Source organism: Equus caballus, chromosome 8 (genome assembly GCF_041296265.1).
Source record: "Equus caballus isolate H_3958 breed thoroughbred chromosome 8, TB-T2T, whole genome shotgun sequence".
NCBI classification, from domain to species: Eukaryota; Metazoa; Chordata; class Mammalia; order Perissodactyla; family Equidae; genus Equus; species Equus caballus.
The window spans coordinates 25,512,288-26,646,690 of NC_091691.1; the positions used below are offsets into that span (position 1 = coordinate 25,512,288).

Sequence of the window (1,134,403 nt, forward strand, 5' to 3'; positions counted from 1 at the left end):
AATGTTAAGTGTATATTTAGATTGAGCAAGGATGGACTTGTTTGCCAAGATCTGAATTAACCAGGGCACACCTAAAACCTAGTGGTAGTCACCCACCACTAAGTCTCACCTTACATGGCTGAGAGGAGACCTGAGGGCTTTCCCCTGGAAGGGCAAGTGCACACCAAAACTAAAGCAGTCCAAGATGAGTTCAGACGAGGTCAGGGGGAGCAAAACCCACCAGAGGCTGTTCATCTCCTTGGGTTACTGTCAGAACTGGAGACTGGATGGGCCAGGCAAGCCCCCCTTACGTGACTCGCCTCAAAATACCAGTCTTATGATGATCACACTGGCACAGGTGAAGGTGTCCCATCAAATACCAAACCCTCAACCCCTTCCCTCCACCGAGAGGTACCTAAGACCCATTAAGATTTTCAGAGCATCACAGAGCTCCAGAGTGAGGCTCAGTGCCTGTACACCAGTCAGAACTGAGCACCTGGACAGATACCATTGGGACGCTGCAACGCCTGTACTCAAACCACTAACTCAGAGGACTCAACACTATTAAAAGCCAGATCCCAGTTAGCTGGAAGGAATAAATACACCAATATCACAAGACAGCTCACAGCCACAAATATTTATTGAGTGCCTGTACGCAAGAATGGAGGAGACATGGTCCCTGCTCTCGTGGAGCTTACAATTTCACTCCAGGATCTGACCAGATTTAACCGCAACAAGCACTTGTCTGTCTAATCAGCAGCAGCACTACGGGAAGCAAAGTTTTCACATTATATTGCTCACTGTTACTGTGAAAGTGTAGATAAAACAATTATCTTTGAAGTCTGTGCTCATAGCAATGATGTGGTGTATAATGTCCGGCAAATGCAAATTTATGGCTTGATTCCTCCCATTGGAGAGGAGTCTATTGAAGTAAAACACCAATCAGAAGGGGAAAGCTTAGTAACACAGGTCCTAAGAATACGGGTAGAGTTTATGATCAAACTGCCACACAACTCTTGGCAGGGCAGGAAATTATTTCCTGCAAAATGTGTGCAATACAATAGGTTTAATCAGACCTGCAGATCTCATAACCATACACAATCACTCATGATGGGTAAATATGATTTACCTTTATGACTCCTAAAGGGCACCTAAAGGTGTGCATTTATTTTTTAAAGCTTCTTAAAGACTCACAGCATAAGTGGCACATTAAAATTCAGTGAAAACAGTTTTTGAGATATCTCAAAATTAAAATGACAAAAATGTCTAATTTTACTACATATCTAAGTGCAGAGTTCAGACTGCAAATAGCATTCAGCAAAGCACCTGGGCTTTTCTGAGTTAAAAATGGGACTGTCTTGGTTGCTTATCAAACTCTATAAAATAATAATATTCATATAGATCTTCTAACGGCCAGTGGCAGGCACCTCCTTTGTGCAGTCCTGCCTTCACAGGCTGTCACCTTTAGACAGCTAACTAGGGAACATTCAAGGAAGGAATTATTTTGATTACATTGGCAATACTTTTCAAAGGGAAATGTCCTGTATTTATATCAAATAACTCCAAATTACCTGTTTTAAGATCAAAGTGCTTCTGAACTTACACTCAACAGGTTATCTTTTTTTTTTGTCATAAAAAAAATAACTCTCACACAAGAGGGAAGCTCATTTAAACTCCAAGAAAGCTCATTTTTTGCAAAATGGTGGAAAGACCATCTTAGACCACTTAACAGAAATGTCAACCAACCCAATGTAGTTTTTAAGTCAATTGCTGGGGACATAATCTACTTTTCTATTTTTAAAAAGTACTAAATCCCTACTTCAAAATTCTGTTTAACTCAGTATGAATCTGAAATGTACTATTTACTGAAAATTCACTAAGCACCAGGCACTTTATATAATCTCCCTTAATGGAAGCTTTTTATCAGTTCATCTTAGCTTTTACTGCAGAGGAAGGCAGGCCTGAGCCCAAGTGTGACCTGGGTCTGCCTGGTCTCCTGTCCCTGGCCCAGCTTCTGCATCCCGGCTCGCCCTCTGAGCTGCATTGACTATTGCTTCGGCTGGAACACATATTTTAACTGGAGCTCCCAAAGGGCGTTTCCCCACTTCAGGAGCTTTGTAAGGGAACGGCAGGGGCAGAGCCAGGTGAAAGGAGAGCCTTAACTCTATTTGCATTTGAGAAGGCACTTCCCGCTACAGAAGATTCACTGAGCTCTTCACTAACTGCAGCTCAGCCCAGCCGGCAACAAGAGCACTTTACCTCCCTGGGGTAAGAGTCGCTTTTTCAGACGGCCACCTTTTCCACTTTTAGGGCGAGTTGTTGTGGAGCTGAGTGTCCTAAGTTAAGCATTACCGAAGGGAGAGACGGCTAAAACGATTTTCCTTGGTTTCCCTCTTCACAGCTATGAAGAGAAAAAATTAAAAAAAAAAAAGTGACTGATACTTCCAATCTATTACACACTTCAAAAATCAAAGCATGTTTTCTGAGAGAGAGGCACAGAAAATGTGTTGATGGAGCTTAATACCTTTCTGGGAATAAGCCAGTACAGACTACTAAGAAGATAACTCCTTGACAAGATAAAACTGTAATCTCTTCTGAATGGCAATTTCCGAGTCTTAGGAAGGTAGCGGACTTTACAATAAAAATAGGGAACAATGAAAGATCCTAATAATTTTAAGTTCACTCTTAACAACATATACTGGACACACTGTAGGGAACATCATCAGTAAAGTCAATCCCTTTATTAGGTCTGGACACAAGCTGTACTGGACCTTGATTAAATGAACTTTTTCTTTACTGTCACTATGAGATTAAAAAAAAAGGCTAGAAAAAGATACCAAGAATAAAGGCACTTGATTCTGTTATGAGCAATTTTGATTAGACAGGCATCTTCAACTGGGGTGCAGGAGCTAGCTGGGAGCTGAGGTTCCGTTCTCGAGAGGAGCAGGAGAGGGGCTGTCAGACGGCCCCTCCTTGCGGAGAAGCCCCCCAGGCTGAGAAGGAGCATGGCTATGGGCCCCCGGCTGAGCTCCAGCCGGTGCAGCTTTGGTGAAGGGTACTCAAAGGTCATCTGAGACCCCTGCTCGAAGGCATGTATATCCACTAATGGAATAACGGTTGGCTTGGTGCACTGTAACTATATGCTATTAAGAGCTACACGCGGAGAAGAATAAGCTCAAAAGTAAAGCAAAACTTAAAACCTGAGCATTTTCAATGGGAATCAATTTTGAAAGTTTGGAATGAGTCCATTTATCATCATGTGTCGAGCTGAAACATGTGGGCGCTAGGTTCTGACAGGCAACCAAAAAGTGGACTTAAACAGCCCAGACTTGACCAGCAAACAGGACACAGACCTGCTAGAGCTCCTGATCAGCACACAGCCTCCTGTCAAGGGGCTACTTCCAAGGGCCAGGAGGTGCTGCCAACGCCATGGGCTGGAGCCCTCCAGCAAGGCCACAAAGGCACCAGGCTCTATCCAGACATAGTCTCTGTCCATTAACAAGCAGAGTAGCTTTTTCTGATCTCAATCTAGTGTTCTTACCACATCTACTATGGGAGCATTTATTTTTTTTTTTGGCAGGAGTGGAGGGAGTGGAGAGAGGTTACAAATGTCTGCATGACGAGTGACTGACAGCTGAAGCCTTGCACATTGAGGAAGCCAGGGCTGCTCTTACTACCTCACTGGATGGTGGCCTGCATTTCCTCAAAGCTTTCTCAACCTACCGTCAAGGGTGGGACACAAGTTATGGTCAGAATGATGGACAGAAAGCTACAGCTCTCCAATTGTTCAACTTTTTCTGAAAAGTACTAACATATATGACAAAATTAGAGAATTACATCCCTCTCATTCTTCCTTCCTTATAAACAATAAAGTTTAAGAGAAACAAAATGAGTTATATTCATGTAGTTTTGAAAGCGTTCCAATATTCCATTATTTCCATTATTACTATTCTAATATTCACTCTAAGACATGTTTCGAAAAGGAACTGCATTATCATTTTTAAAAAACCTCAACACAACTAAAATCCAGATTTTTTTTGCATTCAGCATGTATTAGTCTATCATTATGAAAGCTGTTCTTATGCATTTATTTTTTAAAAAATCATATTCACAATGTAGAACAAGTTTATAAAATTGGTGTGCAAAGTTAATTGTAAAAGGATAACACTATTTAGAAACAAGCTGCCTCCAGTGTTCACGTTTCCTTATTCTTGATATAAATTGGAGACATATACTATTTAAAAATAATACTTTTTAAATAGTAAAATATACAAGAGATTCCTGAGCATAACAAAAATATCTTGAAAATATGTGGCCATTTGAAGTATAAAATAGCAAGTGTAAAGAAGAGCATGATTGTAAAACTACTGTTTGAAGGCCTATAAACAGTACAAAATAGTTTGCCTTTTCTGAGTGCGTAATTATACATTAGTGCAAACAAAAATGTCTCAAAATTTAATGGCTACAAATCTCAGAGATTTGCAGACGTGCGCAAAACATGAAATTTCTTCAAAGTCATGCGAACTGAGCCCAGTTCTCGATTAATCCTTTCCAAACGATCTTCCAAGGCTTCCTAGGTGAAAATAATGGAGAAAGTTCAATTAGAATTCTACATCAAGTTCACCGGTTCAATAATTACCACCAAACCAACCTTTCTTCTAGCAAACAATAAGTATAAACAGTAAAATTACAAAATTATTTTGCAAGAACAAGAGATTTCACAATGAATTAATCTAACAACTGCTATTTAAAAATAAATAGGAGGCCAGCCCAGTGGTGCAGCGGTTAAGTTTGCACGTTCCGCTTCTTGGCGGCCCGCGGTTCGCTGGTTCGGATCCCGGGTGCAGACATGGCACCACTTGGCAAAAGCCATGCTGTGGTAGGCGTCCCACATATAAAGGAGAGGAAGATGGGCATGGATGTTAGCTCAGGGCTAATCTTCTTCTTCAAAAAAACCCAAATAAATAAAAATAAATAGTACTACTGTTAAATAAATAGTACCTGGAATATATATTATTTTAAATACTTTATTCAGTATTAGCTCCAATGGTATCCTGAAATAAAACTTAATTTTCTCTTAAAAAATCGTTCTCTCTCTAACTGTAATTATAAAAAGATTACACTTTCATTATAGAATATTTAGAAGACAGATGAGTAAAAAGTAATACACCACTGTTCCTCTTTCCTGTTTCTTCTGCAGATATGCACACCATTTTTAAGAAGAAAAATAAAAACAGAATCAAACTCTCTACTTCAAAATGTTTTCCAAATCAACTTTTCTTGTTATGAAATATATCCTTCTATGATATTGTTTTAAATTAACGTGCAATATTCCATCAGATATACCATACTTAACCAAGAATCTTTTAGTAGAAATTTAGGTTGCTTCCAATTTAGATATCATAAATAATGCTCCAATAAATATTCTTAAACATAACTCTTTGCACATACCTATATCTCTTTGCACATATCTGTAAGTATTGCCTTAGGAATCACTCCTAGAAGTAAAAACGCTGGGTCTAAAGAAATACAAAATTCAAAGTTTTGGACACATGTCAAGCTGTGCTCCAGAAAGTCTGTAACAATTTCTACTTCCACCTATGGTGTATGGGAATAAGCTTTTCCCCATCCTGGATGTTGTTAAGACATATCTGCCAATGTAATAGCTTAAAAAAAAATGATGCTTTTGTTTAAATGTATATATATATTTTTTATTCACTGGGGAGGCTGAATATTTTTCATCTTTTTTTTTGCCCAATTTTACCTTTTTCACTTATAAATCATATATATGCATCTTCATCCCCTTTTTGCTGCCATTTGTCTTCTTACTGGACTGAACTAGTTTGACATATATAAACAGAAATTAACACCCTTTAAGTCTTATTTTAAGCGCTTATAATCATTATATAAAAATACATTAAACAAACGTTTCAGATAGATTTAGAATCTGAATATCAACAAGTTTTTCTTCTGCTTTTCCAGTAAACTATTTTAAGAAGAGCTTCATGTGTTGAGTCTTATAACTTATTAAATAAAAACTTTCAGAACAATAAAAAGACTCAAAGACAGAAAAAAAGAGAAGTTAGAGACACAGGCCCTAGAAAAAGACCTCTGCTATTTTCATTGTGTTTTTCTTCCCTTCTGGTATTACAGATCAATCTGAAAATGAACTTTTCCTGGAGTTAAGGCACTGAAAAGCCAAAACATGCAGTTATATAAGAGACATATACTTGTTATGTTTAAAATGTTACAAAAAGAGCAGATTTAAAATGTCCCATGGTTTCATGCATTTTAATTCTCTCTGAAAAGCAACTAAAATACACACAGGCCACACTTGCTCAACAGTGGAATCACCTCTCTTTCTCTCTCTCTCTAACCCCTACAGCTATTCCAGCTGCAAAGTGCAACTGTTTTACACGTTTACTAAATGGAAAGGGGTTCAGAAATAAATTACAGATTGGAGGGGAAAAAACAAACACAAAAAGGGGGATTTCATGTGAGAACATTAATTTAACAATGTAAAATCTGATAAGGCATATCGCCATTTGCTCCAACGTTAGTTTCTTGAAACCACAATGGCATGACCACCTTTTTCTTGAGGTATGAAGGTAAAATCAGTTTTTATTCGTGAAAGCTAGCATGCAGTTATAGAATATGCTATAGTCACCGAAGACTTCCTATAAAGGCTAAAAGTTTGGTGGTTTTTTTGAGGAAGACTAGCCCTGAGCTAACATCTGCTGCCAATCCTCCTCTTTTTGCTGAGGAAGACTGACCCTGAGCTCACATCATGCCCATGCTCCTCCACTGTACATATGGGACGCCTACCACAGCATGGCTTGAGAAGCGGTGCCATATCCGCACCTGGGATCCGAACCGGCGAACCTGGGGCTGCCGAAGTGGAACATGCACACTTAACCGCTGCACCACCAGGCCGGCCACAAGGCCAACAGTTTTGACCGACTGCATCAGCGTGCCTAAAAGTCATGATTTAAAAACATCATCCTGGATAAATGGAGCACGGACTAGCATCAGCCTCTAAAGCAGATTCAGACTAAGACATTTCACCTGATTTAATCTCGTCTGCAAAGTGATTCGTCCTCCAGTAGAAGGCATCCGACTTAGTGCTGCCTCAATCTGTTAACACAAAAAGATGTTTAAATAAAAATAGAAGAATTCTAATTACCGGCAGGGAGGTTTGTAACAGAATGGAAAGACAAGACTTCAGCCTAGTATTTTCTTGTCCATCTTGTCGTCACATAAGTTCCTCCCGTCATGATTAGCAAGGACAGCTCGGCTCGCACGCTATTCCGGTGCAGCTTTGCTGTGGTACCCACGGCAACCTCCTGGGATAGGTTGGCCTCCACAATTCCCTTCTGACTATTCCTAAGACATCAGGGTTAAGTTCAGAAGAAGATTTTTTAAAAATTTTGTTTGTTTTTACCTGGTCCTTTTCTTTTGTAAGTTCATCAAAAAACCGCTCCATTTCAGCTAGGGTCCTAATTTTTGCTGTATATTCAAAATCATCACCATGTCGTGCTCCGCAAGCAGGCTGACACTGTTCATAGCTAACCGACTTATTCTTCTCCCAGGCTGTTCTCACAGAGGGTTTCTTCACTCCATTTGGCAACAGTTCAAGGGAAGAGCTATGATTAACATGGGTGTCAGTGGCTTTTTCAGAATATTTTTTTTCTGTCCAAGAGAAAAAAAATTGTTTCTTATCAATTTTTCTAATAGATCATATATATACTAAATAGGTTACGATCTTATTTTTTCAGCACTTATTCTCCACAGAATTCTAAAAGCTTTGCCCTCAGTTTGACAAGCTTCACCACTTCCCTAATGGACACATGCAAACTCAAATGCACTGTAAGTAAACTTAAAGCGAAAAAGCTTAAAAACCAAGCACCACATTCACTGGACACACACCAACATTAACATTTTAAGGACCGACTCAAATGATTTCATATACATTATCTTATAACTTTATTCCAAACTTAAAATATAAATGAGAAAAAAGAAAAAAAATCACTCAAAGCTTAAGTTGCACATAAGTTATAGAATACGAAAGTACAGTCATGCGCCACATAATGCCGTTTTCATTAAGGATAGACCACACACATGATGGTGGTCCAAAAGCCTAGGTGTGCAGTGGCTACACCGTCTCGGTGTGTGTAGCACCCTGTGACGTTTGCACAATGACGGAATCGCCTGACGATGCACTTCTCAGAACACATCCCCATCATTAAGCGATGCATGACTGTAAAAAAAAAACTGAACAGTATGGCCCTGGTAGTTAAACACTAACATTCCCTGTACCTCAGTTTCCCTATTTTTCAATGAGGACAACAACAGTGACACACAATATGAGCATCATGAATGCTTATTTTTAGAGGCCCTTGGGTAGAAAAATATTTAAGTGCAGGGTATTATAATATTTAGAACCTTAAAACAATACCAGAAACTCACAAAATGAATGACTTAAAGCCATAAGTAATAATTTTTTAGTAAAAGATACCTTCTGAGCCATCTAGAGGAAGAAACTGGAGTTGTTTTCTTGGGTTGGTATGTTGTAACGTAGACACAGGAACAGTATCTAAATCATCCAAAAGTATATCAAATCTATTGAATGAAGCAAGTTACTTGTGAGAAAAAAATGTTAACTGATTTTCCCTATCTCCACTAGAAAGATGAGCTGGCATCCAGTTAATTCACATATCTATATTTTTGTCTTTAAAAAAAGACGGTCATATAATTTTCTAAAACTGGAATTTAACATATATTTTCAAACACAAAATTATATGCACATAGTAGAGCCTTCAAGCATTTCCCCATACATTCTCTCAATTTATCTTTATAACAACCTTATAACATAGGCAGGGCAGGCATTATTATCCCCGTTTTACAGAAGGGGAAACTGAGGCTCAATGTGCTTAGGTAATCTCTCCAGGAGCCTCATGGAGCTGGGAAACCAGCTCTCCTGTCTTAGGAGTCAGTCCTGCTGACCACACTTCAGAGAGGACAATTTTCTCCAGAGCACACATAAACTTAGGTTTAGTGCCAGGGCCATACCAGGACAGCCCACTTTCTTGTACAAATGGCTCAAGAATTTCCCCATATCGTACACCTTTTCAGGAAAACAAAGAATTATCATTCTACATCCAAAAACTAGAAGGGGTTCTAAGGTGGTATTTAAAATTTACTAGTAGCCAGTTTATGTAGTTTAAAAACTGTTTCCATGTATTATAGTGCTTTTCTATTTTTAGTACGACGATCATTTAAATGATTTGAATCCACAGGGTTCCATTAACAACTGAAAAATCAGTAATAGCTAGAGGCATAAGTTGACATTGTAAAAAATCAATAACATATCTACTTTATTCTACAATTTTACAGAACTTACCGAATCGGACTGCTTTCATTTTTGCTAAGCAGATGACTAAATCCTGGAGACAAATTTTCTTTAGGAGATCGCTTTGGACTATAAGCCACAGTCACTGGTGTTAACATAATCTCTCTTTTTGCTACAGAAGAAAACAAAGAGGAAATAAATATTTTTTCCTTCTATATGTGTGTCATATTGGTGGAACATAGTTTCCTTTTCAGGACGTTTTTTCAAACTCTAAAAGGAATTACATTTTCATTGTTAAACTTTTTGAAGAAGGATCATCTCTGTATGACTCCACTCATATGAGGAATTTAAAAATGTAGACAAAGAGAACAGATTAGTGGCTACCAGGGGAAAGGTGGGGTGGGGGATGGGCACAAAGGGTGAAGTGGTGCACCTACAACACGAATGACAAACATTAATGTACAAGTGAAATCACACAAGACTGTAATCTATCATTAACTCAATAAAAAAAACTAAAAATAAAAACTTTTTGAAAGATAAGAGTATACAAAATAAAAATAATTCATAATCCTAACGTCTAGAGGGAACCACTGTCAACATTTTAGTATATCAGACTGTAGTTTCAGCACTCTGACTCAAAACTGGTTTTTCAGGATTTTAGAAGTCGACTGGAAATAAGATGGAAACACCAGAGTGCTAGCGAGCATTCCTGTAACAGTCATATACGAATCTCCTCTGCTGTTATGAACACAGAATTGAGGATATGGAAATCCAATGCGTAACTTTAAAGCCATACTTGTAATTGGATAAAGAAAAAGGTGACTAATGCTGAGCAACCTTAGGTAAATGTATGAAAAACATCACCTTTTTCAGGCTAGCTTAATTTGTTTGAACTAATGCTTAATTAGACGGTTGTCTACCATGTCAAAAACTGTGACGTACTATTAGTTGCCAAAAATTTGCAGGACACACCAAAAATCTTACTTCAATAAACTGAGAATTTCTTCAGTTGTAGTCATCGTATCTGTGCATTCAGACAACGTTATTATTGACAAGATCTATTTAGGGATCCTGTGCTCTGAGCACACTACCAGATGTGAGGGAGAGGATAAGGGAGACAAACATCAAACCGTGTGCACGACTGAGGTATCCCTCTTTCGAGCCCAAGAGATACAGACATCGAACTCTTACTTGGAGTACTTGATTTACGATTTGAAGGTGGTAAAGATGACGATCTCTGTGAAGCAGAATTAAATCTCTTTTGTCTTTGCTGGGCACCTTTCTCTGGGGACCGACTTGCATTGACTGAAGTTTCACTTTGCTGAGGGTTCACTAATTCTATAACAGAAAAATGTAAAGGAAAAAAATCAAACAAAACAAACCCAGCTTCAGCTATCTGCCTTTATTAACAGACAGTTACGCCAAGCAAGCAATTAACCTCAGTACCTAGGTTCTAATGATTATTTGCAAACGCACCACATTATCATCATAAAAAATGCTTGATGAAGAAAAATGTGGGAGTTTATAATGGATTCATTCTGATTCCCTGTTTACAACCGGCACTCAAGGTGATTTTTTCAACAGAGTTTATTTTTAGAAATCAGGTCACTAATTTATTTACTAGGAGATACTGCTTTGGAGAAGCAACACCAAAGACGTTAATGACGTGATTAGCAGGCTCAACCAAGTAAGCTCCAGAGAAAGCACAAGGACCTGCAACAAAACAGTATTACAGATATTTCCTGTCCCACTGATAGATGCTCAGGAACCAAGCAAGGAAGAGTAGGAAATGCAACATCTTCATTTACGATTACCAAATGTCTGTCATAAGTTTTCCATGTGTGCAAGTAAGACAAACGGATGTAGAAATTTGTCAAATATCCTTAAGAATGCCAGGTCAATCTTTAATAATCAGAATGTAACATATAATTTGCTTTGTATAAAAGGTATGTGTTGCCATGACTGTGATAAGTTATTAACTAGGGGATTCAATTATCTATGAAATGGGGCTCAGGCAGGAGTAAAATAAACTTTTTATTTCACTACTTGAGGAATTTCATTTTAAAGAAGGTAATATAATTGGGAGAGAAAGGAGAAGATATCTATGTATCTATCTATATGAAACAAGGAATAAAATACTTACTATTTGACGTGTCTTCTTTCTCTGTTTGTGTGCCCCAATTTTTAAGTATTTTTTCTTCATCGAGTTCTTTCAAAGCTTTCATGATTGGTGTGTCTGAAGTCTCTCTCTGTTTTTTTATCAATAAGCTTGTTGGTGTACTTCCAGGGGAAGAATCCTTTTCCGGAGGAGAATGGTACCTTAAATGATAATCACAGGACACACAGTGCTATGGACTGAATTTCTGTGCCGCTCCAAGTTCTTACGTTGAAGCGCCAATCTCCACTGTCATGGTTATCTGGGGTCTTGGGGAGATGATTAGGTTTAGAGGAGATCCTGAGGGTGGATCCCCTACGATGGGATTTGTGTCCTTATAAAAGAGGAATAGACCTGTCTCTGCATGCATGCACCCAGGACAGGCCATGTGAGGAGAGACCCAGGAAGAGGGTCCTCACCAAGACCCCAACCATGCTGGCCCCCTCATCTTGGACTTCCAGCCTCAGAACTGTAGGAAATAAATGTTTGATGTTTAAACCCACCCAGTGTATGGTAATTCGTTATAGCAGCCTGAACTGAGACACACAGTTTACTGGGATTGTTAGGGGAATAACATGAGCATTCACAATTATACGCCACAATGAATATGTATGCTTCCCAATGCAAATAAATTACACCCGAACCTGCATATAACACACCCGCGCTTCTCAATCCTTTTCACATCCTAGCACATATAGAAATATTATATTTATGTGGCACTCTGGAGTAAATGAATGAGGTTGCTTATGTGGGCCCGGGCGACCCGGAGGGCGAGAGGATCTACATCTTGTCCTAACCACAAGCCCATGCATGGTGCACCACTGAGCCAGGAGCACAGCACGGGAAGCTCTGCAGAGCCCATGAGAGTAAAATCCTGAAAGCACTAGCCTTTCAAAATAAAGTAAAAATCAGATGCTCAAAATTAAGACATTAAAGAAAAAAGGAGATGGCTCTTCACACCTTCCTGCACATTTAAAGGCAACTGGAATCTCTAAGAGAACATAATGGTTCCTAAATAGGATCTTTGACAAGGCTATCTTACCCAGGAACACAGGTCTCCAGCTGGTTATCCACTGTACTATCCTGGGCGTCCAAGGGCTGGCCAGTAAAGATGGAATACTCTGCTCCTGGTATCAACCACTTCCGCCTGCTGACATCTGAGGTTGCTAGTGTGCTGTGAGAGGGAGAAAAGTTCAGCGGCATTATAAGGGTTCTGCTTCAATTTAGACCGAGCACATATCGAAAATGACCTGCTTTCAAATATTACTTACACATTGCACAGCAATTTAAAAACTGCATGTAACAATCTTATTTTAGATACATGAATTCTATTTCACGGTTTTCAGATCCAACTGAATTGTTATTTTAGGTTTCTGTTACTTCTGAGCATTCCTGAATCGCAGTCAAGATTCAGGTACTCTCACATCCACACAGCTCTGAACAGCCCCAAAGAGCCCACTGCCTCACTGCCCACACTGCACCTCCTTCATATCCCACCACAGCTCAGGTCTGGCTCATTCCTCCCAGACCTGCACGGTCCAGCAGAATTTTCTGCAAAAACAGAAACATCCCCTATCTGCAGAGGCCAACAGAGCAGCCACCAGTCACATACTGCTACTGAACACCCGCAATGTGGCTAGTGAAGCTGAAGGACCAATTTTTTTTTTTTTTAAGATTGGCAACAGTTGTTAGCTCAGGTGCCAATTTTTTTTTTCTGCTTTTTCTCCCCATATCCCCCCAGTACATAGTTGTATATTTTAGCTGTGGGTCCTTCTAGTTGTGGCATGTGGGATGCTGCCTCAACATGGCCTGATGAGCAGTACCATGTCTGCGCCCAGGATCCAAACTGGCAAAACCCCGGGCCACCGAAGCAGAGCTCGTGAACTTAACCACTTGGCCACGGGGCCAGCCCCTGAAGGACCAATTTTTAAATGTTATTTAATTTAAATTAAATTAAATTTAAATAGCCGCACGTGGCTCCTGGCACTACTTATTGAGCCATGCGCTTCTAGACCATTACTCTCCCACATTCTTATGAAAACCCTGCTCGTCTGAGGCTCACGTCATCATACATTAGTGGTCGTTTGCCGGACTTCGGAACCTGACTCACTTTCTCCGCACCTGCTCCTCCTCTCACACTGGGCAGCATCAGCGTCCACAAGTATGGCTGTCCTGGACCTCTCTCCAATGATCTGATTCTGTTCCTCCTCAGTTGCCCCCCTCAGAGGACACTCACTGGACTTTGTCATCACCAGAGAACACAGCCCCTGCTCAAGGAACCAGTCCTCCAAAGGTTCTTTCGGCTCCCAAGTCAAGCATTACCACACACAGCACTCTGACCTGCGATCCTCGGCCTCACCATTTTCTACACGTTAACCCCTCCCGGCTTTCCTAGCTCCTCTCTACCTACTCTGGACCACCTATTCCTGATTCACTGCCTTGACTCCCTTCCCTCTCACCTTCCATCACACCTGACTGGCAGCAAAAACCTAACCCTGATGACTATAACGATCTCACTTCTTAGTGTCTACACTCCTACAGTTGAGCTTTGCTGGAAAAAAGTCACCCAATGCAGACTAGGGTATCATTACAGAATCACTATCACCATCTCAAGTGGACACCCGACACTGGCTGACAACACAGCTTTCCTGTACTCAGCGAGCTCCGATTCTCCAATACGACTGTCTTACACCCTCTCTGCCTCCTCAGACCTCTCACCCCAACCCTGACTGTCAGGTGATAACCTCGCATCACAATTCAGAGAAGAAAGAGAAACCATGACACAAGAACTCCTGCCTTCCTCTCTCTGCTCCCTTTCACAACCAAACTTTTTAAGAGTTGTGTCTGGGGCCGACCCCACGGCCAAGTGGTTAAGTTCCTGCGCTCTGCCCCTGGGTTCGCCAGTTCAGATCCTGGGCACAGACCTACACACTGCTCATCAAGCCATGCTGTGGCAGCATCCCACATAGAAGAACTAGAATGACTTAAAAGTACAGGGCCGGCCCGGTGGCACAGCGGTTAAGTTTGCACATTCCACTTAGGTGGGCCGGGGTTCACCGGTTCGGATCTCAGGTGTGGACATGGCACTGCTTGGCAAGCCATGCTGTGGTAGGCGTCCCACGTATAAAGTAGAGGAAGATGGGCATGGATGTTAGCTCAGGGCCAGCCTTCCTCAGCAAAAAGAGGAGGATTGGCAGCAGATGTTAGCTCAGGGCTAATCTTCCTCAAAAAAATAAAATAAAATAAATAAATAAAAGTAGGATATACAACTATGTACCAGGGCTTTGGGGGAGGGGAGCAAGAGGAAGACTGGCAACAGATGTTAGCTCAGGGCCAATCGTCCTTACCAAAGAAAGGTTGCCTTAAAAAAAAAAAAAGTTGCCCCTTCTATCTATTTTCATTTCAACTTCCAGTCACTCCTTTCCTCCTTTTTTCCTCAATTTTTAAATTAAGAAACATTTCAAAAATTGTTAGAAAATTACAAAGAACATTGTAACACACTCACTCATACTTAGTTTTAACAAATGCTAACATCTTGCCATACTTTTTTTAATTTTAAGGCAAAATTACACATGTATTGTTGTTTGTATTTTTTAAATTACATAAAAGGTATAACATAGACATCCATTTAATGCTTTTCCTACTCAACATCATGTTTGAGATTTACTCATGTTAATACATAAAGCTCTATCATTTTAATCATTTATCTACAGTATGAATATATCAGTTATCTATCCTTTCTCTTGTTGGTGGATGTTTAGGTTCGAATATATCACCTTTAACAATGCTGCAAGTGACAGGTGTAAGAATCTAAGGTAAATATCTAAAACTAGAGCTGTGGATTTTGGGGTGTCCACGTCTTTAGTCTTACTGGATACTGACCACTCTCCAGATGAGCTGTACCAACCAGGAGTTTGCAAGTTCCTAGCTCTTCACATCTTTGCAAACTTTACAATGAGTAGACTGTAAGTGTGGCCTGTCTGATGGTGTGAGTGGCCTCCCATTATTGTTTTAATTTGCATTTTTCTGACTACTAGCGAAATGAGCATCTTTTCATTTTTATTAGCCATGTAGGTTTCTTTTTATGTGAACTGCTTGTTTACTGAAGAGGTTTTATTGTTTGTTTATTGAGGAGGTTCTTTTTCTTATTGATTTGTAGGAGTTCTATATATTCTGAATACTAATCCTTGATCGGTTCCTGTTGATTTTAAAATTATAAAATATTTCAACCATGCATAGATATACAGATAATACCCAGGCACCAACCATCCCACTTTATAAAATCTTGATCCTTTGCTACATCCTCTTTAGATTTCCAAAGAGTGGAACACTACGGACACAACTAGAGTCCCCTGAGTTCCTCTCCAATCTCATCCCTCCCAAAAGCAACCGCTGATAGTAATTTGTGTTCAGCATTCTCATGCGTGTTTTTATACTTTCACTACATCTGTATGAATCCATAAGACGTGCAGAAGTTTCACATGCTCAAGTCGATATAAATAGTATCCATCCTATTTCTTCTGCAACTAGTTTTTTGTTGTTGTTCCACATTATGTTCTTAAGAATAAACTACGTTGACGGTCTAGTTCAGGCGTCAGCAAATTTCTTCTGTAAAGAGCCAGATGATAACTATCGTAGGGTTTACACACCAGACAGTCTCTGCCACAACTACTCAGCTTCGCTATTGTAGTGCACAGCAGCTACAGACAGTACGTAAGTGAAAAAGCTTGGTGTGTTCCAGTAAAACTTTATTTATGAACGCTGAAATATGAGCTTCATATAATTTTCACGTATCATGAAATATTACTCTTTGATTTTTTTTCAAACATTTAAAAACATAAAACGATTCTTTGCTCACAGACCTTAAAAGAACAGGTGTACCAGGAGTTGGCCTGGGGCTGTAGTTTGCCAACCCCTGGTCTGGTGTTGGCACTGTCACGCTGTATAGTATAAGCATATCACAGTATATTAATGTTCCAGCTGTTAGACGTTTAGGTTGTTTGCATTCTCTCTTCAATACACTACCAACTGGCTTCCACTTCTATCGCTCCAGCCAAACTGCTCTCTAGGTCACCAATAGCCTCCCGCCTGCAAATCCCACAGACCCTCTCAACCTTCCTCTCACTTCTCTCTCGGCAGCACTCGACCCAGGCAACTGCCATCAGTTTTCCTCCTAGCTTTCTGGCAGCTCTTTCTCAGGTTCCTTTACCAACTCCTTCTCTACCCGACATCAAAACACTGGGGTTCTTCAGAGCTTTGTCCTGGGACCACTGCTCACTAAACACAACCATCCATCCTATGGCTTTAAGCACTATCTAGAAAGACAACACCAACATTTATAACTCCAGCCTAGACCTTATTTCTTGGCTCCAAACGCAAATTTGTAATCGCCTGCTTGATTTCCACTTGGAATTCACATGAATCTCAAACTAAGATATTCAAGATGGAAATTCTGATCTTTACCCGATGGTCTGCTCTTCCCATGTTCAACATGTGGTATTCAGTCGTTTACGACAGAAATGAAGGCGTTAACCCGACACCTCCCTTTCTTACCTTGCCATCCAATTCACAGCCACGTTCTGTGGACTCTACCTGCAGACTCTCTCTCAAATTCTTCTCTTCTGTCCATTTCTACGGCTGACACCCTCTCTCTCCTAGCGCTGCGATAGCCTACCTAGTCTCTCTCCTTCCATTCTTTCCATCTCCATCTCCTCCTCATGGCAGGTACACTTACAAAATAGCAAACAGATGACACAGTTTTACTATATAAAACCATTCAAGGGCTTCCCAACGGACTTAGAGTAAAATCCAAATTCCCAGCTACGGCTCAGAAAGTGATAGATGCCGGGTCGACAATTTCATCTGGGGCTGCTTCACCCCCTTGCTGGCAATATTCAGCCCATACTAGCCTCCTTCAGGTTCTTTGAGCATAAAGTAAACTCTTTCTTACCTCAGCACTTAGTAAGGCCAATTTCTCTGCCAGGGACATCCCTCTCCTTCCCTCCACATGCCCAGCTGGAACAACTCTACAGCTCACCTCTCTGCTTACATGTCACCTCCACAGAAAGGCCTTCCCTGACCCCAACCCTAGCTTCCATTTTGTTCAATCTCAAATGTTCCATTTCACTTACTTACATAATTTTTTATTTAGATAATTCACTATGTTCTACTAAGATTAATTAACAAAGACCTAGGAAAAGTTTCCCACTTGACAATTATTATTTAGAAAGGTTAAAGTTTACAACTTAATCTTTTTTCCGATAAACATCAATATTATGAAGTTATGATCTACTCATTCAACACTCTTTATTTACACCAAAATCATAATAAAAACCAATTCTAATATGGAAAAAACTTATTCTGTAAACATATCAACATAATGCTCTGAAATTATAACAAAGACAATTTTGAAAAACTAAAAAGAAAAAACTACACGACCTAAGGAAGATCCATCTCCATAGGTCTTTCCATTAACACAGGAATAAAATTTGGGAAATTTTAGGGCTAAAAGAACTTTTGAGACGTTCTAGACCAATGTCATTGTTTTTAAAGATGATAAAAGTGGGCTCCAAAAAAATTAAGTGATTTGCATAAGGTCACACAGCTGGGCAGAGTCAAAAAACAAAAATATCCCAAGTCTCCTTACTCCCGATCTGATTCCACTATTCCCTCCTGGCAAATGCCTCTGCCTAAGAGCTTTGATGACATCTAACAATTAGATGTTTTTACACATCTAAGTTCTATGATCATATTTAACCCTTTCTCATGATTTAGACAGATGAGCTTCTCAGTTCAATAAAAGGATACACCTATTTCAAGCTTACAGAGATTAAACGAAACAACTTACTTGGCACGTGACGGTCTCAGGGGAGTTTGAGAATTATGACGAAGACTTAACATGTTTTCATGCTCTACTTGCTTGACCTGAGCTTCAAGTTTTGAAATTGTTCTAATTCAAAAGCAATAAGATAAATTAAGTACATGTCAACAAATTGAAAATATAGCCCAACTATAAATTACTTACTTAACAGACACTTCTAGGAAAGAGGTCACAATAGAGCTGCAAGTCCATAAACCTTTTTCATAGTAAGATGCCACCATTAAACTTCAACAAAATCAGGAAGAATAAATAGGAAGGCAAATACAAAACACTCTACAAAGAAGCATTTCATACACTACAGCTGAAGGAAAAGGGAGCAACAAATGAACTTAACACAGTAAGTTAAAAAAAATTTATAAATTTAACTACAGATCAAAACACACAGGGTACAAATTAAATAAAAACAAAATAAATTCAAGTATTCAAAGAAACTGCAATTCTAACATGTTTAATTCTAATATGTATGGATTCATGCATACGAAATATGTACAGGTAACACTCTCACAAAAGAGGAAGCAGGCTTACACCCAACAGCAGAGCTATTAAAATAACTTCCCATCCCGGACAACTCAGCCTACAGGCAGCTCATCTAATTTGTGCCGTGTTGAGAATAATAGCCTATTTTCAAGTTTACCAACAGAAAACAAGTACTCTGGCCAATTAATTGTTCAGAGCATATCTTGACATTCTTTCTGTTCTTTTAAATTTGTATATGTCTTCGTCTCATCTTTCAGACTCAAACTTTTACCTACTCTGTTGCAAGGAAGGTTTGAGAACCGCAGCTCTAACAGGGCTGATGCTTTCTACCAACCTGATAAAGAAGCTGTTTCTGGAACTGAATGCATCACTGAAAAGACCTGAGCAGAGAAGAAAGCTGGACAGCATTTCTGTCCCGCCCCATGGAAAGTCCTTAGGAGAGCAGTAAAATCCCTAAATAAGGGACATTTATCTCCTAAAATAAAAAGATGCTCTAAAGTCAATTAGAAATATCTAATAATGTGCCACAGGGACCATTCATGACTGTTCCTACCTAATTAAGTAAACCAAATCATGAATATAGTCCCCAAACCAGGTCTTAAAGAAGGCAGATGACCACAAAATTGGTGTAAATGTTATTTTCTTTTTGGAGCACAAAACTAATTCAGTGAACTAGACTGCCTCTTAAAATTATTTTCAATGGTTTAATATCATTTAGATTTTACCAATGCTGAGAAAATACATAATGTCTGGGGAAATGTACCTTTTAGGCACAACCACCAATATATTGTAATCATTTAAAAGTCTTCTTTGGCTAAAATCAAACATATCTCCAGGTCAGGGGAAGATTAGGATTAAACCTAACTTCAAGGTACTTAAAAATCCTCAAGAAAAGCTTTCTTTTCATCACTTTCAATAAAGACACACGTTTAAGTGCTAAAAGAACGATTAGAGGTGTTTTTTTATTAGTAAGACAATATATTTTACCTTTTCAAATCAGAAATCTGAGTATGAGCATCAAGCAATTTGTTCTCAGTTGTATTTAATGTATCCTACAAAAATAAAGGAAAAAATTCAGATAACTGAAGTATTCAAACGTATTCCTTTTATTTTAAAACGCATAACACAGTATTAACCTAAGACTATACCAGAGAGCTACAAAGAAAATTAGGCAGACACTTGGGAAGTATGGCATCAACCACACAGCCAATACCCATAATTCAAGGGAAAAAATGAGAGCAAAACACCGGTTTATACAACAGCCGTGTGCAGGTCCCCTGGTAACAGGCATAGCCTCTTACACTTTGCTTGGTTAGAAACAATCTAGGGTTAAAATGGACACATTTTAACCACAAACGACTAAAACCTCAGTAAATGGCAAAACAAGTATCTGTGATGATGAGATTTCAGACATAAAGACTGGCTCCTGACCCCCCAGAATCTTGGCTGCCTAGCTGTGCAGGCCTCTTCACTGACCTCGGATAATCGCAACCCTGCGTTTCACACAACAGAAATACGACCGCACTTACAGCATTATTGTAGGGTTTCAATGAGTACATATAGGTAGTTCCCAAACAGAGTTTTAATTAAGAATTCAAACATAATCCATAAACTCAACCCCATGAAAAGCTAATGCTGTGAAAAACAAAGCTTTCTATTTAAACAGTATTAATTATTTGCATCTATATGGTATCTTATACTCTTCTAAAAGTTTCATCTCAAAAGCAAGAGACATTCAATAAGTATTTGTTAAATTAATGAATCCAACAAACTTGTGAGTTAAACATGTGACAACAAGAGTAATGACTCAAAGAGCATGAGCGAGTGCTCTGGGTCAAACAGCTAGATGGGGACGGAGGAGGGAGACGGGTCAGATCTGATTTCCAGTCTAAGGCTTTTGCCCCTACATGAAGGTCAGAAGATGAACAATCAACATTACCTTCACTCTTTCGTGTTCTTTTCCAAGGGACTCATACTCTCCTAAAAGCTACAAGGATAAACAAAGAATTGCACCACAAAATTAAACATTATAACAGCAACTCAGGGATAGTCTACAAAATAACTGCCCATATCTTCAAAAATGCCAATGTCATGAGAGAAAAAGGTTAACATACAGTGCCAGATCAAAGGAGACTAAAGAGATGAGAGAAGTGACTACAGGCATGACCCTGGGTGGGGTCCCGGACAGGAAAACAGTCCCGTGACAGCACAATTTGGATATGGACCACATTACGATTGGATTTCTTTATTTTGACAACTGCTCTGTGGCCACGTTTGAGAAGGCCCTTGTTCTTAGGAAACACATCCCCAAAGTGCAGGGGGGAAGGGGCACGATGTCTCCAATGGTTCAAGAGAAGAAAAAAAATATATATATATTCATGTGTAAACATATAGATATGGCGGGATGATAAATACGACAAAATGCTAACAACTGTGATCCTAGGCAAAAGGAATATGACAGTTCTTGCAAGTTTTCTGTAAGTTTGAATTTATTTCAAAATAAAAAGTAAAACAAAAATAATGTAGTGTCAATACCCTTAAGTGAGCAGTTTTTTAAAAGATTTAAACTTATTTGCACTGTTCTCTTTTGAATTGCCGTGTACTACTTTTTGCTAAGCTAGTTCCAGAGTAAAGGTACAAGCTAAGTCTAATATAATCAGGTAATTTATTTAAAAATATGTACATGAGACTTCCGGTTAAAGAGGACAGATTCTTCACAGAATTCTCTCTGTGCCCTGAGAGCCCACTAAAGTAACAATGAAGCAATTAAAGAGAAAACCAAAGTGGGAACAGCAACAGGGAGAGATTGCAATGAAGACTAGCTGGGCAGGGGAGGCTACACCCTCCAGGGCCTGAATAAAGGATGCCCAGGGCAAGAAGGCTGATCTCTTCACACCCTGGAGAGGCTCAGACTTGCATCGCAGGTTCCGAAGTGGAGACGGCTGAAGCACAGGGCTGCCCACCAGGCAGAAAGTCCTTAAGCAGAGCGGTGGGAGCCCAGGCCTTCCCCGACCCCACGCAGCAGTGGACAGTCCAGCCAGGCAACAGACACCGGAGACATGAATGGGAGAAAAACACAACTTTGGAAACCCAAGTAACAGAGGCGGGGAGGCAAAGGGATAAAGAGAAAATGACTGAGGACAAGTTTTCAAAAATACCAACCTCATTCTCCCTCCCTCACTGCCCCAGAGCCTGGTTGATGGGTCCCAGACCAGACACTGGAAAACTGAACAACCTCAGGAAAAAGACCTCCACATATTCACATCTGGAGGTTCCTAGGCAAATGGCTGGTGCATACTCTACAGTTGCCCATAAATGAAGGCTACCAGGAAACAAGTCCCATCTGTGCAGAGACTCCAAATAGCTTTTTGCCACCCCACTCTCAAATGAGAGCCTATAAAAGCAGCAACATTGAAAAAAACGTTCACTATGAAATACACTTCAAGTCAAAATGAAAGGTTAACTTAGAAGAAATAATGAATCCAAACTAAAGAAAGGATTGAAAGAAGCTGTTATTAATATCTTCAGAGAAATAACATTATATGCATAAAACAAGAACAGAAAGCTATGCAGGGACTGGTCTCATGGCATGGTTCAGTGCACTCCACTTCAGCGGCCTGGGTTCACAGGTTTGGATTCCAGGAACAGACCTACACCATTCATCAGCCAAACTGTGGCGGCGTCCCACATACAAAAAAAGAGGAAGATTGGCACAGATGTTAGCTCATGGGGAATCTTCCTGAGCAAAACGAAAAAAAAAGCTATGAAAAACTAAATCAGAGAACAAGAAAAAGCTCTTAGAAGCTTAGAGAGAGGACATAAATTTGATACTGAGACCAGAAAATAAAGAATAAAGAGGCGATGATGCAAACTAAAGCATGAAAAAGTCTTAGAGAATCAACCCATGTAATGCTACATCTACTGGTAAAAGTTCCAGAAAGAGAGAACAGAGAAAAGAGAAGTAGGAAATTAATTGAGAAATTAGCAAGTTTTACAGAACTGAAAGACATTAATTTCGAGACTGGAAGAACCTGCGTCCCAAATGATGAACAAAAAAGAGCCAGTCCATCAAGGCACACTGTCACAGAATTCAGAGCACTGAGGACAAAAAGGAGGTGTTGACAGACTTCCAGGAGGAGCTCTGAACTCATTCAAAAGGAATGAGAAACACAACTACTAAATGCAATGTCTGATCCTTGGCTGGCTTCCAGACCAAAAAGCACAAACCTAAACACCTATAAAGGACATTATTTAGATAAGTGGGGAAATTTGAATACAGACTGCATACTAGATACTAGTATTATATCAATGTTAAATTCCCAAGTATGATAATTGGGCTGAGATGATGCAAGAGAAGGTAGTGTCCTTGTTCTTGGGAGCTACCTGTGGAAGAATTTAGGGATATAACCTCACAATGCCTGCAATTTACTCCCAAAGAGTTCGGCAAGAGGAAACTGTTTGTACACCACAAAGACAAAAAGCGAACGTGTAAAACTCACGCTTGGGGAATCTAGGTAAGGAATAGACACAAGTTGTCACTGCACCATTCTTACGCTTCTTCTGCAGCCTTCAAGCTTTTAAAACAAAAAGATGGAGGAAAAACAAAAGCCATGGGACGGGGGTGGGGGCAGAAGGAAGAGAAGTGATCCTCAGGTATCTCACGGGCAACAGAAAACAACAGGACAAAGTCTTCAAAATTCTGATGGAAAGAAAACAGAGAGCCAGAATTCTATACTCAGCCCAGTGACATGCAAAGGAACTAAATCTTCATCCACAATAATTATGGACAGGTTAAAAATTCAAGAAACAATATAAGCACCTTATTTAGAAATACAGAGATAAATACTAGAATATGGTGCCTAAGAGGAAAAAGCTAACATAGGATGTAAAAAAAAAAAAAAGTATAATACTGGGGCCAGCCCTGCGGCCTAGTGGTTAAGTTCGGCATGCTCCACTTTGGCGGCTCTGGTTCGGTTCCTGGGAGCAGACCTACACCACTCTTTGGCTGCTGTGCTGTGGCAGCAAGCTACGTACAAAACAGAGAAAGAGTGGCACAGATGTTAGCTTAGGGTGAACCTTCCTCAAGCAAAAAAAAAAAAGAGGAAGATTGGCACCTATGTTAGCTCAGGGCAAATCTTCCTCAGCAAAAAAAAAAGTGTACTACTTTGGTGAGAGACTTCTTTTTTAAAGATTTAAAGCAACAGAGATATAAACCATGTTCACATTTATGTATGGCAAGATTCAATATTATAAGTCTCAGTTGTCCTGAATTCCATCTATAAATTCAGTACAATTCCAACCAAAAGCAGAGTTTTTCATGAAATGCGTTACGCTGATGGTAATATTTATATGAAATAAAATAGGGGCTGGCCCAGTGCTGCAGCAGTTAAGTTCACACATGCCACTTCAGCAGTCCCGAGTCTCATGTCAATTTAATTCCTAGACCAGCTAGAGGGACCTAGAGGGCAGAGGGACAGTTCTTCCTCCCCCACAGTGTGGTTTCAACTCAGGGACAAATAAACAGATCAGCAGAGCAGACCAGAGAGCGCCAAAACACACTCATACAGGAAAGAAACGTAATATACAACAGAGGTGGCATTAAAGGTCAGTAAGGAAAGGATAATCTATTTAAAAAGGGTCCTTCAACAACCGTTAATCATTTGGAAAAAAAATCAAGTTCAATTCCTCAAGTTCAATACCATAGATGAGAGAGAATTTGGGGCAGATTAAAGGCCTAAATATATAAAGCAAAGCTTTACAATTTTAGAAGGCAATATACAGGAAAATAGTTTTCTGATCTTTGGGTAGAAAAAGATTTTGTAAATAAGACATAAAGGAGGCCCAAACCATAAATTAAAAGACTGTATTTTGGACACTGAAATACAAAACCTGTACCCCATAACAGACACTACAGATAGTGAAAAGCCAGCCACAAGCCAGGAGAAGAAAACTGCAATTCACACAGCCATTCCACATGGATCAAACCGAAAGAGGTCTGACAATAGCAAGCACTGGGAACAATCTAGAAAAATAAGAATTCTCATACATCGCTGGTAAGAAAGTAACTGGTGCAGCCACTTCAGCGAGCAAGTGAGCAGCATTCTGAGGAAGACGGCCGTGCCCACAGTCTACGTGCCAGTTGTGCCCTCACACGCGCACAGTCTCACGGCAGAGTATGTCCCCAAAACGGCCACAGCAATACTTCAGCTCACACAGGCTCTTCCAGAATCTTGCTGCGCCCTGTTAAGAGGTGGTATCTACTTCCTCTTCCCTTGAACCTGGGCAGGAATTTGGGGCCATTTAAGAAACAGAATGTGACAGAAGCGATGCTGTATGACTTCCAGGGCTAGGTCATAAAAGGCAACGTGGCTATCATGAGCCGGCCGGATGGCACAGTGGTTAAGTGCGCACATTCTGTTTCGGCAGCCCAGGGTTCGCCAGTTCGGATCCTGGCTGCGGACATGGCACCGCTTGGCAAAGCCATGCTGTGGTAGGCGTCCCACATATAAAGTAGAGGAAGATGGGCACGGATGTTAGCTCAGGGCCAGTCTTCCTCAGCAAAAAGAGGAGGATTGGCAGTGGATGTTAGCTCAGGGCTAATCTTCCTCAAAAAAAAAAGGCAACGTGGCTATCAGGACACTCTTTCAGGATACTTGTCCTTGGTACTCAGCCATCACATTGCACAGAGGCCCACATCAGCCCACAAGGAGAAGACTGGCAGCCTTAGTCTACAGGCATCATCAACAACCAGCTCCCAGCCTTTGAGTTTCCAGCTGAGGTCCTAGATATGGCAGAGCAGACAAGCTGCCCCTGCTGCTGTGCCCGGGCCAGAGTCCTGGAGCCCTGAGTCCATGAGGAGAATATGTCCAGTTTGGGGTTGTTTTATAGCTCTGGTAACAGGAACAATACCCTAGAGGTACTTGTAAATGTTCACGAGGAGAAATGTATAGGAATGTTCATGGTAGAACTGCTCATAACAGCAATAAAGAGAAACTGGCAATAAGAAAATGGATAAATAAACTGTGGAAGTTTCACACAACGGAATACTACACAGGGATGAAAACAAATGAACTAGTGCTACAGGTATCTGCTTGGATAAATCTTACAAATAAAAAAAGATTGCAAAATAGTAAACACAGTATGATAACATTTATAAAGTTTTAAGATATGCCAAACAAACCACACTGATTAAGCAGACACACACATGTAATAATACTAAGACATGGGAATGGCATTCACACTATGCAGATCAGTTACTCCTACAAAGGCAGAGGTGATCAGAAAAGGGCACAGAGGAACTTCAATGTATCTGTAGTATTTTAATTCTTAGGATGGGTGGTGGAGTCCATGTGTACTTCTTGTGTTATTCTTCATACCAGAAATATTTCAAATATAAATGTTTAAATAAAAATGAATAAAAGCTACATGTATCAACATGGTAAAACCCAGAAACAATGTTGAGAGAAACAAACAGGCTGCAGCAGGAATATATGCAGTGCAATACAATTCATATATAGTTTAAGAACATACAAAACACTACTATACATATTTCACAGACACATGCATATGTAGTAAAAGTAAAAAGCAATGCACGGGGGTAACTAAGAGCACATTTAGCGTAGACAGCACCTCTAGGGTGTGGAAGAAAGGAAAAGAAGAGAGTGTTTCAACTCTATCTACAGATGGCTAGTATATGGCTATTCAATGTATTACTCTCTAGTCCTCTCCGTATGCTTGAAATATTTGACATGATGAATGCAAAGAAAGTGAGTGTTACCACTGGCAACATTAATATAATTTCAGGTGAAAACAGCATTCTAGCTATTCTCTGCTGCTCCACTGCTACTCGAATACAATTGTGGTGGGTTTTTGAATAAACAAAAACGACGACATTCCAGTAGCAATGAATATACCTAGATCTCGGTTTCTAAATACCATTTTCCACTTGAAGGAAAAATGAACCGATTTAGGGCTGGGGCTGGAAAAGTTCAAGATGAGCCTGGAACATCTTGCTGTGCCAAGAAGTTTTGACTGGCTCAAAGAATGATAGGCAGGTCGAAAGGACACAGAAGCCAGCTTGACACGTATCCCTTTGGGCAAAACCAGAACAATGCAAGCATCCAAATAATAACCATAGTAAAAAAGAACTATAACTCACTGAATAAAATAAGAATCCATGAGCCCACACTGATATGAATAAAGAAAGCAGAAAGGAGAGTGCCTTCTTTCAGTAAAACGTAGAAGGAACAACAGAATTGGAAAAAGCACCATTTGGCAACCATCACAGTAATTACTTGTTTCAGGCAAGATTCCTCAGTGGATGCTAAAGCTAGTGGGTAAAAGTTTACTGAGAAAAAGGTGATTTACAGAGTCTTAAATTATCCTCTCATAAGTTACTCATTAATTAAAAGGCAGGGGCCATAACCTTCCAGTGGAGACACCTGGGAATCACCACCTTGCCCAAGTGATGGAAGTTAATACCACCAAGTCAACATGTGCCTCCTAATCAGGTGTGCTAAGAAGGGCTCAGCTCACTTCTGGGGAATTCCTGTGCATTCTAACAACTGGAATCTAACTGTGAAGAAACACAAACCCAAAATGAGGAACAGTGCTGTCCAGCACAACTTTCTACAAGGATGGGAGAAATCTCTATCGGCACTGCCCTAAAAACAGTAGCCACTAGCCACACGTGACTACTGGGCACTTGAAATGCGGTGAGTACAACTGAGGAACTGAATTTTAAATTTTATTTAATTGTAGTTAATGTAAATTGAAAAAGTCACATGTGGCTAGTGGCTACCATATTAAAAGCACAGTTCTATAAGGTAATTATTCTATCATCTTCAAAGAGTTTTAAGGTTATAAAAGACAAAGAAAAAGAAAAACTGAGAACTATTCCAGATTAAAGGACATTAAAAAGATGTGACAACTCAATGCAACATATAGTCCTGGATTGGGTCCTGGACAAGGGGAAAACAAAGTCTTTTCTTTTGGTATAAAGAACATTAGTAGTATAATTTGCAAAAGTTATATAAATTAAATAAGACTACTATATTTATGTTAACTTCCTAATTTTGATCTGGTTATATGAAAGACTGCCTTTGAAGTAGTTAAAGGTTCATTAGATAAAGCACATATTGTAAAATGTTGACATTCAGAAACTAAGTGAGGGATATATATAAATTCTTTATACAATTTTACTACTTTCTGTAAGTCTGATATTATGTGAAAGTAAAAAATACAAGAAGTTTTAAAAACCAGGAGTTCATGTATTCACATGCACTAAAATGAGACCATTAATACATATGAATAAGAACAGTAATAAAGCCATGTAAAGTTCTAATTAAATACGGCATAATGAACAGAGTGTTTATATCCACTCCCTCCTGAAACTTTACTATAATAACTGTGAAGGAATAAAAAACATATAGTGCTTGTTGAAATGATATGCTAAAAATGGTACTGTACTTCTGTGATTTTCCTAATAACCCAAAGCCCCAGTCTAGTCGTGAGAAAAACAACAGAAAAATTCCAAGGGACATCCTACAAAATATCTGATGAGCACCCCTCAAAACTGTCAAGGTCATCAAAAAGAAGTCTGAGAAACTGTCCCAGCCCAGAGGAGCCTAGGGAGACAGGACAACTAAACGTAGAAAGTCCTGGAACAGAAAAAAGAACATGAGGGAAAAATGAAGGAAATCTGAATAAACTATGGAGTTTAACTAATAATAACGTATCAATATTGGTCCATTAATTGTGTCAAATATACCATACTAATATAAGATGTTAATAAGAGGGGAAACAGTGCAGGGTATGTGGGAACATTACTATCGTCTCAATTTTTCTGTAAATCTAAAACTGTTGTAAAAAAAAAGTATTTTTTAAAAAGTAAAGTATGACTGCATACTACGGAAGTTTCCAGGTAGGGAAAGTCTCCAAAGTTGTCTCCCAGGCATTCTTTTTCTCAGGAGATGTACTCTAGCAAAACAAAGAGTTAAATCGAAAAAGAAGACAATAGATCCAAAACAGGAAAGAAGCAAGGACAGTTTCCAGGATGACAGCGAAGGAGAGTCCTAGATCATCTGTGTGTCAGACCTCAAGGGTATTGGGGTGGGGGCTGGGGACAGTGAGTGCTAGGCATATAGAAAAGTAAGCAGATAAAAAAGCAAGGCAATTGTGAATTCTAGGAAAAATAAAAGTCATAAGAGAAAGGAAATCACTGTACAGTAATCACTGTATACCACAGCTTAGCTCTAAACAATATTTACAGACAATATACTGAATATTGATTGAACTATAAATGATAATATATCATATTTCAAATGTAAGACACCACGGACTAGAAATCATACCATTATTTTATGTTATTTTCTAGAGAAAAAAATGTTGCCCATTAAAATATGACACTATGGTGTAAAGATGCATTCCAACTTCAGAGTTGTTAAAAGGTAAAAGAATAAGCTTCTTAGAATCAATTTAATCTATTAATCACATCGGAAGGAGAGGGAGAAATCTTTGTATCGGGAACAAATGCAGAAAGAAAGCTAAACTGTGATCTTGCACAGAAGGAAGTTAATAGATAATGTCTGATATTGAAAAGAGGGGGAAAAAAGGAAAGAGCAACATAAATTTGCTATTTAGAAATATGAAGGAAAATGCTAGAAGGAATAGGTAAAGAGCTGAAAGTAACGGCCTCTATGATATTGGACTCCAAGGTAGGGAGAGGTGGCAAAGATTGCTGTTTTTCATTTGAGATTTGACTATTTAAACCATTTACATGTATTACTTTCATGTAAATAAATTCTAAAAACCAAAGCAACAAGAATCAAATCTAAAGCTATAAGGAAGTAAATTTCAACACCTGAAATACTGTGATTTTTTTATATACCATGACAGAGGATATTAAGAAAACCTGAAACCTAATCCAGTTTCAATGTTATATGAATCCAAATTTTAAGTGAAATTAAATCAAAGTGAAAAAAGTTCAATCAAACCTGTTCTAAATCCGGTTCATTTTACCCTGCCAGACACAGATGTTAATCTGAGATAGCTCAAAAGTTGACCTGCGGGAGACAGACAGGCGTGGGAGCGACAGCAGTTCTGAAAGCTCTGACTTCCTGCTTCAAGATAAGACCCAACTGACTCCATCAGAAGGGTACATATTTGCAGCTACAGCAAAGGTATGTAACACAGAAATAAATATGGAAAAAGTCAGCACAGCTTGGAAGAGTACAATATCTAAAATCACTTTTAGCCAATCAAGTCATTAAGTTATCATTAAATGTCACTTACATCTTGAAACATTTTGTTTTCTCGTTTCAGTCTAGCTTCTTTATCATCTGAGAGTTTGTAAGCATTCTCAAAGGCTTCTTCTAAATCCTGCAGTCTAGATTTTAGTCGCATGATGGTATTATCTTTTTCTTTATTACTTGTTCTCATTTCCTCAATTCGTTCCTGCAAAATTTTGGAGGCACTGCTGGCTGTATTGAAGCGTTCTCTGAACTCATTCTACAAAACAAAGACAAGGATAATAAATTGTTTCTAATAAAAAGAAATAGAAGTCTCAAAAGCAACTAATAAACTGTGGGTATTAAAATATAAAGAAAAGTAATAAAACAAAACTTACAAATGGAAATCAACACATTTAAACATTTTGTTAACCCTGGGATGGAGACTAGAAAGGATTGCTTTACTAGAATGTTAGCTCCATGAGATTATCATCAAGTAGAGACAGAAATCATTGTCTGAGGCATTATGATTCTAGGACTCATCTGTAGATCACTATAATGAGGAAAAAATAACCATGGCTATTAGGGAAACGGTTCTGAAAGTATAGCTGGAATTTGTCACTGCACATTAATATTTATGGGGAAAAAAGCATTTCTTACCCTATTCTCTCACTTACTATGAAAATAAAAAATTCAAAATGCATCTGATATATTAATATTCACTTAACAATCATTTCTTGAATATCCACTAGGTGCCTGGCACTACGGTGCTAGAAATATAAGATTAACAAGAAAGATAAGTCCCTAACTTCATAAAGTTTATAGTTTAGGAGGAGACAAAGATTAAAAAGACATCAAAGACAAAAACACAGTGTATAGAACATAACTGGCATTGTGCACCAAAACACTGTTTCCAAGGTTACATGCAGAAGAACAAACTTGGTCATCACATGAAAAAAAAATTTATTTAAGATTAAAAGTTTATGCATTCCTAGTTATATATCCAAGAAAACTGAAAACATATCCACACAAAATCTTGTATACAAATGTTCATAGCACTATTATTCCTAAGAGGCAAAGAGTAAAACCAACCCAAACATTCACCACCTGACGCACAGATAAACAAAACGTGGTCTAGCCATACAGTAAGATATGACTTGGCCACAAAAAGAATTATGTACTGATACAAGCTACAACATAGATAAACCTTGAAAACATTATGCTAAGTGAAACAGTCACATATTGCTTGATTCCATTTAGATCAAATGTCCAGAAGAGGCAAATCTATAGAAACAGAAAGTAGAATAGGTTGCCAGTGGCTGGGGAGAAGGGGTTGGTTGGGGGTGACGGCTAAGGGGTTCAGAGTTTCTTTTTGAGAAAAATGTTCTAAAATTTATCGTGGCGATGGTTGCACAAGTCTGTGAATACAGTAAAAAACAGTGAATTGTACACTTTAAAAGGGTGAGTTTTGGGCCAGCCCAGTGGTGCAGCAGTTAAGTGCGCACATTCCGCTTCAATGGCCAGGGGTTCGGGGGTTCGCCGGTTCGATCCCAGGTGCAGACATGGCACCGCTTGGCACGCCATACTGTGGTAGGCATCCCACATATAAAGTAGAAGATGGGCACAGACGTTAGCTCAGGGCCAGTCTTCCTCAGCAAAAAGAGGATGATCAGCAGCAGTTAGCTCAGGGCTAATCTTCCTCAAAAAAATAAAAATTTAAAAAATTTAAAAAAATAAAAGGGTGAGGGGGCTGGCCCCGTGGCCGAGTGGTTAAGTCTGTGCGCTCCGCTGCAGGCGGCCCAGTGTTTCGTTGGTTCGAATCCTGGGCACGGACATGGCACTGCTCATCAAACCACGCTGAGGCAGCGTCCCACATGCTACAACTAGAAGGACCCACAACAAAGAATATACAACTATGTACTGGGGGGCTTTGGGGAGAAAAAGGAAAAAAATAAAATCTTTAAAAAAAAAATAAATAAATAAATAAAAGGGTGAGTTTTATGATATGCAAATTTTAAAGGGTAAAAGTTTATAGTGTCATATGAAGCCAAGAGCAATCAAAATATAAATGTACTTAAGACATTCTAAAGGAGACAACAAAAAACATAACCAATGTTTTTATAAAACTATTCATTTGTAAAGTTCAATTAATAAAAAGGCTTAAATTTTTAACATTAAGTCAACAGAACAACAAAAAATAGGGTGCTTACTTACCACTTCTATTTCCAATAAGTTATTCTTATTTTCAAGTGTTCTCACACGACTAGTAGCTTCATTCAGAGCACTATCTAATTGGCCACATCTAAAAACCATAAATTGAAATGAAACAATTAGAAGATAAAATCCTTTCCCTTAAAAATATTATATAATCTAACTGATTCTCCAATATATAACATAAAACAAATTTTCCAAAGTTAGCTAAGACTCAGGATGCCATTTTAGTAAAATATATCCCAATGAACCTGATATTATAGCATCCAGAGGCAATAACGATATACAAAGGTCCCTAAGAAATACTAAGTGAAAAAAGCAAGATATGAACAGACATTGTACAACCATGTTCACAGTAGCATTATTCACAACAGCCAAAAGGTGGAAGCAACCCCAGTGTTCATCAAGGAACAAAGGGATAAACCAAATGCAATATATATACACACACAGATACAAAGACACAATGGATTATTCAGTCTTAAAAATGAGGGAAATCCCGACACATACTACAACACGGATAAACCTCAAGGACATTATGCTAAGAGAAATAAGCAGTCAAATACTGTATGATTCCACTTATACAAGGTACCCAGAGACATCAAATTAATAAAGACGGAAAGTAGAATGATGGTTGCCAGGGGCTGGGGGGAGAAGGGAATGCGAAGCTGTTGCTTAACGGGTACAGAGTGTCAGTGTTGCAGGAGGAAAAAGTTCTGGAGATGGATAGTGGTGATGGTTGCACAAAGTGAATGTACTTAATGCCAGTGAACTGTACAATTAAAAATGGTTCAAACAGTAAATTTTACTTAAATTTTACCACATTAAAAAACAAAATTTAGAGGCCGGCCCCGTGGCTGAATGGTTAAGTTCATGTACTCCGATTCGGCGGCCCAGGGTTCTGACGGTTCGAATCCTAGGGGTGGACATGGCACCACTGATCAGGCCATGCTGAGGCGCCGTCCCACATGTCACAACTAGAAGGACACACAACTAAAAATACAGAACTATGTACCGGGGGGCTTTGGGGAGAAAAAGGAAAAATAAAATCTTTAAAAAAACTAATAAAAAAGATTTTAATTTTAAAAAAGATATAAAAGACTGCATAAAATAGCTTGATCTTAGTTATGAAAAAATCTCTATACACATATATGCATTATGATTTCTAGAAGGAAGCAAAAAATGAAATTAAGTCTGGGATGTGAAAAGAGAGACTGGGGTACGGAGACTCCTTATATAGCCTTCTGTACTTTTTCAAATAAATGTATTATTCTTATAATGAAAGACTTTCTTTGTAAAGTTAATTATCATAGAACCTCAAAGTAACAAAATGTACTAAAGAATTTGGTTACCATTTTAACTCAGTGTTTAATGATGTATTGTGAATAAAAGCTACTATCTGTTTGGCACTGATTGCACATCCAGTCTATGTTAAGCACTTTGCATTCATCCTCACAATTCCATGAGTAAGGACTGTCACCATTCCCATTTTACAGATGAGAAAACAAAGGCAGAGAAGTTAAATTCCTCCTGAGTTTCTAAGCCAGGCCCTCTGGCTCCAGAGTTCATACTCCTAGCCACTATGCACTAATGCCTTGCAGAAATGAAGTACTAATAACTGTTCTTGAAAGAAAGATCACTAAATAGCCAAGTGTAGGTGTGTTAACTGTACTTTTCTGTGTTAATTACCACACTGATTCTGGTATGCCAGACATCTTGTCTGCTGAGCTGCAACTGTGTGACATAACAATCTGATATCACAGCTGGCCTACAATCTAAGTGTTAATGGCCCATTTGCAGTAGCAGTGGGATTCTCCAATTTGCAATTTTAAGTCTGAAAAAAAAGTGCTGCTGTGTATGCTGACAACATAATATTGGTTTTGGTCTTAGGTGAATCACTTCTCCAGTTCTAAATGATTACAACTTGTCATTTTGTTTCTATTGTCATCTGTAACACAGTTTTATACTGTTTAAGCGAAGTTGAATCCTTTTGGGAGTAGTAGGAGAAAATAATGTATTGCTATTCACTTGCACGCTGTTGTTATATTTACTCCAGTACCCTACATTGCTGCTGTTATTGTTATAACACATCCACTTCCAGAAAACTCTGGGGGCCAGCCCAGTGGCGTAGTGGTTAAGTTTGCGTGCTCTACTTCAGTACCCCGGATTTTGCTGGTTTGGATCCTGGACGCATGCCTACACACTGCTCATCAAGCCATGCTGTGGCAGCATCCCACATACAAAATAGAGGAAGACTGGCACAGACGTTAGTTCAGGGACAACCTTCCTCAAGCAAAAAGAGGAAGATCAGAAACAGACGTTAGCTCAGGGATAATCTTCCTCACCAAAAAAACCCCACAAACAAACAAACAAAAAGAAAACTGACTTCCAATCTGCTCCACATACATTCTCTCACTGCTCCTTGTGCTCTAGCAGTTTCTAGATATGGAAATGCTTTAACTAGCTGTCATTTACTAGGGTCTTCTTTGGCACCCTGTCTTTACCCTAACAAGGTCCACCGATGGATTTTTTTCACACTTGTTTTCCAACAGGAAGTACCTGTGGCCAGCTTTGTCGTCTTAAAAAAAAAAAAAAAAAGGAGCAACTTTCCCTAGCCTACTATCTACTCTTTCCCTTTGGTCATAGAAAGCCTAAGCCTGGCTTTTTTTTCTGGCCCTTTTCAAATCACTTCTCTCTACCATTGTGCCCCATCCCCACCAATAGCAGCAAACCGGAAGCTGTACAAACACTCAGGAATACGACAGCGTGTTAACTACCACAGCAAGCACAAACTAGTGTAACAGCTAGTTTCCCTAGAATTCTGCAAATTAAACTGTCAACTGGACCAGAAGATTTCAGTTCCTTCCTAACCTTTTTTCAAGGGGCTTTGTCTTTTTTGCCCTAGAGAAGAATCCTTTGCTATCATCTAGACCTGAGCAATTTTCAGTGTGCTTAAGTCCCACTTAATTGAAAGTATGTTGCAAGTATGCTATTATTAACACTAGTTAAAGCATCAAATTGTGTAGATGATTCTCTCTCTCTAAAATAGGTGTAAAGCTATGCCTAATACAAGGTCATTCTCGATGTGGTAAATATACACAATGGAATACTACTCAGCCATAAGAAATGATGACATCCGGCCATTTGTGACAACATGGATGGACCTTGAGGGTATTATGCTAGTGAAATAAGTCAGAGGGAGAAAGTCAAATACCGTCTGATCTCACTCATAAGGAGAAGAGCCATCACAGAGACAGAGATTGGACTGGTGGTTACCAGAGAGGAAGGGGGGAGGGGTGAGGGTGAAAGGGGTCATTAGGCACATATGTGTGGTGATAGACTGGTCTTTGAGTGGTGAACATGATGTAATCTACAAAGAAATCGAAATATAACAATGTACACCCAAAATTTATATAATGTTACAAACCAATGTTACTGCAATAAAAAATAAATAAAAGGGCCATTCTCCTCTGTGTTTCCATGGGTTTTTTGAACAGGATAATTGCTTCCACAGATTCATGAGTGTCTGAGATAAAGTCATTGAGTATCTGGCTATAAAAACGGGGTGAGGGGCCAGCCCAGTGGCACAGCCGTTAAGTTCGCACGTTCCACTTCTCAGCGGCCCAGGGTTCATCAGTTTGGATCCTGGGTGTGGACACGGCATGGCTCGGCAAAAGCCACGCTGTGGTAGGCGTCCCACATATAAAGTAGTGGAAGATGGGCATGGATGTTAGCTCAGGGCCAGTCTTCCTCAGCAAAAAGAGGAGGAGTGGCAGTAGTTAGCTCAGGGCTAAGCTTCCTCAAAAAAAAAATTTAATTAAAAAATAAAAAATAAATAAAAATGGGGTGAGAACTGCCCCAGGACATTAGTCACAGACTTCTTATTAGAGAATCCATATGCTGTACTAATCCTTCCATAAATGACATTCCTCTCTGTATACAAAATCTGCTCAACTGTTTCAGTATTTTGCCCATATGAAACAAATGTCCTCATGTCAGTTATAAGTGTATTGTAAGAGGTTGGTTCAAATCTGTAAAAATAATTACTTAGGCAAACACTTTTCTGTCTTAAAATTTTCAAATCTGAAACGTTTTCAAAGTGCTTTATCATCACAACATATCACATTTGGGGAAAATAATCTATCCAAGTTGGAGAAACATTAACTTTACAGTTAAATTATAAGTTTTACCTGTCTATAAGAATTTGATTGGTTTTCTTCCAATCCTCAACTGCAGAACTTTCTTTGGCCTCCAGTTTCTGTCTCAAACTGTTTATTTCTGATTCATAATAAGCTCGAAGATCTGCTACGTGTCGAGCATGCTTCTCCCTCAGGTTCCGCCTAATCCTGTTGGTGGGAGTGAAAAACATCATTAGGAAAGCATCTCTTCACTCTCTATCCTGTAAAAGAAACCAAAAATATAGTCACTCATAAGCAAAAGTACAGTCTTTTTCCTTCGCACACCCACAGAAAATAATAAATTAATTCATAAGTTGACCACTAATAAAGTGAAGGAAAGAAAGCATGTATCATTTAATTTTTAGATGCTCTACCTTAAAAATGCTACATCTCTTTTTTTAAGATTATACATTACTAAAGTTCAATAAAAATCATTTTCATCATTTAAGCAGACATCATAGAAAATCTATTAACATTACAAGCCATTCACTGAAATACATACTTAGACAATATCACAGGATCTTCCAGGGAAGTCAATGAAATGCATTCTGGGACACTGTTGGCTGTACCTGGAAACTGGGACTGACCGAGTGAGGCTGCAGTTACCATGACAGTGTTTTCTTCATCCACAGTGTTGACTGAGATGTCGTTACTAGTAATAGTATACACTGAAGGAAACGTGGAGCTGGTCCTACTTTCGTTCTGGAATGCATGATTTTTCCAAGGGTCCACTGGTGAAGTTTTTGTACTTGACAGATATTTTGGGAATCCAGATAACTGAGAAGCAATGTTACTTGCTTGTGAAAATGAGTCTATGTCAGAGTGACTAGACATACTAGGTTCTAGAACAGAGTCTGGTGAAAAGGATATTCTGTCATCAAGGGCATTCAAAAAGCCATGTGGTTGAATCCCAGAAATCTGCTGATTCGGCTTCATGTGTAACGTTGGATCTAAAGTCAGTACCTAGAAATCAGAAAGACAACAGTGAGGCTTCACCCTCAGTATCCAGTTTTTGTTTTTAAGAGAGTAGGCTTTAGATCTCCTAGGGAAAATTAAGCTTAAGATAAAGTTAGTCACGAAGCATCTTTCATTTTCACTCAGCAGAGTGTTAACAACTTTACCTCTGGTGGATGATTTGGGTTGGAAGCAGAGGTGAGATTCCTCTCGGGTAACTGCTTGTTTTCCCTTTGTTTTTTATGATAAATATCCTTCAGTGATGGTAGCTTCATCTCATTACTAGTATTAGACTTAAAAATATGAAACAAAATTATTTAAACGGTATTATCAATGATGAAGAAAATTTACTGATATCAAGATCAGCACCACAAAAAGATTCTGAAAATTTTAAATAAATTAAGACTCTAGACTGACAAGATTTATAATAAAAGTTTGGAAGTCATTACCTATTATTATGAGTCCCCTTCAGAATGAAAAAGTTTTCACATCCCCTAACCATAAATACTAAGGGGATAATTTGAACCTAAGTTGTTTAGCAGCCTAAGAATACTTCCAAAGAATAAAATCCTTGGTAGTCCCCTACTCAAAGTGAGAACCAAGTTTGGAGGTCAGAAAAGACTTCATGATGAATGACTGAAGCAGGACGAGGAAACTTCTCACGAGAGGAATTTCCTGCAACTCAAGGGGACAGGTATCAGAGGTGGAGTTCCTCATCTATGTAAATACATTCACGTTTAAGAGTTGGCCGACAAGAAGAGTTAAGAAGTTACTCGATGAAAATAAGCTTCTTTTTTAATCAATAGAATAAGAAGATATGTCCCTAATTTCTACAGGTTCAAATTAGAGCTTTGCTACACTGGAAATGTTGCAAAGAGGTCTAAGCTTCAAATATTAACACCTTGGACTTAAATTATTTCAAGGTGGAACCTACTGTAGGGCATGACAGGGTACCATCTAACCCTGGGCCCTGAATTTAAACTGGACATTCTCTCAAACAAGATCACAGATTTAACAAGAGATGAACCGAAAGAACACATTCAGCACAGAGCTTTAAACTTATGTCCCACTTCCAGACCCTACTACACAGGCTGCAGAGTGCCATAAATTAATATTTTTTAATAAATCCTATACCTAACTTGTGAATAAGACAATTAATTATACTTTCTGTGTGCGTGCATCAGAGGCATTAATTTGTTCAATGTAAACCCTTAAAATTTACCAGATATTTCTGTAATCCTGCTTTGGAATTTTACTTTTTATATACCAACAACCTAGAGGTCCCCTTCAAGCCTTGAAGGCCATGGCAGGTAGCAGTGCTCTGGCTGTGGGGCAGCCTGAGGAAGCCCTGCCTCGTAGCCTGGGTAAACAGGAGAATTATTGTATTTAGAGTTCACAGTAATACAAGGTATCACTTTTCACCACTTTTATGATTTCTTTTCATATTTTGACATCTCTGAAGTGCGGATGCCTCTTGTAATTAATGGCATCTTACAACTACTTTCGGTCAAGTAGCAGTTGTGACCTAATTGTCATTGCTTGCTCATAAGCAAATACCAAAGCCATCAAAATTGGCCAAATAAGTGTCAGCAGCTTGGAAGAAAATCCTAGAGCCTACACTGGAATCCCTGAGAACCAGTCTTTACGGGATGGTGAATCAGACATGTTTAGCAACATTCCCCCTCTGGGAGTCAAAAGTAGGCCAGTTCTACATAACTACCAAGCCAGGTAAAAACTCAGCACCAAGGCCTTTCATCTTTTTTTAAAAAAATGCCAAATCACCAATGCTCGATGGCCCGAGGAAAATGGTACATGGAAAAACATAGAGACCAACACTGAGACAAAGGGAGGAGTGCAAGCTTCTGTAGGTGAAGAAGTTTTAACCAATTTACTTCATTTATATTTTCCTTTTTTAAGTAAAGTCATATGTCACTCGATGACAGGGATACATTCTGAGAAACGCATCATTAGGCGACTTCATCATTGTGCAAACGTCACAGAGTGCACTTACACACACCTAGAAGGTACAGCCTACTACACACCTAGGCTGTATGGTACTAATCTTAAGGGACCACTATCATTCGTGCAGTCCATCATTGACAAAACACCATTACGTGCTGTGAGACTATGTATAAGTTACATGATACACATCTACGTTTAAGTCTACAAGCTCTTTCTGCAAGAAAATATAAATTCTAAGTGATAAGAAAGCATTGTATCAGTCTAATTGGTAAATTTTTTTTCTTGGTAGACGATGAAACAGAAGAGAAGTCTTAAAATTGATGGCAGCTTAGAGTGAGCGCAGTCTAGTGTCAATTTACTGATGTTGCAGATCCGCTAACACACACAGCGAGCCCCATAACCACCAAGCCCACGGAGCCTGCCAGCCCCGCAATCTCACTTCCCCATCCTTCCTTTCTCTTTGCGTTTATCCGTCTCTCTTCTTTGCTCCTTTCCTGAAGGATGAAATGCTGGTTTCTGTCCTTCCGTGGGACTGATGCTGACAAGTATGCTGGTCCCCTGCTGCCCCATCTGTCTACACCTGTCACTTGTGCTCACACCTCACCTGCTTACTTTAATTGTATCTCTCCCTTTCCCCAACCTACTCTCTCATCACCTGATCAAAACCCAGAAGTGAGACATGTACCTCGATGTACACATACTGGACAGTTTTATTTCTTTGCTCTGAAGTAAACAAAATATTTACATTTCTTGCTCAAAGAAAATTAATACAGCAAATTAAACTGCTCAGAATTGTGGTACAGATCAATTAGTGGGACAGTATAATAGGATGGAAAATCAAAACCAGGTCTGGCAACAGGAAAAGTTTATCTGTGGATCTACTATGTTTAAGTAGTAGGCAAAAAACCATCTCATTTAATTTCACAAAACACTCCCCGGGCATTTTTAATTCCATTTTTAAGTAACTTCCTAAGATCATAGAGGTAGTGAATGACAGAGACAGAATCTGAAAGCAGGTGAGTATGATATAAAGACTATGCTTTTTTCTGTATCAGAAATTGAAAACTACAAAATTTGTAATGAAATAGAGTACTTAACTACAATTGTACGTGTAAATACATAAGGGTACTGTGTTTCAAATTACCTGGCTTGGTGACACGTCCTTCTCTAAAGTCTCAGGCAAAGAGTGATACGTGTCCTTCTCTTCCCGCTTCCAGTCAGTCAGTCCTGCCATGTACAAAGACACAGAACAGCAAAGAGTGAGGAACAAGAACAGGATCCCTTCTAGAATAACTTATTTCTACCTAAAGAAAACATGGGAAGTGACTAGCTGTTGGCTGTCCGGATACAGGAAGCTGAATTTGGATGGGAAAAGATTCACATGAGTGCCTTACCTTCTAAGAGTCCTAACTTAATGATCCAAACATTTAAAACTGAAATATTATATTAAAAGTCAAGATAAACTAGTGCAATTTAAAAAATATTTTTAAAAGACGATAATTTCTTTATGAATAGTACAGACTTCCAGGGAAGCAATGTAAAAAATTCAATAATTCGAATACTTATTGAGCTTTTACTCTGCCAGGCTCGGGGAGCAGGAAGAGTGAGACACAAGTAATAAGTAAATCACGCAGCACGTCCAGTGTGTTAGAAGGTGGCGAGCACTCTGACGGTGCATTTACAAATCGGGTAAAAGGGGATATGTAATGTGCGGGGAGTGGAGGGCAGCTGCTCTCTTTGACTAGGGTGGTCAGGGTTGGCGCATTGCAAGGGTAAAAATTAAGAAGGCTGCCATTTTAGCCACATATGAGGGAGTTCCCCCAAACTGGGAGAAGAACATTCCAAGAAGCCAGCAACCAATGCAAAAGCCCTAAAATGAGAAGATATCTGGCACATTTGAGCAAACAGCCTCCCTGCTGAGCAGAGAAAGGGAAAGTGTAGCATAAAGTGAGGTGAAAGAGAAAAAGCTAGATCTTGCTGGGCCTTTGGGCCTCTGTAAGGACCCTGGCTGTTATTCTAAGGAAGCCAAACCACCGCAGAATTTTGAACAGAGGAGTCACATGATCTGAATTATCTCTGAAAAGGATAACATTGGCTACTGTGTGGAGAAAATGGCAAGTGCAGGAGTGAGAACGGGGAGGCTGGTTAGGAAGTTACAGGAGCCCAGGTGACAGATGATGGGGGCTCCATGAGCGTGACAGCGGGAAGGTGGGTTGCATTCTGGCAATTTTCATAAAGCAGAGCTAATTCCTCCTGATGAATTGGATGTGGGATTGTGGGAGAAAAAGAGCCAGCATGTAAAATCATTAAACTAAAATAAGCTTACCACAGAGAGTTAAGAATGGCTCACAGAGGGTTTAAATTTCTTAATTCATTTTGGGGCACCTGAAAAATGCCGAGATGATTTTTGCAGCTGTTCGAATTAACTGCAAAAGTCTGTCTTTCTATCTTTACAGAATTCGTAACACAAATTAAGGCAAGTAAGGAAGTTATACCTACCAGAGGCAAACCACCTAATATATTTACAGAAACCACTCTAATATACTGTACGTGATTATCATCCTATGAGAAATGCAGACAAGCTGTTATTTTAAAAAACTCTTTAAAATATAAGTATCCAGGGGGCCAGCCCCATGGTGTAGTGGTTAAGGTTCTGCATGCTCTGCTTTAGTGGCCCAAGTTCCAGGGTTCAGATTCTGAGCATGGACCTACACTACTTGTCAGCCGGGCTGTGGCAGCATCTCACGTACAAAAGAGAGGAAGATTAGCACAGATGTTAGTTCAGGGCAACTCTTCCTCAAGCAAAAAGAAAGAGGAAGATCGGCAGTAGATGTCAGCTCAGGGTGAATCTTCCTCAAGGGGAAAAAAATATATATACATATACATATACACACACACACACACATACACAAGTATCATACCTGTTCCTGAATCAGACTTCCAAGAATTTGGACTCTCATCTGGTTTATTGAGGTAAAAAGCACGAGGATGTGTAGCAGCAGTGAAGTCAGACTACAATCCAAGAAAGAAAACTATTAGCGACAGCTAAAAATCATTAGGCACAAACTGCTGACCCAAGGAATGAGAGCCGGGTGTCAAACTCAGGCCTGGAGAAACGTTCACAAGGTTCATGAACAAGGAGCCTGGTTTCTCCCTGTGGTTACAAGAAAGCAAAATGATAGGAACTAACAGTGAAGGATTTTCTTTTCCTATGTAATTTACAGATGTTTATTTTAGTTTTCCGTGGAGCTTCAAGGAGAAAACTGGGAGCAGGTGTTACTTAATGAGTTCAGAATGAAAATGTATTTATAATTTGCCATCTACTTCCAAAAGAAATTGGAAGAGCCTAGAATTAAAGTCATTTAGTATAAAAATTAATGTAAAAGCTATAAAATTCCTTTTTATAAGTCAAATCAACTCTGAAAACCGCAAACAATAATTAATATGAACTTTAAATACAAACAATTGGTTATTAGCCCCGGAAAAGGCTCCAAAGGCTTACTTATCATCAATTCCAATAATTCTGAGCTAATCTCTCCTCAAAATATCTCTGGCATTGTCACAGAAATCTGTTTCCAAACAGAACTATGTGAAAAGACTATTTTTACCAGAATTTTTCTTGTGAATTCCATCATGATCAAACTTCTAATTCCTGTTAAAGCATCTAAGCTGTCTTTGCTTAAAGCCATCCACGGACCCCCTTCAAAGTAAAAGCTCGCTGAGATAATGATGCTCCCCACCACCTCGCCTCGAAGGCATCCCTTAGCCTCTTGCCCATCACGAGAAATTCCTAGGTCATCTTTTGCCTTGTCTAAAACTCCTACCTGTTCAAATTTCTGTCAAGTGTCAGTAATTAAAAGAGCAGGAAAAGGTGAGTGGAGAAGACTAAGTGAAAAAACGCAAGTAAAATAGTGTCCTCTTCCCGATTCTGAGGTGCACACTGTAAGGCACTCGGCAGACACTCCACCCCAGTGGCTGGAGCGGGGCTCACCAGACACGGCTGCCTCTCCTCTCCTTCAGGCAAACAAGCATCGGCTGAAGAAAACAGGCCCAGCTTTGACTGAGAAAGGAAAATATGGGGCGATGGAAACCCCTTCCCAAGAAGCTGACCCAAGCAAGGCACTTCATCAGTGTGGGGGACAGTCTATCAGCCCATCTGAAAACCACCACGTCCCACAGCCTGGGAAACGGCAACGTCAAGTCTGTGCAAGACAAAGGACCCAGGAGACAAGGACCGGAGCTTCGGGAAACCCTTATGCTCAACAATATCCAACCTCAAGATGTGCCTCAGAATAGGCAGGACCCTATAAATGACCACTGCATAAAAAGGAAACTGGATCTCAAGAGAAATCTGATCAGGAGGATTCCCAGAGTTCCACTGAAACTGGAAAACAACAGGAGAAGAGAAAGGATGAAATAAAGAGGAAAGTTCTGACTTTTGTGAATCCACAGAATTTGATTCAGAATTACGCACGTAAGAAAAGTATTTCAGGTGCGGTGTCTTTGATTCCCAACCACTATTACCCGAAAATCATTTAAAACTCAAATATCAAAGAAACTCGATTTCCCTAATGATTTAATACCAAAAATATCATTCACCTTAAAAAGAAAAAAAAAAAAAAACTTGTCCAGGAGATAGATCAAAGAAGAGGAAAAATCCTCCTCAACGGGAATCACCCCCTCATCGTGGCTTCCACTCTCCACGCTCTGCCATCAGCAGAGGCAGGCCTATCCCCAAGGGCAGTTCTCAGCAGGGCGCCTGATCTTCCTGCTACTGGTCTGACTCTCCAACAAGCCGAAGAGGAAAATGAGGCTAGACCAGTGGTTCCCACGCTTGACAGCACACGAGAATCACCTGAGGAGCTCTGAAGCCTCCTGATACACAGGTCATGCGCGCACCAAAGAGGGCAGACCGATGGGGTTGGCAGCCGGGCACAAGTCGACTTTTTAAGCTCCTCAGGAGGCTCTCATGTGCAGCAAAGTTTGGGAACCACTGTGCTACACTGAATAAATAATGAGCTAGGTCACAAAAGACAAGAAAACCAGTGAAGGTACCAAGTCACATACCACAAACTCAAAGTTTATGACAAGTGGAAAAGTCTCTCCAGACCGAGTTTCAGTTAAGGTGAAAACAGAAGAAAAGAAATCAGTATGTATGAAAACATTCTTCTCCCTTTCTGCCAACCTATTCCAATGAAAACGCAACTTCCAGCCCAGCCTCCAAAGGCGTTCACGCTATCACACCAGACAAGAACACACCGTCCTTGATGGCGCACAGGCGCAAAAGAAGAGTGCTACCAAGGCAGCACTAGAGGCCACGTCTGGGACCTGGGCAGACGCTTTCGGTTCACGCCGCTTTCTTCACCTTCACTTCCCTCCTCCACACAAATCTGAGTAAGTTTAAAGAACGGTGATACTAGGGAGCCTAAGTATCACGGGCTGAAGAAAGAAAATTTACTGAAAGCAAAGAGGAAGAAACAGTGCCTTGTGAAGGCTGAGCGACCGTCTTCTTTCAACTTCTCCTCTTTAATAGATCTTTTTCATAGGATGATGGAAAGAGTATGTTTAGGATGATCAAGACATGGCCAATTTCTAAAGGTGTCAAGTTTGTAGAGAAACCTGACTTTTGAATTTCAATGTATTATACTAAACAATGTTTTCGATGGCAATTTAGACCAAAAAGGCTTTAAAGATGTGTGACACTTGCCAAAGCAGCTGCTACATTAGCAAAAGGGCCGCACAGAACTTAAACATTTAATCTCTTACAATTTGGATTATAAATTCAGAGTTGTCCAAACTTCCACATTTTTTTATAAAGCCATCATAAGCATTCACACATATAATACTACTTCTTACAACTTAACAGTAGTATAAATTACTTGAGGGTTTTCTAAAAACAATTAAATGGATTACTCCCTGGCTAAATATAAACATTTGCACTGCAAACAGAATTAAGATCTTTACAAAACGGTTCATTTCTTATAGTATTTTATCCCTCATTAGTTTTTATTTCTGGCCTACTAAAGAACCAATACTTAGAGCAAATCACTGTTTCCAATCCTCTGAGACACCAAAAGGAAGATATATCAACAGAACAAATAAATAATACAAAAGAAAAGGCAAAAAATGTCAAATGGATGAGCATTTGGTAAACCCAATGGGAGCTGGCCTGTTGGCACAGCGGTTAAATTCACATGTTCCGCTTCGGCCGCCCGGGGTTCACCTTTTCGGATCCCAGGCGCGGACACGGCACCGCTTATCAAGCCATGCTGTGGTAGGCATCTCACACAGAAAGCAGAGGAAGATGGGCATGGATGTTAGCTCAGGGCCTTCCTTCCTTCAGCAAAAAGAGGAGGATTGGCAGATGTTAGCTCAGGGCTAATGTTCCCCCCCAAAAAAAAAAAAAAAAAAAAAAAAAGGCCGGTTTGGTAAACCCAACATAATTACCAGCACTGAAGCATGCCAGAGGGAGGGGACTTTTCACCTACTTTCTCCGTTGGTGATTTCTTGATTTGCTCACTTCCTTGCACAGATTTTGAAAACCCCTCTTCTGCATGTGCTCTCTTTGGTTGGTTCTGCTTCAGCTTTTGTGCCCATGATGTTATAGATTTACTATTTAAAAAGAGAAGACCAAAAGTACTCTCTTTAGATGCTGTCCTTCACAATAAATCAAAACACTGGTAGACACAGAGTCAGTGGAAAATGCTTTGATGTGCTTTTCTGACAGCAGAGGATGGATTTGTATTGATTCACCTAAATTCCTTTGCCCAAGACAAAGCCAACAAACAGATGACCAGTGATTAACAATACATATAGTCTGCAGCCACGGGACAGAACGAAAACTGTCCCACGGCCCCTTCCAGTACTAAAAGCACTGTGAAAGCATATTTATTTACAGGAAATAATAATTATACTGTGTATACAAAAGATTTGTGTTGCTACAGCTAAATACCTTACTTTAGATGTCACATTTCAGAGATATAAAACTGAAAGTTTATTTTAAATGATTTTTTTAAATGATTTTAAATGATTATTGGCTTTACAAACATTCAGTCACGTTTCCTTCACTAAAAAGTCCCCTGGGCAATCAAAATGTCATTAAACTTACAAAGTCTCTTTTTATATATAAAAAAACATAGAATTGAGTATGCTTGTGTATACTTTTTGGTTTCAAATTATATGAGTATGTGTGACAAAATTCCACTGTTGATAGAGTCCCATACTCTAATTTTTAGTAAGTTTATAGTGACCAGAAAATATAAAAGTACCTTTCTGGCAAGACCCCCCACCTTAAGAGTTTAGTAGTAGTCTTACAGCATTGCAAATAGGAAGAAAGTGAGATGTCATTAGTATACAATATGCTTTGTTTATTTCAATTTTCCACAGACAATAAAAGAATTTGATAAAACTGATAAATGTTCAAACACATCTCTTTCTAATATAGTCCAGCTAAAAGGTGATTTATTTACTATATTCTAAATGTAATAAACCAGTAAAACTACCTTTAAATGATGGAGAAATTCTACTCACCTATTTGTTTTTCCACCGTATACTTCCGAAATCTTACTTTCACCAAGAAAATTGTGCTCAAGTTCACCAGGAAAAGTGGAAATATCTTCCTTTAAAGATGCACCGAACTCCTCAGTAGCATGGATATAAAAACTCTTGTTTTTTACACCATCTACAGGTGACTCCGTCGGCACCACAGGCGCTCCGTACCGTCCTTTAGAAAACTCTTGGAGCTCCATGAACTCCTGAGGGTCCTTCGATTTGTAGGAATTTAATTCTGAGACACAAAAGGTACCATACCCGCTGCTCACTGAGCTGCTGTCCACGATGCAGTCTGGGTGTGATGCGGATGCTTCCTGCTGCATTTCAGGTTCCTTAGACTTAGGGTAACTAACAACAGGTTCATTTCTCTCACTGTTTTCAGAAAAAAAACCCATTTGACTTTCTGAAGATGTGTGTTTACCTAAAGAACTTCTATCACAGGAGGCCCAGGAAGCATTACTGGTCTGTAACTTGACTAAATTTTTAATCTCTTCTTGTATACGCTGAAAATAAAGTTATAGATTTGGGTAAGAAAGTATATTAAACATCACATTTTTATAGATGTTATGAAAATATTGTCCTTAAAAATATGATGATATTATAGTAAAGATAATACGTATGCTTTATCTTTAGTTTACAAACAAAACTGAGAGTATTAATTGGTTCTTCTGCAAACCTTACAATATTAAAAAAAATCAATACAAATAACAACTTACTTGAATTTGGTTGTGAAACTGTTCCTGCCGGGCAACTATCTGTTCTTGGCATTGTTTTTCCACCAAATCGAAGAGCTGTAACCACCTGGCCTATTAAATTATAAAATATTTTAGTTAAAAATCATTTTTAACCTAATATTTAATTAAATAAATTCCTCCAGTGGGTAAGGGCCTTTTTTAAAAATTTATTTCTTATTGTAAAATTTTTAAGCTGAATTAAATAGGTATAAAACTACATTTAATGCAAAAATACAAGGATATGGGGCTTAGGGACACTTTCTCATGCAACCTGTGGTCTGGGTAAACTTGAAGGTCTGGATAAATCTCATTTCTCAAATGGCATCTTAATGTGATGTCATCTGCTATCATTTCTGATTAATCAAGAACCAGGAGTTCCACTTTGTATTTGTCTTAAGTTCCTCTTCCTTTCCTCATAACAGCTAATGATTTTCTTAAACACTGATTTGTACTCAGAAAAAGAATCCCATGTTGTCCTAATAAATAAAAGAGTCAGTTATTTTACCAGCAAAATGGGTTTATTTGGGAACAGCAAAGAAATTGCAGTTTGGGACAAGCAAGCTATAGCAAAAGCCACGGGCAAGTCCCGCAAACAAAGGAAAGGACCATTACTTTATAGAGAAAAAGGAGGAAGCTGAGAGGGGTTGTTTTAAAAGAAAGTCCGTTTGGGGCCACCCGGTGGCACAGTGGTTAAGTTCGCACTCTGCTTCAGCAGCCCAGGGTTCTCCAGTTTAGATCCTGGGCTCGGACCTACATACCGTTCATCAAGCCATGCTGTGGCAGCATCCCACACAGAGGAACTAAGACTTACAGCTATGATGTACAACTATGTACTGGGGCTTTGGGGAGGAAAAAAAAGAGGAAAAGTGGCAACAGATGTTAGCTCTGGGCCAAGCTCAAAAAATAAAAAAAGCAAAGTCCGTGAGAGAAAAGTGAGAGTGCAGGGTGATGATGGCTGGGCTTGCTTGGAAAGGAGAGTGCTTCCTGGAGGAGGTGTGTAACCGATGCCTTCCTGTTGGGGTCTGTAATTGACCTGGCGTGGCAGTAGCGAGGGCTCCCCCTTTTGGCCTCCCAACTCCATTTTAAATGAGGTTTCCTTTATTCTTTTTCACGCCCACATTTTAAAATAAATAGTTTGGTATTATGAGAATTCAACTCCTAATTTATTTGTTATTTAAGTAAATTTATTCTTTTTAAAGTCAGATGTTGAAGTGTTTTAAAGCACAACAGCTGATAAAGGAGTGAAAAAATGACTCAAAACCCATGGAAGTGCCTATAACTCCCTTCACAGCCACTTTTAGGTCCTGATCCATCCTTACTCCCAAAAGCAGTTAGTACTCCTAGAACTAGATTAAGCCAAAACACGGCAGGAAAGGGGGCATGGAGTTCCCCAGAGGCTAAATTCAGTCTCAAAGCTGGTGGACTTTCAGTTACAGACTACATGCAATAATACATGATGTCAATAAGTAGCTACCAGGACGACTAGCTTCCCTTCTAAAACCTTTCAATGTCTTCCCACTCCTGCCACCTCACAGAGCCCGCAGGACCTGGCTCATACATTCCTCCCAACTTCGTCTCACCTGCTCTGTCCCTTGCTTGATATACACCGGCCTCGCTGGCCTCTTTGTGCTCCCTGAACATGCCACCACTGTCTTCTACCACAAAAGCTTTGTACTTGCTGTACCCGCTGCCCGGAAAGCTCTTTCCCCAGCTCTTAACATGGCTGGCTGCTTCCGATGCTGCAAGTTCAGCCTAACTGTCACCTTCTCCAAGAGAGCTTTCCAAACCATCCTTACAGTTACTCTTGTCGTCCTCTTTATTTCCTTCAGAGCACTTACCACAGTCAGAGAGTATCTCATGTGTTCACCTTGTTAACTTGTCTACCATCCCTCTATCTCCAGCTAGGACACAATGCGTATGAAAGAGTGAGCACTCAGAAATACAGTGTAAATGAGTATATAAAAATGTGTATTTCAAGCTGAACTTTTCTGGGTACTATAGACTACACACTCCAGAAGCCCTTCGGGTTAATGCTGAAAGCCAGTTACAGAACCATAGTACACAAGAGAAATAAGTTGAAACCTGTATAACAGGATTAAGGCAAAGGGGGAAAAAACCCTCAGGATTGGAAAAGGAAGGCTTCAAAATGAAATATGACTACTGAGAGGCAGTATTAATACTAAATCAACTAACTTCAGGGCAAGGTAGGCTGGATCACATTAAGTTCCTCATCTTCTCAACTTACCTATAATATAAAGTATCTTATATTAATGACAACAAAAAAGAAATAATGTGGGGCCGAGTGGTTAAGTTCGCACACTCCGCTTCGGCGGCCCAGGGTTTCGCCGGTTCGAATCCTGGGCATGGACACGGCACCGCTCATCAAGCCACGCTGAGGTGGCATCCCACATGCCACAACTAGAAGGACTCACGACTAAAAAATACACAACTATGTAGTGGGGGGTTTTGGAAGAAAAAGGAAAAACATAAAATCTTTAAAAAAAGAAAAAGAAAGAATCAGGCAACAGTTTTCACACAGCTTATACTAACCTTAAGCAACACCCTTCGGGGGTTACTTTTAATCTGATAAAGCTACTATTCACATAAAACTAAATTACAATATGAGGCCAGCTCAGTGGCATAGTGGTTAAGTTCACGCACTCTGCTTCAGGGGCCCAGGGTTTGCAGGTTCAAATCCCAAGCGTGGACCCACACACTGCTCACCAAGCCATGCTGTGGCAGCGTCCCACATACAAGATTGGCACAGGTGTTAGCTCAGGGCCTACCTTCCTCACCAAACAAACAAACAAAAAAACCTAAATTACAATAATGATAGAATAACAATTTATGCAACAAAAAACGTAAGACATTTGATATTAATCACATCCTTATTATCATTTTCCGATTTAGGTTATAGATGAATAGCGCTTAGGATATAAATTAGTGGAGACGATTTTGTTCTTCTTGGCCAGATTTTATAGCTAACATTTTAATTTTAAATAAACTTATTTAAGAACATTATAAATGCAGTGAATAACATTATTCACTTAACTATTAAGAAGGGGTATTATTCATTTCAAACTAAAATGATTTATGTGACCTGAATTTTACATATTGTTGGAGGATATGGCATCTCTTTAAAGTTTTCCCCTGCATGCAGTGTTTTGATGCGATAAGCCTGCCTGGGATTTCTAGTCTGGCCCAGTAAATACCCTTTGGGCTCTGACATCCAAGGTCTGACCCCCAGCTCTCCACCAACATCCTGTGTGGTGCGGAACAAGTAAACTTAATTTCTTGTGCCTCAGTTTCCTAATTTATAAAATAGGAATAATAATGGAGGAATAATAGTCTCATAGATGGTTGGGAGGACCAAATTTTAAGTTTAAATATGATGCATGTAAAGCAGTGATTTCAATGGGGGAACTATACTTTGAAAACCTGTGAGGTCATGGTTGTCACAAAGATGGGGGGACACGGGGCCGGCCTGGTGGCCCAGCAGTTAAGTGCACACGTTCTGCTTCAGTGGCCCGGGGTTCGCTGGTTCGGATCCCAGGTGCGGACATGGCACTGCTTGGCAAGCCATGCTGTGGTAGGCGTCCCACATAGAAAGTAGAGGAAGATGGGCACAGACGTTAACTCAGAGCCAGCCTTCCTCAGCAAAAAGAGGAGGATTGGTGGCTGATGTTAGCTCAGGGCTTATCTTCCTCAAAAAAAATATTTTTTAATTAAAAAAAAAATACATCAGCTCCAGAGCTCTTCATGTTCAAATTGTGGAAGGTTTCATGTTTGGTTTAATAACATGAATTAGTCCCCTAAAGGGGCAGAAATCAGACAAATGTTAAAAACAAGGTGAAAACATGAAATTCAGGGAAAAAAGTCAGGAATAAGACTTGCACAATCCTTACCCCTCCCACTCTTTCTAAAGTGCTACACTAAAACATGAGAGGATTTCACTTTTTTAGCATACGAAATGCCGCAAAACACACTAAATATATTCAAGAAATTTTACTGAAATGGCCAGAGGGATATTTCATAGTCTGTCAAAGTAAGAAATATCTTAAGAAACTCTTCACCTAATAATCAATTATATGTCGACATTACAAAAATTAAGCAATTATTACTAAACATAATAAAAATAATTATCTGTTTTATCACAGGTGAAGAAGAAAGGGCAGAAAGAAAGAAATGGGTTCAAATGTGAAAAGGGGTGAGTAGCTGGTTGGTATTCTGGCTTACAAAAATCTGTATCTTAAATTCACAAATATATTCTGAGTCTGATTTAAGGTGCTGATTTCAAAGTATTATGAGTAACAATTTCTAGTCAGACATGAATTTGCCAAACTACAAGAGGCAATGCCTCATCTTTTAAAAACATGTTGTCAGGTATTATAAGCTAATGAGTAAGTACGTTAGCAGAAACATTTCATAAAACCTTCTATTTTTAATTGCTTCATTTTACAATGGCATTTTATAGGTCTTTCGTATTAGCACATACAGATGTTATATGGAAAAACATAAAAACTTAAAGCATAATGTTTTTAAGGTTTACAATAACACTCAGTTATTTTTATAACTTCAATGATTACAGATAAGGAATAATAAGTAATCACACTGAGGGGTGGCCGCTAGTAAATTCTTAAACAGGCACTGTCTCGTTCCATTTATTCTACATTCTGAAAAGTAACACAAATGATGGTTTTAAAAGTATGATTAACATTTAAAACAAAATCTACACTCTAAATAAAGAATTTAATAATAATAATAATGTTTTATACATTCCTATTAAGCATTACCAAATCTAGCCTTGGAAAAGTCTATCTTGGGCATTACTCTATGAAACAAAATTTATATATACCAGTATTCTTTGAACTGTTAAGTTTTTATATCACAATTTAACCTATGGACCAAAAAAAGGACTAGTGACCTGAAAAATCAACATAACTCAATGTATCACAGCTAAAAGTGATAAGGTACTAAATAGAACCCTTAACTGATAATTAGAACATTCAAATATTTCAAAGTGGATTTAGATTTTCTTGATGACAATTCCATATGAGTTACTTAAAACATTAGGATTAAAAACAATATTAATAATTTTGGAATTCTCATTTCTCCGGACAAAGACATTTTAGTTCACATTTTAAATATAAACAGTATGTCTAATCACTAATATATTGTTAAAACATACTTTTGATCATCTTTATCACATTCATTCAATATCGTTCCCCAATACTCGATCACCTTACTTTAGCAATAACTTTAAGTATCATGCTCTTCAGGATATAAATTTCTAATAATTTAGAGTTTAGCAGAGGCACGTTTTATAATTATTTTAAAATTCCAAAAATAAAACAAAACTAGATACCTCACAGTTTTTCCAAAGTTCCGAATCAGTCTTTCCACTGTTTTGGAGCTCTTGCATTAAAGAGGTTAGGACTTCCACTGTACCTTGAATTACAGACGGTCTGGTCTTCCCTGAGAAAGAGGATACCCCATTTGTACTAAGGTGGGGACTACTTCTGTTGAAACATAAATAATTCAAATGGTTTTCTTCATTCTACCAAAGTGTTGAATAATTCAGCAGTTCAAGATTTAGCAGAGCAGTACAAAACTACTGATATTTAATCCTTCCTAATGGCACCTCATTTGTTGAAAATCTGATCACAAGTTTGTCCACGAAAGGAAAATAGCAGTAAAAAGACAGACAGCATTTATCTTTTTAAAAACACAACAGAAAGACCTTCTTCAAAAGTGAGAACCAGCAGAATACAAAAGTTCCTGCTAAACGATAAGAAAAATTTCCAGCTTCTCCAATCTAAATTATTCCAGAGGATTATTTCACCCCACTTCAAGAACAGCCCTTTAGTGTCATGGAGATTCTTTCTCCACTGCCCAGAATTACAGTCAAGTCTTCTTAACTGCATCCCCCTAATTTGGTGTGATAAGCTGATGCTTATCTTTGCACTGTCTGAATAAAAGTTGGGCCCAGCAAATTAGCAGCAAATATTCAGGATTGACTCAGGCTATTCAGGGTGTAAAACAGCATTGATTCTTTCCAGAAGGACTGCTTTTCCAAACTCGAGACGAGTTTATTTCAGATTTGTTTTATAAAAACACAAAGTATAATTAAGGACATTAAAATGTATTTCAATTTCAATCACTGAAAGATGATTATCATTTATTTATTGATACTCCGCTTTGTTTCACAAAGACTTTGTAAAAAAGAGGGCACTAATGAAAATAACAGTAAAATAATAGAGTTAGGTTGGAGAAAATGTTAATAAAAATTCAAGGGAAAGAACATAGTATGCTGTCGTAAGGGGTTTATATAGTTGTGTAATAAGTTTAAATGTGGCCAATTTAACTGCCAGTCACAACGAAAAGGGAGACAAGTTCAGTTACATAATTTTCATTAGAAAGGCACATTTAGGTTCCTCCAAGCAAATCAAACCCTATGTTCTCAAAGAGATTTCTTCTAGAAGTGGGCTTCAAGGGGCCCCCAAATGATCCAAAAAGCATGACCAGTTGTATAGACTGCACGACAGACATCCCTTCTGGATCATTTCCCATGCTTTTTGTTTTCCCCCTTTCACCCTACTTTAATTTATGCTTTCTCCTTTTATTTTCTATATTTTATAAGTGGCCTTAAATTCCTCCTGAGGAGGGCAGAGAATGAACACATTTTTCAAGGAATTTATTTATAATAACACAATCTCTTACAGACCTACTGTGTTAAAGATATTTGCTTCTTTACCAGTAGCCCAGACTATTGTTTTTTGATTTTACTGGACCTGCTTTTTACAGCTGATCTCCTCTCTCGTGGTCCCTGCCTCTTTGCTGTTTTTAAGTTACCATAATTTAGAAACCCAAATAATCGAGCTTGTCAGACTATGTACAAAATGAGAGTAAACAGCCTCTGATTAAAAAGAAACCAAACATGGGATAGTTTAAAAAGAAAATGCGTTGTTTGATAGTATCTATTTCATCGACTCAAGAGTGTCTTTTTTCGCTTACTTCCTAGTATTCAACTTCAGTTGCTACTTTCCAGATTGGTGGGGTATTTCTGCAATATTAAACATTATATGTCCTATTAATTTAAAAACGTAGAAACGGGCTGGCCCAGTGGTGCAGCGGTTAAGTGCAAACATTCCACTTTGGCGGTCTGCGGTTCGCTGGTTCGGATCCCGGGTGTGGACATGGCACTGCTTGGCAAGCCATGCTGTGGTGGGCACCCCACATATAAAGTAGAGGAAGATGGGCACGGATGTTAGCTCAGGCCCAGTCTTCCTCAGCAAAAAGAGGAGGATTGGCAGCAGATGTTAGCTCAGGGCTAATCTTCCTCAAAAAATAAAATAAAGTAAAAAATAAAAATTTCTAAAAAAAAATGTAGAAACAATATTTAGGCAACTAAATTTTAAAGATATACTTGTAATTTACCAAAAACAAAAAAAGTGTAAAGAAAACCACAATTGGCACAACAAGCTCTCTTTCACAATGTTCCCCATGTAAAAGTACTCATCTCTGGGAGAAACAAAAATCATGGAAGAGGGGCTGGCCCCGTGGCCAAGTGGTTAAGTTCGCGTGCTCCACTGCAGGCAGCCCAGTATTTCATTGGTTCGAATCCTGGGCGTGGACATGGCACTGCTCATCAAACCACGCTGAGGCAGCGTCCCACATGCCACAACTAGAAGGACCCACAATGAAGAATATGCAACTATGTGCTGGGGGGCTTTGGGGAGAAAAAGGAAAAAATTAAATCTTAAAAAAAAAAAAATCATGGAAGAATAAAACTATTCTTAACAACTGTCCCTCAACAGTTCCTGATCAGAGTAACTATAACACTATGTGGATAAACTGGTAAATTATGCAAATAAAGTTACTTTGATTTGTTGTTACACTAAAAAAAAAAAAAAATCTGTCCAGCTCATTCTTACCTATTAGTATTTAAGTTCAGTCCAAGAGAATGGGGAGAATTTTTTATATCAGATTCTAGAGAAGATGAAGTTTTTTGTAAGGGTTTCACCAAGTCAAAATCTTCCATAATGTACAGAAACTGTTATACTCTCTTATTGGAAAATGTAGGTTTTTTCACTGTTTGAAGAAATTGAGTCCGAGTCATCTTCAGATGCTTCATCGTCTACAGGCATTTTCAGCTGCTAACATTCAGAACTGTGTAATATCCTAAGCTCCCAAGAGTCTGAAAACGAATGAGGAAAAGAATACTACTATAAAAAGCCTCTAAACCTAGCAACTGTCTTTTCATGACTTTGGAAATCTTAATCCACATAAAGGATAGCAACATTATTCATAAGAGCCAAAAAGCAGAAACAAATCAAATGTCCATCAACTGATGAACAAATGTGGTGTAGCCATATAATGGAATATTTTTCAGCCATGAAAAGGAATAAAATACTGATATACACTACAGTGCAGATGAACACCGAAAACATTATGCTAAGTAAGAGAAGCTCAGTAAAAGACCACGCATTGTACGACTGCATTTATTTGAAACATCTAGAATAGGCAAATCTAGATAGAAAGAAAGTAGATTAATGGTTGCCAGGAGCTGGGGGAAGGAGAGAATGGGAGTGACTGAAATGGGTATGGGGTGTCTTTTCAGGGTCATGAAAAGTTCTTGAATTAGATAGTGGTGTTGGTTGCACAACTCTGAATATACAAAAAAAACACTGAATTCTATATTTTAATAGAGTGAATTTTATGGTACATGAATTATATCTCAATAAAAAATCTACAATAAGGGTGACTTGCAGAAGTACTATCTCTTTTTCAGGTAATATTTCAGAATTTTATGTGTTTAATAATCAAGGTTCTAGACACAATTCTACTATGTAACAGTTGGAATACTTACATGTTTTATTCATCTGTTTAATAAATTCTACCAAGTACCCATGCTTGTTGATTTATACAGTGAAGAGATGAATGGCAACTGCTTAGGATTTAATTTGGTACTGAAAACAGCCAATTAAACTGTTAACAATGGTTGTTTTCCCACTGGCTGTAAGGTGAGGGGTGGCAGAAATGTCTTTTGCACTACACAGTCTTCTGGATTCTATGGACGTATTACTTCTCAAAAAATAAACTATTTGCCAGGTCAACTAAAATTTAACTGAAGCTAGGTGTACGGAGACAAACTGGCTATAACAAGTCAAACAATAGGATTCCGTCTTAGGGAATTCATGCATTTTTTAAAAAAAAGCAAGGGAGCAAGGGAAAAAGAAGAAAACCTATACTGCTTACAAAATGGCAAGTTTAGGTAGTGCAATAGAGGGAAACTATTATTCCCACTGCCTAGGGCCTGATTTACAAAGCACAACCTTAAAAACACCAGCTCATAAAGGAACCATTTCCTTCGGGGACAGGTGTGAAAGCCAAGGGTAACTGGACCTGACTAAATGGATTTCTCCCCAGTGGCTCAGCCCATCGCCAACGACAAATAGAGTATTGAAAGAGTCAGGGGCTGCACCTTCCAACTGGCAACAAAAATACCTGGATTCAAATCACCTTGCTCTTCTACCAGGAAAACACAAGCTCTCCAGGGACGGGGATCTGCAACCCCATCTATTATTTCCCCAGTGAGGTAATCCGGATGCAGGATATCCAGATGGAAAACCGCTTGAAACGCAGTGATGCTTTTCCAGCAGGCGGGGACGGGGCGGAGGGGATGGGGATGAAGGGGGGAAAAACCCCGCTATACAATGGAAAATTTTTTTAAAAAGACGGAGAATGGATATAAAAAGAGATATTTTTATATTTTCCAGCAACAAAATATGATACTTTGGAGCCCCCCAATCCCTAGCAAAAAAAGGGAGTTACGGAAAAAAGGAGCGACCGATCGGGGTCTACTGATGTATAAAAGTTAGCCAGGCGTTCTGCTTTGTTGGGAAGCTGACAGGAGAAAGAAGGAGTGACTTCAAAGGTTTTTGAGGCCAGATCCTGACATTCTCGCGCTCACAGCCAGACCTCAATTGCGGGTGGCGGCTCCCGGGTCAAAGGGGGAAGGCGAGGAAGAACCCACGCAGTCGCATAAATTGTACACAGCAGGAGGCTGGACAACAGCCACCGCTCCAACTACAATCGAGATCCCCAAAGTGAGAGGAGGAAGCTCGTCCAAAAAAAGAAAAGAAAAAATCCCACAAGCCCCCCGCCCCTCGGGAAGAGGCGCTCTGCGATTGGGCCGCGCCGGTGTCACTCAAGGGCACGTAGTCTAGAAAAGGCGCACGGCCGCCGGCAAGCCCCCACACACCCGCAGGTTGCGGCGGGGCCGCCTCGTCTGGTGGTTGTCTTCCCCCGCCCTAGCTCATCGGCACACTCGGGGCTCCTCTAAGACCGTGTCTTCTAAGTCTTGTCCCCCATCCCCCGCAACTGGGAGCTCCCCACAGACCGGCAGCCGCTTACCTGGCCGGCGCTCCCTCTGCCGATGTCAGGGTCAGTCGAGCGGCCTCTCGCGACCGTTAAACTCGGGGGAGCGTGCGCGCGCCCGGCGTCTTGCCTGCGATTGGCTGCTCAGAAGGGGGCGGAGACAGCCCAGGCGCGGCGCGCGCGTCGACTGCCCCCTCCCTTTTCCGCAGCTCGCGCCAAAGAGGGAGGTCCGAAGCTTGGGAAACGGGAGGGGGCGGGGCTGCTGTTAAATGCTCTCATCTGATTGGCTCTCTGGGAACCTACGGCTGCCACGCGGGAAAGGAGCCTCAGCTTCACGCATGCGCACTTGGTCAGAATGAGCCTCGGGCACGTGAGGGAAGCCGCGGCAGGAGTAGGGCGCGTGCGCAAACCCGGCAGCGCGATTGCGAACCCGCTGCTGCGGCGGTTCCGGTTTCCCCCGAACTTTGGGGACCGGAGGTCAGTCCCGAAACCAGGTAAGGGTCTACGGAGGAGCCAGGGACCCACACGGTTGCCCGCGACTGTCAAGGGCTCTGGAGAGAGGCCTGGTTCTCGGCTCGCGACCCTGAGTCGCGCAGCCAGTTGACCTGCGGCCCCGCTGGCGCTGCGGTGCAGCCGCCCAGGGACCTGAGCTAAGTCTTCCCTGCCCCTGGTTTACCTTCGGCTGCTGTGGGTCGGCCCTGGGGCTCGGCCCTGGGGCTCTTCAAGGACTGGCGGGGGGCCCGCCGCCCCGGAGATGACAGTTCCTCTGAGGCCCGCCGACGAGCCGGACGAGCCCCCTTTGCTGTCCGCAGAGCCCGTGGAGCTCTTAGCGCGTAGCAGGGCTGTTTTCGGCTGCACGTGGCAGGTGTCAGCATTGCTCTTGCCAGGCTTTCCGAGGGACCGCCGAGGACCCGCGTCCCTCCCTGGGGGCCCCCAGCCCAACTCAGACGCCCTGTTCAGTGCGCAGTCTTCAGACTAGCTAACCTTTAAGGGTCCTTCCAGCTCTTCGATTTCCCTCCGAGTGTCCTGAGCCCACAGTGTCACCGGCCCTGTTACTTAGATGTGCCTGAAGGAGCTGTATCTGCCCTTGGAATGACAAGCCTGCCAGGATGCATTCCGTCTCATCTGAACCTCCTAAGAATACTCAACAGTCATGTCGCAGCAGTGAAGAACCCATCTCTTTCCAAAACCCCATCCATGCATGGAAGATCTCAAGCTTAAATAGGTTGATCGCCCCCCACATTGTGTTAATCCATCCGTCAGTACTATGCTCATGGGATACCTAACCAAAATCAAATTATTTTTAATCACATGGCTCTGTTTTCAGTGACCATGTTTCAAGTCCACCAAAAAAATTTTTAAAAACGCACAATTTTATCACTAATTTCAGTTGGTCTCAAAATCCATTATTTGAGACACTGTAGAATCTTGCACTCACAGAAGAATTGAGGAGCAGGTATTCCTGAGACAGCTCCAGGCAAAGACAGGTGTGTTTCCTTACAAGAAAAATGTTAACCCCCAAATCAAGTACTAGAGATTAGTTCCTAACCATGCAAGAGGCAGGAGGTCATTGCTTTTTGGCTACAAAATCAGATGGACTATGTTCAGTTTGAGCGTGTTTGCTTCTGTTTTGGATTTTGTTTTTTTTTTGGTCATTGTGATTTTAAGTAATTTTTAAAAATCTATTAATATCTTAATAAGCTAACATTTCCAGGAGCTAGTATTCTGATTAACCAAGTTGTCTTGTTAACCAGCTGATGTGGTGAGATATCTTGGTGAGGTTGCTCACACCATATTTCTTACCTTAGGTTAAGCTCTTTGGTAGGGTCTTCATTTTAAAAAATCTACCAGCCCTGTGGTGAGATGGTGAAGTTCACACACTCCACTTCAACACCCTGGGGTTTGCAGGTTTGGCTCCCCAGGCGCCGACCTACACACGACTCATCAAGCCATGCTGTGGCAGCATCCCACATACAAAATAGAGGAAGACTGGCACAGATGTTAGCTCAGCAACAATCTTCCTCAGCAAAAAAAATTTCAGGGCCAGCCCAGTGGTACAGCAGTTAAGTTCGCACATTCTGCGGTGGCCCAGGGTTCATGGGTTCACATCCCGGGTTCGGACATGGCACTGCTTGGCAAGCCATACTGTGGTAGGCGTCCCACATATAAAGTAGAGGAAGATGGGCACGGATGTTAGCTCAGGGCCAGTCTTCCTCAGCAAGAAAAAAAAAAAAAGCATTGGCAGATGTTAGCTCACTGCTCATCTTCCTCAAAAAAAAATTTCAGAGTGTGGAAATTGTCTTTGCCTAATTGGACTACAGAGAAGCTTTATAAGTATGTATAAATATGTATTAAGTAACTGTTCATCTAATCTAAACCTCCCCTGCCCCATACTGGAGATTTTGCACTGCTTGTATGCAAGCCTACACCACTATTTCATGGCCTTGCAAGGATATGATTACAATATGATTTTACTATAACATCAAATTGCTCCAGTATTTCTCTTTTGCTTTGAAAGCTTCAAATTGACAGCTTTTGAGTGGAGATCTTTCACATTAATTGGGATAAGATCAGGCTATTCAGTAATAATGGCTGCTAATGGCGTGAAGCCTTTTGTGTCTATTAACCAGGGTGTTCCTTTGTGTCATTGATTTTTATATCCAAACAGTTTGTCATTTGGGGGGGCCAGTTCTCCACAGCAAAAAATGAAGAACTCTAAAACTTTAAATCTGTAGTTTAACCATTAAACGTGGAAGTGATTGAGTATACTCTTAAATATGAATTTTTTCATCTTTCTTGTCCTTCACGATTTTTCCTACTATATTAGATAATTTCTAAAGATCTCTATGTTTAAAGTAGAACTTGCTTCAATGAACGTGGTTTTATCTTTCAACTTGAACCTGCTGGGAAGTCAAGCTGTATTCTTGGCATCATGATTTTCTCCGTGGCACCCGATTTCAAAGACCACAATTATGACCTCACCAAACTGCATGTCTTTGATAATTTCATGGCTTCCAAGTACTTCTTAAATGGGACCATACCGAGTAAAGTAGTTTGCAGATCACTATGCTAGATACCTTTTCACTCGGAGCTCTAAAACAAAAAGTCCATGAAACGATCAGCTTGCAGACTGGGTTTATGGGGTAAGACCCCAACTGATGTGGTGAGTTTGTCCAGGTTTCTTCAGCTGTGTCATGGAAGGATCCGAAGTGCTCCTAAGTGATTTACATTTGTGGCGACATGTACGGTGTTCTTCTCACCCTCAGTGGTATTACCTCCATTTTACAGACGAGGAAGCGTGGCCAGAGTGGCACGGTGAGTAAATCACGGAGTCAAAACATTGACACAGGTCACGCTGACTACAAAGCAGTATGGCCTTTCAGGGAGAAAAAAATGAGAGGAAGCGTCCAGAAGAGAAAGTTGAGGAAAATGAGCTAACACTTTTTAAGGAGCTGGGGGAAGAACAGATCTGGAGATGTTACGAAAGGTAAAGCAACAAGCTGTAGAAAGATCAGTTTAGTTTAAAAAATGGAATTGCTAATGCTTTCCCAAGATAAGTCTTCCTGAAATAATCCACATAGTGGATCTCTTCCTTATTTGTATCAAATACGATAATATATTTGAAAGTGCTTTGAAAACATTTAAGTCCTGAACATGCAAAGCATCATGAACGGTAATAGAGGCTTTGAGACTTTTAGAAGAAAAGGTAGAGTGTTATTGCTGTTTTTTGTGTTTCTCTTGTTTTAATAGTGTGGTTGTTAAATTATAAAGTTCCTGTTAGATGCTGTAAATATAAGGAAATCACAGTGATGCACACAAATAGGACAGTTGTAATTCTCTGTGGATTCAAAGTTTTCTGTTTAAAACACCCTGAGCGGGATGTTGGTGTTGTATGACTTGAAAGCCTCTTTATCGGCTTCATTAGTCATCTCTTGAACTCTGCAGCATAAGCCTATTAAATGTTGAGCAGACCCAGAGTCATCTCCTTTCCTCTTGTCCCCCAAAATCAAGGATAACAGCTCTGCATTTCCTGCGTAATCGATTACGATGTTCTCATTTGAGGAGTAATTCTCTGAAAACACTTGCTGTGGGTGAAAGGTGCTTTATCTTCCCTGTAAAACCCCAAGCCGAGGGGAGAACAGGGTCTGTTTCAAGCCTGAGCCGCAGTTCCTAGGAGCTCCATTTGGGGAGGTGTTCCCGCTCTCATTGGGATTGCAGGCAACTACAGCAGGAGGGTGAGACACATATGAAAGGGAGAGAAAGGCTGCTTTATTTATTTACTTTTTTTAAAGATTTTATTTTTTCCTTTTTCTCCCCAAAGCCCCCCAGTACATAGTTGTATATTTTTAGTTGTGGGTCCTTCTAGTTGTGGCATGTGGGATGCCACCTCAGCATAGCTTGATGAGCGGTGCCGTGTCCTCGCCCAAGATTCGAATTGGCGAAACCCCAGGCCACTGAAGCACAGCGCACAGACTTAACCACTTGGCCACGGGGCCAGCCCTTATTTTATTTTTTTGCTGAGGATGATTCACCCTGAGCTAACATCCATTGCCAATCTTCTTCTTTTCACTTGAAGAAGATTTGCTCTGAGCTAACATCTGTGCCAGTCTTCCTCTATTTTGTATGTGGGTCACCACCGCAGCATGGTCACCGATGAGTAGTGGAGGTCCCCACCCAGGAAATGAACTTGAGCCACCAAAATGGAGCACACCAAACTCAACCACTAGGCCACAGAACCGGCCCTGTAGGCTGCTTTATTTTAATTCCCATTCTGCAGAGAGCACCAAAACACACTTTTGAAACATGAATTATTACTAAGCAGTTTCCAAAAAATCAGTCTCCTCTCTCTTTACTTCAGTGCCATCAGCTGGCCATTTTGTCTTTTTTTTTTCTTTGAGAAAGATTAGCCCTGAGCTAACATCTGCTGCCAATCCTCCTCTTTTTGCTGAGGAAGACTGGGCCTGAGCTAACATCCGTGCCCATCTTCCTCTACTTTATATGTGGGACGCCCGCCACAGCATGGTTTGCCAAGTGGTGCCACGTCCACACATGGGATCCCAACCAGCGAACCCCGGGCCACCACAGCAGAACATGTGCACTTAACCGCTGCACCACTGGGCCAGCCCCATGTTGTCTTTTTGAAGCTGCACCTCGCACGTCAGTCTGTTCAAGCTCACTGTTTGGTCCTTCACCATTAATTAGGTCATTGTTTTGTGACCTGTCATTTTCCCTCCTTATTGGGGAGGGGGGAAAAAAGACTGTGACTAAGGAGGTAATCAGCACTCCTGAATTCTCGTCTCAATCTTAAATATTAGAAACGTAAGAAACAACAACTTTTAAAAGTGTCTGTCCCAGCAGCCAGAGAACCTGCTAATGCCTGTGTTCTAGTACAGTGCTGCTCAAGCTTCGGGAACGTGCCTCTGAATCACCTAAAGATCTTAGTAAAAGGCGGGTTCTCGCTGGGGAGCTCTGGGCTAGGGCCCAAGATTCCTCATTCCTCACACGCTCCCAGCTGCTGCCTTTGCTGCTGCTCTGTGGACCACACTCTGAGTAGTCAAATTCTAGATCTTGTACGGTAGCCACTGGCATGTGTGGCTGGTGAGCACTTGGCTAGTCCAAACTGGTGTGCTGTAAGTGTGAATATACCCCCAATGTTGAGGACTACCTATGAAAAAAAACTCAGTAATTTTTTTATATTGATCACATGTTGAAATAATAATATTTCGGGGGCTGGCCCAGTGGCATAGTGGTTAAGTTTGTGTGCTCCGCTTCAGCGGTCTGGAGTTCACAGGTTTGGATCCTGGGCATGGACCAACTCACCGCTCATCAAGCCATGCTGTGGTGGCATCCCACATACAAAATAGAGGAAGACTGACACAGATGTTAGCTCAGGGCTGATCTCCCTTACTGAAAAAAAAAAAGAAATAATAACATTTGTGATATATTGGGTTAATTAAAATATATTAACCTTCATTTCATCAGTTTCTTTTTACTATTTTTAATGTCACTACTAGAAAATTTAGAATTTCACATGTGACTTGTATATATTTCTGTTGGCCAACAGTGTTCTAGAACATTAATGCTATAGAAGCAACATTTTTTGTTCTTTTTTCAGATGACCCAGTTTCTCAATCCCCTTGTAACCATTTCACCTTCTTGTTAACTCAAATCAATACTCATTTAATTCTTTCCTCTAAATGTTTTCCTTTCCCAGCCATTACTCTCCTTTACACCCTCTTCGTGTCCATCGTTGCCATCATGATCCTGGGGCTCGCATCCAGCAGTCGGACGATCCTCAGAGCCAGGATACAGGCAGCACCCTCGCTCAAAGCCCTTAGCCGTGACATTTAAAGTGTGGTCTCTGGACCAGCAGCAACAGCCTCACCTGGGAGCCAGTAAGACATGCAGAATCTTAGGCCCCACCCCAGACCTAATGAACCAGTATCCTATTTAATGAGATCCCCAGGGGAAAGTTTGAGTGGTGAAAGCTTTAACAAGTATCTTTCCTAAAGCACCCCATTTTGTTTAATCTCCACATCTGTTCCTTCAGTTAGTTAATGCCGTTTCTTCAAGGTTGATATACCATGAAAGGTGTGGCTAAGAGAAACTAGTGCTCTCTCTTTCTAAAAAAAAAAAAATACTTCAACAGTGAATTTTAGACAAATGGCATCCAGAAGGTGGGTCCAGAGATTGAAATGCTATGCTTTCCTGAAAACAGATTCAAATATCCTTTCTTCTTTGAGACACAAAGGAAAGGCGTTGCATCCTCTTTCCCACTCTCTAGAGCCCTGGAGCTGCTGGTGAGACAGCCTTACCTCGCTGCAGCTCGTTTGAATCCGGGATTGTTTGCTCCTGTCACAGGCCACGTTCCAGAGCTGACATGCCATCCCCACAGTGGGTGTCTGTCTTGGTCTGGGTTGATTATGGAAGCCTGAAGAGGGAATGCATGCCGGCTGGATCCAGGTCAGGAAGAGAGGCACCTAATAGAATGCGAGTTCCATATTCCAATAACATGCACTCCAGTGATTTGGGGGCGTAATAAAGTTTGAGGACCACTGCTCTATAGCATGTTGTCCTTCCCAGGCTGGCGTTATCAGATTTGTGGACGTCTTAATTTCTCTTTTATGCTACAGATTCCTTGGGCTCCATGAGGCCCATGCCTGGCACATAGTAGATGTTGAAAGTATTCATTGAACAAATTAACATTGTGTCTTATAAAGGCCCCAGATCTATTACTCCTAACTTGACCAAGTGGGAAGGGGAAGTCGGTGGAGAGCCAGCCGTGGATTGGCGCACACTCGCAGAGGGAATCAGGGCGAGCTGTCAGGACTGCTGGTTTGCCTTTACTAGCACTTCTTGTTACCCTTTTTCTTTTTCTCTTTTTTTAATGTCCCAACGAGCTCTAATCCGAGCTGCTTTTATTGTTCCTCAAAGACTTTGGGTTGCTTTGTGGGTATCACAAAAACTGAAATCCAATCCGTGTTCTTCTCTGGGCTTTGGGGAAGTGGAACCATGGGTGTGTTTGTCATTTTGAGCAGGCGCTGGAACAGAGCCAAAGCTCCAGGAGATACTACAAGTGTTGAGAATCATCCGATGGGCTGTTGGAATGAGCTGTTCAACAGAGCAGCAGTAACTGAGCACCGGGACCTTCGTGAACTCCAGTTGGGTGGGAGCCCTTCCAGTGTGTGTCCCCGCCCTGAACTAGGACAGAAAGGTAGAGATTTGAAACACAGAGGCTGGGGACAAAGCAGCTGGGGACAGCACTCTCTGCCCCGCCCTTTGTCTGGGAGTTTCGCCTTGTCTCAGACTTGCTTCCTTTCTTTGTCACTGCATTGTATCCCAGTGCAGGCCTGCCTGGTCAGATTTACTCACTAGCGGAAGAGAAACCCCAAGAGGGGCGCTGGGCTCCTGTGCTGTAATGAATCTGATCCAGGGACTAGATGCTATCTGGTACACACAGGAATTTCGTTCTGTGGGTTGAAAGCAGAGACAAGGGGAGGGGAATTTTGGACATCGACTTCGTCTCATTCACGTAATCATTTATAGGGAGTGGGTTCTTTGTTGTACAGATTTCCGAGAAAGTACCTGGGTTTATCATTTTTCTTTTCCTGGGGATCCTTCTGAAATATTTCACACAATAAACAAAGCTAGTTGTTAAAGCGCCGCTTTCACTGGCGCACTCTCTTTCAGAATGTATCCCTTCGCAGCCACGGAGCCCCTCACCAACACCCACCGGCACTGACAGATCATCCTGAACGTCAGACTTTCACAAAGACAGGAGTTCAGACCGTAATGTCAGTCACAGAATTGAAAGCTAGCATGGCGTAAGGCTTGAAAGTTATATTTCGTTATACTTATTTTCTGTAGCGATAGAAGTGAAGAAGACTGCATTATCACTCTAAAGATGACCAGTATCGTCTCGGTATCAGTTGCACTGATCACTAAGGTTGGACACTTGGATTTAAAATGCACGTATTTCCAAGGAAGCACGTGTCTGCACTAGGCTTCCTCAGTGCTGATCTAGGCTGTCAGTGTGGGCTCAGTAGATGTTAGCAGTCAGAAGACAGCGGGTGACAGGTAAATGAGCTGAGAGCAAACCTGGCCAAGTAATTTGGTGGATGATAAGTTACTTTTGGCTTAGGAAGTTGGCTTAGGTTTCGTCCAGTTCCTGCCTATGTTAGAGACCAGTTGCCATGAGCTAGAATTTTGAAGGTTTCAAATGGTAAAAGAAGCTATGTAGAGCCTCATGGGAAGCAGTTAAAAAGGGCAGCACATCTGTCTTTGGTACCTACATAATCCTCGATCAGGAAGCATGAAGCAAGTGGCACATTCTTAGTTCCCATAGTCCACCTGGGTGACAGGGATTTTGCTAAAAACCAGCCTCATGCCCTCAGAGGTATCAACAAAAGCCCTCTCGGGAATACTTTTTCTCTGATCTTTAAGCCTGTGTGGAATGGGCGGAGAACTGCTCATTCACCCGTTTTCCAGATGAGGAAACTGGCCCAGCTTGTGGCTTGCCCCGTTTGCGTGGGGAATATGCGGATCTTTGAAAAGAGCTAACACCTTTCAGGTCCTTCCGCCTTCCTCCCCTCGACAAAAGCAGAGGCCTGTGGGGTTCAGCATCTCCTTGTAGCTGTTACTCTCTGTACTATTCATTTGTCAACCAGGACGGGTCAGCCTTGTGCTACATCTTGAGCGGTTATTTAAATCTCATATCATTAAATGCTGCTTTCTTTTTGAATATCTTCTCTCTCTGACTGGACTGAACCTCATGAAGACAGAGTCTAGCGCTTTTCCACATCGTATCACTCACTATAGCACGCATGGTATTTTGAACCTAGCAGGCATCTTAATAAAAACGAGTTGATTTGGGAGTTCTAACGATGAGTACCAGTTGGATCACGTTACTGGCAGTGCATCTGAGGGAACAGGTGTTCCTATTCAAATCCATGAAACTGGAAACATTCAAAACAACAATCATGACATTGATTGATAGTGATATTTACTGTGTCAGACTGCTTAAGCTCAGCTGTAAAATAGACTATTGCATACTGTTGTCTTTACATTTTGATTCAAAGATTCTCAAATGTTTAAATAATGTCACTTGACTCAGACCCTAAATCTTGCTTGATGTACTATTAACATTTCTTTATCAAGTGGCAGTCCTGTTCCTTTGAATTTCACGCTCAAAACCTCTCCTTCCCAAGAAAACAGTACCTCTGGGTGCTCCGAAGATATTTTTGGTCAGTTATAAGAAAATGTTTCTCAGCTGGCAGGGGCACGTACCCCTGAGAACACGGTAGACCAGGTGAGGCTGGAGAGAGGTGTTGCTGCTGAATAATCTGCACCAGTTTCCTAAATACCCTCCGTAACAGATGGGTGGTCATCGTTTGAACCGCTTTACAAAAAATTAGAACCCGCAGGATAATCTTGAAAAGCAAATGCATCTTCCTGAAAGACTATCTTTTTGTCTAATTCAGGTCCTGAACAAGCAGAGCCCCTCTCTATGAGTACCTCGGGTTTATTTCGCTTTCCTGCACCACTGACCAGAATACGCACAGTGTCGTGGGGACTCCGGCTTTGGGAGAGGCCAACATTGTTATCCCCAGGAAGAGCAGTCACTCGGGTCCAGATGGCAGGCAAGAAGGACCGCCCTGCTCTGCCTTCCCTGGAGGAGAGTGAGCTTGAAGAGCAGTTTGTGAAAGGACATGGGCCGGGTGGCCAAGCGACAAACAAAACAAGCAACTGCGTGGTGCTGAAGCACATGCCCTCAGGCATCGTCGTCAAGGTAGAGCAAGAAAGACGGCTAGGGGAGAGGTCCTGAGCCCCGCTTTTAGATGGCTGGCTTGCACCGCCACAGTAGGTTTCTGCTGAGTGATAACGGGTGTCAGCTGAAGCCTATTTTCATTCTGGCCCCGGCAATAGAGGGCACTGCAGATCTCAACCCCTGCCCTGAGCCATTCCTCCCCAGGGCGGAACCTCCTGCACAGCCTCAGAAGCTGCCTTCCAGGACCTTGGGAGCCAGGCTATTGCTGCCATCCTTGAAGCTGGCAGGCAGCACGGGTCTTGTAAAGCTACTCGGCTGCAGGATGGCTGCAGAGAGCTCTGCAGCACCGCCGTGGGCTCCAAGTCCTGAGCGGCAGGCCGGCCTGGGTCGTCTGCTAGCCGTCTCAGCCCTTAGTGACCTGGCTCATTAGTCAGGATGGTCACATCCTCCGTGTCCCTCTGTCACCTCTTTGGTAAATGTCAATGACACCAACCTTCTGAGAGTGATGTTACAAACCATTTTCAGCCCTCAGAAGAAAAATGCTATGCATAGCTGCCTGTAGGAGTCTTCCTTCTTCATATGAAAACCAGTCTCTCATCAGAATCTCACCAGCTTTCAACACATTCTGAACCTCTAGGAAATGCTGAAGTGCTTTCTCCTGTTTCCTGGTTTGGTAGTGGCCCCACTGCCTCTCAAGGGAACTGCCAGTCCATTCTGTTTGGCCAGGGCCCTAAGGCACCACAAGCCTTTGAGGTACAGTAGAGAAGAGAGAGCAAAGGCAGGTTTTTCATATTCCACCAATACTAATAGCAAATATTTATATCTCATGTAACTATGTGGCTGGCACTGGTCTAAACCACTTTGCACGCATTAACTTTTAGTCCTCACAGGCCCACATTCATTATCTTCATCATGGTACAGACGTGGCATCACAGGGACAGAGGGTAAGTAACTTGCCCAAGGTCATACAGCTGCAGGGGTCAACCCAGACCAAACCCAAAGTCTGTGTTGCTAACAGCTTTTCTTCAAGGCCATGTTTTTGAGCCAAAAGCATATCAATTAAAACCTCAATCACTTATCTTTTCCTCCTTGAAAAAAATGTCATTCATGAGCAATAATTTTTAACCTGTTTTACATAACTTACTCCAAATTTGCTTTTAATACTGTTCTTTCACCCTAAATTCAAAGAATTTCTCTTTTAGCAAAGCTTTGCAAGGCACTCGCCTGTAATAACTAAGGTATTACATGATGAATGTTTTACATGATGAATGTTATGGTTGACAGTAATGAAGAGGCCCTTTTCCTCTTCCAAAAAGAATTTGATGTCTATATGTGGTGTGTACCAAGTGCTTGTTCCCTGGCCACAAGCTAGACATATGGGTTGATGTTTTCAAGATTATTTTGGGACTTTAAGTATTTGAAGGCTGTCCTTGCTTCTAAACAGAACAGCACGCCCAGTGATCAACAATCACTGTGAAAGCCACACAGTACGGCTGGGGTGTGGGACGGGGCCGAGGCTGGGCAGAGGCAGGAAAGGGTACGGCCTTCGTTCTGCCACTGGCTCGCCGGGATTCTTGACAAGTGGCTTTGCCTCTCTAGCCTGTCCCCATCTGTAAAGTGACTAGTTTGAATTTAATGACTTCTGAGGTCCTGTCCAGAACAAACTGTGGTTTTCACTTTATAAAATATGATCTCTTACAGTGCCATCAGACACGATCAGTTGATCAAAACAGAAAGCTAGCTCGGAAAATCCTACAAGAGAAAGTGGATGTTTTCTACAATGGGGAAAACAGTCTTGTATACAAGGAAAAACGAGAGTCAGAGAAGAAAAAGCAAGAAAGGAAAAAAAGAGCAAAGGAAACCCTAGAAAAAAAGAAACTCCTTAAAGAACTCTGGGAATCAAGTAAAAATGTCCACTGAGTAAAAATGTCCAGATTCTGACTAAAACACTGCCAGAAGCTTTCAAGGAATAATGGTGGTGAGTTCCATCACCAGCATTATTATGGAGCTTTGAAAGAAAGATCTTTGACAGACTTAAAAGACCTTAAAGTTTTTTAAATGGTGGTCTAAGTTGTAGTGAATGGAGATGCACAGTTCAAGAATAAAACTGTAAAGCAGCACGAGGAAGTCATCACTTAAAAGGCTAGCGGCGACTTTGGGAGGGGGAGGGCCGTCCATGGCATGCCGTACTGGGAGGGGCCTCCGGGGTCACCGACAGTTCTATTTCTTGACCTGGGCGGTAGGGAGAAGGATGTCGCCTTATTTTTTCAAGCTATACATTTGTGTGATTGTAGCTTGTTTTATTATCAAAGGTTAGAAATAAAAATATTTTTTTAAAGCATAGTCATACGCCCCTTAACAACAGGGGGATGTGTTCTGAGAAATGCGTCATTGTGCCATGTCATCATGCGAACATCATAGAGTGTACTTACCCACACCTAGATGGCACAGCCTACTGCACACCTGGGCTCTATGGTACTAATCTCATGGGACCACCGTCACGTATGCGGTCTGTCATTGACCAAAGCATGGCCATGCAGCACGTGACTGTATTACTATTAATAAGGTCCATTTTTATGGAGAACTATAAAATTGAGTCAAACATTAATAGCAGTTAGTGCCATCTTGTCATCTGGGAGGTTATTGCTCATTGATACTTAGATGTCCATTAGCTTAATATCAGGTTGAGAGAATAAGAGAGAAAAAACAAGATGGCAAAAGATTTACAAATCAGTAAATTACTTGTCCATTTACCCCATTAGCTTAGACTATGTTACCAAGTAACCTCTCTGATGTGGAAATAGATCGTTTCCCATATGCTGATTTACTAGTGGATTTATAAGAGATGACGTTCCACAAACCGGATTTGTTTATGAATGTGCTCAATACCATCACTCCAGCTGGATTTGACCTTACAATCACTTGGGGTTTTTCTAGGCATGGTTAATAGCTTGGCTTGTTAGAACACATCTGGAGTCCATTCATAAAACAAGTAGAGGAAATACCATGAGGTGAGGCGGCCACCGTGTAACACAGGGCCCGCCGCACGTCTGCCTGCAGTCAGGACCAGTCCAGTCAGCAGGCCCAGCAGACGCCCAGAGCATGCATCCAAATAAGCTTACCGTCAAGGCTCCTCTCACCTTGGAGCAGCCTGGTTTGGAAGCTTAAGCGTTCTATGCAAGGCTCTCTCCACCTCTGGCTGCACTGTGCAGGCCCTTCCCCATTCCAACCTCCACTTAGAAGGTAGCCAAGTAAGGTATCTAGAATAGTACGCAAGAAACCAGTAAGAGTGGGAAGGGAAATTGGGAGCTGCAGACAGGAGGGACAGAGGCTTCAGTGTCTGTCGCCTTTCTTGTACCTTTCTGAATTTCCTGTCATGTGCGGGAAGGAGATGCAGGCGAGCCCATTCCCTAGAGCTCATTCCTACGGCCTTTACTCTTACGGTGGGGCCCTTGCCTCCCACCTGCAAAACTGACCATACCCCCCCTTGTAGTCTACCCCCCACCAAGGCGAATCCTCATTACATGGGGAGCAGTGCTAGGGCCTGGGGCAAAGGCTACCTCAGAATCCCTGTGCCAGGCACGCCTGGAGACCACCACATGGACTCAGCACATCTGAGGCACCCAGCCCGGTGTTCTCTCAGCACCAGCTCTTCCTGTGAGCACCAGATGAACTCAAGCTAGCTTGAGTTTAGTGGCCGCATGGCATGAAAACAGATTCCTGTAGCACCCAGGAAGTGCCCGCAGGATAAGCACCTACAAACCTAGAGGGTCCTAATTGTGGGGTGGGGTGGGGAGGGAGGGCACAGTCAGCAACAGTGCTTCCACTGTGGTTCTTGTTTTCCTCCTGGCACACACCTAAGTGTGCCACAGCCACAAGGCATCCGTGAGGCAACGTCGCCTTATCCCTGCCTCCCGACTTAAGCAAGCATCCTTCCCCCAGCCTGTGGTGCCCATGACATCACACAAAAGGTCTCTGGGCCAGTGGGAAAAGACCCTTTGACAGGCTCTCCCACCTCTCACTGAGGAGCTGTTTTTTAAAATACTACTTAGGAATTCAAGGAATCCACATCTTAATACAAATTGTTAATGAAAATAAGCTTTATTACATCAAGTAATAAATACATACAAAGATGCAAACAGTTTTAGTCATTTTCTTCCCGATGTTTGGATCCACTTACAGGAAAGGCAGAACTGAAATCTATTACAGTCTTAGTAGGGAAATGTTCGGGGGTCCTTGTTAGGTTGGGCAGGTTGCTCTTTCTTCTGTATTTATAACTTGTGCATTTTTTAAATTGACTTCAAAGCACTAACAGTCATGCAAATGCTTAAGCAAAGAAGTTACATTAAGCAGAATCTACGCTGTCTGGCAAACGGGGCCATCCGGCTACTAAGTAAAGCGTGCTGTCAGAATGCTGAGAACAAATCCCGTAGAGTTGTAGTCACTTGTGCAAGGAACAAAGAATCTGGGTAACATAAACGTATTCAGAAGAGAAGATGAAAGCGAGACCCTGGTGTCTTGGAGGCAAACTACAGTTTGCTGTAAGACAGGTAACTTACGTGCATCTTTTGAACCAATGCTTAAAAAAAGAAAAAAAACCTGGGTAGTTCCTAACTATTTAAAATGTAAATCCTAGTCAACTGCAAAATCTTTTCTCAAATCTTAGAGACCATAGGTTCAGAGCCTAGTGAACCCTGAGAGGGGTTTGCGGAGGAGAAATCAAACTGTTACCATTTTGAAAACAAGAGTTTCATCTGAACAGGGGAGGTGAACTGTAACTTTCTGTCTTGCAAGAAGCTGGAAAACCTTCCACTGTAACAAGGCAGCTAGGATCTGGCGTTCCGCTCCGTTTCGGCCAAGCACTCCCGAACCAGTCCTCTCGCGTGGATGATGCCTGGAAGAGAGGCAGAGGCTGGGAAGCGTCGGGCAGAGCCCATTCCAGAGGAGGAGGAGGGCCCTTTCACAACCAGCCGGAAAACCCGCACACCGGCAGGAACTCGGCACCTGCAGCCCACGACCCCGGGATGCGAGCGGTGTGCAAAGCTAACTAACTAACGTCCCATCCCACCTCTCCCAGCCAAAACTCCTCTTCACGCCTCCCTAAAAATGTCCTCCTGCACTCCAGGTGACAAGCAGCAAGCTCTCTCTTCGGGACCTGCTGTTAGATGACGGGAATAAACGTTATCTCCACCCAATTCTTCAAGCCTGGCCCATTTTGGAGATTCCATGCCTTCAAATCATTACTTTTTCTGGCTTCTTCATATTCTAAACTCCAGAAAGGTTTTGATAAATGTCAGGTGGCCTGCACGTAGTAGGGTCAGGACGATTCCTACTCACTTGTGTTCAACTCTTGGTCCACCGTGACGGCTCCTCCTCAGGTCCCTGAGCCACCTTCTGCCCTTTGTCTCCCCCGTCTGTTATCTCTATGATTTGGAGGTTATCTTTTGCTTGTGTTTTTTTGCCTTTACGGAACTTCATGATATACTGATCTCATTTTAATAGACATCAAGAATCTATCCCAGTAAGAGCTGACTCTCAGAGGGCATTGGGAATAACATCCCCAAGTCACTTAGGCGTCCACACCTCACAAATCTTACCTCTCAGAGCTTCAGAAGACTTTCTTCCATAAAGGGTCAGACGGCAATATTTTAGGCCTTGCGGGCCACATGGTCTCTGTCATAAATACTCAATTCTGCCATTGAATCGTGAAGGTAGCCACAGACAGAAGCAATGGGTATGGCCATCTTCCAACAAAACTTTATTTATGGACACTGAAGTCTGAATTTCATGTAATTTTCACGTCACAAAATCATATTTTTTTCACCATTAAAAACTATAAAGAACCATTTCCTAGCTCATCGGCTATAGTTTGCCGACCTATCCACAATGTGCCAGACACCCTCATGCCCTCGTGACCCCTTTTCACCCTGCTACGCTGTAAACTTGGCTGGCCTGGCTAGTGGTCAGGGTGACTGGGGGACCGGCTGCTCGCCTAGGATATGCCCCAGAGCGGTCACTAGGGATGTCCATGTGTTGACTTCAACCACCGGTGTGTCTGGATGGCTGCAGACTGCCTTTTAGACTTTGGGGTCCAGCGCCTTCCCAGGGATTTTCATTCGGGTAACCAGCACTCCAGTTACCAGGACGCTTGCCTCCTCCCCAGACAGCAGCCGGGACGGCAAAGCAATGCCCCTGATCCCGTGGGTTGGATCAAGGATGAGCTCCACAGCTCTCCCACGCCCTTTGGTTCCAACCTCTGCCTGCCAGGCCCCTCCCCACACCTGGGCCTGTTACTACCCAACCTTGCCTGGCAGTCAGCCTCTTGACAAAGGCTTCATAAACACCCAGAAGCCCACTGCTTTCAGTGGGAGCCTGTCCCAGCTGTCCTGGACTATCACTGCAGTGTCACAGCCTCAACAGAAGGCTCCCTGATGCCCCAGATTTATAACCAAAGAATGTTCTCTCATTTTTCTCCCATGTTGCTTCTCTAACCTTCTGAAGAACCCCCATCCCTCCTGCAATCAAATTCGCACAGGCCGCTGCCGCTCTGAACGGCCCCTTCTAAAACAGAACCCCTTCCTCCCTCCACTGCCGCTGCCTCCTGAGGTGGCAACCTGCTCCACTGCCTTCTGAAGCCAGCTGTCAGGCACACCTGCACGAGAGGACTCTCTTCTTTTCTCTGGCGTCCTCTTCCCGCCCTTCCTCCCTCTTCAATCATGGAAGAACTAAAAAGGGTTCCCTCTCCCTCCCCAGACTAGGGCAGACCCACACACCCGCTGGCTTGGAGGGCAACGCGGCTCCCCGTGTCCCCGGCCTCGCCTGGAGGAGGGAGCCTGCAGTATTTGGCTCCCGTGGCTCCCTGGGACCGGTGTCGGCCACCAGGAGCGGGGCAGACAAGAGACAGTGTCGCGGCATCTGGCTACAAAGGTTCCATTTAAAGCAGGTGGACCCCCAGGAAGCACGCAGGGCGAGGAAGGTCACTGGCTGCCCTTCTTAGAAGCCCCAGCTGAAGACAACTGGCCGCCAGGCCCCTTCCCGTCAGATCCCAGGGACAGCCTGCATCCCAGACCCGCTCGCCCCCGCCTGATGCCTCCAGCTCCCACAGGAATTCTGTGCCAAAACAGGGGCCCCTGTGGCAAAAGGGACTCTTCCCTCCCTCACGCTCCAACGTTTCCCCCAGAAAACCTTTCCAAACAGTCAATGGGCCAGTGCTTTGGGGTCACCCAGCAGCGAGGCAGGCCCTGTCAGGATACCCGTCAGGTAAGACTAAACGACTCACCACGTTTGAGTCTCTCCATCGCGCTCTTACTCCCCGCATAGGTGGGTCTGATCTCTTTCCCCAGCTCTTCGATGATGGCCAGCAGCTCAGCGTATTTGCTTTGGGGCACCTGGCTGTTCCCGCTTCCCTAGGATCAGAAAGGAAAGAGTTCAGGTGGACTGAACCCTGACCTGACCTCAACGCCACGGTCAGGACCCCACCACGTGCTGGCCAGAGTGAGGGCAGGGGAGGGGAGAGGCCCGAGCCCCGGGTAGGCTCCAGAGCCACTGCCTCCGCTGGGGCCAGGCACGTCCCCTCAGAGGGACCACTGCCGACCAGGGGGCGGCCCTCTCTCCTGTCCTTGCACACTCAAAGAAACCCCTCTGCAGTCTTCAGAAAGCTCTTTTATCATCTCAAATGAAAAAAGGGACTGGCTTGTGAGCAAGAAAGGGCTCACTGAGAACTTCCTGGGACCCGGAGGGAAGAGCAAGTACATCCCGGGGGCTGAGGGTCCAGAGCGAGTGGACGTGATGGAAGCCACACGTGGGGTCAGCAGGACTAAAAAAGCCACCAAAGACCATCAGGATGGAGCCCAGAATGTGTTTAAATTCATCCATCCTCCCCACGGGCAGGGCCCACCCCAGAGAAATCCTTTTTCTCCAGACCCCCACCAACAGCCCCGAGCAAACACCCAGATCAGGGAGGCTGGGTTCCCCACCGGCCACAGGCCGAGGCCGCCTGCTCAGCCTCATTCTCCCCCCTCCGCCCTCCCCCCTCCTCCCATCGGGGCTCTTTCCCTCCAAAGGCCCTCGCCTGCTCCTCCCTCCTTCTCTGGTCCTCCCTCCTTCTCCTCTCCGTGGCCTCCTCCTCAGCATCCTCCTGGCACCTCCTCTTGGCCTCGTGCTCCTCCCTCCTTCTCTGCTCCTCCCTCCTCTCCAGGCTGCACTTCCCCCCATCCTCCCGCTGCCACCGCTTCTTCAGGTGGTCCCGCTCCCGCCTCTCCTCCCAGGACACGACAGCCTGGTGGGACATGGTCGGGGAGCCGCCCCCTCACCCCAAGGGACAGCCTCCGTGGCAACCTCAGAACGTGGCTGAGTTCCGGCCACAGGAAAGAACCTGGCGGCTGGTGTGTGACACCCAGGGCTGGGCCGGGTCAGGTCCCTCCCCGGGACAGCAGTGCCCTGGCAGGTGCCGCATGGCTGAAGCTGTGCCTGACTCCACTGATGCGCCTACCAACCCGAGGAGGCTGGTGTGAGTGTTCACCCTACTTCACTGGAGGAAACTGAGTCTCAGAGAGGTTGCCAAGTGGGGGTCACAGTCTCATCAGTGGTGGCACCAGGTGTAAACCTAAGTGGCCTCATTCAGGGACCACAATGAAACATGTGGACTCCATGAGCATTTGGGCCCCATGTTCCTCTTTTCTGGGGTCAGACTTTGTGGGGAATGAGTGGGAGCGGGGTCCCCTCTCCTCTGTCCAAACCCAGATCCAGAGTCAAGGTCAGGGCTGACTTTCGCAGGAATCAGGCACCAGCTGACCCAGCAGGGATGCAGGCGGGGTGGTGGCCCCAGCAGGAACTGCGGCTCTGAGGGCCTCTGGCCTGCGGGGCTCTCCCACCCCTCCCATCTCTTGGGGTCCCCCCTCTGTTCTGAGGCCCGGGCCTTGGGTTGAGGAGGCTCAGGTGACTGCCCCACTCCATCATCTCTACTCCTCGCCTCTTCCATCCACTCTCCTCCCTGGAGAGTGGGCAGCAGGTCCCCTAAGGGCGCAGGCCACCCCCAGAGCCCCTCCCACTATGCATCACCCCTGCTGTCATACCTGGGTGTAGCCTAGAGATGGTGGTCCATAGTCACTCAGCAGCTGGCGGTACTGTGAGGACGTCGCCATACTGGTGGAGGGCGGGTGGACGCTCCCAGCTACAGGGAAGGAGAGAAGAGTCAGAGACTCACGGAGCCTTGGCTAGTTGTGCCCAAAATGAAGACTCTGGATTAGGCAACAGGCCCCCCGCCCAGGACCCATGCCACCAACAGTGGTCTTTCTGCAGGATAAAAAACCCTGCTCCTGGGGCTGGCCCAGTGGCCCAGCGGTTAAGTGCGTACGTTCTGCTTGCACGGGCTGGGGTTCGCTGGTTCGGAGCCCGAGTGTGGACATGGCACCGCTTGTCAAGCCATGCCATGGCAGGTGTCCCACATATAAAGTAGAGGAAGATGGGCACGGATGTTAGCTCAGGCCCAGTCTTCCTCAGCAAAAAGAGGAGGATTGGCAGATGTTGGCTCAGGGCTGATGTTCCTCAAAAAATAAATAAATAAAATAATCTTAAAAAAAAAAAACCCCACTCCTGTCCTATGGTTTGGTCATGGCCTACACTCCGCCTAGATGACTGATGATAAAATGTAGCTAGCAAGCCACTGCTCTTCAAACCCACCACCACTGCAGACATCACTAATCCATCACAGAAGTCCTTCCCATCATGCAGTCAGGATTGGTACCAAAGAGGAAATTTGCTGCCATTCTCAGCCTAATCCTTGCCAGTCCCCTTTCCCTGGGTCCTGCTCTGCAGAGGTTGATGACCTAGAGTCACATCGCTGCCACAGGAGCCCACCTGCTACTGAGCCTGGTCCACACCCGGACTGACTTCCTGTGTGTGCAAACCTCTGCTGGACTATATGGTGAGGAAGATGGGGAGAGTTTGGAAGATTTGCAACCCAACCCTGGCTAGAGACTGGTGCACTGGACACAAAGGCAGGAATCTGGAGAATATCATGGCCTCTCTGTGTGTTCTCAGACAAGCCCCTCAACCTCTCTGAGCCCATCACCCCCTCCCCAGAAAGGGTAATGTTCTCTTGACAGTCTGATTCTATGCCCAGATGTCTCGCACCTCAAGAGAGGAGGGTAAGGCCCTGCTTATAGACTGCAACACTCAGAGACACTGTCCCTTAGCGGTGAGGAACCATGCAGGGCCAGGGCCCGGCTCAGAATGGAGTCTCTTGCACGGGGGGTGGGGAGGTCCTCAGCAGGGAATTTTCCGGCTCCAGCTCAGTAGCTGGAAGCATGCAGACCCATAATGGCGTCCGAGTGGCCATTAGCGGGTAAAAGGATGTCCTGCAGAATAACAAACAGCGGTAACCATGGAGAATTTACCTAGCCCTCCTCAGCAGCTGCCCGCCTGCCTCCACGTCTGGCCAAGGAGCAGCTCCCCCTCTGCCTGCCTCCCCAGAGCCAAATGGTCTCCTGCGCACGCACACAGCGGGCCATGCAGACTTGGCCCCGGGGATGGACAGCTGGTGCCAGGCTGGCCAAACCGACCAGCTGCTCATCTTGTGTGGGCAAGGGGAGGGGCAGGGGAGGAAGGAAGTTCAGGAGCTCAGGCTGATGGAGTGGGAAGGGGCCCTAAAGAACCCCGAGCCCCTCCCCACAGAGAAACTCAGACCAGAGAGGGTAGGTGTTGCCCCAGGCCACACAGCGCAGGAGAGGCTAACACCCCAACGCAGGTCCATCTGTCCGGGAGCTGGGGACAGCTCTGTACCCAAGATGTCTTCTTCGGTCTCAGGCCTGCCCTGGATATCCCCATGGGGGCCCAGGTTTATGTTCAAACACAGGATGCCCAGCCAGGAAACACAGATTCTGCCACCTCTAAGGTGGGAACTGGCCACATCACTGTGCTGCTAGGAGCCTCAGCTGCCACCCGCCTGCACTGCTGGAACATGCTGCTCAGGACAGGGACACACTGCGAGCATGTCTGCAACCTCTGGCCAAGGCAGCCACAGATGTGCAGGGGCCAGAGCACAGGGATGGGGCAGGGTGGGTACCCCCCTGCTCCCCCCACCCATGCCGAGCTCCCCACACCAGCCAAACCCCAATTTCCTGAACCTTCTGATGTGGGAGTGAGTGTGGTCTGGGTAGCTCAGGCCTCGCAGCCCCAGACCTGGGTTCCAATCATGCCCGCTACAAGTTACCACACCTCCCTGGGAGGCCAGGATGCTAAATGGGGGGTATGGGGGAGGCAGGCGGGTGTGTATCATCCCACAGCACTTCAAGGCGTCTGGAAGATTCTGCTCCCTGGCAGGTGAGCTGGACACTTCCCGTGCATGCTCCACACCACCTCCTGCCCCCTCCTCCAGTACTCTCTTCACTGTGTTTCTTGCCTCCCTGTCCCATCTCCTCTCCTGCCAGCATGGCCTGGACTAGGGGCTGGTCCATCTGAACCACACCTGGCTGTGTGACGTTAGACAAGGCCCTTCCCTCTCTGCACCTCAGTTTCCCCATCTGTTTGAGGCAACGCTCCCAATAGAATGTCTGAAGGCTCCAGATCCTGCTCTTGCATGGTGCTGGGGTTAGGTCTTGGGGGGCTGAGGGAGGGGGAATGAGAAATCGCCCAGTTTGGAGTTGGGGAGAAGTGGGGCAACAGCTCAGTCACCTGGGTGACATGGTAAGTGACCCGGATTCTGTGCCAGTGCCCACCCCTTACTCTGTGTTGAGGGGGGGTAGCTATGGTCCTGGAGAGAGTTGGCGGAGGAAGGGCCCCAAGTTCCACTCATGCCCACTCCTTCCTGCAGACACAGGGAGGGCCAGCGGGTCGGGCTGCAAGAGGCCAGGGAGAAAACCAGACTGGGTGTGAGCGCGGCCTTCTCGGAGCATCGCAGACAATGCGCGCAGTGTGCGGGGACCAGGGAGGGCCCGGAGCTGAGGGAGGGATTGGCAGAGGCCAGCAGCTCCTGGGGCCAGGCGCAGCTCCCCGCCCCCACGCCAGACAAAGAGCGGCCTGGGCCTGGGGAGCTGGCGGCCTTCCCGCCACTTGGGGCGCCTGGGGGGGGTTCTCCGGCGGGGAGGCGGGGGCTTTGTCTAACTCCGCCACTGCCACCGCCGGCCAGGCCGCGGCTTGGCAACCCGCGAGCAGGAGGCAGGGCTGGAGGGCGTGAGGGATGATGACAAGGAAGCCGGAGGAGCGGCAGCGGAGAGTCCATCTTGGATGCAAATGGCAGGGGGAGATCAGGGCTTTCTAAAGGGGTCCAGGAGGAGGTGGGCAGCCCCCCACCAAAACACTAGAGATCTAAGGACCTCAGCACTCCTCCTGGAATTCCCCACAGGAGACAGAAGAAAACCTGCGCACAGGTGCTAGCCAGACCAGAACGGGGTGTCAGGGGTCCTGAGTGGGTGCCCCTGTCACTCTGTGACCCCAATCCCCAAATGTCCCAGTTTAGGGCCCCTGCCCCAACTATGCCAGGGCACTCCTGAGAGTTCCCATCTGCCCAGGCTGGCACCAAGACCTCAATGCTTCCCACCCCAGAAACAGTCGAAGGAGGCAGGGAGAAATCCTGCCTGAGCCACAGAGCCTGTCTTTGTAAGGTCTGCAGACCCCAGAGCAGGTGAGAACATTGGAGGAAATAGTGGCTGTTTGCTCTTGGGGCTCAGAGCCCACATTTGACCAATTCAACTATCCCCCCATCCACACCCTCAATCTTAACCCCTTCCAGTCTCCAAATCTGTGTCCCAGGAGTTAAAAAATATACACGTATTTATATATATACACACGGCTTTTCTGGGTTCCTCTTCAGATTTTTAGAGTCAACGTTTGGAGACAAGGCCCCAAACTTGCGGCCAACTGCCAACGTGGCATTTCTGACCAGCAAGGCCAACCCCCTCCCCGCAAGGGCTCTGCCCCCGCGCCCCCCCCAACGCGCCTCACTTTTTTGGAAGTCTGTTTCCAACCAAGCGCCTAAAGGAGAAGGATCCTGTTGAGGAGACAAAGCCGGTTACCCCCGAACCCCACAATTTTACCGCCCCCTCCCCATGTCTCCTTCGGTCCCTGGGGGAAGCCCTGGGCACAGCTTAAAGCTGCCGGACAACTTCTGGAGGAGTTTCCGGAGAGCGCCCGCTCCAGCCCCAGGGAGGGGCGAGGACGGCCCCTCGGACCCCTGCAGGAGGGGGCGTCTACCCACACTGGGGGCTCCGCGATGCGGGGCCCGGGCCGAAGGGCAGCCCCCGCGCCCGCGCGCAGGCACTCGGAAGCCCCCGGTCTTCTCCAACTTCTTTCGCTCGGCGCACGCCGGGGGGCCTCCCGCGTGCCTGCTCTGGGCGCCCCTGCGCCCGCGCGCCAGGCCGAGCCCCGCGGACCAGCGCGTCCCCTGCACCGCCGGTGACCCCAGCCGCCCCGCGCCCTCAGGGGCCGCGGCACCCGGCACGCCGCCGCCCCCGCCCTGCACGCGCGCGCCCTGGCCTCGCACACGTGCAGCCCTGCAGCCGGCCCCCGCCCGGGCCTGCGCCCCGCGCCCCAAGGGCAGCCCGGGCCCCGCGCCCCGCGCCCCGCTCCCAGCGCGGCCCGGCCGCTCCCGACTCCCGCCGGCAGGGGCCCTCGCCGAGCCGCCCAAAAGCCGGAGGAAAAAGGAGCAGAGAAAAGCCTCCCCCGCCCTCGGCCGCCGCGCTCCCCGCGAGCCCTCGGCCGCCGGCGTGGGGGGGACGGCGGGCCGCCCGCGCCCCGAGCCCCGGCCCCGGCCCCGGCCCGGCGCGGCGCGGGGCGCCCCCGCGAACTTTGGCGGCGCGGGCGCCGGAATCATGGCGGCGGCGGCCGCCGCGCTGCCCCGGGCCGGGACCCGGTGCCCGCCGCCCCCCGCCGCCGCGGGCCCCCGGGAGCCGGGGCCGGGCGCGCGGGCCCCCAACTTGGCGGCACTTGGGGCGCGGCGCGCGCGGCCCGCGGGGCGCACTCACTCACCGGCGTTGAGGGAGGCGGCGGGCATGTGCGCGGTCAAGTTCGGTTTGTAAGACATCCCCCCGGGCGGCGGGGCGCGCCGGGGCGCCGCGGGGCCCGGGCCGCGAGGGCGGCGGCGGCGGCGGCGGCGAGGCCGGGCGGCGGCGAGGCGGCCCCGGCGTCCGTGCGCCCGTCCGTGCGCCCGCCGAGCTCCCGCGCACTTTTTGTTGTTGACGGCTGGGGCCGCACCGGCAAATATGGCCGTCCCTCACCCTGACACCCGCTGCAGTATATCACCCATACATCGGGCGGGCGGGCGGGCGCAGGGGCGGCCGCAAACTTTGAGCGGAGCCAGCGGGGCCGGCCCGGGCCGGGAGGGGGCGGCCCGGCGCGCCGCGGCCCGGCGTCAGGGGGTGGCTCCGCCCGCGGCCGCGCCCCGCGCCTCCGGGCGCGCTCGGCGCCCGCAACTTGGCAAACTTTGGGGGGCTGGGGTCCCGGCGGCGCCCGAGGCCCGCGAGGGTCCCTTTCTTCTTCCTTGCTTGCAGCGCCTGGGGATTTGCTATTTGACCGCTTAATTGTTCTTTTTTTTTAATAGCTAGGTAGGATTGTAGAATTACTTTTTTCTCCCCTTGATTGTGGGGGCAGGGATGGAAAATTACCTGGAGAAAATGGTGGCGACTGGTATTTTTAAGCACATAGATCATTCCAGACGCCGAGGTCTGGCGACTCCCCAGAAGAAGAGCAACCAATTCTTGACATTGATTTCAAATAAATTTCATGTCCCTGTCCGAATTAAGTGGGTTTTAACCCTTTGGGGGCCCAGGCTCCTTTGACGCTGACAAAAGCCAGGGGCCTCGTCCCCTGCAAAAATTCACCCTCGCATCCACGTAGTTTTGCACCTTAACTCAGTCAAATATTTAAGAAGCGCCTACTGTGTGCCGGCACGGTTCCGGGTGCAAGGGTACAAGAATGAACTTGGCGAAGTTTCTATTCTCCTGGAGTTGACCTTACAATTTTTAACCCTCCTTCGACCCCACCCCAGCCCATCCTCAGATCTGTCTGAAGTGCAATCGTCAAACGTATTTTGGAATAGATGACTAAGCTTTTGAAGGTCCTGCTTCTTGGAGTTCTGCTTAAATAGTAAAGCTCGTCAAAATACACAAGATGCCCACCCTTTTCTGCCGTTTTTAATCGCCATGCTTTGCAGATTTTTAAATTAGTCACAGACATTCAGACACATCTGGATCTAGTGAGGAAGGCGTCAACCTGCCCGCGCAAGAGGGAAGGGAACCACCCGTGCCTTTCCTCCTTCCCTGGAGGATGGAAGGGGCAGGTGACACCCCCTCCCCAGCTTAACCAGCACCCCTGGTGATCAGCTTTAGGCTAGTTCAGCCAGGGATGCTCAGTGAAGTTTTATTTCATGAATAAATCAATGTAACTCCCTCCTACCCTGCCCCCGGGGATCCAGGGCTCTAGAGCAGCAGCATCCAATAGAAACATATTGGGAGCCACATACCTAAAGTTTTTTAGAAGTGATGTTTTCTAAAGTAAAAAGAAACTGGTGAAATTAATAATATATTTTATTTAACACAATAGATCCAGAACAGTATGATTTCAATATGTAATGAATATAAAGAAATTATTAAGATACTTTACGTTCTTTTTATGGTACTAACACTTCCAAACCCAGCCTGTATTTTACACTCACAGCTCGTCTTGATTCAGCCCAGCCACACGTGAAGCGCTCAATAGCTGCAATAGCTGGCAGTTTTCCTATCGGACTGTGCAGGGCTGCAGGCTACAAGCACAGGGCTGGTAAGACAGACACACCTGGGTACTAACTCTGGCTTCACCACCTGTTAGCTGTTTGACTCGGCCTCTGTTTCCTTGGGACAAGAATCCAGATCTCAGTAGCCTGCCCTGATCCCCTCTAGACATTTTCTGGGCTATTCTCTTTTGATATTGTATTTTTTACTGCATTGCCCACCCCCCTCACTTTAAGTCCTGATCATCTTTGAAAAATATTTGTTCCTTTTGTTTTTAATTGAGATAGTATTCATTTAGTATGAAATTCACCCTTTTAAAGTATACAGTTCAGTGGTGTTTAGTATATTCACAGAGTTGTGCAACCATCACCGCTATCTAAATCTAGAACATTTCCATCACGCCCAAAAGAAACTCCATACCCCACAGCAGTCATTCCTCATTCCCCACTCCCTGTAGCTTTAGGCAACTGCTAATCTACTTTCTGTGTCTATGTATGTGCATATTCTGGACATTTCCTATAAATGGAATCCTACAGTATGTGACCTTTTGTGTCTGGCTTCTTTCACTTAGCATCATGTTTTCAAGGTGCATCCGTGTTGTAGCATCTTTCAGTAGTTTGTTCCTTTTTGTGACTGAATAATATTCTATTGTATGGATAAGCCACATTTTGTTTATCCATCCATCAGTTGATGGACATTTGGGTTGTTTCCACTTTTTGGTTATTATGAATACAGCTGCTGTGAACATTTGTGTACAAGATCTTGTGTGAACATGTTTTCAGTTCTTTGAGGTATATACCCAGGAGGGGAATTGCTGGATCATATGGTAACTCTGTGTAACTTTTTGAGGAGCTGCCAAATTACTTTCCTTAGTGGCTGCACCATGTTCCATTCCCGCCAACAAGGGATGAGTTCCAAGTGCTTCATATTCTCACCAACACTTTTATTATCTGGCTTTTTTGTTTTAGGCATCCTAGTGGGTGTGAACTGGTTGTGATTTGCATTTCCTTAATGATACTGAGCATCTTTTCATGTGCTTACTGGCCATTTGTATATCTTTTTTTGGAGAAATGTCTATTACAATTCTTTACCCATTTTTAATTGTTTCCTTTTTATGTTAAGTTGTAAGACTTCTTTATTCTGGATACTAGCCCATCCTCAGATATACAATTTGCAAATATTTTCTCCTAGTCTGTGAATTGTCTCCTCATTTTCGTTCCTTCTTTCTTTCTTTTTTTCTGGTGAGGAAGATCAGCCCTGAGCTAACATCTGTTGCTAATCTTCCTTTTCTTGCTTGAGGAAGATTGTCCCTGAGCTAACATCTGTGCCAATCCTCCTTGACTTTGTGATCTGGGACGCCACCACGGCATGGCTTGATAAGCAGTGTATAGGTCCGCGCCCAGGACCTGAACACACGTACCCTGGGCCGCCAAAGCAGAGTGCATGAACCCAACCACTGCGCCACTGGGCTGGCCCCAAAAGCTTTTAATTTTGATGAAGTCCAATTAATCTATTTTTTCTTTTGTTTGCTTGTGCTCTTGGTATCATATCTAATCCAAGATCACAATGATTTTTTACCTGTTTTTCCTTTGAACAGTTTTTATAGTTTTTGTTCTTACATTTTGATCTTTGATCCATGTTTAGTTAACTTTTGTGTATGATGTGAGGTGGGTCCAAATTCATACTTCGCATGTGGATATCCAGTTGTCCCAGCGCCATTCATTGAAAACACTATTGTTTCCCCATTGAACCATCTCAACACCTTGTTGAAAATCAGTTGATGAGGTGGGCCGGCCCGGTGGTGCAGCGGTTAAATTCACATGTTCTGCTTCTCGGTGGCCCAAGGTTCACCAGTTTGGATCCCAAGTGCGGACATGGCACCACTTGGCAAAAGCCATGCTGTGGTAGGTGTCCCACGTATAAAGTAGAGGAAGATGGGCATGGATGTTAGCTCAGGGCCAGTCTTCCTCAGCAAAAAGAGGAGGGTTGGCAGTAGTTAGCTCAGGGCTAATCTTCCTCAAAAAAAAAAAAAGAAAATCAATTGATGGTGAATATGAGGGTTTATTCCCGGCTCTCAATTCTGTTCCACTGTTCTTTCTGTCCTTCAGGCATACCACACTGCTTCAATTACTGTGGCTTTGTAGTGAGCTTTGAACTCAGAAAGTGTGAGTGCTCCAACTTGTTTTTCTTTTTCGAGATTGTTTTGGTTATTCTGGGTCCCTTGCATCACTCTCTGAGTTTTGAGATCAGCTTGCCCATTTTTGCAAAAAAAAAAAAAAAAAAAAGCAATTGGAATTTTGATAGGGCCTGTACTCAATCTGTGCATTAGCGCAGGGTGTAGTCCATCTTAACTGCAATGCTTTCAGTCCATGAACGCAGGACGTCTTTCCATTTATGTAGGTCTTATTGGTTTAATTTCAACAGTGTTTTATAGTTTTCAGTGTGCAAGTCTTGTACTTCTTTGGTTAAATTTATTCCTAAGTATTTCATTATTTTTGGTGGAACTGTTTTCTTAATTTTTGGATTGATCATTGTTAGTGTATAGAAATACAACTGAGGGGGCCGGCCCCGTGGCTGAGTGGTTAAGTTCGCGCGCTCTGCTGCGGTGGCCCAGGGTTTCGCTGGTTCAGATCCTGGGCACGGACATGGCACTGCTCATCAGGCCATGTTGAGGCGGCATCCCACATCCCACAACTAGAAGGACCTGCAACTAAGACATACAACTATGTACAGGGGGGTTGGGAAGATAAAGCAGAAAAAAAAAAAAAGAAGATTGGCAACAGTTGCTAGCTCAGGTGCCAATCTTTAAAAAATAAAATAAAATAAAAAGAAATACAACTGAATTTTGCATATTGTCTTGTATCCTACAACTTTCCTGAACTCTTATTAGCTCTAATACTTTTTTTGTGTCTGTGTGTAGATTCTTTAGGGCTTTCTGTGTCTAAGATCATATCATCTCCAAATAGAGTTTGACTTCTTTCTTCCCAAATGGGATGTCTTTTGTTCCTCTTTCTCACCTAACTGCCATGACCAGAACCTCAAGGACAGAACTATAGGACAGTGTTGGATAGAAGTGGTGGGAGCAGACATCCTTGTCTTGTTCCTGATCGTAGGGGGCAAGTGTTTAGGTTTTCACTGCTACATCTGATGTGAACTGTGGGCATTTCATAGAGGCCGTTTATCAAGTTGAGGAAGTTCCCTTCTATTCCAGTTTGTTGAGTGTTTTATCATGAAAAGAGAGTTGGGTTTTGTCAAATGCTTTTTCTGCATCTATTCAGATCATGTGGGTCCCCCCTCCTTTTTTTTTTTTTTTTGAGGAAGATTAGCCCTGAGCTAACATCTGCTGCCAATTCTCCTCTTTTTTGCTGAGGAAGACCAGCCCTCCTGAGCTAAGATCCGTGCCCATCTTCCTCCACTTTACATGTGGGACACCTGCCACAGCATGGCTTGCCAAGCAGTGCCATGTCCACACCCGGGATCCGAACCAGCGGACCCCAGGCCGCCAAAGTGGAACATGCGAACTTAACCGCTGTGCCACCAGGGCGGCCCCAGTTTTTTCCCCTTTATTCAACAAATATTTATAGAGAGTCCACCACATTTCAGGCACTATTCTAGGGGCAGGAGAAGACAATCTCCATGTTGTCATGAAGCTTATTGTTCCAGGAATGGCAGCCACATTTAGCTATTCCCTCTTACCCCACCACACTGGAACCATTACCTTAACCCTTGCCTCCCACTAGTTCTTCTTCGGACCAGACTGGCTTATGACCCTGGTACTTGTCCATTCCCACATCATTGCTTTCATTACACCAACTTGCCCTTGTGCTCCGCTTGGCAAACTCCTGTTCATCCATCAAAGCCCAGCTCAACTATCCCCACCTCTGAAAAGTCTTCCCTGGCTGGCTGCCCCTCTGTTAACACCTGCTATTGCACTTAATCTGCTCTGTCTCCTGCATGAGTCTGAGCTTCTCGACGGAAAGAACTACATCCTTGAATGTTCTGGTCAGCCACATAGAACATTCCACAAGGGCCTCAATGTGCTCCTAGCAATGAGACCAAATGTGATCAGTTCTCCTCTGCTGGAGGACTCCAGCTCTCACCCTTCTTCCTGCTCACAACTCACTTTCCATAACAGATGGGTTAGTTTCCTGGGGTTGCGATAACAAGTTACCGCTAACTTGGGGGCTTACAACAACAGAAATTGATTCTCAGTTCTGGAGGCCAGAAGTCTGAGCCATGCGCCCTCCAGAGGCCCTAGGGAAGAATCCTGTGCCTCTTCAGCTCCCGCTCACTCCAGGTGTTCCTTGGCTTGTGGCAGCATCACTCCAATCCTGCCTTCAGGTGGCCTTCTTCTCTATGTGTCTTCTCTTCTAAGAACACTTGTCAGTGGATTTAAGACCCACTCAAATCCAGAATGATCTCACTTTAAGACCTTAAAATCTCATTTCAAGACCTTCAATTAATAACATCTGCAAAGACCTTTATTTATTTATTTTTTTGCTGAGGAAGATGTGCCCTGAGCTAACATCTGTGCCAATCTTCCTCTATTTTGTATGTGGGTCGCCTGCCACAGCATGGCTGCCAATGGGTGGTGTAGGTCTGTGCCCAGGAACCAAACTTGGGCCTGCTGAAGCAGAGCACACCAAACTTAACCACTAGGCCACGGGGCTGGACCCTGGAAAGACCTTTTTTTTAAAAAAGGTCACATTTACAGATTCTAGGCGGACATATCTTTTTGGGGCCACCATTCAACCCACTACAACAGGCTTCAAAAACAATTGGGATTTTTTTCCCTTTGTGCTCTTCCTTGTCTAAGAGTTAAAACCCCCTAAGAGGGGAAAGAAATCTTCGTAGTGGCTGCACTAACAAGCATCTGTATGCAGTTCACTCAAAGAGGCACCTTTTAATGAGTGGTTTCAGAACGATCCAGAGTGGCTCCTTATTAGTTCAGTGGGCATTTCACAGAGCGGCTTGCCAGGAAGCACAGATGAATGAAGGAGAGAGAAGGGGGAGCCCAGGGAAAGAGCCTGGCATGGAAGAAAATCAGGAGGCCAGTTCGAGCTGTGGATCCACCATAAACCTCTCCGTAGGCCACAAATAAGTTGTTTCAACTCCTTGGGCCGTAGTTTCTTCCATAAGATTAGGGAGGTTTGATGGGGTGCAGCTCTAAGAAGTCTCGAAATCCTAACATCCTTCTAAGAAGGCAGATGGACAACACACATGCCATTTTCTCTAGTGAAAAGCATCAGCCCAGAAAGCCCTTTGAAACATTTGGAGCTGTTTCCATCACCAGACAACAGCCCTAAAGTGGGGTGCACCTGTCCGGGTGGTAAGAAGGGCAACTCAGAAGAGAGAATATTAGAACTTCTGTTTATGTGGGGTTTACCGTCTACATATTAGCACAGTAGCACATGTATAACTTACAGATAACTTAGCAAACAGTAGTGGAGGTATGCTCAGAAATGTGTGTTGTTTTTTTTAATTGGAATATGTGACCAAAAGTGTTTACAGACCACTGATCCAAGAAACTAGTTAAGTAGGTGGCCCGACCCAACAGTTTGACAGCCAGACAAGCTGTGGGGGAAGTGTCATGATTAGCCTGTCACAGTTGCTGACTCCAAATTGGTCTATGTCCTCAGGACAGTAAAACCATACTTTCTAGCAAGTTGGGTTTTGATCAGAGGTCTACTCCCAAATTTATTAATTTTCAGTTATGTTTCTGCCATGACTCCGTTTTTTAGACTAGGAGTCAGCAAGCTTTTCCTGTAATGGTCAAAGAGTGAATACTGTAGGCTTTGCAGGCAATATAGTCTCAAACCACACAGCTCTGCCATTATGGCGCTAAAGCGGCCTTAGACAATACATAAAAGGATGGGCATGACCGGGTTCCAATAAAACTTTATATATGAACACAAATTTGAATTTCATGTAATTTTCACATGATACACAATTTTCTTCTTTTTTTCAACCATTTAAGAAAGTAACTTAGCTTGCAGGGTCATTCACAAACAGGTAGTGGACTGGATTTGACCTGGGGACTAGTTTGCCAGTCCCTGTTTTAGATCACAAAAGTTTGTTTCTTAAGCCTGATCCCCTATGGCTAGAACAATAAAAATAGGACATGCAAGCTTCTCAGGACATCGTGACCCTCTTTTCATATCAATACTTTTGAACAAGAAACACACACATGCAAAAACCTAAACTGTGGGGACAGAAAACTAAACAGAAACCCACTATTAATGCAAGAACTGAGAGCATTGTGTCGTTTATCTTATCCAGGACTAGAGATGAAAGGAAGAGTTGTAGGGGCCTCCTATTGCTCTAATCAGTGGGCATCTACATAAAACACAACTTTCTACTGAAGGTTCATGTTGTTGAATTTCCCAATTTCCTACAATTAATAATTTATTCTAGCTTGGATTTCCTCAGTAATTCAAGGGCTCGCAGATTGATCTTTGTGAAAATGAATCGTGCCTGGAACAAAGGTAAACAACAGAAGCTAGAGCATTTTTGTGATGCTCAAAAACTTACCCTCTAAAGCTCCCCAAGAAAGGATCCTGAAGAAACTGGCAAGAATGACAGCCTTAGGAGGAGGAATGGGGCCAAGCGGTAGGAGCAGAGAGAAAACAATGTTCACTGTATGTTCTCCTCTGCCTGTTGACTTCTGTCATGTGCGGGTGTTACTTATTCAAGCAAACAACCAATCGAAAACGTAAAAATTAAGTATTTCAGACTAATTTAGCATCCCCCTAGCCATCTCACCTTTGCGGACACTTAGTGGTAATTCTTAACCCAGTGACGACGATTTGCAACATTTAGCGTGACACCTGCCTCTCCTAACCCAGTGATGCACTTCACGCCCCGATCGGGCAGCTTTCAGAGGACGAAGCCAACTTGCTGAGAACTGGACTCTAAAAATAAGCATTTTGCACATTTCTTTTAGCCTCTTTTCTCTCCATAAAGGCCTTCACAGATGGCTTCTTTACATCATGCTCTCAAATGACTAGCTGATAAATATTCATACTTATGGAAATTGTATTGTACACACTCCAAACCCCCAGCCACCTAACTTTTATATTTTCTATATATCAGGGGTGGTACCCCCTTGACATGGGCCTTGTCCTCTGTAAAACACACAGATCGTGCAGGCACACACGCACACAGATCACAGAACCTAGCTTTTTGCCTCTTTATGACTATTTTGTCTAGGGCAGTGGTTCTCAACCAGGGGCAATTCTGCCCCTCACAGGACATTTGGCAATGTCTGGAGACATTTTGGGTTGTCGTAACTGGGGGTGGGAGGTGCAGTGGGTACTACTGGCCTCTAGTGGATAGAGGCCAGGGATGCTACTCAACAGCCTACAACGCACAGGACAGCACCTCCAAAAGAATGGCCTGGCCTGAATGTCAGTAGTGCCCAGGCCCAGGGGCTCACATGGTGAGGCTGAACACAGACTCGAGCACAGATAAGAGGCTGAAGGGAACAAGGTCAAAGCAAACTGGAACTGTAACAGAAAAATGGTGCGGATGGTGGAGGCTCCATATGAAGTCTGGTCTCTTATTGCTGACTCAAATTCATATTCAATTTATTAAGGTTATACACTTAAAAACAAGTTTCCTCTCAGGCTTCAAGCTCAACTTACAAATATCTGAGTAAAATTTAAGTTAAAATGTAAAACACTCCCTTTCACTTGTTCTTCAGTTAATGCTCAATTATCTCGTGTATTTAACAAATTAAGTTCCCCTAAACATGAACACCATTTACAAATTTGATTAGATTCCCTTAAGCATTTCAATCTACAAATTGAATGAGTCTCTCAAGCATTTCAAACCCCACAGAGAGAAGACCCAAACAAGCTATACTCTAAACGTTTAAAAACACCCATCCATGCACCCCATCCTCCCTCCCACCCACGGCCTTTCTCCAGGTCTGGAGGGCAGCAGCACGGCCTCCCGGCCCAGACCGCCCGGGCTGGCCAGGCCCCCACCCCTTGCTGGCTCCCGTCTCTTCATCTGTGGACTGAGTGAGGGTGCTCGCGCCTGTCAGGGGCAGGGAGGATTTCTTTAACCACACACACAGGGCAAAGAATCTAGTTGCTATTCTCTCGCGTGCCAAACTGTTCTCCTTTCTGTGGTGTCTTTTCGCCTGTTCTTTCCAAAATTCTCTGGCTTCCCAGGTCCAGTGCAAGGAGCTGGCTGGAGTTCTCGGCCAATCATTATTTCTCTATCAATGAGCCCCAGAGCTCAGTACTGGCATAAAATAGCCGCACTCCCTTCTCTCCACCCACTCCAGCTCCCTCGAGGCAATCTGGTGCCAGCGCATTGCTCAGTCACCTGAGTCAACACGCCAATGGCCCCACCCTCAGGTGCTCGTAGCATTCCTGTTTTCTTCCTAACTCCCAGGACCACCAGAATCTTACCTGCTCACTTGTTTACTGTCTCCAATATTAGACTAACTACCCACGAGGAATCACCTGCTGGGGACGGCATGTGGCCCAATGCTAGTCACGTAGCGGCTGCTTGCTGAACACTAACTGAACAAATGAATATTAATACAAGCACCAATTCCACAAAAGTTAGAAACTAAAAGGCCTTCATAGCTTATGAGCAAAGTAACTTCATCTGAAAACTACAGGAGGACTGGGGCCAGCCCCGTGGCCGAGTGGTTAAGTTCGCACACTCTGCTTTGGCGGCCCAGGGTTTCGCTGGTTTGGATCCTGGGAGCAGACATGGCACTGCTCATCAGGCCATGCTGAGGTGGCGTCCCACATGCCACAACTAGAAGGACCTACAACTAAAATATGCAACTATACACTGGGGGGATTGGGAGAGAAAAAGCAGAAGAAAAAAATACTACGGGAGGATTGAGGACTGTGGAGACAAACAAAGCAAGCACTCCACAGGAAGGGCACACACTAAGCGCTCCATACCCCCTGAGCGGGGTCACTAGTTTCTGTTTTGTTTCTTCATAAGCAGAGCTCGAATCTTGGACGCACAGACTGGGTGGCTGCTCAACACCGGGAATGGATTTTAAATCGGGAGGCTTGTATCTCCAAGTCCTCCAACACAACGCTCGCGGCTACCCTCCTGTTTTGTGGTATCTTTCAGGGAAGACACCCCGTGACCTGAGTTTCGGGGACAGTGGTAGGTGGCAGGACCTCGCCCAGGCCTGTGGTACTGTCTGACCATCAGACAGCGTGTATACTTCCTGCTCTGATGAGCGCTGGCTTCCATTTTATCCACGAGATCAACAGGCGAGCAGCCTTCTATCACTCACGTTAAATAACAGTGCCGAGAGGACAGAAGTCCAAGCTCCCAGATGGAAAGCAGCTCTCCAGGGGTGCGTGGCAGCACTGACACAGCTCCAGCAGCTGCTCAGAACCCAGACCAAGAAAGCACGAAGAGAGAAGGAGCGTATCAGCCAGTTTAATTTATTTAAGAATCTTACAAAAAAAGAAAACAAAAACAAAAACAAAAACCACAGTAACAACAAAAAACTAAATACAGAATTTGTTACGCTTCATGGTTAATCGTTTTTCACTTGCAAGGGTAAACCTCACTAAATGCAGCCAATACATTTTTATTGCATGAGACCCAATTTTTAAAGTTACACATCAAAACGGTCTTAACAATTGTTTCTGGACACTTAGTACTGCATTCCCGTGGAAGGCTGAAGGAAGCAGTGCAGTATCACCAGAACAGTGTGTACCCTTCATACACTGACGGACATTCGAAACGGAATAGCAATATAAAAAGGGAGATTTAAAAAAACAGAATGAAATAAAAACAACCAAAAGAGTTACATCCACCTTTGTTTCAAATTGTCTTTGGATTCCATCGCATGTTGTCTCAAGATGCACCATGGCAGGTGAGGAAAGGAAAGATCTAGGCCTACGTATAAAAGTATCCTTTGCTCAGCGGAGGTAGAACCTGGCCAGGGTTTTATTGCAGAGATACAGCGTACCTCTTCCCACCTCTCATGGTTGATGGTAGACACAAGTGGTTATTGAAAAAGAATATCAGTAGTTTGCAAATTCAGTATAAACCATGAACAGAATGATTTTTTCGGATGGCGTGAGACTGCAATGTGCTACGTAGAAAAAAAGCTCTCTGCCCCAGAAAGTGGAAGTCAGAAAGAAGGCTCAAGCTTCTTTACCCTCTTCAGTGCCACAAATACTGTCAAAGTAAGAAAGGCCCTTAGGGCAGGGCAGGTGGAAAAGCCAGCAGTTCTCCCTAAGCGGCCCATGGACTGACCTTCGGCCTGAGGAGGCCTGAATTGCAAGTATCAAAAAGAAGCAACTTTCCCAGTCTGCATCCCCTGCTCGGCTCTGCACTACAGGGGCAGTCTCAGCTTCACGCGCCCTGCCACCCTGCTGCCGCTGCGACGGCGGCTGCTGCAAACCACACAGTTGAGCCGCTCCCCGGCGCCACAGGCGGCAAGCTGGGCAAGGCAGGCCTTCACACCAGAGCTGGGCTCCGGCAGGCCCTAGTTCACGGCCAGTGAGGTTCCCAAGACTCGCCTAAACACAAACTGTTAAATTTTCCACAAGTCTGCCAAGTTCAATAGTAATGAATGAAACGTGCACATGAATTCAAGGCTCAAGAAATGCTCGTGGCAATCTTTCCTAAAAGTTATGAGAAACGTTTTCTTAAAGGTTTAAAATCTGTAAGGAAAAACCCAACATTTGCCTCCCAGGTGACGGCCACCACCATTTTCCTGAGCCAGCCCTGGGTCTTCCCTAGGGGCAACACTAATTGTTAAGAATACCTTAATCCAGCTCAGCTCCTAGGTTTATGGCTGATCCTGTCAAGATAAATCCACCAGTCCCTGTGGCAGAGTAGCTCGGGGATCCTACTGGCCAGTCCTTCTGCGGTTAAGTGCCTGTTTTACCCTCAGCACAGAATCAACCCACGAGCTGAAGGCTCCTGGAAGCCCCACAGCAGTTGTGTTGCTCTCTTTTGGAAGACAATTGCTCCTTAAAGTACATTCTCTAATGTTACCTGTCAATATGGACACCCGCATGTACCAGGCCTCTCTCCCCATAAATATCCTGAACAGACGAGAGCAGAAGTGGATTATCTGTGCCGACTGCAAAGTAAATTTCTGACTATTATTTGTAGGTTAAAAATACAGGCCCAACTTCTCAAAGAAACAGAAAGTTTGCAGCAGCAGCAGGCCATTAAATCACTATTCAGATCAGTAAGGTTTTCCTCTCAGCTAGAGTCACACAGATGAACTTTGGTGCAGGCCTGAAAAAGTGCAAGGGTAGGAACAAGTCGGGTTTCCTGAAGAACTAAGTTTGATCCCAAATGCACTGAAGAAGTTAGAGGAGCTTAAAGAAGTCTTGGGAAGAAATTTTTTTATGTGAAAACATCAGGCTCACTATAGCTTCCAAAGAGCAACATAAATGAGCAGAACTAGTCATATAATGACAGTATCAGAAATTGCACTCAAGTACATTCCCCCCAATACAACGCATTGCACAGAGTAAAAATCTGTAATAAAAACGCAAAACACAATCAGGCGTGTTGAAAAGTATTAACACAAAACAGACATAAGAATTCTATAGTCTATAGCAAAGATGCACAACTGAATTCTAAAATATATGAACAAATTCAACTAAGAAGTTTTTCATACTTTTCTTCATTAAAAAAAAAAAATTATAAGATGCCCCATATGCAGAGTCAAGAAAAGAATAAATAGGACTGAAAGGAGGAGGGAAAAGGGAAAAATAAGTGGGTAAGATCCCAATTTACAAGAAATATTTACATTCAGAATTCAAAAGAACTCAACATCTCTATATATACACATTTATGTACATATATATAAGTACAGCATACAATTAGAAGGTGGGTTTTGGGTTTCACCTCAAGTACTCAGAAGATTACTAGCTAGCTTGAGTTGCAGGTATCTAGATGTGTTTCCTTTGCTTACACGCCCTTAAAAGACACTGCATTTGTATAGACCATTGGCATCCAACAAGGAATTTTTACAAAGGGTTTTTGTTCGCAGCTGTAGCCACGACATGGACTGCTTACTGAATTCGAGCAGCCACATGTACACAGTGCGTGTGCAAGGGATGATGTGAGCTGGGGAGACCCCAGACACAGCAAGGGGAATCAACAAATGCCCATCATCACAGTGGTTGCCTTTGTCACTGGGACGCCTGAACTGACCAAACATCTACTAACTGGATCCCAAGCCTCACAGCGACTGTTGTATAGCACCATTCTTGGAAATGATCACATACCACTCGGGCACATTTTTAAAATGAGAGTATTTTGATAAGAACCTTTCTCTGAATATCTTATCAAGAAAAGGACCCAAGGGAAAAATACCTTTCCTCTGCCCCTACTTTCATAAATTGAGATGCAACAATCATTTCTAATCTATTGCTTTTTCCCTCATGCTAAACTGGAAAGTGGAATGAGTAGAGGAAACGGTTCTCATTTCTGTGAATGCTGTCCTGGTACCCTTTCTTGTCATGCCCGTTAGACACTGTTCTAATATCATCACATGGAGATTAGCAAATGAATGCCCAGGGGCTACAGGCAGAAAATTGTGCCTCTAAATATTATATTCCCTGGGAGTTTGGTAATCTAGAACTTTAACTTTTATAGATGAAGCAAAACAAAACTAAAAGGTTTGTTGTTGCAACTCAAAAAGTTTTCTGAAGTGCTAATTAATGGGATAGGAATAAATATATATACACACACACTACTACATTGTTTTGGATGCAGATTCTTGGTAACATATATAGATGTGAAGAAAAAAAAGAGTGTATCTGTAATTTAGCAGCAAAAAGGGAAAACTGCTTAAGATATTTACTTTTTGAGCAAATTGTGTTTAAAGAAATACTTTGTTAATACTTTCAGGAATTCACATCATTGATACATATCTGGATAGTCCCACTTAACTGCAGATAGAGACCATGTGGTATGGAGGTTGCTAAATTAGGGGAAGATTTAATTCCCCCCAAAATACCATTTGAATGGCTCTGGACTTGGGAAGTGGTTTTCAGTACAATTGACACTGCAAACTCTGAAAACACCAACATGATTTACAATCACGCCTTTGTGCTCAGAGCCATATTGCTAAAAAGGGAGAAAAGGCATTGCAGAGGCCAAATGGACTCACGTTGAGTTCAACAAGGCCCCTGGGTTCAGACGTGGCATTCAGATCCTGAAATATGTGGATCTGTTTTACAGAAGCTAGCTGTTGTTAAGACTTGATTTTTTGATAAAGGGGGACCTTGAATGCTGGGTTTCCCTACGTTGGCCAACCTGAACTTGCTTGGACAAGGGCACAGTGTAAAGGTCATCTGTTCACCTCCCAAGAGAGGGCAGTGCAGCAGACTCAGTGCTCACAGGCACACCACACCATGACGGGCATGGGCATGCGGCATCTCAGCTCCCCATCCATTTACACTGGTTGCCTTTTTGAGGCCTACTTTAAGAGTTTTCAGAGGCCTTATTTTTAAAAAGCAAAACAAAGTTGTTCTACAAAGAACAGAACATACATATGCCCCTTTGTGTCAAGACAGCTATCCCAAGAGCAAGCATGAACTGTGGGGGTGAACTAACCGCACGCTAAAGAATCCTCATGACGCTGTTCGGAAAAAACTGTAACCTGCTTTTAAAAGATACCCTCACACACACAAAAAGGAGACGGGGCCAACAGCCTCTGAGCATCTATCTTCCCCAACCCTGCCATGTTGTCTCACTGGAGGGGGCAGGTTTGCTGTGCTTCCCCTCCCCAGCTCTGGTTCACCTCGGTCTGTTCATGGAAGCTGACTGCGCTACCGGTCTAAAAACAGGACTGACTCGGAAGGTTTGCTGCAGGCGGGACAATTCTGTTCTTGGCTGTCAGCTGGGTCTAGTGGCCCTAACAAGGGACACTGGTTGATATTCATACGGATCACTGCCTGAGATATAAGGACTAGACTGAGGATCAAAGTTGCATCCACTGGGCAAAATACACCAAAGAAGAGAAATTATTCTCAATGTGTCCTTTCAGGCATCGAGAATAGATAAATCCAAAGGAAGGAAACTCACGGTAAATTTGACATAACCAAACTCAAGTTAAAGAAACACAAAAGGATGAAAGTCTTAGCTTTCCATCACTTAACAGACATCTCACTCAATTCTGTGAAGAGTTTAAAAAGTAACAAAGGAGAACAATTCAACTTGAGTAACGCTCAAAAGTCCTATCACTTTTACCCCTTCCTCAACACCATCTCAGTTTTGAGGGGTAGGTTTTAAGCCAAAATATCAGACTACCTGGAATGCTGAGCGACACGCGAGCTCTGCAGAATCCCCATCACAGACTCCTTCTGAGGGGTGAGGCCTAAGCAAGAGTCCACTTCGGGTTACATTATAACTTTTTATTTGACATCTACAAGACTGTGCTATCTTGCAGCTTTTGACCAGGTTTATACAATCTCAATTTTTCAATAGTGCAACCTGTGCAAGCAAAAAAAAGGAAAGGAAAAAAAAAGGAAACAAAAAGATCAATTGTCCCCTCACTTGTTTTTATAAACATCTATTATAGGCAAAACAAAACTTACCCATATTATAGATAAGTGTCTATTCACATTTGTACATTACCATTTTTAACAGCTTGAGAGAAACTCTACAATGTCTTACAACACATTAAACAATATTCAAGTTACTGGGTAACAACAATAACAACAAGAAATAAACATACAGCAGAAGCCTCAAGTGTTTCCTCATTGTCTAGTTTACAACTCAAGTACGGTTTCCTTTTTCATAAGTGACAAAGCAAATTAAGATAATAAGGTAAAAAAAAAAAAGATTCTTTGCAAGATGGAAGCCAATTTGTACTTCTTTCTAAAACTATCTTTAAGTTAAGGAGAATGTAATTTTAAGAAAAGCAGGCTTACAGCCATTTTTGCAGCACATTAGGAATACTATTAATATGTTAAAATTAACTTTTAAGAGTTTTATCACAAAAAAAAGTATGTACTCATTACCTTGACAAGAAACCGGGGGCAAGGAGAATGGGGAGGTAGGGGGGAAAGGGACTCGCAGGGTTAGAAGCAACACCCAGGTATAAACACTATAAAAATGCAATAACCAATGCTGTACATCGACACACGTTTCTGTCACTTGACTTCTGTGTTAATCTTGTTTACGCATGCTTTCAGAGACATGCACTGTCAGAACAAAAACCAGAAAAGAACCTGAATGCAGGATACGCAACTTTCATTTCATGCTTTAATAAACCTATTATTAAGTTGGAAAAAGAAATCAATATATATTTGCTATATTTATAGACTCAAACACATGCATCTGGGGATAACTCCCACAGCAATGGCATGGATGGACTGCGTTAACCCTGAGCACTGGATAACGTAAAAGTAAAGCCAGTTTGGGAAGTTCCAAGCATTTTTAAACCAATTGTGGTTTGTAGCTTTTAAGAAACTCAGAAGTAAACAAACAGACTGACACACACGCACACACACAGAGTCCTCTGCTCGCCCAGAGTGAAAGCAGATGGGAAGTACCATGGGGAAGCAAAGGGAAGACATGTGGGCCACCATCGGCACCGCTGACTTTCAGTTTTGCTATCTATTCCAGGTTTGTCCTTATTCCCCAAAAAATTAACTAGAGAGAGCACAACTGAAAAAAATTATAATTCTTTGGAAACTGTCCCTGATTTTTATGCAAATGATATGCTTCAACAGCATTTCAGATACATCCATGTTGAAACCTGTCTGTTCTTATGCGTTGCTCAAGTTGGCGATGCTCTGGGGGTGACGCTGCTGCCAGAGCTGTTTCTGTTGGACAGCAAGCTGTTGAGACTGGTCTGAAGTTGACAGGAGATTTACAAGAGGAGAGACACAATTTGCAGGAATGATCAAACCTGCAATTAGAAACAAGAATTTATAAAGGCTGCATCCAGGAGAAACCATACTGTATCTTACAGCTTCACAGCAAATTCTAAGGAGGCATAATATTAAGTGTAACGAACAAGACTCCACACAAAAACTAAATGAATACCTAATAACTAAAATAGCCCCTTCGTGAGTATCGCAATTCCTCAGCAGCATTACCCACAAATACCTGAGCATATGTCTAGTGTAACACCATCTCCTTGGTAGAGGAACAGAAGGTCAAGTATGGTACCTTTCTATCTACTATCTTTGCAGCTCCACAAATGTATCCGAACACCACCTTCACTGGCATGACTACTGTACCAAGACGACGACAGAACAGTGGCTGCAAATTCAAATGCTTACTAAAGCAGGTAACTTCTAAGTGGCCACAGTGTGGATGCTAGGAAACTGGAAGAGTATAAACCCTGGGTAAGGGCACTTTAACTCCTCCTGTGTGGGACTAGGGGCTCAAAGTTTCAGAGAAGCTATTGTGTTTTTTTAAAAGATGATGCAAATCCAGACTTTTGATATGATTTTACGTTGGCAACTAATTCAAATGAAAACTTGCAATAACCAAAAATACTCAAGGGTCAAAAAGATGTTCACGGACTGACTTTGGCCTACAGGCTGCCAACCTGCAATCTATTATACAGAGGAAGGCTGCTGCAAATGAAATAAAGGTAAAGCAATAGAGAAAGTACAATAACTGGATGGATTGCTGTGAAGCCTGTAATTGGGTGAATGGTGGGAACAGCTAGCCTGGTTTGCCCTTACTCCCTGCAGGACTCCAGTCCATCCTCTGTGCACAGTGGCTTTGAGTTCCATAGTCTCAATCTGGCTAAATGAACATAAAATGTAGACTTTTGTATTCTACCAGCTAGAGAATCCTGGGTAAGAGGCAGAGCTTGGTCTTCACATCAGGGAGCCTACGAAGATGGTTAACAGTGAGGAAGGGGAGCAAGAAGCAGAAGAGAGCAGCATAAAATAAACGACCACATCAGAATTTGAGCCAGAATCAACAATGTCCATTCAAAGGCTTACCTTATGTTCAACCGTTTAAGAAGATACAAAAGCAAGCTCTACCCCACTACTGGAATAGATGAAGAGATTCTAAGATGTTAGAAGCAAAATTAGAAAGAAACAGAATCTGATTTTTTTCCCACAGCTCAAACCAAAAAAAATTAGACTCACCTACAATCCGCTGTCCATCCTCCGTTCTTAGCCGAACTATCTGCATTTTCACGTTTGTGCCACTGACAGATGCTAAAACACCCTCAACTTTTGTCCAGACACTCAGTACTGAGCCACATAATACATAATATGTGCGGCAACGAAGACCTATTTCACAAACCAATCCCAAACTTGCTTTTTTGCAATTGCCACGCCTAGGATAGATGGGAGGAGGGGGGATATATATTTATAAATATACATATACATGTACACACACACACACACACGGCTTGCAAGGTCTACCCAAATTCCAAATGGAAAATGTCCTAGCACCATTCCCTTTACTGACAGTTTCTTAGATTACAATCTTTTGACATATTGGATTACCCTTTGCTATTTAAGGTATCACTACTGATTTTTAAAATTAGTTATTTCTGGGGCCTGAGCCCCTGTAAAAGGGCTGATTTACTGGTTTTGATCCATTTAAGCATTTGCCATTTTAACATCCATTAGTTTGCTGTATTAACACTAGCTTATGAAATAATCCTGCCAGTTATTTCTATAGTATTAAACTACCAATAAATAAATAAATAAACAAATAAAATCTGATAGGTGGGAAAGGACTCAAGAAACAAACAAAAAATGAAACCATATGTAATTTTTTTAAAAACTGTGAAAAAGGAAGACATACTAAAATTTTATGCTAAAAATTATTTTCACAATTCACAATAAAAAGGTCTTTCCAGTATTAATTCAAGATGAATTTAATGCACAGCAGTAGGGCACTTTTCTTGCTAAAACTCAAAGCAAATGTTTTAGAGGACTTTTGTAGAGTAACTTTTAAAATATTTTATCTTAAAGGCTCTTCCTAAGTTAATTTCCAACAGGACTAATTTACTTCAAAATGCAAACAGCAATCATTGCTCACATCAAAGCAAATGTATTTACCTACATATGTCTAAAAAACTACCTAAAATTCATCGATACTCTATATCCCTTTTCATAAAGTGGGTCATATATGACACTAACTATTTAATGGGTAAGAAAACACTGAAGAGAATTCAGATTTGTAGGGTATGAAAATACCCGATACAAGGTCCTCAGATGAACACTGTAAGGGGTATTACACAACGACTTGAAAGAACACACCTCCGGCTGGCCTAGCGGCACAGCAGGATCAGCTTGAGGGCTCAACAACGTAAGTTTTCTGGCGCTATCAGCTACCTGAGGCATCTCTGTGGTTTCCCAGAAGATCCTTAGCCTTAAAAATAAAACTGACTTGGGACACCAGTAAAGTTTTGAGGAAAAAAGAGAAGGAAAAAATAAAGGAAGGGAAGGCGCAGAGAAGAAGAGAGAAAAAGTAAGTCTTAACACTAAGAATAACAGTTAAGTCCATGCTGCCAGACACCAATTGGTTGGAAGTAACAGCATCAGTGAAGAGCAGAGGGGACATCTAAACAGCATGCGGTCCATGCCCATCGAACAAGTACTTCTGACTGAAAGAACACCACCTGACAATAATCTGTTCATGTACTTATAGGTTCAGACAGCTAAAGAGTGAAGCCATGTTTAAATTAAATCTTTTTTTTGAGGAAGACCAGCCCTGAGCTAACCACTGCCAGTCCTCCTTTCCTTGCCGAGGAAGCCCGGCCCTGAGCCAACATCCGTGCCCGTCTTCCTCTACTCTACACGTGGGATGCCTACCACAGCACGGCAGGCCAAGCAGTGCCACGTCCGCACCCGGGATCTGAACTGGTGAACCCTGAGCTGACGAAGTGGAATGTGCGAACTTAACCGCTGCGCCACTGGGCCGGCCCCTATATTAAATCTTGATCACACTTTGCAATATATGATGAGAAACATGAAAATACTAACCAATAAGCATGAGTACAAGTATCTGCAGATGAATTATACTGATCTAACCAATGGACCAGGGCATCATCAGATACTACCTGTGAAAATAAGACAAAAATTCCATTGAAACAGTATTGTTTTAAACAAATTGGCTGCCTCATCTGCTCTCTAAAGCTAACAAAATCATTTCTATACAGAAAACCTGGCCCTTGCCACTGGTTGCATTTGAAGGCCATTCATAAACTTGTGCCATTAGGTTCCTCCTATGTAATACATTTTTCAAATAGCTAGCTTACTGATAATCATTTTCAAGTGAAAATGGCTAGGAAGAATAGTAATATAGGGTAATACTAATGATAAAATAATAACTAATAACAATGTTAGGAAAAAGCCATTTATTGTTTTTCTAGAAATCACTGCAAAAGACAGTCTTGCACATCTTCTCTTTATTTAAAAAATTCTATTTTTTGTAGTTAGCACTAGAAACTTCCTTTTCTGACAATACAAGCTCTTTCAAATAATCATCCTGCAGGTTTCTTAATGGTTTAAGCATTAAGACTACAATATTAATGTAACAAAGTCAGATAAAGTTTTTTCTGAAAACAATTTCCCAGTAATCAAATAGAAAAAAATTGACAAAATAATTTTATAAATAGACACAAAGCTCTCCTAAACATAGTTTCAATATGTTATTATAAGTATTCTATATAGCATAATGCACAAATGAACAAATACCTTCTTATATTTCTTTTTTAGATCAGCATAAATTTCTAATTTGAGCTGTTTCCCAGTATTTGGTCTATAAACTAAGAAAAGCTTCTTTTTAGGGTTCACTTCTTTAACTAAGATAGCAGTTTTCTTGTTGTTTCTTATCTGTTAAAAAAAAATGAGAAACATACAGATTCAATACCACACACATTAAAACATGCTTGTTTTTTATACCATCACATCCGCAAATATAATCCTTTGAGAGACTGTAATGCTAAATAAGTACATGAATATGCAACTGCAAGAAAGGATGACAACTGCATGTGTAACCAAATTTAACAGTCGCACCAAAATGAAAGCTCCTAGACCTTAATTCTGAGGTAGGCTGAAGGCACGGGCAGAAAACTGTTTGAAATCAGCTCAAAAGCACCAATGCCCGGGGGAAATCGTTTCACCTCTTCCAGTCCATGCACCTGGACACTCAGCCCCAGCAGCCTCAGAGATCCGTGAGGCAGGAATCTAGGCAGTGGGCACGAAGGGTCTTCACAGGAAAATCCTTTTATCTCTACTGTATGTTTAAAGTTTTTCATAATAAAAAAAATTACTCTCCTTCAAGTTAGGAAGAAATATAACCTCCAAGATAAAGATTTTAATCACCCACAGTCTTCTGAATTCATCTAATCCATGAGTGCTGCCCACCATGTGGTTGCAGTGAGGGTGAAATGGCTATTACAGGACAAAGGGATCTGTAAACGGTAAAGCCACAGCAGGAGAAAGCCAAAACGTGGAACAAATAAGACATGTGTATGAAGAAGTGGAAGTAAAGGATGCATTAAACAAACGATGGAACTTAAATATCTTTTTAAAACTTATTTTAAGTTGGACTTATGAAAGAAATCCTGAGAAGAAATTATAAAAGGCCCCGTTTAACTCAAGGAAAAATAAGTTTGGAAAATTAATATCTCCTGTAAAGAAAAGTGAAAAATTTCTTAGCAACAATCTTTGGAAAAACAAGTTTCAAAGTAAAGACACTTCCCCAGCTCTCCCACAATATAAATCATTTGTTGAGCTACTTTTTATATTAAGACACTGATAAAAGAAAAAGACAATGTTTTACTTTTCTCTTCAAGTATATTAAATGTCCTTTGTCTTTTACTTGTTGAAATTCTTTGAACACTGTTTACATAATTACTGCAAAATCTACAAAATAATAGTTACGGTGAAAATTACTTTTTAAATTGTTTATCATTTGATGTGAGACACTCAAACGTCTCACACTCAGAGGAGAGTGTTTAAAGCACATAACAGTGTGATCTATCTTGACAGTGCCAGGTTAATTCATTGTAACTATAAATCATCACACTATAGTGGAAAGAAAAGTGATCCTGACACGGTTTTCCTCACGTTAACACACATTTAACACACTGTGAAGCATGTGTGCTTGTTGCTGTGCAAGTTGAAAGACAAGCGGCTGCACCTTCCCAGAACGATGCCTCTTCCAGGGCCACCACTCCTCACATCCAGCTGCCTGCACCATGCAGGAAGTAACAAAGCACCAATGTTACCACATCTTGTCACTCAAGGGAAGCCGGGGATAGGCATTTCCATCAAAATCTACCAAGGTTTAAACTCTGGCAACAACTTCAAATGAAAAACAACCACCAATACCCTATGTGGACCAATCAAAACCCCATCTAAGAGAGAAATCTGAATAAAATCTGGTGAATTCTACCAATATCCTGGTTGTGATATTACACTATAGTTTTGTAAAATGTTACCACTGGAAAAACTGGATTAGGAACCAGTAAACTAGGTCTGTGGACCAAATCTGGCCTGAAGCTCCTAAGCTTAAGAACAGATTAAGGAAGGAAAGAAGGTAGGGAGAGAGAAAGGAAAAAAACAAACTCAAAAAGACTGGTCAGCAGAGACCATGTACGGCCTGCAGAACCTGCAATAGTTACCGTCTGACCCTCCAGGGAAAAGTTTAGGGGCTCCTGCTCTAGACAGCTTATTTCTGGTCTCACCCTGCCTGTGGCATCATCATATATGGTCTCTATGCAGTTACGTCTTGACCCAGGTCTTCATTTACAGTTGGTCACTCCATAAATATTTGCAAATAAAAAGCAAAATGTGGTATATACATATAATGGAATATTACTCAGTACAAAAAGGAATGAAGTTCTGACACATGCTACGACATGGATGAACCTTGAAAACATTATACTAAGTGAAAGAAGCCAGGCACAAAAGTGTATGATTCCACTTATATGGGGTACCTAGATATGCAAATTCATAGAGACAGAAAGTAGACAAGAGGTTCCCAGGGGCTGGGGGAGGAGGAATGAGGAGCTAGTGTTTAACAATTGTTATGGTTTCTGTTTGGGATAATGAAAAAGTTTTGGAAACAGATAATAGTGACGGTTGAAAAAAACTGTGAATATAATTAATATTACTGAATTATATATTTAAACATGGTTAAAATGACATTTTGTTATAGATTTTTCCCACAATTTTAAAACAATGTAATATACCAAAAATTACTGAATTATACACTTAAGTGGGTGAATTCTATGATATATAAATAATATTTCAATAAAAGTGCTGAATCACTAATACCAGGATTCATTCTAATAAAATTACCGAACTTTACAGAGAGACTCCTTTGGGCACGTAGACAAAAAAGAACAACTAAATTAAAAAGGGAAAGAAAACAGAGCAGCGTCAAACTTTGACAGCGACTATTCATCTCCAAAGAGTGAGTAGCAGTGTACTGAAGACACTCAATGGAAGACTAAAGATTTCCTGTCCGTAAAACCGTCTTTCAAGCACAAAGGCCCGGACAAACTTAGCGGCATGCAAAGACTCAGGGAGTTCTGTTCTCATCAGCCCTTCTTGAGGAATCTGCTACAGAACAGGCTTCAGCCAAACAAAATGACTAGAAAGATATTAACTTAAGGACAAGTGAGTGGTGAGCATTAAATACAAATATTAAAGAAGGGTTAAAAAGAAGAGTATACTACATAATTGCCACATGCTGACAAGACAAAAATAGTACAACTATTTTTTAAAATGAGAGAATGGGGGAAGTATATGCCAAAAAAGGTTATTTTTTAAAAAAAACTATTTGCAGGAATATTAGATGTAGCATTGATAATATTTTATCATCCTGTGTGCCCTGGAGAATAAGAATGATTGGTGTGGAAGAAAGATAACACAGATAAATATCAGGGAAAAGGTGAGATAAAAATTCCATAGCCTTGAACATTACAAACAAACATGAATTCAAGATATTGTACCATGTATAAATGTATGCATGCATGCGTGTGTGTGTATATATATATATGTCCATATGTAATGAATATGTATGTACACATACAGGTACTCCTCTCCCCCCACCTACTCCCGTGCCTCTGCCTTAGCTCTAGCCACAGAATACAGATAGTCATGTGCTGCTTAACAATGTTTTAGTCAACAACAGACTGCACGTACCAGAGTGGTCCCATAAGGTCAGAACCACAGAGCCTAGGTGTGCAGTAGGCTCTACCATCTAGGTTTGTGTAAGTGCACTCCATAATGTTTGCACACTGATCACATTTCTGAAAATGTATCCCTGTCGTTAAGCAAGGCATGACTGTACTAAACAAAAGAATGTAGTTACACTGATAACCACAAAACGAATCTTTGAGACATAGAGTATTATTAGGACTAAAGACGATCACCATATTGCAAAAAAAAGGGTTCAATTTACAACTACGTAATAATTCAAAAGTTGCACCTAATAACATCCCTCAAAATATATTAAATAAAAATGTATAAATGGAGAAATCCACAACTACAATGATAAATTATTAAAACAGAGAAAGCTACAAACAATGGGAAAATCGGCACAAAGCAAACAGATAACTACAATGCTGGCAATGAAAATGCACTATCCATCTGAACAGTTACCACTTAAAGGAAACAAATCTTACTTGCAATGACAAGTAAAAGCCATCATCTGGTCCTGTCAGCTCGGCCCAAATCTTGGTAGCTTCCTCCCAGGACATGCCCCTCTCTACACTAATCTGTAAAAGAAATATTAAAATTTAAGTTAATCTCACTTCGGTGAGCGCCCATCACAGAAGGACAGTGTAACCGAATGTGCACATCTCCTCAACTTACCGTGTATAACTCTACATGGCCAGAGGTTGAATATCCTGGAGTCAGAAACTTCTTAACATCACTTTTCCTTACTTTTTCATCCCCTGATCCAAGATCTGGAACAAGAAAAGGCAACATATAAATGTAAAAAGAGGATTTTATCAGGAATATACATGATGTTTTAAAAACTTCCCCACTGCCGGCCCTGAGGCTGAGTGGTTAAGTTTGCGCGCTCTGCTTTGGCGGCCCAGGGTTTTGCTGGTTCGGATCTGGGTGCGGAAACGGCACCGCTCATCAAGCCATGCTGAGGCAGCGTCCCCCATGCCACAACTGGAAGGACCCACAACTAAAAATACACAACTATGTACCAAGGGGCTTTGGGGAGAAAAAGGAAAAAAAAAAATCTTTAAAAAACATCCTCACTTACCTAAGATTCCCATATCATATCTCCCATTTTTTTTTGCATTTTGAACAACTGCAGTGAGTGTGTCTGCAAAATACTGAAATAATGCATTCTGCTGATGCACTTCCATGCCCAAAATTCTATTCAAGAATTTTCCTATGTTGTTATAATCTGCAATGACAAGATTATACAAAAAATTCAATGCATTCAAGCGGCAACTGAAAACATTCTTCTAAGCCTAGTTCAAATCTCATTTTCTCCTCTCAAGTCTTCCCTCACAACTTCTGCACTGTACCCAGAACATAGCTATAATCTGACCATTTCTACCTCCAGCAGCTAGCATGACTATAATACATGCTCAAAAGATGTTTGCTGAATTGAATTTCCGCATCTTCAACTTTACTTAAAGTATGAGCACAATGTAGCACATGAGAATGTCTGTTCGCCAAAATTCTCTTAACCCATAAAATTATAAGTCAGGGAAGCTCAACTTTGGCTGCACAATTAGAATTCCTCGGAGCTCTGGAAAATTACCAATGCCTGAGCTCCTGTTTTCAGTATTTTTTAAGAGCTTGATAGTTGATCCCATATGCAACGTGCATCAAGAACTGCTGCTACACACACGGACAGAATAGAGGATTAATCTCTCCTGAACAACCACTGTAGCAAAAACCACCCACCCGGAGTGCTCTGTGAGTGCTCGGTAATGAGGGATGGAGGAACTACGGATTGGAAGCTTCCCCTTCAAGCTGACGAAAGCATAAACAACAAACAGGCTTTAATGATACAGCAACAGTTATCTGCATATACAAAATTAATACTATTACCTTTATCTAAAGTAAGGATTCCCGAGCGATCTTCTACATTTATCAGGCCAACTCCTATCAGTCCTTGTCGAACATCTGTAAGAAAATAAATTTGCAAAAAAACCTTATAGCCCAAATGACTCAATGAGCTGTCACCTAACTAATCACACTAGATCAAGTTCTAGCATTAAGACACAGCCTATGTATGTTCCATGGTTCCTATGAGCTGAACTAAATGGAGCCCACAGGCCTCAAAGGTCTCTAGGCACTCAAAATCCTACAGCATTCAAACCTCATCACACATTTTCTTATTTCATTAAAATATCTTATCTTACAAACAGCAATCTCTGGTTGTGAAGACCTTCGGCTATGTAGCTGTCACCCACAGAATCTACACAACTGTGAACACACAGCAGAATACTAGCTGATTAAATAATTCTATAAGTAAGGATATAATCATGCTTCCTGCCCAAACGTTACCTGTCAGTATTGACAAGGTGATGCAAAAGATAAGCAACATGTATAACATCAACATGTTCTGAAGTGTATGACCAAGAGGGCAGTTTATGGAGCTGTTAAAAAATACTGGTGTCCAGGCTCCAACTCAGACTTAGAGAATAAGGGCGTAAGAGAAAAGGGTCAATAGGAAGCATGATTATACCCTATTTACACACTTGTTTAATCAGCTAGTATTCTGCTACATGCTCAAAGTTGTTCAGATTCTGCAGGTGACACCTGTGTAGTCAAACATCTCTACTACAAAAATTTCTCCTTTTAGGAACCCATCCTATGGAGGGAAATTACCTGTATAATTTCAGCACTGTGATGGCAAAAAACATGAACACCACCTGAGTATCATTAAGGAAATAAGCGAAGATACCATTGTATACGCCAGCTGTAGAATATTATGCATCTGTTAAAAAACGTTAGTGCTATAGCTACTGAATTATAAGGGATATCTGTTATGAACTGAAAAAGCACGTTGCAAGCAATATTAATAACATTTAAAACAAAAGCTATGCGTTTAGACAAACATGGAGAGAAGATGTGGAAGGCTGCCCCCTTCAGATTGTCAACATCTGTGACCTTGGTGGGTGAGAGTGGAAGGTGGGGGTTAAGGGCAGAGTAATGACTCTTCATGACACACTTTTAATTAATTAATTAATTAATTTTTTGAGGAACATCAGCCCTGAGCTAACATCTGCCGCCAATCCTCCTCTTTTTGCTGAGGAAGACTGGCCCTAAGCTAACATCCGTGCCCATCTTCCTCCACTTTATATGCGGGACGCCTACCACATCATGGCTTGCCAAGCAGTGCCATGTCCGCACCCGGGATATGAACTGGCGAACCCCAGGTCGCCAAAGTGCAACGTGCGCACTTAACTACTGCGTGACCGGGCCGGCCCCCATGATACACTTTTAGATTATTTTCATTACTTATAATGAATAAGTAACATGTAACTAGAAAAAAATTAGAAATAAATTGAGGGATTGTTTTTAACACTCCAACAACCAAAAAAAAGAGAAAGAGGGGAGGAGAGAGAGAGAGAAAGAATAGGGCCAAGGCTTTACTGCTTTTTTGTTTTGTTAAATGCCATCAGTGATTATAAGCACCCCTGTCAGGTATGTCAATATGGACTGTTAACACTGGTTCAACTGGAAAGGACTTTCTAGTGAAAAACACTCACTCTACAATGATGTTTCAAATATCTTACATTTATTTATTTTCCAAAATATTTTCATAGTTTCCTGAACAACTAAAATCATCTAGACTTCCTACATTTATGGGTAAAATCTATTCTACATATTTACAAAATAGGTCTAAGAATTTCTATAGCACTACCTAGAACTTTTTTTTAAGATGGAAATTTCTAAACACATACAAATGTAAAGATAATATTCTATGAACCACACACATCTACCCATCACCCAGGTTTAACAACTGCTAATACATGGTCAGTTATGTTTTATCTGCACCCTCTACCAACTACGTCTACCAAAGATTATTTACCTAGGTACTTTAACTTTAAAATTAAATTTTAAAAGCTACTTATTTAGCATAGCGATTTTAAATTAAGCTAATAAAACTACTTTCCTCTAGTGAACAGCATGCAATACCTATGTCAAGAACAAAAGCATTTCATTTGAATTTACCGAAATGCAATAAATCTTCATTGAAATTTAATAAATCCACTGCTTATTATAAGTAACCTTCAATTTCTAAATTTTATAAAATTTATGTCAAAAGAAAACTAAAAACAGCAGCAAGTGTTAGAATAGGTTTTAGTATCTCCTTATCAGTACTCATTTTCCTTTATTATGATTATTTTAAAAATTACCTTTAAAGAATTCTCCAGGATAGTCTGGAGGTGGTGACACCATAGGTGAATCTAGGTTTACAATGGATTTCATGACAATTTCTAAAGCATTTCTTCCATACTGCAAAAAAAATTTAACCAGTTTCAGCATTGGATACTCTCCAATCACATGACCAACTGAATAGTCTAAGAACTATTATTATACCAAAGATTCAGAAACAGCAAGACTCAATTATCTTCATATGTATTTTACACTGCCTAGTGCCTAGTTCACATCTTTGCACACAGCAGACATTCAATAAATAACTTGCTTTACTTCTGGGAACTCACACTCATTCATCCACAAGTATTTATCAAGTCCTATTTTCCAATAGGAATGAACAGATAATTATATTGCAGAGTTGATCACCAAACCTTTAATTGATATGCGAAATCGTGTGTCTTACAGGAAGACATGATTTTACAGAAAACCATAGGAGGAAGCAGTTTCAAACAGTAACCATTTTCCCTTTTTGTTCACTATAGACACCATGTACTACCACAAGTTTTCAGATACTGAAAGCTGAAATGTACCTTATTATCAAAGTTAAACCTGCTCAGATCTCTGGATTCTGTTGCTCTTCTGTCACCATGTGTAAGCGCCCCCTATCAAAACATGAAATTGCCAATCAAGACACAGAAGACAGGTAACATACACAATCTTTTACACATATCTACACAACTCAAAAACTTACCAAACTTTCAAGTCTTTTAGCAACAATAGATGCAAATCTTTGCTCTCCTGCCAATTCGGAAATCAGAAAGACATATTCGGGAGCAGTAACTTGGTTAGATCTATGAGTTCGTCCTATAACAACATTTAAAAAAAAAGTTACTGATTGTGTTCACTAGATACAGAGTATTCTGAAATCTATTCCTGGCACTTAACACTAAGCTGGTATCTAGAAACCTTTAAAGAAGACGAAAAATTAAAGATTGTAACAATTATCATAACTTGCCAAAAGGTTCAAAATCAAAAACACTGAATTAAACAAGACCCATATTTAGAACAATACTCCCCCTTACAAGGGGACGGAAATGGCTATAAAATTGTTAAATGATAAACATATTATCACCACCCCAACTTTGGTTAACCACAATGTTGCTGATGCACAGCTCTTCTGGATTTTCCCCCAAACAGCTGTTTTCTAAATGACCAGATCACAGGGATGTGAAAATGGAAGGAAGGGGAGGAGCGATGTGCTCTTACGAAGGCCAATGAGAAATGAAAAGTTGCCTGAGGAGCCCTGTTTTGGATATGTTGCCAGAAATCCCATGAAATCCTACCACAGATGTTTCACACCCTCTAAAACAGGGAGGAAATGAATTCGTGATGCGGTCTATACTTTAAGGTATACGCAACACACAAACATCTCCAAAACCTACATATGTGTCAAGTTTTAAGATGTCTGATATTAAATAAATAAAATGCACACATTTCCCCAATGATTCCTAGCTTATCTATTACGTGAAATTCAGTGGAGGCTTACCAAATTGCTGAATTGCTCTATCAGCACTCCAGGGTAATTCCAAAGTCATGTGTACTCTTCGCCTTTGATTTTTAGCTCTCCGATCTGCTTGTAACGAAATACCAGAGCTGGCAGCTTCTGAGATGATAGCAATATTCTGTATCAAACAAAACAGAAAAGAAAAAGATTACCTTTGCACTAAGACAAGCTGGGAAGTGCCCTAAATAAAGTCCTTAAGTAGACTACTGGTGGTCCACCACTCTCCTCTTCTTCCCTAAATTATAAAACCCTCAATTTTAGCTAGATATACGGCTGTCCAGAATCAAGACATTTCCTAGTCTCCCTTGCAGCTAAGAGCAGGCACCCTCCAGCCACTAGATTGTAGATGATATGAATAACGTCCAGAAAATGTCCTTATTTTTATTTTATTTACTTATTTTGAGAAAGATTAGCCGTGAGCTAACATCCGCTGTCGATCCTCCTCTTTTTGCTGAGGAAGACTGGCCTGCATCTGTGCCCATTTTCCTCCACTTTACATGTGGGATGCCTACCACAGCATGCTTTGCCAAGCGGTGCCATGTCTGCACTGGGGATCCAAACCAGCGAACCTCGGGCCACCGAAACAGAATGTGCAAACCTAACCACTGTGCAACCAGGCCGGCCCCGGAAATGTCCTTAAAAGTTGGGGACACACCATTCTCCTCTTTTTTCTTCTATGCTGGCTGAAATGCAGAGAAGCAATGACTGAATCTGAAACAGCTGTTTTGGAATGTGGCGCTAACTAGGAAATGGAGGCCCACGTATTGAAGAAAGGAGACAGAAAAGGCTCAGTCTTCAAGAGTCTAAATTCACAAAACAAGTACATAAAATAACCTACAAGATAATACCTCTAACTCTACAATCCTTAAAACATGTAACATGAGTTTTTAAATATATTTAAAAGACTACTTTGATAGTGTTAACTATCATCTATTTTCCAGTTGCAGAGGCAGGAAAATTCAGTGAACCATAAAGCAAAATGTAGGTAAACAGATAAGATTTTATTCTACCCCTTTTAGACGAAGGAATGAGGTTGAAGTGGTGCTCCTATTTTTTAGCAATATCATCAGCAAATGCTTATAGCAATTCCACCTAGATGGAGGAAGAACTGATCTGAGAACAGTAAAATTGATGAAGTTTACTTAACAATCGGAGCCTATAAAAAGAGTCTCTGGAGGCAGCCCAGATCTCTACAGTGGTCAGACATGCAAGTTCAATCGACAAGTCATTCAGACTCAATCATCCTAACATAACACGGCAGAGCAATAAAAGAAACAGAAAAATCAAAGGGTACTAGTTAATCCGGGCATGCTTACATATATTCCTAGACTCAAAATCACACTGCCAACAGAGAGCAGCAGCATTAAACAAGGTGCCACTAGGATAACCAGAGAGAACACAGTATTTTTTAAATATTCTGATTAACAATTTCAAAAGCCTTCAAAGCTATCAAGAGCCACATTCTGTGCAAAGTATAAACACCTATTACATTCAATTTCTGAGAAAATAATGAAAACATGTAAAATGTTCACTGATGTGCAATTACTAAAAACACAGAATAACACCACTCAACAGACATGATTTATATTAAAAGGAAAAAACCTTCTAAAGATTAATCAAATGTATGGGCATTATTCTTTTCATTGAAAAGCATCCCAGAAAAACATACCTTATCGCCATCCATAAATCTTTGTTTTTCCGTGATATTTAGTATTTCCACAGGGACATCAAGTTCAGATCTTGACTCATAAGATATGCTTCCATCATCATTGCTTACAACCCTCCCCTTGCGGCCAGTCATCTGGAAAGCCAAACAGTGTCACTTACAACTAAGGTATCTGACTACGGTGCTTCAAGTTCAGGACCTCCTTTATTAGTGAAACTTGGTGGGAGATGCAAGGGGATGATGAAGCCAACATGTATAGCAGTCTGTGCTGCACCAGGCACTGTGAGAGAGAGAACATTGCAACATAGTCCCTGGTTTTGAAAAGTTCAAATTCCAGGGGAGAAAGCAGACACGGGGCAATGACCACAAATGCTGCGTGACAGGTGCAGTAACAGAGATCAGTGTCTTGGGGTAAAAACACAAACACTAGGGCCAGGAATTCATTGGCTCTAGGACAACAACTAGAGAAAAACAAGGGTTCTAAATCTAAGAGAGGAAATTCAATTATTATGAGATAATACCCAAAACATCACTCATACTACAGGGTTTAAAAGTGGCAAAAAAATTACTAAGACACAACCGTAATCAAGTCATATTTACCTCAGCTACATTCTCAGGGCCACCAAGTTCATCAATAAGTTCATCCAGGGTATTAGGAGGAAGGTCTTCAGCTAATTTTTCTAGTTTCTCAAGAAGGTCTTTCTTCATGTGCTGCGCCCTTTCCACGGCGTCCTGACTTGTTATAAGGCTACTGCTACTGTTGGTGTTACTGTTAGCTAGATAAAGCACATTTGTTAAAAATTAGTACAGTTTAAATATTTGTTTTGTTTAAAAGCACATTTCACAAAGATTCCACACAGATACCTGGTACACTGTTAGGAGCAGGTGAAATAACTGGTGTAGATGAAAAACTAGGTCGTTTTGATCCAAGACCTGATGCTAATAAGGCACTTTGAATAGAATCTGGATCTATACTTTTCTTTTTTTTTTTATCTTTGTTTTTCTTGTGGTCTTTTCTGATTAACCAAGGATCTGAAAGATAAGTGTGAATTCATTTGTTAATATGGGTACAGAATCTTCAAGGGAAATAACCCTTGAATTCTGCTGCGTTGCTGGCTGAGAACCTGTAAAGCACCACCAACTCCAGTAGCCCAGGAGTACATCCATACACCATGAGGTACAACTCCATGGTTTGAGATTAAAAACAACTGCACACCAAATTGAGGTCATCTTACATAAGTGAGCTAAACCTTCAGAAGACGATACTTGGAGCTCTACATCAAGCAAAGATCAGAAATCTGTGTCATGATTTGTACTGCACAGAAAAACAGGCTTCAATACAACATTCCATTTTATTTTTTAAGATTGGCAGTAGGTGTCAGTTCAGGTGCCAATCTTTTTTTTTTTTTTCTTCTTCTCCTCAAAGCCCCCTAGTACATAGTTGTATATTCTAATTGCAGGTCCTTCTGGTCGTGCTATGTGGGACACCGCCTCAGCATGGCATGACAAGTGGTGCCATGTCCATGGCCAGGATCCAAACCAGCAAAACCCCGTGTCCCCAAAGCGGAGCACATGAACTTAACCACTCGGCCCTGGGGCAGGCCCCCAATATCCCATTTTAAATATACAGAAATAACTATCGTTTAGTTTACACTTAACATATTGATGAACTTACCATCTTCATCATCCTCACTAGACTCATCTCTAAATGGGTTGAAATCATCGTCATCTCCAGAACTCATGTTTTTAGAGCTCTCGTAGTCACTTTCTTCATTATCAGAGGCATCAGATTCACTTCCACTATCATCAGAACTGCTACCGGTAAGGCCACCTAATTTTCGTGCTTTTTTGGCTTCTCGAGTTATTTCTTCACCTATCATCAAATCCCAAACAAGAGAGTCAGCCCAAATACACTGTTCTAAAGATCCAGAAAGTTATATTTAGTTCATGACTTAATTCAAATGTGAGCTGTAGAAGAAAAGCATTTATGTAGGTATATAAGAACAAATAAATTCACAAACAAGTGGTAACCTTTTGGACTCTGATAAGAAATCAGGCTATGTTCAATTTTTTTTAAAAAAAAGATTCTACTTTTTCCTTTTTCTCCCCAAAGCCCCTTGGTACCTAGTTGCATATTTTTAGTTGTGGGTCCTTCTAGTTGTGGCATGTGGGATGCCGCCTCAGCATGGCTTGGTGAGTGGTGCCATGTCCGTGCCCAGGATTGGAACCAGCGAAACCCTGGGCTGCTGAAGCAGAGAGTGCGAACCTAACCACTCGGCCACGGGGGCCGCCCCTATGTTCAATTATTTTTAACAAGAAATGACATATGTAAGCACAAATTCAAGACTGCCTTCAAGTGTACAAGTTTCAAAATAAATTAGGACAACAGAGATAAAACAGAACCTCTGGCACTGTCACAATTTAATTGTGTATCTGGTTGAGAGAAGAGGCCTAATAATTATAGGTTTACAGAATACTTAAAAAAAAAAAATCCATGAAACTTCATTTTTAGGGGCCGCCCAATGGTGCAGCAGTTAAGTGCACATGTTCTGCTTCGGCAGCCCGGGGTTCGCAGGTCTGGATCCCAGGTGCGGAAATGGCACCGCTTGGCAAGCCATGCTGTGGCAAGCATCCCACAAATAAAACAGAAGAAATATGGGCACGGATATTAGCTCAGGGCCAGTCTTCCTCAGCAAAAAGAGGAGGATTGGCAGCAGATGTTAGCTCAGGGCTAATCTTCCTCAAAAAAAAGAAAAAACAAAACACTTCATTTTTAAAAGTCAAACAGGGGCTGGCCCTGTGGCCGAGTGGTTAAGTTTGTGCACTCCGCTTCCTCGGCCCAGGGTTTCACCAGTTCCAATCCTGGGCGCAGACACGGCACCACTCATCAGGCCATGCTGAGGCGGCGTCCCACGTACCACAACTAGAAGGACCCACAACTAAAACATACACTACTATATACTGGGGGGCTTTGGGGAGAAAAAGGAAAAATAAAATCTTAAAAAAAAAAATTCTTCTTATGTGTGCTGCTCACTTCTCTCCCCACTATGGCTTCCTTTCCATTTACAAAAAAAAGTCAAACAGGGTGCTGATTTGAATTATTTTACTGAAAAGTCAGAAGATACCTGGAACAAACCAATCAAAATTAAGAACATTAAAAGGTTCATATATTGAGATGGTGAGAACATAATTCAGGAAAGGGAAATGTGACCATCTGACCATTCTAAGATGTCACTCATTCTAACACACAGCATTACTTTTTATGCCACTAAAATAAAAAATACGGACAATTACACTATAATAACCAACCTACTTTCAGGCATACTAAAAATGTAAAAAAGTATACTTCTCTGAACAGATGAAACAAGGTTAAAGTGTCTGGCACTGTGTTTAGAACACAAAGCATCACAGTTTTCATAATGTAACTTATTATCACCATTTGAGAGAAAGATAGCCTGAGAAGTTAACATCTGAAAGTCAAGCTTAGTAATAAGCACTTAAACACAAACCCAAGTTTGATTATAAAACATTTAACAAATATGGTGAGTGTATTCCTAATAATTAAATAATAAACTAACAGAAGTCTCTTTAAAGATTATTAAAAACACCCATATGTCACACACCACGTAACGATATTTCAGTCAATGATGGAATGAATACAGGACAGTGGCTCCATAAGATTAGGACCATAGAGCCTAGGTGTGTAGTAGGCTGTACCATCTCGGTTTGTCTAAGTGCACTCCCTGAAGCTCACACAATGACAAAATCATCTGAAGAGGCCTTTCTCAGAACCTATCCCATTGGTAAGCAACGTGTGACTGCATATAAACGCAGCTTCCATAACAGAAAGGCCTGGATTTGGGTTCCCACATATTGCTCACTACCTATGCGAACCTGGGGAAATTCCTTAACCTCTTAATCTTTCTGTGCCTTAGTTTCCTTGGAAAAAATAAGATCTGTTTTCATATGGATCCCTTCTGGATAAAACGAGATCACACATGGTCAGTGCTTAGTGCCGTGCCTAACACCACTCAAATTGTCCAAGCCCTAACTTAAAACACGGGGTTACTTGTACATTGAAAACTACATGACAGTGAAAATATGCAACCGCTTGCCAATTCAAGGGAGGCAGTTCATTCCCAAAATACAGTTGCTTCAAAATGCTAAAATTTATACTACTTTCCATACCATTTAAAGAAAAGCACCCACCTTTCCGCTTCTTTATTTTATTTTCTTTACAAGGACTATCTCTTGGTGAACTGTTGTTACTTGGAGCTGTCAAATCGATTCCTAGTAAACTATAAAGTTTCTTCCTGTCTGGAGCAGGGAAGTGTTTTTCAATGAGTGACTGCAACACTCCTCTGTTTGCAGGAGAGAGAAAAAGTGACAATTAGTGGCTCAGTTTGCAAAATAATTACATATAAAGTCTTACTGAATATATTTGTCAAAAATAAAATACTTTGTTCACTCTTACAAAAAATTGATAATCCAGCTTAAATGAATTTTAATATTCTAGGCCAAGGCTATCCACGTGAAATATACTGCAGGCTAAGCCAAATATGTAATTCTTACATTTTCTAGTAGCTAAATAGTAAAAAAAAAAAAAAGAAAGTGGTGAAACCAATTTTAATACATTTTAACTCAATATATCACTGCAACATGTAATCAATGAGATGTTTTACATTATTTTTACCTAAATCTTTGAAACCTGGTGTGTATTTTATACTTACAGCACATCTCACTTTGGCCCAGCCATTTCAACTGCTCAACAGCCTCATGTGACTAGTGGCTATCATTTTAGACAGAGCAGTACTAGGCACGCAAGTACAGAAAAATACAGATTAGCAGGTTCATGTTTTGCTTTTAAAAGCAGTTTTTAATTATATCCATGTTAAGAGGAGCCACTTGAATCTATCCCCTAAGGCAAGAGATAGTATAGTGGCAAAGGTTATTTTGCAAATTTTACTACCAGAGCTAGAATTGATAAGTTAGGGGAACAAACAAAAAACAATGGCTAAAACACTTTTCTTATGAGAAAGATTAGCCCTGAGCTAACATCTGCCACTAATTCTCCTGTTTTTGCTGCGGAAGATTGGCCCTGAGCTAAAATCTGTGCCCATCTTCCTCTATTTTATATGTGGGACGCCTGCTACACCATGGCTTGATAAACAGTGCGTAGGTCTGTGCCCAGGATCCAAACCAGTGAACCCTGGGCCGCCAAAGCAGAACATGCAAATTTAACTGCTACGCTACCAGGCCAGCCCCCTAAAACCTTTTTTCTTTTTGAGGAAGACTAGCCCTGAGCTAACATCCGTGCCCATTTTCCTCTACTTTATATGTGAGATGCTTGCCACAGCATGGCTTGATAAGTGGTGCGTAGGTCTACACCTGCAATTCAAACCAGTGAACCCTGGGCCACCGAAGCAGAACATGTGAACTTAACCAATGCATCACCAGGCTGGGCCCCTCCAAAACATTTTTCTAAACTCTTTTTGAATATCTCATAACTATTTGCAATTTTTCTATCAGCGCATACTAAACTGGGGCAAACTAAAGTTACTGCTCCTCTGGATAATGGTAATTTCAAATATACAAAGCTGAAACCAAAACTGAAACTAAACCAAGCTGTCACAGATTTCCAAGATATACATAACAAACAAAAATCAAGCCTTTCCATTACTCCAAATACTGGGCATAATACTGCCAAAATGCTTAACATTTCAGCATTTCTTTGGTATTATTTTCCAATAAATATACTGTTATGGCTACCCCGAATTGCAAAAACTAAGATCAAAAAAAGTTCAAAAAATGATATGGTAAATCAAAAATTTTGCCTCAAGGAAATGCCAACACTTAAACCAATCTAAGTAAAAACTCAAAACCAAAAACATTACTTGGCAGTTGAAACAAAATCATTCAATTCTCCTCCACCCTCTTCCAAGGCTTCTAATGTTCTAGCTTCTCCCGTAGACTGCAGACCAATTACAACACACTGGAGAAAAAAGAAAACATATTAATTATAAATAAAAATATGCATGTGCTTTCTTAACATTTTAAATGTTTAGTAACAAAAAAAGATTTCAAACAAGAACGCCCCATTATTGTACATCTGTGCTTATTTATTCTATGTATATTTGAGACATGCTATGTGTAAAAAGCTTAGCTATGAAATAGGATTACAGCAGTGGACACAACGGAAGCCCTTGCCCCAGTTCTTTGTGCTTTAAGTACATATATATTCACCAAAAAGAAAAAACCTTAAGGCAATACAATACCCACAGGTTATCAGTGATTACATCTACGGACTATAGGGACATTTCTATCTTTATACTTTTTTGAGCCATCTAAATTCTTTATAAACAAGCATTGCTTTTATTATTTTAAAAAATGTATTTTTTAAAGTCTTATTACATTAATACCTTTATAACTATCCTTTAGAAAGAATAGGTTTTACAAGGAGAAAACCTCAACACTGAAAAAACTAAAAAACATTAACCAAAGAATGAATCTCTTAATGTGTTCTCCAACTTACTTTTCCATTCTTGATTTCTTCACGAGCTAGCTGCACAACCCTTTTAACTTTGGATGCTATGCACAAGTATTTGAAAAATCTCTGGTGAGCAGACCAGAACTGACCCCACATGGATTTCTTCATTCTTTGTTCAGCATCGATCAGATCGGCAGCTTGCTGAAACCGCTCTCGGGCAATGACCCACTGAAGAAGCACAATTAACATTTTAGATATTTCATCTTTGAGTGTTAATTATTTTTGAAAGTCTAAATTCAATCAATATAATGCTAAGTGCAAGACCATTTAACATTAATTTAATAAAGCATCTTCAGTAACTTGGGATTCTCTAAACAAATGTTTTTCAGGATGCTCACACAGAGTTGTCTCAAAACTTATTAACTAATACAATCATGTTTGGAAATAGTTACACTGTGATTTCAAAAACTATGAAACTGAAATAAATGGCTATTTTGTATAAGTTACTTTAACAAAGAGAAAGCTTGGAAAACAAGGACCTGGTGATTTATCTATTCTTTTATAGCAGAAATACACTCCTGGGGGCTGACAGACTAACACTGGACAAAACTAATGGAAACGTTATCAGATACATTAAAAACACAAGGAACTAAGAAAAAAATTCTCACCAGTTTGACTGCTTTGTTATACATTTTAACATAGCTCTGAGAAAGAAGAACTTCCTCAATTTTGAAGGTCACTCCAGTAAAGCTCAGCTGTCGAGCAATGTACATTCCTCTAAGCTTCATATCCATAGCAACTATTTCCATGGCACCAACACCTCTGAATAAAATTAAAACACACAGTAACTATCATTAAATATAGTAAGGCTTTAACATACGTGGAAGAGGTTTTAGCAATAACACATCCTTTAGACTGCTACTGAGAACAAATAGTGTACACTGTAAATTGCATTACCTCCGCTCTACTGCTTGAATAAAATCACTGAATTCTCTAAATGGAGTTCCCTCGCCCCATATTCCAAGACGGTTCATATAGGCCATGTTTCGTGGTTCAGAAGCACCTGAAAAACCCCAAAATAAAACATATTATAGCTGAAAAAATAACCCACGCATATACCCTTTAAATAACTAACTACTCACCAGTGGCACTAGCATAAACAACTCTGGCTTTTGGCAATTTGTTCTGAAGCTCTAAAACTGCTAAGCCTGTCTTGGTTGGCTTTGAAGAACCAACAGGACATAGGTTTTTTGCTTTATGACATTCATCAAACACTATCTATAAGGAATGAATTAAGGAACATATCACATTAGTAGCAAGTGTCAAGAGTTAACTTTTATTTCCCTGGAGCCTTGGGAAACACTCAAGATTTCTCGGGTGGTAGATAAAAGTCAAGATTATTAATTATAGGGAGGGATGCTATTGATGATAAGCCCCTAGGCATTAACTTTTTTTTTTTAATAACACCCACATACCTATCATTCGGCTTTGTCAAACCTTAACATCGTGCTATGTTTACTTCAGATTTTCTTTTTCTTAAAGATTAGAAACATAAATGCAGCCCTCTATGTGCCTCTCCTTGATTTCTCTGCCTTCCCTCTCTAGCCTCAGAGGCATCCACTGAATTTGGTATTTATTTTAATTGGATATTTAATTCTTAATTAGAATAAAGGAAAGGAGATCCACTGTGGCAAGAAATGTCCACCACACAGATAATTTTGGCAAATTCTGTAAGAAGAAAAATGATTGCTAACCCACTTAATCAGCACTTTAAAAACTAGTGTTTCTCACGCAAGACAGTAAAAGGTACGCTATGAGCAAGTAAGTTTGGCGATCACTAAGTTAACAGGTTTTTTCCCCTTAGTCTTCTCAGGTATTTTACTATGAAAATATGCAATGTGAATCCTCAAGACGGGAATACAGTGTTCAGCATTTCTCATACTTATTAACATTTTCCTAAACCAGGAACTTAAATATTGGCCTCCTATGTAACAGCTACAAATAGAAGCAACTTTCTGACCCCCTTGGACTCCATGTAATCACTAAAGCACTCATTGCAGCAATTTGTTTATTTAATCTCAGGATTCCTGTCTTCCAAATGTTTATCCTTACATTAACTTTTGTGTCATTAAAAAATACAAAAACATTTGTTGCAAAGGATACCACTCCATCGAAGTCATCCCCGCACCAATGTAGAAGCTGTTTTAACCTAGTTTTATATTTACCGCCAGACTGACTTTCACCAATGAGGGAAGAATATGTAGCAAAAATAACACCCTTTTTCACGCTCCCATTATGCTTGGAAGAAATTTTTCCATATTTAAACTAAAAATAAAAGAGAAGAAGTTAATAAATACACTTTTCTCTCAAATAGTTATCCTACCCAAACTTCTAGGCAAGAAACGGATGGGTCCAAGATGGGCTCGAGGGAAGTCAAAGGACCTCCTAAAATCATGCACACAATTTCTCATACATATGTGTACCCATACACACACACACAAGTGCACACACCCATGCTTATGTATAAATACAACTTTAGGGTACAAGGATCCAGCTTTCATCAAAGTCTCAAAAAAGCTATCATCAAAAAAGGATTATAAACTAAACTCTCATACAAAAAAAAACACACAACAATCACTACAAATATTTATTGTGCACTTACTATATGCAAAGCACTGTAATTAAGTTCTGAGAGACACACAAGAATTATGATTAATAGTTCGGGCCACGCCGGCGGCGCAGCAGTTAAGTGCGCACGTTCCGCTTTGGCGGCCTGGGGTTTGCCAGTTCGGATCCCGGGTGCGGACATGGCACCACTTAGCGAACCATGCTGTGGTAGGCGTCCCACATATAAAAAAGTAGAGGAAGATGGGCACGGATGTTAGCTCAGGGCCAGTCTTCCTCAGCAAAAAGAGGAGGATTGGCAGTAGTTAGCTCAGGGCTAATCTTCCTCAAAAAAAAAAAAAAAAGAGGAGAATTATGATTAATAATGTGGTCTTCTTTTCAATCAGAAATCAAAAATATTTCTAGATGTAATTCTGGTACACAATTCCAGTTATTAGTTTTGAACTGTTACTAGTCATTCAAGACACAGTACTTCACATCCCAATCCACTCCGTCGCACCCACCCAGAAAAGCCCCTGATGAGCACGGCAAAACTGAACCCACTTGGGACTCACGTGGAAAGGAGATTTATGTTTACTTATTTTCAAAGGGCTAGGATGGAGGCTCTTGCAGGAACCCTCTAACTCCAACAATGGTGCAACAATAAAGGTTTCCCAAATGAACAATAAGATTGTCATCACATTAAAGTGTGCTTTAGACACTGAGACACATTTCCTTCCACTTGACAGAACTGTTTTAACATTTACACAGGATCCGGCATGCAAGTCCACTGGACATACAAATATCTAAACCAGACTCCAAACCACGATTCTCTCTACACTGCAATGGGCACACTGCCTGTCCATAAAGCTTTATGACACTGCGCCCTCATACTCATAGTTACATGAGCTCCGCCCATATCAAGTTACTTCAAAAACAAAGACAAAAATAACACTGAAGACAGAGAGAATAAACTCCCTAACAACAGAGACAATGCCCATCTTGTGTGCCACTACATAACCCTACCTGGCTTAGTATCTGACATGCAGTAATCCACACACCAACAACACTGGCTAGCACTCACTAGGCTTTCTGTTAAATAACTCATTTAATCCTCATAACAACCTACAAGGTAAAAACTACTATCAGTCTCATCTCACAGATGAGTCACTATTTATGGAACAAGCAACTGAATACAAAACTTTCATACCTTATTTAATGAATGGACCAAAATGTTTTTTGCTCCAATATCCCTCAAATCTCTTTCAGCATCATACTTCAAATCATTTGAAACACTGAACCTGCCACACGAAAAAAGAAAAACATACAAATTAAACATAAATTCCATTATTCTAGCAGTTTTCAGGAAAAAATAAAACCAGGCCTTGACACCTATTATTTAAAACCCATCCCCACAAGCTGAAGGAACTATCCGCAAGTGAAAGCTCCCGGTCAGTCTTTAGCACTTACCACAATGCTCTTTTTCTACTCAACAAATAATTTTCATAGATGATCCCTGCTATCGTTCTTCCTTTTCCTACACCGGCACCATCACCTATTAAGAAGCCAGCACGATCTCCATTAGGTAGGAATGTTTCATGTTGCTGAAAAGGAAAAAGCTGGTAATTAATCTATTACTTTTGATATTCTGGTGATCAGTCTTTCATCCACCGGTTCGGGAACATGCAGACGTGCTCTGTTTTTATATAAATGGTGCACAGTTTGGCTTAGTGTGGATACTTTCCTCACGTTACTATATACTCTTTCCTGCTACCCCCACATGCGTCAGGTAAAGTTAACAAACTGGTGAGCACTCTTCCATACCCCTTTCAACGCTTGCACAATTCAAATACAAACTTTTACATCAGATATAAATATGGGGAATGGTTGGCTATTTGGCCATTACTTATTTTACAAAAATGGAGTATGACAGAAATCCTTTCAAGACAACTGGCACAGCTCTGACACCTGAATAGTAATACCACATTTTATTCAATCAGTCCCCAAGGGTATGGGCTTTCGAATCTTTTCTAGCTTTCAGCCACTGGGGGGAAAAAAGCTGCAACAAATAGCCTTATAAATATGTTATTATATAATAGTTCTATCGGATAGACTCCCAGTAATGGAATTGTTAGGTCAAAGGATATATGTATTTTTAATACATATTCCCAGTGAATTCCACCAGACACGCACTCCCCACATCTACACTACCCTTTAATCTTCTAACATATAAGTTCCATAAAAGCCACACTCATAAGTTTTTCATGCAAGGAAAACATACCCTGGATTAAAACAACTATATTACATGGTTTCAGGTTAAAAGATAAATATCGTATGTAGTTATGACATATTATTGCTTACCTGGGCAGCATATGTAATTGCCTCAAGCTGTAATGCTGACAACCAGCCATTATCAATGGTTTCTTCAGAAATGGATGTTTTGTACCAAACATCAGGAGGAGTAACGCTGGATAAAGAACTAGTTTCCACAACAGCATCTGGGTGACGCAGGCCAATTTTTACTAAACAAAAATTTAAAAATACTTCATTTTAATTATTCTACATAATAATACTTCTGGTTTTATTATAAGACATTACAATATTTTTCCTGTAACAGAAAATACAATAATAAGTAACTATACACTGTGGGATTCTATAAAAAGTCACTGACAGATGGTAAAGTACCTTTTAAATTTGACTAAAATTACTTATTTATCAACTACCTACAGTTTAAATAGAGAGTTGCTGGTTAAAAAGATCTAGAAAAATGCCAACTTAGTTCAGACAACCAGGTTCTCCAGTAGTAAGAGAGCAAAACCCTAGATTAAGGAGTTTACTTGAACGAATCATTCACTGCTATCGGTGAATCAAACGTTTGGAATATAATTTTATCTTGAAAGGTATTTCAAAAGAAGTCTGGGCTATAAAATTAAACAGCAACTAACTCCCCAAAACGCATATAATGTGAATAGTTTAAAATAGGGGCCAGCAAACTTTTTGTATAAATGGTCAGATAGTAAATAATTTCAGCTTTGTGGGTCATCCGGTCTCTTTTATAATTACTGAACATTGTTGTAGCAACATAAAAGCAGCCATAGCCAATAAATAAACCAATGGGCTTGGCTATGTTCCAATAAAACTCCACTTATTAAAACAGGCATGGGTCCAGATTTAGTTTGCTGACCTGTGGTTTAAAGGCCCATAGATAAATTTCAATTTTTTTGTGAAAACTATTTAGGGGGAAAAACCCAGATACCAAAAATTTCAGATACCACAACCTGAAGTTCATTTTAAATGACTAGAAAGGGATGAGATCTTGGGAATCCATACATGGTTGGTAGAGATTTCTAGTTTAATTTAACTGGTATTATTGGTGGCTTTTTATATAAACCCAGAGTATAGAAAAGATAAACTCTAGCCAGATGTTTTTTTCATCTTATTACCCCCATATAATGAATGAGAAAGTGAAAAATTATATACAAAAGCTAAAAGCTATTAATTTTCAACTTACTAAATGAATTCATTTCCACTAAATGAATCATGCCACTAAAAAAATGAATCACGGTCCTTATGGAAAAAAGGCAGAAATAGTGTTAATGTAAACTGAATTCAAATATCTCATTTTATTTTTAAGATTACCATGTTTTTATGGTTTGTTTTAGATAAGCTGTACAAACTATAAAAGCTAAGATACATATTTACATCTGTGCAATTTACTATGATTTTATAATCATTGCCAATATGAGCAAAATTAACTTGAAATAAAATAAAACTCAAACTTTTTTACTCTTGGTTTTAACAGACTTCAACTTACAACAAAGCTCTATATATATGTAGGAAAAAACCCACAGTAAAATTTTCTTGTAGATATTTTAAAACACATGACAGTTGAAAACATATTACAATGTTCATACTTCTCAAATCCTGAAGTACCAATCCTGACAGATCCTAATAGATAATAACGTGTGTGGGGAAATTATTTAAGAGGAACCCAGAAATCTTTCACTATGTTGACAAGTCCCAAAGACATACATTTTATTGGCATATACTCTGCATAGGTTTCCGCATGGCCCATTTCTTCTTCATCTTCTTCCTCTGGTTCATCTTCCTCTTTCACAACAGGGACCTTCTGTAACAAAGAGAACGCATAATCAGTGTTAAGTCCAGAGACTGGAGACCCCAGCCAACACACAGGAAAATGCTTTCGCAGGAATATCCTCACTCATCAGGCTGGGAAACATGACACACCACTTCTATGTTCCCGAAAATCTGGGTCACACTTTGTGGCTTCCCTGCTTCTCCAATGATGAGCACAGACAATCCATGTCTTACTCTTATCCCTAACACACAGAGGTCACCAAAGGGCTCCACCTGCCTTCCAGCCATCATTGTCACAAACTCCTTTCCCTTTCAATACTTTCTACCCTCCCTGAGCACAGAACGCTCTCTAACCTCAGTCCTCACTCTTCATTCCTACTCCAGGAATACAAAGAGTAAGGGGTTTGGGGAGAAAAAGCAGATGAGCCCCACATCCTCCAACCTCATGGGCAGAAACTGTCTCACATCCCACCCTCCTTTCAGTTCACTTCCATCTGTCTTCTTGCCTTCAAATCCTAAACCCCAAAACTCTGGAGTTTAAAGGTTCTCCTGAAGAACAGAGAATTTACTTCAGACATCTGCGTCTCCACAGACACAACAACAATCATATAGGACAGCCATATCATTTACTCTCCAAAACTTGGCACATGTGGGAGTAAAATGGGGAGCTATCAGTAACCACATCAGGAAAATAGGAGGAAACCCAGACTGTCTCAAGCAAACTGAGCGAATGGTCACCACAGTCTCATGTTCCCTTGTGTTTCTCCACAGTCTTAAAGGGGTAGAGGCAGGCAGGAATAGGGGAATAGGAAGACCGTGAACAAACCTCTTTTCATTACCAGAAAACCATTAGGAAAGCTCTTTATTAACGTGTGCTTGTTCAAGAAGAGCAGAGAGAAGCAGCTGTGGAACCCAGTATACCAAGGAAGGGAGAGAAGGAGAAAACCTGGTCAGGACATACACGTAATGCCAAGGATAACATGACACTGAAAAGTAATGGCAGGTTTCTTCTTTCTACTTTATGTATTTATTTAGTCTAGAGCAGAATATGATGGCACACAGATGCTCAAAAATGTGAGAAGTAAAAGGAGGTAGGAGATAAACATCTAATCAACATTAACTCACGGAGTCCTCAGAAAAAAATCCACAAACCTCTGAATGTTCTCAGAAAGTACGTCAAAATAAAATCCAATTTCAGAAACTGGAGACAAAATGGGGTTAGCCAAAGAAACAGATATAAATGGCAATTCTGCCGTTATCCATTTGTGTAGCCTTGGGCAAATTACTTAAGTTCTGAACCAACCCCCCCCCCCCACCTTTGTACCTTTTCTTCACCTATAAGATGGAATGCACACTATAATAAACGACCAGACTCCTCTCTTCTCCCTCTACCTTATAGTCTTTTACTTAAATTCAAAAACAAAACAAAAAATCACAAAGGGTATAATTGGAGGATGAGTTGGTAATACCAAAGGGTCACAAAATCCAGGGACCAGACAGGTAATATTTCTAAGCCCGCTGAATGTAAAATGGCAAGTGACATCAAGCTTAGTGTTAAGGAGAAAAATGGAGGGAGGGAGACTGTGGTACCTGGGAAATGCCTGCCTAACACACAAATTAGATGGTCACTACTCAACTTTAGGCATGTTTTACTAGGTAGGCAATGTGGGCTCAGAATGGTCAAGAGAATCCGGAAATCAGGATTTTTTTTTTTTAAAGACTTTTTTAGTTGTGGGTCCTTCTAGTTGTGGCAATGTGGGATGCCACCTCAGTGTGGCTTGACAAGCAGTGCCACGACCGCGCCCAGGATTTGAACCCGCGAAACCCTGAGCCGCCGAAGCAGAGCGTGCTAACTTAACCACTCGGCCACGGGGCGGGCCCCTGGAAATCAAGATTTTATGTATTAGCAATAAATTCAAAATTTTTCAAAATATTGTAGAGGCCAAACAAAACATACCTGTCAACTTGTTTTGGTCCACAGGCTACCAGTATGCAATCTGTTAGATGTTTCTTAACTGCTGGGACAATATAGGACTTTTGGCATATTACGAACAAACATGGGCTGCACTGGGAACCTGAGCACTACATAAAACATTTCTTAAAGAAAATGTTTTCTTACCTTCCAAAAATCAACTCCCAAGTAAGCTGTTGGCACACAACCATTAAGTAAACTGAGTACTGCAATCACTTGTTCTCCGGGTCCCTGTTGAACGTCAGGTACAGGTTGCTCTGCTCTCTCTCTAATTCCACATTCCATCCTCAAGTCCTAACAACCTTTTGGTATTGTTATGTTCAGTCATCCCCTATTTTCTTTCCCCTCACCCTTTTCCAATCTCCCAAGTTTGGTCCCTAATCACTGCCCTTCTGGATAACTTAACCAACATCCCAATCTGTCTCTCCTCCCTACCCTGACCCATTCTGAATTGGTGCTGCACCAAGTCAAAAGTCCTTCAAGCTCAACTCACGATCCTCCACAGAGCCCAAATCAACCATTCCAACTTCTTCCAGCAACCCAAGTACCCAGGCTTAGTGTCACCTACGCACACAGCCACCAACTCCCTGTGCCTATTAATGTTTTAGCTCCCTTCCTAAAATGCCCTATCAGTCTCTCCAGACTCAAAACTAAAGCTCCTTATACCTCCTCCATAAAATAAAGTCTTCCCATCAAGTTTAGGGAGATCTCACCTTCCTCCAAATTCATAACCCTTTCTCTGAGGATCACAATGCACTTTTTGCTGTACCTTATATACCTACTCAAACCATACCGTTGTCAAATTGTACGTTTATTGAAGGGGGAGCCATGCAGATACTTCTTGTAGAAACCCACCACACACACACATGCAGTGTTATACACAGCATAGTTATTAAATAAATGCAGGGAATCAAGTAACCCAAAGTATACAGCATCTCCAACACAGAAAAAAATTATCATATAATTACCCATACCTACACCATTATTTGATCTGACAGCTCAGGTTCAATCCTAAAACGAACATAGTTATCAAATACTTTTGGTTAACTTCACATTATCGTTTTTTCTGATCAGAGAAAATTCACAATAAAAAGATGTGAGTACTACAGCCTATCAAATATGCAAGTTATAATAACCTTGTTTAGTATATATTAGTTTATTCCAGTGAGGTTCAATGCTTATTCATTAGTTTATGTAGCTGAGTAGCCCCCCCTTCACCCAAAAAAAGTGTTCTAAGGGTTATTGTAGAGGACTTTTAGCCAAGTGTACTTTCATACCACACCAAAATACAGATGCAGATTTTGAAACTCACCATGGTCGGGGAAAAACTTCTCATCTTCATGTCATTTATCCATATTCTTGCTACTTCTTTATTAGAAGACTCTTTCTTTACTGTACCATTGCTTACATCAGCTGAGGGAGAAAGTCAATTTACATTTTAGAACAATTCCTTTTCCTACAGTTTTTATAAATTCAGTAAAGTTTACCCACTTCACAAATCAAAGAATACCAATCTGCTTATCACTAACTTAAATTAGGCATGAGGATGAAAACATTCAAAGCTATGTGTCATTATGGAGGTATGAATTAACCTTAGAAAACAAGCAACTTAAAAGGAAATACGTGCAGAGGAAATGTGAAAACTATTTATTAAAAAGACACCGTAACCAGAACTACTTGAGAGTTTATTTCAATACAAACACCAAGAGCCAGCATTACTTTGAGACACTTTACTTGGTTCATTAAAAAAAAAAATAAAACCTGGTGTTATCAAGAAGCCAGAATCAATCTCACCTGATTTGGTGGTGCTTACTAACTTTCAAAGCAAAACAATTATTTCTGGAAGGAAAAACACCAATTTGGGAACTCTCTTTTCCTCCTCCCCTCAGAATAAAGATCCAAACAATGAACCTTTTACACCAGTGGTCTGCAAATTCTTCTTAGATATAGCAACAGAACCCCTCAGTCCGAGTGTCAAAGTAGACCTGCTTGACTGAGGAGTCCAGAGCCCCTGTAACTAACGTCTATCCTCCAAGTACCCCTGAAGCTCGCCCACCAGTACCCAGGATTCTTGAGATCACAGTGTGAAAACCACACCAGAAGGAGTGATTAGCATCTTATCTCTTCTACCAAAAGACAAGGAGTTTTTGGGGGAGCCTGTCACTTGGGACTCCAAAATGACTAGTATTAAAGCATTAACAAAATAAAGAAGCTGGAAAAGAGATAATTACTTTATTTTGGGGCATGATTTGTTTAATATGATTGTGGGAGAGCCAGTGAACAGTTCACAGATAGTTACAGGACTGGAGTTCAAGTGAGAGATGAGAACCTAAAGAGAAACCCAAAGGGCTAAGGAATCCAAAAGAGGCAATACCCACACAGATCAGAGAAGAACATGCAAAACCTTCCTCTTAGCAGTTCATACTTTTAATGTTCTTCCTTTTCAGTAAAAAGATGACCCTTTCCAACAACACAAACATTTGCTCATCTTCAGCATTCACTTACCGTTTCTTTTTCAGCCCTAGTCTAGTCTGATGGTTTCTCAGGCTTCCACACAAGGACAGCCTTGATTTGCAGTCTTTTGTCTTTTAAAAATTACTACATTGGATGTCCAAGATGTTACTGTATTAGGTATTCCTCAGTCAGATCCAAATCTATCCTGTTTTGTTTTGCTCTCTGAAGTCTTTCCTCACAATAGCATAGTCGTCTAAATTATGAGGGCATATGCTGTTTGAGGAGTGAAATGCTCAGAAAGCTACTCACATAAAAGCAGCAGTCTTTCTCCTCATTACATCCAAAAACTTAAATGAAAAGCAGTTTCCACTAACTGTTAATCACCCCCAAGTCTCCTAGGAGCCATTCCAGATGCTGCCCCAAACCTCAGTAGGTCAGGGCCACAGTCCTGCTCTCCACGGCGGAAAATGGAAATCAGTTCTAAGACAGTTAAAACAATTTCCCAACGGGAAATCTAACTGCCAGGTCGCAGCCAGCTCAAGACAATGACCTTGAGAATAAAACTAGAGCACAATGGTATGGACTCAAACATAAAAAGTAGATTATCTGGTATTTTTAATCATCTCTGACACTGGAGACAGTTAGTTCTACATCATCCTACAAACACTTTTTGCCCATTCCTGTAGAATGCCTTTAGCCCTCTACTTTATAAACACAACCAGAGTACAACTTCCAAGCAGTCAATTCTGCCTATATCAATTTCTATCAGGTATTAAAACTCATCTCCCACCATTAGAAAAGTAAAGCAGCTGTTTGGAAGGAGGAACTCTCTATTCAACACACATCACCTCATTCCAAGAGCCTGAGGGGATGCTATGCATGTCCTAGTACACACACACCTAGTGCTAGCACACAGCAGCAACTTCATGACTCAAGAATACAACGAACCCACAGAAATTTGTTTCTTAAAAAGGCCCCCATTCCTATGCTAACGCTATAAAACAGTGGTCAGCTCAGGAGATAAGTGAGGTGAGAGCATCTCCAACAGTGCTCACCACACAGTGTTATACAACAGGGACTCAAACATTATTTAGCCCAAGGGACAAAGGAAGGAAAGAATGTCCCTCCTAAGAGTTCACATTTTTCAGTTTCTAAAACTATACTACTAAGATTTAAAATAGCCAAAGTTAAAAAAAAGACATTAATTCTATTATACTCTTAACAATTCCCTTACTGTGCTAAATACAAAGCTTCCTCTGAGCACTCCACTTAAAACTGTAACCTCTTCCTACCCCATATTCCGTTTTCCATTTTCCTCCAGAGCACTTAGCCCTACCTAACATACTATATAATTTACTTATCTATTTTGTTTATTGTCGGTTTCTCTCTACTAGAATGCAAGCTCCATGAGGGCAGAGATTTTAACAGTTTTCTTTCTTCCCAGCCATAGCCTCAAAATCTCAGAAAAGTGCTTAGCACATAATAGGTACTCAATAAATATGTGTTGAATGAATAACAAAAATAGCCACTCCAGAGAAGGAAAACTAACTATAAAATCTACATTCTTTGTGCATAAGTGAATTCTCAAAAAGGCGTAACCAAATGATTATTGAGCTTTTCCCCTTTAAATCTACACCTATCCTTAAAGCATATAGATTAGCTAGTGGTGATGGGTGCACAGCTCTGAATATACTAAAATCCAGTGAATCCATTTACCTTTTAAAGGGTAAATGTTATGGTATGTGAATTCTATCTCAAGAAAGCTGTTCATTAGAAAAAAGTATTATGGGTGCTCACTCTTCAAAGAACTATAATGAATTATCTCATAATGAAAGTGTATGTATTTTAAAAGAGAACTTAGTAAAAACACAACAACCCACGAGCAATGAAGTCAATGACAGGCTAAATCAGAAAAGTGGAAAAGTCAGAGTTAAAGCAGCAAAGTATCAGTTTAAGGCTTGTTACCTCAAGTATGGTCCACCAGCTATAGCACCTCCAACAAGCTTGTCAGAAGTGCAGAATCTTGGGCCTCACCCCAGACCGACTGAACCTGATGCTATTTTTGAACAAGATCCCCAGGTGATTCATAGGCACATAAAATTTGAGAAGCAACGATTTAAAGGACTGAGAAAAATGTTAACTGGTTTTTCACAATACATAACACTGATATCTTACGGTGTTAATGTAGCCACCTGATAATTCTACACTTCATTTCAAAGCCAAATGCTAAGGCTTCTAAATGTTTGCTTCCCTTGAACTATAGAAACACTATAACTGTACAGAGTCATGCAGATATTACTTCTTTCATGCCCAGTTCTTTTAAGACCTAAGCAAACCCTTAAAAACACACTAATATATCTTACCAAAGGCAGACAGTTGACACTACTCAAAACAGACTTACTGGCTGCTGTTGCAACTGGTTGAGCAATATTAGCCGGTGGCTTCAGTTTCATGAGTTCATTCAGACTATTATTTTTTAGTAGGTCCTTCAGTTGAACCTGGTCTTTTGAAGGTGCAGAGGTCATGGCATTTCGTACTGCTGGTGCTGAGACTGAAGGGCGTGTGTTTGCAGTAGTCTGGATAAACTTTGTTAAAGTAATGGTTTGCCGATTCGTTGTTACAGGTGGTGTTTTAGTCATTACAATTGTAGATCCCAAGGTCGGAAGCTGATTTATTTGATTCAGCACAAACGTTGTCGTAGATGGAGGCTGCTGCTAGAAAAGAAAACCATACACGTCACACCACTGCAAAATGCTTCATTTTGTAATGTAGCCTATGCCCATAAACACAATAGGCCATTTAAAACTCTAAAGTGACTTCTATTCTTACCTAACAATTGGCACTTCATTTTTAATTAAATATGATTAGCTATAAACTACCAAGTTAAAGCACACCACTTCGAGGAAAAGAAGGGATAGCAGCAGTGTGACATTTCATAACTGTCAGGGACAGCAAGCATAAAATGGGACTATGCTAAGCAAGCTGTGATGTACAGTAACCCACATAACACAAGGACTAGGAAAAGAAAGGATTTCTAATCCCAGCACTGCCTCAACCAGGTAGATAACCTTAAGCAAATCGCTTCACCTCTGGAGGCCCAGTCTCTTTGAGGACAGTTTCTGTTTCTAACATTCTATGATTCCTGTCCAACGCTTCATTTGCTATCACAGAGACTACACTAATGTTTAGAACTTAACAAGATAAAATCACCAAGCAGTTTTAAATTCTTGGGTCACAGGAAAGACCTAGCCTGGTAAATTACAAAACTAGGTGAGCATGTGGGTGCTACCTTTGAGCCTCAGGCAAAGCTCCAAGCACCTTATTTTTTATAGTTGAGGTGGGAGCATTACAAGCTGGACGAAAATGCAAAAAAAAAAAAAAAAGAGTCAAGATTTGAGGATAACAATATGTCTGTGACTACAAGCGACTAAGGTACAACTGAGATATTTTTATAAATTTAAGTCTATTTCTACTTTCTTTCTTCCTCAAACTATTTATTTCTCCATGACTACTACGTGAAGAATCTTTTAGATTACTATTTACTTTTAAACAAAGTAAATCACTTTTAAACAAAACTCTCAATAATAATTTATCGTAAGTTATCAAATGTTAACCAGTTTATCCAATAATTTTACACCACCAGGCTTAAGGTAATAATAGCTTTGTTTAAGGTAAGGTCAGAGGAACTCCATATTTAAAGCACAATTACAATCACATAAAAATTACATATACCAATAGAGAAAAGCTGTTTTAACAGACAAAAAGCCAAAATAAACCATACCAACAGACAAAAGCCGAAATAAGTAAAAATGAAAGGTGTAGTGGGATAGTATGCAGTTCATTTTTACTTCATGAATTATATCACTTGCAATAAACTAACTCCAAAAATTTCCTGTTTTGTCCTAATTATCTTTTGATCACCATAACTACCAGAAGAGTAAAATAAATGTTTTACAGAGTAGGAGGCGAGAGTAGGATATTGGGAAAGAAGAAGCAAAAAGCAGAACTAGTGAGATAAAACTATTTCATATTAAAGGTTATTTTCTTACTACAATCCTAAACTATTTTAGTAGTAATGTCAAAACTAAGTATTCTTACCCTAACATTTAATAGTGCTGGAGTGGGTACCGTCTCTGGTTCTTGTTTAACAGGAACTGCTGCTTCAGTCTCCAAGCCTAGTTCTAGCGCACTAAGTGGCACTGACTGGAGAGAAAACAACATCAGAGAACGAAATAAGGAATGATGGCAGTGAATTCTGTTTCAAGAACAAGAGATGTATTTATTTTATTAAAACCAAAAAAAGTCAAGTTTTACATTCAAATGGAATGTAAAATCACTGATACTAGGTATAAAGCAACAATCTCTGCAAGCATAACATCTTCGCAAAACTGTGCTAAAATTCAGACAATGTGTATAGTGAAAGGTCATAAAAATGTTTCTATAATGTACAAAGACAACTATTACAGAGGTTAATGATCCTCCCACAATAACTCTAATTCATCTCTTACGTATACATCAAAGCAGAAATTAATGTCTTGATTTTCATTGCAAATATTTTCCACCTCATGAATGAAGACTAATACTCAATATAAAAATAACACTCAAAGGTATATTTAAGATTAAGGCTTAATAAAACCCATTTCCATAAGTAGAAATTAAAATTAAGACAAACCTACTTTTTACAGAGGCTGTAGAAAACTCTTACCTGCTGAACCGGAGGGGTAGGTGTTGGAGTGGCAAGTCCTGCGTCTCCACCATCGATATCAAAGAGGTCATTCGGACTAATTCCACTTTCACTCAAAGCAGCAAGCAGTAAATCTTGCCCTGGCTCCACCATCTTTAGAACAAAATATTAAATATTAACATAAAACTTAAAAAGACAATTAACTCTCTTCTAAATATAAACCAACCTTTTCTACCAAATCTATTCATTCAATATTTATGAAGAACCTGCTACATGTCAGGCAAAAAGGATGAAAGTCTCTGATCCCATGAAATTCACATTAAGATGGAAAGAACAGAGAAGAAGGTAAAACACACCACAAGTACCTGTCTACAAAATGCTATGGGAACAGAGAAAGAAACGCTGAACTTTGCCTGGGGACAGAGGTCACAAAGATGAAAGCGGAGCTGAGTCTCAAGGAAGAAATCAAGTGCACAAGGATCTTCTGGACAGTGCATTCAAACTCATGCAGGCATGAAAGACATCGGCACTCCTTAATAATGATGGTTGGAGTAATTCAACATGGGTAAGAAAGCTTAGAACAGAAATATGAGGCTCAGGTAGGTGATGGCAAGAGATGAGGAAGATATCACCCAGAGCCTTGTATACCGTGCTAGAGATTTCACTTAATCCTGTGGGTAATGGGGGTCACTAAAGGGTTTTCAGATAGAGGTCTGCATGACATAGTCAGGTTTCTGACTTATAAAGATCACCTCACGGCAGTGAGGAAACAAACTGAGAATAGGGAGAATGAGACCAGAGGCAGGGGCACGTTTTAGGAAACTGCTACAGCAGACCAGGAGAGAGATGATGTGCTGTAATGGCAGGGTGTGGAGAGAAAGAAGGGCGAATGGACTCCAAGATATTTAGGAAGGAGAGTCCGTGAGACTAAGTTTAAATAAAAACTTAAAATAGAAGGGAGAATATGGAACACACAAACAAAAGACCCTGAGTTGATGGATGATTAGAGTTAAGCCAGGAGAAAGTGAAAAAATAAAAGTTGAGGGGCCAGCCCAGTAGAGTATAGTTAAGTTCACATGCTCCACTTCAGCGACCCAGGGATTGCAGGTTCGGATCCTGGGCACCCACCTACACACTGCTCATCAAGTCATGCTGTGGCAGCATCCCACATACAAAACAGAGGAACATGGCACAGATGTTAGCTCAGCAACAATCTTCCTCAAGCAAAAAGAGAAAAATTGGCAAGAGATGTTTGCTCAGGGCCAATCTTCCTCATCAAAAAATAAAAAGCAAAAAAAAAAAAAAAGTAAAAGAAATTTGAAAGTTGAGCTCAGGAGACCTGAAAAATGAGGTATATGGACTTTGGGGGCGGGTGGGGGAGACATCTTTTTAGGAGCAAGTAAATACATTTTAGGTTGGGGTTTTCCAACTATACTCTTAGGAGCCAGATCAAAGTATTCTACCACCAAAGCGGATTTTTATCCATTTTGTAGGGGGAAAAAGCTTCACAGAGCTTTCTCAATTTTAACTTTTCTCATTAATTTATCTGAAATAACCTATTTATATATATACAAACATACTTATGGGAAATCTGACTGCACTTTTTTTTTTTTTAAAGATTTTATTTTTCCTTTTTCTCCCCAAAGCCCCCTGGTACATAGCTGCGGGTCCTTCTAGTTGTGGCATGTGGGACGCCGTCTCAGCGAGGCCTGACAAGTGGTGCCATGTTTGCGCCCAGGATCTGAACCAGGGAAACCCTGGGCCGTTGAAGCGGGATGCTTGAACTCAACTACTCAGCCATGGGGCCGGCCCCAGCACTTGTTTTTCTCAGAAAACTAATTTCATGTTACACAAATAATATACTAATTTTCAACTAGTCCATTTGTTCTCAGACTGCGATAGAATTCAATGTCAGTGTTTCACTATGTCCTACAAAAAGAAAGATGTTAGTCAACAATACTATGACCATGACTTCCAACATAAGAACTACTGTTTTGGATGAAAGCACAGTATTTAACAGAGAAATTCTCTACTAGGTAGGTCTATGTCACATAAGCTCGTGAATCATTTAGAAAGTTCTAACAGGAACAGGAATGAGTTTAAGGTGGAAACCACAGACATCCAGAAACGAAACTAAGGGCAGACTTGCTACTTAAAACATAGGAGCAAGTACAGATAGTCCAAAAGAGATTTCCCCAAAGTTTTTCAGAGAAAGGAAAAAAAGCCTAAGGAAGAAAACACTTTGAGCAGGAAGGAGAAAGGGAAGAGGAACTGACAGTGACTAAGTATCTTTTATGAGCCTGACAGTGTTAGTGACACAAGCCCATAACAACCCCGCAAAAGACAGTACTACAATTTCAGAGATAAAATTCAATCTCAGAAAGCTTAAATTACCTGCCCAAGGCCACCCATCCAGATCTAGATTATTCAAACTCCCAAAGCCCAGGCATTGTCTTTCCAATGAGCAGACCTAGAAGTCAATGTTGGTAACCTGTGAAGTTGAAACACTTAATTTCGAAATAAATGATAGTCTGAGATTAAAATTGGAAGGGGGAGAGAGCATTATCAGCAAGATACAAATTTTTTTTTAAAAGATTTTATTTTTCCTTTTTCTCCCAAAGCCCTCTGGTACAAAGTTGTGTATTTTTAGTTGTGGGTCCTTCTAGTTGTGGCATGTGGTACACCGCCTCAGCGTGGCTTGATGAGCAGTGCCATGTCCGCCACGCCCAGGATTCGAACCAGTGAAACCCTGGGCCACCGAAGCAGAACGCGAGAACTTAACCACTCAGCCACGGGGCCGGCCCCGAGCAAGATAGAAATTTTATGAAAGACTTGGACACAGAGGACACAAATAAGAGAAACGTTCCAACATGGATTTTAAACTAAGTTGATCCGTTTTTCTAATACGTAGTTGACCATACTTTACAAATCATCCTAGTACACAGCACAAACAAGTACCAAGAGAGCTAACACAATGCTTTAAAAACACTTTCAATCCATAAAACACTTCACGAGGACCACTGACCTGTGGGAACACAGGGTCTTGGCCCACTTGCTATGGTTAATCTTGACCTAGAGTAATAGAACTCCAGAGACTATCAAAATGTCATCTTTGTTTGTAAATATTAGAAATAATGATTTATTTATATTTGAAACAAAAGTACGTTGTTTTAAACCAGTGACTCCTCAGCTATAGACCACAGAACCACAGAACCCTTGGAGGCCAAGGGAACCATTACCCCACTAGATGCACACCAAGCCCTCTCTAATTATACTCCAAAGTACAGAAACGTCACTAATTACTGAAACAAAAAATCATTGGAAAGTGTTACTGAACTCATGACAGCTTTTTGAAATATATTTTTTGAACAATGAGCATTAAAAGTACAAAAATATGGGCCTGGCTCTCTGTCCGAGTGGTTAAAGTTCTGCACACTCCATTTCAGTGGCCCAGATTCGTGGGTTTAGATCCCAGGTGCAGACCTACTCCACTCATTAGCCATTCTGTGGAGGTGTCCCACATACAAAACAGAGAAAGACTGGCACAGAGGTTAGCTCAGGGCTGGTCTTCCTTAAGCAAAAAAAAGAGGAGGGTGGGCAATGGATGTTAGCTCAGGGTGAATCTTCCTCAGCAAAAAAAAAAAAGAAAGAAAGAAAAAGAAAAGATAAAAAAAAATGTACAAAAATATTATCATGGAAGTGAGGAATTTGGGGAAGAAATTTGTTCAGATAAGAAATGATGGGGGGCTGGCACGGTGGCGCAGCAGTTACATTCACACATTCTGCTTCGGCAGCCTGGGGTTCGCCAGTTCGGATGCCGGGTGCGGACCTACGCACTGCTTGTCAGGCTGCGCTGCAGCAGGCATCCCATGTATAAAGTGGAGGAAGATGGGCACGGATGTTAGCTCAGGGCCACTCTTCCTCAGCAAAAAGAGGAGGATTGGTGGCAGATGTTAGCTCAGGGCTAATCTTCCTCAAAACAAACAAGAAAAAAAGAAATGATGGCAACAGTTATAAACAACACTATCAGTGACCTTTTCAAAATTCACAGGAATCAAACAACAACTTGAGACTCTCCGATCTGAGTAAGTGACCTAGTAGTGACAACATCTGTAGAAGTAGTAGGTCTTTTACAAGCTATAATGAAAGATTTTAATTTTACATACATCTTATACAGAAATGAAATCTAGGGATCCTTTCTCTCTTAGCCAATTGGGCACAGGTTCTCCACTTGCACTTTGGTGCAGTGAGAAGGGGAAAAGGCACAGACAGGGAACATCTATGCCATTCTCCATCTAACTCCATTAGGCAAAACTCTTAATATTTAATCATATTCTTATTCTCAAACTGTCACAGACTCACAGGATTTCAGTGCTCAGGGTGACAGAGAGCCCTTAAAATGTTCTATTATCCAGTCTTCGCCACCTTATTTTACAAATAAGTGAGATTTATTCCTGAGAGGGAAAACAGCACTTTCACTTTGAACCCACTAAGTACAAGATAAATGCAAATACTGTTAGGTGTAAGCACTGCGTTACAATGTGTCTACAAAACATTTCACAGACCTCAGGTGACATTTAATAGGTAGCAATCTAACAAATCCAAAAGTTACTAACTGCAGAGTGATTCTCAAACAATAGACAACAAAAAGGTTCCATTTTTATCATAAATACATTTGAAATCATCACCTATTTCAAAACAGTACACCTATCAAAGCATCTATGATAAATAAGAAACAGGGACACAGTAGTAGAAACTAAGAGCCATCCTTGGCAGGAAGAGAATCCTGAGAAATAATAGCCAATCAGAATGCAAGGATACAGTTCCCACGGAGAATACCAACACTGAAACCTATCAAGGAGGACAAGGTTCCTCTTGTTGAGACCTAAAGCAGATCTTTACAGCTCCAGGCAGATACAAGGGATGTATCTGCAGCAGCGGCAGCACCACAGAGACTGAGGAGACTACAGAGTCAAGCAGAATACCTGGGTTCAAATACTGGCTACATCACCCACTAGTAGGATAATAGGGTCAAATAATAACTTCTGTGACTCAGTTTCCTCATCTTCCAATGGGAACAAAAATGGAACCTACCTTATAGGATTGCTGTGTTGACTAAATGTTATACTATTTACTTGGAATAAATATTAGCCTCTAGCTATTAACTATTGCTTTGATAAACATTAGTATCATGTCCAAAAAATGTTTTCTTCCGTATCTCTGATGCAACATTTTATTTCCCAGAAAACAAACTTTGTTGGCAATCTATTTAATAGTTAACCTCCAAATTAGCTCTATAAAATACTAGCTCCCTTTTCACCTGAAAGTGTCACACATCCAGTTTGTCCAGTTAATCAGTTAGCACGTCTACAGGAAACTGAGAGACATCTTTAAATGTGCACAGATAATATTACTTAGCAAGTATCTCTGCCTCAACTAATAACAAAAAGGATTTTTTCTCTTTATTTACAAGAGCTTACTCAGCTTCAACCTTGCTTTTTTATGCAGCCCAGATGTGATGACTGACATTTGGTTTAAGAATGTGAAGGACAATGATCCACTTAGACTTTAGCTGATATAGTCGATCAACAGTATTTAGTGTCTACTGAGTGCTGGTTCCTTAAGAAAACCAGGAGGAAGAGAAGGCAGTTACAAAAGAGTTCGTTAGAGAATTTTCTTTACCTAAAAAGATATAATCTGTATTTTGAACACCTACTTCTCAAGGGAGCAGTTGCTCAGTAAAATGACCCATCCTCCATTGCAAAACCTATAGGAAGAATGGATTCACAAAGCAACGTATATATTACAGACAAAGTTTCAAGAATGCTTTACAAAAGAAGCACAAGAAAGAAAGGGGGGGAGGGAATGGACGCTTTCTTGATCACCAGATCAAATTCAGATGGCTACTCTTGAGATTTACCATATGGTCGGACTGTTTCCTTAACCCTCAAGATAACCCATGAATAAATGCAACCCATTATTCTCTTGTCAAAGATGAGAAACTGAGGCTTAGAGAGATGAAGTATAACAAGGAAACAACAAAGCAAGCTTGGAGCAGAATTACAAACCTGGCTGACATCACATCCCTCCAAGATTCTCTACTCTTAAGCCTCTATCAGTATTTTTCAAACTGCTGGTCACAACACAGTGGGTTGTCAAACCAATTGAGTGTCAAACCAATTGAGTGTATCATGACCAGTATTTTTAAATATTTCAGTACAGAAGAGAAAATTAGTGCAGAACATGTAGAGAAGATAAACATTACTTCATGAAATGGGTTTTTCAGTTCTGTGTGTATACATACACAAACTCACAATTTAACATATTTCCTACTGTGGGATGCAGTAAAAGGTCTGAAAATCACTGATCTGTGCTATACACTGCCTCCCAAGAAATAAACTAATTTGATAAGCTTTGTACATTTTATTCATAAAATAGATTTCCTGCTCTTCAAGAGCCTATCCTTTTCATCTACAGAATTTCAGTGGTATCCCAACTTTATCCTTAATACTAATTAAGTTCAACCACATCAAAGTGCATCTGTCAATTAGCATCAAAAAACAAAGGGAATAGCACAAATTTTAGGATTACATCATTTTGATGATCAATTGGTTCTTTAACCTGAAAGCAATTCCTCTCAAAAAGTATCTTTACATCAACTTTAGGCAGGCAAAGCATGAGAACCCAGAGCCTCATGAAAAGTCGGGTTATTTGGTAAGACCAGACCTCAGATCTGAGTGTTCACCTCCTTCACAGGCAAGTCTCAAATCAAAGCTCAATTTAGAGACTAAGAAACGCCAAAATGTATTTGTAGCTAAAGTCTTGGAGGTAAACAAATCATTCAAAAAACCATGAAAGAATCTCAAGACTGCCTGTTTTTAAATAGCAATTTCAGCAAAACTCTTAAAACATGTAAAATCGCCTGACACATAACAGCATTCAATGAATGAATGAACGAATTGTAAACCAATAACTAAGTGCTCTTTTTTAAACTTATCCAGCAACTAAAGTAAAATTTATTCAAAATTCTGAAGACAACTGTATGCAATCAAGTTAAATTGGGAAATAAAAAGTAGAAGCCAGAGGAAAAAAGTAAAGACGTCTTCTCTGGTAAGGTTAATTTTGGGATCAACTTCTTCAAACAGGAAAATAAAACACTCTCTTGCTTGAGAAATTAAAATCTCACTCAAGGCACCAGTAGCAAATTGTCTTTTATCCTAGAAATTCTGTACTATCTTTTGTGCAATGACGATGGCTTCCCCCGCCGCTTACGAAAATCAGTTCTGATTGCCGTAAATAACTGGGAAAAAATGGAATCCCTCTGCACTGTTAGCTGGTTTAAGTGTCTGCAACTGTTAACTGGATTCGCGCTAGGGCAACTGGGGGTTTGACAGCTTTCTAGACCCTCCTGGCTGACTCTCTAGAAGCCCTACTCCGTCTCTAATTCTGGTTGCCTGGAGAACATGAAACATTTAACTCAACATAAACTGCTAATAATCAATTTTCAAAGGTCAAAGGGGACCCAGTTTTTACCCTTCCCTCATCAACACGTGTTCAGTACAAACTTCCGGGTGCGGCTACAATTGGCTGCGCAATTCAATGGATAAAAACGTTGCTTTATTTGACTCTCATCTTCTCGCCCGTTCTTTTCCCACGTTTCTCAACCAGCGACTCCCCAAAACAAAAGCTTCCCACAGTAAACGCAGCACGCACATAGAAAGAGCTTCTCTGTGCGAGGATCAAGTTAGTGGTCCGCAAACATTAACCAAACAGAAGCACAAAGCCGGGGTGGAAAGGGGAGGAGCTGGAAGCCAGGGTCAGGAGAGAAACAATCACAAGGGTTCAGGAACATCCAAATCTCCTCAGCGGTTAAACCGACCCCAAAACCACTTCTGGGAAACCACCAGCACACACTGGTTTGGGGAACTTTAGATGCTCGTTACGCCAAACACTCTCCAAGTAAGCAAATCCCCAACCGCCTTCCCCTCCGCAGAGAGACTTCGCCGGAGGTGAAATTAACCTCCTCACCGGGGGAGGCGTGAAGGTGGCCCCCACGTGTCCCCGCACCTTCCCCACCGCCCTGGGAGCGAGGCCATCAGAAAACCGCAGGGACACGGTCCAGACGCGGGGCGACCCTGCCACCCCCCGCGCTCGCCGGGCCGGGAGCGACCTCCAGCAGCAGGACTTTTGAAGGATTGCGGAGCTCACTTTCCTGCGGGTCGGGGACTCGCACCCGCAGGTGACGCGGGGGGAGCGAGGCGGCGACCGAGCGGGGCCGGAGCCGGCGTCCGCAGACCCTGCCTCCCCGCCCAAACGGGTGCCTCCGGCCCGGGACAGCGGGGCCCTCGGGGCCCGAGAGCCCCACGCGCGGCCACCGCAGGGCCCGGCGCGGACGGGCGGAGGAAACGAGCGCGGCGGGGACCGTGCCCCCAGAGCCTCGGGCGCGCAGCCGAAGGGGCGGCGAGGGGCGAGGGAGGCCCCAAGCCGGGGTGAGGTGGCGCCCCCCCCAGCCCGGCCCCACACGGCCCCCTGAGGAGGGTGGGAGTGGGAGTCTGTCCGGGAGAGGGAGTGTGGAAACAGAGAAGGGCTGAGGGAAGGGCTTACTTTCCCCGCGGGATCCGACGCCGGCACAGCTCCTCCCGGGCGGCGAGAGCTTGGAGAACCAGAGGCGAGCGGAGCGGAGGCGGCGGTGGCGGCGGCAGCAGCGGCGTCCGGCTCTGCCTACCTCCCCGCCGCCATCTTGACGCCCCTCCCCCAGCCCCCCCGCCCGCCGGGAGGGGAGGGGGTGGGGCGAGGGATGAGGCGCCGCGCGCACGCAGCGCGCGCCGCGCGCCCCACGTGACTTCCTCCCTCCCCCACCCGCTCCGCAGCGCCGCTCTCCGCCCCGCCTCCCTCCTAGGTGAAGGAAGATGACTTCCCCCCCCATCTTGACCGCCCCCCTGCCTTCGCCGTCAAGCACGGACTCAGCCGGCTCCCGCCGACCCGGTACCAGTAGTTGGATCCTAGGAAATTCCGGAACCCAAACGGTCCATTACCGCGGCTCCGGGGTGGGCGAGGGGTGAGGGGGCCGGGTTTCCGAGAAGGGGGAGGGGGGAAGGCGAAGGCCGCCTAGGAGAGTCACGTGTCTACTGCTTCCGCTGGCGCTCGAAAGACCTCGCGAGAGTGCTTTCCCCCTCCCTTTCTCCCCCGCGGGCTGTTGGGAAGAAGGTCGGCGCTCTGGGTTGCCACGAGGAGGTCAGCCGGTGGGTCGGGCGCATGCGTCCCACACCTGCTTTGAAAGTCGTGCCAGGAGGGGCCCGAAGCTATTTTCAAAAGGCTTTGGGTGTGTGGCTTCGGCCCAGGAAGTTATCTAGTGGCGTCTCTGTCAGTTTGAAAAGCTCATGATTACCTCGTCTGTCCCAGAGAAAAATGTTCCCATATTCGTTGCTTGTTAGGCTCGCTCAAAGCGCTTTATTCAATATGAAACTGCAAGTGACTCGGTTGCTTGCCCCTGGTCCACTGCCATTAACAACACATCCTGAGGAGTGAGCGCGGTCAGCTTCACCACCTCTTTCCTTGCACACACCCGGTAACCTGAACGTTAATTTGTTCATCATTATTGTCAAGCAACGATTGCTGTAGAATAGGTCTGTCGCTACCACCTCTCACTGGTTTATTTTCATCTTCTATTTTATTATTATTATTATATTAAATGCCCTAACCCAGAATAAACAACTTAACTTCTTGGTAACCCTTTTGTAAAGTCATTCTGAGAATGCTGTTTGACTCCGTTGCTTAGGTGGTAGGCACTCCTGGTGCTTCTTGCCCCCTACTGGCGGCGCGTCGCACTCGTCTGGGGCTGAAAGCAAACCCAGTCTTTGGGACACTTGGAGGTTAAAGTGTGAGCTCTTCAAGATAAAGTATGTTGGGGGAGACGGAGAAAAAAGTAGTTATGGCAAGAATAATTATGAACCTTCCAACTTAGCATTTGTGTACATAAATATGTCTTGTATGTGTGTACAAATGGAAACATTTTAAATGGCTGACTGATCACTTTACTTACTCTCTTTCATTTAATTTTTACACACAAAAAAACCTATAAAGGTAAAAATAACAAAAATAGTTCCATAAGAACAAGGCCCTCATCTGTCTTGTTCACTGCTATCCACTAGAACTAGTTTATGCTCTAGTGTGGACCAAACAAGCAAGTACAAATCTGTGCCATTATGAAAGGATAAGGAGGTATGGAAGGGTGTAGCCAGGAAATCGAAGACGTTGTAGTTAATGCATCAGTGTCTTCGGAGCGTGGTTGGAACAATTCACTTACCAAGTGGCCCCCAAACTCTGGTTGCACGTTAGGACTAGACGAGTACCAGATTTTGGAAGTGGAGGTCTGACACAGAAACTCCACCCTCCTGGGGTACTTTCTGAACATCCAAGCCAGATTCTTGCTGCCGTCTCTGCATAATGTCTTTACTTTGAACTAAAGTAAAAGATGGTGTTTCAGTGGATATTTATACCATAATTGCACATAGGCATACAAATGTCATGCACAAGGTTATTCATTGCAGCGCTATTTCTAGAAGCAAAAGATGGGAAAAAACTTAACTGTCTTTGAAGAAAGTTCAGGTAAACTAAACTATGGTGTTTTCCTATAAACAGTTGTTCAAAAGAATGAAGCACCTCTATGAGAATCGATAATGATATATTTTGCTTGCACATACACATAGAGTGTCTCAGAATGACAACACAAGTAGCAGTTGTATCAGAGGATGGGAACTGAGGTACTGACGGTCAAAGGCAAGAGGAAGACTTCCTGGGTGCACCCAGAGCAGAGATAGTACTGGAACCCGATGATTCAGAAAAATCTCTATTCAGGCACGGTATTGACTTCCCCGTGGCTATTTACACTACACTTCTCACTCCATTCAACAAATATTTATTGACTCCTTCTGTGTGCCAGGTACTGTGTTAGAGGTTAGGGACACAAATTTAAGAAAAATCAAGAGAGAGGCAGGGGATGATCCCTGCCCTTGAGATTAATGCCCTTACGGTCTAGGGGGCATAATACAAAAATTACACAAAATATAAACTTGTAACTGTGACAATGCTACAAAGAAGTTAACAGAACCTGTTATAAAGGAATTTGATCTCGTTAGGGATTCAGAGAAAGCTTCCTTGAGAGAATGATAAATAACTGAGCTGAGATTTGAAAAGTAGGTGTTAACTAGGCAAAGAGAAGAGGAAACAGCACATGCAAATGTCCTGAAACAGGTCAGAGCAAAGCAAGGAGAAGGGACAGTAACAAGACAAGTGCATCAGTTGGTAAGATGTCTGTTTCTCAGCTGCAAACCCCAGCTTCTCTGCTCTGCTTTGTGATGCACTGCACAACTACATTTCTGCTTTGCCAGCTGTGTCAGTGAGCGCTAGAGAGAGACTGCAAGGCTGGAGGAGGAAAAAGTTTCCTGTGCACGTCATCCCAGCAACACTTCTTCCCCCTGGCAGCTGCATTTCCTTCCCATAGCAGCAGCTATACCCAGTTTGCAGTTTTTCGCAAGCTTTCAGAACTAGCCTCATCACACCAAACTCTCTTTCCAGACACGGGGGCCTTTGAGAGCCTACACGGGGTCGCCTTCTAAGCTCAGAGACACTAGCACCAGCTGAGCTGAGCCTCCTTGGAGTTTGAGTTTCAGCAACATGGGACCCCTCGCCTACATTTCTCAGTTTAAGTGACACCAGTCCCTTCCCTTTGTCCCCTTAGCCTGAGGGATGAGATCTGCTTCCTGCAGTTGCTGCCTCTGTGACGTCTTAAAGTTCTCTCTTTACCCTCAGTTACCTAGTTTACCTGTTTCTACCTAGCTAACAATTTCTTATATTATTTCCATTAAATAACTGGTGTAGTTTCCGTCTTCTGTCTGAACCTTGATTGATACAGCAAGTAAAAAGGAATTCCAGTAGGACTACAAAAGTAGATGAAGGCCATTCTCAAAGAGCCTTTTATAGCTAAGCGTGGACCTTATTTGTAGGCTGCGGGGAATTCAGAAGCCTGTTATGCAAAGAACTACCATGGTTGGATATGCATTCTAGGAGGATCACTCTGGAAGCAGTGTAGCAGATGGATCTAAGAACTGGGCTGAAGGTAAGAAGGCCAGACAGGTGGAGAGAAGATGAGAACAGAAACTGGACTGGAGCAGAATTGTTGAGCAATAGAAGAGGGCCAGGTTCAAGAAATATTTCGGAGATAAAGCCAGCAAGATGCTGTGGCTGGTTGGCTAGGGGTGGTGGGAAGGGAGGAGTCTAAGACAGTGTCTCACTTTCTGGCTTAGGCACCTCGGTAGATAATGGTGTCATCAGTTCTGTGACCTCAGGAAAACAAACAGATCTGAAGAGGAAAATAATTGAGTTTGGCTTTAGGTGTCAAGAATGTTTTGCTTATCTATTGCTGTGTAACAAACGACCCCCACACGTAATGACTTAACACAACAACCATTTTGTTATTTCTCATGATTGTGCAAGCTGGGCTTGGCTCAGCTGGATGGTTCTTCTGCTGGCCTTGCTAATAGTTACTTGTTTGTCTATAACCAGCTGATGGGTCAGCTGTGGGCTGGGCTCAGCTGGGATGCTGGGACAGCTGTATTTCCCTCTCTTCATGTGGTCTCTCCAGCAGCCTCTCCATGGTTCTTACGCCGTGGCTCAGGGCTCCTAAGAACATGAAAGCAGAAGCTTCCAGCCTTTCTTAAATCTTAAGCTTGTAACTGAGACAGTGATGTTTCCACCACATTCTGTCAGTTAACAAGAGCAAATAGAACTCATGAAAAGGCAGCACAAGGCTCTGAATAGTGGGAGGCATTGTTCACTGGAAGCCATCAAGATAAGTCTATCGTAAGGAATTCTGAGGGGCCTATAGGACATGCAAGCGGAGATGTCTAGCAAGCAGTTAGAGTCTACAGCTTGAGGATCAAGATGGGGATTAAAACATGAGAGAGGACACAGCTGTTCTAGGAGACAATGCAGGCAGAAGAGCAGGCGGCCAAGGGCAGAACCCTCAAGGTCTGTATCTAAGAGGTGAGCACTCACTGAGCCTGAGAAAGGTCAATCAGAGAGGTCAAGGCAGAACCAAGGAGAGATTATATCATGGATGCCAAGGCAGTAGAGTTTCAAGGAGTGAGTGGTCAGCAATATCTCATGCAGCAGAGAGCACCAGTGGCTGAAGCATCTATTGGATTTTTCAAGAGGCCAGACATCATGGTGTTCAGAGGTTTTTGGGGTTTTGTTGTTGTTTTTACTTAATTTTTTTAGAACAGTTTTAGATTCACAGCAAAATTGAGGGGAAAGTACAGAGATTTCCCATATACCACCTGCCCCTACACACGCACAGCCTCCCCCTTTATCAACATCCCCTACCAGAGTGGTAGATTTGTTACAATTGATGAACCTACACTGACACATCATTATCACCCAAAGTCCATAGTTTACCTTAGGGTTCCCTCTGGGTGGTGTACATTGAATGGGTTTGGACAAACGTATAGTGACATGTATCTGTCATTACCAGTATCAGAAGATTTTCACTGCCCTAGAAATCTGTGCTCTGGAACAATGGTTGTTTTTGACTGCCCAGAATCCATCTCTCTTCAGGCAGCAGCATCTTCATTTTCTCTCTCCCTATCAAAGTCCATGTGGTTTGGAGAGCACTAACCATCTCCCATACACATCACTCCAGAGTTGAGCATGTAATCCAGGTCTGGTCAATTGGAATACTGGGTCCACTGCCAGGCCACATTGATTAAGGCCAATGAGTTTCAATTCCAGAATTTTGTTTTGAAAAAAGTAAGAAAAAGACACTCCCTTGCCTCTGGTGCTGCTAAGATAGCATTCGGAAGTGGAGGCAGCGACCAGGTAGAGTGAGAGACCAGTCTGTGAGGCCAACCTAGAGAACACTGGGGCAAAGAGGTGGACAGGGAGAGAGAGGGAGAGACTACAGTCTGAGGACATCCTTTGAGTCGCTGGATCCTGCCATGCCTGAAGCTATGCCTACCCCTGAACTTTTCTATTATGAGAGACAATAAACTCTCTTATTTCCTTGAACCAGGTTGAGCTGGGTTTCCCTCATTTGCAGTCCAATGGTCTTAACCAATACAGATACTAATTGAAGTGCAATGTTGAAAGGTTAAAATATTTATTTAAACTAATTTTTAAAAGTTTTTACTGGCCTAATTATCAGGCTTTTTTGAGTATGGACCGATAATGACTCAAACTATCCCAAGAAAGTAGGGACATTTTTAATCTATATAGAGTATTTCTTTAGGATAGGGAAAAATAGGAGAATGGAAAGAAAAATAAAGGCACAGACTTAGCATACAGGCCCTCAGTCATCACAAGTAACAAGGGTTGAGTTTCTTGCCTTTAAACGTGCCAGGTATCCAAGAATCGTCACGTCTTTCTTAATATGAATTTCCAGAATGTTCTGACAACTCTTCACACACAAAAAGTGTTTATGGCCATTATCTCTTTCGATCTTTACTATAACCCTGTCTCTACCGTCCCTAAGGTATTATGGTAGCATATGCATGGGATTGTTCTGGATCTGGGAGATGGAGATCACAGGAGAGGAGTTTCTGCTGTAAGAGTTTCTGTATGTATTAACTTGAAAAATACTTTTTATGTTTTTATAATGGAAGCCCTGCTATTCATTTTTGTAAACTTTCTCTTAAGAGCACATTTAAAATATCTAAATTATTATTACTTTTTTAAAGATTTTATTTTTTTCCTTTTTCTCCCCAAAGCCCCCCAGTACATAGTTGTATATTCTTCGTTGTGGGTCCTTCTAGTTGTGGCATGTGGGACGCTGCCTCAGCATGGCTTGATGAGCAGTGCCATGTCTGCGCCCAGGATTCAAACCAGCGAAATACTGGGCCGTCTGCAACGGAGCCCGTGAACTTAGCCACTCGGCCACGGGGCCAGCCCCTAAATTATTTTTAACAAAAATATATTGTTATGGGTTGAATTGTGTCCCCCACGAATTCCTGTGTTGGAGTCCTAACCCCCAGGAGCTCAGAACATGACCTTATTTGGAGATAGGATCTTTACAGATCTAATCAAGTTAAAATGAGGTCATTAGGATGGGCCTTGATCCAACATGACTGTTTCTTTATGAAAGGGGAATTTGAAGACAGACATGCAGACAGGGAGAGCATCATGTGAAGATGAAGGCAAAGGTCGAGGTGATGCTTTTCCAAGCCAAGGAATGCCAAAGAAAGTCAGCAAACCTCCAGAAGCTGGGGGAGGGGCGTGGAACAGCCTCTTCCTCACAGCCCTCAGAGGGAACCACCCTGCCAACACCTTGGCTTTGGACTTCTAGCCTCTAAATTTCCCCCCTATATATTAATATGTGCCATATAGAGATACACAATGTATGTCATATATTTGGAACTCAGGCAAATGAGAATAAAACAATCCTCTCTACCTCATAGGCTTATTGTTAACAAAAATACATTTTTGTTGATTAAGCCGCTCTCTTTGTGGTGCCTTTGTTACAGCAGTCCTAGAAAACTAATACGACTATTCAGAGCATCTCTCAGAAACAAAATGGTGATGTTCACTCATCCCTTCAAACTCACAAGTTAAAGATCCATCCAAAAAAAAAGCCAAGAAGCCCCCACAGAAAGAAAGAAAAACACCCTTGCAAATTAATATATACATTTTACATTTGCTTTTTCAATAAAATAATTTTTAAAACTTTAAGGAATTCGCAATCAATTGAACAACTAGTTTATAATATCTTTTCCCAATGAGAGTTGTGGGGAGAAGGGAAGCTATATCCATTTAACAGATGAGAAAAAACGCTCATCAGGCATAAAAGCCGTTGAGTATATCATCCGATGCCAAATTTTACACTCCAGATACCATTTTTGTGTTCGTTCTTTCCATATTCAGTGACAAAGAGCCTGACCACAGAAGCCTCTCTTGAACAGCTACTTAATAGACAAGTTTTGGTCTCCCTCTGAGGACACCAAATAAAAGAATGGAGAAGGAAGTGTTAATAACTCCAGATTACAGCAATTCAGTAAGATGCAATTTTGTAATGCTGTTTTATTCACCACTGAATGGCTACCATTTCAAACTCCTACATCCCCATATGCTTTATATTCATTCTCTCATTTAATCCTAACAATAAGCCTATGAGGTAGAGAGTGTTGTTTTAGTCTCATTTGCTTGAGTTCCAAATATATGGCATACGTTATATATATATACACTGCACATATTAATATATATGGGAGAATTTATATATTTATATACGTATATATCTATCCATCAATCCATACATGCATACTTATATATAGACACACATACATATAATAGAAAAAAATATCTTTTCACAGAAGAATGCAGTGCAGTTAGTAGATCACAGTGGCCACAGGCTGTGGCACTTTGGGAGAAGCTTGGTACATTTGGTGGAGCCTTATAAGAACTGATGCTAACAAAGTATTTAACAATAGCAAAAGCCTGGAGCAAATATGAACACAAAGATAACACTATCATAAGGAAAGTCATCTCACCCCTGGTTGATTTCACCCACATGATGTGGCCATCTTAGGAAAGTGGGGACCACTAAGCAGACATTCCAGAAACATGTCACATTATTCCCAGATTCCAAGTCTCAAAACAGATTGTTGTAACTTATGTAACTATTTGCAGTGAGTTGCTGTTCGGATTCACCAGTCTATCCTTTGCTTGAGACCACGTATGTGGTGGCTTCCATTAGACTTGGAATACAAGTCTAAGTCCTTACCATGGCCTTTGTGTCAGCCTGGGTCTGGTCAGGAAAGCATTTTTAAATAGGAAATGCAGCAAACAGGTGATGGAGGACTGAAAAAGCAAAAAGGGAACATTGAGTTACCTTCATAACAACTGCAGGAAGTAGTTCCCCCCTCTAGGCTGGAGAACAAGGAGAACAAGTTGGGGTTCTCAGAGCAGGAGCCCTGGAGAGCTGGTTCTTCTGTCTCTAACAAAGGGACACCATCACGTTGGCTGGTCCCTTAAGAGCTATGGGAGGGGCCCTGCAAAGCTGGGCTTAGAACTCTGGAGAGGGGCTGCTTCTGGCACTGCTGAGGGAGCACACTGAGGCTGCTCCGGGAGTGAGGAAAGGACCTGGAGACCGAACCAACTGACCTGCCACAAATAAAATGTCATTACTTAAGTGAGCCTGATGAGAATAGCAAGTAAACAGGCACGAGAAAGTCTCTTGTCCCTCTCCCTGCCTTCCAGTCTCCCTGTATCCTCTCCTATTGACAGAACCTAACGCTCGCTGACAAAGAAGCAATATGGTTTGCAGCTACACTATCACAGGGCAGCGTAGAAAAAAGTGGATTTGGAGCTGAGAGAGCAGCACAGGCGTCAGGGGCCGATGTGACCTGGCCCCTACCTTTTCAGCCTGATCCCCTCCACTCTCACCGTCGTGGACGCACACATTGCGTTAGTTTGTTTTCTTTCCCAAGCACACCAAGCTCGTTCCCCGCTCCAGGCATTTGCACCTGATCTTCCCTCCACCTAGAAGTACCTTTCTTATTTAGGGCATAATTTAAAGCCGCCAATTCAAAGAATGTTTCTCTGACTTCATCAATCTAAAAAAGCAATCCTTTCTCCAGTCACGCTCTATAAAATTCCCCATATTCATTTTACTGATAGCATTAATCACTATTTAATATGTTTTTAAAACTAATTCCTTGTTTGTTTCTTCCCTAAAAAATATGGGGAAGGGTTCATGTCTTTTTGCCACTGTGTCTTTGGGGGACCAGATAGTGCCAGGTATACAGCTCAACCAATGTTGAATTAATGAATTTTAGAGAAAGTGAAAACCTCTATGCACTTATGGAAGCTGGAAGGAACTTTGGAGATCACAACCCAACTCCATCATTTGACAGCCAGGGAAGTCGAGGGCCAGAGAGCTGAAATAATGGGCCAAAAGACATACAGCAACTTAGCGCCAAAGTGTCACTTTCTACTTTTCCCTGTACTTTCACATACCTCACCTTATTTGGCTTTCCTGCTTTCCTAGTGTAATGGTAGGGTCCTTGGGCAGTGGTGGGAGTCTCCAAAACCTTCTTGGGGACCAAAGAGAGAGAATGAATAAGGGACTCTTCCCACATCCCCAGGAGGAGCCCCCAGGGAAGAGCTCTTACTGCACACTTTCCGTGCCTTCAAAGCAGAGAATACCCATGCCACCCGTGCTGCTCTGGGAACAGTGATGAGGCTCTCCTGGGTGGAGAACAGGGCATGGTGGTTTCCCTGGGGTTAAGGTAGCCATCTAGTGGACTCACAGTCAAAGAACTGATCCAGGCCGTGTAATTAAACTGCTGGGTGACCTTGGGCAGCAAGTAAATTACCTGTTCCGTCTGGTCCTGTTTCCCCATTTGTAAAATGGGTGGGTTTGTTGGGGTAGGATCTGGGAGGTTTACCCGCCGACCCTGTTAGTTGGTAGGAACCGTGCCAGATGGTTTTGAATACTAGAAGAAGAGACTCAATAAACCTCTCAAATCTAGGAGTGAATGAATTAAACTGATGGAGGGGTCAAGGTTCTGGAGATGCCAAACTGCTAGGAGAGCTATAAGGCTTCCCAGCTCATAAGGGCAGGTGAGGGGTCAACGGTCGGGTTCCAGTCAAGCCGGAGAAAAGCCGGAAGTCCCAGATCCTGTTCACTCTGAGCTGGAGCTTCCAGCCACGTGACTAAACCTCCCAAGACCGAGCTTCAGCACCGGGAGAGGGTGGGGTTTGGGGCTCCCCAATGGCAGTGCGGGTGTCCTTCCACCACAGCCAATCAACGCAGGGAGACGGTAAAATTTAAACGCCCTCCAACCCCCTCCACCAGGACCTGTCCCTACAGCGTTGGTACAAAGTGCCGCCGCTCGCCCCGCCCCCGCCCAGGAGGCGGGGAGGAGGGCGGGCTTTCCCCGCTGAGCTCGCCTATCACGGCAGGCGGCCTGAGGAGAGGCGGGCGGCGGCGCCAATCAGGGCGGCAGCCGGCGCTCGGCGGAGCAGTTGGCTACAGTTGTTGCAACTTTTTTCGAAAGCCGCGTTTCCCGGGAGATCCTAGGCGGTGACAGAGCCAGGCTATGGCTAGAGGTATCTGCCCAGGTGGCCAGCTCCGGCCGGCAGGGGTGGGGGGCGTCTCCCTGGAGGAGGGGCCGGGGTAGAGGGAGAGGCGGGAAGGCGCCCTCCTGCAGGCTGCTCCGACTGAGCGCGGGGACCGGGAAGGGGGGAAAGGGGGGCTGCGGAACCTTCCCCGCCTCCCGTCCCCCCCCCCCCCCGCTGCTCTCCCCCTCCCTCCCCTCTCCCGAAGCCTCCAGAAACCTCTCCCACTGCCGTGCCTCGGTTTCCCCTCTCTAAAGTATGGGCAACTGTTGGCCTGCCTCTCCAGAGGCAACGTGTCCATATGTCAAAGCTGTTTGGAAACTAAAGCACAGGGCACCTCCAGGGAATGGTTGCTATTGATACACAGAGGAGGGAGGGTGAGGCTTCGCCTGCTTCGGTGGGGGGTGCTCTCTCTCGTTGGGAAAGGAGGCGACCCCGAGGCGAGGGCGCTGGTCGGTAACCTACGTCTGGGCGAGCGCGTGGGAGTGGCGCCTTCCTTCCCTCCCCACGCCCTGAGTCAGTCAGCGGCCCCGCTGGCTCACTTTGGGGTGAGATGGGTCTCCTGGCATCTCCCGGGGCGGCCCTTCGTCTCCTGCCTACGGGAGATGGCTTGGGTGGGATTGGACAGCCGCAGGAGGCGATGTCCGGGCCTGAAGTCCTTTGCACACTTAGTTTGCTGTCAGGACAGTAAGACCTACGTTATGCGGCAAAGTGATCTCCAGCCGCTAGTCATTCCAGCCGCTGTGTCTCCTTCATGTAAAAACTTGAGCGGGACGGTTGCGTGGAATTATTATTTAAAAAATATATAACTTGAGGTTTTACATCTTTCTCAAAATTCCAAGGCATTGCATGTTAGTCGGAATTTCCTTTAATGCAGTATGCTCCCTACAGCAATAATAATGAATAAAGTAAGGACTCACTCAGCAAATATTTATTGGGCTGGGCCCCTTTGTTTTCAGGCCCTGCACCCAGTTGCATCATTTATTCTCCCAGCATCCCTTTAGGGTCTTTTGGGACAAGACTTACCCAGATTCTGATTAAGAAATGAGGCATAGTGAACTTCAAGTTAAGGAGCTTTATAACCTAATCCACAGAGAAAATTAAGACAAATATTTTCAGATAAGCGTTAAGCATTTAAAAATATACTTAACAGTATCTGACAAATCTTAATAAAATTATGCTTCCCTGGTTCATTTTTCCCATCATAGAAAAATATTTAAACTACCTATTTCAACTGTACTGCATTTGGAAGAAAAAATAGCTTGCTTTAATTAATCTATGGGGGGAAATGAAACTAAGCACTTTGCCATTGAAATACTTAATATGGGCAAATAATAATTACCATTGAGGGTCAGGCACTTTATTATCTCAGTTAATCTTTACAAATTGTTGTTCCCATTTTTCAGAGGTAGAAGCTGAAGTCCAGAGTCACTGACCAGACTCTGGCCATGCTGTGTCATTGCTTGTTCCACTCCACCTCCCTTAGCCAAAGCAGAGACAAATTTTCCAGCTTCTTCCATGGCAGGCTTACAAATCACCTTTGTAATTTATTGGTTAGTGATTCTCACTGTCTCACTTGACCCCTAAACTTGTAGTTACTTATTTCATAAGGCTTTATTACTATTGAAAATTATTAAATTGGGCATTTAGTGTCATAAATATCAAATCATTTACTGTACTTCAAATGAAGGATCAGTCTTTTTCTTCTAGAAAAGCAGGCTTTGTTCCAAACTTGTAGTTCACTTTGAGAGCCCCGCTGGGTTACATGAACAAAATGTTCAGATATCAGGGAACTCCTCTCTGGTTTTGGAGCTTTACAGTCATGTAAATGTTTTCAACCTCGACTATATTAGTTTGAGGAGGATTGGTCCATCTGCCTTTCTCCATCTCTGCTGCCATTGTTGGATGGCTCCCAATTGATCTCCCTCTTTCTACTTTTACCATCTCCCATTTATTATCCTTTAGCAGCTAGAGTGGTCCCCAAAACACAGATTTTTATCATGTGAGCCTCAGTACTCCCTCCTCCCCCAACCTCCCCATTGCTCTTAGGAGTAAATCCATAATCCTCACCAAGGCCTATAGGGCCCTACTGACCCCTCTGGCCTCACCGAGCTCCATCTGTCTTTATGTTCACTGTTGTGTCCTTAGCACAAGGCCTGGAACAAAGTAGGTATTCAATAAATGTTTGTGGAATGAATGAATTGCTATTTTAGTGTCTGACTTCAAAGGAAGCAATACACATTCTTTATGGTAAAGTACCTCAGACAGCAGAACTGAGTTCAGATCCCAGCTGCATCATTACCTTCGTCTTGTAACTCTTAGGCAAGTGACTTGTCTTCCCTGAGCTTCAATTCCTACATCTGTGAAATAGGAATAGTACAGATTTAGTATGATTGGGAAGGTTAAATTCAATAATGCATTATTACAGGGCCAGACATAGTAACATAGTAAACATTCCCGAAGTGTTAGCTATTAGTATCACTGCTGTTGAATCCTATTTCTCTGAGATCCTGGGCAACAATAAGAGTTTTTATTTCTGCTGGTGGGTTTATTTATTTATCTGTTTATTTGAGGAAGATTAGCCCTGAGCTAACATCTGCCACCAATCCTCTTTTTTTGCTGAGGAAGACTGGCCCTGAGCTAACATGTGTGCTCATCTTCCTCTACTTTATATGTGGGACACCTGCCACAGCATGGCTTGACAAGTGGTGCATAGGTCCGCACCTGCGATCTGAACTGGTGAACCCTGGGCTGCTGAAGCAGAATGTGCAAACTTAACTGCTGCACCACTGGGCCAGCAGCTATTTATTTTTTAATTACTATTTTTTTTTTGCTGAGGAAGATTCGCCCTGAGCTAACATTTGTGCCAATCTTCCTCTATTTTTTATGTGGGTCACCACCACAGCATGGCTGATGAGTGGCATAGGTCTGCGCCCAGGAGCCAAACCTGTGAACTCCGGGCCACTGAAGCAGAGCGTGCTGAACTTAACCACTACACCATGGGGCCTGCCCTGGTTATATTTATTATATGCATATGAACAGCTCATGTACAGAGAAAGGAAAGACTATTTTGAAACTTATACCGAATGATTTATATCACATATTCTAGGTACTAGAGCTGCAGAGTTGGGAGGAATGAGTGCTGGATTTGTATTTTAGTGTATCCCTTGCATTTGAAGGCTACCATAGAGAAAGCTATGGCCATGAGCATGTGTGTATAGTGTGTGAGGCGGTGTTAAAATAGTATGGGAAGTGGACAAGATGATCTGAGTGGCTGCTTCCTGCTCCCAAACTATGATTCCCACAATAGTTTGGCAACAAACCCCAAACTTCCTCTGCCCGTCAGGTGTAACAGACACTGTTTCACGTGGCTCGGCCTGGGTGTCAGAGGGTCACTTTAGAATCTCTTTCACTCTCTGCATAGTCTCTTGGGTATTCAAATGGGCTGAGTACCCTACCCCACTGGAGTTACTGGTTGAGGTGGGGACTTGGGGTAGGGTGGGGGGTTCCCCAGTCCTGCCCGGAAGGATGCTAAAGCATGAGCTGGTTGGGGAGGCACTGTCCTGAGCGGTGCCCTGCTGTGTAATCCTACTCAGTCTTATCCCTTCTAAGGAGAGGCAGCTACTTAAAGTGACAGCTATTTGTTTATCTGTGGATGTTGGGGGGGTGCTCCGGGTGGGTGATAGAATTCAAGTTACTTGGTTTTTATCCATGAGGTTGCTGAGGCCTAGACTGGAGAAGTGACTTGGCCATGGTCACAAAGAAGCTCTGAGGCAGAGGTAGGGAGAGAATCTAAGTCATTGCCTCCCAGGCCATGACTCAAACAGCAAGAGCTAGACGCCCCAAGGTGTCTTGTTTGCATCTATGACTCTGCACAAATACTGTGACTCTTTGGCTGTGGGCCCTCAAACCCCAATGCCTCCAGCAGAGTGGCGCAGGGCAGTGAGCTCTGCTGAGACAAGACACCAGGGTACCTGGAACCCCTGCCTACCAAGGACATTTTCTCATGGAGGGGACAGGAGAACGGGGTGACTTGCTAAACCCTTCTGCAACGCTCTTTTCTTTAATCTCATCAGTAATTGGGAAGGGTAGTGGCTCGGAGTGTAGGCTCTGGGGTCAGTTGGCCTGGAAATGCATTTCTAGTTCTGAGAACTTGGTCAAGCTCCTCACTTCTCTGAGCCTCCGTTTCCCAGTCTGTAGCAAAGAGATAATAATGGTGTGTGCCTTCATAGGGCTGTCGTGAGGTTCGAGTGAGATAACTTAGGCAAGAGAAGCTCCCAGCAAAGTTACCATTGTAACTGGTGGATCTGTTTCCCCAGGCCCTGTACCGGTCGTGTGCAGACCGCCTGGGTTTGACGCCTGATCCCATCACTTTCTAGTTCTGTGGCCTTGGGCAAGCCCCTGCATCTCTCTTGAGCTTCAGTATCCTCAGCTTAAACGGGTTTGCCACAGTACCTGCCCCCCATGGGTTTGCCCGGAGGATTGAATGCCCTTAAAACGCTCCGTGAGCACAGCTTCGGGCACACAGGAAGGCTCTCGCTTGTCGCGTTCCCCGCTGCGGCTTGCGCCTGGCACGGACGGGTCTCCCAAAATACTCGTTGAGCCAGCGAGAGCAGGCGCCCGGCCGGCCGGCAGCCTGCGCTGTCATTATCGAGTTTCCCACCCCTTCCTCCCCGAGTGGCCGCGGCCGCGCGCGAGGGGGCGCGCCCGAGTTGGGATTCGTCGCGGCCGCCAGGCCCGCCCTCTCCTCCCCTCCCCTCCCCTCCCCTCCCCTCCCCCCGAGCCTCGCGGCGCCGCCCCTGCCAGCCCCTCCCGGGCCGGGAGCCGGACGGTGGGCGGCGGCGGCAGCGGCGGCGGCGAGCGGGCGGGCCGCGGAGGACGCGCCGCCTGCGCTCCCTCCCTCCTGCGTCCTCGGTCCCGGGCCGGCCGGGCTGCCGCGGCGCGCGGGTCCGGGCCCTGCTCGCAGGCCATGGGGGAAGGGGGCGCCGTGGGGCGCCGCCGGCCCTTTCCCGGGGCGCCGCGGCGGCGCTGGTGGCGGCGGCAGCAGCAGCAGCAGCGGCAGCGGCAGCGGTGGTGGCCGGGCCGCGGCGGCGGCGGCGAGAGCGAGGGCGCGGGGCGCGCCGCCATGGGCCTGGCCGGGCTGCAGGTGGGTGTGTCGGGCCCGGCCGCGCGGGGGGCGGGCGGCGCGCGGGGCCCGGCCGGGCCGGGCGGCGGGAGGGCGACTCGGGCCCGGGCCCGGGACGGGCCCGGCCGGCCGGCTCCAGCCTCCGCGCTGCGCGGGCGGCCCGCCACCGCCGGGCCCTCGGAACATGGCTGCGGCGCCCGGCCCGGGCGGCCCCGCTCCCCGCCCCGCCGCGCCCTGAGCGCCCCCTCCCCCGCTTCCCCCGGGTCCCCCTCTCCAGGCAGGAAGATGTCCAAGCCCCGCGCGGTGGAGGCGGCGGCGGCGGCGGCGGCGGTGGCAGCGACGGCCCCGGGCCCGGAGATGGTGGAGCGGAGGGGCCCGGGGAGGCCCCGCACCGACGGGGTAAGCAGGCACCCTCTCCGCACTCAGTCGGCGCGCCCCAGGGGCCGTGCGGCCCGGCGCCCCCGCCAGCCCCGCGCCGCGAGCACGTGGGCGCCCCCCCCAGGCCCCCGCCCGCGGCCCCGGGGCGGGGGTGCGGCCCGGGCGCCCGGCCCGGCTGCTTCCTTTTCTGCTGCCTGCCTGGGAGTGGCGTCCACCCTCGCTCCGCCATGACCCTGGCAATATTTGACCTCGGAAAAGTTTGTGTCTTTATGGCATTTCCACACCCCGAGACCCAGTTCCCCCGGAGGTGGCTGCCTTCCCAGGGTGTCCGGGGCCTGCCCGGGTCCCTCGGAGGGGGGTCGTAGGTCTCGCTGACTTGGTGCTTAATGGTTCACCAGGCAGAAGGGCCCTAGCAGTGTTTCTGGGAAGGCCCTCCTCCTTTCTGTGCTTGCTCAGAGGAGAGGCCCCACACCCAGGGACACCAGCAGTGACCTGGACCGCCCCACTGGCTTGGGTACCCTCCTGTTAATGCCAAGATGCCGTTAGCAATAGAGTGACCACCCATAGGCTCTGCTTTTGTCAGCTCTTCACCCCACCCCCAGTTGCCCTGGGAGAATTCCCCCAGCCGCAGTCCTGTCTGCAGTCCTGGGAGGCTGCTGGAGGCATTGATTTGAGAGGGGCCCGGCTTGGGCCACAGAAGGCTCAGGCAGTAATGATAGGTCCTGCCAAGTGACCTCAGGACCAGAAAGTGGTTAATCGGGTTCCCCCAGGCCTGTTTCTGTGCCCGAGGCCCTGCCGCTCGTGCCAGGGGAGTTAGCTCCTGCACAGAGGCCAGCCCTTCAAATTCCAGATTTGTTTACTCTGGGTCATTCTGACCTCCCTGCTACTGGTAGGTTGTCTCCTTCTTATATAGATCTCTGTGTCCAGCTGGTTCTCCTGCTGGCCAGATGTCTCCTTAGTGACTGGAATTAGAGACCACATGTGTTCTGGAAACATCTGACTTGGACCTGGGAGATTCTAACCCTTCTGCTGCTCTCCAGGGGCTGGCATCCCCCTGGTATCCCAGTTTTTGAGAGATGATGTCTATTTTTTGTCTTTTGTATTCTGGTTGTTCCTTCTCTGCGTAAATGCTATGGGATCTTCTTCAAGCCTCTTTCAGAATATGCATTTGTCGTTTTAGGAGAATGTATTTACCGGGCAGTCAAAGATCTATTCCTACATGAGCCCGAACAAATGCTCTGGAATGCGTTCCCCCCTTCAGGAAGAGAACTCAGTTGCACATCATGAAGTCAGATGCCAGGGGAAGCCATTAGCCGGAATCTACAGGAAACGAGAAGGTAAGCCTCTGAAATGGCCCTCTTCTGACCACAGCTGCTCGCGTTGCAGAAGCCTCTGACTTCCATAATAATGCATAAATATTAAATTTTTATCGAGCCTTTTAAACCCAGGTTCCGAAGGTTTGAACATGTTCTGTCTTGCTGCTAAGAACACAGACGGAGGGGAAAGGGTGGCCTGGCCCAGGGCGTGTCCCGTGTGGTCTAACAGGTTCTCCCTGCTTTCACAAGAGTTAGTATGTGCTTTAAGCTTGATTGTCTTGCCAGGTTGCAAAACAGTGCACCTGACCTGCAGGTAAAGAGGCTCCCAAGTGCCCACAGTGCAGCAGCAGTGAGCCTGGGTTGTATAGACCAGGCGCTCACAAAGCTTGCAATCCTTGCTGTGTTCTGTGAACGCAGGCAACTGACTTCCTTCCCTTTTTTGAGCTGGCCTTGACCTTATTTCTAAACTTCTTTTTCACTCAAGTGTTCAGTGCTGCTCTCTAAAGCAGCATGCTCCATGATGAGATTTGGAGTTAAAATATTGAACAAGAAGATACACCTTTCTTGAAAATTCTGTCTGGTCCTGCTAAACAAGCTGAAGCCTCACAGAAGTTTTGCTCTAATTCAGATATTCCCTTTTAAAGCGGCAGTGGGGAGTGTGAGCTAACCCAATTCACCAGGCTTTCTTCTAATTAAAATTTGCTTTAAAGAAGCAGAACTCAGGCTGCCAGCAGCTCCATACAAGGAAGCCTCGTGTTCATGAACAGAAATGCCATAAGTGATGGTTTAGCCCAACCTCTGGGGCCAGACCTGAGAACCAGGGGCGAGGAAGCCCGGAGCCAGGGGCAGGAGCCAGCCCTCGGCCTGAGTCCCCTGGTGCACAGGGCGATACTATGTCAGTCGGTCATCACATGACTTGGGTTCTAATCCTAGCTCTGCCTCTTACAGGGAGGAGGCTTGGGCCAGTTGCTCCTGTTTTCTGAGCCCCAGTTCTCCCATCTATAGAGCGGGAGAGAGAGGAGCCCGACCTCGCAGGGCTCTTCTAAAGGTGACTTACAGCACAGATGCACGAGCGCTTTGTGAAGTGCTCCCTCCCGGGAGCCCTCCCTGCGCTGGACTGCGAGGGTCGCTGCCTGCTCCTCCCTGCACTGGCAGCACTTAGGGTAGCACCCTCCCCTTAGGGCCTGGGGAGGGGGTTCTCCCTAAGTGGTAGTCAGGCAGTCTCATCCCTTCTTGAATGGGGCAGCATGTAAATTGTCCTGAATGGTGACATGGCACATAAACTAGCTTGTTGGGCTCATAGTGTTACTCAATGACAACAATTAGAGTTTGGGGCCAGGTATACTTTGGAGGAGGGCCAGGCTCTTGTCCTTGCTTCTCCACCTTTTCTCTGCCTCGACGCAGACTGACGTGACAGCTGACATTCATGGACACCACACACTCCTAGGGTTTTGTATGACGTCCCAGCCATGACTCCCTCTCATTCTTCTCAATAAGTCATGTAAGGGGGTGAGAACAGTCTGGATGGGTTCTACTGTATTTATTTATCTTTCTCTCTTGTTTATTGAGATATAAATCACGTATCATAAAGTTCACCATTTTAAAGTACACAATTCAGTGGTTTTTAGTGTATTCACAGGTGTGTGCAACCATCACCACTAATTCCAGAACATTTCATCACCCCCAAAAAGAAGCCCATTAGCAGTCACTCCCCATTCCTCCTCCCCTCACCACAGGCTGCCACTCTTCTACTTTCTGTCCCTATGGATTTGCCTATTCTAGACGTTTTGTATAGATAGAATCGTACACTATGTAGTCTTTTGTGTCTGGCCTCTTCACTCAGCATCATGTTTATGAGGTTCATCTATGTTGTAGCATGTGTCATTCCTTTCTGTGGCTGAATAATATTCCATCATGTGGATATACCACATTTTATTTACCCATTCATCAGCTGATGGACGTTTGGGTTGTTTCCACTTTTTATCTATTATGAATAAGCTGCTACAAACATTCATACTCAGATTTTTGTGTAGACGTGTGTTTTTAATTCTCTTAATAGATGCCTGGGGTAGAATCGCTGGGTCACACGGTAACTCTGTGCTTAACTTTCTGAGGAACAGCCGAACTCTTTTCCAAAGGGACTGCGCCATTTTGCATTCCTACCAGCAACGTATTATTTACTTATTTTTAAAAAGTAAATCATTTTTTTAAACAAAGTGAATAGTCCACCAACACTGGTGCTCCACAACTATGTTTAGTAACAAATTATTTGCGATGTCCCTCACAACACACTGAGCAGTGTCCGGGCACCGTGCTGAGAACACAGTGAATGCCGGGCTTTGGTCTTGTTAGAAGAGGGAACTTGTTTTAGAGTCTGCAGTGAAGTGTGCCCAGCAGCTCCTGGGGATGAGGTTCGGCTTTGTTGCCTTACTCCTGTCCATCAATTCTGGCCCACTGTTTAGGAACTGAGCTTTTTTTCCCGGGGTCTGAAGCCCAAGTCCTGGAAGCCATCGACACCCAGTATTGCTGTCTGGGGTGCTTCTGCTTCAAGGGCTCTCCCTTCAAGGTGCAGAAGGCCAGATGTGTTAATTAACTAGATGCGAGGAATCCTTTCACAACGTATGGGTGTATCAAATCATCAGGATGTACACTTTAAATATCTTAGAATTTTATTTATCAATTATATCTGAATAAAACTGAAGGGAAAAAAAAGATGCAGAAGACCAATAGCTCTGCCCAGCGTCTGGGTCAAAAAGTAAAGCCAGATGCTTTTTCTGTGATCTCTGCTGGTGGGCACCACGCTGAACAGGCCCAGGGCACTGCTGCCCGACACACCCATGAGTTTCTCAAAGCCTGTCTTAGAGTGCAGCTGACGGTCTAGGAATTGGGAGACCGACGGTCTAGAATAAACCTGTCTTTCTCCACCCTCTGCCTCCAGAGAAAAGAAACACTGGGAACGCAGTTCGAAGCACCATGAAGCCCGAGGAACAGAAGATCAAAGACGCCAGGAGAGGTCCCCTGGCACCTTTTCCAAACCAAAAATCTGAAGCAGCAGAACCTCCAAAAACTCCGACCTTGTCTTGTGATTCTCCCAACGCAGCCGTCGGCAAGCAAGCCCTCAAAAAGCCCGTCAAGGGCAAACAGGCCCCCAGGAAAAAGTAAGTGCCTCCTGCGCCCTCCTCTCAGCACAGAGCAGGCTGGTTCCTCTGCGCCCAGTGAGGCCTGCTCAGTGCCGCCTAGGGTTAAGCGGTCTGCCAGCTCAGCCTCTCATTAAGGCTCAGCTTCCTTGAGTCACCACCAGTGACACCATTATTTGTTAGCATCTCAGTCTGGCATGGGTCCAGAGCTGCAGAGCCCCCCTCCCCCCCAGAGAAGGCAGCCTGCCTTTGACACACTCTCTGAGGCCCCTGTGGGTAGGCCAGCCTATGTGACCACAGGCCGCAGTGGACAAGGGTGTTTAAGTGACCTCCTTTCCAAGGAGCCACCTCCTACGGATTTGTGTGCCTCCTGGATGTGAGTGGGGTTTCAGCGCTAATGTTTGTTTTCTCCTCTTCCTTTCCTACCCCAGAGCTCAAGGAAAAACGCAGCAGAATCGCAAACTCACGGATTTCTACCCTGTGCGAAGGAGCTCCAGGAAGAGCAAAGCCGAGCTGCAGGTAGAGTCACTTGGTTTCAATTCTGGCTCTTGGAGGGCACGGTTGCCCAGTGGGCAGTGCTTGGCATGCACAATCTGACCTTTGTTTGTCATCTTGGGGCAAGTCCCTTTGCCTCTGTGGCCTTGGTATTCTCCTTGGTCTCATGGGGATTGTCACGATGCTTGGGGTCCTCTGTGAAGGAGCCTTGTAACCTGTAGCACATGGCATGGAAAGTCAGGAGTTACGGTAAAGGCAGCTTTTCCAGGACCTGTGGGCAGGGCCACTGGAGCCTAGGACCGTGAGGAAGGCTGCATGTTCTTTCAGAGGCTTGTCTGTCTACCGTCTAGAAGTTCCCATGTGTGTCCTGAGGTGGTAAAGAGCAGTGGCTTGGGAGCCATTTACTGGCCTTATGACCTCAGGTCAGTACTTAACTGCTCTGCGCCTCGTGCCCTGTCTGTAAAATGGGATAATCGTACCATGTGAGGTTGTTGGGAGGATTAAATGCCTCAAAGCACATAGAACGCTCGGAAGTGTGCTTAGCGCACTGTCATGCACCAGTTAACTCTTACCGTGGTCACCGTGGCTTCCCCAGTGTTGTCGCTTCCTGAGGCTCCTCTGCTCTTCCCCACCCCCCACCCTCCCTAGGGACATGGGAGGCCTCCACCCGCCGGCTGCTGTTGTGTTTGCAGAGCTCCGGCTGCTGTTGTGTTTGCAGAGGGCTAAGCTCCACAGCGCCAGTCAATATTGGTGCAGTGAGCTGTGATTGCTGCCTTTCTGTTAAGGAGCCCAGGGCGTGGCCGGCCCCGCACCCCGGGCTGCCTCCCTGCTGCCTCCCAGGGGTGTCTGGCCAGCCCCTCTGCTTTCCCAACCCCTAAAGTGACCTCAAGGCTGAGGAGCAGTGCTCAGGATTGCCGCCCCCGCAGAGGAGGGGGACCCCGTCCTGTCCGTGTTAGCGTCCCAGCCCACAGAGACTGCCTCCGCACTGGACAGGTTAAAGCTGTAGATAGATATGGCGATCCAGTATTCTGTTTCTTTTTTTCCTTTGAATCGATGAGGCTTCATTTAAAAAAACAAAAAAAGGGCCCCGTTCCTCCCCCCGCCCCCCCCCCCCCGCCCCCGAGAAGCTTTGGCTTTATTTCCTTAGAAAGGCAGCGTCTTTTGGCCAAGAACGAGCTGTTATAAAATGTTTGCCTGCAGTGGAGGCTGTGCTGGGTCACTCTTCCAGACAGCACTGCAGAGGGCAAGGCTGTGCCAGGCCCCAAGACGCCTCCCCGGGGCGGTGCGGTGCTCACACGGAGCGTGGGGGGGTCACCAAGGGCCACCGTGGGCTGTGGGGGCAGCTGAGTGTGGCTTTTTAACTAAAGAACAAGGGCTTTTCTGTCTGGAGGCGTGAAAGCTGCGGTGGGGCGTGAGCCGGGCCGTGCGTCTTGCAGATGAGCGGAAGGGAGTGGACGCCCACCTCCCCGAAGCGGGGTCTGCGGCCCAGCACGGCCCTCTCTGTCATGGGACGATGAGCCAGTTGTGGGGCACCAGGCTGCACCCCCGCTTGTGTTGGCTCCGCTGAGGGAACACCAGGGCCAGGTGGTCACTGGCCAGGGTGACAGGGCTGTGCTGGCCCGGGTGGCGTCTCCTGGCGGCACAGGTGAAGCCCTAGGGCGGGACCCCGGGACCTCCTCTGAGGGGCAAGGCCAGTCCTGGCCTGATGGCCCTCGTGGGCTGGCAGAAAGCGAGGCTCAGTCGGGCGGGCTTGGGAGAGGGCTGTGGGTGGCCAGGGTGAAGCGGAAATGAAAGGTCTGCGGGTGCCTCGTTGTGTCTGGAGACAGTGGGTGGGGCCGCATTCAGGTCCAAGTCCAGGTCCAGGGCAGGAGGGTGGAACCTGGGGAGCCTGGCTGCGAAGTGGGTGACAGCCAGCCCTGGGGCGGGGACTGTGCCTGTTGGCAACGCCCTGGCTTCCTCATCCTCAGCCCAGCCCCCCCCCCCCCCGGGCTGAAGCACAGAGCTGCCTGCTCATTCCTCTCGGGAATGTCTTCTATCTGTCCCCTCCTTCCTCTTCGCAGCCCTTGCCCTAATTCAGACCTGCTCACCTCCCACTCGCTGCCTCCCGGCCCCTGGGGCTGCTGTGGCGTTCCCAGTAGGAAGGCCCGAGCTGGTTGCTTGCATGCCCAGACCCTCGAGCCCCCAGGGTGAAACTCGGGCACTTCGGCTCTGCACGTGGGGCGTCTGCCTGGTGCAGCTCTCAGCTCGTCTCCGAGCCACCTTCACTCCCGGCGGGAGAGCCCCCTGTCACCTACCCCAGTTTTCCCATTTACATACTTGTCCTCACTGGTCTCTGCACACTTGTGATCATTAATTATTCAGCAAGGTGGGGGGTGCTGTGTGTCGTTGCCGTGAGTTCTTACTATGTGCCAGACACTGTCCTAGGCCAGGAGACCCCACAGTGAACAGATCAGGCCCCTGTACCCATGGAGCTTATCGTCAACTGGGGAGCAATTAACAACAACAACAACAAAAGAAAAACCAAAAGGCCAGGTAGTTTCGGAGGGCACTTTGGCATTAACTTAGAACAGTAGTCTGCCAGCGTGGCTAGGCTCAGGCTGCTTTAGCCGCTGTGACCAGGGAAGTCCCTGTCTGAGGAGAGCTCAGGAAGGGAGGAAGCAAGCCAGGCCCGTGCACTGGGGAAAGGAGAGGCCGGGCAGGGGACAGCGAGTGTGAAGGCCCTGCAGCAGGAGCCAGCCTGGCCTTCTGCGGGGCCAGCAGTGTGGCCGGAGGGTGGGAGCGAGGGCGAAGAGGGCGAGGAGGCTGGAGAGGCGGGGCCTGGGCCTGCGGAACCTCACGGGCCATCGGAAAAATGGATTTTATCCCAAGAGCAGTGGGAAGTTCCTGAAAGGCTTTTGTTTTTCTTAAATAAACTTGTTACTTTGGAATCATTGTAGACTCACCCAGGAGTTGCAAAGATAGTACAGAACGTTCCCATAGGCCCTTCACTTGGTTTCCCCCACCGTTAACGTCTTACCTCTGGTACATTTGTCACAACTCAGGAGCCAACGCTGGTACTTGACTCTTGAATAAACCTACTGGGAGGCTTTCAGTGGGGAAATGACATGATCTCACATTTTTAAAAGGCCCCTCTGGCTGCTGTGGAGAACAGTGAAGGGGGTGGTCAGAGTGGGAGCCAGGAGACCAGCAAGGCGGCTGTCCCACACGCCCGGGCAGGCGCAGGCGCGGCTCGGCTGGAAGGCGGTGGTAGAAATGGAGAGGAGGGGGCTGGATTTGGGGCTGTCGGGTGGGGGTCTTCTGTGGCGCCTGTAAACCCCTTGTAAGGTTGCAGAGACCTGGTCTCACTCACCACCATGCCCCCAACACACATTGCAGACATGCAATAAATACTTGTGGCCTGAGTGAGAAGGTCCCACATGGGCTGCAGGCTGGTTACGTTGGCTGAGGCGGTGTCCTGAGGCCTCGGTGGGGAGGGCTGAGCTCAGCTGAGTGTGGAGGGCTCTGCTGTCGGCACAACTCCCACCTGTGTGCCATCCTGTTGGCTGGGGGTTCACGCTGGGTTGGGACTTATGGTCTGTCTTTCTATAGCTCCCTCTGGCTCCCTAGAGTCCTGTGCACCCACAGAGCGGTGGGGCCAGGATCAGGGATGGACAGAGTAATGGCGGTGGGGGGGAGGGGAGGTGCGGGCAGTGACCCTAAGGGACAGGTGAGATCTCGAGCGTCCATTCCTCTGTGGCTTCTCCGTTCAGGGTGCAATGACTCTTTAGGATGGGAGGCCCTCTTCTCTTCCTTGGCAGCAGCTTCCGTGGAGATGTAGCTCAGAGATCCTAAAGTGAGACGTTTGCAGGGGCCGTCAGGAGGGAGAGATGTGGTGTGCCTGTGCCCTGATTTTTAAAGATTGACACCTGAGCTAACAACTGTTGTCCATCTTTTTTTTTTCTCTGCTTTTTCTCCCCTAATCCCGCAAGTATATAATTCTGTGTGTGTGTGTATATATATATATATATGTATTTTTTTTTTTTTTGAGGAAGATTAGCCCTGAGCTAACTCCTGCCAATCCTCCTCTTTTTGCTGAGGAAGACTGGCCCTGAGCCAACATCCATGCCCATCTTCCTCTACTTTATACGTGGGACGCCTACCGCATGGCTTTTGCCAAGTGGTGCCATGTCCGCACCCGGGATCTGAACCGGCAAACCCCAGGCTGCCAAGAAGCGGAACATGCGAACTTAACTGCTGCGCCACTGGGCTGGCCCCTGTATATATTTTTTTTTTAGTTGTGGGTCCTTCTAGTTGTGGCATGTGGGACGCTGCCTCAACATGGCCTGATGAGCAGTGCCATGTCCGCACCCAGGATCCAAATCGGCGAAACCCTGGGCTGCCAAAGCTGAGCACACAAACTTAACCACTCAGCCACGGGGCCAGCCCCAGAGCCATGAGTTTTAAATATCAGCAGTTTAAATATTTTTTTAGAACACTGCATGGGCCAAACAACATAGCCGCAAGCCTAGTTCTGCCCTTGAGCTACCACTGTCTCCCTCCTGGGCCAGTTGAACCCCAGGTGGCAAATTGTCCACAACACACAGCTACCAAGTAAAGGGGGATTGGGACCTTAGGCATCCTTGGGGACTGATATCATGGAGACCAACTGTGAGTGACCCTGTGGGTGGCCCAGGCATCCGTTGCTACCCCAAGTGGCCCAGGAGCAAATGCTGATGTGCTGTTTTTCTTTCCTCTCCACCCAGTCCGAAGAAAGGAAAAGAATAGACGAATTGATTGAAAGTGGGAAGGAAGAAGGAATGAAGGTAAGGGGCAGCAGGGGCCCAGCATCAGGCTAAGGCTGTGTGGTTCCACTGTCCCTGATCCCGGGGCCAACAGCGGCTGCCATCGCTTTAACCCTTTAATGGTCACTGTGACCAGTCAGACTGTTAGGGTGTTGAGGCACCATATACTAAGCTATGGTTAAGGGGGCGCCTCATGAAGGAGACGTGAGTGGGCTTCGTATGTGAAGGATTACCCTGGGGAAAGTTTTTAAAAATTGTGGTAAAATGCTTATAACATAGAATTTACCATTGTAACCATTTGAAAGTGTACAGTTCGGTGGCATTAAGTACATTCCACGTTCACAGTGTTGTGCAACCATCATCCCTGTCTAATTCCAGAACTTTTTCATCCTCCCAAACATCCTCCCTGTTCCCATGAGCAGTCACTCCCGTACCCTCCCCCGGCCACCACCAGTCTCTATGGATTTGCCAATTCTGGACATTTTGTATACGTGGAATCATAGAATGTGTAACCTGATGTATTTGGCTGCTTTCGTTTAGCATGATGCCTGGGGAAACCTTTAAAAGGAGAAACTAATAAATTTTCTCTGAACTCTCTTTTCCTGGGAAATGGCAATGCCCAGGAAATTTGCTTCTCTCAGTATATTTTGAACATGTTGGGTGGATGGGAGGGGAGTAACGCTCCAAAGGGTGGCCAGATGGGTCTGGTTAGGACGCAGGAGTCAGAAAGCTTCAGTCTCCACTCACCTTCTGGGGGGATCTGAGCTTAAGTCTGGGCTCCTCAAACAAGCACCTCCAACTCCATTTATAGTGGAGTGAGGAGAAACCCAGGAGGGTAGATTATGGAATAAAGAAGAGACCCAGAACAATGGGTCCTACTCTTCCTCTGAAAAGGCCAAGTAAGTGGATTTGAGTGTGTGCTCCAGCACTTCCTAACTGTGTGGCCGTGGACACTTGGCTCTGCCTCTCTAAGCCTGTTTGCTCATCTGCAAAATGGGGCAACACCAACCTCGCAGATCTCTCATGAGGATCCAGTCTAACAATGCTTTGCAAATGGGCACAAGGGGACTTTCTGGGTGATGGATGTGGCGATAGTTACACAACTGTATCCGTTTAATAATACCCATCGAACTGTACATGTAAAATGAGTGAATTGTATGGCATACCTCAATAAAGCTGTTAGAAGAATGGTGTAAGCCCCAGGCACCCTGGAAGCCAGCCACGCACGGTGGCGTCTGTTGCTGTTATAAACCAACCCTCTTTCTCGTCACCTCCCAACAGATTGACCTGATTGATGGCAAAGGCAGGGGCGTGATAGCCACCAAGCAGTTCTCCCGGGGCGAGTTTGTGGTGGAATACCACGGGGACCTCATTGAGATCACCGACGCCAAGAAGCGGGAGGCTCTGTACGCACAAGACCCCTCCACGGGCTGCTACATGTACTATTTTCAGTATCTGAGCAAAACCTACTGGTGAGTCCACCGGTGCTTCCAGTGGCTTTTCCTGCCCCAGCGGCGGTCAGGACGAAGGGCCGTGGGGAGCGTGCTGATCTTTCTGCTGCCCAGCTGCTTCTTTAGTTCTTGCTGCCTTTTTCCAAAGCTGTGATGCAGCTCTGCCCCTTCCCATTTTTACACTCTGGGATTGAGCGGTTCTAGGTGCCATCTCATCAGACAAGGAGAAGCGGACTCATTCCATGAGAGCCTGATCATTGGCTCACCTGGCCCCCCTCCCAGGGCATTTGGCCAGACCAGCTCTGGAAGTCTCTGACTGCTCCTTTCTCGACGTGGCAGTGGAGTTGATTGGATTTTTTAATAGACTTTATTTTTTTATTTTTTTAGATTGGCACCCGAGCTAACAACTGTTGCCAATCTTTTTTTTTTTGTTCCTGCTTTTTCTCCCCAAAGCCCCCCAAGACATAGTTGTGTATTTTAGTTGTGGGTCCTTCTAGTTGTGGCATGTGGGATGCCACCTCAGCATGGTCTCATGAGCGGTGCCATGTCCGTGCCCAGGATCCGAACCAGCAAAACCCTGGGCCACCGAAGCAGAGCGCACAAACTTAACCACTTGGCCATGGGCCTGGTCCCTAGACTGTATTTTTTGGAACAGTTTTAGGTTCCCAGCAAAATTGAGTGGAAGGTACAGAGAGTTCCCAGATACTCCCAGCCCCCACACCCACACAGAGTTGATTTTTAGTCATTTCTTTATTTTGCAGAACCCCAGTTGCCTCACGGGCCTCCACAAGAGCCTTTTGCATTCCTGTCCACTCCCACCCCCGCCTCACATACCCCACCCACTGCCTCTCTGGGCTCTTAAAGATATGTTTTTTGAGTTGAATTGCTTCCCAAAGTTGTAGCTATAAATCGACATGCCCCCAGAGTTGAGAGCAAGCTTGAGTCTGGCTGGGTTCAAAGGCCTCTTCATCAATCTCACCCTCTGTTGCCCTCCCTCCCCGCCAGCGTGGATGCAACTAGAGAGACGAATCGCCTGGGAAGACTGATCAATCACAGCAAATGTGGGAACTGCCAAACCAAACTGCACGACATCGACGGCGTGCCTCACCTCATCCTCATCGCCTCCCGAGACATCGCGGCCGGCGAGGAGCTCCTGTACGACTACGGGGACCGCAGCAGGGCTTCCATCGAGGCCTACCCCTGGCTGAAGCATTAATGCACCGGCTCCCCACCCCCATGGACAAAGTGCCCTCAAAGGGAATTGATTTTTTTTTTTTTTTTACACACTTAATCTTAGCAGATGACTTCAGATGTTTTTAAAAAGTATATTAAGATGCCTTTTCACTGTAGTATTTAAATATCTGTTACAGGTTTCCAAGGTGGACTTGAACAGATGGCCTTATATTACCAAAACTTTTATATTCTAGTTGTTTTTGTACCTTTTTTGCATACAAGTTGAACGTTTGTGCTTCCCGTGCATGCAGTCAAAGACTCAGCACAGGTTTTAGAGGAGAGAATCGAACATGAACTAGGAAGCTGGGCGATGCTCCTGCCTCCAGCTGCAGAGCCAGGACTCCTCCCCACACCCCTGACGGGTGCGAGGAAGATGCTGCCTCCCGAAGCCCTGGACGGGATGTTCCCAAGCTCTTGTTTTCCTGACGTCTCGACAGGCGCACATTGAAGTGTATGAATATTTTTTAAAAAGGTTTCGCAGTAAGCTAGTCTTCCCCTCTGCTTTCTCGAAAGCTTACTGACCCGGTGGCCCGTGAGTACGGGCTGGGCCTAGACTTACTCTTCCACAGGCTGCCACTTTTCCGGGCACCTCGAAGCATCAGGGCGGGTAATAAAGTAGACGTGGGCAGGGAAAAGCATTGCTTACCTAGCCCTGCCGGGGCAGGGTTTCCTGAAACTGGGTTAATTCTTTATAGAAATGTGAACACTGAATTTATTTTAAAAAAATAATAAAAATCAAAAAAAGAAAAAAGACAAAAAAAAAAAGAGAAAAACCACAGAAAACAACTTACGTGTATATAGGTCTTGAAGTGAGTGAAGTGGCTGCATTTTTTTCTTTTCTTTTTCTTTTTTTTTTTTTGTAGAAGAGATTTGAGATGGTACTCTATTCTAATCAAAAATAAAGTTTTGTAGTGGGACCAGAAATTACTTACCCGATCCCCTCCCCCGACCCCACCCGACCCTGATTCTGCTGGGTTGAAAGTTTCAGACCTGCTGTCAAGGCTGTCTGTCTGTCAGACCACCTGGTTTCCTTCCCTTGAAGATGCAGCCATGAACCGAGGGGTGAGCCTCCAAGCCCTGAAATGCAGGACCCCCATGCCGCCTGCTGGTGCTCAGGGGAGCGGGCAGGCCCAGCAGCCCAGGGATCCAGGCTAAGGCTGAAGTTTTCACCTCGACTGTGATGGCAGGAGGAGTAGGTAGCTGCCTCCTCCCTCCCAAAGGGGGACTGATTCCCACTCTTAACCTGCAGCCCCGGGGGGGCTGGGGCTCTGCGGCCAAGACCCAGGGCCTCCCACCCCCACCCCGCGGCCCCAGGTAAATGTGAATGGAGACAGGCAATGAAAGCCTGTCCTCAACCTTGATGCCCCCAGGTCCCCACCCCCACCCTCCCCTCCCCGGCCTCATGACGGTGCTACCTAAGAAAGTCTTCCCCCGACCCCATACTTGCCTGGTCAGTGGTCAGCAAATTGGAGGAGGATCCGACGGGAGTGTGTTAATGTGAGATAAAATGTCTTGGTTGTACCTGTTTGTGGCTTAGCTTTGTATTTAAAAACAAAAAAAGAAATAAACTTGAAAATTATTTGTCATCATAAAAATGAAACAAAAATTAAAATATTTATTGCCAGGCGAAACCACCTGTGTGTGTCTTTCTGTTTTTCATGAGGCGGAGGCAGAGAAGAGTGGGGCTGGAGTCTACAAAAGGGTCACATACTGGTGTGAGTCCAAGTTTCAATTGATGTCCTCCGAGGGGACAGTTTCTTTGTCTAACGAGGGTCACAGGCTGCTCGTGAAGATTAGAAGTTAATGCACATTGGCCCCTTAGAACAATGCCTGGTACGTAATCAAATTTCGCCTGATAGAATTGTCTAATTTACTGGACTTGAATCTGGGGTAGGTGTCTCGGAATCATCCACCATACCTGCTTGTGCTGAAGTCCCTCCTACCCGCCCAGATCCCTGTCTTCACCACATGTCCCACCACCTGCCCTTGAGAGGCTGTTAGTTCCCTCAGCCCCGGGCACGGGGCACTTGAGGCAGATTGGAACCGGGTAGAGTCCTCGCTTTAGCAGCAAAACATCAGTTCCAGCACCAGCTTTAAGCGTTTGTCAGCTGTGTCACCTCGGACAAATCACTTACCCTCTCTGAAATTTGTCCATCAAATGGGAACCCTCTTTACCCACCTGCCTTGCAGGAGTGTCCCAAGGATTCAATAGTCATGTATTTTTACATCCTCACCTTGGAGGGGACAGTGTGGCCTGGTGGCCAAGTGCTCAGCCCTGGAACAGAACATCTCGTTCCAGCCACCTAGCAGCTGTGTAACCTTGGGCAGTTTACCTAACCTCTCTGTGCGCCACTTTCTCCTCTATAACTTGGAGACATTCCCGGTGCTGGTGTCAGGGTCACTGTGAGGGTTAAATGAATTAATACATAAAAAGCACTAGTGTAGTGCCTTGCACACACACAATCCTCAGTAACCAATGTTCACTGTTACTAGGATTAAAAATTGGGGTGGTTTCTACCATTCACGGTTTACAAGTGCCCAGGGCTGACAGATAATAAGCACCTGGTGTTCAGTTGCTGTGTCTATTTATTCGTTTTTTAGAGACGATTGCTACAGCAACCACTTCTGCTGCCTTCTGAAACCTGGCTGGAAAACTTGCTTCCGAGCCTGTTCCTGCTGGTGCTGGTTTGTAGATGGAAGCCTGCGGTGTGGGAGCAGCTGCAGCTCTGTTATCGGCGGCCACTCCATGCCCTGGCTCCCGGAGAAATGCTCCCAGGCCCTACCTTCCAGAACACCCATGCCCCAGGGTCTGTGCATCTGAAGCCGGGGTGCACAGATTTGTTTCCCAAGTCAGTGCTCATCTCCAAGGTGCAGAAACTCCACCTGCACACACACCCTGCCCCCTCCCCCACGTGGGCTTAGGAACCAGGAGCCCCTGATCTAAGACTACTGGGATGGCGTTCCGGATTAGGCCCTTAAATGTTGCCACTTATCTTGGGAGGCAGAGTGGCTGAGGCCTGGGTTGTGGAGTCGGCACCTGAGTTCAAGTCCCACTTCTTCCACTTTTGAGCTGGGACCTGGGACACGTCCCTCAGCCCCACCGTGCTGCAATCTGCTTGGGTCTCTCTTGGGAATAACAATGACACCCATCCCATACGGTGAGAGAATATGTGTAAGATACTTAAAACGATGCAGGCAAGGCATGCAGTAAATTGCATTCATTATTAATTTTTTTTTTTTGAGGAAGATTAGCCCTAAGCTAACTACTGCCAATCCTCCTCTTTTTGCTGAGGAAGACTGGCCCTGAGCCAACATCCATGCCCATCTTCCTCTACTTTATACGTGGGACACCTACCACAGCATGGTGCGCCAAGCGGTCCCATGTCCGCACCCGGGATCCGAACCGGTGAACCACGGGCCACCGAGAAGCAGAATGTTCGAACTTAACCGCTGCACCACCGGGCCGGCCCCATCGTTCATGATTAATATTAGCACTTTTTGGACAATTGGGGTACACAGACCTTCACAGATAAGAGCTCAGGCCTTAGAATCAGGCCTGCCTTTGTATCCTGGGCAGCCACTTCCCAGCTACATGACCTTGTGTAAGGTAGTCTAACCTTTTGGAATCTTGGTTTCCAAATCTGTAAACTGGGGGATTAGTACCAGTTCCCGTCTCCCCGACTTGGTAGAGGAATAAAGGAGATAATCCGTGCAGCAGGCAAAACACATCCAGGAAGCCAGTGCTACTTACTAAGAAGGCAGGCTCGCAGGATGTGTTCAGCAGCCTCGTTAGTTTCTTTGAGAAGTGCAGCCACCCGCTATCTATATACTGTATTTCACCGATTCCTAAATGCACATTTTTTTCACGTTTTAACATCTCTGAAATCAGGATGAGCCTTAAAATCAATAGCATCTTAATATTATAATTTGCAGCATTTTTTTTCTCATAGCAACACACAAAATAATGGTGCATCACTTAGATTCCATGAAATACACACGCACCATATCCACACTACCATCTCTGTGTGTATGTGCATACACACACTCACACGCATGTATGCAGTTTACAGACTGGGAGACCAAGACTGCAAAAGGGTGAAGCACCTTACACAAGGTCACGCGACTCTAAGAGAGCACTCTAAACAACTTACAGAAAGTATAAAAGTCATTTTACTTTAATATAAAATCACATAAAGAAAGTCATGTTAGCAAATCAAATAGTCACTAAATATCAGTGAAATCGTCACTGGAATGTCAATGCCACATTTTCTGCATTCTCTTCTCCTCTCTCCCTTTGGGCGGATGTTTTTTGCGGCTACACAGTAAAGACCAGGGTCATCCGTGGGACCAGAGGAGGAGAGCACACATCTCCCGCTGGAGGCCCCCTGGGTGGTCAGAGCGGGCCAGGAGGTGGGCCCCATGGCACTTTCCTTCCACTTGCTTGATTTCTTTGTGCCGTTTCACCTGCCCTGGCCAAGGCTTCGCGGGTGTCCAGTTCTGCAGCCAGGAAGGAAACGATCATGAGAGAGCCTCCCCTCCTTCCTCCTCAGACGGCTTTGAGGGGAAACAAAAGAGCAAGTACAGTGTGCATGTGTGGAAACGAAGAGACGAGTCTGCAAGTCTTGCTGGGCTCTCTTCTCTAGCCTGAGAAGCGCCGCCTTGGTCATGGCCTTTGATCTATGTCAGCTTCCCTGATCGGAAAGAGAACCTGGGTGGAGAGAGAGGGGTCAGAGGGAGCAGAGAGAAGGGAGCAAGGGACGCAGAACCCCCTGCAAAATCTGTCAGCAGCGCTTGCAGGTCACTGACTCAAAAACCCACTCAGGGCTCACTGTGGGACAGGCACTGTCGGGGGCTTTCCATCTATCGGCTCATCTCACACTCATGACAACTTGAGGAGGCAAGTGCAATCAATGTCCCTGTTTTATAGATGAGCAAATGTTGATTCACAAGGTCAAGTGACAGGTCCAAGGTCACACAGTAAGTTGTGGAATCAGAAGTTGGACTCAGGGCCGTGCAACCACGGTGCTATACCCACAGATAGGGTCTGACACCATTTTTTCTTTTTAATTTTAGTTGTTTTTACTGTAGAATAAGTGATAACTTCCCAATGTTACCTACAATTATAAAACAGATCTCTGCAATGAATACAGATTCACATGTAAGTTCTTGGATAAAACATATAAAGACACCCCCTGAGACAGGAATAGCTAACTTTCAGTGTCCCGCCCCCTCTATGCAAAGTTTTGAAAAGGAAGAATGGTTTTGATCACAAAGTACAAATCTCAATGCTATTTGCAGCTACGGGAAAGATGCAAAGATGGCCAGTGGGCTGTCAGTGATGGGAATATGGACTCTTTCTTCTTGTCGAAACAAACCCCTGAGTGCCACTTGTGGCTCTGCCAGCAATGGGGCGGGGGAGCCCTTGACCAGTGTTTGGACATGGTGTTAGTGCTCACCCATCCTCCCCTGAACCTGTGCACACTCCCCCAACCCTGCAGTCGCCTGTCTCAGGAAGTGACACCATCCCCACCCTGTCATCCAAGCCAAGAACCTAAGAGTTGTTCTTAACTCCTCCCTCCCCCCATCTGCTTACTTTAGTCATCACGCCCCAAATATGTTCCTAATCCCACCACTTCTCATCTCCTCCACTCCCACGCCCCAGTCCAAGCCACCAGGGTGAGCACAGCAGCCACCCCCTGCCATCCACTGAGCAGCAGCCAGAGTGACCGTGGCCGTAGGCAGAGCTAAGTCATTCCTCAGCTTAACCTCTGACATGGCTCCCCACTGTCCTCAGGATAAAGACAAAAATCCTTCTTACCATGACCTACTTCTTCAGGAAACCACTCCTTCCTTCCTTCATTCCATTAGCTCAACAAGCTTGTCTGGACCATGAAATTGTGGCCTCACTCTCTTTAAACACGTGTCCTTGGGCTGGCTCATGCACTTCTAGAACAAACATTTTATTTTTTCCATATCAGCCTCAAACTCCAGTTTCGTGACCCACAGAACTGCCCTCGAAGAGGCAGAAAGAAACCAGCCAACGACAGTCCTAAATACACACCCTCAGATCCGACGCCTGGTGTGGGGTGAGATGCTCTTGCCTTCATTAGCTGCCTTCCTCAGGGAGGAAACACTGCCCCTGGCCCCGCTGTGACTCTGCCACCCGACCCTTCTGCACAAAGCAGCCAGAGTGAGCTTCTCATGTGTCACTACGGTCACGTCCCTCCCCAGCTTAAAACCCTCCCATGTCGTCCCAAGGCGCACAGACTAACGAAACCCCAAGTCCTCACTGGACCCACGACACTGAGTGATCTGCCGCCTCTCCGACCTCGCCTCCACTCTCTCCGCTGCTCCCGCCCCCAGGAGCCCTCTTCCCCAAGCTCTCTCCAGCCTCAGGCCTCTACACCCACGGTTCCCTCTGCCAGGAAGGCTCTTCCCTCGGGTCTTTATGGTCTCTGAGGGCTCAGATTGGATGTCGCCTCCTCATAGAAGCCTTCCAGGACTCCCCAGATCTAAAGTAGTCCCCTATCAACCTCCCTCTTGGCGCCCTATTCATTGGTTTTCACAGCACGCATGGGTATCAGGAATTGTCCCATTAATTTGTCTCCTTCCCCGCGTGCTCTCTGACTCCCCCTACTGGAACGTAAGCACCGCGAGGGCAGACCGGCTTGCTCACTGCATCCCAGCATGTACAACAGCGCGCCTGGCATATGGTAGGCCCTCAAGAAACATTCATTGAAGGAATGAATGAATCTGGCATCAAGTGGTCTTGTGGGACAAAGCAGTTTTCACACAGCCACTCCAGAAAGTCTGGGAATCCTTAACTAAACTAAGCACATGCCTACGCTGTGGGCTGTCTGCCCCTGCAGACCATCTCCTCCCTTCTCTACCCTGCTCTCTGCTCCCAGAGGCTGGCCCCTACGGAGAGGAGCAGCAAGGTCCCCGGTCCTCCAGCTGCGGGCTGGGCTCAGCCAGCGGGAGGCACCAGCAGGAGCTGGGAATGTGGGAGGAGAGAGGGGTGGTATTTACTCCCCGCTCCTTCCCTGCCAGGGCTGTCTTCCTAGTTGCTGTGTTCCTCTTCTGAAGGCCACACTGCCGTCTGACGCCCTCCTCGCACTCCCCCCATCACGGTTCCCTCCCTGCCGCCCTGTTGCCGCTCTGCTCTGCTCGGGGGAGCTTCTCCATCCCTTCTGGATCCTTTAACTCTGCTCACGCATCTGTAAGATGTCCCTTCTTTAAATCTCTTCCATCACCCCTTTCGAGTGTGCCACTTGTTTCTAGCCAGGACCCTGACAGCGACGCTGACAGTGCAATTTCACTCCTGGGAACTTCACACACCGGTCCACACGAGGACATGAATAAGCATGGGGATATTCACTGGCATTGCTTCCAGCGGGGGATTCCTGAGGGCAACCTGGGATCCCACCACTGGGAGAGCGACCGTTATGCTGGGGTTAGAAGCAAAAGTTGGATGTCTACACTGCTATATGGATAGATTTTTTTAAAACTGCTTAATGCCCAGCAACAGAGGAATGAGTAAACAGAATGTGGTATATACATACAAGGGAATGTGATTCAGCCTTAAAAAGGAAGGAAATTCTGATGCAGGCTACAACACGGATGAACCTGAGGACATTACACTACATGAAACAAGCCAGTCACAAAAGGACAAATACTGTGTGATTCCACTCACAGAGGTCCCTAGAGGAGTTAAATTCACAGAGGGAGAGTAGAACGGTGGGTGCCGGGGGCTGGCGGAGGGGCACAAAGAGTTAGCGTTTAATAATCACAGAATTTCACGATGGGATGACGAGAAAGTTGTGGAAATGGATAACAGTGATGGTCGCACAGCACTGTGAATGTACTTACTCTCACTGAATTGTACACTTAAAAATGGTTAAAATGGTAAATTTTATGTTATGTATATTTTATTATGATTTAAAAAAAAACTAAAAAAATCCCCAACAATTCTAACTCAGTCCTCAAGCCTAAAGGATCTTACCATGTATTGGCTAAAGCTGTGCTGTCCAATATGGTGGCCACTGGCTACTTGTGGCTTTTGAGCCTCTGAGCCATGGCTAGTCTTAACTGAAATGCTCTGTGAATATAAAATATACACCAGATTTTGAGGGTTTACCATAAAAAAGTTTGTAAAATATCTCATTAATGTTTTATAGTGATCATATACATGTTGAAATGATAATATTTTGGATATGCTGGGTTAATAAAATATATTAGTAAAATTTAAAAATTGGGGGGCCATCCCAGTGGCATAGTGGTTAGATTCACTTGCTCTGCTTTGGCGGCCCTGGGTTCATGGGTTCAGATCCCAGGTGTGGACCTACACACCATTCATCAAGCCATGCTGTGGCGGTGTCCCACATACAAAATAGAGGAAGATTGGCACAGATGTCAGCTGAAGGGCAATCTTCCTCAAGCAAAAAGAGAAGACTGGCAACAGAGATTAGCTCAGGGCCAATCTTCCTCACCAAAAAAAATTAAAATTTAAAAAATGGGTGCCTAATAAAAAAGAAAAAAACAACAGGGCTTAGTGAAAAAAAATGACACTAGGAAATAGAATGAAGTGTTAAAATATCAGTTACTTACTGAAAATACATCCACATGAAACAACATATACTTTTTTGAAGATGTTCAATACCATATTAGGATGGCTGGTGGAGAGGGGAGCTGGGAAGTAGAAAGGGAATGGAGATAAAAAGGGAATAAATAAAGCAGAATGGGATGGAGATAAAAATGGAATAAATAAATACAAGAAGAAAGGAGTCCTGTGCTGACAAGACCGAACAGTCTATACTTTTTAACTTAAATTATTTGCCAGCATTCGGAAATCAGATTCCAAACAAGTTCTAGTTTCTTGGTTTTTCTCAAGAATCATAAGCTCTGATAGCATGTTATCCTTCAGCCAGACAGAACTGAGGGGCAAATGTTCCCCGCCTCTACCCCACGCCCCCATCACTCAGCCACCTTAAGTGCCTGGCCCCCATCACTCAGCCACTTTAAGTGTCTGGCCCCCATCACTCAGCCACTTTAAGTGCCTGGCCCGGGTAGGCATTCCAGTATGAGATCCCTGACCACGGCCACTTCTCAGTTTCCAGGAGACCAGGGGCTGGTAAACTGTCCCCAGGCCAGACGCTGTCAAAGCAGCCAAGGCAACCGGCCTGCCGCGTGGGGAGGAGGAGAGCATGCCCGGTGACTAAGAAGGGACGTCTCAGTGGGGCCAAGGGTCCCCACATCGGAGTCACCGGGGAATTCATTAAAAATCCAGATTTCTGGGCCTTATCCTGGAGCTGCTGACAAGATTCCCAAGAATCTGAATTTTAAACAAGAGCCCCCGCTCTGCGGTTTGAGGCACAGCGCCTGCAGAAACAAGGGATTAACAGAGTGCACAAACACGAGGGGAGTGCCCACAGGCAACCGCAGGGCGGGTTCAACACTGGGAGACCCTGCCTCCAAAGCTGGAGGGAGGAGAGGCAATGGAGTAGCCCCCTACACTCCAATAATCATTGTGTTTTCCAGTTGTAACATTATTATTTGTTGGCTATTGTACTTATATCACAGGGAGGCAGCAGAGTGTAGAATCTGGACTTCCTTGGGTTCAAATCCTGACTTCACTACTTGCCATCTGTGTGACCTTGGGCAAATTACTGTACCTCTCTGTATCCAGTCTCTACCAGTAAAACAGGGACAGTGATACTTCCTTCCTCACAGGGTCACTGTGATGGGTCAATGATTCATACATATCTAGCGCTTAGACTACTGCCCGGCAGAAATTAGGATCCACCAGCACTGAGTTTTTGCATCAGCCGCAGCACCCCCCCACAGGAGAGCAGGACCTCCCCATCCCGGGGAGCTGGCCAGCCTCCTCTCACCCCACTCCTTCCTTTAGCAATTATTTAGTGGCAACAGGGGGCAGCAAGGTGACTTACAGCTTCCTTATGATTGTCTTCTCCTCTTTGTTACTGCTGGCACTGCTGGCCCTGGCAACCAGAACGTCTTTTTCCCTTCTTCTTCCTGAGCCTTCTCTTGGTGGAATCAGGCCACTGGAAAAAGGGGACAAATAAATGGGTTATTTTATTGCAAACCTCTTACCTGTGCAGTTCTGAAAGTGAAGGGTCTTAATAATTATTATTATATATCATTGGGGCCAGCCCAGTGGCATAGCGGTTAAGTTAGTGTGCTCTGCTTCAGTGGCCAAGGGTTTGCAGGTTCAGATCCTGGGCGTGGACGTACACACTGCTATCAAGACATGCTGTGGCAGCGTCCCACATACAAAAAAAAAAAAGAGAGGAAGATTGGCACAGACGTTAGCTCAGTGACAATCTTCCTCAAGCAAAAAAAAAAAAAAGGAAGATTGCAATAGATGTTAGCTCAGGGCCAATCTTCCTCACACACACACAAAATAATACTAATAATATTATCATTGAAAGCTCTAGAGTCAGAGAGATTTTGACCCAGCTGGTAAGAATCTTGCCTCCACCTTTCCAACGTGGATACACCTTATCTCCTTCTCTTGTCTAATTGCACTGGCTAGTACTTAAAACTTCTCCACTTTCTAGAAATATGATCATGTACAAATTCTCTAACTTAAGCCTTGATTTCCTAATCAGTAAAATGAGAAAAATAAGAGTAACCATCTTGTAGGATTGAGGGATTAAGTGAGATAATATATGGCAATGTGACATTCATTCATTCATTCATTCAGTCATTCAACAAATATTTATCAAGCCACATACGGTGCCAGGGTACTACAGATACAGCAATGAACAAAGACAAAATATCTTCTCTCGTGCAATTTGTATCCTAGTGAGGGAGGAAGCAGTCAATAGACAAATAAATAAGTAAAAAATATATATGTATATGTGTGTGAGTGTGTATATATATATAGTCTATATATATATATATATATATAGTGTAAGTCAGATGCGATAAGAGCTAGATTGATATTGATTGACAAGATATTGAGGTCACGTGACCCAAAGAGGGCCAGAGTATTTCCTGGGACAGAAGCTGGAGAAAGCTGTTCTCTTTCACTCGCGCAACTGGGACTGCCAGCAGCCACGTTTCCTGATTCAGAGAAGGCACGTCTGCAAGAAAGATAACGAGGCCAACAAACAGAGAGAAGCGAAGAGGAAAGAAAGCGGCACCAAGTCCCTGGTGCCAACTCTGAGACCTTAGTTGCAGTTTCTTCATTTCTGAGAACAGTTCCAGGGTCCTTCCCAGCTATGCGAGTCAACAAAATTCCTTTTATGTGCTTAAGCTGGTTTGAACTGGATTTCTGTCACTTGCAACAAAAGAAGCCCGACTACAACGAAGCGTTTCAGTGTCTGACCTGGTAAGCTCGTTAGATCCACTTGGGTATTTTGTTGTGGTACCTCTGGTAAATTTATGCCCGCAGTTTCTCCCCCTCACTAAGGACTGGACTGTCCCCCCCGCCCAGAATTCACAGGTTGAAGTCCTAACCTGCAGTGTGACGGTATTTGGAGATGGGGCTTTTGGGACATAATTAGGGTTAGATGAGGTCACAAGGGTGGGGCCCTCACGATGGGATTCGTGCTCTTGTAAGAAGAGACACCAGAAGGCTTGGGCTCTCTCTCTCTCCCCCCACCCAGCACTTGAGGACATAGCAAGAAGGTGACCATCTACAGGCCAGAAGGAGTCAGAACCAACCGCGCAGGCACTTTGGTCTTGAACCTCTCGCTTCCAGAACCGTGAGCAAAGAAACCTCTACTGTGCAAGCCACCCAGTCTACGGTGTTTGCCACGGCAGCCCGAGCTGACTGAGACCTCCTTTAGGTATGAGCCTCAGAGAGCAGAATTCACCCTTCTCTCTCCTTCTTTGCCAAAGAGTTTTGCAAAGACAGGGCTCTTATTATTCAATATTATTTATATTTTTATTATATATATTTGTTATAATGTTCATCTTATTTAATAAGAGGCATCATCTAAAAATTCCTCTTTTCCATTACTTATTGTTACATAACACCCTAAAACTTAGTGATTTAAAACAATGATGATGGGGGCTGGCCCCGTGGCCGAGTGGTTAAGCTCGCGCGCTCTGCTGCAGGCGGCCCAGTGTTTCGCTGGTTCGAATCCTGGGCGCCGACATGGCACTGCTCATCAAACCACGCTGAGGCAGCGTCCCACATGCCACAACTAGAAGGACCCACAACGAAGAATATACAACTATGTACCGGGGGGCTTTGGGGAGAAAAAGGAAAAAATAAAATCTTTAAAAAAAAAAAAAGACTCATTAGCATGAGCTCAGGGCCCCAAACTGACGCAGTTGCTAAGAGAACATCTCAGCTGACATGCTGGTTTCTTCAGAATATATAACACAAGAGACTAGACAGAACCCTGCTGTCTACTGGCCTGCACCAGATGGGAAGTGCGCATCTGTGGTTCTCTGGGAATTCAAGACAGGAAATAAAGCGTGTTGCTTTACTCACTGACAAGCTGCTCACGGCATTGGCAGTTTAGCAGTTCCTGTTTTTAACTACCTGTTTCTGAAGTACTTATTAAACGAGATGAAGACAGGTCTTTCGAGTAACATGGTTCCAACCTCAGCAGAAGAAAAACAATTAAATTCCCGTCATCAGAACTCAGCCCTTTTGGATTTGGCTTCTAGAACACTCTTACTTTATTGCTGTTCTCTTAATGATGCTACACTGAAAGAATAATATCACTTGGGCCCTGCTTTGCTTTGTTTTGAGTCAGGCTATATCTTTACTTCCAAACTTTCAAAGGTCAGACATGGCATGATAATTAAAAGGACAGGCTCTGGGGCCAGCTCTGGTGGCCTAGTGGTTAAGATCAGTGCACTCCGCTTTGGTGGCCTGGGTTCGGATCCCAGGCACAGACCCACAGCACTTGTCTGTTAACAGCCGTGCTCTGGTGGCGGCTCACATCAAAAAAAGAGGAAGACTGGCAAACAGATGTTATCTCAGGATCTCAGGGTGAATCTTCCTCAGCAAAAAAAAAAAAAAAAAGCACAGGCTCTGAAGTCCAGTTGTCTGAGGTCACATCTCACAGTTACCACCACCAGCTGTGGACTTCAAGCAGGTCCTTGACCTCTCTGAACCACAGATCATCTTGGGGATAACATTACCTTACGTCACAGGCTTGCTGGTAACACTAATTGTAATGACGCTGAGATATACTTAGCAGAGTCCCTGGCACATGGTAAGCCGTGATAAATATTACATGGCAATGTGTTTTTATTCTCTTAGTCTTTCCTTCTTCTGCCTCTAGGGAAACTTGCTTTGTTAAACTCAATGTTCTCAGAATTATTAGACCACAGGACCCCCTTTTCCAGAAATACCTACCTGAAAAAACATTTTGGGAAACAGTGGCACAGATGGACCCAGCAGAGTCCAAACCTGATACGTCAACACCTTCCTTGTTTCCTCTCTTGCTCATCGCACAATCCCTTCTCTACACAGTATTATTGTCATTTTTTTAATTCTTAATTTTTATATAATTTTAAACTTACAGAAAAATTTAAGATTAGTACAAAGACTTCCCATATACTTTTTACCCGACCCCTAATTGTTCACCTATGTATCTTCCATCTACATATCTATCTACCTATCCATGCACCTACCCATCCATCCATCTTCCACTTGAGAGTAAGCTGGAGATATCTTACCCCATTAATCCTAAATACTTGAGCGTGTATTTCCAAAGGATGAGGACATTCTCTTACACAACCAAGTAGTTCAGTTATCAAAATCACCATATTGATATTTTTCTTTCTTTTTTTTTTTTTGGTGAGGATGATTGACCCTGAGCTAACATCTGTTGCCAATCTTCCTCTTTTTGCTTGAAGAAGATTGTCCCTGAGCTAACATCTGTGCCAATCTTCCTCTACTTTACATGTGGGATGCTGCCACAGCATGGCTTGGTGAGCGATGTGTAGGTCTGTGCCTGGGATCCAAACCCATGAACCCCGGGCCACCAAAGCAGAGTACACGAACTTGACCACTACACCTCTGGGCCAGCCCCACTGATCTTCTAAAATAGTAATCAGATCTTATCATTCCCTTGATTAAAACTTTCCAACAACTTCTCATTGCACTTACAATCAAATGAAGGCTCCTTCCCATGGCCAACAGCGCATACCTCCCCAGCCTCTTCTCCACCCGCCTCTACCATGCCTGCCAGCTTCCGCCATGGTGGACCTCTTAGATTGGCCAACCTGGTTCCCACATCAAGGTCTTTGCACTTCCTGCTTCTCTTTTCCCTACTAAATCTTTACCTGGTTGGCTGCTTCTTGTCATTGACCTTAGGGGAGGTCTTCCCTGACCACTCAATCTAAAGCAGGCCCCTCACCCACCTCCCACAGCCCTTCGGTCCCTGTCCCGTTACTTTCCCTTATATTCTTTAGAGCACTTACCGCCATTATGTTGCCTGTTTATTTCAGGCTTCCTTCTCGATCGCCTGTCCTCCCCCTAGACTAGATGGACTTTATTGTGTTCACTGCTAGATCCCCAGTGCCAGGAATAGTGTCTGGCATGTAGTAGGTCTTCAATAAATTGGTTGAATGATCATAAGAACAAATATGTAACATGACAAGGAATTCCAGGCAGGGCCTGCTCCGCCGTCGGAGCCCGCAGGCAGCCGAGCCCCACCTCTTGTAGCACTGCAGCTCCTCCTGCACCACCAGCAACTGGGACTTGAGTTTGTTGCGCTCCTGGAGCACATCCCGCAGCTCCTGGAGAGTGAAGCGCGGTCTGTTGGGGTCTGTCAGGTCAACCACCATCTTGTCTGGTCCCAGGTTTACCTGTTAAGAAAAGACGTTACTTATACAGTGTCTCACATGAAGATACACTCCCCACTCCAGAAGGAAAGTTCTTTCATTTTGTTACTCTCAGGGACTTTCTGAGATGAGACGTGGCCTGCTGGAAGTATTTGGCTGACGGCAAAGATGCAAAAGTTCTAAGCACCATTCTCCAAGAAAAGAACCAGGGCCGTAGAGAACGGCTGATTCCAGGGCCGGAACAGGGAACAGGGAAAATACAAGGTGAGCCTGGAACATTTTGGGGTATGAGGAATGGAGACATACCAAAATGACACAGTTTGAAGGAGCTCCTACTGGCCAAACTGAGAAGAATTTGAGTATCAAAATGAATAATAACAGGATGAATAATAACCTACCAACTAAAAAGAGAATTCGGAAGTCGCTACTCACAATTAAAAAATTAAAATTAACTAACTAATTAATGGGGATGTGATGGTTAATTTTATGTATCAACTTTCCTGGGCTAAGGGATGCCCAGATAGCTGGTTAAACACGATTTCTGAGTATGTATGCGAAGGTGTTTCCAGAAGAGATTAGCATTTGAACTGGTGAACTGAGTAAAGCAGACGGTCCTCCCCAATGTGATGGGCGTCATCCAACCAAGTGAGGGCTAGAATGGAACAAAAAGGCAGAGGAAGCGTGAGTTCCCGCTCGCTCTCTGCTTGAGCTAAGACTCTCACCTTCTCCCGCCCTTGAACACCGAGGCTCCTGGTTCTTGGGCTTTCAGACCCAGACCAGGATTGACACCATCAGCCCCCTGATTCTCAGGCCTTCGACTCGGGCTACGTTACTCCGCTGGCCTTCTGGTGCTCCAGCCTGCAGACCGCAGTTTGTGGACCTCTGCCTCCATAACTGCAGGAGTCAATTCCTATAGTAAATCTCCTCTTTTGGAACCAAATTAGTAATAATTGATTCAGGCAAGACTAATAAATGGACCCAAAACCTTTGGGTGAAAGTTTGTTGGGGAACAGGATATTTTACACAGTTTCAAAGCATTTTCCTGCAGGCTCCTTATTAATCACAAAGGGAATAAAGACATCTTCACTGTGCAGAAGTCTGGCAACCACCTCCTTCACCAAGTGAGTGAAGTCAACATCACCAATAATGACAAACTGAATCAGGGCCTCTGGATCCGATGCACTGAGGTCACAGCATCACTTTTGTGGTATTCCTGCCAAACACGTAGAACTTGAATCTAATCATGAGGAAATATGACGTCAAACCCAAATTGAAGGACATTCTACAAACCAACTGACGTATGCAATCTTAAAAAATGTCAAGGTCATGAAAGACAAGGAAAAGCTGAGGAACTATTCCAGATGGAAGGTGACGAGAGAGATGTGTCAACTAATGGTACTGTATGACCCTGGATGGGATCCTGCATCAGAAAAAGAAAATGCTATAATGGACATTACTGCGAACTTTGAATATGGATGGTATATTAGATCTTAGTAGTCTATCAACTTTTTTCCCTGAATTTGATCATTTTTTTGTGGTTATGTAATAGTATGTCTTCAGAGAGACACATTGAATTATTTAGGGCAAAGGATCTTAATCTTCTACTAATCCTGCAACTAACATAAGGTATGCTCAAAAAGCTGAGCAAAACTATGAATGAATAAATAATATATTTACATAAATATTATTTTTGCATATGTGTCTATATACTAAATGTATATATATGTGTGTATCTACACATATATGCATATATGCATGTGTGTATATAAATACTTCAGTGTGTATTTCCTAAGACATACTATATACATACACACACACAAACACACACATATATACACACACCTGAATACAACACCTGAATCGAGGTGAAAGGTATATAGGTGTTTGCTGCAACTCTTCCATAGATGTGAAAGTTTTTCAAACTAAAGTTAAAATAAAGCAAACGTTTGAAAACAACCTAAATGTCCATTAATAGAAGCCTAGTTAAATCAAGTAAGGCACAACCACACTCTGGAATATTCCACAGGTGATAAAGAGAATAAGGCGCACTATAAAGAGGAACACAATAGAGAGTGACCCTGTTCCTCCCATCAGGCTGACAAAGATGAGCGTGTTTGAAAACACATTGTGTTGTAATGGCTGTGGGGAAACAGACACTTACAGTGACTGCTCAGGGAGCAAATCTCCTTAACCTGAGAGGTTTGGCAATACTTACCAAAATTTCAAATGTACCTTTCCTTTGACCCAGTGAGAACATTTCCTCCAGATACTCTCCCTAGGGGCCAGACTGCATATGTCAGCGTTGTTCATTTTTCAGTGTACAAAGAGCAAATGATTGGAAAATAAATCTCTTTTGATAGGAGACTGGTTAAAGCAGAGATTTTTTTTTTTTTTTTTTTGCTGAGAAAGATTCGCCCTGGGTTAACATCTGTTGCCAATCTTCCTCTCTCTTTTTTTCCCCTCCCCCAAACCCCAGTACATAGATGCATACTCTAGTTGTAAGCCCTTCTAGTTCTCCTGTGTGAGCCACAGCATGGCTACTGACAGACGAGTGGTGTGGTTCCACGTCCAGGAAACAAACCTGGGCTGCCGAAGTGGAACGTGCTGAACTTTAACCACTAGGCCAAAAGGGCTGACTCTAAAGCAGAGATTCTTAACCATTTTTTTGTGCCATGGAGCCTTCTGGCAGCTTGGTAAAGCTCACATGGATTCCTTCTCAGCACAACATTTTTAAATATATAAAATAAAATGTACAGGATTACAAGGACACCAACTAAGATGACATACAGTCATCAAAATCTTCTAAAAATAAATTTATTATTAATATACATGATTCTTTATTAAATAACACGATCTAGCCACAGGTCTAATAAAATACTGAACAAATAGTTTTTCTTTTTTTTTTTTTGAGGAAGATTAGCCCTGAGCTAACTACTGCCTAGTCCTCCTCTTTTTTTTTTTTTTTTTTTTGCTGAGGAAGCCTGGCCCTGAGCTAACATCCGTGCCCATCTTCTTCCACTTTATACGTGGGATGCCTACCACAGCATGGCTTGCCAAGCGGTGCCACGTCCACACCCAGGATCCGAACCGGCGAACCCCGGGCTGCCAAGGAGCGGACGGTGCGCACTTAACCACTGCGCCACGGGCCGGCCCCAAAAAACAAAGTTTTGAGATATGTACTGTACTGTAATGAGATATGAAAATATCTGTGACTTCCATGGGTGGTTGTCATAGGTATTACTAATATTACTGTGGTTTGTTGTCCACATTCATAACTGAAGAAAGTGATTAATTTCAGTGGGAGGTTGGCAAAAATAAAAATATGTATTTTTCCCATGTAAGTTGATGGATCTCTCGAGTTAGAATCTTGATCCTCTTGGGGGGTCCATGAACTCAAAGGTAAGAGCCCTCAACTGAACAGTTGATAATACTGGACAATGGAAGTTTTCAAAAGCCATTAAAAGATGAGGAAGCTCTTTATATTCTGATTTAGTACAACTTTCACGATATATTAAGTGAAAACAAGCAAGAGGTAGAACGGGGTATATATCATAAGACCATTTGTGTAAAAAGGGGAAAAATATATTCACATCTGCCTATGTTTGCATAAAGTATATCTGGAAGGAGACACAGAAACTGAGCATTTAAATTTTTTCCAGGGAGGGGACGTGGGTGGCTGGGGGTGGAGAGAGATGAGGAGGGAAATTTTTCAAGACAAACACTTTTGCACCTTTCGAATTTTGAACTTAAAATTTTAAAGAAGAAAAAACCCTCCTCCTACCCATTAGGATGGCCACTTTAAACAAACAAATAAAACAGAAAATAACAAGTGTTGGTGAGGGTGTGGAGAAATTGGTCTGTGCACTGCCGGTAGGAATGTAAAATGGTGCAGTCACCATGGGAAACTGTACAGCAGTTCCTTTTAAAATGAAAAACAGAATTATGTGATCCAGCAACCCATTTCTGGGTATACACCCCAAAGCACCGGAAGCAGGGTCTTGAAGAGATGATGGTGCCTTCCTGTTCACAGCAGCCAAGGGATGGAAGCAAACCAAGTGTCCAGTGACCGATGATTGAATAAACTAAATGTGGTCTATCCATGCCATGGAATATTATTCAGCCTTTAAAAGTAAGGAAATTCTAACATATGCCACAGCATGGATGACCCTTGAGGACATACGTTAAGTAAAATAAGCCAATAACCAAAGGACAAATGTGACACTATTCTACTATATGAAATACCTAGAATAGGCAAATTCACAGAGCTAGAAAGTAGAAGGGTAGTTAGCAGAGGCTGGGGGAGGGCGAATGGGGAGTTAATGTTTACCGGCTACAGAGTTTCCGTTTTGCAAGAAGAGTTGTGGAGAGGATGGTGGTGACGATTGCACAACAATGTAAAGGTACTTAACGCCACGGAACTGTACACTTAACGATGGTAAATTGTACATGTACTTTACCACAACTAAAAATAATAGTTAAACAAAAAGGAAAGAAGGAAAAGAATACGGTAAGAATACGGTGTATTTTTATGAACTGTTCAGCAGCACTAAACATTCTCTCTGCCTTTTCCCCCACCCCCGTTCTTAAGACTGCAGGTTGGGAGGAAAATGTGCCCTCTCGTCTGCTGACTGATGAAGCTTGTCCACTGTGACCCATCTGGGAAATCACCCGGCCCCTGTGCAGACCACGCTGTTCACGGTCCACAGCAGGGCTGCCTCCATATCCTCCATTCCTCCTGCCTGGAGTTGGAGGCGACAGGAAAAGAACACAGAATGTGAGCTGAGCGATCTTGGGCAAGGCATTTACCTGCCCTTAAACCTCAAAAGCCAGGCTACAATCAAGATACTCGTCCATCCCATATGATGGATATTGGCGTAGAACCTCACCTACATATACAATTGTCGCTGTGACTAATGAGGAGATGAAGTGAAAGCGTACCAGGAGGCCACCGGAAACCTTCACGCTTCCCCGTGAACTTCAGCAACGCTGTGCCTGTTGTCCGTCCATGGCACACGCCTCAGCTGTGATCTTGTACTCGAGTTCTGGAGGTCTCTGTGTCTCCCCTCTCCCACTGCACGTCAGCTCCGTGAAGGCAGGGACCTTGTCTAATCTACCTCCACAGCCCCAGAGCCCGGCACAGCACAGTCACTCATCAAACATTAGTACAAAAAGTCAAAATATACAAAAAATACTGTATTTTAGTATGGCGTGTTAAGTCTAGCATCTCTGAGCTCAAATCCTGCCTCTACCTCTTACGTGCTGTAAGTCCTTAGACAAATTACTTAACTACTCTGTGCCTCCATTTCTGTAAAATGGGTATAACAATAGTGTGAGGATTAAATGAGATGGTCCACTTAGGGCAGCTTTTTTTTTAACTGTGGTTGGAGACCCACTAGTGAGTCATAATATTAATTTAGTGAGTTGCAACAAGAATTTAAAAATTCATAAAAATAGAATAGGAAAGTTTGACTGTGCATCCTGTTTAGTAAGGGTGAGTTAGGGTAAATTGTTTTTTAAAATGTAATTTTGTAAAATGAAAGTGTAACATACATACAGTAAAGTGCACTAATCTTGAGTTTAGAGCTTAATGATTTTTACCATATGTCTACACCAATGCAACCACACTCGGATTAGCTCCCTATAAATTTCCCTCCCTCTCCCCACCACTCTCTGCTCCCTGTCTTCTAGAGGGAAAGATTATTTTGCCTGTTCTTGAATTTCACGTACAAGAGGCTCTCTTGTGTGCCTCGCTTCTCTCTCTCAATGTTACATCTGTGAGATTCATCCATCCAGTTGTGTGTACCAGCACTCTGTTCTTTTTCGTTGCTGTGTAGTATTCCACAGTACGAACCTACCACAGTTTTAAAAAATCCACTGCTCTGTTGCATTTGGATTGTTTCCAGTTTGGCACGATTATGAATAGAGCTGCTCTGAATATTCTTGTCCGTGGTCATAAGCACTATTTCTCTTTAGTTAAAATGTGTTTCTCACTCCAGATCAAAGATTCTCAGTGCGATGTCTGGCCCGGCAGCATCAACATCAGCTGGGAACTTGTTAGAAATGCAGATTCTCAGGTTCCACTCTAGACCTACTGAGTCAGACACTCGGAGGCTGGGGCCCGAAATCTGTGTTTTAAGGAACACTCCAGATGACTGTGATGCATGCTAAAGCTTGAGAGCCACTACTCCAGGCCCGCGTCAAAAATGCTGGAAGCCACTGATTTAGAACATACGCAAGACGGGGCCAGCACGTAGTAGGTGCTCACAAAATGGTAACTATCCTAACGCTTCTACTCTAAGGACTGGATACTCGCAGTGACTCTCTGAGGGACTCGGATGTTCCAGAGAAGAAGGGTGCCTCCCTGCCAGTGGGTGCTCTCCCAGGCACCTCGGGGCTGCTCCGGGCAAGACCGCCTCCCTCCCGCACTCACCTCGGGGCTGGCCGCCGAGCCCTCTCTCCGCAGCCCCTCCACCTCCTTCCTGAGGTGGTCCCTCTCCATTCTCAGCTCCTCCACCGTCAGGTTGCCCTCGTTCACCAGCGTCTCCAGCATCTCCAGGACGCGGACGATCTTGAACTGCAGCTGGGTCACCCGGGGGTCGCTGCCCAGGGCCATCAGCTCGCGGCCCATCACGTAGGAGATGTCATACACGTCTTCGGTGGTCAGCTGGAAGGGGCTCTTGCCCAGAGCCCCCTCGGGCCCGGCCTCGTCCCCCTCGTCCTCCTCCTCCTCCTCTTCCTCCTCTCGCAAAGGGGGCTCCTCCATGGCCGCCCAGAGCCCCGCAGCCTCCAGAGCTGCTTTCTCCGAGTCTCCAACGCCGACTTCCTCCCGGCACGGAAAACTTTCCGCTGGGCAGAGGACCTTGCCTGCCCAGGACGCGGGGATGGCCCAGGAGCGGCCAATCGGCGCCGCCGAGGGGTGGGCCTGCGGGGGAAGGAGGCCGCGCCGCGCGGCTCGCAGGCCCGGCCGCGGGGTGCACCGTCCCCGCCGGGGACCGCGCAGGAGAGCGGCCTCCAGGATGTGGTCTGGAGCACGAAAGGACGACAGCCGAGAAGAGGAAGGGAGAGGTGACGGGGTGACGGCGATCGCTCCGGGCCTGGGCGCTGCTGCAAGCCGCGGGGAGGGCCGGCGGCGCCGAGCTCCGCCCCTGGTGACAGCCGCTGCCCCGCCGGTTTCCAGGAGCCCCGGGCGGGCTTTCCACCGCGAGTCAGGAAGGGAGGGTCAACAGCGCACAGCCTCGCCTTCCCACGCTCGAGCTTTCCAGCCGTAGAATTTGCATGGGACGTGGAGGAAGATCCGGGTCTCAGTTTGAGGGTGTTTTTCTGGAGCCTGCGGCAACGCAGAAACAGCTGTTGGTGGCAGCGTGCCCGCTCCACAGGCCTGGGTTGCGCGAACCCAGATGGAGCGACCCTGCGCTATGCATTTGGCTCGCTCCTGCGCTCCTCCACTTAACCAGCGTTGTGGTCTTGGCAAGACACGTACCTCTTTCCAGCCTCAGTTTCTTTCTCTGTAAATAACAACATTTAGGTGGTAGGGCTGCTTCCAGGGGTACATGAGATGAGATCCTGAGATAATGCTGCGACAGAAAGCGCTTCGGCAGCGCTCGGGAGTACTGGTTAACTTCCCTGCTCTCTGCTTGGGAGGCCTGGGTTCCAGAGTTGGATCCTAGTATGGACCTATACCACCGTGAGGCAGTGACCCACGTACAAAGTAGAGAAAGGTGGGCACAGATGTTAACTCAGGGCAAATCTTCCCCAAACGAAAAAAGAAAACAAAGAGGAAGCTTGGCCTTGGCAAAAGATATCAGCACAGGGGAATCTTCCTCAGCAAAAAAAAAAAAAAAAAAAAAAAAAGTTAGACGGTTTCTTCTGTCCTCCAACAAACATTAAGCTTGTGTGCAAGACACTTCACACATGGGGCAGGGTGGGAGGAGTAATAAGACAAAACTCACTGTCTGCTTTGAAAATTAGAAAGCAGTCTACAGATATACAGGGGATTACTGAGAACACTAGCAGTGTGGATGACAAAACAAGTTATTTTAGGTTTGATTAGAGGTTTGGAATAATCATAGGCAGAAAACTAGGCAAGGAGCTTGTCTTTTCCAGGAATATGCTGGCAGCTTTCTTGTGGTAGATGTACCTGATTTTCTCCACTCCAAGGTTCTAGAATCACAAGGAGAGTGGACAAAGCTAAAATAAACAAACAAAAAGCAAAGCAAACAAACAAAATACAAATGTTCTAATCATCAAAGCAACACTCCTGTTCAAGGGCTCAAGAATCCATAAATCACGGATGTGACAACACCCAGTGATTAATACTGAAATAAAATATTAGGCTTACCGTAAATAAAATACAACATATTATACAATGGAATATTATTCAGCCCTAAAAAGGAATGAAGACATAGAACAGAGCCCAGAAATAAATCCTCATATATATGGCCAAATGATTTTCAACAAGGCTGCCAAGACCATTCACTGGGGAAAGAACAGTCTTTTCAACAAATGGCACTGGGAAAATTGGATATCCACATGCAAAAGTATGAAGTTGGACCCTTATTTTATACCATAGACAAAAATGAATGCAAAATGGATCAAAGACCTAAACCTATAAAACTCTTAGAAGAAAATATAGAGGAAAAGCTTTATGTCAGTGGATTTGGCAGTGATTTCTGCAAAAGCACAGGGAAGAAAAGAAAAAATAGACAAACTGGACTATAACAACATTTAAAACTTGTGCATCAAAGGCAACCTACTGAATGAGAGAAAACATTTGCAAATTACAATTTGATAAGGGGTTAATATCCAGAATATAAAAAGAACTCCTCCCATGCAAGAACAACAACAAAAACAACCCAATTAGAAATGGGAAAAGTAAAAATAGATGCAAAATCCTTAGCAAGATATTAGCAAACAGAATTGAGCACTATATAAAAAACACCATACACCATAACCGCGTGGGGTTTATTCCATGCATGCAAGGCTGGTTCGAAAAAATCAATCTGTGTAATCCACCATCTTACCAGACTAAAAAAAACACAAAAAAACTATTAGAGCTAATAAATGAGCTCAAGGTTGCAGGATACCAGATCAATATACAAAACTCAATTGCATTTCTACACACTTGCGAGGAATAATCTGCAGACGAAATTAAGAAAACAATTCCATTTACAATGGCATCAAAAAGAATAATATACTTAGAAGTAATTTTTTTTAAAGATTTTATTTTTCCGTTTTCTCCCCAAAGCCCCCTGGTACATAGTTGTGTATTTTTAGTTGTGGGTCCTTCTAGTTGTGGTATGTGGGACGCCGCCTCAGCATGGCTTGATGAGCAGTGCCATGTCCACGCCCAGGATCCAAACCGGAACCCTGTGCGGACAAAGCGGAGCACGAGAACTTAACCACTCAGCCACGGGGCCGGCCTCTGATACTTAGAAATAAATTGAACAAAAGATATATAAGACTTGCACACTGAAAACTACCAAGTAACATAAGAAGAATTAAAAATCTAAATAAATGGAAAGACATCCCATGTTCATCAACTGTAATACTTAATATTGTTAAGACGGCAATATTCTCCATCTTACATCTCCAATCGATCTGCAGAATCAGCACAATCCTTACCAAAATCTATGCAAAAATGAGTTAACAAAGCGGCCCGAGGATGCTAGCATTTGCAAATCCTGACTGTAAGGCTGGTCTTTGGCTGGGATGTGGGACCTTGGATGTGAGGAGGGTTCTCACCACCTTGAGAGGTAAGAGGAGCTCACTGTGCCTTAGCTGTTTGCACAAACACCAAGGTTTATGGTGAACACCAGCTTTCCTCCTGGGAGTCTGGAACTTTGGTATTCCTAGGCAGAGGGTGCCTGCGGGACCAGCCCCCAATAAAAACCTTTGGCACAGAGTCTCTAATGAGCTTCCTTCATAGACAATATTTCACACATGTTCTCACAACTTGTTAATGGGAAGTTATGTTAAGTCAAAGAAGCTAGTTACAAAAGACCTCATACTGTATGATTCCATTTATGTGAAATGTCCAGAATAGGCAAATCCATAGAGACAGAAAGTAGATTAGTGGTTGCCTAAGGCTGGAGAGCTAAAAGGCTGAGGGGGCTGGGATGTGACAGCCAAAAGGTATGAGGTTTCTTTTGGGGGTGATGAAAATGTTCTAAAATTGATTATGATGATAACTCTGTGAATATACTAAAAATCATGGAATTGTACACTTTATTTTTTACTTTATTTTATTTTTTGAGGAAGATTAGCTCTGAGCTAACATCTGCCGCCAATCCTCCTCTTTTTGCTGAGGAAGACTGGCCCTGAGCTAATATCCGTGCCCATCTTCCTCTACTTTATACGTGGGACACCTGCCACAGCATGGCTTGCCAAGCGGTGCCCTGTCCACACCAGGATCTGAATCGGCGAACCCTGGGCCGCCGAAGTGGAACGTGCACACTTAATCGCTGTGCCACCGGCCCGTCCCCTGAATTGTACACTTTAAATTGGTCAATTATGTTTCAATAAAGCTGTTACTAAAAATAAAAAGTAATGGCCAAAGGACTTGAATAAATATTTCTCCAAAGAAGATATATAAGCGGGCAAAAAGCACAGGAAAACATGTTCAATATCACTAATTATCAGGGAAATGCAAATTAAAATCACAATGAGATATCTCCTCATACTCATCAGTATGGCCACTACTAAAAAAAAAAAAAAAACACAGAAAATCACAAGTGTTGGAGAGGATGTGGAGAAGTTGGAAGTCTTGTGCATTGCTGGTGGGAACGTAAAACGGTACAGCCACTACGGGAAACAGAATGGTGGTTCCTCAAAAAATTAAAAATAGAATTGTCATACAGTCCAACAATACCACTTCTGGGTGTATGTCCAAAAGAATTGAAAGCAAGGTCTCAAAAAGATATTTGCACACCCATGTTCATAGCAGCATTATTCACAACAGCCAAAAGGTGGAAGTAACCCAAATGTCCATCCACGGATGAATGGATAAACAAAATGTGGTCTATCTATACATCAGAATATGATTCCTTAAAAAGGAAAGAAATTCTGACACATGCCACACATGGATGAACCTTGAGAAGATTATGCTAAGTGAAATAAGCCAGCCACAAAAAGATAAATACTATATGATTTCACTTATATGAGGGACCTAGAGTACAAACTCATAGAAACAGAAAGTAGAATGGTGGTTGCAGGCGCTGGGGCAGATCGAGGAATGGAGAGTGGTGTTTGATGGACGTAGAGTTTCGGTTTTGCAAGATGAAAAAGTCCTGGAGATCGGTTGCACGACAATGGTTAAGATGGTAAATTTTATCTTGTGTGTACTTTACCAAAATTTTTAAAAAGTGCATGAGGGAACTCTGTGGGGTGATCTTGATCTTGGTGGAGGTCACATGAGAATATATGTACATAGGTAAACAGTCGTGGAGCTGTACACTTAATATTTGTGCATTTCCTTTAGGTAAATTACCCCTCAGTAAAGCGCTGAGGGAGGGAAGGAATGAAGCAGGGACCCATGCTACGACGTGGATGAACCCTGCAAACATTTTCCTAAGTGAAAGAAGCCAGTCACAAAAGGCCACATATTGTATGGTTCCATTTATATGAGATGTGCAGAATAGCAAATCCATAGAGACAGGAAGATTAGTCGTCGTCTAGAGCTGGGAGAGGGGGACGGGCAGTGACTGCTAATGCAGACAGTTTCTTTTTGGGGTAATGAAAATGTTCTAAAATTAGATTGCGGTGACGGTTGAGTAACTCTGTGAATTTGCTAAAAACCAATGAAATGTACACTTCAAATGGCTTAATTTTATGACACGCGAATTATGTCTCAATGCTAAGTGGAAGCAGCCTTCCCAGAGCATTGTTATCAGAAAGAATTTAATGCTTCTGCATTTTCTTTTACACCTTCAGTATCCCCAGCCACTTATGCTCTCATGAATCTCTTCTGCACCATCGTCCTGGTCAAAAGTTCCTTCTGCCTTGAAATTTCCCTAGAAATTCACCCTCTACTTCCTTCCTCTGTGCTTTATACCCCTTTGTTACATAATGAAACCTAGTAAACATGCCTTAAAAATGTCAAAATGTCTTCCATTGAGTAGCTATGCTTTTGATATAAAATAACAGAGATTCCTTTGTTCATTCCTTTAATAATTTATGTACTGAGCATTTGCTAAGTGCAAAGTCTGAACAGGGCTGTGGAGTTAAGCAGTCTTGACTTGAACCTCACAATTGCTACTTGCTGGTGCATAAATTTGATCAAGTCCCTAATCTCCAAATCCCCATTTCCTCACTGTAAACAGAGAAAAATAAAAATATTCCCCAAGACTGGTGTGAGGATTAGATGAGATAACGCCCAAAAAGTGCCTACTCCAGCATCCAGTACATCATAAGCATCAATGGATGCTGGCTATTATCATACAGTGTTATTGATCTTAATTCTTAGGCCCCTCACAGAATTGGACTATCTCTTGGTAGGTGATCATGATCCTTCTCTCTCCGTTCAGAAATTATGAAAATAATTATGATTTACAGCAGAGGTTCTTAAAGTGTGTTCCTGAGACCAGCAGCAGCGGCATCACCTGCGAACTTTTTAGAAATGCAAATTCTTGACCCAATGAATCAGAAACTTTGGGGTGGGCCTCAGCAATCTGTGTTTTAACAAGCCCTCTAGGTAATTTTGATGCACGCTCAGGTTTGAAAAACAATGAGTGATAGCGTAGTGTTCAAAAGGGTGGGTTCTAGACCAGACCACAAACGTTCAAATCTTGACTGGCTCTGCCATTTGCAAGCTGTGTTGTGTTACGCAAGTAAACTACGCCTCTATTCTGGGACTCAGTTTTCCCAGCTGTAAAATGGGGATAAGGCTAGAGTCTACTTCATAAGATGGTTATGACGTGGTTTAGAACAGTGTCTGGCACATAGTAAATACTCAATAGATGTCGCCTATTATTGTTATAAACTAATTTTATTTCCAAAATATGAAGTATAAGAAATTTCCCAAGTTCATATAATTATTTGAGAACGAGATATGGAAAGTTGGATAGGTAACACACATAGAATATGTCTAAAACAAAGCTTTTGAAAAAGTCCCAATGATACATCATTATACGAAGTTCTAAAAATAATGTCACAAACACTCTTCCCCTGAGATTTGACAGGCATGCAACCGTACGCAGCTGTACTTTTTTTTTCTTCCTGCCTTTGAGAAGAAACCAAAGTGACCACAAAAGGGAGCATAAAGTAAGGTCACGGTTGAAACAAGGGAAAAAGCGACATGGGAAACAAAAGTAAGTGGGTGGGTCCCACAATAAAAATGGAACCGTAAATGTTTGGGGCTACAGCCCCCCAAGGGGAATGTTCCATTAGCAAATATGTTGTGGTTCTATTTTGGTACATCAAGCAGAGTAAGTCTTAGGCCCTTCTGAAGATCTGTGGCACCATTAATCCCGAGTGACACACTCAGTATGACTTTCTTCCTGTTCTCTAAATTTTTTTCAAGTCTTGTTACCCTCAAATCATGCCCAGAAATAGCAAGGATTTCAGAGATTTCCCGGTTTGCCTTAAATGCCTGCAATCTTGGGCCAGTGACTTCATCTCTAGGAGTTGAAAGTCTTTAGAAAAGAATTTGGGTGCAGGAAGGGTGGTGCCTCAGGCACTTGTTTTGAGTCTGTGTTTGCATAAGAGCATACTTGGTGGGTTTTGTTTTTTTTTTTTTTTGGTGAGGAAGATTGGCTCTGAGCTAACAACCATTGCCAATCTTCCTCTTTTTGCTTTAGGAAGACTGTTGCTGATCTAACATCTGTGCCAATCTTCCTCTACTTTATGTGAGACGCTGCTACAGCATGGCTTGATGAATGGTGCTAGGTCTGCCCTCGGGAGCCAAACCTGCGAACCCAGGGCCACCGAAGCCAAACGTGAACTTAACCACCATGCCACCAGCCAGCCCCAATACTATTTTTTGTAACTTAGGTGAAATGTTTATTCAGGATGGAGAGTGGGAGGTGCATTAAAGGAGATTTTGGCGACACAATGGAATGAACAATTCATTCTTTGAAGAGTTGCTGAATGAAATGAGCTTAACCCAGTGCCCACAGGTAATGTTAAATGTTTGTTTGAGATTTTATTAGTGTGAAACTTCTATAGAAATCTCTACTAGGGTCGTCCATGCCATCCTCAGATCTTCTGCTTGGTTTGTAAGGTATTTTACTATTAATTTTTAATTTTATAAACCCCGCAGTCACGCAGCTGCTTTTCAGATGACCCTTCAAGAGGCCAACGAGCATATGAAAAGATGCTCAGCATCACTAATTAGAGAGATGCAAATCAAAACCACAAGGAGATATCACCTTGCACCCATTAGGATGCCATAATTAAAAAACAAAAACGGGCCAGCCCAGTGGCACAGTGGTTAAGTTTGCGTGCTCCGCTTCAGTGGTCTGGGGTTTGCCATGTTTGGATCCTGGACGCAGACCTATGCACCACTTATCCAGCCATATTGTGGCAGCATCCCACATATAAAATAGAGGAAGATGGGCACAGATGTTCGTTCAGGGCCAATCTTCCTCAGCAAAAAGAGGAGGATTGGCAGCGGACATTAGCTCAGGGTTAATCTTCCTCAACAAACAAACAAAACACAAAACACAAAAACAAAAATCCAGAAAAATAACAAGTGTTGGTGAGGATGTAGAGAAACGGGAACTCTTGTGCCCTGCTGGTGGGATTGTAAAATGATGCACCTGCTGTGAAAAACCAGTATGGCAGTTCCCCAAAAAATTAACAATGGAAGTACCATAGGATTCAGCAATTCCAGTGCCGGGTACATATCCAAAGGAATTGAAAGCAGGATCCAGAAGAGATATTTGTACTCCCATGTTCACAGCAGCATCATTCACAATTCCAGTGGGCGGAAGCAACCCACGTGTCCATCAACAGACGACCACAACATGGATGAAGCTTGAGAACACTATGCTAAGTGAAAGAAGCCTGTCACAAAAGGACAAATACTCTATGATTCCACTTCTATGAGGTACAAAGAGTAGTCAGTCAAAGGGACAGAAAGTCTGGTGGGTGGCGGGGGTGGGAGGTGGGAGGAACATGGAGTTGTTTAACAAGGACAGAGTTTCAGTTTTGCATGACGAGAAAGTTCTGGAGACTGGTTGCACAACAGCGTGAATATACTTTACACTGTTAAACTCTGCACTTAGAAATCATTACGGTAAATTTCATGTTGTTGTTCCCACAATTAACAATAAAAAAAGGAAGGACCTTGCGGGTCGGTGCGAGGGCTGCAGGTCCCTGGCTGTCGCCGGCCGCAGCCCCTCCAGGTTCTGCCGCAGGATTCACGCTAAGGACACGCTTTCCCCAGGAGGCCTGAAGTCCATAACTGAAGACAGCAGGGGTACTGGGACCAGGACATTTCTGTCCAACATGGGACAACTCTAACAGGCAATCGTGGCCCGAAGGAACCCCCCGGGTTGGTCTCTGCTGTGGTCTGAGGTTCTCACTTCCCGCTGCTGCTTTCTCCTCCTCCCTTTCAGAGCTGTCAGACCTGCAACCTGGTCTGAAGGCTTTCTCTGCGCAATCCTGCCTTCCCCTTCTCTCTGACTCACAGCTCCACTCACCTTCTTGTACTCCTAATTCGGTCTGACCCGCTGCTAACACAAGAAACACAGGAATAGATGCTTATTGCAAAAAATTTCAAATGCTACTCAGGGAGATATAATTAAAAGTGAGAGGGCTTCCTCCTCCACAATCCTACCATCACCCCCAGGAGCAACCACTGCCAACAGTTTGACATGACCATCTAGACCTGCGCTGTGTAACACAGTAGCACACCTGACTACCCAGTGCTTGAAGTGTTAGTCCTCATGGACACAAGTTCTAATTATAAAGTACAGTGCATTTCCAAAAAGAGAATATTTTTAAACTACCTAATAATGTTTCTACTGGTTATATGTTAAAATGATGCTGTGGATATATTGGGTTGAACAAAATATATCATTAAGGTTCGCTTCACCAGTTTCTTTGTACTTTTTTGATGTGGTTGCTATAGAATTTAAGATGACATATGAGGCTAATGTTCTATTTCCATGGAACAAGACTGTTCTACGTAAGTGCTGTCTGGCAGAACTTTCTATAATGATGGAACTGTTCTCCCTGTGCATTGTCCAATGTGGTAGCCACTAGCTATTACATGTGGCTCCTGAGGACTGGAAATGTAGCGGGTGCAACTGAGAAATTGTTTCTAATTATTTTTTTCTTGAGTTCATAATAGTTTACATCAATGTGAGATTTCAGCTGCATTATTTCTTGACTGTCACAACACAAGTGCTCCTCTTCATCCCCTGTGCCCATGCCCACCCCCCTTCCCCTGGTAACCACTGAACTGTTTTCTTTGTCCATGTATTTGTTTATATTCCACACACAAGTGAAATCACCTGGTGTTTGTCTTTCTCAGACTGGCTTATTTCGCTTAGCACAATTCCCTCTAGGTCCTTCCATGTTATTGCAAATGGGATGAATTTGTCTTTTTTTCTGGCTGAGTAGTATTCCATTGTATATATATACACCACATCATCTGTATCCAATCATCAGTCGATGGGCACTTGGGTTGCTTCCATGTCTTGAGTTTTTAATTTTTAAAAATTTTAATTATGGGCCGGCTGGTGGCATAGTGGTTAAGTCGGCATGCTCCACTTCAGCAGCCTGGGGTTTGAGGGTTCGGATCCTGGACACAGATCTACATACCACTCATCAAGCCACGCTGTGGCGGCATCTCATATATAAAATAGAGGAAGATGGCACGATGTTAGCTCAGGGAAAATCTTCCTCAAGCAAAAAGAGGAAGATTGGCAACAGATGTTAGTTCAGGGCCAATCTTTCTCACACACACAAAATTTTTTTTTAATTAAACTGAAGTTTATACAGCCACAAGGGGCTAAAAGCTACCATATTGGACAGTAACAGTACAATCTAGACATTCATATACGTACATACTCTCTCACACAAATACATTTACATTTTTATTGAAGTATAGCATCCTTATACCTTAAAGTACACAAATCTTAAGTGTCTGTCTTATGAATATTGTCATAAATATATACCTCTATAACCCCTGTTGAGATAAAGATATAAAACATTTCCAGTCTCAGAAGGCTCCCTCATGCTCTTTCCCAATCAATAATGCCCTCCTCCAGAGGTAACTTCTATCCTGACCTTTACCAACATAGGTTAGTTTTGCCTATCCTAGAACTTCATATAATTGGAAACATACAGTGTGAACTCAAAAATTTTGAGTCCAGCTTCTTTCTATTTTTTTTGAGGAAGATTAGCCCTGAGCTAACATCTGCTCCCAATCCTCCCCTTTTTGCTGAGGAAGACTGGCCCTGAGCTAACATCCATGCCCATCTTCCTCTACTTTATATGTGGGACCCCTGCCACAGTATGGCCTGACAAGCAGTGCATAGGTCCACACCCAGGATCAGAACAGGCGAACCACGGGCCACAGAAGTAGAACATGCCAACTGGGCCACCCGAGTCCACCTTCTTTGCTCATCATTATATGAGACTCAATCACATTGTTGAATGAAGCAGTAGTTTCTTCTCTTTTATTTCTAACCACACACACATATATTTTCAATAAACTGTTAATTTTAGAACAGTTTCAGATTTAGAGAAAAATTGGGAAGATAGTACAGAAATTGGGAATATAATCCACATACTCAGTTTCCCCTATTATTAACAGCTTACATTAGTATGGCATATGTGTTATAATTAATTAATCAATATCAATATATTATTAACTAAAGTTCACACTTTATTCAGATTCCTTCGGTTTTTTTCTAACATCCTTTTGCTATTGCAGGACTCCATCCAGGACACCACAGGACATTTAGTTGTCATGTCTCCTTAGGCTCCCCCTGGCTGTGACAGTTTCTGACTTTCCTTGTTTTTCATGACCTTGACAGTTTCGAGGAGTACTGGTCAGGTATTTGGTAGAATTTTTTCTTGGGATTTGTCTCTTTTTCTCATGGTTAGACTGGGGTGATAGATTTTGGGGACGAAGGCCACAGAGGTGAAGTGCCACTTTCAGCACGTCCTATCAAAGGCACATACTATGAACATGACTTATAGTGTTGATGTTGACCTTGATCAGCTGGCTAACACTCTGTCAGGCTTCTCCACCGTAAAGTTACTCCTCCTTCCCACCTTTTCCATACTGTACCCTTTGGATGGAAGTCACTACGCCCTGCCCATCCTTAAGGGGCGGAGAGTTACACTCCACCTTCTTGACAGAGGAATTATCTACATAAACTGTTGGGAATTCTGTGTGGGAGATTTGTCTCTTCCCAGTTTGTTTACTCAATCGTTTATTCCTATCTGTACAGGCTCGTGGATATTTATTTTATATTTTGGGTTATAATCTGACACTATTTTGTAGCTCAAATTGTTCCACTTTGGCCATTGGGTACCCTCAGTTGGCTCCTGTGTCCCTTTGACATGATCCTCATTGGTGGGTTTTTTGTTTTGTTTTTAACACTCCCTTACATTCCGGCAGTACAAGCTACTCCAAGCTCACCATGTGTATTTCTTGGCCCAGTCCTAGAATCAGCCATTTCTCCAAGGAGCACTGGTTACTTTTACTGGAAAATGACATTAGAAACCAAGATCTAAGTGCTAGGTTGCACTCACTGCTACTGGGGTGGATACATATATTTAAATAAGCTTTTATTTAACAAAGATTTTTGTTTTATTGTGGTAAAATATACATAACATAAAATTTACCACTTTTACTATTCTCAAGCACATAGTGCAGCGGCATCAAGTACATTCGCAACGCTGTATAACCATCACCATTCATCTCCAGAACTTTGTCATCCCAACTTGAACCTCTGTCCCCATTAGACAATAACTCCCCCTCCCCCACCCTGACCACCACCATTCTGCTTCCTGTCTCTATAAATTTGACTATTCCAGGTCCCTCACATAAATGGAATCATGCAATATCTGTCCTTTTGTGTCTGGCTTATTTCACTTAGCATAATGTCTTCCACGTTCATCCACGTTTTTGCAATTATCAGATTTTCCTTCCTTTTTAAGGCTAAATAGTATTCCATTGCATGTGTATACCACACACACACATTTTTAAACACAAAATTTTAAACTATAGATATTGCTCATTTTCTACTCAATAATACATTTTTATTAATATATTTTAAGAAAATGTACTACAAACAAAACTATATTATTTGGAACCTATGTTTCACCTAATAATAAAAATTTAATAAAGACTAGGTACCTGTAATACATTAGAGATAAGCTTACTTTCTAAGAACAAGATTAGAATCAAAATGAGACGAGTTGCCTGCAGAAATCACCCACTTGTAAGGACTGATGGAAAAATGAGTGGCTGAAGAACGTCATCAAATTTAAGAAAGCACGATTGTATCAAGAAATTTCAAATCATAACACAATCAAGTCAATCTCCCCGAATATATTAACCTGTCAAAAAAGAAACACCATAATCTGAATGCACACACCTATCCATTCTACAAATATTTACTGACCACACTGTTCTCCCGTCTGCCTCCCACACCCAGAATTTAAATCCGCGGATCTTAGCCGCGACTCGAAAGGCAGGGGAACTTTAGTGTGCTTAAAGGATCATTTAGGGACTTGCAAAAAAATGCAACGTTCCAGAGATTCTGAATTCATCGATCCCGGCGGAGCCCCGGAAAGGGCATTTTAACAAGTTTCCACGCGATTTTGCTTGTATGGAAAGCGAATTCCTAAATCTAGCGGTGAAAAACGCACGTACAAAATTTCATGTGAACTGGTTTACGCATTTTCTGAGGAAAAACCATAATATAATCGGATTCTGAAAGTGAGTCTAAGAACTAACCTCCCAGGGCGCTGAGACCCCTTCGCTGCGGGGAGAGATTCAGCGGCTCCCAGACAACTAACTGCACATTCGATAGGCTTTCTACTCAATTCTTCAATTTAGCCGTTTTTATTTTCCTGAAAAAAATTAGAAAAACGGAAAGTTCATTTCTCTCGGAGATGACGTGTCTTCAGTGCTCAATGCATGTGATTAATTTTCTTAATATAAAAACAAAAACACCGCCTGTGACGAATCTGCTTCTTCCGATGTAAAGGTCCAGTCAGGCAAGGACGGAGAATCTCCCGTCGCTTGGAGCTCGGCCGCCGTCTCCGTGGGAAAGGAAGCCTGAGCCTCGCTGAGGTGAGTGGGGCGGCTTGGCGGGAGCAGGGCCCACCCTGGCGAGAAGGACGAGGGAATGCAGCCCGGACGGTGTGTCCGCCCGTGTATGAGCCGCCATGTTGAAACCTGGCAGCAGGGGAGAGCTTGTGGGGTCGTGTTGCGGGGAGCGGGAGCGGCAGCTGGGTTGGAAGGATGGCCCTTTCCGCTCTGCGACCACCCGGAAGGTGAGGCGTGGGGAGACCGCCTCCAGGGCCGCGGCCGAGGCCTAGGCGCTGCGGGGGGATTGGGAGTACCAGTCCCCCCTGTTCACCCACACTTCCGCCTGAGCGTCCACGGCGTCACTGCGCATGCCCAGGGCAGCTCTGAGGGTCCGGCCTTCAGATTTGTTTCCCAGTCGGATGCAAAGCGCGGGAAAGTCTTAACTCTGCAGACTCAGTGAGGAGAGGCGTGCTTTGTTTGGTTAATAACAACTTTTATTTGTACAATGATTTATAATTGTAAAGCACTTTCACAGACACTGTCTTATCTGATCTTCACAAAAACCTAGCGAAGTGGCATTTAGCTACATCTAACAGCTGATTTAAAGTTTGCCCAAAATAGGACCAGGTCTTAACCCTGGTGTTCTGACTCCCGATCCAGTGCGATTTTTCACTTTCCACACTTTTGACCTTGGTGGTTCATTGCCCCACCCATCTCCACCCCCCACCATTCGTCTCTCACATCTCATCCTCGTTTTTGAAATGATGACATGAATCTAAAAATCGAAAGAAGTTGTAGGAGATCTCAACGTAATGCTGCAGCAGAGGAAATACACCCGGAAAGATTAATGAGAAGCCGTGAAGCCTGCTGATCTCTCAGCATCTAGTATCGATACAGGCATACTGATGAGGGAGATAACAGAAAATCCGTGGTGATCCTTTGTAATTCCCTTTAGATTTTCTTTTTTTCTTTCTGCTTTTTCCCCCCAAATCCCCCCAGGACATAGTTGTATATTCTAGTTGTGGGTCCTTCTAGTTGTGGCATGTGGGACGTGGCCTCAGCGTGGCTTGATGAGCAGTGCCATGTCCGCGCCCAGGATCCGAACCAGCGAAACCCTGGGCCGGCTTGCAAACTTAACCACTCGGCCACGAGGCCAGCCCTTCCCTTCAGATTTTAATTTGAGGAACTCTTAAAGCTTTGAACAGGAGCTCTGACTCTGTACAGTAATAGCACTTTTTTTGGTGGATCTTTGTGACCTTTTCGTGTTACACGAAGATGGGATTCTTTCCCACTTGAGGTGGGGGGTTCAGCCTCAAATCCACTCAGAATCCTGGTGGGGTTTTTTCTATCCCTATCTCCAAAGCCTTATATTTTATGACAGCTGTCTAAGGAATTAGTTCAGAGCTTAAGTTCTGGAGTCGAAAAAGCCCTGATTCTAACTCCCCAGCTGGGCTGCTTCTTAGCTTTGTGATTTGGGGCAAAAGATGACCTTTTTGTGTCTCACCTTCCTCGTCTGAAATGGCAATAATAGTAGAACCTAGTCCTGGTAGTGCTGAGAGGTGAGGGGAGTTGGGTGCTTAGCACATGGCCTGGACCTCCTAAGTGTTCAATACAAGTTAACTATAATTATTATGGTCCTTGTTTTTTTTCTGCCCCAGTGATGGAGGTAGGGAGTAAGATTAGAGTCTCAGAATTTGGGGGCCAATAGAATGGAATCAATGTAGAGGGTACTAGAGCAGGGAGAGAGTCAAACAAAAGAGAGCTCTCTCTTTTTTTTTCACATGGAGAAATTCCAACCATAAGAGAGAAAAGACACAAAGTGTGTTAGAGGCAGAACCCAGACCGGACCAAAACTGTCTCACTCTTGTCTCATTGCTCCAGCTGTTTATCATCCTTTTTCTGATGGAGATACCTGAGAGGCATCTTCTCCAAAGCTGCTTGTTAAAGATGACAAACATGTGTGCCCTCCGTTTACAGTCTGGTGGCAGGCAGTGTCATGTCCTGCCTCTCAGTCCCCAGTGAAATGTTTTTGTCTGATTTGGACCAAAAAAAGTTCAGTGAATTTTGATTGGAATTGGTTCAGTTCCCCAGCATTTATCAGAAAGTGTCCTGGCATCTGGAGATGAACTAAGGCAGGCACTAGATTGAAGAGTGTTTATTGTGCGTTGGGCAAAACGTGGTCAGTGAGACAGAAGACGTGCGATGAGCTATGGGAGAGGTGAGTTTGCTTCACGGGGAAGGGGGTGGAAGCTGGGCTTGGAAGGACCAGTAGGACTTCCAGAAGTGGAGATGTGGGAGGCAGAAAGGAGGAGAGTATTCCCAGCAGAGGAAATTGCACCGGGAAAGACATGAAGCTAGGGAGTTAGGGTGCATTCAAGGAATGAAGGGGCGACCCTGGGTAGGTTTTGCAGTGGGATATGGTGGGAGGCTGAGTGACGTCAGAGGTCTTGAGTGCACTGCTGTTGACTTTGGATTTTATTCTGTAGGTGTTTGACTTTTATACTGGGGAAAAAGCCCCACAGTGCACCCCATAAACAGTCACTCCCCCTAGATAACCCATCAACTGAAGAAGGACAAAAGCAAAAAGATCCTTGAGGAAAATCTGGGAAAGAGATAATCATTTTCATAATACGGAAAGATTCCGTTAGGAATGAGGATTACCATAGAAAAGAGAGCGCCCAGGTTTTTAACATATTTCAGCATTGGCTCTAAAGTTTCACAGAGGTGATCACATGAGCATTAGCGGTGTCTGAGATGTTGGCAAGCACTGTATTTTTCCAGCAGATTCATGTGAATCAATTATCATGTATCAGCCTCTCTGAACTTAAACCTTCCCACCCTCTTTCAAAACAAAAATTATCATGTATCAGAATGAATGACAATCACAGTCTGCTTGCTGGGCTAAAATTACCATTGCAATCAATTCTCATGCTCCAAGGCATAAGTGGATTATCAGCTAGGGAACTGGGAAGAAATCCCATATTCCTCTTGAACCGAAGAGCCTGCTGCTGGGTTACTGTCCTTTTAGCTTTGCTTCCTGTTTACTGTCAGATGCAAAATGCTGTATCCAAAGCACCGTTTTCCCTTGTAGTTTTGTTTAAAAAAAGTCCCTTACCTTTTAGTGACATATACTGAAATATTTACAGATGAGTCATGTATTATCTAGAATTTGCTTCAAAGTAATCCAGGAGCAGGGATGTGAGTGGGGCACAGATGAAACAAGACTGGCCACAGGTTGGTCACAGTTGGAGTCACGTGAGGAGTTTGTGGAGGGTTACGCCATTCTCTACATTGGTATATGTTTGAAATTCTTGGTAGTAAAGATTTTTTAAAAATGCCATTTTCCACAGCAGTCCCCAAGCTGGTTTTCCTAGGACCATTGTAAAGTCTCTGAAAGACAAGTTTGGATTTTGATCCTTGTTGCCACATTATAACATCACGTGGTAAGTGCCCTGCTGTGGCTAAGCTGGTTGATGCATGGATCAAACTCAAAGCACATTGCCTTCTGCTGCTTCCTGGGAGGGAGGGGGGGAGGAGTGGGTAAGAGCGTCTCGGAGCCCCACTGCCTGGCTTTGACTCTGTCTCTCCCACTTTCTAGCTGGGAGGCCTCGGCCTCTGGGAATCGCTTCTTTGCCTGTTGAAGAAGGGGTGAATCGTAGTATCTGCTTCATGGGGTTGGCGTAAGGTTTAAACGGGTAGCTCATAGTAGGTGCCACATCAACGCTTGCTGTGATCCTTCCTAGACCATGAACGATTGGATGCCCATCGCCAAGGAGTATGACCCACTTAAAGCTGGCAGCATCGATGGCACCGATGAAGACCCACATGATCGCGCGGTCTGGAGGGCAATGCTGGCACGATACGCCCCCAACAAAGGCGTCACAGGAGACCCCCTCCTCACCCTGTTTGTGGCAAGACTAAACTTGCAGACCAAAGAGGAGAAGTTAAAGGAAGTATTTTCCCGCTACGGGGACATCCGGCGGCTTCGGCTGGTGAGGGACTTGGTGACAGGCTTTTCAAAGGGCTACGCCTTCATCGAATACAAAGAGGAGCGTTCTCTGATCAAAGCCTACCGAGATGCAGACGGCCTGGTGATTGACCAGCACGAGATATTTGTGGACTATGAACTGGAAAGGACTCTCAAAGGGTGGATTCCTCGGCGACTTGGAGGAGGTTTGGGGGGAAAAAAGGAATCTGGGCAACTGAGATTTGGGGGGCGGGATCGGCCTTTTCGAAAACCCATTAATTTGCCAGTTGTTAAAAACGAGCAGTATAGAGAGGGGAAGAGGGAAAAGAGGGAGCGGTCTCGATCCCGAGAAAGACACTGGGACTCGAGGACAAGGGATCGAGACCATGACCGGGGCCGGGAGAAGAGATGGCAGGAAAGAGAGCCAACCAGGGTGTGGCCTGAAAGTGACTGGGAGAGAGAGAGGGACTTCAGAGATGACAGGGTCAAGGGGAGGGAGAAGAGGGAGAGACGAGAGTAGAGCCCCCCCCCCCCCACCAGCCCCCAGACGAAGGTACAGCGTGAGGAAAAGCACAGAGCCATCGGCGTTGCTTGCGTACAAAGCCCAACGCCTGAATAAAACTTCGTGATGACACTGGGGTTGGGAGTAAGTTTTCTTTCCAATGTGGAATCCAGGTTCAAGCTGAACCTTCTGAGTGTCTCTTCATTTTATAGTTCAATGGACACATTATTTAATAAGCTCGAGAACCAATTTTGTACTCCCTGGAATCTGTATGGAAGAGCACGTGTAAGGAGTCACCGTTCGCATTTAATTGGGCAGTAGAAAATTTAAGAATTTGATTTTCTCCCATCTGTTGGACATGACCATTTTGAGGGCTTGGCAAGAAGAGGTGATGACCAAAAATTATTTGTATTGCTCTCAGACTCCTGGGAACCCGAATCGGACCAGAATAAGTGGTATCTTTTCCATCTTCATATCCACGATGCAAGGGTCTGCTGAATTGAAATAAAAATGGGCTAGAAAAGAATCCCAAGGAGAATGTCCAGAGACTTAATCCCAAAGCCAGTCTGAGCAGTGGGCCCGGTCGGTGACCCGCTGCTCTTGAGCCCCTGTAACTCCACTCAGGAGCCACATGCTGACTACCTTTTCTCTTTCCTTTTTTGGTGGGGAGGCTGGCATTTAAAATGAAAAACCAAAGTTGCAGGGCTATGGGGCCCTGATCCTTGGCAGTCTTCCAGCCCTTTGAAAAGATAAAGCTCAAAAGCATGAGAGGAAAATGAAAATGAAGAGAAATCAGTGAGAGGTTTGTGTCTGGTTCCAATGGATTGATTCGTCTGTCTCGATCATCCAGCCTCTGGTTTGTCTGAAAGCTGGTTATGCTGACCTGTTTCTGAGGGCTTTGGGTAAGGACGATACTGTTCACATGGTTTTCAAAAAAGTATATTTAGCATTTTTGTTTTATCAATGGCCTTATCTTTGAAAGTTCAGGTTCTTAAAATTAAAGATGTTCCATGCAAAATAATTGTCTGATTTTAGTATCAGGACTTACACAGTCATTACTAGGTTTTTGCGTTAGGAATATGAATCTCATTGTTACATAGGGAACTTGCTATATCTGAATCCTGCTGTCAGCTCTTGGAGCAGTTTTAGAAAAATGTTCTTTCCTTTGTAAATTTCCAGTGCAGAATTTTACTATCTCCCAAGGCTCAGAAAACAGCCTTGCAGGAACACCTTTCTGGTTTCAGTCACGTTTCATTTACAAAGTGCTCGCTGTGATGGCACCAAAAAGTGTGTCATGGGCTGCAGTTCTAGGTACCAGCTAAACAAGAGTGCTCCACGTCAGGGAAGCCTGTGAGTGCATCGGAAGAAACAAATCCAGTTGTGTTTACACAGTCTAGGCCAGCGGTTGTCAGCCCTGGCTTGGATGGATTAAAAAAACATGCACACTCAGACCCCATCCCTGGACATTTGGGCTTTGTCTTGTACGGGCTGGAAACTGAAAAAAAAAAAAAAAAATGGTAGAACCCCCATGGCAGGGACTTTAGCAGGAGCAATCAGCATGACAAAGGCGTACACCCTCTGACCCAGCAGCTTTGCTTCTAGTTTATTCTGCAGACCACCGCACATGTGTGAAAGTATGCGGCACTCTTTTATACAGTAACTCAGATTGGAAGGAAGCTCCCTGTCCACCAGTGGGGCCTGGACAAACATGAGCAAATTGCACGTCTGTATGGTGCACCAGGGTTCCTCAGCCTCAGCCCTGCTCACATTTGGGGCTGGATCCTTCTTTGTTGTGGGGGCTGTCCTGCACATTGTAGGATATCTAGCAGCATCCCCAGAGCCTACCCACTGGGTGACAATAGCACCGCCCCCCTCCCCAGTCGTGACAACCCAAAATGTCTCCAGACAGTGCCAGATGTCCCTGGCGGGCAGAATGGCCCCTGGTTGAGACCCACTGTCTTCTGTACTGATGTGGAGTCATGTCCAGGGTATTCTAAGAAAAGAAAGGTACAGAATAGCATGTATATAGTAAGCTGCCATTTATGCAAAAAAGAGAAGGGGAATATATATATATTTTTACATAATTGCATGTATATTTACCAATTATTTTAGGAAAGACACCCAAGAAACTGGCAACACTGGTTACCCCTGGGAGGGGCCCCAAAGGTACCAGGGGAGGGGCTTCCCGGTGCACAGGCTTTGACGCTCTCCAGGAATAAACTCTAGTCATTCTATCAGGCAGTCAGCTGCAACAACATTATCCCGTCTGATCGTTATTTTCAGCAATCTGGAAACAGTCCGTGTAGACTCGGTAAACCGACCTGCTGGTTCCTTGGCAAACCATAGGAGAAGGTGTAGAAAGGAGGGCCGTCACACATGCTGTCTTAGGAAATGCTACCTCTCTGAACCTATGAGCATCCAGTCTTGGACCCTGGGTGTTCCGTGGGTGGAGAGAAAGACAGCGTTATTTGGGCAAAGCCCCAGCTCGCCAGTTGCAGACAGCATCTGGCTCTCCATCTGCCAACACAGCCCCGTGATTCAGCCAGACATCAGTCCCCAAGCCACCTTTTCCCCCACCGCCCTTACTCTGGCAAACCTCCCCCACCCACCATCCTGCATCCCCTAGGCTCCCGCACCCCATTCCCAATTCGCTTTGGGACATTTGTGTCCTTCGCAGGGGACTACGTATTTGACATGGTGAAGGCTAACGGGGAAAAAAAGAGGCCAAGAAAAAAAATCCACACAAGAAACATTGCAATGTCTCATCCTTAGCAACTTTGTTTGGTTAGTACTGCAGAATTCACAGCTGATTCCAAGGCACTCGCCTTGAACATTGCTACATGCTCCAGGCATTATCAGTAACAAGGTGCAGGAGAGAACCGCCAGCTCTTGCAGAGTTGTCTCCAGTTTCCAGGTGGGAGGACTGTTGTCCATATTTTCTGTTGCTCTGTGTCTGAGCTGGGCCGGCTCATCCTGTGACTTTGGAGGCCCTGCTTACTGAATCGATGCATCCTATATATTAGGCTACCACCACGACAATTTCATGAACGTAACTAACGAAAACCTACCATTTCCCTGTCTCCCACTTAAGTGTGACAAACGTGATAATAAAACCTCTCCACAGAGTTTCATACAAAGCAAGTGAAACAGCAATTGTAATGGCAAGTGATGTATTTGGCTCAAAGAAGCTTGTGTTACTGAAGTTAATGCAAAAGTCTGGCCTCTGCTCATGATATTATTAAATATATATCCTAAGGGATCGGAGTCATCTATCATAAACGGTGACAGCCCTGGGTATAAATAAACATTTCTTTAGAGTTTGGCATCAGTTTTTCAATGTGCTTCCTCGAAGCAGACAGTTTGTTTGAGGGATCAGTTTTGAGGGTGCATCTGAACCGAGAGGGGTGCAGGGTCCTGACACCTGAGGCTGCAGGTTCTGCTGCAGGCGCTGGCGGTGAGCGGTTCAGGCCCGAGGGCAGAGGTGGGCCACGGTCACAGGTGCTGCAGGGCTTCCTGTCCTTGCTCCGTGTAACCGTCATCACGGTGGGAGTTGGCCCACTGGCCAAAGGACTCCTGGATGTGCACGTTCCTCTGCGTGTTGGCCAGGCGCTTCTTATCTCGGGAGAAGAAGCTAAACCTTTTGGAAGGGAAAGAAAGAAATGAGAGCCTACCCTTCGCTGTGCACTTCACAGTTTGTGCAATGCCAGGGACAGAGAGCAGCAAACGTGAAGGGAGCAAATCAATACAAGGTGTGAAAGGAAAAGTTGGGGTGCAGGTCAGAGTTATTCTAGAAAGCAGCAGGGGATTTTGCGTGTCATTGTCACAGTCCCTTGGAGGTGACACAGCATGAACAGGGCATGCACGTACGTGATGTGTGATGCATCTCCCACCTGAACCACTACTGAGGATTTCTTCTCATCACTAAAGCGAAGAAAAAGCTACTGGAAACATACATGATGGGTTTCTTGACCCTAATGATGTCGAGAAAGTAATACTTGAAAGCCATATGGGATGTAAGATGATTCTGATGTAAACAGATGAATGGTTTTAATGTCAGTAGTTACGTATCTATTTAACGTGAATCAGGAAATGAGAAAAATAACACATCAAAGCCCAGGTTTTGGGGCCGGCCCGGTGGCGCAGTAGGCTCACACCCTTCACTTCGGCGGCCCAGGGTTCGCCGGTTCAGATCCCGGGTGCGGACATGGCACCGCTTGGCAAAAGCCATGCTGTGGCAGGCGTCCCGCATATAAAGTACAGGAAGATGGGCACGGATGTTAGCTCAGGGCCAGTCTTCCTCAGCAAAAAGAGGAGGATTGGCAGCAGTTAGCTCAGGGCTAATCTTCCTCAAAAAAAAAAAAAAAGCCCAGGTTTCATGGATATTACTGCTTAGGATGAGGCAAAAGTAGGTATTTAAATAAAATGAGACAATTAAAAAATATTTTAAGTAAGTAATAGTACACATGAGTCTCTGATTAAATATTGTGAGTAGAGCACGTGAATGAAATTTGGGAAACATCAATTTGGAGCGTCAAAAATTGAGTTAATGGTGAGAGCCTTTAGAAGTCATCCCTGTAACCAGCCACACAGCAACAGCTAACGTGGACTGAGAGGTCTGTTTGAAACAGCTGTGGCTACTGATCACTGATTAATCAGAGCGGACCATCTGATGCCTAAAAGATGAAGGCAGAAATCACAGGCAAAAAGCTTATAAAGTGGCCCATTTAAAACAAGGGCTGTTTTAACTCCACCTAAACAGAGACTAGGACCCTGGCCAGAGACCTTGAGCTGGCCCACTTTGACTCTTTCCCAAAAACCCTTTCTAAGCAGTCCACTGTCCTTTGGCACTCCTAGCCTCGTAACATTTCTTGTCCTCACCAAGTTCTCCCATTCTTGAATTCTGGTTTTTGAACTTGGTAAGAGAGAGAAAAGGCATGTTACGTTTCCCGGGGGCAGTAAGAGGAATGACCCACTGAGACAGTGAAGCTTCAGATCAACTATTTTTAGCTCTGTCTGTTCACCTATTAGCTTTTTTTTTGGTGCTGTGGCCTATGGAGTTCAGTTTTAATCACGTCTGGGTGAAAATGATTTTATTCTTCTGTGGTTACTGGCTCCTACAGTCCCTATCAGAAATAAAGTGGCCTTTCATCATAAAGCTGGGGCGAGCCAAGTTTATCTGGAGACATTCTCCCTACCAGCCACGTCTCTTTTCTCCATGACAGGTACGTGTCCAGGCAGATGAAGGCATGATGTCCTCCTGGGTCATTTGTGAACTCTTTCAGCGTGTCATCAGGGCAATTAGTTGGCCAAAAATACAGCAGCAACCCATCCCTGGGACATCTCACCTCTACCTGACTAAGCAGGAAAGCCACTCGCCACTGCCTGGCCAAGGGACACAGAGAATCAAAACATGGGTCCCCTCCTCTGCTTTTCCTATCTTCCACAGGATCCACTGGCTTATTGACGATGGCTTGGCAAAACAAAGCAGTTTAGAAAGCTAGGGCACGAAGATCGAAAACACAGCGTTAGTGTCACTCGGGCGGGGGGGGGTCACAGTGGGTGATGATTACTGACCCGTCACTTAAAGGACCTTCTTTACTGGATCAAGGACAAGGTGGTTTTAGAATAGAAACAGAAAAGACAAAAAGAATTATCGGTGACAGAGCTGAGAATTCCGAGGCTCCACTCGTGCAGAGCGAGTGTCACGGGTGGCATGTCTGAAATCGCACTCGACACCCACTTCAAATGGGAACAAGCAGGTGACGGCCATGCAGCTAAAGTGGCCAAAGAAGGCAGGCCAGCCCCAGCAGTAGCCGCAGCAGACATTCCAAAGGCAAAGTTCAAACAAACCCAGAAAAACACAGTGCCTACAAGGGGGACAAGTCGTCGGAGAGGCTGCAGGGTGGGGTCATCTATTATCAGTCCCGCTGCCACCATGGGCATTATGGCTGTAAACATCCTGGTTAGAGAAGTACAGACAGACACAGAGAAGATGAAGACCAGGGAGGCATGAAAATACACAGTCCACAACAGACCAGCTGAAGGGTTTGTTTACGGTACATGCTATGGGTGGAATTGTGTCCCCCCAAATTCATATGTTGTAGTCTTGACCCCCACTACCTCGGAACGTGACCTTATTGGGAGATAAGGTCCTTGTAGATATAACTAGTTAGGATGAAGTTATATTGGAGTAGGGCAGGTCCTTATAAAAGGGAGGAATTTGGACACAGACAGACCCACAGGAGGAACGTCACGTGAAGCTGAAGGCAAAGATGGAGTGAGCTTCTACAAGCCTACAGAAACCAAGGATCGCCAGCAACCACCAGAAACCAGGAGAGGGGCATGAAACAGACCCTCCCTCACGGCTCTCAGAAGGACCCAACCCCGCCCACAGCTTGGTCTTGGACTCCTGGCCCCCAGAAATGTGAGATAATACATTTCTGTTGCTTAACCACCACACCTCCCCGTGCGTCGTACTTTGTTACAGCATCCTTAGCAGACGAGTGCAGCATGTGATGAGCACCGAGGGAAGGCAGGGCAGTCCTCAAGGGCTGAAAAGGCAGGCCTGGGCGTGGGGAAGGAGGCGGTCAAACCCCACCATGGGAGTGAGTAGGGACACCCTTGCAGGGGGCCTTCCAGCACATCCCCCCCAACTGCCATGGGCTGCAGGCTCTGTGCCCCGAGGCAGCCAGGGGAGACCCAGGAGAGAAGGGGAGGCAGCCAGGGTGGGCCGGCAGGACAAGAACTGAAGCCGAGAGCCTGTATAACCGCCCCTGGGGAAGTCAGAGCTGACGGTGACGCCCATCAGTCCCTCGGCTGGGCAAGGAAAATGAAGAAGAAACTCCACACAAGCCAGCAGAGCTCATTTTAAACAGCTTTGATATTCTTTGTTTAGAGCTTGGCTGGGCCAAGATATAAAATGACTGTCTCACATGAAGTTTGAGGATTCTCTGTGTGTGGATCACCTTTGATGCGCTTCAGAGAGTAGCTGGGAGTTGCCATCTTGGTAGAACCACCTGGATGGCTTCTCACGGTGACAATGAAAAGAGAGGACACCTTTTGCTAAATGAACGGGCCCAATCCCCAGAGGCCAGGCTAGTGGGCACAGTGAGCTTTCCAGGGGCTCTAAGCCACGTGGTTCTGCATCCACCTTCACCAGGACCCCTCTCTTAGCATAACAAGGAGCTGGAAAAGGCACAGTCACTGTGTGGGAGATGGCCCCAGATGCGGGGTGGGCGTTTTGCCTGGAGAGATGTTCACCCACCTGGAAATTCGAGACTTCATTTGGGGCCTCATCAGGGCCCTTGGGACACCTGGAGGGTCCGGCCGAATTACTCTCTGTGTCCCTTTCCCTTCCTATTCCAGGTCCCTCCCTGCAGAAGCCGCCACCTCTAGAGAGACAGCCACTTCCACGAAAAAAGACTGGCTTGTTTTGGTCAAAAGTTTATGTCCTGGATATGCTGTAGCTGGTTTTAAGTGCCCCCTCCCCACCGACTATTTCTGGAAGCCTCAAACCAAATGGAGCTCTAACAGTGGCATTGCAGGCAGCGTAATGGGCGGCTGTGAAGAAGCTATTTCTGGGCTGAAGCGAGGAGGGCGGTGGGTAGGAGGACAGGGACAGAATGCGCTGCTGCCGCTACCATTTGATACTTGAGTGGCCGCCTACTCCAAGGCCGACTTTCCGGTATGGAGGCCAGCTCTTCTGATCTGAACCTTCCCTGGCCGTCCTCAGCCCCATGGCTGCTTCCTGCCTCCTGGGCAGCCCTTCTGCCCCTGCTCAGCAGGAGGCAGCTGTGTGTGCGTCTATGGGACGGTGACTGAGAGCCAGGGACCACACAAAGGGGGCGCTGGTGCCTGGTGTCCACTGGGGACGAGGCTGGAGTCACTCAGGCGCTCCTCGTGACCCTCCCAGGCAGTGCCAATGCCGACTCTGTGGCCAGCAGCTGCCCGATCACAAGCTATTCTTGGAACGTCTTCTGGGCGCACTGTTTTGACTGGCGGCAGGAGCTTCTGCTTCCCTTGACCAGTTCAGCCCAGAAATGTAGACTCTGGCGTCCCTGGCTCGTGGAGCATTTGAGAGATAAGGGAACTGGGCATTTAGCCCACAGCTGGTGACTTGAGGGGTGAGGTAAAGGCGGGTGGGAAGGCAGCACGAGACAGCTGGGGCAAGCCCGGGGCCAGGTGGCAGACGGAAGGCATAGGTTCCAGTCCCGACCTGGACCCTTCCCAGCGGTACAATCTACATGACGTCAGCGTGCTTCTCTGGGCCGGTTTCCTCGTCTGAGAAACGGGGCTAAGTGTCCCAGCTCTGAATCTCTGCCAGGGTGGAAGATACCTCAGTGCAAGAGTCCTAAGCCAATGAAGGGACTCCAAAGCTCCAAGGTCACTGCTGCTTACTTGTTGAGGGGGTGGGGAAAACCGGCCACGGGCAGGAAGCTGAGCTGGAAAGCAGGCGTCCGCTGCACTAAAGAGGCCGTGAGGCTAATGCTCCACAAAAGCCAGGACGAAGGGCCCAGACAGACCGAGGAGGGGGCCCGAGGAGTGAAGGAGGGGAAGGGGGACAGGCGTGGAACCGTCGTAGGAGCTGCCATTCCCCACCCGACCTGGGGAAGGGCGTCCCCACCCCAGGCTCTGGGCTCTGCACTGATGCAGCTCCCAGTCAGCAGGGGTGGACAAAGACGACCAGTGTCCTGCCTGGGCTGGTCAAAGGCCTTTTGTGCCTGTTTGATGTCCAGTTACTCCCTAGAGCTGGCCACCTGCACCGGGTGGACGGGAGGCTCTGACTGCTCTCCGTCTGTCTCTATGTCTCTCTCTCTGTTTCTGTCTGTCTCTCTCTGGCTCCCTAATTCCAGCTGCTTCTCCTACCAGGTTCAGAGCCCCAGGTCTTGCTGAGCAACCAGAGGTCACACTAAAGGAGAGAAGGGCTTTGGGAATGGGGCCCCAGGGTCTGGAACAATCTGGAAAAGAGGATCAGACACTGGAGCCTATTCAGGTGTGGGTAGAGCGAGTGGAAAGAAGATTGTCAGCTAACTTTGATAACTTTCCTCAGATTTTACCCAGTTTGAGATTTGCAGGAGCCTACTCATAATTACCTGTTTTAGAGAAAGGAGGCTGGAGTGGAAAATTAAAAAGTCAGAGCCCCCCCAGCTTCGGAAGGAATCCTTAGAATGACACAAGGCCTAGAATTACGGTGCTGGGGGCACTGTAAACACAGCACACTTAAGTGAAGACGCCGAGAAGTTCTGATTCTTAAAGACGGGGGGAATGCACTGCAGACATGGCTCTCCGTCCCCCCTCCCGCCTGGGCTCATGAACTTTTTCTCAACTTCCTCAGGTTTTAGCCCAAAGCCGTAGCTATCGAAGCACAGTCGATTCTGCTCATCCTTCCATGTGCGTGGGGCTGGCATGAATCAGAGTCAAATCTAAGTCAGTCCCATCTCCTACCAAGCACCGGGTAAGAAAGCCTAACCAAGAGGAAGCGTTCTCCAGGGTACTGAGTCCAGCACAGAACAGAGACTGAAGGGCTCCCTCACCCCCCGACGGGGCCCCAGTGGACACCCATCACTTCTGCGGGCTCAGCACTCTGATCTTGCTTGGGGCCTGCCCTTCCCCTAATTCCAGCCCACGTGAACTGGATGGGGTGGAAGCTACCCGAAGCTTCAGGATTGAGAACGAGAGCCACACCGGGCCCATTGATGTACTGCCCTGTGATTGGCTTACGGGTGGTCATGTGACCCAGGCAGAGCCAATGAGACCTGGTTTTGTGACTTCTGTGGAAGATTCTCTCTTCCTACTGGAGTTTCAGATAGAAGAAAGCAGAAGCCTGAGCTGATGGCTGCCATGTTGCCACTGTGAGGGGAGAGCATGCCCAAGAATACAGCCTACAGGAAGGAAAACAGAGTCAGAGGTAAAGGAAATGAGTCAGAGGTGGAAGAAACAAGGCAGAGCCCTGATGACAAGGCCTGGATCCAGCTGAGCCTGAAGCCAGAGTGACCTGGGAATTTTGGGTTACTGAGCCGACAGTTTTTCTTTCTTTTTCTTGTTACTTTGAATGGAGTTTCAATTGCCAGTGGAAGATTACTAATACGTGGCCGCGATGCTGTGGGATCCAGAGGAAGCCATTCTGGTTCTAGGCTTCTCCCTGGGAAATATGTATCCCTCACCAGAACCAGGAACCACACCCCCTGACAAATCCAGGAGAGCTGAGGGCTGAGCAAGTAAGCAACGCGAGGCTGCAGGAGGCTTGAAAAGGAGCCACACATTAACCCGCACGCTCCGAGGGGCAGCCAGCCTTCCCGCAGCCGCCAGGGCCCAGAGTCTGAACAAGTCACCCTTTGCCAAGAGTAGAGGGCTTGGCAGTTTCAAGGCTGCACACATTTGCCTTCCCCACCCCTTCCACCAACGCTGAGCATTCAGTCAATTCACAGGACAAGAACTAGCCAAGAATTTCCAACCAGAAGTGGAGTTTCAAGGTTGCGGCCTCCGAGAAACACCCCGGTTCCTCCCACACTCACGCCCGGTGGCTTTCCAGCCCTCGCCACTTGCTTTCACGAAGCTTCTGCTGAGGATTGAGGGAAGAACCCAGGCTGCTTCTGTAACCAGCCTTGGGGACAGCTGGAAGGCCGAGAGCCAGGAGGACCCTCTCAGGGGAGGTGATAGGCTACCAGACAAGGGTGTGAGCATGAGGCGACATTGCAAAGAGTTTAAAACGTGGGCTCTGCGGCCAGGCTGCCTGGTTGGAACCCTGGCTCTGCCTGTCATTAGCTGTATGACCCTCGGCGGGTGACTGACCTCAGTGCCTCAGTTTCCCTAACTGTAAAATCGGAACAACAGTGCCTCTACCTCAAAGGGCTATGGGAGGACTCAGTGAGGTAATTTGCAGGAATAGTACCTGGCACACAGTAGGTTCGTTGTAGATATTAGCTCACTAGACCAGAGGTTTTAACCCTGTCTGAGGGGCTACAGGGGATCAGTGAACTTGAACTTGTATGTGGTTTTCGTTTTTCCAGAGAAACGGTCTGCAAACTCTCATCAAAATCTCAAAAGGGTCTTTTGGTGAAAAGAACCGCTGAAGTAGCTTAAAATCTAGTCGAGAGGAAAGACTGGGTTGCTCTCTTTCTCGTGTGTCCCCCACAGCAACCAGGGCCTGACTCTGCGTGTAGAATGCACCGATAAACAGAGAGACCGAGGGAAAGCTGGGGGAGTCATCGTAGAAATGCAAAGATGGGGTAGCCCCGGGGCCACAGCCCCACATCCCGGAGCTGAGCTGGGGTTTCAAGCCCTTAAAATGCACGAATCTGCCCCTCCCCGCTTTGCCATCCTCAAGGACCCAGGGACACACCCCCCATACACTCAAGCAAGCCCTGAGCGGCAGCCACAGGCCCCGCCCCCTCGGCCTCCCCTGACCTCTCTGCCCAGGGCCCCGGGGGTACTCAGTGTTCGGATAGAGGTGGACTCAGCCAGGGGCCGGGCCCAGCGGGCTCCGGGGTGAGGCGCGTCTCTGCGGGAGGTGGTTAGTGACAAGCCTGGCCCTGGCGCAGGTGCCCAGGAGGTGAAGTCAGGGGGCGTGTGAACCACCAGGTCAGCCGAGAGGGAGCAGCCCCACACCCGGAAGCCGTCACTTACAGTCTCTTGATCCCAGACTCCGGCTGGGGGGACATTCTCGGGTGCGCGACGGGTGGAGGCTGGGGTATTCGATTTTCCTCTTCTATTTCTTCACTGAAAGGAGTCGAGAGGAGTGAGACAAAGGAGTCAAAAATTCCCTGAGAGCTGGAATATTCCAGAAAGGTACTGTCTGATGGCCTGAGAGGGCGTGTACTCTTTCAGGGGAGTAGGAATAAGGAGACCCAGCAGGAGGGCAACAGTGGCCTCTGCCCCATAGTCTCTCTGCCTGGGGCGCTGGCCTCTTAGTGATGGGCGTGGCTGGGTAAGAGGAGGGGTCAGGCCTGGAGGCAATGGACACAGGTGACTGTGTTCCCTTTGGCCCAGTTGGTCAAATGTGAGGAATTTCAGGAAAGGGACCCACATCTCTGTTTTCAGATTCCTTTGAAGATTTCAGCCAAAAAGAACTACTTGCTGTTTCCTGTCCTCCTTAAATGTCGTCTCCACACCTTTGTAGTTTCTTCCATGCAGAGTATGCCACCCACCCCTCAACATCTCCCAAACCTGAATAGTAACCTATCCTTTAGGGAAGGCCCAGGTCAACTGCCACCTCCTCCATGAAGGCTTCCTGATTTCCACCTCATCCCCAAGCCAGAAGTGATCTCTTCCTTCTTTGAACAGCCAGTGTGCACAGTATCAGTAAAGCTTTCTTATGTGCCAGGCACACAGTGAGTTTTCAATAAAAATACGTGGTGCCGTATCGGTGCGTCGCTTATCTTCCCTACTGGAGCAGGATCCACACCTGGTGCATCTGTCCTTCCTTCCAGCTTTCCATTCAACAGATGCTTATTGTGTACCTACTCCACGCTAAGCTCCATTCTAAGTGTTGGGAACTTAGCCATGAACAAGACAAAGAAGGTTTCTCGTCTCATGTTGTTAACAGTCTGGTAAGGAAACAGACAACAAAACGAGCACACTAATGAACAGGACTAATGTGAGATGGTGAAGAGGGCCCTGAAGAAAGCAGAACTGGGTAAAGTGGTAGTGACTGGGACAGGGCGTTGCTTTGGATGGGTGTGATGGGGAAGGAAGGCCTCTCTGACAGGTGACATCTGACCTGAATCCTGAATGACCAGGAGTCAACCATGGGAAGAACCAAGGGCAACATTTTCCCAGCTGTAGGAGCAGCATGTGTAAAGGTCCTGAGGTAGAAACAAGCATGGTGTGTTTTGAGGAAACCGTAGAAGGGCAGTGTGCACGAAGCTGAATGAGTATGAGGCAGCATGATATGAGATGGTGATCTAAGTCAGGGGCAGTGCTGTCCATAGAGCTTTCCACAATGACAGAAATATTCTATATCTACACTGTCCAATAGGGCAGTGCCGACTGAGCACTTGAAATGTGGCCACTGCAACTGAGGAACTAAATTTTAAATTTCATTTTAATTTAACTCATTTAAATTTGAATAACCACATGGCTAGCGGCTACCATATCCGACAGCCCAGCCCTGATAAGTGCCAAGAGTTCATTGGCCATGGGCTGAATGAACAAACTCTTAGGTTGTACAGGTCCACCATCTCTTATGTGCAATTGCGAAATCCAAAAAAGCTCTAAAAACGAAAATTCATGTTTTGGTCATTCATTTGGTGGCAAAACCTGAAATGAACTCTCATGAGGCTGTTTCTGGTCTTTATTTATCCCATTTGGTATGTTCATATCTTTCACTGCAAAAATATTCGTGTGTTTGATTTCGGGGTGCTGCCCCCGAGCTCGCTGGTGGTGTGAGTAACACACAGTAAGGTCATGTTCCTTTCTTAACGGCTGGAAAGTCCTGAGTTTTAAATGCACCTGGGCCCAGGGGTTTCAAAGGGATTGTGAGCTTGTGTGTAAGTGCTTCAGGCCAGAGGGGGTCCTCAGAATGGACAGAGATGCAGTCCTTGTCTTCCAGGAGCTAACTGTCCCAAACCCTGCACAACCCCAGGACGGAGCCAGCCTGGGAGCTCCCGGGATGCTCACCTCTTATAGTACGCCAGCTCCTCCTGCAACAAGAACACCTTGGACTTGAGCTCATTCCTCTCATGCAGCACGTCCCGCAGCTCCTGCAGCGTGAATCGGGGGCGGTTGGGGTCCTTGAGATCCATGGCCACCTTCTCCGCCTCTGAGACACTCTCCTCTCCGCCCGGCTCCGTCTGGAGGAGGCAAGATGCTGCTAATGAATTCCTGGCGGCCACCACCAGCACCCACTCCGCATCCTGCCGGAGCCCGAATTTCCCACCCTCCCGGGGCCTCAGCAGCTTGCCGAGAGTGCTATTTTAAGAACTCGCAGGCGGCCTCTGCTCACGTTCTGTGCAGTCGGCGTCCCTCCATCCCTCCGGAGAGAAAAGCCAGCGGCCACCTGTTCATTGTTTGCCTTCTCAATAGGCAGACCTGTGGGCTCGGCGCCTCTCCACTCAGGATTTTATTCCAAACAGCATTAAAAGGCGACCAAGGAGAAGAAACAGCGTGCCCCTAGGGATGCCACCCCCCTAAATCGTCCTGCTTTCCCTTTCCCATGTTCTCTCCTCATATTCATACTAAGACCTTTGTTAATTTGGCTAAAGTTGTTGGAATCAGAGCCTATGCACAATTCTCTATCTTTCATTTGACGTGAGGTCACATACATTTTCCCATTTGTTACCCGCCTCCTGGTCAAGCCCATTCGCCCCAGTGCTCTGGGCGTCTTTTCACTGGAGTTCAGGGGAAGCCCCAGCGGCGGGGTCACCTGGCGGTCACAGGACAGCAGGGGTTCACAGGCAGGGCATTTCTCCTCATGCAGGTCACGCGGACCGATCCTAGCATGCTAAGCCACCTGTTCCAGGCCAGGCCCAAGCCCGTCCTCCCACCCTCTTCCACAGCAAGGAGCTTTTAAAAACAATTGCGGTAAAATTACATAAAATTTACCATTTTAACCATTTAAAAATATGCAATTCAGTGGTATTTAGTACACATGCAATGTTGTGCACCCACCACCTCTCTCTAGTTGCAAAACTTTCTCATCACCCCGAAAGGAGACCGTGCACCCATTAGCACTCACTCCCCATCTCCCTCCCTCAGTCCCTGGCCACCATCATCTGCTTTCCATCTCTCTGCATTTGTCTGTTCTGGACATTTCCTATCAATGGAATCATACACTATGTGGCCTTTTGTGTCTGGCTTCTCTCATTCAGCATCATGTTTTCAAGGTCCATCCACGTTGTGGCAGGTGTCAGTGCTTCATCCCTTTTCGTGGCCGAATCATATTCCAGTGCATGGATGGACCACATTTTCTTTCTCCTTTTATCCACTGATGGGCACTTGGGTTGTTTCCGCCTTTTGGCTCTCAGGACCAGCGCTGCCACGAACATTCCTATACAACGATTTGTGTGAACATCTGTTTTCAGTTCTTTGGGGTCCATACCTAGGAGTGGAACTGCTGGGTCGTATGGTCAGTCTATGTTTAACTTTTTGAGGAACAGCCTAACTGTTTTCCACAGCGGCTGCCCCCTTTTACATTCCTGCCAGCAGTGTAGGAGGGCTCCACATTCTCCACATCCTTGTCAACACTTGTTTTTCTTCCATTTTTTTGATAGCAAGGAAGTTTTTGCAAGCTACCTCGAGGTCAGCTGACCAAATCTGCAGGCGGCCCCACTCTGCAGGCAGCGCAGTGTTCCCCACCCCCCTGAGATGCCAATGTCCCATGATCGACTAGAAGGAGTGGATAAGAGCTCAGGACAACAGTGGCAAAGCTCTGGAATAGGGGAAAGAGGGATTGAAATAGAGACCCACGTCCCCCCAAAAAAACCCACAGGGCGGGACTCCAGCCTAGAGGCGTGATACAAGGCCAGGAAGGTGAATGACTCCTGAAGGCGGAGCTGAGAGGCCTCACATCCTGGGACAGTCAGGACGGGCTGTTCTGGGAAAGGACACTTGAAAGGAGACACCACCCCCCAAGGCAGATCAGGTGACAGAAGAGCGAGGCGTTGCAGGCGGGGAAGGAGGTCTGACCAGGAGTCAGCACGTCAGCACGGAGCAGCAGGAAACCGAAACCTGACACACACTGGCCCCACCAAGCCATCTGGGCAAAGACGAGCGGGGCCTCTTCCCCCCCAAGAACCAGGGGAGGAAATGCTGGAGGATTTAACTTCCCAAGAAGGTATTCTAGGCGTCTGCTGATGCCACCTTCAGGTGGGCTGTGTTCTCAGGGTACGTCTTCAGTCTCCAGTTCCCTCTGCGGAGCTTCGGGGCTGCTCCACGGACCACCTGACAGCCTCATACTAGGACGGTGTCCTCTACCCAAGACTGTGTGTTAGTAAGTGCCCGGTATACAGCCGGCACTCACTAATGCCACTTCCCTTCTCTTTCCCTGCCCAAGTTAAGCACAGAGCATCCTTGGATGTCTAATATTTATTGAGCATCAACTGTGTACCTGCTGGTCACTGAGATGAATCAGACAGATGGGGGTGGAGGGAAGACACACACAAATAGAAACGTACAAGGTGACAGAATGAAAGAGGTGCGAGGACAGCAAACTCTAAGTAGGGAGGATCAGGGAAGACGTTACTGCAGACGGGGTCTCTGCATGGGGTCTTGACGACTGTGCAGAAGTTCACCAGGAACTCTGGGCTCAGCCCAGACCCCCTTTCCCCATTTTGTGTGGCCCTCACTGTGTTCTAAAACTCTAGTGAATTAGCTGTCAACTATTTTAGATCAGGAGATTCCACAAGAAAGTCAGTTTGGGGCTTCGTTTTGGAAAAAAGTGGAAAGATTAGATCACTCTGGGCCCGCAGGCAACACTGGGCTGGGGCTGTGTAGCAGCGGCTCCCTTTACATGCTCTTCTCGTGGCTGCCCACTCCCCACCCCTTTGGCCTTCCCTGCCTGGACTCGTGGACCCAAACCTCAGGCTCACACACTCCCTCCAGCCCCTCCCTCCCCGGACAACTTAGGCCCTGCCTCTCTGTGTCTCCGGGAGGGGCCATGTGACGGGGTCCACACACCCAGAGGAAGGCATGAAGCCCTTCTGGGGGCTTCCCAAAGCCTCACTTCTCAAGAGGCTTTTGGGCAAGCTGCCTGCTCCTCTCGGGGCCTGCATTTGTTCACCTCGACGGCCTGCCCGCCTGACGTCCGGGGGTTCCTATGAGCGTGTGCCTTCAAGGCGCAGCAGGTCCCAGCTCACCCCTGATGTGTCCAATCACCCAAGACACAAGGGGCTCCCCAGGATCTGGGTGCTTTTCTCTGGAGAAGCGACACTCTTCCATCGGGGGAGTGACCTGATCCCCTTAGAGCTCAGGGCTTTTCCAGACAGGTTTGCAGAAAAGTGCTGACTTCCGGGACCACTGCCACAGGCAGAAGAGGGGAAGCGTGGGCTCCGGCTCTCCCTGAGGCCACCAGGCACCGACGTGGCGCTGCGGGCAGCCCAGGACTCCCCCGTCCAGGCGGAGGGAGCCTGCCAAGGCTCATCCGGAGATGGCAATCAGGCCGACGGGCAGCGGGCCTTCCAGGCTTGCTCCGCGAGGGAGCACGCAGGTGGCGGGGGTTATCTCCGACTGTCGGCTGGTCCCCTGAGGCGCTCTGGGCACAGCTCGAGGGAGATGCCCCGAGGCATCCTCCTCAGCTGCTCCCCAGGGAGGCCCACGAGACCAGCCAACAAGCACTGGGGTCTGTCCAGAGAGGCCTTAGGGAGGCAACATCCCCCCTCACAGCCCTCCAACCCGAGGCTGGGCCTCCTGCCGTGCTCCCCGCTGTCTGGGCACATCAAGGCCACCTCCTGCGCTCCCTCGGCCCCTTGAACATACTTCTGAGCAGCCCCTGGCCCAGCACAGGGGACTGACTGTGCTCTCATCACCCTTGGTGACTCCAGGCCCACCACGCATGAATTCAGCCCAAAAACCCTGCTTCACGCGCCACCCGTTAGGCCCGTGTGTGCCTTCCCTGCGCAGGGAGCCCGCCCTTAAAAACCGCAGCAAACACTCACTAAGAAATCAGAACTTGTACGGCGGAGACATCAAAGAAGTAACTATTACCTTCACAGCTGTCTCACTGACTTTATACAAAGGCCTTTAGCCAGGAGTCGGCTTCATTTTAAGGATTTATATGTCTACTTGTGAAAGGCAGGAAAACCTTCTGTTAAAATACGAGGAGCTAGATGGACCAGAAAACACGCTGACTGAAGAAGCCGGTCAGGACCACGCGATGATCCCGCTTCTGTGAAATGTCCTGAGTCGGCAAATCCAGAGAGACAGCAAGAGGATTAGTGGTGGCCAGGGGCTGGGGGAGGGGGAGGTGGGGAGAGGCTGCTAATGAGTATGGGGTTCCTTTTTGGGGTGATGGAAATGTCCTAGATAGTTAGGATGATGGCACAAGATAGTGAATTTACTAAAAACCATTGAGTGGAACTTTTTTTTTTTGAGGAAGATTAGCCCTGAGCTAATATCTGCTGCCAATCCTCCTCTTTTTGCTGAGGAAGACTGGCCCTGAGCTAACATCTGTGCTCATCTTCCTCCACTTTACATGTGGGACGCCTACCACAGCATGGCTTGCCAAGCAGTGCCATGTGCGCACCCGGGATCCGAACTGGCAAACCCCACACCGCCGAAGTGGAACGTGTGAACTTAACCGCTGCGTCACTGGGCTGGCCCCTGAATTGTACATTTTAAATGGTTGAATTGTATGGTATGTGAGTTATATCTCAATAAAAATGTTATAAAAATATATAAGGAGTCCTGTCTACCGGAGATCACACTGAAGTGACAATGATGCAGCTCAGAAAGGATTGTATGAATCAAGGGGGAAAGTCAGAATGACCGAGGCAATGATGAGAACCGATTCCTCCTCAGCTCTGGATCCCTCCATAGCTCCCACTTCCCCTCACCCATCCTGTGCCAGGACTAACCCACCACCCCAGCCACACCCTGCACGTGCTCCCGTCTGTTCCTGAATGTTGCCTGGAATGGCCTGCCCCATTCTACCCCAAGAACTCGTACCCATCCCATAAGACCTGTCTCAATGCCTGGAAGGGCTGCTCAACCTCGCCTCTCGACTCGGAGTTCACATCAAGTTCAAGTCAAGTTCATTCCCCTCCCTTGTCAGATGGGAAACTCACCACCAAAGAGATGGACGGGTTCCAGGTCACACGGCAGCAGGTGATGAAGCCACCGTAACCTGCAGCTTCCCTGTTTGACTGACGAGCACCCTGAAGCCCACCCAGCTACAAGGGACGGAGTCAAACCCAGCAAAGATGCCTGGGTTTGGGAACAGACACTACAAAGAAGCTCACGGATTAGTCATTACTGTTACCTGAGTTTACTCTCCATTTCTGCCCCACCCCTTTGGTGCCAGAAAGGGAAACTGACACCAACAGGCAGTCGGGCCAAGGAGGTGTGAAATGTCCTCGTCCCTGTTGCTACAGAGATCTGGAGCAGGGCTGGGAGTCTTGTGGCCGGGGCGATGTCCTCGGGCCCCGCCTGCCCCGCAGGAGACAGGCCTGAGCTCTCATGGGGCCCAGGAGGCTGGGAGGGGTACGCCAGGGCAGGAGGGGGGGACCACCCCAGCCTGGCCCAGGGGCTGTCTTGGGCATCTGCCTCCTCGCCTCCGTCCTCCTGCCATAGACTTGGCCAAGCCTCACCTTTCTTGTATGGATTATTGCAAAGGGCCCCCGACAGCCATGTCTGCCAGGAGCTCCTTCCCCATTCAAAATGTCCTCCAGAAACTCAGAGAGGATCCTGTCACTCATCTGCTGAAACCGTGCGAAGGACCCACATCCCCCTCTGCTCAGCGTCTCATGTGTGGCATTTTCCAGCCCTGACTCTCGCCCTGTAATGACAGCTGATGCCTCTGCCTGGCTTGCATCTGTTCCCGCGCTTCTCCAGGCTGAGCTGTTGCAATTTTCCTCTGGAGAAACTCCCCTTTGCCACTTTCCGTGTGTGTGGCTTCGATGACACTACCAAGGGTAGCCATGTGACTCGGGACTAGATGATGTGCATATTTGAGACCTCCGGCCACAATGATTGGTTCAGTGATAGGCCAATGAGAGGGTTCCCTGAGACTTCTGCTGGACACTTGGGAAAGGCAATTTCTTTCCACCGGGGTTACAAAGCTGGTTGAGTACTGGGGGCCATTATTTGGCAAGAGCCTGCTTGAGAATGACACCAACACAGAGGAAAGCAAAGCTGAGAGAGAATGTCTGAAACAAATTCCTGATGGCATCATTTGGGCACCTGTAACCAGCTATACCTGAAGCCATCCCTAACTCAAAGCTTTCAGTTACACAGACAATAAATTCCTTTTTTAGAAAATCCTTAAACGATTTTAACTTAGGCTTCTGTCACTTTTAGCCAAAAGCAGGCTCTAACCTCTCCCTTTTGAGACTTTTCTCCCTTACCTCCCTGTCTATACCCCTGGTTCCTGTCCTTCAGAGAACCTAGAGGTGTCTGGCCTGAATTCACAGGATACTTAATGATGGTCTGGGATTTGAGCCAACCTGACACCTCATCTGTCTTACGTCTCCCTTCTGTAGCCCAGAGCCCAGCACAGTGCCTGCTAACCTGAAACGGTCAATATTCATTGGAAGGCAGAGCAAGCCCGGAGCCTGTCTCGAACACTATCCATCTTCTACAGATACCTATCAAATTCTTAGCACCGCTGACACTGATACCCAGCTGGAGGGACGGCTCTTCCATGACGCTCCACGCCACCCCCAGCAGGATTAGCTGCGCTCTCTCTGTTCCTGGCGCACTCCAGGGGCACAGCTACGTGGCAGGTGCCTCTGGTGCCGGTGTCACAGCCCTGGGCCCACCTGCATCCCAGGTGCAGCTGTGGTGCAGCTCCGTCCGTGTGGACAGGGCCCCACCTCAAGCACGCACTGTAGGTCTTTCTGTTGTTGCCCCGGGATCTGCTCCGAAAGTTCCACGCAGGAGTGTCGGGGAGATGACACCCGCGGGCCACCCTGAGCTAGCTGGGGCAGGCGCCTGGGGATACATGTCCCAGGTTTTCTCCTCCAGAAAGACACTCTGGGAGGTGTTCCAGGTGCTTCTCAAAGGTCCCAGCAGGACTGAGCTCCGACCATGACCTCAACGACCCACCCTCAAAGTCACTCTTCCTCCTTCCCTGTCTCACCCCCCTGACCTCGGGGATCACCTTCTAAAGGAATCTCCTTTTACACGTGGTCCCCTCCTCAGGCTCTGCTTCAAGGGAACCAAGACAACGCACCCTTCACCACTAAGACAATCCCCTCCTGCCTGAGGTGTGGCTGCTCGTGTCCAAGTCCGTCTCCTGCACTGGACTGCGAGCTCGAACCTCCCTAACATCCAGTACCGTGCTCTCAGATGAAAGACCAAACTCCAGGCTGTGGCCTGCCTGACCTGCAGGCCCGGCCCCGGCCCACCTCTCTGACCTCATTTACACCTTCTCCCTCCCCTTTACTCTCTACACCAGCTGCCTTTGCCTTTTTATATTCCCTTGATCACACTGCAGTTGGTCCTGGCACAGGGCCTTTGCACATGCCATTCCGCCTGCCTGGAACTCACTTCCCCTTCACCTAGTTTACTCTCGCTTTTTTTTTCTGCTGAGGAAGATTCACCCTGAGTTAACATCTGTGCCAATCTTCCTCTTTTTGCTTGAGGAAGATTCACTCTGAGCTAACATCTGTTGCCAATCTCCTTTTTTTTCTTTTTTCCTCCCCAAAGCCCCAGTGCATGGTTGTATATCCTAATTGTAAGTCCTTCTAGTTCTTCAATATAAGCCACTGCCACAGCAGGGCAACTGACAGGTGGGTGATATGGTTCTGCAACCAGGAACTGAACCCCAGCCACCGAGGTAGGGAGTGTGCCAAACTTTAACCACTAGACCATCATGGCTGGCTCAAATTTGCTTTTTTTAAAGTACAGAATTCAGCGGTTTTTAGTACATTCAGAGTTGTGCAGCCATTACCACTATCCAATTCCAGAACATTTTCACCACCCCAAAAGAAAGTCCATACTCACTGGCCGTCCCTCCTCACGCCCCCTCCCCCAGCCCCTGGCCACCACCAATCTGTTTTCTGTGTCTGTGGATTTGCTGACTCTTGACATTTCAGATAAATGGAAGCAGAAAACACGTGGCCTTTTGTGTCGGCTCCTTTCATTGGGCGTGTTTTTGAGGTCCATCCATGATGCAGTAGGAGTCAGTGCCTCATTCCTTTCTGAGGCTGACTCATATTCCACTGTGTGGAGAGACCACGTTCTGTGCACCCATTGTTCAGGGGATGGACATGTGGGTCCTTTCCACCCTTTGGCTGCTGTGACTAGCGCTGCTGTGGACGTCTGTGCACAGGTTTTTATGTGGAGATATATTTTCAGTTCTCTTGTGTGCGTGCCTAGAAGTAGAATTGCTGGGTCACACGGTACTTTGTGACTATTTGACTGATGCCCGTCTCCCACACTAAACTGTGAGCTCCATGCAGACAGCAATGCTCTCCTTTTCACCCCCCATGACTGCAACACACTCAATGATTACTTGAATGAATGAATGGCAGGTACCCAGTACCCATCACTGAGCTGAATACCCTGGGCTAGAATGCTGGCAGTCCTAGCTCCAGGCCCAGCTCTGCCTCCACCCAGCTACGTGTCCTCTAGCCAGCGGCCGGCTCTCTGGGCCTCCCATTTCCTTCAGTGTAATGGGGAAAACGAGGCAGCCCTGCCAGCCTGGAGCAAGCCCACAGACGACCCTCCCACATCGGCTTGCTGGCCAGCTTCCCACTCACCTCGGGCTCCTCTGCCCCGTTCTGGCTGAGCTCACCCTGCAGCCTCTCTCGCAGCTTCCCAAGCTCCGCCCGCAGGCTGCCCATCTCCTGCTCCTTGGTTTGCAAATCTGCCTCCAGTTCTACCTTCTGTTCAATCAGGGCCTTCCCCTGGGCTTCCACCACTGTGACGCGGTGCCGAAGGTCATGGTTGATCTTCATCAGCCGTGTCTGCTGCTGCTGCAGCTGGAGAGAGAGAAAGGCCGTTCAATGGGGCTGCCACATACAGTAGCTCATGTTGTGCACTGCAGAAGGGCAAACTATCTATGGGTGTGCAATTCACACTGCAGACATCCTGATTTGTTAGAAATTTGTTCATATTCTTATAACTGTTGATGCCAGAGATGGATAATTAGTATATTTACTATGATAATTTTATGACAGATGGAAGATAAGTATCTTGTTAGTATATTACGACAATTTCCCAACAGATGGAAATAAGATGTCTTCAGAAAGGGGTGTCTTTTTCTAATTCAGGCAAAGCCACTGCAGGGGTTCCTGGAACAGCCTGGACCGTGCTGGCCTGCTCACAGAGGGGCGTGAAGGGGGTGGGCTTGAGGAAGCCTCAGGGTCAGAGCAAAGGCTGACCGGGCCTCGGAACCTCCCCAGGATGTGGAAGGAGTCAGATCAGAGGGCAGTGCCACGTCTGCTCCTGCATTCCAGTCAAGACTTGGCTGAGGGTCCTCCCACAGCTGCTGTTTCAGGGCTGGGCCCACCAAGACATGGGCAGGATCCATGCCCCATGGAGCCCATGGAATGAGACGGAGGGGGAGATGGGGACCTTGGAGAGGAGGATCCAGGCCCTTGCTGGTACCTATGCCCGGGCGGGTGGACATCACTTACAGCCTCGACGTCCTCGTTCTTCAGACCGAGCTCCCTGTCCTTGGCGCGGATCTCGTCGCGCTGCTTGTCCACCACCTCCTTCAGCTTCTTCATCACCTGCCGCTCCCGCTCCGACATGCCTGGGGTGGGGCCAGCGAGACCAGCAGGTAAGTCCACCTCCCTCCCCTGCTTAAACCATGCGGCCGCTTCCCACGGAGATGAAACTGCGCCGGCCTCCTCCTAGCCTCATCCTCTCCACTGCAGCACCTGCTTTCTGTCCCTGACCCCTCCGAGCTTGTCCCCACCTCAGGGCGTCTGCCATTGCTCTTCCCAGTGCCTGCAATTCCCTTCCTTCCAACCTCCCCTGGCTGGCTCGCCTTGGTCCTCAGGCCTCAGCTCCTCACAGAGGCCTTTCCTTCCCTGACCACCCTCCCACCACCCCGTTTATGACCTTTGCATCACTTTTCACCATCGCTAAGCGTCTGGTACCTTCTTTCACCTGAAGAAAGAAGATACTGCACAGTGATTCAGAGGGTGAGCTCTGGAGCTCAGACAGTGGCTCTCCCATTTATTAGTGGTGTGGCTTCGGGCTAGCATCCTTGTGCCTCAGTTTCCACATCTACAGAATGGGACCGATGGCAGTACCTGTCCCTTAGGGCTGTTGTGAGGATTGATCTAGTTAACACGCACGAAGCACTGAGATGATGCCTGGCATTCAGCAGGTGTTCAATGGGTGTTGTCTGTTACCCTTTTGTTTTTTGTCTGTTCCCCTGCCCCTTGCCCCCCAAGTATACTGTCAGCCCCAGGTGGCAAGGCCCTGCCCGACCTACTCACCATCATGTCCCCTTGACTCACAGAGCCTGGCACACAGTAGGCGCTTCCTAAGGGATCTGGTGAATTAATGACCTGTGAGGACGGGTGTGGGTTGTTTTCATGTGGCTGCTGTAACAAATGACCAGCAAAATGCGGAGCTTAAGATGGCAGAAATTCATTCTCTCATGGTTCCGGAAGCCAGAAGCTTCCAGAGTCAAGAGGTCGCCAAGGCCGGGCTGGAGTATCTGCTCCTTACCTCTCCCAGCTTCTGGCGGCTGCCAGCATCCCCTGGCCTGTGGTCACATCCCTCTGGTCTCTGCCCCCATGGTCACACGGCCTCCTCTTCTGTCTGTGTCAAATGTCTCTCTGCCTCCCTCTTAAAAGGACACGTGTGATGGCATTTAGTGCCGTCCAGATAACCCAGGATAAGCTCCCCATCTCAACAGCCTGAACTAAAGCCTGGAAAGATTTACCGTGTAAGGTGACAGCCCCAGCGTCCCAGGACTCGGACCTGATGTGCTGGGCGTCGGTATTCAGCCTCCTGCAGGCGCTGGGGCTGACAGCTAATCCCTGCCCCCAGGAGGCCTGGGCTGGGGGGCGGGGCAGGCTCAACCACAGACTAACGAGAGACGCATCCCCCGATTCCCTCCTCCAGGGTTCAGAGGACACGGGGCCCCCCCAGAGGAGAGACCCCGCGGCGATTCCTCAGCTCTTTTCCCTCCGTGACTCCCTCCTCCAAGCTGCTCCGCCCCAGCTGAGCCTCTTCTGCTGGCCGCCCCGCTCCTGTCCTGGGTATGCCCAAGCAGGCGGTCGCCGCCACGAACGAGCGTTCACGGTGTGTGCCCAGGATGGTGTGCGATGCTGCGGGGCCAAAACCCAGCTAGGACCGGGCTCTGCCCTCAAAGAGCTTAGCCTTCAGGTAATGGACACAGACGCAGGCGGGTCTGGGAGGCAGCCAACCTGCCTCAAGCGCGTCTCTGTCCTACCACGTGGCATGGGGCAGGTGCTCCAGACTGGCTGATGGGACAGCGACGGGCTACCCTCCATGTTCCCAAAGCACAAGTGGCTCCTGCAAGGCCCAGTCAGGATAAACCGCTTTACGTCTTCGACCCTGTTTCCTCTTGTTGCCCCTTTAGAGGAAGGTCCAGCCTCCTCACCCGACCTCCGAGGCCTGCGTGGTCCAGGCTTGCTCCCAGCTCGAGCTCGCATCCGCCCTTGGCCCCTGCTCACCAGCCGCCAGCATTGCCCTTCAGCTCCCCAGACGCACGGTCTCTCCCCCTAGGGCCTTTGCACTCGCTGGTCCCTGCCTGCAGCGCTCGTCTCGTCATCTGGCTGCCCCCTCCTCCTTCAGGCCTCAGTGTAGACAACCTTGCTCTAAGAGGCCTGCCTGCTCCCGCAGTCCATGTGGGGTCTCCCTTGTCCTTCTTTCTAGTCCCCGTTGCATCCATGCCATCGCTCATCATGGTCTGTAGTGACACGTGTGTCTGACGTCCGTAAGTTGCTGAGAGCAGAACTGTGTTTCATTTATTGACCGTCGTGACCCCAGTGACGAGCTCAGTGTGAGGAATACAGCAGGTGCTCAATAAACACTTAATGAATGAGTGTTGTGTGTGTGTGCATGCAAAAAGATGTGAGGGTACTCCCAGCGGGTGGCCCTGTCTGGAAGAAAGTATGCTCCATGGTGGCACATTCTGGTGACCTTAAGGGAGCCACTGAGTCTTGTCCCCGATGGCAAGGCAGCATGGCATCATGGAGAGGACATGGGGCTTGGAGTTAGAAAATGTGGATTTGAGTCCCAACTCTGCCAGTGCCTGGCTGTGAAAATTTGAACAGATCTGTGTCTGCGCCTCAGTTTTCCATATGTGTGTAATGGGACTGATGTCAACAACAACAATAATGCCCTTTTCCAGTGCTTGGGAAGCTGGAACGTCTACGTTCCATCACAGCACCGGGCTGATGACGTCTGAAGTGACGTTAGCCTCTCTGAGCCTCCATTTCCTCATCTGCAAAATGGGTATGCTGGTCTCTATATTCCACCTCTCTGACAACATTCTGCCTCTAAATTAAGTACAGTAGGAAATCTCAAAAGGCTGTGAAGTAGGATCTTTTCCTACTAGGGGGCCTGGGGTGTCAGTTCAGTGCCCAAGACCGCTCAGCTTCCTCCTGTGCCTGCCGAGGCCTGCGAGGCTACGAGGCCGAGAGATGCAGAGAAGGGCTGTGGTGAGGAGGCCGGGATGGCCAGGAGGAGCAAGCATACCCCCCAGAATGGCTAAGACGAAAAGCACTGACGAGGCCAGGTGCTGGGAGAAGGTGGAGCCCCGGGAAGGCTCCGGCATCACGGTGGGAGCGCTGCTCCAGCAGACGCTTTAGCATTGCCTACTAAAGCTGATACACATGCTCTATGTACCAGCAGTTGCATCCCGGGTACATTGCCAACAGGTATGCGTGCACATGCTCATCAGGAGGAGGATGATTCAACAAACCACAGTACAATCAGATGCCATGTGGCTATTTATTTTTTGGTGAGGAAGATTGGTCCTGAGCTAACATCTGTGCCAATCTTCCTCCGTATCATATACAGGACACTGCCACAGCATGGCTTGATGAGCAGTGGTAGGTCCACACCTGGGATCTGAACCTACGAATCCCAGGCCACTGAAGCGGAGTGTGTGAACTTAACCACTGCGCCACCAGGCTGGCCCTAACTATGCGGCGGTGTAAAAGATTGAGACATATTGCAAAGTGGAAAAGGTAAGTGATGGTCTGTATAGTGCAAGATGTGCAAAAATGCTCATGGCAGCGTTGTTCATAGTAGCCCCAAACTGGAAACAACCAAAATGCCCATCAATAGGAGAATGAATGGACAGACTGTGGTACTAACATGCAATGGAATACTACACAGCCATGAAAAGAACAAACTACAAGCTCCACTTGGAGACTATAAAGTCAGTCATCTCTCCAGACTCTCCTCCTCCCTCAGGTGCAGCACTGGCGCCTTCCTGACCACCGTCCCCTCCTCAAAGGATGCTCTCCAGCTGGAGTCTTGAGCTGAATGGCCCCCGGACCTCCGATGGGGAATCACAGGGCCATCAGGAGGTCCTGGTCACTAGGTGCCCCCCTCTAAACACCCCTGGGCCACTGCTGCAAGGCAGGGCCTGGGCCTTGGCTGGCAGGACAAGAGGACACTGCTGACATCTTGCCCAAAAGCACCCCTCAGACAGTGTGTGTGTGTGTGTGTGTGTGTGTGTGTGTGTGTGTGTACGTGAGTGGGTGTGGTGGGGCTGAAATCAAGTGTAGGCAGAGTCTGTAAAAAGCCACAAAGCACTTGCTGTTTGCTCCCTGAGCACCTGTCGCACAACAGGCTCTGTGGGGGCATCAAGGGCAGAGTTGATCTAATCCCTGGGGGGCAGATTCCGCTCCCGGAGGAGTGAGGTGGGAAGAACAGCGAAGTGGGGGGTGAGAGGAGCATGAATCCGGAGACAGGAAACTTGGTCTGTAACCCAGCTGCATCATTCCCCTTTATGGGCGCCAGTGGCTGCAAGACCGAGAGGGCGGAGAACAAAACGGCCAAGAGTTGGAGTCTGAAGCTAGATTTCCTGGACTCAGTCCTGGCTTTGCCACTCATCTGTTCTTGACCTCGGGCCTGTTTTGCCACTTGCGAATGAGGATCATGTGGAGTCCCCACCTGGGGGGCTCTTCTGAGGCTGCATCGTTCATCTATGAGAAGTGCTCACGACAGGCCTGGCACAGAGTAAGAGCCCCCACGTGTTAGCTGTCATTCTGTCCATAAGACGGAAATCCCAGTGTTCCGAGCTCCAAAGGTTGCTGCTAACATGAAGTCCAACGGTGGGTACAGAGGTGCTTTCAAAATTAGGAGAAGGCTAAGTGTTTTTAATAGACTCACACTGTTGAAAGCTGGAGGGCTTCTGAGCAATCATGCAGTCACCCGCAATTCAGGATCCTGAGATCTGGATTTGAAGACACATCTGGGCAAGTGCATGGAGAAGCAAGTCCAAGGTCATCACAGGAGCCACCTTTGCAGTAGCGAAAACTGGTGACGATCAAAATGTCCACCAGTGTCCAAACGGTTAAATAAACAAGGCCCTTCCACACAATGAGACACTATGTAGCCAGTTAAAAGACTGAGATACACTGTTGAGTCAAAAATGCAAGTGACAAAGCCACAGCAGCACTATTCACAATGGCCAAAAGGTGGAAACAGCCCAAATGTCCATCAACAGATGGATGGATAAACAAGATGGGGTCCATCCACACAATGGAATATTATTCACCCCATAAAAAGGAATGAAGTGCTGAAATATGCTACAGTGTGACGAACCTTGAAAACATCATGCTAAGTGAAGGGAGCCAGACACAAAAGATCATACACATTGTGTGATTCCATTTAAACGAAATGTCCGGAATAGGCAAATCCATAGACAGGAAGTAGACAAGTGGTTGCCAGGGGCTGAGGGAATGGGTGGGAGGGCGGATTGGGGAGTGACTGCTAATGGGTATGGGGTCTCCTTTTGGAGATGGTTAAAATATTTTGGAACTAAATAGAGGTGATGGTTGCATAACATTGTGAATAAATTAAATGATGCACTAAATGCTACTGAACTGGACACTTTTAAACAGTTAATTTTTTTTTTTTTTAGGAAGATTAGCCCTGAGCTAACATCTACTGCCAATCCCCCTCTTTTTGCTGAGGAAGACTGGCCCTGAGCTAACATCCGTGCCCATCTTCCTCTAACTTACACTTGGGACGCCTACCACAGCATGGCTTGCCAAGCAGTGCCATGTCCGCACCCGGGATCTGAACCGGTGAACCCTGGGCCTCCGAGAAGCGGAAGGTGCGAATTTAACCACTGTGCCACCGGGCCGGCCCCTAAACAGTTGATTTTATGTTGCGTGAATTTCACCTCAATTTTTTTAAAAGGCAACCCAAACAATAAATACACAATTTTAATTTGTAAAAAAAAAAAGCAAGTAACAATCCACACAGCACAATCCCTTTTATTTTAAAAACAACACACTCATGGAACATGTGTGTAAATGAGCACTAAGGGACGGCTGTGCCTCTGGCAGGTGCAGTGGGAATGAGGCAAAGGGAATTCTCACGTTTTTCTTGAGTTTTGTTTCAATCTTTTACAGTATGAACGAATATGTGTATTAGGTTTTTTTAAAAGACGAAAACAACCAACGCCCCCTGGTCTGTACAGGAGGAAAACGCCCTGAGAAGACTGAGCCACTGGCTTCAAACCCCAGTGCTAGCCCGAGGCCATCTGGGACGGCGATCAGGTCTTTCAACACTGGACCAGCCTGTTTCTCCCTCCATCAGAGCAGAACGGCACCTTCACCATGGGACGGGGACGGGGACAGCTAACCTTTACGGAGCACCTGCCGTCCCCAGCTACCGCGCTAAGTGTTTCCTGTGGATGATGCTGGCGCTCAGACCTCGTCATGTCCCTGTTCCCCACCCCCCCTTCAAGCTACTGACCAGGCTCCTTGGGCCCCCTGGCTGCAGGCTCTGTAAGGAAGTGCAGCCCCCTTGCCTCACAGCAGGGAAACTGAGGCATAACTCACACTCCGGACTCGCTGCCCTGCATGACTCTGCCTGCCATGATCACACCCTTGTCGGTTTCCTGCTCTCCCCGTCCTCTTCCTCCACCTCCCGACAGTCTCCCCTGGGGGTGCCCCCTTAACAAATCACCTGCACAGGAACCCTCCTCTCAGGGTCTCCTTCCAGAAGAATCTGATCTAAACAGTACTTATTTCATTTTATCCTCAGAATACCTTAGGAAGTAGGACTCCTGTTGTCCCCATTTCACAGCCAAAGAAACTGAGGTACACAGTAGCTAGTTAACTTACACAAGGTCACACAGCTAGTTAGTGGCACTACTGGGATTCAAACCCAGGCAGTCTGGCTCCAGAGTCCACACTCCTGCAACCACTATACTGCCTCTCACAGCCCAAGCCCCTCATGTTATCAGCGAGTGGACTGGAGGGAATAATGTGCCCCCCAAACTTCAGGTCCGCCCAGAGCCTCAGAGTGTGACCTTTGTTGAAAAGAGGGTCTTCACAGATGTAATTAGCTAAAGAAGAGGTTGTGCTGAATGAGGGCGGGCCCTAAACCCAATGACTGGCGTCCTTATAAAAGAAAGGACAGGGAGATTCAGACATGCACAAAGGAGAAAGCCACGTGACAACAGAGGCAGAGGCTGGAGGGATGTGCCCACAAGCCGAGGAGTGCTGGCAACCACAGGAGTCGGAAGTGGCAAGGGAGGGCCCTCCCCTAGAGCCTTTGGAGGGAGCACAGCCCTGCTGACACCTTGATTTTGGACCTCTAGACTCCAGATCCGGGAGAGAATCAATTTCTGTCCTTTTAAGCCAACCCGTTTGCAGTCATTTGTTCTGGCGGGCCCAGGAAACTAACACAGCAGGCATACGGCGAAGGGCCCAGAGAGGGTGCACAGCCGATTTTTATTGAGCTGAAATTCGTAGCAGCCACTCTTGGCTCCCACATAAGGTTCAGCTGGTAGGACAAAGTGACATAAGTGCCCTTGAGGACATCCCTTATCAGATAACTCCATGTTTGATGCTGTATATACTTTTTCTCAACAATGCTGGGAGTCAGGAGTTGCCATTCCCATTTTACGTGAGGAACCTGAGGATGGGCACGGTAAGCACCCTTCCCAAGGTGACCCAGTTACTAAGGGCGGGGCTGGGATTTGAACTCAGGTCTGCCTCACTCCACAGCCCCCTCTCTTTACAACGGGCTGCTCGAGCCAGCAGGCTCTGAGAACACATTCTAGCTCTGCACGTCCAACTCAGCAGCTGCCAGCGGCAACGGAGAACCTGAAATGGGGCGTGTCGGAATCAACATGTGCTTAAATGTGAAATACACACCAGCCATCCATGGATGAAGGGACAAACAAGATGTGGCCCATCCATACAATGGAATACGAATCTGCCTTAAAAAGGAAGGACATTCTTTTTTTTAATTTTATTATTATTTTTTTTCCTAAAGATTGGCACCTGAGCTAACAACTGTTGCCAATCTTCTTTTTTCCCCCTGCTTTTTCTCCCCCAATCCCCTCAGTACACAGTTTATTTTTAGTTGTGGGTTCTCCTAGTTGTGGCACGTGGGATGCTGCCTCAACGTGGCCTGGTGAGTGATGCCATGTCCACGCCCAGGATCCCAACCGGCGAAACCCTGGGCCGCCAAAGGCAGAGCGCACAAACTTAACCACTTGGCCACGGGGCTGGCCCCAGGAAGGAAATTCTGATGCGTGCTACAACGTAGATGAACCTTAAAGACATTGTGTAAGTGAAATTACACTAGTCACAAATGGACAAATACTGTATGATTCCACTCATATGAGGTCCCAGAGAAGTTAAATTCATAGAGACAGAAAGTAGAATGGTGGTTGCCAGGGGCTGGGGGAGGGGACTAGGGAAGTGTTGCTTAATGGGGACAGAGTTTCAGTTGGGCAGGGTGAAAAGTCCTGGAGGTGGGTGCACAACAACGTGGATGTACGTAACAGTATTGAACTGTACACCTAAAAATGGTTAAGATGATAAATTTTATGTGTAATTACCACAATAAAACAAAAAATATGGGGCCGGCCTGGTGGTACAGTGGTTAAGTTCGCACATTCTACTTCGGCAGCCCGGGGTTCACCAGTTCAGATCCCGGGTGTGGACATGGCACTGCTTGGCACGCCATGCTGTGGTAGGCATCCCACATATAAAGTAGAGGAAGATGGGCACAGATGTTAGCTCAGGGCCAGTCTTCCTCAGCAAAAAGAGGGAGAGTGGCAGCAGATGTTAGCTCAGGGCTGCTCTTTCTCAAAAAAAAAGTATCTATCTGAAGGAAATGAAATCACTATCTTGAAGAGACATCTGCTGCCACGTTCACAGCAGCATTATTCACAACAGCCAAGACATGGAACAACCTGAGTGCCCACCAACAGATGAATGGATAAAGAAAAGATGGGGTGTGTATAGATACATATACACAGTGGAATTCAGCCATAAAAAAAACCAAGAAAATCCTAGGGGCCAGCCCAGTGGTGCAGTGGTTAGGTTCATGCGCTCTGCTTTAGTGGCCCAGGGTTCATGGGTTCAGATCCTGGGCGCAGACCGACACACGGCTCATCAAGCCACGCTGTGGCAGCATCCCACACATAAAACAGAGGAAGACTGGCACAGATGTTAGCTCAGGGACAATCCTCCTCAAGCAAAAAGAGGAGGATTGGCAACAGGTGTTAGTTCAGGGCCACTCTTCCTCACGCCTACACACACATACACAATCCTGCCATTTGTGACAACATGGATCGACCTTGAAGGCATCATGCTAAGTGAAATACGTCAGACAGAGAAAGACAAACACTGAGTGATCTCACTTATCTGTGAAATCTGACAAAACCAAACTCACAGACACAGAGAACAGACTGGTGGCTGCCAGGAGCGGAGGGTGGGAGAAACGGGCAAAGGTGGTTAAAGACACAAACTTCCAGCTCTAAGATAAATAAGTTCTAAGGATGTAATGTACAGCAGGGTGACCGTAGTTAACAATACTTATTGTATGTTTGAAAGTTGAAAGTTGAAACTTATTGTATGTTTGAAAGTTGCTAAGAGAGTAGATTTTAAAAGTCCTTACCACAAGAAAGAAAGGTTTAGTTATGTGTGGTGATGGATGTTAACTAAACTTATTGTGACTATTTCACAATATATACATAGATCATTACATTGTACACCTGTAATATAATGTTGTATGTCAATTATATCTCAAAAAAACTGGAAAACAAACAAATATATATAAAGACCACCAGATTTTAAAAAAGTGAAATGAAAAAAAGCCAGCAAAATACCCCACCGATAATTTTTAAATTGATTACACGTTGAAAGGATATCTTGGATCTCTTGGGTTAAATAAAATATATTATTAAAATTACTTTCACCTCTTCTTTTTTCCATTTTTAACGCGACAACTGGGAAAATTATCACATATGTGGCTTGCCTTATATTTCTACTGAACGGCGCTGGTCCAGGCCGCCCTTCTGCAAACGACTACGTGCTGAGTCTCCTCCTCTCCTGGTGATGAACTTCTTGGTCTAGAGCCCAAGAATTCTTCCGGATCCTCGAGCGTATCTTTGCAGCCCCACCTCCCTAGACCAATGGCTTCGATACCTGTAATTCATTCCCACATGTGCTAACAAGTAGCTTCTATTGTTGCCCTCCAGCTGACAAGACAGATTTCCGAAAACCAGGGGCTGGGAAGTGCTTTTTAATCTGGAAACTTCCAGGGAGTGGAGACAGGAGATCACCAAGACGGCTCTGAGCGCAGCCCCAGCATTAATCTCCAAGAAAGCAACACTGTCCTACACAGGGCCGGCTCCTCCGAGCAGCTGCCCCACCCCACTCGCCCCATCGCACAACGGCACCCCTGCACCCTCAGTCTCCCCTAGGCCCCAGCCCACTGCTCATAGTGGCATCTGGCACACAGTCTAACTTAGCAGGCTCCACTTCTCCTGCGGACCCCTCTGCCCAATGTCTGTTCCTCTCACAGGTGGAAGAAACACTTTTGTCCTTGCTGTGTTCCCATGGTTTCCCATGCAAAATAAAAATAAAAGGCATGCCTGGCATCTGCCCGGGCTCTTCACTAGGATGGGGGCTGCTGCTGAGCGGAGCAGCCCAGCCTCCCCAAGCTAACCATTTAGGAGCCAGCGCCACACGGATGCCAATTAAGTGCGCCTCCCATCAGGCAGGGCGGGCTGTCTCATGACAAGCCCGGCGGGGCTTCGGAAAGCTGAGGCAAAGCTCTCCCACACAGAGCGCGCTGCGTGCACACAGATGCAACGATGTGCAAGGGAGTGGCTCGGGGCCTTTGGGTCCACGCCTGGGGGCCCTGAGGCCTCTCAGGCATCTTTGGGGCAGGCAGGGGAGTTCCTGGGTCACCCCAGAGGCCTCCGGGTGCCCTACAGAAATGTCACAGACAAAAAGATGGCTACAGGTTCCTCAATCAGTTCAGCATTGTTACCAAATGACCCAGCAAGGCTATCCCTGGGTATATACCCCAAAGTGCTGAAAACACACATCCACACAAAAACTTGTACCAGAATGTTCATAACCGCATTAGGCATAACGGCCAAAAGCTGCAAACAACCCAAGTGTCCATCAACAGAGGAACGGATAAACAGCATGTGGTCCATCCACACAATGGACTAGGAGTCAGCCATAGAAAGGAATGAAGCACTGACACCTGCCGCAATCTGGATGGACCTTGAAAACATTATATTAAGGAAAAGAACCCAGACACAAAAGGTCACATATTATATGATTCCATTTACAGGAATTGTCCGGAACAGGTAAATTCATAGAGGCAGAAAGTAGATTAGTAGAAAGCGATTATGGCCGGGGGTGGGGCAGGAGTGGGAGGGGTTGGCTAATGATAGTTAAAGGGTCTAGTGTTTCTTTTTAAGGTGACAAAAATGTCCTAAAATTGTGGTGATGGTTGCACAACTCCGTGAATATACTAAAAACAACTGAATTGTGCAGTTTCCACAGGTGAATTGATGTTGCAATAAAGCTCTTATAAAACAGGTAACAGCAAACGTTTATCTAGTGCTTATTATGTGCTAAACACTTTACACGTATTACCTCATTTAATCCTCATAATAATACCCACTTTTTACCGTGAAGAGGCTGATTTACGGAAAGGTAATAATCTGGCCAGGGTTGGAATCTAGCTGAGCTGAGATCTGAAGCCTCTGAGTTCAAGGTCTGAATTCACGTGACACTGCTTTGCAGTTCTTCAAAAAGAAAGAAACAGATGTGTACTGATGTGGAAACTCCGTGAGAGAAGACTGAGTGAAACAATCAAGGTGCGCCGTATCCAATGAGGCATCCTGGACTGGCGCAAGGAACAGAAGGACGTGGATGTAAAACCTGGCGGATCCGAATACAGCCTGCAGGTTAGCTCCCAGCAACATGCCCAGGCAGGCTTCCGCATCCTGACCAGTGACGGCGGTAACGTGAGATGTTGCTATTAGGGGAGACTGCTGACAGCTCTGCGGGAACTCTCTGCACTGTCTTTGCAACTTCTCAGTAAATTAAAATTATCCCCAAATAAACATCTATCTTAAAAAAGGAAAAAAAAATCGACCCAAGAACTAAAGGGCAGAACAGTTTAGAATAGATTACCATTTGTGTGTGGGGGAAAGGGATATCCCCCTTCTGCATTTGTGTAAACATGCACATTTGAACATACACAAAATATCTGCAGAAAGACACAGAGTGAGCGGTCTCCGGGGCTGCCTCTGGGCAGAGCGCTTGGCGCGAGGGAGACCGAGTGTTCACCATAACCCTTTGCATTGTTTGACTTAAAAAAAAATCATGTTTATATTTAAATTTTTAAAAAATTATTTTTATTATTATTTTTTCCTAGAAAGTAAAACATGGAAAAAAATAACATCAACATCCTCAGGTCTTAAGGCAGAAGGACAGTAGGGCAGGGGCTTTAAAATCCCCCACGCTCAGGTCTCCTTTTTTTTTTTGATGAAGATTAGCCCCGAGGTAAATATCTGCTGCCAATCCTACTCTTTTCGCTGAGGAAGACTGGCCCTGAGCTAACATCCGTGCCTATCTTCCTCTACTTTATATGTGGAATGCCTGCCACAGCATGGCTTGCCAAGGGATGCCATGTCCACACCCGGGATCCGAACCGGTGAACCCGGGGCCGCCGAAGCGGAATGTGCGCACTTAACTGCTGCGCCACCAGGCCAGCCCCCAGGTCTCCTTTGATGAGAGAAAATTTTAACCAAAATGCCTCAGTAAGTTTTTGCTGTTGTCCAGTTCTCCAGCTGTATGCAATTGACTGCCTTCTTACACATTTTTGAGGGAGGAAATTCAAATCTCACCCTTAACTGAGTCCAGTTCTGGGGTCCTTGGGCAGGTATGCTGCATGGTGCATGGGTGCACGCCTGCGTGTGTGTGTGTGTGTGTGTGAGTGTGCATGCGTATACATAACCATCCTCAGCTGCCATGTCCGCCTGCTGGAGCAGGTCCATCTCTCCGGCTATTCTGTCTGCCTTTTGTCTCCCTGGGCTCACTGGGCCAACAGTTCCAGGAGCTGGGGCTGGCGCCTGACCTCTCACGTGTGGACCTGGGGAGGGGCAGGCAGAGGCATTGACAGAGTGCACCGGTGTGACTACTCCACTGATTGTGTTCTAGATATTTACTGTTATTTTCTGCTTTATTCCATCAATTACTAAGTGAGCCATGTTAAAATCTCCCACTATGATAGTGGATGTATTTCTCTTTTAATTTCTGCCCACTCTTTAAATTATTATATTAAGGGCTGGCCTCATGGCCTAGTGGTTAAGTTTAGTGCACTCTACTTGGGTGGCCCAGCTCTGTGGGTTCAGATCCCAGGTACAGACCTACACCACTCACCGGTGGCCACACTGTGGTGGTGACCCACATACAAAATAGAAGAAGACTGCCACAGATGGTAGCTCAGAGTGAATCTTCCTCAGCAAAAGAAAAAAATAAAGAAAAGAAAAGAAAGAAAGAAAAATAAACAAATACTTATATTTAAAGTGCACAACTTGGTGGTTTTTAATATATTCACAAAGTTATGCAACCATCACCACTATGTTTTCATCACTCCAAAAAGAAACCTTGTACCCAGAGGCAGTCACTCCCTTTCCCAACCTCTCTCTAGCCTTTGGCAACCACTAATCTACTTTCTATCTTTATAGATTTGCCTCTTCTGGACATATTTCTGTTCACTTGAGCTTTATATATTTTGAGGCTAAATTACTAGGTATGTACAAATTGAAAACAATTATAATTTCCTGGTAAATCACTCTTTATCATTAAAGAGTAACTTTCTTTATCCACAGTAATGCTTTTGCCTTAAGTCTGTTTTGTCCCACAATCGTCTAGTTACACCAGCTTTCTTTTGGTTGGTGTTTGCGAGGTGTCTCTTTTCCCAGTCTTTTACTTTCAATCTTTATAAGAGATGTCTCATAAACAACATATATTTGAATTTTAAAAATTCTTTCTGATAATCTCTGTCTTTTATTTAGAACTTTTAGTGCATTTACATTTAATATAACCTCTGTCATAACTGTTTGAATCTCTCATCCTATCATCTACCCCTCCTGTGCTCTCTGTTTCTTACACTCGCTCTGTTTGGTCTTCTCGTCCTTCTTGCCTTCATCTGAGGGACTCAGTGTGTACTATTATGATGCTGTGATATTGTGATATAATAAGAAATATATATTTGGTCTTTGACCCCAGTTCTTGGCACAAGAGCTCCTAAAACCCTTGTAATTTCCTGAGTGATAGGGGTGAGAGGAGTGTCTTTTGTTATTGATAACAAGCCCCTTTTGACGATGTCTCAGTTTATGTTAATGAGGTGTCTCTTGGTGGGCCCCTAGACAGCTTCGGGATGGGGGCATTGGCAGGAAGACCGAGGCATGATTAGAGTCGGAACTGTCAACCCTACCCCCTGACCTCTGGAGAGGGGAAAGGAGCTGGGAATTGAGCTAATCACCAATGGCCAACGATTTAAGCAATCATGCCTACATAATGAACATCCATTAATCCCTAAACAATGGGATTTGGAGAGCTTCTGGGTTGGAGGGTGACACACCCCAATTCCATTGGGACAGAGCTCCTGCGCTTGGGACTCTTCCAGACCTCGCTCTATGTACCTTTTCATCTGTCTCCTTTCTAATATCCTTTGTATCCTTTATAAACCGGTAATAGCAGGCAAAGTGTTTCTCTGAGTTCGTGAGCCGTTCCTACAAACTACTGAACCTCAGGAGGGAGTTGTGGGAACCCCCAACTTTGTAAGCAAGTCGGACAGGAGAGTGGGTTTCCTGAAGACCGGCTACTTACACCTGGCCTCTGATGTGGGGCAGTCTGGTGGGCCTGAGCCCCTAACCTGTGGGGTCAGAATTGAATTAAACTGTAGGACGCACAGTTGGTGTCTGGGGAGTTGGAAAACTGGTTGGTGTGGGGGAAAACCCACACACGTTTGGTGTCAGAAGTACTGTGAGTAGAAAAACAGTTTCCTTTAGCCACGCACTTCTGCCCCTGCCCCTTTGGCACTGCAGGAGGGAGATTCAGGCCCTCACATGTGCCTCTCCGCCTCCAACCTGACACAGTCCAGAGCGCCAGGCACAGAGTGACAAACAAGCTTACAAAGGGTGACAGAACGAACAGCCCTCTGTCTGGAACTGTAAGCGCCGGGGCACTGGAATATCAGTGGCCCCATCCCTGGGGCTGGGCATGATTCCCACCTCCTTGTCAGACTGCACCACATGTCTCTGGGAGCCCCCAATCAAGGGGTCCCAGAGAAATATAAGCCTTCCTTCATGGGGCTGATTTCAGCAGACCTGAGTTCTAGTCCTGACTCTGCCACTAACTTGCTGTGTGACCTTGGGCAAATCACCGCCCCTCTCTCAGCCTAAGTTTTCCTCATCCACTCAATAAGGAGGTTGGACTAGATAACAAGAACTCACAGTAATAATAGCTAGCACTTGCTGAGTGCACGTACCAGGTACTATTCTAAGCAGTGTACACGTATTAATACATTTAACCCTCACCACAACCTTAGGAGGGAGATATGTTTATTTCTCCCATTTTTACATGGGGAGCAACTCAGGCACACAGAGGTCAAGTGGCTTGATCAGGGCCACTCAGGAGGGAAGACCTGGGATTAGCATTCAAACGTGGGCAGTCTGGCTCTGAAGCCACTGCTCATAACCACCAAGACTTTTGCTTTCACTGCAATAATTACATCTCAACAAGGGAAACCCAAGGAAAAGAGAATTCCAGCACCTGGATCAAACACTTCCTTTTTTCTGGGTCCCTACAGTCCTTATCAGTGCGCTACTTTATTCTCACACAGTTGTAACCACAAGTTCTGAACTTCCCCAGGCCCCAACAAAAGTCCATCGCCCACCCCATCCAACACGAGGAGGGGCTGGTGTGGGACCACAAGGAGCTCTCCCAGACTGAAGAGACGGGGATGAGATTCCCTGGGGTGAGCCACAAGAGGCAGCCTACGACTGGGAAGGGGATCGCGGGGGAGAGCAGAGCCAATGCAGCCCAGGGTGCCCAGACCAGATCCCTCTCTCTGTCTTTGCTTCCCCAGCACCAGCAGTGGGCCTGGAGTGAAGGTTCTAGATCACCATTGGTAAGATGAATGACCACTGAGGGGCTCCAGCGCCATTCAGACCTGCGTCACCATCCTGGCTTGCTCATTGCCACATGTGTCCCTGTGACGAGTATCTCAAATCTCTTCCCAGCACACCTGGATACCATCCAGACCTTGGCCTCTAAGGGACTATGTGATCTGACCCCTGCTGACCCCTCTGACCTCATCTGAATCCACCCTTGGCCTCGATCACCTTCTGTGACACTGGCCTTCTTGGTTTTCCATAAACAGACATGCCCCAGGGCCTTTGCTTCCCCCCAAGCTATCTGCACGGCTCACTCTGCCACTTTATTAGGGCCCAAACGTCACCTCGTCAGAGGCCTTTACTGGATCTAGAGAAGCCCCCCACCAAGTCACCTTTATCACGGCCCCCTGTTTTAGTTCTTCCATAGCACTCGTCACCGTTTGGAACTGCCATCTACTCGTTTGTTTACATCTATATCACCTATCTCGTCCACACTAGAACATAAGCTTCATGAGGGCAGGGTCTTTGTCTTGTCCAACGTGCATGCCCACTGCCTAGAAAAGAGCCTAGAACAGTGAGGAATCTGTACCAATTTGTTGAATGCACCTCTCAGTTTCAGCATCTGTAAATGAGGCTAAACAATGTCTCTCAGGCAGAGTGACAGTGACAAGGGGGGACGAAGGCTCTAGCAATTAGAAGCACTGTGACCATTACCGTCACTGACGACGCGGGTGACGCCAGCGGGAACCGCCTGCCCCTGACCTCCCGTGCTGACCCCTCTTACCTTCATGCTTCTGGAACTCCTCCTCGGAGAAGCTGACGTCCTTGTGGGAGAGGTTGGTCATGAGCTGTTTGTTCTCCTCCTGAAGCTGGGCGATCTGGGAAAGCAGGTCCTGTGCCTCCCCTCGCCACACGTCCTCCACCAGCTCCAGCTCCTGCGAAGGCGACGGCAGCGTGGGGTGACAGCGGCTTCACCCCCCAACCCTCGGGAGCCACTCGGGGTCACCGGTGCTCTGGGTCGTCCCCTGCCCCTGAGAACCAGGCCTCGGCAGTGAGCAGACAGGCCACCATGAGCCCACGTGCGACTCTGCGAGAAACAGAAGCGCCCTTCCTCTGGGCAAGGCCTGCGTTTACGCTGTGAGGACCTGGCCGGGTCAGAACCGCCCCAGGGACAACCACGGGGCTGGAACCGCACCTTTAACTACGCAGACGGGGAGAGAGTGCATGAGCAGCCCGGGCTTTGGGAACCCCCAAATTCCCAGCCTCCCGGGAGGTCACGTCCCTGATCTTTCAACAGACCCTCAGTGGGGACAAACCTCTCCCCAAGGGAGAAAGAGGCTGCAAAGACCCCGGGATGCCACCCGGCCCCAGAGTTCTCTGTATGTCTGACACAGGCATCTCTTCAAGCGGTCCTGGGCAACTCACTTTACAACTCTGAGCCTCAGTTTCCCTTCATTGGGGAGCCCAATTATGAAGGCTCACAGGCTTGAGGTGAGGATAGACCTCAACCATCAGTCTATTAAAATTATTTTGAGGAAGGCTGTAATCAGAGAAACAGATAACAAGTGTTGACAAGGATATGATGAAATGGGGGGCATTCCCGGTGAGCATGGAAAACGGGGTGGCCGCTGTGGAAAGCAGGCTGGTGGTTCCTCAATAAGTTAAATGCAGGCACCATACAACCCAGCAATTCCACTCCCAGGATCTGCCCAGGAAACATGAAAACAGGTCTGCACAAAAACGTGTTCACCAGTGTGCAAAGCAGCACTATTCACAACAGCCCAGAGGTAGAAAAAATCCAGAGGTCTATCCACTGACGAACGGGTGAACAAAATGTGGGCCATCCAGACAACAGAATGTTATTCAGACAAAGAGGAATGAAGCACTGACACCTGCTACAACCCGGATGAACCTTGAAAACGTCATGCTAAGCAAAAGCAGCCAGTCACAACAGGCCACATATTACATGATTCCAGCAACGTGAAACATCCAGAATAGGTAAATCCATAGAGACAGGAAGCAGACTGGCGGCTGTCTAGGGCGGAGGGTTGGGGCGGGACTGAGGCGTGACTGTTCAAGGGTATGGGTTTTCTTTCTGGAATAACGAAAATGTTCTAAAATTAACTGTGGTGATGGTTGCACAACTCTGGGAATGTACTAAAAACCGCTGAATTGCACACTTTCATTGGATGAATTGTACAGCATGTGAATTATATTCAATAAAGGTTATCAAAAAAAAAGGTACGCGTAAAACCATAAACTCCACAGCATTATGGCTGCAGCCTGTATGGATGGCGGTTTACAGCGTGGACACTGGAGCCCGTTGACCCGACTTTGAATCCTGTTTCCGCCACTAACGAGCTGATCGTGGACAAGTTATTCAACCTCTGAGTGCCTTGGCAATGAGGAAAATAGTGCAGAACGACCTCTGAGGGTCGTCGTGAGGATGAAAGGGTTAACACATGTCAATGTCTGGAACAGTGCCCAGCACCCAGAATGTGCCACAGACGTGTTTGCTGATTTCTGCTCCTCCTGCAGCCCATCCCGAGGCGGCCCCGGTGGCCGGACGTGCTGCGTCGCCTCTGTTCATCTTTTAAATAAGTCCCTAAATCCCCTCGCCTTTGTCGGGGAGCCTGCTGCGCTGGGGAAATGAGAGGTGACAACTAAGTGTGCGCACAGGGCTTCAAGGTCACCAGGGGAGGTGAAGGGCAGGGCCAGAGGGCGGAAGTGGTGGTGGAAGGATGGAGTGGGCATGTGACCTTCTCAAGCGCAGGCGTGGCCGGAAGCAGAGTCAGGCTCTTCCAGCCCATCCTTCTCTGCTCCCGCCTGGTGCGGGCCAGGCACACGGAGGGCCCCAGCAGGGCTCAGTCATGTGTAACTGGCTGGGGGAGGCAGGACAATGGCCCCCAAAGACGTGCACATCCAAATCCCTAATTTGACTTCACATGGCAAAAGGGACTTTGCAGATGCGATCCAGCTAAGGACGCTGAGATGGAGAGACTCTCCTGGGTCATCCGGGTGGGCCCAGTGTAATCATAAGGGTCCTTCTAAGTGAAAGAGGGAGGCAGGAGGGTGAGGGTCACAGGCGACATGGCCACACAAGCAGAGGTCAGAGTCCGGGATTTGAAGATGCTACTCTGCTGGCTCCAAAGATGGAGGAAGGGGCCAAAAGCCAAGGAGTGTTGGTGGCCTCCGGAAGCTGGGAAAGGCAAGGAATGGATTCTCCCCAAAAGCTACTAGAAGGAACGAATTTCCTGACACCCTGATTTTAACCCAGTTAAGACCCATTTCTGACTTCTGACCTCCAGAACTTTATCTGGTATTATCTATATTGATATTAATATATTATCCAGTATGATAATAAATTTGCGTTGTTTTGAGCCAGTAAGTTTACGGCAATTTGTTATAGCAGCAACAGGAGATGAATACAGACTTTAACCCTCAGTTCTTTTTTTCTTCTCTCAGTGAACTGAAGTCGATGCTGGGGGAGCTGGTTCTTGCCTCTGAGCTGACCACAGAGAATTTAACCTTGCCTCCATACCAGCTAAAAAGGCTCTTCCAGGAAGTCACCCCTGGTTGATCGCCTTCTTTGCCTTGTCTCAACACTAATAGCCTTCAGACTCCTTACACTGGCCTACAAGGCCCAGCATAACCAGACCCCTGGCCCTCCCTGACCTCATCTCCCACTCCTCCTCCTCACTTGCTCTGCTCTAGCCACACTGGCCTTCTTTGTGTTCCTTGAACACACCAAGCTCATCCCTACCTCAGGGCCTTTGCACTTGCTGTAGCTTCTGCCTAGAATGCCCTTCCTCCAGATCTCTCCATGGCTGGCACCTACACCTCATTCAGATCTCAGTTCAGATGTCACCTCCTCAGGGAAGTCTTCCTGACTGCTCCATCTAACAGATCCCCACCCTGGCCAGTCTCTTTCATATGTCCCTGTTTTATTTTCTTCATGGCACTTATCATAAGGGGAAATTTTTAAAACTTTAAAAAAAAAACTATTCCCTCACACTAGAATTGCACCATTCCACAGAGCAGCCCACAAGCCACGTGTGGCTGCTGAGCACTTGAAATGTGGCTGGTCTGAACGGAAACACGCAGGAAAGGTTAAATATGCACTGGATTTCTGAAGACGTAGGAAAAAAGAATGAAAAATATCTCAATAAATTTTTTTGTAACTATGTGTAGTGATGGATGTTAACTAAACTTACTGCGGCAATCGTTTCACGATATATACATATATCAAATCATTATGTTGTATACCTAAAATGAATACAATGTTATATGTCAATTATATCCCAAGAAAAAATTTTTACATTGATTACATGTTGAAATATTTTGGATACGCTGATTTTGATACAATATGTTATTAAAATTAACCTTAGCTGGGTCTTTTTATTAATGTGACAAGCCACATTACATTTCTCTGGGACAGCACTGCACTAGAACGTCTGGTCCATGAGGGCAATGACCTCATCTGTGGTCACTGCTGTCTCCCCAGAGCCGAGAACAGTGCCTGGCTCACAGATGCTCAATAAATCAATCTGCTGAATGAATAAATGAATAACATTTACTGTTTGCATTATAGCAACTGTATCTGCACAGCCACCACTTTCTGAAGCCTCTTGGTGTGTTTTTCCTGTCTTCCCAATTACCCAGTGCTGCCCGAGAGGAAGACTGGCATTCCTTTTCTCTGCATTGCCCACGTCACCTACGACACACGTTGCACGCTGTGGCTTGTCGATGGGGTTGCAGACTGAGCAATCAGGTAGAACATGATAAGACTATGGCCTGGGTCTGAGTGATGAGCAGAACTGACTGAATCTGGGGGTCTGCTGGGAGGAGGAGTTGAGGGAAGAGAGGGTGCATGCTTTACTGGAGCCATATTTGTTGAAAGAGAGAGTGAGGAATTAAGGAACGAAGGAAGGAGGGAAAGAACAGAGAATAAGCCCAAGAACATGCTAAGAAGATTTTTGTGGAAATAACACCTTGAAGAGCCTTTGAGACTACAGGGGAAAAAAATCAGAGAAATCTCTTGTTTCTCAAAATACAAAGTAAAGGAGCCTGGGGCTGAGATACAAAAAAAAAAAAAGGATTTTGTCCTCTGATTTCTCAGGGATCCTTAATGTTTACAAACAGCCCTGGCTCTGGACACACTGGGGTTTCCTTCCCGGCTGACAGCATTCCAGAAGCGACAAGTGCAGCTGGCTGAGAGTTCCACCCGACTCCGGGCCTAGTGGCCTCCGATGGCTCCCAGGGGTGCCTCCCAGCCTGGTGGCAGCAGAACTAAAATGCCGGGGGCGGGGACACGAATGCCAGGACTTCCGTGTGACGTGGGCTAAGCCCCCTCGTCCCTGTTAAGAAGAGGCAGCCACGTGAGAGGATGGCAAGGTCCCTTCCTTCCCTGACCCTCTAGGAGAGACGGAGGGATGTGGGGTGGGAGCAGGGGTGCCCGCGATGGGGGTGGGTCCCCAATGTCAGCCTGCAGGCACCTCAGTGAACGTCCCGCAGGCCTAAAAGCAACAGGCAACACCTAGCAGGCCCTCGCAATGGGCCGGGCTCTCTCCTGAGCACTTCACACATATTAACTCTCATTCTCACCACAACCCCACGAGACGGGTACTATTATTACCCCCGTCTTACAGCTGAGGAAACTGAGGCACAGAGAGGCTGGGTGACCTGCCCAAGATCACACAGCCCAGGAGGGGTAGGGTTTGAAACCAGGCTGTCTGGCTCCAAAGTCCCCGCTCCTGGGAAGCTTGACATTAATTATAGGGCTGGGCATTTTCAAGCTCCCAGTGTGATCTTGGAAATGTTGCCTAACTCTTGGGAGCTTGAGTTTCCTTCTGACCCCAGGGCAAAGGGACCTACGAGGACAAACACAGTCAAACCTGGCCAACACTGGCGCTCTTAACCACCCGTGGATCTGCCCTCAGGGTGAGACTGGAGACACAGCCTGGGCCATCTTCCTTGAAAACACATAGACCTCAAAGAACACGATAGGTGATGGCCTGCCAGGGAGGTTCAGAGAGGCCAAGGGTATTTCCTGAGGCCACACAGCAAGCCAGAGCCTGCTCAGGCACTCTGAGCTCCCAAGGAAAGGCGTTTCCTCCCATTCTCAGTCTGAAGGGTCTGACAGGAGCTTCCCTGGGCTGAGGTTACAGCAGGAAACCACACATCTCCCACTTCCTTCTCCTCAGACACCTAGTCTGGACTCCTGGCCCAGTGGGGAAGCCCTGGTTCATGAGCCCAGAGAGATTCTTGTTCGCAAGGCACAGGCTTAGCTCTAACGCTGCCCCAGATCACCCCCTTCCCCAAATCCACACAGGATGGGGAAGAAACGCTGGAATGACTCTCACTGCGGGTGGGACTCTCTCAGCACTAACTCGGCAGGAATCTCTCCCCCTCACTCTGACCCTCGGTTTCTTCATCTGTAAAATGAAGATGATAATTCCTACCTCACATCATTCTCTGAGGATTAAAGATAAAACCAGGGGGAGGCAAACACTTCGGAGTACAGACTAATATCTAGAAGGAACCCTGGGAAGCAACTTGCAAGCAGGAACCCAGAGACTGTGGGTCTAGGAGCTCAGGGGCTGGAGGTCACACCCCCTTTGCTGTGGGGCGTTCCGCGGTGGGATGAAAAGAGGGGCCTGGTGTCACATCTTCTTGGGTAACACTGAAGGGCAAGGGGCTTCTTTCATTTCCGGAAAATAATATTATCTAAGCACTTTACATATATCATGCCTTTTAATTCTTATAAGGTGGGTCCTAATACTATCACCATTTGACATGTGAGGAAACAAAGCACAGAGAGGTTAAGTAACGTACCCAAGGCCACACAGCTATTAAATAGTAAAGGTAGGATTGGAACTCAGGTATGACTCCAAAGAACTGCCCTTAATCTCTGGGGTGGTATATGCCAGGTGCCCCTGGCTGAGCAAAAGAGGGCCAGGGGTCTCCCTCTCTCCCTCTCTCATCCAGTCGGGTCTCCTCTCGTCTTGTCCCTGTATACACGTATGGGTGCACCTACAGTCGCCCAACGCTGGGGGGCCCTTAGGTCCCGCGGCCCCACTGCCCGGATGGGCAGACTGAGGCCGCTGCCCACCTTCTGGTGCTTGCGCTCCTTCTCGATGCGGTCCATCCTCTCCAGGCGCAGACGGTCCAGCTCGAGGCGCAGCTCGTCCAGCTCGGGCGCGACGTGGTGGCGGCTGACCAGCACCTCCAGGATCTCCAGGACGCGCACGACCTTGGGCATGAGGCGCGCGATGGCCTCGCAGCCGTGCTGATCGATGACCCGCTCGAACTCGTGGCCCACGAGCGACGCGATGTCGTACACGTCCATGACGGTCAGCTCCGCCACGTTCTTCTCCAGCGCCGACTCGGCCCCCGGCGACGACCCCCGGTCCTCCTCCATGGCCCCCCGCCCGGCCTCCCCCGCACCCCGCCAACTAGTGCAACTCCCAAACTTGCCGCTGTCGAGGGCAGCGCCGGGCCGGGCCCACCTTGCGCGCCGCCGGCCGCGCTCAGCTGGCCCTCGGGCGGGGGCGCCCCGGGCGGCCGGCCGGCGTGGGCATGGGCGGAGGCGGCGGCGGCGGCGGCGGGCGGCGCGCGGGCCCGGGTCTCGGCGCCCGGCTCGGCCCCGAGCCTGCTCCCAAGTGGGGGAGGAGGAGGAGGAGGAGGAGGAGGAGGGGGAGCCGAGGAAGGCGCGCGTGCGCAGGCCCGCGGCGCCTCCCAAGAACTTGGGAATCCGAGTTGGGCGCAATGGAGGCGCGGGGTCTGGCTGGAGAGGGGGCCCCGCCGCCCTCGGAAACAGTCCTCGCCCGAGGGTCGCCCCGCGCCCGGGGCCTGGGAAGGAAGGGCGGCTGCGGCTCCTCCGGGAAACTTTGGCGGCGCCGAGGCCGGGCGAGCCGCTCCCCCCGCGGGGATGCCGCGCGCCCCGCCCCGATCCCGGCCTGGCGAGGGGCGCGCCGCCTGCCGCCGCCCGGGGGCGCCCTGGGTGCCCAGCGGCCCCGCACCCCCGCCCGCCCGGCAGCGCCTCGCTCTCCCCGCCGGACCCTCCTGCTCCGCGGCCGCCGGCGCCCCCTCCCCGGCGCGGTCCTGGCTCCTCCTCTGCGCCTCCCGCCCCGAGCGCTCGCGGCTCGCCCGGGGGACGGGGACGGGGGCGGGGGGCGCTGGCGTCTGGACGATTCGCAGCGGCGGCGGCGGCCCCTGCGTTGGAGAGCAATGGAGGGGGCTTGAGGGGGACTCCGGGATGGGGCCCATCCTGGGGAGGAAGCGAGGAACCCCCCCCCACCATCTCCCGGCCCGCAGACCGCCCCGCCGACCCGGTGACCCGGGGGACCTGGCGGCGCCGGGCCCTGCGCTCCAGTAGAGGCGCCCCGCAGGGGGGCAGCAGGGTCGTGGGGTCCTCTGCTCCCCAGGCCGCCGGGCTGCCCCGCCCGCCGAGCCACGTCAATTAGTGGCTCCTTGTGGCATAAAGGCCACTTCACAGAGAAGGCGAGGCCGGGGTTTGGATCTCAGCATCTCGAATCTTCTTGCCCCAAGTCACCTGTCCTTTTGACAGGGCTGAATCCACTTGCCCATCAGACACCCCCCGCCTGCCCCCAGGAGAGACTTTCCTGAACGCGCACCCCCTCCCCTCTTCTCACCCCCCACGCGTGGGTGAGGGACCCTCCTCTGCGTTCCCGCATAAAATTGCTACCTTCGCCGGTAAAATTGCTCTTAAAAGACTGCGTTTCAGCGGTGTGGTTACACATACACCTCTCCCATCAGCCTGTGAGGTCCTTGAAGGCAGAAAAATCCAACACCCTTGTACTATAAAGCCCACCCCTAGCACGTCTTGATGAAAACTGGAAAAAAAAAAAAAAAGTTAATGTATTGAGCATTTGTGTTATATTTAGTTAAAAATATATATATATATAGTGCTTACTATGTGCCAGGCATTGTTCTAAGTACTTTACAAATATTTCCTCATTTAATCCTTACTCCATCAGTTCTCAAAGTGTGGCCTGTCCACCACTGGGGTGCCCCAATACCCGAAGGGTGGCTCTCAGGTTGTCCTTTTGCCAGATATATATCTGTGAGAGGCAAGTGTTCACGAGCTTAACACAAAAGAGCATGTCACAATAGGATGACTGTGCAGAAGCAGCTTTGAGGCCCATGTGAGGATCCTATAAAGAGCTAGATATTAAAGAGAGCTGCAAAACTATAAAACCATGCCGCTGTCCTCAGTACGTTTTTCGTTTGGGGCATAGAGTCATTTTTTTATTAAAAAATATGTGGAATGTGCCTATTTTTAAATTAATATTTTAAAAAATCATCAGTTTAAATTTCTAGTTATAGGAGATATCCATAGATATAAGCCACGTAACAAAATCTCTTTAGGATCTTCAATAGCTTTATTTTTGAGGAAGATTAGCCCTGAGCTAACTGCTGCCAGTCCTCCTCTTTTTGCTGAGGAAGACTGGCCCTGAGCTAACATCCATGCCCATCCTCCTCTATGTTTTATTTTTTAATATGTGGGATGCCCACCACAGTATGGCGTGCCAAGCGGTGCTATGTCCGTACGGGGATCCGAACTGGCAAACCCCGGGCCGCCGAAGCGGAACATATGCACTTAACCGCTGCGCCACTGGGCTGGCCCAGGATCTTCAATAGTGGGGTTTTTTTTTTTTTAATTTTTAAAGATTGGCACCAGAGCTAACAACTGTTGCCAATCTTCTTTTTTTTTTTTCCTGCCTTTTTTTCTCCCCAAATCCCCTCAGTACATAGTTGTATATATATATATTTTTTTAGTTGTGGGTCTTTCTAATTGTGGCATGTGGGACGCCACCTCAACATAGCCTAGTGAGCAGCGCCATGTCCACGCCCAAGATCCGAACCCTGGGCCGCCAAAGCGGAGCGCGAGAACTTAACCACTCGGCCACGGGGCCGGCCCCTTCAATAGTTTTTAAGAGTGCCCTTGGAAAGGGGTCCCTGAGACCAAAAAGTTTGGGAACGGCTGCCTTGCATCATCCTAGGAAGTATTATTACCCCTGTTTTACAAATGAGGAAACTGAGGCACAGAGAGGTCAAATAACACCCAAGTCCAGGCAGCTGGTGAGTGCTAAAACCAGGGTCTGATCCATGCACAGCAACCCACTGAGGCGGACATATGATTTTTCCCGTCCTACAGGAAGGACAGGGAGGAACAGGGAGGACGTCAGATTCCTGTAGCTCCCGTAACAAATTGCCACAGACTTGTTGACTTAAAAGAACAGAAAGTTATTGTGACAGCTCTAGGGGCCAGAAGTCTCAAATCCAGGTGTGGGCAGGGCCATGCTCCCTCTGAGGGCTCCGGGGGGATCCTTCCTGCCTCTTCAGGCTGCTGGCTTCCTTAGCTGGTGGCCCCGTCGCTCCAGTCTCTGCCTCCGTCTCGCACACACGGCCTTCTCTTCTGTGTGGCTGTCTTCTCTGTGAGTCTTGTAAAAACGCTTGTCATTAGATTTAGAGCCCACCCACACAATCCAGGATGATCTCATCTCAGGATCCTTAACTTAAGCGCATCTGCAAAGACACGTTTTTCAAATAGGGTCACGTTCACAGGTTCTGGGGACTAAGTCGTGGACATAGCTTTTTTGGGGGAAGGAAGGGTGGCACCATTCAACCCACCACAGGAGGTTAAGTAACTTGCTCAAGGTCCCACAGCTGGGAGAGATGGAGCTGAACCCAGTGGGGGCCCGTGGGGAATGAAGGAATGAATAAAGAATGCCCTGACTGGGGTAGTGTTTCTCTCGAGGCAGCAAAGATGCACTGAGAGTCTGCTGGGAAGGGACAAGGATTGAGGAGCCACAGGGCCAGCCTGCAGCCAGAGCCTCCAGACCCGGGCAAGAAGGGGATGAGAGGGTAGAGGGGATGGAAATAACTTCAGGGAGGGGACAGGGACGCAGGGGTCTAAGGTGACCCCCAAATAGTGAACCCAAGTGCCTAGGAGAATGGGTACAATCTTCAGAAAAGGAGACAGAAGCAGTTGAGCCTAGTGGTTAAACTTCCAGAGCCTCTCTGAGTTCTAATCCTGGTGCAGTCACGGACCAGGGGGGTGACCTTGGGCAAGTCACATGACCACTCAGTGCCTCAGTTTCCCCATCTGTAAAATGAGATCACAGAGGGTAACTGTGATTATTAAATCAATCTATGTGCCAGCTACACAAAGTGCTATTGAAGAGCTAGCTTTTAGTATTAATATTAAAGAAACCTGGGGGAGCTATCCGGTCTGGGTGTACATGTAGCTGTCCAGTTGACAGCCAGAAATGTGGACCTGGAACTCAGGACTAGAGCAGTAGGTGTGATCAGACCTATATCGACATTCATTCATTCAATAAATATTTAGCTCTTAATATATTCCAAGGACTCTGCTAACCCTGTGGGCTATGGCAATATACAAGAGAGACGGGATTACTGCCCCCGTGGGAAACGGACATAAACAAATAAAACCGAAATAAACTAATTTCAGATGGAGCAAGAGAGGGTTGAGAAAAGGGAGGAGAATCAAGAAATTCGTGTGTCACAGAAACCAGGTGGTTAGTCAGTACTTTTCAATCACAGAAAGAGTCACAGATACCGTATCTTTTCACCTATAAATATTTTAATATGTATTTCTAAAACATATTGAGGGACCGGCCCCATGGCTGAGTGGTTAAGTTCGCACGCTCTGCTTCGGTGGCTCAGGGTTTCGCTGGTTCAGATCCTGGCCACAGACATGGCACCGCTCATTAGGCCATGCTGAGGCGGCATCCCACATGCTACAACTAGAAGGACCCACAACTAAAAATACACAACTATGTACCGGGGGGCTTTGGGGAGAAAAAGGAAAAAAAAATAAAATCTTTAAAACATATTGAAACTATATAGCCACAGTGCCATTATCAATTCGTGGCACTTACCAGTGCCATTATCAAAATTAATAATTTCTTCATATCAAATATCCAGTGTGTTCAAAGTGTCAATTGTCTCATCAATTTATTTTTTCACAGTTTGTTTAACTCAAGACTCAAAAATAATATCCACATATTGCAACTGGCTGACATGTTCCTTAGTCGCTTTTAATCCTTTATCTCTTTTTGCCTAGTCTTGAAATTTATTTGTTGATGAAACAGGATTCTTTGTCTTGTTGAGATTCCTAGTCTGGATTTTGCTACTTTCACCACTATAAAGCCCTTTAATATGTTTCTTCCCTATATTTTCTGTAAACCGGTACTTGGATCAAGAGATTTGATCTTATTTGAGTTCAGTTTATTTGGTGGCGGCGTGTTCTAGCATTTATTTTTGGAGGAAGGATTCATTTTTTATGTTTATTTAGATATAATCACATGAAATAATATTCATCCTTTTAATGTGTACAACTCAGTAGTTTTTAGTATATTCACAAGGTTGTGCAACCATCACCACTCTCTAATTTCAGAACATTTTCATTAACCGCCCTCCCCTCAAAACCTCGTACGCATTAGCTGGCACTCTCCATTCCCCATGCCTCCAGCCCCTGGCAGCCACTACTCTGCTTTCTGGGTCGATAGACTTGTCTACTCTGAACATTTCATATCGATGGAATCATATACAATATGACCTTTTGGGTCTGGCTTCTTTTACTTAGCATGACGTTTTCACGGTTTATCCACGTTGCAGGAGTACGTCCTTCCCTTTTACGGCTGAGTAATATTTCATTGTGTGGATGGACCACACTGTTTATCCATTCATCCATCGAGGAACTTTCGGGTTGATTCCACCTTCCCTGTTGTTTTGCCTGAGGTAAAAGCAGTACTTTTCTTCTGGAAGCTCAAATCCCTTGGTAGGAACCTTGACCTCATCACAGAACTCCTTGTTTCTGGGTGATGAACCAGGCTCCAGAAGAGGGCAGGAAGGAAAAGGGAAAAGAGCTTTACCCAGCCAGGAAGCTCACAGCCATTGAGGACCTCCTGTGTGACAGGCAGGGCCCCCGCCCACCCGCTTTCTGTCTATGGATTTGCCTATTCTGGGCATTTCAAATAAATGGAAACATACAATACATGAGGGAAGAAGACAAGGCCACAGGCATGTGTGTGAGGCCCCGGGGAAGGACAGCCTCTGCCTGTGTGTGAGTCAGCGGGCTGGGACTGGACTGGATGGGGCAAGCTGGGGAACGGTGGGAGATGAAGCTGAAGAGGGGACCAGCAATTGACTGTGGGGCCAAGTTCATGTTTGATGTGGTAGGTATGTTATATGGCCTCCGGCAAGTCCCTGAATCATTCTTTGTCTCAGTGTTTGCATCTGTAAAATGGGAGTAATCTGGATCATACCTCCCTCCAGGATTTTTGCGGGTATTAAGTGAGTTAAAACGTGTAAAGTGTTTGGAACAGAGGCTGGCACATTGTAGGAGCTGTATTCATGGTAGCTATCGCTATTATTGTTAGTGTTGTTGTTGTTACTGTTACATTTGCTGTTATTGTTACCACTGAAGCGTTTCATTTCAAACAATAACATCACGGATTCAACGCTGATGTCTGTCTGTGGCGTGAGGGGCTATGACAGGAATTAGAAGCTGGGGCAACCCAGACCCAGCAATTCTACCTCCAAAATCTCTCTCAAATTCTTCCACTTTTCTCGGCCTCTCTGCTACCACCCTCGCCCACCTTACTATGATTTCCGCTCCTGGAAGGCTACAGTAGGTTTCCAGCTGATTTATCCACTTCCTCTCTTCCTCCTTCTAATCTGTTTTCTACACAGCAGTCAGTAATCTTGATAAACACATGCATTTTATCACACCAGGTGTCAATGCCAAGTCACAATAAAACCCAAAGTCCTTACCATGGCCGACATGACTTTGATGGTCTGATCTGTGTCTACTGCTCCATCTTTGTCTCACTCCTGCGCACCTCACTCTCTAAGCGCCAGCCACCCTGCTACTCCTGTAGGTCTTCCGTGTACCATGCCAGACCAAAATCCCTGGGGAGAGCACCCACACGGCTGAGTTTGGCTCCCAGCCATGCCCTGGGATCGGGGAAAACAAGGATTTAGCTTTACAGCTTCTATAGAAGGAATAAAACTCTGCTTTCACTGGGAGCCACCCACGGACGGACAGCCCAGACTTAGAAAGGGAGTTCAAATGCTGAGCAGAAAACAACACGTGACCTGCTGAGGAGAGCATGCAAATACGGGCCAGAGCTGAACTGTCCAGAAACCACAGAAAGGGGATTGAAGGTTGCTCTTTCTCTGTCCGTTCCATGCACAGTGCTCAACCTCCACTCTCAACAAGCTGGAACCACTCTTTCAAGACTATGGGCTTGCTGAAATATTTATATATAAAATGATATAATGTCTATGAATCGCTTTAAAAGAACCCACTGGGAGGGTGGGATGGTTGGGAATATGGATGAAATGAACACTGGCCATTTTGTTAATAATTGTTGAAGCTGAGTGATGGGTATTAGGAAGTTCATTGTACTATTGTTCCTCTTTCTATAATATTAGAAAATTTTCATTTAAAAAATTAAAAAATAAAGACTGTGAACTTGAAGAAGTGGCAAAGTATTTACTTGCCTGGGATGACCACAAGTCTTGCTTCAACCATTTATAAGAGAAGAGAGATTCGATGCCGCTAACAGGAAGAGAAGATCTGGAGTGGGGCAAGAGCATGAGTGGGTTCTGCACCGCCCCCCCCCACCTCCCCCCCCGCCATGGGGCAGGAGGAAGAGCTGCGAGCAGAGGACAGGTGGCTCCTCCCTCTGCACGCCAGTTGGTCTGGGACGTGGCAGAGAGAAGCAGTGATTGCGTGGAAGGAGAAGTCACTGCTTCCTGGAAAATCAAGCCACAGGGGCCCGAGAAACCACATCAGGGCTTGAGAGGCAGCTCGGGGCCCTTGAGCATAGCTTCCCTGGACTGAATGTCTGTGTCCCCCAAATTCATATGCTGAAATCCTAACCCCTAATGTGACGGTGTTTGGAGGTGGGGCTCTGGGAGATGATTAAGTCAAGAGGGCAGAGCCCTTGTGCATGAGACTAGTGCTCTTACAAAAGAGCCCTGGAGGGGAGTGCATTCTTGCCCCTTCCACCGAGTGAGGACACATCACACAGACAGCCGTTTGTGAAGCAGGAAGAGGACCGTCATCAGACGGACTTCTGGCCTCCACAACTGTGAGGAACAAATTTCTGTTGTTTATAAAGGATGGTATTTTTGCGATAGCAGCCTGAGCTGACTAAGATAGGCTATTTTATGAGCACCCCTATTTTTCAGGAGTCTGAGCGTTCTCCTGCCCAGCTCTGCTCTCCTTGCCCTGTCCCTTGGGCTCCATCCCAGGGGCTAAAATCCTGAAATAGCCTCACACCCTCTCTACGACCCACGCCACCCTCCTGACTTCCCATGGTTGCTGTTGTGGCTTCTCATTCCTCCTACCCCTCCCCCTCTTCCCTCTTTTCCTTCTCCCCCCTCCCCCCACTCCTCCTTCATCTTTAATTTGACAGACTTGAGATGGTCATGGACGATTTTGATGTCCTCGTTGCATCTTTAAACACCAGAAGCGTCACACAAGACTCACAATCTGTTCTGCATTCATTCTGTTCAGTCATCCTCCCTCCAAGGGCACTGCATGGAAGACATGAGCAGGCTCCCGAAATCCTTCTTGGAAAACAGGAAGATCAAACCTTAGCAACAAAGATTCTTTAAACCGCACTGGGCACGCTCTCTGAATTTCAATGTCTGTTTCCACCTGAAGAGAGGTCACCTGTAAATGCTGGGTCTGTGTGGATTTTCCATTATAGTTACGTTAACCCGGTAGTGCGTCTCTGCTTCCAGGGTCTCAGCCGCTTCAATGGTTGGGCTCTGAATGAAAGAAAATGTTTAAAGAAAAATATTTAAAAAGTAAAAAATCACCCATTACTTTTGTATGGGTTTCTTGAAAAGCTTTGAGCTAATGCTTTTTTGGAGGCCACGATACAAGGGAAGCAGGCATGAGGGAAGGGAAGTGAGGCAGAGGAGGAGGCAGAGCTTGCGCCAGGGGAACAGCACCGAAGTTGGCCCGGCCGCACAAGAACACGCAGCTGGCTGCTCGGTCTTATGGGAAAGCCACTGACTCTCGGAAGTGTCCGTCAGCACGGAGGGGAGTGGGGTATGAGGGGGAAGCTGAGCCATTTATCTGCCTGCTCCTTCATGCCTCTCACTGGTCCTCCCCACGGGGCACTGACCTCCCCCCATTTACAGGCGGACCTGCTCTAGTCGGGATGGTCCTGGGCGCTGGGGCAGCCAACAGTCTTTGTCCTGCAGGCTTCTGAGACCATCAGAAATGTTAGGAGCTGAGGTGACTGTGGCACAGCACGGGGCTTTGCAGCCACGGATACAGCGTGAGCTGTGGCTGATGCTGTTCATGCCAGGAAACAAGGCAAGGATCCCAGGGTGGGTGGGGAGCGTGCAGGTGGGGTGAACAGATCTAGGTCTGCCATACCCATAATCAGACCATTTAAGAAATTATGTGTTCAGTAGACTTCCTCCCATCCCATTTCCACTCCCAGGTAACTACTGTTGATACTTTGGTCCATGCTCTTACTGATTTTTTCCTGAGAATATGCACATATATCTAAACATACACTTTTTTTTTGTAATGGAAGCATGACATACATATTAGTATGCAAAAAGCTTTTTTCACTTAATAATACCCTATAATCATCTTTCTATCCCAGCATACATAGCCCTTGCTCATTCTTTTTCTTTCAGTAGAGAACACCTGTCTCACTCTTTTAAGTGATTGCATAGTCTTCTGTTTTATGGATGTACTGTAATTTCCCTGATCCTTTCTCCCTTGGTAGACACTCACACTATCTCCTGGTTTGGGCTACTTTAAACAACGTTGCTGTGCAAATCGACACAATTTTTGGTCCTTTCAACTTCATGAGACGTGAGTGGCCAAAACACATTCCATCCTCCTCTGCCCAGCACCTCCATTGCTGCCTATACACGAGGCAGTAAGGAGGACGGCTGCTGGCCACCGCTCGTCCCAGTGGACAGCAAACCCCGACCGTGTGCGTGTGCTGGTAGCTCCGCGCTGCAGCCACACGTCTCTCTCCAATGCAGTTTTGCCTGGGCTGTTTTCTGAGTTTAATCCTTTCCACGATTTCCATTGTTCTTAGTGGGCTGGGGACGGGATCTAGCCCTCTTCATTATCCACATTTCAACCACACCAGCCGTTTTCACAGTTCTCAAACTCGACGAGGTCAGGACCCCCATACAATGCTGTTAGGAGTATAATTAATAAAACCACACTGGACAATGGGCAGCACCGACTAAATCTAAACACACCCCAGCCTTATGGCCCAGCAATTCCACTCCTAGGTTTGTACTCAACAGAAATGAGAAAAGAATGTCATAGCAGCTTTACTGAAAATCGTCCAAAACAGGAAATAAGCTACATGTAGTTCTTTTGGTCCAGCTTTGTTTACTCAGCATAACGTTTTAAGATTCAATCACGGGCCGGCCCAGTGGCGCAGTGGTTAAGTGTGCACGTTCCCCTTTAGCAGCCCGGGGTCGACCTCTTCGGATCTGGGGTGCGGACATGGCACCACTTGGCACGCCATGCTGTGGTAGGCGTCCCACATACAAAGTGGAGGAAGATGGGCATGGATGTGAGCTCAGGGCCAGTCTTCCTCAGCAAAAAGAGGAGTATTGGCAGCAGATGTTAGCTCAGGGCTAATGTTCCTCAAAAAAAAAGATTCATTCAAATTGTGTGTATAGATAGCTCATTCTTTTTATTGCTGAATAGTATTCCACTGTATGGATATACCACAATTTGTTTATCCACTCTCCTGTGGTTGGACATTTGGGTCATTTCCAGTTTTTGCTTAATTCTAATGCTGTGAACATTCGTGTACAGATCTTCGTACGGAAACATGTGTTCCTTTCTTTTGATTAAATACCTAGAACCAGAATATCTGGGTTGCACAGTAAGTGTCTGTTTAACTTTTCAAGAAACCACCAAACTGTTTTCCCAAGGGGTTGAGTCGTTTTACGCTCCCGCCAGCAGGGAGGAGGAAGAACGCGCTTGGGCGGGTCTAATTTCACCAGCGTCCCTGGCTGATTCTGCTGCTCATTCGAGAGTTTGCAAACCACTGGCTCAGAGGGTGACAGAATGGGGGGGCTTTTCCTTCGGTGGGGACATTGGAGCAGAGACCGAGAAAGTGAGGGAGTGAGCCACGAGGAAACGGGGCAAGAGGGAACCAGGCAGAGGGAAGGGGAAGTGCAGGGCCCCCCAATCAGGCGTGTGCCTGGTGGGGGGAGGGCCAGCAATCGGTCCATGGGGCTTGAGCAGAGCCGAGAAGGGAAGTGCACTAAGAAACAGAGAGGAGAGTGGGGCCAGATTATGAGGGGCCCCAGGGAAGGATAAGCTGTAGGTTTGATTCTCAATGAGCTTGGGAGCCTCTGTACGGTTTTTTGAGCAGAAGCATAACGTGATTTCATAGCTGAGGAAACCGAGGCTCAGAGAGGTCAATTAACTTACCACAGGTCACACAGTAAGTGGCTGAGCTGAGTTCAACCGATGTCTGTCCAAGGCCAGAGAGCAAGTTGTTGAGCTCTGTGCTCTCTTTGAGCTGGCTTTGGCATCAAATATATGCATTAAAAGCTGATGTTTGGGAGCCAGCCCGGTGGCACAGTGGTTAAGTGTGCACGTTCTACTTCGGTGGCCTGGGGTTTGCTGGTTCGGATCCCGGGTAAGGACATGGCACCGCTTGGCATTCATGCTGTGGTAGATGTCCCACGTATAAAGTAGAGGAAGATGGGCACAGATGTTAGCTCATGGCCAGTCTTCCTCAGCAAAAAAGAGGAGGATTGGCAGTAGTGAGCTCAGGGCTCATCTTCCTCAGGAAAAAAAAAAAAGCTGATGTTTGGAAGCTGTCAATGTCCTCCAGCCAAAGACCAGCAGGCACACACTGGGAGTTAATCCAGTTGGGTTCATCACTCATTACAGCGAGGGAGAAAGTGCCCCATGGGAACGGTGGGCATCGAAGTAGGAGGGTGTTGGGGGCCGGCCCGTGGCCAAGTGGTTAGGTTCACACACTCCGCTTGGGTGGCCTGGGGTTTTGCCAGTTTGGATGCTGGGTGTGGACATGGCACCGCTCATCAGGCCATGCTGAGTCTGCGTCCCACACAGCACAACCAGAGGCACTCACGACTAGAATCTACAATGATGTGCTGGGGGCTTTGGGGAGAAGAAGAAGAAAGAAAGAAAGAAAGAAGGTTGGCAACAGATATTAGCTCAGGTGCCAATCTTTTTTTTTTTTTTTTTAAAGAGGGTGTTGGGCGTTAGAAAGAGCCTGTTACAGGGTGGGCTTTGGTTGGGTGATTCTGGGGAGTTTAAGGATCTGGGAGTGTGTTCCAGAGCAGGTGCTGTCAGGAAGCAGGGGTAATTCTAGGACTGGGGCTCGGGATAGACCTCTTCTATACAGAGGACAGACCAGAGCCAGGCTGGAGCTGTCACTGGTGAAGAAGCAGCCGTCACTCGTCTTAGCAAGAGAGGGAGACGTTCAGTGTTTTGTGGACCACGCTCGTGTTTTGTCTCATTCCATCATGGTCACAGTGCCCTCGTCTGATGTCAATGTTCTGTGAAACTGCTATTTCAGTGGTAGAACCCCAAGGCCAGCTGGTAGTGCCAGGCCAGCAAACGGATGTCTGGGGCCGCCCTTCTCTTTCTCCACGCCGTGATAGTTGTTTGGTCTTCATGGTGGAAATACGGTCTAGGAAAAACAGAAGCTGAGTCCGGTGAGCTTCAGAACGCGATTGAATCTCAAAGCCACAGCCTCTCCTGGCTGTCCTTTCTGCCATCTTACCCGGCTGTGCTGAGCTGGCTGTTTCCGGACTATATCTCAGATGGTTGAAAACCCTTCCCTGTTAGTTTTAAACAGCTTTATTGAGATATAGTTCACATGCCATAAAATCCACGCACTTAAAGGGCACAATTCAGTGGCTCTTAGTATATCCACAGATACGTGCAATCACCACTACTATCTAGTCCTAGAACATTTTCATCGTTCTAAACAGAAACCCCATTAGCAGTCACTCCCCATTTCCTCCCTACTCCCACCACAGCCCGAGGTGACCACTAGTCTGCTCTCTGTCTCTATGGATTTTCCTGTTTGGACATTTCATATACATGGACTCATACAATATGCGGCCTTTTGGGACTGGCTTCTTTCACTTAGCACGATATTTTCAAGGTTCATCCATGTTATAGCAGTACACTATTCCTTTTTTATGGCTAAGTAATATTCCATTCTGCAGATGGACCACACTTTGTTTATCTGTTCATCCAATGGCAGACTTTTGGGTTGATTCCACCTTCCCCGTTGTTTTGCCTGAGGTCAAAGCAGTACTTTTTTTTTCTGGAAGCTCAAATCCCTTGGTAGGAGCCTTGAACTCACCACAGAACTCCTTGTTTCTGGGAGATGAACCAGGCTCAAGAAGAGGGCAGGAAGGAAAAGGGAAAAGGGCTTTACCCAGCCAGGAAGCTCACAGCCATTGAGGACCTCCTGTGTGACAGGTGGGGCTCCAGGACTGCAAAGGCAAATTAGGACAGAAGTCCCTGCCTCAAGAAGCTCATAGTCAATGAGCAGAGAGGGTACATCTGTTGTTTTGCCCGCTGAAATCCATCCCATTTTTCTGATTTCCCTCACGGGCACACCTCTCCCCTACTCGCTGGGTCCGGAGGAGGAAACCCGGATCTGACCAATCAGCACCGTCCAACACGCCTACTGGTTGGCTCAGGGCTGGGCGTTGGCCTCCAACACTCCAATGAGATTCCATGACACTTTTTCTGGACCTTTTGAAAAAGGTAAGTTTTTGTTTTGGTTGGTTGTATTTTTCCTATTGGGTTGCTGAGAAAATAGGCTGAAAGCCTGGGCTGCTAATGGCCGTCTAGCGTTTGTCTGAGGAGAGCCAGCCTGAGTGAAAAGGCAACAGGGAGAAGGGCAGGACCAAGAGGCAGGAGAGCAAAGCACGGCTTGGGATGTCATTTGAGCAACTGGATCAAGCTGTGCCTGAGTTTTTGCTCCCTCTAGGTTTTTTAGCTACATGAACCAACACTCTTTAAGAATTTAAAAAAATGGATTGTGGTGATGGCTGCCCAACTCTGTGAATATAACTAAAACCATCAAATTGTACACTTTAAATGGGTGAATTGTGTGGTATACAAACTATATCTGAAGAATAAAAAAATAAAATAGCACCAGAGAAGGACTATGAATGAACTACACACAGGGTTTTGTTAGAACCCAGAATAAGAGCAGCTGACTTAGTCTGCAGAGTGGGGCAGGCACGCCGCCTTCCCGAGATGTTGCTCCGCTTTACAGGTGAAGAACGGAAGTCTCTCCCAGAAAGGAACTGAGTATGATGATCCTCTAAATGAGTGACAGTGCTAACAATTAAAGTAGTTAGTACTTTCCAGACCATGACCTAGTCTTTGAAAACACAGTCTCTCCTTATGCACTGTCCAAATGTCTAAACCATGACACCAATTAATTGACCTAAATGATTTCAAACTTATATATAGCATTGAGCCTGCTTATCACGAGTGGCTCCGAACAGACATGGGGAAGTCTCTGTAGTTGTAACACCTCTTGCTTTGGATTTCCAGAGTTTGTCAAAATTCTTCCACAACTCAAACTGGCCTAAGCAAAAACGCAACATAAATAAGAAATCTCAGATTTGGATTTCAGGCACAGCTGGATCCAGGGGCTCAGCAATGTCATCTGACTGCTGTAGTACTCTTCCCCTCAGCTCTGGGTTTGCACAATGCTCACATCACTCTCGTGCAGGCTCTCTACACATGGTGGCAACACTGGCCTCCAGGACCTCCAGGATTATGTTCTACCAGTTCAATAACCTCAGAAAATTCAATGAATTTTTGTTGCACATCACTGGCTCAACTTGGGACACATCACCCTGGACCAATCACTGTACTTAGGGAGACAGAAGTTGCTGATTGGTCAGGCTTAGAGCCAGAGAGTGGGGACACTCCACCTGAGCGGCATGGGATAAGATAAGAGGGAGGGGAATCCTCAGTGGACAAGTAGGGTGTTCTTACAGAGCTGAGAATGGATGTTGAGCAGACCACAAAAGTCAATATTTAGTTTGGGACCAGGAAGCTGGTAGCGCTCGCTCACACTCTAGAATGTGGCCATCTAAAAAGCTGATATTAAAAACTTTCTCTTTTTTAATATTTTAGTTTCATCTTCATGATCTGGACTATCCTTTTCTTTTCACATAATTACCCAAATCTTTCTTTAAGCATTGTTCCTCCCTCTTCTCTGATATCCTCACCAGTGGATCTCTCATCAGGAATGGCCTCCTTCTGTGCTCCAGCCTGTAATTAATTACTTCCAAGTATTGTTCCCTGTGTGCACACAGAGCCCATCACAGGAGCCCAGGGTCATGTGACCCAGCCTTCACTTTCAGCAACAGCCTCACATTTATGCTTTTCTTTCTTCTTCTTCTTCTTCTTCTTTTTTTTTTGCAGGGGAAGATTTGCCCTATGCTAATGTCTGTGCCAATCTTCCTCTTTTTTTCTTCCCTGCCTAGGCCCCAGTATATAGTTGTATATTCTAGTTGTAAGTCCTTCTAGTTCTTCTAAGTGAGCCGCTGCCATAGCATGGCTACTGACAGATGAGTGGTGTGGTTCCTCACCCGGGAACCAAACCTGGGCCACCAAAGCGGAGTGCGCCAAACTTTAACCACTAGGCCATCAGGGCTGGCTCTACACTTTTCAACTTTAAAGATTCTAATTTCACTTTTGGTTTATAGTCCAGGACAGGAGTTTGTAACAGTCAGAAAATGGAACCCACTCTAGATCTTTCCAAGAGAAAGGTTTTAATCAAGAAATCGGTTAAACGAGTACATTAGTTATCTATAGCTGTGAAAAGTCACCCTAAAATTTAGTGGCTTAAAACAACAGTAACCGTTATCTTTCATGGTTTCTGCAGGGCTGGAATTCGGGAGCAGCTTGGTTGAGCGATTCTGATACAGGGTCTCTCACGAGCTTGGCGTCAAGATACTGCAGGGGCTGCAGGCATCTGCAGCTTACCTGAGGCTGGAGGAGCCACCTCCAAGATGCTGGTGGGAGGCCTCAGTTTCTCTCCGTGTGGGCCTGTCCCAGGGCTGCTCAAGCATCCTGGTGACGTGATGGCTGGCTACTCCCAGAGGAAGAAGATAGAAGCAACGATGCCTTTTACGACCTACCTTCAGAAGTCACACACCATCACATCTGCCATATTCTCTTAGACAGAAGTGAGTCCCTAAGCCAGTTCTGCCTCCCAATCCAGGAGAGGGGAGGTACGGAGGAGGGTCAAAGAATTTGTGGATATATTTTGAAACCAAACAACAGGTGATGATAGAGCTGAAGAGCCAAACAAGGGATACAACCTGTAGATTAACAATAGCAGGAAGACACTGACCCACTCAGGACCGGAGGAACAAGTGAGGAAGGGGGCTACCAGAGCCCAGGAGCCAGGACCACCCAGTGGAAACGGGAACTTTGGAGGAGCTGGAGGCTTGAAGATGGAGTCACTGACAGAGATGCTCCCCAGAGCAGAGAGGGAGACAAACAGTCGGCTTCTTCCTTCCTCTGCTCCCCAAGCTTCCGTCATCGCCTGCAACAGCCGGACCCACCAGGAAGCAGAGCGCGAGGGAGCCTGGAAAATGTAGTTTCTCGTGATGCAGAGGTGAACAGAGAGGGCTGGGATGGGTCTGAGATCAAGTGGGTAAAGACTAGCACGGAGCCCCGCAAATGGCTGATTTGATTAGGTGTTGATATTGTGGTTAAATTTGTCTTGAATTCTGATTATTTTTATATATCAATATTGTTCTCAATAAAATGACATCTTAAAACTGAAAATGAAAAAGAAAAGAATAATGAAAGAAATTTCTCCAGTCTCCTTTAATCTTCCTTAATGTTAAAAGACTTCTGTGGGGCCAGAGTGAAGGGGCATTAATATCCAGGCAGCAGAAAGCTGCTCCAGCCTTTCCCGGAAATGGCCTTTTGCTATTCTTTTTAAAACTGGCCAGCATTTGAGGACTGACTGATGTAACTGATAGAAACCCCTCCTCCATTTCGAACTGGGTTTCCTAGTCCCGGCCACGAGTGTCTGATTCCAGGTAGAAATGATTTATTTTGTCTACTCTAGGTCTACACCCAAGAGAACTGAAAACATGTCCATACAAAAACGCGGGTGTAAAAGCTCACAGCAGGGGGCTGGCCCCATGGCCGAGTGGTTAAGCTCACGCGCTCCACTGCAGGCGGCCCAGTGTTTCGTTGGTTCGAATCCTGGGTGCGGACATGGCACTGCTCGTCAAACCACGCTGAGGCAGCGTCCCACATGCCACAACTAGAAGGACCCACAACAAAGAATATACAACTATGTACCGAGGGGCTTTGGGGAGAAAAAGGAAAAAAATAAAATCTTTAAAAAAAAAAAAAGTTCACAGCAGCGTTCTTCACAAGAGGCAAAAAGCAGAAACAACCCAGATGCCCATCAACGGATGAAGGGACAAACCAAATGTGGTCTCTCTGTATAATGCAATATTATTCAGCCAGAGAAAGGAATGAGGCACTGACACATTACAACACAGAAGAAGCCTGAAAACATTGTGCTAAGTGAAAGACGCTGGTCACTAAAGGTCACAGATTGTATGATTCCATCTCAAATCCATAGAGACAGAAAGTAGATTAGTGGGTGCCAGGGGCTGGGGGAGGGGGAATGGAGAGCAACTGCTAATGTGTACGGGGTTTCTTTTTGGGGTGATGAAATGTTTTGGAATTAGATAGTGATGATGGTTGAACAACTCTGTGAATATGCTAAAAACCACTCAACCGTATACTTTAAAAGGGTGAATTTTACGGTATGTGAAAAGGAAGGAAGGAAGGAAGGAAGGGAGGACCCATTTTTTGTTGTACCTGACTGACCACTGATCACCATCTGGTGGGTTCTGGACCAGATCTGAGTTGAGAGGTTCGTTCATCATCCATCAAATATTTATTGAGCACTCACTATGGGCCAGCTGCTTGTTACGTTGGATGTATTTGTGCACAGCATGGCACACGAGCTCATGCCAAGCTGTGCTGAGGACCATAAAAGTGCACGTTTACTGTGGGTGAGCTGGCATCTCCTGAGAGCCTCTGGTTCTGTGATTTGTCTTCAGATCCTGAAATCACGTTGAAAGACACCTGATGAGTAATTATGACAACGATGCTAAAAAGTATAAAGTAGTTGATAGTGATTATTTTACAGTACTATAATGAAAGTTACTTTTGTTTCTTTTCTAATTTTTAGATAGCACAGTTAATTTATAATATCAAAAATACATTTACAGATGACTTCTGGCTGCATCTTTGGTTTGGCCACCAGTGTGTTTTCAAACATTGGAGGGGAATGTATTTAGGCACAGCATCTATGCTCCAGTTTGCCACAGTCCTCCCCACTCCCTATTGCCTTAAGCTGGTGCCATCTCTCATTCATATAAGCTGCCTGATCCCTCAAGGCATTTGAAATTTGGGTCCCCTGATTTATATAATAAAACCCCCACAACATACAATTCATTGTGGCCCACTGAGATGCTAAATGTCCACATTTTAAATCCCTGATAAGTGGAGTTAGAATATTATTTAATCAGCTTGAAAATGAAAATTAACATTTATTTTCTAGATAAAAATAGAATTGTTCCTGGCACTTTTCTACAGAGTTCAGTTCAGTTTAATAGTAAACCTCTGAAGGCATTAGAAGGAGGAAGAGATTTAATACAGGGAAACAGGGCCTTATAAATGGCTTGGTGAGGCTGGAGGAGCAGGCTCCAGGCTGGGCCCCCCTCCAGTGATGACTCCAGGAATAACACTACAGAACTGAGCTGCGGGGAGAAGCAGGGCCTTTGCCACAGTCCGGAAGGTGGGGAACCAGGGGACCATTACTAGAACGCTTGAGTTCAATAACACGTCATAGCCAGGAAGCTTCCACTGTAGCTGCACCTGTTTCTTGACACCTGAAGCAGGGAGACTGGACACTGAGGCGCTACTGCCCCCTATTGCCTGATGATCTTCCAAGAAATAAGGCCTCTAGTGTGCACAGCACATTCACATGCATGGTGTCATCTGACCCTCATGATCACTTTACCAGATAAGCAAGGAATGTGGTGTCACCCCCTCTTGACAGATAAGGAAAGTGAAGCTCAGAGAGGTGATGGAACATACTTAAGGTCACACAGTGCAGAACTGGTAACAACATGTCTCCTCAGTCCCATGCCAGTTCAATGCATTTGACATGTCAACTGAGGTCATGGCATGTCATGAGCGAGGTCTTTTGCGGTTCTATGGTAGGTCCTGAGAGCACAGCATATATATGCCAAGTACCTCGTGAATGACACATACTGGTAAACAACTATAACTCAGTAGGTGCAAATCTGCCTTGTAAGCACAGACGAAGGGACTAGTATCTACCAGCAGGTCTAGGAACATTTCAGAGAACAGGCGACATCTGAGTAGGGTTTTGAGGGATAAGCAGGAGTGTACTAGGAAGCAAAGGGTGGAAAAAAATTTTCCTAGTAGCTGGCAAGAGCTAAGTGAGTGGGAGGTGGCACCAAGACTTTGAGGAGCCGAGAGAATTTTAATTTTGGAGGATGTAGACAAGGTAAAAATTTTGTGGTAGTGGTATTACACACATACGGTAAAATAAGGTGCATTAGCCTTAAGTATACAGCTTCTCGACTTTTTAAAAAAGCATATGTAAACACTCAAGTACTCATCATTCAGGTGGAGATATAAAACATTTCCAACATCCCAGGAGAACATCCCTCGTGCCCCTTTTCAATCTCTACCCACCTCCTTCCTTCCGCTGTCGGTTTTTGCGGGGTCAGGGGAGGCCAGCATAAAAATCTCAAAGCCCTTGGCTGCAGCCCCCATCTCAAATTCCCTCCACGCCTATTGCTGCCTCCAAATCTTTCGCACCTTCTTTGGACAACCCTAAGAGGGCATTGCCCCGGGCGCGTTGGTTTCTCGATACCCACACTTTCTCGTGTGGCCCACGTGAAATTTAGGTTGCGCGCGAAAAGGGAGGGAGGTGGGGACGACGGCTTTTGGTCCTTCGGAGCCACCGTCCAGGTCGGGCCGCGCGGAGCCGCCATGTCCCTCGCCGGCCGCCGTGCGTCCGTTACGTGGCAGCTGCCGGCGCCCGCCAATCCACGGCGCCCGCATCAGCCCCCGCGGGCGGCGCAGCCGGAAGGGGCGGAGCGCAGGCGGCGGCGGCTGAGGCGGCAGCGGTGGCGGCGGCGGCGGCTCTGGAGGCCGCAGTCCCGGTCGCGGCTTCGGCGCCAGCCCCACCATGGTGACGCTCGCTGAGCTGCTGGTGCTCCTGGCCGCGCTCCTGGCCACGGCCTCGGGCTACTTCGTCAGCATCGACGCGCACGCCGAGGAGTGCTTCTTCGAGCGGGTCACCTCGGGCACCAAGATGGGCCTCATCTTCGAGGTGGCCGAGGGCGGCTTCCTGGACATCGACGTGGAGGTGCGGGCGCGCTGCCCGCGGCCGAGGCGGGGTCGCGCGGGGCCCGCCCGGGGTCTGCGGGGCCGCGGCGTGGGGGCCGCTCGCCGGGGTCTCTGCGGCCCGCCGGGACTCCGCGCCTCCCTCGGGCCGGAGCCTCGGCTTGGTCGCTGTGGGTTCCCAGCCTGAGCGGCGGGTCCCCCCGGACCCCCTCGCCGAGCTTTGTCGCCAGGCGCCGCGGGTCAGCCCCGCGCCTCTCGGGGGTTGGCTGGTGGCCGTCTGGGTGCGCCCGGCGGCCGCCTTCCTTCATGTGACGGGTTAATGTTGGAACGTGGCGTGGAAACTTTGGGAAGAGTAAATCGAAAGCTGTTGGAGAGCGCTCGCAGACGTTCGCGCGCTGTTTCTCTTTACTTCGCATAGAAACGACCTGAGTGTTTGGCTCGTTTTTACGCAAACCTCCAGATATCTGGCTTGGCCATCTCTGAGTAGGAGAGGGTGGAGTTGCGTCCTGCATTTTGGGAGGAATGGTTGCAGCGAAGGATCTGGAGGAAATGGGAAATTATTTTAAGAAACCCGCCGTCCCTGAATTTCCTCCTGTGTCTTTCTTTAAAGCGAAAGAATGATTCGCCTCTAACTTTTTTTAGGAAGCCAGATGTAACTAATACTTAAAATTCGTCTGTAAGCATGATTTAATTGGGTTTAAGAATTTTATTCCATTTGGCAGGGAACATCAACAGAGTTGGGCACTAATTACGCCATACAAGTGAAGTCCAGAATTAAGAGGATAATGGGAGGATTTATTGTGAAAATTAGCTAAGACCTTAGAGATCAGCTGTTCCAGTCTGGAAGTTTTACGGGTGGCGGGGGCCTCATGAAAGGAACTGACTTGAGCACCGCCGAACAGCAGATTTTAGCGGACTGGGATGAGAACATGCCTCTCCTAGTTTCCAGTCTAGTCTTTTCCCTTAAGCATCTCAGATAAGCCTATTCCTTCGTGATTGGCAGTAATCAATCAGGAAAACCTAGAAATGTAGCTTGCTCAGAATTCTTAGTTTTAAAGAGATTTCTGTTTTTCTTGTTTTAACAGCTACGTGTTTGCATGTTTGTTAGTGGACTAGGCCACTTGGAATGTGGAGGTGCGGTTTCTGTTTCTGAGGGGTTTACGTTTAAATCGGACAAAGAAGACAAATGTCAGAGTTGAGAAGTGTTGAGAGAGCCTTGTTTAATAAGTGAGAGAACTGCACCTGAAGAGGTTACTGTCACTGACTGAAGGGAAACTAAGTGAAAATTACATTTTCTTAGCAAATATCCTACCGCTGATAGACATTGCTCACGTAGTTTATGGTTTTAAATCTTTCGTGATATCTCATGCATTTCTCTCGCCTCCAGATTACAGGGCCTGATAATAAAGGAATTTATAAAGGAGACCGGGAGTCCAGTGGGAAATACACCTTTGCTGCTCACATGGACGGAACATATAAGTTTTGTTTTAGTAATAGGATGTCCACCATGACTCCAAAGATAGTGATGTTCACCATTGATATTGGGGAGGCCCCGAAAGGACAAGACATGGAAACAGAAGGTGAGATGAACGTTCGGAAGGTTTATATCATATTCCAGGAATTAATATTCTTTTATTTTATCCATCTAAATGGAGTATTTATTTTGATTTCTTATTCTAGGTTCATTCACTGTCTTTACAACCAAAAACCTTTTGTGTAATATACTTTTTGCTTACTCAAATCTCCTAATTAACAAAAAGAAGTTTCTGGAATTTCATGTTAAAATTTTAGTTCTTTACAATTGCCCCTTCTGGCAGCTTTTCTTAGTCACTTTGTGCTCTTGTAGGCATGTGGGTTACGTGTCCTAAGTGGTTTGTTTGGTTAATCCTGCTGTATACGTCTTTATTTGCTCATCTGTTTACATGACTAGTTTAGCTAAACTTTCTGTTTTATTTTTTTGTGTGTTTATATCTTACACTTTCTTTAGGTGGTGGAGATACCTGGGATGGTACGTGGATTGCTTTTTGACAGCATCCTATCTTTCCGCGTATTTTGTTTGCTGCTGTCTAATTTCTGCTTTCCTTCCTTCTAACCTCAGTTTGTTAGCATGAGAGTGTTTTTTCTCTTAATTAAAAACCCTACAACTAATTAGAGTTTTAGAGTGATTGTTTTTTGGCGGTTTTTATTTGGTTGACAGGAGATACAGGTTAGGTGATTTTAAATTAATAGCAGTGGGAACACAGTGACTGACACTTTAGTAGTAATATCATACTTTGTTTTAAATGAATAGTGAAGGGTGGAAAGATTCAGCTACACTGGACAAGTGAAAGTCTTAATTAAACATACCTAATAGCACGTGGTGCCGTTGACTTTGTAGGAAGTATTTTGTAGGCTTGTTTTACCATAATTAGAGTTTTCTAACTTGAAACTTGGTTGGATCTAAAATGCAGTTGTAGGAACCGTGTCTAGAATGTGGTGACAAAAGCTCTGTCAGCCGGATGTTGCAGTTAGCTTGGTATTTATTCCTCAACTGACGAGTAATGAACCCTAAATTGATTCTTCTGGGTAAATTGCTTACCAGGAGCCAGCACATTTGGAATTTTTTTTTTTTGGGGCCACAGCGCATGTCAGGATTTTTGGAGATTAGCAGTTCAGCACATTTCGTAGTATTAACATGATATCACTTGTCCTAGATAGTGAGCAATTAGTAGAGTATGTACGTCATAAAGGAGGTGAAGTGTTTGTTAGGTTTTGAAATCTGTAGAATCATACTGTTTAGTAATTCCTGCATTTGCTTTTCAGGGCCATTTACAGTGTAGGACTTGGCTAATTCTCAAGCAGAATTAGGAGTTTTGAAGGGCTTTGTCTTTGTTCATTTTCTGGAAATTAGTCTTTTCTAAATTGTTAGAAAATATTGGCTGGTGAGCTATAATGAATGCTGAATATTGAATTCGTCTTAAATAATCCTTTAATGCCATATCTGAAATTCTTGCATTTGCTTGTTAATGTCAGCCAGTGGCAGCTGTCAAATCAAGCCTACCTCTAAAGCAGTGGTTCTCAATTGAGGACGATTCTTGCCCCCGGGGGACGTTTGACAACACCTGGAGACATTTTTGATTCTTATGGCGGGTGAATGATCCTACGGTGCATTGGACAGCTCCCCACAACAAAGAACTGTCTGGTCCAAAATGTCAACAGTGCTGCTCCTGAGAAACCCCGCTCTGAAGGTTCCATGTTGTGCATGGACTTGCGAAGTGAAGCTAGCGAGGGATGATTTGAGATTCTAGCCCAACTACCTTGAAATGGTAGGGGCCTTTGGCTTCTCTTAAGAAATTTAGGGTTAGCAGTGGCAATTTGGAATTCCAGATGAGGCCCGATCTTGGGCAGTGACAAAGAGACCCCTGCAATGGGAGTCTTCCCTTGTGGTGTGTTTTTTCGTACCGGTCTGCTCATTGTCATAATATAGCACTACCTAGAGGCAGACACTTATTGTTCAGAACTCTTAGTTCACCCTCTGTTCGTTTTTTTGCTGAAGAGAATACTTGGTTTTAAACCTTGTGCAGCTGAGAGCTTGTCTCTTCACTTGCAATGCCTGCTAGTCCCCACTGTGTGAAAGTATTGCTTTGTCTCTCATAGAAGGTTTGAGTTGGTGTGGATTTTCCCAAGAATGTCATGTTTTTCTCTGCTCAGCTTCTTAGAGATTAAAAGTCTGTTTTGATATTGCTCCTAAATTAACGTTAGAGTTGTATGACTTTTAAGGTAGATTTTGATTTTAGTTTAGATATTGTTGTAGGGTGTTATTAGGCTTTTCATTTGTTTTATATTTCGTGCTCTCTTTCCCCCTCAGTCTTTTCCCTCCGCTCTGGTTGGTGGCCAGTGTGGTGAACTTCACTTAGCACTTCATTAAAGGAACTTCTTAGGGTTAATTGTTTTCCTTTAGTTACATTGCATAGTATGTTTTCTGCCCTGAAAGAGATTTCTCTACTAGGAATGGACTTTAAAGAGTGCTTTGAGGATTAAATTGTCATCAGTGGTCCAAAATGATGCCTGAGCCATTTCTAAAAATAGCTTCTTTTGTGTGCCTTCTCTGAAGAATATTTGTATTGCTTTATCAATAGTTTTCAAAGAGAGAGTGCCAAATATGTGCTAATCTGTTTTCAAATCCTTCTGTAGCTCACCAGAACAAGCTAGAAGAAATGATTAATGAGCTAGCAGTGGCGATGACAGCTGTAAAGCATGAACAGGAGTACATGGAAGTTCGAGAGAGAATACACAGAGCAAGTAAGTTAACGCTCGAACTTTGCAGCAGTGTCTGGTGGCCACGACATGGCGCAGGCGTGTTACCCGAGAGCTTGCTTGTGTTTTCCTCTTTGGGAAATTTTGCAAACGTAACCATACTAAAGCACTCACTTAAAAAAAGCACCTACGCAGAGATTGAGTCTGCGTGTTTGTAGAGCTGTGTGCTAGACTTGTTTGCTGTTGGATATTCATTCTAAACCACAAAATGCTGTGAAGATTGACAAGCTTTTAAGAGTTTTTAAAAATGTGTGGTCAGGTAAGGAATAAGCCAATGGTTTTCTTAAAGCAGAAAGGAAAAACATGGTCAAATGGATGTTGCATTGGTTTTAAGTCACATGTCTGGCACTTTTGTGGCAGTGTGATTAATATTATATCCTGAGATGTAGCTATTTTTCTGAAACCCAAGATTTAGTCTACTTAAAATAGAAAGCACTAAAACACGAAGTCACCTGGCAGTCACCAGGTGAAGATCAGTTTGGGAACTGGGAATGTATTTGTCCTCGGAAATAGTCATGACTGGAATCCCATGTTAGGGTGCAAAAGCCTGTTTAGCCCATGATATAGCATTAAGTATTATGCTTTTTCATTTAAAATGAAGAGATACCAAATTGACACACAGACCAGATACCATATTTTAGGACAAGGTCCACACTTGTTCAGTATCTTTCATCTTCTAAGTAGTTCTTGGGGATAGACCTCACTGGGAGCAAGCTTGTCTGTAAATGCAAAGTAGTTTATGTTAGGAATCTTTGTTCTGAGGTTGGGGTAGGGAGTGGAAAGGAGAGAGACTCAAAAGCACAGGTCAGATTTCTTCAAGATGCAGTTTCTGTTCTTCCTACCCTCTTACATCTGTTCTTGCCACTGAGGGAAAGGATCCTTCAGGACCTGGAGTGTAGAGTTCACCTCCTCTTCTTTTTTTTTTTTTTTTTTAAGGAAGATTAGCCCTGAGCTAACTACTGCCAGTTCCCCTCTTTTTGCTGAGGAAGACTGGCCCTGAGCTCACATCCATGCCCATCTTCCTCTACTTTATATGTGGGACATCTACCACAGTATGGCGTGCCAAGCAGTGCCATGTCCACACCCAGGATCCCAACCAGCGAACCCCGGGCCACTGAAGTGGAATGTGCGCACTTCACCGCTGCGCCACCGGGCCGGCCCCAACCTCTTCTTGAGAGGAGAAGTAAACATAACAGACTGGAGAAGTGCCCTCTTCTTGCTTTTTTGGTGTAGTGTGGGGGTTGAGGTGGACCAAGGCTTGTATACACACACTCCTCCTCTTCCACCCTAATTCCTTCTCCTCCTTGCCTCCACTCTTAAGCGCCTCACCCTCTGGGATCTCCACCTTCTCTCCCTCACCTGGCTGGGGCCTATTTGTGGGTTCCCTTGCTCCCAGGTGGGGTCAAGCCCATTCTGGGATGAGAAGGGCAGTGAACAACATCTGAGGTCTAAGAGCGTTCACTGCTTTGCAGTTTAACTGGTTGAGACCAAATGGCTTTAAGGGTATAGGAAGGTTTTGGGAACCCAGCAGCCAGAGGAAGCGCCTGTCTTCCGGTATGGGGGCATCCACCCTTATTCTCTCACCCTTAATTTGAGCAGAGATACTCCTGTAATTGTTTTGTAAACAAAATAGAAGTTTAGGCATTCAGTTTAATTTTCCGCAAATCAAGTAGTTCCCATAATATTGTTTGTTTTTTGTGTCTTTCTACAGCACTCACTCCTCAGAGATGAACTTAGTGAGACCTTTTTTCCCCACTATGGTGTTGTAATTACTGTGTTGCTTCTAGATCAGGCTAATATGCGAATGATATGAAGACAGGGCCTTATATACACACACTTTCCTAGGTGGCTACTTTCCTATGTTGTTATGCTTCAGTGTGTTCTATTTAAGCTTAAAGATGCATTTTTCTGTAAAGGGAGAGATAAATACTTCTTTTTATGTGATTGCTTAATATTTTGAAGTATTTACTCAGCCATTCCCCTTTTAGACACAATTTTAGAATTAGTCATTCACTTATGCTAGAAATTGGTTACTAAAGTTTCAAAAGAAGGAAACTTCATGCCATGGAATTAGCACTAACATTGCAGTGTTGGTGGTTTTTAGAATTCTAGTTAAAGTTCTTGGGCATGTGTCTATTCTTACTCTGGAAAAAAGTCACTTTTTTTCTTTTTTAAGTAACTGTAAATTATCTTTTTGGAAACACGTTAATTGTCTCTCACTTCTTTTGGAGTTATTATTAGTCCAGTAGCTTTTACAATTCTGGTTAATCTTTTTACAAATCGTATACATACATCTAAAAATATGACACTTATTCAGCTGATTAATATTGTTATGATATTGCTAATTGTGATTGTCTTTAATATTGGCCCTTTGCAGAAAAACCAGAAGCTATCTAGTAATTTTAAAAGGTTAAGGCTGTAGAGTTTGATCAGAAACTTGAAAGAATGTGACATAAATTGAGCAGAATAAATTGTTATAGTCATGGCTGTTAATTTTAAGGATCAAATCCTTAGCTTAAGAGTGGCATAAATTGTGAGACACATTCAAATTTGTCTGGTAGTAACCGTCAGTATTGGTCCATGAAACTGAGAAACCTCCCCTGTCTAGAACAGATGCCAAGTACATAGTAGATGCTCGTTGAGTATTTGTTGAATATATGTTTAAAGAAAAAGACACTTAGGGGCCGGCCCCGTGGCTGAGAGCTTGAGTTCGTGCGCTCTGCTTTGGAGGCCTGGGGTTTGCCGGTTTGGATCCTAGGTGTGGACCTAGCACTGCCCATCAGGCCATGCTGAGGCGGCGTCCCACACCGCACAACTAGAAGGACCTGCAACTAGAATGTACAACTGTGTACTGGGGAGCTTTGGGGAGAAGAAGAAGAAGAAGAAGAAGAAAAAAACCTATTTAAAAAAAAAAGAAAGACTTAGACTGACACAATTCGTCTTGGTTGGTAGTGCTTTTTGGGTAACTCTCTGATCTTGAAATGACCTCTTTTTTTTTAAGTCAATTTTCTGTTTCAGCAAAAAGGATTATAATGTAGGGACATTTCAGCGTGAGGGACAAAGAAGGCTGGATTGGGTTTTAACCCTAGAAGTGTGACTGGGCAAGCCACTTTTCCTCTCTGTTCTCATACATCAGCAGAGTGGGTTTGGCTGCTCCATGAATCTCATTTAAATCTAAAATTATCCAAGTCTTTGGGTTTCTTGGGGACTAAAGTATTTAGAGTACTATGAATGGTGTGCAAAATATTACTTTGACACAGAGTCAAGACTAGGAGATGATGTTCATGATGCCTGTGCTTTTTTTTGGTTGTTGAATTTTGTTTGTTGTCCTCAACAGTCAACGACAACACGAACAGCAGAGTGGTCCTCTGGTCCTTCTTCGAAGCCCTGGTCCTCGTTGCCATGACGTTGGGGCAGATCTACTACCTGAAGAGGTTCTTTGAAGTCCGGAGGGTGGTTTAAAAGCCTCTTCGTGACGCTCTCAAACTCATAATTAACTCACTGTTTACCAGACATCTTGGTCATAATAATGTTATGAGTTTCTACGTTTTTATTTTCTGAACTGTACATTCACAGCTTATGTTTCTTTGTAATTAATAGCTATTGGGAGAAACCCCTTTTTAGGAAAGTTTATAGTGAAGATTTGATGTTTGATTGGCATAATTTCTTACTTGAATTCTGCCTCCAGTATACAGGCCCTTCTGGAACTCAAACACTGTAAATGAAATAGAGGTGTGTAGTCCTTATTGTATCTTCTTTTTCTTTTGTTTTTGAAATAAAAGGCAGTGTGTTCAGGATAGTACTTTACTGAAATGATTGCGCCCTCTGGATCCCTTATTAAGTCATTGAAGATTCATCTTGTTGAGTCCTTATGAGAAACGACAGTCTGAATCTTGATTTTCTCCCCAGCCTGATGGCAGAGCTCTGTGACTTTGGAGTGTGCTACCAGATTGGTACTTTTATACTTCGTTTTTGCTTTGAAGATAAGACTTAACCCAACAACATTTTCCCCTGTAAATTTTTACTTTGAACCTTTGGACTCAATCACCTCCGCTTAAATTGATGACACGAGCAGCTAATAACTGTTTTGGGTTTCTGCCTAACCTTGTAAAAGTTATTAAAGCCAGTTCTCTGGGTGTTTCAGCAAACGGTAGCTCTTTTCCTTTCTGTGCTGGCATGTTGCTTTCTCTGCTCTTGGCACGTAGGAACTATGCATTCATGCAATTGGGAAAATCTGAATTTCTGATGCCAAAGGGTTAAAGCCTCTTGGATTTCATTGCAGTGATAGACAGCCACTATTTTATTTTTGATCAGTGGCATTTTGGCCACTAAGGTTTAATTAGGGTACTGAACAGCACTGTCAGTACTAGGGTTTTTGTTTTTCTTGGGTCTTTGTATTTTGGCACATGTGAATTTTGTTTTGTATAAAACAAAATGACTTTTTCTTGGTCTCTGATGATGGGTTTAAAATTAAAAGAGCATCTGGTTTTGGTGTAGGGATGATCCAGGATTATGTTGTGACTGATGTATATTAGTTACTTGGACATTTTTTTTGGATCTTTGCAAGGGGAAACCTACAAGTAATGAGTTTTATATAATTAATTTAAATTTGTTACAGGTTTTCATGTTCAGGATAAACAATTTTTCAACCTTAGGTGAAAATACTTGCAACAGTTTAAGGTCAGTGTTACCTTAGGACAACTGTTGCATGCCAATTTGTGTGTGTGTGTGAAAACACTTCAAAATTGAATTAACAGATGTAAATTTAAAATTGGTTGTGTATCTAATCTGCCCCAGGTTCAGTAAATAAACAGTTCTTTTTAAAAACAGTCAGTATTCCGTGTTTTATATATTAATGATCAACTCACATATGTTCAGTACCAACTTGCTGTTCATATTTGAAATGTTTGCTGAGTAATTATGCCCATAATCGTGACGACAGTGAATAGGAACCCAATTTTAGGTTTCGCTGTGTGGTTTTTTTGATTGGTCATTGTTAACATCTTAAGTATTTTTTTCATTTGGATAGAAAAATGTTTGAGTTACTTTCACTCGACCACCTGGATTATGGATGTGGGAAGTAAGTTTAAGGCGGATTAAATGATTTGCCCAAGGCTCCCAAATGAAGAGTGATTGATGGAACCAGAAACTAGGTCTCTGCCTTTAGAGACGGTTCCTTGTCCTGCATTCCAGTAGGGGCCTGCTGGCAATAAAAGAAACGGCCATTTACTGAGCCGCGTGTAGGGTCCTAGCGCCGTGCTGCGTGCTTTACGCCGTTTGCTTTATTCCTCAAAACCGCCACTGCTGTTAGAATCCTCATTTTGGAAATAAGGATACAGACTTGCGTTTGCTTTCACAGCTGTCTGTGGAAGTCCCACTTTATGAAACAGTTGTCAAAGGTATTTTGAGGATGGGATGGTGGTATTTCAGTGAAAATGTTGCCTCAGGCTATCATCTTTCCCTTCGTTTGGTCTGAGATGGCTGGAGTCTGCATGAGTCCTAGACCCATTTATTCATCTCCGGAAATACTTGAGTGTGCTACCAGTTGTAGCCACTGGGATAAAGAAAATAAACATCCCCATCGTCCTGGGATTTACCTTTTAGTAGGGGGAGGTGAACCTAATAAATAGATGAATTATATGGCGTATTATTCACGTTGAGTGCTATGGAGAAAAGTAAAGCAGGGTAAGCGGTTTTAGTGATTAGGAAAGGCAGGCGTCGCTGGGATGACGTGTGTGAGGACCTGACGGCTGTAAGGGAGCCAGCCGCGCGCACGGGCTGGAGGCGACGCGTGCTCACGGGGCCAGCACGTGGGAGGTGGTGAGCAGGAGCTTGCTGAGTGAACGCGCGCCGACAGACGAACGGCCCACTAAGAGCGAGCACGGGACGGGACGAGTGTTCCTGTTCCTCCGAACTCAACCAACATTTATTGTGCCCCAGGCAGTGGGTCCCCCATCAGCCCTAGTTCGGATAGGTGTCTGTCGGGCTGGAGCTCCGGAGCTGTCCTTCGGCCAGGACGCGGGGCTGTGCTGCCACCTGCCTCCGACGGGCGGGAAACGTGGGCGCTCCGGGGCAGAATCCCTCCCGCCGAAGCTCCCGCTCGCTGTGGGAAGGTGCCCCGAGCCACCGAGGCTGCGCGGGACGGATGGTACTACTGCCGCCTGGCCCCCGCCGCCCGCTTTCGTTCGCCCGCGGTCGGCTTCCCGGCCTCCAGCCGCGAAGGCGTTTTCCCCGCCCTCCGGAACTTAGCGGCTCGAGCACGGTTCCCGCCCGGCCTTGGCGGCGGCCGGAAGCGGAAGTACTTGCTGGCGGCGCCCCGGCAGCGTCCGGCTGGCGGCGGCGGCGGCGCGCTATGGAGCACGTGACGGAGGGGTCCTGGGAGTCGCTGCCGGTGCCGCTGCACCCGGGGGTGCTGGGTGTGCTGCGGGAGCTGGGTTTCCCGTACATGACGCCGGTGCAGGTACCGGCGCGGCCGGGGAGGAGGGTCTTCCGCGCGCAGGGGCGGATGCCAGGCACCCGCTTAGTGGGACGTGGCCGGCAGGTGTGAGCATCAGGCTCGCATCCTGGGGTTCTCTCCCCGCCAGCCGGGGCGTCTGCCGCCCAGACTCCACTGATGCCGCGCTGGCTACTGATCCGGGCAGGCAGAGGCGGCAGGCGGCGGCGCACCTGTGCCCGGGTCTTCACTCCTCCCCACCCCCGGGCGCTGGGGCCTCAGTGCCTAGTTCATATCCTGGCTCTGCACCTCCGGCAAAAGACTTAACTTCTCTGTGCTTCATTTCCCTTCTCTGTGAAATGACCAGAATATTACCTGCCTCATAGGGTTATTGTGGGAATTTCATAAGACAGTGTTGGACGCATTATGGGAGCTTCATAAATGTTACCTGCGGTTGTTCTTGTTGTTATGTGGGCTAAGTGAAGCGTCCAGCTTATTCAAGAAATGTTTGTTGAGGACGTACTCAACAAACGTATCAGGTACTTTTCTAGGCTCTGGGGGGGTTTTGCAGTGTTGGTCCCCACTCACGGGCCTTATTTTCTAATGCAGGGAAGAGAGAAAGGAGTAATAGAATAAGATAATTTCAGCTCCTAAGTGTTAGGAAGGAGCCAAAACAGACTGATGTGGTAGATAGTGACAAGAAGGGACAGGATAGGAGGTAGGACAGGGTGTTGGGGAAGGCCTCTCTGAGGAGGTGTCATTGAGCTGATACCTGAATGATTGGGAAGGAGCTGGCTGTGGGGTGATGAAGGGGGATTCTGGCAGCGAGAAATGCCAGTGCAAATGTCCTGGGGCTGGACAGTGAGCTTGGAGGAACAGAAAGAAGGCCTTTCTGGCTGGAGCATGGTGAGTAGTGTAAGAGATGAAAGCGGGGTCCAGGTTGTGCAGGGTCATGTAGGAGCTTGGCTTGCATTCTAAATGCAGTGGGAAGACATCTTACATGGGAAGCTGTGCAAGAAGGCAAGGGATGTGACTGATGTGTAGAGAACGGACTTTGGAGCATTAAGAGAAGAAGCGAGGGTGTCAGTTGGGAGGCCGTTGTCCAGTGAGAGAGGTGGTGGCTTGGAGTAGAGAGGAAGCAGTGGACATGGAGACGTCAAGGTTGAGACAGCTTTAGCGTTCCTTGAAAGAGGAATCTAGAGGGACTCTGAGGGTGGTGTCCTTATTGGCTGAGTGGATGGTGGTACCATTTACCCAGATGAGGAAGGCTGGGAGTGGTGACATGTGAATTTCAGAGGGAAATTCAGGAGAGTTCTGTTTTGACATGTTCAGTTGAGATGCCGATGAGATCCTCAGGAAAGCCGTGGAGGCAGCAGGCAGGGCTGGAGATAAAACTTGGGAGGGCCGTGTGCCAGGCCTTGGGAATGTATGCAAACGAGATCCAGTCTGCCATCAGAGGTGGTTCGTCTCCTACTGTGCTGTCCACTACGGTGGTCACTAGACACATGTGGCTATTGAACACTTGAAATATGGGGAGTCCAAATTGAGATGTGCTCTGAGTGTAGAATGCACAGTGGATTTCAAAGGCTTAGTATTGATGAAGAATAGAAAATATCTCATTAGTTTTAAAAATAGTGATTACATGTTGATGTGAGAATAGTTTGGATAGATTGGGTTAAATAAAAGGTATCATTACATTTATTTAACCTCATTTTACTTTTCTTAACATGGCCACTAGAAATTTAAAATCACCTGTGTGGCTCATATTTCTGTTGGACAGCAGTGGCCTAGAGCAGGGTTTCTCAGTCTCTGCACTGTTGACATTTTGGACTGGGTAATTCTTTGCTGTGGGGGCTGTCCTGCGCCATGTAGGCTGTTTAACAGCATCCCTGGCCTCTGCCTACTAGGTGTTAGTAGTACATACTCCCCCCCCCCCCCCGCATTGCCAGGTGTTCCCTGGGGGCACAGAAATCACCCAGATTGAGAACCCCTTGTGCAGAGACAGTTAGAAAAGTCCGACATGTGCTGTGATGGGGTGAGCTCAGGCTCTGGGGACCAGGGGTGGAATCCTGGAGGGGTCACCTCGAAGCCACAACCTATGTCTGCTTCCAGTTTAGCCACTGATGGCTGAAAGCAAAGGGCCGGGCTTCTCGTAACGCTGGAGGTCCTGCGCAGCGTTTACAATGAGAAGGCTTACTTGAAGCATTGTTCTCTGATACTGGAGCTGCAAGGGACCTTAAACTCAGTGTCTTCAAACTCTTCCTGGTCCAGAGAGGAAAGGTAGGCGAGGCAGGGCTAGAACTCAGGACTCCCGAATCCCGTCTCCGCCCGCTTTCCCCTCCACCGTCTGTGCAGACACCCTTCACTTGTTACCTTGGAGCCCACCCCTCTGGGGTGCCTTGTGGTGACTCCACTCGGAGTCCACATTGTGGTGGGATCCACCGAGGCCACCCCGTAGGTTCTAGGGCTTTTGGCCTCATCCTTGGAGTCCTGGCGTTCTCTAACCAGTGCTTTGCCATCTCTCTCTTCAGTCTGCAACCATCCCTCTGTTCCTGAAAAACAAAGACGTTGCTGCAGAAGCGGTGAGTACCTCGTGTCAGGCCAGCGCCCTCCTGCCTTCCCTCCAGAGTGAACCGTGAGGGGAAGCCAACCAAGACTTTCTCCCCCGCAGGTCACAGGTAGTGGCAAAACCCTTGCTTTTGTCATCCCCATCCTGGAGATTCTTCTGAGAAGGGAAGAGAAGTTAAAAAAGAGTCAGGTGAGGAGAGCTGGTGATATATTTTACTTACTCATGGGAGAGTTCACAGTTGAGTAAGAAGCTAGTCAAAAGCTTGGGGGGAAAGAAAGTCTATCCTCATTAGTCACGGATGCTGTATTTGTGAATTTGCTTATTCAGTAAAACTTATTCGGAGCCCCCAAATCGGTACCCTCTGTGCTTTCGTGCTCATTCACGGACTTGTGCAGAGCAGTGAGAAATTGGAGTTGCCTGATGTGCACGTCCCCAGCTGAGTGTGAACCAGGCAGCGCTCGGCCTTCTTGTTTCAGCTATAAACAGGTGTCATTTTCATGGTCTCCTGACTGCCATGGTTTTTGCATTTTTGTTGGTGGTTTGACTGTTAAAATGGCCCCCAAACATGGTACTGAAGCGCCGCCTAGTGTTCCTGAGAGCAGGGAGGCTGTGCTGGGCCTCGGAGAGAAAACACTTGGGTTAGATGAGCTTCGTCCAGGCGCGAGTGACAGTGCTTCTGGCAGAGAGTTCAACGTTAGTGAATCAACAGTATGTATTGAGCGAGGCGTCTTTAAACAGAAGCACAGGTAAACCAGGTTATGTGTGCATCGGGTGACAGAAATGTGAGCGGAGGCTCGTGGGGACCTAACCCTGTATTTGCCCTGGGAGCAGTCGTTCAGTATTCGCTAGTTCGGTGTTCGTGGTGACTTTATGGAACAGGACTACTGCAAATAATGAGAGCTGACTGAAATTCAAGGGAGTTGATGTGCACTGAGACCAGATGCTGCTGGAAAAGCCCAGGAAGTGCTGCTTCTCTGGGGATTTCCTCTGTGAGGTGGAGGGTGCGGGGCATGTGTGTTCAGCTCTGCGAGCCCGGAGCACTGCTCATCGTGTTCGTCCCCTCACGTGGGCAGGTTGGAGCCATCATCATCACGCCCACGCGAGAGCTGGCTATTCAGATAGATGAGGTCCTGTCGCATTTCACGAAGCCCTTCCCGCAGTTCAGGTAACTCGGATGCAGTGTCTCTCTTAGCCACCAGCTTTGATTTTGCCTGACTTGCTCCAACACCTGTTTCTTGTTTTAGCCAGATTCTCTGGATTGGAGGCAGGAATCCTGGAGAAGATGTTGCGAGGTTTAAGGAACAGGGGTAAGTTTGCTTGCTTCTGCTCTCGGCACTGAACCAAACAGGAATCAGTGTGTGATCTAAGTGGTCTCATCCCTCCCACGGTGGTCCCTGACCTCGCCCTGAGCCTCAGACCCACAGACGCCACTTACCTGCCTGGCATCTCACAGCCATTGCAAAAATGTCTAAATGCGGCTTGGAATTTTCCTCCCCAGACGTGCCCGTCCTCTGGAGTTTCCCGTCCATCTGTCTATGCAGGTGTGCTCCTGAAGTCTGAGAGTCAGCCTTGACACCTCACCGTCCCCTCCATTCCCGCCTCACAGTTAACCATCACCAAATCCTTCCTTTCCTCTCCAAAGCCTCTCTCCAACCATCACCCTTTCTCCCTCGCCACCTCTCCCGCTCATTTCTCTCCTGGGCTCCTGCAGCAGCTTGCTCTCTCTTCTGTGTTTTGACTCTTGCCCTCTTATAATCCACTCTCCACATAGCAACCAAAGTGGCCTTTTCAGGCCACTTCACTCATTGCAAACTCTTTAGTGGCTCCTGCTGGCCCTTAGGGTAGATGCTAATGTTTGTACAGGGCCTGCGAGGCCTCCATTCTCCACTGCCACCACCCTCCCACCCAAGCCTGGCACTGCTGTGGTGACCTGGCTTTCTCCTGGGTCCTGTGTGGGCTGGCCTCTTCCCTATCGCTGGGGGGCTCGGGAAAGTCGGGGTGGTGTCTGTCTTGCAGCATTTTATCTTCAGAGCTTAGCGTGGGGCTAAGCACGCAGCAGGCGTTTAGTAAGCACTCAGAATAAGTGTTGAAGTACATGGTGGCCATCAGTCCTTTGGATTTTACTCAGTCCCGCCATGAATAAGGTTTGAAATGAGCAGTGATAGGTTTTGAGCCCAGGTTGTTAGTGAACCTTAATAAAGAGATCTGTCCTTCATTGAGTGCTCACTCTGTCCCAGCTATAACGTGAGATCCTTTCCAGCAGGAGTCCCCCACTCAGGTTCCTCCAGGGCGCAGGCTAATATCAACGCGTGAGGATAAATGTGAGGAGGTGCTGATGGGAGGGACTGGCTAGTTTATACCCGGATACTCGTCTCCAGCTGGTACTTGTCTTGCAGGACCCTCAGCTCAGTATTGCCAGATTTTGAATTTTTTAAATAGAATGTGGAGTTCTAGGTTTCTGTGTGTGATCTCCAGATTTTTTAAACTGTTGGCATGTGATTCACATTTCACAAAAAACCATCTTGAAGGTCAGCCAATTTATGGGGTCATGTTTGGCCTTCAGTCTGCCAGTTTGTCATCGTTACCTAAAATTCTCGCTCATTCTGTTAACACCCTCATTTTATAGCTGAGTTACCTGGGGCCCAAAGTGGTTGAGTAACTTGCTCTAGGTCAGGGGTTGGCAAACCTTTTCTGTCTTTTACAGACGGTAAATATTTTAGTTTTGTGGACCTCACAGTCTGTGCTGCTGGACCACAGCTGTTCAGCTCTCCTGTCGTACTATGAAAGCCGCCACAGACAGCACGTGAATGAAGTGTTGTGTGGCAGTAAAATGTCACAAAAACAGTTGGGGGCCGGATTCGGCCGATGGGCCAGAGTTTGCTCCCCGGCCTAGGTGTTAGCCTGGAACCCAGATCTGCCCCCTCGCGGCCCAGCTTCCCCCGCAGCACACTCTCCTCCCACTCTCTGCTCTTCTTTCTCTTCCCCGGGATTGAGGTGACCCTTGGGGGATACAAAACTTGGTATTTGGAATCATAAATATTCCCAAGACCCAGAGAGTGCAGTAAATGTCAACCTTGTTTTCCAAGTGGGAACATCATCGTGGCGACTCCAGGCCGCTTGGAGGACATGTTCCGCAGGAAGGCCGAGGGCCTGGCTCTGGCCAGCTGTGTGCGGGCCCTTGACGTCCTGGTTTTGGATGAAGCAGACAGACTTCTGGACATGGGGTTTGAGGCAAGGTACTGGACTTAGGACTTCACCAGCTTTGGGTGCAAAGGAGAGCAAAATAGAATTCCTTTATTACTTCCTGTCTTTATTAGCCACGTGTGAGTTTCAGATCATTCGGTTGTTTGGCCTTTCAAATTCTACCTCACAATTTAAATTCCAGTTCTTTTTTCTTAAGATGCATTTTCCTTCATGGTTTCTTAAAAGGTTTGTGTCTGTGTATTTCTCAAATAAACAGCTTTATTGGGATATAATTCAGATATCATATAATTCACCCCTTTAAAGGGTATGGTTTAATGGTTTTTAGTCTCAAAAAGTTTTGTGTCTTAATTGCGCTCTCTTCTTTTCATTGCCCTATATTATAAAAGTATAATTATATGCTTATATTGGAGAAACCTTGGAAAAATGAGAGTATAAAGAAGAAATAAAAATCACCCATAATCTCACCTTCCAGTAATAGCAACTCTAAATATTGTGATAGTTTCTCTTCCAGTCTTTTTAAATACCTGTTTAGTATCATAACACACTATTTGTTGATGATGCTGATAAATGAGGGGGTTAAGGTTGAGCCCTCTTTTTTAGCATAAACACCATCCTGGAGTTTTTGCCAAAGCAGAGGAGAACCGGCCTTTTCTCTGCCACTCAGACGCAGGAAGTGGAGAACCTGGTGAGAGCCGGCCTCCGGAACCCTGTCCGCATCTCCGTGAAGGAGAAGGGCCTGGCCGCCAGCAGCACCCAGAAGACCCCCTCCCGCCTGGAGAACTACTACATGGTGAGCCCTGGAGCTGCTTCTCACTGGTTCCTGTGGTCAGTAATAACGATAGGGGGTCTGAGGGACAGCGTGGGCACTGTGGTTAGCAATACTGTGTTGTATACTGGAAATTTGCTAAGACAGTAGGTCTTAAGTGTTGTCACCAAAAAAAGGGTAACTATGTGAGGTGACGGATGTGTTAATTAACTTGATTGTGGTCATCATTTCACAATGTATATGTATATTAAGTCATTACATTGTACACCTTAAATAGTGACATAGATTTTTTTTGTTTTTTTGAGGAAGATTAGCCCTGAGCTAACATCTGCTGCCAATCCTTCTCTTTTTGCTGAGGAAGACTGGCCCTGAGCTAACATCCGTGCCCATCTTCCTCTACTTTATACATGGGACGCCTACCACAGCAGGGCTTGACAAGTGGTGCCATGTCTGCACCTGGGATCCAAACCAGTGAACCCCGGGCTGCCAAAGCAGAGCATGCGCATGTTTAACCGCTGTGCCACTGGGCTGGCCCCTAGATATAGATGTTTTTAATATAGTAATATACTTAAATATATTTACAGTTTTTATTTGCCAACTATATCTCAATAAAGCTTGGGAAAAAATGAAACAAGTATTCTACCCAAAGCAGTTTATTGAAAAAACTTAATTCTTTTTGACTTAAACTGCTTTCAATAAGCTTAGTTCTGTTTTTCCTTTTAAACGATCAACTGTAATAATGGTTTTAGCAGTTGATTAGATTTTTGTGTTTCTACTTACTCGAAACATGATTCCTTAATTTTTTAACTTCACTGTCTGTATGTTTTATCAACATGGTATATAGTGTTCCCACTAACATAAGGCAACGCTTAGCAGTTAAAACAAACAAGCAAACAGTAATGATGACGGGTGCTCTAGGGATTAGCTTGCAGTTTTCTAGGAAAGTAAACCTATAAAGTGATATCCAGTGGCACATTTTAAAGTGCATTTGGGGAGAGAGCCAGGACAAATGGTATGGGTGGTCATACTCGTCATTCAACAAGTAAGTGAGTAAGCAAGTTAACGTGGGCAGAAAGGTATTTTAAGCATAGTCTCCAAGGACAGTGTGTATGGACCACCTACCCCCAAGCAATCAACTGTTTATACACGTGCCTGGGGTGTGCTGCGTGCAGGCACGGGAAACACTGGGTCCTGAGTTAGAGAAGGGCACAGCCAGACATGCAGGTGACACACAGGAAATCACATGATAGGCTCACTCCGAAGGAGACTTTGTTAGGCCACAGCGTTCTGCTGCTTTGCGAGCTGGATGTTGGGTAGTTTTGACCTGCAGCTGGGAATTGCTGATTTTGCAGCACTCCACCCTCTCTGTCTACCTGTAGGTTCCTCCCTGGGCAGTGGGGGCTTTTGGAAATGTGATTATTTAGTAACGAGGCCACCCTCTTCCGTTCCTCCCATTGCTGGGATGGGCCAGGAGGCATCCAGAGAGCACGGCCAGCCAGGGTGGCAGCACTATTTGGGAACCAGGAGAACCCACAGGCCAGTGTCACCGCTTGACAAGCCACCTCTAAATCGTCAGCCAGGGTTAGGGTTTTGCTTTTGGCCAACAGGGGCTCCTCAGCTCGTGAATACAGCCACATGTTCACAAAGAAGTGGGCTGGTTTAAAAACCAGTGTATGTTGCTGTGGACTGTAAGGGTGACGAGTCTGCTGTCCTTTGTGTCAGTTCATGGGGGAATTGAAGGTAGAACAGGTTTGCAGTCAGAAACCACCTCTAGTGCAGCTGCCTGGAGGATGCTGCTGAAGTCCGACAGGCTCACGTGAAGTGGGAGTCACCCTTGGCGTTGACATTTCTGAGGCTGGGCTGTAAAGGCAGGAGGCTGGCTCTTCCAGGCAGAGGGAGGGGTCCAGTAGATGGGGTAGTGGTTAAGAGCGCGGGTGCATATCTTGGCTTCATCCCTTACTACCTGAATTAGATGAACTCACCAGGTCGTTGCCTGTAAGATGGGGCCTAGGAGTACCCACGTCATAGGGTTGTTGTGAGGATTAATCTGTTAATACAGATGGAGGTTTTTAGGCCAGTGCTGAGTACATAGCAAGCACTAACAAATGTTAGCTTTAGACACCCACTGTGGCTACTGTTGCGTTCTGCTGTTTGCACTCGTTTAAGTGATTGCATTTAGAGATGTCTGAGTGTGTGAGAAGAACTTCCCCACTGAGCACTTGGTTTTGGTAAAAAAGAGGGAATGCATCCAGGTGGATTTCCTCTCCAGTTTAGGCCTGAACGGAGCATTCTTATTCAGAGGCTGGAGTCCGTCTCCATGGAGGTCTTTACATTCATTATGTACATTCCTTCCTGGAAACCTATGTTCACTTTAGAGCAGTGATTTCTGAACCTGGCTGTGCATCAGAATCTCCTGGGCGCTCTTAAATGATAAGGATTCTTGGGTCCACACCTGGACCTCCTGAATCATAATCTGTATGCTGTGCCCACCAACCTGCATTAAAAAAAAATCTACCCTGGAGATGGTGTGGCTGGCATGGTGGCTGCCTGTATATTGGGATTTGGAACGACTGCTTTAGATGACTGTGTGTCTCACTTACATGATTTGTGACTTGTATGTGTCAGCAGCTCACAGTGATGTTTGTTCTGAGCCGGGCAGACTGATCAACATTCTACTAAAGTCATGGAAGAAATCAGATTCCTTAAAATTTAAGGCTGAAACTGAAAATAGCTATGGGGATTGTTACTGTCAATAAATTTGTTTTTATGTGATTAGTTTTCCTTTTTATTTTGTAGGTATGTAAAGCAGATGAGAAATTTAATCAGCTGGTACATTTTCTTCGCAATCATAAGCAGGAAAAACACCTGGTCTTCTTCAGGTAATCATTGTGGACTCTGTGGTAGGAGACTCGGGGCTCAGCTACACCCAGATGTATGTAGCTCTCAGGTTTAGAAGACCATTTAGGATGATTCTCTCAGTAAGGAATGCTTTTGGCTGCAAATAACTGAAAACCCAACTTCTATGGCTCAAGCAGGAGGAGTTTATTTTTCTCCTGTAAAAAGAAGTCCAGAGGTAGGTCGTTCCTGGCATTGGTTTATGTCTCAGCAATGTCAAGGCCCGTGTTTCTGCAGTTGTCTTGGCCCCTTCTTGTATGTCACCTCATAGTTTCAAGATGACCGCCGTCACACCCTCTGTCCCGTCTGCAATGAAAGCAGATAAAGGAGGAAAGGCAGAGGGGGCGAGAAGGGCAGTGTTAGCTCTATCCATCCTTTTTAATCAGAAGGACAAAAAGCTTTCTCAGAAACCCGTCCTCCCTAGCTGACTTCTGCTTTCATTTTCTGGGCAAAAGTGGGTTACCCACAGCCGCTCAGTTCAAGAGAGCAGAGAAAATGTGCAGCTGTCCCAGCCTCTGTGGTGAGGGAGGCCGAGGAGGAGGTGGTGGGGAATGGCGTTTGGTCAGCCAGCCCAGTGTCTGCCCCTGTGGGGTTTTGTCCTGTTGTCCAAATGCAAGATAGGGATAGATGTGTGTGTTCTTTGCCTTTGCTTTTCCCTCCTCAAATATACCTGTGGCGTTGTTTTTCGGCAATACCAAAAGAATTTTTTTTCTTTTCCATCTGCCATTCCACCAGTAAAATGCATTAGCTATACTGACCCACAGTTAAAAAATATACCCTGGTGTATACACTCACACACAACTGAAACAAGGATTTCATAAAACTGCACTCGACTGGGTGGGAGGCATTCTCGTGTCTTCTTTTCTGCTCTAATTTTTAAACAGTGCTGGTCCAAACTCATTAAATCAATTTCAGGACCCACCAGATTGCTTTCAGGATCTCTGGGCTGTGACCCTCCGTGTGAAAAGTGCTTTATTATGTACCGCTGTGACTCCTGGTGGACCCAGTGCAGACTCTGGGAGCAGTCACTTAGCACAGATGTTTAAGATGGAGGTTTTTAAGTAGACAAGAGTTAGCCCAAATTGGATTCCTGCAGCCTGGTATAGTGGGAAGAACATTGGAGAAGGAATCAGACCTTGGTTCTGGTTCTGGCTCTGCCATTCACACTTGTACTGCCTCTGCATAAGCTTCAGTTCCCTCATCGGCAAAAGGATGTGGCATCACTTTGGAATCCCTCCAAATAAAAGGGGGTCAGGGCGAGCCTTTTATTAGAAGGGTGCTGTATAGGGAGCTCACAGACTCAATGACAAAGTTGAGTCCCCAGCCCCTAGGGGAGACTGGATCTGGGCGGCCCCAGAGAGCTCTGTGGCTCTCTCTTTAGGGCACATCCTCATTGGGATGACCCTGCTCCAGCCCCCTTTTGTCCTTGGGTGACTCGACTCCAAGTCCAAAATTCTGGGAGAGAGGATCAGATTGGTCAACTTGGGTTATCTGCCACGCCCTTGGGGATCACACTAATGGGGGAAGAAGCAGTTCCCCAAAAGAGAAGCAGGAGTGTTTTGAAATCTTCTAAAACTATTTACATTTAAGATGCCATTGTTTTTGTTAAGAATGACTACTTCAGTTTAATTTGTTTCTCAGAGGGCCAGGGAAATTCCCCTTGCTAGAACATCTTTAGACAGTGGGAACACATCCTTGGGGTTTTAACTCATGTTGAAGGGATTTTGTCAAGATTGGCCTTTCGTGGGCTGAGGGGTTTTCAGATTTGAGCTTGGCTGTAGGTGATATTCGTAGTTGTTCTCCTCTGCATTCTCCCGAAGAGGACTGGGTCATCTCCGCTGCGCCTGGCGCTGTGGCCTCCCTACCCCGCCCATTGTGGAAGGACTAAGATGGCCAATGACCCTAAGCCCTCTGTCCCTCCCGCAGCACCTGCGCCTGTGTGGAGTACTACGGCAAGGCTCTGGAGGCCCTGGTGAAGAGCGTGAAGATAATGTGCATCCACGGAAAGATGAAATACAAGCGCAATAAGATCTTCATGGAGTTCCGAAAACTGCCGAGGTGGGTTGGCTCGTTGGATGGCAGCTCTCCACCGCTGTCCACTTCTCCAGGTCCCCGAACCTGCTCTTTTCTCCCCGTCTCTAAGCCTTTGCATCTGTTGTTTTCCCTGCCTGGAGCCCTCTTCCTCCTCTAACCCAGTTATCCTGTCTTCTCTGCGTAAGTGCTCAGAGCCCCTGCCCCTCTGATCCCCACTGCACTCGGCTGTACTCACTTCCTTAGTTACCTATCGACTTCCTGCTCGATTTGAAGCTCCATGAGAACGGGAATCTGGACATTGTGTTCACTCCTGCATCCCCCGTTTCTAGTCCAGGGCCTGGCCAGTGGGGGTTTGATCACTATCTGTGGACCTGGTGAAGAGAGCGGTTGGAACAATCCGTGAAATCCAGCTTGCTGGCTGTCAAGCCAGTGACTACAGAGCAGGGAACTTGTGTCTCTTAATGACCATGACTTGATTCTTTTTGGGCATAAAAATATTAATTTTTTTTTTAAAGATTGGCACCTGAGCTAACATCTGTTGCCAATCTTCTTCTTCTCCTCCTCCTTCTCCCCAAAGCCCCCCGGTACATAGTTGTATATTGTTAGTTGTGGGTCCTTCTAGTTGTGGCATGTGGGACACCGCCTCAGCGTGGCCTGATGAGCAGTGCCATGTCCGCACCCAGGATCTGAACCAGCGAAACCCTGGGCTGCTGAAGCGGAGCGCGCGAACTTAACCCCTCGGCATGGGGCCGGCCTCTAATTTTGTTTTTCTTAATCACTGAGCATCCTGGCTACATTAAAAGCACTTTTTTTGGGCAAAGTGATACAACTGACTGTTACCCCTCAGTCAGAGAGGGAAAATTTCACTTGTTCTTTTCAAGGGCTACAAAGGATGAGACCCACTGCAGTTTCTTTCTTCAAGTGGAAATATGCTAATTTTAAGGATTCTTTCACTGTCTTCTCCACACCTCCTATTTTCATTGGGAATTTGTGAAGTGCTAGAGATTCTCAGGAGGAGGAAAAAAATCAAAATGTTATTAGTAAATACTTGCTTTTGTGAGAGATTCTGGAACCTGTATATCCCTGTTGTCATTGAGATCAGTAAAGACTGTTTGATGGTGATGGAAATGGTGGCCTCCTTACTCAGAATGGTGTTTTCTCATTTCTAGTGGGATTTTAGTGTGTACCGATGTCATGGCCCGAGGAATAGACATTCCCGAAGTAAACTGGGTTTTGCAGTACGACCCTCCCAGCAATGCCAGGTACAGCATGACGGAATGTTCCCCTCTCTCCATCGAGGAGTCTAGGCTAACGAAGTATGGATCCTGAGGAAGATAAACATGACATTTGTCAAAACATTATTTTATGTAGCAAAAATAGGCCAACAGGTGAATCCTCATTGGGATGTCAATAGTGATACCATATTATGCAGTAATTAAAAGTATTTTCAAATGCTTTGTAAAGTTCTTGCAGAAATGCACAAGATAGAATGTTTAAAGAAAAACAATACATAACACCATATATAGAAATTTCAGTTATTCTCCCAAAGTAATTATTCCTAACAAGTGCTTCTAAACATAGGAAAATGCCTGTAAATATAAACTCCTGAGCAATAATAATGGTTACTTTTCGGTGGATGGCTTACATGTCATTTTTATTTTCTTTTTTATACTTTTCATTGTTTCCCAAATTTCCTACTAGGACCACGTCCTACCTGTATCAGATAGGCATAAATTTAAAAATTTTATAGTTCAGTGTCTTACCAAATCCTGTCTGGTTTGCAGTGTATATTTAATCGCCAACTCTTCTGTTGGCAACACCAGGAAGCGGCAGGGTTGGGATTGAGCTTTGGAGTCTGGCAGCTCCAGGTCTGTCCTCTGCTCAGCCGTCATCACGTGGTGACCATGTCCCATCCTGTGTTCACAGTGCTTTCGTGCATCGCTGTGGCCGCACAGCCCGCATTGGCCATGGCGGCAGTGCGCTCGTGTTCCTCCTTCCCATGGAAGAGTCATACATCAATTTCCTTGCAATCAACCAGAAAGTAAGCTGTCTTCGCTCTTCATGTAGAACGCCCAGTGATGGGGGAGCTGGGAAAGTTCTTTTCCAGCAGGTGGTCTGGAACTGAGATTCGGGGATGCAGACTCACAGGGCCAGGCTGGGTCTGTAAGTTTGGGAACGTGGCTGGCTTGAAGGCTGTGGCGAGGCACCAGTGCCCGGCCCCAGCCGAGTGACACTACTTGGGAGTGCAGACTAGTGTTGCCATACTTTCCAGATCAGGATTATGTAAAATTTGATTTTAAAGTTTTCTTAAAAAATTTAAAATACTTTTGGGACCATGAATACTTGGGTTGGATTGGGCTTCCAGTCCTCTGATTTAAGATTAAAATGAATCGTTTGCCTTTGGGTTTATTGGCACTGGCTCTGACGAGGAAGCCTTGGGGAGGAGATTGCAGCTAGAGGTGAGAATGTGGTCTCTGCAGTGCCCCCTGCAGGAGATGAAACTCCAGAAAAACACAATGGACCTTCTTCCAAAGCTCCAGTCCATGGCCCTGGCCGACAGAGCTGTGTTTGAAAAGGGCATGAAAGCTTTCGTGTCATACGTCCAGGCTTATGCGAAGCATGAATGCAACCTCATCTTCAGATTAAAGGGTAAGTTGGACTTTTTCCTCACATAATTGTGTCACCATCTTAAACATGTGATGGTCTTACAAGTATGAAATTGCTTTGTCTTATAAAAACGTTAGGCGTATGTCAGGGTTAATGTTCTCTACACATTGAAAAGGAAATCTTTCTAGGATTTGAGTAGATAGAATAAACTGGCCACTGGCTGCCGAGTGTTCCTTTTTAGTAAAGATGTAATTATTTTAATTCTAATTAAACCCAATCTGTTAAGACCATTTCGTTAGATAAAGTCACATTGTTAGGGACCTTCCATATTTTGGGTGTGCTAATTCTGGTGTTTTGGTTTAATTAGATCTTGATTTTGCTCGTCTTGCTCGAGGGTTTGCTCTGCTGAGGATGCCCAAGATGCCAGAACTGAGAGGAAAGCAGTTTCCAGATTTTGTGCCTGTGGACGTTAACACAGACACCATTCCCTTTAAAGACAAAATCAGAGAAAAGCAGAGGCAGAAACTACTGGAGCAACAAAGAAAAGAGAAGACAGCAAATGAAGGGAGAAGAAAATTCATAAAAAATAAAGCTTGGTCAAAGCAGAAGGCCAAAAAGGAAAAGAAGAAAAAAATGAATGAAAAAAGGAAAAGAGAAGAGGTAAAGTTTGCAGTTTTCTTTATTACTTAAATATTCATCTTAGAATTCTGAACAAATTTTATGGCAGTAGTATCTTTTAATAGGAATTGCTGGGGCCCTCACATTCCTGTTACGTTGGTGACTTGGGTGGGGATGCGCTGTGTGTGGACGCGGGTCTGAGAGCATGTAGTTCCTGATGACAGCCTGCGGGTGGTGCTGAGAAACTCAGGAGTTTGCTGGTTTCTTCTCATAGGGCTCGGATATTGAAGACGAGGACATGGAGGAACTTCTGAATGACACAAGGCTCTTGAAAAAGTTTAAAAAGGGCAAAATTACTGAAGAAGAATTTGAGAAGGGGTTGTTGACAAGTGGCAAAAGAAGAGCTAAGACTGCAGATTTGGGGATCTCAGATTCTGAGGACTGCTGATGCCAGCACCTCTGGTGCAGGGCAGGAGCGCAGGGAGGGCAGGAGCCAGCCCGCACCCGGCAGCTGCTCTTGCTGCGGATCGGAACTGCAGCAGACGCCCGAGCAGCAGCATGTCTCTGAGAGCTGTCCTTTCTGACGGGGGGGGGGGGGGGGGGGGGGGAAGGGCGGGGCTTCACACTCTTGAATATTTTACTAGAAACATACCAGCCTTGAAGTCTAACAGAAGAAAGTGTAAAATTACTTGAGTGTAAATAATAGATGGCAATATTTATTTTATGGGTTGCCTGTAATTAAAGATCGAATTTTTCTGTGGCTACTTTATACTTATTTTTTAACATAAAGATAGTAACGTATACTTGATTTTAGGCTTTTTAAAATCCTTCTGTGTTTTCAGGCACCTGCCCTCCTGGGTGTCCTTCCCCCTGGACTTGAGTTGTCTCTTGATGCACCGCACAGAACACGTGCACAGGGTGGCTGAGGTTGCTGGGGTTTTTCTAAGAATAGTCCCCAGTACTGCCTTATCGGGGAGTATCTGAAAACAGGAAGCAAGTCATTTTCTGGGAAAGAAAATTATGTCTGTTCAATAAACTATATCCTAATCGACTGTGTCTTAAGTGTGTGAACGTGCTGCATAGTGTCTTTGCCAAGATGGCCAGTGTGCTTTGGGCCTGGGGTCAGCTCGTAGTAGTGATGCAACACCGTATCAAAATATTGCATATAATTTATTTGAAAAGATGCTGAATTTGTTCCCAAGTACAACTGTAAAAAGCTGTTTGGGACCCAAACATGTTTAAATTCCCATCTTTCACAGATATAGAATGTAAGTTTACAAATGTTCTGGAAGGCATCTTCGTTAGTGGTGAGCCACGCAGGATACTCCTGCTAACTGCTGTTTCTGTCTTCTTTGAGTTCTCTTGGTAGTTTGCACTCCATTTGGCTTGATCCTGTCGAGGGGAGGCAGCTCACGTTCCCCACTGGAAGCCTGATGTGAATTCAGCAAGGGTTTCCTGCCTTCCTATGAGGCACCATATGCAACACATGTCCTGAGCAGCTGTTAGTCACTGAAGCGGCGCCTGGCTGCAGTCAGGAACACCTGCTTTTTAGACGTGCATCTCTCTAACTGATGCTTTTGGCCAATGAGGCTGGAGTGCAGAGAAGATGAAGGGACGGGGACTTGGGCACGTCTTCTATCGTTAGTCAAGTAGCCAATGATCTGACTTGTTTCTGGAAACAAGACGAAAGGTGTCTAGAAACTATAAGCACTATTTAGGTTGGGTTTTAGGGGAACTGTGAACATATTTTAGGTAGGACTGAAATGAATAAAAAAAGATTCTCCAAGACTTCTGATTTTAAATCCTTAGTCCATAGATCTTCATTAAGAAAACAGTTCAGTTTTGGCGTGGCTCATGGAGGGGTCAAGCGGGTACTCACCCTGCCCCACCTCTAGCAGCTATACGCTGGCAAGGAAAGATCCAGTGGTTATAGATACAGCTTGATGAGCTCGTCGCTGACTGCTGAGGGCGTCAACACCCCCAGGTCTGTAAACAGCAGAGTTATCAAGGAGGGGGAGGTGTAGTCCACCCACGGGTGCTCCTCTTTGAGGTCTTGTCCCGTCTGCGCAGACTTCAGAGTATCTGGCTTATACTGCAGAGAGAGGAAACATAGTTAGTCTGCCCCACAGACTGAGGGCTCTGACGTGCTGAGGCCCTGGCTCTCCGGAAGCGGCGCGAGGGCAGAGTGTTGCTCGGGTCAGCCAAATCATGGTGGCCGAGGGCCACAGATAACGAAAAAACCCAAACCATGTGTTCCCTCGTTAGTGTGCTGCGTTAACTCCTCCAGACGTCTCAAGATAATTTATTTACAGGGAACTTATACTATGTGCCAGGTACTGTGCTAAGCTCTTCCCATGGATAATCTCAGAATCGTTATAACCCTGATAATCCCATTGTACAGATAACTAAGTTCAGAGTTTAAAATGAAAGGACTCGCCCAGGGTCACATGGTTAGTAAGTGGTAGATGGGAGCTGAGCCCAGACAGTCGACTCCAAAGCCTGGACTGTTGGCCACCAGCTTCCCCTGCCTCCCAGCCCATATCTGCTTAAGCGAATGAGAGACCAAAAGACAAATCCTGGGCACAAAGTAGGTTCTGTGTGTTCAAGTCCAATAACCAAAAATTTATCTTTGTATCCCAAGTGTCGGAGAAAATAGGAACGGGAAGTGAATAAACTTATTGGAACATTCTCAGCGCTGCATTTTTCCAAAGGTTTCAGTTTAAACTCAAATATCCCCTCTAATATGTAAAACTCTTGCCTTAAACTCATCTGGGACATCTTGCTGGTTTAGTGGGAAGAGTCGTACAAACTTGAAACTTTCTGCAACCACATAAAAAGGCTTGTTCTGTGCTTTGGCGCACACGGCCATCTGGTTGGTTCCAATCTGAGAAGTCAGAGAAAATGGAAAGTGAGATCTTATGGCACATCTCAAGAGGAAGCACCAAAGTATATGAGTGAACATGAGACATGCAATTCTGGCTTTGGAATTCAATAGGAGATTTTAAAGAAAACAGAATAGACATTTCTCCAAAGATATACAAATGGCCAATGAGCACATGAAAAGATGCTCAAGATCCTTAGTCATTAGGGAAATGTAACTCAAAACCACAAGATACCACTTCCCACCTACTAGGATGGCTATTGTTAAAAGACAAAGCAACAAGCGTTGGCAGGAGGTAGAGAAACTGGAATCCTTGTATGGTGCTGGTGGGAAAGGAAAATGGTGCAGCTGCTATAGAAGAGTGGTTCCTCAAAAAGCTGAACACAATTACCACATGACCCAGCAATTCCACACCCAGGTACACAGCCAAGTGGACTGGAAACGGGAACCCATAATGATCACTGTACCAATGTTCATAGCACCATTACTTACAAGAGCCAAAAGGTAGAAACGATTCAAGTGTCCATCAACTGATGAATGAACAGAATGTGGTCTACCCATTAACAGAATGGAATTCAGCCTTAAAAAGGAATGAAGGAGCAACACCTGCTACGTGGACGGACTCTGACAACAACACGCTCAGTGAAAGAAGCCAGAGTCAAAAAGGACAAATATTGTACAAGTCCACTTATATGAGGTACCAAGAATGGGCAAAATCACAGAGTCACAAAGGAGAATAGATGGGGCAGGAGTGGATGAGGGAGTTTTTGCTTAATGCTGACAGCTTCTTTGGGGTGATGGAAAAGTTTTGAAAACAGCGCTGATGGCTGCACAACAATGTCAATGTAATTAATGCCACTGAACTGGTGGCATTAAAGGTGATTAAATGGAAAATTTTACATTATATATATTTTACCACACGCATAAAAAAACAAATGTTAAGAAATATATAAACTATAACATAACATGTTGATGTCAAATATGCTCAATTAAAAAAATTTAAAAACGTACTTTCAGTTAAAGCCTATTTTGAGTCAGTATAAATTACATTCCCCTAATTTACAGAGATCAATCTCCAAAGCAGAAGGAAACCTGACTAATCTTTGACTGACTACTGCAATGGCTTATGGGAACCGGGAAGCAACTGGACGCAGTGGTGAAGTCCTGAAGCTAATCAGGAGGAGACGAGGAAGCAGAACAGACGAGACTGTCTTGGTGTCCTAGGTCGGCAATGGCTCTCCACGCCTTGAGCAAGGAATTCTGGAGAACGACGCTCCCACCTTGTTAATAATCCCTCCGTTTTCAACAACTCCTTCAGCACCAACTATGACGAGATCCACTTTCTCCATGATGTAGCTAAGGAAATTAAAAAAAAACAACTGTTTTCTTGGCTCTTGTTAGCATCACCACCTGGAAAAATTAATATTCCATTTTGATCATGGTGAGTTCCTCCCATAGTTACCTTTCTTCAGAGGAGCGCTTAGCACAATCAGCTCTTGGCTCTGTTACCAGTTCTGTTACCAGGGGCATTAAACCCTTTTGTGAAGACAACCCCACAGTAAGAGGTATACTTCACACTGCCACCCGCACGTGCACATGTACGCATGTAACGGGAGCAAGAATTTCACGACCCAGTGTTTATCCTTACTACGTGTAGTACACTCTATTTTCTGTTCTATTTTAATACAAACAAAACAAAAATTTAAAAACCTGATCTGAAGATGGAAAAATGTTATGTAATTTAAGAATCTTTCGGGTAGGGTGAGGGTTAATTTACCTTTTAAAATGAGCATTAGTAGAATTCTTCAAAATTCTTACTCTTGAATACATTCCTAATCTCCTTAATCGTTTGTCTTATGTGTTTTCCTTCTAAGAGATTATGACTCCTATTTTCTCTTGTGAGGCACACTGACAATCCACGGGTCACGTGACCTCGGTTTTAGGCGTGAAGCCGCACGGGCAAAGAATCTGAGCGCTACTGAGGACAGCCCACGCCTCCGGGTGAGGAAGGAGCACTGCGCCCAGGTGCTGAGCCTGACCCGGCCTTTGCACCTGGCTCTTGAAGTGCACCATAATAGGACAAACGACTCCCACTCTCCCCACCAGCCTACAGCCCTGGCTTCTGCGTACACTATCAGGGCCTTATAACACGCTTGCTGGTTTACTGCAGCTATCAATTAAGGGGTGGGACGCTCCCAGTGCAGGTTTATGAATGGGACTCAAACCTTCAATCCAGAACCTGCTCCAAGCCAGCTCTGGGAGTGGGTGAGGAAAAGCGATTGTGGCCGGGAAGCTGGACACTTACCCCACAGCGGCATCCAGGACCACAGTGACAGGGACGTTGAGGTGGCAGAGGGCTTTGGCCATTTTCTTACTGAAAATGACATTTTGAGAACATCAGAGGAAGTCCCATAGTGATGTATGACGCGTCACTTAATTTGGTCAGTGATAAATCATGTTAGCTTGAAACTGAGTCAATATTAATGGATTAAGGGGAAGATCCCAAAACTCTGGACTAAGAAAATGAGCATTTGGGTTCTTTAGAAGGAAGTATGTGTTTCTGGAAAACTATATTCTTGGGGACTATGGGTAAGAGAAGCAAATTTGGAAAAAAAGAGTTTTGCTTTTATTATCTTCTGGATAAAGATGTGAATTATCTATTCTTTGGTAAAAATCTTTCAACTGACACAATCTCTCACTGTTCCTCTGATTTAACTACCAAATAAACCCTCTAGATCCCATATTCCCACGTACAGCAAATTCACAGTGATTTTCTTCCAGGGGCAGAAGCGGGCACTGGCAAAGGCAATGCTGATTGACTAGCAAATCAGGGGGCATGTTCTGGCTCCGCTCACGATTCTATCCCTCAGTTTGCTCTTTAAAATGACTGCTGGGCATGTAACCAGATGGAAAGATACTTGCCCTGATAAATCCGGCTGCGACTCAGTAATGTACACACTGAAACGCTTCTTGGCCCTCACAGCTGCTTCCAAGACTCTCAGGACCACTCTGGAGTAGGCGTGAGTTAATATTCTCTGTGGACCAAGACAGCTCTGTCAGAAGGGCAAGCGTCTCAGCAATCCCCACACCCTCGGCCACTCTAAAGCATGTTCCTGGTACCCTAAGGCTTTTCTGTATGCATTCTCACAAATCAACTATAATCAGAAAGCGATCCTGGATGGTACTCTGGGTTTTGAGCCCATATACAAGTTGAGAAAGGTTTCTGCCAGAGGAAGACATCATGGGTCTTCCCTTCCCACAGCAGGTACAGAAGGGGAGTCCCCACACAGTGCCGCTCACAGGATACAAAGCCTTTTTATCTGAAGCCCCCTTTAGGCTCTTTGGGTTGTTTTTCCTATTTCTAAGACATGGTTTGGGCCTATAGGCACCAGGAAGCTGGTATAAAATAAATGCAGTGGGCTGGGTGGGGCCAGCAGCAAAGTAGACAGGCTAAGCTCCAGCTGTTGTCACATGGTCCACTGTTGCCAAATCATCTGATTTTTCTAGAGAAGCTGAAAATCTAAAATTTCAATGTTGGCTAACTAATTTTTAAAAAATGTATAAACACTATAAACACAGGTAAACACAACCCATTTACGGGCCAGATACAGTTTGTAGACATTTACATGCAACCTATAAGGAATAGAGTACAGAGAACTGTACGCTGCAAGATGGACGGACATAGCCCTCTAGCTCCTTTCTGGGTCTCATGTGGGAGCTGGTTGGAAATGCAGGTTCTCAGGCCCCACCCCAGACCTACTGAACCAGAAGCTGCATTTTATAAGATCCCCAGGTACTGCATCCGTATGTTCCAATCTGAGCATCTCTGCTCTAAGTTTAGTCTGAATCAGTGCTGATGCAGTTGGGGATTACACGTTAAACTACACAGAGCACGTGAAGCCCGCAGAACACGGGCAGCGCGGCGAGTCTGCCAGGAGGAGAAGGCCTCAGCCAGAGGCAGTCATGACCCTGCTCCACTGGCCTAAAAATGGCTTTGTCTGCAACTGGCTCTTGCACATGCTCCCTTCACATGTCTTATGTCATTTATTTAATCACACACTTCAAAGGCCGGGAAGAGGTAATAAAACAGAGGGCAAGCTTTCAGAGTCGAAATGCAAGTCAGTCATTTTATGGTCGGTGCAGCCTTAGACGGCAGAAGGGAGGTCCGCTGCCGGGGGAGACGCGTCCGTTTTACTGCCCTTCAGCTGGGAGAATGACTGAACTTGCAGCTCCTGTCTTTCCTCGCTTACAAACACTTGGCAGCTTTGCATCTTGGTAACAGCATTTGAAATGAAGTTAAAAAGAAAATCTCACACCAGGGCCCCGCTTCACCAGGAAGACAGTCGGTATTACCCAGGGATGAGAGCTGCTCTGTGCTGATTCAATTCAGATTTAGTACATATCCAATAATAAAAATACTTCTTTAGCAAGACACCTTATCAAATCCAGAATCATCCATGCTGTCCCAATGTTGTTCTCTGCCTGTTTGAAATGACAACCATCTGTAATATCTCCATTTATATAGTGCTTACTATGAGCCAGGCACAGTACAGAGGCTTACACATACCATCTCATTATTCCTCATGACAACCCTGTAAGGTAGGTACTATTATCACCCCTATATAATAGATGAAACAACTGCAGCACAGAGAAGGTAAGTAACTTGTCCATGGTTACACAGCAAGTAAGTGGCAGAGGCAGGATTTTACCCCAGGGGTCTAACTCCGAAGTCCTTGCCCCCAATTCCCACACATGGTGAAAACCTACTCACCGCCCCATCTTTGATGAAAGTATGGCACAGATCCGCAATTTTGTTTCTCGACAGTGATATTCTCCTGAGAAAAAGCTCTCCTCGCTCAATCATGATCTCTTTACATTTGGAGTAATCCTATGAGGGAAGAGCCAAATGAGGGGAACTGGAAGATCCGGGGAAGGCTGAGAATGTTTGTAGCCAAACAGAGAAGCAGAAAGGTAACCCGAGGGAGGGCGGGGGCTTACAGAGTATTCCAGGGAGGTAAGGCTGATGAAGCGCAGGAAGAGCTCGCCGCCTGAGGACACGGCCACGGAGGAGTCCACGCCACACAGGGTTTTTATGGCCCTGGTGAAATTTGCTCTCAGACCCTGGATTGTCTCCCCTGGAATGATCACACAAGGAATGTGATGTTCATTTTAGTATCACTGCCCCTTGTTGGGTCTGCGATTCATTCATTCATTCAACCAATCTTTACTGGGTGTATACTCTGTGCCAGGCACTATTCTAGATGCCAGAGATACATCCGCGAACAAGACAGACAGGGTCCCTGCTCTGATGGAACTCCCTTTCCAGTGGAAGATGCAGACAATAAGCAAGCACAGAGAAAAATAAGCAATTTAATTACAGATTGTAATGACAGAAAAAAGCAGAATGATGAGAAAGGTAGAGCTACGTTAGACAGAGTTAAGAGGGATGGTCTCTTGGAGTGGGGGCTATCTAAATTGAGACCTGAGTTAAGAAAGGATCCAGCCACATAAAGATCTGGTGGGAAAGGTTCTAGGCACAGACCATACCATGCAAAGCCCCGAGATGGGAACACATTTGGTGTGAGAAACAAAGAGAGGTCAGCATGGGTGAAGCACAGTTCAATGAGAGACAGTGTGGAAGGAATAAAGGAAATTAAGCAGCAGCGGCAGGAGGTCTGTGAGGTGGTGCAGGTGAGCCTTATGTGTTTGAGCGTTACTGTAAGTACAATGGGAAGTCACTGGAGGTTGTCCTATAGACATATGTCTCTGGGCCAGCCTTTCAAAGTAAAGAAGGCTTTATTTTGCTTATACAAGATGTCATGCTATACCTAGACTCTTACATTTAGGATGCCTGAATCAGTAGGCAATGAGAATGAATGACATTAATACCAGAATTTATTCTGGAATGTTCTCTGTAGCAGCTGCACAGAATCTGGCACAAGACAGAAGCTTAATAAACACTTGTAAAGCTGAACTACTGCTAGAATTTAAGCTTCATGGTTATCTGGATATAAATGGTCACTCTTGATTCGAAGTATATTTCATTTATGAAAGGGCACCCATTTAATGATACCTCGAGGCTCTCTCCAGGTTAAAAGGAGGACTGAAATGAAGGAAGAAGCTGAGCTTGCGGCTACATTACCTTATGTAGGCACGCAGACATCTCTCACTTTCTGCACTTCTAACAGTTATTAGAAGACTTTCCTAACAGGCAGAGTGTTTGAGGACGACACTCTTACCTTTATCTCTCTTCAAGTACTCCAGCAAAGTCCGGATGGCAGCCACTGCTGAGGCCATGTCAGGATCTTCTTTCATTTGAGACTTAAAGTATTCAATTAACTCTGGGCAGAGAGAAAAAAGTGATTCATCAAATTCATTTAGCAGGATGTAAGGCCAGAGAGCTTGTTAATGATTTTTGACCTTAAGAAGAAAACTAATTTTAAAAACACTTTCTTTTCAGGGTGTTTGGCTTCAGGGACATTGTAAATGTTGATGGGAATAGAGATGACAATATTTGCAAGCTCTTTCTCTTTCATTTTTAAAAAGCTATCTGTATACATACAGTGGCATAAAATATAAGCCTCACCAAATGATAGTGAAAGATCATTCTCTTCTTATCCTTGACCCCAAGTGCTGAGAGGATCCCAGAGTCAGCCACCTTACCAATTTCTTCAGCACCCCTCCAGACAAGTCTATGTGAAGTCAAGCCTAGTCACCTACATACATATGTACATGTATGTGTATGTAGAGGTCCACCTCCCTCTTATTTTTTTACATGAAAGGTACTACATATATTAGTTTGTCCTTGTTTTCCTCTTAAAAAAACACCTTGGTAACTATTCCAGATGAGCACATCAAATACGCCTTTTTCTTTTGATTCTAGTACCAGATCCAGCAGTGCAGGGGGTCTTACTTATACTTCACATACCAGGAAACCAAGACTGTGAAGACCTGCACACTTCGTCCGAATCTCACTTTTTTGGAGAAGGGCACTGGAAAGCGTGGGGAAAAGGGGATGTTTGGGGATACCCCCAGGACCCATCTCTCAGATACAGGCGCATCGAGATGAATTTAGCTGTGTTAGAGAAAGCACATCCAGCCCAGCAGCCTGAGCTTGGAAAGTGACCTCTCCTGGAGCCCAGACTGGGAGGTGCGAGGCGGACGGACCCCTGCGCGGCTCCGCTCAGGCCCAGCAGGTCCGTCCCATCCCGATTTACCCTTGTCATCCATGGTGCCCTCCGGACCGCGGAGCCAGACCGGGCCGACCAGCCTAAGCCGCCTGGATTGCTCCCGCGACCGCGCGGACTCCAACACACACCGACTGACAGCGCGCGGCTCACCTCCCCGCCCCACTTCCGGCGCTTTGGGGGCGGGGCCGTGGGTACGGCGCGCGGCCTGGGCCAAATTGCCTGCGCGTCACTCGGCGGCGCCGGAAGTTGGAGTGCACGGGATCCGGGAGACTCGCTGGAGAGCGCTTGGCTGTGCGCTGAGGGACCTTGGCCGCCATGGTCTCAGACGGTGAGGGCTGCGCCGGGCGGGACTCGGACCCTGGGCTTAGGCGGCATCGACCCGGCCAGGACTGGCCAGTTGGGGTGTAGTTCTTGGGCTGAGTGGAACCTGTTTGGTCTTTAGAGGAATAGCGAATGTACTCATTCATTCATTCACTAAATCTTTTTGGGTCGCCCGTCTGTGTGCCAGGCGTTACTTTTTGTATACAGTACTTTTTGAATACAGTAGAGAACAAGACAGACAGGGCCCTCATGGAGGTTACAGTCTAGTGCGAGAGACGGACAGTAGGCAAGTAAATAAAGATAGTTTCGAAGGGTGACAAGAGCTATGAAGACAGTATAATGGGGTGATGTGTTAGATTGTGATTAGGGGGCGATCAAGGCGGAGCTACTTTAGACAGGAGTCCAGGGAAGACCGAGATGTTGAAACTAAGACTTGAATGACTATGCAAAGGTCCCCTGGAGTTGAGCCACTACATATACTAAGACAGAAAAGGGAAACCTGGGGTTAGAGGAAGGTGGAGACACTTTGATTCGTACATTATACCATCAGTTATAGAGCTGGGTATCTTAAAGGAAGAAAAAAGAGGCCAGGGTGGCAGGAGCAAGGTGGGCTAGAGGGATGAGATCAGAGAGCGAGCCAGGTGCATGGCCCTAGTGGGCCATGATAAAGAACTTGAGCTTTATTTTTAAGTGTATTACAAAGCCGTTTTAGGGTTTTATACAAGGAAGTGTTACTATCTGATTTCCAGTTTTAAAAGGTCACTTTGGCTGCTGTGTGAAAGATGGACTCTGGGGAGCAAGAATAGACGTAGATCCTTTCGGAGGCCTTGACAGTTGTCCATGCTTCCTTTTATCTGTTGTAGTCACACCCTATGAGAGAGGCAGACCAGGCATGGCCCTTGTCTATGAAAGAGGAGGTAGAGACCCATAGAAGGAAATTCACAGGGACATCCCATGTGTATGGATACACACCTCTTCTGACAGGCGACACTTTATCTTTTTCTCAGGCTTCTTGGTAGTAGCAAGGAATGGATGGCTCTCAGAATTGTGGGATGGGGCTTGATGGAGAATAAGACCAAAGACTTAAGTGCTTAGGGGGAGGGGGATGGGCGCCTGTGGGAGACATGGTTATTAAGTGTCTCTTCTGTACTGGGCACTGTGTTGTGTGATTTATATGTATTATGTCTTCCCAGGACTAGCAAAAATCCTCATTCTTTAAGGAGTCCACAGTGTAGTGGGCAGGGTTGGGAAGAGGTCAGTAACACAACTAACTATAAAATGAGGTAGTGAGTGTGAGTGTCATTAGAGGAGGGTGAGTGCTGTGGGTGGTCAGAACTAGGCAGTGGGGCAATGGAAAGCCGCAGCCTTTAGAGTCAAGCAGATCTGACTTCGAAGCAGAAGCAGGACCGTTGGGCTTTGCTACTTGCTGGCAGACTATGCGACTTAGAGCACATTACAAAGTTGAGAGTTATTTTCAAAATAAGAATACCATATTTCATCTAATCTAAGACTGTGTTGATTATGAAATGTGCTTTTATTTAATGTACCACTAAGACAGAAAAGAAGGCTGCCACTCTTAATCGTCAGATACCATCCTAATTTCAGCAACTGTTAAATGCGAAAAAAAAGGAGAGGGTACATGTTATAATTGATGAACGCAATGCTGTGTCCCCCGATGGGTTGTTGTCAGCATGGAATGAGCTTACAGGATTACATATGTCAGTGCCTGATACAGAGGAGGGTGACATTCCTGCTCTCCTGAGATGGGGGAGCCAGGACCTGTTAGAAGACCTGGGGGAAGAAAGAGGTGGCATTGGTTTGAGGCCTTGAAGAGTCAGTAGGGTTTGGATATGTAAGCAGAAATCAAAGACGGGTGAGGATTATCCTGATACAGGAGACAGGGAACTGCGGGAAGGAAGGTATGGGGGCAGGAAAGGCATTACTGCTCTTTGTTATTAAGTGAGCGTCCTGGGTTTTTTGTGACAGTATGTGCTTGTGGGTTCATATGTCTCTTACCTCAATAAGAATATAGGCTTCTGGAGGGCTTGGACCCAGTATCTCCGACACCTAATACTGGTACTTAGTGTAAATGTTTGTTGAATGAGTTAATGTGTTAGGTTAGCTTGTTTAGTTGTGTCTGTCACTTTGGAGAGCAGCCTAATTCCCTTTCACAGTAAAATCTCCTTTACGTAGGAATTGCTTTTCCCTCTTTGGTCTTCACCTTTTTAAAACTGGTTCCTAATCACAGTTGGCCTTGCTGCTGGGTGATTTGATGGACTCGGGGCAACATTGATTCCTGTGTCTCCCTTTAACCCCTGCATGCCCGAAATTCTGCTGCTAGTGATTCTCACTGCTGGTTTATCATTACCTTCTCTCCTTGACCAGGCATTTAAAATGCATGTCTGGGCTGGCCCGGTGGCACAGTGGTTAAGTTCACATGTTCCGCTTTGGCGGCCTGGGGTTCACTGGTTCGGATCCCGGGTACAGACATGGCACCACTTGTCAAGCCATGCTGTGGTAGGTGTCCCACGTATAAAGTAGAGGAAGATGGGCACGGATGTTAGCTCAGGACCAGTCTTCCACAGCAAAAAGAGGAGGATTGGCAGCAGATGTTAGCTCAGGGCTAATCTTCCTCAAAAAAAGAAAAAAAATGCATATATCTTTGGGTTTGCTTAATAGATATTTATCGAGCATCCGCTATGGCTAGGCAACATACTACAAGCAGAAATAAGCAGTGACAAAACAAACAAAAATTCCCCCACGTGGCATTTAGATTCTAGTGCATGAAAGATGCAGTGGTGCAGAAAGCAGGCAAGAGCTTGCCAAGGCCCCACAGAGCTTTAAATCTTTAAAAGAACTTGGCCTTCTGTCAGTCTCATGCTTTAGGATAATAGACATGTGAAGGCATATAGTGGTGCTTGATCTGGATTTAAGTTACAAATTGGGAACGCTTCCTTTGATTCACTTTCATGAAGCTAATGTTTTTCATTTTTTGTTAATGTTTTCAGAAGATGAATTGAATCTTCTAGTTATCATAGTTGATACCAACCCAATATGGTGGGGAAAGCAAGCATTAAAGGAATCTCAGGTAAGATTGCTTGAAGAAGCCTTTGGCTAATTCTGGTTTAACTGAGTATATGTTTATATTGCTTTTTAAAACCAGCTTTATTAAGGTATAATTTACATACCATAAAATTCACCCATTATAATGTACCATTCAATGGTTTTTTAGTAAAAATCACAGTAAAGTCGTGTAACTATCACCCCAGTTCCGTTTTAGAGCATTTCTAGCAGCCTAGGAAGTTTCCTCCTGCCTGTTTACAGCCGATCACTATTTCTACTCCACAGTCACAGGCAGCTGCTGGTCTGCTTTCTGTCTCTATATTGCCTTTTCTGTACATTTCACATATTGATTCCATGTAATATATAGGCTTTAAAAAAAAACTTTCTATTTTGAAATAATTATAGCCTCACAGGAAATTGTAAAAAATGGTACAGAGAGGTCCTGTGTGCCCTCGCCCCAGCTTCCCCGACTGGTGACATCTTATGTAACTGTAGTACAATATTGAAACCAGGGAATTGACATCGGAACAATCAATAGACCATATTCGGATCACAATAGTTTTACATACACTAGTGTGTGTGTGTATGCGTGTGTGTGGTTCTGAGCAGTTTTAGCACATGTATGGATTTGTGTGACCACCGCCACAATCAAGATACAGAACTCTCCATCACAAAGGAGCTCCCTTGTGCTGTCCCGTATAGTTGCTACACCTTCGCAGTCCCTGTCCCTGACCCTTAGTGATTACTAGTCTACTGATCTGCTCTCCATCTCTGTAATTTTGTTACGTAAATAGATCATACCGTGTGTAACCTTTGAAGTTGCTCTTTTCACTCAACAGAATGCCTTTGATCCATCCACGTTGATTCATGTATTGAAAGTTTGTCCTTTTTATTGCTGAGTAGTATTCCATAGTATGATGTACCGTAGTTGAATCATTCACCTATTGAAGGACATTTGGGTTGTTTCCAGCTATTACATAAAAAGCTGCTCTGAAAAGTTATGTACTGGTTTTTGTGTGGACGTAAGTTTTCATTTCTCTGGACTAAATGTCCAGTAGTGCAACTGCTAGGTCATATGGTAATCACATGTTTGGTTTTTTAAGAAACTGCTCTAGGGTATTGTACACAGAGGTATCATTTTACATTCCAACCACAAAGTATAAGAGATCCAGTTTCTGGATCCTCACCAGCGTTTGGTGTTGTCACTGTTTCTTATGCTAGCTATTTTAATCGATGTGTAATGATACCTAATTGTGCTCTTAATTTGCATTTCCTTCATGGCTTGTGGCATTGAACGTCTTTTCATATGCTTATTTGCCATCTAGATAGTCTCCTGAAATGTCTTTTCATGTCATTTGCCCATTTTCTGATTGGATTGTTTGGGGTTTTTTAACTATTGAATTTTGAGATTTATTTGTATATTCTAGATATGTCCTTTGTCAGATATGTGGTTTGCAAATATTTTATTTGCTGGGTCATATGGTAAGTTTAGATTTAACTTTTTGAGATGCTACCAAACGTTGTGAAAGTGGGTACACTGTTTTCCATTCCCGTCGGCAATGTCTGAGAGTTCCAGTTTCTTCACATCCTCTCCGACGTTTGTCTGTCTTTTTGATAACAGTCATTCTACTCAGTAGGTGGTAGAATCTCATTGTGGTTTGAGTTTGCATTTCTTTAATGACTAATGATGGTGAGTCTTTTTCATATGCTAATTAGCCATCCATATATTTTCTTTGGTGAAATGTGTATTCGGATGTGATGCCCAGTATTTAAATTGGACTGTTTGTTTTCTTATTATTGAGTTGTAAGAATTCTTTATGTGCTCTGGATATAAGTCCTTATCAAATATTTGATTTACAGATATCTTCTCCTGGTCTATGGCTTTGTGGCTTATCTTTTCATTTTCTTAATGGTGTCTTTTTAAACAGCTTTATTGAGATATAATTGACATAAGTAAACTGTACATATTTAAAGTGTTCAATTTGATATGTTTTTACATATGATTATGTTTATGAAATTATCACCACAATCAAAATAATGAACACATAGATCCATCATCCCTAAGAGTTTCTTCATGTTCCTTTATAATTTATCCTACTCACCTCTCTCTGCCTATCTCACCCCCAGGCAACCACTGATTTGCTTTCCAGCACTATGCATTAGTTTACATTTTCTATATTTTTATATAAATGGAATCAGGCAGTATGTAGCAGTATGTAGTGGGTTTTTTCTGGTCTGGTTTTTTTACTCAGCATAATTTTGCAGTTTGTCCGTGTTGTTACATGTATCAGTAGTTCATCCCTTTTCGTTGCTGAATAGTATTCCATTGTATGGACATACCAGGACATCACTGCTTATTACCCTTTTACTCTCCAGAAAGACTGTCTTATTTTGCACTCTCCCCACTGGCATATTGAGAATTCCTTTTTTTCTTTTTTGCCCCAACACGAGATGCTCTCTTCCCTTGTTTTATCTTTGGCCAATATGATGTACCCAAAGAAATCATCTCCATTTGCCTTCAGTGTCTTTGATGGCCCTTCAGATTTCTCCCTTGGAGCAGTGCCCATTTTTCTCTTTGAGCATTCCTTTTTTTTCATGATTTGTGGACACTCTTTGTATTAAAGTTGACCCATTGCCTGTCATATGTTGCAATTATTTTTTTCCAGTTTGTCTTTTCCAATTTGTCTTTCACTTTTGTTTATAGTCATTTTTTTTGCTATATAGAAATTTTAATTTTTTTAAATGTTTTCTTTAATAGGTTGAAATTTATCAATGTTTTACTTTCTGCCCAAGGTATTTTTTTCTTTAAGAGAAACATGCCTTATTCCAGGATTATAAAAATATCCACCTATGTTTTTTAGTAACATTATTACTTATGAGAATATCAGCTCCATGAAGCTCTGTCTCTTTAAGAAGGGACAGAACACAGAACGGGTGTTTAGCGTTCTTAGTGATTGAATTGGAACCTTTCACAAATCAATTTAATCAATATGTATTGATTATGTACTCCACCTGTAGCAATAGTATGCTAGTAATTTTATCATGGAAGATGTGACGTGTTTGCTATTCCCTAAATGTTATGCAGAAAATACTTGTGGAGTATTGTATTGATGTAGAGATGATTGCATATAAGTAAAATTAAAAAGCTGTAGTTTTTAAGTGTTTTTACTTATGGAGGCAAGAACTCCTGAGCATATTTTTAGCAGTGAATAATTGTCTGAAATTTAAAGGAAATCGTGCTCATTTCCAGGACCTGATACAGTTTTTTGGATAGCTAATTTACCTTTCTAATGTCTTCTGTTTTTTTAACAGTTTACTTTATCAAAATGCATAGATGCAGTGATGGTGTTGGGAAATTCTCATTTATTCATGAATCGGTGCAACAAACTCGCTGTGATAGCAAGCCACATTCAAGAAAGGTATGGCCCTTTGTGATTACGCTCCCTGCTGAGGGCTTAACGTTTGAGACATTTTTACGCCAACTGGCATGTATTATTTCTACTCTCTGTTGCAAAAAATTTTTTTTCTGTACCAGTGAGCAATACTCACAGCGTCAAGAATGGGTATGAATATTGAAAACTTCATTAGCTGATGTATAGTACCTGTGCACATTTAACTTACACAGATGCAACTATATTCTCTAGGCAAACGAGAGAATTCTCAGATCAGGCAGGCCGCTCCCATCTCTGCTCTACTCCTGGCTCTCCCCCGAGGGGGGGATGGGAGGTGTGATTCTGCGTTGCCTTTAGCCATCTTGGCTCCTGTGTACCTCTCACGGTGTGACTATTTCATGGATCTGTGTGTGGTTTTGGTGTTTATAAATAAGGATTTTTCTTCTACTGGCTCCTAAACCCGAGCCGACTGCCCCATCTGGTGCTCAGCTGAAGAAACTGACCTTTTCTAACACTGGTGTAAAAACTGGCTATGTTAGAGTCTCTGCAAGATGGTGCTTGGATCTGCAGCTGTTGTGCAAATATGGACATGTATACAGTCAAGATTTCATAAATAATTTTGACCATATTTACTTGACTCTTGTCTACCAGTATATTTCATATGAAGTTAGTGAATAGTTCTTAGATTTTCTCGGTTCTTAGGGCTGCTTCCTTTGGTGTGTCGAAAGAGCCAGTGGGCCAACCAGTAGGTGCTCCTACCCCCATCATCACCATACATTGTTCTCAGAACTGCATGCAAAAGATGACGCTGATTTCGTTAAGATATCAATAAAAGCTATAACAGGCAAAGTTTTCATTTTTTAAGAAAAATCAAAAAATGTGTTTTACATGATTACTATAAAAGTCCTGAAGCACTAGGAAAATCTTTTCAGGGACCTTTGACCCAGATTTTTGTTACTAGAGTAGATAAGTATACCTCAAATAAAAAACTAGTAGTAAGTTGGAATTTGGTATGAATGTCTTCCAGTTGTCCTCTGAGAAAGTAGAGTGAGAATCGCCCTGAAGCATTTTAAGAGACCATAACCCAATACCTTCTGTATTTCCTCTCATTTTTCAGAAAACAGTGGAATAATCAAAACATTCTATAGTAGTAGCCTCATGTTTGCCAGTTTGTCTATTTTATATATTTTTAAAAAATGAAATTTATTATAGACTCTTGTGAGTCCAGAATTAATGTGGTTTTTGTTTGTTTTCTCTACTGAATTTCATTTTGATGTTTAGCGCGCGCACTGAGTCCTGGTGTAACTAGGTGTTTTTCCCCTGCTGTTTCAGTCGATTCTTATATCCTGGAAAGCATGGCAGGCTTGGAGACTTCTTCGGAGACCCCGGCAACGCTCCTTCTGAATTTAATCCCTCAGGGAGTAAAGATGGAAAATACGAGTTGTTAACAGCAGCCAATGAAGTTATTGTTGAAGAGATCAAAGATCTAATGACCAAAAGTAAGAGCTTTTTTTCCTCATTATTCCTTTGCAAATATAGTTGAATGTAGAGGTCCTTGAGGCTCAGAGTTGGAAGATTTAAGGTTCTTGATACTATCTATTTGCATTCTCTCTCTTCTCTTTTTTAAAATCATGTTCATCAAAGCCGTTGCTTTATTGCAGCATTTGACACTGTTGACCAGCCTCTGCTTCTGGAAACACTCTGGCCTCTGAGGACATCCTGTTGACCTGTTTTTCCTCTTTTTTGGGCCATTCTTTCATTTCTGACTTTTCCTTCACCTTTTCCTTTAAAATATATATATTTTTTTTCTGCTTGTTGTTTTCGTTTCTTTTCTTCCTCTGTATGTTCTCATCCACTCGTCTTTAGTTATCATTTATATATGAACACTTCCCAATCCAGCCTTTCTTTCAAGCTGCACGTTTCCAGCGGAGTGTCCCACAGTCTCATTAGCCTGCCCCAGACTAGTTTCTTTATTTTTTCCCCTCAGTTACACCGTTTCCATTCCCAATTTCTGTCATCCCCATCCATCTACTTTTCTAAATTCAAAGCTTTCATTTTTTACTCCTTTCTTCTCACATCCAACATTTAATCAGCTATGAAGTCCTATTAATTTAGTCTCAGAAGTACCTCCAAAATCTGACCCCTTATTATCTGTCATCCAGCTCCGCCGTGGGGCTGCCCTGTGCATTGGAGCATACTTAGCATCATCCTTGGCCTCGACCCATTAGATGCCATAACATCCTCCAGTTGTGACAACCAAATTTGTCTTCATATTTGAACCAAATATGAAGAACCAAATGTGTCTTCAAACTTTGCCAAATGTCCCCTGTGGGGCACAATTACAGGTCGAGGACCCTTGCTCTAGATTGTTGTAAGAGCTTCTGCTCACTGACTCCTGTCTCTCTCCATTCAGGTTTTTCCCCTCAGCCTCTAGGCTTAACGTCCTAAAAATCAAAGCTGCTCTTCCCCGGCGTAAAGGCTTTTACTGGGTCCCTGTTGCCTGCAGGCAGTGGTTTCAAACTGTAGCCTGTGTCAGCATCACCTGGGGGGAAAAGGCAACTCTTTAGCCACAGAAAGTGGGTTAGCGGGTTCCGGGGCTGGGGAGGAGCAGGGAGTGATGGCCTGGGCCCAAGTGATCTTTTGGGGTGAGGGAAATGTTCTGAAATTGGATTGTAGTGATGGTTTACAATTCTATAAATTTACTAGAAATCATTGAATTGTGCACCTAAAAGGAATGAATTTTATGATCTGTAAATTATACCCCAATAAAGCTCTTAAAAATCACCTGGAGGGCTTGTTAACACAAAATGCTGGGCCCCACTCTGTGGTTTCTGATTCAGTGGGTTTAGGGTGGTCCCAAGAATTTGTGTTCTATTGAGTTCCCAGGTGATGCTCCTGCAGCTACAGGGGTCCAGAGCCACCCTTTGAGAACCACTGGCCTCCAGGGTAAAGTCCCAGCCTCTTGGTGCGGTGGTCAAGACCTTTCCTGGTCTGCCCTCGCCAGTGGGGTGTCAGTGCTCCTGGACCAGCTGCAGGCCCTGTTCCCACAGGGGGTCCATCTGCCTTCCCCCCTCTTCAGCTGCTGGTTTAGGATTTTGATTTTCTTTTTTTTTTTTTTTTTTTTTTTTTTAAGATTTTATTTTTTCCTTTTTCTCCCTAAAGCCCCCCCGGTACATAGTTGTGTATTCTTCTAGTTGTGGCATGTGGGACGCTGCCTCAGCGTGGTCTGATGAGCAGTGCCATGTCCGCGCCCAGGATTCGAACTAACGAAACACTGGGCCGCCTGCAGCGGAGCGCGCGAACTTAACCACTCGGCCACGGGGCCAGCCCCGGATTTTGATTTTCTTAAGAGTGAGTTTTTTTCACACAAGACTCCAAAAATTTGCAAACTTCATCCCTACTTGCCACAGCCAGAGGAGTTTCTCCAGTCCTCCTTCGCTGGCCTGGCAGCTCTCTGAGTGGGGTGGGGGAAGGAGGAGGTGGGAAAGGGCTGACAGGGAGGCTCAGCCTGGCCAGGGGCCACTGTGTAGGCTGCCTGCAGTTACACATGACCTTCTGCACCATTTAGATCATTGATAAGCCTGAACCTTTCCAAATGACACCAGGATGTTTTTTGTTATTTATTTTTTATTGTGGTAAAATATACATAACATAAAATTTACCATTTTAATAATTTTTAGGTGTCCAGTTCGGGGCATTAAATATGTTCACGTTGTTGTGTAAACATCACCACACTCCATTCCTGAACTTTTTCATCACCCCAAAGTGAAATTCTGTCCCTATTAAACAACAACTCCCTATTCCCCACCTTAGCCCCTGACCACCAGGATATTTTAAATTGAGTAAATTGCTTATTTAAGCATTACTGAGAAGAAATTGCTATCTATGGTTTTAAACCCAGTTTGAAAATATCTGATTTCATTCATGAAGAATACTTTGGTTTGAAAATTTTAGTTCAAGAAAATACCTAACAATTCCCTTTTTAATGTTTTTTATTATTTGTAGGTGACATAAAGGGTCAGCATACAGAAACTCTGCTGGCAGGATCCCTCGCCAAAGCTCTTTGCTGTATCCTTGGTGTTGAATCCTTCAGAAGGCGTCTTCTGTAATAAACGTATCTTGGGATATTTCTTAGAACCTCGGATGCCCATATTGATGAAGGCATGAGTATTCTAAAGTGGTGAGGAATCAAAAAGGAGTTTATCTTGGCTTTGAAACGTTTTTAAGATAAGCTGTGAGAACTTGAAATGGGAAGAATGTGAAGACGTCTAGTTTCTCCAGTATGTCCTGCTCACAGTGAATTCTTCACAATGCTTACTTGTTTCTTGTTTTGACAAATTGTAGAGATTCCCGCCCCCCCCCCCCCTTCCTTGAGTTGGGAGAGTGTTTGATTATAAAAGCATTTACTGACCCTGAGGCTTAATAAATGAGTGGCTGTTTCTCCACAGGCCAGCAGGTTATTTTGTAGTTAGCAGAGTCAACCACACTTTCCTAAGCATTTTGACGTTAACCCTGTTTGTGGATGGTCTCCCAGTCTTATGTAATTTACCGTGTGTGTTTTGGACAGTGCTCAATGACTCCTCTGTCTTAGGCTTTGGTTGGGGTGCCGGATCATCTGTGTATGGTTTTCAAATTCGTTACCCGTTTGATCGGCTTACTGATTTACTTGTGGTCCCAGTATTCAAATCTAGGACATGGTGGATAATGATAGAACAATCAGATCTTGGTAATTTTAATTTTCTGGGACAAAGATCATCTTTTGGTCAGGTTACAAGCCCAGTTGATTGCAGAGTCAGTAATTGGAAACCTGCAGTCACTCTTGTTTTGTATGTTTATCATAGGAAACAGCATTTCCTTTTTCAACTAGGTGGATGCTGGGTTTATTTAACTAAAATGTGAGGTTATTTTTTTGTTTACTATAAATATTTATGAAATTAAATAATATTTTTAAATTCCTTAATGCTAAGAAATAAGACATTCATAGAATGAACAAGGAGGTTAAAGGTAGGAGCCTGCTTTTTTTATGAGAATTTAATTCTTATTTTACAACTGTAAGTTTGGTGGACTATCTAAAAATTGGTTAGAAAAATCTAATAATATGTTTAATAAGATTCAGTTAAATTTAAATCTGTTTTTATCTCTTTATAGATAATCAGGAAATGAAATCAAGGATATTGGTAAGATTAAAAAAGCAATATTATGTTTATAGACTATCACCAATTAGAAAACATAAGAAATAAGACCCATTTCTAATAGAAGCAATAAATATTAAGTATCTAGAATTAATTTAACAAGCAATATGTAAAACTGATTATGATGAAAAACTGTAATTCTGAGAGACATAAAAGAATAAATGGAGAGCCTTATTTTATTCTTGGGTGTCAATTTTTCTAAAATTAAACTGTAAATTCATTGCAATTTCAGTCAGAATGTCAGTGAGACTTTTTTTCTGGCAGAGTTGGGAGATTTAAAAAGAAATTCACCAGTTTGTCTGGAAGAATAATTCAATGAGAATAGCCAAGAACTTTCTGAAAGAGAATAATGAGTAGGCACTTGCTCCTTTAGGCATTAAAACACGTTATAAAGCCACAGTAACTGGTTTTGGTACAGTAGTAGGCAAACAGAAAATGGAAAAGACTAGAGTCCAGAAATAAAACCGGGTACACAGGGGAGTTTGGTTTCTGACACAGGAAGTACTTTAAATTAATGGGAAGAAAATGGATTATTCATAAAAGGTGCTCGGCCAACTGGTTGGCTATTTGGGGGAAAACTGCCAGATCCCCATCTCACTGCTGACACCTGATACAGTCTAGTAAAGATCAGACATTTCCATGTGAAAATTCAGGACCTAAAAGCTCTGAAAGAAAATACCTGTTTGTAATCTTGGGATGGTGAGTACCTTGCTAAGCATGATGTGAAACTTTAAAGGAAAGCTTAAGACCTCAAAAAAATAAAACCCCAAGACAGGAATGAAAGGAAAACTCTTAGGAAAAGTGGAGGGTACTCATTATAGCATTGTCTAAAACTGGGGATTGGAAACTGCTACGTGTCTGCTGTACACAACTGGCTACATCCACGAAGTCAGCACGAAGGTTGATACGTCCAGATTCACTGACGTAAGATTTTCCCCCAGATGTTGTAGACTGAAAAAGGAGGTTGCAGAACACTAGATAGAGTGTCGTCCCTCTGTGTGTGCGTGTGTTGGGTGTGAGTGGACATATGTGCTCACATACGTGCTCTCTAGAAGGACCTCCATCAAGCTATTGATAAGGATTATCTCTTGAGTGGTAGGATTTGGGGGAAATTTTTACAGTCATCTTTACACTTTTAGGTATTATTTAATGATACTAACTAGGAATTAAATTAGAAAAATAATATTGGTTGTGGTTTGCAGTAGATTGTGATGACATGTGAGTGAGAACACTAGGGTGTGCCTGCAAGTGTTAACATGGATGTGATTATCAGGTGATAAAGGCTGCAGAAGACACCGCATTGCAGTATATGAACTTCATGAATGTCATCTTCGCAGCACAGAAACAGGTGAATTGAGAGCATTCTTTTTAAAGAATATTTGTTTCATAATGAATTAATTTCATTTTCTGGATGACCTACTTAGAGAGGTATTCTGACTAAATGGCCTTATTAAAGGATTAGAATCTAGAATCTACATTTTGTACTAGTCATTTCCCTATTTTGGGTCCTGGACCCCATGAGAATCTGATGGGTCCCCAGAAGACCGCACTGAAACACAGTTTTGCATATGGCCTCCTGGTATTCCTGTAACCCCATTTAGCCCCTCCTCAGAGCCCAGGCCGAGCATCCCTGCTTTTACAGTTCGCTGCATACCTTGCGTCAGTTTCTCTCTTTACTCTAGTGAGTTCTTGCAAAGATTCGATGTTTTTACTTTGCAAATAATTGAAATGTTCAGAGGAATTATCACTAATACATTTTCTTCTTTAACATGTTAAAAAAAAACCCTTTCTTAAAACTTGAGTTTTAACCTAAAATGCTGCTGTAGCCATGCAAAGTATTCTCCATCTTAGAGTGGCAGCATGATGTGGTGAAAAACCCTGGGCTTTGAGGACTGGGAGACTGCGGCTGACAGCACTGCCTCCCCCTGGCACTGTGACCACAGCCTGGCCAAGGCCTGCGTGCTTCACTGTAAAATGCAAATCAAATATTTACCGTGCAGAGTTTATCGTGCATATTAAATATGCCATTTTGAGAATAGAGTCTGGCATATAGTAGGTTCTCAGTGTAAGATAGTCACAATTGTTACTATTCCTGTAATATCTTTGGAATGTTCATTTCAGAATATTTTGATCGATGCCTGTGTTTTAGACTCCGATTCAGGACTCCTCCAACAGGTATGTTTTCAGCGAATGCTGGGCGTTGGCGGTTACGAAAGTAGGCTGTGCTCTGTTGCCTGTTACGTGCTTTTCACCAGTCTTCACACGTTGTTAGGAAGTAGCCTGTATGATGCGGTAGATTAGAGCACTGACATCTCTCTAGTCCCTTTCAAATTTTTATTTATATTTTACATAACAACTTGAATGACTTTGTAAAAGTAATTCACACATTAAAACAAATTCAAGCAACACAGAAAAGTGTTTTTAAAAAGGGTAGAAAAAAAAGATCCCTTCAAATGCTATCATCTAAAAGTTACCATTGTTAATGTTAGATAAACAGCATGACCAATCTCTCTGTCTACTTCCAGATGGAAGAACAGATCGCTGAGCAGAGAATGTCGTCACAATAGAATCATGCTCTAGATCTGTGCTGTCCTATAAGTAGTCGTATTGAGCTCTTCAAATAAGTCTCGTCTGAATTGAGATGTGCCATAGGTATAAAATACACACTGAATTGCAAAGACTTAGTATCAAGAACAGAATGTAAAGTGTCTCATTAATTATTTTTATATTGATTACATGTTAAAATGATAATACTTTGAATATATTGCTAAATAGAATGTTATTAAAATTAATTTTATCTGTTCCTTTTTTATGCAGCTAGAAAATTTAAAATTACGTATGTTGCTTGCATTGTATTTCTGTTGGACAGCAGCATTAAATGTTGCTTTTTAACCAAATGTATGAAACTGAAATTTAATTTAACCAAAAATGGGAAAAAACCTGAAACTAAGACTGAAGAAATTACCGAACTTTAAATGTTTTTTGACCACAAGAAATATTATTTCCTAAAAGATGAGTTAGAAGCACAAAATTGGAAATCCCTGAGTTTAGGTTACTGCTGGGGATGAGGAGTGGGAAAGGGAGAGAGAGAACCAGAAAAGTACACGGCGCCAGAGATTCTGGGCTTGTCCTGTTTCTTACGCTTGATGGTAGGTACACGCTGTTTGTTGGGAATGTAAAGTGGTACAGCCTACTTGGAAAACAGCCTGAAACTTCTTCAGAAAGTTAAACACAGGGGCTGGCCCGGTGGCGCAGCAGTTAAGTTTGCATGTTCCGCTTCTCGGCGGCCCGGGGTTTGCCTGTTCGGATCCTGGGTACGGACATGGCACCGCTTAGCAGGCCATGCTATGGTAGGCGTCGCCCATATAAAGTAGAGGAAGATGGGCATGGATGTTAGCTCAGGGCCAGGCTTCCTCAGCAAAAAGAGGAGGACCGGCAGTAGTTAGCTCGGGGCTAATCTTCCTCAGAAAAAAAGAAGAAAGTTGAACACAGAATTACCATGTGACCCAGCAATTCCATTCTTAGATACACATCCAAGAGAAAATGAAAATGTGTCCACACAAAAAATTGTATGTGAATATTCCTAGCCATGTGATTCTTAATAGCAAAAAAATGGAATTCAAATGTCCGTCAACAGATGAATGGATAAAGAAATGGTGGTCTGTCCATACACTGGAATATTATTTGGTCACAAAGGAACGAAGTACTGATTCATGCTACAACATGGATGAACTTGAAAAACATTGTGCTAAATGACAGAAGCTAGATACAAAAGGACACAGTTGTGTGATTCCATTTATATGAAATGTCCAGAATAGGCAAATCTGTAGAGACAGAAAGCAGATTAGTGTTCGCCAGGGGCTGGGGAAGGAGGGATAGAGAGCGACTGATTAATGAGTATAGTTTCCTTTTGGGTTGATGAGGATGTTCTGGAACCTAGATAGTGGTGACAGTTGCACAACTCTGTGAATATACGAAAACCTAGGGAATTGTACACTTTAAAAGGGTGAATTTTATGGCATGTGAATTATATCCCAAAGCTGTTATTAAAAAATATAATGAAAATGAATAAACATGGCAAGAATGAAAATTTATCAGTAGCAAAAAAACAGGAGAAAGAGCGTACACTGTCCTGTGCTACAGTCTTCAAGGGGGCAAGGGTGTTGGCCGGGGGGAAATAAGATCTTTGAACATCTTGAGATGCAGCTGGAAGTTTCTGGTCCTTACTCACTCTGGGAAAACCTTCCCTTTTAATTTGCTCTCAAATCCACCTCTCCTTTTAGAGACCTGAAGACGTGCAGGGGAGACGTAAGTCCCTCTGGGAAACCTCAGTAAGTGCTGGTTTGGCAGAGAGCCCTTCTGTATCTTGCAGGCTTGTGACATCACAGGGGGACTGTACCTGAAGGTGCCTCAGATGCCCTCCCTCCTGCAGTATTTACTGGTAAGGAAACGTCCGCAGTGAACCTAACATGGTAGAGTGAGACCCCTGTTTCCTGGGGAGTGAGTGCGCACGATGGCTGATGTTAGTGATTGGAAGAAAGGAGGAAGTGGGTGACCTGAGGTTTCGAAGCTGTGAAGGTGGACTTCAGGTGGTTGGTCTTTGAACCCTGTGAGCTGTATGCAGAGTGTCATCTGACTGTTACAGAACAGTGCCTGTATGTGTGGGTGCTCAGTAATTGTTGAATGAATAAATGTGCAGTTCTCAGTAGACATTTAAGAAAAATCCTAATTTAGTATTCTCCTTAGTATTGACTGACTAATATCTGATATCTGTGTCCTGACTTCTGTTATTTTCCATGTTTTAAATAAAAACTCCTTGCTCTTTTTTCTTTTACAGTGGGTTTTTCTTCCTGATCAAGATCAGAGGTCTCAGTTAATCCTCCCACCCCCAATTCATGTTGACTACCGGGCTGCTTGCTTCTGTCATCGAAATCTCATTGAAATTGGCTATGTCTGTTCTGTGTGCTTGTCAAGTAAGTTCATTTACTGGATCTTTCTCTTTTTCTGTATGGGGGGCGGGGAGCAGAAAATACCTCAACTGTGTGGTTTTTAAACCATCTCGTTTGTTTTCTGTTTTTTAAATTTACAGTATTCTGCAATTTTAGCCCTATCTGCACTACGTGCGAGTAAGTATCTTTGAGGTTGTGTGGCCGCCTCACCCTTTAGAGATTCAGAGCATTAAAAAGTGTTTTCCTGTCTCATTCCAGGACAGCCTTTAAGATTTCTCTACCTCCCGTACTGAAGGCCAAGAAAAAGAAACTGAAAGTGTCTGCATGATAATAAAAAATTTCCCCCCATCCTTTAGAGCTATTAACAGAAATCGTATGGCGGAATCTTTGTTGGAAAGGCTCTGAAAAAAATACGGATGTGTGTAAGATAATTTTTAATGAAATTTCTTACAAGAAATATTTCTAAAACCTCATCCTCATCTTGTGCTTCTCGGGGACTGATTTATTTGAGGGAGTCATTCTATGTGATATATCCTGAAATCTTTTCTGACTGGTTTTTGTCCAGAAAGGAGGAAGAAAGCAGCACTCTATGGCTTTTTTTAATGGGATGATGGCTCGTCAGTGAGTCCTGACTGACTGTAGGCTGTCAAACATGCTCCCCAAGGCCAGGTGCTTCCTGTGGCACACTCGGCATGTGAGATTGGAGCACAGGCTTGGAAAGAGTGGCTGTTTATGCAGTAATGGCATTAATCAACATAGAACATCTTCCTTGAATCAGCAGTTAACTTTGACAATAGTCATGTAGATAAAATCCTTATTTTCTAAATTGAGATTTAACTGCAGGTGTTAGCACATAGTTACTGTTTCGTTTGACATCACTACTTGTTTGGACAAAGTTATGCAAATAATAATAATTTGTCAACTGAATAACTACAAAATCTGACTTTAAATGAGTGAGGAGAGTGAGTGCAGTAGTCTGGTAGCAACTTTTTCTTCAAAAACCTTTGTGTGACGAGGTTACTTGTGAAAGCTAACGTTTGAGTTCAGAGGGGGAATTTCCCAGGGGGAATGGATTCTTTACAGCTAAGTGTAGCCCCCAGATAGAATTCTTTCCTTTTTTAATGAGGGGAGGGGAAGTGTTAATATTGGAGAACTGCTCTCTAGAAGCTTTGGACTTCATACTGAAAACTTCTGTAAGTTCAAAAGAAAAATTATGTGTAATTTCAATAATAAAAAACTTATTTTTCTGTGTAATCTTGAAGTTATTAAAAGTCCTTTTAGGGCCAGCACCATGGTCTAGTGGTTAAGTTTGGCGCGTTCTGCTTTGGCATCCCGGGTTCACGGGTTCAGATCCCAGGCACAGACCTACACCACTTGTCAGCCATGCTGTGGTGGGGACCCACATACAAAATAGAGGAAGACTGGCACAGATGTTAGCTCAGGGCCAATCTTCCTCAAGCAAAAAAAAAGTCCTTTTAAATTCCAGCATATTGTAGGAAGGGTTTTCAAGAATGGTCACTGATTTGGTTTGTTTTTAAAAGTATATTGACAAAAACCTATTTGTGTACACAACCTTGTATGTAAATAGATTTTAATTTTCTCTTTATAGTATCTCAGAAGCTGAGTCTCATTTAAATAATTTGGTGTTTGGTTAGATTATTTCAGGTAGATTTTGTATTCTGGATTTACAATTTTGTTAAATACACAAAAATTTTCGTGATTACTTTGCAAGTATTTGTTAATCCTAGAGTTTGAGAATCTTTGAAAAATAATGTTTAATATTTCATAGCCTAATTAAGTAATGGAAATAATTATTTTAAGTCTAGGAAATAAAGCATCATATATCTAAAAAATGAAATATTTTAAACAAGCTGAGAAGGTTATTATTACTTTTCCATTTGAAATGTTTTATGTACTGTCTTAGTTCTGTTTGTTTTATTTGTAACTGTTATGTTTATGGTTTATTTTATATAAATTTTTATAATAAAATAAATTTTCATATTTGCTTGAGTTATTTCCTCTCACTCGTTTGTTTCATGCTCATTCAATTTCATCTTTAAGTGTGTACTTTTTAACTGGATTTGGTCAAATGCCAGACAATTTTTATTCAACTCTGAAGAACTTTAATTTCAAATCTTGCCAAACTATACATGAAAATATTGTTACATATAGTATATAATAATATATTATTATGATATATTGAATACAAGATTTCTAAGTATGAAAGTATTAGAAGAAAGATTTGATGTTTGCTTGTAATTTTATGTTGGGAGCAAGATTAGCAAAATTTCAATTATTTGGAACTTTCATTGAATAAAGCAGGCTGGTTTTAAGGTGTAATGTATGTTTTGACGTCAGAAAAATTGGTCGCTTTCTTATCTCATAGAAAATTTCAAAACCATTAAATTATTCTGTAGAGTAAATAGTTAAATAGTTACCAATATGCAACCTTCTGTTCTAAAGGCAGTCCCTTGGGCTTTATCTAAGGGATTCCTGCTCTGTTGCTTTTTAAAAAAAAGTTACTTTGTTTATTTCAGATAATCCAAACTGATTTGTAAGAGTGTTAGTAATTCCCAGAAGACCGCATGGAATGTTTTCAGAAGTAGGGGAGAGGAGAGTAAATACACCAATGACATTTCTATATAAGAAGTACAATATTTAAAAATCAAGACTTTACATTGATAGTTGAAGTTTTATGCCTACATTTTATATTAATAGAAATGATCACAAAGAATTTTAAGAAAAATTAACGGTAATTGATTTTTAATAATAGAACTTCAAAAATAGCACTTTTTACTTTTGAAACGTCCTTTTTGACTTTGAGAATTCCATAGTTCATTTCACTACTGGTTGAATAGCTTATTACAACTAAAAGCAGGAAAGTAAAGCATACTTTTTAATAAGTACTTCTTTTTCTGATTACAACAGAAAATGATTACATGCTTTCTGAAGAAAAGAACATTCACAAAAGTAGAGGGAAAATCCACTTTCATCACTCCCCCCACCGTGCCCTGGAGTTGGGGGGTGGGGTGGAAAGTCACTTATTAATATTTGGTGCACTTCTTTACCACAGCAGATGTCACATCTGGACGTGTTGACAGGATTCAGATCTGTTGTCTGGTAAATGAAAGGGTGGGTTTCAATTAACCTAAGAAAAAAGATTTATATTTTGACTGTCTGACAAATGATATCTGCCAATACAGGTAACTATGGTACTAATGATGTCTACTTAAAATGCATGACAACAGTGAGAGTGTAAAGGTCTAGAAAAGTGGAACTCAGTGAAAATATGGATTTACAGTACCTTTAAAATACCCCATGACCATTAGTATTTGCGTAAATTACTTTACGTTTTACCTAAAGGTAAAAGCATTTTGACCTAAGGTCAGACTCCCTTCAGAATGTGAGATTTGCTGATCAATTAATATATAACTAAACAGAAAGAGTAATAATGGCCAACATTGCTTTGGCGTTTGCTGTTTGCCAGGCATGGTGTGGTTCTCTCAGTTAATTGGCACACCCCTCCTCTGATAGTTAACACGAGTGAACATTTATCCAGTGCTTACTGTACACCAGCGCTGGCCTAAACCCATGAGGTATGTTACCCACAGAATCCTGTTCGGGAGGGACTCGTCTTACCCCTTTTTGTCAATGAGGCAACTCAAGCTTAGAGAGGTTAAGCAACTTGCCTGAAGTCACTTAGCGTGGAGGGAAGTCAAAATCCTAAAGTCAGAGCCTGCACTCCTAGTCACCGAACTATAATAACGCTGGAAAAGCTTTGAGGCTACTGACATCAGAAAAATGAAATTTTCTCCAGGTAGAATTCTGATAACTTGTGCATCTGTCCTGATGCCGGGCAAAAAACCTTTTGTGGGTTCTTCGATAAGATCTGCTTTCAGAGTGCTGAGAGTTAAAAAAACAAAACAAAACAAAAAAACCTTCAAAAAACTGCGAGAATAATCAAAACAATTCAGCGCTGCAATCATAGCCCGGCAGCCTCACCCTCTTTTTGTCCCTCACCCCCAAAACCCCATAAAAACCAAGTTTATGAAGGCGTTGGTCTGGAAGCCAGTGCCTTAGGTAAGCTCTTGAAGTGCGATCGAATTAACTGTACGGCGGGGGAACTCCACTTCTTAACTGGGACGCGGACGCCCACTTTTTCGTGACGCTGCAGATGGAGTGAAGGAACCCCGAGGACTCAAGACCTGTGGGCGGGGCTGGGATGCTGCGCCGGGGCGGGGGCGGGCTCTCTCTGCCGCTGGCCCAATCACGGCGCACCGCTCCTCCTGGCTGCTCGCCGATTGGTTGTTGCCATAGCTCCGGGCGTTCGCTTGACAAGATGGCGGCGGCGCGGCAGCCAGGGCCGCGTTTTGGCGTCTGGGCGATTCCCGGCTTCTGAGGCGCGCGCGGTTTTGTCGCGCCGGCCCACCGAGGCCCAGGGATGGGCTTGTCGCCGCCGGCCCCTCTGCTTTTGGGGCTCCTCCTGCTGCAGGGCGTCGTGAGGCCGCTGTGGGGGGACCTGGGTATGTATGGCGGGACAGGGACTGCAGGGCCGGGCTGCGGGGATGAGGCCTGGAAGGGGCCAGGCTCGGACTCCTCCGGGAGCTCTGGAAGACACCGCCAACGAAAGCCACCGCACAGCTCCGGCAGGGGCTCTGCAGCCATTAACTCCTCCCTGTCCCCTTCCTTCCCGCCTAGTTTTCATCCCGTCTGTCATCCGCATGTCCGGCCCTGCGGTCAGCGCGTCCCTGGTCGGAGGCACCGAGGATGTGACCGTGTCCCTGGCCCTGCTGCAGGACGCGGAGGGTAAAGAGTCCGGCCCCGCCTATGGGAGCGTGGGGTTGGGCCGGGTCCAGGCCGCCCAGGGGAGCCTGGCGAGGGGGCATCCTGGGGGCCCCTGCCGCTGTCCCCTGCAAAGTCGGGATGGGGAGGATGGATGGGGGCGCTGCTCTGGACCAAAGAGCGCCGACGGACAGCTTCGATAAAAGAAAGCTTGAAAGCATAATGGCTTGCATTCATTGAGCTGTCCCCTGTGCTTAAATGCGACTCCTCATTTTCCTAAGAACAGTAATATCTTTTAATCCCATTTGACAAGTGAAGACACTGAAGTTCAGACAGGTTGTCACTTATGCAAGGTCACACAGCTCATAAAGGGCGCAGTCCTAGGGTCGGAAAGGGATGGATTCCATCCTAGGGAGCCTGACTCAAGAGCGCACCGCCTTAGCTGCTGCCTTGCGTTCTCCTTTTCTCTCCCGCAGGATTATTGCCAGTTCCTTCTTGTGGAGTGCTGAGCAATGAGACCGGGGACTGGAGTTTGACGGTGACGCCCAGAGTGGTAAGGCTTCTCAGTGGCATCTGTGGAGCCCCACCTTTAGTGTTTCTGCAGTGCTCTCTTGATTGGACAAGATACAGCTTTCTCCGTGCTCAGAACTACCGTGAAACTGTGGGCCATCGGATCCAGTAGGCAGCCATCCAGCCCAGAGGCTCTTACCCTAAGGTTAAGGGTCCTTGGATGAGTGTCAAGAAGTCTGTGAACTCTCTGAAATTGTGTGTAAAATTACGTGTGTGTGCATTTTTCTGATGAGATGGTTGCCAGCTTCCGTCAGATTATCAAATGGTCTGTGACTCAGAAAAACTTCATAAACCGCTGGTCTCACCCAACTCTGAGCTTATGTGTAAGGACGCTCAAGCCCGGAGAGGTTAAATAGCTCCCGTTTCATGTTTTATTGAGAGGCTAGTATGTGCAAGGCATCCACTCGGGAGATAAAGGATGAGAAAGACAGACTTTGCTTGCACTGCAGGAATGGGATTTTTTTAATTGACTTTTTTTGTGTGTGTATTTAATCTTCTGCTGGTAGGATGATAAAGAATCTAAAATGGTGCTAGCAAAGTGAATTAATTTATCAGACCTGTGTTTAGCTTTCTCTAAGTATCCAAAAGTTGTGTGTTTTTCTGTTAAATGGAGGATTAGGAACCAGGGCTTGCGTATTGCCATAGGTTTACAGGGTGGAATTGAACAGAATTATGTCACCTTTGTACACAGTTCTCCTTTTGTAGAATGAACGGAGACTGATGTGTGCCTTTATCATGTTTTCCGTAGTGTGTTGTTATAGATGCTGTTTTGCGTCACCGTAAAAAGTACCGCAATGTTTTCCTTTCAGGATTCATTGGAAGTGACAGTGAGGTTGAAGAGGGATCTGCAATGGTGTGCCTCTAATGAGACAGACTCCTTCTCAGAGTCCCCATGTATTGTCCAAACTCTTCTGGTTTCAGCATCTCACAATTCATCCTGTTTAGCACATCTACTCATTCAAGTGGAAATTTACGCCAACTCTTCTCTGGCCCATAATGCGTCAGGCAAGTAAAGTATCTGACTATCAAAACATTCATGTCAAGTGTTATCTGTCTGATTGTAAGTGTATACCGTGCCATTTTGTGTACTTCACTCTTGTCTGTCTTGCCTTCTTAAACTTATTTTCCTTTTGTTTAGTTGTCTTATTTTAAAAGTTTTCACTTTGTCCTATTTTACTTAATTAAGATTTATTTTATCTTGCTCTACTCTTTGGATCTTTGTAAGCCACCTTAAATCCATTTTGGGAGAAGGCGAAATTTGTTTCTTTGTATTGATTCCTTTAATTCCATCTTAAAACAAAACAAAGCACCCTCCCCATCCCCCCCCCCCAAACCAAAGGGAAGGGAAAGGTTCATGAATGAGTTTGTAGAAAAACAGCAGATTTTCAGTCGAAGTTTTTGATCTCCAGCTCCCTTTTCCAAAGGCAGTCTGTTAGCTTATGCTTATAGAACCAAGTATTCCTGTCTTTAAAAACAAACACAATAATAACATGATTTGCTATTCTGTATCTTTTTAAAAATAATATAACTTAGAGATTGTTCCATATGAATAGGTTTGCCTCATTCTTTTTAATAGCTGCATAGTATTCCCTTGTGTGGATATACTGTTGTTTATTTAGCTAGTCTCTTAGTGATTGAATGTAAGCCATTTCTAGCTTTTGATACTGTAACTAGTACTACAGCAGACATCCTTGTGCACATGCATCTTTGGACATGAGAACGTGGTTTTGTATTTTTCTCCCTTTCACATAAGGGCAGTGTTCTTAGAACAAAAGATGGGCTGATGTGGAGGGGTCTCCCATCATGGTGTCACCACCTTGTTCTCTGTTCCAAACTCTGGCATCTCTTGCATTCACAGGCACCTGGGATGAAGGAATAAGCATTTCTCTTAATAACAAAGGTCTGTCACTTTGACATTCCCACACTCTCACTTCCCTTATCACATCCCCTAACTGCAGTCCTCCTGGTTTTGGCAGTGTAGGAGGTTTAGACGAGTTATGATGGTGCCATTCTGTGGGCTACTCTGCCCTTAGTGTATTTGACAGGAAGATCTGAAGATGTATTGCTAAGAGTGAAAAGCAGATGCCGGTGGCTGCATATAGCATGGAATAAGAATCCATATTTATATTTGCATAAAGGAATTCTGGAAGGCTGTCTGAAAGCTAACATGGTGCCACTGGATTGGGGGTGACTGGGAACAGGAAAGGGCTGTGAATGAGGACTTTGACTGTGTGCCTTTTTAAATATCCTTTTGATTTTTTTGAACTGTGTGACTCTATTACCTATTTAAAAGTTTAAAATTTTGTTTTTAGAAGAAAAAATATTTTCTAATGTTTAAAATTCAAAACAAACCAAGAAATATTCCGTGGATGCTTAAAAAATCAACAGGAGGGATTAATGGTAGCTATACCAATCAAAGCAGTGACTTTTTCTTTTAAAAAATATGGTTGACTATATTTAGGTAATGTTTCAGAATGTCTTTGTACAAATAGACTTAGGAAAATTATAGTCTTTGTATATGGTAACTGTGAGATGTCTGCTCTGACCCCATGAAGGTGTGAAAAGTTTTGCACCCAGTCAGACAGAGATCAGAACAAGAAAAAGGATGGAAGGACAGACAGGAGGTATGTGGTCTGCCTAGTAAGAGCGAAGCTAGCAAACAATGGAGGAGTCATATAGATAGATGCGCAGTCATCTATCTGTATATCATGTAGTAAAACCCTATCCTGAAATGCCTTGCTTATGTCACACGGGGTTGATTCTCCTGAGGGTCAGACCCTTGTAACATGCTGTGTTACTTGGACCTTCTCTTTGTTGCTGATACCGTTGCCATACTAGGGTTCTACTATATTATAGCATAGAATATATAATTAGTTGTTGTTTAGATGCTTCAGCTGTCATGTCACTAAAGTTAATTGTTACATAGAGTTTAAAGAACTAATCGCTACATAGTTTTTTAACATGTCCTGAGTCCTGGGACGAAAGTAAAATTTGGCAGACTGAAACTTTTATCTGATAAATTATCGCATAGAAGCTAGAAACATTAGTCTCTGGATTCTGAGTTAGGAGGCTGAAATGTAATGTAACATATTCCTTTTCCAATCAATGTAAAAATTACTCATTTCCCCCACACTTGAACTAGAATCAGGATGTGAAGATTTCAGTTTATAGTGTGCTGGACCTTGAGGTTGAGCACATAACGTAATTAAATATGGTCTTGTGGTCAGATGGGTTCCACATAAGCTGTCTGAAATGTCACCATGGCTTCAGTTTTGTCTGCTGAAAGAGGTAATGAGTTTGAAGAAGTACATGCTTGATATCAGTCTGTGTTATGAAAAGGGTTGTTCAGTGTATTGAAAAATAAAATCAGTGTATTACATTTATCCAACTTGTAAATTTTACCTGCTTGATTACCTTCAAGATCGCCTGTAACTTTTTTGGTTTGATATAACTTGTGCATTTTCTTTTTTTTTTTTTTAATTTTATTTTATTTTTTCCTTTTTCTCCCCAAAGCCCCCCGGTACATAGTTGTATATTCTTCATTGTGGGTCCTTCTAGTTGTGGCATGTGGGACGCTGCCTCAGCGTGGTTTGAAGAGCAGTGCCATGTCTGCGCCCAGGACTCGAACCAACGAAACACTGGGCCGCCTGCAGCGGAGCGCGCAAACTTAACCACTCGGCCACGGGGCCAGCCCCTGCATTTTCTTATGTTTGGGTTTTTGTTGGAGTAGTAGATATAGGCCTCAGGTGTGTTTTATACATAGCTCATTTCAGATATTCCTTAATGTGGAATATTTGGTAACGGTGGTTGTAAAACAATGATTCAGCTTTCTTTTGCATGTCACTAATGTGGCAATGCTTTGCAGAGTGTTTCATAGCAAACTTTTCTGTTGTTTGTACTTTTCAGAGAACGTGACTGTTATTCCTAACCAGGTGTATCAGCCCCTTGGTCCTTGTCCCTGTAATTTAACAGCTGGGGCCTGTGATGTTCGCTGCTGCTGTGACCAGGTACGCTCTCTCCAATTATTGGATACAAAAGTTATGGTACCCAGGGGCCGGCCCCGTGGCCAAGTGGTCGGGTTCATGCACTCCACTTCGGCAGCCCAGGGTTTCGACGGTTTGGACCCTGGGAATGGACATGGCACTGCTCATCAGGCCATGTTGAGGCGGCATCCCACATGCCACAACTAGAAGGACCCACAGCTAGAATATACAGCTATGAACTGGGGGGATTTGGGGAGAAAAAGCAAAAAAGAGGAAGAAGATTGGCAACAGTTGGTAGCTCAGGTGCCAATCTTTAAAAAAAAAAAAAATATCATGGTACCCAATAGCTTGTGAAGAGCACCAACAGTTCCCCGCCAACAGATTTTTAATAGATGGTCTTTCAAAACTGAAATTGTGTTTTGTATTGCAAATTGTTTTCAAATTGAGTATTTTCTTATGTAGCATTGTCAGTCTAGTTTATGGAAGAAAAAACTGTATTTCTTTGGATAAAGTTATGATTGTGATGATTATACTGAGAGGATGGTTTTAATATCTTATTTAGAAGCCTTTAAGAAAATCTAAAAAGGAAAGAAAATACACTTTTTCAATGATTTTTAGTAAATTTATAGAGGTGTGCAATCATCACAACAATCTAATTTTAGACCATTTTCATCATCCCAGAAAGAAACCGTGTCCCCATTTGCAGTCGTTGCCATTCCTGCGCCCCATCCCCGGGCCGCTGTTAATCTGCTCTCTGTCTCTATGGATTTGCCTGTTCTGGGGATTTCATATCTATGGAGTCGTACAGGATGTGGCCTTTTGTGTCTAGTTTCTTTCACTCAGCATCATGTTTTCAAGGGTCACCCATGTTGTGGCAGGTGTCAGTGCTTCATCCCTTTTCATGGCTGAATCATATTCATTGTATGGATGAATTCATTGTATCACATGTTGCTTATCCATTTCTCAGTTGTTGGACATTTGAGCTGTTTTCATTTTTTGGCTATTATGAGCATTTGTGTACAAGTTTTTGTTTGGGTGTGTTTCCCTTTCTCTTGGGTATATTACCTGGGAGTAGAATTCATCCGTCATATGGTGAGTGTTTGTTTAACCTTTTGAGGAACTGTTTTCCACAGCGGCTGCCCCATTTTCCGTTCTCACCAGCAGTGGAGGAGGGTTGAATTTTCCATGTCCTCACCAACGGTTGTCATGATAATCTCTTTGATTGTAGCCGTCCTAGGGAGTGTGAAGTGGTATTTCACTGTGATTTTGATTTGTATTTCTCTAGTAACAAATGATGTTGAGCATCTTCTCATGTGCTTATCTGCATATCTTCTTTGAAGAAATGTCTATGTAGACCCTCTGACCGTTTTTTAATTGAGTTGTCTCTTTGTTGTTAAATTGTAAGAGTCTGTTATATGTTCTGGATACTAGTCCCTTATCAGATACGTGATTTGCAAAAAGCTTCTCCCCTTGTGTTGGTTGTCTACCTTCTTGTTGGTGCGTTTTGAAGGACAAAAGTTTTTAAATTTGACGAAGTCCAGGTTATCAACTTTTTCTTTTGTTGCTTGTGCTTTTGGTGTTACATCTAGGAAACCGTTGCCTGATCCCAGGTCAAATACAAAAATAGGAAAAGGCTGAGAGGGAGGACTTTCACTGTGTGCCTTTTTAAATATCCTTTTGATTTTTTTGAACCACATGACTCTTATTACCTATTTAAAGGTTTAAAATCTTGTTTTTAGAAGAAAAAGTATTTTCTAATGCTTATACTCAAACCAAAAAACATTCCGTGGATGCTTAAAAAATCAACAGGAGGGAGTAATGGTAGCTATACCACTCAAAGCGGTGACTTTTTTCTTTTAAAAAATATGCTTGACTATATTTAGGTAATGTTTCAGAATGTCTTTGTACAAATAGTCAGACTTAGGAAAATTACAGTCTTTGTATATGGTAACTGTGAGATGTCTGCTCTGACGCCATGAAGGTGTGAAAAGTTTTGCACCCAGTCAGACAGAGATCAGAACAAGAAAAAGGATGGAAGGACAGACAGGAGGTACGTGGTCTGCTGTACCTTATTTTAGATTTAAGAGGAATGAGATGCAAAAGAGGCACATTTACTGGGACGCAGTCCCTCCCGTTTTTGGATGAGTGCAGTTATGTCATGGTTGGTGTTACTAAACAGAAAAAGAAAGTTTAGGGTCTTCATTTATATTTTAATCCTCATACTAACAATTGTACTTACAGTAATAATTATATTTGATTAAAAAAATAAAACATAAATGTGTTTTGTTATCAATAGAAATGTCAAAATGGTGTCCTCTTCCTCTTTCTTCCTGACAGCATTACTGTGCCCTGTTTCTCACTTCCTTTCATGTTTGTTATATGTGGTGCATACATATACCACACCAACCACTGGCATCGTTTCGGGTTCTGGATCAATCAGTGATGTCTTCAGATAACTTCAACTTAGCACGTTATACGTGATCAGTTTTTAATTTGAATTCCTCTGGTTTAAAAAAATAGATCCCTTTCTTTTCTACCTTCAGTAAACAAGGGGTTCAGGACGCATTTAACTTTTAGCTCTCTCAATCCTTTGTGAAACAAGGAAGACTTGTGAATAAACGAATGCGTGAGTGCAGTAACGTCCTGATACCGTTAATTGGGTCACTTTATAGTAACAGCGAGGGCTTCGGGGATTCTTGTGGAATGTAGACTGTTTCTCTGAGCTGGGGATTTGTACGGTGATGACCGTTACAAAGGGAAGTTGACTCTGTCTCAGTCCCCGTTTGCGGTCTAGTCCATATTATCTTTTCTTCTCTTCGTATTGTCTTTTGTGGGCACATCTTATGTCCCCGGTAAAGTTGTGCTTCCTTGGGGGTTTGAAGTTCTTGGCTTGGAGACTCCTAGGGAACTGACTAAAGAAATTCCGGCACGATTTTGCTTTCTGTGGGCACAAAGCGCTTTCAGACTGGAAGGAGGTGGTGCTTGTTTCTTGCGTCCTCAGTGGCGTCCTGCTGGCCTCAAAGAGTTGGATCTCCTCGGCTTGCCAGGAGGTCTGGTGGCGGGCACAATGGAAGCTTTTGTCTTCTCACTGCTCCTTCACGTTTTCTTTCAAGGAATGCTCATCCACTTTGACAGAGCTGTTCCGAGAGGCCTGTTTCACCGGCGTCTTTGGAGGAGACGTGAACCCCGCCTTTGATCGCCTCTGCTCGGCTCCGCCTGCGCCCGGAGTCCCGGACTGGTCCCCGCTGCTGTGTGTGCAGTCCCCCCTTGCCAACTCGCCCTTCCTGGGCTACTTCCACCGCGGCTCTGCGTGAGTGCCCGGCCGGCCTGCGAGGCCTAGAGCGTGGGTCACGTTTTTCTCAGGACCTCTCGGAGGCGCCATGTGTAGTCAATTCTAGGTTCAATTCTAGATTTCGGTCAGTAAAAAGTTTGTTTTGTGTTAGGTATTCGAAAGAGTTGGGCCTCCCTGAAATTGAATCTATTGGTACTGCCAACGGTTACTAGCGATCACTGGGTTGGGGGACGTGTGGTGGGCTCCCGGGGACCTTGGCTTTCTGAGTGTAACCTTTCTGTATGGTTGGAATCTTACAACTTTATTATTATTACTGAAGTAAAATTCATGTAACATAAAATTAACCATTTACATGTGAAAGTGTACAGTTCAGTGGCGTTTGGCACAAATATTATTTTCGTAATTAAAAAAGTAAAGAAAGAAATTTAGAAGAGTTATCTTTAGTGGGAACAGCTGAAAGTGACAGTGAAAATCTTTATTGATTTACAGCTCCTCTAGACAACGCACTTCCGTTGATGTGTATTTGCATACGGATGTGAAAGACGTTTCAGACTTTGGTTACAAACAAGGAGATCCAATTATGACTGTAGATAAGGCATATTTTACTATTCCACAGGTAATAATTTCAATGTTAATATGCTAGAGCCATTTCTTATTTTTCCCATCCTATTGTTAATTTAATTCATATTGCTCTTAAAAATCTCTTCCTAAGTTACTTATTTTTCTCCTATGGGCTTTTCAGGCACTCAACTATTTATGGTCTCTGCGTTTTTTTTTTAATCGTCACTCTTGATCAGTCTTTGCCAAATCTCAGAGTGAACTTACTAAATAAAACCAAAAGACACTCTGTAAATTTCCATGGAAGTACTATCATTCCTCATTTCTGTTTGTTTAATAGCCAGTTTCTGGTAAGCTATAAGGGTATAATTTAATGTCATATTCCAGAATTCAGAAAATATTTTAAAACTAATTTTGTGTGAAATCTTTTTTTTTAAGTTCAAAATTATGAGGAAAAAATATCTGTGGGAAGAAAACGTGGGAGTCTAAACCATTTCTCTTTACTAGTCGTTTGACTCCACTTCCAACAGTTTTAGCAAAAGTTCTGTTATAGTAAAGGAGAGAAATAAAGTTGAATATAATCATGTTTCTGCAAAGTAAGTGGAGCAGGACAGGTGATTTTCTTTGTTTTCATTAAATAATACTGTTGTACTCCTCAACCAGTGGCTTCAGACTTTGATTAGCAAATTAACGACATTTTTCTAAAGTTGGTCAGGTATTCAATGAACTGGCCATTGTTGAAACGAACCCAGCGATAGGAGCAGGCGGCAGAAAGGACACTCTGACAAGACGCTGATCTGTATTTTCTGATTAGAACAGAGGTCATAAATCTGCTGGGGTGTTCCCTTGCCCTCAGGTGTCCCTGGCTGGGCAGTGTCTGCACAGTGCCCCGGTGGCATTCCTTCAGAATTTTGACGTTCGTTGCGCTACTCATTTGGAAGTATACCAAGAACGAGATGATATCGTCAATGTGAAGATAAAGAATGGTGCTATAGGAGGTACGTTACGTTGGTTTGAAAAAAGAACACAGACCTGAGTGGTTAGATAAACTATGATCTCATGAGAATGTAAATGACTTCTACTGGATCGGGTTAAAATCACATTTCAACTGCCAATTGAGGGAGGTGTTTTCTTTGGAAAAAATTCAGTTCCATAAGACAGCATATTGCATACTAGTTCATTTTGAAAAATTGAGGTAAAATTCGCAGAGCATAAAATTAACCATTTTAAAGTGTATAGTTCAGTGGCGTTTAGTGCATGCACAGTGTTGTGCAACCTCTATGTTGTGTCACCTCTGTCTAGGTCTAAAACATTTTCATCACCCCAGAAGGAAACCCCACACCCATTAAGCAGTGTTCCCCCTTCTCCTCTTGCCCTGACCCCTCGCAACCACTAATCTACTTTCCATCTCTATGGATTTGCCTATTCGGGATATGTCACATAAAAGGAACCATGCAGCATGTGGCCTTGTGTGTCTGGCCCTTTCACTCAGCATCATGTTTTTGAGATTCATCCATGTTGTAGCGTGCACCAGAACTTCATTCCTTCTTATGACTGGATAACATTCCATCGCATGCATGTACCGCATTTTGTAATCCATTCATCCTTTGATGGACGTTTGGGTTTCCAGCTTTTGGCTATTGTGATAGTGCTGCTGTGAACACTCGTGTACAAGTGTCTATGCAGCCGTATGTTTTCATTTCTCTTGGGTGTATACCTAGCAGTGGAATTGCTGAGTCATATGGTAATGTAACTTCTTGAGGAACCACCAGACCGTTTGCTAAAGTCACTGCACCATTTTGCATCCCCACAGCTGTGTACTGCATGTTCGTTCTTATGGGAATGATTCTGCACATTATTATCACTCACTTGATTCTCCTCGTCAGTTATAATTAGATGCCAAGAATAGTGGGATTTCCATTTGATGGTGTTTGGGGAGCGGGAGAGAGTTTTGTAGTTGGCACACAGGGCAGGCACAGTTACTGTATTTGCTTGATAAGCTTTCATTTGTGTAAGTAAATGTGATCATGTTAGGCCATGTAGTCCTGTGGAAGTTAATTTATGTATCTTTTTAGGCATCGTTACACCAAAAGTAATCTATGAGGAAGCAACTGACCTAGACAAATTCATCACCAGTACAGGTATTTTAATGTTACACTTGTATATCTTTTCTACAGAAATATGTATGTCATTTCTTACAAGTAATATATAGTCCTAGAGTAAGATACACTTTTATGAAGAATTTAAGGAGGTTCACAACAATTAGCAAGATCTCCCACCAGTATTTTTCTCTTCTTTTTGCTGAGGAAGATTCACCTTGAGCTAACATCTGTGCCAATCTTCCTCTTTTGTATGTGGGACACCACCACAGCATGGTTTTTTTTTTTTTTTTTTTTGAGGAAGATTAGCCCTCAGCTAACATCTGCTGCCAATCCTCCTCTTTTTGCTAAGGAAGACTGGCCCTGAGCTGTCAGTCTCATGGGACTGGCCCCCATTTTGTTTGTTTTTTGTTCTGTGTTGCCTTGCTTCAGAGTGATGTCTGTGACCTTGACCCAGTTCCTTCACAGTCCTGGGTTCTGTGGGTCCAGGGTCCCTTCTAACTCTCAGGGTCTGTGAACCTTTTCTTAAGTGTTTTTCAGATAGTTAAGAATTCTTTAGGACCCAGCATTTTCACTTCTTGCTTTCTTTTGTTTTTTGATAATTAAACTTTGCAGTTGTGATGCAGCCAAATAAGTTATGCAGAGTTTGCCTGACATTACCAGGACTTTTTTTTTTTTGAGGAAGATTAGCCCTGGGCTAACATCTGCCCCCAATCCTCCTCCTTTTTCGCTGAGGAAGACTGGCCCTGAGCTAATATCCCTGCCCATCTTCCTCTAGTTTATACCTGGGACGCCTGCCACAGCATGGCTTGACAAGTGGTGCGTACGTAGGTCCGTACCCGAGATCCAAACCGGCGAACCCATGGCCACTGAAACGAAACATGTGAACTTAACTGCTGTGCCACTGGGCCCACCCCAGGACTTTTGTTTTTAGTGAAAGATACTATTTGTGTTTCTTTTCAGTGTGTTGCAATTCTCAAATCTATTCATTACTTCATCAAATATTAGTAGAGTGCCCACAGTATAGTAGTGAACTTGACAGCAGGCCTCTGCTCTAAAGGAGCTGACTTTCTGTGGTCTTTCAGTTTAAGGAACGTTCTAACAAGCATGTGCTCCATATTGAGCTGTGGGCCAGGTGCCAGGGATACAGGAGAAAAAAGAGAGGAACAGACCTCACTCAATATTGTGATGGTGCAGAGGAGGCAGCTAGTGCTGACTCTGTGGGACCAATGACAGACTGGAGCCCGAAGAGGGCCTTTAATTTATGAAAGTATTCTTTTATTTGCAGAAACACTTTTAAGCAATGGATCAGCCCCCAGAAACGTGAATGTGGAAGAACATTATCTTTTCAGATGGAATAATAACACCATCACTGAAATAAATGTCAAAATTCTTAGGGCAGAAATTAATGCCCACCACAAAGGTAACTTTGTTGAGGGCGATGAGAATGCTTTCGGTTTAAAGTATTTTTTTCTTTCTTCAAAATTCTCACAGGTGTAACACATACTACTAGGTCAGACTTATTTCTTGTTTGATTTGTGATTTAATAAAAAAGACTATATGTTTTTTGGTATGTCAAAATGCATTTATAAGGTAAAGAAAATAACACTGTAGGAGATAGTTTTTTTTCCTAGTGAAATGGTTCACATTATCTTTTTATTTTGTTTTATTTCTAGGAATCATATCACAGAGATTTACGGTAAAATTTTTAAGCTATAACAGTGGTAATGAAAAGGAATCATCTGGTAATCCAGGTAAGATAGTATATGTTGTGGGGGCCGGCCCCGTGGCCGAGTGGTTAAGTTCGTGCGCTCTGCTTCGGCAGCCCAGGGTTTCACTGGTTCAGATCCTGGGCGTGGACATGGCACTGCTCGTCAGGCCATGCTGAGGTGGCGTGCCACATGCCACAACTAGAAGGACCAACAACTGAAAATACACAACTGTGTACTGGGGGGCTTTGGGAGAAAAAGAAAAAATAAAATCTTTAAAAAAAAAAGTATATGTCGATCACTGATCTTACAAATGTATTTTAGTTCAACACTCCTATACTATAATGAGGATTATAAGTAACTCTCTCCAATTTTAGTTTGTGACTCTGACGTTTCTCTTTATTTCTCTTCTGTGACACTGTATTCTTTTTCTGATAACAACTTGATTTTTTTACATAAAGTGTCATAGATAGCAACAAGTTGCTGTAAATGCAAAATGTTCTTTCTCTTTAGCTACTGGTCTTTTGGAAAATAGATAATGCATTTAAAGCCTTGGTAAAATTAACTTTTAAGATCTAATAAGCTGCAGTTGATGAGTTCCTAAGCTGGGATCTGTGGAGCGACTTCACGGGGACAGTGAATTCCCTGTCATGTTGTGCGTTTGGTGTTTTTGTGCAAATACGTCACCACCTGATTGGGTCTGTGTTTGTCTCTTTCTTCACTGCTGCCTCCTCAGGGCCTGAGATAGTATGTAGAAGTGTGCTGTCCAGTCTGCTGGCGGCCCGCCACGCGCAGCTGCTGGCCAGTGTCATATGTTGAAACGATAATATTTTGGATATATTGGGTTGAAAAAAATATATTATTCAAATTAATTTTATCTATTTTTCTCTTTTAATGGGGCTACTAGGAAAACATTTTAATTTCTAAAAGATTCTAAAAATATGTTATAATACTTAAATCACATATGTGGTTTGCATTATATCTCTATTGGGCAGCACTGGCTTAGACCATAGCAGGTGTTCAGTAAATATTTGTTGGATAAATTATCATTGTTTTGTGAAAAAAATGTTCCCTTCTTTTTACTATTTTTAATCAGGCAGACATACGCATGACGGGACAACTTTTTTTACTTTTAACTAACTTTTTATTTTGCATGATCTTCAATATTTATATATACTAATTTAATAATACATGATCCATTATCTATATATAGTTTTTTTCTTTTAAATTGGATTTTAGTGTATTTATTAATGTGGAGTTTGGAGGTTTATTGTTGGCTTTAAAAGCAGGCTCCTGGAATTTAAAGATTTTCATTTCACTGTCTTAATTTCACAGGATTCTGAGAAACACCATCAGAATATATGAAAAATGTTGAAGCTCTTGTCAAAAAAGAGTAAACTGATTAAGAGCCAGAACTGATCAGTCAGTGAAACAGCTTGTGTACACACAGCCACTCTCTCTAGCACTTTCCGAGGCAGGACAGGGTTTTAGGCCCTCTCCTCAAGGCATTAACTCTCTTAGTTGGAAAGACCACCAAGTCACAGGAAACAAGAGTGAGCAATCCAAGGTACTTAATAAATGAGTGCTAGACTTATGGACAGGTCCTCTGGAACGTCAGAGGAGTAGAATGTTGACCATTCACCCAAACTCTGTCATTAACTAAAGAACTGGGTTGAGTGTCTAGTCCGTGCCAGGTTCTGGTCTCAGTGCTGGAGGAAAAGCAATGAGCAAGACCGAATTCTGCCTTTGGTGAGTTTCCGTTCAGGGCTGCCTGGAGGAGCTCATGCCTTGGAGAGCAGGTAGTCCGTGCTGGGAGCAGGACTGGGTAACCTGGGGGAGTCCAAGGAAGCAGAAGTGAGCATGCAGTGCGCATGGGCAGGGGTCCGGCCAGCGGCGGGGGCGAGGCTGCTGGTTCAGAATGGTTGGAAACAGAAATACCAGGCTTGAAGCTTGGTTGCATCTTGGTTTGTAAAAACAGCTCTAAAACACATTTGTGGGGACTTAGAGGAAATATGAGTATGAGCTGGGTATGATGTGATTATAAGGAATTATTATTAATTTTCTTAGGAGAAATATTGGTATCATGGCTACGTAGGGGAATAGTCTTAATTTTGGGAGATGTATGATGGAGCTCCTAGAGGTGAAATGTTGTGATGTCTACAACTCATTTTCAAATGGTCCTGCAAAAAAATTATGCATATGCTTATACAATATAGATAAGACAAATATGGCTAAATATTAGCAGTTGTTGAGTTTAGGTGGTGGCTGTACTGGTGCTCATGGTATTACTCTCAACTTGTCTGACTATGTGAACATTTTCGTAATGAAAAGGTGGAAACAGTAAGTTGGATAATAGGAGACAGATGGGAACAGGACCTAAACCAGACCTTGGGCTTGAATTGATCTACTAGAGAACGGTCCTATTGAAAGGTCACTTTGGTTAGGTCTCCTTTACAAGCTTCTGTGGTAAGTGGTATTCATCCTTCAGCGAGGATTCATTCACCAGCCTGCTCAGCGGCTTATTGTCCTCCAGTGTGAGATATCCGAGAGTGATTCCTGCCTGCTTTTGACTTTTCAGATTTTATTTTTAAAATTTATTTAAAAAATCACACGAATATCTTTGTTAAAAAACAAAACAAAACACAGGTGATCTCTTTCTCTACAGAGTATTTTGAAAAAGCTCTGCCTGTGTATTTTCTGTCATTGTGTATTTCTCTTTTGTATTATTTGATGAGATAGCACTTGCTATGCCAGAACAACTTGAGAAGGAAAGATGCTAATTCTCCTTTGTTGTGTTGTCTAGGTTACCAACTTAGCAAGCCCATTCGAGCTCTGAATACCAACAGGATGAATAATGTTACGACTTTACACCTTTGGCAATCAGGTAATCTGGTTTGGTACTATGATTAGCTCTCTGGTAAACTAGAATTGGAAGTACTACCATATTTTGAATCTAATTAAGTAATCAATTACTTTAAGCTCAGTTGGTTTATTTAGCCGAAGGGTGGTTGTTTTTCATGCTTCTACAGCTTTTTGTTTTTTTTTGGTAAAAAATGTTAACATTGCATCTGAAGTGCTGGTTGTTAGTAAGAGAGATTTCAATATGGGAGTGGCTTGAGTGTCCGTTGTTAGCGTTCTCCATAGCCCAAGATGGTGCTCATTGGAGACATGAGACCAGCTGTCTTCCCAACTGTGGAAAATCTTTGCCTCTGTGGTAATTATCCACATCTGCAAGAAGCATTAAATTTCGCATTCAGAATAAACCGTTGATCCCTGTCCAGGTATTCTGACGCAGAAAGGCACCTTCGTTCGGCTTTGAATGGATTAGAGTAACAATGACCTCAGTTCTCGAAAACTGGAAACTTTATTTCTACTTATTATTTTCTCTTTGATTTTCAAGAAAAGCTTTGAAATAAGTCTTTGCTTTTATTTTGCAAAAATAGTAAGAGGATAATCTTTTTATTTTGTAGCTGGAAGGGGTTTGTGTACATCGGCAACGTTCAAACCCATTTTATTTGGAGAAAATGCATTATCTGGGTGCCTTTTAGAAGTTGGGCTTCATGAAAACTGTACTCAGCTCAGGTGAGTGTTTCATCGATGAGTTCATCTGCCTTTTGAGTGGTTTGCTTAAAACTCATTCACCACGTGAATGCTAAAGGCAACGTGAATGTGAAAAATTAGAGTCTGAATAAAAACTTGTGTGAAAGTGATAGTGAATAATGCATAACTACAACTTCCAATACAATTTAGAGTTGATTCAAACATCAATATAAGGGAAATAGACCTCTTTCTTGGGAGAAAAGCCTTTTCATCCATATTTATGCGATTTCTCTGCTGAAGTTTGTTCAGATCATTGGCACCTAATGCTCCAGAAGCTATAAGAAGGGCTGGAGCCGGGTGTCATTGGTGTGATTGACATGTGAAGAACACTGAAGCCCTGTTACATGTGTATAAAGAATTTTCCTCTTAATGGTCTGGGTGCCGTTTGAAAAGTGTGTTTATGGATATGCATATATATATATATTTTAATTGAGGTGAAATTCACATAACGTAATCATGTTAAAGTGAACAGTTCAGGGGTGTTTAGTATATTCATAATGTTGTGCAGTGTTCCTTTTTCATCTCTGCAAAAGGAAACCGTACCCATTAAGCAGTCCTCATTCCTCCCTCCCCCTAATTTTTAATTTTTTTGAGGAACCACCATATTGTTTTCCACAGTGACTGCACCATTTTACATTCCTAACAGCAATGTTAAAGGGTTCCATTTTCTCCACATCCTTGACAACACTTGTTATTCTCCATTTTTTTTTTTTAAGATTTTATTTTTTCCCTTTTCTCCCCAAAGCCCCCCAGTACATAGTTGTATATTCTTCGTTGTGGGTCCTTCTAGTTGTGGTATGTGGGACGCTGCCTCAGCGTGGTTTGATGAGCAGTGTCATGTCCGCGCCCAGGATTCGAAACAACGAAACACTGGGCTGCCTGCAGCGGAGTGCACGAACTTAACTGCTTGGCCACAGGGCCAGCCCCTTATTCTCCATTTTTTGATAAAAGCCATTCCAGTAGATGTGAAGTAGTATCTCATTGTGGTTTTGATCACGTGTGTTCTTGCACCCATTTCATCTGTAACATATCCCAAGCGGTGTAGTTCTTTGAGGAGCAGAGGAAAAGATGGGAGAGACATTTAGAAGGGAAGAAAAACTGTGGGTATTAGTTACCCGCAGTGGCTCCTGACTGCAGGGTACAAGGCCTGAGTCCACAGTCAGAGTGTCTCCCCTGCACTTCCTAAGATTTGTACCCTCTGATGACATTACTGGGAAGGAGAGATACTAAGTTCCAATTCTTAATCTTCACTTAATTTTATGGCTGAAGATTCTAAACATAGAAGGCTAAATATTTAGGCTCCTTTCACTGTTGGATCTCTCTGGCCCATGAATTTATCCTGGTAACTTGACATGGGATCTACCCACCTCCCAAGTTTTGTGACACTCAGTGGAGCCTGTGAACATAAGTTGCTACCACTTTAAGTCCAGAGTGGAAGATTGCTTCTCTGCGTCTTCCCCTGGCTGCTGAGGTCCATCCTGGGGAGGCCAGCAAAGAAAAGTACGTCTCCCAGCCAGTTTTTAATGCCTGTTCCTCTGGCAGTTTTTTATTTAAGCACCAGCAAGCACAACTTGGACACTTCCTGAAAAGAACTTTAGGACAAGACCTGCTGGCTGTGCATTGAGAAATGCCTTACTCTCTTGCAGAGAGAATGCTGTTGAACTGCTTGGTTCATTAATACAAGCAACTCATGTTGCAACGAGAGGCAACTCGGATTACAGGGATCTTGGTGATGGCTGGCTCGAAATAATCCGTAAGTCAAAGATGCATATGTGTGAAATGTGTAATTTGGTTGCTATGACTACATAGTGCCAGCTGTGGCGTTAGTGTCCTACCCGACAGGCCGTCTTTCTTTGTCGTGGCCCAACTGACGTTTGTTCAGAGATTAACTCTCCAGACAGGAGGCTCTTCACATCTTTTCATGATGCCTTTTTTGTTTTTGTTTTTTTTTAAAGGTATGCTTTTTTTGGTGAGTAAGATTGGCCCTGAGCTAACATCTGTTGCCAATCTTCCTCTTTTTTTTTGCCCTCCCCAAAGCCCCAGTACATAGTTGTATATCCTAGTTGTAAGTTACTCTAGCTCCTCTATGTGGGATGCTGCCACAGCATGTATTGATGAGTGGTGCTAGGTCCACACCCAGGATCTGAACCGGGGAACCCTTGGCCACTGAAGTGGAACATGCAAACTTAACCACTCCACCACAAGGCCAGCCCCCCTTTTTTGTTTTTTAAGAGGAAATACACATGAAGTTCAAATTGCCTTATTGTTTTACGAGCTAATCAGTCTTTGTAAAAGGAAGTCCAAGTGAGGTTTGAAGATTTTCAGTGCATTTCAGTTTGCATTGCTATTTTTGATTGCCAGGAATATGGGCGGTTGACAACTGACTTTGTAATTTATAAAAGCAATTTTGTTAACTTAAAAGAAAGTAAAGTGATAGAAAACATTATGCTAAATGAGAGAAGCCAGACATGAACAACCACGTATTGTATGATTCTTTTCTTTGCAATAGCCCAAACAGGCAAATCCACAGGCAGACAGCAGATGAGTGGTTGCTGAGGCTGGGCGGCTGGAAGGAAATGGGGGGTGACCGCTAGTGAGTACAGGTTTTCTTTTTGGGGCAATGAAAATGTTCTAAAATTGAATCTGGTGATGGTTGTACAACTCTGTGAATATACTAAAAACCATTGCATTGTACACTTAAATGGGTGAATTGTATGGAATGCGAACTGTATCTCGACAAAGCTGTTAAAAAAAGAAAGGAACTAAGGTACAGCAGATCTAACAATAGCAGGGATCGCGGAGGCCAGATAAAAAGACCTGACAGGCAGTGCCTTTGGTCAGAGGCATTTGCAGAGCTGGGTTAGCAGGGGGTCGTGTGGGAGGAGCAGGAGACACACCATATGTGGGGTGTGGAATAGAGGTGAGCTGGAGTTAGCTTGCCACAACAGGCCCCATTTCACCTCCTAATCAAAAATTTCATTTTGGTCATTGAGCTCCAGCTCGCTCCGGTTGTCAGTGGAGAAGCCTAAGGTCACAGTGAGTTATGGCAGAGCTAGAAGGAAAACCTGGGGTTCCAGCCTCTTTCCTCTCTTTCCTCTCTTCTCTGGGAAGTCAGATAACATCTTTCCAATTTCTTGGGGAGTCTTGAGTGTGTAAATGTATTGAATAGAAGGAAAGCTGCTTCTGTTGCTCTAACTAGTGGAATTACCTTTTGGGGCCAGAGAGGGCTGACTGTAGTTATCTGTCCTCCTAAGTCCCCTCCTGTCCCTGCAGATGCTGCTGTGCCCTCACCTCTGCCTGGCTGGTAGGATCCTGCCCTCACCCTCCCATGCCCTCTGAGATCTTTCAGCTCAGCCGCTGGAATTCAAAGGACCATCCAGACACATGCCTGCACTCTCCCCACCCTTGTGGTCGGGATCACATAATATGTCTGTGGACCACTCTCTGCCTTGGGCAGGGGGTCCTGGTGGCCACGGGGCTCTCAGTCTGCAATTTGCCGATTCAGCCCCTGCTCAAGTCACTAGGCCCAGAGTGAGATCCTCATTTGGAAAGAGAACCCAGAGGTCGGGGCTTGTCAACCCTGGGCTTTGCCATCTAGGCCTGCTAGATGGGCTGTGGGATGCCTGAGGGATGGAGGGAAGGAATTAGTAAGCACCTGAGAAGTAAGAAGTATGGGAAATTTCAAGATAGAACTGAACTTGGTTCGGTGAGGAATCAGGTGGTGGCGTTTTGTTGCCTTCACAGTGGCGGCAGTTAGCTTCTATTGATCACAGTCAACGCTGATCCTGGTTAATAAACACAAGAGGGGTGATGCTGGACAGATGCATCAAGGAGGAGGAAATTGGACATCATAAAGAAAAGGAGTCTCACTGACCTTCATGAGCCCTGAAGAGACAAAGAAACCCCCTCCAGAGCCACCGCAGAACCCGCCGTCCACCTCCTGTAACTGGCCTTGCTGTTTCTTCCCCTAAGTGCCAGTTTTCAAGATGAATGAAAATTAATTTCTTATTCAGTTTTATTCTCTTCCATTTGCATTACTGCTATGGCGCCACATCAGGAAATTGCCTTTTAACTATTTAATCCATAGTAACTGAAGTTGGGAGTACGGATTTAAATGTCTTAGACAGCTTTTACCAGAACAGGGACTGCATGGCATATGTCTAATGGCATTTCACTGCAATCGTGTGGTTTTTCTGTTAAAACTCTGGGTGGATTTCAGTGAGGAGCTTGGGAACTGAATCATGATTTCTGGTTTTATTACGTGAGTCAGGGATTTTAAAGTTCCGACTGACATTTAAAATACAAGGAAACCTTTTGAACACAAGGAGGTGACAGCACGGTTATGGAGTGACGAGGAAGGAGAGCCTGTTGGGGACGAAACTCGTTAATGTGATTCCTATCGAATAATATTTCCCTTTCGTTTTGCATCATGGCATTGTAGGAAAACTGTTACTAAGTTATTCATCCCAAAATGCACAACTTAACATTTCTCTAGGTGCAGACACCCCTGATACAGGTGCAGACCCATCTGTTAGCAGCATGAATGGCTTCTGCCCGGATATTCCTGCTCAGCTGAGTATCCGCATCCTCATCTCGGATGCTGGTGCAGTGGAAGGGATTACTCAGCAGGAGATACTTGGCGTGGAGACAAGGTATGATCACGTCTTGCATTAGTGTAGTTTAGAGAAAGGCCGTAAAGTTGAGGGCGCTTCAAAGAATAGGAACACGCTAATTTAGAAGTTGATTGTTTGTTTATAAATTGCAATGATTAGCAATACGATTATATGTATAAATGGAATATATATAAACTATGTTTATAATGGAAGCTTGTTCTCACTCACAAGTATTTATAAAACTATGTGTAAGGGATTGTGCAAGGTATTTTAGGGGCTACAAAGATGCATAGGGTCTGCTTAGTGCTAAGCATATTTTAAAATCCATGAATACACTTGGCATACTGATCAGGGAATATAAATCCCAGTGTATATTGTTGCTGTGTCAGTTACCTGATGTTCTTAACAGGCTGTAAGTGAATGGTGGATATGTTGCCTGCATCATCGTTTCCTTCCAGGTTCTCCTCAGTGAGCTGGCAGTTCCAGTGCGGGCTTACTTGTGAGGAGAAGCCCGACCTTGCCCCTCTCAGTGCCTCCGTCCAGTTTATTAAGATCCCGGCACAGTTACCCCGTCCACTGACAAGGTAATCCCGTTGCTGACCTTGCTGGCAGTGTGAGAAGGCAGAAAAATACATATTCGAAAATAAGAAGTTTATTTCTTTAATCAAGTTTTAATGCATCTCACCCAGAGCATGCTTTGTTGTAGCTATTATAATCTTTTCAAATGTTTTGTAGATTCCAGATCAATTTTACAGAGTATGACTGTAACAGAAATGAGGTGTGTTGGCCGCAGCTTCTATATCCGGTGACCCAGTACTATCAAGGTAGAGTAAAGCAGATTTCTGGAGTGGTTATCAGTACATTATGTCAGTTAAAAATTTTTTTTAAATGCGCCAGTGTCACAGAAAACTTAAAACATATAGAAAGGTTTAAAAAGAAAAATTTACCGATAATGTTCCCAGTTAGAAATGATCACGATTAATGTTTTGGCTTATTTCTTCCTAAATAATTACCAAAAAAGTTAAGCATGGTGCTTAATTTGATTCATTGTGTTGCAGGGGAGCCTTGCTCTCAGTGTGTTGCCAAGGGCTTACTGTTGGTTTCCTTCTTCATATTGGCTGTGTTCCTCAGTGACCCCTGGACCAGAATGTGCAAAGCTTGGAGTTAACTATCACCTGACTTCTTACAGATCATGGACTTTCACTTCAGTGATTTGTTGTACTCCTCTGTGCCTCTCTGTAAAATTTTAATAAATGAAATGTTTTATTTTTGTAGAACATTTTTATCAGGTGCTTTGCAGATTTAATTCACGTATGTAGCTATCCAGCGTGCAAAGCAATGCGGCATGGGCGTTCTCATCGCCAGACCAGCCTGAACAAGATGCATGAGAGGCTCAGCTGTGCAAATAAATGTTATTGGAAGCTTTAGTTTACCGCAGGTTACTGACGTCATAGGAGTTTTGGTCTAGATATGTTATTTGTACCTTAGAGAGTCAATCTTCAATTTTTTATGTATTTCTGTTGAATTGATTAATTTCCACTATTCCAAAGAAAAGATTAAAAATCCACAAAGCCTTAAAAAATGTATGTAGTACAAAAGCACAAAGTAAATTGGTGAGGAAAGATGTGGAAAGTCAAACGGCACCAGGAGTGAATGTAAGCCCGTGAAAATATGTGCCAAGGATCTTGCATTTAGCAAAGGCAGACCCCTAATTTAGTCTTCAGTTTACAAAAAACGAAATGTGATTAGCTACGGGAATCATAGGGTCCATGGATTAAAAAGAAGCTGGTTTTCAACGAAAGACAGTTTTTCCTAGTTGAGTCTTGAGAGAAATTCCTCTTGTGGCCCCTTACGAGGGGTCAGCATGATGCATGGGGGATTGGGAGGGGAAATGGCTGTCGTCAGCCACAGCCCTACCTTGGCCACAGCAAAGCTCCTGTGAGGTTTTTTTTTGTGGGCCAGATACATTTACTCACTGTTTCAGATGGACTTTGTGCACTCTCGATAAACCTAAGTGTGAAAAGTGCTTCTCTTTCCTTTCTCACTTTTTGACTGGCTTCCTAGTGCCTCCTGATTTCCCAGCAGTACGTAAAGTGTGTCGTTGCATCTTCGCTCACAGCTCCTGCCCGAGGGAATCTCAAATCTTCCTTCCAGTCTACATCTATAAATCGAGTTCTATTTTTTCCTAATTCATATTAAACATGTAACTAATGACAGAAAAAATTTCCCCTTGGGGCTGGCCCCGTGACCGAGTGGTTAAGTTCGTGTGCTCCACTTCGAGGGCCCAGGGTTTTCAGGTTCGAATCCTGGGCGCCGATATGGCACTGCTCATCAGGCCACACTGAGGCGGCGTCCCACATGCCACAACTGGAAGGACCCACAACTAAAAATATACAACTATGTGCCCGGGGAGGGTGGTGTCTGGGGAGAAAAAGGAAAAATAAAATATTAAAAAGAAAATTTCCTCTCAAGTACCATTATCGTATTACTTTGGGGAAACACTGGATTCCTCGCCTGCTGCTCTCTTTCTTTGGTTTGGTTCTCTGTGGGCTGAAGTGATCTCACCCTATAGGAGTCAAAGATTGTCTTTTGTCAAAGAAAAGGAAATACCCACTGCCTAATTAATTGCACTGATTCAGAAAGCCTTTCTGTGGCAGTTTAACTAGCTCTGGAAAATTAATTTAAAATTTTGGACTGACAAGTAATTAAGCCTGATTTTGTGGGCTTTGTTAGGATGCTTTTTGTACTTAAAGGGAAAAACTCACTTTGGTAGTAGAATGGGATCTAGGGGGCATACTATATATGGGTTTAACTTTTCCAAGTTTATACATTCACGTATGCATTTGAAAAATATTTATTGAGTGGCTACTGTGTGCTGTGCCTTCGAGATACCAAGACAATGTCCCTTGTCAGGTGGAGCTTCCATTCTTCTGGGGGAAAACTGGCAATAAACACACAGAGGAGATAATTTCAGATAGTGGTAGGTGCCATGAAGAAAATAAAACAGGAACGTGATGGGGTGGGGTGGGAGGGCTACTTTTTCGAGGAGTCATGGACAGCGTCTCAGAGGAGGGGACATCTGAGCCAGGACCTGAAGGAGCCGGCCTTGAGAAGGTCTGGGAGCAGGGTGTCCTAGGAAGACGGAGGGCTCAGCAAGTTCAAGGGCCTCCACCTGGCAAGAGAAAGAAGGCAGGTCCCGCTGGAGCCAAGGGAGCCCAGAGCAGGTCGGAGACGAGGGCGTGGGGAAGGTGGAGGCTCGATCCCGTGGGGCCTTGCTGGCCGTGGTAAGAAGTCTGGATTTTATTCTGCATGCAGTGGGGGAAGCCAGAGGACTTTAAGTAGGCTCACATCGGATTTTCGTCCACTGTCGGAGTCACTGTGGCTGCCGTGTGGGGGATCGCAGCAGGCACGAGCCGTGGGCCGGACTGCAGTCCCGGACATCCGACCCTGCTCTCTGGTCTGCACGGGGACAGGACCCGAGAGGGACGCCAGCCGCAAACACCACATAGGGCATCGTTCCGCTGATCTGAATGTCCTGAAAAGGCATCTGTGGAGACAGAGTTGTTTAGTGGTTGCCCTGGGCTGACGATGGAGAGGGGATTGATGCAGCTGAGCAGGAGGAATCCTTTAGGGATTGATGGAAAGGTTCTAAAATTGATCGTGATGATGGCTGCACAGCAACCCTGTAACTTTACTAAAATCACAGAACTGTACGCTCTCATCGGGTGAGCCTTATGGCACGTCATCTCAACGAAGCTCATTTTAGCGAGCTCTCAGCCGCAGAGCGAGGGGCTGTCCTCCGTCGGGGCCGGCTGGGCGCCGGGAGCCTCGGCGGTCCCTCGCCGGGTTTGCGCCTGTTGGCCCGGCTGGCGGCGGCCGCAACTCCGGGCGCCCATTGGTCGGCCGGCGGGGGGCGGGCGCGCGGGGGCGGAACCGGAACCGGCGGCCGCGGGGGGCGGGGCCTGGCGGGCGGCCGCGGTGGCGGCGGCTGGAGCGGCGGCCGCGGTGGCAGGACGCGGGGGGCCGTGCCGTCGGGAGCCCCATGGTGCGGGGCCGCGGCCAGGCCGCAGCAGGATCCCGAGGCCCGGGCCGCCCCGGCTGACCGTGCGGGCCCGCGCGCGCGGAGCCGCCGCCGCCTTCGGGCCCCGCCGGGGCGCGGGCCGGCCGGCATGGGGTCCCTGTTCCGGAGCGAGACCATGTGCCTGGCGCAGCTCTTCCTGCAGTCGGGCACGGCCTACGAGTGCCTCAGCGCCCTGGGCGAGAAGGGCCTGGTCCAGTTCCGAGACGTGAGTGTCGCCGGAGACGCGCCGCGGCCGCCCGCCCTCGCTGGGCCTCCTCCGCGGGCGCCGGCGCGGGGCAGCCGTGTCCCCCCGTCCCAGACGGGGCAGCGGGGCCCAGCCCACCGGCCATGCCTCCGCCGAGCGGGGCCCGAGCCCGGGGTCGCCGGGCGCCTGGTTAGGAGCGCCCCGGGTGGTCCCCATCAACTTCGGGGAGCGCCCTGGGTGCCCGCGCTGCGCGAGCGGGGAGCGAATCCGAGAAGGCCTCTTGCAGTCCTTCGGGATCCTCCGGGGGTGCGGGGACAGATATCAAGCTAATAAATCCGTAAACGGGATAATGGGTGCTAGAAAGAACGCAAAACGGGGTGGCGTGATGGTGGCTCGGGTGGGGTGGTCAAGGGAGGCCTCTCTGAGGAGGTGACGTTTGGGCCGAGACCTGAATGGGAAGGAGCCGGCCATGGGGAGATCTGGGGGAACAGGGTCCCAGGCGGAGGGGACGGGAGAGCCCAGAGCTGGCCTGGGAAGCAGCTTGGTTAAGCTCCTGGAGGGGAGGGAGGGGTTTGGTCGGTTTTCTTCACCGATGTGTGATGATGTCCGTGCCACTGCCTGGTGAGGCGTGCAGCACAGCAGTGTTTGTTAGAATGGGAGCCGTCTCCGGAGCGGGTCATAACAAACACTTGTTTATGTATCTGTTTACTCGTTTATTGTTTGTCTCCACCGAGGACTGTCACCTCCAAGGATAAAGGCCTTGCCTGACTTGCTCCCTCCGGATTCCCCAAGACTTAGCCCGGTCCTTGTGTGGATGGGCGTTTGTTGAACACTCCGGCAAGCTTTCAGTGAGTGCTTGCTCTGTTCTCGACCCTGGTTTGAGTCCTGGAGACTCAGTGGTGAGCGAGGCGGACAAAGTCCCTGTGTTCTTGTTGCTCACAGTCTGGGAGGAGACAGACAGATTGATTATGAACTGTGATAAGTGCTAGGAGGAAGAAGAACCCCTGTGGACCGTGGGTTATTAAGCAGGACCTAATACTTACTGATTGAACTGGGAGTCGCTTCAGGTGAACATCTTATTTCCTGGGCCACAACTTTCATTTCTTGGTTGTTTCCCTTCATCTTTCGGAGGGGGTCCTTAATTTCCAAAGAGAACATGCCTACCCCAAGATCTGATATCAGTGATCCTTGGGTTGGCCCCCTAAGGCAATGTCAAGGTCAGGGAGAAACTCCTGCGTAACAGGCAAGGCTTCAGGGCACTCCCGGCTCTCTTCCTGGTTCCTGGAGCCACTTGGGCTTCAGGACACGGTACCCACTCATCTGGCAAGTGCTGTGCTGAGCTGTGAGGAGCACCCGAAAGATTCAGGAAACAGTTGTGAGGGAAGCGGGCTCCCTTCTTTATTACAAGTAGATTTGTTGCATCCTGTTAGTACTCAAGCCAAGAGACTTATCAAGCTTAAATCTTAGAGATTTGAACAAATGCCCTAATCGCCACAGGGATTCCACTTTCACAGTACATTACATTAGGGAGTGGAGGAGACTTGAGATCCTTTTTAACTGGAAATCAGTGAAAGGAAAAGAAAGCGCTTCATCTTTTTCCAGAAGGAAAATAAAGCTAAAATGGTAAAATGAGCTCTTTCTCGTGCGGTGCTAGTTTTTCAGAGCTCAGGTGAGTGTGTGTGTGTGTGTGTGTGTTGACTGTCGAGCAGCGTGGTGCTAGTGCAGAAAGCTCTGTCACATCTGACACTTTCTCTGGAGTTCCTTACTGACTTCGGGTTCAGCGGATGGGATCACTGACGTCAGCCTTTCCTGGCTTGCCCAGGCTGGATGGTTTCTCCCTTTTCTTTTAGTAATCCTTCTAAGGGAAGGGAGGCAGGTCAAGGATTTCCGTCGTGACAGCCAATGAGAAGACTTGCAAAAAAGAAAGGTTATTCAAATAACCAGCAGGACTCAGTGACGGGGAAGTTCATGTCACTTATGTAACAGTCTGCAGTCTAAGGAGAGTTTTCTCCTTTAGTCCTTTAGCTGCTGGAGTGAGGACATCACTGGTGTGGCTATCAGTAAAAACACACGAGGTGTCTTCTGCCAGTGTAGTGTGTCTAGGTTAAACGTTAGTCCCCAAATGAATCTGCGTTAAAATATACGTGATATCATCAGCCTGGAATTAGGATGATGTTGCCTTCCTACAAAGAAAACAAACAAAACTTTGTGAAAGAAACCACGCAACAGAAAAGAACACCTAACATGTAAGATGGTGTATGTCGAATCCAGTCCTGTTGGTCTCATTGTCTTAGAAATTGGCCTCTTCGTGAAGATTCTATTTGTAGAACCGTAATGTCCAATTAAGCTAGTGTTTGAGATTGAAGGAAAAAAATTGAAACTGAGAAGCTGTGTTGTAGATGGCTTCTGGTGCGTAGCTTCCTTTTCACATTCTTAGTTCTCTAGAAATAGGTGGTGTTTGAATCGTTAGGGACTTGAAAGTGGTTACTTCGGGTTAGTTTGACTTCCAGAAATGAATACAGATGTGACAAACAGAAGTGAAATTGGAATTTTTAGTTCTCATTTGGTGAATGATGAGAACAAAATTTTGAAAAACTGAACAAGAACTGAGCCTCTGGGGCGGACCCTTCTCCGCTTGCCTGAGCAGTTTCGTGCCCACCCGTTGTCTCGTTCTATGTTTTGAAAGTGCCCAGTACAAATGCTTGATGGAGTAAAGATAAAATTCCGTCCTAAATGCCTTTCAACATGAACGGTTACTGTCATTTTTTTTTTAATAAAAGTAATATATGTCCATTGTGGGAAATTTGGAAAACTTCCAAAGAAGAGTAAGTAAGAATAAGATACTAACTTCCGGGGTCCCAATACCTAGAAATAATCATTTTAACTTTTTGGTTAATATTGGTCAATCAAACATTATTTTTCTAATAATATGTTAAAATGTACTTATATATGTATTTTAATATAATTGGAACCACACTCAAAATATCTTGACTTTTTTTCCTACACAGATTATGACTAATTTCCTCATTTTATTAAGTATTCTTTTACAATATTTTTTATTGTTTTAAGTTTTGTATTCGAAGAAGTTAAGTGGAGGAAAGAGTGTATGGGAACAGTGAACTCCCATGTACACACAATAGAAACTCACCACTGCCTCCTAGACAGGAGCATTTTGAAGTAACTGCCAGATGTGTAATTTCATTTATAAATATTACAATAAGTATCTCTGAAAGATAAGGACACTTAAAAATCATAGCCACAATACCATACTATCATGCCTAAAATTGTTAATAATAATTTCTTAATATAAATAACTTACTCATTTAAAACATAATTTTTAATAAGTGTGTAGTAATCAGTTGTATGACTGAACCATAATTTTATACAACTTTATTGATGTGTATCATAAAATTCACTCGTTTCAAGTGTACAATTCATTGATTTTTAGAAAATTTACTGTTGTGCATCCATCATCACCATCCCGTGTCCAGTTTTAGAACATTATGTCACCCCAGTAAGATCCCTTATGCTCACTTGCAGTTAATCGCCATTCCTACCCCAGCCCCAGGCAATCCCTAATCTACTTTCTGCCTCTAGATTTGCCCTTTCTGAACATTTCATAGAAATGGAATCGCACATGTGGACTTTCGTGTCAGCTTGTTTCACTTGCATTGTGTTTCTGAGAGCCCTTCCTGGTGTTGAGTGTGTCAGTAGCTGGCTCTTTTTCATTGCTGAGTAGTATTCCGTGGTATGGATATAGACGGTAATTTCTTTAACGCATTTTCGATTGTTATTGTTTTTTCTGTATCCCTGAGATTGGTGTTCTTCTAGATGAATTTATGTCTGTATCTACGGTTTTTCCTTTAGGTTAAATTTCTTCATGGGCTATCTCTGGGCCAAAGGATTTTTCAGGCTTTTTTGATAACAGTTGCCAAATCACTTTCCAGAAAAGTGATGTCAATTTATACTTTCATTCAGTAGTAAACAAGGATGTGCTTTTCCCCAAACCTTTGCCAATAATATTTTCAAAATCAAATTTATTTTTAAATTGTAGAAAATTCAAAGCAAATTTTTTATCCTTTTTTCAGCTCAACCAGAATGTAAGTTCTTTCCAAAGGAAATTTGTTGGTGAGGTGAAGAGGTGTGAAGAGCTAGAGCGAATACTGGGTAAGTTTATTTTAATAACGTAGCTAGTTATTTTTATATAAGCAGACCTTGTTCACTTGAGAAAAATTAGAAAACACAGACAAGCAGAAAGAAAAAAGAAATTGTATTCTCAATATTCAGAGGTAATCACTGTTATGTAGGTTTATGTTATTTTTCTATAGGTTTGTGTTTTTATATAATAAAACATATATATAAACCTGTATATTATAGATTTATATTATTTTATGTAATAAATGTTTATGTTTTTGTATACTTATTTGATATATTTATATTATTTTTATTTATTTTTAAATATATATATGATATTTACGTTTTTCCCCGTGCTTTTTACTATTCATCTATAAAGGTAAGGATTTACATACATAATAGTCAGGTTATTTTGTTTCTCACTTAATGGTACTCACTGTAACATCTTCCATTTCAATAAACAGGTTGACCCATTGTCATTTTTAATGGCTGCAAAGCATTTCATTGTATTAATGTGCCATAATTTATTTAACCAATTCCTTGTAGTTTATAGTAACTTAAAAACATTGTATACATGTTAATATGTGACTTAAAAATACCTCAGAGAACGAGGGAAGTAGGAACTAGCAGGGAGAGTGGTTGATAGTTTCCTTTTTCTCCGGCCTTCTGAAGGTGTTAGGTCCGTGCTCTGACTGTTGGCCATTAAAGCTCGGCAGCTCAGACTCCTTCCTCGTCTGTGACATCTTGAACATGGCAGGAGTGACAACCTATTATAAGTGTCCAGGACTTCCTGTAGCTTAAACTGTTTCAGAAAGAATACAGACTTAAAGAAAAAAGAAACTCTCAAGTAGATTTAGGTGTAAATAGGTTAAAAGAATTTGTGTCCATTTTCGGGAACCGCTCACACCTACTGCTTCCTTTGCTGTCTGGTCGGTCAGACAGCCTCGCTGTCTTTTTCTTTTTTTCATAATAAAACAGCCAGTAACATTTCTCCAAAATGTTGTATCTACTCATGACTTTACCAGGTATTGTGACTTTTATCCTAAGGAAAAGAATGCTTCATGGAATTGAAAATATAAACTAAAGAAATTAACCTTAACCTAAGCTTGGCTGGTTCACTATTAGTTTCAAGAATGTAGTTTTTAAAAAATTTTTAGAGGTTATAATGGTCTATAACATTGTGAAGTTTCAGGTGTACGTTATAATTTTTCAGTTTCTGTGTAGACTGCATAGTGCTCACCACCAGTAGTCTAATTTTTATCTGTCACCATACACATGTGCCCCTACACCCCTTTTGTCCAACTCCCAACCCCATTCCCCTCTGGTAACCAGTGATCTGTTCTCTTTGTCCATGTGTTTGTTTATCTCCCACGTGAGTAAAGTCATACAGTGTTTGTCTTTCTCTGGCTTATTTCGCTTAATATTGTACCCTCAGGGTCCACCCATGTTGTTGTAAATGGGACGACTTTGTCCTTTTTTAATGGCTGAGTAGTATTCCATTACATATATATATGTATACACACACCCCCCACATCTTTATCCACTCATCAGTCGATGGGCACTGGGTTGCTTCCATGTCTTGGCTATTGTGAATAATGCTGCAGCGAACATAGGGGTGCATAAGTCTCTTTGGATCATTGATTTCAGGTTCTTTGGATAAATTCCCAGGAGTGGGATGGCTGGGTCATATGGCATTTCTATTCTTAATTTTTTGAGAAATCTCCATACTGTTTTCCATAGTGGCTACACCAGTTTGCACTCCCACCAGCAGTGTATGAGGATTCCCTTTTCTCCACATCCTCTCCAACATTTGTTATCTTTTGTCTTGGTGATTATAGCCATTCTAACAGGCATAAGGTGATATCTCAAGGTAGTTTTGATTGGCGTTTCCCTAAGGTCATGAATCTAGTGTTTAATGGTTTAATGTCAGTTGTGAGTGGGGAAGCAGTGCGGCTGTTCTGAGTCACCCTGGCTGGCAGGGCCTCTCTGGAGAGCCGGCTTTCTGCCCTGTGTCTCTCAGGGCTCCTTTGGTGACAGAGGTTCTGATTTTCTGTTGCATGCTGCTTTCCTCGTGAGGGGTCTGCAGGAAGTCACACTGCCGTCTCTGGCGGGACTAGTGTAGGTCTCTCAGCGGGTTATTCCTGCCCTTCCAGGCGTGTCCTCCACTTTCTGCTTTATCTACAGGCGTGGGGACAGCTGTGAATTCAGAGTTCTTTAAAGGTCTAGAAATGAAGAAAATGGAGGTTTCAGAAAATGTTTGTCCAGGTTATTGTTTGTTTTGTCACTACATGCTCTCTCTAGGCAGAATTATTTGCAGGCCTTTGGAAATAAAGTTGCAAGTGGTGACCTGTGTCAGTTGGAACACGCAAGATTTTTGTGCATTTAGACGTTCATTTTTCGATGACCTGGGAAAGGTTGGGATGTAAAATGTTCCGACTGAAATGTCTTATAGTAAGTTTTTGAGTGTAATTTGGTTAACTTTTATTTGCACAGCATATTTGGTGCAGGAGATTACCAGAGCTGACATTCCGCTTCCTGAGGGAGACGCTAGTCCTCCTGCACCGCCTCTGAAGCAAGTTCTGGAAATGCAGGTACCTTCTTTCTGGAGATACTGTCGTAAGTCACTCACCTCAGGTACTGCTTATTTCCTTGTTTTATATTGTCTAGTGCTTTTCTGCCTTTCTTCTCAAAACCGTGGACTGGAAATGAAAGAACCTCGGTAAGAGAGTATCTGTGATAAATTTTAACTGTAGTTCAGTTTTCTCTTAAGGTGTAAGATATGTGCTCCTTTTCCAGGTAAGTGTTGAAGAGAGGGTAGCGAGAATTAGGTTGTAAAATCTAGTTGTTAGTCATGTAATTTTTCTGAAAGCTCACTCTGGGCTTATCCTTGCCTTCGCATGCTTCTCCTCATGCATGTAATTGAGGGTTCAGCCTCATGCCCTTCATGTTCTTTTCTGATTCCCTGACTTCCCCCTCTCGGAAGCTGCTGTGAAGATGTTCCAGGTGGGCAGCACGCAGAATTCCTTCTCCCTGAGTTCAGTGTCTGGGGTGTTGAGCATATATATTCCTCCTGTGAGAACACCGGCTGGTCTTATTCGTTAGCATCCCCCCATGGATTACCCATTGAGGTTTCCATCGAATCATCTGGTAGTTCATCACACTGGGAAATAGACTAGAACCCCTTACAGCTCTTCTGAAACAATTAGTACCGTGTAACTGGGGCCATCCCATTGCTGGCTGCTCAGCTTGTTTATCTGGGAGCGAGTCATTTACCATTTGGTGTAGGAGTGGACTCAGGACAGAATTATACAATCAGATGAGTAGAAAGCAGTCATCTGGCTTGGCCTGTTTGATGGGTTGCTTATGAGATAATTACAAATATAGTGATTACTGACTCCTTGTTTTTATAAGGCAGAGCACAAGTAATGAATATAGTATGTCAAGTGATTTGTTTGAATACAAGTTTTCATTGAGTCAATGATTTGTTTTACAGATTTCTGCTTCTGTTGTTTTAATACTTAAGTATTGTTAAGGATGCTTGGTATGTAACTAATTATTAAAGAACATTTGTGCCCAAGAATTTTTTTGCCCAATAATTGTGTAAGTGCAACTGCGTAGAAACGCTTAAGCTATAGACTGGGGATATGTATGTTTAGAAAAGATTATCTAGAAATTTTCCGTTGCAAATAAAAGGAAATGTAGATTTGAAAGAGGAAGACTCTTCAATGTATGATAAGGGATAAGCACACAAAGGAAAACCAGAGGAAATGATAGGATCTGAGATCAGAGACCGGGTCCAGCCTTGGGGTACTTAGAGCCATGACGGCATCCAGAACGCTTTCCGTCGTGCGTGGCGTGAGCTTCATCGGAGTTACCTGAATTAATGTGAAACAATAAATGATGAGCTTTTAAAGTCTTTTTGTGTTTTCATATCTCTACCAAACTCTGATGAATCCTGGCTTTTCCACACCTCCCCTGGTTTTGGCATGCTGTAAAAAGCTTGTTGGAGCTAGATGGGGAGCTCCCCCAGCCTCTTAAGTAGCGGCCATTCTGTTTTAGGAGCAGTTGCAGAAGCTTGAAGTTGAGCTGAGAGAAGTCACTAAGAACAAGGAGAAACTGAGGAAGAACTTGCTCGAACTGATTGAGTACACGCACATGCTGAGAGTGACGAGAACCTTCGTGAAGCGGAACGTGGAGGTACTCACGACACCTGAGAGCATGTGCTTTCCTTTTCTAAAACTCTCGTGCCTGTAGGATTTCCGATTTTATCAGTTCCTGTAGAGGGGTTGCTTTCTTGAAGAGATCCATTTTGATCTTAGCTTTATTTCTCTTTTGGATTATATGACATGAAGAAAGCTTTCAGCCTTTTCCTGTGTTTGTTGGTTTCAGCGATAATCCTTCCTATTTGTAAAATGCTTCAGTTTGCATTTGAAAAAAATCTTTTTGTGATCATGCGGAAAAATGGAACAGTGGAAGTTGAACTCTAAAATTTAGTTTTCCCCCCCAAATTGCTAAGAGTAAAGGATGTCAAAAAAATCTCTAATTTATAAAAATAAAGAATAGTCTGCGTGATAGCAGTGTACTCAGCAGAGTATCGGAGAGGGGAGAAGTGCACCCTTCCGAACTCAGTTTCACTTCACATGGTGGTGACTCTGACAGAGGTCCTCCATCTTGGATTAAGGTGATCACATAAATTATAACTATGCTTTTCTGTAAAAGTCTTCGAGTAGCTTACAAATAAGGGGTGGGGAAATGATCTTCATTTGTCAGAGCTGACTTACAGTCTAAGTTCTCTCGGGGCCGTGGCACCAGATCTAAGTGGTTAGTTACAAAACGTGTTTGGAAGCATGACGTGAGAAATGAAGTGTCACCTTTAATGAGACACCCTTGGTTTCCTGTCTCTTTGTAGTTTGAACCCACTTATGAAGAATTCCCTGCCTTAGAGAATGACTCGTTGTTGGACTACAGCAGTATGCAGAGGCTGGGAGCAAAACTGGGGTAGGTGACGACAGCCGGGCTGTCAGCTGTACTGCCCTCGCGTCAGGGAAGAGGAGCTGCTGGAGTGAGTGATGCGTGCCATCTGAGGGCCTGTGCTTGTTGAACGAAAGTGAACGTTTGTTCAGGAAAACACTGCACTCCTGACTGTGCTGAGCTGAGTTACTCAGCTGCGTTGACTTTTCAGCAAATTATGATGGGGATTTCTTGTTTCGGTATAATGCACTGGAAAGAAGGAACATTTATGCCGTTCAGTGTTATCCCAATAAGCCTAAAATAATTGGTCATTCAAATGTCAAGTTCTGTTTTGTTTGGTGGAAACAGGGGCTCAACTGAGTCGGTTAATTTACTGATCATATTTTCAGGGTCTCTTTCTGCTTCCTATTCTTTCTGTTTACTTGAACTAACGATAACTTGTTTCCTCATGTGGTCTGTGATTTCTTTTTACTATGAACTTATGTTTCTCTGTTCCTTATCTTAGGAATTCCTGGATGTTTAGTTTGAGGGTGTATTCCTTCAGAGAGCATTTATTTTTACATTTGTCAGGTACCTGGGAGCATTCTACCAACTTGCAATCATTTTACATTAATTTCTCAGCTTGGGTTTTTTGTTTTCCTGTTTGTTTTTTCACTATGCAGGTAATGTGATTTCAGCCACAAACCTGAGTGAATTCTAAATTGTGGTTATAAATTCTTAAGGAAGATTTTTTTCCTTCTATCCGGAACCAAAACTGAAATAAACAAGTTTACTTGTAGGCGCATTTGCAAGGTGGACTTTTTCTAGTCACCCGTTCACTAAAGCTGCAGCCCTTCGGGGGAGTCCCAATTTTAGGGGGTCGAGGGATTCAGTTCCATCTCCTCACCTTATATTGACCCAGCGCCTGTCTCCCATCTGCCATGCTGGCATTGAAACTCGAGGCCTTAAGATGCTGGGTCAGTATAATATATCAGGATGGCTGTGAGGTCCTGTTTTCTTTTTGGATAGCAAGAATTTCTCTTAATTATATATAGGCTCAGCTGTACATTTAAAGGGATGTTGCAGAAATATTCTATCCAGCATTTTAGATGTTTTGCAGTTGGAGGGCTTTCAGGATGTCTGTACCATTTTGCCAGAAATGACGGTCTTCGTCATCCTTTTAATGTGATAATACTCGTTACTTTCAATTGACTACAGTTATCTTTATTGTCTCATAGATTTGTATCTGGCCTAATTAGCCAAGGAAAAGTTGAAGCATTTGAAAAGATGTTGTGGAGGGTCTGCAAAGGGTACACCATCTTGACCTATGCAGAACTGGATGAGCCCCTCGAAGACCCTGAAACGGTGAGTAAATGTCACGATCACCTTGTAACAGCGACAGACTTACAGCAAAGTTGGAGGCTCGGTGCAAGTGAACCATCTGAGAGTGAGTTGTTCCCCTGACGCCTTATCAGCCTTGAACAGTTCATGTAGTTCCTAAATTGAGGACTTTGTCCCGCACTGTCAGAATAGACTGGGAAATTAATACGCAGTATACCAGGAAATTAACGTAGGTACGTCAGTACTCTCCCAGCCTCAGCTCCCATTCACCTTTCGCTGCTTCGCTCAGTACCGTCTTTTATAGCCAGAGATCTAGTTTAGAATCACACTTTGCATTTGATTGTCCCATCTCTTTGGTCTCTTTCATTCTGGGACAGTTTCTTAGTCTTTCCTTGAGTTTCATGACCTTGACATTTTAAAATTATTTCAGACCAATTCTTTTTTGGTAGAATGTCCCTCAACTTTGGGTTTGTCTGGTTTTCTCATGATTAGATTTGGGTCGTGCGTCTTTGGCAGGAAGGCCACAGAAGTGCTGCTGCGCTCTCGCTGCATCCCTGGGGCCCATGCTTCAGTTTGTCTCGTTGCTGATAATGTTCACTGTGATCACTGGATCGTGTAGTGAGCCGTAGCTTCTCCACTGGTGAAGTTACTCTTTTTCTTTTGTAATTAATATGTGTTTCGGAGGAAGTGCTTTGAAACTCTGTAAGGATCCCATTCCTCCTCAGATTTTCAGTGCATTCATTTATTTCCTGTTTTACTCAATGAGTTATACTCTCTTACTGTAATTATGTATTTTGATATTCAAATTCTCTAGATTTGGCCAGTTGGAGCCCATTCCAGCTGGCTTTTATGTTCTTTTTATGTGTTCCCATCATTTTTTGAGCACTTCCTTGCTTTCTTGCACAAGATGTCCAGATCCATCTTGTAATTTCCCTCACACAGCTCTGGAATCAGCCATTTCTCCAAGGAGCCTGGTTCTCTTTAGTGGGGAATGGCATTTAGAAGCTGGGATGTGGTCTCTGGGTGTGCCCATTGTTATTGAGGTGTCACTGTTCCCTAGCTCTTTCCAGGATGTATACACACACACACAACTTTATTTCTGTGGCTGTGAGTTCACACGCACTTCCAGTCTGGTACCGTAGGATTCAGTCTAAGTTTCTCCCTGTCTGTGTGTATAACTTCCTTCTTTGACGGTGAGAAACTTGGCTCCCGTTATTGTTAATATATTTACTCATTTGGTCCAATCCCTTTGTATGTGACCAGTCCCCCTTTTCTGCCTCCTCCCTCCTCCCTGCGTGGAGCTCTGAGTTCCCCATCCCTGTGGCCCTCTGGTGTGGACGCCCTCCTCACCCCACCCGGGCTCTCACCCCCACTCTCACCCACCCAGGCTGCTCCTCTGCGCATGGCCTTCTCACCTTGCTTGGGCTCTGACTTTGCCCTGGGCCACTGTCCATCCGTCCATCCATCACCCCTCGCTGCCACCAGGTCCATCCCCACATGCACCTGCTGAATTATTCTGGAAGGGAAACAGAAGGACAGGAGAAAGAAAGAGCTATAATCGCCTTTTAAAATATCTGTGATTTTTTTTTAGACTTCACCATAAAAATAACTATATTACTCTAAATGAGGGTGAACTGATCTACCAAAGGTAGAAAAGGAACTGGGGCTTCTTAATTTTGAGAAAAGAGTTTGTGTTTTTTTTTTCTAGATTTGCCTCAGGATTTTGGCTGCAAGTTAATATATATTCCGCAGTAGTTTTGACACATAAAGAGGAGTTTGGCTATGAAATGATTTCCATAGGGTTCAGCCTGCGTAAACCACACACTGGGAAAATCTCATCAGTCAAGCTGTTCATTAACCATAGACCTGTAATATTTTCTGCTTTTCTGTGGCTCTTGTCCTGCCAGTAGCAATCTGTTAATTGTCCTTCTACTGTGACCATTATGACCTTTCTCTGTAAAGCTGAAGATTAAAACTGTTCTGAAGTAGCACTTACATATTCTTTTGAGTTTTTTCTTTCTTCAGAGAACATGTCATTCTCATACAGAACATTTTCTTTTTTTTTTTTTAAGATTTTACTTTTCCTTTTTCTCCCTGGTACGTAGTTGTGTATTTTCAGTTGTGGGTCCTTCTAGTTGTGGCATGTGGGACGCCTCCTCAGCATGGCCTGATGAGCGGTGCCATGTCCACGCCCAGGATTCGAACTGGCGAAACCCTGGGCCACTGAAGCGGGAGTGTGCGAACTTAACCACTTGGCTACGGGGCTGGCCCCAGAACATTTTCTGAAGTTAAAATTTTTTTTCTTTTTTTCTGATGGGGAAGATTCTCTCTGAGCTGACATCTGTGCCAGTCCCACAGCATGGCCTGATGAGTGGTGTAGGTCTGTACCCTGGATCTGAACCTATGAACCCAGGCCACCAAAGTGGAGCACCCCGGACTTAACCACTACACCACGGGGCCGGCCCCCCCAAATTTTTTCCTATACAATTTCTAGCCCTTTTGTGCTGAGTTTTTACCAGATATGTTAAAGGGCATTAAATGTCTTTGAAGAAATACGAGAGCTGTATCTTGAACCCATAACTCTTTACCTCCCCCGTGATTCCAGAGGAAATGTGCGCTCACTGTGGAACACAGAACAATATAGAAAACACGGGGAAAACTGGTCACCTGTGATCCTCCCGCACAGAAGGTGCCACTGCTCACCTTTCTGCGTGTGTTCTTCTGGTCTTTGCTCTGGACAGGATGCGGGGTTTGCTTTGACCATCTGTGTTACTGCTCTCTTCCTGTCCACGCCTCCTCAGCTGCACTGCCTTCCTGCTGTCCTCACCTTGCCTCTGTGCGAGCTTTTCCTGTGGCTCTGCAGGCTCTTGCCCTGTCCGCATGGCCTCCTGCCTCACCTCCTTCACTCCTTTCGGCTCCGATGCCCCCGTCTCAGGAAGGCCTTGCCTGATCACCCTAGGGAAAATCGCAGCTCCCTGCCGCTCCCTCCCTCTTGCCCCTTTCAGCTTTATTTTCTTTATAGCATTTGTCTCTTTTTGGCATATCACATACTTTCTTTGTGTCTCTCGCTGCCAACTTGAATATAAGCTCCCCGCCCCTCCTCCCCGCTCCAGGTCAGAGATTTTTATCTGTTTTGTTTGCTGCTCTATTCCTGGTACCTGGAATAGCGCCTGGCAAATAGGCCAAAAACCTTTTCAGTTTCATGTGTAGAATCTTTGTAAATGAGTTGGTTCTCATTGTTCGCAGCAGTTATATCCTATAAAGTCTGTGCGTGCTGAACCACTGCTCCTGGGGGACGCACAGGGTTAGGTCCCCGCCAGCCTCTGCTCACAACGTTTTTGTCAACTTATTAACACATAATCTTGTTTTCCATGTGTTTCTGTTTAAAGACGCCTTACTTAACGTATCTTGTTGACTCCTTAACATGGAGCTCACCACCAACAGCACTGTCACTCATGCTGGAACAAAACTTATGCAACACACGTACTTTCTCCGTAAGTCCCGTCGCAGCCTTCCTGTGCCCAGGGACACTAGCCGTGCTTCAGCACTACCCCTGAGGCCATTTGAAACAGCGAAATCACCAACACAAAGCACAAAAATGTGAAAAAGGTGGTACTGTCAGACCGCAGTTTTACAGTATGAGAGCTGAAACAAGAAGGCAGAATTCTCCTTGTTTGACCTCAGCTGGAATGTGCACACTGGGTAACTCACAATTTCTGTTGCTCCACATGTCTGCAAATGACTGAAAAAACAGTGAGTATTGATTCTGGAGTTAGGAATGATTTTAGGGTGAATTTGCCATTATGGAATCCTCAGATAATAAGGATTGACGCTACTTGTTTACTTTTTTCTTTTTTTCAAATATTTTCTTGAGGTCACATTGGTTTATAACATTGTGTAATTTCAAGTGTACGTTATTATGTATCAGTTTCTGTATAGACTGCATTGTGCTCACCACCAATAGTTTAATTTTTATCCGTCGCCATACATAGGTGCCGCTTTACCCCTCTCGCCCACGCCACCGCCTTCCCCTCTGACAGTAGTTGTTGAATGAATGAGTGAACTAACTCTTCAGCACAGTGTGAGTTGCCCGTTTTCAAAGTTCTAGACACGGAAGTAACAATTATCCTTATTTATTCTTTGTAGGGAGAAGTCATAAAATGGTATGTGTTTCTGATATCCTTCTGGGGAGAGCAGATTGGCTACAAGGTTAAGAAGATATGTGATTGGTAAGAAAAAGAAACGTTTCATTTCATTTATTTCTTTATATTCAGTAACTTCTACTTTTCCTTAAATGTCTCTCTATGTTTGAAGAGAAATACAGTGAGTGCAAAGGCTGCTGGGTTTTGTTACGTGATATCTTTGCTGTAGTACCATGTTTTTAAACATTTAATTTGTCATCTCTCTTGCCAGTGCAGTACTTAAAATAATTTAGAAGTAGAGACCATGTTAATATCATTCCCAGATTTCATTTTTTTTCTTAGGAATCAAGGCTTAGGAGCAATTGGTGAGAGAATCAAATTTTAATATTTTGTGCATTCCTCATAGTTTTAGCTCCACATAGGCTTCTCTGTCATCATTGAGTGTGTGCTTCATTCTTTGCTGAACACTTGGCCGTCGTCTCCTGTGCACCATGGGGAAGGGTGCCACGCCCTCACTGGGCACACTTAGGAAGTCCCCAGGTCCGGGTTTCCCTTCTCGTAGGGCTGTTAGGACTAAAGGAGTTGATGCAGGGAAAAGTACACTGTACTGGAGGACAGAGTAAGCCGGAAGTAGGTGGTGACTCATGTCAAAGCAGGAATCTACCTGTGACTTATTCTTGTCAACAAATGGAAGAATGCGCCAAGCCAAATAAAAAACTCAAAAGAACACTCCTTTGTTTTCTTCCACTCGGGGAAATTTTAGATGGCCTTTTTTCTTGTGGCTCAGTGTCTGATATTCAGTCATTTGTGGTAGGGAAAGTAATTTTAGGTTTTAGGTGGACTAACCTGTTGTTATTTTAATAGATGTATATTTATTTTTACGTAGATTAGAAAAAACTGTAACCGCACACAAACCCAGGATTTCACAGATATCATTGCTTAGGGTAAGGCTAGAGTAAGCGTTTAATTTTAATAGTCAGAACTTGAAAAATATTAAGTCTGGCATTAAAATATTAAGGCCATGTGGGAGTAACTGCAGTTTGGGGGCACAGCTCTCCGTTCCCTGGGTGCTGTGGTGTCGCAAGCCCCCTCGGAAGACGCCCTGTGGTGTGTCAGAGGCTGTTGCTAGGAAACCAGAGCTTTTTGTCCCCTTTATTTTCTCTCTTTTTATAGGTGATTGTTGTGAGTTCTTTGTCTTTGTTTTTGTGTTTCAAAGTTGTTCAATGCTTCCCCACTCGAGAATGGCAGTGAATTTTAGAAAGTTGGAATTGAGAACGAGCTTCCAGGAATCATCGAGGGCAGAAATGGAATTTGGATCCAAGAGAGAGTTTGCGAAACTTGTTGAATTCAGTAGACGTTTGTTGAGCGTCTGTGTGCAGGGTCTTACCGTGGGCGGGGGCCGGTGTCTGCCCCTTTTCCCAGGGGGCTGCTTGTATTCCATTTTGGAAGGAGCTAGGCCCAAGTAGTGGGTTGATAGAATTCTAGTGTTCGATGTAGGCTCTTCGAGTTCTGGCAGGTGTGACACTGTGTTGATTGTGTCTTCCAGTTACCACTGCCACATTTACCCCTACCCAAATACTGCCGAGGAGCGAAGGGAGATTCAGGAGGGACTCAATACCCGGATTCAAGATCTTTATACTGTGAGTAAACCGGAAACTGTTGCCTTCTTATCTGAGGCTTATGAAACATTTACAAATCCATTTACTTTCTTTTTTAATAGGGAATATTTTGGTTGTGGACAAATCAAGATGTTTGAGGGAAACTGGAATGTCACTTACCTCCGTCCTCTTCCTGGAAGTTTTATTTTAGCAGCCTGGTAGAAACCTGGATAGTAGTGATGGGACTTTAGAAAAGCTTCTCTGGTTCTCTTTAACGTGTTGGAGTGTAACTCTTCATCAGAGAAGACAAACAAGCCGCATTTCAAGTGGTGGCTTTTCTTTTACCTGCACTGTTTTAATGTGTGTTTCTCCTCCTGTCAGTGAGGGCTCTTGGTGGTGAGAGGTGCACGCTGACTCGCTGAAGCCCAAGGGGGTTTCCTGGCAGGATGGGATGGAATGCGAGGTGGTGGCTGGTTGACAGGGAGCTGAGCCAAGGTTGGGAATGGGCAAGAACCGGGGCGCTCTGGACCCAGCCGGGCTCATGCTGCCACAGCGATGACGACTTCTAACCATTTTCTCTGCCCTTGGGGTCAAGTCTGGAGAGGCATCTCCCAAGAGAGCATCTGATTAACTGAGCTGAGGTTTTCTGCCTGCCTCCTGGTGGTACTGCGGGCCTGGAGGAGGAGGAATGAACCGCTCCCTTAACTGTCCTGGGAAAGGCCAGTCCCTGGAATTAATCTCCATCAATGGGGAGAAATTCCCCTAAAGGAAGTCAGCTGCCCGATGGACAAAAACTGGGAAATGCCCCCTGTGCTGAAAGCCTGTGTTTGTCCTCACCCAGGTGCTTCACAAAACCGAGGATTATTTAAGGCAGGTGCTGTGTAAAGCTGCCGAGTCGGTCTACAGCCGTGTGATCCAGGTGAAGAAAATGAAGGCCATTTACCACATGCTGAACATGTGCAGCTTTGACGTGACAAACAAGTGCCTCATTGCAGAGGTCTGGTGTCCCGAGGCCGACCTGCACGCCCTGCGCTGCGCGCTCGAGGAGGGCTCGGTAAGGCAGCTGCCCCTCCCCGGCCAGCACCAAAACCACTGGCGCTTCTCTTGGGGAATCAGAGAAATAAAGGCAATGAAGATTCCATAGAGTAATGAGAGGGCACCATATTGACCTTTCTTTTGAACTGAAATTATGAAGAGTCAGTCTTTGGAGGATGTATGTGTGCTCATGCATTTTTTTGTTTTATTGAGGTCATAATAGTTTACAATGTTGTGAACTTTCAGTTGTACATTTTTATTTGTCAGTCACCATGTAAATGTGCCCCTTTACCCCTTATGCCCACCCCCCACCCCCTTCCCCTCAGGTAACCACTGATCTCTTCTTTTGTCCATGTGTTTGTTTATCTTCCACATATGAGTGAAATCATGCAGTTTTTGTCTTTCTCTGTCTCTGGCTTATTTTACTTAACATTACACCCTCAAGGGCCATCCCTGTTGTTGCGAATGGGACAATTTTGTCTTTTTTTTGGCTGAGTAGTATTCCATTTATATACCCACGTCTGCTTTATCCACTCATCCGTCGATGGGCACTTGGGTTGCTTCCACGTCTTGGCCATTGTGAATAATGCTGCAGTGAACACAGCGGGCAAATGTCTCTTTGGATCGTTGATTCCAGGTTCTCTGGGTAGATACCCAGGAGTGGACAGCTGGGTTGTGTGGTGTTTCTATTTTTGATGTTTTGCTCGTGCATTTTTGTTTTGCTCTTTGAGTGAGTAGTACAGTCACATGGTTTAAAGACCTGGTGAAGTGCTCCTCCGCACCGTGGCCTCACCTGTCCAGTTGCCTGCTAAGAGCTGGCATTGTTTTAGTTCTGTTAGGGCTGTGTTTCTTAATCAGAGCTAAGCAGACAGGAATAGATATTTTTCTTTCCTTCCTCACAAAAGGTTGCGTGTTCCTCATACTGTTCTTTTCACTTAATAAAACTTCCCTATTTTTTATAGCTATTTAGTGTCCCCTTGTATGGAGCCCCATGGCTTACTTACCTAGTTCCCTGGTCATTTAGGTGGTTTCCAGTTTGATGAATGCCACTGCAGTGACTAGCACGTAGCATGTGACAGCTCATACACGCACTCGTCTGTCTCTAGGATCAGCGCCCAGATAGGGAGTTGCTGGCTCAGTTTCGACAGGTGTCGCCGGCTGTTGCATTTCTCTTATTTTGAGGGACGTTGAATATGTTTAAGAGCCTTTTGAATTTTCGTTTTTTTGGTGAACTCTGTTCACATGCTTTGTCCATTTCCTACTGGGTTGTTGGTCTTTTTCTTACTATTTCTTTTGGCTCTTTGTGATATAAGAAAAAATATTTTCTGCAATTTGTCCCTTATTTTGGTGTTTCTGTTTATTTGCTTTGGTCATGCAGAAGTGTTTTGTTAAATATAGTTGAAGTCATCAATCTCTGCCCTGCTGGCTTCTGAACTTTGAATACAGTGGCCCCGCTTATCCATAGTTTTGCTTTACCCCCTGGGTAACTGAAGCTGCCGACGGGGGACTGCTGTACTCAGCCTTTCCCACTCCAGGGCTGTGGGGCTCGTCTCCGTGTTCCTGTGAGGCTTTTGCTACATCAAAACTGCGTTCTTCAGTGGAAATAAGAGGTTTGCATATTTCAAGTGACAGTTAAGGAAACAAGTTTTCATGTGAGTTTTTTTGTTAGTCTCCTTGTCTCATTACCTAATTCTGTGATGGCACAAATGTAAGATACCCAGTGCTGAAAAAGAGGGTAATACGTAAATACAATTCGTTGTTTTGGAATATGAGACATGTGTTTTTTGTTTTTTTTTTTAAAGATTTTATTTTTTCCTTTTTCTCCCCAAAGCCCCCCGGTACATAGTTGTGTATTCTTCGTTGTGGGTTCCTCTAGTTGTGGCATGTGGGACGCTGCCTCAGCGTGGTCTGAGGAGCAGTGCCATGTCCGCGCCCAGGATTCGAACCAACGAAACACTGGGCCGCCTGCAGTGGAGCGCGCGAACGTAACCACTCGGCCACGGGGCCAGCCCCTATGAGACATGTGTTTTAAAGATCTAGATGATTCTTACTTATTGAGGTAACATCAATTTTGAGGGACGTGATGACTACTCTTGTTATATGTGGTGTGTGTGTGTGTGTTTGTTTGTTTTTAACTTCCAAGCTTTCTCTGTTCAATTTAGATATGGTCCAAATTGCTGTTTCTTCCCTGTCCACAGGTACGCACCTGGTGTCTTTTGAGAGCTACTTAATAAGGTGTCAGCGGGCACTTGTCCCCTCACGCTGTGCCGCGAGTCTCTGCTCCATCTCTCAGCTTCTGACTCAGTTGATCTCCTTGTGAAGGGGATGCACTTTCTGCTGCTCATTTCACTGTGTCCTGTCGCTAACATTCTTCCCTCCTTTCTTCCCTTATCTTTCTCGTCTCTCCTGTGGCTTTTCATTTCTCCCTGGACTTTTGGTCTTTTTGAAAAAGGGCTGATTTTTGTACACATAACCAGCCAATCAGAACGTGTTCTAGTGTTGGCGAGAACCAGCTGATCACCCCGCATCGCCCGTTCCTGCCGCTCGGCTGATGTCTGGACGATGTCTTTTTGCTCCAGTGAGATCCAGTCGGCTGGGAGCGCACGGTGGTGCTGGACGCAGAGCTCAGGGCAGGCAGCCCATGCTGGGGGCACGGTGGGGCTGCAGAGACCGCCACACTGGTGTTGACGGCTCTCACCATCTTGGCTGCGGGAAGCTGGCTCTCTAGCGTCCTCGGCAGGGGCTCGAGGGAGCAATAGTCCCTGGGTCCTCATGGGCTGGCAACAGTATATGTCTCTTGCCTTTGTAATTGGAAGCTAGTTTTTTGGAAATAAAATCCTTGGCTCATTTAAAATAATTTTTGTTTTTGTTTTCTATGGGTGTCTTAAACATGTTACTCCGTTTTGTTCTGGCATAGTGTCTAACAAAAAGCCTGGTATTAATCTCATTTTCTTTTCCTTATAAGTAATGGACTTTTTTTTTTTGCTGTAGGTGCTCAAAGAATTTTTTCTTTTTCTTTAAAGACCAATAATTTTACTAGACTATGTCTTGATATGGCCATTCTGTTTTGGTATTCTCAGATATACAATATGTTCCTTTAATATATAGTTTTTTTTTTAAAAGAGTTCTCCTGAATTATAGTGTTTAGTATTTGTTCTACTCTCTTGCTCTGATTTTTTTCCTTCAGGACCTCCTATTATGCTTAAGTTGAACCTTCTTTGCTAATCTTCAATATTTGTCACTTTTCCTTGAATCCTTTTAGTCTTTCTTCATGTCTTCTTTTCTTTTTTATTTGCTGAGGAAGATTTGCCCTGAGCTAACATCAACTGTCAATCTTCCTATTTTTGTATGTGAGCTGTGACCACAGCATGGCTACTGACAGGGAACCATACCTTGGCCGCCAAAGTGGAGCGTGCCAAACTTAACCACTAGGTGATTGGGGCTGGCCCTCTTCCCTTCTTTTTGATTTGTAAAAATTTCCTTTCTTTTCACCTTCTCCTTCTCTTAACAGCATCGTTGTTAGGAGTTTTCTTCACTTCTGAGTTTCTTCTAGTTTTGTCTCATTTCTGAAATAAATTTTTTCTTCTATTTCTCCTTGTTTCTTGAGTTCTCTTATCATATTTCTAGCTCTTTCTAATTTTGATTTGGTGTGCTTTTTCATATCATGTATTTTTAAAAAATTCTTTTAGCTGATTTTGAAATAGGTTAAATTTTCTTCCATTTTGTGGGTGTGTCTTTGTGGCGTGCTTTCATTATCCACAGGAGTGTGGATAATAATGCTTAGTCCTCTTTCTTACTAGAACTTTATATAAGATTTGGCCTCCATCCTTCTTTCAATCATTTTTAAATGAAATTAGTTTCCTGAAACATGTTTAAGATACTTGAGGCAATTGTATATTACATATAATGGAATACATCATATATTTATGTGAAATTAGTTTTGTAGGACGTGTAAACTTTTAAGAGGAAGCAGGTTCAGGGTTGCTTTCTTAACTTCACAGTTTTTTCTTTTAATATTTTGGAGCACTGATCAAAAATGCAGTGGCTCCTGGGCCTGAGACCTCCTCTCTCCCTCTCTCTGGACCTTCTCTATCCTTATCTCTTTGTTGCTGTCCTGCTCAGTTCTGATTTCATTCCCAGCTGTCTCTCCTGAGTGTGGGACCCTGACAGGAGAGGGCGCGCTGGCAGGTCCGACCCGTGAGTTCAGGGGCTGGACTGCCGCGGCCCCTTCGCACCACGCCTCCCATGGACCTCTTGCACTTACCCGTCTTGCACTGGACAAAACTCCTCCTGGATTCAGCCGCTTTTCTCGGGTTGGCCTGCCATGCTTTCCGGGCAATGCGTCTGGCTGTTTTGGGATGTCTTTCCTCAGGTCTCTCAAACGCCACGCCGCCTCCTTCGCCTCCTCGTGTCTGAGGCTGCTCTGGTGCAGGTCCTGCAGCCTCGAGTGGTTCGTCTCCACTCTTGTGTGCTCTGTGGTCTGTGGGGACAGAGTTGGTTGTAACCGTTGTCCGTGGGACTTTGGTTTTGCTGTCTGGTTGCTCTGTCTGGGGGGACTCGGGGAGATGCAAAGCTGTGCCACCATCAGGGATTTTCCCAGACTCTCCTGACCTGTGTGTGTTTGAAGAACTATAATTGGACTGGGAAATATACTGCTCTGGTAACAACCTGTTTTACTTTATTTATTTAAAAAGGTTTTTTCCCCATTATAAATCAATATAATGAATTTCAGAAGAATTGTGAACGTTGAAGTTGTATATATGATTTTGCCATACAAATGTGGACATTTTGGTTTATTCTTATCTGTTTTTCGGTTTCATTAGGTAATACGGTAGCTGTCTCTAAATTCCTCTTGAATGTTTTTAAGAGATAAACTGTTAAATCTCAGTTCTGTGTTGCTGATTCTGGGACTACTTATATGTGCACACACCTGCCATGCCGGCCCCCGCTTCTGTTCCCCTGCCCTGAGCCTTGCCCTCACTCCTCCCGCAGGACCACAGCCCCCTGGGGCTGCCCCCCGAAGCCTCCCCAGGTCCTCCGTCGCCCCTGCTGTACTTGACCCTCTCAGCGGGGTTAGCCTTCCCCACGTAGCCGCGCACAGGGCCTGGCCGTAGCAGGCAACCAGTGCTTGTTGAAGAGCTCTGGGATAGTAACTTTTTTCTTTTTCTTTCTTTTTGTGTAAAAGAGAGAGAGCGGTGCTACAATCCCCTCATTTATGAACATAATCCCAACAAAAGAAACACCCCCGACTCTGATCCGCACCAACAAATTCACCGAGGGCTTCCAGAACATCGTGGATGCCTACGGCGTCGGGAGCTACAGGGAGGTGAACCCAGGTGGGACGTCTGAATTCACGAGTCTCGGGGTGTTATACCTCACTGCTTTAGGAATGTAATAGATGTTTGGAGAAGTGGGCTCCCCGCCCCTGCTTTGTCATCTCGTTTAGTGTCAAGCGTTGATTTTAACCTGGCAGTTCTCGCTCGAGAGTTCTGGAGCGGGTCCCGGCGGCGCCCTGCCTTGCGCTGAGCCCGTCTCGCTCCCCTGCAGCTCTCTTCACCATCGTCACCTTCCCCTTCCTGTTCGCCGTGATGTTTGGAGACTTTGGACATGGCTTTGTGATGTTCCTGTTTGCCCTCTTGTTGGTGTTAAATGAAAACCATCCCAGACTCAGTCAGTCACAAGAGGTAAAAACACCAGCGCTCCAGCTCCTTGTTTCTGGGTGGGCACGTTGGTACTGGTTGTCTTCTGTTTGACTAAAGAGAGACGTTTCTGTTTTTTGGTTGTTTTTTTTAAAGATTCGATTTTTCCTTTTTCTCCCCAAAGCCCCCCAGTACACAGTTGTATATTTTAGTTGTGGGTCCTTTTGCTTGTGGCATGTGGGACACCACCTCAGCATGGCCTGATGAGCGGTGCCACGTCCGTGCTCAGGACCGAACCAGTGAAACCCTGGGTCACCAAAGCGGAGCGCTCCAACCCGGCCACTCGGCCACGGGGCCGGCCCTGGACGTTTCTTAAATGTTCGCTATTGGCAGTAACCATAACCCGCCCGACTGAGATGTGCGAGGCGCGCGTCTGCCATCTCCGTGTGACAGGACGTCCGTCACGTCGGCTTGTTGTGAGAAGCCCTGAGAGGAGTGGTTAAGAAGGCGCCAGGCGAGTTTGGATCGCATTAGCATGTTTTCCCAGGGGCCTTGTGTTGCTCACCACGCTTTGCCTTCACAGATCATGCGAATGTTTTTCAACGGCCGGTACATCCTCCTGCTGATGGGGCTCTTCTCGGTGTACACGGGCCTCATCTACAACGACTGCTTCTCCAAGTCAGTGAACCTGTTCGGCTCCGGGTGGAACGTGTCTGCCATGTACGGCGCCGCCCACGCGCCGTCGGAGCGTAAGAAGATGGTGCTTTGGAAGTAAGTGTTCCATCGGCAGGCAGGCTTCTGGGTAGGAGAAGCGTCTCCCTGAGACCCTTCCTGCTCCTCGCGGGGCCTTCTCACCCTGCTTTCTGTTACAGTGACAGCGTCGTCAGGCACAACAGGGTTTTGCAGCTGGACCCAAGCATTCCTGGAGTGTTCCGCGGCCCCTACCCGCTTGGCATCGACCCTGTGAGTGCGCTTTTTCCTCCCGTTATCTCGGTTGCTCTGCGGTGCCACCTAGCTTAGCCGTCGGCCGTGTCCCAGCCTCTTCAGCAGGGTCACAGGCTCACACCGAGGGGAAGTGCCTGGGGGTCCCCGCCTGGGCCTCAGGGCTCGCTGTGCTCCCCGCGTCCGGCTGGTTTATAGGTGAAGCCGAGCTGTCCATCTGGGAGCTGAGGCCGGCACCTGAGTGTGAGAAGCGCACAGCGAGGTGGGGCTACAGGCTCTCATGCTTCCTGACGTGTCCTACTCTAGGGGAAAGTGGCGCTTCAGGAGTCGTTAAATGTATGCTGTTTCGTAAATTTCTCTTTGTATACGTGAATTCTTTTTTTACCCTTTGCTCTAGAAAGAAATAGTGTGGAATCTTAGAGCTGAAGGGGAGCTGGAGGTTATCATGGTGCTTAGGGAGGTAGTTGTTTGACGGGGGAAGCTGTTGGGAGAAGGGATCTGAAGAAGTGGCCCCCAGGGGCTGGGATTGCCCCACCCTGCCGCCCACGGCTCTGCAGGCTGGCTCCCAGGAGGCCAGGCAGTGTTTCCCTGGACTGTCAGGGGTCTTCCTTAAATGGGGAGCTTAGACACGATCTTCAGATTGCTTTGGAGGGATGTCATGTAGTTGTGTTCAGTATGAAAAACTGAAAAGTGGATGAAGAAAGTCTAGCATTCCGTATGTGAGCTCTCTGAGTTACCTCAGTCTGTTCAACCTTGTCTTTTTGCATTGTTCGTAGAGTTTAATGTTCTTCCATAAGTCTTAGTATAATTGGGAACTTGAAAAAACTTGTATGACACTTTCTTTAAGGTACAGCATTTTGGAGCCAGATTCCTTAATAATGTGTGGCCTTGCTTTAAGGAAAGAAATGTTTCTGAATAAAGGCACCAAGGAAGAATGTTTGGGGCTTTTTTTGTTTGTGTGAGGAGGAAGAGATTGGGGCATGGTTTTGTCTTCTTTTTGCTTTAATTTTAAAAATCAGCATTGCATTCAAATGGTTCATACGTGGATCCATGGATATACTTTCTGTATGTGAAAGGTCAAAGTCTTCTGGAAAGTCTCCTCCCGTCCTGTCCTCACTCACTCGGCTCCCAGCCTTCTCCCGTCCGGGAACCCCTGTTCTCACTCGCTTGTGTCTCCTTGCAAAGTTTCTTTATAAATAGCCAAATAAACACAAACACATGTTTGTATTCTCCCCCTCTTTACTCAGAAGGTAGTTGAATGTCCAGCTTTTTTTAACTTAACCTTCAAAGACAGACTTTGGTGTTGTATGTTTTGTGTGTAGTCCGTGGGCAGTTTCCACAGGCTGTGTTCCCTTCTCTCCTCCTCCCTCCTTCACTCCTCACTCCTCTGCATGGCCGTGCTTAACAAGCTTCTCCCAGGTGTGTGTCAGTCAAGTTGACTGGCCTCCCTTTTACCCAATTCCCAGCTCTAAATACCTCATTCTGAAATCTTCTTTTCACTTAGAAAGAATGAGCCTTCTGTCCGAATAGGCCCCGCCCTGAAGGGGGGCTGTAGGAACTAGCTTTTCACAGAGTAAGAGAGGGGGGCAGTGAGGGTCGCTGGAGGGGCCTGGAGGCAGGGCGGCCCCGGGGAGGCCAGCCCCACACGTGGGGCCTGTGTCACTGTCAGCACAGCTCAGACACTTGCTGCACTTCTGCTTTCAATTTTTTTTTTTGCAGTTCAACTTTATTATAACCTATACGTACAAGTTAGTGTATAAAGTGTGGTTGTGAAGTTATAAGACGTATAACTCGTTTGTCCCCTGCTCAGGGTGAGAGACCCCAGGACCTTGACAGTGTCCTTCTGACCCTCCCCCATGGTCCTGAACTCTGCTCCTTGTCTGCTGTCCACTCCGTGTTGCTTCCCAGGCCTGTGTCCCTAAACATGGTGTCGTTTCATTTGGCAGCCCCTGAACTCCGTAGTAAAGATGGAGTTGTTCCCTAACAGTCTGTGGGCCTGCTTTAAGGAAATCAGTGGTTCTCAGACTGAAGGCGTCCTGAAGAAAGTTGGCATGTGGCTTTCTGTTTAAATTTACAGCTGCCTTTTGATTTAAGGCAGGAACTTTCATCAGTGTCACCCGTTTATCCTAAGGCAGTTGGGGAAGTTAAAGATTTCTTGTTTGTCTTTGTTTTGTCTTTAGATTTGGAACTTGGCCACAAATCGTCTCACTTTTCTAAACTCTTTCAAAATGAAGATGTCTGTGATTTTAGGAATTATTCACATGACTTTTGGAGTCATTCTGGGAATATTTAACCACTTGTAAGTACAGATTTTTATTTTTAAGCAGTGTTTGTAAGCCGAGTGTGATATTCCTTAAACCTTGCTTCTTGAGGGTGGGCTGTATCGGTAAGAGGCAGCCAGTGTGGTGGTGAACTGTGTTACGTGGTTCCCTTCTGATGATGTAGTTTTGGGGCAGTTTCAGTGATTCATTCATTCAGCAAATACTTATTAGGACAGAGTGTGTGCCAGGCGCTGTTCCAGGTTCTAGGGGCGGAGCAGTTGGGAGGACAGAAACGTTTGTCCCTCATCATGGGCTTTACATTCAAGTGGGGGAAACATGCAGCGTGGAAATTCATAGTTATTTCCAAAAGTGATTTTTGTCATATTCTTTTTTCACTTTATAAATTAGGAAACCTTTTGTTTGTTTATTAGAGCGAGTATATTAGGAGGAGGAGACAGTATCGTTTTTCTCTTCCTGGATCTGATAGTGACACACTAGTCATTTCTACTGTCCTCACACCTCTTATCTTCAGGGATGTATCTGAATCACCACTATGAGTTACCGTAAGACAAAGGATGTTATGCTGGGGTAGGCTTTGTCATAAAGAATTTAAGATTAATTTGCTCTTTACTTTTTTGTCTGAGTCCAGTCTTGTTCGTGGGTTGATCGGTTACTCTCTTTTCTTAGGCATTTCAGGAAGAAGTTCAATATTTATTTGGTTTCCATCCCAGAACTTCTCTTCATGCTCTGCATATTTGGACACCTTATATTTATGATCGTCTATAAGTGGCTGCTTTATTCAGCAGAAACCTCCAGAGTTGCTCCTAGCATTCTGATTGAGTTTATTAACATGTTCTTATTTCCGACTAGTGAAACCAATGGTCTTTACCCAGGGCAGGTAAGTAATCCTCTTCTCCACTCTTGCGAGCTGAAACAAGCCTTCCTGCCCGTCCTTTTATTTTGATCAGTAGAATGATTAAAGGTGCCTCCGCGGGCCCCCAGGCGCATAGGGGCTTTCTCTGTCTCTGTACCATGGCAAGAGGGCGCCGTGGACGCCGTCCTGCTCCGAGCGCCGTCCTGGGGGCTCTGGTCAGGCAGCGTAGTCTAGACCCAGGGCCGCTCGGTAGCCGGCAAACTGGTGGGAAGAAAATGTGTTCCTGCAGGGTTCCTGGGGGCTGCCCCGTCCCCCATTTCTCCAGTGTCTTTAAAATCATCTCTGACTAAGCCAGGCCATCAGAGAACCGGCACCTGGACCACACACCCTGGCCCTCTCCAAAAATGGCTTTTCTGTAATTGTGTGTTTGTGTTTTGCCCCCTCAGCCACAGTGTGGCCCGGTGCTGAGAGTGGGGGCTCTGAGGCTGACTGCCCTGCTTGCCATCCCAGCTCTGCTACTTCCTCGAAATGGAAATTTGACACATTACTTAATTTCTCTGTGCCTCAGTTTCCTCAACTATAAAATAGCAGAAAAATAGGACCCAATTCATAGCATAGAGTTACTATGTCCCAAGTACTTAGAAGAGTGCCTGTCACCCACCACGTGCTCAGTAAATGCTAGCTAGGACTGTAGCTATGCCAAGGGTCTCTGTGCCGGGTAGAGAGCTGTAGCATCCTGCCTGAGGACGACAGTGAAGACGTGCCTGTCACATTGCACAATGTTGGAGGGTAGGGAGAAACCCAGTCTGTCATTACTGTCAGAACCCGTGTTCTCCGGAGCCGTGATTTGTGTCCTTTTAAATCTTGTTGACCTTGAAATGGAGCATTTGGTTTGGTTTTCCCATCCGTTGACTGTGGCAGGTTTCCAGTCAGGTTTGAAGCTCGCTTACGGAACTGTGGGCTTCGTTTGTAGCTGCGTGTGTGCGTCCTGTATTTGAGTTTCTACTTCCATTTATAGTTCTCCTGTTCATGATTTTTAAAAATTAAATTTTATCATTATTTTGTTGAACCTTTCCAGAATAACATAGATCAGATAAATACAAAAAGGAGTGCAGTGGGGCTATGGACAGAAAGATCAATGAAGGGAGCTACCTTTACTTAGCACCTGCTGCATGTCTGAAAATGCCCTTTCCTTGACCCCTGAGGTAGGCGGTGTCCAGCCTGGTGGCTCAGGGCAGGCCTGGCTGCTAGCTGCCAGCGGGGCCCGGATTTTAGCCGCGTTTACCTGACTGCACTGCTCGCAACTTCTGGTGTGACTCTGTGTGTGGCCCCTCCTTTTCTCGGCTTTTCAGGGGTGAATCATATTGGTGGTGTGGTGTGAGATGCTAAGACGTAGATAGTACCACCACATCCCGGAGTCGTGCCTTGGCTCTGGGAACCTGTGTTTAACGTGGGGACGGCTGCAGAGAACAATAAGCAGGGGACACTGCAGTGCCGGCGGGTTTGTTTAAGGGCCGCCTCCAGATCCTTTAAAACCACACAGACTGCAGCGGCTGCAGAAGCATGAGTATGCTTTGCTCTTGATTTATTTTTAAGTAACTGCAAATCTCCCTTTTTAAGAAAATGTTTTTAGCTTTGTTCTGAATGCTGCTTCGGTATTTTTCCTGTGTAGAAATAAACCCACTTGCTGCGTGTTACTCCATGCTCCCATTCCTCAAGTCGTCTGTATAATGAACAAACAAAAACGAAAAGCAGCCCAGAATTTAAAAAATGTATAGCTTCTGTTTGTATTTTCTCATTTACAGTGTTTTCAGAAAATTTTTAGCTGGAGTTTGACTCTTGAGAAATTTCCTACAAATTCCGACTGGTCTCAGCAGAATTGTATTTTACCACCGTGTCATGAGTGTCATGATCAGTTCTAGAATTCAGCTGTGAGTTTAGGAAACGATCCACTGGCAAATAGAATCGGACTCGTATTCCCTTTATGTTCCTTGTTGATAAAGAGCCATTCTCCTTGACTTTGACTTGTTTAATGAAGGATACTGATGACACTCTCTGCACGTCTTTGCGTTTTAATGGACTTCCTCCCTCCCGTGCCCACAGGAGCACGTCCAGAGACTGTTGCTGGTGGTCACAGCGTTGTCCGTCCCCGTTCTCTTCTTGGGAAAGCCTCTTTTTTTGTTGTGGCTGCACAACGGGCGGAGCTGCTTTGGCGTGAGCAGGGTAAGTGTGCGTCTGGCCGCTGCTTGTCGAGGGGGAGCAGAGTCTCTGTTCACTCAGAAAAGGTTTGATAAGGGAAACACCTTGCAGAGGGTGCCAGCCCCTGGGTTGAAGAGCCCAAGCTTCCTTTACTTAGAGCTGTGGTGTCGCCAGCTCCGCAGAAGTGGCATGCCCGGAGCCCGCGGTGTTGGGGCGCGGGGAAGCAGGCCCTGCCGGAGCGCACAGCGCCTGGCAGGAGTCAGGACGAGAGCCTTCAGTCTGGCGTGTTGTCATTACAGCGATTTCCTTCCTTAGTCTCGCCTCTTGATTTTTGGTCTTTAAAGTGTCTTTTTTATTTAAATAATATAACTAAATTATAGAAAATGTGGAAAATATAGAAAATAGTGCCCTTAAGTTCTGTCACCCAGTTATAACCAGTATTACCATTTTGTTAAGTTTCTTTCCAAACTGTTGTGTATCTAGTTTCTCATTTTATTTCTTTTTTAAAAATTGTGGTAAAATATACGTAACATAAATTTTCCATTTTAACCATTTTTAAGTGTCTAGTTCAGTGGCATTAAGAATATTCACGTTGTTGTGCAACCATTATCACCATCCATCTCCAGAACTTTTTTATCTTCCTGAACTGAGACTTTGTCCCCATTAAACACCAACTCCTCCTTCCCCTCACTCGGCCCCTGGTAGCCTCCATTCTCCTTTCTGTCTCTATGAATCTGACTACTTTAGGGACCACATACAAGTAGAATCATACAGTATTTGTCTTTTGTGTCTGGCTTCTTCCACTCAGCATAATGTCCTCAGGCTTCATCTATGTTGTAGCAGGTGTCAGAATTTCCTTGCTTTTTAAGACTGATTAATGTTCATTCACTGCGAGGACAGACCACATTTCACTTATCAGCTCAGCCGTCAGTGGACACTCGGGCCGTCTCCACCTTTGGCTGATGTGAATAATGCTGCTGTGAACACGGGCGCACAGAGATCTGTCTGAGGCCCAGCTTGCAGTCCTTTTGGGTGCGTACCCAGAAGTGGAACTGCTGGGTCAGAGGGTGACTCTGTGTTTAACTGTTCGAGGAAGCGCCAGACTGGTTCCCACAGCGGCTGCGCCGTCGTGCGTCCCCACCACCAGTGCACGGGGTTCCAAGTTCTCTACGCCCTAGCCAACACTCGTTATTTTCTGTTTTTTTATAATAGCCATCCCAATGGGGATGAAGTGCTCATTTTCTTTTAAAGAACTTATTTATTCCTGAAGAGCTGAGTCGTTAAGAGAAACGGAGGGGCTCCATCCCTGGTTTTGTGACACCCTTTGGTGTACAGGTGTTGACTCTGTCCTCTTTTGGTCGTTGTTAGAGTGGTTACACACTTGTAAGGAAAGACAGCGAGGAGGAGGTTTCATTGCTGGGCAGCCAAGACATAGAAGAGGGAAATCACCAAATGGAGGACGGATGCAGAGAAGTGACGTGTGAGGAGGTAATCTGCTCAGTTACTGTGATAACATTAGATGGTAACCAAGCTTTCATAGAGTTGATCCTCATGATAAGAATGATAATAATAACCTTAAAAGGAAAAACAACTGCTACTCAAACTCTCCAAATGCTGTTTTGGTCATAGAATTGCCATTATAATATGAGGGTTTGGGTTAACATTTTGTTGTGTCAGTTTTATGATGAGATTTATGGAGTTAACATTACAAGCTGTGATATTAAGTGACTTACGGTGCCACGCATGTTGCTTTCGAAAGATTCTCGTCTCAGCAAGAACTTTTCTGTGGTTGGAGAAGGAGCCCGGTTCACACTGTGTCGGGCGGAACCTCCCGGCTCCGGTCAGAACGGCCGGAGTTGGCCTCAGGATGGTCAGTGTCTGGATCTCCGATTCCCAGAGGCCTGGAGGGGTTTTTCTGTGCAAGTCTGCTTCAGAGTCTGAAGCCTGTTGGCCCCACGATGTTGGAGCCATGGCCACAGCTAGCCCTGAGCTTATTTTCTTCAGTATTTCAATCAGAGAGAAAAGCACATGTAGCTGCTTGTTACTGTTAGGAAAAACCCCAGGAATTACTGCGATTGGCCTGGCTAGGGCCGCTGGCCATCCCTGGACCAGTGACTGCTGTAGTGATCTGCACAAGCTGCCGTACCACAGAAATTTATTTCTCAGAGTTCTGGAGGCTGGAAGTCCAACGTCATGATGTTGGCAGGGTTGGTTTCTCCTGAAGCCTCCTTCCTTGGCTGTGGATGGCTGCCTTCTCACTGTGTCTTCGCACGGGCTTTTCCCTGTGTGCGTGCATCTCTGGGTGTCTTCCCCTTCCTATAGGGATACGGTCCTATGGGATTAGGTCCCCACTCTTATGACCTCAGTTAGCCTTAATTACCTTCTTAAAGGCCCTGTCTCCAAACATAGTCACATTGGGGGTTAGGACTATAACATACATGTTTTGGGGGAACACAGTTCAGCCCATAACAACTGTGGTGAGGGGTCAGGGTTAGATGGGGGAAGACTCAGTTCCCCCTAAGGAAGGGAGGGACAGTCCTGGGCAGACAGAGCAGAGCGTGTCCGCTGCTCTTTTCTTGGCAGCTTTACTTGGCTAACCAGTAAGAACTAAACAGAATTTCTCGTAATCAACATTTTGTAATTGTTATGTAATTTAGTGTTTTAATTTGGGACAATGAATAATTCATGGGATCATAAAAAAACAAAATGCAGAGCTGGATGGGACATTAGGGCATCTTGCCCGGTGTGTGCAGCCTTTCCCTGTGAGGGAGCCCGTGTCTGATCTCGCTCGTCACACTTGTGTTTAGAGTGCTCTTACCTGTTAAACACATACCTTTCTTAATAGTCTTCTCATCGTGTGGTTGGTGAATGTCTATTTTTTCATTAGATGTTTGTAGTTACTAAGCCCAGCTCAGGAATCTGACTGGGCCATCTGGGGTCATGGCAGTCACAGTTCTAGTCCACCCCTCAGTTTACGTCTGAGACGCTGAGGCTCGAGTGGAAGCAGGTGGTGAGTTCTGTAGGTCATACGGCCGGTTAGTGGCAGAGCCGTGAGTAGAACTCAGATCTTGTGACTCACTGTTCTTCACACTCCAGTGTGTTCTCACCGGTAGTCCAGGAGCAGTTCTGTCCTTGTAATCCTGAAACTGGAACACTCGTTTAATCTGTGAAGTGCGCCTGTAACATACTGAATCTAACACGTGTTGTGTAATCTCTCTCAGTTCAATTTTGGAGAAATCCTAATGACCCAAGTGATCCATTCCATCGAGTACTGTCTGGGATGCATCTCCAACACGGCGTCATACCTGAGGCTCTGGGCGCTCAGCTTGGCTCATGCACGTGAGTTTCTGCTTAGACCTGCAGTTCGCAGGCTGCGCTGAGGGCGCACAGGCGGTGCACCGTGACCCCCGCGGGCCTTGTGGGACATCTGACATTTTTGCGGGAAACAGCACCTTTCAGACGCTGTGTGAACTAGTGCTATTGAGTTGTTTGAACTTAACTACTGAGTGCACAGCTCTCCTGGGTATTTCTTTTGACCTGGGGCTGCTGTGAAAAATTACTCAGACATAAGGGGCTTTGAGAACCAAGAAGGCTTGGGGACCTCTGGCATAGACGCTCTCACTCTGCCGTTACCATTATTGTTTTGTCATTACTGTTATTGCATTCAATCCTGCCTTACCAAGTGTGACTATTTTCTGGGGTCAAGCAAGTCCTAGAACAACGCTAATGAGTCGTTTCGATCAGAGGCGTCCCCCCTTCACCTGTTCTGACGATGCGCAAGTTTCAGCACCGCGGTTTAGTCCCCGACAGCACGGTGCAGATTTGAGTTACCACAGTATGCTCACTGTGAGTGTGTGTGTGAAGCTCTTTAGTCCACACCTCACTGTGTAAATGGCACATGTGCACGTCACCGTCAGTGACGGATCACATCACTTCTTTCAAAGCCTGGTGGCGATTGGTCTCGTGCATCTGCTGTTCAGTTCATGCACCGACAGCAAAGCGCGTGGTGCCGTTTGCCTCCTCGTGGGCCAGTGATAAACCCGTGTGGCATTTACAAATGGCCAATCGAATGAGGGAATTGGCCAACAAACATGAAAGTGCAGCAGAGAAACAAAAAGCGGTAACGCTGGAAGTGAAACGGGAATTGAATGTGAATGGAGTTACAGAAGAAATAGCTGACTCGGGGAGTGTTCACTCTGCTGCCCTTTGAGAATAAATTTGCAGCCAGAGGAACTTGGTGAAGCACATCTATCGATATAAATGAGCAAAGTGGTTGTGATGATGAAGAGGCAGGTGTCCCGGAAGAGTGATGCCGTGGCAGCTCTAGGGGGAGTTTCAGGACACAAGGTGCAACGGATTCACTGTTGGAAGTGATACAAACTGAGAAAAAAATATGGTAATTTGCTTAGTATGAGAAAAGGTGCTTGCTCTGTGTCAGGGTGCCCGACCTGCCCAGGTTACATGAGGAGAAGGCAAGCACTGTTCAGACTTCCGTTGATAAGTTTTTTCTTAACCAAAAAGCCCCCAACAATTTAATACTCAATGTTTCTAATGTTCTAAAAATAGATTGACTGTTTTTTTTCATTTCTCTGTGCATTGATAACTGACAGTACGAGAGTTTTTAATGTTTTGACAAAAATTTTTAAAGGTCCCAGAACAATTGTAATTTTTCCCAGGTGATTATTCAGGATGCTTTGGACAGTTCTGATTGCACGGCCATTGTTGTGCTCCTGCACTGCTGCGCAAAGCAAAGATTGCCCGTACTTGTGAGAGCCACCAGATGATAGAGACTTTTAAGACTTATTCTTATTACCCTGCTATTTTTATAAGCACAGGCAAAAGTCTGGAGTTTCTGGCTGGAGGGGAGCCTGGTCCATCAGCCTCGTTTTACAGAGGCGGAGACTGAAGCCCAGTGAGGGTCACTGCTCACACAGGATCACCCAGCTGGTCAGTTAGGGCAGAGCCAGGACTAGACGCCGAGCCTCCCGCCGCCTGGCCCTATGCTGCCTTGGGCCAGAGCCGGTCCAGGTCTCTTGTCAGGAGGCAGGCCTGTGATTTTTCGGGTGTGCCAAGCCTTCCTCAGTGTTTGAGGTAGTGACGGCGCTGCTTACCTTTTACACAAGAAGCAGATTACGAATGTATTATGTAGGTGTGTGTATTATTTTATGGATAACAATTCAGCGTTGTCAGAAGGAAACCGGTCCAGCTAGCTAAGTGAAGTGACCCGTGGGCTGTAAACAGAAGGTAACTGCAGCAGGATTCCTTTGCAGAGTTGTCTGATGTCCTGTGGGCCATGCTGATGCGAGTGGGCCTCCGCGTGGACACCACCTACGGAGTCTTGCTGCTCCTCCCGGTTATTGCGCTCTTTGCAGTTTTGACAATTTTCATCCTTTTGATCATGGAAGGGCTTTCTGCATTCCTTCACGCCATACGCCTCCATTGGTGAGTTTGAAATTGAGCTTTGGGACTGTTATTTTAAGAAATCTAACCCCTCCCCATAAACATAACCCCCACAAAAATCTAGTGCTTCGTTTAGGTCAGTTCTTCTGTTCCTAACGTTGGCATCTGTGTTCAGATCCCCTGAGTAAAGCTGTATTTTGTTTCTGAACCTTTGTACAGACAAGTGAAAGCAAGTTTGTGCGTGCCAAGTGATTCTGTGTGTTTCGTTCCTTCAGTTCACTGTGGGTCTGGCAGGTCGCTTTATCTTATTGTAAAACACTTGGTACATATTTTGTAACGTTTTACAGTAGTGCTCAGATCACTTGTCTCATATCCAGTTCCCGAGGTGGAGTGGCTCTTAGCACTTGGTGTGTCTGTGGTGTGTGGTTGGCATGATGTGTTAGTGTGTCTTTCCTGAGAAAGCCAACATTGGGCGCTGTGTGTGTGTGGATGTTATCTGAGTCAACATATTTGTGCCAAGAGCATGTGTGGCATGAAGCAACTTCAGCCCGGGAACTTTTCTTTTTTTAACTTACAAATGTACTTTTAAGAAACGTAGGAAATGTTATTCACAATCTTTCATTAATACGTGGAATTTTTTTTTTTTTAGGGTAGAATTTCAGAACAAATTCTATGTTGGTGCAGGCACCAAATTTGTTCCTTTCTCATTCAGACTCCTTTCATCCAAGTTCAGTGATGACATGGCATGATCGTGTTGCTGGATCCAACAAGTTTCAGATTTATGGAGAATTATCATGTTATAGAATTTCGCTTATGTCAAATTTACAATAGGAAAAACTCTGTCTAAATTGATTGCCTTATGATACCGCCAAATAATTCTGTAAGATATACCTCTTCCTCATTTGTTAAATGTTTTGTAAAGTTTATCAATTTCAGATATATAAATTTCTTTCAGTTTTTTGATGAGCAAATGTAAGTTAATGCCAAAAGTTATGTTAAAGTTATTTTTAAAAATATCGGCTTGTAGAGAGAAGTCAATTTTGAATGGCTGGTTGAAAATGGTCTTGGAAACTTGGTTCTTTTTCACCTTATTAAAAAAAAAAGCAAAGAGTTATTCTGTCACCTGAAGTTGTCAGATAATATTTTCCAACAGCTGAAGTTAAGTATAGTTTTTGTAAAAATTTAATTTGACAGGTAATCAAAAGATTCACGTTTTCTGCTTGACTAAAAGTGTGTGAACATTTTTTATCGTATGCTATCTAGAATTACAAGTAGGCGATTGTTTCTACAGTTTTGTCTTGTTTTAATAATTAGGGAAAATGGGATAAAATAACATACAACAAATGGTTGTTCACTTGTATATTTTTTTAAAGACTCTTATCCTGTTATCCTTACATAAAACCAATTATGATAATTGTATATTTGGAAAGGTAAACTCTACACTGAGCCTTAAACCCAGAGTGACTGTGGAAGATATAACATGGATATGATTTGAACTTAGTGACCAGCTTGGCTGATGCTATTGAACCGAAAGGGGTTTAAACATGTTGAGTGAAGGGAAGGTAGAAAGTAGTATTTTGTATATTTTTATAACAAAATATAAATTAAGATGTTTTTCCATGAAGAGATTGCACCTGTCCTTGAGAACAGTATCATTGTAATTTTTTACTTTCAATTAATATTAATTCTAAATAAAGGTCTGATAAAGGCATTTAGAATTAATTTAAACTTTCAAACACTATTTAGCTCAGTTGAAAACTAATTCTTAACTAAGCCATTCATTTATAATCTTTGGTTTAAATTCATCTTTTCACCTGACAATTTAGTTTTCAATGAATTTGAGTCAGTCCTATTGAACATTGTGATCTGTTCTAAAGTCTTAAAAATTATGTTCCTTTTTTACATTTCACTGTAATTGATTTTAGGTAATTATTTTCAAAAAGATACCTGCAGTGTTTTCACATTGTTAACATTTTGAGTAACACACACGAGAAGGCCTGGTTGTCACCATGCTCCTTCACCCCGGCTACTGGTAGAGAGTTAGGAATTTTCCTTACAAGCTAAGATTATGGCAGCACTGAGTTTGAGCGTATCTTTTTAGGAAATTTCAATGCCTGTTTGTGAGAGGCGTGAACTGAACATCACAACATAACTGTGACTCTGACACTAAACCTTTTTCGTTGTAGTAAATGTCCCACCCTGCTCCTCCATGAGATGGTACCCAAAGCCAGTTTGGAATTACTGGGTTTTGTCTCTTATATTAAGATGTCAAACATAAAATGATGCTGATGAAACCCTGGAAGATGATTCTGCTCTCAAAGTTAAGTTTCCCCAGAAAGGTGGAATAGTGGACATTTTTGTCGGGCAGATACAAAATCCAAAGAATGCTGTCCATGTTTCACACTTGTACCTTGCAAGGTGTCATTTTTATTACTTTACTCCAAGGATCTGTTGTAATAAAATGGTAACTGATTCATCCCCAGGAAGCTCCCGATTTCAGGGCCCTGTGAACTGGATTAGTAAACAACAAACATACAGTGTCTGCTGGCATGCTTTACTGCCTCCAGTGGTGACTGTCGTGGGGGCCACTTTTTAATTCTAATTAACACCTCTTATCAGGGAGTTAGTTATAAGAACAGAGAGTGAAGAGTCCTTTTTCAGTTGAAACCTATGTAGTAGTTATGTAGAATGTAGTTATATTAAAAAATGAATTAATAGTCTTAACGTTTGTGAAAGAACTCTCTAGAAATATCGTTTGGTAGTGTCTGTTAGTTCCCAGGACTAATTTTATGTCCAGTGTCATGTTATCAGAGCGGTCGCTCTGTTTTGTTTTTAGCAATTTAGTAGAACTAATTATGTATATATTTTTTAAGACAGACTTCATTTCCTTGCTAGCAAATAACCAGAGGAAAAATGGTCAGTTGTCTGAATGATGCTAAATATGTTTATTTTCCTAAAGATAAATGTCATCCACATTTTCCAGTTTTCATTCAATATGTTAATGGAGTCCTAAAATAAAAATCCAAGGGATTTCTTCAGTAAAATAGAATGTGATTTCATCCTGCAAGGGTGAAGAACGTCCTTTCGATGACATCAGTTAAGCAGTGAAGTGTGTTCCCATGGGGGTCATGGTGAGCCCTGTGGACTTTCCATTCATTATGGATGAGACTTTGAAGACTCACCTTTCACTGAGGCTGCTCTGTCCTAATTTCTGGAATGGACATTTTATAACAGCAGTCTGGTCTCATTTTTCAATCTGCAGTAATTGAACAAGGCATAGAATTATCTATAGCATAGGTATCTCTTACGATGTTTACGAAGTACATTTGAGAGCCTGATTCATTTTGGAAAACAAAAACAAAAAATGACTTCTACAACTGTTCTGCAGTCTGTATTCAAAAACAATAAATTTCTTTATTAAAATTTTAAAGCCAGGTTTGCTTGCGTGCCATCTGGTATATCTCCATCAAGGTTATTAAGAAATCTTAATTCAAGATGATGGAAATAAGGCAGTTTGGTGTAATAGTTTTCCAACAGCCAGAACATTGATGCTGAGCTTTGGTTTAGAATTTTAAGAAATATTTAGAACATTCCATTTGTTCCTTGATGGGAAAACCCAACAAGAAGTTTGAGTTCCCAGGGTCAGCCTGGTAGTCTGGGGCTCAACTCTCAACTCTGTGAGGGGAGACGACAGTGAGCAATTACAGCTCCTCAAACGCATGGAAGCACAAGCTTACATCTTTCTATCAGTATTGGACTTCCTTTTACTAATGAAAAATAAATATATCTATATTTTTAAAACGTGGGTGTTTTGCTTTATTATGCCCTGGCTTGGCTAGAAACCCGGAGCACCGGGCCCCTTCTTTGATCCCGTAAACCAAGAGGAACTTGTCCCTTCTTGGAGCTGACTTCGCGGCGTATTTGCTCTTCCGACGCCCTTGCAGGCACAGGCTGCCTCGCCTCCCGCTCTGCCTCTGCCACCGCGGAGGTCTTGCGACCCCGTCTTGCCGCCTCTCTTGCCTCGTTTCCTTATCGACAAAATGGGCAGGATGCCGGCAGACAGGGTGGCGGTGGAGTTACAGGAGGCGGCGCGCACCGCGACCCCGGCTCCTGGCGGAACACGCGCCCCTCGTCCCAGCGGCGTGCGCGCGGCCGCCCGCTCGGCTCGGGGAAGGCTGGGCCACGTCGGGGGGGGGGAGCCCCCGCCCTCAGGGGTCCTGGTTCGCGCCCCTGCGAGCGCGGGGACCGGGTGCGGGGGCGCCGGGGACTGTGCGGCCCCGCGCCCGGGGCGACCGTTGCCGGGGCGCCCGTTGCTAGGGACGCCGTTGCCAGGGACGCCCGCCGGGCGCTCGGCTCCCCGGCGCGGCCCGGCCCTGCGCGGCGCCATGGACGACCTGCGGGTGGTGTGGATGCGCGACCGCGTGTACACCGCCTTCGGCCTCAGCGACCCCAAACTCTTCGAGGACCTGCTGAACCGCGACGACGGCGCAGGCGAGGACCTCATCCTGCACTTCCTCAACCAGGCCAGCGACGAGGAGGGCGCCTCCACGCTCTTCTTCTACCGCGTGGTGGTGCCCGAGGAGGTGGAGGTGGAGATCGGTGAGCCCGCGGCCCCCCGCCGCGCCCCCCGGGGTGGGGAGGCCCCGTCCCCGTCCCCGTCCCCTCCCGGCCGGCCTCGGCCTCAGGCGCGGCCGCCAGCGTTTAGTGTGGCCCCCACGTGTGGGCGCTGCCCAGGGGCTGGGTGAACCCAACAGTCACCGCCGCCCCTGCCCTCCAGGCCGCTGGGAAGGTCAGAGCTTGGACGGATTATCACAGCCAACTCTTCTTTAGCGCTTACTCTGTGCCAGGTACGGTTCCGGACGCTTACATCAACTCATTAATGCTGTGAAGAGGGCGTGTTGCTGTCCTCATTCTAGAGAGGGGCAAACTGTGGCTCAGAGAGGGCTGAGTAACGAACCCCAGAGCGCACAGAGGCCGTGAAGACTCCAAAGACGAGGAGCCGCTGTCCCATGACGTGCGGTAGATGGGCAGACAAGTGTCCCTGGTGTTGGGAAGAACCCTGCATCCCCGCTCTCCCTGATGGCGGCAGGGCCTCCAAGGTGGAGAAGCGCCCTTTCTATCTTCCCAGGCGCCCGACGTGCTATCCTAAAGTAATGCGAAACAAGCTTTTAAAATATTACAGTAGGTTTTAAATACTTATGTTGAACAAATTAGCATTTTAAATAAAAAGAATGACAGTAGACTAGGTGCCCAGAGGCCTTTGTGGAGGTGGCTGGTCCGGCCTAGGGACACAGAGAGGGCCTGGAGGAGCCAGCACAAGGTAGGGGAGGAGAAAGGACAGAGTGCGGGGGACACCCAGACAGGTGCATGTTGGGCAGGAGACGAGGCTCTCTTCCAGCGAGAACACCGCATCTGGGCAGTTGTCACGCACGAGGCTTGTGTGATGTATTCCATCCACGTCACCCGCCTGTGCCAGTCTTGGGTCATCATGAGACTTCTGGATCCCCTGCGAGGCCTGTCACAGGGGAGGGTGGCAGTGCCAGGCAGGCCTTTTCTCTCTTTTGAAGGCACTAGGCACATGCGTTTATCTAAATTATATATTCTTGCACAAAATAATATATATATTCATTGTAGAAAAATCCTAACCCACAAATAAACAACAGTAATGAATTGCTAGTGGCACCCAGAGAGAGGACCGCAGTCACGTTTTGAAATCTAACCTTCCAGTCTTTTATTACGTTCCCCCAGGCAGACCTCTGGGCCTGGACGTTACAGTAGAACAGGATCTTGAATTTAGGCTCTTTCATTATCGCCAAGTGAAATTTCATGGATACAAAGATGCACTAACAGGATTGACTATTTAACATGTACCAAATTTCAGTAACCCTGATTTTGTACATTTAAAAAATATATTGGAGCCGGCCCTGTGGCTGAGTGGTTAAGTTCGTGGGCTCTGCTTGGGCAGCCTGCGGTTTCCCTGGTTCGACGGGGTTTCCCTGGTTCGAGTCCTGGGCGCAGACATGACACCGCTCATCAGGCCTCGGTGAGGTGGCGTCCCAGATGCCACAACTAGAAGGACCAACAACTAAAAATACACAACTATGTACTAGGGGGCTTTGGGGAGAAAAAGGAAAAATAAAAAAAAATCTTTAAAAAATATACGTACCAAGACCCTAAGAAATGGATGCAGCTTGGATTTCTCGTGACCTCTGAGGCTTCTGTTAACAGTTCTGTGGCTGTTTTCACACGTTTCACTCAATGTCTCCTGGCTGGATGTCCCCATTCTGTGTGGAAGCAGATTTCAGTCTCACTTCAGAAGGTCCCCCTAGTGAATTTCTGGACCCTCTGGAGGGTGCTTGGAAGTGTCCCTCGGGCTGTGACCTGTTTCTGGGCTTCCTCTGAATTCCCCTCACTCTTCTGCTCCTTTTCCCGCTCTTCTCTGCCGTCACTACATCATGAGAATGCCAACATTCTCCCCGCCGAGGATGCTGTCCCCGGAAACTCACAGCTGCCCATCCTTGGAGGCGCCTGAAGGGGTTTAGGTGTTGTGTTCGGGACAGCAGTGGGGACGGGGGCCTCCTCCCAGCTCCGTGTCTCACGTTGTCACTCGCCTTCTGCTTGTTAAGCCTACAGGCTCACTAAGACCCTTGGACAGTTTTATTGGCTCCTTTAGGGGGCTCTGGTCTGTCCAGAGAACCCGGAGCAGGACCAGTGCGTGCCTTTCATCCCTCTCTTCTCTCTATTTCTGCCCCTCCCCTGGTCACGACTTTTCTCTGCTCCAGGTTAAAAATTCTGTGCATGGAGACAATAGATGCTGGGTGAGGCTGGTGCTGAGGAAGGAAGGTGCGCACAGCGGCAGCTCGCCTGGGATGCTCTTCTAACGGGTCAGCATGTGTTCCTTCCTGAAATAACACAATGGAATCATACTGTGCATATCATTTAATAACTTGCTGACATTTTAAAAGATTACACAAGTATTAATGGAAGGCATTCTCTTAAAAATTCACAAAACTTAGAATTACATAAAGTGAAAGTGGAAAAGCAACTCCACACCGTGCCTTAAGCTCTACTCCTGTAGAGGGAACCACTGTTAGTTTACTGTGCATCCTGCCAGGTCTTTCCCGACTCTCTCTCTCTCTGTCATCCGTATCCTTCTCTCTATAATGATATGTACGTAATGACAATATATAGAGATATGGAGAGTTCCTAAAATCATAAATAAGATCGTATCGCATGTATGAGTCTGTGGCTTGTCCCGCCTCAATGATACCTTGGAGAATTTTCATGCCAATACCTATAGATCTACCTAACTTGACAGATTTAAGTACAGAGATGCACCATATTTTATTTGTCTGCTCCCTGATTAATGGACAGTTACATGTCCGCAGTATTTTATTGTACAAACAATGTAACATGTACACCTCCTTTCGTCCCCTTTCTGTATTCCTGTGCGCTAGACCTCGAGGAGTGGAATCCTGGGTGAGTGGGCGTGTACATGTAGAGTTTGGGTGGGTCGTGCCAACTGCTCTCTGGAAAGGCCCGGCCAGCCCACACCCAGCCATGAGGAGGTGCCTGTTGCCAGCAGCCTTGCCGTCACTGCGTGTTGTCAATCTTTTGGATATTTGCCAGTCCCATAGGTGAAAGGTGCATGCGCCTCCTTATTCTGACTTGCAGTTTTATGATAATTACCGGAGTGCAGGCTCGTTTTTTATGCATGTTGGTCATGTATACTTCTTCTGGGCTGCTTGTAGCTATGTGGTCTTTCTTGTGTCCTTGATCTTCTGGAGAATTTGCACTAGTCTTCCTTTCGTGTCACTGAAAGGCTGTGTCCAGTAATGGAATATTTCTGTACGACTGTGTGTTGATTTGGAAGCTGGCCCCCGTACAGAGGGCAAGGAGAGAGTGATGCAAGAGGCAGGCCACTCCAGATGGGCTGGTGGCAGTGTCACAAGCAGGGGAACTTACTTATGAGGCTTGTCTGGGGCAGCCGCCAGGCCAGGAGGTGTCCACCCAGCCCGCCAGAGTCTTAACAGTTTAGGTAGAGGCCTTCACGGGGTCGTTCACCAATGCCGTCCAGGTGGTCCCAACCACACATAGCTCTCTCAAGAATCCGTCCTTGGCAGTGGCTCCCACTGTGGGAACGGTGGGCAGAACCTGCATTCCAAGGGCAGGGGAGGGGACGAGAGCCTCTGACTGCCCGGGGCCAGCTCGAGGGTCATCCGGCAGTCACGTCCTCTCCATGACCGCCTCTGACAGCCTGCGATGTCCTCCACTCTCCTGTGGACCACATCCCAGCCCTCGGCTCCAGGGAGAGCTGAAATATCGGCTGTCTCGTGTAGCGAAACAATTACATTTTATTGTTTTCTTTCCATTTATGTGGCTGTAAAGACAGCGAGAAGCTTGCCCCGTCTGAGGAGGACGACGGGGAAGAAGAGACTGATTCTCAAAAAGTAGAGCCCGTGGATAAAGCACCAGGTGTGGTACGGGGGGCCCTTGGGGGGAGCAGAACCGAGGGGGCGTTCACCCGGAAGGGAGACGTCCGCTTGTCTGGGCTGGGATCACTTTCTGCTTTTTATCTTTATGAAGCTGAGATGGGTGAAGTGAAAGGGAAAATGCTGGGTGTTACTGGGAACATTATTAGTTACCCGGTGCTGCCATCACAAGTGCCCACAAACTGGGTGGCTCAGAACAGCAGACATGTATTCTCTCCCGGTTCTGGGGGGCAGGAGTCCTCCAGACACCAAATCCAGGTGTGGCGGGGCTGTGCTCCCTCTGAAGGCTCCAGGGAGGGTCCTTCCTGCTGCCTCCAGCTCCTGGTGGTTGCCGTCAGTCCTTGGCGGGTGGCCGCATCGCTCCACTCTCTGCCTCCGTCGTCACGTGACTGTCCTCATGCTGTGTGTCTGTCTCTGAATCGCGCTCTCCTTTCTCTTAAAAAGGAATCAGTCATTAAATTTAGGGCTCACCGTCCCCAGTGAGACCTCATCTTAACTAATTACATCTGCAAGACCCTATTTCCAAATACGGTCACAGTCTGAGGTTCTGGGTGGACATCTATTCTGGGGGGAGGGGAACTATTGCACCCAGTGAAGAACATAACATGAAAATGCCTGTCCTCGTACAGGCCGTGTCTCAGAGAGCTCAACAAGAACACAGGGCATGTACCCTCTTTTGTAGGGAAGCCTTCGCCCTGGGGACTCCAGATGCCATTTCTTTTGGTGCATCTGAAGTGCGAGTCAAGCATTTTACGGCTGTTCAGTTGACGTGTCTAAACTAGGGCCGTTGCTGTAAACACACTTGGTGCCACGACACCGTCGATCCCTGCAGGCTTTGAGGTGTTTGTCCTGTAGTGACAAAGTGGCTTTGGCTACATGCTTTGACCCAGTTCTCTACAGCAGTGGTTCTCAGCCAGGGGCGATTTTGGCCCCCAGGGGACATTTGGCACTGTCTGGAGACACTTAAGGTTGTCACAGCTGGAGGGTGGGTGCTACTGGCATCTGGTGGCTGGAGGCCAGAGATGCTGCTGACCAGCCGACGATGCACAGGACAGCCTTTCACAACCAAGAGCGACGCAGCCCCAAGCGTCGATAGTCCGGGACTGAGAACCCTGCCCCAGACAGGCCAGGTCGCCAGCAGAGCTAAACAACCTGCCCGCCCTTGTTTATCCCGTCGTTCACCCTCCCTTACACAAAGCAGAAGCTGTAGATTAGATGCACCACCTTAACAAGGTCTGGAAATCAGAGGAGAAAAAAGATTTTGGTGATGTCCAGTGTCTGCTTTAGTCAACTTTAGTTTGTCAGAAGAATTTATTTTTAACCAAAATGTAATCCCCTCCATAGTAAAGATTGGCGGGAGAGGACCACAGGTTTAGAAATGAAGGCCGTACGTTGTTACCGAGGCCAAAGTTGGCTTTTGGTGAGACGGATGGTGGTTCCAAGGGCTGCAGCCGTATTTACCGAGGGCCTTCTGCTAATGCGCACTGCTTTCAGCAGCAGTAAATCCGCGAACAGGAAAGGCTTGGGTGGGAGGAGGCTGCGTGGAGAGAAAGGGCAGGAAAGTCTTCTCTGACAAAGCAAATTAGCATTAATTCCAAGTCAATATTTAAGCATATTTTTTTCTCTTCTTTTTATTGTGGTAAAATATACGTAACATAAATTTTACCATTTTAACTGCTTCTAAGTGTACAGGTCAGTGGCACGAGGTACGTTAGTAAGTATTTTTGACTGCAGGCTCTTGGTCGTGCTCTGAGAGTGTTGGGACTGCTGGCTGTAGACCATTTCCTCTCCCAGGCGGCGTGCTGGCTGCTTAACCGCGCTGTAACCTAATCCTCCAGCGTCTGAGCAGGCGATGTTACTGTCCCATTTTACGGATGAGAAAACCAATAGTAGAGAGGATCAGACCCCACACGTTGATTGGATTCCAAAGCCAGCTGACTTTGCACAGTGCCTTTCGAAATAAGAGCCAGACGGTCCAGGGAAACTCTCCCTTCTCTGTAATTACTGGACCCATTGGAAACTCTCAGGGCTGTGCCTGGCACCCTCCGAGGTTCCCAGATCTGCACTGGTTACAGCAGACTGGAGAGATATACGAGCATTTTATTTAGATTACTTTTCTTTTCATCCCCCACGAGTTTCTAGTTTCATAGTGAAAAAGGAGTAAATGCTAACATTAGCTATAATTCTCATCCTAAGAATAAAACCCTTTTTTAAGTAAAAATCTGAGCAGTCACTCTAGGACACTGTAGCTGGAAGCCACACACACACACACACACAACACACACACACACACGTTACATTTCCTATCGAGGACCCATCACAAATGCAATGTGCTTCTCCTAATTATAGCATCAGTCAAGGCCCCAGTAGGATTCATTTGTGAAAAATGTATCTACAGCTTTTTGCTAATATGCCTGTTGAATGAAATATGCTCTGGTACAAGATCCAGGTCTGGTCTTGATGGTAGGAAACCTAATTTTCCAATTATTTCATCTTGCACACTGAATAATGTTTTGCAGCTAAGAATTTTCAGCTGAGAAGCAATTCCACATATCAGTCTATAATCAGCACAGAGGATGAAGAAGTGGACAAAGAGAGTTTGGAAAACCTCCCCACCAAAGTACGCCTGGCTCTTTCTCCTCCTTGTGGGGGGGAGTGGGAATTTAATGCATCGGATGAGACTGGGTGACTGACACAATTCCTACAGGGAACTTATCACACTGGAATGGAGATGTGTGAATCTCGTGTTGGGAGTCCCCAAGACCACTCTCAGATCAAATGATTCGCTAGAATGGCTCACAGGACCCAGGAAAGCTTTTTACTCCTGGTTATAGTTTATTTCAGTGAAAGGATACAGATCGGAATCAACAAAGAAAAAGACACATAGAACAAAGAAAAAGTCCAGGAGAAAACAGGGGCAGGCTTCCACTTGCCTTCTCCCAGTGAGTTGCATGGATGGTGTTAATTCTCCCAGCAGCTACGTGTGACAACACACGGGAAGTCTTGTCAATCAGGAAAGCTCACCTGTGCCTCTGCGTCCAGGGTTTTTGTTGAGGGTCAGTCATGTAGGCAGGATGTGCCCACAGGACTGACCTTAGTTACTCGTTTCCAGCCCCTCCAGAGGTCACACTAGTGCAGTGGGACCCAGTGCCCCCAGCAAACAAGAACACGCAGTCGCCAGGTGTCACGTTGTTGGCATAAACTGTCTGGCGTGACTAAGGCGCCAGGTATACAGAGACACTCACATGAGGCAGGACGTTCCGAAAGCTTAGAGCTTGTCACCCAGGGGCTGGTTCAGGGCCACCCAGGCCTGCCGAGTTAACCCTTTACTGCACGCAGCCCACGGCGGGAGCTTAAAGTTGGGATTGAGCCTCTGGCCTGGGCTGTGCTCAATGAAACTACACTTAGTTGCTCTGTAAATATGCCCCTACCCTAAAACCGAACTCAGCCCTGGTTGGTTGCAATTTGTAGCTTAGAAAAGCGCCCTCCTGAGGCTTTCCCAGGTCAGTTTATTCAAGTGCGGCTGTGCTGGCCACTTAGGAGGAGGTCAGGCTGAGCGTTCAGAGTCTGGGTGTGAGTGAGCTCACGGGTGTGGTCCCCTGGTGCCACGCGCAGCGGCTGCGATGTCAGGAATGAGACGAGCTCAGGGCACTCGGGCACCAGGATGTGTGGGTGGATGGGCGTGTCTCCGCGTGATGGCTTTTTGTTCCCCTTGTTTCAGAAAATCGTTAAGCACGTCGTGGAAAAGACGCACCTCCATGTGCTTTGCACTCCTGTTCCTGAGGAGTTTCTGGACCAGAATGTGGTGTTTTTCCTCAGAAATACGAAAGGTACATTTCCAGTGTGTATGTGTGCGTGTACGTGCACATGCGTGTGCAGATGTGTGAGATTCTTAATTTTTACCTGTTCTCGAGAGTAGGCCTTTTTCCTGGTACAGTCGATCCTCATTGTTCATGGACTCGGTGTTTGTAGTTCACCTACTCCCTAAGATGTTTTGGTAACCCCCAGATCAGTACTCGCAGTGCTTTCCCGGTCCCATGCGGACATGCGCAGATGGGGAAAATGTGTCACCAGCGACACTCTGCCTTCCTGTTTCAGCTCACACTGGAAACACGCGTCCTCAGCATGATCTGTTCGGTGCCACAGTTTTCACATTTTTGTGCTTTTTGTTGGTGATTTCGCTGCTTAAAATGGCCCCGGAAGGTAGTGCTTCAGCCTGTCGAGTGTTCCCGAGCGCAGGGAGGCTGGGATGGGCTCAGGGAGAAAACACGTGCGTTCCATGAGCTTCGTTCAGCCGCGAGTGACAATGCCATGGGCCGTGAGTCCGATGTCAATGAACCAACAATTCCGTTAAATTAGGTGTGTTTACACGGGACGATGCGTGAAGCGCGCTTATATATTGATGGTTGACGAAAATCTTGTGACAGGGACCTAACCCTGTGGTTCCCCTGGGAGCAGTGGCTCCGTAATCACTAATTCAGTGTTCGTGGTGACTTCACAGACCAGAACCCCTGCCAATGAGAAGAACCCACTGTATTAACATATCCTTAGTTCTGTTTATAACAGATAGAGGGAGATTCAAAGTGACGCGGCCCCGACTGTAAGATGAGCTGTCGGGGTTTTCTCCGCGGGGCTGTGTGCTTTGAAATGGAAGGGCTGCTCAGAGGCCAGGCTCGTCCTGCCGGGTAACTCTGGGGCATGGTGCTCCCTCTGTGCTCGTCCGTCCTGGGCAGCACCTGGGCTTTTTTAGTGACTCCCCCAGCGATTGTTGCTCTCTGGTCTCTTCTGACCCCTGGCTCTTCCTCTTGCCATATTCGATTCAGGCTGACTCTCCGCTCTCCCCACTTGCACTTTCCCCATTTCTTCTGCCTTTGCCTCCCCTCCAACCTATATCGATCGTGCCTAGTTACATTTTAGGACTCACTCTAAATTCTAGTTCAAATCTTATGTTGCTTTTTTTTTTCTTTTTTGAATTTGCTGGCACTTTGGGTCACGACCTCCCTGCTAAGCTCTGAGCTTCTGCAATTCGTTCTTCCCGAGTCGGGGGAACAAGAAGTAAGAAAGGTGATGTCAGAGGCCCAGCATGAAATCGCCCTGTGCTCTCTCTGGAGTGCGCTGTTCCCGTTACGGTTCTCCTCTGAGGAGCCGGTCTCAGCTCCGTGCTTTCCGACATGACAACTTTAATCACGACCTGTCGACCTTGGGTGGGGGGCAGCGGTGTCTGGCCTGACTTTGAGACTGAGAATTACTGATAAATTCATTTAGTAAATGAATTTAACGATCCATTCTCATCATATTTGTTTTTTTTTTTTTTTTTGAGGAAGAGTAGCCTTGAGCTAACATCGGCTGCCAATCCTCCTCTTTTTGCTGAGGAAGACTGGCCCTGAGCTAACATCCGTGCCCATCTTCCTCTACTTTATACGTGGGACGCCTACCACAGCATGGCTTTTGCCAAGTGGTGCCATGTCCGCACCCGGGATCCAAGAAGCGGAACATGCGCACTTAACCGCTGCACCACCAGGCCGGCCCCCATCATGTTTGTTTTTTTACGATTATCTTTGATTGATGCCAAGCTGTCTTTCTTTCTGATACTGGGTTTTTACGTAGTTTCCTTTTAAAATAAATTTACTTAAGTCAAGAAGTGTTTGATATAAAGAAATGTATTAAAGATCAGGGCTCGTCTACACAGAGGCGGAAAGGCATAAAGACCGGAGCTGGTGAAAGAATCGCCTCAACTGATGTATTTGTCCTCTCTCCATCTGTTTCCCAGCTCGATTGAAGGAGGTGTCCCGGTGACTGTCAGATGTGCCCCCTGCTGCCTGGTTTTTGGTTGGATGAAGTAAATAGGTGTCAAATCGCACCTGGTCAGAAGGGTAGACTGTTAGCAAATATGTCTTTAAAAAACCCCGTGTCTCACAAGGTGCTTTGGTGATGAGCTGAGGAGACAGTGATGGGAGTGGGGAGGCAGGCAAAGCACGGAGCCCAACTAACGCTTCTAGAAAACCCCAATCGTTCCTCTTCTTGTCCGGCTTTAGACGCTCCCACCAGATCAGCTCGTGTGTGGCGCTCAGCGCTGCTGTGTGGACCCGCGAACCCCGGTGCTCGGATTGATTTCAGGTTCCCGTGGCTGAGGGGTTCGTCTGAACAGAGATCAGCGTGCGTGCTGAGTCTGGGCCTGTGACGGGAACGGCCCTTTGTGGCTGCTTGGGATGAGCGGGCCCACACACAATGAAGTGCTGGGGCCTGCTGCTCCCCGCTCACCCCGCTCTCTGCCTCTTCCCGCTTAGAGACCATCTTGGAGGCGACCGACATGAAGGAAGCTATGGAAATTATGCCCGAAACGCTGGAGTACGGAATCGTGAATGCGAATGTGCTTCATTTTCTGAGGGACGTTATATGTCAGGTAACCGTGGACGGGGGAGAAATCCCAGCATTTTTAGAGATTAAGGGCATCTGGTTCATTTATTCCACAAACGGGTAGTTCACTGCCGTGGTGCTGCCCTGGGTCCTGAGGGTGGAGTGGTGAGCAGGACCAATGACATCCCTGCGCCCTCGGAGCTTGTATGGGGAAAGACACAAAACACAAACACGTAGCCAGACAATATTGGGTAGTGACAGGTGGCAAAGTTCAATAAACCCTAGTAATGTGATGGAAATAGACCATGTGTGGGGAGGTGGTGGTGGTAAGGGACGGCCTCATGAGGAGGTGATATCTGAGCTTTCTTCAGAGACAAACGATAGACAACTCATAAGCAGGCTAATTCCGCTAATGATAGGTTATTAGGGAAATGTAATAGGGTGGAACCGGGGTGCTCAGGAAAAGCCCCTTTGAGGAAGTGGCATTGAATTGAGAACTGAAGGCGTCAGACATGTGAGGATTTGGAGGAAGAGCATCCTAGGTAGAGAAAATAGCATGTGCAAAGGTCCTGAGGCAGGAGCAGACTTAGCTTGGTCCAGGAACAGAAGCACGGCCAGTGTGGCTGGAGAGTAGTGGAGGAAGTTTGGAATGGAAGGTAGGTTTGAAGCAGGGGAATAGCATGCTCCAGTCTGCAGTTTTCCTCTGCCTGTTGTGTGAAAACTGTATTGTGAAAGTGGGGCCCAGAGCTTAAGGGAAGAGTAGACCTAATGGGAGGCTGTGGAGGAGTCCAGCTGGAGGGTGATGGTTGTTTAGGCTCCAGAATTCAATCAGGAGAGGGAGTGGGGAGCAGACAGTGTCAAGAATATGTTGGCGATGGAGCCAATAGGACTTGCTGATGACTTGATTATGGGAGTTTAGGAAAAGAGAGCATCGAGAATAACTCCTAGGACTTGGGCTTGCGTAGCTGGGGGGATGGTGGGGTCATTACTGAGATGGGGTGGATGGGGAAGACAGGTCTGGAGGGAAAACCAAGAATTCTGTTTTGCATGTGTTGAGCTTGGGCGGCCTCCCAGAATCCAAGTTGAGGTGTGAGGCCGGATGTGTAAGTCTGGAGCTCAGGAGAGAACTGGAGGTGTTCCTCCAGCAAATATTTATTGAGCAACTACTGTACTCCACAACAGGAAACAATGCATCAAGGTCTCTGCCTCACGGAGCTTACATCCTAGTCAGGGAGATTTATGTTAAACAAGATCAATGAGAAAATATACGGTATGCTAGACAGCAATAGGAGTTCCGGAGAAAGATGAAGCCAGGAAGTGGGGGGTGGAGGACATTGGCAGGTAGGAAAGGCAGGGCTTTTAAAATTTTGGATAAGGTGGCCAGGGTGACCTTGATATCCTCCTTGGCTGGAACTGTTGCACTTGGCTCCTGATAGATCTCCCAGCTTCTGCTCTGATCCCTACACTACCATCTGCACACGCCAACCAGAGCGATCCTTTAAAACATGGGAGCCGTCGGCCTGGAGATGGTGTCAAGCCAAGGGGCTGACGAAACAAGCCACGGAGAGAAGAGAGGAGGAGGAGATGGAGGAAGGAGGGAAGCCAGGGGGCAGGCTGGTAGGGAACCAATTTGTTATTCTGAAAATTGGGCAAAGAAAGAGAAGGATCCAAGCGTTTATTGCGCCTTCCCCGTGTGGGATACACGGGCGATCCAACCGCAGATGAGAGGGGCGGCTCCTTATAGAAGTATTTCAGCTGGAGAAAAGAGAAATTTTCCAACGAGAAAATTTCGGTTGTGACCTCCCAGTGGGTTCACGGATCTAGACACTGAGCGTTGGGGGGCTGCCAACAGAGGAGCTTGCTGAACTCCACTGTGGACGCTAAGTCAGCACAGTCCAGGCCGGGAGACCCTGCGGGTCGCACCTCCTGGGTTCTTCGTTAAACTGGAAGTACATGCGGATTAAAAGAGTCTTAAAAGGTGTATCAAATTTTAAGGAAAATAGGCAAAACTAAAAACCCAAATCCAAACCCAACCAACCAGCCAAACAAAGCCACAGGCCTTTTGTGTGGGGGTGAGCTTTGTAACTGCAGTCGAGTGACTTCACAAATGCGGGCTTCCGTCCTCAGCTGCATTTCAAAAACCCGCGTCCTCAGCACCGTCTTTATTTTCACCTTCACATGAGCTAGCGTGGAGCTGGGCGGGTGGGTTAACACATGGTTCTTCACTTCCCTGTCCCAGTTTCTGATTTAGCTGCCCTGTGCTGGTGGCAGCTAGAGAAATTCAGTATTGTCTTCCGGGTGGTCACCTCAGGCTGGTTCAAATGCTTTACCCTTGGGTCGTTTTAAGTCTAATATAATTTCTCTCTCTTTAGACCTGTTGCTCTGGGCTTGAGTAGTTTCCACCTTGTTGCTGTATTTGTACCCCCTGTCATAGAACATTCAAAGCTGGAGGCAGCTTATGAATGATTGGACGTCGTGTGATTTGTTTCACGAACTTGGCGTTTCAGGTCTTCTTGCCGGCTTTGTCATTCAATCAGCACAAGGACACAAGCATGGGCTTCACGTCTGGAGAAATCTCTGACTCCTCGGAGTATGAAACGGAGCTTCCCAGCATGCCCGGGGAAGCGGTGGAATATCACAGCATCCAGTTAATACGGGATGAGTTTTTAATGAACATCCAGAAATTTGCAAACAGTATTCAAAGGACAATGCAGCAACTTGAAGGTGAGGCTTCCTTTCTCTCCTCCTCAGTTACACATGAGGAGTTCACTTGAAGAAGGCAATTGAAGAGTCCAGGAGCTTTTTTGTTTCAATTTATGATGGTTCTTGTTTGCACCCTGTGTGCAAGACACTGAGCTGGTCACTGGGAGAGACACGAAGAGGAGTGATGAGTCCTTGCCCTCAGGGATCTCATAATCTGGTGCCTAAAGAACTACGACAGAAAAGGAGCTTGAGGAAGATATTAGGGCCTTTAGGATTTGGAAAAGGGAGACCATGTTGGAGAAGTTGGGGAGAAATCAAAGGAGACTTCCTGAAGGAGGTGGCATTTGGCTTCACCTAAAAGGATGGGGAAGCTTTAGTAGGTGGAGCTTGGGAGCAAGGGCATTTGAGGCAGGGGGAAGGGCCTGAACAAATGAAGGGAGGTTGGAAAGAGTGGGGTTGCTATGACTTGATGGCTGGGTCCTGGCTTAGTTATCTTGCCCCACACATGGTGGGCCTGCAGCAGCTACTGTTGGACGGAGTTGCTCTGCAGCTCATTAGATGGGGTGGGTGGCAGGGCTAGACTCGCAGAGCCTGGGTGGATGGGAGAGTGTGTGTCGTGAGTGGGGAACAGGAAGGTGGAGAGGTTGGCGGAGAGAGTCCCACATGGTGAAACGCCAACAGAGCGTTTCTCAGCAAGGGCTGTGTTAGGGCCCGTAAGGTGGCATCGCTAGTCTAGGAAAATAAGCTTTTTCCCCCTTAAAGTGAGATTGAACACCTCCCGCTTTGTAGGCGTTTTCTCTGTTGGGAATGAGAAGGCCGGACACAGCGTAGAGATCCAAACTTTACAAGCTGCCGTGGAAGCGCTTTTCAGCCTTCTGTTTTAGAATGGTGTTATTATTTTTTTCCCCAAAGTGCGATTTCTCCCTTGCTGTCTCTGTTTCCTTCACTGCCTTTGGGACCATCTCTTCGTGTGTCCGCCTGACCTTCCTCTCACTCTCCTTGAATTGGTAGAAAATAGCGGAGATGGGAAACGTCGTTTCTCGTAATCTTTCATACGATCTGTGCATCTTGTTTTTGATGTAAAAAGCAAATGAGTGAAAATATTTTTGTGTTTTAGATAAAATGCTGGAAGGAAATGCTCTAAAATGTTATCGGCGACTATCATTGACTAGGCCGTGAGAGTAGGATGGTTTTTCTGTCTTTTTTTGTATTTTTCTACAACGAGCGTCTACTATTTAAAACACCAGAAAAGCAGATGGATTAATATTCTGTCGCGGGGGTCGGCGGTCACGGCGCAGAGCCGAGCCCAACCCGCTGTCCGTTTTTGTGTGGCCCGTGGGCTAGGAACAGCGGTCATCATTTTAAACGGTTAGATTTTAAATGATTATTTAAGGACCTACACTCTCTCCTCAGTTTTCCCTCTTGGTCTGCAAAGCCGAAAATATTTCCTGTCTGGAGCTTTAAGAGAATGTTCGCCAACCCCTGTTCTAGCCTATCATCTTGGGGAAGAAATTTGTTTTTACGCATGGGACATTTATGAATGGCTTTGTGCAGGCTGTCAATTTAAAAAGATTTGTTACTGGGGCTGGCCCCGTGGCCGAGTGGTTAAGTTTGCACGCTCCACTGCAGGCGGCCCAGTGTCTCAACGTTGGTTCGAATCCTGGGCGCGGACTTGGCACTGCTCATCAAGCCACGCTGAGGCAGCGTCCCACATGCCACAACTAGAAGGACCCACAACAAAGAATATACAACTATGTACCGGGGGGCTTTGGGGAGAAAAAGGAAAAAAAAAAAAATGATCTGTTACCCTTTTTCTTTAGGATGCATGAGATAATAGATGCCGTGTAATCTGTTGTGGAGTTTTTAATATAAGTATATTATATTAGCATGCTTATAGCAAATGTACTTATATTAAATATATAATAAATATATATATGTAAATATGTATATATATATAATATTTTCTTAAAGTAATACATACATAAAGTTTTTAAAAATTAAATAGTACTAACAGACACCAGAGAGTTGAAAAACTGACGCTCCCCCCTCCCTGCCATCCATTCCGCTCCCTCGAGGCAACTTCTTTAATTCTTTGTCTGTTTCTGTTGATATTTCCTGCCTTGTCTCTAGAGTATGTGCTGACACTGCTGCTGGTTCCTAATTGCGGACGTTCGGTGTTATTTCCTGGCACGATGATGAGGATTTCCTCCCTCCTTCCCTCCGCTGCTGCCGGCATCCATTAAAGTTACATTCCTTCCGTGCATTAGACAGTAAACCCTGTTTCTACATTGTTACGGCTATGGGAGTATCATTTCCGGCAGAGCAGGGCAGTACATCTTGATAGTCTTTCCTTTCTTGTCCAGTCTTTCCCTTCCTCCTCCAGCATTCTTGGTTGCCATTCTTTTCTTAAAGTATCCTATAAATAATATCTTGTACAGTCCTCTTTGTTTTTGTTTTTGCAAAGGCCCCTAGTGTTATTAGGTATCCTTCTCAGTGTCCTAGCTCCCCTGATGCAATGTGGGCTAATTGCTCTCTCAGCATGTTCTGCGACTGTCATCCCAGATGCAGTGTTTCCTGGATCCCAGGTCTTTTTCTCTAGTTGGGTTTTACTCCCTCATTGTGCAGGAATACATCCTTAAGTAACTTCCTGAGAAAAGGTGTGTGGGAAATACTTGTATGAGAACTTGCACGTCTGAAAATGACTTTATTCTATCTTCACAGTTAGTTAATACAGTAGTCTCCCCTTATCCATGGTTCCAGTTACCCGTGGTCAACCAATGTCTGAAAATATTACATGGAAAATTCCAGAAATGAACAATTTGTAAGTTTTAAATTGTGCACCATTCTGAGTAGGTGATAAAGTCTCATGCTGTCCCACTCTGTCCCACCCGGGACCTGAATCTTCCCTTTGTTCAGCACATCCGTGCTGTATACGCTACCTGCCTGTCAGTCACTTAGCAGCCGCCTCAGTTATCAGATCGACTGTCACGATATCGCAGTGCTTGTGTTCAAGTCACCCTTATTTTACTTCATAATGGCCCCAGAGCGCAGGAGGAGTGATGCTGGCAATTCAGATGCGCCAAAGAGAAGCCAAAAAGTGCTTCCTTTAAGGGAAAAGGTGAAAGTTCTCGACTTAAGGAGGAAAGAAAAAAATCAAATGCTGAGGTTGCTAAGATCTACGGTAACTTTTATTACAGTATATTGTTATACTTGTTCCAATTTGTTATTAGTTATTGTTGTTAATCTCTTACTGTGCCTGATTTGTAAATGAAACTCTATCATAGGTGTGTATGGACGGGAAAAAGCACAGTCTGTGTCGGGCTCCATGCTGTCCGTGGTGTCAGGCGTGCCCTGGCGGTCTTGGAACATAGCCCCTCAGATAAAGGGGGACAGCTGTAATTCGTCTGGGTATAGACGTCTAAGTTGAAAATAATTTTAGCACAGAACTTTAAATACAGTTTTCTTCATCATTTTCTAGCGTCCAGCGTTCTTGATGAGAAACTGGACACTCTTCCAGTTTTTCTTTTTTTAGGCGGCCTGTCATTTTCTCCTCCCTTTTGTGTGAACGTTCAGGGCCGGCTCTTCCTCCTGCTGTCGTGGGGACGGGCCTTTGTGTGGCGCTTTCCACTCGCTTGCTCAGCGCTCTCTGTTTTCAGTCTGAGGACCCCGCTGTCAGTCTGGACAAGTCTCTGGATGATTTACCCCGCTGTTGGTCCCTGTTCTCTCTTGCCCACATGCCTGTCGGGTGGAGGCTGTTGACTCTGTTTCTCATCTTTCCTCTTGTATTTTCCGTGTCTGTTTTTGTTATCTACTTTCCTGTGCTTTTTCCCCACTTTTATCTCCCCAACATTTGGTCAAATTTTTCATATTAGCCATCATATTTTTAATTTTTAAGACCCCTTATTCTGGGATTGCACCTTTCCCACAGCATTCTGTTCTTGTTTGATGGATGCCATATTGTCTCAAATCTCTGAGACTAATAGTTGGGATTTAAAATTTTTTCTTCTTTTCTTTACGTTATCCCAATTTCCTCTGAGCTCATGGTTTCTGGTTTATCTTGGGCTATCTGTTTCACGCTGGAGGTTTTCTCAAGTATCTGTTGAGCTATGATTAGTTGTTCAGTTTTTAAATGGAGATCACTAGGTTGTAAATTCAGGAACATCTTAAATAACTAAATCATTTTGATCAAGCTTAACACTGGAACAATGATCTAAAATGTTTTAGTTACATTCTAATGGAAGAGAGTGAGAGCTGCACAGATTAGAACAGAAAATATATCAGATCTTATTATATTAATGTATGGAGACGAGAGCCACTGATTAACTTGAACGTCGTTATCTGTAATCATTTTTCTGAACGAGTGGCTGACTCACTGTTTTGATTCCACCAGGTGAGATCAAGTTAGAAATGCCAAGCATCAATGTCGAGGGCGAGGTGTCTGAGCTGGCTGCTGACCCGGAAACCGTTGAGATCTTGGAACAATGTGTGATAAACTGGTTGAATCAGATATCTGCAGCTGTCGAGGGCCAGCTGAAAAAGACACCTCAGGTAACTTGTGCACTGCCTTCCAAGATCCCTGTTACAGCTCATGACTGCCACCCCGAGAAAGAGCCAAGAGTCTGGGGATCTGTGTGACCCAGCCTCTCTTCTTACTGTTTTGTGACCTCCTTAAAAGATCAAAGTAAACATACCCAAGATATCATTCTGATGTTAGTGTGCTACCAGACAGCTCCTCGGATTGATAAAGATAATACTGTGTATCGGTCAGGTTGCTTGGGCTGCCAGGAACAGGAAACCCAACCCAGCTGGCTTAAACAAGAAAGAGAATTTGTTGGCTCACACAACTGAAAAGTCCAGAGGCAGGGCTGGTTTCAGGTGTGGTTTGATCAGGAGTCTGGCTGTGTTTCCCTTGGTTCCATCCTCCTCTCTGTGGGGGCTTCCTGCTCAGGCTGGTTTCCTTCATGGGAACAACTTGTAGAAATCTGGCCCCACATCCCCACACAGCATTTTTCAGTGGAAGACAGAGTGTCTTTGTCTAATAGTCCCAGCTGGTGTCCTCTGACTGGACCAGCCCAGGTCAATTGTCCATGCCTGAGTCCTTGTCCGGATTGGTCCCTGTATGAAGCAGTTGGGAAGAGAGGAATGGGTGCTGGAGAAACAGCCACAAGTGTCCATGCCACAGTGATGATGCCAGTTTGTATATTCATGTCACCTCTCAGGGAAATGGTCCTCTGGCTGAAATTGAATTCTGGCGGGAGAGAAATGCAACTCTCAGCGCACTCCACGAGCAAACCAAGCTCCCGGTAGTCAGAAAGGTCTTGGATGTGATCAAGGAAGCGGATTCTATGCTGGTGGCTAACCTGCAGCCGGTACAAACTGAATTATTCAAGCTGCACATGGAGGCCTCGGACAACGTGCGCTTTCTGTCCACCGTGGAGCGGCATTTCAAGGTGGGCTGGGTGCACTGCGCTGTGAAAGTCAGCCCTGGAAATTAGGTCTCACGTGGACTTAATTTCCTTTCTTTTATTCAGCATTTAAAAAATTGTGGTAAGATATGTATAACATTTATTTTAGCCACTTGTAAGTGTAAAGTTAGGGGCATTAAATACATACACAGTGCTGTGTACCCCTCCTCACTATCTGTCTGCAGAATCTTTCATCCTCCCCGACAGAAATCCTGTCCCCCTTAGCCAATAACTGTCCCCTCCCCCCGCCCCTGGGAACCTCTCTTCTACTTCCTGTCTCTATGCACTTGCCCACTCTAGGTATTTCTTATAAGTGGAATCATACATTATTTGTCCTTCTGTGCCTGGCTTCTTTCACTTAGCATAATGTGTTCAAGGTTCATCCATGTTGCAGCATATGTCAGAATTTCCTTCCTTTTTCAGACTCAGTGATATTCCTTTGTCTGGATCCATCACATTTTGTTTATCCCTTCATCTGTCGATAGACGCGGGTTGTTTCCACCTTTTGGCTCTTGTGAATAATGCTGCGTGAACATTGATGTACAGACAGCTGTTCGAATCACTGCCGTCAGTTCTTTTGGATATAGTCCTATGAGGAGAAGCTCCGTGTCACGTGGGGATTCTATGTTTAACTGTCGGGGGTACCACCAAACTGTTTTCCACAGTGACTGCACCATTCTACATTCCTACCAGCAGCGCCTGAGTGTAATTTCCATTTTGGGGATTCCTCTTTCCCCTGAATTTATCTTGCGCAGGTAAAATATTCCTAGGCTAGGTCGTTATTCTTTTTTTTTTTTTTTTGGTGAAGGAGATTGGCCCTGAGCTAACACCTGTTGGCAATCTGCCTCTTTTTGCTTGAGGAAGAGTGTCCCTGAGCTAACATCTGTGCCAATCTTCCTCTAGTTTGTATGTGGGACGTTGCCACAGCGTGGCTTGAAGAGTAGTGTATAGGTCTGTGCCTGGGATCTGAACCTGCAAACCCTGGGCCACTGAAGCATGCGAACTTAACCGCTATACCCCTGGGCTGGCCCCAGGAATTGTTATTCTTGTCCAAGCAATGAGGCCAGTAAAAGTCCTATTGTGTGGCTGAAGGGATGATATGTGTGTGGGGAAGCTGGAGTACCCAGATCTGGGTGTGTGACCTCTCTGAGCCTGTTTCCTTCTCTGGAAAATGGGGACAAGGAGAGAACCTGCCTCATGTGGTTGCTGGAAGGTTTGAACAAGCTTATACCTGCAAAGCACTCAGCAGGTCAAGAGCAGCATTGGGGAAGCAACTGGTACATCAACTAGACAAGTGGTACTAGAATAGTATATATATAGTGTGTGTGTGTATATATATAGTGTATATGTATAATGTATATATAGTATATAGTATATATATAGTACATATATGGTATATATAGTGTACATATAGTGTATATTTATAGTGTATGTATAGTATATATAGTTGCATATAGTATGTATATAGTGTATATATATAGTATATATACTGTATCTATATAGCGTATCTATAATGTATATATAGTGTATATATAGTATCTATGTCACCTGTATATGTAGTGTATATAGTGTGTATATATAGTGTATATATGTACTATACGTATAATATATATAGTGTATATAAATAGTATACATAGCATGTATAGTATACATAGTGTGTATATGGTGTACATATTGTGTATATATATCGTGTATATATATAGTGTATCTATAACATAAATAGTATATATGTCGCATGTATATATGTGGTGTATGTGTAGTATATCTACATAGTGTATATAGAGTGTATATGTTGCACGTATATATGTGGTGTATATATAGTGTGTATGTAGTGTATATACAGTGTACACACACACACACACACACACACACACGAGCCGTGCCGGCTGTGTAAGTGCTACAACAACTCATCAAGTCCGAGGGCTTGAGGTGGCAGCTGCCCCTGGGCTGAGTTAGTGACAGCAGCATTTCCGTCTCTGGGAGTCGTTTATCTTCTCTGCAAGGTGCGTGCTTTGTAACAATCAGTGAGGGCCAAGCTCCGGTCGCTCATGTGCCGCTTCCCTGACTTTTGCATCCCTTTGCGACTTGAATCTTCATTTCCTTTAAGTTGACTTTACATGTATACGTGTGTGTGTGTGTGTGTGTGTGTGTGTGTGTACTTTAGCTTCATCTTAAACAGTAAGGCCTGTGCAACCATGGGTTTGATATGCCAGTTATATATGTTTTTTTAATACACATTAAAATAAATATGTTTTTAAGATGCCCTGTGTGCTGTCAAAATCATCTCACTTCCTGCCAGGAGGACACAGACCCTGGAAAACACAGGCTAAGGTCACCTCAGGAGTGGCGGTTTTGATTCATTTAGTGGCGCTGTTGCTGCTCGATATAGTATATTTATACATGTATATGATGTGTTTATACACACACTCTCGTACTCCGTATCCCCTTCTGCAAATTGCTCTGTTTACTTCAATTGTCTTATCCATCTTTCCATGTCAACGCATACAGACCTATCTCAAACTTCTTCTGTTTGTTAGACCCTGTCTCCTGTACTAAGCATGTTTATTTTTTGAATTAAGAGGAGTCCCCTGCACACTTATTGCTCCGTTAAACTGTTTGAGCCCGAGGCTAAGGTTGCTCGCGTTGCTCTCTCTCTTGCACGCTGCTCCGCGGTTAGAACATCACGCACGGATCCAGCTTTCACGTTGTCTTGGAAACGATCCCCTCCATGATGAGCGCCCTGAGGATGGTGTGGATCATCTCCCGACACTACAACAAGGACGAGAGGATGATTCCACTCATGGAGCGCATCGCCTGGGAAATCGCCGAGCGGGTCTGCAAGGTGGTGAATCTGCGCACTTTGTTCAAGTAAGAAGTAACAACACTGCTTTGTCCTTAAAATCTTAGCCAGCTTTATTGAAATGTGATTCACACACCACACAACCCACCCATTTAAAGTATGCAGTTCAGTGGCTCTTAGTGTGTTTACAGAGTTGTGCAACCATCACCACAATCAATTTTAGAGTATTTTCTTCATCCCCAAAAAGAAACCTCATGCCCTTTAGCTATCATCCCCACCCTCCCAAAGGTCCTGTCCCGGGCAACCACTAACCTACTTTCTGTCTCTATGGATTTGCCTATTCTGAACAATCCTGCGAGATGTCGTCTTTTATTACCGGTTTCTTTCACTGAGCGTGATGTTTTCCTTCTTTCTTTTTTTTTTTTTTTTGAGGAAGATTAGCCCTGAGCTAACTGCTGCCAATCCTCTTCTTTTGGCTGAGGAAGACTGGCCCTGAGCTAACATCCATGCCCATCTTCCTCTACTTTATATGTGGGATGCCTACCACAGCATGGCTTGCCAAGCAGTGCCATGTCCACACCTGGGATCCGAACTGTGAACCCCCGGCTGCCAAGAAGTGGAACATGCCCACTTAACCGCTGTGCCACCGGGCTGGCCCCGAGCATGATGTTTTCAAGGTTCACCCATGTTGTAGCAGGTGTCAGTGCTTCATCCCTTTTTGGGCCAAATAGTACTCCACTGTATGGATATACAGGTTATTTTACTTTGGTCGGGATCTTTTTCCTTAGTTATCCTTGGAGAGACAGGCAGAGAGTCAGAGGATCCTCAGTCCTGGACCCCAGACCCTCTCAGGCGGAACAGCCTCTGAGGATCAAATGTTGAAAGAGACGCAGATCCTTTTTCACTTTCTTAAAAAAAAAAAAAAAAAAGCCATATAGATGAAATAGATACAAAATCTTGGCGTTGTCATTCGGCTCCGGGGTTGCAGCCCCCACTGTGGACTTCTGGCCTCGGACCCAAGGCCACCTGCCCCCTTCCAGCTCTAACAGAAAGCTTCCCGGGGAACCGCAGCTTGGCACCCTGGCCGGCCAGCTGCAGCGGAGGGCAGCCTGGGCCGCAGCTTGGAGTCCTTGCCCGCAGCCCTGCAAGCAGCGCCAGGGCCGCGGCTCCCCCGTAGGCTTCCCGCAGTGAGGCCGTGAAACAAGAGGACCCTGCTCCTTGGTTAGGATGCTCCCCTTAGAGACCTGCTCCCTGGGGACCTCGGCTCAGACCCACCGAGCTCTGCCTTCCCTCCCATCACGTTCTCTCTGCCTCACAGAGAAAATCGAGCGAGTGCCCAGCATAAAACCTTGGAGGCCAAGAACACCCTCAAGATGTGGAAAAAGGCCTATTTCGACATCAGGGCCAAGATCGAGGCTTCGGGGAGAGAAGCGCGCTGGGAGTTTGATCGCAAACGGCTGTTTGAGAGGACCGACTACATGGCCACCATCTGCCAGGACCTCTACGACGTTTTGCAGGTAGGCAGGCTAAGCGCCTTCTCTTTCATGCGCGAGGGTGCAACTGGAACTCGGAGTAGGAATTTGCCCAAAGGGAAGAAGTTTGGCTGTTTGACAGTGGGCCTCTCCTGTCAGCTAGAAGCCGGGAGACAGAGAGGGTCTGGCAGGGAGAAACCCTGGAAAGAGTATACAGAATATACCAGAATATTCCAGAGCACACCAGACCCTTCACAACTTTTCCTTGTCTTTTGTAACATCCCTTCCTTCCCCCGCTTTAGCTTCCCTTTGACCTCTGGCCACTCCTTCTTGGTGTCTTTTTGCAAAATCCTCCTCCTCTATCTTTCCATGAAATGTCGGAGCTCCTCAAAGCCGCCTGCGACCGTCTTTTCTCTTGACTCTCTTCTTAAGCTGTGTCATCCTTCCTCATGGCTTTGATGACTCCCCTTTTGCGGGCACCTCCCCTCTTTATCTGACCCCACTCCCTTTTGAGTGAATGTACAAAGGGCTTGTGGCTGAATGGATGAATTAGCCAGTCCTTGCCTCGTGAAGGTCCATCCATCCATCCATTCTAGATCTTTATTGGGAACTCACTGTGTGCCAGGCACTGTTTGTTGCTTGAGAAACCATGGTGAGCAAAAACCAGGGCCAGTGCCCTCACTGCAGAGCGAACAAAAATTTGGGACCCCTTGTTCAATAAGCAGGAAAAAAGGACTGGCCCGGTGGTGCAGCAGTTAGGTGCACAGGTTCTGCTTCGGCGGCCCGGGGTTCGGTGGTTCAGATCCCGGGTGCAGACCTAGCAACGCTTGTCAGGCCATGCTGTGGCAGGTGTCCCACATATAAAGTAGAGAAAGATGGACACGGATGTTAGCTCAGGGCCAGTCTTCCTCAAAAAAAGAAAAAAAAAAAGGCTGGAAAATAATGCCGTGAGAAGTATGAAAGCACTTCCTTGTGGTGGTCGTTTGGGGTTGTCGATGCTGTCCGTTGGATCCCAGGCTCCAGATCACTGGGTTGGCCCGAGGTAACTGGAGTTGGAAAGGGCTAGAGGTGGCGGCGTCCCCACCGCACAGGCGTGGGTCTGAGGCTTGGTGTGAGCGTGGCCGGGTGACCTCCTTCTGGGACCTCCGGCCCGGGTCTCCACCATCATCACACGTGTCTCCCGGCAGCCTTGTGCCCAGAGGGTCCTCTGGTGATGATCATGCTCGAGGACCTGCCCAGGGGACCAGTGCGTTCCCCAGATGCTGACCCAAAGCCTAAAGTTGCCGGTGAGACTCCCGCTCAGGTCCCTGGGGTCCAGACCCGTCTCCAGCACAGTGGGGGTCCGTGGGTGGGGTTCCCATTGTGAAAGACAGTGTGAAGACGTCTGGACTAGTGTGAAAGGCCATGGGAGCAGCACATGCAAAGCCTTGGAGGTGCCCCTGAGCTGGGAGCGTCTGGGGACCCCGGGGAGCAGAGTGTGAGGAGTCACACTGCGATGGCGACCTGAGCAGACGGCTGTCAGTCTGAGGACGCTGGGGGCTGGGGGAGGGGGTCATGAACAAAAGAGAAACACGGGCTCTAAAAATCAAGTATTAAAGTATAAAGCTCTTTCCTTTCTCCCACGTGTCTTGCCTTGGCACGGCTTTATTCCTGTTTGCCACGCCTATAGCAATGTAAAGAAAGATCAAATGTTTAAATTATTAGCCTGAATTTTACCGTTCATCTTTATACTGCACAGTTTCTCCTTAAAGTGCAAATATTAGGGCATTTAACTCGTGTGTGGAATCACTGAAACGACACCGTTTGTGTTTCATGGCTGGCGTGTGCGGGCGTATTTCACTGTCACCAGAACAGTGGCAGCTGCACACGTGGCACTCGGCTGGTTCCCACTTCCCGACGTGCACGTGCCCTGGGCCTTGTCCGCCTGCGGCTCAGGGACGGCGAGGCAGGCCTGAGAGGGGCAGGAGTCATGTGCTGTCCCGTCTCTGCCGTTCCTTCCCTGTCGTCATTGTCAGCGTGGGTGGCTGGCTAACGCAGGGAAGTGACAGGAGTAAGAAACAGTATGACGCAGGGTTCCTTGGTCAGGCGTGTTTCTTAGACCATTTCTTAGCCTTCCTTCTGCATTCGAAGCCAGCTGTGTTTTGAAGGGAAAACATGGCCGCTCTGAGCCCCTCGTGTCCTCGTGGACTCATCGTGGGTGCCACACGCTTACCTGGACCGGCGTCGAGTCTCCTGGACTCCCGTGCCTCATGGCTCCTCCAGAGTTCTCTGCTCATGGGCCATCACATGCTCTATGAGGGTGGGGTGGCGTGGCACAGCAGACACGCAGGTTCCGCTCGTCTCCTCTGCTCGTACGCGTGCACGAGCGTCCCATCGGGCCTCACTTACAAAAGCCAAGTTCAAAGATAAAATTACGAAGAATTTCAAGATGGTAATAGCAGCGCCTTACACCCAGCAGGGGCCCTTCTGAGCCTGGGGCCCTCTGCGCCTGCCTGGGGGGCACGTCTGTGAAGCTGGCAAACACACACATAATCTACATCTTTATGGAGCTTACGGTCTAGTAGAAGAGAGAGACAGTGACACAGCCATCACAGAAATGCATAGCTCCAGCTGAGGCAAGTGCACGAGAAGAACAGTTGAGGGAGCTCTGGAAGTGTGTCTCAGGCCTGATCTGTTCTAAAGGGTCGGACATGACAATGTGATATTTAGTGATCTGTAGTAGCTAGCTAGGCACTTTGAACAGCAAGTGCAAAGGCCCTGAGACAGAAAGGAATGTGGAACTGAAAAAGGGCCGGGGTAGCTACAGAGCAGTATGGGAAGAGGTGGGAGGAGTGTGGAGGGGCCCGAATGTACCTTCCTTGTAAGCTGTGTCAGGGTGTCTGGATCTTGTCCTATGTGCTGTGGGCATAGTACCAAAAGGCTTAGACCAGGAGGAGGTTGCCTGCGTGACATAATTTTTGCCCTCAGGCAAATCCAGAGAGGCAATCCATTTGTCATTAGAACATTCGTGAAAAAACGAGTGGTAACCTCCTTAGGTTTGTTCTGTTGGACAGGTCATGGAGGAGTTTCACAACATATTTGGTCCAGAACTAAAAGCAGTGACCGGGGACCCCAAGCGCATCGACGATGTCCTGTGCAGGGTGGACAGCCTGGTCACCCCCATGGAGAACCTGACCTTTGACCCCTTCAACATCAAGTCCTCCCAGTACTGGAAATATGTGATGGATGACTTCAAGATTGAAGTTCTGGCAAGTACCACATCCTTCGATTTGATCTTGCAAGTGGATGCCATGTTTTCCCCTTGTTAAATTTGTTGGGTTATTTGATTATGCTTAGAGGTGTTTTTTTTTTAAATCACAAAAGGTAATACCTGCTTTTTGTAAACAACGGAGTGCGGTGGGCGTACAGAGGCTGCATAGTGGCCCGGCCGTGCCCGGTAGAGAAGGGGCCTCGGTTTGGCTCTCCCCTTCCTGTGCTCAGCCTCCAGAGGTTTCTGTGGGAGCCACACGTCCCCGCCTGCTCCCCTATTGCCAGCGTTAGGTTGTAATTCTCTTCCTTCTGTAAAAAACTCCTTCCAAAATCTCCTGAGCTGTCTTCTCTGCTGTCGTGTCCTCTTCATTCTCTTTGTTTATGTCAGTTAATACGGTCATGCGCCGCATGATGACATTTTGGTCAACGATGGACCGCATGTACACCTGTGGACCCATGAGGTTAGTACCATAGAGCCCAGCTGTGCAGTAGGCTGTGCCACCTAGGTGTGTGTAAGCACACGCCGTGATGTTCGCACGACGATGTCGCCCAATGGCGCATTTCTCAGAACATGTCCCCGCTGTTAAGTGATGCACAACTGGGCTTTAAAAAGTTCCTTTTCCATCATTTTGAGCAGGTTGAGGGGAGAGCAGACAGCAAGGCAGCCAGTCTGCTCTTTTTAGCTGGCCACCTGCGTCCTCTAAATCACCATGGAAATCCTTCTCAAGGCACCGATTTGTTTTTTGCTCATTTCTTGCCATTTTGTTTTTGCAGGATAATTACAAGGGCATGCGGGCTGTTTGCTTGACTCTTTTTTTGTTTTTGGCAGGTTATTGAGAAAGAAGCAAAAAATTTTATTGATGAATCTTTTAAGACACTTCGATCGGCTGAAGCCGCATTTGACATGCTTTTGAAATTTAAGCACATTCGTTCACGGGAGGCGATTAATCGACAAATGATGATGAAATTCAATGACATTCTCGCACAGTATTGTAAAGAGGTGAGTGGAAGATCTGTAGCTTCTGTGGCAGTAGAAGCACGCTTGGAAAAATGTGAACACTGTTGTCGGTTTCCCATCCAAACTCAGAGAAACCGGGATTTTTTCAAATAAGCACGTCTCATCATGGGGGGAACCAGAACACGGTGGGTTGGCTTGTTCACCTGGGACTTACCAGGTGCAGTCTTTTACACCTCACCTTGTGACGGGCCCTGTGTGAGCCAGTCGTGCCAATAACCGCAGTCATGATGGTGGTAGTCCCAGCCAACCATGTGCAAAGATCACGTATGTATTTATATATTAACTCAGAAAAATTTATCCAGTGCCTGCCTATTCCAAGTATGGCGTTAGGCACAGAGATGGACAGGTGAACAAAACACAGGTTCTGCCTTCAAAGAAGTCAGTATCTAATGGGAGAAAGAGACCAAAAAATGCTTCTCATCTGATTCAGAAGATAAAACAAGAATATTTGAAGGGATTAGGTCAACGTAAGGTAGTATTAAATAAAAGGGTAAGGCGGTCTCCTAATGGGTCAGTTTTCTCTTGCTGCTGTAACAAATGACCACAAACTTAGTGACTTGAAACCATGCGCATTTGTTGCCTTCCCTGCGGTTCTGCAGGTCGGAGTCTGCCCGTCTCGCTGAGTTGGGGTCGAGGTGCCGGCAGGGCTGTGATCCTTGCTGGAGTCTCCAGGGAGAATCCAGTTCCTTGTTCTTTCCAGCTTCTAGAGATCCCTGGCCCCCTTCCCTCTGCAAAGCCAGCAATGGCCAGACCCACACTGGTCCCTCTGACCCTCTGTGCTGCCCCCCCTTCCAGTTTTAAGGACCCTCGTGATTCCATTGGACTCGCCTGAATGATCAGGGGACTCTCCCTGTTTCATGGTCAGCTCATTGGCAGCCTAATTCTACCTGCAGCCCTAATTCCTCTTTGTCGTGTAATGTGGCATATCCACAGGTTCTGGGGATCAGGACCATTATTGGAGGGCTCCTATTCTGCTTCCCACACCTAATTACCCAGATGAGAGTGTGGAAATGCTTCTTTTATTTTTTTATTTTTTGAGGAAGATTAGCCCTGAGCTAACTGCTGCCAATCCTCCTCTTTTTTGCTGAGGAAGACTGGCCCTGAGCTAACATCCATGCCCCTCTTCCTCTACTTTATATGTGGGACACCTACCGCAGCATGGCTCGCCAAGCAGTGCCATGTCGGCACCCGGGATCTGAACCGGCAAACCCTGGGCAACCGAAGTGGACCGTGCCAACTTAACCACTGTGCCACTGGGCTGGCCCCAAATTCTTTTAAAATGCAGGTCCAGACCATAAGATCCAGCAATTCCACTTCTGGGTTTATACCCAAAAGAATTGAAAGCAGAGTCTCCAACAGACACTTGTACACCCGTGTTCCCAGCAGCACTATTCACAGTAGCCACACGGTGGAAACAGCCCAAGTGTCTATTCATAGATGGAGGGATAAACAAAATGTGGTCTATCCATTCAACGGAATATTATTCAGCTTTGAGAAGGAAGGAAATTCTGATATGTGCTACAACATGGATGAACCCTGAGGGCATAATGTTAAGTGAAATAAGCCAGTCACAAAAAGACAAATATGCTCTGATTCCACTTGTATGAGTTGCTTCGAGTAGTCAAAGTCGTGAGACAGAAAGTAGAATGGTAGTTGCTAAGGGCTGGGGGGAGGGGGAAATGGGGGTTAGCGTTTAATGGGGCCAGAGTTTCAGCTTCAGAAGATAAAAAGAGTCCTGGAAATGGATGGTGGCGATGGTTGCACAACAATGTGAATGTACTTAATACCATTGAGATGTACACTTAAAAATGGCTTAGATGAGGGGCCAGCCTGGTGGCACAGTGGTTAAGTTCCCACGTTCCGCTTCGGTGGCCCGGGGTTCACCAGTTTGGATCCTGGGTGCAGACATGGCACAGCTTGGCAAGCCATGCTGTGGTAGGCGTCCCACGTATAAAGTAGAGGAAGATGGGCACGGATGTTAGCTCAGGGCCAGTTTTCCTCAGCAAAAAGAGGAAGATTGGCAGCAGATGTTAGCTCAGGGCTGATCTTCCTCAAAAAAAAAATGGTTAAGATGGTAAATTTTATATTGTGTATTTTACCACAATTTTAAGAAGATTATATAGTAAATAATTATAAAATCTCCATGGCACATTCACGGACACACACACACAGAGACACACACACACAGACACACACACACAATGCAGGTCTGGCCACTGGTCATGCCTAGAAGAGATTTCAGAATTTCTAATGAGTCAGTCAAATGATTGTACACAGTCTGAAATCATAAGGCGATTTGGAGCATTGCATATGTTAAACCAAAGAAAAAATTACTAGAGAGCATAAGAAAAAGTAGTAAATACGTAAGTAGTAAAAAAAAAATTATTCTATATCTTAGATTGTTTCTTGTCATTCCAATGTTCTTTTCTTTAAAGGTATAAATCTCGCGTTTAATCTTTCTTGGCTAAGACGGTGACGTATGTCGCTTACAGAATCCGTTTGGTTGCCTTTCAGATCGACATAGTTAATAAAATCTTCGTTCAGAACCTTGACAGCCCGCCGCTGCATAAGAACCACCCTCCGGTGGCGGGGTCCGTCTGCTGGGAGCGGTCTCTGTTCTTCCGGGTTAAACACACCATCCTCAGGTTCCAGGAGGTGGAGGAGATACTGGACAGCGACCGAGGAGGAGAAGTACGTGGCTGTGGAGGAGCCACCTCTGCCCGTTCGCACTCGACGCAGAGTTGCTTGTGAGAGAAGCAGCTCAGTTTCAAATCCATGCCTGCAAAGCAGCAGGTCCTTCCTGCGGTCCCGATTTAGGACTCAGCTTTAAAACTACCTTTTGTATTCTTTATCTTGGCCTCTTAATACAGAAGATGTCTTCCACGCGGGAGGCCTATGGATTTCTCCCTGAACTTGACCTTCAGCCTCTCTAGAGGGGGACCACCCTCTTTCTGAGGATGCCCTCCCTCCCCCATCCGTGGATTTATTTATGTCCTATTGCAGGGGTTGACAAACCTTTTCTTTAAAGGTCCAGAGAGTCAATATTTTAGGCATTTGTGGATCATACAGTGTCTGTTGCAACTACTCAGCTTTGCTGTGGTAGCAAGAAAGCAGCCGTAGAGAACATGAAAACGAACAGGCGTGGCCGTGTGCCAATAACACTTCCTTTAGCGGCGCTGAAATTTGAATTTCGTATGGTTTCCCCGTGTCACTGAAGCATTGTCATCCTGTTCGATTTCCTTCTAATCACTTAAAAATGTAATAGCCATTCTTAGATCGTGGGCTTTCCCAGAGGGAGCCCAGGGGCTGAGGTTTGCTGATCCCTGCCGGTCAGCCTGGACTTCAAGCTATCCCGTCTTGAACAAATTCTCCAAAATTTGTGCAAATCTGTCTCCTGCCTTTTGCAAAATGTGTTAATAGATACTTTTTTTTTAAAGAGGGAGAGAGGAGAAAATGTTATTTCCAAGGACAAAATGACAATTGCCTGAACTCTTTGACAGGTGAAACAAAGATATTTGGAAGTGGGTAGGACAATGAAGGACTACGAGGATCAAAAGTACGAGCAGTGGAAAGAGACAACGGAGCAGGTCCTGCCGGCTCTCATGAAGAAGAGTCTGCTTACGAAGGTGCCTATTTCCAGATTCTCTCCCAGATGATGGCAGCTGTGTGGGATGATGGTGTCTGTTATTTTCTTGAGGTTTGATTTGTTGACACTCATGAAGCTGATAGGTAATTCCAAAATCAAAGGCGAAGAAGGGCAGCGACTGGGGAGGAAAGGAGACGCAGAAAGGAATGAGATGGAGACAGCGTAATGTCATGGTCGGGAAATGGGCTGAAATTGGGCAGCCCTCTTGACTCCTTGGGCAAGTGGCTTAATTCTGTGTCACAGTTTCCCCATTTGTTAAATGAGTTGGATCAGATGACATAAGCAGAGTATTAATTGAACCATATGTGAAACAGCTGGCAGTTGACCTTTTTTTTTTTTTTTTTTTTGGTGGGGAAGATTGGCCCTGAGCTAACATCTGTGCCAATCTTCCTCCACTTTGTATGTGGGATACTACCACAGCATGGTTTGACAAGTAGTGTGTAGGTCCACACCTGGGATCTGAACCCGAGAACCCTGGGCTGCCAAAGTGGAACATGTGAACTTAAGCACTATGTTGCTGGGCCAGCCCCCAGAATGCTGGCTTTTTACATGAAATTGCCCAGTTTTCAAATGTGGGTGGCTAAATTCTTTAAAAACTCTGTTCACCAACGATGATGTGTGTTCTAGCTCGTTCCAGCCAGCTCCGCAGTCTGTCAGGGCATCCGCCAACCTACATCGATCTTTTTCAGTTTACATTTGACTTGGGTTGTATTGATCTGATTGCTTCCTGAGTGCCCTTCTAATGCTTGTGAAATGTCTCTTCCGCAGAGTTCTACCATTGCTGATGAGGCTGCGAGCTCTGACAGGGCGGCTGTTTTTGCCATCAATTTTTCACCTGCCCTCAGAGAGATTATTAACGAAACAAAGTACTTGGAACAGCTGGGGTTCTCTGTCCCAGAATTAGCAAGGAACATTGCTCTCCAGGAGGACAAATTCCTTAGGTAAAAAGATTCTTCTCTTAAATCAACAGTACCCTTTTTGGTCTCAGGATCCCTATTTACACTTTTAAAAATTATTGAGAATTCCCTCCACCAAAAGTGTTCATTTTTGTGGATTTTATAACTACCAATATTTACCACATTAGAAATTAAGACTAAGAAATGTTTAAAATGTGCATCTATTCATTTATTTAAAAATAACAATGAAAAACCTAGTACATGTTAACATAAATAACACCTTTTGATGAAAAGTAACCAACATTTTCCAAAAAAGAAAGTTAGTTGGGAGAGGAGCATTGTTTTGAGTGTCTGCAAATCTCTTGATCCAAGTTTTCGGCTGGCTACCGGCCTTTTGTAACCCGTCTGTAAGGTGGTTAAGCTTTCCACAAGCTCCGCTGTGCTTTGCTCATGTCGATGGCTTTCCTGTAACACGCAGGTACACGGACGGACTGCAGCAGATGCTGGATCATTATCACGTGCTGATAGGAACGTTAAATGAGGCAGAATCTCTTCTCCTCGACGATCACTCTCAGGAATTAGTGAGAGTGTTCAGGTCCGGATATAAGAGATTAAACTGGAACTCGCTAGGTAACATAATTCATCTTTCTGTTGCCTTTTCGACTTTGGGATGCAAAAATAATTCTTTTAGCTTGTTTTGGTTGAATTATAACTTGTGTGTGTGTATAGATATGGTTAACAAACAAGTTTTGAGCATCGATGAAGTCCTTTGTGGTTTAGACTTCATCTCGAGAGTAGCGATAAGACGGGATGCCATTTTGACGCTCTGCTGACCCAAAGCTTTCTCCTCCAAAACTAAAGTGACCTTTCCTTTTTTCTCTAAAATTAAAATTTTAATTTTGAAATAATTATGGATTCGCACGCAGTTCTAAGAATTAACCCAGAGAAGTCCTGTGCACCCTTTACCCAGTTCCCTCCAACGGTAACTTCTTGCGAAATGATAGTACGGATCACAACCCAGATAGCGACTTTGACACAGTCAAGACAGAGCTTTTCCACACCGCAGTGACCCCTCGTGTCGCCCTTTTAGAGTCACACCCCCTGCCCGCCCACCCCCATCCTCTCCTCAACCTCAGCAACCACGAATCTGTTCTCCATTTCTCTAATTTTGTCGTTTCAAGAGTGCTGTATAATATAAGATATAACCTTTTCGGGTTGGCTTTTCTCACTCATCATAATTCTCTGGAGATTTAACCAAGTTGTTCTTGTATCAACGGTTTCTTCCTTTTAGTTGGAGAATAAAAAACGCGATGGTGTCGGTGTGCCGTAGATGGTGTGGCTGTTCCCCTGTTGCAGGGAAGCTCGGTGGTTTCCAGGTTGGGCTGTTGTGAATAAACATTTGTGCTGTGAAGACACTTGTAAACAGGGTTTGGTGTGAATATGAGTCCTTATTTCTCTGGGATAAATGCCCAGGAGTGCAATTTCCGGCAATTTCCAGGTTGTATGGTACTTTCATGTTTAGTCTTTTTTTTTTTTTAGCTGCCATAGTGTTTTCCAGAGTGACTATACCCTTTTACGTTCCTACCAGCAATGTGTGTTCCATTTCCTCTGGATCTTGGCCAGCATTTGGTATTGTCACTATTAAATGTTTTAGCCATGTGATAGCTGTGCAGTGGTATCTCACTGTGGTTTTGGTTTGTATTTCTGTCGTGGTGATGATGTTGAGCATCTCGTCATGTGCTTGTTTGCCATCTGTCTATCCTCTTCGCGAAATGTCTTTTTATGTGCTTTGCCCGTCGTCTTGTTCGCTTTCTGACTGTTGAGTGTGGAGAGTTCTTTATATATTCTAGATACTGTCCTTTATTGGAGAGGTGGTTTGCGGATATTTTCTCCCACTCTGTAGCTTGTCTTTTGCAGAGCAAAACTTTAAAATGTTGATGAAGTCCAATTTATCAATTTTTCCTTTTATGAACCACGCTTTTGGTGTCAAGTCTAAGGACTCTTTGCCAAGCCCTGGATGTCACAGATTTTCTCCTATTTTTTTCTAAATACGTTATAATTTCATGTTTTAGTTAAATCTGTGATCAGTCTTGAGTTTTTTTTTGTACAAACCGTGAGACTTAAGTTGAGGTTCATTTCTTTTTCTTTCTTTCTTTCTTTCTTTTTTTTGTCTATGGATATCCAGTTGCTTCAGTACCATTTGTTGAAAGGATAACTTTTTCCATTAAATTGCTTTTTCACCTTTCTGAAAAACTAGCTGGGCATATATGTATATTTGTCCATTTCTGGGTTCTTTCCTCTGCTCCGTTGATCTGTATGTCTGTCCCTCTGCCAGTCCCACACAGTCTTGGTTATTGTAGCTCTACAGTAAGCCTTGAAATTGGGCTGACTGATTCTTCCCTTTTTTTCCTTAAAAAAGAATTATTTTGGCTGTTCCAGTTCCTTTGCTTTTCCCTATAAATTTAAGAATAATCTTATCTATATCTACAAAAGAACTTTCTGGGATTTTGATGGAATTATGTTAGATCTGTTTATCAGTTTGAGGATGATCGATATCTGGGCTCTGTTAAGCCCTTCTGACCCATGAGCATGGCATTCTTCCTGTTGGTTTACATCTTTGATTTCTTTCTGTAGCTTGTGTAGTTTTCAGCACACAAGTTCGGTACCTGTTAGATTTACACTGGGTATTTAATTTTTGTTGAAGGGCTGTACATGGTATCATGTTTTTAATTCTGCCACCTGTTTGTTGCTAGTCAGTAGAAATACAGTTAATTTTTTCTATGTTTATCTTGTACCCTGTGACCTTGCTGAACTCAGTTATTAGTTTGAGAGCTTTTTTGTAGTTTCCTTAGAATTTCCTCCTTGGACAGTTGTGTCATCTGCACATGGGGCAGTGTTATTTCCTCCTCCTGACCTCGGTGACTTTTATTTCCATTTCTTGCCTTATCGCCCTGGCTAGAACTTGTAGTGTTGTGTTGAAGAAGAGCAACGAGAGGGAACATCCTTGCCTTGTTCCCAATTTTAGGGGGAAGCATTCAGTATTTCTCCTTTCAGTGTGATGTTAGTTGTTTTTTTGTAGATGCTCTTTATTACGTTGAGGAATTCCCATCCTTTATTGTTTTTCTGAGAGTTTTAAAATCTCGGGTGTTGAATTTTGCAAATACTTTTTCTGCACTGATTAATATTATCACGTAGTTTTTCTTCTCTAGCTTGTTAATATGGTGGATTACACTGACTGAGTTTTGAATATTGAGCCAACTTTGCTCCTGGAATAAACCCCACTTTGCCATGGTGTATAATTCTTTTTATATTTTGCTGAATTCTATTTGCTAACATTTTGTTAAGGATTTTTTTTGTCTATATCCATGAAGGACATTGGTCTGTAACTTTTTTTTGAACTATCTTTCTGGTATTATTATCGAGATAATTCTAACTTCATAAAGTGAATTGAGAAATATTTCCTCCTCTTCTGTTTTCTAGGAGAGCTTGTATAGAATTGTTGTTAATTCTTTAAATATTTGGTAGAATTCTTCAGTGAAACTATTTGGGCTTAGCTATTTCTTTATTGACTTTAACATTTTTAAAAAATTGACTGTAGGGGCTGGCCCCGTGGCCGAGTGGTTAAGTTCACGTGCTCTGCTGCAGGCGGCCCAGTGTTTCATTGGTTTGAATCCTGGGCACGGACATGGCACTGCTCATCAAACCACGCTGAGGTAGCGTTCCACATGCCACAACTAGAAGAACCCACAATGAAGAATATACAACTATGTACCTGGGGGCTTTGGGGAGAAAAAGGAAAAAAATAAAATCTTAAAAAGAAAAAAATTGACTATTTTTTTTTTTTTTGCTGAGGAAGATTCGCCCTGAGCTGACATCTGTTGCCAATCCTCCTCTTTTTTTTCACTTGAGGAAGACCAGCCCTGAGCTAACATCTGTGCCAGTCTTCCTCTATTTTGTATGTGGGACACCTCCACAGCGTGGCTAGTGAGTGGGGTATGTCCATGCCCAGGATCTGAACCTGTGAACCTGGGCCACTGAAGTGGAGTGCACAGAACTTTAACTGCTTGGCCACGGGCCTGGGCCCTGACTATTTTTAAGAGTAGTTTTAGGTTTACAGAAAAACTGAGTAGGAAGTATAGAGAGTTCCCATATGTCCCATCCACCACCCACTGCCACAGTGTCCCCTGTTATCAACATCTTGTTACATTGTATACATATACAAATGTGTGGTACACTTGTTCCTGTTGGTGAGCCAAATTAATACTTATTATTAACCGAAGTCTATAGTTTACATTTGGGTTCAGTTTTTGTGTTGTGCATTCTTTGGGTTTTGACAAGTGTATAATGACGTGTATCCACCATTACAGTATCATACAGAATAGCTGCACTGCCCTCTAAGCCCCTGTATTCCACCTGTTCACTCCTCCCTGCCTTCCTACCTCCAAACCCCTGGTCACCGCTGATCTTGTTACCGTCTCTATGGTTTTGCCGTTTGCAGAATGTCGTATGGTTGGAATCACACAGTATATAGGCTTTTCAGATTGGCTTCTTTCACTTAGCAATAAAATTTAAGTTTCCTCCGTATAATAGTGCATTTCTTTCTATTGCCAAGTAATATTCCATGTCTGCATGTACTACAGTTTATCCATTCACCTACTGAAGGACATCTTGATTGCTTCTACGTTTTGGCAATTATGAGTAACGCTGCTATAAAAGGCAGGTTTATTTGTGTGCAGATTTTTGTGTGGAAATTTCTTTGTTGTTCTCCTTTGTTTTTTAACTTTGTTAAAATCACAGATTCAGTTTCCTTAATAGTTGTAGGGCTGTTCAAAGGATCCGCTTCCTGTTGGATGAGTTGTGTATTTGTGCTTTTCAAGGAAGTGCCTCATCTCCTCTAAGCTGTCAGATTTATTGTGCAGAGTTGTTCTCAGCCTCCTGTATTATCTTTGCGATGCCTGGAGGTCTTTAGTGATCTCTCCTGTTTCTTTCTGGATATTGTTCATTTGTGTCTGCTCTCTTTTGCTTTTCATCTTGCTAGACATTAGTCAGTTATATTGATCTTTTCAAAGAGGCAGCTCTTTTTTTTCATTGATTTTCTCTGTTGTTTTTCTGTGTTCAGTTTTATTGATTTCCGCTCCAGTCTTTATTCCTTCCTTCTGCTTGCTTTGCATTTATTTTGCTCTTCTTTTTCTGGGTTCTTGAGGTGGGAGTTTAGATTATTGATTTGGGATTTTCCTCTTTCCTAATGTACGCATTTGGTGCTATAGATTTCCTTCTCAGCACTGCTTTAGCTGGGCTCCAATTTATCAAAATACAAATTTTTATATATTTCATTTTAATTTTTATTCAATTAAATGTATTTTGAAAATTTCCCTTGACACTTCCTCTTTGATCCACAGATTATTTAGATGTGTGTTGTTTCATTTTCAGGCGTTTGGAGATTTTTCTGTTATCTTTCTGTCATTGATTTGTAGTTTGAGTCCGTTGTGGTCAGAGAACATACTCTGTACAATTTCACTTGTTTCAAATTTGTTTAGGTTTGTTTTATAGCCAGGATATAGCCTATCTTGGTATATGTTCTGTGTGCATTTGAAAAGAATGTGTATTCTACTTTGTTGGGTAGAGAATTCTGTAAATGTTGATCAGAGTCTGTGGTTGATGGTGTTGTTGAGTTTCTCTGTATCCTTATTGGTTTTTCTGTCTAGTTCTATCAATTACTGAGGGAGGAATGTTGACATCTCCAATTATAATCCTAGATTTGCTTATATCTTTCAGATTTATCAGTTTTTGTTTCACATATTTTATAGCTCTGTTGTTTTGATGCATAAAAATTTAGGATTCTTATGTCTTCTTGTCAATTAGCCCCTTTTATCATTACATAATATTCATCTCTGTCTCTGGTAATTTTCTTTGTTCTGAAATCTACTTTATCTGATGTTAATATAGCCACTCCTGCTTTCCTTTGATTAGTGTTTGCACAATATATATTTTTCCACCCTTTACTTTCACCTTGCCTATATCATTATACTCAAAATGAATTTCATGTAGACAGCCTATAGTTGGGTCCTGTTTTTAATCTACTCTGTAAATCTCTGTCTTTTAACTGGTGCATTTAGACCATTTATATTTAATGTAATTATTGATATGTTAGGGCTTAAGTCTGCCAATTTATTTTCTGTTTTCCAGTTTTTCTCTCCGTTTGCTGTTTCTCTGTTTTTCTTTGTCCTTCCTTCCCATGGGCTGCTCAAACTATTTTTAGAATTTCATTTTGACTTATCTAGTGTTTTGGGGTGTATCTTTTTGTATAACTTTTTAATGGTTGCTCTAGGTATTACATTAATATACATAACTCGGGACCAGCCTGGTGGTTTGAGTGAAGTATAAAAATCTATAGAATTTTACCAGTTTGAATAAAGTATAGAAACCTTAACTCACTTTACTCTCTCTCATTTAGAATGTAATTATCTTAACTATTTCTTCTACATACATTTTAGACCACAACAGGCAGTGTTATAATTTTTGCTGCAACTATCAAACCTAATGTAGAAAGCTCAAGAGGAGAAGGACAGCTTATTATATTTACCCATATTTTTGCTTACTGTGTTCTTTCTTCCTTCCGATGTGCCGAGTTTCCTTCTCTTATGATTTTCTTTCTGTTTGTAGAACTTCCTTTGGCTCTTCTTTTAGGTCTGCTGGTGACATAGTCACCTGGTTTCTCTTCTTCTGAGAATATCTTGACTTCCCTCTGGTTACTGTCAGATGAAGATGGAAGTCCAGGTCCCCCACCCCGCCTTTGCTGACAGTTGATGGGGAGCACCTCATTACTGTGGGGTGGGGTGGGAGTTCCAGCTCCCTTGTGGTCTCCACTGACGGTGTGGGGTCGGGAGTGGGGCTCATTGCTGGAGTGCGGAGATGACAGTCCCATCCCATCAACCTCCATGGCCTCCTCTGGTCCCATCGTGGTAGGCATGAGGGGATGGGGGTGGGGGGCCTCATCACAGCATTGTGAGGGTGGAAGTCTAGGCCCCCCACCTGGCCTTACTGGGTGAGGCGACATCACAGTTTTGTGGGTGGTGTTTGGCTGGAGCAAAGCAATTATTGTCTAAATCTTTTTGTCTTGCCATGATGCCCCTTTTCTGGTTCTTTGGCCGGAGAGCAGGCTCTTCTTGGGGCCTTGGCGTGTGGGTGGCCAGCTTCCTCAGCTCTGGCTCTGGGATAGATGAGGAAACAGAACCCAGGGAACGTAGCACCGTGTCATTCCTCAGATCCTGAGGTCGCTCACCAATTGGCCTTCTCTCCACTTTCGTAGTCTTATATTTGTTTTATGGATAACGTGCAGGGTTTTCTGTGGCGGTTAGTGGGAGGAAGGAGGAAAAGTATGTCTACTCCCTCACCCTTTTTACTTTTTTAAGTAAACAAGGCATTTTTTGCTCTTCTCTTTTTCCTTCCTCCTCTTTCCCTTCTCTTGCTCTAAATCTCCTTCCTTTTTGTCATTTCCTTTTCTTCTCTTCTCCTTTGCATGCAGAACACGTATGTTTGGACTGTGGGCTCCGTAGCTAAACCCCTGGGTTAAAGGTCCAGCTCTGTGCACGTGACTCAGCCTCCTGGAGGCTCAGTTTCCTCATCTGTAGACTCGGCATAATCGTAGGACCCAATTCATGGGATAGCCGTGAGGGTTCGATGACACGCTCAACGTAACACGCTTAGACCATTGCCTCACCCATCATATGTGCTCACCCAGGTTTACCAGTCATGCTCTTGCTGTTTACTTCTCTCAGGAGATTGCAGGCAGGGTGGCGCAGAGTGGAGTGTTCAGGTTGCCATGGCAATGAGAAGACAACAGGGTTGGACCTCCTCTTTTACCCCATGCTGCTTCAGATACGATTGTCCTAAAATTTAAACAGAAGAAGTGTATCATTTGGTGGATTCTGAGCACAGGGCTCCTCGTCCCAGGCCCCAAGGGTGCTAAGTGGATGTTTGCCATCTCAAAGGCCCACAGAGATGTGAGCAGGGTCCTTCCTGTGTAGGGGTGCCAGTATTAACGTTCCCGACATCGCTGGGAGGGATACGGAAAGAAAGAGTTGGAAGCCAAATATCTTTCTGTTTTCCTTTCTCTTTTTCTCCAAAGGTATTGCTGACTACATAACTCGGTGCAGACAGGCCATTGGGAAATTTGAGTCGCTTGTACACCAGATCCATAAGAACGCGGATGACATTTCTTCCCGGCTGGCGCTAATAGAGGCCATCAACCTCTTCAAACAGCCAGCCCCTAACAGCGAAGAAGACCTCCCAGGTAGATCTGAGTTCTTGTTTCTCTGCTTCTGGAAGGAATGGAAAAAAACCTCTTAGTCATGATTGTGCACACACACACACGCACACACACTTCTTCCAGGAATGGAATCAAACCGCCCCTAAAGATCTCAGGCGTTTACTTGTAATTCTTTTTGTCACGTTTTATGCATCGCTTAGATAGTTTTACATATTCCTGAGGCTGAAAATCACGAATGCTTTTGTCAATAACTTTGTAACAGTAAAGTGAATTATATTTTTATAGGCTCACATTTGCTCTTTCAAACAAGATATTTTGAGCAGTCTTAGACTAGTCAACAAGAATTCAAGACAAGCAAGGCTGCCCAGAGATACAACAGCACCTTCAGTATGGCATCCTGGAGCACGCGGAGTGGGCATTCCCATGCTCTCGTTTACTTTTTGCTTAGGGTGTGTCTTGACTTCTGGTGTTAACTCGTTTCCTGCTTTGGGTCAAGTTTAGAGGCCGTCTTCGTATTTCCAAGAGATACAGCTAATGTCAGGATTGCTTTTTGAGTAATGTCCTTTCCTGTGTTCACGAAGAGCTGTAACAGGTGTCTTCCTCGACAGGTGTGAAGGAATTCTTTGAGTACATTGAACGAGAAAGGGCCAAAGATGTGGACCACATGGTCAGGTGGTATCTTGCCATCGGGCCTCTACTGACCAAAGTGGAGGGTCTGGTCATCCACACCAACACGGGCAAGGCCCCCAAGCTGGCCTCCTATTACCAATACTGGGAAAATAAAATCTACGAGGTCTTGACAAAGCTCATCCTGAAGTAAGTTAATCTTGCCTGTTTTCAAGACAGTGTGCATAGATTAAAATAGTTTACATGTATAAATCGTTAAAGGGGGGTCACAAGGTACAGAATGAAAACCAGTTGAACAGGAAGTCTCTTTCTGGTCACAGAGTGCTCGTAGGATGGAGGGATGACTTTCCACTTTGGTCACGTTCGTGTTAGGCCCCTCAAGACACAGGAAAGGAAATGATCCTCCCCACTTTGACTGTCTGCGAGACATGCGCGTGTCTGTGTTCACATGGCAACAGAGAACTGCTGTCACTCAGTATTTGCCAAAACCCCGCGTGATGCTCTGGCCCATATTGAGAGAGGCTAATTTAAGGATGTGTGGCCCATTCGCTCTTCCGATGGTCTAAAGTAAACCCCTGGCTAGAATGAGCATCACGTATTGTTGGATGCCTATTGTGTGGGCCAGCCTCATGCAGTAGAGGCCGTGCTTTCCCTCCTGGAGCTCACAGCCCACAGCCCAGCAGCTCAGCGAGACCAACTGAGAGCTGAGTGCCTGTTATTGGCTGAGGATTGCTCTGGGAAACCAGCCTATGAAATTCATCACTATTACTATTATCTCTGTATTGTCAAGGGTGGCATTCATTTCATCACACAACATCTTTTTATGAAGAATTGCAGAAGAAATTTCTCTACTTTCCCTTCTGATCTTAGCCTCCTGAGAAAGTATTTTTCTTTTTTCTCTTTCATTTTTTTGTTGTTGTTATTTATTTTTTTATTTTATTTTTATTTTTAAAGATTGGCACCTGAGCTAACAACTGTTGCCAATCTTTTTTTTTTTTTTCTGCTTTATCTCCCCAAATCCCCCTGGTACACAGTTGTATATCTTAGTTGCAGGTCCTTCTAGTTGTGGCATGTGGGACGCTGCCTCAACGTGGCCTGACGAGTTGTGTCATGTCCACGCCCAGGATCTGAACCCTGGGCCGCTGCAGCGGAGCATGCGAACTTAACCACTCGGCCACAGGGCTGGCCCCTGTTGTTTTGTTTTTAAATGTTACAGATACTATAAATTGTTGACTTCATAGCTTCCCCTTTTCTCCTTGGCTACTAGGAAGCTTAGAACCAAGTTTGTAACCTGGATGCAGCAAGTGTATAGTTATTTATGATTTGCATTGTTAGTCTTATTCTTGACACTAAATATCTATCTCTCTATCTCTCTATCTATCTTTAAAGATAACATGAACGAGCGCTTACTCTGCACCAGGCTCATGTTATGCTCTTTACAATTCTCATCCTCATTTTACAGATGAGGACACAGACTGTTGGGAAGTTAAGTGACTTGCCCAAGGCCACATATCTAATAAGAAGAAGAGCTGAGATTTGAACCTGGGCCAGTATCACTTCACTAAACTGCCTCTGATTGGTGCCTTTTTTATTTTGTCCGACTTTGATTTTAGAGTTTCTTACTGTAGTTAAAGTTTCCATGTGAGCTGCCGAAATCTGCTCGGAATAATGCATTAATAAACACAAGAAAGCCCTTTGGTCTTCTTGTTTCCTGAGCCCAGTTTGACAAACTTCACTAAATTGATCCTTTAAACAAACCTGTTTTCTATGTATTTCATCTATTTTTGATTGTTGCTTCTAACTTGAACTCCTGAAGCAGCCCCTTCTATAGGGCTGCCTCCTGTGATGTTTCCTTTTCTAATATGCTGTGTTTTCCCTTGATTCATCCCTGCCTCCATCCGTCCATCCCTCCCTTCCTCCATCCCTCCCTCCACCCCACCCTCCATCCTTCCATCCCTCTATCCATCCATCCATCCACTCATTCATTCATTCAGAGGTTTATTAGAACCTGCCATATGCCAGGCACTGGACCTGACAAGGCCTCTGTCCTTCTGGAACTTCTCCGTTCCTCACAGGGCAAGACACAAGCAAACAGACATAAGCAAGATGACTTCTAGAAATAAGGCAGAATAATGTTCCAGGGGGAGAATGAGACGGCTGCTATAATTGGGTGTCTAGAAAGGCAGGGAGAGGCCACGTCTCCACTGAGTCCTGAAGATAAGGAGCGAGCTGAAAGACGGAGGGAGTTTCTGGGGGAAGACAAAGGCTGGTGTGAAGAACATTTTTCCTGCGCCAGAGTCGAGCGTTTGGAAGTCGTCATTATTACTTACGTATCCTCCAACTAATAGATATTAACTTCCCAAAGGGAGAAATGAGCTATTTATGAAATTTAGGCCACAAAAAATTATATACTAAAACTCAGCCCAGGCTGCCCCTGACAGCCCCACCCCGCAACACTCCTTGCAGTAGGCGTTTGATGTGTGAATGCTGGGCCTCTAGTCGTTCTCATCAGTTGTTGGATCTGGTTCACTCTAGTGAGAGCTGAGTCTTTTTTATTAACCCCTCATAGGAATTTGCAGTCTTTCAATTCTTTAATCCTTGGAAACGTCCCTTTGTTCCAAACGGAAACCATTTTGACGGCGCCCGAGATCATCCTTCATCCCAATGCAAACGAGATTGACAAAATGTGCGTCCATTGTGTCCGCAATTGCGTGGAGGTCACCAAGGTAAGGGCGGAGGTGTCTGGGTTGTTTCACAGAAGGCTCCTCGTCACAGGCGGCTGGGCCCACCAGCTGGTGACAGCACGTTACCGAGGAGGTGAGGACACACGGTCCACTTCCATTCTTTGCCCAGAGAGTCATCCCGCTCCTCCTCTGTAATCTCTAAATGTTGGACTGTCCCAGGGCTTGATCCTGGCTCCCTTTTCTTCTCTCTGTATAATCATGACCACTCCGATGGTTCTTAATACCTCCCCGGTGGAGATGACCACCCCATTTCCACCTCCAACCCCACGTCTCTACCACACCCCACACTGCAGGCGGTCCCCTACTTGATGTCTCCCCTTGGACCTTAGACTTGGCACATCCAAGGTGGAATTCTTGGCTTCCCACCTTGCACCTTGCTCCTACCCCAGTTTGCCCTCCTACCGGAAATGGCAGCAACATCCACCCAACTGCTTGAGCCGAAAACCTAGCAGCCATCCTTGGTTCCTCTGTTTGTCTCGTCCACCCGTATCCAGCCCGTTGTCTCGCCTCCCAAACTCACTTCCAGTCTGTCCTCTCCTCTCCTTTCCACGTGACCAAGCTACCCCGAGGTGCTGTCCTTCCTTGCCTGGGCTATTGCAGTAAAGTTTCTACAGTCCATTCTCCACCACACCTGATCAAATTACCTTCTTAAAATACAAATCATTTGATATCAGCCTTTGTAAGAAAACCCCCAGTGACTGCACACTGCGCTTAGAACATAACCCAGACTCCTTACTGCGGTCCAGGAGGCCCTTCACAATCCAACACCTGCCTACCTTTCTGAACTCAGTTCTGACCCCAATCAGGCTCCACTGTGCTCCAGCCTAATGCACCTCCAGCAGGACACCCTCGTTCCTCCTCGAAACGGTTACACTACCTGTTCCCTCTGCCTGGAAACGTCTGCCCCCAGACCTTTACTCGCTGGCTCCTGCTTGTCCTTCTCTATCGCGTCACCCTAATCCGCCTTCTTCCTGGCACTCATCACTCTCTGACCTTTTCTTACTCATCTACTTGCTCATTTACCTGTTGACCATCTCATGTCACTAGAATGTAATTTCCATGAGAACATGGACCTTGTGTGTTCACATTTGAATCCCCAGCACCTCGAACAGCATCTAGCACATAGTTGGCTCTCCGTCAATGCCTGTCGAATGAGTGTTTGTTGGCAAATAAACCAGATTTTATGTCTTACCAACAATGGGAAAATAGGGCCATCTTTGTGGATGTCACACCCCGTTAGGACACTAGCATCTTTCTCTTGACTTAGTTTGTTCAGAAACTCAAACCTTTTTCAGGCATTTTTTTTTAAGCAGAAAACTAAGTGTAGATGTTACAAACAGGGAATTTCATTTCATTGTGCTTGGAAGTTAATGACTAGATTGCACATATTTGTAATCTATGCTCATGAAGTTGTTTTTAATCCTTTGTCATGTAAATTCTCTTAACTTATAGGTTACATCACTGACTCTTTGAACAGGAATCAAAATAATGTCCCAGTGCTAAATAAATAGAAAGACTGTGCATAGAGCATTCTGGAGGGCCCGGCCCCGAGGCCGAGTGGTTGAGTTCGCGCGCTCCGCTTCGGTGGCCCAGGGTTTCGCTGGTTCGGATCCTGGGCGCAGACATGGCACTGCTCATCAGGCCGTGCTGAGGCGGCATCCCACACAGCACAACTAGAAGGACCCACAACTACAATATACAACTGTGTTCTGGGGGGCTTTGGGGAGAAGAACAAAAAAAGATTGTCAGTAATGTTAGCTCAGGACCAACCCTAAAAAACCATGATGGATATTAGTCACAACGTTTCACACCAATTTAACCAACTTAACCAGTTTTTCTCCTTCACCAATAGATGGATTTGAGGCTTTTTGTGAAGTCTGTATTATTTTACCTTCATAAATGCTTTCTTTCAAATGAAAAGAATTTTTGCCTATCCTCTTGGAAAATGTACTTTATTAACAGGAATCTCTGCAAGTAACCATTTACGACTCGGAAACTGAGCGTGGCTTACCTGCACCATCTCTCTGAGTGTCAGGGTTCATCTTTCTTGACTGAAAACAAAAGGAGTGAAAGTTTGAAACTAGAATCTTAATGGCCTCCTCTGTTAAGTGGGAATGCTAACATGATCCACCTTCTCAAGTCTTTGGGAGGACAAGTGATGGGATACATGTCGAGAGCTTAGCACGGTGCTTGGCAATCAGTAGCTCTAAAGAAATGTCAGCTGGTGTCATTGACATTGGCACTGGTATTGCTAGTTGTTGTTACGCCTGTTATGTAGATGGCAAGACATGGTTCAGAGAAGTTATGTGCAACACATCCATGGTTTGCTTATGAACCACACTTGATTAAAAGAAGAGGAAATCTTGACTGCAGCCCCTGCAGAGTCAAGGTGTCAAGTTAACAGATTTGTTCTGGAACACCAGGGAGTCAATTTGCCCCACTGTATGTGTCTTCATCTGTGTGTAAGGACACTAATGTTGTTTTACTCATCCGTCCCATAGGAGGTGGATGGCCATTGTTATTTAAAAAGTTTCTTGTTGGTATAACAAGTGACTTCCAATCTTAGTGGCTTAAAACCACAACTATCTATTGAGCTCATGGCTCTGCAGGCTGAGTTCTGCTGGGCGGTTCTTCTGGGCTTGGCTCTGCTCACTCGCATGTTTGACGCTTGGCTGGCTCTTGGCTGGGGTGCTGGGTTCTCCTGTGTGTGGCTGGTCATTGTCCCATAGGCCAGCTCAAGCTCGTTCGTCTCATGGTTGCAAGGTTTCAAGAGCTCGAGAGCTGGAGCTGCGGGCCTGGTTGAGCCCTTGGCTTGGAACTTGCATAATGATGCTGCTGCCCCTGCTGGTGGCACAGTTTAAGTCACAGGCTAGTCCAGGTGGGAAAATATGCTCTTCTTTTTTTTTGAGGAAGATTAGCCCTGAGCTAACATCTGCCGCCAATCCTCCTCTTTTTGCTGAGGAAAACTGGCCCTGAGCTAACATCCATGCCCATCTTCCTCTACTTTATATGTGGGACGCCTACCACAGCATGGCTTGACAAGCGGTGCCATGTCCGCACCTGGGATCTGAACCAGCGAACCCCGGGCTGCTGAGAAGCGGAACGTGCGCACTTAACCGCTGCGCCACCCAGCTAGCTCCTAGGCTCTTCTCTTGATGGGAGGAACAAAAGGTTATGGTCATGTGTATAATCTAGTACAATTTATTAATAACGAAGTGATTTCCGTTACTAGAAAGACATCACTGAACACTAATCGACACACAGGAAGCGCTGTGGATACTGACGTCCGTCTTCTCCCGACTCTTGTTTTGCAGCATTTCGTTCGATGGATGAATGGCAGCTGCATAGAATGCCCTCCCCAGAAGGGGGAGGAAGAGGAACTGGTTATCGTCAGCTTTTACAATGACATTTCTCTGAACCCTCAGATAATTGAACAAGCTGTTATGATCCCGCAGAATGTGCACAGGCTTCTGGTCAATCTCATGAAATACCTGCAGAAGTGGAAGAGGTACCGACCCCTCTGGAAGCTGGACAAAGCCATCGTGATGGAGAAATTTGCCGCCAAGAAACCTCCGTGCGTGGCGTACGACGACAAGCTGCAGTTCTATTCCAGGATAGCGTGTGAAGTCGTGCACCACCCCTTAGTCAGGGACGAGCACTGCGTCAGGCTGCAGCTGGGGCCCCTGGCCTACACCGTGCAGGAGAACGCCAAGTCCTGGGTGACCTCGCTGGGAAGACTGCTCAATGAGTCGGCCAAGGAGGAGCTCCACAGCCTCCACGAAGAGATAGAGGTGGCGGACGGCCGGGCTCGGCTCACGCTACTTTTCGTGAAAGTCAGGTCTTCATTGGGTGCTGCTTCCTGCTTTCCTCTATGTTCATTAAGTGCCCTTTGACTTTTCTCTTACAGCACCTGAGCAAGAACCTGAAGAAGAGCCCCAATACCCTGGAAGACCTCAAGTTCGTCCTCGCGACAATTGCAGAAATTAGAAGTAAATCCTTGGTGATGGAGCTGAGGTACAGGGACGTCCAGGAGCGCTACCGCACCATGGCCATGTACCACCTGCAGGTGAGCCAGCTCATTCCTCCTCGGCGCCTCGCGGTCGGGTTCAACACCGAGACCCTTTTCAGAAATGTTGCTCAAACGGACTGCCATGCGTTTGCTTATGACTTTAAGTAATAAAATTTAAATGTCAAGCAGTCCCAGGGACTTAGAGGAATGCAAACTTAGAGATTGTTTCTTGATCTTGTGGGGCTCAAATAGTCTTTTTGGCAGCCTGGTCTGTGACTTCTCACCGTTTCGATTCTCCCTCCTCCTTTTTGTCTGTTTTTTTTCTTTGTGTGTGTGCGCGTGGGTTAATTTCCTCTAATAAGTGAAGGACTCTTGCGAAAATGATAAGAAGAGAGAAAGTGAGAGAAATAAGACAATAAAAGAAACTGGTAGATGATAATAATTCAGTTGTTCTTTGCTTAGGGTTGTTAAACGTGGTTTCAAGGAATTTTGTTAAAATTATCAATTTTGTCTTTTGTTTCCTTTACTCGATTAGGTGAAATTATTTTCAATTCCATCTTAATCTCCATTATGGTCTGCTTATATTGTCTATGGACCTCTTGGTTTCACTCAACTCATTTTGCAGCCTCAGATGCCAGTTAATTCTGATCAAATGCTAGATAGTGTCTGTGACAAACTGTCTAGGGAGCTGGGGCCTCCGGATGACCTTGTGTTTCATCAGAGATTTGTTTTTACTGCTGACAGACAGCACAGCTGGGTGCATTACAAGCCAAGATAACCTGATTTGAATCAGAGATTAAGTCGATTTAAAGCTGAGTTTTAGTTGATGAAGGACTTATCTCTCTATGTTATCTATGGCCCTGTCCATCTATCTATATTATCTATTTATTTTTAAAAATGACTTTGTCCTGATTTTATTTTAATTACAAAAGTAGAATTTTTTATGATTCAACCAGCTTTTTTCTGGGTTCAAATGACTTAGTCTGCAATTACCAGAAGCAGAAGTCACTGGGGAGTAGCTTTTTTTTTTTTTTTGGTGAGGAAGATTGGCCCTGAGCTAACATCTGTGCCAGTCTTCCTCTATTTTGTATGTGGGTCACTGCCACAGCATGGCTGACGAGTGGTGTAGGTCTGTGCCAGGGATCCCAATCCCTGAACCTGGGCGGCTGAAGTGGAGTGTGCCAAACCTAACTACTATGCCACCCTGGGCAGCAGCTGTGACCAGAAATTTTAGTTCTAAATTGCTGATCATTTATTGTTTGTTTTGTTTTTTTCATTAGCCTCCCGATGCAGAGAAAGAACTGGTTGACAAGATTGAGAGCATGTGGTTAAATCTGTTTAATGATTCAGTGAATGTGGAACATGCTCTTGGGGGCATAAAGAAAACTTTCACGGAGGTACTTTCTTAATTTTTACTTTCTGAGTAAAGATATTGAAAAATGTCCATGGGGCTAAATTAATGCAACCCTGCTTTCCTCAGATTACTCGAGGAGAAATACTAAACTACAGACAGCAGGTCGAGGATTTTGCGAAACGTTTTTATCGTGAAGGGCCTGGTTCTGTTGGTGAAGATCTTGATAAAGGTAAGAATATCCGTGTTGGTTTGACTGAGGTATTTGGGTATGTTTTGCTTAAGAATTTTACAGGAAAGGGGAGGGAGTGATGGTTCTTAACCTTGCCTGCACACTGGGTTCACCCAAGGAAACTTGAAAAACCACTGACGCCTGGGGCCCAGGTCCTAACAGTCTGATTCCCTTGTTCTGGAGGGTTGTCTGGTCATCAAGATTTTTTTTTCTTTAATTAATTTATTTTTATTTTCTGAGGAAGTTAGCCCTGAGCTAACATCTGCCACCAATCCTCTTCTTTTTGCTGAGGAAGACTGGCCCTGAGCTAACATCCGTGCCCATCTTCCTCTACTTTATACGTGGGACGCCTGCCACAGCATGGCTTGCCAAGTGGTGCCATGTCCGCACCCGGGATCTGAACCAGAGAACCCCGGGCCTGCCAAAGGGGAACGTACGCACTTAACTGCCGTGCCACCGGGCTGGCTCCCTGGACGTCCAGATTTTTAAAAGCTCCCATGGGGATTCTTTTTTCTTTTTTTAAAGATTTTATTTTTTCCTTTTTCTCCCCAAAGTCCCCCAGTACACAGTTGTATATTGTTTGTTTTGGGTCCTTCTAGTTGTGGCATGTGGGACGCTACCTCAGCGTGGTTTGATGAGCGGCACTATGTCCGCGCCCAGGATTCGAACCAACGAAACACTGGGCCGCCTGCAGCGGAGCACGTGAACTTAACCACTCGGCCACGGGGCCGGCCCCTCCCGTGGGGATTCTAATGTGCAGCCCAGGTGGAGACCACTTAGAGGGAGAATACTAAGGAGACAGAATTTTCTAACTGGAGGAGCTTGAAGCTGTAGCTGTCCCTCTGGTTTCAGTTAGAATGACAACGAGATAAAATCTGGTAATTCTAAATTTGTCTTCCCGGATGGCTGCTGTGGATGAAATGATAGTTTATGTACATTGTTCATGATTTCCTAGTCAGTTTTGTATGCCTTAAAATGTATGTATTCATTAATCTATTTATTTACTTATTTACTAGGGCTCGAACTTTTAGGCGTTTTCGAAAGGGAGCTAACGAGGCATGAAAAGAACCGCCAGGAGCTGGCCAATGCTGAGAAGCTTTTTGATCTTCCCATTACAATGTACCCAGAGCTGCTCAAAGTGCAGAAGGAGATGAGCGGGCTCAAGACCATTTACGAGCTCTACGAAGGACTCAAGGTGAGCCTCCCGCTGACACACTCAGTCTCCCCGGGGGGGAAGGCAGGAGTCGATTAGGCCCAGCGGACTTGATGCCACCGTTACAAAGGGCCTGGGGCAGGGGCAGGAGCCGGCCTGGTGGTGCAGCGGTTAAGTGCTCACGTTCCGCTTCTTGGCTTCCCGGGATTCCCCGGTTCGGATCCTGGGTGCGGACATGGCACCACTTGTCAAGCCATGCTGTGGCAGGCGTCCCACATATAAAGCAGAGGAAGATGGGCACAGATGTTAGCTCAGGGCCAGTCTTCCTCAGCAAAAAAAGCGGAGGATTGGCAGTAGTTAGCTCAGGGCTAATCTTCCTCAAAACAAAAACAAAAACAAAACACCCTCACAGACACATCCAGAGGAACCAAACATCTGGGCACCCCTTGGCCCAGGCAAGTTCACACGTACAATTAATCATCACGGTGACACTGGAACAAATCACGGTATCGCTATGATATGTGATAGAAATGAGGTGGACAGAGTGCTGTGGAGCCCAGAGGAGGAGGGAAGTGGCCCAGGGAGGGGGCGTTTGAGGAAGGCTCTGAATCAGGAGCGGATTTCTTCCTGGCGCAGTCATTGGATTTAGGGCCCACCCTCCTCCAGCACGTCCTTGTCTTAATTAATTACATCTGCAAAGACCTTTTCTCCAAATTAGGTCACATTCCGAGGTTCTGAGCAGACACGCATTTTGGGGGGACACTATCTAAGCCTGGTACACCCGGGAGTGTGGTCCATAGAGGAGAGGAACAAGGACCGAGCCTGGGTCCAACATCAAATCCCATGAGAAGAAGACCCCCAAAAGGACAGGAGCACGAGGAGTGGCGCAGGCGGCAGGAAGCTGATGTCTGAGAAGCCGAGCGAGAAAGCGTTTCGAGGGGGTGGGACTGTCAACGGCATCAAACGCTGCTGGTGGATCAAGCAAGAGGAGTGAGGAATGACCACAGAATTTCACATCCCGGAGGCCACTGTGACCTCCAAAAGAAAAGTCTTGATGGGGCGGTGGCTGTGGGAGCTGGACTTGAGTGCGTCCAAGCTGTTTACCCAAGAGGAGAGAGAGCGTAGGTCCTTACAGAGGCTTCTGCAGGGATCTTCACACAGCTTGCTATGTAGCAGCCCCCGACTGAAAACAACCCTCGGGTCCGTCAACAGGTGAACGGGTACTTCAATCGTGCCTCATCCGTCCCATGGAATACTGTCAGTAATAAAGGACTGAACTGTCGGGACCCCCACACAACATGGCTGAATCTCAGAATCACGCTGAGTGAAAGAAGCCAGATACAAGAGAGTGCATGCTGTATGATTCCATTTACAGAAAATTCTAGAACATGCAAGAGAATTTATAGTGGCAGAAAGCAGATCAGTGGTTGCCTGAGGGTGCAAGGGGGTGATAAGAGAGAGGCAAGAGGAGAGCTATGAAGGTGATGGATAAGTTCATTCTCTCGATTGCGGTGACAGTGTTATGGGTGTACACATATGTCAAAACTTACCAAATTGTACACTTTAAACATGTCCAGCTTATTGCACACGAGTTAATCCTCAATAAAGTTTAGGAAAAAACAGAGAATGGGATGAGAGGAGCTAGAAACCCCAGCTATAGACAACTTTTCCAATGAGTCTTGTTAGAAAGAGAAGCAGAGACTAGAGGAGTGGGGGGTGTGGGGTCAGGGTGACTTTTTTAAAGATGGGAGAAATCACAACGTGAGTTTGGAGACTGGTGGGATGACCCAGGAAGGAGGACGCACTGGTGATAGGAGACAGAAGGGAGACTTGCCCGAGTGATCTCTGGTATCCTTGAGTAGGTGGGAGGGCTGGGATCAAGATGTGGCCTCAACCAGGAGGCAGGTAGGGCTATCTGTCGTCGTACGGGGAAGGCAGAGCGTATGCGTGGAGATGCTTCGAGCAGAAGTTGAACGTCCTGTTCTCATTGCTTCACTTCCCCAGGGACGTGCACAGCAAGATCAGCAGAGAGGACGACGGGTGGAGGGGTGGCTGGTGGAGGATAGCGGGGCGGGGGTGAAGTGGTGGCCTAGAAGAATGGAGGAGCGATTGGGCCAAGGACACGTGGGGGGGTCCCATGACTCCTGGATTTAGACTGAGGCTGTGAGCAAGGCTGAGTGTTTTCAGCAATCACAGTTGGCTGCCCAGGCGTAGGTGTTGAGCACTGATGAAGGTCAATGTTTAACTAGAGGTTAACCATAGTTATGGTTTTACAAGTGTATTCAACGAAAGAGTGGAGGGGAAAGGCGTGGAGGGTGGGGGAGAGGCAGGCATCGCAGTGGTTGACCGGCTGTGTGTGTAGATGCAGAAACTCCAAGAAGTACTTTGATTTCTTAATGATTTCTTTGTAATTCACCTCTCATTAAATTTTTGCAAAAATGAGGTTGTGAATCATGGAAGTCATCTAGAAATAAGCCAAAAACCGAGCTTTTAGTATCTTTTCAGAAAATGAAGAAAGGAAGAGAAATGAAAAAATGTAAATATGTTATAACGTCGTTTACACCTTGAGTTAAAAAAATTACCGTAATGAAACATACCGTATAATGAAATATACCATACGTATATTTCCTCAATTAATACAATTTCCTGTCAAATACGTTTCATGACTTGAAGCAACTCTGTCAAACCTAGATGTTACAAGTTAAAAATGCAAACTAATCAAGACGTTAAATTGTATGCAAGACAGTACTTTATACATTAAACCTCAGGGAAATAGAACACAAAAAGCCTCTTTTTATGATAATCAAGTAAGATGATCTCAGTTGTCCGTATTTGTAAACTTAGCTTCTTTTATCAGAAAAGAGAAGCATGTATGACAGCTCCCGAGCGGAGTTGTACGTACTAAGACCCAAGTGACTCCCTGGTTTAAAAAGTAAGTCAGACAGAGCAAGACACGTATCGTATGATTTCACTTATATGTGGACTCTAAAAAACAAAACAGAAACAGACTCAGATGCAGGAAACAAACCAGAGGCCACCAGAGGAGGGAGGGGTTGGGGGCGGGTGACAGGTGAAGGGCAATGAGGGGTACAGACTGCTGGTCCTGAAGGGAGCGACTCGTGGGGACTCAGACGGCATGGGGACTATGGTCAATCACACTTTAATGACTTTGTAGGTGACAGAAGGTAACGTCTTAGCCTGGTGATCATTTCATAACGTCTATAGATAGTGAATCGCTATGACGTACGCCCGAAACGAGTGGGATACTGTATGTCAATTGTACTTCAATAAAAACAACCACAAAAAGTGCCTGCTTCTGATTTCATACTTCTCACTTTCCTCTTAACGAAAAGGAGATGTATTTTTGGATTTCACCCATCCTCAGAGACAGCATTATGTTGGCGAGGGCTTAAAAAAGTTGGAATTCTTTTGTCTGTGTTTCAGAGCCTTTGATCAATCCTTCCTTTGTGAATCTGAGGCTGCTGTGGGCAGGTGGGTGGTACTATTTTACAAGAAGTGAGCGTGACTGGGCCGTTAGGAACATGCTTTCCCGGTCGAGCGACCTTCGAGTTTCTGAAGGGGTCTCGTTGATGGGACTATTTCTTGCCCATTTCCAGGCTGCAAAAGAAGAATGGTCTCAGACTCTCTGGATCAACCTGAATGTCCAGTTTCTCCAGGAAGGAATTGAAGGTTTTCTCAAGGCTCTCAGAAAGCTGCCGCGGCAGGTCCGGAACCTATCGGTGGCCTACTATTTGGAAGCAAAAATGAAGGCCTTCAAAGACTCCATCCCTTTGCTCCTTGACTTGAAGCACGACGCAATGAGAGACAGGTGCGTTCTGTCCTCTGCTGGCCGAGGGAGAGTGTGGGAGGAGCTTTTAGTCCAAATCGTCTTGCTTAGATCTGATGATGGGGAACAGGGCTTCAAGAGCGATGCACGGCTAGAAGTATGCAGGGGATATTTCTATAATATTGTTTCTGTAAAGTTATCAACCATGAGGATTCTCCTATTTTTTTTAAAAAAACAAACCCTGTTGGCTGTAAAGTGGCATTTGCAGTTGCTTCATTTGAAGGTTTTAAAAAAATAGCAAGGGGTCTAGATTGGCGCCATTTAGCAGAAATATGTGACCCACATATGTAATTTAAGATTTTCTAGCAGCTGCAGTGAAAAAGTAAAAGAAAGAGGGTGAAAATAATTTTGATAATATGTTTTAATTAACCCAATGTATACAGAACATTATTTCAACATGTAATTGATGTAAAAGATTAATCACAAGGTACTTTACATTCTCCTTAAAAAAATACATTGCAATCTGGTGTGTATTTTACACTTAGAGAGTATTTCAGTTTGGACTGGCCGCATTTCAGATGGTCACACAGGACTCGCGGCCGCCATATTGGACAGAGCAGGTCTCGCTAGTTTTCTAATGGGACAGCCGACCAGTCCTGAGGGTGCCAGGGAGTAGGTCCACCCTCATTGCTCTGTGATCATTTGGATGTGGCTCCACAGGGACAGGAATTAGTAGGAGCTCTGTGAGTGACATCCTCCCTGATGTCTTCCTCTCCTCTTCCATCATATTTCTCCAAGTGTGGACAGAGAGTCATGTAGTGGCGCCAAATGCCTTCATTCTACATAGTGAGAAAGTCATTCCCCTCCCACTTCCCTTCCGTCCTTCTGGTTACATCCTCGAGAAGGTGTCCCTTCAGTGCTCATGTGTCTTTGACACCTCTCTACACCTGTAAATCTCCCTTCCACCCAGTGTGGCAGCCCTGAGCCCAGGGGACGTGAATTCCAAGCCCGTCTTTGTCACCGTTCTACTGAGACCCTGGGACGCTCACTTTTACCTGTAGTAAACATTCTTCAGTGTTCTCACCTAGACAGAAAGTAAACTAGGCAGAAGGAAGCATTTTCTAGCTAAAGTTCCCTGTTTTATGATCCCATAACCCAATGTTTCCCAAACTCAGGTCATTTCCCACCATTTTTGTCATATCCCAGTATGGCCTATACTGTCATTACTCTGTGTATTTGTTCCTATCAGCTTGTTTCTTTTTTACTTAAATGAATGTATTCTAAAAAGAAACTTACGTTAGCGCCGTAAATGAAAAACCAAAAGCTTTTGCCGTAAATAGAAAGTAATTATTTTTTAAAAATTTAGCTCAACACTGTTGCCTGTCGCTGAGCTGAGGCCTACCCCGAAGCACAGTGGGTGACAGTGCAGAGGTGTCGGAGGCCCTGCAGCCCCGAGCCGAGACTGGCTGTTTGACGTAATTAGAAAGAGTGGAAGGATGCTGAAAGGGGTCCCTTTCTCCCTGGTGACCCAGTGTATCTCATGCTGTGTCACCTGTGGACCCTCTGACCCCCGCCAGGGTTGTAAAACCCCTCCTTCATATCAGCTCCTGGGCTGGGCCTGGGATCAAGAGAGAATAAAACAGGAGGTTCGCCTTTCTCACCATCTTGTGTGTGTGTGTGTGTTTACAACAAAAATCAGCGATTCTATGCTTGCTGCTTATATGCTGGCTACCTGGCATTCTGCTGCTCTGGCACCGGGTTTAGCATTCATTCCATATAAATGGAACTGTAAAAATGGGCAAACCCACAGGCAAAATGTGAACCTTAAAAGGAGGCCAAATGGGGTCAAGAGCAGAGCTGCCTAGCCGTGTGTCTGTCCAGATCCTCCTGTCCCCACGAGACCCCTCCCTACCTCCCCGTCGCTCTGCAGGTTTTTCTGTGGTACTCGATACACTTTGTACTTATTTAATTTACAGATTGATTTTATCGTTTTCTCACGGTCTCCCTGGGTAGGTGGCAGTGTTCCTGAGGGCGGGGGTCTTGCCTTTCTGTCACCATGTCCCCCCCCCCCCCCCCCCCCCCCCCGCAGCTAGCCCACTGCCTGGCTCAGAGTTAGTGTTGATAAGTATTTATCAAGCACACGAGTGCTCGTAATTTATACCAGGCTCGCAGACGGGCTGAGCGCTCGGCAGAGGTTGGCGTCACTGGTCTAGGCACACGACAGAAGCAGTTTCTGCCGGTGGTCCTGAAGACTAGCCATCCGGGAGAATGTCTTGCTAGATGTTGTTTCCTGGGTTTAATTCTGGCAGCAGTGGGGTTTTGGAAACTTTGGAAGTATAATTCCCACGATGTCCTCCTATTTCAGAATTCCGTTACAAGAAGTGTTTGAGGTGGGATTTGTCCTGTGGTTTGTGGGAATAATTAGATCCATCACTGAGTCAAGGAAGCGCTAACGTGGATGCTCTTGCAGGCACTGGAAGGACCTTATGGAAAAGACAGGCGTATTTTTTGAAATGACCGAAACGTTCACCTTGGAAAACATGTTTGCTATGGAACTTCACAAACATACGGACGTTCTCAGTGAGATTCTGACGGCAGCCATCAAGGAGATCGCCATCGAGAAGGTAAGACTGTTTTTAGTTGTAAAACAGTCTAGAGAAAAAAAGAATCATTTTTTTAATTCAAAGAGAATTGTTTGCTCTAGTACCTGTTGTGTTTGAGTAGTAAAGAATTATTTGTTCTAGAAATAGAATTTCTGCCTGGGTTAAATCTTTTATTGTTCTTAATTATAGTTTCACTTTCAATTTATTTATTAAAGAAATAAGGGATGTTCATGCTAGAAAACCAAGAAAATAAACAAATCACTTAATTCCACCACCTGAAGATAATATTAACATTTTAGTATATATCCTTTAATACTTAAAAAATGCATATACACATGTACACAAATGTACACACACTACACATATATTCACACATACACAAAACATGCACACACACATACACACATGTATATGCCCTTACACATAGATGCACACAGGTGTACACAAGACACACATCATACATACATGTATACACATACATACACACAGACATATGCATACATATGCACATAATACACATGTACATACATATACACATACACATAAATGTTGATATGGGTGTGTTTTTGAAAATGTAATCATAAACAGTCACATTACTTTGTAATTTGAGTTTCTGGCCTGCGGTAGAGGAAGCACGGGCCAGAGCTCACCAGTGTGCGGATGGAGGCAGACCGTGGAACTTACACCCCGTTCTGTGGCTCAGTTGCTGAGTGAACTTGGCGAGCTGCCTCCCCGCTCCGAGGTCCCAGTCCCCACCTCTGTGAAGTGTGGGTACCAATTTTCCCAGCCTCCCTAGGGTGCTTTGGGGGCTGAGGGAGATCACGTCTGGAAGGTGCTCGCTGGCCCACAGCTATGGCCTGGTGCGTGATGGCTAGCCTCACCACGGCAGCATCTCTGCTTCCTTGGGAAACCAGCCCAGACTCCGGGTTGAGGAGCTGGTCGGAAGCAAGCCCAGAAAGTTGCTGTTGGGTTGAGGTTCTGCTTTTTCAATTTATGGGCCTGAAGCATTCTTTCTATACTCCCGACCAGGCTGTGAAGGAAATCCTGGACACGTGGGAAAATATGAAATTTAACGTGGTCAAGTATTACAAGGGCACCCAGGAGCGGGGCTACATCTTGGGGGCCGTTGACGAAATTATCCAGTGCCTGGACGACAACACCGTCAACCTGCAGAGCATCTCGGGAAGCAGATTTGTGGGACCTTTTCTGCAAACAGTTCACAAATGGGAGAAAACACTTTCTCTAATAGGGGAAGTCATTGAGGTGAGAGAAAAGACGATTGATGGCTAAGAGCCAATGCACAGTAGGAAAGAACCTTTACATGAGAATATTTTGTGCTAATGATCCTCTTTCATACTTTTTCTGTCTTGATTTATTTTGTGGGGATGGGTGCATAATTAGAGGAATCTATCTGAGTTTTTATTTCAATGAATGCATTTTTAAGTTCCAAGATTCCTAAGTGGTTCTTTTTTATATGTCCCTATTCTTATTTGAGATTGTCCTGTTCTTGTTGAAACGATGCTTTCACCTCCTGTATCACACTGAAGAGTTTAAACTTATTTAAATTCCTTTTCAGATTTCCCTATACTTTTTCTTTTCTCGGGTCAGAATTTTCCTCTTTTTTTTTGACTGTCTTTCTTGGTAGTGGGTTTTTCTCCATGTGGTTTCCATTTTTTTTTTTAGTTCATCTGACATAACATTTTTTTACCCGTGCCTGCTTCACTTTGTCCTGTGTTTCTGCAGTTTCTCCCATCTGGCCTGTCACATTGGGCTGCCCCAGACAAGGCCTTATACTGGGTGGTTTGGGCTTTCTTCTTTTGTGGGAATTTCTAGTCTGGACCTCTGGGAGCAACCCAGGCTCATTTCACCATTTTTGTGCGGCTGCCTTTTTTCCTCCCTGGACCACAGGCAGGTGCCTTGTTCCAGGGCCCACCCCGAGCTTTGGGTGGGATGGTACCAGGCCTGGCTCACTGGCTAGCGTGTGGTCCAGGCCCTCACTGCCCATCGCACATGGACTCCCTTTGATTGCTTTTTTGTTTGTTTTTTGTCTATTAATTTTTATTAGTGGAAGTTGCTGGTAGGATATAGTACCACATTTTTTTCTTTTAGTTAAATTTTTTTAATTAAAGTGAAATTTATAAAATTAACTATTTTAAAGTGCACAATTTAGTGGCGTTTCGTACATCTGCAATGTTGCACAACCACCGCCTCTATCTAGTTCCAGGACATTTTCATCATCTCAGAAGAAAATCCCATAGCCATTACAAGCAGTCACTTTCTACTCCCACCTCCTCCAGCCTCTGGCAGCCACCAGTCTGCTTTTTGTCTCTATGAATTCACCTATTTTGGCTGGTTCATATAAATGGAATCATGCAATATGTGGTCTTTTGTGTCTGGCTTCTTTCACTCAGCACGATGTCTTCAAGCTCCATTCACACAGTAGCAGGTGTTGGTGCTTCATCCCTTTTTATGGCTGAATCATATTCCGTTGTGTGGATGGACCACATTTTGTGTATCCGTTCCTCTGTGGATGGGGATTTGGGTTGTTTCCACCTTTTGGCTGTTGTCAGCAGTGCTGCTATGAGCTCGTGTACAACTGTGTTTTGAGTCCCTATTCTCTGTTCTTTGGGTCTACGCCTAAGAGTGGAATTGTGGGTCACGAAGCGTCTGGCTCAAGTTTTGCGTGGGCTTCTGCACCAGCTGTCCTTGGCTCCTCTGGGTCACAGGGCTGCAACCCCTGCTCACGACTAGAAGCTCCCCCCTGTCCTGGGCTGGTGTGGAGAGCTTCCTCTTGCTTTTGAGCGTGGCTGTGTGTTGGATGGTACTTAGCTATGCCTTCTCCATGGTCCTGTATATTTGGAAAGGAGCGTACGCGCTCACTCTCCCGTCTTGCCGGAAGGTCCTCTGGCCGGAGTGGATGTGAATCCGTCCCGTGTGAGGGTGGGGTTTTGCCATTTGCACCCATGCTGACATTAACGTTGTGCATTTACAGATTTGGATGTTGGTTCAGAGAAAATGGATGTATCTTGAGAGCATTTTTATCAGTGGAGATATCCGATCACAACTTCCAGACGAGGCGAAGAAGTTTGACAACATCGATAGAGTATTTAAAAGGGCAAGTGACTGGCTTCCATTTTGGTCATAAAAAACGACAGTGACTTGAGATACTTCTACTTACGTATTTGCATGTAGAATTTCGTCTATTAGTAGCTTCTGAGTTTTTCTATCATTGTACATGACCTTAATCTGTTCAGTAAAAGTTTGTTTGATTTTAAGCCACTGGTATATGGAACTGAAACTTTTTTTTTGTGAGGAAGATTGGCCCTGAGCTAACATCTGTGCCAGTCTTCCGCTACTTTATGTGGGACGCTGCCACAGTGTGGCTTGACGAGCTGTGCTCGGTCGACTCCCAGGATGCAAACCTAAGTGGAGCACGCGAACTTAACCACTACGCCACCGGGGCCGGCCCCCACTGAAACATTTTTATATCTATTTTTTATTGTAAAAGTAATACTTATAAAGCTTGGAAAATATAGAAAAGGAGAAAAAAATGTATCTTCCGTAGTTCCATCACCATGACGTGACCACTTTAATATGTCATACATTTCTTTTATCTTTTTTCTATGTATTTGGGTTTAAAAATGCAATTATAATGATATCTTGTATACATTTATTTTATAACTTTCTCTTAATATTATGAGAAACGTATTTTATATTACGAAACCATCTTAGAAAACATTTTACACTTGATCTTAGCCAAAAGACCAAGAAGCGATGAGAGAAAATATTTTAATGCCTTTGTATAAGGTTCCAGGGCGTAGCTCGACGTTTGTTTAGTTAATTGTTGTCTAGCAACTGGCCATCTTGTTTGAAGCAGAATTCTTTGCTTCTATAGATAATAAATAAATAAAACTAAATAATAAATAATATAAATAATAATACAAATAAATAAATAAAGTAATATAAATAATAAATAATAAATAAATAAAGTAGGTTTGTGCCTTAATGCTTTTTCCATATAAGATGGATATCTTACGATAGATAGTTAGAAATTAGATCGCCCGTGAAAGGCTGTGCCCACTTTAAAGTCCTTCCCAGAAAGGGCCGTGGCGGTGGTCGTGGCTGCAATGAGTGTGGCGAGGTGGGCCCAGCCCGCCTGCCTTCCCAGCCGGGCGACTTTGCTTCTGGCCGTGCTGCTGTGCTCTTCCGTTCCAGGCGGCCACTTCACGTTTTGGTCTCCTTTGTCCATTAGAGTTTATCATTTTTTCTTAGCCATTTGCATAAGCTTTGTTTTTAAAACTTATAAAAAATTACACAACAGATACCTGTTCATTATAGAAAGACTTAGAAATCATAAGAAAGCCAAAAAAGAAAAGAAAAAATACCCACAGTCCCGTACCCAAGATAATCATTTTAACAGTTTAGCTTATATCTTTCTAGAATTTGTTAATTCTTGTGTAAACATATGAATAAATATATAAACAAGTATTCTACAAAAATAGGATCATAGTACCAACATGGTCATTTTTTATAATTTACCATCTTTGACGTGTATTTCAATAAATGTGTAAACATCTAAATGATCACTTACAGCAAATGAGTGACCTAATTCCCTATTTTGGACCATCAGGCTATTTTCTTATCTTTTCTTCTTGTTTTGCGACTGGAAAGAGCGCGGCAGCGAGTATTCTGGCGTGCACTCGTTGCTCCGAGTGGACCCGCTGCTTCACTGGCTCGGCGGCTGTGCTCGAGGCCCCGGGCTGCACAGGGCCTGCGGCGGGCACGCGGGCGCGCCAGTGAGCAAGAGATAAAAATCCCCACCCCAGGCGGCTGAGCCTCTAGCGGGAAGACAAAAAAGAAAAAATGAACATTGGAAATCAGTAGATTGTATAGTACGTTAGAAGGCGCTAAGGAGACGCTTATTAAACGCGTAACGGCCTCTGTCAAACTGGCCTCCTGAGAGGCTGTGTCCCGGGTGTCGGTCGGCTCTGCTCTCTGTGGTCCCCGGCCCTGGCAGTGCCCGCCAGGGACGAGAGCATCACTCTGCTCCCTGGCTTGACAGCTGTCCTCTCCCCCTCGTCCAGATCATGGCCGAGACCTTGAAGGACCCCGTGATCAAGAGATGCTGCGAGGCCCCGAACCGCCTCAGTGACTTCCAGAGCATCAGCGAGGGCCTGGAGAGGTGCCAGAAGAGCCTGAACGACTACCTGGACTCCAAGAGGAACGCCTTCCCCAGGTTCTTCTTCATCTCGGACGACGAGCTGCTCAGCATCCTGGGGAACAGCGACCCGCTCTGCGTGCAGGAGCACATGATCAAGGTCGGCCCGGCCTCCCAGGGGCGGGGGGTGGGGCGGCTGTGTCGACTCTGTAGCTGCGGGTTGTCCTGTCTTCGTTCTCTTCACAATTCAGTTCAACCCAGAGTTTTAAGACTGTGAAATGCTGCTGGGGTGTTTCTTTGAAGCATAAGCCGGACGAAATCCACCGTAGTCTGAAGTTACACCAAGACTCAGCTGCTATTTGTTGCTCTTTTTCCACAGTCCCCAGACATTTTTTGGAGAAACTAAAAAAATACAGAAATACACAAAGACTAATATAATAAGAGAGGCAATACAGGATGGTGTAGCACAGGGACTCTGGAGCTGGATTACCTGGGTTAAAATCCTGGCTCTACACGGATTTGCTGTGTGGCCTTTGGCAAGTTACTTAACCTCTCTGAGCATTGGTTTCCTTATCTGTAAATGGAGATAACTCCGATAATTACCTGATTCAGTGGAGTTGTTATCAAGATTAAATGAGTTAATATTCGTAAAGTACTTAGAACAGTGCCTCCCTTAGGATGTTGACTCAATATCCTTATCCGCAACCCAGAATTGACACTTGTCACCATTTCGTCATAGCTACTCTGTCTCTTTTTTTTTGTAAAATAAAGCTGTAGAGATAAAGTTGACATGCTTTGTCCCCTCTCCCCATTCATGGTTCTTCCTCCACTTTCGAGAGGCAGCTGCTATCCTCAGTTTGTGGTGATTCCTCCCAGGCCACGTTTTCGTACTTTCATATACGTGTACGTGTGTCTGCGAACAACGTCGAATGGCGGGAAACACGGCAGACAAAACAGGCCCTCGGGGTCGAGAACCGGAACAGGCCGGAAATGAGCCTTGGTCCGCTAATCCAGGCTCTGTACTTAGTATCAGCCCAGAGCAGGGCTTTGCAGCCTTGGTGTGGACATCTTGGGCCAGATCATTCTGTGCTGTGTGTGTGAGTGTGTGTGCACGGGTGTGTGCGCGCGTGCGTGTGTGTGTGTGTGTGCGCGTGTGTCGGGGCTGGGGCTGGGGCTGTCCTGTGTGTTGCAGGCTGTTCAGCCGCATCCCTGGCCTCTGTCGACTGGACACCAGCAGTGTCCCTCTCCAGTCGTGACAACCAAAAATGTCTCCAGACCTTGTCCGATGTCCTGTGGGGGCACAATGATCGTGATTGAGAACTAGGTTGTAGAGTAATTCCTTTATTCCACATAAACAAAGCACTGAGGGTCAAGCGCGTGCCTCCGTACTTTCCCTTGAATTCATGCTGATTTCCTTCTTAAAGTAAGAGTCACAGTTTTGATGGCATGTTTTCCTTTCTCAAAGAGGAGGCTTCTGTTCTGTTTCCACTTTTAGAAACAAATATTTTACTGTTTTAGAAAATGCATTGTTAGAAATACTTCATTTACTGGGAGCCCCTTTTGCAAACCCCCCATTTTATTCTTTCAAGCCTGTTGCCGTCTCCTCCTCCTCTCTGACTGGCAGGTGCCTTGACTTCTGTATTGGGCCCTAAAGGACTCGTTTCCTTGAATATTATTCTGGTTAATAACAATTATGATGGGCAAGAAGTGGCACGTTTACTGTGCCAGCATTTCACACGTGTTGTTTGATTTGATCCTTCCAACCTCATCTTGTAAGTGTCATAAGAGTGTTTATTTCAAGCTGAGAGAGGGGAAGCGACTTGCCCAAAGTCACCCGATTGGATGTGGACACAAGTCTCTAATTCCTCCACTGGGGCATTTAATCAGCAGCTGTCCTGCCTCCCCGGTGTTCTGCTGGTCCACACGTCCAGACAGCTCTCCATACCAGCATATACTCTAGAATCTCAAATGTGGGGAGGTAGTCTGTCTTCCTTTTCCTTCTTTCTTTTTGAATCCACCACAGAACTTCGCACAATGCAAGATAAACGAAAGTACCCAACGTGTGTTTGTGGAATGAACCCTCGGGTGAAGGGGCGTGTCTGTTGCATGCATCCTGGCAGCTCTGATGCGGCATGGAGCACTGCAGGCTGTTCTTTGATTCCAGAGCCGACGGCAAGTGTTACAGGGGGCCTTCTCCTGCTGTATTGCAGATGTACGACAACATAGCATTGCTGAGGTTCAGTGACGGGGACAGCGGAGAAAAACTGGTGCTGGCCATGATTTCAGCTGAGGGAGAAGTCATGGAGTTCCGGAAGACCATACGGGCCGAGGGGCGCGTGGAGGACTGGATGACTGCGGTTTTGAATGAAATGCGAAGGACTAACCGGCTGATTACCAAAGAGGCTATTTTTAGATACTGTGAAGACAGGAGCAGGTGAGGTCGTCAACGTGAACATGCGTTCCTTTGTCATATGAATGGTCATAATGGATTCATTTTAAGGGTTTGGAGTAGATCGACAGACATTCCAAATGAGGTTTCCTTTTCTTGCAGGAGCTAAATTAACTGATAGATATCTGTCCTTTAAGCATCACCTAGTATAGCATTTCTCAAAGTGTGGTTCCTGGATGGGCAGCATCAGGGCCCCTGGGAGCATGTTAGAAATGCAGATTCCTGGGCCTCACCCCAAACCTGCCCCATCAGGGGGTGGGGCCCAAGAATCTGTGTTTTCACAAGATTCCAGGGGCTTCTGAGCGCGCTTGAGCGTAGGACCCCAATGACCCAACAGAAACCAGATGTGGGAAGGATGGATTCTGTGTACAGGTTAATGAGTAAAGTTGTTTCTACAATATTTAATGGATTTCAATCACTCTTTGATTTTTGTGGCCTGAGAAGCTTCCAGGCCCAGAGCTGAACCATGCCTGGTGCTAGTTGCCAAGAGGGCTGGCTTGCATGTGCGGTGGAACTCCAGGTGCGTAAAGCATCCTTGCATCACTCGTTCTGTTAGGTTTAGGTGGTATTCCCGGGAAAGTTGCAGTATATTTGGCGGGGCCTTTATGCGCACATAAAATCATTATAAGAACATTATAATCCTTATAAGAACACCGTCCTCTTGATTTTGTGCACTTCCTTTTTGTTTTTGTAAGCTGAAGACGTCTGTTTAAATAATTAGAAAATAGCATAATATTTGTATGATTATGATCCTTCTATTTCTTAGATACTGTAAAAATTAGCTTCCATCTTTATGTAATCAGGTAATGTAGATATATATTCAGTGGTGTGCTGGTAAACTGGCTTTCTGAAAAAAAACAAGCTTTGATTTGTGTAGTTTTTATGGTGGAAGTTCTCCCACGATGGTTGACTTCAAAGCCAAATGGAATAGTGGTAAGAGTTTTAACACTCACTTGCAGAATTCCTGAACATTTGGCAGTGAGCTCTTGTGCGCTGGCAGGAGGCGGCCCCGGCACACTACCGGCTCATTCATTTAGCTGATATTTACTGGACTCTGCTCTGGGTTAGTCACCGTGCCAGATGCTCTTTCAAAACTGAACCAGACAGAAACCATTGCCTTCCAGTCGTGTTAGCCGAATATTTTAAAGTCTCTTTAATGCTCCCAAATCGTATGAATTTTATACCTGAATTAGTTAGGTTTTTTTTTGCATCATAACTACTGCTTTGCCAGGGCGTTGCTACGGGTCACAGCGGCTGGTTGGTGGGAGACAGAGTCAGAGAATGTGACCTGATTAATTGAGAAGTGTCCGCGACACCCCTTCCTCACCAACATGTCGCTGTACCTTAGCGTGGGAGCTCATTGCTCCTGACGAAGGAGGTGAGCAGTTGAAATGAGCATAGGGATTAATTCGAGCTGACGTTTCAGCGTCACCGAGAAGACGGGCCCGGAAAGCGCCCCGTGTCCTGGGATTTGCTGAATACCGTCGTGTTCATCTGAGCTCTGCCCCGGGCCCCTTTGTTTTCTCTGGTCCCGTTGCGTCCTTCTCTCCTGATCTCTGACTTCCTGGGTTTGTTGTCTTTTTCAAGGCCCGTCTCCGTTAATCACTTTAGCACCGTCCTCGGGCCCTTCATCCCTTCTGTTACGTCTCTCTTGATGTGTAGGGGTCATAACTCTAAATACTATTTAGGTCTTAGATGCACCGCACAATTTGAAAATGACATGGTAGAGCCTAATACTTCTTCTTGTTGTTTTGACTATTCTTTGAGATTTCTTTTGCATTAATTGTAAGTCGTCAAGGTAATGACTCGTAATTCACAGTCGCTTTTCCTGGATTGGAACTCACAGCTCTAGGTCCATTTTTTTTTTAGATCATTTAGAAAAAAGTTTGCTCTAAATGCCTTTCAAGGCACCGACCAGCTTTGGAAATTAGTGCCTCTGTGGAGGAAATCCAAGCGGCTGATGGACTTATGGAAAGAGGGGAGAATTCTCTGGTCATTAGGGGTGTGCACATCCAGGCAGAACGAGATGTTGGTTTTTTACCTTTCAGATTGGCAAACAATCAGAATAGTGAAGTTTGTAGTGCTGGAGAAGGTGTGGGGCGGAGGGCAGCGCCGTGCCCTGCTGGTGGGGTATGGATGGCTGCAATCTTTTAAAGTAACTTCATCGTTGCTACTAAAATAAAGAAACTACCCAAAAAAGTGCACGGTACTTCGGCCTGGCTGTTCTGCGTTTGGGGTTCTGTTCTGGAATGCCAGAAGCAGCTCTGACTCGTCAGGATAGGTGTTGAGCGGCGTTTCTCAGCCCCAGCACGGTTGACACTTGGGGCCGGATGGTTCTTTGCTGTGGGAGGCTCCTGTGCCTTGTACGGTGTTGAGCATCATCCCTGGGCTCCACCACCTGCTAGATGCCAGTAACTCCCCTTCCCCTGGTTGTGGCAACCGAAAATGTCTCCAGGCCTCGCCACATGCCGTAGAGCGATGTTTAACGCAGCGTTATTTGTACTGGGAAAAGAACTAGAGGCAACTCGAATGGTCGTCAGCAAGGTGATGTCCCAGGAAACTGCGGTACCTTTGTGCTCAGAAGTACGCAGCTTTTCCAAAGGCTGGCTTGGACCCGCCTCCGTTGCCTGTGAGGCGTGCCCGGTAGAATTATTAGATGAGAAGAGCCGGGTGAGAGTACTTGATTGCATGAGGCCGTCTGTGGAGAAGCACGGCCCCTTCTCCCGTACGTGCATCTCGAACTCTGAGCAGGTTTGTATGAGCCAGTGACGGTCAGGAAGCTGTAACAAGGAAACCTGGGCTTGTGGTCAGAGATTATTGGAATTTTAAAAAATTTAAAAATTCGTACAATACATCCATAATATTAAATAATTTTGGAAACCTATAAAGACATATATATGTATATATTTTGTTTTTGTTGAGGAAGATTCACCATGAGCTAACGTCTGTGCCAATCCTCCTCTATTTTGTATGTGGGCCGCCTCCATAGCATGGCCACCAAGTGGTGCAGGTCCACGCCCGGGAACCGAACTCGCGGAACTTAACCACTGGGCCATGGGGTCGGCCCCTGTATAAAGACATGTTTTCAAAGTGATTTGGCAGCTTTCTAAACAGTCATGTGCCCGTCACTTTTTTGGTGCATGGGCCCCCTGGCCTGGTATTTTGCTATCTAGCCAGAGGAGTTAACTGTCATTTGCCTACCTAAAGCCCCCACTTTGCCCTCTCTGTTCACAGTCAGAGAGGTAGTCTTAACGGGCAGCAGTCCCCGGGGCGATCTCGCAGGGCGTGCTTCTCCTTCAGGGTCGACTGGATGCTCCTGTACCAGGGCATGGTGGTGCTGGCCGCCAGCCAGGTGTGGTGGACCTGGGAGGTGGAGGACGTCTTCCGCCAAGTGCAGCGAGGGGAGAAGCAGGCCATGAAGAACTACGGCAAGAAGATGCACCAGCAGATTGACGAGCTGGTCACACGGATCACCATGCCCCTGAGCAGAAACGACAGAAAGAAGTACAACACGGTTCTCATCATCGACGTGCACGCCAGGGACATAGTCGACTCTTTCATCAGGGGCAGGTAAGGCCCTCCCAGGGCGCCGGCCTCTCCAAACGTGGGCTTTGTCCTCCTCAGGCCTCTCTCCCCGTTTCCCCTCCTCCTTGGTGTCCACCGTTGCTCCCGCCACGTCTCTCTCCCTCCCCACTCCGCTCCCCCGTCTCACCTGCAGCATTCTCGAGGCCCGGGAGTTTGAGTGGGAGAGTCAGCTGCGGTTTTACTGGGGCCGAGAACCGGACGAACTGACCATCCGCCAGTGCACGGGGACCTTCGGCTACGGCTACGAGTACATGGGTTTGAACGGGAGGCTGGTCATCACGCCCCTGACGGACCGGATCTACCTGACTCTCACTCAGGTGATTGGCGACCGGGCTCCTGTGGGTAGCGTTTGCCCGTGGTTATGTGTGTCCCTCTAAGCAGGACTACGGCAATGGCGAGAGTGTCCTGGGTTGACCGTGTCCTCCCCAAAATTCACGTCCACTCGGAATCTCCGACTGTGATCTTGTTTAGAAATGGGGTCTCTGCAGATTTAATTAGTTAAGGATTGGGAAGAGAACATCCTGGATTGGGGCCCTAGATCCAATGGCTGGTGTCCTTGCAAGAAGAGGAGAGGACACAGAGCTACAGGAAAGGTGGTGTGAAGACAGAGGCAGGGAGTGGAGTGGTGCGGCCACGAGCCAAGGAGCGCTTGGAGCCCCCAGAAGCAAAGAAACATCCATCCTAGAGTCTTTGGGGGGAGCCCGGCCCTGCCCACACCTTGATTTCAGACTTCCAGCCTCCAGAGCTGTGCAGAGAATACACTCCCGTTGTTTTGTGCCACCCATTTGTGGTAATTTGTTAGGAAACCCCAGCAAACTAATGCTGATAGTAAGGGATATTAATGTTTAAAAACCTACAGAGGGGGCTGGCCCGGTGGCACAGCAGTTAAGTTCGCACATTCTGCTTCGGCGGCCTGGGGTTTGCAGGTTCGGATCCCGGGTGCGGACATGGCACCTCTTGGCACGCAATGCTGTGGTAGGCATCCCACGTGCAAAGTAGAGGAAGATGGGCATGGATGCCAGCTCAGGGCCAGTCTTCCTCAGGGAAAAGAGAATTGGTAGTAGTTAGCTCAGGGCTAATCTTCCAAAAAAAAAAAAAAAAAAACAGCAACAAACCTATAGAGGAGTTTCAATTTGGAACATGACCTAATTGCCCCCTTTTGGGATTGGTCTGCTGCCCGTTTAGGCGGCCCCTAAAACCATCCCAGGTTCAGTAATTTGCTAAAGGACTCACAGAACTCAGTAAGGCCATTGTAGTCATGCTTATGGTTTGTTACAACGAAAGGATGCAGAGAAGTCAGCCATGGGAGAAGGTACAGGACGGGGTCCAGGAGGGACCAGGCGCGAAGCCTCAGTTTCCTCTCCCACAGCTGCTGTGATGGCAGCATTGTTTCTTGCGGCAGCTACGTGTGGCAGCGTGCATGAAGTACTGCCACCCAGAGAGGCTCACCTGAGCCTCGGTGTTCAGGGTTTTGAGCAGGGACTGGTCCTCTAGACATGAGTGACCGCCTGAGTGGCTGACCTTAGTCTCCAGCCCCTCCAGAAGTCGAGCTGATACCACGTGGCCCAAGACCCCCACCAGAAATCACATTGTCAGGCCATCTTGGGTGGCCCGAGGTCCCCAGATAAACAAGGACACTCTTCTCAGGCAGGATGTTCCCAGGGCTTAGAGGTCAGCTCCTAGGATCTGCAGACAAAGGGCCAGACCTTGCCGTGGTCAAGATGACTCCTTTGCCCTGCAGATGTGCATGTGTCCATGAGCCTCAGCTCTGGGAACTTCTGGGGCCTCGTCCTCAGGTGGGCACAGATTCCAGCATGTCGCTTAACCCTTGGTACACTGGTCCCTATATGATGGCAGGTGATGGGGAGACATCAGTAGAGGTCAATGGAAAAACAGAGAAATGTTAAAAATAGTGACTGTCAGAAAAGATGAGTATGAACCTATCCGTTGTCAGATGCATATTCCACATCTATTGTCACAGTGCTAAGCTGGGAAATGACACCTGTTTCCTTACGTGAATCAGACAACATATGTTTTGCATTTGGCTTATGACAGGCACTTTCCATGTATCTGGGTGGGGCTCCTGCTGGTCCAGCGGGTACTGGCAAAACCGAGACCACCAAGGACCTGGCCAAAGCCTTGGGCTTGCTCTGTGTGGTGACCAACTGCGGTGAAGGCATGGATTACAAAGTAAGGCCCCAGCGTCACTTCTGGTACTGTCTTATTGGGCAGAGAGCTGAGAGTGGGACATAGCATTTCACCTCATCCACTTCCATGAAATGCCATGGTGACACCTGGAAGAAGGTAGTAGGAAACTCTCCTCCATCTCAGTCTCAGAGCTTATGCGTGTCTGCTGTGTTAGCAGCATGTAGAGTATGAGTCCCACACTTAAATGCCCACCAGAGTCAGGTAGATAATGTAAATGCTTAAAGCAGCAGGCAGGCAATAGAGAGTGGTGGGGACTGTGGCCAACTGGAGAGCAATGCTCTGTCTGACGGGGGAGCCACTGTTGAACTTTGGTTAATTGCTGCCACTTGGGAAAGTGGACCCAGTGTTGCTCAATTTTCCATATTTCAAGAGAAGCCAGAAATCTGGAGTTTTACATTCAAAGACTTGATTTGTAAAATCCTGTGGGTGGGAGCTGACCCATCAGAGTCCTTGAAAGTCTTGCCAGAAAGATTCATTACTGTGGTGACTTGCCGACCGCTTCTCTGCCAATCTGACCATCGTGGTTTGCCTTAATCTAGAAAATGTGTCCCTAAATGTGTCGCTTGCAGTTTGAAAGATGACAATCGCCCTTGTCTGACACTGCTTTCCTTCTAGGCTGTTGGGAAGATCCTCTCCGGCCTGGCCCAGTGCGGGGCCTGGGGCTGCTTTGATGAGTTTAATCGGATCGACGCCTCTGTGCTCTCCGTTATCTCCTCTCAGATTCAGACGATCCGGAACGCGCTGATCCATCAGCTGACCACGTTCCAGGTGAGGGTAAGGGTGGAGCTGCCCGGAGCACGTCCCCAGGATGGAGACTTGGCTGTGTTACTTTGAAACGTCAGATGGCGGGCAGTTGTCTTCCCAGACCAGGAATCCTATAGATGAGGACTTGCCGGACTTTTGTTTTCAAGTTGAGATGGTTGAGTTTCCCAAAATTATGAGCATCTTTGATGATTAAGGACTGTAATATTCTCAGAACTTCAATCTCATTCCAGACATAGAACTAGTAACCGTAGATGGGGGGGGGCAGTGTTCTCGAATAAGTCATGTGCAGGGCCCCCTTTAAACGAAAACAAAGATTCTTGATGATTTCCCAAGTTTGAGAAAAAAATGACTTGAAAGAATAACATTCCATTCTATCAACATGTCTTTCAATAGAAATCCTCACCTGAACAAGAAATTTGGCCTTCACACCTGGTAAACTGAGGGCATGATAAGGAGCAGGATCTTTAAGGTTGTTATCAAAATGAAAGAGTGAATTTTACAAAGCTTGTGAGAATTCCGCAGCCTCTCCCCGTCCAGGATACATTGGCAGACTCGAGTCTGAGAAGCCCACGCTGGGTTACGGCAGGGTGTTTTCTTGAAAACACACCCATGAAACAAATAAAATAAATAGCCACGTGGCTCGCCCAAGCCTCCTTTCCCCTGTGGTGGGCTGGCCGGCAGCAGAACCCCTCCCTTCTTTCCTGTCGTCCTCTAGTTTGAAGGGCAGGAGATCTCTCTGGACTCGAGGATGGGCATCTTCATCACCATGAACCCCGGCTACGCGGGCCGCACGGAGCTGCCCGAGTCGGTGAAGGCGCTCTTCAGGCCGGTGGTGGTGATTGTGCCCGACCTGCAGCAGATCTGCGAGATCATGCTCTTCTCCGAGGGCTTCCTCTGGGCCAAGGTGAGGCCTCGCCGGTGCCGAGCTAGGATGCCCCCCGACTCCACCCTGGGTCTGCTCTCAGACTCGGGCTTTGGGAAGTTTTCGTTCTGTGTGGCTTAACATTTTTTTTTTTTTTTTTTTTGGCTTTGTCTCTCTCCTCCATCTCTTTTTAAAACTGTAACTGTTGTTTTGGAATAATTAAACTCACAGAAGTGGTAATAACAGTACAGGGAGTTCCGTGTACCCCTCACCCAGCTTCCCCCAGGAATAACGTCTTACACGCCCACTGCAGGTTGTCAAACCAGGACACGGACGTGGGCTCGACGCTGTGAACTCACGTGCTGACTAGATGTGGATTCCGCCAGGTTTTACTCTCTCTCTCTCTCTCTCTCTGGGGTGTGTGTATAGTTCTGTGACTTTTTATCACGTGTGTAGAGTGACCAGCGCCACAATCAAGACACAGAACTGTCCACCACCACAGACAAACTCCCTCGTGTACCCCATAATAGTCACACCCTGCCCCCAACACTGACTCCTGGCAACCGCCGCTGATCCTCTGTCACTAAAATCGGTCTCTTCAAGAGTGTTCTATCATGGAACCACTCAGTATGGCATTCTTTGAGATGGGCTTCCCTCACTTAGCCTCATAACCTTGACAATATGTGGCTTAAAAATATATATATATTTCCTTTATTATCTTTTAAAATATATGTAATCTAATATGCACATACATTTATTCCAGAAGGTTCTGGAAAAAGTACAAAATAGCGTATCCTTTTAACATAAAGGGCTGTTAGGCTGCTTTTCTGTAATTCTTTCTAAAGGCTTTTACTGCCTCTTACGTTGTCCGGATTTCGAGGTAGAGTCGTCAGATCTCTGGTTCTCAGTTTTCACGAGCAGCATCCCCGTGCCGTGCTCAGGAGCAGCAGGCTGGAGTCCTTGAGGTAGACAGGTGACTGACTCGTCCTCAGAAACGGTTCCAGGAGAAGCGTTAATAACACATTGAGGTCAAAATACACAGGAAGCATATTTTTGGAATGTGATTGCTATGATTTGGACGGGTTCTATTCTTTCAATTGAAGCGGTTAAGATTTTCCTCAGCTTTCAAAGACAGTCATCAAATTTTGGTAGGGCTGGTGTTCTTTTAAAGTAGCTCCTAATTGGTCGTAGTCCGAAACGAAGGACCCATCCTGGGGTTTCCGTTAGAGGCAAGACTTGCTTGTTTGTAGAGCAGCTTGTTTGGATAATGATGTTCTGTTGCTTTCAGGTCATTTCCTTTATTTCTTTTTCATTATCTTTTATCACCAAAGACTCTGGCCAAGAAGATGACTGTCCTGTACAAGCTGGCCCGGGAACAGCTCTCTAAGCAGCATCATTACGATTTTGGACTCAGAGCCTTGAAATCAGTGTTGGTGATGGCCGGCGAGCTGAAGAGAGGCTCCTCCGAACTGAGAGAGGTGGGGCGTGCCCTGGCGTTCTCCACGTGGTCCTCGGTCCGCGTGTGTGTGATAGAAGCTGGATGGAGAGGACGGCGTACCGTCCTCACTAGGAAGGTTTAGTCTAGCTGTCAGTTTGGTCTCTTGCCCATTATGCAGTTTTCTTCTAATTTAACTTATTACTGTAAGGTCAAGTTCAGTGTCTTCACAGCACCACGGTTTGTGACGCTTCATTGATAATGATCAATCCATAGTTGCAAAATGTTGGGGTGAGGAGGTGGGGATGGACACACTTCTCGAGAAAGCGTGAACGTCAGTTTTTTTTCCTCTTTGCAATAAGAGCCAGAGGAGCCATGGCTTTTCTGATACCCGGGCCTGGCTCCAGAGCAGAGTTGAGTCAACGCCGCTCAGGGGGCGGCCGGCTCACGGGCTTCTCCAGAGACTGTACTCGCCGTGTTTTATGTTTTGTATCTTACATAAAATTTTGTAAGAGGATTTCTAGACGAGCCCCGGGTCTTTGGGAAATATCTTTGAAGACGTCTGTGTTTCGCTCCGTCCAGGACGTGGTGCTGATGAGGGCCCTTCGAGACATGAATCTGCCCAAGTTTGTGTTTGAGGACGTCCCTCTTTTCCTCGGTTTGATTTCCGATCTGTTTCCTGGACTGGACTGCCCGCGCGTTCGCTACCCCGATTTCAACGACGCCGTGGAACAGGTGCTGGAGGAGAGCGGCTACGTCGTCTTACCTGTCCAGGTAAAATGGTGCTGAAATGAGAGGTCACCGACTTCTTCCAAGTCCTCTCCATTGTTTTTTTCCTTCTTTTATTTTCAGTTTTTAAAAAAAGGGGCCGGCCCGGTGGCGCAGTGGTTAAGTGCGCACATTCTGCTTCTCCAAGGCCCGGGGTTCCCCGGTTTGGATCCCGGGTGCGGACATGGCACTGCTTATCAAGCCATGCTGTGGTAGGCATCCCACATATAAAGTAGAGGAAGATGGGCACGGATGTTAGCTCAGGGCCAGTCTTCCTCAGCAAAAAGAGGAGGATTGGCAGTAGTTAGCTCAGGGCTAATCTTCCTCCAAAAAAAAAAATTCTGGTAAAATACATATAACATTTACCATCTTAACCATTTCCCCCCCATTTTAATTTATTTATTTATTATTTCTTGCTGAGGAAGATTCACCCTGAGCTAACATGTGTTGCCAGTCTTCCTCTTTTTTTCTTTTTTTTTGCTTGAGGAAGATTAGCTCTGAGCTAACATCGGTGCCAATCTTTCTCCACTTTGTACGTGGGTCACTGCCACAGCATGACTGACGAGTGGTGTAGGACTGTGCCCGGGATCCGAACCCATGAACCTGGGCTGCCGAAGCAGAAGGTGCGAACTTAACCACCAGGCCATGCGGCCAGCCCCCTCATTTTTTTTTATTGTGGTAAAGTACACTAACATAAAATTTACCATTATAACCATTTTTAGTCCAGTTCAGTAGTTTTAAGTATAGCCATATTGTTGTGAAACAGATCTCCAGAACTTTTGCATCTTGCAAAGCTGAAACTCTGTCCCCATCAAATACTAAGTCCCCAGCACTCCCTGGCCCCTGGTAACCTGCATTCTACTTTCTGTTTCTGTGAACTTGACTCTTCCAGGGACCTCATAGGAATGGAATCATGCAGTACTTCTCCTGCTGTGACTGGCTTGTCTCCCTCAGCATAATGTCCTCAAGCTTCCTCCATGTTGTAGCCTGTGACAAGATTTCCTTCCTTTTTGAGGCTGAGTCCTATTCCGTTGTATGGGTGGACCCCCCTCCGACTGTTTTTTGGTGTAGTGTGATCAGATAAGCATTTTGTTTGGGGCCTGACCATCTGGTGTTTTCTCCCCATCCCACCTTTTTTTCCCCCAGAGTCATACTTACAAGAAATTTAAATTAGACATGACTGGTAGGATTTTGAACATCTGAGGCCTATAAGGTAGTATTCATTGTCATTAAGCCAAAAATTATTGCCCAAGTGTTCTGCTATGGGTTTAAATGCCCAAAGCTGCAGAATCGGGGGAGCCACCCTGGTTGGGCCACCTCGGGGCATCAGGCTACCCAGAGGCCTCAGGCCCAGGCAGCCGGCACTGGCCACATGAGAGAGCTCTCTGCACGGTTCCTGGCCCTGATGTGTTCCTCTGGAGGGGGCTTTAAAAAGATGTGTTTTCTGGTGGCACTGTAAAATGGCGCAGCTGCTTTGGAAAACAGGCTGGCGGTTCCTCAAAAAGTTAAACGCAGGACTACCACGGGACCCAGCAGTTCCGCTCCTAGGTACACACGCAAGAGAAGTGACGACACATGTCCACATGAAGGCTTGTGCATGAACGTTCGTAGCAGCATTATTCATAAGAGCCAAAAAGTGGAAACAAGGCAAGTGCCCATCAATGGACGAATGGATAAACAAAATATGGTCCATCCAGACAATGGAATATGATTCGGCCATAAAAAGGAATGAAGCACTGACAGCTGCTACAACACGGATGAACCTTGAAGACATGATGCTGAGTGAGAGAAGCCAGACACAGAAAGACTGCATAGTGTATGATTCCATTTATATCATTCCATTTGGCTGTTGAGAACGGGCAAATCTATAGAGACAGGAAGCAGATCCCTGGGTGCTAGGGCCTGGAGGAGGTGGCTTGGGAGAGATGACTAATGAGAACAGAGGTTTTTTTTTGTGTGTGTGGGGAGGGGTGATGAAAATGCTCTAAAATTGAATGTTGTGATGGTTTTACAGTCTTTTGAGTATACCGAAAACCATTGAATTGTACACTTAAATGGGTGAATTATATGATATGTGAATTATATCTCAACCAACGCGTTAAAAAAAAGACATATGTTAACCCAGCTGCCAATGTTTGTCCCACAGGTGGATAAAGTGGTTCAGATGTTCGAGACCATGTTAACCCGCCACACGACCATGGTGGTGGGGCCCACGGGAGGGGGCAAGTCCGTGGTCATTAACGCTCTGTGTCAGGCGCAGACCAAGTGAGTGTGTCCTTCGCGGGGGGGCCTGGTTGCCCGGCGGTTTCGTGGTGAGGTTGGTGGGGGCATTACCTAGTCCCATCTTGCTCCCTGGTTTCCTGGGGGGTTAAATTTGTCCCAAACACCCCTAAACTCACAGCCTCTTTCCTTGTTTCACTGCTGACTTAGTTAACCTATTTTACATGGCAAAACAATGACCCTTTTGTGCATCAGACTGTAAATGGGTTTATTTGTGAAATGAGTATTTCACAAACTATCTTATAAGGATGTTTTGAAAATTAAGTCATATTTCCTTGGTGTTCAGATTGCTCCTTTAAAGTAAGTCAGGACAGCCCCCATTATGCGACACTGTTAGGGTATCAGATGGCCAAAAAGAGAGTGTCACCTCCCCAGATGCCTTATCATCACCAGCCTGCAGGGGCAACACTGCCCGAGACAAAAGCGATCCCACACTCTTAATGTGGAAAATCCTAAGGACCTGTAGGGATCGATATCCTTACACAGAAAATGGGTTTTCTGACTTCTCACTTTTCTCCTAAGCCATAACTGGATTCCAGAAAGACTTTAATGCATGCTAATATTCCAGCAAAAAACTAAGTCAGGCCTTATAATCTTTGTGACTTTACCATTTCCAGGTAGTCTATAAGATCTAATGAGTAAGTGACTGTCGTTTCTTCTTATGTTTCTTATGAGAAAACTAGTGACCACTGGCTTCCTGACTCTAAGGGGGTTATGCCATGGCCATCCTGTATTTCATTCTTTATTTGGTTCATTGTTAGGTAATTTATAGAACTATCACATACATGTGTGTATATATGTATGCCACTATTATTTTATTTATCTGTTATATTAATTATGAAGTGTGGTTGGTGTGAAGTTTAGTTTTCTGTAGATGAATGAACCCTCTAGTGTCGCGGGAATTTACAGGTATGTAGTGGGAAACACTCTGCCTACATGACTTATAGTCAGTCAGTCAGCAACGCAGAGCTGATGTCATCCTGTAAATATGAGGGATCGGACACTAAGAGTTCAAAGGCTTGTTACGTCGCCCTGAGGACTAACTATGATCTTCTTTACACTAGTTATGAAATATCCACATAAATATGTCGTATGCATGAAAATGTAATATACACGAATATGAAACATACATGAGAGTTAGATGCTCATTGTTCTCGAAAGGCAAAGCCGTGCTTTCAGTTGACTTGTGTTGGGGCCACGTTTTCGGTGACAGGTGGTTCCCTTGCGTTTCGTGTAAGCCATTCGCAGTGAGTGGGAAGTTTGTACGGATAGCATTTTAAATTTTGGATTGGATCCAAAGCATCTAATCCCTCCCGTGGGGGCCTAGATTGCCTTCCTTAAGACCACAGCTGACGCCTCTCCTCTGGTTTAGGCTTGGGCTGATGACAAAGTTGTACATCCTGAACCCCAAAGCCATGAGTGTCATAGAGCTCTACGGCATCCTGGACCCCACCACCCGAGACTGGACAGATGGGGTGCTGTCGAACATCTTCAGGGAGATCAACAAGCCGACGGATAAGAAGGAGAGGAAGTGAGTGTGTTTGTAAGGAGGGGAGAGCCTGGGTCAGTTCATATTAATTAGCTAAACATTACGAATAAACCCCTGGTGTGGAGTATGGTGTTTCATGCTGGGAAACAAACCGGCCCAGAATCAGCCTGCAGGCTCTGCTCACAAAGTGCCGGGTGCCATCTCAGTCCTTTCTATGTGTTGTCTCAGCCAGTCTCCTCAGCTGTGATTGTCCGCAGCTTACCATGGAGGGAACTGACGCCCGGGAGGTAAGACTTGCCTCAAGGCCAGGGGTTTGAACTGGGCAGTCTGAGTCCAAGCCCTCAAACACAGCTCAACACCAGGCTGCCTATGCGGCAAGGTAAGGCAGCCAAGTGTCATGGAAAGTTCTGGAACACCCTTCTGAAGCCAGGCATTCTCACCTGTAGGTGTGGTTGACGATGCCCACCCTGCGCACATCCCCACACGCTGCGGGAAGGGTCAGGTGAGGCCAAGAGTGGAAACGCTCTGTCAGCACCTCGGGTAAAAAGCTTTTCCCAGTGTTAGTTGTCCCTGTGGTGCCCCTCAGGTAAACTCAGGGATGATCCTGATTTTATGTTCTAGTCCAATCCCATTAACAAAAAAAACTGACTCATAAATAATGAGTCTAAAGTCTCAACTGATGACTTTTGGAACAGCTTCTTTTTAGCAATTCTCCCCGGATCCTGGATCAATCTAGGATTTCACATTGTGCTCAGTTGTCCTATCTCTTTGGTGTCCTCTAATTTCAAGCCGTTCCTTATGGCCTTGATGTTCTGGAAGATTTCAGGCCAGCTGCTGTACAGAAGGCCCTCAGTTTGGTTTTGTCTGATGCTTCCTCATTATTGGATTCTGGCTCTGCATCCTTGCAGGAATCTCACAGAAGTGACATGGTGTCCTTCTCAGCATCCCATAAGAAGCATAGGATGTTGGTTTGCCTCGTTATTGTTGATTTTAATTTTGATCATCATCAATTTTGTCTGCCACTTTTCCTTCTGCAATTGATATGCAACCTGTAGGGAGATGTCCTAAGACTATGTGAATGCCCCATTCTTCATCAACCCTTCATCTAATGGTTTTAACATCTATTGATTGTAGCCTGAATCTAGTCTTCCTATGATGACTATAAAATGGAGACTTTCTATTGGGACTATTGGCGAAATTTGAATATGGACTGTATATTAGATAATAGTATTCTATCGATGCGAAATTTCCTGATTTGATAATTGTACTGTGGTTATGTAAGAGAAAGTACTTGTTCTTAGAAAATACATGATTAAGTATTTAGGAATAAAGGGCATCATGTCTGCAACTTACTCCCAAATGATTTAGAGAGACAGAGAGAGAGCAAGAGAGCACAAATGTGGCAAAAAACTAACAATTGGAGAATCTGGTTGAAGGGCATATGGGAGCTCTTTGTACTATTCTATTCTTGTAACTATGTAAGTCTGAAATTATTTAAAAGAAAAAAGTTAAAAAAATACCAGAAGAAGATAACCCAAAGGGTAATGCTGCAGAAAATCCAACTGCGCATCTCAGTGAATTAATTGGTAGCGATATCAAGGTACCCTCCCAACACACTGGGAGAACGGAGTCCGCCCTTTGGAGGTGGGCTTTGCTGCTTGTAACGCATTATAGTCACACAATTGAAGTGTCGTGTAGCTTGAGCACCTGAGGCCCGGAAGCCAAAGTAGGCCTCCCGCCAGGGCTTGTGAAGTCGCAGGCTCCCAGGGCCCGGCAGGTGGCGCAGATGCGTGAAGTGGGCCGAGTTACATGGTGTGTTGGCTTCTTCAGCGCTGCTGTTAACAGATTACCACAACCTGGGTGGCTTAAACCAACGAAAATTTATTCTCACAGTCTGCAGGCCAGAAGTCTGAAGTAACGATGGGGCTGCACTCCTTCCGAGGGCTCCAGGGGAAAGTCCTCCTTTGCCTGGTCCAGCTCTCGTGGCTCCAGGCGTTCCTTGGCTTGTGGCTGTTATCACTCCAACTCCATCCTCATCTTCACATGACTTTCCGCTCTGTAAGGATGTTTGTCCTTGCATCAGAGCTCACCTGGATAATCCAGGATGGTGTCATCTCAAAATCCTTAATTACGTCTGCAAAGACCTTTTCTTCCAAATAAGTTCACTTTCACAGGTTCTGGATGGACGTATCTTTTGGGGGCCACCATTCAACCCACCACACGTGGGCATGTGAAATACTTCCCTCTTCTTTTAACTTTGCCATAAGAAAACTAGGTATCAAAACCAGTGATCAATAGCAATTGATATGAAGTCTCAGATTTAAGAAAAGAACGAGGTAGACGGTGACACTTCTGTCTCCGTGGGCAGCTGCCACTCAGCATCAGCGGATCGTTCCCATGCGGGACCCAGGACTGTGTTGTCAGACCTTCCAGTTTGCTAGAGAAGCAAGAAATTTAGATTTTTCTGTGAAGTTTCCTGATTTTAAAATGTTGGTGACCAACTCAAGCAGTTTTTGTGTATGTTTTTTCTTTTTATTTCATGGGTCAAACCTCTGGACCAGGTAGGGTGGTCTGTCTCAGGTCCTGGCTAGGAAACCCTGGGAGAAGACACTCGACATGAATGGGGAGGTTACACCCAGTTCCACCACAGGAAGCTTTCTAGGGCTCATGGCTCATTCTTGTTCGGTTGCTGCAGGTATATCTTGTTCGATGGTGATGTGGATGCTCTCTGGGTGGAAAACATGAATTCCGTGATGGATGACAACAAGCTGTTGACGTTGGCCAACGGTGAGCGCATTCGGCTCCAAGCACACTGTGCTCTGCTCTTTGAGGCAAGTAGTGATGAAAAATAATTTTGAACCGAAGTCTTTCTTTCAATTAAAATTTTAAATGTTTATTAAAGTAGTAATAAATATATAAGTAAATAAATTAAAAGTAAATAAATAAAAAATATAGATGACTGAAGAAAACCCACACAATGCAGAAGAGTTTATGATGAGTACAACTCTGTTCCTTACCCACTCCCCTCAATCCTCTTTACTGGATCCCAGAGGTAACCACTTTTCACTCTTGAGTCGTTTCTTCTGATGGTTACCCTCGTATCTATAAGTAACACACTTAGCATGCTGTTTCTTCGTTTATCAAGTTTGCACATTATCTGTTGACTGGCTGCTATGAAAGTGACAGTTCATCTCTTATTTACCACAGCCCACCTCCCCTCCTCAGAATAATATCTTGCTAAATCAGTTAAACCAGAAGACAATATTTACATTATTGTGAATATGGAGATATTTACTGTAGAGCCAATTACTATACTGTGCTTATGGTTACTTTCTTTTAGGCCATTTGTTTTTCACCTGGAGTTTGTTATTGCCTTCCTTTTTCTCTCACACTATTTGCCTTTATCTTATCTTCATTCGTTTTTTTCAAACTTTCTGTCCTTTGTCAGAACCTATTTCACAGCTGTGCCCTCAGACTCGCTTTCACTTTAGCTAATGTCAGTGCCATTCCTACCTTGGCCTGCAAAATTTGTCGATGCATGAGTATTTGTGCATATCATTATCTTATTAGCTGACTGAACTGTGTCTTTTTTTCATAGAAAGAGAGACAGGTTTGTTAACAATGCTAGTTTAGATACATTCTTATTAAGTTTTATACTACCTGATCTCAATTTTGGTTAAAAAAAAAATAAAGAAAAAAACGAAAGGAAAACACTCCAAAACAATATTTGTTTCTTAGTGGTGAGATTTTGGATAACTTATTTTCTTCCTTATATTTTTCTATTTGTGTCAGATATTCTATAGCATATTAATTTTATAGTAAAAGAAAACTTAAATGGGTGCTACATCAGAGATGTATAATCTTCTCGTGATGAATCTAAGTGTTCACTTAGCAGCCTCGTGAAACCTCTGTTAATCTGGGTGTGACTTGAATTTTATGAGGTTGTAAAAACTTTGCACAAGCAAAGACTTTTCAACGTGTAGTCCAGTTGTTTATGGCTGCAGACGTGGCTAACTTTCTTTCTCTCTCCAGGTTGGAGATTTACAGTATGCCTCCCCTGCAACTGTGTCTCGATGTGGAATGGTTTATGTGGATCCTAAAAACTTGAAATATCAACCATACTGGAAAAAATGGGTTAATCAAATACAAAACAAGGTGAAAATTATTTCTAAAATGAACTTAAAGTTATTAGTACTGGTAGCTATTTGGATAAACATAGCCTAGAGGGATGTATGCAGTTGAAGCCCACGGTCTTGACCTTGACTTTCCCATGACCTTGAGCACTTAATGTTACCAATAAATTGGCTGCAAACATGAAAGACACACTTAGTAGATTTTCAGATAATTCACAACTGGTGAGATAGGTAATAATTTTGACAGTCTAGACCAGGGGTCAACAAATTTTTTTCTGTGAGGGGTTAGAGAGTAAATATTTTAGGCTTTTGGGGCCATATAGTTTCTTTTGCAACTACGTAAGTCTGCCCTTGGGCATGAAAGCAGCCACAGTACATGAATGGGCATAGCTATGGATCAATAAAACTTTATTTACAAAAACAGGTTACAGGTCAGGTTTGGCTTACAGGTCATAGTTGGCAACCCCTGGTCCAGCCAAGCCCAGCTATTGAGAGAGTTGTCTCCAGGAGGTGCCCAGCTCCTCCCGTTTTGCTTAATTGGATGAATGCAGTGTGTGAAGTACCTAGCTTGTCAGGTAATTGAGATCCGATGGTTTCAGTTGACCTCAAACCAAGTGATGTGTCACATGGCTGCTCAGAAGTGTGTGTTAATGAAAGGCTTACTGAAAGGCTCCATTGAAACGTGCAGAGATACATGTGACAGTTGTGTGAAGGTTGTGGCTTGACCATATCCCTGACAGCATTCTCAAAGGGACACAGGAGGCCTGAGTGTGTCTCTAGAAGGCCCACTGGGCTGGCGGTGAATTGGAAATCAGGACATAATTACCCCAGAGAACAGAATACGATAGGACCATGCGAGGCATCGTCACGTGGGAGAGGGAGTTGTCTAAGGACCCTTGCAGGCCCCGCTGGACATCGATGCCTTGGTATGGGGAGGGGCCTTCCACTGCTTTGCACTCTTTGCTGGATGACTGTGGCCACGTCCCCTGAACTCTGAGATAATCAGCCCCTTTTCTGTGCAATGGGACCTGTTACCCCACCTCCCTCCCCGATGGTGGAGTAGACTCCGTGGCAGTGAAATGAAGTGCTTCATGCTGAAACGAAAGCGTATTATAAAGGACGAGTGTCTCTGTAAATATAAGGCACTACTGTTATTGGAGTTTACTCATCTCCCAAATTCAGCATTCTTCAGAAGAGATTTTTCACCCCTCTTTTGATAAGAAAACCTTTTCACTAACTTCCACTGAAATAAAAAAACCCTTGAAAATGCTTTGAAACTCTGCTCTTTTGCAGACGGAGCAGCGCGATTTACAGAATCTCTTTGAGAAGTACGTGCCCTATCTCATTGATGTGATAGTGGAAGGAATCGTGGATGGGAGACAGGGTGAGAAGCTGAAGACGATAGTTCCTCAGACAGACCTGAATATGGTAAGAAATGACGACTGTTAGCAAAAACAGAGTTCTTCCCTAAAGGTGGACCCACAGTGGCCTTTCGAGGTTAGCAAAGAAGCCAGATGGGTAAGCTCTGACACTGCCAGCTACTGACAAGGGAGACCCAATACTTCCTTCTGTGACCCTGTGCAAGACAAGATACCGGCTCCATCTGTCGGAACCAATATGGCGGGTCATATGTTCCCATCACTCTGGGATCCAGGATCCCAGGATTTATGACCAGAACTGAGCCTCGGTGGGGGTAGTGGAATATGTAGGCCGATCAGGTATTTTCCTGTGAACCAGGTAACCCAGTTAACCAAGATGTTGGACGCGTTACTGGAAGGAGAAATAGAGGACCCCGACCTTCTGGAGTGCTACTTCTTAGAGGCCCTGTACTACTCTCTGGGCGCTGCCCTGCTGGAGGACGGAAGGATGAAATTTGATGAATGTATTAAACGCCTGGCTTCTTTGCCTTCTGCTGATACGGAGGGGGTTTGGGCCCATCCCGGGGAATTGCCAGGTAGGAACTGAGTGTGACCTGTCTTCCTGCTCAGAGTGCTTTTGGTTAGGTTTTTAGAGGACGTGACCTTGCTTGTCCATATTTGTGCCTGTATGGGTTTCCCAGCTTGTTTGCTTCTGTAGAGAAATGTGCACTGGCCAGAGCGCCTGGTGGCACCGTCAGAAGGAGTTCAGGTGTGTGAACTGTGGGAGCAGAAGCCCAGTTCCTTTGGGTGGCTTTTCTTGATGAGTCTAAACTTTTCCCCCTAGTGTAGGCCCTTGCTTCCTTCACGCTGTTTAAGCTCTTTAAACTTTTCACATTTTGCGTGACTTTGAGTTTCTTCTCCTTTGGGCTTCTCTGTCTGTTTTTAAAACCACCTCTCCAAAGTTCCACAACTTAATTCACCTGCTGTCTTCCTGGGTATTTGCACAGTCGACAATCAAGTGTGGATCTGTGGGTCGTTCATAGGAAATCATCATATTAAGGTTTTAAGTTTTTGTGTGAAAAGTGTGCATCCTCATAGAGCGATAGACAATGAAATGTGCCTTCCCCGAGAACTGCATATCACACTAGGGTCCTTCTTTGTCCACCGCTTAATGGTACTGAATATGGCTTGGCACATAGACATTTTTCTAAGTTGTACTCTATAATCATTACGTGGGGTGTTCTTAATGCTCAAGGAAAATGATCTCAGGTCTTTCTAAGGGAGGGTCGTTGAGCAAATAAAAGGTGTTTTAAATGTCTATGCTCTTTTTGGTGGCAGTTTGCTTGTGCTTTTTCAGAGCCGCAGGTATCCTTTGGGGGAGCGCTTCCCAGCTGTGCGCTCTCTGCGGGGTCCATGTTGCTGCCATCTGCAGCTCCCTCACTCAGAGAGGATGTCGGCCCTGCTCCCCGTCTTGTCTTTCACCCCTCGTTTCCTCTCATCCTGGAGACTTGAATGGCCTTGTGGCATCCCGTTTGCAGATGTCTTCTGCGCGCAACTCCAGCAGTCAGGTGCCTTGGCTGCATCCTAGCTCATGACACCCCGACACTGTTCTGTGTCTGCATCGCGGATCCATACCTCCCACTCCCTGCCCACAGCCGGCCTCAGTGGCTCCTGCCACACCTGTTTGTATGTGGGCTCGTCGGGACTGCCACCCACCTGTCTTCCCATCACCTTCTGAACTCCCATCCGCTGTGCTCCTCTTTCCTCTTCACTTCTCTGCTGTTGGCCGATCACTTCAACCTCTCTTGCCTAAATCCCCTGACCCCCAGGCCTAAGTGGCCTTCTGTCAAATCCCTCTGAGACAACCCCAGCCTGTCTCTGCCCCGCCAGGGGCTGAGTGATGCTGGGAGAATCATGCAACCTCCAACTTAACTCTCCTGTCCCCACAGGGCAGCTTACCTTCCTTCTCGCCAGATCTCCACCCGGCCCGCCCGTCTCTCTGCAGATCCTCTTGCTTCCATAGGAGAAATAGAAGCGTGAGATAGGCGTTTCCCCACTCCCAGCTGGGAAGCCTGCAGATCCAGTTGGCCCAGCTCCCCTCTCCTCCTGTCTCCTTTCTCCGTGGAGGAGGGGACCCCCTCCTGGCCAGGCGAACCTGCCCTGGGCTTCCAGGCCTGCCCCTGCCTCCTCCTCAGGCCCTGGTTCATTGCTTTTCTTCGCTCCTGCATCTGCCATCTCTCCCTCTCTGCCAGTCCTGTCCCATCGGCTCGAGTAAAACCTTCCTGATTCTGTCCCCTCCTGGAGACGGCTCTCTGCCTCTTCCCCTCTAAAGCCCTGCATCCTCAAAGGCTGTCTGCGAGCTGTTTCCTCTCATGTCCCACCGCTTCTTGATCGCCTGCCGCCCGCCCCCTTTCCCCACAACTCCACTGCGACTGCTCCCGGCAGCCTGCCCACTGCTTCCTCTGCCAGATCTCACGGCCCTGCCTTTGCGCCTTTGCTTTCCTGACCTTGCCCGGCACTGGGCGTGGCTGACCACTTCCTGCCTTAGTGAAACCTTCTTCCTCCATCCTGCTGGCCATGCTGGCAGAGTCCCCTGTGTCACTCCCTTCCTCTGCCCCTTCCTTAGGGCCGGATCTGGTCCTAGGTCCTCCTTTCACTCTTTTCACCATGCACGCAGCTTCTGACTCCAGTCCCCTCCCCCTGAGCCTCCTCCTGGGTTCTCTAGCTCAGTTATATTTATATCATTCAATCAATCAATTCATCACCTGTCTATCATCTATCTATCTATCTATATTTTATCTATCTAATATCTATCTCTCTATCTTCTCTCTCTCTCTCCATCTACCTATTATCTTTCTATCTGTCTGTCTATCTGTCCATCTTTCTATCTATCTGCCTTTTCACATCCGTGACCTTGACTCTTTCTTCCCTTCCCAACCCAACACTACCATCCTGTTGACTCTGCCCCTGCAAGGTCTCTTGAGTGGCTCATTTCTCCCCATCCCCACTGTTCCCATCATTCATCCCCTGATCAAGGCGGGAGCCTCACTAACAGAGCTCCCTGTCTCTCCCCTTGGCTCCTTTGGGTCCATTTTCCTATTACAGCCATACTGATCTTTTGTTAATGCAAAGCTGATGATGTCTGCCCTTGAAGGGTTAACTCCAGTGACTCCCCAGTGCCTGCGTGGTGGGGAACAGGCACCTTGAAATGGCTGACCAGTTCTTCATGTTACAGCCTGCAGCCTTCCTAGCTTCATCTCATCTGCCTACTCTGTGCGCTACCCACTTAACTCCTCTCACTTCCTCCAGCCTCCCTTGACCTGGTTGCCTCCTAGCTTCCCCTCATGCCCTCCTCCTCTGGCAGCTGGCCCCACTTCTCTGGCATCAGGATTACCCATCTTTCAGGGCTCAGTCTGGATGGCATTTCCTTTGGGAAGTGTTCCTTACAGTGGCAGCTGCAAAATCTTGTACTGGTGGGGACTATGGGTGGCAATCTGTTTGGGGGAGAGGTGCGTGAGGGAACTTTTCGTAAGACTGGGTTTGCACGGTGCCCCTGTGCCTGTGGATCATGGTACAGAATGTGTGGGTGGAGGGTGATGATGACTGTGGGGGCTGAGGCTCCCCAAGCTCCCTGTGCACCTGCTGCTTCTCAGGCCTCCCCCGCCCCCTCTTGGTTCGATGCCTTCCCGGGGGGCCTGTTGCATCTGTCCTTCTCCCACTCTGCACTCTGCATTGAAATGGCTGTTCACCTGCCTCTGTCTACCCCCACCCAGCCTACCAACAGCTGTGAGTGCAGGGGCCGGGGCTGCCACCTCGCTACTGCGTTCCCAGGAAGGGGCCCCGGAAGTCTCTGTCCAGTGGATGGGTAGTGCTGGTTCAAAATACTCAGTCATAACTGACCAGTGAGTGAGTTGCATTTTAGTTCGAAGTACTCAATTAAGTTGTTGTCTGGTGAAAAGTAGCATTAGTTTATTTCAAGCATGTGCCAGAACTGCTTCTGTGTTTCTGTGTCTACGATCAAAGTGAAATAGACCATTGTGTACTGCAGGTCACCTTCCAACCTTGTATGACTTTCATTTTGATTCCACATGCAAGAAATGGATACCGTGGAATAAATTAGTTCCAGAGTATGTTCATTCCCACGAGAGGAAATTTATTGACATCCTGGGTAAGTGAGAGCCAGACCCCTGCTCTTTGGTTTACGAGTGTATGGTTCTCGTTCCGTGAGGAAATGAAAAAGATCCTGTGGTCTCTGTGGTACTCTGAGTCCCACCCAGAGTGCTGGTTGGGAGAAGCTGAGGAGAGTGAGCATGGGCCTTGCCAAGAGGGTGGTGCCTCCGATTCCTTTTATGTGCTGCAGGCTCCAAGCATCTCTGGGCGTCTGTGACTCCTAGCTTTTTCCCCAGGCTGGCCGATCCTGATGGGTCGGGGCAGGGTGGGGTGGGGACGGGGTGCTACTTCCCCTCACGTTTCCATGGGCTCTCTTTTGCCCATAAACCTGGCTGGGTGTGGGAAGAAAAGAAGGAAAGAACTAAAGAGGAAGGAACAAGGCAGAGGTTTATAAAAGGTGCTGCCTTGGAAAGTTGAGTATGGTGACGTTCGTGTGTGGAGCCGTATTTTAATTGCACTCCTCTGGCTATTTAGATAACATCCATAGAGACTGGGTAATTTCACCAGACAAATGTCTGATTTTGGTTCTCCTGGAATTCTCATGGAGTGAGGCATCCTTGTTTTCTCAGTAACCAATCAGGATTAAAGACTGCCGGTGCAGGAGGGAGCCAGGCCCGACTTTGAGGGTTTGTTCTCTCTTCAGAGGAAGTCGTTGGTCAGGAAACCAAATCCTGCAGCTAGGAGAGTGCCGTAAGCAAGGCGGAAGCTGGGCTTTTAATATCCTGAGTATAAATCGGAATTGGATACTAGAAGCAGTTTGGGTGCTCTAGACGGGACTGTAGCGATGGTCACAGCTGTGGGAAGGTAGCAGACTCATCAAGCGGTGCGAAAGTGCCCCCTCCACGAAGCTGTTGAAAACCGTGGTGGGGGGAGTGGGGCTCTCCTAAGACGGTTTTACCCATATACACGTTTTCAAGGTCATGTCTTGGGTTTTTGCTGATGCTTTTTATGGGACATATGGGATTCTGTGGAATCCCAAATGCTCACTCTTAAAGCTAAGTTTCCGTGATCCTCCCATTCTTCATATCTTCTTCAGTTCATACGGTGGACACAACCCGCATCACCTGGATGCTCGAACAAATGGCAAAGGTTAAGCAGCCTGTTATTTTGGTTGGTGAATCTGGCACCTCTAAGACGGCCACTACCCAGAACTTCCTCAAAAGTCTGAACGAAGACACCAATGTAAGTCATTCCTTGTATCCACTGTCTGTTGCTTCGTCACAAATTACCCCAACACGTAGCAGCTCGGTACAAGAAACCCTTCCTGTCTAGCAGTTTCTGTGGTCAAGAATCTGCGAGTGGCTCAGCTGGGTGGTTCTCGCTCAGGTTCTCTCAGGAGATTGCGGTCAAGTGGTTGGCCAGGACTGTAGTCATCAAAGGCTTGACTGTGGCTGAAGGACCCTCTTCCAAGATGGCAGCCTCAGTTCCCCACGGTGTGGACCTTTCCGAGGGCTGCTGAGTGTCCTCTTGACGTGGCAGCCGGCTTCCTCTGGAGTGAACGTCCAAGCTAGACAGCAAAGCAGATGCGACAATGCCTTCAATGACCTAGGCTTGGAAATCACACACCTTCTCTTCCGCCATGTTCTATGGGTCACACAGAACCCACCCTGAGAGAATGTGGGAGGGGGCTGCACAGGGTGTAAACACCTGGAATGGAGGAGGATTGGGGGTCATCTTGGGGCTGTCACGTTATTCATCATTTGTGGTTTCCAAACTTTTCAAGTTTTTCCTTTCCTTCCTCCAACCATGTGTCTGGTGTGTGGGGGGCACTGAGCTAGCTGGGTGCCACAGGGCAAACGACAGTGAACAAGGCTACTAAGGTCCGCTCTGGAGGGAGTCGCAGGTGGTGGGGGAGACAAACACGAACGTGAATCCGTGAAGCAGCATAGTGCCGAATGCGCCAGGACGCGCCGAGACCTCGGCATGGAGGGGGCAGTTCTCTCTATACTCAGAGTTGTCCTACATGGGCCACCTGCTCATCATGGCAACTCCCCTGGCTTCAAACAATTTTTATGTAATGTTTTATAACTGAGAAAGACTCTCCTCCAAGAAGTGGCCTGTGACCTTCGGGATATCCTTCGTATACTTGCCCAGAATCCACTTGCTGACTCAGTTCTGTGTTAACACCTCTCGTCATTTAAGTTTCCAATTCCCATTTGGCCTCCTGGAACCTCAGAAGGGGGACAAGTGTCCCCTGCTCTCCCCCCGACTCTCTCACTGAGGCGTGTGCCTCTCCACTCCCAGGGGTGCAGGTGGTGCAGGGGCTCTGGGAAGGCGGGGTCCTCCGGGGCGGGAGTGGTCACTGGGGCTTTGGCTGTCGTTAGGCACATGGGTGGGACGGGGCCGCACTGCGCGAATGGTCAAGCTCGCTCACGGCCTGGCACATGCCCACATGGTATAGCTGGCTTTAAGGGTGTCATTTTGGAGGGCACACAAGGGGTGTTTTTATGGCCAGAGGGACCTACAGATTGGTGGAGTCAGACAAAGGGAGGCCATGTTCAGAAGTCTGCTCCGCCACGCCTCTCCCCTGGGACGCCGAAGTTGGTTCTTACCACTTATCAGCCCAAAAAGGCCCTCTGAACACATTCACTGCAACGCAATGCATGTTCTACTTCAACACGTTCGGCTCGTGTGCACCTGCACGTGTGGGCACCTTACTGGGCTGGTGTTCATCTAAGACACCTGAAAACTGGCTTAAATGACCCTGCACCTGCCGAGTCGGAAACTCTGAGGATAGGGCCCGTCGAGCTGTATGGCACAAGCCCCCGGGTAATTCTGATGCATAATTACGTGTGAGAAGCGCTGATCAGAGAACTCTCGCCCGTCGCTCTAGGAAGCACAGAGAGAGGCCCTGAGTACACAGGCAGGAGGACGTGCCCCCCGACGGGGATCCGGGGGCTCCCTCACCTTTCTCTCAGCAGTTAGTTCCAAATACTGAACCAGTGGTTGTCCGTGTTCCCTTTGGCCTGTTTATCAAGATGGTGCAGGCATGATCGTAACTGATGCTTGAATACTGCTGTGTCGTATTGAAAACACTTTTGTGCATTCATCTCAGATGATGCAGTCACTCTAGGATGTAGTCCAAGCAGACGTTATTAAAATCATCTTACAGGTGAGAAAAATGAGGCTGTGAAAGGCTAAACGACCTTTTGGAGGTCACCCAGCTAGAACTGTGCAGAACCAAGACCCCCGAGTCCACATGTCCCCAAGGCCCACGTGGGGCGACTCATTGCCTTCTACCACCTGCCAAAAGGAAAGAGGAATTCTTGCTTTAGCACTTAAAAGAGAATGAAGCACAGACTCACTTTGGGTTATAAAAGAAGTTAGTTCAGATACCAAGGAATTTGCAAAATAGATGGTAGCTTTTGGTCAAATGTTGACTGCCTATACTGCAAAGAAAAGACCACCTTTTTGAATCGTCTCTTTCTGTTTCAGATTGTGTTAATGGTCAATTTCTCCTCCCGCACCACGTCCATGGATATCCAAAGAAATTTAGAAGCAAATGTGGAAAAACGAACGAAAGACACTTACGGCCCACCCATGGGAAAACGCCTCCTGGTGTTCATGGACGACATGAACATGCCAAAGGTGGTGTGGGTGTAAGGAGCGGGGAGCGGCGGGCAGGGCAGGGTCTTCTGTTTGTGTGGAGTGTGTGTGTATGGAGTCAGCCAGCCTTTATTCTGCACCATGTCTGCAGGGCGCGGGGTAGGGGAGCCAGCTTAGGAGATAGTGTTACTGCTATGCTCCTTTGATGCCGGGGGACATTTTCCCTGCTGATTGTGCTCCTTAGTTTCTTAAGGGAGTTAAGCAGGCGGCCTCTGAACTACATTCAGCATGTGTTTGAGTACGTGGTTTCCAGATGAGCTATCCTTTAGATAATCATGCATCCACAGCCCCGAATACAAGGGAAGCATGAGGGCAGACACTCCACAAGAATTGCTCTGGATTCACCGAGGAAGGGGAGCTTTGGCACGCGTGATGAGTATGTTTCCGGGGCCAGAGCCTGAGAGGTGCAAAGTTCACTTTGTACTGTTCTGCACAGTTCTAGCTGGGTCACCTCCAAAAAGTCGTTTAGCCCTTCATAGCCTCGTTTTTGTTCCCTGTAAATTGATGTCATTTCTGCAGAACCTGTTTTTTTTCCCTGAAAATGTATCTTCCAGATGGACTATGTGCAAAGCCAGGATTCATCCATCCATCCATTCTTCCACCCACATACTCACTTATCCATACATTCATGCATCTATTCATCCATCCATGCATCCATGTCTCCATGCTCCATGCATGCATGCATCCATCCATCCATCCAGCCACACTCCCATTTATCCATCCATCCAATTAACATATATTTATTGAGCACCTCCCATGGGTCTGGCGCTGTGCATGATGAGCAAAATGTATATAGTTCCTGCCCTCATGGAGTTTGCAGTCTAGTAAGGGAAACAGATTGAAAAAAAGTAATTACAAATGAATATATAATTGCAAACTTTGAGAAGCCTTAGGAACTAAAACCAGAGTGCTCTGAGAGAGTAAGAGGGGAGATGAGCTTGAGTTTAGATGGTCAGCAAAGACACTGCTGAGTTCTGCTTTATGAAACTACTGTTCTCTCTTCTTAAAAAAAAATAAAATCGAGGTGGATGAGTATGGCACACAGCAGCCAATTGCCTTGCTGAAACTGCTGTTGGAAAAAGGCTACTTGTACGACCGTGGGAAGGAGCTGAACTGTAAAAGCGTTCGTGACCTCGGCTTTCTTGCTGCAATGGGAAAAGCTGGAGGAGGCCGCAACGAAGTCGATCCGAGATTTATTTCGCTATTCAACGTCTTCAATGTGCCATTTCCTTCAGAGGAGTCTTTGCATTTAATTTATTCCTCCATCCTGAAAGGCCACACCTCGGTAACTTGATTTTAATTAGCAGCCTACACTGGAGGGCCTTGTGTTGCGTGGAAGCGTATGCAGGGCTGACTTACGCATTACGCACAGCAGGCACACGGCCCACCACCCACAATGCTTTTAGGGGTCCATGAAAATGTTTGAACTTCTTTCAAACCTAGAAAAAAACAATGTATATGATCCCGCTTGGATTATATTTATCTTTATACCAACGTGGTCATAAAATATAAAACAATATGTTTTTGTGGAGGAAGGGGCCCAGCAGGCAAAAGTGCTTTGGGTCCACGGAAGTCATGATGGGGCCCAGAGTTACAGGAGCCACACCGAGTTACAGCGGTGAATCAACCAGCGGACTTGGGTTCTGGAGTCAGGCCCATTCCGCTCCTCGGGCAAGTGCCCTGAGCTCTCCTACGCCCCGTTCTTATCCGGAACAGGGAGAGAGAATGATGGTATGCACCTCGCTGCACGTGGGGAGAATGAAGGGAGAGAGATGCAGGTGAAGTGGGTGGCCCCGTGTCCAGCATGTAGCAGACCCTGATTAGATACTTGTTACTGCTGCTGCTATGATTTACTCGGCCCCCACAAATGAAACCCGTTCATTTAAATAACCTGCCATTTCCCTCCTGAAGTGAGGTTTGCACACTCGGTTTTTGGGGGGCAGGCGGGAAAGGTAAAGGTGTGGAATGGGCACGTGTGGTCAGTAGGACCTGTGGGCACCTGGTGTAGTCATGCTCTTCCCTAAGCCATTCGCCTCCAGAACTGTGAGGTCTGCGCTGGTCCGATAAGCCTCACCCTGAGGGCTGGTCTGGGCTTTGGTTTCACGTCATGACGACTTGTCAGTTAACGTGAAAATCTAGGGAGACAAAGGCAGATCAGATGATGAGTTTCTCTGGTCTTTTAATTTTTTTTCTTATCTCCTCTTAAAAAATTATGGTAAAATCACAAGATTAGTTATTTTAACCATTATAAAATATGCAGTTCAGTGGCATTTAGTACATTCGTGACGTTGTGCAACCATCACCACTATCTAGTTCCAGAACATGTTCATCAGCCCGAAAGCTGTCACTCCGTCCCCTCCTCCAGCCCCTGGCGACCACTAGTCTGCTTTCTGTCTCTATGGATTTTCCTATTCTGGACATTTCATCTCAATGGAATCAGACAATATGTGGTCTTCCTTGTCTGGCTGTTTTCACTCAGCATCGTGTTTCAAGGTCCACCCCTGTGGTGGCAGGTGTCAGCGCTTCATTCCTTTGTGCAGCTGAGTGACATTCCATTATCTGCATAGGTCACAGTCCGCTCATCCATCCATCCACTGATGGACGCTTGGGGGGTCTTTTCCTTTTTTAGGTGTTTCATGAAAGCATCGTGGCTGTGAGTGACAAATTGACATTCTGCACACTGGCACTTTATAAAAACATTGTGCAGGACCTGCCTCCCACGCCGTCTAAGTTCCATTACATCTTTAACCTTCGAGATCTCTCGCGAGTTTTTAATGGTCTTGTCCTCACTAACCCTGAGCGGTGAGTTTGTTTTGTCTCACTAAAATGTGCCCCATAGCAATGACAGGTTTCCTGATTCTTTTAAGACAGAGGACTTATCAATGAGTTTGATGAATCAATGCATCCATTATTTACCCAGTGTTTTTTTGTTTTTGTTAAATGAAGAAAAGAGTTAAATGCTTTGTTTAAGGCCCGATGCCTTGTAAGCCCTTGAGTTGAAGACGGGTGGAACCAAGAGAGGCGGACAGGTGGACATGTGGACATGTGGACAGGTGTATGTAACCCCCTCGTGGGACCACGTTGCCGACCTCTGGTTCTCCGTTCTAAAGTAGAAATTTGCTCATGCAAATGGATTGTTTCCAGTTGCCAATTGGTCATATCACGTGTGTCTTTGGGAGAAATAAGCACAGAGGACAGAAGGGATTCAAGTCTGCGTATAGAAATTTTCTCTTTAAAATAGACTTATTTATGTATTTACATTAATGTCTACTTTAATCCACGCAGATTTGCAAGCAGAGTCCAATTTTGTGGATTCATATTATGAAACAGCAAAATATTGAAAAATGAATTAAGGACTCTCCGCGTACCCAAACCTACTCTCGGGCTCCCAGAAGGGCCTGGAATGGCATTCAGGGGACAGCAGCTCTAGGTATTGAGGGTGGAGTGAGGGCTCTTTGCCAGAAACCAGAGAAAGTACTGAAACTGGGGCCACATGGAGCTGGTCCTTAGAAAAAGGAGCTGCCAGTGCTCCTGGTGCTGAATTTAAATTCACGTATTCCAGCAGTAGGAGTGGGGTCAGGTCGTTACGTGTCACTTATGTCATTGATAGTGTTCTTTTTCTTCCCTGCAGCAGGATAAGTTAGAAATGATGAATTATGGTCTTTACACTTAATTTGTTGGTTTCCATTAAATTTCATTCGCACGAGACCAGGGAAGAGAAGACCATAGGAACGCCATCCTTCTCCACACCCTGGTGCCCGTCTGAAAAGAGTAGCATCTAGCTCGCCTGCCCTAGGTGACTTCCTGGCTGACTCTGCCCCTTCCGTCATGTAGGTTCCAGACGGTGACCCAGATGGTGAGAGTCTGGAGGAACGAGTGTCTGAGAGTCTTCCACGATCGGTTAATCAACGAGACGGACAAGCACCTGGTCAGTACATCGAAACGGACCAGCAAATGCAAAACTCTAGCCACAAAATTATTCTCTGGGTGAAAAAAAAAAAGCATTAAAAAACCCCAATGTAGGGGCCGGCCCGGTGGCACAGTGGTTAAGTGCGCATGTTCTGCTTCGGCGGCCCAGGGTTTGCCGGTTTGGATCCCGGGTGTGGACGTGGCATCGCTTGGCAAGCCATGATGTTGTGGGCATCCCACATATAAAGTAGAGAAAGAAGGGCACAGATGTTAGCTCAAGGCCAGTCTTCCTCAGCAAAAAGAGGAGGATTGGCAGCAGATGTTAGCTCAGGGCTAATCTTCCGCAACAAAACTAAACAAACCCCAATGTATTTTTTATATAGTACACAGCAGAAAAATAGACACTAACAATAAAAGTCAACAGGTAAAGGAGGGTAGATGATTAGGTACCTTGTAGCAATTGGGGAAACAAAATCAAATGCAAATTACTTCGGATAATCCCAGCATGTGCTCTTCTGACAGGTTTTAGCACACACATTGTTGAGTTTGGGTCCTTACCTGTTCTTATTTTAAAAGGTGCAGGAGCACATAGGGAACTTGATCATGGAACATTTTGAGGATGACGCAGAGGTGGCGATGAGAGATCCCATCCTCTTTGGAGACTTCCGGATGGCGCTGCACGAAGAGGAAACGCGCATTTATGAAGACATCCAGGACTACGAGGCAGCCAAGGCTTTGTTCCAGGTGTGGACGGGGCTCCCTTCAGGGGCTCCTAGCTCCCGGGAGCGCTTCTCGGGGGAGCCGAGCATTGCGCGGGTGGAGCATTGCGCGCCCAGGAGGTGGAGCTGGGGAGAATGCCCAAGCCTCTGTCTCCAGGTTCGGAATGAGGGCTTGTGTCCCATGCAGGGGTTCGCACACCTAGTAGTGCATAGAAACGACCTGGGGGATTTGTTAAACGCACAGACCCCTGGGCCCACCCCTCTGAGACGCCCTTCCTCTCACCCGTGTAGGGTCCCAGGGGTTCCAATACACAGCCAGGTTTGGGAACCACTCATTTGACTCCCTAACACTCATTTTCATCTTAATTCATGAGTTGAGCCTCAGAATCAGCTTTGGCTCGATGCTGGCCAATCACAAACCAGCAGATTGAAATCTTGACTAAGGAAGCTGGATTAATCCCGTAAACCCAAATGATTTAATTATTTCAGCTATGGTGGGGGTTGAGAAAAATCTCTCCTCCGTTCTTAATCCCTCCTGGACAAAAGGAGAGAGTCTGTCTCTTAAAACCCAGTGAGCCTTTTAAGTTTTCTTAAATTCAGGAAATTCTTGAGGAGTATAATGAAAGCAACACCAAAATGAACTTGGTTCTCTTCGATGACGCTCTGGAGCACCTGACCCGTGTGCACCGCATCATTCGCATGGACCGTGGCCACGCCCTGCTCGTCGGGGTCGGGGGCTCCGGGAAGCAGTCTCTGGCCCGGCTGGCTGCCTTCACAGCCGGCTCCGAGGTGAGTCGACCTCCCCTCCCAGGAACAAGTTTGATATGGCAATTTTTGCAGTTGGTAGTTTATGCAAAATTGGAACTAACCATCACAGATCATAACATGATGTTTTCACAGAGTATAAAATGTCTTTTTTCTTGGCTCGATAATTGTTTTAACTGAATATCTGAAGCATCTAACTATTGTATTGGAATACATTGGAATGGAGAATATGTCAAATGAAGTTTGAAAGTCGAATATGAGCAAATCCTGTGATTTGTGACCTGCGCCCGTATAGAGGAGGGCTTGGCCCAACCTCCATGGACCAGGGTTCAGGGTCTGCAGTTTGCTCGCTGCTGAGTCTGCACAGCCAGCACACACAGTTGTGGGCCATCTTAGAGTCTTTTTTTTTTTAAACCAGGTTTATTGAGATCTAATTCACAGACCACGTAATTCACCCATTTAAAGTGTAGGATTCAACACCTTTTGATACATTCACAGATATGTGCAACCATCACCACGGTCTGTTTCAGAACACTTTCTTCACCCCGAAAACAACGCCCATGTCGTCGAGCTGTTGCCCTCTGTCTCCCCGCTCCCCAGCCCAAAGAAACCACTAATCTCCTTTCTGTCTCCAGCGACTTCTCTATTCTGGGCTTTCGTATGAATAGAATCATCAAGTGTGTGGTCTTTGTGACGGCTTTTTTCACTAGCATAATGTTTTCAAGCTTCATCCATGTATCAGTACTCGTTCCTTTTGAAGGATGACTCATGTTCCCTTGTTTGGATGGACCACATTCTGCTTATCCATTCATCCATTGATGGACATGGGGTGGTTTCCACCTTTTGGCTCTTGTGAGTAATGCTGCTATGAACATTCACGTACATGTTTCTGTGTCAACATGTGTCTTTATTTCCCTTGGGTATACACCTAGGAATGAAATCACTGGGTCAGATGGTAATTCTATGTTTAGAATTACCACCGTGAATTTAGTTAGCATTTCAGAATTAGTATTTCAGAAGCTGCCAGAGTGTTTTCCAAAGTGGCCATACCATTTTACATTCCCCCCAGCACTGTACAAGGGCTCCTATTTCTTCACACCGTTCGCAGACTCTTGCAGACGGCTCCCGCAGTGCCCACAGGCGGTTTGCTTGCAGGGCCCTGTCAGAGTGGAGACGGGCACCGGGCCACGAGGCTTAATTCTGGAGAGGAGCCATCTCTGTAATGCGCCCTCCTCTCCCCACAGCCCTCTGCCGTTCTCGGGTATCTGACTCCATTCATCACTAGGGTCTTCGGTTACCCTTGTGTCTCCTTTTTTGCTGAAAACTGCCCTGGGGGCCTTCATTCTCTGGTTGCCTGATATATACTCCTGCTCCCGGGTGCGGAACAAAGGCTTCATGAGCCTCAGTCAGTCCCAGGCTCTCGGCGGCCCTGTGCGTGCCTCGGACCCCTTGGCCAGGCAGCCTTCGGAGGGGAGACTTCTTGCTGAGTTTTTGTAATCCTTCTCCTAGCAAGTGAAAGGTGCTCTTTTGCACGAACTGTCTTATTTGTCTTCTCCGTGTCTTCTGGAATCAGATTGCCCTCAATGTCATCATCGCCACAGATCAATCGCCACTGTCTTCTCTCTATGCAAATGTGATACATCCTCATTGAAACTATTCGGAAAATGCAGAACCATCTAAAGAAAATAAAGATCTCATCACCTAAAGATAACCACTCTTGTTACTGGTAACATTTCGGTGCACATCCTTCCAGAATTTTTTTCTATGAATATACAAATGTTTTTACTTCTTGCTAGCCATGGGTTAATATTGTCTATAACTTTTATAATCTGTTTTCCACTGAACTGTGTATGTGACGTCTTTTCAAGTCAGTGAATACGTGTTTGCGTTGTGCTTTGGAACCCTGTGTGGTGCTCCGTGGTGTGGATGTGCCGTAGGTTAGCCCTCTCCACTGGGGACATCCCGCCTGTTCCTTGTCTAGTTATTATCGACAGTCCATGATGAACATCCTTGTCTATTTCTCTTTGCACATTGATCAGTTTTTCCCATAGGAGCATTTCCTTTAGAAATTGGGAAATCGGTGGGTTAAGGATACATGTTTTTTAAAGACTTTTGACACACGCACCAGATTCCACACTGGCAAGTTTGGGCCTAAGTTCAAGGTGGAATTTCCCTCCTTGAACAGGAGCAAAAAGGGCCTGGAGATGGAGGACGAGGGGGAGGCAAGGGCTTTTAATTTTATCCATAACTTGTTAAAAATAGGTGTGAAGCAAATATGACAAAGTTTTTTTTTAGCAAATGTTAAATATGGGTGGTGTTATGGCGTTATGTTAGTCCTCATACTCAGGTTATTTTTTTAAATGTCTTAACAACCAGTCACTCCCACAACAAAGGATTGTACTGATTTATGCCCCTGGCATTGTCCATTTCCCCCTATTCTTGCCAACACTGGGTATTGTCATTCTGATATTTGCTAATATTATAGGTGAAAAATGTTGTAGTTTAAATGAGCATTTATTTCTTCAATTAATAGTGAAGTTTGAATATCTTTTTATATATTCATTGGACATTTGACTTTTCCCTTTTGTGAGTTATGTCTTTATATACTTATTGATTCTAGAGAACTCTTTATATAGAACAACAATCATGGTTAATTCAATGAATCTAGCTTGCAGCATTTCACAAATATCGACCTTTTGTTTAAAGTAAAAGTGAAAACCTAATTTGGTTGATTTACCTTTAAAATCAGAAAAACAGGAAATCTAATCATCCATTATTAAAATGTAATTGTTTTCTACATTTTTCTGTAGCATAAGATGTTACCCTCTGGGCAAGTTGATTTTTTCTGTTGATTAGTCCTGGTGGATCTGGGGCATTTTCCTCTGAGGTAGCGGTTGTGCATCCTGGCCTGGAGGAAGGGCAGAGGATGAGAACGTGCTGGGCTGTCACCGTGCCCTGGGGAGCGGAGGGCAGCTGGGTAGTGGGGTCAGAGGGAGCCATCCATGGCAGGGGGGCCAGGAACCATTGAGGGGAAGCGTGAAAGGTCCACTCAGGGAGGACGAACGGGGTCTGCAGGAGTCAGACAGGCTGGAGGGCATCCATGTTGCCTTGAGTTTGTGTGTGACTGTGTGTGAGTGTGGAAGTTTGTGTTACTGTGTGTGAGTATAAGTATGTGTGAGTGTGAAAGTGTGTGGGTATGAACATGTGTGTGATTGTGACAGTGCATGGGCAGAAGTATGTGTGAGTGTGAGCTCATGCGGGTGTGAAAGTTCACATGACTGTGTGGGTGTGAAAGTGTGTGTCAGCAAGTGTGAGTATGAAAGTGCACATGAGTAACTGTGTGTGTGTATGAAAGTGTGATTGACTGTGTGTGTGAAAGTGTGTGAGTGAGGCCATGAATGTGAGTGTGTGAGATGACTGAATGTTTGAGAGCATGTGTGTGTGTGAGAGTGACTGTGAGTGTGAATGTGTGTGAGTGGCTGTGCAAGTGAGTGTGAAAGTGTGTGAGTGACAGTGTGTGTGTGAATGCCTCAGGTGGCTGTGAGTGCGTGTTTGAGAGTATATGGGAGAGTGAGAGGGGCGTCCATGACCCTGGGTGTGCGCGCGCGCGCGCGTGTGTGTGTGTGTGTGAGCGGGGCTGAGGGGAGGAAGCGAACCAGGGATCTGGAGTCGCCGAAGAGTCCGCGCTGACTCAGAGCTGACGGCTGGCTGGCGCTTCCATCTGAGCCAGAGGAAGCCCTTGGCCAGGAAAGACGGGACTTAAGTGCAAGTCCTTATTGCCATGGATGTCTATTTCGTGTGTGATAGGATTGTGTCATTTAAGAGTTTAAAGTGGCCTCTTGCTCAGTTTCTTTGCACACCTTCCACAGTCTAACGTCAGTCACACTCGCAGCTGTGACTATGCACGCGTTAGGGTGTGTTCGCGCGTGCGTCCTTGTTTCCTTTGCCTTGCCCCTGGGCCCATGGGCTCCGCTCCCCGCAGCCCCACTGCTCGCTTGCCTCCCTGGCTGGGACTCAGGTGACTCATTTCACGACGAGGGGGCCTTTCTGTACCCTGTTTGGGTTTTCTTCCCGCCAAACTCCCATAATCCCGTCTGGGCAGACTCTGCTGCCTGCGCACTCTCACCCTCCCACATGTGTGTGCGTGCACACAGTGTCTAGGGACGTTATACTTTACTGCATCCTGCGTTTCTCACTCAGCAGTGTGTTGTGAAAATGGCCCAGGCCATCTGCTCTTGCTGTCACTGGTCCCTCGTGGACAGCTGCTCGTCTGAGGGTCCGAGCGCACGTTTCATGGCGCAGTGCTTGCCCCCGGCAGGTGGCTGGAGTCCCCTCCCCGGGTGGGTTGTCTCACGGGATGCTGTGCTCCATGCCGGCAGGTGTTTGAGATCCTCCTGAGCCGAGGCTACTCGGAGAACAATTTCCGGGACGACCTGAAGAACCTGTACCTGAAGCTGGGCCTGGAGAACAAGACGATGATCTTCCTGTTCACAGACGCCCACGTGGCCGAGGAGGGCTTCCTGGAGCTCATCAACAACATGCTCACGTCAGGTACTGCAGGGGCTGCTCGGCCTCCAGCAGAGGCCGCCTGAGAGAATGGTTACGTGTTTTAAGCATTTACTGCCTCCCGAGGAGGCCATTATTCAGGCTCTCACGGGGGCTGGAGCGCGCCAGGTGAACGGTGCTGGCAGGAGCAGGACAGGCGGAGGGTTCAGTGTGCACCAAAGAGTCCATGTGGGGAGAGGCCCACGTGGCGGGAGCGTGGGGAGCTGGCGGGAGGGATGCAAAACCAGGTGGAGGGGCCACGTGGCGCAGGGCCTGGCGGGTCACTGACAGGAGATGAGATTTCCTTCTCTGTGCAATGACATGATCCAGATTTACGTTTGTGAAAGATCCCTGTGGCTGCCCTGTGGGGCTAGATTAGAGGAGGAGAGCAGGAGAGGGCGGCCAGTTTGGACCCACCGCCAAGGTGCAGGTGAGAGATGAGGGCGTCTTGGACAAGCATGGGGCAGTAGGAATGGAGGGAAGTGGGTGGATTCACGAGATATGAGGAGGTGGATGGATCGGAGGAGGGCGAGTGAGGAAGGGCCTGGCCTGTGGGAGTGATGGGTGGTCCATTTACTAAGACGGGGAGACCAGGTCGGGGCTGGGCCATTCGGGGCAGGTGGGGTTTGCTACACTTAGGAGAAATCCCAATGGGCTGTCAGATAGTGAATTAGTTGCTAGGGCTGACATAACAAAGTACCACAAAGTGGAGGCTTATAACCACCCAAATTACCCATCCCACAGTTGCGGAGGCCGGAAGTCTGAGGTCAAGCTGCTGGCAGGATTGTCCCTCTGGGGCTCAGAGGAAGAGTCTGTTCCCCGTTCTCTCCGAGTGACTCCCTCTGGTCTTGGACGTTCCTTGGCTTGTAGACGCACCAACCCCGTCTCTGCCTTCGCGTTCTCTTGGTGTTCTCCCTGAGTGTGTCTGTCTCTGTGTCCAGTCATATTGGATCGGGGCCCACCCTAATGACCTACTGTAACTTGATTACTTCTGTAAAGACCCTATTTCCAAGTGAGGTCACATTCCGAGGTACTGGGGGCTTCAACATACTTTTTTGGGGGAATGCAATTCAACCCCTAACAGACAGGCAGTTGGATACACGAGTCCGCTTCTCAGAACAGGGGCTTGGGTGGAGATGTCAGTTTCAGAGTCACTGACCTGTGGTTTGTCAAACCTCGGGGATGGATGGAGTCATCTGGGGGGGAGGGTGTGAGAAACAAGCGACTCCAGGACTGAATTCAGGGAGAAGAGGAGGACGAGCCAGAGACTGAGAAGGTGGGAGGGAAGCAGGGGCGAGTGGTCTTTGTCTCCTGCATTGCACACGGCTGTGATTTATTACAGCACAAGGACACGAAGGACAATCAGCGAAGAGAAAAGGCGGGTGGGGTGGAGTCTGGAGAAACCAAGCTCAGGCTTCCGGAAACTGCTCCCAGGGGAGTCACACAGGATGCACTGAATTCCTCCAGCGATGAGCTGTGACAACACGTGTGAAGTGTCGCCTACCAGAGAGGCCCAGTGGAGACTCAGCGCCCGGGGTGTTTACTGGGGGCTGGTCACATCAGCCCCTCTGCCTGGCATTTACCAAATGGCAGATTTCCAGAGGGAAAGCGGGTGGTCGGCACAAACAGATAAGAATTTATCACCTCACAGTTCTGGAGGCCAGCAGCCCAAGATCAATAAGTGCGTGGTCGGAACCCTCCCGAAATCTAAGTTCCCAATGCCAGGCGAGGGCCAGCCCTGCAAGCAGGCCTTTGTAGGGAGTGCAGCCCCAGGCCTGCTGAGTCAGCTCTCTTCTGTACCGGAGCCCATGAGATATTTAAAAAGATGTATTGTACTAATTTGAAATGGTATAAAGAGAGTAAAAAAAGTCCACCTAGCCAGAATCTGGCTGCTTCTCAGTCCTGATGGGGCTCTCGCCTGCACTCCTCCATTTATTCAGTGGTTCCATAATTCTCAGGAGGCCCAAACGGTGGAGGGTGTCGACTCCTAACCTCTCCCGCATTTAGCGATGCTGCTTCGCCTCTGAAGCCTGTCCTTTCTCCTGCGTTACCTTGACCATCCGTCTGAGCCAGACCTGCTTTATGTCTGACCTTGACTTCTCACAGACATCTCCGTATTGATCTTCCTGCTTCCTAGAATGCCACTTTCTGCACATGTCACTTGTTCCCTTTCTCCGAAGCCTTCGATGGTCTGGGTCTCGGGGGACTGACCTCTCCTGCTTCTGCAGCCGGGGCTCCTCGTTCTTCTTATTTCCCAGCACACGCTTTGCATCCTGCCTCTGTGTCTTGCCCATGCTGTTCTTCCTGCCTGGCACTCTCTCTCTCCCTCTCTTTATCACCCTCCATGGTTGCAAGTGACAGAAACACAGCTCAAACTGGCCTACATCAAATTAAGGGAAAATGAAGGAGACGGTGTTGATTCGTGACACTGAAAAGTCCAGGGGCACAGTTGGATTCAGGTGCCCAAATGATATTACAAATTGGTCTCCGCCTCACTCTTGGCTTGACTATTTTTGTCTTTTATTTGCCTTCTTGAGTTCTCTCAAAGTAATTTAATGGCACTAGAAAGCCCCAGGCTTGCATCCTCCTTGCTTAGCCTGGCTGAATGAAGGTTTCTCCTCCCCAGAGTGATGGCAAAGTGCCTGGCAGGGCTCTCATTGGCTGGCTCAGATCACATGCCCGTCCCAGAACCAATCACATTGGCTGGGGTGATGCAGGCTTCTGATTGGGCAACTTAGGGTAGTGTCATGCCACCCAGACCACATCCAGACCTAGAATGGATGAGACGTGATTCTCCACAGGACCAGAAGGACCCATGACAAGGAAGGGGGCAAGAACAGGCCAGCGCCAAGCTCCGCCTTGCTCCAAATTTTAGCTCCGGTAACACGCAGGGTCTCCTTCCTCCAGGAAGCCTCCTCACTGGGGCATTTCCTGTCCCCTGAAGCTGGGACACCTACGACCCAGGCTACTTATGTGACATTTAGTACACATGTTCTTGGGTTGGTATCAGACTTTTCACACGTGGGTCGCAAACTTGTAAGTGGGGCTGTAAACGTCAGCCCTGTTCTTGTATCTGTAGACCCCCTCAGGGCTTGGGGTGTGTGTTCTATGGAGAGGGCTGGGGGCCTATTTAATGGCACCCCAAATGATCAGATACTTCTTCTCTGGAGCCCTCACGCTTTGCAGAGGGTTTCTCATCCTTGGCACTAATGACATTAGGGGCAGGATCATTCCTTGCTGTGGGGGGCTGTCCTGCGGGTGCTTGGCAGCATCCCCGGCCTCTGCCCACTAGCTTCCATTAGCAACACCCCCAGGCACAACTCGGGACAACCAAAAATGTCTTCAATTGCTGCCAGATGTCTCCTGGGGGTGAAATTGTCCCCAGGTGAAGAGTCCTTGCTTTGATGCTCATGATAACCCTCCAGGTAAGCAGGAGGCAGCTGTTATTCCCGTTTCACAGCTGTGGAGACTGACGCTCAGCGGGATTTCCCCACGGCCAGTGAGCCTTAGGTCTCAGAGTCGGGCCCCGAGCCCAGCTCTCTGGACTCGGCCCCCACGGCTCTTCCTGAGACACTGCGTGTCGTCACTTCAGTGCCTAGAGTGACAATGGCCCTGAGACCGACACACTCCACGTCTCTTTGTTTCCTAGGAATCGTGCCTGCACTTTTTCCAGAAGAGGAGAAGGAGTCCATCCTCAGTCAGATCGGACAAGAAGCTTTGAAGCACGGGACGGGCCTGGCCAAGGAGTCTGTGTGGCAGTACTTCGTGAACAAGAGTGCAAATAACCTGCACATTGTCCTGGGCATGTCGCCGGTGGGGGACACCCTGAGGACCCGCTGCAGGAATTTCCCAGGTGCCCTGGAGCTCAGCCTGCAGCTCTGTTCCCCCTTCTGCAGGGCGTGCGCTCTGGGGAGCCATGCACGTCTTCAGGTTCCACCTGCAAAGGAGAACACAGCATGGTCGTTAGGTTGAACTTCGGGCCCTGCAGTGTAGGACGAGCCCCGCTCGGCCCCTCACGCTTGCCAGCAGGCTCTCCTGTTGCCGGCAGGTGGGCGATGTCCTTCTGACATGAGGAAATGCTCGTGGTCCCTGGGGACAGGGCCTGGAGGGAGTGCTGCGTTGCTCTCTTCCATTTGGGGAAATGCTGCCAGCCTTGCGGAAGGTGCAGGACCTGCCCTTAGAACAGAGGTTCTCAGCTGGGGCGATTTCACCCCCAAGGGGACATTAGTCAGTGCCTGGAGGTCTTTCTGGTTGTCACAACTTGGCTGGGGGGAGTGGACTACTGGCACCCAGTGGGTAGAGGCCAGCGACGCTGCCAAACAGCCCGCAATGCAGACAGCCCCCACCACAGAGGATTATGCGGCCCAGATGGCAGCGGTGCTGGGGTTGAGAGATGCTCTTCTGGTGAATGTCCTCGGACACTGATGTGTTGGGCACTGAAGACGATGTCAATGCTCTCCAGTGTCTCGGGGTTGCAGAGTGATCATCTTTTCATCTCTCTTGTGTTTCAAGGTCTGGTAAATAACACTGGTATTGACTGGTTCATGCCCTGGCCTCCCCAAGCCCTGCATGCAGTGGCTAAGTCATTTTTAGGTAAGTGACACCTAATATGGGGCCCATATTCGTGGTATAACAAAGTAATTTATCACTTTTCTGACTGAATTTTGGTTCAGTGGATTCCTTCACTGTTACTGCCCACAGCCATGAATCATTTTTTAGTTTATTAGTGTGTTGTTGGTTTATATTGTGTTTTAGTCCAAAGGGATTTCAGGGGACTTGCAAGGACAATTTAGCATAAAAATTAATTACGTGTCATCCAAAGGAGGGGTCAGCAAACCACGGCCTGCGGGCCCACTGCTTGTTTTGTAAATAAAGTTTTATTGGAACAGAGACTCTTGTTAATGAACAGACAGACTCTGGCTGCCTTTCCACTACAACCACAAGGCTGAGTAATCGCGGCAGAGACGGCGGGGCTCACACAGCCTAAATGGGTTCTATTTCACGGGGGTATTAGCTGTCTCCACGTGTTAGCACTTAGGTTTGCTTTCAAAATTCAATGGTTCGGTGTTGTAAATAATGCCGCATGGAATTTGCTTAGAATAATTTTTCTTAGAATAGATTCTCTAGAATTGGGATGACTGTGCCCCAGAGTATGGGTATTTGTGAGGCCGAGTTTTCCCTGCATGCCATCAAATTGGCCTGTGGACTGTGGTTTGCTCACCCCCGTTATAACTCAAGATCAGATCTGCAGAATCTGGGTGAATGGGTGCTTTTGGTCAGTCTTTCCTTCCTTCATTTTACTTTGAGGCAAATTCTGCTTTGGGGTCACAGGATTTTGTAATCGGTGAGATAATCGAGCGATGTGATTTGGGCACCGGTCCTGATCACCGATTCTTCCAGCAGACTTATAGGAAGACCCACCTTGTGTTCCATATGTGCTGGGTGTGGGGGACACCGCGGGGACACTGGGTGAATTCCTCTCCTGAAGTCCCAAGCCTCTGTGCGCACAGTGTCTTGGCCATTGGGAAGCAGACCTTTCCACCCGGAGGGAGAGAACTGGCTTTCTGTGTTCTCAGAGAAATTGCCAGAGCACGGATCGGTCCTGCCATCCAGAAGAACCCCACGACAAGGATAACTGCTCTTTTCTTTTCTTTTTTTATTAAAACATTTTTGTATTTTTTATTGTGGTAAAATATGTATAATATGAAATTTGCCATTAGAGCCATTTTTAAGTGTACGGTTAGTGGCATTAATTATGGTCACGTTGTTGTGCAACCATCACCACCATCCATCTCCAGAACTTTTTTCATCTTGTAAAACTGAAACTGCGTCCCCCTTAAACACTAACTCCCTCTTCCCTTGTCCCCAGCCCCTGGTAACCTCTAATCGGCCTTCTGTCTCTATGAATTTACCTGTTCTAGAGATTTCATAGAAGTCGAATCATGCAACATTTGTCCTTTTGTGTCTGGCTTCCTTTACTTAGCCTGTTTTTAAGGTTTATCCCTGTTGTGGCCCGTGTCAGAATTCCCTTCCTCTTCAAGGCTGAATAATATTCCACTGTATGGATGGACCACATTTTGTTTGTCCATCCATCTGTCGACGGATGCTTGGGTCGTTTCCACTTTTGGACGTTGTGAATAGTGCTGCTGTGCACATTGGTGCCCGAGAATCTGCTTGAGTCCACTTTGCAGCTTTTGTGGGTGCGCGCCTAGGAGTGGAATTGTCGGGTCATATGGGGATTCTCTGGTCCACTTTGTGAGGAGCCACTCTCTTTCTTTAAGAGGGATCTTTTCGATTTCTTTCTCTTCAGGGGATAATCCAATGATCCCAGTAGAAAACATAGAGGACCTGGTGGAACATGTAGTTTTGGTCCACGAATCCGTGGGTGAATTCAGCAAACAATTTCTACAGAAACTGAGGCGCAGCAACTACGTAACTCCTAAGAATTACCTTGATTTTATTAACACGTATTCAAAATTACTGGATGAGAAAACTCAGTACAATATAGGTAAGACTTGGAAATGGGACGGCTAACAGAAATTGTTATTACTCACGAGTAAGGATCCCTGTGCTCAAGTTTCCCCTTTTTTTTTTTTTAAGATTGGCACCTGAGCTAACATCTGTTGCTAAACTTCTTCTTTTTTTCCTTCTTCTCCCCATATCCCCCCGGTACATCGTTGTATATTTTAGTTGTGGGTCCTTCTAGTTGTGGCATGTAGGACGCCACCTCAACGTGGCCTGACGAGCGGTGCCATGTCCGTGCCCAGGATCTGAACCGGCAAAACCCTGGGCTGCTCAAGTGGAGCGCGTGGACTTAACCACTCGGCTGTGGGGCCGGCCCCTGATCTTTACTTTAAGCAGATGTTTCCAAGCAAGATGAGGCATCCTCAGGATTCAGGCAGAGCGAAGCGCGTTTGAATTCCGCATTCAGAGTAACTCTGTGTGGGCAGGGCCCTGGCTCCCTCTCACTTTTATTTTTCAGTGTGGGGTCTTGCACTTTGTAGCTCTAAATTTTCATTGCTTTAGAGATGTTGACTGATGGCGGCAACATGCTCTGTTGGAAAATGCTTTTTGAAAATGCTCTGACTCTGGCTGTTGGCCAAGTGGAGCACTGTTTTCAGAAACATACTCATTTTAGCTGATGCCGCCTCAGTATGGCAGTGGAGGTGCTGAAAGATGCTGGATGTCTTATGGAAACGATTTTTTTTCTGGTGAGCCCAAGTTGGACGCATTGTGTGGAGGCCACGGGAATGCTTGCCCCGGTGCGTTGGGAGCGGCGCCCGCCTGGATGACGGATGCGGGTGCTCTCTCCTCGCAGCTCAGTGCAAGCGTCTGGAAGGGGGCCTGGACAAGCTGAAGGAGGCCACCATTCAGCTCGACGAGCTGAACAAGAAGCTGGCCGAGCAGAAGATCGTGCTGGCGGAGAAGTCGGCCGCCTGCGAGGCTCTGCTGGAGGAGATTGCCACCAACACAGCCATAGGTGAGTGTGGGACCAGCGCTGGGGGCGGGACCCTCAACAGGACAGGACTCCCCAGGGGACATCCCTGAGAAGCCACCTGTAGACACTGAGAGTGTCATCTTTGGGCCCGTTGATTGCTATTTTTTTCTGAGTTAGTGTCCAGCCCTCCTTTGTGAGCACGGAGACCCTGCCCTATGCGGGACCCAGAGCGGGGACCTTGAGGATTTGACAGGCTGTGGAAAGTCGTCTCTTACCCTCCATGAGCCCGGGAACTGCGTCACTAGGGTTTGCATGCTGTCAGCTTTAGCATCATTTGTTTGGGACTTCCTTGGTTCTCTGTGAAGCTGTTCTAGGTTCTTTCTCAGGCCCCTTCCCCCGATCTTCCTGGCCCAGCGCTCTCCTCATCTCCATTGTCCCCTGCTCCCGAGGAGCTGACCTTCTCACAAATCTCTCACACAGGATAACTCCTAAGCTGCAGCTTTGCCCCTGACCTCTAACCCCGCTCTCTGTCTTTGGACTCCTGTGTCTATCATCTCTCAGAATCCTGTGTTCCGATCATGTCCTCCCCAGCTCATTCTCAGATTATTGCAGGAGCCACTCAGCCTTCCTTGCCACCTCTGCCTGTCCTCACTCTAGCCCGTATCTGCATTGCTTCTGAGGATGATCTTGGCTCAATGACAGTCGCACTGTGTCAGGCCCTGGGTGCAGGACCCCTGTCTAATTACTCTGGGCATGGCACGCCAAGTTGGCTTCGGCAACCTGCCTGTCCCTTGCTCCCAGTCTATGCCATCAGCATGGGCTTATCCCACCCTTGGCTGGGTCACCTGGACGTTCCCCTGGAGTTCATGTTTTGAATCAGCCAATGTAAAGACAGGAGGTAATAGAATTCTTGTATTCCACGTCAGTGCTGTGCAGGCCCGGATCTCTGGAGCTGCCCTGATTTGTGTGTTCAACGTCTTCCGTTCTGTGAGCTGCCCTCACTCCTTCCAATACTCTCTCTTTTTGCTTAGCTTGGTCATTGTCGGTTTCCGTTGATTTCAACAAAAGCAACTTAACTGATAGAGGTGCCTTCCCGGTGATCTGTGGCAACTCCCCTCTGCCTAGTTCAATGCTGAATACGCAGCCTGGCCCTGCCGGGTCCCTGCCAATCCTGCTCTGTCATCTCACCCACCTCATTTCTCATGACACCGCGTCCCCTGCCCCCCCGCATCATTTCTTCAAGCCCACGTGACTCATGCAGTAGCTTATGCTCTCGCATCCTTTGCTCTGCTCTTCCTCTCCATGTTTCTTCTTCCAGAACTCTGATCGAAGGCCTCTTTCCCGCACAGCCCCAGTTTGTTTTCATCCTCCTTTTAAAGACTCTATATTCCCAGAGTTTTCCCTGTGTGGATTTATATGTGTTCTGAGATGCTTGCTGAGTTGGCGTGCCCGTGGTAAAACTAGATTGGAAGTGCCTGGAAAGAAGCTGTTATTTCATGGTTTCATCTGTCCAATACAGATCCTTCCTGGGTATCAGATTCCTGTCAGGCACTGCGATGGGGCAGTGTGTGGGGGGCCAGGAAATGAATGAGACTCAGCCTCTCCCTTGAAGAAGCTCACGACCAGGAGACCCCCTCCCCGAATGCCCAGGCTATAGTGTGTACTGAGGGTGACCTGTTTGCCACCCCCATGGTTAGTGCCTTTCCCACCTGTTGCTGTTCTTACCAGGGTCCCCTTGCTCCTACTCGGAATTTTGGAGGTAGCGTCATCTGGGAATTTACCTCCAGACTGCCTGTCCTGATCAGGACCATCTTGGTTATAAATGCCAGAAACTGAGCTCAGATGGCTTAAGCTTAAAAGGAAATTCATTGATTCCAGATGTATCTGGCTTCAGGCACAGCTGGATCTAGGCACTCCAGTGTGTGAGTTGGAATCTATTTCTTTCCCTTTCTTCGCTCTGCTGTCTCCTGTTTGGGCTTCAGTCTCAGGCAGCAGGCTCTGTCCACTGGTTCCCACAAAGCTCCCAGAATTGGCTATAGTTGGGAAGGGTCACATGCCCATCCCTGAACCGATTCCAGTGGCCATAGGGATGGAATACATTGACAAGCCAGGCAGAGGGTAGGGTGGGACCCAGACCAAAGCTCTCTGCCAAAAGTGATGGAGGGGAAGGTCTCGGGAGGAAGATCGGGGGATGGCCAGCAGACGGGGATGAGTGCCGAGCAGGCACAGTTGATAGATGCCCCCACACGGTCTGCTCCCCATCTGTCGTGCATGATGTCATGCTCAGCTTTCCAGAGCACCACTTGTTTATCCGTCCCTGCGCTGCCCAGAAGTCTTCAGGGAGTGCCCCGCCTCCAGCCTGCTCTCCTGGCTGAAAGAGCCCCCCTTTTGGTCCTGCACCTGGGGCTTTACTGGCCCTCTCGCAGGTGCCGGCCCGCGCTGAATCACCTGTAATTGTTCCAGCCTCCTTCCTTCCCAGCCCAGCTCCCCTCCCTTTCCCTCGGTGGTGCCTCCCGAGGCCCCTCTCCTGCACTCCGACAGTCTGAGGGCTTCCGGCCTGCTTTTCCATTCTGATGGTCTCCAACTGTGTCCTGCTCCCTCCTGAGGCATCTGTCCTCCTGCTGCTCCAGCAAGAAACTCTCCGGGGGCTGGGACCCTTCGTGGTGTCAGGGCCCACACAGGCTTTGCATGCTGCCGACCGTTAACACTTGCTTGTTGGCTGTGGAGTTGAACCCGAGAGAAGGCCGCCTGGGGGAGCCGTTGGTGCGTCAGCATGCTAGTGATCACGTGCCGTGCTCCTTTCCTGGGGCTGCTGTGACAAAGTTCGGTGAACGGGCTGCCTTGAAACGACAGACATTTATTCTCTGACGGTTCTGGAGCCCAGGAGTCCGAAATGAAGGCATTAGCAGGGCCGTGCTCTGTCTGACGGCTCTGGGTGAGGGTCCTTCCTGCCTCTTCCAGCTCCTGGTGGTTGCTGGCCATCCTGGGCTTGTAGCTGCATCCCTCTGACCTCTGCCTCCATCATCATGTGACCGTCTCCCTCTGTGTCTCTGTCTTCACATGGCCTTCTCATGAGGACAGAGTCATTGGGTCTAGGGCCTACCCTAACCCAGTCTGACCTCATCTTAGCTAATTGCATCTACAAAGACCCTCTTTCCAAATAAGGCCACATTCTGAGATTCCGAGTGGACGTGAATTTTAGGAGGGACGCTATTCAACCCAGTGTGCCTGCTGTGAGCCAAGCCCTGGTCTAAATGTTGGGGTCGCAGCTCTCGGGGAGATGCTAACATTCTCGAGAGTGGAACCAGACCATCAGTGAGCCCGGAGGGGGGTGAAATTTCAGATTGCGATCAGTGTCCTGAAGCAAGTCAGCGAAGCGGGGAGCCGGCGAGGGACAGAGGCGGCAGGCCACCTTCGGGCAGGTGGCTTTGTGCTGGGCCTGAAGGAGCAGAGGAGAAGGTGATCAAGAGGCAGGGAGGTCTCCGTGAGCCAGAGAAACAGGGAGCGCAGGCAGCCCTGGCGTCCTCGGCTAGCGCTGGCCAAGCAGGCTTGGGGGCTGTCACTGGGATGGAGCGCTGGGACCTGGGCGGGCCAGTCAAGGAGGGTCAGAGACGGAGCAGCCATCCTGGTGTTGGAGCCCCGTGCACCGTGAGGACTTGTGTTCTAGCGGGAACGCCCAAGGCTGTCACATTGGCTCAAGCTCGTCAGATCCCCCTGCGCCCAGCCCCAACCTTCGCGGGCTGCGCGCTGCTTTGGCTCAGCAGCAGGGGTCCATCCTCCCCACTCCCGGTCACTTCACTAACCTCGCCCTTCCCCCACAGTGGAGGAAAAGAAGAAGCTCGCAGAAGAAAAAGCCATGGAGATAGAGGAGCAAAACAAGATCATCGCGGTGGAGAAGGCTGAGGCCGAGACGGCCCTGGCTGAGGTCATGCCCATCCTGGAGGCCGCCAAGCTGGAGCTGCAGAAGCTGGACAAGTCAGATGTGACCGAGATCAGGTAACCGATGGCCATCTCCAAGTGCACTTGGCCACCAACGTCGTTCCTGACAGCCATGACTATAATCGTGGCGGTTAGGCATTTGCAGAGCCAGGCTGCGGGCTGGCCCCGAGCTCGGCACTTTCCATGGTGGGGATTGTGAGTACCTTCATTTGCAGGTGAGGGAGGCGAGGTGGCCCCCCAGGTGGCCAGTAGGTAGCAGGGCCTGCCGGCCTTGAACCCGGGCCGACTCACCACAGGAGGCTGGGATCCAGGACGGGCTGCATGGCAGAGGTGGGGCTGTGGAAGTCGGTCCTCTTCGCGGACGTGACACAAATGTCTGTTCCGAAGGGCAGCCGGGCACTCGACGCACGGGGCCTGTGCCCTGCTGAAGATAGCGTGGTGGGCGGAGGGCCGGCGGAGGGCGGCGGTGGGAGGTGGTCTCATCATTCTAGCCACATGGGCTTGCCGGGGGAAGAGCAGGTCTTCACTGTGGCCCCCAGACATTTTGCAAGTCACTCTGTAAAATGACTTCATAGCCTGCAGCCAGAGGGCTCGCCTGCCATGAGGACGGGGCCTGGTGTCAGGGCCTGGTGTCCTTAGGGCACCGGTAGTGGATCTTGCTGGTAAATTCAGCAATTTAGCTGTCCTGTCTGCCAGCGCCCTCTCCTTGTGCCGCCTGGCCCCATGCTCGTCTCCCCTGGTTTAGGAAGCCCAGCTCTCTCTTCATCTCTCCCCATCGTGGCCTCATTTTCCGGAGGGGTTCAGTCCTTCTGGCCCCCCAGTCAGAGAGACTCCGGTTTCCAGGCCGGCAGCTGCCTCTCCGTCTTGTGCTCCTGGCACAGTGGTGTGGTTCTCCATGCTTCTCTCTTTTCCCAAGGGCTGAGCAGCGTTCCTTGTTGAGGGCCGTGCCCTGGCTGTCTGCCTCTGAGTGAAACATGAACTGGAACAGAACGTTCCGCTGCTCCCAGGGCAGGGGACCCCAGTAATTCTCGGGGGGTCATCTGGAGATGCCACTCTTGTTAGCAAGAAGTCATTATTTCAGAGTTTTGCAAAGTGTGGTTCCAACGAAGGTTTAAGGATGGAGGTTCTAAAATTGCACTGGCCTGTGCTGGGAATTTAGACGGAGGTGCCAGGACGGCACAGAAACACACACCAAGCTGAGTCGTGGAGAGACCATCGACACACACGTTTTCAGGGGAAACATCCAGCCAGGTTCTGGGAATTTGGGGTACTGCTCCCAGGTCGGCAGAGTGAAAACATTGTGAGAGCAGAGAGTTGGGAAAGATTTTTGAAGGGGATTTATTTGGAGAGAAGGGGCTGTGAATGCCCCCATCAACCCAAGGAGGAGGGGACGGGGGGCTTCCACGGGCCACGTGGACAGCTTAATCCGTGCCCCCTGCAGTCAGCCAGGTGTGCCTGCGTCACCCGAGGCGGGTGTGAGACAGGAGCCCAGTTCATCCCTGAGAAAGCAGAAGTAGCCTGTGGCCTAAAAGGAGCAATTTTTAAAAATGTAATTACTGCAACAGGTAATATGTTCATGCACGGCTCTGCCTCCTACTGCCTGTGTGACCTTTGGCAAGTCACCTAACCTCTCTGAGCTGCAGCTTCCTCCTTTGTAAAATGTGGATGATGATAATCGTCCCCAAGGCATCAGAGTTGTTATGAGGATCGAGTGAGCTGTTACGTGAAGAGCTCTCAGGACTGGGCTGAGCACACGGTCAGTGCCGTGTAAGCGTCAGCTAGGATCATGGTTCCAGCATCAAAATGACATGCCTTGAAAGCCCCCAGACCTGTCCCCATCATCTTTGCTCCCCTCTCCACTCAACAGGTCACCATGCCCTTCATTTCTCATATGTCCATCCGGAGAGGTTGTATGCATATTCAAGGCAACCGGATACACCAATGTCTCTTCGGTCCCCAACTCTGGACTCGAAGGGTTTGCGGAACAAGTGATACCTGTGTATTCCTTTTTCCTTCTTGTTTCCATATAGATGGTAACACACTCTTTCTGCAACTTGGCTTTTCTGCTTAATGATACCTTTTGGAGATATTTTGCATGTTGATAGATGATGAACTTTCCCCAATATTTTTAAATAGCCCATCACATTCCATCATTGTGTATCTGTGCCGTCATTTATTTAACCGGCCCCGATCTTTGAATCTTCAGCTCATTTCCAGTCTTTTGCCTTCCCAAAGAGCGGGGTAAAGAATAACCCTGACCGTACATCGCTGTGCACCTGGCCAAGTCCACCTGAAGGATACCTTTCCAGAAGTGGGGCTGTTGGGTCCAAGGGTGTGTGTGTTTATAATGTCACAGCTGTTGCCTAATGCCGTCCCTGGGGCTGGGTCCACTTTGCACTCCCTGGGGCAATCCATGGGAGTGCCTGCTCTTCACAGTCTCACCAACAGAGGGCGCTACTACACATTTGGATTTTTGCTTTTTTATAGTGAAAAATGGTGTTTGTGGAATTTTAATGTGCATTTATCTGATTATGAGTGAGGTTGGACTTGATTTAATATGTGAAAAATATGTAAAAGTCGCGTGGCTTTCCTTTTCTGTGCGCCGTCTGTGCGCTTTGCCCTCTCTCTGTTGAATTGTTGTTGCTATTGTTGCTTTTTTTTTTAAATCCATTTCCAGGGGTCTTTTATGTAACAGGGAGATTAGCTTTTTATCTGTGATGTGAGTTGAAAATATTTTTTCCTAGTTTGTCACTGACCATTTGACTTTGTTTATGAGGTTTGTATGTGTGTTTGTGTTTGCTGTATATAAGATTTTTCTTTTAATGTGGCAGATTTTAGTAATATTTTATTTTGTGGCTTTTCGATATTATGTCATACTTAAGAGGCCTTACGACTTCAAGATTGTAAAATAATTTTCCCAAGCTTTCTTCCTGTATTTTATAGTTTAATTCTTTACTTTTAAATCTTTGCTTTCTTTGGAATTTTTCCTGGCATTTGGTGTGAGTGTGGAACCGGTTTTATTTTTTCCAGACGACTACAATCTGGCTTTCTTCAGGTCATCTGGATGTTAAGTATGAGGAGCCAGCACTCACATCTTGACAATTTCATAATCCTTTAATTCTTTAAACAGCACTTCCTTTCTCTAATGCTCAGTCTCCTTTGTAGAAATCACTAGATTTTTAAGGTGGGAAGATTAGGAGGAACGAAGGTTGGAAGAGGATGTTTTTCCGTGGAATCAAAGGCTCCCTTTGTTACCCGCTTGTGACTTTACTTTTCTTCCTTCCCCTCATCAGTGGTCGTTGGGTGCCCACCCTGTGGCTGGCCTTGCGGCTAAGGAGCCGTGAGCCGGGTGGGCTAGGTCTTCCCCGCATGGGAAGCACTGGTGTGCTGTGGGACAGCACTGGCGTCTGTCTGGGAATCCCACGTGCACAGTAAAATTACCCAGAGAGGGCAGGACAGGAAGGTCTTTGCTGCTGTGGAGGAGGGGGCGTGACCTGGTCTGGGAGGCGGGCAGTCAGGCAAGGATGCCTTTAAACTGAGATGTGACCAGAGAGCAGGGACTCACCAGTTGGACGATGGAAGCGGCGTGACTGGAGGGAAAGGCAGAGACAGAGTATGTGGGGAAGGGTGAGGGGAGGGAGGGACTGGCGTTTGTAGTGATTATTTGCCTCCAGAGAGGGCAGCATGTCATCATCATCTGTCTCTCCCTCTAATCCTGAGCTTTTTTTCTGATAGAAGAAAGGAATCAGATGAAACAGAAACGTTTTCATTTCCCAGACTTGCAACCTTAGTATTTCTAACACCTCCGTCTGGATAAATGAGGCTCCTGGGAATGCTTTGTAAGCTGACCGCAGAGAACTTCCATGGTCTTATAGGATTTTGGAGCTGGAAGGTTCTGGTTTCATGTCCCCATTTTACAGATGGGGAAACTGAGAAACTCTCCACGGTTCCTAACTTGCCCGAGGGCTCAGGACCCTGCTCAGAGGCCTGGGCTCTTTCTGTCTCGAATCTGAAAACATTTCACGGATTCTTTCCTCCTCTGATTATTCCGAGAGCAGTGGCCTGGGCCTGGCCTTCATCAACCCTGAAGGAAACCTTTTAAAAACAGTTGGCAGTGGTGTCTGCTTTCGCAAGCCCCCGCGCCGGCCGGCGTGACTGAACCTTCCCCTGGTGACTCAGGCCCATCGCTTTCATCCTCAGGCTCTGTGCTGCAGTCGCTGCCCTGGCTTGTCCTCACGCGCTGGGGCTCCCTCTCTCCTCTCTGGTCTGCCGGCGAGTGGGTGGGGGTTCCGGGCCCAGGACGGGTCGGGGTTTGCCCAGTCTGGAAATTCTCCACACTGCTGTGCTGGTTACATTGTTCCCTCTCTGCCTGCCTCCCTCCCACCCTCTCCCTCCTCAGGGTCAGTCTGGCCTCCTACTGGAGAGGCTGGACTCCGGCCTCACTCCCCGCATGCCGCTCCATGCCCCGTGGGGGCCTCTGGGAGCTCCTGCTCCTCTCTTCCTTCCTTTCCTTGGCCTTTTCTCCATCATTTTCCTTCTGCTTCTGTCTCTCTTCATGGCTTGGGTGTCTGCACCACTTGCGTGGCTGTCACAGACTTTGCTGGGCAGCGGGCAGCCGAGTAGTCCCACTGGGCACACTGTGTGCCACCCGTCCCTTCTGATCCTTTTGGGTTTCCAGCTCCCCGGAGGGTCGAGGGCACTGGACATCTGAGTGTGGAGCAGCGGAGTGATGGTCTAGTCTCATCAAAGACAAAGAAGACAAGTAAGAGGTGACACAGTCTGGAAAGAACCCAGGATGTGGGGACCCCAGACCCCACAGGCTGTGTGAACACAGGCAGGCCACCTAAGCACTCTGAGCCCTGTTTATTCGTCTACTAAGTGGAAAATAGGATAATGATGATGATGACGATAATAACAATAATGACAATAATGACAGCGGCTGCCATTTAGAGTCTGAGGAATCACCCCCAGGGTGTAATTAAAAACGCAGATTCTCAGGCGCCACCCTGACCTCCTGGTTCAGAGGCTCAGGGGCGGCCTGGGTTTGCATTTTAATGACAACCTCCCCCACGCCCCATGGTTCTGATGCCCAGTCCAATTCCCGGAGCCTGGTCTGGCGCTGGCTGAGACCCAGTGCCTGCCCTCGGAGAAGCTCACCCCCAGAGCCCACGGCCGTGCCAGGATGTGGCTTCCTTCGTTTTCATGCAGCATCACCTCCAAGAAATGACTCTGGGTTGAGCCATTTTTTCTGGAACTCTCATTCAGGCCAGATCCTGGCCACATCCCGGTTCTGACCCACCTGCATTTCCATTTCTTGCCAGGTCCTTTGCTAAGCCCCCGAAACAGGTGCAGACGGTGTGTGAGTGCATCCTCATCATGAAAGGGTACAAAGAACTCAACTGGAAGACCGCCAAAGGCATGATGTCTGACCCGAATTTCCTGAGGTCTCTGATGGAGCTCGATTTCGATGCAATTAGCCAGAGCCAAGTGAAAAATATCAGAGGTGAGTGTAGACAAATGTAGGCATAGCCAGGGTCGATCTCAGTCTGGCTTCTCAGTGTTTGGGGCAGAGAAGGGGGGTTTGTTGCAGGCAGACTCTCCCGTTGTGGTCAGATGGTATGGCTGTGGTTCTGCGGATGGAACAGGTGGAATGACTGATCCCAGAGGAAGATGGCAGCACTGTCTCATGAAATGGGGCGGGTAGGCGCTGGATGGGCAGTAGCAGCCAATGCCCGCTGACTGTTTGATTGAGCAATGGCTCTGCACATAGGACCTTCTTATGGAGCCCAGCCCAACCTTGTCTTCTATGCACCTTGTCTATCGGGCATGATGGTACCAAGAGTTGTCTAACCTTGACTTCTCCCCTTGGGCCTCTTGTCAGCATAAAGTCTTCCATAGGTCCCTGGGGGACGGGCAAGAAGGAGGGAATGGCACCACCCACGGCCCGTCCCCATCTTCAGTTATGGAGCGCCTACATTCCCTGTGAGCCTGATTCCTGACCTGCCCAGGCGCTTAGCCAGTAGGAATGACGTTAGTCTTTGCTAAAGACGATATGCGTCAGAGCGTCACTGTTTCTCTTGACGGTTGGTTCAGAAGTTTATCATCAAATGCTCTTTTTCAGCCACTTAAAAACAAAACTAAACAAAACACGAAGGATAATAACCACCACAGAAACCCAAGGACCCTCTTTGCCTGAATTTGGGTTGGTTGGGTTTCCATTTATGTGACGTTACTCCCAGGGTAAGCGTGTGGGTGGAGGTGACGGTGACCCATAATGGCCCATCAGTCTCACTCAGTTGCCTGCCCTGAGCCACCTTGGTGTCCAGTTGGGGGTCCCCACTGACACCCTGGCTCTCTGGGGCTGCTGGGTGTCGCATGGAGGCACCTGGGTCATAGGATGTCCTGGGTGGCAGTAACCTGTGCCCCTCAGTCACGTCTTGAACATCCACTTCCATAAAACTCCCTGGGGTTTGGTTGGACCCACCCTGTCGTCCGTGGGAGAGCTGCCTGGACCCCACCCACGGGGTCCCTGAGGAATGAGGAACTCGTCACACTCACTCTGTCCATAGGCGATTTATTTCCCATCTTATTTTCCCAAGACAAAGCTTGCTGCTCATGGAAATCCTTGCATCTTTGACCTTTAGGCCTCCTGAAGACTCTCAATACCACAACTGAGGAAATGGAAGCTGTGAGCAAAGCAGGCCTGGGAATGCTGAAATTTGTCGAAGCTGTGATGGGCTACTGTGATGTTTTTAGAGAAATCAAGCCCAAAAGAGAGAAGGTACTGGCCATCTGTAGACCTAGACGCTGCTGCAAGACACCAATATGGAACCCAAGTTAACGTGTCCACAGCTTGGCTGGAAAAATCCTGGCGAGGTTCTGATTTTAACCTGCATGTACATTTTCCCCCAGGAAATGACAGCCCCAAATTACAACTCTCATTTAGACATTACATGAACTGACAGAACCAAAATCCAAAAGATTTTCAAATTTTGTGTGAAAAGAGTAGGATAAAAGATGGTAAAACTCATTCTCTGGGGCTAAAGCAGGTTCTCAGCGTCGGCGCTGTGACACTTTGGACTGGCTCCTGCCTTATGGGGCTGTCCCATACCTTGTGGGATGTTTGGCAGCATCCCTGGCCTCTACACACTAGATGCCATCATCCCTACCCCCAAGTTTTGACAACCAAAAACATCTCCAGACACTGCCATATGTCCCCTGGGGGGCAAAATGGGCCCCAGTTAAGAGCCCCTGGGTCAGAGTAACATATAGAACACAGAATACAAAGAGATTGATAAGGTCGATTCAGTCACGTTGAGCTTTGTTTTGACATTGCTTTATAACTCAGAATTTTATTACTCAGAAAACTTAAAACACAATAGTAAGACCAGTACCGTCTTCAATGCATCCTTGTGAGTTTTTGACTTAGAACCACAGTGTCATCTTACTGTGACCTTAGTGCATGTGAAATTAAGCCACCTGCTAACTCGGACGCAGGACATCTTTTTCTAACGGGATGTAGAGCTTTTGTAGCAAACCGTTGAAGAGATAGCTAAGAAGAGAAGCCGTGTGCCTCCCGGTGGCGTATGGCGGCCCCACAGTATGTGAACATCGTTAGAATTGCGAGGCGGACCCCAGCCCAGGCGTGAGGCTGTGGGATCCCTGCCCCACGACAGTCCTTTTCCCCACCGTTCTGTGAACTGTCTTCACTTAGGTGGCCAGGCTGGAGCGGAATTTCTACCTCACTAAACGCGAACTGGAAAGGATCCAGAATGAGCTGGCAACGATCCAGAGGGAACTGGAAGCCTTGGGGGCCAAATACGAGGCTGCCATATTGGATAAGCAAAAGCTGCAGGAGGAAGCGGAAATCATGGAGAGACGGCTCATTGCTGCTGACAAGCTCATCTCAGGGCTGGGCTCTGAGAACGTCAGGTCAGCTTGGTCAACGAAGCCCCGACAGGCAGCTCTAAGCGAAACCGGGTGGTTTGCGAGTGAACACCGCCAGCAGAATTTCTCGCTATAGACAGTCTTTATTCCACACTGCATTTTTATCTGAAAACCGTGTGACAAGTTCTGATTTTACTATTATCATGTTTTAAGGTGGCTAATGGCTATTTTATAGATTGTCTTTATTAGGTACGAGTGTTCTTTATTATATAATCATTAAGGGTTAAGGAGGCAGTGCAGCTGTGGAGGCAGAGAGACACCAGTGGCCTCTGGCAAGGTGCCCTATGTCCTGGGAATGTTTACTTGTTGGTAACCTTTAACCCCAAGTCCGTTCTGGATGGGTCTGGAGGATGAGCCTACCTCTGTTGCCAGGCGAATGTCATCCAGGGCTCTTGTGGCTGGTTCAGTCCTGAGCGTCAGTTTTAAGTGGGTGGGGCTCTTTGATGCTTATGGGCAGGACCATTGGGCATAGCTGGCCCACTAGATGTGACGATTGTTTCTAACTGGCACCTGTAAAAGTGGTGTGGAAAATATTGTTTGCTTGTGAGAAACAAGCAGTTTTCAATATTTCTAAAACCCAGAAGACTTTGGCCATTTACCAGAAGAGGCAAGTGAAACATCTGCTTTCTTTTATCTTGGGTAGAATTATTTCACCAAGCAGGACCAGAGCTCATGAGCTCTGCTGGGCGTGTAAAGTTATTGATTAAGCGTTTGGAAATAATGTGATTACCATTTAATAAATAGCTTTGAGACAAATGCGTCCCGCAAACGTCTGTCGAGGCCCCCGTTAGATGCTAGCTTCTGCTGAGCCCTAGAATTGAACAGAAAGTCTTTCAAAACTTTGGGTTCATAGTAGGCAAAATGGCAGAATGAGCTGGCAATCTTTGTTTTCTAAAAGAAAAGAATATCTCAAAAAATGTTTCCTTCTGGCTAGCCCCATTAGCAATGTGTCAACCTGGTTCTTCTAGAATGTTCCTTTTGATTGTGCCAGAGGGTAACTGCTTACCGCAGCCCCCGTCTCCTGTGCCAGGTGGCTGAATGATTTGGACGAGCTGATGCACCGGCGGGTGAAGTTACTGGGGGACTGCCTGCTTTGTGCAGCTTTCCTCAGCTATGAGGGGGCGTTCACGTGGGAGTTCCGCCACGAGATGGTCAATCGGGTTTGGCAAGATGATATCCTGGATCGGGAGATTCCCCTGAGCCAGCCCTTTCGCTTAGAAAGCCTGCTCACGGATGACGTTGAGATCAGCAGGTGAGTGTGACCCTGAGCCAGGAGGACGAGGGGTGCCTCGGTGGGGGGTCCCCGTGGGCGTCACCCTGACGGGGCATAGCAAGGGGTGCAGCTGCCTTGACAGCACAGAAATGGCAGGCTGCGCTGCAGGTCTGGCTCCCTGGACTCTGGGGAGGGTTGAGCAGTCTGGGGATGGGCAGATTGTTCTGTGAGGCTCATCCTACCACCTCCAGCCCTTGGTTTACAACCTGGCAAGAAAAACAGATTTCCTTGTCACTTTTCCTTCCAGGTGGGGCTCCCAGGGACTGCCCCCCGATGAGCTCTCAGTTCAGAATGGCATCCTCACCACCCGGGCCAGCCGCTTCCCCCTCTGCATCGACCCCCAGCAGCAGGCCCTCAACTGGATAAAGAGAAAAGAGGAGAAAAACAACCTGCGGGTACGGCCGGCTCCTCCCTGGGCGTCCTCCGCCCTCACTGCCCGCTCTCAGGGTGTCCCTGCCTGCCCACCCGATGCGTCCTCGAGGGCAGCCTGGACCCGTGGCTTTTACTGTGCTCTTTGCCTGTGCGTTGCCTCTCAGGCTGTGAGCAACGTGAAGGCCAAGATCATGCTTTGCTCGTCTTTGTGATCCCCCGACGCAGTGCAGGGCGTGGGGGCCTAGATGCTCAGTCACTGCTTTTTTGGAAGGGAGGAGGAGTGGCCTTGATTGAGCTATAATTCACATACCATACAATTCCTGCCTTTGAAACAGACAATTCAGTGGATTTTCATATTTTTACAGAGTTGTGTAACAATTACCAGAATCTGTGTTTTATCACCTTCACCCGCCAAAAATGCTGCATCCTTTAGTCATCACCACCCCTCCCCCAATCCATCCATTCCTTGCCCCACCCCCGCCTCTGCAACCACTAACAGATCTTCTGTTTCTATGCATTTACCTATTCTGGACCTTTCATGTGAATGGGATGATACACTATGTGGCCTTTTGTGTCTGGCGTCTCTCACTCAGCATCATGTTTTCAAGGTCCCTCCATGTTGTAGCAGGTGTCAGTGCTCTGTTCCTTTTCATGGCTGAGCTGTATTCCGTTGCGTGGTTGGACCACATTTTGTTTATCCTTCCGTCAGTTGGTGAACACTTGGATTGAGTCCATGTTTTGGCTATTGTGAATAGTGCTGCTGGGGACATTTGTGTTCAAGTTTTTTGGGGGAGTGAGTTTTCCCTTTTCCTGGGTGAAACTGCTGGGGCCCGATCGCCTGTTGCTGAGCTCATTAACACATTCCTGATCTTCAGTTTACCTTCCCCTCTGTTTTCTGTCCCTGCTCCCGGGTGCATTCCAAGGTCGGGGGAGCATCTGCCTCTAAAGTTCGCACACAGCTCAAGTGGGACAAATATCATTACTGCAGGAATGTCCCTGACCTCCCCCTTCCCTCGGCCCGCTGGAGAGTTCTGAGACTGCCAGCTCCCTCCCAACCCCCAAGCCCACTCCCACTCCCACTCCCATCTCTTAAAGAGGGAGGACCCCAGCCTGTGGGGAGAGAGAGGAAGTAAAGTAACATCATAAAAGAGAGTGGAGGGGAAGCGGGGAGGGGAACCCCGGGGGCTGGGATAGAGGAAAGGTTTTTTCTGATGTTTTGAGGAAAGAGATATCAAAGCAGTCCTTAGGTTTGAGGGAAGTGAGTAAAAGAGGAAAGAGGATTAAAGCAAAAATTGTTGTGGGCTCTGTGTTTAGATCCCTTTTGAGGTTTTCTGAGAGATGTAGTAAAATTCTCTCCTAATTACTTTGGCTGCTGAACTGTGCTTTTTGAATGGGAGGCTGCTCGGAGCCTGAACCTCATGGGTTTCTGGGTTTATACGGGTTACATGCTCTGCTTCTCTCCCTGTCTTTTTTTCCCTCCGGCTCCCCTCAAGCTTCTGACATGTTTGCTCTCCACTTCCAAGGCATTCTCCCGTATATGTGGCAAGGGCACGTGCAGGGGTCTGACCTTCACATCTGCTTCCCTGTCTTCCAGGTCGCTTCCTTCAATGACCCCGACTTCCTCAAGCAGCTGGAGATGTCCATAAAGTATGGGACTCCTTTCCTGTTCCATGATGTGGATGAGTACATCGATCCTGTGATTGACAACGTCTTAGAAAAAAACATAAAAGTCTCCCAAGGACGGCAGCTCATCATCCTGGGAGACAAGGAAGTGGACTACGATTCGAACTTCCGACTGTATCTAAACACCAAGCTGGCCAACCCCAGATACTCCCCCTCAGTGTTCGGGAAGGCCATGGTGATCAATTACACCGGTAAGAGTGTACAGAGCCTCAGTGGCCGATTAAGGTGGTGACCACGGAGACCACGCCCTGAGATCAAGGCTTTTAGGGGACGTCATTTCATTCAGTGACCCCAGATCATTCTCTCATAATCACATCTTAACTGGTCGGTTTTTAATGATGGAGCAACCCCTGGACAGTTTAGGGCCCTTTGGAAGGCCATGAGTTGCGTGTCTTGAGGGGTGCTGAGTGTGGACCATGGAGCTCACATATTCACGCTGGGAGTGGGGTGACACCCCTTTCTGCTGGGGCGGGAAGTAGTTCTATATTTGCGTATTTAAATATATGGCATGATTTTGGATTTTTCCCCTTCCTCTCGATTGAATTCTGTTAGGAATGGGATGGTTGTCATACGGGTTCTTAAATAGGTTAATCAGGTTTAGGAGCCTCCAACTAGGGTTCCCCAATACGTGGAGTCCTGCATTTTATCTTGATCCATCTTTGCTCTGTGGTCCACCGCTCTGTGTAGCAGTGTGTCCCTTTTGTTCTGTCTGGTATTTTTCTCCTTGTGGCTTTAGAGTGACCTTGGTAGGAGAGTGGGTCCTCGTGTTCCTGAGATGCTGGCTTGGACCCACCCTCAGCTTGCCCCAGGCACAGCTGTGTCACAGCCGAGAAGACACAGTGACCAGCCTGTCGGGGGGACACGGCAGTGAGGGCCCCCCTTGCTCCCCACAGTCACCCTGAAAGGCCTCGAGGACCAGCTGCTGAGCGTGCTGGTGGCCTATGAGAGGCGAGAGCTGGAGGAGCAGAGAGAGCACCTCATCCAGGAGACGAGCGAGAACAAGAACCTGCTGAAGGATCTGGAAGATTCCCTCCTTCGGGAACTGGCGACCTCCACGGGGAACATGCTGGACAACGTGGAGCTGGTGCAAACCCTGGAGGAGACCAAAGCCAAAGCTACGGAGGTGTGAGCCGCATGGAGATGCGCTGAGCCGGGGATGGGGGGTGCGGCTGTCCTGGGTACTCCTTTGGTGTGACGGTCTCCCCATCTGCTCAAGGAGAAAAGGGGACTCTGTGATCTCAGAGGCTCATTCATGCTCCTGGGTCTTAGTCGCTGAGGGTTTGGGGTGGGGGTGGAGGAAGAGAAACATCGATCTGTGCTCTCATCAGATTTGGGCTTTGAGTCATCTGAAGGTTTGCCTGATGAGAAAAGGCCATCTCTATTGGGGAGGGGAGTCCTAAAGGTATTTCCAGGGACCCTTGTGCATCAGGTCAGCCTCTTTCAATTGAGAGTGATAGAAAACCCAACTCGACTTGGCTTAAGTCAAAAGGGAATTTATTGGCTTAGAAAACAGAAAAGTCCAGGGATGGCTTCAGGCAGGGCTGGATCCAGGACTCCAAACATATCATCAGGACTGTTTCTCTCCATTTCTGGGTCTGGGCCTTCTCCTGGGTTGGCTTCATTTTCTGCCTCCCCATGGAGCCAAGCTCCCCTCATGGTTACAAGATGGGTCTGGCCTCATGTCCCCTCAGGTTCAAGTCCAAAGGGAAGAGTGAGAATCTGGTCCTGTCCCTATCCTGAAGGTTCTGGGAGTCACTTAAGTCACGTGCCCACCCCAAATCAATCCCACAGGCTGGGGATGCCATGCGTGGATTGGTTGGGCCTGGGTCACATGATCCTCTCCTAGAGTTGGGGTGGAGCCCCACACTGGAATGAAAGGGGCAAGTTGTGAGTCTCCAAATGAAAGTCAGGACTCTTATTAGAAGAGGCGGCCCCGGGTGCCAGGGAGCCAAGCCACAAATATTGACCATATCTTGCAAGAGGGGGTGCTCTTCAGATCCCCGTGAGCATGCGTGGTCTCTTTGCTGCCGCCTCCCACTCCCGCCCTCCGCCTCCTTACTTTCTTGCCCGTTTCATGTCTTCCTGGTTATGGGTGTAAGTCTTCCTGTTTCCATGACAACGTGCATCTTTTCTTTAGGTATCAGAGAAGCTCAAGCTGGCAGAGAAGACAGCCTTGGACATCGACAGGCTGCGGGACGGCTACCGGCCGGCCGCCAGGAGGGGGGCCATCCTGTTCTTCGTGCTGTCCGAGATGGCCCTCGTGAACTCCATGTACCAGTACTCCCTGATGGCCTTCCTGGAGGTCTTTGGGTTGTCGCTTAAGAAGTCGCTGCCCGATTCCATTCTTATGAAGCGACTGAGGAACATTATGGACACACTGACCTTCAACATCTATAACTATGGTTGCACGGGTGAGCACCTCCTCAGGCAGATCAGGACAAATGCGCCCCGTGTGTGCACCTCTGGGCTCTGTCTGTCCAAACCTCCTCTTCTAGAAGGACATCAGGCAGACTGGATTAGGGCCACTCTAATGGCCTCATTTTAGCTTACTCACCTCTTTAAAGGCCTTATCTCCAAACAGTCACATTCTGAGGTGCTGGGCATTAGGGCTTCAGCATCCGGATCTTTATTGTTGTTAGTGCGGTGGAGTCAGTCTCGACTCCCAGCGCTCGCGCACAGCAGACCAGAACCCTGCCCGGTCCTTTTGCGCCATCCTCTCCCCTTCCGGTGCCATCTCAGACAATGCTCTGCTGCCACTCACAGGGTTTTGTGGCAAAGTTTTTCAGAAGTGGGTGGCCAGGTCCTTCTTTCTAGTCCACCTTGGTCTGGAAGCTCTGCTGAAGCCTGTCCACCATGGGTGACCTGCTGGTATTTGAAATACCAGTGGCATAGCTTTCAGCATCACAGCGACACACAGCCACCACAGTATGACAGCCGACAGCTGGGTGATGTGTGCCTGACCGGGACACACACCTGTGCCACTGCAGTGAGAGTGCCTGCTTTTCTCTGGGGATCATTTGATGTCCCCTTCGTGAAGGGTTGCTGAGCAGCTGAATGCTTTTACACCGTAGGCTCTGGACCACCAGGGCTGGCTACAGGGATCTGGGGACAAGTCAGCTGATGCCAACTGGACGGGAAAAAGGTTGAGGACTATTGTTCCCATAGGGCTCCCTTAAGTAGCCGACCCTTCCTTCTAACACACATAAAGTAGAATTGAAATCACAAAGTTTGACTTACACATTTTTTCCAGGAACAGATTTCTTGGGTTAAAAAAAAACAAGAACTCTAGTATTTTGCGTCCGTCTATCGGTAAAGAGTCTGTGGATGGAATGTGCGTACTCTACAACAGACACTGCTAACCGTGACCCTCAGGCCACACGCGGCCCGTGGCCTGCTGCTGGAAATGACGTCTTATTGGCACATGGCCACACCCATTTGTCATATTGTCTCTGGCTGCTTTCACACTGTAACGGCAGAGTTGAGTAGATAGGACAGAGCCCACCTAGCCTGTGAAGCCAGAAATATTTACTATCTGGCCCTTTATAGAAAGTTTGCTGACAGCTCTTCTAGACAAGAACAGGGAGGAACTTCCACTTAGAGCCGGGCAAACGACCAGCTTTTCACAGAGAAGGTGGCTCTGTCCCTCCATCATCCAGTCCTGGTCCGCTCTTCAGCCCCGCCCTCCTCTCCCGCAGACGTGGGGATGCACACGAGAGAGCGGCACGGCCGGCTGCACGCGTGGGCACACCATGTCAACTTTCTGCACTCAGATGTGTTCATGGATGTCACATGTGAACAGGGCTAAATGCAACCGGGCAGTTGGGTGTTCCATCTCATTTCTCTTAAATTTAACCACGTCGTGCGTAAGAGACTCAGTTTTTAAAACAAACTTATCAATACCCATCTGTTGTTTCTCTTCAGGGTTGTTTGAGAGGCACAAGTTACTCTTTTCTTTCAATATGACTATCAAGATAGAGCAAGCAGAAGGGCGAGTCCCTCAGGAAGAATTAGATTTCTTTTTAAAAGGTAATGAATTTGCCTTGTTTCATTCGTCCTAACTCCCTTGACCCACGTTGCACATGTATATACATCTGTTCATTAAAACAAACACCACCAGAAGTTCTCCTTAAAACGTGGCTTCCAACAGCACTGCTTTATTAAATATTTCTGTTGACAGTGCAGCTTCAGAAATGGTTCTGGTTCACTCAGACCAACCAGCCTCCGCCTCGAGGCTGCCGAGGCTGGAAGCCGCGCTGAGCCTGCCTGCGGGGCCCCGGGCAGGGACAGGGCAAGCCCGCACCTCCTGCTCTTGCCAGTCCTCTCTCGAGAAACGGATTTTTCCCAAAAGTGAGAGAAGTCCGAGCCCTGAGCTGCTTACTGTCCGTGGTATGTTGGTGTTGGCTGTTTACTTCTCTTCTGTTGTGATTAGGAAACATTTCCCTGGAGAAAAGCAAACGAAAAAAGCCCTGTGCTTGGTTATCCGACCAGGGATGGGAAGATATCATTCTTTTATCAGAAATGTTTTCGGCTAACTTTGAGCATCTTCCTGATGACGTTGAGAAACACCTGGCTGTCTGGCAGGAGGTGAGCGCACGTTCTCTTGCTCCTCTTTCCCTTCCCTACATGTCACTCATCTCCAAACTTCAACTGTAGCCTAACTCCATGTGAGCGAAAAGATAACACTTTGAGAGACCCATTCAGACTGTAGTCAGTGCCCTCTGACTCCCCGGATGGAACTCTCCTTTATCTTGTTCAGCTAGCTTTGTGGGAGAACCATCCATCTATCTGTCCATTTGTCTATCCATCCATCCATCCATCCATTCATCCATCAATCCATCTGTCCATCCATCCATCTGTCAATCCATCCATCCATTCATTGGTCTAAGAAATATTTATTAAGCATCTACCATGGACCACGTCCCTTGGTGGGCACTGGGACTCAACACTGAGTAACACTCATCCCTCCCTTCCTGAAGTTCATAGTGTTTTAGGGAAGAAAATGACAAATCTCACTAGAAGTGGCCTTGAGGTTCAGACACTTCTATAGATTTTATCCCCTTACAGTGGCTTTTGGGGAGCTTCACATAAAAATGGGGGCCTATCTCATGTCTGAGTTGAACCAGCATGGATGTTCTTTGCTTTTCCCAGTGGTATGACCTGGATTCACTTGAGCAGTTTCCATTCCCCCTGGGTTACGATAAAAACATCACCCCTTTCCAGAAGTTGCTTATTTTGCGCTGTTTCCGTGTGGATCGGGTATATCGGGCGGTGACCGACTATGTGACTGTAACAATGGGAGAGAAGTAAGTGTATTATTTATGTTTGCTTGGCTCTTCCTGTGGGGTCATCCACCCTGGACTCACAGACGGCAGTGGTTGGTCAGCTCCCAGGAGAACTGTCAGAGGCCTGTCTGTGAGCATTATTTAATAGCCACTCTGGAATGGTGCTATTCAAGAGAAATACAGTGTGAACCACATAGGTAACTGCAAGTTTTCTAGTAGGCACATTCAAAAAGAAGCAGATGTAGGGCTGGCCTGGTGGCACAGTGGTTAAGTTCGCACATTCTGCTTTGGTGGCCTGAGGTTCACCAGTTTGGATCCCGAGCACAGACCTACCGGCCGCTTATCAAGCCATGCTATGGCAGGCATCCCACATATAAAGTAGAGGAAGATGGGCACAGATGTTAGCTCAGGGCCAGTCTTCCTCAGCAAAAAGAGGAGGATTGGCAGTGAATGTTAGGGCTAAGCTTCCTCAAAAAAAAAAAAAGAAGCAGGTGAAATTAATTTTAATAACATTTATTTAACTCAATATATTAAAATATTATCATTTCAATATGTAATCAATGTAAACATTATTGAGATATTTTACACATTTTTTTTTGGTCTTAAGTCTTCAAAATCCTGTGCGAATTACACTTATAGCGTATCTCAGTTTGGACTAGCCACACTTCAGGCGCTCGGTAGCCACATGTGCCTAGTGGCTACCATATTGGATAACAGAGCTCTAGAACTGAGTGCAAAGCCAGACAGATAACTTGGAGTTGCAAACTCAAATATGCCTTCATGACTGGCCGGTGACAGAAATGAGTGAATGACGCTGGGTGGGGACTGTGGCCAACTGGAGAGGTCAAGTCCTGGTCCCTGGGGGCAGCTTTCCCTTAACTCCTGCTGACCGGATACGAGGTGGCAATGGCGACCCAGACCCTCTGACCCTGCAAAAGCAGCTAGAAATTTGGATTTCTACCTGAAATCTGCCACTCTTTATGTATTTGGAACTAATTTTTAAAAAGTCTGGAGACGTGGACTATTCAGGACATGCCTGTGAAGTTGTCACTGTGGAACCTCTGGGTTTTGTGGGAAGGGGCGGCCCCGTCAGGAGGCCCCCAGCTCAGCATAGATCTACTGAAGTCAACGCAGATGTGCCGAGCTGTGCTAGAAGGATGCAGAGCGGTCCCTGTCCCTCAGGAGTTTACCATCCAGTGGGTGAGATGTGTGAAAACTGGATTCTAAAACAAGGAGGACTGTGCAGAGAGCTATACCAGAGGGAAGTCCGAAGGTTCTGGATGCTGGGAGGACAGAGCACTGGAGCCGTCCTCCCGGGAGGACCATCCACTTCTCTGTCTTTCTCCAGGTACGTGCAGCCCCCGATGATCAGCTTTGACGCCATCTTGGAGCAGAGCACCCCAAACTCGCCCATTGTGTTCATCCTGAGTCCTGGCTCTGACCCTGCCAGTGACCTTATGAAATTAGCCGAGCGAAGTGGTTTTGGAGGAAACCGCCTCAAATTCCTTGCCATGGGTCAAGGTCAAGAAAAGGTAATTTGTTGTTGGAAGGAACAAGCTCTGAATTTGGGGTGGGCTCTGGCCTCTGTAGGAATGAGTTGACATCTGGTTTTAAACTAAGAGTGCCACTCCACACACGAGCTTGATGCACTTCCGGTCTACAGAGCAGGAATCAAATGCTGGAAGGATGACAACAACAGTATCGTCCTAGATCTGACATTCTCTGATTGCCCAACCTTGCGCCATCACTGTGTTCTGCTGTTTTCAATGCCCTTTCCCACACAGTCATTATTCCCTTCAGTCTTTGCAACAACCCTGTTATGGACCAGGGCTGTCATTGCCCCAGTGACATGGCCAAGAAGTGGTGAGGGTGCAGGTGCGACAGTGTCCGAGAAGTTGAACTCCTTAGGAACAAGGGAGGCCAATGAGTGTACCGTGCTCACTCATCTTCCGGGCTGTGACAGCCCCATGGACAGAGGCAGCCCGGAAGGAATTCTGAAAGCTTGTTTCTTTGAAGGCTCCCTCTGTAGCTCCTGGGTCACTGGCTTCTTTCTGGCTTCTAGTGGAGTAGTCATGACTCCTCTGGGGGCTTGGAGTGGGTCTCTGGGACAGCAGGGGGTTGGCGTGGCACTGGGACACCAGTTCTTCTCTTCTCTCCCCTGTGGTGCAGCTGGCTCTGCAGCTGCTGGAGACGGCGGTGGCTCGCGGGCAGTGGCTGATGCTACAGAACTGCCATCTCCTGGTCAAGTGGCTGAAGGATCTGGAGAAGTCCCTGGAGAGGATCACCAAGCCCCACCCAGACTTCCGCCTGTGGCTTACCACGGACCCCACCAAGGGCTTCCCCATCGGGATTCTGCAGAAGTCCTTGAAGGTCTGGCTTCAGGAAGAACCCTGATGTACCCACAGCCCAGTTCCTCGGCTCACTACCATTTTGGGGGGTGTGTGTGTGTCTGTGAGCGTGAGTTTAGAAGTAAACCTAGGGTACAACTGGAAACTCATTGGGTGGCAGTTAAGACTCCCAGGTCTGTCTTTATCCCTTCTGCATGTACCCAACACAATATCCAGGTTCGTTTTCACCCACTTCACATTTCTTAAACCTTTTTCTGTCTAATGATGGGCCTGCTGACATCTGCAGTAGACTAGTAGTTGTGTGCACAGGTCTGACTGGTTTGCACGCCCCGTTTAATTTATCCTCCAGAGGATGTTTTGGGAAAGGTTTTGTCATCTCTCTCCGTCTCCAGGACAGGTGGAGGGAAAACCGAGCTGCTTTCATGTTACGTTTGAGGGTGAAGAACCTTCCCTGGGTCATTTGATGAGCAAGTGGCAGAGCTAGAACGACATCTAGTCCCTTAACTTCTTCACCCGGGCCCTTAAGAAGAGACTTGCTACTCAGGGGACAGGAGAGATGGCTACGTAAAGACGAAGGAAAAGCCAAGAAGCCTACATTTTGCACACTCTTCAAAGCTGCACTTATGGGTCAGCGGTTTCCATCACAGTTTGTCCTTCTCTTCTGACAGGTTGTCACGGAGCCACCCAACGGGCTGAAACTCAACATGAGAGCAACTTACTTCAAGATCTCTCCTGAAATGCTGGACCAGTGTCCACACCCCGCTTTCAAGTCCCTGGTCTACGTGTTGGCGTTTTTCCACGCTGTGGTGCAGGAAAGGAGAAAGTTCGGGAAGATCGGGTGGAACGTGTACTATGACTTCAACGAGTCTGACTTCCAGGTTAAGACACGCTGCTGCATCCCCTCCCTGGGAAACTTCCTCCGTGGGCTTGTCTCATCCCCGCCCATTCTGCCAAGTTAGCGACAGCCGAGTCGTTCCTGCCCACATCTGCAGAAGAGTCACAGTGCGAGTGACTGTGGCTTTGGGTATAACCCGGCCTGTCCATCCTCTCCAAAGGTCTGCATGGCAATCCTGAACACGTACTTGACCAAAGCCTTCCAGCAGAATGACCCGAGGATCCCGTGGGGCAGCCTCAAGTACCTAATTGGAGAGGTAGGAGGGTCGTGGGGGGGGCCCTTCCGTGGGCTGCCTCCCAGGGCGATGTGGGCTGTGGCCTGGTGCCCTTGTCCATGACCTCTGAGCCCTCAGTGGCTCACGTCTTGCTCCTGCTGCCCATCAGCTGAGTGCCTCTAGTCCCTGTGAAGTACCCCCTTCTCATCACCCCGTTGTTCTTTGTCCTAAGTGAGCGACACTCACGGGGAGGTTCTGGATTCATCGTGCCGGGGGCTCATGCTCTCTAGGAGTCGGCAGTGCCCCAGCCATGCCTCAGGCACGTCGTCAGAGCCTTGCTCCCATGGGTGGCGTGGAGGTCCACTCTGGAGACCGTGACTTTATCCAGAGCTCGTGGGGAAGCTTCCCCTGCACGTGGCTCAAACTGACATCACCATTGCCAGGTCAAACGGGGCTGCTGGCTTCTTTTGTCGGTTTTTTTGTTGTTGTTCACTCTATCTTGGTGATTTTGCAAATTCCATACTGGCTCCCAGCACTTCACGAGATCTGCTCACCCCCTCGGGCTCTGTGATTTTTGTAAACAAGCCCTCTTGTGGACAGTGGGCCGAACCGTTCTGCGAGTCAGCACAGTTTGAGCTGCACAGTGGCCAGGCCGGCAGGAGGACACCTCAGGTCTTGACCCTGCACTAGCCTCTGGGCCCAGGACCTCAGGGTACACCTGGTAGGTTTCGGGTCCCAGCCGCTCTCATTGCCTGTAATGTCAGGTCATGTATGGAGGACGGGCCATCGACAGCTTCGACCGCCGCATCCTGACCACCTACATGGACGAGTACCTGGGGGACTTCATCTTCGATACTTTCCAGCCGTTCCACTTCTTCCGGAACAAGGAAGTGGACTACAAAATCCCCGCTGGTGATGAAAAGGACAAATTTGTTGGTGAGATTTCTCAGACATCAAAAAGTATTGTAAAAGTTTCTGCTAAGGGAGACGTTCATTTCAGCTGTTCTGTTTTCTGTGGTTGGCTCCATGGCTATTCCGACCCCTGTCCTGGTGGGGCTCCTTGGCTGGAGGGTGTGGTCTATTATGCCTTTTTAGGGGGCCCAGCTGGCTCTTCCTAGCCTCAGAGCTGATGGAGTTAGTTCAGATCTCCTGTTCTGGAATGATGGCAAATATATCAGATTCTGTCTGGAAGGGCAGAGTGGCCCCGGGAAGCTCACTGAGCCATTTTCATAAGAGAGAAACATAGCGCTGCATTGGACATGGTGGTGTAGAATTTTTATTTAAAAACACGTCACCCACCACTAAGCAGTGGAAATTAGTCTTGCATGTCTGGGGAGGTTGGGGCTGTCGAGGGTGCCTGGACGGTGTAACCTCTGCTTATTCCCTTTGATTACAGAAGCCATCGAGGCCCTCCCACTAGCCAACACGCCGGAAGTGTTCGGTCTTCATTCCAACGCTGAGATTGGCTATTACACTCAGGCGGCTCGAGCCATGTGGGCTCACCTGCTGGAGCTGCAGCCTCAGACAGGTAGCATCTACTGCGAGGACCGGATTATGGCGGTGAGGGTGGAAGGGTGCCGGCACAAAGTGCTGCTGTCAGTTCCTAGGGTTTCCATGCGGCTGGCGCCTTCCCAGGAGCCAGAAGGCTCAGGAGGCCCCGGTCCTGCTTGCTTTCCTCAAAGAGTGTCCTGGTTGTAGGGGAATCCAGCAGCGGCATCAGTCGAGATGATTACATTGGCCAAGTGGCCAAGGACATAGAAAACAAGATGCCCAAAGTCTTTGACCTGGACCTGGTCAGGAAGCACCTTGGGATAGGAATCTCCCCCACTTCGGTGGTGCTCCTCCAGGAGCTGGAGCGCTTCAACAAGCTTGTCCTACGGATGTCCAAGTCTCTGGCTGAACTTCAGAGGGTGAGCATGTTCCTAATGAGCAGGTTACCACCTACGTCGTGCCTGGCTTTCTGTTAGTCTTGACTGATTGCTCTTGATTCTAAACAGGCCTTGGCTGGAGAAGTTGGAATGAGCAATGAGTTAGATGATGTAGCGAGGTCTCTTTTTATTGGGCAAATCCCTAGCATCTGGAGAAAGCTTGCCCCTGACACCTTAAAGTCCCTTGGAAACTGGATGGTCTACTTCCTGCGGCGGTTCAGCCAGTACACGTTGTGGGTAAGTAAGAGACAGCGGTCTGTTCGTTGGTTCAAGGTTGAGCCTGGACCCCCTCTGACCACCTCCCGCCCCCTTCTCCCACCCCCAGTGGTACCTCTGTTAGCAGTCGGTTGTGTGCTCCGAGGCCAGAAATGGTCTCTGACTCTGCAAGCATACCTGTGTCTTTCTTCCTTTTCTTTTTTGTTTTTAAGATTTTGAAGCATATTTATGCACAACTTGCCTTATTCGTCTAAGAGTCTATCTTGGCAATTGCTCCATCTAATTACATCTTTTTAGGGTACCCCATTTATTCCATCTCCTGTCCCCTGAGGGACATGTAGGTGGTTACCATTGGTTTTTTTCTTGTTCTTTCTTTTTTTCCCCCAGTACAAACAACAATCTGGTGCCCATGTCTTTGGATGCTCACATGAGTATATTCCACGGGTAAATTCCTACAGTGGCTGAGTTGGATCAGAGTATGTGCATTTTAAATTCTGGCAGTTCTTGTCAGATGTTTTTCTAGACAAGTTGAACCCACAGTGTATACGAATGATTATTTCTTCACCTCTCTGAAACACTGTGTGTTCTTAATATTTTGGGTATTTTCTCCCTGATATGTAAGCAATAATATCTGTTTGGATGTGCATTTCTTTAATGATGGTGAGGCTGAGTGTATTTTACATACTTATAGACATTTCTCATTTCTTTCTCTGTGAATTGTCTTTTTGTATCTTGATTTCATTTTTATTGAGTTTTCCGCCTTTTTAAATTGATTTTTAAGAGCTCTTTGTATATCAAGGAAATTAGCCTTTTGTCTGCCAGTGTTGCAAACACTTTCCCAGCTTGTTCTGTCTTTTGACTTTGTTTACGGTATTTTTTCCATAGGGAAGTTTTACATTTCTATGTAATAGTCAAATGTATCAGTCTTCTTTTACAGCTTGTGGGTTTTGTACTCCCCACTCCAAGGTTATGACAACAGTCACTGGAGATTTGATGGGGTACTTTCGTGGTTTCATTTTTTGTATCTAAATCTTTGCTCCATCTGGAATTTAGTGGTCCTTCCAAAGGGCTACCAGTTGTCCCAGCACCATCTTTTTGCCACTAAGGTGAACTATGTCTTTTATCACGAACTTGACTTCCAGTTGGCTTTGACCCTGGCATTTGACGGCAGCCCTCGGTTCCCACCAGCTGCTCTCCCTTCTCTCCAGGTCGCAGAGGGTGAACCCAGCGTGATGTGGCTCTCAGGGCTGCACATCCCAGAATCCTACCTCACGGCCCTGGTGCAGGCCACCTGCCGGAGGAATGGCTGGCCCCTGGACCGCTCCACCTTGTTCACACAAGTGACCAAGTTCCAAGATGCAGAGGAAGTGAATGAACGGGCAGGACAAGGTACTCGGCTCATTACGGATTGATAGCCTCTCATTTAGGGTCTCCCTCCCAGAGCCAGCCCTGAGTCAAAGCGACAAGCATAGTATGGGCCCAAATGGGCCAAGCCATGATTGAAAGTCAGACTCGTGCAGATACTGGCTGTGTCTGTGCACCATCCATGTCTTGATGTCTCTGAGGGTGAATACATATGTTTCTCTTCTGGTTTCTTTGAGACCTGGGTTGATGTCAGGGATTTCGAGAACTGAGCCATGTTCATCCTGCTCATTTGTGGGAAATGGGCTCCTACATCTTTCAAAGAACTGGATCTCCAGGTCGCTTCCCTGGGAACCTTGAGGGGCCAGGGGCATGGGAGCCAGAAAGCAGGATGGAGTAGGCAGAAATCATTAAATTATGCTATAGCCTGTCCTGTAGACACTGGGTACTGACTGTAAACTGTAGCTAGAAACTGCTGTTTCTGGGCCCTGTTGTCATAGTCGGAGGACGTTGAACTGCAAGCAACAAAAGGCCTCTCGAGCCAGCTGAAGGAGAGGGGATGCACGGGGCAAATTCTCAGGGAACGCTCACAGTCCCAGGTGGAGAGGGCAGCGAGGTCTCAGAGGGACTGGCAGGTGTCAGGGCCACCACTCTCTCTGGGCCGAATGACTGTCCTCACCTCTGCTCCTCTGCATGTCTGCTGTGTTCTCCTCCCCAGAGACCACTTTCTCTGTGAGGCTTCGACTTCCTGCCCCCCAGTCACTCTGGCTCGGGACGTCTTGGGTTGCTGTGGTGCCCAACTGACTCTGAAGCTTTCATCTTTATAGCCTGGGGCCCACGGCCGTCTAAGTCTGTGTATCTTGGTACCAAATTGCTGGGGAGAGGTGACCATACCTTGCCCACTTCGCTGTGGCCATGGGGGAGGGTCATAGGGTCTTCAGAGCATCCCTCTGGGGGGCTGTTCCTCTAAAGGTGGGCAGGGCAGAAATAATGCCACCTCTTTTGGAAAAGGCCTGGGCTGTGTCTGGGGCAGGAGGACCAGTTAGTTATCTTTCTTTTGTTCCACATGAACATCTGACAGAGCTGTTACACAGTGGAATTACAGATGCCTCCGCGGACATCCTGGTCTCTTCCTGGTATCTCTAGGGTGCTTCGTCTCAGGACTCTATCTCGAAGGCGCTGACTGGGACATAGACAGAGGCTGTCTTATCAAGAGCAAGCCCAAGGTGCTGGTTGTCAACCTGCCGATCCTGAAGATCATCCCCATTGAAGCCCATCGCCTCAAACTGCAGGTGACAGGCCACGTCCACCTCGTGTCCCCTCTGCTCTTCTGCCTGTAGTTGTACACGAGGCGGGTTCAGACAGTCCTTCATTTTAAAACAGGGGCGCTTGACCCGCCCCCCCGGGTCGGGGAAGCCTGGGAGGCATGATAAAAGCCATAGAGCCACTGCTCAGGAAAATGTGCACGCGCACATGTGTGTGTGCAGAGACTTCCGCAGGAGGCACAGATTCAAGGTTAGAAGCCCGGGTCCAGACTACCTTCGGGAGAGCCTCCTCCTTGTGCAATCTGCTGGGCATCGCTTGAATCACAGAGTCGTTGCGTCTGGTGTGGGCGGCTCTGCCTGGCCGGATCCACTTGTAATGAGCGTATCTGGGGGAAGCCTCGTCTACACTAAGTGAGCGGGGGTTGCCCGCCCCGCCGCTCGTGAGGCCCGCACCCCAGCGCCGAGGTTAAGCTCCCCTCTCCGGGAGTGAGCCCTCTCACCTCTCCTCTCACATGCCCTTCCTTTGCAGAACACCTTCCGGACGCCCGTCTACACCACCTCCACGAGAAGGAACGCCATGGGCGTGGGCCTGGTCTTCGAAGCCGATCTCTTCACGGCGAAGCACATCTCCCACTGGGTGCTGCAGGGGGTGTGTCTCACCCTCAACTCGGACTGACCGCGGGGCCCGTGGCTGCCGAGGGCGCGCTGGGCACTCCTGAGGAAGGATCGAGGCCACTGGCATTTCCTGGGGCCTCTGGGGGGGTGGGACAGGGGTTGACACTGATTCTCCTTTCGTTTGGAATCAGCCATTTTCATCTCTTTCCATATAAATCAACCTGAATGGTATTTTTTTAAAAACTGTTTTTTAAAGATTCTGTGTATGCGAAAACTAATACTAGAGAGCATTTTAAGATGTGTTTTCTGTTCCTTCTCAGAGGAAACACTTGATCAGGCAGAAGTGCCTGGCGTGTCATTGGCACCAGCGAGAATGCAGGTTTTCAAGGGCCTGTGTCTGACAGTCCGGGTCTGTTCCACAGGTGCCTCTCTGGCAAGAGCTGTCCGCTGAGGTGTGGGGGGAGGGCCGAGGCCACGGGCGGGGTCAGGCGGGCCCCTCCCTGGGCTGATGACACCACAGTCACCACGGCCACTCCTCCCGGTCCCATCCGTCCGTCCGTGTGGAGCTCTGGGCGTGTGGGCAGCTGTGAACTCGCTGTTTAACGCCACACGAGCTCCTGCCCCAACCTGCCTGGGTCTGTGTGGTGCCGGGCGCAGACTTAGAACCTCCAGGATCGGCGGCTCCTGGGTGTCCCTTCCTTCGGTGCACCACGGGGCTAGCCTGGAGCCCTGGCCGGTGTGGCTGGAGGCGAGGAGCATCTGCCCAACGTCAGAAGCGCAGACCATTCTAAGGGATAGCTCTGGAAAGTGAGAGATTACAGGGCCTCCTCCTTCCGGCAGGGAGGCCGCCACGCCAGGGCCGCACCCCGGGGAGAACAGGGAGAGCAAGAACGCAGGTGTTCCCGGGGGCCTGCTCCTTCTCTCCCTCCCGCGGTCTCCCCGACCCTCCCTCCAGGTGGTTAATAAAAGACACAGAACAGAAAGAAGGCAGGTTTAGAAAATAAAGTTTGTTGGGATCTTGAACATTTTGGATAAAACTAACAAAAAATATGAACACACATTCAGGTTGTGGTGATACGAGGAGTAACGTCATCTTATTTAGTTCCCGTGACATACAGCTGCTCGGTTATCGGTGCCGCCCTGGGGGAGGTGTGTCAGGAGGTGACAGGGTCTCCAGGAGGCAGCGGGGGCTGCTCCGGACAGGCTGCCCTGAACCTGGAGGGACAGGTCAAGGTCGCTATGTGTTGCTCCGACTTTCTAATTAGGCGTGTGACTATCTGGCTTCGCTAACGTCGAGGGTAGTGCAGCCTGCGGCCTGCGCTCTGCCCACGAGCGCACTGAGATGCACGGACGGGGACCGAAAGCAAGCGACGCCGCACACGGGTGTCGGCCACAGCGATTAGTAGGTGCATATTCTGCAGCAGGGACACAATCATATTTTGGTGTCAGTAAGAGGGCAAGAGGAGCAGGAGGAGAATCATCTGTTGACAGGTCAAAAAAAAATTTGGCATGCATGGGAAAAAAAAAAAAAGAAAGGTGCGGACGAGTGTTTCCTAGGAGTGATCACAGTGCGTCAACGCCGAGGGCGGGGGGCGCCTGCCAGGCTTCACACAGTTCTGTCCGTCCCTGAGTGCTTCCTCACGACGTTGCCTCCGTTCACCTGGTCCACCGCCAGCGTCTCCACCTCGGGCTGGGCCTGCGGCGGGGCGCCGTGGTGGATGCGGTGTGCCACGCCCACGTGGGCCTTGTGCTGCTTCTCGCGGGCCGGGCTGTGCTGCTCGCCCGAGCTGCGTTCAGAAGCGATGGGGGGTATGACCAGGGGCCTCTCCTTGATGAGGTGGACCTCGGCTGACTCCCTGGCCAGCAGGAACGGCGTGGGGTCAGGCATGGCATCCACGGGCTCCCGCAAAAGTAGTTTGCGGCTCTCGGCCCCAAATCTGTAGACTTCCTCAAATTCAGGGTGCAGGGGGGCGGACAGGCTCTTTTTCATGCGGCGGCGGGGCGTTTCGGGCAGCTTGTCCTTGGGGGGCGCTGGCCTGTAGCTGGCCAGCACGGGGCTCCCGGACGGGCTGCCGTCGGAGGTGCCGCTGGAGCTCAGCAGCTTCCGCTTGGCGGCGTGCAGCTGGGCCGTCAGGTAGGCGATGGTGCCGGCGCGCTGCTCCAGCTCGCTGGACAGCATGCTCAGCTTGTGGCTCTTCACCTTGAGCTCCTCCAGGTACTTCTTCTCCCTCTCCTTGATGGTGTTCTCCAGCACCGCGATCATCGCGTTCTTCTGCTCCAGTTCTTTCAGCAGCTCATTGTTTTCGTCCTCCTTGAGTTTCAGCTGAGCTTCCAGTTCTTCACATCTTTTCTTTAGTTCACTGCTTCTAGAAGATCCATCTCCTGGAAGAAGAAGCCGAGCGGCCAGGTTAGGAATCCACCGAGCCGAGGCAGGGAGAGCTGTGTGTGGGAGGCCCCGTGCAGGCTGGCCTCGTGGCCCGTGTCGGGGTGAGCGTGAGGAAGAGGGGTGCTCAAAGGCCACACGGAAGGCAGGGATGTGGGCCGGGTGTCCTGCACCCACCCTGGAGGCAGCAGCTTGGACCTAAGCCACGGCCCCCACCCCTAAGTCCTCTCCCCTCACCTGAGGGTGGGAGACCAGGTGGTCTCTGAGGCCCCTTCCAGCTCTTAGTTCTCTGGCTCACTGCATAAAAGAATGTCTCCAAATTTTAAGAATGCTGAAGTGAAAACAGGCATTTCCAGAGTGTGAGACCTCACCAAATACTTAGGATTAGAGTGGGCAGGTGCCTCCGCCTGCTCAGGTGATGTGTATTAAATGGCTGCTCCATTCAAAGCACATTTGGAAAGACAAATGTAAAGCCTCCCCAGGTCTAACATGCCAAGACTCTCAAGTTGCAGAGGAGACAGCATGTCTGGCTGCTGCCTTACCCCAACGACACTGGTCCCCTCTCTCGTCTCTTAGAGAGGTGTCCTTGTCTGTGCTCGGCCCTTGCCTCTGCCCGCCCTGCCTGAACACCATGTGGCCACTCCTGCGTGCCTCTCAGAGCCAGCCCTTCAGCAGATGTCAGTGCTGCCTCCCCTCCCCGTCCTCTAGGGACCTGGGGCCCACCTCCGGCCACCTTGGCCTCCCGCTTGCTGGCTGCAATTACATCACGCCCACGTTGGCACCCTGGCTCCACGCCCAGCACCACCGCCCTGCTCCTCCTCACATGCCTGGCTGGCCCTCCTCCTCGCCTGGCTCCTAGAAAGTTGGGGCTCTGTCCACTTCTTTCTAGGCTCTTCCTTGCTGATTGGGAACTCACCTGAGGGTCAGCTCCTAAGTCAGACTTCTGAGTGCTAATCCTACAGGTGGTGCCCATCAGACCTGCCCCTCAAGGCCAAGCATCTGCTCTCCTCCGGCATCTGTTTCCCCTGGGACTGCTCTGGCCCTCCCCCTCGATGCACACGCCCCTGAGGCCTCCCTGTCAGCTGGTCAGTCTCCCTGTCTCCCCTCTGTCTCCGGCTCCTGCCTCCTGGCCTTGGTCCAGCCTCCTTTCGGGTCTTCCTGTCTGCTTTCAGCCCATCCTGTGCTTAGCAGGCCGGTCACCCCTCTCAACAGTCCAGCCCCCGTTCAACAGCGGCTTCTCACTGCCGAATGAGCTCCACGCTGCAGAGTGCTTTCCAGTTCCTCACCTGTCCCCAGTGTCTTCTGCTTCCACTAAGCTTCCACCTTGCCCCCAAGCCCCTCTCTCTCGGTCTGTCTCTACCTCCATCCCCGACCCACCTCCAGACCTGTGTGTCTAAGCTCCTGGTATAACCACTCCCCCAGGCCCAGCCCCAGCGATGGGTGTGCACTGACCCCTGCCCTGGCCTTCCGCTCCCTTCCCAGGGCCTCGTCTGTCTGGCTGTTCCCCATCTGCCTCAGCCACGGCTTCTGTGCCGTGTTCTGTCAGCCAGACTCTGAGCACGCAAGGCTCCATGGGCCGTGGAACTGTTTTGTGCACAGCAATCTGTACATCACAAACTTACTGCAGTGAATTAGTGTATTCTTAAAAAATATGTGTCTGGGGCTGGCCCCGTGGCCGAGGGGTTAAGTTCGCGCGCTCCACTTCGACGGCCCAGGGTTTCGCTGGTTCGGGTCCTGGACGCGGACATGGCACCGCTCATCAGGCCACGCTGAGGCAGCGTCCCACACAGCACAACTAGAGGGACCCACAACTAGACTATACAAATATGTACTGGGGGCTTTGGGGAGAAGGAGAAGAAGGAGAGGAAAAGTTTGGCAACAGATGTTAGCTCAGGACCAATCTTTAAAAAAAAAACTGTCCACGTGTGTGTGTGTGTGCGTGTGCGTGTGTGTGTGCGTGCGTGTGTGTGTGTGTGTGTGTGAGAGAGAGAGACATGTCAGTAAATGACCTCCTTAGAAAGGATGCAGCAATACTATCTTCCAGGAGATTTGTCTTTTTGGCCAGAAAGAAAAACAATGGATTCTGAAACGCAGTTTCAGAGGTAATGAGAGTGACAGAGACATGGAAGCACATGGCTCTGAGGCCACGTGGGCTGAGCCCTGCCACCCGAAGGGCTGGCTTTGGCATGGCACTCAGACTTGGTGCCCACTCATCTTCCCACCACGGCCTGCGGGGCAGCAGCCCAGGGCTGACACAGGGGCCTTGCCTTCAGCCCAAACCCAGGCTGCAGGGACCTCAGCCTCCTCCTGAGGGAGGTGTGTGGCCACTGAGACTCAACAGAAATGGCCCATGTCTTTCACAAGGAATCGGACACACTCATCCATAATAACTGTCATTGCGAAGCTATTTAGAAAAAGCTTTCTTGACTCAAACGTGGATTCTGCACTCTCCAAATCCACACCCTGGCCTGGGGAGCAGGCTGTTTGTAACAGGCCACAGAGGCCACAGTTTCTACCTCCTCTGCCCTGCTGCCATCAGGCTGATGTCCTCTGGGGTTCCCTGAGGTCCCTGAGGATTCCGGTCGGGGGAAGCATTTCTGGGCCTGCAGTGTAGAGAAAGATGCTCACCGATCCTTTGGGGGCTATCTAGTAGTTGATCACTCACTCAGCCAATATTTAGAGGGCACCTGCTCTGTGCCAGGTCCGAGGGACACAGAGGAGGCGGGGCCCTGCTCATTCTCCTCCATCTCTCTAGTTTAAATCACATCTATTTCTTGATTACAGAGGGAACACACAGTCACTGTAGAAAAATCAGAATATCCAGAAAAACATATAATAGATATTCCAAATATATGTGTCAATCAAAAGACAATAAAACCACTCATTCCTCCCCCACCCACCAGCTGACAGCCCCTCCTAACACCCAGGCATCCAACTTCCTGCCATCTTTTCTCAGAGAGCTCTGGTCCCTGTGCAACCGCTCATAGTGACTGTGTTGTCTTTTAAGTGTGTAACGGGTGAAAACAAATGGCATCAACACGTGCAATGGAGGAAACAATACCATCATTAACTTCCGGGGCAGGGGTTCTTACCTGTCTGTTCCGAACTTTTGAGTGTCAGCTCATACGTTAAATCTAGAAAGGAAATCATATACATTAATTTTATGTGGTTACAGTATATTCCAAAACCTCCATCGGCTCTGAAAATGCAGCACTGATTCCCATGGTCAGCCCGTGAGTCCTGCCCAGACAGAGCAGGGCTCGGCAGCACTGGGGGCAAGGGTGAGAATGCAGAAGACATCAGCTGCCCGTACTTGCTAGGGCTCAGAGGGGAGGGACCTTCCCTTTGCCTAAAACACATCCCTACCATCCACAGTTAGCAGCTTGATCTATATATTACACTTTGGTCATCGGTTCCAAAACGCATTTTAAATTTTAACCACGGCATTCTGATCTTTTAAGTCCTCAGTGGGCCAAGAAATGGTTTTCCAGCTTCATGCTTGGTGCAATTTGATTAGGCAAAGAAAATGAGGTAAGGCACCCGAACGGACTCTGCGATGACGGGGTTAACCACATCAGGGAGAAGGGTCACCCCTTCTCCCTGCGCAGGAGCCTGGCCCCCATGCAAAACCGTCCTGACAACGGGTTCTGCTTTGCTCTGGCCGCAGGCCGGGAGCCGGCCCGGAGCTCGCGCCCTGGTACCTGTGCAGTGCTGCTGCAGCCGCCTGATCTCCGCGTGCAGCCCCTTGAGCGTGCTGGCGTGCTCCCGCTGCAGGAACAAGAGGTTCTTCTGCGCACTGTGCAGCTGGTTCTCCAGGTTCGTGGCTGCCATGCTGACACTCAGATGACCTGTGGGACACACAGACCCTGGTTGCTGGCCCTGACAAAGAGGGTCACGGGGTGGCAGGCTGGAAGGGGGTGCTGCCTGCTGCCTGCTGTCGGTGGCTCTGTGGGGTTGTTGGCAGTGTGAGGCCGGCTCTGGACACAGAGGGTCCATTAGATCCAGGGCTCCCGATTCCGATCCCAGCCTCTCCGCCCGCCGCCTGACTTCACCAGACTCTCTGCCCGCCGCCTGACTTCACCAGACTCTCTGCCCGCCGCCTGACTTCACCAGACTCTCTGCCCGCCGCCTGACTTCACCAGACTCTCCCAAAATCACTCTAGGGAGGTTTCTCCCACAGGGTGGGCGCCGACTGCCCCCTCACAGGAAACCTGGCGCCTGGGAGAGGGGTGAACTCTCCCTAGAAAGGGCATCTAGAGCTGGCTGAAGTGAGGAGCAGGAGCAAGAGGTGGGGAGAATCCCACAGGGAAGCCCCCTGGATTTCACAGAGCTGCAAGGAGCCCCACGTCCTTCTTGGGAAAGGGCCATGTGCTGGCTGCAGGAGCTGGAGTCTGTCCCCAAGCCCTGCCCCTGCTCCATCATGGCTTCAGTCATCAATCATCAGCCGCTCACTCAGGCCTCAGATTCTCCGCCTTTACTGTAACTCGAGAAATGTGGTGAAGTCCATTGGTCTTTCTGGAAAAGCCGCCAGAGTAATTCAAGATGCCTTGCACAGCACTGAAAAATGCAAAGGACAAAATGTGGACTATCTGCTTATAAATCACTCTGGTGAGCACAGAGCCTCGGGGCGCAGTCTTCCTAACCTATGCCAAGCGCTCTCCCCAGAGACACCGCCCCTCCCAAGGCTTCCGGGATGGGGCGCATTTGTGGATGGCGTGATGGGACGGTTCTGGAGATGACAACACACCGGGCGCTGTCACCACGTCGGGCGACACCAATCACCAGTGGCGTATTTACACCCCAGCTCTGGAGCTAGGAATAGTTTACAACTGCAACTCAGGACACTCACTTCCATTCACACACAAAAGCTTCCTGTCATCGCCTCAGGCCACAGGCTCCACTCCAAAGGCAAGTTAAGAAACCAAGAGAAGGAAACAGAAAGCGACAGATGGGGCAGTGAACGCTGACACATCCTGAAAAGGAGCAGGGTGGGGAAGAACAAAAGCAGGTTCCGGTCAGTTCCGGAAGGACAACGAGAGAAAGCAGGGAGACAGAGCCAGCGCAGTCCTGGGGGGCATCCATGCTCTGCCTTATTACGGGAGGCAAGCTGGCAAAGTGCCTCCAGAGCCTGAGGACTTACCACCCCTCTGACTTAGCAATTTCATCTCTAGGAGTCTGCCAAAGGGCAGGAATAGCTTCTGTGTGAGAGATGAGGCTGCAAGAGGGGTCTCACAGTGCAGTGTAGAGTCAGCAAAGACTGGAGACCACCTCCAATCCAACAGGAGGGACTGGCTATACAAGTGACAGCGATCATTTCTATGAAACACAGAGGAGATCTCCCCAGGCCTTTAACTCCACCTAAAATCTGGCTGCCAGGGACGCCAGAGCTGAGCACCCATCAAACAGAGCTTTCCACAGGAGAGCTGGAAGCAGCCTTGTGGCAGGAGTGAGAAACGCTTCTGCCCTTGAAATCCTCTCTCTGTGTAACCACAGGCTCCTTGTGCAGGGCTGCGGGGCCAGATTCTGGTTTCTAAATGGAGCCCACGGTTCCTGAGGTCCTGATACTGTCTGGTCAGCACGCAGCCTCGGAGGAGGACGCTGACCTCAACCAAGGAGCCAGCTCTGACCTGGGCGAGGTCGGTGAGTGGCTGGGGAGAGCTGCATGCAAGCTGTGGGCAGGGGCCCCTCTGACCTCGCTCCTTCCCTCACAAAGCAGCGGGTCAGACGAAAGAAGACCTGGGTCTGCCTCCTGAGCTTTGAGTGGAGATGCCTACGTTTACTTCCCGGCAGCAGTTCTGGGTTGTTCGCTCGGGCACCAGTTTCACTGTCTCACCGGGAACATTAACTCCCAGGATCTATGATGGATTTTGGAAGTGGGGCCTCTAGAAGAGATGCCTTGTCATTTACTTTAAAAGGACAGACTCAAATCCGAGATTCCGCTGGCTGATGGAAAAAGCAGAGCCCATATTTTAAAGGCTTACCATTGAAGAGGAAGAACAATTTAAATTTGATCCAGAACTTCGTGGGTCTAGAATGATAAAAGAACGGACCCCTCTCAGTAAGCGCTGTCACCACGCACCAGCTGTGCGACCTGAGGCAAGCGGCTCATTACTCATTTACAACCCATCGCGGCATCTGACTGCAATGCAAAGTGATCCTACTTTGAAAATAGCTCTCAGATCCATTCACTTTTCTCCATCTCCACTCCTAAGCCACCATCACCCCTGCACCGGAATCACTGAAATAACCCTCCCTCCCCTCTGCCTGCCCGAGTCCACTAGCCACACAGCAGCCAGGGTGATGCAAACAACAGGAGCCTGTGTGAACGCCTTCACCCACGCCCGCTGCTCCGTTCTCAGAGCAGCCCCTGAGCGACCCTTCCCCTGCCTTCGGTGCCCCCACGGCGCAGCGTGCTCCAGGGCCTCCACGGGCCATGCTCTTCCCACCCCCTGCCTTCTCGGGGGCTCCCCTGCCCAGAACAGAGTCCTCCCTTCTGCCCTCCTTTCCCGAGAGCTGACGTCGGCTTAGCCTTGAGGTGTCAGCACAGGCTCACATCCTCCCAGAAGCCCTGGCCCCCAGACTAGGAGAGGTTATGCACCCCTAGCCCCTTGCGGCCCTGCCCACAACTGTAGTTAACTGCCTCGTGATGGCACGAAGTGTGAGTCAGTCCCCCTCCCAGCACCAACCGCAGGCCTGTTCTCCCGAATCCCACGCCCTCGCACAGTGCCGGCCAGCAGGAGGCCGAGGTCAGCCCGTTAACCAGTGGGCCCCACGTGCCAGTCCATCGGGTGCCGACGTGGTCCCAGGGAGGGCAAGGTCTCCAGGGCTGAGAGCCTTTGATTCCATGGGCCGCCTTCTCAGAGCTTAATCCACAGGCACGCCTCGCTCAGAGACAACGTGACACGCTAAAATTCCCTCGAGCACTGACAGTGCAAAACGAGGTGTGCCCATACGGGGAATAAACATTTGCTTCTATAAGCTACCACGGGGCAGGGAGGGGAGCGACCATATAAGCTCTGCAGCCACCTCATTTTATTTGTAACAAATTTAAATGCGATTTAAATGAGTATTCACATTCTAACTGCCTCGGTGAATCCACGACTTTGACTTGTACTAAATCTGCAATTCGTTAATTCTCCGAGGTAACAAGAGAGAGAGAGAGAGGGAGAGAGAGAGAGAGGGAGAGAGAGAGAGAGAACAACGTGCCCAGGAAGCGTCCCATCGCCACGGGCAGACGGCCTTGAGAAGAAGGGACACGAGGTGCACATGGCGTGCAAAGCGGGTAAGGGAGCTCTGAGGACCGCGCCTGCAGCTGACGCTCGGAGACAAGGGTCTTTCCACCTGTAACATTTCGCTTGACCGTGGGCCCCTTCTGCCACATTCCATGTGGACTGACAGCCCGAGCGAGGAGACGCCACGTGTGCAGGGCATTCTCCAGCTGTGAGACAGGTCCTCTGAGGTCCAGGGAAACAAACCACATCGCCAAACAGTATCCAAATTACTAAATGATCTGCTCATCAGCTCAAAAGGAAACAACGTGACTGACTTCCCCAGGACAAAGAGCTGCTGCGGCTTAAAGGAAGGTGATGTTTTAATCTTTTACCCTCCGCTCCTGATGACATGTAATCAGGAAGGAGTTAATCCTTCCAGGAAGTTGGCAGGAGTAAATTGACATGAAAGCAGCATCCCATTTAGGCCAAAGAGAACAGCTGAGAGATGGAGGTAATCTGGAGGAAGAGAAGGACCTGGTCCTGAGAGGCTTAATGCAGAATCTCTAAGACACTGGGAGTCAGAGACGTGAAGGAGCATTCATGGCCCCTCCCTAAAGGGTGAGCGTGACGGATGAAGGTAGAAATGCAGGCGTCTACTACAGGTGAATAATGCATCCTGCCGGACCAACGGCATTCACCCCTTCTCGCTGTGTCAACCGTAATGGAGGGCAGCACTCACGGAGCACAGCTTCCAAAACCCTGCCCTTTCTGTGTCAGAGGGCATCTACCACAAACCGTGGGCTCTTGGCATTGCAGCGCTGCCACGAGGCAATCCAATCCTGTCTCTGAGCGTTGCTGGGAGCCACTGGCAATTTTACTGTTGTTTACTCAGCCAGAGGCAGCATGGCCTGCACACTGGCCCTCCTCTCCTCTCTGGGAAGCTGCCCGCCTGCGGACAGTGGGGCTCATTTCCAGGCCCAGGCCACAGCGGCAGCCAGAGGGCAAGCCCCACCCCCACGAGTGGACACAGCTCGCCAGGTTTTCTCCCTAAGAACTCTAGCAGAAGCAACGGGAATGGATGTCTCAAAGGCAGAGGACCTGCTGAGCAGGTGACCTCGACCGCAAGTTGGAGGTTAAGCCACATAGACGTTTTTTTCTGTGGTAAATTCACTAGGTATTAAATTTCTGTTAATTTTACTGTTCATTCTATATGGTCAGAAAATTAACACTTGAAAAAGGCTTTCCATTCCCAATTCCACAAAGCTGGGTTCTGGAGACCTGGCCAAGATGGCCTCCAGGGCAGGGAGGGGCTGGCACCGTCTCCCAGTGATAACAGGCTTCTGATGAAGGTTCTCGGAGAAGTTCAGGCCCCACCTCACCGGGCCTGCTCTGCACAGCGTGAGGACAAGGCCCGTCAAGAGCTCCAGTCCACTCTCATCCTAATTCAAGAGTAAGTTCCTTCCCCTCTTCAGGGCATTAATGTGCAATGACAGCGTACTTTTATTGACCAGCGTCTCTACCTGCATGAGCACAAAGTGCTTCCCCATCACATAGTTCGTCTGTTCCCACAAGACTCGTCTGAGGAACAGGAAAAGATCCTGCTGGCCAGAGAAGACACAAGTCAAGAAACGCTGCGTCTGTGGGGCTGCTCTCAGCGCTCAGGGGCCGCGGGCGGGAGAGGGTCTGCAGGGCTGGGGCAGCCTTCAGTTTCACCAAGAAGCGCAGATGCTTTCTGAAATGTATGCCTCAGATCTCTAACGCTCTGAAACCGAGGGGAGAAACAGCCAGGTGCAGGCAGCAGCCTCTTAGTGGGGAAGGGAACGCAGTGTTCCTCCTGCCGAGCGCCAGCCCAGGGCAAAGGGATGGGCCTGGAGCCGCACTGCTCACGCAGATGCAGGACCCACCCAGCGCTCTCGCAGTCCCCGCCACTCTCGCAGTCCCGGTTAGACATCAGCAACTCAGCGGCGCTGCTGACCACCCAGTACAGCAAACAGACTTCCCAACGGTTCTCCCTTTAACAGCAGCAAGCTTGCCAGGAAGCGGGTGAGTCTGGGGCGTTCTGGGCCCAGTCAGCGCCTTCATAAAGTAGCTAGACTGGCTTAGGAAGGAAGAAAACGGTCGCATCCTGTCACATGTGCGTCCTGATCCTCAGGATCCTGGCGAGTGCCCAGTCCGAAAGCCAGGGCCACACTCACCCTCTTCCTCTCCAAGGTCAGGCTGTCGGGGCCCTAAGGGGGCTGAGTCAGCAAGAAGGCTGTTTCTGGGCAAAAAGCAGTGCCCCAGCTCAAACACCAGCTGCAGAAACAGTTCTGGTGCTACAGTCAGGAGCAACCGAAGCCAGACAGCGTTTCCCCCGTGAAGCACGTGCCTTTCTCTTCACCTTCTCTCCTAAGTGCACACACCAGCTTGCCTACATTTTCATCGTCAAACACAACTCTGACCATCTCACTTCCCTCTGATGCTCCTGGGATCAGATCCCATGTTCCCAGAGGCCATGCCCTGCCAGCCTGCCCCTCCCTCACCTGGTCCCACACCAGGTCCCCTCCAGGCCCTGCGTTCCATCAACTCCGCTGTCCCCTCAGCCGCTCCACCTGCCACACCCCTCCCCACACAGAGGCTTGCCCACTTTGTGCCCCCTGTCGGGCTGCTCTTGGCAAACCACCTCCCCCTCCCTTGCATGTGGTCTCGGACATTGCGGAAACGGCTTCAGATAATTTGACACTCCTCACAATGGTCCTGAGCGGAGGCCTTGAGGACAGCGACACTGCATTCGTCCAGGGCACTGCGGCAGCACAGACCTGAACGTGGCCTCAGCCTGTGATTTTCTGACACGCCAGAAGCAACACTTCCAAGTACCCCTGGGCCACATGTCTTAGATGAAAAGAAACGGAGTAGCTTTGATAGGAAAGGGTCCTGCCATTTAAAAATGAGAAATGTCGGTTCCTGGGCAATCAAAAGTGGACTTACGTTCTCACTCAGCACAAAGCCTGTGGAAATAGGGTAATAATTTTAGAATCTGAAAAAATAGCACACCAGTACTCACGTGGCGGCTGTGAATTAGTTATTAACAAGCTATTTTAGATCCTGGTCATGAATAAGTTATAACCGCTTCACATATGGTTCTCCCTGGCCATGGACGAACAGACACCTGCCCGCGCTGCACCTTCTGAGAGGCCCATCGCCCAACGGGAGCTGCCCGGCCCTGACAGACCCAGCGTCTCTGCGTTTTGTGCACCAGGACCTCTGTGACTTTCTCGTGGGCACTTTCTGTGCTGCCCTGGTGGCCTGGAGCTCAAGCACTGCCTGGGGAAAGCGAAGGTTGGCCAGGGGACGAAGGCAGCAAGCGTAGTGACCAGGTCTAAGAGGGAGAGAGGATTCCTAGCAGGGAGGTGGTTTCCTAAGTAAATTCATGGACTCAGAAAAGGCTGAAGGTGAAGAAGCCTTCAAAATCAGCTATTCCAACACCTCTTTCTTTCAAGATTAAGCAACTAAGGCCCAAAGAAGATCTGCTAACACAGTGGGATAACAGAGACAGAATGGACAAGGTCTTGAGGTGTTAGACTGTGTTTGGGGTTAAATCTGAACTGCATCTTGTCACCTAAACCACTGTAATATCTCCCACATAGGGCTGTTTTAAGAGCTAAACGCAACGTATGTCTGGCATATAGTAAGCACTCAATAAATGCTAGCTATGTTATTTTCATGTAAATACTGGTCAACAGTTACATAAATATGCGTCCAAGTTGCTTCCTTAGCCCTGCACTAAGCTACTTCCTCAACCTCATCTAAGTATGGAAATGAGTTAGCAAAGAAATTCCAGTTACTTCCACAGAGAGAGACACAGAAGCAGACGGAAGCACTTTCTGCTGGCCTTTGTCTCCCATTTTCACTGGAGAGGAGCCATGCTGGGAAGTGAATGAGAGAGGCAGGCAGAGCGAGGCGCCCTAAGGGACAGGAAAACCTACTTCTTACTTGGAAACAATCTATAGTACTCTACAAGATGCTAAAAAAAGGTCCAAGGCTAATTAGGCCATCAACTCTCCATCCAAAATACCTGCTCTCAAGAAATGAAACTTAGCGTCTCTGAAAATGACGACTGCTATCCTGAATTCACGGCAATCCTGGGTAAAGAAACTGTTTTAAATTTAGGACCCTATGAGTTTTACTTGTACACGTATTTAAGAAATTCAACAAGTTAAAAAAAGAAAAGGAAATTCAACTAGTAAGTTATTTGAGAATCCCTAAGTTAGGGCATCAAGAAAAAGGACATCATTTCAGGAAAGCGTCGGCATTCAACAATCACTCCAGAAACATTTTGGTCAAAAGAATGAACATCATTAAAAAATGGAAGCAAAAAATGTTGAAAGCAAAAGGTGCAATTTACTTTTTAAAGTGACAAAAAAATCCTGTTTGCCAATCACTCAAAGAATCAGGGTAACGTCTAAACTAATAGAACAGGCGTGGCTAGGAGCTTAGCCCAGGGGTCAGCGTCTTGGGTCCCAACACTGACTTGGCCCCCCTGGAGATGCAACCTCCCTAAGCCCCGCGTCTTCCCCTATAACACGAGGAATAATAATAGAACCTCCACGACACAGTGACCGGGAGGCTAAGACGAGAGAGTCCAGACCTTGGGGACAGCAGCATGTCCAGCATGTTCTGGTGAAGTGGTAACGGAACTAAATTTGGACTCGTGCAAGTGTGGAAACTTTGGATGGAGACGTTTTGTGGGGTCCTGTTCTCTGACTGGGTAGGCAGCACACATCTTCTTTTAACAGATATGTCTCTAAAAGCTAAAAGAGGAAAACTCCAGGAGAAACCTCAATGAGAAAAAGCATCTCGTTTTTTGCAAGCTAACCACCTCAGAAAGTAACCTGAAGGGCCGCCAGTAAGGGGTTAGCATGGCACACCGAAATTAGGCAACAATTAAAACGGTAACGCAGATCTCTATTCACTGACAAGGAAACACGTCTATGATGGGTTAAGTCAAAAAAGTATATTAAAAGCTGAATATGTAATATCCCACTTTTGTAATACTTAAACATATTTTATAACTAGAGAAAATATCTAGAAGGATATACAACAAAGTCTTAAAAGAATTTACCTCTAGATGGTGGATTATGGGTGATTTTTACTTTTTAAAAACTCTAGTACTGCCAAAAGCTTCTTTAATGATGAACCTACATTACTTCACAGTCAGAAAAAAATTATAAAGTAATTTCTTTTAAAAAAGATCATCATGAACTATCCACTAGCAAAACGGTATCATATATTTTACATCATTCCAGGGTAGTCGTGGGTTGCTAGAATTGTGATTAGTTTAACAGAACCAAGAAGAATTAACAGGAAGGCAATTCTTACAAAAGCAACAATTTCGTGTCCCTGAGATATATGCAGAAATGATCATGAGCACTGGAGGAGCGCCACCCCCCCATGCATTACACATTCCTGTAATTCTCTGACATTATCCATCATAAAATGCAAGGCCCATCAACAATTCTTCAACACTGACAGCCATTTCCCTCTGAAAGAATGTACAGCCTACCATTAAGGTTGTAATAGTTTGATTAGAGAGACTGGCAATTAGACATGGAAACATGATATGTGGCTGTCTGGGAAGTCTACAGTCACTGGGGGCCCACATGATGGATTTATTAACTGCCTTCTCTACAGTCTGATTATCTCATACTTTAAGAGTTTCTGTTTGGCTTCTATTTAAAAACCATGTCGAGTGTCTGTACACTGGAAGGGGGGGATGCTTAGCCCTTCCGTGTGAAAATGTCTCAGGAAGAAAGCAAGTCTGTTTCAGTGTCTCCAAGCGGGCTGTGAGGCCAAGGTGGGCAAATGCATGGTCTGAAACCATATGGAACCTTCTGGGTGTGCCCTGGACCTCACGGGAAACTGGGCAACTTAATAGCCAGAACGCCAACACCTGGGGACAGACCACGGGCCAGGAGGCAGGAGCACCAGCACCCCCCGCTCCTGACTGGAGGGGCTGCTGTTCAGGCACGATGCCAGCACTCACACAGCTCTTTCAGAGAAACCTCAGAGGGGAGCTGCTTCTAGGGGAGGAGGCGGCCAGCAGGCATGGGGCTGTGGTGGCTCTGCTCCGCCCTCCCCGCTCTCCCTGTGTCCTCCTCCTGCCCAGGCAGCTTCCAGGATGGCTGCCCCCTGGGGATCACCCAAATAGCCTCGTTTCATAAGCTAGAGCTGAACACACTTACAACTAAACAGAGATGCCATTTGTGGACTTCTAACAAGCTGGTCATTTACCAACATGATCCTGAGCCAATAATTTAAGGACATATAAATCTCACAACTTACCATACGTATGATTCTCTACTGAGTGATATTCTCCGTTAAGTGGAAGGGAAAATTAGCAGGTCATATCTGATAAGTGTTTCCATTTCTGCATATGACTGTGATCACCGTAGGTTTTAATTGTCTACTGGTGGATAACTGGAAGGTACAGTGACCCAAATGCCAAGCTGTCCTTCCACACTAATGAAGTAGGAGACACTTCCTAAATCTCAGTGCTGGGTGATCACTATCTGAATTGTATTTCCTAGGCTGAGAAGACGTGTTCACTTGCTTTAAAGGTCTCTATGTGGTTTGCCAAACAGATGAACCATTTCAATTGACAGGGCTTCTGTTAGCCATTCCGCAGGCCTGCCTAATTACAGTATAGGTTTTAAGGAAAGAAAGGTGTTATTAACTGACGCTCTATACACTTTAATTTAGCCATACTTTTCCTTTATTACTTACAAAAGTAAAATAGTCAATTGTTTCATTAGCGCTTATAGAACATATTTAGCTAAACCAATGGGCATCTGAGATGATTATCGCTTCTAGAGAAAAGAGATTGTTCTCGTGATGCCATTGAAAGGCCTGCCCGGTCCCCACCACGGCATCCGGGACAGCATTACAACTTATCAAGGCAATCAAGCAAAAACAAGTCGCCTCCTGACTTGTCCCTCTACAGAATGGGCCCACACTGATTATTTCAGAAGAGTTTTAAACAGAAAGGACATTAGAGATCTTTGAAATTATTAAAATACTCCAACAATAGTCAATTCAGTGACTGAAGTCACCATGGCCAGGCATTTAATTTTGGTAATTACATATCCTCTGCTGATCACTAATAAAATATTTATTTTTATTGGATATTTATTTCTACAGAACACAGCTTGAGTACAAATACTTTTAAAAGAAGACAGACTTATTCTTGAAAGAAGGCATTTACCTAGATCTTCATTTCCTACGACTTTGTTTTGACGGCTTCAGCATGTCCGCCTACGGTTGCTTGACCCTCTGCTTTTCCATCTAGTGGTCTGACAGTCCTGACAGGGACTCTTCACTTCTCTAGAAGCTTCCTCTCTCTGAGCTTCCTGCGCTGTGTAGAATAAATGAGGCACGTTTACTGATGACATTCAGGCTGACTCTCATCAAGTTCTTCCTGCTCACAATGATTCTCTATTACGTCAGGGAACAAGAGAATTCCCAGAGCCCTGCATTCCGGTTCTTTAGTAATCCGCGCATGAAGTTCCAGGGGAGGAGGAGTGCTCCCTACATGACATCCGTATGTTAGGAAGGCTGCTCACTGAAAACGACCAGGCAGCGCGGAGATCCAGATGAAGCTGATACGCGGGAGACGCTGCACGGAACGCAGGTGCCGTGTGTGTTGTTTCAGGGCCTGTCTTTGCCACCAATTTGGATCCTAATAGATAAATGACCATTAGTACATTAACCCAGTAGAAATAAGTGAAAAGAAAGAAAGAAAAGTAGAATAAAAGGCAGAGGAACTGCACTTCATAGATTATCTACTAGCTGTGGGAGGAGAGCTGATGAAACTGGGAAAAATAATTCCTGCATCTTCTACTCATCGGGATTCTTCAAAGGAAGCCGGGCAGCATTTTCTCTTCTTACTGTCCTTCACCTTGTCGCTATTTTTCACTGGCACTTTCGTCACTTTTTCCATTTGTACACGGCCTTTGCTTTGTTTTCCTCTCGTATTTGACCTCATGCTCCCAGGGCGGGATTGATTATAACCCTTGGTTCATGACACACTCTTTCAGGGCCCACTTTTATTTAAATACTTTTAATAATAAGCACCCGATGCATCCACACTTTTGGAACTTAGCAATTTTGGTTTAGAGTGCCCAGATTTTCCATTTGACGTCCAAAATTCTTAGGTTGGTTGTTTCAGCTTCTTCTGGTTGATCCAACTCTGGTTAAGCTGATTGGTTAGTCTGGAGCCTGTGGAATTTGTCTTTACTCCCAGTTTCATAATGGGCAGGATGGCCACCTCAGGTCATACGGGCAGACACACTTCTTGCTGGTTGTGGGAGAGCGGGAAGCAGATTCAACCTCAGTGAACAGCTGCCATGCGCACGCCCAGTGATGCTTTTCGGCCGTCTCCATCCTGCTTTCCCAGGGTGTTGCCAGTGCAATTTAAAGCATGTCAACGGTGGGTGGGATGATAACCTGTCTCATCTCTCCCAGCTCCGTCCTAACACAGCCAGGTCAAGGTGTCTGGGCAAGAAAATACTCAAAGGCATTTTTTAGTTGTGAAAAGCTGAAAATCATTCATAAAATAGTAATTATGGCTATTATTTACCAAGTGTCTATGTGCCAGGCTCATAGATAGATAGTCACTTAATACTTAAAGCAATCATGCAAGACAGGTACAATTATACCATTTTTTAAGGCACTAAGGCTCAGAGGAGTAGAACACTTGCCTAGGTTTACAAGCACTAAATGCATGAGCTAAATGCAAATCTGTTTACAAAGGCTGGCACTTCTCTGTCTCGGGCCTTCCTGAAGTAGTGTTCTCCAACTCCAGACGTGTGGTGTTTGGAACCAGAAGGTCTCATTGCAGCTCTGGGAGAAGTTATCAGTTCTGCTTGCTCACTGTGCATTCTGGAACATTCCATCCCAGTGTGGCCCTTATAGAATGGAGCAGGGATGACGATGCTGACAACAGGTGCCACTTACCTAGCGTCCTGTGTGCTACATGCTGTGCCTTATCTGGTCAAATCCTCACAACAGCTCTATGAGATAGGTCCTATTGCTTCCTAACTTCATGTACTGGGAAACTGAGGCATGGAGTGCTGACACTACTTGCCTTATTGAGATGGAACACAAATTTGGTCTTTTCCTGGTGCTTTGTAGCTCCCTATTCTCATTTCTTTTCAAGGAGGGAGAAATTGTGCTAACATAGGCCTATATTTTTAGTCAGAAAAGACCTAACCCTCAGCTCAGAATTTCTTTTAGCTGAATCTCGCGGCCTCCGATGACAAGACGTTACCAAAGCATAGCCCTCTCCATCAGGCGCAGCCCAGATGAAAGAGGACTGTGGAGCCGAGCTGTGCTCATCTGTGAACAACAGTGATGAATGGGGGCAGGGCTTAACCCCCAGGCTCTGGACCCTGCCTGCCACAATGTGAATCCTAGCCCTGACTAACTATGTGGGTTTGGGCGAGTTACATATAACCCCCTGTGCCTCACTGTCTGCACCTGCAAAACGGGAGACAGCACCTTCTTCACTGGGGTTGTTATGAAGATTAAGAGTTTACCTAACAGAGGCGCTCTCTGGCAGAACCCGTCATGATGACGGAAACATTCTGCTCTCTGCTGTCCAGTGAAGCAGTCGCTGGCCACACGAGCTGGCTGCACTGAGCACCTGAACTGTAGCTGGCGTGTCTGAGGAACCACATTTTTCACTTTATTCATTTAATTTGAATTAATGAAAATTTCAAGAGCCCCTGTGGCTGGGGAGGACCGTGTCGGGCCGCGCGGGCTGTGCCTGGAGCTGTGCGCTTGCTGCTGTGATGTCTCCACCACGGACAGCCACCCACACGCATTTCCCTGGCCTCCAGGCAGACCCTCACCGAGTCCGCTGTGGCCGGTCGCACCTTGCACTGCAAGAATAATTTAACAATTTAACTCGAACTGCCGTTCTCACCCCACCATCCCACCTGACGTCTTCATAGCAGTGATCACTACGTAAACTTCAGTCATTCATTTATCATTCTTACATAACTAGCATGGACACTCCGGGAGCAGGAGGGCTGCTCTCTCTGCTCCCCGCTACGTCAGCAGCACCTGGCGTAGAACGACAGACGCCGCCCTCTGGCAACCTGAGCCGGCCCTCTAAGCGCGGCTCTCCAGAGGGGAGAATTCGTGGTGATCTTGGGCGAACTTTGACATCCTCCCTCCCCGTTAGGTAGAGTACCTTGTCTTAGTGAGCTGCGAGGACTTGGGACCATTTCTCAGATTGGCATGGAAATAAGGCAGAGGAGGGAAGGACAGCTGATTCACGTGGGCCTTTGGGGAGTTTCAAATAAAAGACCAAATAACTACCAAGCCACATAAGGTGGAATAAAGTTTAACTTCAGTGGGAAGGAAAGTGTGGCTTGTTCGGGACGTTCTCTAGAGTTTGTAACATACAGGATCTTATTGGGTACAGCTTATTTACACCCAGAAACGTTGTTTCTGTTAAGAGCCAAGCGTGTAAATTCTTAGTGCTGACACTGGAGCAGCATCACACTCGAGGCACAGCTGTGCCACGTGTAAACTAAGGGCTCGGTGCACACTTTATGAACTTTTCAGCGGAATCAGAAACTCAGAAATTCAAGAAACGCTCATGCCAAGCTTTGATGATGTTCTTCCTGGTCTGTGACAAAATGAGAAAAATCTGGACAACGCAGCGACTTTTCCGTAAAGCTAACTTCATTCCATTCAAAGGACAAGTCTTTATTTGCATTTGAGAATGTCCCGATGAAAAAAATGCCCTGTTCCATGAATTCTAAAAGCCTAGGAACCACTCCAACCACCAAGAGGTTATGGTGACTATCAGGGCTTAACATCACCATTGACTTTGTTTTTTAATTTATCTTTTGAAGTTTACAAGGCCTATTATGATAGGCTGGGCAAACAATCCTCTTTTAAAACATGCACATAGAGGTGAAAGATCAAGCCAGCATATACTGTGTACTTAGTCCTCTGCCTACCATTTATTGCGGATATGAGACTCAGCCACTAGAGTACAAAGAAAACAAAGTAAAACTGAATCTTCATTAGGTCAACACCAGGTGCAGGGGCCAGGGAAGGGCAGGCCATGAAGCGTCACCCACCCCAGCACCTGAAGCTCTTTCTTATTTATCAGCCCGTGCCCCAGACGAGGCTGTGTAAGTCCCTGGCAGGCAGGGACCGTGTCCCCCTCCTCTCAGCATTCCTGGGACCCTACACATTGCAGGCATGTGGGGCAGCCTCACGGATGCTGGGTGGATAAGAACTGCAGGGACCAAGACGGTTTTGTTCCGAAGAGGCTGGGCCCAGAGCTGAGCCTTAAGGAGGGGCAGGGCTGACATGCGAGGCACTTCCCGTGAGGTGAACGTGAAGTAACAGTGAGACCATTAAACTGACACAGAAAGGACTTTCTGGGGCGTGGTGGAAAATAAGGTTAGACAGAAAAGCTAGGGTTGGAGTCAAGTTGTTTATTGAAAGCTGCTCAGAAAAGCTGAGATGGAAGAGACAGAAATGGGGGAAAGCTGAGTTTTTATCCAACAGAGGCAAAACGACTTCTAAAGGGAATTTATTCTGGCAGGGATGACGCAGGGGGAAGGGAAGGGAGGCGCAGCAGCGACACAGCCGCCAGCCCCAGGGAAACAGGAGAAACAGAGGGTCCCCCGAGCGAGCGCTTACTCACTCCGAGGGGCAGACACTGTTATCCTTATTTACAAAATGACGGACGGGCTCAGAGGGTTCAAGGACTTCCTTAAAGTCACAGCTAGCAAGTGGCAGGGCTGGGCTGCATCCCAAACCAGGCTGAATGTGAGGCCTGCCCTCAGGACGGAATCTACTGTTCTCCCCAGGTGAAGACAGGCTGCAGCCACAGACGCTTAAAAGCGCCCTCTCTGCACAGGCAGGACAGCGCTGGTCCCATATTTCATTTGCTAGAAGTCCTCTCTGCCCTTATCTTTTCCCAGATTTTAAGTTTTCAGTTTCTCAGGTCTGTTTTTTATTTCTTTCTTTATTTTTGGTGCTGACTAGTAGAACTCCAGTGCTTACTCTTGAGGATGCTGCTTGTGAAAAAAATCTCTCAGAAAAAGAGAAAATGTTTCCTTGCTCCTAAGGCTGCAGAAAAGCAGACACCATTCTGGGCTAAGAAGCTGATTCTGTTAAAACAAAGCTTACTCTGCTATTCTCTGTGGAAATGTGTACGTCTGTTCTGTGGACTTGAAAGACTGTTGCTGATTTCTTTAAAATGTAACTTTTAATTTCTAAAAGTTTGCCTTTCTAATTGTTGCCTAACTTGATAATTTAAATTGTATCACAATTTCAATGACACCTCTTTCTAAAGATATAAAAACTTGTAAGATTTTCTGGTTAGTTAGAGGAGAGACTTGAGATTTCTCTCTTCATACAGAAGATTGAAAGAAATGTAGACACTAACAAATTCTTTATTCAGATGGGGTTTGTGCTGCCCATTTAAACCAACAATCGGTGCCGTGCCTCAGATGGCTAAACAGAACTGCAGCCGAGAGAGGAAGGTGGCGACCCCTTGCTGAGGCCGCTCTCACCTGGTGGAGAGGTGGAAGTAACGCCCCTTCGGGCGTTGGTGAGGAACTATCTTGCTTTTGCAACCTGACTCTAACCTGCTTAGAACACCATCTACATAAGCTTTTTTTTTTTGCTCAGAGAATCCACAGTCATTGTTTTGTGGCTGAGGCAAAATATAGTTGACTTTTTGGGTCCAAATTAGTGAATGAGTATGTAAATTTTATGATTTGAGACAAGGGTAAGCAGTCGGAATCAAAGGGAGAACGCACACAGGGAGTTCCCTCCTCCTGACGAACATTTGAGAGTCAGGTCAGGTTAGAGCAGTGGTTCTCACCACCTGTGCCCCCAAGGAAGTCTTGTGACATTGTGGGTTGTCACAACTGGGGGAGGGGCATTTCTAGCATCTAGCGGGCAGAGGTCAGGGATGCTGCTAAACAGCCTACAACGCCCAGGGCGGTGCCTGCAACAAAGACTCATCTGGCCCCACACGTCACAGCGTGTGGCCGAGGAACTCTGGGTTCGAGTCGCTCTAGCTGAGGCAGGCCCTTTTCCCTTTTGACTGGGGGTGTACCCTGCTCTCCTGGGTTTCCTGGATTGCTAGTGGGTGGACAGGGCTCTCAGGAGGGACAAGTCTCAGCCATGTGCGGCTTCCTTCCTGGAACAGAAGCTACTGACCCCGGAGGGAAAGGCACCCATCAGTGAAAGACTACTAGGGAGCCTCTTTGAGCGGGTTTCTTCCCCATGTTGCAGGCTCCTGGGGAGGCAGGTGTGCAGAAAGGCACTGCTCTGCCTACTTCACTACGTCGGGTCAGAACACATGCATTTCCTGCCTTCTGCTGCTTGGAAGAAAAGGGCTGCATGTAAACTCCAATTTGTCTAAGAATATAATAATTTTCTCCCCAATATTTGACAGTATGAGATTCTATTTTTCCTGTATGAATGCTTACGTGAACTGAGAAATGGAGAGGGTGAGTGCAAGAGAATTCTGGAACCCCAAGGAGAGATTCTAGTATTATGGCTATAAAAGCTGCCTTTATCCGGAGACATGAAATGGATACATGGAAGCTGACCCAACGCACACTTTCCACGGGGGGGCTCTGATCCAGAACAGTTGGTGAATCTCAAGGAAACGCTGGTTTTTAAAAGGCCTTAATGTTTCTTGAAGGCAAAGGAATTCCTGTTTTTAAGGAAACTTCTAAATAATTATATAAATCTTAGAGAATTTTAAAGGCTCCCAAGAAATTTATGAAATCATGCCAAAAGTCTTAACATTTTACATGTACTAACACTTTAAGAAAAGCTTTCCAGGCTGGGGAAAATGAAAATACAGGCTCCACGGTCACCAGGAAACCCTGTTTATAAAAAGAGCCATAATTTAAACTTTGTGATTTGCACAAATATATTGGCGAGGTTAAGGAAATGAGTGTTGAGCTGGTAAATCTTAAAATGGTTTTCTTCTTGGAAAAGGTCTCTTCCAAAGTAAAAACAATTACTCAGGTTATAAAATACCAGTTTAAAATAAAATTTAAAGATACAGGTATCAATTGAAATGCTGTTTATCTTTTTAAAAAAGCTTCTGTATTAAGAACAAGAATGAAGGTATTCCAGTACAACATGGAAGACTGCATAAATTAACTCAGTGCTCTGGAGACAAATCCTTTGTCGGCTGTGTCGTGAACTCGGGGCGTAGGGGAGGTCCCACTTCCCTCTGTGGGGCGTATAAATTATCACAGGTCACTCCAACAAAGAAAGCACCTTTTTCTGAGTGCCTATGGGCCAGGCACTACGGAGGACATCTGGACACGCCAAAGAGTAAAACAGATACAAATCCGGTCCGCATGCAGCTTATGTTCTTGATGGGTGGAGGGACAGACAGCGCTACACATAGTAATTCATAAAAAAGACAGGATTTTTGCACCAGGGCTAAATTAAATTGAACTTCCTAAACTCCTTACACTAGCCTTACCGATCAGATCAATGATCAAGACATCAATACTTAAGAGTAGGTAAGCCTAAACGTGAGCATACAACTCAAGTGAGCTATGACTTGAGAAACTAGGTTCTTTATAATTTCCTTTTAAAAAATCTCAGACAATATTGCATATTATTTCAACCTATAAAATTACTCTACTTCTCTTAACTGGGGAATCTTTTAAGATGCCAAATTTCTCCAACAAATAACAAGTGCATTATTTTTTAATGTAAATTATATATATTTTCTAAAGTCTATAATTCTCTTCAGACTAGTAGAGTACAGAGGTAACTAGTTAATAATCTAATATTTACCTAAAGACTTATAAAGAAATTAAAACACAAATAGAAAAAACCATATCTTGTCACCTCACATCCCCGTGGGTCATCTGCTGGGTATTTTTGCACACTTGTTCTTAAAGTTCAAATTAAGATGGTAAAATCATTCAGTATATTATAGACATCGATATGTTTGGTAACATTTAAAAACCACCATTTTAAGTCTCTAAATAATATACCGTCATTTAAAATACTGTTTGGAATGATGACGTGTGTATATGCATGTGTGTATCAAGGTGTATCAAAGCAAATCAATAAAATCCTGTGTACAATCGAGGGGAAAAGACTCATAGCCCACAGAAGAGACAACTAGTCTCTGGTATGCAGGCTGCTCCCCTCAAAGCCCCTCTGCTTGCTGGCCCTTGCCTCGGACAGTGTGTCCAGAAGACGCAGTGCCCTCACTGGGAGCTGCGATTCTGCTTTTCTTTCCCGGTCCTTTTTTTCTGACTCTCATTCTGACTACGGACAACTGTGAAAATAGTGAGGGCTGCTCGTTCGCGGAGGAGCTCACGTTTCTAACGGTCTCATCTTTCTTTAAGTTCGGGCTACTTTAGAAATATTCTTCCTTTGGTGAATAACACGGTCAAGGTCATCTATGGCCAGTCCTCCTTTTTAGACTGACCAGTCCCTTCTGGCTGCTCTTCCCCATGCTGTCCTTGCCCCAGCTCAGGCCCCCCATGGTACAAGACAGTCCTTGGAACCAGACCATCTCCGGCATTCCCTCGGCAGCCCCCTGGGAGCTCCAGAGGATTTCATTTCCTCATCTTGCTCCTGTGCCCCACGGCCTGGCGCACACACACGGAGACGGCGCTGGGATCATCTGACACGAGCGGTGTGCTCCACATTTCCCAGTGCAGCTCAACAGTGTTGTATGAGCTGTGCTACTTGTCAGGCTCATGCTGTGGGGGTGGGCCTTGAAGATAAAGGGAGGGGCTTAGGTATCCTTTTACAGGGGCGGTATTTGTAAATATATTCAAATTAGTTTCATTCAAATGAGGAAAATGCTTGTCATGTGAATGTTTTAGTAATTTCACTGGATGTAGAAGATACTCACATACAAAGGCTGACACAGCGACCGTAAAAAAGACTTTTGAAATATTTTATTTCTGGATTTGGCACATTAAGTGTGTCTATTTATAACAGGAGTCCACGATTCACAGGTCAGATCGTAAATGAAGCTCTAAGGCCCTACACATTCGTCAACGCCTTCACTGTATCATCCAGAGTCAGAAGAAGTGATGGAATGGTGAAAAATAACCTGGCAGGATTTTGCAGAAAGTGGACTGAAGTGGCCAGAAGCCCAACCTACAGATTATGAACACAAGAGTTTTAACAAACAAAAACCTGGGATCTTCACCTAAAAAAACGGAGGTGGCTTATGAGACTTCTGGTTACTCCTCCAACAGCAGGACGTCAGTGTGCTAGACGAAGCTGTGTTCTGTCACCGGGAAGCATGGATAAAGGGTGTCAATGCAGTTCCACCTCAGGTGCAGGAAGCCTGGGGGACTAGGTTCACGTTAGGGTTCAGCAGTCCACAATGTCACTTGACCCTCCCTGCAGGGGCTCCACAGTTCTGCGGGCTGCTCATGCTAACGTGCCAGGACTCACAGCAACTCTGGGAGGAAGACGCTGGCCTCAGCTGCGTAACGACTTCACCCACTTTTCCTGTAAGGCCCGGGGATGGATAATCTGCCTCCCACTTGAGTCTCAGACTCGTGATGCTAACCTGCACACGAAGGTCCTGGTGGCAGCCTGTGCCTACCTGGAAAGGCAGCCTACCTAACCACAGCCTGCTGGTGGGCAGAACTCAACGCCGCTTTCTAGAAATAGCCAACGATCGTCCAAAACTGCTCTGAATTCCATCCTACAACTGGGGGTGAGACATGAGAACACCGCCAGACAGACAGCACTCAAACTGCCTCCAAGAGGGTCTCACCTCTGGCCTCATTTGTTCCAACTTGGATTTTTATTTTGTCTTTCCCTAAAAAAACCTGCCTTTGCCCTCAAACAATAAGGTTTGGCTTTGCTCATCTCTGAACCTACACCCACAGCCTTACCATCCTGACAAACCCCTTTCTGCCAAAAACTGCCTCCATCACTTTCTTGAAGGAAACTAATCCCTCACTTGAAGCCCATCACATGGTGGGTTTCAGAGGCCGAGGAGGACTAGTAACTTTTCTCGCTGTCAAAAAGACTGCATTCCCCTCCCCCTGGCCAGGGCGCTTGGGCATGTCAGCGAGCAAGCACGTCAACGGCTGAAAGCCACATTCTGTTCCACCAGAGCTTTCTGGCCTGGTCACCCAAAGACAAAGATGATTCTCTATCGAAGACAAAGACTGACCCTTCCTTGAAGAGGATAGGGCATACCTAATAACCTCTGCTATATTCTCGTCCATGGGAACATAAAATAAAAACCAAAACAAAAAACTTTCCTTCATCTTTCTTATCAACGTGCAAGACTTAATTAAATATTTCTAAAATCTAGATCTGCTCCCACATGCCACAAGCCACTGAGGGAGAAATAACGCCAGTGCCTTTCACCTGGGTTGACATGTGCGCTAGGTGGAGAGATAGGGGTTAAAAAGCCTCCTTCAGTGCCCTCCGGGTATGGCACGGGCTTAACCTCCTGCACTCAGTCAGCATGAGAACATCAGATGAAAAACCAGAGAAAAAGAGAGTGATCCCTGGATGATTATTTCACAACAGTGATGGGACTGTATCTTGGGGAACCAGTGTTTTCACGAATACTCCACGTTATACCAAAGACGGCCCTTTCAGAGTACAATGCCACGCATTTCTAGGTGCAATGTGCAACTTTAAGAAAAACAGGACTGTAATAATACTGGGAATTATAATTTATATTTAGCAGCAATGTTACACAAGAAAGTGGGCTTAAAAGGAAGACTCATAAGCCCTCTTACCTGTATAGTAAACAACAAGGGCACAGGGTGCACTTAGAAATAGGTTGCGAAGGAAACTTGAAGAGCAAAGATAATGGATTTCATGCAGATCTAAATTTAATACCTTAAGTGTTGCCAAGGAGGCAAGAGAAAAATTGTAGCAGCAGAGTATTCAACACCTCAAATTCCATTTATTAAAAATGTTCTTGTCTTTCCCTTCCCTTACTGTAAGCTTTAAGTGTCTCAGGCTTCTCTTTTGTGTGGCGCCAACCAACGGAATGTCACTGCCCAGTGCTGAGAATGTAGCCAAGTAGAAAGAACCTCAGAAGAAAGGAGAAAACTTCCTCCCTTTTCCATTACAGCTAGAGAAGAGCAGACACTTCCTGCTTCACAAAGTTATTCCTGACAACGTGGTAAACTGGGAATAATCATGAAATGATCGATCTAAGTCTGCTCTCCAGTATGGAGACTTACAGCAAAATACAAACTCCAGTTTTCTGATGAACAAAGAAGCCTTTTAAGACATCTGTGTGATGCCTTCAGAAGATTGTGGCGAGGAGCCGTAAAATGTAACCTCTAACCTCTCGAAAAGCTGCTTTTGAACTGGCTGTTCTACTTGGTAATTTGTTGTCCTGGTCATAATATTTAAAGTAGAACCTGTGATTTTTTTTTTTATGAAGGGATAAATGTAAAATTTTCTTGCTGCATTTTTTGGTCGGCCAGAAGAACTTGATATTCTTCTCTCTTCCCTTCATACATCAAGTATACATAAATGATGTATTGCTTATTCAAAGTTGGAGAGACTTTGCCCTATTTAAACTATCACATCCAAATCCTGCTGGCAGATAGGCACAAAAGCATGAGACAAACTCATCTGCTACAGAGCAAAAGAGAGGAACTATTTTTAAAAGGATTTTTAAAAAATTAAGTGCATGTATACGTTAATTCAGAATTGTTTTTTTCCTCTAACTTCTTCCTAAATCGGAGAAGTCAGACACTTTTAACTCGGCTGGCCTCGTTACCAACGTGCTCCCCTTCGCTCCCGTGTAGAGCACATTTATTGGGCACTCTGGTGTCAGAAGAAACTGTGCTCAGCTCCTTGGCCACAGAGAGTCCTAACCCCGCTGGCTCACTCAACACATGTATTGTGATTGGCGCTCAGTAGCCTAATCTTTGTTATATCAGATAGATCATCATTCCTATTGTTGATAAATTATCATTCCCAGGATTGGCTTAGCACAAATAGGACATATCTTTTTCTTCTTCAAACACAGAGCTTCAATTCACCTAATCTTCTCAGTATATTGTAATTCTGCTTCTCCTCAGCTTTATCTGCCAACGTGTATTTAATAACAATGCAGATACACTGAAAAAAAGTCCAGTGCAACTTACTGTAGGTGGATATGACTGGACCTTCTGCTGTGAAATTTGAGTCATGTTTGAGCAATGAAATAAACAAAAACTAAAATGCAGAGCAGGCCCAAGAACCAATCCTTAATCAGTATCTTTTAAAAAATAATTTCAGCTAAGGAAAAAATCTATTCACCTTCACAACCTGCTGACTCTCAAAAGAATGACTGACGACATTTCATTTTTAAAAAGAGTTAAAAAAAAAAAGACTCCTCTGCTTGCCTTCATAGAAAGCTGTAATTTTCCTCTTGATGAAATGTTTATTATAGAAAATAAAAGCCAAAGGAAGAAATATAAATCAGGTATAATTAAAAAGGATCTTTTTCAACAAAACATTGAATGTAAGAGTGCTTTATGACCTCGCAAACCCCACACCCACGCGAAGGAGGATCAGAGTCATCTCCGATACCAGGCTGGCCTCGACCCTGGAAAAATCTTCTGAGGGTCAAGTAGGTGTCTGGGGATATCCTTATGCCCCCAACTGCAGCAGCCAGTGTAAGAAATCAAAAAGAACCATAATGCCCTCCAATCCTGCTGCCACTGGAACCCCGAGACGCCTTGAGGCCTCTGCCACCGCCCCCCGCCCCGGGGTGATACCTCCTAGTAGCCATTCCTGCCCAGGGGGGAGCCAGCTTCTCCAGAAACTCTGAAAGAAACAGCAGCCCCCTCTTCCCACTGCTGGAAGTTCAAGTCATAAACCACTTGTGCTCCTATGTCGAAGTGGAACCTGTCTTCCTATAAGTACTACTTGTCCTCTTCTGTCCTCGGGAATTACTCTGAATACATAAAATCCCTTTGCTGCGTGACACACTTTAAATATCTGAAGACAATTAGGACACATTCACTTCCTGCCCAAACCTTTCTGCAGGTTAAGGATCAAGGCTGGAGACATGCAAATTGGTGTCATTAAGCTAGCACCGACTTAACTAGTCTGGGCCATCAACCCAACTCAAACATTCATTGCACTCTTAGTGTGTGAAGCATATAAACGAACCTAGTTGCTGCCCTTTAAGGATATTTAATTCAGTAGATAGACTTAATCTTGGTTAATAAACATGTGTGCCTACTATGTATCAGGAACTTCCTACGGCTGACCTTATTCCAGATAAAAGAAAAAAGGCCCATGTCTTTTCTTGCCAGAAATATGAAAAAATGTTTTATAATATAAAATAAGCATTTCTTAAAAGCATCGACACTGTTATTAACATCAGTATTGTTGGAAATGCACTCTACCAATTAAGTAATGATAACGTTAAAAGGAATTTATCCAACGACTGTCAGATCAAAGAGTTAAGAACCCAAATAAATGATCTTCGATTGTAAGTCAAAGGATTTACTTGTTTCTCAAAAGAATTAACAATAAAAATATCTAATTTCCAAGAAAGCTGTTTGTTAGATTGATGTATTTACATGTGCTACAGTAAAAATCTGACACAAATAATTGTTCTGTACTTTACATTTTAAATATATGTAAACTAATTTACTAACTATAGCACAATGCAGAGAAATAATAAAAGCTATTTTAAGGTTTTTCAGCAGTGTGTATGTAAACACATGTATATATACGTATCACAAGCCTTAAAACCTTCCAAAAATATTTCACATAAGATGAACATTTAGCCAAAAGAAATACATAAATTCAAAACACCTTTGGAGGTAAAAGTCATTTTAAATGTTGGCATCTTCTTTCTTACAATTCAATGGTAAGAAAATGCAGGAGAATTCTTGACTGTGCAAAAAAAAATTCACTTAATAAAACAATAACAATGCTCTTTAAATAAATTTCTAACTTAAAAGTCTTAAACACTGACAATTCTGGCTTTAACATTCTTACAGGTAGGTTTCTGGAAATGCGTATTAAAGTATTACAGCCTGGTAGCTTGTATTTTGTTACAAGACCGATTACTGCAACCTAAGTCACAAAGCACGATTATATTTCCTCTTAGGCCACCTCATTTTCATTATTGGAATCATACTGCTAAATATCAAAGCTTGAAATTAAACCATACAGGTCGGCATGAAAACGCAAGTTAGATAAACTGGAGTAACTCACGGTAGCCCACGGCAGGCAGCTCTGCAGCCAGGCCTGGCGCTCTGCTGCATATTTGCATTATGCTCAGTTTCATGAATCACAAGCAAATCGTTATTTAGGGTAAACTAAAGCCCACATCAGAGCTTCAGAGAAGGCTGTAAGGTAGAGTACTTACGTAAAGGGTTACCAGGACAGGAGACAACGCAACTTATCAGGGAGGGTCTCTAATGTCCACAGAGTGATAAAACGCATTTAAAAAGGCGATGTGGATTCAGACGGCCTCCTCCTCACAGCATCCCAGACAAAGCAGGGCCAGGCCCTCGGGCGCTCTTGGTGCACCTGCAATGCGGATCCCTCACCCTACAATCCCACCCCGGGGTTAGCAGCAGCCCCTGGGCTGGCCTCTCCTGCCCCATCCGATTGGTTTCGGTGCGCGGTGCGGCGGGCCCGCAGCCTGGACTGGAGCCCTGGCAGGCGCATCCCCTCCCCATCGCCGGCTGGAAAACCCTGCCGGCAGCCGGCGCGGGGGTCGCCGCGCCCCACTTTTTCCCACCCTCCCATCTCCTCTTTTTTCCCGCAAGGGGACAGCCTTTCCCACCCCCGAGCCCTGGAGATGGGACAGGAGAACCCCTTCCCCCTGCAGCAAGGGCTTTTAGAATAACCTGCCGCCCCGACAGGTGCCCGCGCCCCCCGCCGGCGCCCGCACAGCCTCCCCGCAGGCACCGCCAGGTGAGCGGGGCTGGACTCGGTCACACCTCGGGCCCCGCCTCACCTGCGGGCGCGGCCGTCGCGGTCCTTCAGGCGGCTCCCCCCCTCGGCGCGGTCCTCCAGGCGGGCGGCAGCGGGGGCCGGCGGCCCATGGGCGGGGCGGGGCGGCGGGCGGGGCTGGCTCCCGGCTCCGGCCCTACCCCGGCCCGGCCGCCGAGGGAGGTCAGTGGGCGCCGCCCGCCGAGCGCATCCCGCCGGCTCCCACCCGAGCGCTCGCCGCGGTGCACGCTGGGAGCGGGGGCCGGAGCGGCGAGGCCTGGCCGCGCTGACCGGGCGGGCGGCCGAGGCGCCGGCGCGGCGGTGGGTCTGTGTCTGCGGGCCGGGCGGGGGAGGCCGCTTGTTACTCACTTCGCAGGGCGGGGGCGACGCCCCCTCCCGCGGCTGCGGCTGGCAGGGAGCGCACCCGGGGGAAGGGAGGGTCAGCCGGCGGACGCAGGCGCACAGCTCAGGTGCGGCCGCACTGCGGTTGCCCGGGGTAACGCGGGCCCGGGCGGGGCGGGGCGGGGCGGGAGGAGCGAGGCGGGCGAGCGGGAGCGCGCGCGCGGCGGCCGTAGGGGCGGGGAAGGAGGGGGACCCGGGAGCAGCCTGGGGTGGCGGCGAGGGCGCGCGCGGGCGGCCGGCGGGGCGGGGGCAGAGGCGGGGGGAAGGGGCGCGGGCCGGGCGGCGCGCATGCGTGCGGGCCCCGCTCCCCCGGGGCTCGCCGGCCTCGTGCGTGCGCACGCGCGCTGTCCCCCGGAGGCGTCTGGGTGTGCGGAGCGCGCGCGCGCGGCTCGGAGGCGCACCTGTGAGGTGTCCCCGGAGGAGAGGGAGGGTGGGTGCGCGGAGCCCGCGGCCTGGGGCGCTTCAGCCCCTCACTTGGAGTGAGTTCTCGGGCGGCCGGGCTGCAGTCTCTTTATTTCTTTTCTGGGTCCAGGCGGGGGCGGGGGGAAGGGGAGCGGGCTCAGGGGTGGAAGGAGGATGAGTGGGTTAAAGAAAAGAAAAACAACCCATCACTTAGCAAGGGCCTGGAGCCCGGGCCGGCCCCCGGGCATCGCTGGGAAAGGTCAGAGCAGCTCCGCGCAGCCGGCGGCCTGGCGGCCACGGGGCAGGCCCGCGGAGGGCAGCCGGGGCTCGGGGCTCGGGCCTCGGCCGGCCGGCCGGCGTGGGCCCGCATTGCCGGGGAGCGGGCAGCGGGGGTCACAGATGGCGGCCGGGCGCGCGGCGAAGGATGGGCAGTGGCGGGGGCGAGGCCGGGCGGAGGCCCCGCGGGAGCCGGACTCCCGAGCCGGGCTCCATTGTTGTCGGAGCCGAGGGAAGGGGGAGCAAAACAGCTTTAGAAACCCGTGCAGCCGCGCCTTGGAGCCTTTCCAGGCGGGTCCCCGGAGAGGCGGTAATGGCCGCGCCGTGGGATCCGGGCGCCGGGTGGTGCCGCGGAGAAGCCTGGCTGCATGGGGTGATGTTGTGTTTTTCAGAGCGCCCTGCGTCCCAGCAGCGCCAGGCGAGCATCCTGCTCAGGTGATGAGGAACCCTCCGCGCACCCAGCGCAGAACGCCGCTGCCGCTGGACGCCTCCATTGTTTGACCACAACAAGGGCCGGATTCTCACCCAGGTAAACGGGGCGGCAGCGCGGTCGGGCTCCCTCTCGACTCCCACGTCCGAAGGAATCCTCTCCTCTTTCAGGACTTTCCTGCAGTTTTCTTCCTGTCCCCTGCTTCTGATTAACTCAGTAGACCCACCTCCCAGACGTCTTCCCATCTGGATTGATCTTCCCGCATCTCTCTGCCAAGTCACCTCTCATTTCCCTCAAAACTCGGCTCCTTTGTGAAACCTTCCTGGCCGAACTCTAACAACTGAATCTCTCGGAGGAGCCTGTTCGGTGCTCTTCTAGTTGATAGTTTGTTTATTGATTGTCTTGTTGCAACAAAGGAGACTAGAGATTAAAAAGAAGTTCTAAACTATGGCTTTTTTTAAAGGAACATTTTGCGATATTCAGTTTATTGTTTTAACAGAATCGAAGTGTTTTTGTTTAGTATATATTTTCTCTTCTCTTTTAGAGGGAGCCCCTACTTCCTTTATAGATGTATGGCTTTTTAGAGCAAAAAAGATGACCTTTCTGTTCAACCCAAAGTTAAATTTTTAAAGTTAATTTTAAATTAGTAAAGTAACACATTTTCTTTGTAAAAATTAAAATACCACAGAGATGGCTGAAGTCTGACTGTACCAATCCCTGTCTCCAGAGATAACAACTATTATATGTTTGGTATGTATCCTTCTAGATCTTTTGAGATAACTTTTATGTATATGTATACCGGTATTATCTTTGACTTTTAACAAGTAGTAGTGTATTCTCTCTCAGTTGTAGCATATAATGCGTTAACTCATTTTGAAGAACTGTATCATGTTCCATAGTTTGGGTATACAATAGTTTATTCAGCCATTTCCCAGATTGATGGCAATTTAAGTTGTAATTTTGTATTTAAAACAGCTTTTTTGGTGGTGGTTCTTTGGTGAAATGAAATTTTAGTGAAGGGAGCACAAATCTATACTAATTACAGATACTAGGCATTTATGATGGAAGTTCTCTTTGGTTAAGAAATTTACATGTGGGTGATTATGACTCTACTACTCTCAAGTCCTGTGACCTTGGGGAGGACAATCGATCACTCTTAAGTCTCAGTTTTCTTTTCTGTAAATGGTGGTAATCCCTGCTTTATTTACCCCACAGAGTTCAGTGATAGAATGTATGTGAAAGTGCTTTGCAGAGGGTAAAGTAGTATATAAATGTTGGTTTTATTAGCGTTTGTAGCTGAAAAGGATTTTTTATTTGCAATATAATTTATATTTTCTTTTTTGACCAGATGTGTGTATTACAAAACACTACAGATAGCCAAATTTGAATGCTTTTTAATTTTTGGTTTTGCTATAATTTTTATCAAGTACTGTTAATACGTTATACTTCTTACAGAATATCTTACGAAGCACGTTTTTCTTAGTGCTTTACATGCCTTAACGAATAAGGCATATAAATTAGTTGACTATGAATAAACTATCAGCAAATTGAACGCTACGTAAAACAAAACTCATTATAATCTTTAAGCAAAACTTACTTCCTAGTGAGGTAAATTTGTATCTGTATTTTCCTGTGGCAGCAGCAGATTCCCGTTAGCTTTTATGTCCTTCAGGTGAAATGGAATCTTACTGAATTCGTAGGCAGTATCGGAAAGAGTCTTAGCAATTTAAATATTGATTGAATGATGTGATGAGTATCCTTTTAAGATGTAAGAGATACAATTAGGAGCTTTGTAAGTATTTTTTATGAGAGAGTATAAAAAGGAGACCAAATTTCAGATTGTGGAGAGAGGCCCAGGAAAGAATTTTTTGCAGAAATTAGATTTGAGCTGCGATCTGAGGGATGAGTAGGCGTTAGTGTGGAGTGAAGTGGGGGGTGATTTTCCAGGCAGGGCAATGGCATGTGGGAAGGCCCTGAAGGGGGAAAAAGCTTTGCCCATTCCGGGAACTAAAAGAACGACTTGTGGATGGATTCTAGTGGGTGAGGGGAAGTGTGGCTAGGCAGGGGGCCAGATCATGTAGGGTCTTGTAGGGCAGGTTAAAGATGTTTGATTTTATCCTGAGTGAAATGGGAAACCATGGCAAGAGTTGGGTTTTAAGCAGGGAATGACATAATCAGATTTGCATTTTTAAACAACCACTCCAGCTGCTACACGCAGAATGTGGGGGTGATGGGGTGGAGAGTGGAAGTAGGGAGCCGAGGGAGGCCATTTCAGAGGTCTGTCTAGAAGAGTGGTGGTCTTTCTCTTGGAGTTCACATCGAATTCACACTACCAGCTAAGCTAAGGTCAAAATAGATAGTTGGTTACAAAAATAAATCCTCATTTCTCATTTTTAAAAAGTAGGAATAAAAAGGTACTTCTTAATGCAAAAAGTACGCATAATTGTTAAAGTAATTGTCCACACTATACTTTAGAGAAAACTATCAGAGTCAAGTTAAAAATTGGGATGTTATTTAATGTGGTTTTTATAAGTTTTGCCAAAGCAGTAATACATGAAATAAGAGTGAGATGAGGATCTAAAATGAAAAGAAGGGAAATAATTCTAGATGCTGTTGGCTACAAAATGAGAATAACAGAAAAACTGTTAGACTGGGAAAAAAAAAACACGAGGAGGTGACTGGCTACACAATGCATATATAAAATTCATAGTTTTCTGAATACCAAAAATAACTTGGCAGAAACTAAAATGAAAAAAGAAAAAAACAAACAAAAAACAGGGTCTGATCACAACACAACAAAAAACGTAAACCACGTGAGCACAAGCTTATGAGACAAGTGCAGTCTACACAGAGGAGACAGTAAAATAGCCTGAAAGATGTGGAAGAATTCCTGAAGGGAAAGAGAGGCCATATTCCTGGATGTGGTGGTTAAACATTATAGAGATGTCCATTTTGGGGTGAACTGGACAATAATTATGAGTAATGAGGTAGGCCAAGCCCTGTCTGATATTTAAGCATATCATAGAGCCACATTCATTGAGGCAGTGTCCTGCTGGCTTTAGAGTATCTGTGTAGGTCACTGGAACCTCTTTAGCACCCCCAAAATAGACTACTATGTATGAGAATGTAGTAAATGATAAGTCATCATGAATGCCCCCTAAACTGTAAAGGAAATATGGAAGTAAATATTTAAAATCTGGAAAAAGGAGTTCTGCGCACTGAGGTGGGTAGAGCACAGGCTTGGCAATCAGACATACCTGAACTGGAATTTTTTAAGTGAGGAAAATCATACCTACCATGCAGATAGGTTTTTTCCAGTTTACAGATGAGGAATCCTAGTACCAAGAGGTTAAGCAGTGTTCCCAGGGTCCAGGCTTCCTGTTAACTTTTGTGAGGCCCAGGGCAACAGTACCAATCAAGGCCCATTAGACTACAGGTCTAAATATTTGAAAATTATGAACAGCTAACAGACTGTTAAATAAAATATGTTTTCTCATCCTACTTGACATGCAGGTGTTGTGAGGGAAAGAAATGCAGGTCCTGGCACCTATGGGGCAGTCAAATCTGTTATTACTTAAAACCAGTGTATTAGATTACATAAAAATATGAAACTTCTTTAAGAAGAAAGGGAAAACAAAACCCTAGGATTAAAAGCCAAACCACAGAGTAGGAAAATATTTGGGATAAACGTAAGTGAAGGGTTAATACTTTGAACATGTAAAGAACTCATACAAATCAATGAGGAAAATAATGAAAATCCACACGTGGTTACTGGATGTGGGTAGACAGTTCACTGGACAGAAATATAATTTGTTAAACGTTGGAAAGATGTAATCTCACTAATAATCAAATACTTTGTAATTACTTCTACAGAAAAGTAACATTCTGTTCCCAGTGGTAACAAAACTAGAAAACATTTAAGAATAAAGCATAAATGTACAGAAACTTTATGAAAAAAAGTAAAAACCTTTACCTAAAGAATTTAGAAGCTAACCTAAATAAATGGCCAGACATTACATGTTTCTGGAGGGGAAGGCTTTGTTGTAAAGAAATTACAAATTAAACTATAATTTCAGTGTAATTCCAATTGAAATCCTAGTGGGAATTATTTTTGGACACTTGAAAAATTGCTTCTAAAATTCATCCAGAGGAATAAATTGTGCTAGAATGACCAAGAAATTTTTCAAATGCACAAATAGTGATGGAGGGGCAGGCTTCATGGCCAGGTGGTTAAATTCACACGCATCGCTTCAGCTGCCCGGGGTTGCGCCGGTTTGAATCCTGGGTGCGGACATGGCACCACTGGTCAGGCCATGCTGAGGCGGCATCCCACATAGCACAACCAGAGGTACTCACAACTAGAATATACAACTATGTCCTGGGGGGCTTTGGGGAGAAGAAGAAAAAGAAGAAGAAGAAAAGATTGGCAACAGATGTTATCTCAGGTGCCAATCTTAAAAAAAATAAAATAGTGATGGAGGATTTGCCATACCAGATAGCAAAACATAACCGTAAGACCACAGTAACATAAAAGATGAGCACAGGAATAGACAGATTGGTGCATGGAACAAAGTAGGATCCAGTAACAGACCTATTTATTTATAGGAATTTAGTGCAAAATAAAGTTGATATTTTGAAACAGTTGGAAAATGATCACTATATTGTATTTGGATAAATGGCGTTTTATTTGGAAAGAAAGATTCTACTTCCTCATATTCAAAATGGCTTTTATTTGGATTAAAGAACTAACTCAGAAACAAAACATCTGTAAAAGTATTAGAAGAAAATATAAGAGAATGCTATGTCAGAGAATATATTATGTTGGAAAGTACAGTTTTTTGGGTGATCGGTTAAATAAGACCAAGACCCAAAATCGTAAAAGAAAAGATTGATAAATTTGGCCATCATCACAGATGATATTTCTGTGTGGCAAAAGACATTACAAAGTTACATACTGGGAAAAAAGTTTCTGTAACATGTATGAACAGATAAAGGTTAAATAGAATTGACACAATTAAAAAATAAATGGAGGGTATGAATAAATAAATAAATAAATAAATGGAGGGTATGGATGGTTCTCAGAAAAAAAGTGTCAGAGCAGTGAAGAGGAATTCATCCTCACTTGTGGTTAAGGAAATGGAAATTAAAACAACTAGAGTTTTTTCAGGGCGCTATCAGGCAAAAATTAAAAAGCTATTCAAGGATTGAGAGAAAAAGGTACCTGATAGGTTATTGGGATCATAAAGTGGGTTTGACCTTTTCAGATGACAATTCGGCAGAAGCTATCAAAACTGGAAAACAACATGCACGCTTTGATCTAGCGGGTGCACTGCGAGGAGTCTGTGACGTTCTCTTAGGAGGACGCAAGTTACTATGAACAAAGTGTATTGCAGCATCACTTATAATGAGGGGAAATTGATGGAAACCACAAGTAAATTTTGGTACCTCTATACTATGCAATGTTATATAGCTTTTAAAAAGAGAGGTAGATTTGTATGTATTGACATAGCCGGATGGACATCTAGAATATATTATTGAGCCAGAAACAAGTTTAATTCCATTTTTTGTAAGGTACAAAACGAAATAATTGCGTGTGTGTGTATTCTGAATAAAAGAGAAGAAGGTCCAGCAGGGTGCGTGGACAAGATTGAGTTGGGACTTCTGAGAGCAAAAGCATAGGGCAGACTGAGTCTTATTTCACATGCTTTTGCATTGTTTCAGTTTTTTTACAATGAATATTTACTTTTGTAATTAAAATGTTACAGTTCTCACTTAGAAGTTTAATAAAGGCCTAAATTTAGACTAAAAAATTATAGTCCCTAGAACTTACGAAGATGTGGTAAAAATGTTACCACATCTTGTGTGATGTGCCCTGTGTATCAAGGGTCTTAACGTATTCCTTAATGTAGCAACTAGGAGCCATCAAAGGAGTATTTTTAAATACAGGGAGAAGCTTTGTGTACAAAAGATGTATATTATAGAATTATTTTTAAGAGTCTATTTCTAGAATGGTTGTTATGATACATCCACTGGATAATATATGACCATTAAAATGTTTATGAAGAAAATGTGCTAAAATGCTTATGACAGTGTTAAGTGGAAGAAAATTAGGATACAAAATTGCATATTAAAAATCTGCTTTTTTAATATTTTCTAAGATTATATTACATTTACAATGGAACATCTAGTTGTAAAAAGTACATAATATCTAGGACATATGTTAGCTGCATGGTTAATAAGTAGGTGCATTTTAAAATCCTTTTTAAAATGGATTTGCCTTATTGTATATTAAAGCATACTCTAAAATATACTGTAAAAACTAATATCTAAACATTTTTTTAAATTGAGGTGTAATTGACATAAACGTTATATTAGTTTCAGGTGTACACTATAATGATTCAATATTTGTATACACTGCAAAATGATCACCACAGTAAGTCTAGCTGCCATCCGTCACCATGCAGAATTAGAGATTTTTTTTTCTTGTGATGAGTGATGCATTTAGAATAAGTTTGAATGATTTTTGTTTCTTCCAATATTTGGAGGAAAATTGCTTCTTAGCAATGTGCAGAATAAAAATAGTTCTCATTTCTAATTTTATATCTGTAGAACAATGCAGAAACTTAAACAGGGGCTGTGGGATTTCCTGGTTTGACTCTTGTTCTTAACTCGCTGTTTCTCTAACACACAGATCCCACCATACAGCGAGTTGCATTTAACCGAGTCTTTCAGGATGAGTAGGCATTAGCCAGCTGGACCAAGGGCAGAAGCATCGAGAGCATGGTTATTGTGCAGGCCTGCAAGTGGCTCGGCAGAGTGGAGCTCAGGGTACTTCGGGGCATGCAGTGTAGGTGAGGCTGAATTATCATAAAGGCACGTGCATTCATTCACTTACCAAGTGTTACTGTGGACCTGCAGTAGGTACTGTGGACGTGAAGTAGCATGTGGTTCAGTGGCTGACAAAGGCACATGTGAAAGTGGAGACCTGTAAGAGGACACATAAGGGCTCTGGGAGCACGTAAAGACATCCACGTAATCCAAATTTGAGGGTAGGGGTGGAAGTCAAGGAAAACTAGCTAGAGAAAGTGATGTCTAAGCTGAGACCCAAAGGTAAATGGGGAACAGCAAGTGTCAATGCCTGGGGGTAAAGGTGTGTGGGGGACGAGGAGAGGATGGTGGTTGACGCCCAGGAGTAAACAAGACCTGGGGAGTTTGAAGAAGTTTGGTTTGGCTGGCACTAGAATCGGAGAGGGCAGTGGTGAGGTGAACCAAGAGGGGTAGATAGGAGCTAACCTTACTCAGAGTTTAAAAGTCCTGTGAACAAGTTTGGAAATTACACTGAAAGTTAATGGAACCCTTTGAAAAATTTTAAGCAGGGTAATAACAACCCACTTTGCATTTTAGAAAGATTACATGAGAGTGGATAATGGATTAGAGGGAGGCAAGACTGGAGGCTCTTTAGTTTCCAGGGGAAGATGACGGTGGCCTGGATTACAGCTGACACCGCGTGGAATGGTGGGTAAATTCAAGAGGTGTTTCGGAGACAGAACGGACAGGGCTGCATGAGAGGGAGGAGGGTGGGTGATGACCAGGTTTCTGGCTTGGGCTGTTGAGGGACCAGCAGACCCGTCTGCTGTAGTTGGGAATATGGTGGGCCTTGGTGAAGAGATGGCAGACTGAGTTTTGGACATGCTGCGTGTAAAGGGCTTGTGGGACGTGTAGGTTCCTCCTGAAGAGGACTTGCAAAGGGTGATTTTATACTGCAGATACGTGCTGCTATGTGAATGACTGGTGCTGTGCACAAATCCATTATTAAAATCAGTGTTTGTATGTGGTAAGTTTTTCTGGAAATATAATTATATGTTAAATTATTATATATTGTTTAAAATTGGGGAATATCTGTGTAGCTTAGACTGGACTGTCGGTGTCTTTCACGTGGAGTTGTTTAAGACTGCATGACCCTGCCTTTGGGTAACATTGTGATTATCTTTGCAGCTCGTCGGGCTGGACTCTGCCTCTCTGAGCAGGTGGTTGGGGTTTCTCTGAAGACTGTTAGTGGTCCTGTTGCCAGTCATCCTGTTTTCAGAGTACTACTGACTAATTGGAGTGATTTCTGTTGATGTTGCTGAACTGGTCCCTTCCACATAGAGGCAGGAAAGAGGCAGAGTGGTGCCCTGGGTCTACATCCATCTGAAAGTGCCCACCTGGCCCTTGGAAGTTGTCTTAGTCCATTCAGGCTGCTGTAACAAACTGCCATAGACTGGGCAACCTAAACAACAAACATTTATTTCTCACAGTTCTGGAGACTGGGAAGTCCAAGATCAAGGTGCCTGCAGATCGAGTGTCTGGTGAGAGCCCCTTTCCTGGTTTGTACACAGCCGTCTTCTTGCTGTGTCCTCACATAATGGAAGGGGTAAGGGAGCTCTCTGGGGTTTCTTTTATAAGGGCGTTGATCCCATCATGAGGGCTCCACCCTCATGATCTGATCACCTGCAAAGGCCCCAACTCCTAATACCATCCCATTGGGGATTTGTTTTTAATGTATGAATTTTGCGGAGACACAAACATTTAGTCTATAGCAGAAGTACAGATAGAGATTTGAGAATCATTCGCAGTGTCCTTGCCATATGGCTGATGTGGAAGCCATGGGAGTGGGTGAGAACATGGAGAGCAGAATGAGATGCTCAAAGCAGAGCTGGGCATGGGTACATCCAAGGAAAAGGTAGGGGAGAACGTGCCTTCAGGAGATTCATTCGAGAGCAAGGAGGATGTCTTCATCAGAGAGCATTTGGTTGAAGGAAAGAAAACCCACTTGAAATGGCTTAAGTGAAGGGGAATCCAAGAGCATCCTAGGTTGTTTCTTGGCTGGGCCCACTAGTGTCTGGAAAGCTGACAGGAGCCAGTGCAGCTCTGCTCTCTGCCTTGGTCCCTCCTGAGTCTGTAACCCTGCCAGCTCACATGGTAGACGCAGTCTTTCTACTTGCCCATTCTAAATTCTCAGGGAAGAGAATCTGATCTTAGATCGCACTGTCACCACTATTTGGTTCACCGTTTCAGGGCCTGGCGGAGCGGGTTTGCTTTGTGATGCGCGTGAGCCTGGCGGGCTGGCCGGGCGGTGAGTGGAGTGTACTCCTGAGAGGGCAGCGTCCTGGCAGCTGAGGAGGAGGTCCCGAGAGCGGGCAGGAGCAGTAGTTTTAAATGGTTCAGAGATGTGATAAAGGGCTAAGGAGTGAAGCTAGGCTTGGTGAGTGGAAGTCTCTTAGCCTAGGTTTACAGAATGACCAGAGCTAATTCAAGTGGAAGAATCACAAGGTGGATAATTAGTGGCTGTGGTGAGAGATTCATTTGTACAAAAACTGGAAGAAGAGAGATTTGTAAAAAACAAAATTTAGCTTTGGAGTTACATCAGAAGCATTCAAAGTTTAATTTTAAAAAAGCAGTAATTCATGTTGCTTTCTAACACTAAAGCATCTCTACACCATTCTTCTAACTCGGGAATGTGCATGTCTCATGTGTCACCTGATAGATTATAAGAAATTCAGTCAAGCTATTCTAGAGCTCATTTATTTTTCATTACCCTGCAAGTTCATAAAATAGTCATAGCTGATTTCCATGTCTTACTTTGCAGTGCCTTTCCTGGTATTGTGACGGGTCTTGTGAGGGACCCCTTGTAGCCAGAGCAAACCTGTGTCCCAAAGATTATAAATTCTGTCCTAAAAATAACCAGAACCCCTTTTCTTCTGCAGAGTGAACCTCCTTGCGTCCCTCCAGCTTTCAGAATCATTTTGAGATGAGCAGCTCACACGTGGGGGACTAAGCTCAGTAGGATTTAAGAACGTTGCGCTGATTCAAGGTGCTCAGCATTGACTACAAACATAAGTCAGGGTGCTCAGTCAGCCAGTATTCAGTAACTTGTTACTGCGTCTCCATAGTATGATAGGGTTAGGACCTTGTAAGGAGCCTCCAGACTCACAATTAGATTTTGCCAATCTGCAAACACCAGGTTGTACAAATCTTCACGATGCCTGGTAACTGGTTAGAGGTAGTGATCCACTGTGAAGTTCATTTTGAGTGCTGATACCTTGGTGTAATTCCGTGAAGGTTTCTGAGCAAGTGTTTGAGTGCCCTCTGGAGGCGTTATGGACGCCTCCATAATGTTTTAAGTCTGTATGAGTTAAAATGCTGACTGATGAAAGGTTTTTTTTAACAGCCGGAATAAGAACCAGTGGACTGGACAGGTGAAACTGGTATGGATGTCAGTTGGGAGCAGAGGAGAGCCAAGACGGAACCCATGGGAACACTAGTATTTGTGGAGGAATAGGAGCTCTCCAGGCAGCCTGAGAGTAAGGGATTTGCATAGCAAGGGGAGAACACAGAGGCAGTGGAGTGGCGGAAGGGACCAAGAGGAGTGTGGCTGGTGGTGTGCAGTAAGGTAAAGAATGACACATGCCCTTGGGTCTGGCCAGGAGCAACTTCAGTGGTGTGGCGGGGGGTTGAGGAATGAATGGAAAATGAAGGGGTAGAATCCAGAAAATTGTCTTAAAGAAGCCTAGATGAGGAAAATGGGGGAAAGAGGGAAAACTGAGTGGCAGCTAAAGAAGGCATAGGGTTAAATATTGGTTTTCGTTAAGGTAGGAGAGACGGCATTGCGTTTAAATGCTTAAGGGATAAAACAAGCCGAGGGAAAACAACATTGAAAGATGTGTAGGGCTGGGGAGGGGGAGAGAGTTGGCCTTACGATTCCCTTTCTGGGAGAGTTGTTGAGGGAACACGCTGCCTTTTATAGGGACTTGGAATATGGAGAGTGATTTTCATTTCATTGTGGATGATAGGGGAATCTTCCTGTAGGCAGTTGGAAATACCGGTAAGAAGACAGGACTAGTTACAGGAGAATGTGGAATGATCGTCACGGAAATGGTCCTCATTCAAGCCAAGCAAGTGGTTGAGCTAAAAAATGGGGTCAGGACACGCTTTCAGAGGACGCTTATGTTAGGCAGTAGGAATAAAAGAAATGATTGAGTACTCGGTGAGGCCAGAGGAGAGGTGAGAGAGTCAGGGAACTGGGGACCAAGGAGACCGGCACAAGCTGGGAGTCAGAGTGAAACGGGAGGGTTCAGATCTGACCAGGAGAGCACGACTTCGAGAGTGGTTTTGCAGAAGTGGTCGGGTGGGTAGGCGGTGGGTGTGGGAGGGAGAAACAGGAGGTGTTGCTGTTTATGGGGAAGTCCTGTGGTGAACGTGACGAGAGTGAATTGGTCACGGCTAGACGGGTCAGGAGACGCTCCCGAGAACAGACGGAGAGCTCGTCTGCGCATCCAGTCAGAGCGCAGTCAGCAGGGACCACAGGAAGAGAGTTGGGCGTGCTGCTTTTTTAAATACCGTTGTCTCAGGTATAAGATTTAAATTTTGTATAACTTCTGTGCCACCTCCTCTTTTTCTCAGATTGAGAATCTGACCAAATGGAAGAGAGTGTTTAGATCTAGTCATGACATCTGAGGGGCTCTCGCACAAGGAGAGAGTGTAAATGTGACCAGTTTTTGATTTATTATTCTAACAGATGTCAAAAGTTAAAATCCTTTAAATGTACAGGACCATTTGCAATCATGAATAGCATTTTTTTCTTTTTTTAGTTAGACTGATAGGATGGCTAATAGTTGTTTGCCTTCATTTTTGTGGAATATTTCATTAAGAAAAGATAGACTCCTAAATCAGAAGCGATAAAATAATAGTATGTTTAAATTGGGGAGGTGGGTGGGGTTGATTTTGAACTTCAGACTGCTCAGTTTCGAGTGGTAAGGCATAATATTTCAAGTGTGAACTTACATGAGGGGAGGGTGGGCAGGTTCCAGCTACACCCGACGTGTCCCCTTCTGTGGGACTGGTCTGAAGACCGTAGAAGGCCTCAGCACTCTCGTCTCCGGGGGCCCTTACCATACCGCATATCAGACGTTAAGAATGCCCCCGTGTCACCCGTGAAATTAGCTTATACAAAACTGGGGACTGAGCTTCCTTTGACTAGCTGTAGACAGACATTTATTAACTTTGATTTTATGATTTTCTTTTTGTATTTTGCATTCAATAATTATTTTTTCAGGTCTTGAACATTTTCACAGGCCCTTGAGAAGCTCATAAGCCCTAGGGACAGTGCTGAGGGTGCTAAGGGACGAGACACCCCTGTTCTGTGGATGTCTGGGTGTGTCTGGCTGGAGTGGACTTGCAGGAATCTGTATGTTGTAGGCACCAGGCTTCCTCCTGGGAAAAATCCATCCTCAGGGGTGCTGAAGTAACGTTTAGTTAGGGCTTTTTTTTGTTGTGAGGAGCAGAGATTGATTCAGACCATTTTAAGAAACGGGATGTGGTGAAAGGCTGCGCATGGCCCAGAAAACTGTCAGGAGCTCAGGCAGCTCAGAGAGAAGCCATGCTGTTTCCCACGGACACTGGGTCTCTCACGGCATCTCTGTATCTTTCTGCCCTTGCTCCCATCTGGCTTTTTCTTTTTCCCTCCTGTCTTTTCTCTCCCTTACTTAGAGGTTCCTTTTCCCCATGACTTTGTGACCCCTCATGACCTCTCCAGTTCCTTTGTATATCATAACCTTTTAGCTTCATCTTTCACCTCATTCTCAATATTGTTTAGATTCCAGAGAGAGAGAGATTGGGAATCTGACTTTGTTGCTGCTTTTATTACTGTTCCAGGCTACGTGAGAGGTCACGGTTAGGCCGTTGGGTCAGGTGTCTGCTCTTGGTCTAATAAGCTGTAATGGGATGGGATGGAGTGGTCATGTGGTCCATGGCAGCCTGGGCCTGCCCTTAAAGCTGAGGCAGTTCCCATTAGTAGGATTTGCAGGCTTGCGGGCACCATGATTGGCACATGCAGTTCAGTAAGGAAAAAAAATTCTGGCCCACTACCAAAACCGTTTGAAATTCTCCCAAATGTGTTCCTGCCCTTTACAGTATATCCCATTAACAGCCTTCTTTCTGAGTCAACCCTTTGTTCCTATAGAGAAACTAAAATCCCTAAATGTGTTGACAGCATTTCACTTTTCCATTTTCTTCCTGTTTTATTTGGTTTCTCACAGTGCAGGGTCACTCAGGATAGTCCGTAGGATTCTATTTCCCCTGTCAGTGATTTCTGCTGAAAATGATACAGTGACTTCAGATAGCTGTTAGCAAAGTGGGGTAATTCTAACCTCGTGTCACTCACAGATTTCCTTTCCCCCAGCTCTGTGGACATACAGTAGTTTAGCACCATCCCCAGATTCACTAAGTTTAGAACGACTTAATGTCCCATCTGAATGTCAACATGGCAGCAGTTCGATACCCAAGTCCCTTAATGTGTGAAACTTGCCCAGGAAAAATGATGTTCTCCAAACTTAACAACAGATCTTGATATCAATACCTACACTATGCCTAGCAGTCATAAAGTACAGTAGAGGGGGAGGTAGTAAATGGAACAAATAAAATAATGATACTGATGGCTGATCTTTGCTGAGCCCTTAAAATATTCCGGGCACTGTTTTAAGTACTTCCCCGTGCATTAACTTATTTTACTCTTCAACTACCTTATAACGGTCCCTTACAAGGTCAGGTACCTTTATCATCTCCATTAACCCCATTCTTAACCTCTCAGGTGAAGGTTACACAGCCAGTGTGGTAAAGCCGTTCAGCCTGTGCTCCTGCAGCCTCCTCTCAACTGAAAAGTGAAAAAAGCAGTGCCGATCTCAGCTCTAGGATTCCAGCCTATCTGAGTCTGTCATCCGGTATCCAGGACCCGTGAACCTGAAACTCAGGTTGGGTAAAGTTCCCATCGAGAGGTGAATTACGATACTAGGATTCCTGTATCTTGGAGTGAAATTGTACAGACTGCCTGGATTTTCCTTTCTAGAGTTTCTCAGGTTTTCTCATCCCCTCCTTGCCCTACATGCCTTGAATCCCACTTATTTTTCTAAATTCCAAATGTGAGTGAGTCTACCTGTCTTCTGAGCTGGAACCCCTCATTTATAATAGCCAGTTCTTCAGAAAACTTTGTGATCTAAATTCTCCAGAATACAAACCTTCTCCTTTTCTCTCTGCGTTTCTCCAACCTGGCACGATCCTTTTGGCCACTGTGGGCCCTGCCGCTGCCTCTTCCTCTGGAATGTCTTGGGGGTTTTGACTCCATCACTGTGGTAAATTTCCCCACTTTTCGTAGATGGATAATTCTCCTCAGGTGTTTCGAAGCTGAAGTTGTCTCTGGAATTTTTTCTAAGCCTGTGCCCTTTGGGGCTCAGTGAGTAGGAAAATCTCTGTTTCATGGTTTTCCTTGCACTCTTACCTTTATCTGGCTTGCAGTTCCTTAGACCTTGGACAGCCTGCCTTAACTCTGGAGACAGCAGAAGCCTCTTTGTCCCGTCCGGCGCTCATCTTTGTTCCTTTGGAGTCTGAGTTTCTTCTTGCATGTAAACTATTGGTTCCCAAGCTTTGCTCTGCCTGTCCGTCTTCCTCTGCCATCTTGGAGGCCTTCTGGACCAGAAGCCTGGTTTCTGCCCTCTTGCCATCCTCTGTATTTCTTTCCCATTGTTTCTGTCTTCACTGAGGTATCAAAACTAGTTTTTAAACTGAGTTTATTACTCTCTAAGTTTCTGATGTTTTTTCCCCAAAGCCTGAACAGTACCTTTCTCTTTAAATATGAGTTCCTGACAGTATTCTTACCTGGGAATTATGGTGTTACATCAGTCCCTGTGCAGACTTGATTCTGAGAGCCATTGTGTTTCCAGCACAGCATTTTTTTCCTTCGTTTTCTTTTGGGCCTCTGGGATTGTGATCATTTTTTAATGATTTTTTTTCCCCTCTTCGGCTCAATTCAAGAAGACAACATTTATCTCACATAGGACAGGTATTCATTCATCTTTATTTGGTCATTGCTAAAATCCAGAATAGTCTAGTCAGACATGCAGTCCGGATCTCTGTGATTCACATTTGTAATAAAATTTTACGTTATGTCCATGCATAGCTGGGAGCAAAAGAAAGGAGAACCCTATCTTGGAAACTGTTGGCCCCAGAGGGGCATGCAACTTCTTGTCCTTTCCCCACTGCCGAAAGTTGACTTCTCAGCTTCTGGGCTTCTCCCTCCCCTGGCTTCACTTCCTCACTCCAGGAGAATTGGCTTGGTAAGAAAAGGGACATTTTAGTGGCTTCTGTCCTTGTGGGTCTAGTTACTGTGCCCAGTTAGAAAGTTAAGCCCACCGGCATGTGTGGTATCATTTCTCTTTCCTGACTCTACGTGGCCAGAATGGTAAGGCTGGGGCTGCTCCTGGATGGAAAGGGCCTGAGCAGCTCTCCCATTTCCCCCTTTCCCCATGTGCTGGATTGGTTTCCAGGCGACTGCCCTATTTGGAAGTTTGGGGCAAGAATCCTTCGGCATAGTAGCAAATGTTCTCTCTCTCTCTTTGGTTCTTTTCTGTGCTGACTTGGGTACCCTCTTTATTATGGGTGGTAAGACCTAAGAATATAGGTTTAGAATTTTATGAGTTCCTGTTCATGCCCATACTTTGGTCTCAAGCTCAGGGTTCCCACTAATGGAGGAGAAAGGAGTTCTCTGCATGATCTAGCCTAGCTTATGGAAGGCTGCATCTGGAGCTGGGTTCACAGGCCTCGCTAATCAGAAAGCAGTCATGTGTTTTGCATTTCTAGTTCTGTCCTGTGCAGGTTTCCACCTAAAGTACCTAGAAGGGAGGGATGTTGGCTGAGTCCACTTGGCCACATTTGAGGTTAATCTTCAGTGCATACATTCCCCAAAATAACGCTGACCACCCACCGATGCCAGGGCTGCCAAGTCAGAGCCTGAAGGCTGGAGCTCTGTGGCCTCTGTTGTAACCATTGCCTGGCCCTTTTTGAGAGTAGAGTGGTGATGAGTCTCCATCCATGCTAATCCTGAATTCTGATCACCTGATCTTATCCAATTTTAGGATTATTGTTCTCTCTATGTGATTCTTGGGCTATGAGAAGTCAGCTGCTCTTGCACTTTGCTTCCCCATGAGCCTCCTCCACAGATCTGTCTCCCTTGTATGTACTTACTTTGGTTGGCCAAGCAATACATGTTATGAGCTGTGACCCAGGCATAAAAATGGCCAGATTCTGAGATACCTAAAGTAGTCAAATTCATAGAAGCAGAAAGTAGGATGGTGGTTACTAGGGCCTGAGGGTGGGGGAAAGGGGAGTTGTTCAGTGGGTACAGAGTTTCAGTTTTGCAAGATGAAGTTCTGGAGATCTGTTTCACAATGATGTGAATATGCTTACTGCTACTGAACTGTACGCTTAGAACGGCTTAGATGGTAAAGTTTGTGCTATGTGTTTTTTACCACAATTAAAAAAATGCATTTAGAAAAATAGCTAGAATCCCAAATCCCTAATTTTTTGACCTGCCAACTACTGTGACACTCCCACTCACAGTGTCACTGAGGACAGTCCTGCTAAATATCTACGTTTTATTTCTGCCAAGGTCTCCAGGGCCTGGTCTGCCTTTTTTCTTCCTTTAGTTAGCTAGCTGGGCCCGTGTGACCTTCAGACATTTCTTTTGCTCCTACCCGAGGGTGGCTTGAGCTTTCCAGTCTCTTCCTTTCTCCCTGAGGCCCAAGCGTGGGTTTTGTCCCTTTGGCTCTTAGTACTCCTCACAGTGGGGGGAGGAAGCAGGTTTAATAAACGGGAGTCATTCTCACTACACGTTAGAGCTCCTCTGACCTCGCAGGAGGCGGCCCTGGCCCGCTGGGAAGGGCTGCTGCCTTGAGGAAGACAGCTCCAATAGAGTCGGCCGAAGGGAGGGGCAGGAGGAGGCAGCTTCTCAGGCCGGAGTCAGTTTGGTGCCTTGTGTTGTGTGAGCAGTGCATTGCCTCCCTCTGGGTGTCCCAATTGTGTCCTGAAAAGACTGCATTTGGTTGTCGGTCCCCCATCACTGCTTGTCCTTCCTGAGGATGGAAAGAGTGCTGAGGCATCCAGCACCCACAGTCTGGGGGTGAGTGAGCATCTGCGTAGCCGACAGTGGGTTTTAGTGTCTCCATTTCATAGACGAGTAACCTGAGGCTGATGAGAATGAGTGACCTATGGTCACGTGACTATTTAGTATCAGATCAAGAATTTGAACTTAGGACTTTTGACTGCAAGGCTAGTATTCTCCCCACCAAATTATTACGATTCTTAATGCTTATATATGTTACACATTGACTAGATAGATAAGATAAACTTAGGCCTTGTGTGTGCTGTTCACGGAGGGGCCAGTACTGAAGCTAATCAGATTCTGTCCCATTAGTCAGGTGTTTCTGTGTGCAGTGCCGAGGAGCAAGAATAAGGCGGTGGAGTCCAGACTGTGAGGGGACGTCACTAAAGTCAGGTGTATTTTAAAGCAGTCCTGAGAAGAGAGGGTCAAGAGGGAAAGCTGCTGGCTGGAAACAGGGAGGGGTGGGAGCCAGACACGCAGGTATCAAAGCGGTGTTTGACTTTGAACAGGGGAGGGGCCCTCATTATGGCAGGTGGATCAGCAGGTCTCGGGGAGCCTCTGCCTGTGAAGTGGTGTTCTTGGCAGATGAACGAATGTGTCATGCACTAATTAAAATAAAGGAAATAAGGAAACTCAGAGTTATTTAGCCTCAACTATGCTGTGAGCACTCTGAGAGGCACTTTCACATTTATTATCTTTATCACAGCAAAGTGCTGTAGACATTATTATCCATGTTTTTACAGATCAGTCTGAGATCAGCCAGGATCGCACAACAAGTGGCAGAGCCAGGGCTTAGCTGTGTCATTCCATAGGTCGTTTGTGTGGGAGGACTTGGCTGAAGGAAAGCCGAGGAATGTATGGCTCTGTCATCCTTTATCGCTTTAATAACACATGCATTACCTTCTCAGACTTCCTTCTCAGACTCAGAGGAAAACTTGGCGTCACTCCCGTGATACTTTTTGTTGCCTTTCCCTGGACCTAATTTCATAGTCTTTGTGGTAATTTCTAGTTAAAGAAAAATCAGACATGGCTTCTTTTGTCTTTTATCTTTTCTCCGTTGGGAGTCATTAGGCCAAGTCACACGAAGGGCAATTGTCTCGAGGACAAAGTGACAGCAGCTCTCTTCCCTGTAGCTCATGAAAACCCAGAGCCCGAATCATTACCCATTGAACTTCATGAGGGGAGAGGCCAGGGAAGCCGGGAGATTTGGAACATAGAGGGAAGGAAGGGTGGGCAGGAGCAGGAGGTGGGGAGAGCACGGGGGAGAAGGAAGCAAGGAGCCTGCACACCTGGGGCCCAAGTCGGAAGAGTGGTCAAGGATAGGGACCAGGTGGCCTCCCCAGGAGAAACTGGGTGAGTGGCTGACGGAGCTGTGCTCAGAACTCACACTGGATCGGCGTCTTCTCTAGTCAACTGGTGACAGGGAGGTGGAAACATGAAACCTGTTACTGTCAATAAAGTGGTCTTTAACAAAGGTGACCTCGTTTTAGAAAGAGAAGAGTAGACCCTGGCTGATATCATAAGTTTAGTTGGAGAATCCTGCTCAGAGTCAAAACCTCCTTTGACCAACCTAAAAAGTTGACCTCAATTCTCTTGGAGAACTTAGCCCTATAAATTATTGAGGCAAATGCTTATCAGGAGTCTATTCAGGAAACGCTCCTTGCTCCTCGGGCACCAGGAGGGCAGTGTTTGAATACTGGGTCGGCCGTGTTACTAAGGTGCTGTGCGAGGGGCAGCCAGGGGCCGGAGACTGAGGGACTATTTGAGGAGCCCTGCTCTGAGGTCAGTCCCGTTTTCGGAAGTGTGTGGCACTCCAGGGGCTAGGTGCTTGCCTCAGTGCCCGAACAGGCCCTCGGTGAATAGAGATCTGGAACATGTTCTGAGGCCGGGTCCTCTCCTGTGGAGGGATTTGGCCTCGAGAGATTTAGCTCCAGGAGTTGCAGGTGCGTACTGGCGCCACTCTGAGGGCAGCTGCTCTCTCAGCTTTGACCCCTCCAGTTTCCGGGTACGGAAGTTGGCCCAGGAAGGCGAGGAAGCCTCTGTTCACTTCTGAGTGAGAAGCACACCGCAGAAAAGTGAGCTGGCAGTTGGGCTCTCCAGGGTGTTATCAGTGAGAGCAGACGAAGAATCAGATTGGCCGGAGGCCTTGGAGGCTGCTCTCGAAGGTTTGGGGTGGCCAGGCGGACCCTTCTTCAGGGGCTTTCTGAGCGCCGGCCACCAAGGCGAGGGCTCTAGGACTTCACAGGCTGGGGCTTCGCTGTGACCTGTTCCCGTCGTGGTGGCCCAGGATCGTGCAGAGGGGCTGTATGGAGGAAAAGCAGTTCCGGCATCTGGAGGAGTGGAGCACTAGAAAAGGAGTAGGCAATATGAAGGGCCTGTGTGGGACACGAGCTGCCCTGGGCAGCCAGACTGAGTGTCTTCTGGCCGCCAGCACCTTCTGTTCCAGGACTGGCGGTGACGGTAGAAGCAAAATAGAGCGGGTTTGGCGCCCACGGTCCCAGTCAGCGAGTTACTAGTGACTGCTGCAAGTGAGCTACTCCAGACGAGTAGCTGGGCAGAGGAGTGGGCAGGCCTGTGTAGCTTGATTATCTGTGTCTTCCTGTACCTTCCTTTGTGTTCTGACTGGAATCTTCTGAAGGTGAAGTGGAGGTTAGAGAGGAGGTAGATACTGCCTGTCTCGTGTGCCCAGGTCCCTGGGGCGTGCAGGGAGTGGTGGCCTTGAACAGAGCAAATAACCTCTTAGCCCTGCTTCCCGGCAGCATGCGGACACCAGGGACCTCAACGGCCTTTCCTTTAGTTTTTGTGTGCCAACCCCTGTGGAAAAGGCTTCGCAGAGGTCGCACTTCCTTTGGAGCTGCACCGCTGCCAAATTAGCGTCAGATTGAGGTGGTTTCTGGGGCCTCCTGATAATCCGTGAGGAGGAGGAGCTCCTAGCCAAGCTGGAACATGTTCCATGTTCTGTCTCCAGGAACAGGGCCGTCCATTATGTCCAGGGGCCAATATAAGACGGAATTGCATGGCCTTGGCCCCGGGATCTGGGTCTGGCAGGAGCACGTTAGAGGATGGCTGCCTCCAGGGGGATTTCTGAGTCCTTTATGAAGTGTCTCTGGGTGGAGAGTTAATTCTTGTAGTGTTCATCTTTTAGTCCTCTCACCTCCAAAACTTGACTTCAGAATTATTTTCAAGGAATTGCAGGGGCGTTTTTCTTACGTCCAGAATAATAATGGCTGATGATGGAAATTACTAACTACAAGTAAGTGTCCATCTTATAGTTTGTTCACATATTTTCAAGCTTTAAAAAAAGGTGGATTTAAGATGGAATCTCAGCTCCTTCTTGGTCTCTGAACCTTTTACACTTTAAGAAGTGTTAGTAAGGACCCCACAGAGCTTTCTGTCTATGTGGGTTACAGGCATCAATACTTACCACAGTAGAAACGAAAATTAAAATTTTACAAAAATATTTATTAACTAAATTGTTTGAAAATGATGATAAACCTATTACATGTTAACACAAATGACATTTTTATGAAAAACAGCTATTTTTTTAAAACAAAAAACATTTAGTAGGAAGTGTGGCAATATTTACATTTTGGCAAATGTCTTTAAATGTATGAAGCTTAAATCAAAGACATCGGCTTCTGTGTTTAGTCTCTTGCAATATGTTGTTTTGGTTGAAGTAGATGAAGACATCCGGCCTCACACAGATAATGTAGTTGGAAACAGGGTTTTAGGAGCCTTTTCAGATAATGCTGAGTTCATCTGTGACAAGCACCGAAACTGGACAAGCCAGAGCTTCTTACAGATGAGTTGCAGCGTGCAGTCTGAAATCACACCGGTGAGCTTTTCATAGTCTGGTGTATGGAAACCCGTTGGTCTCTCTTGCGCTTTGAATAAGTCTTTTTCCCACAATGATTTTGTTACGTCACACATTGGTCATTTGGAAAATGTTGGTTTGCTAAATTACACAGATCTTATAAATGTTCACACATTCCATTATATGTAATATCAAAAAACTCACGTTTGTTAGTATCGCTGTCAGTCTTAGGAGAAAAGTCTTCAAGTATTGGGGAGCCGGAGAGCTCACGGTAGCAGACAGTTTCCAAAGTCCCAGTTTTCACTTGAGAGCTCGAATTTGGCGGTGGGCGACAGTTGCCATCAGTTGTTTCCTGTTATCTGAAATGCCTGCACAGTACCCGAGGCTGCCGAGTACCCATTCTTTCAAGTAAAAATGATGTCAAAAAAAAGAGGCTCGTGGAGCTTGTAGCTCAGACAGTTGCAAGAAGGCTTTTCCTGAGGCGACCGCTGCCCTTTGGTGTGTGGCTGGTGCACTTCCCATTTTAACACACAGAATATGATAAATAGACATTTAAAAGATATGTTTATATATTTAATGTAAATATAATAAAAGCATCTAGATTTAATAAAATTAATAATTTTTATTGCCTTTTCAATGGTATTCTTCACTTTTTAGTTAAGTGTGAGTCCAAGGAGGTGGAGAACACGTTGACCTCTGTACTGTCTGGTGCCTCTGCCTTAGGATTTCGTGCGAGGGCCTACGGAGTCAGCAGTTTTACCAGCCGGTGCGTTTGCATCCTCAGTGCATATGTAAACACAGTGAAAAAAGCAAACAGCATCTTAGTATTATTTTGGAAATCATTTTGATCTTGTTTTATAAGGGTTTTGCAACCCCTGAGAGTCTTTGGAACACATTTTGGGAACTCCTGGTGTAGAACAATAACTGGAAAGAACTGAGCTCGCTTATTCTAAGATATTAGGTCAGCAAGTTGTTCAGTGTCCCTTGCTCACAAGTTAGTTTTTTTGTGTTTTGTTTTTGCAGGAGATTCAACTTGTGGCTGCTGGACTGATTTCAGCCTGTTGATGTTCTGCTTGTGGGAATTTGAATGCCTTTAAGGGAGTAGGCGGGAAGGGACGCCAGTCCCTGCTGTCTGGAACCAGACAGCTGCACACGTTTCTATTGCGTGCCTGACCCTGCAGCAGTCTGACTCCGTACCCCTTGTGGAGTGCGGTTTTGTTTGACAGGGACCAGGCTGGGTGTTAGGCTCCGGCTTAGCATGTTGTAGGTGGAGCCTTGAACCTGGAGTGAGTAAGGAAAACAGACATGAAGGACACATGCTGTAGACAGAACAAACGTTTAACATTTCTGTGGATGGAAGGAAGGGTAGCAGAGATAGAGAAAACAGAAAATGGAAGAAAGAAAGAGGTGGATACCACCGCACAGCCAGCTTATTCTGAGCTAAGAAATTGGGTAAAAGAGGAATCTTTAGGGAGCTGGCCTGGTGGTGTAGAGGTTAAGTTCATGCGCTCCACTTTGGCAGCCTCGGATTTGCAGGTTTGGATCCCAGGCATGGACCTAGCTCTGCTCATTGCTATGCAGCATCCCACATAAAATAGGGGAAGATTGGCACAGATGTTAGCTCAGCAACAGTCTTCCTCAAGCAAAAGAGGAAGGTTGTCCTCAAGCAGGAAGATTGGCAACAAGTGTTAGCTCAGCACCAATCTTCCTCACCAAAAAAAAAAAAAAAAAAAAGGAGAAATCTTTAGGGAAAAGAATTTTTGTCCTTTTATAGCCAATATTTGTTCTTAGCATTTTCCCCAACTCAAGAAAGTATCTAAATAAAACCTGAAACCATTTAATAGGCCACCCACCTGGATTATAAATTCTTCAGCAAACATTTGAGTGCATCCTTTGAGACGGTCACGGTGCTCTCTGCTAGTGCCTCCGTGGTGAGCAAGAGGACCCAGCTCCTGCCTTCACGGAGCTCGTGTCTACGGGGACACTACTCAGCAGAGGTTGTTACTAGTTCACTGTGAGCAGCATCTTGAGAGGGAGGGTCTAGTCAAGAGGGCACCCAGCTCCTTTCTTCAGGAGCTGTTCCACCAGGGGGCATAGCTGGAGCGGTGAAGGCAGCGATGGGGGTGTGCTGTCTGCATGCCCAGGGTCCAGGAGCTAGGTCGGTCAGGCCCGTGTCACACACATGAGCTGGTGCTCAGGCAGTTCAGGAAAGGGTCTGAGGCCACACTCTTAATGACAGGAACAGGATTGGAGGAGCAACCTGTGGGCCCGTTGTGTGTTTTCTTTTCTTTCTTTTTTCTTCTTTGTATATTTTATGTTTTATTTTTTTGCTGAGAAAGATTCACCCTGAACTAACATCTGCTGCCAATCTTCCTCTTTTTGTATGTGAGCCACCGCATTATGGCCCTGACAGACGAGTGGTGTAGGTCTGCACCTGGGAACCAAACCTGTGCCGCCGAAGCCGAGTGTGCTCAACTTCACCACTGGGCCACCGGGGCTGGCCCCCGTTGTGTGTTTAACCACTGTGTTACACTGCCAAACCCTGCCCTCTGCTGGGAGAGCAATCAGTCAGCAAGGGGCTTTTGTTTTCTCACAGTTTACAAACAAAGAATGTTTTCCCGTTAAGTGTGAGGCCCTGATCAGGCGCTTGCTGAGAACCACACTTAGCCTCTGGGTCGGGGCTTCACAGACTTCACTGTGTGTTAGGGCCCCAGGTTGGACTTCCCTGGAGGTCTCTGATTAAGCAGATCGGGAGTGGGGCTGGAGGTTTGCGTTTCCCGCCAGTCCCTGGGTGAGGATGGTGATGCTGGTCTCCCATCACGTTTTGAAATTGAGGGTCCAGAGCCAATTTTCCTTTCCCACGTGCTCTTCATACATGGTATGAGTGTCAGCCCCAGTCAGCGCAAGAGGGAGAGCCCAGGGGGTGGAGGTGGGTGGTGGCTGTTTAAAACCCTCTGTCAGTTAGGGTTGCTTAGAGTCTGCAACAACCAGGAAGGAATTACAGAGTTGAAGGGAATGTGGACGAGCCTGGGAGCCTCAAGGTCTGGGAGTAGGAACTGCTTGAATGCCTGTTCTGGGCGCTGCCACTGGGATGTGTGATGAGCTCGACTCTTCTGTGTCGCCTTTGCCCCTCTCTCTTTGCCATTCGGAGCACTCGGAGAGAACGTCTGGTTGGGTGAGCTTAGGTCTGTTCTCCACCCTTGACTGCTGGGTAGTGGGGGGACATCTGGGGACTCGGCTCTCACACTGGGAGGATGGGCACCCTGATGAGTGGCCATCAGTGCTGTGGAGGGAGGGAGTGGTGATCCCCAGCCAGGAAATGGGAGTGCCAGGGGGCAGGGAGTAGAAGCTTGGAGGCCATACGGTGGCCTGTTCACGCCAGTTCCTAAAGCATCCTCTGGGGAATGGTGTGCAGTCCCCGTCAGGCAAGTCAAGGAAGGAATAAAGGTAGTGTTCATCAAGCCTAGGCTTGTGCATCGTCTCACTTCACTTTCATACAACCCTAAAAGATGGAGGTGTGAGTTATTCTTTCTCTTTTACATTTGAGGAAATTGAGTCTCTTAGGGTTAAATCACTTGCTTAAAATCACACTATTAGTAAGTGGAAGAGCTGCAAAGTGTGTATTTTGCAATAAAACAAAAGTTGGCAGCAGCTGCTGCTGCTTGGGTAAAAGGTGGCTTTGAGTGTGCTTTAAGGAGAGGGGCAGTGGGGGAGAACGTGTGGCCCAGAGAGCTGGGCGACCTCAGAGGCAGGATGCTCGCAAGGATACCTCATCGAATCGATGGGCCCTTTTCATGGGTTTTGATCTGTGTGGAGGAGGAGTGGAATCTTTTTAAAAATATTTTCTGGTGATCAGGCCTTCTGGGTTAGACCAGAGCTTTTTCATACTCGGCCTCCTGGAGGGTGTATAGTCCTGAGACTTCTCTAGCAGGTGATTCTTCAATAGGGTTTATGACGATTTAGGGAGATGCTGAAGTCATAGTTGCTGTGGAAAGGGACACGGCCTGGACATGTGAGTGGAGTGTGTGTGTGCGTGTGATGTGGGGCACCCCAGCCTGTTTCGGGCCATGACACACAACGGGCTTTGTCTCGGTGGGCAGGAGTGAGCCGGGTTCCCTCACTGGCCAGACCCTGAGGAGAGGCTCCTGCAACCTAGCAGGCCACAGCAGAAGCCACTCATCAATTATAAAGCCTCCCCCGGCTCAATTTTAGCTCATTTCCAGATGGAGCATTCTTTTGCATTCCTGCCCCCTCCCCTCTGATTTCAAACCTTAACATTTTATTCTAAGAAAGTGTCGTTTTCCGTCATACGCGAAACCATAATCTGGTGGAGCTAAGAGAGGTTTTGAGCCACCAAGCACCAGGCTCTTAATAGACAGAGGCTGAGTCTGACCCTGCTGGCCTGGATGCAGCCCGTGCTGCCTGCCCGCTGAGTGTGGATGCATGTGTAGCTTTTTTGCTGGGAGGTAAAGACTATATATACCATTTATGAATGTTTATTTCTTTTGGAAGTGGAAGCAGAGAGGAAACTATTGGAAAGGAAAGGAAAAATTAAGATTTTTTTTCTATGAAATGTAGTCTCCTGAGTAAAAGTTTAGAAATGAAATATGCAACTTCTCTTCTTTCTTCTGGAGTGAATTAAAGTGAAATGACTCCAGGTTTTTACAGAATGAAAAGAGCTTGGGTGAAGTCTGAACATTCAGCCTCCCCAAAGAATAAGCAGATATCTGTGCGTGTACGTTGGGCCCTGGCGGAGATCCGTCGCAGGGAAGGTGTTCCTGACAGCATTCTGGATCTTCCTTGGGTTAGTTTCTAGGGCTCGTAGTTTCTTAGGCCGCAGCTTCCCGTGACTGACAGCGTGCCGCAGCTGGGTGGCTCAAACAACAGAAATTCATTCTCTCCCCATCCTGGAGGCCAGAGGTATGAAGCAAGGCGTCGGCAGGGCCACGCCCCCCTCAGGGCTCCAGGGGAGAATCCTTTGCCTCTTCCAGCTTCTGGTGGGTGCTGGCCATCCTGGGCGCTCCTTGGCTTGTAGACACCTCTCTCCAGTCTCTGTCTCCGTCTCCACACCAAGTGCATGTGTCTGACTTTCTCTTTCCTTTCTTTTATAAAATAGACACCAGTCATTGGATTTAGGGCCCACCCTGATCCGGTATACCTCATCTTAACTAACTGCATTTGCAAAGGCCCTGTTTCACATCCTGAGGTTCCAAGTGGACATGAAGTTTTGGGAGATGCTGTTCAACCCAGTGCACTTCTTCTGCGAAGCTCTAGCTAGCCCAAACTGATGCTAACAGGCTCGTGCCGGAATGGGTGTCAGCACTTGGTCCTACAGTCAGAACACGGGGATTTGGCTGTTGGTGATTATTGGGCTGCAGTGCCAGGGAGACGCAGAGACAGTATGGGTTTCTGAGGAAAAGAGGTGCGTTGAGTGGAGTGAGGACTTCCGTTAAATCCTCACATAGTATTTGGAAACTGCATTGGATGGGGAGTGCTGGAGCCGCAGAGAATGTTCCCTGTTCCAGAAACTGAACCAGCATTTCCAGGAGGAGCGCTGAGGTCAGTTTCACCCCCTATTAGAAATGCAGCTGCACGCTAGCCCGCTCAGGAACTAATTTCCTTGTGGAACTTGGTTCTCTAACCCCATGGGGCCTTAACTGTCCTCCACCCTTGTGTGTGTATGGGTCCATCCTTCCCTCACTCTTAGGAACCTGTGGCAGCCTCATGCCATCCTGTTTTGCATGAGATAGAGTCCTAGGTTCATAGCAAGACCTACAAGTCTTTATTAGTCTTTGTAGGAAGCCCACTGCCTCACAGATGTCTTGCAACTGTAACGGTTATGTTTTCTCAAGAATAAGCGCTAAAAAAAAGTTCTTAGCACTTAAAGTGTTCCTTCTGTTTGCAGGCCTCTGTTGGTGTGTGACTCCTGTTTTTGCCCCACCTTCTGCCTTCTGCATGCTCAACTTCCACTTCCTAGGGTTTGTCATCCTGATCCTCTCTATAGGCACCTGCCCTCCCAGGCTGGGACCCTCTGCCCTCCTGCTCTTTGTGGCTAACTCAGTTATCCTTTGGGTTTCAGTTGAAAATAGAGTCTGATTGAAGTTGTCTTGCCATACCAGGACTAGTTTGGATGTCGCTTGTCTGTGCAGCTGTGTCCCCAGGTGCACGCCTCTGTCACAGCACCACTTATGCAATGCTGGACCTGGCACCTTCCCCTCCGAGACTGTAAACCACATGAGTTCAGGGGCCATGGCTCTTTTGTTCATCATAGGATCCTCCAGAGCTTTAGCTCACTGCCCAGCAACTACTGGATACTAAATGAATGTTTGTGGCACTTGCCTGTACACACACGTGCTCTGATCATCCTGTGTCCAAGTTCAACTTACAGGACTGTTGCATCAATCACACCTTTCTTCTAGGCCTGCTTCTGGGTGGGCTGGATCCTCAGAGTGTCACTTATCTATCAAAAACGAATCAGCATAGCGTGAACCAACATGTCTTGGGGGACCTGGGACACAGGGATCGTCCTATAAAACACTTCCCAGTAATTAAGGGACCTAGAAGTTGATTTCGATTCTTCATATTTCACGGTTACTAGTCTGATGCTTCTTGATGTGAGCTAGGGCACTTTGATCATCTTCTTTCGAACTTCTTCTCTAGGACCATGGGAAGTTGCCTGCTCTGCATGTGGGAGATCAATCCCATGGCCACTTCAGCCCAGTGCTGTTGCTGGTCGTGATGTTTGGTTGAGAGTAGGGGTATAGACATGTCTTCTTTCCTCCTCTTTGTCATTTTTATCATTCCCAGGAAGTGTCTATCCGTTTGAGTGACAAAACTGTAAACCACGTGTTCTGACAGACCTGGTTCTGGATAGGAAGTTGGTCTGTTCTCTGTTGAAATAGAGTTAACTGACGTATTGAAGAGTCTGCTACTCTAGAGTGGGATTATTGATCATTAGTGCTTTATAGGACGTCCTGCAGTGCCTTGTAAGTTTCTTACAGTCAGAGCTGTTGTGTTTTCTTAAAAAAGAAGCAAAGAGGTAATTTTCACTTGACTTTTACAAAAAAGTAATTGTGTAGTTATTTTCAAATGACTTTAGATTTTCTGAGCCAGCAGTCCGAGTTTCAGATAATATAGTCAAGATAAAAAAAGAAAAGCTCAGCTGAGACGCCCAGAGAGGAGTGGCGTGGGGATGACTCTTAAGCAGGTGCACAGTCACTCTTCTGTTGTAAAAGGAGGGAGAAGAGCTGGAACGCTGCAGTGTGGGGACCTTTGTAGCTGGTGGCAGGACGTTGAGGGGGTTCTCTGAGTTCTGCCTGTCTGTGAGGACTCGGTGTGGCCATCTGCTGGAGTGCGAGGAGCGACGCGGGGCTGGAGGCAGAGGGACAGCGGGGAAGGAGTCCCACGAGCATGCCCGGCAGCCGGAAGGCCCAGTTGATGTTGGTGACCCTGAAAACCTTGGCAATTTTTAAATTTTCTCTGTCAGTGTGCAAAGGCCGAAATTTGGAGTGGAATAGGCAATGCTTTCTTCCAGGTAGATGGCCCCTGTGTCCTTCGATCGTTCCTGTCTGGCAGAAAACCAGTCTTGTAGAAATTCAGCCAACTGCATCACTCATGCGGCACCTGAGTGACCGCCCTGTGGGACAAACCGGTGACCACCCTCCACGCTCTGGCAGCTTCTCCATGTTTCTCTGGTCACCCTACTCTCCCACTCTGCACACAACCATTTCAGACGCTTTCTGTGCTTCTCAAGCTGCCCACTCCCCCACTTGCCCTCTCTTCCTCATCAGGTGACCTTCCTACTTTACTGAGGACAGAGAAGACAGCAGCCAGGACTCTGGACTCTGTCAGCTTCCCGCTCCGAGACACACACCACTTGCAGCCTCTCTTCTGTCACAGGAGGGGGCTGTCCCTCCTCTCTGAGACCGACCCCTCTATTGGGCTTTGGGTCCTGTCTCCATGGGCCTTTTCCACTATTTGTTTTCTCTCCTGTAGTTTCGGTCTTTCCGTCTCAATGGAATTCTTCCCATTTTTTCTTTCCTGAACTTTTCCTTGAGGTATAACATAGAAACAGATTCACAGATCACAGGGCTACAGCATGAAGAATGTTCATGGCTGTGAGATAACCACATCTGTGTAAACCAGTGCCCAGCTTAGGAAACCACACGACCAGGACCCCCGAAATCCCCCTCAGACTCCTTTCCAGTCATAGCTCCTCTGCCCTCTCTAAGAGCATAGAGTTATTTTGCCTGTTTTGAACTTTATGTAAATAGAGTCATACAGTAAGTTCTCTTGTGCTGGCTTCTTTCAGACTCAGGTGTTAGGTGTTGATTTCCATAAGGCTCAGTCCTGGGGTCCTCTTCACTCCCACCTGGGACTTTCTCCCTGGGATCTGATTCCAGTCCCACTTCAGTTACCATCTAAACACTAATGGCTCACAAATTTGTGTCTTACAAGGTCCTGACGTCTTATCTTAGTGCCCATTCCTTTTATTCAGCTACTGTTCTTGACATCTGCTGTTGGATATCACAGATGTCTAAAGTTGAAATCCTGATCTTAGTCCCCAAACCTTGGTCTTTCCTAGAGTTTTCTATCTTAATGAATGGCTCCAGGTCCACCCAGTTCTTCAGACAAAATCCTAGGAGTCGTCCTTGGCATTTCCTTCTCCCTCACCCACAGTATTCAGTCCAGCACCAGCTCTGATTGATTTCTCTCCTAGATGTGCCTTAAAGCCATTCTCTTCTTTCCATCTACACACTGCTTAGTCCAGGTTACCATCCTTTCTACGCAGATGATCCCCCAGCCTGTTTGCCCTCAGATACTCTTGCTTTCCACCCATGTGGTAAATATATCTTAGCTATGGTTTTCTATTAAAGTGCAAGTCTGTTCCCACTTTAAAACAAACAGAAACTAAGCACTCCAGTGGCTTTCCGTTGCTCTCAGAGTAAAGATCAAGATCCTTTCCTTCTGCTGTGCCCCCTTCTCCGTTCTCATGGTGCGCTGTGCTCCTCCTGGCTCCCTGTGCTGCGGCCACGCTGGCCCTTTTTGCTTCTCATACATACCTTAATCTCTGAGCACAAGTCCTTAGTGTATGCTATTTCCTCGGGGCGAATGTCTCCTTCATCTTGCAGATTCCTCCTCTAGATCTGGGCTCAGCTGTCACTTGTTCGAGGAATCTTCCCCGACCTTCCCGACCAGCTCGGCCCCCACTTCCATCCCGTCAGAGGCTCCCAGAACACCGCCCAGGGCTGCTTTGTCACACACAGCATAGTTTGGGTTTGACATTTCTCCGTGGGCATTTTTGCTGAACATCTGCCTCCCCGCTAGGCTGTGACCTCCACAGGGAAGGGACAGGTGTACTTCAGCTGCCTGTTGAGGGCAGTGGCTGACACAGACCCTGGAGAAACGTGTGTTGCTTGCATGACCTGTGGAAGACAGACGGAGGAGTTTTCGACAGTCACTGAACTCACTAGTTCTCTGCAGTCGCCACTGGTCGAGGAGCGTTCACTCCAGCAGCAGGGAGAGGGAGACGGCGAACAAGGAGGCACACGTGAACGCACAGAGCAGTGCCGGCGGGCAGGGGGACGGGACGCAGAATGACAGCCGAGCGAGGTGAGTCAGCTGGAGCGGCTGCTCTCTGAGGAGGCAGCCCTGGTGCCGGACCCACGTGCTGAGAGGACTCGGTGCTCGTGCTCCGGGAGCAGCGCGGGCCGGGGCGGCTGAGGCGCCGAGGGAGACGCGCTTGGCTGGTTTGAGGACGAGGAAGGAGACGAGCGAGGCGCTGTGTGGTGTACAGGAGGGTGTGGGCTTGAGAGTGGGCGGAGCCCGCGGCCGGCTGGTGTCCAGCTGGTGCACCAGCGAGAGGAGTGTGTGCTTTAAAGAGGGCGGGAGGCTAACCAGGGGAGTGGCGTTGTTTTATTTACGATGTTAGAAGCTTAGGCTGGCTGCTCATGGGGGTCGGACTGTGGAGGAGCAAGAATGACGCCAGAGACAGCTGATGGCGAAGCTGTGGGGACAGTCTGCCTTGGCCAGGGGTGGCTGTAGTGGCGGTGGGGAGACGGGAGGGCGGAGTGGGGTGTATTGTGGTGATCTGGATAAGTGGGGGTGCGGGGAGAAGAAGTAAGGCCAGCTCGTCTGGGTGGATGTTGGTGCAGCTTACAAGTGGGGAAGAGTGAGGAGGAGCAGTGTGAGGGGTTTGGAAATGTTTGGAGCAGTCCAGGGCTGGAGGTAAAACTTGGGAGCCAACATCAAGATGGCATTTTAGGTGACGTGACTGGGTGAGATTACTTGGAGAGAGGATATAGACTCAGAAAAGAAGGGTGTCCCTAGTTGGAGCCCTGGAGCACCCCAACATTTAGACATCGAGCAGAGGAGGAGTCATCCCGGTAAAGAAAACGAGGAGTGGCTAGTGAGGTGGGAAGACAGCTGGTGAGGGGCACCATGCTGGCCAAGGAGAGTGTGTCATGTGGTCCCATCAAGTAGACGAGGACGGTGCCCATCAGGTTTGGCACTGTGGAGGTCATGACGGCCTGGGTAAGAGTGATCCCAGTGGGATGCAGAGACGGAAACCGATTGAGAGAATGTGAGGCATGCAGCTCTTTTGAAAAGTTGTGCTGTGAAGGGGAGCAGATATTTTGGCTGAGAGCTGGGGTGGGATGTGGGATCCAAAGAAGTTTGTTTCAGGAAGGGAGATACTGGAACATGTTTGTATGGGAATGGACCTACAGACAGACAAAATTGATGATGACGAAGAAGGAGTCATTGCAGGATTTGCTTTTGAGAAGGCCACAGGAAATGTTGAGTGGGCTGAAGTGGAAGGGCCAGCCCTGGGGAGGAGCAAGGGTGCTTACTTGGAGGTGGAGGAGGAGGAGGAGGGTGGCAGAGGGCGTGGGTGTGGGTGCAAATAGCTGAGGGGATTGCCAGCGGGAGAGAGAGGAGATAGCCAAATGATTGCTTCTGTTTTCTTAATAAATTCTCTTGGCAAGTTATCAGCCACAAGTGAGGGAGCTGAAGGGAATATAGAAGACTTGAGAAAAGAGAAGTATGAAGTAGTAATTTAAAATATTGGCAAAGTGTGTGTCCTAAAGATTTTCAGAAGAATTTGTTTACGGCCAGAGCCCATTTGAGACTTGTGATCGTCAGATAAAGCCTGGCGTTATTCAGCTGCTTGGGTGCCGCATGGATAGGTGGAGAACTGGGTTTAAATACGGTCGGGGTGTTACTGCAACAATGTGATGGAGGGAGAAAGTCACAAGAGAGTCAACAGTGACTGCAAGAGAGAAGTTCTCAGGATGGATGAAAGAGGACCGAGCAGGACGAGAACAAGTGGTAGGGTTAGTGGTCCCGAGTCTGCGGGCAGAGAATTGCTGGAAGGGGAGGAGTGCGAGGTGGTTGGAAGATGGGTCGCTTGAACAGATTTTGGAGATGGTGGTGCAGTCGTTGCTGATGGCAAAGCCGTGGTATGACTGTGGAACTGGTGATGGCAGAGGAGAGTGGCTGAGAGAGTGAGTGGAGGGCAGAGCCGTGGAATCTGAGCCAGAGAAGGAAGCGAGGGAGTAAAGACAGACAGGATCTGATTAGTGGGACAAAAAGAGATTAAAAACAGGCTGGAGAGAGAAAGGATTCCAAGATGGCGCCGTGAGTAGTCCCCTTTGTCTCTCGCCCTTCGAGTCTACAATTATTTGGACACTTATCGCTTGACAAAGGATATCCAGACAGCATCTCAGGACGTCTGAGACACCCACGCGACTATACATCGGAAGGCGGACGGACTTTCCTCCGGGAGGATGTGGAAATAGGTGAAAACTCTCCGACCCCGACGGGCAGCCTAGTACCCGCAAGCGGCTTTCTTCCAACGGACGCCCCCAGAGGATCCACACACATCTAGGGCAGGAGCGAGAACACAACAGAGGAGCGACGGTGGAAACAGGTGACCAGAACCCTACTTAAACCCCCTGCAATTACTCCTAAACGCAGAGGGAAACTTTGGAGTTGCACACCTGAGCCCGCGGGGAGAGTCTCTCCCCGCCATTGGCGGGGAGACCCAGCCTGGTGCTCGGGGCGCCCGGAGGGTCCCAGAGAGACGCCCGCCCCGGGGGACTAGGGATTGCCGGAGATCTCGGAGAGGACCGGGGCGGGGGAACTTTCAAAGGCGCATCCGGCGACCCGGTGGGGAAGCGCCGGAGCTCCGCCAGGCAGCAGACAAAACTCTCTGTCTGCCAGTAGCAGAGGGGCCACGCTGAGCACTCAGGGCTCCCGGCAGAGGCCCGGAGAGAAGCCCAGAGGGCGGGGCGACCCCCAGCTGCCGTTGCCCGCCCCGGGGGACTAGGGATTGCCGGAGATCTCGGAGAGGACCGGGGCGGGGGAACTTTCAAAGGCGCATCCGGCGACCCGGTGGGGAAGCGCCGGAGCTCCGCCAGGCAGCAGACAAAACTCTCTGTCTGCCAGTAGCAGAGGGGCCACGCTGAGCACTCAGGGCTCCCGGCAGAGGCCCGGAGAGAAGCCCAGAGGGCGGGGCGACCCCCAGCTGCCGTTGCCCGCCCCGGGGGACTAGGGATTGCCGGAGATCTCGGAGAGGACCGGGGCGGGGGAACTTTCAAAGGCGCATCCGGCGACCCGGTGGGGAAGCGCCGGAGCTCCGCCAGGCAGCAGACAAAACTCTCTGTCTGCCAGTAGCAGAGGGGCCACGCTGAGCACTCAGGGCTCCCGGCAGAGGCCCGGAGAGAAGCCCAGAGGGCGGGGCGACCCCCAGCTGCCATTGCCCGCCCCGGGGGACTAGGGATTGCCGGAGATCTCGGAGAGGACCGGGGCGGGGGAACTTTCAAAGGCGCATCCGGCGACCCGGTGGGGAAGCGCCGGAGCTCCGCCAGGCAGCAGACAAAACTCTCTGTCTGCCAGTAGCAGAGGGGCCACGCTGAGCACTCAGGGCTCCCGGCAGAGGCCCGGAGAGAAGCCCAGAGGGCGGGGCGACCCCCAGCTGCCGTTGCCCGCCCCGCGGGACTAGGGATTGCCGGAGATCTCGGAGAGGACCGGGGCGGGGGAACTTTCAAAGGCAGGTCCGGCGACCCGGAGGGGAAGCGCCGGAGCTCCGCCAGGCAGCAGACAAAACTCTCTGTCTGCCATTAGCAGAGGGGCCACGCCCAGCATTCAGGGCTCCCGGCCGAGGCTCGGACAGAAGCCCAGAGGGCGGGGCGTCCCCCAGCTGCTGTTGCCCGCCCCGTGGGACTAGGGATTGCCGGAGATCTTGGAGAGAACCGGGGCGGGGGAACTTTCAAAGGCGGGTCCGGCGACCCGGAGGGGAAGCGCCGGAGCTCCGCCAGGCAGCAGACAAAACTCTCTGTCTACCGGTAGCAGAGGGGCCACGCTGAGCATTCAGAGCTCCCGGCAGAGGCCCGGAGAGAAGCCCAGAGGACGGGGCGACCCCCAGCTGCCGTTGCCCACCCGGTGAGGCTAGGGATTGCCGGAGATCTCGGAGAGGACTGGGGCTGGAGAGAGTTCCAGAGACCCAGCTTAGTAGCCTAGGGGGAAACCCTACAGGCTCACAGAAGCCTTAGGGAAAGCCTCTGCACAGCACCAGTAGAAGGCACCCAGCCGCCAGCCACAAGGCTGGAAGACCCCAGGGCAAAAGCAGCATAGCTAGGTGTACTAACCACAGACTGTAGAAGATGCCAATAGCTCTCCTGCGACCCATAGAGGACAAGTGAGATTTGGTGGGTGCCGACAGCAACGGAGCGACAAATATAAGTGATCCCACCCCTGGCCGCTGGAAAAGCCCATAACACCGTTGCAGACCCCAAGGAGAGAGCGCATCTAGGTGGGCAACAACAGTAGGCCCCTGCAGCCTGAAGCCCCCCGTGACGGCCCCCACGGCAGAGGAGGGAATCCAAAGGGCCACTGTGGCTACGAAGAGGGGCCCAGGCCCAGTTAGCAACTACGGACAGGGTTCCTGGTTGGTGAAGTATAAACAGCTGCTCCCCCCACCGCAGCAGCTGAAACAAGTGAAAGGAGCAACTAAACTCTATCTCCATGCGGAGGCACAAATCAACATCATCAAGCAATATGAAAAAATACATTAAATCTCCAGAACAGAAAGAAAGTAACAAATACACAGAAAACAATCCCAAAGAAAATGAGATATATAACCTAAATGATGATGACTTCAAAACAGCCATCATTAAAATACTCACTGAGTTAAGAGAGAATTCTGACCGACAACTCAACGAGTTCAGGAGCTATGTCACAAAAGAGTTTGATACGATAAAGAAGAACCAAACAGAAATATTGGAAATGAAGAACACAATAGAGGAGATTAAGAAAAATCTAGATGCTCTGAACAGTAGGGCCGATAATATGGAGGAAAGAATTAGCAATTTGGAAGATGGCAATATAGAATTGTTGCAGGCAGAGGAGGAGAGAGAAGCAAGACTTAAAAGAAATGAAGAAACTCTCCGAGAATTATCAGACACAATTAGGAGATGCAACGTAAGGATTATAGGTATACCAGAGGGAGAAGAGAAGGAGAAAGGGGCAGAAAACCTATTCAAAGAAATAATGGCTGAGAACTTCCCAAATCTGGTGAGGGAGATGGATCTTCAGGTGACAGAAGCCAATAGATCTCCAAACTTCATCAATGCAAGAAGACCAACTCCACGGCATATCGTAGTGAAGCTAGCAAAAGTCAACGACAAGGAGAAAATATTAAGGACAGCCAGGCAAAAGAAACTAACCTACAAAGGAACCCCCATCAGGCTATCAGCAGATTTCTCAGCAGAAACTTTACAGGCTAGAAGAGAGTGGAATGATATATTCAAAAATCTGAAGGACAAAAATCTACAGCCGAGAATTCTCTACCCAGCGAAAATATCCTTCAAATACGATGGAGAAATAAAAACTTTCCCAGATAAACAAAAATTAAGGGAGTTCATTGCCACAAAACCTCCTCTTCAGGAAATCCTCAGGAAAACCCTCATTCCTGAAAAATCCAAAAAAGGAAAGGGGCTACAAAACCAAGAGCAGAGGAGATAAGTAGAAGGACAACAACAGAGAGTAGCAGCTCTACATCAGAACAGATTAAACCATGGGACGAGAAACAAAGGAAACTGAAGAAAACCGGAAAACAAGACACAAAATGGTAGTGGTAGGCCCCCACGTCTCAATAATCACTCTAAATGTAAATGGATTGAACTCCCCAATCAAAAGACACAGAGTGGCAGGATGGATCAAAGAACAAGATCCAACAATATGCTGCCTCCAGGAAACACTCCTCAGCCCCAAAGACAAACACAGACTCAGAGTGAAGGGATGGAGAACAATACTCCAAGCTAATAATGAACAAAAGAAAGCAGGTGTCGCTATACTAATATCAGACAAGGTAGATTTCAAAGCAAAACAGATAAAGAAAGATAAAGAGGGACAGTATATAATGATAAAAGGGACTCTCCACCAAGAAGACATAACACTTATAAATATATACGCACCCAACACAGGAGCACCAAAATTTGTAAAGCAACTCTTAATAGAACTAAAAGAAGACATCAACAACAATACAATAATAGTAGGGGACCTCAACACACCATTAACACCAATGGACAGAACATCCAGACAGAAAATCAACAAGGAAATAATAGAATTAAATGAAAAACTAGACCAGATGGACTTAATAGATATATATAGAACACTTCATCCAAAAACAGCAGGTTACACATTCTTCTCAAGTGCACATGGAACATTCTCAAGGATTGACCATATTTTGGGAACCAAAGCAAACATCAATAAATACAAGAGAGTTGAAATAATATCAAGCATCTTTTCTGATCATAACGCTATTAAACTAGAAATCAACTACAAGAAAAAAGCAGAGAAAGGTGCAAAAATGTGGAGACTAAACAACACACTTCTCAACAAACAATGGATCATTGAAGAAATTAAAGAAGAAATCAAATATTATCTGGAGACAAATGAAAATGAGAACACGACATACCAAATCATTTGGGATGCAGCAAAAGCAGTCCTAAGAGGGAAATTCATCGCAATACAGGCTCACCTCACTAAACAAGAAAAAGCTCACGTAAGCAACCTCAAACGACACCTAACAGAACTAGAAAAAGAAGAACAAGCAAAGCCCAGAGTCAGTAGAAGGAGGGAAATAATAAAAATAAGAGCAGAAATAAACGATATTGAAACAAAAAAGACAATAGAAAGGATCAATGAAACAAAGAGTTGGTTCTTCGAAAGAATTAACAAAATTGACAAACCCCTAGCCAGACTCACCAAGAAAAGAAGAGAGAAATCGCAAATTAATAAAATCAGGAATGACAGAGGAGAAATCACAACAGATACCAATGAAATATAAGAGATCATAAGAGAATACTATGAAAAACTATATCCAACAAATTGAACAACCTGGAAGAAATGGACAAATTCCTAGACTCCTACAATCTCCCCAAACTGAATCAGGAAGAAATGGAGAATCTGAATAGACCAATCACAAGTAAGGAAATAGAAACGGTAATCAAAAACCTCCCCAAAAACAAGAGTCCAGGACCAGACGGCTTCTCTGGAGAATTCTACCAAACATTCAAAGAAGACTTAATACCTATTCTCCTCAAACTGTTCCAGAAAATTGAGAAAGATGGAGAACTCCCTAACACATTCTATGAAGCCAACATCACTCTGATCCCCAAACCTGACAAGGACAACACAAAGAAGGAGAACTACAGGCCGATATCACTGATGAACATAGATGCAAAAATCCTCAACAAAATTTTGGCTAACCGATTACAGCAATACATCAAAAAGATTATACACCATGATCAAGTGGGATTTATACCAGGGACACAGGGATGGTTCAACATCCGCAAGTCAATCAACGTGATACACTACATCAACAAAATGAAAACCAAAAACCACATGATCATCTCAATAGATGCAGAGAAAGCATTCGACAAGATCCAACACCCATTTATGATAAAAACCCTCAGTAAAATGGGTATAGAAGGAAAGTACCTCAACATAATAAAGGCCATATATGATAGACCCACAGCCAACATCATACTCAATGGACAAAAGCTGAAAGCCATCCCTCTGAGGACAGGAACAAGACAAGGGTGCCCACTTTCACCACTCCTATTCAACATAGTTCTGGAGGTGCTGGCCAGAGCAATTCGGCAGGAAAAAGAAATAAAAGGAATCCAAATAGGTAACGAAGAAGTAAAACTTTCGTTGTTTGCAGACGACATGATCTTATACATAGAAAACCCCAAAGAATCCACAGAAAAACTATTAGAAATAATCAACAACTACAGCAAAGTAGCAGGGTATAAAATTAACGTGCATAAATCAGTAGCATTTCTATACACTAACAATAAACTAACAGAAAAAGAACTCAAGAACTCTATCCCATTCACAATCGCAACGAAAAGAATAAAATACCTTGGGATAAACTTAACCAAGGAAGTGAAGGATCTATACAATGAAAACTACAAGACTTTCTTGAAAGAAATAGGCGATGACATAAAGAGATGGAAAAACATTCCTTGCACATGGATTGGAAGAATAAACATAGTTAAAATGTCCATACTACCTAAAGCAATATACAGGTTCAATGCTATCCCAATCAGAATCCCAAGAACATTCTTCACAGAAATTGAACAAACAATCCTAAAATTCATATGGGGCAACAAAAGACCGCGAATTGCTAAAGCAATCCTGAGCAAGAAAAACAAAGCCGGCGGAATCACAATCCCCGATTTCAAAACATACTACAAAGCTACAGTGATCAAAACAGCATGGTACTGGTACAAAAACAGGTCCACAGATCAATGGAACAGAATTGAAAGCCCAGAGATAAAACCACACATCTATGGACAGCTAATCTTCGACAAAGGAGCAGAGGGCCTACAATGGAGAAAAGAAAGTCTCTTCAACAAATGGTGCTGGGAAAACTGGACAGCCACATGCAAAAGATTGAAAATTGACCATTCTTTTTCACCACACACCAAAATAAACTCAAAATGGATCAAAGACCTAAAGATTAGGCCTGAGACAATAAGTCTTTTGGAAGAGAATATAGGCAGTACACTCTTTGACATCAGTTTCAAAAGAATCTTTTCGGACACTGTAACTCCTCAGTTGAGGGAAACAATAGAAAGAATAAACAAATGGGACTTCATCAGACTAAAGAGCTTCTTCAAGGCAAGGGAAAACAGGATTGAAACAAAAAAACAGCTCACTAATTGGGAAAAAATATTTACAAGCCACTTATCCGACAAAGGGTTAATCTCCATAATATACAAAGAACTCACACTGCTTAACAACAAAAAAACAAACAACCCGATCAAAAAATGGGCAGAGGACATGAACAGACATTTCTCAAAAGAAGATATGAATATGGCCAATAGACACATGAAAAGATGTTCATCATCGCTAATCATCAGGGAAATGCAAATCAAAACTACACTAAGATATCACCTTACCCCCGTTAGATTGGCAAAAACATCCAAAACCAAGAACGACAAATGTTGGAGAGGTTGTGGAGAAAGAGGAACCCTCATACACTGTTGGTGGGAATGCAAACTGGTACAGCCACTATGGAAAACAGTATGGAGATTTCTCAAAAAGTTAAAAATAGAAATACCCTATGACCCAGCCATCCCATTACTGGGTATCTATCCTAAGAACCTGATATCAGATATCTCAAGAGTCCGTTGCACCCCTATGTTCATCGCAGCATTATTTACAATAGCCAAGACGTGGAACCAGCCTACATGCCCAGAAACTGATGATTGGATAAAGAAGATGTGGTATATATACACAATGGAATACTACTCAGCCATAAAAAAAGACGAAATTGGCCCATTCACAACAATGTGGATGGACCTCGAGGGCATTATGTTAAGCGAAATAAGTCAGTCAGAGAAAGACGAACTCTATATGACTCCACTCATAGGTGGAAATTAGCATATTGATAAGGAGATCTGATCGGTGGTTACCAGGGAAAAGGGGGGGTGGGGGGAGGGTACGGAGGGGGAAGTGGTGTACCCACAACATGACTAACAAAAATGTACAACTGAAATCTCACAAGGTTGTAATCTATCATAACATTAATAAAAAAAAAAATAAAATAAAAAAAAAAAATAAAATAAATAAAAACAGGCTGGAGGTCCTTTGGGGGCAGAGGAAAGGTTCAGGCAGATTAACAGAGTCAGAAAGCTGGAAGAACAGGACGTTTTGGTCAAAGGATGATCAATAGAGTTTCACTGACAATAGATGCATTGCTAACGAACTCGTAGGTTAGCGTTCTTGCTGGCGCTGTGTGGTGGTGTGCTTGAGTTTGCATGGTTATGGTGTCGGTGGAAGCAGAGTTATTCAGCTCTATCACATAGAATGCTGTTGTTGACTGTCTCGTGGCTGAAGAGCTTCATTCCAGGGGCCTTGTAAGTAAAGGCTTAGTGGTTTTTGTTCTTTTTGTTATGGAAAATTTCAAATAAAGTCAAAAGTAGAGGAAATTTAAAAATGGAACCCCGTGTATCTCTTCCCCAGGTTTAAAACTCATCAGGTTTTTGCTGTTCTTGTCTCCTGTACCCCTCTACTTTTGGGTTCACATGAGAAGCCCGTTTATGACTTGTCAGGTTTTGTGACGACTCCAGGTCACATATTGGGTGTTAGCAGTCTCACCAGTTACGTGAGCTCTTGTGCAGCCAACATTTCAAAAAGGAAATAAATACATAATGCAAGTGTCTGTCCTTGAGTTTCCAAAGGATGCTCGTTCCTTCATATTTTGACTGACTGATAGCATATAAAACGTTTTTTGTTTGTGATAGGCCAAGACGTCTACATTATCCTGATTATATAAAAAGAAAACAGATGCAAAATAGTGTTAGGTGACATAACTTGCCTGATGTTCCAGGATCAAGTGGAAATATTTTTAAATCCCTTCTCTTCTTTTGGTTGAACTTCATTCGTACAGCATCTGCCCTTCCCCCTGTACTCCCCGTCCTTGGAAGGGCATCGCTGTCCTGTCCCCATTGCAGACCATCTCCCTCACCAGCCCCCATCTCTCGTGTGTCATCAGGTGCCAACAAGACATGGTCCTGCATCTCCCTGGAGCTGCCCTCTGCTCCACTAGCGTGCCGTCTGCAAGCCTGTTTCTTCACAGGTCTGGCTGTGAGATTTAGTTGCTCTGGGGCGGTCTTCTCTTCTTCAGTCAGTGGTGCCAGTTCCAGGTCTGTGTGTCTGTGTGGTTCTTGTGTCCCGGTCATAGTCTCATTCAGAAGAGCACTGATGAGGCGCTCAGCCTTTCTGCTCAGCAGCAGCTGGCTTCACACGTGTGTGCAAAGTCTGACATCGAGGCTTTTGGCTGCTGATTCCTTTAGGAGTGTAATTGGATGTTTCTCCCCTGCCAAATCAGGGTGATTAGTGTTGATTTCATATCCACCCTGTCCTGAGTGTATCCAGATCAGAGTCGGCTTTCTGGAACATCGGTCGCAGTTTCCCAATCTCCACCTCCGTCCTGAATGGTTGGCATTCCCCTCATGGCGGCACTTAGGCTGCCATCATCCCAGCCCCATGGGCCCCTGTGGGATGCTCTCTCTCAGTGTGTCACATTCGTCGGCTCCTTCATTCTCCACCACCTGCCCTGTGGAGACTGAGTCCTTCTACTTTGAGTTACTGGTTTGCAACCATAGGATCATTTTAACAACAAATCCATGAAAAACTAGCGTACCTTTTTTCCCCAAGCAAAATCATCTCTTTGGTCAGCTGCGTAAAAGGAACATATAAAAGGCACGTAGGAAAGTATGTTTAAATAATCCACATTTCAAAATCCACGTCCAGCCCCTTCCCCAGCACGGCATCAGGAGCCTCTTCCCAGGGCAGGGGGCTGTCATCTTCACACTCTGCAGTGGACTCAGCTGAAGTTTGAGGAGGAAGTCTGTGTCCTCGCTCTGCACCCTCCTCTTGGCCTTGCCACCTGCAGGCATGACCAGAGTGGGCTCCTCTCTCACGAGTGTATCTGCCTGCAAGGAAAATGGAGGCTGCTGCAGCAGAGTCAGCCACAGCTCGGTCACAGTGTCACCTCCTGGTGACAGTGGTGGTGCCTGTGCACCTAGAATTGGGAGCACTTGGCTTGGGCTGGCCTCCAAGGGCAGCAGCTCCATCCTCCCAGCCTCTTAATCCTGCGTCCCCGTCTCCAGTGACCCTGGCCAGGGCCCAGAGCTTTTACTCTCGCAGGACACAGCTTCCCTGTATCTAGGACTCATTTCTTGACTTCCTTGCATTTCGGCATCGGTTGTTTATTAGCTGATCGCTCAGTTTTAACTGTCCTGGGAGGCAGGACTGATCCCGATGTTCTTTGGTGTCTCAAAGTCTAGATGAGGCAAAGACTCCAGTGGACAAACTCCAGGAAGAGAGGGCAAGCTCTTTTTCATGGAAGTTGGGGATTTGAGGCAAATGGGCTAAATTTAAGCTTTTTTTCTTTCAGTTGTCAGCCAAACTCTAACTTTCCAATTTGAAAAGTTCCCCTCAAACGTAGGTTGAAGGCGTAGTCTGCTGGGGCTGCTCCTGAGGCCTCACGCGGAGAAACTAGAGGTGGCCCTGGCAGCGTCAGGTGACCTCAGGGCCAGGCTCCTTCCTCCTCTGGTCACACAGGTCGTCTCGCGGTCGTATGGACTGTCCCCTTGAAAGCCCTCAAGGGACGTTGGATATGAGACGTGTTGAGTGAGAGAATCTTGGCAACGTCGTGCCCTGGGGTCTCGGGGATCTGTGGCTCATCTCTGCTCCCTTGACTTCCGGTCTCCTCTCTGTGTGCGGTGCAGTGGGGCAGGTGCTGTTGAGGAAAGTCTCCAGGGGGGGCCCTTTGTGGGGTTTGTCCTTCTGGTGTTTGGTTGGTCACATGGCAAATTTGCTGGAGTTTCTTTTGCTTTATCTTGTTTTTCTCTTTGCTACAGAACGTAGCTTATCGCCCACCCCCATGGTGAGACCCACAGATGTGCCCCAGCATGTTACCTGGAAGGAGTGACAGTGCTGATTCCTCCCCCAGAGAAACTGGTGGCAGCTCATGTGGGACAACTTAGGAATTTCATGTCGCCAAGTTGGTGTTGAGTTACCATCCTGAGCAGAGTCTGCCCCCCTGAGCTGGTCTGGATGGCTGTCCTGCCCCCTGCCGCTTCATTTCCAAGTGCAGGTGCTGGGAGGAGCAGAGCGCACCGCTGCTTCCTCTGTCCTCTGTGTGTCACTGTCCTGCAGCCGTTGCCTTCTCTCTGCTCTCCGGTGCCGTCTGCGCAACACACATTCTCAATGTGCTCAGGATTGACTGGGGAGCCACAGCCATTTGGGGGTGGTTTTTCTGTGGTTCAGTTTCACCTCTGTCCAGTCTGTCTGGTTCTAGGATCAGTTTGTCATCTCAAGAGGAGCAGGAAAAGAATGTCTTAGCATTAGCCAATTTTTTTCTCAGGAAAAACTTCAAACGTATACAAAGGTAGAACATTTTATTCATCATCTAGATTTGGCAGTTAGAGCAATTTGGCCACATTTGCTTTATGTTTCCTTTTTATGTTTTTGCTGAAGTGTTTTAAGATACAGCTCAAACCCCGTGTCATTTCATTCCTACATGCTTCAGTTTACATCTCTGAAAACACCGCCCCCGACGTGTGTTTACGTAACTGCAGTGCATCGTCACACCTAACGGTTGACAGGATTCCTTGTCTCGTCTGGTACCCAGTCCCTAATCCTGTGTCCTCAGTTGTCTTCTTTTAGCAGCTGACTTATTTGAATCAGATTCCAAAGAAGGTCCTCATGTTACTTTTGATTGTTATGTCTCAAGTCTCTTTGATCTAGAGCAGCACCCCCTCACGTTTCCCTTCCATTTACTTGTTGCAGAAATGGGCAGTTGTCCTGTGGGCTGGCTCACATTCTGATATTTTTCTGCTTGCATGCTGGTAGTTCCTCTGTCCCTTCTGTTCCTTGAAATAAAAGTGAACTCTAGAGGCTTGGTTAGATTCTGGTTCAGTCTTTTGGCAAGAGTGTTTCTAGGTGATGTCGTACGTCTCTTGTTGCATCATGTTGGGAGGCTCACCAGGTCTGGTTGTTCCTCCTTGAGCTGTGCTAAGACTGATCAGTGGGTTCAGGGGATCACAGCCTGATCCTTGCGATGAAAGTTCCTCATCAGCCTTTCCTCTCATGTTTTCGCCTGCTTCTTATCGTGGCCTGAATGAGGTATGTCATTAAGGGTACACATTTATTAGCTGGGTTGTTGCATATATAGTTGATAGAGGAAAGAAAGGATGGATGCTTGATTCTTTCCTTTTAATTGCCAGTTTTCAAAAAAGGTAAGAAGCTAGTGTCTTAGTTACTTCCAGTTTTGTCCAGTGCCTGGAGTCTCTCTGCCTCTGTGTGCTCCCGTTTCTCACTGCACTCCTCCCCGTGCCCCACCCCGTGCAATCATCAGGAACTCATGGTGTTTTGTATATTTAATGTGTTTCAGTAGATTGCATTCATTATTCGTTTTGATGCTCAGTTGTCCCATTTTTGGCCAGCGGGAGTCTCTTCGTAAATTGGCATCTGTGTTCCTTTGGCATGACTCTTGCGTTCTGGTGTAACAGGATGTTCCAGGCTCATTTTATAAAATGCTACTCTGGCCTCAAAACCAGCCCTTCTCCGAGGATCCCTGTGCCATTTGGTGGGAAGGGACCATTGATCTCAGTTGTCATTGCTTCCAGGCCTTTTTGGTGGACAGAGCTAAAAAACAGACATGAATTCAAACTATTTCTAAGTCAAATTTTATGTTATAGGACTTTTTTCCTTAACTTTGATTTTATATTTATATCTCATTTCCCTTTATATTGAATTTTAGTTCCTAACAACGTTAACATAATTACTTACTTGTATTATCCTACTTTATAAAAACACCAATGTTATTATAACAGTTAAACTATTGAAAAGAAGTTTGGTTTCTTTGCAGCTGTATTTGTCAACAGTGTACGTCCTTCTGAGAATGTGCAATCAGTATAGTGTTCTCAAAAGTCGTTTGTGGATATGTCACTAACTTGAAAGTTAAGGCTCATTCCTTTCATTTTGTTTTAAAATTTTAAGGATTGCTTTTGTTTTTTATTTAATTTTTTGAATAAACATTTATATTTTCAAAGTCAAAACTGCATAACAAGGTATGTTGAGTTTTACTTGGTCGTTTTTGCCTTCCTCCCCGATAGATAACTGTTTAAATTCAGTTTTGTATATTCCTTGTCCATGTTTATTTTTATACGTCATGTAAACAAATACATAAATACATTCCTATTCCCTTCCTTTTTTGCACAAAAGATAGCAGAGTTTATATACTATTCTATGCCTTGCTCTTCTTTAGTAAGCCACGTTACTTGGGTTCACTCCCTGTCAGTGCATGTGCTCTTCCTCAGTCCCTGTCTTAAATGGCTAAGCAGTATTTCATTATGAGGAAGTACATAGTTGATTCCACCAGTCCCCTGTGGATGGGCCTTGGGGTGCCTGCAATGTTGCTGTGACAGATACTGCCATGAATAAGCTGGGCCAGCAGTACTTTCCTATTTTTGTCAGTGTATCTTGGGATAGATCTCTAGAAGTGTAATTACTAGGTCAAAGGAGAGATGCATTTATAATTTTTATACTGAGAATTCTATTTCTGTTGACTCTCTTTTTCCTGAAATTTTGGTTATCTAGTTGAATTTCATTATTCTAACACTTCTACCTAGAAGCAGTCCAATTTGTTTTGCTGCTTTAATGTTAAATCTCCTCAGTCACCCAGGTGCCCCGTCTCTGTGTGGAACATGTCATTGACAGTGTCATTGTGAGATCTGTTAATTGCATTGAATGAATTAATTGAAGTATCACTTACTGAGTATGGAATACAAGAGATGAAAAGATGGCTAAGACATGGTCCTAAACCTCAGATTTCAGATTGAATATTTTGGGATTTATTTTCTTCTATTTCCTCTTCATTCTATTTGTTGTATATTTGTCCCATGTTGGTTGTCAGCAGACTGGTGATGAGGCACTGGGAAGTGCACCTTTATCTGCTCCCCCAGGATGAGGCAGGGATGTCTGTTGGGGGGAGAGGGTGTCATGAAGTACTCTCCAGGTGCATTCGACAATATTAATTGCACGCCTCCCCTTTGCCAGAATATAGCAGTGAGCAGCACACAGAGTTCCTCCCTTGTGGTGTTTACATCTCAGTGCAGGCAACAGATCAGAAACCAAGCAATAATAAGATAATTACAAGTTCTCTGTGCTTTGAAGGAATCAAATAAGAGATTAAAATAGAGTCTTAGCCAGGGGCCTCCTTTTGGTAGAGGGTGGGGGCGGCTGACATAGCAAGTCACACACCAGGTTGGGGAGAGAGCATTTCAGGCACAGGGAACAGCATGGACAAAGGCCCCCAGGCAGGCACTGCCTTTGGGGGTTTGAGAACTGGAACAAAGCACAGTGAGGTGGGGGAGAGTGGAGGCAAGGTCATGAAGGAGCTTGGGTTTTAAGTTAAGGATTTGGATTTTAAGTGCATCAGGAAACCATTGAGGGCAATTAAGCAAGGGAATGACATTGGACACCGATATGTCATGTATTTATTCTTTGTATAGATTGAAAGGCTACTCAAATAAGATGTTTTAGCTCCTTCTGGAGTTCAGAGGGGAGCTGCTTCTCATAGGTGGAGGTCTTCCGAGGATTTCCTTCCTTTTTCAATGATATTCCCTTGATGTTGTTCAGATAATTAGTCACTGGTTGTAATTGCATTATATACTTGGGCTATAAACAGGAGTGTGATATGTACAAATTCTCTTCTTCAGACCTGCAGATCCAATAGAGACATCTCTCTGGGAGATAAGGGAGCTTCTTCCTCAAGATCCAGAAAGGTCTGTGTTACTGCTGTCACATTTATGTGACATTAATTGTGTAATCAATTATGGAATCAGTAGCAATTTCCTGGACAAAAAAAGGCATTTTCAGTGTATTTCTGTTTCTGTTCCAGGAGCCTGGAGTGACCCCTGTGTTGGGAATCCTCAGAAGGAAGGGCTGACGCGCCTGGAACCCGAGGAGCTCGCTTCCTGGGAGGCTCCTGTCTGATGTGGAGGAGGCAGAAGGCCACACTGACGCTTCCAGGGCCGGCTACAGGGGATCGAGACCGACACACAGTGTCTTGCCGTCTGCTGCAGGGGACGCTGTGCAGTCCTTTTTCTAGAAGTGAGAAGTACGAGATTATTCTGCAAGAGGAAGATTCCAGGGGCTTAAAAACGCAAAGGTTTGCACCTTGGGAGCCCCTTGGAATGTTGACAACTCAGGATCTAAGAGAGAGTTCTGTGTTAATGAGTTACAGAATTCATGTGGGAGGAAATGTCACTTTATAATCAATAATAATACTGAGTGAGGAACACTATGCAGGAAGAAACCTTCTGTAGAAGGACAGGCAGGGAGAAGCTTAGGCCGACCTTAAACCTACCGATTAGAGCAAGCCTGAGATAAACTGCTAAAATGGCCAAATAAGAGACTCAGCGAAGTAGCAGTTGTGTAACTGTAGCAGTTGTAAGGAAGTTTTCTCCTCTAAATCACGATACCAAATAGGAAAGATGATCTACAAGTGCCCCATGTGTAGGGAGTTTTTCTCTGAGAGAGCAGATCTTTTCATGCATCAGAAAATTCACACTGCTGAGAAGCCCCATAAATGTGACAAGTGTGATAAGGGTTTCTTTCATATATCAGAACTTCATATTCATTGGAGAGACCACACAGGAGAGAAGGTCTATAAATGTGATGATTGTGGTAAGGATTTCAGTACTACAACAAAACTTAATAGGCACAAGAAAATCCACACTGTGGAGAAGCCCTATAAGTGTTACGAGTGTGGCAAAGCCTTCAATTGGAGCTCACATCTTCAGATTCACATGAGAGTTCATACAGGTGAAAAACCCTATGTCTGTAGTGAGTGTGGGAGGGGCTTTAGTAATAGTTCAAACCTTTGCATGCATCAGAGAGTCCACACCGGAGAGAAACCCTTTAAATGTGAAGAGTGTGGGAAGGCCTTCAGGCACACTTCCAGCCTCTGCATGCATCAAAGAGTCCACACAGGAGAGAAACCCTATAAATGTTATGAGTGTGGGAAGGCCTTCAGCCAGAGCTCGAGTCTCTGCATCCATCAGAGAGTGCACACCGGGGAGAAGCCCTATAGATGTTGTGGGTGTGGGAAGGCCTTCAGCCAGAGCTCAAGCCTCTGCATCCACCAGAGAGTGCACACTGGGGAGAAACCTTTTAAATGTGATGAGTGTGGGAAGGCCTTCAGTCAGAGCACCAGCCTCTGTATCCACCAGAGAGTGCACACAAAGGAGAGAAACCATCTCAAAATATCAGTTATATAAAGCGTTTCGCTAAGAGTTAAAAATCTTAAAACCCATAAGTGCCACTAGGAAGGAAACCCTGTAAATACCTACATTGACCCAAGAAATTTTTACAGCAAGCCCCAGCAGAACATTCTTTTCAGAGAGGCATCTGTGAGGTTGACTTTTTGATTCACGCCAAGTCTGATCCACAACCTGACTTGTGAATCTGGAGTCCCTCAGAGTGTCTGCCCAGACGGGCTGTGAGGTCCCAGGCGTGCATGTGCGTTTCCTGGGATTGCAGCACAACACCTCAGTCGTTGAAATACCGCACAGGAAACCATGGTCATTGCCCAGCCTCCTGAGTCACCTTCTGTCTACACTTTACCTGGAAGCTACCCCAGACACCCCGTCTTCGGGAGCTCATGCCCGGCTTCTCTTGATTCAGGCATCCTGGTTAATGCATTTGAAAATGGACAGCTCCCACTAAGATAGTGTTCTGGTATCTCTGAGGTTACCACTTAGCCCCTGCATATCTTTCCATATATCCCATTATTTCTGAACCCGCTTTACCCATATGTCCTCAAAATACCCATAAATATCCACCCCTTCCTAGATGGCATTATCTTTCGTTTTAGGTTTCAGGTGACTCATAATTTCCATTCACTTGGCCTATCAGAGAAATCATTAGCAGACATACATGCCCTTGAACTTTTCTTGATTTTTTTTAATTTTGTGGATTCTGCTAATCACTGTGTCTCTGTTAGACTTAATTTTCTAGTGGCTACATCACATATTTTTAACTTGAATTTTTTTGGAAATAGCTGAATGTAAATAGGGAGGAAGAAGCAAGCAAAGTTGGAACATTCCTCCATCCAGAACTGCCCTCTCGGGCACCTTTTGTGACATGTGGAGCTCCTTACTAGCTAGGGGAGACCACTGGAGACATGGATGGTAGGAGTCACTAATAATAATTAGTCTCTGTTTCTGTAATTTTGGGCAATAATGTGTAGGAGTCCTTGCTACTCCTTCATTGAGGGTTATGTATCAGTTCCTTTTCAGGCATCACTGTCTGTGTTAATCTATCCTCCTTTTTTCCTTCATTCATTCAACAAGTATTTATTGAACACCTCCTACATGCCAGGCATGTGCTCGGTGCTGGGAGTGCCACTGAGTGAGACAGACAAGGGCCCTGCTCTCATGGAGTTGACTTCTGGTGGAGGAGACAGATGATAAGCAAGTAAACAAATAAATGACGTAGTGTGAGATAGTGATTAAGTGCTATGAAGAAAATAAACTAGGGTGATGATTTAGTGTGGTGGGTGGGGTGGGGGGGGCAGTGTTAGGTAGCGGTCAGGGAAGGCCTTTCTCGGGTGGCGGTGGATGGGAGCGGAGGCCCAGAGCATCGGCTGCGAGCGCAGGCTGGGGGTGGCCCTGCCATGGTCTCGGGAGGGGAGGTGGGGAGCGTGGAGCGCAGTGAGCGTGGGAAGGGGGGAGACGCTGAGGTGCTCCGTATCCCAACCTTTATAGGCCTTTTTTTTTTTTTTTTGGCTAGATTGATATTAAAAACTCATGTGGAGGAACTCAAGGAATGTTTAGAAGACCAAAAGTCCCCAATGACAAGAACAAAAGCAACTAATTTTTAACTTTGTTTCTCTTCTCATTCCTGTTTTCGTTGCTTTCCCACATGTAGTCCTTTTGCTCAGGAAGTCTTTGGGGAAACTGAGGCTCTTTGAAGCTCTGAAATGGGGGTCAGGTTAGTGGTGTCTGTCAGCTGTCTATGGGGATGGAAAATGAACTCCCCAAAATAGTCATCGAAATGCTGAAACAAAGCGTGATTTCTCTTCATATTTGAATTAATTTCTTCTGTTAGACTGGAAGGGGTTTTTGTATAACTAACACCTCAACGTGTAAAGGAGATTGAAAAGGAGCACACAATTTAGTGGGTGGGCCTGAGTGGAGCTGGCATTTGCGGGTGAATTTGTCGCTGTCTGGACTTGCATCCAGATGTCTCTGTAACAGGCCTTGGGAAGTCGCTTCTCACGCATCTCCTTTCACAGAGGGCTGGCATCGTTATTCGAGTGAGCCCCTTCCAGGCCTGAACTCCTCGACTGCGATTTACTGTGGTGTCTTACCCCTCTTTCATGTCACAGTAGTGTGGAGCACTAGAGAAAAGCCTAGACTTTTAGTTGATAGAGAGCCAGTTGAAATATCATTGATAGAATTTTAGTTTTAGGAAAAATTGGTTTGATTTCTAGCTTTATTACTATTAGGTATATGAGCTTGGGCAAATCGCTTAATCTTTGAGTCTAGTTTTCTCACTTGCAAAATGAGGATATTAGGCTAAATGATTTCCGAGTTTCCAGCTAGTCCTAGAGTTCTATATTTCTACATAGTTGAATTATTTTATCATGCTGTTGCTGGGGAATATGACTAACACTTTTGAAGCTACTAATTTTATGTCAAGCTTTAAAGTCCATAATTGTTATCTTCGGAAAATATTATTTGACCTACAGTATGTCCAAATCAATTTAATAAAATCACTTTATAACGGGGTTCTGTGCTTGACATGTAGTTGTGTGAAGTCAGTGGCTATCATGTGTATGTCTGTGTGTGTGTGTGTGTGTGTGTGTGTGGTGCGGTTGACTTTTGCATTATGCCTAAGGTGACCATATAATTTATTGCCCAAACTAGGCACTTAAGAGCAAAGGGGTGGGCGTGCGATTAATACTTGAATGAGGACAACATACCTAAACTGGGACTGTCCCAGCTAACCAAGTTGTGGGGACACCTTAGCCCAGGGGTCGCGGCCCAAGCAGGTAACAATGACTAAATTGCCTATAAATTGCAGGAATAATTCAAAGAGGAGTCATAAGGGCCGTGGCTGTGGCCGTTTGTTCCCATGTAGTCTGCCTTTTTAAGAAAAAACCAACAATCTAGACTTTTACACAAAATTTAATGATTTTTAAGTGTTGACTGTGAATTCACGTTCCCTGTGTGATCCATTTTGGTCATTTGTATTATCTGCCTGGTGCCCATAGGCTTTTATTTCACTTTCAAACTCCTGGTAAGGGATGACATGCTCTTAGCTAAAGCTGTGGTCGCCTGTGTTCCATGCAGCATCTCTGACAGTATTCTGGCATCTGCTGGCTTTGAGGGGCAGGTCTGCACTGTGCTTCCACTGTCGAGGTGGAAGCCGTCCAAACTGGCCCTTTCAATGTGAGTGGGTGGGGAAGAGAGGTCACATGTGAGCCCAAGTGTCACCCATCAGGTCACTCCTGGTGCCTGCTAGGATTTAGGGGCTGCAAGAGAGAAGGCAAGGCTGACTTCACAGTTTCTAGCGGGAGCCTGAGTCCCTGCACTTTGCATCTTTAAGACAGGAAGTCTCTCGAGTCAGCCCAGCAGCGTTCAGAGGGCCCACTGTCTGAGGACGTGGGTGGGCGGCCTTGAGGAAGATATAGAGGGATTCTCGGGTGTTGCATGAGCTTGGACATGATGCCGTCCAAGGGACCTTCCAACTCTTGCTTCTCTTATCCTAAAACATTTAAAATTACTAAGCACTTTTTCTGTACAGTTGGCTATTATTCTCAGGAATTTGACAAAAATAGGTGAATGGAAAGCAAATATCAGAAGCAGATGGCAAAGTGCTCCATGGTAAAGTCAAACCCCTAGGGGAGGGTGAGAAAGAGGCTGATGGCATCACAGGCAGGAGCCCAATCTCAACAGCACTGCCGAGCGAGACATGTGGGTGAGAACTGCAGAGGGGAGAAATGAGGGCCACTCAGCCCGCCCTCTGGGACCGCGTGCAGTTTGTTCTGTGAACCTCAGGGTTCTCATCTGTAAAATGGTTTTGACGGTACCTAACTCGTGAGGGAGTTGGAGAACTGAGTAAAGTAAACGTGTACAAAGAGCCTAGCATTCACTAATCCAACAGAAAAAATACTAATCCCAGTTGCCTGTTAAGGAAGACGAGTCATGTTACTTGGAGTTCTTTTTCTGATGAGCACTGTGATGGGTTTGGGCATCTAGATTTGGGGATAGGGCTGGAGAGGACTGAATTGCCCCATGTGATAAGAGAGAGAAGAAGTTGAATGCCCCAGGATAGTCTGGGACGAGAAAATGCAAGTAGAATGGGAGAGGGACTCGAAGAGAGGGCCCCAGTGGGCTAGGATGGCGTGAGGTGGCACGCTTCTGTCCACGAAGCCTTCTGGCCACAGACCCTTCCCTGCAGTCTTGGGGTGCTTGGTCTGAGTGGACTCCTCATGGAACTTGTGGGAGCCGAGTGCTGTGTTCAAGCTGAAATGGGGCAGAACCTAAGTATCACACACAGATAAGTGCAGGAGACAGGAGAGGGTGGCCAAAGACCATCAGCGCCACGGGATGCGCGGGAGTCCTCAGGGAGCATCAGGCTTCCGCAGGCCTGGTCCCCCAGCCCTGAGGTGCAGGGCGAATCCGGAGATCCCGGGCCTTGTGTTTATTCTGCATGTCAGCAAGAGCTGGGCGTAGGCCTCCTGGAAGGCGACTGGCATACCAAAGCTGCTTTGCTGCTCAGATTTAGGCTTATGCAAATTATATACTTTTTTAGAGTAAAATAAAAGCATGTATAGGTTGCTCTTACTGATTTTCAGGTGAATTTATACATTTTATAGATTGTTGTGTGTATACCCTGCCAGTTATGTTTCCTAAATCCTGCTTCCGAGAGTGGGTTCACTCAGGCACTTCGTCCCTCCTCCGTGCTGGCCTGGCCCGGTCTTCTCTGCGTCTTGAGTTATGGTGGGAGGGTTGTGTTGGGAGAGTTTTTAAACCTAGAATCTGTAAATGAGTTTCAAAGACGTCTAGAACCTTCTTAAATTGTATCCAAAAGTCTTTGTGTATGTGGGTATATGCATTTTTCTGGGAACTAGGACTTTCATTAAGTTTGTGACTCTAATAGATAAAGAACATTGATTGATGAAAATCATCTGATTTAGCCGCACAGTTATTCACTGTGCTGGGACCTCAGGCAAAGGAGCACCTAAGAGTTCAGAACGGTGCTGAGTCACTGGACCAAATACAAAATGATGGGTGTAATAAGTAGAAGGAAAAAGAACACTGTGCTGGGGTGTGAAGAAAGATAGAAAAGGCCATTGGCATAAAACGAAAGATACATGTGCACGTGTTGTCGCATTGGGCTCAGCGGGTAAACCGTGTTATGGTATGAGGTACCAGGCTCGCGGGAGAGGTTCTGTGAGCAACGTATGAAAGTGCGTGTGGTGAGAACACCAGGTGCTTCAGAGGGACTGGCTGGGGCGGGAAGAATTGACCGCATGCATGAAAGCATGGGGGCTACAACTGAGGCTGCCTCTTGGTCGCAGAGGAGGCACTTCCTTCTGTAAAACTGGAGTGAGGTCCCCAGTGCTGGTGGGGTTTAGATTCTCAAATAAACCTATGCAGATCGCTTGCTGGTGTGTTCTTCCATGTTTCATTTCTGTGTCCCACTTCACTTGCCTGGAGTACAAAATTAAGGTAATATTTCTTCTTAACGTTTAAATCAGTCACCTTGAGCCTTCCTCCTGTTTATCCCCAAAATGTCGTTTTTACCCCTGGCACTCTCCTGTGCTTGTGTGCCCCCTCCCCCCATTCTGAGATAAACTCAGGACCCACAGGGACTTAGTCCAGAGGCTCAGTCCTCCCTCCAGTGCCCTGGGAGAAGGCACTGGGGATTGTGACTGGTGTACCAGCAGCCGTGTTTCCTGTACTGCTGTTCCTTGCACTGTCACTGTTGCAAACAGTTAGTGATCAGAGAACTGTGAATTCTCTCTGTGTTGCACACCGAGACAGCTACTTGATCCAGCAAAGATCAGGAGAAGAAATGAAAAGAAAGAACTAGAAAGTATAAAATAACATGGCAGGAGTAAATTTAAACATAGCATTAGTCATAGTAAGTGTGAATGGGTTAAATTCTACTATTTACAGACATTTTCAAGTGGAATTATAAACTTCACCACAAGTATGTGTATAGGTTGATTATAAGAGGTGATCGGGGGGCCGGCCCGGTGGTGCAGCAGTTAAGTGTGCACGTTCCACTTCTCGGGCCGGCGTCTGCTGGTTCAGATCCTGGGTGTGGACATGGCACCGCTTGGTAAGCCATGCTGTGGTAGGCGTCCCACATATAAAGTAGAGGAAGATGGGCACAGATGTTAGCTCAGGGCCAGTCTTTCTCATCAAAAAGAGGAGGAATGGCAGCAGTTAGCTCAGGGCTAGTCTTCCTCAAAAAAAAAAAATAATGAAAGATTGAAAATAAAGGAGTGGAAAAATCTTCAGGAAAATACTAGCAAAAAGAAAGCAAGTGAGGGAAGTGGTGTCAGTCGAGAGAATTTGAGGCAAAAAGCATCAATTTATGAAAAGAATAATTTGTTAGGAAGGTAAAATACATGGTTGCATACCTTCTTCAGCTCACAACATAGCTTTGAAAGATAGTTTGTGTTTTTAGAAATACAGTGAGATACTGAGTAATTCCCAATCATGGCAGGGTAATGTTGATTCTCATCTCAGAAATCTCCAAATCAGCTGTTAACAAACTTGATCTGTCACCTGTCTGTGAACTTTGTGCCAACAAACCCTCTTAGAACAATCATGAAAATTGACCATGTTTTATGCCAGGAAGAGAATCTCAGCAAATTCCAAAATGTGGAAATCTCACAGGAACGCATTCTCTAACGTCATAAAAATCAAGTTGCTGAAAAAGAGCCAAAAATTCTATCTACTTCAAACGAACAAAACACCCCCCCCCCCCCCACGTTAACAGCTAAAGAGGAAACCAAAACAAGTGCACATCCTGTTGGGTGGGACCAAAATGAGTAAATTTTATAGCCTTGAATTAATTTATTAGATAAGTATTAAAAATAAAGCAAGCCTTCAGACTAACAAGCTGGAGGCCTTTGTGGAGGTCATATGCTCCTGCTCCTCTCACCTGTGACTCTACTGAGTCATTTGGAAAATAAGGGTAACACAACATGCAGGCTGCTGGCCGGGCAGAGGAGGGCCCTGCCGCCCGAGGAGCCTCCCTTAGGTGGGGTTGCCAGATGAAACGCAGGATGCCAGTTACGTTGCCATTTCAGTTACTTGACAGGCTAAGAACTATTCCTTGTTTATTCACTGTTAATCTGAAATTCACATCTAACTGGGTGCCTGTGTTTTTATCTGCCTGTGGGAAGGATGGTGACAGGCTCTAGTGTTCAGGGCCAGGTGTCATAGAGAGTGCAGGAGACCCCAAGGATAGCTGTCCTTAGTGGAGTGGATGGGGAGCCCTCTTGGGCTGGACACAGGGTGTAGAGAGACCTGGCTTATTTCTACAGTAAAGAGAGACACTGCACACCCCTGGTGCCATGCTCCCCTGGGAGGGGAGAGAGGGAAGAAGGTTCTGAGTTCACAGGAATGAGTCAGATCCAGGGACACCTGGACCTCAGGGAATGGCTGTGCATGTGCAGGGGACCAAAGCCAGGGCCACCCTTGGCCAAGCATCCATCTCCCCCAGGGGTTGGCACCTGGACTAAACCGACTTGAGGCCAACTGCCTACCCCAAGGTTGTCCACAGCGCCACCCCGAGGCACTGGGAAGCAGCAAGCAGTGGACTGGGAGACCGCTGGGGTGCGCCTCCAGGGGATTTCTGGGATTCTCTAAATGTTAGCGTTATGGAATAATTCAAAGGGGGAAGAGGAGGAAAGCGAATGAGGGAGATCCTAGACTTTACCTGCTCTGAGGATGCTCGAGTGATACTGCTCACACCCCTAGGGTTCATCCTGGGTTTATTCACGTACCCAGCAAAATGCTGGTCGTCTGTGATGTGCCAAGCACTGGGCTGGGGCTGCGTGAGTGAGAAGAGTCAGCCTGGCCTCAGGGCGCTGGGCCTCAGGGCCGCAGGACCCAGACACTACGGAGGTGCGTGGTGTGATGGGTGGGAGCCCAGGCTCCCTGGATTCAGAGTCCCTTCACCATGTCTAACTGTGGCCTCGGGCAAATTTTTTCCCCTCCCAAGCCTCACTTTTCTCATCTGTAAAACTGGACGAATGAACGAGAGTCTGTACCCCACAGGATAGTCATGAGGCTGAAATGAGCTTCCACCTGTGTGGTCCTCGGCTTGGTGCCCAGCACGGCGTGAGAGCTCGCTGGGTCTCAGTGTTACTGCCACCATCCCAGAGAAGCAGCAGCAGTCCCCAGTGTTGTTTGGATCTTCTGGGAAGGATGGCATTGCCCCGCAGAGCTGGCTGTCCCCAGTGAAGATGACACCAGGTGTGCCAATGCCCTTGGTTGTGGTGGAAGCGATTGTGATGGCAGTGGGGTTTGGCAGAAGCACAGAGATACCTGGCAATGAGGCTCCAGCTTCCCTGTCCTTTTGACTCGGACTGGCACTCACACCATTGACCCCCCTGGTTCCCAGGCCTGTGGGCTTGGCCTGGAGCCCCACCACCAGCTCTCCTGGGCCTCTGGCTTGCAGACGGCAGATCATGGGACTTCGGCCTCCACACTCGTGTGAGCCCGTCCCTCATAACCTCTCTTGCTGTATGTCTCTGAGTATCCTGTTGGTTCTGTTTGTCTGGAGAACCCTGGCTAATGCAGCCCCTGATGCGTCTGGGACTTGAGGCAAGAGCACGACTAGAGACCACGTCCCTGTGTCTACACCTGTGAAAGTTATAAATCAGGGCTGGTCCAGAGGTGTAGTGATTAAGTTCACACACTTTGGCAGCCAGGGGTTTGTGGGTTCAGATCCTGGGCGTGGACCTATGCAGCACTCATCAAGCCGTAATGTGGTGGCATCCCACAGACAAAATAGAGGAAGACTGGCACAGATGTTAGCTCAGCGACAATCTTCCTCACCAAAAAAAAAAAAAAGTTATAAATCAGGTTAACCAAGTGTTCAATAAAATATGTTCTGTTCACCTATTGGAAGGCCACTCAACTTCAGAGTGACTCTTCAGAGTTCTGCACTGGTCATGGTGGTCCAGGAGGGTAGGCACCCCAGCCCACAGTCCAAGTACTGGCCGTTCCCCACCTCCTGCCCCCCGCTGCCCCTGTAGCTGCCCCTTTGTCAGTCCTTGGGCTGGGGTGTCTATACCGGCAGCCCACTCTGAGGAGGGTGCCCAGAAGGAAAGCCTCACACTGGCCCTGAGGGCAGGCTGTTTGGGAAGGAAGCTCCAGGATGGGGAGATTTGGAGCATGGTGTAGAGGCAGGGCTCTGGGCTGGCACAATCCCTTGGCCCCTGGGAGGGTCTGAGATGGGCCTTGTTTATAAAGTGTGGGGCCCAAGCAGGGGCCCCTCTTGACCAGGTCCGAGGGTAGTGCAGACTGATGGTGAACCTTCAAAGATTTAGTTAGCGAAGGTATCAGGCAAGACCAGCCCGCCTGAAATTTCTGCCCCCTGTGAATAAACACAATATTTATCAAACAGTCATTTTGAGGAAAAAGAAATGTAAGAAGAGCCCATGAGCTCCAGTCTTCCATCACACAGTATTCTTAGGTCTGTTTCCCGTTTCCCCAGTGTTCTGGCTTCACGTTGGCCACGTTGTTTGACCTTCTCAGACTGAGTGGCAGGAAGACGTGTGAATAGCTCTTTTCAGCGTAAGTGTTTCTATGTCAACGAAAGAGCTAATCCAGATCCTTGAGAGATCCTTGAGCTGCAAGATGCCTGGGAAATATAGATTGTTGTCAACCTCATGTGCCCAATGCCGGAAATTCTTGAAGGCTTGAGAGGCCACTGTCATCAGGGACCACCATGGCGCAATGGCTTGTGCTCCTCATCAGCACTTCAGTGTCAACCAGGGTCTCTTCTCTTTTTCTCACGCTCTCAGAGAAAATGCACAGCACATTACCAGTCCCCCAAAGTCCTCCGGCCTTCTCATAATTGCCCCTGAGTATTGACACAGTTTTAATATTCAATTTCAATATGCAGACTGACGGAGCAAAGCAATGACTCTAATCCCCACAAGTATGGAATAATAAAATAGATGCATTGCTTCAGAATTAATTATATTTTATTTGCCTTCATGATTTAGTTTTGAATAATATAATTAAATTAGCTTACATTCCTTCAGCAAATATGAGTTATGTAGGTGGTTGGGAAAGAGCCAATAATTTGGTGGAAAAAAGCCAACTTGGGCTTCGTTTTCTTTTTCCCTTTGTGAAGAATAGTAATCTAGAAGTCGCTGATTCCCTCATGGATGGCTGGATGTTGGTCAGATACTAAAGAGTTTAGGTTCTCTGTACACTTTGGGGTAGTTATTAAGACCACAAAATAGTGAGAGATGTTTGTTTTTTCTTTTACAAAACAAATGAAACAAAACCTCTAAGATTGAAGAGCAGTTTGCTTTGTTTTACGCTTTTCTGGAAACAGTGTTGCCCTTGCCTTTGTTAGAGTTGATGCATTTTAACACAAAACTAAACAAAACAGCCGCCCCCCCCCCCCCCCCCACACACATTTTATGAGCATGGCTGAGTTAAGCGCCACAGTGATTTTACAGAGGGAGATAGGAGACACTAAGCGTTACAGACCTGGCAGTTCCATGCTGCGTAGCTGAAGAGGCTCCATGTTAAGTCCGTACTTATTTTGGGTCCAGCGAGTTGGAATGGAGTCATTTCGCTTTGGAAAATGAAGCAGATGTGGCTGGAAATGAATGGACATGCCCCCCTCTAGTGGTCAAAGGGGGTGGGTCCTTTGTTTTGTCCATCCCAGTCCCCAGCCTCCATGCAACTTTCTAAACATTTTTTCCTTAGAGGGGGCGGCGAAAAACTGCCCTTCTCCACTTCTTCTCTGAATTACTTTTAAAAGATAGTTTTTTGTTGTTCACAAAACATTTTTCTGACCCACCACAAATGGTGTGAAAGCAACTACTGGGTGTCATAAAACTTCATTGTCCCAAATTTTAACCCATTCTCTCTCCACTTTATGCTTTTCTTCTCTAATTCAAATGTTGAACCTCATGCCCCAAGTCCATTTACTTTGTTTCACATATTTAAACTCTTTGTTAATTCTTTCCAAGTTCTATTAATTATATCTAGGCTAGTTCTTTACTGATCACTTATTTAAAAGATATAATTAATAATGCTAATAAGACCTTTTTTGTGCAAAAGGTAATATTATATAAAAAATAAAAGCGCGTTGTGATTTCCTCAGGCCATTTCTCTCGGATAATATAAAATGAAAATTAATAGCCTAGAGTATAATCCTGAAGTTACAAACCATTATTTCATTTGTGCTGAAGATTGAAAACATAGGTTGCCTTCCAAGGACTCAGACCATTGCACGTAAATCATACCACAAATGACTGTGTTTAACAAACCTCTATAAACAACCGGTTGGTGAAGCGTGCCGGGAATCGTCTCTCGTAAGACAGCCTATTGATAAAGCAATTCTTTTTGGCTCTAAAGATCCCCAGCACATGTGTCGGCAGATTAACACTATCTCCCCTTCTCTTTTTCCTGTGGGGCTCATCACTGATCGTGATCTGACCAAGAAAGTTCTGCCAAAAATGTAAGAATGCTGAAAAGATGGATAGATGGCACAGCGGCACAGGAGAGCAGATTTTAGCTGAGAGACCAGAAAAGCTTACGCAGAGTTAAAAAATTCCTTCTTCTCTGCCTCCTTTTCTCCCTTCAAGGTAACAATATGTGGAACGTTATAAACCACTTTTATATTTTAGAAGTTGACCTCCCTATCTTAATGTACATATCATTGCAATGGTCATAGCAACTCAAAGGGACAAAGGTATTCCATCTCCCTTTACGCATGGGACACTGGGAAGAGTGTTGAGTGACCTGCAGACAGGAGGAGGCAGAGCTAACCAGAACCCCCGTATCCTGAAATTACCATGTGATCCAGCAATCCCGCTTCTGAGTACATTCCCCAAAGAATTGAAAGCAGAGACGCGAACAGACATTTGTGTACCCGTGTTCATAGCAGCATGATTCTCAAAGCCAAAAGGTGGAAACAGCCCAAGTGTCTATCGAAGGAAGAACAGATAAAATGTGGTCTAATTATACCATGGGATGTTCCTCAGCCTTGAAAAGGAAGGAAATCCTGACACCGGCTACAACATGGATGAAGCTGGAGGACATTGTGCTGAGTGAGATAAGCCAGTCACAAAAAAAGACGAATACTGTATGATTCCACCTAGGTGAGGTCCCTAGGGGAGTCACATTCGTAAAGACGGAAAGTAGAATGGTGGTTGTGGGGGGCTGGGGGGTGGGGAAGGAGAGTTAGTGTTTAAGGGTGCAGAGTCTGAGTTTGGGAAGATGAGAAAGTTCTGGAGATGGATAGTGGTGACGGGTGCACAACATGTGAATGGCATTCAGTGAATGCCACTGAACTGCACACTTAAAAATGGTTAAAAAGGTAAATTTTATGTTATGCATATTTAACCACAATGGGAAAAAAAGTGCCAAAAAAGGAAGGGGGCATCTTGGAGGGATATTTAGGATGCGGAGTCAGAAAAAAGAAAGGCTCACAGTAGAAGCAGATTTTAAAGGCACTTTGCCTGGCTTTGATCCAGTCCCGTATTTCCTATCTGTGTGATTTTGAGCAAGTTGTTTGACTTCTCTGTGCCTCAGACAACTCATCTGGAAAATGCGGATAAGATTTGTACTCCTTGCATATGGTTATTCGAAAGCTGAGAGCAGATAATGCAGGTTAAGGGCTTAGCACAGGACTTTGCACCAAGGGAGAATACAGTAAATATCGGCCATCAGCGTGTAGTAAATGCAGGTCAAGGACTTGCTTCTGGAAAATAGCAGTGTCTCCTGGAAAAGGCTCGTCAGCCTGTCTCCAGGGCCAGTCTTGTTGACCATTAGGGCACATACATGTCAACATCGTGTTATGTGCTGAACTGAATTGAAGGCAAAGGGCTACAGTCTTTGAAGGGAAATCATTACAGGTTAAAGATGATTAGAAAATTCATTTAAGAAATTTAAATGTGTCAGACCCTTGTCAATATTTGACTCTTCCTATAAATGACCTCAAAGGATGGGTATACATGATTTGCAAATGGTTAAACTCATTTCTCTCCATCTGATCACTAGAGTTGGACCCTTGTGTTGGGGATCTTGTACTGTCAGCTTGCAGCCACAAGGGGGTGCCTGTTTGCTGTGAATGACTTAAATTTTTCAGGCCCCGCAAAGAAAGATAAGTTCTTCCGGAAAATAGGCCTTAAGATTTTCCCTCAGTGCTTTCCGTTCTATTGAATTTAATGGTGACGTCCGTTCAGTTGTTCAGTAAACATTTCCTGAGTACCCCCATGTCGAATCCAGTGTGCTAGGCACTGTGGGTAGGGAAGAAATGAGATGTTTTCCAGGCTTGTGACTCTCCGGCCCCGGCAGGAAAGGTGAGGTGCGCACGTCACATCAGGCTGTGCTGAGGTCAGAGGGATGGCGCAAAGCTGTGGACACTCGGCGGGTGTGAGCTAGCCTTGGGGCGCCCCGAGATGTGGTGATGTCAAGAGCAGAGGAGAAGGTACCGGAAGAACTGGACATCGGATGTGTTTAGGGAGGCCGAAAGGGCTTAGGGGCCCAGAGCTAGGCAGTTTGGAGCATGCTCATTATTCTGAATGCCGTGGGGAGTTTGCAGTGGGGCAGGCTGGTGGTGGTGAATTCGAGACGGGGAGGAGGTAGGGAGGTTCGTCGTGTTAAAAAAGAAACGACAGGTCCAAAACGGAGACGCTTGTGCTAAGCCTCACAGCAGCAAACCAAGACTAAATTGCAATTTCAACCTCCTGCAGGATGTGACCTTTAACCAGGCCATCTGGAATTACCTGGTCAGCACCGGTACGGTGAGCTGCATGACAGACCCCCGCCTTCCCCCAAAGGGAGGTGAGCTTGCCTGCAACAATGCACACTTTGGTGGACACTTCCATTTCTGGCCCCCTTTCTGCCTTTAAAAACGTTCCTTTTTGTACAGCTTCTCAGAGCTCCTTTCGACTTTCTGGACGGATGCTGCTCGGTTCGTGAATTGTTGAACACAGCCTCTTAGATGTTCAAATTCACTCAGTCAGATTTTGTTTTTTAATGGTTGGGACAGCGTGATTGGTCCAGGTGGGAGGTGATGGGGCCTGGACCGGGGTGACGTCGGGAGCGTGGCTGAGAAGCATCTCTGAACGCTGTAGGGAGGCGCCAGACCACCCAGGGGAGCAGAGGAAGACCCGTGCTCTGGAATGCCCTCAGAGCACTCTTATTTTGAATATGGATTTTTAAAGTCAAATACCTTTGCATTATATTAATACTCTTTCTGTCCGATGCTTTCGAGAGGGTCAGTGGGGAGACGTTTTCCTGTCAAAGAAAAAATTATTCTGACGCTCATTAAAGTGGTAAGGAAAACTTTATTTAAGACTATAGGCATCAAGAATATCACAATGGGGGTGAGATGGGGCTCAACTCCAAATACAGCAAGGACAGCTGCAGACTTATAGTCAATGGGCGGCGGGGGGAGGGGTCAGTGGATGGGAAATTACCAAGGAAACATCGAGGAAAGGGATTCTTGCTAAAGTGACTTAGCGGGATTCTTGCTGAAGGCCGGACACGGTGATCAGATCTCAAGGGCAGAGGATTCTCTCTCAACGGACGTAGCAGGATTCTTGTTACAGCTGGACCAGGCCGACTGAAGGCAGGCCAGGTGGAAAGAGGGCTCAGAGCAGCCTGACTGGGGTCTGGGAAAGGAGAGACTCTGTGTGCATCGGCACTAACCGGATCTTCCATGAACGCAAATTTCAGTGCAGACAGGGGGAAGTATTTTTAAAGTGGGAATTATTCTGATTATTTAAATAGGAGCATGATAATGGTGAAATGGATAAATAAGTTTATTTTAAGCAAGATGAAACCTCAAATCATTTTTATACAAATATAAAGCTTTCTCGAAATTATGTCAGTGGGAAAAGTTTGATTTACAAAAATCAATTGGCAAATAAAGAAATTATTTAAATGATCTTTTGTTTTTACTTTTGCTGAAGGAGGTGTGTTAGGGAGTTAAAATACGTTCATAAAATAAAGTGAGAATATAAAGTGCTTTTGGTCCTTTGAAATAAGGTGATATCTGTGGTCATGAGCAGGTCTCCAGTTAATAGGCTGATTTGCATATGTGCACACTGATTTACATAAATGTCACTCCTCTCCTCAACACACACCTTATTAGGTTAAAGCTACAAATGTTTCCCTGAAAATTTATATTTTTCTTTTTTTCCCCATTCTCCCCAAAACTCCCCTTTGCATTCCCAAGGGGCGGTTCAGTGCACAAGCTCTGGATTCGAGCGCAGCTCCCGCTCGGATGAGCCATGCGGCTTCAGTTGCTTCACTGTGGAGTGCAGGTAATGGCGCAGTCTCCCGGGACTTGCTGAGCAAGTGTCTGGCCGGGCTGGCGCGGCTCCTGGGACACACCCAGGCGTGATCCCTGTTTCTGGTCGACACTGTCTTTGACCCAAGTCTGCTTAGGAAGTGGAAGTCCAGCCAATTCACTCTGCTTTGTGAATCAAAAGGGAAATCACGTTTCCAGCTTGCCCATGAAGCTTTGGTGTGTCCCTCAACTTCTTGTATTATGTGGTCAAGAATGAGTTGGCAGCACTCACTGGATCCAAGAAAATTCAAAGGCCCCATTAATGCTGGAAGGATGTCGGGCAGCTTACAGAACTGATGGGGTGCTGGAGAATTAGGTTTGTAAAGTGGCTAAGACCGAGAGCAGCAGCTAGGTGGGTCAGTCGGTCACAGGGACAGCCTGACGCTCCCATAGGTACGGCCATCATTGGACACTGGCCACTGGCGGCGGACACTTGTTACAGCCTCTTCAGGCACCGCCACCAGCACCGACGGTGCTGTCCCTGGTGGACCCCCAGCTCTGCCCTGCGGCAGTAAATTCTCTGACACTGGGTCTCTGTGTCACACCCTCAAGGTTCGAGGTCCCAAGCCCAGGGGTCTGAATTAGTGTCCTGGGGCTGCCGTAACACAGCACCACGTGCTGGGTGTCTTAAAACAAGGAAAGTATTCTCTCAGTTCTGGAGGCCAGAGTCGGCAGGGCCGTGCTCCCTCTGAGATCCCAGGGAGGGATCTGTCCGTCGCCTCTCTCCTCGCTGCTGGTGGCTGCCAGCAACCTTTGGCGTGCCTTGGGTGGGAGACCCCCACTCCAGTGTCTGCCTCAGTCGTCACATGGGCTTCCCTCTGTATGTGTCTCTGCATCCAAATTTCCCTCTTCTTATAAGAACAATACTCATATTGGATTCAGGGCCCACCCTAATCCAGTAGGACCTCAGCTTAACAATCCTATTTCTAAATAAGGTCACATGTACAGGTTCACGGTGGACATGAATTGTGGGGGCACACTATTCAGTGTCCAGCACAGTATCCAGCTGGTTATACCTCGGCCACGTGCCTGCATCTCGTGTCTGCATCTCCACCTGTGGGCAGCCGGGCCCTGCCTCGCAGCAATACCCACGAAACGGGTGACTCCTGTATAGGAGGTGTGCTCGGATGGTTGACAGTGGAAAAAGGAGGCTTTCCCCAGCCATATGGCCTTCATTGCAATAATGAGATTACCCAGCTCCATCAGTATGAGACTAAAAGTTAACAAAAATTAGAGACTATCCTTAATTCTTAACTTTCTGCTGCTTCCACCTCTATTATCTTGTTTAATCATCAGTGAATAGAGAGTAAATATAGAATTAACGTATTCAGATTGAATCGAGTCTTTCCGCATGCCTGGCCTCTCAGGGCACACAGATCTCTCTTCTCTGGTGGGTGTTCAGAGTCGCCCTGTCGATAAGTCCTGTCTTATCCCTCAGCGGAACTCCTCTTGAGGATGCATTTGTCTCCGTGATGATGGATACAGGAGATTGCAACAAGTACCAGCGTGAGAGCTAACATGTGTTTTCTCTCGGGCGTTTCTTCTTCCCAGGTCTGCAGACGTACAGGGAGTTTCCCGCGTCCCTAAGTATGACTGTCATACCTGCCAATAGACGGGCTCCCCTTCCAGCAACAGGACGAGTCAGGGACTCCCTCACCCACCCCCTTGGTCCTCTGCCCAGCGCACTGGTTGGCTGTTCAGAGAGTAACACCTGGAAGCCGCTGTGCAATAATCAGTGTGTCTCCTAACCACACTGTTCGTGTTCTGGGTCGTGGATACGGGCACCTGGCTGCCTGGAGACACATGTCCCTGACCCCACAGTGACCACCGTGCAGTAGAGAAGAGGCCACCTCAGGCGCCTCTGTCTGAGTCTGCAGCCAGCCTCTCACGTGGCCAGGAGGCAGCCCAGAGGCCTTGTTCGAAGGTCTCCCCTGGCATCTCTACTCCCATCACTGGCCACCATCATCTTGAAATGCCACAGGCCTGAAGACCAGCCAAAGCTTTCTTCTTCCAGGGCGTGTTTTTGCCTCGTGAAACCGAAGGACGCAACAAGGCCAAAGATAAGAGGCTGCCAGCGTCTGTGTTACTTCAGGCCAGGGGGTCTCACGCTTGGCTCGACTGACGTTAGGGGGTGTGTAGTTCCTGGCTGTGGGCCTGTCCTGTGCACTGTTGGGTGTTGAGCAGCACCCCTGGCCTCCACCCGCAGATGTCAGTAGCATCCCCCAGTTGTGACAACTGAAATGCCTCCAGACATTTGAAATGTCCCCTGGGGGACAAAATCCGCCCTGGTTGAGGACCACCGCCCTAGGCCGTGGATTTGGCTTCAGTCCTGGAAATTGGAAAGGGACAGTGTACACGTGTGCATTCGGCGCATGGAGGGACTTCTAAGGGGCCCGTTGGCACGAGTCCTGGTTCTCTCCACCTTCTGCTGTGGGCTCTTCATCAAGGACAGGAGAGGCCGATCAGATACATCACTAGGTTGCTGTGGATGACAGTCCGACCCCAGAAACGAAGAATCCAGGCTTTCTAAAGCACAAGAGAAGAAAAAGGCTCAGCTCTCCTGTGTTCCTTAATCCGTATTTTTATTGTGGTGCCTCAGCTCCTCAACGAAACAAATATTCGGAGAAGAGTAGCGTGAGTTCGACCAGTCTTGAGCCCGGGCCCTGCTGTAGGCTCTGTGAAAAGAGACATGAACAAAGGGACAAGCGTCTCTGTCCTCCGGGCCCTGTGCTCTGGCAACGACAAGTATGGCATCGTGCATAATATTATAAATTCTTGAGCCTGCTGCCGCCAAACGACTCTGCTCTTCCCCAGGCTCTGATACAGCCCTGTGCTCAATCCCCTTTACTTACCTTCACGTCCTAAGTTCTCAAAGCAGGGGACGCAGACATCAAGCGGAGTTTTGTGCCCCTCGGAGCATCTGAGGGGGACCCAGGTGCTCATGGGTCCCGGGGCGCTGAGGCCTGAGGAGTGGGAGCCCTGTGCTTCTGTGTGTGACCACCGGCCCCGAAGCTGTGTCTGGGCCGGCCTAGGGGGTGGGCTGGGGGACGTTTGCATGCCCTCCTGGAATGCGTGCACTCGGGACTCGCAACACTTGGGCCCAAGACATAATTCTGGGACAATATTGGAGACGCTTTTGCAAAGTATCCACTGCTCCTTTTTTAGCATCTGAAAGACCTTGTCTCCTGGCGCTCCTGCAGGTTTGCATGTCGTTAAATCTGGCATGACATAAATTGGTGAATTTAAGTCATAAAAGCCGAAGTGATGTTGATTCCATCGTGGATCTCAAGTGTTTAGCAAATGAGAACAGATAGGCACCCCTTCACTGCCGGCTCCCTGCTCCCGGCCCTGTAGCTCATGGCCATGCTGGACGGAGGGCCGCTGGCACGGTGCAGGCAGGACGAGGGCGAGGATCCCACGAGAAGCTGTCGGGTTCCGCTGAGCGGAGAGCGCGCGGTACAGTTGGGGGATGGGGGCAGAAGGAAAAACGGCAACTCCTATTGATGTTTTTTGTATCCCATCATGGTGAAATTTTAATTTTTTATATATTTTTAGGGCACATAATATATAGATACCAGCCCATGTGTCATGTACACACACATGTGCACGTGCGCACACACAAACACAGGCACAGAGCAACCGTGGAGGTGCACACTAAGATTTTCCTTTAAGGAAAAGCTTGCTCAGCTGCAAGGAGGACAGAATCTGACAGCCTCCAGCTGTCCCACATGCATTTAGGCTCCATCTCAGCTTTCGAGCAGAGGCAGCCCCCAGCTGATGACCGAGCATGGCAGGGACACGGGACCTGGCCATTTCTACTGACACAGGATCCCTCTAACGGGCCGTCTTAGCTCTGAAGCCCCAGTCGGGGCGGCTGAGACCCCAGATGTGCACGGAGGTCTGCGCTCCAGCTGGTCCTCGCTCCTCTCCCTCATCTCCACAGGCGTTGCCCCCAGTAAACCTCTTGCCCATCTAACTCCATCTCAGCATCTGATTCCTGGAGGGCCCAGTTGACACAATGCTCATTTGTTTTCCTCCTAGACACACACGATTAAAAATATTTGGAGACATTTTTGCAGAGGTTGCATGGAACAGTTTGCGAGGGAAGGGAGGATGTTGAGAAGAATTCCTGGCTCAGATGTGACCTCATTTATTCTCCATCACACACCCAGGTAGGGAGGGAGGGATGGGGTGCGTTTATTCCTGCTTTCCAGATGGAAAAACTGAGAACTCAGAGATTTTGCTAACGCGGCATTTTACAGGCCGGGCGGCAGCGAGCCCGCCTCGGGATTCAGTGAACACAAGAGTAGGCTGGCCTGTTTCCAAAATGGAAATTATTATTATTATTATTTTTTTTGTAGACCAAGGTCCCAAAAGGATGTCAGTAGGCAGCGGAGGAAAAAGCCTTTCTTTGTCTTTTCGTTTCCCACCGGCCACAGCTCACTCCCCATCTGCGTGAGCTGCTGCGGGGCTGTAAAAAGCTCCTTGGTCGGCTCTGTTTGCAAACACGTCCAGGGTGCCAGCTGCCCCCGAGAAAAGCTTTTTGAAATGTGTCCTCCCCAACTCAGCCCCTGAATTTCTTTTCCTTTAAAAGAAATCTCTGCTCTTTAATCTTTTGTTTAAGAAATTCATATGAGGCCAGTTAAAGGGTCAAGGGCCAGACTTCCATTCTCTTCTTTCTGGTGTGTGATTCATCCTGGGGCTGGACACCGGCCACCCAAACAAAATCGAGATTTGGGTTTAGCAAGAAGAAGGAAGACCGGCTGTGTGGGAGGTCACGCGGATGGGGAGCCGGTTTAGACCACTGCGTGTTGTCGGGGATCAGCGCTCAGTTTTCTGGGGAGACTCGGACAAACCAGCATCCCGGGGCCAGGGGAGGATGCTCAGTTAACCTCTGGCTCTTCAGAGGTGGCTAGTCACTGTCATGGATGAAAGGAGGAGGTCAAGGCTCGTAAATACCACGAAGGCCCCTGTGCTTCTGGCCCACTGGCTGCAGGTTGGAGATTCCCAGTGGTCTCTTCCTTGGGGTCGGTTCATTTGCTAGAGCAGCTCACAGCTCAGCAGTCCCTCCCAGGGCTCTGGTTGGGAGCCTTTTCATGAATTGGATTCTGCTGTTCTGCTTTTCAGTTGAAAATCCTTAATGGAACATCTGAAATGTAAGAGAGGAGAGTATTAGCAGAATGGCCACCCTCCAGAAAACAGGAAAGCCCCGTACACTACTGATTAGCTCTAAAAGCTGGGGTCTGCACACCTCTAGGTGGCGGAGTGGAAACACGCCTGTGGCTCAAAGGAGAGAGGAGATGTGAGTGTAAAAGTCTTCTCTCAGAAAAACAAAAGCAGGTTACAGAGGAAGGAGAGACAGGAAACCCGCACCTCCCACACTGAAGGAGGAAGTACCATGGAAAACATTCCCGGGATGAGTCAATCGACAATAAACTAGACCCGTCCCACGTTTCTTTCTCCTCTTTCTCCCTTGGTCCACATCTCCTGTGCTGACAGCTTCAGGAGACATCTCCCGTGAAGGTTATTTCTTCAAAGCCATCCTCCCTCTCTTCTAGAACAGGACGTGACTGGTGGCATTATCGCTACAGAGAGCGTCCGCAAGGGGGCAGCCACGGACAACACACTGGACACCAGGATGCTTCCATCTTCAAGTGCCCAAGAGAGCAATGCTCTCCACTTCCTTTGAAGCATCTCTTTCTGTTTTTTCTAGAATCAAGAAGTTTCCTGTAATACATTGGCCTATTTTTAAATCTATTTTCCATTAGCTGGGAGTAAAGACTGGAAAAATATAATGAATTGTGTGGAAAGAAGTGGAACCTAGGTGGAAATGTCAATGATGGGTTTTATAAGCACATGGAAAGCTCCCCTCTACAAACCTTGTGATTATTTTTAGAATTAGAATTGGTCTCAGGATGGCCGGAGAGAAGGAGCCAAAAAAGAACATCCCAAGTGCCACTTTCCAGTCCAAACCCGTGGAGTGCTTGCCTTCCTGGATTCAACAAATAAATATGTAGATCGCCTGCCATGTGCGAGTGTGGCAGACGCCACAGAGAATACGAAGGTGACTTAGACACCGTCTGTGCCCTCAGGAGATTTACGTCTTATTAGGAGGGAGTTGACAGGTTCACAAATGGCTGGAACAGACAGCTAAGTGCATTGCAGTCACCAGGAGAGCACGGCCAGGGTGTTACCAGGGAGGGACGACGTTCTGCAGGGGGTCAGGAGATGCTTTGTCGGGTCAACCCAGAAATGACACGTGTCACTTCGACATATATTTCCTTGGGCAAAGCAAGGCATGTGGCCAAGCCTGTCACCAATGGGGCAAGAAAGTATCGTCCTCCCTCAGGGAGGGACGACAGACATTTGGGAGCAATGGTGGTGTTTGCCACAGCTGGGCACTGAGCGCGCTGACCATGCAGTGGAGTTTAACCTGCTGTTGTCAGTACCGCAGATCCCTTCACAGGGGCCTCAGGGTGCCGGGAGTGAACTGACTCGTGGTTCAGTAGGAGAAAAATCATGGTTTACCAGGAAAGCAGAGGGCAGACCCAGAGGAGTGACAGTGTAAATAAAGAGAAAGGAGTGGGTGGAGAAGATGCTGTGCCAGCAGAATTGGTGGAGCTAACGAACCTCGCAGAGTTTTAGGAACTTGACAGAATGATTCTGAAGTCCATGGGGAAGGTTAAATAAGCAGCGGGACCTGGGGATTCTTGACGGTGAACGTATTGTAAAGATGTTATACAGAAAATGGAATTAAATCGAGAATAAACAAGCAGACCAAGGGACGGAATAGAAAACTCAAAAGCAGACCCTTTGATCTGTTTAATTGCATTAAAAGATTCCCCCCCCCCCTCCCCGCCACACCATCCAACGATGGGAGGCATAGCTCGGCTAGTAAATAGTTAACAAACAGTTTCGGGGAAAATAGACTCTTTGGAAAAAAGTCAGTTAATAGCCTCATCTCATCCCATATCCCAAATAAATTTTGGTTACACCAGGGAAATATGTATATAGGAAAATCTCAGATAAATTAGAGGAAAATATGGGTGAGGAGGCTTAGGTGCTCTCTGGGTGAGGACGTTCTTCCTTTATGAGTGTAAAAACAACAGAAAAGATCCCTAAGGAAAGAAATCAATAGACTGACCACTTGAAAGTTTTAATTTCCATATTTTTTTTCTATGGAAGATGAAGGGGTCGGCCCAGTGGTGTAGTGATTAAGTTCACACACTCCGCTTCAGCTGCCAGAGGTTTGCAGGTTCAGATCCCAGATGCAGACCCACATACCACTCCTCAAGCCGTGCTGTGGCAGCAGCCTACTTACAAAATAGAGGAAGATGGGCATAGATGTTAGCTCAGGGACGATCTTCCTCGAGCAAAAAGAGGAGGATTGGCAACAGATGTTAGCTCAGGGCCAGTCTCCCTCACCAAAAAAAAGAAAGAAAGAAAGGAAAAGAAAAGACAAAGATGAACTGTGAAAATAAATACTTGTGGAAATAAATTAAAGAGTCATATCCTTAAATGCACAAAGTACTCATACTAACTAATAAGAATAAGACTAGGATCCTAAAAGAAAAATGGGCAGAGACTATGAGCAGACAATCTACGGAAGAGGAAATGCAGGAGCCCGCCCCGTGGCCGAGTGGTTGAGTTTGCATGCTGCACTTTGGCAGCCTTGGGTTTCACCGGTTGGGATCCCGGATGCAGACATGGCACCGCTCATGAGGCCATGCTGAGGTGGGCGTCCCATACAGCAGAGCTAGAAGCACTTACAACTGGAATGTACAACTATGTTCTGGGGGGCTTTGGGGAGAAGAAGAGGAAAAAAAAGAAGATTGGCAACAGATGTTAGCTCAGGGCTAATCTTAAAAAAAAAAAAGGAAGAGGAAATGTAATTGGATGATAAGTAATCACAAATGAAAAGTTGAACAAATCGTCAACCTCAACTATAACAGAAGAAATGCAAATGGACAGCATGAGACAACGTGTTCTAACTTACTAAATGGGCAAGGACTGAAAACACGCAAAACCCAGGGGCACCGCTGGGACAGCACGTTCACATTGTCCACAGGGGGAGTTTGGTACCGGAGGTGGGAGCCGCTTCGATCAGCTGTGTATCCTAAGGAAATAATCGGAGACGTGGCCGAAGATTTGAGCACAAAGAGGGTTGTTACCACATTCCTCATTGTGTCAGAAATTTGGGAACAGATAAAACATCTAACGCCTGAGATATGATTCAATAAACTGGGGCCCAGCCAGGAACAGAACAGAATGTGGCAGTAAGTGGCACATGAAAAATGATATTTTTAAAGAAAATATCTCCCAGGGGCTGCTTAGCAGTGAAGGGCAGGGAGCACAGAATGCTACATTTGGAACAGGTACACAATTAAAGAATTAATAATTTTCCCAAAATGCAGCACAGACTCAGTTTCCTTCTCTCTCCTGTCCCCAGCCTGCGAATGCTTGCTAGAGGCGACCAACACGTCCGTGCTCTGACTGTCCTTCCGAGGTGGTCTATGCCGGACTATTAGTTTGAAAGGAAGTCTGGGTCAAGAGGTGTGATTCTGGAGAGAGAAGATTCGAGGATGTTCTTAGGCTGAGGAAAAGAAACCAACGGGATGGGAGAGGTTGAAAAGAAAACAGAGGGGCCGTCTGAGGTGGTACCCCCAGGATAAAGGAGAAAATAATGCTGCAGTTCTCATTGTTGCTTTTAGACAGCAGGGCGGGAGGAGAGGAGAGAAGATACAGAGAAGGTTACGGAGAAGGACGCTGGCGTGAGGAGATCTCGCAAGTTCAACGCGTGAGCGGTTAAACAAACTGTGGTACATCCACGTGGAACATGGAACACTGCTCAGCAACAAAAAGGAACAAATATCGATCCTGCAACAACCTGGATGAACCTCCAGAGAATTACGCTGAGTGAAAAAGCCCATCCCCAAAGTTTACATGCTGTAGGATTCCACTTATATGATGTGGTTGAAATGACAACATTCTAGAAACAGAGAAGAGATCAGTGGTTGCCAGGGCCTGAGGAGAGGTCAGGGATGGAAGGGAAGTGGGTGTGGCTCTACAGGGCGACATGAGGGATCTCGTGTGATGGACAGATTCTGTATCTTGCTGTATCAATGTCAACATCCAGTTGTGATATCATGCTATCGTTTTGTAAGAAGTTACCCCAGGGGAAACTGAGTAAAGAGCACGAGGGAATCTCTGCATTATTTCTTCTGCATCTGAATCTACAATTATCCCCAAACGTAAAAGTTTACTTGGAACACTTAAAATGTCAAAGTTGATGCAAGTTCTGGGACCAGCCCCACAGCCTACTGGTTAAGTTTGGCACGCTCTGCTTTGGCGGCCCAGGTTCCTGGGTTCTGTTCCCGGGGTGGGTGCACATACACCACTGGTTGGTGGCCGTGCTGTGGTGGCGACCCACATACAAAATAGAGGAAGATTGGCATAGATGCTAGCTCAGGCTGAATCTTCCTCAGCAAAAATAAATAATAATAATAATTTAAAAATGATTTTAAAAAATTGATGCAAGTTCTTATACCAGTTTTCAAGTTGGAAGCTTCTTTATTTAGTTTTCCTCATGAGGCTCTCTCTTTTCCTTGGTTGGCATTTTTCGAAGGACTGGGTTTTCCATCCTTTAGTAGCTGTGACCCTTGAGAGAAGCACGTGTATTACTTTCTTCCTTGGTGGGAATACCAGGAACCTCACCATCCTTAGGACACAGAAGTAGCTGAAAACCAATGAGATCCTGCCGAGAGAGCCTCTTGTCTTTTTCCCTCCCCATCTTTCATCTTTTACTTTGAAGACACGGATGCTGAAACATTTTGTAGTAGAACTAGGACATAAGCTCTGGGCATGAGGGTTTGAACGCTGACTTGACCATTTCACTGGCCGAGCAAGTATCAACCTCGCCCAGCCTTGGTTTCCTCATATAAAATGGGAATGAAAACAGTACCCGCCCGTCACGGAGAGGGTTTAAATCAGAGGTGGACAAGCGGCCGTCCGTGGGCCAGATCCAGCCTGCCCCTGCTTTGTGAATGCAGTGCTCCCGACACACGGCCGCGCCCGGTCACTTACACGTCCTCTGTGGCTGCTTTCTCGCCACAGGACAGAGCGGAGTCATTGTGATGGACTTCCTGGTTCACAAAGCCATTTGCTGTCTCTCCTTTTACAGAAAAAGTTTGCCGTCCCCTCATCTAAATGACATAATGGATGTGAAAATGCTTAAAATTATCACAGCATTGATCATGGCTGTTATTACGTATCTTTAACAACAGACCTGCTCTTTCCCTGAGAGAAAATTGAACGGGCTGACTTTTCTCACACTGTCAGTCCGAGCGGGTAGATTTTAGAAGAACTTGCATAACACCACCCCTGATAAGAGTCTCATACTAGAAGTTACTAATAGTTTTCCTGCTGGAAACAGAATTTTATAAGTGCATACTGTATGTATAGATATATGTGTGTGTATATGTATACTTACATACACACATTGACACACGTATACATGCACACACATATACATGCATCATGTGTGCATGTACTTGCACGCAAACACACACACATGCATACGTGCACACACACTGACCCAGGGAAACAGCCTGCCTCTGCTCCAGACCCTCCCCCGTCAACGTTCTTTTGAATCCCCTTGTGTTCCGAGTGGGAATTCACTGCCATTTTCGGGATGGTGGTTTCTCTCCCTCCCCACGTGGCAGGGCCTTTGCAGATGAGCGAACCTGGCCTGTGCGCACAGGAGCGTCGGGCCCTTCCCTGCCCATCCCCATCTCTTCCCTGTTGCCCCTTTTGCCTTTGGTAGCTGTGTTTTCCTGGTTGGAATTTAAGCCTTTGGATTCTTTCCTGATGTTAACTAGAACCTTCCAGGAGACTTGGAAATGGTTTCAGGAGGAAACCCTTGGCTACCTAAGGGTCTAGTCAACAGGGAGAACGTACAACGTTATTTATGGGGACCTTATAACATGCGGAGTTAGCATCGCGTGTTTGAAGAAAGCCTCGGCCTTACAGTCAGCCTTCTGCCCAGTGTTTTGACATCAAGGAGAGGAGGCGATGTTGGCAGGTGCGCTGAGCCCAAAGCCTTGCGTTCCCTCAGAGCCGACAGTAAATCTTTCCTCGAGGTTCCCATGTGAGCTGGTTTCCAGCCATTGGGGTGATCTTAAAATAGATTGCTAGGTGTAACATAGAAGTTCAAAGCTGCATTTCTGGGAACCTTGGACACCCAGGGAATGCGGTGTTGATGGAACAATTAGAGAGGAGTGGAGAAAAAGCAGAGCTTGCACAGCTGGCAGGGCCCGAGGCTAAATGCCCCGGAGCATCTGTCTTTGCATGGGGTTACGCCCGGCTCAGGGGAGGAGCCAGCTGACTGTGGTGGTGGTGATGATGATGACGTTTCTTTAGAATGCCTAGCCGCCAAGCAACTGAAGCACTTCACACATTTTGTAACAAAACCCATGTTTCTGTGATTGTGATAACAAAAGTCTACTCTTTACCCAAAAAATAGCCGATTTTCTGGATGACCACCCATGCCTCTTCTGTCTCCCCACCCTTCACTTCTCTCAGCTCATGCTCCTGCCCTGCTCCGTCCCCTGGACCAAGGAGACGCCCCTGCTGGCCGCTCTGGAGGCACCCACAACCCATGACAAGTTGCAACTGAACATTGCTTTCCCCCTCCTGTCTGTGAGCTCTGGGGGCGCAGACACCCCCAGACCTCCCTTGTCTCCATTCTACCCCAGGGCCTGCACTCCGCCTGGCAAAGAACTAGCGTGCTCACATCAGGAATATTCCACTGACTGTGCGGAGGCAGGAGGAGTTAGAAATGCACCAGGGCCTCCGTGCAGAAGCAGGCCACGAATGGGGACAGATAACGGACAAACACAAACCGTGGAAAATATGGAGAACGCCTGTTAAAAGGTCAACCTAAATTGGATTCAAAGAAACGCAGATTAAAATAACATTTCCTCCCTTCAGATCAGCAGAGAAGAAAATGAAATACGCAATGTTGTCACAGTGAAGGAGCGCCTGGCGGAAGTGCGTTTCAGACACGAACTTGGGAAATGATTTAGCAATAGGTATCGGGGGGCCTGATGAGGATGATAGTAATCACGCTGACAATACCAACCTCAATAGTTCCCCGTGGTTGAGGTCCTGCTCTGGGCTCTTTGTAGCATATTATATATATTGTCTCATTTAATCCCCATAGCATAGCAGTCCTCTGGGCAAGCCTGTTGTGTTGCTCCCCACCGTGTAGCTGAGGAAACAGAGACAGAGAGCAGTAATGTGTAGGATCACCCAGTTAGCAACGGAGGTGGGACTTGAACCCAGGCAGTGGCTCAAAGTCTGTCCTTCGCTATCCCACCTAAAAGAATGTTTACGCCCCTGGGCCTTCAAATTCCACTTCTGGGAATCTATCACAAGGAAGTATTTCTAAATGCAGATTATCATGCACACATGTGTTCACAGAAGCATTATTTATCCAAGACATCCACTCCATGGATTACTCTGTTGTCATTAGAACAGTGTTTATGATGAATACGAAATACCACAAAAGATGTTTTTGATGGAATTTTACCTGGAAACAAACTCAGACTTGTACCTTATGTGATCTCAAATTGCACAGCAGCCACCCTAATCATCAAACTTAACCTAAAAGATACAATATTAAGGGACAAGAGCTACATCCAAACTTACACAGCACGATCATCGAGGTAAGAATCCCACACAACTGTTCTAGAAAAGACTAGAAGGAAATACACCAAGATGGTGACAATGATTGGGTGTGGGTGCTACAACAACGGGCAATTTTTTTCTTCTTTGTACTTTTCCATAAGTCTCTATTTTTTCTTTCAGGAACACCGTGACTTTTATAATTTAAAATAAAGGAAAACAAGGACTGTCAGTGGAGGGGAGCACAGTTAGGGGGAAACAGAAAGAATTAAGTTAAGCCTTGGGGGAAAATGAATTTATGGCTAGTTCAAACTGTACTGAAATCCAGAGAGGCTGAGAAGAAGTCAGTCTCGGTGAAAACATGGCTCCAGAGGAGTTTGTGGGTCGTGTCACCTGCAACGGCCTTGGGGCTGGAGCATTTCCCCCACTGGTTGAGGGCTCATGCAGCGCCCAGCAAGGCTGACCCTTGGGAGAAATACCCCAGCAACAAGAAATCCAGGAAAAGCTTCCACCCTCGGCTCTGCCACACCCTCCCTCCATCATTTTCCTTATTCTCCTTCTAGATGGATTTGGAAGGCATTGAGGGTGACTAAATGTCCTCCTCTTCGAATATGCCCGTGCCTCGGGGACCATGCAGTGAAGAGGTGTGACCATGTGACAGTCGACAGCCAAGATACCCCAGAGGTCTCTCACCGTGTTCACGCTGGGTCAGGCATCACACTGTTTGGTGGCCCGCTCTGCTCCCCCCAGCAGAATTCTTTAAAACCTTACTCTCTAATCATTGAAAGTATTTGTGTAAGTCCCAGCTCCACTGCCACCCCCTCTGTGAAGTGTCCCAAGTCACCTCCCACTCAGAGACTTCCTTTGTCTTTCTTTGTTCTCTCTGTCTTGCCTCACTCCTGTCTTATACTCTGGTCGTTTGCTTTGGAATCTAAGGCACACTCACGCCCGTGCTTGTCCCAGCTCTGTCCTGTTCATTGAGGTTTAATACGGAAGACACTCCATAAAAGCTTGTACCAGAAATGAATATGTGGCAGGGAGCATGTTGACAGCAACATTTTCTGATGGCTTAGAGGCTCCAGAATTGGGTTTCTTTTGGATAATCTTAGACCTATTTAATAGGTGCGTCTACGGAGGTCTGACTTTCTTGGGAGAGATGCTCTGCTCTCACTGTGTCACGCTCCACTGTGTGTGGCAGTGTTTGGTTGCAAATCCCACAGCACAGGGAAGCTGTCTCTAAGTGCGATTTTCAGATGGGGAAGATATATCAGTTATTTGTTGCCACAGTAATGCTGTGTAAGAAACATCTCCAACCCCCCCAACGGTTTAAAACAATAAGTACTTGTCTAGCTCAGAGGTCTGCAGACAGCACGGTGGCTCTGCTGGTCTTGGCTGGGCTGGCTCACGTGCCCCAGGGTTGGCTAACTGTCAGCTGATGTAGGAGGGCACCAGCTGGGATGCTGGGGACACTGCTCTGCTTTCTGTATCTTTTAGCCCAGGCACGTTCTTGTGGCAAAGAGGAGGTGCAAGAGGCTAGCAGAAATGCTGAGCCTTCCAATATCTCCTTGGCCAGAGCGAGTCACACAGTGGAGCCCAGAGGCTGAGGGGGAGGGGCCCGGAAGATTGCAGAGCTGAGCGTGGCCCCTTGGAGGGGCAAGCACTGGGGCCATTGATGCCTCAACCTACCAGAGAAGAAGGGGAGCCAGGCTTAGTGTGTTCACCTGGAACTCCAGCCTCGCTGGCACCCCACACCCTGATGGAGCTCACAGGGCGGGCTTAGCCTGATTTCTTCTTTTTTATTTGTAAAGCTTTGCCCCCTTGGACACACCAAAAGGAGCAAACAGACCATTTCAGAAGGCTGATATTTTGGAAGACTGTTAGCCCTGTAACACCGGGGTGTTTCCTGCGTCCCCTCCTACAACACACAACATGGCAGAGAGACAGATATATATTCAGAAAATGGTAGCACGGCTTGGCAAGGGCCCTCATAGAGATTGTACATAGAAGATGTTTTTTAACATGCAGGACATGGTATTGTCATCGCAGTCTTTGTGTGGTCTTAACAGACTATTGGCCCCTCTCTGTAATTCTTTCCAGAACATACCAGGGTAGCATTTCAACTTTTTTTTAAGCCAATGCTATTAATTTTGGTGGATACTTTTCAACTTTTCACAGGCTAATGAATAGCAATCCCCTGGCGTAGGTCATGTGAGTTAACGAATTCACTGCATACTTTGTAAACACTCCATCTTTGGAGGGTGCGTGGCTCGCTTGGGTCCCCCAAACACAGATGCTGGGACAAGCACTGGGGGCAGGTAGTTTCTCCAGGAGGTGACTCCAGGAAGCACAAGGGAGGGAGTAGGGAGCATGAGCTGGAAAGGGAGAGAACCCACAAATAGGTGCATTCAGGAGCTGGTTCCAACTGTGGCAACTGGTGCTCAGTCCTGCCTGGAGCCCCTTTAGACCTGTGTGGACCAGCCTCAGAACTGTGCCCCTGAGGGGAGGGGCAGGCAAGCCGGTCTGTTTATCCACTGACTCTCGTTCCTATTGGCTGGGTTTGCCCTGGAGGCATTAAAGCCCCTGTCCTTCCAGGCTTCCCTGGGGACAGGCTGAGCATTCTCCAGCATAAGCCCTGGGGCAGGAGAGAAGCAGCGAGCCAGGCAGTGGAGCAGGGGGGCTGTCCACGTGCGCTGGAGGCGCTCACTGTAGCTGCATGTGAGCTCAGGGGGCCTAGGGGCTTCGGACAGGGCCTCAAGGGCACTGAAACCCTTCCTCAGGGAGCACCTGCCTCTGTGCTGAGCTGGACACCAGGGCTTTGTTGAGGCCATTGGTTTGGGTACATGGACTTTAAGAAGTTTCCAGGCTAAAATTAGCATGGCCATACTCGGTGAAACAGAAGTGGGAGCCTCAGAGTGCTGGTCGATCTGTGAGTGAGTGGGGATCACAGTTCTTTTTTAAGGATAAACCTGGCACGTGGATGCTCTCTTCTCTGAGCAGCAGTGCAGAGGTTTCCTCTGCAGGCACCTGGCCTTGTCAGGATTCTCAAGGTCAACCCACGTTGTTGGCTCAGGCATGTGGTTCCATTTATAACTGTCAGCGTGGAGCGGCGCACGCCGGGTACTTGCCAGGAAGTATAATCTTCAACTCACTGCTGCCCCACATCTACTGGGAACTTGGCCGAGAACAGTCTTTTTGGAGGGCTGACCTGAAGGGCATGCGATCCTTCTGTTCTTCTACACCAGGAGTTGCCTGCTTTTGCTATAAAGGGCCAGATGGTAATTATTTTAGGCTTTGCGAGCCAGATAGTCTGTTGCAACTACTCAGCTCTACCATTGTAACTCAAAAGCAGCCAAAGACAACACATTAAGGAATGGGCGTGGTTGTGTGCCAATAAAACTTTATTTACAGAAACAGGCTGTGGGCCGGATTTGGCCCATGGGCTGTAGTTTGCAGACCCTTTGCTCTAGACGGTCTAAAATCTAACACTGGATGGATCAAGGCAACCAGCACAGAGTCCTGTCCTGGGCCTGTGGTGTGTCCGACCCCATAGAATTAATTAACTCACATGACCTGGTGTAGGAGATTACTAATTATTATTATTATTTTTTTGCTTTTTATTGTTTTACTTACCTAATTTTTTTTATTGAGGTCATAATAGTTTATAACATTGTGAAATTTCAGTTGTACATTATTTGTCAGTCACCATATATATGTGCCCCTTCACCCCCTATGCCCACTCCCCAACCCCCTTCCCCTCTGGTAACCACTAATCTGTTCTCTTTGTCCATGTGTTAATTGATCTTCCACATATGAGTGATCATCTGGTGTTTGTCTTTCTCTGTCTCTGGCTTATTTCACTTAACATAATACCCTCAAGGTCCATCCATGTTGTTGTGAATGCGACGATTTTATCCTTTTTTACAGCTGAGTAGTATTCCATTGTGTATCTATATACCACATCTTCTTTATCCAATCATCAGTTGATGGGCACTTGGGTTGCTTCCACATCTTGGCTATTGTGAATAATACTGCAGTGAACATAGGGGTGTTTAAGTCTCTTTGTATTGCTGATTTCATGTTCTTTGGATAAATACCCAGGAGTGGGATACTTGGGTCATATAGTATTTCTATTTTTAATTTTTTGAGGAATCTCCATACTGTTTTCTGCAGTGGCTGCACCAGTTTGCATTCCCACCAGCAGTGTATGAGGGTTCCCTTTTCTCCACATCCTCTCCAGCATTTGTTATTTTTTGTCTTGGTGATAACAGCCATTCTAACAGGTGGAAGGTATCTCTAAGTGTAGTTTTGATTTGTATTTCCCTGATGATTAGTGGTGTTGAACATCTTTTCATGTGCCTGTTGGCCATCTGTATATCTTCTTTGGAAAAATGTCTGTTAATATCCTCTGCCCATTTTTTTATTGGGTTGTTTGGTTTTTTATGTTGTTGAGTTGTATGAGTCCTTTATATATTTTGGAGATTAACCCCTTGTCGGATATACGACTTGCAAATATTTTCTCCCTTTTCATTTTGTTCTTGTTTTCCTTTGCCTTGCAGAAGCTCTTTAGTCTGACTAAGTCCCATTTGTTCATTTTGTAATTTTTCTTGCTTGTTAAGGTGGGCCTGTATTGCTATGAATTTGCCTCGTAGGACTGCTTTTGCTTTTGCTGCATCCCATGTGAGTTGGCGTGGTGTATTTTCATTTTCATTTGTCTCCTGATGTTTTCTGATTTCTCCTTTAATTTCTTCAATGATCCATTGGTTGTTCAATAGCATGTTGTTTAGTCTCCACATATTTGTCACTTTCCCAGCTTTTTTCTTGTAGTTGATTTCTAGTTTCATAGTATTATGGTCAGAAAAGATGCTTGATATGATTTCAGTCTTCTTAAATTTATTGAGGCTTGCCTTGTTTCCCAAGCTATGGTCTATCTTTGAGAACGTTCCATGTGCATTTGAGAAGAATGTGTTTTGCTGTTTTTGGATGGAGTGTTCTATACATATCTGTTAAGTCCATCTGGTCTAGTTTTTTGTTTAATTCCACTATTTCCTTGTTGACTTTCTGTCTGGATGATCTATCCATTGATGTAAGTGAGGTGTTGAGGTCCCCTACTACTATTGTGTTGCTGTTAATTTTTCCTTTTAGGTCTGTTAACAGTTGCTGTACGTACTTTGGTACCCCTGTATTAGGTGCATATATATTTATAATTGTTATGTCCTCTTGGTGGAGTGTCCCTTTTATGATTATATACTGCCCCTCTTTGTCTCTCATTGCCTTTTTTATCTTGAACTCTGCTTTGTCTGATATAAGTATGGCAACACCTGCTTTCTTTTGTTTGCCGTTAGCTTGGAGTATCGTCTTCCAGCCCTTCACTCTGAGCCTGTGTTTGTCTTTAGAGCTGAGATGTGTTTCCTGGAGGCAGCATATTGGTGAGTCTTGTTTTTCAATCCAACCAGCTGCTCTGTGTCTTCTGATTGGGAAATTCAATCCATTTACATTTAGAGTGATTATTGATATATGAGGGCTTAATGCTGCCATTTTATCACTTATTTTCCGGTTGTTCTGTATTTCCCTTGTTTCTCGTCCCATGTATTTCAGAGTGCTAATTCAGTTTGGTGTTTCTCTATGATGATTTTCTCAGTTTTCTCTTTATTTGTCATTTGCGTCTCTGTTCTGATTTTTGTTTAGTGGTTATTGTGAGGTTTGTATAAAAGATCTCATAGATGAGACAGACCATTTTCTGATAGCTTCTTATTCCCTTAGTCTAAGCAGTTTCCATCCCTTTCCTCTTCCCCTTCTGAGTTATTGTTGTTACAACTTATTCCATTTTGTGTTGTGAGTTTGTGGTTAAAATGAAATGATTATAATTATTCTTGATGTTTTCCTTCCCTTTATCTTTAATGTTATAATTAAGTGTTTGCTAACATCTTCTGATAGAGAGCTGCAATTTTCTGATTGTCTGCCTATTTATCTCCTTCATCAAGGCTTTGTGAACGCTTTCTTTTTTTTTTTTCAGATATGAGACTTTCTTGATCATGTCTTGTGTGTTGGGGGGAGTCTTGTAGCAATGAACTCCCTCATTTTTTGTTTATCTGGGAAAGTTTTTATTTCTCCATCATATCTGAAGGATATTTTCACTGGATAGAGTATTCTTGGCTGAAAGATTTGCCTTTCAGAATTTTGAATACATCATTCCACTTTCTCCTAGCCTGTAAGGTTTCTGACAAGAAATCCACTGAAAGCCTGATAGGGGTTCCTTTGTAGGTTATTTTCTTCTGCCTTGTTACCCTTGATATTTTTTCTTTGTCATCAACTTTTGCCAGTTTTACTACTATAAGCTCTGGAGAAGGTCTTTTTACATTGATGTAATCAGGAGTTCTATTAGCTTCTTCTACTTGTTTTCCAGCTCCTTCCCCAGGTTTTGGAAGTTCTCAGCTATTATTTCTTTGAACAAGCTCTCTGCTCCTTTCTCCCTCACTTCTCCCTCTTGAATACCTATTACCCTTATGTTGCATTTCCAAATTGAGTCAGATATTTCTCAGAGAATTTCTTCATTTCTTTCAGTCTTAGTTCTCTCTCCTCCTTCCTCTGATGCATTTCTATATTTATGTCCTCTAATCTGCTAATTTTGTCCTCCATGACATCAGCTCTGTTATTCAGAGAGTCCAGATTTTTCTTTATCTTATCTATTGTGTTTTTCATCTTCAACATTTCTGATTGGTGTTTCTTTATAGTTTCAGTCTCTTTTGTGAAGAATTCCCTCTGTTCATTAATTTTGTTCCTGATTTCATTGAACTGTCTTTTTGCATTTTCTTGTATCTCATTGAGTTTTTTTTATGATAGCTATTTTGAATTCTCTGTCATTTAGATTGTGAATTTCTGTGCCCTCAGGATTGATTTCTGGGTGTTTGTCTTTTTCCTCCTGGTCTGGAATATTAATATACCTCCTTATGCTACTTGATTGGGTGGATTTGTGCTGTCACATAGTGATAGTATCTGGTCGCAGATTCCACCTGCTGCCACTGGGTGGGGGGCAGGAGCTCTGTACTCTGAGCCCACTGCAATCCCTGTCAGCTGTGCCTGTCTGAGCCTGGGCCACTCCTAGGGACCACAGCAGCCCTGTGGGCTCTCCCATCAAATGGGAAAGTGATCAAGCAGGGGCTCAGGGCTGCTGCTGTCTGCTCCCACAGCCCTGCCATGACACACTCCCCCCTTCAGGGCCACAGCGGTACTGTGGGCATTCACACCAGCTGGGAAGTCTTTTGCCTGGGTGAGAGATCCGCTGCCTCTTTCTAGGTCACACTAGCTGTTGTGCTTGGTGTGTGGGGCCTCCCCACTGGTCGGAGCCTGCGCCACTCTCTGGGACCTCAGCAGCACTGTGGGCTCTCCCATCAGATGGGAAAGCGATCACGTGGGGGTTCAGGGCTGCCGTCACCTGTTCCCACAGTCACACCAAGGTGTGCTCCCACTCTCAAGGCTGCAGCAGTACTATGGGTGCTCCAGCTGGAAGAGCAGTTGCATGCATGCACAGGGGTGTCAGCTGGCTGGAGAGTGCTCACCTATCTCCACCGCCTCCCCAGCAGGTAGTCCATCCACCTTTGATGTAAGGCTGCGTGGGTCTCTCGGGCATCCTGTTGTGCTGTGTGGGTGTCCTCCATTGGTCAATGAATGTCCATGTAGTTGTAGTTCAAAGGAGGGGAGATAAAGGGAACAGCTTACTCTGCCATGTTGCTGATGTCACTCCCCTGTGACTCACCCTGGCTCTCAGCACATGACCAGGGTGGGATTACTATTTATTAACCTGCAATTAATTGCCTTGACTGAATTGCAAGCAGTAGGATGCACTAGATGATGACAGGGTTAATCAAAGTCACCTTTGTGTCTAACTTCAGGATGTTTGGGGCGATGTCAGCCCTGACGTTGTGTGTGGTTCCCTTCTTCTGTCAACACCGGAGAGCACTGAGCAATCAGCTCATCTTTTGTTAGAGACACTCTGAATTAGGCCATATAACTGGATTCTCATTTTCACTGTGGCTTCTAGAAAACTCTGAGTCAAATTCGTGTGTCTACTAGTTTACATGTGCAGGGCAGTGTGGGCTCCCGTCTTGAAGGAGGGTCATTCTTGGACTGGTCTCTTTATCTTTTTCATCTCCTCATAATCCATCACGATGAATTGTATGTTTCCTTGTAAGCTCCCTCAAATCCCTTTTGGAAAAATGCAGAAAAGAAAACAAGAGAAAAAGGGGGAGGAAGGAGGGATGTCCCTCATGTTTCTGGGCTTGGTTACCATACTTTTCTTTAGTCCCCAAATAACCACAGTTTGAGTTCCCATTCACTTCACCCAGGAAATCTAGTCTTTTACTAGGTTCCTCATTTGATCTATTTCTGGAAATTCCCAAGGAATGCTACCAAGTGCCACAAATCCTTCCCTGTGGACAGACCCTGGGCATTCGCTCCAAACTGGGATGCTGTTCCTTCATAGGTCACTTCTCACCATCCGGTGACCACTTGGACCAGCGGGCCCATCTCTGAATGTCCCAGAGGGCTGCTAAGACCAGGTGGTAATTTGTAACAAACTCATCCGCAGGTCTGGGGACAACAGAAGGTAACTCTGTGCAGAAAAACAAAGCAGCCTGAAGACACTTTCGAGAGCTCTCCACAAGAGACTGGCAAACTAAGGTCTGGCCCCCCGCCTGTTTTTGAATGGCCTTGCAAGCTAAAAATGATGGGAACGGTGGGGAAAAATCAAAGGAAGAATAATCTTTTATAACATGTGAAAATTATATGAAATTCACGTTTCAGTGTCCATGAATAAAGTTTTATCAGCACGCAGCCACACGCATTCATTTACTATTGTCTGTGGCTGCTTCGCCCCACATGGCAGAGAAGGGGAGTTCTGAGGGAGACCGGATGGTCCACAAAGACTAAAATACTTATTATCTGGCTCTTTACAGAAGACCTTTGCTGACCCTGCCCTAGACCAGGTCTTTTCCCAGGTCCCTCTCTTCCTGGCCCGGTGGCCTTTATTTCTGGGGCAGGAGATGGTCAAGGCCCGCTCCTGTTTGCACCTGCTGTTCCCCCCTCTGTCCTCACCCGCAGGCATCCCTGACCTTCTCGACTGGGTCAGCTTCTCCTCTTGCCTTCACAGCCCTGCCACCCTCTCAGTTCTACACTTGTCTGAGAGAGGGTTTGATTAGCATCTGTCCTGCCTCTGGACAGCCTGCTCCATTCCCCAGAGCGATGGAAGGCAGTTTGGAGGGAACACAAAATACAGCACGATAAAAACACAGGTGCCTGTTTTCACTCAGCGTACCCCCAGCACTTCACCCAGGTCCTAGAAGACGCTCAACAAGTGTGCACGGACCGACTGAATGAAAAGTTTGGGTGAGAAGGGAAAGAAGATGAAACCACAGTTAGAAGGGGACTTAGGGTCAAGAAAAGGGGCTGATGAGAGAAACTGGAGAGGCAGTCTCCGCACTGGTTAGAAGTGGAGCCTGACAATGGGCTTTGGATTTTTGGCTCTGCCACTGACTAGCTGTGTGACCCTGGGCCAATTATTTAACTTCTCTGGGCTTCAGTTGCAAAATGGGGATCATAATAGCACCTCCTCAGAGGTGTTGTGTGATGTCTAAACGAGTTAATACATATAAAGTGCTTAGCATGGAGCCTGGCTCATGGGGTTTGTGGTGAGCTGTGAATTGTGTCCCCCCAAAATCTATGTTCAAGTCCCAACCCCTGGGCACCTGTGAATGTGACCTTACTTGGAAATAGGGTCTTTGCAGATGTGATCAAGTTAAGATGAAGCTCTGCTGGGTTTGGGGGGCCCTCATCCAATGACTGGTGTCCTCATAGGGACAGAGAAATTTGGACACAGACACACAGGGAGAAGGCCACGCGAAGACAGAAACAGACATTGAAGTGATGTACCTACGAGTCAAGGAGCACCGAGGACTGCTGGCCCCTCCAGAGGCTGGGAGAGGCTCAAACAGATCCTCCCCAAGAGGCTTCAGAGCGAGCGGCCCTGCCAAGCGGCCCTGCCGGCACCTTGATTTTGGGCCTCTGGCCTCCAGAGCTGTGAGAGGACAAGTGCCCGCTGTTTAAAGCCCCCAGTGTGTGGTGATTTGTTACGGCTGCCCCGGGAAGCCAAGAGAGCGCTCCATAAACATTAGCACCATCATCGTCCGAGGGAGAACACTCAGAGAGGGAGAGGGCGAGGCGCGTTGTGGACGCCACCTGGACTCCTTGGGCACCCCCGACTGTGCAGGAAGGCTCTTGGTCTGGGCTCCCATGATGCCCCGCCGGGGAGCGTCCTCTTCCACCTTTGGGAGCTCGATCCGCGTGGAGCCTGGCGCCCTGGGCACAGCCTCACCGGGGAACAGACGGTCCTTGGGTGAACGCGCAGACTTCCTCGCACCTCGGCTGGGGGGCACTGTGAGGCATGCTCTGCGAGGCGGGAGCCTGCTAGGAAACCCCTCATCAGCTGCCCCCCTTCTCTGTCTCACCTCCCAGCTCCCCATCCTGTGCTTCCTGGGGTCGCCTCCCAAACAAATCACTTGCATTCACCTTCTGGTCTCAGCGTCTGTTTCTCGGGAGCCCACACCGACACGGAGAGTTTGGAGATGGTGGGTGGACAGCTCCTCTGGTAGAGGGAGGTCCCCAGGGAGGCCGAGGGGGTGCTTGGGGTCCAGGGCACAGATGGGCGAGTTGACCTTGAGGAGGAGAAGGGACATCTGAGGTTGGCGAAGAGAATGTAAAGATGGTTGTGGATGGAGGTAACTTTTGTAAATGAGAAAACTGGGACAAGCACCTCCCGGGAAAGAAATCCAGTGGCGTCCACTTCTCTTCTTCACCCTCCTTAAAAAAATCACAGTCAAAGTAATACATGCACACAATTTAAAAATCAAATCGTCTAGAACAGTATTCTAGTGGTGAGTGACAGCTCCTTGCCCCACCCCTCACGTCCCCTCTCCTGGCCCTGGAGCCAACCTCTGTGGACTGGTTTTAGGTTTTAGTTCTGAACGACAGGCTTAAGGGGCTGATTTCACTGACTTTGAGCATTGCCTGCCGACTTCCTGCCCTGCTGGATGGTGTACGATGGTGGAGCAGGCAGAACAGAAGCTGGTCCCAGGACGCCAGGCCCTGGTGTACACACCCCTTCTCCCGGTTATTCAGTCAAACGCTCTTCCGGGTGCAGCTGGTGTAATTCAGGTCCTGAGTCATTTGACCTGAAGATAAAGTGCTGTCTTGGTGGGCCTGACCTAATCCCAGGAGCTCTTGACATCTAGGTGGCAGAGGCAGGAAGTCAAAGATTTGAAGGACAAGGGGGATTAGACTTTTCAAGCCAGCTGCACTGCTGGCTTGAAGATGGAGGGGGTCACGTGGCATAGAACTTCGGGTGGCCTCTGGGAGCTGAGAGTGGTCCCCAGCTGACAGCCACCAAGGACATGAGGACCTCCGTCCTGCAGGCTCAAGGAACGGAATTCTGACACAGCCACGTGACCCTGGTAGAGGACCCTAAGCTCTGATGACAGTGCCGTTTCGATCTTAGCCCAGTGGGACCCTGAGCACAGAGCCCAGACACAGCGTGTCCAGACTCCTGACCTTTAGAGCTGTGAGCATTTGAAGCCACTGTTTGTGGTAATTTGTTACACAGCACAGACAGCTGATGCAGCCGGTGTAAGATGGTTTAAGGATTGAGCTCTGTCACACCACTCCACATCACCCCTGTGCCTTCTGCCAGCCTGGCTATAGCTGCTTTAGTCGCTGCACTGGCCACCCTCAGACTGTGACCTTCCGTCTCCTTTTCTTATTCCAGCCGCCACAGGTAGTGTCGTCTTGGCTCATTTTGCAAGCTACAGACATTTGAAGCTTTGTGGGCCACCTGGTCTCTGTTGCAACTAGCCTCTGCCCTCGTAACAAGAAAGCAGGCATAGACAGCACGTCGGCAAACAAGCGTGGCCGCGTGCCAATAAAATTTTACTTACAAAAACAGGCCGTGGGCCCACCCGCCCTCCAGACCCCGCTCCACCATCTGCCCTCTGTCCCAGGAACCATCTCTCTCACCAGATCAGGGCTGCTCACTTTGGCCTTCTCTGGGCTCAGTGCTAGGAGTCTATTTCCAGTTTATAAAAAGCAGGTTTCTAGTGGATGGGCAGTAACGGGAAGCCTGTGAATATCGTCTCCTCATCAGGGACTTTGAAAGTGGTGTCCTTCTATCTGATTCTGTTCAAGTGAGAGAAAGAGGCCCTTGGAGCATGAAGATGGAGATGCAACTCCATCCTTTACAAACAAACTCAGCCCCCTTCAACCCAGGCATCCCAGGTCAGGGGGCGCAGCTGCAAGCGTTTTCCTGGGAAATTCAGAGTTGTCAAAGGCATTTATCCCATATTTTATTGTAATTGGCTAATTTATGCTTTATTTACCTTGTGGATATGATCTGAAAGTTAACGCTGGGTAACTGCTGCCTTTTCTGTTCCACGTTGTCAGGAAAATATATGTCTCTTTGGCTGAAAACTTTAGAAAAATGAGAAAGGGAGCTTTGGGATAAATTTCCCACTGCTTACAATGAGGAGCCCCTGGTCACCGTGATCTGTGTTCTTTTAAGTCAAGTAAAACGAGTTTCTGCCGAGAACATTCAAATGCTTCACCTTAGGCTGCAGAATTTGGAACTAATCTTCCAGGATCAGCGTTGCTGGAAGTCAATCCAGGAGCCATTGGAATAACCCACCTTGTGGTTGGAAAACGCTGATGCTTAGGAGGAAAGTAACAGAGAAACCCGGTAGTGTGGTTGCCTCGTTGAGCCCAGACCCGCACTTGAGATGCTCCCTGCACGTGGGCGCACATATGGGATCTGCATCCTGTCCTGCCTCGGGCCAAGAGCTGCCAAATAGAATTTGCATTTAATGCTGCTCATCATTTCCAATTGTTCTCCAAATAAAACAGGCCCCGGGGTTGAGGTGAAGGTTTCGAAGGCATTTTCCACTGGGTATGGGTCCAGAATAAATAATAAAGAGAAACCTGCCCTTTCAAGCACTTCTTGGAGAGAGCCTTCAACTCAGAGCAGTCGGAAGCCATTGACAGATCCTGAATAGAGTCAGGCAGATCAAAACTGAAGTCAGCGTGCTGCGCCAGGCTGTCCTCTCCTGAATCTGTCGCCTGTTACGGCTGCTAGAATGCAATGGCTCTCTCTCCGTCTTTCTCCCTCATCTCTCTCTTCCTCTCCCGCCTCTCTCCAGCTCTCTTCTCTCTCCCTCTTTCCCTCTCTTTTCCCTCCTCCTCCTCTTCCTCTCTCTCTCCCTCCATCCCCCCTTACAGTTATAAGCCCTTCACCTTAAAAAGAAAAATACTTTTCTTGCAATAATTATAGACTCTGCAGAAAGTTGCAAAAATACTATATAGAGTCCCACGTACTCTTCACTTGTCTTCCCCCAATAGTAACATTTTACATAATAAGAGTACAGTTTCCAAACCAGAAATGGATGTGGGTACAACGTACATGTCTAATGCTATGTCGTTAAGCGTGTTGGGGCTCAGGGCAGGCGGCCCCAAAGATATGCCGCAGTGCCCTCCTGATTACGTTGGATTAAAGTTTCTTGAGAAACAGCTGGTGCAAAAAAGACACTCTGACCCCAGCTCTGTCCCTCTGAAAGCAGGAAACAAACCTCCCATGTGACAGGTCCCCTCCCTGCAGCAGGAGGCAGAGAGACACCCCCATGGCCAGAGACGGGGAATCCAGGGCCAAGAGAGGCGTGTGAACAGACTCTGCGTGGATTCTTCACTAATTAATACCCAAGCCTAAGTTCTTTATTTTGTCAAATTCTCACAAATTTATTCTTTCTTTGTCTGAAAAGTATAACATCTTCTTGCCTTGGTCACTTCATAGGTCCCATATCTATGAGATCTCATATGTATGAATTAAATTTGTTTTTTTCTCCAGTTAATCTGTTGCACGTCATCTTAATTATTAGACCAGTCACAAGAACCAAGGTAGGCGGGGAGGATTTCCCCTCCCAACAAGCCCTTCATCGTTTTCTTTTCTTTCTTTTTTTTTTTTTTGAGGAAGATTAGCCCTGAGCTAACTACTGCCAATCCTCCTCTTTTTTTCGCTGAGGAAGACTGGCCCTGAGCTAACATCCATGCCCATCTTCCTCTACTTTATACTCGGGATGCCTACCACAGCATGGCTTTTGCCAAGCGGTGCCTGTCTGTACCTGGGATCTGAACCAGCGAACCCCGGGCCACTGAGAAGCAGAACGTGTGCACTTAACTGCTGTGCCACCGGGCCAGCCCCACCCTTCATCTTTTAACACTCACTTCTTTATGTAAGTTTATTCCATTTTCAAAATTCTTAACTTACTCAAAGAACGCGTACCAAATATTGATATTCTTCCGGAGAGGGGTGCCCTCTTTTCTCCATCTGCTCACTTCTGGCTCGTCCTGCTGGGGCCGGGCCCTCCTGCAAGTCATGCCCACAGAGGGAAAGAGGATTTGTAGGATGAGTTCCTGGTCCTGCTGGGCACCATTGGAAGTGCTCTCACATCCCTCATCTTATTCAGTCTCCATTTATTTTCATTTAATAAGTGAAAGGAGATGAAACTGAAATGAGCCCACCTCGCTCCTGCTGAAAAGCTCTGATTACAGATTTGATGAGAAAGCTATTCAAACCGTGGTCTGAAATGGATTTCGTGGGCCATCTGCACGCGTCCGTCAGGCGGGCAGCCTCCCGTGACGTGGGTAATTGCAGGCAAGCTGAACTGCAAACAGCCCGGCATCCCACAGGAGCGGCGGGGGCTCAGCCTCGTCTGGGGCCTGGGCTCTTTCCAGAGGTGAATTCGCCGGGAAGCCAGTGTGTGTGCGCTCTCAACAGTCACACTGACCTCTTCTCTCACCAAACGTATGTGGGGTCTTCCCCACCAAGCGATTCTCCACCAGCAGCTGGTGTCCTAGCGTTCCGACACTGTCCTCCGGGAGAGAGCGTCAGATCCCACAGGTTAAGTGCTCGGTTCTAAAGCTTGCCCCCTATTCCCCAACTTCAGATGCCAATTGCAAGTCCAGGTTGTCCTTTGTGCTTCCGACTCACTGGCTGTAAATGGCAAGTTCCAATGACTTCCTCCTAGAGTTTGATTAATTTGCTAGAACAGCTCACAGAATTCAGGAAAATGGTTTATTTCCTTACCCGATTACCGCTTTATTATAAAAGGAGATAACTCAGGCACAGTCAGATGGGAGGGAAGCACAGGGTGAGCGAGGTCCCGGGAAGAGGAGTGGAGCTCCCGTGCCTTCCCCGGTGTGTCATCCTCTCATCACCCCTATGGGGTCGCCAACCTGAAAGCTCTCTGAACCCTGTCCACCTTTGGTTTCTTGGGAGGCCTCATTGTGTAGGCACGACTGATTAAATCATTGGCCACTGGTGATGAATTTAACCTCCAGCCCCTCGACCTCCCCGGAGGTCAGGAGGCGGGACTGAAATTGCCAACACTCCATCACAGGGCTGGTCCAGGGCAACCAGCCCTCGGCCTTAGGGGCTCCCCCAAAGTCACCTCATTAACCTAAACTCAGCTGGGCTTGAAAAGGACTTGTTAGGAGTAACAAAAGACGCCTTTCTCTCTCTTATCACTTAGGAAATTCCAAGAGTTTTAGGAGCTCTGAACCAGAAGCAAGGACAAAGGTCAAATGCGTCTTTCTTATTTTGAATCACAATATCATGAGATGGGATCCACTTTCCTGTGTCCTGGTGAGGAGGAGGCGGGTGTGTGAGCTCTCAGGCATCTGAGTGGGTGTGCAGCTTCCGGCTCCTGCAACCTTTAGCAGTGCCCTTATCTCTGAGGGAAGTGTGGGCATTGGTTAGGATGCCCAGGACTGAGGACCAGACCGGACCAGTCAGGAGGATTCAAGGAAGGCGCCTGGGCTGCTCTTGGCTCTCTTTCCATTCATGTCTGCGTCCTTCACCGGTAAGTAGCCAGAGTCGGGCTGGAGGGCATCATCCATCCGTCTCTATGGGGCTCAGGGGCCTTCTGCACCGACGGGCAAGGAGAAGGAGGAGCTACATAGGCTGGAGAAGACTACAGGCCCCACTTTGTCCTAAATCGACCTTTCTGGAACATTCAGCTGCAGAGGGAAGTGGACTTGAATCTCCTTCTGAACAGGCCGTATATAAAAACGAAGGAACTCCGGCGGCTGGGGAGACGGTGCTTAAGGATCTGAGCACAAGCCCCAGTGTTTTTCTTGGCTGGGGTGAGAGAGTGGTCACTTTGATTGGAGCTGACCTTGCGGAGGCACATTTCAAGTGAGGCTGCCCTTGTCGGGGTGGGGCGAAGGGGAGAGGAGGAATCTGTATGAGCGCCCCAGTCCACGTGCGTGCACAGCCCACAGAGAGGAGGACATCGCATCCAAATTGTTTGCAAAGGGCTCTATTTCAGTGGGACGGTACTTGAGAGCATGCCCCTTTCTTACACTCTCTCAATGAATCCATTGGTTTCAGTAACGTGGCGTGAGGCGTCCAGGAACTAAGGCTGCAGACAAGCCCGGGATTGGGAAGCAAAGGCTTTGGCGGGTAGATTGGTGCCCCCTGAAGTCCGAGGTCAGAGATCCTGCACCGGGGCGTCAGCAGTGGGAGTGGCAGGCGAGAGCTGGATCTAAAAGATGTCAAAGAATCAAAGAAATGGGACTCCCAGCTGTGTGACCTCACATGAGTTACTTCACCTCTTTCCTCATCTGCAGAATGGGGTGTGAGAGGGAAAATAACAGCCCCCCAGAGATGGCCACGTCCTAACCCCTGGGACCTGGGACCATGTTAGACTATGTGGCAAAGGGGAGTTCCGATGGCAGCGACTTGAAGAAAGGGAGACTATCCTGGATTATCTGGGTGGGTCCAATGAAGACGAGGCGGAAAAGGAGACGGGAGTGATGTGATGAGGGAAGGAGTCAGCCCGCTGTGGCTGGCTTCCAAGACAGAAGGAGAGGCCACAAGCCAAGGCATGCAGGTGACCTCTAGAAGCTGGAAAAGGCAAGGCTATGAGTTCTCTCCTGGAGGATCCCAGAAGGCATGCACCCTGCAGATACCGTGATTTCAGCCCAGTGAGACCCGTATCAGACTGACACGTACAGAGCTATAGGATGAGACATTTCTGTTGTTTTAAAGCCACTCAGTTTGTGGCACTTTGTTATAGCAACAAAAGAAAGCTAAGGCATGAGGACAGTGATAGCACCTACTTCTTGGGGCAGCTGTGGGTATTAAATGAAACTGCTACGTGGAAAGCACTCAGCGCACGGCTCCGTGTAACAGTGGTGGTGATGATGACGGTGACAATGGAGAAGGCTGCTCTCACTGTCACTGACATAAATGCACTTCTCTGGAGGGACGCCATGTTTGGAGTGTCAAGAGGAAGGGAGAGCCAGAACCGGAGAGGGGTGCAAATGGGAACCCAAAGGACACGGGGACCGGAGCACGGGAGGCGAGAGCGATAGAGGTGGTGACGCCCAGGGTCAGGTGGCGGGAGGCATGACAGTGGAGACCTGAGGGGCCCACTAGCTTGGTATGGTGGAGAGAGCACTGGACTGGGAGCCCTCCCTGGAGCTGGGCCGTCCAACTGGCAGCCACCGGCCACACGTGGCTACGGAGCACTTGGGATGCCCGAACCTGGATGGGCTGCAAGCGTGGCACACGCTCTGGATTTCAAACATTTAAGAGAAAAATGGAAAAGTGACGATCTCCTTAATAATTTATGTTGATTACCCATTTGAGATGGTAAGACTTGGGGTATACCGAGTTAAAGGACACTTGTTTATTAAACGAATCTCACCTGTTTCTCTTTAGTTTTTAAAATGTGGCTACTAGGAAATTTACAACTGCATCGGTGGCTGGCACCAACGCTGTGCCAGAACAAAATATGCTGCTAAACGTGAGTGTGACGTCGGACATACCTTCTGGCCCCTCTGGATTTCTGTTTCTTCGTTTGTGAACCCAGGTGATCTCCAAGGTCAGCTTGGGACATCCTGGGGTTTGATGACGAGACAGTCCCTGGGGAGCATAGATAGAACCATTTCTGCAGAAAAGTACATTGTAAACGACGGGGGCTAAGGAGAGGCACAAGGAAGCTGAGGCCAGAACAGCTTTTTTGGGAAGGTTGACAATGCAAGCTAGGAAAGAGATGGGGCTAAGGATCATTATTCATGCTCTTGCAGACACTTGGCAATTTATAATCCAAGGAGAGGGAACTAATGCAGAGGGAGAGATTAGATCAACAGCAGACAGGCTGAACTGACGAGGAGCCCTCACCCAGGGAGGCAAGAAGATTTAAGAGCTGAGCAGGAGTTAACCTTGGAGGGGCCAGGAGAGAGCGAACAGGTGAGAAATAAATCAAACAATTAGCACACATCAAAACTGTGCCTCGGGGCACAAATGAAGTAGAATTGGGTGCCCCGGAGGACGAGACAGCCGACAGGTGCTGGAGGAAGTCAGGCAGGCAAGAAAGTGTTTGCTGCAGGCAGGAAAATTGGACCCGGTCAAGGAAGATGAGAGCAGTAGGGCAGCACGCACGCAAAGGAGTGGAGCGTGGGCTCGCTCAGATAGGACGCGGGCCAGGTGGCCGCCGATGCTGAGAGAAAATGAACGGCAGCCCAAATTCCAAAGAAATGCAAAACCAAAGGCAAAAGCGAGCATGTTTTGCTCTCTGACCCTAACCAACCTGTTTTCCCAGTGTTTGTTCCTGCTGACCCAGGAAGGATTAATATTCTCTTAATTCCCCCCAAATCTTTTGGGGCTGAAGCATCTTTTGCAAATCATTAATTCCAATACCAGGGTTGAGAGGCACCACCAGAACCCCATTGCCAACCAGTACGTGGAGGGACATTCGCATCTCCTGTTGGAGATCTTCTCGCCTCGTCTCTTAAGCGCACTGTGAAAAATCACCATTTCTCTCACATCATCTCAGCTGCAGACAGAGGCTTAGTAAAATTGCCACCATGGCTTTCTTATTTCTGACCCTATTACCCGTTCTTGTCCACCCGTTGTGATGGCATTCATCTCCACCTTACCGGGATGGAGGAGGGGGCGTGGTTGGGTTACGCAGTTCCTAATTGTATCAGGTGGGATAATCCGAGACTGCGCGACCTCGAGGGACCATCTCGTCCATTCTCCGGCCCCGCTGGGGACTCCCCTTATGCTTTCCTTTGGGGGAACCAGCCTGCCAGCGGTTAACCCCATGTAATCATCCCTCCCAGCTGGGAGCCTTTCTTCTTTCTTTCTCCAGGAAAGACAGTAGGGAGACCAGAAATCCCAGCCCAACTTCTTTTTGCTCCTCAAAATCCAAACCCCCTCTTTCTCCTGTAGCCACCAAATTGAGCACAGTCGGTGTTCCTTTCACTGGCTTCTGTCCCCATAACTCAGGCAAATAAGAGCTTGGCATTTCCGGGGCCAAACTTGGGAGGTTTCTTTTCTCCACCCTTCCCCCTACTTTTTTGAAAAGTCAGTCTCTGAAGTGTTGTTTTCCTGCTATTTTTGAGTTCAATCAGATTGGATTTCATTACAGGAAGTGGCTCCTCCATCCTCCTCCCCACTCTCCTTTCTGCTCTCCATTGCGGCTCTGGCTGCTTTGGGCTAAAGAGGCCAGCAGTCACACTGAAACAATGTGTTACTTGGAGGCAGCTGTGTAAAGTGAGGACGCTGGAGCACAGGCTCTTCTCTCTCCAAACAAACCTCGCTGCCCCCAAATGGAAAAATCCAGCTCTCAAAACAAGAGCCTGTTGGCTGCTCTGTAGCTGAAAGGTGCTGCCTTTGAGTTGGCGACAGGACGCATTTTATTTTGCAAAGACCAAAGATTCCCTGGGAGGTTTATGTTGTCCTCCTGTGGGGGAACTGTCTGGATGCTGAAAACAAAGAAAGAGTCGTAACAGCAGCACCTGATGGATGCTGAAAGGCTCTCACCTGCCTCCTCCTGGGGAATTCTAACGCTGTCGGGAAACCGGGCCACAGAGAGGTTACTGCCCAGTGTCACTTGATGTAAGTGGCAATGATAGCGCAGGAGCACACACCACCCTCCACCGGCGGGCGCTATCTCGACTCTTACGCTGGAGAGGAAGGAGGCAGAACGTCTCAAAGATCTGGTGCACTTCCAACCCATTGCTGCAAGTTCCCCACGTCCTGCCAGACTGAGGCCCTTCTGCCATCCGCTTGGTCCAGGTGTTGTCCTTGCTAAAGAGGCCAAGGGAAGTTGTCTTATGTTCTTCATCTCTGCTTCTCTTGAATGGCTGGTTATGGACGCATCTGGAATGTGGGCCATGCCGGTGTGCCTGGCCTCCTTCTGGCTCACCCCTCACCTACCTCTGGGAGGAAACCATCTGCCCGAGACTCCCCCGCTCTTTGCCACATGACATTGCCTTCTGGATAAACATCTCTAGGTGACACAAGATTGATGCCTCCATAAAGACTTCCTGTAGCTCACACAATGCCCCTTTTGTCAGAATCCATGGTTTACTGCAGGGCGATGCTTGCTGAAACTGAGCTGTTCATTACCCCAAGGCCATACCCCCCCTCCTCACCGTGAAGCTTTCAAGAATCAGGACTTCTGAGCTGGTGGTGGTGCCTGCCTCCCTGCTGGGTTTCTGCTCCAAGCTGAGTGCCACTGAAGGCTGCTTGGACCAAGTGCAGATTGGCGCCCTGAGCTGGGCACTCTCACCCCTTAGGAAGGGCTGTCCTCAGGAAGGCCTTCCACGGCGTGGTCCCTGATCGCCTAATTTAGATCAGGAGCCCCCACCCCCATTAACCTCAACTCTTCTCAACCCTCCAACGACACACACAACTGGACAACCTCCATTAATCAGACTGGACATCGACATCCAGGCAGGGAGTTCGGCCGTTGTTTCTCTATTTTCCCTGGCAAGTGTCTGAAATGTACATTTCACCTTACAGACCACCTGGTGGCCTTTGTGAGGCAGAAGGTCTCTGTGGGAAAGAGGAGGTGCCTCCCTCTAGAGTCCAGACAAACTTCAGGGGGCTCAGCTGTAAGATTCAGGAGAGCAGAAAATACTGACCAAGTTTGTCTTCTTAGCGCCTAGAGCATCCGTCTGGATCTGAGTCCCCTAGGAAAGCTCTGTGCTTCCACCTGCTGAGACGCCCACGCGTCCCTTCTTGATGATCAGTTGTCTAGTCATTGCATAATTATACAGCTAATATGTGCTCATTGCAGAAAATTCAAAGGGCATGATGGAAGGGAGAGGATGACAACAATGCAACTAGAAGCCATCTATCTATCACCCCTCCCCTTCGAGATACCCATCATTAACTTTTTTTTATTGAAGGGAAATTTATGCAACACAAAAGTAACCATTTTGAAGTACACAATTCAGTGGCATTTAGTCCATTCACAGTGTTGGGCAACCCCTACCTCTATCTAGTTCCAGAACATTTCTATCACCTCAAAATAAAATCCTGTGTTAGGAACTCTTTGATACGTTCCCTACTGCCCTTTTTTCTATTTTAATATAGTTAATACTGTATTTCCAATGTTACACCCTGACTTCGTCACTTAGTTAAAAAATTGATCTTATATCAACATGTTACCCTGTAATTTACATGTAACAAAATGTATCCATTTAAAATGTACGGAATGCTGGGTTTTGACAAATGTTTACACCTGTGTACGTTACAAATGTATACATCTGAGTAACCTCTGCCTCTAGATCTTCTAGTTAAATCTAGAATATTTCCAGCACTCCAGAAAGTTCCTGGAGCCCTTCTTCAGTCAGCCTTCCCTACCTCCCCTTTAGGCAACCACTGTTCTGATTTCCATTTCTATTAGTTTTGAAATTCTCGAACTTCAAATGGAATCACCAGTGTGTTTTCCTTCTGGTGTATCATCTTTCGCTCGGCGCTGTCCTTGTGAGATTCATCTCCGCTATTTTGTGAATCAGCAAGTTGGTTCTTTATTGTTGCTGAGTAGCTACAATTCAATTGAATAAATAAACAGTATGAATATAAAGTTTTGTGAGTAAACAACTATGCAAATAAACAGTTTATTCACTCGTTCTTCTATTGATGGATGTTTCATTGAGTTCCGTTACAAATCTTTTCCATGGTTTTAAGGACTTCACAAGCAATTTGCAATGCCTGCCTCATGTCACTGGTTGATTCTAACAGTTTACTGAGCAACTTTATTACTGATGGGCGTTTAGTTTCTTCCGTTGTGAAGAACAGCCTTATGCACAAAGTTTTGTCCAGGATAAATGCTTGGAAGCAAATGGCCAAATGGAAGTTAAGAACATTTTAAAGGCTCTTGACACACACACAGTCACATTTCTTTCTCTACAGCCCGTTATCCTAGGAAGAGCCTAGATAGAGAGCGATCATATGACTCAGTTCTGGCTAACGAGCTGTAAGTGGAAAGCCAATGGAGACTTCTCTGATGTTTTGCTTTTTTCAATACAAGTACCACTCTTTCTCTTTGTCACTTTTTCTGCTTCTTGCTTCAATCAGGGACGTGAGGCTAGAGATGGAGCAGCCATCTTGAAGGGACATTCCCCACTGAAGACGGGGAAGCAGAACAGTCTATCTGGGAGACTGGAAAATTCTACTGGCTTCAGAGGTCAGATCTGGGACCAATGAATAGAAACGTCAATGAAGAAGATGTTAAGTCCGTAAAAGGAAGAAGTTATTCCAATTGGGAAGTCAGTGAATTCCTTGTCAACAGAGATATTCAAATAGGCCCGGAATGCCCATGTTGGGAGAACATGGAAGGAGTAGAAGCATAAAATAGTGTAACCTCTGAGGTTTCCTCCTACTCTGAATTTAGTTTTATGACCCAACTCAAATGGCCATGTCTAAATGGGCATGTCTTTGTGTCTTTTGATTCCATTAAGCTTGAAAGGTGGCCACATGACCCCTTACGTCCCTTTTCATCTTAACAAGGATGTTAGAATTCATCTTATTCCTTAGAAGACTCCAGAAAGTTGGTTGACGCGTCCTTTAAAATTGAGCTCCGGTTCCCCCACCCTCAAGTACACATTCATCAATCTTTCTTCTGTGGTTTTATTAAAAGGTCTTTGGTGTGCATTAAAAATGCAAAATATCTACCCAATGCCAAATTCCAGAAATGCACAAATATGAAAAGCTTTGGTTTTTAAAGGTTTCTTATGACAGCTGCCACAGTGGTCATTAATATGTAAATTCCATTGGCTGAGAAGGTTGACTTTTGGTCATAAATCGCCTCTTTCCTCCTGATAATCCTGTCTGACTCTACAGCTGTCTAGACAATGGAAAAATTAACACCATGAAACAGAATAGTTTAAAAACCTTTGGAGCCAAATACTTTCTTTTTTCAATTTCAAAATCCATGGTGAGAAATGTGAGACCAATTAGTTAATTATGCAAAGAATCCCTCTGGAGCACCAACCTTGAATAATAATAAGACCTCACGTTTGAATAGCATTTTAATACTCTGAAAAGTACTTTTCCATACGGCATCCTCTTTGATCCTTTGGAATGTGTGACTTTATTTCTGTGACCTTGCTCCAAGCTTGTAAAGACCACCAAAGTGTGACACCTCAGCCTTTTAGCATTACCATCACTTTCTCTTCTTTAACAAATGAATTCCTTGCAAGAAAATGCAACCGCAGCTCTTTCAGATAGGTCAATATGTGACCTAGTCGGGAGAAAAGAAATTACGCGCAAAAGTCTCTTTTTTGTTTAACTCTTAAGGTCCTTCATTGGTTTTCTTTTGCTTTGGGATCAAAACCCCCCAAATTTTAACATGATCACCAAGACTCTGCGTGATCTGGCCACAGTCAACCTCTCCCCTATCTCATTTCTTGCTAATTTCCCTTGACCCTTCTTCCCTCTGTCCAGACTGGCTTTTTACAGTCCTTCGAATGTATGACACCTCTCCTTTCGCTTGTCCCGCCATCTTTCCATGCGCTCCTTCCCTGGTTAACGCCTACTTATTCAAAAGTCACCTCCTCAGGGAAACTCCCCTTCTTTCTCCCTACACCAAAGTGGATCAAGTTTCTTTGTTACACATCTTCAGAGAACAATGTTCCTTTCCTCCAGAGGAGAGGCCAATAAACTACAGCCCTCAGACCAAATCTGGCCTGCCACCCGCTTATGTAGAAAAGTCTTATTTGCACACCACCAGGTTCTTTTGTTTATGTATTGTCTGGCAAATAAAAATGGCAAGCAATAGGATATATTGGAGTATATGAGGAAGCCATTTGGTATAAACCTAATTCGGCCTGACCTTGTCTTTCCAAAAGGACCTGACCGAGGCCGTTGAGCATGCATTGTATACCTGCTTTAGAGATTCCCTACGGCAAGAGCAAAGGTCCTTGAGATAAAGGTACAACTTCCCTCCCCCTCCCAACGTTGGCATCTCCTTAAGGATCAAGCATCTTTCCTTAGGCTAGAAACTGATTGCTGGCTCACCTGTGACCGCCCAGCTTGAGACAATAGACTTGCCTCCTGCTGCGCCCTCCCAGATAGCAGACCCACTACCTGCTGTGTCCATCAAGCGCTGTGCCGACAGGGCAATCTTGTGACTATTGTGGGAGGGACACTTCAATCATATATGAAGTATCCTGTTTGGGGGTATATAAGCACTCTGTACACCTCACTTCTTTGGTGCCCTTTCTTCCTTCGGGAAGAAAGGCCCCGGGCCATGGTTCCTCAGATTTCAGCTCAGAATAAACTCACCCAAATTTTCATTTATAGATTGGTTATGGATTATTTTCATCGACGTGTCTATGGCTGTTTTTTTTTTAATGTTTATTTTTTTCTCAGCTTCATTAAAATATGACTAACAAGTGAAGATTGTATATCCTTAGGTTGTACAACGTGCTGTTTTGATCTCTGTATACTTTGTGGAGTGAGGACCACAATCAAGCTAATTAACATATCCATCGCCTCACATAGTTACTCTTTTTTTGTGGGATGAGAACGCGTGAGACCTACTCTCTGAGCCCATTTCGAGTGTACAGCACAGTATCGTCGACTGTAGTCACCATGCTGTACGTTAGATCTCCAGAACTCGTTCATCTGATGGGCGAAAGTTAGTGCTCTCTGACCAACATCTCTGCTTTTCTCCCCACCCCACAGCCCTGGCAGCCACCTTTCTGCTCTCTGTTACTAGGAGTTCACCTGTTTTTTAGATTCCCCGTATAATGAGATCATGCAATATTTGTCTCTCTTTGTCCAGCTTATTTCGGTTAGCATAATGTCCTTCAGGTTCATTCTTGTTGCAAATGGCAGGATTTCCTTCTTTTTTAAGCCTGAATAATATTCCACTCTATAGCTACATCTCTGTCTCTATTATATATATCACATCTTCTTTATCCTTTCAGCCATCAATGCACACTTAGGCTCTTTCCATGTCTTGGCTACTGTGAGTAATGCTTATGACTGTTTTCTTGCTACATGGCAGAGTTGAATAGTTGCAACAGAGACTGACCCACAAATGCCTAAAATACTTACTATCTGGCCCTTTATGCAAAAGTTTGCCAGCCCCCGCTCTAGAGCATTGGTGTTGGTCTGCAATGATCCATTAGTCTTCAACATTATGTCCTTATCTCTTACCTCTTTCTAGACTGTGGGCTCAGAACTTGGCATTTCCTCAATAACTATTGTGGAATGAATGGAAAAAGAGAAAAAGAAAGAAGAGAATGAAAGGAAGAGAGAGAAAAAAAGAACAAAACTTGGACATTATTATGATTATCTGTGATGCTAAAATTTCTGATCTTTGGAATTAAGTAGTCACACTCCATTTTCGTTAGCTTCTTTTTTGAACTTCATGCAAAGCTGTCAATAGGATGGACTGAGGCCAGAGATGGGATTAATGGCCATCAGATGGGATAATGCCAACAGTTGGGTCCTGGATTGAGTGTGGGATGACTGCTGCCCATCTTGGTTGGGTCTATTCTCAGGAACTAACTCCCTATCACACAGATTTTTCAGGAATTCAGCTCACTATGTCCTCCTTCCACCTGGAAAAGTATAAAAATTTCAGACTGGGCTGTGGTCTACTAGGAACCTGCTCTCGTCTTCTAGGGAGAATAGTTCTTCATTTGTGGAACTTCCAACCCGCTAGGGGCAAAAGAAGATGGTTAACACTGTGGGGCAGTTTTACAACATATCCACAAATGCTTTGACACTCCTGCCATTGAGAGATGGGGTCTAGGTCCTCTTCCCTTGAAATTGGGTGGCCTCGTGACTGCTTTGACCAACAGACTGTGGTGGAAGTGCCTCCAGACGACTTCCAATGCTAGGTCATCAGAGACCATGAATCATCTATGTCCTTCTTTGGAACACTGTGCATGGAGCCTGGAGCTTCCATGTAAGAAATCTAATTATCCTGAGCCTGCCATGCTGGGGAGACCACATGTGACCCTCCAGTTGACAATCCACCTGAGCCCAGCCTTCCAGACATCCCCACCAAGGTGCCAGATATATGAGTGAAGCCGTCTTGGACTCTCTGGGCCAGCCTACCCTCCAGCTGAGCAGTCCTGAGTGATTGACACCAGGTAGAACAGAAGAATCGCCAAGCCACGCCCTGCCCCCATTCCCGACCACAGAATTGTGCCACGTAATAAAATGGGTCTTATTTTAAGTTACTATGTTTTGGACTTGCTTGTTATGCGACAATAGCTCACTGGTACACACTGTGACTGAGCTAGCGACAAAAAGTATCTCATTAAGGTTGGTCGTACACGGGAGGCCATTGAAACTGCCTTTTTGGCTCCACATGCAAGTTGTCGGCCTCTTCTTCCAGATGAGGAAACGAACACAGGTTCAATCACTTCAGCAAACGTGTTGAGGACCCACCATGTGCATGGTTTTGTCGCTGTAGAAACTACAAAGGTGCTTCGTTCTATAGCTGCTGGGAGACACGAGCGTCTGGAGGGCGAGGTGGTGGGAATTCCAGTAGCTCTCTGTCCCGGCCGGGGGACCCGTGATTTTCTAACGTTTAAGGAGAACACTACGAGTGTTTTAAAGGAGGTTTCCAAAGACTGGACAGGACTGTATTCCTGGTGGCAGCTGCCAGGGAATGCTCGGTGTGGAGAAGGGTGAGTTTGTCAAATATATGGGACAACATTAAGGGACCAAGCTTCTGTTCCAGAAAATGGCAATACTTGGCAGTACAGATCCAGGTCCTACCCCGACCCTCCCCATCTCCACCTCTCTCCCTTCCTCCAAAAAAGACTCTTTTCTTATTTAATATTTTTAATAAGAAAATGCTTGGTGTGAAAAGAATCTGTCATTCCCATCATACACTCGTCTCCTGAGGGGTAGTGGCCAGGACGCATCGCGCCATGTTTTCTTGTTGAGGCGCTCTGTGTGGCTGGGGGATGGGGGGCCATGAGGACCAGCAGTTGGTGGTCTGTGAGGTCGAGACCAGGGCTTCCACAGGGGTACGTGTTGGGCGGTTTATGGAGGCTGGTCTGTGGGTTTGGAGGATGTGCCGATCTGAAGCAATGTAGTGACACACCGCAGGGCAGTCATGTTTCCTGTTCCTCCCCTGAAACACAGCACCCTTGACTTAAGTGACTTTGGATTCCTGCCCCACCAAGGGACAAATGTGGATACAGTCCCTGGTACCCTGGACGTAAATGAGAATTTGTACCCCTTACGTCCATAAACTGTGATGAAGGAATTTTACAAAGATCTAGAAACAATGATCCTATTTCCACAGCCAAAATATCTGATGGAAGACGATTGAAAGGTGGAGGCATCGTAAATTCCAAAGAGAAGGATAATTTTACAACAACAGTTTGGAGCCTGAAGAAAAAAAGAAAAGAGAGCTGGTGCTAAATGCACGGGGAGTTGGCAGGAACAAAGGCATAAAAATTCAACCAGAAAAGGCCACTGGAGTTTTCCAGCCAGAGAGTGATTCTGATGAAATGAATGAACCAGAACTAGAAGTCTCAATTTCCTTCCTGCGTTGTAGGAAAATTGAAAATCTCAGTCCTCTCTGGATTCCAGTGGAAACAATTGTCTGCTCCCTTAAAAAAGGCGGAACAAAGATCTGGGCTGGTTCGTGCCCGGGTGTTTCTCCTCTGGCCCCTCCTGTCTGCTCATCACAGCCCTGTCCAACCCGAGCGTCACTCCCCTGCCCCTTGTCATCTTCCGCCTTCTCCACTGTCACAGGGCAATTTTGTTTTAAGTCCCTTGAAAGTGACTTTGGTATTTGGCTTAGAAAAATGGCTTCTTTAACTCAATTTGAGCCTTCCCCAGGACAGGCCGTTGGAAAGTGCCAGAGGCAGATGGGGTCTCTGCCTCGACCCCTCAAGCAGTGCAATCCTGCCCCCTCAGTGGGAGCCGGAACCTAGACTCCTGGGACGTGAGATTTGGGGTCTGCTCCTGGTTTGCTGTTAAAAACGCCTCGTCCCCTCGTCTGACTGTTGTGCAGGGAAAGAAGGTTAACAAGCAGGCGCGAGCTGCGCGTTCCTGGGAAGGACAGAAATTGATAAACCCATGGCTGTCACCGGCTGCAGTAAGGCGGGAGTGGTGCACAGCGGGCGTCACTCCCACCCCCAGCTGCTCCTGAAACCCCAGGTCACGTGGGCTCAGAGCAGCAGAGGGCTCCCTGGCAGCCCTCTGAGACGTCTCGGGGGTGCGTGGTCAGAGGTGTCTAGAGAAACGGATTTCTGAAAATAGAACAGGATGGAAGAGATTAAAGTGCTTCTCCAGGACCACTAATGAAGCACTGGAAAAATCAATTTGTCCCCATGCCTTTGAAGCTGGCTGTGACAGAAGCAGCTGAGATTCTGTTTTTCCAAGTGGTAGGAAACCACTGCGCGCCGGGTTCCCGGTTCTGAAAAGCATCCGGGAGAGCAGAGGGCAGGGACAGCTGCTTCTGCCCAAAGAACCAGAACTAGGGCTCCCAGAAGGAGTATCCGGGGATGCTGCGGGGCGGGGGCTGCCTGTGAACTTCAGGGCTTGTCTCCACGGTGTTCTATGCGGGCCCTGGGGTGGAGGGTGGTGGGGGCCGGCACTGCCCTTACACTCACCCGAGGGGGTGGCTGCCCTGGCCTGGGCTTTCGAGAGCCTGCCCTGGCCATGCCCTGCCCACAGGACGAGGAGTCCACAGGGTGAGAGGACGTGTCCCCCAGAGCTTACGGCTGCCCCAGCAGGCCCGCAGGTGCGACTAGAGAGATGTGGGGAAAAACGTGAGGAGGCACTCACTCCCAGGGGGTTCAAGTGCCAGGGCACCTCTCTCGCCTCCCTCTCATCCCAGCCCTGGTCCCAGACAGCTCCCGGGCCCTGGGACCCCAGAGTCCCCTGCCCAAATGGCCCATGCCTGGGACAGACCAAGAGGATATGCAGGCTGGCGGCTCACTGTGAGCAGGCCGAAGGCCCCCTGCATGCAGAATCTGTGATGTGGCCCCAACATCCGGCACAGCACGCGCTCTGAGTGTGCGTGCGTGTGCTCGTGTGCCGTTGAGAAAGTATCCTTCGAGTCCCACTTCCCTCAGTTTAAAAAATTTAAATCAGGAGTTGGGTTTTTCTAATGCCCTCCTTGACGTCTTTTGAGATCATCGTCTACATAACAAAGATTGACAAAAGGAGCACTTGTTAGGATTAGAGTCAGATCCTCAAACACGACCCGGAGGCAGGAGAGTGGGAAGCGCTTTGAAAGACTCTGAGTATCCCCAGATGGAACCTGCTGCCATCACTGCAATTCTCCTGCTCTGGAGAGCCAGCCAGCTCTTGTTCTTGAACTTTCTGCGGTGGCATCCTAGGAATTGAGGTGTGAGTGCCCCGTGGGCATCCACGTTCTCTGTTCCGCCCGCTGACATCCTACAATGTGGTTGTGGGATTTTTGTGCTGGGTCAATAAGCAACTGGTCCCTCAGGTCTTGTGCCCAATTTCCCTGCTCAACTGCAGCGGCTGGTGGGGCCCCTGGTTCTTAGGCTCCAGAGTGGAGAGATTCCTACAAGGGAAGCTGGAGCAGCCGCAGGATAAAGGGCTGCAGTGGGGGAGAGACTTTGTGTGTGTGTCTGTCTGTGTGTATATGTGTGCACATTTCTGTATGTATGTGCACGTGCATGTATGTATGCATGTATCTGTGTGCGCATATGTGGGTGTACACATGTGTGTATGTGCATGTGCATGGAGGTGTGTATGAATGATTGTGTGCACAAACGTGTGCATGCATATGTGTGTAAATATGTGTGTGTGTGCCTGTGTGGGCATCATAAGGTTTGCAATCTCTCTTCACAGTCTTGAAAACCACAGATTAGACCGTTTGGGAGGTGGCACTCGAAAGACCATCTTCTCTGCCTCTTTCATTTAGGAATTGAGTTCCAGAGAGGAAGGGACTGTCCAGGGTCACTCCTGAGTCAGACCCCAGGGCTCTTGACCTCCGGCCTTGAGAACATCCTCACGGTCCCTCACGCTGCATCTGTGGTGGAAGAAAGGAGTTGACAGGGCAGCGTCTCAGGAGCAGCTTTTAAACTTACTAGAGCACTGCTTTGTTAATTTCCCAGACAAAGGGGCTTATGTTTCTTTTGGTTGCAAGTGACAGAAACCCCAAGTGGGTTAAGCGCTAAAAATAACTTATCGTCTCATTTGACTGCAGTTGCCGGCTTTGGGTGTAGTTGGATGTAGGGGTCTAAACAATGTCATCAAGATGTGGTTTCTAGCTCTCTCTTCCTCTCTAACTCTTGGCCCCATCTTCTCCATGGTGAGTCCATTCTTGGGCTTTTCCTGGTGGCCACCAGCAGTAACACTCCCACTTGTGTCACAACATGGCTGCCCCAACTCTAGTGCTTTACAGAAAAGAGAGCAAGCTCTTTGGTCCAGCATCCCCATCAACATCCCATGGCTTCTCATTGGCTCCTGTTGAGTCACATGTCCACCTCTGAGCCAATCACTGTGTTACCAGTTGAACTCTCTCCCAACCCAAGGAGAGACCTGAGGAAGGGTCCCTTGCCCTTCCTCTTGGGGTTCTTTCCTGTTTGGCGTCATAGCTTTGAAATGAGACTGAAGCTGAGCATTCAATAGCACAACCTTTATTCGATGGCCAAAGAATGGGAAAGAGGGAACAAAGTTCACAGATCAACTTCTTCACTCCTGGGATGATTAAGTGCCTATTATAAGAGGTCTATGTAATGAAGGTGAAGAATATTAGTTATTTGGAGAAATGGGCAGGGTTTTCTGGGGAGGAAGGGTGCCACCTCTTTTCTTTCCCTTTTTGGTTATGTCCTGCTGTTGCCATGGCAGTTGTAAACTGTCATGGCGTCGGTGGGTGTGTTCTATAATATGGTAATATATTACAATGAGCGCATAATGGGCTGTGGTGTCCATGTCAGGTCAAATCAGACTGCCGTGTTGCCTTCAACCGGTTTTGACTGGTGGTGTTCAGCCATCTTCTCCTCCTTTCTTTGTGGTTTTCTGCAAGCTAAAGACAACATGTTAGGCTTGTTCTGAGCAGGTTTGTGGTTAACGTCTTATGGGGCCAGGGGCTGGGGTAACAAGTGTGGCTGTGGGTCGTTGGATCCCTGCCTTCTCCATGGAGCCCCATCGGAATACATTATCTGTTAGGGAGCGGCTCCCCAGAGAGACACCGAGATGTCTTTCTGGAAGAAAGTGAATAAATGCTGGGCAGCAAAAATAGCAGACGTCTGCTTGATCAGCAAACCCTATTATGACAAAATAAAGATATTAAAGACTCAAATTTGCCTAAACGTGGGGGCACCCCAGCCTTAGTTCATGGCACGTGGGCATGAGTGGCCACCTTGATTTGCTAGGTCCAGAGGGTCCACCCCACGTCTCCACATTCTTTGAAATTTATAAAACCTTTTCACATCCAGGGTGGGGCCCAAGGGCAAAAAAATTGCTTGTTTAATTAAATCAATTACTTAATACCCCAAAGCTTTGTGATGAGGTAAGGCGCAAGTTTCCTATACAGGGCACAAGAGGTTTCAATAGACTCGACTGTGTTCCAAATTAAAACAATGTTAAATTCTTGAGTAACCCCAGCAAGGGGAGAAAAAAAGAGAAGAAAAAAACCCCTCTTATTTCCAAATCACTACCAGTGGAATTTTAAAAATTATTTACACACTTAGCCATGAGTCCCTTTATACATGACAGGTTTGGCAGGAAGGCCTGAAGCAATAATTTAAAACAGAGGTTGGGAATGTGTATAAGGAACTCCCCCTCTTTTCCAAAACCACCGTATATCACATCCACAAAAGAGGCGACTTTTCCTAAGAAAAGACCGTCACTTTGGGAGCTGGGGCCCGTAGATGCCGTACGTACGAGCCAAGCTGACAGCACAGTGTGGTTACTTTCTGTGTACTGGAGAACAAAGTGAGTGACACATCGCTTGATTTACGGTGGAAAGAAAGAGCGATTGGTCACAGATCGTTACGTCTGCATTCGGGTCGAACTTACGTGCTTAAATGGAATTAAAAGACATGGCGGTGTGTTTTGTTTTAATTCCCCAGTCATTATCGACTGAACTTTATACTGAGTGTTCTTCTAAAACACTGGGAAGATTCCATTCTCTGCCTGCTGATGTGGACATTCCAAAGGTGACAAAGGACGTGTCCCTGGGGCAGGGGTTAACCCTCCGGCAAGGGAAGGCACGGAAGTCCTTGTTGAATGGTTGCATCCGTTTGGGTTATATGGATATGCATTTGGGAAGGCTCGGCCGCTGGGGAAGGAAGCGATGGCATCTAATCTCGAAGGCCGTAAAATGTCCCTTGGCTGCCTCTCAGCGGGAGCATCTGGAGAGGTCGCTGCCTGGGCCTGCCCCTACCTCTCAGCTGCTCATCAGCTTCGCTCAGTTTCCAACCGCCACTGCCTGAAGCCTCTTGCCCTGAACCGTGGAGGCGCTTTGCCCACCCAGCAGGCCAGAAGTGCTGAAGGATCGCCACCTGCCCCAGAGGCCCCCCAGCCAATGGGTCTGAGCAATTGATGTATAAATCTTCAGTTCCTTTGCTTTTCAGGTGGCCTAATTCTCCTTTCAAAAAAATGTTTTTATTTTGGAATTATTTTATTTTATTTTTTTGGTGAGGAAGATTGGCCCTGAGCTAACGTCTGTGCCAGTCTTCCTGTATTTTATATGTGGGATGCCTCCACAGCATGGCTTGATGAGTTGTATGCAGGTCTGTGCCTGGGATGCGAACGGGAGAACGCTGGGCCTCCAAAGTGGAGTGAGCGAACTTAACCGCTATGCAAGCTGGCCAGCCCTAGGAATAATTTTAAACTTAAGAAAAATTGCAAAATAGCACAGAGAGTTCCCTTATACTCGTCACCCAGCTTCCTCTGATGTTGAAATCGGACAGATCCAGAGGACGATGAGCAAAACTAGGAAGCTGACATTGATATGACACTGCTAACTAAACAACAAACTGTGTTTGAATTTCACAAGTTTTCCTGCTAATGTCCTTTCTCTGTCCCAGGATCCCTTCTAGGAGCCCACTTTGCAGTGAGTTGTCCTGTCTCTTCAGTCTCCAATCTGTGACAGTTTCGCTGTCTTTCCTTGTCTGTCATGACCTTGACCGTTTGGAAGAGCACTGGTCAGTGATTTCTGAGAACGACCCTCAATTTGGGTTTGTCTGCTGTCTCCCCGTGTTTGAAATGAGCTTATATGGGCCCGGCCTGTGGCTGAGTGACTAAAGTTCCCGGTGCTCCACTTTGACGGCCCGCGTTCGTGGGTTCAGATCCCGGGTGCGGACCTACTCCACACACTAGCCACACTGTGGTGGCATCCCACATACAAAATAGAGGAGGACTGGCACAGGTATTAACTCAGGGCTAATCTTCCTCAAGCAAAAAAAGAGGAGGATTGGCAACAGATGTTAGCTCGGGGCGAATCTTCCTCAGCAGAAAAAATAAAGAAGTGAATAAATAAAGTGAGCTGATGCATTTTTGGCAAGGATGCCACCAGGGGTGACGCCCGGCCTCTCTTGATGGTGCCATAGCAGGGGGCAAATGAGGTCCGTAAGCCTTCCGGGTGATGTCACCGTTGGTCACTTGGTAAGGGGGTGCCTGCCAACTTCCTCCTTTGCAATATTACCATTTTTCCTTTGCGATTAATAACTCCTGTGGGGAAGACGCTTTGAGACCTTGCAAATACCCCATTTCTGCCCAAACTTTGCCTCCCTGAATTTAGCACCCAGTGGTGGGTCCTGCCTGCAGTAATGGCTAGTGTGCTGTCTGCCCAACAGTGATTTTATATTCCCTTCATTTACTTGTTTGGAACCTATTGTTTTCGTTCATTTACGTATATTTATTTGTATATTATGTAATTTATTCACTTATTAATTGGACTGCTCCTTTAAGGAAGAGCCGTCCCTCCCGGGTGGGTAATTCTGGGGCACGTGCCTAGTGCATTGCCTGGCGGTTTCCTCGTGGGTTGAGCTCCAGCGCCCACAGTTGTAGCATGAAACGACGGACCGTCATGGCTCCCTTCCCCTTCCTGCCTCCCTCCCCACTCCCTGGTACCACCTCCTGCACCTTCCAGATGGCCTTCCTACACTCACATCCTGAGCGGGGTCTGCTTCTGGGGCAGCCGAAGGCAGCATTTCCTCCCTACTTGATGGACAGGACAGGGACGAAGACAGGCAACCTCAGGGAGAGCTGTGCTTAGCTGAGCAGCTACGCGGTGGGATGGACTGGGGCAGAATCCTAGAATCTGAATGAAACCCAGGACCACGTATTTGCAATAGCACACTCTGGTTTGGGGATAATCTGGGTACCTCCACTTTCCCTCGTAGTTTCCTAAATGAGTGCCAACCTAACAGATTATACCTTAGGATCTGGAGGACACCAAACAGCGTGTTCCGAAGAAACGGGAGTATTTTTGAACAAGTGAAAGGTAGTGTAAATTCAGCTTCCTGTGGCCAGCCCTGGGTTCACACACGACCCAACGCTTAGGCTGTTTTCTAGAATCGTGAGTGTCCAGCAGAGACGATGGGGAGCTGTGAAAGCCCGAGGAGCTGCCTCCCATTAGATTTTAGACAGTCAAGTGGTTGACACAACAAAGGCCTTGGAACTGAATGACGGTAACGAGACCTTGGCAACTGGCCAGAGGATGAGTGGGTTTAAAAGATTTTGGAATCAGGCCTAGTTTCTGATGTTCAGAGACACGCAGTGTCTTCACCTTTGGTTTCTAGGAAACCTGGCGGGCAGCCAGTAAGTGTGCCCGCTGCTGTAGTGATGTTCGACGCGACGCATCAACGCAGACAAAACCCACTGGAGGGTCCCCTCCCGCACCCCGCAAAGACACTGGGAGCTGGTGAGAAATGAGGCAGCCGCCTCATTACAAAGGGGTCCGGGATGTGGATAAAACAGCAGTTGCCTTCACCAATTATGAACTTTGCACATCATTGTAAACCAAAAATATTATAAAGGGAAAAAAGATATTTTTTTCAATTTTAAGTGCCTAGGCAGAATAAGAGAGGCAAAGTGAAGATGCAATGAGAAATGCAAATCTAGCACAAATTCACAATCCATTTCCAAAACCTTTGTGTTATGCAAAATCAAGCATGTTTAGGGAATCAGAATCCTTTGGGCATTTTGGACAGCAGTCGTTCCTTCTACCGTGTGTCGCAGGACGCCCCCCGGTGGGGCCTGGGGCAGAACTGTGCGATGACACATTGTGTCCTGCAGAAAGTAGTGGGAATGCTCACACTGAGCTGGGTCAATAAAGACTGTGTCAGCTCACGGCAAGCCGGCTCAGGTTTTGCTGCCAGATGAGTTACGAGAAAACTTGCATGTTCGGACCTTTTCGGATTTCAGATGTGTGGATGGTGATTTGTGGAGCTGTATCTCCTTTCCAGCCAAACATTAGACACAAGCCTCACCCAGAGAAGGCTGTGTATCATGCCTCCTTTGCCCAGAAAGTTTGCACCAACGTCTTTGATCGCACCAAGCAGAATCTGGTACAAATGTTGCGTCTCTCTTTTTTGGAAATCAAGCTGTGGTTTGGGGAGGAAGCAGGAATGTGGATGACCACACCAGGCCTTTGTGGTTGGGGATGATGGTGAGCCGGAGAGGCATGTGTCTGCCCCCCCTCCTCCCCAGGGTCCGTCCAGACCCCCCGGGGGCTGGCTACAACCCACTGCCCCTTTGTCGTCCCTCAGCGTCTGCAGCATCTATGATACCCAAAAATGGCCGTTTCCTTGGAGGGGGCCTCAGAAAAGGAGAGAGGTTTGGCAAGGAAAGAGATACTTCTCTGCAAGGAAAAATACACACCCACTGTCTGTTTATTTTCGTTTTAGCCCCGCAGTCCTCTAAGGGGTGTGCACTGAGGATGAGAATTTGCTCTGCACCATTTAGAGAAGAACTGAGCTGAAACGTATAAATAGGACTTTGAAAACGTAATGGAACGCAGATCCTTTCTTGCAGAAAAGTCATTTTAAATAAGAGGTCTTTCAGGCTCCCCCTTAGCGGTTTGTTATCAACCATGACATTGACCAGCCAAATGCAAAGCCTCTGCTGCCAGGGCCCCTCGGGTGGGCGATCGCTTCATGGAATCAGTAAGTCAGCACTTGTCTTCTTGTCTTCAGTTCCTGCTTCTGCTGTAAAACATTGCTACAACTTGGTAGCTTAAAATAACAGGAATTTATTATCTTGCGGGTCTGGAGGTCTGGAGTCTGACGCGGGTCTCCCTAGGGTGAGGTCGAGGCGTCAGCAGGACCGCGTCCTTGCAGAGGCTCCAGGGCAGAACCTGCTTCCTGCCTTTTCCAGCTTCCAGAGGCTGCCCCCTCTCCTTGGCTGGCAGCACCTTCCTCCACGTTCAAAGCCAGCAATGGCCATTTGAGTTGTTCTCATGCTGCGTTACTCTGACCTTCTCCCTGGCTTTCCCATTTTTTAAGGACTTTTGTGATAACATTGGGCCCACCTGGGTAAACTGAAATAGAGTCATACACCACTTAACAACGGGGGTTGGTTCTAACAAATGCATTGTTAGGCGATTTCATCATGGTGCCAACATCATAGGGTGTACTTCCACCCATGTCAATGGCACAGCCTACCACACACCCAGGCTGCATGGTGCTAGCCTCATGGGACCACCGTCGTGTATGCGGCTGGTCGTTGACCAGAACATTGTGATGCAGCGCATGACTGTGATCTCCTTATTTTAAGGTCAGCTGATGAGCAAGCTTAATTCCACACATAACCTTAAATCCTCTTTGCCGTGTAACCTAAATTCACAGGTCCCGAGGATTAGGACGTGGGCATCTTTGGGGGGACCATCATCCTGCCTCCCACAGAACTAATCCCTGAGATGGAGTGAGCTAGTCGCACAAGAGGATGTGGAAGATGTGGGCGGAGAGGAGAGAGACCACTGTGTATCACATAAAATTCACCGTAACGTGGCCGACACTTACTAAATGCTTACCGTGACCTTGGCCCGTTACGTACTTTATCTCGTTTAATTCTATGAAGTAGATACTATTGTTACACCCATGCGTCAGAGGAGGAAAACCAGAGGTTTGATTTTAATAGTCACGTGTGGCTAGAGGCTGCCATAATGAACTGCACAGCTCTGTGAATTAAAATGAATTAACTAAGTTAAAATTAACTATTAATTAAGTAAAGTGTGAGCTAGCCAGCATCTCTAGCACTGCATGCGCGTGGGGCTGCTGGCTACCATATTGGACCTCAAAGACACAGAAGATTTCCATCACTGCAGAAAATTCTATTGGACAGCTCTATTTTAGAGGATCTTTTCCCATGTCATACAACTGGAAAGTGAGACAGGGGCCGGCCCCGTGGCCGAGTGGTTGAGTTCTCGCGCTCCACTTCGGGGGCCCAGGGTTTTGCCGGTTCGGGTCCCGGGTGTGGACATGGCACCACTCATAAGGCCATGCTGAGGCAGCATCCCGTATGCCACAACTAGAAGGACCCACAACTAAAATATACAACTATGTACCGGGGGGCTTTGGGAGAAAAAGCAGAGAAAAAAAAAAAGAAGATTGGCAGCAGTTGTTAGCTCAGGTGCCAATCTTTAAAAAAAGAAAAAAAAGAAAGAGACAGTGTGTGAACCCAGTGCCTTTGGCTCGAGAACCTGAGCTTGGACCCACCGTATCATACAGACGTCTAGTACCTGCTTCTCTAACTACGTCTGGGAGCGTTGAAACGCAGAGCATGGTGGGTGAAACTATTCTTCACTTACTCACATGGTCCTCATTTAACCCCTTCTCAGGGACGCGTGGTTTCCGGTTCCAATGTTTCTCCGACATTTCCATTTGGCTCCTGAGCGCTGCACCTGCTTGTGTGGTAAGCAGAGACCAAGTGCTGGTCATCTTGGCCAGTCTGCTTCCCCGTTAGTGGCGGGGCACAAACTGGGCACGACTGCCCTTCTCCTGCCCTTTCATGTGCCTCCCGGGTGGGTGGAAGCCCCAGGCTACCCAAACGAGTAAGAAGGGAAAGGAGGCAGAGAGCCACGAGTGATCAAGTCAAAGGAAATGAGTTTGTCAAACAGCGTCCTTGCGCTGCCATGCTGGCTGGGTCAGAAGTGCTGGTGTGCTGAGCCCAGCGTGGAAACTCCTCCAGTTTCCCTCTGACTTTTCTGTTGTTTGCCAAAGAAGATGGCCTGTTTGACTTTAATAATAGTAACAGCCAAGCTCATCCAGCACCCTGGACCTGCCGCTGTTCACAGTACCCTCGTCGGTTAACCCGGCGCCCTCCGAGGCAGGACTGTCGGCTCCGTCTCCAGATCACAGATGGAGACACCGAGCTCAGCCTCTCCCCAGGGCCACAGCCAGGCGCAGTGGGGCGGGATTTGAACCCAGGCAGCCTGGCTTCAGGGTCTAGGCTCTGCTCCCTGTGCAGCCCTCCCCTCTAAGTCTGGATTGTCAAAGCAGAGGTCATTTTCTTTCCCTTTTCAAATGCCTGCTGCTTGCTGATGGAGCCAGAGGGCCAGCCTGCCTGAGGTGAGAGAGACTGCTCCCTCCGGAGGGGAGCTGGCCTACAGAAGGCGTGGCCAGCGAGCCCAGGCCTGTCTGCTGTCGCAAGAGCGCCCCCCGACCCCTCGCCGCTGGGACCCAGCTCTGGGCCCCTGGAGGTCTCTGGGCAGGAGTTGCCCCGCCGGCACCGAGCTCTGAATTCCTGGGACTGGAGTAGAAGTATTTTCTGAACCAAGAAGAAAAACCAGAGATGGAAGGAATGTGAGAAAACCAAACTGTGTCCCACCTGGCCCCTCGTCCTCAGAGCTGCACGCAAGCTGGGCCCAGAATAACGCTGACCTCACCAGGGAGCCCCAGGCCGGGCCCACCAAGACCAGGGCACCCAGGGATGTCGCCCTGCGCCTTTCGTTACCTCAGTGCCGTGCAGGTGGCAGGCCCCTCATCCTGCTTTGGCTTCGTTACCAGTCACCTGTTCTCCAGGGCCTTTTGGATATTTCCCTTCACTCTGAGAAAGCTCCTTTTGTGCGGCTGTGAATTCCCAAACTCACGGGCCAGTGTACAGAGCAAACAAAACTGCCGGAGGCAGAGAGAACTTTCCAGAATTCCTGGCTTGGCGAGAACAGGCTCCTCCTGAGCAGTGCGATGTGTGCCACATTTCACAGTTTACAAAATGACTTTTCTTTTGGTTTTCACAAGGAAATTTTTCCAAGGAAGGTTTGAGAAAGATAAACGACGCTCCTGGAGTAATTGAATGGAAAATCTTGACCCAACCACTTGCCTCTGGGGGCCAAACAGGGGTTGGCAGGTCCCTGTCCACAGAAGGACATTGTCCAACCTACACAAGACAGTTTTCCATCAAGAAGGACAGAGAAAATGTTTCTTTTGAGCCTAGGGCAAAAATTTTAAATTCATAAATGTATGAATTACAGTCCCTCAGGCAAAGTGTAAATTATTCAGAGTTGTCTGCGTTCCACGGACCGATTGTGCAGTAAGAGTGTTAAAACCAGAATGATAGGAATGAAAGATATTTAGTCTATCAGATATGAGCAACGTTTGAGAAAGTCCGAGGCCAGTTCGGGGCTGGTCAGGATAAGGCGCAGGGTTCCACCACGGGCCGCCAGGCCTGGACTCCCACTGCTTTTTCCACTTCTCGCTCTTGCCATGTTTTGGCTCCCCTTCCATTTCTGGTATTTTCTTTCAATTCATCTACTGTTCAAATAGCCCTCAATTTTCAGGTCATTTTCCGTATTTGACATTAACTCTTTCTTCCCCCATCCATAAGTCTGAAAACTGTTTTTATTGCTCTCTTCTACCTACATTGAGCTGAATTTTTTAACCTTTAAAAACATACATATATGATGTTTAACAGATTTTTACAAATTACAAAGAATTAAGAAGAAAATAAATCAACAAAAATGGTCCATGTCTCATATAATCCCTGCTTACATTAAAAAAAAATTTTAAACCCCTAAGTTTTATAAAGCTTGAAAATTCGAACAGTGCAGAAGAGGACAGCACGGCAAGGGGACCCCTCTCCTGTCCCCTGCAGACCCTCCTTCCTGGGGCGGCCAGATTTAGCGAATTAGATACAGGATGTCTGGTTAAATTTGAATTTCAGATAAACGACACTTACTTTTTTTTTTAGTATAAGTATGTCCCCCATGTTGCATGGGACATACTTATACTAATAAATTATTTGTTGATTTGAAATTCAAAATTACCCGGGAGTTCTGTACGGGGCCCGGCAACCCCACCCCTCCCGCCCAGACACTCTCCCCAAAAGTAACCACTTCGAGCAAATCTGCGGGGTAAATCCCTGGCAGCAGGACTGGGGTCAGAGCATCTCGATGAGTTCAGACTGGGCGGAGGAGTTTCCTGGGATGAATGGAGCCCTCTGAGCTTCATCCTGCTGGGCTTCTTGGCGAGAGGTTTTTAAAGTGTTGGCAACACGTGGATCCTCGCAACAAAGGAAAGAATCAACAAAATGAAAAGACAACCTGTGGAATGGGAGAAAATATTTGCAAACCCCCTATCTGATAAAGGATTAATAATCAAAATATATAAGGAACTCCTACAACTCTTCAACAAAAACCCGAATAACCCAATTTAAAAATGGGCAAAAGACTTGAACAGACATTTTCCCAAAGAAGACGTACAAATGGCCAACACGTATATGAAAACGTGCTCAACCCACTAATCATCAGGGAAACGCAAGTTAAAATCACAGTGGAACACCTCCTCACACCTGGTAGGACGCCTGTTATTAAAAAATCAACAGTAGGCGAGGATGTGGGGCAAAGGAAAGCCTCACACAGGTTGGAGGGAATGGAAAGCGGTGCAGACACTATGGAAAACAGGATGGAGGTTCCTCAAAAAATTAAAAATAGAACCACCACGAGATCCAGCAATCCCACTTCTGGGAATATATCCAAAGGAATTGAAATCAGGATTTCGAAGAGATATCTACACTTCATGTTCATGGCAGCATTATTCACAAAAGCCAAGCTATGGAAACAACCTAAATGTCCGTCGATGGATGAATAGATAAAGAAAATGTGGTGTACACGTACAATGGAATATTAGTCAGCCTTGAAAAAGAAGGAAAGCCTGAAATATGCGACATGGATAAACCTGGAGAACATTACGTTAGTGAAATAAGCCAGATACAGAAGGACAAACACTACATGACACCGTGGATGTGATGAATCTAAAAGAGTCAAACTCAGAAGCAGAGAGTAGAATGGAGGTTGCCAGGGGCCGGGGGGTGGAACAGGAAGGACTAGTGAAAGGGCACAAAGTTTCGGTGATGCAAGATGAGTAAGTCCTGGAGATCTCCCGTAGACCCAGGGCCTATGGCTAACAACACTGGGTTGTGTACTTAAAAATTTGCCAAGAGGCTAAATCTTATGTTGTGTTCTTATCTCCCACCCAAAATAATACTAAATTAAGAAGGTGGGAGGAGACTCCTGGAGGCGATGGATATGTGTGTGGCTCAGATTGTGGTGATGGTTTCACGGTGTATACACCGTTATCTCCAAACTCATCCGGTGTGGACGTTAGGCATGTACAGCTTGAGAAAAAGAGAGGTGGATCTTGACCTCCTGCTGGCCGGCTGCTGGGAGCTGACAATGAGCCAGTGGACGAGGAGGACGGGGGGTCACAGGACGGGCAGTGCTGTAGGAAATGGATTTTATTTAGAGCCCAAGGTATGAATGATGTTGGCCACTTCGAATTCATGAAATGACTGGCTCTTGTTGACCCTCATTTCCAAACACAAGGTTTGTTTACTGTTTGGCGCCTGAAGGACTGGTGTATTAAAACATTTTCATCAGAGCTGGGTTTTGATCACGGTGAGTTAGTGGAGAAGGGCAGCAACTTTTCTTTTCCTTCTTTTCAAGCTTTTTCCCGGGCGCAGACTCTGGGTCACCTCTGGACGGTCGCCAGAAGCTGACGTCAGGACTGTCCCGTTCGATCTTGTGTCCTCGCCACCTGCTCTTCCAGCGGTGGGGTCAGCGTGTGCATTTACACACTTCCTGCTGTTTGTTTTCAGATCAAATATATGAGAAGGAAGCAAAGGCCACTCCTTGTTTGCTCCGCCCAGGGACCGGCCAGGCACCTACCTGCACCCCGCGCCCCCAGACCTCCCATCACCCAGGCCCTCGGAGAACCCTGGCTTCTCAACTGTGCTTTTCAAACTTCGTAAATAATCTTGGCCCACTTTAACATCCCAGCGCACCACACTGACACACACGGACAGAGGTGAGAGTCCAAATATTTAACATCTGGTAAGGCCAGGAGGCGGCCTGGTCAGAATTTGGTCTTCAAGTTGAGCCTGGTCTTGGAAAGCCCCTTTCATCGCTGAATAGAAGTGAGGCTAGGGGGGAGTCCGAAGGCAGCAGCAGGACGTGAAGGTAGCTGGGAGCTCCCAGTAGAAACGCATTTTGATGTTTTGACAACAGCTATACCTGTGATGCTGAATGCCAGCTCAATCGTACAACTGAAACAAAAGTTCCCTAAAACAATGCTTAGCTTTTTCTGCTGTGACACACTCTGATGTGTTCTGGTTCATTCTGTGCTGTTCCATTCCATCCCATCGCAACCCATTCTTTCACCACCAAGAAAAAAATGCTGACCCAGACCCTCTCAACTGGCTTCATAACCAGCTGATTGGTTGTGACGCACAGTTTGAGACAGGGCCCTGTTCTGGTAGTTCCCAAACCACCCCACGCAAAGAACCACCTGGGAAGCTCGTCACAAACGTCCATGCCAATCCCGGGGGGCCTGCGGCCTGCATCTCGGAAATCCCCGAAGCGAGGCCGAGGCAGCTGGTTTAGGGTCCTCTCTCGCAGAAACCCTCATCCACCCCGGGGTGTGGAGTGCACACACACACACACGTCCTTATCCCTTTTTGCATACTCTGTGCTGTTCTTTTCATCTACGTGTCCATCCCTAATGAAGCAGAGACGATACTTTTAGTCGTGAACAAGTGGAAACTTAATTTGAACTGATCAAAACACTACAGTGAATTTATTGACTTGTGCCTGAGGAGTCCAGGGCCACTGGCTTGAGACAAAGTGGGACCCGGCAGCCCAGGTGACAACAGCAACCTACGTTCTCTCTCTGCGTTTACCTCCACCTTCTCGGTGTTGGCACCACCTGGTCCGAAGCGGGGAACTCCCAAGGCTGTGTGCTTCCTTGGTCACATCCCACAGGAAAAGAGGGAGTCTATAAGCGAACATTCCAGAATCGAGTCTTGTCCTTCTTTATCTGATTGGAACGCAGCACTGGGGTGGGAGAATGGGACATGCTGACTGGCTTACGCCCATCAGATCCCACCCCAGAGGTGGGGAGGAGGGCCGTCCCACACGAGCCCCCCCCGGGGGGTTCAGGGCGCTCTCTCGGGGGGGGGGCGGGGGGGAGGAGAGGGGGAAGGGGAGGTGAGATGCTGGGATGGCGTGGAATCAGCGACTGCCCCTCCGTGGACTGTGGCCACACCTCTTCCACGATCACAGCTTTGCAGTAGGTGCTAACCTCTCATTGCTTTCTTTCACACGAGTTCACGGCTTTTCAGTTTAGATGAATTTTAGAATCAGTTTTTCAAGTTCTATTAAAAACTCTCTTGGGAGTTTCCTTGGAATTGCATTGAAGTTCTGCATTAAAGTGGGCGTGAAATCAGCGTCTTTATAATGTTGAGCCTTTTCACCCAAAGAACAAGGTAAATCTTTCCATTGATTCGGGTCGACTCGTGTTCTCCAATGAAGTTTTGTAATTGTCATCACATCAGTTTTGGGTGTTTCCTATAACTCTACGCCTCCGTGGTTTTTGGGTTTTTTTGTTGGTACAGATGCATCCTTTTGCCACTGAAGTCGTGTAATTGATGGAGGCTGCTGTAGAGGGAAGTGACTGGTATTCGTATATTTATCTTGTATCTGGCCACCCTACTAAGCCTTCTTATGCGTTATAGCACTTTTGCAGCTGGTTCCTCTCCAGGGAATCTTTGCCTCCCTTCCCTCCCCCCCGGCAGTCACAGTAGTTTCTTAACCGTCAGTTCCCTCAACCTCCTCTCGGGGCTTGTCCCTCTTTACTCTCCCTGCTCCGTCCTACACCATCCACGCCTCACAGCTCCCCTATTCCACGACTCAAAACATGTTCAACATCTTCAGGTCTAGTGTGCAGCAGGAAGTGGACAGGCTTCCCTAAACTTCCCTTAATGTATAAAATTCTCTGTGGGATACAACTGATGGCTATTATTTACAAGCTCGAGACTGTAGGGTCACAATATGTCTCACACCTGGTATCTCCTGCAGTTTAACTGCCTCACGGGGCCCGTGGAAATGCCATCATTTTTCTGGAGGGAGAAAATCTTTCAGGGGTTGGGAGAGGGTGTAATGTGGCCCTTCTTGTTAAAACTTCCATCAATGTTTGCCTGCCACTGCTTTTGGAGATAGGGAAGCAAGTATTTTCCCCCAAACTTTATGAGACTTTAAAAAATGGCATATTTTACCTACAACAGGTCAGATAGCATAGAAACAGGTTATTTATTGCAGCAGTTCAAATAATACAGAAATAGAAGGAAAATGTTAATAATCCGACTGCCTCCCGCCCTCAGTCCCCCCACCCCAGGTAACAAATGGTAACGGTTTAGCATGTGCCCTTCTGTGTGTCCTTCTGTGCCGTGCTCTGTGTTTATACATACGGACGTATTTATTGGATTTTATTTTTTGAAACCAATGAGAGCATACTATTCACCTTACAGTTTGTTGCTCTTTTTAAAAATAAGCTTTTAATTTGAGGATAGTTTTAGATTTACAGAAAAGTTGCAAAGGAAGTTCCCATATGCCCGTCACCCAGTTTTCCCTCTTGTCCATTTGTCAAAACCAAGAAGCCAGCCCTGGTGTGTTACTGTTAACTGAAGCCCACCCTTTATTCAGATGCTGCAGTTTCCCTCAATATCTTTCTGCTGATCTGGGACCCCAGCTGGACGCACACTGCTCCAGCAGGGCTCAGTTCCTTAGTCTCTGCAGCTCTTTCGTGACCCTGACACTTTGGAAGAATACTGGCCAGTTATTTTGTAGAATGCCCCCAGTGTGGGCTGTCTGGTGTACTTCTCTTGCTTCGACTGGGCGATAGGTTTTGGGGAGCACACCCCAGAGGGGGAGCGCCATTCTCATCACATCGTATCAAGAGTACGTGTTATTGACGTGTTACTGACGATACTGACGATGTTAACCTCGACCGCATGTCAGTTGTTTTTTGTTTTGTTTTGTTTTTGTGAGGAAGAGTGGCCCTGAGCTAGCATCTGTGCCAATCTTCCTCTATTTTTATGTGGGATGCCTCCACAGCCTGCCTGGATGAGTGGAGTGTAGGTCTGTGCCTGGGATCCAAACCTGCGAACCCCAGGCCACCAAAGTGGAGCACGTGAACCCAACCACTATGCCACTGGGCTGGCCCCAGGTTGTTTTTAACTTAAAACATTAGCTACCTCTTCAGGTCAACACACTGCCATAGTGCATTCTTTTTAACAGCTGCATAATATTTCACAGTGTCGATGAAACATGATCCATTCAAGTCTTCCAAAGTTCTCATATAAATATGAAAATATATGCAGGGGGAGGTGCCAGATAGTAGAGGGGGCCTTCAAGGAGGGGAGGGTGAGCCAGCAGAGGCCAATAGAGCCAAGAGGAGAAACCTCCCGGAAGCTGATAAACGAGTGTAAGAATGACTGGGCCATAACTATGGCTTTAGTAGAGGTGAGGAAAGAAAATTATTATAAGTGGTGAGATGCAGGCAGTGTCAGGTGGGGCCACAGGGGACCATGGGGAAGACTTCAGAAGGACCCGGTAGGAGTCCAGCTGGATCCTGGCACTGGAGGTGATCCAGCGACATCTTGGCTGAAGGGGCAAATGGAAGAAGGACCCCTGGGGAGTTGGGAGGCCTGGGGCTCTCTGTCTTTTGTCACGTCACCCGGGGGCCATCTCCAAGGGAAGATGTCAGCCCGTTGGCTGAGCTGTTGGCCAATGCACGCGCTGCTTCCGGTGGGTGGAGGGCGGGTCCTGCAGAAGTGATGGCTCAGGTATTTCCAGAAGTTCTTTGTTTCATGTGGAGGGCTGGGGTTCCCCTCTCCTTCCACCAGATGAAGGCCGTCTAACCACCCTCCTGCCGAAAAAGTCTGGAGTCTATGTTGTGGGATGGCTTTGTCACGCAGGTGTCAGTGTTTTCATACACAAAGGAAGGAGTCATCCAGCTTTTCAAAATGGAAAGTTCAGGGCCACTGCAGTTTTCTCTTCCTGTCTGCAGGAAAGAGGTGACTTGGCTGTTCGTGGCCGGGACCTCCTCATGCCGCTGTGACTGTAGCCTGGTTCTCTTTCTTCTCCACCCACACCCCCACTCCCCACTCCTCCTGTCCCAAGCAGACAGAACCAAGATCCCGTTCCCACACAGTGAAATTTCAAATCAGGATCACGTGAGGCTTTGTCTAAAAGGTAACCGACGTCAGCGACAGCACACACCAATTCACTTGTCTCCCATCCTCCTGGAGGACACGGCTTATCTCAGACCTGATGACTGCATTTGGCGCTTTCATACTGACTTCACAGATGCTCCCGGGGAGGGCACCGTCAGCTGGCCTCTCTTGAGGCCGCATCTCTCGGTGCTGACACTGTGCTGCCGCCCTGACCTGGCTCTGCAGAACTTCAGCCATCAGAAATACACCCTGGCTTCTTAAAATGACGTTGTGTGATTCGATTGGGCCGCTCCACACAGAGCAGCAGGACTTCATCAAGACAGCCCCGAGCCTGCACAGTCAGTGACCACAGCATCCAGGATTCCTGGAGCGTCAACTCTCGCCCTGCCTGTTGGAAGGAGAGCGGCTGTGCCCTTTCAGATGTTTTTCTGAGAACGTTATGATTAGAAGGCCAGAATGACTGATTCTTTTCTTCTTTTTTTTTTTTACTGAGATGAGATTCGTGTAACATAAAGTTAACCACTTTGAACTGAACCATTCCGGGGCACTTAGCGTGTTCATGTTCTCTAACCGCCACCTCTATCTGGTTCCACTACGTTTTTCATCACCCCCAAAGAAGGCTCCTTCACACTCCCACCCCCCCATCCCCTGGCAACCACCAGTCTGCTTTGTATCTCTTTGAATTTGCCTCTTCTGCACGTTTCGTGCACACGGACTCACGCAACATGGCGCCTTTGTGTCTGGCTTCTTTCATCGGCGTGATGTTTTTGAGGTTCATCTATGTGGAAGCGTGTGTCAGAACCTCATTCTTTTTATGGCTGAATAATATTCCACTGAATGGACAGATCACAATTTATCCATTCACCTGCAGATGGACATTCGAGGTGTTTCCACTTTTTGGCTCATGAATAAAGCTGCTAGGAACCTTTGTGTACAAGTGTCTGAGGAGTGAGTGACTCTTGAGATGAAGGGTCAGCAAGACCATTATTTCCCCAGGGAAATGTCCCCGCACTGTTCTTCCCAGGCGGCTTCACACACCAGTTTTCTGTGTTACTCCCGTGCATGGCCATTTACTAGATTATTGGAGTTTTGTAAATAATGACAATAATGCTATTAAGCAACCTCTAGAATAATCTTTGCTCCCCGCCCCCACCATCCATATGATTAATAAAGCATTCCAGCGCTAGTAAGATGCTTGGAATAACAACGGGTTCCAAGTGCACAGCTCGAAAACAAGCAAGTAGTTCTTGTTAGACAGACTTTGGTTGACCTCCTGGCCCTGCCACCTCCTGGCTAGGCAGCCTCAGGCGAGTCACTCAACAGCCTCAGCAAGCTGTTAAAGGGATCTGAAAAACAAGCCTTAAAGATGACAGCCACCTGCCAGCGTTCTTGGGAAGAGCAAATGAGGTGAGGCATATAAACTACTGGGGCCGGGCCGGCAAGTGGGGAAGCTCCTCACATGGGCTTGTTTTTCTCACTCTTATTTGGTGACAATCCCAGGTTGGGTGGTGGGACCCAAGTGTACTGAGTTCCCCTCGCAGCTAGCTGTGGGATTTCGCACAAGTGTTTTGTGATCTAGGATTTAGGACCGATTATAGGGAGATAGTGTCACACATTTGGGGATTCTCTGGGATGTTCTGCGTCTTGAGAGTTCAGCTGTCCCTCTCTTTGGAGCCACGTGTCCAAATCATTGCACGGGAAGGAGACAAGAGAAGACCAGGACGACTTCTCTCCCCATCTCTCCGCCTCTTTCTCTCTGTGTTGTCCATCAGTCTCTCCCGGTCTCTCCGACTCTCTCTGGCTCCCTCTCTCTTTCAGACCCACGGCTGAATCAGCCTAACCTTTGTCTCACCCCATGTTGCTTATACGTGACACCAATCTTTTCTAAACACAGGCTGAGCTCAAAATCCGTAACAGAAACACCCAGAAAATCTGTACGTGGTTATCTCTGAATCGAGTCAAGCCAGGAATTTGAGTCCGTTTCTGTTTCAACCTTCTGGTTATTGGCTTTTGATCAGATACAGGCTGGCAAGGCAAGGCCCTGTTTGTCAAAGCGAAAGACCGAAAGAATTGGAAAAAGATGAATTTTCACATGTTTTGTGTTTAGAACAGGTAGTTTCCTCTGCCTGCAAAGAAGCCGGATTGAAGTCGTTGGCATGACAACTCTTTGTAAGGGGCCAGGGGGTGGATGGGAATGTGTCACTAAGGAAGATGCTTGAGGCAGAAAATATTGATTTTCAACCCAACAGCCATGTGCCCTCTTCCACGCCCCACCCTGACCTGATCGGCTGAAGCAAACATGTGGCCTTGTCCCCTTTTGTCTGTTCCTGGCTTAGGCATGGACATATGACCCAGTTCTGGCCCAAGAAATGTGAGACGTCTCCTGGGGGCTTCTGGGAAAGGGTTCTTAGCTTCTATAAAGAGACACAAGGAAGAGACAGTGCCGTTTTCACCTCTGGATGTTGTGTGGGTATTTGCCTGGAGCCGTGGCAGCCATCTTGAGACCATGAGGGGTGACACTGAGGATGACAGTAAGAAATACAGGAAGAACCTGAGTCCTTGGTGCCATCATGGAGCTGTTGAATTAACTGGTCCTGGCATGGCTCTCCCTCTGGCTGTCCTGATAGGGGAGATGATCAATTTCTTCCCCACTGAAGGCCTCTTGTTTGGGCTTCCTGCTATTTCCAACCAAGCGCATCTCAACTGACACAATGTTTGAAGCCTCCAAATCACGCGGAGAGAAGTAACAGGCGGACCACTGGCTGGTCAGTCGAGTCGAGGTGGAATTCCATAGTTAGGAACCCACTGTTGCCTCCTCATCAACCGGCACCTACACAGTGAGAAGTTCTGCTTCCTCTTTTATACGCAAACCACGAGGGCGCCAGCCTTTGCCCGCCGCCTCGAAGGAAATGAGCTTCTTCACGAGGACCCACCCAGGGAGTTTCGAGATGAGCGCCCCCAGAGATAGAACGGAAGCAGTCACGCGGCCTCCTTACCTCCAGGCTTCTCCCAGTGCCGCTTGCCCTCTTCCCTCTGCCTCACGTGTTCAGCAGGGGCCACATAAGCACCTGCCGCTTGAGATCGTTTTGGGGACGAATGAGCCAATGACTGTGACGTGCTTGCAGCAGCGCCCACACGTAATCAGCAATCAGTAAGTGTGGCCGTTGTGATAAGCACGTCTTCTCCTCTCGGACAGGCGACGTCTTAAGCAGGGATGCGTTTAGCCTTCAATGCCACACAGTCAATCTGTAATGCTTGAGGGATGTCTTCTAAGAGAACTAAAGAGCTGACAAGGGAGGAGAAGGAGATAATGGGCAGGGAGAAGGAGTGAGAAGAGGCGGAGAGAGAGCAGGAGGGGAGGAAGACAAAGCAGCCAGCGTGGGGGAGGGGGAGCAGCGGGTCGGCCGCGCCCCCCATGGCCTGGTTTGCAGAGAACATCCCCGGGGGGGGCAGGAGGGGGGGCCGGGTTCCACGTGGCCATCGGTGCTCTTCAATTCCCTGGCCGGCTGGCCCCTGGCTGAGCTCCTGCCCGAGAGCCAGTCAGGGTCCGCTAATTGGGAGCAGCTGACATGCAAAGGCTTTTGCAACATATATTGTTTCCAGAGCCGTCTTCTTCCCGCGGCTTCTGTTTTTCTTATTAAGCGCTGCTTCTAAATTTGTGGCTGGAAGACAGGCAGCGAGACTGGCGGAGAAAGCCTAGGTCCCCGGTCCCGGGCGGCGCCGCCAGGCTCCACGGCCGCCGCAGGGGTCTGCGGCCAGAGGCCTCCGCCGTGCAGCTCACAAATCACCTGGCAGGGGAGCCGAGCCCTCGTCCAGGCGGCGGGATTAATGCTGCCTCTGGGGTTCCTAGGAGCCGCGGGGTCTGCCTCACCCACGGCCTCTCCTCCCGGCTGGACCCCACCGTCCGTGCCTGTTACCCGTGGGGAGTCTCAACAGGAAGGCAGAAGCCTGCTGTAAAGAATTCGGGGACTCCATGTCGGGTCAGCAGCTGCGAAGAGTCCCGGGCCACAGGAAGCCTCTGGGACCCCAGCCTCCACCCGCCCTTTCCTGAGCCCTAAGAGGTAAGGGAACAGGAAGGAATTCACTGTCTCTGCGCCGCAGCTCAGAGGCTGCAAGGAGGTAACGCACTGGCTGGGGCCCGGGGCCTGCCCAGAGGCTTGGATTTCCTACTCGCGTCCCGGGGGCACGTGCCCTGAAAATCCAGGACCCTGTGGCTTCGCGGGGTTGATGCTGCGGCCCCAGGTCCAGCCCGTGGCTTTGGGATGCCCTGGGGAGCTCGCAGCTGGTCCGCGAGGGGCATGGGATTCCCAGCCGTGGCCGCGTCTCCACTCATGTGGTGCTGTCACACTGTCCTTTCCGAGTTCCAGATCAAGCCCCTCCCTGTTCCCTTCCGCCTCGGCTGGTGTGAGGTTAACTCAGTCCTGGTGATGTGGCATCATTTGAATGACTCTGGGAAACGTCTCTGAGTCAGTGACATCCAGTTACCTACTTGATTAGCCATTCTTTCCTTATTCCTCAGAAACAGAGCCCTGGATAATGTGCCCAATTACAAACAGCATTTCCCGGCTTCCCTTGTGGCTGACTACGCCACAGGACTGCGTTCTCACCAACGTACGTGGAAGGGTGGCAGGGCACTTCCAAGGAGTCTTCTTAAAGAGACCTGACTCAACGGGAGGTGAGCCCCTTTTGTTCTTTCTTCCTTCCTATTGCCTGGAAGGTAGGCTTGATGGCTGGAGCTCCAGCAGCCATCTTCGACTATGAGATGACTTTGAGAATGGAAGCCATATGCTGGGAGAATGAAATAGAAATATGGAAGAAGCTCGAGTCCCTGATGACATCACAGAGCCACTGTGCCAGCCTTGGGCTGCCTATTTCCAGGCTTCTTTTACATGAGGAAGAAATAAACTTGTATCCTGTTCAGTACACTGTTAGTTTGGGTTTTGTGTTATTTGTGGCCAAAAATATTCCTAGTTGATATATGTGTTCAAATTTTCTCTCTCTTATCCAGGTGCCACTGTGCACGGACTTCACCTACCCAAGACTCCTCCATCTGTGCTAAGCCTGCCCTCTCTGGGCACCTGAGCCCACAGTTAGTTGGCAGTAGGGCAGCAGATGACGCCCATCTTTGAAACTTCTGAGTTTGGCTCTTTCCTTCCAGGCTTTGCTCTCTTCCCTTTCCCCCCACTTTGGTTTGCTTTTAGTTTGCTGTCAAGTAATTTTCCCCCACTGATAAGTTAGTACATCTTTTAGGAAACTTGCTTTCAATCAATTTGGCATTCCCTGCTAAGTCATTCCTATTATCGACAAACTTGTCATAATAGCTCCTAATTTAATAGAAAGTTCTTCCTTGATTCCACATCCCTCTATAGTTATTGCCCCACTTCTCTGCTCCCCTTTAAAGCAGAAATTCTGGAAAGATTCATCTCTACCAGGGCTGTCTAGTTGGATAACTGCAATAAGCAGCGTTCCCATTATGTCCTGTGTTAAGGGCATCCCTGAGTTGTGCAGTGCACAACCTGGAGATCTTCACATGGGAGGCTTGTTCTATGCTCACTGCTTCCACTTCCTTAACCACCAGGCTCTTTTGAACCTAATCTAATCGGGCATTGGTTTCCACCACTCTTCCAAAACAGCCCTTGTCAAGGTCCCAGTGACATCCATCTTACCAAAGCTGAAGGCAGATTGTCAGTCCTCACCTCCCTCCGTTTACCAGCAGCATCTGTCAGCCACACCTCCTTTTAAAACACTTTCTTTCTCTGGCTTCTGGGGCTCCATTCTCTGGGTTTTCCTCCTTCTGCGCTGCTTACAGTCTTTCGGCCTCTTTCGTCTTCCCGTCTTCCATGTGACCGTTCTGCTTGTTGCTGGATCTGCGGCCTGTGGAACAGGGCCTGGCCCGCGGCAGGGGTTCAGTAAACATGGAGGTCGCTGAATGCGTGCACACATAGGGGGTTGTGTCTGAAGGAGCAAATCTCAAATACTGGAATTTCAGGCACCACGACAGCATGATATTTTGGGGCAGAATGGCTATTTCTACTAATTTCTCAAACACCATAGGAGGAGGGGTGGCCACAGGAAGCTAATTTCTTTCTTTATACAGAGTGATAGGTCAGTTCCTGTGTCTAGATCCCACATTTAGAACACAGGAGATACATTGTTCACAGTAGCCAAGACATGGAAAGAACCGGAATGTCCATCAACGCAGCGAATGGACAAGGAAGATGCAGGGTATCTGTGTCTATTCAATGGAATATTATTCAGCCATGAAAAAGAAGGAAATCCTGCAGTTTGTGACGACATGGATGAACCTTGAGGGCATTATGCTGAGTGAGCTAAGTCAGACAGAAGGACAAACGCTATATGATCTCACTCGTATGTGGAACCCACAAAAGCCAAACTCATAGACATAGAGAGGAGAACGGAGGTGACCAGGGCTTGGGGGTGGGGTTCCTGGGGAGACGTCAGGCACTGGGCACAAACCCCCGGTGGGGAGAGGAATAAGTTCTGGGGACCTCACGTTGAGCACAGAGATTGTAGTTGAAAATATCGTATTACGTACTTGACAGTTGCTGGCAGAGTGGATCTTAAATGTTCTCACCATGGAAAAGAAGCTGTAATTATGAGACATGATGGAGGTGTTGGCTTACGCAACGGTGTGATCATCCTGCAACATATACGCGTATCAGATTAACACATTGTGCCCTTGTGATGACACTGGGCCACCCAGACGAACCAGGACCTCCCTTGTCCCACGATCCCTAACTGAGTCACACCTGCAAAGCCCCTTTGCCGCGCGAGGTCCACTCACATGGCCATTTCCAGATTCCGGGATTCGGACGTGGACGTCTTTGGGGGCCATTGTGTGTCTGTCCTGGTCCCCGTGAGTCTTCGCTCCAGCGCCCCCTTCTCGGTGAGCACTATTTTAATTCTGCAGCTTGTCCGACCCCCCGGCCTCCAGATGCCCTTTCCCAGCTCTGCTTTCCCTTCTGACGAAGTGAGGAATTCCCTATCGCATTGCGTTTCTCTCCTGCTGCCTCGTAGGACGTCAGCTCTCCCTGCCGCCTGCGCGGGGCGTGGCGTGGAGAAGGGGCTCAGCAATACCGAGTGATGGAAGGATACAGAACACGGAGAAAACCCGGCCCAGCCCTGTGCACCTCAGTACGAGCCCCACAGACGGGGAGGTCGCTCCTGACGGCTGAGCTCAGCCAGAGGACTGAGGCAGTGGACACGTTCTTCCAGCCCCCTGCATGCGAGAGGGGCACCCCCACCCAGCAGGGTCCCAGGCTGCCACCGAGGCACAGAGAGGACACTACAGCGCAGCCAACAGAGGGTCGGAGGAACAGAATGAGGGTGCTATTTATTGAAAGAGAATGAGAGCAGTTAGCCAAGCTCACCCACAAACATGCCTGGTGCATTCCCCAGACGGGTGATTCCGGAACCAAACAGCCCTGTGCCGTTCTCGCACGCCCGCTAGCCTTGGAGCAGGGGCCCGGGCGGCCCGAGCAGCTGACCCCGGGATCCTGGCTCGCTCTAGCTCCGTCCTTCCTAACCTCCAGCTTGGGGCTTGGGGCTTTTTTCCACTTTCTCGAGGGTAGTACCAGGAAATTTGTTGTCCTCCAGTGAGAGCGCGCAGTTTTCTTTCAAGAGGGAGCTGTCCAAGTCTTGGTGCTCCCCGCTTCCGCCATCCCAGGAGCCCTCGGCCATCTTTTCAGATGAAACCTGGTTTATTCATCTTAATCTCGCTTGGTGGTTTCTTCCAGCCCTGCGCTGGCCTGTCAGGGCATCGTGCAAAGGTTTGGCGGGACTTCCAGGAAACAGAATAATACAGTGCCTCGGCCGGCTGGATTCCCCAAACTGCACCGTTCGACAGGGCTCCCCAGCCGCCGGAGAGCAGGTGCGGAGGGCTCAGGCTGCAGCAGGAAAAGGAGAAGAGAAAAACGGGAGGTGGGGCTGCTCTCAGGGGCAGCCTGTGTGCACGGGTCCGCGAAGCTGGATTCGGGTGTATGTGAACGAGGCAGTTCATGCTAAAATCAGGAAAAAAAAAAAAACAAAAAGAAGAACCACAACGGAAAAGCAATGGAAAGAAGCAGTGACGTCTTCTAAGGAGAAACCCACCAGTACCCCGTGCACCGAGCTCACCCGCCCCGCTCCTGAGTCCGTCTCTTGCTGGCTTTCAGATTCGCGAGCGCTGAAAACCATCAGAAGACTGAGAGTTCGTGTACCCAGCTTCTACCTCAGCTCTGCCTCAGGGATGAGCTGTGTGTCTTTGGGAAAATCACTTTCCCTTTCTGGAGTCTCATTTCCCCCATCTGTCCAATTAAAGGAAAATAACGATTCTGGCCTCCGAGGCTGTGGGGAAACTCAAACGAGCGAATGTACCATATGATGATGATGATAATGATTAGCATCCCCATCATTGCTGTTGTTGTGATTGCAATTTTAGAGACGGAGCGATGGGGCCGGCTTGCGGGACAGCCTCCGAACTTCATAACCTGATCTCTTTCTAACTCCTGGAAGCCTCAATGCACTCCTCTTTACAGTGACTCATCTAAATGAAATTTAAGCTAATGCATTTAAGCAATGGTTCAAAAATTTGAAAAGATTCACCCAAACAGCAGGACTTTCACTCCTAAATCAAATAATATCTACTTTATAAAAATTTAACCTCTCGGGAGCGCCACCTTTAGCTCCAGGAGGTTCACGTCTTTCTAAAGCTGCATTTTTTGCTTACAATTTGTATATAAGAAAGGGTCCTTAACTAGGGAGACATTTAAAATAATGTTTTTGGGGTGTTGTAATATATCGTCGGTGGCTTTCTTTTAATGGACGGGGGAAAGGTTGGGCGGGGAATGCGATGTTCCGCGCTGAGTGGTCCAGCTGGAATCTGAACCCTGGTCGCCCCCCACCTCCTGTGTCTCCGCCCTTCGTCGTGTGACTTTGGAGCGCCTTCCTTAAGGCGGCCGTTATCATTTGGAATTTTCCACTCCCGGGTAAGACGCTTAACCCCTTTGGGGATATCTCCTAATCCGTATAATGAAGACAATAAAACTAGCTCATAGCAGGGGTGTGGGGATTGGAAGTAACATACAGAAGTGCGCGGTGTGGTCCCTGTGAGGCAGCCAGCCTCCACTATGGCCCTGGCCATCCCTGTGTCCTGGCCTTCAGCCCTCACACTGAGCAGGACTGGCCTGTGCAACAAACAGCATCTTGCAGAAACCTGGGTGTGTGACTGTGAAGCCAGGTCATAGACGACACTGCGGCTTCCGTCTTGTTCCCTCTGGGAGCATCTTCTCTGGGAAAACAAGCTGTCATGTCACGAGGACACTCCAGCAGCCCTGTGGGCAGGTCTGTGTGGTGAGGAACTGAGGCCTCTTGCCAACAACCAGCACTACTTGCCAGTCACATGAAAGAGCCAACTGGAAAACAGGCTCTCCGGCCCCAGTCAAGCCTTCGGATGGCAGCAGCCCCGGCCGACATCTTGACTGCAGTCTCATCGGAGACCCTGAGCCAGAACCACCCGGCTAAGCCGCTCCTGAGTTCCTGACCCTCCGAAAATGTGTGAGATGACACACCTTTGTTGTTGTTGAAGCTACAAAGTGACGGGATACTTTGTTACACAGCGATAGGTAACTAATGCACCCTGGCACGCAGTATCGTAAAGCTGTGTTTGTATAATAAATGAATGGTAGTACCGACTGATGTTTACTGAGTTTCCATTACGTGCCTGACATTAAATTTGTCTCTGAGGCTCCAGAAATGCACCGTATATACATCATCCCTGCCCACAAGGGTGTTTAGATCAGCGAGGGAAATATCAGCAGGCTAAGGGGGGCCGCAGGTACGATGGGGGCTGAAACCCGCCCCCCGGGAACACCGTCCATACAAAGTCCTCTACAGATCCCAAACAGAGGAACTATGTCACCCACATTCATTTTCCTGTCTTTACATTGTGGCCTTTGCCCACCATTTCCACTCTAATAGAAGGAAAGTAAGAACAAGATTTCCTTTTACTAAGCAAATGCTGAAATCCATGATCTGACCAGTGCAACACCCACTGATGACGGGTGCTCGCCCGTGTGCAGCGGGTGTCGGTTGAGCCAGTGAGGCCCCAGTTTGAATCACAAACGAGAGGCGAGTTCAGGAATGTGCTCCCTGTGACCTCTGTCACCACCAGGCGGCGTCCTGGAGGCCTCGGCGTCCTCGTGGGGCCATTGCTGTCCAGTGGCTCTGCGGGCAGCTGGCGTTGAGTCAGCTGGGAGGGGCCCGGTCTCCTCACTCGATGGCCCTGGACTCGGATCTGCCACCTTCTGGGGGGTCCACTTGCAGAGGTTCCCCAACAACAAAAATAGCAATAATTATAAATATTATTATTAATAACATTTAGATGATGATGACGATGGTGGTGATGATGATGATGATGCAGCCAGAAGACGGCCGTCTATGGACCAGGAAGTGGTCCTCCCCAGACACCGAATCTGCCAGCATCTTGATCTTGGACTTCCAGCCTCCAGAACCGTGAGAAATAAACGTCAAGTCACTCAGTCTGTGGTATTTCATATGGAGCCTGAACGAACTAAGACGCATTGTATATATATACTACATGTATATAAAATAACCCATACAAATATGTAACTACTGAATCATATGGAATTTTTAGTCTATTCAGCTTTTTTTGTGTATTAGTTTATGAAGGCTTGTTCATGTCCTTAAATATTCTTTGGAAACTTGATTTTAATGGCTATATAATATTCGTACATGTGAATATACCAGACCTTGTTTCGTTCTCTCCTTCTTTTGGGTATTGAGCTGTTTCTCCTTTTTCACATTAATATGTCGCAGTGGAATTCACCTGCATGAACCTTTGCTCATGTCTCTGATTATTTCCCGAGGAGAGATTCCTAGAAGTGGAATTACTGGACCAAAGGGTGGGAACACTTCCAGGGCACCTACTGTTACCAGGTTTTTCTGGGAGAGCGGTTAATGTACAGCCCACCAGGATGACTACCTATTTTTCTGCATCCTTGCCAACACTGTCTTTTTTTTTAATTCGAAAAACTTTCTCAACTTGGTAAGCTTTTTAAAAATGATGTTTTATTTGTACATCTTTGCATACCTTTAATTACACAGGTGGACCTTTTTCATACATTTATTAGACATGTGCCTCCTTTCTTCTACGAATGTCTTTTGTCCATTTCTCTGTTAAAGTGATTGCCTTTTTCTTGTTTTTTTTTAAATAACTTTTTATATATGAAGGATATTGATCATTGGTTCATCATCAGTGTCGAAAATATTCTTCCCAGTGTGTTTGCTCTTAAGTTTTGTTTGTGACATTACCCAGTGCTCAGAGGTTTTGCTTTAATGTAGTCAAATCTACCAATCTCTCAGATTTCCTTCATTGTTTGGTGCCTAGAAAGCTCTGTCACATCCAGAAACCTCATAAGTATTTACCTCTATTTCTTCCTGCTTTTTTCAGAGCTTTATTCTTATTATTTTGCATTTACTTCTTTTATCCATCTGGATTTTATTTTGGTTTATGATGTTGAGGAACTGACTTTATTTTCCCCCCCAAATAACTAACCGATTGCCCCAGCACCAAGGATTAATTCCTTCTTTCTGTATTGATTTGTAATGCCACATTTATAGTATATTAAACTCTTACATGATCTGGATCCTAGTCATTTAAATCTACTGTTTCTGTACCATTCGTCCCTCCAGAGGGACATTTTTAATACACAGAGTGGTTCGTGCTGTTTTCCTGCTTAAAAACCTTCACCGATGCTCCCACTCACCCCAATCAGGATAAAATCCAGCCTGCTGGGCCACGAGGGGCTTCTTGGCCCCGTCCAGCTGTCCACTAGCCTCCCCTGCTCTGTAGCTCCAGTCTCCGGGGAGCCTGGTGACTGCAGGATCCACCCACGTCATCAGGCCTCGTCCTTTCTTCCTCCCACACCCCTGACCCCACTTCCAGTCCATCAGCCGGTCTGCCTCCACCCCAACCCCTTTCCACCATCGCGTCTCCACTCCACCATCCTAGCCAAAGATCGGAGCGTGAAGAGCCTCAGTTCTGGGGTCCCAGGAGGAATCCCAACTCCACCATCTACAGCTGTGTGACCCAGGGCAGGTCACTCAACCTCTCTGTGCCTCAGTTTCCTCATCTGTAAAACAGTAATTACTTTGAGGGGCTGTTGTGAGGATTACATGAATTAACACCCGCAGAGGGCTTAGAACACCGCGTGGGCTTGCTGACTGCCATGCACACTTAGAGCATCATTATCTTTATTATTATTTTCCTTCTTCCCACGTCTCCAGGCTGAGTGCACAGTGAGTAGGTGGTAAATGAGAGTTTATGGAAAGCAAGGAGGGCAGACGAGGAGAGGGAGGCAGGCAGCGGTGGGGGGGTGTCGGCCTTCCCTGACCGCCCCCAGGCTGACCCCGTGCCTGATCCCCAGGCCCCCTCGCCCCGGCTGGTCATCCTCGCCGCACGCTGCCGTTAACTCCTGGCTCCTTATCCCCCCGTGGGAGGGTCTCCCCAGTGTCTGCAGCCCAGCATGCGATGGGGACTCCGCAATCTTTGTTGAATTGAATCAAAGCCGAGAACGGAGGGGCCGAGTACATTACTGCTGTTCGATGGGGGTCGTTCACTGCGGTAGATGTAGTTTGAGTCCACGCTCTCGGGGGCCCTCTGAGAGCTGATGACAGTAGCAGCTGACATGTCGGAGCCGTCACGGTGCGCCACACCCTGGGTTGTCTCTCACCTGCTTTATCTCATCGAATCCTCACAACATCTCCAGGAGGTTGTCACTAGTACAATCCTGTTATACAGATGAAGAAACTGAGGCACAGAGAGGTTGAGTAACTTGCCCGAAACACACAGCTAGCCTGTGTCGGAGTCAGCATTCCCAATCTCCTCCTTTTCCAACATCACAGGACACCCCCGCCCGTCGCATAGACCCACTGAGGCAGAGGGAGCAGACCCCCTCCCCCGGGGCTTCAGGATGGGGTGGGAAGCCCATGCAGCCTGAAACTTTGAGGACAGCACCCAGTGCCCTGTTCCCACGTGGAGCTCAGGATAGTACCTGCCTCACAGAGACGGGAGGTCAGTCTCGAGAAACGCTCGAGAAATGTTGGCTGCTGGAGGCCTGAGTTTCATGACGTTGATGTTCTCTGGAGAGGGTGCTCACTCCAGGGAACGCTCTGAGAGGCTAATTTTGTCTTTACGAGCACGATGAACCTCTGGGGACATCCTTTCCAGAGAGAAGCCCCAGCCCCGGCCCTTCAGGGCCTCCCCGCCAGCTCCTGCGGGACGTCGGTCTCCTTTCTTACTCGGCACTTTGCGGATGAGCAGCCCACTGTCCTCCCGGCTGGTTCCCACCCTGCTGCAGACGGCTCTGGCTCCACGCTCCGCAGAGCGTTTCCTGACACACATTTCGTCCCACGGGGTCCGTCTGGCCCCAGGATTATGGAGAAGCCAGAGGCAGCCCTGACTTTTTTTACCTTCCTCCGAAAACCCCACAGACTTTCCCCTCGTGCTTCCATGGACCGTTCCGTATTTTTAGGCAGAAGCTTCTAAAGAAAAGCCATTGGCTTTTTTCCTGTCGTTCCTTCTCAGGAGGCGTTTGAAATCCAATCTGAATCTCAAGCCTGTTTTGAGCCGCATTCAACTTTTAGCATTCTGTGAAAATTTGGATTTAATTAATTTCTCTCATGTTCTGAAATCATGTGATCCTTTTATTTTTTTGTTTCCTGGACTGAAGCCTTGCCACATTCGTGGAAAAACGGAGGGGGGAGAATTTTCTCGTAAGAATTCATGTGAAATGGCTTGAAATTGTTGCTGAAGGGGAAATACTGATTTCTGGCCTCAAGACTCTTCCCGCCCGGGCAGGGCAATACGTCTGCGCCAGCAATGTGCTGGTGAATCTGATCGGGAACACTTGGACCCCAAAGTGGGGCTTGCCGTGTCATCTGATGTGGGGGACCCTGCCTTGGTGCTGTGGAGCCCCCCGCCGTGGACTCGGGCGTGCGTTGGTGAGGTCCATCTGCAATGTCACAGGTGTGTGTTTCCTGTGGCTGCAACGACAAATTACCACGAACTAGTGGTTTAAAACAACACGGATTTATCTTACAGTTCTGGAGGCCAAAAGACCAAAATGGGTATTATGGGGCTAAAATCAAGGTGTCAGCTGGGCTGGGTTCCTTCTGGAAGCTCCAGGGAAAATCCATTCCTCGACTCTGCCAGCTCCTAGAGGCTGCCGGCATTCCTTGGCTCGTGGCCACATCACTCCTACTTCTGCTTCTGTCATCACATCTCCTTCTCTGGCTCTGCACCCCCCGGCTTTCCTCTCGTAAGGACCCTCGTGATGTCACTGGGCCCACACAGACAATCCAGGACAATCTCCCATCTCAAGGTCCTTACTCACATCTGCAAAGTCCCCTTTGCCACCTAAGGTCACCTTTTCACAGGTTCGGGGGGATTCGGATGCAGACGTCTTTGGGGGCCGTTATTCAGCCCCCAACACCGTGCTCGCTGCCCCCCAGGACCGAAACACCCCGGGAAGAGCTGTCAGCGTTGGGAGACATGGCCTTTCCTGTCCTGCAGGCCAGTTCACAGCCTCGTTTCTGGGGCGAGTCTGAGAGCTATTTGTCGGGAAAGAAGTGATACTTGCAGACATTTCTAAAGCTTTTCTGCAGCAAAAGAGGCCGCTGGCCACGCCCAGATCTGGTAGCATTTCCTGGAGGAGGAGGGGCCGTGGCCCCGGGTCTTCTGAGGTTAAGAGAGCAAGGGTGGAACCCCAACTTAGTCGGTTCGCCCCGATCGATGGTGATCGCCGTGGCGCTTCAGATTCTCCAACTCTAAGACCCTGGAGCTGGGCCCGTCTCCCGGGGTCTCGTGTGGGTTAACGGGGATGAGCGTGAATGCAGTAAAACACCTCGCATATGTCACACGATCCCGACAGCGCTATCAAAGAGTGATTATGACTGAGATATGAAGAAACTGGTGCATATTACACACTTTATAATGAAAGGCTGAAATAATCAAACTTTTAGATTCTAGTCTAAAAAAAATAAATAAAAACAAGCAGACCCTCTTGAGAATCAATTATCTGAGAGGAAAACCCACGAATGCCCCGCTCCCCCCGGGCCCAGTGGCGCTGGGCGCCTTTGCAGACCCGCCCTGCAGACGGTGGCTACTCAGGACGGGTGGGGTCAGTTTCAAAGCGGGCGTGGGGGGCTGGCCGGGAATCTGCACCTCGCTCAGTGGCAGTGGGATGTTTGGACTCCAGACAAAGGTCTGAATCTCAGCCATTGGTTTACTTGACCTGCCTACTTTTCTAGTCACTTCTTTCATCTCCTTCCTCCAAAATCCGTCTACCTCTGTCAGCCCAGGTGGCTCTGGGAGAAAGCTCCGCTTCAGCGTCAGAAGCCCCTGGGTTCTAATCCCAGCCCTATTGCTTGCTAGGTGTGTGACTTTGGGCCAGTTAGTTAACCTCTCTGATCTTCTGAGTCCTAATTTGTAGAAAATGAGAGCAGGTGGGAAAGTGCTTGTGGGAGCTCCTGGGACATGGAAGGTGACGAGCGAGAGCTGGGGTCTTTCCCTGCTGTGGGAGGCGTTTCCCTCACTCAGTGGGGTCTCATGAGAGTTGAGCTGTGGTGCTCCAGGAAAATGAGTCCTGTTAGAAATCCTGGGAGTGTGTGTTCGTCTCCTGGCTTCCAAGCTAAATGGGTACATGTCCTTGGATGAACCATTAACCTCTCTTGGCCTCAATATCCCCATCTGTAGAGTGAGAAGAGAACTGTCATTCTGACTGTCTTAGCTCAGCGGCTATAACAAAATACCACAGATGGGGGGATTTGAACAGCAGACATTTATCTCTCGTGTTCTGGAGGCTGGAATTCCAAGGGCAAGGGGCCGGCAGAGTCTGTGTCCGGCGAGGACCCGCCTCCTGGCTTGCAGACAGTCGCGTTCTTGCTGTGGGTTCATGTGGGGGCTCCCGGGGCCGACAGAGAGACAGGGAGAGAGAGATGTCGCTCTCCAAGGCCACTAATCCCATCCCGGGGGCCCCATCCTCATGACCTCATCCGACCCTCATCACCCCCAAAGGCCCCGTCTCCTAAGACGTTGTGTTGGGGGTTACAGCATCAACCTGTGAATTCAGGGGCACAGACATTCAGCTCTTAATACTGACCTCACGAGGTTATATAAGAAAACGGGGCACTGACTTTTGAAAAATGGAGCATAACAGAAAACCCACTATTGAAGACAAAGAAAAATGCTAGTTTCTAAAAGCTTTCTGGATACCCACGCATTACGCATTCTCTTTAAAGGCATTCATTTTTGCTGGAACGGAAATGAAATGTGTTGCTTTTAATTGTCAGCCGAACACTTCATCCTCCGTTCATCGATAACGCACAGCCATCGAGCGGCCTGGGGGGCGAGCCGGCTGCTCAGGGGGCTGCAGATGCGCGCCATGCGCGCCCCCGCCGGAGCCTCCGCCGCCAGGCTCCCTGGCACAAGCCCACCAGCTCCCTTCCCCAGAGACCGCGTTTCCCCGGATGCTGGACTGGCCGCCTGACCCGGGAGGAGGGGTGGCGGGCGGCCGGCTCCGAGGCAGCGGCTGAGCTCCGCTGGTTCCAGACGCGGATGAAGCCGAGCAGGCGGCTCCGGGGGCAGATCTGACCCTCGAGTGAGCAGCGATGATTCCACACCCGGGACCGCGGGCCCTGGGAGAGCCCTCCAGCAGAGACCAGGAGGGCAGGGGAACAGACTCCGCCCCGTGGCGGGCCAGCCTGAGCCAAGGGGTGGTGCTGGCTGGAGCCACCGCCAAGGGGTGCAGAAGGAACGAGAAGCCTGCAGCTGCCACCAAACTGTTGTGGCCGCGCGGCTGTCCTGGTGACCGTGACAGCCATCCAGGGCCGCCCTGGGGGTCGTGTGCATGTGGACCTGAGAGCAGGGGGCAGTTTGGGGGCTTCTGTTTGAGATCTTTTTTTAATGGAAAAACACACCACTAGCTTTGCCTGTGGAACCATCCGAAGCTGGTTGTGCGGACAGGAGCAGGAGCCCAGAATAGGAACCAGCTGAGATTCATATGGAGAAAAACAAAGGTCCGGGGGATTGGTTTTTTTTCTCTTAGTATGTTAGCAAAACAAACAAACAGAAGGGGGAAGAAAGCTCCAATATGCTATTGAGAAACAAGGCACTCGCAGAGTCAAGGAAACCAGCTCTGCCCTTCCCCACTCTGAAGAGTTAGAAAGAATCGCGACAGTGGTGAGGACGAGGAAGATTGGCTCCTGTCCCTCCCACCCCGAGGGAAACAGCCTAAGTGGCTCCAACGGGCAAACGGCGGAGCCAGGCAGAAAGGCCTGAGTGGCTCGTCTCCGTGACTCCGGGCTGTTTGACTGCGGAGAGGGCAGCCGCCCAGCTGCACAGAGGCCGTGCTCCGGGGGCGACCACAGGCGTTCACGCCTCATCCCTCGTTAGCACCTCCCTTCCTGCCCAATCGGGGCTGGAGCTCCCAGCAGCAAGGGTGGATGGTGGCCGCTGAGTTCTGGGATCCCAGGTTGGAAGAAGGGAAGAGTGAAGACAGGAGCAGCGGGGGCCTGCTGCTCTCGGGCTTGTAGGTTTTACGCACTCTCTCTCTCTGGTGTTGGAAGGGCTTCAGACTGTTTCAAATTATCTACAAATAAATTTCCCTTTGGATCGTCAGCAGCCAGGCAGCAGAAGTGTAAGATGCCTCCTCAGCCAGCAGGGGCCTCCAGGAAAATAGCTGCCAGACGTGGGGAACTTGGCTCCGGGCTGGGGCTTCACAGCCAAGGCCTGGGCTTAAAGATCTGAAATGAGTTCTAATAGCAACCAGGTGGGCGGGGGGTGGGGGGCCCAAAAAGCCAACACCCACCAAACCCAGACCTGAGCAGACACCTCCTCATCCAAGGAAAGCACCAGAAAATAAACTCTAATATTTGATGAAGCTGTCCTGCAGTAGGAAAGATGGGGAACTTTGCCCCCAAGAAGAAAAACATACTTTTGAAAAAGATTTACTGCAGGAAATGGAAGTGAATTGTAGAAAGCATCTATCTCAGGTGCACAATACAATTCAAAGAAATGTGATCTTGAAATGGGGTAAAATGAGATCAGAAGATGCTGAATGAAAGGCCACAGGCAGGGATGGAGGCAGAAAAAGCAAAGGAGCCGGGTGTGTCTGGCAAGGTCGTGAGGGAGCTAGAAATATCCCCAAAGAATGGACGTCGGCATTGGAAGCAGCAGAAAACAGAAGAGAAACAGTAGGAAATCGAATCAGTGATGTCCAGGAATGTGGGGAATCCGGTGATTGCTGACCAAGAGCCACACGCCCTGCCTCATCCATGTTAACTTTATCCTCCCAGGAGCCCCGTGTGCTCCGGGGGCCGGGGCTGGCCTCTCCTGGACCTGGGAGGTGAGTCTTGGTTGATCTAAGCCAACCACGGGCGTCCCATTCCCCTTTGTCAATGACGGTCTTACACCTAGTCATGGATGCCCAGCTGGCCAGTGACTCCTGAGGTGGCCCCTGCTGGGCACTTGTGGAGAAGGGTCCCCTTGCTAGGAAAAGAAGGCACCTGGGGGAACTGCCACTCTCTTCTGCGGGACATCATCTTGTCTGCAGGCGATGCCTGGAACCACATCCTCCATCAATCTGCCAAAGATGGTGGAGAAGAAAGGAAGGAACCTGGATTCGAGCTGTTGTGTCACTGAATTAGCCAATCTGGGACTACCGACCTCTGACCTCCTTGTTATGAGAGACAACAAATGTTCTTACTGTTTACGTCCCTTGCGGGAGGATTTCCCACTACACGTCGCAGAAAGCATCCTCTATCTAGGGCAAGTCGAAGAAGCACTCATGAGCGCAGAAGGAAAGAACACACAGAGAGATGGTGACAAGGTACGGGTGACAGGAAAGTGAGAGTCAAGCTGTAGGTGACGGATGTTCCTGAAGAAGAAACCGGAGCAACACCCAGAAAGCAGCAACAGAAATGGAGACGGGATCCGGCTCTCAAACTGAAGATGACATCCGGCTTTAGGTCAGCATCTCAGACAGATGCATAAGGGGAAGACAGTAGCACCTGCCGAAAGGGCGAAGGGCATGGGCTGAAGCCACAGGAAAATGCTGTGCACATGGCCATGCGTCTCTGAAAAGATTCCCGGCCTCTCTCAGAGGAAGAGGAAGGCAAATGAAAGCCGGGCTGAGACAGCACTCCTGCACCATCTGGCCGGGAAAGATCCGAAGTTAGAGAGCATTTTCTTGGCCAGGCGGGGCGGTGAGGACTCTCCTACGTCACTCGCGGGAAAGTCAGGGGCTCAAACCACACCAGGGGGCAGTTCGTCACTATTTATCAATGTTATGAATGCACACACCCTCCCAGGAGTTTATCCCACAGAGATGTGAGGAATGACCTTGGACAAGGCCGCACAGGGCAGCGTATTCCTAATAGCAGGCTGCTGGAAAGCACCTCGAGTCCATTCGTAAAGGGCTGGTTCCGTAAATTATGCTCCACTAAAAACTAGACAATTTTCTGTATCCTGGCACGGCAAGATCTCCCGGACAGACAGCTAACTGTGAAAAGCAAGACGTGAATAGCATACTGCCATTTGCGAAAGAAGGAAGACACGTACACAATCACGCATTCACATGTGTTTGTTGTTACCGGTTGAATTAAGTACCCCCCCACACACACCCTGTTTCATATGCTGAAACCCTGACCCCCAATGTGACGGTATTTGGAGAAAGGGCCTTTAAGGAGCTAATTAAAGTTAAAAGAGATCACAAGAGTGGGGCCCTAACCCCGTGGGACTGGTGTTCTTGTAAGAAGCGTCAGACAGCAGGGATGCACGTGCACAGAGGAAAGGCCACGTGAGGACACAGTGAGCAGACGCCTGTCTGCCAGCCGAGGAGAGAGGCCCAGGGGAGCCAACCCCGCCGACACCTTGGTCTCAGACTTCACCCTCCAGAGTTGTGAGAAAATAAATTCCTGTTATTTAAGACGCCCATTCCGTGACATTTTCTTATGGCAGCCCTAGCAGACTAAGGGCTGTACAGGCACGGCACGTCTCCAGAAAGATACAGCGAAGCTAATACCGGAGGTTGCCTATGAAGAGAGGCAGTGGGTGTCTGGGGATTAGGGAAAAAGGAGTAATTTCTCACTGTATATCCTTCTATGTTCCCTTTTACATTAAAAATGAAAATAAATTACCAGTGAAAAAAACACTTGGAACAGAAGAAATTTTTCTAGACATGATAAAGGTGATTTATCTTAAGCTTAACAGCCAGCGTAGTCTTAAATGATGGAGCCATGGTGGCGTTCCCATTAAAACCAGGAGCAGGATGAGGATGCCTGTTTCTGCTGTGGCATTCAGGGTTCTGGACAAGCCGAGAAGCCAATGCAATAAGACATGAATATTAAAAAGCGGATAAAGTGATTGAAAGGAAGACATATTTATCTTATTTGCAGAGGATCGTGTCTATTACTGTTATGGCTTTGCTATTTGATGCATCCTTTACACTTCTTTGTGATTTGGTCCCATTTGAAGACACCTTCTGTCCTTTGTTAATAAGCATGGACACAGGGAAGTGGACAGAGTGACACTGAGACTGAAGCAGCTCTGAAACTTGTTTTTATGTGTTGGTTGCAATAATCCTTACTTGGGGGGGGCGGTTAGATCATGACTTAAGGAGGCCATATTTATTGACGGAAGAATGTTGGAGTTAAAGGGTGAACTCACGGCAGGCTGGGTGGTGAGATGGGTGAAGGAAGCCTTTTCTTGACTCCCCTCTGATACCTCCCCCCCTGGAGGCTGGAGCCCCAGTATTATGTGCAAGATAATTGGCCATAATTAATTCCACAACCTTGGGCCCCTCACAAGGCCATTTGCCAAAGGAAAGCAAAATACATTGTGGCAAATTCTTCCCTCCCGCCTGACTCTGGTTCAGTGGGACTAGAGCCCCTTTGACAGTGGCCTGCCCACTGCCAAAAAGCCATCGACAGACTGTGTAATAAAGCGCCTCACAGGGAGGCCTGCCCAGGAAGCCGTGCTGGCGCCGGCTCCTCGAGGCGGCTGTGTCTTCGCTTCCCACAGGCCCAGCTGTGTAAGCCCCGCTGGGGCCCAGCGACCAAGTTGTTTTTGTTATTTATTTTGCACCCAGAAGAACAAAGCACTAGCCTGGGGGCTCTGTTCCAGCTACTGACTCTCATGAGCCAGGCATCTGCCACCGGGGGTGGTGGCAGCTGGGGTGGGTGAATCTCTTAGAATTGCTCCAGTCCTGCCTCCCAGCCCCACCTCATCAGCCTCCCAAGCTGCTGACCTCAAGAGCCAGCAGCCAGGGTCTCCTCACTGCTTTCTCTCTTTGCCTCCTCTCCCCCATAATCCATTCTACACACATAAATTGCATCAACCCCTGTTTAAAATCTCCCACCAGCTTTCCTTTGCTCTTAGCATCAAGTCCAAACTCCTCTTGAGGGTCTTCAAAGCCCTCCTCTCTGATCTGCCTCTGCATACCTCTTCCAGTTTATCTCGCATCACTTACTCCGGGCCACTGGACTTGCTGTTCCTTGAATGCAAAATTCTTGTCCCTTCACTTCCTGTTCCTTTTGTCTGGAAGTTCTTCTCCTGGGGCTCTACAGGGCTTGCTCTTTCTCATTCTAAAAATCTCAGCTCTGACCCTGCCTGAATTCTCTATCAATGGCAGACCCCTCCCATCTCCCTGTGTCCTCTTACCTTCCACGTTATTTATTGCTTTTATTGGTATTTATTTCCTGTCTCCCTACCCTTCTTCCCCCAAGAAGGCCTCACCACGACAGCAGGGCCTTTGTCCTGATCACTGCTATGCTTGGCACAGAGTAGGAAATAAAAAGACATGTATAATTATTTTAATTGATTAATTAAGAGAGAAATATGTGACCGACGATTTAGCTTATGTGTCAGTATAAGATCCAAACAGGTGGATTTACTCTGGAGGTAACGGAGCTTAAACTTCAGGGCTCCTCACGCGAACAGCCCCCTCTAAGGCCCCGGATCTAGCCTCTTATTTGTAATTTTGTATTTTCCTTTTAAAGAAGGCCTCTGAAATTCATAAACTTCAGACTCCCCAAAATCTGGCTCTGCTCCCCCATCAAAGACTGTGATGGATTAGAGACCGGAGGCCTGGCTGAGGAGTCAATACTGACGATGGCAATAACAATAATAACCAACAATAACAACAATAATGATAGCAGCCTGGGGAGGAGTAATAGTAACTGCAGCAGCGAGTATCCGTCAGCCAGCACTCTGCTGCTCCCAGCAGCCCCTTCCTGCAGAGTTACTGACACCCGTTTTCAAGATGAGGAAGCGGAGCTCAGCCGGGCCAGCATCTTGCAAAGTTTAAACCCATTCCTGCTGTTTGAAGCCGTGCTCATGGTGCTCAGAGTCCAAGATGGCAGAGCAAGTGGCCCCTGGAAGCCGACATTTAGAAAACACTTTGTTGTTTTTTCTTTCCAGGCCCCTGAATCCCATGGGAAGAGCTGAATCTTGCAAAAAAAAAAAAAAAAGTCCTGGCGCTCTCTGTTCAGGCCCGTCTGTCCTTCTTTTCCGCCGAGTCCCACTCGTCAGTCCCGCTCGTCAGCCCCGCAAAGCCGTGCACTGGCATGCGTGGACTGCCTCGTTTGCAGGACGTCTTCTGTAACGGTTACTGTAAGTACGGTCCATCCTCGTTACTTGTCGTTTCCGTATCTGCGAATTCGCCTACTCACTGGCATTTATTCTTAAGCCCAGAATCAACCCTGGTGGCACTTTCTCGGTCATTCGCAGATGCGTGGAGTCGTCCGATGCGCGCGCTCCCAGCGGAGGTCACAGGGCGACCCTGCGTTCTTGTTTCATCTCGTCCTGCTGACGAGTGGCTGTTTGCAGTCTGTTTAGTGAGTGATTTTGCATTTTTGTGGTTTTTCTTGGCGACCTTGCTGTTTAAAATGGGCCCAAGCATAGCACTGAAGCTCTGCCCAGGGTGCCGAGGGCAGGAAGGCCGTGACGCGCCCTGCGGAGAGCATCCCTGTGTCCATGAGCTTCCTTCAGGCATGAGCTCCTGTGCTGCCGGCCGCCAGTCTCATGCTGATCAATCAACAATATATATTCAACGAGGCATCTTTAGACAGAAAAACACACATGACGAGGCTATCTATTGACTGGCACGTATGGACCAGCACGTTGTGCCCGGAGGCTGGCAGGATCCTAACTCCACATTCCCTCAGGAGCAGTGGCAGTGACTTCACAGAACAGAGCGACCACGAATAATGAGAATCCACTGGATTTCTTCTGTGACCCTAACCGAACTGGAGGTTCTTTGTGAGCCTTGAACCTCACTTCTCTTTTGCTTCTGGATTCACAAGCCCAGAGCCCAGTTTGAGGATCTGGTGCATGTTAGGTGCTGGATCAATCCATTCCTGGCTGCGCGGTGGAGCTCCGCACACCACGGGCACCCGCGTCCTCCGGGCAAACCTGTCAGAGTTGAGAACTGAAGGCTGCGTGTTGCTTGGTTTCTGGAATGGACCGGAACATTCTCTGTCTGCCATCCTCCCTCCTTCCCATGGGGCTGCCGCGTGTTTTTCCCTCCATCAGAGGGAAATGATTAAACGACATACCTGTGGCGGATGTGGGGCTATGAAGAGCGCCGTGAAGCGAAGGCACCCTCGCCTGCGCTGCCACACGCCTGAGTTACCCTTGGCAAAGTTTCTGCAGGCCGATTTATAAAAAGATCCTTCCTGTTTTGAATCAAATTCCCGTTAAAAATGTAGACTCTAGTTTCTTTGCCTTGGTGTTGCCTCCCCCCGCCCGGGCCTCTCTTAAACCCTGGCCCTCGCCCCCCGGCCCCCGGCAGAGCCTGCCCCGTCCCACTCTGTGATTGGTCGGTGTGAGTCTTTGTTTACGGGACTTGTGTGGCACCTAAGGGCTTACATTCTCTTTCTTGTTAACAAGAGAGGGCTGGCAGGAAGGGGGCCCAGAGAGGGGGCCAAAACGAGGGGAGCCCACCGGAGCAATGAAACCAGCGAGTCCCTCCCGTTTCTTGGGCTCGCTTCTCCTTCGCCCCCGGCAGGGACTGCCAGTTTGTCTTGTTTACAAGCAGAGGTGGCTGAATGCAACCTTCCCCACGGTGGGAGGGAGCCAGGGGGCCGATCAAAGCTGGGGGAGTCCTTGGAGGGGGCCGAATAGGGGAGGGAGCGGGGGGAAGCCTCATTCTGGGAGCCTGAGTTTCCATTTGTCCTTGGAGGGAGGGACTTGTGTGTTTGGGCTGTGCGTGTGCATGTGTGTATGTGTGTGTTCATGTATGTACGTGTGCATGTATGTGTGCACATGTATTCATGTACGGTGTGCATGCACATGTACATGTGTGCGCGTGTGTGCATCTGCATGTATGTGTGTGTCCATGTGTATGTGTGCGTTCAGTGTGTGTGCGTGCCTGAGTATGTGCACGTGAGTGTATGCATGTGTGTACATGTGCATGCCTGTGTATGTGCATGTGAGTGTATGCCCGTGTGCGTGTGTGCACGTGTGTGCGCACATGTTGAGTGTGTTGCTTGGGCAGAGCTGGGCTTAGGGAGCAGCGGTTCGGAGCGTGGTGACGGGGTGCGGTGGCCCAGGGCAGTTCAGCCACAGAAGGGAAAGTCAGTAACTAAAGAATTGTGTCTGGGCCCTTACGGGGCAGGGAAAGAAATGTACCGCTCAGCGAGGACGCGACCTTCCTAATAGGAAACAGAAACCAGGGGTCTAGTTTCACAGCCAGTGGGCTGGGCCAAGGCCTGTGAGAAATATGGTTTCCCAGAAACTAAAGGTTTAAGGAAAAATGGGACCATTCTCTCCCTTCTCTCTCCCGACTCCAGGCACTTGGTGTGGTGTGCCCTGCCATTGATTGGCAAAGTCAACCCTTGTGGACAGTTCTTTGTCACCCAGGCTAAAATCAGATCCAGAATGAGCCTCCTTGGTCGATCAGCCTTATTGGCCATGTCTGCTTGTAAAGACCCAACTTAAGAATCCATTGGGAAGATAATTTGTGGGAGATTGGGGAAATCTGAACACGGGCTGGCTATTGGATGATATTAGAGAGTTACTGTTTATTTAGTTAAGATGACTGCAGCACTGCAGATGTGGGACCCTGTTCTTATTTCTTCTTGGAGATATGCCCACGTATTGACAGCTGAAGCCCCATAGTACCTGTAATTTACTTGAAAGTGGCTTAGCCAGAGAGAGAGAGAGGACAAAACGTTAACAATGATTGACTCTGGGTCATAGTTGTATTTCTACTTTTCTCTATGCTTGAAAAATTTCATAGTAATTTTTTTAAATGCATTGGGAAAAAAGCACTTAAAAAATAAATCTATCATCTTGCATGAAAAATAAATCCTTTGGGGTTTTCTTAAAGGAGACCCTTAAGATCAGAGAACCTTCTGGTTTCTCCTGGTGCCAGCCTGGAGGGGTGGCAGTGGGGAGAAGAGTCAGCCTTGAGAATGGGATGGGGCATACGGGGCCAGAGGGACAGCAGGCACGGCCCCCCTCCTGAGCTTCTGCCTCAACATGTCCCAGATGTCGAGGTGACAGAGCCAGGACACTCGCTGACCTTGAAATCCACCACTGGCTGTGATCTGCTCACCATGGCTGGGAACCATTTCTCCTTAAGGAACAGCATCACTCTGCATTAGAAGTTGGGTCTTCCTTACGAAGCCAGATGGATCCCAGATGGATTCCCAGATCCCAGATGGAATTCACTGGAAAGATGAGGCTGCCTTTCACCCGTCTTGACCTGTCCAAGCATAATGCCGTCAGGGATTTTGCGGTGGGCCGGGGACATGTGTGTTATTGCATTCAGCTCCACCCCAACCCTGAGAGGTTGGTGCCATTGTTACCCCCATTTTGTAGATGGGGAAACTGAGGCCCAGAGAGAGCCCTTATTGGTGTGCACTCACGTGGACGGGGAGCCTGGGATTCACCTGGGGGACCCAGAAGCAGCCTCTTGCTGTGGAAAACATATGATGGCTGTCGCTGCAGAACTCACGCAGGGTCTGGGGCTTAATTGCCGCGGAATATCTCGTCCCTCTTCACTGGACTTTCTTAGCTCCCTGCTTGGTACACAATTTCCTTGAGAGCAGAAACAGCATCTTCTCTACAAAGCAGCCTCCGGGCTCCTGCATGCCCTCTTTGGCACGCCTTTCTCCTGGGAGAAGGGAGAAGAGTTGAGTCTCCAGCAAGTTTGAGAAAAGCCTCCAGCTCCTCGTTCGTTATCAAACACACACTCCCCTCTCACAGAGGCGAACGGTCCCCTCCCTGTTCTTTCATGACTTTTTCTCCATTTTAAGGCGTCCCTGGTTATTTCTTTTAATGTGATCCTGCTTGTATAAAAATGTTCCAAGGGAGTGTGTACATGTGTGCATGAGGCTCCTCGTAAATGTGCTCCGTTCCAGGGCCCCCAGCCCCTCTGGGGATGGCACTGGACCTCCCACATGCCCCAGAGCATAATAAATGTTCAATAAGTACCTTCTGATTCATCTCCCAGCATCGAGCACAGAACTTTACATACAGCAGGCTTTCAATAAATATTTGTTGAAGCAACACATTTGGTTGAAACGCCTGACACAGTAGAAAGAATCATCGAGAGAGTGTCTCGGGCGCCACCCTGGAAACACAGTGTGCAAATCTGGGACCATCTGTCAGGCTTCTGGAAAGCCCAGAAAAAAAAGCCATCAATTTTCCCAAAATAGCACAAACAGGATTTCCTGGAGGGACAAAGCCGGGGAGCAGGCTGCATTTTGGAAATGGAAAATGCAGGCTCGCTGGCAACTTGGGGGCCGACTGGGCTGCTTTCTGCCGGCGGCCGGCAATGCTGTCTGAGGCCTGTGCTGCTTCCGGTCATTCAGCCGTGACTTCTGTGCAGGTGGACGCGGGGAAGTCGATGGACAGTTAATCCACCTAAAATATTCTAATGTGAATGTGGATAAAATTGCCCTTTACCGCAGGCAGCCCAAAGGTGAGCCAGGATCTGCTTGGTCCTCGCTCAGTCCTTCCTCCCTCTCCGTGGCCGCTGCTCAGTGCCTGTCCCCTGCTCGTCTCTACTGAGACTCAACGCGTTTGAGAGAAACATTGCAATGGTCAGACAGTCGAGGTTTGCATGTGGGTTCCTCCGTTTACCAGACGTGTGACCTTGGGCGAGGTATCCTGTCTGTGCCTCAGTTTCTTTATCTGTATAATGGAGATTAGAGTGGTGTCTGCCTCACAGGCGTTGAGAGGATGAATGGAGCTAATGAGATTAAAGCATTTAACATAGTGCCTGGCATACGGCAAGTCTGCTAAGCGTTAGCTGTTTTCACTTCCACAGGCAAGCTGTGCGTCTTCACCCTCCCTCGGAGCTGCTCAGCCCCGCAGCTGCTGTTCCAGCTCGTGCTGTTGCCATCCACCCACTTGTCCCCCTGAAGTCGGGGAGCCTGCTGACCCGTATCTGGGAGGCCCGTGTATGAGTTTTGCAGGGGCTGCTGTAACAAATGACCATAGTGGTGGCTCTGACCACGGAAATGTCTTCTCTCGTGGTTCTGGAGGCTGCAAGGCCAAGGTCGAGGTGTCAGCAGGGCTGTGCTCCGTCTGAAGGCTCTGGGGGGCTTCCTCCAGTGCTAGGGGCCCGGGACCTTCCTCGGCTCGTGGCCACATCGCTCCAGTTTCTGCCTCCGTCTCCACATGGCCCTTCCCTCTGTGGCTCTGTCTCCCTCTGTGTGTCCTCTTCTCCTAAGGACACTTGTCATTGGATTTAGGGCCCATCCAGATAACTCAATCACTGCATCTCTAGGCGCTTAACTTAATCACATCTGCAAAGATCCTTTTTCCAGATAAGGTCGCATTCACAGCTTCTCGGTAGACATTTCTTTTGGGGAGCCACCATTCACCCCACTATAGCCATCAACTTCCAGCTCCGGGATGTCACTGGAAGCAGTCACCTTCACTCCACTCCAGTGGACACCAGCTCAGACCTTATCTCTTCCTGTCTGAGCTCCTCAGAGACCCCTACCTTGTCATCCTGCCTCTTCCACATGGGAAGCTGTGTTTCCGATATGGGGGCCACAAGCCGCACGTGACGCCGGAGCACTTGAGCTGTGTCTCCCTGGAGCTGAGATGTGCTGTCAGTGTAAAGTGCACAGCGGATTCACAGACCCAGGAGGAAAAAACAGAGCATAAAATACCTGACAATATTTTTTATATTGAAATACGTAATACTTTGGATACTTTGGGCTAAATAAACTATATTATTAAAACAAATTTCACCTGCTTCTTTTTGCCTTTTTTAACATGACTACTAGAAAATTTAGAATTACAAGTGGGGCTTGCTTTATTTACCTCTTGGACAGCACTGGTCCGAGGTAATGTCTATCCACCCGTGTCAGTTGTCTACACCTGTGGAACAGACCACTCCCTGCACTTAGTGCTTGAAAATAACCAATTTCTCATGCTTTTGTGGGTAGGCTCAGAGGTTCCCCTGCCGGGGTCCCTTGGGTTCAGTCAAGTGCTTCCAGGCAACAATCTGCTGGGCTGGAAAGTCCAAGACGGCCTCACTCACGGGTCTGACAGGTGGCTGGCCCTGGCTTACGTCTCCTCCGTGTGGCCTTCCACCTTCCAGCTGGCTAGACGGGCTTCCTTGCATGACGGTCTCAAGGGAGCATCCCAAGAGGACAGGAAGCGGGAAAGACTCTTAAGACCTCTCCCCCAGCATTGTGTCACTTCCGCCAGCCCCTGCTGGTCAAAACAAGTCGCATGTCCAGCCCAGATTCAAAGGGGTGGGGACACAGACGCCGCCTCTGGGAGGGAGGAAAGATAAAGTCCCATTGCAAAGGGGCATGCATACTGGGAGGGGGAGAACCCCGGGCCACTGAGCAATTCGCGGCCTGGTCCTTGGCGCCTCTCTCATCACGGGGCCCGGGCCATGCTCCCGACAGGGCACTCACCCCTTCGTAATCCAGCCCCGGCCGACCAGGCCCCAGCCGCCTTCAGCCCACATCTGCCCTGGCCTCGCTCCGCCAGAACCTTCAGGGCCATCTGGCCAACTGCTCTCGCGGCTGTTGGCCACGTGGGAACAGGAGCCCGCTCCTTCTTTGGGGGACACAGCAAAGAACATGAATACAGCTGCCTCCCTCCCTCCCTCCTGCATCCCACCCCCCACGCACGCAGGGTGCCAGGTGCCCAGCGTCCCCTCCCCCGATTCGGAGGGTTTCCTCTGTGCATCCTCTGTCCACACGGCCGCAGTGTGGCTCAGCCTCCCGGTGAGACCTCGGAAGATGTCCGATCGGTGCCCACGCCGCCAAAGCTTCAGACAACAGGCCCTTCAGCGCTCGCCCCAGAATAAACACGCGGCTGGCTGGGTTTCCTCGGGCGGAGCGAAGGTGCAGAGAGGGCCCTGTTTGTGCCTCTGAGTCGGCTGCTGCCTGTAAAGAGCACAAAGGGCCCGATGTTCTGGCCCCGGGACTGAGGCACAGTCGCGCCTTTTTCCCCTCGGATCGCTTGATCGGCAGGCGCGCCACAGGCACGGCTCCTGCCCTATTTTCTCAGGTGTCGTGTAAACCCCTCAGGCTTCTAATAAGAAGGAAGCCAGCAGCCCTGCCTTAAAAAAGCACCCGAGCCGCCCGCGCACACAGAGCTTTTCATGAGGGTGCGAGGGAGATTGACGCGGCCTTCGACAGAGCGGCCGTCGAACACCTCCAACCTCAAAACGTTCACAGTCACTTCTTTTTCTTGGATCAAGGGGTCTGGGTAAAGGAGGGGCTGGGTGAGCTTTCAAGAAGGTTTCAAGAGCGCACTGGCAGGATGTGGCAGTTTATTCTTCCAGGCGAGAGGAACACACAGGAGAAGCAGTGTGACGGGGTGAAAGGGCCAGAGCGGGAGCGGGGCCGGGATCTGGGGCAGGGCTTCTGAGCGAGGCGGAACGAGGGGCCGGTGGGCTGGCTGTGGGGCTCGGGGAGCCGAGATGGCGCAGGGAAATGGAGCAGGTCCCAGAGTCAAGCAGGTTCACTCACTCATTCACTTAGGCCAGAGGTCACTTTCCGACGACCTCTTACTCACCCCGACGGTGGAGGAGACGTCCGCCGCCTCACACAGCATGAGCTGGCGGAGCACGCAACACCTGACACCGGACAGGGGATGACTCACGTGTCCTCACAGCCCGAGGGAGAGGAGGACACCACACGCCACTCAGGGCCACACAGGGTTGGCCCACAGGAGCAGAGTGAACCAGCAAGGGCTGTGGGAGGCGGGCTTTGTAGTAACAAGAGGACGAGAGGACCCATGGTCTCCGTGGAGGATGTGATGGCTGTTTGAGTGATTTCACAGGCTGCACGGAGAGGAAACCCACCAGGCTGGTGGGGGACAGGCCTCTGGGGCTCCGTGAGGCTCAAAGACACTACGGCAGCACCCGAAAACATAGGTCGCACGACACGGTCAGCGGACTGTTTCAGGGAAGGTCCAGCTGATCAATACTTTACACTTTGAGAGCCGAGCGGCCAAATCGAGGATATTATGTAGGTTCTTTCTCACACGAGATAGAACCAATTTCCACAAATTTTTTATTGATAAAGTTCCAAACATAATAACAGTAATTGAGCACTGTGTCTTATAATACACGTCTACTCATGAGAAGAATGGAATTCTTTTTGAGCGAGGATAACATTTTGCTGAATTGGAGTTCAAAACTAGTGTTCCCTATCATCACATTGATTGCAAATGTCTATCTGCTCACGAGCCGGGCAAAGCAGGCAGTGGGGCTGGCGGGCCTTGGCCCGTGGGCTGTGGCTTGCTGACCTCTCATTTAGAGAAATCTTTACCCTACGGTGGATCCTGCATTAAGCTTGGATGAATGAGGCAGTCACTTTGTCCTCAGGATGCTCACAGTCTGCATAATGGGAGAGACTCACAAGTAAAGAGCAGGGACAAATCAATATGATCAGTACTATAATGCAGATGCACTGATAACTCTGATTAGGGGATTCTAATGCTGCTTGGTGATATCAAAGAAGGCTTCCCAGAAGAGGTGATATTTGATGAGGGGAAGGCATGCACCCCAAGACAAAGTGGGGGAAGGGAATCTAGGCAATGGGCCAGCTTGTGCAAATGTGAGAACCAGTGGGAAAGCATGACCTACCTGGGGAGCCACATGTTTTCAGAGTAACTGCAGGCCTGTGGGGAAGGGGAAAAGGAGGGGCAGGAACAATAGGAAGGAGCCCTTATGAGGGACCATGGGGATGCCCTGGTGCTTGTGCATCTTCAGTGGTCCACATCTGTGCCTTAGGAAGAGCATGCTCACAGCTGTGAGAAAGCCGGACTGTGAGGGGCAGAGACGGAGAAAGATGCTATCACGACAACCCAGGGAGAAATGAGGAAGCTCTGTCCTGAGGAAACAGTGGGGAGAACGGAGAAAGAGAGTGAACCCGAGAGAGGTTTATAAAGTGCAATGAACAGTAGAGGGGGGCTGGGCTCTAATGGCCTTTGAAGGGGCAGATGGAAGCTCCACAAAGGAAGGAACTGAAGCCACAAGGGGACAGAAGGCCACCATCACTAGGTGATCCTGGGGCCCAAGATTTCAGAGGTGGGCAGTTCTAGACACTGACATGGTCGGGAATGTGGGCTCCGGAAGGAGTGGCTGCAGCAGATCGGAAGGGAGGACCCTCAGAGTAAAAGACACCGAGGACATTTGCCCTGAGAGCATGGGGTGGTTGTCCTGTGGGACACAGAGAGCTGACACGGCCCAGCACGGTGGGAGGAGCCAGGTGTGGGGGAGTTGCTGGGCCAGGTGACCTTGGTCCGGCTTTCCTGTTCTCTGCTGCTGCGTAACAAGCATCCCAGGCTTGGTGGCTAAAAACAACTGGTGATTATCGCTCACAGTCCCGTGAGTGGCCTGGGCTCACTCAGGACGCACTTCCCCAGATACCCATGTGGCCACGTCCTTTGTCTCTGTGCTCGGACGTCACCCAGCAGGGCACACTCTGACCAGCCCCTGCCCGCCTCCCGTCCACCCCAGCCTTGGCCTTGGCACTCCAGTCCCTGTGCTCCTGCCCCACGTTTCCATGTTCCCGTTGCATTCTGTCACCTCCCAACACGGAATGTAATTTATCTATTAGGTCGTTGCTATTTGCTTCGCTCCCTTCACACCCAGATATTGGCTCCACTGGAACAGGGATCTGTCGATTTCATTCATTGATATCTGCCAGTGCTGGCGCCTGGGCGGTGCTCAATAAACACAGGCTGAAGCCGCGAATAAACCCCGTGATCACAGCCCAACTGTCACCTGATCAGAGAGGCTGTCTGCGGCCACCCCACCTGAAGTCACTCCTGCATTCAAACCCCTTCCATCTCATTATCCCATTTTGTTGTCCAGAGAAGTCTTCCCACTGTCTAATAATGATCCTATATTGAATTCCTGGTTTACTGTCTGTCCCCTGCCAGAATGTCAGCACCACCATGCCAGGAAGTTTCTCTGTCCTGTTCAACGTCGTCTCCCTGAAACGGTGCGTGGTCCACGTAGCAGATACACGGTGAATGTTTTCTGGAAGTTTTATTGAACGCCCTGCACGATCAGCCTGCTTCCCAATAAACCTTGAGACGACATTCTCAGCCACACCCAGCACCGGGCACGGAAGCCCTTGGTCAATATTTGCTGAATGAGCGGCATTTCTGTTTCCCCGCCTCGAGGGAGCGGCGGCTGGAGGGAGTCAGAGGCCCTCTTTCAGCGCGAGGTCCTCCTGGATCAAGGGAGTCTGCAGGCAGGAACGCGGGGCGCCCGGAGCCCCTCCCGCCCAGCCGTCCACAATGCCGCTTTTCACATCTGCTCGGAGGCGGCGGTGTGCCAGCCCGTAGGAGCGCCGGGCGGGCCTTCCCACGGGCGGGACCCACAGTGAAGCCTTGTTGTCCCCTCAGTCCTCTGCCTGAACCCTGCTGGCTGGCTCACGCCCTCCCCCGGTGGGGCTCCAGCGCCGGTGCAGAGACTCGGAGGCCCGTGTCTGCTTCCTGTCTCGTGGCAGATTCGTGGGAAGTGATGTGTGGCTGGGAGCAGCTGCAGGGTCACGACTGCCCAGGAGAATGAGTCCTGTCTCCCTGAAGATGCCAGCTCCAGGCTGCTCCCCTCACCCCACACACCAGTTACACCCAACTCCCTATAGAACCTGTTTGTGTTCTGTCTCCCCACATGCTCCAAACACTCCCCTTTCATCCTGGAGAAGTCTGACGCAGCTGTTAAAATTCAACCAAAAAGCAACCTCCTCCAGGAAGTTGCCCGTGAATGCCTCCCACTATTGTGCATTAATGCCCTTTCTCTGATGTCCCAGGGCACTTGTCTCCTTGTTTGTGTACCACGGGACCGTGAGTTCCCAGGAGAGGGCCTGGGACCTCCAGCAGCGGGTGCCGTGACCAGCACATAGTGGGCATGTGAGGACTGCTTGTGGTGCGGGAATGAGTGAATGGACGAATGATGCTCTTGTAGCGGCCATGTTGGCATACTCTTTTGGAGCCACGATTTGCCAGTTTGTTCTTCTGATTTTTCTGGAATGCTTCACCTCAGTGGTTTCAGCCTAGGGTGATTTTTTCACTCTCCAGGGGACATTTGTCGATGCCTGGAGACATGCTTTTTTGTCACAACTGGGGCAGGGGGCATGTTCCTGGCATCAAGCAGGTGGAGGCCACAGATGCTGCCAAACATCCTCCAGGGCACAGGACATCCCCCCACAGGGATGATCCGGCCCGAAGTCAGTAGTGCTGAGGCTGAGAAACACTACTGGCCATTTCCTGAAGTGCTTTGAATTCTGAGGTCCCCAGGTGAGACTGCTGCAAAGGAGGAGCCGATCACCAGAGTCCTGGGGTGTGAAGGAAGGCAGCGAGGAAAGGACGATGACTGCTTTTGCACACGTCTGGCTTGTTCTTTTTGCATAACATTTCCACATAAACAAGCTGTATAACACAGGCCTCCCCAGAGTTGTTTCCCGGGTCAGTGTATCAGTTGCATGCGCCGTGTAACAAACCATCCCAGTCATAATGGAGCAACAGCCACCCGTCCTCATGAGTCTGTCGGTCAGCTGGGCAGCTCTGCTGATTTGGGCCAGGCTTGGCGGCCCTCTGTGCCTCTGTGGGCGGCTGCTGAGTCCACCAGGCCAGCTGGTTGAACTTGGCCTCAGCTCAGTTCCATACGGTCTCTCCTCCTCCAGCTGGCTGACCATCACTTCCAGCGCAGCCCATTGGTCCCAACAAGTTGCATGGCTGAGCTCAGATCAAGGGGAGGAGGAAACAGACTCTGCCTCTTGAGGGGAGAAGCTGCAAAGTCACTTTGCCAAGGGGTGTGGAGAGAGCGGGGTGGAGAATTAGGGTCATCTTGCAATAAACCTGCCTCTGTCAATCAAGTACGGCCTGTTCTGTCCGTAGCTCCCCCCAACCCCTGACTTTCCCAGTGCTTCCCGCAGCCTTGGGATGAGCTGAGCCACCCTGGAAAGTGGCACCTACATTTCCCCAAGCCTTTGATGGATTCTATTAAATGACGCCTAGTCTGCTTCTGGCCACTGCATTGACCTCTGACCCCCCCTCCCCAGAGGAAGACTCCCACCCACCCAGACACACACACACTCGCGCCCACTAGACATCTCCACTGGCTGGCTGGTCACAATGCAAACACGTCCCCAGACAAGCTCGTCAGCCTTTCTCAACTTCATTTCCAGGTCACAGCATCACCAGCTGCTCACCCAAGCCGAAGGTCAGAGCTTACCCAACCTCCTCACTCCCCTCGCCCCACGTCCGGCTCTGCCAGTTTTACCTCTTAAATGTTTTCAAACCTTCTTTCTCTTCTTTCCCATTTGGAAACTCTTACTCTCTCAGTTGCTTATGGTAATGGCCTCTTCATCATGCCCCCGTCTCCAGCCCTGCCCCCCGCCCCCCCCCGCCCCCTTTAAATCAGTAAATCCTTCCTTTAGGCCAGACACACACATCCGCAGCACCAACACTCCACGAGAAGCGAAGACTTTCGGGCTGTGAAATGGAATTACAACCAGGAATGTCTAGATTGTGAGTCATCTCTTCTGTCCACGAGGGTCCCAGGGGCGCTGTGCACGTGGGGCATGACGTCAGAGAAGGAATTCACATACAACTTTACTGCCAGCTGGCTCAGGCTGCAGTCAGACCAGCAGCTCCTCCTCCCTGGGGGATGGGGCGGGGCGGGGCGGGCCTGGTGTCGGGAGGGGCGCTACCGTGACCCCCTTCTCTATCATATTCCCCTACTGAAAACCCCTCAGGACTCCCTCTGCCACTTACAGAATGATGTCCTACCTCTGAAGCCTTCCATGCCAGTTGCTTTTGTTACATAACCAACCCCCCCAAAGTTAAAAGGGGGTCAGCTTTTCTCTGCTCCACCACACCTGGGGCTCCAGAGGGAAGACTGGAAGGATGGAGGCGACTTCGGGGCTCAGGTCTGCAATAAGCTGAAGTCTCGTTCATGCACACGTCTCTGAGTTGACGCTGCTCTCAGGATCAGCTGGGACACTCACACATGGCCTCTCCATGTGGCTGCTTGGGCTCCCTTCCAGCGTGGCAGCTGGTTTCCAAGAGCTGGCATCCAGGGAACCAGGTGGAACCTGCATCCTTCTAGGACCTACCCTCAGAAGTCACGTAGTACCACTTTCACCAGTATCAGAACTCCTAATTTTTGACTGGGCGTATGGCCATCTGAAATAAACACTACATTTCCAGTCTCCCTTGCAATAAAGTGTGGGCAAATGATGAAGTTCTAACCAATGAGATTCAACCAGAATAATTAGGTGTAATTTTCAAGACGTGTCTTTAAAGGGACAGGGCACTCTGATATTTGTCCCTTCCTTCTTGCTGGCTGGAATGAGGATTTGATGGCTGGAACTTAAGCAGTCATTTTGAATCTCGAGGAAGAAGCCCAGTGCAAAGAATGGCAGAGAAACAAGACAGAAGGAGTCTGGGTTCTTGCTGTCAAGGGGTACCTCAGCAATCCAAGATTGCCTAACTACAGGAAGCAAAGTAAATGTTCATGTTATTTAAGACATAGTTCTCTGGAATTTCTGTAACGTGAATATCTTAGGGTGTGAATTTTATAAGTTACCAGGGTAAACTCTAGCTAATTGGTCTGAATGTTATAAACCTGGCTTAGAGGTGTGTGCTTTAGGATTTACACTTGGCGATGCTGCCTCTGTGGGTGAAAAAAAAAAAACCCTCCATCTTCTGGCTCTCCTTATCAAGCACCTGAGGGAGCTACCCCAGAAGGGGACGGGGTGGGTGCTTGGGGCCCTGAAGAAGTGACCTCTGGCTTCCTCTCTTCCTGGGCTGGGGACAGGACAGCTGTGCCCAGGCTGCTCTGAAGACATGGGCCTCTGTCCTGCCAAACACAGAATGTCACCGTGTGCAAAGTGGCCTGATGCAGAACACACACCGCCCAGTGGAAAGTCCTCTGGGCTGGCACCAGAAATCTACTGACTTAGTGACTCCCAAACCCAGGCCAGCCAGCACACTCCCCGCCTACTCCAAGTTCATTTTCATCCCTTCCACCGACAGAACTTCCACTGGCCTCTCCCCAGACAAAATCACTCAGGTTCGGACCAGCTCCCCAGTGTAGGCACCGGGGGAGCACACAGAGTGGAGGTCCCATCTCTCCTGAATTCGGCTTTCTCCTGTGCTTGGAATTCAAGCGACTCTCTCATCTACCTGGCTTTTCCGACCTCCTTATTCTTTTTCATCCTCAAAGGACACAGTGAGTCTCTTGAGACCCATGGCGGAGACTCCAATAAGGTGCGTGGATGGCCCTAAGACCCGCCGGCCCACCCTGGAACTCAGCCCCGCCTTCAGCCAGACCACGTGCGTTTCCAGAAGCACTGCTTCCTGCCACAGAACCGAGGGCCTGGGTTTGTGAGGGCCGTCTCTCCGGTGGGTTTGTCCTGCCCAGGAGAAGCTTCAGAAAGGCAGCAGAGGGCAGGAGAGAATGAGGTCTCAGAAGAGGGCCCTGTGCCGTCAGAGCATTTTCTCTCTCTCTGTCCGTGAGAAAAGTTCCCCAAATAAATTCTCCGTTGTAGACAGGGGGACATCTGTTTAATTCTGTAGCTAACAAATAAGACTAATTGGAAGAGGGTAATTTTGTTGTGGGTTCAGAATTTAAATTTCATACTTTCATAGTTTTTAAAATTTAAATCATCTTTATTGAAGTGTCGTTTACGTCTAATAAAATGCACCTGTTTGAAGTGTCAGCTGGACGTGTTTTGACAAATGTACGGACACCAGGTCACCACCACCTCAGTGAAGACGCAAAATGTCACCCCCTCCTCACCAGCTGCCCCTGGAGCCTGACCCAGGCAGCCCCCTCCCCACCCCGGCCTTGGGCAGCCTCTGCTTTGCTCCTGCTGCTGCGTTCGATTTGTCTCATCCAGGGCATCACAGAAATCATACACACGCACAGTAGGTGCTTTTTCCGCTGGTATCTTTCCTTCAGCATAATTATTTTGAGATCCATCCACGTTGTCCCAAGTAGCAAGAGTTTTCCTTTTTGCTTCGAGTAACTTTCCAGTGGTGGTCTCGTGGTTGAGATTCGGCATTCCCGCCACGGCTCGGGTTCGTGTCCCGGTCAGGGAACCAGCCGTCTCTTTGTTGTCACACCGTGGCAGCTGCATGCTGCTGTGATGCTGAGAGCTACGCCACCGGGATTTCAAATACCAGCCGGGTCACGCATGGCGGACAGGCTTCAGCAGAGCTTCCCGACTAGACAGACTAGAAGAAGGGCCTGCCACCCACCTCCAAAAACATTTCCATGAAAACCCTGTGACTAGCAGTGGCGCACGTCTGACAGAGAACAGGAGGGTGGGAGGGTGGCGTCCACTCCGCGGTACACAGGGGCGCTAGGAGTCGGCATTGACTTGCCAGTGCTAACAAGAAAGCATCCCATCGTGTGGATGCGCATGGCTGTCGCACAGTCTGTTTGTCCATCACGTGTGGTGGGCGCTTGAGTTGTTCCCATCTTTTGGTGATTGTGACCAGACTTGCCGTGAACATCTGCGTACAAGTCTTCGGCACGAAGCCTTCGCTGCGCTGTCAGGACTGACCAGAGGACGTGACTGTGCTACTTGGAACAACGGTCTAAGGGGCCAGCAAAGCAAATGCGGAATGTTTTATAACCACATACCCCCAAATGATGCCATTTATGAGACTGCTGGACAAACGAGAGCTCAGCTAGTCCGAATCCTGTGTTTATGGACAAAGACGGAGGCGCCGGGCCACCTCGGGGCGAGCTCACGGGGACGGCGATGGGCATGGGTCTCACATCCACACCTCAGACGCCCTGAAGACGAAGCCCGCTGCTCCTTCTCCCCTGTGACAGAGCTCGCTCTGTGGCACCTGCCACGTGCGGACCACTGATGTAGCCCAGTGGTCCCCACACGGCCCCAGGACCAGCGGCAGCATCACGGCAGCTGCTTAGAAATGCAGATTCCCTGGCTCCATCCCAGACCTGCTGAGTCAGAAACGGGAGGGTCCAGCGCTCTAACCGCTCATGCGCCTCCAGGGACTCTGATGCCGGTAAAGTGTGAGAACCACTGATGCGGGATGCTGGGTGGGCAGGAACCTCTATGCTAGAGGGAGAGAGATAATCACTGGAAAAGAACACAAACAAATGAGACAGGCCAAACGGCGACACACGCTAAGTCACAATAAAGCAGAGTGATGGGACAGAGCGCGAGAGTGACTTCCTCAGGGAGGAGGGTGAGAGGAGGGGAAGGCTGACGTGAGATCTGAGCGAGGTCTGGAGGTCTGCAGGGCCAGTGTTCTGAGCAGAGGGAACAGCAAGTGCAAAGACCCTGAGGCAGGGACACGCTTAGCCTGTTGGAGGAAGGATAAGGAAGCCATTGTGGGAAGAGCACAGTGGGTGCAGGAAAGGTGAGAGCAATGAGGTCAGGGAGGCGGGAAGGGTCAAATCACAGGGGGCCTTATTGATCTGCAAAGGGAGTATAGATTTTACTCTAGTGTAATTGAGACCCTTATGTTGGGTAAAAAATTAGTTTAATGGGTCATGCTTAGAATTAAAAGTCAATGAAATAAAACAGAATGGAATGAATAGAATAGGAGTACAATAGAAAATACGAGAGTGCATTGCACATGGTGAGGATGGCTCTTGTCACAAGGTGACATGTTCATAGATGTGTGTCTGGGTCACGATGTGACATGTTTTAGAGGGTCGAACGGCTTGAAAGACACGCTTCCAGGGCATCCAGAAGCAGTTGGCTCAGGACAATGGTGGGATTGAATCCATGTTTTCACGAAGGTCACACCGGCTCTTGGTGGGGACGGATTTCAGGGAGCAGGAGAGGAAGGGGACCCACGAGAAGCTGCCGCAGTCGCCTCGTGAGGGGTGAGGGGTGTTCAGATGGAGTGGCTGCAGTGGAGAGAGGGAGAAGTGGCTGAATTGGGGACAGACTTTGGGTACCAAAAATATGGGAGAGGAAAAAAAGGAAAAGAGAGGAGAAGAGAAATCAAGGGTAAAGTGGGGGGCTGGGGATAGGGCAGGGAGTAGGGAAAAGAAAGGATCGGCGTTTGGAAGATGTCTCAAGAGTTGCTTGGGGTGACTTCTGGGGACCTGGATTCCTAGCTCCAAATCTCTGTTCCAGTGGTCAGCGGAGGACGACCACCATGGCTCGGCCGTCCTTTGGGGTTCAGGCGAGGTGCAGAGAGCCCTGGAAGGAGAAAGGCCTCAAGGTCATTATGGACCATCAGTTTGACAAAAGGCACCTGCCACGCGGCAAGCAGGCCTCGGAGCGCCTGGCCCAGCAGGAGAAACCGAGGAAAGTGCTGGAGCAGGGGCTGCTGCCACAGGGCCGGGGACCCTCGCTTCTGGCATCCAGGAGGCAGCAGCGGCTGCTGGTGAGGAGCCTCTTAAATCTGCCCAGTCCTGGCTGCCCATGAGCGCAGGCAGGGCGCCCGCCGGGCTTATGTGACATTGCGCGCTCAGCTTTCCTTCAGGACCATCGCTTCTCCCCTTTGCTCCATCCCTCACCCACCATCCACGCTCCCCGCCCCCCAAAGAAATGTGCTAGCCTGAAGTTTGGGATCCGAACCTCATTCACTTCGCCTTCGAATTCCTCATTCATTTGTCCACCCAAATCCAGAAGAACAGGTCCAGTTAAAGAGAAACGTGGCTTTGTTCTTTGTCTAAAGCATTGTGCTTATTTCAAAGGAAATGAAGAGCAACCTCCGTAACGAAAAGCAGGAAGATTCCTGCAAAACAAGAATTTAACGCCATCAATATTCGGCTTCCACGTCATCCTTGTCACTTGGATGTTTCAATTGTCTGTTTGAACTGAGGCTGGCACACATTTTTAGAAATATTTGAAGCTTTGTTTTGTTTGCTGACTCGCAAGGGGTTTCAACTTCATAAGCAATAACCAGTCCGACCTGGGAAGCCAGTGCTCACGAAGCCCGAATGAGCACCGTCTCTAACAGCAGCTCTGAATCACATCCTGTGATCTCCCAGAGCTGTTGGGAGGGAACTTAAGGGACATTTTCACAGTAAAATTACTTGAAAGGGGAGCCCTCTGGACGAGGCAGGCAGATTCTCGAGTCGACAGTGCTCTGTCTTCCTCCTCGTTGTCTCAGGCACGAGGATTTGCACATAGCTGTGCCGACACAGCATCCGCTAGCTACGTGCGGCTCTTTAAATTTAAATTAAATAAAACTAAACATTCAGTTCCTCAGCGGCCCTGGCCACATTGCAAGGGCTCAGCAGCCAGAGGTGGCGAGTGGCGACCATACCGGCCAGCACGAATACGGAACATTCCCATCGCTGCGCAGAGTTCCACAGTTCAACACTGGCACGTAGATTCTCGTCCCATCATCAATTTTTCTCCATTTATTTGGTGCTAATTGCATTCTTCCAGAACCTTCCATTCAGGATGAATTAAAGCTCTTACCATGTTGGCTCTGGATCTTCACGCACTTTGGGGCAACTAAGGTGGCCGTGGGGGCGTTTTATGTCACCTCACCGATAGATAGACCAAGACACAGGAAGTGTGGCCTCTGCTGTCCACGTTATGTGAATCTGGCCGGGGGACCACCTAACCTAACCCTCCAATTACCCCTTCTCCTCCGTCTGGTTAGCAAAATGCGGTTACCAATCTATGAATGAATCCAGGAACTACTGAGCTGGTTACGAAAATCAAGCTAAGCCAAAGGTGTGGAGAAAGTGCCTTCTGATGGAGATGCTGATGGCACTGACTGTCCAGCTCTATCCTGTCGCTTCTCCTTGTTCTTGTCTTTCTAACTTGCTTAGACTTCAGCTGAGGGAGGGTGAGAAATCAGCCCTTCATCCAGGAGCTTGGTGAGTGTTTGGCAACCTTGCCAGTTGATGGACGTCGAAGGAAAGCTTCACCCCAGAGTCTGGGGGGTCCAGCTGCCTGGTGAGCACAGAGCCTGCAGGGGAGGGGGGATAACTCAGCCAATGAGATGCAGGTGCCAGTGACCTGGGTTCCAGTTGCCTTGGAAACAGAGAAAAGATGCATCCTGGGGTGTCTGGGGCATGGACTCCGGTGAGACAGTCTTGTGTGGAGGTCCCGGCTCCGCCTCTCACAGGCCCGACGACAGAGTGAGTCACTTAGCCTGACTTCTTTATCTGTAAAATGGGAAAATAATACCATCGGTCTCATCCAGTTGTTTTGAGGGTAAAATGAGGAATAGCACAGAAAGCTCTTCCCATGGCGCCCAGCGCACATCACTCGTTGTGTGTGCCGCCTCTTGTTGGATTTCGTGCAGACGATGTTTGCCCAGGGTCTCCTGTCTCCCATGTAGCCTTTGGGGAGGGGTGCAAATTCAATTAATTAACTAGGGTTTCTATAGGAGAAGTATATGTCAAGAGTCTAGGAAGGACAAGGAGAAGAGATTTGTTTAGGTGATTTTTTAGAAATAAAAATATGAATTCCCTATAAACATATGAAAAATTGTTCGATCCCACTAGTAGTAAAAAGCTATTTAAAATCATGAGATACTAACTGCTCATCAATTCGGCAAAATCAACTTTTGACTTTGAACACCCAGTTTGGTAAGGATGAAGGAAAATGGGCCCCATATAGACACATGGGAATAAAATATAGACATTTCCAGATCATTTGGTAAAACAGCAAACCTCTGAAACACTTCTACTCTTTCACTATCTGACACCACTTCTAGAAGCCTGTAGTAAGGAAGGACCATAGAAGTGCACAAAGATTGGTTTCTAAGAATGTTCCAAAACAGGGGAAACAACCTAAAATGTACAACAGCAGGTGATGGGTTGTATAGATTATGGAGCATCTTCATGACGGATGAATGCTATGCAATCATTAAAAGTTATGTTGTCGAATATTAATTATAAGTGAAAATGTCCACAATGTTACTGTAAGAAAGACTCCATATTATATACAATTTGAGTCTATCATTTATGTCCTTAGAAACTATTATAAAAAATATTTCCATCTTAATTACTAATAATTTTAAAATAAATAAATGCCAAAGGATCTCCTCACAACCTTTATCCTAAAGATGAAAAAACAAGGACAATTCTGTCAGTACACTGAGGAGAAAGACATTGTTTCTTGAAGGTGCCAACTTAAAAAGCAAATTTGCATTATTTTATCCCAAAATGAGTTTATTTGGGTATAGCCAAAAGAATTACAATTCAGGATGTTCCTGCTATGGCAAACCACAGGCTAATCCAGCAGACAAAGGAGGGGAGCTGCTTTTATAGAGAAAAGGGGGGAGAGGGCAGGGCTGTTCTAAAGGAAAGTCCATTGGGGGAGAGTTACAGTTCAGGGCAGCAATGGCTCCTCATTGGCTGAGCTGCGGTATTTCTCATTGGCTGGGCTGCAGTGTTTCTGATTGGCTGAGCTGTGGTGTTTCTGATTGGCTGAGCTGTGGTGTTTCTCATTGGCTGAGCTGTGGTGTTTCTCATTGGCTGAGCTGTGGTGTTTCTCATTGGCTGAGCTGTGGTGTTTCTCATTGGCTGAGCTGTGGTGTTTCTCATTGGCTGAGTTGCAGCACTTCTCATTGGCTGAGCTGTGGTGTTTCTCACTGACTGAGCTGCAGTGTTTCTCATTGGCTGAGCTGTGGTTTTTCTCATTGGCTGAGCTGTGGTTTTTCTCATTGGCTGAGCTGTGGTTTTTCTCATTGGCTGAGCTGTGGGGTTTCTCATTGGCTGAGCTGTGGGGTTTCTCATTGGCTGGGCTGTTGCCGGGTGGGGAGGGAAGTCTTCCTTCAATAGTGAAGTGGTTCTCCGTCCTATCCTCCCTTTTCCCGTCTGGTGTAGTTAATGACGTGTGATGGGGGTGAGCGCTCCCCCTGCAGGCCTTCCAAACTCCAGTTTAGTTACGGTTGGTTTTATTAATTTCCACAAACTGAGACAAAAATGATTTTTAAAAATAAAACAAAATTTGTTTTTGTTGAAAAGAAAACTCTTTCCTCATTTACTCGTTATGTGTAACATTAAGGGGGAAAGAAATCTGTGGAAACGGTCTCTCCTAAGATCCACCTCCCAATAAAAAGTCTGTGCATGAAAAAAAATGGTGTTGCACACCAATACTTTAATTATGCACATCTCTGGAAAATAGTGTGGATGACATTTTCTTCTTCACGCCCTTCCTTGTTTTTCTATGCGTTATTTCCGTGTCTCACTTTCATAATCAGAGAAAAACCAATAGCCATTTTTTCTGTTTTTAAAGGATGAAATAATCTATAAAACAATGAATGCAAACTTTTTGAAGAAATGTATGAAGTCTTTTAACTCAAACAAGTGTTCTCCTTCAAAATAATGACCGTGGGCTGTTTTATGCTTATTCTAGCCATGGCATTGCTACTAATATTATCTTTACAAATTCCTTCTCAAGGCAGCTTGTAAATTGCAGGTGAAAATCAATCTTATTGAGCTATACCTGCTTTAATAATGACATCATTAACAAGATAAATCACCGCTTATTCACTACACTGAGCTCTGAATTACTTTTGGCTGTTTACAAAAACCCAGTCCACCTTCAAAAAGGTTGAAGGGTTGTTGGAAATGCAGATTTTTCACGAGACTACAGAAAAAGGGTTTGGACATTGTTCCAAAAAATGGTAGGTGCCAAACATTTGTTTCTTCTCTTTCTCTTAGCCTTAACCTCTTTACTGTCTGCGGAGAACATGACCTTGTAAGAAAATGTCAAAATGTCCACAGGCTGGCTTTTCCAGAAGTAACATGTTTTCTCATTAAGTCTTGACTGCCAAGTCAAAATCTCTTCCCACAGGTCAGGAGTTCCAGGGAAATTTCTCCATCTGCATCAACTCTCCAGAGTCGGCCACGTGAAATCCAGACTCGGCTGCATAGGCGCGGCTGGAGAAGAGACCTCAGCCAGGGGCCGTGGATACAAAGAAACAGAGAGATGCTTTCCTGCTGCGTGTGCGTGTGCACACACGCACAAACACACACACACACACACACACACACACACACAGTGGGGTATAGGGGGCGGATTGGGACTCTTAGCTCCAAAGGCTCCCCCAGCTCCTTGGGTCCCCGGATTGGAGGAAATGGAGCTTGCATCTTGGACCACTTGGTTTGGGGTCCAGTAGATCATTCAATTTCTGTCCCAAAGGAATATTTATCAGCAAATTTTGACCTATCCAAATGGTAAAAAAGTTCAAATTATCCCTTAGTGCCAAAACCTTGCCCACCCAAGTGTTTATGAAATATTTAAAAATGTACTGAGAGAAGATAAGACCAGGTAAGAAAGTCGCATTTCACCCACCCCCTGGATTTTTGTCTTATTTTGACTTATTTTATATATTTTTAAATTGAAAAAAAAGTAACGATAACATTAATGTAATAAAGCAACAATAATCTGATCATGCTACATTTTGTTAATTTTATTTTTTGACTTTTTCTTCCACTTGTTATAAAATAGAAGTGCACATAACATTTTGTATTCATACATTTAACTTGGCATAGCACATAATTCCCCCTGCTTCCATGTGGGCTTCATACAACCTTACGTGGCTCTGTGATATTTCACGATGTGTCTGTGCTGTGAATTATGAAACCATTCTCCTCATGTTGGGCTTGTGGATGGCTTCCAAGTTTTGACTTTTACAAATAATGCTGCATTGAACATTTTTGTGTGTGTGTGTGTATATATATATATGTTTCTATTGAATAAATTGAGTTTGGGTAAGTCTGTAAGTTCTATATAGTCACTTTATTTCCTCTATTTATTCATGAACTTGCAGATCCATAATACACCCTGCTTTTATTAATTTGTCCCAGTACTGCTACTGGTTTTTACTCCATTCAATTTATACTATTGTTCTTTAGTTGTTAGTTTATGAATCCTTATCTTTATTTCATTACTAACTAAAACTTTTTAATAATAACCAATTTTTATCTTCATGGATATTTTGTTTTATAAACAACATTATTAAATATGAATCCCTCTCCCTTTATATGAACTAGATTGAAAATCATTTGCTGTTTTTTTGCACTTCTGTATCTATTTGCTTTTTGTATCTCTTGTAAATGACCACTTTGAGATCCTATGCCTTTTAAAGGGTGAATTTGGACGATTTACATTTATTGTTATAATGGTTTTGCTTTTCTTCTTGATCATTTGATTTTGTTTTCTCTTGGGCTTCTTCAATCTCACATTCCTAGAACGATTTTAATTTGTGAATGTTCTGTTTTCTGTTATATAACAGTATGTTTAAATGGCAAATATCTGCATTTGAATGTCACCCATGAGAAATGAACTCTTTTTCAGTTCTCAGCTTTCCCCACTGCTGTTTTAAGATTTGTCTGTCCCAAGTCTGATAAGTCAGTTACGACTCATGACCCACCTCTCAGCTTCCAAAATGTTGCTATTCTCTCCTCCCCCTCTCCTTGAAGGTTTAAGCTTTTAAGAAACCAAAACCAAAAAAAAAAAAAAAAAAAAAAAAAAAGGCTTTCTTGTTTTAGTGAGGTTTTGGGAGAGAACAAAGTTAGATGCATCTGTTCCATCAACCATCTTAACCCTTCTCCACCCCAGTTTATGTTATTTATTTTGTGTAAAATATTCTGGTCTTCATACATACTTTTCCAACATAACAAGAGGTTTTAAAACTCCGTTCCTCTTTCTTCAGTCCTTGGACTTCTTGACAATTCCTTCTCCGTGGATGTCTGATGAAATGGTGCTTAGGTGGTAAATTTTGTGAAATTCTGCCAGGGTAAGAATATCCTTCTGACGCAATCACATTTCAATAACATCCACTCGGATCACTTCCTTAACTATCACACTTTTTAAAATGTTTTTGAAGGTTAACTTCCAGTCTTGGTCACTGCAGCAGGAGAGCCCCAGAAACACCCAGCACTGGGCATCTTTGAAAGAAACCTGTCTTTTCTACTTGGGAAGCTGAAGAGCTTTCAAGTTCTCTCCCATTCTTCTCATCTCTGTTCATTTCTTCCTCCACATTTGTTTATGCTTTCAGGATCATCTTCTGTTTTATTAATTGTCTGCGTCTTTGGTCCCATGTGTTTACTGTTTTCTGAAATCATTTGAATTTCTTTATTTTGGGAATTCTACCCTGGTCTGCTCCTTGTCCCACTGTGATCATGTCCCTGTTAATTGCCGTGAGGACAATTCTGGGCTCTGGGGCTGGCTTAGGAAAGATGCGTAAGGCACTGAGAACAGTGCCCAGCACATAGTCAAGGCTCCCGACAGGGTTATAGTTCTTTCCTAGAACTTTTGGGTCTTTACTGCAAAGAATCTCTGATTCATGGGTAGCATTGATCCCTGTGCATTTTCTGGGTCCTTTTCTGTCTTTCTTTTCTTTTCCTAAAGAACCTTTCTGTTAGGGTTGGCTTTTTCCCCCCATGAGGTCAGATTTCCTTGCAATTTTTGTGCTAATCCCACAAGACCTGTTCCACTGGGGCTGTGCTGGCTCCTTCTACGTGCTCGTTCCGTGGAAGGCCACGGGCAGGTGTGGGGTTGGGAGAGGCTCTGCTGGGCGTTCAATAGTCAGATCCAGGCCACCTCTGCCCACCTGAGACTTGAAAAGCCAACCAGGTGGGAAAACTGGAGCACCCCCTCCTCTCTTCTTTCGTGCCTTTGCTGCTGAAGGTTTGGAGCCTGAGAGGGGTTTTAGTGGAGAGGAGACAATTATGGGCAGGACGATCCTGGTCTGAGCAGAGAGCAGCAAGCCAGCTGCTCCAAATATTTGCGATGCCACTGTTTCCCTCTCCCGTAATCACCCTTCCTGCCCCAAGCTTTGTCAGCGAGACCACCCCCCAAAACTGAGGTTGACGCCCTTATCCTGTCACGACCTGATTCCGGCTTTTCCGACACGAATCCCATGTCACAAGTAGAGTTGACAACACAAACGCAGAACTGCAAGTGAATGTAATCCTGGGTGCCGCTGCGATGGGCAGGATTGTTCTGGAAAGTATGTCAGTGTGATGCTGCTGCCCATTTGCCGCAGACAGCTGGTGAAAGCCAGGACTCCCAGAATTCCAACGGGCCCGGGTGGAAGAACCGGACTTGTGGGAGTTGCCTATTTGCATATAATTTGCATGCATTTAAACTGCGCGTGAGGGCAGGTCTGACAAATGTCTTTCTCACTTGGTGTCACTGCAGTTATATGCTAGGGACTCCATAGATGTTTCTGGAAAGAAGGGAGAGAAGGGCTTCTCATTCTTCTGTTGTCTTGACTTCCTCAAGACACTGTAGCACATCTTATCTCATTCGGTTCTTACAGGAGAGGGATGATGTCACCATCCTTCTTTCACAGACAGAGAAGCCAAGGTGAAATGGCTGTATCGCTCTCCTGGGGCTTCCATGACAAATGGCCACACGCTGGATGGTTAAAACAACAGAAACGTATTCTGTCACACCCTGGAGGCCGGAAGTCCAAAATCAGTGTCACTGGGTCAAAATCAAGGTGTCGGGAGGGCCCCACCACCTCCGAGGCTCTGGCAGGGACTCTCCCAGCTTCTGGTGGCCGCTGGCGTCCTCGGCTGTGGCGGCGTCACCCCAGCGCCTGCCTCCCCCTTCACGCGGGCTTCTCTCCTCTGACTCAAGCCTTCCCAGGCCCTTCTCTTGTACGAACACTTGACACTGGGCGTAGGGCCCGTCTGGATGATCCAGCACGCTCTCACCTCAAGATGCTGAACTTAACTGCATCTGCAAAGACCCTTTTCCCACATCGGGTCATATTCGCAGGTTCTGAGGTGAGGATGTTGAGGCGTCCTTTGAGGGGCCCCATTCTGTCCCCCACACCCCGCAACCAGCCAGTCTGAGAACCGCTCGCTGGTCTCTCCCCCCTCGCCAGCCTGCCCCACTCCCTGATTTGTTTTCTTAAAGACAGTCGGGGATAAGGGTCTCACATCCCTCGTGGGATCGACAAGTGAGAGTTCAACTCCAGGCTGTTTTACGCTTTCCCCATGCCCCCGCGATATAGGTGAGATCTTTTGTCATCTACTGTAACTCTGGCTTTCTTAGGATTTTTCTGAAAATCTTTTCTCTTCTCTTGTCCTTTCTGAAGCCGCGGTGGATGGAGACATGGGTGAAGTCCCCCATCCACCTCACCCACGGGAGCCTGCTTCAGCCGCGTTCCCTCCAGGCGACATCTGGTTTTCTCTTACAGAGAGAAAAAGAAATCACGACCCAGAAGTTTCTCTAGATATCAGACAGCTTCCTGCAATGCAGTTAAAATGGCTTAAAGGAAAGAGGGTCAGAAACATATGGAATAAACTCCTTTAAAATAAGCAGGGGCGTTAGGAATAGCGAAGCAGGAAGAGACTCAGGGCAATGAGTTAGTTGTAGGTCTTTGCTCAGACCCGAAATGTCAATCAGGATTAGAACTAAGTGTTGGCTGGCTCCTTCCCCACTGTGTCCCGGGGCTGTGGTTAATGGCTCAAATTCTGCCATCAGCTTTCTCAGTTCAAGTTCCAGGTCTATCCTTTGCCAGCTGTGTGAGCTTGGGAAAATAGCCGAACCTCTCTGAGCATGAGTTTCCTCATTTATATTGTGGGGAAATGGGTATTACGTAGCTCGCATCAGTCAGGATGTTCTAGGTTTTGCTGCCGTAATGAACAGCTCTGAAAATCTCAGTCACTTAAGCAAAGGATTACTTCTGGCTCTCACTCCACGTCCCTCAGGGAGGCAAGCAGCTTGGCTCCACTTCGTCCTCACCTCAGGACCAGGTAGGTGACGGCGCAGCTTCAATCTGGAACATTGGGTCCCCTGGCAGGGGGAAAAGATCATGAGACACAGCACATGCTGGCTCTTACAGCTTTCACCCAGAAGTAAACACACTCCTGATGTCCCCATTTCACTGGCCAATATGCATCACTGACCTTACACACTGTTGTGGGGACCCCGGGATCTGACAGGGCATGGAGAGCGCTCAGCACAGAGCTCAGCACAGAATCGGTGCCCACTGAGTGTCACTGCACTCGGATCTCACGTTACACCTGTCCCGTCCCCCGGGGCAGCTTGCCCTCCATCCCGCCCAGGACCCCACCTGGGGGCTCTGTGTGTTTTCTTTCTTCCTGTGGTAAGAGAGAACCGGAGAAGGGGAAAGAATGGTCCATTCGGTGAGCCGGGGTCTTCCGACATCGCCGGCGGTAGAATGGGACCCAGACCAGTGCTGCTTAAACAACTGAGGGGCCTCCTGGCTGAAGGCAAGGGGTGCGGGTTCACCCCCTTTCCACGTCGTGCATTTCTGTAAAGAGCAGACTCTCCCTCAGGTCTTGGTGCCCAACATCTGGGACAGAGTCGGGCACACAAGATGCTTGATCAGGGTTTGCGGGGTGAACGAATAAGTGAATGGATGAACAAATGAATGATTGCTAGGAGTATGCTGATAAATGTTGAACAACCGGCTCTCCTGAAAAAAAAAAGCCTCAGTTTGTAGCATTCGCCAATTTCTGTGGTGTAAATACTCTCACCGTGACCGATCTTAAGTTACCAACGAGATGTCCCTGAATGTGGCGGTGGAAAGAGGCACAGGACCACCTCCAGCGAGCTGCAGGGCCAGCCTAGCACCCCGCTGACTCCCCCCACGACACCCTCGCTCTCTACCAAGGAAGCGGTCACTTAGTCAAAAAGGTATTCTTTCCATTTTCGAGCTGTTCTCATTCTCACCAAACTCATAGCAAAACTGACTCACTGACGTCTTCCTTGGAGCAGAAGGCTTCCTCTCTTCTTAGCACAGAAGACTACAATGAAGGAAGGTATGTAGATTGTTTTGCTGTGTGACCTCAGACGAGTCCTTTACCCTCTCCGGGCTCAAGGCGTGAGAATGATGAGAAAGTGAAAGTTGCGCAGGTTCAACTTGACCCAGAGGATAAATGGCAGCCCGCCGGAGGCTCAGCTGAACATGCTCTGTGGTTGGAGTCGAGTCACACGCCCAGCTTGGGCTAAGGAGGACCACCTGGCATGGAACTTTCTCTCCCAAGCACAGCCATCATCATCACAAACCAGCCTCGACAAATGTGCTTAGCAATCCTTCCACAAAAACTCCAAACAGCCCAGCCCAGAGACCGAGCAGCACATAACCAAGAAAAACAAAAGAGAAAAACAATAATCACCTGATTCTGGAGAGTTCAAATGTGGGCCAGAGCCTGTTTGCAGGGTTTGGGGGCAATGAAAGGAATGGAAAATTTCGCTCACTCACATCTTTTTTCGAAAGCCCTCCTGGCGCCGTTGTCAGGCCTCCTCGTGCTGCAGAATGAACGTGAAACTCATGCACGGCCCCCACCGGCTGCCTGCGCTCCAGGTATCGCAGGAGACGGTGACGGATGATGGCTGGACCACCTCGTGGTCTCCGCAGGGGCCGACAGCCATGCTGGCTCTCCAGTCGGCGTCGGATGCTGGTGACACTCGGGGTGGGGGGGCTCTTGGCGTCCTCCCTGGGTTGTGAAGGGGACCTGGTTCTCCCTTGGGGGTCTGTCTGTAGCCTTGGGAATGAGCGCCGGGCTCCACTGGGACGGCTGAGTGTCTTGTCCCCAGGGAGCTGGGGCTGCGTGCGCCCTCGTGACTTCTGTTCAAGCTGTCTACTGTTTAGCTTCCTTCACCTTGTTCCTCTCGTGTGTTGCCCCAGACATCAGTGCCGGGGGCGTGGGCTGCCCTGTGGGTTCGTGCCCACCCCTGCTGCTCTCAGGGGTCGTCTGGGACCCTCGCCCTCAGCCCCCACGTCCAGCATCAGTAAACCTGGGAAATCCCCTCTCTGCCGTCTGCTCACCTGTCCGTCTCTCCTGCTGCCACCAGAGCAGCAGGTGGATGAGGGACACGGCTCCTGTTTCTCTGTGAAATGCAGCAAGGAAATCGGGCTTCTTACCCACCTGCATCACGCACTGGCAAAGCTACGATTTCTCACCAAAAAAGCAGCTTTGGATGAACTGGCGAGTGCTAGATTTGGACCCTCAGCCTAAACCCGTGGGATTTGGAAGTGAACTTGCAGATTATTCTCCTCTGACCAGGAGACCCCAACAAATAGGAGCGTCCGCTCCTCGCCCTCTCCTGGAAGCCACCAGCCCCTCAGTGGGTCTCCCCTCTTCCTCTCTCGCTCCCACAATCCATTCGTTCTCCCTCCAACCACACAAATCAGAGGAAGGAGGCCAGAGTGGCCAAGTGTCCCCTGGGTGACACACCAGCCCAGATGAGAACCGCTGCTCAATGAAATGGGGTCTTTCCCCCCCTTTTCCCTTCTTCAGAGCACTGACTGCGATCATCCTCTTGTTTAATGACTTGCCTTCTGTGCGTCCCGTGTCGGGGTTTCAAAACATGGCTGCATACGCTTCGTGCCCTTTTCCTCTCCTGTCCCCGCCCCTTCAGAGCCTCGTCCTCGCCCGCCTTTCCCTCCTCTTGATGAACGCGGGGACATGCGATAGGACAGAGTGATCAGAATTGAGGCTCAATCTTCCTGTACCTTCTCAGCCCCGTCTAGGGCTCTGAGCCCGGATTAGGTTAACGGGTCTAAAACATTCCAAAATTAATAACCAACCGCGCTTTGCTCCATTCCGGTGGTTCTCAAAGTCGAGCGTGGATCAGGGTTCCCCTGGAGGGCCTGGGAAAGCATGGACTCCTGGGCCCACTCCTGAATTTCTGATTCGGCGGGTCTGGCATGAGGCTGCAGAAGTCGCATTTCTGTCGGGTTCCCAGGTGATGCTTCTGGGAAGGGACCGCACTCCGAGACCTGCGGGTCTGTTTCGACTCGCGAGACCGGTGATGTGCATTCCGGACTGTGCCTTGAGCTGGCGGCTTAATTTATTTTTGCACTTTTAGGCTAAAAGACCAGCAGCTTCGGGAGTATAACTGGAATTGCTGGTGCTAATTCCTTCCCCAGGAGTGACAATTGAGATGCTGCAGGGTAGGGGCAGGCTGACGGGGTCCTTGTCCCTGGGGAGATGGAGGAAACGCCACCCACAGCCTCGCCTCCTCGGTGAGCGGTGCCCCACGGGCAGCCTGACGTGGCCCCTTCCAGCAAGGGCTCATTAGCGGGGCAGCGACAACGCCCACCCGCCCCCGCTCCAGGAAACAGCCCAGCAAACCCACCCAAACGTGGGAGCCTGTAAGAGGCCCGGCTAATTATGCTGCCGTTTGAGGAACATAATTGTCCTTGCAAAACGGAAAAATGACGGGTTACCAGGCTGTCAGAGGAGCTCGGGCTAGCCATCCGCCTGTGCACGAGAGACTTGTTAATTGAAAGCGCTTCCTGTTCCGCTTTGCTGGGTCTGCCGTTCTCGTTGAGAAGGGTCACGTCGCTCTGCTCGGTCACAGACGCCACCCAGGGACGCGGCCTGAGGAATAAAGTGGGCCTATCTCAGCCCACAAATGGCAGCAAACGGTAGGGCACGGGAGAAGAACGAGCTGTTCCAGGAGATGAGTTTGTTTTCGTTTCTAACCCAAAGCTAATTGTGAGAAACGAAAGTTGTGTTTGTTTTTCTTTAGGTGTGTTTGAATTTACAAATCTTAAGTCTGGGGGAACTAGGTCAACCAGACTCTGCATACACTTACACCTCAGATGAATAGAGCCTTTATTTACATCCCTCCTGACTTCTTTCCAAAAAAGAATGAGACAGCTTACAACAAAGAATATCGTTACGAAAATAAAGCAAACAAAAGTTAGTATAACAAAAATAGCAAGTTAGGTCCAGTGAAAGAGAGAGTGACTCTGCCAACTACAAGGATTAACAGTTTCCACAATGAAGCCTATGATTCAGCCCTGAGCTTCCCGGTAGCCAGGTCAAAAAGGGAAACACAGGAAATCACGTCTCTCTCGCTATAGAAAGGAAGAAACAGCAATTCTTTCATTTGTTTCTGATACTTAGTTCTAAAATAAATTTCTTACGTTGGGCTTTATATAAGGCATATCAAGTTACAGTGCTCTTGACAACCATTTTAGGGCAAATGCAAATGTAGAATTCCCATGGTGGTTTCTTGAAATAATCTTGGATGAAAGCCAATCCAGTGAAGGTCATTCTTCAAGGGGCTAATCTGACATGGCTCCTGTGTGCAGACTCCTTGTGGCCTCATTTGACCTGGAGATGGACCCTTTTAGTTGTGAAGAAAAGAGACCCACATGTAACGGGAGTGTTGCATGCTACAGGGAATGACAATGCCCTCCAGATGCTCTTCATCACAATGAGAATAATCCTACACGGCCCTATGTGATCGGGCCCTGTCTGGGGAAGTTCCTTCCTCAGGGCCTTTGTACTTGCTGTTCCTCCACATACAATGCTCTTCCCTCAGCTCTTCACATGCTAGGTTCCTACTCATTCTTTCCATCTGTGTGCAAACGTCCCCTCCTTAGAACGGCTTCCCTGATCCCCTAATTAACACCGCCCTTCTCACCTTTGAGCCTCTCTCCATCATATTGCTCTGTCTCATGTTGTCTCCACAGCAGCTGTCACTCTGAAATTCTCATTTACTTGTTAATTTTCTGTCCCCTCTCCTCAGGAGGACAGGGAGCATGTCTCTTACTCACTCCTGAGTTCCCAGTGTCTTAAACAGTGCCAGGCAGTTAGAACATGCATAAAAATTCTGCATTGAATGAAAGAATACACAAACATGTAATGGGCATTTGGCAGTCATCAACGCCAAGAACATGAACCCTGGTCAGGGCTGTCATGTACAGTTGTGGACGTTGTACACTGCACAACAGCAGGAGGTGCTGTCACTTAGACATAGCACTCCTCTCCCCAAGACATACACTGCACACCGTGCCTCACTCCGTGCAGCAACCCTGGGGTCTGGGTCCTCTTGGAGATGGGAGCTGAAAAGCCCTAATTCCCAAGAAGGTGCAAAGACCCCAGCTGCGGGACATAAGGAGCATCCCTCTGGAGCATGGCTGGGCCCGAGGCCAGGACTCAGCACTCTCTGTTCCGTCATCCCTATGTCTTCCTGCCGATCTTCTCTCTACCTTCAGACGTCCTCGACTTCTATTCAGACTATCTTGGTCACAGCTTTGTCTTGCTCCTGGCTCGCCAGGGTCCCTCCTGCTCATGTCTCCTCTCAACCTCGTGCCTTTCTGTTCCTGTCACCCATCACCTGGTCCCCCCACATCCCCAATTCAGATTCCCTGGAGCGGAAATCTTCCTGGCCTGGCTCATCCTGTTGGGGCATATTACCCTTCTCAGGCAAGCCTTCCTGAGCCCCACCTCTAACTTCCTAGGGGTGTGACTGATCTCGCTCGTTGTTGCGTCCCCTCAGGGCTGACATGGGCTTCTATATGGTGATGACTAGGTAGGCTAAAATGAACTCTATCAGGCTTAGTGCCTTCTTAAAGCATTTCAGTGAGAGCACATCCCCACCTCAGGGCCTTTGCACTTGCTGTGCCTTCTGCCTGGAATACTCCTCCTCCCCTAGATTGTCTCAGGGCTTACCTTCTGACTTTACTTTTCTGCTCCAATGTCATCTTTTTTTAACTTCCTTATTTAGTATCACCCATCATGCTCTCTTCTCTACCACGTTAACCTTTGCTTGTCAGCAGCCACCAGTACCCGACATTGTAACGTACACTTATCTGTTTCTTTGTTCATTACGTATCTTGCCCCCTGGAAGGTCAGCTCCACAAGGGCATCAGGGACATTGTTTTATTCTCTCCTGTGTTCTTAGAACCTTGAACAGTACCTGGCACGAGATAGAAGTTAATAAATATCTATCTAATGAACGGATGCCTAATCAATATTTATTTCCTTGTTCGGACTTTCTGTTGCTGTTGGTGTGAAGAGAAGGGTCCCTGCTGGTTTACCCAATGATAAGGCCGCATAGGGTGACTAACTTGTCCCAGTTTGCTGGGACTTTCCCAGGCTTCGCACGGAAGGTCCAGTGTCCTCGGTCTCCAGCAAACAGGGAGCGACGATCGCGTTAGCCTTGTTGTCACCCACACTTAGTAACGGTCACGAGCCCTGTGGAGCCCTTACTGACCCAGACGGCGCTCTGCGCACCGCCTGTAAATCACTGTTTAATCCTCCTGGTAGTCCCATTTGGCAGATGTGGAAACTGAGGCACAAGCCTTGGGTAGTGGGGAGAGGATTTGAGTTCACGCACTTTGCCTCCCAAGTCTGGGCCATCAGCCCCACGGGCAGCTGCCTCTTGATTGGGCACGGGGAGCCTGCCCAGCCTGCACCCCCACGGGCCCGAGAGGGGACCCCCACATGAGCTGTCCAAGGGAGGACCGCCTGTGGGCTCAGGGCCCCCAGGTCTCCTGCAGCTGCTAAGACTCCTGCAGCCGTGAGCTCACGTCGCGCCCTTTGCATCAGTCAGCTCCAAGTGAAGCTGGTAGAAAATACACGTCTGTATAAAGAAATCACTAAGTGGGGGGGTAGTGGTAAGCGGCACGGGGCATAAATCACCCTACGAAATGGGGAACTTGGTGACGGGGGGAGAGGATGCCCCTGAGAGGTCACATGCGGCTGTAACCACCAGGGAGGGAGTTTGTGAGCTGAGAACAAGCCCGCCCCCTCGGTCGGGACAGCTCCCATGCACCCGCCAGGATGGGGATGGAGCCGGGTGCCTCCCGGGAGCCCCCGCCGCCAGGGTGGCCTCACCAGGGAGACGCAGCTGCTGGGGGCCCGGAACCGGGAAGGCAGCGAGCGGGGGAGCCGGCCTCCGCCTGCTTTCCTCAGAGCCGCAGCTTATCCGCCCCAGTCCCGTGGTGCTTGCTGAGATCTGAGCTTTGTGAGTATAGTGCCACTGAGAAAAATGAAGAATTACAAACAAACACAGGAGAAAACCTTCCCTAAGCATCTTTCTAACCGCAGCCCCCGCTCCCCACCACAAGGGAAGTAATCTTGCCCGGCCCCAAACTCTCGAGGACCTGGACGTTTTGACTGTGGATATTGCGTTTTCATCCCCAGCGGTGTGCATGCTCGAGAACGGCCAAAGTGAAAAGGACCAGCCATCCCAAGAGGCGGCCAGGACATGGAGCACCCAGGACCCTCGCCCGGCGCGGGCCGGGATGTAAAAGGTGCTGTTGCTTTGGAAAAGAGTTTGGCAGTTTCTTAAAACGTTCAACCTACAACTGAGCCATTCTAGAAACGTGCACACGTGTTCACCAAAACTCGCACACCAGGACGCTCATAGCAGGAGTCTTCGAAACAGCCCAGAGCTTGGGAATTGTCCAAAGACCCGTCAACAGGTGAACAGGACAATGGTGCTCTGTGCGCGGCAATGAGACTCCACGAGCATCTGCCGCACACAACGTGGGAGCGTCACGAGCAGGCCCCTCATCCCCGCTGGGGTCCGTTTGCGCAGAGTTTAGACGCCGGCTGTGTCCCTGCGGAGTCAGGAGTCGGGCTGCTGGGGACGTGGGGTGTCCTGGGAACTGCGGGGGGCCCCCGGAGGGCATCTGGGGAACCAGGAAGGTGCCAGTCATTCCTCCAGGTGCTGGTGACCCGGGTGTGTTCACCACATGAAAAGTCAGGGAGCCGTACAGGCCGGAGTCCCACACTTTTCCGTCTGTGCGGTGCTTCAGTGACGTTTCTAGGAATCGGAGAGCAGAAAAGGAGACGCAGAGCGGCGCGGTGGCCCAGCGGGGTCCCGTGACTTTTTGGGGTGATGTCCTTTTTGCTTTCAGTTACAGAGGTGATGATAGCTCATCCGCTCACCTCCTCGGGCCTCGGGGGAGGAGGCGCCTTGGTCTCCGTGGGAAATCTGAGGTCTGTTCTGCTCCAGCGCCAAGCCGGGCAGGCCTGAAAGACGCTCATGCCCCCGCTGTGGCTGGGATGTCCCGACCATGGACAACGGCGATGACTGGGCTGCCCAGAGCCAGCCCACATGCCCTGAGAGCTGCCCTACAGCCCTGGCCCTGTCCTCGCTAGAGCCACAAGTCGCTCCTCCCCCAAGCGGGGGGCGGCCAGCCCCGAGGTCAAGGACAAAGGCATTTTTAGAAGAGTGACTGAGAAACATTTTGGCAGCTTCTCGGGGTCCTCTCAGGCCCGTAGCTTACCTCAGGGTCTAACTGCAAGGTATTTGCAGCCCATAAAATTGACACGAGGCATCTTGTTACCAATGTTATTCTTGGCCCAAAGTGCCGTTTCAGACACTTGAGACCCAGGTATAGAATCCCCAGGTCAGGCATCTTCCTTCAGCTAGTGTGGGGAGCATGTGGCAGGGGTGTTACCTGGATGGTGAACAGAGTCAGGGATTCCCAGGGGGGCATATGAATTAGCTCAAGAAGAAGCTTTGTGGAGTTTGCTGTTTTTTGAGGTGTGGGGGAGTTCCTGCAGTCTGGAGCCTTGATTAGAGTCAGCCTGGTCTGTTTGAGCTCAGATCCTGGTGAGGAAGGAAAGTAAAAGCATCCCCAGTGTAGAGAATGGCATGTGCAAAGGCCCTGTGGCAGTAGCAGCAAGAAAGAACATCAGGATGGCTGGGGCAGAGAGGATGACAGGAATGCTGAACAGTGGGCAGGGGCCAGACCCCGCAGGGCCTAGCAGCACACTGAAGAGCTTCCCTTTATCCTGAAGTCAAGGGGAAATCATCGAAAGATGTTAGGGAAGATAGACTGGGGCTGGAACGGTGTTGACATAATCAGATCTGCTTTTGGAAAGGGCACTCTGCCTGAACTCCCGCACTGGCAAAGCTACTCAGGGCCGGGGGAAGAAGATGTGTGAGCCGTCGCTTGTCTGTCGAGAAGTTCACAATCCAGGTGAAGAAATGGAAAACAACCGTGTGAGGGAGCACGTGACAGGCCAGAGAATGATCTAGAACAGCACTGTCCACTAGAAAGAAACTCGAGCCACCAACGTGAGGCACATACGTCATCTTCAACCTCCTAGTAGCCACATTTTTTAAAAAAGTAAAAAGAGGTGAAATTAATTCTAATAAATACTTTAACCCAATATTTAGCACATATTTATTTCAACACGTAATCAATATAGAACATTATTAACATGCTATTTCACTTTTTTTCACATTCCATCTTTGGAATCTGAAGTGTATTTCATTTCCGGCCCATCTCAATTTGGACGGGCCACGTCTCGAGTGCTCAGTAGCCACACGAGGTCAGTGGCTGTGGAACTGGACAGTGTGGGCGTAAGTGGTGGCCTCTGGAGGCCGTGGGTTGGGCTGACCTTCCGGGTGGAGGGATGTGAAAAGGTGGGAGAGGTTTCCCCAGACCAGAGCGAGACAGAGCAACATCTGGAGAGAAGCAACGTGAGCCAGGACGTCCCCTGCGTGAGCGTTCACGGCACTGCGGCTTGTGACGACCCGGATTGGAAACAGCCTAATTGTCCACCCACAGAGAGAGGAGTGACCTGCATGGCAGATTCATACAAAGGAGTACCAGGCCACACCCAAGAGGACGGCTAGAGCGGAAAAAGTGGAAAATAAATGTGGGTGAGGACGTGGAGAAACAGGAACCTTCATGCTTCACTGGTGGGCATGTGAAATGGTGCAGCCACAGTGGAAAACAGCCTGGCAGGGCCTCAAGGTTCAACATAGAGTTACCATCTGGCCCGGCAATTTCACTCCTGAGTATACGCCCGGAAGAACCGAAGACAGGCGTTCTCACAAAAATCTGTAGAGGAGTGTTCACAGAAGCTCCATTCACAGCAGACACAAGGTGGACACAGCCCAGTGCCCACGGAGAGATGAGTGGACAGACAGAATGCGGTCCATCCATCGATGTCTGTAGGATATGTGCAACACGTCCACACCATGGGCTATGATTCAGCCAGGGAAAGGAACGGAGCACTGACACCTGCCACGACGCGGATGGACCTTGAAAACATGATGCTGAGTGAGAGACGCCAGACCCCAAAGGCCACGTACTGTGCGATTCTTTATATGAAACGTCCAGAATAGGTAAATCCATAGAGACAGGAAGCGGTTGTCAGGGGCTGGGGGGAAGAGAGGAATGGGGAGTGAGTGCTCATGGGCACAGGGTGTCCTTTGGGGTGACAGAATGTTCTGGAACTAGGTAGAGGCGGCAGCTGCCCACCATTGTGAATGGACTAAAAGACAGGAATGGTAAATTGCATGTTTTGTATATTTCACCACAATAAAGTAAATACATAAATAAATTTTTTTTAAGGCTAAAAACGGAAGGGTGGAAGACTAGAGCCACATCCACTGAGCACGAACACGTTTCAGAAGGCCTTCGGAAGGGACAGCCCACTGCAGAGGGACAGGTGGCAGACGCCACTGACGGCGCCCACATCCCCTCGGCCCCGGGCCCGGGTGCTAGGCACAGCTCCAGGCCATCGCGCGGCCACCGCAGGCCCCCGCGACCCTTCCCCGAGGACTTGCTCTGCCCACAGGGGCCCCCTTCAACCTTGAGACCCAGGGTGGCCCTCGCTGAGCTGCCCCTGCATGCGCCGCCAGCGCTGGGGGAGCGGCCTGCTGCCCACACACACCCGCTGCCAGCTCCCATCGCCGTCCCTCTGCTCTCTCCCCGCGCTGGCCTTCCTGGACCTCCCCCACAGAAAGTGCACCCCGTCCTCTTGGGATCTGCTCTCAAGGGAACCCGCGCTTAGACGACATCACCCGTAGAAGGTCTGAAACCACGGAACACCGCGCGGTAAGTATTGCTTAGCGGACACACGCTCAGGCAGTAAAAGGGTGAAGACCCGACGGGGAGGGAGAAACAGCGAACTCAGCGGGGTGGGCACTGCCGGGCGGGGGCGGGGGCAGCGTGGGGATGCCCTGGGGAAGCACAGGAGGGTCCCCAGGGACTTCAAGCGCGTCACCTCTGAAACGTGGGCAGCAGGCACTAGCGGTCGGTGGTGTCCATTTCTTGCACGTCTGAAATATTTCATCACCATTGTGAAAGAAAGCACGAGCAGGCGTATTTGGCGGCCAAGGGGATGGGCGTTTGAGGGAAGAAATGATGGAAGATAAGGCCGAGGCTGGACTCCGGTCCAGGGGGCTGTGGGGGGACATTCGATGCCTTACGGCTGGGGCCGGCCAGGGTACATGGCTCTTTTGCGTCATTCTGCTTGTGGTCCGCAGACCCGGGGATCGAGGAGGGCCCGAGGCAGGAAGGCCACCGTCACAGCCGGAGGCAGACGGCGTCGGCGAGTGGAACCCAAAAGCAAAGGCGGGTAGGTGAAGACAGTTCAAAGGCGGATTGGTCGGCCCTCCTGGCTGAGGGGAGGTGGGAGCTGGAGGTCACAATCTGGGAACAAGGCGAGTGGGGACCTCTGGCAAGAGTCTGGGCGCCCAGAGGTTCTGTTCGTTTGAACGTCAGGGGAGGGGCTGGAGTAGGTTTGCACAGATGACACATCGTTTGTACTTGCTCAGGAGGAGGCTGAGACTGGAGCCTTCTGACCTCAGCCAGCTGGATTTCCAGGTAACAACGGGCTCTGTGTCCTCAGAGTCCCACTCAAGGGGCCAGTGCCTGCCTGCAACATGCGTGGGACCCCCGTCTCCGGGACCACAGAGGGTGAGCAGGAAGGAGAGATGTCCACCGCCGCAGGCCCTTGGCTGGGGCCTAACCCAACCCTTCCCAAAGCCGTTCTGTTCTGGGGCACAGCACTCACGAAAGGTCTCGGGGCGCCGTGTCCCCTCCCTGGAGAGTTGCATTAATGGCCCCAATTCATCTCTCTCTGTAGCCACACTCTCCGCTTGTTACTTGTTTTTCCAGCTTTACTCGGCTTTATTAAGAGTACAGTTTGATGGATGTTGGTAATTAAAGACAGTCCTGTAATCACTGCCACAAACAGGATCTGGAGCATTCCACCCCCCCCCCCCCAAAGTTCCCTCCTGCCCCTTTGCAGTCAAACCTCACCCCGACCTCCAGCCCAGGCAACCACTGATCTTCTTCTGTCTCTGATTCTGCCTCTTCTAGAATTTCATATAAATGACTCACACAGTTTTGTAGCCTTTTTTCACAGATTAAAAAATTATTTTATTTTTTACCAGCTTTACTGAGGTGTGATTGACAAATAATCATTGCATATAAGTAACGCAGGGCGATGAGCTGATGTACATTGTGAAATGATGTCCACATTCAAGCTAATTAACCTTTCCATCACCTTACGTAGTCACTTCTTTGTGTGTGTTGTGAGAACATTTAAGATTTCCTCTCCTAGCAAATTTCAAGTTTCCAATACATTGTTATTAACTAAAGTCACCACGCTGTGCGTTAGGTCTCCAGAAGCTATTCAGCTTCCAACTGGAAGTTTCTGCCCTTTGACCAATATCCCCTCATTTCCCTCACCCCAGCCCCTGGCAGCCACCATTCTACTCTGTTATTCTGAGTTCGATGTTTTTAGATTGCACATATAAGTGAGCATTCGTTTTTCGTGTCTGACTTATTTCACTTAGCATAATGTCCTCAAGGTTCATCTGTCTTGCCACAAATGGCAGATTTTCCTTCTTTTCATGGCTGAATAATACTCCATCGTATACATATACACTGCATCTTTATCCGTCCATCTGTTGACAGACGCTTGGTTTTTCCCGCATACTGCGGCTGTTGTGAATAACGCTGCAATGGACATGGGGGCAGATGTCTCTTTGAGATGCTGATGTCATTTCCTTTGGACACACACCCAGCAGTGGAATAACTGGACCATATGGGATTTCTATTTTTAATTTTTAGAGGACCTCCATACTGTTTCCCATAGCGCCTCCACCAGTTTGCACTCCCACCGACAGTGCGCAGGCTTCCCTTTTCTCCACATCCTTGCCAACACCTGATATTTTTTGACATCTTGATAATAGCCATTCTATCAGGTATCTAGGTCGTATGTCATTGTGGTTTTGACTTGCTTTTCCCCGATGATTAGTGATGTTGAGCATCTTTTCATGTACCTGTTGGCAATTTATATGTCTTCTTTGGAAAAATGTCTATTCAGGTCTTTTGTCCATATTTTAATCAGGTTATTTGGGGTTTTTTTGCTGTTGAGTTGTAGGAGTTCCTTACGTATTTTTAATATTAGCCCCCATCGGATATATAGTTTGCCAATATTTTCTCCCGTTGTATAGGTTGCCTTTTCAATGTGTTGATGGTTTCCTCTGCTGTGCAGAAACTTTGTGGTTTACAGATTGGAAGAATTAATATTGTTAAAATGTCCACACCACTGAAAGCCATCTGTAGATTCAACACAATCTTTATCGAAATTCCAGTGGCGTTTTCACAGAAGTGAAATTCATATGAAACCACAAAAGACCCTGAATAGCCAAAGGAATCTTGAGAAAGTACAAAGCTGGAGGCATCACATTTTTTTATTTCAAATTATATCATAAAGCTGTAATAATCAAGACAGTACGGTATTGGCATAGAGACAGACATGTAGACCAATGGAGCTTAATTGAGAGCCCAGAAATGAACCCACGCACTTATGGTCAGCTAGCCTTTAACAAGGCAGGCAAGAACACACAACAGGGAAAGGGTGGTGCCTTAATAAATGGTCCTGGGGAAACTGGATATTCAAGTACAAACGAGAAAAATTGGACCACTATCTCACACCATATACAAAAATCAACTCAAGATGGGTTAAGGACTTACACATAAGACCTGAAACCGTAAACATCCTGAGACAAGGACTTGAGTGCAAGGAGTGTCTGGGGAGGTGACCCCAGAGGGCAGTGAGGGTGGAGGGGGCAGTGAGAAGGGACGGGAAGGCAGCTGGGATGGGTGACTTTTGAGCAGGTCACCAGTCAGTGACCCCTCAGGGAGCCCTGGAAGGTGGGTGGAGCATGCCTTTGGTCACCCCCTGGAGGCCTGCTCCTGGGTGGGGGGCACGAACTCCTCGGCACTTCCAGCCCAGGAGCACCAGGGCATGAGTATGTGGCGTCAACAGCATCCTCTGGGTCCCCTTCTGTCCCCACACGGTGATGATGAGGCAGCTCCAGGATCCAGAGTGGGCGGGAACCCTGCTTGGGTCTCAGAGCTCTCGAGATCACGGTCACCACCCTCTGGAGCCCTCTGATAGCTTCAATCCCAGGGCTGATGAACCCCACAGGCCCAGCAGGAGCCTCTCAGGCTGAGGCAGGGTGGGTTCCAGGCCTGGTGCCCTCGCGTCTGGCCCTCCACCTCTGCCTCCACCTCCACCCGACCTGTTCAGGCGGCGCGAGCTCAGTGTCTGGGTTTGCTCTGAGTCAGGCATCCACCTAGCTCACGGTGATGGAGGCTGATAATTCATGAGCGAACACACAGCCCCCTTGCCACCTGGCCGTGCTGTGGTCTGCAGCCCTGGTTTATTAGCTCTGATAGCACGGAGCCTGAGAGTCCCGGGGCTGCCTGGGGAAACCCTGGTCCCTCCCACCCTGGGATCAGCTGGTCCCCAGGGCTCCCGCTTTACGGCCTCTGCTCCCACGAGGAGCCCCTGCTGGTCTGGGGATGTTCACCAGCGCAGAGCAGAGAGCTTGCCACCAGACAGGCCGGGCCTGGCTGAGTCATCCAGGTGCCAGGGCGGGCCCGTCCAGGGCCAAACTCAGAGTGGGGCTCCGCCAGCAGAGCCCGTCTCCGGTAATAAGCCAGGCAAGGGTTTATTTGCCTTCTCTCCATCATCAGGGAGGGCAGAGCCTGCGCCCAGGCCCACCGCCCGGGGGCCTGTCCTGGGGGTCCCTCCCTCCTCGTGGAAGGTGATCAACCTCAATGCCACACACGGTTGGGATGTCACCTTCCAAAAGGCACGATTATCATTGTCCGAGTTCAGCCTCTAAATAAACGAACCAGGGCTTCTCAGAAAGTCCTGCTGGGGCTCCGCAAGACACTTCAGGTGGAAAATTGCGTGGACTTCAATGAGATTAGGTCCCATCGTGAAAAGGTCATCCCCCTTCTGATTCTCCTTAATCTAGCTGATTCTTAGAAGGAAAAAGCCCCAGCCTGGTGCTAACGAGCCGTTAATGCCTCTCCAGGACTTCCTAATTTCCCTTTTTTTTTTTAACAAAAAAGGTTAGGGCTCAGGCCGCAGGTCTTGGGCAGTCCGCCCACCTCAGTAGAATTTAATAGCCTTGTTTTGTCTTCAGCAAATTAACTCTTGTAATTGTTTACGTGTGGCATGGTTCTCCATTCTGGGGATTGATGTGAAATTTTCTTTTAAATTAATTTATTGTCCATTTTTTCTTACAGTGAATCCTTAATATATTTTGTGAATAATAGTATGAGTTGGGGGTCAGCAAATTATGGCCCTGGGCCAGATCCAGTCTGCAGCCTGTTTTTGTCAATAAAGTTTTATTGGCACTTAGCCACCCCCACCATTGCCCGGTTATATTACTCTGGCTGCTTCAACAGTGTAACAGCAGGATTGAGAAGTTCCAACAGAGACCGTTGGGTCCACAATGGAACTCATGTTTAGTTTCTTCAATATTTTCCAAACTTTAGCCATTTGCTTATCACCTTCCATATTTTTGCCGTCTCAGTGTACCGCCTATCCCAGAGATCAGCAATCTTTTCCGCAAAGGGCCAGATGGTCCATATTTCAGGCTTTGTGGGCGGATTGTGATTAGATGAATGAGCTGGGTGCTGGGACAGGGGCATTAATATCCAATTTCTCCCTCTCTTTTCCTGCCTGGTCAGACTTTAATTTTCTTTCTTACCTTAGGGCTCCAGACCTAGGCCTGACTCCTCATTTCGTCCTCTGGTAGCTCTGAGAGATCCCTTTTCCAGTTAATTATTTAATTACAGTATCTGCCTCCAATTCAGTAAGCATTTATTGAACTTGATCCTGAGCTGGAGCTAGGAAAATGAAAGACACCACCTGTCCTCCTGGACGACTCACATCTTGTGGAACTCACCACCACCATGATCACCATCATCACCGCTGTCATCACCACCACCACCATTACCACCACCACCACCATCACAACCACCACCACCAACATTACCACCACCACCACCAACATTACCACCACCACCACCATTACCACCACCACCACCATCACAACCACCACCACCACCATCACAACCACCACCACCACCATCACAACCACCACCACCATCACAACCACCACCACCATCACCACCACCACCAACAACATTACCACCACCACCACCATTACCACCACCACCACCATCACAACCACCACCACCACCATCACACAAATGAGCCAAATTTAAATTGCCTCCATACTTGAAATACTCCAAGGGTGCCCCAATTAGTTGTAGAGATAAAGCTTCTCAAGAATGTAAGGGAACCCCCATCTTGCCGTAGCACCACCCCCCATTGTACAATGTCCGCCAAGCTGGAAACAGACAGGTCAGGCTTGTTCCCCGCCAGGAAGACAAATCTGTTTTTGCTCAAATTCCACAGGAAAGTATTTGTGCCTGAGGAAGTTGTATGTTAAATTTGAGTGGTTCATAAATACATTTTTAAAACTCTTTTCCTCTTTTATTTCTTTGCTTACTCTAACTTAGGTGCCTAGAGAAGACCCAGAGTTCAGCGAGTGAGCCCGTCAGCCGCTGGAGTAGGGAGCAGGCGAGCTGTGCGCAGAGAAGCACGACCAAGGCTCGGGCGCTCTCACCATCGAGACACCACAACCAACACCCTCCTCGCCATTGCCATGGCAGTGGTGGCTCGTGGTTCAAGTGCCAAAGGTGGGGACAGGAAAAAGATCAAGAGGTCAACATAGAGGACGATTGTCCTCGTCAACATCTGTACTGAGAGTGCCCATGGCGTTGCCGAGCACTCCTCCCGCGGCGGAGGCCCTGCAGACTGCATCACCGCCTCCGAGTACTTCCCGCCAGAACCAGGGTGACGGGGTCTGGAAAACAACGGCAAGACCTGCCCCAGACGAGTCTCCATCTCTGAAGTGGAAGCCCTTCGTTCAAGCCAACCGCGTGGGCAGAGCCTCATCCGCGCGAAAGATGCAAAGCAGAGAAAGAGATGGTGAGAAAACCAGGTCTCAGCGCTCGCCGGGGAGCCGTCAGAGGCAGGAAGGCAGGAGCTGGAGCAGAAGAAAGAAGCCACACAGTGACCGGAGCTGCCAGCCATTGTCCGACGTGGTAGCCTCGGGCCCCCCGTGGCTAGCGAGTCCTTACAATGGGGCTAGTTCTATTGCGGAATCGAACTTCAGTTTAGTTTAATTTAACTTTAATAAACTTAAATTTAAAAACTGTTGCTTAATTCAGTTATTAGAAAACTTTTGGAGCAACTTTGGTAGGTAAATCTAGCTTTTCAACCGAGTATTTCAGGAAATTTACAATTTTCTGACAAACTGTAAAATCTGCAGAATTTACAAATCTCCTAGTACCAAAAAACAAAAAAGAATAAAATATCTCATTAGTAGTTCTTTATATTGATTGTCTGTTGAAATAATATCTTAGATATCCTGGATTAAATAATACATATTGTTCAAATCGACTTCACCTGCTTCTTTGTACTTTTTTGATGTGGCTGCTAGAAAATTTAGAATTACATACGCAGGTCGCTTTCGATTTCTACTGGATGGCTCTGCCACAGCCAGTGGGGAGCCAGCAGACGCCGCAGGACGCAGAGCAGCTGTTAACAGGGGTCAGTTGTCTTGGCGCCCTCTGTCCTCTGCCAACTCCCTGGCCACACCTCAGGCGGAAGTGTTTGCCGAGAGGCTGTTGTTGGCCCCGAGAGGAAGTATGGTGTCATTAGAAATATGAATCACAAGTTAAAAATTTTACAGCTCCCAGTGTTATCACGGACTCCAGAACCTTCCGCAGAGTCTCAGTTCCCTAGTAATTTGCGGGAGATTTTGACTTAGAGCACCAAAGTAATGGGATTAGCCGAGCGCTGACTCCTCAGGACCCCAAGAGCTCTGACTGCGCTGGCCTCTGCCGACCACAGGAAGAGCTTGGAGTTCAAGATGCACAGCAATGCAGTGTCTCTGTCGATCTCAAATCATTTCAAATTAAAAAGTTTATTTTAAAAAAATACAGAACAGGGGCCGGCCGGGTGGCATAGGGGTTAAGTTGGTGTGCTCCCCGTCATCGGCCTGGGGTTCGCTGGTTCAGATCCCCCTCGCAGACTTCCTCACCACTTATCCAGCCGCGCTGTAGCAGGCGTCCCACATATAAAGCAGAGGAGGATGGGCACGGATGTTAGCTCAGGGCGTCTTCCTCAGCAAAAAAGAAAATAAAAAAAGGAATAAGTCTTGGCCCTGAAACCAAACAGAAGATTCCTCACTTTATGGCCCAAACATATCACTTAGTACTTTTTAAAGGGGTCATTCTCTTGCCCTTGGCTCACCCACAGGGCAGCTAATGGCCACAGCTGGCCATTGAGCACTTGACCTGGGGTTGGTCCACATTGAGACGTGCCCTAAGTACAAAATACGCACTGGATATCAAAGGTTTAGTATGAAAAAAGAATGTAAAATGTCTGATAATGTATATATTGATTGCATGTTGAAATGATAATATTTTGGAAATATTATGTTAAATAAAATATATTATTAAATTTGACCTCACTTGTTTCTTTTCACCCTTGTTAATGTGGCTGGTAGGAAATTTCAAACACACACGAGGCTCGCATTCGTGGCTCACATCCTGCTTCTGCTGGACGGTGCTGCCCCAGAGCATCCTTTCTCTCACCTCGGCGGGTGAGATGTCTCCCCTCGGATGGACACACACGAGATCCTATTCCGAATTTGCCCGTGTGACCACAGCCAGGTCCCTTAACCTTTGTAAGCCTCGCTTTCCTCATCTGGAAAGTGGATATTACAGTAGTGTCCGTGTCAGGGAGCTGTTACGAGGATTAAATGAGGTATTACACGTAAAGTGTAAACCATGTACAATGTACATGTAAAGACGAAACGAGTTCCATTTTCTCTCCCAAGCCTCCTCGGGAGCACCTCACCCTCTCTCCCCACAGACCCTTCCGTCTTCCAAGATGCTTGGCTCGCTCCAGTTCTTCGAGGAGAAATATCTTTATTTGTCCTGGTTTTACCACTTACTGTTCAATTTCTCTCCTTCCTTCTGCAACTCACGTGAGCGGTCTACATTTCGTTCCCCTACTTTTTTTAACTTTAATTTTTTAGAGCAGTTTTAGAGAATTTAGAGCAGGTTTAGCAAAATTTAGAGGAAGACACAGAGAGTTCCCATCCACCCTCTGCCCCCACACCTCCACAGCCTCCGCCATTATCGACATCCCCCACGGGATGGTACATTTGTTACAATGATGATCCTACATGATACATCGTTTTCACCCGAAGGCCACAGTGTACGTCAGGTTCATTCTTGGTGTGTACATTCTATGGGTTTGGATACATTATGCAAACATGTAATGACGAGTGTCCATCATTATGGTATCAGACAGAGTAGTTTCACTGCCCTGAAAATCCTCTGTCGTCCGCCTCTTCAGCCCTTCCCGCCCCCCCACCCCAATACCTGGCCACCACTCATCTCTTTACTGTGACCATAGTTTTGCCTTTTCCAGAATGTCATATACTTGGAATCATACAGTATGCAGCCTTTTCAGATTGGCTTCTTTCACTTAGCAATATACATTTAAGGTTCCTCCGTGTCTTTCCCTGGCTCGTTTCTCTTCAGTGCTGTATAATATTCCACTGTCTGGATGGACCACAGTTTATTTATCCATCCACCTACCGAAGGGCATCTTGGTTGCTTCTGAGTTCGGGGAATTATGAATAAAGCTGCTATAAACATCCATGTGCGGGTTTTTTTGTAGGCATAACTTTCACCTCCTCTGGGTAAACACAAGGAGCATGACTGCTGGATGGTACGCTCATTCCTCCACTTCTGACCCATCTACACCTTTCAAGATCCCTGGAAAACCCAGCTTCTGCCCAGACCTTGGGCCAAAACTATCTTAAAACTTCACCAATGACTTTCATCTCACCACGCCCTTTACTCAGCCTTCATCCTTCTCAACCCTTTAGATTAGAAAACAAAACAAAAATGGAGCTTAGGAATGCTCTCTTTTTTTTTAAGCACATTTTATTTCCACACTCCAGCTCTCTCCAAGTTGGCATCTAAGACTTTGCCTCTTCCTGGAGATGGGTGAGAGGAAGTTGCTCCATTTTTAATCTCTAACCTCCTTGCGTTTGGAGCTCGAGGCCACCCCTCTTTGGAAACAGCCGTTCTTATCTGGATGGAGGCCCTCCCACTGGCCTGGAGGAAGAGGTGCCCTGTGGGGGCAGAGCCCCGTCCTGGCGCCCCTCCAACCTGTGGTCCCTGGAGAGTAAGCGTGGAGCCTCCGGTCCAGTCGTGTCTTCATGCCACACGTGCTAAGCAGTAAACGGCTCTCCAGGACCCAAATAAAAAGGTCTTTATGAGGAGAACAAACACAAGCAGATGCCAGAATCCAATTTAAACGAATAAATAGACCCAATTCCAAAGGCTGCAGGCCACAAGATTTCGGGGAGACAAGCCAAGCCAGTGGTTTCTCGTGCATGGGTTTCTTTTGTGTGTGTGAGTTGGGTTCTTAACGTGAGGGAGGAAGGGAGATCCCAGACCCCATCAGCAAACCCCCGCGTCTCCCAGTCTGGGCACCCCAGCCCCTCGACGTGAAAGCAGAAACCACTGGTTTTCTCAGCCGACAACTAGCCCTTCCATCTCACACTTAGAAATAAAGGCAAGCTGAATCTCACAGAGACTCAAGGAGAGGGGGCGTCCCAACCTCCTGGAGCCTGCAGTGGAGCTGGGGGCCCGGAAGACGACGCTGGACCCAGTGCGGGCTCTGGTGATCAGTTTGTCTTGTCATCTCAGCAACGCTGGCTCGTGTGTCCCCTGCTGGCACACGCACGTGGCTGTTCCCTGTCTTGGCCTCCGTCCCCTCCATCAACGCTTATTGAGCATTTCTGGGTGCCAGGCACCGGGAGGGGACGCACAGGAGAAGGAAACATCATCCTCGCCTTGCAGGAGCTCTGGGTCTGGAGTGAGAACCGGGATCACAGTCAGCTTCCAAGATGAGGCCCTGAAGACAGCGAGTGAGATGGGAGGGGGCGCCAGGAGTGAGCGCGGGCGGAGCAGTGAGGATCACCTGGAGCTGGGCTGAGTGCTGGGGGCTAGGACAGAGGCGGCCAGACTCTGCTGTGAGGGAAGAGAGGCTGAGAGACCCTCACGGGGGTGGGGGTAGGGGGACAGTTATGAGGGATGTCCCTGCGACGTAAACCAGAGAGGTAGGAAGTGAGTCGGCAAGGACTTTGGTGCCATTTTAAGAAGGTGGTCAGTGTCCAGCAAGTGATAAGAGAGCACTGAAGGACCCCAGGTGGAAGTGTGTCCTGTCCATCCCAGCATCTTCTGTGAGTCACCCTGTGGAGCAGAGGGTGAATTTGAGGGCTCAGTGACAGAGACAGCTAGCAGCCCCTAAATTCCCCAACCCCTCCAGACTACATTTCCCAGCACCCCTTGCCTCAGGTGGGGTCATGTGACTAGTTCTGGCCAATGGACTGTGAGTGAGAATGATGCGGCTGCTTCCAGGACCCACCCCTCAAACCTCCCAAGAGAAGTTCCAGCCCTTTCTGCTCTCCCAGTTGGACATGGAAGATCCAGGAGAATGCCGGGATGGAGCCACAGTACGGAAGGAGTCTGGGCGCCTCGATCACCATGGCAAAGACCACGCTGCGCCATCATAGATGGAGGACAGTTTCACTGCTGAAGCCACTTAGATTTCTTTTTTTTTTTTAAAGATTGACACCTGAGCTAACATCTGTTGCCAATCTTCTTTTTTCTTCCTTCTTCTTCTCCCCAAAGCCCCCCAGTACATAGTTGTATATTCTGGTTGTGAGTGCCTCTGGTTGTGCTATGTGGGATGCTGCCTCAGCATGGCTTGTTGAGTGGTGCCATGTCTGCGCCCAGGATTCAAACTGGTGAAACCCTGGGCCGCCGAAGTAGAGCACGCCAACGTAACCACTCGGCCTCCGGGCCAGCCCCCGCCATTTAGATTTTGAGATCGCTATTCCATCATTGAGCTCCATCTAACACGGCAGCTGTGGTTGAGAGAAGAGCAGAGCCTGAATCAGAGGGTGGTGATGGGAAGGAGGGCCAGAGTCCAGCAATACTCAGGCAGTACCATAATCACCTTGACAATGAATTGGAGGCAGGACATGACAGAGGGAGCCACGTCCAGCACGGGACGGGGGGCCTGAGACTCCAGGAGTAAGACAATTCTTGAGAAAGAAGGTGACGAGTCTAATTCACACTTGGCGACTCCGTGGCCACCTGGGTGGAGAAGTCTAGGCTATGGAGGCTGGAGCGAGAAGTTTGCGTCAAAGCTATAAATAGACGGTAAGGAGCCAGGAAAGCAGTTAGACAAACAAGAACAATGATTAATCACGATTCAATCCGTGACAAGGGGGAGCTCAGGCACCAGTGATTTTTCTCCACCTGGTCAAAAAAAAATTATGAGGAACACATGGGAAAAAAAAATTCACGTCTAGTCCCTAATCTCTGGAAGTTTAGATCCTTAAAAGCTGGAGTTGATCATTGCCGAAAACCCCAACTTGTTTCACCAACTAGAAGAACACGAGTTAAAAAGGAATGTTCTCAGCTGAAGCAAACTTTTGAAGGGAGAAAAAGTCAGACCCGTTCCTCCATCTCTTCAAACGCTCGCCGGGGGCCCCTTTCCTGACTTGAATGGTGGTCACGGGTCCTCATACAGCCCGGACATGGAAAGTCGCTGGCCGGCATCTCATGGCCTCACGGGGGTGCAGAAACAATGTGGCATTTTTTGAGGGAAATGGAGCATCTTTGCCACTCCGGTCCGTCAGTCACACCTCTGCTTTTGACCTAAAGCCTGGCTTTTTAGGGGGCCGTGGGAGCCGTGGCTGCCAGCAGGAGGAGGAGCCCAAAAGAATACCGTCTGTGTCTCTGCCCAGACGCCCCAGCCACCCACACTGGGCTCTTGTGTGAGACACTCGGAGCAAAACCGAAAGGCCCCGAGCCTCGGGGGCCCCGCAGGGCTGGGGAGCCGGCCCGGCTCTGGGCTCCCTGAAACCCTCAGACTATTTTTCAAACACTGGGGTATTGGTTGAAATCCAAAGTCAGTTTTTCCAAGTTATTCTTTATTTCCCGTCAATTTAACCCTATGTGTAGCTCCTCGGAAATTCAACCTTCATGAGGGAATGCGTGTGTGTGTGAGGGTATGTGTATGCATGCGTGCTTGTGGGTATATATGCGTGTGTGCGTGCACGGGTAGGCGTGTGTGTGCATGCACATTACAGGGGAAGAGAATAGAAAATAGCACTTGGGAACAGGGGCCCGGGTAAAGAAGAATTGCAAGCAATAAATACAGACCCCTTTCTATTGCCCACCAGCACTCAACAAGGATAAGCTGGACTAAAGCTTCAAAGCTGACACTATGTCATTCTGTCGTGAAGGGGAGTGTGTGGTTGAACTGTGTCCAGTCCAAATTCCTATGGTGCAGTCCCGACCCTCGGCACCAAGAACGTGACCCGATTTGGAAGTAGGGTCTTTACAATTGTGATTAGTTAAGATGAGGTCACACTGGAGCGGGGAGGCCCTGATGCAATATGACTGGTGTCCTTAGAAAAGGAGGAAATATGGACACAGACGCGCGCAGGAAGACGGCCGTGTGGAGACCGGAGTGATGCTGCCGAGGAACCTCCAAATGCCCGGCGGGGGGCCTGGAGCACGTCCTCCCTGGGGCCTTCAGAGGGAGCGTGGCTGCCAACACCTTGGTCTTGGACTTCTAACCTCCAGAACTTCGAGGCAAGACCTGCCCGTTGTTTAAGTCACACGGCTGTGGTTTCGGTCCCAGGAAACTAACACAGGAGTCACGATGTTGATGTCCGAAGGTGAGTCATCAGAAAGGCGTTCCTTTGTGGTTCCTTGGGATATATTTTATGGTTTTTCCTAACAGATTTCCGTTCCTTTTGTGTGTGTGTGTGTGTGTGTGTGTGTGTCGGGTACGTGCAGACTGATAACGATGAGTCCGCGTCTCTGCCTCACACCAGAACCTGTGGTTCCTTCATTCTTCTTTCCGAGGAGCAAGGAACTTTCTTTACCCTCGTCTAAACTACATCCTTAACCCACGCTTGCCTCACTGTTCTCCTTCACTGCATTTAAAAAATAGCCCCTCCACAGCGTCCTCACCCGGGGAGGTGGGAAGTGATGCGTCTCGATGGCCAAGAATGTGGCTCTGAGGGAAAAAGCCCTCGGTTTCAGCATCTCTGCTCGATCCCTTCTTATCCTCAAGATTTCAGGTATGTCACTGCACTTCTAGAAGCCTCAGTGTCACCAGCTGTACGATGGGGACGTTAACATCTTGTGAGGCCTGAAGAAGGTAATGCCCAGAAAGCCTAGTCCACACACTAGTGTTGCCAGGGGCCAAGTTTTCTAAGATGCGTTAAATCTGCTCATTCCATCGGTAAACACAATCGAGAACCTCCTACCTGTCGTGTCAGGTTCTAGGTGCTGGAATGCAAGCGTAAATGAGAACAGTCGCCCCCCAGGACAGAAAATGAACGAACGAGCATAACGTGCGTCCAGGTGGGTGGACTCACATAAGTCACGCTGCGTCAAGGAAGGAAGTCACAGAAGAACAGACGCAGTAAGATACATACACAGGTTAAAGACAGGCACAACTTAATGTTTCGGGAGCTGTCCGGACGTGTGTGGACGCGTTTAAAGAAACGCAGAGGGGGGGCTGGCCCCGTGGCCGAGTGGTTAAGTTCGCGCGCTCCGCTGCAGGCGGCCCAGTGTTTCGTCGGTTCGAATCCTGGGCGTGGACATGGCACTGCTCGTCAGACCACGCTGAGGCAGCGTCCCACATGCCACAACTAGAGGAACCCACAACGAAGAATACACAACTATGTACCAGGGGGCTTTGGGGAGAAAAAGGAAAAAATAAAATCTTTAAAAAAAAAAAAAAAAGAAACGCAGAGGGGCAACTAACACCAGCTTCAGTGGAACTCGTAACTCTGGTGGGGCGCCAGGGCTCCCATCGTTTTGTTTACAGATATTTCCGTTCCTCAAACGGTGGAAGCTGTGTGGCTTTTGTTATATTGGTCTCCACATCTTTTTGAGCATCTGTAGTTTCTATTTTTTAAAAAAATCGAAGGAAAGATAACAGGATCGAGAACCCGGCGTCCACTTTCTTTTCCAGTGTCCCAGCTGCCGAAATGCCATTTTGCCTGTGGTTTGAGTCGTTCCTGCTGGTTTCTAGCCCTTATTAACCAAGAATTTGCTCAAACCCTTAATAAAATTTTAAATTACAAACGCTGCCTAGGAGAACCGGAGAGCACAGCAGCTGCACCCGTGTTCCTTTCGTGTTGCACATTACAGCGCATTAATTTATAGGGAAAAACTGGCCCCGGGCCCATAACTGAGAAAGATCGCTCAGAAACACCCTCTCTGTGGTGCTTTTATATATTTAATGCCGAAGGAATGAAGAAGGGAGGGGGGGGCTGGAGGAGAGGGGGCTCAGCTATTTACTACGACTCTGCCCCCAGCCGCTTTCCCGCCAACAAATTCTTTCCAGTTCTCTTTTCAAAGGTTTCTTGGCGAAGCAGCGAATAAAGACCCCATAGCAGGCCGGCCTTTCTCAACGACAAAGTGGGGCTACTGCGGGCCGAGCTATTGACTCCGCAGCGAAGGCACCTGAGGAGGAGAGAGGAGGGCACACGTGTGCAGCTGGGTCTCACTGGCGGGCAAGTGAAAGCAGGCCGGCCTCGTGACTCGGCGACCGAGCTCGGGAGGGTTCTGGAGTGTTTCCGAGAGCAGAACATAAGGCCCCACTGATGTGGAAAACTAGAGGGGCAGAGAGCGGGTTTAGGGAACCGTCTCCCTTTTAACAGGCCCCACCTCGGCCCCCGCCCCCATCCTTAGCTGGCTTTCCGGAGTGACCGGCAGGGATGTCACAATTTCCCTACCACATCGCTTGGTCTCGCTAGGACTGGCCTCTGAGAGCTGGCCTTCTATCCTGCCTTTATTCCCAAATTAGGAATAAGGGGGCTAACACCCTCATTCTGCTGGAAATCTGAATTGGTGGTCCCATGTCCCGGACGTGTGACGTTAGAATCCTCGACTCTGAAAGGCGTCATCTTTGCAGGCGGAGAAGCTGAGACCCTGGGTGCTCTTCCCAGGTGACCCAGAATCACAGGCAAAGTGTTGACGGTGATGGGACTGTCACGTCAGCTCTGGGACAAAAGCTTTGGCCCCCTGATTTTTCTGGCAAAACCAGGTAGAAGCATTAAAAAATGTCCTTCCCCTTGGTGACTTTCACAGCAAGACCACAAAGTGGATCCTTTCCGTGAAGTGCCCAGGATGACATCCATGTCCCCGGGAGCCACTCCTGCGGAACCACTGAGACCACCAGAGCATCGTCATCCTTATCAATTTTCTCTTTTTCGATGACCAGCCGGCCTCCCTGACAGAGCCTTCTTCGCCAGCGGCTTCAAGCGGGAATCGGGCCGTTTTCTAACATCGGTTGCACCAAGTTTATGAAATCCGACGTTTTTGTTCACATTTGCTGCCTCACTTTGCAGCCTCTTTTACAGGGTTTTTGCCTCGCTTGGTGGCTCTTGGAAACATGAGCGAGAAGATGACTGTAGGTCACGCGGACAAAGAGTAAGAGGAGGACATGGAATTAGCCTCTGACCCAGCGATTCCACTCCTAGGTGCGCCCAAAAGAACCGAAAACACGCACACGTACACGTTATGTTCACAATAACCAAAGGCTGGGGACAACCCGGGTGTCCTTCAGTGGATGAACAAAGCGCGGAATATCCATGCGGTGAAATATCCTTCACCACAGAAAGAACGGAGCACTGACGCCTGCTACAACACGGATGGACCTTGAAAACATGATGCTGAGTGAAAGGAGCCAGACACAAAAGGCCACGTACTGTGTGATTCCATTTATAGGAAATGTCCAGAAAAGGCAAATCCGGAGAGACAGAGGGCAGATCCGTGGTTGCCAAGGGCTGCGGGGAGGGGAGATGGGGAGTGACTGCTAATGGGTACAGGGTTTCCTTTGGGGTGATGAGAATGTTCCGGAACTAGATACAGGTGGTGGTTGCACAACGTTGTGAATGGACTAAATGCCAGTGAATTTTGCTGTTAAAATGGTCAACTTATGTTATGTGGCTTTCACCTCAATTTTAACGAAGATAATAACAGGTGGTCGAGTGGGGCCTGATTTGATGAGGGCTCAGTACGTTGGTGAACATGTTCCTGCGACGATCACCACGCGTGCCACCCAGAAGGTGGGCAGGCCACGCGAGCTTAGGTAGCGAGGACCTTGTCTTTCGTGTCAGCCCCTGGCCTCTTCAACTCCAGGTCTGGCTCCTTTGGACCCCAGGAGCGATCCAGAGTCCAGGCAGGATGTGGGCCCAAGAGGGCCACGCTCCAGCCCAGAGTTCATGGCGTCTGGCTTCGACCATGGCACCTGGACAGGACGATGAGTTCAGGCAGGGAGGGGACCCGGTTAGGAGCACTAGCTCATTCCTCTGAGTGAGGGACGGGCAGCTGGCCACTGTCCAAGCTCCTGGATGGGCTTGGTGGCCTCAGAGACCCTGGAGCAGGTCCAGAAAGCAAAACCACAGCGGACAGAATGAGAAAGCTGCGGGGGACGGGAGCAGAGAACGCGAGCTTTGGTATCAGACAGGCCCGCCTTTCACACCAGGCCCCACTTCTTACTGGCGATGTGACCTGGGGCCCCTCAGTTACCACACCTGCCGAGTGGGGACAGTAGCCCCGCCTCAGAGAGCTGTGAGAATTCCAGGCGGTAACGTTTGTCGAGTACCCAGCCATCATTATTATTAGTTACTGTCACCATTATTTTGCAACTTCAAGAGCCATGAATGAGGACCGAGGGCCCTCCAGAGCCGACTTGCACCTGGGAAGTCCACGATGCTGCCATCAGACCCCTTTACCTGCTGGGTCCTCAGGTCTCAGGATGAGAGGGAGCGGGGCACACACAGCTCCTGACCCGCTCGCTTTTCCACTCCAGCCTGAAAATGCCCAACAGGAGAGGAAGATGGCTGTCCACCCCCAGGACCAGGAGGGCAGCACGGGGGGAGGCAGAGACTGAAGGGGCCGGCGGGCAGAGCCACAGACGCTGGAGACAAGATCGGGGCGACTCTGAGGCTGTGGGCTGACCTTTGAAGCTTCCGCGGGGGGTCTGGCCCACAGGGAGCCTCACCTGGGCCTCCGCCCCTCCGCCGTCTGGAGCCCCAAGACTTGGTCCCTCACACGGGGGCTCGTAACCTGGGGTCCGAGAACGTGGACAGGGGAAACATCCTTTATTGCTGTTTTCATCAGCTGCTACTGCATTTCCCCCTGCTACAAATTTCCTTCTCTTGCAAACCACCATAATTAACAGGAGCTGTGCCTTTATTCCCTGTAAAACTCAGAGGTGTTTGCCTGTCGTGTTACAGCTGTTGCAGCTGTCTGTGAGTGTCATCTTTACCGGTCATTTCTCCAAAGTTACGGAGGTTCCAGACTGCAGCTAGATTGCCTTATTTAATGCATCTATAAAGAAGCATGTGCAGGCTGGCCTGGTGGCTGAGTGGTTAAGTTCCCGTGCTCTGCTTCGGCGGCCCAGGGTTTGCCAGTTCAGATCCCGGGCGTGGACCTAGCACCGCTCTTCAAGCCATGCTGTGGCAGCGTCCCACACAGAAGAACTAGAAGGACTTACAACTAGGATGTATATACAGTCATGTACTGGGGCTTTGGGGAGAAGAAGAAGAAAAAAAAGAGGGAGATTGGCAACAGATGTTAGCTCAGGGCCAATCTTCCTCACCAAAAAGTAACTTAAAAAAAAAAAGAAGCACGTGTGATCACAGTGTCATAAGCCTGTTTGATATCATGATAACTGTTTTAGTACAATTGGTTATCTTCGCAAACCTATGTATTTTATGTACACATTTAAAAACATTATTCTGAGGTGGGGTCCCTGGGGGTCCATCAAACGGTGAAGGGGTTGGCAGCGTGCAGGACGACCCGTGCCTGCTGCCAGCCTCGTCGCTGTGGAGTGGGTGTTTATTCAGTTATGTGTTGCCTTTTCCAGAATGGGTTTGAGCCGCTGGGAGTGAGCAAGGCATGCTGGAAACAGCAGGAGGATGCCCGGAGCAGACAGCTGCCATCCCAGGGTGTGCTCCCCTGGGGGGCCCAGCAGCCTCCTATCAGGTCCCCTCCCCCTCGCTTCCTCTCCTCTTCTTAACCTGGGCACCCGCACGCGGCTCTGGGGCTGTGCAAAACATGAGTCAGTTGTGCTATTCTCCTCCTCAAAACCCCTTCACCAGCTTCTGGGGAAGCTTGGAACAAAATCCAGACTTTCCACTGGGTGGTGTGGACTCCACCCTCTTTGAACTCCGTCTCCTAGCACCTTCCCTCTCACTCTGCTCCAGCCGCGCCGGCTGCCTTGCTGGCTCTGAGCACATCAGCTTCCTTCCGGCTCAGGGCCTTTGCACTTGCTCTTCCCTCTGCCTGAAAAATTCTTTCCCCAGATGCATGCGTGCCTTGCTCCTTCGCTCGAATGAGGGCTCTGCTCAAACGTCACCTCCTGAGAGAAGCCTGCACTGGCCGCCCTGCCTCAAACATGCCCTGTCCTCTTCACTCACAAACCCACCATGCCAGCTTTTCTTTTTTTCCCAGAGCACTCGTTACTACCTGACTACATTTCGCAGGTCCGCGTTATTGTTTATTGTCTGTCTTTGCAACTAGACCGTCACCTCCAGGAGGAGAAGCGTGTGTTCACGGTTTTATCCCGATGCCCGGGACAGAGTCTGACACGAGGTGGGGTCTCCTGAAATAGAGGACAAATGAGGGAGTGAAAGGACGCGTCGGGCACTTGAAATCACTCGGGTAGATGGACAATGTCTGCTTTGCTTTGAGCTAATCTGCCATCCAAGGATCCTTTCTTTTCTGCTTTAACATTTCTCCTTTATTTAAATTTCTTTATTGAAATAAAATTCACATAACATAAAATTAACCATTTTCATGCAAAAAGTTCAGTGGCAGTGTATTCACAATGTTGTGCGACCAGCACCTCCATCTAATTCCAGAACATTCTCATCACCCCAGAAGAAAATCCCGAACCCATTAAGCAGTCACTTCATACTCCCCGCCCCCATCCTTTGGGAACCATCCCTCTACCTTCTGTGTCTCTGGATGTTTCATATAAATAGAGTCTATGGCAGGTGGCCTTTTGTGTCTGGCTTCTCCCACTCAGCATCACGTTTTCAAGGTCCATCCACATTGGAGCAGGCGTCAGTATTTCGTTCCTCTTTGTGGCTGAATCATATTCTGCTGTGTGGATGGACCACAGTTTGCTCACCCATTCAGTCATGGATGGACATCTGGGTAGTTTGGGATCTAAGGACCTTGAGCAAAATTCAGGTATTTAATTCACAAGTCCAGGAACCCCGGGGGGGACGGTATATCCGAGGGCCACTGAAGATCGCAGTGGACTTAGCTTCCCGCCGTGGGCGACGGCCTCCAGGTGTCAGAGCAGGAGGAGGTCAGAAAGTTGGACCTGCGGATGACACTGACTATGGGACGCACCCCTCACAGACCGGGTGCCACGGGATTGTCAAAGAAGGGATTTCTCCTGGTGGAAAGGGAGCCATTATGGACTGAATGTTCGTGTCCCCCCAAAACCCGTATGTTGAACCCTCCCCCCCAGTGTGATGGTGTTAGGAGGTGGGGCCTTGGGAGGTGAGCAGATTTAGTTGCAGTCATGGGGGTGGGGCCCCTGACGGGGTTCATGCCCTCATAGGAAGAGGAGGAGAGACCAGAGCTCGCTTGCTCTCCACCACGTGAGGACACGGCGAGAAGGCGACCATCTGTGAGCCAGGAGGCGGGCTCTCACCGGACGTCGAATCTGCCCGCACCTGGATCTTGCACGTCCCAGACTGCAGGTCTGTGAGAAATAGATGTCTGTGGGTTAAGCCCCCCAGGCTCCGGGGGGCGTTCTGTTCTAGCAGCCGGCCCTCAGTCGGGCGCCTTCCGCGGTGACTGCAGGCGGATGGCCGCAGAGCCTCAGTCCTGGGACTTCTCATCTGGAGCCCTCATCACAGCACCACCAGGGCGCCTCCTCCACACCTTCATGGGGGCCAGGTCTGCTCCCCGCCTGGCACGCAGGGCATCCGGGTGCCCTGCAGCTTCCTCAGAGTCAACCTGCCCCACAGGCACCTCCAGTGCTCCGACCCGCAACGAGTTCAGATCGTGGCGCCACAGCCGCCTTGTGACCCAGGCTGGGAAATTGTGGCCACTGCTGCCTCTCTTTCCTCCTTTCCAGAGTCCTGGTTAGTGGGTCACTGACTCTTGTTAAGAAGGCAGAATTAACATCTTCTGAATGGAATCTGTTCTTTCTTTTCTGTTCCCCCATCACGGTGGGGGCCAGGCCTGCATCACTTCCCACCTGGACGATTTCTGTAGGCTCTGAACTGTCTTCTTGTCTCAGGTCTCCGACTTGCCTCTTTTCCTGCAAAAGTACTAGTTCCAGACTTGGGCATAGTCTTTTGTTTTTTAAATATAGGGACCACAAAAGAGTTAGCAACTTTTACGAACACTTACTTTTGCAAGATAAAAATGTAACAAAAAGAGAGGTCAGCAGGGCCTGCCATCGCCACCACTGAACAAAGAGAAACCGTAGGAAACGAATTCCACCCCCAACGGGTACGACAAACTAGAGCAAAGCCTCACGCCTTCTTCTCTGTCTCATTTCATCTGAGACCGAAAAACCCGTGTGCAGTCCTGGCCTTGGGGACTAGACAGGCATTCGGAGCCGCTGGCCCGTGGAATAACGTCCAGATGGCAGCATAGCCCACAAGACCGCGGTCTTTTTCCTTTCTTTTTTTTTTTTTAAAGATTTTATTTTTTCCTTTTTCTCCCCAAAGCCCCCCAGTACATAGTTGTATATTCTTCGTTGTGGGTTCTTCTAGTTGTGGCATGTGGGACGCTGCCTCAGCGTGGTCTGACGAGCAATGGCATGTCCACACCCAGGATTCGAACCAACGAAACACTGGGCTGCCTGCAGCGGAGCGCGCGAACTTAACCACTCGGCCACGGGGCCAGCCCCAAGACCGCGGTCTTTTTGAGAGGAGAAGAAAGTAAGACGACAGACCAAGATGAAAAAATAAAAAGGGATCTGAGTAAGAAAAGGGGGAATTCATATGGAAAGGAAACCCACACTGGCTGTTCAAAACTGTGTATTGGAGAAATCAACCGAGAGACAACATAGAAGATAGAAGGAAGTACGGACGCCCGCACACAGAAGGAAAAGAGGTGGAAACAGAGAGAGGATGCTGGTGGAAACGAATGACAGTATCTTAGTAACTGGAGAAAGTGAGACTGCCAAAAAAATCAAATCCGTCAAAAATTATTATTGAAAGAAAATCTTTAATGTTTAAAAACAGAAACAATACTCCAAAATCACAGTTTACATACACACAAAAACCGGGATTGGCCGCAGAAAGTGGAAAATAGCTTAGCATTATTTGTCTCATTTTACATAGACACCATTTCATTCCTGACCTTGATAATTATAGAGAGACCTGAATATTTTTTATTTAAAGGCTAATGCTAGTGTAACTAAAACCACGTTACTTCGTTCACATCACCAGAGGGAAAAAGAAGAAAATACTATCTATACATAAAGAGCATTGAATAATGGAAATCGCAAAGACGACCTAGAACACACAACCGGATGAGAGAAGGAACACAGAGTGTATCAGCTGTGAAAATAGACACAAATTGGTTAAACGGCACAAAGATGTTTAATGCTGATTCAAAAAACAAAATTCAACTACACACCATATGCAAGGGACACACATAAAACAAGGGGACACAGTGAGGTTAGAAATACAGAGGGCAAAACCGTGCTGGACAAACGCAGAAGAGAGAACAAGATTGAGAGAGAGGGAGGGAGGCAAAAAGACGAATAAAGCCAAGGAGACATTGAATTCTTCAGAGGCCGGAGGATACAGCGGATAAAGCGTCCCATGGGTCCCTCTGTGTTGCTGAAACCACTGAGCACGGATAACCCGGCAGTGGGTCTCACTACAGACTGGGAGAAGAGAAGGTCGAAACCAGCCCGAAACCTGACCTCCGTCCCCCATCGCTCCCTCTCCCCGGCCCCCAGCACATTTCCGCGTCCTCGGTTCTGACCAAGAGCTTAATACTTTTCCAGAGTCTTTGACTCAAAGACGTCCTTTCCTCTCTCCAAGGAACTTATGTTCAGAAATCATTCCAGGCATTTGGAATTCAGAATACAAACATTTCTGAGGCAGCCCAGGCCCCAAACTGCCTTATTTTTTCCTTGACACCTGTCCTCAGGGCTCATTCCTCCTCTCTCCAAGCTGGCCGCTCTCGTCCTGTCCCCGGCACACCGTGCTTATTCACGACGAGGCAGGTTTCTCTGGGGATAAGGAATAAACTCATCCTTCTGTTCATTGTTTAACACCAACCCACACACCCTTTGGGGATTGGAGCGTGCTGGAGTGTCCAGTGGCACAATCATAAAGGTGGCCTCCCCTTCACAACAGCCAAAAAGTGGACACAGCCCCCACGGCCATGGGTGGATGAATGGATACACAAAATGTGGTCTATCCTACCATGGAGTACTATTCAGCCGTGAAAAGGAAGGAAGCAGTGACACGTGCTGAAATATGAGCCACCCTGGGGGACGCCATGCTGAGCGAAAGCAGCCAGGCACAGAAGACCACAACATTGTGAATGCACTAACGCCACTGAATCGGACACTTAAAACGGCTTTAAGAGTAAATCTTATGTCGTGTATATTTTATTACAATTTTTAAAAATGGAAAAAAGAAAGCGGCCTTCCTGCTGTGGCATGTGGACCATCCCCTCGAGAGTGGCCAGACCCTGGATTATATGCAGGTGAAACACCCACGCCGGGTTTTAAGCTGGGCCGGAATCGGGCGACCTGCATTTTGCTTGTCGGTGGGGTTTGGTGACACTGGTCCTGTAACGTACCGCTAACCGCCGTCGCTGGGCATTTTCCGTCAGCCTGGCTGGCTGTCCACATGGACGACAATGTGTCGTGGAGCGCTGGGATGCTGTCATTTTCCTGGGGCCGCCCTAACACAGCACCACAAATCTGGTAGCTTAAAACAACGGAAACCGATTCTCTCACTTTCTGGAGACTGGAGGTCCGAAACCGAGGTGTGGACCGGGCTGCGCTCCCTCTGAGACCCAGGGAGAATCCTTGCTTGCTCTTCCAGCTTCTGGTGTTGCCCATGTCCTTGATGGTTTCATTCTGGGTCCACCCAGATAACCCAGGGTCATCTCCTGTCTCAAGAGCCTTCATCACATCTGCAAAGACCCTTTTTCCAGACATGGTCACATTCACAGGTTCCAGAGACTGGATGTGGACGTCTTTGGGGACGCCACCATCTACTGAAGGAGGCCGTGAGACCAAACAGGCTTGCAGCACCCGGATCAGGGAAACCCTTCCGTGCCAGGACGCCACACCGCCCCCTCTCCTAGCACAGGGCCCAGGATTCCCAAAACTTCCCACCTGCACCCTCCACTGACACTGGGGCCTCAGCCCATAAATGCGGCCGCCGCTCCTCTCCTGAAATCCTGTCACAGCCCCGCGCTGGGGGCTTCACAGGGCCTGTCCTCTGCCTCCCTATCTGCACTCGCATTCTGTTTTGATTCAGGTGGAGGCAGGAGACTTGGGGGGGCCTCAAATCCCTCCAAACCACCAATTGGTGCCACCACGACGCTCTCCCCTTCCTGCCCTGCGTAACCCTTGGCAGGTATCTCGAAAGAGGGCCGAGAACCAGAGAGCAACACAGTGCAAGTCACCCACGAGAGCCAGCGAGAGCCCTGCACACGTGGGGCCGACTTCCAGACCCTTCCAGGCCTTGTCTGCTTCCCAAAGAAAGGGGGCTTCTGCTAGTTCAGCGTCCCAGACCACTGATGGTGGTGACTCCGTGAGCTGAGACATTCTGGGTGGGTGCCAGGCGGTGCCGACGAGGCTTCTGGGTTAGGAATCAGGAGAAATAAGGAGGATTTAGGGACTGTGCTGGGCACTGCCCACTTCCTTTCCTGTGCTGGCTGTCTGTCGTCGTCACTGCTGCAGGTGGAGCCTGGAGCATGAGCTCCAAGACGCCCCCGTCTCCCCACCTGTAAGTGGGCCTGGCCCTTGTTTTCTCTCCAGAAAAGTCTGCAGAGATGATGTCAGAAGAGAGGCCAGGCCAGGGGCTGGCGGGCAGTGTCCCTCCTCAGAGCCCAGAAGGACAAACACGTGCCGGAGGGACCCCAGACAAGGCCCTGGCCCCCGATGCCAGCCTGCGCCACCGAGGGCCCCACCGCGTTCTTATCCCCAGGCCTCCCCCATGTCACCAGCCCTTTCTGTCTGGTCCCTCCCTGCCCCATCCCCTGCTCCTCCCTCCATCCCTCCCTCCCTCTAAAGCTGTTTTCTTCCCAAAGCAAGGGCAACACCCACTCAGTGAAGAAAATGTAAAATCTACAGAAATGCGTAAAAGAGAGTCCTCCCACTCAGGTGACGTGTACAACAATGGTGACGCTCGAGCACATGCTCCCGGTGCGCAGGGCTCTGAGCCAAGCGCCAGACATGTCAGCACGCTCCCCCCGCAGCAACCCCGGCAGTCAGTGCTGCCCTTGTCCCCATTTTACAGCTGGGAGCACCGGGGCTCGAGGTCAGCCAGCAAGCGGAGGAGCTGGACCGTGAAGCTGGCCGCTGGCTGCTCTCCCCCCCGGCCCCCAGCCCTTCCTTGTTCCTGTATTTGGGTGCATGTTCGCCACAGACCCGAGAGGGTGCTGTTCATCGAGTGCTTTTCCACCAGCATCTGCAGGGCCGCAGCCGGTCCTGCGGGCCCCTCACTTCCCTTCCTCCCAGGAATGTCTGACGGCGCTGAGAAGAGCAGGCCTGTCCTCCGCCCCTCCAGGGTAAACGTTTCAGCACCGCGCTGCCAAAAGAGAAAAAGGATCCCCTCCTCGGATTAAAAACCCACAGAACCAGGCCATGGAGAGTCAAAGGGAGCTCTATGCAGGGAGCCACCAGGGAGGGGGCGATGGGGCCGTCCTAGAGCTGAGCCCCCGCCCCTCCCAGGCGGGGTGCACGGCTGCGGTCACAGGCCGAGGGCTCAGGAGAAAGGCAGGGCCAAAACTGGGCACGGCCGTGTACTCAGCTCCGGGCACTGAGCTGGGTCCTTCCTCCAGGGCCCCGGCTGAGGCTGCTGGCTGGGGCGGCGGCTTGGGTTCTGACACAAGAGGTCAACCGCGCTTCACCAGGGCACCCAGAGCAGCCAGTCCCCCAATTCTGCTTCGGCAGCAACCACCCCTTTATCTCAGCTCACCGGGAAACGAAATAATTTTCATTAAGAAATAAAGGTCCGCGGAACATTCATGTGGGAGGGAGAGGGGGCGCATTTGGTTACGCTGGTGACGAGGGCGTTGGTGGCCTCCAAGAGATGGGAACCACATTGACAGTTTGTCCCCCTAACCACACACATCCCTGAGGTTGCTTAACGGGACACACAGAGAAGGGTGCGTTCTCATCCACGTGTGGTGGGCTGGGTTCTGGATGCTTCTATAGGCGCTGTGGTCATGGCGCTGGGAATCAACCTCAGGCACGTAAGCTGTCCTCATTATAAATGTTCCCTGAGGACCTGAATGAAGTGGGGAGCACAAGATGCAGCCGAGGCCGGCGCAGTGCCCAGAGCACTGACCGGAGGCAAGCACGACACTTTAGCGGGAATGAGGCATGATGTGTCCTGGGCCCTCACCAAGCGCCAGGCACTGTTCCAGGGCCTCACATGTACTGAAGGTCAGTTAATCCCCACAACAGCCCAAGCAGCCAGGCACTATTAGCGCCCACTTTACAGATGAGGAAACTGAGGCACAGAAAGATTCGACAACTTGCCAAGAGCGAACAGAGAGTAAGCCACAGAGATGGGATTCAAAACCGGGCGTGTGGGAGCCCCTGCACGACCACACCGTGTGCAGAAACGCTGGTCCTTTCAGACGAGAAAGCAGGGGGCCCACCCCTCCCGGCAGACAGACGCACAAGCACACACTAACAAAATTCTCCTTAGAAGCCGCGTGGTGCGGCCCAGAGATTTTGTTGTTGCTGTTTGTTGTTTTCATTTTATTATGACTTTTGATTTTAACATAGATTAAGACTCATAAAAAGTTGCAAAAACACACACACAGAGGATTCCTTGTACCCTTCGCCCCGCTTCCCCGGGGACGGCCTCCTGCACCCCCGTGGCTGGGTCAGCATCGGGAAGCCACGTGGCACGGCGCTGGGAACTCCGGTCCAGACCTTATTCGGATCCCACCCAGTCTGTAGGAGCCCGGTTTTGAGAGGAGTGAAAACACGACGCAAGAGCTCAGCCTTTCGGTTTGAACTGGGGCAGCCAGACCCCCGAGTGTGAGAATCTGAAGGGATTTCGAGATGTGTCCCCCAGGCCCGTCATTTTACAGAGCCTCTCAGTGTGGGCACTGGGCTGGCAAGACAGGTGGAACCCGCCCTCCCAAGGACTCGACTCCTGGGCCCGGAAGGAGACAGGGCGCCCAGGGCCTCCGGCGGGCACGGAACCCGCTCAGCCTCTGAACCGCATCCTCCCACTCGCACTCTGAGCCGGGACCCGGAGCCTGCGAGCAGAGCCAGAGCCGGGAGGCGGCGGCCGGGCTGAGCGCCGCTGCGCGCCGGGTGAGTGTACGCGTCCGAGCCCGCCTGTCGCATCCAGACCGTCCGCGTGGCCGTGGACGCCCTCTGACTGTGGGAGGAGGAGCTCGGGGAGCATAGCATGGGTCTCCACGCTTCCCTCGGGTGAAATCCCAGAAAGAGCCTTTGAAAAGTGCAGCGGCATCTACGTGTAACGAAACGCACAGACCTTTGGTGCACAGCTGGAGAGATTTTGCCAAATGTGTACACTCACGGAACCAACCTCCCAGTCACGATCTAGAACATTCCATCACCCCCAGAGAGTGTCCTGCCTCTTCCAGTCAATCCTCCCAGAGGTAACCAACCCCTAGGCTGGCCTCTCTCCCCGAGGCCAAGTCTTGCCTTTTCTAGAATTTCACAGGAAGGCCTCACGCCTCACGTGCCCTTGGGGTCTGGCTTCTCTCTCCCGGCATCAGGAGCCTGAGGGTCACGCAGGCCGGCTGTGCCAACAGTCCGTTCACTTTTATTGTGAGCAGCACTCCACAGTGTGAATACACCACAGTTTGTCTATCTGCCACCTGTTGATGGATGTTCGGGCTGTTTCCAGGTGCCAGCTCTCACGGATGGAGCCGCTGTCAACAGTCCCAGGCAGCCTTGTGTGAGCATCCGAGCCCGTTTCTTTCTTTTCTTTTCTTTTTGAGGAAGATTAGCCCTGAGATAACATCTGCTGTCAATCCTCCTCCTTTTTGCTGAGGAAGACTGGCCCTGAGCTCACATCCATGCCCATCTTCCTCTACTTTATATGTGGGACGCCTGCCACAGCATGGCTCGTGCCCATTTCTCTCGGTGAGCACCTGGGAGTGGAAGCTGGGACACAGGTCGGAGGAGGTTCAACTTGATAGAAGGGACTTTGGAGGGAGCAGAGAGAGAAACCGTTGCTGTTTTAGGCTCCCCCACTTGTGGTGATTTGTCACAGCAGCCCACGGAAAGCAACACAGCCATCCTTTCCAGCGAAAACATCGAGGCCCAAAGACAGGACGTGACTGGCACAGGCCACTCCTCTTGCAGCCTGAGTGGGACAAACCCACCTTTCAGCCCTTCTGGGAGACCCCGGGAATGCAGGGACCCGCCCCCCGGCCTTGCCAACGGCGTCTTGGCGATCGGCCAGCTGCTCTCCCTCCCAGAGCTAGAAGCTTCTATCAAGGGCCACTCTGTGCTGGGTCTGAGTTTGCCCCGTGGGGGGCCCAGCACTCAGGGGGGGCGGGGGTGGGGGCTTTGGGAACATTGATTCAGGCATACAACAAACTTTTCGGAGCAACTCTCTGCGGCCTCTGGAGATGAATGAGCCACTGTTCTGCCCATAGAGCCTGCAGCCCGGTGGGCAAGAAGGAGTCAGAGAGACAATGAGAACGAGGGTGCTGAGTCCTAAGCACCACGAGCAAGTCAGGGCCGGGGCTGGGAGGCTGCGCTGAGCGAGCCAGGTGTGGGGCACTAGAGCTGACACCAGGGGAGGGAGGTGGTCTTTGGGCTGAACCTTAAAGGACCAGCACCGGGTTTGGGGGGAAGGGACTGCCAGGATGAGGAAGAGCACGTGCAAAGGCCTGGAGGCTTGCCCGGGACACTGTGAGAAGAAACAGCAAGCGATGGGGCAGCAGAGGCCAGTCACAAAAGGACTGTCTGCCGGGCTGTGGAGGGGAGATTATATCCTGAAAGCCATGGGGAACCGTGGAAAGGCTTTCAATAGGGAACTGCTGTGAGCAGATTTGCTTTCTAAAAAAGAAACAACAAAAAAAAAACCACACCACAAACAAACAAAACCAAAAATCACCAGGAGGGCGGGGCGGAGGATGGCCGTGTGGGGTAGTGGTCAGAGTGCAGGCCTGGGAGACAGCCCAGGTGCCCGTCCTGGCTCTGCCCCTTACTCGTGTGCTTTTGGGTAAGTCTTTACTTTCTCTGTGCCTCAGTTTCCCCATCTGTAAAATGGGGATAAACTTGGTGCCTACATGATACGGTTATTGTGAGAATTAGAGGAGTGAACTGCAGGAAGGTTTCGCAGCCGCCTGGCACGTGGTAAGACGTGAACAAACGGTAACCACTTAGGGAGATACACTGGGGACAAGGAGCGAGGTTGGGGCTCCTGCCATTGTGTGGGTGAGGGGAGGGGTGCTGAGGAGGGGCGCTGACAGGGTGTGGTGGCCCCACTGATGCAGGAGCCCAGGGGAGAAGCGGGACAGGGGAGAGGACCACAGGTTTCTCTGTCCTCGGTCACACCGCCCCTGGGACTGCCCCTAGAAAGTCTGCACGTAGCTCCTCAGCTGCCAGTTTCTGTGAAACTTTCGGCAGCAATTTGTTTAAAAACCAAGAAGCAAAAGAAATAAAAGGAGAAGAAGCAATGAGAAACACACACTCCCCTTTCTGAGGAGCGAGCAGACCCAGCCTCCAGCGAGCAGGAGCCCCGTGGTGGTCCAGGCCCCGCCAGCCCGCAGCCCGTCGTCCGGCAGGTCCCGATGAACGCGTCACGGCAGAGCTGGCTGCCTCCGTGTGGCCTCCCACGGGCGAGCAGCTCCCCCGACACGGAGAGGTTTGAGAGAGACGCTGCCCCGGCTGGAGCGGCCTTCAGCCCTTGTTTCTCCTTTCTGGGAAGCGGGAAGAGAGTAGGTGTGCGGAGGAAGCGGCCCCGAGCGGAGAAATAAAGAGGCAGAGATGGCCACCGTCCCCCCACCCCGTGCCGTTCCCCAGGGGCTCCTGGACAAGGCTCCCAGGAACGGAACAGGGTAAGCACGGCCTGCACACAGCATCACAGAGATGTGGAAATGATTCCCTCTGCGTGAAGCTGGTCAGCAAGAGGCCAGCTTTCTTTACATTACTAGCCATCGTATTTGTCACTGAGACCTCGGGTCGAGTTCCCGGGGCCCCGTCCTGATGATGCGGAAGCTGGTTTCTTGGGGCTGCTGCAGGCGCCGGGGCCGTGGTGGGGAGGGGGGGGCATCCTGTGCCCTCTCAGCAGGAGAGGAGCGGGAACTCGGCATATTCAGAACATGTGGGGCAAGACCGACCTTTGTTTCACCTGTTTCTACAAAAGCCTCGTGAAAAAGTCCTTAAGGTCCTTCCAAAGTCGTCTTAGCTCAGCGTCCGTATGTCCACCTCCTTGGCAGGACGTTTCCCCTTTAAGGGATTTCTAACGGTTTTTCCCTTGTAAACTTCATCAGAGGGTCTCCCTACTTCATGAACTACGTTGGCGTATGTATGTCTGTCGATACCTCCTCCAACGGCCGAGGGTTAGCTCAGAGCCACCTGAGTCGTCAGCCCTAACACCAACAGCCATGAGCGCGGACATTTAGGGGGAACGTACCTGGAGATGGTTCCCGCGAGCATCTTCCCAGCATCCCCATCAACACCCTCCCCCCGCCAGGCGGCTGAGTCTAAGTATCAAAAATGGGCCTGTCTTGCTTGACGGGATGAATAATAGCTCCCCAAAGACGTCCATGTCCTAACCCTCAGAACCCGTGTCTGCATCATCTTACGGGACAGGAGGGGCCCTGCAGGTGAGGTTCAGTTAAGGTCTTCAGACGGGACATTGCCCTGGATCCCCTGGGTGGGCCCAGGGTCACCCCAAGGACCTTACACTGAAACAGGGACACGGGAGTCTCAGGGTCAGAGAGACGTCTGCAGATGCTGCGCTGCGGGTTTGAACGGAGCAAGGGGCTGTTAGAAGGAGGACAGGGCGGCCCCTGGAGCTGAGAAGGCAGGCAACGGCTTCTCCCTGGAGCCTCCGGAAGGAGCCAGTCCTGCCGACGCCTTCGTCTCAGCCCCGCTAGGCCCCCTCGGACTCCTGAGCACCAGACCTGCAGGAGAACAAATTCGTGTTACTTTAAGCCACTCAGCGCGTGGCTGTTTGTTACAACAGCGAGCAGGAACTCACGCGTTATGCAAACTCAGCTTTCAGACGGCTCCCTCGGGCCCCGCTCACGTAGATGCTAGAACCACCGCGTCTCCCGGGGCCCCAGGAACATGACGAAGCTTTTAGATTCATTCCTTCTTTTAATCCTCATTCCCTTCTTGGGCATTCAAGCTGTCGGTCCCATTTTACAGATGATGGAAATTTGCCCGGGAACTTTGACTTTCTCCCAAGACATGTCCTTCCCCAAACCCCAACCAGACTCCCTGGGTCACTGCCACCAGGGAAACAGACGTGGGTGCCCTGGGATCTGACATCAAGGCGAGACCCCCAGACCTTGGAATGCATATTTCTCCTCTGGCGCCCTGCCCAGAAGACACTGAATTTCGTCTTCCAGATGCATTGTGGCCAAAGCTTGACGCGCTCCTCCCCTCGTTTTCCGTCTCCCTCCGCCCGTATCCGTGCTGTAGCGTTTGTCCCACTCGGCTGTTTCTCCACATGACCAGTGTTCCCCACCCAACAAGGAGCTTTCAGAGCCCAGGAGCGCATATCGGTCTTCCATTCCACATCCAGGACATGGGTGCCAGGCACCTGCTCTGTACCAAGTGCTGGTCCAGCTGCTGGGGATCCAGCAGTGAGCAAGACAGACAAAAATTCCCAGCCTTGTGGAGTTTATGGGCTAGACAGACAGACAGACAGCACGTGACAAACACAGTGCCTGAGTGAGTTGTATAACATGTCAGAAAGTGACGGGCTGCACGGGAAAGAACTGAGTGGAATAGAAGTGATGGGAGCACCAGGTTCAGATCGAGTGGGGCGTAGGGCTTACTGAGAATGTGGCATTTGAGCAAAGACTTGAAAGATGTGAGGAACAAGGCATGGAGGAAGACATCCAGGGGAAAAGTGTCCCAGCAAGGGGAACAGCAGGTGCAAAGGCCCTGAGGCAGGAATGTGCTTGGCGTGTTCGGGATCAGCAGAGAGGCCATGTGGCTGGAGCGGCCTGAGCAAAGGGCAGAGCTGCACGCTCGGCTGAGCAGTGATGAGGGTGGGTGGGTCTTCAGGGCCTTGTAGGGGTGTTGTTATGACTCTGATGTCAACTCGGAGTGGAACAACTTAACCCCGGCATCTAGCAGAGGTCCAGGCCCCTGGCCACGTGGTAAATGTTTAAGTAGATAAAACAACGCACCAGCAAATAGGACAGTCACAAAATGAAAACTCTTCAAAGACCGGTGTGAGCAGAAGACAGCCAGAGATAAGAGGTTTCTCCTTCATTTCCCAGCTGCTCCCAATGCCCTGTATTCGCTTGCTAGGGCGCCGTAACAAACCGCTCCAACGAGGTGGCTGAAGACAGCAAAATCTTCTTCTCTTGCATTTCTGGAGGCTAGAAGTCTGCAATCGGGCGTCAGCAGGGCCGTGCTCCTTCTGAAGGCCCCAGGGGAGCATCGCTTCTGTGCCTTTCTCCCAGCTCCTGGTGTAGCTAGCTGTCCTGGACTTGTAGACACATCGCTCAGATCTCTGCCTCCGTCTTACAAGGCCTTCTCCCTGTGTGTCTGTGTCTTCACATGGCCGTCCTACAGGGATGCCAGTCATTAGGATTGGGGCCACCCTACTACAGGATGGCCTCATCTTATCTTGATCATATCTGCAAAGACCCTATTTCCAAATAGGGTCACCTTCACAGCTCCCTGGGGTTAGGACCTATCTTTTTTTTTTCTTTTTTGGTGAAGAAGATTGGCCCTGAGCTAACATCTGTGCCAGTCTTCCTCTACTTTACATGTAGGATGCTGCCACAGCACGACTTGCTGAGTGGTATGTAGGTCCTCACCCAGGATCCGTACCTGCGAACCCCAGGCAGCTGAAGTGGAGCATGCGAACTTAACCACTATGCCACTGGGCCTGCCCCCAGGACCTATCTTTTTGGGGACGCAATTGAACCCACTACAGGGCCCTTGTTTGCCAGTGATTTGTCTGAGTTTGTGTACACACATGGTGTGAGTGCGCTGTTAACTCATGAGAGCTCATCTCGCCAGCTCACATTTCATGGTGCCTCACTGTTCACTGGGCGGCATGTCTAGAACGCCCCAGCCACAAAGCTGACACTCACTGCTGCTGTCCAGGCCGCCAGCAACATCGCAGGACCCTTAGCTAGAATCTTCTCTGCAGCCACACGCCCGCTGGGCCAGCCAGCCATGTCTGCCTCCGTCTGAGAGCCGCGGTTCAGGATTTCTTTTGCTCATCCTTTCCCAGAAGACACTCAGCCCGCGCTTGGGGGCCCTGTCCTCAGGCAGGGCTCAGAGAGTGTCTTCCAAATGCTTCAAAACTCTCTCTTTTCCCACCAGCTCCACAAAAGAGGGAGTCAGAGCCTGGAGGCGACAGACAGGTGGCGCATGTGATCGGGCTGTCCGTCCCCGAGGAGGAGAAGGGGTCCACTCATCCCCAGGACCTGCGGTCTGGCGGGCGGATGGAGGTGAGGCAGATCTGTGGGGCCCAGTGGAGCGGGGGGCCTCCGGGACACGGTGGCCCACGGCGGGGAGGGACCCAGCCTGCACCAGGGCTCACGGTCGAATAGAGTGAACAGAGACTTGGACTCAACCCGGGGCCTTCCCAGCCCGCCGTCCTGCCTCCACGGCCGGCTGAGGGGTGCGGCCCGAACGTTGCAGCGAGTCCCGGGGGGGCCACCTCCTTCTTCCCTGGCAGTTAGTGGAGACGGGAGGGTTAGCCCCTCCATTGCTTAAAGAACCTCTGATGACTATCTTGAAGGGTCCAGACACCTCCTTCCACCAGGACCACTGTGGACTGAACGTACTGAATGTTCGCGTCCCCCCAGAATTCAGAGGTTGAAACGCCAGCGCCCGAGGGGATGGCAGCAGGAGGCGGGGCTTCAGGAGGTGCTTAGGTCCCGAGGGGGGAGCCTCTGTTGGGATCAGTGCTTGTAGAAGAAGAGGCCGTGGGAGCTTGCTCCTCTCTCCTCTCTCCACAACATGAGGACCCACTAGGAGCTACAAGGAAGAGGGCCGGGAACCCGACCACGCTGGCACCCTGATCTGGGACGTGCAGCCAGCAGGACCACAAGAGACAGCTGTTTGTTGTTTAAGCTGCCGCTCGGTGGTGTCTGGAGATCAGCTGGCCATTGGCTGATCCAGGCTGACCTTGGCGGGAGTGACAGGGGCTAGCCTGGGAACGTTCTCATGGCGACCGCAGAGGCCCACGGAGCAAGTGGAACCCTGACAGGCCCCTTGAGGTCTAGCCTGGGAACCTCTCTGCCATCACATCGGCCTCATCTCTATGGGCCAGATCAAGGCACATGGGCAAGCCAGCGTCAGGGTGGGAAACCACCACAAGCTTCTGAAGCCAGGACCTTGGTCTGGGATAAGGACGAAGAAACGGGGCCATTGTGACCATAACGCACAGCTTCCCTCAGGCCCCCTGGGCTCCCAGTTTGCTCAGCACCTCAGGACTCAGTGACGCCCATCTTATCCGAAGCAGGTGACAGCTTTCAGTTCACACTCTCCGGCATGCCACCCCTCAAAGTAAATGTATTTTTCTGTGATTCAGTTTCTATATCAAGTCCTCGATCTGCCTATTGGCAGAATATAATCTCAGCCAATTTAGGGTCAATTTGTTCAAATCAGGATTTTTGGGGCAGTTCGTGGTTTCCCCTTCCCACTCCTTGATGGGGCTGGGTTTGAGATCCAGGAGGCCCCTGGGATATTGGGAAGGGGCCCCCCAACTTTTGCTGAGAGGTCTAAATGCCCCGTGAGGCGAGGTTGTTGGTCCCCACAGCTTAGGGGACCCCTGTCTGCCCATCTCTGCGTGGAGGCCTCATGCTCTGCCAGCCCTAACTCAGGACTGCCCGGCCATGCTGGGGGCAAGGGGCGGGAAAGGCACAGGGCCTCACAGATGCTCTCTCCAGACTCTGGGCCCAGGGCGCCCGATGCGGACGACCCATCACTTTCCTCATCCCGCCCAGGCAGACTTAGCGTCTGAGGAGGGCCCACTTCCTGGTTCACAGGCATCTTTTTAATTTTCACCGGGCAGGAGAGGCCCGAGAGCTCTCTGCAGCCTCTTTCCTAAGGGCGCTAATCCCACCAGGAGGGCCCCAGCCTAATGACGTAAGCACCTCCCACAGGCCCCCCTTCTGATACCATCACTGAGGGGTAGGATTTCAGTGCGTGAATTTCGGGGACTCAGGCATCCGGTCTATAGCGGATGGATAAGCAAGTTCAAGCCTATTCACACCAAGAATGGCAGGTGTCAGGGAAAAAGGGCAAACCACCCACATCGCCGTCACAGGGATGGATCTTGCGGATATGATGCTGAGCGAAGACGCCAGACACGAAACAGCCCGGATATACGACGCCATTGTAGTTTGCCAAGTTGTTCTATCTCTTTGTCTTTACGCAAAAAAAGAGGAATCTTAGTTCTTTAGGCAAAAGTCATCCGCGACATAGCAGGCCGGTGGTGGTTACTCTGGGGCTGGCTGGCGGCGGCGTGCTCTCCGTCTGGCCCTGGTGATGGTCCCCTGGGTGCGGACGTCTGTACCAGTGCATCCAGCTGGGCATCTGAGGTGTGCGCGCTCTACGTGGGAAAATCATACCCCAAAATGAAAATAATAAGAAGCGATTTGCTGTATTCTCAGAGCACACACAGGGGAGAGCAGCAGAGCTGCTTCCTGGGGTCACCTGAGGTGCGAGTCTGGGCTCCTGAGCCTCCGGGCATCCTTTCCAGCTCCCTGAGCGGGCGAGTGTCCCCGGCGTCCTCGAGTTTGTCCCAGGAGGGAAAACATCCTGTGAGTCAGCACTGCCGACTGGGCAAAGGGCTCTCCCCCCAACTGTCACCTCATTTTACCCTCCGTGACCCCCGGGGGGGGGGTGGTGAGGACGATGACCTCTCTTGCATCCGCACCCCGTGTGGACCTGCAGCCCCAGCCCGGCTTCTCCTGCCTGTTTGAGTCCAGATACCCCATGGTGAGGTCGTGCCTGGGGAGTCACCTCATGCCTCTTGCCCGAATGAATGTCCAGATGTCCCTTCCAGCCTCTGTCACTTGGCCTCTGTCAGCATAGAGCTCCAGCGCGTCTGTCCCCTCACCCTCAGGTTAGGGCCACTGCGCAGAGTAATCTCTAGGTCGGATGGAGCTAGAGAAGGCTCGAGCCACGGCCGGGGTTGTAAAACCCCCTGGAGCCCCCAGGCAGCGGGGTCCACACGTGGCCTGCCCTTGCCCAGATTTTGGGGGCTGAGTGGGTTTTGCTCAGGCCCAGATGGCACTGAGAGAAAGAAGCCACGTGGGGCTGCCCTCGCACACCCCCAAACTCCTGCTGAGCCTCCTCTCTGGAATGCTGGAGATCTCAGGGTTCACCCTAATGCGGGTTGAAAGAAACCTTCTGCAAGGCGTGCTTAGCATCCCCTCACCCCACCTGGAGCCAGCCATGAAGAACGGTGGCGGGCAGAGCGGCAGCTGCTGAGGAGTGACTTTGAACTTGACTCTTGGAATCCAGCAGTAAATCTCCAGCTCGGCCGGGGGGGACTCACCTTCAGGCCGGGCATGGGGTCCGCAGCGGGGGACTGAGGTCTCCAGCACAAAGCGGCATTTACAGGATGGGTGTGAGCGTGCGTGTGTGCGTGTGAGTGTGTGTAGCTGGGGACGGAGTGCGGTGGATGGTGCCAGAGGGAGGGCGCCGTACATCTGGAAAGTGTCAGGTTTAAGGGGGCGGCCGCGGACCCAGGTCAGCTCAAAGTACAGGTTCGCTCCCGCCGCAGCTGTGCAAACTCTGCCGCCCGCGCTCCGTGGGCTCATGTCAAGTTCCCTCAAAGACAGTGGCCCCTTTGTCAGATTGCATTCCAGTCCCCGTTTCTAGGTCCCAGGCCTGCCGCGCGGCCGCCACCAACAGCTGCGGGGCAGCATCTGTCTGAGGCCGCATTCATTCCACCGCGAGAGGGAAAATATCATAATTTAGGGGCGCACGTCTCTGGCTCGTCCGCCAGACTTCACCCCTCCCGTCCTCCAGAAACTGCCATGTCCCAGCGGACTGTACACCCCCACCCCGGGCGTTGCTTGGGCCTCGCAAACAGCCCGGCTCCTCTGCCTCCCCTGGGGAGCTGGTTCTGCTTCACATGGGCCTTTCCCTGTAGATGGGGTTTGGCTTGTGTTTGGGAAGGTGATGGGAGCACAACAGTGTGCGCGCACACGTGTGTGCGTGTGCACGTGTATGTGCGTGTGCACGTGTGTGTGTGCATGTGTGCACACACATGCATTTGTGCACAAAGTTGAGGACAGATTAGGGGTCACTTGGAGGCAGCCAGTATCCCAGCCTGGGTTCAGGCCTGGAGCAGAGCGTGAGGCTTGTGTGCCGGTGGTGTGTTTGGGAACGTGGTCCCAGAGAACAGGAGTGAGGGAGGGGGGAGGGAGGAGGCAGCCATGTGAGCACCCATGTCAGCTGGAGCTCCCTCCCGCAGGAGTCTTACGAGATGCAGCCTCAGAACTTCCCCCCAGAAGATGGGCAGGGAAGCATTCGTCCATCGGCGCTGTCCCCTGCTGGTGGCCCCGTGGGTGTAACTCCCCACACTTCTGCTCACATGTGGGCCAGGCAGGTTCCTGCTCATGCAGGAAACCCTGGGGAAGAAGCAACACGTCTGAGCACTGAGATGGGAGCTGGGCGGAGCCTGTGCAGGGCTGATGGCCGCAGCAGCCTCTGGAGGATGCCCCGGGTGGGGACGATTGGAAGTGGCCCACGGGAGGGGTCCACTGCATCCAGCTTAGACGGCAGCCCCGGAGCCCGTCCGCTGTGCGTCATCCTGGATTCTGCTCTTCCCACGTCCCTGGGAACTGCCCAGAGCTCGTCCCTGTTCAGCCGAAGGGAATGGGCTGCTGGGGCTCTTCCGTCTTAAGGCTTCTCCCAGGAGGACTGAAGCAGCTCCACTCGCTCCGTGAAGACAACCAAGACCAGGTCCCGGTGGTTCCCAACTGCCTCAGCCTGGAAGGGAACTGGCATTGTTGGCACATTTGGTCCTGTCTCAGGTGGAGAGAACTTGGAGCCGTTGACATTCAGTGTCCCGGGTTCTGTCTGCTTTGGAGGGAGCTGGGTGGCCCCCTGACCAGCTCTGTTCTTCCTCTGTTGTCTAAGTCACAAGGACCACTGACACCTCTGGTGGACCCACATGATGACGGCAACAATATTGATGATAATAGCAGCTGACAGCTGTATAGCACGTCCTCTGGGCCACCCATGTTCTAAGTCCTGTTCATGAACCAAATCATTCAGTTCTGACAACCACTCCACGTGGCAGATACAGCATGATCCCCTTTTTACAGATGAGGAAACTGAGGCACAGAGAGACTAAGTAATAGATAATTACCAAGTAGTAAATATGTCAGCTTGTGAGGTGTATAGGCAATGGCAGAGGCAGAATTCAAACCCAGACTCCTTAGGAAGAGCAGGCATTTTTTAAAATTAATAAACTACGATTTAGAGCAGTTTTAGGTTTACAGAAAATTGAGCAGAAAATACAGAGAGAGCCCGTGTACCTTCTCCCCCGCCCCTTCTCACGCCACTCCCCCAGTTTCCCCTACTATTAACACCTTGCCTTTGTGAGATACATTTGTTACAATTGATGAACCAGCATTGATACATTGTAATTAACTAAAGCCCACAGTTTACACAGGGGTCGCTCTGGGCGTTGTTCATTCCGTGGGTTTGGACAAATATATAATGTCATGTACCCGCCATTACAGCGTCATGCAGAATAGTTTCACTGCTCTAAAAACCTCTGTGCTCCACTTCACCCTTTCTCAGCCCCAACCTCTGGCAACTGCTGATCTCTGCACCGTCCCCACGGCGCTGCCTTTTCCAGAACATCATATTGTTGCAATCACATGCAGCATGTGGCCTTTTCAGATGAGCTGCTTTCATTCAGTCATATGCATCTCAGTTCCCTCCGTGTCTTTTTGCGGCTTGATAGCTCGTTTCTTTTTCTCAGTGAATAATATTCCACCATCTGGATGTACCGCGGCTCACCCATGCACCTGCTGAGGGACACCTCAGTTGCTTGCGGCTTTGGCAGCTATGAGTGAAGCGCGATAAGAGGCGGACACTTCTCCGCACGTGCTCCCTTGTTTTCCTAGCAACAAGGACATTTCAGGCAGAAGGAGCACGTACCAAAGCCCCAAGACATAAAGGGGGTGGCATGTTCAGGGGACAATGTGGCAGCATGAAGGTGGCATGGGCAGGAGGAGGAGGAAGAGGGGCCAAACAGATGGCCAGAACGAGATCTTGTGATATGAAAACTGCGGCAGTGTTGGTGCCCATCTACTGAGCACTAACCACGTGCCAGGCCCCTGCTCAGTGTTCGCCAGGCCTTGTCTCTCTCAATGCTTCAGTGACCTGAGAGTCAGGACTGATGTCATCACCATCTTACCGAAGGGGAAACAGGCTCAGAGAGGTGGAGAGACTTGCCGGAGGTCACACAGGTAGTCACTGGGGATCCCAGCTTTCAACCCCAGAAAGGCTGATGCGAAAGTCCTGCTCCAGGGGCCGGCTCCGTGGCCGAGTGGTTAAGTTCGCGCGCTCCGCTGCAGCGGCCCAGGGTTCGGATCCTGGGCGCGGACATGGCACTGCTCGTCAGGCCACGTTGAGGCGACGTCCCACATCCCACAGCTAGAAGGATGTGCAACTAAGATATACAACTGTGTACGCGGGGGGGTGGGGGGGGGGCGGAGATAAAGCAGAAAAAACAAAAAAGATTGGCAACAGTTGTTAGCTCAGGTGCCAATAAAAAAAAAAAAAAAAGAAAAGAAAGAAATTCCTGCTCCAGAGGATGGGTTGGAGGATGGGTTGGAGGGAGCAGAGGGGAAGCAGGAGGCCACTAGGAAGTGATGTCATGAGTCCAGAGAAGGGGTGATTCGATCCCATCTAGGGCACTGCCACGGAGTTGGAGACAAGGGGCCAGAGCTCAGAGATGTTTCAGAGAAAGGCCAGAGGATCTGGGGCTCAGCTGGGGCATGGGGCGCTGAGGATGAGTCTGGGGTCTCTAGTCTAGCAACTGGGTGGAGAAATGGAATGCAATTCATCTGCCATGAGTGGCCGGGTTCCCACCCTGCATGTACCCAGCAGGTCAGGGTCTGGCACGAGTGACGGGTCCCCACCCCGCATGTACCCAGCAGGTGAGGGTCTCATGTGAGCATCTGAATCACTCCCCAGAGCTCTCAGAGTGTTGACACGTCACCTGATTCAATGCCTGTTAGTTTGACAATTCCAGAAACTGTGGTTTTGGGGGAGACCCAACTTTCTAAAGAGGTAGGGGGTGGATTCTACTCGGATATGGTGGCGATCGTATCACGGTTCAGTAGCCCGGCCCCTCCCTGTGGAGCCCCGGCCTGCACCCCGGGAAGTCCCTGCTCCCTGACGGCAGGCTGGGCCACGTGACTCGTGTTACCCAGCGGAGGGTAAGCACAAGAAACCTGTTTCACTTCTGGGCAGAAGCCCTGGAACCACGTGCGTCCCACCACGAGACTGGCACGTCCCAAGACGGGCTGCTCTTCAGGCTGGGTGCCCAGAATGAAGGCTTCAGCCAGCCTGCCATGGGCATGTGGTATGACCAATTACCCTTGGTCGTTGAAAGCCATGGAGACCTGGCGATGCTATGTTACCGCAGCACAGTTTAGCCTAAACTGAGTGACACAGTCCCTATCAGGATTGCTTTCAAATTTAGAAAAAAGAGTGATCTCTGGAAGCTAATATGGGGTCACTTAGAAGGAGCCACACCTGATCAATGCCTTTGACTTGTTGATAGGTTACTCTGGGTTACTAGAGTGATAGATCAGAGGAATTCTGTATCTGTAAGGGACTCTGAATTTCAGCAAGGCATTGACAAGATTATTTCTCATAAACAAAATGGAAAAAGGTGAGCTCAGTGAGAGCATGATTAAATGGTTTTGTAACCAGTAGAGTGAGGAACCAAGTGGGCTGGTTTAATGCAGCAGATGCCAAACAGGAGCAAGGTTTCTAGTGGTGTGCCACAGGACTCTACCCTTATTCCATTCAGTTCTGTTTTGTTTTTTTGATGAGCTAACATCTGTGCCAATCTTCCTCTATTTTGTGTGTGGGATGCTGCCACAGCGTGGCTTGATGAGCGGTGTGTAGGTCCGTGCCTGGGATCCAAACCTGCAAACCCCCCGGCCTCTGAAGCAGTGTGCAAACTTAGCCACTACGCCACCGGGCCAGCCCTGAGTGCAACGTTTTTATCAACCATTTTCACAAGGCCTTCAAAGGTGTGCTGATTACTTTAAAAATGATACAAAGCTGGGAAGAATAGTCTGACAAGAGATGAGATATTTTCCGGCAGAGCAACACAAGATGAATTGTAAGAGAGATCAAACCAGGTCTTAAAAAACCAGAAGGACTGGAAGTGGAAGAGGTGGGTTTCTAACAGCGTGCACGAGAAAGACGGGACTGGCTGACCGAGAGCTCAGGATGAGTTGTTATCAGGGGCCAGCATCCGCTGAGCACTCACAGTGCACCAGACCTTGTGCCAAGCACTGGGCACAATATCTCACCGTGTTCTGCACCACGACACTGCTTATTTCATGCCGGGCTTTGCACAAGAGTTGCATTCATTGAGTCACCTATAGAAACATATAAATATGTATTTTTTAAAAATAAAATATGAAATATATATATACAGCTATGCATCACTTGACAATGGACCTACGTTCTGAGAAATGCATCGTGTGGCGATTTTGTCGCTGTGCGAACATCAGAGCGCCCTTACACATACGCAGATGGCACAGCCTCCTGCACGCCTCGGCTCTGTGGTACTGATCTCCTGGGACCACAGGACTATATATTTGGTCCGTCATTGACCAAACCGTTGTTACGCGACACATGACTATGTGTGTACATTTACACAAAACTTTTTCCGCGAAGGAACTCCCAGGAGGTAAGGTCCAATCCGTCTGGAACGCAATGCTGTTTCTCTCATTTCTTCGTCAATGTTGTAACTTAAGGAGTCAATTTAACTCAACATTTATTGAGCGCTGACTATGTGCCCAACACTCTTCCAGGTGCTGGGGATCGACTGATGAAAAAGCCAGGCACGGTTCCTCCCTCCGTGGAGCTGCCTGCTGGTGTGGGCGACGCATGGAAAAGTGAACCCCGTCATTTAGGAGGTGATACGTTCTATGAGGACCGTAAAACAGGGTGGCGGGGAAGGAGAGAGGGGAACTAGGCAAGATGACCAGGGAAGTGTCCCTGGGAGGTGACATCTGAGCAGAACCCTGAAGGGTGGGAGGAATCCAGCTTGTGCCCTCTCCCTGCACGTCCTCTTAGGTTGGCAGCCCCAGCCCCGGGAGGGGCTGCAGAAAAGCCACTTCCGGAGCCCAGCGAGAGGGGAGTTCCCAGAAGCTTCCAGATGTTTGGCGTTCTACCCATCCGGCTTCTAGGCTGTCTTCACCGGGCCCTCGAGGCCAGCAGGTGCCCGGAGCCTCACTGTGGGCAAACCACAGCGAATGTTCAGAAAGTAAATCTGAAACGGGCGTATTTTCTTTAACTGGGGTTATTTTTGTGGCTATTGGGTTTCCTTGTACGTTGAGAAATCCTGGGAAATTATTTGCTTAACAAGAGCATTGGGTATTTCTCAAATTCTTTATTTTTTTTTTTTAACATAACCTTCTTTCCTCTTGTTTTTCTCCTCTTTGTTTGGCTTTGGAGCAAAAACTTCCTACCCACTGTGATATTTTCCCCAAGAATAGCTAAGTAGGCTAGAAAAACAGTACTGTCTTAGGAAATAGGATGGATGGCCAGGAATCAGGGTAAACAGCAGCCTGGGAACCTCCCAGAGGCACGAGGTTCAGGACTGCAGCCTCAGCTCATCTCAGCGAGTGGCTCCAAAGTCAAGCCAGCCGTTTGAGATCCGGGGAGGGTGGCCCCCTTCCAAGATGCCACTCCTTTGAGTCCTGACGATGGGACGCGGCAGCTGCAGAGGTCTTGCTTAGCATGTCCTGGAGGGAACAGAGAAACAGGCTCTGGACCACCTCTTGTGTGAGGTTGGGGACAGAGCATCCTGCATCCGGCAGTTGCTTGAGGGACACAGGCTGATGCAGCCGCGTTCAATCTAGCCCGCTAGACAGGGGCTTGGATCTGAACGGATTAAAAGAAGCCGATGGAAAGGGTGACTGAGCCCTCGAACTTTCTACCAAAAAAAAAAAAAAGGGAAAAAGATGATTCTGAACCACAGAGCTGCAAAAAAGTCCAATGTGAAGAGAAGGATGTCAATCCTTAGGCAATTTTTTTGGTGGAAAAAAATATGGAAAGTAAAAGAAAAACATCTTTCTGTGTCATTCATCCCCTCTAAGGATCAGAGCGGAGTTACCACACTTTGGTAAGTTAAGATGAAATCAGCTTACTTTCCATTTTTATCATTTTAGACTTATTTTTCAAGATGAAGTTCTCATCAAACCACATTCCAGGAGTCAGAACTCAGTCACGTGGCCACACCCAACTGCCCAGAAGCCTGGGGACTCCAGGACAGCACTGTCCCCAGAGTGGGCACTTGGGGCTGTGAGCTCCGGCAGCCATCGGCTCGCGCTCCTGCTCTCTCCTCCTCCAGCCGCTGGCTCCTGCTCTTGTTGGTCTCTGCGTCGCGTGTCCCCTGTCAGCAGGGAACCCTTGCCTCTGGCTACCACTAGAGTCAGTTTACCACCTTGCTGTTCTCTGCTTTCCAGAAGCGTGAGCGTCAGAAATGTCCTTTGGGTAAGTGAGCATGCATGTTGACGTCTGTGCTCCACGTGGGTGTGAGTGTGTGTGTGTGTGCAAGACATTTATCCACCCTTGGCAGAAGGCAAACAACATGGCTAATTGCAGAGGCACACGCTCCTGTTGGAGAATCCACCCACCCATCCATTCGTTCAAACAACCCGTGAGCCCACTGCATACAGAGCATTGTGGGAAGGGCTGGGCAGGAAGAAAAAAACACAGAAGGCACCTCTCTGCCTCTGAGAAGTTGATAATCCAATTGGGGAAATGAGAACTAAACACACACAAAGCTAGAAAAATGCCAGGTCCCTGCGTGTAGAGACAAGCAGGAAACACTTGGGAGCAAAGTGTGGGCCTGCTTCAAGCAGACTCCCACCTCCCTTCCTCCCTCCCCACCTCCCTTCCTCCCTCCTTGTGCACCTGACCCCTCCATTCCCTCTTGTCAACAGCAGCCCCCTCCCCGCCGGCTCCAGGAACAGTCCTGCCCCTTTTCCTCCAGTCCTTCACAGCTGCTCTCTTCCTTTTCCCTTGCATGTCCTTCTTGTCCTCCTTTCTCTGCTCACCTTCCCTGCTCTTCTCTCTGTGCCTCTCTTCCCGTTCTTTCCTTTATAACGAACACCTTGAGTCCGTGGCAGCCTCAGGGCCTTTGCACCATCAATTTCCTCTTCAGGAATGCCTTTCCCCAGGCCCTTCCCAGAGCCAGCTCCTTCTCACCATTCAAAAGTCCCCTCTGAGGGAGCTTCCTTGACTCCCCTCCCATCTCAGCTAAAGCAGCTCCAACTGGTTATTCTCTATCCTATCACTCATTTTATTTATATAGTATTTATAACTCTCCAGAATTATCTTGTCTAATTATTGCCCCCTACCCAAGATTAGAAATTCCCTAAGAATGAGGACGAAGTTTGCCTTATCTGTGGCTGTATGCCCGATGGAGGGCATACAGTGGGTGCTCAATTAATAACCGCTGATTGAAAGGATGACAGATGAAGAGGTCCCTCTGCTCTCCTCTCTGAATCTCGCGACACTGGGAGCATCGCTGAGCCCTCACCGCCCCCCCACCAGCCATGCCCTCCCTGGAGCTGGTACCCAGACTCTGCCCTTCCCAGAGCCCACAGGCATCATGCCAGGAGCCCGGAGCCTTTCCTCTGCTTCCTGCTCGGTGCCCTTTGTCTTTGCTCTCAGTTGAAAACCACACAACCACAGCATCTGCCCAGACTTGTGTCTGCCTTGAGGAAGGAACAGAACTGGCATTTGTTTGCCCTGCTCTGTGGCATGCGCCCAGGGCACTTGAGGGGGACAGTGGGCCCCTGGTGGTTGCGCCCCCTCCCTTGGTCTCTCTGAGGCATGGAGAAAGGGCTCCAAGTCTGGCAGGAGCTGGCAAGGACTCTCTGTCCTCTGCACCCTCTCAGCGGCTCCCGCCTCCCCTTGGCTCTCTCCAGGCTGCACTGGGTCGTACCTGGTTTTAAATGTGCACAGACGTCCAGTCTGCCTCTTTATTCAGATGTAGCTCGAAACAACTCTTCACTCAGTTAGCGTTTGCCATAACGGTTCCTGAAAAGCCACAGCACTTTCTGGAGAACTCCTTTTTTTCAGTATAACAGCTTTTTCATCCCCAAACCATCTAAATCCAGAAGCGGTATTTTGGCATTGAGGATTCGGGCAGACACACTCACCAATTTTCATGATATCACAGTTTCTAGCCAGAGAGAATAATTTGATGCCAAGTTGGGTGGTGGACCACATTTTGGAGGCCCCAAAATATTCCACTTTGCGTGGATCCGCCCAGTGAGAGGCACGGAGAGGCGCCCCCACAGCTTTCCCTCGGCTGTGCGTGGGCGCCGGTTCCGCAGGTGTCAGCCCTAAATACACTTGTGCTTAACTGTAAGGGCAGCTTGAGAGCAACCACGAACCCCTAAAACCTTGACAAATGGTAATGACGGAGGCATAGAAAGATGACTGTGGAAGGGGATTCACTGAAGGGGGCTCAGACCCGCCTCGGCCTCCATCAGCGCCCGCCTGCTGTTGCAGGGGTGGGCAGACTCCTTCTACCAAGGGCAGGTGTTCCGGAAATACGTCGGCTCTGCAGGCCGTGGGGTCTGTGTTGCAGGAGGAAAACAACCATCACAGCATCTGGGCTGCCATCTGCACAACGCCCTTCGCAGATGAGTCGACCAGGGTTCGGAGAGGTTAAGGCTTGTCGGGGACACGATATCCCCATGGTCTCCAAACATCTCCGCATGGACTCCTGACCGATTACAAAGGGAAAGATAACTTTACAGCGAAGAAGGATGGTGGCTGCCAGCTCAACCAAATGACGAGGTGTTGGCCTGAACAACGAGAGACGCTGACGTGCTGTGCCTCCTGCTGTCGAGGCCGCAACACCCATCCTGCAAAATCGATGCAAAAGTGCTTCTCCTAAGAAAAAGGAACCCTCATACACTGTTGGTGGGAATGCAAACTGGTACATCCACTATGGAAAACAGTATGGAGATTTCTCAAAAAGTTAAAAATAGAAATACCCTATGACCCAGCCATCCCGTTACTGGGTATCTATCCTAAGAACCTGAAATCAGAAATCCCAAGAGTCCCTTGCACCCCTATGTTCATTGCAGCATTATTTACAATAGCCAGACGTGGAACCAACCTACATGCCCAGAAACTGATGATTGGACAAAGAAGATATGGTATATATACACAATGGAATACTACTCAGCCATAAAAAAGACAAAATTGGCCCATTTGCAGCAACGTGGATGGACCTCGAGGGTATTATGTTAAGCGAAATAAGCCAGTCAGAGAAAGACGAACTCTATATGACTCCACTCATAGATGGAAGTTAGTATATTGACAAGGAGATCTGATCGGTGGTTACCAGGGAAAAGGGGGGGTGGGGGGAGGGCACAAAGGGGGAAGTGGTGTACCCACAACATGACTAACAATAATGTACAACTGAAATCTCACAAGGTTGTAATCTATCATAACATTAATAAAAAAAAAAAGTGTTTCTCCTAAGTCTAATCATGAGGAAGCAATCAGACAAACAGATTCTGGAGCTTTCTGCAGACCTATTAGCACGAGCTCTTTAAAAGGACCATCGTCCAGAGAGACAAAGAAGGGCACAGGGCTCTTCTAGATGAAAGGAGACCAAAGAGAAGTGACTCTGGAGGAGGTGAAGGGACCCACACCCTTGTCTGAAAATGACTGTCAAAGACCGTGAAGGCTCTGAGATGTCACCCTCCTAGCCAGCTAAGGGGTGAGCCCACGGCAGTCGCCCGATGCCAGCAGAAGGCACGAGACTGCAGGGTCAGAGACAAAGGACATTGTTGCAGCCACAGCTGTAGCCAGAGTGTCAGCATTTTCTTGCACCATTTTCCTGAGGCCCGGTTCCCTCAGGGCCACCCAAAGAAGGCCAAGGGCCACCTGCACATGCAGTGGCTTGCATTATAGAAGAGGAACCCCGAGTTGAGGGAACCCAAATGTTTCATGACGTGCACCAGCCTGCCTCATCTTTTCCCCAGAGGGAGACCTTATCTTTCTTATACTGGACGGCAGACACGAGATACTTCTCCAGCCTTCGAGGCGGTTCTCCACACAAACACCCTTGAAACGACGTCCAGACGAAGGGCGCCAGGGCCCCTGCTCGCGAGATGGGCAGGAGCGCAAGGGACCCAAGGAGAACTGTCTCCCAGCCACGACAACTAGGTGCAACGTGCGCTTGGGCCCTGGGTTGAAGAAGAAAGCAGCTTTCAAGGACGTTATTGGGATAATTGGGGGAATTCCGATATGAAATGGAGGTCACACAACATCACTGTCCTGTGTTAAATTCCCTGGGCGCGGCCACACTGCCGTGGTTATTCAGGAGAGCATCTTCCATCTTAGAGACGCCGCTGAAGTAGTTAGGGGTTAGAGGTCATGATGTCTGCCACTAACTTTTAAATGGCTCAGCGAAACAGACAGACAACCAAACAGATATAACACGCACGCAAAAACACGAGAAAGAGAGAGAGGCCAGATGTGTCAACATGTTAACAATCGATGTAGGAGGTGGAAGGTGTTTGGGCTTTCATGACATTCTTCTGTCTTTACAAAACAAAAATTGGGGTACCCGGCTTTCCCAAGCACCCACAGCTGGCCCGGGGCAGCCCAGCCCTGACTTCACGGATTGTGTTTTTGCTACACTCTGTCACTGGTTTTACCCCCGCCCCACCTTCATTAAGTGCTCTGAGGACATAAATAAGTTTTTTGTTGACTCAAGCTCGGGAGAAGCTGGCAGAAAAGGTCTTTTCAGCTAAAAGCTCCTCAAACCCAAAGGTGTGAACCAACAAGTTACCAGCCACGAAAGCCCCTTCAGCCGCGGATGCCTCCACGTGTGGCCGTGAAGCGGTGCAGGCGGGCAGCCCCGGACGGGGACGGAGGAGCAGCAGGAGTTCCACGGGGGAAGTCGGCCCGCAGACCCTCCGAGCTGAGGTCTAATTGTTTTGCTCAAGGCCCCGGGAATCCTGAGGCTCTTGCAGACACACACATTCACATGTCGGCAGAACACCTTCCCGGGTCCCCAGGCATGTTGGATCCATTTCGTCCACACTCCCTCTCATAGCGGGGCAGGTAGTCAGGAGCGGGGCTGAGTGGATGCCGGTCCCCGCCCTCTGTGGGCACGGGCCCTGACCCCCAGACGGACAGCCGCCCAGTTAAGACAGAGCTGCAGGCTCGGAGGGGACACGCGCTAAAAATGAAGAGGTGAGTCATGTGGAAGCCGCATCCCGGCAGGGCTGTCTGTGGCTCCCGCTGGGGGCTGAGCGAGGGGGCTGCGGAGAAGTCCCTGGGGCCAGCCGGGCCCACGGCCCACGGGGAAACGCGATGCCCTGGGGCAGGAGGGAGGCCATCCCAGGGCCGGGCGCCGCCGAGGACGTACCAGCCATCTGTGATGGTTGTGCAGCGCTGGCCCTGCACTGAAAACATTCCACTGGGTCACGTGCCCCTGCGGACAAATCGAAGACGAGGTGTCGGGAGCTCCTGATGAAAAAGCCACTGTCTCTCACCGTCCTCCCCGTGCCCCTGGGCTCCGCTCTGAGCTCTGGTGCCCACTTTCCACCGCTGCATAGCGTCAGATGACTGTTATTGCCCAGATTTCCTTAAGGCAGACGAGATCCCGGACTCTCCCAAGAAAGATAAGGAGTTAGCTCACGTTTCACGGCCTTCCACTCTTAAAAAATACATATACACACATACATGTACGTGTGTGCGCATGTGTTTAGATGTGCGTGTGTACATACACGTATATATATATGTAATATATTGACCCCCTCGGTCCCTGGAACCGCAGAGAGGAGACAAGGGCTCTGTTGGAGAGCAGGGGCAGGCAACTGTCACCGGGGGACTGTCACTGTCTTTGTGCTGAGGGCACAACCTGAACCTGGCGTGCCAGGAAGCACTCTAGTTACACCTATATTTCCTCCCAGTTTATTTAATCCCCATTTAATCTTTATTATTATCCCCGCTTTACGGATGGGGACACTTGGGCACAGAGAGGGCATGCAAATGGCCCAAAACACACAGCGGGGAAGTGTCAGAGCTGGCATGCGAACCCAGGCAGTCCAAACAAGCCGACAGCAAGGAGACCCCTTTCCTTCGACTGGGAGCCCCCCCAGTGGGCAGTATTTACAGCTGTGACCACACACAGTGTGAGGAGACGCTGCACCCCATGGGCCCCGTCACCCGACCCAGGGTGCACCCCACTCCTCCCAGCAAGGGCCTCCTCTCCGGAATTCAACAGGAGAGGAACACAGCAGCGCCTGAAGCAAGGGCAGCCAGCGCTGGCCCGCCACAGCCCCATGTTCTGCCAGGAGGGGTCTTTCTGGGGCTTTGATCTTGGCCCATGGGAAGACACAGCTCCTTGTTGCAGAGAGGCCCCTGAACGATAACAAAAAAAGTCTGCGATGAAGGTTTTAAGACAGGGCCTTGCTGTGCGAGTTTAGGCAAAACACTTACCCTCTCTGTGCCTCCATTTTATCTCTAAAGGTGCTATAACTCTCCATATTCTGCCAATCTTTCCAGAATGTCATGTCAACTACTGAGGAACTATGGGGAATTAAGCAAATCTGATTAAACGGACCAGCCAGCACCTCCCCAGGGACAGATGTGTACGACTAGGACCCTTCTGAGTGTGCCGAGTAAGTGCACTTACTCAGACTCGCTGTGTTCGGGGCGTACAGCCTGCCAGGGAACAGGAGTGCCAGGCCCTGTCCTTGGGAAACTTCCAGCGCAGGTGGCAAGAGTGGGAAGTGATCTTCGGTCAGTCTCCATGTCACGTAAGCAGGATCTTTGCTTTCAACTCAGCTTGGGCCTTCGGGGCCTCCCACACGCTCCCTCAGATGGGTCCGTGCACTTCAGAACTTTCTCTGCAGCTCATAGAAATGCTTAATTGTCAGGTACTGGGGACCTCATGCTCCTGCCTCACCTATTTCATGACATCTTGGGACCCATTGACAGTCTTCCCCCACATCCCACCTAGCAGCCTCCAGTCCAGCTTTCTACTTAGTAGCTGTGTGACCTCAGGCAAGTCGCTTAACTTCTCTGAGCCTCCATGGTTTAATCTAGTCTATTTTGAAACGGAAGTAATACGCATCCATCGTGAGTGTCAGGGTAGTTTGCGGGCCTCAAGCGGCAGCAATGCGTGTGCAGAGGGCTTTGTAAGCGGTCCAGGAACGCACAGCCTTGCAGTTAGGGACATTCCCCCACTGCTGCTCGGAACAAGTGGCTCACGGCTCTGCATGAAAAGCCTTTTTTTCTCTGCGCCCTTCCCCTCAATCCTCTGGCCTTTCTCTCTGGAAACACTGAGCTTCCCCAGCACACAGCAGCCTGGGAAGTCCCCTGACGCCAGGGTGCTGGGGGAGCCCCCGGAGCCGGGGGTCAGCCGGGGTCAGCTCTCCTTCTGCCCCACTTCGCGCTCTTAAAAGCGGTGACTCCACGAGCTCCCTACCAACGGCTCCCTTCCCAGGAGCGTGTGGTACGGGGTCTCCCCTGCTCTCCAGCAGGGGAGACCTGCTCCAGGACCCCTCGGCGGGGCGCCCCCCAAACCTCCTTTCTATTCCCTTCTACTTCCTCCGCCCAATTTCTGTCTCCACTATCCCCTCTTCAGCCCAACATGAGAAGCGATTTGGATCAGATCATTCTGAAATCTGCTTGGGAGCCTCTGCGGATCCCCGCCCCCCGCAGATCCCGCCCCTCCCGCGGATCCCCGCCGCCCCCCCCCCGCGGATCCCCGCCCCCCCCCCCCCCCCCCGCGAATCCCCGCCCCCGGCAGCAGGGCCCAGATCCTTCCCGCATCACGACCGCAGCCCCGCAGCCCGCTCCCAGCCTCGGCGCAGCACCCGGCCCAGGGCAGGTGCTCAGGGCTTGAAAGGCCCCCTTGCTCTGCCCGCCTCCCGCTGCAGAGGTCCGAGCCCCTTTTCCTCCCCGGACCGGCCGAGGGAGCCCCCTTGCCATCCCCCCCCCCCCCCCCCCCCCGCAGCTAATTTATGGAAATCTTGGCCTTTCCTCCCCTTTTTGACATTTGCACTGTGAGAAAGGGAAGCTTTTCCAGTCTCGGCTTCCAGCGGATGGACAGTCCTGGCCTGCGGCAGTGGATCTGAATAGGTCAGAGGTCATGGTCACTGGGGTCAGTTGTGTGGGCCGCTCACAGAGGGGGTTAACATTTGCAGCGCGGTCATATTTCTCCCGCCGCTGCGTGTATGCACATCTCCAGTGCCATCCGCACAGGGGGGTCCGTTTCAGGGGGAGCTGTGTGTGGGCTCTGGGAAACTTCCAGAACCCAGATGGACGCACACACGAAGGCCCTCCTGATACTGTGGATGGTACAGGGGGCCAGGGTCGGGGGGAGGCCACTCTCCTGGAGCACAACACATAGGGAAACGTCCCAGATGCAGAAATCGTGACAAAGACTATTTTCCTGCAATATTTTCAAGGTCAAACAATGCAAAAAATTCAAGGTGAACCAAATAGCAAAATTTTTAGTGAAGTCAAGATGACCCTTCACTTGTGCACCGTGCCCTCCACACCTCATCCGAATTCCCGCCGGGCCCGTGATGAGCAGCCGCTGGTACCTGTCACAGCCTCTCTCAGGCCCAGCCGGTGGTGGACGCCCCTGCAGCCAGCTGCCCTCCGTGGGCCAGGGCGGGCGGGCGTTTGCGGAGAAGGCGAATCTTAACGTGTTCATGTTCTGGAAAGCACGACCCCCACTTTTGTCCTGTGAGACGGTAACAGTTCACCCACCCATTTCTGCTCAAGGGGCCCAGGGAAGGCCTGTCTTGCCCGGGATGCGAAGCAAGCCCAGCCTGTTGTGTTTCTCCTCCAGAATGTGCCAGACAGTCAAACCTCTGGCGAATTCTGTTCCCATGTGCTTGCTGGATGATACGGAAATGGACTGCAACTTCACCTGGCCACAGGTGTCCCTGTGCCCCCTGGCATCTCCAGGAGCTGCCCCGGCCTCTGTCCCTTCCTGCACGCACCCCTCTACTGCAGCACGGAGCCCTTGCTGTCCCCTCCACCCGGAAGGCGAATTCTCTTTCTCCAGCTCACTGCTTGGCTGTTCAGGTCTCATCTTAAAATATCACCTTCTCCGAGCTGCCTTCCCTGAACACCTGAGCCATCGACTGTCCCTGTGATCATTCTTGGTGGCAGCACCTTGTTAATTTTTGGTGGCCTAGTGGTTACATTCGGGGCACTCCTCTTTAGCGCCCAGGTTCAGTTCCCGGATGTGGACCTACACCGCTTTGTTAGCGGCCCTGCTGTGCTGGTGGCCCACATACTAAGGAAAAAGAGGAAGGCTGGCACAGATGTTAGCTCAGGGTGAATCTTCCTCAGCAAAAAAATTAAAAAATGAACTCACAGCGTTTGCTTCCTGATGTGCTCAGTGCCCCGCCTGCCCCCCCATCAGACTGGGCGCCCCAGGGTGGGCTGTCTTTCTCATGGCGGATTCTGAGGTCTAGCCCAGGGCTGGGGACACCGCGGGCGCTTGATCAATCTTGACCTTATGAACACGCTTTCAAGTGGTGCCCTCAGTTTAGGAGGTCTGAAGAGCAGACCCCTGCAAACCGAACCAGTGTACCCGTCCGCATTTTCTGAATGGAAGGCTGGATCCTCCTGGGGTGGTGTGGGGTGTCTGGGGGGTGGGGGGGCGCGGGGGGAGCTGGAAATGCAAGGACCCGCTTGTTAGCCATCGATCAGAAAGCAGCCCCATTTCCACGCAGCGCTGTCCACCCCACAGGCCCAAAGGGTGGCCTTGGGAAACCGGATAATGGGCAATGGAGACAAGCACCCAGGCGAGCGCGGGAGCTTCAGAACACGGCAAAGGGGCGGCGTTCCCGCGGAAACAGAGGCGCGAAGGGCCCCTCCTGAAGCCCCCTGGGCATTTAAACATCTCGTTGCCGCCCCCATGGAAGTTACAGCTCTTCTGAAACAGACGAGTCTCAGGACTTTTTTCGTGGGACTTCGGTGAGATGGAGAAAATCTTAGTGGCCGAGTCAAACATTATGTTGCCCACTGCTGTTCCTCCGGGTGATCGGGGCCCCCACAAGTCACGCCTCCGGTGTTTATTCGGGGGGAGGGGCGCAGAGAAAACCCTCCTCCGCGCGCCGGCCTGGCCGGGTGTGCCGCCCCCCAGCGCGGGACCGGGGGTGGGCAGGGAGGAGGGGCCGGGAGGGGAGGAGGCGGCGCCTAGAAAAGGAGGCGCGGGCCGGGAAGGTGCGGAGCGGGCGGCGTGCGCTCGGGCTGGGCCGGCCGCGGGCGCGGAGCGCGGGGGCGGGAGCGCGGCGGCGGCGGAGGGCGAGGGCCCGGCGGGGCAGCGCGATCGCGCCGGCGGGGAGCCGGGGGCCGGGGCGCGGGGGGCGCCGGGCCTGCCGTGCCGCCTCTCGGCTCTGCCCGCAGGTTCCGGGCGCGCAGCCCTCGGCCCGCCGCCGCCTGCCCCGGGCCCCGGAGCGCGGTGGAGGAGCCCCGCGAGGAGCCGGGGGCCCGCGCCCCGCGCCCCCCAGACATGGTGGGCCACCTGCATCTGCAGGGCATGGAGGAGAGCCTCAAGGAGAAGAGCCGGGAGGGCCTGCTGGACAGCCCAGACTCCGGGTTGCCCCCCAGCCCCAGCCCCAGCCCGCCCTTCTACTCCCCGGCGCCTGGCATCCTCGACGCCCGCGCCGGGGGCCCCGGCGCCTCCTCGGAGCCCCCCGGACCCGGCGAGGCCAGAGCGGTAAGCGCGCGCCTTCGCGCATGCCGGGGACGGGCCCGCGGGGGGGAAGGGGCTGCGCGCGCCGCGCCCCCAGACGCGGTTCTCAGGAAGCCAGGACCGGGTCCCCCTTCTCCCTCACCCAAGAAGGCGGTCCGGTGACAGCCACACTCCCAGGTGGGGACCAGGGCGCGTGGGCAGGGTGGCCTGACCCCGGGACCTGCAGACCTCTCCCTGGCGGTGGACCTCTCCACGGAGCCGTTCGTCTGACTGTCAGCAATGAAAGGGCAGGGGGTGAAGGACCGTGTCCGAAACTTCCCAGGAAGTTGGCTCGTACCTGGGTGGGCTTGGAACCCCGGCCGCAGCAGTGCAGATGTCCGACCGGACCCAGGGCCCTGGGCCGCTCCTGACCGGGTCCCTGTTTACTGTTCCCGGAGCTGCCAACGTGAAAGCCTTTTTTTTTTTTTTTTAAACCAAATCCAGACAGGAGCCCTTCCTTCCCGGGATGTTGAGGGATGTTGACGTGGTGCCTGGGGAGGGCTGGAACCCCAGGTCAGGAGGCCCCAGAGTTCTGTCTCTCAGCAGACTTGGAGGGGCCTCCAGGTGGCCTTGGGTGGGCACCCGGCTTGCCTGGGATGGGATGTCCCCAGCAGGCCTGAGCAAAGCAGGCGAGTCAGGCGCCTGCCCGACTTGAGGAAATAAGTTGAAATCGGGAGGTTCCTGGCAGTCCCAGAGGCAGTTCCCTGTTGTCGCCCGCTCTCTGCAGCGTCTTTATATCCTTTCTGCTGAGTGTATGTGCCAGCACGACTCCAGCCCGGCTCCGGTTTCCTGGGGCCCCGATGATGCCCGCCTGGTAGCTGGCAGGGCAGTGCATGCCTCCCCCCATTGAAAATCCTCCAGGCAGCGGGAAGGATGGTCCCCCTGCCCCAGGGCTAATGACATGAATTCCACTTGTGCCTTCCCTGCTCTGTAGTCCAGTGGGTCTCCAACCTGGCTGGGCTTTGGCATCTCTTGGGGCTCTTTAAAAAGTACCCATGCCCGCCTCGCACCCCCAGACATTCTCATCCAGTCGGTATAGGCTGCAGCCTGGGCATCAGCATTTTTAAAACTTCCCCAGTCATTCTAATGTGCAGGTGGAGTTTGGGAACCACTATCTGTGACCAAAATCACGCCGTGAACTTGAACTTTTTAGTCTCTTTTTGGGGCTGGGGATGGGAGGGGCGTTGGGGACTTCCGGGGGCTGACAGAGGTGACCAAGGCTGTTTGGAGTGAAATCGATCCTGCTGTCTGTACGGGCCAGCTCTCCCGCCTGAGCGTCTCAGACCTGGCACAGTCCCAGGGAGGGTGTTCGGGCTGCTTGTGTGGGAATGGATCATGCCTCACCCGACGGGGCCCAGAGCAAAGGGCTGGGAGCCAGCCTTCCCTCTGGTCTTGAATGACCCAGAATCCTCCTGAAGGAGGGTTTTCTGGCTGTTTTCTCGGCCAGCCAGGCCAGCCAGGGGCAGGCATGCGAACAGCGTGCCTGGCTTCCTTGTCTTGGCTGCTCTAGTTGATTTTATTTTTCCCTTCCTTGCTAACTAGATGCCAGGTATGGAGCTGCGCTCTCCCTGCTCTTTTCATTTGGCTCAAAGGCAAAACCTGGGCCAGTTCTGTGCAGGGTAATAATGTCGGGCGTTCAGACAGCCCTCCCCGAGGCCGGGGACTGTCCCGACCTTTCCTGGCATCACCTCATTTGATTTTCCCCATATTCCCATGGAAGCCTGTGCTCTTATTGCCCCCATTTCCAGAGGGGGAAGCTGAGGCACAGAGGTCAGCGACTTGCCCAAGGTCGCCAGCTGCTAGGTGGCCGTGCTGTGGACACTCCCTGGGGATCTGGCTGCAGGATCCCCACCCTTAACCTGATGCATCCCATGTTTCACTGTGTGCCTGGTTAACTACCTGTGAGGGGCTTCTTTTGTGATTAAAAAACAAAATGCCTGTGAACCTATGGGGTTTTGAGATGCCGCTTTTAATAAAAAGAGAGGAAGTGGTTGCCACGGGCACCCTCTTCCCAGCCGTGGGGCCTGCTGCTGGCGCGCTGCCCACCGACCCGTTACTGCCGCAGGGGGGTGCCCCACCTGTGAACTCGTAGGGAACATTGCCAGTCTCGTGTTTGACGACACCCTGCTTGCTGATGACGCATGAGCACACTTTCCAGGTGCAGAGATAGGCAAAAGCTCGGCTGCTGATCTCGCCCATCTCAGGGGAAAGGGACAGAAACCTGTCGTGTGTCCTGGAGCCGATGGTTTCCAGTACCTGAGGACAGGCTGGTGGCAGGCCAGGCTGGGTTTCCTCTGGTGACCCCTCAGCCATGGGTCTCAGACCATGTGGGTCTGGGATTCAGCCTGCTCTGCACGGGGTGTGGTATCTTTGCTCCGACACCCAGTTCCCAGCACTGCCTTTGGGGTCAAAGTCGGTGGCACATGTGCTGCATGCTGTCCCCAAACCCAGCCACTGAGGTGCCCGAAGCTGGTCACCCTGCTCATTATGCTGGATGTGCACGTTCCGTTTGCTCATGCTTCACTGCATCACGAAGGTCCCATTTTTCTCCCACTTTGTTTCAATAAGCTGGGCTTACCTTCGGGACCATGCCCCATTGAGGCTGGGTGTCTGGCTGGCTGAGAGAGTGCCCCCAAGATGTACGAGGCATTGGGACCAGGCCGGGTGTGAAGGAAGCCCCACCCCAGCTTCACCACTGGTCTTTCTTGCTCACTCTTAGAAGCAAAGAGAGTAATGTTCCTGGTGATTCCCAAACCCAGTGAAGACCCAGGCGTCAGCCCTTCGTCGCCCCTGCACTTGCTGAGCACCTCCTGTGTGCCGTGCGCTGATCTGGACTGTGGGTGACACAGCAGTGAACATGCCATTCAAGGCCCCGACCTCGTGGAACTGGCATTCTAGTGGGAGACGCAGAGTCACCAACTGGAATAGGTGACACAGCACCAGGTGGGCTAAGTGCCCTTGAGACAAAACGCTGGATGAGGGGAGAGCTACAGTTGACAGGGTGCTCAGGGAAGTGACATTTAATAGGGCCAGACAACACTGAGGGAGTGGACTTTATGGTTATAGGGCTGAAGTATGTGCCAGTCCAAGAGAACGGCAAGTGCAAAGATCCTGAGGCGGGAACAAGACGGGCGTGTTCGGGGAGCGGCAAGCAGGCAGCAGAGGCAGACGGGCACTTGGGGGCCAAGCGGAGGCCAGAGAGTAAGATGCCCTTTGGTCTTTTAAAAAGGCACTTGTGACCATTTTATTTTTATTTTATAAAAGGCATCATGAGCTCCCACATCCCCCAAATTAGAAACCCAAATCAGACTGGACTGAGAGAGACGCTGGTGAGGAGCGGGACCTGTGTGGGGCTCTCCTGCAGGACGCGGGGACAGCCAAGGCCACCTGCTGGGCCAGGAGGGGTTTGCCTGTCGGCGGCGTTCATCCCTCAGATATTTGGGGCAGGCTGGGCGAGGAATACAGCGTGAAGAAGACAGATGCCGTCTGTGCTGCCTGTGGGCTCCCGGGCCTGGCCTGTCACCGCCAGGTGGAGGGGACAGCCAAGGTCCTTCCTCCCTCCTCCTGGTCCTGCCTGTCCAAGCTATGGGGCTTGGGGGCATCGTGCGGAGAGGGATCATGCGTCCAGGAAGGGTGAGTGGGGGGTGCGGCAGACGCCCATCCCCCCGAGTCATGGGCAGTTTGGGGAACTAGCCCTGTTCCATCTCACTGGCCTCGGGGAGACCACAGGTGGCATTTGGGGTCTCAAGTCATGTTCTCTGGGTGCATGTTAGAGAGAACGGGGTGGGGGCGAGATGTGGACAGCTCACCTTCTGTGGCTGACGAAGGACTCAGTCCGCTGTGGAGTGGTTACAGGAGGTGGCGTCCGAGCTGGTACCCCCTGAGACGTGGAGATGGGTTCTCCAGCAGCCGGCAGCCTGGGCTCCATCGTACGTTGCTCCTGTCACTCCCATCCGATCTCCCGGGGTCTGTTTGTCCATTGAGTGTATTTCTGAGTGGCACACTTGAGGATTTCCCTAAAGACGAGGTGCTGGTCCCCAAAGCCAGGTTCTGAGGGAAGCCCGGTGACCAGGTCTGGGTGGGGGATGGGGAGCCAGTTATCTTTGCCCCATCCTTGAAAATTTCCCATGGCTTTCGGCTCTTTGAGGCCACCCATGGTCACAGCTGCCTCTTGGGATCTTGGCTGTCACCACCTCCCCCGTGGGACTCCTGGATTTTCTCATTTCTCTGTTTCTGGTCTGTGATGGCAAAACCAAGGTTGAGGGAGGAGACGGAAGGGCATTAGGGACTTCGGGAGTTAGTGCCCGGGATTGGAAAGGATGGATGGACAGAAGAATGGATGGACAAAAGGATGGATGGATGGATGGACGGATGGATGGATAGATGGACAGATGGATGAATGCATGGACAGAAGGATGGGTGGGTGGACAGATGGATGGATGGATGGACAGAAGGATGGATGGATGGACAAATGGATGGATGGATGGATGGATGGATGGACAAAAGGATGGATGGATGGACAAATGTATGGATGGATGGACAGAAGGATGGATGGATGGACAGAAGGATGGATGAATGGACAGACTGAGGAGACAGGGGTCAGCCCCATGGCCCCCTTGCAGGCTCACAGGTGTGTCCTTGACCAGTGAAGGTGCCTGAGCGGGCTCTGGTGGAAGAGAGCCAGGTGGGTCAGGCCCGCTGGGAGGAGCCGTTTGCGGAAGGAAGGCCTCGAGGAGAGAGGGGAGCCAGAAAAACTGCACCTCCTCCAGCCCGGCTGCTTCAGCCTGACGGTCGGCCTCCAGCGGAAACGCGGCAGAGTCTCTGGCAGCCCCGCAGCTCCGTGCAAGGCTCACCTGTGTGAGAAGCTCTCTGTAGGTTTTGTGTGAAAAGAAGACAAATAGGCCCCGGCCCAGCCAGCTGCTGGGGAGACGAGACGGACGGACGGGGGAGCCAGCGGGAGCTGCCTTCCTGGGAAAAATGCGCTAGGCGGGACTGCCAGCAGCTCCCCTGGGGCGGGCGGGTCTGTCCTTTGTGCCCTTCGTTCTCCTGGCTGAGCGAGTGGAATGGTACACGGAGGCTGAGGGCTGAGATCAGGGGTTGGCAGGGCCACACTCCCTCCGACGGCTCTGGGGGGCGTCCACCCCATGCGTCTGCCCTGGCCGGTGTGTGGCCGGCGATCCCTGGCGTGTAGATGCCTCACTCCATCTCTGCGTCCATCTACACCTAGCTTCTCCCCTCTGAGTGTGTCCCAGGTCTGAATTTCCATCTTCTTCTGAGGACACCCGCCATACTGAATCAAGCCCACCCTGATCGAGTCTGACCTCGTCTTCACTTGATCCCGTCTGCAAAGACCCTGTGTCCAACCAGGGCCACCTTCAGGGTCACCGTTTCCAAACAGGCCCCGGGTGAGGACGTGAACATATCTCTGTGGGCTCACAAACCAGCCCACTGCCATCCCGCTCCCTCGGCTCCATCGGCCACCCGTCTCGGGGAGCAGGCCTGTCCTGGAGCCCGGCGTCCGTCTGGGATGGGATGCTGGGATGGGTCCCTGCTCTGGGAACCCATTCGGGGTCTCCTGGGCTCCCTGAACGTGGCCCGTTCAGCTCCTCTGTTGCGCCATGCTGAGGGGCAGCGAGCCTTTAGGAGCCCCTCCTCTCGCCCCAGGATCTGCCACCTTTCACAAGGACGGCGAGAATTCCTGGGGCTTACACGTCCCCTCCTGGGATCACTTTCCTCATGGGGAAGGTCGAGGTCAACGTTAGCCCAGCATGTGAGCTTTGGGTCTCAGATCCCAAATACACACTGAAGATAATCGAGTTTAATTCCAGTCGCAACACAAGCCATCACTGGCCGGTGAGGTCAGTGGCCTGGAGAAAGGCCATTTTGCCCCAACAAAGACTCCGTGTGGCCTCTCCCCCACGCCCGAGCGGGGTCTCCCTGTGGTCTTGCTCGCTTAGGAGCAGCACTGGGGGCTCCGGGCCCCTCCTCCTGCCACTCGCCCTCCATTGATGGGTCTCAGTGCTCCCTGACTCAGTGGCAGGATCGCCGTTCTGTGGGCCACGTGTGGCTCTGGCCACGTCCCACCCCATGGCGGTTGTGGGCTGCCGTGCGTCACCCAGGCTGGGCACAAACACTGCTGTGCTGTCCATCCGTGTCCTCGGCAGTCGGGCCAGGCCGTCACCGCGTGGCACTGAGCTCTCACGGCGGAGCCCTTATCTTTCCGTGCCGTCCTGTGCGCTGTGCCCTGTACGGCAGCCAGGAACGGGCGCTCCAAAGAACCGTGTGTATTTTTACTTCCAGCCACCGAGTATTTATCCTCGCCCCGGCCGCTCCCAGGAGGGCACATGAATCACTGGGCGAAGCGGGCGGGGCCTGGCGGGCAGAGGGCAGCCCGCGGCCAGTTGTCCTCTGGGTCCTGCTCTCTCTGGGGCCACCCCTGGTCCCCACACACACGCCCACCCCCCACCTGCCCAGGAGATCAGGGAGCTGGCCCCGGCCCCAGGCTAGAACAGGGCTCTCCCCAGCCCCCAGAAGGAGTGGGGGCTAGAGGCTGGACCAGCCTGGCTGTCCTGGGTGGGGAGCATGGCACTGGGAGACTGGGGGTCCAGCCTTCAGTTCTCAGCTCATCTGCACCCAGGACTCGCTTGCCCCTGCATCCCAGAGCCACAAGAGGACCCCAGCCCCCCAGGACCCTGGCCAGCCTGTGCCTCAGGCCTCCCTGACGAGCCTGTAGCCCCGCCGTGTGAGCCTCACAAATGGCACAACCTCGTTTTCAGATGAGCAAACTGAGGCAGAGTGAGCAGGCGGCTGAGGGTCTCTCAGTGGGTTGTCCTTAGGCTAGGACAAGAACCGGGCCTTTGGGGAAATGGGCTGGGCTGTGGCCACCCTGGGGGTGGGGTGGGGGGGTGGGCCTGCCTGGGGGCTTTGTTCGCTCCTGGTGGGCCCGTGAGCAGTCCAGCAGGTGCAGCGGCAGCGGGTGCCCGGGTGTGTGAGCTGCCCCGCCCGCCCGCGCCCCTCCCCAGCCCCCACCCTGCAGGCTCCCATTGGAATGCAGCTGGCTGAGGAGGAGCCTCGATGTGGCTGCAAGGCTGTCCTCCGGCATGGCTGCTTGGCTGTGACAGGCGCTTTCCTTGCCCGCTCTCCAGGCTGGCCGCGTTCCCTGGGGCCGGCACTGCCATTTTGATGTTCAAACAGCCCTGTGGCCAGAAAGACTCTGCTCTGAGCTTCCGGCTGCCGGTGGCTGCGGGGAGGCCAAGGGCTGCGCGGCTGCCACCGTCGTCCCTTCTTGTCTGTTCCTGGAGCCCTGCGGGGGCGGCCTTGGCACACCTTCTGGAGCTGTCTCGCCACCCAGGCCGGGTGGATGCCAGCCGGCATCTGCGTCTCACCAGCTTCTCGTATCTCTTGTGCGATGCTTCCAGCTCGGGCGGAGTTTAGATATTTTCCACTGGGGCCCTTTGGGAACCGGTGCCCGGAGCTCTGGCTCCCCAGCCCAGCCTGTGAAGTGAGCCTTGTCTCTCTGCTGGCAGCCAGTCAGGGAGCGAGATCCGGCCGGAATGGGGCTGCTCCCACGTCGGGGCGAAGGGCCACTCAGGCAGCCTGTTGGGTTTGGCGGTTTCTGTATCCGGGGTGGACCCAGGAGGGAGTGATGCTCACAGCTCAGTCATAGCACTGAAGGCTTTGCCTCTCAGAGAAGTGCTCCTGCTCGTGAGCTCGGGCATTATTCTTTCTCGGGAAGGAGGGAGTGGCTCAAACCAGCGGCAGGCTGCCCCTCTCTCCCTCCAGCCCTTCCGCCCGTCTGGACAGGAGCGAGGCCTCCAGAAACTTAGTGCTCACGTTCACATCCCCTCACATGCCCGCATCATTCTCTCTCCTCGTCAGTGGCCACATGTTACCTCCTCTTGAATAAGAAGCGCCCTGGGGTGCACTGGCCCAGTGGCATAGGGGTTAAGTTCCAAAAGGGGTTAAGTGTTCCACTTTGGCGGCCCCGGGGTTGGCAGGTTCGGATCCCAGGCGTGGACCTACACACTGTTTATCAGTCATGCTGTGGCAGCGTCCCACATAGAAAACAGAGGAAGATTGGCACAGATGTTAGCTCAGAGCCAATCTTCCTCACTAAAAAAAAGGTGGGGGGGGGGAGAAGAGACATGGGAGGCACGGCCTCATCCACCCACACAGGGTCTGGCACACAGTAGGTGCTCAGGTGTCCAGCACACAGTGGCTGCTCAGCAAACACCTGCACATGTTGGGGAACATGTCAAGTTTCAGATAGTGTGTTTTGGGGAGAGAGTTTTGCTTCTATAAACGTCAAGTCATGGAGTTTGGCAGCTAGGGTCAGCGTTGCCTTAACTAGGTGAGCCACGGAAGGTGCTGGAAGTGTCTGAATCTTGTCACTGTTGTTTTTTTTAAATTCAGTCTCCTGAAACAATGTGTGCTTGCTTCCAGAAGGCGGGAGCAGTGTTGCTTCAAGGTTCAAAATGGGCTGGATTGTAATTCTCTGCAGGATGGACCACCCCAGACCTCCGTGCAAAGGAGGACTCGTAACACAGGCCAGCTTTTATCTGGCACTGGCTCTGCTGGGCACCGTCCTGCACACTCACACGCCTCAACCCACACAGGCCTCGCTGCAGCCCGTGATGGGGGGCTCCTGTCGCCCCACTTCAGAGACCAGGAGGCCGTGGCCCAGAGAGGGGGGCCGTTTGCCGTGGGTCACATGGCATGTTGGCTTCCTGCAGCTGCTGTGACAGATGACCACACACGCAGTGGCTTAAAGCAACACAGATTGATTATCCTACAATTGCGAAGGTCAGACGTGCAAACTGGGTCCTGAGGGCTGAGGTCACGGCTGTGGGCGTGGCTGTGCTCCTCCCTGCCCGCTCCAGGGAGAGCCCTCACCGGTCCTGCTTTCTGGAGGCTGCCCCTGCTCCTTGGCTCATGGCCCCTTCTCCGTCCCCAAGGCAGCAGCCTGGTGTCTACACTCTCCCTGCCTCTGACCTGCCGCCTCGCTCTTGGACCCTTGTGACGACATCCCGGTAATCCAGGATGAGCTCCCATCTCAGGACCCCTAACCACACCCGCAAGGCCCTTCCACCATGTCAGGTCCCATCTCAGGTCTAGGGATCAGCGTGTGCACGTCTTTGGGGCCACTGTTCCCCCTGCCACACCCAGGAAGCGGGCAGCAGGTGCCCCTTTGAGGACCACACGCTCCATATAAACACAGGGAGGGACGGGGCCACCTGAGGACAGGTGCTAGGGGCTTTGGAGGACCTCTTTCGTCCCCAGGCTTTGTGTCCCTTCTCCCTGTGGTCCTTGGCCCTTGTTCTGGGGACACCGTGACCGGCCAGGGAGAGGGCTGCTGGTGACCGTGTCCACAGGCTGATCCCAGCCTTAGAGATGGCCGTGGGCCTGGCCCTGGGACTTACAGGTCGGTGGGGGCTGCTTTGCACCTGTGAGGTCTCTCCTCTGGGCAGTGCAAGGGCTGCGAGAGGCCAGGCCCGGGGGTTAGAGGTCATCAGGTCCTGAACCTCAGGGAGCTTATGGGCTGGGGGTGACGAATACAAGAGGTCACAGCCGTGGAGGCCAGCAGATGGGAGCTGCAGGGGCCCCGTGGAGGATGGCGGGAGACAGGGAGCCGATGCCTGCGGTCAGTCCCACTGGATCCAGTGAGAAGGAGCCAGAAGGCTGTTCCTGGTCAGGGAGGCACAGAGGCAGCCCGGGCACGGCAGAAAGAGGTGACAGATACGTGGGCAGAGGCCTGGGCGGGAAGTGCCCTGCGCCGTGCGTGAGGGACAGCCTGCTCTGAGCGGGCAGTGACAGGCCAGTCCCGGGGCTGTGGCGCCGACCCCGTGGACGTGAGAATGTCGTGGGGGAGGGCCCGGACCCTGGAACCGGACCTCCAGGGTTGAGCCCCGGCTCTGCCTCTCCCCGGCTGTGGGGCCTCACGTGGGACGATTGCTCTCCCAGCAGAGGCGAGTCCTCCGGGTGATGCTGCGGGACAAACAGCCCACTCGCGGTGGCCTCCTTCTGCTGTCACTACCTGTTCGTCACGGGTTGACCAACACACGACGTGGAGGTCCCCCGGGGTCTGAGGCTGGCGAACTGGCCGGCGTCTTCAATGATGCAGAAGGAAGAGGGGGCTCTGGAGGGCCTGCCCTGGCAGTGACATCCTCGGCCGGGGGTGACAGGTGGCACAGGCAGAACTCACCGGTGCCCCCCAGGGACCAGGAGCTGTGGCCCCAGCACGTGGGTGGAAGGCCGAGCCTGCGACCGGCCCATGCTGGGGGCTGGTTTGCAGACAGGGGAGGATTGGGGAGGACCCCCGCTGGAGTCCGGCCTGTGGCCGGGGCAGGACGTTTCTGAGCAAAGGAGCCCATCACTTAGAGGATGAGGCCGATGCAGAGCCGAGTCTGCTGAGAGCACTAGAAGGTCTTAGAGGGAGCGGCTCCTGGTGCTCTGGGGCCTCAGATTTTTGCTGCCAAATGCCCTCTTTTCTGGGCTCTCTCATGGGCTTAGTGTCACTGCAGGGCGCTCGAGTGACAGATGAGCTTTTCAGGGGACAATGGCAGAGCGATGAAGAGGCCTGCAGGGCTGGGGCCGGGCTGGAGAGCATCCAGGGGAGTCATGGGGGGCAGCGAAGATCAGAGTGTGGACGCTTCCGCACGGTGGCTGGGGGCTGGGCCACAGGAGCTGGGGTCTGTATTTGTGGAATCGGTTTGGGGCCGGCAGGCAGTGGGCTGGGCTGGGGGGTACACTGCAGAGTGGGCTGGGCCCTCAGCCCACTCTCTGAGGGGAGAATGGGGGCCCGTGGTCCCTGACTGTCTTCGCTGCCACATCTTGTGGAACTCTGGGGACAGACTTTAAGGCAGACTAGAGAAAGAACTTCCCAGCAGGTGAGCTATGGGACGGACTTGGGAGGGGGAACAGGTGGCACTTTCTTTGCATTTATCTGAAGGGGCTCTTTTCTGAGGAAGCTATCAATGGCTTCTTTTATCATAGTATTCTCTTTTCCCACCTTAACAAGATTCTCCCGGTTGCAAGTGAGAGAAAGGGGGCTCAAGTTGTTTTGAGCTACAATATGGATTTGCCGGTGCTCACATCTGAATATTGGCTTCAGGCATGGCTTGATCCAGGCATTCAAACCATGTTGGCAAGACTTGATCTTCCACCATCTTTGATGTCTGCTCTCCTCTGTGTTACGTCATTTCCGGATGGGTTTTCCTCAAGTGGTGGCAAGTTGTGCCCCCTGCCAACCATCCCCACATGCTTAGCCACCTCAGGGTGGCTTTCCTCATAACTTCTACAGAAGACCTGGGCAGGACTCTCATTGGCCCAGCTTGGGTCCCAGGCCCATGCCTATACTGACTGTTGTCCGCGGGGAGATGCAGTGTGGTGTCCAGAAGAGGTGGATGCTGGGTAGGCAAAGCCCGGTGCCCACAGCCTCTGCCCCTTGGGGGCAGCCCCCAGCCTTGGGCTGCCCTGAGAAGGCCCAGGAACCTTTCTTAGGGCGAGCATGGTTTCCAGCCCTAGCTGAGCCCTGACCTCCTGCGTCACTGAGGGGGGAAGCTGGCGAGGCCCTGGACCCGTGCTCCCCGAGAGCTTAGTGTGCTGGCTCCGGGAGCTTAGTGTGGGCTGGGGGTTGTAGTGAGAGGCCATTACCATGTCCCCTTATTGAGATGCCTGGGGACTGGGGGGGCAGGCTGGTGGGTGGGGAGCCATGGGCCAGGTGGGTGGCCCGCAGAGGGACGCTGGGGTGGGCTTCCTGATAGACCCCACGAAGCAGGCATCCAGACCTGGCCAAGGCTGGAAGGGGGTGGGCCGTCCTCTTGTGCCCAGTGAGAAACTGAGGCCACGGTGCCAAAGGGCTGCGTAACCCTGTGTCTGTGTCTCTACCGGCAGCCCCCGCCCCTCCCCCCGAAGCCACCGGCGCTCGAGATGCGGCCCCGGATGCTGCCTGTGTTCTTTGGGGAGAGCATTGAGGTGAACCCCGAACCCACACACGAGATCCGGTGAGTGGGGCCGCTGGGCTGGGGGGCTGCTGGTCCTGACCCCCTGCAGGGTGCCCCTGCCGGCTGGGGGCTCAGCGGGCTCCTCTCCCTCCAGGAAGCCCCTCTGGGTGCTGCCCCCTGAGGAGGCCTGGCTGTGGCTTAGCCAGAGATGAACGGGTGCTACGAGACTCTGATCCCAGGGGGCTTCCCTGTCCCCCTGGCCCGGGTCTACATCCGGCTAGTTCCCCTCCAACCTTCCACCCCAACCCACCTGATTTTTACTTTCAATCCCGCCTCCGGGGAAGTTTGGGAGGTGATCACATGACCACCCACACAGCTAATGCAGCTGCCAGCTCTTTAGACCACAGCACCTTGGGACCCCTTTCCACCCCGCGTTTCCTGAGTGTCAGGTGAACACAGAGTTGCTCCGTGCTCCACTTGACTGTCATGTGGCTCCTTTGTCCCCGAGGAGTGGTGGCACTGCACGTGTGTTAGGGGCCCTCCCACGCATGGGACATCTCAGGTGGCATCTGGATGGCTTAGTTAGGTGCCCCACCGGGAGCTTTCCTCCATCACCGCGCCCTCCTCCGAGGGCCTCTGGGGCCAGGCTTCCAGAAGGTGGAGGCCGGGCTCCGTGGGTCCTGCCCATATCTCCACGGGGCTCTGGAGATGGCGCTGTCCACGTCAACCTGGGCCAGCAGGGCTGCGACCCACAGCCTCCTGCCCCTCCAGCTGGGGACACGGTCCCAGGGGACAGACGGGTACTTCCAAGTTTTTCCTTCCCAAACAGCCTTCCCTTTTAGTTTTAAAATGAGAACAAACATTAGATTACTGGGGGTGCAGTGAGGCTGGACCGGAGCTGCCGTGAGTCTCGGGCCTCAAGGCCCTTCACAGACCGCTCATCCGGGGGGCTGCGTGGGAAAGAGGCAGCTTGTGTCCCACCCTCCCCGAGCTTCCGCCTCCAGGGTGATTTTCCGAGGCGCTGGCAGCAGGGCCGGGGACCTGAGCAGCTGCTCTCGCCAGGGGCTCGCTCATCTCAGCCCCTGAGGCTACTGTTCGGGACACTTGTTTGACATAATTTCAAACTTACAGAAAAGCTGCAGGAAGAGGACAGGGCGCCCGTGTGTCCCGGGCCAACAGCCCCACGGGGTGCACGGTTTGCCTTATTGCTTGAACCTCGCCTGCTCTCTCTTCCTACGCGGAGGAAATGTTTTCTGACCCATTTGAGAGGAGATTGGCGACCTCCTGACCTTTACCCTTCAATCCTCCAGTGTCCTTCCTAAGGGCAGGGCCGTCCTCCCACCTGATGACCGGACGGTTGTTAAAATAGGACAGCCGGCTTGGACACACGGCCTGCCTCTGATCCACACCGCAGGGTCCAGTTTCGTCTGTTGTCCCAACAATGCCCTTTCAAGCTGTCTTTTTCAGGATCCAACCAAGGTCTCGTGTTGCATTTAGCTGTCACTGTCTCTTTAGTCTCCTCGAAGCTGGCACCGTCCCCCAGCTCTTCTGGGACCTTTTGTTTTTCTTTACCTTGTTTTTTCTTTTGCTGGGAAAGATTCACCCTGAACTAACATCTGGTGCCAATCTTCCTCTATTTTTTTTCTCCCCGCAGCCCCAGCGCATGGTTGTATATCCTAGTTGTAAGTGTTTCTAATTCTTCCAGGTCAGACGTGGCCACAGGGTGGCTGCTGACAGACAGGGGTGTGCGTCCCCGCCCAGGAACCGAACCCGGGCACCCAACTTTAACCTCTCGGCCCTCAGGGCTGGGTCCTCTTCTTTGACCTTTTGACCTTTTGGAAGAGCCCAGGCCGGTGTGTTTAAGAGTTCTGCGAGGGGCCCTTCCCAGGGTCCTCCAGAGCGCGCGGGCGGGGATCACACGCCCCATCCTGGCCTCACCGCCTCCTCCCCTCCCCAGCTGCAACTCTGAGGTCAAGTACGCCTCGGAGAAGCACTTCCGGGACAAGGTCTTCTACGCGCCGGTGCCCACGGTCACGGCCTACAGCGAGACCATCGTGGCGGCGCCCAACTGCACGTGGCGCAGCTACCGCAGCCAGCTGACCCTGGAGCCGCGGCCGCGCGCGCTGCGCTTTCGCAGCACCACCATCATCTTCCCGAAGCGCGCGCGCAGCTCCTTCCGCACCACCCTGCGCTGCCGCCCGGGCGCCCGCCGCTTCGCCGCCAGCGTGCAGCTGCAGCCCTGCCCGCCCGCGCCCGCGCCCGCGCCGCGCTAGGCCCCGACGGGGCCCCTGCCGCCCCCGCCTCGCCCCCGGCCGCGCGGCGGACCCGGCCCGCGGACCTGTGTTAGCAGCAGCCAAACGGCGAGGCCGCGGGGTGGCCTCGGAGCGCGCAGGGCCGGGCCGGGCATTAGCGGGTGGCCCCCCGACGGTCCGCGAGAGGAGGGGTGCGTCCAGCCCCCGGAAGCGGAGCACGGCCCAGGCCCGGAGGGATGGCTGGGGGACCTGCAGCGGCTCCTCCGCACCCCGCACCCGTCTGTCCAGGGCTGGTGGCCTGGCTCCCAGGCCGTGCGTGAGGGCAGAGGGTGCCCCCCAGACACCCAGCGCTCCCCGAAAGGGCTGTGGGCAGAGGGGCCTTGCGAGGGTGCGCGGCCGGCGCGGGAGGCCCAGCCTGGAGCCGTGATGGAGCCGCCTCTGGGGACATGCGGGCAGCCGGACACGGGCGGGTGCTGGTGGGGGCGGGGTGGTTGCGGGGCGCAGCCTGGAGAAGACCTCGGCTTGGCCGTGCCCGTGTCCTGTGGCCCCGTGTGGGACACCCAGGGCGTAGCCGTCGAGTCGAGGCCTTCAGCTCTGCAGCCGGAGCCTCGGCCGCCGAGGGGAGCGTTTCTGCGCTCCGATGTCCGCCGCCGCTGCCGGAGCTCCCGGCCGCGTTACTACACGGATGATGGCTCACGGTGACAGGTGCTGCGGGGCGCACCTCCCATGAGTGACGTCAGGGGAGGAAGACGGGAGAGACCCGTGCTCCCTGGGACGAGCCAGCGCGTGCCGGGTCGCAGCTGGGGTCGCGGAGATGCCCCTTAGACCAGAATGGACCCAGCGGGTGGGGGCTGCCCCGCCACTCCCCTGGCCACCCCCGACAGGGGCTTTAGATCCCTTGGGGTGAGGGGGTGACTCTCGTGTCCAGAGAGGCCCGATGTATTTTATGTGTCTACACCGTGGGGCCCATTCTCTCCAGAGATGCTTTCTCATTAACAAAGAAGTAACTTAAGAACCGATTGATGATCTTAATAAAATGTGCAAACCCTCCTCTGTGTTTCTGAGACCGTGGGCCCTGGGGCGGGAGTAGGAACGGTTTTCTCAGGCCCAGGTCCCGCCCCGCTGCTCACAGGGGCAGGGGGGTGTACTGCAGGCCCAGAGCCCTGGGCCACCCCCCGCCATGGCCTCAGTGTGTGCACAGTGCCACCCGGGAGCCGATTAATAAATGCAGAGGCCCAGGCCCCACCCTGGGACTTGGGTCTGGGGTAATACCAAGGAGGGTCCCGGGAATCTGAAATTGGGGAGACACAGAGCAGCCAGGGGACAGTGTCCTCCATGAGTTGGGGACAGACGGGAGTCTTTGACACAGAGGCTTTGTGCAGGGGACAGATTCTCACTTTGCGGGCATGGGTGCCAGGAGTGCGATGGCAGGGCCAGCGTGGCCTCCTGAGGCCCAAACCCTAGCCTGCAGTGTGTAAAATGACAGTAACGATACGGCCCTCCCAGCTCACGCCTGCGGCTCTCACTATGTTCCAGGTGCATATTAAACGCTTCGTGTGGTCCCCTCCTTTCATCCTTACCTGTGGAGACGGGTGCTACTGTGTCTCCATTTTAGAGGAGTAAGTGAGGCGCAGAGAGGTTAAGTGACTTGCCCAAGGTCACACAGCTGGTGGGGTGGGGGAGCAAGGCCAGGAGCTGAGCCAGGAGCCCTGCCCTCTGACCCACTTGGCCACCGGCCATGATGGAGGATGGTCTCTAACAGGATGGGGGCCAGGGGTGAAGCCAGGAGGGGTGGTGGGGCCAAGGACAGGTCTACCTCACTGTGGGGAAGAGGCCTCCGGGGGTCTGCGTGCACCAGCAGGATGCAGTCCAGCCTCGGGCCCCCGAGAAGGCAGCCCGCTCCGAGATGGGAGCCTGTGCAGCCCCGCACGCCGGGCGTGGCCTCGCGGCCACTACGCTCATTCAGCTGCAGCCGCCTGAGCCGCGGTCGCCACCCTGACCTCTCACCGCCGTGAAGGAAGCCTGGCCTGGGCTTCCTGACGATGACAGTGCCAACAAATCCAGCGACCTTGCAGGAGCCCCGGGTGGCCCTTCAAGAAAGAACTTTCGAGGCCTGCAGTCCACTGTAGGCCAGCAGCCACAGCCTCCCGGCCACCGCCAGGCGCTTCCCAGGGGCCCAGCTGTGGCTTCACGGTGGCCCCGACGCTTCTGTTGAGAGTCTGCCCTCGGGCCGAGCGAGGCTCCCTGCCCAGTGCTGCTTCGTCTCCCTTCATCCTTCACAGGCGTCACCCCAGGAAGCCCCTGGCCCTCCTGGCTCATCTGCGGTGCACATGTGCCTCTGAGGGGCGGGCAGGGTTGCATCCTGCTCTTGGTGCGTCTCCAGGGGTCACTCTGACCATGCATTCGAATGGCTGCTGCCTACCCCGCTGAGGCTGGGACCCCAGCCTGCCTCCTCGGACGTAGGGCCCAGTGAGGCCAACCTGGGAGGGGGAGGACGTCAGGGACAGGGACAGCTGCCTGTATGGCCCCCAAGTGCACCCCGCTTTTCCTCGGAAGCAGCTCCTCGTCCTCTGGGCTCCCGGGCAGAAAGAGGGGCCTGTCTCGTCTAGATCCCGTCCCAGCCCTTGGCATTTCCACCCCCAAAATAAAGGGACTGGAGGCCAGGGTCCCCTGCTGCCCAGGCTGCAACAGGCCCTCTGGCTTCTCCCCTCCCCCACACTCCCAGATCCAGATGCACTAGGCAAGCCCCTGAGGGCCAGCTGTCACTCCCTGTGCCCCCAGGAAGGCGGAGATGACACTGGGGATGGGCCTGGTGGCTGGAGAAAGAGTATGCCACTTAGCTTCTCTAAGCGTCTGCAAAATGGGCGCATGGCCTACCTCCCGGGCCGCTGGGGTGCTGAGGACCGCTCGGGGAGCCTCTGCTGCAGCTGCACCAAGCCGGACCCTTCCTGGGGCCCACCCCGACCCCTCGCTCAGCCTCTTCTGCGGGCACCCAGGCCAGTTTCTGGGTTCACACGCACGGAGCTCAAGTCAAACTCAGCATCCCCCCCAAACAGGGGTCCCCACTGTCTGGACTCGACGCGGTCCCATCTCTTCCTCCCCAAGTGGGACGGACAGAAGCGCGTCCCTGCACCTGGCAGGAACTCAAGTCAGCATGTTATGCATGTGATTTTCCCAATGACCTGTGAGGTGGCTGGTGAGGAATTCTAATGAGGACGCGGGCCTGGCCTAACCCCAGAGGAGGTGCCGATGGAAGACGGCCTGTCACGTGGTCCTACATCTAAACCCACAGCATCCGTAAAGGCCTCCTTGGCTCAAGGACAGAGCAGCCAGGGAGCCTTCGCACCAGCTGCCAGCCATCGGGTTACTTCCAGATATGCAAATAAGAGTCACTGTCACCAGGCCACCTGGAGTGTTTCCTGCCCTCTCTCTCCTTTCCTCTCGAACCCGTTTTTGTCTTCATCCCTTGCCTGTCCCGCTCTGCCTCCCCACAGGCGAATGGCCATGACCATGTGAAAGAACTAAACTATGTGTCTCTGAGTTACTCCTCACAGCAATATCTCATTTTACAGATGGGGAAACTGAGGCACAGAGGGTTCAGATGACTTGGCCAGGGTCACACAGCCATTGGGTGGCAGGGCGAGGATGGAAGCAGGCTGCTGGCTCTGCAGTCTGCTCCCAACTCAGACGCTACACCCTCCCCTCACTGCCCCGTAAGTGGTCTGGCCCTGTCTCCTCCCTGGGGCCCGGGGCCTCTGCCTTGGCCTTCTCTGCTGTGTGACCCCCAACCTGGCCCCACGCTGGTTGCCCAGGCCTGTTTCTCCCTCACAATCCATCCAGCAAGCCAACGTCACCCTGATTTCAGAAAACCAGCAAATTACCTCACTGGGCATCTCAGAAATTCCTGTGCCCCCACACTGACTAACGTCCAGTCTCCCTGGGCCCCCAGATGTCCCTGGCTGGGTCTCACCTCCCAGCCTTTGACCACACAGGTTCCTTTGGCTCAGCACATCCCTCCACCGAGAACTGCCACCTCCAGGAAGCCACCCTGACTGCTCCAGTTCAGTTATCACAGTGCCTTGGGGACCAGTCCACTCCTGCCCTCCCCATGGGGGCAGCTTTTGGGCTGGTGGGCCGGCCTTCTTCTATGGAGCCTCTTGTGCCCTCACTGGAGACCTCCTGGCGGGACAGAAGTGAAGGGACCATGTGACGGTCTAGCTGTGACCCTGAACCCCACCCCCGACCCCACAGTGAGGGCTGCAGCCACCTGCACCAGACACACCTGGGCTGCTTGCTGAAAGCACAGATTCCCGGGGCCCCACCCTGGACCTAGAGAATTATTCATTTTCCGGCATTTTAACCAACTTCCCAATGTCCTAAGACACAGGGACATTTGCCAACTATTCTTTGCTTTACAAAACACTTCCTAATTTTCTGTTGAATCTGATCCTCATAGTGTCAGTTCAGCTCCACAAAGCCACCAAGGAGGCTCAGTCAACAACAGGGACAGGCGGGGAACACAAGAGCTCTGCCTTCAAGGGCTTCTGTCTGGTTTGAGACATGAGTAGCTTACAATGTGTTCGCTGAGACCAGAGGAGAGAGATTGTGGGGCTAATGAGTTCTCAGAGGAGGCAATGCCCCAGTTGGGTTTTGAAGTGTGTGTAGGAGTTTTCCAGGGAGCTAGATGTTGGGAGAAAAGCATGGGCCTCCGTGTTAAAGACAGAACACTGAGCAAACCAAAGAAGCTGGGGTGGGATGAGCTCTGAAGGGGTTGAGGACTGGCTGGTTGCCCCTGGAAGATAGGGTGGACCCTCTGCAGGCACAGGAGACGGGGAGCTCTCCCTACACCCTGCGAACACTCCTGTTGTGTCTGGGCCACTGGCCCTCAGAGAAGACAGAAGGAGGCGCCACGTGGTGCCACCTCTGAGGTTATGGGCACAGGGGGCTGGCGGAGGTGACCATATGGGCTGAGGCTGTGTCCCCCTACCCCAACAGTACTCTGGTCTGAGCGCAGCTGAGGGAGGTGCCATGGGTTCCTGGGGGACACCAGCACACATGGCCAAGCCCTGGTGGCTGGTGTGGCCATCCTGACCGCAGCATCCTGGACTCCAGGTGGGGGCTCCCTGCGCCCCTGTGAGGGAGTCCCCACCGGGGACAGGGCCCTTTGCTGGCTCAACACTACCACCTGCCTGCCAGCCTCGGTACTGCAGCCCAGGGCCAGGCTGGGCCCCATGGGGGGCGGGTGAGACCCCCGCACAGATGAGAAAATGGGGCTCGGAGGGCACCACAGTGCCCTCAAGGCCATACACGTCACTGCGCGGCCTGGAAGCCAGGCCCTATGTGGCTCCATGCCCCCTGCTCATTTCGCCTCCCACCCAGGCTCACCGGGTCACCTCCGGGGATGCGGAGCGCCGGGGCGGCTGGCCACACCCCGGGAGGGGGCGGTACTGGCACTGCCAGCGTGGAGGGTGTGCAAGGGATAGCAATTTCTGCCTCCAGGGGACCCTGGTTCTCTCCGCCGCCCCTGAAAATCCCCCGTCTCCAGGTTGCTGAGTGGGCGGCTGAAGTCCGAGGTCTGGGGAAGGGCAGGGCCCGCGGCAGCCGTGGAAGGCTGGTTCCCAGCTGAATGGACCGCCCCCCCTCAGCCAGACACGCAGGCCTGCTGACGAGCTGGCTGGGCCAGGGGGGCCGTCTCTGGGTATTTGGGGTCGTATGTCTCTGGGTGGGCCGAGAGGGGCTATGAGAGCGGAGAGCCTGAGGGACGGGGACGGGGGGTTCCAGGACCACAAGACCCCCAGGGTTAGCATGACGTGAGCAAAGAGAACCCCTGCTTTGCAAACTATCTTGTGGGGTTCACCTTTCAGAGACCCCACCTCCCACCCCTCAGAGCTCCCAAAGGCCCCAGGATCCTGGGAGCCCAGGCCGGCCTCCAGGAGCTGACCCAGCAGGACTCAGTGTGGCAGCCCGAGGCCTCGCAACGGTGTGCATCTCCTGGCCGCCAACTGTCTTACACATCTGCCCGGTCCTGGGGCTGAGGTCCAGCCCCACTCTGCAGGCAGCGCCCGAGTGGGACACATCGGGGGTCCTTCAGCCCATACCACAGGGCTGACCTCGGCTCTGCTGGCGTGGAGATCCTCTGACCTCTGCTCCGAGAAGGGGTGGGCATCAGGGGCCACACCCAGGCCAGCGATGCCCCTGGGGGGCCGTGGAGACTGAGAGGTGGCTAAGGGGCAGCTGAAACCTGCCACCTGTAGGGGCCTCCGGGCCGGTCAAGAGCAGCGGGAGCAGCCCTTGAGGGCAGACTGGCACGCCCCTCACCAGCCTCACTGTGCCTCCCCATGTGCCTCCACCCAGGGCAGTCACACACGGGGAGCGGATGGGGACACAGGCAGGTGGCAAGGTCTCCCAGACGCCCCTCCAGTCAGTGCCCAACCGGGCCGCGGGGGCTGAAGTTGATGCAACCTGGCATCAGGCAGGGCATCAGCTCCCGGGGCGAGCAGGGCCACGACCCCGTGGGCTGGGCGGGTGGGGCCGCAGTGGCTCTGCTGGGGCCGCAACGGAAAGAGCAGGGGGGGAGGGGTTGCAGCGAGGCCGCCGGCGCCCCCAGCAGGAAAGGATGGCAGCCTTTCTGAGGCGCTGCGCTGCTCAACAGTCAGAGCCAGAGTGCGACTCTGTGCCCACGTCACACCGAAGCGTGAGCAGCAGCTGGCAGTGGTTTCAGGCCCCAGGCGGGGAGGGTGCTCTTTCTCCTGCCCGTATTCATGGAAGGCTGGGACAGCAAAGGAGTGTGTGGTCCTCAACACGACATGGCAGGAACCACAGGGAAAGTGCTTAGCAGCTAAGAACAGATGACGGCCGCCTGGGACCCCCTCACCACGGCGGTGAATGTCTCTGTACGTCCACCCTGAGTGTGAATACTCAGTGTATTCCCCGTGGGTGTGGACGGCCTGGCCACGGGTGTGAGTATCTAATACACTCACCACGGGTGTAAATATTTGATACGCTCACCGTGTGACACAGGATACCCATCTCCATAGCTGTGAATATGTGACACCGTCCTCATGGATATAAATATCCAATACTCTAGCCACGGGTGTGACTATTTGATGTCTTCATGTGACGTCCTCACCGTGGGGTAAATATTCTCCAGCAAAGGGGACAAGCCGTGAGTTAGGGGATGCTCCCTTTGCCCTCCAGAGTTACACTCCCACCGTCCCCCAATTCGCCAGTCGCCTGCCCTCCTGGCGAGAGAGAGAGAAGCCTCTGGGAGTGGAGTATAAGTTGCTTTTAATGAGAACAACGTGTGTAAATGACAGCGCGCCACCGCCGTGCGCAGGTGGCGGCCACAGAATACCCATCGAATTCATTCTGCCCAAGGAAGGGAGGGAGGGAGGACGGGGGGCTCGTGGGCCTGGGGCCCCGCCCCCCTGGGTCCTGCGGACGACGGGGTCACCAACTGTCGGCCAGCACACGCCTCTTGCACGGTAAGCAGAGATCGAAAGCACAGCAGCAATAATACTGGGTAAGTCCTTCCTTGCGTAAAACATCTGAATTAATTCATTGAAGGTATCAAAAATATACCCTGTAAACCAATACATCATTTACACCTGCCTGCCCTTCCCACTGCCGCGGCAACCATGTGTGAAAAACAGACCAGTTCCTTGGAGCAGCCGCTCGCCCCAGGCCGCACCTGGCCCTGTCGCCCGCCCATCTGGCCTGACGGTTTCCAGCAGTCTCGTTGGCTGGGGCAGCCCATGGGGACTGGGACGAGAGCGCTGGGGGCTGGACAGGGCCTGTGTCTGTCTGTCCAGAGCGCTAAGCGGGATGGGGGCGGGGGGGTGCAGGGGCTGCTAGCTCAGTTTAGACTTTGGTTCCAAATGCGTTAAGGGGGGAGGCAGTGGCGTGGGAGGTGCGTGGTCATCCTGCTTTGGGTCCCTGGCCGCCCCGGCTGCGAGCATGTGGCCACCACACGCCCACCATGCCCCCGTCCCGGCCCCCTCCCCTCCCGAGCACCAGGTAAACATCCCCTGAGTAAGGTCACTGCACAGGGCCAGCCCGGGGCGGGAGTCGTAGTTAAGGCTTCAGACAGGCGAGGAGGCCGGCTCTGGACGGACGGGCGGCGGGCAGACTCAGGGGCTCCTTCCTCGGTGGGGGAGTCGCGCCCCCCCGCCCGGCTGCTCGGGCCGCTGGCCGGGTGCCAGTGCCGCCCCCACCCCTTCGGACAGTCACTCGCTGTCGGAGAGCGTCTCATACTGCGAGCAGAGCAGCGGCTTGGGCTCCTCGTCCCAGGCGTGATGGGGGCCGGCGAGGGGCCCACTGCCCGCCGACAGGCCTGGCGGGGGCGGGGAGGCCATGACGCCTGCCTGCAGCCGCATGATCAGTGGGTTGTAGGGGAATGGCGTGGAACCTGCCGGCAAGACCGAGAGATGCCCAGGAGGCCCAGTGAGCAGAGCAGCCGCCCCGGGCCCACCCGCCCACCACATGGGGCCCTGGGGCCTTGTCCCAGCCCCTCCTGACCCCCGGGGGTTTCTCACCTCTGCCCACCTCTACCACCGCCCCCACTCAGGCCTCGGCCGCCTGTCGCCTGGACCTCCTCGCGCCCACCCTTCCCCTGGGGTCTGTTTCTCTTGCAGCCAAGGGGTCCTTCGACCTACACTGGAGCGGGCACTTCCCCACTTAAACCTCCCAGGGGCTCCCCACAAACAAAGCTCAGCTCCCCTGTGACCCCTGGGACCCTGGGCTCAGCCCTGCCCGCAGCCCGCTCTCTGCTTCCTCGTCCTCCGCCATCTCTGGTCAGGGCAGAAGCTGGCCTCCCTCGTGGCCTCACCACCCCTCCCCTCCACCTGGGCCCCGTCCAAAGCTTCCCGACTCGACTGTCGGAAGCCTGGGCCCAGCTCGGCGGCCCACCTGCCGACGAGGGCCGGTCCTCCCACACGCGGCTGGTGAGCGGCGTCCGGCGGTTGCAGTCACCCTCCGAGTGCACCGAGGACACGGAGGGCGGCCGATCCCCGGACCCCAGGCCCGGGGCCGGGGACTTGGCTTTCCGGCTGCTTGGTCTGCCGGAGACTTTGGCCTTCCCGCCGCCACCTGCAGGGGACACGTGGGAAGAGCCACGTTGGACTCCGAGGCCAGCCCTCCCACAGCGGAGCCGGGCGTGGGGGTGGGTGAGGCCCCAGCTGCCTGCCTCCCGGGGCCCCCACGGAGGGAGATCAGCAGCTCGACCCCCGGGAAGCCAAGGAGGGGGGCCACGCGGCCAGACCTGGGCTCGCGCCTGGACCCTGGAGGGGAGAGTCTAGCAGGGGCGGCGGCTGAACGGTCTGCGAAGCCCCCTCAGGCTGCCCTGCGGCCCATCCACCCACTCAGGGGCTGACACCCCGAGCACGAAACCTCAGGCCTCTGGCTTGACCCTGACCACTGCCCCAGGACTGTGCCGGGGCTGGGCAGGCTGTGAGCCCTCTTGGAGAAGCCAGGAAGGACCCCGAGCCCAGGCCTGGGCCCCCACTAAGTCCAGAAACTTCTGGAGCCGCGGTGTCCGCGTCGAACTGATGGGCCTGAGATCTCCTTGCTCTGATATGCAAATCGATAGTCTCGATTAGGGACCTGGGCCAGAGGGAGAGCAGGCCCCTCTGGCTTCCCCGACTTAGATCTGAGTTTGGGGCTGGCACACAGACACTGGTCTTCTCCCCCTCAGGCCCGAGGGCCAGCTGAGGACACGCACGGTGGCCCCCGCCGAGGCTGAGCCCACGGGCCTGGCTGCCATGAGCCTAGGGACCCCCTAATCCACACAGAGAAGGTGGGTCCTTGCTCCAGCCTGATCTCCCGCAAGAAGACACACGAGGGGCCAGGACGCGGGCCTCCTGGGGACCTGCGGCCAGCAGGGAGGAAGGCAGGGCAGGGCTGGGGCAGCAGTGTGAGCAATGGTAGGAAAGCAGCAGCTCCTGGGGGCCTGGTGGGCGAGGGGGGGCCGGAGGCTCGGGGGCCCGCCCAGCCCGGGATCAGCCAACCCCAGAACCACGTCAGACACGCACAAAAATAGAGTCACAGCTCCAAAGCTGGAGGGGTTGGTCAGAGGGACGCGGAGGCACGAGGATTAATGACACTGGGTAGGGGACAGACGGGGCGGGGCTGGAGGGCCAAGGCGGAGGAGCCTGCAGACCTGGCGAGGTGAGCGTGTGTTCACTCCGTCCGTCAGTAGCGGTTATGGGCATAGCAGCGGGCAGGCTGGCACTGGCATTCAGCGAGTTAAAAGCATTGGCGCCGAGCGGGTGCTCCTCCCACTGGTCATATTTACCCATGAGCGCCTTTCTAATAATGGCCTCCAGCCCCATGTTGGTGCTGGCATGCTCCTGCACCGCCTGGCTTCTGCAGGTCATAAGGCCTGGGAGAGAGACACACACACACGGGGGCCAGAGGACAACGGAGAGAGGGGGGAGAGAAGCGGAGGGGGAGAGGGAGAAGAGAGAAGACACAGTGAGCACATTTCGGCAAAGCAACACGTTGATTTCCCTAGCCCCCCCGTTCTTCCTGCAGGTGGGGATGGGGTGGGGGCTCCCTCTGCCTGGGGCCGGAAGCTCTTAGGAACCCCTGGGGGAGGTCAGACCGCCCCCCGCCCAGCCTCCTTCCTGCTCTGCCTTCTGGGGATTCAGAAGCTCCCTGAGACCCCTAATCCCAGCTGGGGCTGCTTCTTATTTTAAATTCCAAGTGGCCTCACAAAGAGGGAAAGTGGCGGGGAAATCATGGGGAGGGGGCCCTGTTTGGGGAGGAGTCTCCGGGAAACTAAGTCAAGCCAGAGCTGGGTATTGGGTGTGGTCCACCCTCGTTCCCCAGGGCTGGCGGGGGCTGGGGAAGAGACCCAGGGAGGGAAGGTGACCAGACAGTCCTCCTGCTGTCCCCTGAGGACCCAGGCCACGAGGCCTGGGACCCTCAGCCCCCCACCCGCCCCCACAGCTGGGCCTGACTCTCCTCCCGCCCGGGAGCCACGAGGAGAAAGAGTGCAGAGACGGACGATGAGCTGGGGTCGCAGCCATGCAGTTACGGTGCGTGCAGGGGACAGGGCAGAGCTGGAGACAACCGCGTGACCACCCCCGCCCGGCCCCCCGTCACAAAGTGGTCGAATCAACAAACTGGTCCCAAAGGCTCCCTGCAGACCCCGCCATAGAGGCACGTTAATTAAGCCCCTTTTTCTCGTGACGAGGTTTTCTGACCCTTTCTTTCTCTTGTGAACCATTCTGGGCACTTCTGCGAACCCCGGGAAATGCATCTCTCTGCAGCATTTTGGTTCAACCAAACTCTTTCAGATACTTCCCACGAAACTCAGGCCACACCGCCTGCTGTCGGGCAGTATTTTCACTAATTTTAACACTTGTGCTCTGAGCGAACCACAGGAACACCAAGTGGCGAGACAACGCGCCTTTCTGACCCCTCGCTCGAGTCGAGGAGACTGCCGGCTCCTGCGAGGCTGGGGTGACACAGCGGCCTGTACACCGCACCTCTGTCGCGGCCGTCTGTCGCCTATGTTTGGTCTTTCTTTTCTTCCTTTCACTCTCAAACTCGTCTGTGGCCAGGGACGCCCTCTCCACCTTTCTAGCTGCGTCTTGGCCACTTTTCACTGGCACTTTTTAAAAAACACCAAAAGCCATGTCCGTCAAGAAAAAGCAAAATTGCCAGCAGGGTGAGTGCTGGAAAAGAAGACATTTTCGCTCCTGCACACTAAGAAAACACCAGGAAGTGGAAAAAATGATGTGGGAGGACGGGTCCTGAGCGTCTCCTGTTCGCTTTTCGTCCTAGCATCAAAAACGTTATGACCCGAGGCCACGGCCCATGATCCGATGGTGCAGGTGGGTGGCCTGACCTCTCCCGTGACAAAGGGAGAGTCTGCAGCAGGGTACACGAGCAGAGACCGGGGCCGGGCAAAGGCTTGTGTGTGGACTAAACAGCTTTAAAAAAAAAGCTCAAATACAATTTACTTACAAGTTTTGGCACTAACTGTCATTGTGCCACTGTGCAAATTTCTACATACGAATGTACCTGTGTGTCTATCGCCTATGTCAAGATTTGGAACATTCCAGAAACCTTCATTGCCAACCATCTTGTTGTTTCGACCAAATTGTCTCCTCCCTGTGGCCTGAGGCTCAGCAAAGCCCTCAGTCTAGTCTCTGGGGAGACAGACACGGCCATCGAGGCCCCCACACGGAGACCCTGATGGCCCGATGACAGTCGGCTCACTGCATTCCCGGGGCCCAAAGACCGTGACGTCCCTGGGAAGGTCAGCATGGTGGCCCTGCTCCCTCTGCCCTCGGGCTCCCACTGAAGGGCCGGGGCTCACACACGGAGCCGGCACATGTCCTGGCTCCTCCACCACGGGGTGGGGCTGGCCCACGGGGGCGGGTGGCAGCCCCGAATCTGCTGGGGCTCGTCGCTCTGCACCAGACTCTACGAGGCACCTCCCAGAGCCCCACCCAACGCTTCCACGGAGGCAGCAGAAATACACAGTGTGGCCCCCACTGGAGGCTGAGGGCCAACCCCCAGGGTCCCCAGAAACCAAAATATCATAGAAGCCTTAAGTTTTAGCTTAAAAATGTGTGCGGATTTTACACTCATCTCCATAACACATCTGCACGGTTCCCACAGCTCCCTGGCTCGAATTTTTAAGTAAAACTGATGCTCTGTCTGTGCCCATGTGGCCCCCGAGGGGAGCCTGTGCACGCCAGACACAGGCCAGTGCCCGTCCACCCGCTCCAGCCTCCACCTGAGGCCCGGCAGATGAGCCGGGGAAGTTTCCGGATGTTGTGTGTCCATCTGACACTGTACTAGCAGCAGGAGGCCTCGGAATTGAACTTCAGACAGAGGCTTCCCGCACCGGCTTGCCGGCCTTCTGTGCGAGTCTGCAGCCCCAGCACAGGGCCGGACAGGAGGATGAGTTTGAAAAGAATGGTCCCCTGTTGTCACCAGTGCAGCTGGGGCAGGGGCCCCAGTGACCTTGAAGGCCAGGCTCCCCGAGTCTCCTTCCAGGTCCCACACAGCCAGCCTGAGACCCCCAGGGCGCAGAGTGACAGGGGAGGCGGAGGATTACCTGCTCCGGTGATGGCAGGCATATTGAAGATCTCTGTCCCCGGCTGGCCGATATCTGGGGGGGTGACAAGAGGGGTGAGGCCGACGGGCCCACGAGTCCTGGGACATCACCTGCCCCACCCGTGCCCTGTCCGGTCTGGGCAAGGAGCACCCTGGGACCTCGCTGAAGGCAGATGGAGGCAGCAGGCTTGGGGCGGGCGAGACTCTGCGTTTCTAACCAGCCAGCCGGTGCCGCTCACCGGGGGCCTGTGGTGTGACCAGCCTGGGCCAGGAACTGTCTGCAAGGTTGCTGATCCAGCCCCAAAGGAGCAAGGCCTCTGCAAGGCCCCAGCACCCCCCAGCTAGGAGGCTCCTGGAGGCCAGGGGCGGTGGCCGAGTCCTTGTTCACTCGTTCCCCACTCACGCTCTAGAGGAGCTGCCAGGTGCCAACACCGTGCTGAGGATGGCAGACTTCCGTGCAAAAAGCACATAAATGGGGGAAAAGTCACAAACGTGATGAGCACCGTCAACAGGGGACACGCAGGGCCCTGGGCGGATCTGACCCCAATCCCTGGTGCCTCGTATGGGCCTTAGCTCAGACCCATCTGTGCAAGGATTCACTGAGCACCCAGTGCGCGCCGGCACCATTCTGGTGTGACCTCCCATGCCAGTGAAGAAAGACGCCCTGGGGCTGCTCGAACGAGGGGTTGAAGGGCGGCAGGAGAGGTGGTCAGTGGTGCACTGGCTCAGGAGGCACCCTGAGGTTTCTGCCGCATGCCGGCCCCCAGCCCCGCAGGTGGACCCTGCTTCTGGGGGGTTGCGGCCCCTTACTGTATTCCGGCTCGTTCCGGTTGTGGGTGTTGAGCTTCTTGTTGATCTCCTGTTTCTTAGACTTGACCATGGCGGAGTTGCTCTCGGTCAGCTTGCTGAAGAAGGCCGGCGGCTGGCTGCTGTTGCCTGGGGATTTGGAGCCCATCCTGCTGCAAGGACCAGACACCCCAGGTCAGTTCGCCTGGTGCTGAGCTTGCTCCCCTTTGAGGACGGGGCACTCACTACCTGAGCTGCCTTAGAAAGATGGAACCAAGCTTCCCCGCCCCCACACCTGCATCGCTCATCTCTTAGGGACCACGTCTCCGAACCTCTTCTCTGCATTTCACCCACTCTGGGGCTCAGGGTGTCTGGGGAGCCCCAGCTGCCCTGGTGGGCCACAGCTGTGTAGCTGCAACAGCGACCCCCTGAAAAGGGCCTCTGGAACTGGAAGTGGACTCAGATCATGTCTTCCCCCAAAGCCAGTAGGCCTGACTTTTTTTCTCTGCGTCTACCGACCCCTGAGCCCGTTTGGTCCAGCATACTTAGCTCATTATTTCTCAGATCCTTAACAAGAGCTGGCAATGAAGACCCCAGCCGGGGGCATGGGAGGCTGCCACCGGGGGCCCCCAAGCGTGTGACATTTGCTGAGCAGGTCTGAGGTCTCCCGGCTGTGCACTGAAGCCCTCGTCAGCCCCCCAACCGCACGGGGGTGGATGGAGGCCACGGGGTGCAAGGGGCCAAGTCCCAAGTATTGGGGGGGTGGGCACCATGAAGGTACCTGGGCTCCGCCTGCTCCCCGTCCCGGTACAGCAGCGGGTACATGGCGCTCCGGGGGTGCCCTGGCTCTGCCATGCCCTCTGGCGGGGACACAGGCTCAATGCCATCCTCGCCGCTACCCAGGGCCGCCGTCTTGCTTGGCTCTGGAGACCTGGGCAGAGAGAGGGCCCAGCTGTGGTCAGAGCTCTCCCTCCCGTGGGACACGTGGATGCAGCCGGCCCTCCACTCCCATCCAGCCCTGCCTCCCTCCAGCTGGGGCGCAGCTCGCCCTTCCAGGAAAGGGCCTGGTGGTGAACAGGTCAGGCATGGGCTCCCTGCTGCAGTCTCCTTTTTTTACAACCCTTTAAAAATGTAAACCTGCCGTCAGCTCGCGGACAGTACAAGAACAGGCTGTCAGCTTGAGCCGGCCTGTGACCCCTGCTGCAGCCCGATGCCAGGCACCCCATTCCTCCAAAGACGTCCCCCTATCTCCCCGCCGCGTGCCTGCTCACGCGGTGCCCCCCCCCAGAACGGCTCCCTGCATCCTGAGCGGGGCCCTCCTCTCCCCTCTCCGCTCCGACCCCCCGAGCCCCCAGTGTCCCAGGGGTGAGTGTGTGTGTGAGCACACATCTCTGGCTCCAATCCCCGCTCTGCCCCTTGCTGGCCGTGTCCTTGTGGGCAAGTGTGCTTAGTCCCCAGACCTCAGCTGTTCCATCTGTGGCATGGGGACAACGCTGCCTACACTTGCTGGGGCCGTGGTGAGAACCCCGGCTGACGTGTAAAGTATTCAGCTCCATGCCTGGAAGCCACCAAGTGGCATAAAAGCACCGGCCATCATCCCTAAGTGCCATGACCTTGAGCCAACTCCCCAGTGCCTGGGCCGTGATCCCCACTGTGGGATGGCACCACGCGGGCCTCGCACCTTGCTGGGCTCAACCTTCTGACAAAGGTCTCCCAGCGGCCGACGGGCCAGGGCGCCTGCCCCCGCTCACCTCTTGCCCCCTTCGCTGTGGGGGGAGCCACGGGCCGGGGCGCCATGGTCTGGGGGCGGGAGGTAGAGGTCGCTGGGTGGGCGGCGGAGGTCCAGGACGGGGCAGCTGGCTCCAGGGAAGGAGTAGAGGGGAGCGGGGAGGGGCGTGTTGAGCTGCTGGGGGTGGTGCCGTGTGTAGTCCTGCGTGATGACCTCCTGTGGGCCAAGGGTCGGGGGAGAGGTGCAGGTCAGGCGGCAGCCACCTCTCCAGAACCTTCTGGATGGGATGAAGGCTAGACTGAGCTCTGGCAGCAGAACCCCACTTGGTGCTGGCTCCCTGGGTGCCTCAGGCCTGCCCACATGCCCAGGGCGGGGGCTCGGCTAGTGGTCTCACACTGGCAGCCCCAGGATGGTCAGACTCCCCTGGCCAGCACATGTATGACGAGGACGGCAGGCTGGTGTGCCCGAGACACCATCAGCTGGATGAGAGGTGGCTACAGCCGGAGTCTGAGGCTCTAGGATCCCTGGCAAGGCTCCATGGCTTGTCCTCACCAACCCCCGGATCCCCAGGCCACACCCCCAGGACTCAGTTTACCCACTAGACCAAGGAGCTATGTGTGACGCCCCCTTCCCTTGGCCCTGGTCCCACCCAGGAGCAAGGGCAGAGAAGGGTAGTTACACTGATGTGCTGTGCCAGGGTGACCACCCGCTGGTGACCTTTGACCCCCGGGGCAGTCTGGAGCAGCGGGCTGGATGAAGGCTGGCTCTCAGGCAACGGCCGCAGGTGCGGGAGGTGTGCCGCCTCGCCGCCAAGCTTCCCGGGGCCTGCGGGCAGAGCAAAGCTGGTCAGGGTGTGGGAGGGGCGGGCGAGACCCGTGCCTGGCTGGGGCAGCTGTCCCTGAGGCCCAGCTCAGCCCGCTGAGCTGTGGGACCGGCCAATTCCTCCTCCTCTAGCGCCTCAGTTTTCCTACCTGTGTGATGGGTAGCAAGCGACTGTCCCTACCTCGCAGGGCTGGGGTGAGTGGGGTATGGGTGGTCCCCTGGGGCCCACCTGGCTGCTTGTGCCGCAGGTCCCCCTCCAGGTGGCTCTTGTCAAGCTCCTCAAGGTGCTTGGGGAGCCCCTTGTCGTGGGTCAGGCTGGGCGAGCTCACAGGGCTGACGGGCTCCACCCCGTCGGGGCTGTAGCTGCTGCCGTGGTAACCTACAGCGGGAGAGGCCAGCGTCAGCCGAGGCGGGAGGGCCAGGACCACCCCTCCCCCTGCCCTCCCACAGGGGCTGGGCCCCCAGGCCGGAGCGGGCAGCTAGGCCGATGGAGAGAGGAAGGGGGCCAGAGCAGGGGGTGCTGGTGGCCAGGAGTGGGGGCACCTCAGAAAGGAGGGAAAGGGAGATGTGGGGGAGCGAGGGAGACAGGGAGAGAGGGAGACAAGAAGACGGAGAAAAACACAGAGCCTGAGACACAGGGGAGACAGGCCCAAAGAGACTGAGAGAAACACAGACCAGAAAACAGGCGGACCCACACGGAGGGGGCTGCGGGGAGAAGGTGAGTCCAATGTGGGGGTGAGCAAGGGGCAGCGGTGACAGGCTGGGAGGGAGTGAGCAGGGGGTGTGGCAGGAGGTGACCCTCAGGTCCTGGGGGCCCCCACAGCCCCGCGTCCAGCAGAGGAGCCCTGGGCTGGGACCAGAGGTGGGGGGACACCCCCTTTCCCCCGGGGACATCAGGTGTTGGGTCACCAAGGGCACACGGGGCCAGGACATCCCCAAGACCCCTCGTGACCTGAGCAGGATGCAGGGGTCGGGCTCCCAGCTCCTGGCAGTGGGGCGCTCCCTCCCTCCCCGTCTTCTCCTGCACCATCTGCCTCACGGGCAGGCGCCCCCCAAACCAAACTCATCCCCCCATGGCAGCAGCAGGCAGAGGGCACCCGCCTGAGCTGGCTCCCCGCTCCCCAGACGAAGGCGCGCAGGGGGAGATGGGAGGCGCAATCGAAGTCAGAATCACAGATCCATTCATTAAAGGAAAAAAAGCGAAACTCCAAAAAAAAAAATCATGATAAAACGATGTGCAAATGATGGGGTGCCCCCGGACCGGGGAGCAGCAGCTGGAGGAGTCATCAGAGCGTGCAATCGACGAAGACGGGTTTAAAAACAAAATACCAAAACCAACGAAAAACAGGGGAAAAATAAGCAGCAGAGATCTGGAAATATCTTTAGGCCACGAGACGGGGGGCGGGCGCAGGGCGGAAGGCTTACCATCGCGAGGGGAGTCGGCGGCCAGCGCACCTCCTTCTCGCGGCCCTTTATCGTGAGCAATTTGACGCATGATTATCGCGTCTATGAAGGTGGCCGCTGTCAGAGTGGTCTTACCCAGAGAACGGAGTTCCAATTCCTGGATGGAAAAGGGTTTACTTTGAGTCTTTTCCCGGTGCAGGTCGGCGGGCGGGGCGGGCGGCGCTGGCTGGTCCGGGCTGGCGTGGTGGGGCGCGAGGCTCTTCGCTGGGGCGCGGGCGATGGCCGCGTGGCTGGAGCCGGGGGGTGCCAGGGGCCGGGGCTCCGAGCCCTTGCCGGGGGACGAGGCGGGCTCCAGCGCGGCGCGGGCCGGGGGCTTGGCAAGGAAGGTGTGGCCGGTGTCTGCACGGGGCCGCTCGGGCCGGGCGACCCGCGGGGCCTCCTTGGGCAGCAGGACAGGCTCCATGAGGGTGGGGTAGACCCCGTCAAGGGTGCCGCCCAGCGGGCAGTGGGTGGCGGGGGGGAATGTAGCGGCTGGGCGGACAGGCGAGGAGGTGGAGGTGGACCTGGGGGAGGAGAGAGGGGGTCAGGTGGCTGCGGGGGCCCAGGTGGCTGGGGCAGGGTCACTCCCTCACTCCGAGACCCCTGATGAGTTCCCGCTGCCCTGGGATAATGTCCCCACTCCCTACTGCTCCCAGAATAGATGCACCCTCCTGACGGGTCCTGGGAGACCCTGTGTGGCATAACCTTATCTACCCCCTTCATTTATTCATTCATTCATTCCATCATTCCAAAATATCCTATGGAGCACGTACGACGCGTCAGGCACTGTTCTAGACACTGGGGCTGCCGTGGGAACACAAGTGGCTAGTGTTCTAGTTGAGCAGACAGACTAGGGACACGTTAACAGATGGATTAACCCCTATCAGAGGGTAGACCTGTCGGGGGCGGTAACTCGGGGAGAAAGGAGAGCGTGTCAAGGAAGCACTAAGGCAGGGTGGCTGCGGCCTCTCTGAGGAGCTGGCATGTGAGCCGGGGCTGCTCAGGACACAGAAGGAAATGGAATGGGGTCAGAGGAGAGGGCAGCAGGGCTAGCTCTCCCGCCCAGCCACCAGGGACCACATGGGGCTCCCTGGGAGGGCTGCCGTCCCCTCTGCCGGGAGCGCTCTCCGCACCCCAGCAGGGCAGGCTCTGGCTGTTCTCGAGTCAAGTGCCTCTTCCTCCAGGCAGCCTCCCCAGTTGCCGTCTTGGTTTAGACCACAGCCCCAGGAGGGCAGGGCTTGCATCAGCCATCACCACATCCCCAACACCCAGCGCAGGGCAGGAGACCCACAGCAGGCCCACCAGGGAGGAGGAATGCACAGAGGGACACCCTGATCTTCACACGGCAAGTGTAACTGCGCCCACTTCGCAGGTGAGGACGCTGAGGCCTGGACACGAGCCGGCCTGCCTCCACCCTGGAGGCCTCCGGGTCAAGCCCAGTGTTCCCGTGAGGCAAGCTTGCTCTCCCTCCCAGGGCCTCCCTCCGCAGCTGTCACTGGGAAAGGCCTCGCTTCTCCCGTCTGGTTTGTAATCGGCTGTGCTGTGTGGAGAGACACCGGGCTTCTGTACGTGCGCTTGTGCCCGGAGCCTGTGCTCGAAGCAGCCAGGGGCTTCTGCTTCGTGTACCTGCTGGTACCTGAGCCAGCAGGGGGAGGCCGACGCTTCTAGGAAACAAAGGCGGCGTTTTCACATTGGAATCGTGGGTGGGTACAACTTAGAGCAGCCAAAGGAGGGGTGCTTGTGGGCATGGGCACTTCGCTGTGGGAGAAGCAGCTGCCTCCCAGCAGGTCCCTGGGCAGGGAGGGGCACTGAGAAAGCCCCCTACGTGAGCAGCTCTGCCAATACCCTTGGGGGGGCGGTCACCAGAGGGGGACTGGGCCTGTCACAAGAGTAAGTGGACTCTAGCCGCCATCTATGGGGCCTGTGGAGCCTCTCCCACCTTAAGGGGACCTCTGCACTTTGTCCAGGCAAGAGAGACACCATCTCCTCCCTGTACGGCCCTGCTGAATTCCGGGGGCCCAGGCATCTGTCCTCACAGCCCTCCCTCACTGTCTCCCCGCTCCTCTCCACAGACTCTACCCCTGCACCTGACAACCTACCCACCTACTCATCCCTCCACCCACCCCCTCCCCGCTCATCCACCCCTCTCCCCGCTCGTCCACCCCCTCCCCGCTCGTCCACTCCTCTCCCCGCTCGTCCACCCCCTCCCCACTCGTCCATCCCTCTACCTGCTCATCCACCCATCTACCCCCTCATCCATCCATCTACCTGCTCATCGACCCATCTACTCAACCCATTATCCATCTACCCGGCTCATCATCCACCTACCCAACCCATCGTCTCTCTACTCACCCATCTACCCATCCATCCACCTATCTACTCACCCATCTAACCCAACCTCCATCCATTCAGTTATCCATTCACCCATCTACTCATCCTCCATCCACGCATTCATTCACCTACCTATCTAAACTAAACATCTATCCATCCACCCACCTACCCATTTATCTACTCATCACCCACCCACCTACCCACCCCTTCATCTAGCCCAGCCACCCATCCATCTACTACCACACACATATCCATCTATCTACTCGCCTGTCATCCAGCCACTTACTCACTTATAACCTATTCATCTACCCATCCACTCATCCGTCTGTCCACCTACCCATTCATCTAACCCATCTCTATATATACTCATCCATCTACCCATCCATGCACCTCCCATCTACCTACCCACCCATCCATCCTCTCATCTACTCATCCCTCCGCCTACCCACCCATCATCTAGTCATTCCTCCATCCACCTGCCCACCTACCTCCTACCCATTTACCCATCAATCTACTTGCTCACCTACCCATCATTCACCCTCCCGTCTATCTGCCAACCCATTGGTCCACTTGTGCATCCACCCACCCAATTGTCCATCCACACACCAACCTGTGTCCATCAACCACCCACCCACAGTTTGTCCCCTCCCTTGTGCCAACCTGGCCCACCTCAGGACCGTGGGCGTGCTGGGCTCCACGGAGACGATGATGCCCTTCATGCCCGTGTTGTGCAGCACACTGGGTCTCTGCTGGATGGCATCCTGGGTCCGGGGTGAGATGGGCGAGTGCTGGTGGGAGTGGGAGGCGGGGCGGCTGCTGCTGCCCCCACTCCCCCCGCCACTGCCGCTGCTGCTGCTCTGCTCCGTACCTGGTGACAGGCCGCGGTGTCAGAGGGAGCAGGCGTCACGTGGCCCGTGAGGACCCCCAGGGCTCCGGGCAGGGGTCTCTGATGGCCTACCGGGTCTCCAGATGGGCGCATGCTCCACTGTCGTGGTGGACGTGAGGATGGACTTCTCGCGCTCCCGTTCGCGCTCCCGATCTCGGTCCCGGTCCCGCTCCCGCTCCCTCTCAGAAGAGGATGTGGCGGTGGGTTTTGTCAAGTGACTGGGACCTCCTGGAAACCAAAAGGTGTGCGACTCAGCCCCAGGATTCAGGAAGGGCCTGGACTTGGCTTCTGGGGTGGAACAGCAAGTGCAAGGCATCTCCCTGAAGATGCTCAGGCACCTTCCTCGGACGCCAGGGTCCTGACCCAGGATGGGGGCAGGGTTGTTACCTGGGGAGAGCGGGGAGCTGCTGAGCCGGCTGCTGAAGTGCTGGGGGGTGGTGGGGAGGTAGGCGAGGCGGTCCATGGCGGTGGCTGGTGTGCCTGGTGTCGGGGGCACCAGCACGGGCAGGTGTGGCACTTGGGACAGGTCGATGATGCCTGCGGGAGAAGGTGGGGCCGGGCGGCTGTGGCCATAGCGGGAGAAGAGGGGCCAGCCCACCCGGTGCAGTGCTGCACGCCCGCAGGAGTGGCAGCGTGGCGGCCATTCCCTCCCCAGTCTGAGCACTGGGCCCAGGGGACCCTTTGTGAATGCCAGGTTCCCACGGTGCCATGCCCTGTGCTCCGAGCCCTAGCAGTGGTGGTGTCCTGCAGTGGCCTCCTGCACAGCTCGGCGTGCCCTTCTGCTGCATCAGACTCTGACCCTGGACGACTGGCTCCCTGTATTCGACCCCCATCATGTGAGATACCCGTGTGACCTGTTTTCTAAGGAGACCCTCACTAGCACTTGGCCTTTCCAGAAGGACGTTCCAGAAGTATCCTCAAAGGTGACTTTAATACACACGTGCAAAGCAACCACAGGCTGTTTGAAACTCAAGGGACTAGAAACTCAGCCTCACCTTTTTCTTTTTTTTCCCCAAACCCCAAAGACCCTGGCTACCAGGAGCACACACAGGCACGTGCACAACCCCGTGTGTGCATCCAGGATCTGCACAGCTATCAGACGCACACTTGTGCCCACAGCACACACGACTCTAACCCCAGCCAGGTCAGCGCATGCTCTCAGAGCGGCCATACCCCCAGACCGCTATGGTGACCACACTTTAGACACCTCGGCAAGAACACATGAGCATGCCTGGGTGTGAGCATGTCCTTTGCACTCCCAAGCGAGCCTGGGCGGCCTGGGCCTACGGCCAATTCCGGATGGAGGTGGTCTGCCCGCCCACGTGCCCAGAAGCACCGGGCCACCCACCTCGCGGGCCGGCGGCGTAGTTGAGCGCCAGCGAGGACTCGCGGGGCGAGAGGCCCCTCAGCACGTCGGCGCGCTGAGCCATGGCGGTGGCCGCGTTGTGGTGCATCTGCTGCGACGTGATATAGTCGTTGATGATGGTCTGGCGGTTCTCCAGCGCCGCCGTGTCGGGGTAGCCGCGGATGAGGTAGGGCGGGTACAGGTGCGGGTAGGTGGGGTTGGGGGCCAGGTGCCGGGGCAGGTAGTAGGCGGCGGCTGCGGGGAGAAGGGGGCAAGGTCAGGACGGCCCGGCCCAGCCCGGGCCCGGGGCCGACACCCTGCCTGTCTCGATGCCCCCCAGCCCCACATCCTGACCGCTTCTCCCAAAACGCCCCCCACAAAACAGAGTTGGGGGCCTGGAAGTGGGAATACTTTTGCTCCCCAAAACACATGCGGGGGCCTCTCAGTGACAATCTTCTTTGCATTGAAGCTCTCCCAACACAGGGCACAAAAGCGCAGAGCCCTCAAGTGCCTAAGGGGGCATCCTTTGAACAGTAGCATTTCAAACAGGTCCCTTTGGGCGAGGCTCACACTTGAGCCCTCTGTCAATATGTTTGCAATTTTAAAGGCACTGGTAAGTCCCACAGGAAAAGCAAACAATGAAGAAATGTTTAACCCAGCATATCCCTCAGACGCCTGGGAAATTCGGTTCTAACTAGACCGTTCAACCGCCTGACTGCACTGTTGGGTCTCCCCACCTTTAGGCCTCAGTTTCCCCACCTAGCGGAGCCTAGTTGACGCCCAAGGAGACCCTGGGCAGACACTGATGAAGTCCTGCCCCCGTGCACCATCTCCAGTTGCTGCGGGGTTCCCTGGGTCGGGGGACAATCACCTGCATCCAGGGGGATCCCGCGGGGTATGGAGGTGGGGTCAAAGGCCAGCGGGATGTGGCCGCGGTACAGGTCCACGCCACTCACGCCCCGAAGCAGGTGCTCATAGGGCGAGATGGGGTGGGGGTGGTGCTCAGGCACGGCGCTGTGCGGGGACTTGGCGATCTCGCGGGGCGTCGACGTCAGCTTTCGGTCCTGTGACGCCTTGCTGGATGAGAGGCTGCCTGTGGGGATGGGCCGAACGGGGCTGGGTGACATCCGTGCCACAGCCGTCCCAGCCCGTGTGGGGCCCGCCGAGGCCAGTGTTCCCGGGAAGCCACTGAGGGCGGGACCTCCGGGACCTGGGTCCAGCCCTCTCCGCTCTCCCACTCCCCTGTCCCCAGCTCGTCTCTTCTTTTATTTACTCATTCACTCGTTGGCTTCTGTTTTCTCAGTTCTTTAAAAAAAATTCATTTGTTCTTTTTTCATTTGTTCCCTGTTCATTCATTCACTCAGTCAACCAAGAAATATTTACAGAACCTCTACCCTATGCACTGACTAGGAGTGGGGGCGACCCCTACCCCTGAGAACCAGACACACACCAATCCCGGCCCCCACGGAGCTCACATTTAATGCGGGAGCCAGACAATAAACTAGTCATCAACTAAGAATTTCAGAGTGACAAATGCTCTAAAGAACATTTTAAAATGTGACAGAATGGGACCAGAAGGGGGGGTTTGGTCCTGAGAACCCTCCCCAAGGATGGGACACTGAACAGAGACCTGAAGGATGAAAAGAAACCAGGCAGGTAAAGATCTGAAAGGTGGCGGCATTTCAGGCAGCGGGGACAGCATGTGCAAAGGCCCTGAGCAAAGACCCAGCTGAGTGACATCAAGGAGCAGAGAGGAGGGACCCGTCTGGCTGAGCCTGGGCAGATAAAGGGCAGGGAGAGGAAGGTGGGCAGGGCCAGGTCCTGTAGGCCGTGGCCAAAACATTGATTATTTTGTACGTGCAGTGAGAAGTCACTAGAAAGATTCAAACAGGAGAGTGGCATAATGATGTAAATTTTTCAAAAAAGTGTTCTGGCTGCCATTTGGGGAGCAGATTAAAGGAGAACAGAGTGGAGTAGCGGGGGCCGGGGGGAATCGGGTTGGCCCGGGAGGGCAGGGAGGGGGCAGACTCCCGAGCTCGGTGTGGACGCGGCCGAGATCCCCTGGTCTCCAGCCTAAGCTGACAGCAGCCGTGCAGGCGGCTTCCCGAGGGGGCCCCGCCCCACTGCACGCACCCTCCTGCAGGCGCGGTGTGGGCTCCCTCGTGGTCACCGGTGATCCACGTGGCAGGTGGCCAGTGAAGGGCGCCGCGTGGTCCTCGTAGGTCAGGGGGCTCTGGCGCGGCTTGCCCAGCTCGGGCACGATGACTGGGGCGCCCCGTGTGATGGAGCCGCCGGCGGCGCCAACGGCCGTGGGCCGGCCCTTCAGGCTCTCCTCGTAGCAGGCGCGCTCCAGCGCCCGGGCATCGGCCATCACGTCCAGTGGCAGCGCGGGCGGGAACGGGCGGCCGGGGCTGCCGATGATGGAGCGCACGTCGTGCTTCTTGGCGCCCACGGGGGCCGGGCCAGGCTCGTACTTGAGCGGGGTGCCCTGGGGGACGGGGGCACACGATGGAGGGCGCAACAGCAGCTCCACTCCGCCTGTGGCCACCCCACTGACCACCGCCCTGCCGGCCTGTCCCGGCCCTTGGTCCCAGCCCCAGAGCCATGCGGGGGCTGCAGAGGGGGCCCGGCGTGCAGAGGTCAGCCCTTCCTGGAGCGAGCGGGGGAGCCCCCGTGCGCCCTGGGGTTCCTCGAGACTCAACGCCCCCAGGTGGGCCTACACCTGCCCCTGGTCAGCCCGGGACCCTCCACGGCCTGCCCAGAGCCGCGGGGAGCAGGGCAGCGCCCTCGGCCAGGATGGGCGGCAGAGGAACTGGTCCCAGCCGGCCCCGGGGGAGACCCACCCCTTTAGATGGACGCATGGGCGCACCGCGTGCCTGGGCCTCTGCCAGGAACAGGCCTCCGCGTGTACTCAGGAACGTCTCAATGACTCTCATAGAAAGCGGAAACGCCCTCATTTTAAAAAAGAACATTCTAGAGTCATCCTGGCCTTGGCTCCATGGTGGACTCCTGCCAACGGCTGTGTAGCTGCCCAGGGGCTGCCAGCCAAACCCGTCCCTGGCACTCGATGGTCTCCCATTGCTTCCGTCCTCTCCCAGGCGCCAGGCGCTCTACCGAGTGGGACCCCTCCCCAGAGCTTCCGCCTCACAGCCTCGCGGCGCCGGGTCGGCTCCCAGGCTCCGTCCTCATTCATGTCAGCCCACCCTGACCACGTGAAGGGAAAGAGGCCCTTAGGAGGTTCCCACTAACCAGCTCCTCACAATCGGGGCTCATCTTCCCCTACCGGGCCACGGCCTTTTGGGGGCCAGGACCACAGGGGGCCCAACAGGAGTGGACGCCAAGGAGGAAAGATGCTGCAGATTTAGGTACATCTGTGTTCGAGATTCATAACTGCCACTTACTTGCTGTGTGACCCTGGGCAAGTGACTTAGCCTTTCTGAACCTCAGTTTACTCCCCAATAAAATGGGGACAGTAAGAGCACTACCCCCGAGCATTGCTGTGAGGGCTAAACCAGGCACGACGCCCAGCCCTCGGGCAGCACCTGGACCACACTGAGGATTCGATCTACAGCAGCCGTTTATCAGTACATTCAGCTCTGAGGCCTCAGCAAGCTGCTGGACCTCTCTGGGCCTCAGTTTCCCCACCTGAAGAATGGGGATACTGGGTATGAACCTCATCAGGCTGTACAATCAAACGAGGTCACGGATGCAAAGCCCTCAGCATGGTATCCAGAACGGACGCCCAGTGACCGGCAGCTGTGTGGCCCTGCGCCTCAGTTTCCCCGTCTGCAGAGGCCAGGGCAGCACCCAGCAGCCCCTGCCCGGCCCTGGCTGGCCCGCCCAGTGCCCGTACCTGCGTGATAGAGCCCTCCTTGAGCGGCCGGGGCGCCAGTGGCAGCTCGGGCGTGCGCCGCAGCTCCTCGCGGGGGATCTCGTGGATGGAGCGGCCGGCCTCCTTCACTGTCGCCACCAGGCCCTCGTGGGCCGGCTTCAGCTTCAGGGGCCCCAGGGCTTCCAAGGGCCGGGCCTTGTAGGCCTCGGCCAGGTCCCGTGGGGGTGGGGGCGGTGGCGGCGTGCCCTCGCGCTTCAGCAGCTTGGCCTCGCGACGCAGGTAGTCCTCCTGGGCCTCCACGTAGGACCGCGGGATCCCTGCCGGGGTGAACGGGCGCTGGCCTCACGTCTGCACCCCCCCCCCACCCTAACCTGGGGCCTCCACACTAGCGGATTCTGGGGTCCAAATCCTCTCTTGCTGTGTGACCTTGAATACATGACTCGACCTCTCTGAGCCTCAGCATCTTCACATACAAAACAGGAATACTGAAGAAAACACCTCACCAACTCATGAATATTCATAAAAAGCATAAATCGGGGCTCACAGCAGCCGGCTCGCCGCTGACCAGCCAAGAACACTTGGACGAGTTAGCCGCCCTCTTCCGTCCTCCTACTGGCTGTCCCTCCCTCACCAAGACCATGCCGTCAGATAACACACAGCTCGCGCTGGGGCCAGCCCCAAGCACACAGCAGGTGCTTGACCAACGACCCCCACAAGGCAGAGGGCGAGGGGTGGCACGTGGCTTCAGATAACTACAAAAGGCCTTTGCTCTGCATTTCCGCTGTACACGTAGCGGCTGTGCACACGCGTGTCACACGCCGTCCATGGACTGGCCTGAGTGCCCCGGCGCCCCGGGACGTCCCTCCTCCTGCCCGCCCCGACTGCGGGCTGCCCTCATCTCCGCGGGCAGAGTGCGGGGCGGTACCTTGCGTGATGGAGCCGCGCATGTGGTGCTGCTCCTTGAGATGGTGGGGGCTGTGTCGCTCAGGCGGGATGGCGCGGCCCATGAGCCCTGGGAGAGAGGTGAGGGCATTGCTGCTGGTCCCCCAGCCAGCCCTGGGCAGGGGGGCCAGGGTCTACAGCCGCCCCTCTAGGTAGTGGGTACATTCGGGCACTGACGAGAGTCCCCATGATGACGCTGGTGGCGGCAGAGGACCTGGCAAGCCAGCGTCCCCTTGCCTGGGCCCTGCGCCGCCTCCGGACTGAGCCTCAGTTCTCCTCTTTGTGAAACGGGGCCAACCGTCCCACCACCTCCCTCCAGGGGGCGCGGGGAGAGTCCCCTCTTCACGGCCGGCACAGCAGTGAGCTGGGATGCCCCCGGGGCAGAGCCCAGGCCCCCTCGCATTGCCGTGTCCACTGGAGGGGGCAGGTGGGCAGGGCGCCCACCTTCGATGCTGGCCGAGGAGATGGCCCTGCCGACGCGGCCCTCCATCATGTCGTAGGTGCGCTTGGGGGCGGCCGCCTCGTGGGGCGGTCCTGAGCTGCTCCTGCCGTCCTCCTTGGAGCACTGGGACACGGACATGCCACCTGGAAAGAAGTCCACGCTCACGGTGATGGGCTGGCCATGGGGGCTTGTGTGCACAGGGCCCAGGACTAGCCAGTTGGCCGGGGCCAGTTGCAGGAGTCCCCAGAGGCACGTCCGCAGGCCCCGTCACGGCTCTGCTGACCCCTGCCGAAGGAACTGCTGCCTGCCCACTGGCCCCCCGGCCTGTCTCTCAGGCGACCTGCAGAGGGTGAGGCCAGCAAGCTTCCTGCACCCTGAGCCCCGGCCCACCAGGCTGTGGTAGGAGAGGAGGTGTGCGCCTCTGACCACGCACGGGCACGTAAGTCTGCACACAAACACATCCACGCGCAGGTGCCAATGTGATATGAACATGTGCACTCACACGCGTGTGAGGAAAGATGCATTGGCAGAGTATGAACACACTGGGTACGCACGACCGTTTGTGTGTCAATGTGGGTCTGTGTGTGTGCACGAGGGTGTGTGCACGTGTGCCACTGAGAACCAAGTGAGGCCATGTGCACAAACATACCAGTGTTCCTGTGTCCTCGTGCACATGCATGAACACAAATGTATGTGCGCCGCGACAAGCCACATGGGGAGGGTGTGTGTCTGGGGGAGGGAGGGAAGGGACAAGGAGGATCCACGGCAGAGGTGGTGTCACGCCAGGAGAAGCCCCGAGGGGCTGGGGACCGTGGGCCGGGCTCACTGGCTCCCTGACGCCCCGAGGGGCAGGCCACACGGGGTGACAGTCAGTGCTGGTGAACAGAGTGGCAGGTGCCCCTGGGGACACGACGGTCGCTCCCACCAGGCCCCTGCCCTCCTCAGTCACTCGGCCCAGGAAGCACATGGGAAATTAAAAGCCCTGATTTAAACCCATTTGGCGGATGATGAACTTAAGGCCCGTAGAGGCTCAAGAACCGGCCTGAGGCCTGAGGTGAGAGCCCACCTGGCGCGCTCGCTCTGCCCACAACACCTGGACTGCCGGCCCCTCCGTCGGCCCTCCCAGGGCCATCCCCCAGGGCACTCGGCTGGTCCTGAAGCTGACGCCAAAGATGCAGCTAATGGCCTGCCCTCAGGGCTGTCTCCCCACCGGGCAGCAGGGGCCCATGTCCTGAGCCACGGCCCCACCTCCACTTCCCAGGACAGAGGAGGGGCGGGCACAGTGGGCGGACGGAGAGGAAAGCGCCGCGGCCCGTACGCGGAGGAGGAGCAGCAGAGGGCGCGCCACGTCCAGCACCGAGAGGGCCGCCCATCAGCAGCTTCTCCCCGCACAGCCGGGCACCCAGGGCTGCCAGCAATCACGACCAGCTCTTTGCTCCCTGACTCCTTCCCGGCAGGGCTCCCAGGGTGCAGCCCAGAGCCCGGGAAGGGGGAGGACGGACGGCCGCTAAGTGGGGCCTGGGGCACACGGGGGCAGGGCCACTCTGATCATCAGGCCTGCATGGCCACCTGCAAGGAGAGCATAGCATTGGGAAGAAGGGTGCTGGGCTGGAGGCCTGGCGGGGTGAGCCTGGGCTTCTGCTTTGTGGGCCTCAGTTTCCCCACTACGCTTCTAGCAAGGCTGGCCACAGTTTGTTTCCTAAATTGTAAAGAACTGGGCAGAGCGAGAGGCAGCCATGGCCAAGCCTTACCCGCTGCTGGCTTGCATACCTGCAAGGACGGAGAGGTCACCACCTCCCTGACTGTGTTTCTTGGTGTCACCCAGCCCTGCCTCCCTGTGAAGCCACCTCAGTGGGCCAGACACCCTCCCCCTCAACCCCAGGCCTCCTTTTCTGGAGGGATCAGGAAGGTGGCCACACAGCAGGCCCACTGGACGCCATGTACCTCAGCTCCCCATCTGGCAAACAGGACAAAACCCTTTACCCTGGCTCTCGACCCCTCGAGGATGACGGGCGGGCCATGGGCTCCCCCAGACTAGCTTTCCCAAGACAGCCGGCTGCCCTGTAACCCCGACCACGCTTTTCTGGACCCTCCTCTCTGATCAACTCCAGGAGCATCAAAGCCTGGGGTGTGGGGACGAGCCAGGCTGGACAGGGCAGTTTCCAAGACATGAAACCAACAAGGCGGCTCCCTGCCTGCACCTCGTGTGGCCCGGGTGCTCCAAGGGCTCCGTCCGCTGCACCCCAGCCCCAGCACACGGTCAGCGCCCACTGAAGACCAAGCGACCGGTGACCACCTTTCTGGCCAGGCTCCCCCCTGCTCCCCCAGCCCCCATGGCCGTTCTCGCGAGGACTCACCCTCGTAGGACAGGACGTGGCCCTTCTTGCCCTCATAGATGACGTGGCCCTTGGGCAGGCCGTCCTCCCGGCTGCGGTCCAGGCGGCTCGGGCTGTCCTCGCCGATGATCCTGGTGATGGTGCCCTTGTACAGGACGTCGGCAGGAGTGCCCTGGGGGGCGGGGAGGGGGTGAGCACCCGGCACGCTGCGGCTGGGGACCCCTCACGCTCGCCAGACGTGACGTGGGCACGACCCAGCACACACATACACGTGTGCCCTGCAAATCCACACATGCACATGTGTTCACATGTGCTGTGTCCACCAATGCACACGTGTGTGCACACATCCACCACTTCACAAGGGGGAGCAGAGCCAGCAGAACACAACCACATGGAACAAAGCAACGTCAGCAACGTTAACAGCAAGGAGCACTGATCAAGTGTCTCCTGCATGAGGCGCATCACACTGAGCTCTTTCTACACATCGGCCCGTTTAACACTAGAAACGACCTTGTGGCACGTGCTATTTTTATGCCTATTTCAAATGGGGAAACTGAGGCACCAAGGGGTTAGGTGACTTTGCCCAGGGTCATCTGGCTAATGAAGGGCAGAGCTGGGACTGGAACCCAGGCAGCCTGGCCCCGGAGTCCGTGCTCCAGCCTGTACCATGTGGTCTTCCTTTCCCAGAGCCGTGACATCCGATCAGCAACAGTCAGGGTGGGCACATGGGACCTGGGGACCTGTGCTGGGCCTGTGACTTTGGTGTGTCCTTCACTTTGCTTTCCCAAACCAGGATGGGGATCAAATCAGGGCAGGACACCAGCAACCTGAGCTCTAACCCGGGGTTCTCACGCTCAGCACTGTGACACGGGGGCCAGATGACCCTCTGTGGCACGGCCATCCTGGACATCGTCGGATGTTTAGTGCCATCCTTGCCCCACACACGAGATGCCAGGAGAGCACCGTGCCTCCCCAATCCATGCCCCTCGAGATATGACAACCACAGATGTCCCGTGATGCTGCCCAATGTCCCGAGGGGAGCAAAACTGCCCAGTCGAGAGGCACTGCCTTAGAGGGAGTGAGCTCCTGGGGAGGGGATGAATTCAAGCAGAGAGAACTGGCCACATGGGGAGCATCCCGCCTTGGGCGTGTTCTCTGGGCCATGAACAGAGGACAGAAACCCAGCGAGGCTGGAGGCCCCTCAACTTCGGGACAGTATGTTCAAACTCCTGAGATCGTGGAGTTCTCTCCACCTACGGCCTGCTGCGAGGACCAGAGCCTGGGGCCTCCCGGTGCAGCCCTGGTGAGCTTCCCCTCGAAGAGGGCGGAGTGCCAGGCCAGAGAGCAGGCTCCCCAGAGCCCGCGGTGGGACATGTGGGCCCTGCCTGCCAGTGCCCGCTGAGCTAATGGGTGTCTGTGTGTGTGCGCGCCTGTGTGTGCGCCTATGGGTGCCCCTGTGTGTCTCTGTGTGTGTCCCTGTGTGTGTTCACGCGCATACCTGTGTGTGCCTGTGTGTGCGTGCGCGTGTGGTCAGTGCATGGATTTCATCACTCCCTGCCCGCGAGGCTGTGGGAAAGTCTGAGGCTCACGCGTTTTGGCAGCTGCCACCTTCTTCCAGAAACAATCGAAGGTGTGTATGACCGATGGTTTGGTCACGGCCACCTGGGAGCGGGGGCAGTCGGAGGTCTGGAACTTCAGACATCAACTTTCAACCCCAAACGACACTGCGGGAACGACCGCGCGAGGAGTACTTTTACCGCAGGGGAAACCGAGTCAGCCCCTGCTGGAGTGCGCACGTGGCAGAGGGGGGAGCCTGTGCCCCCGGCCTGGTCTTGAAGGTACCTGCCCTGCGCTCAGAGAAGGTGCCTTCGAAAGCTTGTGATTTCAAAACCTATAGGTTTCAGAGAAGCACGGGGCCTGACAGACTCCTCCGCAGTGGGACGAGGCAGCTCGGGTCGGAAACACCCCACCGTGCGGCCTGGAGCTTCACCCCCACCGTGTGCGCGCGTGTCCCTGCGAGTGTGTGTGTGCGTGTCTGTGCGTGTGCATCTGTGCACGTGCATGTGTGCGTTCTGGCTCCCCGCTCCAGAGCCACACAGCCGGGCACAAATGCCAGCCCACTGCCTACTGGCCACGTGCCTCAGGCTCCACCCGCGGGTGGCCGTCTCATCTCTGACAGAGGCCGACAGCGTGGACTCAGTAGCAACGTGAAGCGTCCTGTCTGGAGCCGGGGGAAGGGAAGCTCGGGTGCTAAGGGCCCCAGGAGGCGGTGGGGCCTCCTTTGTCCCATGGCCAGGCAGGAGAGAGTTAAACAGATCCGGGGCGCACGGGGAGCCCCGACCTCGGTCAGACAGAGGTGGAGCCCCATCCCTGACGGGGGGAGGTGGGAGCTGCGAACGGCGCCCTGCAAGGCCGTGGACAGGCAGCCGTCGCCAGCCAGTCCTGCCCTCCCCACGGTGGAGCCGAGCGCGCTGGAGCTCCCGGCTGCAGCCCTTGGCTGCCGGCACCACAGGCCAGGCTACACACAAGGAAACCTCTTTCTTATCCGGGACTAAACATGCAGAATGGGAGGGTTACCATGGCACACGAGGAGCATGGTGGGCGGGGCAGGCTCAGCTCAAGCGCAGAAGCGGCCACGGACCCTGTGAAGGCAGCCCGGGCTTGGGGGGCCTGCGGACCCCCTCACTGGCCCCCACGATCTGACCTGAACGCCTCCTCTTCCAGCTCCAGGCCCACGGCCCCATTGCTTGTCCCTGCGATGCCAGGGCCCCTCCCACCTCTCAGCCTTCGCAGGTGCTGTTCCCTGAGATTCCGACAGGGCACAGGCGGCGGAGAGCTCTGCCCACTCGCCGTCTACATGGCCTGGGCAGCCCCGGGCGCGCTTGATCACAGCGTTTCACTCAGTGGAAGCCCCGGCTGCTCTGAAATCATCTCGGCTCTTAACCGTCTACACCCTCCAGTCTGCCTCCTCCCGCTGCCACGCCAGCTCCTGGGGCAGCGAGCTGTGCTCTTCTCAGCGCCGAAGAGCCTGGCTCCACGCAGACGACATCCACCCCTCCCTCGCGGCGGGGGCCGTGCAGCCAGGCCGGAGGGGACAGACGGGCTGCCTGCTGCTCTGCCCACGGCCAGGGCTGCATCTGGGGGCGCTGCCTGCCGTCCCACCCCGGTCCGGCCCCAGGACACCTACGTGCGTGATGGAGCCGCGGTAGGTGATCGGGCTCTCGGAGGGCACCCGTGTGCTGGGGATGCCCTTGGTGATGCTTCCTCCCGGGACTGAGCCCAGAGACGTCCCTGGAAGACAGGACACAGGGGCTTAAGCGGTGTCTGCAGACCTGCCCGAGTCCCAAGAGCCACCGGACTGTGACCCACAAGTCCCCCTGGGTGTCTCAGCGCAGAGGCCCCCGTGCCCCTAAACGGCGAGGGGGACGACTGTGGAGGGGCCGCTGGACCTTCCCAGCAGGCTTTGGATGAGGGATCCCATTCCTGCCTCCAGCCTCCAGGGAGCAGAGGGGCAGCCACGGGGATGCAGGCAGATGCCAGCCCCACACCCTCCCCCTGCCCTCACCTCTCAGCACGGACGTCTCCTGTGCCGTGGGCACCCCCAGGCTCTCCGGCGGCCCCACCTGGCCCCGTGGGGACAGCTGCTCCTGCTTCACTCCGCTGAAGGGCGCTGGGGACGGGAGAGAGAGTGAGCAGAGCCGCTGGGACAGGGACACGCAAGGATGTGCAGGGCTGCCCCCCCAACCCGCCAAGGGCTGAGGCCAGCACTGCGAGGGCATCAGAGTGCCACCCGCGCCCCCCACATTTGGGCCGAGTCCACGGGCCAAGCTGCCCTCCCCTAACCCCCACACGGACACAGCAGGAGCCAAGCCCGGGACACCCAGGTGGGGGGCCCGGACCCTTACCCAGCTTCTTGGGGTCCATGGTGAGGGGCAGCCCCATGGTGATGGGACCCACGGGCGCCTTGGCGTGCTCTGAGTACGGGACGTGGAGCTGCACTGACATTCCCTGGGGGGCAGAGGTCATAGGTCACAGGGCCCCCACAGTCCCTCTGCCACATGCCCAGCCTGAGTGCCCAACACCCACTACGAGGGCCCAAAGAGGAGGGGAGCCTCAGGGTCACACGCAGGTCGGAGAGGCCGGGCTCGGGTCTCCAACCTGCTGCTCGCTATGTGACCCTGGACAAGCCTCGGGCCCCCCACAGTGGCCACTGTGACCCGGGCAGCCTCAAGGGAACGGTGTACGTGAGCACTCTGGGCAAAATGGCTGCTTGGCCCTGCCCTGGAGGCGAAGGCAGATGGCCACGGACCCAGGCTCACCATGCACCGTCCACTGTGCCTACCGCATTCGCTCCTCACTTTCACAGGAGGAGCTGAGGCACAGAGAGGTTAAGTAACCTGTCCAGGGCCACACAGTCTGGTTGCAGAGCCCATGCTCTGGACTGCCCCACAGAGTGACCCCCCAATGTCCCAAGTGCGGGGGCAGGCTCCAGCCAGCTGGGACCCCAGTACTGCTGTGAATGGATGCGGCCGCCCAGACATCATCAGTCCCAACGCTCCCCTTTACAGATGGAAAGACGGACACCGAAAGAGGAAGGGGCTGATCCCCGGGCACCGCCCTCCTGCCTCACCTGGGAGATGGCGCCCATCTGCCTCTCGAGGACGCCTGGGTGCTTGGAGGAGGAGATGAGGGGCGGCGGGTTGGAGATGGTGGGTGGGCGGGGCAGCACGGGCCGCGCACTGTCGTGGAGGCCCAGGGGCAGCGGGTGACCTGCGGGGCATGGGTCTGTCCATCATGGGGCCCCAGGAGCGGTCATGCCCCAGCTGGACAGACAGGCCCCGGGAGCTGCTCCCCTCTTCCCAGTCCCACCAGGGCATGCCATCCCCACGTGCCCCTCCCTTGCTCTCCCTTCTCCGTCTGGGTGAACCACCTGTGTCCTTGGTCCAGGCACCAAGGCCACAGAGAAGGCTCCCTCCACCAGGCCCCGGCCCAGACCCCTTCTCTGGTCTCCCCATCCCCACTTTACCCCCTAGGAGTCCATTCCCCTCACAAGAACCAAAAGGACCTTCCTGAAAAGTCTCCCCCTGCTGGGAACTTTCGATAGCTCCCCACTGTCCCCAGGAAACAGTCTTAACCTCCGACACGGCTGCTAGGTTCACCAGACCGGGTGCTCGTGGTCTCCCCAGGTCCACTGGGCACCAAGCCCCCACTGTGGCCGCCTGACTCCGTTTCTCAAGGTTTGCCTGCTCCTTCCTGTCTCTGGATCTCTGCACATGCTGTTCCTCCTACGTGGCACATCTTTCCCCATTCTTCTCCCGGCTCACTTGGCCCTCTCATCCTGCAGGATCAGCTCTGCTTTGGGTGGTCTTTGCTGACACTACAGTCCATCTCAGCCCCTGGCTGCACTGCTTCTGCTGCTGGCAGAGCCTGGCCAGACTGGTGAAACCAGAAAGATCTCCACCCAGCCTGACTGGATTGAGACTATCAACCAAAGCAGCCCCTCCTCCCACCCCCGGCTTTTCTCTCCACCTGCCCAGTCTCTAGCTCTCAGTCGCCAGCGGAAGACAGAGCTCCCACTCTGAGCTGGCCCCTCACCAGCTCAAGCACCTTCCATGGCTCCCTACTGCCCATCACTTCAATCCCAATCCTGCAGTTTTCTCAAATCTCAGTGTTCCCCCGTTCCCTCCGCTGGCCCCACCGCCCCTCCCACCAGTCCCAGCGGACTCCGAGATCCTTCCACATGCAGCTCTGCACCAGTGCGAACAGTCAGAGCCCAATGCCGCGTGCCCTGGCTGACTGAGCACCACAGCCGAGTGGCTGGAGCTGGGGCTGAGCTACTCACCGGGCGGGGCGTAGGAGAAGGCCGAGGGGTCGGGGGCGTGCGGGGAGGCCTTGATCACCTCGCGAGGGGGCACAGGGAAGGGCAGGCCCGGCGTCCAGCACGGGGGCTCCGCGGGCAGCTTCTGGCCCTCGGCCGCAAAGGCCGCGAAGAACACGGGCTTCTCTGCCGAGGGGGCAGGGCGGTCAGCCGTGCCGGGCAGCCCTCGGGAGGCCCCCGCCCCCGCGCCGGCCTCGGGGTGGCCCGGCCACCAGCAGTGATGAGGGCTATGATGGGAGCCCCCGTGCCCGTGGCCGGCACCGCTGAGCCCACACACTGCTCGGCGCGGGCGGCATCCTGGGGAGGGGCTGGGCGCTCGGCAGCCCCTGGGATCCCGGGGGTCGTCCTATGGCCACGCCGGGCCCCGCAGACGCCGCCCAGGGCCTGCCCGCCCGGCTCATCCACCGCCTGCCGCCACCGAGCACCCAGCAGGCCCACAGGCCGCGGCGTCGGCAGCGCCCCCCACACAGGGATGAAGGCACTTGCAGCGGCTGCATGGGCTCCGGCGGGCGTGGGGGCGGCCAAGAGTCCCGCACCTGGGGTCCCTGCCGCCCCAGCACTGCCTGTCTGTGCCAAGCACTGCACCAGCGTGGACTCAACAGCCTCCCGCCAGCTGGTAAGGAAGTGACCGCCCCCAGACTGCCGTACGGGGGGAAACTGAGACACAGACACATCAACGGGCTCATCTGAGGTCACCAGCAAATACCTGGCCGGGTTGGGATCTGACCCCTGACCTCCTGGCCAGTGCAGCTGCAGAACGCACAACAACAGCAGGGCCACCGCTCTCCCTGAGCCTCCATGTGTGGACATGTTCATCCTCACGGCATCCTGAGGGAACCACGAGGGTCCCCCTTTCACAGAGGGGACAACGGCCCGGATGGAGAGTCACCTGGCAAAGGCCCACAGCCAGTAGCGACGGAGCCGGGGGGGCTGGCGGGCTGGAGACCGTGACCTCAGTCTCGTCCGCACACTGCCCACCACACAGGTGCTACAGCCGGCCCGAGTCTCAAGCCTGGGGACACCCCGCAGACACTGCCAGAGGCCCTGGAGCTCCTGCTAGCCTCTCACTCTGCTGAAATCTGTGCCAGGCTCTGAACCGCCAAGAATCAGCGTTGAGCTCGAGGACTGACTGATCCCAGGGAAGGTGACCAGCTGGGGATACAACTTGGGAACGCCTAGCCTGGGACGCAGATGGCAGGCAGATGTCATCTCTCGGGCCACCTCCAGATGGCAGAGGGGGTTCTGAAGGCCGTGAAGGCATGGTAGGAGAGTACTGGCATTGACTAGTGATGCCTGCTGCAGGCATGGCAGGTGGGAGCAGAGGTCCGTGTGCTCGCCCTGCATCTCTCCTAGGAGAGCCTGGGTTCCCCTGGAACGTGCGCCCTGGTGCAGTGGGGAGCCCACGGGACAGGGTCACAGATGCAGGAAGTAACTCGGTGTGGGATTCTCACGCTTGAGTGGCCCCTAATGGAGGGGCCCCCACAGGACCTGCCCTGGGCCAGGCGATTCCACAAACACCTGGACCTTGCTCACCCTGGTCCCCAACCCCACTGTGCTTTCTGCTGCTCAGCTGTAGCTGCAGGGGTGGGGGCGGGGGGGCAGCCTCCCTCTGGTGCTTGGAAGGGAACCTTGGGGCTGGGCCAGGCCGGGCAGGCGGCCGAGAGCCTGAGAGACGACCTGTTCCTCCAACTGGGCCCCGGGGAGCCCGGGTGAGGAGCTTGGCTGAGCCGTTCCACGCGGGAGCCAGACAGCGGGGGGGTCCTGAGCCCAGAGAGGGGGTGCTGGGTGTCAGCCTGATGCCTGTGCCTCGGGGCCCAGGCAGCCCAGACCTCGGGACACATGCACACCATGCCTGAGGCCAGGGGGGCCGTCGCCCACGGGGAGCGATGCCAGGACACAGGCCGGCCTCTGCCGTGCAGACGGGCTGAACGTCAGCCTCTGAAACCACTGGCAGTGGCTCACCTTCCCCGGGACAGGGCCTGTGACCCGTCCCACTGTGCCGTGGCTGGCCCGGGGGGTGCCCAGCCGCCCAAGTGCAGCCCAGCCCTGCTGGGATCTGGCTGTGGCCAAAGCTGACGGGCCCCTGACGTCACTCAGTAGCCACCTGCCTGGGCTGGTGTCCCAACCTGAATGTCCTTCCAGAGCCAGACCCCATGTCATGGGCGCTCACGCCCAGCGAATCTGCCCCTGGCCCAGGGTGGGCAGCCGGCAGGGTCCTGGGGGAAGGCAGACCTCCTGCCCTGGTCCCCGCCAGGCCTCATCAGCAGGTCCCTCCAGCTTTGCCTCTGAAACAAACTCCCATGCCCCCTCCCTCCTCATCACCCCTGCAGTCCGGGCAGCCCTATCATGCCCAGGACAGCGCTGTGGCCACCTCCATCTGTCTGCAACTCCTCATAGCCCTTCCTTTCTCCTCAACCATGGCCAGAAAGAGATCTTCCCCAAACACAAACCAGATTACCCGCCTACCCCCAACACACACACTTAAAATCCATCCAGCACAGCTTTCTGCTGCCCCTGATGCAGAGTCCCCATCACGCCGGGGCCTATAGGGCCTGACACCATCTGGCCCCCATTTCCCTCTCCGACCTCCCACCCTCCCCCGTCCCCAGCCACAATGACCTCCTGGCAGCTCCTCCAACACACCAAGCTTGTTCCCACCCCAGGGCCTCTGCACATGCTGTTCCCTCTGCCTGGAAACCCTTCCCCAGGCCTTCTCATGACTGGAGACTCCTCTTCTCCAGAGATCCCTTCCCGGGGCCCCTCCTCGCTCATCCCATTTTGTCCCCTCCGCTGGGTGAATTGTTCTAAGTCACCCTGCTCCCTCATGCGTGCCTGGCTTAACCCCCCTCTTGCGCATGGAAACAGCAGCTCCTGCAGCGGGGACTCCATCCTGCTCCCCACCGACCCCACTGTCTCGCCTGGCGCTGGGCCATCATGGGTGGTCAACAGCCGCCCTGGCCCAGCAGCCACATGGCAGCCTGCGCGCCGGCCGGGATGCACACCTGCTCCGCGTGGCGTCTGAGACGGCGCATGGCAGGTGGAGGCAGCCATGGGTGGCGGGCAGGGTGGGCTCACTAGACGGGGAGTGTCTCACAGGCCCGTGTCCCTTGTGGGAAGTGTCGAACTGTCCTCCTCCAGGGACAGCCCTGCTCTTTGTCCTCAGACAGGCAGACAGCCCCGCCCTCAGGAGGCCCACGGCTGAGCGCCAGCCTGGCTTTCTAGAGGAGGGGACGCTGGGTCCCAGACGGTGGTGATGGGGGCACAGGTGGCACTGGCCTGAGCCTGTTCCTGGGCTGCCCGGGCCAAGAGGGTGGCCTGGGGTCCTGCTGCTCTCAGACCCCGAGAGCAGCGGGCAGGACCCTGGGCTAGCCCAGCGCCGGGGCACCTCTGGGGGATCGGCCCCTGAGACCTGTGATGTGCCAGCAGATCTGCATGGCAGGCCGACCTGGGAAGGGCCCTTTGGGGACACACGCCTGTGATTTCTTGGGTCCAGTGGGCAGTGGGGCAGAGACAGAAGATCCAGAGAACAAGAAACCCCGCCCCGCCTGCCTCCTGACCTTGAGTTTCACGTGGGAACAATAAAGCATATGCCCAGGCAGTGGCCGAAGGCAGCTGCTCAGGGAGTCACCCGCCGGCTCCCCGACGAACCCAGTGACCTCGGCCTGGAAGACGGTCAGGATGAGGGCCGGAGGGGGCAGAAGTTCCTGCCAAGGTCCCAGAGCTGCTGCCAGCTAGGCGCCGAGCCTCCTCCCTGGTTCTAGAAGCTCACGTGTGGACTGAGTCACCCCAATCAGAGGCTGAGCCACAGATGTGTTTTCGTGCATGTACAATGCTTTCGAAAACTTTGAAAAGTTGCCAAGGCTGAGAAACTAGAAGATTTTGCATGAAAAGATGGCTTCTCTGGAACAACCACCCCAGGCCTGTATTGCCACACGTGTCCACTTTAAAAAGAACATGCGTTGTCCACTTTGCCACAATCCCCACCGTTCCCTGCTGCCTCACTCCCACTGTTCTACTCACTGACTTGGCCGGCCTTGCAGCACAGGCTTGGAGTCCACAACAGCTGCTCCAGACACAAACGCCCCCGCCCTGCCCGCTGGCTCCCTGCACCCCCCACCCTCAGCCACAGCGCCCACTTACCCTCCTTCTCAGCAGTGGGCACAGGACTCCTGCTTTTGCCCCGGGGACTGCTGCTGGACTGCTGGGTGGTGTCGCTCTCAGGCTGCAGGTGCTGTGGCGGCGGTGGGGCAGGGGGAGCTGGCTTAGGGGGAGCAGCATCCTCCCGGGGGGGCTCATGGACTTTGGTGACCTGCTGAGGGGAGCAGAGAGAAGCAGCATCTTTACAGGCCGTTGTGAGCACAGAGCTCAGGGAAAGCCGTCCAGGCCCCCTGCGCGTGACCAGCCAGAACACGGAGGCCCACGAGAGGCAGCGACACGCCCAAGGGACGTGGCCTGAGGGTCGGGAGGGCAGGTCTCTGCACACAGGCGAGGGGTGCCCACCCACCCAGCTGTCTGGCTATGGAGGAGAGGGAGCCACTTCCGGGAGCCGAGCCTCTCTGGGTCTCAGAGGGACCTGGGCTGGCGGACGGGGCTATGCTGGCCCAGGCAGGGGGCTGCACGGCCTGGCACGCCCTGTGCCCCTCACGCAAAAAGCCCTGGGCGGTTCTTAGTCTTTCAGCCGCAGCCCCCAGCTGCCTCTGGGAAGCCCAGGCCGCCCCCTCCAAGAAGGACGGCTTCGCCAGCGCTGGGCCGCCGTTGGGGGGCACCTCCACGGGCCACCAGCTTGGCCTCCACTACCTTCCTGGGGGCCCTCCCCACGGGAATTAGACTAGAACTGGGACGGTCCCCCGCCCTCCTCTCTTAGGTGGTGTGACCCCTGGGGGACTTCCTGCCTCCTCGCAGGCTCCTGCCTGGTCTGGGGGCTCTGGAAAACCCTGGCTGGCCGATAACGGCCGGGGTGGGGAGCAGCCAGGCAGGCTCCCGGGCACAGGGACGAGCCCCGCCTCCCAAGAGCCCCACCCGCGGCCACCCTCGAGCTGTTCCCGCCCTGTCTCTCTGGGGGCTTTTCCAGGAAACAGGGAAGAGCAGAGCCAGGCTGCAGGTGCAGTCCCCGCCCGCCCCAGCAGGCTCTGTGCTCAGCTGGCCGCAACGCCTGCCCCCCGAGCAGGACACAAAGGTCACTCAGCAGAAGGGTCCTGGGCACTCACGATGGGGGGGATGGCAGCTGCCCGCTGCTTCAGCTGCTTCAGGTCCAGCGGCTTCTGGGGCGAGGCGCTGGTCCTGCTGTCGCTGGTCGGGGTGAGGAGGCTGGGCCTCGGTGACAGCAGCCTGCGGGGGAGACAGGTGTCAGGCCGCAGGCTCCAGCCCTGGATGCCGGGGCTGGGAGGGGCTGGCCACTGTGGAGGTGAATGTCCAGGGTCACCCAGCAGAGGGAGTGGGGAGCAGGGCGGGGGCTTCTCCCCCTGCTCTGGTCCACGCAGGCCCCACGAGGGCCCAGACCCCTCTCCGACCCCAGCACAGAGGCCCAGGCAGGATCAAACCCTCCCTGGAGATAGCCCACAACCAGGAAAGCCCCAGAGAACCCCGACAAGGGCCCACCCCACGCACGGTCCCTCAGAAGCTGTCGTAAAGCCAAAGCACCAACCAGACTGAGGCTCAGGGAGCTCAGATTTGGGACCTCATCCATCACCCAGACCTGAGGGGCTCAGGTGCAGGGCTGTGTGGACCCTACTCACTGGGGATGGGAGCTGGGAGCCCACCCGCTTAACCAGAATGCCCTGCTCCCTGGAATCTTACCCGCCCCCCAGCTACAGAGGTGGGTGCGGGCTCCGTGTGGAGGAGCGGGTGAGTGTGCCCCTCACCCGCCCCAGCTGCCCAGTTCCTGCCCAGCTCTTGGCTCCCGCCCCACCCCACACCTGCTGAGCACACCTGCAGGGCACCACAGCCGGCCAGGTGACCCCACAGCACGCACGAGGGTCTCAGCCAGCGGCTGGGAGTCAGCTAGAGGCAAAATAAGGGCTGAGGAACCAAAGCCAGAGGGTCCTGCTGGCACAGCCTCGACCGCATGCCGTGACTGTGCTGGCTGATGCCTCACGCAGGCTGTAAGGCACAGCCACTGCCTCCAGGTAAGACCACAGACGACCAGGACAGGAGCATACCACCCAGTGCCTGGCAGCTGGGGCCAGACACCAGCAAACAGCAGGGCTGCTCCTTCCTGCGACGGAGTCGGGTAGACCTGGGATGGTGGCCTGGGTGCCCCCTGCTCTCTGTGGTGGCAGGACCACGGTCCGTGACAGGCCAGTCCTGCGGGCACCGGCCTCCCGCCTGCATCTGCCACGTGCTTGGCTGGGCAGCGACAGACGTGGCGTCTATGGGGCTGCCACAGCGGGCAGGCGAGGCCGGGCGCAGAGGAAGGGCGTCCTCACTGCTCCATGCCAGCCGCCCTCTGTGGTCCTCCTGCCCGGTTCACCCTCCGCAACCTCTCCAGATCCTACTCGTGCCCCGAGGACCACCTGAGGCCACCGCCCTTCTCTGCTGCCCTGGACTCAGCCCCGTTCCAACTGTCGCCCTCGGGTGACCTGACGAGGTCTGAGCACGAATGTCATCACTGTCCCCACCATTTCCCTCCTCCGGCTCGCCCGCCACCACACCCAGCCTCCCTGGCCTCAGGGTGACTTAACATCGTCCATTTAAGCCAATGAGCATGTGTCAACTTGAACTTAAAAATGAATATATTGCAGCCACTTTGGAAACAGTGTGCCAGTTCGTCAAGAGTTGAGTCACTGCGCTGCCACGTGACCCAGCCAGTCCATGCTGTCGTCTGCCCAAGAGAGCCGAAAACACGCATCCGCAGCCAAACTTGTTCATGAAAAGATCACAGCTGTTCCACTCACCACTGCCAAAAGGTGGAAACAACCCAAACATGAGAAACGGATGAAGGGAGAAACAAAATGTGGTCCGTCCATACAGTGGAATATGATACAGCCATGAAAAAGGAATGGGGCACTGACACCTGCTACAACGCAGATGACCCTTGAAAACGATGCTGCACGAGAGAAGCAGACACAAAAGGCCACACAGTGTCTGATTCCACAGACAGGAAATGTCCAGAACAGGCAAATCCACTAGGACAGAAGGTAGATTCGTAGCTGCCAGCAGCCGCAGGGCATGCTGAGGAGTGACTGGTGATGGCTGTGGGGCTTCTTTTTGAGCTCACGAAAACGTTCTGGAATTCAATAGTGGGGACGGTCGCACAACTCTGTGAATGTACTAAAAGCCTGTGAACTGCACATTTCACGGCTGAATTGTATGGTACGTGAATTACAGCTCGATAAAGCCGTACAGGAAAAGAATAAGGAACATACTATAAGCTGGCCGTGAAATCGAGGCTTTGACGTGGTAACTAACTGTGTTGTTTCTGTGAAGCATAATAAATAATACTTATTTTTAAACATATTATTATCTGTTGTGTAAAAATACAGAAACACTTTAAAATACGAATTTTAAAGTTAATAAGCTTTTGTGTCTGTGTAAATCTGGCTTTAGAAAGACACAGAGCACGTTTTCATAACACATAAAGCAGTGTCCGTGTCCCTCTGACTGGCGCTGAACTGGTCTCAGGCCTGTGCCCTGCCGTGGCCCTATGGCTGCGCACCCAGGGGGGCAGGAGGCGGGGGGGGCAGGGCCTGCACTCAGCGCTCTCACCAGGCACAGCTGGTGGCCACACACGGGGCCCAGACCCCTCGCTCCTGAGCCCTCGCCCCAGACTTGCCAGCAGCCCCCTCAGAGTGAGGCAGGAGCTCCGTGGGGACCAGGCGCTCGGGCACAGCACTCCACAGTTTACAAGAGGTGCCAGCCTGCCCTCTCACTGTGAAGAGGGCAGCATCCAGGAACTAGGGGCTGGGTGTGGATCCTCGACAAGCCTGAGGGCCCTGAGCCCCAGGGGAGCGGGAAGATGCTCAGGTCACACTCACCGGCTCCCAATCTCCGCCCCTCCTCCAGCCCCGTCCTCTCCCCTTTGTTTTCCTGGGAGACAGCGGCTCCTATCTCCCTCTGGAGGCCGGGTGGGTGGGGCTCTCGGAGCCTGGCACGGCACGTGACGGGAGGGCAGGCGGAGGCCGGCAGCTCGGCTGGGAGCACCAGGCCTACCTCCCCACCCAGCCCTCCAGTTCAGGGCTCCGGCTCCCAGTCCAACCCTGCCTTCGGCCGTGTGCCTCAGTTTCCTCATCTGTAAAATGGGTGTGGGATCAGCTGTGCCGCCAAGGGCTGTTCTGTGGCTGGAGCACTGAGCGCAGGGCCGGGTGGTCTTTTTCCCACCCTGGAGGCCAGGGCTGGGGGAGGGGGTAGGACAATAGGGACTGGGGGGCATGCCAGGCCTGTGACAGCACGTCCCCTCTGCTGAGCCTCTGCCTCAGCTTCCCCATTCTCCTGGGGCTGGGAGGGTGAGGGAAGCCTGGTTCGGGAACAGCATCCACACAGACACGGTCATGTCGCTCGCCTCTGCCCCCAGGACAAAACCCTGACTCCTCGCCCCGAGCCACAGGGCCCCTGCCTACCTCTGTGACCTCCTCTCCCTGTACCTGCTGCACTCCCTGCCACAGGTCCCTTGCCCTCTACTGAACATCAGCTCATGAGGCCACAGGGCCTTTGCCCTGGCTGTTCTCACTGCTGGCTGTCCCACACCTCACATGCCAGCTCTGACCAGCCTCCAGTGGACTGGCCTCCCTGACTGCTCCGTCCACTCCCCCATTCTTTGCGTCGTCCACCTGCGACACGAGCGGTCGCTTTACTCCTTCACTGTCCCAGTTTTGTACTAGTCGCTGTCTCTGGAACACGAGCACCCTGGAGGCGGCCTCACTGCCCTGTTCCCAGCGTCCCTTCACCTAGAGGGCACACGGGTGCCGGTCACTCACTCACGAAATAAAGCAAAAAAGGAGAAACTGCTGTCACAGTTCTGTGAAAATTCCAGGGGCTCAGCCGAAGAGGCCACACCCCGGCCCCCCATGGAGTGACCGCCGGGGATTCCTGAGACAGACCCAAAGGAGGGGAGCCAGTCTCATCGAGCGGCACCGTGGGGCTGGCACAGGCTGGCAGTCCGCAGCCTGTAACTCCACTACTCCCATGGGATGCCCTAAGCCCTAAGCGAGGCCCAGGGAAGGGGCCTTCCACAGCCTGCCATGGCGCACCTGCGCACCTCTGGGAACTGGGACAGGGGGCAGGCGAGCTCAGGGTTTCACAATCAGAGCCACCATCTCTGGGCGTTGTCCAAGACAAGGCCCGGCAGAGCTGCCTGGCGGAAAGCGGCGGGGAGCAAAGACAGGATGCGGTTTTCTCTCCCGCAGCCGTCCGGGCAGGCGGGGCCAGGCCGAGATGCGCCTTGTGTGGCTCTAAGGACACCCAGTTCCCTGCGCCGTGGCTGCCAGGCAGGAAGACGGCGCGCAGCCAGGGCCGGGGTCGTCCGGGGGGCCGCCCTGCCAGGAGGCCCCGCTGCCAGGGTGCGCTCTGACGCATCTCACCGGGGTCCTCCGACGCCCGCCGGGCCCTGCGCGCCGCGGCCGGGGGAGGGAGGGGTGGCAGGTTGCCAGCCGGGAAGAGGTCAGCATGCTGGCCTGAGTCCAGCCTCACCCCGAGGGCGGGGACCGACCTAGGTCACACAGGGCGTGACAAACCAGGTGTCCTGACTCCCAGCCCAGGGCTCTTGCTCCCAGGGGACCAAATGCTGGACATTCAGGCAGGAAGAGTGGACGGAAGCCAAACCCAGCTGGGGGAGGGAAGGACACGTCCCTGGGTGGGGTTGCCGAGGGGGGTTGGGGGGGACACACTGAAAGCAGCCCGCAGGGCTCAGGCCTGGCCCAAGGGGTCCAGTGGGGCTGGTGGGATCCAGGCCAACCCTCCCAGCTCTCCAGCCTGGGCAGGCTACGTGTACCCACAACACAGACTCCAGGAGGCCCCTTATCAGCATGGCTGCCCCATGAGCTCAGCACCCTTCCCGCTAAAAGCAGAAACATGTGTTTCCATGACTCTGCCTCGCAGCCGGCAGGAGCGGGGTGGGGAGCCTCCCGCCCCTACCCCGTTACCCAGGCACAGAGTGAGTGCAGCGGCCAGACCCCGGCAGCCACAGCCGCCTGAGCACTGTTTTCCGAGCTGCGCCCATCGGGTAAGACTCTCCGGAATTCTGTGCCTTAGAAACCTGTTGGCCAGGACTTAGCTTGTCAAAGGGCCACCCACCAGACCATCTGCTTCCCACAAACGGGGCGAGGCTCCTGCCGGCGGTGGCCCCCAGCGCCCCCGGACACAGGAAACAGAGGACAACGTGGCTCGCCTGCCTTTGTGGGACATATGGAGACCCACAGAGCTCTGAACGAACCGGATTTTCCTATGAAATGTTCTAGAACTTGCCATTTTTAGCAAGCCCCAAGGTGAATCACGGGGCAGAGGAAACGAGTGAACGCATCGGATTTGAAAGTCAGATTTTCCTCCCTCTCCCTTTGCCCAGAACTTTTCCGAGAGACATGAGAGGAGAGAAAACAGACAGCACTGTTTTCAGTCAAAATAAAAGTGACCCCCGGCCTCTGCAGAAACAGTTCTTCCCTGAGCTGCCAGAGGCTCGGCGAAGACCTACACCTCCACCCGGCCGCCCGCCCGCGGCCCTCGCTGGGTGCATGAGCCTTGTCTGTGCTGAACGCAGGTGAGCCTGGCGGCCCCAGGGCCTTGGGGACAGGCACCCTGCACAGGAGCGAGGACATAGGTAGGAAAGGGAGGGACATGCTCAGTGACAGCAACCCAAACAGGGTGGCATGGGGACACTTAGGCCGCCCCGCGGGAGAGACACCTCTGTAAGGAGAGCCCCCTATGGCTCTGATGGCTCAGGGCCTGGACCACCGGCCAGAGCCAGGGAGCCCCGAGTTCCAAGCCCGGATCCAGGGGATGGGAGAGGAACCACCAACAGTCTTGGGGACCTGCTGTTTCCCCCACCACCACCTCCACCGGCGTCAGGCACACCCCCAGCACCGTTGGCTTGGACCACGGCAGCCACCTCCTGACTGTCTCCCCTCTGACCCCCATCAAACCCCCCAGGCCCAGCCAGGTGGCTTCAAGCCCGGGTCAACCCCGCTCTTTCCTCACGGCCCCACGGATAAAGTGCGGCCTCCGAGTGGACCCACAAGCGCCACCTGCCCACCCAGCCTGCCCCACCTCCCACCGTGCCCCCACCACTCCGCCACCCAGGGCCTGAACCCTGCCAGGCTCGCCCTCGCTGCTCCGGCCGTGTTGAGGGTACAAGGGCATCCTCCAACGATGCCCAAGTTTCTGACCCATGGCCACCTGCCTGGGAACGTGACCTCATTTGGAAACAGGCTCTTGGCAGACGGGATGGAGTTAAGATGAGGTCATTGTGGGTGATCCTAATCCAGTGAGTGGCGTCCTCAGGGGAAGAGAAAAATTTGGGCACGCCATGTGACCATGGAGGTAGAGACCGGAGCGATTCCTCTACGAGCCGAGGAGGACCAAGGATGGTTGGCCACCACAAGCAGTGGCTGGAGGAGGCAGGAAGGAGCCTTCAGAGGGAGCACGGCCCGCCACACCTGGATTTTGGACTTAGGGCCTCCAGATTTGTGGTCCTTGGTGATGGCAGCCGTGCCACCCTCTCCCCCAGAGATGGCCTCCTTCTCTGCCCAGGCTCGGCTCAGCAGCCACCTCAGGGGGCAGGCCCTCCCCATGCCCACTGCCCTCCCCCAACGTGGATCTGCCAGGTGGGGACTCCGTCCAGCGTCTGCCCCCCTGAGCAGGCTACGTGCTCCCTGGGGGCAGGCGTGGAATCCGCCGCCCCGCTGCAGTCTAGGTATACAGTCAGCGCCAATACATGTTTGCAGAGCAAGAAAACACAACACCCGCGTCCAGCCACCCACTCACCTGTTCTTGTCGCTGCCCTCGGGCTCATCCACCTCGTCGGCGCTGCAAGTGGCGCTGGAGTCGCTGTCCTGGGGCGCACCGGAGCCCTTGGCGGTGGCTTTGCCCGCGGGGCCACAGCCTTCCTTCTTTTCCACCTTGAGCGTGCCCTCCGCCTTGACCTCGGCCTTGACCTCGGGCGCGCCCTTGACCTTGTCGGGCGCCTCCTCCGCGGCCTCCTCCTTGCACTCGCTCTTGACGCTCCGGCCGGGCTCCGCGGGGGGCGCCTCGCCCGGCTCCTCCTTCTTGCCCACGTCCCCCGCCAGCTCGGGGGCCACCGCGGGCTTCTGCTCCTCGCCCTCCTCCGCCGGGGACGCGGCCGCCTCCTCGTCCTTCTCCTCCTTGGGGACCAGGGCGGGCACCGCGGCGGGCTCGGCGGGCGCGGGAGGCGGGGCGGGGCCGGCGGGCTCGGGGGCCGCTGCGGGCTCGGGGCGCGGGGCGTCCTCCGGCGGCGGCGTGGGCGGCGCGGGGGGCGCGGCGGCGGGGCCGGGGGGCTTGGGCCCGTTCTGCCCCGTGTCCTTGGCAGCCTCGGCGCGCGGCGACGGGATGCTCTCGGTGTCCGAGCTGTTGTGGACGGCGGCTGTGGGGAGAGCGCGGGGGTGAGGGCGCCGGACCCCGGCCCGACCGCACCCAGCGCCTCCTCCGGCAAGAGCTGGGGATGCAGGGCCCCGGCTGCCGCCACCAGGCAGCCCTCCTGCCGTGCCCTTCTCCCAGGGCTGACCCTGGGGCCCCCAGCCTCCTTCGGCCCAGCCCCCACCCGCCTGGCAGCTGGCACCCCCCAGAGCCAGAGGGCCGCCAGGGCTGCGGGCCTGCTTCTGGGGACTCCATGTTCTCATCTGAGCTCGAGCCCTGGCTCTGCCCCCACTGGCAGCTGGCGGTGGTGGCACAGGTCACCTGGGGCCTTGCTTTCCCCATCTGTAGAGTGGGGAGAACAGATCCCACCTCATGGGGGTAAAAAAAACAGTGAGCGCACAGCACAGGCTGACACCAGGTGGCTGCCTGCTGTTGTGTCATTGTTATCGTCACAGCACGCCAACGTCAAGCGGGCCACGAACTCGGAGTCTGCCCACATCCCCCATCTGTTTCCCGCAACACAGCAGGTGCACAATGAGTGCTGATGGAATGACCGAATGTGCGTATGGACGAAGGGTTAGGGCATCTCGGCTCCAGGCCTGGCTCTTTAGCCCTAAAAAACCCACTCTTGTCACTTCTTTGGGCCTCAGTTTCCCCCATTTTCTGTACAATAGGGACATTTGGAAACCCCCGCACTTGCTGTGGGGGAAATCGCAGCAGGTGAGAGCCACGGATGAATACCCTAGTGAAAACCAGCCACAGAGGAGCCCAAGGTACTGATCTGCCAGCAGGAGCGTCAGGGAACAGACGCTGCACTGGGAACAGGGACAGAAGTGGTGGCAGCACAAATGGTGGTGCTCACAGGCAGAGGAACGCTCCCCGAAGTGGGGCCCCTCGCAGGACACGTGACCTCAGGATGCCCCCCACCCCGGCCTGGCCCTACCCCCACCCCCAGGCCAGGCGGCCACATTCGTACCTGGGCCACTGCACTCTCCTCTGGGCACCTCGTTCCCAGAGGCATGTAAGGCTGGAAGGAAGTGAGAGAAGGGTTAGAAGCGAGGTGGCTCGGGCAGTGGGTGGGAGGGCGGAGGGCAGTGTGGCCAGGGGGCATGGCCAGAGGACGGCCAGGGCCCAGCAGGGAGGACCCACAGTGGCTCTGCTGGCCACTCGCCCGCCCTGTCCCAACAGCCCTTGTCCTGGCACCGATGCTCCCTCGACACCAGCAGCCCCAGGGCACCTGCAGCACCTAGACAATAACGGGGTCATGGAGGGTGGGAAGCAAGTGCTGCCCACCCCTGAGCGTCCTTGGGCGAGTGACTGGCCTCTGGTGCCCGGCTCCCAGGACCCGGGGGCAGAGGTGCTGGCCGCAGAGGTGGGGCTCCTGCCCCGGCTCACCCGTTGGATGCAGAGCCAGGCCAGCAGGGCCTGCCGGGGCCCTGGACAAAGGCTTCCTTCAGCCTTCACTGCCCCCTGGGCCCCAGACTCTCCCACGTCTCTCCTCCCTTCAAGGCCCAGAGCAGAAATACCACCACCACCACCAGCAACCCAGGGCTCGCTGTGTGGGTGCTGGGCTCCATGCAAAGCTCTTCACACACACCTCTCGCATCACCCTCAACCACCGCTGAGATGGGGACAGTCATCACACTCGTTTGCAGATGAGGAAACTGAGGCACGGAGAGGCCACGTCACTTGCCCAAGGCCACACTGCATGGGGCAGGAGGGGACTGACCTGGCATCCTGTGCCCCTAACCACTGGGCTTCCTGACCCTGCGTGCTCACTCCAGCAGCGTCACTCCCTCCCTTCCACGCAGTCAGACAGCAGGATGTAGGGGCCAGCTGAGGTCCCCTCGAGAAGTGGCTTAGCCCCGGAGTCTTGGTCGGTCTGTCCACAGAACAGGCAGGTGACACCTGGCCCTCTCCCTCACCACGAGGCTCGCCTACAGCGGTTCTCGGGCATGAGCGTGCGCCAAAGCGCCAGAGGCCCATGAAGACTCAGACGGCCAGGCGCCCCCCCAAACGACTCCCATGCAGGAGGTCCGGGGGGCCCAAGGATCGGCACTTCCAACAAGTGGGATTCCTGGCCCCCAAATGGGCCACTGTGTGACCCTGGGTAATGCTCCGTGCCTCAGTTTCCCCATCTGTGAAGGGGTGCTGAGAGCACTCACACCACGGGGCTGCCGTCACGACTGAAGGGACGAACCAGGGCTGCTGCTCGTTCTGCAGCCATGATGGCTCCTGGAGATACATTCTGGCCACATGGATGCCTCCTCCCTGCCCTGGACTGACTCATCTCCAGCCCGGGTGCAACGAGGCGCGGCTGCCCGCCCCCTGGAGGAGTCTGCAGCACTGCTGGGGCTGGCTGGGTTTTCTAGAAGCTTCTACTGGGGCAACCTTGGGCCCCAGTGAGGCCCTAACCTATCTCACCTCTTGCACCCGGTCACAAGGGGCAGGGTTACACAGCGAGTGCTGACTGGGCTGGCGATTCCAAGTCCACCGGTTACGTGACGCACTATGTGAGTGATTCTCCAGTCCCTGGGCCTGTTTCCTAGCCTGTAAGATGGGACCATCACCCCGTACCTTCTCAGGTGCTGTCTGTGATCTGCTCGGAGCTACCAGGTGGTCTCAGGAGCCTCAGCACCAGCCACAGCAGTCCCCCTCCTCCCTATCCCTGATGTGGCATGTGAACCTCACGCGTGATGGGGAGCTCAATACCACACAGTTCTCTTACTGGGCAGCATCTGCTCTGGTTTTAATGATAAGCCAAAGTCTGGCTTCCTTTAACTTCCCACCCAGCCTGCATCCTGCCCGTCCAGGCAGCTGGGAGGACATTTAGAGAGGGGACTGGGTGTCTGCTCCCTCAGTCTTCCCTTTTCCTGGCTACAGACTCAGGACCCAGGATGAGAGGACCAGAGGGATTTGTAGCCCTCCATCAGCCACTGGCCAGGCCTCTGGACAACCTGGGTGGAGGGACCCAGGGCTGGTGAGGAGGCCAGACTCAGTACCCAGACCCATCCTCAACCCGAGACAACAGTAACCAAATGGCTCGATTCACCATATCTCACCAGGAAGGAGGAGTCAGGGTGGTGAATACACTGCGGGCTGGTAGAGCTTGGCTTTATCCGCAGGCCTGGCTCCCAGAGCCAGGAGGTGGCTCCCCCCTTCCCTCCCACGCTGGCAGAAGCTCAGGAGTGCAAATGCAGAGAGGCAGACGGACAAAGGGCAGAACCCCAGACGGCGGGAGAAGGAAAGAAGGTTCTGCTTATCAAGAACTGGAGGGCCTGCCAGGGCCGCTCTGGCCAGGAGGACAACGGAAGGGCTAAGCAGGGGTTGGGGTCCTCAGGGGCGTCATACCGCCAGGGGGCAAGTGCAGACCCAGGGAGAAGGGAGGGGCGGGGCCACAGGCTCACTAATTAGGCATCAGAAGTGGGGGCGGGTGGCAGCGGGGGGCAAGTCCTGAGTCTACACACACTTGTTATGGGTGGAATGGGAGTTATACGGGGGCTGGGCTCTGAAGCCGGCGCGGATCTCGCGCGATCAGAATCCCCCTTTTGAGCCACCAGCGCCGCTCTGATGATTACCTCTCCCGCTCTCTCTAGCAGCAGTCACCTGGTGGCAGAACTCCCCTAAGACGGTGCAGACGATGCAAACACGGGCCACCTGGGGGGCTGCACCAGGACCCTGAACTGCCTGGGCCTCAGTTTCCCCCAGAGAACACAGAAAACCACGTAATTGTGTAACTTCTCATCCAAATCGGGACAGTTGGGAGTAAAAGGAAGCACTATCATTAGGTAACTTTTGAAATATTCATCAGCCAGTAGATCGGTATTGTTTATATTGGTCAACTTGCAAAATAATGCAGGTCAAAAAACTCTTCAAAACTAGAATCTTTTTCTAACGTGTGACACCAGATGTGCTGGCAAGACAACAGGTGTCACTAGGGCTGTCCTGGACGTGTATGGTCCCCAAGAATGAGGCTCCACTCACAGGGGCAGGAGGATGGCACAGACAAGGCCCGATGGGCACAGAGAAGCTGATTATCATCATTATTGTTGCCGCCATCACCACCATCGTCATCGCCACCACCACCATCATCATCATCATCATCACCATTTTCACCGTCACCGTCAGTGCCATCATGCTCTCCCCTTCGGGGCAGCCGAGGCCCCTTCTCAGACGGACACAGCCGTTTCTGGGAGAGGTCAGTTCCCGCCAGCCTATACTCACCTTCTGCCTCCTCCGCCATCTCCTCCTCGTTCCCACTCACACCCGAGGCCTCCATCTCCTCGTCCTCCACCACGGGAGGGAAGGCAGCCTCCTCACTGGCGGTGGCTGGGGCTTTCTTCTTCTTCCTCCGTGCGTTCCTCTCCTTCTCCTGGGGCACAGGGACAGTGCGGGTCAGGGCCTGGGCCTGGGCTGTCAGCCCGGGGACTCCCCTGCCAGAGGCCCTGCCGCAGCTGCGAGGATCAGCAGTCGGCCATGTGGTCCTGAGGGCGCCCTTCCATGCCCGAGGCTATTTTTACCAAGGGCTTTATTATTCCATCCCTCCCAGATACCCCGGGGCACAGCCCGGCCTATGGGCTGCCCTCACATCCTTCCGGAACAGGTGAGGAAGGCCTGCCTCTGCCTGAAGGCCCCGGGATCGCTGCAGCCCCTCTGACCTTCCCAGCCAGAGCGGTGACCACGCCCCCAGAGCACACCATGCCGGGTGGGTCAGCGGGAGCAGACGAGAGAATGAAGGAGGCCTCTCCGTGCGCAGCTCATCCACCCCTCACTGAGCCCTGGGGACAGGCTAGCTCATGACTTCAGCCCGCCAGTCTGTACAGGGCACCAGCCTGTACCAGGCACGGCCCCAGGGCTGAGAACGCACAGGGAACGAGGTAGACAGGTCCCTGCCCCAGAGGCCTTCCAGACAGGGAGCCGGGCAACCAACACGTCAATTAAAAAGAAGGGACTCGAGGTGCGGCCAGGGCTGCGGAGGGGAAGGGGCAGGGTGGGCGAGTGAGCACAGCAGGGGCGGGGGCTACTCTGGAAGCCAGTCCCGGCCAGGAAAGGCTTCTCTGAGGAGGTGACATCTGAGCCGGGGTCTGAGTGGTGAGAGGGAGCTGGCCAGGCACGGCTCTGGGTGAGAATGGCCCAGGTGGAGGGAACTGCACATGCACAGGCCCCAAGGTGTGCCCGAGGTGTGCGTGTTCCAGGAACAGAAAGAAGGCGCGGAGCCTTTCACTTCCCCCCACGGCTCATCCTGGTCCCCAGAAGCCCAGCTCCTCGCACAAGGGGCCAGGTGCCCATGCTCCAGCTTGGGTACAAACATCACTCCTCCTTGATGGCTCCTGTCTGAACCTCATTGGACTGGGTGCTCCAGGAGGGCATCTCTTTACCCCCCGTGTTGAGCCAGGCAGAGGCTCAGAAAGTGTTTGTTGATTGACCCACTGAGTGACTGTGAATGGGCAGTGTCTGGGGCTTGAACACAGTCAGCAGAGTAGGGGTACGTGCAGAGTCAGAATGTGCTGGGGGTCCAAGGTGACCAGGGACTCCCAGGGGAAGTGGACTGGCTCTTAAGAGGGGACCCACCCCAATACAGCTGGTATGACAGGAGGGGCTGCAGCCTGAGCCCTTCAGGGTGTCTGAGGAAGGAGCCGGAACCTACAGCACTCCTGGCCATGCCGACAGCGCTCGGGGAAGCCCTTTACACTGGGTTGAATAGTGTCCCCTCAGAATTCAAGTCCACCCGAACCTCCGAACGTGACCTTATTTGGGAACAAGCTCTTTGCAAATGCAATTAGTTAAGATGAGGTCATACTGGATTAGGGTGGATCCTGAATCCAACATGGCTGGTGTCCTTATAAGAGGGAAATTTGGACGCACAGGGGAGCGACGCGCCGACAGGCCAGGACATCAAGGATGCGGGCGGTACAGGGAGCTGGAGGCAGCAGGGCCTCCCCTGGAGCCTGAGAGGGGCTCAGCCCCGGGACACCTGGATTCCTGACTTTTAGCCTCAGAACTGTGAGAGAACAGGTTTCTGTTGCTTTAAGCCACCGCCTTTGTGGGCACAGGAAGCAGGAAACTAACGCACCTCCCTCTACCAGCCCCGGCCCCAGGACACGGCCACGCATGAGCACGGGCCACGGCCATCACCCACAGGCGCCAGCAGGCCCCGGCCCCCCGGCCCCCACCATGCGGGCCGGGAAGAGGCCCCCTGGGGCCGAGCCCTGGTCCTGGAGTGGGATGACTTCCCATCCCGCCTTCGTCCTGGGCAAACGGGCTCCTCGGAGCGCGGCGGCCACCGGGATAAGAGCAGGGTATGCCTGTTCTCAGGTTTCTGACGCCAGCAGGGCCAGGCCCAGCCCCACCCTGCGAACGTCTCCAGGCCTTGGGGGGCACACCTGGCTCTGCACCCACCGCCTCCCGGCTGGCCCTGTCCCAGCTGCTCCCAGAGGCCCCCAGGAGCGCAGAGGCTTGAGAAAGTGGCACGGCGTGCGGCTTCTGTGGGTGCGGCGAGGGTTCCCCTTTCTCCCCAGTCTATTTCTGGCAGACGGACCCACTCGCGGCTGGCGGAGGCGATGCTCGGCCGCCAGGAGGCGGGGGTCCTCGGGGTGCTCGGAGCCTCAGAGGGCACGGGGGCTCCTACGGCCCAGCCGGGACGTGGGTCTGCCTGGTGATGTGCGGTGTCTCGGGGGTCGGCCTCACCCGCAGCCCAGGCCCCGTCTGCCCAAGCGGGGTGAAGACAGAGAGGCTGGGACTCAGCGAGGGTCCCAAGACTCCTTCCACACGCGGCCCGCAACCCAGGATCGGGCAGTGCGTGTGGAAGGGGGATGCTGGCGACACTAGGGCTCATAGCCACAGCGGACCTTTATTGAGCACCTACGGCGTGCCAAGCATTTTCCGCATATGGATTCGCAGGACCAGCACAGCTGCCCTGCGCATCAGAGCACGTTGCCCCTGCTTCCAACCCTCCAGGGGCTCCCCAAACCCTCCACATAAAACCCCAAGGCCTCTCCCTCGACACAGCCCTGCGGAATCTGGACCCGGACCCACCCGCCTCTCCACCTTGCTCGTCCACCCCCGCTCCCCCCGTCGCGCCACTACAAACAGGCCGCCCGCCTTGAGCAAACGTGGCCACAATGCCCTCCGACAGGGCCTCTGTGCTGGCTGTCCCTCCACCTGGACATCCTTCTCCCAGATACTTTTCGCTCCCATCAGGGCTTGACTCAGATATCACCTCCTCAGAGAGGTCTTCCCTGATTACCCATCAAAACCAGCTAACGCTCACCCCTGTCAATCACTTTCTACCATATCCCTCATCTTACCACCTTCAGACCACACTCTGAAATTATGTGTGTGTTCATTTGTCTCTTGAGCTGGAACCAGGCTCGAGGGTGGCATCTTTGCCATCTCTTCTCAGCTGTATTCCCAGAGCACCTGGAACAGTGCCTGGCACAGAATAGGCGCTCTCTAACTATTTCATTACATTAATGAACCTGACAGACAAAGACATTGTCTCAGAGAGGCAAAGACACTTGCCCAAGATCATACAGCTCATGACTCGAGGAGCCCAGACCTGAATGCAGGTTAGGTTCAAGCACTTGCCTGCCTGGACCATCTCTCTCTGCAGGCCTGTGCAGCCTCAGATGGAAGAGACAACAGAGGAAAACAAGGCAAGGAGGAGCCTGGGCTGAGGTGGACAGAGACAGAGAAACAGGGAAGCTGGGCCCCAGGGCCTACGTCCACAGATGAGAGGAAAGGGTAACCTTCGGCCATAAGGAAGGGGAGGGAAAGCCTCAGAGAAGTCACCAATGCCAAACGTTACATAACTGTGGACGCGCTCCGCCCGCCCATCTCGCTTCCTGCTGACGTCGCCCACAGCCACGCTCCAGCCAGGCCTGGTGCAAGGCTGGAGGGGACACCCGCTGACCCTCTGGCTCCCCGACTCCTTCCTGCACTGGCCAAGGGTGACACGTCTTCCTGAGTTCCAGACTGGGCCTGGCCAGCAGCCGGGTGGCTGCCACTGCTGCAGGCGTCCCACGGACCTGTCTTCCTCCCGGGGACGGGAGGGTGGGGGAGGGGCGGGGGCACAGGTCACGGAGTTCAGTGGCATCTTGTGAGGCCGCCCGCATACTCCAGTGACAGGGAACTCACCCCCGCGCCACGGGTGGCTGCTGTCAGGATGGACGGACCCGGGCTGAACCCGACCTCCTGCAACGGGTCCCCGCCTCTGCTCCCCGCCACCCTCAACATAAGCCCGCTTCTTCGCGGTGGGTGGGGACGAGAGCTGACCCCGACCCCCACATCACCCTTTCTCAGGAAGCGATCGGCGCCATCTGCTGGCCTCAGAACGCGCTGCCGGCCCCCAATCTCTGGTCCCCGCTTGCCCAGCAGGACCACCCTCTGCTGCGTGCTGTGTGAGCCACGTCTAGTCACACAGGGATGGTCGATGAACGGAAGCTGGGGCGCCTATGGACCCGGGCCCAAACCCCTCTGTGGTCTCAGCAGGCACCTGCTCCCCTCAGCCTCAGCATCCTCACCTGCGGGATGGGGGCCCAAGCAGGGCTGCGGGGTCCCCCCCATCCACACCTCCTCCACAGGCTGCCAGCAAGGCTGCCTCCTGCCAGAGCGCTCTGGGCCGGGGGACCTGCCCCATCAGCTCAGGGGCATTTCTCCCAGCCCTGCACCACCCGCCCCAAGCCCAGCCCCGGCTGCACTGCCCTCAGCTCGTGCACCTTCAGTGGCTCCCACTATCCACTCAAGAAGTGCCCAGCTCCTCAGCCCAGCAGGAAGGCCCGTCCCCGTGTGTCCCCTGCGGCACTTGCCGCTGCTTCCCTGGCACATGGTCGGCACTCAGCACAGGCTGGCTGAGCACACGAGGATAGCGCCTGGCGCCTCCCGAGCGTGGAGCAGGACTGGGCACTGTCCCTCCAGCGGGAACGCACCTGCTCCCACGACAGGCCGCCAGTGGTCCCGGTCTGACCTCCCGTTTTACAGAGGAGGAAACCGAGGCACAGAGCAGAGAGGCCACACACCCGCGGGCACCAGTCAGGACAGCAGGGCTGGGCTGTGAGCCCCCGAGCCCAGAGCCACCTGCACCGCTCTGCTTGGCTGCCGCTTACAAGGAATGAGTGAATGAAGGAATGAATGAATCAACCAGTCAGCCACTAGGCCAATTCAGGAGCAGACGTACTCCACACCCAACTGACCGCCAGGGAGACGCGACACCGCAGCCACCGGGCATCTGGCGGCATGAGCACGCCAGCACCACCACCATTGAGGCTCTCCCTCACGGGGTGCTTGTGACGTGCCAGGCCTCGTTCTCCGCACTTGACACCCGTCCACTCACGTCATCCCTCCAACAGCCCTTTGAGGTGGGCACTATTATCATTGTCATCTCATAGGTGGGGAAACTGAGGCACAGAGAGGACAAGCCACTTGCCCAGGGCCACACAGCTAGTAAGTGGCAGAGTCTGGATTTGAACCTAGGTCTCTTGCATCCAGAGTCCCTGCTATGGCTGTTCCACACACACCATGCAAGAGAGCACCTCAAAACCCCCGAGGAGAAAAGGGGCCAGTGGCTTTGGAACAAAATGATGATGATCTTCCTACGAGTGGGGGCAGTGGACCCTCACGAAGCGTGCACTCAGCTCCCTGAAGGTGGTGACTCACTCCATCCTCTCCAGCGCTCGGGGTAGGGCCACTATTCCCCCACTTTACAGATGAGGAAACTGACGCTCAGCAGGGTGAAGCTGCTGCCCAAGGTCACACAGCTGCCAGGTCATCAAGCCAGAACTTGACCCCACATTCGTCCCTGAGCCCGGGCTGCACCATCCACCTTGTTGGGGTCTCTGGTTTTCCAACCCATGCTGTCAAGTTTCGGGGTCCCCGGGGAAGCACAGGATGGTGCCCCGAGGAAACCTGGAAGTGAGGCCGTGGGGCCAGCAGGCTGGGAGAGGAGCTGCCCGTCACCCAATAGCCCGGAGCAACACGGGCTGCAGCCAGGGCTGGGAGGGGCGGGACGGGGGGAGAAGAGGTGAGAGGGAGGAGGGGAGGAGAAGGAAGATGATATTTCGTGCCTGGGCGATGCTTCCCCCCTGCCCCAGTTAACCCTGAGCTGGTGCCCAGAGACACTGCCAACATCCGGGCCCCTCCAGCCCTCGGCCCCCACGGGGCTGCATCCCCTCTGCTCTAAGGGATTTCGGCAGGAGTTAAACACAGGTGCTCTGCGTCCTCAGCCCCTCTGAGCCTTCCTCCCTGCGGAAACCAGAGTCCTGGAAACTCTAGAAAAAAGCAGAGCTCCCGGAGTACACGGAGCCTGACGCTTGAGGAACACCAGCTTCAGTTCCATCTGACAGCGATGGGGGAGGCGAAGGAGGCGTGGTCTAACCCACGTGACGGGGAATGGGGGCAGGGAACAGCGACCCCTCCAGCCTGGAGCACTCAGAGGGGCTGGGAATGGAGGCCCTTAAATTCTGCACAGCACTCGAGGAGAGTTCCAACAGGATAACTGTGTCCCTGGCCTGCCCATGCTGTGTGACCTCAGCAGCCTGCTCACCCTCTCTGGACCTTGGTGAGCATTCAGCATGGCCTCCCAAGACAGGCCACACACACTTTAAACCCAGCAACAGGCGCCTTGTCCAGGGGGCTGCGGAACAAGGAGATCCTGTGGGGAGGAGAGCCTTGTCTCCCTTTTGCCCCCTCCTATCTACAAGGAAATGCACAGCCTCTGACTATGAGCACGGGTCCTCAGCTCACATATTATGGGTCCAAACCCCAACTCAGCTGTTTCTGAGCTCGGCTGAGCCTTAGTTTCCCCAGATCTGAAATGGTGACAATGCCTAGTGTGTCAAAAGTGAGCCCAAAGGGAGAGAGAAAGAAAGATGGAAAGACAGACAGACAAAAGCGGCCGCCCCCAGTCACAGCTGCAGGAAGCGGCTATCTCCGTGGAGACCATCTACATGCTCCGAGAGGCGGCCAGCCCCTTCTGTGCTCCTGGGGGACAGAAAGGTCTTGCCCTCCCCTGAGCCCCTGGGAGGCCAGTGCTGGCTGCTTCTCTGCGACCTGTCCTTCCGTTCCCCGGGCAGCTAAGACTATGAGGCCAAACGGGGTGGGGGGATGCTCCCACAGGGTCCCTCTGCCTCTAGGTTTTTGTCCCAAGGCGCCAACAGCCACAAATCCCTGTGAGTCAGTGCCCGACCCGCCACCTCCTTCCTCCACAGCCTGAGCTGGCACTGCCGGGCAGCTAAGACTATGAGGCCAAACGGGGTGGGGGGATGCTCCCACAGGGTCCCTCTGCCTCTAGGTTTTTGTCCCAAGGCGCCAACAGCCACAAATCCCTGTGAGTCAGTGCCCGACCCGCCACCTCCTTCCTCCACAGCCTGAGCTGGCACTGCAGGCCCCCAGGGGCGTCGGCCCGAGGGCTGCTGGGGGCGGAGGTGGGAGGGTGGGCCTGGCGCACGGCAGGCACGCGCCTGTCCGAGTACCCAGGAGGGATGTTTACGGCACAGATCCACCTGGGGGCCACCCGTGGGCACCGCGGAGCAGAAGCCAAGGGGCCGAGTCCCAGGGGAGACAGCTGGCCTAACACCCTGCGCAGGGCTCCAGGGGCAGCCCCACGTGGGGCACACAGGCCGCGTGTGGGTGGGGCTCACCATCTTCAGCTTGTGCTGCTGCAGGATCTCATCGAGGTTCTGCCTCTTCTTGTAGTTAAAGTAGAAGTTCTTACACTGCGACACGGTCTTGGAGCCCACCATCCGGGCGATGGCCGACCAGTTCCGGCCGTGCTCCAGGAGACCTGCGGGGGGAGGATGGCGGGTGAGGGCGGCAGAGGCCCGGACAGGCAGGGGGCTGCACCCACGGCCTACAAGACACACGGAGCCTGGCACAGAAAGCAGCCCCAATGCCAAACCGGGGGCTCCCTGCTCGGGTCCAAGGTCTCCAGAAGGAGACGCAGTAGGGGGTGCACTGGAGAGGGTGGGGGTCTTCCCCAGCTTTAGGGAAAGGCCTGGGCTCCAGGAGCCGGGAGGGGCCGGGACTCGCCCCGGGTGCACCCCCGCCGAGGACCGAGGCCCCCGTCAGGGTCCTGGGGCTGAGGGCTGAGGTCCGGGGCACAGACCCGCCTGGGCCCACCTCTCTGCCTCCCCGGGCTGCCGTGACCCAGCACTGACACTCGCTCACAGCTGCAGACGAGGCCTCGGGAGACAGGGCTGTTTTCCGGCCGCACCAGGCCGGGAAGGGAAGGAACGTGTGCGCAGGGGCGGAGGGTGGAGTCCGGCGGGTGAGCTGGGGCCAGGAGCCTCCGCGCCCAGGTCAACTGGGGCACCTCCAGGGCCCAAGGCGCCCCCGTGCACACCGACAGGCCCACCCTGGACTTGGGGCCCACCGGGCTAATTGAGGGGCTGGGAGAGGACTTGCCCCCCAAACCACAACCCCCCGTATCTCCCTGAGCTTCATATAGCCTCGCAGACCCCTGATGCGGGGAGAAAGCACCAGGAATTGGCAGCACCCACCGCAAACCCACCCAGGCCAGAGAAAGTTCCCTCCACACCCGCAGACTCAGGCCAGAGCCGTGCCCCCCCACACCCAACGCCGTAAACACCAGGTCAGCAGAAACGCGGCCTGCAGCTTGAGGCCGCGCCCGGGAGCTCCCAGGGCACACAGGCGCACACAGTCACACACAGGCACACACGCACTGGCCAGCATCTCCCGGCAGCCGGCTGCCCACGCAGGTGGGGCTGCAGGGGAGGTGGGGGGGAGGGCTGCACCTCCAGGGGCCGCAGGGCAGGACTGGCCCCGAGGATGGCAGGCACGAGGCCCGAGCCTCGCTGCCGGGCACACGGTGGCCCCCGAGCCCCAGCCCCAGACCTGTGAGGATGGACGGAAGGTTCCCCAGAAGGAAGTTTGAGGCCGTTTCCTTGAATCCAGTCAAGCTAGAAGCAGGACTGCGGTGGCAGTGCTGTGGGGGTGCGGGGGGCCGACGGCCTGCGCGCTCGTGTCCCTGTCTCTCATTCATTTGCTCGTCCGTCCACTCGTTCGTTCGTGTGCCAGCACCTGGCTACGTACACGGCTCCAACAAAGGCAGCATCACAGCCCAACGCCAACACACCAGCACGTCGCACGCCAGGCGATTCGGAGCTCACAAAGCGCCGCAGAGCCTCGGTCCCACCTCATCCTGCTGTCCCGGACGCTGAGCACTTCCCCACCCCCAAGAAGGGGGAAACTGAGGCTCAAGGGGTCCCAGCAACTCACAAGCTGCCGGGCTGGGCCGAGGGGCCCAAGGGGCGTGGGGACCTGGGTTTCTGCTCTCCCGCCTCTGGACCCCGCGGGCGGGGGTGGTGCTGGACCTTGGGCCACCTGCTCCCCTGGAGGCCACGGGGCCACGTGGCTCCCCGGCAGCTCCTCAGGGTTCCTCAAGGACAGGCACGGAGGGGAGGGCCAGGGCATGGGATCAAGTGTAACCCAGCCCCCTGACCTTTCCCTCCGCCTGCGCCAGCAGCAGCTGCCACTTCCACAGAACCTGGCGGAGGACGGAGGACGACGGGGACGCGCGTTTATTTATATTTCCCCAGCTGGGGCCAAGAGAGCCCAGGCAGACACGTCGAGCCGGAACCCCGGGAGGGGAGGGCGGGTCTCCCATCTGGGCCTGCTGGGGGGGCGGGGGGCAGCAAGGGCCTGGGGGGGCGGCCAGACCCCGGGGAGGCTGACACTTCCAAGCTCAACACACAAATGAGGTGGAGGCTCAGAGTCCGGCTGGGGGCTTGGGGTCTTAATGAGCTCCCCTCGTGGCAGCAGCTGAAGCTGATGGGGAGTCGGGGCGGGGGGGGCGGTCAGCCAGCCCTTCCAGAAAGTGAGCGAGCGGCTCCTGAAGGAGCACGGGACAGGGCGTGCTGTGTGCTGCCAGCCGACCCCTCTGCTCTCTGGGCCTCAGTTTCCCTAACTGCCAAGTGAAGGGCTGGGGTGTTCTACTACTGCTGGCCAGGGCCCCTGGGGTGGGGGCGGGCTGGCATAGGCTTCCTTCTGGTTCCTGTTCTGGAACCCCCAGACTTCCGGTACAGGGCACAGGGAGAAGCACGGAGACCCCTCCGTGCCTCAGCGACCACTGAATCAGACCCCGCCGAGGCCCCCGACGCACGTCCACCCAGAGAGAGCACCTCTGGGCACTCGCCAGCGGTGACTGCCCTCCTGCCCAGAGCCCCAGCCTGACAGCCAGGAAGGCCGGAGGAGGGGGCGCCAAGGAAAAGGGGGGGAATCCCACAGGGGCAGAACTCCGCATCCCCCCCCACCCCGGCTGCCTGACAGCCGCGACCAGTCCCTGCCACCAGCTCCCAAAGCCCCCGCAGTCCCCTCTCGGGGCCACTCACTCACATCCTCTCATCTGCGTCTCCCCCTCGGCCAAGTTTTCCGGAAACATACGGCTTGGAGGATGCTCCGGGGAGCGGAGCTGGGAGCAGCGGGCTGGGAGGCGGGAGGCTGGCCGGTGTCGGGCTGCGAGGCTTCTGGCTGGCGTCTGCTCGCAGCTCAGCTCTGCCTCACATCCTTCTCGTCCAACGGCGGTGAGGGAGGGGGAAGGGAGGAGGAAGGGAGGGAGGAGGAGGAGGAGGAGGAGGGAGGGAGGGACCGCGGGCGGCCGGTGGAGGCTGGCTCCAAGAAGGGCGGGGAAGCAGCTCCCCGCCGCCCGTGGTGGCCCAGGGCTCCTACGGCGCTGCCACCCCTGACGCCGTCCCGTCCCCCTGCAGCTGCGAGCGTGCGAGGTGCCCTTCGCCGATGGGGGCGGGCAGCGGGAACTTGTCAGTTGTGTGCTCGGTGCCCCGTGCCAGGCGTCACCAGGGTGCACAGCGTCCGTGGCTCCTCCGGGCACTGAGGCGCCCAGCACAGACGCTCAGCAAGGGGCCGCGGCCGGGAGCCCCCGGACCCCCAACGCCCCCGCTAGGCGAAATGCAAAGACTCCAGCGCCGGAGCAGAGTGCGCAGCCTCCGCGCTGGTCACTGGCTCTGCGGGATCTTCCTGCCGCCTGACCCAGCGAGACGCGTCAGGCTGAATGTGACCTCCAGACGGAGGCTCGGGAGCGGACGGGCGGGGGAGCGTGGCAGAAGCCCAGGTCCAGAAGGGGCGGGCCAACTTGGCACTGGCTTCCCCCTCCCTCTCTCCCCATCCGTGGCGGTGGTGGCGTCAGCAGCGGTAAGAACAGACAAGGGTTCAGAAAAGCAGAGCCCCCCCACCTGGCGGCCGGAGCCAACAGCTCCCTCCGCTGTCATCCCCTGCGCCAGTTCCACCTGCGGCCTGCCCCCCGCCCCCGCCCGGGCCCGGGGCCGGCCCTCCCAGGGGCCCTGGAGGTCGGGGTCGGGGTCGGCGCCCTCGTGCCCTCCCTCCAGCCCCAGTGGGGCACTCTGGAGGACGCCCAGGATCTGAGGAGCCTCTTCTAGTGCAAACGAGACCCCCGCCCACTTCGGGGGGTGAGGGCCTGGAGGCCCCAGAGGGCACTCTGCTGCCCGAGGGTCTCGGGACCGCGCCCGCTCCTTCCTCGGCTCTGAGGCAGCCCCGGCGGCCAGGTCGGCCTGGCCCCACAGGAACACCTGCCACTGCCGTCCAGGCAGCTCCAGAGGTTGAAAGTTAACCGAGCTGAACTTTGGAGCGGCATCCAGGTCACGACCGATTTCTCCAGCTCCAGGGTCACTGACCTGCTTGTCCCTCCAGCCACAGCTTTCCATCCCGACCACAGAAAGCCACACGACAGGTGGCCCTGGGTCTCCAGTAGGCCCCTGCACCCAGCCTGGGCCCCCAGCCTCGGCCTGGGGCGCAATGACAGGGGAGGGTAACAGATCCCAACCGCGCACGGGCTCCAGCACTTTCCACCTGAGGCCCACAGTCCGTCCTCTGCAGGGGAGGTCCCAGGCAGCTTTGGAGGATGCCAATCCCATGGTGTCACTCCTCTGGTTCACATCTTCCGATGACCCAAAGCTCTTGGGATACACTCCAGAGGCCCCGCCTGCCTGTCCAGCCTGCTTCCTCCCTCCCTCCTCGCTCACCCGCTCCAGCCCCTGGGACCTTCTCTGTCCAGCCCTCGGATGTGCCCCAGGACATTTGCACTAGCTGTTCCTTCTGGCCTTATGGCTTTTTCCCAGACCTGCCTCTGTCCTCCTCCTCCTGCTCTCCTGCCTCCTCGGAGAAGGCTTCCCTGACCCCCTCTAAAGCTGTCCTCCAGCCACCCTGCCACCCTGGGGTCCTTATCTCGGGAGCACTTATTGCTCCCTGAAATTAGCTCCCTGGCTCTACTGCTCACTGACCGCCATGCCTCTGCACCCACGACCCTAGGTGAGCAGGAGGCACTTGGCAAAGGAACAAGGCTCCCAGTGCCCCGAAGGCGTCCCACAGGCATCTCCGCCACCCTTGGGCCCGGGGAGTAGCTGCCAGGAGAGGCAGGGATGGGGTCTACCCCGTGGCCCGTGGACCCTCCCCTCCCCCTCGGCCAGTGCTCTGCGCGGCGCCCAGACGGCAATTCTGCCACCATCCCCTGCGGTCTGGATTCCCCGACCCCACTTCTGATTTCTAAGGAAAGAGTTTCGTTCTGAAGAGTCAGGAGGCAGGAACCAGGAAGTGAAATTGACCAAGACAGGAAGTGGAGCCGGGAGGTCTGAGTCACAGATGCGGAGCACCAAGACAAGGCTGCGGGGACGGTGGCCAGAGGAGTGGCTCTCGGTGTGGTGGCCTGGGGGCTTGGCCTGGTAGCTGGCCGTCTGGCCACTTGTGGGGGGAGCTTCCCAGGCACCAAACGTTCTCCTGGGAGTGGTGATCAGCCCAGGGAGGCCTCTGTCCCTGTCACGTCCCTGCCCGGGACACCTCCCTAAGCTGCCACCCTCCAGGGCCCCACAGAGGGGCAGCCCTCCCCACGCCTGTGGGTCTGAGCTGGGATAAGGCGGGGGAGGGGCGGCCCTCCAGCAGCGTGGGCACCACCTGGCCATCCACCCGCGTCCCGGCACGTCACAGGTGCTCTCTCCGCAGACCAGCCCCTCCTTCCAGGAGACGCGCTGCCCCCACCCAGCCAGCCCCACACAACCCTGAAGCTTTCTGTTCCCTCCACCAGGGGCGCACCCACCTCCTCCCGCCAACCACCACCTTCCAAGAGAAACTCGTTTGCGAAACCAAATTTTCTGCCCAAAACTATCAAAGGAGAGGAAAAAAATCCAGCAGACTTAGTCCTGAGTCATGCCACTTCCTTATTTTGGAAACCCCAAGCCCTGGGTGGGTTTGACGCGGACTCAGCCGCTGGGCTGGCCACCGTGCCGGGTGCCTACTGTGTGTCAGAGCTTCCAAACCCCGCCAGTCCTGAAACTCCATAGGGATGCTGGCGAGACGACCTCGTGCTGAATCCGACGGACCCACCTCGTTCTCCGTGTCCGCCCTTTGCAACATGAGCCTGGGCACCTGGAGGCGCACCTGCAGACCACAGACGGCGGGAGCAGCTGCCTCTGCTCTCGACACACGATAAAACGTGCCGGCCAAGAATGGCCCAACGTCGCCTGGCCTTCCACTGAGGGAAACACCGCGGACACATCCAACACCAGTTTCTCTCGAGGGCAGAGCCCAGCGGACGCTCTGGGGCTGAGCGGCTCCATATGATTCGCTGTGCAAACCCCAGCTCATTCCTCAGTCCTCAGGCTCAGTCTTCTCATCTGCAAAGCAGGATCTGTGCGCACGTGTGTGCACGCACGTGTGTTTACGAATGTGGAGAATTCACCTCGAGGGTCCCTTGGGAGGGTTAAGTAAGATAACTCATGCAAAATCCTCGAGCCACCGAGCACTGCCACACGAGAACAGGCTCCGTCACGTGTCTCCCGCCCTGGGGAAGACCCGACCGGAATGCCAATGTGTGGATTTTCCTCCGGGGAGCAAGGTGGGCTGGGAGAGGCCTGACTTGATCTTCCAGAGAGCTAGAAGGAACAGGACAGGCGTCTGGAGCCTGCCCGTGTCCGGCTGTCCCCCGACCTCACGCAGAAACCCTGACTCTGCTCCTCCTGACCCACGGCAGCAGCCTGCTCCCCACACGCCAGGAGCATCCAGGTCCACGGGTGACGTCGTGGCTCCTCCGTAGCCGTCCCTCTCAGCCCGAGGAGCAACGGCTCCCACTGACGGGCACCGCTTGTCCCTTCTAAGGACCTTTAATGCCACCCACCCCTATTCATCAACCTTTCTCAGTGACCTGCTCTGAGTGCTGGGCCTGTGTCCTGCTGGGCCCTCACTGTCGCCAGCACCATAAGTGGCCAGCACTTGGTCAGCGCCTCAGCCACCAACCCTGGGCACTAACCACTGGACAACACTGCCTGTGAGCCTCAGTGAGCGTGTGCACAACTGTCCAGAACGAGCACACAGGCCGTTCCTCTTCTGTGGTCCCTGCTTTGAGGGCAGCACGAGGCCGAGATGATGGACACATGGATGGGGAGGTCCCGCCTCTCCAAGCTTCTCGGCTGGAGCTCACACCTCCCCTCCCGGGGCCTTCGACTCTTCATCCATAAAAACTAATTAACCCAGCCCGTGTGCACACTGAGCGCTCCGGAGGTGCAAAGCAATTAGTGGTTTCTCCTTCACTCTCCGTGAAAGGGGCGAGACCTGCAGGCAGAGCCGGGGGAGTGGTGGGGGAGAGGGCTGGGGTCCGCCCAGGCTCCATCCAGCCTGGAGGGGCTTGCTCGGGGACCCCCGGGCCTGGCCCTGCAGCAGCCTCCCCCAGGCCACGCACCTTGCCCCCGCTCTCCTTGCCAGGCAGGCCACTCTAGGCCAGGGAGGGGCTGGCAGCACGGAGCTGGGCCAGTGCCTATTCCTGGTCTGGAATGGTGTGACCGGGGGCTCCCCCGCCCTCTGCAGCTGGAGCCCTGCCCACGGGGGAGGCGGGCAGGGAGGAGCCGCCAGCAGAGCCCTGGGCCTCCCGCACAGCTGGGTCAAGACTCCGCGCCAGGCCAGGCTGACCTTTCCCAGGGGAACCAGAGCCTCACAGCCCAGCCCAGCGCCTGGACTGGCCCTCCTGCCAGCATGGCGCCGGGCCCTAGGGCCAGCTGCCAGCTCCCTGGGGAGGCCTCAGTCCTGGGGAGGCTGCTTCCCGCTCATGCTCAGTCCCCAGTCAGCATGAGCCCCGGGCAGGCAGCCCCGACTCCATGCACACAAGAAGGGGAGGCACCCACTTGTCCACCTGGAACCCTGCAGCTATCATGTATCCTGTCCCACGCCCTCCCCACGCAACATCCCTCTCACTGCTCTGAGAAGGAGAGCCAAACTCCAGCCCACAGCTGTTAAGGCCACGGTCCCACGGGCTTCTCCATCCCGTGCCTCTCTTCCCGTCACTCTCCAGGTTTCAACAGCTCCTACTCGACCCAGTGACCCTGCCACAGGGACTTTGCACCTGCTGTTTTCTCTGCTGGGATGCTCTTCCCTCCAGCATGCTCTGACTAATAGCAGCCAGGCCTGTGGTCTGACACATTCAAACTTCACACAAGCCGCATTCCCACTCTGTAACTTGAGGGCCTGGGTTCAAATCCCAGTTCCATCAATTAACAGCTATGTGACCTTGGGCAGCTCACTTAACCTCTCTGGGCCTCGGTGTCCTCATCAGGATAAAGAAACTAACAACAGCAGCTGCCTCCTAAGGTTGGTGGGGATGAAGTTACACACACGGAGCCCTAGCGGTTTCAGCACCCAGGAGCACTGAGAGGACTAGACTGTCGCTCAGCATGCCTTGTTGTGATGTCGTGCTCTGGGGGTCAGCCCAAGGGCCCTTCCTCGGGGTGCCCTCTGGCCGTGGAGCCCCAGCGCCACGGAGCCTCCCCAGGGGTCATCTGACCTCTGCTTAGCGGGTTGCTCGCCTCCAGCTCCTTCTGAGAGGTGTGGCCACTGCCTCCAGGGTCGCCCGCAGGGGCAGAGGCAGGACCCACACAGGGAGACTGAGGAACCGCGGGCCTGCCACTTCTAGGCGCCTACTGTATACGAACGACTGTCACACGTGGCTCACGCCACCTCACCAGGCCCCTGCCCGGGGGACGGCATCCCAGCTGCATTTTAGGGAAAAGGAGGCTGAGACGGGGACGGGCCCGGGCCCCCAGCCAAGGAGTGAGCTGCAGTTACGGACGGTGACGGGGCTGCAGAGGCCAGGCCATCGGCGCCTTCAGCTCTTCTGTTCTCTTTCTCCAGAAACTCACAAAGGGGGCTGCGCTGGGGTGAGGAGGGTCCCCCCAAATTTCCTGTCCACCTGCAACCAGTGAAGGTGACCTTGCTGGGAAACAGTCTTCACAGATGTGATCCAGTCAGGATGAGGTCACACTGGATCAGGGCGGATCCTTCTAGAAGAGGGGAATCTGGATGGAGAGGCGCAGAGGGAAGAAGGCCACGTGGAGACGGAGGCAGAGATGGAGACATGTCTACGAGCCAAGGACGGCTGGCCACCCCAGAGGCGGAGGAGGCCGGGCAGGACCCGCCCCAGGGCTTATGGTGGAGCGCGGCCCTGCCGACTCCTTGATTTTGGACTTGCAGCCTCCAGAGCAGAGAGAGAAGACGTCCTGTTGTTCTTCAGGTGCCTAAGTCTGTACTCCATTACCGTGGCCCCAGGAACCCACAGTGGGTGATATCTCGTTCCCACTGTACAGATGAGGAAACTGAGGCACAGAGAGGTTGACTGACTTTCCTGAGGTCACAGAGCTGACAGGTCCAGAGGCTGAGGTCTGGCTTCTCTCTGGGGATGGGGGACCCTCTGCAGCTCATCCTCCAAGGCCAGGCTGCTGGAAGTCTTCCAGGATGTTCCGGGACGCCCAGTACCCCAGGGTCCCAGGGACACCTGGCCGCTCACCTCCCCGGGCTCCGTGAGAGCTGGCTCCTCTCCGAGTCCCCCTGCTCTGCACGGGGTGAGGCACTGAGTCAATTTAAGTGACAGGCAGAAGGATGGCGAATGCCACCTGTCTCGGGCACAGCTGGTCCCTGGGTCCCTTCCTGGGTTTCTGAGAGCTGCGCAGAGGGCACCACACCAGCCCTAGGCCCCCGCCCCTGGCCCGCTGGGGCTGACAGCACCTGCCTGCCCGCCCCCCGCACCCCCCACCACCACCTGGAACACACAGCCGTCAGCAACCACCCTGAGTGGTAATTGTCCAGATTGCTGTAATTCACGACGGGCGAGTGCGCGGGCGCTCATCCCATTATCACAAATGTCACTGAGCAGGACCTCGGCGTGCTCGTCCCCAGGGGACTCTCGTGCTGCCGTCCCCATGGGCAGGACCCAGGATGAGCTCACTGGTGCTGCCGAGGACCTAACCTTGAGATGGCGGGCACACTCCCGTCTCGGGGATGAGTCAGCCCAGGCCGACCTTCCCAGACGGAGAGGGCAGCCGCCAACTCCGCCAACAACCTGTTCCCAGGGAGGGGGCTCCACACGAGAAGACACATCCGGGGGAGCGAGAGGCCATGGAGCACAGCCCGGCCGTCCCGGGGCGTGCGCGTGGACCCCCTCGCTCTCCCGTGGGTGGGTGCCCGTGCAGCAGCGCTGCCGAAGGCCGAGGCCCCGGGCCTCATGTGCGGTCACAACACCCGTGCAATTTACACAAGCGTTCACGGCGGCTCTACTCACAACAGCCAGAAGGTGAAAACCAGCCCCCGTCCACCAAGCCACAGACGACGCAGAAGCAGATTGTGGCACGTCCACACTGGGGAACACGACTCGCCACAAATGGGAACGAGGCGCTGACCCCTGCTGCGGCGCGGACACCCCCGAAAACACAATGCCAAGCGAGAGAAGCCAGACACAAACGGGTACATCCTTGTGACTCCACTCGTGGAGAACTCTAGAACAGGCAAGACGCACGGAGACACAACGCAGATCGGGGCGCTAGAGGCTGGCGGGCTTGGGGGTGGGGAGTGACTGCTGACGGGTACACGGGTTCCGTGTGAGGCAATGAGAATGTTCTGGAACTAGATAGTGGGGGTGGTTGCACAACACTGTGAACGTACTAAATGCCACAGAATTATTCACTTTTAAATGGTCAAAATGATAAGTTTTATGTTATGTGGATTTTACCAAAATTAAACAAAAGAGGGGAAATACCACACAATTCCCATAAGGCCTCTTTTGCACCCCACAGCAAAACGCAATCTAGAAACCACGAAAGCAGATGTGGAAGACAGAGAAAATCAGCCATGTGGCCCCTCATGACAGCACCCCCAGAGCCCTGCCAGCCAGAGCCGATGCCCACAGGCCCCCATCGGCTCTGCTTTATCAGCTGACACAGGACCCAGGCCCGTGGGACAAGGTGGGCGGCTCCTCGCCTTCCCAACCATGCTGAGGGTCCCACCAGCACCTCCTCCAGCCCCACCTCACCTGAGGGCCGGCAGCTCAGAGGGAGGTCCGAGCCTCGGGGGTGGGCCGGGGTCCCGGGTGGGGGCCTGCTCAGGTCTGGGATGGCTCCTGGTCGGTTTCCAAAACCCAGGGCCAGAAGCTGAGGCCCCCCGGCATCCCCTCCCCAGGGGAAGGGTGGGGCGGGCAGACGGCCCTCGGCCGGGGTCCAGCCTCCGGCCGGACTGTCCTCACACAGCCTGCCCCCGAGGGCCCGAGCCCTCGCTACAAAGGCTGTTGTTCCCTCTCGAGTCATGACCTGGAGCTCCGGGCACAAAGAGGCTGCACATCAGCGGCGGGGCCACGGGGACAAGCGCTGGGAGGCCGGGGCTCGCTCCCAGGCCCCATGCGGCAGCTCCCAGGCCTCGGGAAGCCCTCGGCCCCTGCTGCCCCCTCCACGTTGGTAAATCAGGGACAGAAACAAGACCCAGCTCTCAGGGCTGCGGCCAAGATAAACGAGAGTGGGCAGGTCAATGGGGGTCGGGTGCCACCCCAGACTCAGCCTCCCTGTCCGTGCTGTGCTGGTCGACGGCCCCTCGGGGGCTCAGGTGCTGGAGGGGCGGGTGGAGGGGCTCCCAGAGCCAGGGGTCAGGGGGATCCACACTGATGCTGACCGTGCCAGGTCCACAGCACAGATGGGGAAACTGAGGCACAGAAACAGGCCACAGAGCCTGGAAGTGAGAGACTCAGCTATTCTGGCTGCAGTGAACACACTGGTGGCTTCTGAGGAAGGACGTGGGGTCAACACCACAGCACATGGCCACCAGCCACACCAGCCCTGCCTCCCGGGAGACGGCGCAGCAGAGGGGGCACAGCTTGACCCCGTGACCCCACCGCAGTGGCCACAGCAGGCTCTGCACCTCTGCCAGGCACCCAGGGGCGCTGCTGCTGCTCTGTCTACAAGGCCGGGGGTCACGAAGCCATCCACTGGCCGACCAAGGGTGCAGCATGAGCTGAGAGAGTCTGAGCCGAGCCCGGACATCACCCTGGGGACACTGGAGCCTGAAGACATGCCACACAGACCCATTTTCCGGAGGGCAAAATGGAGGCTCCGAGGAGAAGACCAACCCGAGAACAGCCCAGGAGCAGAGCCCCCCCAGACCGCACCAGGACCCGTGTAGCAGCTCCCACCGCGCTCTGGGGCCCAATGCACACCGAGGGCGGCCGGGGCCACCAGGAGCCCTCACCTTTCTTGGCTGTTTCCATCTCTTCTTCAGTCCAGCGAGAGCTCTCGTTCATCTCCATTGAGGCTGCGAAGGAAGATGCAGAGCGTTGGTGACAGCTGGAAACGGGCGTCTGCGGGGTCTCTGGCCGCACGGGCACCACAGTGAGCTGGTCTCACACCAGGTCCAGCTCCACATGGCCCACGGGGGTGGGGGACGTGCAGTCACCCCAATTTCCAGGCGGGGAAACTGAGGCGGTCCGGGGCCCAGACTGTCGGAGCTGCCTCTGTGTGCACTCGGCTGGGAAGGGGGAGCCACCTGGAGTGCAGTGACCATGCGGTGGGGGGACAGGGGCATGAGCTCAGACGGGCAGGGACCTCGAGTAAGCGTGGACACGGGGGCAGGACGACCCCGCTGCAGGGGACGCAGTGCGTTCAGCAGCATCTCTGGTTTCTACCCACAAATGCCAGCAGCCCCCATCCAGCTGTGACAAGTAAACGTGTTTCCAGACACGGCCACTGTCCCCTGGGGGTTACAATGCCCCGACTGAGACCCTGCCATACAAGTGACTATTAGACCCTCCCCAGCTCCACTGGCACGGGAGACATGAGGGACATGGCCGGCCTGCGCTGGGCAGGACTGGCTATCTCTGCTGCGGCCCAGTTCCTGAGTTTCTCCCGAGTCCCCCTGGACGTGAGCCTTGGTCTTTCCTGCAAATTGCTTAAGACCTCGTGACGGGGCAGACAGGAGGGACCAGCTTCACAGACTCAGAGGCTGGAACAGCGCTGAGCACAGAGTATGCACTCGACAAAGGCTGGCTGACCAGTGGAGGAAGGGTCTGGCAGGAAAATATGAGGGAGTAGCTCAGGAGAGGGAAGAAGCCCCATCCCCAGGGGGGCCTCCCCCTCCCTCTGCCACAGCCCGCCCGTCTGTGGGATCTCACCAGCTTTCCCCTTCCTACCCATGGGACCCCCAGGGGCGCTGTGGAAGTCTGAGCGTGGGGTAGCGGGGCTGAAATAGCCCGTTGGGGGCCCAGGGTTGTGTTTTCCACCCCACAGTCCAGCCCCAACATCGACCTGGGGTCCAGAGGAACTCCCAGAGTTGGCACCAGAGTACTTCCGAGGGGAGCCCCGTTGCCTGGGCCTCCGGGCATACCGGCACCAAGGGGCGGCCAACAAAAGCCCATGGGAGCCACACAGGGTGTGCGGCCGACGGGTCTGGGCTTGCATCCCCACTAACTCACGACTTTCCGGGGGCAACGCCCCTTCTCTAAGCCTCACACGACTCATCTACGAAATGGGTACAAATTCCTGGGAGAAGGGACGGCTGCCTGGGTGCGGGGGAGGGATGTGGGTGGGGAATGGAACATCGCCTCATCAGCTCGCGCCCTGGGATGGTGTCCTGGCCGGGGACCTGGGTGTGGGGCCCCCCAGAGGGGCAGGCCGGGCCCCAAGCAGCCAAAACAGCACAACAAGGGGCACACATCGCTGCCCCGCCGTGGCTGAACTCGGGAACTGCAACTCAGTTCTTCTCTTTTTCCCCTTTGGGTAGGAGGGGGGCTCAGAGCTGCTGGGATGGATGCCTGCAGAGCAGAAGGAGAAACTGAGGCCCATGGAAGTGAAGGCACGAACCAGGCGCCTCTCAGGGCTGGGGGCGGGCAGGGTGGGGACAGGTCCTTCTGAAGGGGGAGGCGGCTATCAGCTCCAACAAATGCGGTGCAAATGCGGGCCAAGGGCAACCAGCTCTGATTTAAAAACAAAACCAAAACTGGCAACCTGGATTTTCGCATGGAATAATGCTGACAGCACCCACCTGTCCCACGTCCCAGGCACGGTTCTAGGTCCTCCCACACAAAACCAGTAAAACGCCCACCCAGTGGTTATGAGCAACCACCGTGCCAATGAGGACACTGAGGCACAGAGAGGTTAAGGAACTCGCCCCAGGTCACGCAGCAAGCTCACAGGCAGAACCCTGGCGCCCTTCCCTGGCCCCGCTCACCCAGCTCAGCACTCTGCTGCGGGGGCACGGCCTCCTCGCTGCTGGCCTCGTTAGCCATGGAGCGGGTGATGCGGCCTTTGCGTCGCCCCTGGCTGTTGGCAGTTTTGCGGCCTTTGGCGGCCACTGCCTCCTTCTCATCGTTGTCCTCCCCAGAGGTGTCATCTGTCTTCTCCCTAAAGGCCAGAGAGGGGCGACAGGGATGGTTTGCCCGGAGCCAGGAACCCAGGCGGCAGTCGCGAGGGACCCACTTTTCCTTAGTAAGATGAGCGCTGGCTGCCAGCACTCCTGTGCTGCCCGGATGCTGGGGGAGCTTGGGGTCAGGCTGGCAGCCCGCGATCTGCAAGGCCACTTTATGCACCGGCTGTGGGGCGTGGCTGGAACTATCTGCAACGCCATTTTACTATCAAAAGGAGCGGTGAGCTGGCACCGTCCGCTGCTGCTCTCCACTTGAGGGGATGCGGGCTGGGAGGTCACTGGACAGCGACCCGTCCACTCAGTGGGGCGTGGGCACGTGGCCGTCTGCAAGACCATCTTATACACGGACTAGAGACGCTCTCTGCATGAGCGCCCGATTGCTGGCACAGGTGCCAGCCGGCACGGTCTATCAGGCCACTTGACTCCCCAGAGACAGGCCGCTGGGCTCGATGGACGGCACCTCTTCTGCTTGTGGCATCGTCGTGGCCACCATGCCCCACGGCACACGCGGAGGAAAGCTCCTGCTGGCACGCAGGCCGAGCCAGGCGTGTGGGGCGCACGTGACCTCCACCCCCGGCCGGGGCTTGCTCAGAAGCCGTTTGGGAGAGTTACTGCGGGCCGCTCCGACTCAGCACCTCCGCCTTCCATCCACCATCCCGAAGGCCCTCGCCAGGACCTCTGGGAGACGGGGGGACGCAGCCAGATGTTCTCGGAGTCACATTCCTGAGCCCGTTCCAGGGGGCTGCGCTGGCCGTGCCAGCCCCTGCTCTGAGCGCCCGGCAGGCGCGGGAGGCTGAGGCCCGAGGCGAGGCCGTGCCTCCGTCTGCAAGAACTCACGCTGACAGCGACCATTCTAGCAGCGAGCGAGGGAGGCGGCGGGCTCCCTAGTCCTGCCGCGGGCTCTCTGCGTCTGCGGGGCCTGGCCAGGAGGGGAGGAGACGGGGCGGCAGAGTTCCAAAGCCGCTGCCTGGATTTACGAGCTCTCCGAGCTCTCCGTCTCAAGGCCTCTGAGGGTTTGAGAAAGCAGGGCGGGCGGGAGGAAGGAGGGGCAGGAGGGAGGGAGCCGGCTGCCGGAAGGGGGGCCGTGGGGACAGCAGAGCGGACAAGGGAGAACTCTCCCTTCCCGGCAGGTGGCTCACAGGCGCCACAGCGCCACGTCCTCGCGCACCGCCCTTGGGGGTCGCCGTGCGCTGAGAACAGAGCAGCAGCCCGTCCCCTGGGGTGGCGGCCGGGGCCTCACCTGGTCAGCTCCTCCCTGTCATTCTCCACGTCCGGCTTCTCCTCCTCCTTCTCTTCCTTCTCCTTCTCCTCCTTCTCCTCCTGGCTGCTCCGGGGCATCTGCTGCTGCTGCTGCTGCTGCTGCTGCTGCTGCTGCTGCTGCCGGCCCCCCGGGGAGGGCAGGGGGAGAGGAAAACAGTGAGCCAGGTGGGTCGCCGCCCCTGGGCTGGGCGAGCGAGGAGGAGGGCAGGCAGCATAGCGGAGGCAGCCAGGAGAGCCGCGGGGAGCGAGGGCTCGGACCCTAGGCCCCCTGGGCTGCTGCGAGCTGGGAGAGGAGGCACATGGGGTCCGGCAGCCCACAGGCCTGGGGAGGTGGGAGGTGAGGGATGGGGTGCAGAGAGCACCAGTATGAGATGCCTGGGTTTGACTCCTGCCTCCTCCACTTGGTGGCTGTGTGACCCCAGACGAGGGGCTTAACCTCTCTGTGCTCTGATTCTTCCCCTTGAAAGCAGGGGTATTCAGCACACCTACACCTCAGCCAGGGCCCAGGAGGCTGAAGTAAGGAAACTCATAAAGAGCTCTTAGAACAGCATCTGGCATGGGCATGTAAGTGCAGCAGAAGCCACCAACACCTCGGGAGGGGCCTGGGGAGCCTGGGGCGCACCCCCGATGCCCCAGCCCCGCCCGCCCCCCACACAGCCCAGGCCGCCTCTCCAGGCCTGTCTCCACGTCTGCACCATGGGCAGGAGCGGGGGTGTCCGGCTCACCGGGCCCGTCCAAGGTGCTGCAGCGGTGATGCGGGCCCCTCCTGCTGCTGCTGGCCTGGCCCCTTTCTCACCTCGTCCCCGAGGGGAGGAGCAGCCCAGGGGCATCGAAGGGGCTCGAGGCCTCTCTTTCATCACCTCCAAGCGGGGGGGGGGGGGGGGGGGGGGGGGGTCAGGGAGGCGGGCACTGGCCAGCCTGGCCCAACCACACCGGCCACTGACCCTGCCCTCACCAGGGCATGGGAGGAAGCTGGGGCAGCCGGCTCCTTCCCGCACCGCCGCCCGACTTCCTTTCTGTCCCGACTGATTTCTTTCCGAGCGCACACCGATTCTCTTGGCCACCCCCAATTTCCCTCATCGGGCCGCTACCAGACTAGACCATCCTTCCGTCCCGCTGAGCCAAGTAAAATGAAACCCAACCCGCTGGAAAGGCTTTCAGTGTGTCCCGGGGCCCAGTCACACCGTTCTCAAACCAAGGAAAGAGACCCAGCAGAGGAGAAGGGGATCCGTTTCCCTGCATCCTCTCTCCGCACCAGAGACACGTACCCACCCAGCGCACAAGGCCCCACCTTGCGCCCGCCCAGCGCACAAGGCCCCCGGCCTGCACCCCGCCAGGACCCGCTGCTGCCGGGACTGATGGTTCCGGATGCGAGGGCCCAGGGGCAGGCACATGCACCCTGGGGATGCTGGGTGCAGAGAAAGGGTCTGCTCGTCCGCGGGGACCCCAGGCTCTCTGATGCCACAGCAGCGTCCACCCTGGAACCTCTGGCTCGGGTCGGCCCCACCCCCCAGGAAACCCCTCAATTCCACAAGAGGAGAGGCAGCCGGCAAAACAGCCTCTCCCCCCACCGTGTCACTGCCGATTCTGACAGGTGGCCTGGTGGCCCTGAACTGGCCTGTCCACCACCACCAAAACCCTCAAACACTGGGGCACAACCTGCCCATGGCCAGGGCCGTGGCCTCTCGCCCGACGGGAAGCAGGTCTGGGAGCTGGCCTGGAAGGTGGGAGCCGGTCAGACAGGTTTTCCGGTTTGTTCCAACATGGTGTGCCTGCTCGGCTTGATGGGAGCTCAAGGACCAGGACCCAGGGTGGCGGAGGGAGATGGCGTGGCCGGGTGGGAAGCATGCCTGCCCCATGAGCCACCTGGCGTGGCTGCCATGGGCACCTGTCAAGATAGGCCCAGCCTCCACACACTCGGGACCCACCACCTGGGGCCTGGGCTTTCCAATGCAGGGAGCTGGGCACCCCCTGGGACCCCCCCACCTCGGCCACAGCTTCACTCGAAGCTCCTCTTGCTGTCCCCCCCGACCAGTGGCCACATGGCCCGACTCCCGGCCACCCTCCTGGAGTACCTGCCCTCATCCCGGGGGTCCAAGTGGGTGGGTCTCCCTGCCCCTTGGGAGCTCATCCTTGGGCCGCAGGCAGGCCATTGTCTGCCCCAGCGTGGCCAGCAGACGCGGCTCACCACTCAACAGGGCCCAAGCAGCACTGCCCCGCCCCCAGCCCCCACCAGCGCCCCCAGCTCCCAAGGGCTGTGCGCCCGCCCGGCTCCAAGCCGCCGCTCTCCTCCTGACCCTCGGAGCCCGAGTCCCCAGCGACCCCCCGGGAAGAGGCCGGCGCTGCCCTATGCCGCCGGGGCTTCTGTCCCCAGCTCCGCCCGCTGAGGAGGAGAGTGAGGAGGAAAACAGCCACGTTCACAGCAACTGGGGGGCTCATCACGGGGCCGGCCTCCCCGGCGCCACACCAAGCTCCTTGCAAACACACCCCACTAACGTTCTCAGCCAACTGCAGGCGGCAAAGGGCAGCGATCACGGCTCCACCCCGCAGAGGGAAACCGAGGCTGAGAGAGCCCCACGGGCTCTGAGGGAGGAAGCTGACGGCCCAGGGGCAGCAGGGTGACCCGTGTCCCCAAACCCCCACAGAGACTCACCCGACACCACCAGGCCACCGTCGGGGGCCTCGGGCGGGGCTCTGCGGTCATCCCTGCCCGCCCCTTCTGCCGAGCCGGCCCTGAACCCCACTCAAGGCTCTCTGAGCCCCAACCGGCCTGGACGGCCCGTCACCCCCTCCCTGACTCAGGGCCCACGTCATAGCACTAAACACAAACGGCCACATGTGGGCCCTGTCTCCACACTGCAGTCGTCTCCTTTACCGACCCCCGTAAAACTCCCCCGTACCAGAAGTGGAAACTGAGGCAGAGAGCAGGTGAGTGACAGCAGTGCCAGGATTCAACACTGGAGCTGGAGTTCACCTTGACTGACCCTGGCTGGCCTGGCCCTGCTCCCGCCATCCCCACCACCCTTGCCTGCCCCCTCCCCCTCTCCCAGCCCCCGGCCAGTGCCCTGGGTCACACTCCCGCCCCCGTGCCCGCCGTGTGCGAAGGCTCACGAGCAGCGGTCCCCAGGCCATTCCTGCAGCGGCCCAGTCTGAGAACCGGCGCTTCAGACCAGGAGCCGGCGAACTTCCCTGCGAGGGCCACTGGTCCACCGTCTCTGTCACAACGACCCAGCCCTGCCCTTTGTAGTGTGGAAGCAGCCAAGACGCAAACAAATGGGTGTGGCTGTCTTATTTACAAAAACAGGTGGCGGTGGAGCTGGCCCTCGCCCTCGAGCCGTCTGCCCACCCCTGCCCCAGACCAGCGCTGTTCCAGCCGGGTCATGCGCACGCATCACCTGGGGACACTGGGAAATGCAGATTCCCAGTCGGGGGGCCCAGGGCGGGCCCGAGACTGCATTTCCACAGAGCACGCCCAGGACCCCGCTTCGGCAGCGGTGCCACCTGCGGACCCGGCAGAAGAACCAGAAGCCAAACCCACAGTCTCAGATGGCCCCGGGGCTCACAGGGGTCTCCCTCTGCCTCTCACACACACCACGGGCAGGCCGGCCACGGGCTCCATGCCCAGCGCTCGGTTGGGAACGTCCCTCCAAACCACAGCACGGGCTCTGCGAAACCCTGACCGCGTCTCTGGTTAGCCAGAGCCATCAGGCCAAGTCCCTGAGGGACCCTGCTTCCCGAGCGCCGAGCGCTGGACAAGCAGCCTGTGACAGCCTGTGCGGTGCCCAAGGCCCAGAGCGGGGGCGGCATGGAAAACAACACGAGTAACAACAACAAATGCCTGCTGGGCATGACAGACACTTGCTGAGGCCGTCCTCTCATTTCATACCTGTCAACTGAGTCCACCCAACAACCTGAGTATCACCTCTGCTTTATAGATGAGACTACAGAGACACAGAGAGGTTAATTAACTCACCCAAGGTCACAGAGCATTTTCTAAGCAAGATCCTACAGCCAGGTACTCTGCCTCCCACCCTGGGCTAGGGGATCACAGGCTCCACCTCATCCCCATTTAAGCCGAACTACACCACCCACGTGTCCGTGGGTCGTGTTCTTGAGGACACCAAGCCACACAGGGAGCTGGCAGTTCAGTGGACGAAGAGAAGGAACTCGAACAGGGCAGTGAGGCTGAGTGGTGAGGGCACTTAAGAAGGCGCGGCACGCCACACACGGGGCGGCGAGTCACCCTGCACCTTGGGGACCAGGGAGGACCCCTCGGCAGCACAGGAGCCCCCGAGCCAAGTCCCTACAGGCTTTGGGCAGAGGGACGAGAGAGTACGTTTCAGGGAGGGGACCGGCACGAGCAGAGCACACCGACTTGGAGGCGCCCGCTGCGCTCGCCGGACGACCCGGGACAGGGCGGCTTCATGCCTGTGCTCAGGAACACGAGTGGTGTCCCGCTGGCTCTTCCAGAAGGTGGGGGTGGGGTGGGGGGCACGTGTCCCGCCCTGTTTCCGGGCAGTGGGGTAGCTGCGGGGGAGGCGGCGCCAGCCACATGGGTGGGAGCTGCTGAGCTCAGTGCTCACACGGTCGGTCCTCACATGTCTGGAGATCTCCCTGAGACCCAGCCACACCCCCCACAGCACGGTCTCGTTCATTCACTCAACAAACACTTTACTGAGCATGTACTACGAGCAAGGGGCTGCAGGGAGCAACTCTCAAGCGGGGCCTGCCCTCCTGGCACCCTCCATCTCCTGGCTGTGGCGGCAGGGGGTCCAGGAGCCCAGGGCTGGGAAAAGTGGGGTCAGAGGTCAGAGCCAAGACACAGGGTGCTGTGGGTCACCCCTCCCTACACTGGGCCCTCCCCTTCCATCCAGTCCGTCCGTGCCTCCTGGGGAAGCGCAGGCGGGGTCCTGCCCTCTCCGCCATCTTTTACAGACATGCAGGCAGGGGTGTGCTGGAGCCGCCACACCGGCCATGAGGGCAGACTCCACCTCCGTCCTTAGTCAGCCCGTCACTACCAGCTCCACCCACGCCTACGGTTCAAGGACGACAGTAAAAACGGAGCTGCTGAGCACTCAGAATGCCTCCCTCCCCAATTATCTGACTACGTTCGGCTGTGATCTGCACCCCCGGCTCAGAAATAGGATGTAACATGCTACACGCGTCCCTTCCCAGTTCCGCGGTGGCCTGGAATGGGGCGTGGCGGGAGCCTTAGGAATCGGGCCCTTGCTCCCGGGGAGCTGCCTGTAAACACTTCCCAGGGCTCCACTGCAAATAGACGTGTCAACAGGACCTGAGTGACATGGAACACGTACCATGACGCCCCTTCTGCCTCCACAGCAGACGGGTGGCTACGGCAGCCAAGCCTCTGTTTGAAGCATCTGTCTGATCCTGTCCTGCCACCTGGGGTAAAATCAGTGGGCCACACCACGAAGTCCAGTCCCCGCCTACCTTGCTCCTGGAAGATGCCACCTGTGCTCCCACCTCAGGGCCTTTGCACCTGATGTGTCCTCTGCCTGGCCAGGTCCTTCTTATCGCTCAGCTCTGGGCCCAAATCATACCTCCCCAGAGAAGCCTCGGGGTCAGCTCCCTGACCCACTGCCATCAGCTGCCTCCCACTCCAGCTTCCCACCCCGACAGGTCATCACGCTAATTTCCTCGTGTGCTGTCCTCTCCCACGTGGGCGTGTCAGCTCTGGGGACCTCATTTGTTTGGTTCACTGTGGAAAAACCTAGAATGTTGGTACTGTGCAGGTACACCAAGACTGACTCAAACATGGCCCCCACCAGCCAGGGCGCTCAGCTGGCTGTCAGCCTGCCGGAGCCGCTCCTATGGCGGCTCACGCTGGCGCAGGCCCCTGCGGCTGCTGCTCTTCTGGTAGCTGTCCCCGACTCCCGGCCCAGCTCAGGGGGTCGGGATAGAGGTCTGTCAGTACCCACAGCCCTCACCTGGGGCCCGACAGACGCACGTGCACCCTCCGGGTGGAGCTCACATCTTTCTGCCCTGCCACCTGCTCCACGGGGCTGCTCAGGTGGGCTGGCGGGAGCCGCAGGTTCCCTGCCACCACATCCCCAACTGCGACAAGGCCATGTGCATCTTCCCCCGAAACATGCAGGTCCTGGAGCCTGGCCTCCCCACCTCCGGGAGCTGCCCGCTCACCGCCCTCTGGAGAACAGCGTCCTAGGACCTGTCTGGGGGTCTGAGGAGCTTCCCACGGATCCCCCACTGAGCACGAAGCTGGGCAGGGACCAGGGCCATCTGCTGGATGGGGCCCTGCCTCTGGACACAGCCCGCCCCGCCCACCGGGCCCCCAGCAGAGCGGAAACAGCCGCCTCCTGCAGGCCTGGCCGCCCAGGAAAGCCAGACTGACCCCCAGGCGGGAGCCCCCCTCCCCCACCCCAGCCTGGACAGCGGTTTGGGACAGGATGCAAGTGCTCACGTCCCCCACTCGGCCAGGAAAGCACAGCCCAACCTGGAGGCAATGTGGCCTGTGTCTGGCCTGCCACACGTCCCTGCCAGACTTCACCATGGAGAGGGGGCAAGTGATTTCATCGGCCCAGGGGGCGGCCAGGCCCTGGGAACCAGCACCAACCGCAGAGCGGCTGCCCTCCCCCGTGGATGGCGCTCGGCTGGTCCTGCCCTGGAATGCCTTCGCGGTCACACTGTCCCCCACGAGAGCTGCCCGGGGCGCAGAGGCCTCTGGAGCGCACAGCAACCGGAACAAGGCCACCTGTCCCTGGCAAGGAGCTGGGAGAGGAGGCTGGGGGGGGGCGTTGGGAAGAGGATCAGAGAGAGGAGGAAGACGAAGGAACATGAGAGACAAGACTTATGCACGGGAGAAGGGGTGTGGGTGGAGGGGGGAGACAGAGTCAGAGACTGAGACAGAGGAGAAATCCAAAGAGAGCTGAGGGAGAGAGAGGAAGACAGAGAAAGAAACTCGGACACAGCCGTGTGCTGGGATAAAGAGAGACACAGGGAAACAGAGGGCGACGAACCCGGGAACGTGCAGGAGACGCGGGGGCTGCGGCCTGGCCCGAGGTGGGGAAGTGGACGCAGCGACAGGACACAGAGACCAGAGAGCACGAGGGAGGAAGTGGCCCCGCCCTGGACGTCGCCCCTCAGGCCGGGAGGCTGGACTGCACAGACTTTTCCCGTCCCCGCGCCCGGCTCTGTGGGAAGAGACCACAGATCACGCGGCTGCAAGGAGACCCACCCCACCAGCTCCCCAGCTGCCCCCTCCCCTACGCGGCCACCACCCTGGGGCCGGACGAGCCCAGCGGGAGCGCTCACCCTGGGGTACACGCCCCCTCCGCAGCGCGGCCCCCCGAGCAGCACCACCGGGCGGCCCGGCAGCCGTCCCACGCTCACTGCTGGCCCGCCTGAGCCTCACATTCTCAACGCCCTGCCGGTCTGCATAGTTGGGCCGACGACTGACCACAGCATTCCTGGGCTCCGGTTCTGCAGTCAGTCGGGATAATGTGGCCCCTCCGTCCGTGAATCATGGACTACAAACCACTGTGCCGTCACCCAGGGCTCCGAGCCGGCCCCCACTCAGCCGGCGACTCAGCCCGGGAAGAGGACGCTCGGGCCTCAGCCCAGCCAGCCTCACCAGCCTCACGGGCCGGGCCTCGGGGGCCGGGGGCCTGGAGGGGCTCGGCCCTCACCTGCCAGAGCTCAGGCGCCTGGGTCCGGCTGGCGCTGGACGTGAAGGGGCTGGCATCCCGAAAGTCTAGGGCTGCGCCTGCGTCTCCCTCTCAGAATACAGAGAAGCTTCCGGAAGGTGGACAGCACCCTCTGGTAAACAAGGCCATCCTGGCACTCTGAATGGCCAGCACACATCCCCTGCCTCGGCCGGCTGGGGGACAGTTGACACACGGGGCCTGTCCTCCGGTGGGGTAGCAGGTCGCCCGAGGGCTAAAGCTTCTCACCAAGGAGTCCCATATTCCACTCTTACAACCCCTGCGCTCTCGAGACGCGACCGCTGAATGACAGACAAACGGTGTGGGTGAGTGACAAGCAGCTGTCACCTGAACAGATGGGGCGGCATCTGCAGCACGTGCCGTGGTTAAGCGGCCGGCAGTTTCCGACCCCTGTGATGGGCAGTGTGCAGATGCGCAGGAATGCCCTCAGGACGGCCTGGCTGGGCCCCTTTTAGAAAGGGCTCGCGGCCCAGCTGCTTTGATGCCCTCCGCCTGTGGGCTGAGGCCGGGCCCTCTCAGCCACCTGAGGACACCTCGGCGGGCCATGCCAGCTCCAAAGCACCCCCAGATGGTCGCCTCAACTTCCCCTTCTGCCACCCCGCTCCCATCCCCTCTCCCGGGAGCCTGCCCAGTAAACACCCCCTGGGCCAGGTGCTGGGAGGGGCCCAGACCAACAGCGTGTGCACCGCCAGGGGATGGTCGAAACATGACCTCAGGCCTTGGCCCCCTGAGCCCAGAGCCTGAGGCAGCCTCCCCTCGTCCCGACCCACTGCGATCCCTGGAGGCAGGAACGGTGAGGGGAGGCACTGGGGAGGCCATGGGGGCACTCCCGTCTCTGGGCGTGGGCCATGAGCAGCCAACTCGGGAAGCGCACCTTCCACAGGGGCCAGCGGATTGTCCGGCTGGAGAGGGGCCACTGTGCTTACTTGTCGACACCTCGAAAGTCCCACCTCGAGTCTACCTCAACGGCTCTTAATCGGCTCGGTCTGTGAGGTGTCAAGGGGAGTGGGCTCGGCTGGCGCCCTCGCTCTGACTGCCTGAGGGATCGAGGTCTGATGTGGCTCTCAGGTAAAGCCCTGTAGCCCGGACATGCAGTAGGCACTCAATAAATGCCCCTGGGTGGAACACAAGATGGTGCGTCAACTCCTCGGTAGGGGAGTGGGGACTGACCTTGAAGAAATGAGGCTGGAGGGCCCGTTGGGAGCATCTGCCGGGCCGATGGCCCCTCGTGGCAGTCTTCAGCATCGGCATGGCCCCAAGGACACCAGAACCACGCCAGGACCACAGGGAGGCACCACGGCCTCTGCGGCCACAGGCCACCTGCGGCTGGGGGGACGGGCACGGGGCCGGGGGTGCTGGAGAGACTGCACAAAGGACAGACCAGAGAGAAGGCAGGTCTCTGTGTCTGCAGGGACCACGCGGTGCGGGCGGCAAAGGGTTCCCGAAAGAGACAGGGGCCAGGGGCATCCGGGGGCCAGGGGCAGAGGCACGGTCCCAGTGCAAGGAGACGCAGACACAGATAGGGGAGGGGGCCAAGGCCCACATGGGGCTCAGCGGGGCACGTCCCACCCGCAGCCCTGTCTGCCCCAGGATCTGGCAGAGCCTTGCACAGACGGAGCAACGCAGCTGGCCGAGAGGTCACCCAGGCCTGCTGCTCAGCCGAAACGCTGGAGACGGGACCACTGGGGTCCCCCAGCCCCCAAATCTGCCACTCGCTTCAGACTCCTCAGGGAGCTCCTTCACCTCCCTGGCCTCTGTCGCTCATGTGTGCAGCGAGCGCAAGCACAGGGCCTCTCCCGCGAAGCTGCTGAGCGTTGAAACGCACGGAGCCCTGAGCACAGAGCCCGGCAGGCACAGCCGGCACGGAGCGAACGTCGCCATCGTTGTCGCTGTTTGCACCACCATGATCATCATCACCACCACCCTGGTGGTCAGCAGCAGCGCCGTCCCCTCACCGCGCAGGGCCGAGCAGCCCGGGCAGCCGACAGGGCTCCGATGCCTCCCTGGCCTCCCAGTGTCCCCCCGACAAGGGGTCCAGTGAAGATCAGCTGAGACAACCTACATCCGCTTCCCAAACTAGGGGGACCCAGGAGGTGGAGCGAGCCTGAGCTGCTCCCCTCAAGAAGTACAACCCCCACTGCTGGCTTGGCCTCCGTCCCACGAGAAGATGTGCCGAGAGGGGGCCCCTCCTGCAGCTGAAGCCCCGCCCTGAGGCCTCCACGTCTCCGCTGCTGGGAACCGCCGGTTACCTGTCTTCCTGTGGTGGCCCAAGGAAACAAGGCGCAAAGGCTGTGCTGTGCACCCAGAAGCCCACAAGTAGAGCAGGGTCAGAGGGAGAAGCGGGGACAAATGACCCGGGGCAGGCTGCCAGGGATGGTGGCACAGGGCAGGGACCCCTGTGGCCTGGGACTCCCGCCTGATCCCACATCCTGAGCTGCCAGGGGTGGGACGAGCGTGGGTCAGACACAGGCTGGGACAGCAGTGCTGTCATCGGTGCCCCGTGCACCCCAGGCAGAGGGCGACGGCTCCGGCCCGAGGTGAGTCATCCTCCCGCCCATTCCCACCGGGCGCTTCTGGCCACACGGAGCACAGGGTCTGCCTGCTTGCCTCACGTCTGCTCACAGGATCAGCCCCCGGAGACCACGCCCCCCGCGCCCTCCATCTCCATGCCCCCACTGCAGGCCGCGGGAGCCCCCGCCCTTCCCATGGGGAGATCTGTCAGTGGCATCACGGGTCTTGTAAAACCAAGGAGAGAAAGCTCAGGCTGGCTCCGGTCACTGCACCTCAGATTCACATAAGGGGCTGGGGGCCTGCGCCTGCCGTTTACTTCACTGTCACGGGGCAGAGGGCAGCTACGGCCCCAAGTGAACGCACGGGCTGACCCACTTCTTCCGTATTTACGACCAGGGCCGGTGGGTGGCTGTGAGGGCAGTGGCTCCGCCTGGCACAGAAGCCCTCCCAGGATTTGCGTAAGTCTCCGGGGCTGGCAGAGCCAGGACCGCGCCGGCACCTCATTAGCAGCCCGGCTGGCTGAGGGAGGAGAGCCCCAAGGACGCGGCCTCTCCCAGGCAGACGGCCCTCCCGCCCAGCTCTCCTCTCTCTTCCCGCAGCGGGCAGAGCTCAGAGGCGTCCTCTCTCCATCCTGGGAGCCACCAGCTTGAAAGGGGGTCAGAGTCAGCAGAGCAGCCCCATCTCTCAGCGCTGCCGATGCCACGGCTAACCCGGGACGACCCAGAGGAAAGGAGGCAACACGTGACTCCTCGCCTGTAAGACTTCTCAGGCTCCCCAGGGCCCGGCCAGACCCGGCCTCTGTCCCAAGTCACACAATCCCCTCATCACCTCTTCCCCTAGTCGGACCACGCTCTAACCCAGAGGTCTTACACTGGAGGCTGAGGGCAGATTCCAAGAGCAAATGTGAGTTATTCAGCCTATGCAGTGTTTTACTGTTATCGTTTTTTACACGACCTAAGATTCAAAAACCAGACAATTTCACATAAATCCAGATTTCCAGCTCATCAACAAAAATCAGATCTGGTAAAACAAGGCCACCCGGCCAAGAGTCAGCTGGAGCCAACGTGTGGTACAAGCTCTCTAGTTAGCCACAGGCCTCACCACTCCCCACTGCCTCCTACGGACACAGAGTCAAGTGCGAGCTGTCATTATCGGCACGTTCACACATCTGTTCTCCACGGAGGAGAGAAACATCTCTATTTACTCATCAAACAAGCAACAGAAGGAAGGTCCCATGATGTTTCTCCACCCCTTCCTTCAAGCCCTGGAGGAAACTGAGACCCCCGTCCCAAAGACTCTGGGGGCACCGTGCTCTCGCCCAGGCCCCCATGTCTTTGCACCTGCCGTTCCCTCTGCCCAGGACACCCTCGCCTCCATCCTTGTCCACCCGAGGGGCTGCTCCTCAAGCTCATCTCTGGGGCCCTCACTCCTTGGCGCCCACTGGCGTGCTGTCTGGGAACCGCCTGTGTCCACCTGGCCTATACAACCAGCACAGAGCCCCATGCCCAGCACACAAACGTCCCGTGGACAAAGAAGTCGACAAGCCAGGCATTAATGCCACAAAGCAAAAAGTGTGGCAGCCAGGACCAGAGATGTGGGGCACCCCACCCCCAGACTCGTCCAGGGATAACCCCTCCTTACACGACCTCAACACACACCGTCTTCACCTCCCTCCGTGCAAATGTGGCTCCCAGCAGAGAATGAGGAGCTGGGCCCCATCTCCTGCCACCTGACTCAGAAACCTTTCTGCTCCAGGTCCCCCAGCCTAGCCACCTGGAAGAGCCTCGTGAGGCCACCCACAGGGCCCCCACAAAGGCAGCATGGGGGAACTGGGGAGACTAGCAAGAGAACTCACCCAGGAGGCGCTCAACAAATGCCTAACAATGTTTTTAAAATAAATCTAAGGCCTTTAGCTCCCCATCTATTTTGCCACAGTCCCCACCACTCCCTCCTGCCTCTCATTATCTCAGCATATTTATGCTCCCTGCCTGGCATTTACCTGAGTGTTTGCCTCTCAGTCTGGAATAATTCCTGAATGCACTTCAATTTCTAAAACGCCACAGCTCGGTCTTGGGAATTAACTAGCTCCATGCCAGGAAGCCTCGGTTTTACACACCTGTTAGCTGGCCAACTGTGGCTACACAAAGCTCTAGAGGAAAACCCATCCACAAACCAAATGCAGCCACCCCTCAACAATCCGGGCCAATGAGGGCCGATGCTCGGTCCTGATGGTTCTGGCCCGATACTCAGAACACGGTGAGGGGCTGCCCACGCCCCCCGTCAACAAGTTCGCTTTCCTCCTCCCAGGAGGCTTAGCCAGCAGGAGAGTGGCCCGTGTAGCTGACGCACAGTCCCCGGAAAGCAAGAAAGGAGACACGGCGTGCGGGTTAGGAGGCCGCGTGGACCAACCCGTCACAGGCTGTGGGACTTGATCTCAGCGGACACTGAGACCCCACTGGTGATGGCTAACTTGATGCCCTCAGGGTCCTGCCCTCGCCAGGCTGGGAAAGGGAAGGCGGGCCGCCCAGGGGGAGCTCGGAGACCCCAATGTCAGGGGGCACCCACCAGAGATGACCACAGGGTCCGATCTCTCACCCCAGCTCACGCCCACGGGCCTGCGTCACTTCCCCCGGGGGGCCCCCGGCGAGACCCTGGGAAGGACGGGCTTCCCCAGCCACAGTCCAGCGTCTCAGAGCAGCGCGGCCAAGCCCTCCGCCTGCGGACGGGCCCACCTCCTCCCGCCTCGCGCTCCCGGAACCTGCTCTGGGCCGATTCCCAGCAGCCTGGAGGAGACACAACCCCTTCACTCCGTCGCCCAAGCCGCGAGCACCCAGGAGCCCCTTTAAAACGTGTGCTGCTGACCCCCCGGCGTCTTTCACATTATTTACTGACTATTTTGTTAAAGCATCTTCTTTCTCCTCTAACTCAGAGGTAGGCAGACCTTTCCTGCAAAGGATCAGAGAGTAAATAAAAGGCTCCGCCGCTTCTGTCATCGCGGCTCAACTCAGCGGTTGTAGCTGGAAAGCTGCCACAGCGCGACTACGCGAAGGAGTGGCTGTGCATCGATAAAACTTTATTCACAAAAACAGGTGGCGGGCCACAGTCGGCCAAGCCCTGCTCTAAGTTGAACAGTCCAGCCGCATCCCAAGCGAGAAACCGCAGGCGGCAGTACTGTTATGGTTTTCTCCCAAATGTTCGTTAAAATAAACACAAAGAACTCCTGAAACTTCAGATGTTAAGCTTGTGGGCCAGCCCAAGTCGTCCTGGGAACCCAGCCCTCGCTCTGGGAATGTGGCCTTTTCTCCCACAGGGACCACGGGTCACCAAGCCGGGACTTCTAGAATTTTCCATGCTGAGAACGGAAGTGGCCATTTCTCCCAGCTCTCGTCTCTGCTGCCGGGGTGGGCAGCCCACCCCAGAGAGGGCGTCCCGGCCGCCACTTCGGGGCCCAAACCCAGGCAGCCACTGCTGAGCATCACGCGGGGATGTCAGCCGGCCACACCCACAGCCGCTGAGCATGCTGGGAGCCGCCTCTCACCTGGCCCTTGCCGCGGCGCCGGTAGCTCCTTCTCACCAGGCTCTTGTAGTTCTCATTCTTCTTGGTCAGGTAGTAATAAAGCACGCACTCGGCCACCGTCTGCGGGGAGAAGGGCGCTCAGGGGGCCGGCTGCTGGGTGACCGCGGCCAGGCTCCCAACCTCTCTGTGCGGCTCGGTTTTCTCACCTGTGTGAGGGGCACACTCACAGCACAGAGCTGTCACGGGGACCCGCGGAGGTCACAGGTAAACACGGGAAGGACCTGGGACGGTGCCCGCACAGAGCTGTCGTCCGCCAGCCCCGGGGGGACAAGGCCTCCAGCTCCCAGCTGGGAAACTCAACGCCGCCCCCACCCGGTCTGGGGTGTCCTCTCTGTCACCCCAGCTTCTGCCTCCCTGGTATTTGGGGCCCTGAGCCGCGTCCTCCCAGCTCCGTGGACCCAGCCTGACTAAGGTCCCCGGGCAACTCTCCATCTCCCGGACCGTTCACGGCTTGTCTCCTCCACGTGGACCTGGTCTGAGTCCGGGAGCCGCCACTTGCTGAGTGAGCAACCGGCCCTCTCCGAACCCCGACATCCCGTCCAAACGGGACAGTAAGAGGGCACCCTGGGAAAGCAGCCAGCCTCACGGCAATGAGCCCACCACTGTGGCCGAGGGGCCGGGTCGAGCTGGCCGCTTGCTCACACTGGTGGCCATCACTGACACTATATAACACGTTTTGGCGACACTCAGAGAGGGGCGAGGCCGGGAAGCCACCGAGGGGGCCACTTCCTGAGGGCCTCCAGCCCCGTCCTCATCCTCCCCCGGGACGCATCGGGAACGGGGCTGCTCCCCAGACAACCCCAACCCACAACACATTCCAGAGAAACGTCGTGGAGCCAGACACCCGTATTGTGGGCAACGTGGGGGTCGAGTGCCCCTCGAACAACTCAGGAGGGCACGCTCCCACGCTGGCGACGGCGGTCTGGCCCCCAGTGAGAGCTGCCCCTGCAGACGGGACCAGCCAGCCGGTCCACCGAGCCTCTGCCCTGCCGGTGGCCTCGCTCCCCATCAGGACAGGCCTGCCCCTGCTTCAGACCCTTCTGGAAGCCCTATTCAAGTCAGCCTGGGCGGCCTCTCGGCAACACCACCACCAAGTTCACTCTCCAGCACGGAGGCCTCTGTTCTCGGTTCCCAAACATGCTGCTCACAACCCCCTCCTGAGCCCATGCTTCCAGCCCGGGGGACCCGCCTGAGCGGGCAGCCGGTGCTAACTGGAGAAAGGCTGGTCATCGGGCTGCTCTGCGCCATCCTCGGGCCGGGGGAGGCCTTGCTGCCCCACGGCCCACCCCCCTCCTGCTGCAGTCATCAGCTCTTAAGGGCAGGTGCTGGGAACAACCGCCCCCTCTCAATGGAGCGGCTGGCTCCTGCTCCGGCCGCCCCCCGCAGCTAGGGAGCATGCAGCCTTGGGCACAGGGCATCTGCAGGCTGGGGCTGGACAGACACTCGACTCTGAGAGATGTGGCTGAGGAGGACACTGCTCACAGCCCCAGCGGACAGACCCTCGTGGGGGGCCCTTCCCCTCCACCCCATGATGTGACGTGGGGTTCCAAGGGCCGACTCCAGCAGAGGGCCACGTCTGGCCCCTGAGCCCGCTTCTCCCCACCTGTGGCCTCTGGGGCACTGCCCAGCCCCGTGGGCACACGCAGGGGGCGTCACCGTTCTCTGGGGATGCCTTGTGTCTACATGCCAAGGGGGAGCTGGAGCAAAAAGGGACCCCACCTCAGGCCGGGTCCGCGGGCAGGATCGGGTTCAGGCATCGGTTCTAGGGAACGTTTGTCCAAAGAGGATGGGGACTCGCCGGGCACACGCCTGGCCCGGCCTCAGGGGTGTGAGAAGCACACAGTGACCATCAGGGGACCTGGAAAGGGCCCCCGTCCAGCCTGGAAGGGCACCATATTGCCCATGAAGCCTTAACTGGGACGCAGGTGCAGCGTGGCTTCCAGAACCAGTGCCCGACCTGCAAGGAGCTCCCGCCACAGCCAAGCGCCGGCTGCAGGGAGACCTGGCACCCAGCTCTCCGGGGTTTCCCAGCCTGAACTCCGCCCTGAGGCCAGGAAGCTGGGGCGGGGCCTGTGGCTGCTTCTCCTGGGGATGGGGGGGCAGGACCGACAGGCAAGGACAAGCTGCTGCCATGGGGGGAGGTGGGGCAGGGGGTGTCAGGCCCGGCGGAGCGGCTGCCCGCAGGAGAAGGCGGGGGGGGGGGGGGGGGGGGCACTCACCTTCCTCTCCAGGAACGACGCGATCAGGCCGAAGTTCTTGGGGTGCTGCATGAACCTGTGGGGAGAGGAGGGCGGGCGTGAGCCGGGGCCGAGGGGGGCTGCCGGGCGGGGCGGCTGCCGAGCTCGCGGGCGCCTGCCATCTCCGGGCCCGCTGGTGGGCGCCGCCCCGCTCGGATGGCCCGAGCCGGCGGCCAGGGCTGTGGGAAGGGCTGGGGCGGGCGGGCCGGCCGGCAGGGAGAGGGCGTTCCTCGGGGTGAGTCACTGGTTTCAGCGCCTTTGAAAATATATTTGTTTGTCCTGCTGGAGGCGGCTTCCAGGAAAAATGAGGACATGCCATGCAGCTCTTTGGTAGGGACCCCCCTTTAAAACGCGCTTTTGTTTCTGTCTCTGGCGGGTCTGGGAGGCTGGGCCTCGGCCAGCCTACGCGGGGCCCCCACCCACGAGGTCAGAGGTCAGGGCCAAGAGGCCGCCAGGCCTCCCAGGAGAGGGGGCAGCAGAGGCCCTGAGTGCCCACGGAGAGGCAGCAAAAAGGGACTGAAACAGAGGGGGCGGCGGGGAGCTGGCGCCCCACCAAGCGGCTTCCCGCAAAGCCGGGAGAATGGCTGGGACACGGCTCGGCCGGGCTGAAATGTCAGGGCCACAGGAGCAGGCGGACAGTGGGGTGCAGATGTGGGTCACGGCTGCCTGGGCCCCAGGGAGGCTGGGTGGAGCCGCTGGCCCAGGCCCAGCCTCGGCCTGGCCGTCCCCACGACGTGCCCCCGTCCCACAGCCTCCCTGGGGAGAGAAGTGGCTGCTGGTGCGGCAGGGGCCCCAGGGCCCCCCGAGAGAGCCTGGGCCAGCATCCGGCCCCCTAGCTGATCGGGCCGGAGGCCAGCGGGCCCCTCCCTTGCTCCCCTACCAGACACTGGAGAATCCGGAAGGGCCGCGTCTGTCTTCCCGGAGGAAGCTGAGAGTCGGAGGGCAGGCCTCCCCGCCCGGGATCCCGCCTCAGACAGCCTGCGAGGCCGGGACTGCCTCACGCCCTTGTCTTCCAGACAGAGTCCTTCCCTCCCCCTCCCTCTCCTGCCCCGGTGACACTTCCTTCCCCCACATGCCTTCCTCGGGGTTTCCCCAAGCAGAGATGGGGCCCCAGGAGACCAGGAACCAAACTGAGGAATCTCCCCTCTCCCATGGCCGCCTACATCCTCGACCAGCGTTTACTGAGAATTTACCGCAACAGGTACACCAGGGAGCGCCACCGCTACATCCGTTTTACAGATGAGGAAACTGAGGCTCAGAGAGAGGAAGCGGCTGTTCAAGGTCACAGAGCCATCAAGCAGTGGACCTCCACACCACCAGCACAGGATTTTCAAAGGCCTGAGTGCTACCGGTTCTGCTGAAAATGAGACCACCACTAGGACCACACTCTTTTTTCTTTTTCTTTTTTTTTTTTTGGTGAGGAAGATTGTCCCTGAGCTAACATCTGTGCCAACCTTCCTCTATTTTATGTGGGACACCTCACATGATGGCTTGATGTGCTAGATCCACACCCAGGATCTGAACCTGCGAACCCTGGGCCACCGAAGCAGAGCGTGAACCTAACCACTGCACCGCCGGGCCGCCCCGGGACCGCACTCCTTGAAAGACAAGGGCTGCCAAGCTGCGCCCCAGCAGACACCAGCCCAGCCTGGGTGCCCTGTCCTGCAGCTACTACGTTAACAGAGGGTGAAATCACTAAGTCAGAATAGCAACACGACACCTCCAGAAAGACTGAAATACGGAGAGCACCCCAGAAACACATTTTTTTTTTTTAAGAAAGCATAAATCAAAACATCAAAGGTACCACAGAAAACTGAAATCCCTAACGCCACCGTCAGTCTTGGCGTCTGCGAGCTACAGCTCCTCCTCGTACTCAGGACTGGATGTGACAGCGGAACAGTCACGCCCGCGATCCCGAGGACAGAAAGAGGGGCCGGCTGGTCCGTCTCTGAGCGGAACCCCGACGCCCCCGCGGCAGGCCCTGGGCAGATGGCGGGAGCCGGCGCGCCCCTCCCGCATCCTCTATTTCCCTGCGGGTTTGGGCGTTTGCACCAGCAGAGCTGCTCTACGCAATGTTACTTCCCACCCCGGACCCTCTTCGGCTCCTCCTGGTTTCCGAGTCCTGGGTCTGCCCGGAATAAAGCACCCTGCCATGCCCAGGACCCGGCCTGGCACTTGGAGGCCACGAGACCCTGCAAAGTCAGAGCCGGCCCAGGCCCCACGGCAGGCTGCTGGGACACGGTCAACTCCTTTCAAGAAAGTCCCCTGGCGATGCGGCCCTCTCCAGAGGCGGAGGGGAGGCCCCACGGCTGAGGGGGCAGAGCCTGTTTCCAACGCGTCCTCCTGGCCAAGCACCGAGGCCTCCGCCTGTGCCTCAGTTTCCCACTCTCTTGCCTCACGGGGGTTCTGGATCCTGAGCGGCGCTCATGCTCGGGATGCGGTTCCCTGGGACACGACCTTTGAGTTTGGTCAGAGAGGAGCGCTTTCTCCATCGGGCAGCCACAGGCTCCACCTCTTGGTGTCTCAGCCCCACCTCTGCTTTCCAAAGCCAGCCCCCCTCCCCCCTATCCCCCACTCCGGCTACATCCCCTCCCTTACAAGCCTCTCCATTGTGCTGAGCCCTGCCTCCTCCATCGGCAAGCTGTGTGGCCTTTGTTAAGTGTCTTAACCTCTCTGAGCCCGTTTCCTCACCTGTGTAATGGATGGCCACGGCAACGCTGTGATGAGGGATAAGACGGACAAACGCACAAAACCCAGAGCACATTCGCATAGTGTCAGGGATAGAGGACGGGCTCGAGAATAGCCACTTTCAAAGAAAAATGAAAACCCCAAAGCCACCAGCCACATCCCTTCCCCAGGCTTCAGTCCAGCCTCCAGCTCCTCCGCGTTGTTCTGATGAACGCGGCCCCATTTCCCAGGAGGCCGCCCTTACACTGGGTTGAACAGTGTTCCCCAAATTTCACGTCCACCCGGAACCTCCGAATATGACCTCGTTCGGAAACGATGGCTTTGCAGATGCAATTAGCTAAGGCGCGGTCACGCTGGAGTGGGTGGGCCGCATCCAGTGTGAGTGGGGTCTTCACAAGAGGAGAAGACACAGACACACGGGAGAAAATGCCACGTGGAGATGGCGGAGATGGAACCATCATCCATGAGCCGAGGACTGACACAGCCTGCTGGGGACCGCGGGGGGCCGGGAAGGGGCAGAGAACGGACCCCTCCGAGCGCCGGGAGGAACCGACCCCGCCCACACCTTGCTCTTGAGCCTCCAGCCTCCAGAACTCAGCAAAACTTCGGGTGTTGAAGCCCCCAGCTCGGGGCCACGCGTCACGCGGTCCCAGGAAGCCGGTCCAGGGGTCTGGGGTGGCCCAGCGGGCATCACACTGACCACGGGGACTCACTTCTCACGGAAGGTGTCCTTCTCCTGCTCGCTCCACATGTTCATGACCTGGCGGTCCTTGTACACCTTCATGGGGTCGTCCATGAGCCCGTTCATGTTGATGAACTTGATGCGCTGCTGGTCGGCGTCATACAGCATCGGCGGGATCACGGCCAGCTGGCGCATCTGCTTCTCCAGGTTCTGGCGGGAAAGGGAGAAGACAGAGGGCCCGGCTGAGACAGCGGGAGACGAGACGGGGGGGCAGGGCTGGGGAGGAGGGGGGTCCCACCGGCCCTCGGGACCCAGGTGAGGCCTGGGGGGAACAGATGTTTCGACCCAGAGCGGGACAATGAGAAACCAGAGAGAAAGAGAAGGATGAGCTAAAAGATATAGCCATGCGGGGGAGGGAGAATTGAAAGGCAGCCCGGGCAGGTCTAGGGTGGGCAGAGCTCTAAGTTCAGCACAGAGCGCAGCAGCGACAGCAAGCCATCAATCTGCCCTTTGGAGACGTGAGCGCCATCAACACCGCAGGAGAGATGTTCAGCCCAGCGGGCCGACCACCCGGGCAGACAGGGCCCAGCCGCCCAGGTTCAGAGGGCACAGGGCAGGGGAGGGGAGCCGGGAGACTGCAGAACCACCCGCCCCAGCCCTGGCATCAGCACCTGCCCGTGTGCCCACGTGGGACGGGCCTGCCCGGCTGCCCACGGCGGAGCCAAGCCGGCTCGCTCGTAATGCGTCGGGATGGCTCTTAAGAGGCCCTGAGCCACCACTCAGCTGTGCTCATTTCCCCAAATCTCTGCAGCCAGCCCATTACTGGCGATTAATTACCCATCTCCGGAGGCGGGCGGGCGGGCGGGCAGGCAGGCAGGCGAGGGCCAAGCCCAGCCAAGGTCAGCTCATTCAGAGGACCCACCGCCCAGCCTCCCACATCCCACCTCTCTAATCCCCATCAACGATCCAAACAGGAACGGGCAGCAAAACAGGGGCAGAGCCCTGAGTTCCCCGCTGGGAGAAGGGTCCCCACCGAGGCCTGGGCCTCCCCACACCTGGGCACCCCCCACCCCCGCCCTGGCACCGACACTGCCCCCGTCCTCCTCTGCTGCCCCAGAAACCCAACGAAGGCAGACTGCAGGCACGGCCACAGGCACACTTCCCCCAGGCAGGACCGTGCTCGGCCCTCCGATGGGCTGCCTTCCTGCCTCCTCCACGCTGGGCGTGAGCCATGACTGCCCAAAGCTCCGGAGCGATGGATGGACAGCCCCTCTCCCAGCCCCATCCCCTCCTGGGAACCTGAGGTGAAGTTTCTGCCCTGAATTCCCCTTCTGACCATCTCCCCTGAACGCCACCCCACAACATCCCCCGGGGACAGGGCGGCTGCATCTTCCTGCGGCCAGCACCTGGGGAAGTGGGCCTCCGGCGTTGGGGGGAGGGGGACACCGAGTCAGCCGCGATGCCAGGCGCCCTTCGTCCGGAGGGGAACACAAGGGAGACAGCCACCCCCGGCTCTGTGGGCAAACCGCCCCCACGTGCGGCAGCCGTGGGACGTGCACGAGGCCACAGCAGTGGCTGGCTGGGCGCTGGCAGAGCCGTGGGTGTGGCTGTAAGCAAAGGCTTCGGAGTTCTGCTTTCTGTGGACTGAATGGTGTTCGGAACAGGGACCCGTCATGCGAAGTGTTAAAACAGAGGCTTTTTCACGGGCCGCACAGTCTGAATTACCCGCGTCAGAATCGGGCAGGCAGCCTGGTAAAAATGCAGATCCCTGGGCCCCGCCCAGACGGGCCAAATCAGAACCTCTCTGGGGGGCCCAGGAAACCTCCACTTAAACCAGGTGCCCGGCCCCCCAGGACTCTGAAGCCTGTCCAGCTTGAGAATCCGCGCCTGGAGCAGCACTCTCCCAGGGACGGCTCCACAGCGATCGATGGGGGTGTCTACTCCCTGCCCTGTCCAGCGTGGGGGTCATGAACACACGCGGCCACCAAGCACTTGAAACGTGGCTGGTGCAACCCAGGAAGAGAATTTTTAATCGTATCTCATTTTGAGCCACAACCCGTGCCATCTGGACAGAAGTCCCGGGGAGGAGGAACGCGTCCCTCCTTCTTCCAGGCACCCCCTTCATTGGGAACACAGCTGGTGGGGGGACCGGCACGTCAGATGCTTGACCTCTGAGACCCGGGAGGGGCCAGGCCGGCACCAGCACTTCCCCAGGAGCAGAGGCTTCCTCTCTCCACCTCCCGGCCAGCCCTGGACCCCAGTGACCCCAGCCAGGGACCCCAGGCTGAACTGCAGCTGTCCAGGCCCCGCCAGGAGGCCCCTGGGGAGACAGAGGCCGTGCTGAGCTGGCAAGGCTGGGGTCCCAGCAGAAGGTCCCGGCCTGCTGGACGTGGACAGCTGGTGTGTGGCAACGGTCCATCCGCCCGTGTTCTGGGCCCCGAGAGGCAGACCTAGAACCCGCAGCCCTCTGGCTCCTGGGGTCGCTCGGCCAACGGAGGGGCACAGAAAGGAGGCGGGAGGTGGGGGAGCAAGAGTGCTAATGCTCCAGCTCCCTCCCTGCCTTGTCCTGCCAGACGGGCCCGTCCTCCAGGGCCCGGTGACGCCCGTCTCCGCTCATCCTTCAGGCCTGGGCATGGGCAACGGCTCCTCCCCAACACCCTGCGTCGCTTCTGCCCGCCCTTTGGGGCCAAGCCCCTTGATTTCAACATCGGGGTGAACACCGTTTCCTGCTGAGGCCCCCACCCCCGTCTCGGGGCCGCGGCCGTACCTCCTGCTCCGAGAGGCCGTCGATGATCTCCGACACCTCGTGCTCGCTGCGGGCGGCTGACATGGAGAGCCCGCTGCCCCGCTGGCCCACCCTGCTGGAGACCAAAGTGACACACTCAGGACGCGCAGCAGGTGCCGTGGCACAGACCTGAGCCCACGGCTTCCCCAGAGGCACCAGGCCATGCCTCCCACACCCCCACGGCCGGCCCCAGGTACGGGGCCCCCACCCTGACTCAGGAGCACCAGCCATAGAGATCCACGTTCAAATCTCAGCTCTGCCTCGTGGGATCTGTGCCTCGGTTTCCCCTCCTGTAACTTGGGGACAAAGTGGCACCCAGTTCCCGGGGCCGGGAAGGAGCACTTGTGACACCTGGAAACCACAGCCACGCATCACCGAACACCGACTGTGCGCTGGGCAAGCCTTCACAGGGTCTCACGGAGTCCTCACGGCCACCACATGAACCCAGCATCCTGATCCGCTTCCAAGCCAGGCAGCCCTTGCCCCTTTCACCCACACCAGGGGTCTCAAACTCAGCTGCCTTCAGGGGCTGTGGGGCCGTCAGGTGAACGAGGCCGGCAGGCAGCAGCCGTGGCACACGGGAAGGAGAACTCGCTCCACCAAGACGTACTTAAGTTTCAAATAAGCATCCAGGCCAAGCAGGCCCTGAGGGACGGACTCGGCCCCTGGGCCACCAGCTTGAGACCCCGCTGTGCTCCCCATCTCACACCGGCCAGGGCTGTTGTGCTGACAAGGCCTCAAGCTGAGCCAGGTCCTGGACAGATGTCAGCGGAAGGGAAAGGGGGGCGGGAGGAAGTGAGACCCCGGCCCCTACTCACCTCTGCATGCGCTCCTGCAGCTCGCGCTGCTTGCGGATCTCAGGGAACTGCTTCTCGTAGTACTCGCGCACCTTGCTCTCCTTGGCCCGCCGTCTGGGGTTGTTCTCGATGCGCTCCACCTTCTTCTCCCAAGCCTCCATGAGCTGGTCATAGCGCTGGCAGAACTTCTGCTCCTGGGAGGCACAGCATGGTGGGGCCTGACCACGCGGCTCCTCCTGCGTCTGGACACCCCACTCCCTGGCTCCAGGCCGCTGTGCACAGCCACATGGGCAGACAGGCAGGCTGGACGCCCCCACGCACACGGTCACACACAGTCACACACACAACCACGCCGAGACCCAGGCAGCCCCGCGCTGCTGAAGGAAAGCCCCAGGCTGCCCTAAGGGCCCGCCCGCCTGGCCTCCCTCCGGAAAAGCCTCGCACAAGGCGTCCTCGTCCACATGTGGCTAAGTTCAAATCCCATAAAATTAGGGAACTTTTAGAACTCAGAGCCCTGATCCCCCAGCCACGTTTCTGGAGCACAGCAGCCACATGTGGCCAGGCTACTGTCTGCAGTGGACGCGCACACAGAGACCATCCCATCGTCGCAGAACACCGTGTGGGACAGCGCACCTCCAGATGTCTGCCCGGCCGGGGCGGCCCCGGAGAGCACCCGCTTTCTGAACAGCCCCTCCTTCCCCAGCCTCAGGCTCAGCCCTGCTCCCAGGCCCGGGGACTGGATGTGCAGACCCGAGCTGCCGTCTGTCCAGGACAAGGAAGTCCCTCTCCACATCTAACCACAGGGCCACCTCAGAGAAAAGACCCCAGCCTAGCCCACCCCAGAACGTAGCTGCCTGGCTTCCACGTCTCCAAGGTGACCTGGACCTTGAGCAGGCGGGGAGTGCCTGGCTGCCACGAGACCCCGATCTCCCCATCTCTGACAGCTGCGGTGGACAGATGGCACGGTCTGGGCGTCTCGCTTGAACGCCCTCTCGATACTGCGGCACAATCAGAAAACCCCTCTCTGGTCCTCGTGCCAGACACCCCGCCCCATCCCGGACTTCAGCTTCCCACCAAGGCAACCCGTGACCTTGGTCCTCACTAAGCCAGCAGCGTGATGGCCCCCAAGGGGCGGTTAGGCCAGCTTGGGGGGGAGCAGAACTCAACCCCCAGCTCCTGGGGGCCCCACACGTATGTGGGCTGCTCCGAGAACCTGGTGGAGGTTGAGATGCGGGTCCAGGGCAGACGAGGCCACACATGTTCGTGGCAATGTGCCCTGGAGAGCCCCTCTGGGGACGGGACAAGCACGGAGGGACCAGCCCACGCCACCATCAGAGCAGGCCCCTCCTGCACTCTCGACCCACCAGAGAGGCCTCGGCCTGAAGGATGAGAGCAAGAACACATGGGAAAAGGTGACAAGACGTCACGACACCAGCAGAGGAAAATAACGCAGTTCCCGGTGAAGACAAGCGAAGCCAACACCACAGGCTCTCTGCCCAGTGGCCAGTGGGTCTGCAGCAGGGCCGGCCGGCCAGGCAGAGCAAAGGGACACAGGCAGGAACGCCCACAAGGGGACACCTGGCCAGGCCGCCTGACCCCAAGCACTGGGCACAAAGACCCGAGCAGCTCTAAGGACAGTGGCAACAAGGAAGTCCCCTCTACATCTAACCACCATGCCGCCTGCTGTCGCCTGTGCTGCGTCCACTGCACTGGATGTGCTCTCAGTCCCCTGACAGCTGGGGCACTGGCCCCCACACTGTGGGGCTGCAGCCCCACCACCACGCAGCAGAGACTTTGCTCAGCAGGAGCCCATGGGGGGGTCCCACTTCCTGGGGAGGAAGCCAATCTCACACTCACATACATGTACACACACACACACTCTCGCACACTCACGTTGACACATATACACACACATCCTCATGCGCCTTCACACTCACACACATTCATACACTACACACACACTCATACTCACACATATATACACACACTCACTCACACCCAAGAGGCCAGGGCAGAGCTAAGCTGGTCTGCGGGGCGCCAGGAGCAAGAATCTGCAGAGGAAAAGGAACAGGGCGGCTGCGCCCCTGTGACCACAGGTCACCCCACCCCAAGCCTCTCACTCATGCAACTCCTCCTCTCCTCCTCCTCTCCATCACCACCATCATCACCATCATCACCGCTATCACCACCACCACCACCATCACATCACCACCATCACCACCATCACATCACCACCATCACCACCACCATCACCACCATCACCACCATCAGATCACCACCATCACCATCATCACCATCACATCACCACAGTCACCACCATCACCACCACCATCACCACCATCACCACCATCAGATCACCACCGTCACCACCATCATGACCATCACATCACCACCATGACCATCATCACCACCTCTGATACTGGCTGAGCGCTCCTACGTCACGTGCCAGGCACAGAGCCGAGATCTTCCCCGGGACTGACGCACCCAAACCCCCCACAGGCCACGACCACCATCCCTTTTTCTCAGGCGGGAACCCGCAGCTGGGCTGTCAGCCTGCAATCTCACAATTAGGGAGCGGGGAGGTGGGCGTCCTGAGGGCAGCGGCCGACAACTGTTCTGATCAAGTCCAGAGCATGTGTTTTTCCTTTTGTTGTTCATGTTTTGGTGTCACACCCAAGAATCCACTGCCACAGCCAAGGTCACCCGGAGTCTCCCGGTGGGGTTTTTCTAGGAATTTCACAGTTTTAGCTCTGATGTTAAGGTCTCTGACTCACTTCGAGTTAATACTGTGCTAATTCTGCGAGCTGTCCCTGTGCTATGTGTTGAAGAGGCCGTCCCTTCTCCCTGAGCGGGAAAGTCAGCTTGCCCCAGACGTGAGGGTCCTTTCCGGCTCTCTCCTCCGCTCCACTGAGAATCAGGCCGCTTGGATTACGGAGCTTTGTAATATGTCTGAAATCGGGACGTGTGTGTCGTCCACGCGGCTGTTCTTTTTCGAGACGGCCCTGGCTGCTCAGAGTCCCGGACCATCCCACATGAACGCTGGGGCCAGCATGCAGCGACTGCGTGAGCACCCACCGTATGGCAGGTGTCGCCTGAGCACAGTGCATGCAGCCTCTTTCAACAGCCCAACGAGGCGGGTGTTAATATTATCCCCACCGAACAGAAGGGGAAACTGAGGCCAGAAGGCAAATGATTCGCCTTGATCGCCCAGTAGAGCCAGGATTTGAACCCCTGCGGCCCTGCCAGGCACGGCATGATGCGGCTTGCAGCAGGGAGGCATCAAGATGGGGTGCCCGGGATGCCCCCAAACCTATGGGAGGAGCCTCCAGCCGAGGGGCAGTGAGAAAGCAGGGCAGCGTCGGGGAGGGTGCTGGGGCCAGCCGGCCGGGGAGCTGCCCACCGCGGTGACCTGGGACCTGGCGCCCTCCCCGCCCTCAGCGAGCCCGCGGCCCCCCGCAGGCCTCGGCGCTGAGCCCAGGGATGCTCTCCCAGGCGGCCGTGCTGAGAGTGGGGCTCCCAGCTCCTCGCGCCGTGGGGTCTGACGGCAAGAGGGGGACGGCGCTGGGCTCTCCAGCCGCCGTCCTGACAGGGCAACGTGGGGGCGGGGGTGGGGGGGGCGCGGTGCAGTCCAGGAAAAGGCCAGACAGAAAAACGAGAAACTAGGAGGTGCGACACGAGGGGGTGGGCTGACCTTCAGCTCCTCTAACAAAATAAGTAAGTAAAAAGGAAGGCGGGGACAACGTGCAAAAGCCCACAATGCTGAAAACACGAAAATACCGCTGTGATAGATTGAAGAGAGACCCCCAGGAAGACACGTGCACATCCCGACTCCTGACCCTGTAATGGTGGCCTGATCTGAAAGGGCTTTTTCAGATGTAATTAAGGGTCAGGAGACGGGTCATCCCACAGGAGATGAGAGTCACCGTGAGAGGGGAGAAGGGAAAGGCAGGGTGGGGAGGGGACAGAGGGGAGGGACGCAGCCACAGTGAGGGCTGTCCAGGGCCCCGGAGGAGAGGGGGCAGGAAGGACCCTCCTCGACAGGCCCGGAGGGAGGCGGCCCTGCCCACACCTTGACGTTGGACATCTGGCTTCCAGGCCTGTAAGAGAGACGTTTCTGTCATTTTAAGGCCCCTGACTCGGGGTCGTGTGTCAGAGCAGCCCCAGGAGGCAAACGCTGCCACGCTCAGGCCACCTCGCCTGCCCTTGTCCAGCCCATCCCGCGAGGCTGCGCCACATCACACATGCTCCCGTCGCCAGGGACCCTGCAGCATCCGCTCAATCCTCACCAGGACCCCCCATTTCAGAGGCAAGGGAAGCAAGGCCGGGGGAGAGTGCTCCCCCAGATCACATGCAGCACAGCCTCACACCCGGCCCCCAGCGTGGCCCCGCAGGGCGGGCTCAGCTCCCCAAGGAAGGCCGGCGGCCGGGGGGCCATGTGGGGGCAGGGCAGGGCGCCCGCTGGGGAGAGGCCTCAGCTCTGGGGGTCGGGGGGCACTGAGCCGGGTCCCAGGACCCTAGGGAGTGGGTCCCCCTCCCGCTCTGAGGCAGCTGACTCGCGGGGGGTGGGGACATGCTGACCTGAGGTCTGGGCCCCTCGACTCAGCCCCCTGCCAGGCCTCGCTGGGACCTTGGGACACAGGGCGTTGGGCTCATGATGACGTGTAGTGGGACCGAGACAATCAGCCCCATGGTTGTGGACTCGTTTTCACGGGGCCTCTCCCATGATGGGCTCCGTGTGGCTGCAGCGCCACCCAAATTCCTGAGACGTCTCCAGTTCCTCGTCCCCAAATACACCCAACTCAAGGGAGCGGAGGAGCACCAGCGATTTCTGAAGAACTTCCACGGGTCCCAGCGCCACCCAGCAGCCGCAGGGTCCTTCTGAGACGTACACCAGACGCCGGCGAGCCCCGCTGGCAGGCCCCCGGGACGGCCCTGTGGCCTCGCTGGACACTCACTGTGTGTTTCCAGGTGTGAGAACAGAGCCATCCTCAGCCCAGGACATGAGCCGGAGCGTTGGGTGGAGGGATCGGGTGTCACCCGCTTCCTATCAGGCCAACAGAACTCTCTGCGCCACACGCACACCCACATGCGCACACACACATACATGAGCACCCACATGTGCACACACATGTGTGCACCCACATGCATGTGTGCACATGTCAACACGTGTGCAACACATGCATACAAACGTACACACATGTGCGCACGCACGCTCGCACACACACTCGCGTACGCACACACGCACACACACAAAGAACTGTTAACTGCCACCAGTTCGAGACCGTGTTCACTGCACTCCATCACGCTTCCTGCATGACTGTCAAATTTTCTAAGTAACTAAAAATTCTTATAATAAAGACTTTGTATTCTTTACTAAGAATACATTCATTCGGAGTAAATGAAGTGTCCCACTGTGTTTACAATACAATCTAAACACTCTGTCCTAGCTTGAGGGCAGACGGCTCTAATTTCACGGTAGCCACAACCCTCGTGCGCGGTACCCAGACCTTCCGGCTGCATTCATCCCATCCCGTTACCCCAGGCTGGTTCCTGCCTCAAGGTCTTCACACAGGCCTGCCCTCTGCCTGACACTCTGAATTCCAGATCGTCACACGGCCAGTCCTTTCTTGTCATTCCTCCTCAGTACAGAGGTCACCACCCCGGGGACGTGCAGGCTGTCCCCACCCCTCTGCACAGCACTTCTCACTGTGTCTGCCCCTCAGCACGGCATAGCCAGGCCTGTGGCAGGTCCGCGGAAGATATTTCTTAACTCGATGAATGAGCTGGGACACCCAGTCTCACAAACCCCATCCACCCCTCTGCCCAGTCAATCTGGGGGTCTGAGGAAGCAGAGGAAGAAAGGCTGGGAAGCCCGATACCCCTCACCCCACAGGGCCCTGGGGTCCAGAGCGCCGCCACGCAGCCTCCCAGTTGCCCAGCATCTGGGCAAGTGTCTCTGCCCTCTGAGGGCCCAGCTGAGGCCTGGGGCCAGAGCAGGGCGGGTTCAGAAACTGGTTAAGAGGGACCCTGCCCTCAAGTGGTCCAGTCGGAGCTTTGGGAGGTAGTCTGCGAACGGGCAGCTGTCTCCGGCTCTAGAAGACTCAACCAGCTGCAGGAGTTCAGGCCCCACGGGGAAGCCAGTCTGCCAGTGTACTAACACACAGAGCTGGGAAAGGCTGCATAGACACAGAGGTGAAACCTGATCGAGCCACTCCTGAACTCCACCCAACAGACTTCTCCAGCTACACAAATTTCTTTACCGTTTAAGCCCACCTGAGCCAGCTCTTCCTCCCCTTGCAGCTGAAAGAATACTGACAGGAACACCCCCTGTCACTTGGCCCTGACGTCCCAGCAAATCAGCGATGCAAACGGCTCCCGTAACCATGACTCCAGGATCCCTCCCTCGTGCTCTCCTAGCCTGGGCTGCGAGGCCAGCGTGCGCAGAGGGAGGCAGGAGTAGCACCCCAAGCCGTTTTGACGCAGCCCCTGTCCGCTGGTGCAGGCAGGGGGCCTCAACGCTTCCCTGCACCCACACCTTCCTGGCCTGGATGTGGGCACGGCAGGCCAGGAGGGCCTCATTTAAGGGCAGCCCCAGCCCCCCACCCACCCAGGTCCCCGTTTGTTCCGACAAACCTCTCTCTCCACCTGGAAAGCGACAAGGGGGCCTCTGATGAGGAACCCGCTTTCCCAGCCTACGTCCTGCCTTCTCCCCTTCCGGGCGGAGAGGAGGCGGAATCCGGGCCTGGTCCCAGGCCTCCGCGGGCCACATGGACATTCAGTCACTCAGTGGGCCGCGGGCACGTGGTCCCGCGGGGCACGCAGTGCACAGGTCAGGCAGCCAGCACTCACCCATTGCTTGCGAGCGTGGTTCCTCCTCTTGAAATACAGGATGAGCTTCTTCCGCATGGCCTGGTTTCTAGGCGGGACAGCAGAGGGCGGTCAGCAACGCACGGCAGGTGGCCCCCCTGGCTCTCCTCCCGCTGAGAGCGAGCCCCAGTTCACCCCCATCTGGTCCTCGGCGGGAAAGAGACCCCGCAGCCCCAGAGCGAGATCTGCCCAGTGCAGCCTGCCCCTCCCTGCGGCAGGCAGTGCCGGCACCAGGTGTCCGAGCCAGGCCGGCTGGCACCCCCTGGCCCGCTGCCCCCCACCTCAGGCCCCTTGCCGTTTCCTGAGGGAGGTGGGCGTCCTCACACCCGGCCCCATCCAGGAAGGCACCGCACCCACACCCCCTCCTCCTCAGGAGGGAAGGGCTGCCGGGAGCAGCGGACAGCGTCCTCCTGGGACCCCAGGGACACCCGACAGGCTCAGAGGCCCAGCCACACCCCACAATCCCCCAGGGAAAGGCCACACCCACTTCTGGGGGCCGCGGGGGTGACGCTTGCTCCGGGGTCCTGCTGCCTCACGTCGGCCGGGCCTCCCCACCTCGAGGCCTCGATACTGACATCGGCCTCCCCCACCCGGAGCAGGGTGGGCCCCAGGGGTCCTTAGTCACACAGGTGGAGACCAGAGCCCCTCGTTCCACCACAGGGGTCTCTGAGCAAATCTCAGACGGTCTTGCAGCCTCAGTTTCCCCATCCAAAACATAGGAACAACAGCACAATGCTTTCATCTCCTCAGCCAACAAACACTGACCGAGTGCCTACTTTGTGTCAGACATTGTTCCAGGCGATGGGGACACAGCCGTGAGCAAGACAACAAAGAAGATAATCAGCACCATGCTGGATTTGAGAATTTCAGTGGGGTGGGGACAGTGACGGGGTAGGAGGGCAGGTACTCAGAGGTGCAGAAGAGTCTCTCAGAGACGGCCTTGGGCCGAGATCTATATCACCAGAAGGACCAGCTATGAAAAGATCCAGAGGGAAGGGCACTCTGGGCTGAGGGCACGGCAGGTGCAAAGGCCCTGAGGCAGGAACAAACTGGGAGTAACTGAAGAACAGAGAGAAGAAGGCCCGCGTGGCTGGAGGGTATGGGGGAAGCCCAGAGCGCAGGGGGAGAGGACACGAGCAGGATGGAGGGACGCTGTACAGGGCCTGGTCGGTTGGACACAGTCAAGGGTTTGGACTGAAAGAGAGACGGACAGCTGAGTCGGCCAAGCAGCAATGAGAGCCCAGAGCGACGGGCCTGGAGCAGCGAGGTCTTGGTTTCTCCCTTACAAGGAGCCAGTTCTCCCTGCAGGCGCGGCTGGTTCCAGAGCCGGGGCAGGAACCGCACAAGAGCCAGACCATCTTCAAGTACTAAAGTGCCAAGAGGAAAAGAGCATCGGGACACAGGACCCCCCGACCCCAGGTGCCCCAGCGGGACGACGCGAGCGGCAAAACGGAGAAGAGAGGGTTAGAGCCGAAGGAACAAAATAGGCACCGTGAGTCCGCGCCCACGTAAATAAACGACTGAGGAAACCAAGCAGGCGGGAGAGGGACGGACGCTGCGCACAGAGCTCCAGGCAGCAAGCGCAGGAGGCCCCGGGGGACAGCACGGGGCCAGCGCTGCATGCGGGCTCCACACACGCGGCTGAAACCTACGGGCGACACTTGGAGGAGAAGCAGGGAACCTGCGTAGCCTCGCGGCACTTTCCCTCAGATGTTTACCAACGATCGTGGCGGGTTAACTCGCATCCACACACTCTCTGCCGTTCCTCCTCCAGGAGGTGGCGCTGAGCCCCCTCCCCTCCCCTCCCCTCCCCTCCCCTCCCCTCCCCTCCCCTCGACAGCAGGCTGGAGTGCGGACTCGCTTCTCTTGCGCAGAGGACGGCCGAGAAGGAGAGCGGCCGAGGGAGGACAAACAAGGCAGACCCCACCCTCATCCACGGAGCCGGGCGGTCACACCCGGCCCGTGGGCGTCAGGCGCTCCTGACCGAGGCGATGGGAGGGGCGCCTCGCTCCCCTCTGTGGGACTCTTCCCCGAGATCCACAGGCCCAGTGTCCTCATGAGGTGACATCAGACAAACCCACATTGAGGGACATTCTACAGACTCCCTGACCAGTGCTCTTCAAAAGCATCAGGGCCAGGAAAGACAAGGAGAGAGGAGGAACCGTCACAGACTGGGGACCAAGGAGACACGAGGACGAAGCGCCATGCGGAACTGGGATCGACCTCGGGCCAGAAGACAGACACTAGTGGGAACCGGGATGACCCACAGACAGTCTGCCGCCAGCTGGGAGCGCGGTCACGGCCTCCGCGGTCTCCCCGTGTGACGAGCGCACCAGCGGCGCAGACGTCCGCGTCAGGGGACACGGGAATTCTCTGCACGACCTTTGTGACCCTTCTGTGAATCCAGCCAGTTTAAAATAGATAGTTAAAAACGGCGGGCCGCGCTCCGTCTTGAAAGGCTACGGGGAGGCTCGAGCAGAGGCCACTCCAGAGCGGAAGGGGGCCTGGTGCACGCCATGCGGTGAGACGTGTCCCAACCCCAAAAAGAGGTTGGAGTCCCGACCCCCAGCTCCTCAGAATGTGACCTTGTGAGAAATCGGGGCTTGACAGAGGTCCTCAAATGAGAATTAGGTTGTTAGGGTGGCCCTCACCCCGTGTGGCCAGGTCCTCAGAGGAGGAAAGTCTGGACGTGGGGACAGACACACACAGAGAGAGACGACACGAGAGACACGGTGAGGAGGCCCGTGCAGGGAGCAGGGGCGAGGAGCCCACGGCCGAGGAACGCCAGGGAGGCCGCGACACGTGCACGGAGGCAGGGGGACGCTCCCCGGAGCCTGCAGAGACGAAGGCCCCGCCGATGCCCCGCTGCCTGCTTCCAGCCGCCATGCCCATGAGGACCACTGCAGCTCTCGGCTTCCCGGCCGCCCTCGGATAACGGCCATCACCGACCGGCCAGGCCGCAGGAGCAGAGTCCCGCGGGGCAGAGGGGATGTGTGCGGCCACCTCTCCATCAGGGCCAGGGCCGGGCATGGACGCTCCCGGGCCGATCCGGGTTGGCTTCCAAAGTAAGCAGGAGCCTGGCACCCGGAGGCATCTGCCCACGGCCAACAGGACAAATGTCGAGGCCACGGGCTGCGAGCGGGAGCAGTCAGCCACCCGGAGCCAGCCGGAGCGTGCTGCTTGGACTGCCGCAGGATCTAAAACAGCAGAACTCACTGCCAGCATTGAAAACCAGAAGCTGTTGCATAACAAGCTGAACTTACAGCTTCTCTTGAAAAATCCGGGGGTCTGGCCACATTCTCTCAAGGCCACAGACTGGGAACTGAGGCCCAACTGTCTCTTTAGAAGGGCGATGAGCTCGCCATTCTCCACAGTCCCCACCACTCCCTACTGCCTCCCAGCAGCCCAGCCCACTCTAACTTTCCTTCCCGCCCCAGAAGCAGCATCTGGGTTTGCGATCCCCTAGACATCAGACTTGGGGTGTCCACTTGCTCAACATTCTTCCAGTAAACATTTCCTGAGTATTCATTTCGTCCCAAGTGGTGTTTTGGTATCAGAGATGCAACAGCTTACTGCAAATCTCTTATGCTGAGATTTTGTCCAGCAAAAATAAGGGACAGTCTCACAGGACTCTGGAAGGGCTGACGGACCAGCACAGGATGAGCTCGCCAGTGGAGGCGCTCACGGCGTGCAAAGCACATCTACAGCCTCCTGGAGAAGTCGGGGTTGGAAAAAGCACAGCCGTGAGGAGCCCTCGGCCTCGCTGCCTGACCCCGGACCGCAGACGAGCAACAAGGAAATACAAACACTGTGGCCGTTCGTTTGAGGAGAGCCTCCCAGGGCCTGGCCCTGGGGCTTCTGGGGTTCTGGAAAAGGAAAGCTTGGGGCAATCAGGGGAGGCTTCCTGGAAGAAGGGAGGTTTGAGCTGAGGCCTGGGAGAAGCAGAGGAGTGGGCAAGCAGAGGGAAACAAGGAGAGCGCTGGGTACAGGGGCGTGGCAGTGACGGGGAATTCGGAGGGGAAAGGAGGGGCATCCAGAGAGAGCACTGGGTGCAGGGGCCTTGAGGCCCTGGGAGGAGGCTGCCACATGGGGTGACTGAGGCGGAAGCCAAGCACTGCCCCAGTGCGCTCCCGGGAGACCAGCTGACGCCGGCACAGCACCAGGGGCCACCCCACCTCAGCAGGGCAACAGGGGGCAGGTACCGAGGACCTTGGAGAGGAAACAGGGTGCGTTGCAGGTCGGGCTGGCCTGGAGTTTGGCTGTGTGACCCTGGGGAAGTCACTTAATGTCTCTGAACCTCCAAAACAGGACACAAAGACCAGTGAGCAGAACCCAGCCTAGCAGTACCCCCTTTCTGCCTGCACAGCCCGGGGCCACCGGCTCCAGTCAGCCGGCACCTAAGGAGGCGGGAGAGACAGACATCAGGCTGCGGGACAGGAAGGACAGGCGAGGGAGAGAACACAGGGGACCAGCCGCCTTCCGGTCAAGGAGAGTGGGGACCCGGCCGGGGCTGCCCACAGGCCGGCCACGCGGACCACACGGGAGCAGTGGCGGCTCCCTGACCCCTCCCTGAAGCCCCTGGGGCTTCCCGACCCACCACCCCAACAGGCCCTGACCTGACGGAGCCCCGCTGCCCCACCCCCCACCCCCCTGCCTGCAGCCTGAGCTCTGAGGACCATGGGCACCTGGGCTTGGAGCCACAGCAAGCCCCCCAGAGCAGGGCGCCGGCCCGCAGCTCCCCACGCGCCAGGTGGCGGGGGCAGGGAGGTGGGAACAGGTGACAGCGACACGGCCGCAGGAAGCCAAGCGTGAAATTGACTGTCACTCCGCGTCCCCACAGACGCAGAGAAATTAAAGCGACAGGCCAGGCCTGCGGGGCGCAGCCTGCACCTGGCGGCAATCACAGCCACGGGCGGAGGGGGGACTGGGCCAGGGGCGGGGGCGGTGCAGCAAGGGGGGAGCCGGCAGCCGCTTTGCCCCCTGAGAGCAGGACGCCCAGCTGCCCGGCCCCATCCGTCCCACTGTCCTCACAAGCTGTCAATGCGTCACCGACGTCTGTGTTTACTGCCTGCACCACCGGCGTGGCAGGCCCGTCACTGCCGTCTCCCAGGGCCCAGAGTGCTGCCCGGCACGTAGCGGGCGCTCACGGGATACTGGTTCAGTGACCGAATGAATGAACGAATGAACAAATGAACCAATGGGCAATAACCTGGTCCCTGCAGACAACGTAAACAGAATCAAAGCCACATGCCGCTCCTCCGGGCCGACGCTGAGCTCGGTGCCTCGGGGGCAGGAACTCACTGACGCTCAGCGGCCCCAGGAGACAGCAGCTGTAACTATCCCCATGTCACGGGGGAAACTGAGGCACTGAGCGTCAGTGACTACCCACACGGCAGATGCTCACGGCTCCCAACCCGCCCCCGTGCCCTCAGCTCCCACCTCAGGAATCGGCGTCCCCGTCCCACAGCTGCCCAGGCCCCCGGCCCTCCACACCATCCCCCCCTGCAGCTCCCGTGGGGCCGGGGTCCGCCTGCGCCCCCACCACAGTTTGCCTGGACAGCTGCTGCGACCTCCGTCAAGGCCTCCCGACCCATCCTCCCTCCCGGCAGCCACCAGAGCGAGCTTTTACCACAAGTCGGAGCACATCACGTCCCAGCAGAAACCTCACCACTGGCTCCCTTTGCATGTAAATAAAACCCGCCCCCTTCCCAGCCCTGGCTGCCCCTTCCTCAGCCTCGCCGACCCCCTCGGGCCACGCTGGCCTTCTCTGTGATCCCACCGGCACAGTCCAGCCCCAGGGCCTTTGCACTGCCTGTTCCACAGGCCTGGGAGGCCCACATGGCCGGCTGGCACGCAGCCCCCAAGGGTCCGCTCAACTGTCAGGCCTGCCCTGATCCCCGGGGTGAACAGCACCCTCACTTTCTCTCCCATCACCCCATTTCCCCTCGTCATTGCATTTTCTAAAACGAACGTCTGCAAACTTAACGATGATCACACTGAAATTAAAGATACAGAAGTAATCCTGATTTTAGTGGAAAACTGGGAAAAAAATTAAAAACTTTTAAGGACGAATCAGTTGAAATAATTTACTTACGCATCTATGTTTCTAACGTAAAAGTGACCACTTACCACAGAAGGAACCTTAAAAGGACTCATCTCCGGGATCTAAACTGAAACACGTTCCCGTGCGGGTCAGATTCGGAGCACGCCCCATGGGGGTCACCCCTCAGCCGACACGCGCTCCGGGAGACCCGAGCCGCCTCTGACGGCGGCCACAGGAGGAGGAACCGGGCGCGGCCCCAACAGCGGACAGCGGTACTCCACTCAAATGGAGAGGCCGCAGCATCTTCACGCCAATGTTACTCAAATGGACCGCTTTCCCCTTTTTATCTGGATTCTATGGTTGTTTTTACAACCTGGAACCATGCACATCCTTCAGCTTAAAACATTACTCACTTTCAGTGATAAAACGTACGTCAAACTCTCAGTGTAATGATGCTGCTACCAAAACTGTTACGTCAAAGGGAAAAACACCACCGGGTTCATCAAAGCACAGAGAGCTCCGGGTGGCTGGCGACATGGCCGTCCTGTTCGCTGACATTCTCCTGTTTATTTGACTCACTTACTTTTGTCTCCACGGCCAGAGAACACCTGAGCCAGGTACGGGTCTGTCCTGTTCACAGCTGACAAAAGCACGGGCCGCACGGGACAGCAACACCCCAGCTGCACCAGCGCCCCTGCCGGTCACGCGCCGAGAGTGACCGCCAGTGAGGCAGCTGGCAGCTGCACCTGGGCCCACCCGGGCCGAAGACCTCGCTGGCAACAAGATGGTCCAGGTGGCTCCTTCAGCCACTGGGAGCTGCAGCGGGGGGCCGTGCTGGTCACCAGGGCTTGGGCCAGTCGTCACTCAAATCCAGAAACAACAATACAAGCGACCTCCTGGCCAACTAGTCCAGCACCAGCAGATGCTTGACAACCATCAGGAGGTCTGCATGCCTCCAAGGATGGGGAGCTCACTACTGCATGTATACCCTGCAATTCTACGCAGGGAAGCTCGATTAGGCCAGGCTGGACCGCTCACTGGACCAGCTAAGTACCGCCCTCCGAGGTCACACAAAATACCTGCGCCATCTCACAACGATGAACTTTGAACAGTTCAAAGACTGTGACCCCAAACAGTCCATCTCCAACCTAACACCCCCAGAGTACTCAAGGCCACACGTTCCTCAAGGGACAAGGTCTGCAGTCCCTTTTACCTTTTGGGATCCTGGAAAACAACATGAGGTAATATCTCCTCCTCAGGCAAGGAGGCTATGCTCCCATTAATGCATCCCAAGAAAAACCAGGCCCCGTTCTGGAAGCCCCATCTCAGTGCCTTGCTCCCAGCTTGAAGACACAAAGTCACCAGCCTCCAGCACAGCCCTGGTGCCCCGGCTATGCCAGCTCGGGCCACACACACTGCATGTGGCACTTAACTGATATATTTTTCACTCCTAGCATCCAATTGGGCAAAGGTCCCATCAACTGGGATTCATCACACTGGCCACCTCCAAGGCTTCTAGGTCTGGATTAACGCTCCCAGCAGCTCCCCACTGGGCTGTGCCACAGATGGACACTCCCAAAGATGCTCACATCAGAGCCCCAACCACAGGGCCCGTGCCAGCCCCGGGGCCGCCCCCCATCATCTCCAGCCCACGCTCCCAGCAGCAGCTTCTTCCTGCTCAAACAGGAGGAGGGGTTGCGTCCCCGCCTCCGTCTCCCCAGGGCTGTGCGTGCACGTCCTCACCACCCTCTCCAGCCCGAGGTGTGTTTCCTGAAGTCTGGGGCCCCTCCCAGGACTCTCCCACCCGGGCCTGCTCTGAGCCCACTCGAGGCCCCATCCTGCCCCTCTGGCACCTGGCCCGGGGGGGGGCACCGATGGAGCTGAGAACTGGCATCCCACCCAGGCCCCCGGTCGCGCGTGCACATGGCGCCGGGCGAGTACTCACATTTTGATGTTCTCATGGTACTGCTTGGTGTCGGAGGGCTGGTTGTACAGGGGCTGTGGAGGGAGACAGAGGGAAGGACGTCAGAGCCCGGCCGGGGCTGGGGGCAGCTGGTGCAGCCGGGCCAGCCACTGCCCCACTCAGAGCCCAGCGCCTGGGGCTCCAGCCCTGGGCCACCTCGGCCGTGCTGCCCAAGGCCCTGGCAGAGACAGCCATGCGCTGGTGTGAGAACCCGCAGCCGGCAGGCGTGAAGTGGGACGGAACCGGCCGGGAACAGGCTGTAATTCTGTGGCACAGCCGTGGGCACACGACCCCCCACCGAGCTGCTGGCGCCTCTGCAGGGTCCCAGGCAGCACTGGGCCAGGCATCAGGGCGAGCCCAAGGGGTCAGCAGGACCTCGATCAAGGAGAGCCGCCTCACCTCTCAGTGTCCAACCACCGCGAGATGCCGCGTCCCCACCAATCGGCGGGAGACAAAAGCAGGTACCGCTGGGCGTCAGTGCGGACGGGCGACGGGGGGCTGGCGCATGGCCGACGCAAACGGTCCCCGTGCTCCGGACAGCCATGAAGTGACACCCGTCAAGGATGGAGATGTGTGTGCCCTACGACCCTGTCCCTCCCGCGGTGCCCCAGAAACGCCCGGGTGAGTGTCCACCAGGAGACAGACGCGCGGTGTCCATGCGCAGGACGTGCAAAAGCACCGCGCCACAAGCGAGCTGGACGTCCACCGTGGGAAGGACGGGCGTGGACAGGACCCGCCAACACCACACCTCCCCACAGTCGCGAGGACGAGGGCACGACCTGCGCTCCCAGCATGGTCCCACCACGGCACGGCCCCTGCGTCTCGGGCTGAGTGACCCCAGCCCCTGCACCCCAGGTCCCATCTGTACACGGGGCTGAACTCATGGCGGAGACGGACGAGGGAAGGCGCGCAGACTGCCCCCCGCGTCTCTGAAGGAAGGGCCAGTGTGGTTCGCGCCAGCAGGGCACCCCGACCGTACCCACGGCACCCGCCCTTCCTGCCTCCCCGTGGCCGCTGCTCCCGCTCTGGAGAGGGGACACGTGTCACGTAATGAAAACAGAGGCCTGGGGACGCGGCTGCAACTCTGCTTCTCTCGTTCGCCTGCCCGTGAAGAGCACGAGGCTGGCCGGCCGGGGGCAGACACGATGTGGGGACAGCAGCGCCGTCCCAGCCGAGGCCCAGCCAGAGCCACCGGCCAACAACCCAGCTGACCACGCCTGTGACTGCTGCCCTCGTGGCAGGTTGTGGCTTCAGGCCCCTGAACGTAAGGCCGGTTGTCACCCAGCACAGCTGACTGACACGAGCGTCAGCCCACTTCCCAGCCGGGAAAACCGAGCCCGAGGGGTGAGACGCTCGCCACGGCCGCTCGGGGTGAGTGGGACGAACACCCGCCTCTCGACCCGGCCCCGCAGGAGGGTCCGCTCCCCCTCGGCGCCCCCCCCCCCGCGTCTCCCTCCGAGTGTCTGCGTCCTCCCGGCGTCGCCCTCTGTCCCTCTCCCCCATCGTCCCTCGCTCTCTCACGCGCCCACGCCCGCAGCGGAGCCGCGGGGCAGCCACGGATGACCGCGGAAGGCCAGGCACAGAGCGTGAGGGGCGAGCCGCCCCTAAGGACGAGGCGTGCAGTCCCAAAGCCTCAGGGCAGGGCCCGGGGCGAGCGTGAGGCTCCGTGGGATCTTCTCCCTGGGAGGGCGCTGGACACGTCTCCTGACACCACCGGCGTCCTGCAGCCCCAGCTGACGGCCCAGCCTGCGCCGGGCGGGGGCCGGCCTCCCCCGTGTGGACAGGGCGGGTCCTCGAGGAGCTGCCGCCACTGCCCCGGGTGGTCAAGGGGCCCAGGGCCAGGCAGCACAGGCAGCCTTGGCCGATGACAACGTCACCTCTCTCCCGGGGTCCCCAGATTCCCTTGTGGCATTTCCCCATCGGGCCCGGGCAATTCTAGGCTCCAAGTTCAGCTCCCCAGGGGACGGAGACGTCACCCCAGGGCTGGCACAGGCCGCCTCTCCCCACACCAGGGCAGGCTGCCCTTCCGAGCTGCTTGGCCCCAGGCTTCACCAGGAGAACCAGAGAGCCCCCAGTCCGACTCATGGCATAGCCTCCTGACCTGGGGACATGGCTGTGGACGGCTGGGTGCCCCCATCTCAGGGCAGCGGCCACAAGGTGCCCCAGCCCATCAAGAACCACACGTCCTGCCTGACCCTGGCTGGCCCTGCAGCAGGTCCTTCGAGTCCCCGACGTGGACACGGCCTAACGGGTCAGTGTCCGGGAACAGACAGCCGATGTCCGTGCCGGCGCCTCCCTGGCCGGCCGTGTGACCTCGACGTGTGCCACGGACACGCTGGCCTCAGTCCTCTCATCGGGGAACGGGCACAGAGCAAACAGCACCCACCTCACGGGGCCCATGAGAAGCCCAGGAAACGGCAGACGTGGTGACCGCTCTGCCTCCTTTCAGTTTTAAAGACAGCGAATGGCAACGTCTCCACAGCCAAGGGCGGCACCCCGGGGGTGAAGCACGGGCAGGGCCGTCTGCGTCCACAAGGCAGGACAGGCCGGGAAAGGGGAGACCGCCCTCCAGGAGGGCAGTGGGCCCCAGACAGCCTCTGACCCGCCAAACCTGCAGGGAGGGAACCACTGCCACCTGCGGCCGCCTGCCCCGTGGGACACGGCAGGGATGGGCACCTGCCCCTCGAGGGCCTTCAGTGCGGGCCCCTCAGTAAAGGGCCGGAAGGACACAGAGAAACTGTGGGGTCTGCTGTCCCCTGGGAGGCACTGGCCCTCAGGGAGAACGGAGACCGGGGGATGGAGACCCTGCCCAGGAGGCTGCTTGTTCGCACGGCGACAGTCCTGGGCAGCCACCTGGGAGGCCCAGGCCGGGATGGGGACGGGCAGGGACTGGGTCACATCCGTGGTCAGAGCTGTTGGGAGGGGGGCAGGGCGTGAGGGAACCCCTAACGCACCTCCTCGCCACCACAGGGGGCACAAGGCCCCCTCCGTCCTGGAGGCCAGTCCCCATACGGCGGCCGTGAGGCGACCTCCGCCTCCCCCCACAGCAGCCAGTGGGCAAGGCTCTCCCCGCCCTGCTGCCGGGGGCACCAGCTAGGAGGGAAACCCCCCAGAGAGCCCAAGGAGCAGGGCGGGGGCCCCGGCCTGTCGTTCCCCCATGCCTCCACTTCCTCCTCTAAAAACGGAGGGCAGCAAATCCATCGGGGGCAGAGAGCCTGGAAGGCGGCAGGCGCGCAGGACTGTGAAGCCCTGGGCAGAAGCGAGGAGCCCCAACGATGGAGGAAGACTGGGTCTCGCGGGGTCCCCTCGCCTGGCCTCAGCCACCCCGGTGCACGGTGCGGGAGGAGATGAAAGTTGGCCAGCCTCAACGCCTTAAAATAACACCTCCGAACAGGAAGGAAGCCAGGACGCGAAGCCACAGGCGCGAGGAGGGGCTGCTGCTGCCCACGCCCCTCGGGACGAGCCAGGCTGGCCCAGGTGCTGGTAGGACGGGGCTGACACCGCGTCCTGCTCAGAGCGGCCAATGTGCTTCCTTCCATCCTGTGCAGGCTCCCCCCAGGAAGTCACAGAGGTCCCCCTCTGCAGAACAGAGACCCCCAGGGCTCCCAATGGCGCGGCCCAGTGACCTGAGACCCTGAGCTCTGACTCCACCAGCCTGAAGCAGCCCCTGAAGAGGGTCACCTCTGAGCCACCTCCACTTGGAGGTCATCTTTGGCCACTTGAGCCTTGCGGTGACGAAGACAGAGAGCAGACCTGTGGAGAAGTGGCTGGCTGCAACCCCATGGGCTCAGCACACCTCCCTGCCCCATCTCCTGCTGTGTGACCCTGGGCAAGGCACTGCCCTCTCTGAGCCTCATCTAGAAAATCGACGGGGAACGCTTCTACGAGGCCTGACACGGCAGGTGCCCTGTCAAAGTGAGTCCCCTCCCCAGCTCCACTGCAGGCCACCAAGCCAAGAGCCTACGAACTTTAAGAGGACTCTGGTGACAGCCACACAGCCACCAGACACTCCAGACCTCGCCCTCCTATGCCACCAGCCTTGAGGGAGCCCCTGCTCTGAGACCCCTAAGCAGGGGACGACCCTCTCACCCCTGAAGACCCAGAAAAGGAATCGCTGGGATTCTGAGCCAGCAGATGCCCCCGCTCACAGGGACGCTGGGCCATTTCCTCACCGGCCTCCCTCGGGCCTCCAGACCTGGTGACCTCCATCCTCGCCCCCACAGGAGGCCCCCAGGACTGAGGAGGGCAGGCAAGGGCTCTGGGAACAGTTGGGTACCACCTCTAGTCCTGCCATCCCCACTGGCAAGAAGGGGAAACCGAGGCAAGCAGCAGCGTTCTCGTGGGGAGGGACAATGGTGCAGCCACTTGGGAAAACAGCCTGGGAATTTGAGAGGCTAAACACAGACTGAACACAACCCAGTAACCCCGTCCTGGTCCAGACCCACGAGAGACGGACACGCGGCCACACGGACACCCGCACGTCACTGTCGCAGCCACCTGACCTAGGACGGCCAAAGCAAAACAACCCGCCGTCCATCAGCGGACGAACGGACGCAGAGAGCGCGGTCCCTGCCACGGAGGGACAGGACTCAGGACAGGAAGGAATGCGGCCGGATGCCTGCTCCAGCCTGGAGGGACCTTGACCACATGCTGCTGAGGGAGAGGAGCTGACATGAAAGGCCACACGGCCTCTGACTCCACTGACACGCCACGTCCAGGACGGGCCACTCCAGACAGAAGGGAGACCAGTGGCTGGTCAGGGCGGGCAGGGGGAGGAGGAGATAAGGGGGTGACAGCTAAGGGGACAGAGTTCTTTTTGAGATGGTGCGATGTCCTAAAACTGACTGTGGAGATGGTCACACACATCTGTAAATAAACTAAAAACCCCTGAACTGTACACTTTAAATGGGTGAATTGTACGGCATGTGAGTTACATCTCAATGGAGCTGCTGACAAAAGAAAGGGGCTGCCAGAGACGGCCCAGGAAGCACGCCCCTCGGGGGGAGCAAGACCCAGGCTGGGAGCCTGCCCCCGACCCGTAGGCCCCCCACCTGTCTGGCTCTGCCCTCCAAGAGGACCAGAGGCCAAGAGAGGCCGGCCGCTCCCTGGTCCTCGGTGGCCCAGGCTGAGGAGCAGCCGTCGCTGCAGAGAAAGCTCCAGCGCCAACGGCCCCGCCTCCAACGCGTGCGCGATGGCCGGGAGCTTCCCACGACCTCGTCCCACGACCCTCGTGAGGAGCTGGCTCCCTGTCCACGGAGGGAGAAGCCCAGCCCGCCCGGGCCACGCAGCAGACCCTGGGGGAGCCGAGCTGACCACCAGGCTCCGGGGGCCCAAGGCTCGCTCTCTACCCCGGGGCAGGCGCGCCCACCCCAGACACCCGAGCACAGACCCTCACACCTGCCCCGTGTGCACTGCTCCCCGCCCCACCCCCACGCCACCCGCTCCCTGGGACACGGCCCGAGGGGCCGAGGCTTCTGCTCCAGAGTCTCTGGGACTCCAAAGCCACCAGCAGCAGTCTCCACGCTCTCCCGCCTCCCAGCTCTGGGAACACATCTGGGTGACGGGTGCCTGAGAGAGAAGAGGCCCAGGGTCTGCTCCCCGACTGCTGCTGACACGGCATCTTCCCGTCAGCAAGACAACAGTAATGATGATTAATAATAATAACAATAATAACCACAGCTAACGCTCAGCACTTACTCTCCATCAGACACTGTGTTTGATACTTTAAAAAATTAACATCGTCAATCTTCACTACAACCCAATAGGATACGCACTATTATTATTCCCATTTTACACGTAAGGAAATCAAGGCACAGAGAGGTTAAGAGACCTGCTCAGGATCACACAGCTATGAAGGGGCAGCAGATCCGGGAGCTGAACTCGGACCATGGCCCAGAGGATGGGCTTTCCCCACTGAGCCAGACCAGATGAGTCGGACTCGGTGTGTTGCTCTCCTCGCAGCCTGACTGGCTGGGCTTCAGGGGAGCAGCAGTGCCAACGGCCCCCCAACCCTGGGCCCCCACCCGGCCACCGCCCCCCCACCACCCGAGCTCTGCCTGGCTGTCTTATCAGGAGGGCGTGTTTCCTGCCTCCTCCGGGCAGTGGATGACTTCCTCCTTCCCCTCCACACCCACCTGCCGCCCTGCCCACCGCTCCGGCCGCCCCCTCCCGGCGCCCCCCTGCCCCCAGCTCACCAGCTCCACCTGGGGCCCCAGGCCTTCGAGAATCCGGTGCGCAGCCTCGGCCTTCTTCTGCAGAGTGATGGAGAAGAGGAATTAACACACACAGAGCACAGATTATGAACAGAGGGCTCCGAAGCGCAGGCAGCTGCCCGGCCCAGCACGCCAGGCCCGGCCGGGGGCGGGGAGGGGGCGCCCGGGTCCCCGCGCCCTCCCCAGGCTGGGAGCACACAGAGGGCCTCCACAGCGCCGCGGGCCCGGGCAGGCCCGCCAAGTTTCGATTCTAACAAACGCACCGTGTTCTCCGGGGCCTGCCCCCCGGCCCCCAGGCCCGACCCCCCCGGGGCCAGTGGTGTGGGCGCAGCTCCTGCCAGCCAGCCGACACCGCCAGGCCCAGGGTGGCTTCCTCTGCCTTGGAAGCTGGCCGGGTGTCGACAGTGACCTCAGAGCTGGTGCGGCCAGCGAGGGGGGCGGGGAGAGGGAGCCTCAGAGACACCCTTTCTAGGATTCCTGCATTTCACCATCACGTGACCGTTTCGGAGCCGCCTGGGGCCTCCCCACCTCCCTCCCCATCACAACACAGGACTTATTAGGAAAACAGGAACGTGTGGCAGAAAGAGCTCGGTGGCGGTGAATTCAACAGGCTGGCCCTCCAGCCCCAGCCCGGCCCCGCGGACCCCCAGCCGGGACCACGAGGGCCTGGTGACCATGAGGAGGCTGGGAGGGCAGCCTGGGCCGACTGGGGAGCGGGGGACAGGCAGCTCTGGAAGGTGCCTTGCGAGGGCCTTTGTGGGATCCGGGCCGCCGTGTGCGATGGAAAGCAGGGTGCTCTGGGCCTGGTTCGGGGGGGGGCCACTCGGTATGTGGTGTGGCTGGGAGGGCAGGCCATGCAAGTCACCACCCATCAGATCGGAACCACCCCCCAGTGACCTCCAAATCCAGACCCACTGGACGGGGGTGACCCAGAGCCCTGGGGAACGGGGCCGGCAGAAGAACTCGAGGCTCGCGATTCAGGTGTCACAGCAGGTGCCCCGCGCCAGCCTCACCCCCTCCCAGCCCCCGCGCCAGGCGGGGTATGTAGGTGGGCTCAAGCTGGCTCCTGGAACTAGCTCCGCCTGGAGCCCTGGGCCCAGCCCACCCGCGGACACAGCCATGCTCTCGGCCCCTCTGCGAAGATCCCGGCCCCCGAGACCAGCAGCCTCAGGGCACGGCCGGGGCCGGAAAACCAGGGAGCAAATCCTCACCACAGTGAGGCCCCACTTTGAGCCGAGCGCTGAGCACACGGCATACGCTATTAACACTGAAGTGGCATGTAAACCAAGCGTCAGGCAGATGCAAAACGTGGACAGTTTTACAGATGGTGAAACTGAGGCACAGAAAGAGGCCATGAGGAAGAAGTCCCGCTTCTGAGCTCCAGGTTCCAGGAGGGAGAAAGACAAGGGCCAGGTGCCACCCGGACAGTCACGCCCGACCACCCTGCCCCAGGGCATCTTGGAACAGGCATCAGCCGTGGGATAGAGAAGATGCGAGCATCCCCGAGCCACGTGAAGGACTGGGCATGTGGCGGGGAGGGGCCAGGGCCGCCCCCCAAACACCTCTTGAACACTCATCCGTTAAATGCCAGGACAAGACACAGAAGGAGTGAGACCCAGCCCCCGCCTGCAATAAGCCTGGCCTGGTGGGCAGTGGGTCCAGAGCAGCGATGGCAGATTAGCGTGCTCAGGCAGAGACAGGCACGCACAGCGTGAAATGGAGCGTGAGTCACTCTCTCTGGAAAGGTAACAGGAACGACACACAAGCTGGGTTTTGAAGAATGAATAGGAGTGTGTGTGCATTTGTGTGGCTGAGTAGGGGTCATTAGCAACTGCCCATCTAGATGAAGGAGTGCAGGGCTGGAGTGGCTGGGCCCTGGAAACGGCCACAGCAGATGGCTGGGCCTGGGTCTTGGATCTGGGCCTGGGTCCCTGGTGCGGGCTCCAGAAGCCTGTGTCCAACGCACCACGGCAGATTCCATCTTCAACCACATCCCCGCTGTCTCTGGAGCTGGTGCCCCCGCAGGCCCAACCCACTCCACGTCCAAGCCCCGCCGGACCCCGGGGCCTCTCAGGACGCAATGCAGATTGCAAAAGGCAACGCAGCTCCCATTTACCCAGAAGACACCTGTCCCGAAACAGCCCTGAAGATGCCGCCGCGAGGGAAAGAGGCCCATGGAGGCCGGGAGCAGGGCGCCACACAGCCTGCCTGGGTCAAGTCCGCAGGCCGCCCGCTAGGCGGGGCCAAGCCTCCCTCCCTGAGCCTCGGCCTCCTCACGGTCGGACCGCACAACAGCAGCTCTGCCAGGCGTGGCTCCTACAAGGACGAGTGAGCTGGCACATGCAAGCCCACGGCAGGACCCGGCACACAGTAGGGCTACATGAGGGCTGGCGTTACTGTCATCGCTGTCAATAAAAGCAAGGCCACGGCTTGCACCACGTGGGCCCCGCACGCGCAGGCCCTGCATTGGGCCCTCTGTGCTCCATGGGTTTGGATCCCTGCAAGAACCACATGGAAGATTCCAGCATCAGCCGAATTTACACGGGAGGAAGCCCAGGCTTGGGACATGTAGCCGGCCTGGAGCACTTGGGCTCGGGCAGCAGGTAAGGCTGGGAGCCTGTGGCCCTGGACCTGCACATGTGCATGCACACACACACAGACACATACGAGTGCGTGCACACACACACGCATGTGCACACATACACCTCATGTCTCCCGTGGAATTTCCTCTGCCTCGCCCCCATATCCCTGCTCCTGGCTTCATTCCCACCCCCCACCCCAAATTTTCTGGTCCAGGGTGCAGGGACGGGGGTGGGAATCTGTTTGTCCGTCCCTGGGGAGCTGGGGGCCTCCTGCCCATCCGGCCCCTCCCCCTCCACCAGGCCAACATCTGGGAGTCGGCTCTACTCTAACCCTCAGCAGCCCCTTTGCTGTCTGGGACTCAGTCTCCCCACCTGCAAAGTGGCCACGCTCCCCCAGGGTACCAGCCAACCAGGACTTTGAGGAGGATCTTCCGTAAGGAACAAAGTGACGTGCATGCTGTCACTTCTCTCTTACCATCCCTCTGCAGATGGAGAGCAGACAGCCCCCTGGAAAGGGCCGTGGTCGGGGAACACAGGCCACCAGTTCAGCCCCACAGCAGCTGCTCCCTCTCACCCCCTCGCTGACAGCTTCTTGCCACCCAAGAGCCAGGCAAGCTGCTCGCCAGGGTGCCCAGGCCCCCACGGTGCCCGAGGTCGCCCTGCTTGGCTCCCAGAGGACAAAGCCAGGAGCTCGAGCTGACGTGCAGGGGAGGGGGCAGCTGAGCTTCCCTGCGGCTTCCGCCCACCCCAGGGGCACTCCCCAGGCTCTGGGAGTCGGGCTGGGGTCCCACTCAAGAGACTGCCCTCCTCCTGCAGGAGACCCCAAGTCCACGTAGCCTCCTGATGGCAGAGAGCCCTGGGGCAGCGCTGGGGCACGACAGTCCCTGGTCACCTGGCAGACAGGCAGGTGCACACAGGCCCCAGGGACCCGTGCACCAAAGACTGGCCACATCTACAAAGACACACGTACACACGCGTGCCACACAGGCCAACTCGGAGCCACATGCACTCACGCAGCTCTACACAAGGCATGCACCCAAGTGGACACGTGCACATGCATGAAGTGTAAGTGCACAACCACACACATGCCCCATGCACGCCAACTTGCACACATGTGCACACCACCACTCATGTGCACCTACATGTCACACGGCTCCCAGGTGTGCCCACGAACACATGGGTATATAAATGCACAGATAACCACAGGTGTACCCCACACTCACTGACTCATACACACGTGCACACAGGCATCCGCAGGTCCACTCAAACACACGTACACACAGGTGCACAGATGTATAAACACACGAATAATCACGTGCCTGCACATGCTGACGACCACACACCCATGCACACAGCCAGTGACAGGTCCACAGTGTAGACACACACACACACACGTGCCCCACACAACTTGGCCTGTACATGTGTGTATTCACATCCATACGAGCACAGCCATCCATAGTTACACACACACACACTAACCACAGCTCTCCTCACAGGCAGGCGGACCAGCTCCTCACCCTGGCCAGCCCCCGCCGGCCCCCCACGGGGCCCCCACTCCTGCTCCTCAGCTGCCGCCTCTGGCCGAGCTCTGGGCCTCACCCTCCTGTCTGCAGAGTGGGAGCAGCATGCACCCGCCCAGAAGGCCCACAACCCCAGCATCTCGCTCCGGCCACACCACCCCCACCCTGAGTCCATCCAGGGGTTTGAGCCGCATCTCCCTGAGGTCCAGCCTCCTCGTCCACACGTGGAGCCTGACGCCCATCCAGAGCTCTCCCGGACGTGTGCTGACGGGGACAAGGAGGGAGGAGGATTCGTGGCTCCGCGTTCACAAATCCATGAGGCCGACATTCCTGTGTGCGGATGCGGAATCGGAGGAAGCCGGGACCCCAGGAGCCATCAGGAGCCAGCGTGGAGGCTGATGGAGGGCTTGGTGCAGGGGCCACCGCTCGCAGAGCCCCCATTACAACTCGGCCGGGGGAGGCCTGAAGCCGAGCCCTGCAAACAGGCCTTGGGGTGCCCAGGCCCCCGTGCTCGAGGGGATGCTCCACCATCGGGGGCGCAACTGAGGGCACTGGTCCTCTCCGTCCGCGCGGTCCTGATCGGTGCTCACGAGCTTCACCAGCAAGGCGCTTGGTCTGAGATGAGAAGGGGCTCGGCTCTTCCTCTGCGACCCCTCGTCACGCAGCTGCTGGGGCTCTGCCTCCCCAAATTCGGCTCCTCTCCAGCTCCTGACCCGGCCAGGTCCTCTCCACCAGGAACATCCGCCTACCCTTTCCCAAGAGCGCCCAATTTTGCAGACTGAGCTCAAACCCCGTGTCCTCCAGGAAGCCCACCTCGATTGCCCACTGCCCAGGATTCTCACAGTGTCCACGCCATGTGGGCTGTCCCTCATTTACACATCCCTCGCCAGCGCTGGTGCGTGAGTGCTCAAGGCGTGAGCGCCCTCCGCGACACCAGGCGCCCTCCTCCACCCCACCCGCCCTCTGAAGAGCAAAGGCAACCCCATCTGAAGGGGTCCCCGCCGCCGACGGCCCCCCACTGCTTCCAAGAAGCCTCTCCCAGTCCCCCCATTTCCGCCCTGCAGGGTCTCCTGCGCCACCATCTGTGCGCACCTGCCCGCCCCATGCGCGGGCAGCTCCGGGCAGCGGGGAGCCTGGCTCGGCGGCCCTCACCCCCGCGGGCTGGCGCCGCATCCAGGTGCCCCAGTGCAGGAGCCTGCGGGCGGGGCTGCGTTTCCCGGCTGGCGGCTGGCGCGGCATTTACAGACAGGCCCTTGGCAGCCGCCTCCCGGGAACCAGCGGGCAGGGAGGAGGATTAAAACCTAATCCTATTGATCCCGGGCGGGAAGTCCCGCTGCTCCTGCAAAGGCAGCTGAGGGCCCCGCCCACGCGGCCTCCAGCCCTGCGGAGAGGACCCCCACTCCCCTCACCCCACCCCCCCCCACCCCCCACCAGAGGGCTCTTCTGGGGAGGAGGGCCCCTCCCCTCTGCCATCCTCCATCTGCTCAACAAGCACTTAGTGAGCCCTACTGTGTGCGGGCTGTTCCTAGGGACACCGTGAGAACAAAAGGGATCAGGATCCCTGCCCTCCTGGAGCCACCGTTCACAAAAAAAAGAATAAACAAAACGGGAGTCACATCCTGTGGGAACAGGGCGAAGAGAAAATGAGAGCCAGGAAGAGGAGGAGAGGGGTGGCAAGGTTTTCAGGATTAAATAGAGGTCAAAACTGGTAAAAAAGGGACATTTTGAGCAAAGGGCTGAGGGATGGAGAGTGAGCCAGGTGGGAAAAGGAGACTCAGGTGGAGGGCACAGCCAGTGCAAAGGCCCTGGGGCAGGAGCACACCCGGGCGTCTGCCCCTGGGTGGGGTCAGGCAGGGAGAGAGGTGAGTGAAAGGAGAGATGGGGATCGGGGCCAATGAGGGGCAGAACTCCTCAGACCCCTGTGGGTGTGATTATGTCCCCTGACCAGGAAGTCAACGTGAGTGGGCTGGGGCCGAGGTCACTGCTACGTCCCCAGGGCCTGCAACAGTGGCAGGCCCAGAGCAGGTGTCCAACGACACGGCTGCTGAGTGAATGAATGAATGGACAGGACGAGTACGAGGTGACCAGCGGGGCAGGGGCCAGCTCTCAGAATCCCAGGAACCAGGTTGAGTCCTCACCTGCCACCCGCCAGCTGTGAAGCCTCAGGGAAACACCTTGAGCCTCAGTTTCCCCATCTGTAAATATATGTGGTGGGGGAGGTGGGAACCCCGGCAGGATGGAATCGGCATAAAGGCCACAGAGCCCCGAGCCTGCGGTGTGGGGCCAGAGATGGCAAAGCCAGCACACGCAACCCAATGTGGTCACCACCGGCCGGGGAGCACGGGCTGCAAGTCCTGGTCACCTCCACTCCTGGCCTCTGATCTAGTCCTCGGGGCAGGGTGGGTGTGGGACTGCCTCCCCGCTGACTCCAGGGGTGGGCCTAAGACCCAGCCCTGACCTATTCACGCACTCAAGCCCCTAGCCTCAGTACTGGCTGAGAAATGAGCACGTGACTCCAGCCAGCCCAAGAGAGCCAAGCCCAGGACTGCTGCTGAGACCCCTGCGCAGTGTCCCATCTGCTCTGGGAGGGTGAGTGGGCCTGAGCTGCTGGCCACAGTCTTTCTAGGTCCTGGGGAACCCTGCCTGAGAATGACACTGCCACGGAGAAAGCAGAGATGGGGACAGAGAACTCCCAAACAGCTTCACATGAGCGCCTGGATCCACCCATACCTGAAGTGAACTAACACCAACTTTCATTACAAGACTCAATAACCCCCTCTTGAGCCTCAACCAGTCTGAGCAGAGTTTTCATCTCCTGTTCTGAGAGTCTTGACTGGACCTCCCCCAGCACATCCCTTTGGACCTTACAAAGCCCTTCCAGCTTCCCTCTCAGCCATGTCAACTCTGGGACCTCAAGAGTGTGGCCGGGACCCAGGGCAACCACAGACCTGAACTGAAACAAAGCCCCAGCTCTCGGGGTGTGGGATGGACTGGAGTCCAAGCCCCCCACACACAGAAGCTGCAGAAAGCCGGACAGGAGGCGGGGGCTCTGGCAGGGAGACCACCCACTGAGAACCGGGAGGGGACTCAACTGCTGTTGGGGGAGGGGCAGGGCTGAGGCCAAGGACCAATGGGATCTGCAGCCACAGCTCTCTGGGGAGAACGTGGGACCTGGAGGGGGCCCCCCGTTACTGCGGAGACAACCCCAGGCTCATGGGCCGTCGCTGGGGTGGGAGGTGCAGCCAGCTTCCCACAGGGGCACCAAAGACCCGCGCTCGGAGCCCACCTGGCGGGGGAGGGCTGGGGCTCCACCTGCTAGAGCCTGCTGTCCCCAACTGGCTGAGCCCCCAGCAGAGCCAAGGGCACTGTGGCGACACCCCGGGCAAAGCCGGCGACGTGCCTCCACAGCTGCTGGAGAGAACCCTGCCGGCTCTCCCACCGGAGGATCAGGGAGGGTGGGCACAGGGGCTGCCTGCGGGGACACACTCAGGAACCTTGCCCGTGTCCCCTCCCACCGCAGGCTCTCAGAGCCCCCTCAGTCCTGGCTCTGAGTCCCAGCCTCAAAGCTCACTCGCTGTGCAATCTCAGGGAGGTCACCTTCCCTCTCTGAGCCTCAGTCTCTTTACGAGTAAAACGGAGAGAGTAATAGTATCTGATTCATACAAGTCTGGAGAGAATTAAATGAAATCATGCAAAATGTAAACAATAGCAAGAAGAAAAGAACCATGACAACTGGACGATGACGACAATCACAGCACAGCTAGCACTTCCTTGGTGCCAGGCCCTGTTCTGGGCGCTCCGTCCCGAGCTCATTAGTCCCCACGACACTGCGCAGGGAGCTGCTACGATTACATCATTTCTCAAGTGAGGAACATGAGTCACAGAGGTCACGGAACTTGCCCAGGGTCACAGGGCCAGGAAGTGGTAGAGATGGGATCTGAACCCAGGACATCTGGCTAAAGCGCGTGTGGCCCCCTAGCTCTCCCATCATTAGGATCGTTATTTGTGTTACTCGGGGAGGGGGCCAGGGCGTGGGAGGGCGATCAGCCCCACAAGGTCCAGCACACAGCTCGTGGGCCCCCAGCAGCCTCAGTGTCAGCCTGCACCTATTGCTGCTTCAAGAGGCGGAGGCATAGCCACACCCATTAATCCAGCAGTTTCTGCCCGGAGCCACAGCCACAGGCACCAACCCGGTGCTCCCGGCTCCAGAGCAGACACCCAGGCCCCCGCCCAGACTCTGAGCACTAATCTGGCAGCCAGGGGCGGACCCCACAGCACAGACAGCTGGGAAGGGTGGCGAGGAGCCCTGGGCAGGAGGGGGACCAGAGGAGCCAAGGCAGAGAGGCTGTGTCACACTTCGCTGTGTGGCCTCAGACAAGGAACAGTCCCTCTCTGGGCCTCAGTTTCCTCATCTGTAAAATAAGGGAGGGGACTCAGCACACACAGGCCCCAAGCACATCTGGAAAGAACCAACTGCAAATGACCAAAGCCGAGCTCTCAGTAGCTTGATTGGGATGACAGGGAGCTCACCACCTCACCAGACTCCAGGTTCCTCTTGAGGCCAGCTCAGGCCCTTGGGGTTCAGCCCCTGGAGACACTGCTCTGGGCACCCTGAGCCCTCTCCTAAGACGCAGCCCACCAGATGCCCAGCAGCTGCCCTTTCCGTATCCCTGCAGCCCCCAAAGCCCACCACAGACCCTGTGTTCAACCATCCCAAGGCCCTTTCGGGGCTACATGTCAGCAGAGGCCAGTGCTGACGAATCAGACCCTGGATTCCCATGGGTTGAAATCCCAGATCCACCACTTCCTAGCTGTGTGACTCCGGATAAGTCACTTAACCTCTCTGGGGCCTCAGTTTCTCCCGGGTATCAAATGGAGACGATTACTGTACCTACCCTCCTTCAACTGCTACGTGAGGAACCTGGCCCAGCGCACAAGGAGGAGGAGCTGTTCACTGACAGCTGCTGTTGTCTTTGGTAATAGTAACGTCACACTGCCTTCAGCACGAATGCCTCGGTGACTGCCCAGCTCCCGGCCACAGGCCCCTGCAGCCCTCCCACCGCCCGAGGCCCACACTTCCAGGCTGCACCCCCGGCCAGCCACCGGCCACAGCCACACCCTGGCTACCCCTCCCGGCCTCACACCCCCAGGTCTCCGTGGGTGGGGGCGGTGCACGGAGATGCCACGGCTCAGGGGCAGGCGGAGGCCCCGGGACAGCCGGCCCTGCAGGGGACACGGCCTCCCAGGGGCCCGCGGGCTCGGGCGGCGTACCCGGTTCTCGTCGTAGATGATCTGTACCAGGCTGCGGTGCTTGGACTCCAGGGGCGGCGGCGACACCGGCTGCTCGGGCTCGGGCGGCTTGGCGGCCTCCTCCTCCAGCTGTTGCTGCGGGAAGGGGAGAGCGTGGTGAGCAGCGGGCGGAAGGAGGAGGCGGCCCCACGGCGGTGGGCGGCCGCGCACAGGAAGTCAGGCTGCTAGCCGTTTCCTCTGAGTCACCGGGGACTCCAGCGAGGACGGCTCCCGCCTCAGGCTTGGCAGCCAGGCCCCCGGGGTTCAAATCCCGCCCCGGTGAGCACAAGCAGGCAGCCTAACCGACTGCGCCTCAGTTTCCCCATCTGCAAAACAGGGCGTGTCTCCCCAACAGGGTGGGTGAGGAGAGGCCGAGTTGACGCCCGTCCAGCTCAGACTGGGCTCACAGCGAGCCGGCCGCCGTCATCCATCACCACCACCACCGGACCGGCACGTCAGGAGACGCCGTGCGGACCCTGGAGCCCAACTGTCCAGACTGGGACCCAGTTTCTACTTGCTGTGTGACCCTGGGAAGTTGCTACACTTCTCTGAGCCTTCTGTCCTCATCTGGAAAACGTGGATAAAGTCTCTACGCTAGAGAGCTGGCGTGAGGAATGACCGAGCTGAGGCATGTAAAGCTGTCAGCACCTAGCAAGCAGTTTGCATCATCGTCCTCGCCATCTGCACTGTGAGTTCATGCCGGGCCCTCCTCCTGCAAACCCATAAAGGACGTCCCTTCATCCTGCTGTCTGCTTTATACCAAAAGTGGAAAGTAAAGACCAGAGAGCTTGAGACGCTGGCCCAAGGTCACACAGGAGACCAATGCCCAGGTCCGCGGTCTGACAGGCATCCTGGGTGAGACCAGAACACTGTGCCCTGCTTGTCGCGCTCATGCAGCCGCCCAGGACCACAGAGCGAAGCATCAGGAACCCAGAGGCGGCCAAGAGGAGGGCAACGCGGAAAGACCCAGAAAACCAGATCCTGGCTCCTGCGGCACGGAGGCCCAGCTGCTGGGCCCCACAGCGACCCCCGGCGGAAGCTCCCAGAAGGGCAGCCAGCACCGGCAAAGCTCTGAAATCCCTCCAAAACGTGCGGATCAAACGAAGCCAAGAAACGGAGGATGGACAGAGCCAGCGAGGCGGAGGGCAGGGAGCGCTCCCCAATGGTGACGGTGCCCCTCCTGGGGCAGCAAAGAAAAATGCCACCTGAGACACGTCCAGAGACACTGCCGAGAGCCTGGCCCAGCCCGGATTACAGCCCGGCTCCATCGCTCGCCAGCCTGTGACCTTGAGCAGGTCGCTCAACCTCTCTGACCCTCAGTGTCCTGCTCAGAGAAAGCAGAGAACCAGGGCTGCCACCTACAGCTGTTCTGGGGTCAGAGGAGAGGAGGGGCCAGAGCGCACACTGGATCAAAACTGGCCTTCGGCCGCAAATCGCACCCAGCGAGACACCGCTCCCTCCCCCAGGACGGCTGCGACGGAAGAAAAGCGAAATGACAGGGTTGGCGAGGACATGGAGGAACGGGGACGCCGTAACCGGCTGGGGGCAACACGAGACGGTGCAGCTGCTGGGGGAACGGCCTGGCGGGTCCCCCCAGAGTTACCCCGTGACCAGCAGTTCCGCCCCAGGTACAGACCCAAAAGAACTGAAACAGGTGCTCAAAGGAAAACCTGAACACGACTCTTCAGGGCAGCACCGTCACAGCAGCCGAAGGTGGGGACAACGCAGTGTCCTCAACAGCTGACCGGAGGGACACAACGGGGTCCACCCGTCCCGCGGAATACAACTCAGCCATGAAAAGGAACAGGCACTGCCACTGCCACAGCCCAGAGGGGCCACGAGGGCGCCATGCCGAGGGCGAGAAGCCCACAAAGAGGCCACGAGCTGCGCGTTCCACAGAGGCGAAGCGTCCAGGACAGGTGCACGCGAGACAGAGAGCAGACCGCGGCTGGCGGCAGGGTGGGGAGCGACTACTAACAGGTACAGGGTCTCCTTCTGGGGTGACAAAAATGTCTTGGAACTAGATAGTGGTGATGGTGACACCATGCTGTGGATATGCTAAACACCACTGAGCTACACACTTTAAAACGGGTAATTTTACGTTTTGTGTATTTTAGCTCAAGAAAAACGCCAAAGTGGAATTTTAAAAAAACCTGCTTCTCCAGGGCTGTCCCGGCCACCTGACGTCCGGCCGCGTCACAGACGGGCACACGCAACCTGTAGCTTCAGCCTCCTCCCAGAGCCGGGCAGGAGGAACGGAAGACGCCCGTGCGCCCACGGCCTTGGCCACGCCGGCCTGACCCCAGCCGGGGCCCAGGCTCTCCCAGGACACTGCACCGCCATCCTGGAACCCACTGGCGGCCCCCAAGGCTGGGACGGCTGGCTGAGCCTCACTGACCGGCCCAGCTCCTCCCTGCAAGGGACAGTCCCGACCCCTCCTAGAGTCTGGACCGTCCATCCCCGTACGTCTTCCCAGACCCGTTCCTGGGACCCAGCACTGGCTTCCAGGAAGGCTTGGTCCCCAGCTGTCACTCTGTGGTGCCCGGTGGCCACGGCGGGCCCTTGAGGACACAGAGCCCACACTTCCTTACTGGCCCGGGGAGCAGGGCAGTGAGGAGGGAGCCGGGACCCCACTCCGATGGGGTGGGGACAAGACTGGCCACAGCAGGACCCGAATTAATGCAAACGGCGCTGCCCGAGGCGGCATGGCCTTCCTGGGCCCAGGGAGTAAGATGTTTGGCTCTGCTGTGACCAACTGACTCTGCCATTGTGGCGGGAAGGCAGCCACAGAGAGCGCGGACGTGGCCGTGCGCCAGCAAGCCTTTATTCACAGAGACAGGCAGCGAGCCGGACCTGGCTGGACCGCTGACCCCCAGGATGCAGGACAGCCGGGCAGGGCGCCTGTAAAAGAGCAGGGTGCCATCTCTCTGGAGGGGACATCTGAGCAGAGACCCCACAATGGCAGGGAAGAGAGCCTGAGCAGAGCTGGGAAAACGCGGACCATCAGCTCACGTTAAAAATAAAACTATAAAATTAATATTAGAAACAGTTACATTAACTGTTACTTTGGTTTCGACGGTCACAACGAGGATTCATTTTTCACCACGTGACCTGGTCCCCCCTCACACCCCGTGAGGTGGCATCCTGTCTGCACCCATCTTACAGATGAGCAAGCAGAGGCCCCGAGGGGCGTGGTCCAAGGCGGGGCGAGGGGCCTGGTCCAAGGCGGGGCGAGCAGCCGGCCCGTCGACAGAGGCCTCGCCGCGTCACGGACGAGGAGAGCGAGGCACGGAGGAAGAAGGGGCAGGAAGGAGCCCTGAGCCACCCCCGCCTGGCTGCCACGCGGGGCTGTCCCTGCGCCGGCCCGGAGCTCAGAGCCCGCACCTGCTTCTTCTTCAGCTTGGAGATCTGCTGCTCCACCACGGTGATCTCGCGGTCCACGCGGTCCATGTTCTGGATCAGCTCCTCCTTGGAGAGCCGCGGAGGCGCCAGCTCCAGCTCGGGGTCAGCGTGCGGGGGGCTGGGAGGGGACACCGGCTCCAGCTTGCCCGTCAGGCTGCGGTCCTGGGCAGAGAGAAAACAGGCCTGGGGTTGGCACGGGGCACCTCCGCCCGCAGCCCCCCATACACCCAGGATCCCAGCCCTGACTCTAGTCTGTGTGGCGACCCCACGTCTCCACCCCACCTCCCGGCCTCCCGCCAGGTACACCCTTCCCAGCCCGTCACCGGTGCTCCAAGGCCAGACCCCTTCTGTCCTCCAGCGACATCTCCCACCCCCTCCAGGCACAAAGCCCGCCCTCCTCCCTTCCCCACGTCAAGCCTCTCTTTCGCTCCACGCACCCCGTCTGGGTCCTCCCGCCAAACCAACTCCCTAGGAACAGGCGCCCAGACCCCCAACCTCCGTCCCCCCAGGGCCTGGCCTCAGCTGACCCTCCAAAAACATTTATTCACAGCATTCAGTCCAAACCGGCAAGTTACAGGAGAGCGTGCACAGCGCAAAGGGGGTTTGCAGAAAACACACGTGTCCACAAGCGCCCAGGAAACCACGAGAACGGGCGCCCGTGTCAGAGTGGCTGTCCGGGCAGCGGGAGGGGTAACGTCGCTTTCTGCTCTGTACTCTCTGGGCTTTCCTCTGTGTAATGAAGCTGTTTTCAGAACGTGTCAAACAAACAAAGGGCCCACCCTTCACTGGGCTGCTCACCGCCTCCTCCAGCCCACGGCCACAGCTCTGAGGGCACAACTGCCTTGGGGACACACTGGGGAGACGCAGGAAACACCCCAGTTCCCGCTTCTGGAGCACAGACCGGCACGGCCCTGGGCGCAGCCCCCCGCCCACTCTGCCACCTGCCAGCTCCGTGACCACAAGCGGATCATGAAACCACTCTCTGCCTCAGTTTCCCCATCTGTATGATGGGGCAATTCCCACCTCCCAAGCTGCCGTGAGGCTTAGTGAGTTACCAGGAGCCAAGAATGCAGCTCAGAGCTGGCACGCTGTGCACTCCCCAAGCACTGGCTGGATGGACCCGCCCAGAGCCCAGCTCCAGGCCTGGCAGCGCGGGCAGAACCCAGCCCCCGCGCCTCGCCATCCTCAAGGCCAAGCCGGCAGCTGCTGGCAGAGGGGGCCCAGGGGAGCTCCAGGCCGCCGCCCTGCCCCCGCAGCAGCTGCACCCGGGACAGAGGACACATTATTCCCTGGACAACTGCAGCTCCGGGCGCTGCCAAGGGCCCCCTCCTCGAGACCAGTGGAGGCCACGCTGTCGTCTGTCCTCCCCACACCTGCAGACCCCTCAGGCCCACAGCCCCAAGGGTCTGCCTCCCGGCCTCAGCGCTCACATCTGAGACACGGGAGAGCTGCAGCCGGGACTCCAGGCCCTTCCACACCCAGGACCCTCAGGGGTTGCAGACAAGGCCTCGAGTCCCGGACATGGCCTCTGTGCTGCTCAGACCACCTTCCACAGGGACATCCCAAAAATTAAACCAGGCACCACTCATCGCTCAGCCCATCCCAGGCCCCAGCACACCCCACCCGCTCCAGACCCCCATGCAGCCCTACTATGGGCTGCTGCTCCATCCCCACTGCGCACGTGGGAAAACTGAGAACTGGAGGCACACGCCCACCACTGCTCTAAGCCAGGGGCCTTTTTTCCGTAGGTGGAAAAACGTTTCAGTCTTCGCACTTCCGTCTCTGTCCAGCTACTCACCCGCCATCGCACTGGGAAAGCGGCCGGAGACAGGACACAAATGGGAGTGGCCGTGTGCCAATAAAACTTTATTTACAAACACAGGCTGAGGGCCGAGTCTGTCGACCTAAGCAATTCACAGGTCTCAACTCACATAATCGTCACAAACACCCTGGGAGGTGGGAACACTCTTCCCCTCACTTTCCAGATGAGGAAACTAAGGCCAGGGAGGTTCAACAACGTGCCCAAACACCAGCCACAAAGCGACGGAACCCTGGCTTGGAGGGCACACGAGAGGGGGTCCAGGCCTCCATCTGAACTCTCCAGAGGCAGCAGAGCACGAGAGCGGGCGGCAGGGGCTCCCACAGCAGAAACAGGTCCAGGCCGTGCACCCATGCATCCCACAGGACCGCACAGCCGGACAGAAGAGCAAGAACGAGACCCCCTCCAGGGTCCAGGAGCCCCGGAAATGAGAAACAAAACTGTGTGTGCAAGAAAAGTTCCCTAAAAAATACTCGGGAGTGTGTATGTGTGTCAGTGTGGGGCCCAAACTGCTCCCCAGGGGGCAGGTAGAGATGGTGGACACAGGGGCTGCAGACACCTGACCTTGCACGCTCTGACACCGCCGGGCCTTTGCACGAGCTGTCCCCTCTGCCTGGGTGCCCGACTCCACGTCTGTACCAGCTGAAATCAGACAACCCCTCCCATGCCATGTTAAGACGACCCTTAAGATGCGACACAGAGCAGAGACACCAGTCACCACAGGCCACCACACGTCGTCGACCCCGTTCACAGGAAACGTCCAGGGGAGGCAGCTCCACAGACAGAGCTGACGGGTGGTTCCAGGGGCTGGAAGAAGAGATGGGGAGTGACTGCTGATGGGGACAGGGTCTCCGGTGGGTGAGGAGAATGTTCTGGAACTAGGAGAGGTGGTGGTTGCACATCGTGAATGTGCCAAACACACTGAACGGCGCAGCTTCATGTGGTTACTTCACGCGAATTTCACGTCAACTGAGGAGGAAGCTGCACACACACCCGGAGGGCAGAGCGCACTCTCGGGCGCCGAGTTCCCAGGAAAGAGGCCGGGGAGCCACTGGGCCTCCAGACGGTTCGCCCGGTGGCTGCTGGCCTTCACTTCAGCCCAAACCCGCAGCAGGAAACCAACTAACCGACACCCGCCTGCCGCCAGGTAGCGGTTGGCACCGTTCTCCCCATCAGACGCCCTCGGTGTAAACTCAGTGCAGAGCAGAGAAAGACTCCTTATGCAAAACTAAAAGCAGGCAGCAGAAGTGTGGGCTGGGGAGGCTCCCCAAGGCTCCCCCAGCCGCCCAGCCCCCACTCCAGGAAGGGGCAGGGCCAGCCTCCAGCACTCCCAGTCCACTCCCTCAGTCCCAACGACAGGCCCTGGGACAGCACAGGCCCCACTCAAAGCCAAAGAGGAAAACAGCTTTGGGCTAGAAATGTGGAAACAGAGGGAAAGCTCTCTTTTTGCTGGCTTTGAACGTGGGAAGAGGCAGCCCTGGAGTCTTGAAAGCCTCCTCGTTAACCCACCAAGACCACAAGGAAGACGGCAGAGCCAAGGTGGACAGAGATGGGGACCTGATGACATCATGTCACCTGGATCAAGCTATGCCTGAAACCAATCACCCCTATATCTCAGCTATATGAGCCAGAACTCACGCTTAAGCCAGTCTGACATAAGCTTTCTATCCCTTTCAGCCAACAAAGGGGCTTTCAGACATGGTGCTGTTTGTGATGATTCCAAAGTCCCCTAAAACAAAGTTTGGTGAATTCCAAAGGGAACCTCAGATGCCACAGGACCCCAGAGGCTCAAGGGCAAGGAAGTAACATAAGAAAGAGTAACATTTTTACATGAAAAACGAACACAGCTGGGGGCAGGGGGCATGGTAAAAAAATCCCACTGAATTCCTGTCTCTCTGTCCAGCTGAATTCCACACAGCAACGCAAAACCACCTCCACACTGTCAGAGCTGTTTCTCCCCCGGCTTCTCCCCACCCAAAACCTGCTCCAACTTTCCCAATGCAACTACAGGACACGGTCCAGGCCCGTGCCCAGGGTCCCCCACACCCCCGAGGTCCAGCAAGAGCAGAGACAGACAGACGGACAGACATGGAGACAGAGAGAGAGAAAGAGAGACAGACAGACCCCAGAGGAAGAGGGAGCTCCCAGGTTGCACAGCGGGAGCGGGACAAGGAGGAGGCACAGAGCCCCCGTGAGGCACAGAGACCCCCAGAAGGAGGCCCGAGCCCCGTCCTGGAGAGCAGCCTGGGGCAGGAGAGCCTGACGCGGGCTGGCCAGCGACGCCCCTCTGGGGAGAACCCCACCTGAGCCCGGGGTTCAGCTGACAAGGGGCTCCGGTCCTGGGGGTAAACCAGGCCCCGGCCGGCCCTCGGCGTGGCCCCGCACCCCTTCACACGCACCCCTTCCCCATCCATCCAAGACCCCTGCAGGGACAGCTTCTCAAATGGCACTGTCCCTCCCAGCAGGCCGAGCAGCAGGAGACAGCAGGAGGCAGCCGGGCCCGGGGGAGGGAGACGGCAGGGGAGGGCCGCCTGGACCGCCCACTGGGCAGGGCTGCAGAGCCAGGCCTCAGCGCCCGCCCCCCACTTCCAGTGGTTCTTGCTCTCTCAGCCCGGGCCTCTAAAAAGAGGACAAAGACCGGGCTTTATCGGGCCAGGAGGACACAGCAGAAAGACACTCGTGTTCCACACAGCACCTGGCACACATGGTCAGCACTCGCCTAACATCAACTGTGGTCACCACCACCACGGGAAGGCCCCTTTCATGCCAGCCCCCAACTAAGCACCCGCCTCGGCCGGAAATCCCGCCATTCCACCCCACCTGGCGTCAGGCAGAGAAGAGGATCCAGCAGGCCCGAGTGGGCCACTTCCCTCCCCTGGCCTGGCCCCCAGTCCTGCCTCCAGTGCTGCAGTAAGATGAGCGTCAACCTTGCCCAGCAGCTGGGAGGCCGCCAACGAGCCTAACGGGTCGTGAAGAAGCACGTGCAAGCGAGGGGCACCCATCACGCAGCGGCGGCCCAGGACGAGCGTGTCACCTGGCCCCGTGCCCGCCCCACCCCAGACAGCGACAGTGACACGCAGCTTCTGAGATAGTCAGGGTACCCCGGGGGACAGGAGCACCCAGACCACTGGCTGCGCTTCCCCAGTCAGCGCCTCAGTGGGCCCCCTCCGTGGAAACGCAGCCAGCGAGCTTGGCCTGCGCTCAGGTTTACTGAAACGGCAGAAACCCTCCCACAGAAGCAAACCACAGGTGCTTAAGCTATGCACATTCTCCCCCATCTCAGCTCAACCTTGTGTTTCACAGAGGAGCGAAATAAAGGCCCTCTCGGGCCCTGGGCTGCGGTGGCCTCTCGGGCTGGACACACTCAGGTGGAAGCCGACCCTCTCCAGCCTCAGCCCAGCCCCTCCTCTCGCTGCCCGGCCTCGGCCCGGCCTCCGCACACCCTGTCCCGGGCCCGGCACAGCCACCCCCTCCCCTCGTGCCCAGCCCGACCACGGCAGAACCCGAGCCCGCAGGAGCCCCGGCGGGGGCCAGGCCTTACCGTGGACAGATCCTCGGAGCCCCCGGGCTGGCCCGCAGCCAACAGCGCTGAGGGCCGCAGCAGCGGGTCGGGCAGCAGCTCCAGCCGCGGGCGCTTGCTCTCGATGAACTCCATCTCCGACTTGCCCAGCTCGGGCAGGTACGAGTGGGACTCGGGGCGCAGGTGCAGCTCCTGGGACCTGCAGGAGGCAAGGGCACTGGGCGTCACGCCTCCTACCCACCCGGCTGGGCCTGCTGCGCCCATGCCCGCTCTGACCCTGCGAGAGCAGAGCCCCCTGCCCCAGGCGCACGGCGAGGCAGGCCCACCACCCCTGTCTTCCTCCGAGTGGACGTCTGCTGACGACGTCTGCAGGGCGAGAATGTGCTGGAGACGCCCCCTCCCCCACCCGAGTGTGGCCCAAGGACCAGCAGCATGAGCCCCCCGGAGCTGGTTAGAAATGCAGAATCTCGAGTCCCACCCCAGGCCTCCTGAGTCGGACTCTGCACTCAAACAAGACCCCAGGTAAGTCATGGGCACAGTCAAGTCTGAAAAGCGCTGTGGGTCTCACACAGATGATCACACACAGGACACTACCTGCACATCACCCACCAGGACAGACATCACTAGCCGATCACAGCACTCCTGCTGCTAAACCTGGCCTCACCTCCTTCTCACAGGAACTCTCCAGCCTAAGCCCTCCCGCCTGGCTCTCCTTAACCCTCCTCCCCAGTATGCAGAGGAGAAAACTGGCCCAGAGACGACATGGCCCTGCCTGAGCACACACAGCAGAGCCAGGACTCCTGGCCTCCACCGTCAGCTACTGCTCCTGACCCAGCAGCCCACACACTGCCCTGCTGAACCACTTTTCAAGCTGATGCTTTTCCCAATAAACTTAGAATAGAATCCTACAGACCCATTACCTTCACCCTGCTTCGTCTGGCCCACTGCATTCCTGCCTCAGGGCCTTTGCACATGCTGGGTGTCTAGCTAGATCACTTGCACACTAGCTCCTCCCATGCTATGTCTGCTCCCACGTGTCTCGAGGCACACAGCACTCCCTGCCCACCAGCCACAGCCCATCTCACCCCTGCTCTGTTTCCTTCACAGACCCCACCACATGCCTATCAGTTCAGGTGAGTTTGCTGGCTGCCCCCTAGCCCCAGAATGTCCACTCCAGGAGGGCAGGAACGTTCATCCGTCTTGCTCACTGTGGTACCCCGGTGCCTGGCACACAGCTAGTGTACGCTCAGTGCGTGCAGCCTGAATAAAGGCTGCCGGCACCTCGTGGGCTGGCTGCGCTGCTGGCTTTGCCAGGCGGGCCGGCCGCCCCCTGTGCTCTCCCCGCTGCAGGGCCCCCAGCCCTTCCCCTGCCAAAGCCAGGTTGCAAGATGCCCCTCCTGCCAACCGCAGAGCCAACACCGCACGAGGCCCAGGGCCGGGCGGGAGGCATGGGGTTTCTCAGTTAAACGTGAGAAAGGTGTTGTGCAGAGTTGACTAGTGTCCCCCAAAATTCATGTCCACTCGGAGCCTCCGAATGTGATGCTATTTGGGGATACGGTCCTTGTGGGTGTAATGAAGCCAAGAGAAGATCATCCTGGATGGAGCCAGGCCCTAATGCAATGGCAGGCGTCCTTCTTAGAGCAGAGGACACTCAGACGCTCAGGGACAGAGGCAGAGGCGGGAGCGATGCGGACACGAGCCCAGGACCCCCGGGGCCTCCAGAGCTGGAGGAGGCAAAAAAGAGACCGTCCCCTGGAGCCCGCGGCCGGAGCGCGACCCCACCTGCGGCATCTCCGCTTCAGACCGCGGGCCCCCAGGACCCGAGAGAAGACAGCTCTGCTGTTTTAGGCCCCCGACGTTGGGGTGCCCTGTTACGGCCGCCCCAGGACACCAACACGGGCGCCGGGAGCATGCTGCCTGGGGCATCGGCCTTCACCTCCGACGCCTCCGCCCACTCGAGTCCACCTGCTCCGGGGCATCACGGCCTGGCCCTCGGCAGCAGCCTCCCCGCCGTGGCCACCAGACACCTCTGGGGGAAGGTGGCGCCGCAAATGCCTGGGCCTGGTCTCTGGAGTTCTAGTCCCAGTGAGAAAACATGAGGCCTCTCCTGGCCACCCAGCCAGAGAGTGACCCCTCCCCGTGCTGGAGGCAACAAGTACCAGCTCGTTCTGGAGTCACCGTGTGTGTGTCTGTGGTGTGGCTCCCTGACGGACTGTGGGCTCCGCACGGGGCCATCTGTCCAGGTCCCGCTGTGCGCCCAGGGCCCAGAACGTGCCGACACATGCCACGTGCTCCGGACTCTCAGAACTGGTGCTCATGCTCTCCCGACCTCGGCCCTCCCCTCACTGGGGCCCCCACACGGCCACGCAGGCTCAGCCCTCACATCGGGGTTGAAGGATAGCTAGGCTGGCCCAGAGCGGGAGGACACAGAGGCCCCGTCTGCCAGCGGAGGGACAGAAAGAGGACTCGCAGAAAAGGCAAGGACACGGGAGGGACAGAAGGTGGCTCCCCGTGTGCCCCCAGGTGAAGACATACCCCGCTCCCTCACATCTTGGTGGCCCCCCTCCTGCATGGACCACACCCCCGGGGACCACTGGAGGCCCATGGTGGGAGGTCCGCGGGCCACGTCTCTCTTCCCTGTTCATCCCCATCCTCATCCCCGTCACGGCCGCCCCAGGACAAGGGCAAGCACCCAGCCCGACACCCCCTCCTTGGACACCCCCGCCCTGCAGGCTCCTGCCCCTCCCAGCCTCCACTTCCCCGTCTGAGAAACGGCTCCGGGTGCTGAGCCAGGCAGCAGGCTGGCCGCTCACCTCTCATTCCCGGGCTGAAATTCGGACAGCAGGGACGGCCTTCTCCTCTGGGGCTGGATGATGGAGCCGGGCGACAGGTGCGAGGCGTAGTCGCGGGGGTGGTGCTGGTACTCGAGCAGCCCGACGTCCTGTGGCGAGAGGACAGACATGAGGGACACGTGTGACACAGGACAGCCACAGCCACCGCGGGCAGAGCCGAGAGCCCCGCCCAGCACTGCTCCTGCCCCGGGCCACAGGCCACGTGCTGGGACCTCCCTGGGGCCATCGCTGCTGAGCAGGGATGACACAGCTGAAGGGCGCTCAGGGCCTCCCGCGGTCCTGCCCGCATGGCCTCCCACAGCCCCGCGGCACCAGCGATCACAACCACCATCCAGATGAGACCCCTGGGCTGCGTGTCGGCTGAGACAACTGGGAAAACAGCACAGGTGGTACATCCACCAAAACACTAAGTGACCAAGTGTCCACGTGGGACGGCCCATGCTGGGCGGGGTGAGGATGCAGCCAACACTGCTGGTCTGTGAGACCCAAGGCCCACGTTCCAAAACAAAGGAGAAACCGAGGCAGGCACGTCACATCCGTGACCACAGCTCTTGATCAGAGGGATGCACTCCAGGCAAACCCCCCTAACAAAATGCCACCTGTCACCGTCACCGCCCAGGAAACGCTCCGCGTTAACACATCAGATGCAGCCCGACTGTCCACTACAGCCAGACTCAGAAACACCAGGATGTTTGAAAACAGAGAAAGTCTTCCACAGAGAAAACAGGACAGGCTCACGCGGTACCGATCCCACATTCGTCACAGCGCGTCAGCCGATCGGCAATGTCCGACACAGGAGGCTCAGGAGAGAGCACGCTGCAGGCCACGCACCCTCCCGACGCTGTCTTTCTTCTCCCGCAAGCATCTCGTCATTCTCTGGCTGTCTGGCTTTTTTTTTTTTTTTTTTGAAGCAGTTATTTCTGCACAGAGAATCAGACGACACCAGGAAAGCGTGCGTATCGGCTTCAGACCCCCCCAAAACAAGCCCGTTAGAGGCCGGGGGGCCAGAGGCTGGCAAGGATGCAGAAGTGGCCCCATCCACCTCAGACGCTGCAAGCGCTGAGGGAACGGCCTTCCTGGGTGCCCAGCACGGAAAGAAAAGCTGCACGGCCTCCGGCCGGACCTGCCCATCACGCAAACCCTCCGCCTCAGTTTCCTCACCTTTGCAATGGGTGCCTGACCCAGGGGGAAGGAGCCCTCCACGCCTGCTACACGGACCCCCTTAGCTCTCCAAAGGACCCCCGGGGCCAAGGGCAGCTTCCAGACGGCAGAGAAGGGCTAGGCCTCCCCAACCCAGGGGCACCAGGTGCTCGCAGACGGGGGGGCCACGCGGGGCGGCCAGGCCGTGATCTGCGCACGTGCGCGTGGGGCATGGAGAAGCCAGCAGAGCCCACAGACCCGGGAGAGATCTCCTCTGCCACCTCTTCTGCACAAAAGCAGAACGGGCACAGGGCGGAGAAGCAGACGGCGTGGTCCCCACAGTCCTCGCGGGACGGCGCCACTACGGCCAGGAGGCAAGAGGCTCAGGCGCGGCCCGCGGGGCGTGGGGCGGCATTGCACCAGTGCTCTGGCCGCAGGTCCCCGTGCAGGAGCCGAGCGGGATGAGCCCGTGAGCAGAGTCCCTCCAAGAGGCATCCTGGGAGCTATTTCCATGGGGCCCACACCGATCTCCCCCAGGGGGGCGCCGGGCAGCTGCACGGGAAGGCAAGAACTGGGGAGGCCCCCAGAGAGAAACTGACTCAAGGTGGGGCCCAGGGTGGTCGCATGAGCCTGAAGGCACGAGGCACTCAGTTCGGAAACCTCCCAACCACCTCTCGGAGCCTGAGAACTCTCCACGTGTTAACAGAACACCAATTACAATACAAATAACGACAATATCCAACGTTCGTAAATTGCCCACTGTGTGCGCCTGCCACTGAATACTTCATATATATTAATTTAATCCCTCTAGCAACCCCACAAGGTGGGTTTTATGGGTAGCCCCCACACAAAAGTGAGAAATCAGAGGCACAGAGAGGGTAAGTGACTTGCCCAAGTCACAGAGCAAAAAGGGGGAAGGTTCTGAGACGCAAGAAAGAGGCTGAGCTGATTTCCGTGGAGGGACAGGGACGGGGCAGGCTGCAGGTTCCGAGCCTACCCCACAGCGGCGGCAGCAAACCCAGCCTGGGAGCAGAGGCCACCCGCCCTCCGCACGTGTTTCCAGAACTGCTGCTCGGACGAGGAGGGGAGAAGTGTCCCCAAGCGAGAGCCCCTCTCGGCCTCTGCGTCTCTTCCTCGAAGATGGAAATTGGGGTCTGCTGATAAATTACACCCTTAAAGCTGCCTCCGAAGGTGACAGGCAGCTGAGGAAAAGCAGTTTACCCAGGAAGGAACCCCAGCTGGCGCCTCCCTGGCTGGGTCCTGTGGGGTCACAAGGACAGAGGGGCTTGGGCGTCTGGGCCTCGAGTCACACGCTGGACCTGGATTCCGGGGGATGTCTGAGCAGGGGCTGGGGTGGGAGGAGGGGGCTCCTCACGGCCCCAGAAGGAGCTGAGGAAAGTTCTGGAGTTGCACACGGCAAGCAAAGAATTCAGTTCATTCCGGGACCTTGGACTCGTGGGTCCCTCCTGGAGTGGGGGGCTACGGTCAAGAAAGCTCCCCCTTCAGGGCCTTTGCACGTGCTGTTCCCTCTGCCTGGAACACTCTTAGCCAGATTTCCCCATGCCTGGCCCTCGAGCTTCCTTCAGGTTTCGACTCCAGTGTCAGCTTCTCAGCGAGGCCTCCTTCCCTGACCCCTGCCTTCAGTTAGGGCTCCCCAGCCTCAGCCAGCCCTCCCCCTCCTTTCTGCTCGGTCTTCCCCACGAACACATCAGCTCCCGAGGCAGGGATGCTCCCGTCTGTTCATAGCTCCGTTCCCAGGCCTAAAGAGCACTCGCACGTGAGACACCGACAGTGTCTGCAGAATGAATGAATGAATGAATGATGCGCGCAGCAAGGGGGTTCCTGACAGGCTCCCTCTGGGAGGCCAAACCATCCCTCCGGAGCTGCACCCAAGTGCCTAGAGCTGAGCTGCAGGAGGGGCCACAGGGCCACGGGGGAGACCCGGGAGCATGCAGGAGACGGGCAACGACTCCGACATCCCGACCCCCAAGTGCCCCCCACATGCCCCCCTGTCCCATAAGGCTCCTAGCCCGTGACCCTTGGCCTAGGGCAGCTGCCCCATGTGACATCCACACATTGCCGGCCCACGACAAGGTGAGCACAGGCACGAGCGTCCAGACCCTTGACAGCAGTTGACACAACAGTGACATCCAAGCACACGGCCAGCAGACGTCCTGCTGGCCTCGAGCAGGCCAGTCCCCACATCCATGACCTGGGCCAGCACAGGAGGACCGCAGATCCACCTGTGACAATCCGGAAGTTGAACAGACCGGCCAGTCTCACAGGGAAGGGTTTCTTGTTTATTTCAAACACTCGGTAATATGAGTTAAACGGACTTTTATGGGCTAGTCTTCCGAGAAGAGCATCTGGCCAAGACACACACGCATCCACCAAAAACAAAACTGAGAACAGAACAAACACGTCTGGGGCACAGTTTATCGTTTTGTTGGGAGCTTCCTCTCTGCTGTCTGAATTTCTAGTTAAGCCGGGTGTATTCTGGACCAGGTCACATGGGGGACCTCAGAGCTCTGACGTACTGGAATCACAGGAGGCTGATCTCAGGCAGGACTCAGCCAACGAGGCCCAAGGCCAGGCCCGCCTTGTTCTCGGTGTCACTGGCCATGGCCACGGCCACTGCACGTCCTGGCCGAGCTGCTTTCATGCCGAGCGGTGGTGACAGAGGCCGTGTGGCCTGGACAGCCTGAAATATTTACAGAGAAGTCTGCCAGCCCCTCCTCCAGAGGAAAAGCCTCCAGTCCATAGGAAGCTAACGGCTACGGTGTCTCCTAAGAGCTACACTGTCATCATCATTGTCATCACTATCACCATCACCTCATCATCGCCACCATCATCATCACCACCATCACCACCATCACCACCACATCATCACCACCATCACCACCATCACCACCACATCATCACCACCATCATCACCACCATCACCACCATCACCACCACCACCACCACCACCACCACCATCACCACCATCACCATCACCACCACCACCACCACCACCACCACCATCACCATCACCACCATCACCACCATCACCACCACCATCACCACCACCATCACCACCATCACCACCACCATCACCATCACCACCATCACCACCACCACCACCATCACCACCACCATCACCACCATCACCACCACCATCACCACCACCACCATCACCACCACCATCACCACCATCACCATCATCACCATCACATCACCACCATCACCACCATCACCACCATCACCATCATTACCACCACCATCATCACCACCATCACCACCACCATCACCATCACCACCATCACCACCATCACCACCATCACCACCACATCATCACCACCATCATCACCATCATCACCACCACCATCACCACCACCATCACCACCACCATCACCACCACCATCACCATCATCACCACCACCATCACCACCACCATCATCACCACCATCATCACTACCATCATCACCACCACCACCATCACCACCATCATCATCACCACCATCATCGTCACAACCATCACCTCATCATTACCACCACCACCATCACCACCACCACCATCACCACCACCATCACCACCATCACTACCACCACCACCACCATCACCACCACCACCACCATCACCATCATCACCACCACCACCACCATCACCACCACCATCACCATCACCACCATCACCACCATCATCATCACCACCATCACCTCATCATCACCACCATCACCACCATCACCACTACCACACCATCAACACCATCGCCACCACACTGTGTCCGTGCAGGCTAACCATCCAGGCATCGTGTGGAGGCCTCTGCACACATCAACTAATTTGAACCTCACAATCGTATAACTACCCTCGTTCAACCAATGGGGAAACTGAGGCACAGGGCAGTAAGGCCACTTGCTGAAGATTTCCCAGCAAAGACATCACTGAGGCAGGATATAAGGCAAGCAGTCTGGCTCTCAACCAGAGCCTGTGCTCTCCACCGCCCTTCCATACTGAGGCACAGAGAAGTGAAGTAACCTGCCCAAGCCACACAGCAGGAAGGGGTGGCGCTGGGATTCAGACACTGGGTGACACTGCGTCTCCTGACTTGAACACAGTCCTTCAGCAGAAGGACTGCAGGAGCTCAGGAGTCCCAGGGGCTGGGGGGGGCGGGGGGGGAGGCACAACAGAGCTGGGACGCAGGAAACCTGAAAGGAAGCCAGGAGGGAGGGTGTGTCGGGACTCTCAATCCTGGGAAACCCTCGGTGCCAGGGGTCCTCCAGGACCCTCAGGGAAAGACGTGGGGTCCCGATCCCGTGGGGGGGGTGCCGAGAGCACAGAGACGGAGAGAACAGGGCGCAGACATCTGCAGGTGCAGCAGGCGGGACTGACCGGGCGGTGCGCAGGGCGCCGACCCTGAGAGGCTCGGGGCGTGTCCGAGGCGGGGCAGGGGACTGGGGGCCTCCCACGGCCTTGAAGTCCGGGCCACTGTCTGCATGTACACCCTTCCATCTGTGTTGGCCGTACCACACCGGCAGCCGACAGCCGACGCAGACCGAGGCCCGGCCCCCAGTGTCCCTCTCAGTGTCCGGGGTCCCGCCACCCAGGGGAGAGGCCCTCCTCCAGTGTCCTGCGCCCCCGCCAGGAGGACAGAGATGGCCACCACGCAGATAGCAGCCCGAGCACCTCGCCAGCATCCTCCACTGACGCTCACACCCAGGAGGCCCACACCGCAGGTGGGAACACTGAGGCTGCCCCGCGAGGTGAAGTGAGCCCCCCAGTGTCACCCAGCAAGTTGGGAGGAACGGGGATTCCAAGCCACATCTGGGGGTTCTTCTAGGCTCCAAGCAGCCTGTGCCCAGAGCGCCCTGGGAGGGGCCACCCCGGGATGCAGGCCTGTCGGAGCGTGGGGGGAGCGTGCTGGGTCCCAGGAAGGTCAGGGTCACTGGGTCCAAGCCCCGCCTCCTCACCCCGCAGACCTGCCTCAGTGACTGCACAAGGAACCGGGACACCAGGCTCCTATGTGACCCTCAGACAGGGAACTGTGGCTTTCTGAGCCTCGACTCCCCGTTTCCTCCACCTCAATCCTCCTCAGACTCAGAGAAGGGGCACGTCTCAGAAACCACGCTGTCTGTGGGGGGCGAGCACGGGGCTGTCAGTGGCAGAGAGGCCTCCAGATTACAGACCCTGACGCTCGCCTCCCACCAGCCAGGGACAGAGGCTCCTGCCCTGGACGCACGCCCGGAGGGCAGGTCCCCCAGGAAGCTCCTGCTTTTCAAGTAACAAGCAGGGGCCCCAGCCGGGCCGCCCTCAACGAGGCAGGGTGCTCAGGGAGTGGGGCCCCACTGCTGCCACCACACAGGACAGGGATGCCCCACCCTGTAGCTGCCCAGAGTCCCCGCTCACCCCCGGCCTCAGCCTCCTGCCTGGAGGGGGTGGCAACCACCAGGTCCTCTCCAACCACATCCTGTGTCACCCAAGGCCCAGCGGGGGAATAGTGGGCGGTGTCTGGGGTCAGCCAGTGACCTCACGTGACCGGGAGAGGGCCCAGCTGGGGCAAAGGGCAGGCGGGACGGCAGGATGGGAGGGCTGTGGGAGCCGGAGGCCTCCCCGGGGCTGGGCCCGTGGAGAAGCGGTGGGAGGGGGTATGAGCCCAGGACCGGGGGGACGAGAGAAACCAGAGCGGCCCCCAGGGGCAGCAGCCCCCCAACAGCTGCAACACAGCGACAACGACGAGTAATAACAACAGCAAACGACGCAGCGGCTGAGCGCCAGGCTCTCCCACAAGGACGTCACAGTCGGCCCCCAGGATCCAGGAGACGGTGCTCTCATCAGCCCACTTCACGGGTGGAAACCCGAGGCTCAGGGAGGCCCAGCAACCGTCCCATTTCCTCACACGCAAAACGTGCCCGTCTGCAAAGCGGGGAGCACAGGGGACCCCCGGTGACCAGGGAGAGCTTGTGTGACTGCGTAACAGGCTCTGAACACACGCTCGCCCTGGAGCGAGCTCAGGGACTGGGAGCTCCGATTTCTGTCATCGCGGCAGTGACCGTGATAAAGATGGCAATGCCGAACAATGACCTGTCCCAGGGAGCACATTCTAGGCCCCAGGCACACAGCAGGCATCCACGGCCCGGTGGCTCAGGGTCCTGAAGCTGACGCAGACGCCTCCCCACGGGGACAGCCTCTGGCCTCAGTCCCTCGTCTGCAGAGTGGGACGATCCCGCGGGGCACTCGTCCGCTGGGCTGTTCATGAGAATTCGGCGACTCCGTCCAGGGGAAAGTCGTCGTCACGGGGTCCAGGAGGTGCCCGTGTGGCCCAGCGCTCTGCAGGCGTCCCGGGGCCCAGTCCTCAGGAGGCACCCATGTCTGGGACACCCCCAGCTGAGCCAGTGGGTTCGTCTGCAAACAGGTCCCGCTCGCTCACGGAAATGCCCGCCCACGCTTCTTCCTCTCGGTGCTCACGAGGAGAGACCACGGCAGCCAGTGGGACAGACGCACGAGCACACACACGTCACATAGCCAGCTCCTGCCCCGCTGTGACTGCCAGGCCTCACGCCCCCTTGCTGGGCAGCCAGGAGGTCAAACGGGGGTGGCCCAGGACGCTGAGAGCCATCCAGCAAGCACCGGAGGACACAGTATACAACACGTACGCAGTAAACGCCCACAGAGCCCACCCTCGCAACTACACCACACGGCTAGTGGCGAAGCCAGGAAATGGGGCCTCACTCGGGGGTGGGCGGGGGAGCAGCCCAGGAGAGCTGACCGGGGGCACACACGCTTGCAGGCTGGCACGCAGAGGGCACGTCTGCTCCCCCACGGGCAGGTCATCCCCTCCAGCAATGGTGGCTCCCGAGAGCAGAACCACCTGGAACCCAAATCAGGGATTTGGGGACATGATGTGGGCCAGGCCTCAACGCCTCAGACCCACGAGCATCGCCACGGTTACCGAGCTCCGGGGCTGAGGATAGGGGCCGGGAGGGACTGCGAGCAGTGCCCCCAGGAAGCCACCCCAATCCTAAAGCAAGCAGAGAGTCGAGGTGAGGCTGGGCTGAGAGGAGAGTGTACACAGCAGGCGCTCCATGTTTGCACACAAATTCCAAGGACGATCCCGAGAGGCCCCGCTCAGCCTGGCCCCTGTCTCCGTCTTCCCAGCTTTAAAACGAGAGCTAAGAGATTTCACCAGGTGCCCCAGGGCCCGGAAGGCCGCAGGTACCAGTGGTCTCTGCCGAGGCACCGCCTCTGCTCGAGGGACACAGCGAGCGACACCAGCCCTGGCTCGGAGAAAGAAAGGAATGGGGCGGGGGCTGGTTACAGAAGAAGGCCCCAAAGGTGACCCTGACGTACGCGTACCCCTTACCGTGTGAGGCCGGGCGATCTGCACGGGGTAGGAGATGCCATGGGGCGGGTAGCGGGGCTCGGTGGCCCTCCAGGTCTGCGCCACGGGCTGCGTGGATCCTGACATGGCGGTGGGCGTCCGGGGGGCTCCTGGGCTCCAATAACCTTCCTCTTGATGGCCACCAAGGTTAAAAGCCAGTCGTCGTCATCTGCTCGCGAGCCGCACTGTCACAGGTGCCTGTGAGAAAACAGAAAGGAAAGCAAGGTCAGCCACGAGCAGTGGCTCCTCGCAGAGCCTGGCGGCACGAGTCTTCCCTCGGCCCCGGTAAGGACGAGCCAGCACACAGGGGTCCACCCGGGCCCTCCTCACGTCATTGGCACGTCCCCACCCACTGACAGTGGGACATGTGACGCGCATCTGGTGACCCTCTGAGCCACAGGCCAGGCCAGAGGCTGCCACATACGTCACATTAGGAGAGCTGTGCCCTCCCCACCACCGAGGTCTCACGCAGCAGGCACAGGACCCCGACTCTGTGGGTGCCACCCCCAAAGGCTCCCCAGGCCCCTCGGCCCACCCAACTGCACCCCTGGAACCCAACTCTGTGGACAGTGCCCCTTCCATCCACAATGGCTCCCCAGCCCCCTCAGCCCACCCAACCTCACCCCTGGAACCCCAACTCTGAGGACACTGCCCCTTCCACGCACAATGGCTCCCCAGCCCCCTCGGCCCACCCAACCGCACCCCAAGGCTGCTGCGAGTTTCTGAGACAGGGGGCAAAGTTCTCTGAAAGCCCCTGGCAGCCCGGGTAGGCTGGTGCCAGGCCTGACCCAGGAGGCACGGCCGGGGGAGGGACACACGACTGTCCTGGTCAGTGGACAGGTTTCGCTCGGGCAGGGCACAGGTCACAGCATGACCTGGGGAAGGCCAGGCCTGCCTGGGCCTCCCAGTGACCCTCGGTAGGAGGGTGACACCGTGATATGGGAGCAGGACAGAAGTGACGCTGGCCCGGACGTGAGCTGGGAGAGGAGGTACTGGGGCACCGAGGGCCACGCTGGGGAAACAGCCAAGGACACGGACAAGAGCCAGCTGGACCCCAAGTGGCTCCGGGGGGCAGGCACGCAGTGCCTTCCACGGGAGAGAGACCACCCGCATCCACGCTGAGAAGACCGAGAACTGGTCCACCGGCTTTCCAGATGGGGAAACTGAGGCCCAGAAAGACGAAAAGACTTAAGTCAAGCAGCAAAGGAGCCCTCGTGGGAAGCTGCCAGTGCCCAGCCGTTCCCGGGGGCCTCCACTCTCCCCAGGACCCCTCCATGCCTCCTCGGGCCACAACTGGCCCCTCTGCCCGTGGCTGGGCTGCAGCCCCGTGATCAGAGGAACAGACCGCACCCCGGCCCCCTCTAATTTCACCGTGATGCCCCTCGTCACCTGCCCTCCCCCACAACTGTCCCTACCAAAGGGGTGGACGACTTGGACCCTCCCCTGCGGGTCTGCCCGTGGGAGGCCTGAGGAGGAGGGATGTTGGAAGCGGAGACTGAGATCAAGGTGGTCAGAGGAGGAATGAGACCCTGCTGGGGGGCCTGGTGCACCCCACTCCCCACCTCCATCTTCTGCTCTGTAGACATGACTTTCCTTTCAGGAACCATCCTCCTTCCCCAGGCTCCAGGAATGGTCATGTGACCCAGGCCTGGCCAATCAGATTCCTGCTTCCCCTGGGCCAGTAATTGGCTCAGGGATAGGCATGTGACCCAGTCCAAGCCAATGAGAGTCAGTCCTGAGACTCTTGCTGGAGGAGCCGTCCCTGTGCCCTCTGCTGGGGCTCTGGGCTGGGAGGGTGAAGCCTGGAGCCCTGGGGGCCACCGCATGGCAGGAGCCTGCGGAGGACGATGCCAATTGGCAGGAAGGCAGAGCTGAAGGGTGGAGAGAGCGCAGCCGGCTCCTGATGACAGCTGTGCCTGAAGGCAGATTAAAGCCCGCAAGTTGACTTAGGGGAGCTGAGGCACTCCTTCTGTGCATTTTGCCTTCACCAGCCCAACCTGGGTTTCTGTCACTTGCCACCAAAAGCTCTGCCTCACCAGGGAAGGGAGGCGTCATGGGGGGGTGGGGGGCAGTCCTTCACCCGGGTGCTGGCAATCGTTCCTACACTAAACAGGCAGAGAATTCCAGAGCCAAGGCTGACGCACCTGTGGCCACCCCAGGAAGGGGCCCATGGCAGGACGCACCATGTAATCCCCACGAACACGGGCACAAGCCCTGCTCCGCCCACAGGAGCCACCACCATCACCATCACCACAGCGCCGCAGCCAGTCACGGCGGTGCGCCAACGGGGAGGGAGGGAGCCTGCCCTGCCAGCTCTCAAGGGCAACCTGCCCTGCAGCCCAGAGACAAGAACCTGGCCTGGGGAGAGGGGCAGGTGCGCCACCCGTGCTGGACCCTGCTCCAGAAGTCCCTGGCTCCAACCAGCTCATCTCAGAGCCCGGCAGACCCTGGCCTTCCAATGCAGCAAAGCAAATTCCATCTGCTCTCTCGCTGGGTTAAACAGCTGCCCATTCCCTCCGAGGAGATGAGACCAGGACAAGGCAGGGAGAGGTCAGCCTCTCCGGCAGCAACAAAGGCAACTTCCGGACTGCTATTTGATTTTGCGTTGCATACGGTGGCGAGAAGTCTAGTTTACCCACAGCTCTTCTAACCTCCTTTGCCTAACGAAATGCTGACTGAGGATGGCAGGCCCCTGCCGGATGCTCACAGCGTGCACTGCACATGGGCTCCAAAAGCCGGGGAGGCAAGAGCTTCTCAAACCACCCTGGGACAATCCTCGGTCACCTCCCCGCCCTCCTCGTGCCGAGGCCCAGGCCTGGCTGCCCTCCCTCCCTCAAGACTCACAGGGTGTCACGGCCAAGCTTGGGGGCTGCAACCCGGCTGCCCCCACCCCGCCCTACCCCATCAAGGGGTCCCCCCACGGCCCAGCGTCCTCTCGCACAGGGGGACCCCACGCCTCCCTCATTCACCACAAGCTTGTTATTCAACGCATTCTCCACCCCGCCCAACCTCAGCCACATCCGTTGCCAACTCAAAAAGAAGTTTTTAGGAAAACAGCCTGGCAGCTCCTCAAAAAGTTAAACACAGAATTACCACACGACCCAGCAATCCCCCTCCTAGGCACATACCCAGAAGGACCCAAAGCGGGGACCCGAACACGCACACGCGTGCTCCGGCAGCAGCCTTCACCACGGCCGGAGGGTGGAAACGACCGAGCGTCCGTCGCGGATGAACCTCCGTGGTCCGCGGGACAGTGGCACACACGTCAGCCACGCAAAGGAGAAAGCACTGACCCCTGCCACGGCCTGGGCGACCCTCACCGCCACGAGGCTGAGGACGAGGAGCCCACTCAGAAGCCACACAGCATACGAGTCCACTGACGTGGAGCGTCCAGAACAGGCCAATCCACAGGGACAGGGAGCAGACGGGTGGCGGCCGGGGGCTGGCAGGGACGGGGAGTGCCTGCTGCTGGGTGTGGGGTTTTACACGCAACGATGGGAACGTTCTCAAACTGGACAAAGGAAGTGTTTGCAGAGCATCGTGAGTGACGAAAAGTGCAAGCTGTGACTTCATCAGCACGGTCTAGAGGGAGTGCCAAGAAGAAGTGACATTACTTCATCAAAGACGGGGGTAGGAGAGGGAAAGAGAGACCCCAGGGCCACGGAAGGGTCTCCCGGATCTGGCCTTGGCTGGAAGGGTTTCTGAGAGCAGACCCAGACTACTGTAGGAACGCAACACCACGGCCCCCACAGCATTGCAGGGTCGAGCTTTGGGGTCAGGACAGAGTGGTGGGCATCCACATATTTACAGACATTTCGGGTCCTCCCTGCGAGCTGGGCCCCCAGCCAGGTAATGAGGCGGGGTCCAGGCCGCGGAGGGTGTCTACCAGAACAGAGGAGAGCTGGTCAGGGGACAGGGAGGGACAGTGCTCCAGGCGGAGGCCACCGGAGCGGGAGCCCAGAGGTGAGACCGGGCGCTGTCCATTTGAGAAGCTCACTGAGTGCATACGAGGCGGGCAGGGCACGCTGTCACTCAAGGCCTCTGGGCCATGGAGGGATGGCTTTCGTTCTAAGGGCCATAAGGAGCCACAGAGGGCAGTGGAGGAGGAGAGTAAAGAGTCATGGCACTTGACAAGCAGGCACTGGAGCAAGAGTGGGACTGGGAGAGTGAGGAGCTACTACACCCGTCCCAGCGAGAGACGGCGCCAGCAGAAGTGGGGCAGCAGGGACGGAGAAGGAGAAGCCTGCAGATGGCGTGGAAGTCGGGAGGGAGACGCCGCAGGCCGGAGAGAGCTCGCTGTGGGACGAGCGAGGCCAAGCGGGCCCCAGGGTTGGGGGTCCTCCGCTCCCCTCCTCTAGCCAGACACCTCAGAGCCCCAAGCCTCTGTCTCCTGGGCTGCAGACGGGAAGGAGGGCCCCTGCTCCAGGCTGACGTGAGGACGGCGCGCTGGTGGGGCGCAGCCACGGGGCAGGTAAACGGCAGGTGCCACCAGGAGGTGACGGACTTGCTCAGCCGGTGGCCTGGGACACTTCTGAGCCTCAGCTGGGGACACCGAGGCCCAACCAGACCTTGCACAACCAAACCACAAACCACAACACGAGGGCCACTGAGCCAGCTGGGGGAGGGCAGCCAACTCCAGCCGGGCCCACAGCAGGGGCCCCGGCACAGTGCAGAACGGGGCTCCCCAGGACAGCTCCCCACACCCCACCGTGCTCCAGCCCAGCCCCGCCCTGCCAGCCTGAGGCACACATGGCAGGCGCCACAGGCTGCCCACAGGAGAGCCACAGGCTGTGGGGCCCGTCTGGCGGCACCTCCAGTCCTGCTCACCCATGGTCCCTTGTACCCACCCACAAGACGGCTCTGGTGAGGCTCCCACACCCCCAGAGAAAGCGCCTGGCCACGGCTCTGTGTCCGCCTTGCTCCCTGCTCGCCCCTGGGGCCTGTCACCTCGGGACACACAGCAGGTGCTCCGTGAATGACCCTGTCCAGCAGAGGCAAGTGCCAGGACCACGAGGTGAGGCCAGAGCCCACCGTACCTGCATCTGTCCCCACCTCGCTGGGCGGAGGCCTCCTTCCTGGGGGCTGGGAGGGCTGGAAGGTTCCACGGGGCCTCCTGCCCCCACATTCCTCTCTGGCCCCAGGCAGGACGGCTGAGGCCACACGGCGACATGTTCCGTAGCTTTTCGGTGTGTGAGCAGCCTGGGTCAGCCGGGGAGGGGGGAGGAGGGAGCACAGGAGCCAGCGGGGGCTCGGGAGGGGCCGATCCGCGGGAGTGAGCCCGGGAGCCTGCAGCCCCGCCGCCAGCGGGAAGATGAAAGGAAAGCCAGCGGCGCCACACGTGCCTGAAATTTTCCTGGAACTAATGGGCCCGATACTGGAACTTGTGGCGGGTGGGGAGCCTCAGAATTAAAAATCAGCTGCCAGGAGGAGCGAGGCCCCAGCACGTACACACACACACGCGTGCACACACACATGCACACACACAGGCCCGTCCCAACGCTCTGGGGGGCTGGCTCGCAGGAGCCACGGGTCCCACAGAGGGGACACAGTCTGCTACACCCACCCCCACCAGCCTGTCTCAGGCCAGAGACACGTGGGTGCTCCGGGGGCCTGCGGGCAGCGACCCCATGGGCCCCCCTCCCCACTGCCCCTCAGCACCTGGAATGGGCCCTGAGGTCCAGCGGCCTCCATAGCTGTTAGCTGACTGCTGACTCCCCCGTGGGAGGCTGGGGCCTGGCACACAGTAGGTGGATGAATGGCACAACCTGGACAGCTGAAAGCAGTAGAAACTTACACCCCACAGCTCTGGAGGCCGGACGTCCCCAATCAAGGTGCCAGCAGGGCCGAGCTCCCGCGCGGGCTCTGGGGAGGACCTGCCTTGTCTCTTCCAGCTCCTGGTGGCTCTGGGCATCCCTGGCTTGTGGCCGCACCCCTCCACTGGGCCCGCCTTCCTCACACGGCCTGTTCTCCTTGTGTGTCTGCCTTACGGCCGTCCCCTCTTCCTACAAGGACACGGGGCATCTTGGATTCAGGGCCCACCCTAGTCCAGCAGGACCTCACCTCGACTAATTATATCTGCAAAGACCCTCTTTCCAGATAAGGCCACGTTCACAGGTTCCGGTGGACATGAAGTTGGGCGGGACACTATTCAACCCACGACAGTGGGTCCTCAGTAAATACTGATCTTGTCTGCTGCTCCATCTCAGATCCTGGCATATAGCAGGCCCCCTATAAACATCCACTAAAGAAAAACGCGCCAGCAGCCTGGCCCGTGGAGCATGGAGACCTGGAAGCCAGCACGGGGGACGTGAGGACAGAGCGGTTCTGGGACCTGAGGTTGAGACGCTGTGGAAACAACAGCTAGAAGGCAGCTGCTGCGGACGCCTGGTGTTCCCAGTTGCTGGCGTGCCGTACAACTGGGGACCGGCGACGTACTGGGTGGGCACCTTCGGCAGGGACTCCTGGCACAGAGCGGATGCCCAGGATCCGGCTCTCAACTGCGTCCTGAGACACAGAGAGCCCCGTGGGAGGTGGCGCATCTGAGCCTCACTCGGCCTGGCCCTGAGGAGCCTGCATGGCATCAGGGACAGAGCGAGAGGCGAGTTCCTGCCTCGCCCTGGTGGCTCGCCACCGTTGACCATGACTTACAGGCACCTGTTGTGGGACAGGTGCTGGGGACCCCAAAGCCCCCTCGTGGAGCTGACATTTTGGTGGGCGAGAGCAGAGCGATTACAGGACACCAGAAGGTGTTCGTGCTGTGGAGACAATTAGGAGAGTAGGCAGGAACGAAGAGTGAGTGCAGTGTGAAGGTGAGTGGTCAGGGACGGTCTCACCAGAAGGCACCTGTAAGCCAAGATGTACAGGAGGGGAGGGTGGGAAATGTGCAAACGTCTGGGGAAGGGGGTTCCAGGCAGAGGGAACAGCATGTGCAAAGGCCCTGAGGCAGGGGAGGAACAGTAGGGAGAGCTGAGTGAGCAGGGGCCTGGGGCCCGGGGCCCTGGGCCCTGGGAGGCCACAGGCAGCTTTCACTCCATTTGAGGTGGGGAGGACACACCCCACTGGGGAGGGGCAGCGGACAGGGTCTCCTAGAGGAAGCCGTCCCTTGTGCCTCTGTGTTAAAGGAAACCTTGGCTCTGACCCTGGCAAGGAGCAACGGGCACGGGCCTCAGTGTGCTGGATGCCAGTGAAAGGGCCAGCCCACTTGTAATCCTAACACCAGTAAAGCCACCATGCTGGGTCCTACAGATCCAGGCGCCCACCCGCCCACCCACACAGGCAGGCCCAGCAGAAGGTCACTGGGCTCCCCAAGGAGGAGCCAGGACCCCGACCACAGCCCGCTCCTGGCTCTGCCTGAAGGACGGCCAAGGGTCACCATACTCAGAGCCCAACTCGGGGTGCCGCCCACAAGGGTGCCACCTGTTCACCCCCAAGCTGGGACTGGGCAAGACACCCCATCGAAATGGGGTCTCCGCCCCATTCTGGTCCATCAGGAGACTACTTCGCATCTGTGATGCGCAGGCACCACTCCAAACACTGGAGCCACAGCAGAGACCCAGTCAGACAAAATGGCCAATCCGAGCTGACATCCAGGGACACGCCTGTCCCAACAGGGAAAGCCCCCAGCCAGGGACTCAACAGGAGACGGAGGGACGGAAGAGGAAGGAGGGATGGGTGGATGGATGGACGGACGGATGGATGGATGAATAGATGGAAGACACATTGACGGACAGATATCAATTTAAGTATTCCATTTTCCAGAGTTTTTCTGGTCTCGCTTTTTCGACCAACCCCATAGCCAAGTGTGCCTTTATTCCACTAATATTCCCACATCAGCTCCCTGCCGCCACCATGGGGGACACAGAAGAGCGCCATCACCCCCATGGACCCCCAGGCCCACACGACTGCTCCCTAAGCCCCAGCCTCCTGGGTAAAGAGGACCCTAGGGAAAACTGCCTCTGATCCCAAAGTCCAGAATCAGAAGACAGAGGGACTCAAGGCCCACCCTCCCCGGGCACCACTTCCTGTCCTCAAGCCACAGCCGGCACGCCTTCCTCCTGGGGAAGGAGAAAGGGGCCAGCGGACTCCAGCCCCAGACATATCTTCCCTGCGGCCAGCGGGATTTACAGCTCGGAGCAGCACGACCATCACGCGACGCGGCACGGGCCAGGCAACAGCCAGAAAAACAGAGTTTCCTGAGGCCAGAATGTGGCGCAGACCCCAGATCCACTCCCAGCCGGGCGGTTTTCCCGGGACCGGCTCCCTCTCCCCGGCCAGCTCAGCCAGGCCCCAGAGACCAGCTCAGCATGCGGGGTTAGAAGGAGAGACTTCACAAGAAACCGCCAATTTCTGGCTTCTTCAAACGAGGGGCTCTCACCGTCGCTGGCGGGCACGTGAGATGGTGCAGTGTCCACAGAAGGCAGTCTGGCGGGTCCTCGCTAAGTGAAAAGCAGAGTCCCCACATGACCCAGCAATTCCACGCCTGGGTACAGACCCCAGGACACGAAAACGGGTCATAAAACAAAACAGAACAGAAAGAACACAAATGTCCACAGCAGCACTACTCACAACACCCAAAAGTGGAAACAACCCAAAAGGCCATCGACTGACGGACGGACAGAAAGAACGTGCCCACACGATGGAACAGTATTCAGCCATGAAAAGGAACGTGTGACCCGTGAACTCATGGCGCTGAGGGCAGGAAGCCACGGACGGCCTGATCCCACTGACGTGAAACGTCCGGGAGAGGCGAATCCACCAGACAGAGGGCAGGCTGGTGGCTGCGGGGCTGAGGGAGGGGCAACGGGGAGCGACTGCTTGATGGTGTTGGACGTCCTCTGGGGTGAGGAAAACGTTCCAGGGCTGCACAGCGGGGAGGGTGACACAACTGTGAACCCACTGAAAACCAACTGACGGTACGCTTAACCTAGTTCAGGGAGCATGTTTCACGCTATGTGTATTTTACCAGAACAAAATCATTCAGGGGAAACCGAGGTCCATGTCCCCACACAGGCACGACGGGCTGGAGGCAGGTGGGATGGGCACACCCTCTCCTGTTGGCCACATCCCCTCCTGGTCAGCTACCTTCATTTATATCCCCAGCCTGGCAGACAGGACTCAGCGGCGGAGGGCTTGGTTCACCGTCTCCCGTCAGGCCAGGCTGGGGTGATGGAGGCCTCACCGCCCCCCAACCACCTCCCGGGAACCCTCCCCAACCCCAACTCACCAACTGGGTTCCCATGATGCTCTCTTCCCGCCTCTCCTGTGGGCCCAACCCCATGAACCACCGCATCTGCTTCCCCACTGTCTCCCCACCAGACTGAGCTCCTGGCCCGCAGTTTGAGCCCCACCCAGGATCAAGGGCATCGTGGGGGCCCTGGCTGAGTCACGGCCCACGGTCACCCTCAGCAGGCTGCCCTCCCGGTCCTGCACGCCGCCATCCCACAGGGCTGCCACGTGTGGAAAGTGGTCGACTGGGTTCCAATCCAACTCTGCACTTACACAGCTGTGTGGCCTTGGGCACCATACCGACCTCTCTGGGCTTCACTTGTTCTATCTGTAAAACTTTCCTCATGGGGCCCGTGGGAAGAATCACCAGGAAAAGATCTACGGAAAGCTCGACCACCAGAGAAAAGTTCTGAGATGCAGTCGATGGCTGGTCCTACCCCACGCTACTCGAAATACGGGGGGAGGCAGGGAGGCAAGTCAACAACAGTGACCACGACGGTGGTATGCATAACAGGGGCAGTTACTATTACTGCCCCCACTCCGCAGACGCACCAACTGAGGCTGGGGGAGTGAGCTGACCAACCACAGAGCAAGTTCCTCGTGAGGAGGTGGTCCAGGCTGGGGGGGACCCACAGCTGAAGACAGAGACACGGCGCTTCCCGGGGAGCCGGGCCTCACGGGGTCTGGACGGGCTGCCCTTCCCAGCCCAGAACCCTGGCTGCGGGGGTCTCACTCAACACCCTCTTGTTACAGACGGGGAAACTGAGGCCAAAGAGGCGGAGTGTGAGCAAGGTCACTCACAGGCTAGTGCTGTGCGGCGGGACCGCCTACCCGGCCGGACCCCTCGGCACTCCCCAGGGCCCACCGATCCCAAGCCCACGTGGCCCGGGCACCTGGGGAGGCGGCGCCGGGGCCTGGGCTGAGCCCACCCCAGACTCCTCAGGGCAACGGACACCCCGGGGCCGCGGGGAGAAGGTCCACGGACGGCCAGAGCCCGGGACAGACCGACTGCCGCGGACCCGCTGTCAGGTCACCGAGGGGAGACCTCACAGGCCACGCCCACCCTCACCAGCCTCCCGGGGAAACCAGAGCCAGGCGCCCCCTCTCCCTCCAGAAAGGACGCCCAGCCACCGGGAGAGCCTCCACCGCCCCCGGATCCACCTGTGCCTCCCGGTTCCTCGTGTACCACGCACCCCGTCACCCACGGGCAGCACCATCACCGCCCAGGGGACGGCTCCGTGTCCCTCAGCAGCCTGACTGTCCCCACTGGACACATCACGAAACCGAGGCTCAGAGAGGCGAACTCACTTGCCCAAGGTCACACAGCCAGAAAGCAGCCAGGCTCGATTCCAATGCCCAAACCGCCGGCCCAGGCCCCGCGCCCCGCCCCCACCGCGCGCCCGCAGCCCCCGCAGCCCCCGCGACCCCCGCACGCCCGCGAACCCCGCGCCCCCGCGACCCCCGCACGCCCGCGCCCCCGCGTCCCCGCGCCCCCCGCGCCCCCCGCGTCCCCGCGCCCCCCGCGTCCCCTCGTCCCCGCGCCCGCCCTCGGAGCAGCAGGGGGACGTGGCGCTGCCGGAGCCCGAGGCCGCCGTCCCTGTTCCCAGTTGGACTGGCCGGTCCGTGTCCGCGGGCGCCCCGCGCGCTCCCCGCCGGGGGTCTGCTCACGAGCACCTCCTCCTGCGCTCCTTTCTCCCCTCTTAACGCTAAAAGCGGGGGAGAGCCCACAGCCGGACGACCCTGCGCGCCCCCCGCCCCCCCGCCCGGGGTATTTCACCGACGCCGCGACGTTCCCGCCCCGGCCGCGTGTCCACCAGCTCCTCCATGTGGCCGCGCGCCCGGGAGGGAGGGGACCCGAGAGGCGGGGGCGCGGGCGACCCGGCAAACCCCGCGCCGCCCACCGCGAGCGCTGACCCGGAGCCCGACCCTACAGCCCGGGGGGCCCTGGGCGTCCGCGGCGCTGCCTGGACGGCACGAAGCCCCCCCGGACATTCTGCCGGAAGAAGGACAAACCCTGTGTGCCCCCGCTCGGACCCAGTGCCCAGAGCGTCACGGTCACAGGGAAGGAGGGGGGCAGGGCTGGGGGGAGCTGGCGTTTAATGGGCAGAGTTTCTGTTTTGCAAGATGAAAAAGTTCTGGCGACGGTGGTGGTGTTGATTGCACAACATGTGAATACACTTGACACCCCTGAACTGTACACTTGAAGACGGCTGACGTCGGGAACGTTCTGTCATGTGTGTTACACCACAACTTAAACTCAAAAATAAATAACTAAAATAAACCACACACCTCCTCCAGGGAGGCCTCCGGGCTTGTGCTGCTCTGTGGTGGCTCCCACTGCCAGGCCTGCCCCAAGGGCACCACGGGGGGTTCCTGGCACGCAGTGGCCCCTCCCAGGCAAGCACTGAGGGGGACAGTCAAGGCCTCATCTCACACCACCCCACCTCACGACCTGCCGGCCGCCTCCCACCCAGGTGGCCTCGAGAGGCGATCGAAAGGCCTGGACTTGGGAAGGGCTGACCCGAAACTCTCTATCCCTCCAGACGGGCCCCCGACCGGCCACCCCAGGCCTGGCCCAGACCGCCCGCTCCACCCGCAGGTCTGCGGTCCCCACCCCCACTCTCGAGGTGAGGGGGCCACCCCGAGGGGGTGACAGTGGTGGCCTCTGGGTTCCCACTGGCTCCCCAGCTCCGACATCTGGTAACGAGTCCACAGCTGCGGGCCCTCAGGACAGCTCGCTGAGGAACTCACGGGTCATCCCCAGCGTTTCAGGGCAGATCCCTGGGGTCACCCTCGGCCACACGTGGGGAGGACCGATGTCCCAGCTGCTAAGAATAGCTGCACAGCAGCAGCCCGGAGGCCGGAGCCCAGCCTTCCACCGCGGCACGCCCTCCCCGACCCCCAGCAGACTACCATCTGGACCCCCAGGGGCCCCTCCCACAGGGCTGGCGGGAGGCCCCGCTGCCCCCAGAGCCCAGGCCCAGGGGGGAGAGCCCACTCTGAGCAGCCGGGCCCCACGCTCACATGTGACACACAGACCGCGCAGTCCCCGAGGCTCGTGGGCGCTGAGCGGCAGGCGTGGAGCCAGGATAGAGAACCCACGCGGTCCTCCGGACAGCGGACACGGCGGACACGCCCAGGGAAATGGGACGGTCAGTTTGGAGGGAACGAGATTAACAAGGCTGGGGGGTCCCAGGCCGGAAGCGGGGGGCAAGAGAAAGGGGGGCCGAGGATGCCAAGACCCACCGGACGCTGCGAGGCCAGGCCGGAGTCGTGCCGAGGGATGGCGAGGGCTGTGCACGTGGAGGACACAGGAGGGGGTGGCCGCTGCCCAGCCCGGCGGGTGAGCCTGGTGGCGGCTCAGGAACGCGGCCCAGGGGACCCACAGTGCCAATGCCTCCAGGCCAAGGGAGCCTTATTCTGAGACCTCTCTCAATTCACAATTTTTATTCAAAAAAAGTGGCTATAAACCCAACCCAATCAATCAATCTGACATCCAAATGCAGCCCAAGGGCGGCCAGGATGTGACCTGTGGCTTCTGACATGCGGTCAGCTGGAAGCCACAAGAGAGGCCTCGGCGAAGCTGGGGGCCCTGAGGGAGGGGACGGGGAGCGACAGGAGGGAACGTCACTGCACGGAGTGGAGAGGCTGGGCCCCCTTACCCGGGGAGTCATCGGGACCCCCCACAGGACGCACAGGCTGTGACAGATGGGCCGGGCAGGGAGCTGCTCCAGCTCGTCCCCAACACACGGAGCCAGTGGCTGCGGCCACCAGCTATTGTCTCTGCCTGCCCAGCACCCACTCCCTGCAACCACACCCCAGTGTCCCTCGGGCCACCACCCCTCCGGCACCCTGGGTCCCGGACTCGAGGGCAGGCGGAGCCCTCCTCCCAGGTCTGGCCCGTCAGCACCAGCTGCCGCACCTGGTTCAGGGCGGGGTGTAACTCGCAGGCTGAGCTGGTCAGTTCACTCCCATGACTTCCGCTGGAACATGGGGACCACAGGCTGCCCTTTGCCCGGGGCTGCTGGGCTGTGATGTGAGTCTGGGGCTGCCAGGCTCTAGATACGGGCAGCAACTCGTCAGCTGAGCCCCTGCATCCAACTGTGCCTGAAGCTTGCCCTGAGCCTTTTGTGCTAAATGCAGGAGGAGCGAGGTGTGTGCCAATTGCAACCAAGAGACTAACACAGTAAAAACCCCCTTAAAACACAGATTCTAAGTGCCACGGGTCTCCTTGGAATCAGATCACCTCCACCCTCTGGTCTTCTCACCTGTGCAGGTGAGGACAGGAGCAAAGCCAGCCAGAAGCAGGTAAGAGAAGTAAAATGGGAGCCCAGGACAGACTCCGCCCAGGAGGAAGGGGCCGGACAGGAGCCTGGGACGGGCCTGCCCTGTCTGTCAGCCCTGAGGAGGAGCGAGGTCTCAGGCCGGGTCCTGAGCCACCAGTGGCCGCCACTCAGGACCAGGCAGGCGGCAGCTTTGCAGACAAAGCCCGTCCCTCCCCGCTGGCCCGGATCTGGGTCACTCCACGGCCTTGGTCCCCCTCTCAGAAGAACTCCTGCTCCCAGAACACAGAACCAAACCTGCTGACAGACGCAGGCCGGCTCAAGCAGGTCCCAGCAGCCCCGTGCAGGCCCCAAGAAATGGGCCTCGTCCGCAGCCAGGAGGCCACACAGGGGGGCCCTGCAGCCTGCACCCCGGCCACGACCTGGGCCTACCCCTGCTGGGGCCTCAGTTTCCCAGGCCGTAAAACGGGCAGCTGCTCCGGCCTGGAGGGTGGTCCAGGCCCAGGGACAGGGGAGACCTGAACCCTCCACCCCGTGGGCGCTGACCTCCCCCACCGTCCCCTTCTCCTGACCTCCACGCAGCCATGTGCTCGGTACAGCCCCACTTCCCAGACAGGAAGGCAGAGGCTCTGCGGGGGAGACGCCTGTCCAGTGTCCCGCAGGCGGGAACGGGGCCGCGGAAGGACTAAGGCACACTCCGTCCAGCTCCCGGTCCTGCCCGGTCACTAGAACAGACCTGAGGGGGCCCCTACCCCTCACGGGCAGTCACCAACACAGCGCCCAGCAGCATCAGCTCATTTATCATCACTACCTCCCTCCCTGGGACGCAAGACTGAGGCACAGAGAGGCTAAGTAACTTGTCTGAGGTCACGCAGCAGGCAAGTGGCAGAGCCTGGATACAAACCCAGGCAAGTCCCTGCAGCGCCCACCACTGACCCACTGTGTCCCGGGACCCCGTGGCCAGTGCGCCCCGCCTCCCTGCTCAGACTCAGGGAGACCCTTGTCCCCGATGGAAACAAGGAGTCGGGGCCTCACAGGCCCCCTCCCATGTCACTGCCCACGGGGCCAGACCAAGCCCTGCCATGGGAGGCGCCCATGCGCCCCTGCACACAGGCCAGGCCATCCCCACATCCATCCGACCAGCCCTCCGAGCTCACAGCAAACCGCCCACCTGGTCCCATCCTCGCCGCGCCCCCCAGGCCCAGGCTCTGCTGCCTCCCTCATCAGCATCCAGACCCCTCATTCCCCACGTCCCTGCTGCCTTATTGCCCATCTCCCCACCCCCCAACGTAAGGGGCATGAAGGCAGGAGCCGTATCTGCCGTGTCCATTGCCGAGTCCCAGTGCACCGCACACAGCAGGCGCTCAATAAATGCGGGCTGAGTCCATGAACGCTAAGAGCAGAACTGCAGCCCGGGGCTGAAGCTCAAAGACCACCCTGTCAACAGAGAAACTGAGGCCGAGTGCAGATGCCATCTACATAAAGCCAGACTTTGGGGTGTCGTCTCTACTGGGTCAACATGTTCTGGAAACTGATCCACATCTTACACAGCCCACTACACCGCAGCTGTCACTGTGGCCCGGGGCTCCTATCCCTCCCTCCTGGGAGCCGCAGTGCCAGCCCATCCATTAGCCACAGCTGGGGCTCTGAAGGCCGTCACCACCACTGGGGGCTGTGTGGCCTTCCCCAGCTAGCCTGCCCTCTCTGGGCCTCAGTATCTCCATTTGTCAAGGGCACCTGGCAGACGGGGTAGTCGGGGCTTGGGGAGGGGCCCCGCGTGGAACCTGGGGAGCCCCCTGCCTCTCGGGTCACGTCCTCCTTAGCAGGGACACATGAGGCAGAGAGCCGGCAGCGGGTGACGGTGGGTTCCGGGGTTTGTGGACTCGAGTTCTCGGGGAGGGAGTCCGGTCCCGGACCGATGGGAGGGGCTCCCCGCCCCCAACCGCCTCCCTCTGTCCTGGGCCCTCAGGCTGGGGGGACATGGTGCAAACCCCCAGGGAGCGCTCCCCGACCAGAGACCGGGCTTGCCGGCTGCAGGGGCCGGTCAGGGCCGCGGCGACAAGCGACCACAGCCCGGAAGCTTCAAACAGCAGAACTTCATTGCCTGGAGCTCTGGGAAACGAGGGCCGAGGTGCCATCAGGGGCCGCGGGCACTCCCGCCTCCGCAGCCTCTGCCTCCTGTCACCCGGCCGTCCCTCTGTGTCTTCTCTCCTGTCTCGTAAGGACAGCGGTCACTGGCTTCAGAGCCGCCCGGGACCCAGGATGACCCCATCTCGTCCCGAGACAGGGCCACAAAGACCCTTTTTCCAAAGAAGGCCACGTTCCAGGGGCCACAGCCCAGGCCGCCCTGACTGCTCACTGAGCCTTGCTCCCTGCTGGCGGAGGCCAGGCTCCTGCAGAACGCCCCCCAGCAGGTGAGGAAACTGAGGCACAGAGTGTGGAGCCAGGTGCCCAAAGCACGCAGCAGGCGGGGGCGGAGCCCCACTTTCTCGGAGCCATCCCCCGTCGGAAGCCCCTGCACACGAGCCCCCTCACATCTACGGGGAGCAAGGGACGCTCACCCCTCCACCAGGGAGGGGGCCGGGCGCCCACCCAGCCCCCTTCACAGGCCCAGAGGAGGCTCCCAGGGCTGGGGGGTGGGGGTGGGGGGGTGGCAGATGCCCCCCAGGGATGCTTCGCGGAGTCTCAGGCTCCCGCGTCACACGGCGCCAATCCCACCCCTGAGGATGGGGAGGGGGTGTCTGCCCTGGGACCCCCACCCCCTAAGTTACCCCCCGCCAGGCCAGCCCACCCGCTGCCACCGGCCGCGACCGGCACATAAGGGCCCATTGTGACGTCACAGGCCGGGAATGGGGTTATTAGCCTGGGAAGGAGGCTGGCCCGGGACAAAGGGCTCATTGTCATGCAAATACACGGCCGGGGGAGGAGCGGCTCCGCCTTCTGGCTGCTGAGCCAGGCTGAGGACCCCACTCCTGGCCCATCTCCCGGCCTCACACTGGACCCGTCAGGGCCCCCTCCCAGGACTGAGCCCAATTCCCAGTAAACAGCACCTGCCCTGAGGACCTGGGTTCAAATCCTGCCTCCTCCACAGCTGTGCCCTGTCCCCGGAAGCAGGGATGACAAAGGGCCTCCTGAGAATGAAGCAGGACAATCCCTTCAGGGCGTATTCATCACCTCGGGCTCAGAAACAACCATACACACCACCATTTACCTATTAACACCGCGTCCCTGCCGCTGTGCAACATTGGGCAGGCTGCTGACCCTCTCCGGGCCTCATGTGGAGGGGGTGACACAGGACCCCCCTCTGAGGGCTGTTAGAAGGACTTGACAAACTAAAGTTGCAGAACGGGGCTGGCCGGGTGGTGCAGTGGTTAAGTTCGAACGTTCTGCTTCTCGGTGGCCCAGGGTTCACCGGTTGTGATCCCGGGTGCGGACATGGCACCGCTTGGCAAACCATGCTGTGGTAGGCATCCCACGTATAAAGTAGAGGAAGATGGGCACAGATGTTAGCTCAGAGCCAGTCTTCCTCAGCAAAAAACAGGAGGACTGGCGGTAGTTAGCTCAGGGCTAATCTTCCCCCCAAAAAAAGAATGAATAAAAAAAAAAGTTGCAGAACGCTCGCCCACCTTGCCAGCCCTCAACACACGCAGCTGATGCTGTCAGCACCCCACCTGCACACCCGGGGGTCCCCATCTCCTTGCTAACGAGCCCCACCACTCTGAGTCTATGCAGGAGGGTCCCTACGTGCACTCGCACACTCGAGCAAAAACACAAGAGCTGCTTTTCAAGGACCCTGGACCTCCAGGAGCGCCCCCAGCGCAGGGGCGGCTCGAGCGCCACGCACATCGCTGCTCCCGGGCCTGGGCGGCCCCAAGCCGGAGCCCCGGCAGGTGCCACTCACCTGGACGCACATCCGTCCCCAGGAAGGCCCCACTCGCCGGAAGGGACAGGCCCAGGGCCACAGCCCAGGGGGGTACACTGAGGCAGGCGCCCCGTTTGCTGGGCACCGACTACATGCCCAGAGCTGGGGACGCAGGGAGGTCAAGATGAGCAAGCCCCGGGTGGAGGGGGTGGGGGACACGGTGATGGACACACAACAAATCCCAGGTGGAGACGTGATAAGACGACAGGAGTGACAACGGGGAGCCCCGGGCCTCTCTAAGGAGATGACATGCAAGCAGAGGCCTGAATGAGGGGAGCAGGGAAGACCTGGAGGCAGGGGTTCCAGGACAGGGGCATAGCAAGTGCAAAGGCCCTGAGGCAGGACCACGACTGGCACTTCCAAGAAACAGCCCCAGGCCTGGAGGTCAGACGCCTGCCCCAGTCCCGCGCCAGCCCCTCCGGTCTGTACAGCAAAGCCAGACCCAGGGACCCGAGCCGTCACTGAGGCCTAGTGCGGTGGGGGAAACCCTCACAGCAGCTCGGCCCGCCTGGCCCTGAAGGGACCCACCGGCCCCCAGCCTGGGATGCCCTGGAACCCTCCAGAATCCTCAGGTGCAAAGCGAACCCTGCTTGGCCCCCCCAGAGGCCCAATGGCCAGGCCCAGCCGCCACGAGGGAGACGGCACCTGCAGGCCCGCTCGCGGGAGCCCCCGAGAAGCTTCTACCCGCAGGGCAGCTTTGCCCGGACAGAAATGCCTTTCTCACGCTTAGGTGCCGGCCAGGGACGCCCCAGCTCCCTCCAGGGCAAGCTAGTGACGCCCCAAAGGCCTTCTCACCACTGTCAAGGCGGGAGGGGGTCTGAGGGAACCAGTGCCTACCGCAGGGAACAGCAGGAAAGGGAAAAAGGCAGCACAGAGAACGGAGGGAGCAAGAAGGAAAAAGAACTCAGGGAGGAAGCGGGCTCAGCCCTCACAAGCGACCAGAGACAGAACAGAGGCCAAGGGCAGAGGAGGAGGCTCAGAGGCGGTGGGCTCTGGGGGGGCCCAGGAATGAGAGGGGGGCTGCCCAGCTAACCCGAGCCATGAGCATAGCCCCCTGTCCCGACGTCCCAGCCCAGCCTACGGGTGAGGCAAGGAGGAGGGAAGTGATGCTCAGAGAGGGCAAGCAACCTCCCCAGGGTCACCCAGCCCAAGAATCAGCATGCACAGGCTCAGGCCCAGGTCTGCGTCCCGGCTGCAGTCCCTGCAAACTGCGTGCCCTCAGGTGGGCGAACGGACCCCACGAGCCTCGGTTTCCTCATCTGAGAAGTGGGGATGGCTGAGGCGGGTACGAACTGAAAGAGCACGCGGCAAACCCCGTCGGAGGCGAGAACAGCAGAGCACGGAGCGCCTTCAGTGCCAGCAGCTTCTAGGCACTGAGCGCGGTCACCTGGGTCAGCCACACAGCTGCCAAGGCGCAGACGTGGGCTCGAACCCAGGATGGCCCAGCCCCGAGCCCCCTCGCCTGCTCTAACTTTTTACTTGAAGTCGCTGCAGATTCACATGTAACTAAGATCACAGCAGATCCCGGGTCTCCGTGGCCACTGTCCCCAAGGGTCCCAGCCTCACGGAACCAGAACTCAGCGTCAACAGTGTGAGCAGAAGACGGGCGCTGACACCATCGCCCTCACTCGGATCTCACCAGGCTTACACGCCCTCACGTGTGGGTGCGGGTGAGAGTGTGTGTGAGTGAGTGTGAGTGGGTGTGTATGTGCGAGTGAGTGTGAGCAGGGGTGTGTGCAAACATGCTCATATGTGTGTGTGCACGTCAGGGGGTGTGTACGTGTGAGAGTATACATGTGAATGGGTGTGTTTACGTGTGTATACGTTCATGTGCGTGTGCGCACGTGAGTGGGTGTGTACGTGTGTGAGTAGGTGTGTCTGTGCGTGACTGCCTATATGTTCGTGTGTGTGAACCGGTATGAGTATTTATGGTCATGTGCATGTGTGGGTGAGCGGGTGTATATGTGTGAGTGGGCAGGTTCACGTGAGTGTGAGTGGGTGTGTACGTGTGTGTGAGTGCACGTGAGTGTACTCAGCTCTACGCACCGCCGTCTCCCTGCAGACTCTGGCGGCCACCACACTCGCTGCCGGTCAGCCCCGTCACGGCCCGCGCGCCCTCTGGTCTGAACCACACACGACCGTCTTTCCCAGCAGCAGGGGATCCCCAACTGAGACCCTCTGTGCGCACGCAACACGGCCACAACACCGCTGTGTGGTGACCCCAGAGGGCACCGAGGGCTTAGGGGCAGCAAGGGGACATTTGTGGGGTCCCCCGCTGCAGAGGCCTTCCCCGAGGTCCCCAGGAGACGCCTGAGAACAAAGGGACAGCGGGCAGCTGGCGTGGGCTGCCTGGACGCCCGGGGAACTCCCCGCTGGCTCCTGCTGGCCCGAGAGGAGCGGCCCGGAGCCAGCCACCGGCCCAGCATCCGGTGTCGCTTACACACTGAGGACGGCTGCCACCCTTGGCGGGGGAGCAGCCCTGCCCACCCGGCCCCAGGCCACGCTGGGCGCTGCCGGCTGTGCCTGGCCCAGGTCTGGTGGGAGACAGGGCAGAACGGGAGAGCACGGAGGGACCCGGGGCCCCCAGCCCAGGCCCAAATGCAGACAGAGCCTGGGGCCTGGGGCAGGACCGCCTGCTCCCGGCATCCGGGCAGGGGCTCCACGTTCTTAAAACGGAAGGGCTCCCCATAGGGAAGAAAACAAAACTGGATGGAGAGCACGCCAGCACTCAATCGGCAATCCAAACTTGCCGTCTACACTGACAGAGCCCCCACGCCCGCCAACGAGGGGCCCCTGCGGGTTCGTCCTGCTTTGCCCCTGCAGGCCACTTGCACAGTATGGACAAGAGAACTGAGGCCCCGTGAGTTCCACATCCTGAACAAGGTCACACCATCCATGGGGTCAGGCAGGGACGATTTATTAGCCCCCTGAAGCCGGATGACTTATGGGAGTGTTCATTTGCCAGATGGGAAAACCGAGGCTCAGAGAAGTGAAGTGACTTATCCAAGGTCACACAGCCAGGAAGTGTTTGGCGGGATTTAAACCCAGGCAGTCTGGCCCCAGAATGAACAGAGGGCCACAGATCACCCCCGCCTCATCCCCACACCTGTGCGGCCCCCGATGCCCCATTCTACAGACGAGGAAACTGAGGCACGCACAGGGTCTGGGGCAAACAGGCGACACCCTCTGGGAACGCGGCCGCCCTGGCCTGGGCTGAGCCCCACGAGGCGCCCTCTGCCTCCCGCTGCCCGGCACACCAGGCCCCAGGACAAACCACCCCCTCACCCCTCGGCCTGTGACTGAGGGCTCCTTGTGAGCACGGGCGGCCCGGCCAACTTTCCGGTGTTTATCCCAGCTCCTCGCTGCCAGGGCCGCGGGCAAGCCTGGGCCGGTGGCGCTGATTTCAAACCAGACCCGGGCCCCCAGCCAAGAGCCACCACAGTGGGAGCAGGCGCCGGGCCCGAAGCGCCGCCTGCACCTGGTCCCCCCGCCCGCGCCCACCGAGGAGCCCCCAACCCCGAGCCCCAGGCCAGCCCCGGCGGCCGACACCCGGAAACACACAGGACCCCGGGTCCCCCGCTCGGTCCTTCTCCCGCCAGGATGCCCACGCAGGAGCGCCCCGGAAGAGCCGCCTGGCCCACCGCGCTGGCCATCCCGCAGAGGGGTCAGGCATCGCTGTCCCGCTGGCGCCCGCCCTCCAGGCCTTTCCTGGGACAGCAACTCCGACCTGAGCCCGGGAGCACTGGCCCCCGAGGGCTGCCGCCCGGGGCCCACAGCGCAGAGCGGGGCGCCCTCCAGCCCGGCCCACCGTCCCGGGGGCATACCCAGAGGCAGCCGCCCGGTCTTTGCCCACCCTCCCGGGGCCGGCGACCCGCATCTGCCTGCCCCCCACGCGCCCGGAAACTTCTCCCGCCCGAGCACATGACCAGCCCGCACTCACGTCAGCTCCAACACCACTGCAAGGGACTCTCCCAGAAAAAGGAAGACGAAGAAAAGTAAAACGTGCCAGCAAGTGGGTCAGCGGAGTCCACGGGCGCAGCCGGGGCCGCCAGCTTCCAGAAGCGCCGCGGGGCCAGCGGCCAGCCCATCCTTCCTCGCCACACGCGGCAGGTGGCCTCCCACCAGACGGGGCGCCCCCCGGGCCCCGGAGGCCACCCCCGACCCTGGTGAGGGTCCCCCAGCCGGCCGCCCGGGCCCCCCGGGACAGCCACGGCCGCCACCCCCGAGCGGCGACACCGCGCCGTGGCCGCCTCCCCGCCCCCGGCCCATAAACACGGAGCATTACATAAGTCACTCCGCGCGCCGCCAAAAGTGCGCTCTCCTCCCGGCCTGGCAGCCTCGCTAATTCCTCGTTGCCATGGCAACCGGCGGGCTGCCAGGAGCCCAGCGAGGCCTTTTTATAGCTCCCGAGAAGCCTCCCGGCCGCGCGGCTCCGGGCACCTCTCCTCCGGGCCGTCCCCTCCCGCCCACGGACCATGGCCACCGCCTGGCCCTCCCGGGGCCTCCGGTCTCCAGGATGACATGGCCAGGGGGCGGCCCCGCCTCCACCACGCTGCTGCCCTCCCTCTGATCTCAGAAAGCAAACATGGGCCTCCAGGGAGTCCTGAACCAGCACCACCTCGGGGACAGGCCTGGAGGCTGAAAAAAAACACGCACGCGTGTGCACACACATGTACCCACAGGCACACACACACATGCATGCACACACGTGCACATGCAAACTCACTGGCCAGAACGGCCCATCTGGTGGTCAGCCAGGGGTCTGAAACTTGGCTGCAATGAGCTGTGTGACTCAGAGACAAGTCCGAGCGTCTCTGGGCGCTGACTCCCTGCAGCGGGCACTCGGCTTCACTCCCACAGGCTGGTGCAAGGAGGAGCCGTCGGGAGGCCGCCCAGCTGCCGGGAAGCAGGGGCCCAGAGAGGCACCTGGGGCCCCTCCTCTGCCCAGCAACCAGGAGTGGGCCCCGCGATGCCCGCCCAGGGTGGCATCCTGAGCGATGACCAGGGGTCCTGCGGGGACACAGGGGGCACCACAGGCGGGAGGCACAGCAGATGCAAAGGTCCGGAGGCCGGACCAAGTTCAGCGTGCTGCAAAAGCAGAGAGAAGGCTGGAGTGGGTGAGCAGTGGTGAAGCAGGAGAGCGAGAAGACGAGGTCAGGGAGTGACGGGAGCACAGGGAGGGGGTCACGGGCACTCAGGCTGGTTGCTTAACTCTGCGGACTGGAGACGCCCCCAAGAGCAATAATGACAACCGTAATAGCATAATAGCAGTAGCGGGTATTGTGTGTCCAGCACTGTGTAAGCACTGGACCTGTTAACCCCTCTCTCCTCATGAAAGCACACAAAAAACCCAACATACAGAGAAAGAAGCAGGCCCAGAGAGGTTAAGTGGCTTGCCCAAGGTCACACAGCTGCAAAGTGGCTGAGCGGGGATTTGAGCCGGACAAGCCTGGCTTGCACCCACCGGGCCACGTGGTGTGGTCAGCAAAGAGCCACAGAGGGTTTGGGCGCATCAGATTTGCACGTGACAAAGGTCAGGGGCCACTGGACTAGCCAGGGGATCAGCAGCCACTATGGGACCAGGGAAGAGGCCCAAACAGAAGGCATGTGTGTATCGACTTTCATCAGCTCACCCTCCAGCCTTTTCCAGGAACTCCCACAGAGTGTTCTGGAAGGATTCTGCAGACCTGCCCGGAAGCCCAGGCGGGGAGTTCTCTACTCCAGAGTCTTCTTTTAAAGGTGGGGAAACCGAGGCATAGAAAGACATGAGAACCCAAAGCCATACTCTTAGACCTCAGGTCCGAATGCCATCTTCCTGTCCCTTGGCTCTTGCTGTGACCGTTACGAAACTCAGGGACGGCCACACCGGCCCCACAGGACAGCGGGCAGCGGCCGAGGCCGCGGGTCAGACGCACGGGGCCCTTCCATTCTTTTCTGCTCCTTCAGATGCAGACTCTCCTGGAAGCGGGAGGATCTCAGCCACGGGAGACAGCCACCGGGCCGCGTCCCCCCGCGGTCACTTCCTGTGTCCTCCCCCAAGAGGCCGGGGGGTGCACAGTCCGCAGGGGGACTTATGAAGACGCAAATCACCAGACAACCAGAAACAGCCACAGCAGCTCCATCCAGACAGAGCCGGCGCGGCCCGGGCCGCGGTTGAGGCTAAGGCCGCGTGCGGTCGTCTGCTTAGCACGAGGAGGCCAGTGCCCTGGCCGCGCCCGGCCCTCAGCCCTCGGACGCTGGGGCCCACCCCGGACCCAACTCACCAAGACGCCCCTGCAGGAACCCGCCTGCCGGACGGCTCTGGGTCAGGGAAGGGGTCCCAGGACGTGCTTTGCCGGGCGCCACTGCGGCCTGGGTGGGAGGCTCAGGGATGCCCAGGAGGCGGCAGGAGGGGCCAGCAGGCCGAGGGGCCCCCGCTGGGAAATGGGGGCGCACTGCTCGCTACCCCTCTCGGCGTCAACAGAAACGACAACTGGGGGACTCGGAGGACCAGAGAGGACCCACCATTGGGCCGGACTCAGCGTCCAGCACCCAGTAGAGGGATCCTGGCCGCTCCCTCCCCACGCGGCTGCTGCCTCCCGCCAGGCGCAGAGAGTCGGGAACGGGCAGGGGGCTGGGGGCAGAGAGAGGGCCTCCCCTGTTTCCACCTCCTCCTCTCCCATCCCGAGACGACCCCGCACCCCAGGGCTCCGGGCCGGGCGGTGACTACCCCTCCCCCGGCAGCCTCAGTCTCCCTGTCTGAAAAGCCACTCACTGGGGCCGGCCAGTGGCACAGTGGTTAAGTTCACTCACTCTGCTTTGGAGGCCCAGGGTTCGCAGGTTTGGATCCCGGGCACAGACCTAGCACGCTCACTAGCCACACTGTGGCCATGCTGACGAGGCATCTCACATATAAAACAGAGGAAGGATGGCACAGATGTTAGCTCAGGGTCACTCTTCCTCACCAAAAAAAGCAAAAATTTAAAGGCACTCACAAGATGGTTTTGTTGCCAGACATGCATACAAGGGGATACGATTCAGCCACAAAGGGCTGAAGCACCGACACCTGCTACAACACGGATGGACCTCGAAAACACCAAGCCAAGCACAAAAGCCAGACACAGGGGCCCACCCTGTAGGATCCCACATACATGACATGTCCAGGACGGGCCAATCCGCAGAGCCAGGGAGCAGGCGGCGGGTGCCAGGGGCTGGGGGGAGTGGGGAGCGAGTGTGCACGGGTGCGGGGTGCCCTTTGGGGTGACGAGACTGTTCTAGAACTAGACAGAGGTGGTGGTTGTGCAACATTGATTATCTACTAAAAACTAATGAATTATTCACTTTAAAATGGCTAATTTTACGTGACGTGAATTCCGCTCAATTCAAAGTAAATAAAAAGACTGCTGTGCTGAATGGACAGCATTCCGGATCAGCTTGCTGACTTTCCAAAAGCCGGGCCCCCCCTCAGCTGATGAGGGTCCCTGACCCCAGGCCTGGAGTTGTCAGACATTCAACAAACATTTATGGAACCCCAACGGTACGCACCGGGCCCTGGGCACAGAGCAGGGACCAGGACAAAGACCCTGCTGTCGCGGAGAGACACGGGCTGGGGGAGGCAGTCAGTGGAGAGTAACGACAGCTGCTGTGGGCAGCGGGGTCTCCGTGGCCAGGACACCGCAGCAGAAGCTGGACAAGGCAAGGGCGGTGCACGTGGATACTCCCCAGGGAACAGTGTCCCAGGCAGAGGGAACAGCCACGGCAGAGGCCTGAGGCAGGGCCGCACTCGGTGAGCTCCGGGAACGGGCCTGCTGGAAGGAACGGGCAGAGGAGAGTGCGACGGGGGGTTGCCGCATCACCGGCTCCCGATCGCGTGGGACCTCGCAGGCCACAAAGGGGTCTTTAAACCTGAAGTGAGATTAAAATAAAATTCACAACTGCATTAGTTTCCTGGGGCTCCTGAAAGAAACGTCTACAAACTGGGGGCCTAAGCGACAGCAGCTTACGCCCTCGCGGTTCTGGAGGCAGAAGCCATGCGTGCAGGTGTGGCAGGGCTGCGCTCCCTCGCAGTCGGGGCATCCTGCCTCCTCCGGCCGCCAGGGCCCAGGCGTCCTTGGCTGGTGGCCGCCTCGCTCCCGTCTCTGTCTCAGTCTCCACGCAGCCGTCCCCGCTGAGTGTCTTCTCTTATGAGGACTTCCGCTGCCGGATTCAGGGCCACCCTAGCCTAGGATGACCTCATCCCGAGACCCTTAACAAGGACGCTTTGTCCAAACAAGTCCCACTCACAGCTTCCCGGTGGACCGATCTCTTGGGGGCCACAACTCGGCCCACCACCGCCACCAGGACTCGAGATTCGGCAGCACGAAACGCCCAGCACCAAGCTTGAGTCCAGGGGACCAGGCTGGAAGCTGTGGGGACGGGCGCCAGAGCACCTCCAGGAGCCCCCCGGGGACCCCGCAGCCAGCCAGCCAAGAACAGACCCCTCCTGAGAGCGGCATGGGGGGGCCAACCCGGGAGGCCTGCCGGGAAGAGGTCTCCCTGACAGGGGACAAAACAGGCCACAACCTTTGCCCCAGACGAGGCGTCCTGAGACCACAGTGCGCCCCACGTCCCCCGTCCCTTCACCCAGGCGCAGGCCTCCCCCCGACAGAAGCGCCACAGTTAACCCTCGACCACACTGGCCAAAGGCAGCGCCTGTCCCCGGGGCTGCTGCTCTGCGGGCTGGGCTTATCGTCAAAAGGGGCCGCCCCAGCGCACAGCAGCAGGGAGCCGGGGCAGGCAGGGCCGAGCGCCCCCTCCAGACTCAGGGCCAAGGGCACAGAGCAACCGGCAGGCAGGTCCGGGGCAGGGGGCGGGCGGCAGAGGGAGGAAGGGGAATCCAGGACGCTCCTGGCACCGGGACCCAACCGGGAAGGACAAATCAGACCAGCCCAGGGCTGCCCATGCACCTAATGTGCCAGGCAGGGGGCGAACAGGCTTCACGTGTGCCCCTTACGGAAGAACCCTACAGTGTAGTGCTACCCCCATTGTACAGACGGGGAAACCGAGGCACAGAGTGGTGAAGTGACTTGCCCAAGGGCATGCAGCTAGGAAGTGCCCAGGGACTGTGGCGCCCGAAGCTGTGTCACTAGCCACTAGGCATTACTGCCACTCAGAGCACTTCAGCCTCCACTGGAGACACAATATTGTTCTCAGGGAACTGCTGCAGCCTCGGGCCCCGACTTTCAGAAATGACATCTCCAGAGGCGTTAAACGTGACTTCCCAAGGCTTGGGACCTTCTGGAACATTCCATGGGACCTTGTGCCCAGATCACAGAGGGCAACATACTTTGAGATAAAAGTCACAGCTAAGAACAGAGGCCACAAAACGATGACAGACAGCTGCGGAAACATGGAAGCTCTTTCTGGCATGCCGTGTTTTTCAAAAATCAGGACACTGCTTACAAAACCCACACTTCCAGCTTCTCTTGGAAAAACAATTAGAATATCCCGCGTGCCCGTGAGCCACAACCCCCGCCCATCCCTTTTGCCTCATTCCCCTCCCTGACTGTGTCTGAGCTTGGGACCCCTTTTCCCCACCTCCCTGCTGTGGAAATAGCTGAACAAGTGTTGGAAGCCTCGCTTAGCCAGGAAATGGACGACGGGGGGAGTGTCGCTCTGGCAGCTTCAGGTGGCTCTCCTCCTCCTCGGCTGGCTGAGCCGGCGGCATGAATGTGCCCGAGAACAAGGCCCAGAGAAGGAAGCAGGGCCAAGACAGAGCCAGCTCCCCAAGGCGGGGTTTGAACCCCTGGATCCAGCCGTGCCTGAACTCACCCCATTCTGGACTCCCCCATTATGAGCACCCAGTAATTCCTCCTCATGGCCTGAACCAGCCCGAGTGTGTCCCGGCCACGACTCAGGAGTCCTAACTAACCACCCTCAGGTCTCAGTCTCCACAGACAACTGTCCGAGGAAGACTGTCCTGACCATAAATTCGACCCTATTAGGCTCCAGCAACGACCCGAACTCTGTCCCCACGACCCTCACCACCCTCAACAGCACTTGTTTAACTCATGCTCTCTCTGGAAACTAAACTCCTCAAAGGCAGGGACGACGTCCGACCTTTCCATCACTCTGATCTCAGTGGCCTACAAATATCCAGAACACTCCACGTGCCCAACAGACATAAATTAATCAACCAGCCAAAGCACAAAGGGAGAAGCAAAAGCCACTGCCCTCGATTTCTGCCTTTAACGTGAGTCGCCTCAGACCCAAAAACCCACTCCTGGCCCCGGCTCTTCTCCAGCCATGAAGGCCTCCTTGGCATTCCTGAGACACCAGGCCTCTGGGCCTTTGCACGTGCTGTTCCCCCTACCTAGAACGCTCATCCCTCTTCCTTCTACATCAGCCCCTCTCCTTGTCTAGGTCCCAGCTCAAACGCCAGCTCCTCAGAGACCCCCCCCCCTTGATTTCTCTGCCTAAAACGGGCCCTCCTGAAACCAGAGTTGCCCCCGGGTCCCGGCCCTGCGCTACTCCACAGCCAGCGCCCTCTGCCTTTTGGGTCCGTGTTTGTCTTCGCACAGCCCATCTCCCTGTCAGCGCGCGGGATCCACAAGCCAGGGCCTGGCATCCGTGTGCTGCGCATCCCCCGCCCTCTCCCCACGGCGGGGACACAGGCGGGCCGCAGGGAGGCAGGAAGCAGACCCCTCAAGTCCTGCCCAGTCCTGCCCAGCCCAGCGCAGCTGCCGCATGCCTGAGGGCCCTACGTGGCGCATGGGACCTGGCCCGCGGCCGCGCAGCCCCACCAAGAGCTCCAGTCTGGCTCCAGGCTCGGGGAGGGCTGCAGGTGGCGCCTGCACAGTCCCCACAATGAACAGCAGGTGCTCCACGGGGTCCAACCCCAGCTCTGCCAGCTGCCAGCTGTGTGACCCGGAGCAAGCCACTTAACCTCTCTGTGCCCCCAGCTTCCCCACGAATAAAACAGGGCCGATACTAACAGCACCTGCCTCACGGGGCTGTTCCGAGAACGTGAGTGAATGTACGTGATCCTCGCAGAACCAGCCTGGCACAAAGTCAATGCTCAGGAGTCAGGAGAAGCTACCGTTCACGTTCACAGTGCGGCTGGGCATGGCAAACTCACACGGCACGGAGGCCCGGAGGCGTCACCTGGGTCCTGTCCGAAGCGCTTGAGACACACTGATTCCTACCAGGAAGGTTTATTATGATTCAACATGCTTGCTCCACCTGTTCCAGGCAGCCCCCTGGATTGCTCCACCCCCAGCAGCTCCGTGGACGCACAATGCTCCATGGGAGTCTGTCCTCAACTCCCTCTCCGTCCCGGGCCACAGTCGGGGTGGGGGGGAGCCCGCTCCCCGAGCCTGAAGTCGGTCCCCCCGGGAAAGCAGGCCCCACCCACCTGTGTCGCAGCCCCGCCAGCATCCCAGCACCAAGGCCCCGCAGGGCTGGGGGGGGGCCGAAAGTGACGGGGCTTCCCTCCCCGCAGTCTGCAGAGGGGCTGTTCCTGGCGGAGGCCCGGGCACCCAGGGGCTCAGCCCCACGGCCCTGCACGGGGCCGCACGGCCGAGACACAGGCATCAACTCCGGGTGCGGGTCTGGGGTCCGCATGGGTGCCGTGGGAGAACAGCACTGCCCCCCGCCTCCCCGAGATGAGGTGGCCCAGCTGGTCTCCTCTCCCCACTGGACAGACGGACAGCAGGCCCCCCAGCCAGGCCACTGGGGTCACCACATGGCAGGGACCCACGAAGCCAGCCTTTGGCACCCACAACCCCTCACTTCTCACACAGGAGAGCCGCCGCCCCTCCAAGCCAGGGACTCGAGGTGGCCTGTCCCCAAACTGGGTAGAAAGAGCAGGTTAGAAGGCCAGCGCCACCACCCACCAGCTGTGTGACCTCGTTTCAGCCCCCGCACCTCCCTGAGCCTCAGTTTCCTCATCTGGAAAATGGGTCCAACAATCATTATTGCAAGACAAGGAGGGACCAGAGCCAGCAAATCAAAGGCGCAAAAAGAGGAAGAGCAGGGCTGGCCCGGTTGCACAGTGGTTAAGTCCGGCACGTTCTGCTTCGGGGGCCTGGGGTTTGCTGGTTCGGATCCTGTGCACGGACCTATGCACCGTTCGTCAGCCATGCTGTGGCGGCGTCCACACACAAAGTAGAGGAAAATGAGCACAGGTGTTAGCTCAGCAACAATCTTCCTCAGCAAAGAAAAAAAAGAGAGAGACAGACACACAGAGCAGATCTAGGAAGAAGCCATTTTGCTTTCAGCCAACGGGCTCCCTTGTCATGAGAAGAAATGAGATCGTTTTTCATGGTTCGGAATGGCGCAGTCTGGGTTTACGGCAATCATGGAAGCGATGACGTGATCTTTTCAGCATTGTAGTCTCTGGAGGCCTGGAGCCACCCTCAACGAGCCTCTCCCTCAAAAGGCCAGGCTAGGGAGTCATCAATAAACGGGTAAAGTCTTAACACAGCACGCGGCACAGAGACGGCACCGAGAGAGGACCCACGGGACAACCAGGAGCCAGGGGCAGGAAAACGGGAAGGATGCAGGCTCTGGGGCAGACGGCCTGGATGCGAATCTCAGTGGCTGTGTGATCTCAGGCAGACCACTTAACCTCTCTGTTCCTCAGCTTCCTGATCTGGAAAGTGGGGATGATCATAATCCCTCCTTCAGGGCGGTTTTGGAAGACCAAGTGAATTCTAACGTGTAAAGTGCAACACAATTGCTACCGTAAACCCTGGGATGACATCTGCAGCAATTTCAAAACACGCAGGTTTATAAACCCAACTGCAGGATGACGGCAGGTCTGCCTGGACCTGAGGATCCCCACCTCTACCCCGGCCGGCTGGGAGCCCCCAAGGGCAGCGCCGTGCCCCTCCCTCCGGCCGGGGGCAGGGGCGACGATCAGACGGAGGAGACACATGTCGGAGCCGAAGACGAGAACAAGAACAATTATCGGGCAGCATCCATCCACAATCACGACCCTGATGCAATTAGGCCCCTCGCTAACTTCATTACTTATTTATTTACGGGATTGCTTATTTAATTTTCGGGCCTCCTTCCCCGAAAAGTCATCTTCACTGACACCCCTCGGGCGCAGAGGAGGAGCAGAGGTTCCTCTTCTGCCCCCACCCCAGCCCCGAGCTCCAGCCTCGCCCCAAAACCGGCCCCCAGGAGGCCTGCGTGACGCTGCACAGACCGACACTCACTCAGCAGCGCTCGGCGCCCACGGACAGAGTGGGGCCTGGACGGCAGGAACCGCCCCCACCCTCGCCTCTCCAGCGGGGGGACCCTCGGGAAAAAGGCCACCAATTGCCCTCGGGACCAGCAAACCCATCAGGGCAACAATGGGGCGGGACTTCCCAGCCTGGAGGAGGAGAAAGCACTCACCTCTCACCAGAGGACCCTTGAAAAGTCCCCTGGTCTCTCGGAGCCCCGGTTTCCTCACCTGCAGCACGGGAGTGTTGACACTGCCACCCACAGCTGCCTAACCCTAAAACCCGGCTGCCCGGCCCGTGGTCTCAGCCAGCGCAACGAGGCACGAGAAAGCAGCATGGGGCACAGAGGCCTCTGGTTCGACCGACCCTAGCCCCAAACCACTAACAACCTAAATGTCTGTCAAACGCGAACGGCGAAACAGACTGCAATACGCTCACACCGTGGAGTATTACTCAGCAATGAAAAGGGATGAGCTACGGATACAGGAACAACACGGGCAAATCTCAAAACCTTTATGTGGGTGAAAGAAGCCAGACACGCAAAGTACATCCTGTGGGACTGTTTTATTATGAAACTTCAGAAGATTCCAGAACTTCCAAGACAGATGGCAGACAGCAGGTGCTTCTGGTGGGGGAATGGGGTTCTTTTGCGGGTGATGGACACACTCTGTATCTTGATTGTGGTGGTGGTTCTATGAATATTCACACTGGTCAACGCATCTGATCACAGGTTCATTACATCTCAGTGAGGCTGGATTTTTTAACCATAACAAAAATATACACCTGCATCTTAGCACCACCAACTCCAACCCCGGGCCCAGGGCCTATCTCCCCACTTCCAGCTCAGCTCTGCTGGCTCCTAACTGAGCCCCTGATTGACGAGCGCTGGACAAGGCAGGTCAGGGTTGACTGCCAGATGTGTTCCTTCTGCGCTGGGTCATTTCGAGCAAATCGTGTGCCTCTCTGCCCGTCAGGCTCCCCGTCAACAAAAGCAGGGTTATAAATAGCACGCTCCTGGGAGAGTCATTACAGAGTAAAATGAACCAGGGTGAAGGCACCAGCTGCAGGCCCTCGGCATACAGCAGGGGCCTCATTATTGTTGCTGCAAAGTGACAAACAGGCAGGCAGCAGGCCCAGAGTGGACAGGACTGGCCAGCATTCTTGTCCCCCAACACCCACAAGCACCGGCCAGACGAGACTCCAGGTCTGGGGCACCGAAGGCCCCCCGCTGCCAGAGCTCTGTCTGGGGCCCCTCCCTGGTGCCTGCTGTCCAGGGCAGGACAAGGCCCCCCCCCCCCGGGAGGGTGGAGCCAGAAGGCTGAGGGCTCTGGGGGAGGGGCTGGCCCTGAGGGTGGCACAGGACCCCTGAGAGGTCTTTTCGGACAGGAGCTGGCCGGCGGAAGGGGTGTCCTGGTGAGAAGCACGGCTTGGCCATCTGGCCGTCACGTATACCCTCGCTGGGTAGGACAACGGTCACCCCAGAGCCCACTCATTTATGAAGGAAAAAAGATGACAACAATGAAAGGACGGCAGGGAGAGTCTGCGGGGACCGGGTGTCGGTTCTCTGCCAGCTCACCTGCAGCCAAGGACGTCCCCCTACCCTGGGAGTGATGGAGCCAGCGCGCCCGGGAGCTGGCGGGAGGGGCGTCCCCCGGGCCCGATTAGAGGGCCAGCCGCAGGCAGACACGCTCGCCTGTCAGCCTCGTCCTCCCAGCCTGCCATCAGAGGCCCCATTAATTGCTGTCATTTGAGGGTGGCCTGTGGGGAGAAGGAGGGGGGCTGTGGGAAGGGGAGGAGGAGGGGGAGAGGGAGGGAGGGAGGGAAGGGGGAGGGCGAGGAGGAGCAGGAGGGAAAGCGGGGCCAGGGCTGAGCATCCCAAACTGGAAGGACGGCGAACCCATGCACTCCCCCTGGATAGAGGGACCAGGACTCGCCCAGCCAGGGACAAAGCCGGGGCACCCGCTGCCCAGGTGGGGCCAGGTCCAGAGGGGCCGGATTGTGCCGGACTGGGCCAGCGGGCGTGCTCCCACACCCACACCTGCTCACCTGTCTGCCTGCGGCTGGCGCTGACCCTCCACCCGGGGGGTCCAGAAGGCCCGGCCGCCCCAGCCCCCTGCAGCCCAGCCCCCACCACATCCGACCCCTCACTGGAGATCTCCCCTCCACCGGGCACCATGCTGGGCGGGGTTCAAGGCACGGTGAACCCTGCACTCCCCCTGTGCCCGAGGCTCACACAGCCCCCCCCACCCAGGATGCCGGAAGCCCCCCGACCCCCACATCCAGATCCAACCTACACCCGACTTCGGGGCCAACCCAAACACAGCCGCCGCCTCCGAGGACCTACACCAGCACGGCGGACTCGGGAGCTGGGCATCGTGGGTTCAAATCCTCCCTCGGTCCCTGGCACCCTGGGGACACCACAGCTCCTCCCTGTGCCTCAGTTTCCTCACCGGGAGAATGGGCACAACGACAGCACCTGTCCAGCGGGGTCATGCTGAGGATAACGAGATGGTTCCAGAGCTGGGGACGGGCTCGGACGCGATGCCAGCACTGGCGGGCTTGCGCTGCTCTGTCACCATCCCCACGCTGTCCACGCTGACCCTCACATGCGGCCCCTCTACCTCTGACGGGATCCTTTCTCAGAAACGCCTGCCCCCCCCACCCGCCTCCAGCCCCAGCAGGCCGCCCCAGGGTCTCAGAAAGGCTCCCAGCTGCCAAGCAAGAGCCCCGGGGCCCGGGGTCCATGTGGGGCCTCTGTCTCTGGGGAGGGAACTCAGAGCATCCCCCCGCTGTCCTGCCCTCCCCAGACAGGCCTTGTCTCTGGGCCGAGGAGCCACTTGGGTCCTGCCAGGGCTCCTGGCAGCATCAGGCCCCCTCGCAGGGGAGGCCCCGCCCCTGCCCGTCTGCCTCCCGCAGCTGCCCCCCCCCCCCCCGGCCCCCCAGAGGAGGGAGCTAAGTGCTTGCAGACAAAAAGCCCTTTTATCGTCCTCGGGAGGCCGGGCCTGACAGCAGATAACTCAGCCTGGAGGAAGGCTCCCATTAGGCTGGCGATGGGATTGATGAGGCCGAGAGCAGGGCGGGAGGAGGAAGGAAGAACACCCAGGCCAGGCCCGCTTCCCTCCAACTCCGAAGGCACCAAGGACACCAGGCGGAAAACCCGGCTGGGTGGATCGCCGCATGGTGGACCGTCACCAGTGTGGCCCACGCCTCCCCTCCTCCAGGATGGAACCAGCCACTGTGGGGCCGCCGCCCGGCTCAGGAAGCAGACAGTCCTGCCTCCTGGGGGCCCCAGAGGCTCAGGAGCAAAGGAGCGAGGCCGGCCCCAAGGAAACCCCACCCATGGGCGCAGACCTCTGCAGACCAAGAGCCCACCCCACACCTTCAGGGCTCTGCACGGGCTGTTCCCTCCCTGGGGACCCCTTCCTGCACAGACCTGCACACTCCCTCCCCTCCTGCGGGTCTTTGCTGGTGGAGGCCCACCTGCCCCTCATTTGAAACTGCCACCCCCAGCCCCTCCTCACTCCCCAAGCCCCTCTCCGCCAGTTCTTCGCCCCAGCACTTCCTGCTGAAGGACACGCTACATATCCGACTTGTCCACTGTCTGTCCAGCCAAGAAGGATGTTTGTCTGTCTACACACAGCTCTCTCCAGCACCCAGAACAGTGCCCTCGACAACCCTCATAAGTGACAGACAAGAAAACCGAGGCACAGAGGCATCTCAGCACCTGGGATTTGCACCCAGGTCTACGCGCGGCCCGTTCACTGCAGAACTGCCCGGGAGCCCAGGATCCAAGGGCTGGGGGTCAAGGACAAGGACGGAAACACGCCTCCCACCTCTCAGCGCTGTCGGCTCAGGGAGGCCCGTTCCCATCTCTCAGCCTCAGTTTACCCCTCTGCAGAATGGGGTCATGCACGTGACCCCCTCCCCCCTTGCTGTCCCTCCCAGGACACTGCCCCAGTTCCTGTCTGCACCCAGTGTGGCCTCGATGGGGGGAGAACAGTGAGAGGCGCTTGGCAGCCCAGGGACCCGGGACGTGCCAGATCTCAACCCTGTGGTGGAAGCCTGAGGTCAGGCTCTGCTGGCGACCCCTCGGCCCCCCCCTCAGTCCCGCCTCGGGGGCCAGGCCCGACTGACACCCCTGCACCCTCAGAAGAGCAGCTCAGTCAGCGACAGGTCAAGAGAGATGCTGGGGCACTGACAAGCGCTCGCCACCTGCTAGGTGCCAAGGGCTCGCGATGGCCAGCGGCCCACGCCCCGTGTCTCCAGCCTCGGCGGGCCGACGGTGCCCAGTGTCACAGAGCCCAGAAGGAGCCCAGCTGTCGCATGGGGGAGGCCAGCGCCCACACCCATGACCACCCCTTCCTCCACTGGCACGGACAGGGCTGGGCGCTCACCCGTGTCCCGGCGCCCCCAACACAGCCCCTCCGGGAGGCGTCCTCCGCAGCTCCCCCAAATCACCAGACTCTTGGGGAGCGGAGTGGAGTTCCCCCGTCATGCCCACCGGGGTCTCCGGGGACCTGACCGCCTTCCCCAGGCCTGGGTCAGCAGCCTGTCCTCCCCCCACTGGGCCCCACGGCCCGGGGGACGGGTACCAGACCCAGGGAGAGGGGGCCGCAAGTTCAGCTCCCTCCTCTGAAAGGTCTTCCGGCTGCTTAAGAAACCTACAAAACACCTGAAACTTAGCAACAATCCCCGCCAACGCTACGGGGGATTCGATTCTGTCCCCATTTTACAGATGGGGAAACTGAGGCACCGGGAAGCTAAGGGCCTTGCCCGAGGTCACACAGATAATACATGGCAGAGGGAGCTCTGCCCTCAGGCAGCAGGCTCTGGAGTCCCTGCTCGGGAGCCCTGTGCCCCGCCTCTCAGTTAAGGAACAACATCAAACACAGAACGCCATGCGCCACCAGGCTAGCAGCCAGATCCCACCTCCAGGCCTTTGCCCACCGCACCACCCACACCGGGACTGCCCTCCCTCTCCCCGGACACCAGCCCTACCCGTGCCCCGAGCCCAGTCTCCAGTCCCCCTGGTGTAGGTACAATCTGGGGAGACCCCCGGCTTGGGAGCGATCCGGGGAGACACCCCGCGTAGAAGCAATCTGGGGAGACGCCCGGCCGTCAGGGGTTCTGGGGGAGGGGGCAGTGGGCCCAAACAAGCCGCCATCCGCTCGGCTATGAAGTGAGCGCGTTGGAGAGGAATTTGCCAGCTTTCCTGGGAGAGTCAACAAAGGGTTCGAGTCCCAGCTCTTTGCTTCAGCTGAGATTGGGGACAGGTGACCCATCCAAGCCTCAGTTTCCCCGTTTATAAAATGAGGATCACAGCCCGTTCTGAAGCGCCGCTGTGACACCCATACAGCGGCGTGACCCGTGAAGGGCACTCACTGTGACTCTCCACGCCAAGAGCACCCCTGTGCCGGCGCTGGTCCACGTTGGCCCGTTCAAGGGTCACAGCCGCCCTACGTGGGACACTGGTGTTGTCCCCAGCTTACAGGGGGCAAGTCGAGGCACAGGGAGATAAAGTCATGGCCTGGGCGCCCAGCGGGAAAGAGGCAGTGCACGGTGACCTCGTGGCACACAGGTGTCTGGCGAGGGCCTCCTCCAACACTGGCCACGCCACCCCGGGGACCCCTCCTCAGACACTGCCCGCCCCGCGTCTGCAGCCCGCCTTCAGAGCACTGAAGCCATGTGCCCGTGAACCCCGAGACGGAGAAAACCCACGTCCCACAGCCACAGTCAGGGGCCGCCCTTCCCTGGGGATCTGCTGAACATCACTGCGCTCGGCCAGAAGCAGCCCATCCCCGGGGGACCCCACAACCTCCCCCAGCCGCTCCCAACTCTGGGGTGCCGGCCACGCCGAGCCCCCCACCACATCCACAAGCAACTCCCGACTCCCTGCCCATGAGAAGGAAGGTCCCGGCCACACAAATCCCCCAGACAGAGAGAGGGGACAGACACAAACCTACCAGAAATGGCCTCCAGGGACGCCGTGTCCTCAGAGACTCCGGGGGACCTGCAGGAGAAAACACCATCTTGTTAGCAAAGATCCAGCCTCTCAGTGTGTCAACCTCGGGCAGAGGCTGCCGTGCCCGCCAGGCTGGTGCAGGGGACACAGCAGGCCACGTGTTCCCCACGACAACCCTGTGAGGCACGGACTGCTACCCCATCTGACAGAGGGGAAACTGAGGCTCAGAGAGTCAGTCTCAGGCCCTCCGTCCCACAGCCAGGAAGTCACAGACTGTGTGGCTACAGAGGCAGCTCGCACACCTGAAAGGTCACCAAGGGGCCCGGGCCCACATCACAGCGTTCCTGGGAAATCCCCCACTAACTTCCTGGAGGGCCCATAGCCAGTGAGGGACACCCCCAGGGGGTGCCGACTGTCCTCACTGGAGGACTTCTAACCCAGAGTAAGAACTCACGCAATGAAAGCTAGGCTCCAGGACACGAAACTCACCCCCAAACAAAGAGCCGGCGGACCCTAGAGAAAGGGGCAGACAGGCTTGACAACGCCTCACAGAGGCGGCTCCACAGACGGCCGACAGGCGCAGGAAAAGGCGCTCCAGATCTCAGCCACCAGGAGAGTGCAAGTTACAACCACGCACCAGCACCACACCCCCACAGGACGGCTACGGCAGGCAGACAACACCAAGTGCCCCCGAGGACGCAGGTCGGTGGAACCCTCAGACGTCACTGGTGGATGCAAAACGGGGCAAGTACTTTGGAAAACAGGTGGGCAGTTTCTTACAAAGTTAGAGACACAGCGGGCAGCCGTATGACCCCACAAGGCCACTCCTCGGTATCTAACCCGAAAGTCCACCGGAGGTTCGCACACGAATGTTCATACTGCTCGATTCACCACGAGAACACTGAAGACAGGCCCTCTCTCCGTCCACGGGCTCAGGGATAAACCAGGGGACAGCCCATGGGACACTCTCCACAACGAAACGGAAGGAACCACAGCCACCCGCAGCCCCGCGGAGGGACGTCCGCCTCCTACGCTCAGCACGAGCCCCTCGCCAGGGCTTCAGCCGCCAGGGTCCCGCTGCACTATTCTGGGAAGGGCACAACCCCCTGGGCACACGGAGAGGTCACCGAGGTGGTCAGAACAGAACACAAGGGGGTTCCCACGAAGGGAACGATGCCGACGCCCTCTGGGGAGAAGGAGGAGGCCACAGGCGTCCCCTTTATAGTGAATTACTCTCTACTCTGAGCCCAAGTGTTTGCTCACCCCCTACTGTGTCTGCCTCTGCACGAAAAAGAACAAGTAAAAAAAGCACACAGCAGGCAGAGGGTCCAAAATGCGGCATGGCCCCAGCTCTCCCACCGACGGCCTGGGCTTGCGCAAGCCACCAGCCCTCTCTGAGCTCGGTCTCCCATCCGGAAGATGGGCCCGCTCATTCCCAAGCATCTCGGTCTTCGGTGGGCCTGCAGGGACCCCTCCTCCACCCCGGGCCGCTCGCCCAGGGCCAGAGGCGGAGGCAGCTGCCTGTGTGCTCGGGTTCTGGACTCCTGGCTCCCTGGGTTCAAATCTGGGCTCTGCCCTTCCTGGCTGTGCATCCTGGGACAAGCAGCTCCACCTTTCTGAACCTCAGGGTCCTCATCTCCCAAACCGGCACGATGATCAAACGCTGGCCTCACAGGACGCGGGAGTAAAGTGTGCGCAGAACCAGTGCGCACACAGCCAGCGCTCCACTACTGCCACCCCACCCCGGGGAGACTGCTAAGCTCCAAGAGCCCGGCCCCCCGGCAGGCCCCTTCTGACCCCTAAGAGGGGCAGCTGCAGGCGGCTCCTGCAGGACAATTCCTGCCCCTTTTTCTGTTCTTTGGGGGTTTTTTCCACTCTGATGCCCCCAGGTGTGGCACTTGGTCCCGCCATCGGCCGCAGCTCCAGAGAAGCCCTGCGAGAGGCTGAGGACCGGGAGGCCAGGTCCCTCCAGGCCGCCCAGCCCCCGCTCCTGGAGCCTCCAGGGCCGTCCCCTGCAGCAGATCCCACAGAGAGCCTAGGCAGGGTCAGGCCCGGGGGGCACCCTCCGCAGGAGCCACCTCGGAAAGACAGCCGCCAGATCAGATCTTATCTTCTTCCAACCCCAGCCAGCCCCTCCTGCCGTCCCCAAATGGACACACGGCACCCGCTCCCACATGCCCGCATCCCCGCCCGCAGCCTCCCACACGCCCGCATCCACGCCTGGAGGCTGCCACGCACGCTAGACCCATGCCCACAGGCTCCCATGCTCGCTCACTCAGCCCAGAAAGGCTGGCCGGGAAACCAGCGCCCCTCCTCCAGCGCCCCAGCGGGCACCCATGGGCCTGTCCCGTCCGAGCACAGCGGCTGAATTCCAGCCCCATCCTCCTCTCCCCGGGCTGAGCAGACTGTTTCCCAGCGAAGCAGAGACAGGAGCGAGGACCAGCCCCAAGCCCCCAGCCCACCGCACCCGGGCTCCAGCACTCCAGTGGCCCCCAGGGCCCCAGGCTGAGACCCGCCCGCTCCAGGCACCAGCCCCTCACCAGGCCCCAAACAAGCCCCATCCAGCCCACCTCCCTCCCTCACCCTCCTCTCTGCCCTCCCAGCACCAGCACAGCCTTCTCCTCCACCAAGCATGCCCAGATCACCCCAGCCAGACATGTCCATCCACCCAGCTCAGAGACCAGAAGCCACTAGCCCAAGGCCACACAGCTGCAGGAGGGCAGAGCCAGCCAGGATTCGAACCCAGAGGCAGCTGTCCAGCTTCTACGGGGACACCATCACCCTTCTGCCAGTCGACAGGCTTGCCAGAGCCGAGGGCCATGGGGGGACACGGACACACACACCACATCCAAACGTCCCACGGGGCATGAATAAACGAGCCGAGGGCCAGGGGGGACACGGACACACACACCACATCCAAACGTCCCACGGGGCATGAATAAACGAGCCGAGGGCCATGGGGGGACACAGACACACACACCACATCCAAACGTCCCACAGGGGCATGAATAAACGAGCGCGATAACTTCAAAGCACAGTGCTCAGTGCCAGACATAAGCCAGACGGAACATGACATGGGGGACAGGCAGGAGGAGGCGGGCCCTCAGGAGGTGCCTGGAGCCCAGGCCACAGAGACTAGGAGGTAGGGCGCTCCGGGAGGAAGGCACAGCACACAGGAAGGCCTGGCGGTGGGAACCAGCTAAACTGGAAGAGCCGGCAGGGCTGGAGGGGGCCGGGGGTGGGGGGTTATTTCCAGGGCAGGGGCACAGGAGGGCAGGCACCCTCTGCTGTAACACAGAACCCAGGACAGGTGCGAGGCGGGGCAATCCCTGAGGGCTCCACAGAGGCGGCTACCTCCTCCCCAAGCCTCGCCCAGGCCTCCTCTGCACAGAGTCTCTTCTAAGATCAGAATCCAGGGCTCCAGCCTCAAGCCGGGGCAAGCACACCCCAGCACCTCCAGGCCTTTGCCACCATGCCCTGCCGCAGCCGCCCGGGGGGCAAGGCCTTGACCCTGCAGGCCCCTCAAGGCGCTATTGCACAATGCTCCCTCCTGGCCTCCAGCCTCAGCCGCTCCCTCAGCGGCCCCGCAGGCACGTCTTCGTCGGAGAAGGAGAACAGTGTGGATGGAGCACTCAACGCCCGCAGACAACGGGCAGGCGGCAACAGAGTCAGCGGGTTCCAGCCCCGGCTCCGCACTTCTGCACGGCGCCCAGCCCCTTCATCTCCCCGTGCCTCTGTGTCGCCACCTGTAAACTGAGTGGTGGGGACCACATCCCCTCAGAGGGTTGCTGTAAGGATTAAATGTGTTAATACACAACAGCCCCTCAGAACAGCGCCTGGTACAACGCTCCAAGAACAACCGGGAAACTGAGGCATGGTATGGTCACCTGTCCCAAGTGTCTCAGCTGGATGGAAGCAAATGAAAAAAGGGCTGAAACTCAAATCCTTTTCTGACCCCCCCCAGAGACCCCAGCAAATTCCTCCCAAATGTGCTCATTTCACAGCCAAGCAGACTGAGGCCCGTATCGGATGGGCCTGGTACATCCAATACAATTTGCCCTGGTACATCCACCAGCAAGCTGTCTCTTCAGAGAGCTCCTACACATCCCTCAAAGCCCAGCTCCGTCACGCCCTCCCCCCATGAATAAGCCTTTCTTGACAATCCAGGCATGCCCTGGCCCTCACTGCCACCCCCCCCCCAAAAGCTCTGCCTGCCCAGCAGACCCTGAGCCCTTCAGGAAAGGGCCTGCCTCATCCCTCAGTGGGGCCTCGAGGCCTGGCCCAAAGCCAGATTCACAGCGGGACCAGCAGGGTGAGGCTCAGAGCAAAGGAGGCTGGGAACAGAGGAGGGCCAGGCCCACAGGAGGCCAACGCCGTGGGGTGCAGCTGACAGTAGAGCTGAGAGGGCCTGGCACACAGTGGGCCCGGCCAGCTCACAGCAGACCCAAGCCAGTGGCAGCACGCAGTGAGTACACACGGGCGCACAGTGGGGCCAGGACTGCAGCAGGCAGCAGGGGAGGCTGGACCTGCAGTCTTTCACCCAATCCCTCCCCCAGACAAGCCCCCATGCACCTCCCACAGTCCTCTCCTCCAGGCAGCCCTCACTCCCTCACACTCAGCAATTTCCAACGTGGCTGCAGTCACAAAGCCAACAACAGCAATAATAATAGTGGCCATAACTAGCATTCAGCCGCTCAGAGCTGGCCCGGGGCCGAGCCCTCCCTTACTTCCTTACCTCCAACCACCCTTAGGTAGGCTCCCTACTACCCCCACTTTACAGATGAAGAAACTGAGGCAGGAGGCTGAGTCATTGCCCCAGGGTCGTAGGGTCGTGAGAGGAGAGGTCAGGACCGGAGGCCAACCCTGCACGGGGGGCTGCTCGAGGCTCCTCCTGGGCTAGTCAGACGCCGAGCCAGACAGCAGGGACGAGTTAGTCCTCCCCGCGGCCTCCGGAGCCCCCGCCCCGCCCGTCTCCCCAAGGACAGATGGAGGCTCTGAGAGGGACCACACGGCCTGGCTGCCACCCACCTCGGCGGCCCCTGCAGTGGGCAGGCGCCCCGCGATCCTCTCCCCGGTCAGTGCAGAGGCCAGACGCTGGGCCCCCGGAGGGAGCAGAAGCCACGACGAACCCACAGCACCACCAGCTGCACCAGGGCCGTCTCGGCGGGCTGGGCCCCGGGCGCCTGCCGGCTCTGCCACTCCAGCCCAGGACCTCGGCGCAGCAGCCCCCACCTGCCCACCTCGAACCACTCAGTGGGCACAGGGCAAGTTCTAGAAAACCCCCCAGGGCCTGAGGGGCTGCTATGCCACCCGCCACTCTGAGGAAAGGAAAGTGACCCCCACGTTAGCCTCTGCACAGCCACAACGCCCAGCAATGTGAACTGTGCTGGGCCACAAAGAGTGAGCCACGGGGCGTGTTCTGCAGAGTCCCTAAGCTGGACCCCAGGGACCCCAGAGATCCAGGCACTGGCCCCCAAGGGGCGGGCATGACCTCCAGAAGCAGTCCCTGCAGGTTGGACTCTGGGGACTTCAGGCACAGTGTGACCCAGGCACCCAAAGCTGGGGCAGGCCACAGCCCTGAGGCATTAGGAGGGCGGGGGAGGACCCAACGCCACTCCCAGAGCCACCGGGGTCTGCCTGGCACATCTTTTCACACCAGGGGATCAAGGAGCCTCTCCTGTCCCCAGGGGCCAGGTGTGGCCATCCATGACTGTGGCAGTGAGCAGCCCAGACAGCAGGAGCGTGAGGCAGGCACACTCCACAGCCCTTCCATTTAGAAGCCACCAGTATATTTCATGTTCCTTCGCAAGTGACAGCTGGGGCGGCCGGCCCCTACGGCTCTCCTTGAAGCTGCAGAGGCCGTCACCTGGGGTTCACCCTGCTCCCTGAGTCCCACCCACGGACTGTGCCCACTGGACCGCTGGGGGTGGGGGCGCAGGAGGGGGCCTCTCTCCTCCCCATCCCTCCCCCACTGCCCCACAGGGACCCCAGGGCTGCGAGTGAGCGGACAGGGCCTGGGCTAGGACTAAAAGGGGACAGGGGGCTGTGACCAACAGAAGGGGCCCAGGCTCATGCAAGGAGGGACACACAGCCCCATCCAAAGGGGCTCAAACAAGGAGGCACAGCCATCCAATGGTGGGGGACACAGCACACTCAAGGGGGCCCCGGGTCCAGCCCAGGAGGGCACATGGTCAGGGAGAGCTGGGGAGCCAGCCTGACCCCTGCCCACGAGCACCCCCAGCCCCCAAGTCCCTCTGGGCTCCGCAGAGGGCTGGGGTAACCACAATTACAGCCCCTCCCACACGCACTCACTGCCGCCAGGCCCTGGACCATCTCACTGCCCTGCCAGTGGGCACGATCCCGGCACCACCTCACAGGTGGGGAAACTGAGGCCCAAACACGTTCAGCAACGTACCGGAGATGACACGGCCAGCGAGGACGGGGGGGAAAACCCAGGCGCCCGCCCTCGGCCGCCCCATTCTCCACTCTCCACCCCAAATTCAACGCGGACACGCTTCTCAGGAGCCTCCCGCCCCGCCCGTCTCCGCGCTCCGAGGCGCGGGGCCATCTGCGGAGATGGCGGCCACAGGAGCAATTAGACGCCAGGAAGGAGCCGGGCTATCGACCGCGCGCTGCGGGAGGAGGGGGCGGCGCGCTGGGCACCGGGCTTCCCGCCAGCCCAGGCCCAGGCCGTGAGGGTGGGGCTTCGCTCCGAGGCCTGCGGAGGGGGCCGCACCGAGCAGCATCTGTGCGTCCACCTGTCTGTCCGCCACCGTGCGACACCGCGGGGCCCTGGAGCCCCGCTCCCAGGGGGTCCCTGCGCCAGGCGCCGCCCAAAGCCCTTTCCCTGGCTCAGTTTTACCAGCGCCCCACGCACGGGCCACCGGGACTGGGCCCATTTCACAGATGGGGGCAGCGAGGCAGAGCCGGAGAAAGCGGCCCGGTTCCCACAGCTGCGATTTGCATGGGGCGGCAGCTCTAACCACACGCATCACCTCCGCCGGGGAGCCCCTCGGGGGTGGGAGCCGACGGGACCGCTCGCCGTAAAGAGAATTCAGGCTCTGCACGTAGGCGCACAGAGCAAGCGCCCCCAGCGTTAGCTGCTCGGCTGGCTCCCCTGGGGGAGGCCTGGCCGGGATCCAGGGGGTCCCTCAGGAGGGAAACCGCGGCAGACCCTTCCCGCCTCTGCCCCCGGCTCCCCGGCCCAGGAGCAGGGTCTGCGCCATCGGTGTCTGCTGGGCGGGGCGGGGGGCTGCCTGGGAGAGCCCAGGTGCCCTGGAGCCATCGATCGATCGATCGCCAGAAGCAATTAATTGTCGGGTCAAGAGAGGGTGAAAGAGATTTGTCACCAGGGGTCCAGGGGATCTTCCAGCGAGTCCGGCCCCCGGGGGGGGAGGGGGGATTCCCGCTGACCAGTCCTGAGACAGAGACCGGGACCCCTGCACACTTCCTCCAGCACCCCCTCGACCCCTCGCCCCCACGGCCTCCCTCTGCGTGCTCCCCACTCGCAAGCTCGACTCTCCCAAGACCACCCCCGCCCCGCGCAGGCCGGGGGCGCGCCCCGCATCGGTGACCTGCGCACCAGGAGGGACCAGACCACCCTCCGGGGGTGCCCACGGCACAGACGGGAGCCCATGCAGAGTCCCAGCAGCCCCGAGTGGCCTGCGACCCGGATCGGATCCCAGGGGCACCACGCGCCGGGTGGGCGACCCCACCGCCATCGCTCCACTTCTCTGAGGCTGCTCCTTCTGCCATGGAGTGGAGCGGAGGACCGGGGTGGCTGAGCGCAGGCGCCCGGTCACATCCAGCTGCGCCTTTCTGCAAAGCCCGAGGGAGCGGCCTCGCTGCCCTGAGCCTCGGTTTCCCCATCTGTAAAGGAGAGGTGATGCCAGGAACTACTCGGTGTGCAATACGCGCCGGCACACAGCAGGCGCTCGGTCCAAGCTCCAGGTCCGGGCTCCCAGCCCCGACCCTGCTCGGACGTCGGTCAACGCCCCTCGCACCTGGGACCCCAGCCCCAAGCCCTGAGCCGCGCGGTGATCGCACACGGAGCGCGGCCTCGGGGGACGCCCAGACACGGACGGGACCCGGAGAGGGACGGGGCACGGGCCCCTGCGTGTCCCTCCGTCCGCCCCAAATCCCCGCGCACGCCCCGGCCACGTGCTGCCCCTCGCGTCGCCGTCGGGTGGAGAGACGCCAGGAAACCCCCCGGGCGCGCCTGCAGCGCCCGGGAGCCCGAGGCGGAGGCCCAGGCGCAGGCCGTGCACCCAGGCCCCGCGGCGCTTTCCGACGTCCCACGTGAGCAGCACCCCGCCTGCAGGTGCTCAGAAGCCCAGGTCCCCGGGGCGGCCCGGGTGACACTGAGTCAGAGCGAGAAAACTCAGCGGAAACTGAAAAGAGCCCGGGGGCCCCGCTCCCCGAGTGAGGCGCGCTGATTCACAGCTGCGCTGGCAAGTTCCTGCTTCTGCGGCCACGAGGGGGCAGGGACAGGGCCGCGGGACAGCCCCTGTGCCGGGGGTCCCTCTCCACCGGTGGGTGAGCAACGCTCCGTGCACACCAGATGAACGGATCACCCCTGGATTCGCACAACCAGGGGCCCCTGAGGGCCCAGCAGCCCGGCACAGCAGTGCCCCTGGGGCCGCACGTTGCTGGAGAGGCACACAGGAGGGCCCCACTGGGGCACAGGCTTCTACAGCTGCCTGGCAGGCCGCCCTGTGGTGACCTCAGGATCTGGCTGGAGACTCCAGTTCGAGTTTCCCGGTTCCACTGCTTTCCAGCTGTGTGACCCTGGGCATGTTGCTTAACATCTCTGAGCCACTTCCTCACCTGTGAAATGGAAACTCTCATCTCACAGGGCGGCCTTAGAGACTCAGTGAGCAGATGCATACAGAGGGCCTAGCAGACAGTAAGAGCTCAATACTTACCTTTTTCAGTTCCCAAACTGTCTTTTTATTGAAGTGAAATTCACACAACGTAAGCTTAACCATAGAAAGTGAACAGTTCAGGGGCATTAACTTCCTTCACGATGTTGTGAAAACACCACCTCTGTCTCGTTTCAAAACATTTCCATCACCCCAAAGGGACCCAGACCCACCAGCGGTCTCCCCCTACACCCCCTCCCCCAGCCCCCGGAAACCGCTATCTTCCTGTCTCTGTGGCTTTGCCTGTTCTGGACGTTTCACATCAGCGGAATCTCACACCTGCGGCCTTTGGCGCCGGGCTCCTTTCCCTCAGCATCGTCTTCACCCACATTCTAACATGGATCAGCACTTTGTTCCTTTTTAGGGCCGAATAGTATTCTATTGGGAGGATAAGCCAATTATGCTTTTTTTAAATAAGAAAAGTAAATATAAATAATGTTATAAGTAATACAGAAATGCAATGTGACCAAGTATATACATACACACAAACACGAAATAGTAAAATATCTGTCAAACCAGCAAGTAAATAATCATCACGACTGTGATGATGTGGAATCCGGCCAGTGGGAGGAGCCAGCTAGCAGAAGGGAGGGGACCGTGGGAGCCCCAGAGCTGATGTCCCCTGCTGAGGGAACTTCCCTGCTCAACTGTCAGGCCTCTGGTGTCCAGGCCCTGCTGTGCAGTGTGATCCTGAGCCAGCTCCTCACCCTCTCTGGGCCTCGGCCTCCCCATCTATAAACAGCACGGGAGGGGACCCTCAGGGGGACTTGCCACCTGACACCTGCAATTCTCAGAGCTTCCAACTGTCTCTCAGCCCTGGGGAAGGGGGGTCGTGGCGGCCAGACTGTGGGATCCTGACAGGCATGGGACACATCCCCAAGGGAGGCTGGTGACAGCAAGGACAAGCAAGCCTGGGAGGCCTGGAGACCCTGCCCGGCGCACGCTCTGGGCCTCACAGCAGGAAAAGGGAACCAGGGTCTGCCTTGCCCTCGCCGGCCCGCCAGGTGCAGCCCAGACACCGAAGGCCCATGTGGGCTCTGGACCTCGCCCTGCCCACGCTGGGCCACATCCTTCCTGGCTGTGGGGCCGCTCTGCACACCGTGGGGCATTTACAGCGTCTCTGGCCTGGACCCACCAGACGACAGTGGCATCTCCCCCAGGTTGGGACGTGGCCCGCCGACCGCACCCACTGGGCCCCCCACAGCCTCTCCCTGGGCAGGAAACAGCACTGGGGTGGGGACCACTGCCCACTGGTCTGGCCGGTTCCGGACAGGGCATCAGCCACTTGAGGAACAAGGACCCCGCGTCCAGCACCCGCCCGCCTGCTCCAGGTCAGGGACGCATTCAGGCATCGACACCAGCTGGCCTCGCCCCTGCCACGTCCTGACCCCATTCCAGGCACCGGGGCCCCGAAGCAGATGAGACAGACCCAGCACCTGCACCCCTAGAAGTGACCTGATGTGGGGAGGCAATGACGCAGAAGTGACTGAGTCACTCTGATCTCTAGGGAACAACATTCCAGGGGTGGGAACAGCAAGTGCAAAGGCCCGGGGGTGGGCAGGTGTGTGGCTGCAGCAAAGCAGAAGCGAGCGTAGGGTGGCTCCCCAGGGCCTCAGGCTTCCGGCTTCAGTCCTGGAGGAAGAGGGCGGAGGGTACGGGACAGGAGCTGAGGAGTCCACTCTCCTTCCGACAGGGTCCCTCTGGCTGCAGCACGGGGAACAGGCGGCAGGGGCAAGGGTGGACTCAGGGCCCAGGAGGAGGCTACTGCAGTCGTCCAAGCAGAGGGGGCTGGGGGGATCCCAGCGCCTGCTCTGACGTTATTGCTTTTGTTACTATTATTGATACGGAAAGGGAGAGGGTTTCAACCACAGTGGTCGTCTCCTGCAGCATGTTGTTGTCATTATTGCAGAAAGCATCTCAACCGCAGCGGTCCCAGCCCATCGGGACGAGCACACTGTCACTGCTGGTGGTATGTGCTGTGAGAGCAGAGGGGGGTCCCTGGCAGTGTCCCCACCCCGGAGCGTCTCAGAAATGTGCAGGGATGTTTGGGGCTGTCCCGTGACTGGCGCTCAGCCGGGGGACAAGTCACCCTCCTCACACAAGTTTCAAACAACCCGGCTGCTAAACAACCTGCCGGAACAGATCCAAACGCGGGTTTTTTTAATGGGACTTTCATGTCTTTTCAGCACCGAAACGCTTCTGATGTCACTCGTCTCGAACCTGCACTTACTGACTCTGAGCGCGAGCCAGCAGCTCCTCGTCTCCCTTCCTAGTTGGGGCGTTACACTGATTGCTGTTGTTGTTGCTAATTCTGGGCAAAGTCAGGACCGTATCAAGGAGGAATTTCAGTGCCAAAGAGTAAAAGAGATTTTCCAAGTATATGCTGTAATTACTGTCAGGGTTGTCAGGATGCTGTGGGGTGCTGGGGAAGTTAGCTGACCTCTCTGAGCTGAGCTGCTTGCCTGTAACAGGGGGAAAGTGATGGGGGCTGCTCGCTCAGGAGATTGAGAGGATCAAATGAATTAAGGCGGCCTGTGCCTGCCACCGCGGGAAGCGCACAGAAGGCACACAGCCCTCAGTCGGGCAGGCGGCCGAAGGGGCTGGAGGCGGGCGGGCAAAAGCCCCCGGCGCAGGCCCCAGCTTGGCAGGGGTGGAGGACAAAATCCCGCACTCCTGCCTGGGCCAGGTGGCCCAGCGCCCGCCGGCTTTCGTCTCCAGGAGGTAAGCCGCCCATTCAAGTTCACATCCAGGATCAAATGAACCCACTTAATCGCCTTAGGGATCTGCCCCGAGCCGGCTCCCCAGGGTCGGTGGGGGGGGGGATGGCGGCTGAGCCCCAACTGGTGGAGACCACACAGCCAGGCCAGGCACGGGGCGGAGGCGGGGGTTCGTGGGCCTCCCGCCCGGCCAGCTGCGGTGACCCCAGGGCAGATGCGCGCAGCGGCCTTCAGAGTCGTGCACACACCATCTGCTCACCGTCACAAAGCACCTACTGCGCACACGTCCGGGCGAAGTGACTCACTTAATCCCCACGGCAACCAGGAGGGAAGCACTTTCCCATTTTCCAGACAGGGAAACTGAAGCCCGGAAAGGCCACAGTCAGCCCAAGGCAAAAGACCCTCACAGGGTCACCTGCAACCCTCACGACAACCCTTGCGCCATTTCAGAGGGGGAAACTGAGGCAGAACGACCCTTAAGTCACCACCACATCCCGATGCCAAGCCAGGGCAGGTGGGCAGGGCCCGCTGTGCGGGGAGGGGGCACAGGCCTGCCCTGCTCCCAGCTGCGTCCCGGCACCCAGGACAGCTCCTGGCACAGCAGGAACCTAGGGAACAAAGTCCACACGCGGCACAGGCTCCAAAGAACGCTTCGCCGTGCCCTCCAGACAGCCCTCTGGGACCCCGCCAGGCACCAGAGGGGTACCAAGGCGGGGTGGTGGGCGACTGCGCCCCTTGGGGGACACTGGGCGAGGTCTTTTCTGGTTGTCACAATGCGGGGGTGGGGGGGGTCACTGGCACCTAGTGGGTAGAGAGCAGGATGCTGCTAAACATCCTACTGTACACAGGGCACCCAACCAAAATAATCCGGCCCCAAAGGTCAGCAGCGCCCAGGCTGAGAAACCCAGCTGAAGTGCACTCCCTTAAGCATCAACTGAGCGCCTACTACGTGCAGGCTGCACAACAACCCTGCACACAGACGAGGTCACAGTGGCTCCGAGGGGTGAGGCTTTGTGCCCCGTGTCACACAGCTGCTGCAGGACAGAGGGGGCACTCGAGCCCAGGTCCCCTGACTCAAAGCCCCAGCCAGAGGCAGCAGGACCCCCACCCGTCCCAGAGGAGGCCACTCAGCGGGCCAGGGCTGCAGACACGCACAGCTCTCCGCCCCTCGCCGCGTCCCTTCCAGGCAGCAGAGGCCGGAGCCGGCTCTTTTCATCAAACCCTGGAACACGGAGATAACGACGGGCTCTCCTGGGCGGTGGGAACGTGGTCGTATTTCTTTATGGGCAGGCTTTTTGTTTCTTAATTTCCCATTTACAGAGAACACGTCTGTTCTGCTTCTAAAAACCAAAAGTCTTCCTCGTGAGGCAGCTGGCAAACCACAGCCCCCACCCCGAGGGCCTGGCCGGGGGATCCCACGCCCTGCACAGTGCCGGTCCGCTGGGGCGGCCCCCTGCAGCGCCTTCTGCGACAAGCCCCTCCCGGGAAACCGCCGAGGACAAGGGACAGCGCGGGAGCCCCCAGAGGCACTCGGAGAAGCCCCCACACGCTGCCAACGACCGGGTGACATCTCCAGGAAACACACCAATCACATGCCATGAGTCCCCGTGACAAAATATCATCCACGCGGAAGCTAAAATGCGTCAACTAGATCTAACAGCGCCAACACATCACAAAATCATAATTAAAAAAATTAATCGAGGGGCCGGCCCCGTGGCCAAGTGGTTAAGCTCTCACGCTCTGTTTCACCAGTTTGGATCCTGGGCGCAGACATGGCAGCACTCATGGAGCCATGCTGAGGTGGTGTCCCACACATAAAACAGAGGAAGAAGGGCACAGATGTTAGCTCAGGGCCAGTCTTCCCCAGCAAAAAGAGGAGGATTGGCACAGATATTAGCTCAGGGCCAATCTTCCTCAGCAAAAATAAATAAATAAATAAAAATTTAAAAATAACGATAGCTACACAGGTCTAAACACCTTGTATATTACCATTCTAACCTTCATGTTTTACATATCAGAGAAACTGAGGCATGGCAAGCCGAGATGCCTGACGCCTCCTGGCTGGTAAGGGACCACGGTGGGGGGGACGGGAACCCGAGCTATCAGAATCGTGGCTCGTAGCCACCCGGGTCTGCGGCCTGTCTAAACGGGAAGAGGAAATCACTGGGGTGAGTTATACAAAAGCTGTCGCCATTCGACCCCTTCTGACCCGCAAAGCCGGCAGCTCCCGACGCTGGCTGACAGCAGACCGCAGAGCAGGGCGCGCAAACACATCCGCGCCACCTTCCAGCGGAGGGGGCCGGCCCGGCGTGCGGGGGTCCCCGCAGAGGCCTGGGGACGATGAAGACCTGGATTGGGAGGGCACGAGTCCAGCTGAGGCACGGCCGCTGCCAGGAAGAGGATTCGGGGACCTGAAAGTCACCCTAACCTTGGTTTTAATAAAAGGCAGCCTCCTGAGCTGGCAGCCCCAGGCCTGGCCCGCGGGACCGAGGCGGGCTGGGGCCCGCCCACCTGCTCCCCTCTGCCCCTGGCCCCGCGAAGGCCGTCCAGGAGGGCAGGTCCCCGGGGCCGGGTGGCGGGGCCTCCTCACGGGCAGGCAGGAGCAGCTGACCCCGAAGGATGGAGTTTCGTCAACTGCAGGCTTCAGGTTTCTGGGCGCGGCCGGGGCCTTGGCGTGGGCCATCGTCTTCCTCTTTCCACTAACGCTGGAAGGAAGCGGGCTGTGGCGTCGCCCGCCCGCTCCAAGCGTCTGGAGCACCTGCCTCTTGGGCTCAGGGCCGCATGGGACAATCCACCGAGGCTCGTCACGGGAGGGGGACAAGCTGGGGACATATTTTCTTTCTGGCCCTTCACTGGGCCAGGCAGCCCCACTGGAATTGAAGGAATTAAGAAGACGCGGAGCAAGAAAACCATCCCCACCTCACGTCGCCCTGTCCTCTCAGCAAAGCCTCCAAACGGCCGTCTCTCTGCTTCTGGACGTTCCCTTTGCACTTCGTTTTTCTCCAGCACAGCCCTTCACAGTCTGCAGGCCGCTCACCACAACCCCAGGTCAAGGCCAAGACACCGAGCGGCCACCTGACTCGAAGGTCACCAGGGCAGGGATACACCAGCATCTCAACGAGTGTGTCGCTCCGGCTGCTGGCTCTCGGGAGGATGCGGGCTCCGCGTGAGTTTCTGTCCCCACCATCAGGAATGACCAGGGTGGGGTGGCTCAGAACAGCACAGATTCCTTATCTTCTCCTTCTGGACGCCGGGCGTCTGCGATGACGTGACAGGGCTGAAAGCAAGGGGCCGGTGGGACCAAGCTCCTTCCGGAAGCTCTGGGCAGAGATGCTCCCGTCTTTTTCAGCTTCGAGACGCTGCCGGCGTCCCTGGGCCCCTGGCCCCTTCCTCCATCCTCAAAGCCCCCAGCCCACCATCTTCAAATCTCTGGTTAGACCTCCCACTCCCTCCTCACAAGGACACTTGTGATTACTTTGCCCACCAGGATCGTCCAGGACAACGACCCCATCTCAAGGTCAGCTGATGAGCGGCCTTGATTCCATCTGCAAACCTTCACTCCCCTTTGCCGTGTAACAATATATTCACGGCTCCCGGGGCTTAGAACACAGGCGTCTTTGGGGGAGACCATTATCCTGCCTACGACAGGCTCCAAAAAGCTCCAGGCCTCTAGGGAACTGCTCCTACGGCCCACCCCACAAACCCTGAACTCTGAAAGGCAATTATTGGGGTCCACGTGGCTTAGTCTCCACTCCTACAGAGCATGAGTGGGCCGGCCCAGCTGTGTCACCTGTATGGTGAATACACGCCCTTGGTGGTGCTGACTCTAGCCTTTGACGGAAATGTGAATCAGGCAGAGCCCTACGGCCTCTCACGAGAGACCTCCCTCCCTAGGATGACAACAAGCAATTCATCAATCAATATTCTTGGGCAACGGTTTTTGTTTTTCTCGGACCAGTCACAAATCGCCCTGTTGTACTCCCCACACTCCATTAAGATCCATAACAGGGAAGCCACCATGTCGAAACCTATACATCTTCACGTCCACGCATTCTAGGTCAAGAATGCTGCTCGCACCAGCAAAGCACGTAACCTCGGTGGGGATGGAGGCCTTTGCAAGGCACCACTGACCTGCAGCCAGACGCGCGCTTGGGAAAACGTCCAAAGGACCGAGCCGGCCTCGCCCTCACCCCACGGCGGGTGCCTGCCAGCGACGGGGGAGCAGTGGGCAACAGGGACTGGGGAAGCAGAGCCACTCAGGACATCCCTGCTGTGGGTCAGCACCCCCACAGCTGCTGCTGACCACGCCCGCTCGCACCCCTGCCCAGGAGCCAGGGCCCCCAGGGACCTGCCAGTCGAGACAAGGACAAGGTGGATCCTGCCCGGTAACAACAGAGTAACATTAACAGTGTCAACCATCGCAGCCCGGAAGACGACGGAGGGCGCGTGAAACACTCTCCTTGCTTCAAAGCCCTTGTGGGGCTCTTTCCTGCCAGAGACCTGGGAGGAGTATATCAAGGCCCAGAGAGGTTATGCAAAAATCATAGCGACCCAGCAGTTGAGATGGGTCTCAAATGCTCAGCTCCCCTCACGGCCCAGCTCCCAGGGCAGGGCCCTCCAGGTGGTTCCACCTCGGCAAGTTCCCCAAGCCCCTCCCTCCCTGATGTCTAGATAGGGCCCAGCGCCCCTCCCCAGATGCTCTCAATGCCCCGCCTCTTACCTTCCTCCCAGCCCCCTCTCAATGTCAAACAACCCACGGTGCCCTCTGCAGCCCCCTGGCTGCCATCCCAACACCCCGGAAACACTCCTCACAGCACAGGGAGCAGAGGCGGCCAGACACACGGCCCAGGGCTCAAGGGCACAGAGAGGGCAGCGAGAGCCCGAAGGTCACACAGCAAACCCGCAGAGCAACCCCAGGCGCACACACCTTCCGCCCTGGCGCTCGCCCCAGAGAAGCACGTTCCAGGAGGTGCTGCCGCGAATGGGGTGCAGCCCGGGCCCAGGTGCCACAACAGGCAGCTTCCTGCTCACGCTGCGGCTGCTATTTGTAGCCCAAACAGTGGGGTCAGCTTCCTGCACGGCAGGGCCGCTGCGGCCTGGCGCCTGCGAGGGTGACCCCAAGGGGGCCGGGCCAGTGGGGGCAGGGCGGAGGGCCGAGACGCCCAGGCTGGGCACAGGATGGATGCCGGCCACCCGCTCCGGGCCTACAGTCTAGGGGAAAGGGAGACCTGAGGACAGGCCAGGCTCCAGCCATGACAGCCGCCCACCCAGGAAGGCGCTTACAAGCCGCGTGCCCTGGACCACTGACGTCGCCACTCTGTGCCTCAGTTTCCCCACCACTGAATGCAGAAATTAACAGTTCTGGCCACATGGGGTTAAAATGAGCCTCACCAAGCAGGTGCCCGGTGAGCTCGCTGCAGCGCCCCACCCCCTCAGCTCAGGGCCCCGTAACACCCACCCTGCCCAGCGCTGCCCAGAGACCAGACACGGAGGGTGGGGACACACCCTGTCCCCAACAGGCCACGTCACAGAGGCCCCCAGCGCCCAGCTGCCCCACTCCCCTATGAGGCGGGAAGCAGTTACCGCCTTTCACAGATGCAGAAACCGAGGCACAGAGAGACAGAACTCCGCCCCAGAAAGGGAGCCGGGCGTCCGGCCCTGAGGGTCCTGGAGCAAACTGGGGTCTCCTCTCTCAGCAGATGGCAGCCAGGCCTTACCGGCCCCGGGAATGTGCCCTAGGCTGCCTGGGGAGCTGGTCTGGGCCCCACAAGCCCCCTTCCTGGGATGGGGTGGGGAGGCTGTGTTGGCCACAACAGCACCCAGAGGCCGCCCACTCACGGGACACAGGCTTATGTCCCCCAGGCACCTGGGGTCGTCCAGCTGTGTGTCCCAGCCTGCCTCCAAAGAACGACAAGGGAACATCCACGCAGCGAACTGAAACACCCACACAGTGAAGGGCGACCTGCATGGGGGGGACAGGACCTGACCTGGATCTGCAACGGGGCACGTGGGGAACAGATGGTCAGGGGACCCGGGAGGGGCTATGGCAACAGTCCAGGCCAGCGTGACGGCAGCCGCGTGAGCTCCTGGGCTGCTGTCACCAATGCCCACAGCTCAGAACAACGGGGCGTCTTCTCCTGCAGTTCTGGAGGCCGGCGTGGGAGACCCAGGCACGGGCAGCGTGGCTCCTCCCGGAGGCCCCGAGGGAGGGTCTGTTACCTGGTCTCCTGGCCGGAAGGTTCCTTGGCTGCAGCTGCATCGCTCGTCTCTGCTCGTCCACCCCCCCCCCCCACCCCCTGCCTTCTCTTCTCTTAGAAGGACCCGTCATGTTGGATTCGGGCCCACCCCACTCCAGCGTGACCTCCCCTCAACTCATTACATCTGCAACGACCCTATTTCCAAACAAGGTCCCCAGCTGAGGTTCCGGGAGGAACCTGAGTTCGGGGGGACACTATTCCACCCTGGACAGCGGCCTGGACGGGGTGCGGGGAGTCCAGGTGGCGAGAGCAAAGGTGGTTCAACACATTCGGGCGGTGGGAGCCGGCAGGGGGCAGTGAGAGCCCCCAGCTCAACCCCGGCTTCCGTCCTCCCCTGGTGTGACTGTCACAGGAGGCACCCGGGTCACCCCCTCACATAACTCCCACCCAAACCCCACCCTGTGGACCTGGTCCGAGCCCTCAGGACCCCAGAGGGGCCCCCGACTCCCGCTGGGCCCTCCGCTCCGCTCCCAGTCCAGGGGCCTGGCGCACCAGCCCAGCGGAGCCCCCGCATCTCCCCACCCAGCCCAGCAGGCTCGCCTCGTTAGCCTAACGAGCAGGGCCCCGGTGCCAGGCGGTTGCCATGGCCACGGAGACGGGCCGCAGCACGGGCGGTGCTCCCAGAGGGTCTGCGGTGGCACCGGGGTTCAGCGCGCGGCCAGCAAGGGCCTCCTCCCACGGGGCCAGGCTGCGGGGCTCCTGGCTGACAGCATCTCCCAGAGGGGCCCCCGGGGCCACAGGGAGAAAGCCACCCTCCCCCACATTGAACTGCCCTGCCACCAGTCCCCCCAGCAGACCAGGGGTCGGAGGCGGTGGGCACACAGGCCCCTGGGCGACGAGAAGGGCCTGGATTCCGTGCAGGAAGTGGCGGGAAACCCACAGGGCTCAGGGCCAGCTCACGTCCCTCACCGCCGCCGTGGCCCCGCCTGGCAGCTGCCACAGAGGTTGGACTGTGGGGCAGAAGGGACACTGGGGACCAGGGAGGGAGGAGGCCACGGCCGGCGCTGGGCGGGCGAGAGGATGGCTCGGTGACCCCAGGGCTCTGGCCCATGCCCCCACTCAGGGAGGAAGCCCAGGCTGGGGTCTGGGGGCAGGGGGCAGGGGCCAGTCTGGGGAGGGCTGTGCCTGAGGCCCCTTGGGGACATCCGTGAGCAGGGAGGAGGCTGCTGGACCCACTGCCCAGCCCCGCCGGCCCCTGGCTGATGAGCCGTGGACGGACGGGAGGGGCTGGGAGGTGGCCTGCAGGGAGGACTCGAGGCTCAGGGGGCCCCCACAGCACCCTTGCCTCACCTCCGCCTGCGGCTGGGTTTCACCCATGGGCACAGTGGGGGCCCGGCACAGCGGCTCTCGTCCTAGGCGGCATCGCACAGCCAGCAAGAGGCGGACGGGGATTCGGACAGTGGCTCATCTGAGACCGTGCACAGGCCCTGTGACGCAAGCACAGGTCACCAAGGCCTCGGCCCCGACCCGGGCGAGGCGGACCCCGGGGGCCTCCAGGCCTCCCAGGCCAGGCGCACGCCCCTGCGGGCGGCCGCCGCCTCCCAACTCCACCCACAGCAGCCCCACGGCCGCTCTTCTGCTTCCTCCAGCTCAGAGAGGCAGCCGGGCCAGGAGGAAGCAGCGCAGAGCTGTGGCTGGACTGAGGCGCCCCGGGGGCCCGCAGGGGGACACGCCCGCAGCACGGCCAGGCAACAATCCCAAGATCCCTAGCCCCGGGTCCCAGACGGGACGCTGCATCCAGGGCAAGGGGAGGAGGCTCGCCGCCTGCCCCCCTCCAGGGCCCCCTTCTAAGGCCAGCGGGTCACAAGGGCCGCGGGGCCCCCAACAGGGACATCTTTCACCGTCCAAGTCCCTCCCTGTCGTCTTCCCAAGTCCCAAACAAGGGGGACATCCAGAGAGCCCAGGTCTTGTGGAGGGTCTGACCTTGCTTAAGACACTCCACGGGGCCAGGCCACGGCTTCCTGCCAGAACCGTCCATCGGGAGACCACCTCACAGGCACGCAGGGGACACAAGCTCAGAAGCATCCTGCAGCGTGTTTTCCTCTTCTTGACTCCTGCCCCACTGCAGGTCAGCCCTCAAGAGCTGAGACGAGTTTTAAGAATGCACAGGATAAGATAGAATCAGAGAGCAAGGTCAGAGCAAAGGGAAACATCAGGGACAGGCTAATCTGAAATCAGGATGAAGTAGGTAAAACCAAACCAGACACAGGCCCAGACTGTTGAAGCAGGCTGCAAATTCGACTCTGAGCTTCCTAACAGCCAAAGCAAAGTGGGAAACAAGATGGTTATACGTGACTTTGCAAAAATTGTGAAAACTATGTCACCATGTACAGAAGATGCTACAGCGACTATGACGTGCTATAAGAAGGGGTTACAGCCTCGGGCATCATATAAGAGGCCAAAGATCATGCCAGAAGTCAGCCAGACTGCCTGCTGCCTTAACCATCCCCCTTTCCTACCTCATTCCACAACAGCAAACTATAACCATGAGCATAAGCACAACTGAGCAAGAACAGTGAGCCAGGCCGGGGGGAGGGTGTGACCCGCACGGTGTGACCCTCAGACTCACAGTGAAAACCCCGCAAGCTTATGTGGAAGTTAACAAGAAGGAGGGGTCACTCCAGGTCAGAGACGGGCAGACATTTTCTGTAAAGGACCAGAGAATAAATATTTCAGGCTTTGTGAGCCTGCTGGCCTCTGTCCCAACTCCTCAGCTTAGCAGTTGTAGCCGGAAACCAGCCGCAGACAACACGTGAACGAACGGGCGCCGCCACATGCCAATAAAACTTTACTCACGGACACTGAAATCTCAAACTCACGTAGTTTCACATGTCACAAAAGGTTCTTCTTCTTTTCATTTTTTTCAACCATCAAAAAATGTAGGGGCCGACCTGGTGGCACAGTGGTTAAGTGCGCATGTTCCGCTTTGGCGGCCCGGGGTTCGCCGGTTCGAATCCCAGGTGCAGACATGGCACCGCTTGGCACGCCATGCTGTGGTAGGTATCCCACATATAAAGCAGAGGAAGATGGGCATGGATGTTAGCTCAGGGCCAGTCTTCCTCGGCAAAAAGAGGAGGACTGGCAGCAGTTAGCTCAGGGCTAATCTTCCTCAAAAAATAAAAAAAAATAAAAAATAAAAAGCTGGCCTGGCCCAGTGGCATAGTGGTTAAGTTCACGTGCTCCACTTCTGCACCCCGGGGTTCGCGGGTTTGGATCCTGGGCGCAGACCTACACACTGCCTCCCAAGCCATGCTGGGGCAGCATCCCACATACAAAATGGAGGAAGACGGGCACAGATGTTAGCTCAGCGACAATCTTCCTCAGCAAAAAACAAAAAAATTTTTTTAATGTAAAAACCATTCTCAGCTTGCGCATCAGATAAAAACAGGCGGCGGGCTGGTTGGCCCGAGGGCCACAGTTTGCTGACCTCTGCTCTATAACTTCTGGAATAAACTACAAGATATGTTATAATCGAAGGGAGGAAAGTAAGATGAGAATACGGTGTGACGCTATCTGTGTGTGTGTTTCTAAACGGAGCCCACATCCACGTCCGTGTGGGGGTGCACGGCCAGAGGGGCTCCGAGGGGAGGTTCCGCCTGTCTGCCCGGGGACAGCGACGGGGAGGGCAAAACGGGAAGGAGACCTCCCTCCACACCTCTCTACCCTTGTTTTAATTTTTTCACAGGCCCTTGCATTTTCTTTTACAAAATAAGTCTGTATAAAGCCCAAAGCAAGGGGCAGAGCCTGAGCGTGTTACCTTTCGGTTTTCTATATTTTTCTAATGACAAATACAAAGAAACGTTATCGAGAAAACAGAGTGAAGGTAGTTGTTATCGACATGGAAAGACCTCCGTGATGCACGACTCCACCACAGAATGAAACACAGGGCCTGGTGGCGCCCCTGGAAACAGCCCCCAGGATGGCCGGGGGGGTGGGGGGGGACACACAAGAGTGCTGCCTGCACTCCGCCCAGGCCCAGAGCTGCCTCCCGAGCCTGAGAAATGACAGCCAGGGACGGAAGTGGGGCCACTGAGCAAGAGCTCCCCTGGCCCTGGGACAGCGGCCTCGTGGGGCCAAAACAAGAAGACTGCTCAGCCAGGGGCCTGGGAAGCGGCGTCTGACCCTGTGTCACCAGAGGGAACAAGGCAGAGGGCCGCGCTGCCCAACGGGGACGGAGGCCCCGAGCCTATCGGGGCCATCGAAATTGATCAGAAAGAAATAAAAGTGCCATTCCAGTCCTCGGCCCACTAGCCTCGCTGCAATCGCTCAGTGCCCACGCGGCTGGCGGCTCCGGCCCAGGACGGGGCACGTCGAGAACGTGCCCACCGTCACAGAGGGTCACCAAGGGTCCACTGAGGGCACCGCTCCAGGGCCTGAGGGACAGGAGGGGGGGCGAGGGCGAGGCGAGGGAGACGGGGCGGAGGGCCTGGGCTTTGCTGGGGACACAGGGCCGCAGAAGGGGTGCCAACAAGAGGACAGCCACGCCAGCACCGGGCAGAGGAAAACACACGGGGAAGGGAAAAGTGAGGCGCTAGGACCAGGCCCTGCTCCCGCGCACCGGCTCTCACTTCACCGTCCAACCCGCGTCGTCCGGCCAGGCCGCCAGGAGCCACGGCCACACGTGGCTGTTTAAATTTAAGTCAATTAAAACGAAACGAAACTACCAGTCCAGTTGCACCAGCCACATCTCAAGCGCTCAACAGCCACATGCGCCCCGCGGCTGCCTGCAGCGCAGGCAGGTCTGCAACAGCTCCCACCACCGCAGAGACTGTCCCCCGAGGCGGGCTCCCCCGCCCCGCCCCCTTTAAGGTGAGAAAATTGAGGCTGGAAGATCAGAGGCTTTGTTCCAGTTATTAACGGATGGAAGCGGGATTTGAACTCAAGTCCGACTTCAAAGGAGGCCTTTCTAGAACCATCTCCAGGTGGAGGGGAGGCTCGGTCCTCCCCCCAGAGGCCCCTCTGCCCTCCCCCCATTCTCCAGGCTGCCCAGGCCTCCAAGCTCCTCACAGCACAGTGATGGAAGGTCACAGGGAGGGAGCCCCGCACATCTGTCAATCACCCCCCCAGCCCGACAGGAGAGGAGCCTGCAGTCTCCAGAGGGCAACAAGCCCCGCCCGGCCTGGGGCTCAGGTAAAGAGACAGTCCCACGAGAGGGTCCTTCCCAGCAGCCCTTCAGAGGGAGGAATGGGTCGTGCTCAGCCAGCCCGTCGGTGAGGACCTGGGCTCGACAATCGATTCCACAGGGAAGCCTTCCGTCTCCAAAGGGCGAGCTGAAGTAACAGCAGCTCCCATGACAAAGATCGTGACAGAGGGCCTCACGACAACAAAGTCAGAAATATCATCATCATCCCCTTCTTAGAGATGAGCAAGCTGAGGCTCAGAGAAGTTAAGTAACCTGCCCAGAGCCAAACAGCAATCCCAACGCTCAGTCTTCTGTCCCTGGATCCTCGACACTGCCCCACGGGTGGAGGGCGCTGTGCTCATTTCACAGCCTGGGGCGGGGCAGGAAACAGCCCAGCCCCGGGGCACCGCCCTGGGATATCACTGCCAGGACCTGAACTCAGTGGGACGAGAAATGCTCAGCGGGTTCCCTCATGGGGATCGTGGACAGAACCCTCCCAGCCCAGACGTCCTCCCCTACTGTGTCGGGGGCTCTTCACGGACTCAGGAACCGAAAGAATCTTCCTCGCCCAACTGGGCTTGGCGAGGCGGAAGTGCCTGGGTGCAGCAGTCTCACTTTAGCCTAAAGTAGGGTTGATAATTACGATGATTTTGATCATTAATAAATGGAAGTCACACCACTGTGCGACCTTGGCCTGGGCCGGCCCCTGACCTACATCATCTGTAAAACGAGAAAAAGCTGCCATCTGTCCGTCCACCCAGGACCCCTCAAGGTCTCCAGCCACAAGCAGCGCAGGGCTGCCGCCGGCGTGCGGACACTCCCGATGCGGCTGTCTGCAGCCCGGACACGCCATGCTAAATAATTCAAAACCCTGTTTTCATTTCAAAATAAACACAGCCCTGTCGCCAGAGCGAATGCCAAATTTGCATGAATGTTTAAGATAAAAAGAGACTTCAAAGAAAGGCCAGGCCTGCTGCTGGCAGTGTCTCCTCCCCAAATCCTGGGGAGAAGCGCTCAGTCTCCTGCCCCCTGGGGCAGAAGTCTGTAGGTGCTGCTCAAATCAGAAACATAATTCCTTCATTCCGATCCTCGACGGCAGCGCCCCAGAGCAGGTCTGCCGTCAATTCTTGCTGCACCAAATGACCGTCGTCGGTGCCACATCCAAACTGTGTGACCTTGGGCTAGTCACTTAACCTCTCTGTGCTTCAATGTCACCCTCTATAGAATGGGATGATAATAGCACTGACTTTACAGGGTGGTAATGAAGCGTAAACGAGTGGATTCCTGTTGAGGGCAGAGCCTGGCACACACTAGGTGCTTTATATGTTGGTTGTTATGGGTATTATGTGATACATAGTATTTTCCGGCCCTTAGACCAAAGTTCACTTGATAGGTTGTAAAGCCTCTTCCCCACCTCCAAGGACCCTCAAAGGATGTCAGTGGCCTCTCCTAAGCGTCACTTCCCTGGGGACCCCCATACCCACCTCTGGGACAAGGCCTTTCATGATGCCACCTCTGGCCTGTCCCTGGGCTGCCTGGCCCTCCCCGGGTGCCTGGGGCAGGAATCCCCAGGTCCGGCAAGCTGGCCCCTTTGCAGGGAGCGCAGTCTCAGAAGTGTCACCCGGGGAGGCTGCTGTTGGCGAGGAGACAAGAAAAGGAAACAGAAGAGGAGAGAAAAGCACACCCGCCGCCTCAGGGGCCTGTGATGGGGGCGCCGCCTGGGGAGCCGTGGGAGGGGGGCCGGGCCAGCCCTCCCGCCTGGCGTCTCGGCTTCTCAGCCCAGGAGACCCCCCAGCCGCCAGCCGGGGACTGCCTAGGTGCAGACCGTCCCCCTAAAACTCTCAGCGTGAACCCCCAGCTCTGCACCCCCAGCCTCAGGTGGGGGGTGGGAACACAGAACAAGGACACCCCCAGCTCGCGGTCAGGGGGAAGCAGGCCCGGCAGCCTCCCCAGCACGAACGGCAGGCGCTGGGGGCCCGCCCAGGCGCCCCGGCGGGGACCATCTCGCTGCGGGCCTGTCTCCAGCGCCCCGCTTTCCGGCAGCTCCGTGCGTGCTCGCAGAGCTCTCGCAAATCTTTAGGAGGCGGCATGAGAATTATTAATGGAGGGAAAAGAACGGATTATGCCAAATAAATCCTTCCCACGCAGCCAAAGCCTCGCCGAGGGAGGGAGGGGGCGCGCAGCAGCCCCACGAGGGGTCTGCATCCCTCACCCGGGCCTGACAGCCACGTTACCATGGACATGGATTCGTCAATAGTATCGATCGGAGCCAGCGCCAATGGCTCCCCGGGAAGGGCCAGGGCTGGGCCGCCGGCTCCGCCCCCGCGTCTGGGCCCCGCGACGCCCCGGGCACCGCGCGCAGGAGCATCTCCAAGGGGGACGCGGCGGCGGGCGTGGGGAGGCCGGACCCAGACCGCCCCAGGGGGCGCCTTGGTCTGCGCATCTGTCCAATGGGCCGAAGGCACCATCTGCCCTGCTCCATCCTCACCGGGAAAAGCCGATGGGCTGGAAAGAAGGCCCCCTCGCCCCTAGACCCTCCATTCCCCAGGCAAGAGATGCCCAGGCCGCTGGATTAAAAGCCCAGTTTTAGAACCCAGAAATAATAATAACAATAACAGTGGTCCTGGTAACACACACACAAACCCCCTCTATGCAGTATTACCCTCGGGGCTCACAACCACCCTCTAAACTCGGGGCTGCCATCCTCCCACTTTGCAGATGAGAACCCTGGGGCACAGAGACGCTTAGTAATGGTCCAGGGTCACGCTGCCAGCAAAGTGACAAAAGTAAGATTCGAACCCAAGGAGTTGAGCGGCAGCCTGGGCTCTGAGGGGCTCGGCTCTCCCGGCTCGCGTCTTTTCCTTTCTCTCACTGCTAGCCCCCCCACCAAAAAAAAAAGCACAGGCCACCCACGACGACGTGCACAGCAACGCCCGGGCCGCCCCCCCCCTCCCCCCCCCCCCCCCCCCCCCCCGGCTCTGCCGGCGCGCAGAGCCCCTTCTATCAAAGAAGCCGCAGGGACCCAGATCTGGTCTAAAAAGGGCAAAGTCAAGGCCACCGATAAGACAACCCAACGAGCCCAGAACTCCCCCATCCAGCCCACAGGGATCCTCTCCCCTCCCCCCTCCCTCCCTCCCTCACACATCCTTCCTCCAAATCTGCAAAAGGGAAAAAAAATCATAATAAAACCAGTTCTCACCAACAGGGGGGGAGGAGGAGGGGGAGGAAGGGAGGAGGCAGAGCCGCCAGCACAGATCCGCCTCCGCCGCCTGCACCAGACCCTGGGAGAGCCGGAGCGCGCACAGCCGGCGGAGGACACGCGCTTCCAAAAACACAGACCTACAATGTAAAAATAACGCCGGGCGCCCCACGCTAATTGGGCCCGGGCGACGGCGGCTCACAGGTACAGCGTGTCCCTCCCTCCCGCCCGCCCGCCCGCCTGGCCCTCTCTCCCTCCCTCCCTCGGGCTTTTTCCTGCAAGCGTTCGGGGTGAGGAAGGCGCGCCCCACGGTTCCCCAGCTCCCCACGGGTCTCTGGGGATGCTCCCCCAGCACATGGACCTGGGGCCTCTGGGTCCAGCCCAAGTGGGATCAGCTCTGAATTCCAACTTCCCAAACTAGTGGCATCCGAAGTATCCACACAGCCCGGGGGAGGGACCAGGAGGCGGCCCAATGAGGCGTCACCAGCAGCGGGAGGCAGGCCCAGACACCAGGAACACCGGCCCGCGGGGGAGGGGGGAACAAGGGGCGCCTCTCCCGGGGGCACCCCCACCCAGCACCCCCCGGTCCCTTGACCTGGAGCGGCCGCGCCGCCAGCCCCCTCCCCCCAGCCGGCGGGAAGCCCCCATGCGCCCCTCCACAGGAGCCAGGCCGGGGACCCGGGGTGCCATCTCCAAGAGCTCCCCAAACCCGCTCTGACCGCTGGAAAATAAGGCGCAGCGTCGCTCCCCCAAGTCCGGGGCTGCTTGGGGAGGAGGGAGGCGCATGGCGGCCATGCCCCCAGGGCTGGGGCACTCGGTGGGGGGCTGCCCTGCGCATTTCCAGGGCGCCCCCCCGCCGGCCCACCCCCACACCACTTCCCTCCTTCCCGCCCCCTCGCTGGGGAGCTGGAGTTCCCCTAAGTTCCCCGGCGCCCCCACGCACGCGGGCCGCAGTGTCGCTGGGGCGCCTAGCTCCCCAGCAGGCCACCCCCCGAGAGCGCCAACTCGGGAGTGCAGGGGCCCGGCCAACTCCGCCGCGTGCGCAGCCCGAGCTTCCCCCGATCCCCCGGAAGCGTGCCCCGCGCCTCCCCCCCGCCCTCCGCGGGGACCCCCGGTCCCAACTCACCTCGCGGAGGTGGCGGCGGCGGCGCCCGGGCTCGGGACGCGCTCAGGCCGCCCGGGCGCTCAGGCAAGCGGCGGTGCGGATCCGGCTAGGGGCGCGCAGCAGGCCCGGCCTCCAGCCGGGACGCGATCCTCCCGCCGCCGCCTCCTAGGGCGCCGGCCCCGGGTCCCCGGCCCGCAACTTAGCGCGCATCGCGGGGCGCAGGGCGCGGGCGCACGGCTCGGGCGGGGCGCGGGCGGACGCGGGGCTCCGGTGCGGCCCGGTCTGCCCGCGGCTCCGCTCCCGGGCGGCGGTGGCGGCGGCGGCGGGAGGGGGAGGAGGGGGCGGGGCGGGAGCCCGGGAGGCGGTGGCTCGGCCCCCCGCCCGCCCCGGCCCGGCCCCCTCCGGCTCCTTAAAGGGCCCGCATCGCCCGCCTGGCCCTGCGCGCACCACTCGCCCGCACACGCGCGCGCACACACACACACACTTGGGCGCGAGGCCGAGTTTCTTTTTAGCCCTCCTCCTCCTCCCCAGCCCCAGATACTTCCCTGGAATTGCGTTTCAGCTATTAAATTCTAACTCAGGAGTGGCCAGTGGATGGGGAGGAGGCTCACGAGGAGGGCCGCACGCAGATGCGCGGGGACACGCGCGGTCCAGCTCAGTCCCGGCCGCTGTAGCGCACAGTAGGACGCAGAACTCGCAGCAGCGAACATTCCCACGCTGAGCCTCCCCAGATGCAGGCGAGGAGAGCCCGCGGGGATACTCACGCCCCCACCCCGGCAGACATGGCGCAGCCTGGGACGTGGACTCGAATCTAAGGTCACCCACAGATAAACAGTGGGACGCACACACGAATGCACACACTAGAACCCCCGTCTCGTGGGGGTGGGGATTCCTGACGCTGGACGCTGCTCTTTCACGGTAGGGCTCCATAATGCGTTGTTGAGTGAACCCACTTGGGACATTCAGGGACACAGATGCGCAGACTCGATGCTGCAAGCCTGTGGTGGGGCACACACGTCCAGGAGCACACGCATGGCGGGTCACAGACAAGCACACGTGTGGACCGCCGCACACAGGCGCTCACAGCTCCGACAGGAACCCCGCTGGCGGCCCTGACAACTGGCTGTCCTCATTCGCCCCCTCCTACCCCCGCCCAGGATGCCCCCCCAACCAGGGGAGGTCTGTTTCAACAGCAGAGGGCACGGGAGCCCCGGCCGAGCCTCCCTCCTCCCCTGCTTCCCTTAAGATGTGGGAGAGTTTGAATTTTTTTTTTTTCAGTTCAACTTTCCTTTTTTGGAGCGGCGTCTCAGCAGATTCAGTTGTGCCATCTGCCAACATCTGAGAACCCCCAGGGGGAGCGGCAATGGCTGCGGCGGGGAGGCGGCCATGCGGTTTCCAGGGCCCAGCGCGCCTCCTGCCAGCAGGCGGGGGCTGCCCGCCTCCCCTGCGGCAGTTTGTCCTTCTCTGCCCCCTCCGGCTGCTAGTTCTTGGGGGGGGTGGGGGGGTGGGGAGAGCACCTGGGGCTAACAAAATCTGGAAAAATGGGAGTGTATGTGGAGGGGCGAGGAGCAGTTTGCAGCTTGGAACAGAGGGGGTCACAGGTCAAGGGTCCCCACCCCACCCCGGGGTCTGGCCCCCCAGCTCCGCTGCTATCCAACCGGCCCGTGGGAATCCACCGGCAAAAAGCCAGAGCTGCAGAAGGAGGGTCTGGCAGTCCCCAGGGGCTGGGGGAGGGAGAGTGGGAACAGGGGGCCCCCCAGCCAGCTCCCCCCAGCAGGCAGCCCTCCTAGGCCCATCCCCAGTGTCACCTGAGAACACTCCGGATCTGCATTGTCAGGAGATCCAGCTGGGGTTTGGCCCTGGAAGAGGAGGGTTTGGGGTACCTTTAGGGGTTCCCTCTCCTGGCTTCTGCCTCCCAAGGGTTGCCCTGGGGTTTGGCTGAGGCTGGAGGCATAGGAGGGGGTCAGGCAGGGAGACCGTCGGCTTTGTAACGTCCTGGGGTCACCTGGAAACCCCTCAAGGGAGCCAAGCAGAGACTCCAAGGGCAGCGTCCTCTGCGCGGGCCGTGGTGCAGATGGAAACACCGAGGCCAGGAGTGGGGAGGCGTCTTTCCGAAGAGCATCTGCCGTCTCTCACCCACTCCCGTCAACCCGGTTATTAATCCGGCCTCCTGGGCGGCGGGATCTCATGAACTCTCCCCAGAAACTCTCAGAGGGGAGGTCCTGGTATTGACCCCACGTTACAGATGGGGAAACTGAGGCCCAGGGAGAGTAAGAGCCTCACTTGCTGGACTCACTCAGCTAGTGATTCCAGAGGGGCGCTCAGAACCCCGCTCCGCAGGCCCGAGCTGGGAGGAGCCGCCGCCGAGCCCCGCCCACCGCCAGCCCCGCAGGTCGGCTCCTCTCCAGCGCCTCGGGACGGCTTGCTCCCGCGCTCTGAGCGGCAACCCCAGGGATCCACAAGTAACTGATGGGAACAGCAGCTTTGAAAAATTGCCAAAGAACACTCTGCCCCCAGCCAGCCTCTAAGCCCCCCGGACTGCAGGTTAGTAACAATACTAGCTAAGAGCTTCCCACACCTCTCCTTAAGCCTTCGTGAGGGTGAGACTGTCACTATACCCACTTTATGGGTGAGGAGACTGAGACTGAGTTCAGGAAGTCACCAAGGACGATGGGCACCATGTAGTAAGTGGCCCTGGCCGGATGGGAACAGGGTGAGGGATGTGGTCTACATCCAGAAGGCTCTGGCCCACTGGGGCCAAATTCTGCCCTTACGCTCTGGTCCCACTGTCCCTTTGCAATCATTCAACCATTCCCTCCTAAATACTTGGCAAGCTATCGAGCTCACCCCTGCCCCAGGACCTTTGCACTTGCTGTTCCCTCTGCCTGAGACAGCAATCTTCTGACTTCAGGTCCCAGCTCAATGTCGCCTCCTGAGAGAGGCCCTCACTGACCCTCTGTCTAGCACCCCCAAGGCACTCGCTAACCCGTCACTCGTTCATTCTCTTCACCATTTATCACCACCTAAAATTATCTGGGGCGTTTGTCACTTATATCTTGTCTTTTGTCACCAGAATGTCAGCTCCCTGAGAGCAGAGACCTCATCTGTCTAGCTCACTGCTGTCTCCCCAGCCCACAGGAGGCAGTGGATTAAGATGTGTTGGGAATGAATGAATGGATGACACACAGGAGAGAAGGGGGCTGGCCGGGGGTCAGGCCCGGCCCTGGAGAACCCAGACACGAGTGGGAATGGCAGCCTCTCAGCCCTCTTTTCTAGCACTCTCTCCTCTGTCATATTTCAGAGTCCAGACTTTGCCTCCCTCCATCCATCTCAACCTGCAGGCCGGCGGGGTCTCCCCAGCACAGCCCGGGGCCCGGCACCCAGGAGACGCCCGTGCCCGCGAACTGGGTCCACAGGGCGACCACGGCATCCGACCCAGCTTCCAGCTGCTCCCGCGGGCCTGCCCCCCAAAATGCCCCCTGGGCAGGCCTGGGGAAGCCAGGCGTTTAGAAAGTCAGAACGCAGGCTGCAGGGCACGGGGCTCTGAGCCTCTTGACCCCAGCCAGCCCAAAGCCCCCGGCTGGCCTGGGGAGCACATGCAAGGAAACCCTCACTCTCGCGGCCTCTCTCAGTGACGGCCCTGAGGAGCATCTCCGGGGCCAGCCTCACGTGCACCCCGGGCCTGGGGACGCACGGAACATCTCCCACACAGTTTTCACACTTTTCACGTGCCTTAAAACAGGGGTTGCAAACTGAAAAGTCCACAGGGCCCGGCAGGAGCGAGCCAGTGACCGGAGGAGAAGTGATAATAGAGATGGGTGGGGCCTGTGGCCCACGCCTCGCCTGTCCCCAGGCATTCACAGCCACCCTCTGTTTAAAACACAAGTGCACCAAACCGCACATTCGGGGGGGCTGGCCTGTTCGTGACCCCTGCAAAGCATCGGCTCCCCAGGCCAGTTCCCCCTCAGCAGTCGGGGGTTCCCACCCAGAATGAAAGGGGCGGGGGAGCGGGAAGCAGAGACTTCCTCGTGCCCGGGGCATCCTCTTTCAAAAGGGCAGGCAGGAGGTGGAAAAGATTGGTTTCCATGCATGCATCCCAGCTTCGTCCATTCAGTGCGCACTTAGTAAGCTCCTACTGTGTGCCGGGTGCTGCGGGATGGAACAGTGAAGGAGATCAGGCCCGGCCCTCAGGAATGGGCATCAGTGGGGAGCGGACACTCCAAATAGGAAGTTATGTCAATGCCTGGGGGCTGAAAAACCTTTAAAGGGTAAGAAAAACATGCGGCTGTTCAAAGCAAAGTTAAATTTCAGGCCACAGGGGGCTTTGGAGGGACCGGGCGCGCCCCAGATCCCCGTCCCTCCCCGCACAGAGGCGTCGGGAGCCCCCTCCAGCCCCACAGTCCTGCAGGAGCCCTCCCCACCCCCACACTGGCTGCAAGAAACTGCAGTGTCACCACCCTCCCCCCTTCCTGGCATCTGCGCCTTTATTTATGACACCGTGTGCCTTTCAGAAAGAAGGATGGGGAACAGGATCAAGCCCCTGTCTGACGGCCTGATTACCTCTGAGGACAGCCGGCCCGCTGTCCCCCAGGGCTGCATTTCTGGGGTGTTCTCCTGTCCCCCAGGCATCTGCCTGAGTCTCTGCACCAGGGCAGGACCGAACAGAGACTTGTGCCTTCAAGGGGAGACATCCAGCGGGGACAGCGGTGCCCACAGCCCCACGTGTGGGCGGCCAGCACGGCCCAAGGGGACCCCGGTGGGCTGGCTGCGTGCGTGCCGGGCGCTCCTCCAGGGGAGCAGTCTGCAGCCTGCCGAGCGAGCACAGGCTGTGCGTTCCCAGGGCAGAGCTCCCAGCTACACTGCGGGTACAGAGGCAGGTGCAGAGCTGGCAGCGCAACGTGGGACCTTCTGTGCAAAAACGGAGGGGGGGGTAAATGTGCACGTACATGCTTGACTCTCATGCATGCTTCCGGAAGGGTGTTTATTAATTCAGGAGTGCCTACTATGTGCTAGGCGCCACGCCAGGTGGAGGGAATTCAGCAGTGACAGAGACAGGCAAAGCCTCTGCTGCTCGGAGCTGACATTCAGAAGGGGAGATGCCTGAGGAAAAGCAAATGAATCCATTATACATTGTATCCAAAGGTGCTAAGTGCTGGAAGAAAAAATAAATCAGGAAAGGAAGACAGTGTGTACCACTGGGGTGGGGAGGCCCCAGGCAGGAAGCTGACATGTGAGCAACCACCCAACAGAGGTGAGGGAGGGAACCATGTGGTATCTGGGCAGAAACGGAACGGGCAGAAGGTGCAGCCTGTGCAAAGGCCCTGGGGTGGGAACACGCCTGGCGTATTCAAGGACAAGAAGGAGGCCAGTATAAGGAGAAGGAATGGGGGGGGCAGTACGGGCAGGGACGTGGTGGGAGCCTGGAGCGGCTGCAGGAACAGGAGATCGATACCAGGAGTTGCCTCGGGCGGCGGTGGTGGGGCTGGGAGCTGGGGCTGAGGTGGGGGCGACTACTTTAACCATGTCCCATGTGAACTGTGTAAAGATGCATAACGAAAGCTCTTTCTTTTTTTTAAGCGTGGACATCTGGTTTTGGACGTCCCTGCGTGCGCTTCTGGGTTTTTTCCTGAGATTCAAGGAGGTCTCCTTTCCGGCATCTTTGCGCCACATTTGCTGTTTCTCAGCCTCCCGGAGAATGTCAGGAATTAGCCCCTGGGTGGCCTGACCTCCCAGCTGGGCCTGGGAAGCCGAGAACAGACCCTGCCTTCCCAGGGCGGCGGCCGTGCCCGGCTGTCGGGATGCGGGAGGAGTCCGCACGCAGGGGCTGCGGCCCCCGGCCCTCGGAGCGGCCCTGGCCTGCGTGGCCCGTGACGGCCCAGAGCTCAGGCCTCTGGTCAAGCACAGATCAGAACCCAGAGGCCTGTCCGCCGCCGGCGAGGCCTGTGGTCTTGGAGTCGAGCACGTGGGTCCCTCCTGGGTCCCCTCTGGCTTCTGCCCGACGGAGCCAATAATAATTCTCACTCTAAAAATGTCCAAGTGGCAGGTTCGCCTGACTCCGAGGGGCCCTCCAGGCCTTTTAGTGCCCTTGTTGACGGCCCCACACTGTGTGCACACGGCCCCAAAATCCCGGGGGAGGCCCCAGGTAGCAGGGAAAGCAAGTTGAAATGGAAAGAATCCACAGTTTTGAACCAGATCTGGATTCTGACACCTCATTCAGTCACTCAACAAACGTGTCTCAGGCTGGCCCTGGGACCCAGCAGTGAATGGGACGTGCGTGGAGCCGGGAGTCCAGGGTGTGGAGAGAGGGCCCGGCCGTCCGTCCGGGCGCCCTGCAGCAGGGTCAGGCTGTGGAACTGGCCTCTGGGGGCAGTGCCTCATTCAGAGGGCAGAGGCCACTTAATGCCCTGCGTGGAGCCCCTTCCCTTCCGGGCGGGACTTGGGGAGTCAGAAAACAGACAAGTGAAGAAAGAATATGGTGAAAATGTTGGTTTTTGCCACAAAGGTAGCAACCTGGGCACCGAGAGAGCGAGAGAGCTGGAGGGAGGGGAGAGAGACAGGTCTGAGACGGGGTGACCAGGGAGGGAGGGCTTCCCGAAGGAGGTGACACTGAAGATGGCGTCCAAAGGTTGAGAAGGAGGAGCCAGAAGGTGCGGGAACAGCAGTCTGGGGGAAGGAAGAGCAGACACAAAGCCCAGGCCGTGGGAAGTGACTTGGTACGTTCAGAGAATGGACAACAGGCCAGCATGGCTGGGGTGTTAGGATGGGCAACTCGCTTCACCTCCCTGAGCCTCAGTTTCCCTCGTCTGTAAAATGGGCCACACTCCCTGCCTGGCCAACATCACCGGTGCTTCTGGGAATCCAGTGAGTTGACACAGTCCAAGACCCTCCACAGGCCTCAAGAGCTGGGGCCTTCCGCATCTCACAGAGCGCTCTCCAAGAGCCCTTTAAGACGGGCCGCGGGCTCGGGAGCCTCTCCCAAGGTCACTGATCTAGATGGGCTGTGTGGCAGGATGGTTAGGTACACATACCATGGAACCAGACGGCCGGCTGTGTGGCCTTGGGCAAGTTATTCAACCTCTCTGAGCCTGTTTCGTAATCTGCACAATGGGGAACAGACCCTCTCTTGTAGGATTACTGTGAAAATCATGAATTAATGTGCGTAAAGCAGGCACTGCCAGGCACGTAGTAAGCGCTTTATAAGCGTAAGCTACTTTTCGTTCTCGCTGAGGCGCCCGGTAACCTGATAAAACTGGAACTACTACCGTCCCCACCACACACATGAGGAAACCAAGGTTCGGGAGGCACCACCAGCCCAGGCCATCACCTGGGAAGCGAGACACCTTTGAGCCCAGCTCCATCTGGCTCCGGAGCCTTCTCTGCACCATCCCGGAGGTCCAGATGGGTCACTGTTGTCGCTGTCATTTCCACTGCTCAGAAGAGGCCTTCAGGCCAGCGATGGAGTAAGCAGCCACAGGCGACACAGGGTTGATGTCCCTGTACCCAAAAATATGGCTCCCTGGCCCCCCTGTGGAATGTGGTCGGTTTGAATTGTCAATGTCATCGCACCTGCCATCCCAGGATGCTCCATTTCGCTAGACTATGTTGCCGGGACCAGAAAAGCAAGACGGATGCAGCAGGGAAGGGGAAGGGCCTGGGTGGCTTCCTCAAACACATCTGCAGTGCTGCCTCAGGGCCCTTGCACTGACTGTTCCTTCCACTTGAAATGCTTTTCCCCAGATGGCCCTACCTTGCTCTCTGGCCTTCCCTGTCCTTGATGAAATGTCGTCTGCCCGCTCTGAAAGGAGCCCCTCTCGAAGCTCCAGTCCTCGGCTCCTGCTCTTTCTCCTGGAACTCACCACCTGGTGTCCTAAGCCAACCCCCCCACCCAGGGGGGAGGCCCCACAGGGAGAGGTGACGTGTGGGGACACGGGCGGCAGCCGAGGAGGACCCGCCCCCAGAGGTCCCTAGGCTTGGCTGGGCCCATCCCCCGCCAGCTGGGAGCAGCGCCCGGCGGGCTGGGCGTGGGGACAAGCCCGGGCCAGGTGAGGGGCGGGGCGTGCGCACCTGTGAGGCAGTTCCCGGCTGGAGGGGAAATTTCGGTTCGCGCTCCTGGGCCTCCTTTGAAGCTATTTATGGAACGGGACACGCCGGAGCCCCTTGGCCTCCACTCTCAAGGCTCTTGGAGTCCAAGCCGCGGGTGAGGGGTGTCCCACGCGGGCGGGTCAGGCTCCTCCCATCCATGCGTCATCTTTCCAAACCTCGCCGTGCCTCAGTTTCCTCCCCTGTGAAACATGCACCCCCTTGCCCGTGGGTGGTCCTGAGGAGAGCTGGGACACTGATGCGAGGCCTACAGTGCCGCCTCGGGGATTCCGGCCTTTGCCGTGCTTGCTCTTTGAGCTTTCATTTGGTTGTTCCAGCCACTCTGCTTCGTCAATTCATTTGACAAATATTAACTGAGCACCTCAGGGCCAGGCAGCGTTCCAAGCAGGAGATACAACAGCAACCAAGCCAGGGCACGGCCCCTGTCTGCAGGCAGCTGATAGTCGTTCAGTAACATCCATTACGATCCAAGAAACGGAAACCCCAGCTCAAATCAGCTTACACAACGGGATCGCTTGGTAATTCCCATAGCAAGAAATCAGGACGGCAGTTCTGAGTCCCATTGTCATGGGCCCCCAGCTTCTTTCCATCTTTCTGGTTTCCCATCCTCTGCTTCATTCTCATCCCAAATTCCCTCAAGACCACAAAATGGCTGCCACTGCTCCAGTTAATACATCCAGGCACAACAGCCAGCACATGAAGAACAAGAAAGCTTCCCCAAATCTCACAGCAGCCCTTCCCTCATGTCTCATTGGCCAGAACTGGCTCCCATGCCCAGGGTTTAACCAATCTCTGGCAGAGGAAATGGGATCCAAGCAACCGCCTGAGACCAATTTGGATTCCCCCCAGAGCTGAGGGTGCGTCACACTTTCCTGAGTCACAGGGAGAGGCAAGGGTCTTTAAATAAAATCAGGGCTCCTACAAGAAAGCAGGGGATCATTGCTAGGGCATCAGATGGTCTGGGTTCAAATCCGGCTCTGCCACATTCCCTCTGAGTCACTCTCTGGGCCTCAGTTTCCTCATCTGTAAAATGGGCATAATAACGGGACCTAGTCCGCAGGATTGTCCTAAGAATAAAATGAGTCAAGGCAGGCAAAGCTCGGCTCTGGACCAGCCTCACTACCACCCTCTCCCCCTCGGTCCCCTCCCCAGGGCAGGGCCCAGAACGTCAGTGCTGTCCCACTGCCTTGACTGTAGACTTTTTTTCTAGTTTCTCCCCAAATTAAGATGGAAAGCTGCTCAAGAGGACTGCATCTCAAGACCCCGTCCCAGAAGCTGGTGGGGAAGGACCGGGCGAGCCCTCTGCCCAGGACAGCCATGTGAGAGGTGCTCCTAAGAGTGGGGCGCTGGCTGAGCGTTAGGCACACGGGACCTGTCCCCCCTCCTACCTTGATCAGCCACATGGCAGGTGAAGAAACCGAGGCTCAGAGAAACACAGCAACTCGGCCCAGCGCGCCCAGCACAGAAGCCAGCGGCAGGTGCAGCCCGCACAACGTGCCAAACCCCCCATTGGCCAGAATTGGGTCACGTGCCCATCGGCTCACTTCAGACCAATCAGGGCCTTCCCTGGAGCGGGGGGCGGGCCCAGCCGCCCGTGGGGCTCACAGCTGGTGGAGCGGTGGGAACCCCAACAAAATCGGGGTCCCTCCGGCAGGGTGGGAACCCGCAATGTCCCCTCCAGCGGTCTCTTCGGACGTGTCATCCGCGGGTGAGGCGCTCTTCAGTGGGGAGCTTTTTAATAGGTTTTAGACGGACCTTTTTAAGAGTGATTACTTTTTATAATAGTTGTTATAACCTTTTATTTGTGGCAAGTGATCCCGATTTTCCTTTTATGATAGCTGTGCAATTTCCTTTTAAAAATAAGTTTAGATCCCATCTTTCTGAACTTTGAAATAGTTACACGAGAAAATAAAATTTAAAAAGTTCAGGCAAATTCTCATATACTTTCCAGCCACTTTGGAAAATGCTACCTACCGTGTCTGAACCCGTGCCCACGTTGTGACCCCACGATGTGTCCCGCGTCCGTGTGTTCATCAAAACACGTGCACAAGGGTGTCCGCACAAGTTTATTCACTACAGCCCGGAGGAAAAACCGCCCCAATGCCCGTCCACCCAGAGTGAATAGAGAAATTTTGTATATTTACCCCACGGAAGACTAGAGCACAGCTACCCATAGCACGGCTGAAACCAGACACGAAAGGGTCCAGACGGTACGACTCTAGTGACTTAAAACCCCAAGTCAGGCAAAATTAACATGCGGTCAGAAGTAGGGTAGTGGTCACCTTTGGGGGTAGTGATTGGAAAAGAGGTCCAGGAGCGGGGCGCCCTGGGGGGGCTGGGAATGTCCTGTTTCTCTTTTTTTAAAGGTTGGCCCTAAGCTCACATCTGTTGCCAATCTCGTGGGTTTTTTCTTCTCCCCAAAGCCCCCCAGTACATAGTTGCATATTTTTAGTTGTGGGTCCTTCTAGTTGTGGCATGTGGGATGCCGCCTCAGCGTGGCCTGATGAGCAGTGCCGTGTCTGCACCCAGGATCCAAACTAGCGAAACCCTGGGCCGCCAAAGCGGAGCACGCGAACTCAACTACTCGGCCATGGGGCCGGCCCTGCCATATTTCTTGAAGTCGGTGCTGGTTATTCCGTGTTCATTTTATGAAAATTCTTTAAGTTGTGCCTTTTCTCTATGTAAAATATTCTTTAATAAAATGTTCTAGAAAGTGAAGCACTTTGAAGAAAAATATTAGCTAAACAACAGAACTGATGGTGCACTGGTTTCTGAATGTGAAGCTTTTCGGGCATGACTGGAGTCTGGGAATCCGTCTGATGCCGTCATCGTTATCCGGCCTATTTTGGGTGGTTGGAGTGGAATGCACACAAACACCTGTTGCAGATAATGCAGACTAAGAGGAGGATGAGGGGACAGACAGGGCATGAACAGCACTATTTGTTTAGAGGTTATTTCATTTAGCATTTGATGGAAATAAATCTGTGTTCAGTTCTGGGGTGGCCTCTTGATACCTCCTCTTTTTGGAACAGCTTTGGGAAGGCCCTGCCGGGTCTCAGCAAATATAAAACATGCCTGCTATCCCTGCCTAGTCTATTCCCAGGGCAGGCATTACTAATCGATCCCAGCACTCTTCTCCCTTGATTCCAGATAAACCCTTTAATTCTTTGCAACACAGTGTCAAAGGGAGCTGCTGCAAACAATTGCCGCTGGCACTTGGGTGACATGTGCTTGACATTCCAGACCTAAACGTCTGCCCTGCCTTAATCAGGAGGATGCTAAGCCATGGGTCCCACCTCTGCGGGGGACACACCCAGGAGACCCCCCCATGCCCAGTGGAGAGCGCAGAAGAGGAGAGGTCGGCAGCTTCTGCAGGGACTGTGGCTACACTGCCTGGTCCCTGGACACCGTCCTCTGTTCTCCATCCTCCCAGCTCAGCCCCCAGCTGCCTTCCCACAACCCAGCCCCTCCCTCCAACGCAGCCTTCACTTCGACAGAAGGTCTCACGTGTGTCCACTTTGTGACCCGAGTACGAGCAGACCCACAAAAGTCCCTCTAGTTGTCATGGGCCAGAGTCCTCTCAGTTAGTCACCTCTCGTTCTGTGTATCAATGAGGGAGAGGCACAGGAGACGAGAGCGGATTCGTCTTGGCTTCGGGGGCCATTTAGGACTCTCTCCCATGCACAATATTTGCATAACTCATCATTTGATTAGGCTGGGTTTTTCCTTCTTTTCCCAATAGTAGCATCTCAATTTTCCTTTAGGCTCCTTTCCTGTCCCACTGCTAAATGAAATAATCTCTATTGTGATTTGTATAGAGGCTATGGCACGGTCCCGGGCACGGTCATGGGGATTGGCTCAGGACTGGGCATAACCCCCAGTGAGGCCAATCAGAGCTGCCAGTAACCCGAGCTTTCAGGCAAGAAGTGCCCGCTGTCTGCGCAGGTTGCCAAGGTGATACGAGGTGATCCAACAGCTGTTGGCACCGTCTTTCCTCCACTTGAGGAATCCACCTTAGAATGAAACCAATACGAGGGAAAGCAGATCCAACGGACGGCAGGATGCAGATGCCAGTCGTGTTATTTAAGCACCCAGATCCAGCCATGCCTGAAACTGATGGACCTCCAGACGTTTCTGCTTAAGACCATTTGAACTGGATTTCCAAAAGACTCTTGACTAATACAGGTTAAAATAAATAAATACTAAAATAAGTCTGAGTAGCTTACGAATAGATAAATAACTATTAGGGAAAATGACCTCAAAACATGTGGGATAGGAATAATATTGCCAGATAAAGCAGATGCCGAGAACACAAGGCAGATAATCAAGGCATTGATCCTTCTTGCTATAAAGATAATGAAGCGACTATTCTGCAGATCCTTTGGGAGGGCAGGGTCCTCAGTGGCCATCTGGTCTACCAGGGTGGTCTCCCCATTAAAACAGGAAATTGACCTCGGTTGGCACAAGGTGGCTCAGTGGACCTGTGTTAGCTTCTGTGATTATCATATTTTCTTCTGAACAGTCACAACCCATCTGTGTAAAACTCTGTTCCAGAATTCTGCTAAGCTCTCTTGCTGTCAGACATAGCCCATCTGGGCTTTCCAGAATCCACATTATTTTCCGTTTTAGAAAAGCTTCTCTTGGGCCTCCTTTCACTGCCTCCTGGCCAGCCATGAATTCAGTTCTCTCTGTGGAACACACCTTCCTCCCTTGGGAGCTGAAAGAACGTTTGTCCGCAGCGGTGAAGGCAGGGCTGCATCAAAGATGAGTGACTCAGCGTTCTTCCTGCCGTCTGACCCCGCGACCCCGTCTCTGCACAGCGGAGCCGTCTCTGACATCTCATTATTTCTCCGGAATTTCTGACATTGTTCTTTGTGTACAATTCACTTGGAGACGTTATTACTTTTAAAAAATGACACACGCACGTGTTAACACATAAAATCACTTCCAACAGACCCAAAGGATATACGATTAAAAAGTCTGTGCCCTTCCCAGCCTGCAGCCCCCGGTCCGCTCGCCAGGCCCAGCCCAGCCGTCAGCTTCTCCTTCTTCCAGAGACGTGTGTGCGTGTTCCATGCTGGGATAGACGTGTGTGTACAGATATGTGTGTCCTCCCCTGCGTCTGCATGTTCACTGTCTAGTTCAGGACACTGTCCTCGCTCCAAAGAGAAGGCTGTTCCATCAGCAGTCACTCTCCATTCCCGACCCCCAGCCCCTGGCCACCCCCAACCTGCTTCCTGTCTCTGTGGATCTCCCTGTTCTGGACGCTTCACATGAATGGACTCCCGCACTGTGGCCTTTGGCTTCTGTCACTTAGCGTGAGGTTTTCAAGGGTCATCCAGGTCATAGCAGGTGTTGGTATGTCACCCCCCGTCGTGGCTGAGTCAGTGCATTGTGTGGGTGGACCACACGTGTTTATTCATCATCCCTTGATGGGCTCGGGGCCGCTCCCGCCCCCTGGCTCTCGTGACACCTGCCGCTCTCGACATTCACGTGCGTGGATCTCAGTCCCGGTTTTCAGTTCCTTTGGGGTGAACACCTGGGAGCAGGACTGCTGAGTCACAGGGCAAGTCTGCGTTTCCCATTGTGAACTGCCAGGCTGTTTTCCACAGTGATGCACCGTTTTACGATCCCACCAGCAGCACGGAGGCCTCCAGTTTCTCCGCATCCTCGCTGAGCCCTGTCATTGTGTTTCCTTTCTTCGTAGCCTCCTCACACGGGTGAAGCGGTGTCTCCTGGTGCTTTGGATGGACGTTGCCCTGATGACTAAGGATGCCCTCTTTTCACATGAACGTGGCCTACTCTACACACCATTTTGCCTCTTGAATATTTGCTCAACAATCTGTGATCAGAGGTAATCCCGTATCCGTGTCACTTCCAATCCGTATTCTCCTCGGAGCTGCACGCTAGCCCACCATCCAGACAGATCCCGGCTCCCCATGCCCCACGCTTCCACGTGACACCGCGACAGGCAGCCCCAGGGGACGACTTTGTGGATGTTCCTCTCATTTCCTTAAGTTTCTTTCCCAAAGTCAAGTGCAGCCCCTCCCTGCTGATTCCGTCTGCCGGAGGCCCTGGTCTCCGTTCCCCATAATCGGCCATAGGAACTCAGCCCCCCCTGCCCGCCACAATCAGAGCTGTTTCTGAGCTCTCGCTCTGTTCTGGGCACTTAAGTTGATGGCAGGAATACGTTCTGAGGACGGTGGCCTCAGGCGGCTTTGCCGTTGTGTGAATGTCATAGAGCATATTGTCACACACCTGGACGGCACAGCCTGCTGCACCCTGGGCTCCAGGTACTCATCCTCTGGGGCCGCCGTTGTCCACACGCTCCGTCGTTGACCGCAGCGTCGCGATGTGGCCCACAGTTGTATGTGCTTTATTCTATTTCCTTGAGAGAACTTTCCCCGTTTTTCTGGAAGGAGTCTGAGGCAGGGGAGGGTCGCTCGTCCCTGGTTTCACAAGGTCACCAGTAGAAGCAGGATTCAGTCCAGTCCCCCTGACTCCTGGGCAGGTCCTTCACGTCCCTGCGGCTCTCTTGCTTGGGGGAGGGGTCTCAAATAGGGTGACCAACCATCCCAGTTTGCCCGGGGCAGAGGGATTTCCCGGGATGGGGACCTTTACTGCAAAAACCCAGAAAGTCCCAGACAAACCAGGAAGAGTGGGTCGCTGGGCCTGGGGAGTCATCCCGCTGTGGCGTTGGGGATGCCCCGTCATGAGTCATTCATGCCTCCACCCTCCCTCTGCTGCCCCGGGAACCCAGAGTCACAGACTGGCCCTCAGGGAGACGTCAGCCCACAGCCCTGACCCTCCATTTCCCTCCCCCGGTCTCTGGCCTGCGCAGCCTCTGTCCCAAATGTCCCCTCCCCTCCCACCCGGCCGCAGCGAGGCATCCGGACAACGGCCCACGGGGAGGCCAGCCAAGGGCCCGTCTGTCAGTCGAGAGAAAGCAAATTCCGGCCTTGCTGCCAAGGTTACCGAGTCGGCAAGTGGAGGAGAAGGCGGCGCAGGGCTCCGCAGTTTCCAGCGCTCCCATCACGCGGCCAGGACGGAGGGAAGCACGCGGGCTCCCGAGTGCAGAGGCCTCTGTCTGGGCATCTGTGTCCGGGCAAACGTGCCAAGGAAGTCGCTCAGCTCCATGGCCCCGCAAGCCGGCCACAGCCTTGTCACGTCCTCAATCCTTCAGAACGGCTCGCTCAGACGGAGCCCGGGCCGCCCCAGCCTCTCCTCACGCCCTGATCCGCCAGCCCCGTAATGAGCTTATTACCAGCCACCTCTGCTAATAGCCTTTCCCTTTATTACCGAGAAGGGAATTAAGGAGAACTGACAGAGGGCGGCCCGGAGCCCGTCTGTAACCCTGCATTTTCCTCCTGGGCGCCCAGCAACCGTGGCAGTCAGGGGACTGTCCACTCATCGCCCCCCCTCAGGCTCTGGTTCTTCGCGGACAGCTTCCTGATGGGCGTCTACACGGCTCCCCTCTCTGGTGGGCGCATCTCAAGTTCTGCTGGCCCTCAGGCTGGCGGAAGCCGAGGGCACAGAGGGGACAAGGGGGGTCCCGGGGAGTCCCCCAGAGGATGGGAGGAGGGGGAGAAGGGGACTCAGCTATCCCCTGTCCCCAGGCCTGGCCTGGCCTCCTGCCTCCTCTTGGCCTGGCCACAGTGGTCAGTGTGGTCCGTGGTGGTGCATCTGGCGTCTCAGTCCCGTGGCAGGTGCTGTCATTCGTCCACCCAATGGCCACTGTCCCGGCTTGTTCTTGATGGGAGAGGCTGCCTCCCTGGTGGAGGCGGAAACTTCCAGCCCCTGCCGTCCCAGCGCAGGGCACCGTGTGCTGCCGGCCGATGCCCTCGGACACCGTTCCCAGGGCTCTGTGGTGGGTCCGATGGCTCACGCCCCGGACCTTCTTCAGAGGACTCACTTTGTGCGGCTGGAGCCTCCGGGCCTGGAGCTGATGTCCCTGGTGACTGGCCGGCAGTGGCCGGTGGGCCCAGGGGACGGGAGCCCAGCCCCTTTGCCTCAAGGAGAGACAAGCTCTGCTTTCCGCCCGGAGCTCCGTGGGCCCCAGCCAAGCGCACGGGTGTTCATGATGGAATCTGTGTTCTTAGGTGGATGCTGAAAATATTGATAACAAGAAGCAAAATCAATAGAGCTTAGCCACACGGCTAAGCCCGTGTGAAGCTGACGAGACTAGGAAGGACCCCCTCCTCCCGTCCTCCCGTCCTCTGGGGGCTCCCCGGCCTGGCCCCGCTGTGCCCTCGCTGTTGGCCAGCCTGAGGGCCAGCAGAACTTGAGAAGCGCCCGCCTGAGGGGAGCCGTGCAGACACCCATCAGGAAGGTCCCTGTGAATCCCTTCCAGCTGCCGGGGCGTTGACCCCGCACAAGGCGGCCACGCACCGTCCACGGGGCAGTGTCGTGTGTTTTCAAACTTCGCCGAAACTCACCGTACTCTTGCATGAATTATTTTGCAATTAGTATTTCCCGTTTGTTATTATGTTTTTGTAGCAAACCGAGCTCATTTGTTTCGACTGCCGTACGTGTTCCCTTAGCTGGACGGCCGCAGCTCACTTTTTCAGTCACCCGCTGACGGACACACTGGGCGTGTTCAGTTTTTCCCAATTACAAACGAGGCTGCAGTGCAAAACCCTGTGCACGCTCCTTGAGGCCTTTGCTCGAGAACCATCCAGAACTCACCTCCTCGCTCTGTACAGATGTTCAGAATGTCTCCGGTACGAGTCGGAAACACGATTCTCGCCGTAGGAGCTACCTGCACGGGATGCTGCCGAGAATGAAGCAGACACCACACCATGCCCGTCTGAGACGCCAAGGAAAGCGATTTGTCCTGAAACAAGATGCATTTCTACAAGTAAACGCTCAAATACGACTGCTCCTATCGACCCCGCTAGACGGGTGAGGTGTCGCTCTGGATGCCACGGGTGACACGCAGGCAGACACAGGCGTGCGGTGGGCTAGGGCGACTGCATCGGGACGTGACCCGCCGAAGGGGCCCCCGCTCTTGGCACAGCTCTGGACCAAACCCAGCGCGCCCTCCCCTCCACTGCCCCCCTCATTCCGCTCCCGGAAGACCCCTTCACGTCAACAACCTCGTCAAAACTGCTTTCAGTTTCTTTGTACAACACAGTTAGGGTCTAGATCCGGTTCGTTATAAACAGAGGTTTCACCAAACAATGATGAGAGATTTGAAAATCTCGTAGGAGGCGGGACCATTCTTTTCGGGGACTGTCCTCAGTGCCGCAGGAAGATTAGCATCTCAAGCCCCCATCCAAGAAAAGCCCTCAGCACCCCCCAGTTATTGTGACACCCAGAAACATCCCACAAGTTTACAAACGCCCCCGCTGAGGGGCACCACACAGCTTGGCAGGTAATGGCCAGGTGTGGCTTCCGTGGCCATCACATCTCCCAATCCAGGCTCACAGGGCAGAGCTGAAGTGCTGCTACTGGGGGCTGCAAACTCAGGGTCCTGTGACATTTCTCCCAAGCCCGGAGGACAGGGCAGTGTTCAGGACAATGGCTGGAAGGAGCCCTGGGCTTGGTCTTCCTCAAGAGATGCTATCACCCCATGCCAAGTCCAGTCACACCCTCGGGGGCTGGGACCTGGACCCCACCTTAGAGAACGGGGCCGTTTCCAAGGCATGTATGGACTGAGCACTGTCCTGTGGAATACGAATGAGCGAGTGGATGGGCCTTTTTGGGAGTCTTTTTTTTTTCAATTGGAGTGTAGCTTATGTACAGAAAAGTGCACAATGAATTTTCATATATGTATGCACTCCACTCCAGTCGAGACGTAGAACATTCTGACACCCCAAGAGGTCCCCTCGTGCCCCTTGTGGCCCATCTCACCCTCGCCCCAGCCCCTGGCAGCCCTGACCTGGCTTCCAACACTGTAGCTTCAGTCTGCCTGTCCCAGGGTCCCTATCATCGGAATCGCGCTGGGCGTGTTGTTTCATGTCTGCCTCCCTTCACTCTGCGTCATATTTCTGAGACTCTCCTGTATTGCTGCACTTATTAGGGGCTCATTACTTTGGTTGCTAAGTAGTGTTCCATGGGGTGGATATGCCACGGTGTGGTTGTCCAGTCACCTGTTGATGGACGTTTGGGTGGTTTCCAGTTTGGGGTGATTACGAATACTGCTGCTGTGAATCTCGGGGTGCAGGCCATTGTGTGGACCTGCATTGTCACTTCTCTTGGGTTAAATGCCCACAGGGCGATTGCTGGGTGGAATGAGAAGTGTAGGTTTGACTTTGTAAGAAACCCCTGAGCCATTTTCCTCAGGGCTGCCCGGTCTTGAGTTCCCGCCAGCGATGTGTGGGAGGTCCAGTTGCCCTGTGTCCTCGCCAGCACTTGTTGTTATCAGTCTCTCTGCTGGGAGCCATCCCGGTTGGTGTGGGATCCTTTCTCACTGTGGCTTTATTCTCCCTGAGGCACAATGAGGCTGACTAGAGTGGACGTTACCGAGCGGAAAGCGCCCACCTCGGGAGGCCCCTCAGCAGAACCTCTTCATGTGAGGCCCAGAGCGACCCCCCCAACTCCCTGGGCTCCTCTGCTCGGACTTGGGATGGCAAAGTCTGCCTGCACAGCAAGCCCCCTGGGGCCCGAGGAGGGTGCCTCTGGGTAGCCGAAACCTGGAGCAGGAGTTCCCCACACTGTTCCAGAGGGAGGAGGCCACAGCCTGGGGCTGACGACTGACCCTGAGACCCCAGCCCCTGAGTAGACGGGTGTCAGAGTAAACAGCGTGGCTTGGGGACCAGCCCTGTGATGGAGCGCCCACTGCCGTTTCCCACTATGGGACTCTGGGCGAGGAATCTCCTCTTGCACCTCGGTTTCCTCATCTGTCAGGTGGGTATCACAATAGGACCGTCTCACAGGGACGTTGTGCGGAGCATCTCCCCTGGTGCCTGGCGCCCAGCGCGTGCTCAAGACGGCAAAGGCACAGCAACGCCTTCACTCCCCCACAAGGGCACAGCCACCCTTCAGAAAGATCTGCCTTACAGAGCCTGGGACGTCTTCACTCTCTCTTATTCACTCTTTTTTTTTTTAGACACCAAAGCCTGGTTGGGAGCTGCCCTTGCCCGGTTTGAGCATCGCGATCCCGGGAAGGCCTGTGAAAATGCCGGCACTGCTGGGCCCCAGCCCGGGGGTCTCGCTCGGCAGGGCCGGGCTGGGCTGAGGAGTTGCGTTTCCAGCGAGTTTCTAGACGGTGCTGATGCTGCCGGCCCGGGGACCACCCTTTGGGGACCCTGGAGCGTCATATCCGTTAGCCTCCTGGGTCTCCGCCTGGCTGGGTGTCAGAGTCACCTGGGGACACTTTAGAACCACATGTGCCCTTCCCTGCCCCCCCGGGACTGTGATTCCGTTGGTTTGGGGGAACCCCAGGGCATCCGCGTATGTGAGAAGCCCCCCAAGGGGACTCCCAGTTAACCGCCGGGTGAGAACTGCGGCCTCAGCCCAAAGCCACCTCTCCCTCTGCCTCAAGGGGCCCTGTGAATCCCCGTCTTGCTGTGAGGACCGTTTACACAGAGAGACGCGGGGAACCAGCCCCACCCGCCATGAGGACACCGAGCTCCTCGGTGTTGGATGTCACTATAAACCACCTCTTCAAGATGGCTCTAAAAAGCAGCACAGTGAGTGGTTCCTCCAGGAGTGCATTAATAATACAGGCCCACAGAGCAAAGGAGACAGTGTCCTAATTTATGCAGAAGGGCGTCTGCAGCCCGGGGTAGCATTTCCAGCGGCTGCGTCACACTCGGATTCAGAACCTGCCGTGTCTGAACCGTTGTGGACACGAGGGGCGCAGACACATCAGCCGCCCTGTTTGATGACTCAAACCACGACGCCAGAGGCGGGCAGGGAGCCGGAGGACGGTGCTCCGCGGACGTAAGTGGAACCGGGAGAGGTTCTTCATGCTCTGTACCATCCTACGGCGTGCGACCGTGAGTCGGCACCATAGACAGACAAGCTCTATCGCTGACGGGCACGTGCAAGCCAACGTTGGAGTCAAATTGATGCTCAAACTTTTATACTTCAGTTTATCAAAAGCGTCGGGGAGCTCCCCCATCGTGGGTGCAATAGGGGGTTGCCTCACATTTGGGTGTACATTGTATTTTTTTGCAGCGCAATGGGAAACAGGACCAGTGAGCTCCAGCCTCCAGGAAGCTGATGGTAGGACGGAAAGCCTACGGACAGATAAAGACAATACTGTGATGATGCCACTGCACTGAGAAATGCAAAAGGGTTCGAGGTGTGGGTTCCACCCACAGGAAAAAGGACTGGCCGTGATGGAACTTCCCACACAGAGGGAAGGGGTGCTGGGAGAGCCGCTGAGGCATTTGAATGGAGACTGAAAAAAAGAGAGGAACAGAGCCTTGCGAATATCTTGGGGAAGACAATACCTGGCAGTGGGAACGGCAAGTGCAAAGGCCCTGGGGTGGGAACACACTCACAACGTTCAGGGAACAGCAAGGAAGCCAGGGTGGCAGTGTGTGGCGGGAGGGAGAGCGGGCGGGTGGATCTTGTGGGGCCCGTAGGCCGTGGAGGGACACGGTTTTATTGAGTCAGATGGGTCTGGAGGACCTGCTTTCTTTTGGGCTGAGCGGGAGGTGAACTCTTGTCCTTCTAGATCCAGGACCTCTGCCCACAGCGGGATCCAGTGTGCCCGTCCAGCATTCTCAGGGCCTCCGGGATGGAAGCATTCATCTTCGTGCCTCCCCATCTGCCTCCTGCCCTCCTTCTCGCTGAGCTGACGGAGCAGCCAAGGGCAGGGGGGCTGGGGGGGAGGTGGGCGGCAGCCAGTCCCAGAGGCTGAGCTCTTCTAGGGCTGTGTCTTCCCAACTCTGTCGGCACAGTGCATCTCGGCTCTGGGAATGAGCACTTATTCAGCACCTCTTGGATGCACAGCACTGACCTCTGCTCGGCACCGCATGGAGCCAGGCACACCACCACATCTGCCTTCCGTGACAGTCGCTCTTTGTATTTTTATGGCCCTTGAGAGTTTACTTTGTCTTCCTGCCAGGGCTGTGTCCCCTGGGGAGGCAGGAAGACAGCGCTGAAGGGACCTGCTTGGTGATTAGAAAAGTGAGGGGAGGCAGAGGAGCTGAGGCCCTGGAACGCAGCTCTCTTGCTCCCTCCCTGCCGGGCCGACTCAGCCGCGCAGGAATCACACCCACTGGGTGCTCCTGCCCTGTGGGGGCTGCTGGGGATGGGGCCAGCTTCCTGAGTGTGCCACTTGCGCAGCCGCATGGGGACCCAAACTTGGCTTCATGCTCGACTGTCGCCATCTTGAAATTCTTAATCATTTTTGAACAAGAGACCCTGTGTTTTCGTTCTGCACGAGGCCCCACAAATTACATGGCCAGCCTGGACAGGGGCCCGGTTCCGGCTGTGCACACGGGGGCCCTGCAGCCGGCACAGATCTGAGATGCAGCCTGGACTCCAGGCCCCAAACGCTGCGGCCTGCAGATCCCCACCTCTTGGCCAGAAGCCGCTGGAACCCCTCCGGCCCCGTGCTGCTGCGGAAGAACCTCTGTGGTGTCTGGTTTTGATTAAACATCCAGAGTCACTCATTAACTTGCCCCACGGACAGACTTGGAAGCCCTCCCATATAAAACCGTCCTTCCCATGGCTGCCCAGCCCCGTCCCAGCCGCCCACAGCTCCTGCCGGAAACCAGGAGCCCCTGGTTCAGGGACTGCAGACCGGAGGCGGCGGGATGGCCTGCAGTCCTGTGAAGGCCACATCGTCCACCGTGCGAGGCCCCCAGCTCAGCTCTCCCCTCTCCTCACTGGGGTCGGAGGCCGTCCTCTACCTCATCCCGTTTTAGGGGTCCCGGAGGCCTCTCCCTACTTTGGCTGCTGGATCTGAAATTCCATCACAGCCAGTCCTTTTTCCTGTGGGTGGAACCCACACCTCGAACTCTTTTGCATTTCTCAGTGCAGTTGCTGCAATGGTTTATTTACCCGTCTGTGTCCCCTCCAGGCCAGAGCTTTGCAGGGCAAAGTTGGCACCGCCTTCACTCATTCTTCCAGAAACTACTCCCAGGAGCCCCCTGTGTGCCTGGTGCAAGGACTCTAGCACCACCTTTGGGTCCTCAACACTAGGCAAAAGGTCCTCCCTGGTTGGGGCCCTCTGAGTATTCGCTGAATGAATGAACAGATGAAAATTACAGCTTACATTTCCAGGTCCTCGCACTGTTTTAGTCGGTTCGTGTGCATTACCTCCCTTACTTCTCGCAGTAACCCCGAGCTGAGCACTCTGCCTGTCCCCATTTTATAGAGGAGGACACCGAGGCACTCAGGAGTGTCACTTAGAGCGCTCACAACGCACACACGTGCCCCCTGCAGCCGGAAGCCCGTGGATTCACCGGCGGGCCGGGTTCAGAGCCGGATCAGGGGAGCATCTCCAGCCGGTGTTGTTTCCCCCCAGCCCCGAGTGGCAGGGACGGTCTATTCGCACAGACATGTCACTGCTGTGCCAGCCTCCCCGCGTGCGCAGCGCCACGTGGCTCCGAGGTTCGCCCTCCGGTGGGACAGCCCACCCCTCGCTGCCTTTAAGAAAACAAGGCCCCTCGGACCCGCGCATCTTGCTGGCGTCTCACGGGCGGGCCCTGCTGGCCTCGGGGCCTCGCCAGGCAGCCAGTCCCGCAGACCCGACCACGCGCCCAGGTCCCGTCCCGGCACCTGCCGAAGCCCCGCCCACCAGGAGGCGGGGTCTCCCGGAAGTAGGCGGGCTCTGTGATGCTCTAACCAATAGGAGGCGGCAGAGGGGATTCCGTGACAGCTCCGCACTAAGCCTTAAGATGTGCTGGGATCCAGCTGCTGCCAGGCAGGGCGGCTCAGGCCCGACGGCGGGAGCGAAGCCCGAGGAACTGAGAGACCACCGATGGGGAGAGGGGGACCCCCAGCCCAGCCCGCCCCGCTCAAGTGCCGCATGGGCGGGCAGCCGCGGGGGTCCCCCGCCCACACCCCACACGCAGGTGGGCAGACGGCCTGCGGAGCCGAGGGTCAGCCTGCAGACGGCATCGCCCAGTACACCCTCTGCCCCACCCCACAGCGCGCCCGCTTGTTTTCCAACAGGTGTTAAAATAACGACCTTTGGCTGGAAAGGAAGCTGTGTGCATGGGCGATAAGGGGGTCTGGCTGCCTGAAGCGGAAGGAGGGAAGGAGGGAGGGAAGAGCGGTGGGGGCAGAGTCTGGGGCAGAGCGGGCACATTTCGGGGAGGGCTGTCGTCTGGGCTGGAGGGGGCACCAAGCTTCTTTTTCTTTCCCCTCCCCCTCAGAATTCAGCCTCAATCTTTCCTTCATGAACAAGGTTTGCAGGAAACAAAGGTCTGAGATCAATAGCCCTCTCCTGTCTCAGGGCCTTTGCACTTGCCACTCCCTCTGCCTGGAATGTCAATTCCCCCCTGTTCTGGCTTGAAGGGTGTTCCCCAAAATGACATGTTGAAATCCCAACTCCCAGTGTCTCAGAATGTGACCTTATTTGGAAATAGGCTCATTGCGGATGTAATTAGTTAAGATGAGGTCATACTGCAGTAGGGTGGGCCCTAAATCCAGTATGACGGGTGTCCTTATAAGAGAGGAGGATGCCATAAGGAAGACACGGGGACACACAGGGATGACGTCATGTGACGACGGAGGCTGAGGTTGGAGCGATGCAACAAGCCAAGGGCCGCCGAAGGTGGCCTGCGTGCGCCAGGAGCCGGGAGAGGCAGGCAGGACCCGCCCTCAGAAGCGCCAGAGGGAGCACGGCCCGCCGACACCCTGGCTTCGGACTTCCTGCCTCCTGAACGGGAGGGAAGACTTTTCTGCTGTTCTAAGCCGCCCGTCTGTGGTCCTTCGCTGCGGCAGCCCCAGGAGACTAAGGCCCTCTGCCACACCCCGGCCTGGTGACCTTGACTTCAGCAAGTGCCGTAGGCGCTCCTCAAAGTACACCCCAGATCTGCCCCTGCCCCACTGCAGGGGACCCCTGGTCCAGCCACCATCTGCTCTGCCCGGACTGTTGCAGTAGCCTCCCGCTGGTCTCCTGATGGCCACTCTGCCCCTCATCCCAGCACCCAGAGGCTTCCTTTAATCCCTGTGTCAGGCCCGCCGCCATCCCTGGAGAGTTCCCGTCCTGCTTACAGAACAATCCCAGTTCCTTTCAGTGGCGGAGTCAGGCCCCCATGATCTAGCCCCTTCCAGTCCCCAGGATCTCCCCTCACCCACTTTGCTCCCACCCATTGCCTCCTCACTGAAATGATCCAACCTCAGGGCCTTTGCACATGCTGTTTCCTCTGCCTGGAACCCTCTTCCCCACACATTTCCACGGCTCCAGCTCTCTGCTCATGTCTTTGCTCAAATGTCACTTCCTCAGAGAGGCCTTCCCTGACCACTCTTGATAAGATAGCTAGGCCCCCTTCCTCCCTCCCAACCCTGTGCCATTCCCTCCCATCCCCTTTGGGAAGAAGTTGTCGTCCACACGTCAAAGCCCAAACTCCTCCTGCAGGAGCTCCTTGAAGCAACCGTTCCACCTCTGGGAAACAGTCTTGTGGAGATGCTGGCCCGGGGCGCAGAAGCCTGCAAACGAGCTGGGTGCTGTGATCAGGGGAGCCAGTACGCCTGTTAGGGAGCACCCAGCTGATGGAACACCACGCGGCCATGAACAAGAGGGAGGCTGTCCCACGCTCCCGGAATGGAGCAGCCTCTAAGATCCAAGTTCCCTGTGTCAGTTCTGTTTTAGCTTTTTTTTGATGAAGACGATTGTCCCTGAGCTAACATCTGTGCCCATCTTCCTCTACTTTGTACATGGGACACCTCCACAGCATGGCTGACGAGTGGAGTAGGTCCACACCCAGGATCCAAACCCGCGAACCCGGGCCACCGAAGCAGAGCAGGTGAGCTTAACCACTCGGCCACGGGGCTAGGTCCCTGTCTTGTATTTTTAAACTGAGGGACAATAATCAAGTGGTAAAGAGAGTGAGGGACAGTGGCCTTTGGTGTACAGCTCAGGGGATATTTTAAAAATACGTCCTTTAAAAAAATAAGCTATTTTGTAGAACACTTTTAGATTCACAGACAAACCGTGAAGCGAGCGCAGAGCCCCCACACCCACACCCGGGGTCCCCCAGGAACGTCTTGCATGGTGGTGCATGGGCCCCAATTAGCACACAGTGTGGACACGTTACTGAGACCTGAAGTCCGCACTTTATCCAGATTTCCTAGTTCCCTCCCAATGGCCTTCTTCCCTCTGGGGCCCCGTCCGGGACACCCCGTTACCGTCGTCGTCCTGCCTCCTGCGGCCCCTCTGGCTGGACGGTGTCTAGGGGCCCTGGCCAGGGGTCTGCAGGGCGTCCCTTGCTGGGCTTGGCCTGATGCTTCCCCGGCACCCAGCCCAGGGGGGCGGCCAAGGACGTTTGTGCTGTGGCTCAGGGAGGACGCTGGGCGGGGGCCAGGGACGAGGGGGCCTGGTCGGGGCTGTGGGGAGCGCGCTCGCACTCCTGCTTGTCCGTCTCTGCTGTGTGTGCACAGGCCACCCCGGGAGGTCACACAGACGCTGGTGACTGTGGGGTTGGGGACAGATGCGGGTCCCTGCAGATGGGGCGGAGATGTGCCGTCCGCTGCGCTGTCGAGGACAGATGCTGACTCTGTGCGGATCCGCCTGAAAAGCCCAGGAGACAGAGGGAGCTGCACAAGTGCTCCCGGGGGCCCAGGGGAGGAGCCGGGGGCATGGGCGGTGCCTCGGGCCCACAGCATTCACCTCCTAGGAGGGGAGGAAAGGCAGCCCGGGCGGCTCGGAGCCCCTCCAGGAGCCGGGTGTCTGCGAGGCCCCCGGGCAGGGTCTCGGCTCCCCTCCTCTGTCCCCAGTTTGCTCTTCTGTGGACTGGGGGTGTCGGGAGCCCCTGAGCTCCAGGGCTGCTGTGAGGAACACTGTGGCTCTGCCCATCTAGAGCTCGTGAGGCGTGCTCTTCACCCTGCGAATAAAGTGGCTCCCACTCCCCATAGCCCACAGGTCCTGTGGGAGCGGCCCTGCCCACTTGTCAGCCCCGGCTCCTTCCCCGCCCCCCCCCCAGCCTCCCAGGTGTCCCCCAAACACGCTGAGCTCTTCCCGCCTCAGGGCCTTTGCACCTGCTGTACCCATCCCCCAGAGCACTTTTCCCCCTGACGTCCCCACGGCTCCCTAGCAGGCCCTCCCGGCTGGGTGGGACTGGCCGTGCCCCACTGGACGGGATGTTTCATCACCTGCCTTCTGGAGCCTTGGTGAGTTTCAAGGCTGACGTGGCACGGGCATTGGGGTGTGGGGGCCTGTCCAGGAGCCCAGGCTCGGAGGCTCCAGAGAGACTGGGTGTCCCTCCTCGAGGTGGCCTCTCGGGGTGGGAGGGCAGGTCCCTGGTCCTTCAGTCCTGAAACCCCGAGAGGTGTGGAGGACGGCTGGGGCCTTGCGGATGACGGGCGCCCCAGACAGACCAGACAAGCAGGCTGAGGCGCTCAGCTCCACGGCCAGGAAGCTTCAGGAAGACGGCTAAACAGGCCGTTTGTGGGGACCACCCCCATGGTGTCCTGAACGGGGCCTCTGCACACCCACGGTGCTGAGGGCGGCCCGGGAGGTTGTCTGGACACCACACTGCACAATTCCGTGCCCAGAGCCAGAGGGCTTCCTGCGAGGGGGCTCAGCACGGGCGGTCTGCTCCCGACCATCCCCTCGGCTCCAGAGCTCGGTCACCACACGGCTCAACCGCGCGAGGCTGACTCGGCACCCACAAGTGCAAATCCAGAAAAGCAGAGAGAGAACATGAGCGCCCCCAGCACAGGGCGCCACAGCCGCCCCTGCTCCACGCCCGCCTGCCTGGGTGGACACAGAGGAAGCCATCATCTGGGGCAACGATTCGGCCCGTGCCAGCCTCCTAGGTTCAAATCCCAGGTCTGCCACTTCCCCGTCATGTGGCCCCAGACAAACCACGGGCCCTGTTTGGTCTCGGTTTCCCCCTGTGTGAAATGGGGTCATAGCAGAGCTGGCCTCGAGAGGGTTAACGCAAAACCTTCTTGCTCTCCAGGCCTGAGGGGGTGTCTGGCGGGTGGGGGTCTCTGCGAGTGTGGAGTGTCTGTAAGGGCGCGTGAGTGTGGGCGCGCACGACCTCCTCATCCCTTGCCCTCTCCGACTGGAGGGCTGCCTGGAGGCAGTGGCATTGGCCAGCTTTCCTGTGGTTCTCAGGACCCTGTTTCCCTGGAGCTGGGCTCTGGGACCAGTTGACTCCAGGGGGCCAGCGGGCTGACGAGACCCGGCAGGTCTGGGATGTCTTCACGGAAGCCACTCATATTGCTTCTCAAGGTGCCTGCCTTAGCTTATTTCAAAAACCCCGAAAGGTGACGACAGAGCAGCAGCCGCTGGCACTCGCGGGCACTGTGTGTGCCTTACACGCACGCCTCACGCAATCTCTGCAATTCTGTGACGTAGTGAGATCGTCCTCATCCTAAATTTACAGGAGAGGAAACAGAGGCACGGGTGGCTAGGGACCTGGCCCGGTCCCCAGCTGGCGAGTGGTCACAGGCAGGGACGCACGGTCCTGGGTCCTGAGTCCGTCTCCAGAGACCTTCCATTGGCCCCTGAGGAGCCGGCGGTCCCGTGGCCCCTCCCCGTCTGGGCCGCCCTGGGACCCGCCTGCCTCCTCGCTGTGTGGACCCCATCCTGCAGGGGCCCCCCTCCAAGAGACCCCCAACCCCGACACTTGTGACTCTAATGACAAACACGTTCCTGCGGGGGGATGGGCCGGGCAGGGCTGGCCGGGCTGGCGGCCTGGAGCGGACCCCTCGGCGGTTTCTCTCTCCTCCCGCCTCCTCTCAGCGTCAACCAGGGGCCCTCTCTTTCCTCCAGGCACGCAATTCCATGAGCAGCATTTCTTGTTTCTGGAACATTCTTTGAGCTGCAGCCTCCACCCAGAGTCTTCTCATAGTGATTCTTCCAAGGTTGGGCCTCGGCCTCCCCCACTGAGGCCCCGGCTGAGGTCAGCTGAGTGTCAGGCCGCGGCGGAGGGAGGGCCCAGAAAGGGACAGCGCCAGGCCCAGGCTGTGGTCCTCAGAAACCTGAGCTTCCCGTGGCCAGAATGAGGGCCGGTGCCTGGGAGGTGGGGACCAGGCGTGACAGCACAGCCTCTGGACCCCCTGCCTCTGGGGGTGGGTGGGGGACCTCGGGGTGCCCAAGCTGAGCCTCTGCTGGGAAGGGACTGACAGCAGCCCGAGCCACCGGCTGTGCGGGAGGAGCCCAGGGGCCCTGTCCCCACTCCCCCAGAACTGCCGCTTGGGGGTCAGAGGCGCGGGCTGCGAGCTGCTCTCCAGGGCCCCTCACCAGGGCACCGGGCATTTCTGTGGCGTGGCCTCTGGGCTTAGAGGTTATTACCCTCGTTTAACATGTAACTGGGGCTTCTCCTTGCCCCCCGCCCGCCAGATAGAGATTGTGGATGTGAATTCACTCAATCCTGTCGCCAGCCCAGGTTGCAGTCCGCCTGCAGGTGGGCGCGGAGGCAGGGAGGGTCCGGCATACCTGGAGGGGCTGCGGCAGGATGCGGACCTGATGGCCCCCTCCAGTGGCCGCACAGGGACCACCAAGCCGCGCTGTTCGGCAGGGGCGGGGGGCTGGGGGGCTGGAGCCGGGATCCAACCCCCCCCCCCCCCCGCCCCCCCCCCCCCCCCCCCCGCCACCTGCTCAGGCCTCGCGCTCTCTCCACGCGCGCATCCTCCCAGGCGGCAGATTTGATATTTGTCGCTGATAACAGGTTACCATGAGCTTGGCTGGTTCACACGGCCCGAGTTTACGAGCACACTGTCTTCCTGGGCCAGGAGCCGGGCAGCGCTTAGCCCGTCTCAGCCGGGGGTCACCCGGCCTCAGTGGAGATGAAGGTCGGCCACGTTCCCATCCGGAGCCCCATGGGGACAGGTCCCCGCCCGCCATCTCAGGCCGCGGCTGATGCGTTTCCTGCGGCTGCGGGATTCAGGGCAGCTGCTGCACGGAGAGGGTCTGTGGCCTCGGTCTCTCCCCCAGACCCCTCCGAAACGGGGCCACCTTCACGCGGCCACCAGCGAGAAGGAGTCACAGGCCCCACACACTTAGAGGGGAGGGGTGTCTACAAAGATAGGGGTTTGGGGACCATCTTGGAATCCTACCTACCAAAGGTAATAACTATTCTGATCAAGAAATGCTTAATCTGCGATTCGCATAATATTCACATCTCTTTGGGCTGCTTTTTAAAATTACAGTAAAGTATTCATAACATTTACCGTTTTGCCACTTTTAAGCGTCCCGTTCAGGGGCAGCGAGCACATCCGCATTGTGCGCGGCCCTCCCCGCTGTCCGTCTCCAGGGCTCTTTTCATCTTCCCAACCTGAGACCCGGTCCCCATTCAACACCAGCCCCCTCCCTACTCAGTCCAGACCCCTCCGTTCTCCTTCCTGTCTCTGTGGATGTGACTCCTCCAGGGGCCTCACATGAGGGGAATCACGCAGTAGTCGTCCTTCTGTGACGGGCTAACGTCGCTCAGCATCGTGTCCCCCGGGTTCACCCGTGCCGTAGCCTGTGTCAGGACTCCCTTCCTTTTGAAGGCTGAATAACCCTCCTCCGTGTGGACAGAGCGCACTTTGTTCGTCCCTCCGTCTGTTGATGGGCACGGGGCAGCCTCCACCCTCGGGCGGCTGTGAGTAATGCTGCCGTGAACGTGGGTGTGCATATCCGTGCGAGGCCTGGGCTGCTCTCGGATTTTGGCTGAAGGCCGCAGCAGACCAGAGCCGGCAGGGGGGCCGTCGTTGAGCGCCGCAGTTCCGCCTCTGCCCACGAGCCGGTTCTCAAGGCCGATGGCTCGTCTGTTTCATGACAGTCAACGATTTGTTCAAATGAGGTCTGCTGAGCCCCGTTTCCCCTTTTGAAGTGAGTTTGTGAAACTGGAACACACTCACCCAAGGCGGGGAGCAGAGCCTTTGCTAAAAGGGAAGCTGATCTTACCACTCCCTTCCTTCAATCCTTCCAGTCTCTTCCCTCTGCTCTTAGATCAAGACCCAGGCTCCCCTTTGCGGCCCACATGGCCCATCGGATTGGCCTCTGCTCCCCCCTCCCTCCCTCGTGCTCGTTCAGCTCCACCACCTCTGCCTTCTTGTTCCCTGAAGATGCTAAGACCATTCCTGCCCCAAGGCCTTTGCATAGGCTGTTCCTCTGCCCAGAATGCTTGTCCCCAAGGTTTTCTCATGGCTGCTTCCTCAGAAAGGGCTTCCCTAGCCCCCTGCCACAGGCTAAAGTCACTGTCACCTCCGTTGTCACCCCTCACCCCATCACCTGGGTCTCATGTTGCACAGTGCTGCTCACAGATGACACTCTCATGTTCACTGCTTTGTTGACAGGGACCCTGCCTCTGGCCCAGTGCTCTCACCCCAATGCCTAGCATTTAGTCAGCACTCACTGCATGTTGGTTGAATGAATAAGTGATCCCCTAGCACAGGCTGCAGAGAGAGGTTGCTATCTAGACTTTCCACATAAAGACACTGAGGCTCAAGGTCACCCAGCTTCTAAGCAGGCGCCAGGACCAAAAGCCGTGTCGGCCCACCCTCTACCCCCAGAGCTCCTCAGAGAACAGGGTGGGCTGTGGAAGGGGCCCCACGTGCCCTCGTGCTGCCCCTGGAGGGGCGGCGAGCGAGGAGAGAGGGCGCCAGGCCGCTGGCCTTCCTGGGCTTGTGGCGGGGCCGCAGAGCCTGGCAAGCGAGGACAGGATCCACCCGCCCTTGGGCTGCGCTGGCGCCGGTCCCAGCGAGGTGGTGACTGCCACTCCAGAGAGAAGAGGCCGCCTCTCCCCATGGCAACGGGGACGTCACCAGGGTGTTTGCACAAAAGGGGCTGTCGGGAACACCCCCACGCTGGCAGCAGGAACGCGGGGCCACGGCCTCCCTCCCGCCTGGGGACAGCTGCTGGGAGGCAGCCAAGGCCCTCTGCTCGGCCAGCGCCCCCGGGCTGCCCTCGGGAGAGCTGGGCTGTTTTCCATCCTCCCGGAGCCGAGGCAGGAGGACAGCCGTGCGGCCGCTCCCAGGCCTCCCGGACTCGTGCCCGCTGCACAAACGGGGAGACCGAGGCAGAGAGGCAAGGAGGCGGCCTGGACCCCGGAGGCCCCTGTAGCGTGGGAGGTTACCTGTGGGGCTTCGGGGGCAGAACTGGCCTGGGGTCAGAGCCCCAGGCACCGGCTCCCGCTCCTGGGCGAGCCTCACCCTTCTCATCTGTGAGATGGGGACAACAATGGTTCCAGCACAGCCACTCCTCTTTTTTCTAAGTGTGCAGTTCCGTGGCTTCAGTATATTCACACAGTTGTGCAACTGCCGCCACCGTCTAGTTCCAGGACATCTTCACAAACCCCAAAGGAAATGTCCTGCCTGTGAGCCGTCACTTCCCCTCGCCCCTCCCCCAGCCCACGGCCGCCAGCCGTCTGCCCTCTGTCTCTGTGGATTTGCCAATTCTGAACGTCTCTGATGCGTGGACTCCTACCAGAGGCGGCCTTTGGTGTCTGGCCTCTTTCGCTCGGCATGTTTTCGAGCACCCACGTTGTAGCGGGTGTCAGCGCTTCGTTCCTTTTCGTGGCTGAGTCGTGTTCCGTGTGTCGGGGGACCCCGATGCGTTAATCCATCATCCAGCGGTGGGCGTACGGGGTGTTTGCTCTTCTGGCCGCTGTGACTGGAGCTGCTGTGAACATTTGCGCACGAGCTTCTGTGCGGATGTTGTTTCCACTCCTCTTACCGACCCAGGAGTGAAAGGACTATATCATGTGATTTGTGCATCTCAAACTTTTTAAGAAACTGCTGAACTGTTTTCCAACGTGGTCGCACCGTTTTGCGTCCCCCCCGGCCCTGGGTGAGAGTCCCGGCTGTCCCCCGTCCCCGCCAACGCTCGGTTCACTGCTGTCATTGTATCAGCGAAGATGCTAAAAATAACAGGACTCCATCCGTCACTCACAGTAGCCAATGGGGGACGAGACCCGCGAGACCGCGGACGGACAAACGGGTGAGCGAGTTGTGGTCCACGCACACAGGGAACATCACTCAGCCTTAAAAAGTCCCCTCCTGCGTGGGCACCACACGCCCAACAGTCGCAGGAAGGCCCCTGGAGGCTGTTGGTGCCGTCCCCGTAAACACGAGCTGGATGTGGACGAACTCACAGGGCCATTAAGGCATCGAAATAATCGAATCGGTATTTTCATAACACACCCAGCTGGCAGGACCATTGACGTAACTTCTGACGGTCTGGAACCCAAACAAACAAAATGCCCCAAAATTGGGTCTTTTTCTCCATATTGTATAAAAAAAAAAGGAAGGAGAGTCTGACACCTGCTACAACGTGGATGAAACCTGACATTATGCTGCGTGAAATAAGCTGGTCACAAAAGCACAAACACCGTACGACTCCACTCACATGAGGCGCCTGAAGCAGTCGGGTTCCTGGAGACGGGGGGCAGGACGGTGGGGGCCGGGGGCAGGGGAGGGGCTGGGCTTAGTGTTTAGTGGGGACGGAGTTTCGGGGGAGACAGCAAAGCTCTGCAGGGAGTGGTGGTGATGGTGGCACTATGGTGTGCATGTACATAACGCCACTGAACGGTACACTTAAGAATGGCTAAGATGGTAAATTGTATGTTATGTATATTTTCCCACAAATTTTAAAAATGTAACATCCTTTATTTTTATCCTTGAGTGAACTGTTTTTCATTTCAAGTCCCCAGTCTACCATGTGGCAGGAACCAAATTCTGCCCCTCTGGGCCTGGGAGTGCCTAGGGAAGGGCTTGCGACCCATTTCTGGCTGGTGAGACGTAAGGGGAAGTCCACTGATGGCACCTGGGGAAGAGAGGTCTCACTATAAAACAAGAAAGACACAGGAAGAGCGACTTGTTCCCTTTTGCCCCCTCTCCCCTTCCTTTCTGCCTTTGGATGTTATTGGGTGAGGAAGTGATGTCTGGAGCTGTGGCAGTCATCTTGCCACCATGAGGAGAAGGTCAAGGGAACTGCAAAGATGTCAACCCTAGATGACCATATTGAGGAACTATTGAACCCACCTGGGCGTTGCCTACTTCCTGAGGTCCTCCTAAACAAACAGTGGATGGCCTTATGATTTAAGCCACTCTTAGCCCAGGTTTCTATTACTTGCAGCCAGGTGTATTCCTAATGGATTCAATACACTCCGGCTTCTATAGACCCCGTGATACAGGATTTGGGACAAGAGGCTTTGAGTCCATCACACCTGGGCTTGTATCCCAACTCCACCTGGACAGCTGTGTGACCTCGGGAAAATTGCTCCAACCCCCTGAGCCCCAGGTTTGCCAACTACCAGTTGGAGACAATAGTGCCATGTGCTTTGTAAGGTAGTGGGTCAGAGTTAGTGCACTATGGGACGTCCACATGCACCTGGCACGCAGCCGGGGATAAATCAGCGATGTTGCACAGGAAGCAGGACGACCCTCTTGCCCTGGGGAACATTAAGTAACACCAGCTACAGGACTCTGGGCGGAGGACGCCTGTCCCTGGCTACATTCTCGCAGCCGTGGCATCTTTTCTTGTCGACTGACCCGCGGAAGCTGTAGAGGCCTTGGGCTGCCGTCTGCGGAGGAGACACCGATCCAACCGGGCAGGGGCTGACTTTCCCTTCCCCTGAACAAAAGCGCTGAGCGTTTACTCAGAGCGGGCTCGTCAACCCGCCGGCAACGCCTTCCAGCTGGAGAGGAGTCCGGCGTTCCTCTCGGCTGAGTTCAAGGTTGGCCCTGGCTGCTGGCTCGGGATCCCCTGGAACGAACCGAGCCGAGCACCGCGGGACGGCGATGGCTGGCAGGCAGACCGGCAAGGCCACCTAGTGGGTCCCCACCCCTGAGGAGTCTGAGAGCCGACAGGCCTGCCAGTGGCCGCTGGACGGGCAGAGCCTGGCCTGGAGGCTGAAGGGTGGAGGAGCCCCAGTGCCGGGAAGAGGGGACTCGTGCTGCCTTGCAGAACCCCCCCCCCCCCCCCTGGCGCCCGCAGCGTCTCCTCTCGCTCAGAGGCACAGACCGCTTATCCTCAGCGGCCGCGAGCTGGGCCTGTCTGCACTGTCATCCGGGGCGCAGGCTCCATCATTCGTTCATTCATTTGCTCATGTGTTCATCCTATTCCATTGATCCAATCGTCCTAGGAACTGGGGCTGCGGTAGTAAAGAGACCGACCATCAACCACAGGGCAATTCCAAGATTCTAGGCAGTAGGAAGTGATAACTGCGTAGAATGAGAGGATGAGGAAGAGAGTGACTGAAGGGGCAGCTGTTCTAGAAAGGCCCCCATTCGAGGTGGTCTTTGACCTGAGCTGTGCCAAGATCTGGGGAAGAAAGCTCCAGGCAGCAAGATGCAGGTGCAAAGGCCCTGTGGCGGGACCCAGCTGGGCACGGTCAAGGGCCCAGGAGGAGACCTGTGTGGCGGCAGTAGGGGCAGAAGCAGCAGCCTCCTGAGAGTCTCTGAGATTCAGTGTCCTCGTCAGGCGGGTGGTGGGGCAGAGCCAAGTTACGAAGTGACCTGCCATAACCAGATGCCATGACTGGGCGGCTAAAGCCACGGAGATGCAGTTCTCGCAGTTCTGGAGGCTGGACAGCCAAGATGAAGGTGTCGGGGGGTCAGTGTCTCCCGAGGCCCCCCCACTCCCCCCAACGGCTTGTGGACGGCCGCGTTCTCGCCGTGCCTCATGCAGTGGTCTCCTGTGCGCGCGCACATCTGGTCTCCGTGTCTTAATCCCCTCTTCTCATAAGGACACCAGTGTTTTTGGATGAGGGCCCTTTACTGACCCCATTTTAACTTACTCCCCTCTTGGCCCCGTCTCCAAACACGGCCACGTTCTGACGTACTGGGAGTTGGCGTTTCAATGTATGAATTGGAGGGGGGACAAGTTCAACCCATAACAAGGGGCAAAAGGGACTTTTCAGGGGGCTGGCCTGGTGGTGTAGCGGTTAAGTTCAGTGCACAGCTTCAGCAGCCCGGAGTTTGCAAGTTCAGATCCCGGGCACGGACCTAGCAGCGCTCGTCAAGCCATGCTGTGGCAGCGTCCCACTTACAGTGGAGGAAGATGGGAACAGATGTTCGCTCAGGGCCAATCTTCCTCACCGAAAAAAAAGGGGGGGACTTTGGAGATGTGATTAAATTAAGGGGTTTGAGATGAAGAGATACACGAGGGAGGCAGGAGGGTCAGAGTCCGAGAAGGAGACTCGAGGAGGGAAGAAGAGGTCAGAGCGACATGGCCACGAGAACGTGGGCGCCCCTAGAAGCCGGAAAAGGTGCAGAACGGACCCTCCCAAGGGCTGCAACAGGAAGTGGCCCGGCCAACACCTCGGCTTCAGCCATGTTGACTCCGTCCCGACCTTCCACCCTCCAGAGCTGTGGACGGTGCGTCTGCGTCGCTGCGAGCCACCAAGTTTGTGGTCCTTTGTTACAGCAGCGAAAGGAAACTGAGGCACCTTCCAAATGCCTGTCTGTAGAAGCTCCCAGGCCTGCTCCCGCCGTAGGGGGCAGACCCCGCCCTCTCCACACCCCTCCTGTGGGCTCAGCATCGCTCCATCGCTGGGACCAGCTTGCCCGAAGCCTGTGTCTGGATGGAAGGACATCCACCCCCAGTCTCGGGACACAGCAGGCCCCCAGGCAGAGGGACCCAAAGGCCTGGGGCCACCGTCTTGAATGGGGGCCTCACCCTTAGGGTGCTTACTAAATTCAAAAGACACTGGCCAGAAACCGCCTGACCCCTCTCTCTGCCCAGGGACAAAGTGCCTGAGCTCTCAGCTGACCTGCCCACCTCCCTCGGCCACACCCCGCGGCTTCCCCACACTCACCCGGCCTCCCGCCTCCTGGCCTCGCCTGGCTGCTTCCCCTTCCCCTTCCCCTTCTCGGTCCGGGCCCCTGACTCATCGTTACAGCGGAGCTCAGACCTCGGCCACCAGCTCCAGTGGCCCCCAGCCCGCTGAGTGACTCTCCCTTCGTCCACTCGATGGATGCCACCAGGGGTCTCCTGGACAGCACAGACAGCCTGGCCTCACGCCGCCGACAGCCGGGCGCCCCGTGACGTGTTTTGGTAAAATACAGCCCCTTTAAGTGTGTAGTTCAGACTTGAGGACTCCACCACGGATGCCACCCAGCCAGCACGGAGAGCGCCTCCATCACCCCCAACCCTCCCCGTGCGCTCCCCTGACTTACTTTACCGCCGCCCCAGACACCCCCAATCCACGTCGCCTCACGAGGGGACCGGTGTGTCTTCCCGGAGTCTGAGGGAAACGGGGCCATGCGCACTGTGCGCTGGAGGCCCGCTTCCTTTCCGCGGCGCGGGCTCGAGAACCGACGGGGCCTGCCGCCTGCTCTCCGGGGGCCCGTCCGCTAAGACTGGGGTTTACTTTTATTTCTGCTTTTCCAAAAATAGTTAATAGCCTTTTTTTTTTTTTTAGTACAGCTTTAGATTTACAAAAACATTGAGCAGATAATACAGAGCATTCCATGCGCCCGCCCTGCCCCGCCCCGCCCCCACCCCGCCCCCACCCCCACCCCCGGACACAGCGCCCCTGCTCCCGGCATCCTGCGTTACAGCGTCCCGCAGCTCACAAATCAGCACTGACCGGTGGCTATTAGCAAGTCCACAGTGGACGGGAGGGTTCTCTCCTGGTGTCACACGTTCTGTGGGTTTGGACGAATGTATAGCGACAGGCGTCTATTATTACAACATCAGACAGAATAGAAAAAATCCTAAAAATCCTCTGTGCGTCAGCTGCTCACAACCCCCAACCCTTTGGCAACCGCTCATCCTCTTCTGTCCCTGTGGTTTTGCCTTTTCTAGAACGTCACATAGTTGGGATCACACAGTATGTGGCCTTTTCAGATTGGTTTCTTTCGCTAGGTGATACGCATTTGAGGTTCCCTCCTGTCTTTTCATGGCCTGACAGCTCATTTCTTTTTGGCGCTGAATAATATTCCATCGTCTGGAGGTTGTGGATCCCCCACCTCCAGGAGGGCACCTTGGTTGCTTCCAGTCTGGGTGGCTCTGAATAAAGCTGCTGTCAACGTCCACATGCAGGTTTTTGTATGGACGTAAGTTTTCAGTTCGTTTGAAAAAATACCCGGGGGGGGGGGATTGCTGGATCGAATACTAAAGAGTATGTTCAGTTCTGTAAGAAACCACCAAACCATCTCCCGACGTGGCTGCACCCTTTTGCATTCCCACCAGCAATGAAGGGGAGTTGCTGGGTTTTTACATTTTTTAATGGTTGAAAAAACTCAAAAGAAGAATCATATTTCATGACACATGAAACTTGTGTGGACTTTCCATTTCAGCGTCCATCAGCAAAGTTTTATTAGGATGCAGCCGCGCTCGTTCGTTGACGCATTATCTGTGGCGGCTTTCACCCCACAAGAGTCGAGCTGAGTAGTCGAGACAGAGACGGTAAGACCCACAAACCCAGAAATGCTCTAGCTGGCCTTTGCAGAAACCGTTCACCCTCTCGTGCTAGCGGTTTTGAGACTTATCTGCGCTGCCGTGCGCACCAGCAGCTCACCTCTCTTTATTCCTGAGTAAGATTCCACTGTGTGGACACAGCAGCCTACCTGGTCACCAGCGGATGGCCATCTGGGCTGTCCCCAGTTTTCAGCTTTCATGAACACCGCCGCCGTGCACCTTTGTGTACGAGAATATATGGGACGTACGTTGTCATCTCTTGGGGAAACGCGTGGGAGGGAGACGGCTGGGTCTCGACGTAGCGCGCCACGCTTCGTGTGTCTCCATGTGAGGGACATCACTTCCAGCCAATACCCTTTTCATCCCAGGGGCTCCTTCTCTGCTTCTGGCCCCTTGCCCTTCGCCAGATTAGACCGTGTCCCCCCCTGCCCAGGGGAGGAATAAGAGAACCGAAAAGCATCAAAAAAGGCCGTTTCCTTTCAGAAGCCAAAGCTTTTGAATGGCAAGAACCAGGCATTTTGAGCTGCACAGGCTCAGCCGCAAGGAGCTGCAGACACCGAGCTGGCGCCCTGAACGATAGATTAGGGAGAAACATGGATAACGAGTAGCCAGACTGCGAGCCCAGGAGGAGGCGATGGCTTCCCGGGCTGGAGAAAGAGGCCAGAGGACGGGGCGGACAGCACCAGCTGCCCCTCAGGGTCTGCTCTCCTGTCCTCGGGGTGACCAGCAGGATGGCTCTTCCCAGCCTCCTGTGCTGTGAGCAGCGGCCCCGTCACCAAGCTCTGGCCCCTGGGGGCTGAGTTCAGTGACGTGCAGGCTGATCCGTCTATGCTCCTCCACCTCTTTCTTTATCCACCAACCGGAAGCTGCCGTTGCAATGAAGCTCAGGGACACGGTGGAACCACAAGATGGCAGGAGCCTGAGGTGTGAATGACTGTGAGGAAGGAGAGCCCCCCTCCCCCTAAGGCTGCCCTGACCACGAACCCCAAACTATTGTGTGAGCAAGAGACTCTGCCGTGTTAAGCCACTAGGGGGGACTTTTAAAATCAAGAGCACCAAACACAAACGCTCCTGGGGCCAGACAGGTTACGTGAGAGCAGTGTGGTTGGTGGGAGACAACAGGGAGTGGTGGAGACTGTGGCAAATTGGAGCCCACACCCTAATAGAGAGGGTGGCCACAGTCACCTCCAACAATTATTACTGCATGGGAATATGACCCAATATGGCCCAGAATCCTAACTTTTCTAGACTTTTCTAGAAGCTGGAAGTTTAGATGCATATAAAACATCCTTCTCATCAGATGGTAGCAACTCATTCATGCTGCTCAATTCAATACACCTGTCGTTGGTCTTGACCTAGGGGCCACAAGTTTGCAATCTCTGTCCATTTGTTCAATTAACAAGCATTTATTGAGCGCCTACTGTTTGCCAGGCACAGACGAGGCACAGCCTAGAGAAAGGGGGGAGGGGAGAGTAAGTCCCCAGCAGGGACCCAGAGAGACAGGATGGGATGGGAGGTCCAGACTGTGCCCCCACATCACCCAGCGTGGCGGCTGGCCCTGGGCTGGTGGACAGGCCAGGGTTTCCCCCGTCCTCACCCAGTCTGTGTGCAGAGACAGCAGCACCTCCCTCTCAGGCAGCCCCGCAGCCTCCAGGCCTTTGTAAGGATTTCCCGGGGGGATATTTCCCTTGACATTGCCTGCAGAATCGTTAAATGCCCAACTGCTCACTAATGACTGTGCCCGGGAGCGAAACCATTAATCTAAACGACGAAATCACAGCAGCTCATCTGCGTCATCGCGACAAACGAGCAAAGAGGCAGCCCTGTCGCCCACCTGAGCCCCTGCCGCCCGGGCAGACAGGGCCCTGCAGGAGGGGCCGGGCAGGGCTGGCCAGGAGGGAGGGCGGAGGCAGGACCGGCGGGCAGAGACTGGCGGGTCTGAGCGCCCCTGGGCTGGGGACGCAGCTGAGCATGTCTTTCTGTGGTGGGTCCTGCTCTGGGCCCAGACCAGTGTTCACGGCATGGCGCGGAGTAGCCAGGCAGGACGGGAATCCTGCTCCTGCTGTGTGTTCTGGGGTCAGTGACTCCCCCTCTCTGGCTGCCCTGTCCCCATCCGTGAAATGGGCTAATAGAACGTGCACCTCTGAGAGTTCTTCACGACGTCCCAGGTGTGTAAACGCTGAGCAGGCCTCGGTCCTGCGTCATCACTGCTGGTGGGGAAGCAGGTCCCACAGGCCCGGCGGAGGCGGCGGAGGGTGGGGGGGCGCATCTGTATGTCGTTCATCGCTTCTCTTCCACGCGGTCCCGCCCAACTGTAGCTGTAGGTTCCCTGGCTGGGGGACGCGCTCACATTCCTGCCTGCCCGACCGAGCGTCCATCGAGGAGCAGTCGGAGATTCCAGAGCCAGCCGGGAGCAAAGGGGGGCTGGGGTGAGGGGGCTGCCAGAGCCCTCAGCCAGGGGTGTCAGCCCTCCTGGCCGAGCTGATAAGATGCTGATAAGGTGTGGGAAGGGTGGGCCCACCCAGGGCTCATGCATGCACGTCCACAGCCCGTGCATGCACACCCACAGTCCATGCACACACACCCACACAGCCCACGTACACATACCCACAGTCCATGCACACACACCCACACAGCCCACATACACATACCCACAGTCCATGCACACACACCCACACAGCCCACGTACACATACCCACAGTCCATGCACACACACCCAGGCCACCTCACGGCTGCCCTCAGCCCTGAGTTCTCTGGACAGTTGTGGTCACCAACGGGATGCTTTTGGCTGCAAGGAACAGAAAATCTAACTCAAAAGTGCCTCCAACCAGGAGTCAGCAAGCTACTGCTCAGGGCCCGGCTCTCTGTTTTTGTTAATAAAGTTTTATTGGAACAGTCATGCCCATCCGTTTGTGTGCTGTCTGGCAGGCGATCGTCTGGTCTGTAAAGCCTGAAATATTCACTATCTGGTCCTTTATGGGAAAAGTTTGCTGACCGAGCTCTGGCTTCAGGGATGAAGGAGACGTGTGCCATCGTCTGGCGAGGGCTCAGAATGGAGGTGGTGCACCGTCATCTGTGACCGTGCAGCCATCCCTAGTTTAGGGCCTTGACACACAGGCATCATTGATGGCCTCAAGTTCCCGTGAGCTGTGAATTTCGAGAGTGGCTCTGCGGGCATCTCGAGCTCAAGGGGTCTGGGCGGCTGCGGCTGGAGGCCCTGGTGGTCATGCTGGGTCATCTGAAGGCCATCCTCATTCACGTGCCTGGCACCTGGGCTGGGGAGACAAACAGCTGGCACACCTCGTGTCTCCCCCCATCTGGAGGTTTTCCTTCCAGCATGGCGGCCTCAGGAAAGCCAGCCTTCTCACTCTGTGGTTCACAGCCGGGTGTCCTGAGTGTGTCCCGGGAGAGAGCAGGTGGAGGTCAGACCACCTTTTATGACCAAGCTGCAAAGTCATACAGCTTCACCTCCTCTGCACCCCCTGGTCGAAGCAGTCACAAAGGCCCACCCGGGTTCAAGGAGGGTGCCGAGACCCCCCCTCCCCAGGGCCTCAGCACAGTCACAAAGAACCCAGGAACTTCCATCTTTCTACTGTGCTGCCCTTGCTCTGTGCTCGGTTAATTGTCCCATGGTCACAAAATGGCTGCTGCAGATCCGGCATTTTAGGCAAACACAGCAATGTCTAACAGAAGAAAAGGAACCTCTCTTGACCTTGTGTCTCTCTTTTGTCCCCAACATTTTTGTTGAAATATAAGATACATACAAAGAGTGCGTGAATCAGAAGTACACAGAGCACTATACTTCCAAAAGTGAGCACATCCTTGTGGTCAACACCCAGACAACATGATCTGAAGCATCCAGAAGCCCCCTCACCCCTCCCCAGCCACGACCCCACCACTCTCCTCAAAGGTAGCCACTATCCTGAGCTCCATCCCTGCAGCCGAATCTTGGCTGTTTTTGCATTTTCTATGAGCGGAATCATAGAGCAGGCGCTCGTGTGTCTGGCTTTCGTGGCTGACATGGTACTCACGGGCTCCCTCTACACCGGTGACGCAGGTGCAGGCGGCTCGTTCATCGCCATCGTATTGCATCTTGAACCGCACGGTTTACTTACTGTCTTCCTGCTGAGAGACATCCAGGCTGCCTGGGTGACTGTGGAGAGAGCCTCGGTCAGCGCACGAGTGGACGCTCCCTCAGGAAATACGGGCGCTGGGTGCAAAGCGAGGAGCGGAATTGCTGGGCTGGAGGGCAGGCAAAGCTCAGCCTTAGTAGAACCCTCCAAACCGTCTCCAAAGTGGCCGACAACGTCCCTGGCCCCAGGTCCAGGAGCCCCAGCCCAGCTGCGTCCAGGCTCCGGTGTCATCCAGCCCTCAGCACCCCTCTTCGTTCCTGCCTTCCGGGATCCAGAACCATCAGCTCCCAGGCGGGCTGTACACACAAGACCTTGTCACCTCCAGGGACCACAGGGGTGCAAATGACACATCAATAAAGGATCTCCAACCTACAGATTTCAAAAGGGGGTTATTTTGTAGGACAATAGAAAGGGTGTTTATTGCAAGACGTTTAGAAAAAACTTACGAGTCCAAAGAAGAAAATAAAAGTCTTCTGTCGGCTCATGGCGGTGCAACCAGCCACTGACCTTTCAGTGTATTTCTTTCCAGTCTGTCTTCCAGGCATTTTTTTTTTGTCGCTAACTTTTATAACATCCTCACCATATGCCAAGCCCTGGTTTGTAAGCATTTCACATGTATCAATTCATTTAACTTTCAGAAAATCTATTCAAGTGGCTGCTATCATTCTCCTCCCTTTACAGATGAGGAAAATGAGGCCCAGAGAGGTAAAGTGACTTGCCCAACATCACACAGCTGTTCACGGGTAGAGCAAAGACTCACACTCAGCTCTCTCGGCCCAATTTTGCTTTCAGCTACTCAGGGCGCTTCTCTCGGCCTTGTTCTTCCTCGCTGGAGTCAGGGGTGAGAGGGGACAGATGGTGGATTAGCGGTCCTGACTTCAGGGCTCTGCAGCCCCCTCCTCCTGGTCTCCTGTGGTCAGGCCACAAATGGCACCTCCTGGTCGCTGGTCACGTGCCTAACTCAGGGACTCCAGCCTCAGGACGGTGGTCACAGAGAGCCGGCCCAGCCCCCTTGCTTCCCGGCCTCAGGGCCCCCGCAGAAGCAGACGTGGATGCTCACCTGTCCACAGCCAGGCGCCTCTCTGCCTCCGAAGATAAAGATCTGTTGGCTGCCAAGGGGACTGCTGGGACCCGCCAGGCCATTACTCACCCGGGCGATGAATAGACAGCCAGTCATGCTGCCTGGGGCCGTGTCATGTCCCCTCCCCTCCCGTGCATGCTGGGTCACGGACACATTCCTGGCGCATCTCGGGTGCCCCAGGGGGTGCTGGCGCCTGGCAGTTCTGGCTCGTGCACACGCAGCGAGCGCCAGCCTCTCCAAGGCCAGGGTCGGGAGCTGCCCACACTGCCCACTCCCCAGGCCACAGCCTCGGGCCGGGCCAGCCTCCGGGGCCCTGGGTTCCTCGTCTGGAAAGTGGGTGTCACGGACGTGTTTCATTAGCACAAGCTCCATCCAGGCGGGCTGCTCCGCGATGTCACGCGCCACCGAGAAAACGCTCTGCCACTTACGCTACGCCAGCCCCCAGTCGTCAGAAATGTCCGGTCTCAGCGACGGGGAGAGGGGCCCCGAGAGCTGGCGAGCTCGCGCCACCCCAGCCCCGAGGGCTGTGGAGCAGAGGGGTTGAGACGGAAGGCACTCATGGCCGGACTCCACACTGCTGTGCTGTCACGAGCACGTCCTCCTCGACTTTCTCCTATTTTGTGGCAACGGGTGAGAAACTGTGCTCTCTCCCCGAGGGGCTCACCTCTGGCGGCCCTGTCCTGACCTTCACGGGGAGACATCTTCCCAGAGGCCACTCCACAGGCTGGGCTCACGGCCATTTTTCCTCCGCCCCCAGGTGGCCGGGGGCACCGCCCCATGGAGACATCCCCGTTCCCTCTGCTGTGATGAAGGGCCGGAGCTGGTGGCCACACCGAGGGCAGTGTCCCGGGCACACGTCACTGATGGATCCCAGCTCTCTCTCCGCCGAGCTTGCACACGACCTCAGGACGCTCAGCCTGGACCTCCAGGCGGCCTCGCCCGGTGGCTGGGACCGGGCACAGGATAAAAGCTCCTGGCGGTGCCCAGTCCAGCCCCTGGCCCTCACTGCGTGCCGGGAAAACGGAAGCCCAGTGATGGGAAGGAACCGGAACTCAGGCCCGGCTCCCAGCCCACAGTCTCGCCTCAAAGGCATGGCGACGGGGGAGGACCCAACAGGTGTCTGGTCACAGGAATTAAACAAACAAAACCGAAGAGAGAAGCAAGGGCGTTTTAGCTGCACTGGTGAAAGCTGGGCTGGGCGTGAGGGAAAAACTCACCACTCCAAGGGCGGCTAGACGTTTAGAAAAGTCGCTCAGGGAGTTTCCAGTGTCTTTCCTTGCAGGACTTTAAAAATAGTCCCAAAAAGAAAATCGTCCCGATTAAGCGCCATGTGCCCAGGAGGCGCCCACAGGGCTCCGGGTTCGTCATTCGTCGGTATCAAGAGTTTGCTGAGCATCAGCTACGGGCCAGGCAGACACTGGCCGTTGATTAAGCAGCAAACACAGTGGCCAGAACCCGCGCCTCCGTCTCCGTCCGAGCTCCGGGCCCGTGGGCCACGGGGAGGCCCAGCCTGCGGGCTGGACGCGGCTCCGTCACGGCCGGTGGATTCGTTTCCTACGCAGAGAAACCAAAGAGCTGAAACCTGACGGCTGAAGCCAGCAATAAATAAGCAGTGACGATCTCACGCGGCTTCTGCGGGTCAGTGATCCAGAGCGGCTGCACCCGGGGCTCTGCTTTTGGGTCTCGCGAGGATGTCAGCCGGGCCGCAACAGCAACAGACCCCAGACCAGGTGGCTTAGCTGAAATGTGTTGTTTCACGGTTCCAGAGGCTGGAAGTCGGAGGTCGGGGGCAGCAGGCTGCTTTCTCCTGAGTCCTCTCTCGTTGACCTGCAGACAGCCGTGCCCTCCCCGTGTCCTCCGCGGTCTTCCCTCTGCGCGCATCCCTGCTCTCTCTTCCTTGTCTTCTGAGGACACCGCTCCTACTGGATCAGGGCCCACCCTAACAGCCCCATTTTAGCTCTCGCCTCTTTAGAGGCCCTGTCTCCAAAGCAGCCACATTCCCAGGAACTGGGGTCAGGGCTCCAACGCAGGAATTTGAGGCGACCCAAGTCGCACCACAACAGCAACCTCAGATCCTCACGGGCTGTTGGTGGGCAGCCCAGATCGTTGCTCCCAGCTCTGCAGGGAGTGGCCCCAGCACTGCCCGCTCCCCCGGGGAAGCTGCAGCCCCAAAGGGGTCAAACCTCATCTCACCAACCTTTAGATCTGAATGCTTTTCACACAGGGTGCAGCCCGAGTCAGTCAGTAATTCAATCAACAAACATTCACACTCCTGAGTGCCCAAGAGCTGGGGAGGCCAAGGCAAAAACCGGGGAGTCACAGCCTTTGAGGAGCTCACGGTTCTGCAGGTGGGACAGAAAAGCAAGTGTCCCAGCCCCGGGTGGAGCAATGATATTTAAAAACAGAGTCGCTTCTCCCGGAGCACCCGCTGTGCACCAGGCTCCGTGCCAGGCTCTTCACACAGAAGAACTCACTGAACCCTGGGGAGGTGCTGTTGTCACTCCCACTTCACAGACGAGGAAACTGAGGCACAGAGGATGAGTCCCCCGCTTCAGATCCTGTCGCAAAGAGTCGGGTCTCCAGGCCAGGTGCGCGGCTCCCGATCCCAGGATCCCCACAGGCTGAGGCTGCGACGGGGGCTCTCAGTGAGCGGGGAAGCCACGACCACGGCTCACGCCAGCAGATCGGCAACAGTTACAGAGCCACAGCGGGTGCTGACGACGATGGGAGCCGCGGGGTCCTCATGCACGCCGTGGGTGCGGGCGCTGCCGAGGGCCACCTCCTGCCCGGGTGCTGGGCGGAACTGTGTGCTCCGTTCCAGGAGGGGAGGGGGCCCAGCATGCTTGGAGCAACTATTTATGGAGCACCTACTATGTGCCGGACCTGAGGCTACACTGTCAGGGCCACGGAGAGCAAGACACGTGACCTCTGTCCCCAGGGGCTCGCGGACAAGCGGGAAAGGTGGAGATGAAACGGGCGGTTGCCACACGGGGCGGCACCTGGTTCCAGGAAGGCGCCGGAACAGGGAGACCCACACGAAGGATTGGGGAGTGACCGCCGTCTGCACTCCTCTCTCCTACACACCCGAGGCCGCGCTCTCCGCGCTTTAACTCCCTCACTCCGTCGTCTGAGCAATGCCGGGAGGTCGCTGCTGTTTCTGTCCCCATTTCACAGATGGTGAAACTGAGGCACAAGCTTCAGGAACTCGCCCAAGGTTACAGTTCCAGCGGCAGAGCTGGGATTCGAACCCAGGTGGTCTGACTCCACAAGCCCCTAATCCTGACTCCGGTCTGCACCCAGAGGGACTGGTTTTCAAGATGAGTCCTGAAAGATGAGCAGGGTTAATCATGGCTTTCCCCAGGAGAGCAGGGAACAGCATTTTCACCAGAGGGACCAGCGTGTGCTAACGTTCCAGCTGGAAAGCAGCTGTGGTGTGGGAGGGGCTGAAGGCTGGGGCACAGTGAGGGGGGCCAGAGTGGCACAGAGGGGTCCCCGCTGAGCCCCAGGGGCCAGGTTCAGGCTTCGGACCTGCCCTCGACCTCAGCTTCATCACAAGCAATTCTATTGCTCTCTGCCGCGTGTGGCGAGAGCTCCGCGGTTGCGAGGGGATGGACTGGAATTACGAGCGGTCAGTCTTTCTGCACTGAATCCTTTCTCCTTCATCCAAGTTCAAGGAGAGTCTCCAAACCACAGAGCCCGAGAACGGGGCCGCTACGACACCGACACAAGTAGTCGCGCTTGCCCGTTCCATGCAGACCCCGTGTTGCGTCCCGGCCCGCTGCGGCGTGTGCTGGGCTCTTCCACGGCCCCCAGGGCCTCCGTCCCCTCCCCAGGGCCCACGGAGGGCACCCGGCCTCCCAGAAGCGGTGTCTGCCTCACCCACCCCGGCTGCGCCGGCAGGGAGCAACCATCCCACGCCCCCACCCGAGCTGCACGCGCCCAGGAGACACAGCGGCTGCGAGCGAGCGAGGCGGTGGAGACGGTGCTGTTTAGCGAAAGTGTCATTTCATCACTCGCTGCCTTTGAAACCTGCTGGGGGAACAGAGACGGGAGAAAAGAGGACGCCCACAGAAACACACGCCCCAGGGATGGGGTGCGCTGGGTGGGCGTGTGAGCGGCAAGCACACGCGCACACACACACACTCACGCGCATACACGTCGCATTCTCATGTGACTGGCTCCTGGTGCCAACACGCTCTCCTCCCCAGTGTCGTGGCGGAGAGCTGGGACTCGGGAGCCGGGCGGTCCCGGGTTCAAATCCTGGCTCTGCCGCTTGTTAGCTGAGTGTCCTCAAGCAAGGAACTCGCCCTCTCTGAGCCCCCTAGGCCCCAGTCATAAATGTAGGTGGTTACTTGCAATGACGTCACGCTGTTCCTCGTCGCTCCGTGTCTGCTGGGCTGGCCCGCGCGAGCACCATGAGCAGACCCCGACCCTCAGGCCCCTGGTTGGGGCTGACCAGTGGGCAGCAGCAGAACAGAAGGGAGCGTGGAGGAGAGTGGGGGTACTTACGCCCCCAGCTCCCAGCCTGCAGGGTGAGGTCTGGTGGTGGCCGTGTCCCTCTCCTGAAGGCCCCACATCCCCCCCGCGCAGCCCTTTCTTAAACCTTCCGACATCGCAGTCTCCCGTCGCCGCAGAGACGGCGACCGCAGGCTGGGCGGCTGACAGCAGCTCCCGTCTGCGATCCTACGGCTCTGGACGTCAGGCGTCTGCAGTGGGTCCCGCTAGGCTGGAGCCGAACTGTCGGCTGAGCTCTGATCCTCCTGGAGGCTCCAGGGGAGACGCCGTTGCTCACCTTTTCCTAAATGCTGCCCAGAGCCTCGGCTCGGGGCCCTGCCTCCGTCTTCAGAGCTCTCTGAGCCTCAACTCCCGCCTCCCTCTTCCCCTCCTCGAGCCCAGCCGATGAGCCAAGACAACCTTGCCAGTTCCGGGGCGGCCGACCGGCAGCCTCGATTCCACCCCCGGCCTGTGCTCCCCTCGGCCATGTGGCCCCACAGGGTCAGGCGCCAGGAACTAGGGTGTGGCCATCTCTGCAGTTCTGCCTGCCTGCTGTCTGACTGGTGTGCTGCCCGTCCCTCCGCTCAGGTCTAGGGGCAGGAGAGGAACCCTGTGATGCTGGCCTCACCTCCTGCAGCTCCCTCAGCCCCGTCCACCCCTCTGGACATCATCCCTGCTCTTCCTCTCCCCAGGACCCCCGCTGGAGCTTCCCTGGCAGGGACCTGACGAGCGCCTCTTAGAACTGTCTGCGGAATAAATGAGATGTCCCATGTGCCTGTAACACCCAGCTCGTGGCAAGTGCTCAGCATGCTTTATCATCATCCTTTTTTATTTTCCTTACTAGATCCAGAACCCCACGACTGTGGGAACTACCTATTTTTATCTCATTTTCACTAGCCCAGCTGCTGACAAAGAATATGTGATCAATTATTCGTTTAACAAACATTTATTGAGCACCGAGTAGACCCTGGATAGACGGAGACAGAGTGAGAAAATTTGACCCCAACTTGCCTTCAGGAAGCTTCTGGTCTAGCGAGGGAGACAGCAGCACGCCAGTCATCAGAGAAACACGATTACCAGACCCACAGCCCCTCCCTGATACTCACGGAACGTCTCCTCCCGGCCGTCACCGCGCCGGGCTGGTCAGAGTCCTGAGGTGGGCGACTCACAACTCCTCCTCGTGTCTCTGACTCTTAGAGTGGGGACGGGGAGGGCGAGCTCTGGCATCTGCTTACGTCGTAATCCCTATTTTGTTAACCCCGCGTGTGAACACGAGCAAGAGGAAAAAGTTACCTTTTATACTCTTTTAAACAAATTTTTAAATAAATTTTGAACCTCCGTAGAAAATAAAAAGCGTGAGCTTCCCGTCGCTGCTGTCACAGATTGCCGTAAATATAGCGGCTTCAACAACACGGATTTATTCTCCTCCAGGCTGGAGGTCGGCAGTCCGAAACCGGCTTCCACATTGGAGGAGGCCCCGGCAGGGCTGTGCCCTCTGAAGCCCTGGAGGGGACCGGCTCGGCCCCTCCCGCCGGGAGGCCACCTGCGTCCCGTGTCGAGTGACCCTCTGCGTGTCCCTCTAGCGTCCTGCTCCCGTCATCTCAGCCGCTCCTTCCTCTCCCACAGTCAGCTCTCTCCACCCCCTCTCGCCAGGACACTTGCAGCCACGTGTAGGCCCGGCCCCGGCCACCCAGGACGACGCCCCGTCTCAGGAGCCTGTGGCCACGTCAGGCTCCGGGGATCAGCATGGGGACATCTCCTGGGGCCACGATCCTGCCTCCCGCGTCTTCTGTGGCCCCTCCGAGCCGACGCAGGCGGGCTCGCTGCATCCTCTCCAGCCTGGCGGGCACGTGCAGAGCCGCCGCCGGCCGAGGCCCCGCGCTCAGCACAGGAGCAGGGACTCGGAGCTCGGGGCTCCCGGGGGCTGGGAGAGGGCAGCCGGGGCTCCGAGAGCTAGCGGGGACTGAGCCTTCCCGCGGCCACAACTCCACCCCCCCCTCCCGGAGGCACTGCCCCGGCCCCAGGCCCCCCAGTTCGAGAGGCTGGTGCAACACCGACCGACGTGACACCAAAGCCGAGATCTGCGCACAAAGGGGGCATAGAAGCAGAGGGCAGCAGGCAGTGGGCGAAAGGAAGTCAAGTGTCAGGATTTCAGGTCCTGGTCATGGGCGGTCTGACGGGTGCCGGAAAGGACCCGCTTAAAACTTAACAGTTTCCTTAAGTTTTCCGCCTCCGGTTCCACAGCCTCCTCTTAGGTTATCTTCCGACGGCCCCTGCGGACCCTCCCTGCTCTGTGTACCAGGAGGCTGACGCTGTGGACTACATTACCCAGACTCCCTTGCACTCCAGCTTCCTGCTGGGTTCAGCCAATGGGAGGCCTCGACTGGAGACTGGAGGGCGGGAGGAGAGAGAGGCTGGGGTGTTTCCCCCACCCCCGTCCCCGCCTCCGCATGATGGACAGGGGCTGGCTCTTCCGCCGGAGCTCCCTCCTGTCTGCTGCTCCCCCCACAGCTCCAGCTCCTCCAGCTTCCTGTAGCCGCTCCCTCCCCACCCCTTCGGGCCTGAGGGTGGTGACAGCGGCCTGCCTGGCCAGCCCTGGGCTGCCCGTTTCTTCTGGGTGTCACTACCTACCCCCGGCCTCCCCCTTTACAAACTGTCCCTTCAGGAACCTCTCCCAGTTATCCCACCAGAGAGCGGGGCCTCAGACAGAGCCCCTGACGATGATACTTGTAAATCCCAGGTTCGAAGAGCCGATTACAATGTCTGAATGCACATTAAGATAAAATATTAATTATTAAAGCAAAATATACAGTTGGTGTTCTACTTAAAATCATCTCCTATACATCAGTGGTCCCCATGGCCCGCTGGGACGTCGCCATGGGAACCCTCCTTTACAGGACGACACAGAGCACGTTTGGCCCAACCACGGGGCCTGGATGATGACACGGAGCGGGATGCAGCCTGCCAGGGTCGCCCAGTACGAGGGACGTGGAGCGGGAAGAGCGTGGGGGAGGGGGGAGTCAGCATAAGTAGTGTGGGTACCACGTAAAATGTGACATTCTGTCATTTCAAATGCGAAACCTACCATTTTTGTAAAAAACTACCTGGACGCTGCTGTGACACCTGCTGTCCGGGATCCTTCCTTGAAGCTGACAGCCCGACCACAGCGGCTGCGTCTCCTCCGCTGCCAACACGGCACCCAGAACCGGGCAGCTTACAGCAACAGAGGTTCATTCTCTCTGCGTCCCGGAGGCCAGCGGCCTGAAATGCGGGTGTGGCGGCCGCGCTCCCTGAGGGCTCGGCCCTTCCTGCGGCCGGCCAGGCACTCCCTGACTTGTAGACACATCACTCCAGTCACACAGTGTGGTCCCCTCTGTGTCTTTCCATCACCTTCCCTCTGCGTGTGTCTCTGTGTCTGAATTTCCCTTTTTTCTAGAGACTCCACTCATTGTGATTAGGACCCACCCTAGAAACCTCATCTTAACTCTGTCACCTCTGTAAAGACCTGTTTCCACAGAAGGTCACCTTCTGAGACCCTGGGGGTTAGGACTTCCCATCTTTTTTGGAGAAGGGACACCACTCAACTCACAACAGTGGCTCAATTGCAAAAACATGGAAATTATTGGTCTAGCTAACAATGAAAAAACCAGGAGTGTATCTTCAGGTGAGGCTTGATCCAGGGCCCAGCACTGTCATGATGCCATCTCTGGCCCCCTGCCCCCGTCTCTCCGCGCGGCTTGCCTCTGTTCGCCTCATCCTTAAGCAGGCTCTCTCCGCGTGAGGCCCCAGGCAGCTCCAGGTTCCGGTTCCACCCGCTGAGCCATAAGAGCAGAAAGCATTCTTCTTTCTCAGTACTTCCAGCAAATTCCTCAGGCTGACCCTCCCTGACCTTGCTTGGGTCACGTGCCCACCTCTGGACAAATCGCTGAAGTCAGGGGTGGGACCGTGCTGATAGGCAGGCCGGGTCACCTGCCCATGTGCAGAGGAAGGAAGGGGGGAGGCGCCTCCTGGCAAACCTCAGGGCCCGGGGGTAACGGGGGAGGGGGGTCCCCGGGGGAAACCGGTGTGGTGACCAGAAACAGGGAGCCTGGGAGCTGGCCAGCCGAGCAACGGGTACCGCCAGCGGCCTGGAAACAACCGGGGGGACGTGCACTGGTGACGAGCAGGGGTCAGGGACGAGCAGAGCTTCGAGGCCGAGCGGAGAGCTGCTTTCGCGCTGCCGGAATCTTCTCGAGAACGGCTGTCTCTGTTCGCACTCCGGGGTGCGGGCTCGGAGGGAGGTGGGCGGGAGGACGGCCTGTCCCAGGTCTGCGAGGGTGTCCCCGAGGGCCCAAGCCCTGGAACGGAGGAGAGGGAATCAGGAGGGGCGGGGGGAGGGCAGCCTGCTGGCCCCCCAGGGTCTGGGGTGCAGCGGCCTCTCAGGGCGTCCCGGCCGAGTGTGGGGTCTCACACCCGCCCTCATCAGTGTCCCGGGTTTCTCCACCTGGACGTGTGGACATTTGGGGCCAGACTGTCCTTGGTTGGGGCCGTCCTGTGCTCTGTAGGATGCCAGCGTGTCCCTGGCCTCCACCCACGCGATGCCAGCCTCGCGCGCCCCCCAATCTTGATGACTGAAAGTGTCTCCAGCCAGCGCAGGGTGTCCCCTCGCGTCAAAATCGCCCTGGTGCCAACCTCTGGGTCCCCGACGAGGGGACAGGACCGTGCTGACCCTGAGGGGGTGGCTCTGTGGCTGTGGCCGGCCCGCAGGGGCTGACAGTGGGCCGCTCGGCACGGAGCTCCCCAGGCTGGGCCCTTCCTCGGGGGGTCGGACACACAGCCGTGCCCCCGCCCTAACAAGTGGGTCTTTTGTCATCAGAAAGACCCTTAATGGAGGGACGTAAAACAGCGTCAAACACCATTTTTCAACATGCAGCTTCAGAGCAAAATCAGTCTCATGTCGTCCGCCCCCCATGCCAGCGGCTCTCGGCCTCCTGCCCCCACGGGGCTACGCCAGCTGCAGCTGCGGCTTCCAGGGCTCCAGGGCCGCCCTGCAGTTTTGCCCGGTTAGGGATCCCCCTCCCCTAGCGACAGCCTTGGGTCTGTGAAGGTGGTGGCTTGGTCCCACCCCCACCTCCGAGTGGACATGGCTTAGTTAGGCCAAGCCTGGGACTCCCGACCCCCGTCGTTCACAACTGGCCCAGGGGGGTCAAGTGAAGAGTGCTAGCGAGCAGGGGAGTGTGCTGGCAGCTTCGGGGAACTTTCCTCGTCTTTACACACGGCCGTGAGGAAAGGATATTCACTCTGCTCCCATTGGGCATTGTGACAGGATGCCTGGCTCAACAGCAGCCATTTTGCACCATGAGGGGATGAGCCTAGAGATGGCGGAGCACAGAAATGGAAAGAGCTCAGTGGGCTGCTGGATCCGCCCGCCCTGACGCCACCATCTGTGTCTCCCTGTGCTGCGACTAACCAGGCCGCCCCCAGAGAAGCCATTTTGGATTAGGGCCTCTTATCTGTAGCCTCTTGATTCGCTTGGGACAGTCCCGGAGCAAGGAAACCTCTGTCCCTTTGTTTCCCCAATGTTCCCCAGGCTTATCTGAGCAGAAAAACATAAAAAGAACATTTTAAATAAAATCTTTTGATTTTTCTCGGAGGACAATTAGCAAACGTAGCAAAAGCTGAGACACCTGGCTGTGGTGGGTTCAAACCCTGTCCCCTTACTGACCAGGAGTGTGACCTTGGATGAGCCCTCCCCGGCCCCCCCCAGGAAGGCTTCAGGCTGGGGCTGATAATTATCTTCTAAATGTCCACCCTCCCCTCCTTCTTTAGCCACGGCATCAAAGTTTTTAGCTGGGTGACATTCCCCAGCCTCCCCTACAGTTGGCTGTGGCTGTGTGGCTAAATCTTGCCAGTGAGATGAAGGCAAAACTGTGTGGTGGAACTTCCAGGAAGGCCCCATAAATGAGGAAGATTCAGTTAAAAGATGGTTTCTTTCCTTCCTGCTGTCTGGAATGCAGATGTGATGGCTGGAGCTCCAGGAGCCATCTTGGACTATGAGGTAACATTGAGGATAAAGTCACACACTAAGACTGGGAGAAGCCCAGAGCCTGATGCGTAACAAGTGCTGAATAAACGGGGGCTGTGATTTATCATTACTGTCTCCAGGCCCCAGGTTTCCCCCAGGTTATTCTATTGCCAGCCCTCAGGGTCTAGTGGTTAAGATCGGGCGCTCTTGCCGCCACGGCCTGGGTCCATGTCCCAGGCAAGGAACCACACCACCATCTGTGGGTTGTCATACTGTGGCAGCTGTGTGTCGCTGTGATGCTGAAAGCTATGCCACGAGTATGTCAAACACTAGCAGGTCACCCACAGTGGACAGGTTTCAGCAGAGCTTCCAGACTCAGACAGACTAGGAAGAAGGACCTGGCCACTGACTTCTCAAGAAACTGGCCATGAAAACCCTGTGAATGGCAGTGGAGCATCGTCTGATATAGGACTGGAAGGGGAGGGGATGGTGCAAAAGGACTGGGCAGGGTTCCACTCTGCTCACACAGGGGTGCTAGGAGTTGGAATCCACTTGACAGCGCTAACGACACTTTCTGCAGAACATGAGAAGCTTCTCAAAAAAATTGATCTTGGGGCTGGCCTAGTGGCGCAGTGGTTAAGTTCACACGTTCCGCTTTGGCGGCCCAGGGTTCGCAGGTTCAGATCCCGGGTGCAGACATGGCACCACTTGGCACGCCATGCTGTGGTAGGCGTCCCATGTATAAAGTAGAGGAAGATGGGCATGGATGTTAACTCAGGGCCACTCCTCCTCAAAAAAATAAATTGATCTTGTGATACAGTTGGGATACATTTCTTACAGACACATAATGTATATTTGATTATTAAAGGCCCTGATAAGTCCTGTACTCTCTCTGTTTAGCCCTGCACCCCCCAGGGTGATTTGGGCACTAACGCCCCCTCCCCATTATTTTGTCTTCTGATAACACCTACTCCCCTTCCCCTGGACGCCTCCAGGAGACCCCGAGCTGGCCCAGCGTCTCTCAGACTTTTCTGCGCACACCAGGCCCCTGGGGAGCTTGTGAGAAGGGAGACCCTGGTGCGCTGGTTTCCAGTGGAGCCTGATTCTGCACATCAGCAGCCTGGCGGCACGTCTTTGTTTTCCTCACCTCTCAGGCAGCCAGGGGTCAGGGGGCCGAGACGGGCTGCAGCCTGGCAAGGTCAGGTCCAAACGCCGCCTCACTCTTGGAGCTGTGGGACTCCGGACAAGTTGCTGCGCCTCTCTGACCCTTCCTTAGACAGCAGCTGTGAAGGTCAAGGAGAGACAGCGTGAGCCAAGTTCCAGCTAAACTCACTTTCACACACAGATGAGGAAACAGGTTCAGAGAGGTTAGGCAACTTGCCCAAGGTCACACAGCCAGGAAGCAGCAGATCTAACTCCAGATAAACTGCCTCGGTTTCCTCAGCAGGGTGTGTAGCGAGGACCGGGGATCAGGCCAGCATGTCAGGGACTTCCAGGGGCGTGTTGCTGTCAACGGCCATTTTTGTGCTGTCAGCCACCAGAGGATCTTGGGTGCAGCAAGGGAAGGCTCCACCGGGTCTGATGGTCTGAGGATTGCGCTCCGGCAGGAGGCCGCGGGGCCCCGGGTCAACCTGCCAGCCCCTCTGGCCTCTGGCCCCACAAGGCGCACAGGCCCCTTCCTCCCGCCCGGCCGTGTCCCCATCTGCGGGTGAATCATCGAGTTAGAATCCGGGAGGAGCAGATGAGCTCATCCTGCAGCCGGAGCCAGCCGTGCCTGCTCCTGCCCGCCCGCGGCCGCCTGGCCCTCCCCGTGCCCACAGCGCCGGCCCTGACGGGGCACTCCGGGCCGTGTTCAAACCCCCTTCCCTCCACTACCCCCGACCTGGGAGGGCATGAGGGGCCGCGAGGGGGAGCGACGAGGCCGCACTGACGTGCTCCAGACGCCCCAGGCGCAGCACCGGGAGCCCTCCGCCCTGAGCGAGCACGGGCCACGCGGGGTCCCGTCATCTCTCTTCCTGCGGGGTCTTGGCCTGTCTGCCCGCCTCGTCCCTGGACACTCGCGCTGTCTCTGTGACGGCGGAGCAGGGACGCCGTGTCTCAGTGTCTGTGCATCTCTGTGCAAGGATGTGACAGCCCACCTCAGTGTCCCCTCCGGCAGGATGGGGACAGGGTACCACCCTCCCAGCAGGTGGCTCGAAGGAGGCAAAGGTCGTGGGAGTCGGAGGTCATAGGTGGTCATCACAGCAGCGCACTGCCCGGTGACCCTGGGGACACCCCTGCGGTCCTATCTCCCCTCACACTCACAGTCCCGCCCGCGGTCGGTGACGTCAGACGGGGCTGGGCCTGCTGTCCCCACCCCGCAGGCCCCCCGCCAGCGCCTCAGAGTGGCCCGGGGACCCCTGGGGTTGGAGCCCCCCTGGAGGGTCCACAGGTCGGCTCTTCCATCCTCCCACTGAGGCCACGAGCCCAGCGGGCTGGGGCGGAGCAGACGCGGACCCGCTCCTCCTGATGGTGACGTTAAAGGGACCACACGCCTGGGGGCGACGCCACTCCGCCCACTGATGTTTTTGTCTTGGAGAAAATAATTATTTTTCATAAAAATGTGTCGTTGACATTAACGTGCAATAAGTGTATTATCTTTCCTTTTAAGTGAATGAATAGACGCATGTTTTTAAATTTGCCCGGTTTCAGTCCCTCACGTGGTAAACAGGGAACAGAAGCAGCAGTGTCAACAGCTCTTTGGGGTCGGGGTAATTCTGAAGCGTCGCTGGGTCCGAGGCCAGACGCTGAGACGCGCTCCCTTGAACAAAGGCCTCTCTGTGCCCGGAATCAAGGAGCGGACAGCTCGCCGGCTCTCGGAGGCCTGGCCTCCGTCTAGACGCTGGCACAGATGTTTTCACACGGATTTAATTCACAGCACGAACCCCTGGAGTGGGCTCGAACCCCTGGAGTGGGCTCCAGGCGCCCCGTCCTCAGATGGGAGAACGCGGCCTCTAATGGGGAGCCCCTGCCCCAGGTGAGGGGTGGATGGGGGGACGGGACTGGAGCCCAGGCAGCTGGCGCCATAACCACGAGGGGACGCTGCCCCCAGTGGGCCGTGAAGCTGGTGCAGAAGAGGCTCAGAACCAGGTCGAACCACCTGGAGGCTTCCAAGTCCGGCCCCACTCGGGAATCCCCAGGGTTCACTGGCCGGATTACTCAGAGCCTAAAGCAGCAGTGGGGCTGCAGCTGGGGTGCCCAAACCCCCAGCTGTCCAGGTCACCTGTTGCAAAGGAGGCCTGGCCACCGGTCACTAACTCCCTTCCAGCCAGGCTGGCCTTTTTGCTGCTCCTTGGACACACTGAACAGCTTCCAGCCCCAGGGCCTTTGCACCTGCTGTTCCTGCCAGCAGGAGCACCTTTCCTCCCCCTTGGGGCCTCTTCATCTCTTTCAGGCCTCACCTCCGGCCTTCCCCGGCCTCTGCTGACCCAGCAGCCCTCCCACCCCTCCCCCTGCTGTTTATTTCCTTAGTGCCCTGTAGCAGCACGTGACATCACATTGTGCATGCGCTGGGTTAGGACTTCGCTCTGTCCCCTGGGGACCCAGGTGCAGCGACAGGTCCCAGTGCTACTGAAGGAGGGAATGAATGAGCGGCGGCTGGAACAGGAAAGTCCTGCCAGGCGCAGGGCAGCCCCCACCCCCCCCAACCCCCCACTGATGGTGGCCGTGCTGGCGGGCAGGCTTGCCGGATCTTTTGGTTTTTCTAAAGAAGCTGAAACTCGAGATTTTCTCGTAGAATCTCCTGGTTTTTATAGGCGAGCAACTGATTCAAACACCAAACTTAGAAAACAGCTGGTGAGCCAGCCGCGCGGAGAGGCTCAGTGGGGGCGGCGCTGCGGGCTCCCCTCGCGGGGAGGGAGGTGACCCTCGTGAGCTCCGGCACCGGCACCGCAGCAGGAAGAGAAGGGACCGCGGGCCTGGAGGCTGCGCCCAGCTGCCCTGCAGCGACTCGGGGCGTTTCCAGAGAGGGACACGTGATGCATAGCAGGCTGCCACCCCTTGCTCTCGTCCTCCCCGTGAGTGCCGGCTCCGGGGGCTCCTTGGCCCGCAGACGGGAAGGCTGACTCAGTGTGAACCTTCTGGATTCCTGCCCCCACCACTCCGTCCCCCGTGCCCGGAGCCGCAGGGTCCAGCGATTCCGGCTAATCGTTTTCAGATGGATCCCGTGGTCAGCATCTTCCTCCTCCTCCTCCTCCTCCTCCATCCCCACCTTCCCCTCCCTGTGGCGGGGGCGGGGCGCTGGGAGCTGGATGGGGTTGGGGGGGAGGGATGGGGGGGATGGGCTTTGACAGGAGGGAGCCCCCCCAGGAGCCCGACGGCTGAGAAACCTGGCTGGAGAATGCCCTCTCCTACCGGAAGCCCTCTTGGATTGAAGCCTGGGTGGCAGGGAGAATTCTTCCTTTGGGCTGGGATTTAGGGACAGGGGAAGGAGGGGGTTTGTGGGGGGGACCCGCCCCCCCCACACACACAACCTAATAAGCAGTCTTCATGTGACTGCAGCGTGATCTGCGGGCTCACAGAGCTGTCTTCACGTCACTGGCCCAGTGACCGCCAGGCGTGAATGAAGATGCCAGAGTGAAGATGAGCAGAAGAAGGTGCCTCTGAGAGGGCGACCAGCCTGAGGTCACACGGTCGGGCCATGGAGACCCACTGAGCAGCAAAGGCCCTAAGGGGGGCTGAGCTTGTGTCCAAGAAGCCACATGGGCAGCCAGGGTGGCTGCAGCAGAGAGCGAGTCTTGGGAGGCGGGACCCGAGGCCGTGGGGGGTCTCGCGTCAGAGCTGAGGTTCTAAAGCCCCCTTGCTGACATCACTGGACGCCAGACTCGCCACACTGGGTGACACCGTGGGCCTGTGTTAGCATCCTGTGTTCCAGGTGATGACACCCGGGCCCCTCTGAGAGCACAAGTGACCGTCCCGAGGCCACCAGCTCCTCCGCAAGAGGACGGAGACGTAAAGGGGCGTCCTGACTCCTCCGCGAGTCTCCAGGCGGAAGAAGCAGCCTGGGTCCCACGGCAGGTCCCGCGGAACCTCCAAAACGCAGGCCCGTGTTCCGTGTGTGGCGATGAGACTGAGCAGTGGGTGGAAACCTCTGGAGCCAGGACCCTGGTGGCGAAGGATGAAAAGCTCACCCCCTCACCCCCAGTGTAGACAGGAGGATTTAGTGGGCCATGTAACTGGAAAGTTTTAAGGGAGAGTGACTTCAGCAATGGCTGGATCCAGGGCCCCAAAGACCCCAGGAGGCCCCCTCTTCCTCTCCCGGTCCTGCTTGCGTTCACAGGGTGACGGAAGCGCCCCAGGGACGCAGCTTATGTCCCTCCAGCTCGGCAGGCTCCACAGAGAACGCGTCTCTGCTCCAGCCGTTTCAGTGGACGTTGCAGAGCTGACTCCCCTCCGTCCACATCAGGCCACAGGGCCATGCCCAAGCCAGTCACTGTGCTCAGGGGACACTCTGCTGGCGGGCCGTCCCCGGAGCCCGCGCTGTGGGACCCCTCCTGCTCCTCCCCCGGGCTGAAATTGGGAGCCAGGTGGCCCCCAAGGAAACAAGGAGATGAGAAAGCCAGGATGAGGAGGCGAGGATGCCCCTGCAGGCCCCCAGGCCCGTGGGTGTGGGAGACCAGGCGGCCTGAAGATGGGCGCCCACTGCCCAGGCGGCCTGGCACCAGAAGGTGGGCAGAGGGGTGGGCACGGGGCAGAGGCGCGAGGGGCCTGGGCACCGGCTGCGGCCTCCTTGCCTGGCCTCCCCTGCTCCTCCCGCCGTAAACAGCCCCTCCGCATCGCCGCGGGGCCGGAGATAAACCGCGAGTAAAACAGAAAACATCGTGCGTCATGGCGCTTCCACTCTCCGTGGTAGATGGTCAACAAAACAAATACGTAAAGTCTAAGCTGTACCAGTCAGGGATGAATCTTGGGAAGAAAAACAGAGCAGGGAGGGTGGGAGCGAGCGCGGGGTGGGCGTAACTTTAGATAGGGAGAGCAGGCCTCCCAGGAAAGGTGCCCTCAGAGTAAACAGCAGGTAAAGAAGTGGACCAGGCAGGAATCTGGAGGAAGGGTATTCCAGGAGACAGGAGCAGCCTGTCCAAAGGCCCTGGGGCAGTCGTGTGCTTTGGGGCACAGCCAGGCAACTAGGGAGACCACAGAGGAAGAGAGGGGAGAGTGGGAGGAGCTCAGTTTGGAGAACAATGGAGGGCATGCCGGGCAGATGTGGAGGGCGCTGTAGCTGCAATAAGGCTGAGTTTTACTCCGGGGCAGCGGGAGCCATTGCAGGCGTGCGGGCAGAGGAGTGACGTGCCTGCCTTGGATTCAGGAGAGCGCATCTCTTCACTGCGTGGAGAACAGACTGCAGGGGCGAGAGCGGGAGCTGGCCAGAGCCTGCTTAGGGAGAAGGGATCCTGGCGTCAGCGGTTTCTCGGGTACTGCTGACAGGGTCCACCGATGGAGCAGACACGGGGTGTGCAAGACTGAGGGGTCCACACGGCCCTGGGGGCCCCAGCTCCTGCCTCGGCCCGGCCGGGTCAGCCTGACGCTGGGACTCTGAGCCACCGCGCAGCCGGGTCCCCGGCCTTTGCGGGGTCCCCTCCCCCTCCCGGCTTGGCTGCCCAGACCGTCTGTCTATTTCTCAGATGGACAGACCATCCCACTGCTTCTGTTACCTCCGCAGCTCAGATGGCGAGAAACGGGACACCCAGAAGCTTCTAGAAGTCAGCTGAATTCGGTTTTGAGCCCTGTTCTGTGGAAACAGAGCCATGGGGAGTCTGGGATCTCCCTGCTCTCCTCCTACCACGTCCCAGGGATGGGGTCCGGTTGTGGCACTCGGGGCAGCAACAGTCTGGGGCCCTTGGCAAAAGGTCCCCGAAGAAGTCCTCAGGGTGCCCCGGTTCCTCCCGCCCCTGGTCCTGGTCTGGCTCCAGCCGCACTGGCCTTCTCTCTGTTGCCCAGACACACAAATGAGCACCTGCCTCAGGGCCTTTACACCTGCTGCCCTTGCTCCCTCCACCCGCATCACTTCACCTCACTCCTGCTCAGCATCAGGGCCCCAGAGGGTCTCATCTCTGCCCTAGTGAAGTCGAGCCCCCAGCTCTGCTCCCCCCTGCCTCCTGGAACCGGTCCTGACACTCGTCACATCTGGAGGGAGAGGCAGGCAGCACAGTGGTGAGAGCACAGACCCCGGCGCAATCCTGGCTCTCTCCCTGAAGAGCAGTGTGACCTTGACTGAGTCCCTGACCTCTCGCAGCCTCGTCTATAATGTGAGGATACGGATGGTGGCACCTGCGGAGGTGTCGGGAGGCTACGGGGGGCCCTGTGGCAGTGCCTGGACGCAGCGTGGGACCCATGATCCTCGTCACGTGAGATTACCGGTCCCCAGGGCGCCGTCCCCGCCAGGCTGCAGCTCAGGGGCCGGGCCGGGCTCGCCTTCCCCCGTCCCCCCTGGTTTGCAGGTGCACCCGGGGCTGCACAGAAGGTCCGGGCCTGAGCGGAAGACGAGCATCGCATGCAGATGGACGATGTTTGATCCCGAGCCCCGCGGCCCCCGTCCCCTCCCTGCCCCTCCCGCCGGGCTCACCTGACCCCCCCGCCTCCCCAGCCTCCTCTCAGCACCGAGCAATTAAGCCAAACTTTTGATTTAAGACATTTATAAAGGCACCGAGGATGTCCTCTGGTATCAGCTTATATATTTCTAATCTGCCGTTAAAGTGATTTAAAACGGGGCCGGGTGAAAATTAAACGTCTCCATCACCCGCGTGTGGCGGCGGCGCCGACAAGGACGCGGGGCCCCTCCATCCTGCCGGGCGGGAACGCGGCTCGCGGCCTTGCTCGCCGGGTGGGCAGGGCTCCGGGCTCAGGGAGCGGCACGCGGGCGGGGGCCTGCAGGAGGAGCCATCATGTGCGCGGCGACATCTGCTCGTCGTGAGCCCTGCGCAGCGGCAGGACACAGGGACCCCGTCCTCGGTGCTGGCAGAGGAGAAAGAAAAGCAGAAGCGGGTGGAGAGACTGCAAATTTGCAGAAGGAGGTTCTTCCTGCCTCCTTTCAGAAACCAGAGGATGGAAGCCGGCCCCATCTTCCTTCTCTGGAGGCGATTTCCAGGGACTCGCTTTCTGGTGCGGGGACAGCTCAGGCCGTCCTTCCCCTCCTCCCCACCCCCGCCCCCCCAAAGCCTGCTCACAGCAGAGTCTGAGCGTCCAGGGACGAAAGGCCGTGACTCGGTGCGGCTTTTCGATCTCCCCGTGATCCGCTCCCTCGGCCATAAGTGCCCTGGGCCCCTCTGCCCGCTGACAGGGGCTGCCGCCGAGAAGACACCAGCCCGGGTGGACGCGGGACACCCAGATGCATCGGCCAGGGCAGGACCACTGACGGCCGGCCGTGGAGGACACATCGGCGTTGGCAGGAGTGTTTGGGGGCGGCTGTGAGGGGACAGGGGTGGGTCTGCTGTCCCATCGCCCCCTGAGGTCCCCCCACCCCAGGGACCGTCCTGAGCCCACCCAGGAAGATGCTCTTAGGAGCCACTCTCCTCATCCCCCTGGAAACTGCGGTCCGGAGTCCAGGTGGGAGAGAAGGGGCCTGTGGAGGTCACTTTGAGCCCCCCGGGCGGCAGGATCGGGTACACAGGTGCAGAGCCCACAGAGGAAGGGCCGGGGTGGGGCTGCCAACAGGAAGTCAGGGACCTGTGGGCGGCAGGTGGAGCATCGGGGGGCCCGAGGAGGAGAAGGAGCCCCTGGGGGTCAGCGCTGCCCCTCTGGCGCCCGCGTACCCACGTCACCCTCTCCCCCTTCCCTGGGCGGCCCTGAGGCTGCCTCTCCCGGCCAGTGAGCCGTCTCAGAGCCGCCGTCTGGAGGGCACTTGGTGGCCACTGGGCAGGTCTGGCCGGGAGGGCGCCATCCGAGGCCCGAGAGGAGAGACGTTAATGGCTCACGGGGGTGTCTCAGAGGCTGAGTGGCCCTGCCCACCACACACTCGTGGCCGTGGGGCGCCTCCCTCCTTCCCAGGCGGTCTCGGGCCGCACTCCGCGCTGAGATGGGGCTTCTGCCCTTGCGGCCAGGCCACCTCCCGTGGCCGCCTCCGCTGAACAAGGGCCATGTGTTTTCCCGGCCCGTCCACACAGGGGCCCTTTGAAGCAGCGTCAATGGGGCTCCACGTCTCCCGCAGCTGAGGGCGGGCGGCCGGGGAGGGGCGGACACTCAGCCCAGCGCCCCCGCGGCCGGCGGCCTCTCCCCCGGCCCAGCCTGAGCCCGTGTTGCCCGCGCAGGGGAAAGATGGCCCTGCACGGAGAGCTTTGTTCTTAACACCTACACGCTTATTTTCCGTGAACTAGAGAAAATATAGCCAGCCCCTCCCGCCCACGCTTTCCCAGCTTTATTGCTTAGCACGAAGTGACATCTACTGATATTCAAAAGGGGCGTCCTGGAAACTGCCGGAATGTGCGTCGCAGGCAAATGGCGAAGTAACTCGTGGCCCGTCCACACCGCGGAAGGCCACCGGCTGTGTGTCCCCCTCCTGATCCACAGCAGCACGGGTCTGCGGGTGTGCATGGTGGGCTGGGGGCAGGTGCCCGTTCTGAAAGGAGGGAGCCGCCCGTGTGGCACAGAGCCCCCCCCCCCCCGGCACCCGTCTGTCTCTGTATCAGGCTGACCGTCCCCAAGAGTGTCCCCTATCTGAGCAGACGCGGGTCCTGACCACTGCAGGACTCGCTGTTTCCTGGACACCCGCAGTGCTCCGGCTGGTCCGCTCCGCCTGGAACGCCCACCCCATGTCCCTGTCAAAGCCCGTCTGGTTTTAAAGGTGCAGCTGAAACGCCACATCCTCCTTTCCCATTGGAATCTAATGCCCCGGCTGCGAGGTACTGGTGTGAACGCCTCCCCTCTCCCCTTGGGCCGTGTGGTTCGAGCTCGGCTCTCGGGATCGAGATTCTCAAACAGGCGCTTGAGGAGGCCAATGCTCAGCCCAAGGGGGTGATGCTGGTGCGGAAGGCGCAGGCGGCCGAGGCCGCAGGAGAGGGCAGAGCGCCGGTCGGGGGGCCTCCCTGTAAAGTACAGACCCCAGTGGTCAGAGGCGAGGAGAGACGCTGTGAGCCGACGTCAGTAGGGAGGGCGTCACTGAAAAGGGAGAATATGTCTGGGCCCTGAAGGTGGGAGAGACTCAGGGAGGTGGCACGGTTCTGGGGAAGGAATTTGGAATTTGGACTTAGACAGGCTTGGACTCAAATTCTTTTCCTCCTTCTTTATGAGCCCAGAGTCTGTTGGTTACCACAGAGACCCCAGCTCAAACTGGCTTCCTTGAGAAAGGGCAGTTATTGGCTTTTGTAATGGAAAGTCCAAGGGTGGGCTCAAGTATGGCTGGATCCAGGGGTTCAAGCACAGGCCTCAGGATGCTGTCTCTCTCTCTGCCTTATGGTCGTTTGTCTCTGTTGGCTTCATTCACAGGCAGGCCTTGCTCTCAAGATGGAAAATGCATCCCGGCAGACCCAGCTGAAAGTCCGCGATGGTTAATCACCCCAAATTCCCTCACAACTACTCCTGCCACAGTCCTGGGGTTACTTCTGACTGGACCAAAGAGGGTCACCTGGTGATCCCCGAACCAATCACCGAGGCCACAGGTTTGGACAATTCTGATTGGCCAGGCCTCAGTCGCATGCCCATCTCTGGACCAATGGCTGGAACCAGTGTAACCCAAACTGTGTGGTCAGAGGTGAGGGAGGGGTCATCCAGAGGAAACAGGACTATGACCAGGAGAGGCGGCCAAAGCAACTGGTGTTCCCTGGGCCCGCTGAGCAGCTGTGGCACCTCGGGCTGGTGTCTCGGACTTTCTGATCTTTAGAGTCCTTGGCCATGAAATGCGAATGCTATAGACCCCCCAGGGTGAGTCATAGGTGGTCAGTGTGCCAATGTCAGTGGGAGCGGTTCATGCTCGGTTGGTGGGCGACATGAGTCCACGGAATCGGAGGCTGGGAAGAAGCTGGGCTGGAATCTGAGCAGGAGAGGACGGGGACGGCCACATGTTTCCCAGATGGCAGCAACTTCTGTGGTCTCCCCAGCTCTCTTTACAACGTGAGGCTGTCGCTCCTGCCGTCGGGGGGTGGGGTCCGTGTCCCCCCCTCAGCCACCACTGTGGCTGTGCTGGAAGCGACGCTCTGTGACCTCTGAGGCTGTGACTGAGGGTGACACAGCTTCCCCCTGGCCCTCCTGGGACACTTTCTTGGAGCCGCCAGGCTGTGAGGCCGTAGCTGGAGGCCACGGCCACTGAGGCCCCCGCCGACCGCCAGCATCCACGTGAGCTGCAGGACGTGCGCGAGCAAACGCTGGGAGGACCATGGCCCCAGCCCCGCGTGACTGCGACCGCATCACAGACCCTGTGGGGGAACCCGTGCAGCCGCACACTGCCAGGACCACGACGTGACGATAAACCGTAGCCGTTTTTTACACCACTGTTCGAGGCACCTTGTTTACCAGCCACAGACCCCTGGAGAGGGGGCCGGGGGGCCGCGTGGCCTGGCCACTCGCTCAGTGCCTGATGATGCTGGTCTGTCTGAGAGAGAAAGGAGAGGCCATGCCGAGTCTCCGGGCCCCCTGGGCTGCCCGCAGCCCTGTGCCCGCTGGCAGGAGCCGGCCCGCCACACCGCTGGGCACCTGCCGTGAGTCTGCCGGGACGACATGGCAGCCGCACCGGCTGTGGGGACAGAGCCGTTCCAGGAGCTCAGGCCCGGCTGCTCTCACTGAGTGGAACTTGTCATCTTCTGAGGGGGCAGGCAGGGGCGGGGGGATTAAATCTTTGAAGGTGAACTTGCCAAATGCCTGCGTGACAGGCCCCTCTTCTTTCGCTGAGCCCAGAGGAGGCCAAATTGCAACGGCCCCCCGTTTCTCAGCCCCGTCCAGCCCTCAGCCACCTTGCTCAGGTCCTGCGGGACCTCCAGGGTCCATTCGGACCAGCTGCCCCGGGCAGGCCACCTCGGAGAGAAGGGAGAGGGTGCCGATGCCAACTGTACCCGGGGGCGTCTAGGCGGGTCAGGAGCTCATGCAGAGAACTGCATCCTTTGAAGGTACAGGGGACCGGCCACTCAGGACCTCACCTGCCCTGTGGCCCCCGGGCCTCACCCCGCAGCTCTGCCCGTGCCCTGTGGCCGCGTGGGGACAGACCCCGCCTTCTCCCTGACTCACCTACGATGGGCTCCAGTCTCTAAGTCAAACACTCGTTTTCTCTTTATGCAAATAAACTGACTTACAGAGGGCAGCTTAGATCCCCCATCACTGCAAAGCTGACAGCGCCTGCTGTAAACAGAAGGTGACCGTGACAATAAACACAGGACACAAAGGCCGTCCCACAGCCTGGCTGCAGTCCTGCTGCCTGCTGAGCTCTGAGGCCGAGGCCCTGTCTGCTGCACTGAGGAGGTCGCGGAGCCAGCGGGGGTCGGAGACTGTCTCCTTGACATCGGCAGGAGAACAGGAGGAAAAAGGGAGGGATTTCCTGCTGCTCAGGGTGACTTCACACTGTGTCTGCCTCCACCAGGGCCTCCCGCCGGGCAGGAAAGATCCTAAAAGATGAAGATGGTGGATGCTCGAGCAGAGCCTGAGGCCACTTCGAGAGCTCCCCCACTCCGTCTCTCCTAATCCTCCACAGCCCCACCACGTGCCGTCATCACCAGCACAAGGGACCCAGAGAGGTTAAGTGACTTACAGAAGGTCACACAGCCAGTGAGTGGGGAAGCTGGGATTTGAACCCAGACCTGCAGCTCGAGCCTATGCTCCTAGCAGCCCAGCACGCCAGCTTTGAAGCACTGGTCTACACCTATCGGGTCTGTGGATAATTGTCCGGGGTCTCTGTACTGGAGCTGAGGGGACAGCCGAGGGAGAGTCCCACGGTGGGAACCAGCTTGGGCTCCCAAAACAGCCAGAGGACTTGGGGCTCCTGGGCCAGGGGAGGGGGCCGGGGAGGGTCAGGCTGGGGGAGATGAGGGGTCTGGGGAAGAGACCCCAGGGGTTGTGGGGTGGGTGCAGTGGGGTGTGAGATGACAGTGACCCCTGTGCAGGAAGCCCCCTGGGCCCAGCCGCCCCCGAGGGCTGTGCTGAGTGTGAGGAGCCCCAGGGGGAGTCCCACTCACAGCCTGGGAGATGGAGGCGCGTGAGGAAACCGCCGCCCGGGGCCGCACCCCGCCGGGTGTCCCCATACATCCGTCTGTCCCTCTGTCCATCGGAGAGCAAGCGGAGGAGACGCCCCCAGCCTCATGGGCCCGACCCCGTGGCTCTGGGGCCCTGGGCTGGCCGAGCGGTGGCTCTCCCTCCGCCATGGGCGCTGGAGGAAAGTCCCCGCCGACCCCCCTGTGGGTGCCCCTGACCATCGGCCTTGACGCCCCCGGGCTCAGTCACGCCCGACAAGTGACATTTATTTCTTCCCTCACTCGGAGCAGCGAGAATTAATTATTGAGCGCGAGGAAGCACTTTGAACATGAAAAGTGCTGAGGGTGACGGTGACATTACAGAGACGGAGGCTCTGATCTCTGCTCAGCCGAGCGCCCCTCCCCGGTCCCCTGACCCCTCCTGCGAGGACGGAGTGGAAGACCCCGTGTGGGGAGGACGCTCTGGCTCAGAAGCCCGTTCCCGTGACTGCGGGAGGGAGGGAGGGAGGAGAAGAACAGAGAGGAGAAGAGAAGGCGGGGGCGGGGTCACGTCGAGCGTGTGTCCAGCTGGCGGGTGAGGAAGGGGACAGGGCCCGTCACCCGAGCACTTCCTCTCTGTCATTCCAGGGGGTCCGCAGGGTCTCTCGGAGCAGAGCAGGTTCCCAGCCCCTCTTTCCAGATGAGGAAGCTGAGGCACGGGAGGAGCAGAGCCTCCGCCAAGCTTCCCCAGCCTGGCAGCCACAGCGGGACCAGGACCCACGGTGGGGAGCAGGGGCCCCAGGGCCCTATGGGGGCTCGCGCCTCTGCCAGGACACACCCAGCCCCTCGGCAGCAGGACCTGGGGTGCAGGACAGGGGACGCCTGCCACAGCACAGCAGGGCCCGGCCGGGACCCCCAGATCGGCCCTCGGACTTGACCTCTCCCTCCGCACCCCCAAGGATCTGCACCCCAGCCTCTGCCACCTGAAGCCATCGGGGAGGAGGCAGGGAGGGCACAGCTTGCTGGGGGACGTGGCGGCGGGGGACACAAGCAGCCTGGCGGGAGTTTGTGGTTTGATGTGGCTGAGTATTAACCCGAAAGCACCCCTCAGGCAGAGGAGACGCTGGCGGGCAGAGTGAGGGCTGGTTGTCCCTCTGCGTCGGCGGCCTCTGCTCCAACCTTGACCTTCGGGGGGAGAGAGGCCGTGGGGACACCTGAGCCCTCAGGGCCAGAGCCGGAAACCCTACGGAGGTGGGGAACTGGTGGTCCCCGCGTCTGCATGCCCCTTCCTGAGGGTCCCCGCTCTGCCCCAAGCCACCTCCACCGGGCTGGGCCGCCAGCACCAGGCCCGCACTCAGTCAGGGCTGGTACTGCCGGCTGTGTGTCCTGGCTGTTCCCCGAGGGCCCCGTCAGCGACATAGAGAAGCGCTAGGGGAAGCAGAGGCCTGAGGGGGCAGGTAGCTCAACTGCCTTGTGCCTCAGTTTCCCCACCTGTAAAATAGGGGCAGAAATGACAGGACAACATCACAAACAAGTGAGGAGTCCAGGGCACCTCCCCACAGCGCTTAGCACCTGGGAGGCAGCAGGCGCCAGACCCGGGTCCTCCAGCAGCCCTCCCAGGCAGCTCCGTGAACCCCATCTCGTTATCACTGTTTCTTTAGATCGTGACACTGAGCCCAGAGAAGTAAAGCAACTTGCCCAAGGCCACCCAGCTAGAAAGGGACTGAGCTAGATTCGAACCTCTCACCTGCTCCTGCCTCCTGCACAGAGAACGGCAGAGAAAAGAGGGTGGGAGTCCTGGGGGCAGGCTGGCCTCAGGGCCCCCTCCAACTGTGGGAGCCTCCTGTGCTCCCCAGGCCTCGGGGGGCCTCGCTGAGCGAGGCGTACTGTGCCCAGAGCTGCTCAGGCAGTCAATTCGGAGCTGTCGGTGGGCGCAGGGGCGTGGCCACCTGGCTGCCCTGGGCCGGGTGGGTGGAGACCCACAGGCTCCCCGTGGGAGGCTGCTGCCATGGCAACAGCCCCGGCTGCCCTCTCTCGCGTAGGCCCCATCATGCCTCCGCCAGGCACTGAGTGGGCAGGGGCTCCGAGGGCCGCCTCTCCCCCTCCTCCCCCAGGGGTCGCACGGGGGTCCTGAGAGCTCCCTGCCTGCTCACGAGCCCAGCAGGTGAAGCAGCTCAAAGACACGGGTCTACCCCAACAACTAACACCAGCTGATGTGCTGGACGCGCACTCAGCCCTTGGCAAGGATCGGCCTCTAATTCTCTGTAAGGACGAAAAGGCTGAGGCCCAAAGAGACAAAATGGCTTGCCCAGGGTCACAAGACTAGTAAAAAGCAGAGCCAAGGCTTGAACCCAGGATTTCTGGTTCCAGAGCTCTGTGGTATAGTAGAGTGCAATAGTTAAGATACGAACTCTGGAGCCAGACGAGCTGTGTGACCCTGGACAGGTTACTCAACCTCTCTGGGCATCGGTTGCCCCTTCTGCAGCATGGGATAGTAGCGCCCGCTTCAGAGAGTCCTTGGGAGGACTGGATGAGTTAAGACGTGCAAAGCACTTAGATGAGCAAGAGGCACAGAGGGCACGCTGGGGCTTCCCTAGGTCCCAGACAGGGGCCCTGAGATGAGGATTTGTGCGAGGTGCTCCAGAGGGACGAGCAGTGACAAGAGGGGTCCCTTGAGGCACCAACCCAGCCCTAGCCTGATCCGTGGGGGGTTCTGGTGTGTGTGTGACGCCTCAGCGCCTGTCCTCCTTGAGGCAAGGGGGCCGGACCCTCACTCTCGCTGGTCGCCCAGGGGCTGCCCCAGGGGGACGACAACTGCCAGGCAGGTGAGGCCTCTGGGCACGGGGCCGCAGCTCTCCCAAGACCCCGAGCTGGGCACAGAGCGAGGCCCAGCGCAGGCCATCAGGAGCCAGGCACACGGACGGCAGAATTGGGCCAGAGAACCAGGGCACATGGGTGGAGCCCTGGCTGTCACCAGGTGGTGTCACACAGTCCTAGCTGTTGTCATCGTCACTGCCTCAGACCTCAGCAAACCTGTCTGACCAGTGGAGCTGCCCTCATTTCACAGATGGAAGGCCGCTGGTTTGGTCAAAGTCACACAGTTGTGGGGCAGGGAGCTGGAGCTCCAGACTTCCAATTCTGGACGCTCTTCCCTGCGCTGTGGCCTGGGCGGCGGCCACTGCCTGCAGGGCCCAGAGAAGGGGGCGCTAACCGGGCAGGAGGGAGTCAGCAGCCCAAAGGCCTGGGGCACCTGGGGGAGGCTGCACCAGTCAGAATTCTTAGGCAGCAAATAACAGAAAAATCCTAATTCAAGTAGCTTTAATAATGAACACTTCTATTTCCGTAAGAAATCCTGAGACGAGGGAGCTCCCGGGAGTCTTGATTGAGCAGCTCCACGGTGGCTTCAGGACCAGGCTCTTTCCCTCTCTTTCTGCCACCTTCCATATAGATCTTGCTCTTCAAGGTCCCAAAATGGCTGCAGCAGATCCAGTCATCACATCCCACCAGGACAAAGTGTAGCTCAAGACGAGCCAGTCATCCCTTTTCAAGAGCAAGACTCCCATAACCTCCCTACTGGAGTCCCCCTCGCATCTCATTGGCTGACGTTGGGGCACATGAGAACTTAGCAAGAGAGCACAGGGTGGCCATGATTAGCTTAGACCAGGGGTCAGCAAACTAAGGCCCACCGGCCAAATCCTGCCCCAAGCCTGTTTTGTAAATAAAGGTTTATCGGGGCACAGCCGCACCCAGTGTTCTTACACGTGACGCTTCCATTCTCCAGCCGGCAAAGCTGAGTGGTTGCCACCGAGACCGTCTGGCCCGAAAAGCCTGACGGAGCTGCTCTGAGTCCTCACAGAACGGCAGTCCGACCCGGACGGGGCCGCCGTCCCCGGGGCACGGACGCTGGACGACACAGCAGTCCGCGAGCGAGGCCGCAGCGGGAAGAGGCTGCGCTGGCAGCGAGGAGTCGCCCTCTGGGCTCGGCCGCCCGGCTGGTCTACCCGCCAGCGCATTGGCCTCCCCGGGGCACGGCCCCAACCTGCGCTGGGACAGGGCCGGGCTGTGCCGATGGCAGGAACCCCCGGCCCCACTCCAGTCCTGACCGCCCTGACCGGCTGCGTGGCTGTGGCGGGTCACCGCACCCTCGGGGCCTCCGCTCCCCAGTACACACCCGGTGTCAGTGTCCTGGGGCCGCCAGAACAGGACCCCACACTGGGGGGCTGAGATCAGCAGCTCTGGGGGCAGAAGTCCGACATCGAGGGGGCTGCAGGGCCGGGCTCCCACCAACGGCTCGAGGGGAGGACGCTGCGTGTCTTTTCCGGCCTCTGGGGGCCCCAGGTGGCCCCTGACAGTGGCCGCCCCACCCCCATCTCTGCCTCGGTCGTCACACTCCTCCCCCGGGTGGCCCTCCTCTTCTTATGAGGGGACCGTCACACTGGGTTCGGCCCACCCGAACGACCCCATCTTAGCTCGATCACATCTGCAAAGACCCCATTTCCAAAAAGCCCCATTCGCAGGTTCCAGGGACAGACTGCAACGCACGTTACGGGGGACACAGCTCAGCCCGTAACGCGGGGCAGCCCCCACACGGCCACGGGTGAAATGGACACATGCCCTTGGTTTGGGGAGGACAGGGCTCCCCCTGGGACCCCCTAGCCGCCTCCTGTGAAGCACAGGCTGGAAGCTTCCAGAATGTGGCTGGTCCGAGGTCGGCTCAAGGAGACCATCACTGCTCCCTCCACCGCTGCCGGGCCCGAGCTGCTTCTGGGGCTCCCGGGTCCCCAGAGACCAGAGCCGAGCGTCCTCAGCAGGTCCGGGCCTGGCGTGCGCAGGGGAGGCCCCAGGTACAAGTTTTCAGGAGGCCCCCGTTCTTGGGGGTCCAGCCCTGCACATGCACGGCCCCGGGGGCCCCTCCTTAACTGCGTGTCCTGAGTGCTGGTGGCCTCACCAGGCCCAGCTGGTCCGCAGCTCTGCCTCTCACCCCCACACGCCCTCTCTGGGCCTCCATCCCCCGCCCGCGCTCGGGAGCAGGCGGGTTCCGACCTCACCTTCACCGCGTGGACAGGGGAGTCCGTCTCACTTCCCAGCTAAACTGAAAACGCCGGGGAGGGCACCCGAGCAGCTTTGCACAGAACTAGTGTTTAAAAACCATGTCTGGAATGAACGAGAAAGCTATTTCCCAAACCCAGATTCCTCACCAGGAACGAGGCCCAGCAGGGCTGGGCCCTGCCAACCTCGCTGACCTCATTCCCCTCATTTCCCCCTCAACCATGATATGCCAACTCCACTGGCCTCCTCGTTCTTTCCAGAACATGCCAAGCCCACTCCAGCCTCAGGGCCTTTGCACTCGCTGTGCCTGCTGCTGGAAGGCTCTTCCCCCAGAGGCTCATGCTCAGCTCCCTTGATTGACTCAGATTTCTGTGCCAAGGTCACCTCCTCCGAGAGGCCACCCAGTGAGAGCAGACATTCCACCTGTCCACTTCACTGTCCTGGAGCTCAGAACCGGCTGGAACTCACGCTCATCCAGGGCTCTCCGAGCCTGGGGCGGTCCCACACACAGTAGGTGCTCAGTGACTGCACGGCCCCCACCCACCGAGCTCTCAGGGAGCTCAGGAGGCCCCGGGCCCTGCACGATCCAACGGCCGGCAAGCCTCGCCCTGCCGTGGAATTTTCCAGATGAAGCTGTTCCTTTGTGCGTCAACAGAGCGTTTAATCTCAGCTCGCCCTGGGCAGGAAGGAGCCTGCTTTGGTGAAGGACTCCGGCCCCGGGTGGCCAGGAGCCGGGAGGAGCGGGAGGAAGGCCGGTCCCCCCCATAACCGCCCGGCCGGCCCCCCAGACGGCAGGGCCGTCAGGAGGGCTCCAACGGCCCGCGATTAACCCTTTGAAAACAGCATCACTCAGTCTCATCTTCTCTCCGTTAAAAACTGACGCATGTAACGCACAGGTGCTGACACAGAAAAACGCTGGCCCTGACCCTCACCTTTGACCTCTGTGCCATACCGCTGCGTCTCAGCAGAAAAGGGCTTGGCGTAGCTTTTAACTTTTTGTTCTTTTTTTCCATTTTCTGTTCTATATTGTCCTAAGACTTGCTTTTTTCATTGAACCCTCTACATCTGGGACATCACTTCACGCCAGATACAGCCAGGTCGCCCCATTCTGTTAATGTCCAAGTTGTGTCCCACGGCCCCTGACGCACAGCGCGGAGCTGTTATGACTGTTTGGGTCAGAATGGCCCATTTGTGGTCACCTTCAGTTCTCAGAACATGGTTCCTTTGAACGTGCTCTGCAGCCTGTTTACATGTGACACAGTGAGCTGGTTTGGGGAAAACCCGTCAGGTCTGGGCTTGTCGGGTGGGGGAAGGTCTGAGGTGCCCTGTCACCCACACACTCTAGACTGAGTCCGAGATGGTGCTGGTGGGGAAAGTAAAAGCAGGCCCCAGCACCATGGTCCGGGATGTTCCCAGTTCCCAAGAGGCCACCTCCACATCTACGGGTTCCAGAATGTCAAACCTTCACAGCATTGTGACTCGTTCACAGAATGGTGGTGCCTGGTAATTCACAAAGCAACTCCAGGTACACCACAGTTTGTCCACATCTCCAAAGAAAGCCCTACTCAGTCTCCCCTGAGTGATGGAGAGCAAGCAGGCCCCCGTCAGCAGCAGGCCCTGCGCTCCGCCAGGCTGGCACAGGGAGAGTGAGGAGGGAAGGGCAGGGGCCGCCGTAAAGTCAAAAGGAACTGCCAACAATACAGCTCTGTCTCCCAGGGGTGACTCACCGGTGAAAACAGAAGACCGGCCCACGTGCCAGCATCTGCAGGACAGCGTCCAGGAGCGGGTGCAGCCAGCTTCAGGGGGCCAACGCTCCAGCACCTTCCTCAGGCCCCGTGAATGGGGCCTGGTCGTCTCCCTGGAAGGAACCAGGAGGTCAGAGGACAGCAGGCCAGCCCTTCCGGCCCCAGGATGGCGTTCAGAAGCTTCTAGAAGCCTCCCAGCCCTTACCTCCTGCCAAAGATCGAGCCAGTGCTGCCGGCACCCGGGCTGCCCCCACGCACTCAGGAAACAAGGATGCCAGTGGGGTGGAATGCCCTCCTCAGGTAGCCCTTGGCCCCAGCCCAGCAGGCCAGGCGTCAGGTGGCGTCCGTCACCGTTAGGGGCGAGTTAGCGTTAGACGGGTGGAAAGGCTTCAGAGGATCCTCTGGGCCTTTTCTGTCCTTTTCAGTAATGTTCTGTGCAGCCCGTGCCGTCCTGGAGGAGCAGGGAGCTAACTGGCTGGTAGATGCAGAGAGGCGGGGCTGTTTCTTTCTCCTGGCTTTGTTCACATGAGGGAATTCACAAGGCCATCCTGGAACGCTACAGTTTGCCTTGTGGAGTTGGCCAGTTCTCCCCCAGCAACTGGGTATGTTTTCGGTGCATAACGAGTCATGTAAAAACCAGGACAATGTGACCTCTGTCAGGGCTCAGCCGTGAGGGGACTGGGAGGGGAGACGGTGGGGACAGTGGCAGCTACGCCTCTATAGAGCACGTCTGGCTGGGCGCTGTCCAGGCCCTTTGCACTTATGAACATTTAACTCAGATTACGACCCCACAGAGCAGGTGCGATGGATCGCCATTTTACAGATAAGGACTCTGAGACACAGAGCCGGTAAGTAACTTGCCCAAGGTCACACAGCTAGGAAATGGCCGAGCCGGGACTTGAACCCAGGCGACCCAGCTCCACGGCTTGTGTTCTTAACTCTGTTGAGTTTTGTGTGGTTGTCTCTAATCCAAAGACGTTGGCAATGGGTGGGCTCTCGGTGACATACACCGTGGCTGACTCGTCCCCCATTCCCAGCCTTTCTTCCATGCCTGCATCTACCACAGGTCCAGAAAGGCTATTTGCTTTCCCAGGCTCCCTTGCAGTTCTGGCCAACGAGCTGGAGGCAGAAGTCAACTGGGGAGATTGTGGGAAAGGTTTTCATTTCCTGATAAAAGGAGTAAAGGTAGCTGATGCCCCCTGTGCCCTTTATTGCTGTCTTGAATGTGGATGCAATGCCTGGAGTCATGGCGGCCATCTCGTGATCTGAGCGAAAGGCTAGGAGAAGCACGGACAGTGACCTGGAACGACCTCCCCAGTCCCAAGGCCTCTGTTTGTATGGGAAAATTAAACCCTGTCTGTTTACATCGCTGGGTTAGGGTTTCTTACAGCTAAAAATCATACCTACTGTTCTTTTCTCTTTCTTCCTCTCACTTATTCCCACTTGAAAGTGGCTGGTTGTTAAAAGTCAGCATCTTGGAAGGAGTGAGGGACAGTGAAAGGCCGCTTTCCCAGGATATTCAGCGGAATTGCATCCTCCCGTGGCCTTTCCAGCTCCACTTCCGGAGCCCCTCCTGTAGTCCACGTGTACGTGTGGACCGTGGCTCCAGGTCCACTTTCCCCTCAATGCTCCTAACAGCCCAGAAAGGAGGCCACAGTCGGCTCCATTTGACAGAGAAGGACCCTGAGATGCGGGGGCTTCAAGAACTCGCCCAGGGGCCGGCCCGGTGGCACAGCAGTTGGGTGCGCACGTTCCGCTTCGGTGGCCTGGCATTCACCGGTTCGGATCCCGGGTGCAGACATGGCACCGCTTGGCACGCCATGCTGTGGTAGGCGTCCTACATATAAAGTAGAGGAAGATGGGCATGGATGCGAGCTCAGGGCCAGTCTTCCTTAGCAAAAAAGAGGAGGACTGACAGTAGTTAGCTCAGGGTTAATCTTCCTCAGGGGAAAAAAAAACAACAAAGAACTCGCCCAGCAGGCAGGGAGCCTGGTTCACTCAGGCCAGCCTGACCCCGACACCAGCATCCTCCTGCTCTCCGCCACCATCCTTCCAGCCTGTGACATAGTCCTCCAGAACTTCTCCAACTCGTCAGACTCCTGGCCCCTGCCCCCTTCTGTCCCCCTGGGGCCAGTGCCTCAGTGTTCTCCTCTGCAAAGCGGGGATGACGCTGGGACCGGCTCTCAGGGCTGCTGTGCCCATTCGGAGAAATAATCCACTCGGCACGGAGCCTGGAGCGAGCCGTCCGCAAACAGCGTGACTGTCATCACTGCTGTTGTCACTGAGTCCCCAGAGCCCCGGGCCTGGGAGGAGCTCCCCAGGCAGCAACAACGGAGAGAAGCCGAGGGCCCGGGGCCTGATTTCTATTGCGCCTGGCCTGATTTCACGCTCCCCAGGCCGGGCACAGGGGCGCCTTGGCGCCATCTCGAAAGGCCCCCCGCGTGGAGTCGCGTGAGGAAGGACGGCCCTGAAGGACGCCTTGTCTGGAAAGGGCTCACGTTGGAGAAAGGCTGCCTCCTGCCCGGTCGCGGCCCTGACTGCGGTCAGCGGTCAGCGTGGGCCAGCAGGCGGGGCTTCCAACTCCAGGCCGCGGGGTGGCGGGCAGGGGTGGCTGCAGCACCACGCAGGAAGAGAGAGAGGGAGAGAGAGGACATCTCTGTCCTGTGCCCGGGCCCAGCCAAGGGAGGCAGCCTCGCCAGCGGAGGGGAGGGGCGCCGTCTCGTTAATCACCCCACTAACGAAGACAGTCGAGTCCAAGCGCTGGGACACACGGGGGCCTCTGCAGCCCACCACAGCCCCATGAGGGAAGTGCTGCTATCGTCTCTATCTTGCAGACGAGGAAACTAAGGTACAGAGAGGTTAAGTAACCTGCCCAAGGTCACGCAGCTGCTGAACAGAGGGGCTGGGACTCGAACCTAGACCCTCTGGTGCCCTTAGCCTCTTCACAAAGGGGCAGGGAAAGTGGAGGTGGCAAAGCCAACGCGGGTTCTTCGGTGAGGCCGGGCTCGGGGGAAAGAGTGCTGGCCACTTAGTAGGACACGAGGATGAGGATCTGGAAACGGGCCGGGAGCCCGAGCTTGGTGGGCGGCTCCAGAGGGACAGTGAGCGAGTAGAGTTTCCAGGGTCCTGAGAGGAGGGACTGGAACACGGGAAAGCAGGGCGGTCTCGAGGAAAAGGGTCTGAGCAGCGAGGCGCCATAAACCCCTTCCCCTGCTCCCCAGACCTCAGCAACGTCGGCTGCGACAGAAACGGAGAAACGGTCAGGGCGGGGAGGGGGCGGGGAGTCTCCGAGGTGAGGCTGGGTTAGTCGGGACAACTGGGGCGCCAGCGATGGAACTCCAACTCTCATTTCCTGTTCCTGGAACTGAAAAGTCCAGGGTGGATTTCAGGCACGGCTGGATTCAGGGGTGAAATGATGTCATCACTCTCCCCCCGTGGTGCTGCTCTCCTCCAGGTTCGTTTCTTTCTCAGGCAGGTGCTTTTGCCCAAGTGGTTCCAGCAGAAGTCCCAGGGAAGTTTCCCTCCCCGGCGTCTCTTGGGGTCCTGGGGAAGCCTCACTCATCATATCGATAGGCTCAGACTGGGGCTCTCACAGTTCAGAGTTGAGCCCTAGATCCACCTCCAAAAGGCTCTGTGACATTGGGTAAGTCACTTTGCCTCTCTGAGCTTCAGTTTCCTCGTGGTAATCCCTTTATCTCAGACTCTAAGTTATGAGACCAGCAGTAGCCTCTATGCAGCACCTAGAATAAGCAGATATTCAGTCAATGGACATTTCCTCTTCCCCTGGCTGCCAGTCCAAATACCACCTCCTTCAGCCAGTCCTCCCTGATTGCCCAGCTCTGATGACCTCCCAGTCTCTCCTTGTGCCTGCACAGTAAGCGATTTGGGAGTTTCGATCAGGCCACTGGTGCCTCTGGAGTCCCTAGTACCCGGCACAGAGCCCTATAGACAGTGGGTATTCTAGAAATTTTGAGATTGATGGACGATGACAGTGACAATGATGATGGCCAGAAATGTCACTTGAGACCTCCCAGGTCTCCTGAATTCTTCCCCCAGTTTAATTTCAGCATAACTTGACTCCAGAAGTTCTTTCAGCTCCTCCTTTGCCAGGATGCAGGTGTCAACAAACACGTAAAGCCCGCAGCCGCTCTCTCCCTGGCTCTCTACGGGGAAGCCGCTCTGGCCGGGCTCGAGTGGCATCTTGCTTTTAACCGTGAGGTTTTCACTCGAGTGCGGTTTCATGACGTGCAAGATGGTTGGAGTGGCACACATAGGTGAGCAATTTCTATTGTCATAGTTATATTCTTATTTTAACTAGGAATCTCATTTGGCCACATATATCAGAAAACCCAAATAACAGTGGCTTACTCAAATAAGGGGCTTCTTTCTCTTTAAGAGATGGCTCCACTATGCCTTCAAAACTCAGGCCCTTCTCTAAGCCTTTTATTCTAATGGTTGCCTGTGGTGACAAAGTGGCTGCTCCACCTCCAGCTTTGCATCTACATTCCAGGCAGGAAGAGGGGAAAGAGTAACGGCAAAAGATCTGCTCTAGCCGCTTCTGCTTTCCACCCCGACCTCTCACTTTTCAAAGAGCTTTCATGGAAATTCCACCCACTTACACCTCATTGGCCAGAACTGTGTCACGGGGCAACCCCTACTTGCAAAGGAAGCTGGAGAGGTGGCGTTTAAACTGGGCACCCTGCTGTCCTAAACAAAATGAGGGTTTACGAGTAAGGAAGGAGGGAGAACACTGGGAAGGCCACCAGGAGGGTGGATCCCACACACCAAACTGACGATTCACAGGAATTATTCCTTAGAGCAGCGGTTCTCACGCTCGAGGAGGCATCAACAACCACCTGGGGAGCTTGTGAAAATGCAGGGGGCGGCGCCCACGCCCAGTAGGTCTGGGGTGAGGCCCAAGAATTTGCATCCCTAACACACCTCCAGGTGATTCTGAGGCTGCTGGTCTGCGGCCACGCTGCGAGAACCGCTGAGTCACGACAAGGCTGAAGTCGGCACTCAGTAAAACCACATGTCCTGATTTTAAGAGGATAATAGTCAGAATATCATGGTTTCCATGTCTTATCAGTTAGGACCCAGTGGAAAGGCGAGCAGGGCACACTCAGAAGGGAAATCGAGGAAAGCTATCAAAGCGACTATTTGCAAAAGTATGGAGGGGGGTACAGACCTCCCACAGTAGCAACCTGGGGAGCTGTCCCCACACCTGGGGGGGCCAGCTCTGCGGAAACCTGAAGAGGGGGCTCCAGGACGGGACCGCCCAACAGAAGCCCCACCCTTTGTCGGAGGGACACAGCCAACTGAGGCAAGGCAGTGAGAGCTGGGGAACAAGCACCACGGCCTCGTTCTGCACCCGCCTCCCACCTCCAGCTGGTGCCTCCCATTGGCTGGATCCAGCCGACACCAGAGGCCGGGGGGAGCTGGGGCGCAGCCTGCACAGGTCGGCCTGCACGGAGCAGAAGGGACAAATGTGGAGGGCAGACCTGGAGAGGCGGGCCGAAGATGTCCAGCACAGACGGAAGATATCAGGACATCATGACCTGCGGGAGCAACCGAGTTTGGCAAAGCCCGATTGAAAGTAAGCAGCTCACAGCTCACGTGTTCGCTCCATTATTCATCGGCACCTGCTGTGTACCAGGCACCATGCCAGGTGCCAGGGATTTCGAGCTGAATTAATCCTGACTCCTGCCCAGAGGGGATGCTGGGGGGCCAGGCATCCCCCCCACAGCCCACCCAGCCCGACTGCTGTGCCTTCCGTTGATCTCATCTGCTTGTCACCCACGAAGAGTTCCGTGTGATTTAAGCTTTCATTAAAGTTTAACTACGGGGGGAAAACTGCGAGAAAAATCACCTGCTTGGTCACAAATCACACTGTTATGATGTGCTGAAACGGGGCTGCGGGGACAGGCTGTAGGGATTTGGCTGGGATTAGGGACAAAATGAATGTGAAGCACTGGGCGCCCGCACGCCCCCGTGGGAACACCCCGTAAACCTTTTTGCATTTGGGTTCACATCCGGCGAACTGTTGATCATGATTTTTCTCTGGGCTGCTAACGAAACCCCAGCCTCCCCGGCCCCCGGCCACCACGTCAGCCTCACACCAAACGTCCGCCCAACAGCCAATAACAGAAATGATGGAGAACCCGATGCAGACGCGGGTAATTGCTCCGGCTGCCTCCCGTGAATTTAAATGGCTTCCTTGAATTACTGCTTTTGACGCCATCAATAAAATTGAGCTATTGCTGTTTCAGGCCTTTCGACAGATACACAGGGAGCTGTGCTTGGGGGCTGGCGGGCCAGTGACCCCCGGTCTCCCGGTGGCCGAGCTGGGCGCTGGGGGCAGTGGGTGGAGTGAGGGCAGGGATGCGCAGCCAGGACGAGAAGGAAAAGCAGATGAATTTTGACATTTGGCCTTGCTGGCGGACTTCCCTTGTCCTACGCCTTTCCCCCAAAACACAGGAAGCCAAGCTTACCTGTCCGGGCTCCCATTCCCTCTGCTTTCCAGTGAGATGATCCGGCCCACATGAGGGAGTTCGGGAGACACAGAGCACACGCTCCCAGCCTCCCAGCAAACACACTGCATCTTAACTGCAGCCGCCAACAAAGGAAGTGACCCCAGTGGTGGCGTTTACAACACCTCAGGACCAAAGATTAACTCTAGCAGTGAGATTCTAGATTAAAAAAAAAGATATCGACCGAAAAAAATTTTTCTTTTGGCAAAATTCACAGAACATAAAATTAACCACGTTAAAGTGATCAATTCAGTGGCATTTTGCCCATTCGCAGTGTCATGCCACCACCCCCTCTGTGTGGTTCCAGGACTTTTTTTTTTTTTTTTTTTGGCGAGGAAGATTGGCCCTGAGCTAACATCTGTGCCAGTCTTCCTGTCTTTTGTATGTAAGACACTGCCACGGGGTGGCTTGATGAGCAGTGTGCACAGGACATTTTCATCACCAGCAGTCACTCCTGGTTCCCCCTCCGCTGCGCGCGGTCCGCGGATGCGCCTGGAACTTTCAGCCCCGCCGGCGGCCGCGTGCTCGTGGGCGCCCCGCGTCCGGCCCTGCAGGAGCGCAGCTGCGCGGGCGCCTCCCCCGGGTTCTGTGCGTCCGGGGGCGGCTGCTGGGCCGGGTCAGCGCCCGGGCTCCGCGCGTCTCCAGCGTCTTCCGGCCGTGCCGCTCTGAGCCTCAGTTTCCTCTTCGTGCGACGGGACTTGTGACGGCACCTGCCTCCGTGGCCGCCGTGGGGATCGGGGTGGACACAGGGAGGTCCGGCCGAGCAGGTCCCGGGGGCGTCCGGGGGGGAACGGCGTCCCCACGTTCACGTGCGCCCAGCACCTGGGGGGGACCTTCTCTGGAAGGAGGGTCTTTGCAGACTCAGTGAAGCGAAGCTGCCGAACTGCGCGAGCGAGGGCGGCGGCCGGTGGCCGTGCAGGAAGGCCGGTGGGGACGAGGACGCGCAGGCAGGTGCAGGGCTGCCGGCAGCCGCCAGAGCCGGAGAGGCGCGAGGAAGGCCCTGCGGACCGCGGAGGAAGCACGTCCGCCCGGCAAACCGCGCGGCTGGCGGGGGACTTGGTCGCGGACGGGGAGGGTGCCACCCGTGGGGGCCTGTCGCTGTCCTTACCCGTCAGGCCACCGCGGGCGAGGCTGGGGGGGGGGGGCGTCGTGACTCGAGAAGGCCCCGGGGTCAGCGGGCCTCCGACTGCACGGCAGGGTCGGCTCCCTAACACGGCGGGGGATGCTCTTAACCGAGTTCTGGGGCATGTGGTCCCCGGGATGCAGAGACGAAGAGGGGAGCCCCGGGGACTGCGGCTCAGCCTCGAGGCCCCCTTCGCGCCCGGCCACCACGAACCAGAGGCTCTCCCCGACGTGCCCGCGCCTCCCAGGACAGCAGCCACCGCGCGGCCACCGGGTCCCCCTGCGCTGGGTTCCGGGAAGCCTGTTCTCTAGGAAGTGGGCATTTTCCCACGAGATCCGGGATGGCAGGAAGCACAGCACAGCACCCGGGGGGACCCGGCGACCTGGGAGCTCTCCTTCTGCCAGTTTCCACCCAATAAAAGCCCCACCGGAGGGATGGGGGAAGTGCGCTGATGAGGCCGCAGTTTTGAGCGGCTGGGTCCGGCCCTCCGTCCATCGGGCCCACAAAGGCGGGGAGGGGGCTGACTCCTGACAGATGGAGATGCCGCGGTGCCAGGGCCCCGGGTACCAGGGATCCTCCTGACTGACGTCTCCCTCAGCCTGGATTTGGCACAATCGCTAAGGGGCTGGGCGCGGGTGCGGGCACGGGTGACAGGCAGCCGGGGTCAGCAACCGTGACCCGGCCGGGCACTGCCATCCACACCTGCACCGCTGGTGGCCTTGCCCACATCCCCCGGGGGCCCCGGCTGCATAAATGTCATCTCGAGTCTCGTCCCCCGCGGGGAGCTACCCTCCAGCCCCAGGCCCCGGGCTCGCAGGAGGGCCAGTCGGAGTTCCAGAAGCCAAACCAAAAGCTGGCCCGGCACTGCCTTATCTCACTCCGCGAGAATGGAAGAATCGCCCCACTGAGGGGCTGCGAGCCCGCCCAGGTTTTAAATTAAACCTCTTGAATTTCCCCTCTGACAGCAGATAAAATCCTTCCAGCTTATGTTTTGAGGAAAGAATTCGGTTTGCGTGTGTGTGTGTGTGTGTGTGTGTGTGCATTTCCCCTAAAACTCATTTTCTCCTGTTGGATTCCTTGAAGTTCTGTTTAAATATTTCACTTGAGGCCACGATTACGTCTGACAAACGCTGAAATACTGTCCAGGAGCAACCGCCCGGGGCAGCCCGGATTCCAGCAGGAGGCTCCCTCTGGGGGGAGGGCTGAGGCCCTTCCGGGACGCAAGCCCCTAGGCCGTTGGGGCTCTGCTGGCGGCCGTCTGCTCGCTGGACGTCAGCCACCGGCTCTGCCGTGTCAAAAAGCTCAGGTTGCACGCTGGGACGGGGGTGGAGGAGAGAGGGTTTGCTCCTCAGCTGGGGCCGGGAGAGGCCCAGCTTCTGCTTCTGGCCCCACCCTGAGCAGCTGGCAAACGCTGGCCGATTGCTTCACCTCTCAGCGTCTCGGATGCCAGTCCCCAGAGGAGGGGCAGCCACAGGAGCTCCTTCTGTGGAATTCCCATCAGCAGAGGCATGGGAAGACGCTGCTACCACGCTGTCCTTCAGTCATTCAACAAACATTTGCTGGGCACCTACTATGTGCCAGACTGTTCCAGGCAGCATGGAGACAGCAGGGACCAAGACGAGGCCACATCCGTGCCCCAGGGAGCTGACACTCCAGAAGGTGGGAGACCTCGTCTCTTAGACTCTGGTTGGTGGCGGCGTGGGATGAGGTAGAGGGAGGGTCTGGAGGCCGCGGCCTCTAAGGTGCCCGGGTCCTGGCGATGTTGGGCCCCCACGAAGGACGCTGAGCCCGGCTGAGATGACCCTGACCGCACCCTCCTGACAACAGTGAGTGAAAAGGCAGGATTCCCCAGCCTCCTGATGTCGTGTTAGAAGCTACACAGGGCTTTGTCTGGGGCCCGGCACACAGTAGGTGGTCAATATTTTCCTTTTTTTTAAGGAATGGCAAATAGCCAAACACGAGGAGGGAAGGGCCCAGCGATGGTGTGTGTGTGGAGGTGGAGGGAGCCCAGGTTTAGGAACGACATAATCAGCGGTTCAAACCCTGGCTCTGCTGCTCATTGGCTGTGTGATCTCAGGAAGGGCACCAAGCCTCTCTGAACCTCAGTCTCCTCGTCTGACAAATGGGAGATGTGTCCCACCAGGCTGCTGCCAGGGTCACAACAGGTGTAGTCAGGGGCCAGGGACACAAAGGGCCAGACAGGGGTCGAAACTCAAAACCCACAGTGATCAGACAGGCAATGTAAACAGGTGAGGCGGCTGGCGTGTGGGGCAATAGGGACTGGTGGGGAGTGGAGTGAAGTGAAGGAGAGCATCCCCTCCCCCTTTAGAGGCCAGATCCAGCCAGTTGTTGTCCTGTGAAAATGGAGGGCCCAGGGTCACCAGATCTTCTGAGTTTTTTAACAGAGGCCACAAATCTACGTTTTTAGTGTAAAATTTCTTAACTTTAAAATGATGCCAATTAATTTGTTAAAAATGACCAATCACTATGTGAGGGCAACTAAGCCCATTTGCGGGCCACTGGCGGGCGGCCTCTGGGTTAGAGGCACGGGGTCCTGCTCTCACTGGCCTGGCAGCGGGCGTGGGTGTGAGGAAACGATGTCACAGTTCTCGAGTCACCGTTTGCCATCGATTCTACAAGGGGCAGCACCGAGCGAGGGGGAGAGCAGGTCAGGGAGGAGGAGGCTGCGAGGAGGAGGCGGCTCTGCTGAGACATGAGGGCCGAGCTCGGGCGCAGGGAAAGGACGGGCCGGCAGGGGAAGAGCATGGGCGGAGGCTCGGCCGTGGGACCTCGCCCTGCCCGTCTGGGGTCCGAGAGGCGTCCCGCGTGGGGTGGGCACTTTGCCGACCCAAAGGGCGGTGGTCCCGTCGCTCCCCGAGGGGAAGCAAGGGCAGCCCTTCCAGGGGACTGCGCGTCGAGCTCAGGAGCCGCCAACCAGAATGCCAGCTCGTGGAGGGTTAACGCGGGTCTCCCGGAGACCGTCTCCTCGTGGACGGGCTGGACGTCCGAACCGGGGACCCTCCCGGCGGCCCTCTGTGCCTGACGTCCCCGCCCTGGGTCTCAGCTCCCAGCCAGGCCGTCTTCCCTGAAGGAGGGAGCCTGGAGCCTTCGGCACTGCAGATGCCTCTGCGATGATGTGCTCCTGGGGCGAGGCCGGCACATTCCAGAACAAATGGCCAGGCAGGCCCACAACCTCAGCGGGAGGGGGCGGGGCAGAGGGAGCAGACGGCCCCCGCCTGGCTTCTCTCCCTCTGCTGGGTCTGGCGCCTCTGATCTTCGTCCCTGCCCTCCTGTCACCTCATGCTGTCCCTGCTCACCTGGGGCCGTGGAGAGGGCGGCTGGGCAGCAGGAAATTCCTCAGGGTCGAGCTCAAGGTCAAACTGTGCACCTACTTGGGACTGGCGCTGGGTTTACTGCCAACAGGTTGGTACCACTGGAGGTGGGGCCTTTGGGAGGCACAGTTGGAGGTGACCCTCAGTGTCCCCAGATTCCCCATAACTGTCACATAGAAGCTCAGAACCTCTTCTGCGTGCAGACCCTCCACTGAGAACGTTAATATCCAGGGCTGTGCATACAGTCAGAGCTCAATAAATGCACTGAACAGGGACAGGACGAGTCTGCTCCCTGAGCTCGCGCTCCACGGTGGGTGGAAACCACACGCTCCCGGGCGAACTCTCTGCAAAGACTCCCAGGAAGGAAAAATATTAACATGTTTAACCCTAATCAAATCTGGGTAATTTCACTAGAAACCTTTCCATAATTTCATCAGCGTTAGAGGATTACAATAGCAACAAATTAAACCAACAGGCATGAATTTAGTTGCTCAAGAGGAAAATGTAGCTTGATTTAGAAACGGATGTCACAGTTTATTAACCGATCTAAATTAATTCGATTTTGAGCCACTGTTAAATATACATTACGATGTATCACCCAACAGCATAGCTGGCAGGGGAAGAGGAGGGAGAGGAAGGCAGGCAAGCGAGGCCCCCATGAGGTTGGTGCCTACATGCAAAATGGCATGTTAATTCTGCGATATTGGGCTGGGTGGCCCAAATTGAAGAAGGGAGCACCAGTCAGGACTCTTAGTAGCAAGAATTACAAACTCAATTCAAGCTGGCTGAAGCCAAAAGGGGGATTTATCATCTCAGTATCTGAAAATTTCAGGGCCTGTCCAGCTTCAGGTACAGCTGGATCCAGGTGCTCAAGGTCAATAGGAATTGGCCTTCCTCTGCTTCTTAGTCTGTTTTCTTCTCTATAGATCTACTCTCAAGCAAGGTCTTCCTATCTGGAGGCAGGACGACCACCAGCAGCTCCAGGTTTCATTCTGCTGGCTTCGCCACCTCGAAGAAAGAGAGCCTGGCCCAATTTCCAGGTAAAGCTCTCACCACTGGCCCCGCCAAGGTCATGACCCATGCTGATGGGCCAGGCTCGCCCCTTGCTCATCCTTGACTGGAGAGGAGAGGATGTTCACGTCCACGTGCAGCACCTGGACTGAGAGCCGGAGACGGACTGTTCCCCCAGAGAACAGACGAGCTGTGACCAGTGAAAAGAGAATGGATGCTGCACACACCACAGCTGGAGCTGTCGCCCGGCAGAGACCAGGCCCGTGTGTACCAGGCCCAGGGAGGCCAGGAGACGGCTGGAGCCACACAGCTGGTCCGCGACGTTCCTTCCCAACCTGGAACTTTCGCCACCTCCCCACCTTGTTTATTTGACATAACGGCTGAACAGTGGCTCCCAGAGATGTCCACGCTCTGACCCCGCCACCTGCGAACGTGACGTGGGAAAGGGGCTTTGCGGGTGTGACTCAGTCAAGGATCTCGAGACGGAGATCGTCCTGGATTACCTGGGCCGGCCCAGTGTCATCACAAGGGTCCCTGTAAGAGGGAGGCGGGAGGTCAGAGAGGAGAGAAGAGGCTGCGTGGAGGGTCTCAGATGAGAAGGGGCTGTGGCGCCAGGAACGCCGCTCCCCCAGGAGCCGAAAGAGGCCGGACGCGCCCTGCCCGGAGCCGCAGGAGGAACCCGCCCTGCCCGCGCCTCCACTTAGACCCATCTGGACTTCTGCCCTCCAGAGCACGTCTCCCTGTAAAGCACTGAGTGTGGCCCTTTGTCACATTCACACAAGGCCACCCACCGCCCTGGGGCAGGAGGCAACACCCCGGGGTCCAGGAGCCTCCAGAGAGCACAGAGAGGGCACATTTCTGTGCTGCCTCCGTTCCAGATCGATTACGGTGCAGAAAGGAAATCCTCCCTGACGCTTACCCGGAGCAGAAGCCAGCGGGGAGCCCCCGGGCTGCGCACGCTGCTCTCAACTGCGCCCCACAGACCCGGCCGCCCCAGGACCACAGCACTGCAGCCTCCATGGGGTCCCCCGGTCTCCCACCGCGGGCACGTGACTGACTGACCGACAGCCCGGCTGCTGAGCTCTGAACTCGCCCCGCGTCCCCCGGGTGCTCCCCACCAACAACTGAGTGCGCAAGGGACATGAAGGCAGCCCCAGGCGTGGGGCACCCCCAGGGGCCTGGCTCCAGGACTCCCCCTCGGCCTGGACAAAAACCGCCTCAGGCCTGTGCTGAGGCCTCCACGCCTCCCGCTCCCGGGGCTCCCACACAGGTGCCAGACCCACATCGAAGGCCCTCCCGCCACCCCCCGAGAGCTGTTCCCTGAATCAACCTCCCACACGTCTGATCCCCCTTGGCCTGGTCTCCTTAGAGGACCCCACCTGGCCCACAGCGCCATGGGAATTAGGTGAACGAGCCCTCTGGGTGGCTGCGTTACGATCGGATGCCTCTCCCAGGATGAGCAGCCGAGCGAGCGAGCCAAGCACAGCCTGACCTCAGCCCGGATCGCCTGCGCAGTGGCCGCCTTTGTGCAGTGCACAACATATACACCGTGCATGGCAGGCTGACGCAGACCCCTGGGCTGTAAGGGGCTTTTGGACGGAGCACTAACGAAGGCAGGCCGGGAAGATCCCACCTCGCTACTCAGGGACCGAGAGAAGCCAAGTGCCCACCACACAGGGCGCTATGCTCCTCCCCACTCACCTCTGGGCTGTGCCCACCACGGGCACTGTGTTACCCAAGTACGGACGTTGTTCTCAGCAAGGACCACTTGGTTTGGCCCACACTGTGTTTTCCAGAACTCTGAATTACGAGGTTGTATCCCTCACAAACGTGGATTTTAGCTTCTCTTGGAAACTCAGGTGGGCCTGGTCACGCAGGGGCCTCCCCACACGGCTACGATCCAGTGCCTTCCTAGTGACCACTCCCTCTGGCCAGACCCTGAGTGTCCCAGCGCGCCACAGTCCCCACCCAGCCCCTTCTGCTCCCCTCGCCTGCCAGGGTCCTGGGGCCCCCACCAACTCGCTGTGTGACCTTGGCCCAGTCGCTGCCCCTCTCTGAGGCCTGCTCTCCTGTCCTTGAAACCAAGGAGGAGGGACAGGCCCCTCTCATCTGCAGGGGCCGTCCAGGCTCCGATGCTCTGACAGCGCTGGGGAGGAGGAGAGGGAGATAAAGAGAAAATCGTTCCCGTAGTTGCCTCCTTGTTGGGAAGCCGGACTTGGGGCAGCTTCTCAGTCTCCAGCTGGCCTGCGCCCTCCCCAGTGGGACTGAGCCCGAGGGGGTGGGTGGGGGGGACCGAGGAGGAGCCCGGGGAAAGGGCAGGGTCCTGGAAGCCTCCGGCTCAGGCCGTGCACATCTGGCCGCAGGGAACAGAAGCCCCCGAACCGCGGCTTCAACGAGAGGGATTTCTGTGTCTCCCGTGGGTCACGATGGCGGCAGAGGCCACGCGGGACGGGCCGTGCGCAGGTGCCCGGGCTGTCGTGAGCGCGTGCGGAGATTAACGCACGGTAACCCCACGTCCGGGCCTGAATCTCCCAAGTTCCTGTCTGCCCGGGACCTGTGGCGGCCTTTATTTGAAGAGGGCGTTTGCGGTGTGGTCAGGTTAAGACGAGGTCACCCTGATGAGGGTGGGCCTTAGCCAACGACCAGTGTCCTTATAACAAGGACAGAGACATGCAGGGAAGGTCACGTGACGACAGAGGCAGAGAAGGAGCAGCGCGTCTACAAGGCAAGCGACGTCAAGGATGCCAGCACCCGCCAGAAGCTCCGAGAGGGCACGGAACAGATACTCCCTCAGCGACCCCAGAGGGCCCACCGCTGCCGACACCTTGATGTCAGCCTTCCAGCCTCCAGAGCTCTGGGAGAGTCGTGTCAGCTGTTTGAAGCCACTTAGTCGGTGGTCCTGTGTTGTGGCCGCCCAGAAAACTAACACGCTCCAAGAGGCAGGCTCTGTCATCATCCCCATTCTACAGATGGGAAACTGAGGCACAGAGAAGGTAAGTAACTGGTGCAAAGTTGCACAGCGGTAAGCGGTGCAGCCAGAATTTAAACCCAGCCCATTGGGCTCCACCTCAAAGACTTCCTGCCGGAGAGAGAGGCACAGCTGCACGTGAGCATGTCTGTGTGTGCAGACGCGGCCAGGCACGTCCGCGGGGTCACCTGTGGGGCACAGCGGGGCGTGCAGAAGACAGGGCGCCGATACATGGGATTGGACCCATGTGCACAGAAAGTGCCCACGAAGGGATGACAAACAGGCTGCGGGAACCAAGCCTCGGCCCCGAGGTCACGGTACCCAGCCCGGCGGGGAGGGGAGCCCCAGCCCGATGGAGGGGGCGCCAGCGACTGGGTCAGACGAGACGTGGCGGGCAGAGCCGTCACGATGGATAATCCCCAACCGACTGAGTGTGGAGGGAGGGAGCCCCAGTGCAGGAGGCACGTCCGGGGACGGTGTCCCGACAAGGAACAGAGGGGACTCCTGGGAGAGCCGGGCGCCCCCCGAAGCCTCCGGAGCCTTGTTTCCTCCTCTGTGAAGGGGGCTCATGTGCTGCTCTGTCCCCATCTCACGGGGTGACGTGGCCGATGCTCCCCACTCGTGCGTGTTGTTTCACCGTCTTTAGGGGTTCAGGGGCATTAAGGACGTTCACGTCGTCGTGCAACCATCACCCCTCGGGCTCCAGAGCTCTTTCTGTCTGTAAAACTGAAACTCTGCCCCATTGAACACGAGCTCTCACCCCGCCCCAGCCCAGCCCCTGCATCCCGCTCTCTGTCTCTCCAGGGAATCACGCGCTGTCTGTCCTTCCGTGACTGGCTCTTCCTCTCGGCGTGACGTCCCAAAGGCCCACCCGTGGTGGAGCGGGTCAGGATCTCCTTCCTCTTGGAGGCGGACGCCGGCTCTGTTGCACGGATGGACCCCGTTTTCCTCACCCACCCACCGGCTGCTGGGCCCTTGGGTGGCTTCCCCTTTGACTGTTGTGAGCGATGGTGTGCACACAGGTGTGCAAATGCCAGACACGTGTTTCTGATTTTTAAACATCGCGTCATCGCCAGCGTCCGCGCTGGACCCCTCGGTCTGCTCCTGACACATGTTCTCCATGGGGCTCTGTGCACCGGGGGCTGGCATCGCCCAGGCTCCCGGGTTTGTGCCCCCGCTCTCCCCCGACCCCGTCCGTTCGGCAGCGGCCCCCAGCTCTGCCGCAGGCACCGCGCCTGGTGCTGCTGTTCCGTCCTCGGCCCTGCAGACCCGGGAGGGGAAACGGGTCCTGCTGCTGCCCCTCACCCTTCACCCCGCGCCCCCTGTGAAGAGACCCTTCACCAAACCCTTTTCACGGGGACCCCCTGGGGGAAACACTGTCTCCCACGGGGCCCTGAAGGACACGCCCTCTTCATTTTGTAGATGAGGAAGCTGAGGCACAGAAAGATGAGTAAACTCCCCAGAGTGGTACCTAGTGAGTCGACTTAGACCCAGGCTGTCTGACTCTCGGGTCTGCACTCCACATCAGGGGTCAGCAAACTGCCGCCCGGGCAGCGTCCAGCCCCCCGCCTGTCTTTGTCGATAAAGTTTTATTGGCTCGCAGCCAGGCCCATTCGTCACCTTTGGCCAGTGTCTGCTTCCACATGACAACGGTCAAGTTGAGTCGTTGCGACAGAGACAGGATGGCCCACAAATCCAAAAATATTCCCTATCTGGCCCCTGACCAAAACCAGTCCGTCAGCCTCTGCCCAGATCGCTAAACGATGCCGCCTCGGGGGTCTGGAGCCCCGCGAGCCTTGCTCAGGGGCCGGGACTCACCACCCTTCTTCCCACTCTGACAAAGTGACAAGCTACACTTTCAGGCGGGGCTGCAAAGCCCGAGGCCTCCCTGGACCCTGCAGGTGACCTGAAACTGTCAACCCAGCTGAGCGTGGGGAGCACAGCAGCTCATGCCCGACGAGTCGGTCAGCAAAGGTTCCTGAGCACGCGCTCCGTGTCGAGCAGAGTTCCAGGCTAAGGGACACAGGAGTGAAGAGGACAGACCTGCCACCGCCCTCCTGGAGCGGACAGTCCGTGGGGAATGGTGACTGACCACGGATGCTCAGCCCCGGGGACAGGGAGACGGCAGGGCACGGTGGGGAGTGGAGACCTGGAGAGCTCAGATGCTGTCGAATGACTCCCCGACCACAGACTGCTCTCACCGCTGAGACTGCGGGCTGCAAGAGGGACGACGGAGGGGGTGCTGGGGTGGGAAGCAAATGCTCTCCCAGAAACCCCCAGCAGGCTGCTGCGCACACCTTGTAGGCCAGAAGTGTGTCACGGCCACCCTCGCTGCAAGGGGGAATGGGTTATGCAAACAGATAACAGGAGAACTACATTCCGCATGACCTTCCTGCTCCCCATGCATCCCTGTGCGTCCTCATGCATCCACCTGAGCATCCCCACGCACCCTCCTGCATCCACCTGAGCATCCCCACGCACCCTCCTGCATCCTCCTGAGCATCCCCACGCACCCTCCTGCATCCTCCTGAGCATCCCCATGCACCCTCCTGCATCCTCCTGAGCATCCCCATGACCCTCATGCACCCTCCTGTGCAGCCTCATGCATCCTCCTGAGCATCCCCACGCACCCTCCTGCATCCTCCTGAGCATCCCCACGCACCCTCCTGCATCCTCCTGAGCATCCCCACGCACCCTCCTGCATCCTCCTGAGCATCCCCACGCACCCTCCTGCATCCTCCTGAGCATCCCCATGCACCCTCCTGCATCCTCCTGAGCATCCCCATGACCCTCATGCACCCTCCTGTGCAGCCTCATGCATCCTCCTGAGCATCCCCACGCACCCTCCTGCATCCTCCTGAGCATCCCCACGCACCCTCCTGCATCCTCCTGAGCATCCCCACGCACCCTCCTGCATCCTCCTGAGCATCCCCATGCACCCTCCTGCATCCTCCTGAGCATCCCCATGACCCTCATGCACCCTCCTGTGCAGCCTCATGCATCCTCCTGAGCATCCCCACGCACCCTCCTGCATCCTCCTGAGCATCCCCACGCACCCTCCTGCATCCTCCTGAGCATCCCCGTGCACCCTCCTGCATCCACCTGAGCATCCCCGTGCACCCTCCTGCATCCTCCTGAGCATCCCCATGACCCTCATGCACCCTCCTGAGCATCCCCACGCACCCTCCTGCATCCACCTGAGCATCCCCATGCACCCTCCTGCATCCACCTGAGCATCCCCGTGCACCCTCCTGCATCCACCTGAGCATCCCCGTGCACCCTCCTGCATCCACCTGAGCATCCCCGTGCACCCTCCTGCATCCTCCTGAGCATCCCCATGACCCTCATGCACCCTCCTGTGCAGCCTCATGCATCCTCCTGAGCATCCCCATGCACCCTCCTGCATCCTTCTGAGCATCCCCATGCACCCTCCTGCATCCTCCTGAGCATCCCCACGCACCCTCCTGCATCCTCCTGAGCATCCCCGTGCACCCTCCTGCATCCACCTGAGCATCCCCACGCACCCTCCTGCATCCTTCTGAGCATCCCCACGCACCCTCCTGCATCCACCTGAGCATCCCCATGCACCCTCCTGCATCCACCTGAGCATCCCCACGCACCCTCCTGCATCCTTCTGAGCATCCCCACGCACCCTCCTGCATCCACCTGAGCATCCCCATGCACCCTCCTGCATCCTCCTGAGCATCCCCATGACCCTCATGCACCCTCCTGTGCAGCCTCATGCACCCTCCTGCATCCTCCTGAGCATCCCCACGCACCCTCCTGCATCCTCCTGAGCATCCCCATGACCCTCATGCACCCTCCTGTGCAGCCTCATGCACCCTCCTGCATCCTTCTGAGCATCCCCACGCACCCTCCTGCATCCACCTGAGCATCCCCATGCACCCTCCTGCATCCACCTGAGCATCCCCACGCACCCTCCTGCATCCTTCTGAGCATCCCCACGCACCCTCCTGCATCCACCTGAGCATCCCCATGCACCCTCCTGCATCCTCCTGAGCATCCCCATGACCCTCATGCACCCTCCTGTGCAGCCTCATGCACCCTCCTGCATCCTCCTGAGCATCCCAACGCACGCTCCTGCATCGTCCTGAGCATCCCCATGACCCTCATGCACCCTCCTGTGCAGCCTCATGCACCCTCCTGCATCCTCCTGAGCATCCCCACGCACCCTCCTGCATCCTCCTGAGCATCCCCACGCACCCTCCTGCATCCTCCTGAGCATCCCCATGCACCCTCCTGCATCCACCTGAGCATCCCCACGCACCCTCCTGCATCCTCCTGAGCATCCCCATGCACCCTCCTGCATCCACCTGAGCATCCCCACGCACCCTCCTGCATCCTCCTGAGCATCCCCACGCACCCTCCTGCATCCTCCTGAGCATCCCCACGCACCCTCCTGCATCCTCCTGAGCATCCCCACGCACCCTCCTGCATCCACCTGAGCATCCCCACGCACCCTCCTGCATCCACCTGAGCATCCCCACGCACCCTCCTGCATCCTCCTGAGCATCCCCATGCACCCTCCTGCATCCACCTGAGCATCCCCACGCACCCTCCTGCATCCTCCTGAGCATCCCCATGCACCCTCCTGCATCCACCTGAGCATCCCCACGCACCCTCCTGCATCCTCCTGAGCATCCCCACGCACCCTCCTGCATCCTCCTGAGCATCCCCACGCACCCTCCTGCATCCTCCTGAGCATCCCCGTGCACCCTCCTGCATCCACCTGAGCATCCCCATGCACCCTCCTGCATCCTCCTGAGCATCCCCATGACCCTCATGCACCCTCCTGAGCATCCCCACGCACCCTCCTGCATCCACCTGAGCATCCCCACGCACCCTCCTGCATCCTCCTGAGCATCCCCACGCACCCTCCTGCATCCTCCTGAGCATCCCCATGCACCCTCCTTTACACCCTCCTGTGCAGCCTCATGCATCCTCCTGAGCATCCGCATGCACCCTCCTGTGCGCCCCAGCACACCCTACTTTGGAGACCTCTGTCCTCAGGGCTCCCAAAGCTTGAGGCTTTTGAAAAACAAAAGCCAGGAAGCGACTTGCAGGCTATCCCTGCCCCATCCCTCGCCTGAGGCAAAGAAATATCTACTTGCTCAAGTGAGGGTCGGGTGGGGTGGGGAGGGGAGGAGACCCCAACAGACTGAGGACTCTCTCAGTCGATGCCGGGGGAGCAGCGTGCACTCACTCAAAACCAGGTTTATGATGAAGCAGGAGGACTCATGTTACAACGCTAAATGGCGAAGTCAAATAATACGTGTGGTGTGATAATAACCAGGCTGCAAAGAAAACCAGCAGCTACGTACAGACGGACGTCTAGAGGGAAAGTCCCCAGATGTCAACACAGTTGTCTTTGGGCAGTGGCATTCTCAGTAAATTTTTCACATTTTCCCTTTTGAATTTTCTCTCTTCTTTTAAGTATAATGAGTACCTATTACTTTTATGCAGGGTACACAAAGTTTTATTGTTTATATTGGAAGATCCTTGAATGTGCTCTACGGGCCCAGGCGCTGAGCAAAACCCCAGATGCAGAGCGAAGCCTGTTCAGAGGAACGAGCCAGGCTCGCTGGGTGGAACTTTCCGGCTACTGAAGGTCTGTGCCTTGTGACTTGTCCGAGTTGCCCGGTGTCCTGTCCCCAAAGGTGCAGGGTGACCAGCCGGGCGCACAAAGGGCCTCATGCCAGGCTGGCAGGGGCAGAATAAGCCGTGAGCTCTGGGCGTGGAGAGCCTGGTGCTGGGGGTGGCAGCAGGAAGCAGCGCCCCCTCAAGCCCCACCTCGGGGCTTGTCGCACCTCAGGCGTCTGCGCACATCTCCCTCCGTCTACCAACACGCCTCCCCACCCCCAGGCTGAGTTACTCGACTCTTTCCTAAACTGGCTCAGTTAGTTTTGTTGAAATAAATTTACTAAGAAGAAACGCTCTGCTGCCATGTCCACCCAATGGCATAAACAAGAATGCTTATCGCAGCTTGATTCACAATCGCCAAATCCAGGAGAAAACCCCCAAATCCACCACCATCTGGAAGGTTAAGCGAATTGTGGTCTATTGTGGAGTATTATATAGCAATGAAAAAGGACAAGCCGTGGATACACACAACGTCGACGATCTCACAGACACTGTGTTGAGTGGAAGAGCTAAACAAGAAAGCGTGTTCTGGACGACCCCATTTACATGAAATTCTAGAACAAAACCAGTCTACAGAGAGAGAGAGAATAGTGGTTATCTCAGCAGGGTGGGGGTGCAGCTAACAAGGAGGGGACACAAAGGATCCTTCTGGGGTCTGGAAATGTTCTGTATCTTGTTTTTTCCTTTTTTGCTTGAGGAGGATTGTCACTGAGCTAACATCTGTGCTGACCTTCCTCTGTTTTATGTGGGACGCCACCACAGCAGGGCTTGATGGGCGGTGCTAAGTGCACACCTGGGATCCGAACCCGTGAACCCTGGGCCACCAAAGTGGAGCGCAAACTTAACCACTACGCCACCGTGCAGGCCCTGGAAACATTCTCTATCCTCAACTCGGTAGTAGTTACCTGGGTATTTACACCTGAGAAAAGGCATCAAGCTGCACTTTTAAGATTACATAAAACACATGCACGATATGTGCGTGTATATGTATTCCAAAAGAAAAGTTAGAGAGAGAGAGAGGAGGGAGAGAAGTTAGTTAATTAGTTAGTTTCCGGTCATGAACGTCCCACGTGCCAACTCCTGTGACAGTGGTGGGTTCGCGGTGGTCCTGCCACTGCTCGAATCTCCAGTGGGAGTTCTGCATGCCCTGCCTTGCATTCATTGAGGGCTGACTATGTGCTGGGCACAGTTCTAACCCTGGACGACCTCCCAGGGCTGGTAGAACGTCCAGCCCACTTTACAGCGAGGCCACCACTTTGAGAGGGTTAGCGGTCTGCCAGGGTGCACGGCTGGCACCCAGCAGCTGGGCTCCAAGTGGGAGACATTCACCCCAATCCACAGTCTCTGCAAGGACACACTTTTTCACTCCACAAATCCTTCCAAATACGGCCCCAGTCCTGGCAAAGAACCGTGTGGTGGGCATGGTGGAGTTGCTCTGATGAGACCTCATGGCCACAGCCTCTGGGCCCCACCTGAGCTCCGGGGTAGAAGAGATGGTGGGACCGGCCTCCCACCCCTGCAGCACTGTGCCAGAGATGGCTCTACTTGTTCCCCAATATCCAATGGCCCTGCTTCCTTAGTAATAGAATCCCTGCCTTTTAGCTGGGCCCACAGTGGCAGGAATAAAGATGACACTTCCCAGACTCCCTTGCAGCTAGGTGTGGCCAAACCACTCAGTGCCAGCCACTAAGATGTGAGTGGAAGTGCTGTGTGTGATGTCTGCAAAGCATCCTTAAAGGAAGGAGGAATGGTCATCTTCCGGCCTTCCTCCTTTCTGCTGGCTGGAATTCAGATGTGATGCCTGGAGCTACAGCAGCCCTCTTAGACTATGAGATGGAAGCCACTACTCCCTCCTGATTTTGTTTTTCTGTGGGAAGTAAAGCTCTATCTTGTTTAAACCCCCACTACTGGGGTTCTCTGTCGAATGTTTGCCTAACTCACAATGTCAGTAAAAGGTCTGCACACACACAGGCTTCCAAGTGATGTACGTTAGCCTCCAAGTGGCCTTGCTGTGGTTAAGAGGAAAGGATCTTTTTTGAGGGTGTTACCAAGGCCTTAGTGCTGATCACAGGAGTAGTGCTGGGGTGACAGAGGGACCCCCCGCCATGCTTGTATGTTTTGAACTCGTGTGTAGACACAACATAACTCAAATCCTTCTGACATGTCAAGTGTTCCCCATCTTGGGGACAATGATTCCAAACAGCAAACCAGACTCCTGCAGTTACTACATCTTCCGGTTCCAAACCCACTTCTCCACATCTTTTAAATTGCAAATCATTTCAAACACACGGAGGGTAAAGTTAATAAGGTAACAGATTGTAGACACCCAGCCACTCCGATGAAACAGTAACATTTTGCCAAATTTGCTTCCCATCTCTCTTGTGACAGCAGGAAAAGGCTGCAGACCCCCTGAGGCCTCCGCCTCCCACCAGCGCAGCCGCATCCTCTCCCCTCCCCCATCCAGCCACCAGCCGCGGAGTTCACCCCGACCGTGTCGAATCCCTCTGCTCCACGAACGTCCCCACAAGCAGTGGGCAGCGCCGCTAAAACCACCTTCTCAGTCCAACTAGTCAGACACGTTCCCCGAATAGTCGCTCATGCAGTTAAGCCGTCACTTCACAACGGTCTGTGGAGGACTCGGGCCCCGACGGGAGTGTGCATGTCTTTGGGGAGATTTTTTCCACCAACGTTGCCCAAAGACATGTGTGCTATTTTGTTTCTCTCGTCACCATAGTATTTACACGGTACAATAAATGTGCAACTATTCAAAGAGAAAGAAAAGGCTGAACTGTGTGCCGGCGAAAACTATGCTGGTCCCACGGGCGCCCTGCTGGCCGGGAACAGGCTCCACCCGCTCCCCCGGGGGCCCACTCTCCCCTGGAGGTCGGTCACACCCCAGCGTCCCAGACGCTTCCGCTCACGCCCTGTGACAGTGAAGACGAATTCCGAGCAGCAGCCCCGTGGCGCGTGTCTCCCGGCTCAGGAGCTGTGCGTCCGCCCTGCCGTGTCCCGCGGCTGCGTTCCGCTACCCACCTGCGCCCGTGTTGCCAGAAGCTTCTTCCACGTGCCACTTCTCTGCAGGAGGTTAAGCCCCTTGTCCGCGTCGTGAGGGTGGCTTCAGTGAATGCCAGGACCCCGTCCTTAAAGCCGCAGGCCCGGATCACGCGCCTGGCAGCTGCAGAAGGTGCGTGGCGCCCCTCCCAGCCAGGGGCTCAGGAAAGAGGAACAAGCACGTGGGCACTGAGTGCTGACTGTGTGCCAGGCCGGCGAAGCGCCCGGCTCAGACTCACGCACGTGATCCTCACACCAGCCCAGGAGGTGGTATTGTTACCCCAACTACAGCTGCAGCTCAGAGAGGGTGAGAAACCTGGCCAAGGTCACAGAGCTGTCACAGGGGAGGCAGGGATCAAGCAGTGGGCCAGGGCCCTGCAGGCCTCCCCTGGGAGGAGGACAGCTGGCCGTTTCCCAAGGCACCTTGAGAAGGGACTGTGATGTGAGACCAGCTGACATTTGGCCTGAGAGGGGCACACGTAACAAGCCAGACTTTCAATCCAGTGGAGAATCTTTATTGTGGATTAGGTTCTAAGTGAATCAGTAAGCTGAAAAATTAACATCATCAAAGGAATCCTTAAAAGTCTCTTAAGTCACCCACGAGGGAGGTGGGGTCCATCCTGCAAGAAGCGGCGCCCAGCCGGGTTGCTCCATCCTGTGCGAGGTCCCTGCCTGCTGGTCCTTATTTGCTGGGCTGCCAATCAGCTGGCTCAGACCCGGGATCAGCCAACGGGAGGCGCGGCTGGAGCAGAGGGCGGGAGGAAGGGGCTCCCGGGCGTCTCCCCGCTTTCTCCCTGGTGGTTTTCTCCAGCAGTGGCTGCCCCTCCACCTCACCTCCACCTCCTGCTTGGGCTGCTGGGACCTAGTCCCCCTGGGTGACCTGGGGCCCTGGCTCTGGCACCAGTGCCTTCTGCGTTTGTCCCTCTCGTCCAGCGACAGCCGTGGCTTCCTGCAGCTGCTGACCGTGCAGCTGAGTCTTGGTCGTCAGCTCTTCCACCGGCTGTGCGGCCAACGCTGGCCCCAACTTCCTTTGCTTGAAACACCTGGAACCGTGTCTGTCTCCCACTGGGCTCTGACGGGGGCACCTGGAGCCCAGTGTGGCTGCCGCGCCGTGGTCCGCCCAGCCGGCCTGACGCAGTGCCGCAGGCTCTGAGAGGGTGAGGACAGAAACGTCCCGGCCTGGAGGGGGCCTGAGCCATGTGGAGCGCACAGTAGGTGTCTGATTAAGGACAGGGACTGCCTGATGTAGGGACCTTCTGAATCACTCACAGCCCACGGGAGGTCTTCGATTTCTATTTGTGGGGTGACTGGAGGGCCTGTGTGCTCAGATACTTAGAGAAGGTCTCAGGCTCCTGGACCGCAGCCGAGCCCCTCCACGCTCTCCGCCCTTGACTCCTGCTGCTCCCCACGGCCACGCCCAGTTCGCTCTTCTCACTGTTTTGAACTTTCTGCACTAAGACTTGGCTGTTGACGTTTGTAGGAAATTCCAGCCGTGCTGGTCAATAAAGCTTAATGATGACTGAGGTCTCCCATCCGTCTCTGCGCAAGGCAGGCGACCTCTGCTAACCAGACAGCCAGCTGCGCCTCACAGAGAAACTAGGATACACAACCATGTGCTGGGGCTTTAGCGAGAAAAAAGAGAGAGAGGAAGACTGGCAACAGATGTTAGCTCAGGGCCAATCTTCCTCAGGAAAAAAAAAAGTGTGAGAAGACAAACCACAGGCTGGGAGAAGACACCTGCAAAGCACACATCTGATAAAGGACCAGGATGCAGAATACAATAAGAACATGAACAACCCAATTTTAAAAATGGGTAAGAAGGGGGCTGGCCCCGTGGCCGAGTGGTTAAGTTCGCGCGCTCTGCTGCAGGCGGCCCAGTGTTTCGTTGGTTCGAATCCTGGGCGCGGACATGGCACTGCTCGTCAGACCACGCTGAGGCAGCATCCCACATGCCACAACTAGAAGGACCCGCAATGAAGAATATACAACTATGTACCGGGGGGCTTTGGGGAGAAAAAGGGAAAAAATAAAATCTTAAAAAAAAAAAAAATTAAAAAAAAAAAATGGGTAAGAGGCCTAAACAGACCCCTCACTGAAGAAGATAAACATACAGCAAAAATGGGGCTCTGTGGGGTCATACAAGACAGGAACGTGCCTGCACTGCTGTTTTGCCTGGTGCGTGTATGAAGACGAACGGAGGCTCTGGGGCGGGTCTCCTGCCCCCGCTGGTCCTGCCTCTCTGCCCTCCCCCCAGAAATCACTCCAACAAGAGCCCCTCCCTCAGGCTCTGCTTCTGGGGACCGTGACCGTGACCGAAGTCAGGAGGGCGGCAGTTTTAAAATCAGGTGACCTGGGACGGCCTCGCTGGGGGGCGAATCCTGAACGTGAGCCGCGGGCATCAGGCAGTTGACATCTCCTGACTCAGAGAGAAGG

General features: G+C 51.4%; 19 protein-coding genes, 14 long non-coding RNA genes and 1 other non-coding gene across 145 annotated transcripts; 18 read left to right on the top strand and 16 right to left on the bottom strand.

Moving 5' to 3' along the window:
- Nucleotides 1-601: 601 nt before the first annotated feature.
- Nucleotides 602-58,258, bottom strand: MPHOSPH9 (M-phase phosphoprotein 9). Of its 24 annotated transcripts, none has more exons than XR_011420853.1 (24): nucleotides 58,072-58,249; nucleotides 55,590-55,852; nucleotides 53,021-53,174; nucleotides 47,638-47,727; nucleotides 46,901-47,424; nucleotides 45,859-45,982; nucleotides 42,292-42,382; nucleotides 40,515-40,597; nucleotides 37,576-37,701; nucleotides 36,957-37,417; nucleotides 36,467-36,622; nucleotides 32,283-32,370; nucleotides 30,133-30,348; nucleotides 20,780-20,827; nucleotides 19,828-19,892; nucleotides 18,331-18,432; nucleotides 12,526-12,657; nucleotides 11,472-11,647; nucleotides 10,520-10,666; nucleotides 9,380-9,500; nucleotides 8,495-8,572; nucleotides 7,421-7,668; nucleotides 7,045-7,113; nucleotides 602-4,552 (listed from the first exon to the last, which is right to left on the bottom strand). XR_011420853.1 is itself a non-coding variant. In XM_014727560.3 (24 exons), the coding sequence occupies exons 2-24, from the start codon at nucleotides 55,694-55,696 to the stop codon at nucleotides 4,451-4,453; spliced, it is 3,534 nt and encodes a 1,177-aa protein (XP_014583046.2). In that variant the 5' UTR covers nucleotides 55,697-55,852; nucleotides 58,072-58,249; the 3' UTR covers nucleotides 602-4,450. The 24 variants fall into 24 exon arrangements, 20 of the variants coding, with proteins under 20 accessions (XP_014583046.2, XP_070076488.1, XP_014583049.2 ...); XR_011420855.1 differs by having other exon boundaries at nucleotides 53,021-53,130; nucleotides 58,072-58,190; XM_014727560.3 differs by having other exon boundaries at nucleotides 8,495-8,598.
- Nucleotides 58,259-58,373: 115 nt separating this feature from the next.
- MTRFR (mitochondrial translation release factor in rescue) lies at nucleotides 58,374-70,422 on the top strand. 12 transcript variants are annotated; one of them, XM_070220399.1, is made up of 6 exons: nucleotides 58,404-58,529; nucleotides 64,250-64,430; nucleotides 64,897-64,998; nucleotides 65,574-65,749; nucleotides 68,016-68,323; nucleotides 70,004-70,422. In XM_070220399.1, exons 3-6 carry the CDS (start codon nucleotides 64,916-64,918, stop codon nucleotides 70,220-70,222), a joined length of 786 nt encoding a protein of 261 aa, XP_070076500.1. In that variant the 5' UTR covers nucleotides 58,404-58,529; nucleotides 64,250-64,430; nucleotides 64,897-64,915; the 3' UTR covers nucleotides 70,223-70,422. The 12 variants fall into 12 exon arrangements, with proteins under 12 accessions (XP_001492966.3, XP_070076507.1, XP_070076499.1 ...); XM_070220406.1 differs by lacking the exons at nucleotides 64,250-64,430; nucleotides 64,897-64,998 and adding an exon at nucleotides 66,226-66,359 and having other exon boundaries at nucleotides 58,378-58,529; XM_070220401.1 differs by lacking the exons at nucleotides 64,250-64,430; nucleotides 64,897-64,998 and adding an exon at nucleotides 61,213-61,350.
- A 1,962-nt stretch (nucleotides 70,423-72,384) lies between these two features.
- CDK2AP1 (cyclin dependent kinase 2 associated protein 1) lies at nucleotides 72,385-82,577 on the bottom strand. Of its 4 annotated transcripts, XM_070220411.1 has the most exons (5): nucleotides 81,498-81,752; nucleotides 81,245-81,290; nucleotides 77,377-77,474; nucleotides 75,582-75,708; nucleotides 72,385-73,196 (listed from the first exon to the last, which is right to left on the bottom strand). In XM_070220411.1, exons 3-5 carry the CDS (start codon nucleotides 77,443-77,445, stop codon nucleotides 73,129-73,131), a joined length of 264 nt encoding a protein of 87 aa, XP_070076512.1. In that variant the 5' UTR covers nucleotides 77,446-77,474; nucleotides 81,245-81,290; nucleotides 81,498-81,752; the 3' UTR covers nucleotides 72,385-73,128. The 4 variants fall into 4 exon arrangements, with proteins under 4 accessions (XP_070076512.1, XP_023503052.1, XP_070076511.1 ...); XM_023647284.2 differs by lacking the exons at nucleotides 81,245-81,290; nucleotides 81,498-81,752 and adding an exon at nucleotides 82,268-82,577; XM_070220410.1 differs by lacking the exons at nucleotides 81,245-81,290; nucleotides 81,498-81,752 and adding an exon at nucleotides 78,700-81,242.
- Nucleotides 82,578-93,424: 10,847 nt separating this feature from the next.
- Nucleotides 93,425-145,975, bottom strand: SBNO1 (strawberry notch homolog 1). Of its 5 annotated transcripts, none has more exons than XM_023647281.2 (32): nucleotides 145,424-145,975; nucleotides 136,841-136,972; nucleotides 136,234-136,338; nucleotides 134,537-134,849; nucleotides 130,994-131,094; nucleotides 127,644-127,740; nucleotides 125,973-126,133; nucleotides 125,082-125,215; nucleotides 124,822-124,912; nucleotides 123,171-123,332; nucleotides 122,150-122,285; nucleotides 121,965-122,070; nucleotides 121,676-121,829; nucleotides 121,053-121,235; nucleotides 120,415-120,512; nucleotides 118,730-118,881; nucleotides 116,196-116,393; nucleotides 115,385-115,552; nucleotides 115,121-115,296; nucleotides 114,524-114,655; nucleotides 112,837-112,972; nucleotides 112,042-112,154; nucleotides 111,881-111,952; nucleotides 111,329-111,428; nucleotides 109,011-109,085; nucleotides 108,208-108,354; nucleotides 107,802-107,896; nucleotides 107,612-107,704; nucleotides 103,668-103,805; nucleotides 102,954-103,030; nucleotides 101,100-101,293; nucleotides 93,425-99,895 (listed from the first exon to the last, which is right to left on the bottom strand). In XM_023647281.2, exons 2-32 carry the CDS (start codon nucleotides 136,970-136,972, stop codon nucleotides 99,753-99,755), a joined length of 4,182 nt encoding a protein of 1,393 aa, XP_023503049.1. In that variant the 5' UTR covers nucleotides 145,424-145,975; the 3' UTR covers nucleotides 93,425-99,752. The 5 variants fall into 5 exon arrangements, with proteins under 5 accessions (XP_023503049.1, XP_005612698.1, XP_014597681.1 ...); XM_005612641.4 differs by having other exon boundaries at nucleotides 134,537-134,846; nucleotides 145,424-145,949; XM_014742195.3 differs by having other exon boundaries at nucleotides 127,644-127,737; nucleotides 145,424-145,670.
- A 5,647-nt stretch (nucleotides 145,976-151,622) lies between these two features.
- Nucleotides 151,623-154,956, bottom strand: LOC138915220 (uncharacterized). Its single transcript, XR_011420860.1, has 3 exons — nucleotides 154,828-154,956; nucleotides 153,588-153,664; nucleotides 151,623-151,762 (listed from the first exon to the last, which is right to left on the bottom strand). It is a non-coding gene; the product is annotated as an uncharacterized lncRNA (long non-coding RNA).
- A 761-nt stretch (nucleotides 154,957-155,717) lies between these two features.
- On the top strand, nucleotides 155,718-175,473 carry KMT5A (lysine methyltransferase 5A). Of its 4 annotated transcripts, none has more exons than XM_023647283.2 (8): nucleotides 155,867-155,917; nucleotides 161,329-161,450; nucleotides 162,610-162,766; nucleotides 165,684-165,903; nucleotides 166,314-166,401; nucleotides 171,120-171,179; nucleotides 172,440-172,630; nucleotides 173,615-175,473. In XM_023647283.2, exons 1-8 carry the CDS (start codon nucleotides 155,908-155,910, stop codon nucleotides 173,823-173,825), a joined length of 1,059 nt encoding a protein of 352 aa, XP_023503051.1. In that variant the 5' UTR covers nucleotides 155,867-155,907; the 3' UTR covers nucleotides 173,826-175,473. The 4 variants fall into 4 exon arrangements, with proteins under 4 accessions (XP_070076494.1, XP_023503051.1, XP_070076493.1 ...); XM_070220392.1 differs by lacking the exon at nucleotides 155,867-155,917 and adding an exon at nucleotides 160,754-161,072; XM_070220393.1 differs by lacking the exon at nucleotides 161,329-161,450 and having other exon boundaries at nucleotides 155,718-155,917.
- Nucleotides 175,474-177,994: 2,521 nt separating this feature from the next.
- Nucleotides 177,995-208,646, bottom strand: RILPL2 (Rab interacting lysosomal protein like 2). Of its 2 annotated transcripts, XM_001493015.6 has the most exons (5): nucleotides 208,536-208,646; nucleotides 195,048-196,777; nucleotides 188,490-188,641; nucleotides 183,790-183,903; nucleotides 177,995-178,550 (listed from the first exon to the last, which is right to left on the bottom strand). In XM_001493015.6, the coding sequence occupies exons 2-5, from the start codon at nucleotides 195,378-195,380 to the stop codon at nucleotides 178,520-178,522; spliced, it is 630 nt and encodes a 209-aa protein (XP_001493065.2). In that variant the 5' UTR covers nucleotides 195,381-196,777; nucleotides 208,536-208,646; the 3' UTR covers nucleotides 177,995-178,519. The 2 variants fall into 2 exon arrangements, 1 of the variants encoding a protein (XP_001493065.2); XR_011420858.1 differs by lacking the exon at nucleotides 208,536-208,646 and having other exon boundaries at nucleotides 188,255-188,641; nucleotides 195,048-195,881.
- A 98-nt stretch (nucleotides 208,647-208,744) lies between these two features.
- Nucleotides 208,745-214,319, top strand: SNRNP35 (small nuclear ribonucleoprotein U11/U12 subunit 35). Of its 4 annotated transcripts, XM_014742215.3 has the most exons (4): nucleotides 208,789-208,874; nucleotides 210,916-211,050; nucleotides 212,183-212,275; nucleotides 212,576-214,319. In XM_014742215.3, exon 4 carries the CDS (start codon nucleotides 212,579-212,581, stop codon nucleotides 213,317-213,319), a length of 741 nt encoding a protein of 246 aa, XP_014597701.1. In that variant the 5' UTR covers nucleotides 208,789-208,874; nucleotides 210,916-211,050; nucleotides 212,183-212,275; nucleotides 212,576-212,578; the 3' UTR covers nucleotides 213,320-214,319. The 4 variants fall into 4 exon arrangements, with proteins under 4 accessions (XP_005612701.1, XP_023503057.1, XP_005612702.1 ...); XM_005612644.4 differs by lacking the exon at nucleotides 210,916-211,050 and having other exon boundaries at nucleotides 208,745-208,874; XM_005612645.4 differs by lacking the exon at nucleotides 210,916-211,050 and having other exon boundaries at nucleotides 208,759-208,874; nucleotides 212,186-212,275.
- Nucleotides 214,320-216,053: 1,734 nt separating this feature from the next.
- On the bottom strand, nucleotides 216,054-260,463 carry RILPL1 (Rab interacting lysosomal protein like 1). 4 transcript variants are annotated; one of them, XM_023647285.2, is made up of 8 exons: nucleotides 259,642-260,463; nucleotides 253,315-253,465; nucleotides 236,536-236,654; nucleotides 235,657-235,878; nucleotides 226,919-227,091; nucleotides 224,927-225,019; nucleotides 218,876-218,899; nucleotides 216,054-216,938 (listed from the first exon to the last, which is right to left on the bottom strand). In XM_023647285.2, exons 1-8 carry the CDS (start codon nucleotides 259,948-259,950, stop codon nucleotides 216,794-216,796), a joined length of 1,236 nt encoding a protein of 411 aa, XP_023503053.1. In that variant the 5' UTR covers nucleotides 259,951-260,463; the 3' UTR covers nucleotides 216,054-216,793. The 4 variants fall into 4 exon arrangements, with proteins under 4 accessions (XP_023503053.1, XP_023503054.1, XP_023503056.1 ...); XM_023647286.2 differs by lacking the exon at nucleotides 218,876-218,899 and adding an exon at nucleotides 219,173-219,260 and having other exon boundaries at nucleotides 259,642-260,462; XM_023647288.2 differs by having other exon boundaries at nucleotides 218,876-218,894; nucleotides 259,642-260,460.
- Nucleotides 260,464-264,141: 3,678 nt separating this feature from the next.
- On the bottom strand, nucleotides 264,142-279,721 carry LOC106780917 (uncharacterized). Of its 2 annotated transcripts, none has more exons than XR_002809782.2 (3): nucleotides 279,388-279,721; nucleotides 277,474-277,721; nucleotides 264,142-268,364 (listed from the first exon to the last, which is right to left on the bottom strand). It is a non-coding gene; the product is annotated as an uncharacterized lncRNA (long non-coding RNA). The 2 variants fall into 2 exon arrangements; XR_001377337.3 differs by lacking the exon at nucleotides 264,142-268,364 and adding an exon at nucleotides 275,374-276,211.
- On the top strand, nucleotides 267,558-276,426 carry LOC138915219 (uncharacterized). The gene is made up of 3 exons (XR_011420859.1): nucleotides 267,558-267,679; nucleotides 273,234-273,357; nucleotides 275,504-276,426. It is a non-coding gene; the product is annotated as an uncharacterized lncRNA (long non-coding RNA).
- On the top strand, nucleotides 279,704-289,169 carry TMED2 (transmembrane p24 trafficking protein 2). 2 transcript variants are annotated; one of them, XM_023647294.2, is made up of 5 exons: nucleotides 279,718-280,066; nucleotides 281,432-281,624; nucleotides 282,032-282,052; nucleotides 284,218-284,325; nucleotides 287,678-289,169. In XM_023647294.2, the coding sequence occupies exons 1-5, from the start codon at nucleotides 279,887-279,889 to the stop codon at nucleotides 287,800-287,802; spliced, it is 627 nt and encodes a 208-aa protein (XP_023503062.1). In that variant the 5' UTR covers nucleotides 279,718-279,886; the 3' UTR covers nucleotides 287,803-289,169. The 2 variants fall into 2 exon arrangements, with proteins under 2 accessions (XP_023503063.1, XP_023503062.1); XM_023647295.2 differs by lacking the exon at nucleotides 282,032-282,052 and having other exon boundaries at nucleotides 279,704-280,066.
- Nucleotides 289,170-290,620: 1,451 nt separating this feature from the next.
- Nucleotides 290,621-306,517, top strand: DDX55 (DEAD-box helicase 55). Of its 6 annotated transcripts, none has more exons than XM_001915436.6 (14): nucleotides 290,621-290,800; nucleotides 293,305-293,355; nucleotides 293,445-293,531; nucleotides 294,416-294,507; nucleotides 294,587-294,649; nucleotides 296,429-296,578; nucleotides 297,147-297,336; nucleotides 300,109-300,191; nucleotides 302,134-302,265; nucleotides 303,411-303,503; nucleotides 304,168-304,282; nucleotides 304,722-304,890; nucleotides 305,216-305,508; nucleotides 305,741-306,517. In XM_001915436.6, the coding sequence occupies exons 1-14, from the start codon at nucleotides 290,693-290,695 to the stop codon at nucleotides 305,912-305,914; spliced, it is 1,800 nt and encodes a 599-aa protein (XP_001915471.4). In that variant the 5' UTR covers nucleotides 290,621-290,692; the 3' UTR covers nucleotides 305,915-306,517. The 6 variants fall into 6 exon arrangements, with proteins under 6 accessions (XP_001915471.4, XP_023503058.2, XP_023503060.2 ...); XM_023647290.2 differs by having other exon boundaries at nucleotides 290,627-290,800; nucleotides 304,671-304,890; XM_023647292.2 differs by having other exon boundaries at nucleotides 290,627-290,800; nucleotides 304,776-304,890.
- A 100-nt stretch (nucleotides 306,518-306,617) lies between these two features.
- Nucleotides 306,618-315,718, bottom strand: EIF2B1 (eukaryotic translation initiation factor 2B subunit alpha). The gene is made up of 9 exons (XM_014742227.3): nucleotides 315,565-315,718; nucleotides 314,587-314,688; nucleotides 313,346-313,482; nucleotides 313,119-313,235; nucleotides 311,270-311,382; nucleotides 310,653-310,721; nucleotides 309,628-309,703; nucleotides 308,225-308,350; nucleotides 306,618-307,558 (listed from the first exon to the last, which is right to left on the bottom strand). Exons 1-9 carry the CDS (start codon nucleotides 315,575-315,577, stop codon nucleotides 307,394-307,396), a joined length of 918 nt encoding a protein of 305 aa, XP_014597713.1. The 5' UTR covers nucleotides 315,578-315,718; the 3' UTR covers nucleotides 306,618-307,393.
- On the top strand, nucleotides 315,713-334,464 carry GTF2H3 (general transcription factor IIH subunit 3). The gene is made up of 13 exons (XM_001498352.7): nucleotides 315,713-315,865; nucleotides 318,867-318,946; nucleotides 322,234-322,340; nucleotides 323,646-323,812; nucleotides 326,319-326,381; nucleotides 327,288-327,317; nucleotides 327,462-327,490; nucleotides 328,779-328,853; nucleotides 329,627-329,680; nucleotides 331,878-331,946; nucleotides 332,343-332,478; nucleotides 332,595-332,631; nucleotides 332,713-334,464. The coding sequence occupies exons 1-13, from the start codon at nucleotides 315,853-315,855 to the stop codon at nucleotides 332,780-332,782; spliced, it is 930 nt and encodes a 309-aa protein (XP_001498402.1). The 5' UTR covers nucleotides 315,713-315,852; the 3' UTR covers nucleotides 332,783-334,464.
- A 736-nt stretch (nucleotides 334,465-335,200) lies between these two features.
- Nucleotides 335,201-336,646, bottom strand: LOC138915222 (uncharacterized). The gene is made up of 3 exons (XR_011420867.1): nucleotides 336,495-336,646; nucleotides 336,144-336,357; nucleotides 335,201-335,602 (listed from the first exon to the last, which is right to left on the bottom strand). It is a non-coding gene; the product is annotated as an uncharacterized lncRNA (long non-coding RNA).
- A 104-nt stretch (nucleotides 336,647-336,750) lies between these two features.
- Nucleotides 336,751-358,939, top strand: TCTN2 (tectonic family member 2). Of its 3 annotated transcripts, XR_011420862.1 has the most exons (20): nucleotides 336,768-336,977; nucleotides 337,153-337,260; nucleotides 337,713-337,789; nucleotides 338,616-338,811; nucleotides 340,362-340,430; nucleotides 341,713-341,813; nucleotides 344,903-345,099; nucleotides 345,571-345,697; nucleotides 346,496-346,637; nucleotides 347,715-347,780; nucleotides 349,027-349,161; nucleotides 349,415-349,492; nucleotides 352,251-352,331; nucleotides 352,918-353,029; nucleotides 354,694-354,800; nucleotides 355,557-355,640; nucleotides 357,543-357,699; nucleotides 358,119-358,244; nucleotides 358,396-358,484; nucleotides 358,719-358,939. XR_011420862.1 is itself a non-coding variant. In XM_023647296.2 (19 exons), exons 1-19 carry the CDS (start codon nucleotides 336,896-336,898, stop codon nucleotides 358,826-358,828), a joined length of 2,160 nt encoding a protein of 719 aa, XP_023503064.1. In that variant the 5' UTR covers nucleotides 336,770-336,895; the 3' UTR covers nucleotides 358,829-358,939. The 3 variants fall into 3 exon arrangements, 2 of the variants coding, with proteins under 2 accessions (XP_023503065.1, XP_023503064.1); XM_023647296.2 differs by lacking the exon at nucleotides 355,557-355,640 and having other exon boundaries at nucleotides 336,770-336,977; XM_023647297.2 differs by lacking the exons at nucleotides 340,362-340,430; nucleotides 355,557-355,640 and having other exon boundaries at nucleotides 336,751-336,977.
- A 1,559-nt stretch (nucleotides 358,940-360,498) lies between these two features.
- LOC138915224 (uncharacterized) lies at nucleotides 360,499-361,546 on the bottom strand. The gene is made up of 2 exons (XR_011420869.1): nucleotides 361,009-361,546; nucleotides 360,499-360,832 (listed from the first exon to the last, which is right to left on the bottom strand). It is a non-coding gene; the product is annotated as an uncharacterized lncRNA (long non-coding RNA).
- A 74-nt stretch (nucleotides 361,547-361,620) lies between these two features.
- Nucleotides 361,621-400,241, top strand: ATP6V0A2 (ATPase H+ transporting V0 subunit a2). 2 transcript variants are annotated; one of them, XM_023647301.2, is made up of 20 exons: nucleotides 361,621-361,946; nucleotides 366,014-366,092; nucleotides 368,553-368,650; nucleotides 370,119-370,256; nucleotides 370,969-371,057; nucleotides 372,248-372,374; nucleotides 376,497-376,579; nucleotides 378,039-378,132; nucleotides 378,932-379,144; nucleotides 384,311-384,461; nucleotides 384,673-384,809; nucleotides 385,348-385,535; nucleotides 385,637-385,727; nucleotides 387,887-388,005; nucleotides 388,655-388,865; nucleotides 390,945-391,064; nucleotides 392,409-392,528; nucleotides 394,262-394,379; nucleotides 396,311-396,482; nucleotides 397,090-400,241. In XM_023647301.2, the coding sequence occupies exons 1-20, from the start codon at nucleotides 361,830-361,832 to the stop codon at nucleotides 397,187-397,189; spliced, it is 2,565 nt and encodes an 854-aa protein (XP_023503069.1). In that variant the 5' UTR covers nucleotides 361,621-361,829; the 3' UTR covers nucleotides 397,190-400,241. The 2 variants fall into 2 exon arrangements, with proteins under 2 accessions (XP_023503069.1, XP_070076514.1); XM_070220413.1 differs by lacking the exon at nucleotides 361,621-361,946 and adding an exon at nucleotides 362,711-362,773.
- Nucleotides 400,242-400,767: 526 nt separating this feature from the next.
- On the top strand, nucleotides 400,768-538,537 carry DNAH10 (dynein axonemal heavy chain 10). Its single transcript, XM_023647299.2, has 79 exons — nucleotides 400,768-401,039; nucleotides 404,829-404,915; nucleotides 407,452-407,552; nucleotides 408,654-408,762; nucleotides 411,220-411,335; nucleotides 413,797-414,013; nucleotides 418,383-418,540; nucleotides 419,212-419,442; nucleotides 422,135-422,325; nucleotides 423,576-423,774; nucleotides 426,783-426,977; nucleotides 427,808-427,978; nucleotides 430,511-430,687; nucleotides 431,497-431,622; nucleotides 432,411-432,583; nucleotides 433,017-433,168; nucleotides 440,667-440,831; nucleotides 441,416-441,623; nucleotides 444,004-444,160; nucleotides 447,493-447,969; nucleotides 448,086-448,244; nucleotides 449,468-449,584; nucleotides 449,668-449,770; nucleotides 450,787-450,965; nucleotides 454,541-454,752; nucleotides 457,181-457,334; nucleotides 458,343-458,576; nucleotides 460,306-460,428; nucleotides 462,398-462,631; nucleotides 464,682-464,905; nucleotides 468,221-468,490; nucleotides 468,639-468,822; nucleotides 470,561-470,695; nucleotides 471,329-471,481; nucleotides 472,194-472,382; nucleotides 473,672-473,818; nucleotides 474,358-474,549; nucleotides 476,690-476,808; nucleotides 478,196-478,354; nucleotides 481,008-481,143; nucleotides 482,345-482,467; nucleotides 483,739-483,873; nucleotides 484,183-484,399; nucleotides 487,852-487,971; nucleotides 489,010-489,155; nucleotides 491,409-491,561; nucleotides 492,604-492,864; nucleotides 494,209-494,381; nucleotides 495,414-495,507; nucleotides 496,065-496,232; nucleotides 496,808-496,996; nucleotides 501,352-501,523; nucleotides 505,167-505,370; nucleotides 506,030-506,110; nucleotides 507,828-508,025; nucleotides 508,836-508,997; nucleotides 512,777-512,951; nucleotides 518,216-518,397; nucleotides 519,539-519,675; nucleotides 520,609-520,826; nucleotides 521,872-522,093; nucleotides 522,362-522,509; nucleotides 524,081-524,360; nucleotides 525,063-525,292; nucleotides 526,307-526,580; nucleotides 528,091-528,195; nucleotides 528,599-528,753; nucleotides 529,318-529,472; nucleotides 530,800-530,983; nucleotides 531,621-531,821; nucleotides 532,468-532,677; nucleotides 532,855-532,950; nucleotides 533,673-533,844; nucleotides 534,305-534,436; nucleotides 534,607-534,818; nucleotides 534,906-535,073; nucleotides 536,261-536,441; nucleotides 537,561-537,706; nucleotides 538,209-538,537. Exons 1-79 carry the CDS (start codon nucleotides 400,826-400,828, stop codon nucleotides 538,353-538,355), a joined length of 13,773 nt encoding a protein of 4,590 aa, XP_023503067.2. The 5' UTR covers nucleotides 400,768-400,825; the 3' UTR covers nucleotides 538,356-538,537.
- Nucleotides 538,538-539,281: 744 nt separating this feature from the next.
- Nucleotides 539,282-570,487, bottom strand: CCDC92 (coiled-coil domain containing 92). 4 transcript variants are annotated; one of them, XM_005612651.4, is made up of 5 exons: nucleotides 569,874-569,960; nucleotides 555,129-555,278; nucleotides 544,379-544,525; nucleotides 543,770-543,811; nucleotides 539,282-540,676 (listed from the first exon to the last, which is right to left on the bottom strand). In XM_005612651.4, the coding sequence occupies exons 3-5, from the start codon at nucleotides 544,506-544,508 to the stop codon at nucleotides 539,901-539,903; spliced, it is 948 nt and encodes a 315-aa protein (XP_005612708.1). In that variant the 5' UTR covers nucleotides 544,509-544,525; nucleotides 555,129-555,278; nucleotides 569,874-569,960; the 3' UTR covers nucleotides 539,282-539,900. The 4 variants fall into 4 exon arrangements, with proteins under 4 accessions (XP_005612708.1, XP_023503071.1, XP_023503070.1 ...); XM_023647303.2 differs by lacking the exons at nucleotides 555,129-555,278; nucleotides 569,874-569,960 and adding an exon at nucleotides 570,218-570,487; XM_023647302.2 differs by lacking the exon at nucleotides 555,129-555,278 and having other exon boundaries at nucleotides 569,874-570,011.
- LOC138915223 (uncharacterized) lies at nucleotides 555,415-560,189 on the top strand. Its single transcript, XR_011420868.1, has 2 exons — nucleotides 555,415-555,554; nucleotides 559,943-560,189. It is a non-coding gene; the product is annotated as an uncharacterized lncRNA (long non-coding RNA).
- On the top strand, nucleotides 570,036-622,025 carry ZNF664 (zinc finger protein 664). Of its 7 annotated transcripts, XR_011420863.1 has the most exons (6): nucleotides 570,547-570,729; nucleotides 571,321-571,457; nucleotides 572,047-572,108; nucleotides 584,986-585,169; nucleotides 617,950-618,015; nucleotides 618,132-622,025. XR_011420863.1 is itself a non-coding variant. In XM_023647304.2 (5 exons), the coding sequence occupies exon 5, from the start codon at nucleotides 618,727-618,729 to the stop codon at nucleotides 619,510-619,512; it is 786 nt and encodes a 261-aa protein (XP_023503072.1). In that variant the 5' UTR covers nucleotides 570,547-570,729; nucleotides 571,321-571,457; nucleotides 572,047-572,108; nucleotides 617,950-618,015; nucleotides 618,132-618,726; the 3' UTR covers nucleotides 619,513-622,025. The 7 variants fall into 7 exon arrangements, 3 of the variants coding, with proteins under 3 accessions (XP_070076517.1, XP_023503072.1, XP_023503073.1); XM_023647304.2 differs by lacking the exon at nucleotides 584,986-585,169; XR_011420865.1 differs by lacking the exons at nucleotides 570,547-570,729; nucleotides 572,047-572,108; nucleotides 584,986-585,169 and adding an exon at nucleotides 570,036-570,169.
- Nucleotides 622,026-634,679: 12,654 nt separating this feature from the next.
- On the top strand, nucleotides 634,680-638,088 carry LOC138915225 (uncharacterized). The gene is made up of 2 exons (XR_011420870.1): nucleotides 634,680-634,793; nucleotides 636,371-638,088. It is a non-coding gene; the product is annotated as an uncharacterized lncRNA (long non-coding RNA).
- A 59,686-nt stretch (nucleotides 638,089-697,774) lies between these two features.
- On the top strand, nucleotides 697,775-699,233 carry LOC138915226 (uncharacterized). Its single transcript, XR_011420871.1, has 2 exons — nucleotides 697,775-698,371; nucleotides 698,830-699,233. It is a non-coding gene; the product is annotated as an uncharacterized lncRNA (long non-coding RNA).
- Nucleotides 699,234-807,667: 108,434 nt separating this feature from the next.
- RFLNA (refilin A) lies at nucleotides 807,668-823,419 on the top strand. Its single transcript, XM_023647311.2, has 3 exons — nucleotides 807,668-808,160; nucleotides 820,068-820,177; nucleotides 822,075-823,419. Exons 1-3 carry the CDS (start codon nucleotides 807,954-807,956, stop codon nucleotides 822,388-822,390), a joined length of 633 nt encoding a protein of 210 aa, XP_023503079.1. The 5' UTR covers nucleotides 807,668-807,953; the 3' UTR covers nucleotides 822,391-823,419.
- Nucleotides 823,420-829,639: 6,220 nt separating this feature from the next.
- NCOR2 (nuclear receptor corepressor 2) lies at nucleotides 829,640-1,035,432 on the bottom strand. 41 transcript variants are annotated; one of them, XM_070275475.1, is made up of 50 exons: nucleotides 1,028,280-1,028,356; nucleotides 1,027,634-1,027,793; nucleotides 1,007,817-1,007,863; nucleotides 971,216-971,431; nucleotides 962,697-962,824; nucleotides 959,905-960,082; nucleotides 954,527-954,706; nucleotides 951,125-951,238; nucleotides 941,734-941,790; nucleotides 935,522-935,574; nucleotides 927,516-927,582; nucleotides 920,688-920,860; nucleotides 919,852-919,945; nucleotides 917,116-917,294; nucleotides 913,697-913,751; nucleotides 911,439-911,537; nucleotides 897,670-897,809; nucleotides 896,235-896,407; nucleotides 894,261-894,323; nucleotides 882,368-882,510; nucleotides 874,956-875,103; nucleotides 871,708-871,758; nucleotides 870,123-870,738; nucleotides 863,420-863,540; nucleotides 862,353-862,524; nucleotides 858,177-858,338; nucleotides 856,965-857,104; nucleotides 856,240-856,342; nucleotides 855,900-856,004; nucleotides 855,522-855,625; nucleotides 852,356-852,506; nucleotides 850,001-850,141; nucleotides 849,540-849,626; nucleotides 848,636-848,931; nucleotides 846,916-847,270; nucleotides 845,654-845,875; nucleotides 844,786-845,037; nucleotides 843,825-843,974; nucleotides 843,510-843,665; nucleotides 843,212-843,419; nucleotides 840,203-840,744; nucleotides 839,007-839,156; nucleotides 838,635-838,780; nucleotides 837,978-838,171; nucleotides 837,008-837,157; nucleotides 836,251-836,399; nucleotides 835,442-835,495; nucleotides 832,526-832,747; nucleotides 831,277-831,456; nucleotides 829,640-830,776 (listed from the first exon to the last, which is right to left on the bottom strand). In XM_070275475.1, exons 4-50 carry the CDS (start codon nucleotides 971,318-971,320, stop codon nucleotides 830,595-830,597), a joined length of 7,710 nt encoding a protein of 2,569 aa, XP_070131576.1. In that variant the 5' UTR covers nucleotides 971,321-971,431; nucleotides 1,007,817-1,007,863; nucleotides 1,027,634-1,027,793; nucleotides 1,028,280-1,028,356; the 3' UTR covers nucleotides 829,640-830,594. The 41 variants fall into 41 exon arrangements, with proteins under 41 accessions (XP_070131576.1, XP_070131581.1, XP_070131588.1 ...); XM_070275480.1 differs by lacking the exons at nucleotides 1,027,634-1,027,793; nucleotides 1,028,280-1,028,356 and adding an exon at nucleotides 1,035,158-1,035,420 and having other exon boundaries at nucleotides 897,670-897,806; XM_070275487.1 differs by lacking the exons at nucleotides 1,027,634-1,027,793; nucleotides 1,028,280-1,028,356 and adding an exon at nucleotides 1,035,158-1,035,418 and having other exon boundaries at nucleotides 897,670-897,803; nucleotides 919,852-919,942.
- Nucleotides 901,541-901,677, bottom strand: MIR9006 (microRNA mir-9006). Its single transcript, NR_128016.1, has one exon. It is a non-coding gene; the product is annotated as a microRNA mir-9006 (primary transcript).
- On the top strand, nucleotides 1,034,107-1,045,954 carry LOC138925352 (uncharacterized). Its single transcript, XR_011441382.1, has 2 exons — nucleotides 1,034,107-1,034,235; nucleotides 1,044,447-1,045,954. It is a non-coding gene; the product is annotated as an uncharacterized lncRNA (long non-coding RNA).
- A 21,933-nt stretch (nucleotides 1,045,955-1,067,887) lies between these two features.
- LOC138915229 (uncharacterized) lies at nucleotides 1,067,888-1,069,083 on the bottom strand. Its single transcript, XR_011420876.1, has 2 exons — nucleotides 1,068,794-1,069,083; nucleotides 1,067,888-1,068,065 (listed from the first exon to the last, which is right to left on the bottom strand). It is a non-coding gene; the product is annotated as an uncharacterized lncRNA (long non-coding RNA).
- Nucleotides 1,069,084-1,085,139: 16,056 nt separating this feature from the next.
- Nucleotides 1,085,140-1,090,089, bottom strand: LOC138915228 (uncharacterized). Its single transcript, XR_011420875.1, has 3 exons — nucleotides 1,089,761-1,090,089; nucleotides 1,089,527-1,089,662; nucleotides 1,085,140-1,086,712 (listed from the first exon to the last, which is right to left on the bottom strand). It is a non-coding gene; the product is annotated as an uncharacterized lncRNA (long non-coding RNA).
- A 5,979-nt stretch (nucleotides 1,090,090-1,096,068) lies between these two features.
- On the bottom strand, nucleotides 1,096,069-1,108,772 carry LOC138915227 (uncharacterized). Its single transcript, XR_011420872.1, has 3 exons — nucleotides 1,108,500-1,108,772; nucleotides 1,108,277-1,108,407; nucleotides 1,096,069-1,096,368 (listed from the first exon to the last, which is right to left on the bottom strand). It is a non-coding gene; the product is annotated as an uncharacterized lncRNA (long non-coding RNA).
- Nucleotides 1,107,941-1,109,660, top strand: LOC111774674 (uncharacterized). Of its 2 annotated transcripts, XR_011420874.1 has the most exons (5): nucleotides 1,107,941-1,108,074; nucleotides 1,108,266-1,108,594; nucleotides 1,108,720-1,108,896; nucleotides 1,109,089-1,109,142; nucleotides 1,109,388-1,109,660. It is a non-coding gene; the product is annotated as an uncharacterized lncRNA (long non-coding RNA). The 2 variants fall into 2 exon arrangements; XR_011420873.1 differs by lacking the exon at nucleotides 1,107,941-1,108,074 and having other exon boundaries at nucleotides 1,108,082-1,108,594.
- Nucleotides 1,109,661-1,117,030: 7,370 nt separating this feature from the next.
- On the top strand, nucleotides 1,117,031-1,124,294 carry LOC111774676 (uncharacterized). The gene is made up of 3 exons (XR_002809789.2): nucleotides 1,117,031-1,117,606; nucleotides 1,120,206-1,123,283; nucleotides 1,124,063-1,124,294. It is a non-coding gene; the product is annotated as an uncharacterized lncRNA (long non-coding RNA).
- The last annotated feature ends 10,109 nt before the right edge of the window (nucleotides 1,124,295-1,134,403 follow it).

Bases quoted from the DNA above. Each gene is read 5' to 3' on its own strand.
- MPHOSPH9 (XM_014727560.3), bottom strand. From the start codon at position 55,696: ATGGAAGATTTTGACTTGGTGAAACCCTTACAAAAAACTTCATCTTCT. The intron at 10,667-11,471 runs GTAAGTATTTTA...TTTCTGTTATAG, and splicing joins GAAAGAAGACACGTCAAATA to AATTAGTGAACCCTCAGCAA. The intron at 4,553-7,044 runs GTGAAATGTCTT...ATTTTCACCTAG, and splicing joins TGCAGACGAGATTAAATCAG to GAAGCCTTGGAAGATCGTTT.
- MTRFR (XM_070220399.1), top strand. From the start codon at position 64,916: ATGCCATCCCCACAGTGGGTGTCTGTCTTGGTCTGGGTTGATTATGGA. The intron at 64,999-65,573 runs GTCAGGAAGAGA...CATTTTGAGCAG, and splicing joins TGCATGCCGGCTGGATCCAG to GCGCTGGAACAGAGCCAAAG. The intron at 65,750-68,015 runs GTAGAGATTTGA...TGTCTAATTCAG, and splicing joins CCCTGAACTAGGACAGAAAG to GTCCTGAACAAGCAGAGCCC.
- CDK2AP1 (XM_023647284.2), bottom strand. From the start codon at position 82,322: ATGTCTTACAAACCGAACTTGACCGCGCACATGCCCGCCGCCTCCCTC. The intron at 77,475-82,267 runs GTGAGTGAGTGC...CCTTCCCTGTAG, and splicing joins CGCCGCCTCCCTCAACGCCG to CTGGGAGCGTCCACCCGCCC. The intron at 75,709-77,376 runs GTATGACAGCAG...TTCTGATCCTAG, and splicing joins CATCTCTAGGCTACACCCAG to GGAAGCGGGAACAGCCAGGT.
- SBNO1 (XM_023647281.2), bottom strand. From the start codon at position 136,972: ATGGTGGAGCCAGGGCAAGATTTACTGCTTGCTGCTTTGAGTGAAAGT. The intron at 108,355-109,010 runs GTAATAGTATTA...TTGTCATTGCAG, and splicing joins AATCCTTACTTTAGATAAAG to ATTATAACAACATAGGAAAA. The intron at 103,031-103,667 runs GTATTTGTTCAT...TTATTTTCACAG, and splicing joins TAAAAAAGAAATATAAGAAG to GTAGTATCTGATGATGCCCT.
- KMT5A (XM_023647282.2), top strand. From the start codon at position 160,896: ATGGGGGAAGGGGGCGCCGTGGGGCGCCGCCGGCCCTTTCCCGGGGCG. The intron at 165,904-166,313 runs GTAAGTGCCTCC...TTCCTACCCCAG, and splicing joins AAACAGGCCCCCAGGAAAAA to AGCTCAAGGAAAAACGCAGC. The intron at 171,180-172,439 runs GTAAGGGGCAGC...ACCTCCCAACAG, and splicing joins GGAAGGAAGAAGGAATGAAG to ATTGACCTGATTGATGGCAA.
- RILPL2 (XM_001493015.6), bottom strand. From the start codon at position 195,380: ATGGAGGAGCCCCCTTTGCGAGAGGAGGAAGAGGAGGAGGAGGAGGAC. The intron at 188,642-195,047 runs GTGAGTGCGGGA...TTTTCTTAACAG, and splicing joins GCTCGGCGGCCAGCCCCGAG to GTAAACCTGGGACCAGACAA. The intron at 183,904-188,489 runs GTGGGGCTCGGC...CCCTTTTTCCAG, and splicing joins GAGCTGCAGTGCTACAAGAG to TGGCCTGATTCCACCAAGAG.
- SNRNP35 (XM_005612644.4), top strand. From the start codon at position 212,579: ATGAACGATTGGATGCCCATCGCCAAGGAGTATGACCCACTTAAAGCT.
- RILPL1 (XM_023647285.2), bottom strand. From the start codon at position 259,950: ATGGAGGAGGACCGGGGGTCGTCGCCGGGGGCCGAGTCGGCGCTGGAG. The intron at 236,655-253,314 runs GTAAGAGGGGTC...GCCCCACCCCAG, and splicing joins GGAGTTCCAGAAGCATGAAG to GCATGTCGGAGCGGGAGCGG. The intron at 218,900-224,926 runs GTAAGTGACGGC...TCCTTGATCCAG, and splicing joins GAGTCTGGGATCAAGAGACT to TAAAGAAGGTCCTTTAAGTG.
- TMED2 (XM_023647294.2), top strand. From the start codon at position 279,887: ATGGTGACGCTCGCTGAGCTGCTGGTGCTCCTGGCCGCGCTCCTGGCC. The intron at 280,067-281,431 runs GTGCGGGCGCGC...TCTCGCCTCCAG, and splicing joins TCCTGGACATCGACGTGGAG to ATTACAGGGCCTGATAATAA. The intron at 281,625-282,031 runs GTGAGATGAACG...CACTTTCTTTAG, and splicing joins ACAAGACATGGAAACAGAAG to GTGGTGGAGATACCTGGGAT.
- DDX55 (XM_023647290.2), top strand. From the start codon at position 290,693: ATGGAGCACGTGACGGAGGGGTCCTGGGAGTCGCTGCCGGTGCCGCTG. The intron at 294,508-294,586 runs GTAACTCGGATG...TTCTTGTTTTAG, and splicing joins AAGCCCTTCCCGCAGTTCAG to CCAGATTCTCTGGATTGGAG. The intron at 305,509-305,740 runs GTAAAGTTTGCA...TTCTTCTCATAG, and splicing joins AAAAAAGGAAAAGAGAAGAG to GGCTCGGATATTGAAGACGA.
- EIF2B1 (XM_014742227.3), bottom strand. The intron at 313,236-313,345 runs GTAAGCCCCCGC...CTTCCCTCATAG, and splicing joins TTACCTCCCTGGAATACTCT to GATTACTCCAAATGTAAAGA. The intron at 309,704-310,652 runs GTAAGTGTCCAG...TAATTTCCTTAG, and splicing joins GTCCTGGATGCCGCTGTGGG to CTACATCATGGAGAAAGTGG.
- GTF2H3 (XM_001498352.7), top strand. The intron at 329,681-331,877 runs GTATGTTTTCAG...TGTATCTTGCAG, and splicing joins ATTCAGGACTCCTCCAACAG to GCTTGTGACATCACAGGGGG. The intron at 331,947-332,342 runs GTAAGGAAACGT...TTTCTTTTACAG, and splicing joins CCCTCCTGCAGTATTTACTG to TGGGTTTTTCTTCCTGATCA.
- TCTN2 (XM_023647296.2), top strand. From the start codon at position 336,896: ATGGGCTTGTCGCCGCCGGCCCCTCTGCTTTTGGGGCTCCTCCTGCTG. The intron at 341,814-344,902 runs GTACGCTCTCTC...TTTTCTTTCAAG, and splicing joins TTCGCTGCTGCTGTGACCAG to GAATGCTCATCCACTTTGAC. The intron at 358,485-358,718 runs GTAGAGTAAAGC...ATTGTGTTGCAG, and splicing joins GGTGACCCAGTACTATCAAG to GGGAGCCTTGCTCTCAGTGT.
- ATP6V0A2 (XM_023647301.2), top strand. From the start codon at position 361,830: ATGGGGTCCCTGTTCCGGAGCGAGACCATGTGCCTGGCGCAGCTCTTC. The intron at 376,580-378,038 runs GTAAGAAAAAGA...TGTGTCTTCCAG, and splicing joins GTTAAGAAGATATGTGATTG to TTACCACTGCCACATTTACC. The intron at 378,133-378,931 runs GTGAGTAAACCG...GTCCTCACCCAG, and splicing joins GGATTCAAGATCTTTATACT to GTGCTTCACAAAACCGAGGA.
- DNAH10 (XM_023647299.2), top strand. From the start codon at position 400,826: ATGGACGACCTGCGGGTGGTGTGGATGCGCGACCGCGTGTACACCGCC. The intron at 496,997-501,351 runs GTGAGTCGACCT...CCATGCCGGCAG, and splicing joins CCTTCACAGCCGGCTCCGAG to GTGTTTGAGATCCTCCTGAG. The intron at 534,819-534,905 runs GTGAGCATGTTC...GATTCTAAACAG, and splicing joins CTCTGGCTGAACTTCAGAGG to GCCTTGGCTGGAGAAGTTGG.
- CCDC92 (XM_023647303.2), bottom strand. From the start codon at position 544,508: ATGGCAGCCACGAACCTGGAGAACCAGCTGCACAGTGCGCAGAAGAAC. The intron at 543,812-544,378 runs GTACCAGGGCGC...TTTCCTTTCTAG, and splicing joins GCTGCAGCAGCACTGCACAG to ATTTAACGTATGAGCTGACA. The intron at 540,677-543,769 runs GTAAGAACCCCT...TTCTTCTTCCAG, and splicing joins CAAAAGTTCGGAACAGACAG to GAGATGGATCTTCTAGAAGC.
- ZNF664 (XM_070220416.1), top strand. From the start codon at position 618,727: ATGATCTACAAGTGCCCCATGTGTAGGGAGTTTTTCTCTGAGAGAGCA.
- RFLNA (XM_023647311.2), top strand. From the start codon at position 807,954: ATGGTGGGCCACCTGCATCTGCAGGGCATGGAGGAGAGCCTCAAGGAG. The intron at 808,161-820,067 runs GTAAGCGCGCGC...CTCTACCGGCAG, and splicing joins GACCCGGCGAGGCCAGAGCG to CCCCCGCCCCTCCCCCCGAA. The intron at 820,178-822,074 runs GTGAGTGGGGCC...TCCCCTCCCCAG, and splicing joins GAACCCACACACGAGATCCG to CTGCAACTCTGAGGTCAAGT.
- NCOR2 (XM_070275478.1), bottom strand. From the start codon at position 971,320: ATGTCAGGATCCACGCAGCCCGTGGCGCAGACCTGGAGGGCCACCGAG. The intron at 896,408-897,669 runs GTGAGGCCCCGG...TCTGGCCTTTAG, and splicing joins GACAGGGAGGAGCTGACCAG to GGAGAAGACAGATGACACCT. The intron at 871,759-874,955 runs GTGAGTATAGGC...ACTTCCTTCCAG, and splicing joins GATGGCGGAGGAGGCAGAAG to CCTTACATGCCTCTGGGAAC.